We start from the raw sequence: 998195 nt of genomic DNA, 5'->3' as shown, positions 1-998195 counted from the left end.
TTAGACCTGCTCATTAACCAAGTGAAAGAGGAACACTTCTGCTATCTCCCCACAGCTCAAAACCTGGCTGCAGAAAAAAACCAGCAGTTGCATTCCCAAACAAAACATGTGTGGATGTACTAAAAATGCTGCAAAAGGAGTTTCAGATTAAAGAGCTTCGCCTCCATGAACAGTACATTGAGCTTTTCTGGAACCCATTTTCTGTGGACGTTGGAACTGTTGATTCAATTCAGCCAAATGGAATTGGCCGAACTACAGACTTGTGACTCACTGAAAGATGCATTCAAATCAAGCAGCCTTACTAATTTCTATGCATCTCTCCCCTTAGAGACATATCATAGTCTCAGGATCCATGCACTCAAAACTATCTATGTCTGTGAGCAGACTTTTTCCCAAATGAAACATCTGAAATCTCCCATCAGATCCAGACTAACTGATGATCTCTTGCATCATTTGCTACAACTAGCAGTGACAAATATGCAACCTAACATTGACCATCTCATTAGCCAAAAGCTAATGGGTATAGGTTATCCCACAATTGCAGAAGCTGGTGTACTTTTCAAATACCAGCACAGAAGTAGACAAAGGCCCCATCAGGCCCAATGCCACAACATCTAGAGCTCAAATATTCTTAAGGATTTGGTTTTGCCATCCCCAGTTTTTAAGATAGATGATCAGTATTTTACAAGACAGGCTTGAAGCCTGTATTTGTCATGGTTGTTCTTTAAAGGTATTTCATAGAATCACAGAACCATAGAGGTTGGAAGTGACCTCCAGAGATCATGGAGTTCAACCCCCCCTGTCAAAAGTAGGATCACCTAGCATAGTCCACACAGGAATGCATCCAGGTGGGTTTTGCAAGTCTCTAGAGAAGGACACTCCACAACCTCCCTGGTCAGCCTGTTCCAGTGGTCCATCACACTCACTGTAAAGAAGTTTCTCCTCACGTTGAGGTGAAACCTTCTATGTCCCAGTTTGTACCTGTTGCTCCTCATCTTATTGCTGTGGACCACCAAAGAGATTGGCCCCATCCAACTTGACACCCATCCCTCAGATATTTGTACACATCAATAAGATTTCCTCTCAATCCTCTTTTCTCCAGACTAAACAGCTCCACATTTCTCAGTCTCTCTTCAGAGCAGAGATGCTCAAGTCCTCCAGCCATCCTCCTGGCTCTCCACTGGACTCTTTCCAACAGGTCTCTGTCTCTCCTAATATTTAGATCCATGTACTCCATCAAGAAATAGTTACAGGATGAGCTACTATTGAATTATTATCACTATACAGCACTTTAGAGGTAGTAGATCCAGGAACTGGTTTTGGTCATCTTTTCCCTTCCTCAACTTTCACTCACCTGTTGTCTTGTTACCTGCTTAAAGCTCTTCCTGGCTCTACTCTCGAACATATATTGCCTGGTTTCTACACTACCTATCCAGCTGGTGTAAGTACTCAAACAATCTGTTAAATCCAATGCCAAGTAAGAACTTACATGAGAAAACCGTGGAAGCAACCAGTATATTTGTTTCTAGACTGTGACAATAAAATCTTGGAATGCTGCACCCAGATTTAGGCCTGTTATTCAGCTCTTTTCCAAGCTGAATAACCCTAGCTTCCTCAGCCTGTCTTCATAGCAGAGGTGTTCCAACCCTCTGATCATTTCTGTAGCCCTCCTCTGGACCTGTTCCATGTCCTTCCTGTGTGGAGGGCTCCAGAGCTGGATGCAGTACTCCAGATGAGGTCTCACCAGAGCAAAGTGGCAACACTGCTTTTGATGCAGCCCAGAGTGCCAGTGGCCTTCTGAGCTGCAAGCACACACTGTCTGCTCATGTCCAGCTTCTCATCCACCAGCACACCCAAGTCTTTTTCCTCAGGGCTGCTTTCTATCACCTCCTTCTTCAGACTGTATTGATAATGAGAGTTGTTCCAACCCAGGTTCAGGACCCTGCATTTGCTCTCACTGAGCCTCACGAGGTTCACTTGGGCCCACTTCTCCAGCCTGTCCAGGTACACTTGATCCCACTGTCTATATAATTGATAAAAAATATTTAACAGCACAGGTGGTTATTCCCATCAACAACACAAGTGCATCAACACACAACTACCTGTTGAGACAGCAAGTCTTACCTCATAGGGAAAAGAAACAGAGTGACGGAAGTATAGTCAAGGTTGAATACTCAACAGCAGTTTTACTCCTGCTTTGGAGGTAGACTAAGCTCAAGAGGAAAGAAGCAGCCAAAAAAATTATCAGTTATTAAAAATAAAGCCACAGACTTGTTCTGTTGGTATAGTGCAAAGCCAAAGCCACAGCCGTTGTTGGCAACTTGAACTGCATGTGACCTACATGAAATGCCTATTGGCAGCTGAAAAGTTTGGACAGAAGTTTAGCAAAGGACTTTGAATCAAAACACAGGAATCTGAAGGGTTTTATTCCAGTCATCATAGAACTATGTCTTTCAACTTACACTTTTATAAAAAAAAAAAGATGACAAGTCACTAGTCAGACTAAAATATTTAGTTGGTTTTCAAAGCATCTTCTCTACATTGATGAAATATCCAGAAGATAAATTTCAGCAGTGACTAAAAACTCATCACATTGTGCAAGGATACAGATCAAGGGAATATGGCTCTCTGAACACAACTATGTTCCAGATGATTAAAAATTTCTTCTTCTGTTTCTGGAGTGAGCTGTATATTATCTTTGATTGGAGACAATGGATCTGGCTTTTTACAAGAAGGAAGTTTTTCATACTCTCTGCACACAAAAAAAAAGACAAAACAAAACCCAAGAACATTAGGATATTTTATGTTTCTAACCACAGACCTGTAAGATCACATAGTTAAAACATCAATCAACAAGCCCAAACAAAAAAAAATCTGCAGTAGAAACTTTTTATTTCAACTTCACTTTCAGTGAATGTGTTCAGTTTTAGTGATTTCAGCAGTTTCAGTTATCTTTGGGACAAAGTAATACCTCTTAGCTTTATATCTGAGAGACTGTATGTATCCCATCCTACTGTGGGTTGTACATTCTTAACATTTAAGTCTTGTAAGATAAATAACTGTAGCTTCCTATGTCTACCATGAGACTTAACATGATGGTGGAACAAATTAATGTCCCAGTGATTTGCCATCAGACAATAAAATTCTTCAGACATAGGGCTAATTCAGAAACGTTTTAAAATCTGAAACAAACCCAGAAAAACTCAGAACTAAGCAAGTCCTGCCAGGGAGCAAACCTTTTTTTTTTTGTGAAATAAGTTAAGAAGAGTCCCCTAATAAGTTACATATACACTGAGGATATATATATTTATGTCTACCCAGAAGTTACAGACCAACCAAAACTGCATGGATAAAATGAGAGTGTTAGCAGCCAAGTCTTGTGACCATTAGCAGAGAAGAGGCACAGAGTACCATCTAGGCTCACTGTTCTAATTGCCTGTATTCTGATAAATCAAATCTATATCAATCTTATCCCTGTGAGCAACCATAGTCAGACATTCCTAATTAGGTGTAAAGCATAAACATTTCTGCTCTGAAACTTATTCTTAACCTGCATTAAGAGGATAATAAAGAGATTTCTAAAAGATACTAATACTGTGTATACTATATTTCAAACAGAAATCAGCTGTATGTTTATAACAGCCTACCCCAAGGACCTGAGCTACTGCAGTATATTCATCTGAGTTAGCCTCTGCTGACCAGTCTCACATTTAGTATTTAATGCAAGAAGAAAATTTTTGTTCTACCCATTTTGCTTCTGATTAAAGTTGAAACTACTTGAATCTGGGAAAGCTTTGCCACCAGGAGCATCTACCTGAGCCTATGGGAACAGACCAAGGTTTTGTTTTGGTTTTTTTTGGGGGGAGTTTATTTTCAGTTGTTTAGTTGAGTTTTGAGTGCTGGTTTGTTTGAGGTATTTAAATAATCATATTCTCTCAAGTTCAAACCTTGAACATATTTGCAGAAACTTCAAACCAACCAAGTTATCTGCACAAGGGAAAATGGCATTTGACAATATGCAAAACCATCTTTTGTAACCAGAGACTGCTAAAAGAAATATTCCTTCAGTTTGTCAAAACTGTTCTACTTTCAAGATGGTAATCAGCCACCTGAAAATGTGGGAGGCACATGAATGGAAACAACCTTGTATTCAATTAAGTTTGGTAAATTCCAGGCAGCTTTTTACATTTAGACTAAGGAATGTCCTTCATTATTTGAGGTCAAACCATAGGAATATTTTTCATGTGAACTAAAATGAATTTTAGCTAAGAGTTTTTCTTGGTTAGAAAGAAAAAAGTAATTAGAAGAGGATACTTTGAACAAATCAGATTTCAGTTGTATTAAGAAATTCAAAATTGCATGTAGAAGATATCTATCTTAAGCTGTTATCTTAATTGAGTTGTGCAGACATGTGGAAAGTTTCTTTGGAAAAACAGTATACAGAGGTCTAATCAAAGTGCTGAAAGCAACTCACCTTCTAAACTGGAAGTTTTTCCGGAGTTCACTAATGGTGGTTTGCAGCCCCATCTGATTTTCAGCATCACAGTGATTTCTCTTCTGCACAGGTGACAGTTTCTTGCTTAATCCACTTGCTTTAGCTGGCGTCAGTGGCTTCAGCTTTGTTACACTACGTGACCCTATGTAACTGGATTTATGTAAACCAGGAACCTGTGAGATTTTAACAGTAGAGGAAGAATGGTTAAAAATGACAACCTGCAAGCAAGAGATATTTTTATTGTAACCATTGAGGCACAGTATCTCAGCACAGTGTGAAGTTATTATAGTCTAAATTGCCACAAGATAGACAACTTCTACAATCTGAAAAATGACTTTTCAAACTCATTAAACATAAAGCAGCTGTACAAACTGACAAATCAGTTTCCACAGTCTTTGTATTCTAAGAAGCCACAGACACAGTTTTCAAAGTCTGCTGAGTATTTTTTTTTCTCATCTGCTTACATGAGAGCACCACAGAAGCTCTTCAGTGTCATTTAGAATCTTAAGAGAAGCTACTCTTCGGTATCACCCTCTGAGATACCTACTGTTCCATGTTTTCATGAAACCTAAGCAGAGCACAGGTATCAATTTGATTATCCTGAGGATAATCCAACTCTAGTTGGACCTTCTTATCTATCTAGAACTCAAAACAGCAGTGCTTGGTCAGAGTATATCTTTCAAATGCAACTAGCCTTAAGTTTCAGAGAATCACAGAATCATTTAGGTTGGAAAAGACCTTCAAGATCATTGTGTCCAACCATTAACACCACTCTGTCAAGTCCAACACTAAGCCATATCCCCAAGCATTACACCTACACAGTTTTTAAACACTCAACCACCTCCCTGGGCAGTCTGTCCCAATGCCTGACAAGTCTTTCAGTGAAAAATTTTTCCTCATGTCCAGCTTGATACAGCTTGACACCATTCCCTCTTGTTCCCTTTCTAGTTAATTGAGAGAAGCAACCAACATGGAGGGCAGGGATGTGATTCAAGCCAGTAAAGCCAGCATGGCTTTACTAGGGGAAAATCCTGCCTGACCAACCTAGTCACTTTATCATAGAAAGCAAATATGTCAGCAACTAAGGGACAACCTATGGATGTGATCTATGTGGAATGTTGCAAGGCCTTTGACACAGTCATCCACAACTCGTACTCTCCAAGATGGAAAGGTAGAGCTTTGATGGGTAGACTGTTCAGTGGATAAGGAATTGGCTGGGTAGTCACATCCAGAGGGGGGTGCTCAATGGCTTGAAGTCCAGAGGAAAGGCAGTGACAAATAGTGTCAACCAGAGGTCCATCCTGGGACCTGTACTATTTACTACTTTTATCAATGATATATATAGTGGGATCAAGTGAACCATCAGCAGGTTTGCAGATGACACCAAGCTGAGTGGTGCTGTGGATAAGCCAGAGGAATGGGATGTCATCCAGAGGGAACTGGACAAGCTGGAGAGGTGGGCCCAAGTGAACCTTATGAGGTTTAATGAGATCAAGTGCAGGGTCCTGAACCTGGTTTGGAACGACAGCCATGATCAATACAGGCTGAAGGTGGAGGTGATAGTAGAAAACGAAGAAAAGGACTTGGGGTGCTGGCAGATGAGAAGCTGGACATGAGCAGACAGTTTGTGCTTGCAGCCTAGAAGGCTAATCACATCCTGGGCTGCATCAAAAGACGCATTGCCAGCAGATACAGAGAGGTGATTCTGTCACTCTACTTTGCTCTGGTGAGACCTCACCTGGAATACTGTGTCCAGGCCTGTGTCCCGCAATTCAAGAGGGATAAGGACCTGCTGGGGCTGGTCCAGAGAAGGGCCACAAAAATGATCAGGGGGTTGGAATACCTCTGCTATGAGGACAGACTGAGGGAGCCTGAAGAAGAGAAGGCTCCAGGTAGACCTAACTGCCACCTTCCAGTACCTGAGGGGGGCCTACATGAAGGCTGTTTACAAGGGCCTGCAGGGATAAGACAATGGTTTTAAATTGGATGTTAGGAAGAAGTTCTTCACCATGAGGGTGGCTGAGGACTGGAACAGGTTGCCCAGAGAGATGGTTGAGGCCCCATCCCTGAAGATGCACAAGGCAAGGCTTGTAAGGCTTGAAAAGGCTCTAGGCTCTAATTGGGAATATCTCTGCTCACTACAGAAACTGTACCCAAACGGGGGTACCTGTGTGTGCATGTGTTCCCTGGTCCCCCAAAGAACCCACTGGAACAAATGTTAATCTGATCAGAAAGTATCAATTTTTGTAATTGAGTGTTCCAGAATAAAATTCCAATTCACCACAGAGGGTACTAACGACCACCAGATGTCACTATTACACAAAATACACACAAGGTTCTTGCTTGGCAGAGATGCTTGCGATTTTTAGTCTTGTCTACAAGAAACATATAGGGATAGAGGGAAGATAAAACTGTCTTCATTTGACTTATGAATATTTTGGCCAATTCTAATGGCAATGCTTTAGGAGTTAAAGCACTTTTAGATAGAATAGAATCATAGAATCAACTGGGTTGGGAAGAGACCTCCAAGATCATCCAGTCCAATCTATCACCCAGCCCAAGCCAGTCATCTAGACCATGGCACTAAATGTCCCATCCAGGCTTTTCTTGAACACCTCCAGGGACGGTGACTCCACTACCTCCCTGGGCAGCCCATTCCAGTGGTAAATCACTCTCTCTGGGAAGAACTTCCTCCTAACATCCAGCCTAGACTTCCCCTGGCACAACTTGAGACTGTGTCCCCTTGTTCTGTTGCTGGTTGCCTGGGAGAAGAGACCAACCCCCACCTGGCTACAACCAGGTCTTAGAAGTTTTGCAAACCAGACAAATGATTAAAGCTCTTAAAAATGTCAAAAAGACAAGGGACTTGTATATTCTTAGATAACCAAGAAACCACACAGAATTGAAGCTCTGGGAGAAAAATATCCTTTCATCCAGATTCATTAGTGGCTAATACAGCTTTTAATTAAAACAATTAAACAAGAATTGTTGACTAAAACCTTTCCAGATCTTGAAATTTTACTTTTTAACATACTTTTCCTAGTTAAAGAGGAAAGAGAAAAGTAAACTAGTGGATTTATAAAAGACAAGCAATGAAATGAGGCTGTATCTTGTGACTGTATTTGAATTATGAACATGACTGGTTCATATCATAAAATCTATATATTTAGGATATCCAAATGAAATTAAGAAGTGGATTTCTTGCTTATCTTGGCTTCTTATTTTATATCTCAGTACTTAAACCCAAACAAGTTGCAACTACTGTATCAATCATAGGCAGACTGGTTATATTTCACCTTAAATCTGATATAGATGAACAGGAATAAAGCTCTCTCCTGCCAACACAAGCACTGATTAAGATTGTTTTGTTAAGATTTTTAGAATGATCTAGCACAAAACACAAACTGTTTTTTGGAGCTTAGTAGAGCTCATAGTAAAGTTAAGAGAATTCTTACCTTGGTCTTTATTATGACAGTTTTCCTATCAAATTCAGCAGCAGAAAATGCTGGAGATGGAGTACCTTGGTGATCAACCACTTTTGAACTGGAGTCAGATTCCTTCATGAAGAGAAAATTCATAAATTCATTGGCATTTAAAACAGGTTGGTGGTGTTTTGGTTTTGTGTGGTGTTAGTTTTTTGGATTTGCTTTGTGGATTGGGGATTTTTTTGGAGCACAGGACAGTCCTGGCTGTTTCACCCTCCCCAGAGGACATTTTTTTAATCTCTATAATTATAAGGTATAATCTTCTTAGAAAAGCTAAGAATTTATTTTAAAACCTTGATCTTTTTTTTTCAGCAAGCAAGACTATGGCAACACACATATGCTCTCTGACAGTTTTTTTTCCAGAGGCAAAGAAAAGCAGAGGGAAAATGCTAGACTACATAGAGGTTTCTTTCAAAGTTACTGTAGTGATAGCAATGCAAAAATTGAAGACAGACTTGAGCCAGAGAACAAACTTGATTTCATATAGTAAATCAAGCCATTCTACACAACTATGTAAAACACTGAAAATGTTCATTAGCACAAGCTACATAATCTGCAGGGTATCATTTTGAAGAGAAAACTTTAAATCATAAAAGGAATTAGGGTGAAAAGGGAAAGCAAATGTTGAAGCAATGTCTAGTTTTCTTACTTCTGCATGGGATTTGTTTTTAGACACTTCCACACCTTCTGAAGACTCCAATTTGTGTTCTGGAAGCTCACGAGACCTTTGAGACTCTGATAACTCTTCCAGTTCTGTTAGGAGGGAAGATTCTTCTTCCACTTCACTGCACATTGACTCGCTCTCTGCTTGTACCCCATTAAGCTGATCTTCCTGGGATACAACACAATTGCTTCTCTGTTGGTGGAACTGCTGAGAAAATACAGGACGAGACAGAGAAGGATTTCCTGGTTTACTTGTGAAGCTGCTAAACCATTGGAAGCAATTTTTCTGTGTTTCTCCAGGTGGTGTAACGACAGCACTTGTGGATTTTTCAGTTTCTGAAAAGCGAGAAACATCTTCTGCTGCATCTTTTACTTTTTGTTCCTGGCACACTTGCTCAGCATCTTGAGTCAGATCACTGTCATCTAGCTTTGCTCTATTGTCAAACATCATGTCATTACAGAAAAACCTAGGAAAAAAAAATAAGATGTTAAGACAAATGAGTATTACACCTCCAAAATCCAAGAATTGTCTCTATCCAACAATTTTATTTTTCAAGTGCACTTACACCTGGGAATGCAAGGCAAGTGAGTAGTGTACAAGCATTTGACCTTCATTCCCACAGCTTCAGGATGCCTCCCATAGGGGAGGAAAGATAGTGGGACATCTGGATAAGGGGAAAAACAAGGTGTGATGTATGAAAAGGACTGGGCTGAACTTGCCTAGATTATGCTAATGTGTGTGTGCTTTATGCTCAAGACTATATAAATAGAGGAAAAGACAGCAATAAACATCTCCAGTGGGACTTCACATTGAATTGTGTGGAGTTTGTTTTTCTGCCTGCACTTACAGACACAAATTGCTTTGACACTGGGAAATTTCACTTGGTCTCCCCCAGGGAGGTGTTTAACAGCAACAGTGAAAGAAGAGGGGGAGAAAGTATCTGTAAAACATGTCATTCATTGACTGAAATAGTAATAAGGTTTGTCATCTGAAAAAGAGAAGTATCTAGGAATCCTACAAAGTTTAAGAATATATTCATAAAGCTAAAAATGAGAGAAACATTGCAGTGCCTCTCATTAAAGAAATTAGAACGTAGTTATAGACTCATACAATGGTTTTGGTTGCAAGCAGACTTTAATGGTCATCTAGTACAACCCCCCTGCAGTGAGCAAGTACATCTTTAACTACATCATGTTGCTCAGAGCCCCATCCAACCTGAACCTGAATGTTTCCAGGAAGGCAACCTGAGGTGTTTCACCATCCTCATCATTAAAAAAAAGCAATCCTTATATCTACTCTAAATCTCCTCTCTCAATTTAAAATGATTACCCCTTGTCCTGTTGCAACAAGCCTTGCTAAAAGGTCTGTCCTCATCTTTTCCATAGAAATCCTTTGATGATTGAAATGCCACAGTAAAGCCTTCCCAGAGCCTTTTCTTCTCCAAGCTGAACAACCCCAACTCTTTCAACCTTTCTTCAACAGGTGTTCCAGCTCCCTAATCATTTGTGTGGCCCTCCTCCAGACCCACTCCTAAAGGTTCGTATGTCTAGGTGAAGTCTCCTCAGTGCAGGGTAGAATCGCCTCACTCAACATGAGGGTCATGCTTCTTTGATGCAGCCCATGGCCTATATCTACTATATATAGCAGTAATACAGTATATATCCAATAGATAGTTATTCTCCACACTATAGCAGGAGCTTCTAAGAATAAGTACAAGTCAGAACTTTTTAAGAAGTTGAACACTGTTTTAAAGAAGCTAAAGTCACTGACACAGCATTAGAAAACCTTTCAGCCTAGGAAAGCATGTGTTAAAGCTAGAGCACATCAGTATTAAGACTATACTGAAAAACTATATTGCTCAAAAATATTCAAGATGAAATATACACATTAAGAGACATAATTATGATAGTTGATAATGCTTTGTAAAAGCAATTCAAGTAGCTGTGGTCAAATGTGACTAAGTAACTCATAAGACACAGCCAATTTAAAAACCAAAACAAAAGTCCCTCTTCTCAGAATGCTTGTGCAGAGATCAGGAGCACTGAGTGAGTGGGACGGGATAAGAACAGATATGTATTATTCAGTAAAGTCAAACCTAGTCATACTGTAAGAAAAACCAAAAAGTACCCTGTCAACATGTCCATATATTCACTTACTTGCTTAAATACTTGCCACAATGCAGCTATTTTATTTTTTGAGATGGCATATGACCTTTACCCAGAATAGAACTATGACCAGTTCCTAATTAATTTTGATACCCAGAGGCTAGACCACATTGAATAGTCTCTCATTTACTTGTGTCACACAGATGCCATACCTAGTACAAAGAGTTTCTCAGCTCAGAGTTACAAATGCATAAATACAGTTGCATCAAAATATCTGAGGTAGCATTTTTCTCATTTTCAGTGTTTGGGTTACTTCAGCAATAATGACATCAAATACCATTTTGATACTTACTAAAACATGTGATGCAAGCCTACCTGCTTTTTGTTCCTGGAACAATTACAGCATCCTTCTCTTTGTTTTTCTTTTGTAGAAAGGAAGCAAATTTATTTCTAACGCTGGGCCGTGAGCCAGAGCTTTGCTGAATGACAGAATTCCCTGAAGAATCAAGGCTTTGTATTGCTGAGACACTCTTTTGTACTTGATTATCATGATCACACCCTTTGGGTTTTTTTGCTTTTGAAAATGAATACTGGGTCAACAGATCTCCATCTGAGATTTCTTCAATATCTACAGAATTTAAGCAGCAGTGTCAGATCACAGTCTAGAATTAACCAGTTACGAGATAATTAAGCATTATATATTACTCACAGACTTTAGTTTTAGTAAGATCTGGTAAGAACATGCTTCACATTTTAGTTTAGAAGTCTTTAACACAGTTATTTTCTAGTATGTAGCCCTAAAAGAAACTAAAGGCTAGATAAAGGCATAACAAGTCAACTGAAACATGATGTTTGGTTGATTTGGGTCTTATTCCAACACTTTAAAAGCAAAACTGAAGCTGACTTAAAGGCAAGTCACTAAACTAACTACAAGCTTTGATAAACCAGGGGCTAAAATGAAATCTGGAGTAACGAGGTCAAAAAAATGAGCCCTAGTAGCAAAGCTAAAAGCAAAGGCACCCCCAGAAAAGAAAAAATCAGATCAGGCACAACTAGATCAAAGAAGTGCTCCTTCTACTGTAAGCCTGCAGTTCATTATAGCAGATATGTTAGGTAGTGAAGATGATAGATTTACTAGAAGAAGTGAAAACACTGAAGTAAAGAATACCCTTGACAAGGATACAGGCACAAGGATGTTAGAAGAATTTCCTGTCTGGCCAACTATCAACCCCAGGAAAAATAGGCTATTCTCACTTCTTCAAAACCTATTATAAGATGGAAATTAAAACAAAGCAAAAACCCAAACGGCATTAAAACATAAACCAGCTTAAAATTGAAACCAACAAGGTTTTACAGCAAACTAAAGAAAGTTAAAATCAAGTGCTGCTGAAAGCTTACTGCCATCCTTAATCCTTACATAGGTTTCAATATTATGGCTCACATACCACTTCTTGGCCTTTTTTCCAAGGGCTCTTTGCTTGAAACTTTTAGCCCTTTAACACTAATTATCTTCTCCATGCCTTTGGTCAGTGGTTTCTCTACCAAATGCATTTTATGAGGAACGATATCTGCGCTGGAGCCAGGCTTGTAGTTTCTGCTCCAAATGCTATTTACATGATTAGCTTGCCTGTCATTCCAGCCACAACTTCTCTGCTGCACAGGCTACAGAAAAAAAAAAGACATAGATTTATAATTTTGCCTTCTACATATATGCTGATTTAGTAAATAAAGTCATTTTGACATTTGTACAAGTAGTGACATACTCTACAGAAGCCTTTTGTTTTGCTCCCACATCTCTCACTTCTGATACAAATTCTTTTTGTGCTGCCACAAAAGTATGGCAGAAGTGACTAACTGCTCATCTCAATTTTATTTCTGTTCAGAAAACCTAATCTGGGAAAATACCTTCCTCAGTTATATACTTAGATGCAATCTCCTTGAGATCTTTCTGAAGCAGTTATTTCTGTCAATAAGATTAAGGACTTATTTCTTTAGTCTAGAAGTAAAACACACACTGAAGTTAAATGCCATGAAAAGTACAATTTTTACCAGTACAAAGAATGAGAAATGTGTGAGAGCATATAGTTTCTGCAACAGCAAAATAGCTTCTCTGGCAAGTCAGCTGCAGAAAACATTCAGTCATATTTTCCTCTGAATGTTCAGACCCACACCAAAATTCTAACATGTAACTTCAAAACAAAGGATGTTACCTGTGCAGTGTCAGGGTTATAATTATCAATTTGTTCCATTGTATCGACATCAATGTTGCCAATGGCTATTTGAAATGCAGTACTATCACCAAAATGTCTGTTATCATCATATTAAAGGAAAATATACAAGTATTATATTACATTTCAAGAACCACAGCATGGAATTTATTTTATTTCCCACTTTTTGTGCTAAAAAGCACTGCTAGAATATTAACCAAAAGCATTAATACTGCTACTTATGGCTCAGTCTGAAGCAACAGCAATTATAAGAGGTCTGCAATGCTTGGCAAATCACAGAAGTCATTGCTAGGAAAGTTAACACATTTCTCCTTCGTAATTTCTGGACATGTCAGAGACTGGGAGGCTTGAAGAACATATAAAGCTACTACCTGCTTCAACAGTTCCTTCTTTTCATTTTCCTACTCTTCCATGATGAAATTTATGTTACACAAATGTAGCAAAATACTATTTGTTCTACAGGAAAAGGACAGGAAATGCTTAGGGTAGGGTATAATACAGACTACAAGAATTAACCAGGCAGAAATTAACACAGACAGAAAGTGATAAAACAATTTAAAAAGTTTAAATATAACCTGTATTTAGCAAGTTGTTTTCTATAATGAAGAGAAATCAGTAATTTATTACCACAACTACATGTCAATGACAGGCACTTGAAAAACTAACTAAAATCAGAGCAAAAGAAAAACAACCCAAACAAAATCAAAATGCTTTCTAAGACAACAGAAAAGTGAGGGTTTAATGAACTGCAGAATTGCAATGCAGAATGATAAGCATACCACAGATGAAGTGAAAAGTATAAGACACTGCTGTTTCAACACAAAGGATACCGTCCTGCATAAGTTAGTGTTTCTGGATCAATATCATCCTCATATGGATTCAGAGGAACTAATTTTCTGTTGACAGGGTCAAAAACTAACTGATAAAGGAATGTATTATTGGCTCGTGTAAAACCCTGTATGTATTCTTCTGGTACTGTTATATTCATCTTCAAGTACTGCCCTATTTTCTTAATAACCTGTTAAAAAAGAAAGTTTAAAAATGCTTAAATGCTTCATTGAAACAGGTTGCACAGGTTAAATACGTTCCAACTACTAAGTATCTTAGCTTGTAACGAAACAGATTCAACTTAAAAGAGAGCTTGTATACGTTATTTTCCCACTCTTAAATTGTTTACAATAACATAGATAGCATAAACTTTTTATAAGTGCTTCTTAGTGAATAAATACAGAGTATCTCCTTAAGGTATATATGTGCATGAAATTATTATCCCAACACTTAAGCAAACAATGGGTGTTTTTCAGATGGAAAAAAAACATTTTTATTTCCCCTCCCTCGTCTACTACTCGTCACAAAAGATTGTGTATTGATCCGTTAGCTCCTCATATATTCTAGAGTGGTGCATTAGAAATAAGCTTCTAAAAATTCATTGTCCTCTATTTTCCATTATCACAAAAGCCAGCTTATGTTCTTTTGAAGATCAAGTTTATCATACTGCTAGAGGCAGGAACCTCTTTCCAGCTGTGTTACAGCCATACGTTCTAAATATAGGCAAACGTACTCATCTCAATAACAAGTTTGAACAGGCACTGTTAAATCATGTTCTATCTTTTGAGTCACTCATGACTTTCCAACACTGCTAGAAAACAGCAGTGATGAATTATGACAAATTACCAAACATATTTTTTTCCAATTATTAAATCTTGAGATTTGGCTCAAAAAGGGATGCATTAAAAGGTTCGTATGGGGAAAGCTCAAAGTTCCCTTTTTAATTCCACAACAGCCAACAAACCAGTTGATTTGATGCCTGCTTTATAAAATACTTTAAAACTAAAAATCATAGTTCTTCGTGTACATTCCAAGAAGGAAAAAAACAACCATGCAAAAGCAAAACAAAACACATTGAAGTATACAAGTAACTTAAAGAAAACACCACATTAAGTTAATTAGACAGCATATTTAAGAGCTTTCCTGGATTAGATCTATCTGTCTCCAGGACAGCCATGCAAGATACTTTTTCTCATTAACTCTTAAAAATCTGTCTTCTCCCTTACTATCTACACAGAATTTATTCCACTCTCAGCCTTTACATTTCCTAATACAAGGTTTGTTTTCATTTCACACATGGGACGAGAAACACTTCATCTTGTTTTACCACACCAAACTTCTCTTGCTATAGTATTTTCAACATATAAATGTATCCATCCATAACTAAATGCAACAAAGGAATCAAAAATTCCCAAGTCCTGCCCCTCCCACACACAGATGAAATTGCACTTATGCAAAAGTAAGAGTTAATTTAGCAGTTCTAATAACTAATCTGCAAAATCAGGACAAAGAATAGGTAATGAAGGTAAGAAAATCCAGAGCCTTACAAAAAACTAAGTCTCTCCTCAGATATATCCCCCTGAAGTATTAGAACAATTCTTTACTTAAGTTTTCTTTGGTGCATCTCATTAAATTTATAACAGCTTCAATGCCTAAGTTTAGCTCAGCATCTTTCTAAAGCACAAATGAAGAACAATTCTTTTATCATTCTCCTCAAAACAGAGGAACTCAAGAACCCCTCACAGTTTCAATTCAATGTTCATTTGCAATACACTGATGCAGGCTCCCAGCAAGCCAACGTACAAAACAAAATCAAGTTTACCTTTATAATATCTGGATTGTTGGCTAATTTCAGTAACTTGCATGCTTTAGCTAATCCAATTCCATGAATTGAGGAGAGGTAGTCACAACCAGAAAGAATACACATATAGCGGAATTTCTCTTCTGTAAATACATTTCCAAGCTGCTTGCAGTTCCCCAGTCGGGCTTGATCTATCTCTAATCCATTGCCAAATTTGTCAATTTTCAGGAACACCTGAAATTGAAAACAATATTTTTTTACCCAGATAAGCTAAGTTTGTTGCACTTTGGGGAAATGGACTGAATGCTACTGTCATCTCTTCTGTTTCCTCCTTTTACTGTAGAGGAGAAATACATACAGCAAACAAAAGCAGAATCTGTAGTTACCAAGTAAGATATTAGTGAGAAGTAAACACTATTAGTATTTTCTTCCATACCTTTTTACATCCAAAAGCTAAAAGATCAGAGTCTTCTGTAATTATGGCTTGAACCATGCCAGTCTTGTTAAGATAAGCCAGCTGAGCATCAGCTTCGTAAGGAGCAACAATACAGTCAACTCCCCGGGCTCGAGCAGCCTGTACATAAACAAGAAGCGTGCAAATACCTTGCATCAATTTTCAGTCATTACCTTAAGACATCTGAAAGCATAAGAATCTCTATTTAAAAAGAAAATGGGATTTTAAATCAAACACCCATCCCTTCCATTAGACTCCAATAAGTCATATTTTTTAAAAATACATCACATTTCAGGTAGTTTAGCCTAGTTTACAGATATAATCTCTACTGTGTTGGCCTGTAACACTGAGCTCCCAGCATCTGACCCCAGGTGACAACTTCAAACTCACACAAGTTATATTTTAGACAAAGGGAAGCAGTACTAGTCTTATGAAATATTATTTCAATAATGATTCTAGTAATGGAAGATTCTAGCAGTTGTAGTAAAAAGCAACTAGAAATGGTTTAAGCATTCTATTCTCTGGAACTTGCCAAGAAGACAAAAAACCACAAGCCTTTAAAAGTAGTGTTTAGTTTTTGTGCAGCAACACTGTACTAAAAGTTAGTTTCTAGCAGTTGAAAGAAGTATTTCAACTGACATAGAATCATTACTTACACAACTGGGCAATAATAAACTTGAAGTACTCTTCAAGTTTGTTAATTGTGCCTAAAACTCCAATGCATGCAAGACAACTAGAAAGTTACAAGGTTATTATTTCCCTTCCCTACGCAGAAGGGCTAGTAATGTAGCCATACAAATGCAGTGTAAGACATGCTACTTACAGCATAGATTTATTTTCCAAACTGACATCATCAATAGCATTGACAACTTACTTTCATGACTTCACGAGCCATTACATGGGTAACATTTACACTACGCCCAAAACATTCCCTAGCTTCTGACAGTTTCCCTTCCTGCAACAATTGTTTCCCCTTCAGAAGACTGGCTTGACGCTTCCTGAAAGAGAAAAACATATCCAATGAAATAACTCTTTTTCACTCAAAAGAACAACTAGCAAAAAGGACTAAGAAGAAGCAGGAGAGGCAGAATTATTCTGCAGATGAACATTTTCCACATCTCTTCGACTGCCTAATGTTTTCAAATACAAGAATAACCCAGCCATTGCAGTGACAGAGATGATTAGAAGGGCATGTTACAATTTACAATGGTTTCTCAGAAAAGAGTAACAACTCAGAAATAGAAAGCAGAAGTGTAAATGACACATGCTCACTCAAGCTGCAGTAAAAAAGATTTAATGACATTCACAAGTATCTGGCATTAGATACCTATTGGTTTAGAGGGCAGAAGGCATCATTTACTTAATTTCAATTATCAGTTTGGTCACTCCATGCTCAAGGAATTACACATCCCATGAAAACCTATGAATACAAAACACTAGTGAAAAATTCTCACTGTTTCATTGAGAAATCTCATTATATAGCAACCAGAATCCAAACCTGAAATAAGTTGACTTGATTATGTATAGAAAAAGATGAGGAAGGTGGTGTTAATTTTAACTAAAATCATACTGAGAAGAAATATATTTGTCCAAAGGTAACAAAGTTGGGTAAACCAGAAGCCTTTAATACATTACAGGAACTAATGCTCAGAGATTTACTTCCTTCCTCTATAACAGTGCTTTCATTTGTGAAGTGCATCTCTATTTTTGGAATAAAATCTCTAAGAAGAGGTTTGGATGATTTTGAAATGTAAATTAAATGACATAACACTGCATTGAAGGGAAGTTTACCAGAGATTACTGCCAAGCTGATGCCTGAGCTTTTCCAACTTTGAAAATTAATCGTAGTGTGAAACATACTTATTTGCTTGCAAATCAATACTGTTCAGTACTTACTCTCGTCGGGCCTTTTCCACTTCTTTCTTAGAAGGCAGGGTGCATCCATCAAATACCAAAATTGGTTTAATTCCAAATGAGAGGAGCATATCAACAAGTTTCATACAGAAAGCTACATACCTGTATTGACAATATTAAGAGTAAGAAAAGGAGATAAGCTTTATTGTTGAGCACAAGTCAATTGCATATTTTCTGTTTGCAGATAACAAGAACTGTATATTTAGGACTACTGTTAAAGGATCTCAACAGGCCATATATTTCCCCAGCATCACAAAAAGAATGAGAACACTTAAATGTTCTTTTGAACAAGAGAGCTCCACTTTCAACCCAGAACTGGACTGACTGTGCTTCCTATTTCTACACAGAATGAAATAAGAACTCAAGTACAATTCAGTTTTGTCTTGCTACATTAGAATTCAACACTGACAAAAATGCTACAAGTTAAAACAGATCATCTTTTTAGTTTCAGCAACTTGATTCATAATGGCAGACAAGCACAGTACATTACTTAAAAGCTTGTGCAAGGCAGACACTCACACATTTAATAAAATCCTTAAGTGAAGTTTGATCTAGCCTAACCAGTATAGCTTTATTTCTGAAAAGATAGATTGAATATAGTTTTAAATTAAGGTGAATCTAAACCAGGATTTCAGCAATTTTCCAGAGATGGGAAAGAATGTATGCAAGTCTGACCTAAGCTCCAAAACTCAACTTGATATATGACAGTTTCTGTTCATTTCCTCACTAACAAATGTGAATGAAAAATCAACATTACAAAAGCTACCCTTACTTAGGTTAAGCAACAAAACTTGTATCTCATTCAACACACAACACATCTATCAGAATTCCTCAGAATTGCTACATTTGTCACAGCACTATTTACACACTATCTCTTTCTACAAAAAGAGTTCCTGAAAATAAGATGGAATTTTAAACATATAAACAGGTGAAGTCCCTAGTAACTGCAAGAAGGGAAATATTGTGCCCACCTTCTAAAAGCTTAGAAAACAGGACTCCAGAAATTACCAATGTGACAGTGTGGCCTCTGTGCCTGGGGAGATCTTTGAGGAGGAGAATCTCCTTCACAAGGCTATACCAAAGCACATGGAGGAGAGAAAGGTGATTTGAGACAGACGGCATGGTTTCACCAATGGCAAGTCCTGGTCACCGACCTAGTGGCTTCCTACAGTGGAGTGACTACATCAGTGGACAAGTGAAGGGCAATGGATGTCATCTATCTGGACTTCTGTAAAGCCTTTGACACAGCTTCACACAACATCTTTCTTTCTAAACGGGAGAAGCATGCACAGCATATCAAGAAAGGTGATTCTGCCACTGCGCTCTAGTGAGACTTCACCTGGAGTACTGTGTCCAGCTCTGGCCTTCTAAACACAGAAAGGACATGGACCTACTGAGGGAGATCCAGGGGAGGGCCATGAAAATCATCAGAGGGCTTAAGCACCTCTTACAGGCTTCAAGACCTTGGGCTGTCCAGCCTAAAGAAGAGAAGATATCTGAACGGATGCTACAGGTAGGTGAGGAAAGGACTGTTCAGAAGGGCCTGTAGCAACAGGACAAGGAGCAACTGTTTTAAACTAGAGCAGGGTAGATTTGGGTTAGCCATAAGGAAGTCTCTCACAATGAGAGTAGTGAAATACTGGAATTGGCCCTGGAGACACTCAAGGTCAAACTTGATGGGGTCCTGAGCAACCTCATCTACTTAAAGATGTCCCTACAGGGGGTTGGACAAGTTAACCTTCGAGGTTCCCTTCCAATCCAATGCATTCTATGATTCTATGATTGCATCTACAGAATTTCATCTGAGAAACTGGATTACAATGGAAGTGAGGCATGCTGGAAAGAAACCACGTAACCTTTAGTGTTTTGATAGAAAATATGTCAGATTCAGCCGCCCCCCCCCCAGGGTGTACACCAATATTTATTTTACATGGTTGGAAAGCTATTCACTTACAGCAAATATTTCCATTTTCTTAAAGTACCAGTGGGACCCACAATTCAGAAGCAACAGTGAAATGTGAAACTGCTTAAACTCACCTTTTAGTTCACAAATGCCAAGCTAACAAAACTTTGATTTGCAAGAGGGCTGAGACCGAAACGCAGTAACTTACACATCTGTTGGCTCTCCTCGGGCCAGCTTTTCAGCACAAGCATAAGCGCCTTTGTGCATCCAGCAGTAGGTGTCCACGGCTACCGTCTGCCCTTTGTATTTCTTCACGTGGGTAGGCTCAGCAGCCTCTTTGATGAACTGAAGGAGGCCGTGAATTCCCATGGTGTGGCTTAGACTCCAGCCGGGAAAATGAAAAGCGTCAGCACAAGGCTTGAGTCTCGATCTTCATACAACGAGGGGCAGCTTAGGTTGCAGTCTGGGTGCGGGACTGTATCAGAGACACAAGAAGCTCCTCGGAGTACTACCATACGCTCCGAGCAGCCGAAACGCCTTTTCGCTGCCCGAAGAGAAGCAAAATGCTTAAGCCGGTGTGGGGATGGGGCTGCCCACAGGCGGCAGGCACGAAGCTACCCGCCAGTAGGCCCTGCGCAGGCTTCCCAACGCCGGGATCTGGACGGGGCACAAAAGGGGGGCCAGATCCAGCCGCCTCCCCCGCCGCGCTTCGGCCAGGGGCCCGCAGAGCCTCAGGGACGCTCCCCGCGCCGCCCTTCGCGGCCTCTCCTCCAGCGGCACACACGCACGGACACGAGGAGCTGTACCATTTCAGCGAGGAGAGGGTCTAAGGCAGATGTCCGCCCCTGGCGCCGGCAGCGCCTCTGTCTTGGCGCGGGCCGCCACAGCCCCGGGAGGAGGCTGCGACCTAACGGCCGCGATCGCCGGCCAACCGCCGCCGAACGCCGAGCGCCGAGCGCCCGGACCCGGCAGGGGAGGCGGCGGAGGGGGGGAAGGAAGGAAAGGCCGCGCGCGGCTCTCACCCGCTCCGCTCCGCTGCGCTGCAGCCGTGGCGCGTGGCGGCCGCCCGGGCTTTCAAGCAGCGCGCGCTGAGGGCACTGGCCACGCCCCCGACCGCGACTACAGGCTCCAGCGTGCCCCGCGCGGGTGGGAGTGACTGCGCTGGGAGCTCCGCCCCGCCCCGCCCCCGATAAAGCGAGTGGGAGTGACTGCGCTGGGAGCTCCGCCCCGCCCCGCCCCCGATAAAGCGAGTGGGAGTGACTGCGCTGGGAGCTCCGCCCCGGGTAAAGCGGGTGGGAGGGACTGCGCTGGGAGCTCCGCCCCGCCCCGGGTTAAGCGGGTGGGAGGGACTGCGCTGGGAGCTCCGCCCCGCCCCGGGTTAAGCGGGTGGGAGGGACTGCGCTGGGAGCTCCGCCCCGCCCCGCCCCGGGTTAAGCGGGTGGGAGGGACTGCGCTGGGAGCTCCGCCCCGCTCCGGATAAAGCAGGTGAGAGTGACTGCGCTGGGAGCTCCGCCCCGGATAAAGCAGGTGAGAGTGATAGCGCTGGGTTCCGGGAACTTCAGGTAGCTCTCTATTCTCTTTGAAACTGAGCTTGCAAGACGGGATCCGAGAGCAGGGTGTTTGTAGGTCCGCCACAGATGTTGCGGAACAGGTTTGTGTCGAGCTGTGACATGAAAGGGTGAGCTGTGAAATTCGCTGCTAGCAAAGGCTGTGCAGTTAATTCAAGCCTCTGCGAAAATACAAAAGTACACTTAATGCACTGCGGTAAGATTCAGTCCTGCAGCGTTGAGTCCACTCATCCTGTGCTCAATTCAATTCTGCTAAGTGTTGAATAATGGGAAAATGCTGCATCACATCGTCTAACACATGTGCTGGAATGTGAAGTGAAACATAGTAAGAAGTAAAGTGCATCCTGTCAGTCAGCAACTTGTATCTGTGACCTGCACCAAAGTGAAAATACCAGGTAGAGAGATCATGCTGTGCTGAGTCAGAGGTACAAAACTGAATTAAGTATTGTGGAAGACCATGGATTGTGTTTTACTCTTGCATTTAACTCTAATTAGTCGATTCACTGTGGGGAACAAACTTCCAAGCAATAGTTTGCTTCAATTTTCTCAACCTTTCCTTCATGCTTTTGTGCCTTATTAGAAATTGCCTTTATCCTTTCATCTTCTTCCTGTATTTCCAAGGGCAACCCTCTGCCCCATCCTGCCAGTCTGTCCCTGTATTGTCTTTATGCTTCAACTCAAAGTACTTTTCAGTTCTCCATCTCCAGCTATTTCGGTCCTACCAGGCATACTTTGACATGATTCTGAATAGAAAGAATGGAATGAATTTTCTCAACCAGAAAGAGACAATGGATGACTTCAAATGCATAGATAAGTGTGCATGCACACAGGTGTATCCTATCACCTTCCCTACAGTGAAGCCTCAGAAAAATTCCTAGACTCCCCCCCAGAAGCAAAACCAGAACTAAGACAGCCATTTTTGCCATTAAACCTCACCCCCTCCCCTGCATTACCAGTTTTGCTGCCCTTACTAATTTGTGTTAACTATTCTAGGCTCACCTTTGCTATCACAGTGCTGCTTATGGCAAGTTGTTTTGATCTCTAGAAACAGATGTCAGCATGGAGAACAAAAGCATGCTAAGGTTCTAGGACATCAGTGCGTACTTCCCCCCCCTAAGTTTTTGCTACCCTTGGTTGTGAAATTACACGTCCAGTGCCGTGGAGCCTCTGCGCCAGATAGCTGCATGGCTCAGCTTGGCCTCCAGGGACCCAAGGGACAGAGTGAGCTTCAGCTAAAGCTGCATGCAATGATCAGCTTCGTTTCACTTTTGCAGGGGCAGAAGCAGGATTAATGCTCACACTTTTTTCACGGGTAAGTCTTCAAACTGATTCTGCAATGGTTGCTATCTGTATTTTTAATACCATTTTAATGTACGTTTATTTGCAATCTAAAGAGAACTTGGAGCCTGTTAGAGTTATTTTGTTCTTTATGCATGTAGATTTCATCCTTGTGCCAAAGAAAACAAATATTTTAGCTTATTCCTTCTGACTGCAGATTCTTCTGCGTTTCTCTGAACATCATCACTTTGAGTTGAAATCCTATGGAAGGTGTGTGTTTTGATATGATGAAGGCCAACATAGCACTTCTAGCCTGTGACTTTGCATTTTTCTTCTGTGTTCCCTGTGTATTGTCCAGAAAACATTTTACTCTGGGGTCATTGACTTCCTCCAGACTCTCCAAGTCTACCCTGAACTATGCTGAAATTAATTTCTTCCAGTCTGGGAATTATACACAATACTCTCTCCATTTATATTTAAGCACCATCTAGTAATGTTAACAGCTTGATTTAATCATTAACTAGAAATTTCAAAAAGACAAATTGCTGCAGATGATAACAAAGTTTGTCAGATGATGGGAAATGAACATCTGCATCATCATATTTAAGGTGAGGCAAGAGGCAAAGGAAACTGAGACAACGTGAGCAGCACCTGAGAGTTGTTGCGGTTGAGTTATTTGACTCTATTTAGCTGCACTTGAGGTAAGCTGTTACTGGACTTACACAGTCTGCATGTGCAGCCTATTTTTCTGAGAAAAGGGATTTAATGTTTGAAAATACTCCTTTCCCTGATGTTTCTGGTACTACAAACAATGAATTAGCAGGTGAAGGTCCATGTCCCAGGGAAATCTAAGGATGAGCAAGCTATACAAGGACGTGGTTAAAATAGGTAGCTCAAAGTAAGAGGACCTTTAAACTGCCAGGTTAAAAACAGACTGAGAAATATGTAAATCATGGCCTGCAGGAAAACTTTAGTTTAGATTCTCTAGGATCTGATTCCAGCTCACAGACTTTTCTGGGACTCTCAGCCCAGAATGAGTAGAGGGAGAGAGAGGTTTGCTATTCGTGTACAGGCTTCTCAGGGTGAAACAGATCAGCGAGATGTAGAGGTTGTCTCTAAAAAGCCAGCTGGTGAAAGGGCCTGGAACACAAACCCTATGAGCAGAGGCTGAGGGAGCTGGGGGTGTTTAGCCTGGAGAAGAGGAGGCTCATTGCTGTCTACAACTACCTGAAGGGACATTGTAGCCAGGTGGGGGTGGCCTCTTCTCTCAGGCAACCAGCAATAGAACAAGGGGACACAGTCTCAAGTTGTGCTGGGAGAAGTCTAGGCTGGATGTTAGGAGGAAGTTGTTGGCAGAGAGAGTGATTGGCATTGGAATGGGCTGCCCAGGGAGGTGGTGGAGTCACCATCCCTGGAGGTGTTCAATAAAAGCCTGGATGAGGCACTTAGTGCCATGGTCTGGTTGACTGGCTAGGGCTGGGTGCTAGGTTGGACTGGATGATCTTGGAGGTCTCTTCCAACCTGGTTGATTCTGTGATTCCCTCATAGTGGGAAAATAATACTTTGCTGCATTGTTTGTGTGAAATTGACTCCTCTTGTTAGCACCTGCTCTAAGCCACCTACTCTTCGATACTGCACCTTGCCCTCTCAGTATTGTTTGCTGTGTTCACAGACTCCCTCGGGACAGATGTTGTGGACAGATTTTTGTGGATCTTCCTCCCTCCCTTGTCTGTTCCACTTAATACTTTGTATTTCTGCAGGTGATGTACTGATAGGAACAGGATAGAGAACAAGGCAGCTGACATGATCTGCAAATCATTTTACACACTGCTAATCTGGCCTAGATTGAGGGTTTTTTATTCATGAAAGTCACAAGTATCCTTTTTGTCGTTCTGCTCTTCACTGATTTTTCTCACTCATTTTACATCCTCCACCACAGTTACATTCAAAACCGTGGTCTTTCTGGAGATGTAACACCTTCAAACCAGAAAGCACTGCCGAATCCCAGCTGTCAGAAAACTGACAGTGAGGACTTAAAAAGTGTCTTAGCTCCTTTGGAGAGACTGGAGATTTGAAAACTAAAGTGAACAGTCACTCCTTGATGCAGGAAATTGTACAGATCTGTAATGTTATCAGATTAACAGGCTGGAACACAGCTAGAGATGGAGCTTGGTAGCATTCCTTTTTTAACAGTTTGCTTGTTTTAGACAAACCCAGTGGCAGTGTAACAAACCCTCTAGTTTCTGTTACCAGGCAGTAACAGAAAGGTAGTCCACACAGGCCAGTGAGGTACAGATATCCTCTTATATTTTGTTAGAAATTTCTTACCACAGTATCACCAAGGTTGGAAGAGACCTCACAGATCATCAAGTCCAACCCTTTACCACAGAGCTCAAGGCTAGACCATGGCACCAAGTGCCACATCCAATCCTGCCTTGAACAGCTCCAGGGACGGCAACTCCACCACCTCCCCGGGCAGCCCATTCCAGTGTCCAATGACTCTCTCAGTGAAGAACTTTCTCCTCACCTCCAGCCTAAATTTCCCCTGGCATAGCTTGAGGCTGTCCCCTCTTGTTCTGGTGCTGGCCACCTGAGAGAATAGAGTAACCTCCTCCTGGCTACAACCTCCCCTCAGGAGGTTGAAGAGGTGAAGAAAAAGGAGGCTTAAGGTGGGGGTGTGGGGGTATGGGAAAAACATTATTTTTACTGGGATATGGTGATTTGGTGACATCAGATAGAATGGTCAAATAGTGTTTGTGCTTTCTGGAGAGATGAAGGGAGCCCAGCAACCTGCCATTATCCTTGCCCTGTTACTCTAGGAAATAATTTGTTTCAGAAAGACTCCATCTGTTAAATCTGTCTTCACTATGTGCTCTGTTTAGTTTTGTTTCTCATGTAAGTACTTTTCTTCTTTGTGCTACATGGAATAAAGTTAAAATAGGTTAATCAGTAACTACTTATTCCAGCAGCAGCTGAGCAATCTCTCATGTGTTCCCCGTTGTAAGTTCTGCTAGTTTGAATTCTGCTAGCTAGAATGTTTTGGGTGAGAAGAACTAGATTACAGGCTGTGAAAGAGAAACAAGGGTGATGTCTACTTCACTCACAGGCTTGCTGAGATGTATAAGGACAAGAGTATAAACATAGATAGGGCATTTGGGCATTCGAGCAATGCCTGGGCTTTGAGCTGCATGTCTCTACGATTAATCCATTTGCTTCCTAACCCCCTTGGCCAACCTCCATTCTTCCTTGGGGCACAAGGCAACATCTGGGGTAAGGTAGAGGGGTGGGAGAAGGTGGAAGAGTGATTGGGAGCCCCTCCTGGGGACTCAGGTTTCTGGGAGGGCTGTTGTGTTTCTGTATTACCTTTTACCTTGTATATTTCTGTCTGTAACTGTATCTACTGTAAATATTGTGCTAAGCTGTAAATAATAAGCTTAATTCAATTTCCAGAGCCAGCTGAGTCTAGTCTGGATGATTTCCAAAGTGTGGGGGTGCAGGTAACACCCAAACCACCACATAAGTAATCTAAACTCTGTCTTTTGCTTTTATGTAGGTACCAATACATTCTGTATTGCTGAGCCTTCCAGCAGCAAATGAAAAATATGTATCTGTTCCTCCTTTCCATTTTTTGTTTGCTTTTGAAAGCCACTGGCACCAAAGATATTCTTTTTGGTCATAAGAATTACACAGAATATCAAGTGGGGAACATGAATCTGATTCTCTCTGTCCCACATGGTGGGTCATTGGAACCCAGAGACATCCCTGATCGAGAGGCTGCCTGTTGGGATGCAAAGACATCCTCTTGTGTTTTCTCTCATGAGTGTCCTCCTGGAAGTGTTCAAAACGATAAGAAATGTAAAGTATCTACCAACCAAGACAGGTATACTATAGAGGTGGCTCAAGCTCTTGCTGAAGAAATCAACAAAATTAGTGATGGCTTCTTTCCACATATCATTATAAACCACCTGCAGAGGTTCAAGATGGATGCTAACAGGGAAAAGGAAGAAGCCTGTTTTGGAATTCCCCAAGCAGAACAGGCCTGGGAAGAGTATATGGGATTTCTGACCACTGCAAAAGCTCAGATGACAGGGGGTCTGATTCTGGATATCCATGGACAAGCACATCCTGAGCAGTGGATAGAACTAGGCTACACACTTTCCAAAACTTCCCTTAACTCAAACACCTTTTCTGCAGCATCTTCCTCAATTAGACACCTGGCCAGTCAGCTAGTCAATGTGTCTTCTACGGCTCTGGTTGCAGGGGACAGAAGTTTGGGTAAGTACCTTGAAGAACAAAATAGTAGTTATGTTTGTGTGCCTTCTCCATCCCATCCTCACCCAAATAACGGGAGCTATTATAGCGGTGGATACATAACAAAGACTTTTGGTTCTCGCAATTCTGGCACTGTTGATGCAATTCAGCTTGAACTACCCCAGTGGGTGAGGGCCCCTGAAGAACGCCTCAGATTCTGCAAAGCACTGGCAAGAGCTGTAATGAAATTCTGGCAAGCTAACTACTGCAGCCAGTACGACCATGAATTTCTACCGTGCTGAAAGAGGCTGTCTTGTTAAGATACATTTCTGTAATACAGAGATCATCTAGAACAAGAGAACAACTGATACAACTGAACAAGCCTGCAATGTAATGGTAGATGCTGGTGGGAAGAAAGTGATCTGCAAAGGAATGCAGAGATACCAGTGTAGAGAAAATCCACAGCTGATAGCAACAAGTCTATTAACACACAGCTCTGCATCAGATCCAGCACTGGAAAGACCACTTGAAGATGAGTGTGTTTATTTGGAAGTATCATTTGTCCACTTGTGCTTTTTCTGTTCTTAATTTCTTTCCAATAACATCCTCTGTTCTCCAGAACATAATAAACAACTCTTCTGCATCTAATGAATTCTGTGCAATGGCTTAGTAGATTGTTCAAATACATGAAGTGTCTCTCCTTATCTTGCGATATTTTAAGACAGACAGTTGGATAGTATCATTGTGTAAAATATTTGAGGCTGGAACTAGTTTCCATTTGGTGTTTAGAAAGCCCTAGGAGTTGGAACTCTTCTACTAAACTGAAATTCCAAGCAATGGCACAGAGTCTGGACCAATTCAGGTTCTGCTAATGAATTATGAAAAAGAAAAGTCTGACAGTATTATAGTACTCTAATTTTGTCACATTTTAAATAGCACAACAGGAAGGTAGTGACTGGATGGAAGACAGCTAAAGATAGCACATAAAGATCATGCATTTTTGGCAGTTTTCCTTACAGCATGGTTCCCTCCTGAGAGCTGGTGCACTCACCTCATTCAACACAAGATTAAACTCTTTACTGATACAGGAATCAGTATAACATTATCAATGGACTCTTTTGAACAGTGGAGAATATAGTAGCATGTACAGATATGAGTACAAATGAGCTCTTGGAAAACATGGGCAATTAATAAGGAAAAAACAAATGGAACAGGCAGCAAGACCAAAAAGAATAAAAGTAAAAAATTGGAAATATCTTAAATCCTAGCAGTGCTAAAGGTTGAGTAAAAAAAATTAGTAAATAGTACAAGTAAACAGGCATTTCAGAGGAAGTAAATAGTTTCTGCTTTGCCTTTGCCTTCAAAACAGCTCACAGAGCACAAAGTGTAATTTAGATGAAAATGGGGAATAAAGCATAAAAGCAACATTGTCTGACATTACCATGGAAGAAGGGAGAAACCTATGTATTGTTTTCTTAAATGTTGGTGAGATCAGTTTCCAACATTTGGCAGTTCTTTTACAGTTTTGCTTTTAGAGCAAGAGTTTGGGGTCCAATTATGAAAATCGGGAAGGTGTTAGGTATGTTTTAGCACATCCCTTGGGGGAATACTTTAAGACTTTCCATTACTGCAAAATCCACAAGAATGACATTGTCACTAGCCTGTCATTCAGTAAACAGCCACTGGCAACTGCTGAAAAGGAGCATGATTTCTGATCACCCTGAGATATGCTGAGTAACTTTTGCAGGTTTTGATCTTGTTTACAACAGTTCAGTGTAAGGAGTTCACACTGATACAGTAGTATCACTACTACATAACAGTAGTGATAAAATACTGCTGTTATACTTTCATCTTCGTTGTACTCTGGTTCATATATTGACTTTAAACACGTCTGTCATGTCTTGGACTTGGTTACAATAGAAGTGATGGAAAATAAGAGTCAGTTGAGTCGACCTATAGTGGTTTCTTGCTATTTAAAAATGCATAGCCAAGATTTAAATTGGTGTGACAAGGGATCAAGGTTTTGCTAGTAAACCTAAACTTAGAGGAGGTAAATGATCACAGAATCATAGAATCAACCAGGTTGGAAGAGATGTCCAAGGTCATCCAGTCCAACCTAGCACCCAGCCCTATCCAGTCAACTAGGCCATGGCACTAAGTGCCTCATCCAGGCTTGTCTTGAACACCTCCAGGAATGGTGACTCCACCACCTCCCTGGGCAGCCCATTCCAATGCCAATCACTCTCTCTGTGAAGAGCTTCCTCCTAACATCCAGCCTGTACTTCCCCCAGCACAACATGAGACTGTGTCCCCTTGTTCTATTGCTGGTTGCCTGGGAGAAGAGGCCAACCCCCACCTGGCTACAACCTCCCTTCAGGTAGTTGTAGACTATGATCAGATAAACCAATTTAATAAATTCTATTCTTACCTAAACAGATTTTCCCTGCTGTGACATGGTAGTGCATTTCTAAAACAAATCCAATAAACAAACAACAAGGACAATGATAATAAAACAAACCTTCAAATGCACTTGTTAGCCAAGAGAGAATTACGAAGCTTTTTCAGACTGCAGTGATTTAATTGCATAAGCATTGCCCCTATACTCAGCACTAGTTAGGCTACACCTTTTATGTATGTGATATCTGTGGTTCCTTTGGTATCAAAATACTACGCTGACTTCCAGTTCCAGCACTGTTCCATTTCTCAGACTATTCTTGTGTCTGATGTACATTTACATGAATACTACTGACATAAATACAATTGAACTGTAATGGAAGGTCAGCAGAAATATTTGTAGCACTCTAGCTATGCTTAAGCAAACATGCATTTGTATGTGTTTACTGATTTTCCAGTTACTGAAGTCATTATTTCACATTGATTAATGCAATCACATATTTCTGTGAGCCACAAAATTCTAAAGTACTTCAGATAAGCACATCAGTGATAACAAGTAGAGGTTGGTATCTTCTGCCATTCAAGGAGAAAAAAAGAAAGCTCATGAAGAAATCAGGAGAAAAAGAATTTGTCCCTCTTTTTATTGCCCTCACTAAGGACTAAGGTATTAAATGACTTATTAAGCAGATGATTAAATTTTGTATGAGAAAATCCAACTAGAAGAGACAGGCCAAAATATACCCTTTGACTCTAATTACTGTCATTGTTCACATATTTAACAGGATTATCAAGAACTCATAAAGTTTAGATCCAGAAGAGACCTTGAGAACTACTTTCATTTCCTCAGTGTTACAGATCATTAAATATCAGCCATTTATCACTATAACGAGCCCAACGACTTTGTTCTAAAGCATTGCTTTTTTAATCTGCAGACACTGAGATGGAGAATCCATCATGTTTGTTCCAAAGGTTAATTGCTCACATTGTGAAAAATTAATCTTCCTATATGAATCATTGTCTTCAACATTCATAAAGCAATTGCTGGAATATCTTTACTGATTTAGAGTAATAGTATATTCTTCTACAGAAGTTTAAAGAGTAGAAGAGACTTTGGTCTACACCACTTTAGATTCTTCAGCTTTAACTTGCAAGTGACACTCAATGCTCTGATGTCCTGAAACATTTCAAATGACTAAATATAGCAAAGGCTGGGAACCTCTGAAAACAGTCCCAGATATATTTTAGAGTTTCCAGTTCTGAATTATTATTTCCAAGGCTGCCTTCTAAGGTGTTTTTTCTTCCACACATGTCAACATGCATCTATACAAACGCACACTGTCCACCTGAAAGTTTACAGCCAGTCCATTCTTTCAGCCCATGTAAATCGTGCACAACAGAAAACCTGTTATAAGGATTGTTGCAGAAGTGATCCAGAAAGCCCTTGGGAGTTTCAAGGATTTTTTTAATAGTACAAGACTGGTGACCTTCTTGTGATATTTATTTTATCTCATGAGCTCAGCTATATGTACCATATACATTTGGTATTTTCAGTTGAGACACACTTAGAATCATAGAATCAACCAGGTTGGAAGAGACCTCCAAGATCGTCCAGTCCAACCTATCCCCCAGTCCTATCCAGTCAACTAGACCATGGCACTAAGTGCCTCATCCAGGCTTTTCTTGAACACCTCCAGGGACGGTGCCTCCACCACCTCCCTGGGCAGCCCATTCCAATGGCAAATCACTCTCTCTGTGACGAACTTCCTCCTAACATCCAGCCTATACTTTCCCCAGCACAACTTGATACTGTGTCCCCTTGTTCTGTTGCTGGTTGCCTGGGAGAAGAGAGCAATCCCCACCTGGCTACAGCCTCCCTTCAGGTAGTTGTAGACAGCAATGAGGTCCCCCCTGAGCCTCCTCTTCTCCAGGCTAAACACCCCCAGCTCCCTCAGCCTCTCCTCACAGGGTTTGTGTTCCAGGCCCCTCACCAGCTTTGTCGCCCTTCTTTGGACACATTCCAGCACCTCAACATCTCTCTTGAGATGTGTGAGCCACACACATACACTTCCAGAGATGCAAACATCAGCACACCTTTCATGCAATTGTAAAAGTGAAGATAAGATGCTTTTTGCAGCATTTCCATTAATATGTATGCATGCTTGATGAGCAGGTGCAACAGTAGAATTAGGAGTGTGAGTTCTGTTTCCATCTTTGACTTTGACCTGATGATACAAACCCACAGCATTTCTTTCTGTTGTGCCTCATGAGAAAACTAACATTGCATGGAAGACAAATGGAACTTGTTGGAGAATTCTTGGTAGCAGAGGACACAGAAATGATAAACATGAGCAACTGAGCTGAGAATGTCCTTGAATCCATTCTGGGACCCAGATAGCAGGCATAGGGTAGTTTCCCCCCACATGCAGCTGCAGGGGGTGGACCCTCAGATTGTTATGGTATGCTGACCTATTGATGCCTTACAAGTAACTCTGTACCCTCTGACTGTAACCAATCTTGGTGGAGCACGCCTCTTGCTAGAATGCATATAAGTCACTGTATCATGGAAATAAAGTGGATTATGACCATCTAACTATATTGGTGAACCAAGAGTCATTTTACCCATAGCGCTCCACCGACAGGAACTCTGCTCATGAAGTATGCAGATCACTTGAACAACGTTAGCACTTTGACAGTATTAATAATGAAATCAAGTATTGAGGAGATTGCACTTTTAAGAATCTAATTTTGCTATGAAAAATCCCAAATCAGAAATTCTGAGGTAGGATTTTTGCAAAATGTGATTAATGGATTCTTTTTCTCTTATTTTCTAGAAATCCATAAGACATCTAAAGGGAGTTTTTTTTGACAGATGCTCTAACAAAAGCCTACATAAAAAAATCTATGTACATTGTCCAACATGTACTCTCACTACATTTTATTTCTTCCTTCTTCTTCCTTACCAGCTTTTCACTGCTTTTATATTACAGGGATTTAAAAAAATAAAGTACATATTTTAAGATTTCCCTTTCAAGGCAGAAGACAGAGATGTCTTCTTCTCAATGATATGTACAATTAATCTGGCCCAGCCATATCTTATTGTTAGACTTCTGCCATGCAGCATATGGTCCTAAAGCAATCCATGACTATGTGTTGACATAATATTTTTGCACATGATCTGTCACCCACATCTCTTTTGCAGACCAAGACAGATAAAGGATATATGCCTTCCATAAAGCCCATGCTTAAGTACTAGTGGTCTGTTACTGGAAATTTTGGAAGGTCATGTGTTCTATTAATCCAACTTTTAGGTGGAAGAAATAGAATTAGGAGAGGCAGCTGCTTTTGTAATGAGCACAAAACAGACGATTGATGGAGAAACAGACTGAACTGCTTCTAAAAGTAGGTTTCAGTTATCAAATCAATGGATTTGAAAGCACAGACTGTAAATAAAGTTAACATTGATAAGAAGCTACTTTGTGTTTTCTTTTTCTGACCCATGACTTTATTCCTAATCCTTCTGTAGTTTGTCATATAAAATTGCCATTACAAGCCTGAGACTAATGGGCCTTTGGATACAGAATAGCCAATCAGAATGGTAATTTTCCAAGCCTGACCAAATTAGGTGAAACCATAGGCTTGCTTAACTGAAAATTGGGAATAACATAGGGCTCGCATATGGCAGGCACAAGTCAAGTGTAGGTACCTTGTTTACCATAGGATGTAAACAGGAGCAAAACAAGTCTGGGCAAGTCAGAGTCCTTAGGCTCAGTGGCTCCAGGTACTTTGTCCTCTTTCCCTTGGTTGCTTCTCCCCACAGCAGGCAGGAGATCAGAAAAACATTCCTGGGCAAGATAGCACATGTGTAAGCCTGTTTTGGCAGTCCTGTACTGTTTTCTGACAACATACACTGGAGACAAAGGTATAAAAATAGATGACTTGATAGCATGACTTTTGGTATCTGATTTGGTCTGTGGCTGACAAGAAGGTGTTCACTTGCATCGCAGGTTTGCCAGGGTCACGATGCCACTAGTTGTTTTGTAAGGATGCAACTAGATCCACCTCTAAGCACGTGGGGCAGCACTTTAGGATAAAAACTATCACCATACTAGGAGTTTTCATTGGCTGGATGTTTGGAGAAATCCGTCAGTTCACTAGTTTCTACCTGTGAGCAGGGCTCATAGGACGTCTATCCAAATGTGGCTCCCCATAGGAAGTGCTGCTGAAGGCAGTCTCAGGGAGGCAAAATGCACCGAAGGCTTTAAGGACGAAGAGACAATCACATCCCAAACATGACCACCGCATCGAGGGAGAGGAGAGAGGTACGAGATCCGGTGAGAAGGCGCTGAATGCCAGCGACGCTGTGCGGCGGCAGCAGCATCCCCCGGCAGGGGCAGGACCTGTCCTAGGGCTAGCAAGGTCAAGGTCTGCTGACGGAGCGCCCTCTGTGGGCGAGAGCGCTCCTCCTCCTGCCTTCAGCGGTGTGTCATGGAGCGAGGAGCGGACGGAGAGGTTTATCCCTGTTCCAGCTGAGCTATGAGTGGCGAGCCTGAGCCATGCACTCGGGGAACAGCACGGACACGACGAACGAGCCGGAGCCTGAGGCAGCGGAGCAGGAGGTGCCGGGCGAGCAGCCCCTCTTCAGCGCCGGTACATACGAGCTGCTGGCTCTGCTCGTCGCTACTATCGGCATGCTAGGCTTGTGCAACAACTTGCTGGTGCTGGTACTCTATTTCAAGTTCAAGCGACTCCGCACGCCCACCAACCTTTTCCTCATCAACATCAGCCTCAGCGACTTGCTGGTGTCCGTCTGCGGCGTGAGCTTTACCTTCATGTCCTGCCTGAGGAGCCGCTGGGTGTGGGACGCTGCTGGCTGCGTCTGGGACGGCTTCAGCAACAGCCTGTTCGGTGGGTGACTGGGCTGTGGTCTCGGCTGGCCTCGTTATCCTTGCTTGCTTTCTCGGAGGATCCCGCTCCGTGTTCCCCCCTTCCTCACCTCTCCACCATCATGTTACCCCCCTCCCCGGCCGTTCCAAACGCCACGTCTCCCTGCCCCTGCCGTCGCCCCCTACCCTTCCTCAAGCGGCCGCCGCGTCCCTCACAGTTTCGTCCGAGGAGTTTTTGCCCGATTCGTCCCGTTTCAGGGAGCACTGCCTGCCCTGCCTGCCGGCATGCGCGGCGCCCAGCGGGGCGGGTGGAGGCGCTCTCCCGCTGGGGAAGCCGCAGCCTGCCTGGGCCGCTGTGGGGCAAGAAGCCGCCGCTGTAGCGGTTTGCAGAGACCCGAGGTCCCCCCTCCAGAGTTCTGGTAAGAAGGTGGACACTATGGAGGAGCATGAAAGGTTGTCATTTACGTGAGGAAGCGCTGTGCTCGGTGGATAAGGGGCACGTACGACTGTGTAGGGTCGGCAGCGCCGCGCTTAGGTGGAACAGGAGGAAACCCGTCCGCGCCGCGCCGCGGAGTGGCAGTGCAGCCGCGCTCTGCGGGCTTGCCTGTCGGAAGGCTACTCAGCCTGCGGCAGCGCCCGTACGTGGAATTCAGGTGCAATGTCTCAGTCCTAACAGCACCACGTTTCGAGTTTTGGAACACTTGTTTAGTTCCTTGCAGTAGTCTGTATCTGCATTCTTGTAACTTTACCATTAAGCAAGTTTATCTGCTGCTTGTGTTGCATTGTACAGCTTAAAACTTGGTGCTTGTGTTACTGCTGGCTGTTTTCTCTGGGTCTTGAAAGCGTGGAATGTACTGAAATCTGCTTGCTACAGTGCAAAACGGATCATTTTGACTACTGACCATCTGTTCTTGCCATGCAAGTAACACTCTCAATTTTCTTTTACTTACCAGATTCTGAAGTCAAGATACAGTTTAGGTATATAGATTTTCAAAACAGAGGCCATGAAAAAGGCTTCTCTCTGCTATTGCAAAGCCATTCTTAGCCCTGCTTACTCTAGGGTGTGGAAAATAGTGTAGATCAGGTGGATAAGTGCTGAGTCTTAGTCTAAGCTTCAATGGCATGCTTGTCAGTCTTAGACAGTAATCCCCATTTAATTTAATTATATGAAGTTCCAGTATTATTTTCTTTTACAGGCAATTATATCATGATGGAATATAGCTTCTTCAATTAAGTGAAGCATTTAAACCGCGAGACTCACCTTTCTATGGAGGTGTGCTAGCTTTGTGTTGGTTTCACCGATTCTGCCCCCTCTCCTCATGAAATACTTGTGACTCTTGCCCTGTCTTGTTGTCAGCCAAGCTGTCAGTAGTAGAGATCTGTGTAATCTCTTTACCTGATTTAGTAATACAACTCATGCCTAGAAGGTTTGCTGTCTATCACTGAGAGCATAGGGTTTTTGTGTGTCATTGCTTGAGAAGACACCTGGCAGCTGAAAGCACTCAAATGTCTTCCTAAACAAGGTACCTGCTATCCTTAAGCATGACTTTGTTTAATTGTGGAATACAGGCATGATATTTATATGTTCATCTGCTGGTTTTTCACAGGCAGGCCTTTTTAAAATGACAATAACTGCTGGAGAACTTGATATGTGCAAGAGAAATTTGTCTCCTGTTCATCCACAGGATGTCTGCTTTAATGCTTTCTGTAAATAAGAATAGCCCTAAGAGTTTAGAACTAAGCTAGTCTGATCACATGGAACATACACGTGTACCTCTTGAGCGTGTATCATTTTAGCCACAAGTGATGGCAGCTAAACCATCTGCCAGTAGTGTTCTTTCTGCTTTATGCTACTAAGCATAACTTTTGAAATGTTTAATTGAGCAAAGAAAGAAAAGAGTGGGAAAACTTGATAATAGGAATTGTCTTGAAGAACAGGAACCAAAATCATGTATCTGAGGTGGTCTCTTGACAGAAGAATGCATAGCAAGGGTGTACTCTGGGGTGGGCTTGTTTATGTATTTTTATGTATAATTTATATTTCAAACCTTAATTGTTTGTGGTTGAAAGGCTAGGATTACTGAAATGTGATTAGAGACCTCTGTTTTCCCAACTGTAAGCTGTTCTTGTAAGGTTAAATAAACACTGCCAGCTTGTAATGTAAAATTAATGGAAAGTATTATGACCCTTCTGGAGAAGTTACTGTTAGTATTCAGCAGCTAGATCTTGGTGAGCTGCCAAGTAAATGTTGAGATAAAGGTACATCCTCTGTTCCAGTAGTGTGAGTGGGAGGATGGGAAATTTTGTAAGCAGCTTTACAGACTATAGTTTCCTATGTAAAGCTGCAGAGTTGACAATTGAGGTTGTTTTATTTAAGGCAAGCTGACTTTATCCCCTCCCCTTCACACACACGTGCACAAAATGCTGTCCTGTGGACCTGGCCTCAGTTACACTGTATTTTAAAATGAAGCAAAAGCCATTTATCTGTACATAATTTAGCTACTTCATCTAAGGCTATTTTCTGCACACTTGGCAGGAGAATGGATGAACAAGTTACCTGTCAAGACTTAGAATCACAGAATCAACCAGGTTGGAAGAGACCTTCAAGATCATCCAGTCTAACCTGTCACCCAGCCCTGTCCAATCAACTAGACCATGGCATCCAGGCTTTTCTTGAACACCTCCAGTGATGGTGACTCCACCACCTCCCTGGGCAGCCCATTCCAATGGCATATCACTCCCTCTGGCAACAACTTCCTCCTAACATCCAGCCTAGACCTTCCCTGGCACAGACTGTGTCCCCTTGTTCTATTGCTGGTTGCCTGGGATAAGAGACCAACCCCCACCTGGCTACACCTTTCTAGCAATAACTTCTACAAGGAGTCACTGTCCCAAAATAACCCAGTGTTGTCCAGATAGGATTCCTTCAGCCATGTAATACTTTGCTTTCCTGATTATTCTCTGGAATACAAAGACCTAGAGGAAGTCTTGAAAAAAGTCGGAATTCTCCTCTCATTTTGTTCACATAAAAGGTGCACATCTGTGCTTTCAGTTGTTGAAGGCTTTCTTTGACTCTGAACTCAATTCTGAATTCCCTAGAAGTTCTAATATTTTTGTTACTGCTGATTATCTCTTTTTTTTTTAATATGGTAACTTTTTATTTAAAGAGAAACTCAAGAACAATCCTGCACTCTTGGAATGTGATCACTCAAGTAACGCTTGAAAAAAACACCAAGCCAATACTTTTCCCCTCACTCCGACCTTGTCCTGCTTCAAAGACCATGGTACATCACAGGTCAGATACCAGCACCTTGCTCCAGAGAGTCCTGAAGTTAGTGGTGCTGGTTTTGTTTGTAGTTAGTAATGGAGTGTTGCCCAAAAAACTTATTGGTGTTAGAGTCATGACATGAGCTGCCTAATTTTGAGTTAACCTGCCAGCAAAGGACACATCAAGAGGACTTCAGTCCAGTTGGTGATGTTTGTGAGTGATTTAATTTTTCTTATTTTTTCCTACAGGAATTGTTTCAATTATGACTCTTACTGTCCTTGCCTATGAACGCTACATTCGAGTAGTCCATGCAAAAGTGATTGACTTCTCTTGGTCTTGGCGTGCTATCACATACATCTGGATCTACTCATTAGCCTGGACTGGAGCACCTCTTTTGGGCTGGAACAGATATACACTGGAAATTCATGGACTAGGTTGCTCAGTGGACTGGAAGTCGAAAGACCCCAATGATACCTCCTTTGTGCTCCTATTTTTCCTTGGCTGTCTAGTAGCTCCTGTTGGGATCATTGCCTATTGTTATGGCCATATTCTATATGCAGTAAGAATGGTAAGTTAATTAATATAAATGGTAAGCTAACTAAAATCAAAGGCTTCTCTTGATATAATACTTTTCAGGAGAAAATGTTGATGCTGTATATTGTTTGGATCAGAGCCTAAATTTGCACTCTTCCTATGCTAACTTCTAAATGTTTTAATGTTGTCCATGTCAGGAAAGGATGCTTTACTACTAGAAAGGATGTAGGACTAGAGCAAAGATAACTTAGAGCTACTACAGCTTAGAGATAACGTATACTACTTATTTTACTGTTAGTAGGAGATGGGTTAAGGAGCTGCTCGTGCTCAGTGATCCACATCAGTCTGTCCCTTAAAAAAGGGAAAAAGAAAACTGCAGTTCTGCTAATTAAAGAACTCTCCTCCTCTCCACTCTTTAGAAGAAAACCCTGTAAAGCTCTTCCAGGTTGAAATTAAGTCCTGTTAAAACAATCTAAATGTAATAGCAGCCCATTTTAATGCAATCCAGATCTTTAGTGTCAGAAAGTGCAAATGTTTCATATGCTGTGAATGGGCCCATGTAAATTTGTGGTCAGCAGTACAGGCACAGTACTTACAAAGAACACTCATGTGTACATCCCATCTTTCCCACATTTTATGACTCGCTTGGGTAACATTGGGAACGTGCTGCTGACTAATCTGCTTTAAATAGGTATTTCATAATTTAAGGTAGCAAACTAGGTGGCAGAACAGTACAGAGAAATATATTTATGAAATTGTCAGCAATCTTTAAAGAGAAGATGACACAAATCTCCAGGATTGTCTGAGTAGTTGGATAAAGGCTCACTAAATAAAACTGAACTTGCTTATGCCAACAGATGAGGGCAAGCCAGTTCTCTAAAATACTTCAAACAACTACAGCATGCTTTGTTACATCACTGAATTTGTTATTTTCCTGTAGATTTTCTATTTTTTCTCAGATAATGTTTTTTCTACTTAACATACACAGTAAAAGTCTGGGAAGCATGATGTAATGTTTTTCTGAAGAGAAGGTGTATAGTGTCAGCGTCTAAAACTAAATTTGTGGGTTAAATGTAGCATTATTCCATTTCAATTAAAATACAGAGCTGTTTTAGTTTACTGTCTTACCTTTTTCTTCTACAGCTTCACTGTGTGCAAAACTTCCAGACTGTTCAAGTGGTCAGACTTCTGAAAAATGAACAAAAGGTGGCTAAAATGTGTTTCTTAATGATCTCCATGTTCCTTATTTGTTGGATGCCCTATGCAGTGATATCCCTCCTAGTAACATATGGCTATAGCAACCTTGTAACTCCAACAGTAGCTATCATCCCATCTTTCTTTGCCAAGTCAAGCTCTGCTTATAATCCAGTCATCTATATCTTCATGAGTAGAAATGTAAGTACATTCAAGATATTCTTACTTATGTACTACTAGAAATGGGATTTTAAGTGTCACATGTGAGGACTCGCATGAAAGGGATGGGAAGGAGTGTCAAAATTGAGGTGTCTAGTTTTGATGCTTTACCCGTGAAACAGATTGCAATCACTCACTCCTCACATCACAACTTCACAATCACTCCTTTACCTCAATAGAGCTCTATCAGAGAAATTTGGGAAGACTTGGTATCTGTCTCCAGACCCTGGAGTTACTTAAAAGGAAGAAAACATGACTTTGTATGCCCTTTCCTCCTCTTGTTCCTTATTTCTGCATCCTTCTGCAAAGTATTTCTGAGAATATTCTTTGCTTTCTAGATCAAATGTGTGGGGTTTTGTTTTCTTCTTCCTCTCTCCGAGTAGAGGCTCAATGCCTGTAGCACAGCTTGGAGCCTTGTTCTTTGCAGGTTGTCGATGGCAGATCTTGCTGGTAATGAATTGGATTTCAGTGCCCTCTGCTGGCTAGTTGACTCTCTTAGGCTCTGGCATAGAGAAAATGTCTGCGAAAAATTCACCATATTTGCTAATTGAGAAGAAGGTGGAAATATGCAGACATGGATTGTTTCCAGTAATTTGCTGTAGTGCGCTCTTAACTGGATTGTATGTGATGTGAATCCTTGGGAAGTCGTAACTTTCTTCTTCTCCTCTTTGGCAGTTTCGACAGTGCCTTTTGCAACTTCTCTGCTTTCGCCTGATGAGATACCAGAGGACCATGAAAGAGACACCAGCAACAGGGAGTGACAGGCCAATACGACCTATAGTTACATCTCAGAAAGCAGGGGGCAGGCCAAAGAAGAAAGTGACTTTCAGCTCTTCTGTCATTTTTATTATTGCTAGTGATGACACTCAGCAAATAGATGACAACGATACACACAGCAGGACTAAAGTAAATGTTATCCAAGTAAAGCCACTATAGTGATGAGCTAAAGAGAAGTGAGAATACAATGAACTTCAGCCAGTAGACATATGTTGGAGACTGGTTTTGGTGGCAGTGTCTGTGGGTTGCCAAAGGAAACTGCATTCTTAACCTGTGAAATACTGAAGGGATTCTGTCTCTGAAGCTCTGCTGGCAGTTTGGTTTTGGTGACAGTACTGAAATCTCTGCATCTATGCCAAAATCAATGGTGGATGATTTTACTCTGAGATTTCTTCAAGCATATTGTAGGCTTGCTGTTCGGGGAAACTTGACCAGGCTGGAGGAATATACTGACAGAAATGTTATAAAGTTCAGCAAGGGTATGTTCAAAGTTCTGTACTTGGGAAGGAAGAGCAGTGCTGCAGCACAGCAGGTTGGGTCCTGACTGCCTGGCTTGCATCTCTGTGGAGTCTTGTTGCTTAGTGAGCAGGATGTGAGCCTGTACTGTGTCCTGGCAGCAAGGAAGGGCACCAGCATCCCAGGCTATATTGACAGGGTTGGAGCCAGCAATCTGGAATGATTATGCTCTTGATTTAGTTCTCATTAGACTACATGTAGACACTGTATCCAATTTTGAAACCTCAATGCAGGAAAGAAATCTGTAAATGGGATGAGTTCAGTAGAGTCTCCAAAGATTGTCAGGAGCTGTGGTATTTGGCCTGTAACTGGAGACTGGAGTTGCTGCATTTGGCTAGCCTGGAGATTAAATATCTTCATGGGAACCTGACAGCAGCCTTCCCATGGAGATGGGGAGATTCTTAACAAGATGGATCCAGGCTTTTCAGGACAATTTATAGTGGAAGGATCACAGATAAGAAGCATGAACTGAAACAAGCCTTGGATGGGATATTAGGTGAAGGTTTTTCACCTCAAGGGCAGCTAAGTAGTGGAACAAGTCAGACTAGAGATTTCCTGAGATTCTTTCTAACTTCCATTATCCTGTGACCCGTGAACCGACAGTGTTCCAAGCACAGAGTTCTCAGGGATGGAGGAACATTTGAAACTGACTGAATTAGTACTTTGCAGGGTCAGTCATGAAAAAAGTCATGTCAGCAATGACTGGGGTTCTGTTTGAAACAGAAGCCCCTAGAGTGCTGTCCCTATGTGCTCAGCAAGTCATTCTCTCAGTGCTACCTGGTAGGACCTCTGAGTTACATAGTGAGGAAATCATGCAAACCAGAGCAGCAATGAAAAAGGGTGAGTGCAAAGGGAGATTTGGATGTTTGTGTTGGACCTTTTGGGTTTATGATACCTGCTTTATGTATCTTTATCTTGCATCCATTTGTTCTGTACATGGACCAGGAGCATCATCCTATGTTAATCCTGAACCTGCTCTGGCACTTTGAAAATAATGTTTAGAGGAGAGCAGAGTCATTTTTTCCTAAGTTGCAGCATAAGTGGTAGAGCTAAGTAAAAGAATAGATAGAGAGACAGAGATTAAAAAAAAACCCAACATTATTTTCCTCCTCTCATCTTTGTAAGTGTTGATGATGCAAAACAGTCATGAGATTCTGCTGCAGACATGCCTTCCTGTCAGTATTGGGTGAATAGCTTAGAACTAGTTTTGAGTTACACTGCCTGATTCTCTACCACATCCATTGCACCAGTGTAATTTCTGCCTCAGTCTGCTAAAAGGGCAGTGTGGATCTCTGACCTGCAGCTTTTCCCTATGTGTGAAAGCTGTAAGAAAAGCAGTTATGAAACCACTTGTTTCCTCTAGGGACAAATCTTCGGAGAGGTATAAAAGGAATATGCTGCATACGTGCTGGCATTGTAGCCTTTGATCCTGCCATCAGGAATAAAACTTCATAAATAAATAAAATCAGGGTGTAAATATAGAAGCTTAAAGAACAACCTCAGCTCAGAACAAGAGACCAACTTTGAGCTTGTGCCTGTTCTTTCTATGCACACCCCTCTAGAGCTTCAGCACTGGTGAATTGGCTCTGTCATGTTTCAGCGAGCATCTGGAGTCCACTCAGGTTTCTGGATTAAATCAGATAATCTGAGTGAAAACAGATGATAAATACTTGTCTTTGTTTCTTTTGTCTTTGTGATTTTTGTTTTGCTATTAATAAATTGTTTCACCATGTCAGAGATCTGTCCTTGCTCAAGCATGTTCGTTGCAATGTTGAGAGCTAAGCTTTCAGCCAGTGATCACTACATCTATGCTTGTTTAATGCTTAGGAAGGGAGAAAGATTTATATTAGCATTCCATGTAATAGTTCCATTCTTTTAACAAAACGTTTGGCATTTTAGTGTTTTCTGTGTATTGGGCTTTCAATGAGTGATTAAATGCACTTTATTTATATCTATGTATTCTCAGTGAAATTCTTTTCCCCCACTAAGAGAGGGAGATAGTCCTGTGTCCACTTCTGGGCCACTCGATTCAAGAGAGATGTTGAGATACTGGAGTGTCCAGAGAAGGGCGACGAAGCTGGTACGAGGCCTGGAGCACAGCCCTGTGAGGAGAGGCTGAGGGAGCTGTGGCTTCTTAGCCTGGAGAAGAGGAGGCTCAGGGATGATCTCATTGCTGTCTTCAACTACTTGAAGGGAGGCTGTTGCCAGGTGGGGGTTGGTCTCTTCTCCCAGGCAACCAGCAACAGAACAAGGGGACACAGTCTCAAGTTGTGCTGGGGAAGGTCTAGGCTGGATGTTAGGAGGAAGTTGTTGCTAGAGAGAGTGATTTGCCATTGGAATGGGCTGCCCAGGGAGGTGCTGGAGTCACCATCCCTGGAGGTGTTCAAGAAAAGCCTGGATGAGGCACTTGGTGCATGGTCTAGTTGATTGGACAGGGCTGATAGTTTGGAGTGGATGATCTTGGAGGTCTCTTCCAACCTGGTTAACTGTGTGAACTTCAGGGATCTTACACTTCTATATGAAATTAGTATTCTGGAGTCCTATTTGCTTGCCTTTTAAACATAACTATTTTCTGTGGTAACTATATATAGTATTGATGTAGAATTTAAGTATTAAGACTAAGAAAGATGAGAAGGAAAAGTGTGAGGGGCAAAAAGATAAGGGTAAATCATAAGGGTGCATTATTTATGAAGACTTTTAGATAAAGTAGCTGGTGAGAACTTTAATGATCCTGCTGTGCAAAGGGGAGTGCTAAGTGTGGTGAGTCACATGGTAGCCTCAAAGCCAATTAATTTCTCTTAATGATGTTTCATTGATTTCATGCAATACTGGAAAAATACATATGATGATTTAGCTAGAGTGCAGTTTGCAAATGCAGGAGCCTGAGTTGAACTGCCTGCTGAGAAAAGGATCCCCTTTCACCCTGTGTTTTGAAGCAGTTAAATCTTGAAGTTGTGTCCAGTGACCTGCAGGTGTAGGGTCTTTGGCTGCTGGCTTGGATCCCAGACAGGCAAGAAACTGTGAGATGTGTGATACAAATCTGCTCCACAGCCTAGTGACCTTTCTCCTTCTTCATCTCTCAGAAGCAGCTACTCATATATACCTGACTTCGTGCAGAAGAGTCAGGCTTTATATTATTAAGACATAATTTTATCACACTGATTACTTCAGCTGGGAGATCAGTATTCACAAGCATTATCCTTTGTGCTCCTGTCCTTTGTGTAACAACAGTATCCAGCTTACTGTTTCCTGCTAGAATACTGCTACAACTAAGTGATAAGGACATTCAAACACTATTTTGTGCCAAACCATACAGAAAGAAAAGTGTTTAAGAATATATTTATACTTGGCTTTTATAAAAAACCTTCAGCTTGAAAGTGGAGTCTGACTGTGTGGTATTCAGAGACAAGAGATAAGATGAGTCTGACTGTGATGGTGGAAGATTTGACTCACATATAAACAGTTTCAAGTTGAAAATGTATGTCATCAGGGTTGTTTTGTTTGTTTGTCAAGAAGGCTTATTTTTTTGTCTCAGAGGAAGGATGTGATGCCTGTTCCATCTGCTATTAATGCTGGCAGTAGATGCCCCTTTTAAGTGCTTGCATATGCCTCAGTCCCTCCATCCGTGGCACTGGAAGCAGGATGAAAAGCAGGAGGGTGAACTGCACATCTGACCTCCCTTTCTTCTGCTACAAGCAAGCTCTGCAGCCTTTTAGTCCCACTTATCTGACACCAAGGCCACTCTGCCTACTGCTCTGACCTGGTTCTGCATTTGATTTGCTCAAGCTGCACATTATTAATGCCTTTCCATCGCCTTATCAGATTAGTATCGAAGAATTACTTGTAATACATTAATGCTGAAGAGGAAATTAAATTGATTTTCAGTGCAAATTACAATGCAGATTGTTAGCAACAGACTCGGCATCAAGCAGTGCTTGCATCTGGCTCTTCTGCCTGTCGTTTTGTGGCAGAATTTTCAACAGTGTTTGCACTCCCTCTTGTGGCTTGCTCAGCCTGGTGTATGCTGACAGAATGAGCATGGCCACCTCAAAACGGTTTTCATTTTGTTTATTAGCCTTTGAAAAGTTATGGGAAAGAGATATGTGTAAATAATAGGAAATGTGGTCTGTTGTAGTGATAATTTGAGGATCTTATGTCTTTGCAGGTTCTGGAGAATGCATCCAGGCAGGAGGCTGGTTACATAGATTGCATAGGGATGATGCAGAAGCAGCACATTAAAGTGCTTCTGAATCAGTTTTTGCCTTGCTGGAACTTCCGTAAGTGAAGGTTAAATTTCATCTGTAACTTCTCAACGTGTCCTGTGTTCTCAGGAAGAATAAAGTTTATGCATAACAGTTAGCATACTATTTTCCACCAGTCTATCTTTACAGATAGGTTATTGACAGCAAGGACAGGATATAGTGTAGAATTATTAAATCTTCCTTAACAGGCTTGCTGCTGCTTTCCTCTGTATTTAGATTGAGTTTCTGTTACATTCATGAGCTTCCTTTTTTTTTTCCTGATGTATAGATCTGAGACAGAAATGAGAAAATGCTCTTCACATCTTCATGTATCATATAGTATTCATGATTTATTTAATTGGTGTGTATCAGTACACTCTGCTTTTCACCTGGTTTGCTGTGCTGGTGTGATGTGTATTGAGTATATGGGATGGGCCATGGCTGATATCTTGTACAGTGTCTGTGCAAATTCCACCTGCAATTACTCTTTTCTAAGATGTGCTGAGGCCTTCAGAAAGAGGCACTTACACAATCAGGCAGTATTATTTTTATGCCAAGTATGCATTTATTTTAGCACCCTTTCAGTAACATTTCTGCCAGTTGGGTCTGAGAACTGAAAGTGTGCTTGATGGGCTGCTGAACATTAATTCTAATCATCCTCCTAGAGGTAAAATACAGAAGAGGATTTTGTCCACTTATGAATCCGTTTTCAGCACTGATCTTAGAAGATAGTGTGAGTACAGACATGTATCACACAATACCTCCAAAGCCACACGGCATGAGTAATAGAAGCCATCATGTGAAGCAGAGGTCTGGACTGGTAGAGTTGTAAAATAAGTGTTATCTTTGAAACTATCAAAAACCGATGAAATTACAAATTGCAGAACTATATAGGGTTTTACTTTTTCAGTTGCCCCAAAGCTTCTAAATGAGGGCGTAGTAGGATGGGACTGGGGTAAAGTATAGGATGACATTCTTGTCCCTGCAAAAGTACTAAGTCTTATGTTTCTTCTAGGGAGAGAATTTGATGGTAGCCTTATAATTCGTAGAATCATAGAATCAACCAGGTTGGAAGAGACCTCCAAGATCATCCAGTCCAACCTATCCCCCAGCCCTAGCCAGTCAACTAGACCATGGCACTAAGTGCCTCATCCAGTCTTTTCTTGAACACCTCCAGGGATGGTGCCTCCACCACCTCCCTGGGCAGCCCATTTCAATGGCAAATCACTCTCTCTGTGAAGAACTTCCTCCTAATTAGCACACACTTAAGATGTGTAAGAGTATATAACAGCATCTGGAGATGTTAAGTAAATAAATAGTTGAAATAACTTGGGATATTTTGTGGAAGAATAAACACCTAACTCATGAGTATTAGATGTATTATTTTTTAAGTAAAAGCTTAGATATAGCTGTCTTTCTCCTGCCACAAAGTTAATACTGTTAAAATTAATACCATGTCTGGTTTCCAGAGAATTGCTATGAAATCTGACAGTTGGAAGTGTTTGCTTTGATAACTGTATTGAAATAGTTTATTGGTACCTATTGCTATTTTATATGGCCAGGTCAGAGTGTTGTTATAAAACACAGTCAGCTTTTAAAAGAGATTTCTGAGATCATACACTGCCAATTTCCAAAGTGAGATGAGAAATTAGTGATTAGAAATGGACATGTTGCTGCCTGAAGTGGACAGAACATTGCCCGGGAACAGTATGTTCTGAGCCTTACCTTTTGAACATCATCTCCTAATTGGTCTTTGAAACACTACAAAGAGGCATATAAACAATCATAGAATGGTAGAGATTGGAAGGGACAAGAAAAGACTGGATGAGGCACTTAGTGCCATGGTCTAGTTGACTGGCTAGGGCTGGGGGATAGGTTGGACTGGATGATCTTGGAGGTCTCTTCCAACCTGGTTGCTTCTATGATTCTATGACATCAGGAGATCATCAAGTCCAAGCCCCTGCCAAAGCAGGATCACATAGGGCAAGTCACACAGGAATGCATGTCTTTCTTGGTAGGATAATTAAACCCAGAAATTGTCTAAAATGTCAAATGTAGGAAAATTTGGCATCCATGTCTTCCTTTCTTTAGGCATTTATTGTTGTCTGTAGTTGAATTTTTAAACTAACAAAGCATTGCTTTTTCTGAGTGAAGGCCCTTCCATGTTCATATTTTTCCCCCGTGTTTTTCAACAAGTTACATCATTCTTTCATCAACAGTTCTTTAGGACTAGGATGTGTGGATTCTTGTGTGTACTGAGAAAGTGCAACATACTTGAGATCCCTATCTTATTGCAAAGTTTGTAAAGATAGCATTAACTTGGCTAAATTGATATCTACAGAAATGTTTAAGTGACTGAGACACCACTGGCATGTGTTCTAATCCAATATTGTGTACATACTACACGGTTCTATCTGAACATAAGGGATTAATTGGTCCTAAGGGTATTTCGACGTCTGTTGGAAGCAGCTTGGGATGTGCATCAATTACGTCGCAAATGCCTTTTCTGCAAATAAAGTCTCGCCCAGCAGAGGGAGCCATTGGGTTATCGAGCCAAACATGACCTGTGTTACTCTGCTGCAGCTTGACTTCTGTGTTCTTGATTTGTCTTGTGCTCGGTCTTGTTGTTTTGTGGTTGTGTTTTTTCTTGTTGCCGTGAGCTTACATGAATGCTTACAGATTTAGTTTTCTTCAGGCTTTGCTACATTTTGCAGAAGCTTACTCTCTTAAAATGTTGTTGTGATGGTTTGGGTGTTCCTTGCCCCCCTCCCCACTTTGGAAATCACCCAGACTAGACTCAGATGGCTCTGGAAATTGAGTGAAGCTTATATTTACAGCTTAGCACAGTATACAAGCCGATATTTACAGTATATATAGTTATATACAGAAATAGACAAGGTAAAAGGTAATACAGAAACACAACAGCCCTCCCAGAAACCTGAGTCCCCAGGAGGGGCTCCCTTCACCTTCCCCCTACCCCTCTCAACCTTACCCCAGTCCAAGGAAGAATGGAGGTTTGGCCAGGGGGTTAGGAAGCAAAGTGGATTAATTAAAGAAATGGCAGAGAGGCTAGAAAGAAATGCATCTCAGCCAGTTCCCCAGCAGCAGTGTGTTAGCTATGTTTTGATTCTTGTTTTTCTACACCTCAGCAAGCCTATGAGTGAAGCAGACATCAGCCTTGTTTTCCTTTCACAGCCTGTAATCTAGTTCTCCTCACCAAAGCATTCTAGCTAGCTTCAAACAGTTTTCTTTCCTGGAGATGACAGTTACATGCTTAGTACTTTCCCTGTAAATGAAACCAGATAGGAAAAGAAGTCCATCCTGTTCCAGAGCACCAAGGACAATGCCCTCTGTGTACATGGGACACCTGGTCCCATATGAAATTCGTCAGCCACTCTGTATGTCTTGAATACTCCAGGACATCTCAGGTGGCAATAGGGCACTTACATGGGTGCAAATTTAGAGAGACTCAGAGCTCCACTGAATACAATGGAAATCTAGGTATTGATTTCATAGCCAGGCCTCTAAGTTTGATATTACTTAATGTGAAAGTCAAGATGTGGGCCTCAGTCTTCCTCCTCTTGCCTGCAACATGACTGTCACATCATTTTGTAAATGAGTTCTGTTGAGAGCTTTTCTCCTCTTTTTTTTCTCTTTCTTTCTTGTCTCTTCCTTTCTGCCTTGGGCAGAATACTGTGAACTTAACCTAGACAGCTTAGTTACCTAGTGGCTAATCACCTAGTAGAGCTTTATCAAGACAGGTTGTGGCCCAGTGTTTTCTGGTTATGTCAGATGGCTGTTAGAGGAAGACTGTTGTCTGGATTATGCTCTGTGTGTGTATCATGATCATTGCTAATTTCTCATATAAATTTGACACTAATGAGTGCAATTCCACTAAACAGTGTAATTTCCTTGAAATAGTGTTTTCTGACAAAAACATGCTTGAAAAGTTTTTGGCTAACACTAATTGGGAAAAATGAGACAAGCAAAGGTCAGTTTGGATTCTCCCTATCTACCTTCTAGTCAGAAAACCAAGGTTTTCTAATTTTTTTCTGTGTAACTATGTGAATTATATCTTTTTTAAATGAAAACTGAGTTTCTCCACATGATTGCAGAAGTCTCAGCTACTTTGCATGGTGCTTGTTTTAATTCCAAGGCTGTTCCAAAGGCTTAGCAACAGTAATGGATTGAACCAGCTGTGAGTCAGGAGTCAGTTGAACCTGGCAGATCCAACATAGGAGCTGTATTTCTTGCACTCTTGTATTTGTTACACAACATGGAACCATCAAAAGCCTCGATGAGGCACTTAGTGCCATGGTCTAGTTGATTGGACAGGGCTGGGTGATAGGTTGGGCTGGAGGAAGTTCACACAATTAATGAGATTGGAAGAGACCTCCAAGATCATTTAGTCCAACCTATCACACAGCCCTAGCCAGTCAACTAGACCATGGCACTGAGTGCCTCATCCAGTCTTTTCTTGAACACCTCCAGGGATGGCGACTCCACCACCTCCCTGGGCAGCCCATTCCAATGCCAATCACTCTCTCTGCCAACAACTTCCTCCTAACATCCAGCCTGTACCTCCCCTGGCACAACTTGAGACTGTGTCCCCTTGTTCTACTGCTGGTTGCCTGGGAGAAGAGAGCAATCCCCACCTGGCTACAGCCTCCTTTCAGGTAGTTGTAGACAGCAGTGAGGTCTCCCCTGAGCCTCCTCTTCCCCGGGCTAAACACCCCCAGCTCCCTCAGCCTCTCCTCACAGGGTTTGTGTTCCAGGCCCCTCACCAGCTTTGTTGCCCTTCTCTGGACACATTCCAGCACCTCAACATCTCTCTTGAATTGAAGGGCCCAGAATTGGACACAGGACTCAAGGTGTGGCTGGAAACTTGCTACTGTGACACCCATCTGCAAGAAGGCAGGAAGGAGACTCTGCAGAACTACAGGCCTGTCAGCCTGACCTCAGTACGGGGGAAGATTATGGAACAGTTCATCCTGAGGGTGATCACAAGGCGAGTGCAGGATAACAGGGGGATCAGGCCCAGCCAACATGGGTTCATGGAGGGCAAGTCCTGTTTAACCAGTTCTTTTTCATCTCAGTGTCAACCTGCAGTCATTCTGCGTTGTGCTGTATGGGTTGCATTCAACTATGGAAGACTAATGAAGAGGCCAGCATTTAGTTTAGAGAGCATACCCTTCAGCTTCAGTGACAAAACATCAGGGAATTTAACCTGTTTCTTCACTCCAAACTGAAAATATCCTGTGGGGAGAAAGCACTACCTGACTTGGGGTTACAGTATTAATAAAATACGTTTTTTCCACTTCTGAATGTCTAAAATTTGGGGTATCACAGAATCACAGTGGTATTTATTCAACTCCTTTCTGTCCAGCAGATGTGGCAGCTAAACCAAGATGAATGGGCTATCAGCTGTCAGTGGAGAGATACTCCTTATATAAAGTCTTTGCAGGTAGCATTTTGCTTTCCACTTCATCAGCAGTGTCATGAATTGAAGTTGCCTGCAGGGTAAATTTTCCTCACTGAACTAACTCAGTGCTGCTCAGCAGCATGGCTGTAACCAAGTTAGAAATCCTAAGCATGAAATATTGTAAGCAGAGACCTGATTGCTCATGTGCCAAGTAGTGGAGGCAGCAGAAGGAACAGAGGTAGGATCAGGAGCTGGGAGAAGGGTGTGGAGAGACCATTTTGTGTCTTCTGCCACTGTTAGGCAATCAGAAAGTGGGTCAGCAGCAACTGGTGGGTCTTGGGTTTCTAGTCTTTCTTCTTTTCTGCCTCTTTTCCTTGTCCTCCTGCTGTCCCCTTCAATACCTCCCATCCCTTTTGCAGCAAGTGCCACATGCTCCCAGTGGCTTTCCAGGAGTTCTGTGAGGCAGACAGACACTGGGTGCACAGGAATTTCAGTGCCTTCAAGCCGTTCTGCTCTTCTCTGTGTGCCCTTTGCCTTGACTCAGAATAGTGCTGCTGATGTGGGGGACCTACTTGCTCTGCTTTACAGAGCCTATCAAGTGCCTATGTGGCATCTTCCATGTGATACATGCTTAAAAATGTAGAGGTTTTCCAAAATGTTCAACATCTTAGAGCCTGTCTCAGGGTAGCGACCTCCCCTGCAACGTTTGTGCATCCACTGGTGACTGCCTCGATGATACAAAGGTTTACTCAAAAATGTCACCTTGGTAATAGAGGCACTAAGCTTACTGTGATCAGGCCTTAACAAATTTTGTCATTTTGTGTGGCTGAGGTAACAAACCCATCTGAGACCTGTAGTGAAAGGCACACTTCATTAATGAATTCTTAGGTCAAAGAAAGCTAGTGTGGTCCTAAGGGCATTGGAATTCCCTAATGTCATTGTGATCGTTTAGGTTTTACCCACCAACCCCCCTCCCCTCCCTTCTGAAATCACCCAGACTAGACTCAGCCAAGATGGAAATTAGAATGGAGCTTTATCTTTACAGCTTAGCACAATATACAAGCAGTTATTTACAATATTTATAGCTATTGATGGAAATACACAAAAATGTAATACAGAAACACAACAGCCCTCCCAGAAACCAGACTCCCCAGGAGGGGCTCCCAACCACCCTTTCAACCTCCTTTCCACCCCTCTACCTTATCCCACTTTGCCTTACATTCAAGGTGAGTTTGGAGAATTGGTCAGGGGGTTAGGAAGCAGAGGGATTAGTTATACAGACAGCAGGTTAGAGAGAAAAGGGCATGCAGCCAAAGCCAGAGAACAACTGTGTTATCTATGCTTGTGTTCTTGTTTTTATACATCTCAGCAAGCCTATGAGTGAAGCAGACATCACCATTGTTTCCTTTTCACAGCCTATAATCTAATTCTTCTCACCAAAATATCCCAGCTAGCAAAATATCCCCAACCTAGCACAGCCATCCTCAGTTTAATAGCATTTGCAAAGACATTTCAAAGTGTGGTGTCTTGGTCACCTCTACACCTGTCTCTCTTATTTCCTCTAGTCAGGGAAGTTCCACAAAAGCTAGGTTTATGGGCATGTTGTTATGGTGTGTTTGGAAAATAAGTTTTAGTAAAAGGAGCTAGGAAAAGATAGAGTTTGGGCCTGCACATTTGACCTTCATAGTTATGTGGTGGGAGGCACAGAATTGTCAAGGACATCAGAAGCAGATTTCAGTGACAGATTTGAAAGGTTTTCTTTAGTGTGAAAACTTCCATTTTAACTATCAAAAAAATAAACTCCAAAATTATCAGAAATACTCAAGCCCATGACAGCTGCAAGCTTACAAGTGCAAGAGAAGGGAAGAGGATAGGAAATGTTGCTTGAAGGTTTCATTAATGTGCAGAGCTGTTTCATAAATTAGTGCTTGTATCTGCCTGACAGCTGATTTCCTCATCTCACTGCTGACATCACATCTATTTATTAATTTTGGAGAATGGAACATTATGGCAATAAAAAACTGGTGTAAAAAGTGACTGGTATGAGGAATAGTAGAGCTAGTGAAAATGAAGTCTTTCATTGATTTTTCATTAAAGAGAAGGTGACCCTACTCTGTGTGAAGCTGTAACCATGGCAGCAAATCTAGTCACTGGGGAAAAAAATGATGCTGATTTTACAGTAGGAGGTGAAAATGGACACTCTAAGCTGAATATTTTCAAGCCGGTGATTTGGGGCTTGAGACATTTTCATTTACCAGGCTTTGACTTTGAAGATGGATTGTACTACTGTATTTCTCACTGAAAAGATGTCCACATTTGGTAATCAGGCCACACACCACACAGAAAGCTGAGGGACACTTGTGTTGGAAGAAAGCCGAATCTCCAATGATGACAGTTTCCAGTAACAGGTGTCAGGGATACAAGAGTGTCCTAGATACACAGGGACCAACTGTTACTTAGATAAAAGACCTTTACATCAATGACTGCGTAAATGGAACTTGAAGCATTGAAAAAGGTGCTGGATGTAATCAGGAATTAAGGCCATAACACTTAACAGGGGCACTGTAAGTCTCTCAAGTTCTTTACAAATAGATAACTCTAATTATCATCTGGGAAAGAGAGCAGCACAGATACTGAGCCAGCAAGGTCAGCTTGCTTACCTAAAGCTGGAGAGAAAAATCTGTGTCAAAGCTAGTGCTGGAAAGCATAGGTTTGAACTCTGTGCTCAGAGCATTCCTGATCTTACACCAGTTGCCCCCACAGCTCTCACAGTGCCCTCCCAAGATGTGCAGGCGTGCCACTTCGACTGCTGATACATGGCATCCTAAAACACATGGTGCTTCTTTTTAGTGGTTGGAGGCACTCCCAGACACGGAGAGAGCTGAATAGTCCTGATCTGGCAGTTGGCAGCTTACTCTGGTTTGGGCTGCAGGCAAGTGTAGTGTAACTCACTGCTTGTGAGCACACTCTGTTCTTTGCATCCACAGCAGTAGGTGGTTGAGGGCTGATACCCATGAAAAACTCAGTTTCTGCGTGTCTCCCCAGGCTTGCTTTAGTCACAGGATCACAGAGTCACAGGATGTTAGGGGTTGGAAGGGACCCAAGGAGATCATCCAGTCCAATCCCCCTGTCAAGAGTAGGACCACACAATCTAGCACAGATCACACAGGAACACATCCAGACAGGCTTTGAAAGTCTTCAGAGAAGGAAACTCCACAACTTCTCTGGGGAGCCTGTTCCAGTACTCTGTGACCCTTACAGTAAAGAAGTTCCTCCTTGTGTTGAGGTGGAATCTCTTGTGCTGCAACTTACACCCATTGCTCCTTGTCCTATCACAGTCAGTTTTCAAAGTCTCTGCTGAATACTAGTGCATAAACAAAGAGGACTGGAGTGCTCATTCCCCATTTTATAGAAACCAAAATTATGTAGTATACTCATATTTATGAGGTACAATTGGTTGCAATCTGCATAATGTAACTGATTCCTTCTTGTATTTAAGGGAAGTGATCTCTAGAACTGTAGCTTTTTGGTATGTGGGGACAGTTACTGGGAAATAACAGACATTGGGCCAAAGTATTCTTTGGAATGTCTTATATTAAGATTAATGTACCCCAAAGTGGATATCAGTGACATCATTGTAAACTAGTGTATGTTCCTGCAACTCAGAAGAAATGTTGCTTTCAGCATTAAAATGGTGCATCTGATAGTGTGTGCTTAATTTGGGACCTCTGCCTTGTAAGTTCATCAAGAAAAGTTGACTTGGACTCCAGAAACAGAAAGCTGGTTCAAAAACCATTTTGTGTTCTCTGCTTTGTTAAATAACCACAATGAAATGAAAAATACTTGTCCTTGTAAGGCCAGGTAAGAAAGTGCTATACATATATAGATAAGGTATTGGTTCTTCTTGGTTTTGATGGTGGTTGTCCCATAGTCATGGTCTCTGCCGTAATGCACATCCACATGGAGTTCACAGAAAGCGAGACAGAGCAATCAACAGCTTCAAAAGTAGCCTTCAAAATATAGCAATACCAGCAACCCTGTTCACTGTCACAGATAGGCATTTCCCCAGTGGGATGCATGCTCTCTATAAATAATATCAAAGGAGTCCTTATTTCAATCCAAGCATCTGATACAAACTTTCTTACTGATTTTACAGAAGGCTGTGGCCTTTTTTGTATGCCCTGGAGACATGACTGGCATAAGACTTGCAGCAGAGAGGCCAGTCAAATTTCCAGTGGAGTCATTAAGAAATCTGTTTCTCAGCAGGTGACTTGTGGCTCAAATAGACATCCGCTGGGATTTACATCTATGACACTGTCCTCTGGAATAGCTTAAGCTAAGTGGGAAAGTGACTTTCAGTGGGCAGTAGGTGGAAAGGGAATTTGCCTCAGTAGGCAGAATCTTCAAGAATGAATCTTGGAAAAGACTGGTTTGAGGATGATGATCAAAAGGGGAGAAGCAGAAGTCAGAAACAAAAGCAAGTATGAAAGCTTGAAAATCAGAGGATGAGAGAAAATGAAATGTAAATGTTATGGCAAACATTTTAAAGATCTCACTTGTGGATTTCAAAGGAGGAGAAGGATCAAACTTCCTTCAGTGCTGGAACACTGCTGGAAGACTTCACTCAGATCATTCAAAGATGCATTTCCATCTTCACAAATAACAAATGATGGTGCAAGCTGACAGATAAACCTCATTTTCAATAGATTAATCAGCTCTTGGGATTTTTCTGACATGACTTTTTTGAGTAGAAATTGGAAGAGGAGCACAAAAACCAATAGAAGATGATGTCTCTACTTCCCCACTTTCTTTTCACATGAAATCCCACTTCACAACTCGTTCCATCATAGTAAATGGGAATGGGGAAAGGGAGAACTGGCTGAAGAAAGGCAGGTAAAGCAAAACTAATAGAACAGAACATTCAGTGATGGGAAAGCATTCACACAATAGAGGACATGAGAGGAAAAAAATAAATCAATGTGATTTTTAAGGGAAAATTCTGATGTAGATGGGCAGATTTAGAATAGAAAAGAGCAGATAGAGATAGAAACAGAAAACACATAATGTTAAGATAGACTTTGTCACAGACTTCAGGCAGGAAATAATATTTCCAATACTGCTTCAGTTTTAGTAAACTGTTAAAAAATATAACTCCAACAAATTCAAGTAAAAGCTTTCATTAACCTCTATTTTTTCTAAGCATAATCAAAGTGAAACTAGCAAGATGTATTTCTAAGTGGCTAAAGAAGCTTATTAAAATCCTTTGGCACGATTATCTTTGTGTGAATCAGATAAGCATGTTGAAAAGGCATAATCATATTCCCAGCAGAGGCTGAAAACCTCTAGTTTTGCAGAAATGGTTGATTTTTGCTGTGTTATGATCGTTGCATATTGTATCCACATTGCACTAGGAGTTTATTGATTGTGAAGCCACGTAATATTAAATATCTACACATGATTCTTAAAGTCTTCATTTTGCTTAGTAAAGGTGATGCTAGTAGCATGGTGACAGAATGCTTCTATGCTGGGAGCTCAGCACAGTCTACAGAATGTGCACTAATCTGGGTAGCCACACTATTAAGAAGTTTTTTAGGCTTTGATATGATTCAAAGGTGGATGGTAAGTATTACGTGCAGCTGAACGTGTGTGTGTATGTTCACAATGAAATTAAAACCATGTAAGGCAAACTGATGGTGTAGAACAGGGGTCCTCAAGCTTTTTGTGAGAAATATATGTTTGATCTGATCAATTCTATGAGGAGAGGCTGAGGGAGCTGGGATCGTTTAGCCTGGAGAAGAGGAGGCTCAGGGGTGACCTTATTGCTGTCTACAACTACCTGAAGGGTGGTTGTGGCCAGGAGGAGGTTGCTCTCTTCTCTCAGGTGGCCAGCGCCAGAACGAGAGGACACAGCCTCAAGCTGCACCAGGGGAAATTTAGGCTGGAGGTGAGGAGAAAGTTCTTCACTGAGAGAGTCATTGGACACTGGAATGGGCTGCCCGGGGAGGTGGTGGAGTCACTGTCCCTGGAGCTGTTCAAGGCAGGATTGGACGTGGCACTTGGTGCCATGGTCTACCCTTGAGCTCTGTGGTAAAGGGTTGGACTTGATGATCTGTGAGGTCTCTTCCAATCTTGGTGATACTGTGATACTGTAATTCGTGGCAAGAGGCCACAGACAGAGAGGAGGGGGGATTCTGAATGGAGCTGCACTCCTCCTTGCACAACCACCACAAAAGAATGCACTTGGCTTAAGAGAACAGTTATAAATAATTAGAAACTAGAAAGGTTGGTGGAGGAGGGAGGCAGGTGGAAGAGACAGCCTTTGTGTGTGAGCAAACAGAGGAACAGCCATACAAAGGACACTACTAGTTTGGAGTTCATGGAAAGGACACTTGAGGAAGACCCCTTACTTCATCATTGAAGACCCCTTACTTCATCACTGAGCCCACCAGAGGGACCACTGGATAAAAAGAGACATGAATGGAAGAGATACCTCCCATTCTTGGAACTGATAGGGAAAACCCAACCTTTGCTTAGAATTAGTAATGCATATGTAATAGAATAGGATATAAAAAGAGAACGCTGCAAACAAAGGCTGTGCATTAGGGTAGAGCAGAGCCTCCCCGTGCTTCCAGGCCCATACATGGCTTGATTCCTGTGACTCTATTAAAAGCCTTATTTTGCATGAACCTAAGTTTATGCCTGTTATTTATGACATTTTTAATCAGGGGGCTGGTTCACTGTCCCTCAGACACTGTCGGGGGCCAGGCTATAGTTTGTCAGGGGCCGGACTATGGCTTGGTTGCAGCCCAGCAGTGTCGGGGTCCAGACTACAGCTTGGTTGCAGCCCAGGAGTGTCGGAGGCCGGACTGTAGCTTAGTTGCAGCCCAGCAGTGTCGGGGTCCAGACTACAGTTTGTCAGGGGCCTATAGCTTGGTTGCAGCCCAGGAGTGTCGGGGGGCGGACTATAGCTTGGTTGCAGCCCAGGCCCGGCGGGGGCCGGACTATAGCTTGGTTGCAGCCCAGGCCCGGCGGGGGCCGGACTATAGCTTAGTTGCCGCCCAGGAGTGTCGGGGGCCGGACTGTAGCTGGGTTGCAGCCCCGGCCCGGCGGGTGCCTGGGGTGCGGCGAGCGGATCGAGCGGCAGGACGCGGCTGCTCGGTTTCCCGCCCAACCCCCGGCGCAGGGGGAGCGCGGGGGTCTGTCAATGCCGGCGGGCCGGATTGAGTACCCTGTGGGGCCGTATCCGGCCCGTGGGCAGTAGTTTGAGGACCCCTGGCGTAGAACTTGGTCCTTAGTTAAGAGTTGTATCTGTTAAGTTACTGTACTGTGTTAGATGAAAACCACATTAACATGCTAAAAGCTGCTTGGATCTTTGGTCATTAACTCTGTGTGGTCAGAACCTGAGCCAACATGGGATCAACAAACTAGAGAGGAAGTCTAAAGCAAGTGCCTGTTGCTCTGAGCATACAGAAAGCTCCTGCTTTGAAGACATGGCATATCGCGAGTGAGCCACAGCATAAACTGATTCAAACCTGCCCTTTGATACAACCCTTTTCTCCTTGCCTCCTTTCTCCCTGTCCTCCCTGCTCCCCCATTTGTTGCATTTATTTGGGTAAGAGGTTTATGTGAGTACTTGACTATTGGCTAGCTTCACTGTACTAAGCCAAAAGCTAGATCACAAAGGGAACAGTGACTTTCTTTAATTATCAGGCTGCTTCCATGCTTGTGAAGCACCTTGGAGTGAGGAAAACGGAGATTCAGGAGGAGGGCTGAAGCACGCACTGGTGTGGACTAATGTTCTTGTGTCTTCTTCAGCAGCCTGATCAATTTACTTATACATGAGTTTACTTTAAATTCCATCTCTGGAGGAAGAAAATGGGATGTGAGCCTTCATGAAGCAAGCTCTCCTGTGTCCAAGAGCTAACATGATGCCAGGCTTCCCGTGTAACCCACCAGGGTGTCACTTGTGCAGAGACTGCCTCTTTGAGACAGTCCAACTGAACAGGGTGTGGAGTGCCAGTGTCACTAGCTGCCTTCTCCCTCATTTACTGTCTAATTTAGGGTGTCTTGCACTCCAGCATGGAACTGCTACTCTGTCTACTCCTGGGATGACAGAGGGGCAGGACCATATAGAAAGCTAATGTCATTCAGAAACACCATCAGCTTTCTCTAAATGCATCTGTTCTGGATCCCTTGAAACAGTGGGCATGAAAGCCACCTAGGAACAAAGTCACGACAACTACTTACTGCTTTCTTTGATAACATTGACAGGTATGAAAATCAGTGCCCCCCTACCTTAATCCTTCCTCTCCCTTTCTTTCTTGAATCAGTGTCAGGGAATCAAAATGCCAGGCAGAATATTCAGCAGCTAATAGGTGGAAGGATCAGCAAAATAAAACAACCAGGATCAGTGGGAGCAAGGTAACCTTATTCTGTGAGGAAAGATGTGAGGAGATGTATTAGCAGACAAACTTATGTTTGGGTTTGGATTAGATGTACTACGCTGAACACACTGCAGTCACTTAGCTGGAAACCAATATAGAATTTAAAAACCAGGCCAGTGGCAGGAGAAAGATTTCATTTTCTCCCAGGGCAAACTGGAAATTCATCTGTACCTTCCTATATACAACTAACTTTCTTTGAGAAAGCAGGCAAATGAAAATGTTTTCACTGCAAGTATAGTAAAAAAGTGGCAGCTACCTCAGTTTCACCAGATGCCACTGTGTACCAATGGAAGATTGGTATCTCTTGTGTGAGGTAAATAAAAACACAATGGTCTCATGAATCTCCTCTTGAAATATGGATGTATTTCCACAGATGTAAGGAATAAAAAAGTTGCATAGACTGTTGTTAAATATGATCAGTCCAAACTAGGATAGTCTGGAAGCAAAAAGTAGAGCTGCTTTTCCCTTTCTCTGGGTCTGTTGGCCCAGAAAGGCTGTTTACTTCAAAAAAGGTTTACTTGCATCTGGCCTTCTATGTCAGCCAAAATAGATGACCACAGGTGTATAAGTGTTTTGTTTGGTTTTTTTCCCCACAGTCTCTGAAACATCTAAACAGTGATGCACATTGGGACCCAACAGAGATGCCCATGGATGGCTTGGGACACTTCAAGCCAATTCTCAAAAGCAGCTTATGAACTTGTGTTTATTTGGGAAATAGCATTTTAAATCTTCTGCATTACCATACTGCTTAGAAACACCTCAAAACTAATTCTGTTGAGGATACAGAGTGAGATAAAAATCATTCAGTATAACTGTAGGTGTAAAACCATTTCCAGCTTTTACTGCTACCTGGTTTACCAGAGAAGGTGCTATATGTTTGATTGTTTGCTTTGTATGTAGAGCTTATGGATCTGAAGTAAAGTACAGCATTTTGAGGTCACAGCTGCTGAACCAAATAAGCAGGATGACTTACAGAAAGATAAAGCCTCTAAAATCATTGCAAAGCAAGATAGTTTGGCAAAGATACAGAGAGGGTTTAGCGGAAAGTGGAGCTTTCAGATTACTCTGAAAAAGCACCAGCTGGAACCTAGGTTACTTTTATTTGGAGTTTTATTTCCATGCACAAAGCTAGGAACATCACAATACTGGAATAGAACGTTAAAAAGTGAAATCTGAGGAAGCAAAGCTAGGATCCATCAGAACAAAAAACAAAACACATAAACCAAAAAGCTAACAGCAGTTAGTTATCTGAGATAGTGTGATGGTTTGGGTGTTCCCCACCTCCCCACACTTTGGAAATCATCCAGACTAGACTCAGCCAGCTCTGGAAATTGACTCAAGCTTATTATTTACAGCTTAGCACAATATACAAGCAGATATTTACAGTATATACAGTTATATACAGAAATATACAAGGTAAAAGGTGATACAGAAACACAACAGCCCTCCCAGAAACCTGAGTCCTCAGGAGGGGCTCCCGACTGCCCTTGCACCAGTCCCAAGGAAGAATGGAAGTTTGGCCAGGGGGTTAGGAAGCAAAGTAGATTAATCAGAGAGACGTCAAGAGAGGCTAGAGAGAAAGATGCAGTTCAGCCAGTTCCCCCAGAAGAAGTAGCTTATCTATGTTTGGATTCTTGTTTTTATACCTCTGAGCAAGCCTACAAGTGAAGTAGACATCACCATTGTTTTTTTTTTCACAGCCTGTAATCTAGTTCTTCTCACCAAAACATTCTGGCTAGCTTCAAACTAGCACAGATAGGGACAAGATAAATGCTACCCATGGATACTTGACATAGATAAAAAAGAAATCTGGAGATATGTTTTAGAAAAGTATCTTTCTATCTGGGAAAGTATATGGTAAGATTTGTTCCTGAACTGAAACAGAGTCAGACTAACATCTCAGGCAACACCTCAGTGGAACGATATTCTGAAGAATACACACAGGAGGAATGACAGGAGCAGCGACAGCAACGAATGTCCATCAACCACAGTAGAAAGTTGCATAGTAAAAATGTATGGTAAACAAAGGCTGAGTTTTTAAAAGAGGCTCTGTGTAAGCCACGTTCCTGAAAACATGGGCTCATAAATGAGTGGTTCCACAGGAACACAGCTGAAGAAACACGTGGGGAGTAGCACCATACCAGAGACATCCACAGAAACATTACCGGACACAGCACCGAGAGAAACCTGACTGGAAATGTCACAAAGCAGCAGTATCCTGCTGTTGAACATCCCAGCCAGAGGAAAGGTACACACTGCTAGAATTTGTAGCTACTTTTAAGAGGAATAGGCAGTTCATGGTTAGCTGTTATTATGGGGATGGCCAAGGAAATATTGCTGCTGCTGGGGATGTAGATACGCTGCTGAGTTCATATGGCAGAGGCTACTCAGGTAAAGGATCAGACAGTTTCTCCTGGTGCTGTCTGGTTTATCTTCTCATCCTGGAGGGGAAACACTTTAATTCTCAGCAGAAGTTTTGTCTACAGCAGAAAGTCTTGCTTAGGTGTCAATCTCACATTAATAAAACAATGTTCTGGAGGACACAAAGATAGTTAGCCTGAAGTGTTATCACCAAGAAGCTTCTTTGATTCACATTATGCACATCATCCTGTAAATGATTAAGTATTAAAGAAACACAAACTACTTAATAATCAGTTTTCCCACTACTCTAAACCTAGGCAATAAACACCTGTGGGAGTTTCTGTTACTGCAGATTATACTGTATCTGTTTCAAAACAGTTATGTCTGATTCTAATTTACACATAAGCCCTTTTCCACAGTGTAAAGGGGCCCTCAAGGGTGTAATTTCCATTCACATACACTAAAAGGGGCTTTTGTATTGCCATAATACCAAACAGGGCCATGACAGCCTGTGTGAGAAACCGGGCATGGTTCCTCCAAATATAAACTAAATTCAGGCAGATCTGAATCCAGCACTGGGAAGGTGAAGGGCACTTGGACAGCTAAGGATGAAAAGTACTGTAGAGAGCACTGCCCAAGAGGCTGTGTCTTTCAGCACACACCTATCCTTTCTTTCTTGTTTTCCACTCCTGCTCATACATCTGTTGCAGCACAGAGCCTCTAAATAACAAAGAGAGGGAGGAAAAAATACTTCATCACAATCTCATGTGATTCCCTCAGTAGGTAAAAATAAAGATGTTAAACTGGTGACCGTGCATGAATCTTACAGAACTGGCAGCACCAACTCCAGTTGGTGCTCTTATATAGCGGAGCTAAAACCAGCCAAAATTGTGTTTGCCTGAGATTTCACAAGAGTCTCTCTTCCCCTGATGACAAAGAAATGACCTGGCAACATCTATGCTGGTACCAGACCAGGATATGGAATAGAAGAAATAACATCAGGAACAACTAGAAATCATAGGGAGAAGATTTCCTTGGGGAGAGCAAGAGACTGAAGGAGACAGTATGCAACCAATGTCCAAAGGTGAAAGCAGGCACATCTCCTTCCCTCCCATATGCAAAAGTTGAAATATTTTCTTTCATTCTGATATTCAAGAGACTTCTCTGTTTTCCACATTAATGAATAACCTCAGATAGCATTAATGATCACTCTCACTATCTCTGCTTTCTTCCCCAGACATATCTTTCCCTTTGGTTTCACTCTAGGATCAAAATCTCTGCATTTCTCAGGAGACAGAATTGTCACACCCTAGATAATGCTAGTAAGAATGAAAAATGTGGTGAACAAGAGATCTGTGTAACATCCATATAAAATTAGTTTTCAAAGTGCACTTCAGTAGTATAAGGGCTGAGGCAATAAAACCCACTCACAGTCAAGAATCACATCTCTGTACCATCTGTGTCTTCCGAAGACTTTCACAAGACTGGCTAGGAGAAGACCTGACCCAAGCAGACTTTCAATCAAGTGAAATCTAAGAGTTCAATAGATTCATCACACAAAGGCACTTTCATGATTGCTATTGCTTTTCTAGCCCACAGTCATGAGTAATCCTTCCTTTCCTTCCTTCTTTCTTCCACAGGATATTACAAGGCAGAGCAGATTGCCAACAGAGCAAAGGAAGGGATGGCACCAAAAGCAGCTGTCAAGTTTGAATTCCTTAGATAGGAACAATCTGATCAGCAGCAAAGCCCGAGGAAATATTTGCCTTTGAGTCATTTTCTCAAGCATCATGGGGAACAGAAAACAGCAGGGGAGAGCAGTGAGAGCAAGCTATAGATTATTTTGCTGCCTGTTTAATTTTCCTCTACATAGCCACCTATTTAATTGTGGGGAATAGTTTTTCCATATCCATCACATACAGAGATGCCCAACACAAATCAGATATTTACCAGATGCTCAAAGGGTACTGCTCACACTGAGAGAACTACTTACTCATGACAAACTCATGAATATCTTTTATAGTTTGAATGCACAGCCAACTGAAAAGAAGAATTCTCCTTATCTCAGAAGAAAGAAGGGGCAGGTAAAGACTTTATCAACCTCTTCATTATGGAGATGTTGCCCAAATGGTGGGGCTGTGTCTCCACAGACTGAAGGAGTTGGGGCTGTTCAGTCTGGAAAAGAGGAGGCTCCAAAATGACCTTCTTTTGGCCTTCCAATATCTGAAAAGTGCCTACAAAAAAGCTGGGAAGGGACATTTTAAGATATCAGGTAATGACAGGACTAGGGGGAATGAAGCAAAGCTGGAGGTGGGTAGGTTCTGGCTGGAGGTGAGGAGGAAGTTCTTCAACATTAGAGTGGTGAGACCCTGGAATGGGTTGTCCAGGGAGATGGTTGAGGCCCCATCCCTGGCGGTGTTTAAGTCTGGGCTGGATGAGGCTCTGGCCAGCCTGATCTAGGGTAGGGTGTCCCTGCCCATGGCATGGGGGTTGGAACTAGATGACCCTGACTGATTCTATGATTCTATGACTTGTGGGGCAGCTGAGTCCAGTGACTCCTTCCACTCCAAATGAAAGTGGCTTCATTCTGGTGCTCATCTTCCAGCACATGCAGGAGTGAAGATCCCTCTGTCACACCAGAAATACAGATGGGTTCCAACTCTTTAACCTGCCAAGCCATCAGTTCTATACAGGCAAATAAACCCAGTTGTCCCTCTCCTCCATCTGGTTGGAGGCAGGTCCCCTTTACTTCTGACTAGAATCACCTGCATTGGGAAGATGCTTTGTGAGTCCTTTCAGAAGGACTCACAAAGAAGAGCTCATCTGCTCTTCTTGGGTGATTTTCCACTGGAAACTGAGGCAGCACTCTTTAGGGCAGAATTCTCCTGTAATTCATAACTTGTGAAGCTAGAAGTGAAGTGAATTTTCCATCCCACTTCCTCATGTCCTCCCTGTGGTTCTAATTTATTTGGGCAAGCTTCACATATATGATTTCTTAATTCCTTTCAATTTTTACTTTTGATACCTGTTTTGTATTTCTAGAGTCTCAAGGACTTAGTGTGGCCTCACCATTACCTAAGGTCTTGGTGGCCTTGTACAGAGTTATATACAGACAAAGGATACATTTTCAATGATCTTTCTAACAGCAACAGAAGTTGTTTCGATGCTTGTATGACACTAAGCGTGTGGAGTGGCAACCTTCCAGTTTTTGCAGGAGCTGGCAACTAGCATAGTTCCTTAATAGAATAGCAACATATTTCTTTTTCAGATTTGCAGTTTCTAAATGTCACTTTTTTATTGTTGGTTTATAGAGATCTTTTCTTGCCAGGCCCAACTGGAGTGATACATATATATATGTATGTGTATATATATATCATAGAATCATAGAATCAGCCAGATTGGAAGAGACCTCCAAGATCAGCCAGTCCAACCTAGCACCCAGCCCTAGCCAGTCAACTAGACCATGGCACTAAGTGCCTCAGCCAGGCTTTTCTTGGAACACTCCAGGGATGGTGACTCCACCACCTTCCTGGGCAGCCATTCCAATGCCAATCACTCTCTCTGTGAAGAACTTCCTCCTAACATCCAGCCTAGACTTCTCCCAGCACAACTTGAGACTGTGTCCTCTTGTTCTGTTGCTGGTTGCCTGGGAGAAGAGACCAACCCCACCTGGCTACAACCTCCCTTCAGGTAGTTGTAGACGGCAATGAGGTCCCCCTGAGCCTCCTCTTCTCCAGGCTAAACAACCCCAGCTCCCTCAGCCTCTCCTCCTGCACTTGGCCTTGTTAAATCTCATCCCACAGGCCTCTGCCCTCCCATCCAGGCTGTCTAGGTCCACAAAACTGATAATATATACTCAAAAATGATGATTTCCCCCTTGATTGGATCAAAAATTATGGTAAAGCATTGTAAATTTTGTGTCTTTTAAGCCATTTTATGAAGTAAATCAAATGTTTGGATCTCTCTGGAAAAAGAAATCTTTTTAATTTATGCAGTACATAAATGAACAGATGAATGGCAGCTAATTCAGACAGTTTTGACCATGTATTTAATTTCTGTAAAGGACTGTTCAACTCACTAATTGGACAAATGTGAATGATGTGCCTGCACTGCTAACTGAAAGGTATGCTTCAGATTTATCTTCTAAGATTCTACTTGAACACTAGCACCCCAAAACCTACATAAAATGAAAATCAATAATAACAGTGCCACAAATGAGATTTTAATTGGACAGTCAGGAAAAACAGTCACTCAGCTATTTCCCTCACCAGTATCCAGTGGTCACCCAGAAAAAAAACCCACAACCAATACCTGAAGGACAAAGGTCAAAATTCATGGGAAAGCAATGTTGTGTTCTCCACTTATTTCAGACAGATGTGGGCTTTCACATTGAGACAAACATAAGGGAGTTTTGGAGTCTTGCCAGGCTCTAGGGCTGCAGGTGAGAAACCTCCAGGGCTGCATGAGTCACTGGTCAGTACCATGCAATTTGTACTGAGCTCTGTTATAAATAACTCCCACTTCTCCAGTCGGCTGGTGCAGTTGAAATAGCTGTCAATGATGCTCAGATTTGTAGGTTTCATAATTTTTCAGGTCCCAGTTGAGCTGACAGCTTCACTTTTGCCCCACCAGGCACCAACATAATCTGCTTTTCTAGATGGAGGAATGTTATGATTGTATCCTGTGTGGCTTGCCCCTGCCTGCTCACAGGGCTTCAGGTCCTCCAGGTAAATGGGAAGCTGAGTCTGTTGCATTTACCTTACTGCTGCCTCCTGCTTTGCTTTACATGGAAAACAGAGAAGAAAATATTTCTCGATGCAAATGTAAAGATTAAGCTTTGGGAATTGCAGTGGCATCTGAACCTACATCCTTGACAGAAACATTCCCAGAGAGGTTTTGAGAATGCCTAAGCCTTTGATTTCTGAGACAGCATTAAATATTTCTGAAGCTCTGGCATGTTTTAGAGGGATCCATTTCCCAGAATATTGTCAGTATGTGGGGGAATATGTTTTGAGACATAAGTTTTCTCCATATAGCTATGCTACTTACTTTTAAGGAGAGCATCACAGACAAGCAACCTTTTACAGAAAGCCCCTGAACACAGTAAATAAGTGTATATTAAATCAGTGTAAAGAAAGGTAGATGCCAGAGAGGTATCAGGTAAAGCTAATTTCATATTTCAGGAATATTCATTTGTGTCTAGCCCATGTAACACAATGCTGAACAGCATTGCTACTTGTGCTAGTTTGAGCCTGGCTAGAATGTTTTGGTGAGAAGGATTAGATCACAGGCTGTGAAAGAGAAAAAACAATGGTGATGTCTAGTTCATTCTGAGAAGTATAAGAACAAGAATCAAAACACAGATAAGGGAGCCACTTCTTCTTCTTGGGCCACTGCCTGAGCTGCATTTCTCTCTAGCCTCTCTGCCAACTCTGATTAATCCACTTTGCTTCTTAACCCCCTGGCTGAACCTCCATTCTTCCTTGGGACTGGGGTAAGGTTGAGAGGGGTGAAAGGGTGGTTGGGAGCCCTTCCTGGGGTTTCTGGGAAGGGTGTTTTGTTTGTATTACCTTTTACCTTATGTATTTCTGTCTATAACTGTATATACTGTAAATATCTGCTTGTATGTTGTGCTAAGCTGTAAATAATAAGCTTCATTCAAATTTCCAGAGCTTGCTGAATCTGGTCTGGGTAATTTCCAAAGTGTGGGGGGGCAGGGAACACCCAAACCATCACATTTTTAAAAACTTATATATATATATATATATATATAATTGATGAAATTCCAGAGGCTTTGCCTTATTTTCTGATTAATTCTTGCAGTGATTGATTTTCATCTTGAAACACAAAGTTCTGAAAATGTAACCATAGAATTTTTCTTAACTCAGTTGGCTTTGGCCTAGGGTTTGTGAAAGGCCTGGAACACAAACCCTATGAGGAGAGGCTGAGGGAGCTGGGGGTGTGCAGCCTGGAGAAGAGGAGGCTCAGGGGGGACCTCATTGCTGTCTACAACTACCTGCAGGGAGGCTGTAGCCAGGTGGGGGTTGGTCTCTTCTGCCAGGCAACCAGCAACAGAACAAGGGCACACAGTCTCAAGTTGTGCTGGGGGAGGTCTAGGCTGGATTTTAGGAGGAAGTTCTTGACAGAGAGAGTGATTGGCATTGGAATGGGCTGCCCAGGGAGGTGGTGGAGTCACCATCCCTGGAGGTGTTCCAAGAAAAGCCTGGCTGAGGCACTTAGTGCCATGGTCTAGTTGACTGGCTAGGGCTGGGTGCTAGGTTGGCCTGGCTGATCTTGGAGGTCTCTTCCAATCTGGTTGATTCTATGATTCCATGATAAGAGGAGCTCTTCAAAAGACTTCATTAGACAGGGAGGTGTCCTTGTAGGGCAGCTATCCTGCCAGGCCGGTTTAACCTCGGCTCTCCTCCTCCTGTTGTGCTGGGGTCTGGGAGTGAGTCAGATGAGGAAAACAACAAGGGTTTGGCCCCGGCAAAGCCTTGAGGGCCAGGGGGCTTAGCACCTCGTGTCAGGTGTCTTGTGCTGTTATTGTTTTCCAAGTTCTGATTGTTTAAACTGTCTAATTCTGTGCAGTTGCTTCCTGTTGACCGAAAATCCAAAGAATCTCAGGGAACTTCCCCAATTTTTTTTATATTAATAATAAATATTAATACAGATAGTAATATTAATAATTATTAATTTCTGATACAGGAGGGCAACAGAGCAGAAAGCTGAGAGAAGATACTGATGAGAGGATGCTTTTAGTTGCAGAAACAAGAGTCATAAAATTTTGCAGCAGTGCATTCTCCTCTGGTTTGAGGTGTCCTGTTCCCATGAGGTTTTGGTGTTCATTAGGTGGGCATCTGGAACAGATCTTCATCCAAAGCAAAAATCAGATTCTGTATATTGACAGCACATTGCAAGGCAAACCAATACACAGTAAATGGGGACAGCTGGGGAAACTTGCTTCAGTACTGCTCTGAACTAAAGCATAAATGTAGACATGCTTTAAAAGCTGTACTGAGATCTGGTCATGTCATGGAACTTCTGTGGGAGCTTATTCTGGAGGTTTTACTAGAAGACAAATCACAAATGCAGCATTTATCATCTGGTTTGTATGATACTCTACACTGCTATCAATTCTTCCTCACCTGATACAGCAACATAAAAGTTAAGTAATGCCCCAATGCTTTTGGAAGGTGTATGTTGAGCAGTGCTAAAGTCTGGGTTTTCCTACATCTCAGAAAGGTTTGCACAATTACTGGTAAGTCAGTCTCTGAAGATGGAAGAATCACTTGTGAAAAGGAATTATTCACATTCCTGCACATCAGATTTTGCCTTGTCAATAATGCACAGGTATATTTTATCACAGAGATCTCACCATATATTTTTCTGTTTGTCTGGGAAATAAATGCACACATTATTTGTGTTTTAGATAAATTACTGAAAAACTCCCAGATTAAATTTCCTTCTGTCCCATACAACTGACTGATACTCATGATCTAAATGTGACAGCTTCTAGATACCAACCTCTTTGCCATCTGGTCTTTCAGAAGAGCAAAACCCCTGCATTTTCTTGGAAAGCAGCTCTGCCATATGGCAGCACAGTACCTATTCAAATTCACAAGGCTCAAGTATGTTCTTTAGTTTTCATGAGTGTTCTTGAAACTGCTTGGCAGAAGTCTGTCACTGGCATAACATCTGCATTGCCCATCTAAATGTGAGCCACAGGGTTTTTTTTTGTCAGTATTCTGACATTCTCCACCATTCTCTACTTTCTTCATATTCATACACCAGACATACATAAGATTACATGTTCCCATGAATATATTTGACCTTTAGGTTGCTGAGCACTATACATGTTCAGTGACTAATGCAGCAGGATTGCTTTGCAAACATCATTTCAATTTGGCCTGCAATCAAAACACCTAAATCAGTTCTAACACCTTAGCTTGAGAAAAAAAACACATGTAATTGTGTTACTTTCTCAGTTTCTGCAAACAGACTTCAATTAAGGTCCAAATTAATGCTCAAATTTCAAGCGGCTAAGTCCCCATCTGAGACCTATATCATCCTGAAGATTAATTTTAGACAGAATGTCAGCTACTATTCAACACTAAGGGTCAAATTACTTGTAACTTTTCCAGACTGCTAAATTAATATAATGTTAGCCTTGATGCCACACAAAACAAATGTATTTTTACAGGGCATTGTAAATTGTAGTGCCTCTGAAACTGAAGTTCACTTCTCTTTCTGCAGAGGCATAATCAAAGCGAAAACTACACAAGTGTGAAGAGACAAAGTTCAGCAAATGTCACTGATCACTGGTGGGTTTAAAGAAGACATTTTCAAATATCTTGTAAGTCACAGTGTTTACCTTTGATGTCTTTTGCTGGGCTTCTAACCTGCTTGCACAGAACCTGGGATGAGGTGGATCGCAGAAGTGTGGAACAAACTCTGCTCTTGTTTTATTGCAAGAGTCAAGCAGGGCACCTGTATGCTGTCAGTTAGCTTGCCTGCAAGGAAATGCTAGAAAATATACTAGTATGAGAGTAATTAAATGTATTAATCTGTTTTAGACAAAAGCAGAAACTTTCCCAACGCCAATCTACTTCAGATAGCAGGGCAGCTTGCAATAGCTTCATCTTCTTTGAATTCTCAGGGGATGACTAAAATCAGAACCAGTGAATGATGGAGAAATACAAAACTATTTTTCTCAGTGAATGAACATTAGCACCCAAGTTCAAAGACCTCAGGATCACAGCTGATGGATGCTAGACATGTTTATATGCCTATGTGTACAGGACTTATATAGGACTTCTATATGGTAAAGGACTTAAGAGTTATATCACTGGTAAAGAAACACCTAGAGGCTGTAGTCATACAAGCAGCCTGTAATGAATGAGCAGTTCTGACCTGTACCATGTGAATGAAGCTTTTTAAAACTCTTATATTTAAAATACCAGAAACAGAAGGGAATTATTTTTGTCCAAAGTTACATTTCAGTGACATGCTTGGCTGCTTTGGCCAGGAAGTGATGGGGAAAAGCAGGCCTAAATCTGACTCTGCTTTCTCCCTTAGACAGCAGATGCCACGTCAGGGGTAGATGGAAGGAGCACAATAAGGCATGTGCATGTCAGCTGGAGGAAATGTCTCTTTGAGGAGTTTGGATCTACTAAAGACAGTTGCCATGAGCCCAGGTGTGCAAGACCTCCAGCCTCTCCAACAGCAGCAGTTTTCAGCCTGGCTTGAATTTCCAAGATAAAATAATTTCTCAGTGTGCTTATGCCTGGAATGTTGCCCATTCCTCTGTATTTAAATAAGTGTTTTAGATAAAAAAATCTGCCAAACTTTTTGACTTTGTGCCCTGTCAGCTGCAGCAGTCTGTAGAAAGGGTTTATTTTCTGATAAAAAGTTCAATATATTTTTTTGCAGTCATCACTTTTTCCTTACCTACAGACTAAGTTAATAACCCTAAACAACACTACATATAATTTCAGAGCTAAACTATTATTAAAAAGCAGAAGACCTTGAGTAAAGATAGTTTTAGCAGAAGGCTGGACCTTTATTTTATTTTGCAATGACATTAGTCATTATCAGGGACTAGAATTCAGCTGCTTTCTTCCCCCACTCTTTCCCATCTCATTCAAGGCATGTAAAATCCCATAAGAAAGCTATTACTTTTGGTAGAAAATGAAGCCAAGTTCCAGGGGCTTGCAACGTTTGAATTAACCTTGCCTAATAAGCAGTCTGAATCTACCTGTGTTTTAATTGCCTAGCTGGCTAAAACCACCTTTCTGATTATACATATATGTTTTGTCAGGTTTGATTTCTCTTAAGCCACAATCTGGTAGCAACCATTCTGGGGAAAAAAAGGTGTAAGAAGATACATAAGCCCAGAATTGAGAGTTTATCTGATATACAACTTCAGGTGGTATAAAAGAAAGGTCATAACCAATTAACCAAGCATACCTGGTTATGGGAATGCTTTGCTAAGGACACTTGGGTGATTAACAGCCTAGGAACAACCATCTGACTAGAATCCTTTTCTAAATGTGTCCAGCAACAGATGCAGAGGAAAATTATACAAAGGAGAGATTTTCAGAAATACTTCCCTTTTTCAGTGTGATTTGCAGCTTGGTGAATTCCCAGGAGATGTTTTTTGTATTCAAAACCCTTGATGAAGTTTTCTTCTATGTATTTGTCCAGTTGTTTGCATAGCTATGTAACTTAGCTTGCTCAGTGTCCTGTATCTCCATAATCAGAACATTTGTTCACCATTTCCATTACTAAGAAATGTGCAAATGCCCAATTCACTTCAGGGGAGAGCTGAGGACCTTACTCCTTTCTTCCAGAGGGAGTTAAACCAGAAAACCTCAAGCCTTCATCTGATTTAAGGTTATTCTGAGGGTAATGAATTTCATAAAGTACTTTCTGTTTGAGGTTTTCTTTTTTCTGAACATATGTAACAAGGAGCTGGGGCTGGCTGTAAAAGGTACTTCTTACTGCAGGATCAACCTCTGTTCAGTTTTCTTTACTGACAATTGATTCTAGATTTTCTAACTTTTCTAGACCTTTGTTATATATGAAATAAATGTCATTAAATTGACTTTTGCTCTGAGCATGCTTCTCATTTTGCATATGTAGTCATGCCTGCCTCCATTGATAAAAAGCAACTGGAATTCTACATTATAAAGTTAACATGTCAGTGGTTGTCAATATACGTTTCACTAAGAGGGAGGTCTCCCTCTTCATTCTCAGGCTAGTGCTAAGTCCCAGTAAAGGGCCAGAGGTGGGGAGAATTCTCTCAGGTGAAACTGGGGAGGGGCTGTCCTGGGTGAGGGAGAGTCAGAGGGATGAGGCCTGCCCTGCCCTGGTTGCCATAGGGGCAGCCCTTGTGGGAAAGCCTTGGCAGGGCAAAGTGGGACAGGGAAAAAGCAAGACCCAGCAGGCAGCTGTATCTGGTGGTGGGGAGAAGCCCTCTCTATCTGCATCCAGCTCTGAGGTGAACGGACCTGGGAATGCTGGTTGAGAAATTATTTACCATAAACCAGCAACATTCTTGTGGCCAAGAAGGTCAATGGTATTCTGGAGTGGAATGGATTAGCAGACACACTTTGCCTGAGTAAGCTGTCACTTAATGGATCAAGCAATTAAAAGTGACAGAGGCAAACAGCACAACGAACTGAAATCACTTGACTACTGTCTGATACAAGGCAACAGTCAAGGTCTCCAGGGCCTCATTTCTGCCCTTGTTTCTTGATCACTTTGCTCCATCCTGCACATGTAAATTTTGGCCCTGGCCATGCAGTATTTCTTTCTGGTGAACAAACAACATTTGGTTCACTTCCAGCAACAAACTTTCTTATACTTAATCAGCTAGTTTATTAGAGCATGAAGGAACATTGGTCATGACTTCAGTTCCTGTACTGCTGGAATTAACAAGCTGGCTGTTGCCAGCACTATACTTGGAAGTGCTAATGGTAATTAAAAACTATTTTCAAATACATCTGACAGTTTTAAGGTGGAGAAGTACTTGTTACTCATGTGAACTTCCAGACTGTATATTAAAAAAAAGGTGCTACTTTCTTAAGGAAGCTGTGGGAAAGAAATAATTATAGGTGAATTATCAATGCTATGACATAGCATTTGTTCTCCTGTAGCAAGTTTATGACTATGTGTGTCCTACAAAGTCTTCTGAGTAAGAGAAGCCTTAAACTAGAATTTGCATGCTACTTTTGGTTAACTCTCTGTCATATTGTTCTTGCAACAGAAAGAGAAGGCAAAATAGTGCTAACGTTGAAGCTGACATGAGCTATCAGTAGCTTTATTATCACTTGACAAAAGTCCATGTAGCCTCTTCAGAGTTTTCATTCAGGTGCATTTGGGTAAAATATATTAACAAAGTATTCTAGCACCTAGCTCAAATGGAACTGTGTTCCTAAAGGTAATCTTAATTATTCAATGTATTCACACTATACAGTGTGGAAAATAAAAGAATAATCATTTAATTATAATTTGTTTTTCATTTCATTTTCTAAGCCTGCTTCCTGAGTAATTCAATCTACTGGATCAGTGGGAGGGACATAGGATAGGTTAAAAAAATGCTGACTGTCAGATCACCAAGGTATTTGAATTAATGTTCTTTTGCATAGTATGGAAGCACATGGGCCACAAAGTGCAGCTCTCATTGGATAATTACTGTCAAAACAGTACTATCTGCATTTACACAGCTGCTGACTTGTGAAGCAGTAATCAGGTTTTACTTGAGTTAACCTTCAAAAAGCAGTTCTAGAGTGACTGCTCACTAATACCCTATGGCTACATCAACAATATTGCCTATTAACAGCTTGCACCAGTCACATTTGTACAAACCTATAAGTGCTACTGTAGGATGTAACATCCTATAGACCCCCTTAAAATAGCACAAGGGAAGCAAAATTATGTTCATCCAGCCTGTCAACTGCTAGAGTGCCAAATCCTTTTTTTCCCTCCTGTAAAAATTGAAAACACACACGAAAAATAACCTTCATATAAACTAGGTAGCTTTCAGTGTCTGAGCACACTGCTCAGTTTTACCTGCATTTCAACTGATATCCAAGGCTGAAGTTCTCTCTCCTAGTGTAATTGATGAGGCCTTGAGCAACCTGCTCTAGTGGGAGGTGTCCCTGCCTATGGCAGGGTGTTGGAGCTGGATGACCCTTGAGGTCCCTTCCAATCTAGACCATTCTATGAACTGGATACATGTTCTAGCTTGCTTCTCCACTATTTCCACAAGTAGCAACGATCTCTTACCTGTCACTTATTTACATGTAAGGTACAAAATATTTTATCTGAAGAGAACGTTAAAGCCCCACAGTTGAGCTCTAAGAGGTTGAGCTTTATCTATACATTAAGATTGCCTCTAGTAAGCAACCTCTTGTTTCTGCAGAAGCCCATGCCTGCCCCAGCACATGTCAGAAAGGAGAATGATGATGAATCACTTGCTGAACTATCAAAAAGTAACCAATTTCAGTCTTTATATTACTGGATAGTGTCCAATAAGAGATTGAGAAGTTATTAAATGCATGGATGGCATGGATTAAGGTGTTTACAGAAAAGTAATTGTAAAAAAAAAAAGGATACTTTTACTAATACAAAATATAGGTCTTTAATCTCATTTGTCACATAGAAAGACAGAAATAATGTGACCATTGCAGATTGTTAATGAAAAACATCATGATACTGGTGGAACATGCACTGTCAAATATGGTTATAAATTGGTGGTTCTTGAGTATGTCCCTCCTAATTCAAGGTCACTGCTGCATATGCATCAAAATGAATGTGATTGAAGTTTTGAGTCACTAGAGATTTAAAGTGCTGAATAGAAGAAATATTTAAAACCCCTCTTTTACTGAATGCAACTCTGAAAAACCATGTTCTTCCAAGGGGTCATGATGGGAACTTCTCTTTTTGCTTCTCTATGCACAGGGAAATGTTTAAGATTGTGCATATGCTGCACATATATAGGCCCTAAAGCAAGAAAGTTCCATGAGTGGTTTGGTTTAAGTTCTCAGTACAAGATTTGTCCTAAGCACAGGATAATTCTATACCATATTGCTGCTATCATTAGAATATGCATTCTGCAGCTGTCTTTGGAAAATATATGAAGAATATACTTTATGAGTTTCATGTGTTCATTATGTATTTCTGAAGCCCTCTTAAATCAGAGGCCCCATTCTTCTAAGCTAAAACCCCAAAACAGAACAAAAATCCAATAATCTGCTCATAATTTACTGTCTCTTAACGTTTGCTTTCTCTACAAAACATTAGGAAAAATTCTGCTGTTTCTTCCCTGATGTAAAAACAGAAAAGCTTCAAGGTTTCCTGGAAAAAAGAAAAATTATGATCTCAGTTTAGAGCACATAATTGCTGCTTATACTATTACAGGAGTCAATACAGCAGTAACACAGATAAGGCAGTTAGTTAATAAGGACTATGTACCTGGTTGTTGTGTCAGATGGTAGATTAGCATGCTCATACTAAAACTTAATGAAACATTTATTATTATGTTCTTGTTTACTTTGTTATTTGAGTAATTCAATCCATAAACTACAGGAAATCACTGTTAAATGCTAAAACAAACAATGGTAATGAAGCTTTGACTGGTCACCTGTGAATCCAGCCATGACCCTTTGGACTACAGGCTGTGCTGTAAAAACCAAGGAAGGCAAAAACAGTGTATGTACACTGTTCATTCACTTCACTTTGTCTTTCACTTTGCATTCCAAGGCTGGTTCCAGTACAATGTGAAAAATTTGTGCATTTCATTGGGTGCTTCAACCTTTTTTAAATAAAAGTAACCAGCATTACAATTTTGTAGCCCATGGCAGAGAATAAAGGTTAGAATTCAGACACATCAGTTCCTAATTAACAGAAGATAAATGGACAGAAAATAAAGAACTTGAACAACCATCAAACCCAATAAATGTTACATAGGAAATGAATCTGGGAAATTCTAATGGTGTTGTAATTAATCACCACAACTTGTTCATGAATTATACCTTGTTCTACCTTTGGCTACCATTACTTTGGATTAATGCTTTGTATCAGGGAATAAAATCATTCAATTCCATCTAACTATCTAAAATGATTTGCAGCATCTAAACTATCAATTATTGCTCCTGTTTGTTTCAGCTCATTTCTCCCATCCAGCTTCTTATGATTCACTATTTATAAATGTCAAACACATTGGGGTGACTGGCTTACTTACTAAGTAGAATCACAGAATGGTTTAGGTTGGAAGGGACCTCAAGGATCATCCAGTTCCAACCTCCCACCATAGGCAGGGACACCTCCCACTATAAGAGGTCGCTCAAGGCCTCACTCAACCTGGCCCTGAACACCTCCAGGGAGGGAACAGCCACAACCTCCCTGGGCAACCTGTGCCAGTGTCTCACCACCCTCACTGCAACAATCATAAAAAGAGTAACTCATAATCAAATTGTGACTGTAAAGATAAGTTTGTGCAAAACTCTTTTTATGACTTGTTTATTCATGGCTTTCTTGAATCACTGTTGAAGAGTTGGTATTGACCTGCAAAGGTAAGGTACTCTTCAGTTCCTATTGTCACAGAACTTGCCTTCTGAAGGCCTCAACATTATTTTATTAAGGAATCAAGAATGTGTTTGTCAAAAGGAAATGATTTCTTATCTAAACCCCAATATTGTATGACTGTCATGAACACAGTAACTCAAAATGTAGATTTTTTTCCCCAAAAAGTTTTTGAAGCCTTACCAAATAAAACCACATAGGGCACTTTCTCTTCACACACACATAAAATGTTCTGGTGATTAAAACAAAACTCAAGTGTGTGGAAGACAAACCTCTTGTAGGAGATACAGACAAGCTGGTGGTTGTCTTCCTTCATCCCAGGCAAAGCCAGGGCAAGGACATCAGGGCTACATCAGCTAGACCTGCCAAAAAACCCCGGTACAGTTTGTCAAAAGAATATATGCTGCATCATCCAGCTTGTGAATTTACAAAGAACAAGCTGACAAGAAATATGACGGCAAGAATGAGCGCAGATGGGCAGGGGAATCCAGAATGCCTCCTTCCAGTGTGGGAGCAGAAGCATCACCACTCTGAATGAGGAAAGCATCCTTCTTCCAAACACATCAGAACAGCTGAACTGGACCATACCATAAGGATATTATCACACCTCCTGTTAACATGCCCTAAGGTCACTGCAGCTCAAGCACTTCCTCTTCTCTCACATAACCACTTCAATGGGTCTCAGAGCAATGGGAAAAAACTGCAGATCAAAACATGCAATTCATCCTCATAAGGTAGAATCACAACCAGGAAAGAAAAGCCTGTATGTAAGAAAGCTGGGAGCCACTCCAGTCCTGGGAAAGAAGGCTGCCTCAGGAGACTTCAGGATTCAGAGAGGCAGCATGGCAACCACAAACTTGGAAGACAAACCCTCCTGCCCACATCTTTTCCTGATGACATCTCTGGGAATCCCACTGAATGGCTGAAGTTCTTTTGCTCCACCTTATACACTAAGGGCTTCACTTTCTTGTATGATGTAAATAAAAGCTGTGGCAAATGTGACAGTTTGGCACATGGCTATCTAAACTTTAGATTTTACTTAAAAATACCAATTTCCACATCTGTCAAGGGCTATGTACACCAGACTCCTTACAGGACACTCTTCAGAGTACTGAGTCTAAAATGGCTCTGGACCTCTCTTGCTACCACTTAATTCCAAATCTTCCCACGTGTCTCATTTAAGTATCTCATTTCAACAGATTGTAGAGTTTCCTATCTTAACACCTTTCTTATGACAACTGCTCCACTTTCTGAACTCTTTTCATTTTCATTATTTTTAATAGCAGATATTGAACTACTGCAGAACTACTATTTCCTCTTACTCTGTGTTATAAATTCTACTGCTTTTGGGAAACAGGTGCCATCCTAGCTGTATTTCAATTCTTTTCATTTGCTACTGTTAACATCCATGGTAACTGTTAACTATAACTAACTGCAGTTTATATTGTGGAAGCAAAGAACACAAATCTTTTCGTGTTATCCATCTCTGTGATCCAAGACAAGAATTTGAAAAAAAAATCTTCCTTCACAACAAAAAACATCTGTTCAGAAATTCAAACAGCACAGGAAAGGCAGAACTATCTGAACAAGCCCACGTATCTGAATTCTGAAATAAATTACAAGTTTCAAGGCGTCAGTGGCTTGTATGAAATAATCACGTTTTCTCCTATTTCACTGAAGAAAGACCCAGTACAACACACAAAACCAATGTTACTGTGGAAAACAAACCAAAACAAAGTCAAAACAAAAACAAGAGTGCACCTATGAAATGACTGCCTTACATTCATTCACTAGCTTAATTCTTGTAAAACAACCCATTCACTTACTGGAGTGCATAGAACTGTGGAGCTCCAACATTCCTTTGTAATCTCCTGTGTTTTTCTACAGAAAAGGCCACAGTCCTCAACAAGCAAAGTAACAGTCAGTACTGGGTAATAAGATTGCAGCTGCTCCATGAAGGGCTATATGAAGGAACTGAGGATGACCCCCATGACGGGCTATACTCTCACTGACTAGGGTGTTGGTCTCAAAATGGCAAGTGGAGACAGATGCTGGTAATGGAGCCTCACACATGGCAATTGAAGAACTGGTTCATGATCCCTTCAGAGTTCACTCAGGAGCAGCAGAAGACAGGGCTGGAACCAATGCTGGAAAGTTTACCAGCCAGTTTCCAGGCCCACAAGGGAGACAGGTACAACTGCACACACACTGGGGATATGCAAGGCAATGAAGGTCAAGCAGTGCCCTCACAAGCACACCCCAGATCTGCATACATTCATGCTATAGTACAAAGGACATGCATTTACACTAGAGATGGTGCTGGTGGTATGGAAATTCTTAAAAAGGACAGTATGGCTGTTTCTGGATTTTGGTTTATTACTGTTGCTTAAGTTTTTTTGCAACTTGTGCTTCTCTTTGATAATGTGAAATAATCTGAACAATTATGAGACTATTAATGAAAAGGAAAAGCAAGCCTGCCAACCATATAAGTAAAAATGTGTTGTATCCTTTGAACTCCAGAAAGTAGGCAGATGCAAGCCACAGGCCTTGTCCAACAAACCACAGGAAGAGCAGCAGCGTACCACGACGCCAGGACATCTTAACACTAGGCATTACGAGGGGCAAAAGGCAGAGATACCAGACAAAGTACTGGGATGTGCATACTTTGTTAAAACTCACAAAAACAGCAGTGTGTAGGAAACAACAGAAGGGAAGATCTCTGTAAAATGCTAAGGACACAACCAGGAGCAAAAGCAGCTGGGGTAGGAAAGCAGCAAGCCCAAGAGCAAAACTCCATTTGCTCTCTGCAGTGAGGTACAACATGTAGAAATAGGGAGAGAAGTTATGACGGGTATCTCTCCTGATCAGGTGGTAGAAATAGGCATGCTCCAAAAACTCCCAGCCGTAGAGGTTATAAAACATAACAGTCAGGGCGGCTACCACAGATCCAGCAACAGTTCCAAAAAGCAGTGTTTTGCGGTTCAAAATCTTGACAAAAAGCTGCCATAAGTATGCTACGAATGCAAACTTTGTTTTTTTGTCGCTGCCCAGACCCACTGCCCCTTCTCTGCACTGTTTGCTCTGCAGATGCAGCGCTATGGGCAGCGCGTAAGTCAGTGGGTATATTTTCATGTGCACCGCCAGCCCGTAGCAGACTGCGGCTTTCCCTACGCTCCCCTTCTCCACAAAGTAGAGAGTAGCGAGCACCAGCAACGCAACTACGGCCTCTGCATTGCCCCGGCTGGAGACGGCCATGGGGAGAGGGTTAAGGAGCCAGGCGGCGGCGCAGCACCCGCAAGCCTGACCGACGGCGACACCTCGGTGCCGCAGGGTCTGGTAGGCGACGACAGCAGCCGCCAAGTCCCCCGCCACGAAAAGCAGTTTCCCGAAGACCTCAGCGAAGTAGACGTTGGGAGTCAGAAGCCAGGCCACGAGCGGGGTGTAGCGGTAGGTGGCTCGTCCGTAGGGCGACCGCCCCTCAGTCACCAGCCGCGCCGCGTCGGTGAAGACCCGGTAGTCAACGTCGGTGTAACGTACCCGCATCGCCCCATCCTGGTGCAGGCCGTACAGCACCAAACCCAGCCTCGCCAGCAGCCCTGCGCCCAGCACCGCGCCCGCCCCCGGCCGTTCCCCCACCATCCCTCCTCGGGGCCCGCCTGCTATCGCGGCGCGCACAACCGGCCCCTTTGGGCGCGGAGAGGAGGGGGTGGTTGGCAGGGACCTCGCTCGGCGGGGAGGAAAGGCGAGGAACGCCCCGCTGCGCGCGTCCACACCTTCCGCCTGTGCGCAGACGACGAAAGCGAACCTCGCCCGCGCACTCCCGCTCGCTACCGCCGCGGCGCCTGCGTCCTGCGGGCGCCGAAGCTGTTGCCCTGGCTGGGGCGTGGCTGTTGTGGGTGCGGAGCCAGAGTGGCGGGTGGGACGGGTCCTCTGAGGGAGCGGTGGCGTGCTCCTCCCTGTTAGGGCTGCGGAGCCAGTTGTTCTCGCCTCTCAGGCGCTGCGAGTCCTAAACAGGGAGTGCCGCGGGCTCCCTTGTCCCTGTTTGGCTAGTGAACGCACCCGCGGGAAGGGGGAGGCGTGTGGAGGTTTGCGCTGTAGCTGCCTTTGAGTTGGGGTGTTGCAGGGATGGTTTGTATTCCGCTAGTCTGCGGTACTCGGCCTCGCTAAGCGTGGTCTCTTATCGCTGGCCGAGTCTTGTTAGAAGATGAGTACCTTTGTCAAAAGATGACAAGAGAGCTGCGGGACCTCATCATCCACGTTGCTGTTGCTCCTTCCTTTTCTCAAAGGCAGGGAGCAGCGTGCAGCGCAAATCTGCGAGGCTCTGAATGGGCAGAGTCAACATATGCAACAGTAGTTAAGTGAGAAGAAGGGAAAATAACATCTGTTATTTACCTTCTGCAAATGGCTGTGCTTTGCCTAGACATATGAGCTCTCTCTAAAGCACTTAGGTAAGCTTCCTTCCACAGTAAATTTTTTGCTTGGATCAGAAACAGTAACATGGAAATCAGAGCTTAGATAATGTGATTTACAATAAAGAACTTAATTCCACTGTAATTTGTTGTCTTGGGGTTTATAAAACGTTTTCCAAATAGTTTTTCCTTGTCTGGATATTTGCTATAGATTGTATCTCACGTTTGAATGGTGGCTGTCTGAAGACTGGGTATTTACATCTTAACTAGAATGATGGATTTCATGTTAGAACCATGCAGGATCTTTTTAAAGAGAAGCCGTATTCACCAAGAAATGTTCATTTTCTTGTTTAGTAGTTAATTGCAAGTGCATTCTTTTCTAAATGAAGCAATTCAATAAAATGTTTTTGCTGTTGCAGCGTTCCTGGCTCACATCTCTTAAAGAATGTGCTTTTTTTTTTCCTCTGTTCAGGAGATGCTCATCAGAGAAATGGGAGCAAGTCTGCATTTGCCACAGATGTGTTGGAGGGTGGCCTAACTGGTAGGCTATTCAGGGAACAAAAGATGCTTCTGTTCATGTGTACACAGCTATTAGTTTGGGGGGGGGGTTATATTTTTTTTCCCTTAGAATAGTAGTACTGTAGGTGTTCAGGCTAAGGTGTCCAATGGAAGAAGCATTCTAACTAAGATGAAGGATCTGTTTTTCTTCTGCCTGTATAAGTCAGCAGATATTTATATACTACATGGTAAACTGGACCTCTTAAACAGGAAAGTTCAAGAGCCCATTTCATTAACTCACCATATGACATCATTAAGTCTTAAAACATGCTCAGGGTATTTGTGGGATAGGGCACAAAGGTGGCTGTTGCTCCTTTGTAAATAATTGCTTGCTTACTGCTGTTCAGAACAGCAAAGATTGGTGAAGTCAAGTCATTTTCTCTCCTTCCTCCTTTTATATAGTTTGTAGTATAATGATTGGCATACTTTTACAGAAGGTTACATTACCTTATCCTTTGTTGGGCCTAACATAGTCTCTGGAAAGTGCTGTTGAGGTAGAAACATAATTAAAATCACTGGTACTGAAATCACTTGAGGTGCTGTGCAATTACAAGTCTAAGCAAAAGTATGCATGTAGATACCATGTAGGGTTTTTTGTTTGACTCAGGAAGGTTGTAGCTCATAAAGAACTGTGCTTGCCATTTGCCTACTTCCAGGCTTGTTTGTGATTCTTCTGTTGTCTCTTTGGGTGGAATATGCTTTATCATTTCAGATCCTTTCACGAAACTATTGTCAGAACTGAACCAAATGCATTGCAGTTTATTTGTTGAAGTGTCTAAGTTGCTTAAATAATAGTAGTTCAATAAACCAACTTATGACTCTCTAGATTTATCAGATGATTTTTGTCTGTTTCTGACAGTTTGTTTTCAGACAAATATTTCATCTGAAATTAATAGAAATGGTGGAGTTGTCTTTAGTGACTGTTTAGTGACTCTCTGGATTCTAGAGAGAAAAAGGTAGGTAATTCTAAAGAGTTATGAAGTTAATGAAACAGAAAAGCTGCCTTTAGCTATTGTTGCATATACTGTAACTACGCAGTTGCCTGAGTTGGAAAAAGAGTTGATTTTCCTTATTTATAATTTAACATCTTGAAAATAAGCACGAAGCTCTTCAGAGAAATAAAGTTTGGCTCAAAAATGTGTTTGGCTTTAGATTTGATACCAGCTTGCTTAACTTGATTTGTTGTGTACTCTAGACTGTAATGCAGGAAGGAGAGTAGTCTTATTAAAGTTATAAATCTGTTGTTCCTGTAAAATTTTGCTTTTATTTATACAAGTCACCAGGAGTCACTTTCAGAAAATGCTAGGAGATAAAACCTAATAGAAAAGCTGCAACTCCAGCTAATTGATTCTGGTACACATGAAGATACAATATGAAGAAAAGTGTGGAGCTGGCCATAACCACACATAAAATTTTAACTAATAAGAATGTGTATATGCACATGTATATAAATATTTTTTTCCATTGCCTACTATGCATTTTGTTTACAGTCTCTGAGATGGTACTGTCAGATATTTTTGCAAACTGAGGTATAATGGAGGGGTAGTTAATTAACTGTGTGATGATCAAAATTAATATTGTTTATTAATTTTGATCTTCAAATCTCCCACCACCCTGACCACTAATTTTTAATAATAATCAGTTCTTCACACGGTCGTGGGAAAAAAACTACAGAGGAATAACTAGATCTAGAAATAACTTGCAAAAAATATAAACATTGATTGATGGGTGGGCAGAGGCTAATGGGATGAGATTTTACAAGGCCAAGTGCAGGGTTCTACACTTTGGCCACAGCAACCCCAAGCAGCGCTACAGGCTGGGGACAGAGTGGCTGGAGAGCAGTCAGGAAGAAAGGGACCTGGGGGTACTGGTAGATAGTAGCTGAACATGAACCAGCAGTGTGGCCAGGTGGCCAGGAGAGCCAATGGCATCCTGGCCTGGATCAGGAACAGTGTGGCCAGCAGGACAAGGGAGGTTATTCTTCCACTGTACTCAGCACTGGTCAGGCCACACCTTGAGTCCCATGTCCAGTTCTGGGCCTCTCAATTCAATAGAGCTGTTGAGATGCTGGAATATGTCCAGAGAAGTGCAACAAAGCTGGTGAGGGGCCTGGAACACAAACCCTATGAGGAGAGGCTGAGGGAGCTGGGGTTGTTTAGCCTGGAGTAGAGGAGGCTCAGGGGTGACCTCGCTGCTGTCTACAACTACCTGAAGGGAAGAAGGCAGTTGCCTCCTTTCATATACCATATTTTTGGTCATTCTGCTGAGGGGTTGGAATAAGGCACTTCTCATGCAAGTCTCTTCTGCAGTTAGCGAATTCTTAAGCTATACTTCTGAGATTCTGTTAGGAGATAAAATTTGATCATAATGACCAATACATTTTAAATTGTCTTACTGTATGTATGCAGCATGTGTGTAAAATGTGAATGAAGATCATCTGTATTTACATGTACTCTATAAGTTTTGCAAAAAACAGTTGTTCTCTATTGCATAAAACTTCAGATACTCTCTTTGAAATGGAAATGAAACCTTATTCTAGCTACTTGTGATGGTTTTTTTTGCCTTAATAAGGGGCTTTCCTGTCTTACCTCATGAATGATTTTAACTTGGTTAAATATGTTTTGAATTGTATTACTGAGGTTAAGCTTTTTCCATTCTCTATTTTCTAGGGATGGCATGGTTTTCTAAATGTTTTTGATAGAGCATCCACAGTTTTCCTGAATGTTTTAAGTGCATTTTTTAGTAAAATGAGCATCTGTCTTTTAAAGACTGTTGTCTTCCTTCCTTTGTATACTTACTTATTTCAAATAGTTTGTCAGTGAGATTTGCCATTAAAAATTACACTGAGTAACAATCCTACCTTACTCCCTTTGTGCTATCCTATTCTACTGTGCATAGTGCCTAAAATGCAGTTGTACTTTGCATTACAGAATCATGTACTACAGAGCTGTAAAGGATGTACTTGTCAATAGCTGCTGTGGAAATTCATTGTTTTGGTGTTTTGTTGGTTGGGGTTTTTTTGTTGATTGTTTTTTGTTTCGTTTTGTTTTCATGAGTAGTGTTTTCTGTGTCCTAAATGTATATTTGCCTGCTGCTCTTCATTTAAGCTGATGGTTACTTGGCTGAATTAGCTGCTAATACACATTTTTCTGTTTGGACTCTGCCCCTTGCTGCATTTATCTCTGGTGGTGGTGCTTCTGCAGATTATAATTACCTGGTAGCAAAGTTCATAATAGTTTTGCTGCTATCTTTAGCAGTTACAGTTCTGCCCTTCTTTCACCTCCTTGTTATACAGGATGACAGTCTTCTAACCTTGTGTGCATGTGTCTTGTAACTCAGCCTTCAGAGCTTATTCATTCACTGTTGATTCAAAGTGACAGCTGTACCATCAATCTGTTTGTCAGTCTTCCCCCATTTGGTGTGCTGGATTATGGTCTCCTTACCACATATGCTCAAGGATGCTGTCTGGTCCCTTGTGCTCTGTAGGTCTGCTGCACCTGGATGAGAAAGTGAAGGCAGACTTGGTTGGTGTGAGGGCTTAGTGCTTCAGTGTTAAAACTCCTGTCATAGGAAAGTAAAGCCCTGGTAGAGAATTTGGGCAAGTCATGTTTATAAGACTTGGGAAAATCCATACGCAGTGTTCTCTATTTGCAGTGTAACTGGCAACAGGCATACCACTTGTTTCAGTATTGTTTGGCTTTCTTCATTCTGGTTACAGCTGAATTTCAATATTTGTCTTTGCTGACTGCCACATTGCTGAGTTTGACAGGGTGTTGCCAGAATTAGAGTCTGCTGGCATAAACTTTGCATACGTGCAAGTAGAGAGTCAACCCTGTGTCAGAGTAGATCCTGCTTTGTTTATGTATAGAAGATTAGGGAAGGCTGCCTGTTGAGAGGCTGAAGATATCTAATACCAGTTTGATCACAGAATCAACCAGGTTAGAAAAGACCTCTAGGATCATCGAGTCCAACCTATCACCTAACTCTTCTGATTAACTAAACCATGGCACTAAGTGCCTCATCCAGCCTCCTTTTAAACACCTCTGGGGATGGTGACTCCACCAGCTCCCCGGGCAGCCCATTCCAATGGCTCTAAGGCAGGCACCCCAAGGTGGGAAGTCCCCCAGTATTTATACCCTTCTAGACAAAGAGCCGAGTTACCACTGCCTAGGCGCACGGAGCACGGCCAGCCCCAGCTGGCAGTGCCCATTAATTGCGGGCACTGCACGGGCGCGCCGCCTGCCGGCAGGGCCCCTTGCTCGCCCCCTCAGGCCCGCAGGGCAGCGCGGGGAAACAGGTCTGTTCGCGCCTCTTCCTCTCCCGTTCACACCGCAGAGGGAGAGGAACTTTGGGGTATACAGGACTCCAGGACACTCTTTCTGTGAAGAATTTCTTCCTAATGTCCAGCCTAAATCTGCCCTGGTGCAGTCTGAGACCGTGTCCTCTTGCTATGTCACTGAATGCTTGGGAGAAGAGACCAACTCTGCCTGGCTACAACCTCCTTTCAGGTGGTTGTAGAGAGCAATTGAGTCTCTCTGAGCCTTTTCTTCTCCAGACTGAACAGCCCCAGCTCCCTCAGCCACTGCTCACAGGAGCTTGTGCTCCAGCCCCCCTACCAGCCTTATTGCCCTTCTGGACATGTTGAAGCGCCTCAAGTTTTCAAAGAGGTGATTGGACCAAAAAGTACAGCACAAAAATATCCCCTGGGTAAAGTGTACATTAGGTTGAAATACTGATGCAATTAGAAGTAGCACTAGTTTTTTCTTATTTTGATTGCATTGCATTTGCACAAATTCTAGGGTAATTATTACCAAGTCAGTCAGGACTTGATACTAACCAAGGCACCATGCTACTTAGGGACAACAGAAACCGTCAAACTTCCTTGAGCAACCCAGAATGGAACTGTGCAACATTAGCTTTGTTTTGAGCTATGTGTCATGCTTCTACAAAAATGCATAGATTACTCTCAATGAATATTAATATTTAATTGCCTTCTGGGATAACTATGTGTTCCTTGAGCATTAGAGGAAAAGAAAGGTTTTGTTTGAAGTATAAGTCATGCTGTAGTAAATTTTAGCTAGCATAAACCAGAAGCAGTTGAAAAGTGAAACTTCTGCATCAGTGAACCTGTAGACTTCTTCAGGAGGACAGCTCTGTCGGGTTTTAATTCCTCTTAAAATGGTTAGTATTTTTAAAAGATCCAACATTTCTTTACACCCAATGGCTAGAAAAATCAAGACTTTTTTGTGTTGTATTTTCTGAATTACTGGCTGCTTTAAAATTGATTTATAAAGACAGTTTTTGTTTCTGAGAGTTGGACTATCCAGACAACTGCGTAAGAAAAACTTGAGTGGAACTTGCCCAGGGGATATTGCTACACTCCTCTCTTAGTACCATCAACACCAGAAAGATTTGTTTATTTGGTGTCCCTTTTGATGTTCCCCTGAATATGAAAGTTCAGTCTTCAGTGAAAAAAGAATATCTGAAGTGGAGAGAGATACCATGTTGAGGTGAGAATTCCACATATCCTTTCGTGTCTTCCTGTTCTAGTTTCAGTTGGAAGTCTTACCTTATTTTTTAAATGATTTTTTAAAGTTGTCATGAGAAGACTTCAGGTCAGGATTAGCAATTCATTGTAATCAGTTTGATTTGAATGCCACTGAACACTGAATCATAGAATCATAGAATCATAGAATCAACCAGGTTGGAAGAGACCTCCAAGATCATCCAGTCCAACCTAGCACCCAGCCCTAGCCAATCAACTAGACCATGGCACTAAGTGCCTCATCCAGGCTTTTCTTGAACACCCCCAGGGACGGTGCCTCCACCACCTCCCTGGGCAGCCCATTCCAATGGCAAATCACTCTCTCTGTGAAGAACTTCTTCCTAATATCCAGCCTATACCTACCCTGGCACAACTTGAGACTGTGTCCCCTTGTTCTATTGCTGTCTCCAAGTTCTGTTTTCAAAAGGCCTAAGCGAAGCCATTTGAAAGTGATACTGAGTTAAAGATGTATAGCAGTAGAGAAGGAGATATGTCAGGGGATGGCTTGTAGGCTTGAAATACTAGCTTTTGGAGGTTAATTTCATTACAAATATGAATATATAGTTAATGTCACCATGTAAATTTAAGCTTTCATTCTTTCAACCTTTGCCAGCTACCTTTACAATTTTAAGTCTGTATAGGTGAAGAAATGTTAAAGCCAGTCTTTGGTTCATCAGCACAAAATATGATTAATCATGATAATTTTCTGTTTTCTTCCTAGCATAAGATAATGCAGGATAACAGGTCTGTAGTGGTAAATGATATCCCAGTCAATAATGCTGAAAGATCTTAGCAAGATCTGAAAATTGAGTAGCTTTCAGAATGCTGTTACTTTTGGAAGGGCATAGAATTACTAATGCAGTATAGAACTAAATGAAACTGTCTAAAAGTTAGATGCCTAGCCTAAGCTTGTTCTCTAGCTTCCATTTATAATTGATGGAAAGAAGCAGATAACCTCCAGAGAGGTGAGTCCACCAAAATGTGACTGACAAAAAAAGGTAGATGAAAGAAGTACTTTGTTTCTTCTTACAGTGTGAATCATTAGATGTGGAAAGTTTCTTTCTTGGGTCTTGCAGGGCGTGGTGCTGACAACTGTCCCACAAACTTTGAGGTGATGGTGGCCATTGCCTATCTTTCCTAGTTAATTTAAAACATTTTTATAGGTTCTGTTGTGTTACAACTGGGTAGAAGTACCTTTAATCAAATAACCTACTGAAAGAATCGGCTGCCCAGGGAGGTGGTGGAGTCATTGTCACTGGAGGTGTTCAAGAAACAACTGGATGAGGCACTTAGTGCTATGGTCTAGTTGACTGGCCAGGGCTGGGTGCTAGGTTGGACTGGATGAGCTTGGAGGTCTTTTCCAACCTGGTTGATTCTATGATTTCCAATGAGGTCTTCTCTTCCATGATGTTTTCAAGTATTTCTTGCATTCTGGTTAGTATTATGGTGGCTCCATTCTTAGCCAGCTTAAAAACTTCATTTTAAATCAACTTATTAAACCAGGGTTCTTAAATATGACCTGTTGTGGATTTTTTTAGTAACAAATCTCATTGAACTCAAGAACACTTTTTTGTGAATTGCATCTTAGCTGCAAACTGTGATCTTAGCTGAAAGTAATCAATAAAATAAAAGGAAAAAGACAACCCTAATTTCTGTAGAATGAGAAGAGAGGTGTAAAGAATTTTGTTGAGGAGCAGTAGGAGGAAGGCTGTAACAGTTGTGTGTTTACCACAGAGCCACTACCAGGGGACTGACAGTGTTCAGCAGTTCAGCTTATGAAATAATGATATAAGTAAAATTTTCTCCTTTATAACAAGTGAAAACGAAGGATCCAAAGGAGAGAGAAAAAGATCTTAACACAAGGTTAGTGTGCTGTTAGAGTCTGTTAGAAAGTTTTACTGACAGATGCTCCTGTATTTGAAGTTTGTACTTAAGAGAGAAAAAAAATGCTGGAGGTAGCAACGAAGTTTGTGCCATTCTAATTCAGACTGCCAATCCACACAGAAACTCCCATTATTTCTCTGCCTATAGTCCTAAACCACATTTTTTTCTTTTTAAACTGAATGTGGCTTGTTCTGAATATGTGGAAGAGAGATGAAGAATCCCTAAACAGAAAATCATTTGGCATTAGATCCAGCCAAAACTTTTGAATAGTGAAGCCTGTTTTGATCCCATCTAAGTAACTTTAAGACATCTTTGAGTCTTTAATTTTTTCCTTCAGTCATATATGGTATATAAGAAAGCAACTTTTCCTGTTCAGAGGGGGAAGACAGGATTTAGATTCTACCTTTTGTTTCTAGGAATACTGTATTTCTTTTTCAGGTAAACAGTTCTGTTTATTTTCTTCACTTTGTTTCTTTTCTATTCTCTTCAACTTCTAACCTGAGAGCTCACTGGAAAATACGAGATGCTATCCTCCACCAAAGTACACTAGAAGGACTTGTAGGAGTCTGCAACATGCTGAAGAGTTTGCTTCTTAATCCAGAGAGTTCAAGCACATAGAAAGTCACCCTCTGTCTTCCTTGTTCTTAGACTTGTCATATTTTATCCATATGTCTTAATTGATTTTGCAGCTGAGAAAGGTACCTCTGTGGACAAGTGACTCTAGGATTACTCAGCAGCATAGAACAGTATCTGTCCTCCTTCAGATTCATGTACAATCTGTCTCTCTGCCTACACACCAGCTCTCATTATCTCTTCTAGCTTCTTTTCCTGTTCCAGTGTTGGCTACCTTGAATTCTCAGTTCATGTCTGTTTGTTAGGACCAGAATTCTAGTATCACTTTCTCCTTAAAAGTCTCCCACATTTCTGAGTTTGCCTTTCCAGGAGGAAAGTATTTGCTCTTCATCCAAATTTGTTCCTCCCCATCTCTTGTGGATCCTTCATACAGAATGCACAATATCCTTCTCCCAAAAAGACAGTGATTCAAAATGTAGGATCTCTGGTCTCCAACTTGGCTCATAACAGTCCAAGACAGCAAATGCAGGGAAATGCTTGATTGTTGCAGCATTCATCGTCTTGGTGAAGAATTCAGCCTAGCACCAACACCTTTTGTGGGGAAAAAAATAGCCCAAGAGATTTTGGTAGAGTTCTAAGCAATTTCAGCACTTTTAATAAGAGAACTGCTAGATAGATTTCATAGATTATATTATCAGCTCATTGTATGCTTGCTTATCCATTCCTTTACCATTGTGTGCTTTATCTTGGTAAGTGAATCTTGTCAGTACAATTACATCATGTTATAGAAGTAATGAGGTTTGCTAACACATTAGAATTTAACCAAATCAGAACTAGGCCTAGTTTTGTGGAAAGAAGAAACTACATTCTGAAACACCTAATTCTTGCAGCAAAACCAACCAAGACATATAGCATGTACACTTCAGAGTGAAGGACTTCTCATTGTGACAATGTTTGCCACAGAATTGATTAGGAGGTTAAATTTTAGAATGAGAAAGAGTATCTGTACTAAAGTAAAAAAAAATGTTATTTTAAGTGTGTAGCTCTTGCCTATGTGATTTGTGTTGGTTTTTTTTTTCCAGTACTACATGTCTTATTTTCACAGGCTGTTCTAGTTCAGCTTCTTTTCCCTTCCATCTTTTTTTTTTTTCAAATTCTTTTTAAAGAAGTGGGAAGGAGTTACACTTCTTTAATGTGATAGTCTGAAAATAATTCTAAGCAGAATATTCACAGTAACTATGATGAATAAAGGTGCTGTTTTCTTAAACCTTACTGCTTTTATACTGCTACATCACAAGATGTGATATCACTCTCAGGGAGAGCTCAAAAAGTTTGGGAATGCAGCCTTTGTCAAAAGACCTTGCTTACAGGACCACAAGTCAGTGTTCAGTCAACCTTCCTGAAGTGACTGAATTCCTCCTTGTGCTCTAACTAATCATAGAATCAACCAGGTTGGAAGAGACCTCCAAGAGCATCCAGTCCAACCTATCACCCAGCCCTAGCCAGCCAACTAGACCATGGCACTAAGTGCCTCATCCAGGCTTTTCTTGAACACCTTCAGGGAGGGCGAGTCCACCACCTCCCTGGGCAGCCCATTCCAATGGCAAATCACTCACTCTGGGAAGAACTTCCTCCTAACATCCAGCCTAGCACAACTTGAGACTGTGTCCCCTTGTTCTGTTGCTAGTTGCCTGAGAGAAGAGACCAACCCACACCTGGCTACAGCCTCCCTTCAGGAGGTGCAGGATAATAGTGGTGCAGGAGAGAGCAATAACCAGTTTAGGCCTTAAGACTATATGTTTGGAAGCTTAGCAGGGCTGGGTGTGTTGTTTCAGCACTCTCCAGTGATTCTGTATTCAGTGAGTTTTGTGGAGTGACTTTCACTTGAGGCAGTCATTACTCTTTTTATCAATGCCTTGTGATGGATAGTGTGAGCTAGTGACTATTTCCAAAAGGCAGTAAGGAAGAAGCCCTGTCTTGTTTTGAGAGAGAACAGGTTAGGCATATGCATGTGACGAGGGAGGTTATTCTTCCTCTGTACTCAACACTTGGTCAGGCCACACCTTGAGTACTGTGTCCTTTTCTGGGCCCCTCAATTCAAGAGAGATGTTGAGGTGCTGGAATGTGTCCAGAGAAGGGTGACAAAGCTGGTGAGAGGCCTGGAACACAAACCCTGTGAGGAGAGGCTGAGGGAGCTGGGGGTGTGCAGCCTGGAGAAGAGGAGGCTCAGGGGTGACCTCACTGCTGTCTACAACTACCTGAAGGGAGGTTGTAGCCAGATGGGGTTGGTCTCTTCTCCCAATGGAACAAGGAGACACAGTCTCAAGTTGTGCCAGGGGAGGTACAGGCTGGATGTTAGGAGGAAGTTGTTGCCAGAGAGAGTGAATGGCATTGGAATGGGCTGCCCAGGGAGGTGGTGGAGTCACCGTCCCTGGAGGTGTTCAAGAAAAGCCTGGATGAGGCACTTAGTGCCATGGTCTGGTTGACTGGCTAAGGCTGGGTGCTAGGTTGGACTGGATGATCTTGGAGATCTCTTCCAACCTGGTGGATTCTATAATTCTATGAACTGCCATTCCATACTTTCTCACAGTACATGAATGGAGAGCAGCCTTTTTGATTTCTCATAGAAATGCAGTTCTACAGCCCAGTGAGACAGAGACTTGATAGGAGTCAGCTGTCACAGGATGTGTGACAAAAATTGGAAAGATTTTTCAACAACCTAAGTCTCTGCAGAAACACTTGGTTTGTAGCTAATTTTTTTTAAAGCCAAATTGCCTGCACATAGAGAATTGAGTGTTATTTGCAGGTTTTGAACATGAAGCTTAGGGAAGTTGGTCAAAATACTGCTTTAAGTTGTTGAAATAACTAGAAAAGCAGCTGTATTTATAAGCCCACCTTCACCTAGCACTGATATTAAAGTGTTGATTAACACTCAGAGAAACAAAAAACATATTAGAGTTCTGGTTTCCCTCACAAAGTATGCTAATCTGCACTTGAACAGAGTCTGAGCATCAGGATCTACTTTTCAATCTCAGTTAAAGCCCAAAGTCACACGATGAAGGAAATTGTTAGATTCTTATTCTAAACACTCTCCTCTTACTTGAACAGTGTTCACTGATCTTTTATTAGGGTTTGTATTGAAGACTGATTTTTGAAGAGCTAATACTGTTTTCCTGTAGAAATAGCATTTTCCTGACAGCCTGCAGAAAACCCAAATCTGCACAGTTTGTGGAATGTGTGAAAGCTCTTGCCTTATGTGCTGGATGTTTCAAAATACAAAGCAAATGCAGTTTTTTGCTTCAAAAATAATGTCTTCTGTTTGAAATTGCTCATGCCTTCCTTTATTTGGGTCTTCTACAAGTCCTTTCTAGTTTTGTTTTTTTTCCCCTCATGCAAAACATACTTCTGCAATTCTAGGAATACCACCCTTAGCCTCTTTAAAAAGAGAGAAATGCATCCTAAAGCTATTTTATTGTTACTGTATCCCCACCTTTCTCTTTGGCAAACAAATCCTATTTTAGGTCCTTTTATTCTGTTTTTGATCTAGCTATACTTACTATGGGGCAGAAAGGCTTTTTACTACTGTCTCTCCTTCAAATTCATGGTCCTAATAGTATCTCTAGTCCTTCATTAGCTTGCTTCATACATGCAATTTTCTTGGTCTTATTTTGCTCCCTATGCCAGAGTGTTTTAGTGCTATTCATCAAGAAACCTGCCAAGTCTGTCTTTGCTCCCTTTTGTGATCCAGGGCCGCTGCACTCTTCCCTCCTATAGTTATCTCTTGCGTTTGTATTAAATGACTCGTGTTGTGTGCCAGCATCAAGTTCCCTGGGTCCTTAGGATGCTGCCCTGGGATGAAGGTTCAAAAGAACAGTTGTCAGGTGGGATTCCTCAGGGTTAAGAGACCAAACCCTCTTTTCCCTAGTGTACCTTGGGGAGCTGTTTTTTAATGAAAGCTCTGAAACTAGCAGTCCTGTTCTCATTTTACAGGCTGTAAAATTCAGGAAGCTTTGGCTGTACAAGGTTTCTGGATTTTTCTGCACTTTGGGCAGGTGTCTCTGAATGCTTTTGCACTCCTGCCTGGCTGGCTGGCCTAGGCAGTCAGTATGCCTGCATGTAAAATACTTTTAAAAAAGTGTAGGATTGCAAGAAATCTAGGCAGAGGAAGGAAAGCCTTGGTGCTGGCTCATTGCTGGAACACTGTAGCTGAAGGGTGAAATTCAGGCTCTGGTGAGCAGGTTGGACTTTGAATTCGCTACACAAGAAATGAGTGTTCCAGGTCAGTTAGCGTCTCACTTTCCAAAGCCACCGTGTTCCTCACTCATATGACAGCTCAGGAAAGGAAGAGGGTGGTTTCTCAGCAACCCAGAACTGGCTTATGCTGCCGGCATCATAACTAGGAGTCAGAGCCTTCCAAGGCTCTGTAATGGAGATGTTTCTCTGATAATCATGACTACTCTCAATCTATTCTGCATTTTTTGGGGAAATAAATCAAGAAAATACTACAGTTTATCTGCTTCTCCTGGACATAACTTAATTGCAGTACAACAGAGCAAACAGGAAGGGATTCTTTCCCATTTTCACCTTCCTGAAGGGTGTGCTTTTGCTACTGCCTCTGGCAATTTCAGAAAATTAAGTCTTTTGTTTAGAACAATATCCAGCCAAACATGACCCTGCACCAAACCCTTGCATTACATCACACTGTATCCAATTCTGGGCTCCTCAATTCAAGAGAGATGTTGAGACACTGAAAGGTGTCCAGAAAAGGGTGACGAATCTGGTGAGGGGTCTGGAACACAAACCCTATGAGGAGAGGCTGAGGGAGCTGGGGGTGTTTAGTCTGGAGAAGAGGAGGCTCAGGGGGGACCTCATTGCTGTCCACAACTACCTGAAGGGACATGGTAGCCAGGTGGGGGGTGGTCTCTTCTGCCAGGCAGCCAGCAATAGAACAAGGGGACCCAATCTCAAGTTGTGCCAGGGGAGGTCTAGGCTGGATGTTAGGGGGAAGTTGTTGGCAGAGAGAGTGATTGGCACTGGAATGGGCTGCCCAGGGAGGTGGTGGAGTCACCGTCCCTGGAAGTGTTCAAGAAAAGCCTGGATGAGGCACTTGGTGCATGGTCTAGTTGATTAGACAGGGTTGGGTGGTAGGTTGGACTGGCTGATCTTGGAGGTCTCTTCCAACCTGGTTGGTTCTACAATTCTATGAAATGATATGAATAATATTAAAAGTATTGCCTGAGTATGGTGCAGTACATGGTGTTTGCTGAAAGTGAATGGTGCAGATGCTGAATTATTTTTTTCCAAGTCAGCTAATTTAATTTACAGAGGTGAAATACTAAGGCAGTACAGTGAAATCTGCTAATAATTACAAATTACAAAGTTTTAGTGATGAGAACAGCTTGAACCTGCATGAGAGTAATGTAAATATTTCTTTTAACTAAATACACAGTCAGAGAATCACTATGGTTGGAAAAAAACTTGTAGATTGTCAAGTCCAACCATTATGTAACTCTACCAGAGATTTTAAATGCAGTCAGGAATGGAAATTCAACCACTCCTTGGCAGCCTGTTCCAGTCTTTGGTAACCCTTTTGGTGTGGAAGTTTTTTGTAATGTCTAACCTAAATCTTCCCTGGCGTAACTTGAAGCCATTTCCTCTTGTCCTATCAGTGTGGCTTGTGAGAAGAGATCAACACCCACCTGTCTTACAACCTCCTTTCAGGTAGGTGTAGAGAGCAGTAATGTGTCCCCTCAGACTCTTTTTTAAGACTAAACAACCCTGTCTCACTCAGCTTCTTCTCATAAGACTTATTTTCAAGATCCTTCACTAGCTTTGTTGCCCTTCTTTGGACACACTCCACCACCTCATGACTTTTCATCCTGTGGCACCTAAACTGAATGCAGTACTGGAGGTGTGGCCTCATCAGTGATGAGTACAGGGGGAGAATCACCTCTCTTTTCCAGATGCACACCAGGATGCTGTTGGCTGGCTTGGCCACTTGAGCACATTGCTGGCTCATGATCAGATGGTTGTCAGCTGGCACCCCCCAAGTCCCTTTCTGCCAAAGAGCTTTCTAGCCACTCAGCCCCAAGCCTGTGTAGTAGTGCTGCATGGGGTTGTTGTGACTCAAACCCAGGAATCAGTACTTGGCCTTGTTGAAGCCCATATGACAGGCATCAGCCCATCGATCCAGCCTGCCCAGGTCCCTTTGAAGAGCCTTCCTACCCTCCAGCAGTAACCTGGTGTTGTCTGCAAACTTAGTGAGAGCATTCTCAATCTCCTCATCATTGAGAAACATACTAAACAGGAGTGGCTGCATGGCTGAGCCCTGGGGAACAGCACTTGTGAGCAGCCGCCAACTGCATGTGACTCTACTACCACTCTCTGAGCCTGGGCATCCAGCCAGTGCTTGATCCAGAAGAGTGTATGCCCATCCAGGCCTAGAGCAGTCAGGCTTGGGTTTTTTTCATGAGGATGCTGTGGGGATCAGTATCAAAGGCTTTACTGAAGTCCAGGTAAACAATGTCCACAGCCTTCACCTTATCCAGTAAGCAGATTGCCTTATCATAGAAGGAGATAAGTTCCTTAAGCAGGGCCTGCCCTTCATGAACTTCAGCTGACTGGGCCTGATTGCCTGATTATCCTGTAAATGGTGCATTACTGCACTCAGTGTCATTTGTTCTATGACCTTCCCTAGCACCGAGGCCAAACTGATGGGTCTGTAGTTCTCCTGATCCTCCTTCTTGTGGATGGGTGTCATATTTGCTAGTCTCCAGTCCATTGGAGCCTCCCCAGTTAGCCAGGAGTGCTGATAAATCAGGAAGATTGGCTTGGTAAGCACATCTGCCAACTCCTTCACTACTCATGGATGTAACTTATCTGGCATCATAGATTTGTATATGTCTAGGTGATTCTGCAGGTCACTCACCAGTTCCTCTTGAGTTGTGGCAGTCTCCTTCTGCTCTCCATCCCTGTGTTCCAGCTTGAGGGGCTGGCTACCAGCAAACAACTAGTCCTGCTTTTAAAGATTGAGGCAAATAAAGCATTAGGTACCTTAGCCATTTCCTCATCCTTAGTCACTGTTTCCCCCTGCATACAATAAAGGATGAGGATTCTCCCTATTTCTCCTTTTGTTATTAATGTATTTATAGAAGCATTTAAAATTATCTTTTAGGGCAATAGCTAGATTAAGTTCTAGTTGGGCTTTGACCCTTCTAAGATTAAGTTCTAGTTGGGCTTTGACCCTTCTAATTTTCTCACTGCATAGCTTCACTGCATTTTTGTAGTCCTCCTGAGTGGCCTGTCACCTTTTCCAAAGGCCATAAACCCTCCTTTTGTACCTCAGCTCCAACCAAAGCTCTCCATTCAGCCAGGCTGCTTCAGTTTGAAAAAGACATGAAAATTAAACATGCATTATGCCCCACTTGTCATGATCTATAAAGCTCCTCTTTACGTTCCTTTTTTTTTCCTTTGCTCCTTTTACATTTAATTGTAATGTTTTATATATTTGCTGCAAGAAAATCTGCAAAAATACTTTACTGACATTAAGTGAAGCCAGCCACCTGTGCTCAGGTGCCCTTGCTGGTAGGAGTGCTTTACTGGCTTCAGACACCAGTGGTTTTAAATGGAGACAGTTTCTGTAAGGCTGGTTTAGTGATGTTTTTTGAGCCACTTGGATCCACTATGGAAATAAATTAATAATGTCTTGTTTTTGGCAAGAGAGCTGAGCAAAGAGGAATCTTTAGAATATTGCAGAAAGAATGGTATGTCAAAGTAGTAAACCCCCTCACTTTCTTGTGCTGATGGATGGTGTTACAAATATTTGATACCAGTAAATACTGTGGCAGGATTCTCACTTTTAGCATGTAGGACAGGGGTGGTATGAGAAAGAAAGAAGGGCCTGTGAGGTGAGCCTCTCTGTTGGCTTACTAAGCCTTCGATGCTGACTTTATGTCATTTATCTGGAGCTTTAGAATTTATTCTTAGAGCATTTTTGTCCAGAACGAATACTGTAGCATAAGTTCTGCTGTTTCATCGTGTGGAATCATTGCCTTAAAGCAGCCTCTTCTCTGCACCCACAGAGCACACCAAAGCTTTTTTGCAGACGGCAAGAAATGGGAATCAGCATTGTATATAAAGAGGAGGAAGTGTGACGTCTGTGCGGTTCATTGTCCTCTGATTTGCTAGCATGGAGAGGCTATCTAGGTAGCATTGTCCAAGTGCTTATATCATTGAAATGGAGAGGCCAGAGTCAAAAGAGCTATTGAGGATGCAGTACTAGTATCATGTGATGACAGCACCTATTATCTGGTAACATTTAGAACTGAAGCATTTTTGTGGTACTGTTAAATTGCTCATCATCAGTTCAAGCTTGTGACTTTACACTCATCCTGCTCTAATTAATACTGACCTTCCATTGCCACAGGCTTCTAAATACAAATCATTGGGATATTGCATCTACCCTCAGGGATGAGGTTGGGAAGGACAACTGGAAGCTGTACTGTGACTGGCAAAGTGATTTAGGGCATTTATAACGTTAGCAACAAGATATGGGAACATGCTTCACCAAGCCTAAGTAACATTTAGTTGGCTAAAAACATTGGCTAGGTAGGGATGTGTATCTACAATTCCCTGTCTGCAGTTAGGGTTTTTCTGCAGTTCCTATTGTTACTTTAGAGAGATCCCTGAAAACTAATGAAGACTAATAAAAGAGTTTTCAGTATTTTTCAACCAGCCTCATTCCTTACTAGCTAGACTTAGTCCTAGATACTAAGCCACAATCTCCCTGACTGAAACTTGCTCAGAACTTGTTCCCTTATTATTTGTAGTCAGGGAGTAGATGATGTCAATTAATTTTAAAGATTGTTTGTCCTTGCCTAGTAAGAGTGGACTCTTTGTTCTGTAGTTGTAATGCTTTTTGCTCTTTTGTCCTGTCTCCAAGTATTTTGGTTCCCTATGATTCAATGAACCTTGCCTTCATTCTCCTTTCTTTATTGAGGTGAAAAAACAAGTGCATTCTTCTTTTCCATAGTTCTCAGTTTTGTGGCTGACTTTTTTCTTCCCCCATTATATATCCTTGAATCCTTTATTTAATTTTATACTCATAATTTGACCAGTTTGCAGAGAAAATGGGATCAGTCCTTGCTTTCTGAATTACTCTACTTGCTTCATTTGATCCTAGTCTGTCCTCTACCATTGGCAGCTGCACAAGTTTCTCTTGGCATACAGTCACTGAGATTGTGGAATCTGATTTCAATCTGCTGCCTTCCTATTAAATAAATAGTACTGCTCTCCCCCCCTGCATGGTGGGACATTTTGCAGTCTGGATGTATTCACACTACCTTGTTGCCTTTACTTTCATGACAACTTAATTTGCTTACCTCCATCTCTTTTGTTATCCAAAAGCCTGTGACCAACTATCTTTATCTCCTTCTCTAAAAGACAAGTCTTTATATTGTCCAAATCTTGTGCTGAATGCCTGTGATGGTTTGGGAGTTACCTGCTCCCCCCTTCTCATAAAATCACCCAGACTAGACTCAGACGACTGGAAGTTAAGGAATGAAACTTTATATTCACAGCTTAGCACAATATACAAGCAGATATTTACAATATATTGCAAATACATACAGCTATATACAAGTTAGAAGTAATACAGAAACACAATATCCCTTCCAGAAATCAGAATCCCCAGCAGGGACTCCCAACCACCCTTCCACCTTCGTTCCCCTGTTCTACTTATCCAAGAGTATGCCTTATGTGCAAGGTGAGTCTGGAGGATCGACAAAGGGGGTCAGAAGCAGAAGGATTAGTTACACAGGAGCAGCCCAGGGAGAAACACAGACTCTGACAGACAGAGACACATATATTCACTGTCTTAACTATGTTTGTGTTCTTGTTTTTATACATCTCAGCAAGCCTATGAGTGAAGTAGACATCACCATTATTTTCCTTTTCAGAGCCTATAATCTATTTTTTCTCATTAAAATATTCCAGTGAGCCTCAAACTAGCACCATGCCTGATTCCTTTGCATGAAATTTGAGTTCCCTATCTAGGTACAACAAACCTTTGCTTTCTTTAGCTTTCTGTAGCCCTAGTTTATTTTACTGCTCCTTTTTGTCTCCATTCTCTTATAAAAGGTAAGCTGTAAACCATTGCTATATTGGAGGAAAACAATTTTTTTCATGCTAAGCATTTTATCTGTCAGATACACTGTAAGGCTTCGCTGTCTGCTTCTGTGAGTAACAGAACTGTCCTATGAGGACAGACTGAAAGAGTTGGGGCTGTTCAGTCTGGAGAAGAGGAGGCTCTGAGGTGACCTTCTTGTGGCCTCTCAGTATCTGAAAGGGGCCTACAAAAAAAGCTGGGGAGGGACTTTTTAGGCTATCAGATAGTGACAGGACAACGAGAATGGAACAAAGCTGGAGATGGGTAGGTTTGGACTGGACATTAGGAGGAAGTTCTTTACTGTGAGAGTGGTGAGAGCCTGGAATATGTTGCCCAGGGAAGTAGTTGAGGCCTCATCCCTGGAGGTGTTTAAGACCAGGCTGGATGAGGCTCTGGGCAGCCTGATCTAGGGTAGGGTGTCCCTGCCCATGGCAGGGGGGTTGGAAGTAGATGATCCTTGTGGTCCCTTCCAAGCCTGACTGATTCTATGATTCTCAGTAGAAGACTACTTCAGAAGAAAAAGGGAGCCATGTCTGTCCTTGTGTTTACTAGTTCTTTATATTAACTAGAGAAGGATATACATTAGCTAGAAGAGGATACTGTGCAGAGTCCCAAAGATTGGACAGTTCTGCCCCTGTACTCTGCAGTGGTTAGACCACACCTTGAGTACTGCGTTCAGTTCTGGGCCCCCCAGTTTAGGAGGGACATTGAGATGCTTGAGCGTGTCCAGAGAAGGGCGACGAGGCTGGGGAGAGGCCTTGAGCACAGCCCTACGAGGAGAGGCTGAGGGAGCTGGGATTGGTTAGCCTGGAGAAGAGGAGGCTCAGGGGAGACCTTATTGCTGTCTACAACTACCTGAGGGGAGGTTGTGGCCAGGGGGAGGTTGCTCTCTTCTCTCAGGTGGCCAGCACCAGAACAAGAGGACACAGCCTCAAGCTACGTCAGGGGAGATTTAGGCTTGAGGTGAGGAGAAAGTTCTTCCCTGAGAGAGTCATTGGACACTGGAATGGGCTGCCCGGGGAGGTGGTGGAGTCGCCGTCCCTGGAGCTGTTCAAGGCAGGATTGGACGTGGCACTTGGTGCCATGGTCTAGCCTTAAGAACTGTGGTAAAGGGTTGGACTTGATGATCTATGAGGTCTCTTTCAACCTTGGTGATACTGTGATACTGTGATATAAATAAATGTAAATGGGTTCACTTTGTAATGCACTATCAGCCAATCGATTCTGGCTGATTTAAACCTCCACAAAACCAAAGCAACTGTGGGGGAAAAGAGCTGTTTGGTTAGATTATCTATGGATGTGAGGTAGGGAATTCATGAAGGATAGAAGGAACTTCAAAGTAAAAGGTGGGGGAAGGATAGAAAAATTATGAACGAAGCCTGTTAAACTGCTGAGCTCTCTTTTCCTCCACTGCATTCAGCTCACTGACTTAATGAGATTAAGTGGTATCAACCATGAGTGCTGGAAGTGCTGAGCAAATTGGGGAATTTCAGTAGTAGCTTGCATAACTGAATTTGGCAGGTTACCTGTGATGCCACGGTGCTACCATTTGAAGCTTTTTCCTGACTTGATAGCTGCCACAGTTTTTATAATTTGTGTAGTATGTATGAACTTATCTTTCAGTTAAAAAGCTGTGTTAAAAAATATTTCCCATTTAGTAGGAGAAACCACCTCTGACAACTGACAAAAACCTACAGAATTAACCATGTACTCTTTTTTTCCCCTGACATTTACCTATTTGTCAGAAACTTCTGTAAGTTTTGGCTGCCTGTAAGCAGGAGGGGACAGATACACTAAAGGAGAATTTTTGCTTTTAAAAATCTCTTAGTTTCTCCTTAATCTCACTTTATGAACATTTTAAATTCATCTGCCATTTCCTCAGAAACCATTTGAACAGTTTGCAAGAACTGGCCCCTGCTAAATGTGACTAAATGCGACTATGTCCTATATCTCATTCTGAATTTTCCACCATCTCTTCTGAAGATCTTCTTTTTTCCTTTGTTTTAACTTGTTTTCCTTGTTTGGCATTATTTTTATTTATCAGCTCAATTCTTTGCCACACAAACTGTTCCTCCAGCTAGTTCTCTGTGTCTCTTGTTAATTCTGTTATGATGTCTCTCAACAATTAATCTGTTCTGGTCTGTAACCATGGCATTCTCATACATGGTGCACTTTCCCTGGCTCCCTTTACAGGGCTTCCGAGTCATCCTTTTCTCTTGTCCTTTCATGCCAAATGATTCTAAATCAGTCACTTATTCCTAATTAATCCTTAATAAGTAGCTTATTCTATTTTGATCTGAGCAAATGCAGTCCTGTGAATCAGGCCCAAGAGATTTTAATGAGAAGTGGAAGGGGCAGTTACTTGTATTGGTAGAGCTTTTTGTTGTTTAAGTCACACACACAGAGGAATACGACATCTGAAGATGTGGATAGTAACCTGTAAATTTCTCATCTTAGCCCTTCAGGAGAGTATCATAAATACCAAACAATAAGAGAAATGCTGAGAGCAGTGCACCTTTATTTAAAGCAGAGACCATTCTCCACACTCTAGGCGGAGTCACCATCCCTGGAGGTGTTGAAGCAAAGCCTGGCTGAGGCACTTGGTGCCATGGTCTGGTTGACTGGCTAGGGCTGGGTGCTAGGTTGGACTGGATGATCTTGGAGGTCTCTTCCAACCTGGTTGATTCTATGATTCTGTGACAATGGAAATATTTCTCCGAAAGCTGTTTTGGGAATTGGAAGACCAAGATTCAGAACTTTGCTTGAGTCAAGGATGCTGGCATGATGAGATCCAAATTTGCCTCATCCCCCCGGTTTTCTCTGGAGATTAGTTCTATTTCTACATGCCTGCTTGATTTCTCTAGTTGGTAATTTACATATGCGATCAAGAGTAATTAATCCTGAGTCTGCCAGGCAGCTTTTAAGGAGTGCAGTGCAATAGGTCTCATTTCTGCAAATGCTTTCACTGTGTGCAACTGAGAGTCTATTGCTGGCTGTGGTAGTGCTTTCTGTGGAAAGAAAAGGAATGTTCATCCACACTCCTTAGGTGTGGGCTAGCGAATGTAACCTTGACTGAGAACGGCTGCCCTCTTTTGGCTATCATCAGCACTACCTTAATTGTTAAGACAAGTACTTGAAGTTGTTCTACTTTTGCTATAGAAGCTGTTGGATTTCCATGGGTAGCTCTGGTGAGGCACCACATTGATACCAAATTCTCTGTAGCTGTGGATTTTCTGTGACAGTAATAACTGACGTTTTTAGTAGGGTATGAAATCAGTTGGATGGAAGTTTTAAATATATGCAAATAGTCCTGTGATGTGTATGGTTTATATGTGTATATACAAAAATACTTAAATTGCAGAGATGTGAGCTTTCCTTATTTGTCACAATGTTTAATTCCTCTGAAATTATGACTGGCCATGACTAGCTATTTTTGGTGTTGTTCTGCCAGTTTAGATTTTTAGTGCTAAATCTAGATTGCTTTTTTAGTTACCTTCTTCATTTCTGTTTTAGAAGTCTTCTTTCTGTGGTATATTAATTCTTTCCCTAAGCAACAAGGTTCATCTGATTTTGAGCTCCAACATCATAAATTGAAAAAATTAAGGTTTCAGTAGAGTTGAAATGTAGCTGATAAACCAATTGTCTAGGGCTTAAAAAAAGTGCCATGAAGGAAGTGATGAAGTTTGCAATCATGCATTCAGTTCTAGCAAATATATGCTGTAACTTGCAATAATCAGAGTGATAGTTGAAGGACTACACTAAAAGGATTAATTGCACTTCATTCCTGAAGAAGCAGGTGTCCAGATCTTATCAGGAAGGCCTAAGATTTGGCCTGGAATCACTAGCTACCAATTTAGAGCCTGGCTTGTGGTTCTGTCGGGTTTTAAATATATCAGTTCAGTTAACATAGGGCAAGCTCTGTGCTTAACCAAGCTAGCAGAAAAAAGCTCTGAGTTTTATATGGTAAAGCAGCACAGTCTTAAATCATGTTAGTTAGCCAGAATGTTTGTGCTGGTTTTGTAAATTGGAATGTGATTATTTATCATGCTGTAGTGTGTTGAAGACTTGGTCATGGAACAAGATCATGCTGTGCTGAGAGTCTGTACAGCATGTCTTCACCACAAGGAACATTTAGCCTAGCCATAAGATGAGATAAATTGATGGATATATCATATATATGGCAGCATACTGACATAATGCTACAGCATTGGTCAGTGGGACAGAGAACACAGTTTACAATCTATTTCACATTGTCATATATATCCTGACATATTTTGTCTTACAAATGCCTGTGTGCTGTGTACCATGTGCATAAGATGTTGGGATACACAAATTGTATTGACAATGCAAACTAAACACAGAAAATCTAGTCACCACCTTGCAAAATCTGTGTACTTTATTGCCTTGTTAGATAAAGCTGCCCCTTGGCAGCCTTTCCCATCATCTTTGTTTTATTAATGAGTAGTTTTGCCTTGCATTTTGAATGAGGCCATTCCTCTTCTGGCAGACCATGCTTTCTGGGGATGCTAATGCTGCTTGTGTATGAGATAAGTGATGACTGTCAACATGGGAAAAATGTGTAAGTAATTTATGAATTAAAGCATTTTATAGGCTGTTGAACAAACACAACCAACTACATTAGAATAAGATTATCCAGTTAAAAGAAAGTCTTTGCTGTTTAGTTGCATTTACGGAAGTAGTCCGGCTCAGGATTTCTTTCGATACATGGTAGTGGCAAAAATGAAATTCTATTGGGTTGTTTCTGGTTTTCTCATCTGTCAAACCCCTTCCAGGATTTATAGCTACTATTTCAATTTGACAGTGGACATGCCGATGAAGTGGAAAAATTGTTGGCATGCTTCGGCATAGCAAGTCTGTAGTTATGAGACATCGCTGGGATATCCAAATTATTCCTTTGGTTCTGAGGACAAAAGTGAAGATTATATGTGAAATACAGAACCACAGAATTAACCAGGTTGGAAAAGACCTTTGAGATCATCAAGTACAACCTATTATCCAACACTTCTAATCAACTAAACCATGGCACTAAGTGTCACATCTAGACTTTTTAAAAACACTTCCAGGGATGGGGACTCCCACCTCCTCAGGCAGCCCATTACAATGGCAAATCACTCTCTCTGTGAAGAACTTCCTCCTAACATCCAGCCTAAACCTCCCCTGGTGCAGCTTGAGACTGTGTCCTCTTGTTCTGTCACTGGGTGTCTGGGAAAAGAGACCAACCCCCACCTGGCTATAACCTCTCTTTAGGTACTTGTAAAGAGCAATAAGGTCTCCCCTGAGCCTCCTGTTCTCCAGGCTAAACAACCCCAGCTCCCTCAGGCATTACTTGTAGGACTTGTGTTCCAGCCTCCTCACCAGCCTTGTTGCCCTTCTCTGGACACACTTGAGCATCTCAACATCTTTCTTAAATGGAGGGGCCCAGAACTGGACACAGTACTCAAGGTGTGGCCTGACCAGTGCTGAGTAAAGGGGCAGAATGACTTCCCTGGTCCTGCTGGCCACACTATTCCTGATACAGGCCAGGATAGCATTGCTCTTCTCGGCCACCTGGGCACACTGCTGGCTCATGTTCAGTTCACTGTACCCCCAGGTCCCTTTCTTCCTCACTGCTCTCCAGCCACTGTGTCCCCAGCCTGTAGCGCTGCTTGGGGTTGTTGTAGCCAAAGTGCAGAACCTGGCTGTTAGCCGTGTTAAATCTCATGTCATTGGAAAGTGCCCATCTACCCAGTCTGTCGAGGTCCCTCTGCAGAGCCCTTCTACCCTCCAGCTGATTGACATATGCTCCCAACTTGGTCTCGCCTGCAAAGTTACTAATGGTGGACTCATTCCCTTGTCCAGATCAACTATAAAGATATTAAACAGGACTGGGCCCAACACTGAAAGTAATTTCTCTGTCTAGGTACTTGATTTAGAATTATGATAATGAAATCTGGTTATTTTCAAAGAAAATGTATAAATCTTGTGTAACTATTTCACTTTATTTCTGAAATTAATGAGCATAATTAAAGCAAAGGCATGATTGGAGGCAGTATAGCCAAAATCTAACTCAGCTGGGGTTACCTCTCAGAAAATAAAAGCATGGACATGTTGTTGCCTAAATTAGTCAGCTTTGTTACGAAGTTTTTTAGATACATAACACCTGCCAAAATCTGTTAGCTGAACAGCTTGTAGTAAATAGGTAGATTGAAGTTATCTTGTAAACAATTTCATATATGTAGCCCAAGAACTGTAGAAGAAGAGAGTTTCATTTTCAATTGGTTTTTTTTTTGGTTGGCTGGTTTTTATTGTAGTTGTTGGTTGTTATAGTGTTTTTTTAAATTATTTTATTTTATTTTTCCTTTTCCCTTCCCTTCCCTTTGGGAAGATTAATGTTTTTGTTCAGATTTCACTGATTATTTTCATTATGAGGCCATTGCATGTCAGATAGCTTTTAATAGGAAACAAGTATTTCCTTAGTTCTCTGTTTATTCTTTAGTTTCATAATTATCTTTGCCCACTATTTGCAGCATTGATCCTTCTTCGCTTTTTCCTATTGTACTGTTGATTTTTTTAACTTGTGCTGGTCTCTCTTCCATCTCAAAACTTCAGATTTCTCCCTTGTCCATGCCATTTGTTCCTACATTGCCTTTTCCTCATGACATATCTTTGTAGAAGTTTGACTTACAGTATCTGTCTTGTACAGAGCTCCTTTCCTTTACTGCCAGTAGATCTCATTGAAATAAGTTTTGATTCTTATTCTGTGTTGTGTCATTTCACCTTTCATTACATCATTATCTGAGGAACATTCCCTATTCATGTTGGAGATCACCTTTCTTTAATCTGGTGTTCATTCCAAGACCATTATCAAACCTATGTCTTCCTTCAGGTCTCCAAGGAGTCCAGATCATCCCTTTCATTCCTTTTCCCTTTATGTTGTTGTGGCCACTGTGAGTCTATTTGTTGTCTTAATTAGTTAATCACATTCTCTGTTAAATTATTAAGGCCTCTACAAAGTTTGGAAGAGCAGTTAAAGGTAGACACAGTAGCTGATAAGAGCAAACTTCTAGCAGAATAGTGTTGAGTTAGAGACTCAAATCTCACTTTGATCTCATCTCACTCTATGGAAAAGGTAGAAAGAAGAGTGGAGATGATGCAACATGGCAACCTCTGTGCTTGAATTGTGTGATCTACAAGTGCACAGTCCACAGGGCGCAGTGTAGAGTCGATGATGACTTCTTTTTTTCAGGATCATCCCTGTAGAAAGAGTTACTGTTTCCAGAAAATACAGTTTCAGGTGGGACTATCACAAAACTTAACTACTTGTGCTCTCTTAGCTGTTGAATTCTCTGTTTCAACAGATTTGGACAGTTAAAGCATTCTTGTCTGTTATGTGATGAGGAAGTAAGACTTAAAGACCTGATCTTTTTTCTTTGTCATGGTCAGTGCTAGGCGTTCACAAATTAGGCAATTGCCTGGAACATAGCAAGACAGCCCTGTGGGTGTTCTGAGGTGTCTTCAGGGTTCCTTCCTATTTGACTGGAACAGACTTGCTCTCTCCATTCCGCTGCTCCGAACGAGATGTCTGCAGTGCCAACACGCTGTAAGCTCTCCCTAGTTCTCTCCGAAAACACCACATGAAGAGTCTAGCATAAGGCAGAGGAACAGATTCCCTGTTGCTGTCGGTAAAGGAGCAATGGAAGCGGCGAGGCGCTTTCTCCACCAGTGCTCTTCACCACCAACTCCCCCCCGTTCATTCGCTATCCCTCTAGCCCACATTTTCTTCCAGCCCAGCCCTCCAGTACTGCTTAATGTCATTTACAGGAGCCGCTGCCAGATCTGCTGGCAGCTGCAGTTCCTCGGTCGCTGTTTTCGGTTAGCGGGCTGAGAGCGCTGAGGAGGAGGAGGGCTGCTGCGTGCTGGAGCGGCAGTAACAGCAGCAGCACCTTTGACGTGCCCGTCCCCCACGTGACGGCCGCTCCATTGCAGGGAGGGAGCTGAGCCGCCGCCGCTCCGGCAGAGCAGGGCAGAGCCGCAGCCTCGGCGGCGGCGGCAGCATTAGCAGCAGCGGCAGCATTAGCAGCGGCGGCAGCATTAGCAGCAGCGGCAGCATTAGCAGCAGCGGCGGCGCCTCCGCCCGCAGTGCGTGAGCGCGCGTGTGTGATGCGCGAGCGCCGCGTCCCTCCGCGCGCTGCCGGCTGACAGTGTCCGCGCGGGGCGCGTCAGGAGCAGCAGCAGGAGGCGAGGAGCCGCGGGCACCGCGCAGTGACCTTGGCCCAGGAGGTAAACGAGCCGGGCGGGAGCCCCGCTCCGCGCCGCGCCCCCGCCCCGTACCGCCCGCGGGGACGCCGGGGCCCCGCCGCCGCCGCTGTCCGCGGTGCTGAGAGTGCGGGCACCTTGCCCGACTCCGCGCCACGCCTGCCGCCGCGCCGGGCGAGCCGGTTCTCCCGGCGAGCCGGTTCTCCCGGCCATTTGCTGCCGGGAGGCGCGCACCCATGGGCGGGCGCTGCGGGGGTAGGGCAGGGCTTGGCTTGTTGGTGTGGTGAAGCCCTCGCGCCAGAGGTCTGAGGAACAGGGGAGGGCTCTGGAGGTAAGTGGAGTAGAGCTCAACCCTCCGGGCTCTCTGCGACCCTGGTGTGGTCTGTAGATGGAGCACATTCTTACACCGGCGTGCAAAGCCGGAGCTACGGCATGATCTGAGCTCTTGCTTTAGTGCAGCTCCCGTGTGACCGGGAGAAGGGCGGGGAGGAGACGGTGCTGGCGGCGGAGCCGGTGTTTTGCAGTGAAGTACGATGAAAGTAGGTGAAAGCAACAGGAAGGGTTTCCTGGCTTGTTTCTTCCTTCACCTCCCGTCATCTGCTTGCCTCCTCCGGCATATGTGTAAGAGCACACACGTGCTGGTGAATTAAAGAGAAGGTTAAAGCATCTGGTTTGCTTTTTGTATATTTGAGGCTTGTGGAAGTTGCTATGGCCCGAGCTGGGAGGAGAGGGCACTGCTGAATAAACAGTCACGGGCTGAGGCGGTCCTTCCAAAACTCTGGTCTGGAAGATGTGGACTGTCCCTTGATGAAGCAGGGGAGGAAGGAATGCTTCGCGAGGAGGCATCTGCATGATATGGTGGTTAGTGGAATGTCAGGGAGATATTCAGAGTGACAATTCATTAACACCTAAATTAGATTACCATGTTACATTAATTATTTACAGGCGAAAGAGAGTAACGACAGTTAATGATGAAATAGCAGCTTTGATCCAATGTAAATATCTGGAGTAAGAATACTCTGATTCTGATAACATTCTGGTAGAAAGTCAGATCCATTAATCAAGGAAGGAAAGAGACCTGAGGCGATGTCTTACTGAAACCATTTTTACCTTTTACAGTGCAGATCAAATTTGTGGGTCATGGCCCAAGGAAATAATTATGGGCAAAGCAGCAACGGGGTGGCCGATGAATCCCCAAACATGCTGGTATACAGAAAGGTAAGCCTTTGTATTTTTCAAAAGCTGAGGAGGAGACTTAAGGAGATGGTGAAATCCTGACCTCTTTTGCCCAGCAAGTGAGGCTGTTATTTTACAATTCCGGGAATAGATGCTGCCGCTGTGTTTTGTGTTGAACGGAGCAGTCCGGTTTCAGAACATGATTGCTTACCGCTCATTTGGAAGGCTTTGCATCTGTTGACTTTTGAGCTGCATAGTGTAGGTGGTTTAAATCTCATGTGCAATGTAGATCTCTATTACAGGTACTACTGGTGACTCCTGTTTTGGGAAATCACTGGATCTGTTGTTTCAAATGGTAGAATATGCATCTATCCACTTTGTGTTGTGTTCAGAAACAGTTAGTTTTCAGTTTGAAATACTTGATGTCTTCCATTCAGTTCATGCTTTGATAGATAGGATATGCGGTGGCAATGATGCACCAAACTGGAACATGTTTCAAATTCAAGTGTTCACTTGTAAAATATAATTTTAAAGATGAATTAATGTATTTTAAAGCTAAATATTAACTGTATAATACAATATTTCGTACTTCTGTCTCTGGACAAAGATTTTCAGAGTGCAGTAGGGCCGGAACCACTAATTTATTTTGTATGAGAAAAACTGACTAAAGATATTACTTATCTGCAGTCACCACAACTCAAAAAAACTTAAACACTCCAGGGATTCTCTCTGGGAAGGATTTTTAGTGTAGTTATTCTAATACTGTCAATACACAAATTTCCAGACACTAAACTCTAGTAATGTGACCTATTTAGCCACTGTGCTTTCATTTAAGTAGCAGTAAATGCTTAGGAATTTTGAAGTGTAGATATACATAATTAAAAAAAAAATGCATTTATCAAAAAATAATAACAGAACAAATTCTTAAAATAATGGAAAAACCCTGTTGTCACAAACTGAAGTACATGATTATGCAAATACTTGCTTATTTCCAGAACACAGTGCATTCTAACTTGTTTGTGGTTGTTTTTCTCAGGTGGAAATAATCAATATTTTTACTTTGATAGAGGTATTGACTTTTCCTTTTGCAAGTTTTTTGCAATAGAAAGCATCTGATATCTGACTCAGTTTAGTCTTTGAGGTGAATCGAGGTACCACCAGTATCTGTGTTAAGTGGTTTTTTCCCAGAAATTAAAAAAAAAGGCTCCAATTGAAGTCTGATGCATGCTTTTTTCTCTCTTCCTGTTTTCAAGTTTGTTACTGATTCCAGTTTGTTGATTATATTTGTTTAAAAAGTTAGGCTATTTTTACATAAGTGAATGCATGTATTAGCTTAGCCTAGTTATCGATCTATGCAAGAATATGTGTCTACAAAAATACAGGTTCACCTTTCCAGTAACAGCACAAGTGTGTTTTAAAATGCAACTGCATGCATTAATTTGTATGTGAGAACATACTGGATATATTAGAAGTAGTATACCAAAGCTTATGTTGGTCTTTATATTTCTATTGATCATTCTAAGCAGAGTCTTTCCACATTTGTCATGTAGTTCCACACTGAAAAGTCTTTTTCTCAGGTTATTACACAGAGAAAGGAGCACAGAGAAACTGTTTTGATTTTCCCATGTGTGAAGAACTGGTCAAGCTTGTAACCCATTATATTTAATGTGACTTCATGAAAAAAAATAACATTGCCCTTGAATAGCCTCCTGATTGAAATGGAACTGCCGAATTTGGTGATGAGAATCCTGATGATGTGGGGAAAATTTGAAAATGGGGAGCGCAGATAGGACACAAAACCTCCGGTGTATGCTCAGCAAATCGAAGCATCAAACACTTTTGCAGTTCTCTGTAAATCAGCAGTAAAGGCATGATACCAGTTTGTGTCTTTCAGTGTAGCAGTGGTCATGTTGCAAGTGGTGCACTGAGTATTAACCTTCTGCAGAGCAATGACCTTCTACAGCATTTAGTGCCATGTTTATTTTTATACATGTCAACTTATTTTTGTAACATGGTGAATCAAAAAATCGTTTAAGACTGTTCACACTGCTGTTAGAGTACAAAGAGTACTTGAATGCCTTGGCAGTAGTCAAAGAATAGGCAACAAAATAAGAGAACTTAAAAAAAGAAGTCACCTACTTTTTTTTCCCATATGATATTTGTGTGATCAAATGTGTTATAAATTATGTGTCTAGAACAGAAGAGGAGCATAGTTAGGTGGAAATCCTTTCAGTTCAGAATATATAATCTCTGGATATAGTTCTCTAATAGCAACAACTAAATCACAGGATTCCTTGTAATACATTTGAAAACACAATACTTCTCTGTCTGTCATTGTGTTGGAAATGAAAGCGCTGTGCAGAGTGAACAAAGAACTAGATCTGCCAGCTTCATGAAGGACTCTTTTTTTTTTTTGCCCATTGGAAAAGTATTAATAGTTGTTAGGAAAAAAAAAAAGCAAATACGGTATTGGCTGGCTTCAGAAGAAGACTGAATTTGAAGCCATATGTTTTGAATAATGTTGCTGAAATCCACAAATGCAGATTTTTATACAACATAAACACATGCAGTAGCATACATTTTGTGATACATGTACCTGCAAGGAATAGGTGAGGACTATTTTATTGCTTGTGTTAACACAGAACTAAAATTTAGCCAGGGTGAGTGAAGACCATTGCTTTGGCTGTAATCCGATATGTCTACTAGTCAGACACAATCTGAACTGTGTTCTGAACGTGGAGTTACAGCCCTGGGTTTACTAAATCCTGATTCTGTCAGGAGCATTTTAGAGAAAATTCTGTACAGAGTAAAATTCTCATGTTTAGAAATGTAGTATTTAAAGCTTGAATCATTATAGAATAATTTTTTTCACTTTAAATTGCAAGCTCTTGACAAAAAAGGTATTTTTGCATTTTTTGTTATGTATTTGGTTTGTGATTAGTTACTTATTTTATAGGCTGAAGAAAGAAGGATTATCAAATTGTAATCTAGAGTAATGTAGAGTGTAGATGGCCTGTTATTTTTGTAGTTCCTTGTACTCCTAGAGAAGAGTTTAATAACATTTTACTTATAAATACAAAATATATATTTAAAAATCAGAGGGTAATTAAATATTCAGTGTATACATAGCTTAGAATTACTTATCTGTGATGGAAAATACCTATGTTTATTTTTCTGGTCTGTGCTTTGCTTACTTTTTTAGTCAAATGTATGTTGCAAACATCAGGACTTTTAATTTGTAAGTTTAGTGGTTGTTATATTGGTGTTTGAGAGATGATAACCTTACTGCTACAAAATAAAGCTGTCCTTGTCTGAATAGCAATATTTTTCTTACTGAGACTTTGGTTCTCTACCTTCTTCACTGCCTTGTGTGTTAAAACAGTTTTTGCCAAAGCTGATTAGAATTACGAACAGTTGGAGTTTTTAGTGCTGTAATGAAGATAATGAGGTGTCTGTTTTGTTCTTGTGACAATTGTTGAAGGTCAAATATGCCACTACTCATGTATAGCAAGGTTGGAATTTGTAATCTCAAGATAATTCATAGTTTATCATTATCTGATACTCTTTATGTTAATTACACATCCAAAGCATGATTCTGAGCAAATATTGATAAGGAGCAATAGCCACACAGTGACAATATTTGAGGAAATAGTGACCACCATTTTCTGGTAATCATTCGTCTGTCCTCTGCTTCTGCCAGAGATGACTTCCAGCATTGTGTGCAGATAATACTGTATTCTCATGTGGCTTTTATGAACTTCTTCCTTAATGAAGGGTATTGGAAGAAAAGCTTGTGAGACTAAGGAAGGATATGGTAGGTGGGCTTTTCTGAAGTGCTGTCACTCACTTTGGTAAGGGAATAATTAGATTGGTATTATGCATTTATGAATATGCTATTGAAACCTATGGAGGCATCTTGCTCCCACTGAGTGAAGTACTAAAGAGGAGAAAGATCAACATTTGTAGACCTCAGGAATTCCAGCTGTAGGAAGAACAGAATTTACATCCCTGCCCAGTGTGAATGTCATCAGGATGTTGTAGCTCCAAAGTAGTTGGTTGATAGTGAAGTAAGCTGTTACATAGGTAATACTTAATACTGAAGGACAGTATAGTTGCTAGGTGCTGTGAAGTGCGTTTCATGTGGTGAGACTGCATATTTCTTTGTACACTCTTGCCCTCATGTTTGTATCAGCCCCCTGTGGAGTGATTCACTTTGATTCTGTATCCTCTCCAGGAACAGTTATTGTTAATGCTAGTTGTTTTGGCACTGTTTGTGATAAGAGCATTGTAAAGGATTGAGTGTTTTCACAACTGTAGAGAACCACCGAAAATGCTAAGGAAACCTACTTAAAAATATATCTTGAGTCTGCAGGTGGCTAGATCTGTGAGAGGGGCACCTGCCCTATGTGTTGGCTTTGCCGATTCCTGCTGGTATTTTCCATCCTTTTTCTTCTCCTCTCTTTTCCTCTCTTAGGTATAGAAATGTATCAAGTGATATTGTAGTGAGAGGTTTCCTGCTGCTTACTGTTCTGTGCTTGATGTGTTCGGATCACTGGTGTTACTGATGAATGCTAAAAGCACACACAATTCTGCACCACCATGTTACTTGATTCTTCATCCCACATGTGCCATCTGAAAACTGTATGTGTCTGTTTTGATTGTTCATTGTCATTTTCAGTTTCTCTGCTTCTTTCTTTTGAAGCAGTCTACATTCGTAGCTATGGAAACAATGATGCTATTGATAATGACGTACAATACAGAGTCAGAAATTGTTTGTTTTGGAGTTTTGAGTTTTGTTGTCTTTTACTTCAGACTTGAAATATTCTTTGTGGACCACAGGAATTTTTATAGTATCATGTGGTAACATGTGACAGATTCCCACCAAAACTAATATAAACTATAATGAGTCCAAATGAAATACTTTTGAGTAAATACAACTTGTTTAAATGTGGCTGTTTTCTCAATTCAGGAATCACAAACTAGTTGAACCACAGCTGTAATTTTTAGTACAGGAATCACTACACCAGCTTCTTCAGTCTATGGAAGAAGAAATTTGGTAATTTCTTTTTCTCTCTGCTAAAGAGAAGAAATTTGGCTTATGAAATCCTTTTACAAATCTAAACTCCCTATCAAATGTAGAAAGAACAGAATAAAACCACCAGCAGAATATGTTTAATTGGTTTTCACATGCTATAAAACTTTTCAAAGTGTAATAGAAAGGTAAAGTCTGCAGATATATAATAATGTTGAGCACGAGCAACAGCTGGTTTTAAACTGTATCTCTAATAATAGAAAGTTTTAAAAAAATGAATACAATGCATACAATTTACTCTCTGTGTTACAGATGGCTAATCTAAGGCATGATAGTGACATGTAAGAGCAGTTGAAAATCTAGAAGTCCTGATTTTTTTGGTGGTGGGGTTGTTTTGGTTTGGATTTTGGTTTTTTGGGGGGTTTGTTTTGATAAAACAGAGCAACCTGTTTTCTACAGAAGAGGGAGCCATTGGAGCTTGCTACCTGGAATGGCTTCCGTTATTTTCTCTTTTTACTTTGGTCAAGGCCAGAAAATCTAGATTTTTACAATGGTAATATGAACCTCACAAAAACGAATAAGGGGAGAATACTTTGAAGGTGGAATTAGTATGATGAAAGGAGATTGTCCACTTTAGAAAAATACCCTCTAATGAAAATTTGAGGTGGTAGTGTAGTGGAAAAAAAAAAGTATATGTATAATTTTCCATGGTGGAGGAATCAGCTGAGAATTGTGATTTTTGGTATTGATTGTCAGCAGCTATAAAAAAAAGACTTGGAAATGAAAATGTTCAGCTATTACAGTAAATGTTGGTTATAAGGGTGACTTGAATAGGTATGGTGGGAATGAGGTTGGCTGGGAAGCCACAGGGAACATTAGCCCTAGTTGCTGAGGAAAAAGCAGAGTTGGAAACTGCAGCCTCATCTGGAAAGTGAGAATTGCCTGGGTTTAGTGCTGGAAAGCAGACTGGCCAAGAAATGGAGCTGTAGGAGCATCTCATAAAGCCACTTTTAGCTCTCAGTGAAGCTTTTACTAGATAGCATGCAGATTTCTTAAGTGACAAGGATGGTAGCTTGGCATGTGGACTATTTAGCTTTCTAAAATTTGGGGCCTGCTTTGTGCTTGTATTTGAAAACTTTATTTATCAGATGCTGCTATCAATGTCTCTGTTTGCACCTCCAAGAAGATGGCTTTAGGGGCTGAATTTCAGAGAAGCTGCTTTGTCTGCGAAGGTAATTAGGGCATCAAAAATGAGACATCAGTCTTGCCTTTTCTTACTGTTGTTATCTGCTCTTCCTATAAATATGTTTCTGGCTAAAAGTTTATTGCTGATGAACAGGAACTGGAGAGATGCTACTGTAATGTACAGCTTATCCATATTTTTTAGAACTGAGCTACTTCTGTTTGATTGAGGACATCTTTTATAGCTATTAAATTTAAAGTATTATTCAAATGAGAAATCCTTTTGGGGAAGTTTCTAAGAGTTTATCATATTGTATTTTATATCAAAGATGTGCTGCTGTAGTTCTGGAAAACCTTGAGTGAGCTGAATAGACCCCAAGGACCATCCAGATAAAAATTGATCCATCATAGTGAAATCATCACTCTCCTGGCATTCTCATACTGTTCTTGCCAAAATCAGGTCAAGCTGTAAATCTGAAACTGTATTAACTCTTTTTGCATCAGTTTTGCTGGGCTGAACTGATGTGCTGAATACTGTTTGATTAACATAGCATGAAATTCTAGGAAGGGAGGATTGTGCCACAGAGGAATAGACAGGAAACACGGATGATTTCTTCACAATGCAGTTCAGATGTACAAGGATTATGTTGCTGCAAGTGAAAATCTTTTCCTGTAACACCAAAAAAAAAAAGGTTTTTTTCCTTTCTATTCCAGTTGTTCCTGGTGGTGTGCATGGTCATATAAACTGAGTGTACATGCATGCAGACTTCAGGTGTCTAACAAACTGACAGTTGTAAGTGCCCTCTCAGCAGCCCAGTTCTGCTGTTTTAGGACACGTAGTGGCGATAGGGTGTGCCTGCTTTCATGATGGAGTTTATGAAGTCAGGAGTCTTTGTTGTTGATTAAATGGCAAACCACAGTAACAAAAAAAAAATGTGCATACAGCCACTATGGAATTTCTTTTGGAAGGAATAGTACACCATCTAAACCCTCTTCTACTGGAATCTAGTTATTGTTTCATAATTGAATAAACATGAACAAAAGGTTGCTTGTATTAGAGGATATTTATATATAATAGTTTTTGACAGTATCTCATGTACATGTACACTGCTGCACTTTGTCTTACACATTGTAAAAATGAATTGCACTGAAGTATTTCGAATAGCTGTTATTTAAAAACACCCTAAATGCTGGTGGAAAAACAGTTTTCCTCATCCACTTTTTTATCAGAATGAATAATCAGTTTATGGAATGGTTTTTGAAAGAAATAAATATTACTTCTTAACACCTACACTTCTCTGAACTACAGACCGTTAGAAATACTAATCTTTGATCAAGATTCTGCCCTTCATAGCATCTCTTGATATCAGCAGGAGCCATATAATTGCTTGTGATGTAGAATCAATACCAACATGAAAACCGACAAAGTTTAATAACCACCTGTACTGGTTTGAGCAGAAACAGAACTAACCCTGTTCAGAGACATTACTTCTCAGCTAAGTCTCTCCTGAATGACCACACTTTCTGAAATTAACGGTGTATTTTGCCAGACACTGTCTGCTTCTAGAAGTGCTAATGCTTGATTTTGACAGTGATTACTAAGGACTGATATGCAGAAAGGGTCACTGTGAAATCTTACATACTTTTTGGTGGATGCAATAAGTGTTTGCATCGTTTGGAAGCAGCAGGACAGGCATCCTTGAACTGATCAATGAGTATTTAATTCAATACAATATTAATCCTATTTAGTCTAAAGCTGTAGGATCACAGGGATTAATCCCTCCTCTTTGATGGCCAGTGTCTGTGGATATCTGTCCAATCTTTATTCAAACCAAGCCCATGAGTCTATCCAGCTCCTGAGTTTGGCTCTTTTCTGCCACTGAGTTGACTGTGAGTCTTCCATGATGATGCTGACATAGTTGCCATTAAGGGGGTTGGGTTCAGTATTGGTTTTGTATATATTTGTGTATGTTTAATTTTACTGCTATTACTTTCATTAGAGCTGTTTCTTTCTTTCTTATTCCCTTTCTCTTCCCCTTTGGGAAAGAAAAGGAGGTAGCAGAGAGCATCTGTCATTTGTCTAGTGGCTGGCCCAGCTCTAACCCTTGACATACCTTGGAAGCAGGTGTTTTACAAAAACAGTTATCTGCTGTACACTTCTATCTGTCTGTCCATAGGGGGTTATATAGAAGATACTGTAACTATACCACAAAATCCCTGACATTGGCATGTTTAGTGCTGCAAGCTTATGTGTGATCTGAAGAATAAGTTATTGGGTAGCTTATTTAATCAGTATGATATGTAAAATAGGTGGTCTGCAGTATAATTAAACTCACATTGCTGAAATTCTGTTAAATTCAACTGTTTAATTTATACAGAGTACCTTAAATTTATTGAAGTACTACATTAGGTGGTAAAGTACTGCAATCATAGGAATGCAGTTTTAGACAATTAGAATAATATAAACAACATGCACTCTACCCAGCTGCTCGCAGTATCAGCAGCTTTCAAATGTCTTGTTTTTTGTTGAAGAATTTCTAAGCAACAACTAATTCAATTCAAGTCACTAGGAGTTAAAGTTTTCTCAGTAGCTTGTCACAAATTGTGTCTATTACTCTATGCAATCATCACACTATCAGAATGAAATATTTAGAGTCTGGCTCCTGTGGTCTGGTAGAAATACCCGTGTCCGTCAGAGCAGAAGAAACATATTAATGCCCAGTAAAGTTAATGCATTAGTTTGGTTTCCAAGAGACAGGAGAAATGCCTTTGGCTTGTTTAAAACAGTGATAAATGGCACAGTGCTTTATCCGTGATAATTTCTTTAAAACCTGCAGTATAAGAATACAGAATTTTCCTGCTGTAGGAAAAGCTTTTTCAAAATTCAATCAATGTTTCTGTTCTACAGGCAGTTGTGATCTGAAGCACTTAGGTTTGTTTACAGTGGAAAAAACATAGTTCTGATCATCCTTCCTCTTTACCAACTCCACTTCTATAGCATTACTTTTTGATACTGAAATTCATGTTCAGTTGTCTTCTTCTTATGTTGAAGTGTTGGTATCATGTTTTGAGGTATATTCAGAAGAAAAACATGTGGACATGTCCTGCTTATAGTTATGTTTGTATTTATCTGTGTTTATATAATTTGTAGCTGTCATACCATCTGTAACAGAAACCTTGGTGTACATAGTTGGTCAGAGAGGCCATAGCCAATGCTATTTTCTCTGAGATTCTTTTGGTTTATATTTATTTTCTCTCTGGAAAATGTGGGCTGATTGTGTGAGACTGAACTTGACAATCCTTTCTGTTTCCATATTCTAACATTTGGAAGCTCTCACTTTAAATTACAGGAAATAAAACGTGTTGTGCAGGTATAAGTGGGTACCTGTGGGTTGCTTCTGAAAGTTCTAACTTTCCTTCCAACTCACTGATGTCTATTATCTAAATGAAGACAGAGGCAGAGATGCCTTTATGTTGTCTGGGAGGGTGTTGCCACAGGACTTTGACTTGCCATCCTGCTTTTTTTTTTGGTAAGAGATTCTTTGCAGGGCTATAGTTCTTACTTCCCCTTCAGGATTCTACCCTTTGTGTCCTGTGAAGTAGTTTCTCAAGTAGATAGCTTTATGAGGCTTATCCTTAGTCACTCTTAGAAATATTAAAAGACATGGAGTAGATTCAAGAGGAGAGTGCTGCATGTGAGACACTGAAAGAAAAATCCTTAGCATGACATCATTCTGTCACTTGCAACATGTTTGTCTTTATGTGAGCTATACCACCTATTACTCTTTCTGGTGAATATGGCAAAAGGAACTGGATTGAAGGAGACCAGCAGGACTGTGCAGGCACTTCTGGAAATGGTTCCAGAGGTTCACTAGGTGGTGCTCTTTCTCCTGGGTAGTGAACCAACATCCAACAGACATGCTGAGAGGGATTCTCTTGACGAGGGAATGAATGCTGTTCTCAGACAGGGTCTTCCTAGATCGATGTTGATTTTGGTGTCTTGGTCAAATTGTTGATGAAGTCTTTAGTTCACTGACGCTTGTTCTGCAGTTTCCAGGATGGGAAATCTCTACTGCCATGTGTTCATGAACCAGCCTAAACTTTGCTTTTTGTTATATGTGCTCATGTTCCACAAAGGAGACTGCTGGGCTTAGTGTTCTGTTGGCAAGATGAAAAGATAATTTCTGTGCCTAAAATTTACAATGCCTTATTACATAGTTTAGTGCCTAAACTATGAAATAAGAGGAAGTGATTTGGGAAAACTAGTCAGAAGAGGGTGAGAGTAGATAATTTCCATTTTTATTCTTCATGCATGGTAATGGCCTTTGCATCCCCTACAGAATACTGTCAATCACCACTGCTTGCTACAAATTCACACTTCTTCACATGATTTTGTCCCAGTGTCAGTGGTTCTGCGTGTTGTCTTAAAATGCCTTAGTGAGAGGAAACCATGTTTCTGTACATTCATTTTTTTCCCTTATTCTGCCTATTTTGTGTGATCCATACAGGCATGGTAAAAGGATTTTAGCTGAGTAGCCCACAGGTGACATGAATATTAGCATATGTTTTTAATTTTAGCCATATAATTGTTTTAATTTAGATATGGTTGTCCTTTTTTGCAAGCTATCCTGAATATTGCTAACGATGGGCTGCTTAGATGCTTATGTGTTAGCCAGTTAGACTTCAGAGTGTTACTAGGAAAGGTCTGTGCATTGCATTGTCAACTGTCCTTGGAATGGGTACTTTCTTGAACATTTGAAGCACGTGGAAGATCCAGTGAAGAGGGAGAAATCCTTCCCCCTTTTAATTTTTTTAATTTTTTTTTTTTTAAACTTGGTAAAAGTAGAGCTGAAATTTTCTTTTATTTATGTGGCCCTAACTGCAGAGTAATTGCTGTTCTCACTCAAGTTATTAAGGTTAATTCACTGAAGAGTAGTGCCTCCTGGTTCCTGTATCAGTGAAATACTACAGAAGTTCTCATGCAGTGTTGTCCTGCTGGTGCTGCACTAGAGGTGTGAATTCCAGGGTTTTTTTCCACTGAAGTGGGCTATATTGTAGTATGAATTAGATAATATATTACATTTTGGTTGTATCTTACATTTTCCCTTTAAAGCAAGTCAATATAATGATGACTTTTGAATGAATGGCCCTTCTACAAGCTAAGTAAGTCATAATTAACATATCAGTTGTAACATTATTAATGCAGTGAAGAACTTCTGATAAGTGAGAATAGATGAGGTGATAGTCATTAAGCAGGTTAACACCTTTTTCTTCAAGAAAGAGATGGATTGTGTTTTGGGGGATACAATCTGCATTAGAACACACTGGAAAAGCAGTGGCAGATAGTGTGTTGTACTGACATGCAATGGTGGCCATAGTTTTCGATAATGCTGGGATGATTTGTCATGAGTAGTCTGTTATATCAGTCTTAAAATCTCAGCTGAAGGCAGGTGAAGTCTAGGTTGTGCTGCTGAATGGTTTTGAATAAACCAGCCTGCATCAACCAAGCTCAAAGGCAGGCAGGCAGGCACTTTGGATTTAACTGCTTAGGATGAAATAAAAGGTAGATAGTATTTTAAATCCTATGAAACATTTATCTTAAAATTAATCGACCTCTTCCCACTTCTCAGAGTTAGAACGATTGGAACTGCAGAAACTCTTTATTTGTACAGTGTTCTAAAACCTGTACATTTCTCATGGCTGGAGAAATTTTGTAATGTTACCTGAAGGCAGTTTGGAGAGTACCTAAAATCAAGTAATATATTCAGAAAGTTTGGCAGTGGGAATGTGGATATGAATCATAGTCCTGCTGTCCTGTTTGACAGAATGGTAGTAATTCTGTGTCTTTGTTTCCCATCTGTAATTTGGAGATAATTCAGATGGATTATGAAGAGAACTGGACAGTCTCTAGGATAGTAATGGCAATATTACAGTAACAATATTGCCTTATTTTTCTGATACACCTTTTTTTTGTTTGTTTTCCACAACCCAACTGTGATTCATTAGAGATAACAACATTTGGCTTTGAGATTAACAGATTTTTGTGTTACTTAAGTAATCATCCTGGAGAATTTTATCTGACTCCCAGTGAAGTGTTAGGTGGAGATAACAGCAGCTGAATCTCTGTGTGATACCCTGATAGTAAACTTTATAGGGTCAGTGCCTCTGTTTCTTTACTTCTTTGGTGAGTGATGAGAGAGGGAAAGGGAGGCATGCCTAACCCACAGTATGTGAAGGCCACTTGGCATTTTAACAGTTTTTTCAATGATTTGGTTATGTTCCCTTCCATTTACTGAAATCGTCTAGGGGAAACTCATGTGCTGAAGGAAGCATGAGTGATGGAAGTGCTGACCTTTGTTGAGGGAATGGCATTTTGTATTTTCTAACCACTGCAGCCTATTCTTACTTCTGTAATGCTCATAAATGCCATACTTGAAAAAGAAATGAAAACAGATACTGTAACTGTACCTCTCAGCAATATATCCTAACATTCACCATGCAAAATCTGCATTCATGTGAATATTGTGAGTTTAATATGAGTAGCTATGATTTGAATGAACCTGTGTGGCTTCATACACTGTATTTCTGTGAAACAAGAGAGCTACAAACCAGCTTACTTGTTTGTTTCTTGTGCTTGGCAAATCTTATGTGCTTATCTTTTTTTTCTTAGTCTAATAACAATATTAACAATGTAATAAGAGTTATTATTTGTCCAGTTAGAAAATTCTGCACAGCTAAACATGTCTATACCCTTAATTGTCCATTTATTGCTATTTCCAGATATTAATGTAGTTAAAACTGATACTACACATTTTTTTTTTTTAGTATTTCTTTCTTTCTCTGCTGTCAGATTAAAATTTTCTAGGGTCTTGGGATTTTCTAGGATGTTGGGCCCCTTCTGGGCTTCTTTGTTTTTCAGGTGAGGGGAAGTTTGGATTTCTGTACTATTTCTAAATTGTACATAATTATAAATACATGTAAATATATTGTGTATATATGCTTCTGATTTTTGCCTTTTCTAAAGTAACAAGAGAGCCACAAGATTTGTCTTATAAATTTTTCGTGGCTGTGGACCACAGCATGCAAGTAAAAATGAGGTAAATAGAAGAGATCAAATCTGCTGAAGAATAAATTCCATCCATGGCCATTATCAAAAACCAGTCATTTGTACAGACTGAGGCTGTTAGTGTAATCGAGGAGGCCCCATTAAAAACCATGACCTTTAGCAAATAAGTGATTATTACCCCTGTCTTCCACTCAGTTTTTATAACTGATGCCTGACTTTGCAGCAGTTTGAACTTTGCAATCATCTTAAATGAATGCAGGTTGAAAGACCTTATTAAATAAAAAGCAGAAGTAGAATTACTTTGGGCATAATTTGAACATCCTTTTGGATTAATGACATTTACAGTATTAATCGGAAGCCTGAAAGTCGGTTGCTGGTGGCTAGAATAATTGAAGCATCTCAGCTGACAGAGTTGATGCTCTTGCATCATGATACACATGAAAGGTAGTTTATTTGCATGTAACTTTACTTGTGTTTTCAAGTGCAGTCAGTCATTGCTGAGTGCTTTTTAAAAAAAGGCTAAGAATTCCAACTCCATTGTGAGTGAAAAGTTTTATTTTTTAAATCAAGCAATATTGCTGTGAAAGCTACAGCTCGGTAGCTGGGGTTGTTTAGCCTGGAGAAGAGGAGGCTCAGGGCAGACCTCATTGCTGTCTACAACTACCTGAAGGGAGATTGTAGCCAGCTGGGGGTTGGTCTCTTCTGCCAGGCACCCAGCAATAGAACAAAGGGACACAGTCTCAAGTTGTGCCAGGGGAAGTCTAGGCTGGATGTTAGGAGGAAGTTGTTGGCAGAGAGAGTGATTGGCATTGGAATGGGCTGCCCAGGGAGGTGGTGGAGTCACTCTCCCTGGGGATGTTCAAGAAAAGCCTGGCTGAGGCACTTAGTGCCACGGTCTAGTTGACTGGTTAGGGCTGGGTGCTAGGTTGAACTGGATGATCTTGGAGATCTCTTCCAACCTGGTTGATTCTATGATTCTGTGATAAGTGATATTTATAGAAGCTCTCTTGGAACCAAATTATCTCCTTAACCACTGCAACCAGTGACTTGGGTTTACTTTTTAGGCAATAGCAGTGGAATTTCTAAAACAGAATAATCCAAGTTATTTTAACAATAATATGTGAGGGTTTTTTCAGTTTAGGCTGTACATGTTTTTTCATATCTTGGAGTGATCAACCAGACCTTGTAGTTTAGGTGAATACAGTTGTTGGTAGTTTGTGCTTCTCAAAGGTGGCAAGCTAAAGTGTTGTTTTATCTCACAGAGGAGCAACTAGATAGTAGTTTGGGGGTTTTGTTTGATTGTTTTTTTCCTCTACAGGATACTCTTGGATATTACAGCTTGGAAGTAGTGTGGTAACATCCCAGATCTATTTCCATTCACTGTTCCTCAAATAGAGTTTATAGTTTCTGAATTTTGTCATCTTTGTCTTTTTTTTGTCCTAATATGTGCAAAAGTAAGGAGAATATTTGATTAGTTATTTAATTACTAACTTCAGACATAATTCCTTAAAGGAAGTATGTTTATTTTCTTTTCCTTTTGAAGTACACTGAATTCCAGTTGTAAAGTTGACTTGAAATGTTTCATGTATGGTTTGAAATTTCTATTACTTTATTATATTTTTATTTATATATATATATATACATATATATATATATATATTAGTGGTTTTAGTTTAGAAGAGCTGTATGGGTAATTGCAAACGAACGTGTGCACTCTTGATTTTGGTTTGTGAAATGCATGTTCAAATGTGGTTCTCATCAGTGCTGGTAACCTCAAAAACTTGACATGATTTTTGCAATCAGTAATCTGTTGGATGAATTGATGGATTTCTATGTGCAGACAAGAGCATGTGAAACACTACAAATAAACCTTATTTGCCAAAATTACCATATTATTTCCTATTGTGAAATTATATTGCTGGAGAAGAAAATATTTAGCCAAAATAACATTGGCATTTGTTAGCAGATTTGAGGGATCAAATATATGAATTAGTGGTTATTCTTTTTTGCAGTTGCCCTAAATGATTTTTTCTGTTTGGGAGACTTTTAAGTTTCGAAATGAAATTATTTCTCATATGACACTATATAACAATTTTCAATCATCATTTCCATTCTTGGCCATTGTAAGCCATGAAATGCTGTAAATATTACCTGTAGGTGCTTACTAGAACAAACATTTCTGTAATTCTGCAAGTAACTGATCACTAAATACACAGGTCAGTGTGTACTTGAAATAGATCTACTATTTAAGAGCGTCCCAGCTGTAGAATAAAATTAAAAACTTTAGATAGTGGCAACTCAAAAGCACAAGTCCATGGTATGGTGGTCAAGTCTTAAAAGTGCTGGAATATGTTTTGGCACAAAATCTTTAGGGAGTATTCCAAACTACAGTTAGTAGAAAATAATAAAATGTTTTCCTGACTCCATAGCCAGGACTATCTGAAGTTTGACAAATACAAATATCATGATATAGCTCAGAGGAAGCTTGCAACTTTCAAAGGTCCCTTCCAACATAAACTGTTCTAACAGGTAGTGAAATTGAGTGCATTAGAGGCAGGTTGGTTTGTTTGTTTGTTTTGGGTTAATAAAACACAAAATTATTGATGACTTCTAGGTTTTTGGTTTGTTTGTTTGTTTGTTTTTGTTTTTCTTGTTTTGGGAGGGAAGGGGTTGGTTTGTTTGCTTCTCTCAGAGGGTCTATCATGCAGTAACATGAAATCTCATCTTGGTTTTTTTTTCAGATATTAATCGTCTGTGTTTTGTAAACTAGATGGCAAAGATTTTTTTAAACTCTGAATCAGTATTTTCACATTGACTTTTAAAAGCAATTTAAATAAAACTGTGCTTTGCTTATTGAATATAAACCTAGTTTTGCTGGTAGTGATTTTCATTAGTGCTACTTTGCATGTGACAGTATTTGTAATGATTAGTTTCTTGCAGGTGTACTCACTTCACATTAGTGGTCGATAGTATTCTAATTTGTCGGTATACTGATCTTAGACTATGTTGTGTTTACATCTAACTACCTGAAACTACATCAATTGAAATGTGCCATTTAACAACAACATACTAATACAGGTGTGGAAGATGTTAAAAAATTCCATGTTCCTCACCACTTGTTTCATTTTTTTTTGTTGAAATCTGCTTGGAGACATATTTTGAAGAGGAGAAACAAGAAATGCACTAGAAATGAAGGAGGTATTACACTGGAAAGGTCATGTTGTCTTGAAATGAGAGCCTAGATTTATATTTAAAATTCAAAAATTCTTCATGTAAAAGAAGCCAATGTGACTTTTTAAGTCAAGCTTTGTGAAATAGAAGACCTACCCTTTCTGAATAAAGGAAAGGGCTGTGGCTTGCAGTAATGTTCATGGTGATGGTCCATGATAACCATCTTTCTGGAAGGCTGAGGATTCCTATTACTGATGCTTATTGAGATGTTCAGTGATGTGATTCTGAAAAATGATCAAGCAACTGTATAAACATGCAAAGCTTTACTGAATATCTTAGTCTTAATGAATCTGAAGAGTTCCAAAACATTTCATCACAGAGTTGATTTTGCTGTTTACTACACATAACGTACTTTGTGTTTTGGCACTTCTACTCAAATTAATGAAAATATTGTTTGAAACCCCCCTCCTCCCCCACCAAATGCTGTGGAGAACATCTGGTCCAGTTTCCAGCTCAGAATGACTGTTTGCAAACTAAATCGGGCCAGCTGCACCTACTACTAGTTCTTCCATGTTTGTGAGCAGCAAGGGAGAATCACAGAGGACTTTTGAATTGTAACATTAGAAAAGCAAGAAAAGTGGTTTGAACAGATTTGTATGAGATTTCTTTCTTGAGATATTTGGGTTGTTAACATTGACTTTTGGGTAAAATTCGAGATCTTTTTGATGTGAGGAGTTTTAGAATTGCTTTTCTTCAACATTTTGTTTTTTAGAAGCTTCAGCAGATGACATTTACTTATTCCATCAGTGCATTGAAATTCTATTTTGAGGCAAATGAAATATGTTAACCTGCAATGCATTAAGTTAAATTTATCCATTTAATTAAGATAGAAAAATCCTTTTTGACTAATACTGGTTTTATAAAATCTGTTTTGCTTTTGACAAGGTTATCTAAGAAAATCTATTAGGGTGTACAGTAGAAAGATGTATTTGTAGCCTGAACTGTGAGATACTTAGCAATGACTGCTTATTGTGGAAGGGCTTTTTATTTAAGCATGGACAAGTCTTAATGGTTGCTCTTAGATCCCTACCAGCAAAGTGGAAGTAATGTGCTTACTATTCTACTGTTTTTCTACAGTATAGAATACTTAGAAACTACTGTGACACAATAGCTAAATACATACCAATAATAACATTAACATTTAGAATATATCTGTAATATAAGACTGAAGGAAAATTAGCTACCAATTTTGCAATGCTAAGATGATTAATTTGAAAGACTACTATGGATCCCCTTGTATTGTACACCTAATGGTACTATAATCTTTTAGAAAGCTTGTCTGTAAATTCAAATCTGAATCTAACATGGGAAGCCAAAATTTAGTTGTTCTTGGAGAGATTGTGTGTATGTGTGTCCCCACATAATTGTGAAGTACATGTTTGTTGCAAGTATGGACTGCTATTAGTAGAACTTTAATTGCTCATTTGTTTCCCTGCTTAGCTTTACTTAAAGTAATCTGAAACTAGCTCTGATTAACAGCTTCATTTTCCTGGCTATTTATGAGAGTGGATGAAATGACTGGTTAAGCATCTGTGCCTTGCAAATCTGATAGGTGTAATGATTTGATCTGCTTAGTAAATGAGAAGCTTCTGTCAGTCTAAGTTCATTTTGAGCCAACAGTTATGTCCATGTCAACTACTGGAAGATTAATAGCAACTTCTTTCACTCTTTCCCCACTATTTCCTGAGTGACACCAGAAAAGTATTTTAGAGCTCCAATATGGTTGTGTATAGTCATAACAAAAGACTGCTAATAAGGAACTTGCTCTTTCATAGAATTTTAAGCTGTTGTGAAGAAATTTGAGGTAGCAGATCTCCCACACCCTCTCTCCAAATATACATTATATATAAAACATGCTAAGATGGTAGGAAAAACTGTGGCCAGTTACTTTCTTAGAAAACAAGCTTATTTTGTATGCAACTCTTCTGAAACTCATAATCTATCTTCTCATATGGAAGGGAAACAATTTATTTTCTGTTTGGTTAGTTAATATTCTCTTGCTGGATTTTTCATGATTGTCATGGGCTGTTTACATTTGCTACAGCTAATAGAACTGTTCCTGGTACACATCCTGTGGAACACACTTCAAAGAGTACTACAGTACTGCATGCAGATTATCTGTGTCATTTGTTATTTGATACATACTGTACTTTGCACTAACATGCTGACAAGTCTTGATTGTCTTATTCTGTTGGTGTTTTATATTGGTGAAAGGATCTTTGAGAATAAATTAACGTAACTGTTTCATAGCTTGAGAAACTTTCTGCTATGTTCTATGTTTTGTACAAAGAAATATCAGGCTAATACGCTGTCACAGTGCTTCTGCTGAGTTGGCTTCCAGCACTGTGCTGCAAAACATGTAGAAGTCCGGCATAAAGTGTGCCAATCACTTCTTTTAGGGGCACTGTGTGGATGTGATGGTAGAGCACTTGGCAAGATTACCTGTGCTTTCCCCTTATCTAATGGAAGTGTGCCTTACAAAACACCTCAAAATAGACCCTTTTAAAATCCAAGTATTGTATGTGATGAATTTCTTGCTATTGGACTTCTACCACTGTAGCACATTGATTTTGGTGGTACTGTCATGGTTCTAAGTTGATGATGAACTCTCTTATCAGCTGGTAAGATAGAAACTAATGTTCCAAATTAATATAGATATGCTGCGAAGCATTGATTCAAAGGAAAATCCCCCAGATTCTATAAACAACAACTCTGAAGTTTAATCTTTTGACCAAATCATATGCTGTACTAAATACTTATTAAGGATAAGCTGTTTCTACTTTTAGTATGAACATAAATGGCAGATCCCACAATTCTAATACCAGATGCCAGTGATAGAAAGGATTTGTGACCTAAATACTCCTGAACAATTTCTTCCTTCAGTGCATGTTCACAGTGACATATAACTTAAATGATCTAGGTATCTGAAGTGGACTTTACCTCTGTTCACATTAGAGTAGGTACATTGGCAAGGTGTCATTGATACCATTCTGTCTAACTAGAATATGCTTTGTTCTTTTAAGAGGAAAAAAAAAAGGTATGATAGAATCATAGAATGGCTTAGGTTGGAAGGGAGCTCAGAGATCACCTACTCTAACCTCCCAGCCATAGGCAGGGATGCCTCTCAACTAGAACTTGGTTGCCCAAGGCCTCATCCAGCCTGGCTTTAAGCAGCACCAGGCAGGGGCATCCACAGTCTTCCTGGGCAACATATTCCAGAGTCTCACCACCCTCATAATGAAGAATTTCTTCCTAAGATCCAATCCAAACCTACTCTCCCTCAGCTTAAAACTATTCCCCCCCTGTCCTGTTGCTAGACCACCTTATGTAAAGTTCCTCTCCAGTTTTCTGGTAGGCTCCTATCAGGTATTGGAAGGCAGCTATGAGGTCCCCACAGAGTAATTTCTAGTCTGTACAACCTCCACTCGTCTCCCTCAGCCTTTCATCAAAGCAGATGTGTTCCAGCCCGTTTATCATCCTTCTTCTGGACTCCCTCCAACAGTTCTGTGTCCTTTTTATGATGGATGAAGTATGCAAGGTGGAGTCTTGCAAGAGCAGAGGAAGTGGGCAGAATCACCTCTCTTGACCTGCTGGCCACGCTTGATGCAGCCCAGGATATGGTTTGTCTTCTGGGCTGCATGAGTGCATTGCCAGCTCATATTGAGCTTCTCATTGATTTGCACTCCCAAGTATTTTTTTTTCTCCTTTTAACTTAAACAAATAAATATTTTCTGAAGGTCCTCATGTTTTCCTGTGCCTGCAAATGACATGAGACAGCAATCAACAGGTCTCAATCCACGGTGGCTTCTAGCATTGTTTCGAAGGCTAGTGATAATCAGCTTTAGCTGCTGTAATGACCATGCATTTGTCACTGGCCATTGTGTCCCACACTGTAGACAAAAAATGTACCTACTTACACTGTTAGTCACCTTTGTGGTTTTGTCTTTTTATTTTTTGGTGGTTTTTGTTTTGTTTTGTTTGTTTGTTTGTTTTTTAAGTGAAAAAAGGCTGCTTTGCAACTGAATCCATCTTGACAAATTTTAATGTTTACCTGCTTACCTGGATCCTAGCTGACAGGGCAAATTCTGTGTACCTCCATTGCCTTCTTTGAGTTTAATGGAAGATGATTTATTGTCCATTTATTGTCTCTTGTACAAATGCTTCTCTTGTGTGGTGGTGTTATAATTTCTTGCATAGAATCATAGAATCAACCAGGTTGGAAGAGACCTCCAAGATCATCCAGTCCAACCTAGCACCCAGCCCTATCAAGTCAACTAGACCATGGCATTAAGTGCCCCATCCAGGCTTTTCTTGAAGACCTCCAGAGATGGTGCCTCCACCACCTCCCTGGGCAGCCCATTCCAATGGCAAATCACTCTCTCTGAATGATGGGATAAGAGGACTTCTCTGGCTGTATTCTGAAAAATCCACATTTTTATGACAGTTTCAAAATTTCTCATTTGTACTGTATGTTGTTTTTCTCCTTCATCCTTGAGCCCAGTGCAGTTAGTGGCCTCTTACTAATGTCTTTAGCTACAGGTATCATCCAGTCTAAATTTTCAGCATTAAGAAGCATTTAAAATATTTATCTTTATAAACACCCCCCCCTATATATATATGTGTGAATATGCTTGCATCTTTTCCACACACAAAAAAAACCCAGACAGCAAAAACAAAAGGTAAAACAAAATTAAACACAGTAAGCAATGACCTCACTATGTGGTTAATGTCTGCCTATGCATGTTTTGAATTTAAAATTAGTCCTTGAATCTACATGTGTCTATTGCTCTCTCAATTTTTAAAAGAAATTTCTTACACAGGATTTTTTTATTTGATGTTTCTGTTGCCTCCTTTCAAGTGTTTTCATCTGTTCTGTGTTTGCTCTTTCCTTCCCCATCAGTTCTCTTTATTCTGTCCATACTGGCAGACTATTCACTAATGATGTCTGGTAATGCTTTTTTGGAAATGTTCCCATTTTGCAGATGGATTAACCTAGAAATACAAAGCTGTGTTGCTTTGGTTCAGGTTTGTTTACAGTGCCTTTCAACACATGAAGTGAAGTTTGATCTGTAATGATACTAAATCTTACCTCTTAATTCTAGTTATTTTCCAGATTTTTCTTTCTACCTTCTAAAGGTGCAAACAGGGTACAAATGCTTAAAAGCTGTGGTAAGATGTGAAAGTGGACACAGCTTGTATTGCAATCTGTGGTCAATAAATGCTTCTACTACTGAATCTATAAACTAAGTTCTGTATCTCAGAAGGCAAAGATGACTCATGATGGGAAAAAAAAGAATTAAAAAAATCCCCATCATTTTTGATCTTGGTATCTAACAGCAAGTTTTGATAGCCTTGCTTTCAGAGTATTCATTTGAACGGCAGCACAGTTAGTTGATGAGACAATAGCTGTTGAGTAATTGTTCTTTTAAGTAGGGACAGAAATTTATAGGAAGTGTGTTAGACCAACAGGAAAAGTTCAAATTAACTTACCCTTCCAAGGGATGTAGTTGAGGCTGACTGGCCTGTAGTTACCCAAGTCCTCCTCCTTGCCCTTTTTGAAGGCTGAAGTGACACTGGCTTTCCTCTCATTCTCAGGCACCTCTCCTGCCTTGCAGAACTTTTCAAAGATGATGGGCAGTGTCATAGCAATGACATATACCGGCTACCTCATCACTCAGGAGTGCATCTCGTTGGGGCCCATGGATCTGTGGTGTCCAGTTTACTGAACTGATCTCTAACCCACTTCTTTTCTACTGAGGCAAAATCTTACTTCCTCCTGACTTTCTCTGTGGGCTCAAATGTCTGGAACTGAGAGCTGGTCTCAGCAGTAAAGACCAAAGCAAAGAAGGCGTTCAGTAAGTTCACCACCTCTGGATCATCCATCACCAGGGCACCCACTTCATCCCGCAGTGGGCCCACATTTCTTCTAGTTGTTCGTGGGTTTTTTTTGTTTTGGTTTCTTTCCCTCCTGTGTACTTGAAGAAGCATTTCTTGTCTTTGACCTCTCTTGCAACCTTTAATTCTAAGGAGGTCTGGGCTTTCCTCATTACATCCTGATGTACTCTGTTAACATTCTTGTCAGCCCCTTCTTCCATATTCTATACAATTTCTTTTTCCACTTGTGTTTATTCATTAGCTTCCTGCTAAGCCATGCAGATCTCTTTGCTCCTGTGCTTAATTTTTTACTCTTTGCTTGGAGCAGATCATGCTTGAATATTAACCAACTCTCTTGGGTTTCCTTACCTTCTAGTGCCTTGTCTGATGGGATTTCTTCAGGCTGTTCCTTGATGAGGCCTGCGCTTGGGTCACAACAACCCCAAGCAATGCTACTGGCTTGGGGCAGTGTGGCTGGAGAGCTGCCTGGCAGAAAAGGATCTGGGGGTTGTAATAGACAGGCAGCTGAATATGAGCCAGCAGTGTGCCCAGGCAGCTAATGGCATCCTGGCTGGTATGACAAATGCTGAGGCCAGCAGGAGTAGGAAGCTGATTGTCCCCTTGTACTTAGCTTTGGCAAGGCCACACCTTGAACATTGCGTTCAGTTTTGGGCACTGCAATACAGGAGAGATGTGGAGATGCTGGAGTGAGTCCAGAGGAAGGCAACAAAGCTGGGGAAGGGCTGAGAGAATAAACCTTGTGTGGAGTGATTAAGGGAGCTGGAGCTGTTTACTTAGAGAAAGAGGAGCCTGAGCTGTCTACAACTACCTGAAGGGACGTTGTGGAAAGACTGTTGCTGGGCTCTTCTCACAGGTAACTGGAGACAGAACAAGAGCAAATGGCCTCAAGCTGAGGCTGGGTAGGTGTATTGGAAAGTAATAATTTATTATGAATTATGAATATTTTTTATTATTAATATTCCCTGAGATTCTTTGGATTTTCATTTGATAGGAAGTAATTGCACAGAATTAAACACTTTAAACAATCAGAACTTGGAAAATAGAAGGCAAAACCTGGACAAATTCTAACTGGAGTCTTAGCATTGACTCCAGCATATGTACTCATGACGCTTTTGGTCCCTGAGTAAGTCTCCTGTATCAAAAAGGCTTTCAAATTTGTGATAATGATCCCAGGGTAAAATACAAAACATTCCAGGCAGAGGAAGGAGATGATTGTGAGCTGCTAGTGTGAGCTGTATACGCATGGCCGCCTTGATTCCTGGTTAGTGAGCCACAAATGGCAGAAAGGCAGAGCGGTTCAGAATGCAAAAAGGTGCGGTTGTCATATGAGCTGCCCCCAGCCATGTTGCTGTAATTGCCACCAGATCATAACCCCTTGACCACACATGGATTTCTAACTCCTCCTGTTTATTCCCTGTGCTGTGTGCATTGGTGTACAGGCATGGCAGGGAGCGAGCTGAGTGGGATTGGAGACACTGTGAAACTTTGACTGTGCTGCTTTATCCCCAGCATACTGCAGGGCAACGTGCTGAAGGCACCCTTACTAGCTCTCCATCCCTCCAACCCTTGTGTGTTGTCCCTCAGCTTGTCACATGAAGGCCTGATGATATCATTATCCCCCTTCCCCTTCACATCTACTTGATCGTTCCCAGGTTCTACTGTGAGTCCTCACTCATTGATAACACTTGCATCTTCCCCAGCACATGGCTCATTGTCTCCTACCTCCCCTGAGATATCAGTGGAGCTGGTGCACTGCCACACAAATGTCCCAGGCTTATTTCCAGCAAGCCTGATTTTTCCCCTTTCCCCCTTCAAATCTAGTTTAAAGCTTGATTAATGATCCCAGCCAACTCCTGTGATAAAAACCTTCTCCAGAATTTTGTCTGGAAAAATAGTTTTGGCTTATAGTAATTTTAAGAATCAATTTATGTAGTTCATTGCTTGTACCAGCTTGTGAAGGTGGTATAGGTAGAAAGATGAGAAACATAGCTAGGTGTTTCATTGCATTTCTAGCTAACCCTGGAGAGCATTGTCAAGAATCTCACAGACAATAGGGTATTTTTCAATAGTATCGATTTAGATTAGTTCTACAGCAGGTGAGCAAACATTGATAAGGCTGGTTTTGGAGCCATGTGTGCATACACAAATATTAATTTTTGATATAAGTATAAAGGGCTAAGTGATATAATAGATTTGAGAAGAACACATTATTATTGCAAACAATCACACTTTGAAAGAAATGCAGAATACCTTTGACAGAGTACATTATAAGAAGCAGGCAAATGAGCCTCTACTGACTTACATGGATGTAGCTGCCATAATTGTGACTAGAAACAAGCCCTGTTACCTGCTTATTGATGTGATGCAATTATAGCAATGAGGGCATGGATATGGAAATTCATCTCATAACACTGTAGCAAATAAAGATGGAACTTAGAATTATGGTGTGCAGATTTTAGTCAGATCCTTCTAATGTTTTTTAATCCAACCTGTACAGCCTCCTTGAGCTCAGTGGGACTTTCAAGTAATGAAGTGCTTGTTTTTCTCTTAAGAAAAAAGTTTTCCTCTCTTCTCCAGTGATGGTCACAATACTTAGCTTGATGTCCACTTCAAATCTAAATAGCTGGCCTTTGAAGATGATAAAAGTAGAAATCTTTGTGTTTCTATCCTTCATTCAGTGGCAAGTCATAGAAATTTGTACATTATACAGATATTACTTGTTTGTATAAACACAGTGTAGTTTGGCCTTTTTGGTTTTTGTCATGTTCTTAATTTGACCTTGCTGCTCTCATTTTCTTTAGAAATGTATTTTGTTTTATTCTCTGCCTGTTATTTAACAATATAGGACACTTGTTAATGAATCAAGTACTTCTGTTCTCCTTTCCTCCTTTGGAAACTGTCTGTGCAATCACATAAGCCTCTTGAGTGGAAAGCAGGAATGAAGGAGAATTTTAATATCTGACAAGTTCCTGACCTTAACAAGATAGAGGAAGCAATGAAGAGAAGTGCTCTGGTCACCCTCATACTTGCAAATTAGTAGTGGAATGCTGGAACAGGTTGGCCAGGGAGGTTGGGGCCCCATCCCTGGAGGTAGTCAAGATAATGCTCAACCTGGCTCTGGGCAGTTGATCTAGTTGAGGATGCCTCTGCTTACTGCAGAAGGGATTGGACTTTGGCTGTCCCTTCCAGCCCCCAGACCATTCTGTGATTGTATGAAATAAGTAAGGGCTTATTGAGAATATGAAAGTCCAAAGCAGCCTTGGATGCAGTGACTGTGAGATAGTGGATAGTGGAGTTCATTGTTCTAAGAGTAGAGAGCAGAGCAAAAAGCAAGATCACAGAGTTGGACTCAGGAGAGCAGGCTGGCACTCTGACTTAAAAAATCTGCTTCATAGAGACTCGTGGGATAAGACCCTTAAGGAAGAGAGGCACAAGAAATGCAGTAATATGAGCTGGAAAAGGATTTCTGGTGGTCATCTGGCCCAACTGTACAATATGCAAGGAACATTTTCAAGCTCATGATCAGTCCTTCTTAGTAAGCAGGATGCCAGGAAGAAATGTCAAGAGACTTATGTTGGTAAACCAGGAGGTCCTGTCAATGCTGAAACACAAAAAGGAAGCATATAGAAGACGAAAATATGGACTGGTAACTTGAGAGGAACACAGAGACACTGTCTGAATATGGAGACACAGAGTTAGGAAAGGCAATACCCAGCTGGAATTGAATCTGTCAGGGAATGCCAAAAGCAACTGGAGGGGCTTCTGTAAGTACATAGGTGGCAAGAGGAGGGCTAATGAAAATATGGGCCTACTGCTGAATGAGACCTGTCACTGGTGACAGAAAACAGAAAGGGCTGAGGTACTCCATTCCTTGTTTGCATCAGTCTTTACAAGCAAGACAGGAATCCCAGACCTTGGAGATTGAGAAGATCTGGAGCAGGAAAAATGTGGTGAAAGAGGATCAAGTCCCAAGAAACTAGACATACGTAAGTCTGTGGGCCTTGAAAAGATGCATCTACCCATGCTGAGGGAACTGACTGATGTCATTATGAGGCCACTTGATGATCTCTGAATGATTGTGGTGATTTGGAGAGGTGCCTGAGAATTACAGGAAAACAGATGTCATTGCTGCCTTCGAAAAGGATAAGGAGAACCTGGGGGACTACAGGCAAGTCAACCTCACCTTGAAGCCTTGGAGAGTGATAGAACAACTAATACTGGAAACCATTTCTGAGTATGTGAAAGGCAAAGTGGTAATCAGGTTTCACCAAGTTCTGCTTGATCAACTTGATAAACTACTATGCTGAAATCACTGGCTTTCCAGACTAGAAGAGAGGAGTGGCTATTGTTTAATTGACTTCAGACTTTTGACATGATCTCTCACAATATGCTCATAGAGCTGATGAAGTGTGATCTGAATGAGAAGACCTGGATTGAATGTTGACCAAGTGTAACGGTTTGGGTGTTCCCTGCCCTTCCCCCCCCCCCCCCCCCCCCACTTTATAAATCACCCCGACTAGACTCAGTCAGCTCTGGAAATATGAATTAAGCTATTTATTTACAGCTGGCACAATATACAAGCAGATATTTACAGTATAAAACATTAGATAACACTCTTGCCATCCAGTTTGTCAGAAATCACAGACCTTGTAGTTCTTCTTCCAGTTACCATCCTTCTGCCAACTCTGCCTTCTTTCATGAGATGGAATATGATGTGGTACTCACTTTATATTATTTTCTAAATAACTCTGTTGCTATGGCAGCATCTGCTGCTGCTTCTGGAATTTACATGCAAAGCACTCCAGTGAGGGGATTTACAGAAAAGTCATTGAAAATGGTCAAGTTTGTCAGCATTTTTGTAGCTCACCAACAAAGGAGTTCGTTATGCATCTCTTTGCAGGGAACCAGAAGATCTGTTACAACTGGCACAGCTAGAAATACAAGAGGAGAAAGAAAGGCCTAAGCTATCTAGTATAGGGTCTTGGCCAGTTTGTTTAAATCTTGCAGGATGTTACTTGCTACTGTATAGGAAGGAGCAGGACCTTAGTTGGGAGTTTCTTACCATGAAATGACTAAATGCAATATCATTTTGCTTTTTTTTTTCCTCATAAAATATTTTTTAGCTGAACTTGTCTGACTTCAAAGGCAGCCGTTTCTGCTGGTCTTTAAGATTCATGTACCCTTGAATGCTGTAAGGCAGTGAAGCTTTGTGAGATAAAAGATTGGAACAAAGCCACAACACACCAGAGCAAATAGGCTAAATACTAAATATTTTACTGAATCTCAGTGTTTTTCATTGTCCTGGTCCTGAGACAAGCATTTGTTCTTCTGTAATCCATTAGGCTAATAGACATAGATGGCTTCTGTTCATTTTGGGTTTTGGACACATCGTATTGTTCTCATCATTAATCAGTGTAGAGTAAGCTTGCAGTGCACAAAGCTTGCAGTGCCCAGAAATGCTGTACTACTCATCTGCACTCAATATTAGTTTAACACTGTCTCACATGACATCCTAGTGAACAAGCTCAGTAAGTGTGGGATGGAAGAGCAGACAGTGAAGTGGATTAGGAACTGGTTACAAGATAGAGTTCAAAGAGTGGTCATCATGGTGCCAAGTCCAGCTGGAGAGCTGTAACTATTGAAGTTCCCCAGGGATCAGTGCTAGGTCTGTTGCTGTTCAATATCTTCATCAGTGACACTGGTGAGGGCACGGAGTGCCTGCTGAGCAAGTTTGCTGATGACACCAAACTGGGAGGCTCGGCTGATACAGCTGAAGGCTGTGCGGCCATCCGGAGAGACCTGGACAGACTGAGAGCTGGGCACAGAGGAACCAGATGGGGTTCAACAAGGACAAGTGCAGAGTCCTGCATCTGGGAAGGAATAAAAACTGCACCAGTACAAGCTGGGGGGTGATCGGCTGAAGAGCAACCCTGTGGAGAGGGATATGGGTGTGCTGGTGGAGAACAAGTTGTCCATGGGACAGCAATGTACCCTTGTGACCAAGAAGGCCAATGGGATCCTGGGGTGCATTAAGAAGAATGTGTCCAGCAGATCAAGGGAGGTTCTCCTTCCACTCTACTCTGCCCTGGTGAGATTTCATCTTGAATACTGTGTTCAGTTTTGGGCTCCCCAATTTAAGAGGGACAGGGATCTGCTCGAGAGAGTCCAACGGAGGGCTACAAGGATGAGTAGGGGAGTAGAGCACTGCCTGATGAGGAGAGGCTGAGAGACCTGGAGCTTTTTAGTCTGGAGAAGAGAAGACTGAGAGGGCACTTAATAAATGTTTATAAATATCTGAGGGCTATGTCAGCAGAGGGCAGGGAGAGACTCTTTTCTCTCGCTCCCTGTGATAGGACAAGGAGCAGTGGATGTAAGCTGCAGCACAGGAGGTTCCACCTCAACACAAAGGGGGACTTCTTTACTTTAAGGGTCACAGAACACTGGAATGGGCTTCCCAGAGAGGCTGTGGAGTCTCCTTCTCTGGAGACTTTCAAGGCCTGTCTGGATGTGTTGCTCTGTGACCTGAGCTAGATTGCGTGGTCCTCCTCTGGCAGGGGAGTTGGACTCGATGATCTCTTCGCATCCCTTCCAACCCCTAACATCCTGTGATCCTGTGAATAACAATATAAAACCAATTTATCCTGAGATTACGTAGAGCAACCTATGTTAGGACTAACATAAAATAGAGGAATCTGACCTTGTCCAGAGCATGCAATGTTATATATAAAAAAAAAATCAATGCAGACTGATTTTAACAGCTCTCAGTGCCAGTGAAACGTTTTCATACACTAAGAAAAAATACAAGGAAAAAAGATGACTTGCAATTTCAATAGCATTTCACAAAATGCCAAAACTCCTCCATTTTCTGGGAAGAGAGAGCAAAATGAAAGGAAAAGGATGAGACCTTCTTAAATAGTAGCATGATGTAGAAATTATTTTGTTCTGAAATATGAATTTCTATGCTTATCATTTGCAATGGTATGTTAAAGGCAAGGAAAATGGTAACTATTTAAAGTATGATGATGTTACCAGAAAAAGCTAAAGAAGTGAGCCATTCCAGAAAATCCTACTTTTATCCTAAATGCAGAAGCAAGCTGTGATTAAACTCTTGCTTAAGCTATAGATGACCCAGTTAAAGCTTTTTATTTTTTTGCAGCAGAAACTGTAACTTTAATCAAGCCTGACTATAAAATCTAATTATGTTTGAATGTGTATTTAAGATTTAGAATGAATTTTTTTTATTAGCTTAGGGGAACAAGTTGCAGCTTCCTATATACAATTGGATCTGTGCATGAGAATTAATGTAATCCTGTAGTTCTGATTGCTGTATATTTTAATTGATTAAATAATTAGGTAAGTCTTCATATATTTCACCTTGTCATAATCCATTGTTAACATCTTCTTCTATGAACACAATTGGTTTTTTTCTAAATATAGGCACTCTGTACTTTCCTGCAGCTAATTCTGGCTTTGCTGACAGTGGTTTCTTAATACAAGAAAATAAATAGACACAAAAGAAATGACATCTAAGTAGGTTACCTGTGAGTAGTTTTACTAGCCTCCTTGTTTCACTAAAGAATGGAACAGAGTAGGAGCATTGCTTATTAGAAAGTAAAACATTAAATAGCTTTTAAAAAGCTGATCTTTTTTATTTATAAAAAGTATTTTTTAAATGAATGTCCAGAATAAAGTGTGTGAACACTGCCCTAGAGTAAAATTGTTAACAGAAATGGTGATTACCCTGAAAAAAGAAAACTATATCACTTAAATCATTAGTCTCCTAGGCCATTATGGCCATTTGACATTGTTAGTTTTATAAAGCAGTCTCACATGTTCCTTATGTTTGTCATCCATGGAAAGAAATGGCATGTATCAGATTAGAAGCAATGGTTGTAACACATACTTATCAGGGGGAAATATATGAAATGGTTAAATTTCTGAATCAACCAGAAAACTGAACCAAGTGGAGCCTCAGAACAATACACAGAATATACTGCTACTCCTTCCTTTTTCTTCCTTCTTGTCCCCAAGCTCTATTTTGTGTAGTGAACATTAAGTTTATCAGTGAGAGAACCAAAGATTAACAGTGAAACAGCTGGAGGAACTGATGCAGTAGGATTGTAGAGTGTTCCAGTGGAACAAGTGAAGAAGTGACTTTTTTTGTTTGTATACGTCTGTATTTCTGCATTCAGAACTGAATTCTTTAATTTTAGACAGGACTCTAATTGTGATTTGTTAGTCTACCTTACAGGAAGACCTTGAGGTCTTCCTACCTCAAGCAATAACGTACCTGCCACTTTCCTTCCTACCTTTCACTGTCTGCAATAAGCTTGAAGGGCCTTGACTTGAACTAGCTGATCAGATATGCTTTGAGAAGTACTACACTTTGCAAGTAAGTGATAATTCTGATGTAAACTTATTTCCCTTGATTTCTTTGTGTAAAGGTTGGGTTGTTTGGTTGGAGTATTTTGGGTGTGGGAGAGCCCTGCTATAAACAACATTATGCTTCTGGCATGTTCTCAGATATGACTGGATATAGAATGGGTGATTACAATTCTCAGTCTGTGATGGCTGTTTCAACTGTCTCAGTTGTACATCACAATTGGCAAAATGAAGAGGATTCTGAATCATAGAAGGGTTTAAATTGTGCTGTAATACATTGACTGATTTGAAAAGAGTAATAAGTGGCAGACATGCCCTGTTTCTCTCCTCTGTGGCAATCTGAGCCAAGAATCACCCAGCCCTATCCAGTCATCTAGACCATGGCACTGAATGCCTCATCCAGTCTTTTCTTGAACACTTCCAGGGATCGACCACCTCCCTGGGTAGCCCATTCATTCCAATGGCAAATCACTCTCTCTGGGAAGAACTTCCCCCTAATATCCAGCCTATATTTCCCCCGGCACAACTTGAGACTGTGTCTGTATAGTTTGATGATTTGATGATCTTAAAACTGATCTATGACAGAAATAAATCCAGTCTGCATAGTGTGAACAGAACCATTGTCCAGATCAGTGTTAGATGTTGTAACTTGAATGCCTGAGGATTCAGCTGCAGTTATGAATAGATGTGCCCAATACAGCCAATTGAATTTCAGGGCAAAATTTCAGACCAATACTCTAAAATGTTATAGAAACTGATTTAATATGAGCAGGTTTTTTTCTTTTGATTTTAATATGTGCAGTTCCTGCTTTTAAAAAAAATTAGCACATCAGGCATTTGGTACTTTTAGTTCATTGATTTATTTTGTATAATTTTATGAAAAAATAAAACCAGCTTCTTATTATGGGAAATATTGGTCAGTCTTAATAAGTGGTGCTCTCACCCTACCCTTTGTGAGGCAGGTTTCATTGCTGAACACTGTCTTCTTCCATCTCTTGTGAACAATGAAAGCTGTGGAAGTTACTTTTGTCCCCACTTGATACCACTACAAATTAATTTTGATATAATAACCTTGGCAGATCTGATAAGCAGTGCTGTCACTCCTCTGTTCAGCTAGGCAAGCTTTACTGTAGGAGACATTCAGATACCTACTGACAAGAACAAAAATTAAGCTCTGAGGTATTATTTTTGGTACCTTTTTTTTTCCTAGTTTACTGATAAGAGGGTCTCACTTTAGAAATGTAGAGTGCCTCAATACAGCTCCAGAGACAAACTCTAGATATACAATGATACTCCTTTGATAGCTTCCTCCAGTTGTTCTCTCTCCTTATGTCTTTCACATCTCCTCTATGCAGTCAACAGTGTTCTCCCTTATGTGGCAGAATTTCCCAATATAAGTGGGATAATGCCTCGATAGCAAGGATGCAAATCACTGGCAGTTCACAATGACTTTTATGTTTGTGGTTAATTACATGAAACTTTTCAGAACATCTGGACCTGTTTCAGGCTTCTTCTAGTACAGTTTCTGGACTTTCATCATAATATCTGAAGGTATACGTTGTTGTTTATGGTTATCAACACATTCCAGTAGTAGTCATAATCACAGAATCATAGAATTGCTTTGCTTGAGAAAGACCTCTAAGATCACCGGGTCAAACTGAACTGCCTGCCTAAGACCACTATGGCCCCAAGTGCCATATCTACATGTGTCTTGAACACTTCAGGGATGACAACCCCATCACCTTCCTGGGCAACCTATTCCAGTGGCTGATGATTCTATTTTCCCGATATCTAATCTAAACCTCCTCTGGCACGGTTTCAGATCGTTTCCTCTTATTCTATCACCTGATACTATGAAGAAAAGATTGACCACCCACCTCACTACAACCTCTTTTTAAGTCCTTGTAGAGGGTAATGAGGTGTCTCCTCATCCTGCTTTTATCCAGACAAACAATTCCAGTTCCCTCAGCTGCTCCATATCAAACTTGTTCTCCAGACCCTTCACCAGCTTTGTTGTACTTCTCTGGACCTGCTGCAGGACCTTATTATCTTTCCTGTAGTGAGTGGAATTTCCCTTCAGTTTTGAGGGAGTGTTCATGGATAAGGTATGCAAGATTTGGCCCTAAATCACTAGAATTTTTAGGAGAGCACAATGTAGCATCTCTGTCTATCAGCAAGAGTTCTTGTCAGCATGAGATTCAGAAGCTGAGATTTTTTTTTTCTTTAGTCTCTTTACAAATAAAATAGACAATAAATATACAATAAAATAGAGAGAGATGAATGTTCCCATTAACGTAGAGCGGAATGTAAAGTATATGTCCTGTTTCCTGTTGTTTGTTTGGGTTTTTAAAAATCCCTTTCAAGAACTACTTTGCATTCTGGCATCACTGAGCAGACATGGTGTCTGCCCTGAGAGCCTTGGAGAGTAAGGGCCAAATCTCTTTAAACTGTAGCTCAGTATCAGGTTTATGTTTGTTCTGAGTGGTTTGCAACAAATGCACACATCCAGTTCCTGACGATTTTACCTCAGATCTCAAACATGAGTTCCAGCATCAGATCCAATATGAATTAGAGTCAAAGTTGTATTTGTTCTGAAATCATACTAAAATTGCAGTGGATAAGTAAGGCTCTTCTGAATTTGGCCAAGACTGCTGAGTAGCTGCTGGCACTCGTTTGTCAAGGATTTTACCATGTTTTTTATAGTTGTTGTGAAAATTTTGAATTGCAGTTGGGAAACAAGAAGCTTTTTGAAAATTATACACATCTGAAAAAATATACATTGTGAGAACATGCTGTGTTGAATACTGAAATGTAAATCTTATGTATTCCCTGGAAGTCACTAAGTTCTACAGCTGGAGTTTCGTTGATCTCAGACTAAAATGTGACATAGAGTTTTGTACTAAAAGGATTTGAATATGAAAATGATGAGTGTGATGTTGTGTCTTTCTTGGTGCCAAAGTTTTCCAAGGCAAATTTTTATAGTGGCTTAGAATTTGAACTAACAGAAGCTTGTTCTAGGCAAGAAGATGTAAGATGGGGTGGCCTCTTCTCCCAGGTAACCAGCAATAGAACAAGGGGACACAGTCTCATGTTGTGCCAGGGTAGGTATAGGCTGGATATTAGGAAGAAGTTCTTCACAGAGAGAGTGATTTCCCATTGGAATGGGCTGCCCAGGGAGGTGGTGGAGGCACCGTCCCTGGGGGTCTTCAAGAAAAGACTGGATGAGGCACTTAGTGCCATGGTGTGGTTGATTGGATAGGGCTGGGTGCTAGGTTGGACTGGATGATCTTGGAAGTCTCTTCCAACCTGGTTGATTCTACGATTCTATGATTCTATATATTTCATTAACTGTGGCATAGTTAATAGCGATGCTGAAACGATGCTGCAGCATTCATAATTCGGAGCTCTTATGTCAGGGTTTCTGCAAGTCCAGGCAAACATGGCTTCAAGAGCTTAATTGCAGTTTATGTTTTTAGAGGTTTATCTCCTACCAAAAAGCTACGTTCAGATATTTTAATTTTTCTTTAATGCTACAGAATCTTGAGTTTCCACAGAGATTTTTGTGGCAAGCTCTGCAGCTGCAGAATTAAAAAACATACAGGCTTTAGCATGGGTTGTTATGAAATTCTGGTAGTTTACTAGTTGAAACTGTATTCTTTCATTGAAAGTTTGGAATGCATTCTACAAGAAAGTATGTATATTTCTTGTAGCACGTTGTGATAGGTAATGAAACATCTTTGTTTCCTCTCTGCAGTTTTTATACATGTTTTTTTCAGCTAGCTTGTCCCTACCTATAAGTATAACCATGAGAGTCTAGTTCCACAGGATGAATTCTACCCCTCTCATGCCTGCCTCTCTCATAGTGTTTCTAATTGTATTTCAGTAAGTCAGATAAGTGAAAGATTCAGCATGACAGAAAGTTGTGTCTTAACACAATTTTAGAGTAAATTTACCTCTGTCAAACTGTTCTTATGCTCTTGTGTATATGGTACAGCATATCTTCAATTGCAGATTAATGCCTGTAAGCAGGAAGGCATCTTTGAAATGGTGAGTCTAATCATGAGAAAGGTTTATTCCATGATTTGATTGCAAACACTCTGAGCAGATAATACCACATTCTTTTCACTTGGACTTGATATAAGTGCTGTCTATGTGCTGGTGAGTCAGAGTAAATAGAAACATGAATTCAAGTTTGATAATGCAACTGGCCTGCAAAATATGCTCAGTTTTAATTGAGACATAGTAGAGACTGCCAGTTTCTGCTCCCAGATATCATTGCCAGGTGTGGCTGGCTGTAAAGAATCATAGAATCATAGAATCAACCAGTTTGGAAGAGACCTTTAAGATCATCAAGTCCAACTTATCCCCCAGCCCTATCCAGTCATCTAGACCATGGCACTAAATGCCTCATCCAGGCTTTTCTTGAACACCTCCAGGAATGGTGACTCCACCACCTCCCTGGGCAGCCCATTCCAATGGTAAATCACTCTCTCTGTGAATAACTTCCTCCTAACATCCAGCCTATACTTCCCCCTGGCACAACTTGAGACTGTGTCCCCTTGTTCTATTGCTGGTTGTCTGGGAGAAGAAACCAACAAGAATTGAGATGTAAAAATAAGGATTTAAAAAAAACCCCAACTTTGTCTTTGCAACGTTGTGAACTTAAAAGCAGAAGAATTATTGAGTAGAATTATCCCTGAAATAGTGGTAGAATCAGGCTTAGTGCACTCCATGCAATGCTATGCTGACTAACAGTGTGTTTCCTGGAAAATGTTACTTGACCTAGATAGTAGAGTTATGTGTTATTTAGAGGTAGGAGGCTTTGCTATGTCATGTTGCAGCTGGTTGTTGGTTGTTGGTTAGCTCAGCAGGGAGGCTTGCATTACCATGGCTATTTTGATTTTTAATTTGTACTGATGATGGGATTAGACTTGATCAACTGAGTCATTGGTTCCTCTCCCACTTCTCAGAAGATGACTTATATGATCAATATCTATCTCGTATGAGCTCATGGAGCAGTTCTCCCCACACCACAAAACACATTCCAACACTTCATAATAAACCGCGTATGCTGCCAGATGGTAAAAATGCAGAGCTTCTTCCAATGTGTAATTCAAAATGTATGCCATCTTCTTTCTCCCTTATTTTTCTTCTCCCTTCAGGTTCTTACTCACTTTTTTCCCACACCTTCCCCCATACTTTCTTGACTCCACTCTCTATCACCGATTCTTTTACCACCCCTTCACCCAGATGCTTCAACTGCTTTTCCAGCTCTTTAATTCTGTTCCCTGCTTCTTTCTTTTCTCTGGCTTTTTGCCACTTTCCTAATTTAAAAGCTTTAAATTATTTCCTACATTTTTAATCTGACATTGGAACATTTTTGCCAGTTTGTCTTTCTAAAATTCTTTATGATAGAAACTAGATGACTGAAGTTAACACTTGGCAACTTCCTCAGGTTTGTATGTGTCCAGTAACACATAATTTAATTTAATTTAATTAATTATCAACCAGGTTGGAAGAGACCTCCAAGATCATCCAGTCCAACCTAGCACCCAGCCCTAGCCAATCAACTAGACCATGGCACTAAGTGCTTCATCCAGTCTATTCTTGAACACCTCCAGGGACAGCAACTCCACCGCCTCCCTGGGCAGCCCATTCCAATGGCATACTGATGAAGGCTTTGCTTTCTGCTTACATAAGATGGTGTAGCATATTTATTGGTAAAATCAACACAGTTCTATACCTTAATATTTATAGCAGATGCAGTTTTCAAAAAAAGACCAGATTATTTGGTCTAACTTTGTCTGTTTGTACTTTAGTGCCAACTAAAAGCAGTTGTAGTGGTGGGTGGTTGGGTTGCTTCCAAATTTCAAAAGACCTGAAATGGATTAGTTTTGAATGAACCTCTTAAACTTTGGTTTGCTTTGATTATAATTTTGTCATCTTCACATCATAAATCCTCTGGTTTTATTAATTTGATGCAGTGCATGCAAACTTTTGTCAACCTGATGCATCTGTCTCAGTGTCAGACTTACAGATCTCTGGGCATTCTGAGGAATGCAAGTTACCCTTTAAGAGAGCAGTGTTTGGAAACAGAGGGAAAACCATTCAATTCAATAGGGAATGGATCACATGTCTTTTTAAAAGAGGTGTTTGGGTTACAAAGTGCCTTGAAATGAGGAACAAAATGCCTTGAAGATTTCCTGTCTCAACATTCTAGTGTTGTGTTAAGCATCCAGTCTCTTGTGAAAATTTGTTTTCCATTTCATGTTATTTGACATATATCCACTTGTTCATTGATCTTTCACCAGTTTTTGAGTGTAAGTTTCTCCCTTTATTTCTACACTGCTGTCTTCTCAGACTCACAAATGAAGACCTAAGTGTAGCTTAACAGACAGAGGCTTTCGGGGAGTGAAGCACACGGTGGATGGGAGCAGAGTCCGGCATTTTTTAATCTCAAGATAATGAAGCATTTGGACCTCTGCCATTCAGAGGAATACATAATGTAACTGAAAAATAAAGTAGCTTTAAATGCATCATTGGCCTTTGGAGTTGGATAGATATGTTTTGAGATTCATTTTTCTGTGTAAATTTTTAACCATGAAACATAAATTATGACAGGAAACATTTAATTTCTGCTTATTCAGGTAGTTCAAAATTCTTGAATAATACTACCCAAAAAAAAAAAAAGTCTAATTTGAAGTTATTTATGTTGCCTTTAAAGCTTAACAAAGATCTAGATAAACTCCATGTATTTTAGAATTTTTCCAAAATGCTTTTAAATTTCTGCATAACAGAAATGTGAAGTGTGTGTCCTTCCATTTTAGGACTAAAAAGAAAATATCTGAAATCTTTATCTTCATGAGACAAGAAAAGTCTTGATCTACCTCTAGCAACAGGTAGAGGTTCTCTGTTAACTTTAATTGAATTCATAAGAGGTGGGGTTTGTATATACACTTAAATAGGAGCTTGAGTCTTAGTATCAATGAAAAGTCCTAGGTGCTTGATTCTCTTTGTTTCGATTGTCATTTCTAGTGTACCATCTCCCTTGGCCAAACAAATGCTATCTGAATCTCTGATGTAAAAAAAAAAAAGTTTTTTTTGAGTATGTTATACATTCTGGAATGACACACCTCGGATTACTGTATTTTAGCCTGAGGAAATATAAACAGACGTGGAGATGGATCTGTTACAGAGTACACATGATGTAACAACAGTTTCTTGGGGATCCACCTGCTCTGTGTACTCAGTGGCCAGAATTCTCTTGGATTTGCTAGAATGCCACATACAAGTGCCAAGACTCTTCTCAATTTGCTCTAAGTGTGCAGTTCATCTAATACAGATTGTTTTTACAGGCAGTGAGGATAAACAGATACTTTGAGTTTTGAATTTTTCCACCATCAGACTGAAGAACTTTTCATATGCAAAAGATGTATTTGAAGGCTTTGAGAATCTGTTACCTTCCAGAGCAAGTCTTTCATACAGAGACCTTGTGCACAATGAAGTGAACCATATTCATGGGTGACATGGTTGATTAGGTTGGGGATTAATTGGCCAAGGCAAGAATTACAAAAATAGAATTTATTTTATTTTTTCTGAAAATCTGTGCCCCCAAACTATAGACAGAACTAGTTAGGTTTTATTTATTGTTTCTAATTCAGTTGGGAAATCTTCACAAGGATGCTTATGGGCAACTTTAGTGATTTAGGAAAGTCAGAAACTGGAAAAGGCTAAGCTACAAGACAGCTTTAGTCCACTTTTAAATCAGGATGAGCAGAGAACCTGGGGAATAGCAGATTTTACTCACGGAGGTGAAGTATGACTTTAGAAATGATCCCTGCTGAATTTTTCTGCAGCAGCCTCCAAAACTCTAAATGGTGGTCTAAGAGGAGCCAGGTCTGGGTGCCACTGCCAGCTCTCTCTCAAATGGACTTAAGAACTTGCTCAACTTGCAGGCTTGTGAGGGAACAGAATCAACTGTGTAAGAGCAGAACTAGAGCAGTGCGAAAGTGGGAACTGCAGACAGTTTTTTCCTCGCTCTATTTACAGTCTTCCTAGACATTGTGTCTGTTGCCATATATATACTGGACACAAAGAATCCAGCCAGTCACCAGCCAATTCCAGCACAGGCTTTTCCCAGTACACATGTGGAAAAGGGCGCCTTTTGCTTTTCCCCCTCCAAGCCCTGCAAGGTGGGGGGGGAAACAGTTTCGTGCCTTCTTTTTCCCCCATTCAAACAGAGGGTAGGGAAGAAGTGATTTGGAGTGCCACACAAGAATGGTATCAGAAATACAGAAAACAGAGGAAAAAAGAGGGTGACCAAAGCCACTTGAGCACCACAGTCTGCGTGGAAGCCTTGCAAAAAAGTAAAGGAAGCACTGTCTCAGTTTTCTGGAGGGATTTTTAGAAAGTTGAAAGTTTTTTTTTTTCACTGATAGTCCTCAGTGTTAATAGACTCAAGGTCAGTGATGGAAAAAGACAGGCTTTTCTTCCTCTGACAGCTGAAAACATGGGCCTTTTATTTTTATTTTTTATAGACCTGTAGACTTACTAAAAAAAACCAAACTCGGTAAGAACATAGACTAAAGAATTTTAAGCTGGTGTTGACTTTGGAAAGAGGATTGCGTAATTCTGCTCTCATTAAAAATCCTGTTTTCCAACTGAACTTCAGCCCAGAGGTTGAAGCGTAGAATGTATCTAATGCAATCCAAATTCAGAATGGGGCTTTTTACGTTCTCTCAGAACATTTAGAATCACTGTCCTTGTCAGCTGTATAGTTTGTATTGTCATAATCTAAGGCGATCTGCAGTGCTGCCTTTCCTGCTTTTGAGGAATGTCCTACTTCACAAGTGCTGCCATTTAAAGTTAGGCGGAACTTCACAGATGGTGCAGTTAATCTCTGCTGAAGGTTTTGAGAAATGAAATGTAAATGAACATCAGTTTGAAGCATAGAGAAGGTCTGTGTTGTCAGTGACTCAGGTAAGAGATGAACCCCAACATAATGTGATAAAAATATGACTGTTTTCAGGTTAGGCTTATAAGTAAAATGCCCCATGCAGTGTTCGTCCGTGCCAACTCAATGCTTTCTCTGCCACTGCATATGCAAAATCATTGTTTTCTGTGCCTGGTAGTTGCAAATATTACATAAACCATAGCATTGGGTAAAACCTGAACAAACAAATTTGAGATAGCAGGTTTTAATTTGTGCCTACTGGCAATCTAGAGGATTTACGATATGCTCTGCTGAGTTTAAGAAATGCAAGTTATGCCAGTTTCCTTTTTGAATAGAGAGGAATTTTTATGCATCACTTAATGTTATGCAAAAGCTGAGGCTTTTTCTGATACTAGTACACATACATGAACTATATGAAACTGCACACTGTGCAGTTCTTATAGCTTCTCAAATAAATGTTTCGTTTGTGTTTCTTCATATCTCATGTTTTAATTGAGGAATAGTTTGCTAGAGAAGCAAGTCTAATACTGCAGTCTAAAAAGAAATCATAAAGGCTTTGTTTTTCCATCTGGACTTTTGTTACAAGCAGCTTATACCTGCAAAGAAAATCTGTATAGTTTGTTTCCTTCATTCTCTGTCACCTTGCATGTCTGAGATACAAAGGCTTCTAGGATTTGTATCTGTGAGATGAATCTAACTATGTAGTAGTCTGCCACATCCTTATTTCTTCATAAGGAATTGTGTCTTGTGAAGTGGAATTTTATTTGTATTCATGTGTAAGTTTTATTTTTTCAGAGAATGTGCCTTAAGGAAAAATGGTAACTTTTCTAGCAAAAGGCTCATTATCAGTGTATCAGTTAAAAAAAAAAAAGGCATATTAAAGGTGCATTTTTATGGAAGCAGAAATATGGCTGCCATATTCATTATGCATTGTAGCATCAAAACATTTTCCTAACTAAAAAGTATCAGAGCAGGCTGCAGAGCCATGGAATTGCTTGCTATTTTGTTTAAGGTGACCAGACACTCCCCAAGTTCTTTTGAGGCATTCTGTCTCCCACTGGTGTAGTGTTTAGCTATACCATGCCACTTTGTTTTTCACGTGAGCTGTGCCTCTGACAAAATTAAGATGATTAAGAAGAGTGCATTTTAGAGCTATTCAATGCATTTTCTTATGAAATGGCAAAAAAGAAGGGAAAAAAAGTATTGAAAATAAGTGGCCAGTTGGAGGATGTCAGGGGAATGCTTTTGCTTCTGTGTCCCCCTGTGAGTAGCATTTCTGTCAGCACTCATTAAGTTAATGATCGGTAGCATAAGCTGTACAGCTAAGCATCAAGCTGGTGGAATTTTCATATATATGAAGAATAGAATTGTTTTGCCCATATTTCTAAGATTTTTTTTTATTTTCTTGGGGATTTTCCATAATATGGAATAAAGAGAAAAGCAGATCTCTGGCAGAATTTGTTTTATTGGTGAAACTCCTCAGGGTAGCAAAGCTGCTTCCAGGCAGTTTTTATGAGATTGTAAAGCAGGGTGTGAGAACTGCTTGGTAAGTGTTTTTAAAAGGATTTCAAGGTACATGAGTTTCTTTGATTATGGAGCACTGAAACTTAAAATACTGCTGAGGGAAAGTTGATTATACTCTGGAAAATGCAGATACCATGCTGCCTTACTCTGATTCCAACTTGTCTTTTATCTATCAGATGACATGGTGTCATTTTTAGAGTGGCACTGTAGGGTTTGGGAAACTTGTCAATGATGGGAAAATTAAAATTACCCATTTTTTAAAGTACAAAATATGCTTTCTGATGTGAAGGATCAGAAGAAAAGACTGGATGAGGCATTTAGTGCCATGGTCTAAATGACTGGGTAAGGCTGGGTGCTAGGTTGGACTGGATGATCTTGGAGGTTTCTTCCAACCTGGTTGATTCCCTGATTCATATGATTCTATGAAAGAGAAAATGTTTTTTTCTGAGATTCTAAACAACTGTAGTCTATTCTGTCTCTTCTCACAGACAAGCAGCAATAGAACAAGGGGACACGGTCTCAAGTTGTGCCAGGGGAAGTATAGGCTGGATGTTAGGAAGAAGTTATTCACAGAGAGTGATTGGCATTGGAATGGGCTGTCCAGGGAGGTGGTGGAGTCACCATTCCTGGAGGTGTTCAAGAAAAGCCTGGATGAGGCACTTAGTGCCATGGTCTAGTTGTCTGGCTAGGGCTGGATGATCTTGGAGGTCTCTTCCAACCTGGTTGATTCTATGATATATTGTGCAAGAAAATCTGAAGGAGGCAGAGAAGAGAGAAATATGTTTTTTGCTAATGCATATGGTCTTGAGAGAAACAGCTGTCTTCAGTACTTTAAACTATGATGTTACTCTTTTGGCATGTGACAAGGGAATTTATTTTTTAATCACAAAATGTTAGGGATTGGAAGGGACCTTGAAAGATCATCTGGTCCAACCCCACTGCCAGAGCAGGATCACCTAGAGTAGATGAAGTAAAATTCCACCTTCTGATAACTTGGTTGTAAAGAAATTTGCTGAGTCCTGTTTATCCTTCATTGTCATTTGAGCTTGCCTACACTAAAAAAATTGCACCACTTGGTTATTCCTTGTGTTGGTTTTATAAAATTAAATAGCAGCATTATTATAGGAGAAGCGTTGAGACATTTTTGTAATGCAGTCCTTTTAAACTAACATTCCAGCTACAATGATACCAATTTTTTGTAATTATAGGTTTATTCTAAGCACTATTGGTGCTACTGTTGTAAGAGTGGGAAGCCTCAAGATTTCTAAACTGCCAGTAAAAGCAGAACATACCTTCTACTTACTTGAAACCAGGCCACATTGCAGTGCTGCTTTGACAGTCATTTATTCTTCTAACAGTATTTACTTATTTATAGGAGCATTTATTTTCCTCCCATGGCTTTAAACATTGACTATCAAATCTTGAGTGTGCGTAGATTCTTGCCATTCTTTTGTGCATGAATTTTGTTGTACTGATTGGTTACTGCACAGGTACTATCTGAAGAAGGACTTAGACTCTCTGAAAAGGTTTATTTTCTGGGATAGGTGGTACTGGTCCCATGTGAGCATCCCCTGGGGTGTCCTTGCAGGAGTGCACGTGAAGTGCAGCTGAAACATGATTTTGTGAGACAAAATCCTTTTATCAGTCAGGGGTGTTAAAAGCTTTGAGCAATTCAAGAACTCCACAGAGTAGTAGAGGCCAACAGGCCCAGATCTGTGAAATTAAATGTTGGTGTGGTCCACATCATACACCTTCTAGGGATGTTATTTCAGCCTATCTCTTATTTGGTCCCATGATGCCATTAATGTTTCAGACTACATTTTTTCTGGTTTAACTTAATGTGAAAAGAACCCAGTTGATGTCCTCTGACATTGCTCGATAATGTGAACCAAAGAACAGTTATTTGGAAAACTTGCCTTGGAAGCAAATTCATCATCTGAGCTGATGTGGTAGTGTGCATGAGTTCATAGAGAAGCTAGTCATCCTGTTTGGGAATACCACCAAATAGCATGTATCACAGTATCACAGTATCACGGTATCATCAGGGTTGGAAGAGACCTCACAGATCATCAAGTCCAACCCTTTACCACAGAGCTCAAAAATCCAGATATCCAAGTCAAGTCTCGGGTGTGGTATGTAAACATGTGGAGCCGGCTCTTTACAGCCATCAATTAATTAGAAGCATTGAAGGTCAAATTCTTGGCATCCCAATATGCTGTTCCAGTTTAGCTCCTACAGATTTCCAGCCAAGAAAGGATATTACACTGTATTTGGTAGCTGAATACAATTTATTTTCACATTTAAACATTTTCAAGCCTCTAACCAACTTGAAGACAGTGTTTGGAATTACTAATGTATGAGTAACCCCCAGGTGTGATGCTGTATCTTTAAAACTACACTTAATAAGAAGCTTTCTGAAGAAAAATAAGGTTTTTCTTCTAGGGAATGTGGAAATGTAAATATATCTATTAAGGAAGCTTTATCTTGTATTACTTTGGGAAAAAAAATATAAACCCCAATATCTCTAAATGGATTTGGTATTAAATTGACATTTGGAAAAGTTTCTTTATTCAATGTATGTTTGTAACTTTCTGTGATAAGTGTTGTTATTAGACAGGAGCATTCAGTGAGTGATTTTCTGTTCTCTCTCTATTTTTTTTTGCATTTCCTTTTCATCACTCCACTGTAAAGTGTCTTTAGGCAATTGCAAATGCCATTTGTCCTCCCCTCCTTTCCCCCATATAGCTTTGCCATGCAGGATGGTGCTCTGAGCTCTGTCACTTAGCGAGTTGAAACTTGAAAAGAGCTGTTGGTACTATTAATGAATCAAATGGAAAGGTGTCTTAGAAGGTCATAATTTGTGATGGTTTCTAACTGTCCTTTTTCAGTGCTTTATTTTTTGTAATAGAATCATTAGTCATTCAGATGTATCATATTTGAAGAAGATGAGAAAGACAAAAAGCCTTGTGTTATGAGGAGGTTTTGATGGAAAACAGATGCTACTTCTCTTAACTTCTACCTGTTAACTGTGTTTCTGGCATGTCTAAAAATGCTTCTGCTATTTTGAACTAGTTTGTGCTGTTTTAAATCATGCTGAGGTAATTAGGATATAAAAAGTTGTTCAGCTGTCAGTTAGACTAGGCAATAAGAAAAAGGTGTTTGCTTACTATTTGTTCTGGCAAGATAGTGCATTTTTCCAGAAAGAAAAAAAAATGAGAGCAAGGAAGGGCTCAAGCAAGCATGCCAAAAGCATTTTAGAATTCTGTTTTCAGTACAAAGCCAGCATGACTTATTTTAGGAAAAGTATGGCAGCAACTTAAATGTGAAGTTTAAAAGGTGCATTTACTTTGTGTTCTTTTCCCCAAACATGCAATCATCTAAATGCACAACTGCTCAATTAATTCATTTCTGGTTTAGGTATCGTGCCTGCCTTTCAAGGGAAAATGGAAAGACTGGCTCATTTTGCTTTTTTAGTCCAGTGTGTGAATTATCTGGTGCAATCAAATGTTTGAAAGCAATAGGAGTGGCCAGGAGGGGGCCAGCTGCTTCTTGGTGGCAAGCGCCAGAGCTAGAGCAAGCAGTTTCAAGCTGCGCCAGAGAAGGGTTAGGAGGGGTGTTAACGAAATACTTCTTCACACAAAGGGTTATCAAACATTGGAATGGTGTGGACCTGGTGATCCTTCAGTGCTGGGTCAGAGGTTGGACTGGATAATCTTTGAGGTCTCTTCCAACTGGATGTTTTCTGTGATTCTCCAAAATTAAGTCTTACTGCAGGTACAAGGTAAACCTGAGTGGGTTTCTGCCTTGAAATGAAAAGAAGGGAGGTTGATAGGAAGAACTATTAATCCAGGAATGAATGTGTAGAGTAGGCATCTAAAGGAATAGTATTGCAAATGGTCAAATTTTGTCCTTAAAACATGAAGTCTAGTAGACAATTTCTGAAACTTTTGTTTTGTAAGTGTTGTTACTGACTGCATTGTTACTGCTCTGTCCTACTGCTCGCAGTCCAAATAGTTTACAAATAGTACCTAAACCCTAGACTTGATCTGTATCATTTGCAGCACTATTTCTACCACTTAGCAAGAACAGTTCAAAGACTTAAAGTTACAGACTTTCTGGGCCCAAAATGCATCTAATATTAAGGTTATCAGCTTCTGATAGAAAAAAAAAATCAGTTTTTAATCTCTAAGATTTTTTTCTCTGGATTTAATTATTTTAGTTGGGTTTTGGTCTTAGAAGATAATACTGGTTTTAATTACAGCCAGAAAAATTTTCTTCTCTCTTTCCTAGAAACACTGAAATGTAATGTTATTGAGACAGTAGGCAAAGGTTCCTGAAGTTCTGAGTCACAGCTCTGCAGCAGGGTGCCAAAATCCTTAGCAGGCTTCCCTGATGTGCCTGATTGCAAGCTGAGGCTTCTGGTGCCCTCTGTTAGACGCACCTGGCATGCTTTTCTTCAGCCCACAAATGTCAGGTTTGAATGTCCCATAGCATGAACAGTCTGTTTGACATATATGTCCTGCATCTACAGACTTTACTGCACCTGCAGTCTCTACAAATGAGACTTTTGCAGAGCCCAGAATGTGTTGAAGGAAGTCTTTTGGCAGGATGAGACTTCTCATTCTTCTACAAGAGACAGGAGGTTTTACAAAGTGCTTTTTGAAATTGCTAATTTTAAGGATGCCAAACACTTTTTGAATTTCATAGCTGAAGCATTAAACACTAATCCTGGAATTGTACAAGAGCTCCTTCACAAAAATATCTGGAAAAAAATTGGAACTGAGATGTGGATTTTCAGAAATAAAAACAAAGTACTCATGAATATCAATTTCATATCTGAATACCTTTTGTCCTATGAAAAACTTCACTTAATTTATGTATTATTAAAATATAAAATGATGAAACTTAGAAGTCTGAATAAAATAGTTTCACCAGAAATCAATGGGCAGTCCTAGGAAAAAAATGGTAAGAGTTTCCATTTTTATTTCTTTGTGTCACTCTGACAATACTTTTTAATACATATCTAACACATGTTCACTCTGTCTTACAAAGCAGCTGTGGTCTTCATTATGTGCCAACAAGTATTCCAAAAGCACTTAAGATTGATAATAAATGTTCTAGCAATAGAATTATGTCACTTCCACAAGGAGGAAGCAAAAAACTTACTTTCATGATGCCAAACAAATGAAACGGGGTAGTTCAAGTAGTGGAGACATTTGGATTTAACTTTTCAGTCAAGCTTTTATTATTACAGAGTGGAAGGGCTTGGATCTACCATCCGTCTTAGACTTTTTTCTTCTTATGCACAGTTGCAATGCATGTGCTTGTCTGTATTTGTGGATGTAGCAAGGAAAGTATTTTAAAGCGATGCATTTACTGTTTTGTTACTGTTGGATAAAATGCCAAAATAATAGTATGAGGTCATCTGAGAATATTAAATATGCAAACATGAGTTATTTTTAACTAATGTTTCCTGTTTATTCTCCTGTGCTCACTTGTTCAGTTCAGGAGGGTAAGGATGCTGATTCTTAGGTGTTTGCTATATAACCAGGATGTTCAGATTCTCTGTGTTTCTGACAAAATAACACAAGTCTGAATTTGCACATTTCTGTAGCTCAGGAGATCTCATTACTGGAATTTTTACTTGATTAAATAAAACATTGAGTTTTCCATAAGTTCTGCTTTCACCCAACATTTCATCTGGGTTCCTGGTATCACAGGGAATTCAGGTGATTTGTGCTGGTGATGTCAAAACCCAGACAATAACAATAACATGCAGCAGGTGAATTTGATTCATGCAGTTTACTGAATTGCTAATTAATTATATCTGACTGCTATACTGCATTCGAATATGGAACAGGAGAAGTGTTTCAGTGTCTCTGGAGGGCACCTACTGTCTTGATAACGAGCTACTTGGAACAGATGGTGTTCACCAAGGACAGCTACAGGAATTCAAGGGGGAAATAGCTGTATTGCTACTGGGGATGTGTAACTTTTAATTTACAGTTGGCACCTGGCAAATACGATGCCAGTTTTTAGAGGCAAGTTGATGTGAAACCTAAAGAACTACAAGCTTGCAAGTCTCTGTGCTGTATAAAATAGTAGCAATTACTTTAGATTAGACTTTGTGAATGACTGGATAAATATGACACAGATCTAGTAGATGCACTTGGAAGTAGTTGCCATGGCTTTTGTGGAAAGTAAGTCTTGTGTAACAGTCCCTTTGAAATTCTCTGAGGGCCTTGGCACACCTTGTTGATGAGGGTGACAATAATGATGTGCTTTAGTTGGACATCCAAATGTCTATGGACAAAATATTTTACCAGAGGTTTTTATGAAAACAAAGCGGCCAAGTCCTAAGAGGAAAATTTCTGTCTTTGGAGACTTCCAGGGTCTTCCTGGATGTGTTTCTACATGATCTGCTTTGTGTGATCCTCTTCTGGCAGGGATGTTGGACCCAATGATTTTTGGAGGTCCCTTCCAAAGCCTACCATTCTGTGATTCCTTTGATAAATAATTAGTGAATAGGCAAAACCTGAGGATAATAGTAGCTTACTTGGTTTTGTATGGGAGGAGGGGAAGTCTTATAGAGATTTGGTCTAGGTTCTGAACTATTCAGTGTATTTTTAAGTGACCTGCAGAAGGGGATAGTGTAATGACACAGAATGTTTACTGATAACCACAGGTTATTATGGGGAAACCTCTGACTCTAAAGAATGGCAAAGGTACCTTAAGATATTGTCTGAATGGGCAACAAAATGACAGATCAAACTGTAGTAATAAGTATTAGGATTTTTTCTTCATTTGCTTTGTACATTAAATGATGGCTTCTGAGTTGGTCCTTGCTACACAATAATGAGTTACTGTGTGACAAAGACAAATATCAGTCTGACATTACGGGTGTAGTCAAGAAAACATGAACTTAGCAGTCAAAAAAAGGAAATGAAATGCTTGAAGTTGTTCAGAAGAGAATGGAGAGCAAAGCAGAACATCGGTGTGTTGTTGCAGAAATCCCTGGTTTGTCACCATTTTGAACACTGTACTTCATAAAAGTGTTGAGGAATAAGTGGGGGAGATTCAGAAAAGTAATAGTAGCAACAAAACAATTTCTTATAAAGAAGGTATAATGTATGTGTTTCGTATCTTGAAAACACAATATTTCATCCAGTATTTACTAACTTAAGGATAGGAATTTAAACCTTTATATCTAACATACACTTAATTTGATAGAAATTTCAATGTGAATACATTAAATATGAATATATTTTCCAAGCAGTTTTTCAGGATGCAACTGAACCAGAGTGATGTGATTCAGAAGTTGTTTCCCCCCCCCCCCAGTTGTAATCACCAGACTAACTCAGGCAGCTGGATATTAAAATGAAGCTATATTTGCAGCATAGCACGTATTTACAAGCATATGTACACAGTGTTTACAGATATTTACAATTATATACAAGTTAGATTTAATACAGAAATTCAAAACACCTTCTGAACAGTGAGGCTGCCCCACTCCTTCTTGACACAGATAAGCAGAGGTGAGATGCTGGAGCCAATAAGGGGTTAGAAGGAAATTACTAGATTGTGTTACACAGGTTTCAGGCAGAGGATTTAAGCTGCAGCCAGGCACAGACCAAAATGAGTGACTTTGTTTATATTTTGACTTCTTATATCTCTCAGCAAAACCAATAGGTAATGTAGACATCACTGTTATTTTCTTTTCACAGCCAGTGATCTAATTTCTCTCATTAAAATATTCCAATTAGCCTCAAACCAGCACACAGTGCTTGGCAACATCAATTGGCCAAGTTGCCATGTACTGCAATATGCTTGAAATTTGACATCCCAGAATAAATGAAAAGCCTCTGGTTAGAATTTGGTGAACAGAATTGCATTGAAGCAGGTCAGGAACTGTATTTTATCTGCATTTTTCCATACATATTCCACCCACAGTTTGTGTGGTGATGGAATATGTAATTTTGGCTTAGCTAGAGTTTTTGGTTCTTGTGTAGCAAAGCAGGGGGGGAAAAAAAAGCAGTGGGCAGTTTTGCTAAGTGCCCATTGAATACTCTCTCCCCTCAAAATAATTCTTTATGTCTACATCATGTCATAAGGAAGGAAAAAAAAGAAAAAAAAGCCTCTTTATAAACATTTTCATAACTCTTCAAGCTGCTCTTATTGCCAGTGTTTGGATGAGGTACTGTTCAAAAGGGAATGTAACAGTGAAATATGTAGTAGAAGAAGATTGAGAGGACTGTTTTTTTAATGTAAGAAAGCATGTGGCATCATGAAATGCAAAGCTGTATTAAATAACATCACATTACATTAAACCAGCATTAGCTGCAATAAATGCTTCTGCAAATCTCACCTGCTCTGCTGGTTGTTGTTCGTAACTAGGGTTCCCCTTTTTTACATGATTTGCAATTTAAACTTGCATTTCAGTCACTAGTAGGAGAGGTTATTTTTAAGAAATATAAAGCAGATGCCATCTCTTGCATTTGGCAACTTCAATGTGAGGAAAAAAAATGTACTAATTAATGATTTTGTGTGCTGAGGCTCCTTACCTTAAGTAAACCTTGTTTGCTGCAGTTGTGTGCCAAACTTTTTGTCCAGAGGAATAATTGGCAGGCTAGATGGAATGTGATACTAAAAAAAATATGGAATTGAATTCAAGAAAGTAGGTTGCAGCCAGAATTTTAGATGCTTCTGTGCATTTGCTATGGGACACTCTAAAGAGTTTTTCCTTGTTTACAACTGATTCTGGATATTTTAGATTATGATGAATTCTGTAGTTCTTTTGCTTTCATTATTGTTTTCTCCTTTGAGTAAATATATGATTTAAAACTGAAACATTTCTCTTGGAAATGACTCCATATTTTCTACATGGTGATGAAATGATGGAAAATTATTTGGGGTTTCAGTATACTTCTTGAAGATTGTAGCCCATTTTAGGTGTTGTCTTTTCCTATTTCTTTGGTTTACTAAGCTGTTTTATCATCAACTGATGTAGAACTATATTGGTCTAAGAAGCACTCATTTTAATAGTTTTCAGATGAATGTCTTGAAGAAACTTTACAGGGATAGTTAGATTCCACAGATCATCATGTGTTCCCATCTAGTTTTGAAACCGAAGATGACTGTTCTTAGTTCACATAACTGAAGATCAGATGCTACTGGTATCATAAATCATCTGATCTCACTGACTCATGTACATTGGAAGAATTGAACCCTATTTAAAATGTACTTAGAATTGTACATTCCTTCTGCTTTATTTGAAGTTGTCCTGGTACACTCTTCTTTCCTTCTCCATAGGTTTTATACCTTTATTTGCATACTGTTTAGAATTAAAACTCAGAGTTGCTTGGATTGTGGCATTGCCTGTAAACCTCAGTTAGGAGCTGCGTTGTTGTTCTGCGCATGACACAGGAACATGCTGAATTTTCTTTTGGGAATCTTCTGAAGGTGGCACTCTGGAGGTTGCTTACACCAGCAACTGTAGGTTGAACAAACCTTTGGCAGTCTTTATCTGTTCTGTAATCCTGTTGTTTTGAGGTAGCACATCAGTGCTACCCCAGCCCAGAATACTTTGGTTTGGTTTTAAAGGTTTTGATAGTTTCAATGGTGATATTGAAATCAAGTTCAATTCTTGGTATAGTAAATTTGAGTTTTGAAAAGAATATATCTGATGTTCTTTGTCCTTTTTTGAGAGAAAGGGAACAACCAACAGACAAATCTGCTGTGCTAAGCAGCCCTGCAAGGAGAAGTGATAGTTTGCTCAGTTGGGACATGGACATTTGAGCTGTCTCTGAATTTAGACCTGCTCTTTTCAGAATCCCTCTAGTGAATACAGTGAAACAAATTTTCATTTACAGAATGACTGTGAGTTGCAATGAGCATAACACTGGCAAGTAAAAATAAAGCCATATTTCCTCTTGGCATTCTCATGGTCTGTTGGCATGTTTTGTTAATCAATCCTTTCTATACACAGGTGCTACTGCATTCAGTATTTATAGTAGATAGAGAGCAAGTCTTTACATTTACCTCATCAGTGTGAAACAAAATTGAGTACTTAGTGATCTTCTAACGTTATTTCTTTGAAACCTGCACTTAGCAATTTTAAACAGATATATTGGTGTCATTGTGTTTCTCAAAATTCAGTAATTTGATCCTGGCTTAAAGTGGGCTGTGAATAGTTATCTGAATGATTCAAATAATATAAATTGTTCATAGACCTGCCTCAGCTGAAACTATTTGGGGCTTTTCAAATGAAATATTTGCATACCATTTCAAGTGTAAATGAGATGTTGACAAGAAGGGCAAAATTTGGTGCTTAGTGAAGTGATGGGTTTTCAGTTAATAATAGGCAAAATGCTGGTGTGGTTAATGTGTGAGAGTTTTATTTGTGGACCAGCTATTTACCTGCTAACTTGTCAGTATTGCTTGCTGTGTAGTTGTATCTAATGTGCTGGAGGCTGTGTGCTGTGACTGTAGGTTCAGAATGCTTGAAAATGGAAGCCAGATGGTGAGAGCTGCACATCAGGTCCCTCTGGGTGCAGTTTGCAAATCTTACATCCCTGCCTGAGATTTATTAAGGATTAACTAAAATCTGGAAATACAACTTTGTTGGGTCAGAAATCATGTGACAGATAAATGCTCAAAATATTTAGTAAAATCTAGGCTAGGATTAGTTTTGCACAGTGGTGTTTGTACAATGAGCAAGTAAATAATTTTCTATCCATAAGTAAAGTGACTTAGGGAATGCAGTGGACTTCAAGAATTAACCCCATCTTCCTGGCTGTAATGAAGAAAACAAGAATAAACTGTTCAGGATAGATTTAGAAAGTATGTGAACTCGTCTGGTAGAGTTTGTACTAATAGAGCCACATTGTCTGATAGGTAAAATTGCTTTTGAAGTGCTGTAGAAAGTTGGCCATTAATAAATCGAACTTGCATGTTCTTTAGGCAGATGAATACCTTCTATGTTGAATATAAGCAATTTATCTACTAGTATAATCTTTAAAAATGTGTTTGAATGGAAATACAATTTGCACACAAATACTCCACTTTCCTAGCAGATGTTTAGTGGAGGAAAAAGATGCTAGATATTTGACAGAATAATTTATGCAATACTAATTGGAGGCTTGATTTTGCCAAACAGGCAAAAGAATGATCAGGAAATGTGCAGAAAAGTTGGATCTGAGGAACAGCTGTGCTCACATGTTGAAAGAATTTTCACAGATGTGCATTTATGAAACACAGTTTTATGGCAGCACACCAAAGATGCATACAAATTGAAATCTGCTTTACTTATTCATTGCTGTAACAGGGGTTTTTTTGACATGTGCATTAGTTAACATGGGCTTTATGGGCTTACTGTGGGTTACTGCAGCTTTTCCTGAAACAGGCTGCCTATTTTGCCATAGAAATGCAATACTAGGCTGGGTTGCTTAAATTTAAAGAACCTGTAGAATATGAGAGGTCTTTATGGGCAGTTGCTTTGCTTTTCATAATGTGTTGCAAAAATCTTTTTGTTATCAAGCACCAGTTTGAAAAATACGGTATTAGCATATACTCACTTTACACCTGAATATTCGGATGATCCATTATTATATAACTGGTCCATGCTGTCATAATTGAAAAAAAGAATTCTCATACATTTCATTATGGTTCATATATGTATTTATTAATGCTTGAAATTACTTTGGAAAGTACTTGAAAATCATAGAATGTTGGAAAAGACCCTTAAGATCTTTGAGTCTTACTGTTAACCTAATGCTACCAAGTCCACCACTAAACCGTGTTCTGAAGCACCACATCTTTGTATCTTTGAAATGTCTCCAGGGATGGTGACTCAACCATTTGACTGGGAAGCCTGATCGATCTTTCTTTCTTTCTTTCTTTGGTCAGGCCACACCTTGGGTACTGTGTTCAAGAGAGATGTTGAGATACTGGAACGTGTCCAGGGAAGGTATTCAAGAAAAGACTGGATGAGACACTTAGGGCCATGGTCTAGTTGGTTGGACAGGGCTGGGTGATAGGTTAGACTGGATGATCAGAGGGCTGGAACATTCTGATCAGTTGGGGCTGTTTAGTCTGGAGGAGGAGGCTGTGAGGTGACTTTCTTGTGGCCTTCCAGTATCTGAAGGGGGCCTACAAAAAAGCTGGGGAAGGACTTTCTAGGATATCAGGAAGTGACAAGACTAGGGAGAAAGGAGCAAAGCTGGAGATGGGTGGGTGTCAGGCTGGAGGTGAGGAGGAAGTTGTTAAGCATGGGAGTGGTGAGAGCTTGGGATGGGTTGCCCAGGGAGGTGGTTGAGACCCCATGCTTGGAGGTGTTTAAGGGCAGGCTGGATGAGGCTCTGGCCAGCCTGCTCTAGGGTAGGTGTCCCTGCCCATGGCAGGGGGATTTGAACTAGATGATCTTTGTGGTCCCTTCCAACCCTGACTGATTCTATGATTCTGATTCTATGATTTTAGAGGCCTCTTCCAACCTGGTTGATTTCTGTGATTCTGTGATTTGCATTTTAATAATGAGCAAGAAGTAATAAGGCGGAGTCTTATTTATTGTGACAGAATCACGTTCTTAATAGTTAGGACATGGTTCTGCATATAACATATGATAATACTATCACAGACACTCAGAAGGAAAACATGGTTTCCAAACAGTTTGGAATGGTCTGACTGACTGATTGAGGTGGGGTTTAGTTGGGTTTTTTTGGCTTGGTTTGGGGTTTTTTTTGTTTGTTTGTTTTTCTCAGCTTTGAAGTCCCTTTTGCTTGCTTTCTTTAAAAGTGATTTTGAAAGTCTGAGTCATAGTCTAAGAAAATTGAGGACTTAATCTGAAAAATGGAATTTGAGTTTCTGTACTGTTCTGCATTAGCTTCCATTTCAGTTTGTGATGTGTTCATAGAGGCATAAACAATGTGCGAGAGAATTGCTTTGCTGGTGCTGGGAAAAATGGATGACATCTCAGCCATTGCTTCTGAACTTGTAGTGATAGGACAAGGGGCAATGGCTTCAAACTAGAGAAAAGTAGATTTAGATTGGATATTAGGAACAAGTTCTTTATCATGGTGATAGTGGAACTCTGGAACAGGTTACCCAGGGAAGTCACTGGGGCCCCACACTTGGAGATATTTAAAGTGAAGTTTGACAGGGCTCTGAGCAACCTGATCTAGTGGAGGGTGTCCCTTTTTACTAAAAAGGGGGAACTAGACTTTGGGAGGTCCCTTCCGACCCAAACCATTCTATTCTGTAACAGTAACACTTCAGATAAGTGTAATGAAAACAAAAAGGCAATTGAGTACTGTAGTACACAGTTCTGGCTTTTCATTAATCACATTTTTTGGAAAGTCAGCAAGCAGAATATTGGCAAAACTTCACATCAAAATGTGGACTATGAAGTTGGTAACTATGTTTGAACATCAGTTCAATTAAGCCTAAAGCAACTGACTGGGTTACTGTCTCCTTTTTCCTACAGATAAAGTAGATGTGAATGGACAGCATTGCTGTGTTGTGTAAAACTGGCTTTTTTCCTTGTGCAACACTTTGAATTCCCAGTAGCCTGTAAACCACCTGGAGTTCTATTTCCCTTAGTGAGTTGGAAGAAATAGTAATTTTTGTCATCACAACACTAGTAGAAAACAATTTTAAGAAGTTATTGTAGAAGGTTTTTTTGCATGGGTAGTTTTAATAGTGACTTTGCAGGGAGCTTTTCTTGGAAATGGCAATGCATGATAGAAAATGATATGTTAACACAAACAAAAACTGTTTTGTAGAGATACAAAGAACTCAGTGCACAACTCTAGACTGAGAAATTCTGGGTTTTGCCGCAGCATGTAGACTACACAGCTAAGTGAGTTTGAAAAAAAAAGTCTTCTTTGTATGAGTAATTGATGTGCAATATAAGTAAAAATATTTGTCTAAATAGAAGTATGTTTTTTACTCTTTTTCAGCTCCTGCAAGAGTGAAAGCAAAACTCTCATTCATTAACGTCTGTTTAATGTTCTTTGCTTAGTGTTCATCATTAAACTTATTTTAAACTGTTGTGTATTTTTAGAATGTTTACCACTTTTTCTTTCATCAGTGAAAAGGTAAAACCTTAAATAAGGTGTTGTACTTTGCTATAGCACATCTTTCTCACTCTAATTAAAAGCAACCCCTATTTAAACCAAGCTGTGTATAAAGATTTGCTGTTTATAAAATATCTTTTTCTACAGTAATGCAGCAATTTTAAGTGTAAGTTCACAGTGCTCTAGTAGATAATAATAAAAACACTTGCAGGAACAGCATACAGATTTTGGCTATTATTTTTAGACAATACTACTGAATTTTTATTGCTACTATATGCAAGTCCCCTAAAATTACTGAGAGGACAACTGAGATTTTGCAGTTCTCTGAGATGTCTGCGTGCAACTGGAGTTGATCTCTAGAGTTCCTTTCCCGTCTCAGTGATGCTCACAGAAAAGTGAGCAATAAGTGAAGGTATTAGAAGGGTGGTGTAGAAATTTACTGGGAGTCAAGTAGGTGTTGTCACAGGAAAAGTCTTGTTTCTACACTTTGCATATTGCTTTGGAGGGAAAGGAAGTTTGTTTTGCCATGCCTTAACTTATTGGTGTACCATCCCTGAGGTGAACTCTGAAACTTTGTTTTATATTATTAGAACTGTTCTTAAAAAGTGTTTTTCTGCTACTTCAAAAAAGGCTTCATCCACTCAGCCAACCAAATTGGAGTGAAGTAAATATGAGCTGGAGATTGATCCATCTCTAAGCCAAAAGCTCTGTGAATGACATGTTGCTACATCATGGGGTCTGAGGTAATACAAACTAACTGCATGGATTTACTTATGCTAGAACTTCTAAAGTGACATAAAATTACATAAAATCACAAATCTTCTCCCTCTGCTATTACATTGTGTCTATGGAATATAGTCAGCATAACAGCATTAGGGTTTTTTATTTTGAACCCATCTTCTTTCACTTAAGGCCAACCTTGTATTTCGTAGTCATCAGACTGTATCTGACTTGATTCAGAGAGGCAGCTCATGGAGCGGAAATAATACCCCTGTAAAGTGCTGCTTATGTAAGTAAAAATCTTAGTAAAGTTAATAGGTGTTTTCTGTGAATTATGTCCAGAGTTTGGGTTAATCACATATGTTACTTACAGCTTCCTCATGGTAGCTTGCTTTACTGCCCACGTGCTGCTGTAAAAAGTTCTTGGTTGAGCTAAGGTCTTTGGGAAGCTAGCAGTATGGAAGTCTTGCAGGTTTGTGCAAATACTTTCTAGTGAAAGAATGGAAATGTTACCACTTTAAAGTGTAAAAGAATGTATGTAACTGGCAAGAAAGAGCACATAGTTGGCTTCTTTAAGGGAAGCAGAAAAAAGATATATCTGGCATTAAGACAATGGAGAGTTCAGTTCCCGCTTGTGTTTGATCAGAATACTGTGTATTAGTTTACTTAGAATATAATCTTTCACTGACAACGTGTTAAATGTGTGCATCTGTTTGGGTGCTTTTTGGAATTTTGTTCCCCTGAAAAGCACCAAACTTCAGTTCATGGAGTTACCAGTATGTACTTTTGACTATAGTTAAGTAAGTTACACTTTCAGAAGAGGAATATACTGACTTTACTTTTAAAGCTGCTCATCTAAATGTATTTCCTGTAGTTCATAGTATGCTATAGATTGTCTTAAAAAGACCACAGGTGCAAGCATCTGAAAACTTCACTGCATTCTTTCATAATGTGACAAAAAGCCTACAAGGAGAAGTGCTTGGAATGTGGTTTGAGTTTTTTATGAAAAAACAGAAGACCAAGATCAAGTTTTGTCAGAGATAGGGAAGGAGAACCAAAGTGGTGCTTGGGTTATTGCAGCAGAGTGATAGTCCTACACTAAAAATGGTCACTTGTGTCACCCTCCTCAAGGACACATAAATCAGATTCATGAAGAGAGTGATTCATGTGAGCTGAGTGAATAGTCCACTTTCTTAGAAGTATTGCCATAGCTTACCTGCTGATTCATCAGTATCACTGTGTTTGCACATAGTGATTGTACTGTGTGGCTGTCTCTGGAGGTGTTCAAGAAAAGCCTGGATGAGGCATTTAGTGCCATGGTCTAGTTGACTGGATGGGGCTGATTAATAGGTTAGATTGGATGATCTTAGAGGGATCTTCCAACCTCGTAGATTCTATGATTCTATGATATGTGTTTTTAATTCAGCTTCCCACTGAACTGGGGGAGCTGCACATGCTGTTCTTTTTGTAAAATAGTTATTTTTTTTTTTAATGCAGGGAGTCCTCATGTTTGGGAAGAGGAGCATGGGCAAAAACATAACTAGGATGTGGCACCTCTTGAGCTCTGGTATTGACTGTAGCTACTTCTATTGCTTTTGCTAGGTGGCTAGAAGTGGTTATTCTCATTGCTCAGAAGGAGGAGTACAATGAAAGAAATGGCTTGTGAACTTCTCTGTCAGTTAGCTCTGTAGTCAACAGCAGCTTGGACTGCTCTGAGGCAGTGGTTTTGTATTTCCTGTCTCACCAAATCCTCTTGATATGGGAGCTGTTTGTCTTCAGTGGAATGGAGAATCTGTAGTTACAAGTTACTTTTTCTTCCTTCCAAAATAACCATACAGTTTGTCCCCACTTGATATGTAATATTAACTTAAATCCAAATGTCAGTTCCTGACTGCAACACTTACTTTGTTGCCAAGGGCTAATAATAATATCTCATTTCAGTAGAAGAGCCCTAAACTATATTATGAGTCCCTGGCAAAGGGGACTCATAGTTTACATGACATGATCTTGTTTGTTGCTCTTATGTAATTCCTGTGTGCAGACAGTAGGAATCCATATTTCATTCTCCTTGCAGAAACAAAAGGGAGGGGAAAAGAAAAAGGTCGAGAGAAACAAATCTTATTTTCAGGATAATGGTACATACTCAAAGTGTTTCTTTCAGGATGATCTTAAGAAGATGACAGTTAACTTTAAAATGCATTTTCATATTTTTTTAATAACTCCAGAAAAACAGCCTGAAAATATGAAACATTTTGTTCACTGAAAGGAGCTGTTTTATTTAGTGTTAAGCAATTCTACATAATTGTTGAAGAAACGTTCAGCCTTTGTATTCTGATGTCTGGAAACCAGTGCGCTTACAATGTTGAGTGGAAGACTGTATTAGCAGTTTGTCATTTCATGCAATGCACCTTCTTGTGATGGCTATCACAGATTTCAGCTAAAAAACACCAAAATTTTGCCTCAAACATGCTGATGTCTCAAAGTACAAATAGTAAGCTGCATGTGATTATAAATGACATTTCCTATCAAGCTAATTTCATTTTACATTTGCATTACTACTACAGAACTACATTATTCTCCAAGCCTGATCTCACAACTATCTTAAAGGAATTTGTGATGAAATAACTCTGTCCTGTGAATTCCTTTGTATGGCATCAATACATTGTAATTACCCACTTGGTACTTTATAGCCCCATCAGAGCATACTTTATTTTGCATGCCAAAGCTAAGTGATTATATGTACCATAATACCTTTAATGCTTTAGTACCAGTTAGTAAAACACTTAATTAGATGGAGCTCCAAGGAACTCTCATTGTTTCTATTTTTGTTTACAGTGGCAAGCAGACAACTCCTCTCAATCTTTAATGAAAGCAACACTCATTAGCAGCTGCCTGTGTATTCCCCATCTAATGTTTTTACATAGAGATTTTATGATGTTTCTCTACTCTGAGATGATCTGCTTTAAACAGGTCATCTACAAAGTGAATATTGATATCTTTCAGATGACAATATAATAGAAGGGAAAGCTGATGTAATTTAGTTGTTTGAAGTGTGTTTTATTAAGTGACACAATTCACAAAGAATATTTTCTGAAAAATACTTTTTTTTTAATTAATGAGATGAACATTACTGGAATAATAAAAGAAAAATCTAAATCTTACAGAGTCATAGGATGTTAGGATTTGGAAGGAACCCAAAGAGATCATCCAGTCCAACCTCCCTGTCAGAGCAGGACAATACTATCTAACACAGATCACAGAGGAACACATCCAGACAGGCCTTGAAAGTCTCCAGAGAAGGAGACTCCACAACCTCCCTGGGGAGCCTGTTCCAGTGCTCTGTGACCCTTACAGTACAGAAGTTCCCCCTTGTGTTGAGGCAGAACCTCTTTTGCTGCAACTTACCCCCCATTGCTCCTTGTCCTAACACAGGGAGCAATTGAGCAGAGCCTGTGCCCCCCTCCTGGCCAGCCCTCAGATATTTATAAACATTTAGCAAATCCCCTCTAAGTCTTCTTTTCTCCAGACTAAAAAGCCCCAGGTCCCTCAGCCTCTCCTCATAAGCCATGCCCTCCTGTCCCCTGATCATCCTCATAGCCTTCCGATGGACTCTCTCCAGCAGATCCTTGTCCCTCTTAAACTGGGGAGCCCAAAACTGAACACAGTATTCAAGATGAGGTCTCAGCAGGGCAGAGTAAAAGGGGAGGAGAACCTCCCTTGTTCTGCTGGACACAGTCCTCCTAATACACCCCAGGATCCCATTGGCCTTCTTGGCCATAAGGGCACTAAGGGAACTTACAATATGGACTTTTCAGTTTCTATCACTTTTACGTCAACCTTAAAATCTGCAGTGTTCCATACATAGTTTCTTGTTAATAGACTATGCATAGAGTGAATGTGTAAGCCTAAGGTTTACCTACACAAGATGATAAGAAAAATATAGTATTTGCTACTTTGTAGTGCTGAAAGAACATACCTGTGACAGGAAAGCATTATTCATTCTTGGTGTTCTCCAGTCATGCATTTTGAGATTTTTTTAAAAAGCAATTTCTGTGCTTATTTTGGGTGACAAACTACTTACAGGTTCAACCTGTACAAAAATTACCACCATTACAAACTTTGACAGAACATTTGCTTAATATTGCATTGTCTGTTTGTGCAGGACACAGTTACACAGTCAACACATATATGTGCAGTTCATGCAACTAGACAAAAGAAAAGATGCCATAAAATTTTGTGGGGAAATAGAATTATCAAAAGCATGTGTATACTGAATTAGATACCAAGCCTTGACATAACCCATTTAAAGGAACTTAGCTGTGACAAAAGCTTTTCTTCTTCAATTACATCTTCTTCAGCACAAAATCTGCCGCTAAACCATTTTGTTATAAGCATGGCAAATTCAAGTGAAGAAACATCTGAGTAGCTTTGTTGCATACCAGCCTTGGAATCTGATGATTTTTACAAAGGGTGATTAAATCATGAGTAAGGACCACTGAAATAAATGCAGATTTAGCTTGTGTAGAGTGATTTCCCATTGGAATGGGCTGCCCAGGGAGGTGGTGGAGGCACCGTCCCTGGGGGTCTTCAAGAAAAGACTGGATGAGGCACTTAGTGCCATGGTCTAGTTGACTGGCTAGGGCTGGGTGCTATGTTGGACTGGATGATCTTGGAGGTCTCTTCCAACCTGGTTGATTCTATGATTCTATGATTCTATTCCATGTTGCATTAGCGTTATGATACTCTAAATTAGCTTACTTAGTGTGGGTTCAAAGTAGTGAAGGAACTGTAGAAGCAAAATAATAGAAAATGGTATAAATATTTAAAAATCTGTCACAATACTCAAAATGACACCATCCTTGCTTTGTCACTGAGATGATGGAATTAGTATGTAAATCACATTAAATCACAATGTTTTCCTGTCTGGTTTTCAAAAGTCAAAGTGAGATTTTGATTCAGTTAAGTATCACTGCTTCTTTCTTGTGTAGAACAGGTACTGCTCAGCTCTGACTAAACTCTGGCTCGGTCTGAGAATATAAAAAGTCACTCCCAGGCAATCATTTGACTACAAGAAAGCAAGAAAATCAAGTTAAGTGGAAGAGGAAGATTTTTCAGATGTGGTGCTGGTGACGCCTATCTTTGGATGGAAATTCCTTGTGTGGATGTGAATAGTTTTCTAGGCTGTTTCACTGTGCAAGGGGAGGGGACAAAAAGGAGGACAAAGGGTTCTGTTGTGAATCCCTCATTTGAGTTTTGATAGGAGCACTTGTTTTTCTCCTGTCACCAACGAATCTGTGAGAGGAGTAAGTATTTGTCATTGAAAGTGGGACAATTAGAAATGTAAGTAGTTCTGCATGTGAGGTGTCCTTCATCTCTTAAAGACAATACATTTTTGTCTCCTCGACAGTTTTAGATAGATTAGCAGGTTATTCTTCCCCTGTACTCAGCACTGGTCAGGCTACACCTTGAGTACTGTGTCCAGTTCTGGGCCCCTCGATTCAAGAGAGATTTTGAGGTGCTGGAATGTATCCAGAGAAGGGCAACAAAGCTGGTGAAAGACCTGGAACACAAACCCTATGAGGAGAGGCTGAGGGAGCTGGGGTTTAGCCTAGAGAAGAGGAGGCTCAAGACACACCTCATGGCTGTTGACAATGGCCTGAAGGGAGGTTGTAATCAGGTGGAGGTGGCCTTTTCTCCCAGGCAACCAGCAATAGAACAAGGGGACACAGTCTCAAGTTGTGCCAGGGGAAGTTTAGGCTGGATGTTAGGAGGAAGTTGTTGGCAGAGAGAGTGATTGGCATTGGAATGGTCTGCCCAGGGAGGTGGTGGAGTCACGGTCCCTGGAGGTCTTCAAGAAAAGACTGGATGAGGCATTTAGTTGACTGGCTAGGGCTGGGTGCTAGGTTGGACTGGATGATCTTAAAGGTCTCTTCCAACTTGGTTGATTCTATGATTCTAAGTCTTGGCAGGTGACTTGCTCACCCATTCTCCTACCAGAAAAAAAATAAAACAGGCATTATGACTACCTGCAAAGACATTATGAATCATTCCCTTTGAATCCAGGCTCAGCAAAACCTTGTATGTTGGAATATCTGTGTCATTTCTTGATGCTGTCAGTACTGGTGCCTGTTACTGAGTTTCACCCTCCTCTCCTCCATATTAATCCATATTAATGGTTTCTCTTTTTTTTTTTTTCTGTTCATTTGCTTTTTGGATCTTACTTTTAGCATGTTTTCTTTCAAACATGTCTTCTGTTTTCATATGATAGGGCATTTAATTCCTTTTTTTGAAAATAAGTCCAGAAAATTTTATTTCCTTACTAAAACAACTTTACATCCAACCACTAGTTTAGCTTGGTAATTTGTGAAAAAGCTCTGAAAGTTTTCAGAGAGATGAATTAATTGTGAATATTCTTTTAGAGACCCAGTGAAAACAGATCATTGTTTATTTTGAAAGCTTTCCTAACTTTGTGCTTAGAGTTGTAGAAACAAACACAGAGTCTTGTAAGGATTCTGCTTTTGGTCTTTTATTTCTGTTCCTTGGGAAGTTTGAAAGGGAGTGCCCTATCTTTCTACTAATTAGTAAAACAGAGACTGAAGATGCATGATTAATGCTGTAAGAATTCCTACTGTGTTGATAGCTTAGCAAAGAGTTAAACAAGACCGAGTGCAAGGTCTTGTATGTGAGTCAGGGCAATCCCAAGCACCGATATAGACTTGAGAGCAGCCTGGGGAGAGGGTGTTGGTGGGTGAAAAACTCAACTTGAGCAACCAGTGTTCAGCCAACTGTATGCTGGGCTGCATCAAGTGTGTCCAGCAGGTTGAAGGAGATGACTCTCCCCGTCTACTCAACCCTGGTGAGACCCCACTTGGAGTATTGCATCCAGTTCTGGAGTCTCTATTACAAGAAGGATATGGATGTGCTGGAACATGTCCAGAGAAGGGCCATGAGGATGATCAGAGGCCTAGAGAACCTCTGCTATAAAGAGAGACTGAGAGATTTGGGGCTATTCAGTCTGGAGATGAGAAGGCTCTGAGGAGACCTTATTATCTGAAGGGGGCCTACAAGAAACCTGGGGGGGACTTTTTAGGATGTTGGGTAGTGATAGGACTAGGAGGAATGGAGCAAAACTAGAAATGGGTAGATTCAGATTGGATGTTAGAAAGAAATTCTTCACCAGGAGTGTGGTGCAACACTGCAACAGGTTGCCCAGGGAGGTGGTGGAAGCCCCATCTATAGAAGATTTTAAGGCCAGGCTTGATGGGGCTCTGGGCAAGCTGATCTAGTGTGAAGTGTCCCTGCCCATGGCAGCGGGGTTGGAACTAGATGATTCTTGAAGTCCCTTCCAGCTCCTGACATTCTGTGATTCTGTGATAAATGTGAACAGTTAATTTTCAAATATAATTGTAAGAATAGACAGATGACACAATATTGCCATTAGCTTACACTGGAAGTCTCTTTGTCATTTTGGCTCTCTGACTAAGCTCTGATTGATTTCACTCTTGTTTGCATAGAAACCATGGTCATACTGGTGAAATGCTGTCATGGTTTAAACCCAGGCACTGAAAAATCACCACACAGCTGTGTGCTCACTTACTCTCCCCTGATGGAGTGGGGTGAGTAAAAGCAAGAAAACTTGTGGATTGAGATAGAGACAGTTTAATAGGTAAAGCAAAACTGTGTCCAAGGAACTAAACCAATTAATTCACTGCCTCCCATGGGCGGTGAGGTGTTCAGCCACCTCCAGGAAATCAGGGCTCCATCATGTGTAGTGGTTACTTAGGAAGACAAATGGCATCATTCGAAACATAGCCCCCTCCCTTCTTCCTCAGTAAGCTTTATATGCTGAGCATGATGTCATACAATATGGTCAGTTGAGATGACCTGTCCTGGCTGTGTCACCTCACAACTTCTTGTGGTGTGAGAAGAAAGAAAATCCTTCACTCTATGTCAGTACTGCTCAGCAATAACAAAAGCTTCCATGTGAGATCAACACTGTTTAGAGCACAAATCCAAACCTTAGCCCTGTGCTAACTACTGTGAAGAAAACTAACTCTACTCCAGGCAAAACCAGCACAAATGCTCACTACCATGTAAGCTTGGCTGTGAGAATTCCAAGAAGCAGTTGTATTTGTACGTTTCTATTTTTATAGCTGTACCATCATTACCATCTGCTCTTTTGAGAGCTTGACATGGAAAAATTTATCATGCATTGAGTTACAAATGCCACCATGCTTTGGATTTTCTTCAGTAGATAATGAAAGGACTAATACCTAGATATAGCCCTCTCTCACTGAATCTGCTTTTACCTTTGAGATTTTTTTTTCCTCATTGGAATGGTAAATTGAAGTTTAAAAATTATAGTCTCCTGATAGAAGAAAAAAGTATTCTCGAGTGATTTTGGTTAAGTTAGAGAAATAGAGCCATTAAAATTCAGAATTACAAAGAAATTAAAGTGAAATAATAGCTCTAGTTTTATTTCTGATGATTGATCCTCCTGTTATCATTAAATAACTAGATTGGATAGAACCAGTAGTTTAAATGGGTTAGACTATCACTCTGTACAATGTCTGTCTGTTGAGGACACAAAGTTGAATAGGACTGCAAGTTTTTCCTAGAAGTCTTTCCTGATGATCATCACTGACTGAGCTTTCTGCCCCTATGTTAGTGCATGCAATATAAAAGTGATGGATTTGACACAGATAAGGATGTGGAAATGACCAGCAGTATTGGAAGAGTGGCATGAGGGAAAAGTATCTTTTTTTCATACCCTCTAACCAGATAAAATAACAAAAGAATACAAATGGTCTCAATCAGTAGAGCTCTACTGTGTAGTGCTCTGATTCTTAAACACTGCAGCTACCTGCCAAATCAGCTTTCCTTTTTTTTTTTTTCATAGTTTGGAAATCTTGGAATAGAGTTGGAAGTGTGACACCATTTTCCCATCAGTATCTATGATGTTTGCAGTCACAAGCTGCAGACACCTTGTGAGATTGTGGGAGGAAGGCAGGACATCCTGTGGGCATCTATATCTGACAATGGAAGAGGCAAAATCCAAATTTCTTCACATTTGGATGATATCTGTTTGGAAAAATCATGAAAGAGTATTTACAAGAGGATTTTGAGTATACAGAACTGCTCACAGAATCTGTTGTTCAGCTGCAGTGTTTGACTTCTGTTGTGGGGACACTGCTTGTGCTATTTGCAAAAAGCTCACTGGGTCATGAAGTGGTCGTAACTGTTATAAGCTGACAATTCTGTAACAAATTTTACCATTACAAACAAAAGCTAAACTTGAAAAAAAAATATTCTTCTTTCCCATCTCTGTAATTCTGAGTTAAATACATTGTGAGTTTGTAAAATATACCCATTCTTTAATGGTTAATATTTAGATCGAGGTCTACTGATATTCTTTAAGTACAGTGGAATTAAAATTTAAAAATCTTTCAACTGAAAATAAGAGCAGGTTATAGATAAGAGTTAATGCTTTCATTAAGATCCATGTTTATGAAAGCTATTGCATTCTGATCCTAAGGGTCCATTTCTCTGAGATGATGCATCATGATGCATGTTTCTCTCACAGTAAAAAAACCCAGGTTGTAAAATTCGTTAAATGTCTTTGTGAGAATGACTTTAAAATACCATTTGCACTTAGTGGTTTAGTGTTTTATTATGATCATATCAGAAGAGGTGATGGTTATGTAATTCAGTATGAACCATCTGAAAGCATTTTGAGTATGTATTCCCAGATTTTGTGAAAAGTGCTAAATGCATCATCTCTTTGTCTAGCTGTACCAACTTGCCATATCCTCCCTCTCCCCTTTCCACTCTTGTTCTTTTAAACCTGGTCTTGAAAAGTTTGGATAGAGGAAGCTAGTGGCATGGTTCATTTGTGGAAGAAGTGAGTGGCAACAGTGTATTCAAGTACTTATTAAAAGGTCTGAATTAACACAAAGAATACGAAAAACTTGTAGCTCAAGGCCCATACAGAGATAATGATGCCTGAGAGGATTAATTACCAGTACTAGTTTAGTGTATTCTGTAGCTCCACAATTTGTCCTCCCAGATGTGCCAGTGCAGTTCTCTCTGGGGCTGTAAGTCCAGTTCCACAATCTATGTGGCCTGCCCACATATCTCTTTTTCTCAGTTCTTTGTATTTAAGAGAGACTGATCTCTATAATAATAATATTGTTAATAACAGCATGGTTATTGTCAATATTGTTACATTGATATTATTGATAATAATATTATTAAGAATATATAATATATTGTAATTATATTATTGCTAATAATGACTTCTTTAAATGCTGTTTTACTCAGGCAAGTTCTTTTCCTCTCATTCTGAAGCAGTACATTCTGCAGTATGAGGACTCCACAGTGTTCATTAGTTGGCTCATTGTCAATAATAGCTTTTATTTTTCTGACACAGAAGAAACTACAGAAATCAACTTCATAACTCAGCTACACAATCATAAATAATTGAGCTGGAATAGAATTCAACCATCTGTCTACTGGTGGATTACTGAATCCCAAGATACTACTTGGGAGATATGTGTAATTTGCAGACAAATTATTGTACTTACGTTGAGGATATCAGCTGTAATACTGAGCAATCTATGACAGGGAGGGCATTTGCTATGTGGGAGCCAGACAATGTCATGACCTGATTTTTGTGATTAGTTTAGCTTAAAAGTGCTAGTATCTTAGCTGAGTTCAAGAATGTGTACTAGCAGCTGGAAGGCAGATAGGGTAATGAGAGATTGAAAGGAGAGTAGCTAATACCTGAGATGGAAAAGCACAAAGAGTCAGAGAGGAAAAAACTGCTGAAGTTGATGCTCAGACACATCATGACCCTCTTTTAACAGGCACTGTTGAGATTACTAGATTTAAATGGTATTAGGGATGAACTGCATTGGACAAGACAAGAAATTCTGCACATATGTAATAAACTATAGCTGTGAAACACAAAATCAAAACTTTGCAAGAATTTCGAGATATTATGTTAGGAATTGATCATCACATTTAACTTCCAAGGGCCACGAGGATGGTCAGAGGGCTGGAGCAGCTCTCCCATAAGGACAGACTGAAAGAATTGGGGCTGTTCAGTCTGCAGAAGAGAAGGCTCCCAGGTGACCTTATTGTGGCCTTCCACTATCTGAAGGGGGCCTACAAATAAACTGGGGAAGGACTTTTCAGGATATGAGGGAGTGACAGGACTAGGGGGAAAGGAGCAAGGCTGGAGATGGATAGGTTCAGGCTGGACGTGAGGAGGAAGTTGTTGAGCATGAGAGTGGTGAGAGCCTGGAATGGGTTGCCCAGGGAGCTGGTTGAGGCCCCACGCCTGGAGGAGTTTAAGGCCAGGCTGGATGAGGCTGTGGCCAGCCTGATCTAGGGTAGAGTGTCCCTGCCCATTGCAGGGGGGTTGGAACTGGCTGATCCTCATGGTCCCTTCCAACCCTGACTGATTCTGTGATTCCTTACTGAGCAATCACCTAACTTAGCAATCATTCCCACATTGCTATCACTCTTATGTATTGCTTGGTTTGTTTACACTTACCTGATTAAAATAGCTGTTTTATAAACCCAAATGACTCTTGCCATTAGTTGAGAGTCTCTGTTGCCACATTTCCAAGCATGAAAGTATTTATGAATTTTGTAAGCCCTTAAATGCCATGGGAATAATTTTTATTATGACTAAAATAAAAATTAATTCCATGAGACCATGTGCTGCAGTATAAGCAAAGTATTTCTCACTGTGCTTTATTTTATTCTTTACACTATCATTTAACAATGTCGTTTGTATGGCTTACCTAATGTGCTGAACATTGAGCCTTAAAATTAACAGCTATAAGCTGGTAACCTGCAAATGTAATATATGCATAAAAAGTAAATCATAGAATCAGAGAATCAACCAGGTTGGAAGAGACCTCCAAGATCATCCAGTCCAACCTAGCACCCAGCCCCATCCAGTCAACTAGAAAAAAAAGCCAAAAACCACCAAAACAAATCAAACCAAAGTCTGGATTTAAAAATTCAACACCAGGACAAATGGTAAAAGACTTGAGCAGCAGTTACTGAAGTTGCTTCAGAGGAGAGTTTAACAATCTTGGCAGCTTTAAGAGTAATAGAAGCCTCAATGAGTGGGCAGAAAGTAATGAGTACAAATAATGTCTGTGGAGTTCAGAGTATTCAAAGGCACAATTTATTTGCCTCAAATCCTGTTTTACAAATGGAGTTTTAACAGGGAATGTCAGATAAAAATCGATATAAATGAGCAAACAAAAAATGAAATGAGAAACACAGAAATGAAAGATAAGGAAAGGAGAATACCATCAAGTTTTGGGATTGCAGAATCACAGAATCGTAGGGGTTGAAATAACCTCTGGAAATTATCTAGGCTAAATGGACTGCTAGAGCATGTTCACTTAGAGCAGCTTGCACAGGACAGCATCCAGGTAGGCTTTGATTGACTCCAGAGACACAGACTCCACCACCTTTCATAAGACTGATGTTCTATCCCCTAATCATCTTTGTAGCTCTTTGCTGTAGCCTCTCAAGCAGTTCTCTGTTCTTGAACTGGGGACACCAGAACTGGATCCGCTACTCTGGATAAGGCCTCACCAGGGCAGAGTATAGTGGAGGAGAACCTCTCTTGACCTGCTTGCCTCACTCTTCTCAAGGCCAATGACAGGATGTCATTTGCTTTCTTAGCAGTGTTGCTGTCTTGTGATCATCTTCTTGTTTACCAGGACTCCCAGGTCTTTTTCCACAGAGCTACTTTCCAGCAGGTCAGGAGCAGTGTGGCCAGTAGGACAAGGGAGGTTATTCTTCCCCTGTACTCAGCACTGGTCAGGCCACAACTTGAGTACTGTGTCCAGTTCTGGGCCCCTCAATTCAAGAGAGATGTTGAGGTGTTGGAACGTGTCCAGAGAAGGGCAACAAAGCTGGTGAGAGGCCTGGAACACAAACCCTATGAGGAGAGGCTGAGGGAGCTGGAGGTGTTTAGCCTGGAGAAGAAGAGGTTCAGGGGTGACCTCATTGCTGTCTACAACTACCTGAAAGGAGGTTGTAGCCAGGTGGGGGTGGCCTTTTCTCCCAGGCAATCAGCAATAGAACAAGGGGACACAGTCTCAAGTTGTGCCAGGGGAAGTCTAGGCTGGATGTTATGAGGAAGTTGTTGGCAGAGAGAGTGATTGGCATTGGAATGGGCTGCCCAGGGAGGTGGTGGAGTCACTGTCCCTGGAGGTGTTCAAGAAAAGCCTGGATGAGGCACTTAGTGCCATGGTCTGGTTGGCTGGCTAGGGCTGGGTGCTAGGTTGGACTGGATGATCTTGGAAGTCTCTTCCAACTTGGTTAATTCTATGATTCTAAATGGGCTGAAATAAAGTAATATTTGTATCAGAAACACCTCCTAGTTGAGTCAAAACATTTAAAACCACTACTAGAGGAGTATTTTTTAAAAACTATGTGCAGGCTTTAAAAGAAGTACATCACTGATGTTTGTATACAAAATGCTTTCTTGCTGACAAAACTGAGTTATCTGAATGAATTTTCCATTCCATGCATGAAAATACAATGAGATTAATTTGTTAGTTGCTGTAAAGCTTTCACCTGTTAGTTGCCTGAGAAAACTTTCATTTTGTCAGTAAGGAAACCAAGTAGTTTAGTGCTGAGCACCTTTACCATCTCAAGGAGACCATTAAAGATGAAAACACTCATTTTGCATGATTTGGAACCCAGCTGACATAAAAGCTGTTATCAATAGCTTACTAAGCTTCTATTCTGGCATTGTTAGTCACTGGCTCTCATTTTGTTGCCTCTTCTTGATGTGTGCAAGTATTTTCCTCTGAACTACCTGCCAGCAAGAAAGGTTAATGTATGCTTAAGAATGTTATTTAGCTTCCTGAACTACCAGGAAAAGTTGAATGGCAACTTAGTTTGTGTGCAGTACTTTCATCCTTGCCAATAAAAGTTACAAATAAGGCAGTTTCTAGTTTGGCTGTTGTGGGGACTCAATGATTGTCATTTTGTGAAAATACAAAGGAAGAAGTGAGCTAAAAATGGGAGCAATACAGTATGAATCATTTAACCGTAGGCTTACTTAAGTATCTTCATGCTGACCCATCAGATAACTATGGGCATACTACTAAGTAGTAGCCTAACCAAATGCCTAGTGAACTCACAGAACATGGAGGTAGGAAGAAACCTCTGTAGATTGTCTCGTCAAACCACACTGCTCAAAGCAGTCATAGTGCCTGAACAAAACAGAAGCTTTGAGATGGCAAAATTATGTCAAACTTCAGACAAATAACTGAAAAAGATGGTAAGATTTTTTTTTTAAACTATGGAGATTCTATTTTTCAGTACAAGTACATTTCAAAATGTCATAGCAAAAGTATGTCTGCAGGAAATATGTTCTGAAAATTAATAAGAACAGTAGTTTTAATGTAAGAAGAAGTTGTAGAAACCATATGACTTTAAAGGCACTTAATTTTTATTTTAGTATCAATAATGCACATGAAGTATTTGAAATGATTATTGAACTAACATGGTAAGAAGCGAAAAAGCCAGACTTCTTGAGAAATGTTTCTCAGAACTTGTTTTGTGATCTCATCAGCCTTTACAGAAAAACAAATTCGAGGAAGGTTTGCAGCTTTTTGTTAAAGTGTGATTACTGATGTTATGTTCTCATTTCCATATCTGTTCCTCTGTTAAGAGTTTATCTGCAGAAGATAACTATTCTTCTATCTGCTTCAGTGATCTCTATGTCCTTTTACAGTTTGCCTGCATCTCTGCTTAGGCATGTTTCTCATTCATGTATTTACTGGAACTGGATGATCTTAGAGGTCTCTTCCACCATGGTTGATTCTATGATATGATTCCATGATACGATTCTACTGAAGCTGTTTTACAGTTTTTTTACCCCTGTTAATTCTACATGACAGTGCCTTCCCAGATACATCACAATGGCTTGGTAAAGCAGAAAATCTCACTGCTGTTAAATAGAAAATACTAATTTATCTTTTTTAGTGGAAGGACTTACTGTGTCCACAAGGCATGATGCCTTTTTAAGGCAATGATTCCTTTCTTTATATGTTGTGTCACTGATGATGTTCACTTTTGGCCTGACCAGACTTTTACTTGTTACTCTTGTATTGGTTGGCATTTAACAGTATTGTTCTGCTTTACCAGTATGAGAGGCTGAGAGGGCTGGGGCTGTTTAGCCTGGAGAAGAGGAGGCTCAGGGGGGACCTCATTGCTGTCTACAACTACCTGACGGGAGGTTGTAGACAGGTGGGGGTTGGTCTCTTCTGCCAGGCAATCAGCAACAGGACAAGGGGACACAGTCTCAAGTTGTGCCGGGGGAAGTCTAGGCTGAATGTTAGGAGGAAGTTGTTGCCAGAGAGAGTGATTGGCATTGGAGTGGGCTGCCCAGGGAGGTGGTGGAGGCACCGTCCCTGGAGGTGTTCAAGAAAAGCCTGGATGAGGCATTTAGTGCCATGGTCTGGTTGACTGGACAGGGCTGGGTGCTAGGTTGGACTGGCTGATCTTGGAGGTTTCTTCCAACCTGGTTGATTCTATGAGGAATAACTTGCTGTGAATATGAGTGGGGTGTTTTGGTGCAGCAGTCTTCTAGAATTACTGGTTTGAGAGCAAAAATAGGCAGTAGTCACAACCTATGTGAATTGCAAGATATTCTTCTACCTATTGGGACCTGGTTTAAGATTTTAATTTCTATGGCTCTGAGGGCTGTCAAAGGACATACAACCTACTTCTTTTAAGCTCTTGATTTGCAACTGCAGTTTTATCATCTGAATTGGAATATTTAGCCATTGGAATCACTCGTTCCCTAGAATAAAATCTAGATTCTGAGATGAAAAATTGCCATACTTGCTACTACTTTGGTAGTAGTAACTCATTTCACCCTGTGTTTTTGAACAAATTCTGATTCACACTTTCTAATTGGTTGTTGCAACTCCTTCAGATGCTTTGGAGTACACACTGGGAATGCTGTGACAGGTTAGTAAACCTAAGTAACATAACAAGAAAAAGGACATAATACAGATCATTGCAAATTGATCTCCATTTCTGATGAGCCTTCTGTGTCATGCCTGACATGTATTTCTTTTGGAAGGTATCGTTAAATGTGCAAGTGGTTACCACACAAATTCATAAATAAAACTTACATTTAGAATGTTAAGCAGATGGTTTGAAGAGTCTAAAGCAAATATTCCCCAGGCAAGCTCTTCTGTATCAAATCATAGAAGTTTTGTTTGTTTGTTTTATAATACAGAATAAATGTAGCACTTAGATGCATCTGTGTGAACATGTATCGATATCTGTATCTGCACTGTATAAAAATACTGGGGAAGTTTGATTCCCCGAGGGAAAATTGCACAATGGTGCACAAAATAGATGGTGTGTGGAGTGTAGAATTCAGTATAAACTCTTGTGGGAGGAAAATGTCATAAAATGCTGTCTCTGCAGAAGACAGGTCTACAATTGTATTTTCTGTGGACTTTATCCCTTTTCTTTCTCTCTTGTTCACTTGCCAGATGAATACTTCAGTAATTAATTTCGTTTCTTTCTTAAAGTGAAAATGGTGAATTATGCTTTAAGAACTGTGACAATATTGATTAATTACGTTTATGATCATTGATTTTAATACCCAGGTGAAAATTAATAAACTATGGAAAATTATTTATTAGTATTAAATCTCACCAGAAAACTTACTTATAGGTTTTGAATGTATGGTTGTGTGGGTATTTATACACAGAGAACAGGCAATTTCATAGAATCTTAGATTCAACCAGGTTGGAAGTGACCTCCAAGATCATCCAGTCCAACCTAGCACCCAGCCCTGTCTAATCAACTAGACTATGGCACTAAGTGCCTCATCCAGGCTTTGCTTGAAGACCTCCAGGGGTGGTGACTCCACCACCTCCTGGGCAGCCCGTTCCAGTGGCAAATCACTCTCTCTGGCAAGAACTTCCTCCTAACATCCAGCCTGTACCTCTGCCAGCACAACTTGATACTGTGTCCCCTTTGTGTTTCCAATTTAAGAGCCTAGACTGCTGTTCATAGTTCACATGAAAGTGGAACTTTGGATTGGGCATAATTTATAAAATGTATGGACTAAGTTATCATAAAAAAATGAATTGGGGAAAAAATAAGAGCTAAAGTGAAATGATAAATGAAATACAGCAAAGTGATTATATACCTCCTCTGTTGCTGCATCCCTGGAGATGCAAAACTTCATCATACTGTATTTTTTTTTCTCTATCCAAAATAAAAGGATTTTCCAGTTTGAACTTAAAAGCTCTATTTTTGTTTTGAACAGCCTTTTTGAGAACTGTATCAATCCCCTAGAACACTGTATGAGTCTATTTTGCTTTTATATGTGGTACGAGACTAGAAATACAGTCAAAACATGAAGGTCTATATCCATCAGTGTTTTTAAACTGTTTCTTTTAACTGAATCTCTTTGTTCTGCATTGGTATTTCTTTCCCAAGAGACTTTGGGCACATACATTCTTTTACCATTGTCCACAAATAAATTAATGGCAGATTTTTATCCTGTTCAACAAAAATACTGGGCATAAATTCTGAGTTAATAAAAAAATAGTAGAAGTGGATCTGTCATTCTGAGAGATTGACCTGGGATTTATTGGAGGATTTATTTTAGGAGCTAATTCTGAACGTCTTTATTCTTTCTCTCTTTTGTTTGTTTTCTCTGTGTTTAGATGGAAGATGTCATAGCACGCATGCAAGATGAAAAAAATGGGATACCTATTCGAACAGTCAAAAGTTTTCTTTCCAAGATCCCCAGTGTCTTTTCTGGTAAGAGTCACAGTGACTTTCATGCTGTTTAAAGTTTCTCCTCTGCTTTATGTAAGGCAGTGCTCAAATGGAGAACATTTTCAACAGAATGCTATGAGGAATTCACAATAATCTAGAGGAGACATTGACTATTCTTTGAGTTATACTTTACTTATAGATTATTTTTTTCTATAAAGGTTTTCTCACACTGAGGTGGGCTTACACAGAGATGTTTTTGTCCTGTATATTAAGTGAAAAGAATACTTGTTTTACTACAAAAAGTAAATTATTTGAAGATGATAACATTTTTTATTGCAGAGTTTTTCACCTGTTTTCATGGCAAATTTGATTTTAGTGTTTAGGCCAGTACATGAAGATAAGAACTGCTGTAGCAGCAGCAGCAGAAAAGGGAAATCTTCACTTTGCTCTCCAATTGCTACTGAATTCTGGCTGCAGACAGTTATTACATTCATGGACAGCTTTTACAGCTGGTTGTTTCTGCCCAAGAAGTTAAAACTGAGATGTTTGTGATGATTTGCAAGACAGCTGTAAACTTTATAGCTAATTCAAGTCAATATTGTCATGGGCACCAAAGTCTGTCCATTGATTGATTAACTTGCATAATATACTTGCTCATTTACTTCAATACTTTTGTATTAGTTTATGCATTTAATATTTGTAGCTTTCTGTGCTACCACTGAGTAAGGAGTTTCTTTCAAATAGATGTCATTGTTGAATCTACCTTTCCCATACTCTGGTAACAGTTGAAGTTTTTGTAATGGAAAAGGTGATCATTACACATACAGTATTTATAGAAGTTTGTACTGTCCAGAACAAAAAGAAGAATTTTATACTTAAATTTTCAACATAGTAGGATTTTTTGTTTCTTGTCTTTGCAGGTTTTCTCCCTCAACGACTAGGGTAGTAATTTTTGCTACACATGACAGCACAAAGTTCATTTTAGTTCAGTTAAGCTATTTTCCTGTCATTTCTCTACCTTGGAAGGAATCTGAAGTCTTCAAACCTTTGTTGCATGTGATGGGTTTCCTTTGTTGTGCTAGGAGTTTATGTATATGAAGCAAACAAATCTCAGCTTGAACTCAAAACTAGTGATAGCTAGGAAATATGGGAATACTGTTGTCTAAAGATCATGATGATAATCATTAAAATAATAGTACTGTTATTATCCACACAGGCATCCACTTGAAAATTATCAAATCATGAGCATATGCTGTCCAGTTAAAAATGGATACATATATATGTGTATGTATATAAGCATATGCTTCTACTTAAAAATGCATGCATATATATATATATATATATATACACACACAAACCTGTATATTATATATATATACATATAATATACAGGCTCATATATCTCTCTCCATGTATCAGTGCATAAAAGCAAAGCAAGTATTATATTCAGCCATCTGTCCAGAATTATGTCTCGTAAAAACTGGAAATTTGCATTTTTGTTTTTTTAATGAGGAGAAGCAAAATGGGAAGGTCTAATACAATTCCTGCAAGCTCTTAGAAAAGATCATTAAGAGACCTTCCAACAACCTATAAAATTAAGAGTGTTTATAAATTGTCTTTAGGAATAGGATCTTATGGGCTAGCATTTTAATTATGTTGTTATAAAAGCAATGGCTGTATTTATACTTTTGTTTACTTTTATTTCATAGTATTGCTTCTAAAAAAAACAGCAAGGAAAGAACTAGTTGAAAGTGCAGCCACTTTCTAATGCAGAATTACTGACAGTAATATATATTTAACTAGCAAAGTTACCTGGGAGAACAGGATCTGAATTGAACTTTTTAGTAGAATATTATGATATATATGATGATAAATAGGATTATGTGATTATTTTATCACATTTACTGAGTTGTTCTTTAAATGTTTGCATGAATAAAACACAAGTAAAATATCCACACAGAGAAATATTTCAAATCCAGATAATTCTCTATTGAACATGCACAAAAAAGCACTAAGAGAAAGAATGCTAAGTTAAAGATTATTTTACCTGATGACATTTTGAAAAGAAATGATGAATTATATTGCTTCGTATTCCTTATACTCATGGAGGGCAAACAAATTCCTTGTTGATGATATTTGTACATTTGGTTTTGTGAGCAAGCTGCTTGAATTCAAATACACCTTTTTAGTTCACTTTCTTCATTGAAATCTTTCAAAAGTAAACGTTTTAGTTGTCTTTACCTGTTTAAAATATGCTTTAAATGAGTTTGCAAACTATTTGATGGAGAAGAATGCCAACTGCAGATCTGTGCTGATTACTATTTATATTTGTATCAGCATTTAGGAGTGTATCAGGCTGACTTTATGCAGCAACTTTATCTATGGTGTAAATTCACTGGAAATGGTGAACTGCAGTCTGATTTGAGTAATAGCATTCCAGTCACCCACAAGCAGGAGGTGAGATGGATTGTGGGACCAAAAAAACCCACACCAACCCTTGAGTGAGCTCCAGTGTATTGTATATGCCAAGATAAAAATCTCTGAAAACAAGGGGGCAAAAACAAAGCCATTAGCACCAATGCTGGTTTTATACATAATTCCATTGTGTGGAGAGATTTTTCTTAGCTGTTTAATTATTTTACCAATATTTATTTGAGTTCTTCTGATAAAGAACTACCTGAAAGGAGTTTGTAGCCAGGTGGGGGTTGGTCTCTTCTCCAAGGCAACCAGCAAAAGGACAAGGGGGTACAGTCTCAAGTTGTGCCAGGGGCAGTCTGGCCTGGATGTTAGGAGGAAGTTCTTGCTAGAGAGAGTGATTGGCATTGGAATGGGCTGCCCAGGGAGGTGGTGGAGTCACCGTCCTGGAGGTGTTCAAGAAAAGCCTGGATGAGGCACTTAGTGCCATGGTCTAGTTGACTGGATAGGGCTGGGTGCTAGGTTGGAGTGGATGATCTTGGAGGTCTCTTCCAACCTGCTTGATTCTATGATTCTATGAACTGTATATAAAAATACACCTCTTTTATGCAAGTATCCATGGTGAGTACTTTCGTATATTACAAAGTCTTTAACAGAAACCATGGGGCTTGTTATATAGAGATATAAACAATTATTGCAGATGGGAAACTGCATCCTTGCATCCTTGCTTGATTTTAAATGGGATTCAGCATAAAATAACGACTGGGAGTACAACACTGGGAGCAAACTACTCTGACTTTTACTTGTGCCAGCAGATATGCAACATATTGTACTTATTGGTGAACATCTGTAGTGCATTTTACGATGTCATGACAATTAAGAGTAAATACAAAACACTCAAGAATTATTCGGTACAGTATCTTCTTCTGGTTTTATTGTGCTCAAAACAACTTTGCACCAAGATCTGCATCATTCAGTGTTGCAGAACAGATGTATACAGTCTCCATTTAAAATAATAAAAAAAAAAAGGTTGATTTTTTAGATAAATAAGTGCTACACATGGCTTTTTCAGCATAATCTGTACTGGCTCATCCTGACTAGCTCACTTCTTTCTAGGGCTATTGTAGCTGTATGCTGTACAATTTCAGCCAAAAATTTTATCTTTTAAAAAGACCCTAGCCTTATCTCTGAATCATAGCCAATATCTCTGAATTACTTCATCCAGCTAGTGCTTGTGAGGATAAGTACAATTAGGTCTTTAAAAAGGGAGAATGCACAATGCGCTGTAGCAGATGATCTTTGTTGTGATGGTTCACATCAAACTGATTCATCCACAATCTTACTTGCAAGTAGGCTCAGGCTGTGTGCAAAAATTAGGTGCATTTGTATGGATAGCTTTGCAGAAAACAGACTGAGATACCTATGTACCCTAATACACAATTGGCTGAAATCAGATTTCCTACATTATGATTTAGATCCTACACTGGTCACTGTAAATGGAAATTCTGCTGAAAACTGTAGTATTGTTTTATTCTTGGCTGCTTAAGCCATGCTATGTTGTAAACCATCACTGTTTGAGTAATGACTTCCTGTCTTTGAAAATGAAATAACCTGATCTTATTACAAAATATTTAGTCTCTTTATGCTCATTAACCTAATCTTCAGTGTAAAAATCACACCAAAGGTTAGGGTTTATAAATTGTATTGCTCTAAAAGTGTATTCTTTAGCAGAGCCTGAACTGTGTCTGAACTAATCAGACTATGCTGCACGTGAACTGAGTGTTTTGAAGGAGGGATTGACTCAGCTTTTCCAGTAACTTTAAGTGTGGTTAGACATCTGGGTGTCTAAAACTGGGCTTGGAGGTGACACTGAAGTACTCCCTCTGTGGTTCTTGGAAAATTTGACTAATGCCAAATTTTTAGTAATGGTTGCCTACAGATCTAAGTCACCTTCTATGGTTAATGCTGATAACCACAGTCATGCTCATTCAGTTTTCAGAAGGCACACGCTTAGGCTGACTGATGACTGACTAGAGTGCAGTAATGTAGAATCCCTGTATGCCTGCAACACAGTTATAGTGATGTTGATCATCAGATAACGTGCTGTGGCTTTGATTTGAAATGGTAAAGGCTCCAAGGGAAAAAATAGACAGGAGAGTTTGCTCCTTCTATGTAATTATAAATTTTGAATGAACAAAGGAAGGGCTTGCTGTTGCTGTCAACATGATTTTAAAATGTTTTGAGGAGTAATGAAGATTTATATTGACATTTTTCCAGTCAACAATAATTGCATGTAGATTTTTTGCTCACACCAGAGCATTAGTAATAAAAAGAAGGCAATGTGTGGAACATGCTTCACCATTAGGCTTGGAAATGGATAAAAAACCTTACTTGAAATGATGAATATAGGGAGTCTGACATATGAATCATAGGAATTAGAAGGAGCTCTAGAATATACTTTTTGGTTTTACTAAGGGAACACAGAAAGTAAATGACAAGGTTTTGCTGTTCACTTTCAGGCAGAAAACAGCATTCAGAGTTTATTGATAAAGCTCTGTATATAGTCAAGGGTTTGTTTTGGGAGGGTCTTTGTAGAGTGGAGAGGTGTGTTGGTCGGTATTAGTATGGTCATTATGGAATATCACTGTGGTGCTTTGTAGGACTTTTAAAGTGTATAATAGTATGTAAGTGTGAATGTGGGACACTGGTATTTTTATTGAAGGAGGAAGGAGAAGTCTGAGAAATATAAGTTCAATCAAATAATACACACAGAGGCAGAATAAAAAGTATTCCAAAGAAGTATGTTAATATTAGCTGTTAGTGGCTGTTTCTGATACATGGCTCAATAATTTTGGAAAGGCAAAGCTTGAACCAACAAAAGCAGGAGAAAGGACATCAGTAGAAAGGTGTGGTTTTAGCATCTTCTGAGTTAAAGTTACCTTTCCCAGTGTGAAGTCTTTAGTTTTATTTTCTCATTCCTGGATATGAATCTTATATTATGTCTTTTCCATACAGCCATTGCAATTTCCTTTTTGTCCAAGAGAGATTAATGCCATCATATGCCATTTTTATTCATTGTTTTTCCTGATCTCAGAAAATGCTTGTTTCAGCTCTACCTGGGAAATTGCTAAGATTAATGAGCTGTTTCACTTTTACGAGCAAATGTGTTCACATAGTTGTTAATTACCAGCCTTTGTTGAAACACTACATGATAAAAATAGGGAATTTATGTATTTAAACGTTCAAGTATTCTGCTGAAAAGCAGACCAGCAGCCCTAGTAGCCTGGTCAGATGTAGTGAGAGAAGCCAGAGGAAAGCAGTGTCATAGCAGCTCATCTCACACACAAATCACAGGTGGGTGAGCCCCAAGGAATGAGTCACAGGAGCTACCTACAACAATAATGCTTGTTATATAGTGGCAAGCAGCAAAGCATAAAGAGCAGTACAGTGAGAATTGGATGACTCAGGGGACTAATAACAAGAAAGAGAGTGTTTCATCTGTCATTAGTTTTGATCTTTCCCAGCTGAGTAATGAAGTGTTGGCATCTGATGACTTTTCAGTGCTGCATATGAAATGACTTGATAGGTTTATCCACTTTAGGACTGGAGATTACCTACCCAAAAGACAAGATAAAAGAGAAAGCTCTACTCCTTGGATTGACAGAAAAAAGTGCTAAAGCATGACATCTCAATCTTCTGGCACCTTTGAAGTAAAGCAATGTTGTCTTATAGGTAAAAACAAGGACTCTGGAATTTCTGGGTTTGATACGTTTTCCAGAATAAGGAGAAGGATGGTTCTCCTGTTCACTGAGACTATGAATTTTAAGAGTCACAAGTAGAAGAAGTTGACTAAGTGGTGCCAAAAAATCATGTGCTTTAACATTGCAGGAAACAACTGTCTGCATACCTTCTGCCTCTGTTTCTGTCCATTTGCCTGCGTGTCTTGGCTGCATCACTGGGGTTGTAACTATGACTGGAGAAGAGTGCGCTTAAGCTGCTTGAAACTTGACAGGATTTTCATACTTTGTGGAAAATCAGCCTAGTGGCAGCATTTCAGTTGTGGAGCTCAGAATGGCCATGTGACAAGCTTTGGATCTTGATTAGTTGGTCAGTTAGGCGGGTACTACTAATTCTTTGCTAAATAGTGACAATAGATATTGATAAATGTCATTGTACTCATTGGAAAACATCCCACTTTTTAATTTGTATGGCATTGTACACAGTTGTCTGGTGACGTGATTTAGTTGACTGGTGATTTATTATATGCATACACAAATGTAGATATGAGATAAGCATTGCTGGTACACATATGAATAATATATTATTTGGTAGTATACTGCTAGAGGTAATAGAGTGTAAACATAGATTTACTTTTCACATCCAGGATAATAGTATCCTATTCTTAACTGACAGGTAACATTGACTTATTTAGTGACTTTTCAAGGAACTTAAATTCTTTCTGCTTCAGTTTTACCGTTTTAATACATGCAATTGTATCTTATTTTCTTTAAATGTACCATTTTGCAGTGTTTTGAAATATTCAAAATGTACAATGGCAGAATGGTTTGCGTTGGAAGGATCATTAAAGATCATCTAGTTCCAACCCTCCTGACATGAGCAGGCACACCTCCTATTAGACCAGGTTGCTTGGGGCCCCATCCAATGCAGTTTTGAACGTTTCCAAGGTCAGAGCCTCCACATCTTCTCTGGGAAACCTATTCCAGTGCCTCACCACCCTCATGATGAAGAATTTCTTCCTAATGTCTAATCTCAATCTAGCTTCTTCCATTGAATCATAATCATAGAATCAACCAAGTTGAAAGTGCCCTCCAAGATCATCCAGTCCAACCTAGCACCCAGCCCTATCCAGTCAACTAGACCATGGCACTAAATGCCCCATCCAGGCTTTTCTTGAACACCTCCAGGGATGGTGACTCCATCACCTCTCTGTGCAGCCTATTCCAAAGGCAAATCACTCTCTCTGTCAAGAACTTCCTCCTAACAGTTTGAATTCATTACAGCTTGCCTTATTGCTGTATGCCTTTGTAAAAATTCCCTCTTCAGCTGTCCTGTAGACCCCTTCAAATAGTGGAAGGCTGCTATTAGGATGTCCCCAGAGCCTTCTCTTCTCCAAACTGAGCAATTCCATATCTCTCAGCCTGTCTTCATAGGAGGGAGAGGTGCTCCAACCTAATAATCTTTTGTGCCTCCTCTAGACCTGTTCTAAGAGTTGTATTGAGGCCTCCAGAGCTGGACACAGTACTCCAAGTGGGGTCTCCTGAAAGCATAATAGAGGGGTAGTATTACCTTCCTTCACCTGCTGGCCACTATTCTTTTGGTGCAACCCAGGATACAGCTAGCTTTGTAGACTGCAAGAGGACATTACCAGCTCTAATTGAACTTATCAGCCAGCAGGAAAAATTTCTTCCTAATGTCTAATCTAAATCTAGCTTCTTTCAGTTTGAATTCATTACAGCTTGCCCTATTGCTATATGCCTTTGTAAAAATTCCCTCTCCAGCTCCTCAGGACTATTTCCTTTTCCTCAGGACTACCCTCTATCAATTTCCACCCAGCCTGTATTAGTGCTACATTTGTACTAGATTTACTGCATGCAAAGATAAAGCATTTGCAGATTTCAATCTGCTATTTTTACAGCTAGATATAGTTTGCCAGAAGTTAAAATACACTAATTAAAATCCTTTCCTGAAGATCATGGCCCATAAGTAACAGATTAAATTAGTGGGATTTACAAGATGGCTTGTGATTTAGCTCCTGATTCTGTTGTTCCCAGCTATGAGGAAGATGACTTTGTCATTGAAATTGCATCGTAGGTCTGCAGACTTTTGCAAGAGGACAGCAAGGAATGAATTCTAAACAATGGATTTCTGTTGCTGATGAAGTTATCCACAAACTAGTTTTGAATGGTGCTGTTATCCAACAGTGTGTGCACACTTTGTAGTAGTAAATATCACCGTATCAGCTGGATTCTCCATGTTAGTGGAATGTTGTTTGATAACTCACTGCGAGTAAGCTGTCTTCAGTCTGACTTTACTAGGAGCTAGCGTCTATCTAGATTGTCTGGAACTTGTTTTTTTTGCAGTTGCCTGGTATGAGCAGGTGTGTATGGTGTTTGTTCCTCCTTGGACATACTTAATGGAGTGATTGATCACCACACAGACTGAGCAGTTCACTTTATGGTCATGTATCTACACGTCTGAAATTTATGTTTGTGAGGGATACTGAGTATTTGTGGTGATAAGCAGAATAGCAAGATCTAAGTTTTCACTTTTTTAAATTATTAGCACATTTTTGGCAATAGCTATCTGAAAAACAACAAAAAAGTTATTAAAGATCCTTAAAGCTACTTGTAGAGCTGACAAGATAGCCCATGTCACAAGAATTTGTAAGAGTAAAAACATTTTCCTCCCAATTTAGGCAACAAGCTAAGATCTCAGCTCTCTGTGAACCGAAACTGTCAGGGTCTAATGGTTTAAAAAAATAAAGTCCTCTCAGAGTAGAATGAAAACCAGAAAGTTTCTTTTTTTAAAACACTGTAAATGAGACATGTAAGACAAAAAAGTGCAACTGCAACAAACAGGTTTTTTTAAAAAAAAACCTCTCTTTTGACAATTAAAAAGTCCCTAAGTGTTCCAACAGATTTGCACAAATTTTCTCTACTCTGCTCTGCTGAGACTCCACCTGGACTGCTGCATCCAGTTCTGGAGTCCCTATTACAAGAGGGATGTGGAGATGCTGGAGCATGTCCAGAGGAGGGCCACAAGGATGCTCAGAGGGCTGCAGCAGCTCTGCTGTGAGGACAGATTGAAAGAGTTGGGGCTGTTCAGTCTGGAGAGGAGGGGGCTCCCAGGTGACCTTCTTGTGGCCTTCCAGGATCTGAAGGGGGCCTACAAAAAAGCTGGAGAGTGACTTTTTGGGCTATCAGATAGTGACAGGACTAGGGGGAATGGAGCAAAGCTGGAGGTGGGGACATTCAGACTGGATGTGAGGAGGAAGTTGTTCAGCATGAGAGTGGTGAGAGCCTGGAATGGGTTGTCCAGGCAGGCAGTTGAGGCCCCATCACTGGAAGGTGTTTAAGGCCAGGCTGGATGAGGCTCTGCCCAGCCTGATCTAGGGTAAGGTGTCCCTACCCATGGCAGGGGGGTTGGAACTGGCTGATCCTTGCAGTCCCATCCAACCCTGACTATTTCTATGATTCTAAATTGTCAATGTAATTTTAAATGTAATAATGGGATGAAGAATGGTTTGTTAACACAGAAAGAGTGCTCAAATGTGTGTTGAATGTTACTTAGAGTCATGTGCAGTTGAGGGGGCTTCACATGAAAGACTGAAAATTCACTTTATCGTTATGAACCTGCTTTCTAGTCTCTGCTGTTGGAGAGTGAGCCTTGATGTTACAAAACAAGCTAGCAGGAGTTACTTTATTTTCCCAGCCCACAGACTCAGCTGTTCCCAAGGCCAAGGGATTTTGGCAGCTTAGAAGGAACAAAGCCCAGCTTTCTTGCTGTGCACTTTACCACGTGCTTTCGACACAGAATCTGTCTTTTCTTGCCACAGGGATGGAAAGCCTTGATGGGGATGCATTTGGTTAACATATTTGTGCCACTGGGGAAGAATACTGGGACATGCTGCTTTCCTGCTCTGCTCCGTATGCAAGGGTATAGACTACACTGGGAATCAGGAAGAGCTGTTGCAGCAGGTGCTAGGAAATCAGAAAATATAGGCTGGTGAGTTTGGTGTCTGAGGAACAGGGCTCCTGTTCTCTCTGAACAGGAATTCAGGTAAATTGCACTTACAAGATCCTCCCTTATTGGCAAGGTGGACAAGGCAACAGCAAGACTTGGGTAGTGGAGTCAAGCTAATTGGGAAGTGTTGAGAATATTAAACAAATCTAGCTGATTCCAGAATTCTTTGACCTTTTACAGTCAGGTGGGAGATAGGTAAAGTGTGGAAATATTTGTAAGACCTATACACCTCTGTAGACTCTCTATTTTTTTTTTTGTTAAGAAAACTCCTTGTAAGTTTTGGACTTACTATGGAAGGAAAGGCTTGCAGATCTTAAAAACATAACTATAAAGCAGAACACCCAGTTGTTGTCTTCTTTACTTCTAGAACAAGGAATATTTTACCTGTTAATAGTTTGTTTACATAAATTTTACCTTTTTCCTTCCTTTACACTCATCTGATTTTTCTAATTGCTTTCACCAGTAATCATTTCAAGTTGAATTTTCCTTGCTTCCATACTCTTTAGAGAAAAAAAAACCCTCTGTACCTTTGTTCTCTATTAATTTCTTTCCTGAGTAGTAGTAGTATTTTGTTTTCATACTATCTGAATTGTGGAAATGGATGTTTTAAAACAAATTTATCAAGTCCTTTCATAGTTATAAAAGCATTGATTCAATAGAACAAATCAGAATTCTGCCTTAATGAAAGGCGGAGGTGGAGTGACTCATCTCTTGTTTTCATGCCTGCGGTCAAATACAGTTTTACAGACATACTTAGGCCTTGCCTGTTATCTGCATCTTTTCAGACTGTTGATATATCATCTAAAAAAATTGTCATGAGTTTTTCAAATGGCAAGCCATAAATACATAGTTACAATTGTCAGTATCTGCAGATGGACCTCAGTTGCTCTTGTTTGTACTATGGGTTGGTTGGTCTGGACTGGAATGAGATTGAAAATATTGTTGTTACAAAGGATGATCTTAATTTTCTGTCATGCATGCATGAAAGCTTCTTGAAGTCATGATGTCCCCATACTCTGGAGCATTTAAAGGACAGTAACTGAGTGTGTTGTTACAAAAAATGTGTGGAAAATTAGTCAAAAGCAGCAATTGGCTCTTCTAGGGCAGCTGCGGAAAGTAAATAGGAAAATGCAGCTCTTCTCAGCCTTTTATTTTTCTTTGTGTGTGTGTGTATGACTAGGTGTTAAAACCGAATTTCTTCTGGTTTTAAAAGCAACAACAAACAAAACACAAAGAAGCAAACAAGCAGAACCTCAAACCACAAAAAAACCCCAAGCAAGTGGGATGTCTCTCTTATACTGTGGTGCCAACACTGAGCACAGTACTCAAACTGCAGCCTCACTAGTGCCAAATAGAGGGGAATGACCTCTTCTGTCCTTCTGGTGGGCACACTGTGTTTGATACAGGCCATGATACTGTTGGCCTTTGTGGCCACCTGAGCACACTGCTGGCTCGTGTTCTCCCAGCTGTCAACCTGCACACAGATTCTTTTCTGCCAGGCAGCTTTCCAGTCACTTTTCCCTGATCTAGTAGGAGAAGTCCCTGCCCATATCAAGGTAGTTGGGAGTAGGTGATCTTTAATGTTCTCTTCAACACAAGCCATTCTGTGATTGTATGATTGATGCTTCCTAGTGCAAATTGGCAAATTTACATGCAAATAATAGAATCATAGAATGTCAGGAGCTGGAAGGGACCTTGAAAGATCATCTGGTCCAGCCCCCCCCCTGCCAGAGCAGGATCACCTAGAGCAGATCACACTGGAACACATCCAGACAGTTCTTGAATATCTCCGGAAAGGGAGACTCCACGACCTCTCTGGGCAGCCTGTTCCAGTGCTATGTCACCCTCACAGTGAAAAAATTCCTCCTCAGGTTCACATGGAACCTCTTATGCCTCAACTCCCACCCATTGCTCCTTGTCCTGTCACTGGGCATCACTGAGAAGAGCCTGGCTCCATCCTCCTGGCACTCACCCCTTACATATTTATAAACATTAATGAGGTCAAATGCTTTCAAGCTACTATTTAATCTGAGTACAGCCTAACAAGCATTGTAAAATCTTTTTCCTTTAGGAAATGTGATGGATTAAAAGCAGATAGAATACTAAGATTAATAAAAAGTGCCCCAAACCCATCACTTTTCCTATGCCATGCCACCAATGTGAATGATATGAAGAAATGAACTAAAATCAAGAGCCACCCTGATGTACTTAGAAGCCTTGTCTGAATTCAGCATGTCAAACTTTGACCTTTATCTGTACCTTTCCTGTATCTTGCTTGACCTTTATAAATAATCAGCCTGAGGCTGATCCATTATTAAGGAAGCACTTGTGATAGGAAGTTGAGCACTCTAAAAATAAGTTAAGACTAAATCATGCCCATTTGAAGAGACATGAATTTTTCCCTGTCATTCTTTAATTACATTTATTCAATACTTTGGATATTGTACTCCCCTTGTAAATGCACTGGAAAAAGAAGAAAAAGAAATACACCTTTAAACTTTCTGGTGTTGTCTAAGATATATCAATATAACCTAGATCTTGTAAGTGTAGCATGGAATTACATCTTGGATTTTCAGCATTGGCTTGGCCATTCTCTCTTTGTGGAGGAAAGCTATCATTATGGCCTCTCCAGTCACCACTCCCATAGGTACATCACAGTAGTACTAGGGGAGTTAACATTCACAATCTGTTGTGCACATTGTAAATCAAATTATTTATTCTCTGTAACTCTTTGCTGGGCACTTCATAAGTTTACATCTTTAGGAGATACACTCACCTTAAACGGCGTGTCTTCTGGGACAGACTGAGTAGTATTGCCTTGCTAAACAGCCCTTGCTAAAAGGCTTTGTGGATCAGTGATCATTCTTCTGACAAAACATATCCCATGTGCCAAATACCTGTTACCTAACAGGCTTAGAGCAGGTGACCATGTAAGTCAAAACAAAGTTAACAGCAGGTCCTTTAAATATCATGTCTTTCAGTAGCCTGTTATCCTACCTATTTGTATGTACCCACTTTTCTTTCATTTTTGCCTTGTTTCCAGTACAGTCACCAAACATGCATCTAAGACACTCACTGTCCAATGGCCCAGAGACTTATACCCACCTCAGCTTCCCTGCACGCAGAGAGGAGACAGCAGTGCTGCTGGATAGTTTTCTTGGGCTTTAAATATGTGGCTTCAGTTACAAGCATTTGTCTAAGTTTCCTGGTGGAAGCATCAACTGCACCTCAAACAAAGATCTTGTGGCTGAATGGAGGGAATATCTTCACATATGTCCAGTGTCCCAGAGACTCATACCCACCTCAGCTTCCCTGCACACAGAAAGGAGACAGCAGAGCTGCTAGATAGTTTTCTTGGGCTTTAAATATGTGGCTTCAGTTACAAACATTTGTGTAAGTTTCCTAGTGGAGACATCAGCTGCACCTCAAACAAAGATCTTGTGGATGAATGGAGGGAATATCTACATATTTTAACGTCTACAGGAAAACAAACATGTTTCATGTCAAAGTAGCCTGAATGCTTCTTCCTTATAGATAGTGAGACTTGTGATGATGTGATGATGTCCGTTTTAGAACATGCCTGCTTCAGTTTGCACAGCACAGGCAGCTACTTCAGAGACATTTGGGATGTCTTTCTGAATAGTATCAAGTGTTAGAGCCTTGTTTATGTATATCCTTTCCACCTATTATAGGTAGCAAAGGTACAATAAAGAATAAAAGTTAAAGCTACTGTACAGCGAAGGTCTTTTTACATTTGAGGCAAAATATCTATAGATAGTGTTAGTTTAAGAAAATTTTTCATGCATATTGATCTTAGACAGAATAAAGAAATAGACTTTAAGTTTCTTGAGCAACTTCGAATCACAGTTTATTTGCTGTACATCTCAGCATATCATATAGCTGAGAAGAATATGAGATAGACTTCAGTATTTTGGTCAAACACTATCTGAAACTGTTGATTTAAAACATTTGAAACACTTCTAGTGACCACAGTGGAGTTACTTTGGATTTTTCCATTGCAGCAGTGATATAATTTCACAGTCAATGACTAAAAAATACTTTTAAGCATAGCACCAAAATGAGAAATATACCTGAATTTAAAGCTTGAAAGGACATGAGTGAAAACTGCCAAAATAATTTCAGTCTTACTCTTATTTTCAAAGAAAACCTCTTCTCAAAACTAAATTCTTGAGAGTTCTGAAATATTTTCATCTCCCTTGTATATAATTCACTGTCTGGAAAACAGTAGTTAGAGGAGTTGTGATTTTACACATGCATTTTCAAAATGGCATTTGCAAAAAGTGTTAGCTTTTCAAGGCACATCCATTTTCTTTACTCTGTTGTAGGAGGAGAGATGACTCATCATCAATAGAGGGGCATGATATGAGCTAAGCAGAGCTCACACTGCTACAGTTGTAGTGTTTGTATTGCACAATAAGATTATCTTTGAGCTTTGTTTAGGTTAAAATAGAATCAGCATGTTATTAAAGATATTAAAAATTTTTACTCATTCTCATGGAGTTAATTGCTGTCACAGCAACACCTTAAGAGAAAAAGGCATATGAGAGTGACCCTTATTCTCTTTTTTTGTCATCTCCTGTGCTCAAAACTATCCATTGACTTTCCCTGAGCATTGTGTAGGAGATCCTATGGCATTGGCCTCTGGTCTTGTCAAAGAGATGAGATGACATTATGCAGCGTTTTTGACAATTTGACTGGATCCAAGAATGTGTAGTCTCCAAAATCCCACTGCACCCAAGAAAAATAGAGTGTCCTTCTTCTTTGTGGGAACTGCCTGTGGAATGTGACGGCGACCATCCTGCCACTGCATCCCCAGAAACTGAATTTCTCTGGCAGGTCCTTTGACCTTGTCTGTCTTAATGGCAAAACCTTCTTGCAACAGAATGTCAGTGATTTTGATACCTTTCTCAAAGACTTCCTCAGCAGTTTGGGCCCACCCAATGATGTCATCAATGAATCGGATATGTTCTGGAGCTTTACCTTTCTCCAGTGCATAGTGGATCACAAAACCTGAGGCAAACGTTTCACTGGTACTGGATTCCTCTCCAGGTGAATGCAAACTGAGGCCTGCACTTCTTTGCTATAGGAATAGAGAAGAAAGCATTAGCAATGTCTATGGTAGCATACCATTTGGCTTCCTTCAATTCCAGCTTGTACTGGAGTTCCAGCATGTCCAGCACAGCTGCGCTCATGAGTGGAGTCACCTCATTGGCTGTCAGTCGCCAGTCTCCGTTAGCTTTGCGCACAGGCCAGATGGGACTGTTGAAAGGTGAATGAGCTTTCTCGATGACAGCCTGACTTTCCAGTTGATGAATCAGCTGATGAATGGGCAACAAAGAATCATGGTTGGTTCTGTACTGCCTGTGGTGCACAGTTTGAGTAGCAATTGGCAGTTTCAGATCCTCTATGTCATGATGTCCCACAACTACAGATTCATCTGGAAGTTCAGGTCTAATGGACAATTTCAATTTACCATCCTCAGCCTCTACAGATGCTATTCCAAAAGCCCATTTGTGACCCTTAGGGTCTTTGAAACAACCTTGTCTCAAAAAGTCAATTCCCAGGGTGCAAGTTCACCAGGACTAGTTTCAGTGGTATGTTTCTTCCACGCTTTACCAGTTAGACTTATCTCAGCCTGCAATTTAGTTAACTCTTGAGATCCACCAGTGATTCCAGAAATAGTTATAGACTCTGTCCCTTTGCAATTGGATGGCAATAGAGTACACTGAGCACCTGTGTCAACTAAAGCCCTGTATTTCTGAACTTTTGAACTGCCAGGCCACCTAATGAATACATGAAAGTACCACAGACCTAATGGGTAAAATATACTATCAACTAATCAGATAAGCTTCATCTTAACTCCCAGGCTTAAATAGCAATCAAGCAAGTTGAATTTGCCCCATGTTGGGGGCCAAAATAAAATGTGATGGTTTGGGTGTTAGCTGCCCCCCTCCCAGTGAATTCACACAGACTAGACTCAGCCAGCTAGAATTAAGAAATGAATCTTTATATTCACATCTGAGCACAACATACAAACAGATATTTACACTATATTACAAATATATACAGCTATATACAGAAATATATATTTTAAAATATGTATTAAAAGTAATACAGAAACACAACAGCCCTCCCAGAAATCAGAGTCCCCAGGAGGGACTCCCAACCACCCTTCTACCTTCTTTCCACCCCCTCACTCTTAGCCCAGAAAATGCTTTACATGCAAGGTGAGTTGAGAGGATCAGCAAGAGGGGGTTAGAAACAGAATATTAGTTGGGTTACACAGATCCAAGCAGAACAGCAGAAGCCCAGGGAGAAAACACAGACACTGATGGGCTCTGACAGACAGACTGTCTTATCTGTGTTTGTGTGCTTGTTTTCATACATCTCAGCAAACCTATGAGTGAATAGACCTCATGATGGTTTTCTTTTCACAGCCTGTAATCTAATTTTACTCATTAAAATATTCCAATTAGCCTCAAACCAGCACAGAACGTCAGAATTTTCCAAAGGGCAGAGACTTTGGTGCCTGACAAATTCTGTTGTGATACATGAAGCATACTTTTGAGGATGTGCTTTTAACTGGAGAAGCATAGAGAGTAACAGGGAAGTCGGGGGCTGTCTTGAGCAACCACAGACTATGATCGACATGAGAATCTTCATTATCTCACTTATTTGGCACATCAGAAATCCTGATTGTAGGGTCTTTGGCAGAGGGAGTCACTTTTTCAATGTGAATAGCAATTAGTATAAGGTGCTTCCGTACTGAAACTACTGAATGATCTCCAAAACACCAAACTGCAGAGTAGCTTCTACCTCTGCCAGATTTCTGCCTTGCCTGATACACTTGGCTTGGTGGTCATCATCTTTACTAAGGTTAGAGTAGAGCAAGTTTAGACAGCACTAAAGGATTACAATGTATGTACTTGCTGTATATGTGGCAAGAGTTACTTGTGAGTGCTTCATCTTAAGAACCTGTGCTCAGAGTTGTGATTTTCCTCCGTTTTCACAGTGCACATGTTTTTGTTTGATTCAGAAGTCTATTTTTATTAGTCACCTGCTAAAAAGAAAACATTGGCTAGCAGGTACATCTTTCATAAGGCAAACTAAATAGTGATTTTAACCATGCAGTAAGGGAAAATTACTGAATTAAAAAAATCATAGAATCACAGAAACAACCAGGTTGGAAGAGAACTCCCAAGATCATCCAGTCCAACCTAGCACCCAGCCCTTTCCAGTCAACTAGACCAAGGCAACAAAATACATCTATGAGGAGACAAAGGAGGTTATGTGTGAACAGGAGCCTATATTCCTATCCATTGGTCAGGGCAATTCTGAGCACAAATGCAGGCTGCGTGCAGAGTAGCTTGAGAGCAGTCTTGAGGAGAAGGATTTGGGAGTGTCAGTTGATGAAAAACTCAACATGAGCAGGCAGTGTGTGCTTGCAGCCCAGAAGGCAAACTGTATCTGGGATGCACCCAAAGAAGTGTGACCAGCAGGAAGAGATAGGTGATTCTCCTCTCTGCTCTCTTGAGACCTCCCCTGGAGTACTGCTTCCAGTTCCGGTGACTCCAGCACAAGAGAGACATGGAACTGTGGAGCAGGTCGAGAGGAGGGCCACAAAGATGATCAGAAGGCTGGACCACCTTCTCTATGGAGACAAGGAGATCCACCCATCTGTATGGTTGACTCTGGGAGAGTCAGGACTGTTCACCCTGTAGAAAAGGTGGCTCCAGAGAGATCTTATAGTACCCTTCCAATACCTGAAATGAGCCTAAAAGAAAGCTAGGAAGGGACATTTCATAAGGGCTTCTTGTGATAAGGTGAGAGGGAATGGGTTTAGGCTTCAGGAGGGTGGGTTTAGACTAGGTATTAGGAAGAAATTCTTTACAGTGAGGGTGGTGAGACACTAGGACAGGTTACCCAGGGAGATTGTGGATGCCCCCTCCCTGGAGGTGTTCAAAACCATGCTGAATGAGGCCTTGAGCAACCAGCTCTAGTGAAAGGTGTCCCTGCCTGTGGCAGGGTGGTTGGAACTACGTATTCTTTAATGTCTCTTCCAACCTAAACCATTCTGTGAACCATTCTATGATCTATGAATTATTTGTTGAAAACAGTGCTATGGCAGACATCAGTATTTAACAGCAGCTTGTTTCTATACAGGCTCAAATAGAATTAGCATAACAGAAAGGAGGACTAAAATAGCCTAGCATATACTTAGTTTCTAAGTATAAACCATGCAAAGTGAAGCAGAAATTGGAAAAAATTAGTCTACTTAAGTCTTCTGTCTTAGGTGACCTCTATCTATCCTCTTTTGAGTGAAGGAGAACTCTTACCAGTTGTCACTGCTTCCTTTGCTCTGTATTTTGGAGAGGAGGGTGTCTCCATTCCCAGGCTATCAAGATGTGGGAAGTGATCTGCCTACTGATATCATCAAGCTGTTTGTTAGTCCAGGCACAAGTACACTTTGCTGCTCTCCCTCAGTTTCTTATCTGTCAGGATAGTACTAGGAAAATTGTATTAATTACTGTTGCCAGATTGAACAGATTATAATTATTTTGTGGAAAAATACTTAATTAAAAAAATTGGAGAGTTTTGTTGTTTTTTTTATTATTTCCTGTTGCAGCAGAAGGCTGCTAGCTTTATTTTTAAATCTCTTGATTAATCTCTTCTCAGTGTGTAAGAAGATTCAGCAAGAACATGTTTTTTCCCACACCTCTGCTTAGCCCACCTTCCCAACCTTAGGCCCAATTGCATTTAGAGAGCACAACTCTGTAGGTGATTGACAGTCTCTCTTCTCTCTAGGGCCTGAACACGGGAGTTGTGTCTGCTTTCACCTTCTACTAGTAAACAGCTGTTGTAGTACTGGATGCCTGTGTGCTTTGCATTTCTTTACTGATCTTGCCTTAATTTTCCCAAGACAGCATATATTACCTGTGCCTGGGTCTGGTAGGGAGGCTCTGCTTAAAAAGATTGGATCAATGGGCTGAGGTCAATGGTCTTCAGCAAGGCTAAGTGTTGGGTCCTGCACAACAACTTCATGCGATGCTACAGGCTTGGGGAAGTGTGGCTGCAAAGTTGTTTGGTAGAAAAAAATCTGGGGGTTTCTAATTGACAAGTGGCTGAATATGAGCCAGCAGTGTGCCTTGGTGGTAAAGAAAGCCAGTGGCATCCTGGCTTGTATCAGAAATAATCAGACCAGAAGGAGTAGTAAAGTTACTGTCAACCTGTACTTGGCACTGGTGAGGCCTCACTTTGAATTCTTGTTCAGTTTTGGGTACTTCAGTACAAGAAAGACATTGAAGTGCTGGAGCGTGTGCAAAGAACAGCAACTAAGCTGGTGAAGGGCCTAGAGATAAATCATATGAAGAGCAGCTGAGGGAACAGGGACTGTTTAGCTTGAGGAAGAGAAGGCTGAGAGGAGACCTTATCATCTTCTACAACTACCTGAAAGGACACTGTTGAGAGGTAGGTGCTGGTCTCTTCTCACAGGTAATTAGTAATAGAACACTAGGGAATAGCCTCAAGCTGCACCAGGGTAGGTTTAAGCTAGACATCAGGGGAAAAAAATACCACTGAAAGAGTAGTCAAGCATTTTAATAGGCTGCCCGGGAAGGTGGTTGAGTCACCATCCCTTGATGAGTTTAAATGTTGCTTAGATCTGTGCTGGGCAATGTGGTTTAGCGGTGAACTCGGTACAGTAGGGTTAATGGTTGTACCTGATAATATCAAGGGTCTTTTCCAGCCTGAATGATTCTATGGAATGGTAGCCATCAACAGTTTTATGTAAAATACATACAGGTCTTAAAATGTTACCTGGAAAAGCCAAATTGCAAGTAAATTGTGTGCAGAGGCTGGAAAAAAAGAAAGGCAGAACTGTTTGGGTAGGTATGCAGATAGTTGTGTAGTTGTGTTCCCTTACTGAAGGTTTTTCTACATCTTGTTACTGTTTATTCTGTTTCTGACAATGTAAACAGCAAAGACGTACCAGGTGCTAAAAGTGGTATTCACGTCACTGCATACTCCTAGGTAACAGTATGGACTTATTTTCTCTCTGCACTGTGAGAAAAAAAGAATGAGTTACAGCCTCATCCTCACAGAGATCTGCACTCACAAGTCTAAGTTATAAGACTTGTCCTGTGTTCACAGTAAGACACCATCCATTCTCAGCTGTTTCATCAAAATACAATAAAAACAAATCACAGGACCGCAGGATGTTAGGGGTTGACCTCTGGATATCCTTGGGTCCAACCTCCCTGCCAGAGCAGGACCATATAATCTAGCACAGAAATCTAGGGGGAAATTACATGAGGAATAGACTCCAGGGTCTGTAGTATTATTTATTTCACTAATACCTACAGGCTGATCTTTTCAAAATGCTTCTCTGTTTTCTAGCTGCCAAAATCCACAGCTGAACTATTATCTTTACTATAGAGATAAAAGTAAGCCCAGTGACCTACCACAGACTGCATCCCAGGCTGGTGGTCCAGTATGGTTCAGAATAATGTAGTTTCATTATTCTTCTACCTGATAACAGATGGCTGAAGATTACTCTCTCCTGCTTTGTCACATTAACGTCCAAGCACTTCCTGTGAGCCAACAGATTAGTGTATCAAATGGTAGCTCTGGACATAATGAATGTGAGGGTAGGGATGGGAGCTGATGGGAGGTTTTTCCAGAGGTTATTTGTTCAGGCTCCAAGAGACGTTCCTAAATTGGCAACATTAGTGATGGCTCTGTGGTCATTGCCAGAAGCTGATACTGATGGAAAGCAAAACACTTTGCTATTAAGATGCATTTGATTAATACGTTACCAAGTTACTTGGAAAAGCAGAAAGGCTGCTTTTGCCATCCTATAAAAATATCACAGACTAAAAGCCAATATTAGCTACAGGGCTGCAATTAATATCTCACAAATGTTCATATGATTGTCCCTGATACAGCTGCAGAAGAATGGAAGTGGCAAACAGAAATGGAGTGAGATTTATTTTCTCTTAGTTTTACTTCTTGGCTTACTAAGTTTACTGTGATTGGTGGAAGCATAATTTATACAATGACCAGAATATATATTAGCTTATATCACACTTCAATTTTCAATTTGAGAGAGAAATATAGCATTTATTATGGGTGGTGTGATTAAGTATAATTTAAACCCAAGAGCTGCTAATTGCAGATGAAAATTTGAGTCCGTGTCTACTTAAATTTTTGATAAATCTCCATCGATGGATAAATTGTATTAGAGAATTTCAACTGTCAGCACAACTTAAATTTCAATGACTCTTTGGGAATTATCCTCAGGAGCTAACAGATCTTGCCTTTATTGTGACAAAGTGCTTGAGGAGCATGTGTAAAGATCTATCATGAGAAGAACCATAAGAATTTTATTTCTTTGACAGCAGACTCAGTTGTATCCAATTCAGTCAGGCAGCACAGTTACTGATATTTAGAATAAATTAATTCATAATCTCTGAATAGTGATAAAACCCCACAAATTAAAAGTATACTGAATTTGGCAGAAGTATTGAGTTGGAGGAAAGATCAGTTTTATTTCTAACAGTTAATTCTCATCACTGTCTATCACTACCTAAAGGGAGATTGTAGCCAGGTGGGGGTTGGTCTCTTCTTCAAGGCAACCAGCAACAGAACAAGGGGACACAGTCTCAAATTGTGCCAGGGGAGGTCTAGGGTGGATGTTAGGAGGAAGTTGTTGCCAGAGAGAGTGATTGGCATTGGAATGGGCTGCCCAGGGAGGTGGTGGAGTCACTGTCCCTGGAGGTGTTCAAGAAAAGACTGGATGAGGCATTTAGATGCCTGGCTAGGGCTGGGTGCTAGGTTGGACTGGATGATCTTGGAGGTCTCTTCCAACCTGGTTGATTCTGTGGCTCTATGATTCCATGCTGTATGACTTAAGTGATTTTTTATTATGCGAAGTATCCGAGCATAATAAAGTCTTGAAACAGTCCCATGTTTGGGTAAGAGCTGAATAGAATTAGATTTTTCTAGTCAGAATAATGCTCCAAAATGTAGTTGCATACAATTTGAATAACTTCATTTCTTTTCCTTTCTGAAACTGTAGCCCTGCAGCAGATCCTTGAAGTGTAAACTCATAAACATAGCAGTATTAAAATAATCATGGATCTGGAGGAAATAGCACAAAAACATCCAGTACAGCTTTATCAAAAATAGGAATTCATTTGATCTTTCTGTAGTCTATTGAATATTAAAACGTTTCATATTTGAATCAGAGGAAAAGGAAGCCTTGAGCAAAGTTTTGATCGTAGTCAATGACATTTCTGCTGTGACACTTGAATGTTAGGAATAAGGATGAAAGTTTCTACACAGTTTCAGAAAACTTTCTACTACCTTACACTTTGTATTTATAGCTATTAGCTGGAAAATACCTGGTCTGTGCTGGAAGGCTTGGGATGGATCAGTTTTTAAAAATGAAGGCATTTAAAATTCCAGCTAAATACTTTGATAAAAGTAAATTTCATTCTGGAATTCCTCGGCATTTTGCCATGAAATTCATATTTTAGGGCTCTCTGTTATAGTCTGTATCCCTGTTCCAGGTGGTAGCTGTGAAGGTAAGTATTTTGTGCATCTGCCAAGTTGTAGAACTTCCTTTACTGAGATTGGGTTTCACATTAGAGGTGTTTCTACAGCTGTTTCTGGCTGGCTAATGGGCAAATTCTTGGGGAACTTCTGGATTATTTATATCCAGTCCCGCAACTTCTGTCAGGAGTTTCTGCAGACTGTTGCATTATGCTGTCATATTCACATCACTAAATATTTTTGAAGGATGTAGTAAAAAGAAAAAAAAAAAACCACAAAGAACCCAAACCCACAAAAACTAAATTAAATAGCTTGGGTTATTCAGAAAAATCTGTGGTGATCAAAGGGGTTTTTTTTGGGTTTTTGGACATCAGTTTTCAGAGTCTTAAGCACAGAGAATGGTAAGAGCATGAGTCACCGAAAGAACGTCTTGAAATAGCAATGGTGGAAAAACCCATTTTCAAACCAGCTGTATAAATTAACTGTTGTGTAGGAATACACTCTGAGGAAGGCAGCACATTGACATTGTAGCTGGGCAAATGTCAGCAATGTACGTTACTGTGTCTCTACTGGCTTTCCTCCTGGAGTCAAAGTCACAAATCAGATCGTGTACCATTTATGTATTTATTCCTGTTAAGCCTGAACCAGGACTTGAGGGTTTTCCCCTGTGAAAATCATCTGTGAATATGAAGTGCCTAGCAAAAAAATTACACTGCTGCTTCACTTCCTTCCATTGCCATCTGTGTGTGGGTGTCTTTAGGGGGCAGTATGGCAAGAATTAGAAGAATCATTTCAGAAGGAAAATACCACATTTCTTAGCTATGTTCAAGTGGAACTATTTCAAAACCAAACCCAAAACCAACCCCCAAGCAAACAAACAAACACCCCCCCCTAAACAAACAAACAAAAAAAGCCCACAACCAAACAACCAAACAAAAAAACCACCCACAAACCCCACCCACTAAAAAAAAACCCCAACATAATTACTTGAAGTTAAGATAACAATTATGGTGAATTCAGATGGATGGAGGGACTGGGGAGAAGAAGGTTGGGGCTGATGAGCCCCAGCAATGCTGTTTCAGCAGCTACCTTCTCCCAGGCAATGTCTGGCCTTGATTTCATTAGTGAAAGCCAGAAGATGCTCCATGGGATATTGATCCTTGTTTGGTGGTGCAGCAGGAAGGTGTTGGTAGAAGTAGTGTTTTCTCTCTTCACTTCAAAAATGTCTTTTTGTGCCAGGAAGACTGGGGGTTTTGAAGTAGAACTTTTGCAGGGACAAGACCAGAGAAGGGGCATAGGTCCCCCAAAACGCATCCTGGGCTATGCAGCAGCATCTCACTGCTTCCCAGGCTGTTTGCCCTCCACAGCAGACATTCCCCCTGCACCTCCCAAATCCAGATGCTCAGTGGGTGGGAAATGGCTGCAGTTACACCCACACAGTGAAGATTTTCACAAAGCCTTTTTGTTGAACTTAGAATCATAGAATCATAGAATCAGTCCGGGTTGGAAGGGACCACAAGAATCATCTAGTTCCAACCCCCCTGCCATGGGCAGGGACACCCTACCCTAGATCAGGCTGGCCAGAGCCTCATCCAGCCTGGCCTTAAACTCCCCCAGGGACAGGGCCTCAACCACCTCCCTGGGCAACCCAGTCCAGGCTCTCACCACTCTCATGATGAACAACTTCCTCCTCAAATCCAGCCTGAAGCTACCCATCTCCAGCCTTGCTCCATTCCCCCCAGTCCTGTCACTCCCTCATATCCTAAAAAGTCCCTCCCCAGCTTTTTTGTAGGCTCCCTTCAGATACTGAAAGGCCACAAGAAGGTCACCTGGGAGCCTCCTCTTCTCCAGACTGAACAGCCCCAACTCTTTCAATCTGTCCTCACAGCAGAGCTGCTCCAGCCCTCTGATCATCCCAGTGGCCCTTCTGTGGACACACTCCAGCATCTCCACTTCCTTCTTGTAATGGAGGCTCCAGAACTGGATGCAGTACTCCATGTTGCTGTTATATATTTTTTTTTAATTTAAGAAAGTAAATCTGTTTATTGTTTACAGTGGTTACTCATATCTACAAAACCTGCATGAAATAACATTGCCTGGTCCCCTCTGGTCTGTCCTGACACTGTTTCTTTCTGGCAGTCCTTTAGCTCTGACATCTCACCTGTCCACGTTCCTCTGGAATCTGTAGCATATGGTCTCTCTGTAGTCCTAGTATCAGCATATGGTTTTTACTCCTCCAGAGGAAGAAAAACACTCAAGTGACCTAGAAAATGCTTCATTTCTGAATTTCAGCCACTCTTGAATTACTGAAAATAAAAAAGCTCAGTTTCAGTAATACAAATTTCAAATCTCAGCACACGAGTACAAAGACTGAACGAAAAAAGCTCTGTGCTTTGGTAATGCTTTCCACTAAGGAAACCTTCTTTGTAAGGCTAACAATAAAGTGTTCTTCTATTAATCTGAAACTTTCTTGCTCATTAAGAAAGCAGAGCTAGGAGAGGATCAGTGAAATTTTGTGGTGTTTCCTTAGCAGCAAACTCAAAAAAAAAAAAAAAAGAAGTGTTTTTTAATCTACCTGTTTTGTGTAGCAATCTGTCAGCAAGATACAGTGAAACATCTATGGTAAACAGCAAATTTGTTCCTCAAAAATGTGTTGTGAGTTTCCCTGAAGTAATCTAGAATGAATTTTCAGCATGAGAGTTTAAGATAGTTAGGAAACAATTATATTGTTGCTGCCCTTTTAGATATTGTTTCAGGAACCAGAGGACAAATTTGAGATAGAAGTCAGATCTGTTTCTTTCTTGGCTTTTTTTCTGGGGGGAGGAGGAGAGGCTGCTTTCACATTTGTACACTGCTGTGTGCTGCACCAGGATGCAGCCTAAAGACTAAAGTGGAGATGCTCAGATTCAAATACCTGAAACTACTTGCGTCTGAGCAGAAACTTGGACTAAGTTAGTCCTATAATCAGCGGGCAGGAGAGGCTGATCTCTTCTACATGGAGTTTCTTATTCTGAGCATAAAGAAGTTACATCATTGTTAAGAGAGAACAAAAAAAATTGTGTCAGGTGGCTAGGTGCTCACCTGCAAGAGTTCTCAATGGTAATGAAGGAGAACATGACATTATTTCTTTCTTAATAGTACCCAATCGTGTTGCGTGTGTTTAAAAGATGTATCGATTGAATGGAGGAGGATCATAATGATCAGAAAAACTGAAACTCATCTTCTAGTTTTCGTTTGCAATTTGGGTTTTTTTTTGTTTGTCTTACTATTTGGAGATGAATATTTACTATAAATGAAATTTGTTTGTGGTGACCTCACAGTGTTCAAATTCTACTTATGTTTCCCTTCCCTTTCCAAACATTTTTTGCATAGAGGAAGTTGTAAGGTTTTGTTGTCAGGGTAATATACGAAGTAGTCTTTACCTGTGTCACTTGACTGCTGGCAGTTTATAGTAGTCAAATGTCAGGGTCCAGAGAACAGAGATTAACAATATCTCTGTCCAGGGGAGCAAGATCTGTTCTCAGGGATTTCCGTGTTGTGAACTTAAGAGGTCTGTGTTGCTGCATCTTTTCGCTTCCTCTTAAATCCACTCTAATTTCTTTCCACTAATCTCAGCTAACAGAAAGCAATGTAAGCTTTGCTGTTTGTTTTGTTTGTCTGTCTGGGAAAGTAGAGGGAGAAAGAGAGGGCTGGCTTTGAGCGCCTTCTGGGCAGTATCTTTGTCCAGGAGGAAGTTTGGATTTCTGTATTATTTCTAATTTAAATATAATTGTAAATACTTGTAAATATATTAGAATCATAGAATCAACCAGGTTGGAAGAGACCTCCAAGATCTTCCAGTCCAACCTAGCACCCAGTCCTAGCCAGTCACCTAGACCATGGCACTAAGTGCCTCATCCAGTCTTTTATTGAACACCTCCAGGGATGGCAACTCCACCACCTCCCTGGGCAGCCCATTCCAACGGCAACTCACTCTCTCTGGGAAAAACTTCCTCCTAATATCCAGCCTGTACTTTCCTCAGCACAGCTTGAGACTGTGTCCCCTTGTTCTATTGCTGGTTGCCTGGGAGAAGAGACCAACCCCCAGCTGGCTACAACCTCCCTTCAGGTAGTTGTAGACAGCAATGAGTATATATGCTTGTCAGTTTTGCTTTGCTCTTACTTCCAAGCTGTCTGAGCTAGTCTGGTAAATTTCAATAGTTCCTAACCCATGCCAGATACCTTTTTACTGTCAGATCAAGGCTTACATTTCATCTCTGCACAGCAAAAAAACAGATCTATAGTTCCCTCTAAATTTTCTATAGCTCAGAATTGACACCTTTTTGAAATGCACTCTGTAAATACTTCTTTAAAAATGTGGGTGTGTTCTTGAGAGTTAAACTTAGCATTGCTCTGGCCTTTATGACTTTGACTTTGAAATTAGTTCAGAGAAGAAACTTTCCTTAAAAATATTGTCTTAAGATGCTCTGATGCATTCAGCAACTGCTATTTCTGGACCCTTTCATGTAAAATTAATCACTTGTGGATTTTTCAGCAAGTACATCTTACAAAGAAGGCACTTGAGTATTTTTTGTTTGTAGATGAATATAGACTTATTTTTATCTTGTTCTTTAAAGTTGAAAGCCACTCATATTTTTGGACTTGAATAAGAAGTTTATTACCTTTGAATAGGTGCTGGCATTTCTCAGGCTTTGAGTCTAAACCCTCTTTTTTTCCAATCATTTCTGCTTGTGCTACCTTTCATTTATATTACAGATTATTACTATGCCTTGTCCAGTTTGCTATAGAAAATTCAGGGTTCTTCCACAATTTCAAAACTGAGTTGACAATTTAACTTCAGTCTTCTGCATCTTAGAGATCTAATAGCCAGCTTAACTTTTAGCTGCCTTCCACCAGCAACAAAATGTGTTTCTTGCAGTGAAGGACCCAAAACTGGCTACCATATTCAAGGTGTGGCCTTGCCAGCGCTGAGTACAGGGGCACAATCAGTTCCCTGCTCCTGCTGGCCACGCTATTTCTGCTAAAGAGCAGGATGCTGTTGGTTTCCTTGCCCATGTAAGCACACTCTTGGCTCGTGGTCAGCTGGCAGTCAAACAGTAGTCTCAGGCTAGTTTCTGATGGGCAGCTTTTCAACCGCTCTGCCCCAAATATTGCATGAGATTGTTGGGACCCAAGTGCAGGACCCAGCAACTTGGCCTTGTTTAACTTCACAGAATTGACCTCATCCCATTGGCCTAGCCTATCCAGATTTGGGCAATTTTTTGACAATTAATGAACTCTATAATTTTTTTTTATCCCAATTCCTGGACTAGAATTACTGTAGTTGTGAATTGTGGTGTTTGAAAAATTGCTTGAATGTATTGGTCACCAGATTTGTAAAGGAAGCATTTAAAGGATACACACACACATATATATATACTGTTTTCCTGCAAAGTATTCCCCTGTTTTGCTGCCTTGTTCTTTTCCTGAGATAAGAAATGATAGTAATGGTTTTTCTTTTAGAAACACATTTGCATAAGTAATAAGCCTTAGAAAACATCATAGGAATAAGTGAATTAATTTTGTTGATTAGACATTAAAAGTTGCATCTAGAAATAAGGACAACAAACCAAACAGGAGGTCATACAAGATAATATAGTATTCTTTTTAGGGCTAGAGCTGGCCACTAGATATCCCAAAGGAGAATGAACTGATTAATATCTCCCTTGTTACATGACAAATTCTTTGCAACTTTGTTTTACTTGAATAGTCTTCATGCTAGGAGAGTGCTCCTGTTAACGTTTTTTACACCTGAGCTTTTGTCATTGAAGTCATGCAATGGAAATCATGAGTGTTCAAAGTGGTAGCTGGCTTAAACTGCTCTTCAGACTTTCAGGTACCTGAGGAATGGGTTTAGTGTGAAATGTGAATAGAGCATTAATGATCTTTCTCAAGCAGATGATGCAATTGTCAAAAAATCCCATTTCCCATTATTGTTTATAAGAAGACAGAATATAGTGTATCATATGGAGGTGAAATTTCTGATGTGTGGACCATGTGTGCAAATGTGATGCCAGGAGTTGAGGACTGAGGAATATGATATGATATGATATGATCTGTTGCTGTGGGGGGGGAAAAAAGAGGCAAAAGGAAAAGAAATATTTGAAGGTGAGATAAAAAGTATAAAACCTTTCTCCCCTCATAGTACCAAAATATTCAGTAATCAGTAATGTGATGTTGTTTGTAATGTGATGTTGTTTTCCTGATTACTTTTTGTCTTTGGCCTTTGAGGATTCAGGAAGATATTTAGGGCTGATTACCTGCTCCTATCTGCTCGAGCCAGCTGACATAAAAAAGTATCTAGGCATGGGACTGTGTCATTAAAGTCTGTGAAGTTTCATCATATTCTAAGCTAAAATTCTTCCTGTTGTTTTTTTATAGGTTCAGACATTGTTCAATGGTTAACGAAGAACTTATCTATAGAAGATCCAGGTAATTCCTCTTTTTTCTTTTTTTCATGCTTGAAAAGGGCAGCAGAGATAGGTGAAAACCACAGGCTCCAGCCTTACATTTGTTTATATTTGTTACACCATTCTCTAAGGTCATTCCAACCTTCCACTTTATCTCAACTCAGTACTTCTGAGCTCATGTACTCTCACCTGTTCATGCCTTATGTTCCAGTGTATAATACTCAGACAATTCTACAGAATCACTACATTTAATATTACTATACCAAACAGTAGTCACTCTTTAAGCAGCTCAAAACTGATGGGATTCCCCCTGAACTTTCTGTTCTGCAGAGTGAAAATACGTAACTCATTCAGTCAACTTGTTATTGAGTAAAACAAAAAACTAGTAAGAAGGAAATGGCACTACCAAAATTACATAATTGCATCTTGTAGTGCAACGTTTTTCTTTGGTTTTGCATAGGGAATAAACTGCAATACCATTTAAGTGGGAATGAAGAAGACTGCTTTATGGATAGTGGGAGAACAAAAGGCAGGAGGAGGTCTGACCGCAACTTTTACTTTCACTGTGTTAATAAACATAAAGCTATTATCTGGAAAGCACAATCCCAAGTATAAATAACAAGTTACAAGTATAAATGGCTACTCAAAAAGACCTGCATATTTTTCTTAAATGGAAAATTGTCTTCTGTAGAGTATTTGAAAGATTTTGGCTTCCTGAAGTAAATCTCCATCGAGACAATGAACTGGAGATGATGGATAGATTCTACTAAATTACACCAGATTAGGAGTTGTTGCAGTGGCTCAGAATAGAGATTCTGCCCAGAATAGCTGTGCATGACATGCAGTTGCTGTTATAGAATCATAGAATCATAGAATCAACCAGGTTGGAAGAGACCTCAAAGATCATCCAGTCCAACCTATCACCCAGCCCTAGCCAGTCAACTAGACCATGGCACTGAGTGCCTCATCCAGTCTTTTCTTGAAGACCCCCAGGGACGGTGCCTCCACCACCTCCCTGGGCAGCCCATTCCAATGGGAAATCACTCTCTCTGTGAAAAACTTCTTCCTAACATCCAGCCTATACCTACCCTGGCACAACTTGAGACTGTGTCCCCTTGTTCTATTGCTGGTTACCTGGGAGAAGAGGCCAACCCCCACCTGGCTACAATGTCCCTTCAGGTAGTTGTAGACAGTAATAAGATCACCCCTGAGCCTCCTCTTCTCCAGGCTAAACAGGCCCAGTTCTCTCAACCTCTCCTCATAGGATTTGTGTTCCAGGCCCCTCACCAGCTTGTTTGCTTTCCAATGCATTGCAGCCTACAACTCATCTATAAAATTGTAAGGAACAGAAATGATCAGTTATTTTTAATGTAGAAGTTTAATTCAGTCATAAAAAATAAGCCTGATCTCAACCCCCAAGAAGCAATTAACTGAGTTGACAGAATTGCAAGGGCTTGTGGTTTGGCACTTAGATGTGCTTGTTGAATTGACCATTACGGAGTAAATGCTGAGTCTTCTCTGATGGTGCCAATTACCTCTAATGTGGAAAATCTACTGTTTTTCTACATTGTTTTTCTTTTGTGAAGTGATAATTAGTGCCATGAAATTTAGCAGACTGACCACAGTACAGACTGAAGCCCTTTTAATCCTTAGGAGTAAAAATGAGCTGATTTAAAGTGGTCAGCTGAAATTCCAAGAAATTAATCCTGTGCTTGGTTCTTGCACTGATTTCTTTGATGCCCTTTGGGCAGACACTTGATTTCTCTACTCTCTAGCACTGCAGCATCCTAATGGCAAATCATACTGTTGTCTGTGAGGAGAAAAATAATGCCAATTGTCAAGCATTTTCATAGCTAAATATGTGTTAGTCACAACATGAAGAATTTTTACCTAGATGACTCAGAAAGGGCCTGTTAAAGTTGATAATAGCCATCATACCCTTATTCCTTTGTGGTACCTTTGTTTCTGAGTGTTGCTTGTTTCACGGACTCACAGAAACATTCAGGTTAGAAAAGACCCTCGAGATCATCAAGTCCAACTGACTAACCTTCTCTACAAAGTTCACCCCTAAACTGTATCCTCAAGCACTACATATAAATGACCTTTAAACACATCCAGGGATGGTGACTCAACTAACATTAAAGAGCCCAACCTTCTTCAGTCACTCTTCATAAGATTCATTATCCAGGCCTTTCACCAGATTCATTGCTCTCCTCTGTATTTGCTCCAGCACCTTGCTGTTTCTCTTGTATTGAGGTGCCCAAAACTGAATCCAGTATTTGAGGCGTGGCCTCACCAGAGAAGAGTACAAGGGGACAATCACCTCCCTGCTGCTGCTGGACACAGAATTTCTAGTACAAGCCAGGGTCAAATTGGCTTTCTTGGCCATGTGGACATACTGATGGTTCATATTCAGCCTCTAGTCAGTTAGATTTTAATTTACTCAGATCTGCAAAGCCAATGGAATTTGGCTGAAGGCACTCTATTATTAGTTGGTTACTTTAGCAAAGCCACAGTAGGTCAGCCAGCTCCAGAATGCACAGCCTTTGCATTCAGATTGCCTTGGTCCAGCACTCTTTGGCAGTCTGTTTGCTACAGTTCTTGGACATGATTCTATGATTCTGTGATTCTATGATCAAGGATTACACTAAAGGCAAATACAGATGACCAAATCAAATTTTCTTAATGTGATGGTTTGGCAGTTACCCTCCTCCCCAAATGAATTCACCCAAACTAGGCTGGAAGTTAAGGAATGAAGCTTTTTAGTCACAGCTTAGCACAATACACAAGCAGATATTTCCAATGTATCACAAATATTTACAGGTATATGCAGAAATATACCAGTTAAAAGTAATACTGAAATACAATACCCCTCTCAAAAACCAGAGTACCCAGGAGGGGCTTCCAACCACCTTTCCACCTTCTTTCCACTCCCCTCTCTTATCCCAGAATCTGCCTTACATGCAAGGTGAGTTGGAAGGATCAGCAAGGGGATTTAGAAGTAGAATGATTAGTTGGATTATGCAGATCCAAGCAGAAGCAGTTAATACGGCAGAAGACAGGGAAGAGAGACACAGACATAAATAAGGCACACTTAATTATAAGACAAGATTGTACCTTGAAATAGATATCTTCTTGTGAGTTTTCAGCTTCAGTTCTTAATAGTCTTCTCTCTTAACTGATGTAGCTAATTTGTAATAAGTTGCCCACTAGCAGCCACGTAAACTGGCCACTGAGCCAGTGAAATAAAAAGTGAGAACTCAGTAGCACAGCAACTGTTTGTATTTCTTTCCTCTTTTCTTCAGCTTTGTAGTAAAATCTCCCTTCAGCAGCTGCTGTATTAATACACAGTACTTGGTCTAAAGAGTTAGAGGAAAAAGACTACATTTTTATTTGAGTTTACAAACATGTACTTGAAAAATTAGTCAGCTCTACGTTATTTCTGCCTCCATGAATATGCAGTAAGGTAGCAGCAAAGAGCAGGAACCAGACAAGATGTTCTAAGTGATTGCATTTGAGAGAGAGAGGGCCAGACAGCTGCGAGCAAAGGGGAGGTTCTTCCAGCGTTTGTTAAGGGAGAAGAGAGTCTCTTATGAGAAGCAAAAAAGAAGGGAATGGAAAGGTCATGCTTATGTTTGCAGTCTTTGCATTAATCAAAAGTTGTGGAAATACAGAAAGAGCAGAATGGAGCTTAACTTTAAAAAAAGGCTGATAGAAGTAACTTACACTGCCTGCATACATACTGTAACCCCCATGCTAGGAACCCAGGAACGCCCAAGGCACTCACTTCTTTCATATGTCTATCAGAAGCTTAGTTACATTTTGTTCATAGAGGCAAACCTCCTCAAGTGTAAATAAATGTCAAACTTTCTTCTACAGGGTGAATTGGATCTGAGCTTTCTGTGTCCTGTAACATTTAAATGGAATGATGACTAATTTCAAGCAAACAGAAAGAAAGTAAAACTCAGATCCTGCTTGGGAATAGAAAATATGAAAGTTTACAGGCACCTCTTTAGTAGCAACAGTCCTAATGTTGTGATATTCACAATAATGTATGGGTCACTTTTCCTTTAGTTGTATGTAGCATGGGTGACACTTACTTACAATGTAATGTAACTGCCACCTGGCAATGGGTGAGCTTCTCTCTGCTGCTGTGTTTTCAGAGCTGCAATGCTGGATTTTCACATGCAGAGGTTACTTTATTTGCCTAAACCTTCAGATGGATTATAGAAGTAGTGACCAGTGGTGTACTGCATGTAATTCAGCTGTAACAAGATAAATCTGATTTAATGGATTTTTTTTTAATCTCTTCTGCTTCTAATTAGACTTTGAGCAACCTGATCTAGTGGAAAGTGACCCATGACAGAAGGGCTGGAACAATCCAAACCATTCTATCGTTCTCTGATTCTGCTATAACTTGCATTTTTCTATACAAAATAGAACTCTATTGGTGTTTGCTTCCTTTTAGTTAAAAACAAAACTTCAACTGAGGTTTTAAATTTCATTTTTCTTAATACAAGCCTTAATTCTATGGTGATTTCTTCAAAATTAGCTTTTTTTAAAAATAGGAAATATTTATTAAAATTAAAAGTCTCCAAATCCTACTGAGAATTATTTTCAGAGGCAAGTGGAATACCTTCACAAAATAATTACTCCTTCCTCCCTTAGAGGTGAAATTCCAACCCCACAGAAGGCTGGAGGTTTTCTCATTAGCTCAAAAAGCTTTTTCTCATTAACTCAAAAAGCTTTTTAAAAATAGCACTGGGTGTAAGATGGCCTTTAAGCTATATCTTAGACTAAAATCCAAAAACTAGTTTATAGAAAGTACCTGATACCCAGTTAGATTAAAAAAAACTGAAACAATCACTGTCAACATTGCCTTTAGAGTCTGTAGGCACTGTGGGCTTTATTTCACTGAGGTCTCTCAGAGCCTTACTGACTGGAGAGTATGAAAGAAATAATGAACAGGAAAATAAGTCAGAAGAAGGCTACTCAGATATAGAGTTAATGACAAAACTATTACCAGATACAGATAATGGAAGCTGAAAAATCAGTAAGCATTAATTTTGAGTAATTTAATTTGAAAGAAGCCCAGATAGTCTGATACACCAGTTGAGAGAATGCATTTCATCCTTCCTGTCAGAGGACAAATTAGGCTACAAGAAATCTAAATTACACAACTGAAATCTTTACCCATGAATTTGCCTCAAAGTACACAGTTTCATCATAAAACAATATATAGGATGAGCTATTAAAAACTGATGCTGGCTTATCCCTAGCAAAGTTTGGAAAGCTTTCTAATATTTTTTTAGAATCAAATCCAAAATTGGACATCTTTTTCCTTTAGTTTTTATTGAAAATTCTCCAAGGAGATATTTCCAGTATATACAGTTATATACAGAAATATACAAGGTAAAAGGTAATACAGAAACACAACAGCCCTCCCAGAAACCTGAGTCCCCAGGAGGGACTCCCAACCGCCCTTCCACCTTCTCCTACCCCTCTCTACCTTACTCCAGACATTGCCTTGTGCCCAAGGAAGATTAGAGGGTCGGCCAGGGGGTTAGAAAGCAGGTGGATTTAGTCACAAAGACAGCAGATTAGGTTAGAGAGAGGAATGCAGCCCACAAAGCCCAGAGAGCGACTCTGTTAACTATATTTGTGTTCTTGTTCTTATACATCTCAGCAAGCCTATGAGTTAAGTAGACATCACCATTGTTTCCCTTTCACAGCCTGTGATCTAATTCTTCTCACCAAAACATTCTAGCTAGCTTCGAACTAGCACATGGGGACATGATGGCATGAATCAGAGTTTTGCAACATCTGGATAGTTTGCTCTTTCCTCCTATATTTTCATAGAATCATAGAATCAAGCAGGTTGGAAGAGACCTTCAAGATCATCCAGGCCAACCTATCCCCTAGCCCTATCCAGTCAACCAGACCATGGCACTAAGTGCCTCATCCAGGCTTTTCTTGAACACCTCCAGGGACAGTGACTTCAGCACCTCCCCAGGCAGCCCATTCCAATGCCGATCACTTTCTGGGAAGAACTTCCTCCTAACATCCAGCCTAGACTTCCCTCAGCACAACTTGAGACTGTGTCCCCTTGTTCTGTTGCTGGTTGCCTGGGAGAAGAGACCAACCCCCACCTAGCTACAACCTCCCTTCAGGTAGATGTAGACAGCAATGAGGTCCCCCTGAGCCTCCTCTTCTCCAGGCTAAACAGCCCCAGCTCTGACAACGAATTATATTTTATGTGCCAGTCAAATAAATGACTCATTAATAATGGATGAAGAACACTGTCTAAAAGTGATCCTGTTATTTATAATCGCCTGGTATTTTTGAATCTATACATCCCACATATCTGTATCTGCTCACATTAGGAATCCTATTCTATATTATTCTCTGGAAAACTATCTCCACACTCTGTTACCTTGCCTGAGCTTTGATAGTAATTTTCCCTGATGAGTGTCTCAATGACACCAATTTACTTCTAAAGGTTTTAAACTACTGAACTTTAAGAGCACAGCATTCTTCCCAATGGAACAAATACATGATTTTCAGCATTCCCTGCTCTTTGTTTTCTGGAGATAGGATGACCTTTATAAAGAAGATTGTATTCTTCTTTACTGGAATGAGTGCAGTGAAAGAGGCATTGAATTTTCTAGCTGCTGCTGCTGCTGCGTGCTCCTTGAACTGCATGGTCATAAGTGGGTGTTTCTTGATTATGACAGCAAAGCATGGCAATGATAAAAAAATCATGGTTGATGTAGTAGTAATTGATATCAAAACAGACTTAGAGACTGAAAAATGTCATGATTCATCTTAACCAGCAGTAATCAAGCAATCATGGCAAGAGCTTAGTGCTACCTATTGCTTGCCCTCTCTGAACTTCAGAAGCTCATTTGCTGACATTCCTCTGATTCAACAATATTGTTTTCTGTTGTTCCTTCAGGAACAAGTATTTTGTGCATTGAAAAAGCCTGTGCCAGCTCGCAGTCTGCTGGCCACAAATCAAAGTGGCACACCAGCTGTACCAGTTGCTCACATTCCCTGCATCTGCCAAGCTTTAGACCCCACCACAGACACATACCTGGCTGTGGCAGTGACTCTTGTTCGTATGCTTGGAGTGTGCTGTCGCAACTGCTCCTGTGCCTGTGATATCCAAACTCAGCTTACTGAGAGGGGAGTTAGCAGGTGGTTAGCTGTGCCTTGCCTTGAGTGTGACAAAGAAAGGGAGAAGCATTGATGGTGTACTGTGGCCAGGGAAGCCTGCTGTCATACAGGGCACCATGTCTGAGGAAACCATCATGCAAAGTACATTTTCTCTCTGACACACACAAATGTCATGTTCTGTAGAGAGTGGATCACATAGTTCTCCACTGAATGTTTGCAGACAAACAATTTAATCACACATCTACAGGCCTAGCCAGTGGAGGACAATAAAGGATGAAAATCTGGTGTACCAGCAGAAAATATGAAGTAAAGGCATAATAATTCTACTACTGAGTAGAAATAGTTGATGTCCAATATATTGGGTCTTCTACAGATGCTTGAAATTGTGTGAAAAAGGCTTTCATCTGAGAGAATTTTCCAAAGTATGGTAGTTTTCTTTACTTTAAAAAAAATGTCTTTAGCAGGTTTGCTCAAAAGGGTGCACATATGACTTCATATATTAGCACATTCGTACTGGAGCGGGGGATGAATAAAGTATCAGCAAATATCTTAGGAAAGGAAGTTCAAACTGTCATTAGGGAAAACAAGACACTTGTTTTTGCCCTGGAGAAATGTGGGAATCAAAGCTCAAACAAAAAAGTTTCCGCTTCAGAGGAAGTGTCAGTGGGAAAAGCAAGAAATCCATACTTCAGAGGAGTCTGGATTTAATCCCTCTGTCCTTTCAATGGAAAGAGACAAGAGATAGCAACAATTTTTTTTAAAGTGTCTTATTTCTGCAAAATTGAAAATAGAATAACTCAAGACTTAGAATAATGAAATTAGAAGAAATATTTCACAAATGCTGACTTGTGTTGATTGGTAAATTCCACCATTGGAAAGCCTGATTGCTGGTGTGATACTGGGAAACTGCCGTGTTTTGTTTTCCCTGGTAGTTAGGTGTACCCAGTGCTAGCTGCTTGGATGGATTTCTTCTACCATGTATAGCTGCCTGTTTCCAGTATGGAAAATGAACATATCAAACAAATATTTCAGAACTCAAGTTACAGCACTGATTGATGCCGGCACCTCACTCCCATTTGTCTGCCTCCTGAGACCTCAAGATACAGCTCCTCTTTTAGTTTGTTTGGTCGTTTTTTGTTTAATGCACTCCTCAAGTCATTACATTTTGAGGTCTCAGGGGTGTAGTCTGCCTTTCAAGAAACAATTTTATCAAGACAGTAAAAGACAAGCTTCAGTAGGAGGTAGCAAGGGTTAATGTGTGAATCGGCTGACATCCAGTGGGAAACAATCACATTAAAAAGATAACAGACAGTACTTAAAAAGTTTTCAAGAGGAGTCTTTATCACACACAGAGAACCACACACAGAATGTATGGGTCACTAGCAGTAAGATGCAGCTTCTCTATCAAAGATTTAACTTTACTTTTCCCCCTTGCTAACTCTTTCCTACCCACCCTTATTCTTGTGAGTCAAGAAAAGCCTTTTGCTTTGTTGTTTTGTTTCTTCACAAAACTGTAGCTCAGCTTCTGGTTTAATTTCTTGCTGTCGTGACTTCTGCTGGTCTTGTCTGGATACAATCTCTGCAGAGCTCTGTCATGCCTTTAGGTCAGTCCCAGTTTGCCCTTATCCTGTGAGCACATACAGCAAGACTAACAGTGGTCCCTGGTTTGCTAGATTGGCATTGTGAACAAAGAATCAGTGTTTCAGGCATACAGCATTGTCTCTAGAGTTGGCATTGAGTACAAGTGACACTGTGTTACAGACCAGCTCAGACTCTCAGGGTGGACATTAGCATTCCTTGAGCAGATGAAGATTCATGGCATGTCTGATAGGTTTTGCTGCTTACCTGCTGAGTGATGTGCTTCTGGCCTGCTGACAGCATCAGCAGCCGTTGTTCTAGCACACAGCACAAACAAGATCCTTGCTGTTTAGATAAGCTGTTGTGCAGATAACTTGGTTTGTGATGGAAATCTTGCAATCAAGCATTAATCTTATTTTCATTGTACTTGGATAAATAGTGCCCCTTCCTTCACTAACTTTTGGCCTCCCTGAAATGACTGTCACTGAGCACTGCTCCCTCTGCAAATCTGATTCTTCAGATGGGACCAATCAGGGAGTCTTAAGTGGGTTTTCAAGAACTTTTCTAGCTGCTTCCCACTTTTTAAATACCACAGCTGGGGGAGAGAGTGAGTCTCCAAGGCTTTGTGAGTAGAAGGTTGTATTTTGTTACTTTTACTTAATCATTCGCAGCTCATGTTCATACTGGCAATGAAAGGACACCAGGAATGAGGTGAGGATAAGTGATAATGTCTTGACATTCAACACTTAAAATGAGTGTGTGCTTGTGAAGTTCTGACTCATTAATTCTTTTTCCAGACAGCCATGTGGTTTAGTAATGCGTTCAGTACTGTGATGGATTTTAGATTAGACAAATAGCTCAGAGGAACAAACACTTTATTGTTTGATGGAAAGAGAAGTTTTTATTTGTTTCACTTTGTTGCATCATAAAGTATATGACAAAAGATTGCAAGTTTGGATTTTTCACTATCACATCATACAGCATTCATAAACAACAAAAATGCCTCAAACTATGTTCTCTGTAGCAATTTTTTCTCCAGGACTGAGTTGCATAGAAGAACATTAAAAAGCACTCTGAAATATGTCATCTTAAAGTGGAGTAGAATTGGGAAATGCCCTGTTTCCTTTTCCTTAGTCCCTCAGAGATTACTGCAAGCCACCTCAGAAGTTGTGAGATTGTAACTTAAACAGAGACCATATCAACAGAAATCCTGAGATGCATAAGGGAAGGTGGAATCCACACTCATCACTGAAAAAACATATCCTTCAACAAGTTTCCATCACAGAAACCTGTTTATTCCAAATTAAAAACAAGATACATTTATCCTTTTTAATCTCTTCCTGTGGGTGTTATCTTAAGAGACAACTTGTTCCAATATTTCCATACTCTGCAATTGAAGATGAATGAATTTAGGTGCTGGAATGTGTCCAGAGAAGGGCAACGAAGCTGGTGAAAGGCCTGGGAACACAAACCCTATGAGGAGAGGCTGAGGGAGCTGGGGTTGTTTAGCCTGGAGAAGAGAAGGCTCAGGGCAGACCTCATTGCTGTCTACATCTACCTGAAGGGAGGCTGTAGCCAGGTGGGGATTGGTCTCTTCTGCCAGGCAACCAGCAAGAGAACAAGGGGACACAGTCTCAAATTGTGCTGAGGGAAGTCTAGGCTGGATGTTATGAGGAAGTTCTTCCCAGAAAGTGATCGGCATTGGAATGGGCTGCCTGGGGAGGTGCTGAAGTCACTGTCCCTGGAGGTGTTCAAGAAAAGTCTGGATGAGGCACTTAGTGCCATGGTCTAATTGCCTGGCTAGGGCTGGGTGCTAGGTTGGACTGGATGATCTTGGAGGTCTCTTCCAACCTGCATTCTTGCTTTTGGTCTGTGTTCCTCAATTTTTCACAGGAGCACAGGATGTTAGAGGTTGGAAGGGACCCAAGGAGATCATTGAATCCAACCGCCCTGCCAGAGCAGGAGAATGTTATTTAACACAGATCACAGAGACACACATCCAGACAGGTCTTGAAAGTCTCCAGAGAAGGAGACCCCACAGCCTCTCTGGGAAGCCTGTTCCAGTGCTCTGTGACCCTCACAGTAAAGAAGTTTCCCCTTGTGTTGAGGTGGAACCTCTTTTCCTTCAACTTATACCCATTGCTCCTTGTCCAATCCCAGGGAGCAAGTGAGCAGAGCCTGTCCCCCCCTTTTGGACAGCCTTCAGATACTTACAAGCATTTATCAAATCCCCTCTAAGTCTTCTCTTCTCCAGACTAAAAAGCCCCAGGTCCCTCAGCCTCTCCTCATAAGCCATGCCATCCTGTCCCCTAATCATCCTCATAGCCCTCCACTGGACCCTCTCCAGCAGATCCCTGTCCCTCTTAATCTAGGGCGCTCAAAATTGGACACAGTATTCAAGATGAGGTCTCACCAGGGCAGAGTAGAGGGGGAGGAGAACCTCTCTTGTTCTGCTGGACACACTCCTTCTAGTAGAGGAAGAGTTTTTTCCAAATGCATATACAGAATCCTTACATTACACTTACTACGTGTGAACCTTTATATTTAAAAAAACTGTTGTTTTTTTTTTTTTTCAGGCTTCTTTCTTCTTAGGTAGTGCACTCCATAGAAGGTTTTCATATTCCCAGTTTCCACCTGCCATTCTTCCAGATGAAATGTGGTTCTCCAAGTAAAAATTCTCTAACGTGGGAATAATTGGGCGATTCAGAGGCTCTCTAAATTGAACTTACAGGCAGTTAAGCATCTATGACTAGTCTGCTGCTGGACACATTTCCTTTTCAAGCTTGTGGTTTTGTTTCCTACCCTACTATTCTACTTCACTGGCTTCTTGAAGTATTTATTTTCTGCCTGATTTTTAACAAACTGAGAGATATATCCAAGTGTTGCCTTTATCGTGTCTCTCATACCTTGAAAAAAGTTCTTGACAGTTGAGTTTTCTTTCTTTGTAGTAGTTTTACTGCTGCTATGCAGACAACACTGTTAGTCCCCTACCAGTCTGGTGTGAATCAGCATTAAGGGTTACAATTTTGTAGGTATTATTTACTGGTACAATTTCAGAGCTGTTGTTCACCTCTTAGAGCCATATTGGATTTATAGGTTATTCAATCTCTCTGCAATGATTACTTGCAATGGTTTAGAGTTTTTTTGTTTAGTTTAAATTTTTCTCTTAATTAAATCAGATATATTCCCAACTGTGAGCTACACTGGATCATAGATTAATATTGAAGACATACATTTGTGCATTTATATTTATGCAGTGCTGGAACAAGTTGCTGGATTGTTAGGCATTAAAATGAAAATCAATTGTTTATTAGCTAAAGGAACAGAGAGATACCTTCACATTGGGTTAGTGTAGATTCATCCTACCTGAGTGAGATTGCCTGTGGTGAAAGTAAAAACACCTTAGTCATGCTACATAATTAAAGAAGAGATATAGGTTGCTACTGGGAATTATTCAGAGCTCAAATAAATAACCTTTCTTGCATTCTGGAGGAGACCAGGTCACTCCTTCCATTTTTCACTTAGAGAACTAATAGTGACTATATGTTTGTGTATGTGACTCAGTGGTCACTGAGAGAAATACAAGGTATTACTCCTACTGCAAACCAGCCTTGCCAGGTTTATAGGCTGTTCTGGTAGGAATAATTTCTTCTTCATCTGTCTCCATCCCTTTTTTATGCTCGTTGTTCCAACTTCTGCTAGACCTACCTAGAGTCACAGAGTTGTAATTCAGATTGAGAGGTAGCTCAGGAGAACTCTAGTCCAACCCCTTGCTCAAAGGAGGGTCATCTGTAAGGTCAAACATGCATATTGTATTTTTGTCAGCCAAATAATGACAACACTTGAGTAAAAGACTTCAAGAACTGATACTGGACAGTGATTCACTGAAAATATAAAAGCACATGTAAATGTGTTGCATTTCATGGTTTTGTTATTAATGTAGCTTGAATTTATCCAGTGAACATCTGGTTCTGATCTCACTACAAGAGAGACATGCACACACTCCAACAGAGGGCCATGAATATGATTAACATCATGGAGCATTTCTTCTGTGCAAAAAGATGCTGTTCAGTCTGGAGAGGAAAAGGCTCAGATGGAAAATCATCTTTGTTTATAAATACATGGTGGGAGTGTGTAGAGGAGACAAATCCAGGATCTTTTCAGTGGTGCCCAGTGACAGGACCAGAGTCAGTGAGCACAACCAAAGCACATTATGTTCCCTCTGAATATCGGGAAACACTTTTTTTGGCTGTGGGGGTGACCAAGCACAGGTTGCCCAGAGAGGTTGTGGAGTCTCTCTCCTTGGAGATACTCAAAAACCATCTGCACACAGTCCTGAGAACTGGCTTTAGGCTTCCCTGCTTGAAGATGGCGATTAGATGAGATGACCTCTAGACATCCCTTCTAACCTCAGCCATTCTGTGGTCCTTTGTTGTTTTCCCTGTAGTGAGAAACTTTTAAGGAAATCTCTATCCTTTACTGTAGTTCTTCTAAAACTACTGATGGAGATACCATAAAATTGGAATCAACTACTTTAATATCATGTAATCTGAAGCTGTTCTGAAGAATAAAAGCAGGCTGCACTATCAGGGTCAAAAATGATAGCTGTTTTCAGCTCTGAGTGAGTGAACATTGCAGTAACTACCTGTTAATGGTGATGTAAGGAGCAGAACTGTAACTATAAATGGGACATCTAGTAGCCATTTGTTAAGAAGAGTAAAGGTTTTTTTTTCATCATTATATTACATAGAAAAGAACAGTACTCTCTTGATGGCAGGACCTTGACTGAGAGTCAAGTGGTTATCTGCAGGAGATAAGGTGAATCAGAACAAGAAAACTAAACTGCTGAAAGGAAGTAATTTTTTCCTCCCCCTCTTTTGTTCTTCAAACAGTGGAAGCCCTACATTTGGGAACACTGATGGCAGCACATGGCTATTTCTTTCCAATCTCAGACCATGTTCTAACGCTAAAGGACGATGGCACCTTTTATCGATTCCAGGTAAGTGCTCTTGGCTTGTGCAAATGGAGGCTCATATTAAAAGTCTTACACAAAGGTTCATAGCAAATTTTATCCACAACAACAACAAAAAAAATTGCTAGGTTACATGTCTCTCATGTAAGCTAGCAAATAGTCTGAATTCCTGCTAAATAAAAAGTGGTAGAAGGATTTTGTTTAGAAATTAAATCAGCAAAGTATTAAGATAATGGTGACCATTTTGATCCTGGGAAAAAGTGTGATAATGCTAAGTGTGGAAGTATCTATCATGAAATAAACTCACCTAATATTTTGTAACTGTAATCAATGAAATTAAAATGTCTTGTTGATTCTTCTTGCTAACACAGTCTTAATTTGGAAAGGAGGAGGTTCTTTTACTTATTAAGTTTATAGTAGAAATCTGGTTTTAAAAAATGGCTGGTGATGTTTAAATTATTTCTTCTTTGAGGATTTCCTTACTGGTAACTGAGTAGTGCTGAAGTAGTGTGTAGTCTTCAAACAAAAGCAGACTCTGTTAAATACTTAAAGAAAAATAATATCTGGGAGAAAAAAGTCTATTGTCTTCAACATACTTTAGCTTAGGCTTTGCCTTAAATATAGTTTAAGTAAGGAGCCACGAGGAATAAAATAAAACTGAGATTGTGGTCTTTCAGATGCAGAAGAAAACGGTGATATAATGGAGACCAATCATAGTCTCAAACGTTGTATTATGTTAATTGCTGTACAATACTTGCATCAGTATTTTGAGTTGACCAACGTAGGGGAAGATAAAAGTTTGTAATATTTGGTGTAACCCAAAATCTTGGAGTGAATATAAATATGTACAGCACAGCCTGTCAAGAAAGAAAAATAATTATTGCATACTTGCATACAATATTATCATATTTTCATATGTCAGTCCTGTGGATCCCATGGTGCAAAAACCGCGTCCTTCAGCAGGATAGTAAGTTACACATGTATATGGGTAACACAAAGAACAGTCACTCCAGGCCTCCTCCCCCACATCCACTATTACTATGGAGAAGGTTTGAAGGAAAAGGTTTCCTTCTCACAGTGCTTCATCCTCCTCAGTGTTCAGTATAAAGAAGAGAAGGATGACACATGGGTGAAGGGGCTTACTGCTGAAGAAAAGGCACTGATGTGGTTGTGAGGTAAGTAAAAAGTAGCAAGAAGTCATGGAGTGGTGGAGGCTCCGGTTCTTGGATTGTCTCTACATAAGCAGCAGCCATAAGGACAAAACATTGGAGGACTTCATTTTGCAGAGAACAAGGCTATATTATAGAAGTGCTGGTCATTGAACTTTATACAGCTGCTGGCCTGCTTCTATCTCAAGCATGAGAAATAAGCATCACTGGTGTCAAGGTCCAGAGAACAGAGATTAACAATATCTCTGTCCAGAGGAGCAAGATCTGTTCTTATGGATTTTTGTGACTGGTAATTCAACTCAAAGAAAGACTTAACCACTGGGAACAACTGAGGGTGCCAACTGAGAGCTACTCGTTCATGAGCTTTTCTCAGACAGCTGTATAGCCTACATGTTTAGACACAAGACTTCAGTTGATTTACCTAAGTTTAAGGATCTGGCACTTATTTGACATATACATATGAAATAAGGTAATTTACTCAAGTGTTGCTCAGTATGCATCTGCAGTATTTTTGTTGTTTACTGCCCCGTGGGACCTCTTGCATTGCTATTCCTATGCTAACAATTCTAAAACAATGCAATTTTAGCTGTTAATGTGCAGCATGAGTTATGTTGCCAGTTGGAGTGATAAAAGTGATGTCATTACAATTCCAGATTCCTCACCAAAATTAGACTAATATAAAATCTGTTACTGAATCCATTAAAGACAATATAATGGGGAGGAAAGTGTGGCTGTATGTGTGTGAATGACACCCTAGAATAATTGCCCAGGTGCTTTGGAAGTAGGACCCTGTGAGAATAGGGCAGGACTCATAAATCTTTGGATGTTTTAATGGAGAGAGAAAGCCATGCACCTGACAGCACTGAAAAGTTCAGAAGCTATTTCTGCAGAGAAATCTCTGCCTGCAATACAAAGACTTGACCTACAAAAAGCCAGGCTAGCTGCAATAATGCTCTTGACACGCTTCAGTTTTTGTTTTCCAAAGGGTGATGCATTCCTTTCTGACAGTAAAATAATTTCCAGTTTCTTTTAAACAACCTTCTGTGGTATAGAAACACCTAAAAGCAGTGGAGACTGTGCTTCGTATTTGCAAATGCCCTATTACAGGCAAAATTATTCTTTTTCAGTTATTGCTTTTGCTTTCAAGAGGGCTATAAAATTGTTGTGGTGTCTGGATTGTTTTTTTTTTAATAACATGTCCTTATAAATTAGAAACAATCATCCCTGATCATTGCTTGACCTAATTAGCCCAAATTAGGTTAGTTTCTGTGATAATAATTTAGTTCAAAAAGGATGGATCTAAATATTAATTGCCTTACCCAGAGAAGAAATTTTGTATTAGTCTTAACAAGGCAAAGCAGAAAAATTCAGGGATAGTGATATGCTCTGAACCATACTGAACAGCCAAATTCCCTGTTGGAGCTGAATACTTGCTAACCACCCTCCTCTGCCGGGGAGCAAATAGGTATGAAGAGCCCAAATAAGAAAATCAAGGTGCACCTTAGGAAGCAAATCTTCCTGGGCCCAGGGATTACTCACAGAGATCTTTTGTTCATGGCCACTTAAGTGATAATATGCTTGCCCTCTCAGCTGGTCAATTATAATAGCCTCCTGGGGAAAGATGTGTTGATTTTCTTGACAAGCTGCACATACATACTAAGTGTCTCATAGTGAAAATAATGTTTCTTAATATGTTTTGTTTCTAACCAAACTCCTTGGATACTTGAGGCTAGTGATAATCACACTCCCATTTTGGGGTGACATTAATTAATGATCTTATGTAAATTACTTTTAATGTTTAGGTTCTGCTGTTGCTTTGTAATTTCTAAATGGAAAGTGTAAATAGCTGAGAGAAAGTGACAATGGGAGCAGTTTCTTGAGAAAGGATGAGTTTGGTGAAGGTAGTAGTGAAACTCGTGGATTTTGGCAAGATGGATTTACCTGTGGTGTTTTCTCCTGTTCTACCACTGGGAAGACTCTTGACAAACGCATTTAACCACTCTGGCCTTATTTTTTTCATGCCTAAGTTGTAGATAAAATAATATAGCAACCACTGTAGGGATTTAGGAATATCTTTGCTTTAGAGTGTTGAGAGTTATGGATCCTTGGGTCTCAGATAGAATTGCATCACTTCCTACATCAATTTGGGTGGTGTTGTTCATGAGAATTGTGAAAAATATAGTGGGCTGGTCTCACCACGGTGAGCTGAACTACAAACTGGCAGACCAGTCTGTGAGGAGGTGTCCACAGCCGCAGGTGGGCCAGAATGGCCCCCATCTGACAAGCCAGTAGCTATTTATTGAGAGGTTTGTGCTTGGTTTACTTCAGTTTCCCACAGCCTACCAACCTTCAAGCCCTCTGTTTTGTCTTATTCTGACAGATGGTTTTTCCCTCAACTGCTTTTCCCATCCACTTCAAAGATAGAGATTTGTTATCTCCACCTCCCATCCTTTCTCACACAGCTCTGAGGTATGACAAAATGTCCCATCACTTACCGCCCTCTAGGGCTCCCACACAGATGTGAAGGTCAGCTTAAACATTCCATTACCCACTCCTTTGGGTTCCCACAAATTTGAGTCATCCTTTCTTGTCTAGCTACTTCGTGTCTCAGTCCTCAGAGTCAGCCTCTGGCCCTTCTGAATACTGAGGCAGTGACTGAACATCACAGCTCTCCAGCCACTCTTTGCAGCCTCACTGGATCATCCACCATACCTTCAGAGAAGGATTTTAGTGGAAGCCAGATTACATCACAGCTCTCCAGCCACTCTCTACACCCTCACTGGATCATCCACCATATCTTCAGAGAAGGATTTCAGTGGAAGCCAGCTTTTAGAAATAAATAAGCAGGTTACCTTATCCAGCATTTGGCAGATTCTCTTCAGCAACTGTAGGTGCAAGGCATAATTCATGGACTCTTCAGCTCAGCCTCAACATATACAGGTTCTGTTTAGGTTTCAAAGAGAGAAAAATAAATTCAAATTGATTTGTCTTTCTGCCTGCCCCATCAGTGCCCTTTATATATGTATATATATATATATTTACTCCCTACTTAGACAAATTTTCTGATCCACTGCTTTCCATGCTTAACCCCTTTCTAGGTTGGAAAACAGAAGTCATAGAGTCAATATCTTTAACCTCTTTTTAAAGGATTTTGAGCTAAACATAGGGTATTACTTTCTGCCATCCTTCTTCTATGGACTTGCCAATGCTAGACCAGCGATCTTATCCCTTTTTCATTAGCCAGGAGATCATTTGAGTCAACTGCAATGAATGTAGAACTGGACACCTGTGAATTCAGCCATCTATCATACCAGGCATTTGAGATTGGGTGTAACTGTTTTTTAGCAAAGATTTAATTTCTGTTACTTATAAAGACCCCTTTGTGCCTGTGATGAGAATAGCAATAATATGCAAAGTACATATATGGGTGATTTGAATGTTGCTTCCTATCCCAGTAATTAGATTTTTAAAGATTTCATGGAGTGGAGCAGCTTCAGAAACATTTTTTTTCTTACTATTATCAACAGGGGTTAGCTGAAAGATACTTAATGATTTGCCTCCTCAGTAATACAATTGAAGGCACAGAAATTAATCATGTGTTGTAACAGCTGATGTGCAGCACTGATTTTTACAAGTGGCTGTTTCATTAGCTCAGATATTAGTATTGATTAATTTTATGGTAGGGCTAAAGCAGATCTATGGGATTTTATCACAGAATTGCTCATGATGCGTAACAGCCACTGCTGCCAATTTGTTTAGTACAGAATATGCACTATATTACAGGATTTTCCTACCTATGAGTCTGTCAGCAGAAGGATTATGGATATCTGTGGTTAGGTTTGCTTGGCTGTTAGTCTATAATGCAGGAGAAACAGTTTGTGTCTCTGTGTGCAAAATCAGTTCTCTCTTAATCACTTAGAGGTTTTTGTAACAACCTCTTTTGTTCTGCATGCTTAAATATTTCTACAACCACATGTGCAGTGCTAGGTAAGCCTTATTTCTCTAGCTGCTGACTTGTCCTGACTGCTTGTTCAAATTACAGATACAATTAAACAAAGTGGATTAAAATCTGATAAAAACTGGCAGCATTATTTCTGCCTGGCCTGTTAAACAGTACTTGACTTTCCCCAAACCGTTCTACCACCCACCTGCCTTCCGGCTACAAGTGGGATGCCATGGCAAAATGACAGTGTGCTTGCTCATGATTAACTGCTTCATATTTCCTTCTGAGGAAAAATTAAATTATTAAGTGTGATAATTCCTTCAGGATTTCATAGACACAGTCTCAAGTTGTGCTGGGGGAAGTCTAGGCTGGATGTTAGGAGGAGGTTGTTGGCAGAGAGAGTGATTGGCATTGGAATGGGCTGCCCAGGGAGGTGGTGGAGGCACCGTCCCTGGAGGTGTTCAAGAAAAGCCTGGATGAGGCACTTAGTGCCATGGTCTGGTTGACTGGCTAGGACTGGGTGCTAGGTTGGACTGGCTGATCTTGGAGGTCTCTTCCAACCTGGTTGATTCTATGATTCTATGATTCTAATCAACCCCACACTACTGATATGCAAGTCCCAGTGAAAGTTTAATGTGTTATTCTAACTAAATACTGACAATTATAATATCAGATTGACCCTTGATTGATATTATCTCTCTGAGAACCTCTCAGAACTATTTCTTGCAGTGTTCTTGCTGGCTGGGGGTACCTTTTCATTTAAATATGAAACAACAGAGTCCACTTACATCATAAACATATAGACATGAATCTATAGTATTTCCTCACAGTCTGATTTGAAATGAATGCCAAAAGCAATTTGGGAATTAATCTCAGCTGGGATGGGAGTAGATGTAATTTTTCAAGAGAAATACTGAGTATGTATGAGTTTTAATAGGGAATCAGCAGCAAGTGTACCCACAAATGGAAACATCTCTGTCTCTTTACTTCCAAAAGGGCTCTTCTGCACCTTTCTCCAGCTGTTGTCCACCTTAGGTGCTATTGTCACATAAATAAAATCTGAGCCCCAGGCAGTTTCAGTTTAGGAGTTGCCTGGATGGATGTAATTGTTATGCATTTAATAGCCCTTACTGCATTCTTTTACCAGAAGCTCAGCCTGAACCTGTAAACAGAGTTTAAAATTGCTGTTAGCAGGAAAATGATGTAGTTGTGTTTTTCCTCTTGGGCTTCTCCTGAAATTCACTTCATGACTCTAAAGAAGGACTGTTCTCCCTCTGTATACCTAAATGATGGTGCCTTTATACTTTATAATGATTGACAAATTACTTTTATAGCTTCTATTGGATTGGTTGAGTGTGGCCTGTCATTGTTTAGGGGCTCCTCTACCTTCCATTTGTAGTTACACTGGTCACTGATTTCAGTGGCTCTAAGAAGTTGATAGAATTACATTGCTACTCCACTGCAGAGCACAGACTAGCTTACCAGAAACACATCTCAGCCTTTGAAGCTAGCTTGTGAACGTTTCCTTTTTACTCTCAGCTCACTGCTATTGCCCAATAAATAGCAAGTTCTAAATCACTTCTACTCAAGTTGATGGGTCACTGTTCCAAGAGAAAGAGTTTTCACAAAATATGTGTAACCTGACAGTAGATATGAATGTGTCACCCTTCAACCCCTGTCTGTTTCCAGATGAATATTGTAACAGTTTTGAGGGAAGTGAGCACCACGAGAGGTTTCCAATTTTGGAGCTGGGAGATCGTTGATGTGCTAGTTTGAGGCTAGCTGAAATATCTCAGTGAGAGAAATTAGATTACAGGCTGTGAAAAGGAAACAGTGATGATGTCTGCTTCACTTGCAGGCTTGCTGAGAGATATAAAAACAAGAACACAAACCATAGATAATGCAGTGGCTCTCTGTTGCAGCTGGTGTCTGTAGTTTTCTCCCTGGCCTGCTTTCTGTGTAACTAATCCTTCTGCTATCTAACTCCCCTGGCCGATCCTCCAAACTCACCTTGCACATAAGGCAAACTCTGGCATAAGGTAGAGGGATGGCAAGGAGGTGGAAGGGTGATTGGGAAACTCTCCTGGGGACTCTGGTTTCTAGGAGGGCTGTTGTGTTTCTGTGTTACCTTTACCTTGTATATTTCTGTATATAACTCTATATATTGTAGATACCTGCTTGTATATTGTGCTAAGCTGTAAATATAAAGCTTCATTTCTTAATTTCCAGCTGGCTGAGTCTAGTCTGGGTGACTGGGGGGGGGGGGGGGGGGGGGGGGGGGGGGGGGGGGGGGGGGGGGGGGGGGGGGGGGGGGGGGGGGGGGAGGCAGGTAATACCCAAACTGTCACACTTGAGAAAACAGCTATGAAAAGCAGAGATTAAAGCATATCTATTTTGTTTTCTTCCCCTAAGGAAGCACCTTTGTTTTGAATACCACTCAGACTAGTCACATATTTAGCAACAATAATTCAGCTGCTCAAATAATATCTAATTCCCTATAAATACCTGCATGTATGCATATATGAAAGTGTTACATTTAAAATACTGCAATGTTTTACATGTTAATAAAAGATTGTGGTTTTAAGAACTAAGTTATTTGTATGAAAAGTGCCTATATGGCCTTACAGTCTTCATTTGGTAGAAGTGAATTATTTTAGTGATCCATTTAGCAGAGTTTTATGAAGCATTGTATTGAACTAGTTATTGATACTTTTGTGGTCTTTCCATTAGAGAATCACTTTTGAAATCACAACAGGTAAACAACTAGGAAAAAAATACACTTCAGCAAATGGAAAGAAGTTCTATTACTTTATGAAAGGTTATGTTTAGTGGCACTTTGAAAGAAATAGCTCCTAGGAAAGAGCACTGAATATTAAAATACACTAATGAAAACTCTCCATAATCAAGGACTGAATGTAGCTGGGGAAGATGAAACAGCCAGCCTCATTACCTAACCTTGTGGGTTTTGTTCCCTTAACTTTAAGAGTAAAAAAAAGCACTTTGTTCTTCTTTTTCAATGCCATTCTGACACTATTTAACTAAGAAGCACACTAATGTAATTTTCTGCTTTGATGCCTATTTCAATATTGTCAAGATAACAATAGAATAAATCTACCAAATTGACTCTGAAAAACTAGTATTAATCTGAGGGCTGTATAATGCTTGCATTGTCTAACTTGAGTTCCCTACTTCTTGTTTTGTCCATAGACACCCTATTTTTGGCCATCAAATTGTTGGGAGCCGGAAAACACAGACTATGGTCAGTGTAGAAATCTTTCCTATTTCTTTCGGGCGTTACTTATATGAATGAATATCACTGTAGTTGGTCTTGTTTAATCATCCCACTGTTATAAACATAATTACATGTCATTTAATTCCTGTGCAAGAACTGATGGTATTGAAATGAATGTCTGGTGTGTTGCTACCTTCTAAAAAAATTTATTAAGAGCTGATTAAAGTTAGATTTGGAGTTGATGTGAAGGGGGGAAAAAGGAAAGCTTCAAAATTCATGGAAACCTGTCTTGCCATTTACACTTTCTGCTTGCTCTGGGATTGGAGTTATTTTACAGTGAATTGTTTACAGTGCTGAAGTCTCAGTGAAGCAGAGGACACTGTTGATAGTGTCATAGTTATTCTCAGATTCAGACCCAAATATGTCCCTAGCTTAGTTTTCTTATTTCTAATATATACACTATGTGGGAAATTATTTATTACAGAAACTAGTGTTGTTCTAATATGACTTTTATTAGAATCTGTCCTGTTTATTTGCCTGTTTCTTGTGTTTTTATTCACAAATTACACATTGTAATTACCCATGTGTGCTTAGATGAGAAAATCTGAATATAATAGGTAGTAAAGAAGTGTTACATAGGAACTCATAAATATTGATAACCAAATTCTGCTTGCTCTGGGATTGGAGTTATTTTACAGTGAGTTATTTACAGTGCTGAAGTCTCAGTGAAGCAGAGGACACTATTGATAGTTGTGTAATAGCTATTCTCAGATTCGGACCCAAATATGTGCCTAGTTTACTTTTCTTATTTCTAATACATACTGTGTGGGAAATTATTTATTACAGAAGCTAGTGTGGTTCTAATATGACTTTTATTAGAAACTGTCTTGTTTATTTGCTTGTTTCTTGTGGTTTTATTCACAAATTGCACTTTGTAATTACCGATGTATGCTTAGATGAGAAAATCTGAAGATAATAGGTAGTAAAGCATTACATAGGAACTCATAAACATTTATAACTAAAATTAGGTGCCTCTATACACCAAATAGTGACCTAATTTTTAATGAAAAGGGATTATCTATGAGCAATCTCCTGTTCATTCTAATACAGACTGTATTCTGATCAGAACACCGGGTCACTTACTTAGGTAACTAAGCACAAACACGACAGCATCGCTGTTCCAAAACTCAGGCTCTGAAAATGTGTGTACAGCTATTTTGAAATTTAGATGCATGTTTATTTGTAACACAGATTCAATTTCAGCCCTTGGAAACCAAGGGCCAGAAGGATGGATAGTTTCAATAGATGTTTTCTTCCTTTCCACACCAAACGCAGTTTCATTTCAAACGCACTGCTAAATAAAGCAATTTCAAGCTGAGACTCTTAGGTTAATATCTTTCCACTCCCAGAAATTAGCATTTTCCTGAGTTGTTTAATAAAAGACTGGGTAAGGCACTTAGTGCCATGGTCTTAGCCCTTGATTGGATAGGGCTGGGTGCTAGGTTGGACTGGATGATCTTGGAGGTCTCTTCCAACCTGGTTGATTCTATGATTCTATGATTTTTTTCCCATACCTTTCTATGAATGTAAAGAGAAGGCAGATAAGGGAAGAACTGAATACAGATGGCACAAAAAAAGATCACAGAACTGTTGTATACAATAGCCTTTGGGAATACACAAAAATCAAAAAGCAGAACTGAATCAGCTGGAGGATGCTAAAGGGTAAATTCCACCTCAAATACACTCCAAAGATGTTCTGCAGGTTTTCATGGTAATTTTGTTACTTTCTGTTAAGTGTAAGAAATGAAATTTATGTTATTACAGATACACAAATGCATTTCATACTTGTCATGTATTACAGTGCTGTGCAGTACTTCTATTTTCATAGGCTAGTTCTGAATAACCATTAAATTGCACCTCCTAAAATTAATGACTGTGGCAGGCATTAGGAGTTCCTCAAGGCCAGCAAGATTTAGACTTTTCTCTCTAATCTTCCTTTATCCAAGTTATCAACAAAGCAGACCACTTTCTTTGGCATTGACCTAATTGTACAAGTCTTTGAAAACACACTACAATTTTGTTTTAATTAAAAAAAATTACTCCCAAGCATTTACCATTACTCACCCATAGCTGGGCTACTGCCCAGAATGTAGCACGCTGCCAGGAAAATAATTAAACTAGAAATTAAATGAGATGAGATACTCAGTGAGCTAGTTTAATACCAGAGCTAACTCAGGAACAATCTGAATAACCTTCTCTAAAATATTTTCAGTTACAAAAATGTCTTTGAAAAGAGATGAAAGCAGTCTTGTAAAATGACAAGAGACCACATGATAAAGCTATAGTGCTGTGTCTTGGTGGGAAAAAAGTGCTTGCATTATAATTTATTTTATGTCAAAGTGGAATTGTGTGGCCTTTGGTTTTGGTTTTAGCTATCAGAATATTGACCTCATTCTGAAGTTACTAAGAAAGTGTTCATTTTCAATACATGCTGAAAATCTCCCTCCCCTTTTTTTTTTTGGTTGAAAATTATGCTGTAAGAGACCTTAAGAATGATGCCTTAAATTGCAGATATTTTTTTCAAGAGGCAGGTTCTTATGTTCCATCTGTTGAAGACACACATTTTATGCCATATGTCTTGGAGTCCACCCATGTGGGACATGTTGTTTTATGTAGAATCCCTTGGTTTCCAGTGGGATTTTATTCATGAAGTATGCACAATAATAAGCATTTGGTCTCAGTTCAGAAAACTGGCTCTGGAAATTAACACAAGTAATGGCAGTGCATGCAACCTACCTGTAATCATGATTTCCTTGGTTCAGATGTAATTCTGTAACTGGCAGAATTTTTGTCTGGCAGATTAAAACCACTTCATATGACTAAGGATTAATTAAATATGAGGACTTGTTAAGTCCATTTTATCTCACAAAGGGAAACTGTAATGCTGCATATGAAATTGTTATTCAGTATTCATTCATAGTGCCATGGTCTAGTTGATTGGATAGGGCTGGATGCTGGGTTGGACTGGATGATCTTGGAGGTCTCTTCCAACCTGGTTGATTCTATGATTCTCATGCCTGTTGCACTTCAGTATTTTTTAGAATCATAGAATCAGTCCAGGTTGGAAAGGACCACAAGGATCATCTAGTTCCAACCCCATACCATGGGCAGGGACACCCTACCCTAGAGCAGGCTGCCCAGAGCCTCATCTAGCCTGGCCTTAAACACCTCCAGGGATGGAGCCTCAACCACCTCCCTGGGCAACCCATTCCAGGCTCTCACCACTCTCATGCTCAACAACTTCCTCCTCACGTCCAGCCTGAACCTACCCATCTCCAGCTTTGCTCCCCTCCCCCTAGTCCTGTCACTCCCTGATATCCTGAAAAGTCCTTCCCCAGCTTTTTTGTAGGCCCCTTTCAGATGCCAGAAGGCCACAAGAAGGTCACTTCGGAGCCTTCTCTTCTTCAGCCTGAACAGCCCCAACTCTTTCAGTCTGTCCTCACAGGAGAGCTGCTCCAGCCCTCTGATCATCCCAGTGGCCCTTCTCTGGACACGCTCCAGAATGTCCACATCCCTCTTGTAATAGGGGCTCCAGAACTGGATGCAGTAGTCCAGGTGGAGTCTCAACAGAGCAGAGTAGAGGGGGAGATTCACCTCCCTTGTCCTGCTGGCCACACTTCTCCTGATGCAGCCCAGGATCTGGTTGGCCTTCTAGGCTGCAAGTGCACACTGCTGGCTCATGCTGAACTTCTCCACCACCAGCACCCCCAAGTCCTTCTCCTCAGGGCTGCTCTCTCAGCCTGTATTTGTGCTTGAGATTGCCTCAGCTCAGATGCAGCACCTTGCACTTGGTCTTGTTGAACCCCATGAGGTTGGCTTATGCCCACCTCTCCAGCCTGTCCAGGTCTCAAAAAGCAGAAGTCTGTCCTTTTAACATTTTCTGGATAATCTGCTAACAAATCAGTCGGTACAAATCATCTTTGCTAATGATATCTTCTTGTCACTTAAGAGCAGAATGACAGAGACCCCTCTCTGTTCCGCCTCGGCTGCTCTGTTTTCAATGAGCCATTGCACCTGTCTTATCTGCCTCTCTTCTGCTCAACCTGCACTCATGCTAAGTTCACAAAAACCAATTGAAGTCATGTATCCTATTTTTCACATGTTGAAAATTTTCTTCTATTTCTCTCTCTAAAGTTTGTTGCCTACTTATTCTATGTACCTTGCTTCAAATCCCCCCTATAAAAATTGATTAGCTCAGGAATTTTCTCTCATTCTTCTTGATACACCTTTTTTTCCTGTGGAGTTACTGGCTAGAAGGAGAACTGTGAAGAGGGTGCATAATATGCTTTCTTTGCCCAAATGCTCAGGCAGGATTCCCTTAGCAACAGCATTTTAGGAAGCACTTTTTGCTTGAGAAATATTAAACTCTGTTGCTTACTTGAACATTGCATGTGCTCAGCAGATCTGGAAATCAATCCATAAATATGCATCAGTCACTTAGGGCATAACTGCTAGCAGAGCAGCATTTTCTCTGACATAAATTGACAGATTTTGTTTTGTTGTTTGGTGTGGTTACAATTTATACCATGAGAATCAGGAGAGTTTTATCAATGTAGTGTAAACAGCTTCTGGAGACCTCTGCAGTTCTGTAATCTTTGGTCTTGATACCTAGTTCCCAGTTCCCATTGATTTCAAGAGCTATTGCCAATCAGAGTACATCAGCAGTCCTCTGAGGTCCCTAATATCAATGCCTCCTTTAAGGACTTGTCTCAGAATTAGCTGGATTTCTGGGTGTAGTAAGAAACAGGTTCTTTCCACCAGACTCAAATAGTGTACTAGCTTGGTTGTAGCTCCTTAAGTGTCTTTACTTCAAGAAACTACATATACAGAGTATATTGAGTAAGATCTTGACAAGAGGACTGAGGGGTACAGTCTATCAACAAGAATAGTCCTTCAAGAAAAGGTGGCCGAAGCCAGTGCTTGCTTTGTATAAACTTCAGTCAGGGCAGACCCGAATCAAATCAGCTTTAGGAGAGACTTGCTTCAACAAAGAGAGGGAAGAGGTGACCTTCAAGATTTTTTGCACTCTGAATTCATATCCCATTATATTTCTCTGCAGAGCTACATAGTGCATTCATTAGGAGCTATCTCATATAAATGATGACGAGAAATTCTCACTTGAACAGGCACGTCCTGAATTATGTTCTGATCCTTGCTGATTCTGACATTGACAAGCCACCAGAGCAAAGGCTCTGTAAGCAGGAGTCATGTCCTGAAAATGCTTTCCTGCCAGCTCCCACTCCAGAGTATTCTGCTGACTTGAATTTTTCTTTGCACGGATGTGTAATTTATTTTTATAATAGGTGGAGCATGGAAAATGTGTTTGGTGAATGCATTTGTATGCACATGTATGCCCCAAGTACATGTTTTCTGCTGCATTATTTTAAAAGCACTGATATTATGTCTGTATGTCCCTTATAAATAGAAATAAAGATTCTTATAATTCTCAGAATTGCTTTCAAATTGCCACCTTGAAGGGAACATAAATGTTGTGGGTTTTTTCTGCACTCATGCACTGTCTTGCCACTGATAGCATTTTGTCAGGCGAGTACTCATTCATAGAATCATAGAATCAACCAGGTTAGAAGAGACCTCCAAGATCATTCACTCCAACCTAGCACCCAGCCCTATCCAGACAACTAGACCATGGCACTAAGTGCCTCATCCAGCCTTTGCTTGAACACCTCCAGGGACAGTGACTCCACCACCTCCCTGGGCAGCCCATTCTAATGCCAATCACTCTCTCTGCCAAGAACTTCCTCCTAAATCCAGCCTAGACCTCCCCTGGCACAACTTGAGACTGTGTCCCCTTGTTCTGTTGCTGGTTGCCTGGGAGAAGAGACCAACCCCCACCTGGCTACAGTCTCCCTTCAGGTAGTTGTAGACAGCAATGAGGTCTGCCCTGAGCCTCCTCTTCTCCAGGCTGAACAACCCCAGCTCCCTCAGCCTCTCCTCACTGGGCTGTGTTCCAAGCCTCTCATTGGGTTTGTTGCCCTTCTCTGGACACATTCCAGCACCTCAACATCTCTCTTGAATTGAGTGGCCCAGAACTGGACACAGCACTCAAGGTGTGGCCTGAGCAGTGCTGAGTACAGAGGAAGAATAACTTCCCTTATCCTACTAGCCACACTGTTCCTGATGCAGGCCAGGATGCCACTGGCTCTCTTGGCCACCTGGACACACTGCTAGCTCCTTCTCAGTCTACTATCTACCAGTACCCCCAGATCCCTTTCTTCCTGGCTGGTCTCCAGCCGTACTGTCCCCAGCCTGTAGTGCTGCTTGCATTTTGAACTTCTGCATTTTGAAGATTAATTTGCCTCTCTTTTACTCTTGAGCTCCCTGGTAGTTTGAAATTTGATCTCTTTTTTGCTCATGGTTTGTGTAAAAAAGTCCTCTACCCATCTAAATTTATAATCAAATTGCATTCCTTAAATACTACAGAAAGAGTGTGATCAGAGTATAAAAAATAGGGAAAGGGAGAAGTGTTTCAGAAGTCACATTTTTGACCATATGGCAATTTAATACATGTTGTCTTTCATGATCTTCCATCTAACTTAATGTTATTGTAATTTATGAGAGAGTGAAGCTCCTTGGTAGATTGGAGGACCCATTTGTCCACTAAATATAATTTAAAAAAAATTAAAATAGTTATTGAGTAAAACTATAGGTGGCCTAAAGATGGTATAGATATCCCTAGAAATCCCAATGCTTAACTAATTTCTCCATCCCACAGTTGTGTTCCATGCCATTTGTCCTGCAATTCTCCGTTTGACGCAGGCAGTGGCATATGAAGGGAGAACTGTTTGCCAACAGGGTGCCATGAAACCCTTAGACCTTGGAGTGCTTTCTTTTTCCTTTACTGTTTAAATAGTGACTAGGCATGTGCACACTGACTCTGAAACCAGAATTTTTACTCACAGAGCATGTGAATTTAATCTGGCTTCAGCGGAGATAATGAGTGTTCACCAAAAGTTACGCCCACCATCTGGGGCTGAATCAAGCTGTAACACCATTGGCATGGGGACACTTATGTAAGGAGTTTAAGTTTGTGTAGATGGTGGTGGATGTGTAGGTGGAATTATGCTTGGCCTTCAAAAGCCCAGTTGCACTTGCATTAAATAGAGCTGCAGCTCTTGTGCGGTGAGAGGGAAGATTTAATCCCTCTTTATCAACAGGAGTCATCCAGAGAGACCTGGACTGACTGGAGACCTGGGTACAGAGGAACCAGATGAGGTTCAACAAGGACAAGTGCAGAGTCCTGCACCTGGGGAGGAATAACAAACTGCACCAGTACAGGCTGGGAGGTGATCTGCTGGAAAGCAGCCCTGTGGAGAGGGACTTGGGGGTCCTGATGCGTAACAACTTACCCATGGCACAGCAATGTGCCCCTGTGGCCAAGAAGGCCAATGGGATCCTGGGGTGTATTAGGAGGAGTGTGTCCAGCAGAACAAGGGAGGTTCTCCTCCCCCTCTTCTCTGCCCTGGTGAGACCTCATCTTGAATACTGTGTTCAGTTTTGGGCTCCCTAGATTAAGAGGGACAGGGAACTGCTGGAGAGGGTCCAGTGGAGGGCTATGAGGATGATTAGGGGACAGGATGGCATGGCTTATGAGGAGAGGCTGTGGGTCCTGGGTTTTTTTAGTCTGGAGAAGAGAAGACTTAGAGGGGATATGATAAATGTTTGTAAGTATCTGAAGGCTACCAGGAGGCGAGGACAGGCTCTGCTCACTTGCTCCCTGGGATAGGACAAGGAGCAGTGGGTGTTAAGTTGCAGCAAAAGAGGTTCCACCTCAATACAAGGGGGAACTTCTTTACTGTAAGGGTCACAGAGCACTGGAACAGGCTCCCCAGGGATGTCGTGGGGTCTCCTTTTCTGGAGACTTTCAGGGCCTGTCTGGTTGTGTTCCTTTGTGATCTGTGTTTGATAGTATTGTCCTGCTCTGGCAGGAGGGTTGGGCTGGATGATCTCTTTGGGTCCCTTCCAACTCCTAACATCCTATGATCCTATGAACAGACAAATTCCGCAGTTCAACTTTTGGGTGAAATCTTCTATTTCTAAAACCTTCTATTTCCAAGAATCTTCTGGGTGGTTTTTTTTTTTTTGAGTGTAATCTTCTATTTATTTATGTATGTGTTTATTTATTTCCAGAAGATGTGTGTAATATAATATATACTCAGTTCAGTTTCATGATTCAGGAATTAAACTGGCATTATAACTATGATCTTATTTAAAGAAAAAAAATATCTATAGAGGTTTCTTAGGAGCTTCCAAGTACAAGTCAACAGTCAAGATCAGAAACAAAACCCCAGACACCCTCTTCATGCAACTATTGCTAGAGAACACTGCCCACTTTTTGTGAATGCTTGACAAAATTTCCCAAAGCAAGTAGTTTGTACATACTGCACAGATACCAAAGTGTGCTTTAGTACTGATTTGTGGTTCAAATTCTCATTTATAAACATCACTGACCCCCTTTCATGATGAAATACTGCATATTAATAATGTCTTTACACTTATTGTCAAAACTGTTTTCTGATGATAGTCAGTCACATCCAGAGCGTGAGCTCTAGCGTCTAAAAGATAATTCACTTTTGTGTAGGCAATTATGTTGATTGCAAAATCCATCAGAATGCACTGGCTCTAAAAATAAGAGTATGTGGCAGTCCATATTTAGCAAATTGAGGTTATTAATCAGACCCTGTTCCTTGCCTATAGTTCATCAGTACGTGAAGTGTTTTTCTGCGCCCTTGTCGGGGGGTGGCAAGAGAGGGCAGCTCTGCAAGGGGAGGTAAGCAAGACCTGAGGAAGGCAACAATGCAGGCAAAAAAACTTTCACTGAGAATCTCAAGTGACCAGAAAGGTACAAGGTCAAGCTAGAAAACAGACTCAGCCTAGTCAATTATAGAGCTGGCTGGGGACATATCTACAATGTAGCTCAAGGAGAAATAGCTGAGCTTAAACTCAGCTCCAGGATGCAGGGTGGCTCAGTGGAGACCCTGCATGCCCTGTTCAGGGCAATTACAGCTCCATGTTGTGCTGATGGCTCTTACCAGGACGTTTGGGGGATAAATAGAGAACTATATAGAAAAATAGAGGAGCTTTTAGTTGGAGACCCTTCTTACAGCTTGTACTTCTGTATGAAGCTGTAAAAACATGGACAACTCATACAGTTATAAAAGCAGACAGTCTTTCTCTGAAATGCTATGGGCTTATGACTTTGCTTTGAGAGAGAAACTAGCAACCAGATGCTCAGGATGAGGCTGCTGGATGCATGCAGTTGCTTCATACAAGGTGTGGCACTTGCAAATACATATTTCTGATCTCATTGCTGTGAAAGGGAGAAGAACGAGATCTAACTTCTCTGTGTCTTTGAAATTTCTGGCTGAAAATGAGAGTGATTTTGATGTTCTTCTTGTCTTCCAATGTGCTAGTGAGTTTTGTTACAAGGTACAATATAATAATAAGAGAGTGAATTGGTAAGCTCAAATTCCAGAGCTACTGCCAGTCTTTTCTGTGACTATTAAGTAGCTCTTAAATAGATCCCCAAACATGCATTTTGATAATAAGGAGCAACTTTTAGCACATTGCAATGGCAGTAAATTGAGTCAAAGTGTAGAAATGTCCTTCGGAACTATTTTTTTCTGCCCTAGTGTATATGTTGTATTTTCCAAAGAGCTAATTCTTTCTTGGGCATGTTCTGCCTTATTCACATTGGGAGATGTAAAAATCAAGCCACAGATATTACAGCCTTTAGGGCCCTGAAGAGGAGGGTATCTGAAAATTCCATATAAAGAAGGTCTGAGATTGGCCATGATTTTTTTGTCTCTTGGTTGGAGTATGCTCATCATGAGGTGCTGGAATGTGTCCAGGGAAGGGCGATGAAGCTGGTGAAAGGCCTGAAACACAAACCCTATGAGGAGAGGCTGAGGGAGCTGGGGGTGTTTAGCCTGGAGAAGAGGAGGCTCGGGGGGGCACCTCATTGCTGTCTATGACTACCTAAAGGGAGGCTGTAGCCAGGTGGGGGTTGGTCTCTTCTGCCAGGCAACCAGCAATAGAACAAGGGGACACAGTCTCAAGTTGTGCCAGGGGAGGTCTAGGCTGGATGTTAGGAGGAAGTTGTTGCCAGAAAGAGTAATTGGCATTGGAATGGGCTGCCCAGGGAGGTGGTGGAGTCACCATCCCTGGAGGTGTTCAAGCAAAGCCTGGATGAGGCACTTAGTGCCATGGTCTGGTTGATTGGACAGGGCTAGGGGATAGGTTGGCCTGGATGATCTTGGAGGTCTCTTCCAACCTGGTTGATTCTCTGATTCTATGATAACCAAATGTTTGTATATGGAATGTTTGGAGTTGGAGCAGGAACAACACTGCAGTGCAGTCACAAACTGGAGACAAGAGTTTTCTTAAACGTAATGTTAGGTTAATACTGTGGCAGGTTAATTCCTCTCTTCTGCTCCTGGTGACTTGAAAATTGTATTGCCAGTGTTGAGAACTCTGTCATCTGAAGATGCAGTTCTGTTGAAACTTACCCTGACAAAAGATGAATGGTCAGTCACCACCTTGGCAGCAATGATTTTTGTTGGAGGTAGCAAGTGGTGCTAATCTCCACATATATCCACAATGAGACTCAAGAAAATGCTGACCTAACTAAAGGTGACTGTATGGGGATGGTAAGAATATGGTTTACAAGGGCTTCATCAAGTGCAGAGAAGAGGAAGCTTGATTTGCCTCTCTGTTCAGATGGTTGGACTAGACAAAATTTAATCTCTGGAATTCTTGGTTTTCACATTTCTATAAAATATGTGGTTTATTCCTAATATGTGTTTTATTCCTAATTTATTCCTAATATTTCAAAGTGTTTAGGGTTTTTTGTTGTTTTTTTTTCCCCTTGTTCAATTGCATATCCAATTTTGAAGTGAAAGAGTAAAATGCTTAATTGTAAAGGGATCTAAATCATAGAATGACAAAGAACATCTCTATTCTCAGTGTTCTCTTACCACTGCACTGGTTGCACAATAAGGAATTGTGCTGCAGTCATCTTACTGGTGGGGGGAAGCTGTACAGTATTCAGTTGATGTGAGGTATCTTGCTAAATAAAGTCTGTTGGAAATGCACTTCATTCAAGGATGGTGGAATGTGTAAAGAATTCATAATCAAGCAACATGGTGCAAACACTGCTGTTTATATAGTCTTGAGTTTCATTTTCATCTCTCTGTCCTTTCAGCATTTGGCTGTCAGAATCCCATTTTATTAGTTAAGATTCTGCTCTGTGTGAATGAAGTGAAGACAGAAAGTTTGGATCTAGAAAATAAATGAGAGAATATTTTTTTTTCATGATATGTAATATGTGTTATGCTTTTGAATCTTTTGGTCTCATTTTTTGTTTTGAATAGTGTTTGTAGTGGACTAGTCTTTGTACGGCTTGAATTTTATCTGCAATCTTATGCTGCAAGTCTGTGATTTCTAAATATAAAATAATCAAACCCATATATACATATCAATAGGAACCTACTTGACCACTATACCTGCAACTCCTGATAAAACTCACACACATTGAGTTAAACACTCATAGCTTAAAAAATGCTTTTGCCAATGTGCTAGTTCCTTGGCCATTAACCTCACCCCGACTGTCTCATGCATTTTCCATAAGATATCTGCTGCATAAAGAAGATTTTATAATTATTTAATGAATCTCTGCATCTGACCCATTGTTTTAGCATGGTCCTTTATTTAAAACTTCCTGGAATAGAGAGAGGAATCATTTTCAAAAGCTAGTGAAATGGGATGAAGCCTCTAGATTTCTACTCTGCCACCTTTGTCAGATAGCAGCAGATTTTGTGTTGTTTTATTCTGTTCCAGCTGTCTACCTGTGCAAGCGGACAATGCAAAACAAAGCAAGGCTAGAGTTAGCAGACTATGAAGCTGTAAGTACTTGGGGAAATGTGAATTTCTCTGCTGGGCCTAATGAGCATGTGAAATAATGTTAAGCATGAGAACTATAGATGTAATAAGCGAACATTTGTTAGCCACTTCAGCCAGCATGTAGGTCTGACATTGTGCAGGAGACATAAATGCTGTTGAAGAGACTGCTGAATGCTTACTGGGGGGGGAAAAAGGAGATTTATGGTCCATCTCTAATCTTACCCTGTTCAGATCACTATGCCAAGATCAGAAATAACAGTTTGCAGATCCCAGATACACCATGACTGTTTGGAAACAATTGTAAGCTACGCCACGTAAAGTTTGAATCAAGGATCACTGGTGATGTTTGTAAAAGTACTTGGTAGCTGTAGAAATAGAAATGTCATTCTTTAAAGTGATGCTGGTGCTTCAGCCCTTGTCCCATCAGTTATACAATAAGCAAAGATGGTCAATTTAGAGGCACTTCCTACTGACTGGGAGGTGTTCTGTGCCCCAGGCAAGGTAAGATAAACTGGGACAGGAGAAGCCAGAAAAAGAGGAAGTTTGATTAGCTGATGAGGATGGCACTCACTAAGGAGAGAGATGTCTTGAATTCCATCCCTATTCCTTTGAAAGCCCCTGAATTTTTCATGAAAATGTCAACATGAAATTCATGAACAGCCCTGCCTCTGCACTGAAAGCTGCCCAGCTGTGCTACTGTGACATGATAGCAGGGTAGTGAGCCAGGCCTCTCAACATGCAGAATACTCCAGATGCAGCACCATGCTGACACACTATTGCTTCTTCTGGTACAAGCTTGCTCCTCAGAGTACTGCACTGTAGGGTACGCATAATTTTATACTTACATGCCTTAGAAAATTCACTTCCAGTATCAGATCCATGAGAGCCTTTACTGATATTTACAAGATCTCTAGCAAGTCTCCGCTTCCCTCTCTGCAGTCTTTGCTTTCAGTAAGTGTCTGATAGAGGTACATTTGCAATGCACAGAAATACAGTTAAAGGAACAATTGTGTTAGGAAGTTTACAAACTCTCAGAAAAAGCAGTGCTTGAAGGTAACCGGGATTTTTTTGGAGCAAGGTAAGAACTTCAGCCTTCTCCATGTTAACAGACTGCACACAGCTGCCTTTTAATCTGAAGGGAGATGGGAAAAGCTCTATTACCAACAATGGAGCTCTCCCAGCATCACTTTTGCTAAAATGCTACAAATCTTTTTCCTGTTATTAGTAGGCTGTAGGGCATAGACATTTCCTGTATAGTGTTGAAGAGCTATAGTCTGCATTTAAAACAAAATGGTAATAGCAGAACAGGTCTTGGAAGAGTCTTATTTTACCAAAATATTGATAGCTTATTATTATTGTTGTATTTTAACTTGAATCGATAGGTTGCTTAATGCAAATTGGTTTTGTAGATGGCTGAAGGACCTTGTCACAGAGGTTGTAAAGTATGGAATGTACTGCTGTTATCTTTCAGTATCAGATACTTTCAGAACGTGAATGTTTCTGTGTATTAGTATGCAACTACTCAGCCAGCACCCACTATATAAAAATGCTCCAGAAATCCCATGTATTCTGCCAAAGATTTCATATGCCCTCATCATCTGACTTTCAAAATGCCACATAGATGAAGTGCTTGGATATATGACTTAGTGGTGGACTTGGTACATAGGATTAATGGTTGGACTCAATAACCTTGAAGGTCTTATTCAAATGATTCTATGATTCAGAAGTCCTGTTTGGTGTCAAGCAAAGATTGTATGTTAGATAAGTAAGGTAAATTTACACTGGCACAGATATCATTAATTCTATTACATCCTAGGGGAGGAGAGGGTGGGGAAGGTGGAAAAGCTAAACTGAAAGCCAGTAAATACTAAATAAAACCTATCCAACTAAAATTCATTTGTATTTTCAGGAGAGTTTGGCCAGGCTACAGCGAGCATTTGCTAGGAAATGGGAGTTTATTTTTATGCAAGCTGAAGCACAGGCAAAGTAAGTTCCCTTGAAGATGAGGAGTTTTGGGTTTACCTTGTTTTTTTGAAGAGAGGAGGGGAGGGAAAAGGGATTGGACACTTCAGATGTTTAAAATGATGTCATTAACACTATTTCTCTTAAATACCCTATAACATCTACAGAGTTGACAAGAAGAGAGACAAGATAGAGAGGAAGATTCTTGACAGCCAGGAGCGCGCTTTCTGGGATGTACACCGGCCAGTGGTGAGTGCTGTCAGTGGGGTCACTGATAAATGTGAGGCACTGGGGCAGCTTTGGAATGACATAGCAGGGCTGGGGACTGGGGCCTCCTCCCTTTTTTTGCAGGAGCTGTAGCTTATATCCTGCTATACTGAAAACTGTAGATGTGCATACACTTGCTTTGGGGTTTTCAGTGAGCTGATATGTTGTGTCTGATTTCTTGATTCAGAAGATAAGCTGTCTTTGACTCAGTTTCCCAGAGTATGAGTCACACAACAAAAAATTATCAGCATAGCTAAGAAACTTTTAAATAAATCTGACTTCTTTTTAATCTTTCTCCCCCCTAATCTGTATTTTTTGCTTGCACAGCCTTTCATCTTGACTTCATACTTTCAAGTTTTTTTAATGCAGCTAAGTGTTAGATGTTGCTGGCTTTGAGCTGTGGGAGTCATATGCTGCCTAAACAAGTCTGAGCTCCTGTCAAAGTCCATCTAAAACAAAAAAATAAAGAAAAAACCTTACATAATCAGTTATGTTGAAGAGCTAAAACTTTCAGAATGAATGTAAAATGTCACAAGACTTCCAGTTAAGCTGTAAGAAGTCAACAATCACACTTTCTTTCTGTAGTACAGAATTATACCTGTTTCCTTTACCTAGAGCTAAACTTTCAATTTTTTCTTGTGCATATTTTGTCAGTAAAACCAAGCATAGACTCTGACTTCCACTGTAACACTGAGATAAGATACTTAACTAAAATTAATTGTTCTGAGGAAGTAAAGGTAGATGGTGGTACCTGTAGAAATGGTGAATGCAGTTAGTTTAAAATCAAGAAAAAGAAACTTGGACATGGTGTGCTAGTTTGAGCCTAGCTGGGATATTTTAGTGAGAAGAATTAGATTATGGGCTGTGAAAAGGAAACAATGTGTGACCATGGGGAGGACATGAGGAAGTGGGATGGAAAGCCCACTGCAGTCCTAGCTGAACAAGTACGTGAATTTCAGGAGAATTCTCCCCCAGAGAGTGCTATCTCAGTTTCCAGTGGAAAATCACCCAAGAAGAGCAGACGAGCTGATACTGCTTCTGATTCTTCTGAAAGGACTCACATAGCATCTTCACAAGATGTAGGTGATTCTAGTCAGAATTAAAGGGACCCTGCCTCCAGCCAGATGGAGGGTTGGGACGGCTGGGTTTAGTGGACTATATGGAACCAAATTGAAGAGGTGGAACCCATCTGTATTTCTGATGGGATAGAGGGATCTTAATTTCTGCATGTGCTGGCCACATTTTGCTTTCACGTGGAGCGGTGGAAGGAGGCATTGAATTCAATGGAGACACAGCCCCACCATTTGGACCGGTCAGGGACTGCTCCAGACTGTACTGGAACAGGGTGGAGCTCCAGAGCATCTTCAGTGAGCAGTTGTGTGTGTACTGCAAAGTGATCTCACTTTGACTGAGAGCGGACAGTGACTGACATATGATGTCTGTTGTTTGATGTTGATTGCTTCTGGGCATCATGCAGATGGTGTAGAATAAGGGGTGAAGAATGTCATGGATTGAGTTGAACCTCCTGCTGTTACTCATACCATGCTGCAGTTATGCTAGCTTCGAAAATGAAAGTGCTACCTGGAGCCAGGATTATGGGGCTTGAAGTTCAAATTGCGACATGGGAGGCTCCCTGTTTTGGTTGCTGCTTCTGCACTCCATGTTCTTGGGTGTTGGCTTTTGTTTCTACAGGCATGGCATTAATACGAGTGGGAGTCAGGTAGCTGCTGAGTTTGGGTTTTCTGTTTTATGCCTTTCCCCCCCCCACACACTGTGTGTTTCACTGTGTTTCTTCTGCAAATAGGCTAAGATAAGGTAATTATGCATTGTATTATTAGATTAATTAGATTATTAGCTAAGGTAATTACACATTGTACTTAAAATATCTCATGGTTATCTTAAACTCTTACCTTTTTATCTCAACTTGAGTTTTGTGAGTTCCGCTCACTTTCTTGTTGGGAGAGCAGGCAGTTTAGCCCATGTGCTGAACTGTGAGAATGGCACAATCAGGTTTATTGCTCAATCATTTGAATTTAGCCAGTCTGGAACTTTATATTATTTATCTGTTCCTTATTGAATCAAAATTAAATTAGCTAACAAGGACATGTATTGAGCATTCAAATTCATTCTAGGCTTGCCTGCATTATTCTCTACCAAAACCTTCAATAGAAAAGAATACTTAATTCTTATGAATTGAGACAATCCTATCCTTGAAAGAAGCTGTTCAATAAGATTTGACATTGAAAATTCTCTGGCCTGAAATACCAGTTCAATATATGAAAAAGGAAAAATGGAAGGCTGCATTTATGTAATTAAAAGCCAATAGGTTGTAGATTACTGTTGGCTTATATAGACAGATTTTAGCAGATAGGATGTGTACAACTAATTTGTTTCCATAATACTACTTGAGTGAAGATCCTAGATCTGTGAAGCTGACCACTCAAGCAGCTGAAGGAGAGAGTCTTGTGAATGTAAGATGACTCTATTTCAGCTAAAACTAATGAAGCAAGGCTAAAATGACCAGAAAAAAAGGAGCTTAAAAACATTTCAAAGTCCATAGTACCCAAGTGATGGCTTTTCCCTAATTAACTGCAATTTTTAATATTAAAGTTGACACCCCTCAGTGTGATAATGAGCAAAAAAGAGTACATGCTAAATATATGACTATGTTAATCAACTCTCAATCCAAATCATGCTAAACATCACTTAGAAGGCAGAGACAGCCAGGGCTAGGGTATAAATAACTAGATAAGGAACACCTGTCTGAGGGAGAAAAGTGGATTTAGCAGAGACAAGGACAGGTGATAGACTTTTTTCTCCACCCAAGACAGGGATGCCTTCTCATAAGTATTGTGTATCCAATATACACCTTGACTTTTGTGCATTCCTACTAGGCTTGCAAAGATTTGCACCTCCAACTTTGTTGAGTGTTACCCAGGATTTATTAACTTGAACTCTATCACTTTCATTTAGTGCATTTATAACCAGCAATCCCAAATCTCATATCTGCCACTTTAAAGAACTGCTGAACTGAAGGGAAATGATAAATTAGACATAGGCTTTCAGAGAGACTAATAAAGTTCATAAGAGTGTTTCAGATTAAATACACCTAGCTGACTGTAAATTAAGCCCATGATTATGTGCTAGACATGAGCTGGCAATGTGTGCTTGCTGCCCAGAAAAACCAGTCATATCCTGGAACACATCAAAAGAAGCATGGCCAGCAGGTTGAGGCAGGTGATTCTGCTCCTCTCCTCTGGAGACTCCACCTGGAGTACTGTGTCCAGCTCTGGAGTCCTCAGCAGAAGAAAGACATGGACCTGTAGGAGCAGATGTAGAGGAGGGTCACAAATATGGTCAGAGGGCTGGAACACTGATTCTGTCAATAAAGCCTGAGTGAGTTTGGATTGTTCAACCTGGAGAAAAGAAGACCTTGTTGCAGCCTTTTGGTACTTGAAGGGGGCCTATAGAAAGATGAGAGCAATCTTTTTAGCAGGTCCTGTTGTGACGGGACAAGGAGTAATGGCTTTAAACTGAAAGAAGGTAGATTTAGACTAGATAAAAGGAGATGAAAGTGTGCCCAGAACTGGACACAGTACTCAAGGTGTGGCCTGACCAGTGTTGAGTACAGGGGAAGAATAACCTCCCACAGGGGAAGAATAACCTCCCCTGTTGTGGGGTTAAAGACTCCTTTCTCCCCCCCCAAAAAATGACAGAAGTAGGAACAATGACCAGACAGATTGTTGCAGGACACAATGCTGACATTTGACACTCAGGATTTTTTGGATTTGAAGTGTACTGTATTTGTGGTAGTCTGCTATTACAGATAATGTAAAAACCAGCTTTCAGTCTCTGCCTTGTGGTTATCTTTGTGTGTCTAACTTTACCAAGTGAAGTGAAAATGAGTCATGTTCATATCCATGTTCATGATTGAAATTTATAGTGTTTATATGGGTTTGGGTTGATGAAAAGCTCAACATGAGCCAGCAGTGTGCACATGCAGCCCAGGCAGCAACTGTGTCCTGGGCTGCAGCAAGAGCAGTGTGGCCAGCAGGGCAAGGGAGGGGATTCTCCGCCTTTGCTCTGCTCTCCTCAGACCCCACCTGGAGTACTTTGTGCAGTTCTGGAGCCCCCAATGTAAGAAGGACATGGAACTGTTAGAGTGAGTCCAGAAGAGGGCCGAGAAGATGATCAGAGGCCTGAAGCAGCTCTGCTATGAGGACAGGCTCTGAAAGTTGGGGCTTTTCAGCCTGGAGAAGAGAAGGCTTTGAGACCTTATAGTGGCCATCCAGTATTGAAGGGGGCCTACAAGAAGGCCATGGAGGGACTATTTACAAGGTCTTGTAATGACAGGACAAGGGGTAATGGGTTTAAACTGGAAGAGAAGAGATTCAAACTAGATGTTTGGAAAGGGTTCTTTACAGTGAGGGTGGTGAGACACTGGCACAGGCTGCCCAGGGAGGCTGTGGATGCTCCCTCCCTGGAGGTGTTCAAGGCCAGGTTGGAGCTGGATGACCCTTGAAGTCCCTTCCAACCTAAGCCATCTTCTGTTTCCATACACTGAAATCTAGCATTTTGCATTTAACAACTTAGCCCTTGCTTGCAAAACAAGTAAAAAGATTTTTGCCACAGTGTATCAACAAAGAAATGTAATGAAATAGTGTAAGGGATGTGAATTATTCTGCCTAAATATTTACTTCTTTAAGGCACCCTGAATTTATGGGTGTGCATATTGAGATGAAGTAATTATTTGAAATATCACCTATGCATTTTTAGCTAAAGTGGCTATGAAATTGCATTTCTTAAATCATCACCGAAAATATATATGGGTTGAGTACACAGCACAAGCTGCCAGAGGGCAGAAGCAGCAGTAATGAAGTAAATACCAATCTTGTCTCTCTGTTCTGCTCTTGTCAGGGGAGAAGGCAGGGTGAATTATTCACTGCTGTGGATAGTTGATTGGAGTGTTCTGTAAGGTGGCTTCGGTCCCTGCAGTTTATGAAGATCCCAGGCTGTGCCACAAAAATGTAGGCTGAGAGGGACCTCTGGAGGTCCTCTAGTCCAACCTCATGCTCAAAGCAGTGCTAACTCCTAAATTGGATAAGATTTTCTAAGCTCTTGGATTAGACAAGTTTTGAAAATCACCCAGGGTGGTGGTTCCACAGCCTGCCTTAAATGACTTCTTCCTTTTATTATTAAGAATATTTCCTTATAGCTAACTGGGATTTCTTTACTGCAATTTCTGACTATTGCTTCCTGTCCTCACATGGTGTACCTCTGGAAAAGGCTCTGCAAGCCTTGCTTAAGCAGCAGAAAAGAAGTAGATTTACTCTTTTGTGAGCAGAAAAGGTCTGTTCCTCCACTGGACTTTTCCATTTTGAATGTATTTGTTATGTTGCTTGTGGGGCTCAAAACTTGGTATTCAAGATATATTCTGATGATGTTGAGTAGAAAGAAATAACCATTCCTTTGCCTGTTGGCTATGCCATTGCCAATGCAGCTGGGTCTGTGGTTTATCTGCATTGGTGTAAGGATATACTGCTGATTCCTGTTCTGCTACTCCCTCAGATCATTTTCTACAGAGCAGCAATCCCGACAGTTCCCAGCCTATTGCAATGCATAAACTTAGTTCCTCCCACAAATACAGGAGTGTATTTTGTTTCAGACAGAAGAGTTCTGGTTATTCTGGCTTAAGTAGATTCAGAGTTACATTGCCACATTCTTTAAGAAAGACTTAAACCAACTTAATTTTAAACACTAATCTACTTCACTGAGGATTTCACACATAGTAGAAAGACATTTTTATACAAAAGGTTATTTATAGGAACTGATTTTGGCTATGTGGCCAAGCAATAAAAAGGGCCCTTGGAGTATGCAGCTTTTTACAGCAACCGAAATATGAATGCTAGGTGTTCTGCATGTTTGGATGGAAGTATCCCATAGCTAAAACACCTCCTTTGATGTAAGCAATGAATTCTTCCAAAGAGTAGCTACAGGTGTCAACAAATTAATTCACTGTTAGCAGTATTACAAGGGCTTGATTAATGAATTGTCTGTTACCAAAGTTACCAGGGAAGGACTATGAATATCAAGCGGAGTTTTTTTTATCTAGACATACTCTCAAGTGGTTCCTGTTTTCAAATGTTGACTGTAGCCACATCCAAGCATTTTTGTTTCTGGACCTGGAATTCTTGGATCTCCTTCCCTTGCAGAGGAGGCTTCCTTGCTGCACTCTGTTTCTTGGCAAAATCCTATTATGCAACCTCCTAGACAGCATCAGTAGAAAATTGTGGTGCTTGGGATTCATACTAAAGTGATTATCCAATAATTGAAGCAGGGATTAAAAGATCTTTTATATGTTGGGTTTTGTGTAATTGATCTACATCTATTTATCTCAACAGTGAATTTATCACAACTGGGCTGACATGTCCTTTACTGTAAATTAATACAATAGCTTTTATACTTTCAGATAAGGGTGTGTGAACAGATGAATAAAAAGAATCTAAATTTTCTTCTAATATATGACAGTTTGGGAGCCAGCTATTTAAAAGCAGATAAGGACCAAATTCTACCCTGCTTATTATCTTGCTTCATGATAATTTCAGCAAGGTCACAAGACTTTCCTCTATGTGTGTGGAGGGGGAACTGTTTTCATACAGAATATTAGGCCTGAAAGAAAAAAGCATTCTATTTACAAATATAGAAGAGGTTTCAAGTCTTCCAGGAAATGTGTTTGAAAACTATTTACAGTATTAGCATGCAAATTATATACTACACACTAAATGATAATCTTGCAGCAGAGCACTCTGACAGGCATCTCACTATTTGAACTATGGTAGTCCAGTTAAAAAAGCAATGTAAAAAGAAAACACAGCTGGATGTAATTGTATCAAAACACATAGTTATTATGTTAATGGGGGCATACAAATAAAATGAGATGTTGTCCAGCAAAGGTTTTCCTACAAAGAGGCCAAGTTATTTTAGCAAAATGTTCAAATAATGCAAGCTTTTGTGCTTGTTTTAACTGAAAAGATGTTTGATGTTCATTCCTAAAAACTGACAGATAAAGTGTGGCAGCCCCAGAGACATAGTCAAATCCCATCTCCTATCAAGTATTATTTTTACAAGTACTCTTCATTGCTAAGAAAATGTGAATTGTGCCCTTGATTACTTTAGGTACTTCCAGTGATACAGTTTAAATTAAGCAAATGTTGAGAGCAGTATTATATAGTGGTAGTCATATATGTCATAAAATCCTGTTGCTGCCCCAGGTTGTCAGAGTAGTTATATGCTCTGTAGCCACCTTTTCTTTCACACTGAAGCTTCTTGATGCTTCCCTGCCTTTACCTTTCTCATACTTCTCTCTGGTTTGGTTTCCCTCGGTCACACTTAAGTCTAGGTTCTGTCCTCAGAGTCTCATGTGAGTGTCTCCCAGACAACCAGCAACAGAACAAGGGAACAAAGTCTCAAGTTGTGCTGGGGGAAGTCTAGGCTGGATGTTAGGAGGAAGTTCTTCCCAGAGAGAGTGATTGGCATTGGAATGGGCTGCCCAGGGAGGTGGTGGAGGCACCATCCCTGGAGGTGTTCAAGAAAAGCCTGGCTGAGGTATTTAGTGCCGTGGTGTAGATGACTGGCTCGAGCTGGGTGCTAGGTTGGACTGGATGATCTTGGAAGTTTCTTCCAACCTGGTTGATTCTATTCTATTCCCAAATACTGCAGTAACTGTAATTTAGCAAGCAGGAATTGGCAAATTCCCAAATAAAGCAATTTAATTCAACTTAGTACTTGAGAGTGCTGCAAGTGTATCTTGCACATGGATGTTTTCTGCTCCTTATTTTCAGTACTTTCAGCATAAAGATATACAGTAAAACCTGTCCTAAAAGTCATTGTAAGATCCAGCAAACAAGGTTGAATAACAAAAAACTTCTTTCTTACAATCAGCCAGGCAAAACCGTACTTGAGATGCTTCTTTAGACTATGTGTTATTTTAGGGTCTGTTGCAGGACATCGAATTATTATATGCCTCTGGTTATTTATTTTCTTTGCTTTGCAAACTGAAGAGGAGTGTCTTAATGAAGATATTAGGGAGTTCTTTCACATATTTAATCCTTGTGCTTCATTTTTTTTTGTGTGTGTTTGTGTCTTAACAGCCTGGATGTGTAAACACTACTGAAGTGGATATAAAAAAATCTTCAAGGATGAGAAATCCACATAAAACAAGAAAAGTAAGTACTGTTATAAAATAAAAAGCAGGAGGTGGGAGTAAGTTATGGCATGAAGGTCATAGTTTCTTGAAACAAACCCATGAACATTATGTTAATGTTTTGTAAGCTCTTAAATGAGTTAGTACAAAAAAAATTGCTAATACTCTGTAGGTACTATCACTTAAGAAAGGCTTTGGGAGAATACACAGAGAATATGAAAAGAATTCATTTTTGTATGCTTTATTCATGTTGTTTAGTAGATTAAATAAAGCATGGTGAAATGTGGTAGACTGAATAAAGCATGTTAAAATGTTTCTATCAGCAATTAAGGGAAATGGAGAATGCAGTGTAAACTATAACAGCAGTTTGTCTTGCACTGATCTTCATAAAAAGAGTGTCTATAGTTTGCTATTATACCCCAAATGGATGACCAGAAATAGCAGAGGAAGTTAACTTCATCCAAATTAGGATCCCAGACACCAACACTGCATCTCTAGGGATGTATCAGTGGAAGAACTCTTTCAGATCTCTTGATTCATAATAATGTTGATTGACTCTATCTTTAAAGTACTTCCTTTGCAATGTATTTTCATGCAACTGATTGAAAAACACGTTTCAGAAAGGAAAGTGGATTTAGAGAAAGTTGTATCTTAGCTTATTTATAGTAACTCAAGATTCAGATTATTGTAATTTAGCAACCAGTAATTGCAAATTTGGGACTCATCCAAATGATCCATTGTGATAAGCTACCTTTCAGGGTGCTATTTCTTCTTTTCTTCCCAGTCATCTCCACTTACTGTAATAGCTGCCTTTCAGTGTCATCCCTCGTATTTACTATGCTGTTAATACAGAAACATGATAAAAGCAGATCTGGTGTTCTATGGCATTATGAAATTATGGGGTTTGGGGAGCCTTCATTTTACATCAGGTCCCAGAAGCACAATTTTATTTTAGTTAATGGCTTGTTTGCAGTTTCTTTAGAAAAAGATGGTCCTTCTTAGCACACTGTACTAAGACATCACAGTTACTGTGTGTATGCATAGAAAGCATCATCTGAAAGCAACTGTCATTGTTCCATATTTTTTGCATAGTCTGTCTATGGCTTACAAAACGACATTCGAAGTCACAGTCCTACCCACACACCAGTACCAGAGACTAAGCCTCCAACAGAAGATGAACTACACCAAGAGGTTTGAAAAATACCTACAAACGTGTACTTTTAAATAACCTTTTTAAGCAAGTGGGTATTAAACCAAAATGATTGTAACTGGGGAGCTGTTCAAAGCAGGTCAAGCAAAGCTTTAGTAAACATTCTCCTTGTTTCAGCATATATGGATTTAGCTCTGTAATTTCTACTAAAACTATCAATTTTATATCTTGCATTATACAGCTAAAAGCAGTTAGCAGCAGGCCAGTTAGTGGATTCTTTGCACAGCTAAGTCCATTAGTCCTTTTAGTGCAGGCAGCTTGCTCTGCTCTCAACACTGATTCAAAATTTGGAGGTATACTTACCCCTCCATGTATGTATTTATGGGTTCACACTTTTATCTACTGTTAATGCTTCAGCAGTTTTTCCTGAGGTGTTGAAATGGGTGAAGGTAAATGTCTGAAGAACTGGTATTCTCTTCAAAGATCTAGGAAAAAAAAAGGCTAACTGGATTTCTGTTGGTGAACCTTGAGAGAAAATGTTATATTGGGCCTTTTTTTTCGGTCTCTGCATGATCTTTTGTCTTTGGTGAAAAATTCCATTTATTATTTATTTTATTTAGGAACTGCACTGGTGAAATTTTGCTTCAGCTCATACCTATTTCTCTTCTGTGCCCTAGGATAAATTAAGGTTAAATTAGGGTCCTAATTAAAAAAAGTTATGGATACAGAGTCAGGCAATTAATTGCTCATAAAACTCTTTACCTTCCTTTCTTGCAGATTAAGCACTGGCAAATGCAACTAGACAGACACAGATTAAAAATGTCAAAAGTTGCAGAGAGGTGAGTATATTGTCACATCTGATAGCTTTTCAATGACACAACCGTTGCAAAATGGCAGTGTGCTGACAAGGAAGTTCAGGTGTCATGGAAATAGCTGATGAGAGTTTACTTCAAGTGGGAGGTATAAAGTTCTTCTCTTGGTAAAATATGGCTCAAATATTCCATGATACATTGCTGATAAACCTAAGAGTCGCTGAAAGAGCCTCTGATCAAGTGGTCACAAGTTTCACCTTAAATTGGCAGGGAGGATAAATGGGAATAGGCAAGGGGTTACTGCTTTGATATTTCAAAAGGGCAATCACTGATAAAGCAAGGGAACTGATTGGCAGAGCTGGCTGGGTGAGGAGATTGGTGCCTTGACAAAGCAAGTGAGTTCACTTTGGGTCAGGGGATGTAACACTAGCAGAAATACAGCTCTCAATAAGATGAAAATTTGACAGGAAGGGGCTAAAAAGCAAATAAAACTAAAAGTCCCTCAGAAAGACTAACTCCAGCTTAATGGAGAAAAGGTGCAGGAATGTAATACAGAGATAGTCAAAACTAGAGAAAATTTAGCTGTGGAAGACCTAAAGAAATTAAGACAAATACAAATGGTTCTTCATCCTCTCATATATATTTGTGCATGTGTATACTTACATATGTGTATATGTGAGCAGCTAATGGAACAGGGCAGGAGTTGGCAGGGCTCATTGATAGGGCTTTTAACTAGATTTTAAGAGGGAGAGGGTTATTAATCTCAAGCTGGCCTGTGACAAACAGTGGGGCAGCTCACCAGAGGCAGGGGGATGGAGTGCTAGTAAGGTTTCTCAACTTGCTGCCCTGAGGCAAGCCGGGTAAGATGCACCAGGACAACCCAAGGGAATGAAAGGGGATTGGCATGACAGTGTGACACAGTCAGCCCAGCTGAAGTGCCTCTGTGAATGCTTGCAGCTTGGGCAATGAACAGGATGAATTAAGGGCCGCTGTGCTGCTGGAAAGCCATGACATAATGGCTGTTACTGAAACCTGGTGGGATGATTCCCATGACTGGAATGTAAGGATAGACATACAAGCTCTTTAGGAAGGACAGGCAGGGGAGGAGGGGAGATGTTGCCCTCTTCATCAGTGACCAGCTGAAATCACTGGAGCTTCATCTGGGAAAGGATGATGAGCTGGTTGAGAGCATATGGGTTAAGATTAAAGGGAAGACAGGGGAAGGTGATGGTACAGTAGTGGTCTGCTGAAGGCCACCTGACCAGACCAGCAGAACCAAGACGACGAGGCCCTCCACAGGCAAATAGAGGTGGCTTCACATTCACAAGCTCTGGTCCTCGCTGGGGATTTCAACTACCCTGACATCTGCTGGAGGGACAACACAGCAAGGCATCAGAAATCCAGGATGTTCCTAGACTGCATAGATGACAACTCCCTCCTCAAAATGGTACAGGAACCACAGGAAAAGGTGCTGTGCTGGAACTTGTTCTCACTGATAGGACGGGTCGGTGACCAGTGTGAGGCTCAGGGATAATCTTGGCTGCAGTGACCATGAAGTGATAGAATTTAAGATCCTCAGTGCAACTAGGAGGATTTATTCCAAGCTTACAACCCTGGACTTTAGGCATGCAGACTGATCACTTCAGGGATCTGCTGGTCAAAGTACCAGGGACAAAGCCCTGGGAAGAGAGGCCCAGGACAGCTAGTCAGTATTCACAAAGCAAAGTACACCAACAAAGAGGAAGGCAGGAAACAATGCTAGGAGACCTGTCTGGATGAGCAAGGAGCTCTCGGACACACTGGCACACAAAAAGAAGCTGTACAAGGAGTGGAAGAAAGTACAGCTAGAATGGGTTAGACAGGTAGATCTGGTTAGAAAAGTCAAAGCTCAGTTTTAATTAACTATACCCAGGAGGGTCAAGTGGCACAGCAAGAATTTCTATAGGTACATTAATAGCAAAAAGACTAGAGAAGGTGTGGGTCTCCTCAGGAAAGAAATGGGTGAACTGGTGACAAACGATGTGAAGGCTGAGGTTCTCAATGACTTCTTTACCTCAGTCTTCACTGACAAGGGCTCCAGCCACACTCCCAGAGTCACAGAAGATAACAGCAGGGGCTGGAAGAAAGAACTGCCCATTATAAGTGAAGATCAGATTTGTGACCACCTGATGAAGCTTAAAGTGTTCAAGTTAGTGGGACCCAATGGGATATGCCCATGGGTACTGAGGGAACTGGTGGATGAGGTCACTAAACCACTCTCTATTATATCCCAAAAGTCATGGCAGTCCAGGGAAGATCCCACTGACTGGAAAAGGGGAAACAACTCCCATTTTCAAAAAGGGAAGGAGGGATGATCCAGGGAACTATGGACCAGTAAGTCTCACCTCTGTGCCTGGTAAGGTCATGGAGCAGATCCTTCTGGAGGCACTGCTGAGACGGAAGAATAATGAAGAAATGATTTGGTACAACCAACACGGCTTCACCAAGGGAAAATCCTGCCTGACAAACCTGGTGGCCTACAACATTAATAGACGAGGGATGAGCAACTGACATTATCTACCTGTACCTGAGCAAAGCCTTGATACTGTCCCACACAACATCCTCATCTCCAAACTGGTAAAACGTGGATTTGATGGATGGACAACTCAGTGGATAAAAAACTGGCTCTTTTGCCACACCCAAAGAGTGGCTGTCTGTGGGTCATAGAATCATAGAATCAAGCAGGTTGGAAGAGACCTCCAAGATCATCCACTCCAACCTATCCCCCAGCCCTAGCCAGTCAACTGGACCATGGCACCAAGTGCCTCATCCAGGCTTTTCTAGAACACCTCCAGTGATGGTGACTCCACAGGAAGATGTGTTTGAAAAGCAATAAACTTAGGAGCAGTTCTGTTTTATTAGGAAATAACAAAATATTAAGTGTATTTAAAAGGGGAAAATAACAGTTCCAACAGCTGCTGGGCTGATAAATATGACCTGGACACTATGCAGTGTTCTAGAAGAGATTTTAAAGGAACTCATGGTTTTAATCATAAGGGTATAGAATGCATTCCTTTATGACAGCAAATGTGCATGGAAGAGGTTGCTTGATTTGATTTCTCAATGCCTAAACCAGACTTAATAGGAGCTATGTCAAAGTATTATGAAAGTTTGCAGTTTAGTTTATCTCAGCTCTTGTTAAGTTCTGAGCCACCTCTCCTCCTTCAGGGGCACACTTCTAAAAGGCTTAAGCAAACTTATTTTAGCCTGAGCTTGTAGCTGACTTCTGAGTGTGCGCACAAGCTGGTTACCATGCTTCAGCTGATGCAAAGTAATTTGTTAACTGGAATAACCTGATCATGTTTCCTCACCTCCTGACATGGCAATGTTTGATACTTTTCTTTTCCTAGTCTATTAGCTTATACAGAACAGTATTTGGAATATGATCCTTTTCTTGTGCCCCCCGACCCCTCAAACCCTTGGATATCAGATGACACCAATTTCTGGGAACTGGAAGCAAGGTACATGTTTTTATTTCTTCTTTTGGAGTAAGCATGTATATCAGGCTTTTCTTGAAATGTGAAAGTGCAGGAATATATTGTCAGAAGGGCAATGCAGTGTTGTTTTAGTCTTCCCACCTTCACAGTTCCATAAGATGGGAAAAGCTATGGATTAAAGCTGTGTGAAAACTTACAGTAACCAGTTTCTGGGTTTCCACTGTGGGGAAAAAGAACATCTTTGAAAATGCAGTAACATTTCCTAGTTGGAAGTCCTATTTTTTTTTTGGTGTAAATGCATTCTCTGTAAGTATTAACAGCCTGGTTGCTCATCTCTGAACATTGCACAGATATGAGCCATCTGTAAGGTAAGAAGTTTGTGGTTGAACTTTAGGGCTTAGTTTAAACTGAACACAGAGTCTTACAATACTGAAATATTGCTGATTGTGGGTTTGTTGGCTTTTCTTCTTTAGCAAAGAGCCAGGACAGCAGAGGGTGAAGCGATGGGGGTTTGGCATGGATGAAGCTTTGAAAGACCCCGTGGGAAGAGAGCAGTTTCTCAAATTCCTGGAGTCAGAGTTCAGTTCAGAAAATTTAAGGTAAGTGAGAGAGACTTTTTGGGGTTTTTTGTCTGATACATTTCAGTTTTTGATTCCTTCAATATTTCTGTGTGTCTTACCTTTCAGCATACATTCATGCAGATTGCCACCTGCTCCCATAGTCAGGCTGAGGGAAATACTGATATAGTTATCAAAGATTCACATAAAGCATATTTTCTTATTCATATTCAACTATTGGTTAAACTACCTAACAGCTTTTCTCTCAGCTCATTTTATTAAAAAAGCTTAAAATATTGACCCATTCAGAGTCTGTTCAGTATCTTTTATTAAGTCAAATATCAGGAGATTAGTAACATTTAAAAATAAATAACTTTCAAGTAAAATTCACAGTCTTTCACTGTTGGTTAAGCTTCTAGGGATCACTGGTCTTCGGAAAATCTCCCTCTAGTAGGTGTGGATCTGACACAACAGAAGTAGCATGAGAGCTAGCTCTGTAATTCTTCACTGATTGCAATATAGAAAGGTGCTGCTAGTGTATGATGACTTTTAAAAATGATTACTATATTTACATACTTTTAATTGAGGGAGAACAATTACTGGGTTCTAAAAATGACAGTTCACCCATTTGCTAATAGCATGATTTGTTGTCACTGTTCTAAGGAAGTCATATGTCAGTAAGAATTATTTCAGAAGGATTAATAGCATTTATTAATGAATTAGAACTTATTAATAGATTAATAAGTCAAACTGCACACAATACAAAAGCATGTACAACACAATTCTGTCTTTATTTCATCTTGTCAGATGCCTTCTGCATCACTTCCCTGTCACCAACAGTCTAAAGACTGTAAGATTCTATTTGCATACATTCTGGAAATCAAATAAATCCTGCTTTATTTTTTTTTCCTATGCTAATTCTCACTCCAAAGTGGTGCAGTGTGGCCATTCATACTAGAGTTACATTTCAACAGCACCTTACCTAGTAGCTAGTAGCAGTTAGTCTTCTTCATAAATGCTGAGTAATTGCACAGACCTCTGTAGTGGTATGGGTGGGATATTTATTTCTAAAGTAATATTGTTTATTGTTTTCTATATTAATGTATTTAATCTTGCCACATAACTTATTTTTAATCAGGTTCTTTGCATGGTCATGAAAAATATTACAGAAGGAAATCACAGAATCTAGAATGCTTAAGAAATAACTAGGAATAATATAACAAACATTAAACTATTGAAACTGGAAAGAGGTCCTTGTGGTCGATTATACCACTTGCCCACTAGAGGGACTCGAGAGGCTCCTTTCTGCTTAAGGCAGAAAGCACTTGGATTCAGTTACAAAGTTTTACAGAAAGGCTATAAGTATTTACTTATGAAATAACATCTCCAGGTTCCTGGGGCCAAATTATCGTTTCAGACAGTACCCAAACACTTCAAAGGAGTTCTGTCATTGTCTTAAGAGCAGTTGAGGCTTCTAGATATTCCCAGGCTCTAACAGGTTTCTGGGAGAGAGGCAGACGATCTCTGACCTGATCCTAGTTCCTCTTGGATGACTCCAGACTTGGCATAGGCTTGCAGAGGTGCAGGCAGGACATCTTGCAGATGTGCAGATGGACAGGATGTCAGTGGCACTTCTTGCCATGTCGCAAGGCACTTAATGCCTTCTCCTGGTAAACTTGAGGCATGACAAGTTTCCAAGTAGACAAATCCAAAGTATCAGGGCTTGTTATTGTGCAGCAATGCTAGCTTTGAACTTAGCAGATATAAGATTGCAAAGCAAGTAAGGCAAGAGCATGGCAGGATACAGCAGTAGAGAGCAACGAGGCAGAAACACACAGAGAGAGCACATTGTCTTTTCCTGCTTATCTCCTTTTATCAATTCAGCCTGAGACTAATGGCTCTTTGACCACAGAGCTTACCTAGTCAGAATGGGAGTTTGCCAAACTTCACCATATTAGGTGAGCTAGGGCTTATTTTTACCCTTTTAGGGCAGGACACAAACAAGTGTATAAATATGTGAGGGTACCCAGCCTATCAGAGAGAGAAGGAGACTTAATGGCACCAAGCGTTTATATTCATTTCTTGCCCTTGCTTCCCCCAGCAGCAGAAGAGAGGGGGAACAGGGAAACATGTCTGGACAAACCAGGACATGTTTAGGCCAATTTTGGCCTTCCATGACAATCTCCTGGTGGTAAATTCAGTTTATCAGTACTGTAATAAGAGATGCACTTTTCTAAGCTACTGACCATGTTCATATTCAAATACTGCATTTTGCACCACACATTTATGTTATCTATCTAGACTTTATGTTATTTTCCAATTGATTTGCTTGCCAGTACACCCATGGAAATATGACCTGACCTGTGTATTGATAACTTCATTAGTGACAGATACAGATTTCTTATTTAAAAATCAAAGTGGAAAAATGAACTTTCAAATATCAAGAATAATACCAAGGAAAAGAAAGGGGTTTGGTTTGATTGTTCATGGATTTTTGTTGCTGTTGTTTTACTTGAAGAGCATCCTGTCAATTTTTTTATGCAGAGCTGCTGTTCAAGCAATAACCTATCCAGCCCAGTGTGTGCTGCATTTGATGTGCTTTTCTGTGGTTCATTTGTCTCTCAGTCAACTAGACTGTTACCCAAATAATCCCTAGCTCATTCTTTTAATCCTGTTTGCAACACTTACCACAGGCAAGCTGCAAGTGACTGATTCAGTAAAATTCTCAAGAGAAATTTTTTTCAGAGCTGATTCCTTGACATGCTCTACTCTTCTGCTTCTCTCTCTAGATGCTTACATTTGCATTATAAAATATAATATCTAAGCAACAGTGAATATGAGTTTAAAGACTGCCCCTGGGAAGGGTCAGATAGAGGATCAGACTTGCACTGAAAAGGTTCTTTTTGTTATTATTAACTGGAGGAAAAGTGTCTCATAGAATCATGTTTCCAAATTCTCAAGAATCAGTCCACCATTAGACTCTCACAGTAAAGTGTGTTATAAAGTGTGAATTTGTAAAGGTTTTTGTGTGGAGAAGACAAAATGTCATAGATCTCAGTAACAGAAATGTTACTGATGTTTCCAAGCATTACTGAAGAATGAACCTTAAATTTTAAAGACCACCAGTTTCTTTGCTCCCCTGATAACAGCACTGTGACAATTTGGGTTTTGAGGGTGTGGGTTTTTTCCTTCATTTGGTGGCCAACTTGAGAAAAATGTTTTTTGGTTTTTTTCCATCTACATCTTTCCCTGCAACAAAGGAATCTCCAATTAATGGCTGGCTCTTGTCTTTTTATGGATATAACCATGATAAAATTTACAATGAGCACCATCAAACCTTCAGTAGGCCAGTGTGGAGGTTTTGCCCTGGATCTGCACCAAATGCCCACCAATGCTGCTCTCTTGCTGCCTACAACTACCTGAAGGGAATTGTAGAGAGCAATGAGGTCATTCCTGAGCCTCCTCTTCTCCAGGCTAAACAACCCCAGCTCCCTCAGCCTCTCCTCATAGGATTTGTGTTCCAGGCCCCTCACCAGCTTTGTCACCCTTCTCTGGGCACGTTCCAGCACCTCAACATCTCTCTTGAATTGAGGAGCCCAGAACTGGACACAGGACTCAAGGTGTGGCCTGACCAGTGCTGAGTACAGGGGCAGAATAACCTCCCTTGTCCTACTGGCCACACTGTTCCTGATGCAGGCCAGGATGCCATTGGCTCTCTTGGCCACCTGGGCTGGCTCCTCTTCAGCTACTGTCTACCAGTATCTCTTTCTTCCTGGCTACTCTCCAGCCACACTGTCCCCAGCCTGTACACTGCTTGGGGTTGTTGGGGCCAAAGTGCAGAACCCTGCCCTTGGCCTTGTTAAATCTCATCCCATTGGCCTCTGCCTCTGCCCACCCATCCAGTCCATCAAGGTCCCTCTGCAGGGCTCTCCTACCCTCCAAAAGATCAACATCTACTCCTAGCTTGGTGTCATCTGCAAAGTTACTGATGATAGACTCAATCCTCTTGTCCAGATCATCAGTAAAAATATTGAACAGGACTGTGCCCAGCATTGATCCTTGGGGAACACCTCTAGTGACAGCTGCCAACTGGATGTGGCACCATTCACCACCACTCTCTGGGCCTGGCCCTCCAGCCAGTTCTTGACCCATATCAGAGTGAATCTGTCCAAGCCACGAGCTGCCAGCTTTGCCAGGAGCTTGTTGTGGTAGATGGCATCAAAGACTTTGCTGAAGTCCAGGTAGACTACATGCACAGCCTTCCCCACATTCATCAGGTGGGTAACCTGATCATAAAAGGAGATCAGGTTGGTCAGGCAGGTCCTGCCCTGTATGTTACAAAGTATGCAAAGAATAAACTGTCCTTCATGTCTGTCCTGCAAATCTCAGTAAAAGGATTGGGAGTGATACTTCACCAGACAGCATGAGCACTAGTAATGGTTTTCTTTCACACTGTTGATTATCAGAGTGCTTTAAGTGCTAGTATTTTAACCAGAACTTAATCTTCAAGGCTGAAGTTGCCTGTGCTTTATTTCTTATTGAGAAATAAATAAACCCCGAGCTTTATCTCCAAGCCCCAGCAATGTTTGCATTTCTGCCAATTAGATAAGAAGGAATTAGTAACAGTTACTTGGAGTCTTTCAGCACTACTGTATTTAGAAGACTGAAGTTGTACATGTCAAGAGGTGGATGCTAGGAACCAGAAAGTAGTCTTTTCTGCTCACACAAAGATGCTATCTGATTTTCTTCATGGAGTTTGTTAGAGTTTTTGGCTTTTGAAAGGTCTGTCCTTCAATCTGTTGTGTTACATGCACTGGGTGCAAAGACAACATAAGTCCCACTTCACTGTCTCCACACTGCCTAAATCTCACACGTTTTGTAGAGAATCACTACAGCCTTTCTTTCTGCATTGCTGTGTGCTAAATGTAACCAATTAGCTCTGTTTGGAATCTGCTGATGGCTCCATCTGACATTTAGGCCAGATAATGGGACAGAAGCCATGTTGCAGCCTTGCCATTTATCTGTAAAGACCACCTGCATTTGCAAAGTAATCCAGCTGGAGGAGACAATCCCAAGGCTAGATATACAACCATCAGGTGCTATACACTCTCACTCAGCTATGCATCTGGCATGTGATCCAGCATGTGGCAACCCAAATGCTGGGAGAGCAGACAGTAGCAAGGCTTAAACCCAGCTCCGTGCTTCTCTGCTCCAACTCTACATAGCATCTTCCAGAGACAGTCTCCACTGCAATAGAAAACCTATACCAACTTTAGATACAGTTTCATCCAAGTCTGTGTATATTGTTGTCCAGTAAACAAACTCTATTTGGTTTCCTGTCTCCTGCCCTTGAACATATATACTGTTGCACACTGCATCCTGGTTGCTACAGGACCGTTCCATAGTTCTGGTCACATCTCATGAGGCAGAGAGATGTAAAATGGAGTAGAGCGGTCTTCAGATTTGAGGCCTTATGCTGATGCCCTGCAGACTCCACTTCAGCTTTGTCTATGCTATTGGTTGCCATGTAATATACAGAAAGTTGCTTTTAAAACTGCAGGAGGTGGCAGCCTCAGTTTTGTCATTTCTAACTTTGCATATTTGCCTTTATCTCTCTGTGGGAGGAGGGCAGGCATTTTTGCTTCAAAGGCAAGTAGATTAAAATGTTAAAATGTGTGCTGGTTGAGATGTAAGCACCTTAGGAGTAGTATACCACAGAAACCTGTATTTTCTTCCCACTTTTGCAAATGTTTCTCTCTTCTCATTTTTTCAGTAGGATTTTGAAATGCTGATGTTAGAAGGGTAGACTGAAGATAATCTATCAAAGAGCTGGTGTTCAGCCTGTAAAGGTGTGTCCATACAGCCTGCCTATTCTATGCTGGAAGCTGAATGTTTTCTCAAAGAAGTTATATTTATCTTCCCTCTATTTATCCATAATTGAGTATAATCTACTATATGAAACAGTTTACCTGCAAAAGAAAATAGCTTCCTATGGTATGTTTGTGATGACTTCCAAAAGTATTGGCAGTGACATAATGGAAGAAACAACTGTGTGACAGCCTTGAGCTAGATCCTCAGGATGTCTGCAGGGTGTTGGAAAATATGTGTTTACAAAGAACATTTCATTTTTCCCTTTCATTTTTCTATTCCTTACCTGGCTTTGATACACATGAATAATCAGCTTCAGAAGATGCACTTGAAGACTTAGCACTGCAGGATATACACTTTTAAATGCAAATATCAAAGCAGCTTAAGGAAGCTAAAGTAGGTTGCCCAAATTTGATGGAGTGAACTGCATTAGAGTTTGTGAGCTGTACAGTTTCTCAACTTGAGTTATGAGGTCTCTATTATTAGTGCATTGCCATCAGATTCTCAGGGTGAATCACTAAATGCTGTATAGGATCTGTGTTCAATTCACTCTGCAGTTTATAGAGGTAAGTGACGCTACACTGAATTTTTTAAACCAAAGTTCTTTTGTTGGCACAGGCTCCCTTTGTGACCTTGGAGAAGTCTGTGCACATTACTACTTTGCTAATACATGCAAAGCAGAGACAATATTTCTCTTCTGTCTTTTGGAGAACCTTAAGGGCTCAACAGACTTAGATACTATGGAAATTGAAGTGTGTAGAAGTACCTAAAATAGTCATCTCAACAAAGTGAAGATGACCATAATGGCTGTGCTACAAAGGAGTTTTGAAACAGGGCTATGAAGGACTAATTGCTTCCCAAAAGTAAACAATCTGGACTGAAGAATGTCCAGATGCTTTAAGGTTTTCTTTGCTATGCTCTATTAGCCTCTCCTAAGAGTTGTAGCAGTAAAGATGCTAGAATTTGGACTGAGAGGTGGTATAACTATTTTTTTCTTGGGGGGCTCTGAGTACAGTTCCACTCCTACTCTCCCCAGTCCTATCTTTGTTTAACTAAGCTAAGAGAGATCAGCATGATCTCATAGTATAAGCCATGTGGGAACATTTTAGTGCAAATTATTTTTCAGCCTTGTAAAATAAAATTTATTTCACAGTTAACTCACTTTAAGGTATGGCTTATCTGATCTATAGAATCAGCTATGTCAAAGCAATAATGAAAAGTTCTTGCCAGAGAGAGATTTTGGCATTGGAATGGGCTGCCCAGGGAGGTGGTGGAGTTGCCGTCTCTGGAAGTGTTCAAAAAAAGACTGGATGAGGCACTTAGTGCCATGCTCTGGTTGACTGGAAAGGGCTGGGTGCTAGGTTGGATGGGATGGTATTGGAGGTTTCTTCCAACCTGGTTGATTCTTTGATTCTATATATGTAATGGAGGATTAGCCTGCTGTCTGATGAAGAAGCTTGTAATAGTTGCTCTTAAGGTGGATTGGTTGTGTCCCAGGTTCTGGCTAGCAGTAGAAGACCTGAAGAAGAGGCCTATCCGGGAAGTTCCTGCCCGTGTCCAAGAAATCTGGCAAGAGTTTCTTGCTCCAGGTGCACCCAGCGCTATCAATCTAGATTCAAAAAGCTATGACAAAACCACGCAGAATGTAAAGGATCCTGGAAGATACACATTCGAAGATGCTCAGGTCAGTCTGCAATCCTGTTTAGGGACATTTGAAACAGAATATTGGCTAGCGACATTTATATGCAATAAACCCCCCATATATTTGGTGATTAAATGGTAGTGCTCTGTTTCCTAACATACCGTTTTGGCAGAACAAATGCTTTCTTTCACAAGGCCTGTGAACTACTAAAGCTTTGCATGAATCTTCTGTGCCTGATAGAGAGTCTTCAAACAGAGAAAAGGGTACAGTGCAGTGTAAATTATGTTTTCATGTTCCTGTTTTCTTAATTATTGCTTTCAGTGACATTAAAAAAAGAAGCTTTAACATTAATTCCTAATTCTCAAGATCTGTCTCTGAAAGACTTCCCCTGATACAGGCTCATTGTCCTGGTACTCACGCTTTGGGGACCCCACTAGATATATGCCTCCAACTAGACTCCGTCCCATTGACCACAACCCTCTGACTTCTTTCCTTCAACCAGCTCACAATCCACCTCACCCAGACCACATCTTCTCAATTTAGCTGAAAGGATACTGCCCAAGACAGTGTCAGGTGCTTTACTGTAATCCAGATAAACCACATCCACTGCTTTACCATCATCTATCCACCTGGTTATGTCCTCATAAAGGGCTATCAGGTTGGTCAAATATGACTTCCTCCAGGTGAAACCATCTTGACTGCTCCTAACGACCCTCTTGTCCTTGATATGCCTAAGGACAGTGCCATATTGATCCAATTCAGCATAGAAGTCAAACCCCTGGGGAAAAGAGGCAGATTATATCTGCTCTGTTCTGACCTGAAGTTTGCAGAGTCCTCCACATAAGTAGCAAAGTTTTGGCAGAAGCAGGACTCTGCCTCTGCTGCATTGTCTTAATGGCCATCCAGTCAGGAAAGTGATCACTTATAGGTGATCCATGCCTGAGTCAGCAAATTTTGGTGGGGAACTGGGAATGAGAATTAGATCCCAAAAATTTCTGAGAATATGGAGCCATCTGATAATGCCAAAGTTTTTAAATGGTCAAAAAGCCACAAACCTGTGCTTTTCTCATACTGAACAAAAAATACACCAATTGTTTTAACACCCAGCCTCAATTCCTTCCTGATGTGTCCAATAACAATCTAATACAGTCTAACTGATTCTTGCTTGTATATGGTCGGTTTTGCACAGAAATAACATTTTCAACAACATTTTAATCTCCTTTCTGCTCTCTGTTGACTGCATTGGCTACTTTCATACAAGCTGCCTGGAATAAAACTCCCCTAGATGAACCACCCTAAGTTCTGAATATTCCCCGGTATTTCTCTGCTTAGTGCAAGAAATACAATGAAAGTCACACAGAATAATTTCTGCAGTTTCTAATTGAATAAAAAAAAAAAGATAAATCAGCTTTAATTTTACCTTATGATAATTTTCAGGCAAGATGTTGTGTGCTTTTTTTTTTCCTGTTCACTAATTTTGGGCAGTACCAAGCTGAGAAACAGTTTATTTGCTGTTTCTTGATTACTGTGCTACAAGTTTCCTGTAGTACAAGTGTAGAGTTTGAGTTAAAAAAAATAAACCAAAAATAGCTATCCCAATTCAGCAGCTTTCTTAAAATGTGTTTTTGAGACTGTTTCCTATTCTGATTGTTTTTTCTACAAATCTCTTCTCTAACATTAGAAATAGAATTAGAAATATAAAGTGTCCTAGATCATAGATTTTTAGGTTTTCATATTTTACAGAATTGAGAATGCTCTATAAGCTGCCTGTGTCATTTGTTTTCTAGATAAGGATTTCCAAATTTTCATATGCCTCTGAAAATTAAATATCTTGGAAATTAGCTTATCCTGGAACTGTTTTCAATTCTGCATATGTGTATTCCTTTTAATATTGGGATAGAATAAGTAATTAGTATATAGGAATGTATAAAATGCCTGTATTCATAAGATTATTTTTAACAAATGTATCTTAATAGTTCACTAAATGTCTTGCTGAGGATGTTTTTAATGGTAGCTAGGAGATATCCTCTCTAATTCAGTACTTATTGATGGTGCTAAATTGGAACCCTAGTACCCTTTTCCCAGCCTTTGGATTTAGAAGGTCATCTCCAGAAATGAATTCAGAAAGTCTGATATGGACAGACTCACAACCCCTTATTTAGTCACTTAGCTAAACTGGGGGTTTAGCTAAGTTAGTAGCTAAGTGTAGTTTGAAACTGGCCTTAAGTTAGGGCTCAGTTGTAAACTCTTGGGGGAAAAAAAAATCCATAGGAGAAATAGAGACTATAAATCAAAGAAAGGTGTGTTTTGTTCTTTATGCATGACATGCAGGTGTGATTTCTGCTTTTAAAAATAAAGAGTAATTCGGCCTTAGCTTCAGAATGACCTTACAGAGTTCCTACTCAAAACAGCGATAGCTGGTATGCGTTCCACAACTGAAACCTACCACCGCCTGCTATTTCACACGCCTTCTTTTATGGGGATAACAGCTCCTTCTTTCCCTTTCAGGAGCACATTTACAAATTGATGAAAAGTGATTCTTATCCTCGTTTTATACGATCCAGTGCCTACCAGGAGCTGCTACAGGCCAAGAAAAAGGTATTGGTCCATCTTGCCTTTGTCTTGCCACTGTGCAAAGCGGTGGTTATGTTTGCAACAATACTCAGTCTTCTCTCCCCTGTGCCAGTGCAACTGGATATCTGGTAGGTGACCAGCTTGATGTGTTTGAAGGGTCACATACACACAGGAGTTCAATATACATATATGTGTATATATCCTGCATGTGAGCATGCTTCAATAAGTTAATCTACCAAGACTTATTTTTATTTTTACATCCCATATTGTACTGTTTTCTCTGTTATGAAGCACCTTAAGTGGCAAAGTGCTTTAAAAATACATTAAAAAAATAAAATAAAATCCCAGAATAGTCTTTCATGTTTGCAAGTTTGCTTATGTAATAGTTGTTGTTCTCTTTATTCCACTTATAAATGTTGAAGAATGTGTTTAGAAACAATCTTATTCATATGAGTAACTTCTAATTTCAACTATAAATATAGGGGCTTCTTAATTCTGTTTATTTCCCTATTATTACATGAATAGTTTTGAGTAGGCTAAGAATCTGACTTGTAAGGCTGATCATGTCACACTCTGGCAAACAGAGACTGATGTCTTGGTATGTAACATTTACTTAGAAAAATCCAGATTATGAAATGAGTTCTGAACAGACACAGCCTAGAATGTGTGGAGCAGTTTGTGCAATGCAGATTTCTACACTAATAAATATTTTTACTAGTGGGCTTTAAATAATAATCTCCTCAAATCCGCTGGGAGCCCTGTGCCTTGCCAAATCAGGGCCCCAGCCGTCACTGGATCAACATAGTTATTAGCACTGCAGAATTCTATTGTTTATAATGACAACTTAAAACTATATGAAAGTGCTGTGTGATTTTGTTTTTTGTTCAAACGTTGATTTCTGAAGATCCAATATAGAAATGTTGAAAATACCAGAAAGCTACAACTGTCCGTGTGAAGTCCTTAAGTTTGTGACTGTCAGTTCATTAACACAAAATGTGCACTTCATTATTTCTTTTTATTTTCAGTTTTTCTTTTAAATCAAACCAATTTGATCCCCATAATTTGATTATATTTTTTTTTGGTCAAGTACTATATCTGTTTTGCCCATCCTCTGTTTTCCAGAGTCCCATTACAGTTCCATACCTGTGTTTGCTTCCTGATTTATACAAACTTTGTTTTGCAGTTCATTGTTTCATCAGTCCTTCTTTTCTACTCCATTTTTCTTGCTTTTCTTTTCCCCCTCCTTTTTCGTTCTGTTTTGTTGTTTATTTGTTTTAAATTTAAGTTGGAAAACACTCTGGATCGTCGAACATCTTTTGAGAAATTCACACGCAATGTGGTAAGTTTGTTGCCTCTGAAGACAAGTAAAACTTGCTGGGACATCCTTCTCCCCTCCCCCTCACTTATACCTACTTTCCCTTTTGCAGTTAAAAGTGTTTTCATCACAGTGTGTGAATTTTCCTAGGAATGACAGCTTTATAATGTGCTGTCATTACAACCCCTCCTCCCTAGTCCTTTTCCCACTGACCTCAGTAGTCACACATGGAAGAATGGACCTTTGGGAGCCATGATTTTGGCATTTGGAAGGGTGAAATACAATTATTACTTTTTTTCCCCCCAATAATTGTACTAAAAATCTGTTAAAACTTACCTGATGTTGTTCCTTTTTCTGATGCCTCCCAAAATACTAACATAGTTTAAATACATCCCATATCCTTTATATTTTACTCACAAAAAGTTTGTCCCACTTTTCAAAGTTGGACATAGGTTAAAAATAAACAATAATAAGATCCCTATCTTCCTTAATGCCTCACACAACGTCTTCAGGACCAATAATTCATGCTGATGATGCACAAGGGTTTGATTGGGATTGTATTTAGTTAATGGACTACAAGATCTAACTTTTTTGTTCTTAAAATGTATTTAATGTTCAAAAGCTATTTCACAAAGGTGAAAAACAAGAAGGCTTGTAAATTTGCTGTGGGCATCCTCTTGCCACCTACCAAAAGATCCACTGACTTCCTGCTATGTGGGATTCTTTTTACTTAAACATTTCTTTGGAATTTTTCTTTTTTTACCATGGTGAAAGTTCAAACTAAAGCATTCAACGCATTTATTTTTGTAGGGCAGAAACATCCCTATTTTCCCATGCCATAAAAACTGTACACCAACACTGAGGGCGAGCACTAACCTGTTATGAAAAGAGGTAGAAAGATCTTGGCTTATACTCAAGTTTGTCTGCATTGTCTGTTGAACTGTGCAGGTGATGCTGCTCTGTGTGTGTGTGTGTGTGCATCTGTGGCTTTTTCTGTGACCTGGTTAGTGGAGCTGTGTGCGTTGAAATGAAAATTATGGGAGCTTGCAGCAAAGGTCATGGGTTTTGTTTTTTTTTGTTGTTGTTGTTTCTAGAGAAGGAGAAACAGTTCTCAGAAACTGCCTCCCATATAATGAGGCTCAAAAGAATTTCCTCAAGACATATATACATATATATATTCTAGTAATCAAAAAAAAAAATCCCAAACAAATGCAGTGAAAGAATGAAATTTTGCCAGGCTGTGGGAATATCTCACATGTTAAAACAAACCTGCAATTCTTTAACTGCTCTCCTATAGGTAAAATCTTCCTGTAATATGCTTTGAATCCACTGTAATCAGGGAGAAAATTTGGATTCAATGGGACAAAGTCTGTAAAGGATACTAAAAAGTAAATAAGTAGCCACAAAGGAAACTATCCCAATGTTTGAAACAAAAACCCGTGTATTTTGCATGGTGATGTTGCCATAGCATGTTGCAGTGTGATTTGTGTGTTGTCTAAGCAGGTTAATCTATAAACCAATGTTGTGTATGCTAACATTATACATGATATTTTCATAGGAAGGTCCATATTAATAAAAGATCCTATGTCAACAAAAGAGATTCTAGAGAGTAGGTAGTACGTCTGGGACTTCTGAGAGCCAGGCTTTCTCCCAGCTGCAGTGCCTGTCAAGCTGCAATAGATGTGTTTATTCAAGGAAGTTTAAACAGTCCACAGACCAGCGATTGGTTATTGTAAAAAGCATGTAAACAGGAGGCTATAAGGTGAGAAATAGCAAGCTGCAGACAGATGTGAGGAGAATACAGCACAAAAAAAAGAGGAAAATTGAAGACAGACTGGGAGGCACTAAGATGATTCTCCGATAATCCTTCTCAGAGCAGCATTGCTGATAAACCAGCAGTTCTGTGCACAAACACTGGAGCGTTATGCCCTGCAGGCATGCCCGATTTTCATTGTGCTAATCTCAGGGCAGAAGTACCAGAACAGCAGGATGCCAGAGATGCAAGACAGGCTCGATAAACCATCTGCAAGCTAGAAATGGGAATGAGGCTTTCTGGATATGAAGCATTAGTACTTCTTCAGTAGAAGAGGGATGTTTTTTTTCATGGAACAAGCTACAAACTAAAAAACTGTGGGTATGCATTTCCTCAAACTACTACCTTTGAATCTGGGTGGAGTCTGTCAAGTCGAGTCAGGTATGAGAGTACATCTTGTCACCGCTAGATCTAGATTCTCTATTAGATTGGTGGTTCTGAGACTTGCAAAATAATTCAGAATGTCAGGACTCTCAAGTGCAAACCTATTCTCCAAGACAACTGAATTCACATCACTGCCCCCAGGACCCCTCGCCATCAGGCATCCCTGTTCTTCTATTCTCATTCTCAGTTGATGAATTGATAATATATAATTATCTACCTTGGTACAGTGGTTCCAACCAGCAGGGGTAATGGAAACATTTTTCAGACTATTCTGCAGTGTACTGATTAACTTGTTCAACTATGAAGTGAGGAAATGTGGTATAGATCTGTTCTTCTGATTAATACAGAAAATGGGGGTGAAACAGGTCTTCTACAACCCAGATAAATGCTGTCATCTCTGAATGATTTAGTAAAATGAAAATTACAGCTTTCTTTCTCCTCTGATGGCTTAGAAAATGTAGACTAATCTTCGCTGTTTTGTTTCTCAGTCGTATCAAAGTGAATTTGTATTGAATGAAATTAGGCATCAGTTTTTTTTCTACTTGAAATGTTTAAAAGAACCCAGTGCCCTTGATTGTGTCTAGGGACCGAAGCTGAGGAGACGACCTTGCAATTCATAACCTGATTCATTAAGATGGAGTCTACAAGAGGCTCCTGATCAGTGATAATTGAAAGTAGGTTATATTTTCTATGAAAACCATTTGTTAAACTAGAAAGTTTAGAAACTTTGTAAGGGCAATCCCTATGTACTGTTTCTTGAATTCAAATGGAGATAACCCAATACAATGAGCTGTTACCCTCCTCTGATGGAGAAAAAAAAAAAGGAAGTGGAGCTACAGATACAAAACCCCCACAGCTCTGCAAACCCCCACAGACTTAGCTCTGCATTTGTTTCGAGTTTTCTTTCCAGAAATCTTGCAATAAATTGGTTCATTTTACAAAAGCCCTAAATGCTCATCTTAAAAACACTGCTTATATGGCTTGATTTGTAGATTTTATGGTGCAAAATTGCTAATGCCTTTGGCAGTCCACAACAGACAGTAGGAATAGTGCTAGAAACAGGTCTACATTCAAGTGTAATAAGTTATATTTATCACTGAATACTTGATCGTTTGCCTCTGAGTAGTAAGCACAGCTATTCTTGACTTGCCTCACTTATTTGTATTCATGGATACTGCGTGGAAATATAGAGCACATACATTTCAGCAATACTGGAATGATGCCACTGGATAAGCCTTGGAGTAACAGTGACAACCACAAGTGTCAAGGCTCTGACTCAGAGGCACAGGAAGCAGCGCTGAAGTATTTTTCGCTTCCCCAGCCACCTCAGCCCCTCAGGTTTCTCTTTGAGAATAGTTAAGGTCTAGTCAACTGCAGCATCTGAGTGAAGTGAATAGGGAATTAAAAGTGCAAATCTGGAAGCAAGAGAATGCCATCACTTGTTACAGTAGTACAAAGAGGGAAATCAGTTGTTTCAGTGGCATCGGACAACTGACATTCATTTGAGGAATTCACATTGGGGAAAAAAATCCATATTTACAAAAAAAAATTACAAAAATCAAGACATTTTCTCTATCTTTGGTTCTGGGGAACAAGTCCTTTAAGGAAAACTTTTGTCTTTAATTTCTCATGTGCATGTGGGATATGTGACAGTGGGACACTGTTAGTCTGAGTAGGACACCTTTGTGAGCACTAGTCTGGTGCTTAGCTGCAATCACCAGTCTGGAAGTCTGAAGCAAAAGGATGTGATTTACAGGGTAGTGGGATAATTTGATTTCCACCATATGCAGGTTTTCTTGTCCCACCAGGAACCAAATTAGGAGGGCAAGAAGCTGTCAGACCTGTCTGGAGAGAGACACTCCACCATGGCTACAAGACACCACTGTCAGTGTTAGAGATTCATTCATTGCTGCTCAATTACAGAGAAGGCAAAACCTGTGTTTTTGCAAGTTTGTAATGTTTTATGGAACTACAACCAATACAAAATGGTCTGAACTCCATATACTAAAATAGAGAGCCATCAGATGGTAATTATCATCACTTGCAACCTCATAAACAAGACTCCATTTAGTAGCTCTGAGTTTAAAGCCATGATGTCTTACATTACCCATAACCCATCCAGCTGTCTTCTCCCACTTAGCTGGAAGAATGTGATGATCAGTGCCCTTCAATATTTCCTAACTCTAAACCAGTAACCTTAGACCATTTCATGCATAAGATGTGAAATGTGAAAGTCATTGAACAGCACATTTTCACAGAAGCTCAATCTAATGTCAATGTGACATAGCAAACTGTGCTCTAGAAGTGCAAATTAAACCTCATTAAAATAGCTTCCTCAGGTCTTATCAATGGGATATAAACTTCTAGATGTTTAAACCAGTGTAAGCTCTCGTCAGATAAAAATATACCCCTTTAATGAGAAAAAAACTCACAGATAATACAACAATGTCATGAATAATTTTTTTCTATGTGAACAGGTAGAATTCATGTACAAAAGATCCTACTGTGGTAGACCAAAAGTCCATCTAACCCTGAAACCCTGCCAAGGGCAACAATATGGCATTGAAAATGAGCTCCGATACAGCATCAGCTGTGGGATCTCATCTTCGACATACAGTCATGGAAGAAATCCTAATTAGACTTTTGAGTTTACTTACAGGTTATTCTTGAGATTTAAACAGTCAGAAAGAAAATAAATTGCAGGGCTTCTTATTTGACAAATACAGAACACTAATAATTTGAATAGTTGTAGAAATCAGGGCTTTCTTCATTTCAAGAAAGAGATGGCTTATTGATGTCTGACTAAAAAGAACTGAAGAAGTAATTAAAATTAATAATGCCTAGGCTAATGAGGAAGATCAAAACCAGCATTTGTAGGACACACCAGCAAGTACTATGTCCTATCCTACAATGTCTGGAGCTAAACTGCTACCCTTTGTGCTAGAAGAGCTGAGTAGTAGCACTTGGACAGATAGATTCATCTAAGTGAGGAGCTAGTCAGTTATTAGGCCAGTGTCTGCCACTTCCCAACTGTCAAACCTTTACCAGAGTCTTAAGTTTTTGCAGGAAAGAAAACTATAAAGAGGTAAAGAAACATAAGGCCTTGGACAAGCATAGCACAAATATTTGTCTAGATGTGCTTTGGTGCCATGGAAAATCTGATGTTAGTCACTTCAGCTGGTAATTCAAGTTCAAACCACCCCATCTGGCAAGTTTGTAGGTTAATCACAAATGATGGCAGCTCATCAGTACATGTAAAGATCAGTGTGAAAAAAGAAAGAAATCGGTAGTGTCGCTCAATTTAGAATGAGTCAAACAGGAATGCAGTCACTTAGCTGCTGCCTCCTGCCTCCAGGCAATGATACAGCCCTAATGAGAAATGAACAGAGGACTGCGAATCCCTGTGACAGACAGCAGGATTTCCCTGCCCATGAACCACTTAGTTCTGCAGCTGTGCTGACAACTTGTGCCCCAGATTCAGCAAATGCTAACTTCCTCCTCTTCTCGGATGTCCAAAAGAGAAGTGCTCCTGCACAGGTGGCTGAAAGTGGTGTCCTGTGCTTGTATGGAAACCTAAGCAGAATCCTAAGCTCCTGGGCATTGCAAAAGCAATTCCCCTGTGCTAGAGGAGCTAAAGGCTGCCTAATCTTGGACTGTTTCTGCTCCTGTGCCTCTCCAGATGTGTTTCTGTCAGGGGCCGGTCATATACTGGCCTCTTTGCGTGTGTGCGCTGCAGCATCACCCAAGAGCTTTCCCTGCTATGCTGTCTGAGCACTGGTGTGTTGCAGGGGTGTTGCACATGAGCAGATGAGGAATGGTGAGAGCAACAAGGGTTGATTCTCATTTTGCTTACAGCAGAGTGCACACTCTTTCTCTGTTACACCTGGTCAGATGTGTGGAATTATCGTTTCTAACTCTACTGGTATCAGTCCTGGAGTGCAGCATCCGTGCTGACAATAAAGAAACTTGAAAATAGGGCCAGCAAGGTTGCTTAGCACAAAGGGAAGAGAATTAATGATCTAATAGGAAAGGACATGATTTTCCTGTAGCATCCATTTCAGCTCTCGTCCCTACATAGATTTCATATTTATTTCTTATAAACCACATAGGTACTAAGGTTGTTGCTTAGTTGTTTGCTGGATTACTTGAGACGTTAGTATCACGCTCATAAATAAGCCAGTCAGCATATTTGTATTTAGAAGCTCACACATCTGCACATGGTCATGTAATTTTCCCCCCTCAATTCTATACAAGTACAGTCAGAAGAACAACTCTACGTTAAACAGTACACTAAAGGTATTCTTAGATGGACTTGTTCACTCCAGCTGCGGTTCTGCCTCTTTGTGCTCCAATTCCCCTGTCACGTATGTGCACAGGATTTCCTTGTAGTTTGTGTATTACTAGAAAAGTTCTTAAACAGTTTCAGTTAATATGCCCAAGGTGCATCAATTAGCCAAAAATCCTAATCCTGGTTAGAATTTAGCCATAAACTTCTCAATTTTGATGGCACCAATGTACTGAAAATGTGAAGGATCTTCTTTTCATTCTTCAGACAAACATCTACTACTCATTACAACTTTCTCCCTGACTGTTCTCTAATCTCATTAGCATGGGAGATATTTTCCTATGTGTGATGACTCATATGCTACACCTTTCAAATCTGGCCTCTTAGATGTACTTCCCAAATCAAAGTTTGGCTTATGAAAATGTTGTAACATTGTATCTGAAAGAAATAGCTAGGCTTAGCTCTTAATATTACAGCCCACGAGGGGTGATTCTTACACCAGTCTGTAAACTTGGTAAACCTGGAATTCTCCTGGAAGTGATGATTATGAAACCCTACAATACAGAGCTAAACTGAAAGTATAGTCTGGAACAGAGTTTGAAAGAAATACTCTGTAAACTGGAAAACAACAAATCCCTGCAGATCTGGATAAGAAGGTGGGATAAATCTGTACATTGGTCTGTGATGGATTTATGTGTATTAAAAGCTTATTTTCCCAATCTGAGAGCTAAGTAGGATTCAGAATGACCATGGAAGATTTCCTAAAGAGGTTGTGTCTTCTAAGCTTTCACTTTTCCAATTATGACATAAATTAGAACTACTGTTACCTGGAAAAAGAGCATGCATTGTTGTTGTTCAGATGAAGAATTTGTATCTGTAGGATATTCTGTGAGGCAGGAACAGGACATGAAGAGCATTCAGAGAAACCCTATCACTGTAGGGGTTAGGAGAAAGAAGTATCAAAGACCAGCAATGTGCAGTGAGCAAGTATGTGCCTAGAAGATAAAATCCAAGTAATGTGTAGAGTAAGATTATACAAGTCAGATCAACTAAGCAGCAACTGCTTGGCCTAATTTTAGGGTAAAACTTAATTAGTTTACACTAGTTTACTGGAGTTCATTCCCAAGATGATAGAATTTGGTTATGCTTCATCTAAAAATGTCAGGGAATTTAGAATTCACAAATAATCAAGTGTTGTAGGTAAGAAGAACAAAATATTTCACATATTTTATCCCACCACAAGAGTTAGCACAGCATTCAAGTGTGTTATTGAGCAAATTGTTTGAAGGCTAAACAGAGCTGCTGGTTCAACAGTCTTAGTGATCTGGTTCATGCAGGTCAGTAATAAAGGGAACTCATACATATTTACAGAAAGTAGCCCAGCTTGCAGCCCTGTAATAATAGTGGCAAATAACAAAAGGCAAAGATTGGCATATGCTAAATATTTTCTGAGACTGTGTCCAAAGTGAACCTTCACAGATCCCCTAACAAACCAGTTTTGGATATGCTGTTTTAAATTGCATTCCAGTGCCACACAGGTGTTGACACTCTTTTAAATAGAAAAATAAAATCTTAGTGTAACATCTGACATGTTACATCAAAGGAAAAATGTAATTTCGGGGTTAAAAAGTGTCAAGGATCTGTGAATTTACTATAGGTAGAAAGCGATAGGGTTAAAGCTAAACATAGAAAAGAAAGCACGCCAGGAAGGACACTTTCCATCTTTCAGAGAAGAGAGTATTGACAGATGATATGTGAACCTGATGGATGTGCAGTCTAACCCAACATTGTAGATCATGTGTTTCCTTGAAAATCATATTATAGGAGGAATATTCATCCTAGTCTGTTCAACTTGTATTATGGAGCTCAAAGAATAAAATATACTTCCTTTTGTGAAGACCCACTCTGATACTGATATACTGCATTACAGCAAATGCTTGAAACAAACTCACAGGTCCCTAGAAGCATAAATTTAATTGATACTGACAGCAGATATTAAATTGTAGAATTCCACTGAGTTATAATACAGCAAATTACTTAAAATCTCATTGATATGGCAGAATAAGTTCATTTACCGTCTACTGCAGAAAAAGTACAATAAACCTAAGAACTAAATAAGTAACAGGAGAGTTAGAACCACTTTCCATTTAATGTTTTGTGATCTCTTTGTGTTATGGGTATGCCTGTGGTATTCTGAGGAATGATATAAGCTTGCTTTGCCAGCTTGGCCTCTGTTGGATCAGAGCCACAGTAGGATGGCGAAAGCTCAAATCTGCCTGAAATATACCACAGTGACATATCCTACACCATCCTCCTCACACTATAGACCCATCTCCTGTGGGACAGTCATTATACCTTATTAAAAGAACTTGCTAAAATACTGAAACCACATCCTTGGAAAAGGAGGAACAGTGAGGAAAATAACAATGTGGAAACCCAAACTACCTCAATGCACATACAGTCACTTGTTCCTGCATGAACAATGTTCCTACAAACAGTAATCTCATCAGACCAATAGCTCCATTTCCTGGCTATATGCAATCCTCTCTGCAATCCTTTCTTAGCTTAAAAACAGTTGTTTGTCTTTCATGATAGAACTACTGCAGTTTTGTGCACTGATCTCTGTGGCACAAGGCACTCTCACTTGTAGAAGCCTTCTTCAAGTTTGGGGTATGACCAACAGCAAAAACCTCAGCATTAGTTTCTCATCAGCAGAAAACAATCTCATTCCAAAATGGCCTTTAAATTTGTTAGCTTATTCTGTGAAACAACCTGGCTGGCTGGCAGTGCAGATGTTTTAAGTGTAAGGGCGTCCTGTGGTTAAAGGTTTGACAGACTCCAGTTGGTGCCCCTAGTTATTTGACAGTGATGTGGCAACACTAAGTGGTTGCTGATGAACAGGTTTGCAGTGATCATGCCTCTGTTTTCTGTTTTTGTTTTTTGTTTTTATCTTTTCCTCAGGGGAAATCGCTCACATCAAAGAGGTTAACCAGTCTAGTGCAGTCCTACTAAAAGGATCACCTTGTAGCATGGAAGCAGACTCAAATCATTATACATACTTTGTAGCTCACTGATTGCCTGACTCAGAGGACAGTAGAACAAGATGTTGCATGAGCAAGGACCTGACTTGTTTTCTTTTGTGTATACTAAGGCATTACAGACTCCGAGGGACTCTCTAGCCTTTCGATGCCTCCATTTCGAAAACTGTCTGCTCACTTCTTCCTTCATATCAAGCTGGATCTGTGTCTTTTTATTTTCTGCAAGCTCAAGTACAGTGAAAAAAAAGCTTCTGCTAGGCACAGTTTATTAAAAAAAAAAAAAAAGAAAAAGACCAGTCAAAAACTGGAAGAAATGTAAAAAAATGCATCTCTGAATAAATATACATGGCATCACATTTACTGCGCAATAAATTAGCACAGAAGGTTTCATTTCACTGATGTATTCACATTGAGAAAGAAAGCCTGTGTCTTTGTCTGTTGTCTGTATATTTATCTGTTAATGTTTCCTGCATTTATTTTTATACCATATTTCAAAAAAAGAACACCTTTTACTCCAGATGTATTAAAGTTGATCCTTTCTCTGTAAATTTGTGTATGTTTATATTGTTGTTTTCTCTTTCATTAAAAGATGCAGAATCTCTTTCCTTTGGGAAGTTTTGAGATGTTAATATTGAACCTGAAGATTAGTCAAGAGCAAAATCGTCCCCAGAAGTTACACATCTTGTGCTTTCTAAAAAGTGACCTGAAATGGCATTTTCTTTCTCTCACTGACACCTAATCAAACACAACTAATAATGTCATTTTCTTTTTGTCAAACTAGCAGCAGAGAGACCTTTCCAGCTTGCTCATCCTCACCCAGGCCAACCTTTCTATAAGCTAGCCCCTCTCTGTAATACTGCGGCTTGCACAGCAATTCGATGGCTACTCAAGACTGGATCAACTGAACTGCAGTTCCTTAGGAACTTAGGTGAACAAAGCTTGCTGAGAACACAAATGTATACTTGCTAAATAGGAGGGACAATGTTTCTTTCTCCTTGCTGTCACTTGTGATACAATGCATAGTTTGAACTGAAAAGGTAGTGGTTTGCAAGTGCTAAGTGTACTGGCTGGAGAGCAAATCCTTGGTAGTAACTTGCACGACTTGCCATTTTAATTCAAGGTCTATTGTCTGCTGCAGAGGCTACTTACACGAAGATCTACTGGCAGGTTCATGAGAGCATGTAAAGTTGCTCGTGAGACAGCAGATAGGGAGCTTCTGATGCTGAACTGAGCTAGAACCAGAAATCTCTGACTGGCCTAAGAAACAGCACTTCTGACTGATGGAAAAGCAACAATGGCAACTGAATCGAATGACAAAGTTCTGGTAGCTCCAGAGCAGCTGAGGGTACGTAGGACAATCATGCCTTTTCAACAGTGCACAGCCAACTCTAGCACCGTCTGTCACATTGACTTTGGTTTGACATTGAGAAACAGGAATCTTGCTTCCAAGGGACTACCAAACCTAAAAATGTGCAACCCCCCCACACCAAAAGTGGGGCAGCCACAGACACAATCAGAAAACGCATTTGAATAGATCAATGCTAGACTCATCTCATTTAACACTGAAAACCTGCGCAGAGCAGCTGTGGACAGAAGATGCTGAGCTGCCTTCTGCAGGGAGTGCTCACTTCACTGCTGGCTGGCTGTCAGTAGTCTGGTGCAGCTGTAGCCCTGACTGCAGCATCTCTAAAGAGGTAGACTGCATGAAATGAATGAATCCAGGACAAAAAGCATTAGAAATCACCATGAATGGCTGTTCATCAGGTTTTATTTAGTTGAGATTTCTGGAGGTTCAGGATTTTTTTTTCCCCATATGCCACTGTGTATAGTTTCTAGCTAGGAAGATAATCACCATGTCTCAGTTTTTATTAGCACAGTTCTGCTAAGCTTTTATTAGGAAAAAAAAGTGGAAATGCCCCATGAGAGCTCGGTTTTATCAGGAACTCCATCGAGGTCAATTCAAAATATTCACAGTCTAGAGAGGCCAGATGATTTTTAATAAATAGCCACACTGAACCCCAGATCTTAAACTCTGAGATTTAATTTTCCTTTACCACAGAAATGCGAGCTCAGAGACATGAACTTGGGACCAGGCAATCCACAGAAATTTGAGCTCTGTTTTACTTCTCAGTGCCAATGAGAGAGATTTATTTCCAAATGCCTGCTGCCACCAACTGCATCAGCTGATACTTCCTGCTTTGCCTTAGGAATTAACTGATTAGATACCACTCTCTGCTTTGAAGAATCACTCCCTTCAAATAGTAAGTGTTTCAAACTTACACATTAGGTATTTTATGCAGCTTTACCCCAAGAACTTTTTATTTTTAATTACACTGCAACACCAACTTGGCCAGTAGAGAGATACGGAGCATTTGTACTCCTGAATTCATTTTGTGCTTATTTTAGTTCTTGTCTTTCAAGAAATATGAAGCCTTTTTTGGTTGTCTGTCTTGCCCTGCATTTGTGTGGGATTTAACACAATGTCTATAAAAATGTGCTTTGCTAATAAGGATTTCAGAGTAGTCAGGGATCTGTGTTAATGTTTCATTTGAACTTAGTTTCAAGGGACACAACTCTGCTGTTACACTTGAGTGAATATGGACCAAACAAAATCTATCCTACAACAAACTGATTTTTAAAAGCTTTTTCTGTAATCTTTTGATATTTGACCTGATCTCTGTTATCTGCCAGTGATACAATATTGGGACTGGCAACCAAGGCAGCACAAATTTCATTTTACTTCTCCATAAGGAAAACCTAAACATTTGTTTATATGAATATCCTCTCACAAGGATTAAGATTTGACTCAGACTGAAGCATGTTTTTACAACCACCAAGCAGCTGAACTAGGACTTTGGTTGCACAATGACATAACAACTATGTCAGGAATTGCAGCAACACTGTGAGTCTGCTGAATTAAAAATGACTGAAAAAGAAACCCAACCTTCTTGGGGAAGGGCCATCAATCCATGCCTTGTAGCTCTGCCTAGGAAGCTGAAACCGCACCCCTTGGAGGATAATAATTGTAATAGTCATGTCAAAAAAAAAAGCAAACAAAAGAAACAGAACCCAAACATTTGGAGCTGAGACCTTCCATTTGAGAGTCAAGAGTTCATCAGACAGTCTCTTTCCTCATGCATCCTTGAGCATAAACCAGTTCTTAAGTCTACAGGGGAAAGAAGTGTTTGCTGCTGCTGCTGCGCCCTTGAGAGCATTTTGTGCCAGTGGGAGAGACATGCGATTCTCTAGCACTGACCTGACGACAGTAACATATTCATCCATTCTTCTGTGAGGTACAATAAAACATTTTTCTTCAACTGTATAAAACCAAAGAGATATGAAAATAGCCTTAACCAGTGAGAAGAGAAATTGCAGAATGCTGAGCTGAAACAGCAGAATCATAGAATCAACCAGGTTGGAAGAGACCTCCAAGATCATCCAGTCCAACCTAGCACCCAGCTCTATCCAGTCAACTAGACCATGGCACTAAGTGCCTCATCCAGTCTTCTCTTGAACACCTCCACGGATGGTGACTCCACCACCTCCCTGGGCAGCCCATTCCAATGTAGTGAAGACTGGGTAAAAATAAATCAGCTGAAGGTGAATATAAGAGTAAGAAATGGGATATAATTGTGGTGACCAGAACTGAACCCACAAGGGAGGAGAACTAGGGAACTGAGGCTTTCTACAGCTAGTGGATTGCCAGCCTATTGGCCATTGCTGTGCAGAGTTGTAATCAAAATCCCAAAAAAATCAGACCAGATCAGCAGTGACTGTCCCTTTAAAATCTAACAATGGCATTTTGAAAGCAATAAATACAAAATATCTTTTTTTTTTCATATTCCATGCCTAATATTATTTGAAATCATGAGGCATAAATGCCAAATAGATCCCCAAGATATAAATAAATAGGAAGGCAAAAAAAAAAAACAGTTTCAGAGAATGAGACCTGTAGGAATGCATTCAGCATGTTTGCTTCTTTAAAATAATAACAGGTTTGTTTAAAAAGGCAGAAAACTAAAGTGAGCAAAGGGGTTTTTTTGCTTTAACTAACTGGAATGTAGAGTTAGGAATGACCAGTGATTTCTTAGTGACTATTGCAAGTATTTACTTTTATGCTAAGTGATTAACAGCTATTTGAATTCAGATTTAAAAGTACTGTATTTTTCATGTTCATTCTAGCTAGAGATGTGCATAGAACTAACTCTGGACTTACTAACTTTGGTCTATGAACACCGGAATTTTGGTAAAAGGAAGTTAATTTCTATAGATATCTCTATAAATCAGTATTTCAATCCCAACACATTGGGAATAAAATGATTAACAACTTCTTTTCAATCCCAACACATTTGAAATAAAATTAGTAACAATTTCTTTGAACATATTCTGTATCCACAATTTAAGCAAGCCACTAAGTGATTGTGAATCAGCCCAGTCTGCCTTTTGATCTGACTCTGCTGAACAGATTCATAGTTTTGTCTCCTGTGAGGTTAATATAGGTTGAATTACCAATATGAAAGAGATGGAGGGAAATAGAGGCTGATTCTTTTGAGGCTAGATTCACCCTCCTTGTGCTGTTATGGACTGTGGAGTCCTCAAGAGACGTGTGTAAAGAAATGGGGTTTGTTTGCATGGACATTGACTTGAGCACTGCAGAATCTTTCCAGAAGGTCATTTTCTCTGCCACTACTGAAGTTTATTTCCTAGCACCTAAACTAAATCTTCTTTCCTTCTATTTATCCCTGTATTTTTAATTGGGTTGCTACAATCAGTATAATGAAATGTTTCCTACTTTTTTTGTTCAAATAGGTAAATGACCAGTGCAACATTACAGCCTCCTTTGGTTTTCTTACTGGTGCTTCATTGCTCTCCTCTGGGATGAGAACTGTTACAGCTTTCTTGGCAGACAGTGCCAAGAGCAAGCTGCAGGGCTCTCACTCAGGCTTTGTAAGAAGAGAGCAGAGGATTACTCTCATCCTTCTATTTGTAGACATTACTATTGGACTTGCCCTTTATTCTGTAGATGGCTACTACTGAATTATGCCATCTTATATGGCACAGTGATGCCCAGATTCTTTGCAGTAAAATACAGATAGTCATTCTCTTTTATGTGTAGCTGACTCTTCATGGGTTAGTGAAGTGTCTCCAGTTGTCCACTGAGTAGCATCCTCATTTTTCAGATGATCTTCTCTTTTCCTGAGGTAACTTCTCTCTTTTTTATTCTAATGTCTAAGATATTCTTAGTTATTTTATTTGTGGGTGCCTTTATGTGTCAGTGAGAGTGAGGAATCTGCTGGCCTGATTCTTTAACACAAATTAATGAATGACAGTGAGTACCATAATCACTATTTGCCATAAGGGATCTGTGTGTGTAAATTGTTAAGGGAAATTGCCATGACAATAAACTCTGAGAAGCTGCTCGAATGCTAGATGATAGTTCTTATTTACAAGTGTGGACATGGACAGTAAATATCGAACAATATTGAGACACAGTTGTAAATGTTACCTTGTTAGTGACATTTGTACAGTTTTCATTGTACTTTTTCTTTGCTCCCAGACTATATTTAGCTGCATTCAACTTCGTTGGCTTTTCTTTGGTTTGACTACATTTTGAAACCTTTATCAGTTTCATCACAAATGTCAATCTTCAAAAGACAGATGATTTACCATCCTTACTCTTAAACCTGGGGCTGCATGTTCTGCATGTGTATAACGTAAATCAGGCATTTCATTGTTCATGTAACTTTTCTATCCACTTCTTTGTTCCTTTCTCCTTTTCCTTTTGAAAAGATGTGTGGCAATGTTATATTTAATGTAACTGACTTTTCTCCCTTTTTGCTAAGAGTACAACCCTGAATTCAATTACTTTTTTTGAGCTCATCTCTTCTGATGCACTGTTCTTTATAAGAGACTTTTTTTTTTCTTTTAGACTCTTTTTCTTCTCTCCCCATCCCACTCAGTAATGTCTTTTTTTAGGATTCTCTATCTTTTATAGTTCTTTTCCTTTGTTCTTCTGGTCCTAGCTCCACTGATCCCTCCCGCATGTTCCTGTGATGCCACTTTACACTTACCTCCTCTGTTTCATCTTTCTTGAAACTGAGAAGATTGAAAACATTAAAGGAAAGATGAGCCAGCCTATAGGTGCAGAACATGCCTCTGACTGTGGCCTGCTATCAAAGGATCATCCTGCCCCTGGGTGCTTGCCTTTCCCCTTCCCCACCCAGCCACTGCTGCCCAAAACTCTCTCTCTCTCTCTCTCTCTCTTATAGATGTCAGTGAGGATTCAGATGTAACACCCCAGAGGCATTTTTAAACACCCAAGGTAATTCCCTAAGCTACTCTGGGTATCATTCCTTCTCTTCATAAAGCACTTTGATTGTCAGCAGGGTTAATGGTTAAGGTAGCCATTCAAAAGCTAGTCTGGCATGCCATAGTATGGCAGTGGGCCACAGACTGGCTCCTAGTAATGTCACCACCTTTGCTGAAACTGTTCTCCAAGTCTCTCCAGTAAGCCAGGCTCCCACATCTCACCAGGATCCCCCTGGCCTGTCTGGATGTCTGTGCAGCATGACTCTGCTGCCAAAACAGAAATGGAGACCTGGAGCACCTAATCTTTCCTTTATCTTCCCTCCTAAGCAAACTTAGACCCAGTGCTGGTAAACAGCATATAAATTCTGTATGTGACCAGGGCAGGCTTGCAGGGGCCAGGCAAACCACTGGTGAAGATGGCAAGAGATAGGTGAGGAGCTTGCCAGCAGACCTCTAGGCTGATGGAGAAGGGGCCTGAGGTGATGTCTGAAGAGGAGGATGTCTGTGCAAGTGTGCCACATCAGTGGTTGGACTTTATTTTAAATGTTCTGGTGTTTTGAAAGGAAACACTAGCAGTAAAATGCTGAAGACACAGTGCAGACAATTAGATCAGTAATGCTCAATTAATGAGGAAATTAGTTTCCAGAAAGCTAATTTTATGGAATAGTTAAGCTTGTAATCATAGACAGTTCTTGAGTCAGTAACTCCTAAGTCAGTTTGGGTCACTCCATTTCTCCTTCCTTTGCCCTGTCAGTGAAAATCACAGCCAGAGTCACCAATGTGGTTAAAGTTGTTGCGGTGATGCAGCGTCTTTTATGCCAAACTTAGAAGAGGTGTATTCAGATAACTTAATTAGGATTGGTACATGTGGAAGGTATGGATAGGTTTAAGGCTACATGTAAGGCACAAATAGGTTAAGGTTTAAAGAAAACAATTGTAGGGTCAGCCTCCTGTGGTCAGCAGATCCTGCCCCTTTGCAGCTGGGTGTGAGGGTTTGTTTCATCGCCTTAGTTCCTGCCTCCAAGATGGGCTCAAGGCCACTCTTTGCAGCACAGGTTGCTCACGTTTATCAAATCATGTCCTCTGTCAGCAAGAAATGCTTCCACATTGCCCCATCTGGAGAACATTAGCAAACCTTTCTGGGTTCTTGACTAGGAAGGCCTTGCATGATCTCTCTTCTCTTGCTCTCCTTCTCAATCATTTTCCTCATCCTTTTCTATCACTGTTGGAAACCCCAGGCATGAGGGAGTAACTGCATCGTTCCCCAACCTGGGTATTTGTGTGCAGGGCAGAACTTTCACTTCCATCTTTAGAACACTTGAAATGTGAGACTTTCATTTTGTTCCCAAGGGCTTCTTCCCCACGCCATTCCTGTTACTGACCCATATCATCTACTTTTTCCTACCTATTTATCAGCATTTAAACATTTTATTGGGAAAAAATAGCAAAGCACACCCCCCTCCCCCCGATCAAGCCATGAAATATTTGAATTTTAGGTATTCTGCTGTTGATCAGAATTGAGTAGAACAATAGGCAAAAAAAAAATTACCTCTGTGCTTCTCAAACACTATTGCTGTGTTAAAACTGCACTTCAGGATTCTCATCTGCAAGGAGAGCTGATCATCTGCTGACCGTTCAGTGCCTTAGCTAGCATCTCCTACTCTTTTCTTCCTGAGCCGAACTCTCAGCATGCTTCCACTGAAATCAGAAATGTGAAACCTGTGAGACTGCAGTTGCCCAGCAGGTAGGATTGTGCTTGCCAGCTGGATGTCAGTTCTAGTATCTTTGGTGCAGTAACTTGGGCTTGGGGTTTCTGTGGAAGATGGTTTGGATTCCTCCTGCCACTCATCCCACCCCAGACCACATCTTGTGCTGGGAATGCACCTTTGTCTCCAGAAAGTTTTTGAAGGCAACCTCTTTCGATCAGCAGCATGGACTTGGGAGAGAGGCTTCGATCACTTTCTGTCTTTTAATGAGAAAGAAAAATCAAGGTGTTTGGGGCCAGAAGACCTCAAGGAATGAGAGGGAGAGAGAGGAAGGACCGATAAAAATTAAAAAATGCATAAAAATGACAGATGGGATAATGACATCAAGGTCCCCCACCTGCCTCTTGTTGCTGCTATCACTTAATTTCTGTGAATCCTGAGTACTCATGGGTGGCTGCCAACTTCCTACAGTGCAGAATGATGTGACCAGTGAAGCATCATGAGTGAGCAGAAGAGCAGCAAGTGACCGCAGGACACACATCTGGTTGGTGACACTGCATGACTCGGGGTCAGGACTGGGAAATAAAAGGTTGAGTATTGGGAAGACACAAAGACTTTCATCTATGTACCCTTCAAACAACATGAAGCCCACTGCTTTTGTTTTTCATCTAAATAAAGACTTTGAAGATGTTGCTTCAACTGCATTGTAAAAAGCAAAGAAAGAGAAAAAAAGAAGCAAAAGCCTTTCCGTGACCAAAGTGGCAAAATCTAATATTGCCTTTAGGAGATGCATCTTTTCCCAGTTCCTGAGAGCTCATGCACCAGGATAGAGCTCATTACTCCTTATTACTGGGGCCTTGTGGTCTTGTGCATGCAGCAGCAGCTGTCCACTTCATGCTCTGCCAGAGAAAAGCTGTCTGCAGCTGTCAGCATCAGCCCATCACATAATGCAGAAATGGCTTCTTCTGACAGCTCTCTCCTGGATACACTTACTTCGTGTTGGTACAGAGATGGTGACACCAGCATGACCACTGAATCAGCACTGGTCCGGTACAATACAGGCAAAACGGTGTGTAATCTGAACAGTACTACTTACTTGGACTTGTGTCATGCTAAACAGAAAAAACTATTAACGACAGAAGTGTGTTGGATGGGACATTTGATGTTCATTATGGCCTCTCAGTTGAAAAATCTAAACAGAGCATAAAAGCGGAAACAAAGAAGCCCAAACCATTTTCTTTACCATATTAAAGCAAGCTAGTCTGATGTTATCACAAGTTTGCCTTCTGTTTTTCCCTGTTTCCCTCCCTCTGCCCAATAGTTATGAACCCATCATATGCCTCTTCTTTCAGTTTTTTTGTTTCCTCCTGGATGGAACTTGGTGACTTAGGGGCTGAGAACAGAGGTATCAATCGGAAGCAAGTAGCCGTGATTTTATTGTCCTCCCCCAAACCCTCAGGTACAGTGATCTCAAAAGCGGCTGGCGAGCGGCTGCACGTTTCGCCTTGGACACCAGCAGCCAGCGCACCTGACCAACGTGCGCAGCGCAGACGGCGTTGGCGCGGAGCGGGCCGGGGCGGCGGTGCGCTGACTCCTGGCGGCCGTGCGCTGGCACCTGGCGGCCGTGCGCTGGCCCCGGGCGGGAGCGGCGATCCCTCGTGGCCGTGCCCTGGCACCTGGCGGCCGTGCGCTGACACCGGGCGGCGGTGCGCTGGCCCCGGGCGGCGGTGCGCTGACTCGGGGCGGCGGTGCGCTGGCACCTGGCGGCCGTGCGCTGGCCCCGGGCGGGCGGGAGCGGCGATCCCTCGCGGCCCTGCGCTGGCCCCGGGCGGGCGGGAGCGGCGATCCCTCGCGGCCCTGCGCTGGCCCCGGGCGGGCGGGAGCGGCGATCCCTCGCGGCCCTGCGCTGGCCCCGGGCGGGCGGGAGCGGCGATCCCTCGCGGCCCTGCGCTGGCCCCGGGCGGGCGGGAGCGGCGATCCCTCGCGGCCGTGCGCGCGCTGCCGACCGGGCCTCGCACGGGGCCCTCGCGGACGCTGCTGCGCCTCAGAGCACGCCGCGAGACGGGCGCGAGGGGTCGGACGCCCCGCGCCTGGCGCTGCCTCAGCCGCAGGGCCCTGCCCTTCTCACAGGATCGCCGCCTGCCCTTCCCGCCTTCGTTTGCAGTCCTTTGGCCCGGTGGAGAGCGGGTTCCCGAGGCGCGGTGCAGGCTGAGGCGAAGAAGTGCGCGGGAGTTGGAAGCGATGGGCAGGCGGCGAGTAGGAGGAGGCCTGCGTGCCGAGGCTGACACCGGACGGCACTGCCCGTGAAAAGCTGTTGAGGCCGCCGCGTATTGTACTGATCACAGGTCAGCAGCTGGAACACAGGCACGGCACAACCGTCGGTAGTTGCTACTAAAAAGCAACCAAACCCAAACACCTCTCATCGTATCCCGATGAAAAGAACGTGGACTGCTTTGGTTCTGTCACACCAGAGGACAACGTCTCCTGTAAGATGGTTCCCGGGACCCAAGGTGGCTGCATTACAAGGAATTCCTTCTAGGCCGCCAGGACTGTGTCATGATACATTTGGCTTGGCTTGAATTTACTTCAGTAGCCATGGGGCTAATGGAAAATCAGGCTGCTGTGCCACTTAATAGAGAAGTAGCCCCGAATGAAAAAGAAAACCACAGACTGATGCATCAAGGTGTGATGTGGTTGTGGAGATGTGCAAAGGCTGAGGACTGATGGACGTATTGGCTACACTGATTTGTCTGCAAGTGCTCGCAGAAGCCTGGGCGCGTCCCTGGTAGGAAATGCCAGCAGACAGCCCCCGTCCAGCAAGCTGCCCAGACGAAAGGTGGGCTTTGAAGTCGTGCATGCACCTGGTTGCTCCCCTAATTGCATCCAGGGTGGTGGAATTTAGGTCCTATGCTCTGCAGACAAACGGACAGGCCAGGAGGAAACTTTATCTATGATTCCAACGTTAGGGAGAAGCTTTTGCCTAAAATCACTGGATAACCACTGCCAAACTGCAAAGGTATGTTTTTATGGCACTTGATAAGAACAAGAAACTGTGCATGGATTTCATGGGCTTCCACCTGCTTAGTTAAATTACATTGGGTGCACATGGTCCATGTGATGGGAGTGCTGAGAAAATCTGACTCTCTATTTCAGCCCATCTAATTTAACTTTTTTGTGTATCCCATTCCACCTCTACCAAAGATCCTGCACCTATGTCTTTGAGAGCAACAAGCACATTAGGACTATGCACTCTAATAATCTCAGATGATGAACTGTTTTGGGGAGGCTTTTTCATGGAGAAATGTGTGTGTGTGTGTCTGTGTGTATCGCTGCTCTTTGGCTTTGAAATTCAGAGGATGAAAAAAATTGCTTTTTCTCCATTAGAAGTACACAGACAACTTTCATAACATTTAATGAAAAGTGCGTTAGGCTTTTATTTTTTCTTAATGTCTGGAATGGATGTTATGGAAAGCAATTGTCCCAGCTTTAGGGGATGGAAAGAAGTTTGTTTTTGCTTGGATATATAGCCTTCTCCTTTGGGATGGTGTCATTTGATAATTCCTGCCACATGTTCTTATGAGTAGGATGTTTTTGTTTCCTTACTGTGTCTACCAAGTCCTGCTGGGTAATATTTCAGATGGTCATGGTCAAAAAAAGCATGCGACAACTTCCAGATGTTCAAATAATCAAAGCAAACTGCAGATCTAAAGGAGCACACTGACAAACAAATGAAGGATAACCTGAAGGGATGCGGTCTAGGTGGGGAGTCACTTTCAGAGGTGGTGTAGCAGGCTGAAGGATAGTCTTATAGTATCTGGAGAATTCACTGATGTGTACATCATTTGCTAAAAATGAGACAGTCTGATGACCCCTGAAAACGTGGTTTTCCTGCAGCTTGGAGAGGTGATGGCTTCCCAGGGGTGCAAGGAGAACTTGTCTCAGAGGGGCATAGTTCTGAACAGAGCTGCCTGCTGGGCTTCAGCTTGTGTGATGTGGCTTGGGGCTAAGAAACGTGACCATGTCCTGCTATAGCCACACCACGACTGTGTAGATATTCTTTGTCTTTGCTGAGCTTGGTGGTGCCCAAGGCAGTGCTGGATTCAGCAGAGCTGGGAGAGCAGCTTTCAGAACAGGGACATATGCTTGCTTCCCGCTTGCTCGTAGCTGGCTTGTAAAGGCAGCAGTTTAGGCATTAGGAGCTAGTTCAAAGCTAGGGTTTGGGAGCCCTTCATCCCATGTGATTTTTGTTGGCCCTTCCAGTTTTATAGAAACCGACAAGAAAACGAAAAATTTATAGTGGGACACTATGTTCCTCTTTGGCAGTGTAAAAATATTCATCATCAAGGAAAAATTAAAAAGCTTATATTAGTCACCATCAGCCTGGTAACTGTGACAGTGAATGGGTGTAGCTGTGTCATGCCCCATGTATGGAGGTGGCAAGCAGGAACAGTAGGATGGAGGCTGCACATCACAATCTACTGTTGCACAGGCTGGGTGGTCTTGTCTCTGGTTGTAGGAGGGACAAGATTTCCACTCCACAGGATCCCCCAGCAGTTCTGCTAGAGTCTTTTCAAATGCTGGCATTTCATGTGACAGTGACTCCACTGCACATCCTTTGAAACATACGTGCTCTGCATCTGCCCCATGGTGTGTGCAATTGGCACAGCTCTGATGGAAAACTGTTTCATAAAGCCTTCCATGTGGAGCAGTGATGGAGAAGGGCAGGTATAATTACCTTTGTTGTTGTTGTTATTATTACTATTATTATTATTATTTCTACTACTCATTTAATGTGTGGAAACATTGTTGGCTGTAAGCCTGTCTCATGCTGATGGAGAAAAGAAGCTGCAATCACACTGAGGGAGTTGATGGCGTTGTGAATGTTACTGTGACTCCTGCAGGCTGCCCCTTTTGAAGTGTAATTCTTTGGGAGATTACTACTAACTCCTCTTTCCCCTTGACAGTAAGGTTTTAAGTGACTTTTCATGCAGTACCGTATGGGTCTTTCATTGTTTGGGAGGTAATGGTTTAGTGTACTAGCAGATTCAGTTCCCCACAAGGAAAAGAAACAACACACTGTATGGTCTTGCTCTAGCAGGGGAGTTGGACTCAGTGATCTCTTTCAGTCCCTTCCAACCCCTGACATCCTGTGATCCCGTGAACTTTGGCAGTCTGTCCACATCAAAGGTGGCTTTGTTGATTGTGCTCTCCATATAGCATTTCCTAGGAATCTGTAGAACTTCTAGAACAGTAACTCTTTGGGTTTGTTCAAATAATCCCTCTGTATGTACATAGAGGGAGAAAGACCAACACTGGCAAATTGGGCCATGGTGCTCATGTGTGTGTGGAGTGGCCTGAGCCTAAGAAAGGCAGTCTGTGGGCCTTGGAGGAGGCATGCCAGAACATGGGCAAAAAACAAAAGTGGAGAAAGGCCTGCAATTCAGGACATCAGTGTTACCTGAATATGCTGCAGGAACCTAGTGGCCGCAAATAATTAGATCTGGGCCATAAACCAGGTATTTATTGTGATGAATCATCTCTGTCCCAATTCTTGTTTGTAAGACTGGAATAACAATGTTGTCTAATGTTATAAAACCTGAAAAGTTTTGGAAGCTTGTACTCTCGTACTAGCTAAAGCATCAACAGCATGTGCTTCCATCATTTATAATATGGTTGTCAAGACTGCAAGCTCTTTGCCCACATTCATAAGGAAAGTTATAGTGGGAACCATTCACACCACTGGAGGCTGACTCAGGAAGGACATGTAATCAGTGGGAAGATATGATAAGGAAAATAAAGCTACTGCATCACAAACCAGAGAACTGTGTGAGAAAAGAACAAGTGACCTTGTCTACTACCTACCAATCTATAGCTCACCTACCTGTCTCTCCACTATGTACAAGTCTGTATTGTTCTGTTTAGAAACAAGCCAGGGAGCAGCACAGGGACATCTGGCTGGGGCAAGAGGAAAGCAGCTAAAGGACCTTTTCACTGGCTAATAAATCGATGCTCGGTCTCCCTTCAAGGCTTCATAGTTTAGAAAGAATTGCAGTTTGTTTTTCAACAGATGTGTCAGTCTGTTATGGATTAAGAATACAATATGCCTTCCACATCAATTCTCCCCACAAAGACTGATTTTTGGAGGATTTGCTAGTCACTTTGTTTCAGACACATTTCTTAACACGTTTGGATGTCTTTGCGGTTAAACTTAGACTGTCCTTCCTGAATGCTGTAAGACTTGTTGTGCAGTGTTTGTCCTTTCAGAGTCATTGCTGATACATACCCACTGCACTCACTGTGTTCTATTAAGATAATTTGTCAGTAAAAACTACGAATGAAAATATTCTCTCAGAGGGAGTGACCTCAAATATAATTTTGTACTGAAAGAATCCTCAATAATTTCCAAACTGAAGCTAATTAAAAATGAAAGCTAAATCTTCCCCTTTTACTGCACACTCAGGTGTGACCTTCCCAAAGTTTCAGACATTTTCCATTTACTTCAGCATCCTTAACTTAACTTAGTCTGTGGCTCTAACATCCATTCAGGGAAATCTGCAGACAAGGCCAGAACCTGACATCTCTATTCATTAAAATTACTGGTCACACATCTTTACTTTCTCATTTTTTGTTTCCATCTGTTGCTTGTTTGTGAGCAGACCACTATTTTTCCCTTTTTAATGGAAACTTGGGAAGTTCCCAGAGGAAATTTCCTGTCTCTGCCTCTTTTGTTCTTTAGAGTCTCTAGTCTCTCTCCCTTATTTTGATAGTCATCATTCTCATCTTTTGACTGCAGATCTAGACCAAATCTTGACAAAATAAACAGAAAGGTTTTCCTTTGAATTTTAGATGTGGTTTTGTTGTATTTTTTTTCTTTCCTCTTATTCTTCTTGCTGCCTGGCTGGCCGATTTAAACAAATATTTTGAGAACAACTTGTCCTCAGTTAACTAAACTGGTAAATAATGGATAAATATAGTTTTGATTTGGAACAGCTTTCTGGCAAAGCATAGGGTGCAGAAATAAAGACGAAGTTTTCTCACCTTGAGTCATGGGATCTGGTTGGCTAAATTAAAACCATTTACTTAACCTGCCTGTGCAACACACAAACACCAGAGTTCTCCTTTAGCTATACTGATACCTTGTGCTGCCTACACTACACTAGCTACAACACCTGGACAGTGATTCTGTTTTGTGAAACAGAAATAGCCTTGGTTTCTTTCTTTCTTTGTGCACAAATCTAATTTGTATATTTAAGCAAAAGCCGATTTCCCCGTCGTTCATTGGGTTTTTTTTCACCATCTGGAAAAGAAATGTCATTCTGTCACAAGCTCCAAGCTTCAGCATGTAACAACTGAATTATAAAATTCTTGGTGTGCTAAGGCTGGCTGCCTACCTCCCTAAACTCGGTCTTGATGTGCCATTAGTGAGTTCTTATCAAAATGTACTTCACCAAACCTACGAAAGGGATGTCGCTATGTTTGTATGATGAATGCTCACATATTGCCTACAAAGCACACAGAGGACTTTTAAAGTCTTTAGCTCTACGTTAATTCACCCAGAGGTGATATAAATATAAGTGCTACAGTGTTCTTGATATGTGTAGTGAAAATAAAGACCCAACTCACAAAAGCAATATCAATATAAGTCATTGCATTTTGAATTTTTATTGTAATAAATTATAGCACTAGTTCACAAAACCCAGCTATTATCTCAGATTGTCTCTCTGCAGAATCACAAAAACAATCTGAGTCATCCTGACTTGATTCATGCTCAGTTCCTGTTTGGGAAGGCTTTCTTCACCATCAGACTGCCTGGTAACATTTTTTTCTATGGAAGTTCAAATTCTGTGCAACAGTTGCGTAGCCTAGATGGGTTCTGCTGCGTGAATCATGGAAAATATGCGTTCCTGCTCATTTGTAATTGGATATTTCTTACAACTCACTGTGGAATAAGATCCATGAGATTTTTTTTTTCTGTGTGATGCATATGTCTTTTTGACAGCCTGAAAGAAATTGGTTTGTAGAGACTTATCAGACATTAAAAGATGCTTATCATTTTAAAGAGGGCAAAGAGATAAAGTTCACATGTAGAGATGAGACTGAGTATGAATCAATTTCAGACAGAGAGCGAGTTTTCCTTCATGAATAAATCAAGGCACCAGAGAGCTGCTTCCTTGTTTCTTTCAGGGTTCCTTTTATGGTCTGTTACTAAATTCTTGTGAAACTGTTCATTTATCTTTGTTGTGGCTTTCATTTCACCTATGTATAACATGTTATTACTATTAGTACATGCAGAATATATTATTTCAATTAGTTCCTGGAGTTGATTGTTTAACTTTGCTGCTCTCACCTGAAAAGCATCATAGAAACAGACAAAATGACTTCTACTTGCCAATCTTTCCTCCACTTGAGAGAGACTAAAAAATGCATTACAGTAACCCTGTAAAATATCTTAGACATTAAGAGAATATTAATATGTGACTTTAGGGAGATGAAACTACATAGAATAGCTAACATTTCTGCTGCTGAACAGTTCAGCAGCAAGCAGCTTTGTTTTCGACAGTGACCTGCAAAAAATATGGTACTAGTTTTCGTATTAGTTAACAGAGGTAACTAATAAGGACCAGTAAGAGAACACAATCATCACTTAATACTTTGGTAGATGTTGCGGAGATTTGGGTTGTCAGATGTAAATAGGGTTTAAGGGACTCTTGAAGAAAAATTCTGAAGTGTTTGGTCATTTTAAGGCAAACAAATGAGCAATAGTCATTTATCCAGTGGGGAAAAGTGAAGTCAGTCACAAGAGAACAAGGTTCTGCACATGCTGTTGGGAGCACCCTGCATCAGGGAGCAGTGAGCTTAAAAAGGACATAGCAGGTCATGTCCAGAGCATCAGCTAGATGTGAACTCCAGAAGTAAAACTAGTTGAAAACTAATCTGACTTCTGGAACATGCATTTTTGGTAGTGAGACCTTATTTCCTCTGTACATGTGTCAAGCTCTGAAACATGGTGTTTGCTTCAGGCACTCTTAAAGAATGCTTGAAAACCAGAGAGGGTGGGCACAGCCAAAAAACTGGAAAGCACCTTCTGAGAGATGTTATAGGTATGCAGTCTAATAAGCATATCAAGAAAAGGTTAAAGGACTGCTGGCTACAGATGGTAAGTATTAACTTCAGGACTATGCTCTTCCAATCTAGTAAATACAGACATAAAAAGATCTGGTGGCTGGAGCTGGACAAATGAAGCAAAAAGCTATGCATTTCACAAGTACTTTGCTACTGGCATGGATCTCAGTAGGCTACTGTGGCTTTTCTACCATTGGTAATTTTAAAATCAAGAATAGATGTTGTTGGGGTTTTTAATCTAAAAGATCTACTCAAGTTTAAACTGGATCAAATTCAAGGATGTTCTGTGTCCTAAATTATGTGGTTGGGTGACCACATGCCGACTCATTTTATAATCCGAAAATCCTTTTGCTCTGACAAATAAAGCTAAAGTTTTACTGTGGCTGAGAAACTGCATTCATGGATGCTTGTATTTACTGGGGTCAGCATTCACCTTTCTTCCTTCTCCTGAACCAGCTTAGCACTGAATGGTCATGGCTGCAGAGCTGCTCTAGGCAGACCTGTCCTGCCTAGCCCAAGGATGCTCCTTTTTCACTTATTTCTTTCCTCCCAGGCTGGAACCCCACATTCATTTTTCCGAGGAGCCAGGAACCACCTTGACCCGGGGAACTTCTGTAGCGCTTTGAGAGTAACCATTCACAAAGACCTTACAGCTCTGAACTACAGCACGCACAAAGAACACTTTTTTTCTAGTGACTACAAAATGCTGCCATAAGCTTTGCTGAAATGAAACCTCTCTTAGTAGTAGTGGAGCTTTGTATATTAGCCATCAAGGATTTGACTATTAGATAATTGTGATCACATTTTCTCTTCAGAACAACTTGCATTATTTAAGAAGAAAGTCAAACTCCAATCAAGCTGTTAAGAGATTTTGAAATATTCAGATGTAGAGCTCCCAGCTTCCCTGTTTTAGCCTTTGAGGCACAGTGCACAATGCTGCTAAGCAGGCGGTTGTCTCAGGATTTATTGTAGTGACTGAACTTATCAGTATAGAAAGTTCACTCTCTTGTGAACTGCTCTTGTGAACTTTCAAACAACATTTGCAAACTAAGAAGCCAGAGATTATTTCTATAATAAATGGATGCATATCTGTCCAAGTGCTTAATAAAAATATGTGAGAAGTACAAAACAAGTAATTTTGTTCTGCAATAAACACATCTTTTTTCTTTTTCTATTGGATAAAGGACAGTAACAACAACAATTCAAAACTTTTGAAGCTTTTAAGTTCAGAAGATGATACACTGACAAGAATGACACAAAAAATACAGGTCTTAGAATGGGGACTATCAGGTCAGATGAGACCAAAATTTGACAAAGCAATGCCTGAATTATCTTTTAATTCATATACACCCATTTAAATAAGATCTTGATACTAAAAGGTAAACTGAACCATACAATGTGATCCAGCAAAATCTGTTTCTATAAATACTCTTCATGCCCAGGAAGATAGGGGGACTGTGATACTGTTCATTTTAAAAGGCTCCTTTGAGTATTTGAGTATTTGGCCTGAAAAGGTGAATGCTTACTTGACCTACAGTTCCCATCTACCCTAAAACTGTCTGCTTCCTATGGGTGCTCTCTCTTCCTTGCAAAGTACTGATTGAAAACACATGAATGTTACTGAGCAAATACCATGAATTGTGTCTGTACAAAACAATACTGGTGATTTTTGTTTTCTGGGTGGTCCTAAGGGATGTGAACACAGCCTCCAGCCCCAGGCTAACATTTACTGCCCTGTGCCATCACAGCTGTCCAGGAGTCTGTTAAGATGAGTTGAAAATATTATTTCCTTGCCACGGACTCATGTATCAATTGTAACTGAAATATATTGAAGAAGTTCTCTCTTTAAATAAATCTCTATATATATATGCATTTCAGATTTATATTACTGCCAGTTCACTTAACAATTTGCGTCACACCAAGTACCTGCATTAACTGTTGATATTTGGCCTCAACAATAAGAACAGGAGAGAACTGAGGAGAGGGGAAAGACTAAAACCAAGTGTGTGTTAGCAGCTTTTCTAAGCTTGGATCTGTCTGTCTGTACTGAATCTTTGGCAGAACATTTTCAGTCTCAAACCTGGTATGGTGCCCATCAAAACTGGCACTAACCATACCTGTAGCTCAAGGTTTGCTACTCTGTGAGTAAGCACGGGCCTGTTGATTTAGCTTGTGTGAGCATACAAATACAAAATGCTTCTTTTCAGTCTAGCTCCTTCATCCTGGAAGGATGCAGATACATCTGTGTTTCTTGCTGCCAAAGAACTCCTGAAGCCATGCATTTTTAGAAGAGATAAGTGGCACAGAAGATGGACCTGCAAAGGTGAGAAGGAATAACTAGCTTTAGAAATAGCTTGTAGAAATACATAAACATTAATTGAACTGGAAGAGAAGGTTCCTGCGGTCAGTATACCACTTGCAGTCAATGCACCACTTGTCCATAGAATCAGATGTACTCAAGGAGCCCCTTTCTGCTTATGGCAGAAGGCTATGGTGAATTACAAGAGACTTTAAGTATTTACTCACAAAAATATCTCCCAACTCGTAGGGCTAGCTACAGCTTCAGACCATATCCAAACGCTTTCAAGGAATCCTGTTACTATCTTGTCAACCACTGAGGCTTCTGATTCTTCACAGGCTTGAGAAAGGAGACAGACAATCTCTCACCTCATCCTGGCTTCTCTGGATGATGTGTGTATCTCCAGGATTCCTGTCTTGTCAGGAGACTTTCAGATGTAGGCAGGAAGTCGTGCGATGTGCAGTCTTAGCACAATGTCACACTGGCTATGCAGGCCGATTGTGTGAAGGCATTTAGGACCTGTTCCTGGTAAACTTGAGGCAGGCAGTTTCCAGGCAATTCAGGATACCGTAAGCAATGGCAGCAGGCAAGCAAGCAAGAACACATTGCGTTACCTGCTCAACTCCTTTTATCAATGTAGCCAGAGATCAATGGGCCTTTGGACACAGACTAGCCAATCAGAATGGCAGTTACCCAACCTTGACCACATTAGGTGAAGCCATAGGCTTCCTTTATCTACATTTGGGAAAAACATAGGCCTTGCACAAGGCAAGCATGAGCTAAGCATGTGTATCTTGTTTACCACAGGATGTAAACAACTCTGGGCAGGCCAGAGTCCTTAGACTCAGTGGCTCCAAGTTCTTTGTCCTCTTTCCAGTGATTCCTTCTGCCCATAGCAGGAGGGAGAGGAGAAAAGCATGTCTGGGCAAGCCAGGACATGTATAAGCCTATTTTGACCTGCTTAAGTCACAACACCATCTTTTGACAGGATCCTTTAAGTACTGTAAGGCTGCTGTAAAATTTCTCTGAACCATGGTCTACTCCAGGCTGAACAGCTCCAATTTTCTCAGCCTGTCCTCACAGAGGAGATGCTTCAGCCCTTTGATTATCTTCATGGTCCTGAGTATTTATGCATGCCAACTGAATTCCTTTTGGTGGTTACAAGGATTTGATTCAATATTTTAAAAGTTGGTGATTCCTCAGTTTGCAGTCTCAAATAGTTTTTAGAGAGCATACACCCTTCAGAGTTCCTTTTTGCAGTGATGATCTAATGTGCCATCCATTGATTTTAATTCACTTTGAAAGCCAGCTCTGTAAAACAAATACCTGTGACAACAAATATCTAAACCATAAAAACCACAGTGGAGCCTCAGGTCCTTGTGTTGCAAGTTGTATGAGGTTTCTGACTAAATGCTTCTGAAAATTAACTGAGGTTGCAGGTGTGCAACATATTTTTAGTGACCACTGGAATTACTATCAGTGTGTTGTACAAAGATTTTAAAATGCTGTCAGAAATTAGAAGTAGGACTGTTTTGTCATAGATTTTTTTGCCTGGTTCCCTTTAGAATTAGTGCTTATTTATTCACGATGCTGATTACTTTTTAGTTGCTCCCTGCTGATGCGTTCAAACAGGTGAGCATCGTTAAAGCAGCAGCAACAGCAGATGGCAGCACGAGGCTGCTTTATCCGAGCTGTTAGAGCCAGCGGGGAAAATACAAACCTAGCTGAACCAAAGTTTCTTAGGATCTCTTTGCTTTCTGATCTCTTTCCTTCCTCCTGCTCTTTTGGATTGGTTTGAGGTTTGTTCTTTATGTTTATTTTGTTGTTTGTTTGGGTTTTTTTCCCCCCTACTCACTACAGGAAAAAAGAACGGCAGAGGAGGAGAACTGCATTGTCAGCTCATCCTGTATTTGTTTAGTAGGAGATAGGAAGGCCTGATATGACCAGCTGAAAAGATGACATGAGGTTATGGCCCAGCCTAACAGCACTTCACATTGTATTAAACACTCCACAGGGGCAACATCTGGAGAGTTAAACAACCGCCGGGTAATGCAATTTTAAATACCACTTCATCAAAGTAATAGACTCCACAGGACCCTCTTGGGATCTGTAAACTGATGTGTTCCAGGCTTTGTGTGCTGCAGCCCCTTTGTGTAACACATTAAGGCGAGTCTGATAGCTCTGACTATTGTAGAGTGATAGAACTTGAGTTTTCAAACTCATCTACAGCACACCACCTTGCTAGGCCTGGGATCAAATGCATCATGGGCTTTATAGTTTTTCTCTTCTTTTCTTGCTCAGAACTTGATGGTTTGTATATCCAAAATTCCTGTAAGCTGAGGAAAAGATTTTAGAACAGACTTACTCTTGAGTCTTCTTTAATAGCAGTCTATGAGCCTCAAAAGGAGATTGGATCTCATGCTTTCAGTGTTCCAGAGTATTTAAAGAGTAAGGAGCAAATTTTCTTTTCACTCTTAACAACCAGCCAAGCTTTCAACCTGAATAACAAGTGGTTCTTACTGGATCTGGTTCCTCTTCTGTGTTCTTCAAATACAAGCCAGCTGTAGGTCCAGCAACACAAAACGTGAAGGAAACGTGGTTCCCCATTTTGGTGGGCCGTGGAGGCAAGTGTCACCATCTAGCTGCAAATCAGCTTACCTGACAGTAGAACTGCATGTGCTTTTCTGAAATAACTCCTGCCACTGTTTTAGAGATGCTAAGCAGAAAAATCCCATAAAATAATCACTTTAGTCCTATTGAAGAATTAATCACTTTGAGAACAGCCCAATAACTTTTTCTGTTGCCTGATTATGCAGCATTTGCTTTCTGAATCCAAGTCCACCAAAACAGCCTACACAGATCCCTGTGTTTAGGCAGGCAGATTTTGGTAGTTGTCACCAACTGAACTTAGTCACTACATGGAGCTTGTGAAAGGACACAGCAATTACTTTCCAGCAAGAAAAAATAGGCCAGCAGCACTTAGCCAAGGTCAATGGAAAGGCTTTGATTCTTTCTGAGCAAGTATCTGCCCTCACTGCTGTCCTTCCTTGCATATACTTACTCTGATTTACTGCAATCATTTCAGATCAAAAGGCAGTGGAAAATTCTTCAATTACTTGACAGAGTCTCAGTTCAGAAATGCCTCTAGGTAAGCTGCTGTGTGATGTCTTTCAAAGAGAGATGCTCATAGTCTGAGCAGGTGGAGGAAGCTTGAAGCTGACTGTAAACTATCATTGCAGTTTTATTGTTTTTACTAAGTACTTGTAAACTCCATGAGACTGCAGAGAGACCAGAAAAAAATATGTTGTGTCTCAGTCTCCACTAAGCCATATAAAATAGTCCATCTTCAGCTACCTTAGTGTCAGCAGGAGCACAAACCTGAATAGCCCTTGAACTGGGTGCTGCGGTCTCACTTGACATCCTCCATTGCCTTCCTGCCCAAAATGTTTGTATCAAGCAGTCCTACCCACAGGCCTATTAGGTGAACTATTCTTTGGAAGTTATGTTATGACAATTTTGAATGCATAGCTAAGATGCCCTCTCCTCACTAAACTAGTTAGTAGTCTATGCTTTAGAAGTTATGCTTTAGAAGCAGAACTTATTAAGCCTACAGACACATGAGCTACTGTAGCTTACTTATTGGAGTTATTTTCTATCCCTCATTACTGCTGAGGAGACCACGGCTGCCCTCCATCTGTGGAGAGGTCTTCATAAGAAAGTGGGGAGCAGTAGAAAAACAGCATGGATTCTCCAAAGAATGCATGCATTTATTTATTTATTTCAAATGTCTTTCATGTCTTGGCTTTGTGCATCTTTTCCAAGAAGCAAATGCTTCACAGATGGAAAGAAGCAATTTCAGTTGTAAAAATTCTAAACAGTTCAGGTGAAATGAGAAACAGAGCTTCATGGAGCCAGGCCAGATTTTTTTGTTAAATTTTTCTTCCCAGCCTCACTTTGACTGTGAAAATATTCACCTACCTCCAGACTTTATAGCATGAGAAATGCCCTGCCTGGGGTCTAATCGGTGCCTGAGGTATCACTGCAGTGATTAGGAAGGAAGGCTCCTATTTCCACACAGACACTACACATCTGCTCTGATTTTCTGCAGGGTAGATCCAGAGTAACCCTATTGCAAAAAACAGTCTTACATAAACCAAGCTTATACTGGCATAGATCCTCTTTTGGAGGGAGTTGTGCTATGTTGTCACCAGGAGAAGGTCTAATTTGTCCACTGATAATCTGTTTTCTGTCATATGGCTAGGTAGTGAAATTAGGGGAAAAAGCATAGGTGATTTGTGAGAAAGAGTAATGAGCTTATTTTTAGATACCTCCTGCTGATAAAACTTTCAGAGATTTATGGCAGATCAAATTAGCAGGAGCTTTTGTAATTACCCTCAGAACCTTTGGCTATCACACACTGCCTGTAAGGCACTTACATCTCCCACACACTCCCCATGGGGAGCTTAACTCATCCTCCAAGATATCTTCCTTGGAGCCAGACACCTATAGTCAGACACCTATACATCTGTGACCTGCCATGTGTAACCTGAAGCTCAGCAGCGAACAAAGCACTAGCGAACAAGCGAATGGCTGTGGGTGTGGAGCTGGAGTGACCCCCATGTGGGGCAGGCATCTGCAGTGAAGAGAAGGAGCATGTGGGACCAGACCTGCCTCTGGGTAATGGAGGGGTTCAGCTCTCTAGGCTCTAAATCATTCAGGACACTCTGCATCAGAGACTGAGGGAAGTACAAAAAGGGCCTGTGATTATTAGCTTCTGCCAGATTTCTGGGAATGCAACTCTGGAACACACTAATGCATGATGCTCAGTCACTGGCTCACATTGAATGTTGCAATGGATTTTACAATGCACATTTGACAAGCAAGTCGTGCAGAGCTCTACAGGAAAAGAGAGAAACACGCAGCAGTGGGTGCTGAATCAGGGCCTAAGCGTGTAATCTACAATTATTTGCTATAAGGTCTAGGACATTCCCTGAAAAATACTGAGTTGTGCAGGAAATGTCTGGTTACTTGTGTAACTGTTTGCAAAATATACAAACTCATCAGGCTCTGACTCTGTGTCTTATGACAGGAATGCATTTTCTTCTAGACATGTTCAATTGCCTATCTGATACACATATTGCTCAGCCAAAATGACTTGTTAGTGATTTATTTTGAATATTCAGCTTTTACCATATGACATAACCTCCTTAACTTGATGAAAAAAAGGTTTAGACTGAATTCTTCCCATGCAAAATAATGGGGCAATGGTTTCTTGATGCCAATACTTACTGATATCAAAGGAAAATATTGTCTTCATTATTGGTTATTTGTCTTAATCTTGCCTCAACAGTACACAAAGCACAATGTACAAAAACAGTATGTTCTTTCTTCTAAAACAGATTGTAACTGACTAATTGCTATATGATTTGAATGAAAACAGAGGCATGATTCAGTGATGCTTAATGGACATTTTCTTACTGTGTATAGTTTTGTTTGTTTTTCTTGTCCTTACTGATAGAGGAGTCATACAAAATCACTTCCTATATCTGCCCTCATCCAAAATCTCAGAAGGATTTCTTTTTGGTTTGTCCATGAGACCCAGATCCTTGGCTAAGATATCTGAGATATAGCTACATTTTATATATATGTATACAGAAAGTAATACAGCCACTGTGGATATATGTGTGCAACTGTTTCTACATGCACACACATACGTAATCAATTTTTCATCTTTAATTAAAGCTGACACATCTTGATGGTTTTTGAATATTCCTACGATTCAGGTGTTGCACTTATGCTGGATTTGGATACATTTTGCACAGACAATTTAAGGTGTATAAAGCCAACACAAAATCCAGCCTTGTGTTAAAGAAAGTTAATATGAGAACTGATATAACCAGAGATGATCCCTTGCTTGGGCCTGTATGCAGCCTGAGATGTGCCTTACCTTCCTGTCATTCCTGTCCTATTTGGAAACATACATGCAAATTCAAGGGGTGCAAGTTTAGGTGAAGCATCAAAGAAAAGCAAGGACTAATGCAAGAATCTGTAGAAGACTTTGTACAGAGCTGGTCTGCTTCCAGTACATCAGGAAAACAAGATCTGAGCCAAGATTTTTGACTGAGGACTCAAGGACACATTTGACTATGAATGAACCAGTTACTTCCCAGTTAAATTTCTATGACCTAAGTAATCTTTAGCAGAAGGCACAAATGTATTTGTTTCAAACCTTTCTAATATTACACCTCTTTCTTACATCAATTCCTCAGACCTTTGCTTCCATCCACATCAGGCACTTTCTCATCCTGCCTTTTCTCCAACAGTTTCCCTATCAGGCTTCTGTATCAAGGGTGGTTTGGTGTAATGGGAACCACGTTGTGTCAGTGGTGAACACATCAAAGCCCATTCATCGAATTCTTCTGTGCTTAACTCGAGACAAACATGCCCAGACAATGCCGAGCACACCCAATACGAACTTTTAGGCATAGCTCACAGATTGCTGCTTCTGCATGGCGGGGAGGGGGGGGAGAGGAGGGAAGGAGAATTCCTGCCCAGTCGCCACTAGATGGAGCAAAGGCAAACCTGCCGCCGTAAGCCGCTCTGCCGTGGAAATGCAGCCGCTGCCTCTGTAGCTTTGTCCTGAAGCGAGTTACTACGCTGAAAAGCAAGCCCCTGTCGCCCTCGGAGGAGTGAAGGAGCCTTGCTTATTTTCGTATGCTGGTTGGTAGCTAAGGCTCACTCAAAGGATTCATGCCATGTGGGCTGGGAGGAGCGGCTGATGCACAGGAATGCTGCGCAGCCCTTCAGTAAGATCTGGACAGGCTGAAGAACTGAGTGAAAGGAAACCTATGAAGTTCAAAGAGGCCAAGTGTTGAGTCTTGCACCTGGGAAGGAATAACCCCATGCACCAATACAGGGTAGGGGCTGACCTGCTGGAAAGCTGCTCTGCTGAGAAGGACCTGGGAATCACAGTGAACAAGTTAACTCTGAGCCAGCAGTGTGCTCTTGTGACAGAGAAGGCCAAGGGTATTCTGGGGTGCACTAAAAAAAGCAAACAAAAAAAACCCATGGCCAGCATGTTGAGGAGGTTCTCCTCTCCCTCTGCTCTGCCCTAGCAAGGCCACGTGTGGAACACTGTGTCAGTTCTGGGCTTCACAAATGAACTACTGGAAAGACTCCAATGGAGGACTATGAAGATGATTAGGAGATTGGAGCATTTCTCTTACAAGGTGATGATGAGAGACCTGTGAGAGAAAACTGAGAGGGGATCTTAATCTGTGCTAGTATCTAAAGGGTAGGTATCACGTGAATAGGGCTGGGCTCTTTTCAGTGGTGCACAATGATAGGAGAATGGGCAATGGGTGCAAACTAGAACACTGGAGGTTCCACCTAAACATGAAGATAAACCTCTTTAAGGATCACGAAGAACTGGAACAGTCTGCCCAGAGAAGTTGTGCAGTCTCCTTTTCTGAAGACATTCAAAACCTACCTGGGCACATTTCTGTGCAATGTGATCTAGGCAAACCTGCTTTAGAACAGGGACTGGACTAGATGATCTCCAGAAAGTCTGTCCAACCCCTGCCATTCTGTGAATCTTTGTGATTTGGTGACTTTACAATTTGTACATTGGAGAACTGAAGTAAAATTCTTAAAAGATTGGTTACCTTTTTTGTCTTCTAGCACACAATTCAGATGAGTAAATAAGGAGTTTAAACAATGGAGAAAGCCTTCATACTGTGACTGTGTGCATACACAGGTTTTATCTTTAGGCATCTAAGGCACATCAGCAATATCTGATGGTGCTGACATCCTTGAAAGAGTTTGTTGATAATCCTCTTGCCCTCCTTTCTCAGTCAGTTAGCTCTTGCTCTTGCCATGTAGGCATCGAAATTCCCATCCTCTGCTTCACTAATTACATACTAATAATGCATGAGGAAATCACAAAATATTTCCTCTTAGGAAATGTTCAGTTACCACTTAAACTGTTTTCACAGCACAAGCAGTGTTCCCATCTGTGCTCAGCAATGTCCTAGTTCTGTTTCCAGCTATGGGAGTTTTACTATTGCTCTGAATGGCAGCTGACACTGACAGCCATGGTTTCTGAGAATCTACTGTGTACAGCTGTGTGTTTTGAAAAGTACAGTGTAGTCTGAATGGTGAGCATACAGTCCCCTACACTGTTCATGTTGTAACTGTGACAATTCTTTGCATGAAACTGCTGGCTCTCCTGGAAGTCTGAAGGTGCTTCATGTAGTTTTGCTTAGTTGACGAAGTGAAGGGAAGGGAAGGGAAGGGAAGGGAAGGGAAGGGAAGGGAAGGGAAGGGAAGGGAAGGGAAGGGAAGGGAAGGGAAGGGAAGGGAAGGGAAGGGAAGGGAAGGGAAGGGAAGGGAAGGGAAGGGAAGGGAAGGGAAGGGAAGGGAAGGGAAGGGAAGGGAAGGGAAGGGAAGGGAAGGGAAGGGAAGGGAAGGGAAGGGAAGGGAAGGGAAGGGAAGGGAAGGGAAGGGAAGGGAAGGGAAGGGAAGGGAAGGGAAGGGAAGGGAAGGGAAGGGAAGGGAAGGGAAGGGAAGGGAGAAGAGAAGAGAAGAGAAGAGAAGAGAAGAGAAGAGAAGAGAAGAGAAGAGAAGAGAAGAGAAGAGAAGAGAAGAGAAGAGAAGAGAAGAGAAGAGAAGAGAAGAGAAGAGAAGAGAGAAGAGAAGAGAAGAGAAGAGAAGAGAAGAGAAGAGAAGAGAAGAGAAGAGAAGAGAAGAGAAGAGAAGAGAAGAGAAGAGAAGAGAGAAGAGAAGAGAAGAGAAGAGAAGAGAAGAGAAGAGAAGAGAAGAGAAGAGAAGAGAAGAGAAGAGAAGAGAAGAGAAGAGAAGAGAAGAGAAGAGAAGAAACCAACTTATTTTTTGTACTGAAATTGTAAAACAGATTAAGCTGGCATATCATCACTTTCTACACAGGAGTTTAGTATCACATCTTATGAACATCAGGTACATCAATAGCTCTTGCAATTAATGTGGCTTGGGTTTTTTGTTTTGTTTGAGTGTGTGTGTGTGGAGTTTGGGTTTTTTTGTTTGTTTGGTTGTTTTTTTTTTGGTTTCTTGTTATTGGTTTGTTTGTTTTTTTCTCCAGAGTTCTCATGCGTGTTTCATATACGTACCTTCATCCTATTTTCATCACAAAACTGAGCAATGCTGTGTTAAAAATGTGGTATGAAAGCACTGGCAATTATTTGTTGCTTTGATTACATACTTTGAGTGTAGTCATTAATATCCATACACATATTTAACCTACATCAGTGGAGGAATTTGCCACAATTACCTAACTTCAATTTCCTCAAATTTATACATCTAATAGAAAGGACTTCTCTAGTGGTTTTGGTATTCAGTGGAGAGAAAGGAGCAACTTCATAGGGTAGATAATTTGTTCTGAAGACATGTGGCATCAATAACTTTCTAGAGATATTTTGTTCTCTCTGCCAGTCATAAAAGGGGACCTAGGTCACTAATTTAAATCTCATATTATAGAAGCCAAAGTGAAGTCAGTGGAATCCCAACAGTGGTGCCTTAACTTTTATCATCTAATACATTTTTTTAATGTCAATTAAAAATCAGTATCAGATATATATATATATATATATATATATGAATTTGCTGATGCATAGGTATTTAAAGATTAATGAATCTATCTAAACCCCCACATGGGTGCAACTATGTTACACTAAATTTGCACCAACTATATTTATTTTAAGATAGGGTTTCTTTGTGCCTCTTCCTGACCTTTGTTTCTATCTCTTCATAGTCTGGAAGACATCACTGCCTAAATACTTGGTATGTAGTCATAGTTTTCTACTTCTGAAGAAAAAGCATTTGGAATCATCTCACTTCATTGCATATTGCTTGGGAATATTCTGTAGTGCAAAAGTGATTTTAAAATTGGGTGGCTTCCTTCTGCTCTGCTTGTAAGCCTCAGGTCTTTATATAATTTTGCAGCTGTGAAGTATCATTTCATTCTAAGGCTGTAAAGAAAATGGCTTCCCTGTTGTTCAGGCAGGACCACCAAGCAAAAGGGAGAAAAGAATCCTGAAGTCAGAACAGAGGAAAATGAGTGGCTATGGTTCATGTACATGCAGCAGTTGTTTAGAACATGTTTGTGCCTGGAAGCACACACCCAGGGCAGATAGGGTTCTGTCAGTATATCTTTGCCATTCAGATCTGTTATTGAGCCACTCCAGAGCTCAGCCTGGCCTTGTTCAGGAAATAAAAATATGCCAATGAAAATGATTGTTTTTTGATATGGAAAAATGCCAAAGGAGCTAGGGTAAGATTAACAAAACAATTTCCATTGCTGACCAAACACAGATTAGTGTTATTGGCATCACTGAGACATGGTGGGATGAATCTCACGATTGGAGCTTGGGGATAGATGGTTATAGACTCTTCAGGATGGACAGGCAGGGGAAAAGAAGAGGGGGTGTTGCTCTCTACATCAGTGATAAACTTGAGTCCATGGAGCTCCACCTGGGAATGTGCAATGCAAAAACAGAGAGTAGGACTCTGCTGCAGACCTCCTGATCAATCTAAGAGGTTCCTGTAATGCACTGATGATAACTTCCTCCTCCAAATGGTAGAGGAACCCACAAGAAAAGGTGCTATGATGGACCTAGTTCTTACCAACAGGGAGGGGCTGGTGAGTGAAGAGAAGCTGAAAGGTAGCTTTGGCTGCAGTGACCATAAAATGTTAGAGTTTAAGATCAAGAAGGCATCAAGAAGCATGCATAGCAAACTTGCTGCTCTGGACTTCAGAACAGGAGATTTCAACCTCTTCAGGGACCTTCTTGGCAGGGTGCCATGGGAAAAAATGTGGAAGGAAGGGGAGCCCACAATGAGGGTGGTAAAACAGTGGAACAGGTTGCCCAGGGAGGTTGTGGATGCTCCTTCCCTGGAGGTGTTCAAGGCCAGGTTGGATGAGGCCTTGAGCAACCTGTTCTAGTGGGAGGTGGCCCTGCCTATGGCAGGGGGTTGAAACTGGATGATCCCTGAGGTCACTTCCAACTAAACTATTCCATGATTCTATGAAATTTAAACCCAGGTCACCAAAGGTGAAATGTCACTACACTAAGTTATGTAGTCTTGACTTCCCAGTTAATCCTTATTTCAAGGTAATGAAACTCAACTGTCAGCTGGAATACCGTGTCCAGCCCCAGTATCCACACCTTCAAAAGGATTTTGAAGAATTGGAAGGCATTCAGGAAACTGCTTCAGGAATGCTTTGAGAACTCTTTAATCCGGCAGACAAAGGCATAACGAGATCCAGTATCAGAAAGCTGTGCTTTGAAATATTCAGATTAGAAATAAGGGGGTATGAGAATTGCACAGGTGGGGAGGGATTTATTAGGTTCTCCATCACTGTAAACTGTTGAATCTAGACTGGTTTATCTTGTAAAAGAGATCATCTTCTGCTTAATGAGAACTATAGATTTGAGGCCAGAATTAGCAAGACTCCTAAAATTCCCCTTGGGCAGCAGTAAGTCAGTGAAAAGTAAGGTAAATTTCAAGCCTTATGCCTCATGTTTTCTGTTCTTGAGTATGCATGTGAAAGTTGGTACAAAGGAAAACCCAAGCCAAGCTTTAGACTGTGGTTGTTTAACCCCAACCAGCGACTAAGCACCACACAGCTACTTGCTCACTCCTCCTCTGCCCTAGTGAGATGGGGAGAATTGAAAACAAGTAAAACTCCTGGGGTGAGATAAAAGTTTAGTTAACAGAAATCAAAATAAAATATTACAATAACAATAGTAGTAGTGAAAGGCAGATAACAAAACCAGCGTGAAACAAAACTCAGGAAAGACAAATGATTCACAATACAGTGGCTCAGCAGCCACTGACCTCAGCCAGTCTCTGAGCAGTGATCTGTTTCTCTCGGCTAACTCTCCCCAGTTTACATACTAAGCATGATGTCATATAGTATGGAATAATCCTTTGGTCAGTTGGGGTCAGCTGTCCTGGCTGTGTCCCCTCCCAGCCTCTTGTGAGGAGGAAATTCTTCACCTTGAGAGTGATGAGAGCCTGGAATGGGTTGCCCAGGGAGGTGGTTGAGGGCCCCCATCCCTGGAGGTGTTTAAGGACAGGCTGGATGAGGCGCTGCCCAGCCTGATGTAGGGTAGGGTGTCCCTACCCATAGCAGGGAGGCTGGAACTAGATGATCCTTGTGGTCCCTTCCAACCCTGACTGATTCTATGATTCTATGATCGTGCTCCTCAAGGCTTCTTGCTGTCAGGGCATGAAAAGCTGAAACACCCGTGATTTAGTATAAGCACTGGTCAGCAACAAGTAGAAGCATCAGTGTGTTAGAAATCCAAACCACAACACTACATCAGATGTTAGGAAGAAAAGTAACTCTATCTCAGTTAAAACCAGGACATAGATAAATTCTGATAGCTGATAATTTAAATTATGTTCTTAGGTTATTACAGATGAAAAAAAATACTGAAGTTTTTTTTTCTTTTGGTGGTTGTTTTTGTTTGTGAGATTTTTGTTTGTTTGTTTGCTTGGTGAGTTTTTTTTTGTACTAAGGATATCAGTTATGATGCAAAGTTATATGTACATTCAAAGAGCTGGAGAAGAGGTTATGCTGCACAAAAAAAAGAAAACAAGTACAGAAAACAATTTAGGAGTCTTTGTTTTCTTACTTACTCAGTACCTACTTGGAAATCATAAGCTCATTAGATTTGGTCAGCATTTAGAACCATCCAGCTATAGTTTAATTAAAATACTGAACATATACTTGAGGCCATTTGTACTTTTTATATTTGACATCCTTATTGCAATGGTTATGTAGTGTTGTTTATGGTACCCGAGTGAACGAATGGCCTAAACCAAATACTTGCGCACTCAGATTGAAGATGTTTGCTTGAATAAAACTTCATTACTTAACCAGAACAGGAAAAAGGGCATAAGCAAAACTCAATTGTTTTTAAAGGCCTAAAAATACTCTCTGACTACTTTGCACCAGTGCAATAAACATTCAGAGGAAAGGGGTATAATGCATCAGAGAATTCCAATGTCTCCTGCTATTTTACACACCATTTTTTAGATGGTATGCTGCCCCTTTTTTCCTTAATAGGAGTCAACAGTATGAAATATATCAGTGTATGACACATGCACTCTTTCTCAACAAGAGGATTCATAAAGTTGATCAATGACTAGAAGAAAGGCAATTCTGGGAGGTCTTGCCTTTCAATTTCTAGTATAATTTTAGCAGATTAATGTTGTTTCTTTAGCATACAAATTTCTCCTTACTCCTAACAAGATTTACTGTCAGATATAGAAAATTGGATGATTCAGATCCTATATAGCATGGCATGGAAAAAGAGTATGCACAGTAGTATTTGCTGAAGAACCTCAAGTAATTTGAAACTGGGGGCTTTACAAATACCTGGTTGTAATCAAATACATTCTCTTGGAGAAAGGATTCAAGCACTCATGACACCAGCATACCCTGTAAAATACTAAATGTTCTTGCACCACCTTGGCTGCTTTGTGTTCTGTGTGGATGATTCTTTCCTTGTCTCTGCATGATTTAACATGAATTAGAATATATAGCATATTTTATGTACTATGGTTATAAAAATGGATTAAATTATGCATGTAGGCTTGTGCTTTTACTATGTATTTATGTGAACAGTAAGACATCTCATTATCTATAAACTGGATATTTACTAGTCGTTAGTTCTATACCTATACCAGAAGAACCCCATCCTTTGATGTTTAATACTCTAGCAATAATCCCAGTCCATCAGAGAAACTGCCTCTATAGTTTGCTTGAATATTCATCAAGGCTAGTTGCTTTCTAAGAATGGACAGAGACATGCATTAATTCAGGCCCCAGCTCAACCTCCCATGAAGCAGCAGGTGAGATAGGTGAGCAGTTCTCATGGAAGTCAGAGCAGCAGAACCACAGCCACTAACCAGGATCTCTAAGAGCTCTGGCCCAGAATGGGAAGACAGCACGTCTTGCTCCTAGCATTTGTGACTAAGCTTTTCAGATGCCAGATTTTCTCTTGAGTTGTATCTTATGTGGCAATTCTGTTCTATTATCAGCTTGAATCTTGTATTTGTACCTTTGAGGAATAAGACACAACCATCTTGAATTCAAGAAATTCTGAGCCTCTCTGAGAAGAGGAAAAGACAAATCTTCATTTCTTCTTTTCTTACATTTGCTGTATGTAAATATTACCTCAATATATACATTATTTTCATTGCATACTGCACAGTATTTTGAATTCAGATTGCTGTCTACAACTACCTGAAGGGAGGCTGTAGCCAGGTGGGGGTTGGTCTCTTCTCCCAGGCAACCAGCAACAGAACAATGGGGGACAGTCTCAAGTTGTGCTGGGGGAGGTCTAGGTTGGATGTTAGGAGGAAGTTCTTCACAGAGAGAGTGATTGCCATTGGAATGGGCTGCTCAGGGAGGTGGTGGAGTCACTGTCCCTGGAGGTGTTGAAGAAAAGACTGGATGAGGCACTCGGTGCCGTGGTCTAGTTGACTGGATAGGGCTGGGTGCTAGGTTGGAGTGAATGATCTTGGAGGTCTCTTCTAACCTGGTTGATTGTATGATTCTATGATAGTATACTCTGTGCTCTGTCACCTTCATTACTTCATTCAGTAGCAGCTCAATATTATTTCCCTGTAACCTTTAGCTGTCATGTTCATAATAAGTTTAAAATACTAAGACAGGATACCTTCATTTCAGTTAAATGCTTGTGTTATCTCCCCAGACATCAACTGCCAGCCACTATTAGTGAGATAAATTTAGGTTTAATTAAAATATCTAATTCAATTGTGCCATGGGATATTATCAAACCTTTCCCTTCTGTGCTGTACTTATGTTAATTTCTATCATATGTATTATGTCCTCAATGTATACCTGACAGGATTCTTGTTACTGAAAATCTGCCCTGCTATCAGAAGGAAACATCCATCATTTCATTATTTGACTTGGATGATTCTTCACTGCCTGGGGTGGAGGTGGGATCCGTTTGCTTTGGGTAACTCAGACATCTCCCACAGCCTGTTTCTCTGTCATAGCAAGGAAGAAAATGCTTGTTAAATTCAAAGGAGGCATGGTCTCTGTCATGGACAGTGATGAGATACCTCAAGAGCACTAGTAATGGAAAGCCTGAAGTGCACAGAGTGAAGGAGCTGGAGCTTTCATGAGGTGTAAAAGGGACTTAGCAGGCTAAGAACCATCTTCTACTCTTCTTTGTAGTTGCTGTGATATGAGGTCCATAAACAATGGCAGAATATGTTTTGGGGTGAGTTTTTTGTCTCCTTTGGGACATGCTGCAACTAATTAGTCCTTTAATCTTAGAGAAGTTTGAATTATTTTTCCTCTGAAACACCAGAGACTCAAAACACCTCACACTAAAGCAAGAAGAGAAAAGTACGTTATATAAAGCCACAATATCTATATCTGGGTTATAGACCAGGTCTTGAAAGGAAGATCACAAGGAGATTAGGAAGAAGCAAGGAAATGTTAGCTGAGAGAAAAATACCTCCAAGAATTTGAAACTTTTTAATGCAACTTTTTCTTCCTTCCCAATTCCATGAACTTGTGCTGTTTGAGTAGGGACAGATGTCACACAAAGTGCACCACTTGTAAGAATCTCACTCAACATTTTCATGAAAGAAGTTAATCAGGGACCCAGTCAATTACTCACAGTTCGTGGAAGCAGCTATATTGGCTGCCTTCCTGGTTCCACACATACTGCCTTTATTAGTCGTTATACGGCAAGTGAATCATGCATGACAGAGCTGGTCTGGCTCTAATATTTTGTGATTATCTGGTCCTGTTTATTAACATTCTCTAGAGATCCAAATGTCCCCATAGCCCCTCACAACAGTGAAGGAAGAGAACTCATCCCAAGATCATCCAGTCCAACCTATCACCCAGCCCTAGACAATCAACTAGACCATGGCACTAAGTGCCTCATCCAGGCTTTTCTTCAACACCTCCAGGGACAGCGACTCCATCACCTCCCTGGGCAGCCCTTTCCAATGCCAGTCACTCTCTCTGGCAACAACTTCCTTCTAACATCCAGCCTAGACCTCTCCCGGCACAACTTGAGACTGTGTCCCCTTGTTCTGTTGCTGGTTGTCTGGGAGAAGAGACCAACCCCCACCTGGCTACAGCCTCCCTTCAGGTAGTCATAGACAGCAATGAGGTCACCCCTGAGCCTCCTCTTCTCCAGGCTACACAGCCCCAGCTCCCTCAGCCTCTCCTCATAGAGTTTGTGTTCCAGGCCTCTCACCAGCTTTGTTGCTCTTCTCTGGACAAGTCCCAGCACCTCAACATCTCTCTTGAATTGAGGAGCCCAGATCTGGACACAGCACTCAAGGTGTGGCCTGACCAGTGTTGAGTACAGGGGAAGAATAACCTCAACATAAGATTAAAGTAGGGAAAGATGCTAGCACTTCCTTTTCCTTCTGAGGACTACATAGAGTAATTTCTGTTTGAAATCAGAATCAGGCAAAACTGAGATAGTTTCATTCATATCTGCTCTGAAATATAAAGATGGCATGGCATTTTTAACAGAAGTAATTCCATCCATGTTAATGAAGTTCAATATTGGGGGATGGTTGAAGTGCTCACTCATGTACCAGGATGGGATGTTGCCCTGTCTCAGGTAAAGATATATTTTAGAGCTGCTTTTCATAGCAGAGGTAAAGTGCTGAAAAAAGCAGGATATTGCTGCTGAGAGTGCTTTTCTGGCTTGAATCCACAATGTCAGAAAGAAAAGTGCACTATGTCCAAAGGCATTTAGGTGCCTAATTGTCTATGAAAACAGCATGAGCTGTTGAAGATATTGACAAGTGTGATTAATCTTAAGAGGACGTGACATTCTCTTGCATTCTCGCAGCTTCTCCTAAACCACGACCCAATATTGCTGCTATGACCTATTCCACAGGCGGCTGAATTATCATGCAGATAAGCTGGGTGCCAAACACTCTGCCTCAGCAGTGGGATGTGGCATTTTATAATTCCCATTCAGCAAGGTGGCTTTAAAAAGGAGTTACTAAGGAGCCACAAGTGGAATACTTGCACAAAATTACTGTAGTTGGGATGGGCCCAGCCGCTGACACCAAGGAAATTCAAGACCAGAAGTCAGCCAGCAAAGTCAACCAGTCCAAGGTGCCAGAAGGAAAATATGCTCAGGAAAACAGAAAAATCAAGGCTACCCCAAAGGAAAGAGCAAAGCAAGAGAATGGTCAGGAAATCAAAGATCTTAAACTGAAAGTCTTGGATAATGATAAGTTAGAACTAAAATGAGATAAGGCAGGTTAGTCAAGAGTCAGGAACCATGCAGAACCAAAGGGATTGCAAGGCAATGAAAGTAGTTTGCGGGTTGGCCCCCGGTGCCTGAATCAGAAACATATGCAACCCTCAGATGTTAAGGCTTCTCAGGACACTGATCTCCCAGGAGCCTTGGCTGCTTAGTCAAAGCCTGAGAGAGGAGGATAGGTGCCTAACCCAATGCAAATGTTTGTTCATTCAGGACAGGGCTCTGGGCAACCTGATCTAGTTGAGAATGTCACTGCTGACTGTGGGGTAGGGTTGGACTAGATGGCTTTTGGAGGTCCCTTCCTGCCCAGACCATTCTATGATTCTATGACCTCAGTTCAGAAGCAGGGGAAATTTGTGTAACGGAATCACTAGGTCTCTCAGGTTTCTTCTTTTCAATCTTACGAAACTTTGTGGATCATGTTTTGGGACAGGAATGAGCTTGGGTGTGTGATGGGCTGTTCCATATCTCAGGCCTCCTTTGGCTGTGCTACATCTTTCATGCTTTCTAGGCGCTCCTGCCAGATGTGTTCACAGATCAAGACAAGCTCTGTGTTCAGGGCTGCAAAGCAGAAGAGAGTTTCTATTACTGCAGTGACAAAGATATGGTCCTTGCTGTGGAGGAGACAGGGACAAATTGTGTTTTTTCTCAGTGTGAGACAAAAGACATGGATTACAGTCGTTCCTGAAGTCACAAAACCTGTAGATTACAAGTAGATATCCACTTCAACAGCTTGCTGAATTACAGGCTCTGTAATTGCCAGGGGACATAAAAAAGTTAGTCTGTTAGTTTAAATACAGCATACAAGAGAAGTTAGTCACACACTGGAGGAAGGATGCAGTAATAGCAACATGAATGTGCTTTATACTGATCTTGCTAGATAACTGCTATCTGTACCATGTAACTTCTTTAGTTTTAAAAATCAAAACAAAACCTGGACATCTAACTAAAGTATCTGTAATAGCATAAAATTCTGCTTGCAGACCAGAGCAAACAATAAGTGTGCTATTTATTTTCAATGTCAGATCAATACCCTTTTCAGTTCTCATTAACCAAACAGGAAAAAAAAAAAAGGTCAAAAAAGAAAAATACTTTTTAGTCCAAAATATTAATTAGGTTTACTACTAGGTATGTAGCAGAAATACTTGTGAAAAAATAAGAACTAATCAAAAAGTAACATGCCTGCTTTAAAAATAAGGCATGTGATGAGAAAATAAAAATTATTTATGAAGTCAAACGACTTTTAAATCTTTAAATTCCCCACATACCTTCTAGGATTATAGTAACCTGTGGAAGGTCATTATAGTTATAAGGGAAAAGATTAAATAAGCACTTAAGCAGACATAAATAAAACAGACAGGTTAAAAGCTATTAAATTGAACAAGACTAGAGGGGAAACCTAATCAGTGTTGGAAAGGAATCTAAACTAACACAGAAAGAAACAAACATAATGTTGAGAATGGCTGATGGGTAGTAGCAGCTCTAGAAGTATGAAATCTTATGAAGTCCCAAGTCATCTCTGCTGCAGAAAGCTCTAGGATTATATGGAGGAGCACAAAGGATTAGTGATAGGAAAACTGTAGCAAGTTCAGAACTTTTCCCCCAAATAACACAAAGCTGGAGATAAAATTTATGTAGAGGTAATAAGATGATAAATTTGCAATCCAGGAGCTAGAAGGAGGCCAAAGGGAACAGCCTGCTGTTGCATTTGCTTCAACAACTGCTCAGCTGGAGGGCCATACCCCTTCCTCTGACACAGCTGTCCATCTGTCAAGGTAGAAAAATGGGAGGCTGGAAAAAGGGCTTGAAAGTAGAGTGAGATTCAAGAGCAAGCATTTTTTCCTAGGAAAAAGCCAGAGTGAAGGAAGGCACCAACTTCTGACTTAGGAAACAAGGGAAAGACAGTCAGCCAGTCATTTGGATTGAGAGTGTGTGGAAAGAAAGAAACGTATCTGCTGCGAAGATGTCGGGGAGATGATGGAGATGCAGTGGCTGCCGTGCTTGTTGGGCTATGGCTAGAAATGTAGCTCGATCTCTAAACTGGTAGTTGCATTTCTGCCAGGAAAAAAAACAAATAGGCAGTATGTGAAGGAAAAAAAACAAACCCTTAACAAAAAAGAAACAAGATATATTTAGGTATGCTTGTGTTCCAGAGTTGGAGTTCCACTCACTTCACTAAGGGATGGTTTTGCTAATGAAGTTTTTAAAATGAGGGATGGATTGTACTCCAAGTATGCATATTTCTAAACATGTCTGGCTTCATATATTTCTCAATATTTTTCTGACTTTTGCCTGAACAAAACAAAACAAACAAAAAAAGCAAACAAACCAGATTTTATTAGCTCGTTCTGCATGCCCTGAAGAGACAATGTGTGCCTTCTAGAGAATGAAAAGTAGTGTACAGTTTTGTGGGGAAAAGATAAATATAGAAAAAATGTTATGGAGGTTATCAGTTAAAGAAAAACTAAAACAACAAGCTGCTGATATCTGTGCAACTTCATTCTCTGTTTTAAATCCTATGGTCTACAAATTTGGATAAACGATGACTTTTAATGGCACCTGATGTACCAACAGGCAAACACACCACTTAATTCAGCACCATCAGTAACACACAGGTTATTGCACTAAGAGTGCATCTGTTATAACTTACCAACTTCTTCTCCCTAGTTTCAAGAAGCAATTTTGCCAACATGTTTGCTGGAAATATTACAGTATCTTCCTGCACTGAGAAAACCCAAAGGGCCTATTTGTTTCAAATGTGTCTTGGTCCTAATTTAAATTTCCCAGAGACTCAAATATAGTTGATAGAACCAATAACAATTTATAGGATGCCTTTTCCTCCTTCCCCTTCTTTCCCAAAGAAAAGGAATTAGATGTAGAGAGAGGGAAGGTAAGCAGACGCAAATAAATGATCTCAACTGCGATTGGGAAGTTAAAAGAAGAAAAGTTTAACAATTAATAGAAGGCATATGAGGTAGGGAAGTTACAAAGATACAGGGAAGGGAAAACAAGGTACAAAATATGAAACTACAACTAGATTGTTGGCAATGGTTTGTTTGCCTCGTGGGTGATGGCCACGCGGTAGAACAAATAGCGGCAGGAAATAGGATGGTGGCTGCTGGTAAGCAGGACGGCAGAGAGCAATAGGAAGTCCCCCACTTTCTGGATCATAGACAGGAAGTGGGCGTGGGCTAACCACACCTGGTAGTGTTCAGACCCTCCCCTGGGGAGGTGTCAAGACCACCTGGGGTCAGGGTCAAGCCCAGTCTCCTGGGAGGGTTAACCCTTTACAAACTGTATTCTTGTTTAAACAGAGGGTCATACTGAAACCAAAGGATTGCCTTTTTGCCCAGGAGACAGGTCTAAGATTTGACTCCATTACAGCACATCCGCAGGAGGGAGAATTCTTTTCCACAGATCACGTAAGTCATCCTGGGTGAAAAAGAATACCAACATCAAAGGTGCCCCAAAGAACGACAATCACATGTGCTGTGACTGAGCAACCCTAGATTCAGGAAAAGGAGGCTTGGCATCCTGATTTTATTTTCTGTGTGTGCCATGATTTGACTTGTAGTTAAGCAAGATGGGGCTAGGAACCCAAACAGTCTAAGAAAAGCAAACTAAACTCAGGCAAAGAATGCTTTGTCCTACTTCACGTATAGCCCCTAGGTGATCAGGTGCTGCATGCTTTTAATTTTACCAGCTGAGGATATTTTTAAACTGTTCTGAGAACAAACGTGTCTGGATATTGAGCATGACACAAGATGTCATGGATGCTTAAAGTTGCAGATCCAAAGGAGGAAGATGCGGACAGGAGTGCGTGTTGTCAGATTCAGGGCGAGATTCTCCGGTACAAACAAAAGGCATGAGACTGGACGCCGTACTAAGGGAGGGAAGGTGGCGGGGAGCAAAATAAAGGGGGCTCGATTTGCCCACCAGGTTGCGAGGCCGGAGGCTGGCCGGGACGAGTTGATCCGCAGGCGAACGGAGCGTGTGGGGCGGCGGAGGGGAGGCGGGCGGCGGGAGGGCAGGCCGGTGTGAGCTGTTCGGCCACCGGAGCCAATCGAAAGCTGGGGCTTGATCCTCTCCTCGGGCAGTGGCTGCGCGGAGCCAGTGCCGAGCTCCCCTCCGCCGCCGGGAGCCGGCAAAGCTCTCTTCGCGCATTGCTCTCCCGCGCTGAGCGCCTATGGGCATCTGCAGCCAGCAAGGGCTTCGCACCACGGCCATCAGCAGCGGCAGCAGCAGCAGCAGCGGGCGACGACCGCCACCCCACTTCACCACCCCTTGGGATCTACAGCTGTCCGGACAGAGCGCGCTACAGACCCTTCCCCGCCTCCGTGCAGGTATGGGGCGGGGAGGGGGATCGGGGGGCGCCGAGCGTCCTGATTCGGCAAGGCTTCTTTGCGGCCGACTTACTCCCTTCCTCCTCTTCCCCTGCCTTCGTACACTGATCGTCTCTTGGCGAGGCAGCTGTGCGGCGCGCCGGGCGGGCGGGCGGGCGGGCGGGCGGCGGGCAGGGCCCGCGGGCGCGGTGACAGCACGGGATCGCCCCGTAGAACCTCTGCCCGCCGCCACTTCGCCACGGCGCCGCTGACAGCCCCGTCGCACCACACCCGTCCTGGTGCCCATCCTGCCCGTCCCCACGCGGGGATGCCGCCAGCGGCGGTTGTGGACGCCTCGGCGGGGAATAGCGCGTCCGCGCCCGCGCTGCTCGCCCGTGGAGCGTTCCCAGGGGCACGTAACTCAAAGGAGAGCCGGCTCCCCTCCCGCAGCGCCCGAGCCGCGGTGCTTTGCGCTGAGCAGCCTCGGAAGCTACCTGAATGGCCGAATCCCTGTGGGTTTGAGGCACAGTGCGTCGTGCCTCTGCGCTCCCTCCGCAGCACAGAAGTTAAAACCAAAATCATCTCGTGCTTGGAACCTGTGCCCCTTTGTAACCTTTTTTCTTTGCTTTGGGTTAACAATGATGGTTTGCGATTATGAAACCCCACGAGGGATCGGTTCCAGGAGCAAATAGCATTACTTTAATTGGTGGATTGGAAACGCATATATATATGCTTATAGATACATTGTGAGTTGTTTGTTGAGAGTTCTTTTTTCCGTTGCAAATGAGGATTATAATACATGCCCACATCAGCCTCGCAAGGAGCTCCTGCTTAACTTTCTGCTAAAGCTAAGGAAATATTTGCACTTCTATAGGTCTTGCAGAATTAGAGTCACAGGTCTTATAAAAAATTGCAGTGGCATTTGGCTAAACAACTCTTATTTTTAGCACACTGTTGTGAAAGTGGTTATATAACTTTCTGCAGATTCTTGAGGATGAAACTAGCAGCTACCCCCCTTTTTTTCTTTTTTTCCTTTTGGTCCCTAAAGGAGGAGAAATAAACTGAGTAGAGTCAGGAGAACTTGTCTGGTAAATAACTGTGACGGATTCTGTAACGAAGAAGCCCAGATTAAGAATACTACAGTCCTGAGAATCACAGAGCAGCAGGTGCAGGACCAGGCAGTGGCTCTGCAGAGCTCCAATTAGCAAGCTGGTTATCAGGCCACTTCAAAACTATTTCTTGCTAAACTAAGGAAACGTCAACGTTACATTAGAGTCTTTTCACTACTGTCAATGCAATACAGATACTGTATTCCCTTAGGGAATCACTTTGCTGCTTGAACTCAAACAAGTACGTACAGCCTGAAATACTTGCTTAGAATGCCTGATGTATTTTAATGCAGATGCTTTGCTTGCACAACCTGGCGTTTAGTTCTCAGGCTGGCCTTTAGTCATTTATTTGGAAAAGCTGAAGAATAATACCCTAAGGTTTTAAAGAAGTACCCTGAGAAAATGAGTGAGGAAGAGCAATATATTTATTACTGAAGAGCCAGGGCATGAGGGTTGTGTCTCAGTATTCACTTTGAGCAAAGGACCTCTTTTTCACTTTTGCTGTATGGTTGTCGCAAGCTGCCATTATCTAAAGCATGCAGTGAAGTCCTAAATTCTGAACATTTGTACAAAGTGCATCTGAAGAGAGTGGGCCACTTTGCTTAGTCTCTGTTGTAAAATACATGGGAAACTTAGCAGTGAGAATTTTGCCTTCTTGCCTGTCTTGCAGCCCGGTGTTTGTGCAGAGCTCTTCTGCACAGGGGGGAGGTACTAACAGTAGCAGCAAGGTTTGCTCAGCTTTCCATTGCAGCATGGCAAGTGAAAGATGTGTCATTGAAAAGCGTCAGTAAGACCTCTAAAAGAGTGCCACACAAACAAACACTATTAACCCCAGATTTTGAACTAGTTGATTTAGTTTCATCTTTCAAGTAGATTGTGCTGTCATGAAACAAGACTTTCAATGTGAAATAGAATAATGGTATGGAGAAGTTGAAGAATTAAACTCTGGAGAGTTTTGCTTCTTTCTGTAGTATCGGGTGGGGGGGTCAAGTCTAAAATCTGAATTGTCTACTGTACTATATCAGTGCTTGGTTTCAGTCACCATTTCTCAATGCTTATGAAAGTGTAAATCAGGTATCTCCAGATCACCTTTTTTTGTAGTAAATAGTTTAGTCCTGCTGTGGTTTCAATTGATAAATATGGTGTGGTAGATTCCAACTGCTCAGTTTCGTAGTTGTATACACAACTACTAAATTCACATTAAAATGATTTTAACTCCAGCATCAGAAATTCCAAATTTCCCAACATTTATCAAGTAAAATCTTCTAATTAAAAATTGTAATTTACCAGTTTCTGATGTTCCAGTTAAAATTATTTCAATTCAAGTCACTGACAAGTTCAAGTTGCTGTGCAGATTTACTGACATCCAGTGTCTCTTCAAAAGCAGCATGAAAAAGGTCTTCCACTTCACTCTCACAGATGCTCATGGGTGTGGTTGTGCATTTATGTTACTGTTGTGGTTTGTGTCAGGAGTGTATGCTTGACGCCAGTCTTCCAGTTGTTCCCACTTACTGCCCATGTCTATATACCTCATGGCGGGACAGCTGGATTCTTTTAAGATGAAGATGTGCTTGAGTCATTGCTGGAAATTCAGTCCATGGGACCAGACTAGAGCTGGCCTGATGTAAAATCCTATAAAATACATACGGTGTCTCCTATATGTCTGCTCCTGTTGGGCTGTGTTAGCTGCCCATGTAGATCTGGTCCATTTGCAGCAAACTAGAGCTGATGCACCCACTATGCAGTTTGAAGCCAATAGTAGCCATCTTCTGCAGGAGTGTGGGCTATCCTTGCTTCTGGTACCATGCAGTTTGAAGCCAATACTGACCGTCTTTTGCAGGAGTGTGGGCTATCCTTGCTTCTTGCACCATGCAGTTTGAAGCCAATACTACCCATCTTTCGCAGGAGTGTGGGCTATCCTTGCTTCTTGCACCATGCAGTTTGAAGCCAGTACTGACCATCTTTTCCAGGAGTGTGGGCTGTCCTTGCTTCTGGCACCATGCAGTTTGAAGCCAATAGTAGCCATCTTTTCCAGGAGTGTGGGCTATCCTTGCTTCTTGCACCACTGCCTGTGTGTGCATTACCAAGAAACTTGCAGCTCATAAGGAGAGCACAACCCTGCTGTGGTTGCCCTACTTGTAGATGTCCACACTGAGATCTCTTCAGTTCTAAATGAAGATGGCTAATTATTTTGATGATACTGTGGCATGTGACAGTGAACTACTTTTTGAGTGGGAGCACTGGATTATGAAGCCTTGTGCTTGTCTACTGAATGCAAATAGAGCAGTTGCATTTACAAAAGGACAACTGGTGCCTCTTTGTGGTTGTTTGCCTGTCACTGACTGTAGTCCTTTTGCGTATAGAGGTTCACAAGGCTGTGTTTACATTCCTCACTGCATTTGGGAGAGGGCAGGTGTGCTAACTTCAGACTCAAGAACTGTCATTTAGTAATGCTGTGCTGTGTTTCCTGGGTGTGGCATTGATGCTGACTGCATTTCCCACAAGGCACCAGAAGTATTACTTTTGAGAAAGTGTTTCTTATGGTGGCAGTTCCTGGGTCCCAGCATGGGATGGGAAACACAATCTGGCCCTGGAGTCCAGTTGCCCCAGGCAGGTGGGAATGTGTGATACCTATGGAGATGTTTACAAACATCCACTGAAAGCTTCTGGTTAAAATCTTAATCCACTTTTTTTTTTTTTTTTTTTTTTTTTTTTTTTTTTTACTGTAAAGCAGTTCTCTGTTTGGTGATTTGGCTGAATTTCTGCAGTTTCATGGTTTTCTTTAATTTACTTGTTCTGGGGAAATTTCTTCTAAATAGAAAAAAAACATTCTGGTAATTATAAATTATTATCCCTTGTATGAAAGCATTTCTAACTAGAAACTATATTATTGGAGCAATGAGGGATGTGATCCTTCATACTTGGTAACAGCAGACGGTCGTCATTGCTGCAGAAATTTGGCTTCTTACTGACTCTTCAGTTTACACATGTTTCCAGAGGATGGATTATGATGGAAAACATGGAGCTGCATGTGTATAGCAGAGATCCTCCTTGTTCTGGGTCATTCTGTGTGCTCCAAGACTGCTTTAATAGCACATAAAATGTGCTGCTTGGAACAGCAGGAGCTGAAAAAGAAGGGAGCTTTTCCTTCTCAGATGACTATTTCTGTTGCTAGAGGTTGACTACTCCAAACCTTATTCCAATGCATAGCTCCTCTGTGTAAGGGAGTGTAGATTTTAACATGAGTTCATAGAATCATAAAATCAACCAAGTTGGAAGAGACCTCCAAGCTCATCCAATCCAAACTAGCACCCAGCCCTATCCAGTCAATTAGACCATCGCACTAAGTGCCTTATCCAGTGTTTACTTGAAGACCTCCAGGGATGGCAGCTCCACCACCTCCCTGGGCAGCCCATTCCAATGGCAAATCACTCTCTCTGGGAAGAACTTCCTCCTAACTTCCAGCCTATACCTCCCCTGGCACAATTTGAGTCTGTGTCTCCTTGTTCTCTTGCTGGTTGCATAGATTATGGATATATCACTTGAAAGCATAGTGTATCTTGTTCTCAGTGTATGAAACCATTAGCATTGTTAAAGAATCATTTTGAAGCCTATTCCAGGAAGGGAAACAGGCCATAAGAATCTATCTTGGTCCACAACATTAAAACAAAGGACAATCTATTTTTCAATATCCAATGTGATACAATCGTGGCAACTTCAGTTGCAACCTGCATGCATTTGTCAAAAAGTCACCTTACAGCATCTACTTTTCACATTCATTTTTTTTCCTTTGGGCATAACTATACTGTATATGAGATTCTGCTTAGTTTGCTTGTTTGTTTTCTTCTGTGGTTATCTACTTAATATCTGTTAGAGTTATAGCAGCATATTTTAGATTAGTCATAAAGCTAAGGAGGATTTAATAAGGTCAGTTTTTCATAGAGGCTACACTGCCATATAGAATTAGTTATCCTCTGTAGAGAAATATCTGTGCTGCTATCTTTAATACAATCTTCTTTATAGAAAGGAAAAGCTAAACTTGCCTCTCATTCCAGAGTTTTAAAGTCATAATTATTTAGGAAGTATTTTAAGAAACCATAATTTGTAGTGAAACTAAGAGGAAGTTAAGACTGTGATACACTGAAATACAAAGAAGTCTCATGCCAAATTTGTGTTAAGGAAGTGGGGAAGTATGCTGGGAACAGAAAATATATTATTTACCCTCCAAATTTCATTTTGGAACCATTTTTTATTGAGTGTGATGGGTAATGCCACAAATACACCAGACTCTGGATTTAGCACCAATAAGTCTTTAAAAAATTCCTGATTCATAAAAATTCTTTTAAAACTTGAGGGTGCCATTTGTACAGCTCAGAACATGCTGTTGACCTTGTCTTGTACAAACACTTGCTTGAGTCAGAAAACCCTATTGAGCTGGTGCTACAAGTGAACCAGCTGCCCTCTTCTGTACAGTTCTGTTGTGGTTTCCTGCCATGTCTAGTCTGTCGTGCTTACTCTGCTTAAGTGCTATTATGGTAATGCTAATTAGCCTGATATTCTACCATAGTGCCAACAACAACAGTGACAAAAGACCAAAACCAAACAAAAATATCAAACAAAAAAGAGAACAAAACCAAAACAAACACAGGAAAAAAAACCCCAAGCCCCCAAGAAACCAGCATTGTAAAAGTTCCGCATGACCATTTCTGGCATAAAACTGCAAATTTCGGACGTAATCTCATTTCCAGTGAGGCCAAAACACTAGTTTGACTTACAGTTAAATGAGATACTGACCATAAATCTGGCTAGTCTCCACAGAGATAACATCTGGAAAGTTGTCATAAAAAATATGTGGGAGAGTTTGGGATAAGGGTGTAAATAGTGGGTCAGAGCTTCTATCCAAAATGAAAACATCCCAACTCTCAGATGTCAAGGCATCCTTGCTCCAGGCATGCTTTTTGTTATGATCCATCTATCAGTTTCTGTTCTGTCAACATAATTTGGAGCTTGGTGTCCTTTGCAAGGAACAAGATGAGGCTGACAGGCAAAGAAGACAGAGGATATGTGAACATGTTGCATGATTTAGTGGATACATGCAGTAAAGTCTCCTACTAAAAAGAGAGATGGCTATCATATCTATTGCCGTTTAATTTGTTCTCTGGCTGAGGTTGTAGCCAGGTGGGGGTTGGTCTCTTCTCCCAGGCAACCAGCAACAGAACAAGGGGACACAGTCTCAAGTTGTGTCGGAGGAAGTATAGGCTGGATGTTAGGAGGAAGTTGTTGGCAGAGAGAGTGATTGCATTGGAATGGGCTGCCCAGGGAGGTGGTGGAGGCACCGTCCCTGGAGGTGTTCAAGAAAAGCCTGGATGAGGCACTTAGTGCCACGGTCTGGTTGATTAGATAGGGCTGGGTGCTAGGTTGGACTGGATGAGCTTGGAGATCTCTTCCAACCTGATTGATTCTGTGATTACCATGCAGAGTGGCTTTATACTAAGCGTATTTGTTGATTTGGGTCTATGTTCTTCATTAATGAAGCCCATGGAAATGTTGTCTGATGCTTCAGTGAGAAAAGCTTTTGACAGGATATTCCTAAGGGTGAACACTTGTAAATGGAAACAAATTATGCACACTTCGGTGCTGTGCAGGCAGGGAAAGATCAGCCTCTCTAGTATTTCCATCCCTTACTGAACCTGAGCCTTAAGTAAAGTCGTAGCCTAGAACCTGTGATTCCTTAAGGGTATCTGAGGCTGAAGATTCATGGCTGGACTCAATGATCTTAAAGGTTCTTTTCCAACCAAAATGATTCTGTGAAACAATTCTATGATTTAAATGTCCCATAAACTAATGGTTAGAAAAATGTATGGTTTTGTTAAAGAGTCACAAAAGTGATATGAAAATAGCACCATTGTATGCTATTTCTGTTAAGTGTGGTAGCTTTTTTTTTTTATTGGAGTCTTGAAGCAAGCAAGAGAAGTTCACACAGTTGGAAACCGAGCCAGTTCTGTCATCTAAAACTGTCTTACTTTCAGGTTTCCAAAGTCCCTTCAGTCACTTACATGAGGTTATTCACCAGCCCAATCTGTGTTTGTTTGGTTTAGCTGTAAGACAAATCCCACCTTTGTCTACCATGAATTCCTCCAAAAAGAAGAGAAGCTTTAAATTGTACCACAATAAATCCCTTCTTTTTTTCTTTCTATTTTCCAAGTCGTCTGCACTTGATGTTCTTTCTCCCAGAAGGAACACTAAAAAAAACTCCTTCACAATCCACAGTCTACTGTTTTCTGGATTCTAGATCCAAATTGCCAGTTGCTGTATCCTTCAACTCAGGTAGACTGCTTCCAACTAGAGAAGTATTTTTATGTTTTAGTAGCTGACTTCAGAAGTATGAGACATGCAAACGCTGTTCTCAGTACCTATCAGAAATTGCCAACCTGCTCTTTATAAAAATAGTAATCTTTTTTCCTATTTTTTCCCCCTTCAGTATAAAATCAAATACATTATAAACTTAAATTTCTTTGGAAAGAAGTTTCTTGTGTTTTTCCAAGTTGAGGCTTGTTCTTTTCTGGACATCTCTAAGGTTTCTTTAAAAGGATATGATATTACAGGAAGAATGTTACTTTTGTTTGCCAGAAAGCTGTGCTATGTTTACTATAATAAGAATAAAGGAAATCTGAAAGTCAGTGCCAGCACAGTGGGAAACTGATAAACACACGTTGTACTTGCAGGAGCACTCTGCCCAGTAGTATTAGGAAATTTATCACTATTTATTTAGCAGTTCAGACTTTATCCAACAAACAGACTTGTCCATTTAAAACTATGCCAGACACTGAAAGACTTAACAATATGAATGTGATTTATGGAATCTGAACTATTATCCTTGAATAGCCATCTCATGTGTCTTAGGATTGGGACTTTCATATCACAGACTCTCAAAACAAGGACTTGGTAGCTTATGGATCCCGTTGCTTTCCTAAGTCTGTGGTTTGATTCCTGGCATTTCTGGTTAGGTCAACTATTACAGCCACAATCACAAACAGTGATTTTCAGAATCTGAGCAAGCTAGACAAGGGTGTAGCTCCTTGGAAGAATTATTCTCCAAGAGTCAAATGCAGCAGTGTCTCTGGATCCATATCTGGCAGGGTCTATTGTTGAGAAGCAATGGCCCTCCAGTCTTGTATTTACTGATGTTTGTTTGTTTGTGCCTTGGCCAATATTTCAACTAGAGAGTGAATCCTGGAGAAAGAAAAAGCCACTTTCCATTCCTAAGTACATGTTAAGAGGTCATTTTTATATGAGCACAAATGCTGCTTACAGAGCAGTAAAACAAGAATAGGTTAATTCTGCTGTGAAATGCGTACAGGAAATTCCTACTGAAATATGAATGGTAGAGGGGAATGAATAATCACAATGCAATGTATAAGGTACTATTCTAAGTACTTCCATCACCTCAGAAAATGACAAATATCTTGCAAAAGTGTGTAGCCACTCACTGTGTACTTCTAAGCACCAGAAAATGCCAGTGGACTGTTCTCACCATGTGTTGGCAGTTAGTAGGAACTGCAGGATAAAGTCACTATTGGTTGTGGAAACTCCCGGTGTAAGCTATACATGCTGTGTACTGTAATACTGTTATTTGATACATAAGGAGTTAGGGAAATTAGTTAATTTCTAAACTGCCCTCAGCTTTGACATTTCTCTTTGCTGGACATGACCTTTGTCAGCCATCTGTGTTCTCTCTACTGTAGTCATGGCCATAGTGCAGTCCAGTGTGTTAAGGAGTCTTTGAGACTGCCAGCAACCACAGGAATTTTTATGTTGATTTTAGATGGTCTGTCCAAAAAGTGCAACTTCAAATGCATAGGTGAGAAGTCTGTAACAAGGGTTTCCTGTCTCAGGGGAGATTCTTCTGTATCTAACTCCACTAGCAGTCCAGACTTCAGGTCATGGAGGGAGGGGGTGAGTTCTGCAGATCTCTCTTGGGTAGCTTCACATGCAGCTTGAAGAAATATCCGTCTTGCTTTATAGAACCATAGAATCAACCAGGTTGGAAGAGACCTCCAAAATCATCCAGTCCAACCTAGCACCCAGCCCTAGCCACTCAACTAGACCATGGCACTAAGTGCCTCATTCAGGCTTTTCTTGAACACCTCCAGGGACAGCGACTCCACCACCTCCCTGGGCAGCCCATTCCAATGCCAGTCACTCTCTCTGGCAACAACTTCCTCCTAACATCCAGCCTAGACTTCCCCCAGCACATCATTAATTGAAACAGAATATTGACTATCTGAACTCTTCAGATTAGCTGCTTGGGCAGCTTCACATGCAGCTTGAAGAAATATCTATCTTGCTTTATCATTAATTGAAACAGAATATTGACTACCTGAACTCTTCTGATTAGCTTCATTCACATAGAGAGGTTATGAATCAGAGCACGTGCAGTTTGCTCCATTATATGCAACTTGTAACTCAAGGCTGTGGCAAGGTGCCAGTTTATCTCTCTCCTTGGATGCCAGCCTTTTCACTCATAAATTATATAACCAGATAGCAGACAAATGTGATTGACTTAAGCTGTTACTTGTTCTGAATGTGTAAAATGCCAGTGCTGTGCTCGGTTGGTTTTTTTTTAACCCACACTGAAATTTAGATGTATTTGTTGAGAATATTGAAATACATCTGTCACAGTATTTTACCGTAGGTTTAGATTTGTCTTTACTATTTACAGGAGAATGCAAAGTTAGGTTTTTTTAATTGTCAGATTAGAATAAGTATGATTAGATTTATTGCAATTAAAGCAAGGTTTACTTTCTCAGTAAAAGTGAACTATAATTTAAGACACTTTTGTTATCAAGTGTTCCAAATTAGATTTCCCTCCACCCTGAGATAGTTTTTTTTCCTTGAAAACATTTGAAAGCTCATATAGTCTACCATGACTAGGACTTGTACCAGGAATACTGTGGCCAGCAGGACCAGGGAAGTCATTTTGCCCCTATACTCAGTGCTGGTCAGGCCACACCTTGAGTACTGTGTCTAGTTCAGGGCCTCTCAGTTTAAGAAAGATGTTGAGGTACTTGAACGTGTCCAGAGAAGGGCAACAAGTCTGGTGAGGGAGCTGGAGCACAGCCCTGTGAGGAGCGGCTGAGGGAGCTGGAGTTGTTCAACCTAAAGAGGAGGCTCAGGGCAGACCTTACTGCTCTCCACAACTACCTGAAAGGAGGCTGTAGTCAGGCAGGGTTTGGTCTCTTCTCCCAGGCAGCCAGTGACAGAACAAGAGGACACAGTCTCAAGCTGTACCAGGGCAGGCTGAACAGGAGGAAGATATCCTTCACAGAAAGAGTGATTTGCCATTGGAATGGGCTGCCTGGGGAGCTGGTGGAGTCACCATCCCTGGAGGTGTTTAAAAGGAGACTGGATGAGGCACTTAGTGCCATGGCTTAGTTAATTAGAAGGGTGAGGTGATAGGTGGGACTCAATGATCCTAGAGGTCTCTTCCAGCCTGGTTAATTCTGTGATTCTGTGACTGAGGCCATCACCAAGAACAGCCTGACTCCATCCTCTTGGCACTCACCCTTTACATATCTATAAATATTAATGAGGTCACCTCCTGTTCTCCGTGCTAAAGAGCCCCAGCTCCCTCAGTCTCTCTTTGTAAGAGAGATGTTCCACTCCCTTAATCACTTTTGTGGCTCTGTGCTGGACTCTTTCAAGCAGTTCCCTGTACTTTTTAAACTGAGGGGCCCAGAACTGGACACAGTATTTGAGATGTGACCACACCAGCGCAGAGTAGAGGGGGGGGAGAACTTCTCTTGACATACTAACCACACCTCTTCTGATACATCCCAGAATGGCATTGGCCTTCCTGTCCATGAGAGCAAATTGCAGGCTTATGGTCATCCATCCACTAGCATCCCCAGGTCCTTTCCCCCTTCACTACTCTCCAGCAGGTCATTCACCGTCCTATACTGATCCATGGGGTTGTTCTTTCTCAGATGCAAGATTCTACACTTGCCCTTGTTGAATTTCATTAAATTTCTCCCTGCCCAGCTCTCTGGTCTGTGTGTCGCTGAAAGAAATGTCTAAACTTAAGCTGAAAGAGTCATCCTGTCTTTAGCTCTGCCCCTGTCCACTAGGTTGTTTCTTAATTCTGTTATAGGCTTTCTGCCATCTGGTATGTTTAAAATGGTGCACTTGGCATTTATGGAAAACTGGATATTAGGATGGAAGGCTGAATAATAGAAGAAAGTTGTTCACAGAGAGTGATTTGCCCTTGGAATGGGCTGCCCAGGAAGGTGGTGAAGGCACAGTCCCTGAAGATGTTCAAGAAAGGACTGGATGAGGCACTTGGTGCCGTGGTCTAGTTGATTGGATAGGGCTGGATGCTAGGTTGGACTGGATGATCTTGGAGGTCTCTTCCAACCTGGTTGATTCTATGATTCTGTGAACCCTTTGGTCAGTTGATATCAGCTGTGTCTCCTCCCAGCTGCTTCTGCATCCCCAGCCTACTTGCCGGCGGGGTGGTGCAAGAGGTAGAAACGGCCTTGATTCTGTGCAAGCACTGCTCAGCTCATCCCATCCCTGAATTGCCAACCCTGCTTTCAGCACAAATCTAAACCAGCCCCATAGTATTCACTGTGAAGAATCTTAACTCTACCTCAGCCAAAAACAGGATAAAAGGCCAGGAGGATGTGAATTACAATGCACATTTACACACATGGGATTAAATTGATTCCTGCACAGAGGAATGGAACAGTGTATTACTTCAAGACAATGCAAAAATACTTTTATAGTTTAAAAAACCCTGGCACTACTATCCATGCCTTCTATACAGTGGGAATTTCTGCACTTCAGGTATTACTCTGCCAGCAATAGAACAAGGGGACACAGTCTCCAGTTGTGCTGGGGGAAGTCTAGGCTGGATGCTAGGACGAAGTTGTTGCCAGAGAGAGTGATTGGCATTGGAATGGGCTGCCCAGGGAGGTGGTGGAGTCACCATCCCTGGAGGTGTTAAAGAAAAGACTGGGTGAGGCACTTGGTGCCATGGTCTAGTTGACTGGATAGGGCTGGGTGCTAGGTTGGAGTGGATGATCTTGGAGGTCTCTTCCAACATGGTTGATTCTATGATTCTATGACATTTCTAACCTGGGATATTCAAAGCTTTTGTCTGTGATTTACACAGTGTCATCCATAGCGCTTTTGTTTTAAGAAGGGGACAACAACAGCAGCTAATTGCCCTTACCCTTTTCTTTTTTGAAGCACCATGTGTAAGTATGTGCTCTAAATACTGTAAAGTAGGGAAGAGAGGATTAGCTTCTGCTGAACTGATTTATTTCATACGTAGACTATTCTGGAACATTTCAGTTAGACTTTTTACCCTGTATGATTTTGGGGTTACTTGTGAGTTAACATTGTATTTAGATGGTAACTTCCAAAACAGTTGTGTTAATGCTTAGGTTTTATGATAACATTCATATGATTAGATTCTGTAATTATTCCACTATTTTCTTTGGGATTTGCATATATTCTAAAGGTCAGGATTAATTTCAAATTAGAGTTAAACTAGCATGGCTTCTTTGAGATACAGTTAGACTATCAAAGATCTAGCCACTAAAGAGTTGACTTTGGCTCTCCTAAACTTAATTCTTTAAGAGTCACTTTTCAGCTCTAATTGCACAGAGTGGCAAAAATATTTTTCAGATAGTCTAAATATAGAGTCATAGAATCAACCAGGGTGGAAGAGCCTCATCTGGGCTTTTCTTGAACACCTCCAGGGACAGTGACTCCACCACCTCCCTGGGCAGCCCATTCCAATGCCAATCACTCTCTCTGGCAACAACTTCCTCCTAACATCCAGCCTAGACTTCCCCTGGCACAACTTGAGACTGTGTCCCCTTGTTCTGTTGCTGGTTGCCTGGGAGAAGAGACCAACTCCCACCTGGCTACAACCTCCTTTCAGGTAGTTGTATTCTAAAATATCTGGGAAACTTCAGGATGCATTTATTCCAGAAGTTAGGCAAAAGAAAGGGATGTATACTTAACATTTCAGAATATGCAGCTGCTGTTTGTACACTTTAGGAGGACTCATAATTTCTTGTAATTAAATAGAATGTTTTGAATACCGTGAGTGATATTTTCACAGTTTATAGGACAGGTATCACACCATGCTTGAAATATATTTGAGAATTTGGAAAGTATATCCAAGAAGAAAATCCAAACAGAACAATGCTTTGGAAGTATTCATTGCATGTTAGCTCTTAACAGGTAAAATTGCTTATTCACTTCTCTTTGAGGGAGGATTTGCTCTGTTACTATTCAGTCATCTTCCTGCTATATTGGGACGACAGTCTCTCCAAATCGTTTTGTGGCATGCAACTTTTTTCCTGATGCAAAGTTTTAGTTACAGGTCTGCAAAGGAACAGGCAGTAGAGAAGGGAGAAAGACAAAAGCTGGCATGTTTCTGAATCCATGCTTAAGAGCAATTTTTCCATACGGGTGAAGAGGAGAGCTATTTGATTGTAGCTTTTGCTTGCTCCTCTTTATTAGGCTGCTCTCCAGAACACGTTAGGGCTGTGGGGAGAGGATGACTAAATATTTAGCCATTTTGTTTGTTTTATTTTTGCTCGTAGGACTGTGTTTCTTCGCCCTACATTAGAAATAATGAATCAAGAGCCGCCGTGACATTGCCACTCAGCCAGGGTCACTTCATATCAGTTTATCCTTTACTTACAATATGCCTGTTAGCTCAACCTTGCATATATGTGTGACTTGCAACAAAACCTTGACATATGCATAAGTTAATGAAAGGAGCATTTTGCTTCTATTTTAGATATTTCAGTATCATCTCTGAGTAACTTAAGAAGAATCTAAAGGTATCAGGCCCCCCTGGCACTGCTTAGATATGTGGATAGTAAAAGTAGCCTTTGCCTTCTTTCCTTCCACCTATTTTCACTATGCAGAAGACTAGCCTATTATGAAGGTCAAATGAATTCTACAAATAACAATGTCTAGAGTGCTAGTTTGGGAACATGGAGCCACAAACTTCTTGTTTCATGTTGGGCAATGCTCCCTAAACCTGTATCTTGGAGTTATTAGACTTTCTTCTGCTTAGGTTTACAAAGACTAAGAATTTTGCAGGATCCTCCTTTAGTGTGTGAAGCTGTGAATATAAATTAAGCTGACAGAGTCTGGGCTTGAAAAGCCTTGCAGAGAAGCAGGAGACTAACAGCTAGAGTAAACTGTTTTGTGGCAACCTGCATGTTTGGCTGCCAAACAAATTGAAGTGCTCTGTGAACTGAACTGAAAAGTGTTATGGGAGTGCAAGTCGTGATTTTCCAAAACAGCTGCTTTTGAATGTGGAACAGAGCAACCTAAATAATTCAGTAGAAACCATAAGGAGCGTAAAAATTAGACTACAGGCATCAGAAATTCTCCTAATTACAGCAGACACCTTGATTCTTTGTTCTATGGGAAGGAAGAGTTTGTGGATTAGGCTTGTGGTGTACCTAAGTCCACGTGTTGAGAAGGGCAACTGTTAAGCTGCAGATGATATTGTAGAGATGGGTGTTTCCAAAACCCTATCTCTCATGAGTGGAGGCTCCCACAGAAGTGCCATGGGGAAAAAAGGTGAAAGAAAAAGTCAAGAAATGCTGCTTAATGCTCCAATATTTGAATGTATCTGCTGAGATTTTCCCTCTGTAAGGAAAAGGTGCAACTAAAGGCTGGGCAGGATAACTATGAGGGTTGAATGCATAGGTTAAATTACACTTTGAAACTAAAGGTGATAAAATCCTTAGAGCTATAAGAATGTGTAATTAGATCTGAAGTACAGCTTGGCACATTTTACCTCCTCCTCTCTACTGTCAGACCCATTACACATGGAATGGCCCCTAGTACCAGTAGTTAGAATGTCACAGTTCAGAGCTGGTGAGCCTTTTGGAGGCTGCTGGGATTTCCCAGACCCTTTTGAGGATGGGATTTCACTTTAAGATGAGAAAGTTCTGTACAGAACCAATTTTACAAGTCCAAAATTCAAGTAGGAGCTGTGCATGAAAAGCAACACAGGTACTGAATTCTTCATTGATGGTGTATTACCATTGCATGAAGAGCCTTTTGCTGAAATAGTTTGCCTGATACAGCCAACTGGCAGTAAATCCAGCCAGGAAACAGTACCAAACAAGACACTTCTGTTATGAAGCCCACAATTAATGCTCATATTGTGGAAATCTACCATTAGCTTTAGAAAGGCAGTTATTTGTCTCTACTGCCAAATGGAACCTAATGACTACAGATGGTCTGATATCTCTGAAGTAAATCTTAAGCAGCTCTTAATTTGGTTCTAACCAGGAGAGTAAAACAATGGGGTATGGCATGGTTCCAATTATACTCCCATATTTCTAGCTGCCAATATATGGCAGTCATGCAAGGAAGTCCTAATTTCTTTACATTTTCCCTGCACAAAATGTTGTGTTACAGCTCATTCTTCCTCTTCCCCTAAGCCAATATTTTACTCACAAAGGTCTTCCATTAAGTTCTTACTTGATACCAATACCTAACGTTATGGGAAAAGAGAACATTGGGAGCTAATGAGCTGTGGTGTGTTGATGTTTAGTAATAGTAGGCTCAAACTTCTCAGAAAGGCTTGTAATGGGAGACTGAACCGTTCTTGGATATCCCTTGTGAGCCTGCTGAGCAGCTCTGATGAATCACACAAGTAAGGAAAAGCAGAAAGTTTGGGTTACTGTTGACTTACAGAACTTTGCTGGCCTGGACATGTTACAAAAGAGGTGTATCATTCAGCTTTACAGACACTTTTACAGACATTTATTTTTACTTTTCCAGACGTTTTTTAGCCATGGTTTCCAGAACCTGTTCAGGTACTGGTGTTCTTGTCAAGCTGAGGACTCCTGTAGCCTAGATTATGACTAACCAGGCTAAATGTATTTGGTGTAAATACACTAGGCAGAAACAGACATTTGTGGAGGTTTCTCTTTCCTCATCCTTTTGTCACCTTTATAACTAGACGAAGTTTGGTTAATTTAAAGTAAAGACTAGTAAACAAATAACTGGTGTTGGTATTGTAAGTTGCAATTAGGTAAATGACTTTCCCCTAACTTTTAGGAAACCACACACAACGGTTTCAGCCCACCTTTTCCATGTTCTTCAGAAGTATTTGGCTACATCTAGGTACAGGAGAGAAGATGTTGAGGAGATGCTTTTACTCTGCATCATAATTTGAGGGATCTAGCAACAGCAAGTAAAGCAAATTTCAAAGCTTGTATTGATTTTGGGAAACTAAAGAAAGCAGAGTGGAAACAGGACTTTTATTCCAGTGTGTGTTCAGTTTCTGTTTGAGGGAAATTTCATTTATTTATTTGTTGTTCTTTGTGGGAAAGGGAGGGTTGGACGGTGGATACATCTTCACAGGGTTATTGCCTTGCTTGTAGCACAAATACCATAACTTTACGATGTCAGCTGTTGACAAATGGTTCCACACCTGTTAATTACAGATGTTACAAACAGAGAGGAATTTGGGTGTTTACTGTCACAAGGACACCATAGATGTTTTAGCCTGTGCAAACCTCAGCAGTTTACCTTAGATCTTAGAGCGTGAAGTTGCTTCTGGGTCTGTTCTGCCATTCAGTTGCTAGTGGTGGACTTTCATTGCTCCATCAGCTGGTACAGCAGCACTGTCACCCACCTTCTAGGTTAATTTGTCTGTCATTCTGGCTCTGAAGGGACCAGGATGAAAACATTCTATTATCATAATACAATATCATCTATTTTTAGTGCTTTTTTAAGCAGTTTTGACTTTTCTGCCTTGAACTCAGTCCTCAAAGATGGTTTAAAATTGTGCCCAAATTATAGTCTTATGTGGAAAATGGTTTGTGCATGTTTTAAAGGTATTTAAATATGCTTCAGGAACCTAATGTATTTTCTAATGACTTTTAAAATATATGAATCTTTTTCAACAAATAAACCAGGCAGTGTTTCCTATAAATAAATTTTGGGAAATCCAGTATATCATGCAGAATTAGTCTTGGCCTCTTGCCAGCAGAGGAGCATTAAACAGATGATTTATCGTCTACCTACAGCAAAAGAAATCAAACTGAGTCTTTAATCCTGAAAGCATCTGCATTATAAACCTGATCGTTTCACAGTTAGCAGATGGCAAAGTGTTAAACATAAGGCTGGCTTTGAGTAGCAGTTCAGTGACCCTGTAGCAAAGGTACTTTAAGCTGTACTGCAAAAAGTATGGTAATTTTCTTCTGTGATAGCTAGCACAAAACCTAAAACCCTAGGAAGATAAGAAGAGAGATGACAGAAAACCAGGAAAAAGCTATTGTGAAGATGGTTCTTTGGAGGACAATAATTGTTCTATGTAATACATACATATATATATATATATATATATATGTTTACTTAAAAGGAAAGTAAAGGGAATCTGAGAAATCACCTGACTAATTTCTTGCTTGTTAGGATCCCTCTGTGGCAGATGTTTTTTCCCCTCTTTTACACCACTTTCTTCTTAATAGTTCTGTTAAGACTACAAACTTAGACAAATGGATTCCACTGTCTCACTGTCTGTATCTCAGTATTAGGAATACTGTCTGAATTTTTCTTTGCTGACATGATTGTATTTGCATTCATGAAGAATACAGACATACTGTTTCACTCTTTGCAATAAGCTTTCATGCATTTGAAAACTACCAACATCAATCCTCTGGCCTTTTCTGCTTTGTATTGTGATTTCTGCAACCTTGCCACATTTAGTTGTAGGGTTTGTGTATAAAATGTTCTTGGTTTTCTTCCTTGTTCCCCACCCCCACTGAAATCTTCATGGCTTTCTTGAAGCATGGTGCCCAGAATTGGCTCATAAGTTACTCCTTTCCATTCTGTGTTTCTGTAGCTATGTTTTCAAGTCCAAAACCAGAGCCTTGATTTGTCCTTAATATCCTCAGTGTACTGTTAACAAAGAGTGGTGGGAGTAGACCTGCTGATAAACCTGGTTTTTTGTTTTCTTGGTTTGGGGATTTGCATGCACATTGGGTTAGCTTCTGCTTTTGAGTTTTTAAGTTCCAGGTGCTGATGAGTCTCTTGTCTGAGTGGGGGACACGTTTGGATGGAAGGGTTACTGTTGGTGACCACTGTGAGAGATGTCAGCACATAGAAACAATATAAAATTAGGGGGTTGACAACAGGGGCTGGAAGCTGATTTATCAAAAAAGTGAAGCACAAAGGCTGAGGCTTCCTTTAAGAAGAATAAATATTAACTTGAGTCAGTTTATGAAAAAAAAAGAGCTATACATTTGAGATGCCAAGTAGTTTGCCGTGTTTAAATGCCATCTGATCTGATCTGCAAAGCCATCTCATCCAGTCCAACCTTGATATAATTTCCATCTCTTAATTTTAATTGTAATTTGGTAGGGTGTGTACCCTGATGCTTTTGGCTTGCTGGTGTGTAGGGTTCGTTATTATGATTTTTGTCTAAGGTCTGGTAACTTCAAGCCAATTAAGCTAATTAAGCATTTGCTTAACTTCTACAGTGTTAGTTTAAATCTGTCCTCTCTTAACCAGCGTCCTGATTACCTACATAGTGTGAGCTCATACCTGTGTGACAGCTTAGTCTTGTCTGTCTCACTGGAAGACATTATCCCATGTGGTACTCAAAATCATGTGGGCTTTTGGAGAATGAAGATGACTTAGTTCCAGTAACAAGTGAGAAGATTAATACACAGGTTCTACACGTAAGCCTATGCCCTTTTGGTGGCTAGTCACTGTGGTATTTATCACTTTAACAAGGTATCAGAGATACAAGCTGGTGCTCTTTAGCATGGAAGGCTTCACCTTAGACCCTGTCTGGTTAGATGCTGTTTCAGCATTCTGCTGAATGAATGCTTTTGAAAACTTTAGTCTCCTGTTTTTCTTGTTCAAGTATTAGAATCATCACTCCATTCCTTACCATAGAATCATAGAATCAACCAGGTTGGAAGAGACCTCCAAGATCATCCAGTCCAACCTATCCCCCAGCCCTATCCAGTCAACCAGACCATGGCACTAAATGCCTCATCTAGTCCTTTCTTGAACTCCTCCAGGGATGGTGCCTCCACCACCTCCCTGGGCAGCCCATTCCAATGCCAATCACTCTCTCTGGCAACAACTTCCTCCTAACATCCAGCCTAGACTTTCCCCGGCACAACTTGAGACTGTGTCCCCTTGTTCTATTGCTGGTTGCCTGGAAGAAGAGACCAACTCCCACCTGGATACAACTTCCCTTCAGGTAGTTGTAGACAGCAATGAGATCCCCCCTGAGCCTCCTCTTCTCCAGGCTCCCTCAGCCTCTCCTCATAGGGTTTGTGTTCCAGGCCTCTCACCAGCTTTGTCGCCCTTCTCTGGACACCTTCCAGCACCTCAACATCTCTCTTGAATTGAGGGGCCCAGAACTGGACACAGTACTCAAGGTGTGGCCATGTCATATATGCAACTTATGCTTGTGCCTAATGAAGGAAGAAATCCATACGAAGTCAATAACCAGAACAAGTGCCCAACTTTTCTTAACAGTTCTAGTACTGTGCTTTGAAGGGGAGATGGAACAAATATTTGTGTTCAAATTATGCTATAACTTCTGATAGACTTTGTTTTTTTGCAAGAGTATTAACCAACAGATTGGTTCTGTCTCCTGAGCATATCTGACTCATCTGTTACCAGGAAAGATAACGGAAAAGTTCTCCTCCAGCTTCTTTCACCAAACTATATTACTTATTTGTTTGTCATTAAATTCACATCTGGTTAATTTTGCACTGCTCTGATTGCATGGGTGCTTAGCATCTTCACAGAAAGGAAGAAAAGCTACCTTAAGACAATCGTTAATGCTAAAGAAGCATGGAAAATCCAGCCAAGGGTAGATGGTTAGGGCAGAGAGAGTGAGTGGGACTAGTGGAAAAAGAGTGAAACAGAAGGCATCAGTGCTTCATGTATCACATGGACTATTCCGGTGCAGTCTAACTAGGGGTTGTGTTTAATCACTTAAAACTCTAAAGCTTTGGTGGAAGAAACCTTTGCACTTACAAGGCAAGACACTCAAAAGTTAGACAGTAGGATGAAGCAGTTATGAGTACATTTTCATGCTTGCTTTTCCATTTTTAATATTTACTTTAGCACTACAGTTGCAGAGCACATTTTCAAGATAAGATAAAAGATCCTCTTTTTAAGTACCCCATATCCATTGAGGACTTAAGATAAATGGTGCATACCTCTTTTGGAAATCTACTCATAAGAATGAACTGTAATGTATAATACACTTGCAAAAATTAAGTCCTTAGACCAGAATGAGGTGAAGAGTTAGTTGCCTCAGCAGATGTGCCTGTTTGAATACCCCACATCAATCTGCTGGCTTCTAGTGGCCACTGTGGAGGAGTAATCATATGCCACAGGGTCTGTCTCTGATGTATGTATACAAACATACCAGATGCCCTTGGGCATCATCACGTTATATATATATATCTTTAATTATAATTATCATCATTATTATCAATTTCCTCTCAGCAGTGTGGTGCAGACTGTGATCCTAACACCAAGCCATGTAGATGTAAGGACCATGCATCTTATACAGGGAGCAAAAGCATGCAGCTCTGTCAGTCAACGCCACCTTTATCAGCCACACCTTTCCAGTTACATTAGCCTCCTCCACCCTGAAACAGGCAAGTTGGGTGACAATGTTCCCAGGCCTCAGTTTTGATGGAGTATCAGGGTGTGGCTTTGCAGCTGGTAGGAGGCAGCCTGCCTATAGGTTGGCACTGGCAGGGCAAAGCAGCCTATCGCTGGCACAGGGGCCCCGGCAGCATTGCTGATCCCACAGGCAGCTCGGAGAGCTGGCCAGCAAAACAAAAAACCCCATTTCGGCTGGATCAGCAAACTCTTCTTGCTGACTGCATGGCTGCATGGTTGTTAGTACTGGCACAGAGCGACCGAGGACTGTGTGTGTCGGTGTGTGCAGGCGATGCTTGGTGGGGGAAAGGTGGTGCCAGTGGAGGCCAGGCACAGGGGGACTTTGGCTGAGAGTTTAAATGAATCAAACTGCACCTTGGACTGGGTGACAGTACATCAGATTTATCTCAGAGGAGTATGGGTTGCAATTAGAAATATATCTAGCTGACAATAATTGCTGCTTTGGTTATTTCTCAAGATACAGGGTTTTCACAGGATCAGAGAATGTTAGGGGTTGGAAGGGACCCAAGGAGATCAGCCAGTCCAACTCCCCTGCCAGAGCAGGACAATACTATCTAACACAGATCACAGGGGAACACATCCAGACAGGCCTTGAAAGTCTCCAGAGAGGGAGACCCCACAACCTCTCTGGGGAGAGCCTATTCCAGTGCTCTATGACCCTTACAGCAAAGAAGTTCCCCCTTGTGTTGAGGCGGAACCTCTTGCGCTGCGACTTATACTCATGGTTTTCTCCAGGCCATTGCCTTACCTAAATGAGGAGTTGCAAAATTCTGCAGTGAGTGTATAACTGGAATGTCTATTTGAACCCACGTCTTGCAGTATTCTTATCAGAATGTGAAATTGAGAAAAAAAGGCACAGATTTTAAATTTTTGATGACTATTTTCATTTGGATTAAAGAACCCAGATCAGATTGCCTCCTTAATATGTTGGTGAAGATGATAAAATCCAGGGAACTCAAACAAGGACTTCATCCTTCTCGAGAAAGCTTAATCATAGAAAACAATGTTAGGTATGGTATTACAATTTCCTTTTAGGTTGAGGGATTTTACATTTATGTGAGTCAAACTATACCCAGTTCACATGGGTATGGAAGCTTGGGGCTTATATTCATAAATGAAGAAGCTCTTCTTACCCTTTGAAGAAAGATATGTATCATGCTCGTTTGACTAAATTTTTGAGTGACTGCTAGTAATTCATGAATGGGCTGCCCAGGGCAGTGGTGGAGTCACCATCTCTGGAGGTGTTCAAGAGAAGCCTGGATGAGGCACTTGGTGCCATGGTCTAGTTGACAGGACAGGGCTGGGTGCTAGGTTGGACTGGATGATCTTGGAGGTCTCTTCCAACCTGGTTGATTCTATGATTCTATTCAGTGGTGTTGGTTGGGTGTATGTGAAACCTATGTGACGAAGCAGAACGATTGGGGAACTGATGAGTGGCTCCCAAGCTTTGTCTTTTTCCTACGTGAATGACAGCAGACAGCACTGCCACCTACCCAGTCGGTTGCATGCACTGTGCAGACGCACCGGTATATGGATTCGTAAGCAGCATCACAGCCTGAAATGAAACTGGAGGCTTTGTAGGTGTGGGAACAGGAGTTTCCTGGATGGCTCATGCTGATTTAAGTGACGTGTACATCCCTATTACATATTTCCGAAGTGTCCCTGAATTTCATCACTGTTTTCTGTTAGATCCTTTGCCCTGCATTTGGCAAGCAGCTTTAAACCAATAATGCTTTTTTAAAGGGGGTGTGTGGAAGTATTCATAGAAAGGACCATGTTAAAACTGTTATCTAGGTGAGTTTACTCTTTCTTCTGCACTGTATCCACTGTATCCACTCAGTAGCTTGTGAGTTTGGGTCTATTTCTATTAATTCAGATGCACCTCTCCTGCTTCCTTTCCTGTTTGTCTGTAGTGCCATTGCATAGTCTGCTTAAACCATATGGTTTAATGATTTCATTCCCACTCCTCTTTTTCTTGTTAGATAAGCTTAAGGATCCTCCCCTTCATTCTTATAACAAATCTGTCGCTATGAAATTGTGCACTTGCTCTGCTGTAGCCTTTTATGTCATTCATATTGTGAAACAGGACTTTGATTTTAGGGGTGGGAAGTGAGAAAAAGAACCACAAATGTTTCCTGTGTTTTTAACGAGCAGAGTTTTGCCAAGTGTCAATTAGTACTCTTCAGTCTTTGTGCCAATTAGGATCTTCTTTGTCTTCTAAGAAAAATAGGGTTTGCAAGGTTAGCAGATTTTTGGACAGGTGAGATACTTTTAGCTTTGTCTTTACTAGGTGCATTTTTCCTAGTGTATTTCCTAATTGCTGCTCTGTTTCTCGTTGACGCTGACATCATCTCTGTTATTATGCTGCCTAAATCACTGGTCTGAGCTGTATGGAACTTCTCTACTATTTTGTGCTGGAGAAAAATTACAGAAGCTGAAATAATCACTCAAAGCAAAAACTGTTGTTCTGAAACTAAGTAAGGGAGCAGAGGAAGCACAGGCATGTTTTGCTAAGCCAAATTCTTTACTGAGCCTCCTTTCAAAACATAAGCATAAAAAATCCCATGAGGCTGTGGTTATCCTTGACTCATTAAGGACCATCATGCTACAGGAATTGTGGTAACTGGCCCCAAGGGTTCAGAGTTGAAACTTTTTTTCATGCCTGTCCACATAGCACAAATGAAAGTCTTCAGGAGAAATCTTAGCTAGTATCCAACGCTGTAGTCATGTCAAAAGGGAGGCTGTCATATGGACAATTCATTACTCTCAATCAAATCAAGCAATAGAGTTTTGGTATCTTTGCTCTTCTATGTAGTAACAAGAGATCATAAAAAAATGTCATCTCTCACCTCCAGATTCAAGGAACTGCTGCCTAAGTCAGAGCTGGGAAGGGGCTTTGAATAGACTGGAAAAGAAGCGTAGCTTGCCGTGTCACACTGAAATATGCAGTTAGATGTAGGCTAACTTCTTCTGAGACACCTCCCTGACATTTCTGAGAATAGCTTTCTGAAGTAGCCAAACAGAAGAATCTTTAGATTTTGGTTTACTTATTGTCTACATCTACAGAGCATGAAAGCATGAGTAATGGAAAAATATCCAAACCTTTACTGTGGTGACACAGCATGAATGGCTTATGGCCAAACACTGTGAAAAACTCAAGGTCACATTAAGTTAATAAAAAGCCTGTAGGTGCTGTTTATCTTTGGCTTGTGTTTATGTGAAGAGGGTCTCCAGTTACCACCAGCCAAAAGAAAATCCTTGGGCCCTAAGTCCCCAAGTTGGAATCCTTCCATTCCTCAACACTGCAAAATGATAAATGCAAGTGAGGTTGCATGACTACAGATGTTCCTGAAATTGCCTACAGAAGGGGAGCTCTGACTATTTTCTGTGGGTTTGTGAGTGAAAGAGATTGGCAATTGCCTCTCTAGGATTCTTCTTTTCTTCTGTATTAGGAGAAAATCTTCCCTGCCATTACTAATAGTGTGTGGACTCATTCCACTGCACAGTGCACCAGCATGAAGTGTGATTTCTTGTCACTTCTCTTTCTGGGTGTTAAAATCCGATTGGCCCATCAGACTCAGAAGGTTGAACTTTCAAATCCTGGTCAGTTCATCTGTTTGTCACGCATCACTTCATTTCCCAAGTCTTGTATTTGAATGACAGCTAAGCTCTGAGACTTTGTTAGCTCCACACTTTAAGTCATTGTTGAAACTACCAAATGAAAGCCTCACCTTTTGAACAGTGATGAATTACTTAAACTTCGATTGTTAGCTTTGCCTCTGATTTACTAGTCTGGTGGCACACTACTGAATCTCCTTTCATTCTGTGAAGGAACCAGCTTGTGTGTTTTTAATTATGTGTTTGTTCAGCCCTCTAAGGATGTCAGGAGCTGTGAACAGTAAATGCCAAGTGATTGCCAGGAAGAAAGCTGCTGACTGCAGTTGATCGTATACACAACCCTTCTGTGTAACTGCCACTGCCTTGCCATGCACATACCGACGATATCTGATTTTGATTATAGTCTCTCCTCTGAAGATAGTGCTGTCTCGGGTTCTCCTGGAGACAAAGTCTTGGTCAAGTGGAAACATAAGCAGTGGTGTTGTCAAGGGCAAAGTCAGTCTCCCCCAGATTCCAGCCTATTGACTCTTTTTTTTCTTCCTCATTTGAAGTGAACTGCAAGGCTAACAATCCTCCTTCAAACGATCATAACCCGCTGTATGATGTTAGTCTAGACAAAGGAAATCAAATTAATTAGCAGGAAGACTGCAAATGTGCTGTGTAGGAGGACCTGTCATTAGAGTACCTCAGCCAGGCTCCTGTGGCTTGGTATGCATTCAGAATGATAGCTCTGGTCATCCTCTCAGCAGAAGAGAAATAGAATAATACTAGGCTTCAATTAGAGATTGAACTATAATTCAGTCATGTGCAAGGACAGGAGGAGGTGAGTAGGAAGACTGCAGCTCTGCAAAGCCCAAGTCATAAACCATAAAATCCCAGTTTATGCATGGCAACGGATCCCTCTATGATTGAATTACAGTCTTCATATTCAATAATGGGCAAAGTCTGTAACCCAAAATACAGACAGAGCAAATATTTACATTCTTTAGGCAATGACAGAAGAAGAATCACCAAGCAGAGTGTGAATCAAAGTCACAAGAATGTAGATAGGAGGCAGCCACATGTTGCCATCAGTGTAAAGTGGGAGGATTGAAGTAAGTTTGCAGTATTTAGATGTGAATTTCTTGTAGTGCAGGTTATCTTGCAGCACTTTGCTGAAAATTCATCTTCTAGTTAAGTGACACACACTGCCAATATGTGACTAAACTGTAGTTTGTCCATTAATGCTGTGTGCTGCACATTTTCCACTGTATCTAGAAAGTGATATTGAAATATTTAGGTATTTAGCAATTTTTTATTGCATATCTAATTACAATTTATTTGTCTTTTTGACTATATAGCACCTTATAAGTTCTGTTCTTTTGACAGATGTTGAGCTTCAGCTGCTGATACATATTTTGGTCCAGCTGACATCTATGACAGTCATAAACATCACTGTCAATTTGTAAATATCAATGGACATGTAGTGAAGGAAATGAAAATTCCTTAGAATCATGGAATCATAGAATCAACCAGGTTGGAAGAGACCTCCAACACCATCCCATCCAACCTATCTCCCAGTCCTATTCAGTCAACTACACCATGGCACTAAGTGCCCCATCCAGTCTTTTCTGGAACATCTCCAGGGATGGTGACTCCACCACCTCCCTGGGCAGCCCATTCCAATGCCAGTCAGTCTCTCTGGGAAGAACTTCCTCCTAACATCCAGCCTATATTTCCCCCAGCACAACTTGAAACTGTGTCCCCTTGTTCTGTTGCTGGTTGTCTGGGAGAAGAGACCAACACCCACCTGGCTGCAACCTTCCTTCAGGTAGTTGTAGACAGCAATGAGGTCCCCCCTGAGCCTTCTCTAGTCTAAACACCCCCAGCTCCCTCAGCCTCTCCTCATAGGGTTTGTGTTCCAGCCCCTCACCAGCTTTTTTGCCCTTCTCTGGACACATTCCAACACCTCAGCATCTCTCCTGAATTGAGAGGCCCAGAACTGGACTCAAGGTGTGGCCTTCCGTTATGCTACAGAACAGCTTGAAAAGAAGGGTCAGAATAGTTGCAAATTTCAGACTTTCCATTAAGACATCAACTGAGGCTAGCCAAGAAGCCATGTAACTGGAGGTTCTGAACTCCAAATGTCATCTTTGTTTATAGACTTGCAAATGCAGATACACAGATAACTCTCAGAGCGTGCAGTTGCTGTGCTTCTCACAGGTTTGAACTGCATTTCAGTTGCCTACCTGAATTTTCTCCTATGGTACCTTGAGGGAACAGCTTTTCCTTTCAGAGCAAAGTCCACAGCGGTATTAAACATCTGAAACAAAATGATTAAATGGGAATTGAGATAGACTATTAATTAATTCACACAAAGAAAAGTAACTCTAAAGATAAGCCAAGCAGAAGCCTGGTGTTCTTAGGGACAGAAGAAGACATCCTGTAACTCTCTAAACAAGTTTGTGAAGAAAAAAGGGTACAAATATTACGGGATCCACACAAGGGTAATACCTTGGGTGGTATGCAGCAGGTTACTGCCTGGCTTCTATTTACACATGGAGCAAATAAGTTTTGTGACTGTTGGTCCAGCTTACAGCCTGAGCAAGAGAATATATTAAAAACTGAGGTGACCCACCGTTGTTTCAAGGTGCCTTGTATTACACATGAACATTAGAGCTCATGAACTCTGATTTTCTGTGGATGTGTTCAATGTGCTAGCTCACCGTAGTAACCCTAAACATCATCTTCACTACTCACACCTCCCGTGGTACCAAACTGTGATATCTTTGACTTACCCCCTCCTCCTTCCCCTTCCTTGAAGTACTTTTCATGCCTTCTTACGTAGTGCAATAGGAGTTTCAAAACTGCCTTGCTGTCCAACTTACTTGAAACATGGTCAGTGGATTAAAAAATGTGATTATGAGGAGCTGTCAGGTGTTGCATGTTGCTTATTAACCAAAGAAAATGTAAAAAAAGAACAAAAAAAAAAAAAAAAAAAAAGAGAGGATTCCCTAGATTTAGCCTCACTGAGGAGAAAAATGCTTTTGTGTGATGCTCTTAGTAACATGTTTGAGAGATGTAGACCTGTTTGTGGCTGACACAATGAATGGGCTTACTGCTTGTTTTATTTGCTTATTAGCATAGGTCTTCTGCCCTCTGTCCCCAGAACTGCAGTAAGTTTTAGTCAGGAAGACTGATGTTTTGTCAGGAAAATGCAAAGAAAGGCAAATGTAAATGAAAAACTCCTGAAGCAATGGATCTGTCACATTTTGTGCTTGTTTGAAGCTAGCTAGAATGTTTAGGTGAGAAGAGCTAGATTACAGGCTGCAAAAGGAAAGCGGTGGTGATGTCTACTTCACTCATAGGCTTGCTGAGATGTATAAAACCAAAAATCAAAACATAAAGGCACTTCTGCTGCTGGGGAGCTCCGAGCTGCATCTCTCTAACCTCACCCTCCATTTTTCTTTCCTAATCCACTTTGCTTCCTAAGCCCCTGGCTGAACCTCCATTCTTCCTTGGGACTGGGGTAAGGTTGAGAGGGGTAGGGGGAAGGTGAAGGGGTGGTTGGGAGCCCCTCCTGGGGACTCAGGTTTCTGGGAGGGCTGTTGTGTTTCTGTATTACCTTTTACCTTGTATATTTCTGTATATATACTGTAAATATCTGCTTGTATATTGTGCTAAGCTGTAAATAATAAGCTTAATTCAATTTCCAGAGCCAGCTGAGTCTAGTCTGGGTGATTTCCAAAGTGTGTGTGTGTGGGGAGCACCCAAACCATCACACATTTTTTAGGACAATTTTATGATAAACCAGCTACAGTGGTCCTTGCAAGTGGAGTATTGCGAAGTAGAGGGATGCACGCCTGAAAATTTGTCTCTATGTAAAAGAAAGAATAAGATATTGAGGTAGGAGCAATTCTTATTTGTGCCATCTGTGAGCAATTCTTATTTGTGCCATCTGTGTTGCAGCTCTATAAATAGGGTAATGTCTTACAAAAAAAACCCTCATGGTGTAAGCACTAAACCATCATTAACATTTCAGATTTTTCCAACAGGAATATGATAATGCAGAAACTAAAGACAGAGAGACCGATTTGCCATTGGAATGGGCTGCCCGGGGGAGGTGGTGGAGTCATCATCCCTGGAGGTGTTCAAGAGAAGACTGGATGAGGCATTTAGTGCCAAGGTCTAGTTGACTGGATAAGGCTGGGGGATAGGTTGGAGTGGATGATCTTGGAGGTCTCTTCCAACCTGGTTGATTCTATGATTCTATGAATCTACCAGAAAATCTGGAATATATAAATAGTTTCTGTGGTGAATAACTTAGTGTATCTGATATACAAGCTTGCAGCCACCTATTGAATTTTCAAGTGATCTTATTTTCCTGACCTGTAAGAGAAACAAGCAGCTTTTTTTTTCTGGGTGCTTTTATGATGCCTTTAATGGTACAGGCCTCAGTTTTCTTCTAGAACAGATCTCATCAAACCGTTTGCCTAAGGGTAACAAATCTGGGTCAATCAGCAAAAAGAGGAACATTGGTGCCACGTGGTGCAATTGAAAGATGTTGGAAATGGTCCATTCTCAGTTAATTTCTGACCACCAGTAACTCACTTCCCCTCAGTGCTCAGTTTTGTTCCCACCATATGTTGCTCACCACGTTAGTCTAGAAACGTTTGAAGTTGCGTTGCTTAGTCAGACACTGGTCTTGGATGAGATTTCTGTGTTCTGTTGTAATGCAAACAACAAAAAGAAAATGGAGACTACTGGTTGCAAAATAGTCCTTTGTAGTATTGATTCTCCAGCGAGGAAGCAATGAAATCAGCTATTGTATTTAAATGCTGAACTTTCCCCATTCTTGTCTGGATGGCCCTCTTTTCCAGCAGGCGGAGGGATGGTCACAAATGGAGACATTTGCTTAAGCCGCTGCTTCCCTTCTGATTCAGTTTTTAGTTTCCCAAGGGCAGAAGTCTGCTGTTTTCTCCTGAATGAAACGCTGCCAGATGGGAGGGTACCAGCTGCCTTCTGCACAGAAGAATGAAGCTAATGTAGGCTGTTATTGCTTGCTGGACGAAACGTTTATGTGTAAACAGAACCAATTTGCCTTTTTGAGTCTCTTTATCTTGTGCTGAGAAGCTGAGGAGCGCTGAGAAGCTGAGGAGCACTGAGAAGGAGAACAAGTAGTTTTCAACCTGGTTCACTCTTGCAAAGAGACATTTTTTTTCAGGGAGGCGTTCTCTCAGGAGAACTAACTTTCAGCCCTTTCCAAAAAGCCATTCTTGTGTCCAAGAAGTTTTTCTTTTATTTATTCTTCCTACCTCCTGGCTGTAGCATTCTCCAAAACTAGGTTGGGAGGATGAAAGTCAACCTCATGGAAGGCAAGCAGAAATCTGGTTTCATTTTATGGGTTTTTCCCAGTTCCCACTCCCCCTTTTTTCCCCTGATGTTGCATGTGCTGCCAGTAGTGATGACTACACAGGCGCTTCTGAGTAGGACATCTCACTCTTCTTGGGACAATTCACATGTGCTCACCAGGCAGACATTTGTCTGTGGCTGGCTCAAAAGCCACAAGTTCCTGAAGCTAAAATTGCAACAAAATTTATGAGTTTTAATCATAACTATAGTCCAAAAAAAAGACTTTGTCCAGTTACCTGTTATCTTGGTCCAGTTACCTGTTATCTTGGTCCAGTTACCTGTTATCTTGGTCCAGATACTGGAACGTGTCCAGAGAAGTGCACTGAAGCTGGTGAAAGGCCTGGAACAGAGCCCTATGAGGAGAGGATGAGGGAGCTGGGGTTGTTTAGCCTGGAGAAGAGGAGGCTCAAGGGTGACCTCATTGCTGTCTACAACTACCTGAAAGGAGGTTGTATCCAGGTGGGGGTTGGTCTCTTCTCCCAGGCAATCAGCAACAGAACAAGGGGACACAGTCTCCAGTTGTGCCAGGGGAGGTCTAGGCTGGATGTTAGGAGGAAGTTCTTGCCAGAGAGAGTGATTGCATTGGAATGGGCTGCCCAGGGAGGTGGTGGAGGCACCGTCCCTGGAGGTGTTCAAAAACAGACTGGATGAGGCACTTAGTGCCATGGTCTGGTTGATTGGACAGGGCTGGGTGCTAGGTTGGACTGGATGATCTTGGAGGTCTCTTCCAACCTGATTGATTCTATGATTCTGTTATTATTCAATTGGAGTTCTATATATTCATGTTCCCCTAAAAATGGCATTGCTGCACTATCAGAGCTACTGTAGGATGATTTGACTTTTACATTACTTTCAGCATTTCTTGCTCCTCTTTATTTTATTTTCCCTATGCTAAAATGATAGACACTGACAGAGTTGTGGAATCAAATCTTTGCTATGGATAAATGCAGGGCAGTATGAAGTTGGTAATGTCTCACTTCACTGTGTTGTCTGGCTAACATTTAATGTGAAAAGAAAACAAAAAAACTCTCAGAGCATGGTTTCTTTCACTATAATCATCTAGTTGAGTAATTACCAATTGCATTTATTATACATGCATGTGTTTTTTAGGAAGGATTGGAATTTGTCATAGATATGGCTGTTAGTGGATGTGCCTCAAAGAAAACTACCAGCATAGGCTTCACCAGTACATGCCCCCTGCCCCTGCAGGCTTTTGGAATCCTAGCTAATATAATAGATAAAAGTCAATATCTCAACTAATTAAAACTTTAGTGACTCTCTTCGCAAAGTCCTTGTCCTGGCTTGAAAGCACAAGAAACCTCTCAATTCCTCTAATACTAATAGCACTTAAAAAAATTAAATGAAGCACAGGTTTAGAAGCTACACAAGATAAGGATTCAGCCTGTGGAGAGCTTTATACCATAGATCAGTAATACAATATTTAAATCAATATACTTCCTGGCAGAATGTCAGTGCAAAGAGGAGCATTGGAGTAATGTGATCTCTTAATTCTAGTGAAGCAAGCAGCTGCATTCTAATCTGTTTCAAAGGAGCTTGTGTGAAGTTCCTGAAAGAAGGAATAATTAAATTGTTATAAAAATTAATTTCTGGAGGTAGTAAAGGTAGCTAAGAAAGGTAAAGGACAAAAGAAAACAAAATAGAGGAAAAACACATCATTGGAGTTGGTTTGGTTTAGTGCCAAGGGTGAATTTACCCTGAAGTTTTCTTCATAGTTGCTCCTGTCCAAAAAATAACATATCTTGCACATTACATGTTGCTGGACATGATGGAAGTAATTGGTTGAGCAGTTGACTGGTCACATTTTTGTCCACTTTCTTCTAAACTCCCAGACACTTCAGACAAAATTTAAGATAAAGCTCTTCTTAGTTGTAGAAAATTTCTAGTGAGAGCCGAAATCTGTGTGAAGGAGCATCCTCTGAGCTGCTTTCAGTAGGCTTTATTTTAGCATAGACTGTCCTCACCCATGGCTTTGTTGTATATACCTCTAAAATTCAGTGTCTTCAGGACCTGCCTTGACAAGGAAAAATTCTAAGTTCTAATTATGGGGGAAATACTGTCGTCTCCTGACAAATGTGGACTGCCATCAGTGAAACCCAGCACCACTTTCTCCATTCCAAAACAGAAGAACAGCCCAAAGAGGATAGTACAGTTCCCCAGATGTCCAGCTTGCAGGAAAACCTGTCCTGCTTCCCTTACAGCTTCATGGTGTTGCCTGTGGGCATGCTTGTGCTTCTCTGGGGCAGAGCTCATAGAATCATAGAATCAGTCAGAGTTGGAAAGGACCACAAGGATCATCTAGTTCCAACCCCCCTGCCATGGCCAGGGACACCCTACCCTAGATCAAGCTGGCCACAGCCTCATCCAGCCTGGCCTTAAACACCTCCAGGGACAGGGCCTCAGCCATCTCCCTGGGCAGCCCATTGCAGGCTCTCACCACTCTCATGGTGAAGAACTTCCTCCTCACATCCAGTCTGAATCTCCCCACCTCCAGCTTTGCTCCATTCCCCCTAGTCCTGTCACTACTTGATATCCTAAAAAAAGTCCCTCCCCAGCTTTTTTGTAGGCCCCCTTCAGAAAGGCCACAAAAAGGTCACCTCAGAGCCTCCTCTTCTCCACACTGAACAGCCCAAAGAGTATGCTGGAGTAAGGAAGAGATAAAGTTGTTTCTTCTTGGTGGGAGGGTGAAAATGATGGAGAAGAACTTCATGCAAGTCACACTGTGAGGCTAGGAGGAGTTTATGATTTTCTCCCTCTGCTGCCAGGATTTTAATGCAATGGAATAGCTTTCTCTCATATAAATACAGAAGATTCTTAGAGAGCATGAATGGAAAAAACTGCTTCTAAATGCACTGATTTTTGAATTAGCTTTGAAGTAGCTTTAAAAAGCAGTGTTTAGTATTCCTAGAACATGGTAACTCTAGTACTAAAATGCATCAGTAGCTTTAAAAAGCAGTGTTTAGTATTCCTAGAACATGGTAACTCTAGTACTAAAATGCATCAGTAGCTTTAAAAAGCAGTGTTTAGTATTCCTAGAACATGGTAACTCTAGTACTAAAATGCATCAGTAGCTTTAAAAAGCGGTGTTTAGTATTCCCAGAACATGACAACTCTAGTACTAAAATGCATCAGTTTTCCATCTGAATAAGACATTCTAGCTCTAGTACTGGGTGTTCTGAGGTTTTTAAGTTTGGTGTGTGTCCCCCCCCACTGCTGCCTCCTGCATGTTTTGTTGTTGTGGCTGCCTTCAGTCTTGGCAACTTAATCATGAGAACCTATAAATGATGGTGTGATTTGCTAAGACACTTGTGTCTGCAGAAAGAAAGATACAGGACAGTGTTCAGTTGTTGCTGACGTTGTAGAGAAATAGGAGCAAAGCTTCCAAAGAATACTTACAAGGGAGAAGTTAGCACCAAATATCTCCTTTGCACAGAGGTGCATGATTTGTGTAGTCTTTATTTGAACATTGTACCATTAGAATCATGCCTAACCATTAATAAATTAAATAAATTGCATTTTTGGCTTTCTGGTAGGGAATCTGCTATTTTTTGGCTTCCCACATCTGCTGCTAAAGCCAAGTTTTAGTTCTTTGAAACGTTACTGCCTGGCTTGTCTTCAAGGAACACTTCTTGTGTCCCATCTTAAATGCTGAGCACTGAGCATGTACACTATGTTCTTACATTAATATATGTACAACTGGTTTACACAGATTCTTTCTTTTTTTGAGTAGGTCTAATGCAAAAGTAAGCAGGTAGTAATGTATTTTTTGGTAACAGGGATTCCCACTATCAGTTGAATGGATGATTCTAAAGGAGAGGTCTTGTCCTCTGAGGTCTGCCTGATGGAAACGGTGGAGTGATGCAGGTGGTCAAATGTGACCGTGTAAGTAATTGTGCTGTAGAGCTGAACCTGGTGTAACTTAGCCTGTAGTTCCTGCCTGCTGCTGGTAGATGAAGAGAAACTGTTTTCCAAGGCAAACTCTTCAGCTGATATTTAAATTAAAAATCTTGGGAAAGTAAAGTCTCTGAATTTATCATCTTTATCATTGACTTTTACAATGCTTCATCAGGAATGGTGTGGCCAGCAGGAGCAGGGAGGTCATTCTGCCCCTGTCCTCTGCACTGGTTAGACCACACCTTGAGTACTGTGTTCAGTTCTGGGCCCCCCAGTTTAGAAGGGACATTGAGATGCTTGAGCGTGTCCAGAGAAGGGTGACGAGGCTGGGGAGAGGCCTTGAGCACAGCCCTATGAGGAGAGGCTGAGGGAGCTGGGATTGGTTAGCCTGGAGAAGAGGAGGCTCAGGGGTGACCTTATTGCTGTCTACAACTACCTGAAGGGTGGTTGTGGCCAGGAGGAGGTTGCTCTCTTCTCTCAGGTGGCCAGCACCAGAACGAGAGGACACAGCCTCAGGCTGCGCCAGGGGAAATTTAGGCTGGAGGTGAGGAGAAAATTCTTCCCTGAGAGAGTCATTGGACACTGGAATGGGCTGCCCGGGGAGGTGGTGGAGTCGCCGTCCCTGGAGCTGTTCAAGGCAGGATTGGATGTGGCACTTGGTGCCATGGTCTAGCCTTGAGCTCTGTGGTAAAGGGTTGGACTTGATCTGTGAGGTCTCTTCCAACCTTGTTGATACTATGATACTGTGATACTTTTGATAGCTGTAGGACAGGTTTATAGTAGCAAATCTTCCACGGACCAAATCCTTCCTAGTAACTAAGCTAAATGAGGAGGCTCTCAAGTTCCATGGGAAGACAGGTTTTGCGGATGTATTGTCTCTGGCTTTCTTTTCTGAGTGGAAGGCTTGATGAAGAGGAGATGATTGTGTGACATATCTGTGTCAGAGAGTTGGGTGCTTCCAGGAATGCTGATAGAGCTGAATGTTTTGTAGATATTACATGCTAAAACAAACAAATGTTTCTCACACCCAGTGATTTCCTGAGCAGCTAACATAAAACATCACAGCAAACAGATTCATAGAAAGGTTTAGGTTGGAAGGGACCTCAAAGATCATCCAGTTCCAACCCCCCACCACAGGCAGGGACACCTCCCACTAGAACAGGTCGCTCAAGGCCTCATCCAACCTGGCCTTGAACACTTCCAGGGAGGGAGCAGCCACAACCTCCCTGGGCAGCCTGTGCCAGTGTTTTACCACCCTCACTGTAAAGAACTTCTTCCTAACATCTAGTTTAAATCTGCCCTCTTCCAGTTTAAACCCATTACCCCTCATCCTGTCATTACAAGACCTTGTAGTAGTCTCTCCCCAGTCTTCTTGTAGGCTGCTTTCAGATACTGGAAGGCCACTACAAGGTCTCCTCGAATCCTTCTCTTCTCCAGGCTGAAGACTCTCAACTCCTGTAGCCTGTCCTCACAGGAGAGGTGCTCCAACCCTCTGATCAGCTCTGTGGCCCTCTTCTGGACTCAACTCGCTCCAGCAGTTCTTCCAGTTACATCCCTCCCTCTCCACCTGCAACCCTGAAGTGCAAATGTGGAATTCCCAGTCAGAAACTGCATCCTGAGCTTAGAAACTGATGTAATGCCGTTGAAAACCGGAGGAAACCATGGAAGAGTCACTCAGCATGGACAGGAGCTGCCATTACCTACTGCCCTGTCTTTCAGACCACAGCACCCACTTCTTTGTTGGAGATCTTTTCCAAAGATGATGGACTTGAATGCTGAGGTCGAATCCAGTGCTCCATTCCCCAGAGAAGGGAGCTAACCACAAAACTATAGGCTATTTTGGGGGTTACGCTGCTGCCTGTCCTGTTCCAGAGCTGGACTGCTTTCAAGAATGCATGAGTTACAGGGCCAGAAGGTCGGTATGCAAGAGAGAGAGTGCCTTGGTAGATATTTTATGTTACACAGTAATTGGATACAAACAAGAAATAAAGCAAAGGGCTGACACAGTGATCCTGCATCTTCCCCTCCTAGCTGAGTGCCATGACCTCTCTGGATTACAGAGCTGGATCCTGGCGTTCTTGCCTCCTTGATCAAGCATTTTTTACACTCCTGGGTACCCCATAGCCCTCATGAAGCATGGCAGGTTTGGAGAGTATCTGAACTCATGCTTAATGCTGATTTCCTTATCTGAAAGAGATGAAAATCTTAGCATGTAAAATGCAAATGCAGCTAGGCCCTGTTTGGTGTCTAGTCTAGGGTTATTTTCTGCACCAGATCACACACTGCACAAAAGTCAGGGTGAGAGTAACTGGCAGCAGCTGGCAATGGCACAAGATGCTGAAAACTCACACAGGAGCTTCCGCTGGCTCTGCCATGGGGAGCCTTCAGAGCAGTGGGAACGATGGGCCCTGACTGGCATTTGTGCAGGTTTTAGAGGCATTGGTCTCTTGAGGCAGTTCTCACTTTGCTGATCTCAGCAACAAACTGTTCAATTCTCTGACATCTAAGTACGACAGAACTGTGGCCTGTTCTTGCCAGAAGGCAGCTTCTTCTGCAGTACATTTTATGTTTCTTCTCCTCCAACTCTATCTGCAGACTGACAGCACTCACCATGTTCCTTTGCATTCAAGAGTGAGTTTACCAGACCATGCTGTATTTCTGGGAATACTAAGGTTTCTCTTCTCTTTGCCTGTGAGCACCAAAAATAAATGCAGTCCTTGGCATGTTGCTGGCACCAGGTGACCTTGTTTGCACCCTTACTTGCTTGAATAGGAGGTTTGTGTGCCAGGGCTTAGAAAGGAGTTATTTGCAGGCTAGTAAGGAGTAACCTTGTGATTAGAAATTCCATGATCTGGCAGGATGCACATTTGACCTATTAGTGCAAAACAGATTATTATTCTATTAAGTAAACATTTTAAGGTACAGGTTTGATAAGGATCAATGATAGAACCAGATGATGCATTCCCACCTGTCTGTAGAAGTACTCTCTAACATGTACAGGAGCATTAATTTGGTTTATAACCTTACAATAGTGGCTTTGATTAATAATGCTTTATTAGTTATAAACATAGACTTACTGGATAAATCCTACTTACTCTGTTGAACAGCTCTCCATGCCTACATAAAACTATTTCAGTAATTAGAAAGCTACTATAATATTTCTCTATATTGTCGACTTTGTTAGTTCTGTCAGCTTTGTTGAATTCCTACATAGGATTTCTGTTTGACCCCATCCTTCATGTGAAGAGGAAGTAGTTTCAACTTGCATTTTGTGATGAGGGTGTGTGGGACAGAAAAGAAGGGGTGAGGGGAAGACTGTGTCTCTCCTGACGTGTCTCTGGACCTGCACCATTCTCGTCTCTGCCAGGATCAGAGAAATGAGCCTGGAGAGGCAATATCCCTGGTGAAAAGGACCAAACTCCCTCTCGCTGAGGGACAGCGGTTATCACAACTGCTTTGTTTCAAAAGATGAGTAGACAAGTGTGCCTGAGGAGTGTTGGCATAGTGTATCTTGTGGAGATCTCACCTCTGGCTTTTTCTAGCATGTAACTCCTGGCTACTTCTGTCTTTCTCCCCCCCCCCATAAAACACAAAGCGATGGGAGTCGGTTGCTTTATCCACTACTGAAATGCAGCCATCAGAGCAGAATAACATGAGACCAGTTTGAAAGGAAACGTGGAACACTATATTCAACTGAAACTAATTACCTGATTAAATTTTGGCTGGCCGTAGTGGGTTGACATCCAATGGTCTTGGCGACAATACCTGCAAGCAAAGCCAAGTCTAGTCTTGCTTCATTTAAAGACTCTGGACAAAACATCTGGACCTGTGGGCTGAATGCTAAGCAGTGTGAAAATAGGCCACTGATTTAAAGTACCCATGCCTATAATGGGTACCAGTGGGCAGCTGGCTTGGTTTCAGATGAGTGAACTTCTTTGGGGTTTAGAAATACTAGTTTCCATTTAAAGGTGGTTCTGTTTCAAGCACCAAATAGGATGAAATGTAATTCTGCATCAGAGTATCCTTTTCTTCCTTTCAGCACTCCAAATTTCTCCCCTTTTAAATTAGCAGACACCAACATCTCATAAACTTAGAAAATTACCTAAAGGAGATGCTACAATAGTTCATTCTATTTATCTCCGTGGGAATTAAAGACATTAGGTCTACTTTGTTAGGTGAGAATTATTTCTTATTGCTAGTTTCATCTCCTCTTGCACCTTTCCCATTTTCTTTTTATCTCTTGATGTCTTTGGAAAATGGCATGTTTTCATGTTAAGAGTACCTGTGTACATCTCAAGTGTCTATAGTGGCAAGTATATTTACTGGTATGATTGTTTTTTATCTTGACATCACTCTAATGGTAAGGAAAAGGTGAGCAGAGGATTTTTTTTAGAAAGACTTGAAATGTCTTTGCCTCTAAACAGGGAGCTTCACTTCACTTCTAGTGCCCTAGGGATTCTGTTCTGCCTTCCCAGGGAGAACAACATGAAATGTCCTGTCAAATGAGTTGTGGAAGCTCACTGGTGAGCATTGACTTTATGAGGAGATTTAGTACGTCTATTCTGGTGTCCAGGAACTACATTGAGACACATTACTAAAGTGAATTGGACGAGTCAATGAAAATCCAAGAGCTGGTAAGAGATGCTCCACAGAACCAGAAACCCTAAGAGACAGTCATAGGAAAAATGTTTTTGCCAACTGGCTGACTATCCTAACTGCTGGCTTATGCTCTACCCTCCTTACCCTCAAAAATAACTATTTTATTATCTCGTGTTTACAAACTTCCTTAAACCATTTGCCTAAGAGATGTTGCAGTAATGATCCCCCAAAGTTGTGTTTAAGTGTTTCTTCTTACTGCAAGAAAAAATCCATCAAGTTTTCATCCTCCTGCAGAGATAACAAGTGCAAGCCTGTAAGTGCCATGAAAGCCACAAGAAACTTCACAAGTGATTAAAAGCTGATTTAAAAACAATTTTAGACGCCTGTTGCTACTTCTGTGTGAAAAGAGGCTGAGCCACTTGGGGCTTGGAGAGGTAGATGGCAGTTCTTTTGTGCAGTCTGCTGTTCCCTTCCCCTCACCCCTTGCATCTCCAGATTGTCACAGTATTGGCAAGAGAATCCTGAGTCTTCACCAGCCAGGGATTTGCCCAGGTCTTTGGCCCAGGATTTCCCAGAGAAAGAGGAAGCTTTTCTGGCTGGAGCCTCTGTAAAGTCACTACTTCAGTGATCAAATTAGCAGTATCTCTCCCTATGGGGAAAAACAACGGAGTAATTGGAGAGTCGAGGGGGTGAGCAGGCAGGGGTGATACGACTTTTCACAGAGCCTGGCCTCTTCACCCCAGAATAGCTGATCTCCTAGGAAAAGTGGTGGGATTACAAAGGCAGTAAGTTACCCACTTCTAAAAGCATGTGTAAAGTTCAACTCCATTACAATTCTGTGGTTTGAAAGTGTGCCTCTCCTAACAGCTACTTCTGTTGCCATTGCAGGATGATTTGGAAAGTTGCCTTGTCCATTTTTCTGATGGCAGTGCTGGTTCGAGTAACAGACACCAGGAAAAACCGTCCTGCAGGCGCCATTCCCTCCCCTTACAAAGACAGCAGCAGCAACCACTCGGAGCGGAGGCAGCAGCTGAATAAGGAGGTGCTGGCCTCCAGCCAGGAGGCCCTCGTGGTCACCGAAAGGAAGTACCTCAAGAGCGACTGGTGCAAGACGCAGCCCCTGCGGCAGACTGTCAGTGAGGAGGGCTGCCTGAGCCGCACCATCATCAACCGCTTCTGCTATGGGCAGTGCAACTCCTTCTACATCCCGCGGCACGTCAAGAAGGAGGAGGAGTCCTTCCAGTCCTGCGCCTTCTGCAAGCCGCACAAGGTCACCTCTGCAACCGTGCAGCTGGAGTGCCCTGAGCTGGACCCACCTTTCCGACTGAAGAAGATTCAGAAGGTCAAGCAGTGCCGGTGCATGTCTGTGAATCTGAGCTCGGGCAAACTGTGAGCGCAGTGTAGCTGCTGCTTGGTGTTGTCTCCACCAGATTTCTGCTGCCTCTCTTCTACTGAGCAGTCTGCCCGTTTTGTTGGTTTGGTTCTTCTTCTACCTTTTTGTGTGTTTTGTTTTCTTTCGGGAGGCATCTCTCCAGCAAGGAAAGGTTCCTTGTCACTTGCCTGCTGGAATAATGCTTTTTGATGGGGTCTGTTAGGCACTTCCACCATAGAGTTCCATTGTATTTCCAGTATCATCTGGCAGTTGAATCTTCTGGAGTGAAGCAGGCGCCCAGAAGTTAGGACTGATTGTCAAGTGACCAGTTGGCTGAATCCAGCATTAATTGTTTCCACTGTGTGGAGTAAAGCCCTCTGCCCTACACTCCAGTCCCCTCCACGAGACAAGAACACCTTTCCCATGCTTCAGTCTGGAGCTTGCCACACTCACTTGCAAGTGCTGGGGTGCTGCCCAGGACTGGGGGATGCAGATGAGGGAGAGTAAGAAGAAGTAATGTGCAAAGAAGCAAGCGAGACTCTCCGATGAGGCACATCTCCTTAAGACTGCTTTAACTGTGCAATGAGAAACGGTTCCTGGCTTCTTGTCTGAACAGCAGATAAGAAGTGAAGGGGAGAGGGTGAGGCGCTGGGTCAGCCACCATGACCACAGAGCAGACTGAGGGTGTGTTTTGATGCTGTTGTGGTTAGAGTATATTGAACACATGGTCTCTACAGTGTTTATTTTGTAACCTAACTGTAGTAAACAGCTGTTTAAAGTATTACAGACCTAGCCATGTATATTTTTCTTGTGGCAGAATATGACAGAGATTAAATATATTGAGTAAGAGACTTGGTTGCTAGATCAGCTGCCTGTCTTAAAATGGACGTGGTTTAACTAAGCTTGCCATAGGCTTTTGTGTGTTAGATAATATGCATGTGTATTTCTTACTTCAAAAAGGACAGCATCTGTTTGTGACCTTACATTTGTGCCTGCTCAGACTAGGGAGGATTATGGGAGAGGAGCTGAGAACACTTAAGGAATGATGTTTCCCTTAAGGTATAAAAACACTGTCACATCAAGCCCAAAATTTGGTAATTGCTGGACTAAATACAAAAGCTTCATCAGTATCATCAGGCTTTGGGAGTGGTGTCTCACCAGTGATTGGAAACCATGTTAATGTGTTAAAGGACAAACCTGTCAGGCAGTGCTGCTGGAATGGGATACAGATGTAGGAGCAGGGAGAGAGTAAGTTGTAATGGTTACATTATTGGTGGTCCACTTGGTTTTTGAGTCCTACATAATCAGTGTTGGTGACCACTTGCAGTTCATTTTAAGTCGTACGATGTTGTGATTCAGTCGAGGGAGTTTAGCATGTCCTGTATATCCCATTTGTTATAGTTCTGAGCTGTATTAGTCCCAGCTGCATTAAAGTCCTGTGTCTCAAAACAAGCCAGCCCCTTCTCCCAAACCAAAGCCCATGCGTGCTCAGTTGTCTGAAGCTTACAAATTAAAGCTGACACACCAGCTCCCTGATGCACGGCTCACAGGTCGGCATCTGCATCTAGTGAAGGCAGCTTGCTGTGGGAGCCCTTTCCCACCAGCCTCTTCACATGCAGCCACTTCAAGGGGTTAATGTGTTTAGCACTCACCAGCCCGGGGTTCAGTGCCACAGGCCTCTATTATGTGAGACAGGCTGCTCTAAGAGGCTTTCAGGACTGAGCTGCATGAGAGCTCACCAAGCGATTTATGGGGATTGGCACGGGCAGGATGAGGTTGGTCAGGTCTGTTAGCCCTATTACCTAAACGGCCAGGGCTTTTCTGCTGTGGTCTTTCAGTGTGTCAGAAGTACACAGGGAGACTCCTCGTGGAGGGATTGCTTTAGAGGCTGTTGCTGCTCCACTGCCAGCATCGTGCCGGCCACCAAATGGGCACCGTTCAGTCTAGACTGGGAGTTTGATGTGAGTACTTGAGGGAGTGTGACTACTAAGAGTCCAGGGATCTCAGTCTCCCCTTGAAAGAAATGAACTGAAAGTCAAGCATTTGGGACTAGAGAGAGAGAGAAAAGTACACTAGTAACTTGATGAGAATGTGCAAGAAGCTTTATAAACTACGTCCTGCCTGGGGTTCTCACCAGTTTGCAATATGAATATGCTGCAGCTTAAAGCTCCTTTCAGGAGCTGTGTTTATGTAAAAACTAAGTTGAGCTTGTAATGGATAAAATTGTATTTAATTCTTGTTTTATAAATGAAAAGAAAAAAAAAAGGAGAAATGCTTTAAGTATAATGTAATTATTTTATAGGTCTACTATTAAATTATAGATTAAATAATAAAGCTACTCTAGGGTTATATGGCATCCAGGTGCACGGGCTTTGCTTCAACACCTTGTGTCCAACTGCTCTCTGATCAGTATATTCTCTGGGAGAACCTAGCTCCCTCTTCCCTAGTCCCTTATTCTTCTCAAAAGTACCTGAAAGGCAAGAGGGAAAATGAAACTGCACAAACTCCTTCCTCCCAGGCATCCAGCAACAGAACAAGAGGACACAGCCTCAAATTGTGCCAAGGGAGGTATAGGCTGGATGTTAGGAGGAAGTTCTTCCCACAGAGAGTGATTTGCCATTGGAATGGGCTGCCCAGGGAGGTGGTGGAGTCACCATCCCTGGAGGTGTTAAAAAAGACACTGGATGAGGCACTTAGTGCCATGGTCTAGTTGATTGGCTAGGGCTGGGTGCTAGGTTGGAGGTCTCTTCCAACCTGGTTGATTCTATGATTGTATGAAATCCTAGGTTCTGGAGTTGATTCTGCATGTACAAATTCTGTTCTGTTTTGTTTGTTTGTTAGTTAGTTTGTTTGTTTGTTTGTTTGTTTTTAAACTGACAAGAAGACAAGCAAAGCTCCACCACTGGCTGATGTGCTGGCATCATTTGCAGTAAGAGAGGTAACCTTGACCTAAGGTTAGAGCTGGATTCTTATGTAACAGGTACCAAACTACTCACTGGGGTGGGGAGAGGAAGATGTCTCTTAGAATATAAGGGAGCTTTAAGGGTTGCTCTGAAGATGTCTCTTAGAATATAAGGGAGCTTTAAGGGTTGCTCTGAAGTTGTCTCTTAGAATATAAGGGAGCTTTAAGGGTTGCTGTGAAGATGTCTCTTAGAAGATAAGGGAGCTTTAAGGATTGCTGTTGGCTCTTGAATGCATACACTGTATGTCTCTCCACAGGTAGAGTACTGTTACAGTTTTAATTCTTTTCTTTCCAATCCACAGAAAATACACTTGCAAAATAGTCTTGAAGGAAAACGTCAGTGAAGAAAGGTAGTGCTCACACTGAGGAATGAACCTCCACATGGCCAGAAGAGGTACCTGTTATAGGTCTTGAACCAAGCAGGAGAATCTGGACTAGCTATTGATTTTGAGACTTTCTGCTTTGCTGTACTTTATCTCCAAAAGTGTGGTCAGGGGCCTCTGCTCAGAACACAAAGGTGCCACTGTCAGTTGGCTCAAAAGGCGCTCGGGCTGCCATCTTCTCCAACATCCCTCTCTCATTCCCACCTGTCTCTTAGGCACTCTTCTGCTTTGCAGGTAGCTCGTTGTCCAACACCCACCTGAACTTCTGCTGGTTGTGGTACGCTCTAGATTCCAGCTCCAGCTCTCCCAGCCTCTTGCTGCCTGATTGCTGAAACCTACCTGCTAGAGGCACATGCTACAATTCGGCAAACTCCCCCTTGTGGGAGCAATCCAGGAGCACAGCAAGCCCCTCAGGTTAAGTGAAGAAAGCCCTGGGTTAGATAGCTCCTGTATTCCTTAAGTCGAGTGCTGCACAAGGAGGGGAGTAGTAAATGTTAAGCTCTACCACCGTGGTAGAGCTGCATCAGCAGGACCTCCATTTGGGGTGAGTGACAAAGTTTCTAAGAGCTTATCAAATATAATACAGCTGCAAGTGGGAATAAGAAACCAAGTACTGACCACAGCAGGGACCCTTTATCTTTAGAAAGCACCATCTTTTAAGGCCATAGACTTACCACTGCATGCTTTTACAAGTAGATTGAATGAGCATCAGGTGTAGCACAGGCATAGATGGGTCTGCCAGAAACAAGAAAATGTCAAACCTGTTCTGTTATGTGAAGCCCATTTGACTGATGGGTGGCAGGTCTGAATGGTGTGAGGCATGGGTTTTTGTCTTCCCCCTTTGCTGACTTATTAATGCTATCTTTGGGGAAACTCAGCTCCATCAGTTTTCATTTATTCTGTCTATAAGAGTTTAAAATCAGTGTAACTGAAGGAGCTGATACAAGGGAGTTGGCACAATCATGACTTTGCTTATTAGAGTATGTAACAAAATAATTGTAATGCAAAGGCTTGCTTCTCTCAGTGGAATTAGCAACTGCTTCCAATTTTTTCAAGTGATCAAGGGAAAACTAGATGAGAAAGCTGTCAGTACGTGGGAGATGTCACGGATTGTATTCCCTCTGCCACAGTTGGTTAATACTTAACTAAGTTTTGGAAGTGCTTTGGGATGATGAAAGGTGCTACAACAGAAGCTAACCACTGCTGTGTCATGACACATGACAAAGTGTCATGCTTCTGAAAGGCTTTAATTTGCAAGCAAATCAATAAGCACGTGTAGAGTTGGGCACCTGGGGAAGAACTACCCCATGTATCAGTGTAGGTTGGGGATTGACCTCCTGGAGAGCAGTGAAGGGGAGAAGGACTTGGGAGTCCTGGTGGATGGAAGGATGGCCATGAGCCAGCACCATGCTCTTGTGGCCAGGAGGCCCAGTGCTATTCTGGGGTGTGTTAGAAGGGATGTGGTTGGCAGATTGAGGGAGGTTCTCCTTCCCCTCTACTCTGCCCTGGTGAGGCCTCATCTGGAGTATTCTGTCCAGTTCTGAGTCCCCCAGTTCAAGAAGGATAGGGAGCTGCTTGAGGGAGTCCAGCACAGAGCCACAGAAATGATTAATGAAGCTGAACATCTTCCTTATGAGAAGAGACTGAGGGAGCTGGGGCTTGTTAGCTTGGAGAGGAGACAACTAAGGGGTGGCCTCATTCATGTTTATAAATATCTAAGAGATGAATGCCAGCAGGATGGAGCCAGCCTCGTCTCAGTGATGCCCACTGACAGGGTAAGGGGCAATTGGGTGGAAACTGAAGCATAGAAGGTTCCATGTGAACCTGAGGAGGAATTTTTTTTTCACTGTGAGGGTGACAGAGCACTGGAACAGGCTGCCCAGGAAGGCTGTGGAGTCTTCCTCTCTGGAGATATTCAAGACTCATCTGGATGCGTTTCAGTGTGATCTGCTCTAGATGATCCTGCTCTGGTTGTGGGGGGCTGGACCAGATGATCTTTCAAGGTCCCTTCCAGTTCCTGATAATCTATGATTCTGAGCTTCTCTCAAAAGAAACAGGCTGTTACTCTCAGTAAATCACACCTGCTGCTCAGGTATGAGAGCCTTTATCTAGCTGCTGCATCAAGGGGAGTCATATGTGGTGGTAGTGGTCAATGAAAGCTCAGACTATTGTCCATGAGAACTGTAAGACCTACAGTCAACTCAAAATATAGTATGCTTGATGTTACAGTCACTGGTGGGGGAGAAAGGACCAGTGAGGTGTTTGAGCTCTTTAAAACACACAAACTAACAGAAAAACATTAGTCTACATTTCTGTAAAAACCCGAGTGTGCCATTGGAGAGACAAAAAAGTGCAGCAGTACAGAGTTATGCAGGGAACTGACTCTGGGAGTGCTGTGAGCCAACTTTGGTACTGCAGGTCAAATTCAGTGCTGCACATAGTGGGCTTCTCTCTATGAAAATTTGAAAGCAGGATGGAGAGAAGCTGTATAAAACAAATACACCTTCAACCAATTAGGCTGGGTCTGAGTAAAATGAAACCATCAGCTGCAGTCAGCCTTTGACACTGTTCTTCAGAGGGAGAGCTTTGCAAACAGCTTTTGGCATTCATGTTGTAGTGAAACAGGCAGTATGTATGTATGTGAAAGTCCTACCAGGTTGCTGGATACCACTTCAATCATGCAAGACATCTATAAAGACATAATAATGTACAGCTAATACTTTTTTAATGGATATTCTTGCCTGAGAGCAGGCCCAGCCATCATGGGTTTAGGAAGGACAGGTCCTGCCTGACCAACCTGATCTCCTTTTATGATCCAGTTACCCACCTGGTGAATGTGGGGCAGGCTGTGGATGTAGTCTACCTGGACTTCAGCAAAGCCTTTGACACTGTCTGCCACAACAAGCTCCTGGCAAAGCTGGCAGCTTGTGGCTTGGACAGATTTGCTCTGATATGGGTCAAGAACTGGCTGGAAGGCCAGGCCCAGAGGGTGGTGGTGAATGGTTGGCAGCTAGTCACTACTGGTGTTCCCCAAGGATCAGTGCTGGCTTCCCAGAGGGAGTGATCTACCATTGGAATGGGCTGCCCAGGAAGGTGGTGGAGTCACTGTCCCTGGAGGTGTTCCCTTCTAACTTGAGGTATTCTAGGACTCTGTGACAATCTTGAGCCAAATGCACAACTGAAAGGCATATAGAAGCTAGAGAAGCAAAAGGTAGTCAGATTGGGTAAGAGGCACTGTAGCTCCTTCCTCCCACCACCTGGGGAAAAGATATACAGCCTAACTGGACGTTCCTGCCCCTATACCTCCAAAAGGCAAGGAAAGAGAAGCTGTTTCCACCCATCTCTTCAGAGCATTTCTTCCTTGCTCACAGAACCCTGATGGGATGTGGCGCTTCGGAAGCAAACGGCCGCTAGCAGATATCACAGTCTGACAGCGAGGAGGTGAGTCTGTTGTTTCATTATTATTCCTTTTATTTTCATATAAATTAACATTCTAAAAAACTCGAAATAGAAACACTAAATACAGTATTGCACATAGTGATCTTTGTTAGATGATCTATTCTTTCATTTCATAGAGTAATATACATACTGTAGGTACCGAAGGGAACAGGAAGGCTACAAATTAAAACATGCTACTGTATCCTTGCACTTTAGGAGCAAAGTTAAGAGGGAAAGACTATTGTTTACATAAATACAAGGATGGATTTGAATCAATGCCATTAAAATAGCTTTTATTTTTTAAGGTTTTTTACATTAAGTTAGTTGCAACAGCAAATAATCTCTTCACTTCCCCAAATAGTAATGTTACTCCCATCGACACAAAAATTTTAGAGCTTCATTCTTGGTAATTTATTTCCCTGCTAGAAATTATTCCGAGTACAGATTTTCACATAGGTTTGTCAGCAACAGGAGACTTGCTTTTCACATAGTGAAAACATCATCTTTTCTAGTGCTTGGTATATGTGAAGAATAACAGATTCCTGAGGTCATACTTCATGCTTCCTATTATGACATTCTGTAGGATATATTAGCCTCCAGACAGCTAGAAATGTCTCTTGATGTCCTAGATTAGACAGGGGATAACCCAATCCAGCACATTAGAGCTCATTTGCCATACCCCAGTGTTTTTCAGGCTCCAAGGTTGTGAGCATGTGCATCCAATTCAGTTACACACACAGTCTGCTTTCAGGAAGAGTGCTCTTTGAAAGAAAAATGTTATCAGACTGATTGGTTTGGGGCTCTTAAATTAGGACAAGAAAAAAAAAAAGAGTTGGTTTTGGTTAAGCTGATCAAAACTGAGATAGTAAATTCTGCATTGCAAAAACGAATCAAGCATGTGGTCTAAAATGGAAGCCCTAAGTCATAAATTTCAATGATTAACCTCCTAGTGAGGGACACTGAAAGCCTGGAGGAAAACTCTGCAGTTGTGTTAAGTGTGAACTTGATGTCAATTAGTTGGTAGTCTATGCTCTGTCACTAGAATTGGCTACTGGTTTTCATAAATGTCAATCCCCATGTGCATCTTTTAATGGCTCTCTAAAGGAGTTTTAAAGTAACTGTAAAGCTAATTCCAAAAGGGAAGCTGTGTACATGTGGGCAAAAGCCTCTCTGATTTAAGTCATCAGCAGTTAAAACTCTACTATACCTTCTAAAGTTTCTTGTAAAAGTATTAGCTGCTTTATATATTAACAAATATATAATAGCCAAACCTCTCATACTGTCTATCATATTTCTGTGCTTTTCTCTATTTTCCTCCTTTTTTAACCTAATCTTTTTCTTTTCCTATTTGTTTAATGCTGGATTTCTGACCCCCATACCACCTGGCATTCACTGTCTGGCAAAAGATGAAGTAAAAGTATGCTGCCTTATTGATTTTAAAGATAGTTACAGTAAACATCTTGTTCCACAAATATTTAGTCATGGAGGGCAACCAAACAAGTTGGGAAAGCATTGATTATACTGTATAAACAGCAAAATACAAACTACAAATGCCAACATGAAACAGATACACACAATTCACTAGGAGTAACATTTCTTTCCCTAATCTAAGTGCAGTGCCATGAAGTATTTGTCTTAGACAGATGCTGCCAGTAGGAATGGAAATGTTTTACTGTATAGAGTTGCATTCTTACGGAGTTCAACTTAATGCAGTTTTCAGCATGTTCAGAACTGATGCAGAAACCACTTTTTATGCATGCTGACTTGGCCTGTGTGTGATGTACCATACACTTCACAAAACAGAACTGCTGGGTGGCAGATGAGGTAAGAGTACAAGGAAAGTGTTCCTAGTCCGTACCTAGTCTATTGCTGGGCGCTCCAGTGAAGTGATGATTACGTTTGTGAATGAATGTACAATAACACATCGATTGGTGGAAAACTCCAGAAAACAGAAAGTGAATCCAAAAAGGCCAAGAAAGCAAATGATCACAATGATGTAGTTTCCTTCCCTCTCACTCTCCACCCACAGGCGTGTCAAGTTTTGGTAGCCAGGTTAACAGCAGCTTCTGCTTTTCTTCTCTCAGATTTTCATACTTATCTTTGCTTTCTGAAAAACAAAATTGATTTTAAAAGGCAGAAAAGTGAATATAAATTAAACCACCTCACACAAATACACCGAAAAACTTAGGCTAATTTTCACTGACACTTCTTGTAGGATTGACTTCACCAATGCATTTCCTTTGAAACCTGAACTGAAGCAGACTTTGCACATAGATACTGCTTCTGAAATATTTTTGTTCATTTTCTTTTTCACTCTATCAGATTTTCAGGAACACCAAAAGTCCCAGTTTCAGTGCAGATATTATTAATAATTAATTATTAGTAGCCAGAATAGTTAAGCCTATAGTTTTTTGCTTTTAAATAATCTCTCAATATCTCCTTTTCACTCTATCAGATTTTCAGGAACACCAGAAGTCCCAGTTTCAGTGCAGATAATATTAATAATTAATTATTAATAGTCAGAATAATTAAACCTATAGTTTTTTGGTTTAAAATAATCGCTTGATATCTCCTTTCCACTCTATCAAATTTTCAGGACTGCCAGAAGTTCCCAGATTCAAAGCAGATATTATTAATGATTAATTATTAATAGCCAGAAAAATTAAGTCTATAGTTTTTTGGTTTTAAATAATCTTTTGGTATCTCCATTCAGCAAGATATAGGTGAGATGGAGAAATCCAAATTGATACTATTTTTTGTTTGGTTTGGTTTGCTTTTGGTTGTTGTGAGGGCTTTGGGCTTGTTTTGTTTGTCTGACTGGGGGGGTGTTTGTTTGGTTTGGGTTTTTGTGGGTTTGTTGGTCTTGAGGTTTTTGTTGCTGTTGTTGTTTGGTTGTTTTTTAAATGACATTTTGAGCAGGTTTCAAATAAAACCAAATCAATCTAACAGATCATTCCTAAGCAAGCTGTTACTCCATTTACATTCCTTGTGGCACCACAGAGTCACAGAATGGTAGAGACTGAAGGGAACCTCTTGAGATCATCTAATCCAACCTCCATGCTAAAGTATGTTCACATAGGGCAGGTTGCAGAAGATGGCATCCAGGTGGGTTTTGAATCACAGAATACCAGGATGTTAGGAGCTGGAAGAGACCTCAAAAGATCATCTAGCCCAACTCCCCTGCCAGAGCAGGATCACCCATATCAGATTACACAGGAACACATCCAAGCAGGTTTGGAATATCTCCAGAGAGAGAGATGACTCAACCTCTCCTGGGCAGCCTGTTCCAGTGTTCCATCACCCTCACAGTGGAAAAAATATTCCTCACATTTACATGGACCTTTCTATGCCTCAACTTCCACCCATTGCCCCTTGTTCTGTCATTGGGCATCACCAAGAAGAGCCTGGCTCCAGCCTCTTGGCACTCACCCTTTACATATCAATGAGATCACCTCTCAGTCTCCTCCTCTCCAGAGCCCCAACCCTCTCAGCCTCTCCTTGTAAGGAAGATGTTCCTTTTCCTTATAATTTTTGAGGCTCTGCACTGGACTCTCTCAAGCAGCTCCCTGTCTTTCTTGAACTGAGTGGCTCAGAACTGGACACAATATTTGAAATGAGACTTCATGAGGGCAGAGTAGAGGGGCAGGAGAACCTCTCTCGACCTACTAACCACATCTCTTCTAATACGTCCCAGAATGGCTTTGGCCTTCTTGGCCACAAGAGCACATCGGTGGCTTATGGTCAACCTTCCATCCACTAGGAACACCAGAGAATCTCTCCAGAGGAGGAGACTCCACAACCTCTTTGGGCAGCCTGATTCAGTGCTGTGTCACCCTGAAGGCAAAACTTCTACTTATGTTCAGATGGAACTTTCTATGTTCCAGTTTGAACCGGTTGCCCCTTGTCTTGTCACTGGGCATCACTGGAAATAGCCTGGCCCTATCCTCTTGATACCCATTCACCCAACCACAGCCAACTTTCACTATATATTGAGAATAAGAAACAATAAATGCAGTATTAGTTCTTCCTATTGCAGATTATGTTGGTCAAAATGTAGTAAGTTACCACCTGCCTCACTTTGAGGATGTTTCACAGTAATGCAGCTATGACTACAAAGCACAAAACGTAGCTATGACTACGAAGCACAGTCAAGAGAGATGAACATGGAGACATGAAAACATAATCTGTTATATTATAAAATCTTCTCTTCTTTTTTACAAATATAATTTATGGCTAGATGCTACAGGTGTAAGGTAAATGAGAGGTACCCAATTTACTTTTGGTGAGAGAAGTATTCATTGTCTGTAAAACCTGTCACGATCGTAGCAATGCTTAGGCAGCCACAGTGGCAAAGTTCCACTGACTGACTAGAAGTACTCCTCCACTACCATTGAAGTTATTTATGCATTTCCAGAAGAATGATGAGAGCACAGTATTATCTTTTTCTAGGGCTTCTACTCCAAACAAATCCAGGGAAGTGGAGCAGAAACCATTAGTGTGGGTGGTCCTGCTCTGGCAGGGGAGTTGGACTAGATGATCTTTTGAGGTCCCTTCCAGCTCCTAACATCCTGTTATTCTGTGATTCAAAACCCACCTGGATGCTATCTTGTGCAACTTGCTCTGGGTGAACATATTTTAGCATGGGGGTCGGACTAGATGACCTTAAGGGGTTCCCTTCAATCTCCCATTCTGTGACAGGGATTTGACATGAAAAACGTGTACCTAGTGCAGTTCTTCATTATATTTTGTAACTATAGAAAAGTGAGAGAATACAGACTAAGAAGGCTTGAAGACTAGAACTGCCTTTCTGGCTTCCAGGTGCATCCCACACCAAGATTGAGATGAAGAAAGATTGGTAGAGTGAGGCAATAATACACTGTTCATATTTGTGCTCTCTCTCTTGTGGAGTAATATTCACAGGTGGCATTCAAGTTTTGTAATCTAGCATCCTTCATGAAAATGTTAAGCATCAAACAAACCAAACAAAACCAAAACAAAAACCAACCCAGAGGAAAAGAACTAAAAGGTACATCAAGAATAACATACCTGCAAATAAAGTGCCAAGAGAAAAAAAAAGTAGAATGAGTTATGGGAACAGAAATGTTGCTGCAAGTTGTTACTTACAATTCCAGAGTCATGTTTTGGCCTTATATTGTATAGTGACTTCCCCTTTTTCTGCCTGCAGACTTCTTCTGCTTCTTTAACTCTGAAGAGAGACAATTTATAAATATTCATGTAGAACCAAAAGCATTTCAAAAGACAATGCAGTATACAACTAACACATTTAGAAATGAAGGCATGAGAATAACTTTATCCCCTGTATTTTAATTAGCACACTCCACAAAATACCCTGTGTATTCTGTGGCTGTTCTTGCCATACCATCAGTCTCTGCTGTTTTCAAGGACAGGCATAATGAATGACATGATTCTATAATCAATTCTATTTCACAGAATCAACCAGGTTGGAAGAGACCTCCAACACCATCCACTCCAACCTAGCACCCAGCCCTATCCAGTCAACTAGACCCTGGCACTAAATGCCTCAGCCAGCCTTTTCTTGAACACCTCCTCCACCACCTCCCTGGGCAGCCCATTCCAATGCCAATCACTCTCTCTGGCAACAACTTCCTCCTCACATCCAGCCTAGACTTCCCCTGGCACAACTTGAGACTGTGTCCCCTTGTTCTGTTGCTGGCTGCCTGGGAGAAGAGGCCAACCCCTGCCTGGCTATATCCTCCCTTCAGGTAGTTGTCCAAAGTAATTGGTACTTAGTGTATCAGGATTTAACATACACTGGATGACATGATGTTTACCTTTCACAGCATTTATATCATGGCTATTGAAAAAATCATTCTTCATCCATTCCCAAGCTCAGCACTGCAGTTTAAGCAAAGTTTCTCACCAAGCTAATTTCCACCCAATGTTGTTTGTATTTAAACCAGAAAAAAGGCTTTATCTAAATTTCCAGTTTCACTGCAGTGTCCATTAAAAATGCAACATTTCCATGGAGCTTGATGTTTACAACCAAGGTGCACATCTGTGCACTGTGCACATCTCTTCCTGAGCTGCAAGGCTTACAAAGAGCACTTGGACTACCTGGATGTGAATAGAAAAGCATGTCCCAGAAGTGAGGTGCCACTTCTTAGTGCTTCCTGACTTGGCAAATTACATTAAATAAGGGCCTTGTGAAGTGTCACCAAATGCCACATTTTTTAGTGAGATAAATGGCCTTTTCTTCATGTGGTTGAGCAACAAACTATGAAAGGCAGAGGGTTACATTCAAGCTAGGAGCCTCCTAGAACCAATCTGCTGGGCACACAATAGAATCATAGAATCAGTCAGAGTTGGAAGGGACCACAAGGATCATCCAGTTCCAACCCCCCTGCCATAGCCAGGGACACCCTACCCTAGATCAGGCTGGCCACAGCCTCATCCAGCCTGGCCTTAAACACCTCCAAGGACAGGGCCTCAACCACCTCCCTGTGCAACCCACTGCAGGCTCTCACCAATCTCATGGTGAAGAACTTCCTCCTCATGTCCAGCCTGAACCTATCCATCTGCAGCTTCGCTCCATTCAATAAAATCTTTACCGTTTTTACTCATCAAACTTATAAACACACGTTGTGTGTGTGATAATACAGCTTTAAGCAATGAAGCTTTAAAGACTTACACAAACCCTTCACTATGATGGCATTAGATAGCATGAGATGTACAATGTTATTTTTTTTTTTAGGAGATGAGAAATTTATAAGAAAGCAGAAAACAAAAATAGAGATCTTAAACTGGCTTGCTCTTGCCAACAAGATAGGCTTCAGATGGCACTTACTCTGCCTTTTCATCATTTTCCAACAGTGAAAAAAAAGAAACAACAGTAAAATGATATTGAAGAAATTATATATCCTTGGCTAGCTCCTTGTGGTTCATCTCTTCCAGACTTGCACGTCTGCTATTTCACTGAGGCTACACAGGGCAACGTGAGAATCAAGCTTTGCTTTACTATTGTTTTTGCATGTTGGTTTTTGTGTGTGAAAAGGGCCAGATTTTGAAAATAAGACTCCAGCTGGGTCTGCTAAGCACATTAAACAAACCTGCCTTCACATTCACCTCTCCTTTATCCAACTTCACCAGACACACCTCGTTCTTTCCATCAGTTTCAAATTTATGCTATCAAAAATTAATTTAACCATCATTTCTCTTCCAGCACTTCCAACAATCTGCTCTCTCCATTTGATAGCCTTAAATGTAGGGAGATGTCTATGTGTGGAGGTGGGGGAGGGGTGGGAGGGATGTCTTTGAAACCTATTATTTTGAAACTAGAACACTTCCTATCCATCTGACTGTGTATCAGACAGATTGATGCAACATGACATAGAACAAAGAAGTCAAATAGCCAAGTAATTAACCTTTAAAACATTTAAGTGGTGGCCAAAATGAGGTGATGGTGGCCAAAATGAGGTGACAGCCTTAACCACAAAGTTATGGGAATGATAGAGAGTGTAATAAAATGAAGGGCATACTGTTTTTCCCAGAATGCCAGTTTTAGTTCTGCTTTGGGTCTACTTAACCTCAAGGAGTAAAAATACCTGCAGCATTGATCTTCACACTGTCTTTTCCGTGTGAAGAAACATTCCAGTTCATCCAAAGCCACTCTTACAAAGTCAGATATAAACCAAGATGTCTATTATAGAATTCCCTTTTTCTCAACCAGCTAACCTTCACTGTTAGGCATTATTTAGATAACAAAATGAGATGTGATTTGGGAGTAAATCAGTATGAAGCCCTGGGGACTGTACAAGTACTATTGAGGGTATGAAAAGAAATTACTGTGTTATAGAAGCAGTGTAATATTCACAGGCATTCAGATGAGAGTATGTAACATAAAAAAAAGTAATTACCAAACCAGTTCAAACAGATCAAGATGTTATTCTCAGGAAATGTCAGGGAAGCTTTAGTTCCAGTCTTTGTCCCATCTAAATATCCCTGTTCCAAGACAGATTACCCACTGCTGGCCTGAAACACCAGGTTATAAGACAGCACAGCTCTCTGTGGGTCTCATGCTAATTCAAAACAAAACTCCTCACGTGGAATGAAGCCATTGATAATGCAGTGATAGGGGTTATTTTCTGAAAAGCAGATCCCATTTAGTGCCACTGTCAGTGTAACATCTGTAAATGTTCAGCTTCTATTACAGAAAGAGCTATTTGGAGAAAAGCTGTCTCTGCTTGAAACAGCAAAATGCTAATAACAATGCCCTCAGTTTGGGCTTGAAAAAAATTATACACAGCTTCCAGACTGATAAATGACAATTTTAGGCTTCTACTACCCATTTTTCTGAGATTAGGTAAGATGCTCTGGTCTTACCAGTATGGTTGCAGGCCTGAAGTTTCTGAGGAGAGGACCTTTTCTGAAATTCCTTGGAGTTCCAGCCTATTTATTCATACCAACATGAATGCAGGAGATGAGAAGTATTACTCCCTAATGCACTGAAGACAAAGCTGAGAGCTAGCAGCCACTCAGTTCCAGTTCCAAGCATATCACTGACTCACTCGGTGGGTTTGGGATAGCTCCCTGCCTCCATCCTCATCTTAAGTGCACAAAGATTCAAGCGGTTGGATAGAGCCTTACTGAAGACAACATGACCTATATCCAGGTGATTGGATAGGGTTGGGTGATAGATTGGACTGGATGATCCTGGAGGTCTCTTCCAACCTGGCTGATTCTATGGTTCTATACCTATGTTTCTTCTGCAAGAAATGTCAAGATAGCACAGACTGAAGGCTCATTCCACATAGGAGGATTAGTTTATGACCGTGTTAAAACTGGAAGCGTGGACATCTCTATAAATATACAACTGTGCCTATACCTAAAGTCTGCAGACTGGTGAAATACAAAGGCAATCACCAGCTTTCCACGGTGCTAAATCATAAACCAGCAGAACTGGTATTAGTTTCTTTGGTGCGAAAGACTCATCAGTCACCTAAATTATGATATTATTAAATGTAAAATTAAAATAGCCTAATCCTGAAAGAGCAAAAGAATCTGTTTTGATATAAATATCAGTACCATTTAAACTGAAAGATCTAGAAAAGCAAATAAAAGGTTACCTTTGGAGTAAGGGCAATAGTCTTAATTCAGTTTGAAAATAACTTTTAGCTGCCACTGGCAGTGTTTCTATCAGCTTCTTAGGCTTTCTTTGCTGACCCTGAATGATTTCTTATCTTCCCAGCCAGGAAATTAACTACATTTAGGCAAATTGACCTTTCTTCTGTCAACTCCTGCCTGGTTCAAGTCATATTTCTTACAGTGGCCAACTCCTGTGTACCCTCCTCTTGCTCAATTTTTATCCTGAACTACTTCCCACTGACTTCAGTGAGACTCTGATCAGCATGGAGGTGTAGGATAACAATCTAAGATCAAAAGGTGCAAAAATTGTACAAGTGTTAGTGGCCATATGTCAGGAGGACTGGGTAAACTATTCAGCTATGATGAGTTGTTAGAGTTTCATTAATCAATCAATCTCCCTTGAAAGAAGGGAGCGCTTCAGGCTAAAATGACACCGGTGGCTCTACCAGTGCAGGGTACAACTAGTTTAAAGAGTAGGAAACAGTTAAAAGGACATTCCCAGGAAAGAAGTGAAGACTGAATTGTCAGGCCCTCTGTGAAAAGAGGGAGATTATGGACAAGGAGTTGAGAAGGTGGGTGCTCCCCAATTCCTGAGTCCTTAGACAGAGGTAGGCATGGCTATAGACTGATGTACTGTTCTAAAGATGTTTTCACTTAAATTATTAAGTTCTATGCTACTAATACCCCCTGTTATAGGGACTCTTCAGTCCCTTTATAGAGCCACTGCTCTCAAATGCGACCAAATATAGAGGCAGGGCACATGCTCACAGCATGATCTGAGAGTGGGTAAGGTAGAGGTGACAAGGGACATTGCTGTGCTCTTGAAAAAGCCAGTTTGGTAAGTGTGATGAGAATCATTTTCAAGCTTACTGTGTGCTAGGCTTCTGTGCTAGACTGATGTTCAAACCATCTCACTTCAGACTTTTCAAATGCTTCCCAAACTCACTCTCTTTCAATAAACTGACTTTGGTTCATACACTATCAACTGCTGTCCCAGCTCATGCCAATTCTGACTTACAAGGGAGTGGATTAAGTTTTATAGGAAAGATATCATCAGCTCCATTCCATTTAGCAATTTTTGCCTGATACTTATTTTCCCAACAATCTTCTTGATTTTATCTTAATCAGAACACAATATCTTATAGCTTCTGTAAATACTTAATAAGAGAGGTCATAATCAACTCTGGACAAATATATCTCCTTAGATATTGAATTTAGCTGAATTATTGCTCCCATTATTTCAGAAAGGATATGTTTCTGAACAGTCCCAACAAGAAGAAAACACGAGGGAATGCACAAGAGGGCTATCCAGGGATCAGTTAAAAATATTTACAAGTGAATCCACAGCCACTCACTTGCAAAGCCCAAGAGTTGAGATCTCAAAATTTGCTACTTAGTAAGATTCAGTGAGTCTAATAATTCCAACAGATAACAAAGTAGTTTCTTATTTCCATCATAGTAAAAACTCTTCTCCAGCACTTTCTCCTTCTTCTACCTCGCATTTATTGTGAGAAAAACCTATACAAACTATGATTAAGTATAGGTGAGTGTGTAAAATGAACAAGCAAATTACATTCTGGCATGCAGAGAGTAAAAAGAAACCAGACATCCTCACAAATGCAATAGACTGAGTATCTTTATGTACCTTCTAGATCAAAAGTGAGCCTGGCCACAACCTTATCATGGCTTAAAGACTTTCTGTCATCACACAATCCACTGATGGGGAAAGCCACTTTCCTGCCACTAAAACCTTAGTAATTGTCTCTGAAGTATTTGTGACAGACTCATTTATGTATGTTTCTCTGGGTTGGAAAGCACTTGTTTATGAAAATAGTAGTAGTATCTTTGCAAATAAAAAGTGATTAAAAAATCCTAAGTATCAAGTGCCAGTCATCTTCAAGAGCAGAAAACTTTAAAACAGTGTATTTCAAAGCTCTTCCAGAGTAATGAGCCTATGTTTTACTCTTTGACCCAGTTACTAAAACATCAAAAATGATTTTTCGCTGAAAGAGTTTAGTGGGGGAAAAAAAATCCCAAACTCAAACCAACAACCCCACACACACACAAACACCAAACCAAACCAACAGAAACACACCCCCCAAAAAACCCAAAACAATAAAAACCCCACAAAAATCACATTCCCTGGTGTAAAAGTAGAGTAAAAGAAGTGGATCTTTTATTTTCACTCCAATGAGGTTGAAGTGACGACATACACACGATTCAGCAACTGACTGCAAAGACTTTATAGAGATAACAAGCACATTGTAATGTACCTGGTCCCATCAAACTGACTGATGAAACCTAACCTCTGCCCACCAACAAAGAGATTATGTATTAGACTGTTCTGACATTCCTGCCAGCTCTTTGCATGGTTGCTTCTTGGACCACAAAGCAGACAATGGCTGACTGAAAGACACAGAGGACCAAAGACAAACAGATTAAAATGTTTTAACCTGGCCACTTAACACAGACTAACCTCTAGCAGGACCCTGAATAAGGTCCAATCTCTCTCAAAGTGTTGAGCAGACTTTGGGGAATACATTTCTGATTTTCTTCAGTGTGCACCATGTCTTTGAGGCCAACTGATACTGGCTAACTGGAGTGACAATAAGAGCTTCCCATTTGCAGTCTTACTGTAATCCACAACACACTTCAAAACATTCTGATATAATTTGAGTTCAGAAGTACTCAGTTTCACTCAGTTCTACCTGGTAATCATACTCTTCTTATCTAGGGATTCCACTCTTATTGTGCAGAAATACACAGATATGTGTAACTACCCAAAAAAAGAGAGGATATTGTGTTGGAATAGTTATCATAGAATCAACCAGGTTGGAAGAGACCTCCAAGATCATCCAGTCCAACCTAGCACCCAGCCCTAGCCAGTCAACTAGACCATGGCACTAAGTGCCTCATCCAGGCTTTTCTTGAACACCTCCAGGGTTGGTGACTCCACCACCTCCTGGGGCAGCCCATCATGCAACTCAGTTTAGAGAGTAATAAAGACATGGAGAATGAAAATGTACATACAGAAAATGTATGTACCCATACTTACTGACATTAATACTTGGTGATTTTAGGTCACTTTAAAACAGCATACCAAGCAATATGTGACCTCACTAAATATATGCCATGTTTTTGTATCTGGAGTGGTAACAAGAGAGGGAAATGACATATTTTCTACTCTGTCCTTCCATTTTCCACTCTTTTCAAGAGCATATTCCTGTGTCCTCTGATTTCTCACTCTCAAGTCTGGCTCACTGGTTCCTATTATAAGCATTAACAATATATCCCTTAAATTAGTGGGAGGACATTGCTTGTGCTATGGGACTCAAGGCTCTCCTCTGCAAGCAGAAGTGGCAGCTTACCAATATGCTCCTGACTGTGCAACATACAGATATCCAATGCCAGACTTTAAATTGCTCAATGGCAAGTTTTAAATCATCCTGCTGAGGAGTCTGTAGGGAGACATACCAGTCTTTCTACAGAAGGAGATCAATGAGCTGTGGAGACATGCTGGCCAGGAATCTCCCTTTCATCTGGATATACACAGTGTGACACACCAGGTGCCAGCTTAACTGCTATTCTTACGGGAATGGGCAACTCTTACGTTGCAGAGAGGAGGGCATGTTTTTTCTGTTGAGTTTGTAGATTATTTTTACTGTGTCAAAGATTTATCATGGGAGTTAAAGGGTTGAATAAAGTCAGCCAAAAGAAATTCTCAAGCTTAGTGTGATGCAAGATAGCAGAGACTTACAGGATTTTATCATTATGTTGGTCCTGCTGATGAACTCTCCTCTGCTGACACCCCTACCACAGTCATTGTTCAGTGACATGCCTCTTCATAAAGGCAAGGGCCAGAATGAGCTTGGGAGCAATATATACCCCATGGACACATTTACAGGGAACCTCTGTCTGCCCCTCTCTCTTCCTCCCTCCCTCCCTCTCCCCACCATCTCTGCTTACAAATACAATTCCTTTTTTACCCCTGCTTAGTTAAATCTTTGCAAGGTTGCTCGGCCTCTTTGGAACAGTAAACAAGATGAACAGAAACAGGTCTATAGGTGGAGCAGACAGACCTCACTGGTACCCAATGAAATGGAAGATGGAAGTGCAGGGCCTTACAAACATGCTTCTGCCTCCTTAGTGACTTGAACCAGCATCTAAGGCCTCACAGTATTAACCTCTGATAGCAATCTAACTTTTCTCTCAAACATTAAAGTTCTTTAAGAACTGACTGCTTTTTGGTGCTGTGATGAGTCAGGGCATATTTCATGGTTGTAAAGAAAAGATTAATTTGCAGTCTTGAAGGTAGATCATTGCTGTCCACAACAATACATGTTCTGATACATAATTATACTTTTAATACCAAGGATTCACAAATTCCTTATTTGATTGCAACACTGAGCAGCTCCTTAACTTATTTTTTATTAAATGGATCATAACCTTTCAAGAATTCACTGTGTGGTTATATTAGGTGTTGCCTTTTGATCTCCTTTATCCTTTCATTCCTAGAACAGGCTACCTTTTCCTGGTTTCTAGGAAAATTAGTTAGGTCTGGGCAATAGTTCTGTAGACCTTTGCTGGCTGCCAAAAAAACCCCAAAACAAACTACTTCTTTCTCTCACAGATGTGTTTGAGTGGAATAGTGCACTCAATAATATCTCCACCTAGAAATACAGAGAAAAACAGAGTGGGAGGGAAAATAATGACAGAGATTAATAAGAAAAGAGTTAAAATGTTGTTGTAGGTTAAGGGTTAAACAGCTGGACCCTAATGTGCAAACTTATTCCTGGTGTGAAAATCCCATGCAGAGGGAGGCACCAGATCATGTAATTCGTTATTCATAGAGTCATAGAATCAACCTACTCCCCCAGGAGTGTTAACCCTATACAACCAGGTTGGAAGAGACCTCCAAGATCATCCAGTCCAGCCTAGCACCCAGCCCTGTCCAATCAACCAGACCGTGGTACTAAGTGCCTCAGCCAGGCTTTTCCTGAACACTTCCATGGACGGTGCCTCCACCACCTCCCTGGGCAGCCCATTCCAATGCCAATCCCTCTCTCTGGCAACAACTTCCTCCTAACATCCAGCCTATACTTCACCCAGGCACAATTTGAGACTGTGTCCCCTTGTTCTGTTGCTGGTTGCCTGGCAGAAGAGACCAACCCTCACCTGGCTACAGCCTCCCTTCAGGTAGTTGTAGACAGCAATGAGGTCCCCCTGAGCCTCCTCTTTTCCAGACTAAACAACCCCAGCTCCCTCAGCCTCTCCTCATGGGGTTTGTGTTCCAGGCCTCTCACCACCTTTGTCACCCTTCTCCAGACATGTTCCAGTATCTCAACATCTCTCTTGAATTGAGGAGCCCAGAACGGGACACAGCACTCAATGTGGGCCTCACCAGTGCTGGGTACAGGGGAAGAATAATCTCCCTTGTCCTACTGGCCACACTGTTCCTGATCCAGGCCAGGATGCCATTGGCTCTCCTGGCCACCTGGGCACACTGCTGGCTCATGTTCAGAGCTATGACATATGTGTCAGTTCTCCTTGGCTTTCTTACTGATCATATGTAAAGTGCAAGCTTTACCTTATCTTTCACAGGTTTCCAGAATGAAACACTGGCACAGGTTGCCCAGGGAGTTGTGGATGCTCTCTCCCCGAAGGTGTTCAAAACTAGGTTAGATGAGGCCATGAGCAACCTGTTCTATTGGGAGGTTTCTCTGCCAATGGTGGGGGGGTTGGAACTGGATGATCTTTGAGGCGCCTTCCGACCTAAACCAATCTATGATTCTAAGTATGAATGAAAAGCATCAACTACCAGCGAGATGTTACTTACATAATGAAAGAACAATGCTACCAACAACTTGTTTTGGTGATTTTTTTTTTGTTGTTGATTGGTTGGGTTTTATGTTTGTTTGGGCTTTTCTTTTATGGTGTATATTTTTTTGTGCTATTGCTTGATCAGAAATTATATTGCTTTGAAAACTTTCACTTAACAGGATGCAACTTTAGGATAGATACAGCATCACAAATTTCACCCTCCACAGAACATGTTTGGGAAACTGTCAAATAATGCAGACAACTTCTATTGCAGTGTTCCAGTTACCCTTGACTGCAGTGTGACCACAAAAAAAAGTACTCTTCAGAACACATTTTTGGCAGACCTATGCTTCCATTTTTCTTGTTATTGCTACTGTACTTAGAAGTTTGCTATACATAATTTTCTCTTCAGCTGCTATTTTCCAGTTCTGCTTTATTTCAAGTGAGATAACTGAGTGAAAGCAGCAGAAAACTGCAGAAAAAATTGGTTTTCACCTTACAACATTTTTTTTTTCCTTCCCCCCCCCACCATCTTTTTGTAAGGAAATATGAACGTTGACATTTCATTGTTAATCTTTTGCATAGAAATGCCTGACAAACCAATATATGAGTTGAGAAGCCAAGTAAAAGGTGTTTAAAAATTAGCTGACTTCTTTCTTTAGAAGATACACTTTTAATCTACTGGTAAGAAAAAGTATTACCTTAGAAAACATCATCTTTGAAAAGCTTTGGGGTAAATTATTGGAAAACAGTGTGACTCATATTGGCAGAGCCTAAATAAGGAACAGCCTCTACTAACAGTTCACATGGGAGCCAGGATATTAAATATTCCTGAAACATGGATCACAGCATACACCAAACAGTAAAGAGGACTGAGAAAAGGGGAAAAAAAACCCCAAACCTGCTAAATCAAACAGGCTGTGATAAAAAGAGATGATCAAACTAAAAAATGAACATAAAGTTACACCTCATATAATTAATTAAAGCATACTTCATGAGGCAGCAGCCTGGTAAATAATTAGCTAAAGGTGGCATGCTGCAGTACTTCAAAGGGAAAAGTCTTACTCTATCTACCACCTGATTTTGCCACCAATGGAGTTTAGCTTGATTATTAAAGGCCTATCCTGCTTTTCTACTTTAACAGCAGAACTCCCCTAAAACTTTAAAGCACATCAACTGAAGAGGAAAATCTAGGTTCTTGAAATAATGATTTTTGTTTTGGTGGCAATAAGCAGACTTTTAGATTTCTACCACCTATGGTTCTGTTGCACTAGGCAATTTCATATCAGTACATCATATTTGTACATTCTTGCACCTTCAGGCAACACTTTTCCATCAATACTTCTCCCCCTTGATTTCTCAGTATCAAGATACCTCCACATCATAGATTCTTGTCATTCACCAAGGAAAGTGAGCATTTAAAATCCTCACTTCAGACAGCAGGGTGAATTACAATCAGAGGCAAAACATTTTCCTCAGAGGCATTAATCAGACAGTTGTTTTACCAAAGAAGATTCTTCACTTTCAGCAAAATAAGTTTCCTCACTTGGAAAATTGACCGAAACATTTTAATTGCTAAAAGACAATAAAGAGAGATTGGCTTTGCCAGACCTGAAACAGCACTGTGCCACTTTTCAGAGAGGTGAGCACAAACCAAGACATCAAAACCTTTTGCAGTCTAAAGCCTTTCTCAGCTGAACAAACACAGATCTATAGAGAGGAAGATTTAAACTTGATGAGACAAGTGAAAATTAAAATTCAAAGCAAAACTCTACCTGTGATTTCTGGATGGGTCATTTTCAAGTCTTAATCTCAGTGACTTCCTGGAGTGCAGTTAATACAGTCCTGTTTGTTCCCCTGAAAGTCTCCTTTATCCCATCAGCTCTGAGTCTGGATTTGGGTCGCTTTACTGTTGTTACCACAGATCTTTCTCACTGCACACCATCCTTTCCATTCCCTGTTTCACCTTGCACCCAGAGCATTTAGTAGGTTACAAATGCTCAGCTCCTTTCAGGATAAAAACACCCTTACCCTAGATGTGACCAGTGGGCAGCCACTTACTTGCTCTGCTGCTTCCAACACAGCACCTTAGCATACACATACATTGAACTGAAAGATAATTAAATGATTTTACCACAATCCTGTTCTTCTCTTCAGCTTTAGATGTATAACAATAGGAAAAGGATTTATGCTTATTTAGTCAATGTCTGTCAAAGAAAACTATTTTGCAGCAAGAACTCTTTGACAGATTTTTGTTTATTTTTAGAAGAGTAGGCTGGTATTTTGGAAGTGAAAGGACATTTTTCTTATTTGTTATTAAAAAACACAAGATGAAATTAACCTCTATTAAGCTAGCAGCTAAATCCCTGCATAGAAAGCCAAGGATAGTATTTAACTGTCAATTCAATTCCAAAGAGATATACTTAATTGCATAAAAGTAAGTCAGACAGTCAGTAAAATGAAATAGATCCCTAGGGAACTGCTGCACTGTGCTAACATTTGCACCACACTCTTGCAATAGGTTAATCCAGTTCTCTTAACTGTGAGACTGCTCATTCCAAAATGTATCCATTACACTCAACATATATGGTACACATGATATTGACCACATTGATGTCTGAGGAAAGCTTGTGAACTTCTTAAACCAATAATCTGATGTCTCTGACAATTACAAAGGGTGAGTAGTTCTGAAAGCAGGGCCTGTTCTTGTCAATCTACCAAATAACAGCTTGGTATCAAACATATAGAATCATGGAATCAACCAGGTTGGAAGAGACCTCCAAGATCACCCAGTCCAACCCAGCACCCAAACCTATCCAGTCAACTAGACCATGGCACTAAGTGCCTCATCCAGGCTTTTCTTGAACACCTCCAGGGACGGTGCCTCCACCACCTCCCTGGGCAGCCCATTCCAATGCCAATCACTCTCTCTGGCAACAACTTCCTCCTAACATCCAGCCTGGACCTCCCCCTGGCGCAACTTGAGACTGTGTCCCCTTGTTCTGTTGCTGGTTGCCTGGGAGAAGAGATCAACCCCACCTGGCTACAGCCTCCCTTCAGGTAGTTGTAGACAGCAGTGAGGTCCCCCTGAGCCTCCTCTTTTCCAGACTAAAAACCCCCAGATCCCTCAGCCTCCCCTCACAGGGCTGTGTTCCAGGCCTCTCACCAGCTTTGTTGCCCTTCTCTGGACACATTCCAATATCTCAACATCTCTCTTGAATTGAGTGGCCCAGAACTGGACACAACACTCGAGATGCAGCCTGACAGTGTTGAGTACAGGGCTCAGAAGAGCTTCATTACCTGCATGCCAAGGTCACTCAGGCTGCTAACAGATGTAGGATTGTATTAACAGTGTTTACAGTTTTCATGTTTATAATTTTTTAATTTGTCCTTATGTGGCACTTCTTACTGACCACAATATCTGCATGCAGATGAAAGCAAACTTCATAGCCCTTCTAATACATGAACCAGACAGTAGGGCCAAAATTTCAACATTACTGTCTCATTTCTTTATGCTATACAAACCACTTGGGCTCATGTCCATGTGCTGTAATTTGCAATACAGTTCAGTCTGAGTAATTTTGTAATGCAGGGCCAACTGACTTCTTCCCCCATCTTCCTGCTTCCCTTCTTTATTTCCCCAGTTTCACTGGATAAATATTTACAAGATGTCATGTCTTGATGCTTTGACTTGGTTTCACTATATATGCTAATGGAAAATGTTGTAATCAAATTTTAGACTGAAATGAGTCTCCCATTTCTTAGATTCATAGTGATGTAATAGTTATATGATGCATCAAAAGCATTCAGAGAACAGATCCCAAAAATATTCAACATGATATTAATGTCTCAAAGATTATGATTATTTGGGGTGGGGGTGGTAGGGAAATAAAGGAAAAAGCAACAAGAAAAAAGCAACAAGGAGGAAAGAGCAAGGAGGAAAGAGCAAGGAGGAAAGAGCAAGGAGGAAAGAGCAAGGAGGAAAGAGCAAGGAGGAAAGAGCAAGGAGGAAAGAGCAAGGAGGAAAGAGCAAGGAGGAAAGAGCAAGGAGGAAAGAGCAAGGAGAACAGGACAAGGAGAACAGGAAGAAAGAAAACCAGGAAAAGGAACAAGGAAAAAAACAACAAGAAAAAGAAAAAAAAAAGAGAACAAGAAAAAAAGAACAAGAAAAAAAGAAAACAAGGAAAAGGAACAAGGAAAAAAAACAACTAGAAAAAGGAACAAGAAAAAAAAAAAAAAAAAACGAGGAAAAAGGCACCGAGAAAAAAGGCACCGAGAAACGAGAAAACTCCAAACCTCATTCCATAGGTTGTGTGCTAATAAAGTGAAGCTGACTGGTTTCTCTGTGATTGCTTCCCAATAACATTCTCTGAGAAAAGCCTTTGAACAAACAAATGTTACCTTTCCTGAAGAATCAGTTTGTTTTCCTTCTTCCAGAAGTCTTTGAAGTCAGAACTGAATTCATGCCAAATACTGAAGAAAGAATGCGGGGACACCTCTTTCTCTCCCATTTTTGGTTTCATACAGAAATAGGCTGCAGTTTCCAAAAAGCTGTCAAAAAAGGCAAAAAGTGGCAAATGTTTCAGTATCCACTGATACAGGTTTGGAGTTTTTTTCTTATTTAACACTGACAGTATTTAATTATTCTTGGTAGCAGATGTCAAAGAAATAAATAGAAAACTGTAACAGTTCTTAGCTCATTGTACACAGAGATCTGGCATTTATCATAGGTTCTGGTTTTGACCAAAGCATTTTCCATTTCAAAAGCTAAAATGAGTGCACTGTCCACAGCCCTGCAAACCCACATGTCCACACCTGCCCGTGTAATGCTTTTCTGTTGCGTTTAAAGCTGTTTTCAAAACACAGAGCCAAACCCTGTGAAGGAGTGTAAATGAAGTTCTTATGTTAGATCTATGGATGACGCAGTAGTGTAGATAGCTTATGCTGAAGCCTACACAGAAATGTCAAAACTCAGATCTGCTGTGTATGAAACAAGAAATGAGGAAACAGAAAACTGGGACAGAAGAAACTGAGCTAGAAAACAAATGTCTATCATGATTCTACCAGAATGATCCGACAGCTCCTGAGCACCGCAAGCAGCATATTAAACACAACAGCTACACCTAAAGTAAGAACAGCTGATGGAATGAAAAGGTCATGTCTCTAACACTGACTGTGATTACAATTAAATGGAAAAAGAATCTGAGGTTGGACTGCTTCTATTTTATTTCAAATTTTAACATAGGAATGTTACAGGAAGCTATGGAAGAATTATTTAAACATTAAATGCTCTATTATTACTTTTAAAAACTTGGTTATAGAGCTTTTACTAATTGTTTTCATCTGATGCTCACACAGAAGACCTGAGAATTGGTTATGTGGCAGAAAGTTCTATGGAAAGTTGTATCTTGAAATACAATTGTAGATGCTTCACTCAATGATCTATTAGGACTCGTTGACTCCTATGATCACAGAATGGCAGGTTGGAAGGGATCCCAAGGATCACCTGCCCCACCTTTTCTAGATGACCCAGAACCCTGTCAAGCTGAGTCTTAAAGCTGACTAATATAGAGGAATCCATTGCTTCTCTTAGGAGATTATTCCAATGTTTAACTGTTCTCTATGTCAAAAATTTTCTTCTGCAGTCCAATCAGAATCTCCCCAGGAGTAACTTGTACTCATCACCTCTTGTCTTTTTCATGTGACTCCTTGTAAAAAGAGAGTGTCCAGTATCCTGGTAGCCACACTTAATATACTTGTATATGGTAATAATGTCTCCCCTAAGCCTTCTCTTCTCAAGGATGAACAAACCCAATTCTCTCATCTTTTCCTCAAATGGCAGATCTTCTAGCCCTCTGATCATTCTCTTTTGGCCCTTCTCTGGATGCTTTCCAACCAGTCTTACAGCAGGGACCAAAACTGCATGCCCTATTCCAGATGGGGCATGACAAGTGCTGAGTAGAGTGAGACAAAGACTTAGCTCTGTTGGTAATGCCTGGAGGCTGGCTCTATCTTCTGAAGTGTCAACCTCCCCACTCATTTTGGTTTCACTTGTAAGCTTCATGAAGGTGCTCTTGATCCCAACATCCAGATCACTTCAGCTGCCAGGCTGAGAAAGAACTAGTTAGTATCACTCTCTGCCTGTGTTCCCAACCCATCACACAGACCACCTATTTAGGCCATAACATGTCAGTTTCTCTAGGAAGAGGTTTGTGGGGGATGGTGTTTTTTATGAAACACATATCAGAGTTTCAATCACTTTAATTACGGGGGACAGAAATACAATTCCAGTTAAAGGGCTGGAAATGTCATTTTAGTCACAGAAGCATCTTCGTTCATTGACTACTGTGACTAGAGGCAGGGTGCTTCGATACTATTTGTAATGTAAAGGATTTAATGATGATAATAACATGCAACCATGATCTTGGAGGTCTCTTCCAACCTGGCTGATTCTATGATTCTCACAAAGTCTCTTTGTCCCAATTCTCAAAACTCAATGCTCCTTTTTCCCTGACATGAAAAACAGATGTTTACATAAGCTATCCAATTCCTGCATGCCAAAAAAAAACCCCAACTACAGCTTAAAAATGTAACATCAATTTACCAATCAAGTTCTAAATAATTTTCCTGATAATTTGTAACTGATTTTTCCTTCTGCTATTGAGCAACAAAGATAGAGCACAGTAAAATACAAAAGACAAACCCATCCTTTTCTAATCCATTGCGCCAACACACAGCCTCAAGCTACACCAGAAGAAATTTAGGCTTGAGGTGAGGAGAAAGTTCTTCACTGAGAGAGTCATTGGACACTGGAATGGGCTGCCCGGGGAGGTGGTGGAGTCGCCGTCCCTGGGGCTGTTCAAGGCAGGATTGGACGTGGCACTTGGTGCCATGGTCTAGCCTTGAGCTCTGTGGTAAAGGGTTGGACTTGATGATCTGTGAGGTCTCTTTCAATCTTGGTGATACTGTGATACTCTAATACTCAAATACCACCTCAGGTGTGTGCACCACTTCTTCAGATCTCTCAACCTGTGACAGCACTCTGTTCTTTAAGTCTGTGCTTTGTTAATAAACAGAATGCCTTATCATGGCTGAGTTCTGTTGTGGGCTTTTTGTTTGTATATAGATGGATGATGCTAATCAAAACTAAAACATTCCATTCTACTTGCCTATTGACATTTTCTCCATAGTTTTATACTGGTAAAAATATTCTCATCTACTCCATGGTCCCATAAAAATCACTCAAAAAGAGTATTCCTGGCCTTCAGCTGCACTGTATTTTAACTTTTTTTTTTTTTTGCTACTTCCATTTATTTCAACTTTTTGCTAGATAGTAAGCATAGCAGGGAGATCTTTGGGAGGTAAGGGGAATAACTGAGAAATATGAAACAGCAGTCTTTGAAAATATGCTACACCTTGCTAATGTCCAGTAACAACACCTGAGGCATCATCTGTAATACAGTAAGGCATCAGGGCACAAATCATAATGCCTAAATTATCCTTTCTATATATGCAGATCAAACAGTAGAGACAGTTACTACATATTTTCCCCAATCTTCTTTAGCAGTTAAGTCTCTTAGAGCACATTTAGAAGACATATGGAAACCTGTTTGCTATACATTCGATGCTGTCATTTTCTGTAGCACAAGACAAACCGGCATTAACTCGCACATGAAAGAAAAGCAAATAAAGTTGATCCAAATGAATCAAATAATGAGACAGGCAGAGCAATAAATCCTCTATATTAGCAGGCTCTTTAAATATCTGATTTGGAAATGTTTACATGTGTCCAACTAGGCATATCTCAAAGCTGATTCCACGGGGGGATGCGCATTTTAAATACAAAGAGAAATTTGGATGACATCGCCATAACCCCAAGACTAGATATCATCCTTTCAGATTTCAGCCAGGAAGCAAATACCTTTTCTCTGGTGCTTTTCATTGGGGCAGCCCATTCAAATTCTCCTGCTGATCCTTCAGTAGATTTTTGAAACAAAACATCTGCAAACACCATTGATACTGTTTCTGACTATATGTGCAGGCATACAGACATTTGGAATCAGAGTTCAATAAGGCTTTGATTCCCATATTCAAATTAATGTCTGCATCATACAGCCCTGGGGAACTCTTCTGACCTCTCCAGATTTCACTTCACCTATCTGCAAAATGAAACTATTTTTTATCAAACAGGTACTGCAAAGCTTGTTTGGTGTCCATTTCTTAAGTGAAAAGGTTGTTACTTTTCAGTACACTTAGCGAGTGTCTTAAAAGAAAAGAATGTGCTTTAGAGAAGAGATAGCAGTCACGGAAGAGGGAAGGAAGGGCATGTGAGTTATTTTCAGGGATTAAAGGAGGTACAGGAGGTCACTGGCTTTGCTTCAAACAGCCTGACTTTTCAAGCATGATTAAAAATAAGGCAATGCTCACACTGTCTTATACTGACACGGTAAAAGCCAGAATTCTTTAAACAGATTTCAGGGTGGGTTTCATATCATTCATGCTGATCCTGAAGGAAAACTGAATAGCATTAACTCGCTCAAAACAATGGAAGCCTTGCTCATCACAGGCAAGTAAAGAAAGAAATAAGATCAAGGAAGATGGTTAGTTCATTTTCTCTTCTAATTTTCTTGGTTCAAGTGTTTAATTCAGAAGAAAAACTGCTACAGACTGAGCTGACTGAACTCACTGCTTACTCAAATGGGGAAATCTGATGAATGAATCACTTGACATTTCTGTGTGCTCCCTTGTGAACAGCTGTAGGACTACTTGAATGATTTTTCTGCTTTGATGGAAGGGAGGAATGGGTGCACTATCAGCCAAGCCAAACCAAATTATATGAGAAAGAAGAGAAGTCATTCACATTGCAAATGACTCATGGACATTTCTAGCTAATAGAATATTTTAAAAGCAACTATAGGTTAGTCAGGGTTTTTCTCCAGTCCACTCTGAAGCAGTTGCAAGTAACTATTTGGATTCAAGTCTGCTCTGTGCAATGCATTGATAGGTTTATGAATGTGTAAGATGTATGTTTGTACATATATATATATATATGTATGTCTGTGAATGCATGCAGTAGGTTAAGCAAAAGGAGAGGGAGAACAGACAGAGCAGCTGACAGCTACAAAAAGGCTTCCTTTACTAAAGAGAAAAAAATAATAAAGAGCCAAATCAACAATACAAAGCAACAGACAGCAGTATCATTTCAGTATCATTTGATCAGGCTTCCTTTGCCTTGGTCAAACAAATAGCAAAGTAACCACAGGCACAGGTGTGCCCTGACAGACCTTTCTCAGAAATTGTGAGCACACACACAGACAAACATGCATCTGTAAACCGAATTACCTACAAGACTAAAGATTTGTTTCAATGCAGATTGAAAAGCAGGAAAAAAAATGCTTCTACAACTCCACAAGGGAGATTCTGCACTGTTTAACAGATTACATATTTTGGTTGATGTTCATAGCTGGATATTCCTGACTACTTGGGTTTGGCTTTATAAATTGTTAAGCATAATTTACATTCAAGATTAATAAAAAATAGTCGTAGTGGTGGTACTGTGTTTGTTTTGTGAAGCAGTTGTGTTTGTTTCAGAAGCAGTTCTGAGTCAGGCAGGAGCTGCTAAGGTACGGTTTAGTTTGATTAAAACCACCAGTAAAACTTAGTCTACCAAAAGAAAGAAGGTAAAAAGGGAGACAAGACTGTAGGTATTTCTTACTACTCTAAATCTGACAGGAGTTATATTTAAAGCTTACCTGATTTGGCAGGGATAGAAGCAGAGTGTTAATCCTAAACTGATAACTACATGGGGAAGGTTACTCAAGTACAGTATATAGGCATATTTGCTTCCAGGAAAAGCTAATCATGTAAATAGTCATATTAATACTTTGTTTCTTTTGTAAAGAGGAAAAGGCTTTGTGTGTATTTAATTTGTGTTTTCCACGTCTGAAAGCATTAATGAGAGCTAGACTTAAGACAGAATACCAAGCAGCTCAGCAGTCACACAACAGAACCAGCATGGTGGTTACTGAGCTAGCATAAGGCTGTGAGAAAATGTAATATGTACAACTACCTGAAGGGAGGTTGTATCCAGGTTGGGGTTGGTCTCTTCTCCCAAACAACCAGCAACAGAACAAGGGGACACAGTCTCAAGTTGTGCTGGAGGATGTATAGGCTGGATGTTAGGAGAAAGTTCTTGCCAGAGAGAGTGATTTGCCATTGGAATGGGCTGCCCAGGGAGGTGGTGGAGTCACCATCCCTGGAGGTGTTCAAGAAAAGCCTGGATGAGGCACTTAGTGCCATGGTCTAGTTGATTGGATAGGGCTGGGTGCTAGGTTGGACTGGATGAGCTTGGAGGTCTCTTCCAACCTGGTTGATTCTATGATTCTAAGTCTCTCATTTTACATTGACTTATTTTCTTGAGGGTCCTCTCTGCCCTGCAGCTTTACATCACTTTTTTGGTTGTTGTTGTTAATATAATTGCCTCTCCTCAGTGCTGTTCCCTGAACTGCATAACAAGAAGCAAGAAAATAAAAAAAACAAGGGGGGAAAAAAGTGAGAAAGGACAAAAATATCATTCAATGAATCTATGAATAAACATAGGTTCATTCAAAATACCTAGTATTTGTGCTGGTAAGTCCTCTTTTCACGCTCATCCTTTTAATTTATTTCTTTAGAAGGAAAAAGTATCTTTCTTTTATTAAAGTGAAAGTTAAGGTAGCATGCCAGCTTAAGTCAGCTATCAGAATCATTAATCTTTTCTTTCATTTGCCAGTTTATATTGTGTAATAATGAATTTTGTAATTGTTCTTCAGAAAACAAAGGTCTCGAGAGATTTTTTCCTTTCCTCTAAAAAAAACACTTGCCAAACATTTGTAATACTTTGAATCCTAAGTCCTCTCCCTCATCTCTAGCCCCTTCCTCCTATAAATTCTTAACAAGCAGGAAAGTTGTTGCTCCAACTCGACAAACCTTAGCAGCTTCAATACCAACAACGAAAAAGCTCCTCTACCTTTGAAGAACCAACAAAACCCATGTAATGTGAATACACAGAAGTTATCTTGACAAGCCAACCTACCCAGCTCTTGAGAATTTTTACACCCTCTCCCAATACTAGGAAGACCTCACATTTTTCATGTTCATCTGCAAGGACTGATATTATCAGTGATACACATTGATTAGTGAGACAGGAACACAACTTACCTAATTTATGCTGTACATGGAAGGTAGCAGAGCCAGTAAGAGAGCAGAACATACACCTACACATCGTGTTATAGTTAATGTGTACTATGAATGTAACCTTGCAATTAAAACAAGTATTTTAGAAAAGCTGAACGTTGTAGAGAACTGATAGACCTGGCAATGAATAAAACTTTCATAATTTAGATTGCCATTCCAATTTCAGCTCAAACTGTTACTCCAGGCCGCTAATTTGACAAACCCCCCTAGTGTTTAAAACAAATAACAATCCTGCACAGACTGAGTCAGCCTCCAGCCATTTAGAAATCAAAGCTCAGGAAATGTAAGTGGTGGTTTTGCTACCTTCACTGTATCATGTACAAAGTATTTATCAGCCATAGCTCACCTAGTAATTTGGGTTCATGTGAAACCAAATACTGTTATGCAGGTTTAAAGGTTATTTCTCTGATAAAAAACATAATTCATATAAATATATTAATTGAGATAACACACTAGAAACCAAACTAACCTTGGGTTCTATTTTGTCTCCAACAATTGTATTCTACCAGGCCATTCAGAGAAAAAAAAGAATCAACCAGGGTGGAAGAGACTGCCAAGATCATCCAGTCCAAGCTGTCCCCCAGCCCTAGCCAGTCAACTAGACCATGGCACTAAATGCTTTATGCAGTCTGTTCTTGAACACCTCCAGGGATGGTGACTCATCACAAGTCAGTACAAACTACGAGCAGAAGAAATCCAACCTCTGGGGAAGACATAAATGTCTTATAGACGTAAATTGACAGACTTCAAATTCTGGTTTGATAAAGTGTATAACATTTTTCAAATGATAGGCATTTATGATTGAATTTGTGACTTATCCCAACACATTCACTTCACTGTAGCAACAGTATTTTTTTCAGCTGAGTAGAGAGAAATGAGTAGCATTTTCTGTAAGGATAAAGTTCAAATGAAAAGATAGCAGCCACTGGATTTGGAAAGACTGTAATCATATCAGGCTGGATATCTGAATCATTGATGTTCACACAGTGAAGCAAGGCTAAATAAAATGTACTCCTTTGGCCCAAGAACATCTGGAGAAGCTGTTTCTATCTGTCTCTTACAACAATTAGATGAAGGCTTCGTGATGTTTTAGTCTGGGGTGGGCACTTTGGGGTGAAAGGGAGCTTTTATCCCCTCAACAAACTGATTAAGGTAGAAGCATCTCTCAGCAGCTGAGAAAAGAAATGGATACCAGTTATCCCCTGAGAAGTATTCAAGACAATGCAGAAGGGATCTGGCTTGTTATAGTTATTTCTGAATCTAGCTTATTAAGGAGGACAAGAAACAAGGCAACAAAGCTGAGAAACAAACTCAGGGAGAAAAAAGGTAACATTTTTTCTTATTCCCAATCTCCATGTATGCAAAGCACAGCAGAGTTTCAGCAGTAGGCTGGTGCAAGTCTTACACTGTGGAGGGCTGATGGCAGCCTTCCATCAGCTGTAATTTTTTACAGAAGGAATTCTGCATATTGTATGAGATATTACTGGATAGTTCCCACACAAGCTAATGCAGTCTACTTCCCTTCTGTTCTACTTTTCTATCTGCATATACATGACATCCTTAAAATAAATCTTAAAATACAGCAAAGAGGAAAGTAACCACTGTAGTGGCAAATCAACATAAGTGAATAAAGGCTGAAGCATTACTCATATTTAAGTCACAGTCATTGCAAATGCAAACACTGTACTGTGAAGTTCTTAGGACACAACAACTTAAGTAAACAATATGGTGAAAGAAAAAAAACACCTAAAGAAGCATAATCAGAAGCTTATATGCAGTGGAGAGGCACTGGGCTAACCACACACACAGAGGCATTTTACTTCAGCTGTAACAGCTCAAGAAGAGTGTCTTGAATTTTTGAGGACTCCTCAATCAGTTACCCATATTTCAGAAGAGACTTTCTGACATCACTAAACTGCTGGCTAAGTTTCCCTTACTGCACATTTACAGGTCTTGATATGTTGTGAGGCACAGAATACTAAATCAGAATGGTGCTAGCTATTTAACAGACTTTAAGCTTGTTCTATACACATTTCTTTCGCACACCAAGTATTTACTTCTTGCTGATGTAACTAATGTATACCTACAGTCTGAAATGTATCACTATGAAGAATTTAAGCCTGCAGGCTGAGAGCTACACAGTGAGAAAAGAGACCTAGCACTAAAGGAACCAACAAAGGATAAATGGCCAAAAGGTAGTGAAAGATGGAGTCTAACAGCATATTTTTGCCTTTCAGTTAAAAGTGTTGTAGTTGAAAACAAAACAAATCAAAATATCACATACCTCATTCCATTCTGAGCTTGTCACCATTTTATTTCAATGATTGACTATATTTTCACTTTGGAAAACATTTCAAACCATTGTGTGCAGGGTAGCAAGGCAGGGGGAACATTTACTGTTTTAAAGGATTACCAGACTTAGGTGCCACATTTCCAGGTGTTGCTTTTCAGCAGAGCCATTGTACCATACTTTCTTCTATTTCTCAAAGTGTCACAGGCTTGCCTGCTAATAAACAAGTGTAAAGCTTTGTTCCTCCCTGACTCTCATGTTCAGTGAAGCCAATGGAATTCTGCAAAGTGTTGTGTCAGGAGCACTTCCCCCACCCTGGGAATTTAAAGGTAAACATTTCTCTTCAAAATTAATGTCATTTGTTGCTACAGCAAAGCAAGCAACACCACATTGCTAAATGGATTATTAAAAGTGCTAAAAACAGAAGTAGTGCCTGGGACTCTGCAGTTGGGAAGCACTTTAAAACCTACAAATCAATGGAATGCACAAGCAAGGGGAGAAAAATATAAAATAAACTAAATAAAAATACCCTGGCACGAGAAGAGTGTTCCACAGCCAGACACGCACATCCTAAATCCCCCAACTTGACACTTCTCTTACAAGGTAGAAGGTCTCCTTTTGACTTTTATAAACCAAATATTATGTCCTCCTAATGCACTGACATTTACTAAATAATTTCTTGTCCTGGTTAAAAATCAGTGATGCAAACAAAGCAGTCATAGTGAACAGCATTTCTGCCTATCCAGCCCTCATTAGGCAGCAGATTGGGTAATTCCCATGAGCAGTTTTCACCCCAAACCAAGCCACCTTTATATGGGACTGTTGTCTTAATGACTTATATTATCACTTGGAGCACAGCTGCAATACCTGAAATGTTAGCTCTGTAGTGTTTTTAAGAGATTCTCAGCACACATTGCCTCTTACATGAGTGCAGTGTAAGCAAACAAAACGAGCAATTTCCAGTGCTGCTGCACAGAATTTAGAATCCAGTGCTGCATTAACTGAGAGACAGCAGTAAGAACTGAGCATTATCTGACTGCATCTCAGCTTTAAAATAAACATCTCCGATTCAATTTGTGAATGATTGCTGAGGAGTTATTCTAAGAAAAGGTTAATCATTGCAGATAGGGCGGAAGAAAAGAAGATCATCATAACCATTTCAGCAGAAGAGAGGTTAATGTTGTAGTTTGGATTTATTTTCTTCTTTAAAAAGTACTTTAATTTGGAAGCCCTCCAGAGATCAAAACTCAATCAATAATGGGTAATGTATTATAAGAAAATAATAAAGCTACATGCTATTACCTCATAGTTATTCAGCTGAAGAGGAGGGGAGAGGCAAAGAATTAAGACTGAGCTTCACTGCACGTTGTTTCTGGTAACTCTAGTCAGGTTGTTTAGCTGTTGTTTCACCATGAATTAAGTGCAAGAAGAGTATCAAGAGTAGCTCATTTCTGTTTATAAACCACCAAGATTATATTGCTGCTGTTGCTATTGCCTTTTGTCCTAGCACAGCAAACAAGGCGTCAGCTACGGTATTACTTTTGACAACAACTTTGATGCAATCTTGATCCCTGCTTGCTGTGAGTACTGTGATCAAACACTTTCTTCTAGCTGTATTAGGCATTACTGGAAATGATAATGCTTCTACATTATTTTCCTTCCTTAAAGAAAAGCACATCTTGAAAGATTAGAGATATTTAAAGCTAGGTAAATGAAAGTACAGGAAACTAAGAGCATATTTGCTGCTTGGTGGAAAATGCACTGTTTCTCTGAATTTTCAAATGTACTGAACTTAATAATTGAAGTTGCTTCAGTACTATATTTTATCTCTATGAATTGGGGGTATAGTTATGAGTTCTGGGACAGAGGACAGAACATAAGATTTAAAACGACCCAAAAGTAAACAAAACAAAGAAAAACTGCCATACTGTAGACTCCTAAAATACAGAAGTATCTCCTTCCCTCCTTCTCTCCCTCTCCTGTTTTGTTTCATTCCCCTTTCCATAAACCAGTGCTCTCTTCCTTTAACTTGTCAAGTATTTTACAGTTTCTCAAGCATTTAGCAATGAGAATCTAATTGGAAAGTGCCAGGTTCTTTTTTATTACACTTTATCAATATTGTTAAGGGAATGATGTAATTGTTTGGGGTTTAGTGAAGACATTCCATGTCACTTCAGTGTTAATACCAGGCTGGAGCCTTCCTTGTCTGCCTGCGTAAGCTAGATAAACACAGACCTGTGTGCTTTCTTCTCATCTCAGGATACTTACTCAGAGAGATCTTGGAACATATGCTTATTGCGAGCTAAACATTTCACTTTTCATTTTATCCATGTGCCAGAAATCCATTCCTTGGATAAACACTTTACATACTGACACTCTTAAAGTCACTAAACACGATAAATAAAGAGAGAATACATCATTCCAAAACCGATTAAACATTTTCTCACTTGTGACAAATGAACAGCTATACACTCTGGAGTCCCTGGAGCAGACATTCCTCTTTTTTTGGTCTTTATTTTGTGTGGAAGATTAACTTTCCATTTCAGTTCATCTATTGCACAATTGAGCTTTTCTAAAATACACATTGCTGCATTTTCCTCAAACCATTATTCATTTTAGAAACGTTTTGGTTGTTACTCCTGCAAGAGCTTTTCTTTCAGACCTTCGCACTTTTCTGGACAGATCAGCTTCAATATTTTGTGCCCAAACTAACATTTTTTGTTTAAAAAAAAAATCACCCACAAAAACAACTAAACCAAGAAACTGTCCATTTTGCACTGAAAAGTAAAAGCAATGCTATTATGGGGTAGACCTGAATGTGTAGGTGGGCTTAGGTTATCCACTTCATAATCAAAAATCCAAGCACACTAATTACATGCATTTTGCTCCATCTTAGCTAGCACTTTCCCTTACACTACATGCTTGCCTGTTCACCCTACATATTGCTGTTCTACATAGGATTAGCCAAAGTTAACTGATCTTTTATTGAGCTTCTTAAGCTTTCATCTTTTTCACCCAACCCCCACCAAGTAGGTCACAAGCATTTTATTTCTAAGACCAGCTGAAGATCTTAGCAAAATAAATGCAGACATAAAATTAACACTATATTGTCTTCACTATTTTAACAAATACTACTGATCTGATTAAGAATTTCAGTGGGAAGGTGGAAGGGAGGAAGAAAGAGTAATATAAGCTAGATAACATTGAAAAGTAACTTTGCTTTTATGTTGTCCTAGCATCGTTCCTCATGTGTTCCACAAAAGGGTTCGTGTGTGATGTTACCTTTGCTAGATATTCACAGTAAAGAGGAACAATAGACCTGGGTTTTATTCTTTAGTAAAATAGAATGTAAAAAGAGCTCAACATAGAGGGAGGAGAATAAATTAGGAAAAGTCAGAAGGAACACACCAAGCTGACTTAGAATTCGGAGAGCAGTTTGCATTTCCCCCCATATTGTGGATGCTAGATAAACCAATAGGAAAGCTTTGCTATGATGGTTCCAGTGCAGTCAGAGTTAAAAAAAGTACATATTAAAAAAAAAAGATTGAATTAGACACTAGAAGACAGTGACCACTCAGAAGATTTCTGAACAGATTGCAGATTCCCCTTGTCCTTGAAATCTGTTAGCTTTAGACATGTAATCTAATCCATTCTGCACAGGAGAAACTTAAAATAGAGTAGCTAGAGATCACAGAATTTTTTTTCTCCTAGCAGCAGATTCTTCTCTCCAGATTTTATTGTGAAGGAGATTTTTAAGCATAAGAATTATGTAACTCAGCAGTTAAACCTAAAGAATTACAGGAATGTTTTTCATATACTTGAGCAAGAGGTCTGACACTAAGCCATGGCAATACACTCTTTGTTCCACTTTTTTCATCATGATATCACATCACTGATGTAGCACTCAAGGAGCTACCATCTCCTTACAAGTAAGGAGAGCTTCATGTGACAGTTTACTATCTTTACTACATAGCCTGAGGGAGTAGAGAGAAAACGTGCACAGAAAAGATGTCAACTGCACTACAGCAGGTACCAAATTTTGGCATCAGGCCACAGAATTGCTAACCAACCATGGCCAAAACTAGAATCACTCCTAGTGATATATTTTACTAGAAAACCTTTGAGAGACTTTGCAGCTCTGGAAATATATCAAGAATATATTAATTAGCATATAATCAGTTGTAGTTGTAGCCAGCACAAAAAGATGCTAACTTCTTGCTGTTGGAAAAACAAAAGTGGAAGATCAGTTTCACTAAATCTGGACTACAAATGGCAAGAGCCATACACAGGTCTTTTTTTTGGGACAGATAAAAATTTGTCCCATCTAAATGCTGCTTCTGGAGAAATTCTGAGGAACGCTGCCCAAAAAATCATAGGAAATCACAAGTGCAATGCCATGAAGTTCCCAATTTTGGTAACTCTCAACTGCACACATCTGCAATGAAATTTAATGATGTATTGTGGGGTTTGCCACAATAAACTCTTTGAAGATCTATTAGCAATTTTACAAAGGAACTCACATTTCAATATATACTTAATATATTAAAACATAAATTTCCATTCTTTTGCTTAAAGCAGACATATTATATACAGAAGAAGTGATAACTAATGAATAGTAGTTGCATGGGGAATGCTATGTGTCTGTTGTGATTCTGGTGTATCATGAACAGTTTTCTCTCAGTGCCAATGGTATAGTCTTAATTTACTCTTATATACTTCATATATATACTTTATATAGTTACATATGAGGTATATATATACACACACAAACTTTATATACATTATATATGCACTTTATATACTTTTATATAAGGAACATACAGGACATACATAAGACAGGAGTCACGTGCAATACTTCTCTAAAGGCAGGCTACAAGTCTGTATTGCTTCAATTTTGTTTCCTAATTTTCAAGTTAAGACTAGTAATAAACGAAAATCACTTAGTTTTCTGAGATCATTTCTTTCACTATTCAAAAATGGAATTAATTTTGGCTACCAATATAGCAAACTACCATAACACATTTCTTAAAGGAAGGTTTTACTGCATTGTTCTTTCCTACCTTTTATGTGCTTCTGTCAGTGACGTCTCTTCATTTTCTTGGTCTATTTTAGCTGTAAAATAACAATCAAAGACTTAGCTGGAAGTTAACTGCTAAAAATGATATTTCAGGATAATCTTTATTGTAAATGTGTCGTGTATAAAATGTACAAGAAACAGTTAAGGATATATACATGCACATCAATTCTGAAAGAAAAACAACCTGCCCCCCAAGAAACCAACACTGCCACCCTATCACTACATGAAAAAAGCAAGCTTTCAAAACAAAAAAATCTTTCAGTAATATACACAACTAAATAATGAAAATTACTTAAAAACAAATCCTAAAGAATGATTCTGAAAACTTAAATATGTGAACTGGTTTACCAAGCAGAAGAAAAACTGAGTGAAGAAAAGAAAGGATTTGGGTGTAAGCAAAAATTCTCTCCCCTCTCCCTGCACACAGATCAGTTAGTGAAGCAGTAGAGCCACAGCAGTTCCATATAGACAACATCACTGTTTTTATATGAAGGAAATTATAATTTGATTACCCTATGAAGGAAACTGAAAATACAAAATTCTCAGTGTCACACACTGGTGAAAAAAAAAAGCAGTCTATTTTCCATGTGTTCTCTCCTATTTTGTTTTGTACCCATTTTCCTTAACTTAAATGTGTATTCTGACACACCTGAACATGCATATTAACTTAATCATCATGAACATGCACAGCAATACTACAAACTGCACTGTGCATGTGTGTTTGTGTGAGATTTATACTTGTGTAAGTCATTCAGGTAGTGCAACTTGAACCCCATTTAAGTTCTGCACATTTTAGCCAAAGGCTTTTTAGTCTGGAACTTGCTCTCCTTTTCAGTCTGCTGAACTACTGGCCTGCTAATTTGAATTTATTGCTGTCTACAACTACCTGAAGGGTGGTTGTGGCCAGGAGGAGGTTGCTCTCTTCTCTCAGGTGGCCAGCACCAGAACGAGAGGACACAGCCTCAGGCTGCACCAGGGGAAATTTAGGCTGGAGGTGAGGAGAAAGTTCTTCACTGAGAGAGTCATTGGACGCTGGAATGGGCTGCCCAGGGAGGTGGTGGAGTCGCTGTCCCTGGAGCTGTTCAAGGCAAGGTTGGATATGGCACTTGGTGCCATGGTCTAGCCTTGAGCTCTGTGGTAAAGGGTTGGACTTGATGATCTGTGAGGTCTCTTCCAACCTTGGTGATACTGTGACACTGTGACAATTTTGGGTTTCCCAAGAGTCAGTGAAGATTGGGACACAAAAAAGCTCTGAGCTGTCTGGAAACAAATGGTACAAAAATCATACAGAAATATAAAAATGAAGAATAAATCTTTAAGCTATTTTTCATTCCCATTTCCCTACCTATCTTTACAATAGACTCATAGAATCAAGCAGGTTGGAATTCATTCTTTTTTTCTATGTTGCAGACATACCACCTTTGAAAAAAGAAAAGCTGAATTTTTAAATTTGGTAAAGATGAGAAATGTAAAGAAATGAGTAAGGACCAAATAGAACTGTTATTTTTCTATTAAAAATGTTTGACAATCATCAGCCCTTTGAAGCATACACTAACACTAAAACAGACACGTGAAATCTGTAGCAAAGATAATTCCAGTGGAGTTTCCGTATCATTTCCCCAGTCACAGAATCAGTTATGGTTGGAAGGGACCACAAGGATCATCTAGTTCCAAACCCCCTGCCATGGGAAGGGACACCCTACCCTAGATTGGGCAGCCCAAAGCCTCATCCAGCCTGGCTTTAAGCACCTCCAGGCATGGAGCCTCAACCACCCTCTTCCTGGGCCATGCACTCCAGGCTCTCACCACTCTCATGCTGAACAACTTCCTCCTCACGTCCAGTCTGAATCTCCCCACCTCCAGCTTTGCTCCATTCTCCCCAGTCCTATCACTCCCTAAAAGTCCCTCCCCAGCCTTTTTGTAGGCCCTCTTCAGATATTGAAAGGCCACAAGAAGGTCACCTCAGAGCCTCCTCTTCTCCAGACTGAACTGCCCCAACTCTTTCAGTCTGTCCTCACAGCAGAGCTGCTCCAGCCCTGATCATCCTCGTGGCCCTTCTCTGGACACGCTCCAGCCCATCCACATCCTTCTTGGAATGGAGGCTCCAGAATTGGATGCAGTCAGAACAAGGATCAGAGCTATGTCTGATGCTTCCAATGCTTTTTGTTAGTAGTCTGTTGAGCAGGATGAGCAGTGCCTGGATGTTTGCAGCCACAAACATTGTATTTACTACTCATTACTTGAAGACTCAATCATTGTTTTGCTGAAAGTGAAAAAAATTCCAACAAACCACAAAAAACTTGAGGGAGAGCTGGGTAAATGTTCTCAAGGAAATTCAAGAGCATGTGAAGCCTGCCTGATTACAGGTTTCAATACTGACTTGAAACTCAGCCCAGATTCTTCAATAGGTCTGTGAGGGCCCACAACCCTTTTTGAGTGAACTTAGGCCCAGTGTTGAGTGAATCTGGGCTGACTTAGAGTTTTTCTTGAAAGCCTTGCTTTGGATGTAAACTCAGGTGAAACCTGGCAGCTTTGACAGAATTTCTTTTTTTTTTCCATACTTCAGTCCTGAAAGTTAAGGTGGAAGAGAAGAAACTGCATACAAGCTCCTTGGATGACAGGAAAGTGTATCTAAACCTGTATAAACACTTTCACTAAGCATCAGTGAATATGACTTCTACAACAAGTAATTCTAACACTGAAAAATGTAATTGGGACTCCTCTTACATACTTATAATACAAACTGAACAGCCCTACAAGAAGCCTTGCTCCCTTGTCTCATTTCCTTCCACCTCCCTAGGGCCAGAGCTGTTTGTCATAGAGTCATAGAATCAGCCAGGTTGAAAGAGACCTCCAAGATCATCCAGTCCAACCTAGCACCCAGCCCTAGCCAATCAACTAGATCATGGCACTAAATGCCTCATCCAGGCTTTTCTTGAACACCTCCAGGGACGCTGACTCCACCACCTCCCTGGGCAGCTCATTCCAATGCCAATCACTCTCTCTGGGAAAAACTTCCTCCTAACATCCAGCCTATACCTACCCTGGCACAACTTGAGACTGTGTCCCCTTGTTCTGTTGCTGGTTCTGTGTCACTACTTGCAAGACTGTTTAATGCCAAGAAAAGATTTTTTTCTAGAAGAGAATTCCCTCATTGTCTGTTCCAAATATGTGATGACACTTCTAAAGCTTTTGCATCTTATAAAAAAGATATTATTCAAGTATAAATCTGACTTGCAACAATTTGCTTCCTCATTTTTCCAGGCATAAGTTAAAGAATGGTATGAAAACAATTCTTCTTCTACAAGACAATAGGTGACACAAATGAAAGCAAAGACACTATGGACATTCAGGGAACTGTCTCTGTTCAAGGGAAGTATTCAGATGACTGTATTTGGACTAGTCTACAGTAAACACCTGAAAACTGTGGACAATGGCTAAAGACACACATAAAGACTTAAGAATCAAGAGAAGAAAGCCACTTCTCATGAAAACCACAGAAAGTCCTATTGTCACCTAGATAAAACTGAATAACTATTAGCTGTTGGTGCAGCTGCAGGAACTGGCCACTAACATCATCACCTGATATTTGTGGTTATTGGTGTTTTCATAGAATCAACCAGGTTGGAAGAGACCTCTAAGATCATCCAGTCCAACCTAGCACCCAGCCCTGTCCAGTCAACTAGACCATGGCACTAAGTGCCTCATCCAGTCTTCTCTTGAACACCTCCAGGGATGGTGACTCCACCACCTCCCTGGGCAGCCCATTCCAACGCCAATCACTCTCTCTGGTGAGAACTTCCTCCTAACATCCAGCCTATACTTTCCCTGGCACAACCTGAGACTGTGTCCCCTTCTTCTGTTGCTGGTTGCCTGGGAGAAGAGACATACTTTTAAATACACCCAGAAAACACCAAAATAATAGAATAATTTTACTGGGCAGACAGCAAACTCTCCAACATTTTGTTTTGAAATGCCTTGAAATACCAAAGCAGAATAGCAAAGACACCAGGACCAATGAAATGCTCATGTCCCCTTTCCTTCCTCATTTAGACTTCTCAATGTGTTTTTTCTCTCTTGATTTTTTTTTTTTTTTTTTTGTTCTCCCTGCATGTTTTATTTGATTAGACTAACATAGTTGGGGACATGAGTGATACCAGAAATAACTAAGTAGCCAATTTGGATGCAAATTGTATAAAAGAAAGTGTGTTTTGGGGGAAGATTGTAAAGAAAGTTAAGAGGGTCATTCATTTTTACATTATGATAAGGACTTGTGCTTAGTGGCTTTCTCTTAGAAACAAAACCAACCAACATTAAAACTTAAGTCTCAGATTGAACATACAAGAATACCATGAATTTTAGGAGAAGAACAGACTCAAATCTAGCAGCAAACAAAAATTCTCAGTGTCCTTTTTGTGCAAGTGTACAAGGTAAGCACAGCCACAAAACAAGTTAACCCCTTTGGTTGTGATTCAGAAATTATTCCAAGTAGATGTTGTAGATGTATTGAAATTGCATTCAAATGCCCTCTTAGAACTTTTATTCCACCAGAATATTTTGGGTTAGGTTTGTTGTATGGTCTTGACCCACTGATTACTGCCTGTAGTCACCATTTGGCCCCAAACCCTGTTGCAATTTAAACTGTTCCTGCTGAACAAGTTTCAAAGGGCTATGAGTAAGAAGGTGCACTAAACTGCTATGATTTCTGATCTCTCTTAAGGGAATAACACATCTTCTCAGGTAATTGAATACAGGAATGATCTGAGTAATCTCAGCTGGAAGGCAACACAAATTCTTTCATCTTCTTGTCTATGTCCTAAATCTTTTTGTCTTTTTCCCCCTCTCTTTTTATTTAAAGTGTTAAGTAGTATTTGTTTGTAACTAGCTATGAATGTGCTTTCCAATAACTTTCAAGTGAAGCCAGCTTTTGGATTTTTTTCCTAACAAATACAATGCTTTTACAATGAGTCACTAGAGCTACACAGCAAAAGCTTTGAGAATTTCTGTTCACGTGAACATTTGGATGGTATGTGCTCAGGTACATTCGTGGTATGAAAGCAAGGGAAGAAGAATGATTTCTTCTGGGAATCTCAGCAAGAATCTTACATCCTTCTCTGTTTCCTAAGACAAATTCACACAACATTGAGAGTGTGAGGAATACTCACTTCTTCTGCCTCATTTTCTAAGACTTTCATACATAGAATCATAAAATCAACCAGGCTGGAAGAGACCTCCAACACCATCCACTCCAACCTAGCACCCAGCCCTAGCCAGTCAACTAGACCATGGCACTAAGTGCCTCATCCAGGCAATTCTTGAACACCTCCAGGGACGGTGCCTCCACCACCTCCCTGGGCAGCCCATTCCAATGCCAATCACTCTCTCTGGCAACAACTTCCTCCTAACATCCAGCCTATGCTTCCCCCAGCACAACTTGAGACTGTGTCCCCTTGTTCTGTTGCTGGTTGTCTGGGAGAAGAGACTGACCCCCACCTGGCTACAACCTCCCTTCAGGTTGTAGCCCTCAGCCTCCTCTTCTGCAGACCAAACACCCCCAGCTCCCTCAGCCTCTCCTTATAGGGTTTGTGTTCCAGGCCTCTCACCAGCTTTGTCACCCTTCTCTGGACACGTTACAGCACCTCAACATCTCTCTTGAATTGAGTGGCACAGAACTGGGCAGAGTACATGAAAAGGAACATTTAAATGCTTCAGACTCCAATTTCTTGAAGATAACTGGAGATGGACAACCTAATATGCTAGACATTTCCCTAATTTTGTTGTTCAGGTTTTTCAAGTTAAAGATACATAAGCATTTATACTGATTCTAACTAACTGCACTTCACAGTGAATTTACACTTACATAACAGGAAAAATTCAAATTATGTGGTAGCCCCATAGATTGTGACTGAGATCTATGGAACCACAGCTTAAACTCTCAGTCAATATGTTAGCACTGAAAGTCCATCTTATTAAAAGTGAAAGAAATGTAGAATTAACAACAGACTATAAAAGGAGACTGATTTTGTTTAATTGAGAACTATATTAATGAATAAAAACAACAGCTAAACCTCAGCACTACCTACCACTTATGTGTTTGATGACACAACATCTCTTCACACTGTTTTTTATATCCTTTTAATCTGTATCAAGCCACAGTCTAGATAGAGAACAGGTATCTGCCACCCTTTGAAATGTGACATCTAGTGTTTACTGAATGGAGGGAAAAGTAGGACCCAGATACAACACAAAAAATTGCTGCAAAAATAAATTCAATGAATTAAAAATTGCTGCAATCCCTCTATCATACTTAGTTATGTGCATTCAACAACTCTCACTATAATATTGATATATTTCACATTCACAGAACTAAATACATTGTCTTCTATGTCCTTCTCTTTTGCAGCTTTGAGTTCCTCATCCCATGTTCCTTGTTACTCATCCTAAAATCCTACACTGTTCAGATGTCTCAGGTAGGTCGAGACTGGGCACTAAAAAGATGTGCACTTAGGTAGCATATCTGAGATGGAATATATGTTAACATGCACTGTAAAGATACCGCAAGAGATTTCAGTTCTGATGTAAAAGGAAGGCTGTTCAGGTTTGAGCCTGGACTGCACAGTGCTGGAGAACATAGAGTCATACTATCTATCAGTACCACTACCCCCAGGTCTCTTTCTTCCTGGCTGCTCTCCAGCCACTCTGACCCCAGCCTGTAGAGTTGCTTGGGGTTGTTGTGGTCAGAGTGCAGAACCCTGCACTTGGCCCTGTTAAATCTCATCCCATTGTCCTCTGCCCACCCATCCAGCCTGTCTAGGTCCCTCTGCAGGGCTCTCCTACCCTCCAACAGATCAATACCTGCTCCTAGCTTGGTGTCATTTGCAAACTTACTGATGCTGGACTCAATCCTCTCATCCAGATCATTAATAAAGATATTGACCAGGACTGGGCCCAGCACTGATCCTTGTCATTAGAGCTAATGAAGGAGCTAAGTACTTAAGCTTTAATGTCTTCTCCTCATTTGTCCATCTCTATCCCAAGAATTATGTGGTAAAATCAATATTAGTTGAGCACTTTTTCAATTTGATGGGAGAAGAGAATTAAAATGTTAATTTCTTCTCCTTCCCCATAACCATCCACAAGGGTTTCAGTAATTTCAGTAATTCAGTGCATTTAGTCAAAATATTTTAGGGTAGGTGACTTATACCATACAATTGTGACAGTCATGCACTGATCTGTTGCCATGTAATACCTTTTTTACTATACCACACCTGTGCAACCCGCAATCACTGTACTGATATCATTGTACACTATATAAAAAAACAATTAAATGAGGCTCTCTGCCAAAAGCTGCCAGCCACAGTCTTCAAGGTTTGGCCTTTCATGGACTTTAAAGCAAGGTGAATCTAATTCAGTGAAGTCTGTTTAGTGCTGCAAATACAACACAATCAGAATTAGGATTATTATGTTGTAGCGCACACCAATGGAGGTGCTGACATCTGAGGTAGGGATAAGTTTATACAGTACTGATGCTGAACCATTTATTAGTATTAAGATGTCAGTGTGAGATTTAACAAATACCTCCAGCACTCAAAGAATGAGTTTTTAAATATCTTTCAATAATCCAACAGAAAGGATCCTAACATAAAAATGTAAACATTCATGAAATTAAATTATTTAAGTGTGAATTCCTGCATCTTTTGTTCTAGTGACTTTCTGTTGCTTGCTCTTCATATCCTTCCAACATTTTCTTCTAAAGTAAAACCCAATTATATTTTTTAAACCTTGGCAACAATAATATTTTGATAATTTACTTAAACATCTCCACAAAAATCTATCAATAGCCACAACCTCTCAATGTTTTGTGCATGAAAAAGAAACTAAAAAACCTTTGTATGTATTTCTTACAGTGTTTTAGTCATGTTCTCTTAAATTATTTTTAGAACCATTATGAAGTAGTGCTATGTTCTCTCTTATAGTAATCAAATTATAAAAGCAATGTTTAAAGAAAATAGAATCTGCAGAATCAATCAATCTGTGTTAGGAAAATGCCAGAATTAACATTACCCTAGCAGCATTCATTTCGCAACCATCTAAAAGTACTTCTGGAGCCAAGAACTGAACCCAGCCACCCAAGATTCAGCCTGATGCTTTAGACTCGTTCACAGTCCATCATCTGATGATGCACAGCCTTTTGCTGCTTGACCTAAAAGACCAAGTCACAGCCAACTATCTGGTTGCAGCTACAGTGATAAAGGCATACACTTTGTGATTTATACATTTGTTTACTAACAGTTTGGAAACTGGATTCCTGAATGCTCTTCCTGGCAAAAAGGCCTGGAGATGGTTACAGACAGCTCACTAGCATCTTTATTCTGCAAGACCAGGATGATGTGCCCAGAATTTGAGTCTGGAGAGGAGTCTGTGTTGCTTTGGTCCAGTAGAATGAAATCTGGGTCTGTCATTTTCTAATGAAAGCAGAAAGGCAGAATTTTGCAAAACAAGGCTTGAAAGAACTAAAGTTTGAGTGGTTGGTTACCTTAGGCTGCCAAACTTATGACTGTACTGGAATTGTTCCCAATGTTTTTAGATGAATTAGCTAAATATCAGAAAATTCTATTTTCACTTTGTCTTAAATGTATTCTAGTGCTTGAGTTTCCTGCACCATGATGGGGTATTTTTGGTTGGTTTTGGTTTGGCTTGGTTTGGTTGTTTTCTTAATGTCTAAAACTAATTATACTGGTTTGGGTTCTGAGTAAGCTATGTGATGCCTTTCTCAGGGTTGAAGCCTGGCACATGTGCATGTTTTTATAGAACCCTACTGACAAAAGCTGTGATTCCAATGCATTGCCTTTTCCTGGTTACCAAACCAGACTTAATTTTGTGAAGGAGTGGTGGTTGCTGCCTCCTGTGATGAGTTTCCTGCCTTATCAGGCTGACGAGAACAGACAGCCTAGCTGTAGTCCCAACAGCAAACACCCAAACACTGCATTTCACTGAAAGTTAAACACAGTTAAAATCTGGGGACTGAGATTTAGTTGTGGTTCATGCACATTCAATTCCTTCAGTGTGAGCTGGCTATCCTGTCAAGTGAAGACAAAGCTAATAGGATTACTAACTGCTAATGAAATTCCTCTATGAATCGCACGATGCCATCAATATTTATCCACCATCTTGTGTGGCAGATATATCTTGCCCAGGTATAAAAGTGATTTCTGAAGCCTTCTATACCAGTAATGGAATCTCTGATGCTTTTGTGTCCTCATCTATCTGTAACTACACACACAACAAAGGAGACAAGGTTCCCACACAGAATCATAGAATCAACCAGGTTGGAAGAGACCTCCAAGATCATCCAGTCCAACCTAGCACCCAGCCCTGTCCAATCAACTAGACCATGGCACTAAGTGCCTCAGCCAGGCAATTCTTGAACACATCCAGGGACAGTGACTCCACCACCTCCCTGGGCAGCCCATTCCAATGCCAATCACTCTCTCTGGCAACAACTTCCTCCTAACATCCAGCCTATACCTCCCCTGGCACAACTTGAGACTGTGTGCCCTTGTTCTGTTGCTGGTTGCCTGGGAGAAGAGACCAACCCCCACCTGGCTACAGCCTCCCTTCAGGTAGTTGTAGACAGCAATGAGGTCTGCCTTGAGCCTCCTCTTCTCCAGGCTAAACAACTCCAGCTCCCTCAGCCTCTCCTCATCATGTCTTCCTTTGCAATCACTCATTCAAATTGTGATAAATTGTGGGAAGCAACTCAAGGACCAAATTTTCCTGGTACTGCAGAGATGCAAACAATCCCCACAATTTTGTCTGAATAATGTTTCATTGGGAAATTCCACACTTGCATTTTATATTATTCAAATAATAGAATCATAGAATTGTTTGAGTTAGAAGGGACCTACAAAGGTCATCTAGTCCAATCCCCCTGGCCCACAGTAAGCAAAGATTCAGTTGCCCACAGTCCTGTCAAGCCTGACCTTGGATTGTCTTCAAGGATAGGGCCTCAACTCTGGGCAACCTGTTCCAGTGTTTCACTACCCTGGATCAGTCCTGGGACCAGTCTTGTTCAACATTTTGTCAGTGATATGGACAGTGGCACTGAGTGCATCCTCAGCAAGTTTGCCAACAACACCAAGCTGTGTGGTGCAGCAGACAAGCTGGAGGTAAGGGATGCCACTCTGCTCTGGTGAGACTCTACCTGGAGTATCCATTCCAAGAAGGATGTGGATGGGCTGAAGCATGTCCAGAGAAGGGCCACTGGGATGATCAGAGGGCTGGAGCAGCTCTTCTATGAGGACAGACTGAAAGAGTTGGGGCTGTTCAGTCTGGAGAAGAGAAGGGTCCAAGGTGACCTTATTGTGGCCATGCAGTATCTGAAGGGGGCCTACAAAAAAGCTGGGGAGTGACTTTTTAGGCTATCAGGTACTGACAGGACTAGGGGGAATTGAGCAAAGGTGGAGGTGGGGACATTCATCCTGGACATGAGGAGGAAGTTGTTCAGCATGAGAGTGGTGAGAGCCTGGAATGAGTTGCCCAGGGAGGTGGTTGAGGCCCCATGTCTGGAGATGTTTAAGGATGAGGCTGTGGGCAGCCTGCTCTAGGGTAGGGTGTCCCTGCCCATGGCAGGGGGTTGGAACTAGATGATCCTTGTGGTCTCTTCCAATCCTGCCTGATTCTATGATTTTACCTTCACGGTAAAGAACTTCATTCTAATGTCCAACCTGTATCTACTCTTCTCTAATTTAAAATCATTGCCCCTCATATGCCTATCTCCTTCCTCTGTATGCTTTCACTTCTTTCTACAGAATAGGAAAACCATGAACACGTGGTTAGCAGATTATCAAAAAAGAGGTTAATATCTTAAACTCTTCAAGAAATTGCTAGGAAAAGGTGGAGAGCAAAACAATCTATGTTTTAAAAGACTTGTATTTTCTGAAAAACACTTTTTTTTTGCCAACCTTTTTATTTTTCCCTCCAATCCCTTCTTCCTCTTCCCTTTTTAAATCTTATTGCTATAGAGAATCTGAGGAAAAAAATTATTACCATTTGTGAAAGTGAAAGAACCATATTACATACTTTGTGATTGATCATTTGAAGCATGTGAACCCCAGAAGAGGACTGAAAACACAGGAGAACAGAGAGGATTGCCTTGGACGTTTTGAGACATACAAACTCCCACAAATCAAGTGCACAGGACAAAGTATGCCTGCGAACATCCACTAAGCTGGTGCAGAGAGACTAGGACAAGTGGTTTGATCTTCTGTGAAGTAGAAGGATCATTCTACCAATGACCTATCAAGAGAAGTGCCTGCATACTTTCACTGTTTTGTATGTTAGAACAAATCATAGAATCAACCAGGTTGGAAGAGACCTCCAAGATCATCCAGTCCAACCCAGCACCCAGCCCTAGCCAGTCAACATAGAATCATAGAATCAACCAGGTTGGAAGAGACCTCCAAGATCATCCAGTCCAACCTAGCACCCAGTCCTGTGCTGATTATTTAGCCTACTGCCTAGGCTGGTAAGGCAAACAATGAACACCCTCAGCCATATATATATATATATATATATACACCCCACAAGCATTTTTGTTGAAATAATGTTCCAATTTTGAACATATTTTTACACAAGTAAGCTACTAATTCAAAGGGTTTTTGTTTCTCTGATGATTCTAATAAAAGCATTAATTTTAAAAAGAATTAATACATCAATAACAAAACCAGGGAGATGACTTACAGTAACTTATTTCAAGTTATCTAACTGTGCCAGACAGTAACTATTCTTATAAACCAGTGCCTCTCTAAGCCCTAGCCAAGGATATTTCATTTGATATCCAAGTTTTTTTGCCTATGGGAAAAGCACTTTACATTTTAGTTGCTAGCAACAAGCATAAGAGAATATGCTGTAAATAACTAGCTACTTTGAACTTTTGGGTCCTGTTATGCACACAAGTTATCTACTCTGAAAAGGCATCATATAAACATGTCAAATTACTCAACCCTATGAAAAATGCTTTTCATCTGAATCAGAAGTTAAAACTTTTTCTGACTTTAGAGAAACTGGAACTTGAAAAGATAAAAACTTTAGGCTTGATTTTTCTTTGCCCAGAGCATATGTTATATAAACACAAATCCCCAAAAGGTGCCAAGAATTGTCCCTCTGTTTTTCTAAATGATCATGTGTGCAGTCTAGCTGAAAAGACGCATCGATTATGTCTACATAAACAACAAAAGCCCTTAAAAAAAATATCTAGATCAAAAGCCTGTCAAACACTGAACAGGAAAGAGAAATCCTGCTTTAAACATGGCCTCTTTCAAGTCTGAATTCAATCCCATGAAGTAAAAACAAAGGTTTTCATAATGAGAGGTATTTAAAATGGCTTTATTTTTTGAACTTAACCAGGGATTCTTTTTTCTGTTCGTTACCTTTTATCTTTCTTACACTGGGACAGAATTCTGCAAAAGGTAGTTCATAGCTTGAAATGAATGCAGAAATTGTTTAGTCATAGTCCAGTGTTCCCAGTACATACTTCTAAATATTTTCATTAAAATGTGACAATTATAATTTACTGACATAATGAGTTTCTCCTTTTTCAACCACCCAATATCATCCATTGTTAAGATAAGGGCAAAGCCCTCAAAGCTTAGCAAAGTTCTTAACAGATGAGATGCATTTTTAATGTGTTTTCCCCTCTTTCCCCTCACTTTAGTAGTCAGAAATCACAAAGTAAGCTGAAGTATGAAGTCAAATACTTCTAAAAGTAGAGTTTAGAAAATAAAAGAAATTTTAACAGATCTATGCCTGATGAAATCGAATCCTCACATTTGATTTCCTACTCTGTTACTAAGGTTAGCATGCAAGCATATGGCATCATTTACAACATATCATTAGTGATGTCTTTCAGATGAAGCTGTGATTTGATTGTCCCACATCAATATATATAAATAATAACACAAACCTAATGTGAAACACTTGCCACATGTTTAACCAGCTCAATAATGTAACATTTTCCTCAACTACATGGTCAGAATCCAGTTTTAAAGCAGCTCATGTCTACTACTGCTGGTGACAACACATGGTTTTTCAGGTTTGGCTAATGGATAGTTGCCTCAGGAAAAAAACAAACCATCAATTCCCATTTGGTGGTTAAAAACAGTAGGTTTGCTCAATTTATTAATTTTAATTGAGAATTCTATAGCATGGATTATCATATACTAGAACATAATAGCCAAGTATGAGACATGCAGTAGATAGTTCATCTTGGATATTCTAACCAGAAAGAGATAATTGCATATAGAATCAACCAGGTTGGAAGAGACCTCCAAGATCATCCAGTCCAACCTAGCACCCAGCCCTAGCCAGTCAACTAGACCATGGCACTAAGTGCCTCAGCCAGTCTCTTCATGAACACCTCCAGGGACAGCGACTCCACCACCTCCCTGGGCAGCCCATTCCAATGCCAATCACTCTCTCTAGCAACAACTTCCTCCTAATATCCAGCCTAGACTTCTCCCGGCACAACTTGAGACTGTGTCCCCTGGTTCTATTGCTGGTTGAAGAAGTGCAGCTATAAGGTGCCTCATCCAGTCTTTTCTTGAACACCTCCAGGGACAGTGACTCCACCACCTCCCTGGGCAGCCCGTTCCAATGGCAAATCACTCCCTCTGTGACTGGCCTCTCAAAGTACATTTGGCTGGCAACGATTTCGATATCCATTATCTCACTAACACAGCTCTAGACTAAGAAATTACTGACAGCTCCATGGCATCAGCACTAGAAACAGACTTTTCACAAAACTCAGCTGTTTAGGAGATAACAGGTCTGTCTTTGAAAATGTAGTATCAAAGCATAAGCAGCAAAAGAGCCAAGAAAGTTAAAATTACACCAGTGAACTCATTGGGCAATTGTTACCCTGATGTGCTGAATTCTACCTTGTGTCAAAAGGTGAATTGGTTAGCACAGAGCATGCTCTTTTAAAGTAGTATTTCAAGAGATGCTCTAATAAGACAAAAAACCTGAAGTTAGGCATACTTCCTTGAAAGAAAAGGGTCTAGAAAAGCACTGAAAACATAGTCTATTCATTTTTTCCTCCTGGCACTCAGGATGCCAGGTCATTGTGGATATTTCTAGCATATTTTCTCTCACAGTGCTTTCCACATCCAAGTATTTCATATGGATTTGCCTTATATCTGGAAAACTTTTACCAACCTTTGTTATGCTTACTCCATGTTTTTGGCACATACAAAAGAATTATCTCTTTGGAAAGAAATTAATGAAAGAGATCCAGCCTTAATAATGTTCCAAGGAACAAAGGTTGTAAAATTGTTTTCTACTGGAATGTTGAACTTATCAGAAGATCATACACTCAAGCCAATAGCATTTGTCTTTGCTGTCATGCAAAAGACAGTGAGTCACCTACAGTACAAGAGAATCATTCTGCAAATCGTTTAGAACTGTGTGGCATCTGATTAAACTAATCCACATCTTTCTATAACGCCAAAATAAACAGTCCCTTTCCCACAATGTGTAAACATTGTTCCCATAACTTTCCTTTGAAATGTCATGAAAAGGTTAAGTGACATTTCATTATTTACCTTGACTAATGAATTGCTCCATGCTGTTTTTGAAAGGCTGGAGGTGCTCCTCTAGTGACAGCTGATAAACTTTTGCTGCTTCTGTCTCACATACTGAAAATGAAGAAACAGATTAGTTTAGTATGACATATCAAAATATGGATCTGCATAGGGTAATAGAAGACAAACTAAAATTAGTGCACTGCCAGTGAAACTGCTAGAATATTTGCCTGAAATACAACAAATTCAACTGCTGGAATATCTGCCTACTTACAAACACTATGATAATATATTCAGGGACAGTTAAGCCCCCAGTCAAATGTTTTTGACCAAAATACTCAGATGACCAGCATGCTACTTTAAATGAACTGTAACAAAAAAAAGTTAACAAAATTATTAGTATTACATTGTCTTGAATGAGAAAGACAAATTTGAGGGATTCAAAAGAAAGGGAACAAAATTATAAACTCAGATAGCAGGTTGTGGTGATAAATCTGGCCCCAGATGAGAGTGCCTGAATCAAAATGATGTGCAAAGTCTGCACCAAATAGTGGGAAGGACTTTAATTCAGTGAGTAAAGCCAGGTGAGGGTTTACTGCTAAAACAATAGCTGTAGTGAAGTGCCTTGCTTTATTCAGAAGTAATAGCATAAAATTACTGAAGAGAAAGATTATCAGAGCACAGTTATCATGTCTCAAAACTTGCGAGAGACCTTGGAGAAAGGCAGCTTGGTTATTGGTTATACAGACCAGGACAGAGGAAATGTAGTCTGAAGCAGTCCTGACACTGATTATTCATTGTTCAGGTGGTACTGTTATACTTCACCAACTAATTTAATTTGGGGCAACAGAAGACTTAACACTACTACTTCAAGAGAATCATAGAATCAACCAGGTTGGAAGAGACCTCCAAGATCATCCAGTCCAACCTAGCACCCAGCCCTAGCCAGTCATCTAGACCATGGCACTAAGTGTCTCATCCAGGCTTTTCATGCCAATAGCCTGAAGCAGTCCCTTTTCAAAGTCTGTAAGAAAATGAATGGATGTCCTATCCTTTACATTCAACTTGCTATGGAAAAGAAAACTGCACAGTGTCATCAGAATGCAAAGTCTGTTCTTTAAACGTTCAGATACTGGAAGCTCTTCCATGGCTAGTTTGTTTGTGTTTGTATGTGGGGTAGTGGGTAAAGGGAAGACAGTTAATGTTTCTCCAAGTTTTGGTGGAGTAGTTTTTTGTTTGTTCCTCTACTCCTCCTGTTAAAAGATTAAAATCAATGTTGCTCAGAAAAATGACAGTTCAAGTTCATTTCTGAGACTATTTCCAAATTGCAAATGGTGTCTAAACCATTTAAATATCCAAAAGAAAACACAAGGAACACATCCCTTTTTCTTGCTTTATAGAAACTAAGATATTCTATGTAGCATCCAACTTCCAAAACCAGAAGAAATTCTGTCCTTATCATCATACTAATATCAACATTGTGATGCTAATGATAAATTAGTTCATTGGATGCCTTCATTAAAAACAATTAACAGTCCTGTAAGCTCTTCTTAAGTCTCCCAGTTCTCCATGGCACCAAGACCAGTATTGTGTACTCCCTGCACAACTTGTTGGATATAGCATCCATTTATCAAGTTCTGTAATTTGTCACCAGAATATAAACTCAGCTGCTATTTGGATGACATATTGTTATTCCTGACTGCAACTGAAGAAATTAAGGTGCTGATCATATGAAAGGAGTGCAACACACTACACAGAAATTGGTATTTCTGCCCATGTGAAGGAGGTTTCACTTGACATTTCGGTGCAACAGAGTAGTGGAACAGGATGCTCAGATGAGTCTCCTCTGGGGTCTTTCAAAACCCACCTAGGTGCATTCCTGTGCAGCCTGATCTAAGTATACCTGCTTTAACAAGTGGGATGGACTAGATGACCTCTGGGAAGTCCCTTTCAATCCCTACCATTCTGTGAGTTTGTGAATAAGATCCTGAATAAACATTTGTGACAGAAGAGCATTTAATGATGTTTAACCATTATCAAGGTGAAACAAGCAAAGAAAAAAGTGAGAATGCCAACAGCCTTCTAAATTTTACTTCTATTTTGTCTTCAGCTTCACAATTAAACACATTCCTCTCCATGAAATAGCATAGCTAAAAATCCAAGATATGAAAGGTACAAGTTGGCAAAGTCAACCTACTGTGATGAGTTTGGAAGAATGTTGTCTGAAACAAAAGCTTGTCTCTTTTTATGATAACAGACTCAGAATTTGCTCTATTATCATTCCTCTTCAAACAGGGCCAAATATTCTCTCATCTTGGGAGACATGTACACCAATAAATATCTTGAACAAAGCCAGCATGTTTCTAAGTTCAGTTTATTTTAAGCAGATTCGAAATTTTTGTGTAATGAAAGAACTGAAAGATATTCAGGCCAAAAGATGGTCATGGAAGAAGTCACAAAAGCCAAGTAGTAGGAAGAAGCTTATCTCTCAACTTGGAATTGCCCAGACAGGAATAAAGAAATTAAAATCTTCATACTGCTTTGTGCAAGGTGGAAGTTTCAGTGCCCTGTGTTTTCAAATGCTCAGTCCTCATGCAGTGATCTTATGCACTGACCTTCTTCATGTGGTTAAGCAACAAACTATGAAAGGCAGAGGGTTATATTCAAACTAGGAGCCTCCTAGAACCAATCTGCTGGGCACACAACAGAATCATAGAATCAGTCAGGGTTAGAAGGGACCACAAGGATCATCTAGCTCCAACCCCCCCTGCCATGGGCAGGGACACCTACCCTAGATCAGGCTGCCCACAGCCTCATCCAGCCTGGCCTTAAGTATCTCCAGGGATGGGGCCTCAACCAGCTCCCTGAGCAATCCATTCCAGGCTCTCAACACTCTCATGCTGAACAACTTCCTCCTCACCTCCAGTCTGAACCTAACCGCCTCCAGCTTTGCTCCATTCTCCCTCGTCCTATCACTACCTCATAGCCTAAAAAGTCCCTCCCCATCTTTTTGTAGGCCCCCTTCAGATACTGGAAGGCCTCCTCTTCTCCAGACTGAACAGCCCCAACTCTTTCAGACTGTCCTCATAGCAGAGGTGCTCCAGCCCTTACAAATCATGTGCCAAACATTTTGCTCATAGATAGACAGGGCTCTCAAAAGTTCCTGATCTAGAAATTTATGTGAAAAACTATATTCAAAACTTGGTTAAAGCTTTTTTAAAACTGCAGTTCCAGCTGTGTTCATTATTTCAAGAATCTCATCTCATTCTCTATTTATATGTTAAAATAAAATTCATTTCCATTTTAAAGGTACTGTTAGCTTACTCATCCTGCATCTTTCAACAAATGTATTGGCTTAGGTCAATATACTAAAAATCACAACAAGTTTCACAACAGCTAGTATTAAGAGACATCTATACATAAAAGGAAAAGAAGAATGACAAATGTTCTGTGCATTGCATTAAAACTTTTGGAAAGCAGTTCTAAGAAGCATTGCATTCAGTCTCACTATCAAGAATAGTTGCTTAACTACTTTCAAAAGAAGGGAAAAAGCTTACAAGGTTCAGAACATCTTTTTAATGCATGTTTCCCATCTCATCCTGTTGGATACTAAATTTTAGGCTTTGAAAGCACACATTTTTTTTCTAATCTTAAAATGTGTCTTGTTTTCTCAAGAAAAGATTAGCTGTTCTTCAGGCTTACTGTATTGTCTTTGGTCAGGATAATAATGGGCAGCATAAATTCATAGAATCATAGAATCAACCAGGTTGGAAGAGACCTCCAAGATCATCCAGTCCAACCTAGCACCCAGCCCTGTCCAATCAACTAGACCATGGCACTAAGTGCCTCACCCAGACTTTGCTTGAACACCTCCAGGGTTGGCAACTCCACCACCTCCCTGGGCAGCCCATTCCAATGCCAATTTTCTTTCAAGTACCCTCAAAAGATCACAAAAGAGCAAAAAAAAACCCCTCAAAATAAACTAAACCAAAATCAACAACAAAAACCTCAAAAAACAACAACAAAAACCCAAATACAAAACAAGCAGAACTGTGAACTACCTTGGATGAGCGATTAACAAGTCCACTAGGTTATTATGGTTGATCAGTTCTGAAATCACTTATTTCTCTATTGAAGTCCCATACAACTTAGGTGGAATTTCAAGACTGCTTAAGGTACTTTAGTCTTTCAAATATCAATGTAAGTTGTGCTCTATTTGGTTCTAGGTCATCAAGGAAGTTTTGAAATGATATCCTGAATTTCCAAAGGTCCTGAGTACTCAGTGTATCACAGAGGATGTGTCGGTGTCCTTCTTGCATGAAAGGTATAAAGCAACATAACCAGTGTTATTTGGAGATTTCCTCAGTGTTTTCTGGATTCCTTACAACTGCAACCTGTGACTTTAAAAGAAAGCTTAGACTACCTAGACAAAAAAAATAGTGTCCTCATCAAAAGACAAACTGATGAACTCAGCCACGAGTACAGAAAGAGCTCTCAATTTTCTTCTATTTATTTTTTGTGGAATTGTAAAGACTTACACTAAGAACTGCTGAATCTTCAAGGGCTTCCATAGACAGCTCCTTGTTTGGAGTTCTAAGGACAGTAAAATATGACTCACAGATTCACTGAAAGCCTGGCTTTAGTTTACATCTGGTTTAGGTTTAGGAGTCTGCATGCTGCATAGCTGCAGGAGTTAACTCTTTCGGTGACAGCTGAACAAACAGCTAGAATTTGTGAAGGTGCTGCTGTTAATGAGCAGGCAAAAGTAAAGATTTCATTTCATTGAAAATATCTGTTTCTGTAAAGGCAGGTTGTACAGACAACTGTAGGACTGACCAAAACTACTGTTGCTATGTTACTTTGTTAATAATTACCTTGAGAGATTTGACAATTTATTTTAAATTCTTTAAAACATCTTTTTATCAGAATATGGATCTGTGTAGCCTACAAGAAAGAAAAAAATCATAATAGTGAAAAATCTTCATTCCTATTTATAGGAAACCTATTGACACAGAACAAGAGAAACACAGACACTGCAAAACATCTTAACAGAAAGTTTTTGATGAGGCACTGAATTTAAACTAAGAATATAAATTTTTTTCTTCATTTCAAATCTCTCTCCTCCAGATCTCTGCCTTCTTTTCTTGAAACAACTTGGAATACCAGAAAAGGAGGGTATTTAAAAAAAATACTAGGGATTTCTGGGAAACTTCTTAGGATGGACTTAATTTCATGAAACTTTATGAGACTAGACTCAAAACCTTTCCCAGTTTTGGAAAAGCAATCCCTTGTTTTCTGTCATCTGTAACAGGACTCTGGATGGCTTAGGCTGCTTAACTTGAACTGAAGTTGAAATTAACACTACTCTTCTTCATAGAATCATAGAATCAACCAGGTTGGAAGAGACCTCCAAGATCATCCAGTCCAACCTAGCACCCAGCCCTAGCCAGTCAACTAGACCATGGCACCAACAGGGATGGCGACTCCACCACCTCCTTGGGCAGCCCATTCCAATGCCAATCACTCTCTCTGTGAAGAACTTCCTCCTAACATCCAGCCTATACTTACTCCGGCACAACTTGAGACTGTGTCCCTTTGTTCTGTTGCTGGTTGCCTGGGAGAAGAGACCAACCCCCACCTGGCTACAACCTCCCTTCAGGTAGTTGTAGACAGCAATGAGGTCCCCCCTGAGCCTCCTCTTCTCCAGGCTAAACAACTCCAGCTCCCTCAGCCTCTCCTCATAGGGTTTGTGTTCCAGGCTCTTCACCAGCCTTGTTCCCGAATACAAGTGGCACCAAAATGCTGACAAAGTCCTAGTTCCATAGTCAGAATTGTGATGGAAAGAGCATCTTGTGAATACAAAAAGAGACAATCATGTGTGGAAACGGAAGGGAAGATGTGCAGATGAAAATGTGTCTTTGTTTTTAAAGCCAGCAAATCAGAGAACTGCAGAATCACCAAAGGATGCAATCTCAGTTTGCAAAGTCATCCATGTACCCCAGGCAGAGTTGTTGGTCACAAAGAGAAAAATTTCATCTCAAACTATACCTCGGCTGCACGTTTAGAGTTGGGGTCTCTTTCTAGGTATTGGGGATAACTACTGAGGCAAGATGCATGATTTCTCAAAAGCTGAAAGTTATGAGACAGAAATAGTAAGGAATCAAAGCACAGAATGCCTACTACTATGTCACCTCTCTCAGTCCCACACTGTCCCCAATCCAAGTACAATTTCTCAAAGTCTTTCTATTGCACAAGTCAATTCCAATGCTTGGATTAAACCCTAAAGCACAGAGCAGCTCTACAACTAGCAGACCCAAGATGAATAGACAATTTTAGGTGACTTAAGAGAAACACAGAAAAAACAAAAAGACAGAACTTGTATTTTTCCAAGGTACTGTGGGGCTTTTCTTGGAACATACTTTTTAAAATATCAAGTGTCTTAGGCATTTGCAGAACGTTATAAACATTCACAATTATATCTAATCAGAGAGATGTACGAGGCCACAAACACATCCTAGCTTTTGATCCATGGAGATTTTTTCAGTGGGTTGTAAACACTGACAGTAAGGGAAAAAAATGTGTAACTACAAAAATAATATTTATCATAATTACTTCATGTAATCCATTTCCAATAAAATAGATGTATTACTCATCTCTTCAAAATTTCCACTAGTCATATTTATTTTGTGCTTGACATTGTTTCTAATTCTTTCTGCTGAGTTTCAGTGAAAGGTCTGCAATAAGTGACAACTAATGAATTAGCTTTTGATTTGCAAGAATAAACTGACTATTGTAAAGCTAAAATGTTAATGGGTAGCCAAAAGCCAAACTTCTAAACAGTTTTAACTTGCCACAAGCACTTCATAAATATTCTCTCACTGACATTTTAGTATCCTAGTTTTTTCCTAAACTAAATATATCTTGAAGAATTTAATGGGCCACAAATACAACATTTTCCCAAAGCACAACTCTACCTCCATCGAGCACCAGAGCAGAGAAGATTAAAACATTGATTCCACATCTTTTTGCCTTACCTCTAGCATTTTAAGGTGCCTAGAAAAATATACTGAGATAATAACAGATATACAACACAGGTCCTAACCAGTGAGAGTCATGCAGCAATCTTGTGACCCTAGATGCCCAATTTTCTTTGCACGGTGAGTTGATTCAAGTCATGTGGCAAGCACTAAAGTTTCTTCTGTGGAATGACATAGGAGTAGAAGTCATCACTTGGCATGACTGCATCAAGGAACATTGCTGACAGCCAAGAGAGATCAAAAGCAGATCAAGTTGCTTAACACACTATGTCACTGAAGCAAAAAAAAAAAAAGGCTGAAGTGAGAATCCTGGAGAGCTGTGAAATCTGGCAGCAACAGATGGAGCCCAACTCACTTGGTTTGTTAGTAAAAGGATCTACCATTATTTGGTCTTCTATTAAAACAAATAAACAAAGCAACAAAACCTAGCATATGAATGTTATCCCCCTGAGGTGTATATTGCTTTTAAGAAAGAAATGTACAGTTTACAAGTTTTGATATTAAATGGTTTGTGTAGCTTTCGCTACTATCTTAAAGGGAGATTTTTAATTTCAAAAACAAATAGATTGTGAACTTCTCTCTTCTTAACCTTGGAGGAAGCACAGAAGATGCTTTCTAGAAGTATTTTTAACCTACACATTAAATCTGAAGTCTTAGAAAAATCTATTTTCTAACACTTACAAACTGCAAGATAAACAGTTTGTAAAAACTGAAAAATTAACAGAAGCCTCCAGAGTAAAAATGGAAGAAAGGATATAAATCTGATCATTCTGAGTGCTTTAGCCTTTTAAGCAAGCAGCACAACAGTAATACAAACAAAAGTCGTACCAAAAAAAAAACCAAACTTGCAACTGTAGTCAGGGGGAGTTGGTCTCTACTCCCAGGCAACCAGCAACAGAACAAGGGGACACAGTCTCAAGTTGTGCCTGGAGAAGTCTAGGCTGGATGTTAGGAAGAAGTTGTTGGCAGAGAGTGATTTGCCATTGGAATGGGCTGCCCAGGGAGGTGGTGGAGTCACCGTCCCTGGAGGTGTTGAAGAAAAGCCTGGATGAGGCACTTAGTGCCATGGTCTAGTTGACTGGCTAGAGCTGGGTGCTAGGTTGGACTGGGTGATCTTGGAGGTCTCTTCCAACCTGGCTGATTCTATATGATTCTATGAATTAATTATTTTACAGAGTCATAATGATTACATCTGTATGTCTCTGTGTATGCTACCGACATATTCAGATGCAAAATACAGCACTGCCAGAATGAACTGCTATTGTTCCAGTTTTTGTTTTGTTCTTCTTTTATAATAGCCTTCTTCTGCATTGAGACTGATTAGTTTTTTTTTCAATCAGCTCCATAATTTTATGAAAGAATCCTTCTGTAATGGGGCTTACCATAGAAAAACAATTTAAGACAGAATTTCAGAAGCTTTTGTTCCCGGATGAACACATAGCCTCTTCCTCCATTATCCTGTAATGTCGCTGTACATGGTTTGCAGTTAGATACTACCTTGTATAGAATACCCTTGAACTTTTGATACTTCCTGCATCCTGCCTATTATCAGCTTCTCACTGATAGCACAAAAAAGCAAACACTCCCCTCCAGCCCTGAAAACAGGTCCAAGGTTACAGTCCACATCTCCGTATACTACTGGAACGCATTCATGAGCATCCATTTCTGTTATTTTAAATGCAATATTTCCCAGAAATACTCAACATTGCTTTACTCTCACTGACAGAAGGAGAGGATCATATTCAGAATTTTGTTAAAACTTGGTCAGCATTTTAGAGCCTTCTTCCTGCTCAGTCATTTATTAAGGCACTTGCTAGCTCTAGAAACTCATAAGGTTCCAGATGTGCATTAGCAAATCTGGTAGTGTACTTCAACTAAATACAGAAGAAACACACTTTGAAGTAATTTAATCCACTAAGCTAAATCTTGTACTCTCTTTAAAAAGAGACAGTCATGAAACTTGGCTGTTATGGCTCACTGAGAGCATTGCAACAATCAAGCTAACAGCGTATCCAAATTCTTAGTCAATGCCCTTCCAGTCAGTCATATTTTATTTTTTTTAAACACAGATGATTTTTAATTTAGAGTGGCACTTTCCTTTGGAAAATCCACAAAGCACTTTGCACGATTCAGGGCTGGGTGGAATCAATGAATAAGATTGCAAACTGGTATTGAAATAGACTCTTCATACCCAGAAGAAAATGCAGCAGGAGGAGGATACAGTCCCCCAAAACGTTTATAGCAAAGGGAACAGGGAAAAGACTGATGATATCTGCAGTTATTCTTCAGTTTCATTAACTACAGATCAGACTGACAACAGAAACTCCAGCCTAAGGGCTGGATTGGAAGCACAAAGAATTTAACTGCAGACTCATGGCAGAGCAGAGCGTGTAATCTCCATTTTTACAGAACCTCTGCTTTGATCACTGCACAGTGTGGATTTATTCCATAAGAGATTTATACCTGCATGCAAATTTCAACTCTGATCTAAAAACATTAAACCTTTTGTCCATACAGAAACATTTTTGGTGAGTCTGTGGGGAATAATGTCTGTCCCAACACATGTTTGTAAACATGCATCTGAATTCCAGTACCTTTCCTGAATCAGAACTAAGCATCTTCCCTTATATGCAGGCTTTGAGAGTATCCACTCTACACTGCCCTGGTGAGACCTCATCTTGAATACTGTGTTCAGTTTTGGGCTCCCCAGTTTAAGAGGGACAGGGATCTTCTGGAGAGGGTCCAGCAGAAGGCTACAAGGATGATTAGGGGACAGGAGGGCATGGCTTATGAGGAGAGGCTGAGGGACCTGGGGCTTTTTAGTCTGGAGAAAAGAAGACTTAAAGGGGATTTGATAAATGTTCGTAAGTATCTGAGGGCTGCCCAGGAGGGGGGAACAGGCTCTGCTCACTTGCTCTCTGTGCTAAAACAAGGAGCAATGGGGGTAAGTTGCAGCAAAAGAGGTTCTGCCTCAACACAAGGGGGAACTTCTGTACTGTAAGAGTCACAGAGCACTGGAACAGTCTCCCCAGAGAGGTTGTGGGGTCTCCTTCTCTGGAGACTTTCAAGGCCTGTCTGGATGTGTTCCTCTGTGATAGGATTGTCCTGCTCTGGCAGGAGGGTTAGACTCGATGATCTCCTTGGGTCCCTTCCAACTCCTAACATCCTATGATCCTGTCTCTCAGATTATCTGAAAGTTACAAGAGTATAGAAATAAGGTTTCATGGCTAAACTGCATGCCCCCTAGATTGTTCAGGGCAGAAAATAGATGGTGCTGCAGTTTACTGCTCAGTGCCTCACACTGATACAACTTTAATTACCTCTAAATGGTTAAAATACATTTTAAAATATCCAAAAAGAAAGCTTCAGAAGAGCAAGATGAAAAATTCAGATATCATCTGGTAACCATGTTATGTTTTTGTTCTAATAGAGAATCTTCCATTCTAGGTTGTTCATGAACTAATGGTTTGCCAAACCATTCTCTGATCTCTAGGTGCATGACATTTGAAATGAGCAAGGTAACAAAGATGTAAGGATCATTTTACTCCTTGGTTTGAATCCCTGCTTCCAAAATTTAGCATAGCAGTACACAGCTGGGCAGCCTAGTAGAAATTTTTGTCAGCAGTAATAAAGATCATGGATATTAGCCACCGTTTGTGGAAACAGCTCTTAGAATCATAGAATCAACCAGGTTGGAAGAAATCATCCAGACCAACCTAGAACCCAGCCCTAGCCAATCAGCTAGATCACGACATTAAGTGCCTCATCCAATCTTTTCTTGCTTAATCTAGGCACTGAGTGTAAGAAATGTAAATGTGACACATGTTCCTTAATAAAGTCTAGCAAATACATATTTTTTTTTGTGTTTGTTGAGTTAATTGAAATAAATTATTCCACAAGTAGGAGAAGAAATACTTCCATGGTGCATTAATTTTCATCCAGTCAGACTATTTCAACTCTTTAACAACATGCCAGAGATGTTATCTGCTAGATAGTACTTAGGCCTAATTATCAACATCATTTTCCTTGTCATGGGCATGATTCAATACTTTGTACTCCTTTTAATGATGAAAGAAGTTGGGGGTGTGTGTGAAATATTTGTTTTGAAAAAAAAAATTAACCTGCCTAGTTCAATGTTCTTTATTCTTACAGGTTACTTGCTGAAAATGATTAATTACTGCTTAAAGGATCAGGAGAAAGTGAATTAAGTGAAATAGTAATCGAGGAGTCAAAACCACAAAACAATTTGTATACTATCATCTAATTTCTCAAAATAAACCAAAGAAAAGCAGCAGGGATATGTTGGTACCATATACTTAGCACTTAATCTAAAGTACCTCTCAAATCCTTCTTCATTTTGCGGAGATCCTTTTGAAAGTCATCAAACTTCAGTTGTGAAGCCTGAAAGAGATCTTGTGGGTCTGGTAGAGGAAAAATGCATTGTTCTTTTCCAGCATCCTGACAAAAACAGAGTTACATGGTACACATTACTTTTTAAAGTAGTAAAAACTGTAACTGAAAGCATCAAGAATGTTTGTGCACATTTCCTCATTTCAATTAGCCAAAGGAAGTATTTTGTAATCTGTTTTTAACCTGGATTAAAAAAATTAGTTCTTACCTCATCAAAATTACGCAAATAGTAGGAGACAATGTAAGACAGAAGACTTCTGCTGTTATCCTGTATAGAAGAATAAAGATTGTTGTGTTACTGGAACTCACACACACAAAAAAATAGTTCAGAAACGATAATTCAAATAAATGCAATATTTAGTGTCAAGGAGAGAGAAATGCTTTGCTGATTTGGTGCCTTGGTTAAAAAAAAAAGAACAAACAAAACCAAAACCCACAAACAAACAACTAAAATAAACCGCAACAAAAACCTCACAGAACAAAAGCAACACCCTGAAAGGCCATTTAATCATTAAAGAAAGTAACAGACACATTGTAACACCCATGTAAGCCACTCCTGATTTTTTAAATCCTAACATTTTGAGTTCTCTAGAAGGAAAAAGAAATTGTTTCTAGGTTGATTTATGAAAGTTGTTTCACAACATTGAGATTCTTTTATTAATCTATAACCAAAATAAGGTTAAATTTAAATAAAGAGAAAGAAGTTATTTTTCTAAATGAAATTTTGCTGCTTCTGGGGTACTTTAGGGTAACTTCCTCATTGTTTCCCCTCTGTAATTCCAGTTATGAAACTTCAGTGGGAATTTTTTTATTTGAAGAGCACTTTTGTATGTGTATTTTTGTATAGCTCATGAACACTGCTGTATTAGAACTCTTCTGATTGATCAGTAGCAAATAAACTGAAGATGTTTCTTGCAATGCCAAGGACAATGGCCATAATACTTTTAGCAAGTATGATGACTAAAGAACTAAGTCATCAACCCAGCTTTAGTGTGCCTAAATGTTCTCTGGAAAAGACTTCTAAAACTGGTGATGCATTCAATTGGAAGCCTGAGCTCAAATAAGCTGCCCTAAACACACTGTATTAAGGCTTCATTCATATTACCAATTCCTTAAGAAACCAGCATGCCATCTAAAGATTAACATGGTCTCAACTCTGGTTGAACAACAGTCTTCTTGCAGTATCTAACCAAACAGCTAATGCAGGTGTATTTAGTGACTGACCAAGCAGTAAAAACAGTTAACAAACTTTGATTTTTCTGTCACATTCATATTAGCAGACCTTGCCAATGACTCATTAGATAGAGGCAGGCAACCAGCAATAGAACAAGGGGACATAGTCTCAAGTTGTGCCATGAGAGGTGTAGGCTGGATGTTAGGAGGAAGTTCTTCCTGGAGAGAGTGATTGGCATTGGAATGGGCTGCCCAGGGAGGTGGTGGAGTTGCCAACCCTGGAGGTGTTCAAGAAAAGACTGGATGAGGCATTTAGAGTCATGGTCTAGTTGATTATCTAGGGCTGGGTGCTAGGTTGGACTGGATGATCTTGGAGGTTGCTTCCAACCTGGTTGATTCTATGATTCTATAAATTTAAAGTCTATAGAATTATTGCTACAAACCTTTCTCATACCACTGCCCACATTCTAATGAGTGCTTTTATCATAGTCATAGAGACTCAAAGGTTAATGTTTACTTGGAAATCACAAGAGATAATGGCAGGGGCTGAAAGAAAGAATTGCCCATTGCTAGTGAAGATCAGGTTTGTGACCATATGAAGAACTTGAGAGTGTACAAGTCCATGGGACCCAACTGGATACATCCAAAGGTATTGAGGGAACTGGCAGACAAGGTCACTAAATCATCTTCTATTATATTCAAAAAGTCATGGCATTCTGGGGAAGCCCTCACTGACTGGAAAAGGGGAAACAATGCCCATTTTCAAAAAGGGGAAGAAGGATGATCCATAGGCCAGTCACTCTCACCTCTATGCCCAAGAAGATTGTGGAGCAGATCCTCCTGGAGGCACTGCTGGGGCAGAAGAATAACAAAGAGATGATTGAGTACAATCAACTCAGCTTCAGCAAGGGCAAATCATGCCTGACAATCATGGTGGCCTTCTATAAAAAGGTCACAAGATCAACAGACAAGGGGAAAGCAGCCAATGTCATTTATCTGGAACTGAGCAAAGTCTTTGACACTGTCCCACATGACATCCTGATCTCCAAGCTGGTAAAAAACAGGTTTGATGGATGGACCACTTGGTGGATAAAGAACTGGCTTGATGGTCATACCCAAAGAGTGGCTGTCAATGGGTCCATGTACAAATGGAGGCCTGTGACAAGTGGAGACTCTCAAGGACCATTATTGGAACTGGTCTCATTTAACATTTTCATTGGTGACATGGGCAGTGGCACTGAGTGCACCCTCAGCAAGTTTGCTGATGAAGTGGGGCATGCCAACCTCATGAGGATCAACAAGACCTAGTACAGGGTCCTGCATTTGTGTTGAGGCAATCCCAGTCACTGATACAGGCTGGGTGGAGACTGGCTTGAGAGCCCCAAAAAAATGGCTCAATATGAGCCATCAGTGTGTGTTTGCAGTCCAGAAAGCCAACCATATCCCGCATTGCAGCAAGAGGAGTGCGGCCAGCAAGTCAAGAGAGGCAAATCTCTCCCTTCTACACTGTTCTCGTGAGACCTCACATGTAGTACTGCGGACTGTTCTGGAGCCCCGATTACAAGAAAGACATGGACATGCTGGATCGTGTCCATAGAAGGGCCACGAGGATGATCAAAGGTCCTTTCCTATGAGGACATGCTGAGAGAGCTGGGGTTGTTCAATTTGGAGAAGAAAAGGCTCCAAGAAGACCTTAATGTAGCCTTCCAGTATCTGAAGGGGGCCTACAGGAAAGCTGGTAAGGGACTTCTTAGGGTGTTGGGTAGTGATAGGACTAGGGAGAATGGATCCAAGTTAGAGGAGGGTAGACTTGCATTAGACATTAGGATCTAGTGGAAAGTGTACCTGCCTATGGCAGGGGAGTTAGAGCTAGATCATCCTCAGGGTTTCTTCCAACCCTAACAATTCTGTGATTCTGTGGAAAGCAGATTTTTGAACGAACTCCAATTTAAGTAACCAAAGCCAAAACCAATACATTCTGACAACACAGAGCACAGCACAGAGTTTAGCACTGAGCAAGAAAGAAAACTACTTATCATCCTCCTTATTCGAATGACTATACCAGTCCATCTTAAATCAAAATGTACTTGCTGCAATTACCCATTACTTGGATGGTTCCATTGTCCAATCTGAAATGCACACTCTGTTAATCATAATGTATATAAAGAATGAATTTTGGGTTATCCCAAATACTCAGGATGCCTACTCAACGACTTTCAGGAGCGAGCTGGGCTTTTTTTCTCACAAATATTCTGAATCAGCATCCAATCACAATTAACTTTCCTATTACAACTTCTTCCACTTCTGTAACAAAACCTTCAACTGTATAAAGATCAGAGTATAATTTCTGAATATAGGAAAAGTTAGAACTATACAGTGGAGGATAAATGTTATTTAACTTGGGTTTTCTTGTTATTTACAGTAATGAAACGAGAGAGCTCTTTTTTGTATTTCTACAGAAATACATTCACCTCTAGAAGTGTTATCAGCTAAGTATGGTAATGAAACAATTCCTGTTGATATGTCTTTGTGATCAGCTAAGTATGGTAATGAAACAATTCCTGTTGATATGTCTTTGTGATCAGCTAAGTATGGCAATGAAACAATTCCTGTTGATATGTCTTTGTGATCAGCTAAGTATGGTAATGAAACAATTCCTGTTGATATATCTTTGTGATCAGCTAAGTATGGTAATGAAACAATTCCTGTTGATATATCTTTGTGATCAGCTAAGTATGGTAATGAAACTATTCCTGTTGATATGTCTTTGTTATCAGCTAAGTATGGTAATGAAGCAATTCCCGTTGATATGTCTTCATGAGTTTCACATCGACTCAGAAATTCAGACAAAGTAATTTTGTGACAAAGTAACATTCTCAGGTCAGCAGAAGTCAATAATCAGCTTACACTGCTCTTGACATCTTTCAGCTTTGGCAGGATATCTAGTCCAAACCCATCAGCCTGCCCTCGTGTCCTGTTTCCACCGTTCATGTAATTTCCAAAGGCAAGAACCAAACCCAGGACCTGCATAACTCCTGACCCATTTTTCAATGTCTACAAAATGGAAAGAGAAACAACTCATCATCCAAAGTTACAATAACACTTATGGTTAACAGTACTATCGATGAGCAGATTATATAAAGTATTATTTCTAAACGCAGTATCAAAGACTGAAATGTAGGGAATTAATAACCTGCTACAGCAAAAAAGGAGTAATATCGATATGTAATTTGTTGTGAAGGAAGGATGTTATCTCCAAAATGGACAATTAGGATAAAAAATAAGATAGTCTACTAGGAAAAAAAAAAAAAAAAAGGTAGTTTATACATTACTATCAAAGATGATCTACAGACTAAAATAAAACAGAAATTCCTTAACTGATGCAGATGCTGTGAACAGTGTACTTAATTTAGTAGAAAACTCTATGAGAAGTCCACCAAAAAAATCACATGGAATAATTAAAACATGAATCTACTATTTATAAAAGCTGCTAAACAGTAAATCAAATATGATGATTCACATAGCATTCAGTGGTGAGAATACTGATGAAACCTGCATTTTAAAGCCCTGGTTTTGTTTTGCATGGAACCACAAAATTCCAGTAGTATCTTCTAGGTAGAGAAAATACTGCTATCTCTAACTGATTTTAGCTATGAGAGATTATTGAGCTGCACACATCCAAAATCCAAGCAAATGCAAGGTGGACTGAACTGGTGTTCAGGAAAGAGTTACACAGTCACTGTAAAGAGGAAAGATTTTGCTTTAAGAAAAAGAGAACAAACAGAATTTCCCAGAAAATCGTGTACACTGATGGCAAAAGCACAGCATCATTCAGTGCCAAAAGCTAATCTTAACCTTTGCTTTGATGTTTAAGTGCAATCACAAAAATGTTCTATACTGCTATCTTTCAGATGCAATGAGTAAATTAAATAAAGTGAAAACTTTTGAAATATGAGTACAACTTAACAAGATTAAACATCAGAAATTCAGCTCTACCTTTTCACAGAGCCTAACCTACCTCACAGAGCTTCTGTAACAACTGAAGTTTGCGACGTATCGAACAAATGCTTTCTAAAAACGTCGACTGGAACAGGATGCAAAACACACGTTCTGAAAAGTTTGGGATTAGTGAAAGCTCATAAAGGAACCTGTAGGAGTGATTAAAGAAAATTGTGAGTCACTGTCAGTAGGTACAGGATTTCACTACTTTAATTTTATAACATCTCTAGATAGTTTACTATAGCTGGGAAAGTCTTCTGCAGTGAGCAAAGCTGTTCTTTCATAAGTATGTTCTTACTGTTCAGGCTTATCCAAAGACTTGGCGTTTTCTTTTTCCTTGGATGTTTTGCTATGCTTTTCTATTTTTTCTAATTCATCTGATTGTGCTCTCTGGAATAAAAGAAAGAATGTAATTAAAGAAAGTCAAACAATATAAAGATGCCTCATAAGAAATCATATTCATAGATTTTTCTTTTCATTCTAGCCATCATCTGCTTATGGAACAACTACTTAGTAGAGTGAAGTATAAATACATGGAAAATAGAACAACTTCCAAATATATTGACTACTAGTAATCTGCAAAAGATTTATTCATTCAACCATGCACTGAGACAAAAATCTTCTTTCCCAATGCCTTTTCTTTGGCTGTTTATAATGTCTTTGGATCAAAGAACTCTCTTCTTGAGCTGTGTTTCTTCTTCCAAATCTGTTGGGCTGCATTTGAGTGCAATGTGATCTTTAAATGTACATTTAAATAATAACCTTCTTTAAAACTAAATGAAAATAAGTTTGTTTACTGCAATATGAATGTTATTCAGTGTTTGGAAAATGCTGTGGAACAATGTAAAATAGTTGATTTATGGTAGAACTTTCATACATATCATAATACATCAGAACTACTGCAAGATTCTTTGGAGTAAAATGATTGTCATTTTTATTTTAATAAGCCAAAACAATTACATGTAAACTGCCTAGTTTCTTGGAGAACCCTGTAGCACGTTGTGTGGTCTTTTCTTCAATCTTCCAATCAAAAGAAACAGAGCCTCACTTCTTTATGTGCTCCATGCTACACTGAAATTACTTTTTCCAACTGGAAAATGGAATGGCATGTAAAGGAAGAAAAGTAGAATGGAAACTTCTCTTTCTGACCCTTCTTTTGACATCTATATGGTTTTCAAAATAGATTCAAAACATTAATTTGTGCAAGAGTGAAAAAAAGTAATAAATATATCTAGCTTTATTCCTTTAAGAACACATTACACACATTATTAACTTACTCCACCACAGAATTTGAAGACAGCAGTGGAAAATCATAGTTTAACTACTTAAATAGTGGCAAAGCAAAAGATGATACATCTGCATTTTTCTTGTATGCTTTTGCACAATTAGCAGAAGAGGTATGGAACAATCTCAAATCATACTGGCACAGTTCCACCAGCAATCTGAAAACAGAAATTCAAGTTTGGACAGTTCTGAGGCTGTTGAACAGCCTTCCAAATGCAAAGGGAGAAAACACTGACTTGAAACAGAAAGATTAAGAGATTAAAGAGTCACTCAGAAGAAAAAGCACTTCAGAGTTTCTCTGATTACTTCAAGAAGTCTGGGAATGACAATAAGGCCATCTATCTTGAATACTAAGGCATTCTAATACTTTGCTAGCATTTCTGTGAGTGTTCTTCAAAGGCCATCTTCTCTAAAGTAGTCTGATCTTACTTATTAAATACTCCAACAAACAGGAAATATTGCAAAACACCTTTTTCCTCCAACAATAAACTTTGTTCTTGACACTGAGAAATTATAATGATGGTAGTGCCTTTATCACAGATCAATAGAATAGCTAAGATTTGAAAGGAGCTTAGTCAAACTCTTTTGGCACAAAGTAGAGGCAACTAGAACAGGTTTCTCAGCATTGCGTGAAGTTATGTTCTGAAGATCTCCAAGGATGGAGACCTCATGACCTCTCAGGCAGCCCAGTACTTGGACACTCTAGCAATAAAAACAAGAGTTCTCAAATGGAATTTCCACTATATCGGTTCCAAGAGGCCCACGTCTTTACACTGGGAATCACTGAGTGCTCTTTACTTCCTCTCTCAAATCAGATACTTGCACATCTTGATAAGTCTCCTCTGAGCTTGCTCTTCTCTGAACTGAACAACCTCAGCTCTCTCAGCCTCTCCTTATATGATACACTCTCTAGATTTTTAAACATCATCGTGGCCCTTCACTGGACTTGCAACACACTTGGACATATATTGAGGCACCGAGGAGCCCAGAACAAGACACAGCACTCTAGATGTACTCTCAGCAATGCTGAAAAAAGGACAGTAATCACTTCCTTTGACTTGCTTGATACTTCCTTGATCTATCTGTGTGTACTTCGCCATGTCTGTCTGTTAGCAAGAGCTAGGCTGAAACACATTTACCAGTTCTTAATTTTAGTATACTGGCAGTGGCCCATCCATAATACTCAATTTCCTGGATTCCTTTCCTCAGTAGCACTTCAGCGTGGGAAAACAAACTTGGGGATTCATCCTTCAAAGATTTTCTTTTCTACATAAAGTTTCTGTCAAGACAAGCATCAGACATATAGACACAACCACAGTGGTAATTTTTTCTTGTGTAATACTATCCTGAAGAGAAAGACATTTTCAAGATACTAAGATCAGAAAACTGCATCAATTGTCTTAGAAGATTCATCTGGACACAGAGTGAGAATTAAGGAAGACCCAACTAACTGCAGAAGTTCCCATTTAAGTATTGCAGGTGCTGTTGAAGAGGAACACTTAATTTTGGTTTTGTCTTGGGGAACAGGTGTAGACTGGTACATTTTTCACTTCATCTAGAATGTTCTTCCCCAATGTAGAGTTACAAGAAAGCTTTCATTTCAAATCAGTTGGAACTCTCTTGGCTTTGGATGAAACCTACAAATTTCAGAAACCAGAAGGATGCCAGTAGAGATAGCATCATTTCAGTGGTCAGACCATGGAGATCTAGGTATGTAAATGACATGACTTTATAAGAAGATCTTATTCAATTTACACACACCAAAAAAAAAAAAGTTCTCACTAGCAGATTTTAAATTAAGGGAACAGATTTTAAATTGAGTGCTATTATTTCTTGTCAACCTGTAATTTCTTTTTCATAATAAAGAGAACATATTTTAGCAAGGAGTATAAACCTAAATGGTTACTTGCAAATCCTGTAAAATACATAGCTAGAGTACTCTCTCTTCTGACCTTTTACACACAGTGAAATATTAGAGTGCTTATCACAGCAATCTATTGTATACATGTATGTTCAGGTTGTTAATGTTTCTACACCAAATCCCACAGGCAAAGGTTAGGCAGATTTACTATTCCTTATTTAAGCCATTAGACTCAGACTGTGTATTCAAAGAAATAACAACTGGCAAACATACAATGGCTAAGTATGATCCAGTCATGGGCGGGCCTGAGAAAAACTTGAGGGATGGAGAGATGCTTTACACTCTTTATCCAAATCAAGAGGTCCAAGTATATGGTCTGAGCTCAGAAAAAAAGCCCAAGTTTAAGACACTAATTTTGCTTATGATGTCCAGAGCTGAGTGTATTTCAACTATGACAGAAAAAGAATAAGGCTGATGTGCCTTCTGCACAATTATTATTTCTCAATTTTTCTACCAGCTAGCTTTAATCTTTTATTCCCTTATTTGAAGACAAGTAATATATATATATACTGCCTTCCAATATTTGTATTAAGAAACAACACCTTTGCTACATACTTCTTATAGAAATCATTAATCTGAATGCATTATCACCTCTTTTAATGCCACTGTGCTTGATTTCATTGAATTTTAGCTATTCTGTAGCATTATAAATAGAGTAAAATAGGATAATATTCCAGAATTTGAGATTAACAACATCTAAAAAGCATAAATCTGATGGAAATTAAGACAAAAATGACACTGCTTTAGTTTAACTCTTTCCTCACTTTTGTCAGAGTATGAACTTAACCTAGATTTAGTCATACCAAAATTCATAGGGGTCATTTTTTCCACTTTACATCACACATCCACTGGTCAATTTTATTTTCTTACAACAGAATCTTAGCTCCGAATTTAGATCAGTCTAAATGTGTATTGGGTTTAAGTTTTTGGTGTGTATTTTTGGTCCACTTGATTTTCACAGTTAATGTTGTACAATTCAAAAGCATTGACTAAGTAATGTTGTCAAAAGTCACTAAAAGAACAAGCATATACAGAGATGCTCAAGGTTAACAACTATGATTCTCTTTTAATGCTGGGTGATGTATCAAAAATGAGGTACAATCTGTAGTCTTTGCATGAAGACATCACATTGTAATTGCCATTTTTGAAAACCAAACCAACCAATCAAAACAAAACCACAACAAAAAAACCCAAACCAACAGGTATTTCAGAAGAAGATTTGAATTTAGCATCAGAGTGGAGGCAAGCTCTTCCGACTGGGTACCTTTCACTCTTTTGATGTTTTGAAAGCACTGACTTAAGATTTTTAAAGATTAAAAACAGGGTAGACAAAGGATGCATATTTCATTCTGTGATTTGAAAAAGGCAAATTTGTAGATCAAAGATAACTTTTTGATACAATATTTAATCCATTTTTATACATGTATTTTCACAATTAGAGTGAAAACGTAAGCAGGAGCAGGTTTACCTTATTATAAACAGTAGTGTTTTATCTAAAAACTCAGTTGCTAAGAGACTTTTCAAAGTAAACATTCACTTATTTTCCGATAAGTACATTTCTCATCACAATCAATATGGCCTAACCAAGCACAGCAAACTGACAATTGCACCGAGTTTTATCCACTTCCTCCCCTCTAATTAATGCTGCCACCTGGAGCCCTTGCTGTTAGGGAGTTTGTTAAAGCACATTAAAGTGTTCCAAAAATAATTTAACCTATTAGACTCTCCTATTAAAGTTGTCCAGATTTGAAATAGATAGCTCATTCATAGCATCATAGAATCAACCAGGTTGGAAGAGACCTCCAAGATCATCCAGTCCAACCTAGCACCCAGCCCTATCCAGTCAACCAGACCATGGCACTAAGTGCCTCAGTCAGTCTTTTCTTGAACACCTCCAGGGGCGGTGCCTCCACCACCTCCCTGGGCAGCCCATTCCAATGCCAATCACTCTCTCTGTGAAGAACTTCCTCCTAACATCCAGACTATGCTTGAGACTGTGTCCCCTTGTTCTATTGCTGGTTGCCTGGGAGAAGAGGCCAAACCCCACCTGGCTACAACCTCCCTTCAGGTAGTTGTAGACAGCAATGAGGTCACCCCTGAGCATCCTCTTCTCTAGGCTAAACACCCCCAGCTCCCTCAGCCTTTCCTCACAGGGTTTGTGTTCCAGGCCCCTCACCAACTTTGTCTCCCTTCTCTGGACACATTCCAGCACCTCAACATCTCTCTTGAATTGAGGGGCCCAGAACTGGACACAGTACTCAAGGTGTGGCCTGAGCAGTGGTCCTACTGGCCACACTGTTCCTGATGCAGGCCAGGATGTCATTGCGTCTCTTGGCCACCTGGGCACACTGCTGGCTCATCTTCAGCTTACTATCTATCAGTACCCCCAGGTCCCTTTCCTCTTGGCTGCTCTCCAGCCACTCAGTCCCCAGCCTGTAGCGCTGCTTGGGGTTGCTGTGGCCAAAGTGCAGAACTCTGCCCTTGGCCTTGTTAAATCTCATCCCACTGGCCTCTGCCCACCTATGCATCCTGTCCAGGTCCCTCGGCAGGGCTCTCCTACCTTCCATCAGATCAACACTTGCTCCTAGCTTGGTGTCATCTGCAATTATCAACATATATTTAAAAACCTTTTTATAACTCAAACTACACAAGCATGTATAAGAACTATGTGACTGTGCTACACAGTGCAGCAGTAAAGACCTCACTTGGTGCAATATTGCTTAATCCTATTAATAATTGAGGGCTTGGGTCTTTGTTAGGGTATGGGTTTCTTCATTTATTGAAAAAATCACTGACATGTATACAGCAACTCTGTGGTTTAACAAGACTTTAATTCCTCAGTAAACAGGAATTGAGCCCTCAGGATTGTGGCTTTTGAAATTAGGGTGTGTTTAGGTTTGGAGACTGCCCAAATTTCATTCACATTTAAGAAGGGAAAGCACCACATCAGACATATGCAATCAGAAAAAAAATTATTACATTCTGAGAGAAGACTGTAAAACAAATGCTCCCATATGTTCCATAGAGATCAAATAGAAAGGCTGAGAACTAGTGCTGTGGTATTGAAATATCCAGGAAAAAAATCCCAGTGCAATAAATAAATCCTAAGAAGTAAAAACTAACAGCTGTGAAGTGGCCAAATGAGATCTCCACTTACACCAGGATGAGCCTGAGTAACAAGGGAGGAGTAGAAAATGCCCACCTCTCTGATACCAATCCTTGCTTACACTTTTTATTCATTGGACAATATTGTTTTAATTAGTAAAGCTACCAAAGGAAGCAAATGTAAAGTTTTGATCAGATATAAAGTAATGATATAATATTCAATTAAAAAAATGAGTTTCTTTTGAGGCACAGCTTTATCAAACAGATAATCCTTACAAAGTCCTTACAAAGATTACTTCAAATAAACTGTTGGGTTTTGTTTGTTTTGAGTTTTTTGCTGGTTGGTTTGGGTTTTTTTTGGTTGCTGGGGGTTTTTTGTCTTGTACCCAAGCAAACAGAGCAAAGAAGTGGGGCTGATCTGTCTTGTACCCAAGTAAATAGAGCAATGAAGTGGGGCTGATCTGTCTGATACTCAAGCAAATAGAACAATGAAGTGGGGCTGATCTGTCTGGTACCCAAGCAAATAGAGCAATGAAGTGGGGCTGATCTGCCTGGTACCCAAGCAAATAGAGCAATGAAGTGGGGCTGATCTGCCTGGTACCCAAGCAAATAGAGCAATGAAGTGGGACTGATCTGTCTGGTACCCAAGCAAATAGAGCAATGAAGTGGGACTGATCTGTCTGGTACCCAAGCAAATCGAGCAATGAAGTGGGGCTGATCTGCCTGGTACCCAAGAAAACAGAGCAATGAAGTGGGGCTGATCTGCCTGGTACCCAAGCAAATCAATACATTATCATTATTCCAACTGTGCAAGTCTTGCTAGAGATGAACAGGTGATATTCTCCTCCATTAGGAGAGTATCTGCTAGACATTTTCTGTAATTAATGAAGGTAATGACAAAAGGAACACAACAGCACTTGGCCATTTCAATGAACTGTAAATTTTTAGTTCGTGCATTGTACTAAAACACCAAAGTATATTAAAGATGACCTTAATGAAGCATTTGAAAAGTATCCTCTTAGTATATTAGCCACATAGGAGGCCTATTTTTAACGCTAATAAATAAATAAAATTATTATGCAATATAAAGGAGGGAAGTATAAGAAAACGATGAGGGCAGTATTTATACTATGTACTTCTTACAACCACAAATACATGTAATTTTTCATCACCTAAAAAATGTGTGGAAAGGGATATAACTGTGTAATAAAGAATCATAGAATCAACCAGGTTGGAAGAGACCTCCAAGAACATCTGGTCCAACCTAGCACCCAGCCCTAGCCAGTCATCTAGATCATGGCACTAAGTGCCTCTAAAAATAATGTAAAATGAAAGTAAGATAGACTGAACTAGAAATCCTATAGCATGAGGATGGGAATTGTTTAAAGTATAAAGATTTTGAGAGAGAGTAAGTATGCATGTGACCATTATCAGTGTTGAGTGAGGTAATACATCATGGTTGAAAAAAAGAATAGAAGTGTTTTCTAGTTCTTGTCAGAATTCTGTTTTTCATTTTGCTTAGATGATTTTTTTTCCCTCTCTCTGTGAAGTGGACTAAAAAATACTGTCTCTTTTCAGGCTCCAAAGTGGATTATTTACAAGAAATCTCATAAATCAACAAATAATTCCAAAGCAGGCCATAGAAAACCAGAGTCTAAACCACCAAAATCTGGAAGGTGTAAAAGCAATCAACACATTATCAAAACTATAAAGTGAGGGAAATAAAAAAAATCACTACAATATCATACATTGCCCTTTAATGCCATTTGTGTTTCACAGCTTAGCATTTCATATTTTCAGGTTCCTTGGAGGGTAAGTACAAAGCCTCTTTGTTCTTTCCAGAGATGTCTTGCCAGACCTCCATATATTCAGGGAACATACTTGGGAGCAGGGGACAATGCTTGATGGCCTCAGCTGAAGACAGAAACATGCTTCCAAGATCCAATGTTTACAATTTTGTAAGTGACCAGCCTTGTCCAGTTTTACAACGTGTTTGAGTACAAACTGAATCCTCAGTTTTGCATACTTAGTGATCAAGCACTCTCTGATGATTTAGGACCTGGGAAATAAATCTTCTGAGGAGCAACTGATGGAGCTGGGGACTGTTTACTTTGAAAAAGAGGAGAGTGAGGAGAGACCTTATCGCAGTTTACAGCTACCTCAAAGGACCTTGTTGAGAGGCTGTTGCTGGTCTCACAGGAAAATAATAACAGAACAAGAGGGAATGGCCTCAAGCTATGACTGTGTAGCTTTAGACTGGACATTAGGCAAACATTTTTTTTCCACAGAAAGAATGGTCAGGCATTGGAGTGGGCTGCCCAGGGAGGTGGTTGAGTCCCTGCCCCTTGATATGTTTAAATGTTGTTTGGATGTGGTGCTTGAGGATATGGTTTAAGGGTGAACTTTGTAGGGTAGGAATAACTGTCAGACATGGTGATCCTGAGGGTCTTTTCCAGCCTGAATGTTTCTGTGATTCTGTATCATTTATAAAGCCCCTGGCAGTTTATACTGGGTTTGGTTACTTTAACTTAAAGCAACACTTGTACTTTCAAAGAATTATAATTATTGTGGAGCAACCCCTGAAATAATAATAATTAAATGCTACAGTTCCATCAGCAGAATTACTGTTGTCAAAACAATTTCTTCCTTGCACAATATTGTTATATTAGTAAAACCAGAAAGTGAGGGCAGTGACCTTAAGCACAAGGTCTGAAACATACTGATCAAAGAATACATTCCCCCCCCCCAAAAAAAGGCAGCAAAATCAATTTCTGTGTAGTCACTCAGAAGTTATATTACTTACATGAAAAGGTAGGCACTATGTAAAATACACAACAGCAATTAATACTATTTCAAGTACTAAATGCTTATTATTTTTGTTGTTTGGGGGAAGATGAAGTCAATTCAAAATAGGACACACTCTATAAGCTTTTCAAAATAGGACACACTCTATAAGCTCTCTGATGTTACTGATGCAAACTACAAATACCTTCTACATGGATATAAGTATTCCTACATTGTATGGACTTCCTCTGATTACTCACATTCTCATACAGGGCTTGAAGGGTCTCTAGGTCAACAACAGAGTTGTCCAAGTTCACAACAGCTACAAAGAAAAAACACACACACAAAATAAAAACAAACAAACAAACAAACAAAAACCACAAAAGAAAAAGAAATTAGTTGTCAGGATGATAAAACATCTGTGAAAGAAAGACTGAGCACAACACCCAGCAATAGATTTTATGACCTACTGGTTGTACAGCTTAAAGGTTTTAACTTTATTAATGCCTTGAATAGCACCATTCCTAAGACCATAAGCTAGAAACCTGGTAGGGCCAGGTGTCAAGTGTTAAAGAATTCATCTCCCTCCCCTGAAGTACACAAACATGATCCCAGGAGTATGGCCGTAGCCAGAGATAAGCTTTGCATCAGACTTTCATGGTCCAGCTGAAAGCATTATAAAAATCTGTAAATCTGCCCCACAGCCACACACACACACTCACCTAACAAAGCTCATTCTTGTCACTGGTTGGCTTCAGCCTTAAACTGATTAATCCACAAGTCAGCCAGTTAAAACACTTCAAAACACCTGACAAGGGTCAAGTTTTCTGCACACTAAGCCAGCACGTTTATTACACATACAAAATATGTCTTTTCCTGTTCCCAACCAAACCTGGTGCCACACACATGCTGTATTTTTAAGCATCAGAAAGTCAGTTCAACAGCACAAAGTGAGTGATTTATCTCCCTAATCAGGATTTGGGGGGGAAAAAAAATCCAAATCACCAAGAGTCACTCCGACTCACCCCTTGCATTAACCACATTTTACGTGGCACAGGAAATGCTGATGCAAACTAGCAAAAAAATTATTCTCATCTAATATCAAGTATTGTTTTGAAAGTAATACTCTTCACTCTTCTTCTATTTTCTGCAAGGTCTCCATTCAAAGGCCAGATAAATCCAACTCCCCTCATCCAGAACTTAAATCTTGAAAAAAATTAATTGAATCTTCATTAGAATGTGATGTTAATGAATAATTTTTATCACTTTATAATAGGCTTCTTGCCATTCTGCATTTGATTTTTTTTTTGTTGTAATGGGGCTCTGTGTGGGTGCACTCATGCAGCAAGTAAAAATGATCCTCTAGGCAAGATAAATTTAGAAATTGTAATATTGATTAACAATAGAGGCCCCAGCTTTAGGTTCCTTTAGGTTCTATAAACCCAAGTCCTTATATGTCACAGAGAAATTTTGTATATACATGTAAAGACTACAGACAATATAGAATCATAGATTCTATGATAGAATCATAGATTCTAGGCAAGATTAATTTATAATTGTAATATTGATTAATAATAGAAACCCCAGCTTTAGGTTCCTTTAAGTTCTACAAACCCACGTCCTTAAATGTCATAGAGAAATTCTGTATATACATGTAAAGACTACAGACAATATAGAATCATACATTCTAGGCAAGATCAGTTTAGAAATTGCAATATTAACAATGGAAACGCCAGCTTCAGGTTCCTTTATGTTCTATAAACCCAGGTACTTAAATGTCACAGAGAAATGTTATATATACATATAAAGACTACAGACAATATAGAACCACAGAATCATAGATTCTAGGCAAGATTCATTTAGAAATTGCAATATTGATTAACAATGGAAACCCCAGATGTAGGTTCCTTTATGTTCTATAAACCTATGAACTTAAATGTCATAGAGAAATTCTGTATATACATGTAAAGACTACAGACAATATAGAATCATAGATTCTAGGCAAGATTCATTTAGAAATTGTAATATTGATTAACAATGGAAACCCCAGCTGTAGGTTCCTTTATGTTCTATAAACCCACGTCCTTAAATGTCATAGAGAAATTTTGTATATACATGTAAAGACTACAGACAATATAATTCAAGCTCATGTGTTTCCGATTGCTTGAAAGCATTTAGATAGCACTCTGAGTCTGGGACTCATCATGTTTCCCCTTTGCAGGCTTGAGACATAGTTTTAGTTACAGCATAAGAAAATTAAAAACAAAGAAGTGTTGATTAAACTAAGCAGGCTACACTGTATCTGCATCAAGGCCATGGAGCTGACTCCTAGGATTGAAACAAAAAAAAGCACTTAAGGAATTAATTAATTTTCATCATTAGTATTTTAAAGATTTGGGGGCTTGCACCATTTGACCTTCAACAGAAAACAAGAGAGTCTGAAAGATAATGGCTATGCAACAGTTACCATTTCAGGAAGCAACACTTTTTGTTTTATTTTGGGGGAGGGGACACATGCGAAAATCTGCTACTAATTATTTGGCATATTTTGAAACTCCTGGATTTTTGTTCCCCCCCGAGTGTAATAACTGTTGCAACAGAGACTTAAAGATGCCCTCTTAACAAACTGTAGCATATGTCGTATTTAATAACCCTTGTAGGACTGTCTGAATGCTTAAAAACATGCTAAATTTGCCTTGTAGTACTGATGACTAAAACTAACATGCAAATAGAAATGAGATCTACTTTGGGCCTGAGAGTTCTAAGAAAACACATATGCCAAAGCACACATACAAGAAGCTTTATTAAAACCAGGATATATTATGAAACCAAATTTGTATTATGCCTACACTTCAGCACGCTTATGCAATGTTTTCACATATGAACATATTCCCAAGGCTTCAGCTATTTATTCTGAGTTGTGGCTGCCTTCTGCTGGCTCTCCCCCTTTCTCTCCCTTCTAAAGGCTGCCTGCTCCTGCACTAAGAAATACGACACAAGTTCCTGCTCTGACTTTTGCTCAGTGTTAAGATCACCCACGGATTACTCCGGGAGCAATAGACCACTTTTGTTTAAATGCTTGTAGGAGATAAGAAAACTCCTGGCAAACACAACGGTGCCAGGTCTGTGTACTTTCAACAAAGCAGGTATGCAGAAGAGTGTACATACTTCAGGGAGCTGCTTAAAACAAATCAGTCTGAGAGAAGGACTTGGAGCAATTAGATCCTAGTATATACGTTTCAAATCTCCTCCTCCCAAGACAAATACATTTCTATAGATTTCCATCTACTGATGTCTATGTTCAGAAATAGCAGCCTAGCATCCCACAAGGATTTTTCAATGTTCACTATATTATTCCCCTACTCCAAGGAACTGGGAGATGAGCTTCTGTTCTTTGGAGGGACTGCAACATCATCACGCAGATCATGATAGCTGTCAAAATAAATGATGAGTGCTGCATACTTAATTCCATCATGTAGACTATTTGAACTGATAAAAACAATTATGCTTCGTCATGCAGCCAAGCTTACTAGCTAAACACGCTCCCTCCCTACAATCAGCATGACTACACAAGTATCTAATGGAAGGATTCTATGTGTGGAGGCAACATAATGAAAAAAAAGGACAAACATTAATTTCCTTATATCAAAATATTCCAATTCATGCTACAATGCCAGTATACTTTTATACAAACATCTGGAGAAGGGCTAATAATCAACTGGTAGATGTTGGGCATTTTCACCTATGGGACTATTTCAAAAAGTGATTTTTCTGTTTCACTTGACATTGCCATTTCCTAGTCTTGACTAGCATAAAATGACCTTTAACAACCAACATATCATCCAGCCTTTTTGATACATCCATCAGATGGCAGGGAAGAATATTGTGCTAGTTTGAAGCAGGCTAGAATGTTTCGATGAGAACTAGATTACAGGCTGTGGAAAGAAAACAAGGCTGATGTCTACTTCACTCACAGGCTTGCTGAGAAGTATAGGAACAAGAAATAAAAACATTAGATACTCTCAGCATCACTCTCGCTTGGGGTGCTGGCTGAGCTGCATCTCTCTAACCTCACCCTCCATTTTTCTTTCCTAATCCACTTTGCTTCCTAACCCCCTGGCCAAATCTCCATTCTTCCTTGGGACTGGGGTAAGGTTGAGAGGGGTAGGGAGAAGGTGCAGGGGTGGTTGAGAGCCCCTCCTGGGGACTCAGGTTTCTGGGAGGACTGTTGCGTTTCTGTATTACCGTTTACCTTGTATATTTCTGTATATAACTGTATAGACTGTAAATATCTGCTTGTATATTGTGCTAGCTGTAAATATAAGCTTCATTCATATTTCCAGAGCTGGCTGAGTCTAGTCTGGGTGATTTCTAAAGTGGAAGGGGGACAGGGAACACCCAAACCATCACAAATATCTATTGACTTTCACTCTAACAGGCACAACTTTCTTTTAAGCACATCAGACTCAAGCATTTAGTTGTTACTGTCAAGATTTCACAGTTCTACTTTCTTGCTTTTCTGCTGCTATTGCTGTAAATAAAGCAAACACTACTTTCAAGCCTCAATATTGTAAAATGTCTCCATATACATATATAAATAAATGCATATATATGCACATGTATGTAGCTAGCATTAAACCTAATTTGAAGTATGTCCAGATACACACCCAAATATATATACATATAATACAGGGAAGTACCACTGATTTTACCTTTCATTTTTTTAAGCAAGGACTGGTTAACAAATGATTACACAGTATCTAATCACAAAAGGGATCAGTTGAAGAGCAATCATCATGAAGAGTTGCTTGACACTATAAGGGACTAAGATTTCAAAGAATCTATAGCCAAAATAAAGGCTTCAAGCAATCTTTTGTCTGTCTTAAAAATCACCTGATAGTCTCATTGGTTTTGTCACAATCTACATGGAAAAATGGAACTGGGGCCTTTGAGACAAAAATTCTGCAACTGCAAAATACAGAATTTTTGGCAAAATGGAAGAGCTTTCCCTTTCACTCTATGTTTCTACAATAAAAAATAAATTGGAAAGAAAAATTCACAATAACAAAGGAAACTTGGGTCCTAGTTTCAAATTGAAAAGATGATAAAATACATGCAGAGAGACAAATGCTAACTATTCTTAGCAATATCAATTAATTCTGAAATCAGGCTAAGAACCCTATAAGACATTTCAGCTGACAGTACCATGATATTACTGTTTGAAAAAAAAACTAAGTGAGATCACTGGAAAGCACACAACTATATTCAGAGGCGTACTTAATAACTCTGAGAACAGACAAACCTTCTCCCATACAACTAGAGGCCAATTTAGAACACACACACACACACAATCATAAATAAATAAATAATCCCAAGCCTAACACCATGAATAATCACCATGTCTTCAGGGAAACACAGTGTGCAATCAAGCCACTCACAAGATCAATGATTTTGCCAGCAAATATCTTTCTGAAGGACAAAAGTGCATGAGAAAACACCATCAGGAAGCTGGAAGATGCACAGTGGATTGTTGGGGAGCCTATAAAGGAAGGTAGTTGTGTTTTTTGATTCTTTTATTGTGAGACAGACCATTACTTTTGATTATTGGATTATTAGCATGTGAATGACCAGTTACCACTAAAACAAAGCCAATACAGACTCAGTGAACCTACACTTTTCTGAGGTTATCAATCTAAATCCACGAATAGTACCACTATAGCTGTTAGAGAAAACACAAATTCCTAACACTATCCAGGGCTTGGAAATCATATTGTCTTTGCAAGTCTAAAACTCTGAAATTACCTTTTAAAATTAAAAGGCCAAAATTCAAAATTTGCCACTGACTAGAATTTCAGGGAATATCAATTCAACCCTTTGGATTTAACTTTTATGGCACAAAAACTCTCATTAGCAAAACCTCACTACTGGATGACTTTCCAGTCAAGTCTTCATCTTATGTCTTTCCCTTTCTCAAGACAATTTTCAAAGCATGTCCCTTTTCTCAGTTCTTTTCAAGCACACTTCCTAAATTTTTCTGTGTCTGGACTCCATCTAAAAGTGAGTGTCCTTTTCTTGAGACCTCCTAAAAGCACTGCTAGTCTCCTCAAAACCTGACTGAACAATTTCCAAATCCTACTTGACTGATAACAGATTACGTTTCAATTCTTCAGATAGAGGCAGTAGATGAAGCAAAACTACCTCAGATCTGCAAAAGGAATTCTGAACTAATCCTGCTACACTCAGATTCATGCTTCCAGAAGATAAAGCAAGCAAGCCACCCACCCAAGTTCTTCATACTGATTTCTGTAACTACCTTCTCCATGATTGTATTAAAAAAGTAGTACCACTCCAGGAGGTTACTCCTTTTTCTCTCCTAAGCACCTTTGCCTTTCCCTTTCACATCTGCTGTCTTTCTCCAGAAAAGCAACAAGAATCTTTGCAAGGCTTTATGCCTCCTCTGTCAAATGGCTGCAACAGAAGTCACACCAGCAAATTACAAAGCTGGACTGATTCTTCTTCACTGAAGGAAGGGCATCCTGCTTCTGTGGCTGATAATAATGATACTGATATTGTGCAGGTCTGTGCAGAGGTAAGATTTGGGAGTTTCACAGCTGTTCTGCCCATCATACAGCTCTAAACACACAAGACTACAGGTTACTAAGAGGTTACTAATTCCACATATTCCATGCTTTTTCCTAATTTCCATCCCCAGACAATTCTGCTCAGTGTCACCATCAATATCCAAGGAATATTACTCCAAGTTGAAGAGTGAAAGAAACAGAAAAGGTATCAACCAGACATAGTAACAACAAAGTCCATTTATGTTGTAAGAACCAATATCTGTATTATACAGAACCTGTAAGTAATTGCAAAGTTACTAAGTCATTTTCTAAAACGTTCTCAGGTAATGGTAGTATGAAATTTGATGAGACATACTAATACCCAAGAAGGATATTTAGAAGGAAAATTGTTTTTAAAAGATTAATATCTCAACTGTGTCACACCATAATCTTTCTTGAACAATTATTTTTTCAGTTAATTAAGAGAAAAAACACCAAAAAACCCCACTGCAAACCAAACAAACCGAAACCCAAATCTGCTCCAAACATCACATACGGCTAGTGGACTTAATGGTCAGAACATACCATCATTAAAAAACTAACATACTTGAAAAAACGTTAAGGAATCAAACATTTTGATGCAAGAAACACGTCAGATAGGATAGCCTGATAAACTTAAGAATTGTGTCTGACAACAGAAGGGAGAAAAAGTAGTAGTAAACTTGTTTGTTCACTGAATACAGAATGGAAATCTTCAGTTACTGACATGTCTCTGGAAGAAAATATGAGAACACTACACAAGAAAATAAAAGGAAACCAGAAAAGGAAGAAAAAAGTCTCAGTGTAGACAATTTCAAAAGGTTCCTTGGAATGACTGACTGCTGAACTACCCAGTTTAGATCGATATTGTCAATAGAAGTGCTAGGAGAGCCTTAGGAGATCAAAGTGCTGTGGCTTCCTTTGACACTATAAAGATTATGGTATGATGCAGTATCAAGTTATTTGCACAGTAAAGCCAGATTGAAGTACAGCTTAGAATTTAGATTTAAAAATCAACTGAACTGCAAAATTTGCAGTCATTTATTGTAGTGTTTTATTGGTTACACCAAATCCTGAGCTTCAGAAATTGCTATCCTTTGCTTCTCCCCTGGTCCCACACTGTGAGCTTACTGGTGTCATTCATCTAAGAGATGCCTACAACACACAGGTGAGCTTTTGTCTGTGATACTTTCAACTTCATAATTACTACTACTCCCTGCTATTCTTTACCTCAACTAATAGAAATGTGAATGTACCTGCCTGAAATAAATGTTATGTTCACATAAATATGGAAAATACAGTGGTAAACCCAAATGTCCCTGTGCTATTAGGAGCTGAAGCAAAGGATCACAAGGATCGTAGTCGTGTAATTTTAAAAGATTCTTGTAAAATAAGTGAAATAAGAATAGGAGTATAAATAGGAGTATATGGATTTGCACAATTTACAGAAAAAAACCACTAAACCAGAACCTGTTGCTAATGGGTAGGTAGGTGATGGCTGCACTGGGTAGAGTTAACATACATGAAAATAATGTTGTGTTATTACCTGCCTGCTTGCCCTCAGTACCTTTGTGATAAGATTATCTCTTAGCAAATACTCTAGCCTTCTCAGGATGAAATCATTAAGTGCATGAAGCACAATGGAGACTGGATCTTCAACACAAGTACATAGATCAGAGGCGAGAAACAACAATTAGAACTCCCTGCACACAATTTTACTGTAGCAGTAATCCACCTTGACCTAAGGCTTCTGTAAGAAGCCAGAACAGTACACAAGATTTCCAAGCAGAAGCCATGGATTAATCTCAGCTGTTGCTTCAGATTGTTTTTAGAGGATACTTTTTTTTACATATTCAAGAATATGCACTCACATTTCTAAGCAGCAACAAAATAGGGATTAGTTAAGCAAGAATATGCATATGAAAAGTTTCAAGTAACAGAAGCAGGTGATTTCACACACAAAAAAAGGTGAAACTGAAGTATCACTTTGTAGTGATTCTTCTTTCATAAAAGCAATTCAATTTTTTTAGGCATTTGTCCACAGCCTTTCTGTTCTCTAATGATGTATTCCAAACATACAGCAATCAAATTGTATCAAAAGAGCTTTTTTTTTTTACATACACGTGAATATATACATACACCCCCCAAAATATATAAGTAGATTGTATGTGTGGCTACACATAATAAATATAAACAGTTACATTACATACATTTCAAACAATTGCCTACTATGTTAAGGACAGCAGTTACTGATTATGTAAAGCCTAACTTCATACACCTATACAGTTTGTTTATAAAAAGTGTGCAAGTTCAATTCTAAGAGAACAAATACATTTTGTTTGACTCAGTATGTCGCCTTCTTGTCTAGGCAGGGGGGGAAAAATGGAGACCAACGCTGTAATCCTTTCAGAATAAAATGTTTAAATACAAACATGATTGCCATTGTAGACTGTTTAATTTAGAGAGATTGTATTTCAGCTCTGGTTTTGAGAGGTTTGCTGATTTGACTATAGAAAGTGCTTCAATGATTATCTTAATTGTTTAGATAAGATTTGTTTGAATTTGGCAGGTGAAAAAAACATGGGTGTGGGATATAGGATGGTTGAGAAAAGACTGGCATTTTACCAGTATATGCTTGTTTTAAAACTGTAGTGTGCAGAAGACAAAACACTTGCAGGGAATCTACCGGGGGCTGGTGTTTGGGGAGTCAATTTGAAGCACAAAATTGACTGGCAGAATTCAAGATTTTCAACAAATTGGAAAGGATTGCCATGGCAACTCCAAAATTGCTACTCAAGGCTTAGCATGGTACACAAGTGTGAATAATATAACACAACTAAGTGAGCTTAAAAAAAATATAAAAGCTGTGCTTTGTGCCTATAGTAGAGGTCTGTTGATCTCTGGGTAAATTTCCTTCCCTTAAATGCATTTTTTAAAGTGTTTCAGAACAAGAGTTTAATATAAATTGATCATTGACATATGGATATAATTTACATGACTTTAACAGAATTTCTTGCAAATTCCTGCTATAAAAAAAAAGTGTCTTATGCTTCCAAAGGAATCTCCTCTAAGCTTACGGAAACTGGACAAGTCTTTAATAACACCAAAAAGAAAGTTATTTAAAACCATTATTAATCCTCAGCAAAGCCCATGTGAAAACTCTAATGGCAGAGCTTCTCTTTCCTGAGCAAACGCAAAGAACTGTCTTGATTACACCTTTAGTAATCATGATACAATGAAAAATGTAAGACTCCTCATCTCTCAAATAGTGGCCAGAAGTCAAAACAGCCTTTGGACTACAGCTATAGCTGGTGGAACATCAAAATGTCCAACAAGGGAAATAGCAGAATAAGCTATGTCTTTCTGTTGAACTGCTTAAACTCTTTAGCTTACAGGGAAGAAAGTAAGCAGTACTCATACACATACATGCGTGAGAGAATATCTGCAAACAGATGACTCAGTAGTTTTGCAGACCAAAAGCAGGGGAAAAGTGAAGGATGCCTGTTAATTAATTTGACAAATTCATGATGGAAAGAATATTTTAAGTGCTGAAAATGAGAGAAACTAATTTTTTGGGACAAGGTTTCATGGGATACATTAACTTCTCCATAATTTAAACTACTTGTCTGAAATCATAGACTCAAAGTCAATGGCAAAACTATCAGTGACTTCAAAGGAAAAGGCTGAAAGTTCAGAATTTCATCTGGAGCTAAAATGCCAGTATTTGTACAGGTTAATAGCTGAAGTAGAAATTAAGAGGCAATATTACATGACTTGTCATACTTAGTGGCAAAGTGAAATGCTTTAAACCATCTAAAAATCTAGAGTTGAGCTGCATGTTTCCCTTTGCCAGGTCTTTCTGAAGTTCCAAACTATGCTTCTCTAACATTAACAAGACTAAATAATTGTACATAGACTACACAATGTTGCAGCTTTTTGATGATGTACAACAGAAAGCACTGCAAGTTCTTTTAGACTTGAAGACATGCACAATAACTCAGAAACAAGCTCTCCTTAAGTTCAAGATAGCCAACTGTGTATGATATTGATATCTGCAGCAGTACAGCTAGTTAGATAACACTACATGGAAACTTACAGGGATTCAGAAATCAGGCCAAACACCAGCACATTAGCTATAGTTGCTGTAGAGTCCACTTGTTGCAGTCACAAGTCAAAATATAGATCTTCTTGCTCAAGAATTAGAAACAGAAAACATTTGAGAGGTTTCCTTTCAAGAGCAAAATTCTCTTTTTTCTTTGTCAGATGGTAGAGCCTGACTGAAATAAAATTACATGCTCACAATTTATTCCCTCAGTCAAATGAAAGTTTTCTTTTTGGCACAGCAGGGAGCAGTTCAGATGTAGCCTTGTATTCTACATGTCTGCCGAGACCGAGGTCTGCATCAACACCAGGGATTTCATCAGGCTAACGCACGTTAAGCCTTTCACCAAATATTCTGAAGTTACAGTATTAAAGAGCTACAGATGCTAAGAAAGTGATGTCATGATCTTGTGATATTTAGTCCATGTCCGAAGCGTGGTAGGATTATGAAAATAATGGAAAAAGGGTTTTGGCTAGGTAAATGACAGCTGACACAGCTTTACTAATTCAAATCACAGTACTGTGATAACTGAGGGGAGAAGGGTGCATGTTTATGGTTTAAGTTCCATCTTTTTTCACGCTCCAAAGTGTTTCTCAGAAGCTGGTATTAATAACTCAACGAAACATGGGCTTGAATTGCAACAAAACCAAATGACTTATGTGTGGAAAAACAAAATATATGCATCCTAAGGAGAAAAAAAAAAACCACATAGGTATTTTTTAATCACCTATATGTATTTATTTCAGTATCATGACTGGATTTGGCCTACGTTAAGTTTACAAGAGATTAAGTTTAAAGATGACTTTAAAATTACAAGAGGCGCTCTCTATCACTTCAGTTCAATGTCATTGAGCTATTATTTTGTGACCAGATAGCTAAAGCAATCACAGCTCCCCTAAAACTGTAAAACATGTTACACTGAAATAGAATCTAACATGTTGTTTGGGGAGGCTCACTGTGGAACAGCAGAACAGTGGAAATAACCTTGATCGTTCGTTGTCTAGGGATAGTGACCAAGTAGGAGAGAGAAATAAAGCAGGCAAAAGGTACCTCAGAAAGCAACAGGTAGAGGAGCTTTAATGGTCTCACTATGAGAAACGACAGGCGCTCATAATCAGTGTTTCACAACTTTTGCAGTAATAAACTGCAACTTCCCCCTACGCTGTTTCTTTCCCTACCTATCATAGATGACGGCTAGCTAGAGGAAAAAAGTCCCTCTCCTGTTTTTGCACCATCCTTTCTCTTCCTTAGGCTGCTTTTCAAGAGGGGCTATCTGATGGCTGAGCAGCACAGTGACAGGCGGGTCTCAGTCGCAGCTGGAAGGGGAGTGGCGCAAAACCACAAGGTCGAGCACCTTGTCCGACAAGGTCGACACCGCGGGGCTGCGAGCTCCGCTCTGCCACCAGCCCGGCCGGCACCTTTCGGGGAAGGAGCTTAGAGCTGCGGGCCGGCGGCGGTGGCACGGACTGACATTGCCACCTGCTGCTGGAAGCACGGACCCGGAGCCGGCCGGGAAGCGAGACGCCCGCAGAGGCACGTCCGCCGGGAGCCGTGTGCGGCACAGGCTCGGCCCCCGGACTGATTAGTGCAGATAAGTGGTAACCAATACTGAAGGAAGCATGAGCTAGTTAAGATAAAGCAGACAACTGTGGCAGGTCTGCTGCACGCCCGGCGCTGAGGGCGTTAATGGCTAGAGAAAACACAGTGCCCAATCTCAGATCACTCAACAAACATGTTAATCACGACTTGTAAGTGGTAAAAGGTTTAAAATACGGAGCATAGAAAACAAAAGAATATTTAAGCTGTTAAATATACTTTTCGGACTGTTACAGTTATTTCTCACAGCAGTTAGCCAGAAATGCCGAAAGAGAAGCAGCAACACTTGATTTACTTCTGAATAGTCTCTGCAACAGAAATTTCCTTACAGGACAAAGGGAAAGGATTTTTTTAAACCAATACCATAAAGTTAGGCTTTAAAAAGAGAAATTACATTAAAATGAGAAGCTAAGTAAAAGGGTAAAAAAGCTTCAAGGTGAGAAGGAAGCTTCTAGACAGTACATTAGAGGCTGAGAGAGAAAAAGAAATCGTTAGCTGAAAAATTCATTAGCACCTTTTTTTGCTCCCTTGTCTTTTAACATCCCCAGATTTCCTACTCCTCGAAACTACACAGATGGTTAAATAGAATAAGCATGGGGGACACCTGTAAAGCTGAAAAGCAGCCAAATAAGATAGAAAAGCAAAAAGTCTTGTAAGTTCAATGCAAATTGGAGGAGAACAGAAAGGTCTAAATGCAGCTTGCCAAATGCATAAAGCTAGCAATAAGACTGCTTTCAATCACATCAGATGTACGAAGCCTGACAGGAAACAGTTGAGCGTGCAGATAATCTGACTGTAAAAGCACAAAAGAGAGAAGCAGAAAAGGTTAAACAAAGAATTTGTGTTAGGAATCAGAACCACAGAAAAGGTCAGAGAGGTTTTCAGACAAATTCTGTTCTTCTTGAGTGAAACGTTTTATGCACAGTCTCAAACGGAACAAATTTCAGAAAACACAAATGGAAATTTCAAGAGGATTCCCGAGATGATCCTGGAAACTACAAACCAGTCAAGTCTGACTTGTGTGCCTGGAAAATGTCTAGGTATTATATGGAAGAAGAGCTTTTTAGAAGTGTGTGAAAATGAACTAACGCAATAAGAAAGCAAGAGAGAATGTAATTTTGTAGTAGGCATTCACGAGCAACAAATTAAATAGTATTGCTTTAATGGCTCCACAAAGGTGAGGTAAGACTTAGAAGATAGATAATGGATTTGCAAAAGGCTCCTTACCTAAGGCTTCAGAAAAAAAATCACACTGTCATAAGAGGAAATGCCTGCTTTAATTAAAAATAAAAACTGCTCAACTGAGAAAATAAAAGAGGAGATAAATTACAAAAATAGTCAGTTTTCAAAATATGGAGTTGCAGGTTCCTATGCTGTTTAATCAATGTGATGAGGTGGCCATGCTGGCAGGTGATAAACACCAGCAAATTTAAAACAGGCCACAAATATGTACAAAAGGACCTCTCAAATACATCACACTGTGATGGACACAAAATTAGCAACTACTGCCTCACAAAAGACAGGATTTTCTTTTTCACACTTCTCTGAAAACATAAGCCGGACAATTAGCAACAGTTAAAAGGGCAGTTGCAATGTCAGAAACAATAAAGAAGAAAGGAGCCTGAAACAGAAAATTATGTGGTACCATTGCATAGACATATGGTGCATGTAAATCTTGAAAACAACATACTGAGCTAGGCACCTCATTTGTAAAGAGGAGGAGGAGAACTGGTGATAAGGAAAAAAAACTAAACAAAAGAATATATAAAGTGTAAAAAAGTTTGTTTGGTATAACTTTCCAACTTAGAGAAAGAATGACTACTTCAAAAAACCAAAATCAAACCTTATAAAAATTGCATAACGAGCAGTCAGTGCCACTCATCTTGGGGGAGGTCACTGTTTGTGTGGGTTTTTTTTCCTGATCTGATTTGATCACACAAGTGATCAAATACTAAGCTAGACAGAAACATAATTCATATTATATAGCTTTAACCCTGTCTGATATCATAGAGCTTTAACTGCCTCCTTAAAAGAGGAGCTATAAGAACAGAGTAAAACCAGGTTCATGAAACATAACAAAAAAAGAAAAAAGTATTCACCTTGCAAGTTCTACTAAATTCTCATTTTAACTACTTGGTATTGAAATTAAATTTCAATAGCTGCATATATGTCAGTGTCATTTTTTGCATAAACAAAAACTTATATAAATGCATTCAAGTCTAACACACATGAACAAATTGCAAATGGATTGTTGTGGCAAGCATCTTTTTTCTTCTAAATCTCTTGAGTTAATGGAAAAAGTGTGATTATGTTATTGGAAGATCTTAATATGTTTACTTTAAGTTTCTTAAAACCTCTGTGTGGTTCTGCAGTATATAAAAGTATGACCACTGAAAAGTATTTCTGCTATGGAAAGGAAACCAGGTGTCTTTTTTTCTCACTTTGTCCTTCCCTCCCCTCAGCTTTTGCATGTCACTGATGCCAATAGCATACACATTTTTTCTTGATGCTTAGAATGTTGTAAACATCTCTCTCATGAATGACTACATGGTACACAAATGAGAACCATCACTACTGCTTTTTTTCCCCTTTTGGGAGGACAGAATTTTCCTGAAACTTCTCTCTCAAAATTTCAAAGTTAATCAGACTTCCAAGGAAAGAAAAAAAACAAACCAACAAACAAAACAACCCTCACCACAACCAAAAAAAAAAAAAACCCAAACAGAACTGTTTCAACTGAAACAACAAACAATGCAGCTACAGTTTCTTACAAAACTCTCTATTAAATTACATTCATATGTTCTTAACAACAACAAAACTCTTTAATTATCCAAACTATCCAATGTGGCAGTAATTAGTCTTTGCTGATTCAAATATTGTGAAAATACTCAGCATGATTTTCCCCCTTAAAATATATATATATATATATATATAAATCTTTTAAAATGTAATTTATACTATGGAAAACTGGTTTAATTCTATATATTTATTTTTCAATTGTAAGCTCCCAAAGGGTGTGACACAAACCACTCAGTGCCTTTATTGGTCATATGAATATTTCTGTGCTTCATTATGTTAATATATTGCATGCATACTGAAATAAAATAATGGCTGATGTTTTATTCTTTCCTTAACAACTGCTGCTGTTGCTTTATTGGTCTTTGGTCACTGTGAACTAAGCTTCAGAAAATACCAGAAGACAGAAAGAGAACTTGAGGCAAGCTTTGGGTACTCAGGATTGGCTTTCAGGATCTTCATCAGGTCAGCAACTACATTCACTAACCTCCCAGGACCTTAGGACCTTTGTTATTCCTTAGGAGGTGTCTCTAACAGGACTCAGCAGACTAAGAGCTCCATAATCACTTTAGGCTCCTTGGGACAAAGCACTGGGAGCATTCTAACAGTGCAAAAGCAGTAGAAACGTTTACAACCATACATGTGTGGCACTCTAGTCTGTGTTTTATAACAGTTATTTTATGTATTCCTTTACTTTCCTTACCAACCATTACACAATGTGAGCTTGTAAAGTATTTATAATCAGATAAAAATTTCTAAGCTTGCAATGTAACAGCAGGTAGAATATAATGAATATGGTCATGTAAAGGTAAGAAAAAATGGAGGAATAAAAGAGAGGATTGTGGTGTGAAATTTCAAGGAAACGCTAGTTCACAGGACAGGAAAACACTGAACTAACCTATCTTTCCTTGGTGGTGTCTCAGAAGAATCTGAATACATTGGAAAGGCTACCAGAGGCTAAGATTAAGCCATATCTTTTAAGTTTTTAGGTGTCTAAATGCACAAACTTTGATCACAAAACAGAATTTCAATTCTCAATTAATAAGCCAGTAAAACAGCTACTATTTCAGAATTTGTAATTAACCTGCACTGATTCAATCACTTTATAGATCATTCTTTCAAAAACCAAAACAAAACCATACTTGACAGATATGTTACCTGACAGAAAAATATGTTATCTATGTATATCTGTCATGGTAGGCCTAAACAGGCCAAAATAGGCTTATACGTGTCCTGGCTTGCCCAGGTATGTTTTTCTACTCTCCCTCCTTCTGCTATTGGGAGAAGCAACCATGGTAAAGAGGACAAAGAACCTGGAGCCATTGAGTCTAAGGACTTTATCTTGCCCAGACTTGTTTTGCTCCTGTTTACATCCAGTGGTAAACAGGTTACACACACTTGGCTTGTGCCTGCCTTGTGCAAGGCCTGTGTTTTCCCAAATTTGGGTAAAGCAAGCCTATGGTTTCACCTGATAAGGCCAAGCTTGGATAACTGCCATTCTGATTGGCTGTTCTATATCCAAAGGTCCATTAGTCTTGGGCTACATCAATAACAAGAGATGAGCAGGTAGCACAATGTGCTCTGATGTTGTATTCATGTGTGCTTGCCTGCTGCTGCCTATTGCCATTGCTCTCTGCTTTTGGCAGCGTTCTACTTCACTGTCTTATTGCCTGGAAACTGCCTGCCTTGAGTTTACCAGAAAAAGGCTCTAAACACCTCCACACAGTCAGCCTGCATAGCCAGCATGACATCTGTGCTAAGACTGCATGTTGCAAGACATCCTGCCTACATCTGCCAAGATGAGGAGCCCCGCAAGGGACACGCAGATCGTCTTCCTCCTTTCCCCAGCATCCTGTGAAGCCTGGGAAGGATCAGAAGCCTCAGTGGCTGACAAGACCTGACAGAATTCCCTGAAAGCATTTGGGTGCTGTCTGAAGCTGTAGCTCCTGTGAGTCAGGAGATTAATATTTGTGAGTAAATACTTAAAGTCTCTTGTAATTTACCAGTTGCCTTCTGCCATAAGCAGAAAGAAGCTTCCTGAGTCTATCTACTGAGCAAGCAGTATATAGACCACAAGAACCTTCTCTTCCAGTTTAATTTTTATGTTGTTGCTAGTTAGTACTTAAATGTTCTGAATCCTATTTTATTCCTCTGTATAATGTTTCCACGACTGTTGCAGAATAACCTTATTATTATTAAATAGTGGTCTGTGGTGGCAAGAGTTCTGAGTACCAAAACTAATAAACAATATGATTTTTGAAAATACCATTTTGCAGTCAATTAATTACACCTCCATTACAAAATCTTCTATATCCAGATTTTTCCCACAGTCTAATAGGATGGAAATTACAATTTTGGGCAGCTGAATTAGCTGCCAGTTCAACAATGTCCAAAGAACTTGAACCGATCTTGTTGTTTTGTCTTTCTAACTTGTTTAAACAGTAAAATGTCTTTTGGAAAGATAGTCATACTTGATAAATATTTCAGTATTGAGAGTTTCAAATGATTATGCTTATGTATATGTATTGTTTTTAGGATAAATAATGCTCAGATCATATCTAGATATTCCATAAGAAAAAATACCATCAGTTATTTTTCTAGATATTAAGTCATTATTTTCTGATTGCCTTCCATTTGGAGCATCTCTTGGACATGTGATCACTAAGACTACATGTTATTTCCAAGTGTCAAACGTTACTTGACAGGACATTTAACAAATGCAGCATAAAAGATGTTTTATCCACCCCCTCCAGTGAAACAGCTCAGTTAACATTTGACAAAATCTCCCCTAACCCATAATTTCCATATGTCAGTGTCAGAAATTAAAAAAAAAAAATCAAGTTTTTGTCATGTCTGTCATCAATAACCAAATACTAAAGGGTAAGCTTTTGTTTTGCCCACTAGCATTTAAAAGTGTGTTCTCTTCCTGCATGTCTGTTGGGAATTCAGTACAGAAGATCTGTCTGTTGTTCAAAGTTGTACTTCTGATAGCAGGGCAAGTTTAACAGCAAATACAACTTGCAATAAAATTATCTCACATCCAGACTAAAAAGCTGGTCTGTTAGGTGAATCTGCCCACCCTTTCCATAACAACTTTCCTATTACAGTCTTTTATATAGCCTTCTTTCCTACTATCTGAAGATCAACAATGAGCTGAGGGCTGTAATAAAAAGTTAGCTTTGCAAATTCTTCGTGGATTGCCAGAGAGGATGGAAATTTGCTTCCTATATGAGGATATGGGAAAGGTGGTCCATACATTTAGAAGCTGAAACTTCCAAACTATTTCCAGCAGAACCAGGACAACCACGAGATGCTATGCAAAACCTTAAGGAAATACAGTAAGAGTATTGCAGCTGTGCTAGAGGTAACACAGTGCATGAAATGATAAACCTCATTAAGAGAAAATTAGTGAATTGGAAAAGATTACAGTCAACTTACAGAGAATTGCATACACCATTTTAAGAAGACTAGACAAAGAACAGAACATGGCATTTTTGCCAACTTTCAACATTTAAAGGCACACTCAGACTAACATGATTATGATGAACAGAAGACTAATTCCCATGCTGGAAATAAATGCTAGATATATATTTGCATAATAAATGTAGTGTTTATCTACATGAAATATAAAATTTGCTTTCCTTCTGCCTGATATCTTCAGTTTAATTTTTTTTTATTCTATTTTTACACACAGAGATTTTTTTTGCTATCACTGCTGCAGTTGCTGAGAGCCATAAAGGTTTGAATTGTAGAGGAGGATATGTTGTATCTTTGTAATCAAGGGGATTGGGAAAGGCATTGATGACCATATTCTATGCAATGTACTGATGATGTCATACAGTAGTTACCTCTCATCAATGTTAAAAAGAGGGATCTGTTTTTAAGTAATAGATGCAGTCAGCTCTGAAATGTGATTATATTTCATGTTTGGGGTGTTCACCATAGATTACTATATGCCTTTAACTGGAATCTTGTTATAGGTCTAATTTTGGCACAAGTTGCATCTCTGATATTCTAAGAAAATGCCCTAAAATGCTAATGGTGCAGATTCTTTTCTCTAGAAGGAAAATTTGGGCTATAAATGAAAAACATCTAAGTACTCAACTGGCAGTTCACAAGCACTGGGTGTAGCCAAATACAGCTATGTGTCCAGTGGGAATTCTTGTATAAAGTATATTTGTGGTAAAGATAAAAAAACCCATGCAAAATGGATCAAGTGTTTTGCGTAGTGTGTGTATATATATATATATATATATATATATATATTTTTATTTGACAATCATCTATCAGTAAAACCCTCTGTGAAACCAGAGAAACCATGGGTAGAGGACCCATTTTTACACTAGCTTACAGAGAAATTGTGCTGCAACATTTCTTACAGCTCTGGCTTAGACTAGCTTGCAGTTAGCAATTAGAATATTCTAAATACACCCCCAACAATAAAAGTCAACCCATTCTACTTGTGCTAGTTTGAGCCTAGCTGAGATATTTTGGTGAGAAAGAAACACTAATATGCAAGGGAATCAAAATAAGGATGTGATGGTTTGGGTGTTACCCTTGCACACACACTTAAGTAACACCCAAACCATCACACTATTTTTCTGGTGTACTACTAGAAAGATGTACTAGAGTTCAGTACAAATGTGCTCCCATTTTTACAACTATGCCTTCCACACTAAAAATATTTTAAAAGCAACTAGGGTTGGAGAATTTATGTTAATAAACCTATTTCAAAGTCAGCAACAGAAAAATGCAATTCTAAATGCAGACACTTAAATGGATATCATCAACATCATCATCATAGAAAACTATTTAGCTCTGAGATCTTCCATTAAATACCATCTGATCACACATGCATGAAAAAGTAGCTAAGTGTTCAAGATCAGTTAACAAAATACCACAAATGATTCCAAATTTCAAGTTCCCAAGGCAAACTTTAGTCAAGGATTATTTCTTTCAGACAATATTTCACCAGCATTTTGTATCTTAAAAGGCAAACAGAGCCCCCACAAAAAAGTCCAAAGAAGCAACAATTTACCCGACATTAAATACAGTATTTGCTGAGGTCTTAAGTTATATTAAGCTCTTTGAGTTAAAACTTGAAATTCTAAATGTATCAGGTGAATTAATACCAAAGACAACTGTTTGCCATTTTGTTCCTATAACAGAATTTGACTAAACTGTTAGAAACATAAAACATAATGGCATGCACACCAAGGAATGCACTGAATACCACCTGACATTAACAGTTTCTCTCTCTTTATATGTAATTTACATTGCACAGTTTACTAGAAAGCCTATGAGGAAGTTGCTTGGTACCACATATTGTCACTGTGTGGGGAAAGTTTCATTTGACTGCCTCTGAAATATAGGGAAAAAATATATTTCTTGTGTTGCACTGAGGAGTGGATAAATGCTCATGTACATTAAATGTGGCAAAACTCAAGACCACCACTAAAGCCCTGAGCTGGGAGACAAACTGTGATTAATTTTTTTGCTGTAGATATTGTCCTACTTCTTACATCTTAATGTAAAATAAAGATGAAAATATATTAACTATCTACAGAGCTAATGGAAACACTTTTAATTTATCTATATTTTTGATAGTACTTTCTTAGTGCTGTATGGAAATTGCAACAGGTAAACCAGCAAGCTGTAAAACTGAGGCATGTAAAAGTCTCACTTTTTAACAAGCAAGTAAAAATAGCACATACATAAAAGTGAAACTAAGCACTTGGGCTTGTGACTTTATAATTTCTTCACAGGCTCTATGTTTAGATCACTCAGAGAACTCTGTGTGAAGTGACTGATGCCAGAAATAACTGGTGAGATACCTCTATTTTCCTTACCCCCACCATGTAAATTTCTTTCCTGCTCCTTAACACGTTTCCTCCATGCCTATTTAAAAAAACAAAACAAAACACCAAGATGTTCCAAGCATTTCCACAAATTCCCTCACCAGACAGAAGTTCTCCCATGATTGTTCAGTCACTTCTGCACAAGGGAATAAGAGCACTATTAAATTCCCCTTTGCAGAGGCTTTCGGTTTTCTGAAACAGCTATTGAAAGAGGAACGTACGAAATCTGCACAGAGCCCATAGATGATTATGTGTGATTAATATTGTAATAGGATAAAGGTTAAGCATAATATTGTTTGACCCCTTCAACTACTGACATTCATGCCATGTTATTGTTAGTGTTGCATGTTAAGCAAGCAAATTTTCAATGAACTTGTGTTGGCTTTACCACAGACACAGATGTTAGGCGGACTCCTTTGTTCATAAGGTTCTCATTATTAACTGAAACCAAATTGAATATTTGACTGAAAGAAAGGACCATATCATTGTTTTCAGATTTTTCTCTATGACTTAACTGAACTACATCTGCCAGCTTTACAAATACCAAGTACTTCTCGGCGCCAGTACTGGCGCCTCGCTCTATGACTACCATCTTAAGTGCTTCGGCTTGAGGAAGTCTAGCAACCATCAAAACAGTTTAATAAAAACTTAAAACTGTGATTAAAGACTACTCACTAGCTGACAGAGTGCTCTGAAATTTGTTCTATTTATGAAAATATAATGAAATAAGTAAATCATAGTAAACTGAATGCATATCTGTAAATATATAGCCTAGTAAGTTCACAAGATGTTTTTGTAATTTATGAAGTCTGTGTTATACTTGAAAACACATTTATTTAATAGATAGGCTGGCACTTCACAGGATAATTCAGTCTGCTTCAAATCTAACTAATGCCTTTGGAAAACATAAGGGATGCTCTGAATATAAATGCAATTCCACTTTTCACCTTTTTGCACTACTGTCTCTATGCATAAATGTGAAAAGTATTACACTCCCCTAGAAGAACTCCCTTTTGTTAAAAATGCTGTTGAAGATGAAAGAATTCCAGAGTTTGTGCTAACTGTTGCGTATAGAAATTAGATATTGCAATTCACTTCTCCGCATATCTCCTAAGGCTGACTCAAAAATCAACAACACATCACACTTCCTTCTTCAGAAAGACCAGAATCAATATTAGGTACCACTTAGATAACTGCAGTCAAAAGTTGTAGATGGCAGCACTGCAAATGAACAGTTTATCTTCTGTAGAGGACAAGGAAATATGTAAGTAGTATGGGGGAAAATAAATGCTGGAATAAAATATTTTTATAATAATAGTGTTTAAAAAACCCTCTTATTAATCTATATTAGATATCAAAAGATAGACATAATTGACATTTTTGGATTATTATGTCATTTGAGCCAGAATCAAATAATATTTATTTCACTTACCATGCTGAATGTCCCTCATGTCTAAGTGAAGGCTAGACATCAATATTCCAACAGCTTGAGATCTTTTGTTACTTAACAACTTGACAACCTGCCAAAAGAAACCCAACTATTAACACTAATCTGCAGGGAAGCATACAAGATAGTTCACATTACTAATGATAAGTTCAAGAGATAGGACTCAGAGTCTATATATACATTTAACAATGAACAATTTTATTACTAAGTTTGTTTCTCCTGCATCCATCACAAGTGTAAGTAACTGTCAACCTAGTTGAATCTTAAAAGAATCACTATAAAATTTACTTTCATTAGGATGCTCTTTCAACTTCACATTGATGTTACTAAGTATATGAAACAGGCTGACATATGAGGAGAAAAACCAATTTCAACTGTGTCTATCTTGGAATTGCTTTAGTTTCCAAAACCACACAATGATTTCCATCTTTGATGTAAACTAAAACTGTGAGAATTTGTATTTTATTTGAATGCTTGACGTAGTAGGCACCAGTATGAATTTTGTTTTAAAAGCTAAATAATCACGTACATATTGGGGTTTTCTTTGATCACTTTTAGGAAATACAAAAGATCTCAAGAGTTGGGTTTGGCTTTTGGGTTTGGTATTTTTTTTGTGGGTTTTTTGTTTGTTTGCTTTTTAATCAATATAAACAGCCATCAAAACCTCTTGCTTTAGGGAATTAAAATTAGCCACTACAATACACTTTCATACATATTTCATAGCAAGCACACAAGCAACAGTTTACAGACTGTCTTCCACAGGGCTCTAAGCTATTAGAATTCAGCTCACTGAAAAATTTGTATCATTGGTATGAGAAGCAAGCAATGCCAAGAAAAACTTATCTTGAAGTGATATGATTCTAGATAAATTGCCTTTCAACACAGGGCTACCACTGCTGCCTAGATGGAAAAGGTTAATATTTAATCAGTTCAAGCTGATGAGTTTTATGCTGTAGTAAACCCGTTGAAGTAAACCTTTCTGAGTCACTTGGAAGAAGTGCAATTTCAAGTTCTTTTTACATTGAAGTTCAGCATACATATTTTCTCAAATGACATAGTTTCTGTTGTAGCACCAAGATGCTGTGTCATCTGGCAAAATTATTTAGAAACTAAATACTAGAAGTGAGATTAGAAGAATAAATTTAGCCAGAAGAAAACGTCATGATCCAATTAGCATCTTAAAAAATACACAGAAGTCATTTACCCTGAGATCAACTTTCACACAGATTCACAGAATTAACCAGGTTGGAAAAGACCATCAGGATCAAGTCCAACCTAGCACCTAACCCTTCTAATTAACTAAATCACAGCATTAAGTGCCTCATCCAATCTCCCTTTAAACACCTCTAGGGATGCTGACTCCACTACTTCCCTAGACAGCACTCTTTCCATGAAGAATTTCTTCCTAATGTCCAGCCCAAGCCTGTCCTGGTTCAGCTTGAAACTGTGACCTCTTGTTCTGTCACTGGGTGCCTGGGAGAAGAGACCAACCCTTGCCTGGCTACAACCTCCTTTCAGGTAGTTCACCTCAGTTTTCAGTCACATACCATTGGTATTTCTTCTTTCCTTACAAGTTACAGTGAAATTGAAATACATTCTGCTCATGAACTGAAAATTTTAACTTTAGAAACCAAGTATGCCACAGCCATTGTTATCCACATGGTCAAAGACCAAACTCAACTCATACCTATTGATGTCACCTGTTGGAAGTCAACATGAAATTCCTAGGTAATTAGTTCATGTAATTTATTATTAGGAATTTGAAAGTGAAATCAAATGGATTGAAAAAGGAAATAAAATTCAGACTGTCTGAATTAACAGGAAAACTAATATAATTCAGAAAAAAATATAATTAAGATATCCTACACTATCATTCTAATAAGGTATAGTCACTCTTAATTATTTTTAATGAACTATAAATCCATTTCAACCTGGAACTGAGATAAAACCAAGTTAAATAATGTGAGTTTCTTATTGCAAAAAGAAGCTAGTATGCTTTTAGTTACTTGCAGCTACAAAAGTTTTACAAACGAAATAGATCTTGGGTAGCAAAGTATGAATCATTGCTACATTGCAATTTAAATCTCCCAACACAGGGAAATCTTGCATTGTATATAGATGAACATATACACACATGTTAGACAAAGAAAAAGAAGTATGGGCACGATTTCAAAAACAGCCCAGAAACCCCTTAACTGCTGTTGGTATCAAACTATATCCAGAGAAAGCAGAGCAACACAAAGAAACAATGCAGAATGTTACATAAGAACAGCTCTAAAATTTCTTAGAGCTGCTCACTCCAACACTAACCAACTGAATTTGGTATGGAACATGTTAGGGCAACTATTGATTTCAGTCCCCACCATTATTGCTTTTGCTCAAGCCCAAGGCATGTCAATTGAGTAGAACAATTTTAGCTTGCTATTGTCATCAGCATATAGAGGGAGTCCTTTGTTGCCTTTGTTTTGAGCAAGAGAACTATCCCAAAGCTGACAAAAAAAGTTGATTAAAAAAAATGAATGCAAACCCATTGCAAAAGCTCTGGAAGGAAAGAACTGTAGTCATGCAAAAGGGTAAGAGCTCATCTGGACCATATGCATACATTTCTGTCACTCACATTCTGGCAAAAGGAACTAGAAACAGAAGTAATGTAGACTACTGTGTTGGCTGGGAGTAAAACTAAAGAAAGAGAACAGAAAGTAAAATAGCTTTGTTAATTGGTGTTCCTCAAAACAGTATCACAACTACATTCAGGTGTGAACATACATAGGGCCAAGGAGGAATCCACAGCTTGATCTTTTCAAGGGAAACAGATCTGCAGTGTACTCTCCTGAAGACCCAAGGAGCAAGAATCTGGTCTTAAGATTCTCCTGCTTCTAATGAAGTCAACATTTGTAAAGCAGTGTATTTGCTTCAAATTGTGAGGTCCCTGTTTCTACCACAGTAGAATACATCAGAGAGCTATTGACATCAGGTCTACAAATACAGCAAGGGATGAATGCTACCAAAAAAAGCAGCAGATAAATGACGTTGTTATGACATAGACTAGAATGGAATTTCTTAACAGGCATGGCACCTGTTGATGCTATAGGAACAGATTTTGTGCTGTAGGAGATCCCTTGAATTCCTGTGCTCTAAAATTAATCTGTCCTAAAAGTTTGCAGGAAAAAGAGAAAAAGAAGCTGTTTTTTCTGAATGTGAGTTGAGGGAAAGTAATTATTTACTGAATGCCTCAAGTGATCAGAGAGAAGGGGGCAAAAAAAATACTAACTTGCCTTCATTGCCAAAATACTGAACCTCAAGGACCTTGAATCATAGACTCAACCAGGTTGGAAGAGACATCCAAGGTCATCCAGTCCAGCCTAGCACCCAGCCCTATCCAGTCATCTACACCATGACACTAAATGCCTCATCCAGGCTTTTCTTGAACACCTCCAGGGACGGTGCCTCCACCACTTCCCTGGGCAGCCCATTCCAATGCCAATCACTCTCTCTGGCAACGACTTCCTCCTAACATCCAGCCTAGCCCTCCCCCAGCACAACTTGAGACTGTGTCCCCTTGTTCTGTTGCTGGTTGGCTGAGAGAAGAGGCCAACCCCCACCTGGCTACAATGTCCCTTCAGGTAGTTGTAGACAGCAATGAGGTCCCCCCTGAGCCTCCTCTTCTCCAGGCTGCACTCCCCCAGCTCCCTCAGCCTCTCCTCATAGGGTTTGTGTTCCAGGCCTCTCACCAGCTTTGTCACCCTTCTCTGGACACATTCCAGCACCTCAACATCTCTCTTGAATTGAGAGGCCAGAACTGGACACAGCATTCAAGATGTGGCCTGACCAGCGTTGAATACAGGGGAAGAATAACCTCCCTCATCCTAGTAACCACATTGGAGAGCATGACTGTTAGGTGAATGAGTGCAGAACAGCAACAGATAAAGTGTTTTCATGTAGCAGCTACCAGTTTTGTCTGCCTTTATTTAAAATGTAGGGTTTATGTCAAGTCTAATACTAATTTCCTCCAACAGAATGACTGTAACAATACAGCACTAATTGAAAAAATATGAATATTAACATAAGTGCCTAAAGAAATTCCCACATTTAAAAATAAAACAATAAATCAGCTGCATAGTCTTGGCCTACAGGCTACAGACAAGTGACGCCACTTAAAGGTGGAACAACAAAAGGTTGATAAATCCAATCTCTGCAAGGTCTAAAGCCTCAGACACAACACACAACTCCTTTTTTGTTTGAATTCTGGAACTCTGCTTCAAACAAAAAAAGGAAGTTGGAGATATTATCTGCAGCCTGAAATCTAGCATAAACTTTCTAATTGTTGAGTAGTCCTCATTGTTAAGCAGCAAACAAACTACATGCCAAATTTATTCTTGACTGTTTAACACAAGCAAAACCAATCAAAGAGATATTTTGTGAAAGGTAATTCAAGACACATGTTTGGTGAGAACCCTGAAGCAAAAATACAAAGATTCCCTGTCCCCAACATAATATTTAGTTAATGATTGGAATTTTTTTAGTGATTTTTGCTCTCTGGTTCTGATTCCAGCTTCCATCATTAAGAAAAATTATCCTAAGGCTCTCGTTGGTTGAGAATAAGTAAGGTATGGTACAAAAGGTCACGTACAGAAAACTCCACTGTCCAAGGGCTTGTAACTGTTGCAAAGGGTGCAGGAACTCTAAAGTTCCAACCAAGATGTTAAGAGACAGGATCAGAGCGGTAAAGCAGTCAGCCCTTTCACTAGATGCTGTGTCAATAGATCTTTTCTGTAGATTAAGTTGGCTTCCAAATGTAAAATTGTTGATCACAAGACCAGACTCATTGTATCTTTTGCATATATATCCTCGTGTTCTTGTAGATATAAGAGAATAATGTTATGCTTTTATGAGTTGGTGGGTTTGTGTGGTTTGGTTTATTTTAAAGGTAAGTCTAGAACTGATATCTGCCTATTGATAGCAATTTTGAGAGTGGAAACAGGAACTACATCATATAGTGAGGCCATTTGGTCATAGAATCAACCAGGCTGGAAGAGACCTCCAAGATCATCCAAGTCCAGCTTATCACTCAGCCTTATCCAGACAACTAGACCATGGCACTAAATGCCTCAGCCAGGCTTTTCCTGAACACTTCCAGGGACGGCAACTCCACCACCTCCCTGGGCAGACCATTCCAATGCTAATCACTCTCTCTGTGAAGAACTTCCTCCTAACATCCAGCCTAGACCTCCCCAGCACAACTTGAGACTGTGTCCCCTTGTTCTGTTGCTAGTTGCCTTGGAGAAGAGACCAACCCCCACCTGGCAACAGCGTCCCTTCAGGTAGTTGTAGACCGCAATGAGGTCACCCCTGAGCCTCCTCCATGGCTAATATCAGCAAAATGAAGTAGACACCAATTGTGGGGGGAAACAAAAACCTGATCCGACAACACCTGCTGCCTAAAGAGCTAGGTTTTGGCTGTTATAACAACAGGGATTTATAATGAAAGCCAGACCACTTTAATAGGTATCAATGGCAGCTCCAATTATAGGCCATAAAGAACCTTCTTTGAAGATATAGTATGCATTCTTATTGAGTGAGCCTGCACACATTTACAGCAGGTGAGAATTTGACATATACTTATTAACAGAGTGAAATAAATCACATGTGTTTTTTCCTGTAGCACCAAATAAAAGACAGTTAGAATAAAATTAACTGCATTCACCAATAAATATCAACACTTCACCTTTTTTCTTTCTTTGAAGTTGTAGAATGGATTTTTCTCGTGGCCTTCATTCAGATGTAACACTGATTTTATTGGTATTATAATAGAGTACAAACCAATAAAGTTATTTGCACATGACCATGCCAAAGAAAAAAAAAAATTAGAAAGAACACTTGGATAGGGTGAAATTACCTCAGCTGTTCACAGAATTCAAAGCAACCCACAACAACAAAAGTCATTCCACCACTTAAAAAGGGATCACCATTTAGAAACAATTATGTTGTGTATATGTGTATATCACAAGCAAACCTAGGCATGTAGTCTGTGCCATGTATCATAGTGCTGTGTGCAGTACAGCAGTGAACTTCATATTCATTGTACACAGAAACACAACTGGTATGACATTAAAGACTTGGAATCTTAAAAAATTTCTCTGAAGTCATGGTAATTTGTATGCAACTCATCTTAAAGTTAGAATAATTTATATACTGCTCATTGCATGTGTGCAGTCAATTTCAAAGCATCATATATGCACCTAATTATTGTAAATTTATCTTTGCTATACTTTAGAGTGGATAAAGAAAAAAAGAGTCAAGAAAACACAATGCTGTAAAGTAGTTTATATAAAAATAGGCTTTCAGTCTTTAACGCATATAGCATTGAAAACCATCCTACATTCTCTCCTTTTACAGTAACCATTTCACATCCAGCAAAATTCATCTCAGCTGCATGCAAAAATCTATCTTTAGGTAAAAACCAGCCTAGGAAAGATCTGAAATTAAATGAGTACTCACTTGTTTAGTCTTTGTTTTTGTAATGGTGTCCGAAATGGGTTTCTTCCTCTCTTTAACAGCTGTTTTAGAAAACAGTTCTTCAAACTCATGATAATCTATGGAAGGCTCTTCAATTTTTTCCCACACAAGTGAAGCACTAGAATCTCTAAAGTCAAGCAAAAGACCTATGTAGGGCAATGTCAAACTGAATAAAGTCATAAATGGAGGAATAAAGAAAATAAAATAGCAGCAATTTAAAAGTTGTTGCCTAGCTTCTACTGGCAGCATTTTGATAAGATATACTCTTGATTCTCCCCCATACTTCTTTGTTTACACATAACAGTGGTCAAGCTCATTTATATGCACTGACTATGTACACAGGAATATAAATAGGCTATAAAACATAGAGACACAGATACAAAGAGAAGTAGAAATACAGTTATCTGCAGATCACCTGTGTAACAGTGGCAAGAACATGAAAGAAGAAATTCATTGAAGAAATTAATCAGTACTCAGAGACATAAAGAAAAGATTACCAAGGAAACTTATAACCAAGAGTGGCATTTTATAAGCAAACAAGAAAGCTTCAACGACCAAAACCAAGTATGTAAAAGTCACATCAAAGTAAGGGCTACCAGAACAGAATGCTGCCAAGCAAATAAATTGCCAACTGAGTGTAGAAAATTTGGGGCAGGGGGGGAGAAGACTTTATGACCCTGGAGAAGAAAAGAGAAGGATAAAATGCATTCAGCACATGTTCATCTACAGAGGTGCTACCAAAACTTGCAAGCTACTATGGAGGCAGACCAACTCTAACTTGAAAATTGAGAGGAAGCACAAAAAAAATCATGTCTTAAAAATCATCTCACAGAACACTTGGTGGCACACATTGTGTATAACCACAAAGGACAGCTAAAAATGCTACCTTTGGAAAGTTTTCACGTGTAAATAACATCACTCAGAGTTTGTGTGCTTTAAAGAAAACAGGCACCCCACTTATACACAACTGCAAATAAAATCCTGTTTGTATTGAGGCTCTCTCAGAGACCTGCCTAGCAGCAAGTAAAGGCTATCAGGACAGCTGTAAAGTGAAAACAGCACTCTACAGCTCTATCACTTACCTTTTACTGTGAAGCTGAATTCTTGTCCAGTAAAGAGGCTTCATTGGCCGAGAAGGTTCTATCACATGTTTCCTGCTCCCTTTCTCCTGATTTATTCCCATTGCAAATAAACCAGCTGGTAATGGAGGAGGAAGAAACCCACATCCCTGTGGGACTGTTGGGTATGTGCTGCTTTGGGCTGGTGCTGGAAGAGGTGGTGCTCCCCCAGGCAAAGGTGGTGGGGCTGGAGGAGGAATTCCCTGCCCTGGCAAAGGTGGTGGTGGAGGAGGGACACCTGCACCAGGCAGAGGTGGTGGAGGTGGTGGAGGAGGGGGGACACCTGCACCAGGCAGAGGTGGTGGTGGAGGAGGGACACCTGCACCAGGCAGAGGTGGTGGAGGTGGAGGGACACCCGCACCAGGCAGAGGTGGTGGAGGAGGAGGGACACCCGCACCAGGCAGAGGTGGTGGAGGAGGAGGGACACCTGCGCCAGGCAGAGGTGGTGGAGGAGGAGGGACACCTGCACCAGGCAGAGGTGGTGGAGGAGGAGGGACACCTGCACCAGGCAGAGGTGGTGGAGGGGGTGGAGGAGGAAGGACACCTGCACCAGGCAGAGGCGGTGGAGGTGGTGGAGGAGGTGGAGGAGGGGGGACAGCTGCACCAGGCAGAGGCGGTGGAGGGGGGACACCAGCACTAGGCAGAGGTGGTGGAGGAGGGGTTGGGATGCCCCCTCCAGGCAGAGGTTGGGAAGGTGGTGGCAGTCCTAATCCAGGCACAGGTGGAGGTGGTATTCCCAAGCCGGGCAGAGGAGGTGGAAGAGGAACACCAGCTCCAGGTAAAGGTGGTGGTGGAGGGGGAGGAGGGATGCCTGCTACAGACAAATGTGGTGGTAGAGGTGCTTGTGGGACTCCAGCACATGGGAGAAGAGGGTATAGAGGCAGAGGTGGTGGAGGAGGTGGTGGTGGAACTGGGAAAGAGTGGTCCAGGTGTGGCACTGCTGAACCAGAAGTGTGAGGGAGTCCTGAGCTTGGCAGGGGTGGTGGGAGTGGCACACCTGCCATGGACATGGGAGTGGCAAGGGAAGGGCCGTGTGCTCCAGGCAAGGATGCTGGCAGTGATGAGGGAATGCTACATGTGGATTCTGAGGGCAAAGAAGGGGGATGTTCACTACAAGTCACATCTAAAGTTCTTAGAGGCTGATGAAAAGCTGGCATTTCAGTCTCTCCTTCAAATGCAAGGGACGAATTAACTTTGGGTCCTGGCAGAGGTGACTGTGGCATACTCTGTACTGATTGGCTTTCATCCAGTGGCACTGAGATTAGCTTCGGTGACAGAATTAAGGAGATTTCAGAACAAAATGTGGGCTGTAGTTCTAGAGCTGGCAATTGTTGAGTTGGCTCTTCACTTTTGCTGCTTTCTAAGTGTGGTGAGGCTGGTGGCTGTGGCAGTGCATTGGCTGAAGGCATTGTGCGTGTTACATAATCCTCTGTTGGTGACGTTTGCACAGATCTTGCTTGTGACACAGTCTTGTGTATGGTCTTCTCTTCATTTGTTTGAAGAGTCATACTGCTAAGATCTCTGCAGACTGTGTGTGTGCATTCATTTTCCTGCTCCTTTGCAGCAGTTTGTACTTCTGCAGCAGGGAACTGTTTCTCTAGTTCCGCAATTTTGGTCCTCAGATCCTCAATAGTTTGCTCGAGTCGCTGGATAACACTGGCACGCTCCTCAGATTTCACTTCGAGATCATCCTTTGAAAGAAAATAAATAAGCACAAAATAGATAACATTCATCACCACATAGAAAGTAAATGTACATCAAGAATATTGGCATTCCACAAGGTCAGAAACATATTTTGGCTAGCTGCATCTTACAGTGAAAGAAGATAGTTCAGAAAAACTGCTTACCTAAACATGAAACTACCTTCATCGATACAAGCATGTTTTGGACTGTGGTTCTATTTGGGAAAATAAAAAAATCAGGAGCAACCCTCCCATTCCACCACATAGCTTCACCAAGAGAACAACCAACCACTGAGTACAGGTGCTGCGAGCATGTGTGCATACATGCCCATGGCAGTGGGGAGGACACTGCGTTAGGTTAATTCTGTCAGCTGAAAATGTGTTAAATGTTTCTTCAAAAGGAGCAATCTAGATCGGATTCAACACACTGCTGATCTCTGGATTGCAATACATATTCTAGTGACACAATACAGATTAAGAATGCAGAACACAACAAATATTCACTTTTTGAAAACAGCTAATCTCAGAATATTATGCTTTTCTCCAGCCAACATGCTTGGGAAGGAAAAGATGACAAAACTAAAAGAGAATGTTCCTCACACCCCAAATTTAAAACTCCTCTGTCAAGTGACAAACTGTGAGTAACCTTAGAAAAGCTTCCTGTTTGGGATGGTTATTCTGTATTTGACAATTTTCACTTTTTTTTTTTTTGTATCTTTCTCAGAAGCATTTGACCCTGCCTGATGTTGTCTGAGTAAAGGAACCATTAACTTTAAACGACATATTCATTCCCATGTTTTTAAATAAATAAACACCAGTGACCAACTGTACTTAAAGAGGTTCCAAAAGGAGTTTCCTAGTCTGAAAATATCTATTTGTGCTTATTCGGGGAAGCTGAACAGAAGCTAGAACAGAAATGACTTTGCAACACAAAACCTTTTAAGAAGGTTTAATAACTTACTATTTTATAGCTGCATGCATTTACTTTTTAGTACTTTTCTGTTGTTGTTTTTAATTTGGTTTACTGGTCATCAATTCTTAAGCATTTAGTTTAAGTTTGCCATGCAACCAGTTTTCCAAATGGTTTCAGGAAAAGAGTTTTCTAGTGCCCTTTTGTTCTCTGTTATAACATTGTAAGCTTCATCGATGAGACAATAGCTTACTTAACAGGAAATCTTTCAAATATTGAGATTTTAAAGGTCTTGTCAAGAAGCCTACATATAAACACACAATACCTGATACACTAATTGCCTTGATTTGTTTCAGGTAAGATGTGCTTTTCATTTCTTCCTTTGACACATAAAACATTTAAAAGTTGGAAAATGAAGTTGCAACTTCCAGTTGGGGACTATTAATAAAATATATGTTCATTAAAAGCTTGTTTCTACATAGGATTGTTTTTCAAACATGAAATTGAAATGTTATGTTTATTTTAGAGTTTCCCATCTGTCCTAAAGCAATCCTGGAAGTAAAACATCAACTGCTACATTTAAACCAAATACTGGTTGATTCTGAAGTTTTTGTCAAAACTTAGCAATCCTCTACATTGTTTGAACTTCCTGTAATAGCAGTTTGAACTGGCAGTTATAGAATACAGCTATGTTTCCCTACCAAACTTTGGAGAGAAATACAAAACAGAGAAAGGAACATAGTTGGTTTTTTGTCCCCAATGAATAGTGAAGCAATAAGCATAGCAAATGTATTAACAAATAATATTATAACAAGGAAAAAAGGCTAAAAATGGACATTTCCACTACTGACTCATGATGCTTCAAATCCACACGGTTTCCTTTAATAATTCAATACTTTGTAGCAGAAACAGTTTTGCTGAAGGACTTTGTTGTAAAGGAGAAAGAGAACATTCTCTTAGCGCTTTGATTCATCCACTCTTATCCCTCTATTAGCCACCTGCAAATACAGTAAGGCCTATCAATTCTTCAACAGGCAACATTATCAAAGCAAATGTGTTCCTAGCATTAACTAAAGCCACACACCCACTTTCAGTTATTTGGGAACAAAACTATTTTCTCCAGACTGTAACTACCCTAAGCTCCCATTTTACACTGTTTACGTAAAGAGAGCTTCCCAATTGTGTTTGAATTGGAAGAGTCATTCCTGCACATACCTACTGAAGACAGCAGGGTTAGATACAATATTAAATGGTCCTGAAGAAATTTGCCTTAATGATGGCTGATCTCAGAATGGTTCACTGTTTAAAAAAATGCATATGCTTAGGAGACTGCATTGAACTTTTCACCAGAAAAAAAGGTAATGCTTCAATCCTGAAATTCTACTGAATTGGAGGGAAAACCTTGGTTTCACTGTTTTACATGAGAGCTTACCTCATACATCATGAAATTTCTTTCAGGAGAAAACATACTTTTAGGTTTTAAAAAAGAAATCAAGTAAGATGATTACGCAACTCAGATAAGAAACAAAAATTGAATTGATTAATTAAAGGAAGATTGTACCCTCTGCCCTAAGGAACAAGGTTTTTTTTGCTGTCTTTGAGACATGGCATTTCAAACAACCCAGTGATGTGATATTATGTTGTTACCTAACTGTCATCAGTAGACCCAGATTTTCACAGAAGCAGGGTGTTGTGAACAAACAAGACTTTGCTGTGAACACAGAGATATTTATCCAGAGGAAATGACATACATTTGGCTTACAACCCAAAGAAATCAAACAAAACCAAAGCCTGACTATTTCTACACTCCAGAAATTATTTTAGATTGAGATATTTTTCATTTTGACCTTTAAGATGCCCTTAGACTAGTTTAGATTTCTGCATTTCCCCTATAAAGAAGTTTCCTCTTGATCAGAAAGTACTATATGAAAAAACAAACCATAAACCACAGGACATTTCCACTATCCTTGACAAGGAAGAAAATCTCAAATAAGTCCAATCAGAAATGAAAATTAGACAATTCTCTTAAAAGAATAAGCAAAGGAAGACTTAATTTGTCACACATGTAAAAGATGGTCAAAAGCAGTTGACAAGAACCTGAAGACCCAGATAGAAAACAAAACCAAAACAAAACACCCTAAATCACAAAAATGAAAAGAAGGTTAAATTTTTCATCCAAATGACAATTCCAGAGCAGAAACCTACGGGCTATAAAAGAGATATGAGGGAACTCTGTCTTGCCTAGAGTTCTTACCCAGGACCCAGGTACTGTGGAACAATCTTCTTTCTGTAAAGAAAGAAAGAAAGAAAGGTGGAAGCTTAAGCCTTGCTTTGTCTAGATGACTTGTGTGTGAAAAATGTGATCAGGAAAAACATTCCAGAGGTGGCTATAGAATGGTGTCCAGCATGTCCCACAGAGGTTGTGCATGCTCCATACATAATGAGTTGTATGCTCAATCTGGAACTGGCCTGGCTCTGTTTGTGTTGCACTGGCAGGCTTGTGCACGTACAGGATCCAACTCATCTAGGAATATTGGGTTTGCTGGGTAAAAGGTTGCACACAGTGGATATGTGCATGTACCAAAAGCCTGTGTGTTGTATCCAATTCATTCAAATGTTGCCAGATGCTTTATCAGAATTCATGAATCAGAGTCTATTCTGCTACCTGGCTGCAAGCATGCACAGAGAATAGTAGCATACAACTAAACAACATTAAGACAGCAAAATAAGATTCCTTAGGTCTTCCAATATGTCAGCATCTGGTAGTACTAGCATTGTATAGGTACTTGGAAGGATGATCTTCCAAGTTGCTTTGTAAGTAAAACCTTCTTTCTACACAGAGTGTAAAATTTTTGAACACACCCTCCCCCCCAGATGGCATAAAATAATGCCATAGTTGAGTATTTAATTCAATCAGCGAAATGTGAACTTTATTCAGGTTTCTGTCTTTAATGCTGTCTCATTTTCAAAGTTACTTCTCATAACTGCAGATCAGCCTTAAAAAAAGGAAAGACAACATTTTAACAGGGATTTTCAGTATAGAGATTGTCAAATGAGAAGTACTGATGGACACTTAACTTGCATTAAAACAAAAGAGCGTCCATCTAATTAATTCTCACATTTCACTTAACCCCAATGCCTAGTACAACATTTCTGTTTTACAGCAGTAGAAGCCGAGTCAAAAACTGCCAAACTTGTCAATAGCATCAGAGAGAACCTCTGAAGAAGTGGAATTATTATTGGATACTAGTTTCTTCCTCAGACTACAAGATTAAACTTGATTGAGTAGCTTTTGTTGTACTGAAGGTGCGTTCTTGCAATTATCAATATTTCTCCCTACAACCACAAGAAAAAAATGCTCCCCAAGATAGGTCTGAATAAAGAAGCCCTGAAAATAAATGGTGTGGTGCACTGCCTTGTCTGAGGGTGGATGTGCACTGAACTCCCACTCAATGACAGACTGCAACAGATGGATTACACCAGCATGCACTGTGCTAGCATTGGGACTACGTAGGATTTTTTAACCTATGGAGTTAGGATTTGTCTAATCGACCAAATCATTTTGTCATAATTGTAAGGGTGAGCAAAGCTAAAAAAAAAAAGGCATATAGAAATAAATAATTATTGCAATTCAAATAGTTTAAATAAGCAAGCATAAGATCAGCAGGGAGCATGGCCCTTTGAAGAAAGACGCTTGCATTATGAATGCCAGATTGTAAAGCTGTAAGTAGAAGGAAAACATTTTATTCAGACTTAGTTTCTTGAAGCTTCTGTTTTTGAACCATTTATCCATAGGATAAGTGCATGTCAGAGAATAAAATCCCAGTTCTTTTTAGTTTCCATTTTAGTTAAAACCAAATGAAACCAAACCCCAAAGATGGAAAGTTTTCTCCCTGTGAGTAGTAAGACTCTTAACCGAGCTAAAATATAACTTCAGGCCATCCCCAAATTCTGCAACAATAGGAACCTCAAATGATTTTTTGTAGACTATGGACAAGAAAAACAAACAGGAACAATCTCTCAGAACTACTGACAACCTGAGGAGTAACACAGCAGTTACAATTACTGTTATCTTATGTATTAGCCTCCATAAATAGCACTTTTCAGCCTGTGTTAAGTTTTGGGCAACTCAATATGAGTGAACTGGCACTGGAGTGAACTAAGATGGTGAAGGGCCTAGAATCTAAGTCTTATGAGGAGGACTGAGGGAACTGGGACTCTTTTGCTTGAGGAAAATGAGGCCCAGGGGAAACCTTATTGACTTCTACAAGTATCTGAAAGAACATGTTTAGAGAGGTAGACATTGGTCTCTTCTCAAAGGTAATTAATGATAGGACAAGAGGGATTGGCCTGAAGCTGCACGAGAGGAAGTTTTTTTTTCACTGAAAGAGTAGTCAAGCAGACTGTCCAGGGAGGTGGGTGAGTCACCACCCCTGGATGTGTTTAAAGCTTGTTTAGATGAGGCACTTTGTGATACAGTTTAGTGGTTAATGATTGTACCTCAAGGATCTTCTCTAGCCTGAAAGGTGTGGATAGTTTTACTGTGTATGCAGGAAAAGGCAACCACCTATCTCATTTTGTTAAAACACAGAATAGGTACTGGCTTATCTTGAACATTATCACATTGGCATACTAAGGAAAGGAGGGGAACTTTTACACCTCAGGCTTTTTCCTGATTTTCAAGTAGTTGCATGTGAACTACCTTATTCTGCTATTATTTCTGTATTCTTTATACACAGAAACTCTAGTAGGCTTTAATCTAGAAATAATGTGTGTGCACATTAATTATTTAAATTGGAAGGATTCAGAATGCCTTTGATCTCTAGTACTGGCAATCAGAAAAAGCTAATGATTTTCCAGGTGATTCTTACTACAATCTGATAAGCAACTGTGAGGAGTATGATGCTTCTACACAGTGCTTGCCCTTTTTATCCAAGAGTTCAGCCAGAACACAAAATGAGAAGTTTGCATGTTGCTTTTGTTTCAGGCTTCCAGCAGGCAATAAGCAGTAAAATATAACCACAGTAAGAATAAATCTTTGTAGAAAAGAATGAACAGTCTTCACTACTCTGATGTATGACCCTACTACCCACAACCAAAAAAAGGTTGGAGAAATAGAATCGGAGCCTTCCCAAATATCTCCAATGAATATGCTGAATGCAAGAAGCTGGAGGACAGTCAGCTTCTCTATATCTTTGAAAGTGTGAAGGTGGTATTGAAACCTGTGTCATTTTGAGTGACAGAACATTAAGTAAATCAGATGTTTTGAGAGGTTAAGTAAAAAAATTTGGTGTAGTTATAAGAAAAGAAATTGTCTCTTCAGAAGAAGTTCAGTGTTGAAAACGAAGTAAATATTCAGAAATATATTTTATTTGTCTTTAATTTTTATCAATAGTTATAGGTTTATTCTCTAAAGAACCAAAAAAGTTATATTAAAAAAAAATTAATTGGTATTTTACATCTCTAAGTTCTATCTAACAAAAGTGTTTCTTTTCTTTCTTCTACACATAAAATCCTGTGAAAAATCTCAACACCATTGGAAAATAGCATCTGATCTTTAATACTGAGAGAAATAAAAGGATTTTACATTTAGAATATGGCTTACTTTTGACTGGATGGAGTCTTTCAGATAAGTTAAGCCAACCTGGCAAATAAGATCAGTCTCTTATGCGAAGAATGCCACAAAAAGAAATTTTCTTTTGCTGATGAGATGTTCTTTGGAGACACATTTCATAGAATGTGCATCTGTACATGTGTATATATATGTGAACAAACATGTATGCACTCACTTTTTCATACTGCTCTCTTATATTTAATACTATTTCTTCATCTGTTCAATTCCATTTCTGTGGAATTTGTTTTTACAAATAGTGTGGAAATCAGATATGCAAATACTAAAATATCCCATGTCATTCAAATGTATGCTACCATTGCCTATACAAAACCTCTTTGTTTCCTTCTCTCCAAAAGAGGAAAGGAATTTTGTGTGCAAATAACCAAACTTTCAATTTAAACCATACCTTAGGGAGAAGAGTTTATGGATTTTAATCTAAAATAGGATTTCTGTATTGGAGAGAAAAAAATTAATTGTATTTTAATAATTGATAAATCTCTGCTAAATGTTTGTCCATAAATTCATAGATGGAAGAGCAAGGAGGCAGAGGAAAAGACAAAACTATTCCAAATTGTTTTTTCAATAAACATAATGCCTATCATACATTTCTGTTCACTACATTCTCGGAGAAGTAACAGTACTCTGTTAATATTTTACATGAAGATCAATATAAAAAGCAACAGAAGAAATATACTAGTGCTTAGAACCACACACACAAAATAGGTAATTCTTCCTGTGCAAGTCCTATTCTGTATGATAGAATCATAGAATCAACCAGGTTGGAAGAGACCTTCAAGATCATCCACTCCAACCTAGCACCCAGCCCTATCCAGTTACCTAGACCATGGCACTAAGTGCCTCATCCAGGCTTTTCTTGAACACCTCCAGGGATAGCGACTCCACCACCTCCCTGGGCAGCCCATTCCAATGCCAATCACTCTCTCTGGGAAGAACTTCCTCCTAACATCCAGCCTAGACTTCCCCCGGCACAACTCTTGAGAAAGAAAAAGTCTCTCATGGTATAGCCAAGAACTTGAAGTACCACCAAATAATTCTGGTTAAAATAAATTCCTCAGTTTCACTCTTATTTCTCCTTCTTTCCCTGTTAATGACAGAAGGAGGAGATGTCTGCAAATCTGAAGTTAACTTCAATTGGATAGAATTTGCAGACATTATTGCCTGAACCTTTAGCTTGGTGCTAGTTTCCAAAGAAGTTGCAAGTAAAATGACCCAAAAAATGTTTGTCTGGATTTGTCAAAACAGAAAAGCCATAATACACAATGTGACTACAAGTTGCAAAACCTGTAGTTTAGGCTCTGTTGTATTCTCCTAAAACTCTGTGACATGGAAGTTATGAAACTAGATGTATCACTGGAACTCAGTCAGCAGCTTTTCATTGATTTTAACCAAAGTACACAGTACTTGAATTAGGAGTAACTCACAAGTAATAGATGTGCTTGTAGTGCACACCTCCTTAAGCTGCTATCAAAACAACACACTGGAAATGTAGAAAAACTTACCATTTTTAACTGACCAGGCAAAAGCGCATATTAGGAGTGCCACATACCCGTCCACAGAGATGAATAGTGATAAGGAAACTAACCAAACATCTAAGCTAGCCTTGCTTAGAAGAGGTTACTGGTGGAGACTGAATTGGACAGCACCATCTCCTAATGTCTATTCATCCATGAATTCTGCTCTGGTTCTTATGTTGTTTCAGAGCGATAATTAAGGTAGCATGCCATGTATCAAAGTGGAGAACCTGAATAGAGAGCCTTTCAAACTGAAACGAACATACAGTTGAAACTTCTTTTTGGCATGAACATCAAGAGCACAGATTAGAGGAAACCAGATTTTAGGCTCACCATAGCCAGGAGGAAGAATGCAAAAAATGTGCTATTGACACTCCACTGAAAATTATACCACTGTATTGTTCCCCTTAAAAGAAGCAAACACTGCCTTCAAGCAAAACAACAGAAGCCAATCCAAGTATTGTGATTTCTGGATGCAATATGAAATACTAACATTTGTTCTGAGAATTAGCTGCTTTTATCTTTCTACCACACAGGTTTGATATCATTTACTCCCTTATTTAATTTAAATATGGAGTCTATGGTTTGTATTCTACATGTGTCAATTAATTACAAATAAGCCTGCTCAATTTTTATCCTTTTGTGGTTTTAAATCTATCCCACGTCATGACTAAATGGAAAATATACAGGATTATGGTTGAAGAAATGGATTTCATAGCCGAGAATTGACCTCTGTTTAAAATATTGGTAATTCAGTTGTCAAACTTCACAAATATCACTACGAAGACAGTAATCCAGAAATCTGATTGACCAAATAAAATGTGGTCTCTTCACTAGTTAAAAGTAGCACCAAAACAACACCACGAAACCCTAAACTAAAAATCCAACAATCTCAACAGTGACAGAACAGAACTTTTTAAGCATTAACTATGTTAGGATTTCTGTTACTATTTTTAGGACACTACTTTATTATCTTTGAGTAATTCTCTAATTGCTAAATCTTGGTCAGATTAGACACATTTTCTACAGACTAACTCATTAGCTACCACAAACCCACCGCTTTCTGACTAAAAAAACCTCAAATATAATGAACATTTGAAATTCTCACTGTAGGTAATCTACAGAACCTCCAGGGAATGACTTACAAGTACCCTGTATAGGCCATTCAAAAGTATTTAACTGCCATCTAGTGGCTGAGTAGGCAGACTTCTTTATGGTATATTTCAGGCTCTAACGAAAGACTTCTTTAATTTCCAGTATTTCTGTTTATATTCTTATCCATCCTTCAGGGCCTAAGAAATCTTGACCGTATCTATCAGGACACAATGTTTCAATCACAAAGTTCAGCTACTAGTCATATAGGAAGAACAAAAGACTGGATCAGAAAATCTCTATTTATCTTCCTTGTCTTAATCTCTATCTTCCTTATCTTAGACTCACCTGTAAAGAATCATCTTTCCGAAATGTCACTTAAGAGAGAATTTCGACCAGCATGCAAGACAAAATCTAGATGTGACATTTTATAACAATGAAAAGTAAATCCCAATTCTGCCAATATCTTCTGTTTTCTAAGTAGACTGATTATGTATTTCTCTTAAAAGAGCTCATAGCCTTTTTTCTTATATTACTATCAAAACCAGAACATCTGAAACATCACTAAGTTATTGCCCTAAGGAGTTATAACAATTTGTAGTTAAAGAGTAGAGTAAAAAAAGAGGTACCCACTGAAAGGATGACAAAAGAGTTACCAGCAAAGCATGGTAGGTAGGAATACTCTAAAAGAGACACTCCAAGAGTCACGCTTCCAAAATGGAAAGTATATTCAACATGCAAAATGTATCCTGCAATTTGAAGTTCTTAAGACTAGCATTGCAATCCTGTGATACTCTTGAGAAGTACACCAGTGGATCACGTAGTAAAAATCTGTTCTCAGTGCCTGAGGACTGCTAGATTTTTGTCTATTTGTTACCACCAGCTGAACTATGTGTCATTCCAAGAAGGCATATAATTTTGGTTGAGAGCTTGATCTGCTGGTTTAAATGAGATGGCTCAAGTCAAACTGAGCTGGAAATGTTAAAGCCATAAAAATTGTTTGATGACAAACTTCTCTGCTGTAAATATAGTTTAAGTACTCAATGTGAACTATCTCATAACTGAACTGCTAGAAATTGGAAGATTCTGGCAAAACCAGACAGGGTTATGAAGAATGGGCCATCCTCAATGGCTTGAAGAGTTCATTACATCCGGATGCTGACCTATAAATAAAGGTAATGAGAGCTTTCTTTTTAAGTTTGTGCAATACTTATGATAGACATTGCAAACAGTCAAAGAGTAGTAAATTTGAAATATTTTGATAATAAGATGTATAAGAGAATGAGGAATTTAGGTGACTTTCAAACAGCTTCAGACTTTAGGTTCTGTGATGTCCCACAAGTAACCAAAGTCTAGCTTATACGTACCGATTTTACACTTACAAGAGGCACTTCTTTTTTCTTACTGCTAAACCTTATTTTTATCTACCATGCACACAAAATCAAGGATCAGGGGTGTGAAACAGAAGAAATTGGCTCTTGTCCAAAAATATAGCTGTCAAATCTAAGCATCAGGCTTGAACCTGAAGCTTCTAAATTAAGACTTTCAATTTTTCTCTTCTTCCTTCATTAAAGGACTTAGACTTAACAAAGCATTCTTTATTAATACTGGGAAGGCTAAGCAAATGTTGATCCTCTTTAACATTTCAAAATTGAGGCTTGAAATGGCTGCCAGTTTCTTGTTTTTCTTCTACTTACCAATTCCTGCCCTAAAACCAAGCACAAGACAGACTCTCCTATTTTTAGCTGTTGTTTTTCAAAATTAGCTATTTTGGACTCAAAAGAGCAGTCTTTAAAACTTTAGGAATACAGAAAGTTTATGTTTAATGCTGTAAAGAAAGACAATACATAATAAAGGTTCTTGCAGTGTCCTGAAAAATGTAGAATCCAGGCTCTGTGTGTTACTTGTGCTTTTAATGCAGAATTATTCCAAAACTTCTAGTTAACTGTTTATAATAATTGAGATAAATTATCAGCATCATTTTATATTTGTGTTTGTTTCTGCATCAGTATCAACCAACCAATTATTTAAAGAGCATGGGGAAGATGCCTTTTCCCAGGGAAGGCGGGCAGAAAGGAGTTGCAAGTAGACTTAATTGATCAGTTTCAAATCTTACATTAAGGCTCTCTTTGTCAGGTATTGAAAGAAAAGAGAAGAATCACCTACTTGACTAAATTCAGGCCAGGCTTAATTTCTTCAGAAAGAAAAACTATGGATAAACTACACCATGAATAAAAGAGGATAGATCTCCAATAGGAGCATTTCATAGTATTCTATCACGTTAAGAAAATACAAATAACACAGGAATTACCTTAATTCAATAAAGGATTTGTCTATAAATACTGAAAATGTTAGTGTGGCCATTCTACTTCCTAGACACTTTTATAGATTCAAATAGATCTTGATAGGTAGAACACACAAAACTGTTTGGGACTGTATAGAACTGAAGACACAAAAACATTTTGTTGACATAATTCCTCAAATTCAATAACAGCCACTAGGATTTTCAAAATAAACCAGAATGATGATAGCAAATATCTGGAGATAATTTTCTGTGAGGTGAGCATGCATTCAGAAGAGCTATTTCTGCTTTTCATTTATAGAATGGTTTGGGTTAGAAGGGACCTTAAAGATCACCTAGTTCCAACCCCATCGCCATAGGCAGGGATACCTTCCAACAGACTATGTTGCTCAAAATCCCCATCCAAGCATTTACTGATGATTAATAGTATAGAATGGAAGAAGTCCACATCATTGTTGGAAGAGATTAACACTGGGCAGTAGCAATGGAAATCTCTAACACTAGCAAATGCAACTCAGTAAGTGGACAACACGGTAGGCTAAGTTTAAGAATGACAACTCCCTCACACAAAACAGTCTGAAACAAATGCTGTTTTTTTCAAGTAAGCCAACTACTGTTGCTATACATTTTAGTGGAGAAATAGAAAATCTCTGCCACTTCTGTTCATGTGAACTTTTTTAGATTAGCTAAAAAAAAAAACAAAACAAACTAAAACCCCCAAATTTTATATTGCTACTTCGTAGTAATACCTCCAAATCTCCAGAACCAAATGTCAGACCTCCAGAACCAAATGTCATAGAATCAACCAGGTTGGAAGAGAAGTCCAAGATCATCCAGTCCAACCTAGCACTCAGCCCTATCCAATCAGCTTTCTTCTGACTGAAGTAAACAGACGTTTACAAGAACCACCCTAGGCAGGAACCTTCACTCTTTTTATGTAAGATATACTGTGGGCCACATTAGTATTCAGAGTCAGACTTCCAAATGTTTTCATTCAAATAATTCAGTATGTGAAACTATTTTTAAGATGTCTGAATTACTGCTTCACCAGTCTTTATCCAAAATTATAGATAAAATCCTTCTTTTGGAATCTTACCTGCACCTGCTGAACACCTTCTATGTGTTGTTTCTCTGTTTCTAGGACAGTAGGTTTCAACTCTGAATTCAAAAAGAAGATACAAATTTAAAAGGTTTTATATGATAAAGACACAGATGATAAAGACACAGATGATAAAGACACAGATGATAAAGACACAGATGATAAAGACACAGATGATAAAGACACAGATGATAAAGACACAGATGATAAAGACACAGATGATAAAGACACAGATGATAAAGACACAGATGATAAAGACACAGATGATAAAGACACAGATGATAAAGACACATTAAGAATTTCATTGAAAGAAAGCAGAGTTAAAAAGAAAACCACATTAACAGTCGTCTTTTCCAAATTATCCATCTAAAATTATCTGAGCAGCTTACATTCATAAAGTCAGCCTGATCTCAAATTGTGATATATCACAGTATCATCAGGGTTGGAAGAGACCTCACAGATCATCAAGTCCAACCCTTTACCACAGAGCTCAGGGCTATGATTCAACATTAAACACTATCATCTCAACATAAGTTCATTTTTATTGTCAAATTTTCTGATTCAAAGAAAAAAAAAGTTACTTATGGCTCTATTAAACACATTCTATAGAAGGTCAAGGGAAGGTTCTCACCATCCAATACCACAGGGTCACAGGATGTTAGGGTTTGGAAAGAACCTAAGGAGATCGAGTCCAACCCCCCTGCCAGAGCAGGACAACACTATCTAACACGGATCACAGAGGAGCACATCCAGACAGGCCTTGAAAGTCTCCAGAGAAGGAGACCCCACAACCTCTCTGGAGAGCCTGTTCCAGTGCTCTGTGACCCTTACAGTACAGAAGTTCCTCCTTGTGTTGAGGTGGAACCTCTTGTGCTGCAACTTACACCCATTGCTCCTTGTCCTATCCCAGGCAGCAAGTGAGAAGAGCCTGTCCTCCCCCCCACTCCTGGCCACCATTAAGAAGTATTTCTGTCTTCAGGTCTGTTCACAAAAGGCCAAAATAACTCGTGAATAGAATTACTGTTTTGAGCTATTCTGTGGTTTGGTTTTTTTTTTCATCCTCTAGTGGCCCTTCTCTGCCCTGACATCAGAATTTGAAATCTCCACGATAAGACAGATAATGATACAGATCTAAACTCACATTTTATATGCATGCTTGAATGCAACTGGCCTTACTCTTGCAAATACATTTAGAAAAAAAATCAGTTTCCCCCCAGCTTTATTAGCCACAATCTACAACATTTCAGGCTTACAAAGAAATAATTTGATAAGTTAGGCCTATTGTGCAAGTATTCAGTCAGAGCTTCCCAGAAATAGGGGGTTGCAAACTGAGGATACAAAAACAATTCTTCACCTTTGTCCTGAATACTACATTTTCTCTTTTGGGCAAAGAACCAGGATTCATCTGACTTTTGAATTTTTGACCACATTACTCATTTGCATTGAAACATGAAACAGTATCTTGCTCTAGTTGTTTCTTCAATTACATTCTACTTTAGAATAGCTAACCAGAGTCATAATTAATATCTAAGCATTCACATTCTTAATTACAGTCTTTGAAATAGATAAAGATAAATATTTATTCCAGAGTTATAGTTTTAAATGGAATTACAGGGCTCCAGCTGTCACTGTGACAACGAAAAATGAAACAGTGGGATTATGAACATTCATCTGCACTCTTCACCTGGAAAATAGACTTCAAACCACAACACACCCACCTCAACCCTTCTTTCTTTTAAAATATGGACTACAATTATTCTGTATCCAAATACTAATATTTGAGGAGACTTTTGTTTTTGGAAAAAAACATTTCAGTGTAACCCAAACCTAAGCACAAAATAAATCACATTTAAAGCTTCATTGTGCTAATATGTGTTTCAGTGAGACATCCATGCTGTACATTACTGTATTTTTTCCACAGTGCTGTATTTTGAGTGACCAAAATAGCTCCATTTCAAATACTCCTTTGTGTTTAGACTGGAGCAACATGCTGGGGTGTCAAATACCATTAGTGGTGACAGAAAGATTTTGGGTATTCAGATGGCAAATTGATGTCATACACATTGATCCTGCTGATGGTATTGACTCATTTAGTCAAAAGCCTTTTATGAATCCAGAACTGGAACATGTTTTTGGCATACGTATTTGCTGACGTGAACCCAAGCTCATGTTATTCCAACATCTGTTTTTTAATAAATAGCCAACCTAAAAAATCCAAACCAAGTCAGCTTGATGAATAAAAAAAAACCCAAACTACCTTGACCACTCTTATAGACCTTTTTATCACACCCAGCAATGCTCCACATGACAGAGCACACAGCAAAACTTAATATATAATATATTAACCAGATAATGAACTATTTAGTTAACTATTTAGTTTATTTAGGAACAGATTTGCTAAGACTTTGTAGAGTTTTCTCTTGCTACTGAAAACATGAAGGCCTGTCACTCTCCTCACACTAACATGTATAACAAAAATGAAGACTACATCTAAAAATATCCTGGTACATTCCTTTCTGTATCAGTGCTATTGTCTAAAATTGATGTTCTTGCTTAGAAATAATTGTTTGTGATGTTACTGGGGAAGGGATCATGCCCCTGTACTTGGCACTGCTGAGGTCCTACCTCAAATACTGTGTTCAGTTTTGGGCCTCTGACTACAAGAAAGACATTGAGTAGTTGAAGCTTGTGCAGAGAAGGGTAACAAAACTGGAGAATGGTCTAGAGAACAGATCTTGTGGGAACAGGAGTTTAGTACGGAGAAGACAAGGCTGAAGGGAGACCTCATTGCTCTCTACAACCATCTGAAAGGAGGCTATAGTGAGGAGTGTGTTACCCTTTCTCCCTAGTATCAGGTGATAGACAAGAGAAAATGGTCTGAGATTGTGCCAGGGAGGTTTAGATTACATATTAGGAAAAATTTCAGTATGGAAACAGTGGCCAGGGATTGGAATAGGTTGCCCAGGGAAGTGGTGGAGTTACTGTCCCTGGAGGTGTTCAAGATATGTGGCTATGGCACCCTGGGACACAGTTTAATGGCCATGGTGGTCTTAGGTTATCAGTTGGACTTGATGATCTTGGAGGTCTTTTCCAAACAAAAGATTTCTGTGATTCTATTCTGTTTAATCCATGTAGCAAAATACAGCTACTCTGCACACAGTGATTTAAATCCTTTACAGATGTTTACCCTCTCCACCTTTCAAAGGCACTTATACAAAATGTAGTTACAAATCTTAGGAAAGATGTTTATCCTTCAAACTTGACACAAAAAGTGACTTACCTCCATGTTCTTCCACATGGCATGCAAGGGAACAATCAAAAAGTTAAATGATTTTTCTACCTAAATTGCATTCAGAACAAGTTTCCTTTTCCCTCCATGCCCTGCAGTGCAAATTCACACTGAAGAATTCAAAATTTCAATAATATTTTTATCAGCACATCAAACAAATTTTGAGAGCTATGTTCCTTTTAGAAAAAGTCACAATGCAGAATTTCACATTTCAGTTCTATTAATGGTTTTGCAGTTTTTGAGAGGGCAATGGCTGAGATAAGAAACAGACAAGTACTGTAAATGTTACATATGTGTAGTAAATATAAATAGAACATAGGATGGAAACAAACCATGTATAAAATGAATACATTTAAAAATTATTACTATTATCCTCCTGGCAGAAATACTCTTCCACACTGTTAAAAATAATACAAATCTTGAGATTTAAAAAATGGTTTTATGTAATCAACGTTCGATGGGTCCTTTAGCTAAAGAGAAGTATAACTTCTCCTCTTAGTGTACATGGCAATTAACTCCACCACCATGACAGCACTGTCATTGAGTACAGCACAAAATGGCAGATTAGACAAAAATTTGAATAGCCAAACAGCCCAGTACTGCAGCATTCCACATTCTCACTTGCATGAGTGAGATAGATGCAGAAATCTTTCCTTGACCTCTCTCAAAAGCTACTTTGGTAAAAGCCACAGCATAAGCAGAATAATATAGCAGTATTGCAGGTTTACTGGCATAAGTTATTTTGCTTGTGAAAGTGGGAATAAGCTATACCAGTAAATGTAAAGTGATAGCATGATAAATGGTGTCCAGCAAGGAACACTTTGCTCATGTCCCAGAGGAAGTGGTTGAGAGGTTCCAGAGAGAAGAAAATCTCAAATTAACTCTGCCCAAAGCCCATAGGCAGTACAAAGAGATCTACTGAAATAATTACTTCTTCAAATCTGAGAAATGAAAAAAAAAAAAAAAGAGTAGTAGGAAACTTTGAGAAGACCCAGTGGCTCCCCACTGAGGTCATGGGGATGAATGCAGCAATAAAGTGTTGAGAGCCAGTGAATACTAACACAAAGCTAAACCTTCAAAAAGCTGTGCTTTTTACCCATCAACGCTTCTAAAAGAAAACGTTTGAAACGCTCTTCTAAATTCCTTTGTCAGCTACAAAATAGTTCTGTCTTGTTTTTCGTCCTCAGTTTAAACAAAGTTTGTAATGTGTGTATAGAAGATTTCAGAAATTTGACTGGTAGAGTAACCATGCAACTTCTAAGAAGAACTTATTCAATTTGTTTTTCAGGCACTCCCATTCCTACTTCTGTCAGCAGGGAACTGCTGAATCCACAAAGAAATGCTTTGTGCCACTAATAACTTTCAGTACAACACCAGAGAGATTCTGAATTTTTCCATATTTAAGAAGAGTAAAATAGCCACATTTTGTGGTTCTGACAGTATGTAAAATAACAAAGCTCACACCTGGTAGACGTCAGGTGCACTTCTTGGTTGTTAAATAAAAGCATGAATTTTTGCTGAGTATTTTTTTATTGGATCCATGGTAGCTAAAATTGATGCTGATAATCCAATGTCTTCAACATCAGGTATTTGTTGGAAGTCAGAATCTTAAGTTTATATTTTGGATTCTAAAAGACTCCCGCTCCCTCACCCTCCCCATGCCATACATATTTATTTTATGTTCCAAAAAACTATACCTTCTCCCTTAATTTTCAGTCCTTGTTCTTCATCTGGAGGTTTGGGTGGAGGCCACGCAGATGGAATTCTCCTCGGAAAGCTTCCTTCAATGTAATCTGATGAATGTGTGGGTTGGCTAACTGCAGCCCAAGTATAAAGCTGGTCTTGCTGTAGTTATTGGAAAAAGAAAAAACACACAAACCCAAAAATGTTAAGAATGTAATACAGAAAGATAAACTCAAAATATTAAAAATGTTGTTTCTGATACAAATAGTTCAATATCCACCTCTATATCATGGCAGATTCTTTATATGCTCTTCATCTCCTGACAAAGGCTTAACATAAATCTATATTAAAAGACTTCAGTGTTTCATTTTCCAAGTTACCTCTATTAACAATTAAAAAAGATCTATTTTATCTAGATTTTTCTATTGTCCATAGAAAAAATAAAATTCTATGATTCTATGAACAACAGAAAAATCTGTTTTTTAAAGTTATTTACAGCACAATGAGATGCTAGGATACAGTTCATTGCTTTTCCTTTTGAGAATGAGGAACTCTTTGTCACTTCTTTCCCTAGACAGATAACAGGTTCTGTTCATCAAGACAAATTTTTCTGTATGGTGAACCTATAATTTAGAGGGAAAAAATATTTTGGTCTACACTCCATTTAATCTTAAGCAATTGCAGAAGCAAGGAAAAGAAGCAGAATTATTTCCTCTCTAACCCCTCCACCTCCCATAAAACAAACCAGCCAAACAAAAGCAAACCAAGAGCTAAAGGCATTCTCAATCCTTTGGGCTCCAATCAGATCTTTATCACTCAATAATTTTGAGTTTCATTCACTTATTCAAAGTAGGACACATCCAGATTGATGAGAACTAGGACAAACATGCTTTAAGACATCAGAGAGGTTTTAAATGATGACAACTCAAGTTGTTATTATTCTTGTGACTTGCATATGTGTATCATGTGATTAAATATTTGTAATATTGTAAACTCCATAGAGATCAATCATAGCAACTGTATGAGTATCCAGGTAAGCGATCTGGAAGCATGCAAATATTATAGTACAAAAATGGGGATGGGGATGCAGAAAGGGGGCGTGTGAGGAGATAATCACTGGATGCAGGTACAGTCATGTCATATATAGCAGTATCTTCTTACAAAGGTGGTGCTCAGCAGCTGCTAATAGCATGAGTGAAGTGTGAAGTAAATGATTGGTGGTTTATGATTTTGTCATTGAATCTTTCATTTTTAGATTACAGCGTACTTGACACAGATACCACATATTGAAGAGACATAGAATCATAGAATCAACCAGGTTGGAAGAGACCTCCAAGATCATCCAGTCCAACCTATCACCCAGCCCTAACCAATCAACTAGACCATGGCACTAAGTACCTCATCCAGTCTTTTCTTGAAGACCCCCAGGGACGGTGCCTCCACCACCTCCCTGGGCAGCCCATTCCAATGGGAAATCACTCTCTCTGGGAAGAACTTCTTCCTAATATCCAGCCTATACCTACCCTGGCACAACTTGAGACTGTCCCCTTGTTCTGTTGCTGGTTGCCTGGGAGAAGAGGCCACCCCCCACCTGGCTACAATGCCCCTTCAGGTAGTTGTAGACAGTAATAAGATCACCCATAATGACTCAACTTGATCATCCTTGGTATTAGAACAAATAATTTAACACTTTTTAGGGGGATAATCACCATTCCACTGACTAAGCTTCTACTCCAGAAATAAATTGCAATAAGAACTATAATATTCAGTTGAAAAGAACAGAGAATTTATAAAGTAAAAAGATTATAAATTAAAAAGGTTTTGTTTACAGAGGGTATCTCAATCAGGAACAAAGGCAGCTCGTTAGATCTTTCTAGCACAAAGAACATGGCAAAGATCCAGTCATGTACACAGACTTTAGATAAAGGTAAAAATAAAGGGACAGAAAGGGTAATTAAAAACAAACACAAATAAACAAACAAAAGAACCCAAAAATTGTTTTCTGTATGTAGCCTTGATTCCTTGAAAAGCCTGTCCTTTTCTCATGAACATGCTACTACATTTGAACATATAAGCAGGCTCGATTAATGCAGTTCTTTGAGTAAATGAGTACCTTCCCTCTGTCAATTTTTTATACATATATATATTTTAGAGGAGATGTATTTTTGGGTTTCTGTCTCGTCTCCAATAATGTGGAAGTAAAAAGGGAGAGGAAGAGTCATACATGAACATATTGTATAATTAAAAAGCACTAGATTTTGCTTATTGTCTTGTTTCTACACCATTCAAATCTTAAAAACACAGATAAACTTAAGATTCCAAAAACTTATCACTACAGTATGATTAGCCCACATGAATTAATATATATATATAAAAACATGATATGCCTCAGAATTATTGTACAGATGGGATGATACATTATGAGAGCAACAATACATGAAGTACCTGTGTTCTTGCTGATAGAATTTGCAGAGTATAAACTACAAACGGTTATAAAGACATCACAACTGCACAACAGACTACTAACCTATCATGGGAGATTCACAAGTACACATGACTCTTTTTTTCATATTGTTTTATTTGTTTGCTCTGGGATTCTGTAGTCACTACTCAACATAGAGAAGGATAGAGGAATAGATCATCATGCAATAGAAATCTACAAAGATCAGTGTGAACTTGTGAAAGTGCTTTGCGCTGCAGCCAAAAATGTATCAGTGCTGAACTTATAAAGGAGGTGTTTAACAACAATTATATTATGTACAAATTAAAAAGCTTAATAAAAAAAAGTATGAAAAACTCTCATGACAGAAGGGTAGTCAGAAGGTCTGGACTTCAAACTGATAGTCAATGAACTATCCTAAAAATGTAAAAAAGATTAAGTCTGTCTTCACTTTTCTGCCCTTCAAAATTAATGATTCATTTGCATGTCCTAATTCCTACTAGTCACACTACTGTTCAAAATTGAATCCTCTTTACCTTTCATCTTCAGCTCCTTGTCAGTTAATATATTAACCCATCTCATTTCTCCTTTTCCAAATCTGATAATGGCATAAATGTGTATGATTACTAGAACATTTTGAAGATAAATGTATGTAGCAAATTACATATTTAAAGTACTATTAAAGTAAAAGAAACAAAATAATTAAAAAGTATATAGAATTCATATTTGTCTTTATAATTACTTTAATATAAGCACCCACAAACCTGGATTTCCACACCCAATTTTTTCTAATCTTTTTTTTTAATCTTTTCATTTCAGAGGCAATTTTTGCTAGACATCATTTTAAGTACAGCCAATGAATATTCTTACCTTGATCAAGACTTGAACTTATCTGAAATTTCCACTCACCTTGCTCAGACTGCAGCATTTAAAGCACTTCTTTTTTGAGGGAGAAAAAACAATTATATCTACATCCTTTAAATGAATGATCCTTGTCTTTCATATCTGGGCAGACATTGAAAGCTTAAAGCTATTTGTGAGTCCAGCACGCTAAACACGATGTCAAGGAGAGTTCTCATTTCCACACATCCTTGCACAGCACTTTCCACTGGTTCTTAAAACTGCAGAACATTTGTACAGGATCTGATGATACTTAATCAATAGACATTTCACCACTTATGGATGCTGGTGTTTAGAATAGAGTTACAGAGAGTTAGGTCTGTAGTTTAACTCACTCTCTTCCCAGCCAGCTTTTCAGTAGGCACAAAGAATGGCTTTTTGTTACAAATGTTCTTTCTTAGGTACCACAGTGTTAAATTTCAGGTATAGGTTATATTAAATATTAACAATGTTTTGTCATTGCTTGAGCTAAAGAAATGCTTTCCTGCTAATCTTTAAAGATGGAAGCCAGTGCTGTAATCTATTCAAAGCAAGATACATATAGAAAGAGTCAGGCAGACTCAGAACTAGAGTCATGAGCTAGACTTGGGGCAAACATGGGAAAGCATAAAGCCAAATCTTGGGCTTTCAGATAAGAGGTCACACATTTTTCACACAGAGAGACTAGGTTTGGTTCAAAGGCCACAGTGTGAATTAGTTTACTGTGTGTGCCATTGCAGGAATATAATGTGCAATTTTGAACTTGTGCTCTTGGAAGCTGTAATGCTCGTGGAGATATGCAGGTAATACGACCTTCTATTCAATACCACTTCTGCTTTTAGTCAACTTTATCTGATTCTAGTCTTCCAGGACAAAGATAGCCATCTTCATCTACAGCCTCCCTCCCTCCCTAAACGAAGGCTGTAGTAGCCAGGTGGGGTTGGTCTTTTCTCCCAGGCAACCAGCAACAGAACAAGGGGACACAGTCTCTGGATGTTAGGAGGAAGTTCTTCACAGAGAGAGTGATTGGTATTGGGCTGCCCAGGGAGGTGGAGTCACCATCCCTGGAGGTGTTCAAGAAAAGACTGGATGAGGCACTTAGTGCCATGGTCTAGCTGATTGGATAGGGCTGGGTGATAGCTTGAACTGGATGATCTTGGAGGTCTTCCAACCTGGTTGATTCTATGATTGTCAGAAGTGCTTAAAAGAGGTACAAGCAATGGAGTTGAAACAGCAATAAATCTATACAACTGTGTCAAAACTGAACATGAATCAGCAATGTGAAAATAAAGGAGAAAAAAGTTGTGAACAGAAGTATTTTGACAGCTTTCAAGGGAAAAAAGGTGCAGTTAGATCATGCATGGTGAGATGGGAAATGAAGAGCAGTGCACAAACACTGCTATTAGGAATAGTATCTGCTTTTCAGCAGAGCAGTGCACAGGGGAAGCACATTATCAGTTCCTCTAAACTCACACTACTGAATGGGTATGAAATTCCTTGATGGCCCCTGTGTTAATCCATGGTGGAATCAGGTCCTATCTTACACAGCATTTATTTTCAAATAAAGAAATTGGAACTTTTTTTCTCTAGAACTCCAAACTTGCAGATTTATTCTGAAGAGGTTATCATGTCCACAGGCAGGTACAAATAGGGCAGGTGTAAAGACAGAGTGATAGTTGGAAGAAGGTTTCTCCTCACAGAGTTCAGTCTGGATGTGGATAGCCTTCCAATGGGAAGAGCTGAAAGAGTGGAGATTAGAAGAAGTATAACTGCATTTAGGATGGAACTAGATAAATTTATAGGAGTTACATTTTATGGTGTTTGTGATAAGCAGGGTCCAGACTACATGACTGATGGTCTTCAGACAAAGAGCTCCAAAGAGGTTTGTACATCTTTGTATATAACTAGATGGCATTTGAACTGTTTAAAGTGCATGGAAGGTTTCACTTTGAGGAATTAGACTACTTCAAAATGCTCTTATCAGCAGGACACTGCTTTATTTTAAGTAGCTTTTAAAATAATCAATACAATCAAGAAAGGGGAAAGTGGTTTATTTTTGAGGGTAGTTTCAGTAACAAAGCTCTATTTGACCACTGACAAAAATCAGTGATTAAATGTACATCCAAAAGTACAAGCCAAGACCTACTAGTGAGCAGAGATGTCTTCCAAGGCTGAAATACAGCAAGTCAGTCACAATACTGTGACTGAAGCAGCACTTTATCCTCATGAATTAAATTTGATACTTGAGCATTGTACTGGAGTGTTTTTTAATATTTCATAAACCTGATGCACCTGAAAAACTAACTTTTAAACACTTAAAGTATTGAAACCTCATTCACAGCCTTTCAGAATAATAGAAGTTGGAAGGGACCTCTGGAGATCATCTAAATACCTCTGCTGGTTTGAGGGCTAATTTGAATATTTTTATGAGAGAAATTAGACTATTGGCTGTGAAAAGAAAATAATAATGGTGTCTATCTTACTCGTTGGTTTTGCTTAGGGATATAAAACCAAGAACACAAAGACAGATAGGTCAGTCTCTGGCTTCTGCTGCCTGTGTCTTCCTAGACCTGCATGACTTGAACTAATAATTTCTTTCTTCTAACCTCTTGCTGACCTTTCGCAGCTCTCCCTGCACATAAGGTGGGATTCTGAGATGAGAGAGGGGGTGGAAAGAAGGAGGAAGGTTGGTTGGAAGCCCTTTTGGGAAGTCTGGCTGCTCGGGAGGGAGGCTGGTGTGCACAGTGAAAAAGTTAAAAGAAAAATCTTCATGTTACTGAAGAGACTTACATCTTACCTGCAAAATCCAACCATATACTACTATCCATTAGTAAGAAAGCAGTGTGTGTATTGCCTTAAAATGTATTTGCATCACCACAGGTGGCCAGAAGATAATAAGAAAACAGACATTTATATAGCATTTCCCATTTATGGTGTCTGACTCTGCTTCCTTGTGGAAGTGTTATTTCAGAAATAAAAGACAATCAAGACAGGTGCCATAACTACGAATCGTACACAGGACAATCATTATCCCAATTTTTTAAACATATCTTTCCATAAATTCACATCCTAGAACACTAAAGAATATGTATAATTAGATATAAATGCAACTATCTTGATCAAAATGGCTTCAGAAATGAAAATTAAAGCTTATCATACATTTCAGAGACACATATAGAAGAAAATGCTAATTAGTGTCACTTTAAAGTAATTGTTGAACCCTGCAGCGTGCAATAGAAATTAAGTTTCTTAAGCTGCATGGTATGGATACCAAAAATATGCTCAATTTTCTTCTCAAAAGCACTTGCAAAATGACAACAGAAATCTTTTTAAACAAGTTGCATGGTATGGGTACCAAAATATGCTCAATTTTCTTCTCAAAAGCACTTTCAAAATGACAACAGAAATATTTTATCACATAATAATTTCAGTTCCTAAGTGTTTTAAGCAACTTTGAGTTTTAGGCATAATGTTCAGAAATAGCACTTGAAAGTGCTTGGAAAACTTGTCAGGAAAAAAAATAAACCACCAAAGCAGGAATCTGCTATGCAAGTTAAAAGACTTATCTATGGCTTAAGACTGCATCATGAACATCCACAAGGTGCAGTAGCTGCAATTATTGGATGAAATACAAACACTAAGTACAGTCAACATTACTTAATAGCTCTGTGAAAGTAAATACTATTTTCTGCCATCTGCTTCTATTGGTGTATGAGCAGTTTAAATTCTAATGAAAGATTCTTCTCTCCAATCCTAGCAATCTTCTAGCTTCTGTGATACATCATTAGCAGAGGAAATAAGTAGATGAAGCCTCTGCCTGTTGAGAATTGTTATCCCAAACGGGTGGCTGCAAGTCCTAGGATCACATTCTTGCCAAAGATGCACTATTTAGTCAACTCACCCTTATGTTTTACTCTAATAAGACATGAGTTAATATGCTTTTAAAAAAAAGCTTAGAACTACAGCTTTACTACAGAAATATTACTTAGGTCTACCATGGAGTCATCTGGGACTGACAGAGTTTTTTGGAAAGCATTAATTTCTGTGCTAGTTTGAAGCTAGCTAGAATGTTTTGGTGAGAAGAATTAGATTACAGGCTGTGAAAGGGAAACAAGGGTGATGTCTATTTCACTCAAAGGCTTGCTGAGATATATAAGAACAAGAATATAAACATAGACAAGGCATTTGGGCACTGCTTGGGCTCTGGGCTGCATTTCTCTCTAACGCCACCCTCTGTCTCTCTGATTAATCTACTTGCTTCCTACCTGCCCTGGCCAACCCTGCATTCTTCCTTGGGGAACAAGGCAACATCTGGGATAAGGTAGAGGGATGGGAGAAGATGGAAGGGCAGCTGGAAGCCCTTCCTGGGGACTCAGGTTTCTGGGAGGGCTGTTGTGTTTCTGTATTACTTTTAAACTTGTATATTTCTATATATAGCTGTATACGTTGTAAATACCTGCTTGTATATTGTGCTGAGCTGTAAGTATAAAGCTTCATTCAATTTCCAGAGCTGGCTGAGTCTAGTCTGGGTGATTTTTCTTAAGTGTAGGGGGGTGGGTACCACCCAAACCATCACACAAAAGCAGTAGTAGATAAAATGAGCCAATTGGTAAAAATGTAGACATTTTCTCATAAGTACTTAAAACATTTTAAAAGTTTCTAGCCTTTGAGCTGTGACTCAAGTCAGAGATATTGCAGGATTGTGCCACCTCCAATCATTAAATGTATCAAAATTTTGACCAAATTATTAGCCTCTGAAAACTGGATACTGTCCTTGGTATAAACCTGATGACTGCTGCTAGTTCTCTGAAGATTTATCCTTTTATTGGCTGTTTATTGGTCTTTCATGTTTGCCATAAACTAACAAAGGAACAAACAACTTGCCCACAAAGTACAACCTACTTCAGGAATACAAGTGCTAAGAATTTATTGTAAACTAGCTTCAGAAGCCATTATGATACCAGTCCATGAATGGAAGAGCTGTAAAAGTTGGCTTTACACTTAAGATGTTGCCTATTTGTAGTCAAATGATGTGGAAGAGAAAGAAAAAAGATCCAATGAGAGAAGAAGTTGTATAGAATTATTTAATGTGAGAGAGAGGCCCACATCAATGCCTGGAATATACTGGAAGAAATAAAAACACCTCCAAATCCTTTGTGTGTTACTGACAAAACACACATAAGGTTTAAGACAGGGAGAACAAGTTGACCACCAGGCATAAGTAATAGAGGATAAGAACACAGTCAGTGTGCAGTTGCAAACCTCAAGACAGCAGAGAGTTCTGCATTAACCATGTTAAATTAATTTCACTAGAGAACTTCTAGAAAAGGAGAGCTGAGTGAGAGAATAGGACTGTTTATATTAATCTCAAGCCATGATCATAGAGTGAACAAAACCTGATGAATTATTTTAATGGATTGTAAGCTAACATCTTAAAACCAAAACCAAAACCCAAACCCACCAAAAAAAACCCACAAACCATCTATGTGGGACCACATTTAAAACGGGAATAGTGGATTTTATTAGACATAAAAATATAGTAAGTTAAAGCTCAAAAATACCTGGGATCAATCACAACTGTAGAAAAGAAAGGTTTCAAGGAAGGATTTCAGTGTAAAATATGTCTGTTCTGGAAAAAATGGTGCTAATGGAGTGAACTAGGAAGCTTTATAAGAATCAGACTAAGTAAAAAATCAAAATGGTCAAATAAGTTATGTCAAGGAACAAGCAAGCACCAGAGCTGGATGTAACGGGGAGAAAGGACAGTATGGTGACAGACAAACCTATCAGGAACCAATGGCAAATCACTCTCTCTGTGAAGAACTTCCTCCTAACATCCTAACTTGCTCTTGACAAAAGATGAAAAAGCTCTCAAGAGTTAGACTGTTGTTATCTTGTGACAATCATTTCTTGAGTATGTCTAACCAAGTTTGTACATGATTTTGAAGTTAATTAGGCAATAGAAAAACCCTGTTATTCTGCAGTCACATAAATCAGTACAAATAAATGTCAAAGATTTAATGGCAAAGATCATAAAGTTTTACAGTCAACTTATTTTTATGGGTTGTATAGTATCATAGAATAGAGAGACAGTCTAATGCTGAATTCATTATCCAAGAGGAAGGGAAAGTATGTGAAGTGATGTCTACACAACAGTTTTGTAACTCTTTGCAAACACCACCAATAAAACCTTCTAGCCAGATATCCCATAGGCACAGATAACACTGCAGCTGGATTGCCAGCAAATTTGCACAGATCCCTCCACTATTTTGTATCAAAAGACATTTCAGGGAGAAAAAATAATCATCTAGCATAGACATCCCATTTGGGTTGTGTAGTTTTGTGACATGCTGTTTTCTGTCGTTCCTTTAATATATCTTTGTGTTGCAGCAGGTACTGGATTGAAACGTTAGCAGTCCTATAAAACACTTGGCTTCAAAGAAAAAGACTTAATGAAAGTGACAGATAAAGAACAGTACAGAAGACTGAGTCATAAATTGTAAGGTCAATAAATTAAACCTTTGAGAATATTTCAGTACTCACATCAAATGCGGGTGTGCTTTGCTGAGCACTCTGATTACATGGTTCTCTGAAGCAGTCAGTGAATGGAAGCAAAAGACCCATTGCAATAATGCGGGAGCATAGCTTTTCTGCTTCTTCTTGTGGTGCATTTTCCTGCTGGCTGAAGAGCTTTTCCAGCAGAGTTCGTCCTGTCAAGGTAATGAAACAGATCGATAAGAATTTGTAGCTGCCTACAGGACACAGATTAAGGCATCACAATGCATATAGAAAATCTCAACTCTTAGAAGTATAAAACATGAAATGCAAAAAAAAAAAAAATCCTTGATAACTCTATCTGATAATAAATCTTTAATGTAAAATATTATTATGAAATATTTTGAACTGGTATGTATCTAATTAGGATATTCAAGTAAATATACATTGTGTTGGCTGCACTGGGGAATATGAATGAAGAGCATGAGATGCTATTGCACATCAATTTCCTACTGCTTTATATTATACAATTACCCTGAGAGGAAAACCGAGATACTAGTGAGAAATACAGTAAGTTTTTTGAAGAGTGTGTGCTAGTTTGAGCCTAGCTAGAATGTTTTGGTGAGAAGAACTAGATTATAGACTGTGGAAGGAAAACAAGGCTGATGTCTCTCACTCATTGGCTTGCTGAGATGTATAAGAATCAGAACACAGATAAGGCACAGCTTTTCCTGCTGGGGAGCTCTGAGCTGCATCTCTCTAACCTCACCCTCCATTTTTCTTTCCTAGTCCACTTTGCTTCCTAACCCCCCTGGCCGAACCTCCATTCTTCCTTGGGACTGGGGTAAGGTTGAGAGGGGCAGGGGGAAGGTGCAGGGGTGGTTGAGAGCTCCTCCTGGGGACTCAGGTTTCTGGGAGGGCTGTTGTGTTTCTGTATTACCTTTTACCTTGTATATTTCTGTATATAACTGTATATACTGTAAATATCTGTTTGTATATTGTGCTAGCTGTAAATAATAAGCTTCATTCATATTTCCAGAGCTGGCTGAGTCTAGTCTGGGTGATTCCCAAAGCGTCGGGGGGGGTGGGGGTGGGTAACACCCAAACCATCACAGGGTGTCACAGCAAGTTGTTATAGAATCAAGTCTACCAAGTCTTCAATGAGTCTTTGTTTTTTGAATGATAAAATAATGATAGTCTTTTAGAAATTGTGCTCTATTTCTTTGCATAAACTCTCAATAAAAAATAATACCAAAAAGCCCCTGATAAGTCTAGTGTTTAAAACTGCATTTTAATATAGCTCCAAACCAGCAGGGTGCATTGCCACAAGAAGCTATTTAGAAAGAAGAGCGAGAACTTATTCCTATTACAGAGTCAGATTTTGTGATCAAAGTTTTTTCTTCATCATCTCACCAGAGCATGAAAAAAGGAATAAGTCATAAACATCTGGATGCACTCGGTGCCATGGTCTAGTTGACTGGCTAGGGCTGGGTGATGGGTTGGAGTGGATGATCTTGGAGGTCTCTTCCAACCTGGTTGATTCTATGATATTGAAAGTGACACAGAACCCAAAGTTTCTGTATCTTTTTAAATTCATAGAATTGTAGAATAGTTTGGATTGGAAGGGACCTTCAAAGGTCATCAAGTCCAATACAGCCTAAAATAAACAATACATTAAAATATTAAAAGCTATTCCCAAGATTTTCCTCTTCACATCTAAAGATTTGGAAATTCTCAATGGTTAGTCCAAGTTTCCAAGTTTTTTTTATATAGAGACAATACAGTCAATTCAAGGGAATAAACTTACACAAGTTTACAAGTTTTGTTATTTCCTGGTTTTCCCCTCTTGATTTCACCACTTGTAGGATGATGCTAACGTAACTCTTAGTCAACACATCCACATCCATCTATTTAGCTAAAGATACACTTCAGTTGTTACATATTCAAAATCATTAATTAATTTCAGACAGGCTTTCTTACTGACAGATAAGAACCATGATTTTTAAAACCAATTCAACACCAACACATCTTTAGCAGCTTTCAGCAATCTCCTGTGTGAAGAAAAGCAACAATATGAAGCCAGGGAAGTGAAGGGTTTATAGTGAGCTATATACACCTGCTAACAGGTGGGATTGCAAATTGTTTTAGTGATTTCACTTTTGTGATTGTAGCTGCTGATGCTTACTGGTGGATTAGCTACTATCCTCTTACTTCAATTAATGGGTTGTCCTAGCTATAAATGCTATAAAACACGTCTAGGAGCATTTTGAATGTTTCCAGAGACGGAGACTCCACAACCTCTCTGGGCAGCCTGTTCCAGGGCTCTGCTACAGTCAAATGGATTTTTTTCCCCTTATATTTACATGGAGCCTCCTGTGTTCCAGTTTGTTGTCCATCACCCTTTTCCTGTCACTGGATACCACTGAGAAGGGTCTGGCTCCATCCTCCTGACACTCACCCTTTAGAAATTTATGACCATTAATAAGAAGCCTCTTCAGTGACAGGATGAAGAGTAATGGGTTTAAACTGGAAGAAGGCAGATTTAAACTGGATGTTAGGAAGCAGTTCTTTACAGTGAGGGTGGTGAAACACTGGAACAGGTTGCCCAGGGAGGTTGTGGGTGCTCCCTCCCTGGAGGTGTTCAAGGCCAGGTTGGATGAGGTCTTGAGCAACCTGTTCTAGTGGGAGGTGTCCCTGCCTATGGCTAGGGGTTGGGACTGGATGATCTTTGAGATCCCTTCTGACCTAAACCATTCTATGATTTCCTCCTTCAAGATTTGTTCCAAGGTCTTGCTTTTTGCTTCAGTAAAAGTGATTAAAAATATCTGGCTCATTTGCAATAATGATATAATATTTTCTCTAAAAATCAGGTATTAAAACTTTGCTGTCACCAGAGCTTCAAAACATATTAAAGAAAACTTGTCATGGCCTGTGACAATGCTTCCAGAATTCTTGCAAATTAACAAGTCTTTGAAGCACTTTGCATCCCTTGAACATTAAGCTCCTTGAAATTTTGCTTTCACAGTGACTGAGGTTTTACACCTTTCTCCCACACTGGATTTTCTGATGTATGACAGATGTATAACAGGATAAGACCAAGCATTAAACTATGATTTTCTTCTCACCTTTCACTATATATGTGACACATATAGTGAAAGGTATGAATATCTCTTATATGTCACTAAATACCTCTTAGAAACTGAAGTTTTTAAATACCAAACGATTCCCAAACTATAACACAGCACTGGCACAGAGTACAAAATACCTTTCTGAAAATAAAACCAAGATGCACCCTCCTACAACATTATATAGCATGCCTCCTTTCATCATGATTGCTCTTCAGGTTCTAGCACAGTATTATTGCAGATTACAGGGGCATATTGCTAAAGTTTCCCAAATTATAGTGGTTTATGATAAAGAGAATCGATACATGTCTATCTACCAAATCTTTTAGGCAACAGATGCACCTTTGGCAACTTTCATATTGTGTTTTCCAGGTGCTTGGGTTCCTCTCAGCAAGTATTTAATTCTCCCCATCTTTATCCTTTTGGTTTCTGTGGTGATTTGCTATGTGAAGGCTGTATTCTGTGCCAGGTTCTCACAGGCTGCTGGAAAGCCACAGTTCTTTCTGTCTAGATTGTTAAATTAAGAAGCTCTTCTGATGTCTTTTGATGCAGCTATTACTAACAGCATCTTTTCTCACTCCAAACTGATAGACGATGTTCTTTGCAACTGAAGTTTGCAACACTTCATTATTCCCAATGTTGGGTTTTTTTATATATTCCATTTGACATTTAATGCAGTCAGACTCATCTCTACCCTAAAAGTTACTCCAAGTATTTTTTCAAGTAGCCACAAATCACAAGACACAACTGAACAGCACTAGCAAGCCTCTTCCAACCTACTCATTAGAGCTCCAGCATGCCTTAGCTTTCCTTTCTCTCCAGGTCCCGTGCACCCCAACATCTGACAACCTCCTCCAACTTCAATAAGTGCTTACATTTTAATAGATATTTTAAAAACATTTTCTTCTTTGTATCCATAAACAGAAACTGCTAAGAAAGGGGAAAAGCAAAAAATCAGAACTGCATTCCAAAGCAAAAACCACCTATATATTTGTATAAATCCATTCTTCTATGTTTCCTCTAAATAAAACCTAAGACCATCTCCCTTGCTGTAACTGGATCTTCCTGTTCTTTCAGTGAAGTATGAACTATAATGTACGAGCTCAACTATTTCTCAGCATACGGTGTTTTCTTGACTCTGTATGACATAATAGTGTCATAATGGTGTTTGGGGTTTTGGTTGGTTTTTTTTTGTTAATGTGGTTAGGTTTTCTCCTTGTTATAACAAACCCCATGTTTTCTTCCATGACTGTTAGCAGATGTTGTAGAGTTACTGACTTCTGTTGTACAGTGACTTGTTCCTTACCAGTACAAGAAAGAGGAAAGGACTTATTTTCCCCAGTACATACTACTTATTATGCATTTTCAATGGACATCTCAGCCAGATATTGGCATAAACTCTAAAATGAAAGCTGCCTCATATAATTAGTTCCACTGTAGTTATCTAAGCTTCCTTCTGGTCTAAATCCATACCAGGTTCAGAGTTTTGGCATCCCTGATAAATTTCATGTAAATCCTAAGACTAAACAATTTATACCTTTACTGAATACCTTTACTGAGGAGTAGATTTTCTTGTCAGTGTTTAGCTACATATGTGAAGACACAAGGAAGATTAAATTCTTAAGCCTTTTTTGTACTTCTGTATTTACATATTTCCACTTATTTTTATGTACATTTGGGTTTACCTCAATAAAAGTGTGCATCATTAACATCAGTTTCATAACCACTGTTTCTTACTGTTGCAAAACTTGTAACTGATTTAATGGCTCTATCATCTACACATCTACAGATGAAAGAAGTCATCTTCAGTATTTATCTGAGAATAAAGCAAGGTTTAGCGTTAAAATGTATAACCCTGCTACTATTCATGGTTAGAAAGCCTATCTATTTCCATTAATGTGAAAGAAACTCATTCTGGACAGCAGCAATATGGAAATAACCTGAGGAACAGCAATTTGTATTCAAGGTAACACAAGATCACCTCTTGTTGCTCCTAATTTTCCTTACATGAACTGCAGTATAGTAGCAAATGCAGGAGGTTGCGGCTTCTTTAAGTAAATAATAGTAACACAGGTCCTGAATCCATTTTGCTGCCTTTTCTAAACCACTTAATGAAATGCAACTGGCCTTCTATTATCTCATGAAGAGGCACCAAGAAGGGGACACAATGTAAAACCTTCACATCCTTCTGTGGCTTTTCTTTCATAACTTCTCACCACTTCTGCCCTCTCTCCCTATATCAAATTACCTCATCACCCTGAAAGATAAATTGTACGCATAAGGGTTTCCAGAAACTGTCATATTCCACCTAGCTGCTACAGGATGATATTTTCCAGTGTACCTAAAAATAGTCCAAGACACAGAAAGACCACATATGTATGCTTCATCACCACTATACCTTATGTAAGTTGGGATTTTGGCAGAAATAGTTTGTAAGGAACACGTTTGGCCATACTCTGAGCTTGGTTAAACTACAGTATAAACAAAATATCCCAAGCAATTAGTAATTTTTTGCATTTTATAGCACTCTGATTCACATTAAAACTTGATGCCTCAAATACAAGCAGTCTAAAATATTGCTAGGGATGCTTTCCAATTCCAAGTTTATTTTTCTTTATACACTACAGCATGAAGGAAACAAAAAACCATGAGGCCTGTTTCGAGAAGCTGGTCATTCTTCTTCAAAGCAGAGGCCCACACACAGGGGTTGGTTTGTTGGTTGGCTTTGTTTTGGTTTAATAAAATGTATAAACCACCCCTTCAAGCTATTAAATTTACTAAATATTACTAAAAAATTAAACCAACATTAGACCCAAGAAACATATTCAAACTTCAATTCCACATAACTATTCTCCTGCTGCACTAATTCAGTGCTTTTTTCACAGAAATTAAATTATTGATGCACACAATGTCCTTTAACAACCAGTTCTAGCCAGGTCACATATGTGGCAAATCTTATACTGCAGAGCTGCATGGTCTTCCAGCTATAAACTCTCTGCCTTCCTTTCCCCTTTCACAACCCAAAAGAGACCATCAGGAAATCAAGACAACACATTTCTGCCCCAGACACAGATCAGGCTGCCAGTCAGACCTTACAACAGCACTGCTGCTCAGGAAAAGATTGCTCTTCAGAGATGCAGCCACTCAGCCCCATGACCAGAGCCTGCTATTCCCAATGAAGTTGTAGATAAAGATCAAAGCACTAATCATAAGACCCCATCAAAACAAGCCTGTGGCAGCAGTGCATTCCAGAGACATTACTCTTGTTGCTCAGATTCCACTGCAGTCAATACTGGTACAGTAACATTAAAGCAACTTACCAGCAATCAGCAGTCTTTCAATAACATATTACAGCCCATTTTCAAACATGTGTTACTATAGTTCAAGTCTAGCATTGCAGTCTTTCCCACACATCTCTCCCCCAGTTTTGGGTTTATGGGACAAAAAGAGGAGATTTCCCTTCTAAATGTTTACTTGGAACACTCTGGTGTTAGAATGTGATTCTCTATCACATGAAGGTTTGCTGTTGGGCAGTTCCTTTAGTTAGTGGAGGCTGCACTGCCCCATCATCTGACAGAAGAAACATTTGTATTACTGCTGACAAACATCAGTGAAACAGCAAACCATAAGTAGTCTTAGAGAACAGTTGTAGAATAAACACTCTCATCTGAATGCCAATGGATAAAGATCAACATTGTGTGTATCATCACATGAAACAATGAAAAAGCAAACAAGACGTTGGAAAAGTATCTAAAAAGATCTACTCTGTCTCAGAAATGAACTTTCATTCTCTTGTTCTCAAGTTTTCACATACTTGTCTATACTAAGACCTTTATATATGCCTGCAGACCTTTGAATATGCACTGGAACTACAAGTGGGTGCAGATGACATTAGAACAGTGAAATAAAGTGGCCTTTTGTGAGAAACAGGCCAGTCCTCTGTGGAAATCAGAAAGTGGCCATGAGCACATAAGCACGGGGCTGACCTCAGGTTTTGCTTTATGGTAACCAGGATTTGTTGTTTGTCTCCTGTTTACAGCTGGAGGGAAGACAAATAAAAATCTCTGAAAAGAAATTTAGAGATAAATGATCTGTTTGAAAAATTCATGCAGCAAGTGTGTCACAGCCAGCCAACAGAGGTTAGAAAGGGCATGAGTTTGTCTCAATCGGGTTTAATTACCATCTGGGGCAGCTGAGGAGACTCATATTTGGTTTATGTAACAGACATCAATATTAGCTCCTCTACAATCTCCGTGCCTCAAATTAATGAAAATATAATAGATAGATTTAGTAAAAAGAAGTTTAACTTTCCTGTTTCAGTTTTGTTAACAAACAAAACATCAATTTCATTTTCCCACCAAGATACTAAAGTGCAAGAGCCAACCCTTAGTCATTCAGGTTCAGCTCTTGTCCTGAGATCACAACACAAAAGCCATGGCTCCACTGTGCATCAGGTAATCTAGAACTTGTCATTACTGTCACAGCAATTTCACATACAGCTGACCTCATCTTAAGAGAAACAGATCTGATGTCTGAATTATAAAGCATCAATCTGCCCACACCACATTCTTAGACAAGATACCAAATTCTAAATACCATATTTCCTTCTTATAGAAAGCAACATTTTAAACATGCAAAGACTCTACCATTCCAGTTGTTGGCTTCCATCTGCATTTTATATTTAAACAGTCTTAGAAGAGTTCACATGGATGATTGTGAAAACCAAATGGCACAGAGCCAAACCAAAATACTGTGCAAAAGTAGGAGAGTCATTGCATAGAACCTGCTGTCATTAAAGTGTTGTGGAATATGTTACTTGATTGTAGTTATAAATACAGAACAACACTGCAGTTGCTGCACAGCAAGGTGAGAAGTAATGCTTTGGGCAAGGAGAAGAGTATTAAAAAAAAAGGATAGAAGCCACTGTAGGCAATGCTATTTCTAAAAGCATGATGGTAACCCCCAGCTTCATGCATCTCATGCAGGCAATTAAAATACAATATGTATCAAAAGTAATATTCAAACGACAAGGAACCTTTATTCTTTTTTATGGGCAGACTAGTTTATGTAAAGAGGCTTTTCTGCTCTTCTAGCAATGACAGCCAGTCTGTGGGAATAATAATGTTAAGCTTAATTCCCTTTTTTATGCACACTAGTTGCAATTTTCATAGTCTTGATACTTTTCAGCTTGTAAATATAATTTTTTTTTGGATCAGTCTTATTTTTTTAAAAAATAAGTGCTATCATACAACCTTCAGTGCTCTCATTTCAAGCTTTTCTGCATGAACTGAAAGATATAATTGTCCTCTGCCTCTAAAGACAGCTGGTATGTATATGCAAATAGGGGTCACTGTATTTTCCATAAGAGACAGAACTACAGTTGCATTGGTAATTTGTCCCCTCACAATTACAGTCTAAAGTGGTGGGAGGACACAATAAACAAAAAAAGTATTCATAAGTAAATCAAAAGCTTGTGAGGAAAAGTAAAACAGTCCCTGTTCCATGTTGCTGAATTTTGTCACATAAAATTTATTTCCTTCATAACACCACCATAAAGAAAATCTAGTTAATGCTGGTGCCATTTAAATCTTTGCTCTGAGTTGCTTATAAGCTGTTAAGTGTCAATAGTAAAAAATCCTATGGTATAAATCACCTCAAATTGCAAAACTTGAAGAAATATCTGAACTTAAATCTAAGAAAACAGGAGTAAGGCCCTTAAAACACAAAAAAAGATTCAACTCACTTCACAGATATCTAGTGCCCTTCAGAAGAGGCTGGCTTAAAAAAACCCAAACTTGAATTCTAATTTTCAAGACTAAAATTGGGTATTACTGTTCAAGACCACTGAAGAATGAAAGTATTCTTGTGATCTGAATCTGGAAAATATTGTTATCATTGGCTGCTGTGTGAAAAAAAAAAAAAGCCACTAATTTTAATTCCTGTTTCCAGGCAGAAACAAAATTTCTGTTTCCAGTATTGTGAACCACAGCAGAATGTGCACAAAGGAAGCAACTATGAATGTGAATGATTACAAGTTATATAACTTTAAAAATAAATAACCAAGATAGTCTCTCAATGCAAAATGGTTGTTGATGGCTTAACTGTTTTCTGACACATGATTTTTCTATCATGTCAGTGTTCCTTTCATAAGCTACAATATTTGGTTTAGTTTTCATAAAAGCACAAGAGAATTCTCACTGCAGATTTTTTGCAGATAGCTTGGGTATGTTTGGTTACTGTGCTCATGCATTTAGAACAGACTTCCACTCAAAATAAACCTGATTATAGATTCAAGTGTTTTAGTCTTGTAACAGACATATTCTCTGCATTTTCTTAGTTCTACAGTTTTCTTAAATGAATGGAATATGTTGTTGAGTTTCCTCTATATACATACCTCCTATGTGTCAGAGGCCTTGATTTGTGAGTACATTAGCTTTATACAGAAAGTTCAGATAGAGAGGAAAGGAAGGGGAAGCGATTGAATCCCCAAAGTGCAGGAAAATATAATAATCTATTTGCATTGTTTAATTTGTAAAGTCTGTAACCCTATGCTGTTGTAAGAAAACACAAAGTGCCTAACATGCAAGCTTAAAGACTGCTTACTTAGCCTGAGCAGCTGCCTGCCACAGCTACCAAATTGTACTAACCACAGTTTCCCTTCTCTTACCCATTTTATGCTGCATTTTCAAGTCATTAACACTGTTTTCTTCTCCTCTTTCTCCCTTCTGAAGGGGGAAAGCATACATGGCTTTTTGCTTTTTGTACTGAACAAATCCTCACTGCAGCTTTGGTCTAACACCAGGTGCAGCTCTCAAATGTTAACAGTACATCAGAACTGTGCCTAGCAGAAGAAAACCCCAAACAGGGTCACAGTTACAGAACACTTCACATCTGAAAGACCTATTAATGCAAAGAGCTGGTCTGCCTACAAAAGCACACAACTCAGTTTTTTCAACAAGAATAATTTAAGACATTCAACCTTCTCCTACAGGATTTAGACAAAGGAAAAAAGCAGAAAGAAAAACTTCAAAGAGTTATGCACTTCCTTTACTGGCAGCACTGCCAGGCTGATGCTGAATAAAGAGGCTATGCTCATTAATGAAATGTGACTGTTTTTGCAAGATCAGGCCTTTGATTTTACAGCTGTCAGGATAAGCTCGGACAACAGTACATGCAAAGAACTGAATGCAAGTATTTCATATACATTTTAAAGACTCTTTGGGGAAAAAAAAAGCTTAATACATGTCACTCACCTGAAAATACATTGGGAAATGTCTCTGCAGAAGCCTGCACCCCTGAGGACTTTCTTGAGTGAGTCAAAGGCACTCTTTCCGGTTGAGATTTCTCTCTCAGTCCCTTGTGCTCCAAGTAGATTGCAGAGCCCACCTTCTGTGTTATGTCACAGTTGTGATTAGCTATCTCTTCTGTCCAGTCTGCAGAACGACTAAATATACCTGTCAAACTAACAGACCTCTGCTTCCTGATGGAGCCTTTTTCTTTTTTGTGGAAGGATTCTTGCCTCCTTGTGAAAAGTGGGCTCTGAGATGGAGAGGGAGAAGGTGAATGGTTGGGAGAACTCAGTTGCCTTGTTGTGGTTTTGATGTAACAAGGATTAATTAGATAGGGCTTAAAGCATCGGGAACCAAGCACAGGACTGCCTTCTGCCCCCTCAGAGGACAAAATGCCATTTTTAATTTCCGTGGATAAACCATTATGAAGGTCCTCTTGACTGGCTGCCACAGTGTGCTTCCCTTCCTGATTGTCAGCAGCATGATCACGGCCTGCATCTGAAATAGCATCCTCTGTTACTGATCCCTGCAAATCAACAGCCTGCACTTCAGCAATTTTAGACTCAGCATCTGCTACTGAGGTTGAAAAAGGTTGTTTGGAGCTGTATGCCTGAGACCCATTTTCTACCACAGTTCTGTTTAAATCGTCTTTTAGTTCGCTAGGTACAGCATCCACTCCAGCAACGAGCTGTTCCTGCTCCTCAATCAATAGCTTGCATTCTTGTGTTTCAAACAAACCGTTACCAGGAGAGCCTGTGCCATTTTCCACGTCTTTCAGTTCCTGCTCAGTCGCACGGGAGACGAGGATGTTTTCTGCATTTTCAGATACCTCTGGAAAAGCCCCCTCAGTGTCTGGGCTCCGTTCTTTGTCAGTGGTAGTTACTGAAAGAAACCGTTCAAAATCTAAGGGGGCTGCCTGCGAATTAGCCATGTGTCGGCCCATTGTTTTGGTGACAAAGTCCTCAGTTCCAATGTTAATTGCCCCCTGCTGCTGCTGCTGCAGCCTAATAGCTTGCTGGATATCAGAAAGCAAATCCTCTTGTTCTGTGGCTGAATGGAAACTGTAGATATCTGTATCAGAGCCAGAGCTGGTTCTTTGTCCATCCTGTGTCTCCGCAGCAGCTGGGACAGTTTCATTTCTGATTTCAAAATGCTCAACATCTGTGTCCGAGAGACCTCCTTCATCAGCAGAGATGCTTATATCTGGAGTTTTGGTAACAATCGAATTGTCCAGCTCTCCAGCCGGCAAGGCCTGGCTTTCCAAAACATCCTCCCGTGAACTACTATTCCCATCCTTAGCCTTGGAGAGATTTTTTCTGATCCTCAGATTTGAAAACACCGAGGCCTTAGAATCCGACTTACCCTTCTTCTTACCAGATTCACTTCCTTTTGCATGCTTCCCCAGTCCCCTTCTGCTTCCCGATGCCTTCTTTGTGCCATCTGTATCCTTGGGCCCAGAGACATCCTCTCCTCCTTCATGCACATCACCTGTATTTTTCTTTAGCTTCCCATCTTGATTCCCCATGATTTTTTTCGGTACAACACCTCTGTCAATCAAGCCATGATCCCGGATTTCATTCCTCTGGCCTGCCGGCAAGATCCCCTCTAGCGATCCAGGTTTGTTTTCAAGCACTGGTGATGCAAGTGAAGCAAACGCTTGCTGTGCCTCTCTCCCATCTGCTAGAGCTGCCTTTTTGCATAATGTGCTGCTTGCAGGGCTCTCCGCTGGGACATGCTCAGTACAGCACTGAGAGCTGCAGACAGCTCCTTCCAATGGCTGCTGTTCACGGAGCCGCCTGCTCCCTGGGCTTCTGCTGCACTCTTGTTTCTTTGAGAAGCATTCTGTAAAAAGTGTTTCCTTTATAAAAGTCACTTCTTTTTCCACGGTTTTTATCGCCTGCATTGTAAGCTCAGCTGGTCATCAAATCGTTCATGATTTCAGGACTTCATTGCTCAAACCCCTGGTAGAAAAAAAGGAAACAAGAAGTTAAATTACTTTAATTACTCTGCAACTCTTTAGACGGTTGGGCTAAACTAATAACCTTGGAAAGAGAAATGTTATGATTATTTAATAGTTAATAAGGTGCTTAAGCATATGCTGTTTTGACAGATAAGACACTACCTCTGGTGATTTGCACATTCACTTTTTAAAAGCCATCAAAACATGATACAATTTTAAAAAGAGGCACTCTGAAAAGAGATGCAAGATAAGAAACAAAAGGTTCTTTCTACAGTTCTAAAGAGTTGCACCTAAAGTGCAGTGCATTAAAGTAATTAAACTAAAAAAAAACAACAAAAACCCTCCCACAATACGAATTCTGAGAAGGCAGATATATTATTCTGCCCAGGAGAAGAGACTCATCAATATTAAAACACACAACAATTGTTTTCCCCTGCAAGAACATCTGATATGAAACAAAATAATACAAATGAGGAGAAGGGCAGTATCTACTAAGGGAAAGGATACAGTAAAGCAGCCCTCTATTGCATAGAATCAACCAGGTTGGAGGCCCTTCTATATATTCAATAATTGAAACACTGTTACTTAGAACTATTTTTGGAAGTGTGTGCAACAATTTTAATCAGTTGCTGCTTCTCTATTTTTTGGTTTCTATACATAAGCATCAATACTTCATACATACATTTCCAGACAAGTATTCCCTTTTAAAATTTAGATTTAAAAGAAATAGAAGAGAAACAAAAGGGCATAAAAATGCCAAAGCATCGAGTTGGGTCAATGCAGGAGTTTAGTTCTTGGTTCAACGTGAGCCAAGAAGTAATTAGATATATATGATTTACTATCTCTAAATTGCCTGGTCTATTAGATTCAGTGTCTGTGAAAGACTGTATTCCTCATTCCTCTGAGCTTCTTTACTAGCAGTAGAGATCTCTTAAAACACTACCTCTCTCCAGGAAAACATATCCTACTAGTTAAACTCTTACTTTTGGTATCATTGTCCTCCTACCACAGGTTTCACTTCTGTTCCTCTATCTTAATATACATGGAAGAAGAAGAAAAAGAAGTTTATCATTCACTATTTCAAAACTGCAGGCACTCACACACAAAGGTGTTTTTTTTCCAAGGCATGTCCAGTTCTGGGCCCCTCAATTCAAGGGAGATGTTGAGGTGCTGGAATCTGTCCAGAGAAGGGCGACAAAGCTGGTGAGGGGCCTGGAACACAAACCCTATGAGGAGAGGCTGAGGGAGCTGGAGGTGTTTAGCCTGGAGAAGAGGAGGCTCAGGGGTGAACTCATTGCTGTCTACAACTACCTGAAGGGACATTGTAGCCAGGTGGGGGGTGGCCTCTTCTCTCAGCCAACCAACAACAGAACAAGGGGACACAGTCTCAAGTTGTACCGGGGAAAGTCTAGGCTGGATGTTAGGAGGAAGTTGTTGCCAGAGAGAGTGATTGGCATTGGAATGGGCTGCCCAGGGAGGTGGTGGAGTCACCGTCCCTGGAGGACTTCAAGAAAAGACTGGACAAGGCACTTGGTGCCATGGTCTGGTTGACTGGCTAGGGCTGGATGCTAGGTTGGAGTGGATGATCTTGGAGGTCTCTTCCAACCTGCCTGATTTCTATGATTCTAAGTACCTGAACTGTGGTCATAATTGCTTTTAAATCAGTTTGGAAAGAATAGCAGTGTATGCTTCTTGGTCACTTACTGCTCTGATATAAGTTATGTCCTGAGTGGCCTGTGGTTTAGGCACCAGAAGCATTCTTCCTACAAGAACTCAAGTGTTTTAAGTGAATCAGGTGCCATTTTTTTTTCCAGTTTTCAATCCTCTAATGAAGCAAGTAATCATTTTGTTTTGTCTTAGTTTTAAGATTCAACATTTGTAAATACACTAGCAAGAACTAGCATAACAACACCTGCAAAAACATCTGATTTATCTGATTTTACTTTTTCATTCCATTCCTGCTTTTGCTTTCTATTTATCCTGCTTGGTTTTGAGTTTGTTACAGTATTTTACCTTTCACAGAATTGTTACATACTTGCAAAAGGCTTTTGAAAACTCAGGTGATTTCAGGCCACTTGAAGATACACTGTAAGTGCTGCTAAAGGCACCATTTGAAGAAGCCATAGTAGAAAAATACTCCCTTGATAGATATTTTCACTGTCTAGGAATTACAATTTGATTACAACTGGAGTACTTGTAGATTCCACACTCATTTTAAAGCTCTTCACCCACTAAAATCTGCCAGATTAACATAATGCAGAAGCAATATAAGGAAACTGTGGACTGATTATAGAAAGCAAATGTAGAACCACCATGACCCCACCTGGAGCACTGTGTACAGTTCTGGAGCCTCCAACACAAGAAGGACATCCAACTGTTCAGTTCAGAGGAGGGCCACCAAGAAGATCAGAGGGCTGGAGCAGCTCTGCTATGAGGACAGGCTATGAGAGTTGGGGCTCTTCAGCCTGGAGAAGAGAAGGCTACGAGGAGATCTTACAGTGGCCTTCCAGTATCTGAAAGGAGTCTACAGGAAGGCTGGAGAGGGACTATCTACAAGGTCTTGTAATGACAGGACAAGGGGTAATGGGTTTAAATTGGAAGAAGGGAGATTCAAACTAGATGTTTAGGAAAGAGTTCTTTACAGTGAGGGTGGTGAGACACTGTAAGAGGTTGCCCAAGGGAGGTTGTGGCTGCTCCCTCCTTGGAGGTGTTTAAGGCCAGGTTGGATAAGGCCTTGAACAGCCTGTTCTAGTGGGAAGTGTCCCTGCCTATGGTGGGGGGGGGAACTGGAATTAGACTATCTTTGAGGCCCCTTCCAACCTGAATCATTCCATGATAGTTGAAACATTTAATTTCCTTCCTTCTCTGTAAACCTGCGTTACACACTCAACACACTCCCATTACAACTCATCAACAGTAATTATACTGCAAATTGTGCTGCAAAACCAAACCATCAACAAAACTACCATTATAAGACAGTCAAGTTAAGGGCTTATTTTATTGTTTAAAATTAGAAACTTGTAATTGTTTAAATAATGTATCAGTACTATTTCCTTAAAAAAAAAAAATCATGCAACCCATCCCAATGAGTAACCACTTTAAAAAACCTCATAAATGTGTAGCCAAAAATATTGCCTGAAAAGACATTCTGTCAATATGCAGCTGTAGTCCTAAATGAGGGGGGAAAAAATTACAACACACCCCCCAGCAAATAATTTTCTAGATAAGGCTCTCTGAATGTGGTATCCTAACCATCACGACTTCTGACCAGGATTTCTGATCTATATGGCAAAAGTACACCACCCAAATGGGCATATTTATGTCTACAGAGGTATGTACATGAATATCAAAGCATTTTCTTTGGTTATTTCACAGAAGACACAGAAAATATGTTTAAAAAAGAAAACAAAACAAAGAACCCCCAAACAAAACAACCAACAGCAAGTACAACAGCAAGTACAACAGCAAGTACAACAGCAAGTACAACAGCAAGTACAACAGCAAGTACAACAGCAAGTACAACAGCAAGTACAACAGCAAGTACAACAGCAAGTACAACAGCAAGTACAACAGCAAGTACAACAGCAAGTACAACAGCAAGTACAACAGCAAGTACAACAGCAAGTACAGCAGCAAGTACAGCAGCAAGTACAGCAGCAAGTACAGCAGCAAGTACAACAGCAAGTACAACAGCAAGTACAACAGCAAGTACAACAGCAAGTACAACAGCAAGTACAACAGCAAGTACAACAGCAAGTACAACAGCAAGTACAACAGCAAGTACAACAGCAAGTACAACAGCAAGTACAACAGCAAGTACAACAGCAAGTACAACAGCAAGTACAACAGCAAGTACAACAGCAAGTACAACAGCAAGTACAACAGCAAGTACAACAGCAAGTACAACAGCAAGTACAACAGCAAGTACAACCCAACCAAACAAAACCCCCAAGCATGAGGGCACAACATAAATTACCCCAAAGTGGCAGCAAAAGATACAATTTTCAATCAGCACTTGCAGAAAAGTATAAAAAGGTTAATGTTAGCCAAACCTAAAAACAAATATTAATGTGTTTTTTTTCTCACAAGTATTTAGCTTGAAAGAAAAACACATTTTTAGAAATCAGAATGCTTTAGCATCAGTATAAACTACATTTTAAAAGCTGAGAATTTACTCCATATCCTACACCAAAGAAGCTTTCAACAGAAAGCGAATGCTTTCCAATGCTAGTCCATGAGCCTGCCTGCTTACTTCATTTAATATTTGCCAGTAGTCAGTCAAAAATACCAAGGAGTGAGATTGCAGACATAAGCCTGAAACCCCTCTCACCTCTTGTTCTTATCCAAAGCTCAGGAGACATGAAAGGCAAGAGACAGAGGAGAGTCAAAACTTACCGCTCATGACGCATTGCCCTTGAGTTCCCAAAGACATTCCTATTAGAAAAGTAAGCCTCTGGTAGGAGATTGTGAATATTTTCAAGAAGGCTGTTGCTGTTTATTGCAGCTTCTCTGGAAAGGTGACCAGATTCCCCCAGCACTGACAGACTGCCTGCTTGCTCTGCTGGGAGAGGAAGAGCTGATGAAACCACCAACTACCCACACCTGGGTGCAGAACTCAGCCTCCTGGAGCAGAGCCGAGGCAGAGTACTGCCCCCTAGGCTGCACTGGGACCCTAGTGGGAGTGCTCCTTTCAAATTCCTCACAAAAAGCTGGGTGAGCAGTTGATATCCCAGTAATTTGGGCTTTTTGCTGATGTGAGCTGCCTTCAGGGAACGAGTGGTTCTGTGAGAGGACACAGTTTTCTTGGTGTGAAAGAATTTTCACCATACTTTATTTGCTGCAGTATTTAATTCTGTTCCCAAATTGTAGTCATCAAGCAGGTGAAGGTAATAATACCCCATTACTGCTGCAGATGGGTACAGCACTGCTGCAGGTCATGCCTGCTGGGAGCTAAGTCTGTGAGGCAGAGATAGGCTTCACCAGTATGATCCCAGGGAAGGGTTTAAACCACAAGAGTGCTGACAACACATAAGCTAGCCAAAACCACACACTGGCAGTAATCCTGTGGCTACCAGCACAGAAGCACCATCACTACTGTGCAGTAAAGATGAAGGAGGGGTGAGAGCAAACACATCACAGAATGAGCTATGTGCCTGCACACGCCCCATATGATCCTGCATAGTTACAGAGGAGTGGGCACTGTTGTTCCTCCAGGCTCCTTTCAGGGCCACTGCTTGGAAAGGGAGGACAACTAAGGGGATCTTCACCTCTGCCATACACATCCTGCTGAGATTTAGGTTTTAATTAGTGGCTCAATCTACACAGGCTTGGATTGGACATAAAGGTACATGGATTAACAAGACTACTTTAAAGTACTCTAGTTTCAAATTACTTGTTGGGATATGGTCATCTAGATGGTATGAATAAAGGTTTGTTTAAGCAGAGCAACATATTGCCAAACATCCTGGGAAAATTAAAGCCTGAACTTTCATTACCAAGCAGAGGGTTTCTTCTCATTTGACACAGTGCTGGACCCAGGGACTTTTCCTGCTACTGTCCCACAGGAGCCATACTGTCCTGTGGCAGGTGGAAGACTCCCTCAGCTGCCACTCAGAGCATGCTGAAAAAGTGATATCTCCAAAGGCTTCAACTACCACCATATACTCCCTTGTACTCCCAAATTCATGTTCTGAGCAGTTGAAAATAGTTTCTTGTACCCACATCTCATAGCTTTCAACTGTAGAGAGAGCTGTCTTCACCAGCTCCAACAGACTCACTTCACCTCTCTGACAAGCAAGTCAGAAGATCAGAAACTAAAATGTATTGAGAGACTATAGTGGCTAGGGATAAAGTTGGTCCTGCCCTCATTGAGTTTCTCATGGATAAGATATTCTGCTTTTTATTGTAATAGTTGTCTGATCAGTATGAAATCATGACTCATGAATTGTACTTGTATTATGATGAGGTGATCCAATTGATGCGAATCCTACTTTATGTATTGAAAAGTTTCTTCTATAAGGAGCTTAAACCTGGTAAGAAATAATCCTAGGTGTGTGTTTGGCTTGTCTAGGAGCTTTTAATAGGTGTATGAGAAAACGACATCACAGGGAGTTTATCATCAGTAAGGATTAAAATTTTGAACATAGAAATATTTGTTGACTTCAGACAGAACAAAGAATTCTCTTCCTGTGATAAAAAATGTAAAAAAAAACCAAAACACAAAACAAACAAACAAAAGCCCCAAAAGAAAGAAACAAACAAACAAAAAAAGTTTGATCCGGGTCAGGGCAGTTTATCCATCCAAACTATCTGCAAAAGTTTTTGTGTATGTTCAATCTTGTTTGCCATTGGAATGGGCTGCCCAGGGAGGTGGTGGAGTCACTGTCCCTGGAGGTCTTCAAGAAAAGCCTGGATGAGGCATTTAGTGCCATGGTCTAGATGACTGGATTAGGGCTGGGTGCTAGGTTGGACTGGATGATCCTGGAGGTTTCTTCCAACCTGGTTGATTCTATGATTTTATGATTCTAATCTGATAAGCTTTGAAAACTGCTGGGTTTGGGAATTTTTTGAGGAGTTGTCATCTGATGACATTACACATGTTATGTGGACAACAAGGATTTCAGTAATGAATTGATCACAAGACTGTCTCAGAGCTATCTGAAATAAGTTCTCACTACTTGAACATTTTAACAAATCCCTATTATTGTTTTACAAAAGCATTTGTCTTATGACTATATCTAAGTGGATTCAAACACACTTTGCTTGGTTAAAAAAATTTCTTAGTGAAACCTCAAATATAAGATGCTTCTGAATTCTTCTGTGTTCTTGAGTACAAGTATTTTCCACAGGCACACAGATATAACCAGACTATGTGGCACTGGTCATTACATTTGTGGCTTTTGCACATATTTCAGACTGTTTCTACTGCTAGAATAAAGATCTACAGGAACTGAGTTTATATTGTCACCTCATCTATCATCCCAAACCATATAAAGCAAGTCTGATGTATTAAGCCACCTCCATGTATGGTTATTTTTATACAATAAGAGTATAGCTTCTTGTCTTTTGTGAGGTTAGGCCCTGACACACACACCCCACAGTGTCCCTAGACAACTCAGAATTTGTATCAATTAGATATGATAAGGACTCATCTTAGGAAGATCAGCTGCAGATCTTGGAAGACTGAACATGAGCTGCTATTACACTTCATTGTCTGCTATTTAGTCATTAAACACACTCATCATGTTCTTCTTGGAGGATTTGTGTGTAAACCAAAATCCACATCCAGCACAGATAGGGCAAATAGAAATTGTTTGCCAGTACACCAAGGCTATTTCATAAACATGATGTAAACTCCCTTTGTCAGAATAATTGAACACTTAGTTTATCACTACTGTGCCCACTATGGAAGGTACACAGGAGAGAAAAACAAAAAACAACTTTTTGTGGTGAAAGAAAAGGGGAAAAAACCCAATCTATCCATTCAAGCTGGTAGCCCAAGTCCCATGATTCTAAATTAATCAAGTGTTAACGTGGACAGCCTAATGACCCTGGCCTTCTAGTTAGATAGGAACACAAGTGTTGCACTGCTGAAGTAGCAAAACTCCTGTTACTATGGTGAAGGTATAGTGCAGCTGCATTCTCATGTTCCTCTCCTCTACATAAGCACACACTCTAAGCAGGCTATGGAAGAAAGAGAAGGCAAATAAAGTACAAAAGACTGCAGGGGAGAGGATTATGAAGTTGCACAGCTTTCTTCGACACGGCCTGGAGCACGAAAACAGCATTGGGTAACAATAATTGAATATAGCTGGAGCCTGGGGAGGAGCTAATTACTATTCCTTGTTCTCGTCTTTCAGTAAAGTAGTATCTTAACATTTCATTCATCCTGACTACCTGCTGTAGGCCATCTAGTGCTTGATCTTACAAAAGTCTCGTTTCTAAATGACAGATGAAGTTTAGAGCAACTCATCTGAGCCTGTAAGTACGATCAATTTTTTATAATGAAAAGCCTTTTCTCCTCTGGATGGAGAGTTTCATAGGCAGTTGGGCATTCAGTTACATATCTTTTGCTATGTTTTTAGACTTCCCAATTTCTCTGAATGTATGTGCACATGCCAATGTATTTCACTGAAATATATTTGGCTACACAAACACATTTGAAGGTAAAATGCAAATATATGCCTTACATCTGCTCCTAGTCCAGACAGCTCCAGGTGGTATATTTTTCTGGCTTTTTCTGTCTTTGCTACCACCCATGTGGCACTGTAAATAAGTCTTCTTCACAGGTGCATAGAGTTCAATTAATTTCTCCCATTCTTTGTTGTTATGTGCACTTTACCCTTATGCACAGCTGACTGCTGTATGGCATTTCTTCAGCTTAGAGGGTGGAAAACCCTTAAGAACATAAGGCCATTCGGAACTACTCCCTGGGGTGGCTATAATCTAAACCCCCCAATTCAGCTTCCTTTCCTGTGAGATAATTCCAATATAATCCCAGGAGAGTTCCAGCAACATATAAGCTAGTTAGTCTTGTGTCCAGCAAGAATCCTTATTTAGCAGCCCATTGTGTTTTTCCTGAGGTCTCAGACCACTTCTAAAACATATATTTAATAAAAGTAGTAATAATAATAATAATAATATGGTCACAGTGTAACCTTACCTTATGTCCTGCCAAAATTCATTCTGATGTGGATTCAGCAACTTCTAGTCGCATTTACTAGCAAAATTTCCACACAGACTACACTTATATGAGAGTCAGTGTCTGGCTTTTTTGCTCTGGGCACCATTTCCAGTCACATGAACTGGGAACAGCTTGATTCAGATGTTAACAACCACTGACATTTGCAGGAATGTTGTTTAAAAAACAACACAAAACAAACACCAAAACCATCAATTGCTTGAAAAATTTCAATGCTTAAAAGACTTATGACAAATATTATTGAAAATATGGTGTAGATGTTATTTGTGCAGAACAGTAGCATCATATGTTCATGGTAACGTGTCACGTAGCTCTATAGTATGTTAAGGAGAAAACCAATTTTGGCTAAAGTTCTATGCTGACTTTCATGCCTTTACAAGGTCACCAAAGTAGGACTTGCACATCAGGGAAGTACCTGGTTTTTTGATTGTAAATGGATGTCAGGTTTTGAGAAATTAAATGGGATTAATTCCACCTCTGCTTGAAAAAGGGTGATGAATTAGAATATGTGATTGATACCTAAGCTTCTGGTAAACTCCCTCCCCCCCTATCTTCGTTTCTTTTAAACATGTTTTTTAATTTCATAAAGATAATAATTTTCATTGTCTTAGATTTGATGGAGCTCTCCAACAAGTCTGCAACAGTGGTGGGGAGTGGAGGTGAGCAGGAAAAGATTTGAGGTTTACATTTCACAGAACTGCAGAGATTGTGAAGGTGTTTCACAGTTCTAAATGAAAATTGATTTTACCATCTGTTATTACACATAGATGTGATGCTAAGGGAGATGGTTTAGTTGGACTCAATGATCTTAAAGATGTTTTCCAGCCTAAACAATTCTATGGTCACTTTCTGGTCAGATTCTGGGTAACTCATACACATACCTCAATCTGTTAGTAAGCTCAGCAACACGTGAATCAGAGGCATCCAGCAACAGCATCAAATCTCATTGATATCTTTGTATTGCTGTGTCTCTATTACAGCTTGGAAGAGTAGACAGTGTACCTTGCAATTAGGCAACAGAGCTGCCTTGAACTCAAGACCTGTTCCTGTGTGACTGTAAACCATAACCTTTAAAAGAAGCTCATAATTAATTAAAGCTGTGTCCTTGTTTTGGGGTCCCCAGCTTGTCATCAGATGCCACTGCTCAGGAAGGCCTAGAGTTGTACTTGCTTAGTAGAGGAAGTTGCACCAAAGAAGACAGACATTCTGTTTGTTCTAAGAACAAAATGAGGAAGATGTGACTGCAGCTACAACCATCTCCTTCAAACTGTTCCTCAGGTAAGAGACAGAAAGGAAATGCTATCTCTGTGTGTAGCCACATAGAGATAAATTCTCTAATATTTGTTACAAAACCATATCTGACCTAAAACTAAGGCTACAAGTGCTGTGAACAATCTTCTTACACTGCCTTTAAAGTTAAAAAATCAACCCAACATTTGCTACTGATAAAAGTGCATTGCTTGGATGTGCAGTTTGTATGTTAAATATATTTCAATCCATACCTATATGGTTACTTTTCTTCACTCAGTGCTGTTTCTTATTAAAAACAGATTTTCTTATGAACATGATACATGATTTAAGCTTTCCCATGGTATTCCCATTCTAGAACTCAATAACCTTTCTGTGTTTTAGTTTGAAACACAGTAAATGTCATCTTGCTTCCAGTTAAAAGGTCCCTTCATGTGTCAACATTAGCTGTATAGATAACATGGTTAGAAATCCCCCCACAATTACGCCTGTCTGCAAAAGACTTCCTGCAAAACATCTTTATGGTGTAAATATAACTTGTAACAGAGATAATGCTGGCTACAAATTATTAAAGTTAAAAGGCCTGGATATTTAAACAAATCTGATGAAAATGAATATATGAAAATACACATCTTAAAATCCAGCACAAGTCTGAGAGGTTTACTAAAATGGCAGAAGACTTACCTTCTGAAAAATTGTCATGGATCTTGTTTCTTATTTACTTTGTACTTCAGCAATGCTTATAGGAAGACTTCCTAAAGATTTCCTCCACCTGTAATCTGAACACTCAGCTCCAGCTTGACAAACGGAATTGCAGTAACATCTGGCTTTTTGCCTGAAATTAATTGGAGAAGTGTATTACAGGCTGTGCTCTTATCATGAACTGCCAAGAAACATTTAGATAATACTTCTTTACAAGAGAGGAGGGGGAAAAAAAAGAAGATTTTTCTTTTTCTTTCCAGAGAAATGCATCTACTAGATAACACTGTCAAGCACATAACAATTAAGAGCTGATTGATGAATGTTAGAGGAAAAAAAGTTATGCTGTCTAGCTTTTCTCTTTGAAAATGCAATGCCAAATGCAGAGAGAAGCAATTAAATTTTCCTAGAAATTCCAGAGTCAAGAAGTTGGTTGATAACTTAAGTTCCAGTTGTGAGACTTTGCCTAGCTGTCTTCTTTGAGCACTGAAAGTCAGGCATAGTTTATCCTCTTCTTAGAGATCACTGGCAGAAAGTAACGTTTGTGCAGGGCTGTGAAACTGCACCTGTGCTTCTTTACCATTCCTCCTGGTGTTACAACAGGTGTCCAAGTGCCTGTATTAGTGCTGTGTTAAGGCTGTCGGCAAAAGATCTACATGAATACTTCACCACAGGCTGTGCTAAGACTCTGCAGGGAGTTGCAAAATGCTAAGGACTTAAGAATACAGGAAAAAGGAAAAGAAAAAGCTGCCTGGAGAGCATGAGTTGAAAGTATCTGTTCTGCTAGTGGCTGTAACAACTCACATGCTGCACAGATATTAGGGTACCCTATTTTATACCCTTAAGTGAGCACACATGACTTTTACATTTGAATAAAGGCAGCTGCCTGTTGTGGCAGGGAGCAAGAACAGGGCAAAAGATAAAATAGCTGAAATATCAAGAAGATGGAAATGAACATAAGCACGTAAGGGAGAAACTATAAGAGAGGACAAAAAGAGAGTAGGTAGAAAGAATATGGTACAAACATTATCCCTCCCCTTTTTATTTCTTGTATCACATTACATGGAAGGAAACATCTGGAGTAGCACACATTCAGTGGGGCTTCTCCCCAGCTCTGGACCAGCCATGTGTTTGTTGTGGCTGGTAGGAAATCGGGGCTCAGCCTGGCCAAAGGAGGTGCACAACGAGAGAGGTGCCTTAGCACACTGCTGTGAGGCTGCAGAGAACAACCACACTCAAGTAGGAGTGAATTGCCAAAAGGTTTCCCCTAAGATTGACAGTCCTGCCAGCAGAGCAGAAGGATTTTTTGCCTCCTCACTGGCATCATATCCTCTCTGCTCTGCCTGCGTGGTGACACACAAAACTATGAGGATTGGCACTGAATTCTTCTGGACCTATTTTTGGCAGAGCAGATGTCATTTCGTCTGACTAGCACAGTAGCTTTATAATCCCATCTTTTAGCACTGGCACTGATAAGCATTTCTCCCCACACATACAGTCTTTTAAATCATCACTGCAGAATTTACCTTAGGCTGCTCTGGCTCCACTGGGCTGATACATATGTGCTCTCATACACAATACATCTAGTGCACAGCTTATAATCTAATTCTTCTCACTGAAATATCTGAGCTAGTCTCAAACTAGCACAGGCATGAGCAGAAGGTGGGAGGCAGCCCCTGCCTGCTTGCTGAGACTGGGGCATAGGCAGTCAGTGTGGGGAGCTGCACAGGGTGGAAATGAAAGTCATTACAGGGGACTCTGGATCACTCAGTAATGTGGCTGCAAAGGTAGAACTTGCCTCTCAGACACAGAGAGTTGGCAATATGCTGTAGGAGCACGCAGTAAGATGAATGTATTTGCTCAGTGGAAAACAGTGAGATGGTACTTACCCTTTTTGATTCACTCCAAGATGTTCTGCCTTTGAATAAAACAGCAGAAAAACATTTTTAAGTAATTATCACAGAATCTTAGAATCAACCAGGTTGGAAGAGACCTCCAAGATCATCCAGTCCAACCTAGCACCCAGCCCTGTCCCATCAATTAGACCATGGCACTAAGTGCCTCATCTAGTCTTTTTTTGAACACCTCCAATTCTGTTATAGGTTTACTTTTTCCTTGTGACATGTAACATTCAGTTATGTGCCAAGAATCACAATCAAGAAATGCTTTCTTGGTTTTTGCTTGTCTGATAAGTAGAATTTAGGAGTAAATACCATTTACCATGATACCATCCAACTACCATCACATACACTTTTATTTTAACTGAATGTTGTGTGTCATGTACATATACATCATAGATCCATAGATGTAGATACTCATATACATTCAATGTAAAAGACTACAAGAAAACCTAACAGAACACATTTAATGTGTTTTAGCAATAAAAGGTGGTTTTTTAAATGGAGATATCTACTATATGTATTTTCACACCATATATATATGCTGAATTTTTTGTTTGTTTCTTTTTTTTTTTTGTTTAGCTAGGCTGCTTCTGCATTCAGTCTGGGGACTGGACAGCTGTTGTTCTTCCTGCAGTTGTAAGGATATCTTGAAGAGTGACACCCTCTGCGTGCCATTGCACTCTCAAATGATCTTGTAGCGCCACCTACTAGTTGCTGATGAGGTTTGCAGAGAACTAGTTCTCTTAAGTTATCCGGAATTAGTGCATTAGGGATTCATTTGGTTTCTAGAGAGGGAGAGGGATTGTGTTCTTCCTCCATCCTCTCTCCCCCAGGAATATGTTATTTCAGCGTCGTTTGTTTATAGAATATATCCAAGTTTAACTATTTTATTCCAAATTTAAAAGGTATACAAAACATTTTTATCTGAATACCACAAAAAGGCACCAAACTTCTAACAAGCAATTAAGAAGTAATGCTTGAGAAAAACAGTTATTGCAGAAGTAATTAACTAGAGGAAAAAGAATTTGCCTCTATAATTGACAAGATCTCATGGAAATTAGAGCAAGAAGTAGATTATGCTGCAGTCCAGGAGTGTAAATATGCATGTGAGAGCCTGAAGCAGTAAGAGTGCACTGGGGCTCCTCCTGCAGTTAACAGACACCTTTCAGTTCATAACCGGATTGCAGAGCAATAACAGTATGGTCAGCTTCAATGCAGGTAGAATATCACCATAAAGATACCTTGCATGGCTGCTTTCTGATTCTGAAAATCATGGCTCAGCTTCTCACAGTTGCATGGGAAGTTTTCCTCTCTTTCCACAGACCTATATCTCAAGTGCTTATGTGGTGATGTAAATTTTCATCTAACAAAATCAAAGCCTGTGATGGTTTAGGAGTTACCTGCTCCCCAGCTCTAATGAAATCACCCAGACTAGACTCAGCCAGCTTGAAGTTAAGGAATGAAGCCTTATATTTACAGTTTAGCACAGTATACAAGCAGGCATCTACAATATATACAGCTATAGACAGAAATATACAAGTTAAAGGTAATACAGAAACACAATACACTCCCAGAAACCAGTCCCCAGAAGGGGTTCCCAACCACCCTTCCACCTTCTTTCCACTCTTCTACCTTATCCCAGAGTATGCCTTATGTGCCAGGTGAGTTTGGAGGATTGGCAAGGGGGGGGGGAGGTTAGATGCAGAAGGATTAGTTACACCAGAAGCAGCCTCAAACTAGCACAAAGCCAATCCAAACAAAAGTAAAGATGGTTCTAGCACTTACAGCTGCAGAACATAATTTTAAAACACAAATATCAAAAGCTTACACATCCAAATATTAATTAAATAACCCCTTCTACATTTTGTCTTTAAATATAAATATGTAAATAAATAAACATCTTTTATTCTGGGAGTATTAATGCATGACTTTTCCATGTGTAGTGTGGAAACCAATTTAACATCCCGGATCAAAAAACACCTTCCATGCACAGAATGTGTCTCTTTGTGCCTTTCCCAAAGAAGTGGTTTTGTCTATATATTGCCCCCTGGGTGAGCTCTATAATAGCACATAATAGGTTGAAACAGTGATGCATGATATTAGCACAAATTCAGGTTAATATTTTGTAACCAGGGTTTTCAGTCCCATCTGATCTTTAGATTTTTCCTTGAGAGTTGAATTCTTGGAAGGTGAGGATGAGAATGTGTCTAAGGTTTGTTTCTCCTGCTTATTAGTATATTCAACAAGTTTCGGTTCTTTTAAGCAAACAACATAAAGACATCCTTAAAAATGCTTTCAGGATCACCTGTTATGTTAGAGTATCTTCGTGTTTTGTGTAAAAACACACAGGAATCAGTGGATGGCACTGTTGGCTTGCAAGTGGAGAACCTTCTCATAAAATCTGCACAGATTTTAGGATTGGCTGTGTATTGATTTATGTTTGCCCAGCACCTTGCAGAATTTACTGCATTTAAGCAAATCTACCTACAGTCTATTTCTATGCTGAAACTATCAAAACTGCCAGTAATTTAATTCTGCCATTCTGCAGCAAATATGCAATAGAAACTGGATACATATATTAGCCTGAAAAAAAACTATCCCTACATTCATTGCAAGGAACATAGTTGATCTTGAAATGCTGACATATGTCTGATTTAACTCTTCAGACTATAAGCACACAGAATGAAGATTTGGTTTACTGAAATCTTGTACAAATGACACATTTGAAAAATCTATATTGTACTTTAGAGACTTATTCAATCATTCAGGCTCTGGTGACTTTATTTCTGAGAGTTCTTGAATATTCTGAGCATCTTTAAAACAAAGGATTTGGAAAGGATGTTGCTGGAAGCATGCTGGGGTCAGATATGCAGAGAGATAATGCAAATCCAATGAGAAGACAATTGTCTTCACTGGAGCACAGCATGGAGAGCTTTTTTAATTCTTGGTGGCATTTGTTCTGCACTGCAGCTCAAGTACTACATGCAGTAGGGAGGGAGGATCCTGCAATTGTTTCTTCTTCAGATCATATACTTGGCAGAAGGCAAGGAACTGCCATGCACATTTACTGTAAGTAGGCAGACTGAGGCTCGTATCTTTCACAGTGGAGTTAATTCGATTAAGAATCAGTATACTTTAAGATCATATCTACATTTTGAACATAAGACAAATCCTAGTCTTGATGGCAAACTTTATTGACTCTGCACTGTGTTATAGTCTTGCAAGCTCTGTAAGCTTGCTCAAAGGACAAAGATGAAGACTCTCATCTCTGTGTGATGGGTGGATGGACCAAACTTACAGTGTTCTGAATTATGTTGTGCCTATTCTGTGAGTATCACAGCATGATCTGCAATCAAATCAGACAAGAGATCCCCTCCTGGATGAGACCTTGTGTAAGTTTGCTCATCTTGGCACTAATCTGCAGGTGTCCTACCCTGATATATATGTGAGGCTATGTGGAAGTAAATCAGGAACTCTGGAAGATATTAGCGTGCTGCCTGCATTATGATTCTGGGTATAAGAGAAACACAACCTGAGGGCCTGAGGCAGTATGTGCTAAACAGACTAGAAAGATTCTCACTGAATTCGATGGGATGACTTTGTCTTCAGTCCTAAATTCCAGCAGGAATGGAAAGGGAACCAAATACAAAGGGAACAATCTTTCCTTTCCTTTCTTTCTTCCCCCTTTTCCTCTTTCCTATTAAGATTTCTGCAAAGACATTCACGTTGTTTCATTTTATTGAAACTGACATTTAAAAAACATTTGCTCTTTTGAGCAAAAATACATTTCTTTTTAAAACTGGCTGCTGTTAACTCTAATATAATATCCAAGGTCTTAAAAAGTGGAATGCAGACAGGCATCACAGAAAGGTGGGGAGTTTGTTTGTTTCCTTATTTCATTCACTTTGCCTGGCTCAGGAGATCACTTTGCTTCCCTTGGATTAAAAAAAAATCATGTCAGTTAAAATACCTCCTAAGGGACTTCGGTTTTGTGACTCAGAGGTCTTAAAGCAAATTTTTATCCTGACAGATAGTGTATTTCTGGCATGTCTGTTGCATCTCCACACTTGTTTTCCAGGCACCCACCGTTGTCATGGCTACAGTATCTATAGTCTGAAAAATTGTACTAAATAAATAGAAACTCCTCTTTCAGAGTAAAGGAAAATTGCATTTGTTCTGTGTATGGGAGAAGTAGTTTCCTGCACCAGACATATTTTAATATTAAAAACAGTTTTAAATTAACAAGATTTTGTTTAAAGTCCAGTTTTATTCCCACAAATTTGAAGCTGGAATATACTGAGTGTCTAGACAACAATCAAGCTTGTGGCTGGACACTGCTGGCATAATAAGTAGCACTGAAACCCTGAAATACATTAGGATTCAGTGTCTCTCCTCATTACCTTATGAAAGGAAATCTCCCCCAGAAATTTGTTACTTTTTTATGCAGAAGGGGCTGAGAAGTCTTACTCTATGAAGATCAAATATTTCAAGATGCAGGTGGCAAAAGATTTCTTCAATGCAAGTAACACAGATAGTGGGGACAGAGTCTATGGTGTAGCTCCATTATACATGGAGAGAGTCAGCTTCAGGAATACAATTAAAATGGTGTGTTTCTAAATGTAACCTTGAACTAATCATGCTAACAAGATGATTTTACTTTGAGCCAACTCTTCTAGCCTCAGGCATTGAAAATAAATAGCAGAGCGTTTTAATTGTCTCACTATTGAGTTCTATAAAGCTAGTACAGCTATAGATTGACAAGAATATTTTTATCCAAGTTTTAGTAAAGCATTGTGCTTACTCACACAAGGCAGGCAGTCCCCACCACCTCACTTACGGCTATCAGGAAGCTTTTGTGAAACTCAGCATGCTTTCCTTTTCATGTCATCCTTTCCTTATAGCTGCTTACTGAGGTCTTTACTTGATTCCCACAGCCAAATTCTCATGCCAGCTGTGTTGTCAGTGAACAGATTCCTTCACTGTGGTGCACAGGCATCGCTACAAGTAGGGTGTACAGACTGAACAGCTTGCTTTCACTTGTTACCATTCTTCCCCAAAATGTTCAGAGGAAGCCTGATTACACTACTGTGTGGCAGTGTTCTGTAAGGTCAGACTTTGGCTGCCATGGTGCTTGTGTATTTCTCCCTTTCTGGAAAGCAATAGCTCCTCTGCCTGGTCACGCATAAACACTGCTGCTCTGGATATTGTCATACATGTCTGGCTGAAAGATTTCATTTCTTTTTGGCAATAGCAAACCGACTTGCAAATACAATTTAGTAGAGTTTTAATCAGTGCCACCAGACTGCTCCCAGAGCAGCTCCCAGACATCTGCCATACATTTCACACATCTGATAGGACTTTTCCCAAGGCACATGCCATTTGTCAGGGAAGAAATGCAATGTTGCCTGTTAGCAAAACCTGTTCTCTTAATGCATGTGTAATGATGTGGCTAAAGCTTTGTGAGTAGGAGTGCCTAGCCTTAACGGACACAAAAGTGCATTAAATTATACCACAAGCTTTTGAGTCACTCTGCACACAAAAAAATGTTTGTGTATATATATATGTACACACACAAATATATTTTTTTTTCCAAATATGATTAAAAATTGAATCAGATTTCCTATTTTTTACTTTGCAGCTCACTGTTTATCAGAGGAAGAAAAAAATAAAAACCCAGAAAAATCACTGTCGTGGTAAAATTAACACTGAGAAGCCCAAAAAATATGTTATAAAGCTGAAAAGAAACATCTACAGAGAGGATGGAGTTGTTAAAAGTGGTGTGTAAGCTCAGGGGAAAACTACATTATCTACCTGATAGCCTTTCTGAGCTCAATATTATTGACTACTTCCAACCAATGGGTGATTTTTTTTGTGTTCTGGACAAATTAGAAGTTCTTGCCTTCTGGTATAAGCAAGAGTGCAAGATCCAGAGCTTTTAAAAAGCAGTTTTTCACCTTCCCTGTGATGACCAATCTGTATTCTCCTTTGCTTGGCTTTTTTATTTTTTCAAAGAAGTTTAAAGCCTTGACTTCTTCATCGTTGCTATGCAGCATTTCTGCAGGCTGTTGGAAAGCTGCCCACACTGTCTCCCAAGCTCAGAAACTTAGGACATTGAGCACTGCCTTCTCTAGTATTTCTTCAGAACTATATATTTCAATTTCCTCTACCTTTCTGGGGTTTTCCTATATTCACATGATACAGAGTACTTTGTACAGAGAGCTGCCCTCCTGTTCGGTGATTTTGATAGCAAAACACCACTATATATCTTACTAGGGAAATCTCCTCATCCCTGCACATTTGTCCCCAACAAGGGCTGCAGTCTCCCATTTCTTCTTTCACAAAACATCTGTTATGCAGCCCCAAAGAGCTGCAGTGTATGCATCACTATGTTCCCACTAACCTGGTGTGCATAACTGCATCTGCCTCCTTGATTCAGGATTCTGTACAAGCTGCTTCACTTCTGTGAGACGTCATGTATCAAACTGGAACTGTCTTTGAAACTACATTAGCCCTGTGCCACCTCCCACATAGCTACTGTGTCAGCAATTGACTGATCTGTATGTTTACAAGATTAAAGGATTTGGTTTCTCTCACTCGGTCAGTTTACTCTGTTGTAATTAGCCTTATCCTCTTCTTGCATTTGGTCTCACACCAAAGCCCAGATCTCAGTATCACCCAAACTTTGGAACTGATCAGATTTCTATCCTACTGATGTACATAAAAATGCAGTATTGTGGTGGTTTGGCCCTGGCTGGGAGCCGTATGCCCACCAAAGCTGCTCTATCACTCCCCTTCTTAAATGAACAGGGGATAGGAGAAAATAGAACAAAACCCAGCAATAAGATAGGAGCAATTTAATAACAATAAGCACAAGCAAAAGCTACAAGTGGAAAGCAAAAGTGAAGAGCTTCCCATAAGCAGACGGTTGGTCAGTCTCGGGAAGCAAGGCTCTATGCATAATGGCTGCTCTGAAGGACAGACACCATTGAAGAATATCCCCACACTTCCTTCTTTCACTTAGTTCTTATATCTCAGCTGATGTCATATGGCATGGACTACCCCCTTGGCCAGTATGAGTCAGCTGGCCTGCCTGTGTTCCCTCCCAAGACCATGCCCACCCCCTTAGTGCATTCTTGGAGTGGGGAAATGTTGGAAAAGCAGTCTGGATGTTTGTTCAGCAGCAGCCAAAACACTGATGTGTTATCAGCTACAGCACTGCAAAACACAGCCCTAGAAAGATGCTTTAAGAAGAATTAACTTCAGCTCTGCCAAACCAAATACAATTATGTAAACTCGTAGAACCTCTGTGTTCTACTTGCTTATATACAAAACACTTTAAAATGGTAATTCATGCTTGAAAGTAAGAGCTGTTCATAACACAAAGGATGATGAATGTGGCAGGTGAGATTACAGAGAAACTTCTGTTAAGCACTACAGCAGGGCAGCAAACAGCCCAGTCCTAGCAAACCCAAGATGCATATACACTTCAAACCTGTCACTGAATACTTGGCAAAGGAAGTCATTTTAAAATGGAGCTCTTTACAGGTATTCTAGAGAGGAAATATCCTTAACATACAGCAATTTATGGCATTACCATTTAACCTCACCAGTAAAATGAATGTTGAGAATGTATTAGAAATAAGGAAAAATGTATTTTTTTAAGAAATACATTGGCAGTTTTTCCTAATGTTAGAGGTCATGTAGACTGTTACTTCTAATAGTTTTATATTGAATAGTTCAAGTAGGTAGTTTATTTTCCTCATAAGGTTTGTGTGTAGCTTGAGAATATATAGATTATCACAGTATCACAGTATCACCAAGGTTGGAAGAGGCCTCACAGATCATCAAGTCCAACCCTTTACCACAGAGCTCAAGGCTATTATGACACAGAAAAATATATACATCCAATATAGAAATTAAGTGTTTATATGTTAGGTTATGCAGATAAATTACTTCAGCAGCAGTTATCTGCGTCTCATGGTATGGTGAGAATGAAAAAGGGTCTGCAATATGTTACATTAGACTTTCATAAGAAGACACACATTATTCTCAGAGTTGGGAAATACAGAATCATAGAATAAACCAGATTGGAAAAGACCTCTAGGATCACCGAGTCCAAACTATCACCTAACCCTTCTAATTAACTAAACCATGGCACTGCCTCATCCAACCTCCTTTTAAATGACTCCAGGGATGGTGACTCCACCAGCTCCCCAGGCAGCCCATTCCAATGGGCAATCACTCTTTCTGTGAAGAACTTCTTCCTAATGTCCAGCCTAAACCTGTCCTGGCACAGCTTGAGACTGTGTCCTCTTGTTCCGCCAAAGCACTTACTGTGCTCTCGTTGGATAATCCTTGACTGTGGTATTGTACATGCCCCAGAAGATAAACAACACCAACAAGTTACTTACCAGTAATAATCCTTCTGGAGCACGAAGAACTGCGACTGTTGTGCTGCACTCAGTATCACAGTATTATTAGGATTGGAAGAGACCTCACAGATCATCAAGTCCAACCCTTTGCCACAGAGCTCAAGGCCAGACCATGGCACCAAGTGCCACGTCCAATCCTGCCTTGAACAGCTCCAGGGACGGCGACTCCACCACCTCCCCGGGCAGCCCATTCCAGTGTCCAATGACTCTCTCAGTGAAGAACTTTCTCCTCACCTCCAGCCTAAATCTCCCCTGGCACAGCCTGAGGCTGTGTCCTCTTGTTCTGGTGCTGGCCACCTGAGAGAAGAGAGCAACCTCCTCCTGGCTACAACCTCCCCTCAGGTAGTTGTAGACAGCAATAAGGTCACCCCTGAGCCTCCTCTTCTCCAGGCTAACCAATCCCAGCTCCCTCAACCTCTCCTCGTTGGGCTGTGCTCAAGCTCGTCCAAGTTTCAAGCCACAAGCTGCCCAGGGCAAGCGGACAGAAAACGTGTTTTACCCCTGACCAAGGAGTAAAATAATGAATGCTCCACACCAATTGCATGTTTAAATGGAAAATCTGTTTGCAACTACACAATAAGTATTCCGGTAAAAAGCTCAGTTCTTCATCTGGCCCCACCAGGCCAAAAACCACCTACAGGCCCCTCAGCCTCAGCAGGCCCAACTGCCCCTTCCCCTCTCCGCACCAGAGGCCTACCAGGCTTCTACGGCCTTGTGGCATTGCATTGTGCCTGCCAGCCAAGGCCAACAGAAAGCCATGGCCCCCACAGACCATAACGACAAGGCACGTGCTCTTCCTGAGGAGATTAGCTGTGTGCTCACTTAGAGATACGCAGGAAATCACAGAGCCACAGAACTGAACAGGCTGGAAGAGACCTTCGGGATCATTCGGTCCAACCTATCACCTAACACCTTCTAACTAACTAAGTCATGGCTGTAATGCCTCCTCCAGGCTCATTTTAATCACTCCCAGGGACAGTGACTCCATCACCTCCCCAAGCAGCCCATTCCAATGCCAATGTGAAGAATTTCTTCCTAATGTACAGCCTAAACCTGACCTGTTGCAGCTTGAGGCTGTCTCTTCTTGTTCCGTCACTACAGCCTCCCTTCAGGCAGTTGTAGACAGCAGTGAGCTCTGCCCTGAGCCTCCTCTGATGCAGGCTGCACACCCCCAGCTCCCTCAGCCGCTCCTCACAGCGCTGTGCTCCAGCTCCCCCACCAGCCTTGCTGCTTTTTCTGGACACGTTCAAGCATCTCAACATCTTTTTAAATCGAGGAGCCCAGGACTGGACACAGAACTCCAAGTGTGGCCTAACCAGTTGTCATGGAGAGTAGCAAAAGCCCTTAGCAGGCCTCCCTGTTGTGAAAGTTCCGTGACACCAGTGCCAAGTGCAGGGGCAGAACGACTTCCCTGGTCCTGCTGACCACACTATTCTTGATACAGGCTAGGATGCCATTGGCCTTCTTGGCCACCTGGGCTGACTCACATTCAGTCACCTGTCAAACAATAACCCCTGGTCCCTCTCTGCCTGGCTGCTCTCCAGCCACTCTGTCCCCAGCCTGCTTGTTGTGGCCGAAGTGCAGAAACCGGGCACTTGGCCTTGCTAAAGCTCACTGGCATTAGACTGTGCCCGCCACCCAGCCTGCCCAGCTTCCTCTGCAGAGCCCTTCTATCCTTGAACAGATCGACTCATGCCCCCAACTTGGTGTCATCTGCAAACTTACTGGTGGTAGACTCAATTCCCTCATCCACATCATCTATAAAGATATTGAACAGGTCTGGGCCCAGCACTGACCCCTGGGGCACACCACTAGTGACTGGCCACCAATTGGATGTGGCACCATTCACCACCACTCTCCGGGCCCAGCCATCCAGTCACTTCTTAACCCAGCACAGAGTGCCCCTGTGCAAGCCAATGGATGCCAGCTTTGCTAGGAGCTTGCTACAGCAGACAGTGTCAAAGGCTTTGCTGAAGACCAGATAGACTACATCCACAGCCTTCCCCAGATGGGCAACCTGATCATAAAATTAGATCAGGTTGGTCAGGCAGGACCTGCCCCTCCTAATTCCATGCTGGCTAGGTCTGATCCCTTGGCCATCCTGTAGGTGCCCTGTGATTGCACTCAGGATGATCTGTTCTGTAATCTTGCCTGACACTGAGGTCAGGCTGACAGGTCTGTAATTTCCCAGGTCCTTCTTCCAGCCCTTCTTGTGGATGGGCATCACACTGGCAGGCTTCCAGCCATCTGGGACCTCTCCAGTGAGCCAGGACTGCTGATAAATGGTGGAGAGCAGCTTGGTGAGCTCATCTGCCAGCTCTCTCATCACCCTAGGATGGATCCCATCTGGTCCCATAGATTTGTGAGGCTCCAAGAGGCTCAACAGGTTCCTATCTGCTTCCTCCTGGAATACAGAGGAGCTGTTCTGCTCCCTGACCCCATCTACCAGCTCAGGAGGCCAGCTGTCCTGAAGACAACCTGTCTTACAGATTGACAATTCACAATCTAGCACTTACAGTGAAAAAGTTAAAAGTACTGTTTCCATGGTGTCTGCAGCCTCTTAGTGTTACAGACAGGAGAAGCAAGACACAAATATTTCATTTCTAAAACCTGTTGATAAAAGAAGAAATCCAAGAGGCTCTTGCCACCAAAAGATATCTGCTGTATCAGAGCCACAAGTCTGTGCATTTAAGTGATAGTTCAAATCCTTGCTGAAGCATCTACAAGAAAGTGGGTAAAGATGTGAAGGAACAGACTGAGTACTATGCCTTAAGATTTTGTTTGAGCAGCATTAGGAGTTGCATTACTTTTACTTTGACCCCTGACTGAATGGAAGTGACAGAAAAATTGCCAGGAAACATTTTCAATAAGCCAACAATTTCCTGTGCTTTCTCACTGACTTACTACTTTACAGCAGAATATGCAGCTTCAGAGGAGATACAAACAACTCACACAGGCCTACACCTAGTTGGACTAAGCAGCATACTGAAAATCATCTGAAGGACTTTATCAGCTGGCTGAGAGAAAAGCTGAAAAAAACAGCATATAGAGATTTGCACAATGAAGCAGAAGTAGACTTTCATTTTAAAAGCCTCACCAGGAGATGGCTGAAGAAAAGAATTAGTACTTTTACATTTTCCTCTTGTATCAGGCAGATGGATTTAGCTGTCAAAGTGGCAGACATTGCTCTGGTTATGCCATGGGGGGAGATTATTGTTTTATTTAATAAAACCTCAGCACAGAGCCCATTGCATTAAGGATGTTCAGAGAAAGAGCAATGAATAAGTTTTAAGAAATTGTAGTAGGGCTTCTGAACTGGAGCTGGACCATATGGTTCTCAGGTGCAGGTGTAAGGAGTTTGCTCCAGTCCCAGGTCTGAGTTACTTTAAAATTGTTTTGAAACATCTTTAAAACTTTAATTCAGGATTTTCATGTATGAGTACAACCATTTTGGCCCTATTTGAAGCACCTGATGCAGCACCAATGATTTACACAACATGAGGCTGGCATCCCATCCCGCTTTCCAGGCACACAAACTGCTGTGAGCATCTCCCAGACTCACCAGAAATGGCATCACCAGCAGCCTCCAGATCTCAGAATGCTTCTGTAACCTCTGTCAATCTACTTCCTTCCCTTCCTCCTCTTTTCTTTCCCTTCTCCCTCCCTTCCCTTCTCACCTCCCACTTTCTCTCCTTGTATCTCTTCTTATATCAGTTTAAAAGGCATTCTTAATCTGGCTGGGGAGTTACTGCTTTGAGGTGATGGAATAATAATAATATGAATTATTGTTATTAATATTAACATCAACAGCCAGGCAAAATATTAATAAGCTATGAAAATTACTTACTAATATTAAATCTTGCAAAAAGCTTATTAATAAGGTCAGAATGCACAGCTGTGAGTATTTACACGGGGAACTGGTGATTTAAACAGTTAAGCAAAACCAGAAACACAAACATTAACTTGCACCATGAAAAGAGACTGTTGTGGTGCAGTATGCTGCTTGCCCTCCAAGGGGACATGAGAGGTTCCTTTCTGCCAAGGCAGAAGGCACAAGAACCAAAAGCAAAAGCTTTCAAGAGGCTTTTTAGAATATTCACTCACAAAACAGTATCTCCGGATTTCTGGGGCTGCATTACAGTTCCAGACAGTACCTAAACACTTGGAGGAGTTGCTGGTGGTGGTATGATACCTGTTGGAGGCTTTTGGACTTTCCTTAGGACTCTGGCAGGGTGCTGGGGCTTGTATGGTCTCTGATCTTGGTCCCTTCTCGGGCGGGCGGTGTCCTTTCCAGGGCTGCAGACTCCTCACGCAGGTTGGCAGCCACGCAGACCTGCACGATGTCCTGCGGCTGTGGCGGCAGCCTGCCCGCTCTCACCACACGGACTGCAGTGAGCCCTCTCTAAGGCAGCTCTTCAGCTGCGAGCAGCTTATCACTTTCAATTCACGCTGAGGCTGGCTGTGGGTTTCAGGCAGCTTATGGCGATGATTCTTGCCTACGGTGTGAAGGCACTTAATGCCCCTCCCTGGTAAACTGAGGCATGGCAAAGTTTCCAGGTGAACAAACTTGAAGCATCAAAGCTTGTTGCTAAACTGCACAGCTGGTCTGAAGCAGCAGGGCAAGGCAGGTGTGTTGTTTAAAACTTCTGGCCACACATCTATCAATTGCCTGAGTCTGATGGCTCCATTTGTCCACAGAGACTCACCAATCAGAATGGCCCTTTGCCAAAACTTACCACAGTAGGTGAAGCCAGGTGCTTGCATTACCCATACTGGGAAATACAGGCCATGCATAACCAAGTGTATGCACCTGTCCTTACACCAGGAGCAGACTGGGTGGCACCTGCTCTTACACCAGGAGCAGACTGGGTAGCTCCTGTTCTTATACCAGGAGCAGACTGGATGGCACCTGTTCTTACACCAGGATCAGACTGGGTAGCTCCTGTTCTTATACCAGGAGCAGACTGGATGGCACCTGCTCTTACACCAGGATCAGACTGGGTAGCTCCTGTTCTTACACCAGGAGCAGACTGGGTGGCACCTGCTCTTACACCAGGAGCAGACTGGGTAGCTCCTGTTCTTATACCAGGAGCAGACTGGGTGGCACCTGTTCTTACACCAGAATCAGACTGGGTAGCTCCTGTTCTTATACCAGGAGCAGACTGGATGGCACCTGTTCTTACACCAGGAGCAGACTGGGTGGCACCTGTTCTTATACCAGGAGCAGACTGGGTGGCACCTGCTCTTACACCAGGAGCAGACTGGGTAGCTCCATGTCTTTTGTTCTTTTCCTGTGGTGCTCCCCACTCCAAGAGAGGGGGAAGGGGGAAAGGGCAATCGTGCCTGGACAAGCCAGGACACATATTAGGCCTATTTTGTCCTTCCATGACAGGTGAGGAGCAGTAACTGCCAGTGTGTTGCCTTCCATGACCCGCCCAAGCTGGCCAGATCTGTAGGAGAGGCGCCCTCATTGCTTGCTGCATCCAGCTGTGCTCCAGCTGCCTGAGTTTTTCTGTTTGCATTCATTCCTGAAAGGTGGCAACAAAGCTCCTGGAATGCAAGGAAGGAAGATGGGCAGTAAAATTTTATAGTAACCAAAAAGAAAGGTGCATAACAATCAGATACCAAAGAGACATCCAGCAAGAATAGTCCACCTTTGCGGTAACTATACAAAGCAAACAAATCCACTTCACAACATGCACCTTATTTTCCTTTTCTATTATGTGTGATCATTGTCCACGGTCTGCCTTTTGATATCTAGAATCTTGTGTATTTCCTCTAATACTTTACTTCATACACCACTGTATAAAGCAAAATGTATGGTTTCTAGCTCTCTGCACTGTCAGTATTACCTTTTTTTTTGGTTTTGTTCCTCAGAGAAGGAAAATAAATTGAATCACCATGGGAAAGCCCTCTGGCCATTCCACAGTTATGCCTTCTGTTTCAGCGTGGCTGATGACACTCAGAAACTCACAGATTACTGCATTTCACAGCAACAAGTGATCCTTGACATAGAGAAGATATGTCTGCCCTCTGTCACACACCTAGCCTTTGGGTTGGATCGAGGGAAGAGCCTGGCACAGTCCTTCCTGCATGGCTGGGAATCAGAAGCATTAAAGGAAAAAAAAATCTGCACTGGATATAAATGACAGTGTGACAGGAAAATGAGAACAACTTTCATGGTTTTATTGCTGCCTTAGAAGCAGTTGATAAACAGTACACTTTATATATAAATGAGCATGTGTCAGTATATGACAACAAAAATAAATTACAGTGACATAGTATTTAACTTTACAAGGTTGTACAAAATTTCCAAATATGAATAGATTTCAACTTAAAAATTTGAAATAAGTTAAAACTTCAACTGCTCTGAAGACCTGAAAAATATACATACAATTTCACTCAATCACATCATTTACAGTATGATTTTTCTTAAGCTGTTGAGTTTTACACACCCACATAGTTTTGACTGTATTAGTGGAATATATCCTGCTATATGCAGCTTTACTACACTGGGATAGTAAAAGGGGTTCCCTGAGGGCACAGAACAGGCTTTGAGTGTTTATATTTAAAGTAATTTGATTACACTTCTTAACTAGAAATACAAACCCAAACCATTATATATCTGTCCCATAAAGAGAGATTGATTTATCCGTGCTTGCTGTAATTTTCATTGATGCTAATGAGAAGTTTGAAGAAGGCTTAGCAGTAGCACTGAGCTAAACTAAGTCTGTTCAGCCAAGATGAATTAGTCACATTATTTAATGAAATATTTGAAGAGCATTTGCTTTGTATTAGATTTCATTACAGGCTACATAGATAGTCATGGCTATGTACTGAGATATTTGTGTCCATAAATAATAGGAAAATGCACTTGACATAAGATGGATTATGGATTGGTATTTTTAACACCTAAATTATATGCACTTATTACTTAATTTTATGAAGATAAAGCATTGGACAAACCCCCTTGAGAGTGTGTGATAATTGAGAGTATCGAGAGTGTAATTCAAGCAGTAAAAGAAGGTGAGGTGGAGGAGATTCATATTGCAGCTGCATTGTCCTCATTACCTTTAACTCTGTAGTTAACCTGAAGCTGGTGCAAGCAGACTGTGCACTGTCAAAAGGTCAAAGGCTTGCAAATTCAGAAGCATTAGTAAGGAAACAGACTTGAGAGATTTGGACTAACTGGCATGTGAGAAACCTGCTCAATTGTAAAAATACAGGAAGACACTTGTGAGCCAGAGGTGAGTCTTAAACTGCCTCTGATAAATTTGATAAGACAGGAAAAAGAAATCTGTTTGAGCAAATACATAGTCTCTTTTCTGAACAAGCTAAAATAACTACCAGAATGCAGCATCAGTAACCTGCAACATTTCCCCCAAGCAAATAAATATTGCACATAACATCATTTAAATGAGAAAGAAGGAAAAAAAAGTAGTAATAAATGGGCCAGATGAGCAATCCCTCATTTCCATTTTATCTGTAATGCTGTTGGGAGCAAAGGCCACTGCAGTTTACAATTCAGCTGGAAATTATTTCAGAAGCCACTGCTTTTGTTGTGTGAATAGGCTGTCATTGGGCAGGAGGGAGGAGGAAGGGAACTCTAAAGAAACACATGGCCACTGATGGCTCATTATGCGTGCTCTATGCCAGACGATTTCTTAATAGGCTTGCTCCTGGTGAAAGGAGGGTGTGGGCCATGCAGGCAGAGGTCTAGGATGAAGAAGGGAGGCCACACAGCGCACCCTTTGCTGTGTCTCAAGGGACAGGCTGCCTTTTGCTATGCTTGGAGGAAAAGGTGCATTTCAGAAGCACAGTGAGAGCCTTCCCATCAGCTGGAGGCTGAGCTTGGATGAGACTCCAGGAAAGGCTGGTGTTTGCTGCCGCTAAGAGAGCACAGAGCAATTGCACCAACCCAAACACGTCAGTAAGTGAATTAACAGCAGCCAAAGAATATTGTGGCACATGAACAGGGTCAACATTTTCTCCTACAAATCTGCATCTAAAGAGAGTCCTCCCAGACTGAGGGAATGACAGTTTTCCCAAAGGAAAGCATTTACACGAGGAAGACTTTCAAACACTTCCTCTAGATTGTTCTGTGTTCTGCCACTGTATTGAGTTCAGAGAGGAAAAAAAAGAACATAGAAACATATCTCAAAAGTTCAAGCAACATCTAGTGGTTATGTAAACCTTACCTCACCAATTGCTTGGCACACAGTGCATTATTTTACAATCAGATATGACTTTTATATCACATCATTTACTTTTTATCTTAACTAGCAAGCTATTCTACAATCAGCAACTACAGAAATGAGTTTATCAGCTATTATTAATGCAATTGTTATCAGAGGCATACAGGGTAAAAGTAATTTGTAGATTACAATAATGTATTTCAAGGAAAGTTCCACATAGGAAGGTGACACCTGATTAGGATTATGTGGAGACTTACAAAAAAAAGGAAAAGGTTAAAGCATTTTGGCAGGAGAAAATCTCTTAAGAGCACAATGTTCCAGCGTGATACTTCAGCGGGAGCCAAGTTTTGACAGCACATTTTGGACTGATGTCCATGCAGTAAAATGAGAAATGTGAGTGCTTGTAGGACACATGACCTGGGCAAACATGTTCATTCTTCTAACAACACATGGTCACCTTCTGCCCTCAGGACTGCAGTGCTGGCCATGATTCCAGGGGAGGATATTTCCAGAAAACATTGGAGCCTATCTCTTCACGTCAACTCTCACTCTTGTTTTTGTTATCTCAGAAACTGAAGGCTCCTTTAAAATATTGCTACCATGGAAAACAATTACTATCACCTACCTCTATTCTTCTAATTAATATGCTGGTGTTTTGCAAACCACCATCAGTATGAGCTAGAACAAATTATTCTTTCTGAGAGTTTCCCACTGCACAGAACTTAATTAGCCATCAGAAGGACTGCTGCACAGTAAGGTGGCTCTTAGCAAAAACAACAACAACAAAAAAGGGCAACTTGGCCAATAATTAAAAAATGCTAACATTCTGTATAGTAATGGAATGGGTGGCTCCAACTACACAAACAGATACCAGGCTTTGAGTGAATGCTCTAGCACTGATTTTTTTAATGAAGCAGAAGGTAATGGTCTCCTTTTTACTGCTTCCAAATTATTTAATCAGTTTATTCAGTTGCACAGGTTTTGGATGAAGAAAATCCTGATAAGGAGTAAAACTACAAATCCCTTTTCTTAGGAAACCAATCTTAATTACAGGGTATAACTTGCCCAAGTGCTTCCAAATCAAAAATAACTAGGAAAATGACAATTTATTTAAAATATTCAAGCCTTAAAAATATTTATTCAGATGCTGTCTCTGGAACTTGTTTTGCTCCATAATCAGAGGAATGGCACTGAAAGCTTTCAAGTAATAGGAGCAGAAAAACATATCAGGAAACACAGAAAATACATTCATCAGATTCCTGTAATGTTATCTCTATTTCTATCACAAAAATACCCACTACCTCCAAGAAGGGGCAGGAAGCTTATGACTCTTTCTTGTAACAACTTGACTGCTGTGGCCCACACCCTTCCACCAGCAGAAAGGAAGGCGCAGGAGCTCACAAAGCTTTCACATTTGTGCTAGGCAGAAGTCCCACGACTGTTGGTGGAAGACACCATGATGAACACTGAGACAGGAAGAACTGGGATGCCAGCTGGGTGAGAGGGCACCTCTAGAAACTCAGGAATAATTCATATGGGGAAAAAAAAGCCTCCTTCACTGACATCTTCTAATGTCTACAGATTAAAACTACTAAACTGCAATTTATATTTAGCATTTTCTTAGTTCTTTCAGAAAGCAGTGAATAACAATTCATGCTTTTTTATAAGCTTTAATGTTCGAGTAGGCACTTTTGAGTACTGAGCATATGGTTTTCAATGGGCCTTTCAGTAAGCAGCCTGTTTATGAGAGCAGCTGGGAATCTCTGTATTTCACATCTAATGATGGATACTGTCTCAATATGCACTGTACAGAGCATCAAAAAAAAGGCACATGTGCATATTAGTTTAAAGTTCTCTTACATTCAGTGGTGTTCTTTATACTGTGAGTTCCTGCTTAAGAGCAGGGAGCAAAATGTGTGTAATTTAAAGTCTCCACAGTTGTCTACTAGTAACTATGGGGAAATGTGCAGGTACTTAATGTAGATACACTATTTAGAAAACAAGTCTGAATGGACTCTCCATCATATTCAGTGAAGTGTATGGGCAAAGAAGCAGACAAAGCCTGTTCCATCCTTATACACAGAAGTTTTTGTTCAGATTAGCCTACAGTCAAGAAATCATACTCATTCTGAGTAAAGGAACCAAATATGTACCCAGAGATACTTCCACAGCCTAAACAGTAGAAAGGTTTTGTCCTAATGTCAACAGGCACTAAAATGTGGCATACTTCTATATTGATGGTAGAAGGTACTGAATATCTATATTCAATAGATAGGTATTGGATAGGTGTATTCAATAGGTATATTCAACAGTAGGGGGCTGAGTCCCTATAAAAAAGAAAAGCAATAAGCAGAGAAAAGTACCAAGCATCAGGTCTGTTTCTTGTGATACATCCACACAATGCAGAGTGTAGCATTGTGTAAGACTCAAAGTAAATTGGGTTGCATCTTTTAAACTTATCCTATTAATTAATCTGTGCTGTAACAATCATAATTCTTAAAATAGACTCATAAAGCACAAATTAATGAAAGCCATTTCCTTATCTCTTTTATATGAGAGTGGTGAGCCCCTGGAATGGTTTGCCCAGGGAGGTGGTTGAGGCCCCACCCCTGGAGATGCCTAAAGCCAGGCTGGATGAGGCTGTGGGCAGCCTGATCTAGGGTAGAGTGTCCCTGCCTATGGCAGGGGGGTTGGAACTAGATGATCCTTGTGGTCCCTTCCAATCCTGACTGATTCTATGATTCTATGATACCTCAAGACTAGGCAGTATTTGAGGAGTGAGTACAGTTACCTTGTTACCCAAAAATTTCAGTTCAGAAATGAGAGTGTAAATGTTTTCTGACTTTCTGAGTATTTTAAGTAAATTAACTATGCCTTTATGAATGGTTTTGAAACATGAATCTAAGTTCTCTCTGTATGACGGCATCCTGTGCTTTCCTGATTACTACTCCATGTCAAGTAATGATTACCAGAGCATTTCTGACACTCTTTCATTTCAGATAATGTATTAAAAAACAACTTTTGTCCTGGAAAGAGTAAGAATTTCCCATTAAATTCCTGAGACAAATCCTATCCTTATATTAATGCCCAGTTATTTATTCCTAGACTGCAAAAACAAGGATCTCTTCATAGGAGCCTGAGTGAGATGCCAGGCTGCTATGCCAACAGAGTAGCCGATGGTGACGCGTGCTTTAGGCTTGCAGTCATTCATAGGCTGAACTTTTTTGGGCACTGTTTACATGTGTTTATTCAATTCACCCTTATGCAAGGAGGATGTTCACATCTATAAAAACTTTAAATGTCTTTAGTTTTTTTTTCCACACATTCTGCCAAGTTATATAAATTGTATAGCTTCCTAAGCTTGGAAAAAAGTTAGCTCTCCTCACCACAGTTGAGCTGAATGGTTTTATCACCATTTTTGGAAGACCTTCTCTGAGATCAGCATCATACACCCAAGTTAAACTCAGTCAAGGTCTTACTGTTAACAAAAGCAGAAAAGGGTGAAGGATGTAGATATACTGTGCATTTCTCAGTCTTTCTAGGCAAACGAGGTTTTCAAAGCTTGCACAATTCCACCTGTGGGATTGGCAAATGAGAAGTATTTTTCCATGCAATAGGAAGGGCAGAGCAATAAAACAAGATGAGAGGGGATGATAACTTTTTCCTCTTGTTTCTGAAGGGAGGAATACTGTTATTATTACCTGGACTAATATGCATTGGTGATTTGCTGTATTTTGTTTTCATGTATTTGTGACATTTGCCTCAAACTGTTTTACCAGTGTCTGGATTCCTGTACTGATGCTGAGAAACTGATAGTGATGTTCACATGAACTTAGGAGTTTCTCTTAGATAGAATCTACTGTTAGAAACAAAGGGCTTTATTTTCCTGTTTGGCAAAGCCAGAGTGATTTGGGTTAAGCTAGTGGAGTTAAACCTAGTGCAGTACTAATGCAGTAAGTGAAATCTGGTCATGCATTTCCAAATTTTGGGTAATGCCTGAAAAGCCAGCTCAATACACTGAAAACACCACATTTAGAAAGAAAGACAGGGCAATTGAAAAAATATGCACTAAGAACAGCAGACTTAAACACAGTTTCACTGTCCAGTTACAACTGATGAGGCACCAAAGGCAGCATTTGCCATGGCTGACAATTTCAGCAATAAATTTGTATACACCGCTCTGGACGTGTGTGTCTCTCTCTATATGTACATGCACACTACTACGTCAAACATATCCTTCCAAGATATACATAGTGCATAGGAATGTATAGGTACAATATGCATACCACACAGTACATGCTGGAATAAGCCATGAGATAAGTAGAGCTTATCTTAATGTTTTCCTGTCTTGCCTGTACTCCTTCCTTCTTGTGTTGGGGGAGCCTCCAGCACAAGAAGGACAATGAACTGTTAGAGTGAATACAGAGGAGGGCCATGAGATGATCAGAGGGCTGGAGCAGCTCTGCTATGAGGACAGGCTACAAGAGTTATGGTTTTCTTCAACCTGGAGAAGAGAAGGCTACAGGGAGACCATATAATAGCCTTTCAGTATCTGAAGGGGGGCTACAGGAAGGCTGGGGAGGAACTAGCTACACGGTCTTGTAATGACAGGACAAGGGGTAATGGGTTTAAACTGGAAGAGGGAGGATTCAAACTAGATGTTAGGAAAGGGTTCTTTACAGTGAGGGTGGTGAGACACTGGAACAGGTTGCCCAGTTGTGGGATTGTGGATGCTCCCTCCCTGGAGGTGTTCAAGGCCAGGTTGGATGAGTCCTTGAGCAACCTGTTCTAGTGGGAGGTCTCCCTGCCTATGGAGGGGGGCTGGAACTAGATGATCCTTGAGGTCCCTTCCAAACTAAACCATTCTAAGATTCTATGAAACAACCTCTTAGAAGGCTGAGTGAAACTCCATTGAGTCATTTTAATATTTAAAACTGGGTAAAAAAAATTCTCAAGCATATTTACGAAGGTATCTGGAAATGCAACAGTATTTCTTGAGAAAAATATTACAGCCTATGTTATATTTAGAATATACAACCCAGGTGATAAGTAGTCAAAATACTGAATGCTATTGTGGCACAAGTAATGAGTTTGCCAATTAAGTTAATGAAGACCACTGTGATGGTCAACCTCAGTCGTATGTGGTGCCTCAGTGTATGAAGCAGTATAAACATAGTATGAAGTTCCAAACATCACTATTCACACTCATCTCTTTCTCATAAATCGTATATTGGATTAGCCTCACCCTGACTGCTTATTTTAAAAGATGAAGTAAAAAACACCCAACTATCAGACATCATAAATTAGTGTTTTCCTCAATAACTGTCTGGCAGCTTCTAGAAGTAGAACATGCAAACGATCGATGCCTGACACAAGGAAGAAAATCTAACTACATAAGGTTTTTACTTCTGTGAAAAACTGAATGTCATACATGCTTAAACTACGCTTCCAAATAAAAGTGCTTGGCTATAACGGGAGTCCAGATCATGAGACAGAAGACTGCCATCATTATGAACACCTCAGGTTCACTAGACATCTGTACATATCCTTTGGCTTAACAAGAAGCAATCTATAAATATTCTTTGATCTGCTCCCAGGAGCAAGTGCAGTGGTACCTGCATGGATAAATACACAAAAGACAAAAGATATATATATAGAGACAGAAAACAGAAAATCATGGAAGCTGGAAATAAGTTCCAAAAGGGAGAGTAGAGCTATATGGGACAAAGAATATTCAACTACCACAACAAATACATAGGTTTTTAGAAATTTTACAATACATCAAAATATGTTATGATTCATGATCTGGATGAAGTTCAAGCTAGTGGGGGTTTGGCAGAGTATCTTTAGGGGCAGTTTGTCCCCAGATACCCAGAGAAGGTCAGGTTTGAACAGACCATTTCTTCTGGTACAGACTATTTCTGCCAATAAGGACTTTGGAATATGTGGATCCTGCTCCAATATTAAAAGGACTGAACTGTTTCTCTGCCCTCAGAATGAAGCTTTCTATCATGCTTCTGACTTATTCTTCCTCAAAACAGATGAAATATTACATCACTTGTACTTCTTAAAAGCAGTGCTGCGTCAGATTGTACCTTTGCGGTCTTGCGTCGTTCTCTCTCTGCGAGCTCTCATGTGCGCCTGTGTTCACACACAATACATCCACTTGTGCATAAAGCTAAAATTTGTGTGTATGCAGGGGTTCAAAGCAAACACATAGACATATAAAATACAAATTAATTTGATCCCCAATGTACTTGCAACACAGCCAAATTATTAATATTTTATAGTGCATATTCCATTAAATAAAGAACTGAATTCATCTACACTACAATATGTGTATACATACACATTTTATGATGCCTGTAAATAACATTTTAAAGCCTGTTCACACATCAAAAGACAGACTGTTTATTTCTTTGTTAAAACAATTCAAGGGTTTAACTCTTACTATTATGTAAACAGTGGTGACAGTTGCTTTCAAGGAAGCTTAACTTCATTAAAAATAATAGTTTCCCATTGTAAAATCAATCCTAATATACCATAAATCCCCCCAACGAACTCTGGCTTCCTTACATGCTCTCACATTTTGTGTATTAGGGGCACAGCACTACTCTAGATATCAGAAGATAATAATATGGCAATATAGATAGATAGATAGATATAGATATATATTTAAATGTTAAAACATTAGGTCAACTTGAGTAATGAATATATTTCAAATTTATGAATCTTTCCAGAAATAAAGGTTGTCAATTTTCTTTGCAACATGAATGCCTCAAAAAACTCTGATTGTATGTGGCTACCAAACCGGTAAACCAGTTCTGGGTATCTTTAGCTCAAAATGCACTTTCAACTAACAGATGAAGCTTTAACTTTTTTTTTTTTTCATGTTTTTTCCTAAACTTGTACTTGCAGTACCATTTACAAGACTGCCTTTAAGCAGACATTTTAAACAGCTCCTACAAGAGAATGAGTTTTATGTTCAGAGTATTTGTTTTAGTGACGAGAGGGCTAGGTACACTCAATTCATTTCTCAAGCAGACCCGTATAAATCACTTTAAAAGGACACTACAGCTGAAGACTGAAGAACAATATTTATCAACATTAAATAAAACATTTGGTGAAGCATGTATAAATATTTCTTCATATGAACATAACACGAAATTAAATAGTTCAGATACACAGACACCATTTAATATATTTCCACTGTTGTCAAAATCATCTGTAAACACCATCTCACACTGAATACAAAAGCAGCTTTAACATCAGTTCCATGTTCACAACACTGATGCCCTTTTGTAAAAGAAGATATTTGTTTTGTTTCATTTTCAGCAAAATAAGAGTAAGCAATAAAAAAAAAAAAAAGTTTTGGTCAGTTCAAAGGCAAATACAAAAATTACCTTCCAAGATGTAACTAAATCAGATTTAGAACAATAGCCTAAAGTACAATCCTTTCCCCAGGGGATCTCTGACTTTTACAAATCATGGTTGGTGCAGACCACATCACAAATACCAGGAAATACTGGTCATGTCTAAGCTATAAATATTAAAGCCCTTTTAAAATCTTCTTTATCAAAAATTGCCAGATTACAAATTGGCAATATCATGTTTTCCACAACACCAAATAACTTGGCATTAAGTGGATTTAGGTGCATTTCTCATGATGATTCTTTTAAAAAAAGGTTCTGGAAAAGAAATGCTTTTAAGTGAGTGTCCTTCATGTGCAAAAATAAAGCATTTCTTTTACGCAAATCTTTTGCATCTGAAGATCACCTGGGCAGACAGTGCAAGAAGGGGGAGTTCCACCAAGTTCAGACAGAAGATTACAACTTGGACTTTCACTGGGAGCTGTATGGATACTGTGCATCAGATCTGAGCTGGCTCTGAGAAGGGTGGTGCATCCACACGATGCAATTCAGACCAAGGTGCCACAGCATCCAGGCGCGCCTTGACAGCAGTGTTGGCACCCGAGCACAAAACAGGGCTTGTGCTAGTATCTGCATCTGCCTGGTTCCTCAGCAACTCTCTTTGAGCATCAGCACTGTGCAGCCCAGATGTGGGCTCTCATCGTCCTACACCCTACAAAAATACCTTCGTACACTGCCCTGAATGCAGCCTTCAATTCCTTTCACCATCGTATCTTTTAAAGAGGTGTGATCACTTTGGAGAGAGATACTGTGCTCAAGATTAAGCTCTTCCTGTGCATTATAAATCTCTGGAGATCGTTAGGCTTACAGGTTACACTTCGATCCTCTCCATTTCAAATGTGGACACCATGTTCTGGTTTCAAAGATAGCCTTGGATTTCAGGTAGAAAATAATGAAAGATATATTTATAATGTGATTTTCTCATTTATTTTTGTGTATTTCACTCACATGTAATTGTGAAGAGAGGTGTCATAGGGAACAACAGATCACCTCTTTCCTGGTATGTGTGTATTTTAGAAGTGTGAATGTACATTACATACATACACACTGACACACACATATATACAACGAGAGCTGCACACAGATACTCAGCAATCAGGAATCGGGGTACAACTAACAGTTAGTCAGAAGATAAGTAGACAAGAAGCTCTATCTGGACAAGAAAAAGCAATTCTGCAACCTATACAATGTTTCAAATCAATTCATAATCCTGTTTGGCTAGCTTGCTACATCTGTGTGTGACTTGAATTGAAAGCTGTTGGATTCCTTGGAAACAAAAGAGTTGGGCTAGCTAGATGTGCTTACCTGAGATCCCAGAGTTGATATAATCAAAGAGCTGGGCAGATCAGCAATGGGACTACATTTGCTATACAGCTTCTCACAAACTTGTAAGAAAACTTTATTAAGTCTTTCATTCCTTAGTAAAAATGTTGACGTTTGGAAGTTTTTGCTGAATGCAGATTTACTTTCTTGTATTAAACTGGATTTATTAAAAGGATACCTAAGTCTGGCAGCTGCTTTCACGTCTTGATGTTTAAATGAACGAGCACCCTGGCACCATCCCTCCCACCCCAATCTCGTCCTGTTCTGTCCTGTCTCACCTTGTCCCAGCACACCTCTGCTTTGTTATTTTTCACAATGGTTTAAAAAACACTACTTTATGAAGCCTCCCTAGGGATTCGCTTATGAAAAATGACAGACTGCCTTTGCTGATACTGCTGTTTGCGTCGTTTTCGTTTGTCGCACTGGCACAGCAGCAGCATCTTGAAAGTGTTTCTGAATGTTTTGTTACACAGTGCATAGCACATGGGGTTCACTGTGCTATTGATGTAGCAAAGCCAATACCCCAGGTTCCAGAAAGTTTTGGGAATACAGCTGCAAAAGGTGTTTGCCAGAACCATGATGTTATATGGGGTCCAGGTAATGATGAAGGCAAACAAAATGGCACTGAGTGTCTGTGCTGCTTTCTTTTCTTTGATAAGTGACATACGTTTTCTCTTTGTGATCTGACTTCTGGTCTTCAAGGCAAACTTTTTTGCCAGAGTTGCTTCCTTGAAGGACAAGGGCAGAGCCGCAGATGCCTTGGTCACTGATGAGATGTCATCAGAAGTTGTGGTCGTTTCTGCTGATCCTGGCTGAATCGGAAGCTTAGAAAAGCTCTTTTGGAAGTTTCCACCATCCTGAATGCTTTTGGGAGGGTGCAATTTTTTAGGTTTCTTTTCTTTTGATTCCGTGTCAGACTTCTGTAGCTCATCCCCTGACTCATGCAAATCTTCCGAGGAGGGTAGTTTTGTGGAATTGAGGATGGCGCTGTGACCAGGAAGCTTCAGCACGATTGAGTAGATGGCTCTGGTCTCTGCAGCAATGTCTTCTTCATCAGAGGAGGCTGAATTTTCAAGAGAGGCAGCAGCATCATTGTTGTTCCAGCTGTCACTGCTGCTGTGTTCTTGGTCCCCCTGGTCTGTGTTGGGTTCCCAGCTCTTCATTGTAAGCCAGAAGTGGCAGCGTCTGTATTTCCTTCGTGTGGAGCGCTTCATGCTCTGCCGCTGCAGCTCATAGCTGCTACAGCTCCGGGAGCTGCCTGTCTGGTGTATGAAGCGTGCTGCCTCTGCTTCACTGCCTGAAGCCTGTAGCCCTGCTAATTCTTTGGTGCGCTTCTCGGTCTCCTTGTAGATCCTCCAATACAAAATACTCATAATAGTGACTGGTAAGTAAAAGGCAGCTATGGCAGTGCCAAAAGTGATGATAGGTTCACTTAGAAACTGGATAAAACATTCATCAGGAGGCACAGTCCTCTCCCCAACAAAATACTGCCAAAACAAGATGGCAGGGGCCCAAAGAACAAAAGAGACGATCCATGCCAAACCGATCATCACTGCAGCCCTTTTGGTTGTTCGTTTGGCTCTGTATGTAAGCGGTCTAGTGATGGAAAAATACCTGTCAAAACTTATGACAAGGAGATTCATGACAGAGGCATTACTGGCAACATAGTCAATGGAGAGCCAAAGATCACAGGCCAAGTTTCCCAAAGCCCAGTGGTCCATGATGATGTATGTAGTGTAAAGATTCATGGAAATAACACCGATAATCAAATCGGCACAAGCGAGACTCAGCAAGAAGTAGTTGTTGACAGTTTTCAGTTGTTTGTTAACCTTAAAAGCAACAATCACTAGGATGTTTCCTATGATGGTCACCAGTGCAAGGATCCCAGTGAGGAAAGCAATCAGAACTACTTGCCAGACAGTGTGTCCACCCAGAGGGTCTTTGCTTGTAGCATTTAGGGACATGTTTGTTGATTCCATAGTGGAGAAGGAAAAGCTCTCTGTGGTCTGAGGGAAATCATAGCTGCCAATGAGCGATGCTGCTTCATCAAGGAGTCCCAGCTCATGTGAATCTCTCTTCCAGAAGGAGCTGACATTTGAAAACATGGGTGAGGCTGAACTGTTATTTTGCATGATCATTGTGGCTCTCTGACATAGTCTGCAGCAAGGAAAAAACAAACAAAATCAAGTTAACAGGTGAAGATGGTAATTAGGCAGTTGTTCTCATGTTCATACACTTTGATATGTCTTTAAAAGCCAAGCTGCCTGTGACACATTCCAAGTCAAATGCATAAGTGGCAGCAAATGGTTTACAGTTGTGATGAATCTGTGCTCTTTGAAGTAATCATGCAAAAACATTCAGTCACAGAAGAACCAAAATCCCAGGAGAATATGAACCCACAGTAGTATAAAGATGTACCCTAAATCAAACTCTTAATTAAAACAATCTCTGACAGTTCTGGCCTGAAATCTATATCTAAGTCTACTGTCTCAGAGTCTTCAAAAACTGAATGCCAGATACATATAGGCACAATGCCTTCACATTTGAACCGGTGCTGGTCCCATTGCTAAAGTGGCACTATCAAAACACAGCTCCAGCCCCTGCAGCCTCAAGTTGTTAGAACAGAATAGAATCAACCAGGTTGGAAGAGACCTCCAACATAATCCCGTCTAATCTAGCACCCAGCCCTGTCCAATCAACTAGACCATGGCACTAAATGCCTCATCCAGTCATTTCTTCAACACCTCCAGGGATGGTGACTCCACCACCTCCCTGGGCAGCCCATTCCAATGCCAATCACTTTCTCTGGGAAGAGCTTCCTCCTAACATCCAGCCTATACTTCCCCCAGCACAACTTGAGACTGTGTCCCCTTGTTCTGTTGCTGGTTGCCTGGGAGAAGAGACCAACCCTATCTGGCTACAGCCTCCCTTCAGGTAGTTGTAGACTACCTGTAGTATTAGCTACAGCTAATAACAAGCAGAAATATTGTTCTGTCTTTCCTTAAACTACAAGACAGCATCATTTCACTGTGTCAAGCCATTCTAACCTGTGAGGCTGAAAAAGTCTTAAATTTTCATCTAAATGTTGGCTATTTGACAAAGGTATAAAGATCTCATTAGCACCCTTTGCACATGCCACTATTCATTTTTCATGCATTCATTTTTATATTTGAACTAAGGATTTTGTACATCTAATGACTTCAAAATCTCTTTGGGGCAACACATTAAAGTTTCCATTGAAAATATGGTCTCTAGAGTCAGAAAAAAAAAGATGTTTGGCAGATGTACGTTAAAGCAATCATTAAACACTTTAGGAAAAGAGGAAAAAACATGAAAAGGATTCATAATTTAGGCCTTAATCCTTTCCCCCAAGTACTTCTGTAAAATGAAGACATGGTCAGAATAAGAATTTGCATTTGAATTATTTCATTAACTTCTGCAATCAGCTGACTAGATTCATTGCTGTAAATCAATTATATAATGAAAAACAAGACTTCTGATGAAAAAGTCCATCACTAATAACAAATATTGGACAAAATATACTGTGAGTCCTTCCAGAGTCAAAATATTATTGAATAAGCTCACATAATCACAGAAACACTGAGGCTGGAAAAGACCTCTGTGGTCATCAAGTCCAGCCTATGATCTAACATCACATCAGCTAACCATGCCACCAAGTGCCACATCCAATCTTTTCTTAAAGAACTCCAGGGATGGTGACTCCACCTTCTCCCCAGGCAGTCCATTCCAGTGCCTAATCACCCCTTTTGTGAAGAAGTGCTTCCTAACATCCAACCTAAACCTCCTCTGCCACAGCTTCAGACCATGCCTGTCACTAGTTGCCTAGGAGAAGAGCCTGACCTCCACCTGACTACAACTTCCTTTTAGGTAGATGTAGAGAGTGATAAGGTCTTCTCTAAGTCTCCTGTTTTCCAGGCTGAACACCCCCAGCTCCCTCAGCCTTTCCTCATAGGACTTTTCCTCCAACCCTCTCACCAGTCTTGTCACTGATGATGCCGACAAGCAATGATAATGATAAATATCATTTGGGAGTCCTGGTGGATGGAAGGATGGCCATGAGCCAGCACCATGCTCTTGTGGCCAGGAGGGCCAATGCCATTCTGGGGTGTATTAGAAGGGGTGTGGTTGGCAGGTTGAGGGAGGTTCTCCTTCCTCTCTACTCTGCCCTGGTGAGGCCTCATCTGGAGTATTGTATCCAGTTTTGGTCCTCCCGCATCAAGAAGGACAGGGAGCTGCTTGAGAGAGTCCAGCACAGAGCCACAAAAATGATTAAGGAAGTTGAGCATCTTCCTTAGGAGGAGAGACTGAGGAAGCTGGGCTTGTTAGCTTGGAGAGGAGATGACTACGGGGTGACCTCATTCATGCTTATAAATTTGTAGGGGATGAATGTCAGCAGGGTGGAGCCAGCCTCTTCTCAGTGATGCCCAGTGACAGGATAAGGGGCAATGGGTGGATGTTGAGGCGTAGGAGGTTCTATTTAAACCTGAGGAGGAATTTTTTTCACTGTGAGAGTGACAGAGCACTGGAATGGGCTGTCCAGGAAGGTTGTGGAGTCTCCCTCTCTGGAGATATTCAAGAACTGTCTGGATGTGTTCCAATGTGATCTGCTCTAGGTGATCCTGCTCTGGCAGGGGGGCTGGACCTGATGATCTTTCAAGGTTCTTCCCAGCCCCTGACATTCTATGATTCTGAACTGGTGTTACAGAAATATTTGTCCAAAAGAGTAGGGTTTGGTTTTGGTTCTTTGCTTAACTTCTAAGTTCTCTTTTCCCCTGAACACTACTCAGTTTTGTTACTGAGCCACAAGACACTATGCTGCAGTGTCTTTGATGTATGTAGTAAACAGTCCGGCAATTCCTTCCCTTAGCTTACAACAACTAGCACAAACCTCTCCATATTTTCTTATGTAGTATTAATAAGAGATTATTTTTTCTCTTTATTAATAACAAGACAAGCTTTTAATAATTCTGTCTTATTTTAATCTAATTGAATCCACTTTTAATGCACTTATCATCATATCACCCAGGATGTGAACATAATAGTAACAGTAAATAATGCCCTGGGAAATCACACAGTAAAATGTAACTATTTTCTGGAAAGAAAAATTCAGTATTTGGAGCAACTCAAAGAATTGAGTTGAACAAAACCAGTAAGATTTTCATAAGCTCTGAGACAAAATTGATACCATTATCAATATCAAAGTATATAGAAACTAATATTATCTATTAAGAAAAAATTGACATTCCAAGTTTTCTTTGCAAAGTTCATATGAAAGAAATGAGCCTGAAATTTGAGACAAAAAAGACACTCTGGAAATATGTCAAGATGATAATCTAAAATTTTCAATACTTATTACAATTTTAATTATTTATCAAGAAAATCTGAACAAACTTTTCTGCAACAATTTCATTGTGTCTTTGGCCATCTCCTGGGACACAACATCTTTCTTTCCCCCCCCCCCCCAATATGTTGTAGCTATGCCTATGAAGCTTGAGCAGCTGAGGCTTCCAATCATACAACACATCCTCACAGATTCCTATCACACCATTTCAAAGAAACCAAAAAAGTGGGATGTACACAGCATTAAAGAAATAGACTTATTCTACCTACACTAATGAAGAACTCCCTCCTAACATCCAGCCTATACCTCCCCCAGCACTACTTGAGACTGTGTCTCCTTGTTCTGGTGCTGGTTGCTTGGCAGAAGAGACCAACCCCCACCTGGCTACAACCTCCCTTCAGGTAGTTGTAGACAGCAATGAGGTCTCCCCTGAGCCTCCTCTTCTCCAGGCTAAACAACCTCAGCTCCTTCAGCCTCTCCTCATAGGGTTTGTGTTCCAGGCCTCTCACCAGCTTTGTCACCCTTCTCTGGACACGTTCCAGTATCTCAACATCTCTCTTGAATTGAGGAGCCCAGAACTGGACACAGCACTCAAGGTGTGGCCTGACCAGTGCTGAGTACAGGGGAAGAATAACCTCCCTTGTCCTACTGGATGACACAAGCCAGGATGAGCTTGACCAAAGACAACATTCAGTTACATGTCTATAAAAAATGGCCCATAGAAGCCCAGTGTACAGTAATGTTCTTTTGTCGAAGATAGTGAAGCAGATTCCACTTTGACTTGCCCCTTACTAATGCATGGGTGAGACAAATAGACAGTTCACTTGCGAGTAACCACTTAAACAAGTGCTGACAATGTTCTTGCCAGTTGTTTATGGCCCAGAGTGGCTGCCTACAGTAAGGTAAAAAATGACTGAGACAGGATTGCTGAAAGCCATCCTTCTTGCAACACTTTACTTAGGAAGCAGGCATCTTTTGCAGAGCTGCCAGCCAGAATAGTATAAGAGATCTGAAATAATGATATTTCCTAAATACATGCCAGAAATGATTAATGTTATAGAGTGCAGATCTTCCTTCACTACATTAGGTTCAGAGAGCAGAGGACAAAAGCCAGAAGGCATCTTCTCTACAGACACACACTTGCTAAACTTCTACAAGGTAGGAGCCAACATAGTCAAGTATTGATTGAGAAGTCTGACAGGTAAATTTAGATGGCAATGGTATTATTATGCTGCTTTTTCATCAAAAAACACAAGGTGGTATTGTCTAATACACAAGAAAGGATCAGGCAGAAAATACTAATAGAGGAAATTAAACTTTCATTAGAGGGCATAGACTGAAAAGCATCACTTAGAAGAGATGGTAGAAATAACAGTATTACTAAGAAATAAAAATAGTTGGCAGCTTGGCCGTACTTCCCATCTTCATTTCATAACACAGCTATGAACTAACCTAAGTGTTAGCCTTGGAAGTCCTAAACCACTACCACATAAATGATACAAATAATCTTGCAGAATTGATGTGTGCTACACTATCGCCACTAAGTCCACAAAATAACTGTGAATTATATTCAACTGTATGTTTTGAAATGAATTTTCAAGTAAAGTTAACCCATAAATCCTTTCATAAATGCCATGCTTCAAAAGACTCATCATGAGGAAGCCTGGGAAAACTGTTCTTCAGATGCCAAGAAAGTGCTGGAATCAAACCTTAATTTCTCAAGTCAGTTCTCCCACCTCTGGACGTCAAAGTAACTTCACATTGCTTTGAGTAGGAATGTATTTTAATGACATCTGCTTATTAACACAGCTACAAAGGCAAGTATGGGTAGCTACCACTAGGAGCAGAAAAGAAAAAACTCTTAGACATACTGCCTCTGCTGCCATCTCAAAAATCCAGAGGTCCATTTCTGATCCCTTGCACTTAAGACTCCTCCCTTCAAAATTTAATTGTTACATGAATGTGGTGGAAGGTCCAAATTATGCCCAGAACACATATCCATCACATGCCCTAAACCTGCCAACTGCATCATAGGACCTGTGTGTGTAAATCGTAAGTTTAAGGAAATATTCTCTGTATAATTACTGATCTATTTAATAATTTTTACATCAGCCTCACTACAATTCACTCCTAACCCAGATTCAAACCCTTCCTTAACAGTGAACTCTTGCTTAATTTTCCTGATTGTGCTGTGCATCACAAGCATACATCCTAGCCTGAATAAAATTCAAAAGATACCCATGTTTACTGAATAAACGTTTCTGTACTGTTTGTTACTTGTTCATTCTTTAGCATGAGTTGACCCACTACTCATTCACTCCACGACTTTTAGTTTCAAAATAATCCTGTCTTAAAATCCTCTAAAAAGTTTCCAGGGACAGGCTTCAGAAACGAGCTACTAAATCTCACTTGTGATATAGCCTAGGGGCAGTGAAGTTTATCAGGTGTAGCAGCAGCAGATGTACTGAAGGAATGGTAGTTTTCTTTCTTGGACATCTGCACTAAATGGTTATTGTCTGCACAATTCATAAAGTCAAACCCTCAAACATCTGAGCTTTGATATGTCTACAGTTTTCAAATGCTTATAAAGAGAAAATCAGGCTTTGCTTAATTAAAGTTACAGTTAAATCTACAAGGTGTGTTCTTATGAAGAGAGGAAGTTATTTAAATTCCAGGCAGTTTCTCTTTCAGAGAACTATACTACATCTGTCTAATTGATATTGGAGGAAATAAGCACATAGCTGAAGAGTTTTATCTACTTTGACCAACATACTGTAATTGTCCTCCTAGATGTTGTCAGTGCCAGAATACCTTGAATAGATGGTGAACAATACGTGCCTAAAGAGGAAAGAAAAATCAAGCCTTCTAAGTGAATTGCTTCTCTTTGAACAAAATGGCATCCTTCTCTAAAAAATAAATACTGTTTGAGCAAATTAATATCAAGAAGAGCTCATTAACAAACCAAGATAAAACAAGTAAATTTCACTATATTGTAAGCCAGTCCTACTTTTAGTGAGCCTTGCATGCATTTAAAGTCCATGTTTAATGTGAATATTAGCCTTTAAGAACCTTTACGAGGAATGAAAGATCTCATTACTAGACCTTGTTACTATCTTTAATGAAACTGCTTTAAAGTAATCAATTGATTATGTTTGAAAAATAAACACATTTTTGCTTTTCCCATTTGCTCACTGACACCAAAAGACAATAGGGAAGACTGGAAAACAGTCCAAACATTTTCCAAATATCAAAGAAGACAGGCAGCTTGGGCAACGAATTTCAAAGAAGCTCACCTGACACACTTCTCAGTTTCATTTGTCTACAAGAACAAAACGAAATGACATAAGGCTGTCAAGACTTGAAACCAGAAAATTGAAAATATTTCTTTCTGGAAATCCTTTTCTTGGTGGAAAAATAAATAGCCCAAACTAAAAAACAAACAAACAAATAAAGAAACCATAAATAAATCTCAAAACTCAGTTTCCTTTTTATGCCTTTTCCAGAACTATGTTGTTGTTTTTTTTTTCCTTTGGAAAGGATTTTAATTTTTTATCAACTTCAAGCTGAATCTCAGATATTTTTGACAAATGCTGGTGAAAGCAGATGAGGTCCACTTTGCTATTTACTTAGCAAAAAGGTAAAAAATGTCTGTGTTTACATCAAGGACTGGTAAAGAGTGATCAAAGACTCTAGTCCACATCATAGAATCAACCAGGTTGGAAGAGACCTCCAAGATCATCCACTCCAACCTAGCACCCAGCCCTATCCAGTCAACTAGACCATGGCACTAAGTGCCTCATCCAGGCTTTTCTTGAACAGCTCCAGGGATGACGACTCCACCACCTCCCTGGGCAGCCCATTCCAATGCCAATCACTCTCTGGCAACAACTTCCTGGTAACACCCAGCCCTTACCTCCCCCCGCACAACTTGAGACTGTGTCCCCTTGTTCTGTTGCTGATTGCCTGGCAGAAGAGCCCAACAACCCCCACCTGGCTACAGCTTCCCTTCAGGCAGTTGTAGACAGCAATGAGATCACTCCTGAGCCTCCTCCAGGCTATGTCATATTTACCTGTCATATTTGCTGTCAAGTCCTATTATAATAAGAATACCTAACATACATCATTCAAATATGTTAAAAGACATGAGTTTAAATTCATTTTGAGTCTGAGAGAATCTTAAAAGACTCTAAATTGTATTGTTGCTGACATCAACATTTCCTACTGTATCTATGGCGTAGCATGCAGCTGCTAAAAATGCAGACCATCTACTATAGCTATTGCTGCTGATGGATTGTTTGGCAGTTTTATGTAAGATGCAGTAAAGTGACTTAAACAATGTTAGGAAACACTCTATTAAGGGAAATTTATTGTTATTGGCTTTGGTGATTGAAATATTATTGCTGTCTACTGTGGCAAAACTGACACTCCCACACTGGCCAGATGGTTTACTTAAAAAAATGAAAGAAAAAAAAAACACAAACTGTTGAGAGGTTTCAGCTAGAGGAGAAAAAATTGCTAAGAAGCAGCTATTTAGCTAATGAAATCTATACAGATATTTGGACACTGAAACTATATATATGGACAAGGATTTTTTTATAATGAGAGAAACTTTGTGTCAGCACCTTATGTTTTTAACCATATTGCTTTTCTTTTTCTTTCAATTAATATTTTAAATCAGACAATCAGAATAATGTTTCAAAACACTTTTACTTTGGTTCCAAGTGAAAACTGGCATAGGTGGTCAGATAACAATATTTGAAGTGTGTCTATTTATTTAATTGTATTACAAAATGAAAACTCCTAACATCTGATATTCAGGGCTGTCCTTTCTTAGTGGTAATTTGAAAAGTGATTTGGTAAGGAATGGATCTATTGTCAGGAAGGTGAAGGCGAAAAGGAAAGATGCTCTGTTGCAACATGTGACTGAAAATACCTGTATAAATACTAGGTTATTCATCTATTGTCAGGAAGGTGAAGGCGAAAAGGAAAGATGCTCTGTTGCAACATGTGACTGAAAATACCTGTATAAATACTAGGTTATTCAGTAGTACACCTGAAGTCAAGCTTTTCATCCGTTTCAAAACTGCAGTGCACTGGCCTCTAGGTGGCAGAACAGCTATTCAGAAGCAAGAGCTGGACTTGGTGACAAATGCATAACTGGTTTCTCATAAAGCCTATGTCTCATACATGGAAATTATAAGTAATCAAATCATATATCTATTGCTTGATAGGGACAGCAGCTAAAAGAAAGGCATGTCATCCAAATCCTGGTCTGAATCAAACTAACAGCCAAATCACTGAAAATGGCTTGTGCTGCAGCCTAATCTCTTAGTTTTGGTTTTGGGTTTTTTTTTCCCATGGAATAGACATCTGAATGCCCTGATGGAATTCTGTAACTTAATCAAAATGGCCCATTCCCAAGTCTGACCCCTGGTAGGCATGCTGCCAAGAATTTGTAAAGTCTCTGGCAAATCAGGGTAGCAGGCACTGCAACATTTAATGCATACAAGTCATTGTTCTTTACTCAGACAAGCAACTAAATAATGCTCCAATGCTCTATTTTTTTTGTTGGTTTGTTTTTTGTTTGTTTGTTTGTTTTTTCAAAGTTGATGAATTTTTTTTTGGCTGCTTGACCTTTAAGTTACACAGAAGGATAAATGAAGGCATGCTGAATGAAAATAGTCCTGACAGAGAAGGAGGGGCCGATGAAAAATTTATTTGGAGCTGTTCTACAAAAATGCCTGTTGGTAATTTTCAGGAGGAGGGCTCTTTTCTGCTACTGTTTCTCTCAGTTGCTTTATTATTTGTTTTCTTGAATATCTGCCTTTTCTGCCTACTTGAAATGTATCTGAAGAGCCTGAAGTTTTTGAAAGCCTTAAAAAAATTCAGTATAAAGAATAAAATTTACAAAGCAGTGAATTTATTCGGTGTACAGAATGGACCTGCCTCAGCAATTAACTGCTGTTTCACAACACAGCACAGGTTTCTTTAAGAGCTTTTTGCCTTACAGTTGTAGGAGGTGTGCAGTAAAGGAGGCACAAAGCTGAAATATGGGAAATCAAAATATACAGAGTTAAGCAAGTTAAATGTGGAACTCAGATGTATTCCTAATGCTACCACAGTGCTATCATATCCTACTGGAGGAATGACTTATGCAGAGAATTATAAACAATATTGCTTTACCTTGAAAGGATACTGCAAAGCTGAATGTAGCAATTTACAGGCCTTCCTCTACTTTTCAAAGTGTAGGTTTTGCAAAATGAACAATCTCAAACTGTATCTTTGCTTCTAGTTAAAATCATTCCATCAACAACAACAAAAAAAGAGAGCAAGTTTAAATTCAGCAACTACACATTCATTTGCTGCATGACAGTTTTTCTACTCACTAGCTAGCACACCCATGGTACTCTGCACTCTCTCCTTCTTGCTGTTTCTGAGGATTCATGAATTCTGACATCACAAATAAAAAGATATTGAGATATAATTACATTAGCTGGAGAGGTTGCTATCTAAGTAACAGGATTTTGCTTATAAAATAAGAAGGTAAAGTGGAGCCATGATTATTTACATTTGCTCTTTCAAGCATATAAAACCTGCATTTTGCAAACCTATTACGGTCTAGAATTACCAACAAAAGACTTTCAAGAGTCCAAGCTTAATTAGAAGGAAAATATTTCAGCTTTGATATGGTGGCTCAAATGGAAAGCAGAATATGTTGCAGAAAGTATGTGGAAACCTAGATGAAAGAAAATCTGCACCTAAAAAAATATCACCACAAGGTCAGAGGAATGTCAATGCTTGAACTAAGATCAGGGATGCATTATGCTGCATGTAAATTCACCAAGTTCCATTGCCCCCCAAAAGAAATATCATTCCTTTATTAAATAGTATTTCCCTCTATTCATCTACCTTTGTCTTCCACCTGACTCACTTCTTTGATTTGTTTTGCCACACTTCCAGGCTGCTGTCTGACTAATAATTTTTTAGGATCAGAAAAGAATATCCTATTAGGTTGCCACACAAATGGGTATTTGGTTGGTTGGTTTGCTTTTAGCTTGCTTGGCCTATAGTGATACATGTGCATAAAAGCTCTTAGGACTGAGAACTCTCAACTAGGTAAGCATCTGAAGGAATCCGCGGACAGACTTCAGATAAGGGAAATGGATTTTGGATTTCTGCTGGTGGACATCAGAGCAAAAGACAAACGGAAACCTCATCTGCTGCTCTTGGTACCCCATCCTACTCATTCCTGCAGAATGGAAGTTTACTGTAGACAGGCCAGTGTAGGCTGTTTCTCATACGCCTGCACGATCTGAGCAGCAGCCCCTAGAGATGTTCTAAATTCAGTATTTCCAGTTTGCAGGAGTTGTGAGCTGGTTCCCTGTGTTCAGAAAGAAGCTTGTACTGTAGTATCACTGTGTCCTGTGGGCCAGGGAACATACTTTGGAGAGGAAGACATGATGTTAGGGTTTGCATCCAGGGCTGGGATACTGGGACTAAAGCGAATGATCAGTTACAAACTCCAGGTACTTGTAAATGCTTGTGTTAAAAGCTTTCAGAACCCTGTGTGAAATTTAACTCTGCAAACAGCAGTCTGTATAGAGATAAAAGGAACACAGCTTATAAAGCACAGCAGAAGAAGTAACAGAAGGTAAAAACACTGAACAGGTAGAGCATGGCAAAAACATTAGTAAGATGCAATTTGATGACTCATGGGAATCTGAAGCCAGGGCTCGCATGCAATCATCCCTTTTGGGATAAGGATTCTTGTATCTCATATTAACAAAATCACTTTAAATAAAAAGTCATTTCTATTCCCTGGAGCAGCAATTCTGTCATCAGGCTCCACTCTTCCTACAGCAGCTTTCATGGCTGGCTCTGTAAGAAAGTAAGGTTATTACAGCCGCAGCTACAGTTAGGAGAGGAGTCCAGGTATAAAGAAGTGAAGATGTCAAGAACAAATGGAGCTTGTAGCCCCTTTCCAGAGAAACAAATATAGTAAGTGATTAATTATTCAAAATTAATCAAGAAAAATAATTGCCTGAGAGCTACTGAAAAAAACATCTATTTCTTAAAGAACCTAAATTTTTCTTTGTCACAGCAGAAATACAAATTTAAAGAGTAGGAAGAGAAGAACAAGGTTCTGTTGATAATATCAGATGTTTACAGAGCAAGATGAGTTGTTTTGGCATATATCATAAACAAATCAATGTCTTATTTCTCATATGTGTGACAGCAAAAGTGTCAACAGTATCTTTATTGAAGAGAAAGAAGCCACACTGCCTCCCAGACTTTCAGGAAACCTACACCTTGTGTTAAAATAAGGAATTTTTAAAAAACCCCTCATCCAATTACTTTAGTTTTGCATCATTTCATCTATGTGAAACCTGATCATAGATCCTCACTACTACAGTGTGAAGAATGGAGCTAAAAAGAGAATCAGGTTTCCACAGAGAGCAGATATTATGGAGAAGTCAGTGATTTGTCACAGCAAGCCAAGGCCAGGGATAGCAGATAACTAAGTGAGTCTCTGAGTTATGTCCTTCCTACTGCTCTAGCTGGTGAGGACAAGTGTCTGAGCAAATCTACCACACTTGCTCCTAGAATAATCATTGCACGGGACCTTTGCAATTCAGTATGGATTTATGAGAGAAAGGAGGCTGGGAAAACTCAGTCTCAATAAAGCAAGAAGACATCAAAAAAGACAGACAAGAAAAAGAAGAGCAACTTTTCCCCAAGTCTATCCTCACATTAGTGATTTGATGTAACAGAAGACAAACAGAATGATGCCCTCTGTAGACAAATGTGCCTATATTGTGTCTTGTGTTCACATGCCTTGGTCCTCCTGGAGATCTTCAAACACCTCAGTATCTGCTGGAGACACAGCACAGCACAAGAAATCCTTGAGGAACTAGCTTGATGACTGCACTCAAAGAGCAATGGTCAATGGCCCAATGTCTAAGTGGAGACAAGGGAAGAGTGGTGTTCCTCTGCAGTCAGTAGTGGGATCAGTGCCATTTAACATCTTTGTCAGTAACATGAACAGTGGGTTTGAGTGCATCTTCTGCAAGTATGCTGCTAACACCAAATTCTATGGTATGGTTGACATGCTGGAGGGAAGGGATGCCATCCAGAAGGATCTTGACAGGCTTGAGAGCTGGGCCAATACCAACCTCATGAAATTCAACAGTTCTAAGCACAAGATCTTGCACCTGGGTTGGGGCAATCTCAAACACAAACAGAGGATGGGAAGAGGATGGACAGAGAGCAGTTCTGAGGAGAATGACTTGAGGATGCTGGTTGATGAAAAGCTCAAAATGAGTCAGCAGTGTGCACTCACAGCCCAGAAAACAAATTGAACCCTATGCTACATCAAAACAAGTATGGCCAGCAGGTCAAGGAAGATGATTCTCCTCCTCCAATCTGCATTCACATGACATACAATGGAAAGAGTAGGTGGAAGGAAGGTGGTGGCTCTGAAGTGAGATACTTTAAGAGACTAGTCTTCACATCCTAACTGGCTGCTTCTCTTTTTTCAAAGTGACATACTTATTTTAGAGGTAACTAGTTATTTTCATGGGTCAGTTCAGAAGTGATGTGCAAGGCATACAACCATGTTGTTATGAAAGCAAATGTGTGGCTATTAGGCCAACAGCTGAAAAACCTTGGCCTTCAGGAGGTCAAACACTGTTGCATTGTATGATTATTGCTAGCAATAGCCAGGCTAGACTAAACAGTGGAGGGAACGTGCCTGACCTACAGAAGCACAGTGTATACTCCATGCAGCTACAAGGATCCTGAATCCTGAGTTCTTCTGTGCACTTCAACTTGTTTTCAGACATACAAAAAAGAAGCAGAGAGATAAGAAAAAAACACTGCTCTGGTCCCTCAATACAGTTGCTTTATAATAATAATGTATGTTATTTAGCATCATTAGAACATGAATTATGGAGCAAAGCTGGAGGTGAGTAGATTCAGACTGGATGTAAGGAGGAAGTTCTTCAGCATGAGAGTGGTGAGAGCCTGGAATGGGTTGCCCAGAGAGGTGGTTGAGGCCCCATCCCTGGAGGTGTTAAGGGCCAGGCTGGATGAGGTTCTGGTCAGGTTGATCTAGGGTAGGGTGCCCCTGCCCATGGCAGGGGGCTTGGAACTAGATGATCCTTGTGGTCCCTTCCAACCCTGACTGATTCTATGATTCTATGAATTATTTATTAATTTATTTACATTTTAAAGGTGTAGTTGGTCCACATTAGGTCAGAACAAGCTATTGTATGTGTGGACACAGTAGTGACAAAAGTAATCATATCAGGTTTGAAATATTCTTGGGTTAAAACTAAGGTGCTAAAATGGCATCTAAGGGTGCTTTTATTCTTTACTTTGTGTTTGTGCCACTGAGTATGAAGGATTTAATTGAGTTGCTCTATTATTAATACAGCACATAACAGGATTTTCTAGATTTTGTTTGGAGTTTTTTTGTTTAGTTTTCTGTATTGTGAATTTATCATCAAAATAGTGCTGTATTTCCCTGCCATTCTCAATACTGTGTTCAAAAAATACATCTTCTAACTAAATGTTTAATGAAAATTAAAGCCTTGGGGTACCTATCCATTCCTGAGTAGTACTCATTAACTTTGAACAGGCATTTAGTATCAAGTGTCTCTGGTTTTTTCAAAAATACTACCCTTAAGCCACAAAGATAGCTCAATTTCAGAAATTCAGATTATCTGCATTTCTACTGATATTAGTGAAGTTATTCATAGAGGAATTCCAAGATTTTGAAGGAAGTAATACTAACTAGATTATTGATTCTTAATAAGATTGTTGTTAGAGAACTAGTAAGATTTCAAAAGGCAAAATGTGTCCACAAGAGACAGCTCTGAATCACTGTCACCTTGCTATTGATATTTACCTTGGCTTTTGAAATGGAGAATAGTGCTTAAATCTCACTGTAGCTTGTTTTGATCTGAGCTTGCTTTTCCAAATCAATCCCTCTTGCTAATCTTTGCTGCTGTTTCCAGCTGAAAATGTATCCATACAGTCAGTATCCTCCAAGCTCTGGTTTATTAGTGAATACAAATAGGCTGTGACTCTTTAGGATTCATGTAAACCTATCAATATTCCCATGCTGGTTGTACTCTCAACTGCAAGAGAAACGTTCCACGTCTGCAGCTGCAGCACATTAAAACTCCAAAATGAGGGTTTTGATGGCACTTGCACATTTCTGCCCTTTCATCTGTCCTTTATCACTCATTTACTCACATGAGGAAGTGACTTTTCCTGCCAAGGTAGAGGTAAATTGTGTCAGACAAGGGCAAAAAAGGAAAGATTCATTAGCCTACTAGAGGAAACAATTTCTGAGATGCAAAGCGTCAGCAGAAATAAGAGTTTCTACTGTTTCACTCCCATGACCTTACTCAAAAAGGCCTAATAAACCACAGAGCTATTTGCTATTAGAAATAATTTTCAAATTGTCAGAGCTAAATGAATGGAATTTTTCACCAGGGCCCTCTACTCATCAGTGTTTCTTTTTCCTTTCATGAAAAAAAGAGAAAAAGCTTTTCTGAGAAGTAGACATAAAAAATGTCTGTCCTACTTATAAAAATGTGTGCCTTGGGAAATAATAAATGCTGAGGTAATTGGAAATATTGTCCTTAATCCCAATGCTGCAAGATCTCACATTGTGTGTATTTCAACAGACTTATTTGCCATTTCAACTCTGTTGGTTTCTTTTTCCATTTGAGTAATGTACCACATTTTCAAAGCTTCTCATCCCTCATTCTGTCATGTTAGAATATATATACACATATATATATATATATATATATATATATATATATATATATATATATATATAAAATTAGATGACTAAACCAAGCTTTAATATTACTAGGGGGAGACAAAGTGGAGAGATGAAAACATATGCAGGTGAGAAGGTCAGATGAAAAATCGAAAGCACACCTAACCCCTAACATAAAAACCAAGAAAGATTCTGGTGTCGGCGAAGGAAAATAGAAGACACTTAAAGCTGCAGCCATGATATGGTCTCTAATAGAGTAGAGATTCAGGGAATGATGAGGATGAGGCTTATAGGGAGCTCACAATCAGAGATTTAGGGATTTTGCACCTTATACAGTGAACTAAACCTCTAGAGCTAATTACACACTTGTTAACTGCCATTACTCAAGGAGATGTATAGTTGGGATTTTGCTCTCTGTGTGTGCCACCAGAATCCCCAGCATAAGAAGTCAGTGTGGTCAGGTCTCAGGTGTGCTAACTAGATTCTGGGTTTCTCATGCTAACTTTGCTGTGCCTTCAGTTGCCTGAAATTTGTCTAGGTGCACTGCTGCGTCAGGATGCTGTGCAGTAAATCATGATTTCACAAAGGAACTTCCCAGTCCCAGCCCTCACAACACAAGTCAGAGTTCACTTGAGGCTGTCAGTAATATTTGCTAGGTTTTGTCATGTATTCATTGAAAATTCTGGTCAGAAATCAGGCCAACCAAAAGAACAAGAGATCAAACCCAGAAGTCATGAATCTGCATAACCCAACGTCAGGTGATCACACTTACAGCGCCCTGCTCTAGTCAGAGGCAGGGAGCACCAGCCATGATCTAAAGAGGAAGGTGAAGGAAAAAAATCAGCACTACCAACAAAACATACAGGGGTAACTGATCTGCAAGTGCACAGGGTAGGATTCTGGGATGATTCTTTTTATCAGCAATTCATAGAATCATAGAATGGTTTAGTTTGGAAGGGAACTCAAAGATCATCCAGTTCCAACCCCCTGCCACTAGAATAGGTTGCCTCATCCAATCTGGCCTTGAACACCTCCAGGGAGGGAGCAGCCACAACCTCCCTGGGCAACCTGTTCCAGTGTTTCACCACCCTCACTGTAAAGAACTTCTTCCTAACATCCAGTTTCAATCTCCCCTCTTCCAGTTTAAACCCATTACTCCTCATCCTGTCATTACAAGACCTCATTAATAGTCCCTCCCCAGCCTTCCTGTAGGCCCCTTTCAGATACTGGTCTTCTCTTCTCCAGGCTGAAGAGCCTTAAGTCTTGTAGTCTGTCCTCATAGCAGAGGTGCTCCAGCCCTCTGAGCATCTTTGTTGCCCTCCTCTGGACTCACTCTAACAGTTCCATGTCCTTCCTCTGTTGGGGGCTCCAGAACTGTACATAGTATTCCAGGTGGGGTCTGAATAGAAAGCAAAAGGGGAGAATCACTTCTCTTGCCCTGCTGGCCATGCTTCTCTTGATGCAGCCTAGGACACTGCTGGCTCATGTTGAGCTTTTCATCAACCCAGACCCCCAGGTCCTTTTCCTCAGTGCTGCTCTCCAGCCATTTGCCCCACAGCCTGTATTTGTGCTTGGCATTGCACTGACCCAAGTGCAAGACCTTACACTTGGCCTGGTTGAATTTCATGAGGTTGGCCTGGCCCCACTTCTCCAGCCTGTCCACGTCTGTCCCTCTGGATGGTATCCTTGCCCTCTAGCAAGATCTATGTGTTTTTTCCCTTATGGCACTTCCACTTCACTATCACTATTCAGTTTTCCTAGCTGCATCAAGTATTGGCCATTTCCCACTTTGAGTTATCTCCATGCAATAATCTTCACTTGTAACTGTTTTTAGAAAAGCTCTACATCAATATTTTAGAAGAATATCTTATTGCAAACCTAGAGAACTTAAAAAAATTAATTTGTCTATTAGAAGATTTGCTTCAAGGCAGATTTTTCCATTAAGTAATTGTCATGGAAATGTCCACTTTAACTGATAAAAGTGAAATGCAAGCCAACTCAGACTACTTAAGTGTAGTAAGTGCACATTAGAAGTGAATTGCAACCAGCTGCTTCTTTCTTTAGGAACTAGGAAGTTAGCTTTTTTCTCCTGATGTGTAAAGACATTTCCAAATAACTCAATCAACCGTTTTGGTGCCCTTGAACTTGTAAAAAAACAGTTCATAATTCAACACTTCCCGATACAAAGATCCATTAAAAAACCTTCCTTGTACATATTTAAGTCCCATGTGCATGTGTGTGTCTGTGTGTGTACACACAGATGCAGTGCTGCATGATTAGAGAGGTCAACAAGCTACACTGCTCCTGAGAGGACTCACTGTGTGTAATTCAAGCCATTTTAACTCCTCAGTGTCATAAATGAGAATAAAACCACCTGACTGTGATGTTCAAGGCCCAGTTGAATTATTATGTAAGACATATTAATTCCTTCAGAAGAAAACTCCTAAAAGGTAACAGGAAATATCTAACAGCTATTTAATTTGACCTTTTCCTTAAAGCCAGGTAAATATCAAATCTTAGTTTACATGTCTGGATGAAATTTGATTTGAGCTATCCAAGTGGAATAGTGATACTTTCACTGCTCTTGATCTCTGATTTGAATAGCCACTCAAAAGGGCCCCAAAATTCTGCTCCTTTTGCTCATGGACATGGACAGAACAAGCACACAGGGTGGGGAAATTAGTATCATTCAGCATTGTGAATTGTTGCTATCAACTGGAATAATAAATTGGAACTTAGCAGCTCAGTTTCATGGGACTTCTGAAGATTTCTCTCTACGTGCCTGCTGCTAAACAATAAATCTTGAAATCTGATCAGCAAGGGACTTTGCAGCACTGGCTGTGAGTGCAGACAGTCCTGTGCGTTCAAAGGATTCTTAGACTGACTCCTCTGCCCTCATTAGGCTTCCATTAGGCAAATCAAGTACTTACAGGCTGCTATGCACTATCACACTCTAAACAGATTTGAATTTAGGCTTTCAAATAACAAACATTCCTGACTTCTTTTTAGTATTTGTTTTCCTTCTGTTTGCCATTAGACCTGTGCTCTAATCTCTTCTAAATATACACAAACTTGGGAGGTTCCTGTGTTATTATAACTGTTCTGAAAATGTGTATTGACCTCTCATTTTTCTTTCAGCCCATTTCCATCTATGCAAACCAGGAATAAAGACCTCCTGTTCTTATTTATGACTTATTCTAAAAACTGACAGATGCAAATTAGGTCATGAAGCATAAAGTGGCAAAGAAGGATTATTTTTCACATTTCTGTTCTGTAAAATTTGTATTAAATCCGTGTGAGAGTCTAAATCCTCTCTCTTGTTCATCAACAATGATAAAGATTGCATCTCTCTCCCTAATCAACAAAGATAAAGATTGCCTTTGTTAACCTCCGGGACTCCGTCTCTCTGCCTCTTTCCCCCCGCATCTGCAACTGAGGGTAGTATGATCCCAGCTCCTTTCCTTCCCTGCTTCTTCTCTTTTTCCTCATCATTCTCTTTATCTCTCTCTCCCTTCTCTCTCTCTCTGCCTCTGTTTTGTCCAACTTATCCTTTAATAAATAGTTTTGTGGTGATCTGTGGTCTCGTTTGCACCTTAATTTCACAACACGGAAACCCATAAGGACAGATCTTGCTCCTCTGGACAGAGATCTTGTTAATCTCTGTCTTCTGGACCTTGACAATCTGGCTTATAATAAATGAAGGACCATATTAATATCTTAATTCAAAATGCACTCAACAGGAAACAACCATTTCAAATTGTGCTTGCTGATATGGAAGTGTTTGTTTCCCTGCAAGTTTGGAATTGTAGTTTACAGAATGGATTGTAAGAAAAAAATTCATTAATATGATGCATCAAAACTGCACAAAATATATAATGCACCAAGTGTGTTCATGCTATTTAACTACCCAGCAGGAAAATAATGATCTGCAAGCTTGTTATTCTCTGTACACTTGGGTGATATTTGACCTGTGTGATACAAGATCTGGGTCAGTGTGGGATGTGCATAACAAACATCTTTTTTTTTTCCCTTAAAAGAACTGGTAGCATATATCCCATAGTTTGCCTTCCCCCCCCTTTCAATTAGAGAATGAGGACAAGCAGTCATACAGCAATTCACCACTGGACAGACAGAGATGGTTTAATTCTGAACTATGTATAGCAGTTGGGAGATTAGATGGATGATAGTCTGAGTGCAGGAAACCAGCTACACCACTGGAAAACATTTGTCTCTGCAGCTCAGCCCTACAAATGGGCTGCCCATGGAGGTGGTGGAGGCTAACCAAGGCTAGGCAAATCAGTTAGGAGAGAGCACATGGATGTGAGACAACTATTCATATGCACTCATAAAGACACAAGTCTTCTAGAATGTCTTAGTGATTATGGAGTATCCATGAAACTAGAACAGAATGGTTATCAGTTTATCAGTTTATGGCTGGCATGATTTTATAGCATTATTTATAAACACCAGATTTTGGGTTTTTTCACAGCCTTTTCTTATAAGACACAAGTGAAATGGGAAGTAACTTGGAAGAGAAGTCAATGGCTCCAAAGATCTACTGCATGTAGTCATCCAACTACAGCTATTCTGCAAGCAACACAATATAAACATATCAGTGAAATTCTACTACAGCATTTGTTAGTTTTCTATGTCTTTAAATGAAAGGAATAAATTCTTTCTGATGTAAGTTCTCTCCTGCAGTTCAGTTTGCCATCTCTCTTCCCAAGGAGGCAGGCTGTACTGAGATTCCATACTTGCTACCTGAGAAATTGTTTCAGGGAGTACCCAAGCAGAAGTGCATCTGTTACTGAGAAAGAGCTAGCGTTGCTCAACTTGATACTTTGCAAGCGATTGGCACCTCTCTCAGTATGAATATTGAATACACATAACTCAGAGCAGCAGCTGGAACTTGTAAATCTCTGCACAAATAGGAAGGCAACGGATTTTGCACTTTCTGTCCTTTCTGCCTTGAGCACCCATATAGGATTAGTAATACTCTAACCTTGAAAACAACCTAAGCAACTCTGAGGAAGAAGCAATTTACATCCCCAAATTCCTCCTTCACACTTAGGCTTGCAACTGCCTGAGTTGTCTGATTTTACTGCACCAGCCGTACTATACCAGTCAGAACCGAGTCCCCAAATACCCACTACTTTGAATAAATTAGGCTGTTGCAGATTTGCCATTCTCTTCTTTCATAGATACTCAGTTTATCTGATAAGGACTTTATAGGCGATAATGGAGATCCTACATACAAAGGCTAGAAGGTTGCTGTTCCCTTTACAGAGGGTCAAACACTAAGGATGTTTGCTGGAAACCAAGCAACAACTGATGTGCTGAGGGTGGCTTGCCCACTTCATTCAAACACTCCTATTCATTTGCTGACAATTTCTCCTCTACCTTTCTTCTGGCTCTATATCTCCACTTGAGATACCCATGGGCTCTTCAGCAGAATATCTGAAGCTTCTCAGGTCTTTTCCTATGAAAAAGGCTTGCACACAGGATTGCCTGGCACAAAAAAGAACCAGCCATATATAGCTATTTTGGCTAGGTGTCTCCTGCTAACCATTCAGACCATACAGACATAATTCTCAGACTGCAATGTATAGGTCTGATGGTTGGTTGGGAGCAGAAATGTTTACTGTATTCTACACAATTCCACAAACTGGTTAGACCACACCTTGAGTACTGTGTTCAGTTCTGGGTCCCCCAGTTAAAGAGGGACATTGAGATGCTTGAGTGTGTCCAGAGAAGGGCGACGAGGCTGGTGAGAGGCCTTGAGCACAGCCCTACGAGGAGAGGCTGAGGGAGCTGGGATTGTTTAGCCTGGAGAAGAGGAGGCTCAGGGGTGACCTTATTGCTGTCTACAACTACCTGAGGGGAGGTTGTGGCCAGGAGGAGGTTGCTCTCTTCTCTCAGGTGGCCAGCACCAGAACAAGAGGACACAGCCTCAGGCTGCACCAGGGGAAATTTAGGCTTGAGGTGAGGAGAAAGTTCTTCACTGAGAGAGTCATTGGGCACTGGAATGGGCTGCCCGGGGAGGTGGTGGAGTTGCCGTCCCTGGGGCTGTTCAAGGCAGGATTGGACGTGGCACTTGGTGCCATGGTCTAGCCTTGAGCTCTGTGGTAAAGGGTTGGACTTGATGATCTGTGAGGTCTCTTCCAACCTTGGTGACACTGTGATACTGTGAAACTATTTTAGCAGCACATGCTTCATAATTCTGTAACAGTATCACATATGACTCAGCTTTGCTTGCAAACTCGCCTTGTAACAAATGTTGCCATTTAAGCAACCAGAAACCAAAGGCAAGTGAAATGGGACCTCTCCTTTCCTGCAGGAACTTCTGACATGCCAGTATTTAATTTAGGCCCACCTTTAAAGAGAGACTGCAATGACTTGCAGCAGTTTGCATCTATACGAGAGAGTTACACCGTGCACCATTTCTGGCCAGGTTACAGCTGTTGCAATATTCAGAGGCAAGAAACTTCCAGGACATGCTGAGTCCAGGTAAAAATAAAACTAACTCACTGCCTAATGAGTAAAATCAACCAGAAAAATGCATACTGATATTTGCCAAGAGAATAATCCTGCAGAAAGTCTTTATGTAAGTATTTATATTGCTTCAAAAGTATGTATCTAAAAAACAACCAACCAACCCAAAACAACACAAACAAACAAACCCCTCAAACTTTATTATTAGCACCTAAATTCCCAACCTGCCAGGATGCAACTCAGATATTAGGTATTTGGATTAGAAATCTTTTAAATCCAAACAGGCATTTCTGTGTAATTTACATATAAACCACAGATACTTGTAATAAAGATATCAAATTTGGTTTTGACAGATACTTGGAATAGAATTACATAGCTGAACAATTCACTAGAAACACGAAGGTTGTTTTGACCCATTTGCTTGTGAATCAGAATCCTTTAGACCAGACAAGTGAACTGTGGGCAAAAGCTAAAATAATGCAGAGAAAATGGATAGTGAATCATTGCCAAAGACACTGCATTGGATGCCCTTCTTTAATGCATTTGTGCAGGAGCAATACCAAAATTGTTTCCCAGGAGCATCTTTTGGAAAACTCACTGGTATTGGTTAGTTACATTTACTATACAAGTATGTGTGCAACTGACTCTGTCTATGCAATTGATTTTGACTTTAGTAATGGAACAGCACTTGCAAATCTGACAGATGCATAACTAAAGTATATACAAAATCAGCCAAGCAGTAAAAAATCATAATCACCCATTTAAGAAAGTTACTTTTACAATATTGATATACTTCATGGTCATATTAATTGGAAAGATTAACTATCCAGATGTGTTAGTTTGAGCCTAGCTGGGATATTTTGGTAAGAAGATAACTAGTTAGTTCATATCATTAACTAAGAGTTAGTTAAAAACTAAAAGTTTTACTTACAAATATAAATTGTTTTGATGCCTTTCCTCTAATTCTGCATTTATCTTATTTTAGTAGCTGTTTTATAGGTGAACTGAAACCTTCAGAAGCAGGAATAGATTTCTAGGTTTCATAACTGATTCTACAGCACATGACATCCTTTAACACTTTCAGCCTACTTGGGAGCTACACGTCTCACACTACTTCAGCAGTAGTAACATGATATGTTGGAGCAAAGGGGAAAAAAACCTTTCACAGTTCCAAACTGAAATTTTACAATCTGAATAAAAGGTGTTTATCTTAGACATCTCCATGACCCACAGCTTTGTGTGCATTTATGTGATACATCATATTGAGAAGACTAAGGGCTGAAAGATACATTGCACCACACAGCAATAGAGAGCTTTGTTCTGTCCAACTTAATCAGTACAAGATACTTGCAAACTAACTAAAGATTAAAGAACAATAATAGAAAAGTTTGAGGAATATGAGTACTTATGGGAAGAGAGTGCATAAAAATACTGTTTATGCAAAATGTCAAGCACAGGAGAAACACTTAGAATGATGAAAGGTACCAGAATAAGCGAGACATAATTGTTCTCAAAGGCTGTATCCATATCATCAAGGAAATTACTCCCAGTAATGCAGCACAAGTGTCTCAAGAATAACCTACAAGCTGACAGTGGGAGAAAAATAAAAATAACAGAAAGGGAGGATTATACACAGTGTTGTAAGAAGGATATACAATTTCATATGAGCAGGAGGGAAGGTTTCCTGGCACCAACTTTAGGATATGTATGAAGATCTGAAGGAAGTTCTTAAAAATGCTAAACAGGTTAGACAGACTAAACTGACAAAGCAAGAAGCACTGTAAAGAGGAAACTCCTATTAGCAAATAGATGGGCTAGAGGGTCCAACAAGTTTTAACTGTCCATACTTTCTACAAGTCTGTGGAAACACTCTGTCCCCAGCCTGTAGCACTGCTTGGGGTTGTTGTGGCCAAAGTGCAGAACCCTGCACTTAGCCTTATTAAATCTCATCCCGTTGGCCTTTGCCTACTAGAGAAATGAAAAGACTCTGCTCTTACAGACTTGTGAGAACACATTTACCTTTCCAGATCAAAGGTTATGTGCACCAGGAAAGAAACTATACTGGAAAAAGCTCACTTCACAACATGCACACCTCAGATTTTAAAGTTTATCATCTACCGAAGCTCCTATTTACAATAAAAAGGTTTAAGACTTCTTTTGACACATGAAGCACCTTTTTTTTTTTTTGTTTGTTTTTGATGCCCATTTGTGCTTGTAGGATCTTGCAGTTTTCAGTTCCAATGAAAAATACTTCCTTTACTTTTTTTTATTCAATTATGGTTTGCTTGGAGTCATGCAAAAAGTACTCGTAACAGTAATTTGAGTCATTGCTCCTATCAGTGATGACTTACTGGTCATGGACTTCATCCAGCACAAAAATTCCTGTTGCTTTGAAAGCTACAGATACAGCCTGTAACATGCAGCACTGGAGAAATAAGAGCTCAACAATGATAGTAATGAAGCTACAGCACTGCTGTACTAGGAGTAGGGACATTTAGGCACTATAATTGTAGCCTGTGTCTGCTAATGAAAATCTGTATGTAATGATGTCTTTAATACCACTCTCCTTCATTTTTTTTAATTCTGAGCTTGTCCATTTCTTCCATCTGGGGCTGAACAAAACAGCTGTGTGAATCTCAGGAATGCATGTGTTATATATATATATATATATATATATATATATATATATATATATATATATATTTATTTGATTGTTGAAAGTGGGAAGTTATTTGAAACTTGCCACCACTTCACAACCAGGAGAGAGAGAGGAGACAGAGAGAGAGAGGTGAAGACTCTAGCGCAGTAAGACTGAGATATGGGTCATCTTGCTTAGGTGAAGTAAAAGAGAGTGAACAAAAGTGTCACATCACTGCAGGTGGTGGTTCATCACCCTCTCGCTACTGCATCAGGCAGCTGCTTGGTGGGAGACAATGAAAGGGTTGAAACCTCTGCTCTGGCATCAGCTCGGTCAAATGACAGCTCTCATTTCACAGAGGAACACAGATGTAAAAGCTGTAATCCTGGGCTATGAAGATCACTTGTAATGTCTCCTGTGAACATGGGAAGTTCAGATTATATGGATAGGACTCACACCAGAGATGTGATTTCATGCTTGCAAATGGAATGGTGGAACAATCCAGTAAGACCAAGTGCTGTTACTCTGTGTTATACCTCCATTAGTCGTGTCAAGACAAAGATACAGACCACAGACTAATTTTAGTTACTAGCTGTTAAGTGTTTGTTTGGAGAATGTTATTTAAATGACTTTTGCAAGATTAATCAGGAAATAAATGCTCATGTCAAATAAAGAATAATCAATAAAAGGAAATACTGAAACTCCAGGTGTATCAGTCCTATTTTAGTTTATCTTTAAATCCAAGGCAAAACAATACTGAAGACAATTACTATAATGCACCACTGTATTAGTGAGAACTTTATGAACTATTGCATTCTGTTGTAAATGACAGCTGAACACAACTATTACTAACTGTAGCCAGTCAGTACAAAGTTTTCCTGAGTTCATACTGATTCCAATAAGAAAACAGTCTACTTATAGGGATTATCTCTAATTGCTCATAGTATACTTGTTTCTAAAGACTACAGAGTTAAGTTTAGAAACTAAGAAGGAAATGTGTTGAGTGTCAAGGTAAAGCTTCTATTGTGTTTTCTATCTAAAAAAATATACATGCTGTTAATAGATATTGCCGTAGTGACTCATTCTAAGGGAAGTATTTTAATCCTCAAAAAACTTCTTTGAACAAGAGATTTCCTGTATTGGCACAGACAAAATGCTCAGAGTCTTTTAATCATTGTTACCCTTATACTCTTACCTACCCAGTGTTAGAAGTATGACATTACAGTCCAGCTTTGCTTGTTAAACTGTAGTATCTTTAATTGTTTATCTTTGTGTTTCTTCTCAGTAAAGTAGGAGATATCATTAATAAAAACATTTATTCCTAGTTTTCAGATTGCATTTCTTCTCAGTTTATAGAAACCAACAATCACTAACATGTCAGTGAATCCACTTTGAAAGCTGCACACTAAGGGCTTTACATTTATGACCAAATGCTTAAAAAGATTTTCTTCCTTGCAGAATGACATTTTTTTTTTCTTTTCTGACAATGTCTGTTGTCAGTTTGGTTAGAAACTTTGATCCTGCACATCCCTGACATGTTTTCTTCACAAAGTAGAAACAGATTTATTCTACTGAAAAAGACACATCTCTTTTATCCTAGCATATAAACAAACTGCCAGACTAATTGGAAATATTCTTCAATGTGAAAGTTTGAGATTCAAAATCCCTCCAGGAATCAATTACAAGAGAAAACTAATCACAATCAGAAGGAAAAGCCCAAAACTTAAAAGATCCTGCTGCAAGTAGTGATGTCTGTTTTGTATTATTGTTCTCTCCTCTCTCTACAACTACCTGAAAGGAGGTCATATAGAGGTAGGGGGTCAGTATGTTCAATCAAGTAACAAGTGATATCATGCTGAAACTGCACATCTCACAACATCCTGCCTCTACACCTGAAAGACCTGCTTAGAAGTCCTGGACATACACAGGCCGCCCAAAGAAGCCAGAAGACAAGGTCAGAGATTGTCCACCTCCTTTCCCCAGAAGCCTGGGAAGAATCAAGTACCACGGCTGATAAGAGAGAGTTCCCTGAAAGCGTTTGGACACTGTCTGGACTATGGCTAGCCTCCACGAGTTGGGTAATAATAATAACAACTGGTGAGTAAATATTTAAACACCTCTTTGTAATTCTTCATTGCTTTATGCCATAAGCAGAAAGAGCTCCTTGAGTCCATCTACTGGGCAAGCAGTTTACTGACTGCAAGCAGCATTTGACTGTGGGAATCTTCTCTTCCAGTTCAATTAATGTTGATATATTTTGCTGGTTATTACTTGAACTAGATATTATCCATAGAATGTTTCCATGACCATGTAAGAACCTAAATATTTGGTAAATTAGTGGTCGGGGGTGGTGAGAGTCCTGAATATCAAAATTAATAAACAGTATTAATTTTGGAAAAAAGATCACCTCACATTAATTAATTTCCCCCTTTGCAACACAAGTGTTTCTCATGCTTTTTCCTGCTGTCCTCTTCACCCAATAAACTATGCATTGTATAGGAATGCTAGGCCTGAATATCAGCTAAAAGCATTAGAAGAAAGCTACCTGCATTTTCCTCAAGCCTCATTGCCTTCCCTATGCATAGTCTCTTCTTGTGAGCCAAGCCTGGATATTTTGTCCATAGCACCTAAGAGCAATGCAAATCCTTGTATCCAATAGACAGCTGCCTTTCGACTGGATGTGTTATCTGCCCAGATTTCACCACACTGTGTGGATCAAGTGGTAATTTTCCATGTGTAGGTGGTGTCGATATAGCAGCAATCAGCCTTGCATCCAGGCTCAGCTCTACATTGTGCCTACCAAAATGCAGTGAAAATTAAAGCAAATACTACCTTCATCAACAGTGCTGCAGAATTTCTGACCATTTAGAGAGTTTACAACCAGTCTCATATGCATGTTCTGCACTAATTCCTATTGGCTAATAGCATATGTATGGATATACATTTTGAATGCTGGAATGCAAAGTAACAGAGGTGTCACTTTTGAGTCTCAGTGACATCTTATCTACAGAAGTTGGCACATGGGATTCCATGACAGAATTGAGTGAAAAATATAAAATAGTAATAGACATATATTTAATGAATCTTTAGCAGGTTTCTCAGAAAGAGAAGAAAAATGAGAAACTTAAAGAGCCAGGTTTGTGAGTGCAAGCAAATCAAGTGAAATGCTTTTTCTAGTCCTAATGAAATAGCATTTGTGTGGTTACTAAAAATATTCAGCAAACACCCAAAACAGACACAATCCTCAGCCTTCCTACTGAATTTGTATAGGGCCTCTGGATGGGGCATCATAGACCATATTCTTTGTAATAAATAAAACTAGCAATTGTTCATTCATGAAATCCAGATGGATTTGGCTCAGTATGAAGTTCCTTTGTGTATGTTTTCCTGAAAGGGACATGAGTTCAAATAAAAATCTGTTTCCTGTCTATTTTAGTACAGAACTGATGGTTGCACACGATATTTAGTATGGCTTGCTAGATTTTCTGGTTATACTCAGAACTGGGTTAAATGCTTTTTATTAAGTGTAAGTGAAATGAAGTTATGGGTAGAAAGTTGCTGGGGATAAGGGCCAGAAACTGATACATTTGCATGTGTTGTGCAACCTTTCTCCCTGCAAGCTAATTTGGTTGCAGTAGGGACCCTGGGATTTTTCCTATAGACTTTAGCCTATAATGACTGCATAATTTGATTGAGACTCAATTACAAGGTATGGGCTGGCTTAAATTTTCTTCTATTTGGTGACATAAATTCTGAGCACCACACAAGGGACTTAACAGGGACTGTGCCCCACAGGCAGTGTGGAGATGGGCATCCCACATGTGTAGACTATGCATTTGAAGTGAAGGACATTTGAGAAGATAAAGAGGAAGATGCTTTTGCATCCATCCTCCTTTAAATCTAGATCTGTATATTGAAGAGAAGTCAGGATGAAAAGCATGGCCAAGGCAGCTTGTCGATATATCTATATAACCCCAGGCTACAAGTGAGAAATTAGTTCACAACCTGTGGAGAGCAGAATTGGGGAAGTCAGTGTCCAGTGCTCAGGGAAGTCCAATGCCTGTGGTGCTCTTTAAGCACAGTATTTCCTACCATGGGCTTTAAGAGGCTGTAGAGCCTAAAGCAATAAGGAGCAGCAGAACTCCAGCTTTTTTTGAAAACTTGAAACTGATAGAGGTCAAATCCATACAGATCCTAACACAGTAAAATCAATTGCAAAATAATATCACATCTGCTTAGCAACAGACAGGGTATTAAACATCCACTACTTGATACATCTGATTGTCCTTGCAAAATGTGCATGACAGAAATCTCACATAAGCAGTGTTTTTCCACTTCTGGAATTTAGAACAAAAGAAAAGCAGAGGTTTCAGTTAAAATCTGTTTTCAGTTTCATACTCAATGTCAAAACTCGAGGGGTTTTGGATGTGTTTTCATACTGTAAAACATGCCTATACAGAAAAGCAGCAGGGCATTTGTGCAGCAGTTAAGTCTCAATAACTTTAATACGCAGCCAGGCTTGCTTGGAAAGTCACAGCTTCATTGCATTTGACTTCCCTGAGTTCTGCAGAATTCTCTTTGCTTGCATAAAACATGAAGATCTTGGAAACACTGGATCAACGAGTTAAAACTCATGTATAGTAAATAAAACTGGAGCTGGAGTCACAGTTCCTGGAGGTGTTAAAAAAGAGACTGGATGAGACATTTAGTGCCATGGTCTAGATGACTGGATAGGGCTGGGTGCTAGGTTGGATTGGATGATCTTGGAGGCCTCTTCCAACCTGGTTGATTATTCTATGAGTCTATGAATATAAACTAAACAAAAAATAATTAATTTCTCAATTGAGAATAAATCTCCCTCAAGGAAAGCCTAGAAGCAGGTATTGTAACATTCACACAGCTCGAATTGCATTTTGAATTTCAGAGTAGTGTGGAGAAAAGCTTTGGAATGTTAAAACAAGTTTTAGGAATTACAAATATTGTGAATCAACTTGTTTTGCTCTTTGATATCTGTGTAAACTCTAAGCAAGTGCATTAGAAAGTCAGGAGTCACTTCAAGCTTATGCTAACGTAAACTAAGGTAAAATATAGTCTATTAACCTTTCCTTTCCCTGATTTTATCCTTGATCAAATTAAAGACATTATCCAGTTCCTTATATTTTCATATGCTGTGCAAACTTGTCATTCTATGTCAGAAAAGAGCTACCATTAATTTTCTGCTCTGCCTAGAAATCATTCAGAAGATGAGTACTAGGAACTGAAGAATACTCATTCTTCTAAGATGATCAGCCCTTGAACTCTCGAGATCAGTATGAATCACCGCAGCTAAGGACATAGGAGTATCCACATAGCTGTGGATATATGCACATCTATGGGACTGTGGAAGATGGAACCATCCTGCTTAGTATGACCTGGTTTGATTTTCAGATTGGGTGATAAAAAGACTGTTTGCATATGCCTCACTAATACTGCAACTTCCACAAGCTCTATTTTGAACAGTTCACAAATTGCTCCCTCTGATCTAAATTCATTTTCAGCAACGTCAATCCTTGTCCACATTAACAAGTAAAAAATACATTTTAGAGTTGCTGTGACAAACAAATAATTAGTTTAGGTTTGTTACCAGAATTATTCATCAGTAGTTCATTAAGGTAGTACTGTTGCCTACAGCTCCACCCCTCTAACCACACCCTAAACAGTCTGCTCCCTGAACTGAAGTTTGCTTTCCAGACTCAGAATCATACTCCTAAATCCTGTGTATTTGATTTTGCAGTTTTCGTTTAACCAAACTGCAAGGAAGGACACCCATACAAACCCTACTGCCTTCTGCATACACTCTTTCCTGCCTTTCTCATTCTCTGACTCTCAGCTACTCCTGGGAAGAGAAAATTTTAAAGCTTCTATACTGAAATGGTTTTAAATTCTATACATATTGTGCTGGTTTAACACAGTCTGTTCAAACAAGCAACCCCCATCCCTCCCTGATTGGGGGGAAAGTAATACCACAAAGCCCTGGGTTGAGATAAGGAGTTTCATGAAAATAATAGAATGCAAATTTAGCTTAGCTGTTTCACAAAAAAAGTACAGCAGAAGCAGAAGTCAGTGACAAAACAACCCAAACTTCCCAAGCCCACAGCCAGCACAGCAATAAACAACCAACACTCCAAGCCTGGAAACGGGAAGCAGCTACCACAAACAGTAAGCCTCGCATGTTATGATCCAAACTACAGCCCCGTGATACATTGCTCCAGTCAGCAGCTTCATTGTAAAACTGGCCTAACATCAGTGTGATATGGAACACACATCAGCAGATTCGACTGAACCCACAACAGTTATGTAAACAGTTTCTGAAGCATATGGTTTGAAATAACATAGCATTTCTTTTCTCATTTTACTAGGTCATCCAATCACCATGGAGTAATATAAGACCGGCACAACCACTCTTCTGACTACAAATAACAATCAGGAATATGGACTTTGAACTTCCTTTCATTTCTAAAACTATCCACTTTCAGCTCTGGGGATAAAGGGCTGTTTAGTATTAACATTTTCCCTCTCCTGTCTGCAGAAACAACTATTCAGCATATACTAGATATTTTTATGGATCAATAAACCTTCTGTCACAGTGTAGCATTCATAAGTTGTGCCTTATCTATGTTTTGATTCTTGTTTTTATACATCTCAGCAAGCCTATGAGCGAAATAGATATCACCATTGTTTTCCTTTCACAGCCTGTAATCTAGTTCTTCTCACCAAAACATTCTAGCTAGCTTCAAACTAGCACACCTGTGATAGCTACAGGCTAGCAAAAGCAAACAGAATATAGCAACTGTAGTTGAGGTTTCTTAAGAAACTGGATGGAGTTTTGTTCAAATAAAGAAAGATCCTATGGTTACTTGCATTGGTGTATTCCAAGAAGAATTAACTTTTTCCACTTTAAGTCATGAATGGTCTTTGGGAACACAAAAGAAGATTTGGTAATTTTATTGCTTATTTCCATAACCATCACTTACAAAATTGAGAATGACAATCCAGACTTTTATGTAATTGTCTTTTATTAAAAGCAAAAGCTACCCACAAAGAGTCTGCCACACCAAGAATACTAACATCATTATTCATACCCTAAGTGGTAGTGCTTCTGGTCACAAAAAGAGGCACTACGACATCTTTAAACTTTGTTCTGATATATATTAATGGCACTTTCCCGGCTTGGCACATGCGACTCTTGTCTTTTCTGGCAATGGCACTGAAGTGTTTGATACAAACACTGCTTCAGGAAACAAAAGACTTTCACTTTCTAGTGCAAATATGGGGTTCATGGTTCAAAAAAATATAACCAAAGTGACCCTGTGGATGACTTTGACATACTTAACAGTGCTGCAGAGCTTCCTGCCTGGATGTTAGGAGGAAGTTCTTCACAGAGAGTGAAGTGGAATGGGCTGCCCAGGGAGGTGGTGGAGTCACCGTCCCTGGAGATGTTCGAGAGAAGACTGGCTAAGGCACTTAGTGCCATGGTCTAGTTGACTGGCTAGGGCTGGGTGCTAGGTTGGACTGGATGATCTTGGAGGTCTCTTCCAATCCGGTTGATTCTATGATTCCATGATTCTTATTGATCAGATTTCCATGTAATGTCTAAGAGTTTGCACTTGTAGGTTAATTTGTAACCAATAGGCATATAAAAATATATTCTTTGGAATGCCACAGGAGGAGATAGGCTGAAGGGTCTGCAGGCATCACTCCTGCCCTGATACTGCCTCACTTCTCTTCTCCAGAGCCTCCTGGCAAAGGGGCTGCGAAGTTACAAGCACCCTGGAGGCACTGATAGCAGACAAAACCCTAATCTGGGATACTGCAGGACCTATCTGGTGCCTTTATAACCAAATTACTATCTGCTGTCTTTGATGCATTGATCCCAGTTTTAAGTAAATTGTAAGTAAGTCTGGCAGGAGTTCAGCAGCTACTGAAATACCTACACAGGAGCTAGCTCTCATTCTTGAAAAAATTAAATCCACACAGTGCCAGTCTTGCTTCAATGCCTAGATTATTAGTTTTGACTATCAAGCAATAGCATGACTGCCCTTCTTTTACAGGGCTGAAAGTTGAGTATTTACATTCGTTGTCAGGAAATTTTTGTTTTCTTTCACAACAAATTGAGAAATTAAAGCAGAACAAGAAGCAATGTGGAGAGGGCACACTGGATGATGAGGTTAAGGGAGAACAAAGAGAATGAGAGCAGAAGAGGTGAGAAAGGTTTTTACATTTCAAAGGAAGTATTCTTGTCAACCTTTCTGGAGCTGCTCTTCACAGTGAGCCTTGCCAAGGATCAAGGCTGTATATCAACACGTGCAAGTCACTTCAATTTTGACATTTCCTATTTTTGCAGAGCTTTTGATATTGGAACCCTAATAATGAACTTTTCAACATGAAGTTCAGCGTGTAATTCTGATTTCTAGCTCTTCAAAGTGCTGAAGTTGTTTTCAGGACATTTTTCATTAAGGATTCTTTGCTCATTTGTGCATACAAAGATGTATTTACATTTATATGTTGTACTGTCTACGTACTGCTAGTCTGAGCATATTGACTTGTTTTCCATGTGCTAGGCACACAATAGTCATATATTGTGATTTTAATTTACTGTAAACCTAATCACAAACCTAATGGACAGCAGATAACTATATATATATATATAAACAGTGGGAGTCAAGAGGACTCTAGGGATCAAAAAGTCTGCAAGAAACCAGTGCTCAGAATACTGATTCCTGATAAACAGTAACAACATTAAAATATCTCTCTGTCTGACATTTGGCTGAAAGTTGAGTATTGATTGTACTGAAATGACTCCACAAAACCTTGCTGAGACAGACAGTGCTAATCAAGAAAAGAGAATGAAAATCTTCAACAGGAATTTCAGCTTTTCAGAAAATGAACAGTAAGATGAATGTTTCTTGTACAAGCTTTCAATTATTTCTAAGTTATCAGCAGCCTTTTGGCAACAAAGAAGGTGTACTGTAACACCTGCTCTAAATGCAAAGGGAAATATCTTAGCTAAATGAAGGTAACATGCAAGCCTCTATTGACCATGTAAGATGAAGAACATGTCGTTAAAAATGACAGAGCAAATTAACTAATTTGATAAAACATGTGACAGCTCCCTGGATTTGCTGACTACTTTACATAATTACAATAGCTCTTCAACAGTGTCACTCTCCATAGATCATTTTAGTCATTTTCCCAAGGCACATTAATCCTTGTCACTTCTCCAATTTAAATCATTTACCTCATTCCTATTTAAGTTTACTATTTTTTTCCCCTTACCCTTGATAATTACCTACTGTTTAATTTAAGCTAATGCTATGGATTCGTGGCAGTCATTTCAAGAAAAGAGAAATGTGAACCTCCACTTAGGTATATATCATATGGAAAACAGCAGACCTGCTGCTGTGCTTGTTTGCTAAAGAGGTAAAGCCATATTTCCAAAACTGGATATGCAAACCTATGTACCTAAAGGTATAAGCACAAATCTGGGCTGCTGGTTCAGAGTCACTCTGTAATTGCTGGGCCAAACAAGGCACATGGAAAATATGAGGACCTTTATTCCTCACCAAGCTCTATTGAGAGAATGCTGCCCTCACTGCCGACTCTGTATTCTGCAGCTACTCTGGATTCATCATCTGCCTGCAGAGTAATATGGTGCTGGTATTTCATGTAGCAGCATAATATGCCACAATAGGAACACTTTGTTATTGGAATGGGCTGCCCAGGGAGGTGGTGGAGGCACCATCCCTGGAGGTGTTCAAGAAAAGACTGGATGAGGCACTTAGTGCCATGGTCTAGTTGACTGGCTAGGGCTGGGTGCTAGGTTGGACTGGATGATCTTGGAGGTCTCTTCCAACCTGGTTGATTCTATGATTCTGTGATTCTGTACCTTCCCATGAATTCCCAAGAAAATTTGTAGGAATACCTGAGACTCCTTCTGCAGTATTTCTGGGCCACACAGCCACAGTACACCTGCTTCCTGCCTCTTGACAATCATTTAACACACTAGGATTCCAATCCAGCATGATTTCCTATCAAGTTACAATCACCTTGCTGCTGGTTTTTTTTCCTACTTCAAACAAAAGGTGACTATTTTAGACACAGTCATTCACAGCAGCACTGTGTGGTGAACATCTTACATTCACCTTCTGCTTGCCTGCCGCTAACAGCACAAAACAAAACAAAAAGAGAAGCTGTGGCAGAACTCCACAGACTGAAAGATGTTGTACACTTGCTACAAGCAAACACTGAAATTTATTAAGCCCAAATGTAGCATTAGCTCAAAATCAGTCTCCATACCAGCTGCCTAGATTTACCACAAGTTCCTTTTTCATTCAAAAGCCTCCTTTTCCAAAGCCACAAATTATTGTAGTTATCCATAGGCTGAGAACTTCATAAAGCAGTATCATTAAATGGCCTAGTTTGGAACAGGCAAGTCAACCTCAGAATTCCACATATTAAATCACAGGAAGCCTGACAAAAGAGAAAGACAAAGGGATGAATAATTACAAGCAAGTTTCAAAGAACTCTCTCAGTATTCTTACATATTATCTTGGGTACAATCTTCATTGTTTGGCACCATAAGTAGCACCATTGGCTTTCCTGCCAGAAATCCCAAGGCTCAGAGACCCTGGTAACTAAGATCTTGCTAGCTAACTTGGGCAACCCAATTCAAGAGGGACATAGAACTTCTTGAGAGAGTCCAGCAGAGGGTCACAAAGATGATTAAGGGAATGGAACATCTCTCTTATGAGGAAAGACTGAGGGATCTGGGACTCTTTAGCTTGGAGAAGAGGAGACTGAGAGGTGACCTCATCAATGTTTATAAATATGTAAAGGGTGAGTACCAGGAGGATGGAGCCAGGCTCTGCTCGGTGATGCCTGATGACTGCACAAGGGGCAATGGGTGGAAGCTGAGGCATAGGAAGTTTCATTTAAACACAAGGAGGAATTTTTTCAGTGTGAAGGTGACAGAACATTGGAACAGGCTGCCCAGGGAAGTTGTGGAGTTTCTCTCTCTGGAGGTGTTCCAAACATGCCTGGATGTGGTCCTGTGCTCTTACAGTGGGGTTGGACTAGATGATCTTTTGAGATCCCTTCCAGCCCCTGACATTCTGTAATTCTGTGATTCTGTGATATATGAATTGTTGCTTGAAAATTACCTTCCTTAAAAAATGATGGTATAGCAAGCAAAGAAATTATGTTAAGAATGGTGCAGTGCTGAAGACACCTGCAGTTCTTGCTGTTCCACCCACACAGATTCAGAAATTATAACTGTGTGCTGCATTGTACAGTGGTCTCCTGCTGTGGCTGTTCTTTGTGATGTCTCAATGAAAAAGTGGGCAGAGCACATTATAGCTGAAGTTGCACCAAATCCTACATTTTTATCACTGAAATTACCACATAGGTTATGATATAAGGGGTTATAATTTAGAATATCATACAGTAACCTGAACATTCTAAGAGACTTCTAAAATATTTTCCAAATAAAATAAAAGATTTTAGCTCCCACCTCAAAAAATCTATGCTGGCTGAGGGGAGATCTCATTGGTCACTACAACTACCCAAAGGGAGGTTGGAAAGAGTAAGGGGCCAGCCTCTTCTTGGTGTCAAGTGACAGGACTAGAAGAAATGGTTTCAAGCTGCACCAGAGGTCAGGCTGGATGTCAGGAAGTATTTTGTCATAGAGAGGGTTATCAAACCTTGGAATGGTCTGCCCAGGGCAGTGGTGGAGTCACCATCCCTGGAGGTGTTTAAGCAGTGTGTGGACCTGGCGCTTGGGGACATGGCTCAGTGTTGAGCCTTCAGTGGTGGGTCGACAGTTGGACTGGATGATATTTGAGGCCTCTTCCACCCAGATGTATTCTGTGATTCTGTAAAAATGTTTGGCTGAGCACTTCAACAAAATTCCTACAAAATCATTCCTTGCAGTATTTCTTCCATCTTCCTAGCACTATTTCTTTCTGGGTCAGAGAACTATTCAGATTCACTTTCTTATCTTTAAACTAATAGAATCATAGAATCAGTCAGGTTGGAAGAGACCTCCAAGCTCATCCAGTCCAACCTAGCACCCAGCCCTGTCCAATCAACTAGACCATGGCACTAAGTGCCTCATCCAGGCTTTAGATCTTACTCACCTATTTTCCAGCTACAAGCAGAAGAATAATAGTGGCTTGCTCAACAGACAAAACATTGACACCTAATTAAATTCTGCCACCAACCATAAAAAGCTCTGACAAGTCTCTGACATCTTACTGAAAAAGCACATACCTGTGCTCATCTAAAGTACTTCATACTTCAAACCAGTGAATAGATCTATTCAAAAGAAAAGATTTGCACATTAACATAATACATTGCACTATCCATGTCACCGTTATTGTCTTCTTAGAAACTAGTTTAGGGACTTTTAATAGTGAACAGAGAATTCCACTGAAAAATAAAGACAATATTCTGATGGGTATCCCAATCAACAAAGCTGAAGAGCTAGGCAAAATATATCTTATATAAAGAGGACTGGTTTAAAATGGGCTTTCATAATCTATCAGTGATTTGTTAAGGGGATCACATGTCACTGTATTTTAGCTTTCAGGTATTCTCACAATGTTGTTTAAACGTTATCATCAGTTCCCATCTCAGAGCACAAGTTGTAAACTTCAGATTTACAAGGAAATAAAATATGGGAAAATAAACAGGAAATGGCAAGGCAAACACATCCATCTGCAGAAGGAAACTGCCTCTCAGAATACATTTGTTTAGACATAAATAAAGGAATATCACAGAACATGATACTTAATGCAATTTCTGTTTGAAGCTCGTTGTTGCAGGAGATCAACAGACAAAGCTACACAGACAAAGCTACACAGACCAATATGATCAGAGTGATGCCACGTGGACTCCACATGATTCAACGTGAATGCTACTGGAGACCTTTATTGTTCATTCTGACTCCATTTATATAGTCCTGAGCATAAAGCACACACCTACAAGTTAGCATAATCTAGGCAAGCACAACCCAGTCTTTTACATACAGCATGCCTTGTTTTTCTCATTAACCAGATGTCCACTATCTCTTCTCCCCCATGGGGAGGAATCCTAAAGCTGTGGGAAACAAGCTTGAAAGGATCAGTCTGCTTGTTATTATTTTTTCTCACATTGCATTCCCACAGCTAGTTAAAAAGGTCAATTGCTTTATGTATCCTTCAAGTCATGACTGATTCTACAAAAAAGTCTATCTGACTCACCTAGTCTGACTTCAGGGGGAACTTTGAGTCATTTTAACTCTCAACAAGTGGCCACGCACAAACATAGAAAGATACAGCTGTTTCCCAGAAGGGTGAAGAGTCATGATTTAGTGTGACTTTAGAAGCAAACTCAAATAATGGAGAGGAGAATGAGCACACAGGAAAGAAGGACAAGTGTTAGTTCAATGAAATGACAGGAAGGGTATGTCCTAATTGTCCAAGAGAAAATGAGAATGCAAAGGCTAGAGGCATGACAAGGACACAAAATAACGTGCATTTGAAAGCTGATATACTTTAATTTTGGACATTCCTGTATAATCCTTTGTAATTTCCTGATTTTGCAATGAGATTTGACTTATATCTGCTTTATGCTACACCCAACTCCTTGTTCCACGATCATGTTCCACGACATCTTTAACTTCACATTGTAGCTGTGTGCCTCACCAACACTTCCTCCTGGGGCCAGCCCCTTTCAGCCTCCGCTTCCCAGAATAAATCAGTCTTGGGACTGCCCAGTGGCTTCAGAGTGGTGACCTGGGAGATTTACCCCCTGATCTGCAGAACACATTGAAGGACAAACCTTATGGATAACACAGGCATCTCTAAGCCATTGATTTCCATCATGTAACCACCCCAAAATATAAACCTGGATCATTAGAGATAGCCTTTTTCAAGGATGGATGGCCTAAGGCATTTGGTGGGGCAATGAGGGCTGCCTTTTGATTCAGCAGGCCTCATTCCAGTCTCTGCTATACATGTGTTGTCATTTTGTACTCATTGGTGCTGAAACTGTATATTACAGAATCATAGAATCAATCAGGTTGGAAGAGACCTCCAAGATCATCCAGTCCAACCTAGCACCCAGCCCTAGCCAGTCAACCAGATCATGGCACTAAATGCCTTATCCAGGCTTTTCTTGAACACCTCCAGGGACAGTGACTCCACCACCTCCCCGGGCAGCCCATTCCACTGCCAATCACTCTCTCTGTGAAGAGCTTCCTCCTAACATCCAACCCATACTTCCCCCAGCACAACTTGAGACTGTGTATAAAAATGCTCATTCAAAAACTAAAAACAGTTTCACCAAATGCACTGCCAGGCTTACAGTCTCAAATTAGAACATGCAACATCTATATTGAGGTAGACAATCCTTCCTGGTTCAATACTGCAAACATCACAAACACCAGGATAGAAAAAATGAATATAACTTAAAAATTATCAAATATGAACTTTACCTGAGAGCATGGCAACACATACAATTAATGATTAAACTACTGCAATATTTATAGACACAGTAAACTGCTTGTTGAAATCCATTACCATTTTCCTTTTTTTTTTTTTTCCTGACATTTTGTCATTTATTAGCACAGTGAAAGGTCCTGGAAGATCAAATTGCTGTATCTGCATCTTATTATGTTTGCGTCTTTCACATTTACCCTGAACTTCAAGCTTTTTCTCCCCGCTTAAAACCTGAGTTTTAAGTTAATGACAACATTGTTGCTTTACATTTTCAGTTAAAACCTCACCTCAGTTTTGTGTGTGAGTGTGTGTCTGGAAAGTGAGTGCTTTCCAACTTTGTAAGCTCTCTCTTGAATTAGAACATACATAAACAACACTGAGTCAAACTTTAACCCACCGAGGCAAGAATTACATTCTCATTCATAATCATAGGAGGCCCTGGTCTCTTGTGGCAGCCTTCAGAGGTGGCTGCACAGAGCTAGTTTTCTGAACCCTGAAGAGGGCACTTCAAAAAGCTAGTCATCACAGTCAGAGCTAAAGCAAATCCACAGCAAAGCAGCATAGACATGGTTCTGAAATTCTGTCAGATGCTGATTTTCATCCTGTGGTGCTTAAAAAACCTGGTTGCCTCACTCCAACTCCCAGAGCTGGGAGACAAGCAAAATCTTGTTTTCTTCAGTTTATTCTGCAAGATTTATGGAAAAAAAACATGGAGATTTGTTTTGTTTGGTTCAGTTAGCTTTTTTTCCCCCTCTTCCAGAATGACTGTCTGGGTGGACTTTGATAAATCTGTTCATTTGTCTCTGCCAGAAGCTAGCTCTGACTGGGCTAAACTGGTCAGGAAAACTGATACCACTGCTGTATGCCTTGCTATATACACCATACAAACAAGTCTCTGGCATGTGACTATGGAGAACAGTTTGAGTGTTGTCCCTATGTGAGGACATGTCCTACCAAAGAGAGATAATTGGCTTCCAGACCTCTGGTTGCATCCAGACAGCAGCCAGTTGTGCAGTTCCAGAATAAGCTCCTCTACCTGCTTGTCAGCATGCACCTCAGTCTGCAGCTGAGATGTCTTGGCTGCTTTACTTAGTCTCTCTAGATGCTGACAACCTTTCTTGTCACTCCCAACTATGCCTTCTAGCCTCTGCCTTGCATCAGCATTAGGATTTGAGCTATTGTAGAAAAACTGCATGTGTCTATCCATAAGGTGAAGTTGTGGTTGCATCAGGTCACTGAGCTGTTAATGTTTGGTCAAATGAGGGAGAGGAAGCGATAGCCTGGGCTAGCACCCCTTGGACATTGTGAGCACTGAACGAATCAATATTGTAAATGAGTGGACATCTGCAGGCTTCTCCATGATGCTGCACAGGCTTCTCTGGCATTTGGATCATCATAGCAAGCAGCATCATTGCACAGGTCCCCAACACCAGAGGCCAGTAGCAATGCAGGTCACTAACTGACAAAAACTGTAGAGCATAGCAGGGAACAGTGCATGTGAACAATGACAGCTCAAAGACTTTCAATAAATCAGTCATTAATGGGATCTACTTAAAGCCTTATGTGCACAGCACTTATTTTAAAACTGACTTCCCTCAAGAAATATCCAGATCAAGGACTTGATAAGTAACCTGAAATCATCCACCTTGTTTCAAACTATTCTCTCTAAAACAAGAGTGACCAATCTTTCCATCCAAAGAGTACAGATGCTACAGCAGCTCTTCAGAATTCAGCTGCCTTAGCATACTCCCAGGCTCCTAAACCAGTAATACGACAACTGCATACATAAATGAGGCAGCACTTGAAATTCCAGTAGGAAACAGCTAAAACACGTGTATTATTGTCACACTCACTCTGTAGGAGTCCTTCAGGATTTCAATCAGAGAATTTTAAAGGTTAGGTGCTTGTACCTTCAGTTCTCAGCTTGGAAAGAAACGCTTGCAAGTTTACAGTGTCAGCTAGAAAAATGGTATCACAATTCTAAAGTACTGTAGGAGGAAAATAGCACATTTGAAGCTAAGTCATTAGGCAGTGAAGTTAAGAATGACATGTAGTTTGTCTTCTTTCATCTTGCAACAGATACTTAAGTGCTGGATGCAGCCACAAAGGTGATAGTAATGGTGGTAGCCTCTTCCCTTGGGTGTGAATGCTTATCTCATTAACACAGTGGGACTGCAGAGAGGGATGTCCACTGTGAGGATCAGAAGACTCTCTGAAGCAAAATCGTATCAACAGCAATGACATTGGAATGTGCTGCCCAGGGAGGTGGTGGAGTCACCATCCCTGGAGGTGCTCAAGAAAAGACTGGATGAGGCACTTAGTGCCATGGTCTAGTTGACTGGCTAGGGTTGGGTGCTAGGTTGGACTGGATGATCTTGGAGGTCTCTTCCAACCTGGTTGATTCTATGATTCTATGATAATAATGTCTACTGTAAGGTAAGGCAATAGAGAAGCACAGTGGTAGAGTACTTTTAACAGCACTGACAGGACAGTGACTGTTCCCTGAAAAATGATCTGATTTTTCTACTTGTTTTTTAATGCAAGCAGAAAAGCTTTCCAGCTCTTTGCAGGAAGACTTGTGTGAAAAACTACACTATGCATGACTGCAGGCCACTGCAGCACAATAGAAACTGTAACTTACCTCCTTTGTTCACCAGGTTTGCAAGTTTGGGACATTCCCTGTCTCTCCTTAAGCAGACTTTCCATGCTGCACAAAATTAATGACTGTATTTTTCATGTGATTTAGTTTGCTTTTCTCCAACCTTGCAGATACAGATACAGAACTTCAGGTGTGGAAAGTGTTGAGTTTGTATCTTCTTCCCCATCTAGTTCTCCTTGTCAAATGCTTTAAGGGCTTCTGTCTCCTTACTCTTAATGGGTTCATGCTGTGTTTTCCTATGGGCATTTCCATGTAATGCTGTCACTGCTTTAGTTTTTCCTTATATCAATGACATTCACTCCTGAAGTAATCATCAACCTTTAAAATGTATTTATACATTGGAACACATCCTCAGCTGACCTCGACCTCAGTTAGCCTACCCCACAGCAGACCAAAGCAGGGGCAGCAGGAACAGCATTTGCAGCCCGTGGACAACAAAGGATCGCATAAATTTCCCCTCCTAACTCACTCCTTCACTTTAATCACACAGCATCTGAATCACAAATTATTTGGATGGATTTCTTTGTTTTGCTTTGGTTTTAGTTTTAAATAATTCTCAGAATAAAATCTTTAAATATGTTCTACAGAAGTGTTTCTCTAAATTTTTGAAACCCTGACTCCTCTTTATTTAGTTTTCTGCATTGCTCCTGCAGAAGGTCTGAGCTGTCTCAGAAGAAAGTACCACTTAAGCTTTTCTTAAGGCTTCTCAGTCAATCTCAAAGGCTTTGTGACCCTCAGGAGAGGCTACAGCTCATTTCTAGAAAAACATCATTTGCAACCAAATATATTCCCAAGTCTTCCTTATTAACAAATTGAATTTAAGAGCTGATAACACAAGAAGAATGTGGCAACTTAACTACAAGTTAAGGAAATCCTCCAAGAAGTCACTCTGATTGGTACTCAGGTTACTTAGACCTTTATTAATTGTCTGTTCATAGATCTGATTAAAAGACTTTCCTGAAATATCGATGAGCAAGCACTACAGAAAATTGTATTCTAGTCTCACATTTCCCTTGCAAAAATGGTCAGCCTTTCACATAATGAAAATTAAGTAGGATAGATTTATAAAGCAGAGTAATATAGAAAACTCAGCTGAGGCCATTTGATTTTTAACAGCTTGTTCCCTTGCATCCAAGAGCTTAAATGGTCTTCTATTTCAGGTTTTTGATTACTTTGGTTTGGGCTGCTCTGTATCTTAGAACCAGGCTTATTGATTTTGTGAGAAATCCAATTTCTGGTTTTCCAACAGGCTATAAACCTGTCATTGTCCATATGATGAAATTCTTAATGGCATTTTACATATTGGTCTTGTTTTTTTCTTCCTTCATTCCCCTTTACATGCCCTTAGAAATATCCCTGAAGGCACATTTTATCTCTATACAGCCCTGAAGATCCTTCTGCACCAGTTCTCAGAACTATCAGGATGTGATCCTATGGCAGGCATGAATATGAGCAAGTGCCTTTCATTGCACACAGTTTAACTTACGCAGGATCCTCCTTGTCTTGGACAGTGCTTTTGGGACCACAAAGAAAGGAACAACATTTCTTACCTTTAAAATCATACCAAAGACTAGAACTGTTTTATTAAAACTCCTAACAAAAGCCTAAAATGTCAAATATCAAATTGGGCCCAACTGACTCAGACAGTGAGGAAAAGTCCTGTTTGCTCAGCATTTCATGTGACAGCTGCATGCCCAGCACAGGCAGCCCCTGCAGCAGCTCCAGTTACTTGAGAGGGACTTGAATCATTTCCAGTTGCTTCAGTCATCTCAGTTCACTGGCTACTGCTGAGGCTGCACTTCACCTAGGACAATCTATATCAATAAATAAAGTATTATGACCTATAAGGACATCACTGTGCAAAGTTCATGGATTTCACTGGATATCACCTGACAACACTCACAGTAGGAACTTCTTACTCTCCAGTGCATACCAACATCTCTCTTGGGTACCTCTAGCACAGGATTATTTCTAGTATTAATTAAGAGGAAGAATATTTAGCCAATCCTGAGTCTAATGGATCATGGAGTGGTTTGGGTTGGAAGGGACCTTTCAAGGTTATCTAGTTCCAACCCCCCTGCAGCGAGCAGAGATGTCTTCAATTAGATCAGGTTGTCAGAACCCCGTGCAATCTGCCTTCAAAGGTTTTCAGGGATGGGACATCTACCACCCCTTTGGGCAACATGTTCCAGTGTTTCAGCATCCCCATTGGAAAAAATGTCTTCCTTACACCTAGTCTAAATCTACCCTTCTTTAGTTTAAAACCATTACCCCTTGTTCTTTCACAACACACCTTGCTAAAGAGATTGTGCCCATCTGTCTTATAGGCTCCCATTAAATACTGACAAGATGCAATAAAGTCTTCCTGGAGCTTTCTCTTCTCCTGGCTGAACTACCTCAAATTTCTCAGCCTTTCTTCATAGTAGAGGTGTTCCAGCCCTTTGATAATTTTTTGAGGCCCTCCTCTGGACCTGCTCCAACAGGTTCATATATTTCTTGTGTTGGGGACTTTGGAGTTGGACACAGTAGTCCAGGTGGTCTCAGCAGAGCAGTGTAGAGTGATAGAATCACCTCCTTTGACCTTTTGGTCACAAAACATTTCTGAGCTTCATGTTAAAGCTTCCATCATTTTCAGTTCAAATAAAAACTAGATAAAAAATTATGAAAGACTCACACATATATGGGGAATTATGCCCTATTTCAGGAAATCTGGGCACCCTAGTTCCAGCTAATTTGGAGAAAAGCCACAGGTTGCCATCTGTGCTCCATGCCCAGTGAGGATAGGGACATGGCCAAGCGGACTCGTCTGGCAGTGGAACAGATGGAGAAGAAAGGATCATATTTGCAAAGGACACTACAGCTGCCTCTTCTATGTGCACTCAATCCAGACCCTTGAAGGGAATTCAGCCAGAACTTCTGCCATGGACTTCATTGCAGTAATTGCAACCCACCCACATTAAAAAAACACACTGCATTAAGCATTTATCTAATCCTAACTGCAGTCTGGACAAAGATCTAAAGGAAACTGTTTACATCTACAGAGACAGAAGAGTTTAAAAGAAACTGCAGGAACTGGAGTCCAGAGAAGCCAGCATAAATCCTGAATCTAATAGATTCTTCTTGTCATTAAGTCATTTCAGGTTTTTTGCATTGATAAAATATGTTTCACAATTTTTATTATTTTCATACTGTGTTTCTAGTTGTCAGAAGTTGGAAGGCATTCAGAAAGTAGATTTCCCACAGTTTCTGACTGCTGTCCAGCTTCTGCTAGCTAAAAAAGTGCCTGGCAGAGAGCATATATGAAGGATTGCTCTAAATGTTTGGAAAATCTTCATGAAGCCTGAAAAATTGCTAATTTATAAATTGAAATTTCCCTATATTTATTTTAAACTTGAAAAAAAAATCAACAGAAGAGAATGAAATTCCCTATGGAAAAAAAATAGGCTATCCTAAAAGCAAAGGAAGAACCTCAGGTGCCTCTGTTCATGAGTAGAAGGCTGGCTGCATTGTGCACCTCTTCAAGAAGCAGCGTGCACTGAAATAAGCCTCTTCTGGTGCTGGTAGATGTAACAAATTGACTCTAGGGCCTGATGATACTACCACTTTTTTCTTCAAACATGCAAACAGTAAGTCTCACTGCTCTTTTTAACAATAAAGTTTCGAGTCAGGTTTGATAGATGCACTGTGTTTTCATATATGTTCTTAGTCTATCAGCGGAGTAGTTATTGAAAGCAGGATATACCTTCTGCCTGGGACCATATAAACCTGATTCATATCCAGCTGTTTGCTTCATGCTCTGCTTCAAATAAACAGAAGTTTGAATGATTTTCCCCTTAAGACCTATTTCTAAGCACTCTAGGGGCATTCCACAGATGCTGCAAGGCTGAGTGTATTGACATTAACACTAAACAAAGGTGCAGTTATATGCACGTTTGCAACACAAAGTGTCAGAACCACTCATGTACAGAGAAAACAAATGTGAATTTCCTCGAGCTACATTGATCCTAGCAATAGAAACAAGAAATATAGACTCTGAATCAAGCCTCTCTATGTGGGTTTATGACTGCTTGTTTCTCTTTTATGTTCTTATTTATTAACAAATTCTATAACTTGAGGTTGAATCACAGCTTTGTTTTTAACCTCCTGCAATGCACAGCACAAAGAGGAGTTGTCCTATGAATAGCCTGAGAAATGTCATAGTATTAGGCTTGGTCTCCCAGTGGGAGAGGAGGTAAGAGGCTATACAGGATGGCAAATACCTGGCACAAATTATTTCCTCTACAATGAAAGCAGATCAAAGGCCCCAGACAGCCCTGGAAGATACCCTCTTTGTCTCCTCATTTTTTTGACTAGGGAGGTTGTTCTTCTTGTCCCACAAGATGCAATTCAGACAATAAATGTAAATGATGCACCCTTACTACTCTGCAGGGATATACTTGATGACTCACAGGCTACTCTCTTGATAAAAATAATAACAGTTATTTTATTTAGCCTCATTAACAGTTCAGTTGAACAAAATTGAGCAATAATATATATCAGTTGCCTAAATGCCTGGCCTGTTTAAAACAAAATCTTAAACCACAGCTGATATCTCTAGCATGTTCCTTCACCTCATGCAGATGATCATAGTTTTTTACATTTAAGCCAGCCAGGGACTGAATTAGGAAAATAATTAGCTGACTCATCTGTAACAATCTTAATAATTCCTGAACAGTAAGAGTAAAATTTCTTACATAGAGAGAACCTTTCCTCATTTTAAAAGGCCCCTATGGAATAGAAAGAGAATGAGATGCTGGATTTCTTATACACTACACCACTATGCAGATGACTTCATAGAAAACAACCTCTAAAATAATCTAATATGATTAGAACTGGGAAGTCTGGTAAATTTATGCACCTTCATTTTATCCTTCAAGGCACAGAATCAATATATTTCTCCAATATTTTGATTATTCTCAGATAATCTGTCTTTCTTAGGTGTTTATATGGAGACTATGACCATAGCCTCTGAATCTCTTACAGACACCATGTGTTTTGAAATAGAGAAATGCTAATAATCCCAGTTTGCAAAGAATGATTTTAACTGATTAGACAAACAGAAACATCACAACATTTCCCTAATTTTGGACTTTGCACTCAATAGCCACATTCAATTTTGTAGTGAAAATAATTTTACAAAAGTTGAACTCCCTGGATTTGTTTTCCAGTATGTCTCAGCTGAGTATTATATAATACATGCAACTATTTGTTCGCTTGGATAGCGTATTGGGAATAAAGAATTTATTTACCATGTAGTATGAATTCCCAATTCCTCAGAAATTTAAAATAAGACCCTGTGATGATTTGGGTGTTCTCCACCCCCCCACACTTTGGAAATCACCCAGACTAGACTCAGCTGGCTCTGGAAATTTGAATGAAGCTTATAGTTACAGCTAGCACAATATACAAGCAGATATTTACAGTGTATACAGTTATAGACAGAAATATACAAGTTAAAAGGTAATACAGAAACACAACAGTCCTCCCAGAAACCTGAGTCCCCAGGAGGGGCTCCCAACCACCCCTGCACCTTCTCTCACCCCTCTCAACCTTACCCCAGTCCCAAGGAAGAATGGAGGTTCGGCCAGGGGGTTAGGAAGCAGTGGATTAGTCAGAGAGATGGCAGAGAGGCTAGAGAGAGAAACGCAGCTCAGAGCTCCCAGAAGAAGAAGTGCCTTATCTATGTTTGGATTCTTGTTCTTATGCATCTCAGCAAGCCTATGAGTGAAGTAGACATCACCCTGTTTGTCTTTCATAGCTTGTGATCTAATCCTTCTCATCAAAACATTCTAGCTAGCTTCAAACGAACACAGACACATATAGGATAGCAGAGCTCACTTTAATTTTGTATTATTTGGTACTATACTGAGGCACAGATGCAGCATTAAAAAAAAAGTCAAGTATAAAAAGTTGATTTGTGTTCTTAATATTCTATTATACAGAGATATTACAAAAAGTGATCAAAGAGCATTAACAGATCTGAAGATCTGAAGAATCAGAAGTCTTTATTTTAACATTGGGGGAAGAAATGCAAAAACTGCTTAGCAACTTGAGAACAGCTTGCAAATGTGATGGACCAAACATGGAGCTGTCAGAATCAATTTTCACACAAAGATCTGAAAAAAATCCCAAATCTGTTATAGTGGGAAGGCTGTCTTACTAACTTAATATGATGCAGGAAGGCATGCTTTGGCAGTAAGAACAAGTATGGGCTGGATGTTAGGAGGAAGTTCTTCACAGAGAGAGTGATTTCCCATTGGAATGGGCTGCCCAGGGAGGTGGTGGAGTCACTGTCCCTGGAGGTGTTCAAGAAAAGCCTGGATGAGGCATTTAGAGCCATGGTCTAGTTGACTGGCTAGGGCTGGGTGCTAGGTTGGACTGGGTGATCTTGGAGGGCTCTTCCAACCTGTCTGATTCTATGATCTACATTGTTTAGAAAAGTCAGTATTTATACAACTGAGAGAAAACAACCTAAATATAGCTACATGGAAAGTGGGTCTACCATCATTAAAAAAAAACTCTATTCTCTTATTTTTTCTTCTTTTTGTTAGACTTCCACACCTTCTCAGTGTTACAGAAATTTTAGGTTTCAACACTTTTTTTTTTGCAAAGTATATTTCTTCTTAATAAAATCTTCCAGAAGACTGCTTATTGTGTGTTGCTTTGCTGTGTTTGATAGTAGTTCAACTAATGTGATGCTTGAGGTACTTTTAAAATTCGTAATTAGGAAAACAAACTATGAAAATATGCTTGAGATTAATTTTTTACTCATGCAGTGCAGCATCTATTGGTTTACATGTATGGTATTCAGAGTTGCTATTATCCTCTGAATGGCACAATCATTTAAGTTCAGAGATGAGTCTTTTAAACTGGTCTCTTGGGTTATCTCAGTGAAATGATTTTACCTATAAAAAATAATACTGAAGCTAGAGAAAAGCCATACAGTCCCTCCTCTATTATTTGAGTCAAAGCCCAGCCAAGAATGATGTGTGATGTTATCAGCAAAGGATTACTGCACTTCTCTGCAGGTGGCAAGCAATACAAGCATTGGCACCTTATCAAATAAACTAGTGACAACTTTCAGATGCTGCAATGGAAATTCCAGGGCAATTAAGGAAAGGTCAATAAAGTGCACTCACACTAGCAAGGATCCTAATAGTCAGAAAATAACCTGAGAAGGAAGTTACATGGGTCCTAGTCACTCTGAATACATTATTGCTGAAGGACAGTGGTACAGTGATTTTTTAAATGTATGAATACATGCATACATTCATTTATGCATATGCTTAGTTGTAAGTCACAGGAATGTTGCAAGGATCAGGCTACTGGTTGCATTTTCATCAACAAAGGCTTCTGACAGGAAACTACTTGCAACCTGTTTCTAAGGCTCTGTATGGTTCTAGCAGGTGTTTGCAATCTGCCAAAGAGAGAGCTGGATAAAGCTAAAGTTAAGAGACCCTCAATTCTTCTTTAACTAGTATTATAAGATTTTTTACTGATTAAAGTATGCTTTGCTGTATGATAGAATCACAGAATTGTTTTAGTTGGAAAAGACCTCTAAGATCATCAAGTCCAACCATCGAACACCACCACGGCCATTAAAACATGTTGCAGTGTGCCATGTCCACATGTTTCTTCAACATCTCCAAGGATGGTAACTTCACCACCTCCCTCAGAAACCTATTTTAGTATCTGTAGCTAGTTTTGAATCAAATCCATCCCCTCTGGCTCCTCACACACAATTCATGAGATATTTTTCTGTCACATTGCTGCTTTTCCTAAGATACCCACAGGTGTGAAGCAAAAAGGACATGTGAGGAATATCTGACTTTTTTTGGGATATGCAGGCTTTGGAAAGTGGATAGAGACATTTTCCTCTGGTTCTCTGGTATCCAGATGTGGTGTTGCTGCAGCAAAACCCAGGGACAACTTCTGCATCCCACTCCACCCTATGTCTAGAACTCTGCTCTCTTCCTCAATTGATGGATGAAACATCTCACTCATCACCATACATGTGCAAAAGGCCCTCTTGGCTTGGCTTATTTTCTTAGTGTGGACTTCTCCAGCAGACAGTAAGACTCAAACACTGTTTTTTGTAAACAATGACACACTTCACTCTTTTGCTCATGAAGCATAAAGCAGATATTACCTTAGGAATATCTCAAAATACAAAAGTCCCTGTTCCAGTCATTCAGTTCAGTAAGTACTTTGGAGTACAGGTTTCATGAAAGACATCATAATGATATAAATGAATTCACACTGTAAAAATAACTAGAAAAGCTGTTAGTAAGAACATGGCTGTGAGAAAATGTAATTAATTTTCTTCCTCATTGTTCATTTTTAAGTTTCAGATTTTGTGAAGAGAAACCACACTGATTTTGCTTTTCTGATAAATGTGCACTGAAATAGTTATGCAGAGTAAGAAACATTAAGGATATAAATTGAGTAATACCTAAGACTTGTGAGGTGAGGTACAGAGTAAATAAGACCACATTGCACTCTAAATGAAGATATGAGGGGGTCCTATATTTTCAAGCAGAAAGAACAGTTTGAATGTTAATGAAACCAATTTCATCTACCAAATCTACTAAATTAACTGTCTATATTTTCATAGAATCATAGAATCAACCAGGTTGGAAGAGACCTCCAACATCATCCAGTCTAATCTAGCACCCAGCCCTAGCCAGTCAACTAGACTGTGGCACTAAGTGCCTCATCCAGTCTTTTCTTGAACACCTCCAGGGACTCCACCACCTCCCTGGGGAGCCCATTCCAATGCCAATCGCTCTCTCTGGCAAGAACTCCCTCCTAACATCCAGCCTAGACCTCCTCTGGCACAACTTGAGACTGTGTCCCCTTGTCCTGTTGCTGGTTGTCTGGGAGAAGAGATCAACCCCCACCTGGCTACAACCTCCCTTCAGGTAGTTGTAGACAGCAATGAGTTCAGCCCTGAGCCTCCTCTTCTCCAGGCTAAACGACCCCAGCTCCCTCAGCCTCTCCTCATAGGGTTTGTGTTCCAGACCTTTCACCAGCTAATGCATTCCATTGTTATCAACACCTTGAGTAACATGAAAGATGCATCGACAATATTAAAACATTCAGTTATAATATATCCTGGCTAAAATGTAGTGATCCTCAATTTGGCATTCTATTTGATTTTGATATTTCCATTATATGATAAATTATAAACATCAGTCCATAAACACTTTAGATTATTTTGTTGATTGATTTCAAAGCTGATTTTATTTCGACTAGGTTGTATGAAGGAATTAGAGGCCCAATTCTGATATAAAATGAAATTACAATTTGAAGCCCTCAAAATTCTTCAAAACCATCCTCTTCTGCCTTTCATACAGCACTATTTAATCCCTGAAGTCGTCTTTGGACCAGCATTCAATCACAGCAACCTTATTAGCATTCCAGTATTTTAAACATGAACAGCCTTACCAGACAAACATTGTTTTCAAATGGCTATTCAAAAGAAAGCACAAAGAAACAGAAAAGGAAAAGAAATGGAGAATGCAGTGGAGTATGAAGAAAGAAGAGCAATGGAAATAAATGAATAACGAAGTAGAGAATATTAAGACAAAAAGGGAATTTAAGTGGGATTTTCAAAGTTGTTCATTGTTAAAAGTAGAAGTTCAACAGAGAAAAACTCAAGATCTCAGATGATTTTGTAATTAAAAAGAGCAATTAAAATGACCATCTTTTGATTTTAATTAATCATGTATTTTCGTTAAGGACTGTGAGAGCGAGATAAATTTACCCTTCAAGGAAAGACAGCCGAGCACTCAGGGTAATGCACTTGGAAATCAGATTTAGTTACTATGTATCTGCACTGCAGATAATCCGCTAGACAGGGACAGCTGCAGCTTGAGCAGGGAAAAGGGGAAAGAGCCTTCATGTGAGAGCCACACAGCAAGGCCCCCCAGCTGCTCCCCTTCTGACCACCTGGACGGTGCTGCAGACTGCCGAGCTATCACCTAACCTTTGCCTCCTGCCCAGGAAACACGCTGCTGCCATACTTGCCATGTTTCCATTTCTAATGGAAACAAGGAACCAAATAAATCATAGAGCAAACACACAAAGATGCATCGATAGCAGAATTGGATTAGTGACTGGTGATGGGGAAGGTAATTAATTTCATATTACTAACCTTACACTAAGAATTGAATCAATGCTAATATGCAGTAAGCTACTCTAGATGTATCACAGTATCACAGTATCACCAAGGTTGGAAGAGACCTCACAGATCATCAAGTCCAATCCTTTACTACAGAGCCCAAGGCTAGACCATGGCACCAAGTGCCACGTCCAACCTTGCCTTGAACTGCCCCAGGGACAGCACTCTAGTTGCTGTCTACAACTACCTGAGGGGTGGTTGTGGCCAGGAGGAGGTTGCTCTCTTCTCTCAGGTGGCCAGCACCAGAACGAGAGGACACGGCCTCAGGCTATGCCAGGGGAAATTTAGGCTGGAGGTGAGGAGAAAGTTCTTCACTGAGAGAGTCATTGGACACTGGAATGGGTTGCCTGGGGAGGTGGTGGAGTCGCCGTCCCTGGAGGTGTTCATGGCAGGACTGGACATGGCACTTGGTGCCATGTTCTAGCCTTGAGCTCTGTGGTAAAGGGTTGGACTTGATGATCTGTGAGGTCTCTTCCAATCCTAATAATACTGTGATACTGTGATACTCATTAGTAAGTTAAATGTTCACAATATGTGATCACAGCTCCAAACTACTGCGGCTTTATTTGTGACAAGAAATACAAGTAAGGATGGTGAACAAGCACAACGCATTTTGAAACAAAGAGTTTTCAAGGGATGTTTAGTCCATTTGCATATCTTTTTATGTAGGTATCAGTAATCTCTAAGGTACTCAGTATATTTTGTAACAATGAATCATAAGCCATCTGCAAAACTGTGCTTTAAGGCTGCAACTCATAAAAGACTCATGTCTCTAATCTGGATTGAAATATCATATTTATTCTATACATGAGTTTGTAAAATAACCACCTTTTAATTAACAGACTTTTTTTTTTTTTTGGCTTTTCAAAGCCCTATTTATTTAAAAAAAAAGTTTTAATTTTGATAATTAAAATACTTTTTTTTTTAAATGTAGTTATATAGGAGGGAAACAGCCTGAAGGCACAAATAATCTACTGATTTTTATATTATACAAGTTGCAATAATTAGGAAGAGAAGACAAGTTTTAGATGCAAGGTTACATGATACATTTTCTTTGTCATAGTATCACAGTATCACCAAGGCTGGAAGAGACCTCATAGATCACCAAGTCCAACCCTTTACCACAGAGCCCAAGGCTAGACCATGGCACCAAGTGCCACATCCAATCCAATTGTCAAGGAAGTCAGCATGAAAAATATACCATGTCCATAATGCAGCTCCTTACCACCACTGCTACAATGCCAATGGTAATGGGGCACATGAGAAATTTTATCATAACTGTAACCCAATTAAAATATAGAAAATATATTGATTTTTTTTGAGATTTTTCTTTTGTTTCTTAAATGAGTTCACTGATACAATTCAGGCATTGTAAGTATTTGTACTGGAAAAGCAGAATATGGTGCTGGGACAGGAGAGGGTGAGTAGAAATGCTTTGTCACAGAGGCTGTTCCCTTGTGGAGATTCAATTATGAAGTTCTGTCATCCAAATTGTTATGAAAAAGCAAAATCCCAGGTAGGAACAAATCAGGCACAAGAATCTACAGCTTAAATTTACAATGTTCTTCAGTTATTTGGGTAAACCAAACAGAGAGCATGATTTAAGGTCAGAAGAACCGACAGGCTAGGAGACTTTGGGACACAAAGCAAAGAGTTCTGGGTATCTGAGATTAAGAGATGTGGCAGCAGAAAGACTGCCAGAAGACATATATACAAGGTCTCTGCTGAATCCATTACTTTTCTCTAACATGGAAAGGGTTGAATTTCACTGTCCAGACTCTTCTGCTAAATATCTTTTATATGCATCTCATAGTGATGATGACAGGGCTCAACCTCAATAAAAGTGATTATTTGGGGGGGAATTAGCCTTCAACAGTATCTTAGTAATTTTTTTATGTATTAGTTATCTGGATAAGTCAATTTCCTGTACAAGTCCATAGCTGATGATAGCTGACAGCTTTCTAAAATTTCCAAGAGAGCATTGAAAATTCTAGATGTAGTAGGGTCACTTTGATTTGACCATTTATAGGATCCATGGATTTAAAACATTTTTTTATAGAGAGCACATTTGTTTACAGATTTTGTGCTACAACTTTGGTGGTTTAATTCACTACATAAGCAATTAAATCAGCTAAACTAAATCTTTCTGTAGACTTTGCTGACTACTGACAAGCTCATCACTGGCCATAACAGACAATTACCTGCTTCATATGAATGAAGAAGTTCACCCACAGGCACCTAAATTTATGTAGTCTTAATCTCAAACTGAAATTTAGAGAAATCATGCATTACCTGAACTTTAAGTATGCTTCTTCTTCTCATCATTAAAAGCAATGGAGTCTTAAAGCATGAGTAGACATGTATCTTGGAGAAGGACTGTACAAACTGGAGCCCACTGAGTCTGGCACTGAATATCTAAGACAGCATAACAACACCATGCAGTGGTGGGGAGACCAGAGGCTACTGATTTAGCTCTGCACATGCAGTGCAGGGAGACACTTGGCAGGATAAAAGCCTTTGAGGTCTGGTGGGAAAGAATTTGCTCTGCCAAATTGACATGATATGCTGCTGTAACTTGGAGGACAGAACTACCCACTGTGCCACTCTGGGAAGCACTAGCAAGCAACCAAGTTAAGCATGAGCTTTAAAATTTTGTTTTTAAACCAGAGTGAGAGTATTGCAGAGTGAGACTTTACAGGAGGAAGGTCATCTTTTCCTGACAGACTAAGCTACTTCTGTTCTGAAATCACTGAGAGGTAATGGAGGCTCATTATGCAATTTTTGAGTTACTTTCAGCACAAAAACTCACTGTAATTTGAATCATGTATTTAATTAGCTTCTTGATTTGATAGTTAGGATTTCTGTGAATTAGAAGAGGGATTAAGAATTGCTCTTGTATGTATGTAATGCTCTTGCATGTAATCTTCCCTCTCATACTTCAGTGGCCTCTTTAAAGGATATATCAAAGAAATATAAAGGGGAGTTATAGATCTGTGGAAATTCTTTTTGGTCTTTTGAAGTACAATTACTCTTCCTACTTATTTATTTACCAGAATTTCCCCATTTCCCCATTACAGTTCTGATTTCTAGATGCAACTTTACATAAGAACAGACCTAAAATTCATCATCCAGATCAAAGTCAATGTTAAGAAATTAAAAGTCATTCATGAACATATTGAGCTCCAAACTCATGTGATTCCTTCCTCTCCCTCAAAAAGTAAGGCCACACTGAAGCTCTTCACATTTGCTGTCTATGAATGGTCTTTAGTTCAAGCACCCTGAAAATCTTTCACCTGCACAGCCCCTTTCTACTGCTGTTAGTCACCTCTGCAAGACTTCTGCACCATCATCCACACGGTAACTAAGTCTTGAGCATGGAGGAACCACAGAAACAAAGTTGCTGCATTTTTAATCTATAATTAATTTTAATTTTAAAGTGAAAATTGCTGCCATTATTAAAAGAAGGAGACTGACTCCTATTCCATTCCCAAGGTGCAGCAAAAACCATCTAAGACAGCTCAAGTACGACTAAAGTGAAACTAATGTACCACAGACAGCACTGGGCAGCAAGCAGAAAGCAAGTTTCTTTGCAAATACGGAATAAAATTAATGTAAGGTTCAATTTGACTAATCATAAGGTCAAGTAAGTTCCTTTGGAACATAATATGAACAGTTCCCCTTTGAAATTCCTCCTCATTGCTTGATTGTCACATTTAGAATATCTCCTGGACAATACAAAAATATCCACATCCTCACCACTTCCTACATGAAATCAAATCAATCGTTTCACTGGAAGGGTAATTCTCCTTTCCTTCTAAGTTGTTTTGTTTGATTGTACACCTATGTTCTAGATATCTTAAGACTACCCAGTTTGATTTTAGTTTACTCAAGTCAAGCACACTAAAAGCTTTGTACTGGTAGAAATGAAAACAAATCATTAAGTAATTCTGTAAAGTAATGCATTTCAAAGCTGTTGAATGAGTACAGAAAAACCCTACAATTATTACAGTAGACTTTTTGTGGGCAGTGAACCACTTCCATTCTTTTCTGTCTACGTGACTAATTTTTTCTTCTTGTAAATTAATGTATTGCTAAAAAAATCTGAAGTGAGCAAAACTGGCCATGTAGCTAATTAAAAAGAAAAAAAATGTTTAACTTAAGGCTTCTCTGGAGAATATGCAAGCAAAATGCAAATGTTTAAAGATAAGATAATGCAAGGACTTCAGAGGCATAGTTTAAATGAAATTATAAAATCTATCTATAAAAATAAGATGTTCTTTAAAGTTACAGATAAGGCTTTCCTTTCTAGTCAGTCAAATGTCTATGGCTTTCAGATGAAATGAGATGCTCTCATTTATTCCTCTCCCTAAGGAGGTACTAATGCCCTTTTTTACTGTGAAGCATCAAATAAATTATTGGATCACTATTGCTATTAATTTCTTGAAAGATACTGTACGTTTCATGCATTTTTCTTCCAATGAAACAAACCTGTTATTTTATTAGCCTTCATTTCCCTAAGACACATAAGAGTCAATGTAATGTTATGTAATTGGTTTTCTGTGTTTGAATATTCATAATTTTCAGGGAACAACCTATTTCCTGTGAATTTTACTGGTTTCTGAAACATTACCATCATTCCATTATAACTAACTCTCTGGCAACAACTTCCTCCTAACATCCAGCCTAGACCTCTCCCAGCACAACTTGAGACTGTGTCCCCTTGCTCTGTTGCTGGTTGCCTGGCAGAAGAGACCAACCCCCACCTGGCTACAACCTCCCTTCAGGTAGTTGTAGACAGCAATGAGGTCCCCCCTGAGCCTCCTCTTCTCCAGGCTAAACACCCCCAGCTCCCTCAGCCTCTCCTCAGGCCTCCCTCCAGGCCTCTCAACAGCTTCATCTCCCTTCTCGGGACACATCTCTGCACCTCAACATCTTACTTGAATTGAGGGGCCCAGAACTGGACACGGGACTCAAGGTGTGGCCTGATCAGTGCTGAGTACAGGGGCAGAATAACCTCCCTCGTCCTACTGGCCACACTGTTCCTGATACAGGCCAGGATGCCATTGGCTCTCCTGCTGACCTGGGCACACTGCTGGCTCATCTTCAGCTACTATGTACCAATACCCTCAGGTCCATTTCTGCCTGGCTGCTCCCCAGCCACTCTGTCTCCAGCCTGTAGCGCTGCTTGGGGTTGTTGTGGCCAGAGGAGAACCCTGCCCTTGGACTTGTTAAATCTCACTCCATTGGTCTCTGCCCACTCATCCAGCCTGTCATGGTCCCTCTGCAGGGCTCTCCTACCTTATAAAGTGATAGCAGAATTATGAGATTGAATAACAAAATTATGATATCTGGGGTCCACCCCCTGGCACTCTCTGGTCCTCCCGGAGAACTCCGTGGCTTTCTTAAGGGGACTTGGGCCAAACCACCAGAACACATAAATACATTTATGTAGTGGTAACTTCCCCAGTCACATTTACCAGAGGATAAGTCAGTCCTTTGACTAGGGGAATTTTCCTTTAAATCTGCCTTTGTTCTTTAAATTTGTGTTTTCCTGAGGCTTTTCCTCGCCTTTCTTCGAATATTAACAGCTCTCCAGGATTCTCATAGAAATAGCTTTACTTTGAACCTCCTTGCTTTATTTCACTACACTCTAAAGCCAACACATTCACAGCATGAATACAAATGAAATTCAGACTGTGTTCAAAGGAAAATGAGAATCTTTTGGCACTGGATCGCCAGCATAAATAAAATTGTATATAAGAGTTACATTTTAACAAGTATTTGAAAGTAGAACGTGGAAGCAGTTTTTGGTCCCAGAAAAGGGAATTTTTCTTTAAATTACTGCCTAATTCCTTGGATTTTCTTTTCAGTTTTGTCACCTTAACCCAGTCAATGAACACATACTGGAATATATTAAGTATCCTAAGTGATACTTAGTGTCTCCTCTGGGAACACATAGGTATGAACCAAAACTTAAAGATATATCATTACTGGTTGAATCAAGGTTCAGTAGCTCTTTTATTCTACTGATCATAGTAAGTCCTTTTTGCCAGTAAAAATGCTTTGCAGGTTTCTATCAAATAATATTTCACGAGCCTACCAGACTGCACAACATTGCTGTTGCTATTATGCACTTTCAGTGAATACTCTTTAGACTGAGAAACATCCATGACAAAAATGAGTCTATACTTGTAGAGTGGTTATATTTTACAGTAGTTCATGCACATACTCAGTTTACCAAACATGCTCCTGAGTTACCTAAGGCTTCCTTCAGAAGGACCTTAGCTACAAAGTGTTCTGCCAGAGGAAAATGAGGTGTAGCTTAGACACTCTGGTTCTAGCCTCTGATATGTATGACATGAAAATAATTTCCCTTCCAACTGCATGCAAAATACCCCTTGTGGCTCACACAGGCATGATATTTTTGTCTCCTTATAGGTAAACTGAGCAAAACACTGCACCTTCTTTGTGATTTATTCAAAACCATGATCAAACTTTTAGAGTGTGATCTTCTCTCAGTATACTTTCATGGTCCAGTCGATTGCATAGGGCTGGGTGCTAGGTTGGACTGGATGATCTTGGAGGTCTCTTCCAACCTGTTTGATTCTATGATTCTGTATAGCTCAGTCCCACACAAAGTATGGTCTTGAAAACAGTGCTCCCCCACTCTGGCCTGAGTTGCTTTGTTCAAGAAGTCCATGCAAAGGGAAAGTTGCCAGAGTGCAGAGGTCAATATCTACACCTGCCCTTAGTTCTTACTTGACAATTTCTAACTTACCCTCTGCCCACACTCATTTAATGAACCAGACTCCAACTTTTTATTGTAATAGGCCTAAAGTGATAGAGTTCCCTGCCACATCAGGGCAGAGCCTTTCAAAGATAGCATTTCTCAGTCTAAAGATAACCGAGATGTCAAGATTTCAGCCCTTTCAGCAAGGAAAAAAACAGGTGTTACACACACACATGAAACAATCACTTGTAAAACTCACATTTCAGAAGTATCTTTTACTTTAAGATTTTCATAATGCAATAGATGCCATAGCAAAAATATCTCCCATCTAGAACAACCACTTCTATTTTTTCATGTGCCACTAGTTATGCCTCTAGCCAGACAAATGCATTAGAGTGTTAAAAAAAAAAAGGTATTCTTATTTGTAAGTAGAGCAGGAAAGTTCCCCAAGTACCTGGATCAGGAAGTGATTGCTTTACTGAACACACAATGCAATGCACCAAAGAACTTTTTTCTAGTGGAAATGCTGATGTGTAAGCAAACTGATAAGGCTCACTGCTCCTTTCCAAATGAACCATAGTAAGTTTAAAGCAGCAAAAAACTATTCCTGATCAGAATGCTTTCATCCTATCTGTACAGTGTAATACACTGACTGTTCCAGCCCTCAGCCACTTGAAGTTTCAGTCCAAAATCCTTTGAAATGCAAGCTCTGCATGGACTCTAGAGGGCTCAGATCAGCCTGTATCTGTCTTTATTAATGCATGCCTAACTGTATTTGACTACAACGATGTGGTCTAAACTGCATTTTTCAATCATAATATCTTTAGCACATTGTTTACTGAATAGGAAAATTAAAGTAAGACTTCAGGAACAGTGTGGCCAGCAGGACAAGGGAGGTTATTCTTCCCCTGTACTCAACACTGGTCAGGCCACACCCTGAGTACTGTGTCCAGTTCTGGGCCCCTCAATTCAAGAGAGATGCTGAGACACTGGAACATGTCCAGAGAAGGGTGATGAAGCTGTTGAGAGGCCTGGAACACAAGGCCTGTGAGCAGAGGCTGAGGGAGCTGGGGGTGTTTAGCCTAGAGAAGAAGAGGCTCAGGGCTGACCTAATTGGTGTCTACACCTACCTGAAGGGAGGCTGTAGTCAGGTGGGGGTTGGTCTCTTCTCCCAGGCAAACAGCAACATAACAAGGGGACACAGTCTCAAGTTGTGCTGGGAGAGGTCTAGGCTGGATGTTAGGAGGAAGTTGTTGGCACAGAGAGTGATTGGCATTGGAATGGGCTGCCCAGGGAGGTGGTGGAGTGTGTTCAAGAAAAGCCTGGATGAGGCATTTAGTGCCATGGTCTAGTTGATTGGCTAGGGCTGGGTGCTAGGTTGGACTGGATGATCTTGGAGGTCTCTTCCAACCTGGCTGATTCCATGATTGATAATCTTAACATCAGGTTCACCTCCCTTTCTTGGACGTAAATCAGTGTAATTAATTTTCATCTGATTCTTACTACAGTTCCAAAAGAAAGTTCTGAAAAGCCAATTAAGTTTCCTTTTGGGAATGCATCCCATGGAGAGTGAAGGGGCAAAAAAATGCTAATTGTGAATAGGATGAAACACAAACCTCATCATAAGACATGGAATAAACTAGAAGACTACTATTTCAGCAGAACCCCCCAAGTGAGCTGTGGAAACACCAGCAATGCTGCTCATGACTGCCCTGGCTTACTAGGGAGAGACTGTGATCTACACATTAAATGGCTTTTAAATCACTGAAAGGAAAATCCTGGATAAATATGAACACAAATAAGCATGCCGTCATGAGATATACCCTCCTCAGCGTGACATGCAGGCTGCATGTCCTTCAGCATAGGATCCTATACAGAATTGAACTGTAAAACTGTTAAATGAGTTCTGGTTACCAAAACAGGCACTCACAGAGACAACACTACTGACATCACAGAAGTGGAAGATAAATGATTACAAAAGGTTTAACAGCTCTGTACAGAGTTGCAGTACTATCAGAACTGCAATCTTGAGAGTATTGTTCCCATGACTGTAAACAAGCACGTACTGATTCATGAGCATTAGTGGGATAAAAGACTCAGAGTATTCCAAGGATCTGCAATGAAGCAAGGCAATCATCAATGTTTACAAATACAGCAAGGGTGAGTGCCAGGAGGATGGAGCCAGGCTCTTCTCAGTGATAACCAATGACAGGACAAGGGGCAAAGGGTGTAAGTTGAGGCATAGGAAGTTTCATTTAAACACGAGGAGGATTTTTTTTCACTGTGAGTGTGAGAGAACACTGGAACAGGCTGCCCAGGAGAGTTGCAGTCTCCCTCTCTGGAGATATTCAAAACCCGCCTGGATGTGTTCCTGTGTGGCCTGCTATAGGTGATCCTGCTCTGGCAGGGGGGTGCTGGACAAGATAATCTTTCAAGGTCCCTTTCAGACCCTGATATTCTATGATTGTATGATTTCATGAACCAGCAGCAACCACAGCTTTGGAACAGTGAGGCATTGGGTTGTGGGGTTTGTTTTTTGTTGTTTGGTTGTTTTGTTATGTTTTTGGGGTTGGGTTTTTTTTTTGGTTGATTTGTTTTTTAATACATTATTGTTGTTGCAAAGACTACTTGGAACATGTCACTGGTCAATGACTACTCCATTTAAGTGCAGAAGAATGAAACAGTATTTCAACAGATATCCCATTCCCTTAATCCTCTACACATTTCCAATGAGCAAGGAGCATATTGGCAGAATGCCACTGCACCACACGTCTGCTGTGGTATAAATGGATATGCCTTTCAAATGGATAAAGCTTCCACTAAAGTAACTTCAGTAACAGCAGACTCTCTTACATTGATCCCAGTCCATTTATCCACATTCTGGACAGAAGTAAATCTGCCACATCTAGCACTGAAAGAACTGCACTCAGGATTTGGGTGCCCTTTCAAGCTGCTGGGTTCATATTCCTGCACACACTTTGGCATAGCTGCGTCTTAGGCTGTCTCCTCTTCCACAGTACCTAGATGTAACCAGGAAAATCACTAAATGTGAATTTGAACCTTTGCAGATTTTTCAGTGTTGCTCTGAATTAATTTCTTCTGAAGAGAGATCACTGTGTTGCTTACAAGGAGGAATAAATTCTTGCATAACTGCAGTGGTTGTCCCTTGCAATCCCTCTGAGTGTTATTTTCGATGCACCTTCAGCCAATCTCATTAGGGCTTTCAGAAGACTTCTGTTTCTATCGACTGAGGAAACATTATAAAGATGATTGATTAGGGAAACTTATTTCAGCACATCTCTGGCAGGAACAAAGTTATTTCTAGTGTGTATTCCTAACCTACTCTTTCAGCATTAGTAGCACTTTGATAGCAGTGGCCAGGTAGTTGCAATGATGGGTAGCTGACATAGGTGACGTACCGAGTCTCCAAAGATTATCTGTGAATTGGACGACAGAAACAATGAACTTTCCACCTCTTCTTCAGTGAAGGACTGTCTGCAGTAACTCTAAGGCTCAGACTTTCCAGGATGGTATGGCATGTTTAGACTGTTACTTTTCTTTTCTTAAGGACTGACCATACAGTCATTCAGCAACAGTCTTTCAGCCAGCAAAATTTCTTCTTTGATGTCTTATTATATAAATAATATTATTTATAACATTTATACAAAACTGTTTTATTGTGTTCCCCTTCATTATAAAAAACAAGTTAAAACAAGCTGTACTAGAACACAAACAACAAATGCCTGAAATGCAGAGTCATGCAGCCTTGACACTAATGGGCATAAATTCTGCCTTATTTCAAAGTCTTCTGCCTACCAACTTTCTTTCCTAAGATCTCTAAGAATTCATTCAAGTCAGCTCAGTGCCTGTGTCCAAGTCACTGCTGCTCTGTGTGTGTTTTCCAGGTGTTGAACCACAGTGACAGAAATCAGGTAGAGAAAAACCTCAGTTTTTCATCATAACTTTTAATATATGGACCATTATCTCTACTGCAACCAAAGGTCAGCAGTTCTACCTACTACTGTGAAGTTCTCCAAAATACACATTCAGATTTGGCATAACTCCTCAGGGAATAAAGCATAATAATGGAAACAAATTTAGGTGTCACTCTGGACAGCAGACAAATCACCTAGCAGGCTTTGCTTTTCTTAAAGGTTAGCAAATATTAACATCTTCTTTGGTTCACACCTGGAAATAACAGTACAACTCCTGGCCTGGGTTGAATATTCTCAATAACTGGAAATTCACCCAGTTTTCACAAAGCATCTTGCTGCTGCTTTGTGTAATATTGACCAGAATAGTCAAGAAATAGGGGAGCATGAGATAAATGCTGTAGAGGTAACATTTCTCTGCATCTCTCTGTCTCTAAGCCCACACACCTGTAGAATCCAGAATATGTGGTGCTCTTGAGGGTTATTTTCTCTTCCTTACACATGTGCAAAGAATGGTTTCCAGTCCCCTAATGATCTTAGTGGCCCTGCACTGGACTCTCTCCAGTAGTTTTTTTGTTCTTTGTGAGCTGGGCTGCTCAGAACCAGACAAAGTACTCCAAAGGAAACCACACCAGGGCAGAAAACCTTCCTTTCAACTGTTACCATCTCAAATGCAAACCAGCAGGACAAGTACAGTTATCTAAATGCTCATTAATTCTTAGAAGAAGTATCTTTAGGATATAGAAGAAAAAAATGCTGACATAGCATGCTACTCATCTCTCATGAATGCTGCCTAATCTTTTAGCACTCACAACTTAGTAAAACATGTTTATTCAACTTTCCCACTCCAATGTGTGCCAGCCACAGTGATGTAGACAGATTAGCTCTGAGAACACCACCAGGTGAGCTATACAGTACAACTGCAATGAACGGTGCAGAGGCAAGACTGAGCTGCTGAGTGGGCTGTGCTGGTGAATAGAGGGAGACATAGCACTTTGTGGAAGGATGAACCTGAGTGAGGCCTTGAGGTGACCTCAGTGAATATCTCTTTTCAGTGCTGTGTTATTCAGACAGTGAAAGATGCTCAAGAAGGAGTTTTCTGAGCAGACATATAGACGTATTTAGTCTTTGGATAAGAGTAGTAGTGTTAAGTGGTGTTCTGTGCATAAAAGGCAAGGGACTGGATGTTGAGGTTTAGAGGCTACAAAATTTAGCAGACATTATGATGATTTTTTTCAAAATGAACAAACTGTTTTCAGGGAAGATGCTCCTGTCTGGTGGAGTTCCAAGGAAGAGAGTGTATTTGTTGCATTTGTAACAGAATGCAGTGAAGAGGGTAGAGATAAGGTGAAAAGTGGTGCACCTGAGGCTTGGCAAACAATGAACTGGATATTCTAAAATTAGCATTTATGCTAATGATTTTTTTTCCCACTAAGTGCTGTAGTCAATCACTCCTAAAAGATGACAAATACAATAAACATGTCTTATGTCTGCATAGTTCTATGTGGCACTGAGTGCTATGGAAATCCCCTGGTATTAAATATTCATAGATGAAAGCAAAAACTATCATTCCAACATTATTTAAATTTCCAATTAAGAAGATACTGCCTCACAGATTCCATTCTCACTCTAAAATTTCTAAAATCACATCTACATGCACACTGACTGTACATGGGAACACAAGGAGATGGGCTAGAGGGCTAGAATGTCTAGGGAAATAGAAGCAGAGAGAATAAAGACACCTAGGACAATGACACAACTGTGAGTTTGGGCTGTATCTCCAGCTGCACCACAACGCTTCCTGATAAACCCCAGGTGAACTAAAGGCAACAATCTCTTTTCTCCATTAGAAGGTATTGCCAGTTATTTGGAAAACAACAACCCATAAATGCTGTGGCAGACAGCAATAAGTGGAACACAACAAGCTCTGGCTACACATCCACTGATATGATTTGCTCACAAATATTTAAATTGCTAAAAAGCTCAGAGATCCCATATCTATAATGTTTGGGCTTTGAACTGCTACAAAGTGGAACAGCTTGCAAAACAACGTCTCTGTGCTTCAGTTCCTTAAATTGTACAAAACAAGCTCAGGTACAGCTTTGTCCTCCCCCCTGCAGTTTCTTGCACGCTACTTAACTTTTCAACATTAGGTCATAATACTAATACCATTGAGGATGACTGATGTGAAGATTTACATATGCCTTAATTTCAAAGCAGCTGATTGATAAAATAAAGGGGGCTTTGAAGCAATTCTTGTTACTGCAAAGGACACATTCCAAGTTTGTTAGCAAAACAAAAATCTATCTAAAGGAATGGCAGCAGTAGCTGAACACAGATGTGAATTTCAGCTGTGGTCAGGAAAACATAATCAGCTGAATACAACAGAAACCAGGGTATCCTGAGGGGCTGAGATTGTAGCAGCATATGAACTTTATAAAAGGAGACACAGAGTTAGGCTTAGTCCTCTAAAGATAACGAGAATCACAATCTCATCAGAAGTGTTAAGATGGAATGAGAAAAAAATTCAACCTGACGTGGACTGCGCACAGAAGGGATGCTTCAAGCTCAGAAACAAAGAAAAGTCTGCTCAGAATCTGGATGCTTTTAAAGAAAGTTAAATTGAATTTAGCAGTGGCATGGAGACAATAATGTAAGAGATTATTTTTATGATACACATCAAGACTTTTTTCTTTGTGAGAGATTAGAATGCCAGAGGAAAAGAACAGCTAAATTACGCTCACTGTTTCTCGGCATGTTCCATGCTATGTACCTGTTTCAGGGAGGCAGAACACAGGTGTCAGCTAATATAAGAAACTTCAACAAAATATCTGCAATAAACAAGTATGAGAAGGGTGGAAGGGTATAAACTGGGTTATGCAAGTTTAGTGGTGTAATCACTTTGTTCAGTATTCAGATACTGCTCTGCTCATCTGCCATAAATGTTTTGCATTAGTTTTCAGTGATTCCTGCTGTGAGCTGCCTTAGTCATTTGCTTTCAACAGAATCTACGTTACATAAAACCCCATTTCAGGGCTTTTCTGGGATTTACCTTTATTAACAAAGAAAGTAAGATGAACTTCAGCTCAAGGTTTCTGTTGATGCTTTTTCATTTTATTGAGCCTGTTGCTAACATGACTACTTTGGGACTTCTGAGCCCACGCCCTAGATTCTATCTTTTCAGGCAGCCACTTCCCCCTCTTATATCCAGGACTTATGAGTCATCTACCTCACTGAGTCAACAAATGCCTCTTAACCTTTTCCAGGCCTGAGAGAATAACAGCAGAAGGCAGATTTTAACGACCTTTTAAAATCAGAAAGCCTGTGTGGGACAGACCTAAAGGTCTTTCAGAAAACACACATTAGAAAGTAAATGCTAATTGAGCTGTCATTTGAGCAAGTATGGCACACTGAAACGGTCTGACATCTACCAAGGACAATAGTTTCCAAGTCTAAACCAAGCTAAACAGAGTGAATGTTCTTAAGCATCAATGGTATTGATTTACTCTAGCATTCCCATATCCCATTGTTGTTTTGCAGTCTGAGTGGGATCTTGCAATCTTCTTCCACATAGGCAATCCTCTTCCATCAAGACAAGTCACCCTTCAGAAGGCATGAAGTCAAGCTAAGGCTCTGAACATAAGATGTATTTTCATTTTGCTGAAATGCCTTTATTCTAACACTTGCAAAAGTTCAGAACATTTCTCATAAACATGGTACTGCCACTGAAAGAAGCAAGAGGCCCCTTAGCTGCTGTGCATACAATCAGTCAGAGGTTCTCAAAGGCACCAGAGGTGTATCTTTTTTTCAGAAGCCCTTATTATCAGTATGTCTGGAAAGGTAAAAGGTATGATTATGCTAGGGACATGTTTTCAGACTACACTGGAAAAGGTTATTTCTCACCAGATAGAAGGCAAGGAAATATCTATTATCTCACAATAGAATACAAAACTATGGGAGTAAGAGAATGTTGTCTTCTCACTGACTACAGAACAGAGCTTTACCTGAAAAGGATATCAAGTAATGGATGCATGGTCTAATTAGCAAGATAGCTTGGACACTTTCATTAAAGGATGTAAATTTAGTTCAAAACTGCCCAGCCAATATGATTATCTGGCAGAAAGGTACTTCTGTTCTTTTGAGAAAACACAAAAAACCCTAATATCAGGCACATCAACTTGAAAGGAACATGCTAGTCTATTTATTATAGAAGCTTAGTTGCCAAAGTACTTTCACACATAAGGAAAGGGATGTCCATCCTGAACTCTCATTTTTTCTTAGGTAATTGTAAAATGGCTGTGAACTACTCCATGTTCATTTTACCTTCTTAACACCGCGAAACTGATGAATAATCAAAAAGAGATACCTTTTAACACTATAATTAGTATGCTTCAGTGATGCCTACACAATTTTCATCTATACAATACAACAAAAAACAATGCATATGTCATGGGTGGGACCCATTAAGGTACCTGAACACTGCCACTGTGTCTGTGACCCTTGATAATTCTGTTCTACAGCTGTCATTCATTGTTATTGATGACACATTTAGAGTCTGCTAGAATCATAGAATCAACCAGGTTGGAAGAGACCTCCAAGATCATCCAGTCCAACCTAGCACCCAGCCCTGTCCAATCAACTAGACCATGGCACCAAGTGCCTCATCCAGGCTTTTCTTGAACACCTCCAGGGACAGCAACACCACTACCTCTCTAGGCAGCCCATTCCAATGGCAAATCACTGTCTCTGGGAAGAACTAACATCCAGCCTAGACCTCCCCTGGCACAGCTTGAGACTGTGTCCCCTTGTTCCTTTGCTGGTTGCCTGGGAGAAGAGACTCTGTGTGTAATGATATTCAAAGGCAAGAAAAAGAGGACATGGGTCTCTCACATTTAAACTCACACTACTTTTCATTTCAAAATGTTTCCATAAGGTATCAAATAATTTAAATTTTCCTGCATTATTTTAATGGAAAATAACTCAAAGTTTTTTTCCTTATAAGTTCCAGCACAGTCCTGAGAGCAAAATGCTGCCCACTTTGTTTAAAAGATGCAAAAAAAAGTTAGCTCCTTCCCAAGTCTTAACCTCCACCCCATTCTGTATCTTCCACCTGTTACAGGATTTATTCTCAGGGCAATATGGACACTAGTCCTTGCTCTCAAAGAAATCTGCAGCAGAAGTTTGAATGTTTTCAAAGTGTTTCTCAGTGTTTGCATTTTAGAATACAAGTTTACCTCTTTCTTATCATGTATTTGCAACTACTAAAGGTAATCAGCATTGTTAAAAACAATAGAAGCTTCACCTGAATTACCTACAATATTTACGTACAACTATATACAATAATTATTAACCAGGCCCCCTACATTTATCAAGTGTATTAGTCATAGAAGACAACTGAACTCCCTAACTTGGTTTTAAGGGAGTTCTAGATGGTATTTTCTGAGTAACTTTGGTCCCACATAGCTTGGATCAAGATTTCATTGTCACAGAATAGAATCATAGAATCAGTCAGGGTTGGAAGGGACCACAAGAATCATCTAGTTCCAACCCTCCTGCCATAGGCAGGGACACCCTACCCTACATCAAACTGGCCAGAGCCTCATCCAGCCTGGCCTTGAACACCTCCAGGGATGGGGCTTCAACCACCTCCTTGGGCAACCCATTCCAGGGTCTCACCACTCTCATGGTGAAGAACTTCATCCTCACGTCCAGTCTGAATCTCCCCACCTCCAGCTTTGTTCCATTCCCCCTAGTCCTGTCACTACCTGAGGACAACTCTTGTTTCCCTATTACCTGAATAAAAAAATCAAATAACCAAACCAAACAAATAATAACAATAAAAAAGGGAATAATACCAGAATGGTAGCAAATGTTACCTAATACTTTAAAAGCATCCTTTAATTTCAGTAACAAGTATCCTATTAAAAAATAGCAAAGTTTAAATATTTAAGGGTAAATATTTAAGAGTAAAGTAAGGGTAAAAAAGTTTACAACACATTTCCCAAAGTGTAACAGCTCATAGCTTTGGTCTCATTTCTTTACTTGTTGAAAATGAGGAAAATGGTTCCTATTCAACATCACCTTTATTTCAGCTAACGTGTACCAGGTGCTCTTCAATGACCTGCATATACTGTACCATAAGTTGTCAGTCTAAAAACCACTATACTGTGCTATTTTTTATAACTTATGGAAAATTTTCAGAAGTATTGATTCTGAATTCAGTTTGGACAAGCAAATATGAGTTCAGTTTCATAAATGGGCAGTATATCTATAAGTAAGTGCTTCACAACCAGTCTGCTTTGTCAGCAGATAATCAACACAAAAATTTTATTTTCCTGCATGAATTCTCAAGCATCTGCAGATGCTGCTGTAGATGACAGAAAATTCCTTTTAGATTAGTATCAGTTTTTATCTTAGTGAAGTAATTACTTCAACTAGACCTAATCAATACCATAAGAAATCCTTTGTATTAATGTTCTGAATAGACTTGTATATGCAATACATACAACTTATACAGCTCTGTATTTGAGGTAGAAGTTTATTTTCAAGCTTCTGGACCCTTTGCTTGTCCCTAAGTTTACCCTGGAGTTTGTGGGAGCTTCTTTGGCAGGTCAGGAGGCATTTGGAAACAGGTTCTGTTGGATTCATCTGAGCCAGATAACCCATTTAATCTGCTCTTATATTTGTGCTCTTATATATGGAGATGACTATGTCACAGAAAACCAGGAATATAAAATTTTGGACCTCAGAACTAAAAAATAAAGCACATACAACACCTGCCTTAAAAATTACATCAGCCATCTGTCTTTGATTGAATCAAATCAGCTCTGCAATCAAAACAAAGTGAAATTAGGCACTTCCATTATTTAAACAGACATTACTGATAGCAGTGCATCTCAGAGAATTATGATAACTGTCACTCATAATACAGCTGTGCTGTTCAATATTTACTGACATATTTTCTTGGCCCTCAGCACAGAGTGAGGATGCAGTGAAAGTCAGGCTGCACAAAAACTCAATTTTAAGGAATAGCAATGAGAACTGATAGCACAAAATTAACATAAATGTTAATGTGATAGTGTGTTGGTTGTTTTTATGCTTGGTGGGGTTTCTTTTTGGTTGGATGTGGGTTTTTTGTTTATTTGTTTGTTTTGCCTTTTGGTGCCATCAGATGAATGTCACAGCAGAGAAACAAAAAGGGCATATTATACATAAGACCTTGCAAATTAATGGTAAAGGAATATTCCTGTCACTGACTGCACAAAGGAAAAATTCTGGCCACATAGAAGTCTGTGGAACTCCTCTGGGACAATGTTTGGTCTGGAAGGCTCTGGCTTCAGGATCTGCAACACAAACTACTTTATAGGACCATGAAATGATAGAGTTTAAGATCCTCAAGGCATCAAAGAGAGTCTGACACAAGCTCACTACTCAAGAGAGCAGACTTCATTCTCTTCAGAGATCTGCTTGACACAGCATCATGAGATAAAGCCCTGGAGGGCCCCAAGAAAGCTGGTCAGTATTCAAGTACCATCTCCTCTGAGGCCAGGGACAGTGTATCTCAAGAAGGCAGAAGGCAGTCAAAAGCGCCAGGAAGCTGGGATGGGTGAACAAGGTGCTCCTGGACTTACACAGAAAAAGAAAGAAGAGTCTATAAGCAATGGAAACAAGAATGAGCCTCACAGGAAGACTACAATGAAGTTGCGTAACCAAGGATGAGGTTAAGAAAGCAAAAGCACAGACAGAATTCAACTTGGCTAGAGACATAAAAGGGAGTAAGAAGAATTTCTTCAGATGCACCAGGGACAAAAAGGCAGCTAGGGAAGATATGCAGCCTCTCCAAAAGGAGAATGGAGACCTGGTCACAGCAGACATGGAGAAGTCTAAGGTGTACAATGACTGGCAAGGTTTCTAGCTGTACTGTCCAAGCTCCAGAAAACACAGGTGGAGTGTAGGAGTTCACCATAAGCAAAGAGCAGATTCCATCTAAAGAAGCCAAATGTACACAAGTACAGGGAGATCAATGAGATCTTTGAATGGGTCCTGCCTGAGAAAACTGGCAAATGAAGTTGCCAAACCATCATATTTGAAAAGTCATGGCAATGTGGTGAAACCCCTGCTGCCTGGAAAAGGGGGAACATAACACTCCTCTTCAAAAAGGGAAAAGAAGGAGGACCCTGGAAAATATAGGCCAGTCAGTCTCACCTCTGTGCCTGGCAAGATGATGGAGAAAATCCTCCCAAAGGCTTGCTAAGGCATATGGAACACAAAGAAGTGGTGACTGGTGTTAACCAATATGGCTTCACCAAGGGCAAAGCATGCATGATGAGCTTGGTGGCTTTCAACATTAAAGTTACAGCATCAGTGGATAAGTGAGGAGCAACTGATGTTATCTATCTGGACTTGCATAAATTGTTTGATGCTGTGTTGCATGACATTCTGGTCACCAGATTAGAAAAGTGTGGACTTGAAGCACGGACCACTTTCTGGATAAGGAATTGGCTGGACAGTCATACTCAGAGAGTAGCAATCAATGCCTCAATGTCCAAATGGACTCCAGTGACAAGTGGATGGCTGTGTGGCCTGGCTGACATGCTGGAAGAAAGGGATACCATCCCTCCCTTCCTCCCTCCTTTCCTTTCCTTTCTTCCCTCCCTCCCTCCCTCCCTCCCTCCCTCCCTCCCTCCCTCCCTCCCTCCCTCCCTCCCTCCCTCCCTCCCTCCCTCCCTCCCTCCCTCCCTCCCTCCCTCCCTCCCTCCCTCCCTTCTTTCCTTCCTTCTCTCTCTCTCTCTTTATATAATATTCTTAGCTACCAAAGTCTTTACTGGCATCTTTGAATTTACCTTTTCCTGTTGAAGAAGAGTAGAATGCCAAGTGGAACAAGGCAACACTGCCTAGTTTTGAAAGCACACTGTATTTTCTGAATTCGGTGCCAATGTTCATGTGTTTGTAATCAAAGCAAACTGATATGGAATTAAATATGACACATTTTTAGATGGAGAAAGAAAAGCAATGAAGCTACTTAGGAGCACCCAAGTAAATAGTAAATACCATTCCAACAGCCACACAGGAACAGCTCCTTGGCCCTGTCTACCCCATGGCACAACTGCCATGGTGGAGGACAGACAGATGAAGGAATATTCATTTTTTTGAGACTTTGGGAAGGTGGTGAAGCCAGAAGAACAGTTCAAGGCTTCCAGGGCAATGACAGCAAAAGCTATCAGCTTGACCAGGAATAATGTAGAGTGCCTGAAAGCAGGAAAGATCTTTTCTCCTTGTCAGATATGGAGCTAATAAACTTGGGGGGGCACATACATTCTAATTTGTTCTTACTAGCTATTGTAATTATGTCATATGCACAAAATCTTACTGTTGTGTGCCCTTCCGCTTGCTTTGGAGGGTTGAGTAATAAGTAATGAAATATGAATAATTCAGAACTAATGAATAATTAATGACCATTTTCAGAGTGACTGGGACTGATTTGCTGATCACAGTATTTCAGAAAAAAAATAAATCTTGTAGGGAAGACAGAATCATTTTGTTCAAAGAACATGAAGAGAAAAACATGGATGAAGAGCCCCACCACAAAACCCTTCAGAGAAAGGTAGAGGAAGCCAAGTTTATTTCTAATAACTGTCCTAGAAGCACCTCTGTGAGAATAATGTTTGTTACAGTTTCAACTCTTAAACTAAAATGTAAATTTCTAAGCATGAAGACAGAAATTCTGTTTCTATTTCCTTGGAAAAAAGATCTGTTCCTCTTTTCTTGGAAGCCCTCCAAAAATGGAGTTTGCAGAAAATGCATGCAGGGAGTCTTGAACAGATGCAGGTCCCAGTGTCCTCGCAGTGCCTAAGTCTGTGTAAACTTAGTAATGCCTCAGGCTGCCTGTGCATGAATGGTACTCAATGTCACTGTTCATGGGTATCATAGAATAGAATCATAGAATCATAGAATCAACCAGGTTGGAAGAGACCTTCTGTAACGTTTACCTTCCAAGACAATACTTTAAAGGGACTTGACTGCATTGTATCAATAGCGTAGGACTAGAGAAAGTGTCACTAAACAAACATCCTGTTCAGGATTGAGGACATAGGCCAAGCACTTTTAGGTCAGGTAACAGAGGGAGGCATTTCTATTTCCTACCCACTGGTTTCTTCCACAGTAATAGATTTCCTGCATTTGAATCTGCTATCTCCTGTTCCATATAACAGCTCCGACAACACGCACTCCCCTTCCTCCTGCAATGACCACCTGAAGTTTCTGTTTGGTCGAAAAGACAAGCTATTTCACTGTCCAACGGGCTGAGCAGCACTGCTTATCTCACAGACAAGCAGCATGCATTTCTTTTCTGGCTAAAAGAGGTTTCCAGCTATTGGAAGGAGTGTTCCTTTGTCCAGGCTTCTGCGGCGACTCAGTACAAATCCTGCGGCTGCCTCACTGATGAACTTCTACACTGTGTCAGTGGAACAAGCGGCGCTCTGCTTTCCACTGTAAGTGAGCACAACTAGGTCACTGTCACGGGCTCCATCTAGAGAGCTCACTCATCTCTCTTACAGACACGAGGAGAAACCCATGGCGAGGATAAGAGGTGCTTAAAATATGCTTAATTTCCTACCTGTATTAGTTCCATCTGTGTGAGATAGGATTTTGAAGCGTGAATTCAGGCAAATTAAGAAGGGTCCCAAACTTCTGCAAGCCTGTCTCACTGTATGTGTATTTACTTATCTTTCACTGACAGTTGTGCCCAATATTGTGAAAACCTGCAGTTATGAAGGTTTGCTTGAACAGCTCCTCACTGAACCTGAAGATACCTTGCTGCCTCTGCAATTCTGCTGCTGCTGAATTCACTTTCCCTCGTTTTCATATGTGCTGAACCTTGACAGGGTGTCCACTGGACAGTCCTTTGCACTGGACTCTACTCACATTTTATATGATGAAGTTGAATGACAAGAACTCGTGACATGACAAATGACAAACAGGTCATGTATTTAACTGTGAAACAAACTCCATAGGGGCTTGTTTCAAAGTAACATCTGCTATGTATAAAAAAGGTTATGTGCTGAGTTCATTATATTCTTCTTCAGAGAAAAGCACACTTAGTCCCACTGATAAATTTCCCAAATGTATTTTACTCATGTTTTTCATTTTGTACTTAGAGATTACATCAATTTACCTCATTTTCTTCACATCAAATGAATGAAATTAAATATGTTAGCATGAAATATGTTTTCCTTAAATAAACTTCTTCTGTCCACAGTGATTAGGGTGGTGGCACCATTATTGTTTGTTGTTCTCACAGTTTCTGAGTTTTTTTCTGCCAAAATCCAGATTTGTTTTTGTTGTTAACTCAATCACACTAAATAAGTTTCTTTGGTACTTATTTCCAAAAGAAATGTTCTTGAAAACAGAGACACAGTCATCTGCAAGGCCCTGAGGGAGCTAATTCAAGACACTTAAAAATAGATAATAATGTGGAGACATTTTCCCAGTCTTGCTTTTTGCCAGTGAATTTATTGTACCTTAATAACTTCAGAAGAATGAAGTATCACTCAATGTACTGCAATGAAACAAAAGAAAAAGTGATTTTTACTCTATCAATTTTGGATGTAAAAGCTTTACTAGAAATAGCATCTTAGCAAAATACTAGTATATACATGCATATCATAGGCTGCACGTGAGGAGGAAGTTCTTGCCAGAGAGAGTGATTTGCATTGGAATGGGCTGCCCAGGGAGGTGGTGGAGCCACCATCCCTGGAGTTGTTCAAAAAAAGACTGGATGAGGCACTTAGTGCCATGGTCTTGTTGACTGGCTAGGGCTGGATGCTAGGTTGGACTGGATGATCTTGGAGGTCTCTTCCAACCTGGTTGATTCTAGGATTCTATGATTTTACTTTATTGTTGCACAGAGATCTACCAGTAGCAAAACCTTGCTGAGAATCAGGCTATCTACCTGTGACCTAAACTGTACAAGCCTTAGAAGAAACAGCAGGAACTGAAACAAGAATAAAAGATAGGAGAAGAGGCTCTCTTGTGACCATCCGATGTTACAAATTCTTTTTATGATAACTGTTAGTAGTGGGGTATTAAATATTATTCCTTTATTTAGCATACAAGAAATGCACTGTCTTTGGGGGAAGAAAAATCTGAAGACACATAATTAAACATGTTCATCTCAAATCACTGGTTCAGAATACAACGATATCAATAGGCTAATTATCTCACTAGTTAATAATGAGTTCATTAACAAAGGGATGTATAAGAGGTTCATTAGAGGGACCCTTGTGAAGTTCTGTATCCACTGCATTGTAAACATCTAGGTTTTATTCTTTTCATAAAAGTTTTACTTACAGAGTTTCTACTTTTTGTTGGAATCATCTATCTTGGCAGTGTGCCTTCACCACATAATACAGGTTAACAGAGGCTACTTTTCTGTTTTTCTATGCACACACAAGGAGTAGTTTTAACATTAACTACCTTTATATGAGCACAAAATAACCTCCTCTCTCCACCAAGATTACCACATGCACAACTTGCATACCAGTTTGCGCTGAGAGGAAGGCAGTAATGCTTTCATCCTATTAGCAACTCAGGCTCCCAGGAGGGCTAGGAGTGCCATGTATCTATCACAGACACAGCACTGCACAGTTAGATAGGATGGCCTGGTCATGACATATTAGAGGTTTCCATAAAGGTCTGTACAAGGTTACTGATTTCTTTTGCCACTGCATGCATGTTAAGTGCTAAAACGACATCACTGCAGACCATGCCCCGGCATTTTCTTACTGTCTCAGCTCTAACTGTTGGCCTTAGAGGTGCATTCTGTCTTTGGGTCAAAGCACTGAGAACACATCCCCTTTTACCTCACAGAGCCCAAATGCATAAACCCTGCTTTCAGAGACACATCAGCAACTCTTACAGAGTAAATCTACATTTGTTTCACAAAACAGTGCAGAGCTCACAGCAAGAGAAAGCAGCAGCTCGTTTTACTAAATGGATATCAGCTGAAATACAGGACTACAAGCTAAGAAATGCACAATAAAGGGGGTTGAAGTAGTTCTCACTATTTCCATGTTTTACTACTACTTTGGTGTAATACAGTAAGTAATACTCCATCATTAAAAAAGTCAGTGGATATGGTTAACTGACATGCATGCTGTAACATAGTGTGATTCTTTATCTTAAGGAAGCTCCTAGATGATTAATGATTTGGTTTTTTCCTTTCTCAGGCTAAAGGGTCTAGGGCATTTTATTTTATGGAGCTCTAAATGCTATTGTATGTTTTACCATAACTGATACTGCCTGTTAGAGCTGACCTGAAGACACAGAAGATACAGTCCTTTCTCAAAACGTGATATAAATTTTTGGTGGATGTTTTAAAATTACTTCAGTGTAGGAAGCACATTGCAGAGCTTGTCCTACATGTTTTAATTACTCTAAAGACAAACCAAACTGTCATCTAAACACTGCTTTTAATAATTCTGCCAGTATCTTGGGAGTCTGTTTGCACTGCTTCACCTGCAATTGCCTCATTAGTTTTTTGCAGGGTATTTGAAAAAACAAGAGAGAAAGTCACACATCAGTGGACAAACTTAATTCACTTAAGGTACTAAAGCCGCTTAAGACGCTAACAGTGAGTTTCAGGCTGTAAGAGTTGAAGAGGAGGAGACAGCCTGCAGAAAGCACCCACACACCAAGCAAAAAGAATACTGTGATTAGAAAACAAAGCGTAAGGAAACATTTCCTCACTGGCTGTGTGTACCCAAGAGGTTTATCTAGTACAAATTCCCCCTTGCAGTCTTCTGAATATCAAGTGAGTCTCAACATTTAATAGGTAATGTTTTCAGCTTAATGGCAGCTCCTGAACTAATCTATGTAGTGTTAAGTACAGAAACACAGAGTTTCTCAGATTGGAAAAGACCATCAGGATCATCGAGCCCAATCATTAGTTTCACACTGGCAAGTCCTTGACTAAACCAAATCCCTCAGCACAACATCTAATTACTATGAATCACTATGGTTGGAAAGGACCAAGAGGATCATCCAGTCCAACCTTCAGCCCAGCATCCTCAATCACTGGACCATAGCCTCAAGCACCACATCCACTCTCCTTTTAAACACCTCCAGGGATAGTGACTCCACCACCTCCTTGGGCAGCCTATTCCAGTGCCCAACAACCCACTCAGTAAAGAACTTCCTCTGAACATCTAACCTAAACCTCCCCTGATGCAACTTGAGGCCATTTCCTCTTGTCCTATCATTAGTAATTTGGGAGAAGAGACCAGCTCCAGCCTCACTACAACCTCCTTTTAGGTACTTCTAGAGGGCAATAAGGTCCCCTCTCATCCTCCTCTTCTCAAACAAACCCATCCTTGACATTGTATTAATATATAGAAATATTGATTGCATCAATCTAACAATTGCAAAGAGAGTTGTTTTTCTTTTTTTCAAGAAAGAAGATTGAAAAAATGTAAGAACTTGAATTTCAAAAGGTTCTACTTCTCAGAGAGGAGTCCAAGCACTACACTCAGGGTGGGAGCTGTATGGAGTTTTTATTCTTCATCTCTTTCTCATGGTAGGAGACCAGAATATTCCTCTGATGAGGAATATATATATATATATATATATATTCCTCTGATGAGAAATATATATAAGAGTGACACAACCAGCAATCAGTGCTGTTTAGTCATTCTTCATCTGAAATGGTGACTGCCACACAGCTTGCACTAAAACAAACCAATGAACATATACAAACCAGGAAAAATAAAAGATGTATCTTTCACCTGCATTTTGAGTGCTGCTACAGTTCTTTGTAGTTTAAATATGTTTGCTTTGGACAGTATATGTGATTTTTTTTTATTCTCAACACTACCTAGACTCTGTGTTTCCATTTGAAGCATTACAAATAACTAAAAGCAGCACAAAATCCAGCTAAACTTGTTGAAATGTAAGATACATTCAATTATATTTTACTGAAGAAAATAAATAAATATTTTTTCAATAGAAAACCCTGAAAATCCTTTAAAAAACTTCCTTTAGTCATAGAATATTGAAGTATCTTTTTAATAATTTACCAAAAGCCTGCCAAAAAATTATTCTGTTTTAATGTTGATATTATTGAACTTTCTGTTGAAGGCAATGGATAATTGATGTAATTTTGCTCTTACTACAGTAGTAACCATGAAGGGCTATTAGAAAAGAAGAAAGAATCTGGAAGTTTGTAAATAAAAAAGTGATGTATTAACTCTGGTGTGCCAGTACTTATGTCCTTATAAGACCATTCAAATATGTTTATTAGTAGTAATTTTACATCAAGTAACCATTGAAAACTAACTTCATTTTAGAATCTCACAAGTAGGAGAAGAAAATTAATAACTAACAAGCTAATAATTTTAGTTTATCTGTGCTTTTCTGCTAATAATCAAAAGCATTTTGCAAATATCAGGTATCCCTCTAACTTGACTGTTTCAATTACTGCCTTACCTAGGAGAACTGAAGTAAGAAAAGTAGCAATGACTGCTGAAAATCAAACAGAAAACCAATGGCAAAAAGGAGTATTTCAAATTCCATAGTCCTGATTATCCACCCACAGTCTTCATCACACAACACTCTTCTTTCTCTATGAAGACAAGATGATTTAACTTTGCTGTTTCCTTAACTAGAATATTCATAAGCAATTATAGCTGTGTTCAAAGAATGTTCTTGGACTCTTGAATAAAACTATTATTAAAGATTAAAAAAAATAAAAAGCTCATATTCATCCTGTGAGGTTTTTTCAATTCTATTTATGAAACCCCTGGAGTTGTATGGCAAATTTAATACTGCTTCTGTGCTCGTAGAGACTTTAGTTTGGTAATATTTGTGAAAACTTTGAGTCCACATAAGGAAGTAGGTCATTATGATCCCATTAACGTGGACTCACAAACTGAATTAACTACTAAAGTATCTTTATAATTTACAGTCCTGCGATAAACATCAAGGGAAAATAAAACCAACCAAAATCTCTTTAGATTTACTTGAGGAAATGCACACAATTCACAATGCCAGCCTAACTTGAAAGAGACTCCTGTGAGGAAGCATGAAACGTTTCAAGTTCAGAAGTTATCCTACCAAGAGGTACATTTTGGCATTTACACCCCTGGAAGTGAGAAGTATATAGTATTGTTTATTTTACCCTAGCCTAAACCCACAGAGGCTCTGAGGTGCTTCACTAGGTTATGAGGAAGGCCCTTCAGGAGCTAGAATTGAACCCAAAACTTAACATAACAAGAAAGCTACCACAACCCTAATATCTCTGCTTTGTGCAAATCAAACTGCTCTGTAGTGGTTTAGCAGATCAGGACACTTTCCTGCAGTAATAAGGAGCTTGGATTTCACGTTGCAGCAAGATATGTCTTACTTCACGCAGAGAATGAAATATCAAGGCAACCACTCACCAATTCCACAGATGTTCTAGAGCTCTTAAATGAACTTCTCATGTCAAAATGTCTTCACAGCCTGGGTAAAAGCACCAGCACAGGCCAGTGCCTCTGCAGCCACCTACCAGCACTGCTCTTGTAAGCAGGCCAGACGTGTTATAGTGAAGGAAAGCAGGAGCTGTCAATGAATGGGTGCTTTCTGTACCTAGAGATTGCAGGCTTATTAAATAAGTATGCTTTAAAATTCCACCCACACTCAAACCTGGCTCTAAAGCAAACCTGCAAGGCTTCTTGTCAGGGGTACGACTTTAAGCAAACGAAACTTGTTGCTTATAAGCAAGTTAAAATGAGCTAAAATTTTGTACTACAAAAAAAGGTGGACTTTTTGTGTTAACAGGAACATACTGATAAGATTTACTAGGAAATGATTACCACTAACTTTGCAGAGGATGAAGTGAAACTGCAAGGCTGCTCTACGTATACATGAATGGCAACATTTGCATGGATTCCTCTAAAGTTGGCATGAGTTCATTTTATTTCTAATGAGTCAAAATGACTCATGACATTCTTTAAGACTAACTTTAATGACATTCTAAGTAGTAGAACCTGATAAGACTGAACTGATAAGGCTGAACATGAGCCAGCAGGGTGCCCAGGTGGCCAAGAGAGCCAATGGCATCCTGGCCTGCATCAGGAACAGTGTGGCCAAGAGGACGAGGGAGGTTATTCTGCCCCTGTACTCAACACTGGTCAGGCCACACCTTGAGGACTGTGTCCAGTCCTGGGCCACTCAATTCAAGAGAGATGTTGAGGTGCTGGAACATGTCCAATGAAGGGCAACAAAGCTGGTGAGGGGCTTGGAACATAAACCCTATGATGAGAGGCTGAGGGAGCTGGGGGTGTTTAGCCTGGAGAAGAGGAGGCTCAGGGCTGCCCTCATTGCTGTCTACACCTACCTGAAGGGAGGTTGTAGCCAGGTGGGGGTTGGTCTCTTCTGCCAGGCAACCAGCAATAGAACAAAGGGACACAGTCTCAAGTTGTGCTGGGGGAAGTATAGGCTGGATGTTAGGAGGAAGTTATTGCCAGAGAGATTTGCTATTGGAATGGGCAGCCCAGGGAGGTGGTGGAGTCACTATCCCTGGAGGTGTTCAGGAAAAGACTGGATGAGGCATTTAGTGCCATGGTCTAGTTGACTGGATAGGTCTGGGTGCTAGGTTGGACTGGATGATCTTGGGGGTCTCTTCCAACCTGGTTGTTTCTGTGGTTATACGATTCTAAGAATGGAGTGGTAGTAGGATGTCTCTCCAAGTGTGTATTCACTGGCAGTTTTTCAGAAAACTCAGATTTGATGGGTACACTTTTTTCAGATGTTTGCAATAATATGATTTAGGAAAAAAATATTTCATCTGATAAACAGAACATACTGATACCTTCTTAATGAAGGAATGGAATTACTGTTTGCAGTGTCAGAATGTAATAACGGCCTTATTTCCCAAAAGAATTTGTTCTTCATAACTAACTGGATAACCACAGGCACCAAAATCAGTGAAATCCAAATTTCAACTTAAAAAAAAAATTTCCATGTGAATGCACTATATTTCACTTAAAAATACACTGTTAAAATCCACGGGTAAATAAACAGCAGACAACTGCCTGTAAGTTAAAAAACAAAGGAAAACAAGCAAACAAACAAAACCCCAAACAAACCACAAACACATTGATTTTATTTCCAGCAGAGACTATAAGGCTTCCTTGCTTTTTAATCTATGTGACTTCTAGTCTGTTCTGCATACTGTGTATGCATCACTACCTGCATTGTGAAGCACATGACACTGGGGCAAAGCATCTGCCGTACAAGAACTCCTGGGCTGGGAGCTATGTTTTGCACACAGACCTTAAGACAGATTACATTGAGCTCTCTTTAGTGGATGGTTCATAACACTGCAGGCTATGTGAATCCTATGTGAATCTTTCATTGCAATAAAGTCAGACTGTCTCTGGCTATAAATGGTTAGAATCATAGAATGGTTTATGTTGGAAGGGATCTCAAAGTTCCAACCCCCCACCATGGGCAGGGATACCTCCCACTACAACAGGTTGTTCAAAAGAAGTGACAAATACAAACCCTTTCTTGAATTTCATCATTCAAAGCCAGCTGAAGGGGAAAAACACATGATGTATTGTGAGAAATTATATTTTACTAAATTTCACTGCATTTCAGTTTTAGGGACTTATAATCCTAACTTTTTCCTTTAGAGCTGGCTGAAAATAAACAAACATAACTGCCATAAATTACCAGGGGCTAAAGGAGACAAAGTCTCTATTTTAACATAAATGTGTGATGCCCATCTTTCAACTTTTGGCTTACAAAGCTCCTGTCTTCAAAAAAATACTAATCAAATGCAATAATGAAGAGAGATGCTCTAGATTTAACTGTCATTTGCTGCTTTAAGTAGTAATCGAGCAGCGAATTTAATACAAAGGAAAACTGAGAAATTCTTTGGCCAAAGAGAAGTTCTGCTCTGAAACAAAACTTTCTAAGGAGCCACTAAAGAAACCAAATGATAATTTTAATCAGATTTTTAAAAATTATTTCTACAGTTTAATTGTTAACATTAGCTTTGAACTCACTGGACAGTCTAAAGTCTTTAGCATGACTCACACTGTTAACCTGCAATTTCTCCATCACTGGCAGAGTCTATTTGCTGAATAACTGGTCCGATGCATAGTTAAATTACAGTTAAGTACAATGTATATATAGAAAAGTATGTAAGAGGATACCCAAGGTAAAGCAGAGATACAAAAGAAGACAACGTGCAGTAATTACAACTACACGGTAAAGACTTTACTTCTACTGCATTGTTCTTCCTTTCTATTTGTTCAATACATTTATTCTTTGTTGTCTCATATTTAAGGAACATGTAATGTGACTCTTAGCCCTAAGGAGTTCAGCTCTGAAGAAATTACACACATAGACAACCCTGAGAAAAGGTAATGAGGGATGAGCCTCAAGAGATTAAAAATTCAAGTGTGGTTTAATTGAGAAAATCGAAGATCAGAGGAAAACATATTTTTTTTCTCCAATTATTACAGCTTCTGCTATAAACAAAGATGAATGTTTCTCAAGCTTTAGCCATTAATATTGTTGCTGTAAAGCTCAAGTATGCAAACCAAAATTAAATAAACAAGGCTGATTCATGACTATATGCCAGTTGTTTCATAGTGCTCTGTCAAAGCAGTAAATCCAGAAGAAAATCCACGTTGTTAAACCAGCTTTATGGCTGTTGTGCAGCACCAAAGTGGCACAAGTAACACATCACAGCCAAACAAATTTTAAAAACTGCTTCTTATTCTTCACATATGTGTCTGCTTTCCTCTTTGGACTCACTGCTTAGGAATGTTTCATGAAAATTAGCTTGAAGGAGACACCAGAACAGATCTGCTGGAGGAAGAGCAGAGGCACTTTAACATGGATTAGCTGCAGACAGAGACTCATCTTCCCCTGCACTTTCACATGATTAAGTGTACTAGATTCCCTCCTGCTCCTTTGGCCTGTCCTGTATTTAGAGCCTGTATGTCTTGCTTTCATGCTGTTACTCCTGAAGCAGCTGCACAATATAAAGCTGATGCATACTAAAGATGATGCTAAACCTGACTCCTGTCCTATAACAATGTTTGATCACTGTCCAGCACAGGGCCAAGTTAGGAGTGGGATCAGTAAGGGAAAGTTATGCAAACAGATGAGCAAATTGAATGATGTGTTACTAACAGTTATAACAAAAGGGGAGGGAACAAAAATAAACCCCATTGCACAAAGAATGATACACAGCAAGATTTAGATTCAACCATGATGGTCTAGAACCCCATATAAAGAAAGAGTTCAAATGCACTGATGTAAAGACATCCACTTGGGTTATATTCCAGTGCAAATGGACAAATTGTGAAGAACATCTTTGACACATCTAGCAAGTAACAGTTTACTCAGCAGATGATGGCTGCAGACACTCAGAATAAAACTCCCCAATGTTTTACATCTACAGGATAAACTATAGATGGGAGAATGAAGAACAGAGGTACAGAAATATAAGTACAGAGAAGGCTGATGTTGTCAAATTTGGAATAGCCCAGCTCTTCAGATTTATCTGAAGGTTCCAAGTCCTTAGCTTTTAGCTACTGTAGTAGGATTTTGAATATATTAACTAAAAGATTGTCTGTTCAGTTATTGGCAGCATTTTCAGATCAACTGGTACATGAATCTACATCACACAAAAATCTGAAAGCTATTTGCATGATTTTCAGGAAAACTGTTACACATTACATCATTCCCTTCTGCCCTCTTTTCATTGGCTGTGATCACCTCCCTTTGAAATAAGATAAAATTATAAGTGTACATTCATTATTAACTTTAATTAGCAAACATCTCAAAACAATTATAAAATCAGCACCTAATTAGCAGGAATAGTAAACTGTGAGCAGTAATCAGTGAGAGCCTTCAGAGAGGGATGAGAAAACAGTGTCAAGTTAGCATATACACAAAGCCCAGTTTAGCATCACTGAAGAGGTACTGAAATGGGGTCTAGGAAGTTCTAACCTGTCTTCAGGTCAAATCATGAGGATACTCAACACTTTCTGTAAAGCTGCAGGTCCCCAGGCTTCACTGCAAGTACAAGAACAAAATAATGGATGTGTGGCACCTAGATGTTGTGCTACTGCACTGTGCTCCTCCACAGCACTCCAGCTCAAGAGTTTGGGCAATTTTAGTTTCTCTGTATTTTAATAACATTGATTCATCTGGAAGACTCTTTTAGCAATGTTCTAGCAGGTTACAGAGACAAGAACATGTTTTGCCACCCTGGTTTCTCAGGGTCTCTTTGCTCTTCCCCTGTTTCATCTCCCTTTCACATCTTGGCTCAGACAAAGAAATATCAAGGGGATTTGATGAGTAGGGCAACCAGATTGTTGATATGAATGCAGTTTCTATTGTGAAAATGGACAGTTTCCTTGTAAGAATTCATAGAATCACAGAATGCATCAGTTTGGAAGTGATCCTCAAAAGTCATCTTGTCCAAATCCTCTGCAGTGAGAAGGAACACCTTTAACTAGTTTAGGTTGCTCAGGGTCTCATGAAGTTTGGCCACTAATGTCTCCAGGGATAGGAATTCCACAACTTCTTTGTGCAACCTGTTGCAAGTATTTCACTACTTTTCATAGAACCATAGAATCAACCAGGTTGGAAGAGATCTCCAATATCATCCAGTCCAACCTGTTTCAGTATTTCACTGCCTTCATTATAATTAATTTCTTCCATAGGTCCTAAATCTAACCTGCTCTAGTTTAAAACCATTGCCCCTCATCCAATCACTATGTGTCCTTCTAAACAGTCGCTCCCCAGCTTTCTTGTAGATTCCCTTTGGATACTGAAATGCTGCTATATTCCTGAGGCTATAATTTTGGCTGGTAATACCATAAGTTATAGGCAATGAGCAAAAGGCCCTGAGCTGGGCTTCAATCTGATCACACTTTTTAAATATTAAAGAATACACACCATAAATCACTCTGGTGGGGGAGGAAAAGTTTTCATTAGAATGTGCATTTCTTTCCCAGCTTACTGTATGAGGATATGCATCACATGCTACCCAGAGTGCAGTGTAGGTGCACATTTTGGAACACAGTACTTTGACTCAAACACCATTCCAGTGATTTGGTCCTGACAGCAGGTATCTTGCTCAAAAAAACTCACTCATGCCTTTGGTGGATAGGGCGGCACAGGAATTGCAACTTCCAGCAATGCAATTTCATCTGCGAATATCTGACAAGGAGGAAAACAATCCAAACAAACCACCAAACATGATTCATTTCTGTGTTCTTCCTCAGATAAAATACTCTGCAGAAGGACCTTTATTCACCTTCTTCCCAGTATCACCATTTAAAACATTAAGTTTTTCTTTACAACAAATGAGAAAGCACTACCCATGTAAGTAGGAGGTCTAAAAATTACAATGTACATTGTTCTTCCTATGAAGAAACTCATTTATTCTTTTAACATGCAGTGCATAGAAAATTTCCCTTAAGTATTAATGTTTCTGACTCAATATGAATTTAGCTCTCTCTCTCTCCTCAGTTTTACTTGTCTAACAAAATCATATAAGCACAAATGGCATTACACAATTTACCTTACAATGCCTCTAATGTGAAAGCCCGTCTTAGTCTGCTCTCATCACAGATTTCTGCCTATGCTTTAACAAAGGTAAATGAAAGGAAATTTTGGAGTCTTTGAAAAGCTTTATAAAAGAGCTTAATATGGCATAACAGGGAAAAAGTGAAAATATGCTTTTTAAAAGTGAGTGTCTAATAATCCTTGGCCTAAAGTAAAAGTTTTAGGAGAGACCCAAAGCCAGTCAGCTATTGCTTCCAGACCATCAGGCACTGAAGATAGTCAGGGTAGTGAGCTGAGAATTTCAGTACCACTTACACTTTCTTCTTGAGGAGCTGTGCAGAAAACTTGGCTCTCTTCCTTCTTATTCTTTCAGAAGATTACTCAGAAAAGACCAAGAGCTGAAAATTGTAATGACCTCAGAATGAGCTACATGAATTACTGTGACTACTCCAAAGCATTCACAAGGTGCTCTGCGTTCCCCAGGCTACAGAGTTGACCAAAAAATGGAATCTGTAAACTAAAGTCTTTCTTAGTCTTTTTGTAGTAACTAGTGCCTTTCTTCATGAGAGGAGCACCACAAAGACAGCAATCACTTATGCAAACTGTGTGCTAAGTTTCAAAATCTATTCTGGACTTACATATTTATTAAGGCATATAAGGAGGTCTCTAATGCAAAAGCCAATCAATTAACTGACTACCTTAATCTCTAATTGTAAAGGATTGTCATTGTGAGTTTCCTGGATGATGCAACGCCTATTTAAGAGCATGCATCTGTGCTGGTGCAGTTCTCTGCAATCTAGTTTTGCTTATGAAATGATGCTTTCTACAGAGGATATTATTTTTTCACAGGATGAGAATGATTCATTGTCATATTGTTGCCTTGATCAGTGTATGTTACACCAAACTGACAGGTCAGCTAGACAGAACGTCTGTCATGCTGCACAAAAAATACCCTTTTGTTTGTGTTGATACAATACAAACCACTTATCAAAAAATCCCACCACAGGTGGAGAAAAGATTTTTACTAAATACATGCAGCTGAAATCCCTTTCAGGCTTATCTGCTTGAACTGAGGATTATCTACTCCTCATGTAGCACTGAATATGATAAAGAAAAACTTATTGCCTTGTTTCACTACCACACTAACCAGAAAATGCTGGGTTTTGAGCTTAACATACTGAGCACTGCTGCTGCTAAGCATTTTGCACAGACAGGGAGCTCTTATTTCTGCCTCACTAAAACGTTTACAGTAGTGTAACAAATTTGAGGAAGAACCTGTCACAAATTTCCCTCTGGAGTGAAGGAGAACAGTGCAATGACAATAGCATGTTTTCTACACAAACCCATGCATTTCCTTCAGTAGGCTCCTTCTTGAACAGCCATAATGTCATAGAAGGTTCAACTTCTCTCTGTCAACCTGAATGCAACTACAAATCCGACCAGCATAAGCAACTGTCTCAGTTCTCAGTCACATGCAATTAATATAAGTAACTATTGCTTTTACCACGCATCAAAGACTAAACTGATGCATGCACACTTCTTGTGACAACAAAGCAGTAGCACAAAACAGTTCTTTGTGGTAAAAAGACAATGTGCATCACTTCCTTGGCAGAGAGACAAAATGAAGAAGGAATATCCTCCCATGGTCTCTGCTGAGAAATCTGGTCAATATTCACTCTCTGCTGTGGAATCTTTACTATTTTGCATTACTGATCTTGTAATGTGCAATGGTTCTGCAGATACTTGCTGATCAATACAAAAAGTGATGGAATTCTGTTTTGACACTGTCTTCTTTTAAACAGAAGATGAAGACAATTTAAACTCTTCTACAGATTTTATATACAAGTCAGACTCCAAATCAGACCCAAGAGACAAAGGAACTACAGATGCAACCAGAAATCTGCAAATGCTTTGAATCAAACGACACAGTCAGAAGCAATGCAGTTACTATCACTTTTACTCGATATTCGTATGCAGATGTTTGCCTCTGAAACCCATCCAGCAATAATACTAATGGGCCTCAGTGAAAGTCCAGAGATTCATTTGCTCACACAGCCTCAGCCTGGGATTTATCAAGAACAAAGGACCTTTCATTCTTTCTGGAGTGAAAAAAAAAAAGGTGACACACCAGTTTAATTGTTATGCTCTGTGATACATCCTATACAGCAGAAGTCTACCTCTACCTTTAGAAATAAAGTAGAGGTAAAGTATGTCAAATTGCTTCTAACCTTGGAGGAAATTGCTTCTAACTTGGTGCCATGGTCTAGCCTTGAGCTCTGTGGTAAAGGGTTGGACTTGATGATCTGTGAGGTCTCTTCCAACCCTGATGATACTGTGATACTGTGAAACAGGAAAGAAGAAACCTGACTTCTCTTCAACAGCAGATCACTTGGTCTGTCAACCTTCTGTAAATTCAGAATAGAAATTTCTAGCACAGTTGCAAAGCAGCTGCAAATCATTTAAATCAAAGCCATCATGTGCTTGCTGTTCCTCAAGTCACTAGCCGCATACCCTAGCTCTGTCACTGCAGCAGCACTGCCACCCATGAACCAAAGTGAGCTGGAAAATAACCACTGTTTGTAGGAGTGCATTTTCTTTATTTGAATGCAGAATGATTCCCAGCTTACTTTTCAAGGCTGGTGTTATATGTAGTTTCAGCCTTAAAGATTTGACCATTCAGTTGTAACTTGGAAAGAAGGGCCACTATCACACAAAGAAGAGTTGAATGCACAGGGATTACAGAAGCTGTGCTCTCTTGAAGCTTAAACTGAGCCTCTGACCATGTAATGTTACATGTTCCTAAGCTGAAAGAGCAGGACAAAGCTAAGAGGGCAAAAGCATCTCAAAATCCCAACTTGACACTTAAATCATCTGTATGTCACGGGTGGTTTTAGGGGAGATTAAGAAGTAGTCCTTGCAGATTATGCACATATTAAGGCCTGTGATTTATGAAACACTTTGTCAGTCATGAAAACACTGCAAGCAACCAGAAGTCACTTAAAGAAACCATTACATTAGAATATAGTAAAAATTTAAATTCAGAGAAAATCTCAGGAAAGGGAAGCTCCTGCTTTGCTCTCTGTGAGTAAATACTGCAGGCACAGCTGTATTAAAATTCACTTCTCCTGCAGGACAAAAAAAATCAAAAGGTCTTCAAGAAATGCACACATGGAAGAGAAGAACTGCAATGTCAGGGAGGGGTAGGAGCAAATGTAACTCAAATTAGGGAGCAGTTTAAACAGTGTAGGTTGCTGCAGCACCCATTCTTCAGTCATGGAGTGATTAGCATTCAGTCTGATCAGCCCTCTGTAGACTTCTTAAGTTTTGCAAACAGTAGGGCCAAGGTGAGAACAGCACAAGGCCATCCCAATGGCAGCTACAGAGCTCCTGCTTCTGCCCCCCTGACAAGACTTCTCTGCTGAAGAGGGATGCTGGGACAGAGCAGCCCTGGAGCAGGGATGCCCTCACCACACTCATAATCTCGCTATGGCAATTAAGAAGGAGGCTTTGATTTTCTACAAATGGTGAAATGTATAGAGTGGTCTCAAGCTAACCTGAGAGGTGGGAGATGTTATTTTTCAAGAAGCTGCTAACACAAATAAGTTGTGGAAAGACAAACTCCTTGCATCTGGAAGCAAACCTAAGCCACTCAGAAGTATTTCTGACCAAGTCCATGAGTGTCAATGAATGACAACGGTAAGTACCAGGATGCAAAGAAATCTCCCTCAAGCACTCACTAAAGGTGTTCTGCCATGTGCAGATGTCAGGAAGGCAGCATTCACTTCTGCAACACTCCCTGACGCTTCAATATGCAAAGGTAGCATCAATCTTAAAACTCTGCAGAAACAGGAGGCTTTTTAGGGATACATTAAATAAGCGAAACATTGACTATTCCCTAAACAAAACTTCCACCTCGTTTACTGAAATCTCAAGTTGGAGCCTTAATTGTAAGTATTTTAATCTCTCCTTTCTCTCTCACCAAGGTGTGGCCTAACCAGGGCTGAATAAAGGGGAAGAACAAATTCCCTGGTCCTGCTGACCACACTATTCCTGATACAGGTCAGAAAGCTCAAGTCCTTGTCAAAAAGATTAAGAATAGAGTCTGATTTAAAAGTCAGGAGTAATTATTTCATATCATTTTAATGAATCTGAGTAAGGAAGTATTTTACATACATATTTGAAATATTCTAGTTGGTGCAATAGCAAAAAAAACCACACCAATATTTTTGTAGCATATGGCACTCATCGATAATAAAATAGTTGGTTGACAATAACTTCTTTCTGAAAATAACAGTTTTCTCCCAAGTTTTCTATCAAAAGATAGAATTAACTATGAATAATCCCTAAACTAGGTTCCTTTCAAAAACAGTTAACTGAAAATATATACATAGATCCAAACCAGTTGAACAGTTCATCACTAAGAGGTGGATTTGGAAAGATAGAACTTGTCTATACCTTTCTCTTTTTTTTTAATATGAATTTTAACATCTGGAATTTATAATTTGATAAACCCTGAGATAAGGAAACTTTCTTAGATGACATAGAATCTTCATGAGCTGTTTTGTCTTTTTTTTCCATATTAAGCAATACTGTTTGGTTTCATTGAAATAAGCTTTCATTTATAACCATAAGTATTACTTGAGAAACCTAACCACAGATTAATGTGTTTAATGCATATATTCACTTCAATCATGCCCTGAATTTCCTAGGCAGAAGGAGAAATAAATCTGCCATACTAAGTAAGATCAATGAAGACAAAAATAAGGACATTTGTGAGTGTTGATTATAACATTATTTTCTTGCTCTCTTTTCTTTTATGCAGGGGAAAACAAACAAAGCTCCAACGTGTTGATAATAATATCAAATTAATGCCCATGTAAAAAGCAAGGGTGGTAGGAGGTCATGTCAATTGTAAGCTCTGCACTGATTTGTTATTAGAACCAGAGATGGGCTACTACAAATGGCTCACTGAATATCCTATAAAGTAGTTTGAACATCTCTGCAACATGCAAAATCCTGTAAAAGACAATGTTACTTTCTATCTCAAAACACCTTCTGATGGCAAGCTCTGCTGGCACATCACAGTTTTGTAAAGCCTACATTCCTTTTTATGTTTCTATGGACTTAATTCAGAGCAGGTTATTTTGAATGGCATCTAAGGGACTGAAACATGACAGATTCTTGCATAAGTGTGGATACAGCAACACTGTCGTGTACCAGAACTGTCCTGCAGGAGTATGATATAAAAATCATACCCATGCTCAGTGTGCCCTGGTGACACCTGCTACTGACACCTGAATTCTCCTGCTGGCATTGCTTATGCTAGAAGTGTTTTCTGCCTCTTGATTTTTGATGCTCTCTAGTTACAAACAAAATAATGCAATAACTTGCATGTCTTTAGTTAGTATCAGCATGAAAGAAGTCCTAACAAACCGACCCCAACAAACAACAACAAAGTCCTGCCCCAAAGGCAATGTTTAGGCCAAGTTTATTCTTCCAATTTCAGCAAAGCAGGGGTTTAGTTTTTGTTTTCCTAAGTTTAAAAGTGCTATAATGTCATATAAATACATCTGGGTTAATGAATTTTTAATTTGTAATTTGAGATAAGAAAGCAGGAAAGATGAGTAGAGAGAAGATTGTTTTACATATCAATTTTGTTTTAAGACCACAGCTTTTCCCTTATTTTCACCCAGGGAGAAAAGTATGCAAGTGTTCTGTTCCCATATAAGGAGAGTCAGGGTGGTAAATATGCTCCTCAGAAATTAAATCTCTAAAGTGAGAGGCCATTTGATATCAACTCCTGTTTTATCAAAAGAGTCAGAAGACAAACAGACTGTCTATATGCAAAACATGGATCTACAAGCGTTAAGTGTCTCTGAGAAGGATAAAAATATACTCCCAAACCTCAGAAAACAACACAAAAGGCCAATAAATCAAATTGATAGTTTTCTAATTTGAAAAGGGCCATACAGGAACTCCCACTTAAGCTGAAGCTGAGTTTAACTATAGCACGGTATAGGATAACGAGGGGAAGTCACAGAGAATTTATATGCCCATACAACTGTATATTATCACAAGGGGACATCTTCCAAAGGGAACTAAGTGGCAGTAGTGAAGATGCAAGGCTGCAATTTGTGCACATCAATCACACACCAAACTGCAGTCCTTATCAGTCAAATAGATAAGCGAACAGCATGCACATAAAGGCCAGAAAGCAGGAAAATAAATTACTCTGGAGGTGAGTAAGATCACAGAGTAACACCCTGCTGCAGTCCAACTCTGAATTGTGCTAGGTGAGATTTCTGTCATTGCTGTTTAGTTGATTAATTGGCTAAATCAAGCTTGGAAACTCCAGAAGAGCCACCTTCTCCTCAGCCTGGGCTTCATGCTGGAATAACTCAGATGTGCTCACTGGACAGAGATGACAATTCCATTTTGTAGTTTGAGGCTGCAGACCCTAATTAAAAGTGTATTCTGGCTATGCTCAGAACACAGATGCATTATATGAAAGAAAAACATCAGGCCTTGCTATCTGTTCTCTGAATTTGGCTTTTCAGAGCCAAAAAAAGCCTGCAAATACTTCCATGGATTGAGGAACTGCAGAGTAATCAACATAAGTTAAAATTCAATATGGCCAACGTCACTGTGGTTGGCAGAACATGCTGCTTTAAATTAAAAGGAATCCAGCATATTACCATGCTAAAGACTCTTAAGGGATGTTTGTTCATCTTTTTATTTACCTTTAAGCATAGCCATAAAGTTTGAGATTAACAAAGATATGTAAAAGTATTTTATATGATTTCCAGTTCTAATGTCAGTTCTAATGTCATTTGGCCAAAATCCATCTGTGAAATACTGACTGCACATGCCCCATAAAATAAATGCAAATCAGTGCTAACAGTTCATTTCACATCCCCTGCTCAACTTCAACTCTAGAAGCTTTAATAGATACACTGGCAAAGTGACTTCAATTTGATGACACTGAAGGTTAACGAAGGCTGTGGCAACATGAAGCCCAAGGTTAGTTAACATACTGACTGCACAATCTGTCTGAAAAATTGGGTAGATATGTAGGCTGCTAACCTGAACTGAACTCTATCCCAGATGCAGCAATTCTAAGCCAGGTGTGAAATGTTTATATGAAGCATATTATCTTGAGTGACTGTACTATAGATATAGCTATCAGTTTATCATTGCCTGGTAGATAAAAAACTTTATGATCTGTTTTGAAGACACATTCATGGAATCATAGAATCAACCAGGTTGGAAGAGCCAAGATCATTCACTTCAACCTATCACTCAGCCCTGTCCAATCAACTAGACCATGGCACCAAGTGCCTCATCCAGGCTTTGCTTCAACACCTCCAGGGACAGCAACTCCACTGCCTCCCCGGGCAGCCTATTCCAATGGCAAATCACTCTCTATGTCAAGAACTTCCTCCTAACATCCAGCCTAGACCTCCCCCAGCACAACTTGAGACTGTGTCCCCTTGTTCTCTTGCTGGTTGCCTGGCAGAAGAGACCAACCCCCACCTGGCTACGACCTCCCTTCCGGTAGTTGTAGACAGCAATGAGGTTCCCCCCTGAGCCTCCTCTTCTCCAGGCTAAACACCTCCAGCTCCCTCAGCCTCTCCTCATAGGGTTTGTGTTCCAGGCCTCTCATCATCTTTGTCACCCTTCTCTGAACACATTCCAGCACAGAGTGTCAGAGGCTGGAAAAGATCTCAAAAGATCATCTGATCTAGCCCCAATGCCAGAGCAAGATCACTTAGAGCAGATCACACTGGAATGCATCCAGATGGTTCTTGAATATCTTCAGAGAGGGAGACTCCACAGCCTCCCTGGACAGCTGGTTCCAGTGTTCTGTCACTCTTACAGGGAAAAAAGAATTCCTCAGGTTCACATGGAACCTACTATGCCTCAACTTCTACCCATTGCCCCTAAAATGTCCCTCTTAAGATATACTTGCAGGTGGCAGAATGAAGAATTGCTCTCTTTCCCTTGAACCTATGGAAGATATGCCAAAAAAAAAATTCAAAAACATAATTGCAAGAAAATGAGAACCACAGATTTTCACCAGTTTTGCCATTTCCTTTAGAGATAGAAATTCATAGTTTACCCTTACAAAATTTTATAGATAATTCTAATTTTTAGGAAGTGTTTGTGGATTTTAGGAACAAACCAACAGAACTCTCACAAAGAAAATTTATACCTACTTTTTTGCCTAAGTAACTAATAGTAATTCAAAAGCAATAGTTTACTACAGGAAACTGAAGAGTCACCTGCATGACAGAACTGTTGGGTACAGTAATATTCAATGTAGTGATTCTATAGAAATGTTGGAATGGTACAGCTATTGGAATTTGACACACTGGAACATAAACCATGGGCAGGAGAGAGTGCACAAGCTCAGTAAGTGCTGAGTTAAGACAAAGTGGAAGGTTGGAATGACCCTAGAGAATGGTGTAACAAATATAAACAAATGTAAGGCTGGAGCCTGTGGTTTTTGCCTCTCTCTGCTGACTTAGATTGCTTAGACACAAGGTACATGGTGTTGAGAGAACATGATGAATATCTACACTAATTCCTAAGGCAAGTGCATGTAACCAATTATAGTTCAATACAATTTCTAGCCTTCTAATGAAGGCGACACATGTTTGGAATGCAATATATGGATTGGATTGGCTTGTGTCAGGCCTTCTCCCCCTCTCTTCTGATGTCTATGGCATTGAAGCCCATGGCACAGAACTATTTGGCAGGAACAGAAAATATGCTGTGCTGTGTTAGACTCCTAGGCATTGAGCTGGATATTTTTACTTTGGTGAAGAGTACTAGATATGTGTAAACTGTAGCTATTACAGTTTGCAGCAAGGTGTCACTAAGTTTCCTTCACAGCTTTGTAGAGTCTAGATCTTTAGACACCTTTTGAGTTTCACTTGTAAAACACAGCTACTCCAAAAATCCCACAATGGACATGATCAAAGCAATTATACTTTGATCTGAAAGCAAGCCTGGAAAGCAAGCTTTGTCTTGGAATTGAGCATACACAATAAATCTGCTCCTGTGACATGTAGATGATTATGTTGTCATGTATTAAGTTATTTCTTCCCATTGTTTCCCATTAGTGGCTATTACTGCAGATCTGCAAGTGCTATTCATTAGTAGATTATAACAGAATCAGTGGAATTCAGGCATAAAACCAAACATTAGATAGTGGCTAGCTGCAAAACAAAGACATTAAGCAAAAATTCAAAAGGATACAAAAGCAAAGTGGAATTTTTTTTCTGATAACATAGATCACTGTCATTTTACACTATGAATTTATTCAGAATCATAGGTTTATCCTAACTGTCCCAGTTGCCCCCTGACTTGGAGACCTAATTCCCACTGTAGTTTTCTTCGCTTCAGATATTTTGCTACAGACCCTCCAATACATTAAAGCTGCTAATTCCTGAAGGGCTCAGTGGCAGCAAGGAGTACCCAAGCCAATCATGTTCGTGCAGGCCCAGAAGAAATGGAAATGGGTACTGCTAAGAGGAGCTACAAATGGATGGGCAGACAAGGTGTAAATCAGGTATGAGCTGAAATTTAGTTATGTCTGGGGGTTCTGGCTTGGTACAGAGTAAAATCTGAGTTTTCTTCATTTCTGCACAATCTGGAGGAGGTTATGCTGCCCAGAATATCAGACCTTCAGCCTGGAGAAGAGGAGGCTCAGGGCTGACCTCATTGCTGTCTGCTACTACCTGAAGGGAGGCTGTAGCCAGGTGGGGATTAGTCTCTTCTCCCAGGCAACCAGCAACAGAACAAAGGGACAGAGTCTCAAGTTGTGCCAGGGGAAGTATAGGCTGGATGTTAGGAGGAAGTTCTTCACAGAAAGAGTGATTTGCCATTGGAATGGGCTGCCCAGGGAGGCAGTGGAGTTGCCGTCCCTGGAGGTGTTCAAGAAAAGCCTGGCTGAGGCACTTAGTGCTGAGTGATAGGTTGGACTGGATGATCTTGGAGGGCTCTTCCAACTTGGTTGATACTATAATTCTATGTTCATGATGCTTTTATGAAGGTACTTTTTAGATACTGTTTCATTTTCAAGGAATGGAAAGCCAGAATTAGTGTTTTGCTTATTTAAAAGGTGACCTTGCTTCAAAAACAACAGCAAGAAATAGAACTGATATAAATGTAAAATACTCCCTGATTCTTTGTTTTTATAAGTACTATATTCCTTTTCCAACCCACTAAAGGTTACAATCTGTGGAAGAAGGCTTCCTAATGTCTGTGAGTGGCAGCAGCACTTGTAATGCAGCAGAGATTTTCCCTACACATGTAAGAAATCTTGAGTAGGGTGGAAGTTTCTGATGCCTCTCAATGTGTGATAACCACTCCTTCACTCAAATTATCTCCATCTTGCATGCTCATGAGCAGCAACTGAGCTCACCGTGAGTCAACCTGCTTGCTCACTAGTTTCTTGATGCTTTTCCACGCTGACATTTAAATTCCCTTTACTTATTCCTCTTTGGAATGACTAGGAAAGAACAGATAGGATAGCAGAAGCTTTGTTCCTGAAGGAAAGCATGCTTTTTGAAGGAAACTTTATGCAGAACAAAAGAGAGAGCTTCAGTGTTACCTGGCATGCAACAGTGAATAGAAAACAATGCCACACGATCTTTTCAGATGCGTAACAAAACCCATCACAAACACTAATGGCAGTATCACTTAATGGGAAGGTCATGATCACATTTTGGCAATACACTTCAGGCTGATGGATCTGGTAGTGATATTTTAAATTGTGCTCTAGGGATTTGGCATTTTTACAAGTCTATGAGTTCACATTTCTAGCATAATTAAATGTATACAGGGATACTGTTTAGTAACAGTAAGTTCCTAACTCTCAACTGGAGAGTTTAGGATGTATACAGGGATACTGTTTAGTAACAGTAAGTTCCTAACTCTCAACTGGAGAGTTTAGGATGTACACAGGGATACTGCTTAGTAATAGTAAGTTACTCTCAACTGGAGAGTTTAGGATGTATACAGGGATACTGCTTAGTAACAGTAAGTTACTAACTCTCAACTGGAGAGTTTAGGATGTATACAGGGTGTGATGGTTTGGGGGTTACCCCGCCCCCCCACACTTTTGAATTTGCCCCAGCTAACTCAGACGGACCCTGGGAATATAGATGAAGCAATTTATTTACAGCTAGCAGAATTTACAAGCAGCTATTTACAATATATACAGTTATATACAATTATATACAGAAATATACAAAGGATAAACGATGTGAAAGCACAACTCCCCTCCCAGAAACCTGAGTCCCCAGGAGGGGCTCTCAAACCACCCCAACACCTCCCCCCGGCCCTCTCAACCTTACCCCAGTTCTCAGGAAGAAGAGAGGTGCAGCCAAGAGGTTAGGGAGCAAGGTTAGTAGGAGCAGGGTTAATGAGATGTGACCAGGTCTAAGGCAAAAGCAAGAGTGTGGGGGGGCGGGGTAACCCCCAAACCATCACATTTTTAATTGGCGCCCAATGTGGGGCTAGATATTTCAGTGACTGGAAATTAGCTCTGGGAATTAAGATGAAGCTAATCAAGCAGCTATTGTATTTGGTTGGTGCATTGCTCTGGTCTGGTTTTGTTTACTTGGCATTTAATTGGATAAAAGCTCAAATTGTTGCTTATTTCATTGATCTGGCTTATAATAAGGCTAAAGCTAAGGTTTCAGATATGTTCTGGAGCTGGGGTGATTTTATTCTTGGTTATGCTGGTTTTAATATCTCTGAGAATATTACCAAGGACATTACAGGAGCTCTGGTCAATAATGTGACAATCAATGGAAATTCTGCTTTAAATATGGCTCTAATGAGAGTTATTCAGCCTAAGACAGGAATTCCAACTGTTTGTATAGGCACATGCTCTTGTAAAACTGTTTTTCTTCTCACAGTTTTTAATATTTGCCTCATGATTTTAATATTCATATTAATTTTGGCATTATTGGTGAAAAATTCAAAACCAGCTTCTGTAAAAGCTAGGAAAAATTCTGTGTCTCAGAAGCAGTCTCTTTCACAGCAAAACAAGGGAACACAGTTATTGGCTTCCCCCTTGCCAGCCTCTCCACCCTCCTCTGTAGGTTCTGGGAACACAGCCAGCGTTCCCGCCACTAATGTAAACAATGATAAGGATAACCAAAACAACGCCACAGAGTCTAGACAGGAATCGAACTTGGGACCTTTTGCACGGCAGGCAAGCACTCTACCCCAGAGTTCTCAGCGTGACTGTGAGAGAAGTAGACACAATTGTTTTTCATTTCACTGCCTGTTATCTAGTTCTTTTACCAAAACATCCCAGCTTGCTTCAAACTAGCACAATGGGATACTGTTTAGTAACAGTAAGTTACTAACTCTCAGCTGGAGAGTTTAGGATATATACAGGGATACTGTTTAGTAACAGTAAGTTCCTAACTCTCAACTGGAGAGTTTAGGATGTACACAGGGATACTGCTTAGTAATAGTAAGTTACTAACTCTCAACTGGAGAGTTTAGGATGTATACAGGGATACTGCTTAGTAACAGTAAGTTACTAACTCTCAACTGGAGAGTTTAGGATGTATACAGGGATACTGTTTAGTAACAGTAAGTTACTAACTCTCAGCTGGAGAGTTTAGGATATATACAGGGATACTGTTTAGTAACAGTAAGTTCCTAACTCTCAACTGGAGAGTTTAGGATGTACACAGGGATACTGCTTAGTAATAGTAAGTTACTAACTCTCAACTGGAGAGTTTAGGATGTATACAGGGATACTGTTTAGTAACAGTAAGTTACTAACTCTCAGCTGGAGAGTTTAGGATGTATACAGGGATACTGTTTAGTAACAGTAAGTTACTAACTCTCAACTGGAGAGTTTAGGATGTATACAGGGATACTGTTTGGTAACAGTAAGTTACTAACTCTCAGCTGGAGAGTTTAGGATATATACAGGGGTACTGCTTAGTAACAGTAAGTTATTAACTCTCAACTAGTAAGTTGAGAGTTTTCCTAAAAAAATAGGCAGAACATGAGGAATGAGTTCCCTCATTAAAAAAAAAAAAAAAAAAAAGAACAAGCATAGACTTGCCTCAATACCTTTCATCCTTCCTCAGCAGTGTGAATGCTTCAGGAAACTCATTCCACAATGAAAAATAGTAGTGAATGTCTCTTTGCATATGGCGTAAGTGATCAATTTGTGTCCAAAAGGCACTACAATATTGCTGTGAGGAGGGCAGTATTAAAAGTGATGGAGAACAGCATCTAGCAAGCAATCAATACATCCACCATAAAACAAGAAGTGCTTTGTGCTTGCAGACCTTACTGCCTGCTAGATAAGAGGGTGTGTTATGCTCCAAATATAGAAAAGTTTCTAAACAACCTCTGATTAAGAGTTTCAGTGTATGTTCTACTGCTTTCCTGTTTCAGCCTTTGTAACAGGAAATAGTTTATTAAAAATAAATAAATCATACACTTAGAATGACTGATCCTGACTGTAGAGATCAGGAAGAATCCCAAGCATAGTATTTTTACTAAAGTTTTTTTTGGTACTAGTGGCTTTTGAAGAACATTACAGCAGAATTTAGCTTTCAACAGTTAAAGTAGAATAATTAGATCATATTGGCATTGGACAGCTGTACTTTCAGAACATTCAATTTTTGTGCTACAACAACCTTAACCCTTGTATAAATCTGCCAGCTTGCTCTACCACAGTCTGCTCTAAGAAGTCCTACTTGGAACAGATCACGTGTTGGTTGCATGGAATTTCTTCCTTGCAATACTGACCCATGATAACTAGCTATACACCTTTAAAATCATATTGGAATTTAGATCATAGTCATTCCTGTCCACTTATCATATCACTCTGCAGCGGGCTAGGTATTGCAACTGATACCTCAATACATCTGCACCTGTGGATAATAAGAGTCCTGCTTGCCTTCAGACAGCTGTGGTCTTGAGTCCTTGCCTACTGAGATCTCATCACTTTATATCCACACTTCCTATCCAGTTGTTATCAGAAACTGAAGATACAAGTCACCTGTAGTGTTATGAGATTTACAGTATCATATAAATGTTTCCTTGGTCTGTAAGCCCATTCAGTCCCTGTCAGCCAGATGCCCACATTTTTCTGAGAGATGTCTGCACACACGAAGATGTCAGTGTGCATAATGTACTTGTTTTTTACTGACAAAAAATAGGTAAGGTGGGCTACCCTGATCACCTTGCTTTTCACACATCTGCTCACAGGTGGAAAATCAACGTTTCCCAGTCTAATACTGATGTTATTACCACTCAGTTTACTGTAAACAGGGCAGAAAAATCATCATCAGTTCATGTCCCTCTCACTGGCACAAACATCGAAAACCACATACTTCTCTCTGACCCAAACCTTGCTTACAGCTGAGTTTACAGCCACTACTAATATCTAGTAAGTTTAGTATTCTGGATCAGGAAACACTCAAAAATAATTTATTTTATTCTAAAAAATTACACAAAACTTCTTGCATCTTTGGATGCTTCCAGAAACCTCACACAAAATCTGGACTTTCAACACTTTTAGCAGAGGACCATAAGCACTCAGCTGTTTTTCTGTATTTCCATTATTAAATGCTTATTTGAACCCCACAGGAGTGGAGGACAGGAGGGCAAATGGAACAAACCAAATACATACCAATATAAATACACAGGTAAGGAAAGGAAACTCTCTGGCTTATTCTGCAGGGAATCTTTAGAAATCTAATATGTAGGAAATATATATGTCTACATTTTGGCATCTTTACACCAGAAATTGAACTGAAAAATCAAAGCCATATTATATATTTGTGCTGCAAGCATCTTAAATGAGAAAGGACTGAGAAGAAATCAATTAAGAATAGTCTGTGTTTTTCTTCAATGCCTGACTCACAATCCTCTTGGTCTCTGCACTGAAGTAATAGAGGCTCCTCACCACCTCATACAGATAATAGTGTGTACACGACTCTTTAAAGCAATGGTTTAGAGGGATTTATAGCCAGATAAAGTAACTTTGAGATCTAATCCTTGACAGAGAAAAAAGCTAGACTCTCTGGAAGCAGAGGCTTAGATTCTGGCAGACTCATCTCATTGTTTCATCTTTCAGAGCTAGATTAAATTCTGTGTAGCTTAGCATATAGGGGTCCTCCACAGGACTTTTAGAACATGAAGTCCTATCTCCCTTATGTATTGTTAAATCTAACATCTTTGCTCTCTTTTTTCCCCCATTTAGAAATAAATCCTAGCAACTTGAGGTCATTTTTTTTCCTAAAGATATTTCTCTTTTCAAGGCAGCTCTCTACCTTCTTGTCTTGAAGGTTTTGAAGCTCTATTTCCTTGATTCTCTATTTTAGCTAGCGATAGGAACTCTTCTGTAGAATTGTTCTACTTTGCAAGCAGCATTAACAGAAAGGTCCCAGAAGAATACAGGCTTTTCTTCACAGTTCAGGGTTTGCTCTTTTCATGTCATTAAATTGCCAAAAGCTAACCAGACTCATGGAGATAATTAAACAAAACAAGACAAGAAAGCCCCTCCCCACAAAAAAAAAACCAACAAAACCCAAATCTCTCCTCCCCCAACAAAATGAAATGAAAAAAAAAAAAAACAAAACTATCTTTAAAAAGAGGAAGAAGCCTCATCAAATATCCCACTAATTACTGACCCTCTCAAAAAAACTTCCTGTGTGTACTGAGAAACTGAACAAATTAATGGCTGTGGTTACTACAGAGCTTGTGCTTAAAGTTTTAGAGTTCAAACTATTGATACATATTACAAGTAAAAATGATTGCAGATGAGCACACTAGGGATCTAATTTAAGCATTTAGTAACAGCTAATGCATTACACAACCCCATATACTTTTGGTAGCTACTCAGCACAGCTTGCCCCAAAGGCCTCTTTGGCAATTATAGATAACAAAAAAATTGCTAATAGAACTCCTGTTAATTCAAAACATGTTGGCTAGACAGAAGAAAAGGATGCATAGAGTGGTAGTCATTAGGTTTCTGTGGTTTCCCCAATTAAAAAAGAAGAGTAATAAGAAACTGGATTTGTCAGTACTTTAAATTTTTCTTAATCCTGACTGAGTTTTAAGTCATATAATTCAAATAGTCCCAAAAAGACAAATGCATAAAGATAATGGATAATAATAATTAGCTAACCTTGGCTGCTGTTTAGAGGAAAAAGAAACCGCTAGGAATGAAGTGTGAAGAAAGAAGAAATGAAGCTCATCAAAGAATCACCGACTTGGGCAAAAAAAAGATCAGAAATTTAAGAGTCCATATCTTCTCCCCAGGATGCAGTATCTTGGTATAAAATGCAAAGTATTTTCCATGGCAAAAGGAACAAAACATGACAGTGCTTTGCAGCCAACCTTCAACTTGATGTTCCTTATGCGTAAGAAAGAAGACTGACATGAAACATCTGTTGTTTCTTTCCTTAGGGACCTTTAAGTACACCTAGCTCTTATTTTCCATGCAATTTATACTGAGGTTTCAGAAGTCAATGTGTACTTCCAAAAATTATTCAAAGTAACACAGCCTAAAAATTATATCAATTTAACAAGTATGTGACTAGAAATTGTATGCCAAAACTTGTACTTTCTGCCTGTTTGGAGAAAGTTTAAAGCAACAGAAAACCCCAGATCAATTCCTATTTACCACACCATATTAATTGTGGTGTTTCTTTAGAGTCCATTACATCTATTAATTAATCACATGCTGACTGACAGTAAGAACAAAAGCTATTTTTAAAACATGGACAAATAATGCTGGAAGCAAAAAAAAATCACAGAAAGGAAAAACATTTTTTTCCCCTAAGGATATGCAATGGAACCATAACTTACTTAAGCCTGACTGAAAAGCTTAGAAAATACACTGAAGAAATAATTTCTTTAGACTTTTGTGACTAAATCTTCCTACTTTTTTTTTCCCCATAAAAACTTTGAAGGTTCAGAGTCAACATAAAACATGTCAATGTTTTTGTTATTTTGCACGATCTATTTGCCCCCCCCCCCCCCCAGCTCTATTCAGTCTAACATAAAACTCATAGATCAAAAAAGCTTTTATTCAATCCAGTGTTAGATTTTGGGGGGTTTTGTGTTTGGGTTTTTTGGTTGGTTGGCTGGTGTGTGTGTTTTTAAATATTCTTAATTTTTAAGCTATGAAGATTTATTTTACCATGGAAAAATATTTTTAATCACTCGAAATTCATTTCTATGAAACACAAAGAGCTTTCTTTAGACTTGAAATGTGGATTAATTCAATGTTAGTAGACGGTTTAAAGCTGATTCTAAAGTAAAGTGGGAATAATTATTGAATATGGAACTGGCCTGCTTCTATTTATACAACCTGTTTCAGCTTCTGCAAGCTTATACATGCTTAGGCTATTTCTACAGAAACCTATATTGCAAAGCTGTCAATATTAGAGGAGCTTGGCACTACAGATTTACTGTGTTCCACGCTGTTAAGAACGATAACTTGATTTAGTTCAGCCTGTATAGTCTCTTGTCACAAGGTGAAAAACGAATGTGGAATAAATCACTCTCACAATTAAGTTTACTGCAGTTTTCCAATATTTCTCCTCTTCTGGAAGTCATATTATCTTGATATGACTTAAAGTGGAATATCCTATCTGATCCCAATATGAAACTAAATAGGTATACATTTTTAGAAAGAAAAGAAAGGAAATCATATACCAGCAAATCACACACACACATGCACAAATATACATCACCTTAAGTCTCTAGATACATAAAATGCACACACATGTACATGGGTATAACATTTCTCTGCTTCCAAGTTACATTTATGAAGTAGGGAGACCAACAGATTGTCTTGTTTGTGTTGCAGCCCCTGCTCAACAGTTTCCCTTGCAAGCACCCTGGAAGAGTAAGATTAATGGTTTGGACAAGCAGATTATAAAATACCCCAACTGAAGAAAGTCTCAAACCCTGTTTTTGATTAAGACTGTTTGGGACTCTCAGTTTCAGTGTGAGTTTAAGTGGAACATAAACAACACAGCAATAGAAACCCTCAGACACACTGATACTCAGAAGGCTAGTCACCAGGAATAAAGCAGTGAGAAATGAAGGCAGGCAGGCAAACATAACTATGGTGATTGATTGAACAGAAGCGCTTGGAACATAAAAGGATGACTCCTATTATAATGACAATACCTTTAATTAACATATTAAATGAAAAATAAACTACTATAGAATCAGCAAAATGCTTCCAATTAATGGCAGTAATGTAATGTTAAAACTTAAATGAAGTATTTTTTCCCTTGAGGGTTTTACTGTACCACTTTATATAGCTTAATGTAATTTAAATTATAAACAGAATGGTTTTGAAAGCCCCCAGAGAAATGTATTTTATTTATACTGTATTTCCTTTGAAGAGGTTATGGAAATGAAGCTCTTCCTGTGTCTCATACACCACCTACTGCTGCAAACTAGTCAGCCCTCACAAGTTAAGTCTGGTGAAGTACATAGCAAGAAAATCCAAGATATTTCTTTTTTAAACTCCAGAGGAAATAGAAATTTTTAATTCTGAAAACTAACAGTCTTGCCCCTGATAAAAAGGTACTGAAAGATCTTTGTTGGTGAATGTTTTTTTGTTTGTGTTGTTTTGTTTTGTTGTTGTTTGACTTGTTCTTTTCACAAGAAATGAAACTCAGCCATAAGCACTCCAGATTTTAACTCATATGATTAAATAAGAACTGTTTGCATCATACCATAGAGTTTCATCAGAGAGTGATAATATTTTGCATGCTTAAATGTAAATATGTAAATATTTCTATATTTAATTTATATCACAAATCCTTTAAAAATATATAAATACTATGAAAGGCACATTTCTTTCAGGATGCAAATTACAAAAGGACTGTTAGTGTCACCTTTCATCCTCCAAGTAATTATAATAATCTATTTACAAATAACTAAGCAACTCTAGGAATGAATAAATTGAACTCCAGCCTATGTGCTGGCCTCTCCATCAATAGGTACTGCATAGAACCATTTATGTAACTAGACAAAAAGAGAAAATTGTCTCTAGAAAAGCAATTTTGGACATTAATCATCTTTTTAAAGCATGATAGTACTCTGTCCTCAGAGATGCACCATTACAGAATCACAGCAACATCAGGGTTGGAAGAGACCTCACAGATCATCAAGTCCAACCCTTTACCACAGAGCTCAAGGCTAGACCATGGCACCAAGTGCCATGTCCAACCTTGCCTTGAACAGCTCCAGGGACGGCGACTCCACCACCTCCCCGGGCAGCCCATTCCAGTGTCCAATGACTCTCTCAGTGAAGAACTTTCTCCTCACCTCCAGCCTAAATCTCCCCTGGCACAGCCTGAGGCTGTGTCCTCTTGTTCTGGTGCTGGCCACCTGAGAGAAGAGAGCAACCTCCTCCTGGCCACAACCACCCCTCAGGTGGTTGTGCTAGTTTGAAGCTAGCTGGAATATTTTAGTGAGAGAAATTAGATTACAGCCTGTGAAAAGGAAACAATGGTGATGTCTAATTCACTCAAAGGCTTGCTGAGATGTATAAAAACAAGAACACAAACATAGATAACACAGTTGCTGTGTGTCTCTCGCTGCCTGCACTTTTCTCCCTAACCTGCTGTCTGTGTAACTAATCCTTCTGCCTTCTAACCTCCCTGGCTGATCCTCCAAACTCACCTTGAAATTAAGGCAAAGTTTGGGATAAGGTAGAGGAGTGGAAAGGAGGTGGAAAGATGGTTGGGAGCCCCTCTTGAGGACTCTGGTTTCTGGGAGGGCTGCTGTGTTTCTGTGTTACTTTTTAACTTGTACATTTCTATATATAGCTGTATATATTGTAGATACCTGCTTGTATACTGTGCTAAGCTGTAATTATAAAGCTTCATTCTTAATTTCCAGTTTGGCTGAGTCTAGTCTGGGTAATTTCATAAGAGTAGGGGAGTGGGTAACAGCCAAAGTGTCACAACCATTAAGTCAACATACCAGCCATAGATACACAATGATCTGAGCTGTGATGCTTCTCCTGAAATAATTACAGGTCATTGTGCCCAGCTATTATCTAACTCTAACCAACTCTAGTGCTAAACCTTAGCACCACACTTCTGCCCCTTTAAACATCTCCAGGGACAGGTATTCAAGCACCTGCCAGTGTTTGACAATCCTTTCAGTGAAGCAGCTTCTTCTATTATCCAATCTAAACTCCCCCCGGGGTACAACTTGAGTCCATTTCCTCCCATCCTATCACTTGTTACTTGGGAGAAAAAAGCAACTCGCAGCTCCCTACTCCCAGCTTGCTTCAAACTAGCACAGTATGGTTTGTTTCTTTAACCTTCAATATTTTTTTCTCCCTGTTTCCTCACTGCCCCATCAGAATCTAAGTGACAAGTTGCCCTGAGTTAACGCGGCCTGCTCTCACAGGTGCAGGTTGTGCTAGTTTGAAGCAGGGTAGAATGTTTTGGTGACAAGAACTAGATCATAGGCTGTGAAAGGAAAAGAATGGTGATGGCTACTCCCCTCAGAGTCTTGCTGAAGAAGAAACGAAAACATGAGATAACACATTTTGTCTCACACTCTGCCTTGGGCTGCTGACTGAGCTACATCTCTCTAACACACCCTCCACTCACCTTTGCTTCTTAATCTCCTGACTGAACCTCCATTCTTCCTTGGGACTGGGGTAAGGTTGAGAGAGGCAGGGGGAAGGTGCAGGGGTGGTTGGGAGCCCCTCCTGGGGACTCAGGTTTCTGGGAGGGCTGTTGTGTTTCTGTATCACCTTTTACCTTGTATATTTCTGTCTATAACTGTATAGACTGTAAATATCTGCTTGTACATTGTGCCAGCTGTAAATAAATAGCTTCATTTATATTCCCAGAGCCGACTGAGACTAGTCTGGGCATTTTCTAAAGCGTGGGGGGGCCGAGGAACCCCCAAACCATCACAGGGTCCCTCTCCCCTCACACAGACGGGACAGAAAGTAAGACAAAACCCCCCTTTAACTTAAAGAGTTTCCCTGGAAATGACAGAAGGCACTCTTACCTTAGCCTGTTTTCAGAACAGCTCAGCAAAGCGCAGCAGCAGAAGTCAGCAATGCAAAGGCTCCCCCGGCCCAAGCACGGAGCAGCCAGCAGGGCGCCAACAGGCAGCACCTCAGACTCCTCAGCCACCGGAAGCAGCTACCTGAAGAGGAAGCCTCTCACCTTACGATCGGAACTTCCAGGCCCGCGATACTCTGCTCCTGCCAGCAGGGCACTGGGTATCATCATGGGACTGAACTCAACTCAGGGCACAAGCCACACATGCTTACAAAAGGGACAGAGATGTGTAACAAAACTGTCCTGAGCTGATTATAGCAGGTCAGGTATTCTCTTTGTTACTTCCGTTCTAGGTTAAAATGGAACAATTCCAGTTCCTTTGGGGTACTCAGAAAAGATATTCTCATCAGACTCAGTATCCTGTCCACCACAACATAGGTTTTTTTGGGACTGTTTTCCTGCCCATTAGTGGCCTCTCAATTCAAGAGAGATGTTGAGGTGCTGGAACATGTCCAGAGAAGGGAGACAAGGCTGGTGAAGGGCCTGGAACACAAAGCCTATGAGGAGAGGCTGAGGGACCTGGGGGTGTGCAGCCTGGAGAAGAGGAGGCTCAGGGTAGAGCTCATTGCTGTCTACAACTACCTGAAGGGAGGCTGTAGCCAGGTGGGGGCTGGTCTCTTCTGCCAGGCAACCAGCAACAGAACAAGGGGACACAGTCTCAAGTTGTGCCAGGGGAAGTCTAGGCTGGATGTTAGGAGGAAGTTCTTCACAGAGAGAGTGATTGGCACTGGAATGGGCTGCCCAGGGAGGTGGTGGAGTCACCGTCCCTGGAGGTGTTCAAGAAAAGCCTGGATGAGGCACTTAGTGCCATGGTCTAGTTGAGTGGCTAGGGCTGGGTGCTAGGTTGGACTGGATGATCTTGGAGTTCTCTTCCAACCTGCTTGATTCTATGATTCTACAATGGGGGAAAATTCTGGATACTCACAACAGGGAACATGAATCTATTTTAATGAAGTTCAACAAGAGTAAGAGTACAGTCCTGTACCTGGGGAGGAATAACACCATGCACCTGTACAGGTTAGGGGTTGACCTGCTAGAGAGGAGTTCTGAACAGGAGGACCTTACAGTCCTGGTTGATAAGTTATCCATGGGACAACAATGTGCCCAATAACACTGAAAATGTACTTGAGTGCATTAAAAAGAGTGTGTCCAGCAGGTCAGGGGAGGTTCTTCTCCACCTCTACTCAGCCCTAACTAGACCACATCTGGAATACTGTGTACAGTTCTGAGCTCTCCAGTTCAAGAGGGACAGACCTACCACAGAGAGCTATGAAGTTGATTAAGGGACCAGAGCATCTCACTTATAAGGAAAGACTGAAAGATCTGGAACTGTTTAGTCTGAAGTGAGGGCTGACAAGGGACCTTACCAATGTGTATGAATCTCTGAAGGGTGGCTGTTGGGAGGATAAAGCCAGTCTCTTTTCAGTGATACCCAGTGACAGGATGAGGGACACTGGATGCAAACTCAGTCATAGGAAATTCCATCTCAACGTGAGAATTTTTGTCTTTACTGTGAGGGTGCTGGAGCACTGGAACAGGCTGCTGAGAGAGGTTCTGGTGTCTCCTTGTCTAGAGATCTTCAAAACATGCCTGGATGTGTTCCTGAGTCACCTGCCCTAACCAGTCCTGCTTTGCAGAGATCACAGGATCATAGGATGTTAGGGGTTGGAAGGGACCCAAGGAAATCGAGTCCAACCTCCCTGCCAAAGTAGGACCATACAATCTAGCAGAGATCACAGAGGAACACATCCAGACAGGCCTGGAAACGCTCCACAGAAGGAGACTCCACAGCCTCTCTGGGGAGCCTGTTCCAGTGCTCTGTGACCCTCACAGTAAAGAATTTCCCCCTTGTATTGAGGTAGAATCTCTTGTGCTGCAACTTACACCCATTGTTCCTTGTCCTATGACAGGGAGCAAGCGAGAAGAGCCTGTCCCCCACCTTTTGACCAGCCCTCAGAGGTATATAAACATGTAGTAAACCCCCTCTCAGCCTTCTCCAGACTAAAAAGTCCCAGGTCCCTCAGCCTCTCCTCATCAGCCATGCCCTCCAGTCCCCTAATCACCTTCCTAGCCCTCCACTGGACCCTCTCCAGCAGATCCCTGTCCCTCTTAAACTGGGGAGTCCAAAACTGAATGCACTACTCAAGATGAGGTCTCACCAGGGCAGAGTAGAGGGGAAGGAGAACTTCCCTCGATCTGCTGGACACACTCTTAATGTTGGACTTGATGATCTCTGAAGGTCCCTTCAAGCCCCTAGCATTCTATGGTTCTATTCTCCAATCTAGAGCTAGCAATACAAACCCAGTAACTAATCCCACAACCTTTCACCTCTCATGAAACATCTGAATAAACATATAATTAAACCTGCAATATGATCAATGCAACACGAAAGGCAAAACCGACTGCAGCTGAATATAGCCAACAGTGTAACCGTGTGCAAGAGACAATCCAAATTTCAGGATACGAAAGCAGATATAAGCACCATTTCAGGAATCATCTCAGACAGCTGTTGTTAGTACTGAAGCCATAAAGATTCAGCCAGCATGCTATGAAAATGCTTTCCTGAGGTAATTTGATTAGGAGCTTTCTCCAGACAGAACTGAGTGACTGAAATCTCAAAAGACACTCCAGAAACAAAGAAAATAAATTGTCAGTGCCACAGCCTCTAAGTAAGTCTAGGAGGAGAGCTCTTTTCTGTGTAAGGAAGAGCGTGACAGCATGTGTAAAGCCACCTAAATCACTGCTACATATTCATGTTTACAATTAATTTCCACAAAACTAGAAATGCAAACTAAGGTGCAAGTTTTACAGAAGGAATGTAAAAGAAACACCAACTAAAAGATAGACATAAAAGCTGCAATCTACCACTTCATGTAAGTTATTTTAACTGCTACTTCAACTGAGACATAAAACAGCATAACATACAAGGAGAAAGCAGTCAAGTGATAATAAATGCTGGCAATTTAATCAGTACAATTAGTTCTTTGCCTGGGTTTACTCTCACAGAGGGAAATGACTTGAAACTACATCTAGCTAGCGTATCAAAATCAGAAGGAAAAAAACCCATACTTTTGAAGAAAATAAATTTAACTTGTTGGATTTTTATCTCTGCTGTTGCAAGACTGAATTATTCTGTGGGGAAATCCTGGGTGTGGAATATTAGCTACAGTTGTTTAGTTTTTTTCTGAAACTCATTAAAAACGTGAAAATTTGTGCAGAAGCTCAAAATAAGCAACAGGAATACCTAAAAACATCTTTATCCTGAGTAACAATAGCATGACACTGTTCTAGCCTTCTTAAGGCAAGCATAAAGGTTCACTCATATAAGCCTGTTCAGCCAAGTTCTTACCCTGGCTAGTTCTTACACTGTTAGCTGTGCAGCTGTAATAAGAAGCAGCTCATGTTTTGCCAACTGCTTCAAATCCTTTCCTGGGTTTTGTGCCTGAGCTGAAATTTGCACCGCTGTAACTGCTATTAAAGTCAGCATAGATACACCTACAGCAATGATAGGAATTACAGTGCTGCCAGCATCCATGACAACTTAAGATAAATATGGCAAGAAAACCAAACACATTGGTGACATATGGTGGCCTATGGTTGCACATCCATTGATGGTAAAACACATCACAAACTTGAAGTGCCTTAAAAAATTATTTTCTAGTCCATAAATTAAAATAAAAACAACAAAAAAACAACTCACTTTCCCAAATGAGCACTGTCACAAAAAAAAAGAACCCAGCTGTTTGCCAACGTGTACAATACTTGGAAAGATATAACATCAATACAAATGTTTCTTTGAATTTTACCTACATGGTCCAGTGAGGAACATCAAAGCGGCTAATTGGATCAGGCACTGTGTAGTTCTGTGAAGTCCACTCTTGGAAACAAAACTGGTAATGTGTCAGCATGTAGGCTGTGAACAAAACAGAAGAGTAATAATTAAATTAGATTATGGACACGTGGGGGAAGGCACAGACATGCCTGTCGAAAAGCCTCCTCTGCATCAACAGAAAACCAAAACTATTAATACTTTCTATTTACAGAATCACAGAACCTCAGAGGTTGGAGGTCCAAACTCCCTGCCAAGGCAAGATCACCTAAGGTAGTTTGCACAGGAATGCATCCAGGTAGGTTTTGAAAGTCTCCAGAGAAGGAGACTCCACAACCTCTCTGGGCAGCCTGTTCCAGGGCTCTGTCACCCTCACTGTAAAGAAGTTTCTCCTTGTGTTGAGGTGAAACCTTCTATATTCAAGTTTGTATCTATTGCTCTTTGTCTTAATGCTGCTGACCACCAAAAAGGGATTGGCCCCATCCACTTGACACCCACCCCTCAGATATTTGTGCACACTGATCAGATCTCCTCTCAGTCTTCTCTTCTCCAGACTAAACAGTCCCAGGTTTCTCAGTCTCTCTTCATAGGGGAGATACTCAAGTCCCCCACTCATCCTCCTGGATCTCTGCTGGACTCTTTCCAGCAGGTCCCTGTCTCTCCTGAATTGGGGAGCCCAAAATTTGACCCAGTATTCCAGGTGTATTCTCACTAGGGCAGAGTAGAGGGGGAGAAGAACCTCCCTAGACCTGCTGGACACACTTTTTGTGATGCACTCCAAGATGCCATTGGCTCTCTTGGCCACAAGGGCATATTGCTGGCCTATGCAGAACTTTCTGTCCCCCAGGACAGCTTTCTCCATGAGCTGCTTTCCAGCAGGGCAGCCCCTAACCTGTACCGGTGCCTGTTGTTACTCCTCCCCAGATGCAGGACCCTGCACTTGTCTTTATTGAGCTTTGTGGGGTTAGCCTTGACTCAGCTCTCCAGCCAGTCCAGAGCTCACTGGATGGCACCACAGCCTGATGGGTGTCAGCCACCCTCTCCAGTTTTGGATCATCAGTAAACTTGCTGAGGGTGCGCTCAATGCCCTCATCCAGATCCTTGATAAAGATATTGAAAAAACCAGGACCCAGTACTGATCTGTGGGGAACACCACTGGCCTCAGGCCTCCAACTTGACTCTGTGTCACTGATGACAACTCTCTAAACTCTGTTGTCCAGCCAGTGTCGATCCACCTCACAGACCAACTGCCTATGCCACATCTCCTGAGCTTACCTACGAGGATTTTATAGGAGACAGTATTGCTGAATGGTATTTCTAGTTTTTAATTTTTACTTTTGAAATCTTAGATACCTAGCTGGAAACAGAATTCCTCAAGCATCTATGTATCACAGACATCTGAAGCAGTGGTAAGAAGGTGGTACTGATAAGCCTTTGGACCACTTAAATCTATCCCCAAAGGGCTACATATGATCATTGTATTTTCAGATTCTTTTTCAAACTCACAAGTCGGAGAGAAAAGAATAAGTTTCTCCAAGACTGCACAAATAAGTCTGCAGCTGAGTCAGCAAGGAAGCTTGGCTAGCTTGTGTCTGGGAATTGGCACCTCCAGACAGAGAGATGGGATGCTGAGCCGGCCCAAACCCCATGGGCAGCTTGACACAGGGGCAGAACTAAGAACTGGTTTGTCCTTTTCTCCAAATTATGCAGTCTCTAAAGTTAACCAGTATAGAAAGATGGTCTGGAATACCAATTTTGGTGTAAAAAAATGTAAAAAGCTATCATAATCAACTCCCTAATGTATTCCATATATTACATTTTCAGCTGCAATTAATATACTGTCACTTTTAAAAGCTGACAAAACTACAGATGAAGCAAAGATACCAAGAAGTGAAAACTTGAACACCACACTTCTCTCTGAAAAAGGTGTAAATTTCTCAAGTCAGAGATGTAGGAGGATTAGCTACTGATGACCATTTTCCATTTCTATATATATAATTAGTGCCAAGTGGATCCATGTGCCGCTATTATCCCATTTATTGCATGTCATAGCAGCCCAAAGCCCTAAGACCCCTTGGAATAATTTAAACACAGAAGACTGATTTTGAATAACAGATGCTCTATGCATTTGTTCAGCGTCTCAGCCTTTATCAGCATGCCAAAGGACTTTGCTCCCAGGTATTATAAAAAGGAGGCAGTAGACCAGAGAGAGAACTCACTGACTATGCTGGATGCTCCGTTCCCCAGGTGAAAAAAAAACAACACAACCCAAACAAAAACAAAAATCCAAACTAAACAAAACACACCACATAAACCCAGAACAAGAAGACTGAGAATATTAACAAACAAGCCTGAGACTATATCTCAGGTCATTAGCACAATGGAAGAAAATACACATTTACTACCCGTGTATGCTGCTGCACACCAACACAGCCCTTCTAACACAGCTCTGATGTACCATTAATCACAAAGGTCTCTCTCTCCTCTGGTAAAACTCACTCCTGGAAGACAGCCATTCCCTCCACTAACTCTGCACAGCCAAGGAGAGTAATGCATTAGAGTGGAAGCAAATCTGAACACACCCTTACATCAAATGATGACAAGAGAGGCTGCATTTGTGAGAACACATGGAAAAGATACAGGTCAGAGGAAATGCAGCCAAGAAAGAAGGAATACACAATCATTTGTCCTACAAACCATGTCATGCAGTTCTTCACTGAAAGGAGCCCGAGACATCATTGCAGTAAACCCTTCCATAAGAGGGGGCTTTGATACCCTCTCAGCCTAGATCAATGTTTAGATGAGAGATCATCATTCCAAATCCACTTCCTTAAGCATTTCTAGCATGCCTGTATGCTGCTACTCAAAAGCTCATTCCTCCTCCCAGACAGACAATGCACAGGAAGCATAGCATAAGGAAACACAGAGGTCATCAAGCAAGCAAGCAAAGCTCTTAGAAAGAGGCAAGCAGCTGCCAGCAATCTCAACTGCATAATTTAACCACTTCCCACTTGGAAAGGGCTTTTATTCTGTAAAGCAAAGCAGAAGCTTTCAACTCAAGAAAGATGGTTGCAGACTTTTCAAAACAGCAGCTCTGGTTTCAGTACCTTACTCCAGTGATGCAACACTGAATCCACACCTCAGCAATCCAGTCACATCTATTAAAACTACAGTTTGCACAGCAGGTACCAATTATTGTTTAATAGAGGTCCTTAAAGATCCTTGGTGGAAGTCTCCCATATTTTCATCTGTGAATCGACAATGACTACGCTTAGAAATACCTCTTCAGAAATTAACTGTTTAATTATTTTTATACAGAAAGTATAAAGGATAAAAAGTATTTCAGAAACAGACTATCAAAACTAAATATATATATATATATAAAATCTCCTTCATGACCAAAATCAGTTCTAGGTCTCTCTTAAAATTTTAAGACTGCAAAACAATTGAAAAGGAAGTCTCTTTTTATTAGTTGAGCCTTCTTTTACTTGAGGAATTAGTTTCTGACAATTAAACCAGGAATTTTTATAATGCTTAATAATTTCCCTCTCATTAAGTTAATATGTTATTAGTTAGTAATAAACGACTTCATTATTAGATTAGCTTTTCAAGCTATTCTCAATAAAGACATTTCTTCCCAGTAATTTTCTACTGTATTTTAATTTTATGCCATTACTATATAGAATCCAGTTTTACTCCCCTAACAGGCTGTGAGTCAGAGCTTTGGCTTTCATTGCCCTAATTTATGATAAAGCAAGACTCCTTAAATCAGCTTGTGCTGTTTGTATACCAAGATACACAATTAATAAACTCTACTCTTTGTGAAAAGCAAATAAACCCAGTTTAAAAGTCTGTTTGTGAAGAACATTGAGGTCCACTTGAAGCAACCATGGCAAAGTTTCATCCCCGCACATCTTTTCACCTCAGTTCAATTTGATTCCTCTAGAAAAGGAATAAAAGCTGTTACCTGACAAAGCGTTTGAAGGCAGATGTTTATAGTTATTATGAGGGTGGACCTGTAAGAGACATTGTAAACCATCCCTGTTAAGTCCTTAAGTACCTGGGATAAAATCAAGGAAAATCCAACCCTGTTTGATGTGTGTTTTACAACTGGGAAACAGTGGTTTGAAACATTTTTCTGTGCTGATACAGTGCACTGCTCTCCCTTCATTATTTCTGGGACACTTGTCCAAACCCCACCCTCCTGCCCTCAAAATCTCACCCCAGTTATCAGCATGAGTCCTGGACCTCTGAAAGTCAACATCAGCCACTTCTGATCTCAAATGCTATGTCTATGCTAGAAAATTTAATTTTCAGGGTGCCTCCAGGCACCAGCACCCAATCTTTGTTACTGGTCCTAGCGAGATTTTAGCTTGGGCATGGTTTGGGGAGCATCAAAATCAAGGATCTTGAGTTAGACCCCGTGCATATGGGTATATTATGAAGTAGAGAGGACTGAGATTTAGAAATTAGAGTATCTTTCAGCTTGTGATTCCTTCAGGTGCTTACTGATGCCTATTTCTAGCACTCTGCATGATAATAAATGAGTAACCATAATAACTTTTTACTAATCCCTTTTATACACTATAATCTATAAATGTGTTGATCCATGTATCGATTTGGAGTGAGAGCATACTCCACTATATACATATATGCACTGAAGAAAAACATATACTCTTTCTCATGGAAAACAACCTTATCTGAAAAAGATGTTCTGAGTAAACGTACCGCAACGTTTCTTACACGCAAAGTTTCACTATTAACAGTTGCTCAATAGATTTAAGATATTCATGACCCTCTATGGAGACTTTCAAGACCTGTCTGGATGTGTTCCTCTGTGATCTGTGTTAGATAGCATTGTCCTGCTCTGGCAAAGGGGTTGGACTCAATGATCTCCCTGGGTCCCTTCCAACTCCTAACATCCTGTGATCCTATGATCTTACTGACACAGATTTTTCTCCAGCTACCTTTGCAATGGAGAAAGATGCTTTCCCCTACTGTGCTTTTCAATGTCACCAATTACTCCACATAGAAAAAATAAACAATCCAACCCACAAAATAAAATAAAAATAAAACCACCTAAACCACCAAAACTAGAAAGCAAGCATCACAAAACATTAGAAATTTCAATAGATCGTGAAATAATTGGGTGTTAGTTTCTTACATAAAGATACTTCACCATCCAGCAAAGGCAGTACTGCATGGTCTGGCAATTGCCGCTCTCAGTGTTCAAAGAGACTCACTTTGAGTTTCAATACATAAGAGAGAAAGCCTAACTGTACTTAAACCCTAGAATGAAAGCATGTAGTTAGTGCATCATTTATAGGCTACAATGATGTCTAGCATAACATAAACAAGTGTAGGAAAAGCTGCTGATTTTGATTTTTAACTACAATTTTTCCTTGCTAGGAATGCAACTTTGTCTCGGTTCTAATTTAAATTTCCAGAGACTCACATAAATTTGATAGAACCAACAACAATTTTATAAAGTGCCCTTCCCTCTTCCCCTTCTTTCCCAAAAGAAAGGGATTAGCTGGAGAGAGAGAGAGAGACAAGCACACCCAAATAAATCAGTCTCACTCGGATGTGATGGTGATGGCCACGTGGTGAAACAAAGAGAGAGCAGGAACAGATGGTAATGGCGGTATGCAGGGAGATGCAGAGGGAGAGTGAAACAGGGAGTTCCACTGCTTTTATGGGACAGGAAGGGGGAATGGGCTAACCATCACTTTGTGGTGTTCAGACCCACCCCTGGGGAGGGGTCAAGACCACCTAGGGTCAGGTTCAGGGTTACTCCCCCTGGCATGTTAACCCTATACAAACTTACTTATTACTGTTAAGAGTCTGTATTGTTATGAACGGCCACACAGCATCAGGGCTGAGGACCACAACTGGAGAGAAGCGCTCACTGCAGGGGCATACCCCTGACCCTCTATGGGGGACACATCACAAGCAAGCTTTGGGACTGCAACTGTTCACCTCTGCAGACCCCTTGCAGTGTGGCTTTCTGCCCAGCTGTAATTAAAGATGTGTTATTACTTTTGTACTGGATTAGTTCACAGAACTTCAGTATTGAAAAAAGCAGCCCAACCTTTCCCCTCCCTATCAATATCTTGTCTTTCTTTTTTTTTTTTGAATGGTTATACAAACTAAAAAGCTAAACATGTTTCAGCTGGTGAGGAAAGGGATGAAGAATAAAAAGAAAGGAATGACACCTGGGAAGACATGAAATCCCTGTGCCATGCCATTCTGTCATTAAAGTCACAATTTAATTAACAAATCAGATTCCCAACTTTAGAAAGTATACTATGTCATCCTGATGCCAATAATTTGCTAGAACTAGACAGCAAGCCAAGGGGAAATACGTTAATGGGTTTTGTACCACTGTTTAATGCTTCTGTTCAGGTAATACAGGTCTGTCTCTGCACAGGATTCATGTAATTGAGTATTGGAAAAAGCTTGCAACTGATTACTACTGAGGGCAGTAGAACTCAACATTTATTGTTGATCAGCTCTACTCAGATGAGTTAACACTAAAAATAACTCCAGAAATAAAAAAACTGAGTTGGTGATATAAGAGATTAAACTCTAATGAGATGTATCGATGACAGGAACAGAATGACCTATACCCTACCAGGACAGAGAATTGCTGTGGACCAGAGGATCTGTGCACTGTGTGTAGGTTATGACTTCCACAGGCAAGAACAGGCACTTCTGGCCAGTTCTCTATAATCAATCCTGAATTGCAGTGCTGCTTTGCTATTCTGTGATTTTACAGGTCATTATAGTAAATAGAAGTGCTGTACATGTGAAAGTACACATTTCCCTTGAGAACAGATAGCAACCCCAGCCCTGTTTCCTAGCTGGGATAACCATGCTTTTTGCCAGTATGCATTTCCTTCTGTCTTTGTAATCAAAGAGCAGCAGTACTGTTTCTATACATTCACAGTAGAAGTGATGTGCCCTGAAGCATAATGATTCTGTTTTTCCTGGATATATAGTTTTCACAGTGTACATTTTGGGAAGCAAAGACAATGATGGAGGGTTTTTGATAAGATGACTTGAGGCAACTTATATTTAAAAATATTTAAGAAAGATAAGCTGAAAGTACACCAAAACCCATTTTCTTGTTTAAGGAAAGGTTAACCATATCAGACCAATCTCAAAGTGATCTAAATCAATGCTGCTGGCAATACTGAACTTTTGAAGTACCTAGCTAGGTTCTGTAAAGAAATTAAAATAATAAAACATCTTTAAGCTAATAACCAAGTATGAAGGTGTCATGGTAGGTCTGATAGGCACAAAATAGGCTTAATACCTATACTGGCTTGCCCAGGCATGTTTTTCTGCTCCATGAGAGAGCCAAGCGAGGGAAAAGAAGACAAAAGAACCTGGAGCCACTAAGTCTATGGACTCTGGCCTAGCCAGGGTCCTGTGGTAAACAATGTAACACAAACCTAGCTTGTGCCTGTCTTGTGCAAGGCCTGTGGTTTTCCCAAATTTGGGTAAAGCAAGCCTATGGCTTTGCCTAATATGATAAGGTTTGGCTAACTGCCATCCTGATTGGCTATTCTGTGTCCAAATGGCAATTAACCTTGGCCCACACTGATAAAAGGAGATACACAGGTAAACAACATGCTCTCTGCTGTGATCTGCCATGCTCTGGTGTGCTCTCCCATGCTATTCATGCCTGCCTTGCCTGCTGCAATTGCATACTGCTTTATTGTTTGACTGTAAATGCCACTGTTGTGAGTTTACCAGGAACAGCTTCTGAATGCCTCCACGAGATCAGCTTGCATGGCCAGCATGACATCGTGCTGAGACTGCACATCACAAGACACCTGAAATTCTGCTAAGACTAGAAGTCCAGGACATACACAGGTTGTCCAGAGGAGCCAGGAGACAAGGTCAGAGATTGCTTGCCTCCTTTCTCCAGAAGCCTAGGAAGAATCAAGTCTCAGTGTCCAACAAGACAAAGTTCCCTGAAAGTGTTTGGGCACTGTCTGGACTGTGGCTAGCCCCCACGAGTTGGGATGTGCTAGTTTGAAGCTAGCTAGAATGTTCTGGTGAGAAGGATTAGATCACAGGCTATGAAAGAGAAACAGTGCTGATGTCTACTTCACTCATAGGCTTGCTGAGAGGTATGAGAACAAGAATCCAAACATAGATAAGAGAGTCATTCTTCTTCATCTTGGGGCATTGCCTGAGCTGCATTTCTCTCTAGCCTCTCTGCCATCTCTCTGACTAATCCACTTTGCTTCCTAACCCCCTGGCCAAACCTCCATTCTTCCTTGGGACTGGGGTAAGGTTGAGAGGGGTGGGAGAAGGTGGAAGGGCAGTTGGGAGCCCCTCCTGGGGACTCAAGTTTCTGGGAGGGCTGTTGTGTTTCTGTATTCCCTTTTACCTTGTCTATTTCTGTCTATAACTGTATATACTGTAAATATCTGCTTGTATATTGTGCTAGCTGTAAATAATAAGCTTCATTCAAATTTCCAGAGCCGGCTGAGTCCAGTCTGGGTGATTTCCAAAGTGTGGGGGGGTGGGGAACACCCAAACCATCACACCTTTAATTTGTGAGTAATTACTGAAATGCCTCTTTGTAATTCTCCATTGCCTGCTGCTATAAATAGAAAGAGCTCCTTTAGCCCATCTAGAGGGCAAGCAGTACACTGATCTCAGGTGGCATTTTCTGTGGGAATCTTCTCTTCCAGTTCAATTAGCGGTTATGTATTTTGCTGGTTATTACTAGATCTGGATATTATCCATAGAATGTTGCCATGACTGTGTAAGAACCTAAATATTTGTTTAATTAGTGGTCAGGGGTGGTGAGAGTTCTGAATAACAAAATTAATAAACAGTATTAATTTTGGAAAAAATATCACCTCGCACTAATTAACTTCCCCTTCGCAACAGAAGGTAAGAAGAAACATCCCCAGCTTAGATTGACAAGGACTAATGGCTTTGATTTTTTTATTATTACCTTTCTCCAGAATACAGAGTACAGCATATTCTCTACTGATATGTTTTATTTAACATATTTTCCACTTCTGCAGGCAATTTGCAACAGTCTTAATTTTTCAGATTCTCTTTCTGAGACATCTTGTAATTGTGGCTTTTGACCTTTCATTGTAAGCAATAAATTACACATAAGGTCTCCACTGGCCCCCAGGAACATATGAGTATAACGTTATGTGAACCTTCTGAACTAGACATTTACTGAGTAATTGGGGTATTAGGAGATAATCCTTAAAAATACAGGTGCTTCCATTTCTATGCCACATAACCACATTAGCTTTGTCTCTGCTGAACTAATGCAATTCGAGACTTACTAACAGTATTAAATTGCATAATTAAGTTAAAGACACTAAAGCACACCAAGATGTATTGAGACAATTAAGATCTTCAGCAATGTTGCCTTATGACAGTTGCTGCCTCTGGAAGGCAACACAATATTAGCATACAATTAGCCCAAACAATGGCTCTCCATGGTATAAGATTTTAAATTACTTAATAAAGACTTCACAGACAAAAATTCTGTGATCTTCTTCATTGCATTCATGAGTCAAGTAAGGTCCTGATTTATTACAAGCTAACAATGAAATTACAGAGATTATGAATCTTGCTGACACTACAGAAAATGAGATAGAAAGTTCAGCTATTTTTCTAAATGCAATAAGAAGAATAATGTCAAAGCTGGAGATAAAACCTGAAGGCTGAGCTCAGATAGCAATCTTGTGTTGATGCAAAGAAATGCCAGTGCAGAATACCCAGCAGAACTTCCTGTGTTGGGTTTCTGTCACCCCTGAGCCTCCTCTTCTCCAGGCTGAACAACCTCAGCTCTCTCAGCCTCTCAAAAAGCAAAATTTTGTTTCAAACTTAAAATCAAAATACCTACATCTTCTTTTCCTTTGCTTCTATTTTGAATCTCAGCTGCCTGAGAAACCAACCAAAAACCAGATGCCAGAAGATATCTTGCAAGAATTTACCATTTCCATCCTGTGATTGCCTTCCAAGAAGGAAAAACAGAGGAGGAACCATCTGATGTGACAGAATAGCTAACAATCCCTGCAGAGTTGTATCCTGATCAAATGATTTACAGGAGTGTTTGAAATAACTAAGAGCTGAGTATCAATGGATAACTAATGATAGCCAGCATGTTTGATGACAAAATCTAGACATATTTTAACAAGGAAAATAGAGATTGTTGGTTGCTTTTAATCTTGCCAATCAGCTACATAGTTTCGCAGTAACATAAATATAACTTGTCTGTTACCACAGCAAGACAAATTGGCTTAATTCTAGGACATTACGAAGAGATAGGATGGTAAATGTGATGAGAATAATTTACTTTTCTATTTCATTAGTCTCATACAAAATTAATAAGGTTGGGTGATTTTCTTGCACTTGTGCCAGAGGATATATATCTATAGATCACAAGATATATAGACCACAAGATCACTTACCTGGTTAACAAGCAGGTAATAAATGAATAGTGGACAGGTTCATAGCAAGTAATAAATGAATAGTACAGTGGATAGGTTCATAACATTAAAAAAAATATAAGTTTTTGTTCAACTATCAGAACAAATAGAATCGTAGAACCAACCAGGTTGGAAGAGAACTCCAAGATCATCCAGTCCAACCTATCCTCCAGCCCTATCCAATCAACTAGACCATGGCAATAAGTGCCTCATCCAGGCTTTGCTTGAACATCTCCAGGGATGGTGACTCCACCACCTCCCTGGGCAGCCCATTCCAATGCCAATCACTCTCTCTGTGAAGAACTTCCTCCTAACATCCATCCTATACTTCCCCTGGCACAACTTGAGACTGTGTCCCCTTATTCTGTTGCTGGTTGCCTGGGAGAAGAGACCAACCCCCACCTGGCTACAGCCTCCCTTCAGGTAGTTGTAGACAGCAATGAGGTTCCCCCCGAGCCTCCTCTTCTCCAGGCTAAACACCCCCAGCTCCCTCAGCCTCTCCTCATAGGGTTTGTGTTCCAGGCCCTTCACCAGCTTTGTCTCCCTTCTATGGACACATTCCAGCACCTCAACATCTCTCTTGAATTGAGGGGCCCAGAATTGGACACAGTACTAAAGGTGAACGTGTAGATGTAGTTAACAAAACACTTCTTAAACTATACTTTTTTCACCTTTCCTGCCCCACATACTTCACAAGATCTGTTGGGGACATAATGAAGGTAGGTATTTCCAGGGAATTGCTTTTGTTTTCTATAATTCTTAGATTAAAAAAAAAGTTTGCATAAAATGACTCCAAATTCATTAACTATATAAGAGCCTCATTCATTCACATTCCTGACAGGACCACCTACTGCAGACAACAAAAGCTGAGGCAAGCAAATATCCCAGAGTAATGAACAAATTATTGTCTACCTTGTGTGGAAATGGGTACATTTCCTCTTTTTCCACACCTTTACTCTTCCCCCTGCCAGGTGTGTTTCAGTCCTGAACAAACCAAGCCAAATCAGATGTCTAAAAGAGACTGTTCTGTAGTCTCATTTATGGAAAATTAGATTCTATCAGTATTCTACCTGCAATCTCTTTTCTGCTTCTCTTGTCCCTGTAACTGCCCTGAACATCACCAAGTGAGAGACTAATCGAAGAGAAGCTAAGTACAGTGCTCTCTATCTTTCCCAGGAGAATTACCAGCATAGAAGCACCCTTTGTTAGCCACATTCACACAGCATCAGCTGTGTATTAGCTCTAGCAGATCCAGGCTGAAGGAAGGTCATCACCTCAAGAACTTGTAGAGATAAATGTAGAAACTGAGACAGGCAATTTAAAAGGGAAAAGGAGGAGAGGAAGAAAAGGAGAGGAAGAAAAGGAGAGGAAGAAAAGGAGAGGGAAAAAAAAAGAGAAAGAAAAAGCAATTTGAGCACACTTTGCTTTGGGTAATTTGTCTTATTAGAAGTTACAAGAGATACACACAGAGCTGAAAGGAAAATATGGTCCATAGCCCATGCACTTTTCTTGAACCAGCATTCCCACCACTATTTTATTCCCTGTCTCTAAATGCTCAGATAACTTTCCCTTTGAATTGTGACTTCAAAGCAATCAAAGTCCTGGATCTGAAGAAGTTGTCTGTACACTGGCTATACACTTAATCTAATAAAAAGTAGCATGCAGGATGATTTACAAAGTATTTTCCTATAAAGGATGACAACTTCTTTGGAAATTTTCCTGTTCCAAGCATCCCTGGGATGATCACTAAGCCCTGGCAGCTTAAAGATGGTCTCTGTGTATGTATCAAACCTCGCTCTTACAAGATGAGATGAAAGGACACTATTAGAAGGCAGGTTCAAGACTTATGGCAGTCTAAAAGGCAGAGCACCCTACCTGATAACAGATTTTTAAATATAACTTTGTGATGGCTTTTTGTGTTGTTATGAGTTTAGTTTTTGGACTGAGGCTTTATTCCTTGTTGGTTTTTTTTTACTTTCCCTGAAGTAGAATAAGAAGTCATAGAACAATGCAAGTAAATGGAAAAAAAGAGTATTTTCTAAAGAGGGACTGGAAATGATCCAGTAGATCTAGGAAGAAAAAAAGACATACTGTAACATTCATTAGATTGAAAAATCCTCTCTAATGTTTATACAAGGCTCAGCATAAAGAATAGCTGACATTTATATGTGTGGTAAGTGATGAAAAATATTTGGCTTGTATTTTCAAACAAATTAGAATCATAGAATCAACCACGTTGGAAGAGACCTCCAAGATCATCCAGTCCAATTTTTATAGTTTTTTCCTTTGTAGAAGGGTACTGGTAGATAGTAGCTGAACATAAGCCAGCAGTGTGCTCAGGTAGTCAAGAGAGCCAATGGCATCCTGGCCTGGATCAGGAATAGTGAAGACTGGATGAGGTGCTTAGTGCCATGGTCCAGTTGACTGGCTAGGGCTGGATGATCTTGGAGGTCTCTTCCAAACTGGTTGATTCTATCAAACTAATAATTGCTGTTACATAAGTATTAACATTTTTAAGAGCACTTCAAAGCTTTGAATGGTGTCATTCACTTCCACTTTTACTGGTAACATTTCATGTCTGAAGACAGTCTTCTATTCATCGAGCTAACAGCTTCTTTACTATTATAAGGTAGCAGCAGAATTATTCACAATGTGACTGTAACATCTTTCTATCACAGCATTTAACTAGTTTTAACTTCCCACTACTCAGCAAGATGATTCTGAATGATGTCTTAAGCTTTCTAAGTTTGTTTTTGTCAAATCATTAGGCAATCTCTGGGCAGTTCCTTCCTATTTTCTACCTCTCTTAGAACACATTAAAAAAATACATACATCATTTTTCCAGTCTGTTTCACACAGAGCTGCACAAATAATTTTGTGGTAGCACAAGAATGTGTGACAGGCAGGAAGTAGCAAGGCTTCAGTATAGACGGATCTCTGCACTTTGAAATCCAAGACTAATACTGCTCTGAAGTTGTTGGTGTTCCAGAACATCCTTGCTTTCACATGACATTACTGGAGAGAAAAAAAATTATTCAGAGTTTATAATGTTCACCATCTATCTCTGCAAAAACTGAGACTGCACAACTAGGAAACAAGGCAGAATCTGCTTGCTCATGTCCAGAGAAGGGCAACAAAGCTGGTGAGGGGCCTGGAACATACACCCTATGAGGAGAGGCTGAGGGAGCTGGGGTTGTTTAGCCAGGACAAGAGGAGGCTCAGGGGTGATCTTATTACTGTCTACAACTACCTGAAGGGACACTGTAGCCAGGTGGAGGGTGGCCTCCTCTGCCAGGCAACCAGCAATAGAACAAGGGGACACAGTCTCAAGTTGTGCCGGGGTAGGTCTAGGCTGGATGTTAGGAGGAAGTTCTTCACAGAGAGAGTGATTGGCATTGGAATGGGCTGCCCAGGGAGGTGGTGGAGTCACCATCCCTGGAGGTGTTGAAGAAAAGCCTGGATGAGGCACTTAGTGCCATGGTCTAGTTGACTGGCTAGGGCTGGGTGCTAGGTTGGAGCGGATGATCTTGGAGGTCTCTTCCAACCTGGCTGATTCTATGATTCTATGATCTCTCCCTTGTTTACTGCAGAAGCAATGATACTACTGGCACAGTTAATAACTGTCGTTAACTATCATTAATAACTATATTGACACTACAAAACAATTGCGCTTACAGAAGTCAGAAATTGCTAAGAAATAGTGAGCAATTACATAATAATTGTTCACTATTAACTCCTGAAGAGCAATTACATAATAATTGTTCACTATTAACTCCTGAAGAGAATTAAAGCTCTTAAAATCCCAGGTGGGGATAAACTATAGATATATTTCACTGGAATTATTGAATACCAGACTTCATCTAGGCTTCACTGGCCCTGTTTCTATGAGAAACATGTGAAGGACAGGTTTTATAGCTGGAAAATTGTGTGTGATAATTTCTCAATTAATCTAATGAAGACTCAACTTTTCCTTTCAAAGCAGAAGGAAGAAGCCTATTATGTTTGTAGCCAAGCAACAATGCTAACTTTATATCTTTGTTGTCAGGGAAAAGATTTTTTGAGTTAAGTTGTGAAGTATTGTATTTTATACTGTGCCATTTGGAAATTGAAGTCAGTCTGAATTGAAGGCTGAAGATTGTCATAAACACTAGGTCTGAAAATTTGTCCAGGATACTTCTCAAAGGACCAGTGAACCTGTTTATTGGTTGTCTTTGAACATCTGAAACATCTTCTTTGGACACTAACTGCCAGTCTTGGCTCTGTTTTCTTGCAATGTCTAATTCAAACACCGAATGCCATATATATGGAAATAAAACCATTCTGAGAAGAGTTTTAAAGCTTCTCTTTGAGTTTTGTTCATACAGATAATGACAAGAAAGCTCATAGCCAAAAGGGGGCAAAAGCTCCACTTACTCTGTTAGAAACCAATAATTATCCTGCACACCAAAAATCATAACAGCAGCTTTGTGTTGAAAGCTTTTATTGCCACGAGATTGGACTGCATCACTTTCAAGTGGAAAGATATTGCAGGAATTATGAGAATCATATCAAACAAGAAATTACCTTAAATTCCACAACCATTTTGCTTGTGTCTGCTTCATCACTTTCAAGATAATCAAATGTAACTAAGTTACTATCTCAGTAACAGTGTATTTTCGTGTTCCCTAAGCAGAACTCTTCCAAGACTTGCCTTAACAGCTGGTTGGGAAATTTCTAGTTTGTATTTTTTTTACTCTTTGGACTTGAAATTAGCAAAACTGTTCTTTCAGCCAGAATAAGTCAGAGCAAGTCACAGGTTTGTTCTAAGAGCTGATTTTTGGCTGCTTCTGAGCATAACTATGAATGGAAAGTACTTATGTACATCTCCTCAGTATTCCAACAAATCTCATCTATGTCTCTGGATTAAGCTTTCAAAAACCAGCAAATACATGACTTGTCTAACATTTTCAAAACCAACACAGCTGCTAGTCATCTGAATCTATCAAATTGTATTAGGTACAAATAGTTAATAGCCATAGAATCAACCAGGTTGGAAGAGACCTCCAAGATCAGCCAGTCCAACCTAGCATCCAGCCCTAGCCACTCAACTAGACCGTGGCACTAAGTGCCTCAGCCAGGCTTTTCTTCAACACCTCCAGGCATAGCAACTCCACCACCTCCCTGGGCAGCCCATTCCAATGGCAAATCACTCTCTCTGAGAAGAACTTCCCCCTAACATCCAGTCTATACCTACTCCAGCACAACTTAGGACTGTGTCCCTTTGTTCTCTATTGCTGGTTGCCTGGAAGAAGAGACCAACCCCCACCTGGCTACAGCCTCCCTTCAGGTAGCTGTAGACAGCAATGAGGTCTGCCCTGAGCCTCCTCTTGTCCTGGCTAAACACTCCCAGCTCCCTCAGCCTCTCGTCATAGGCTTTGTGCTCCAGGCCTTTCACCAGCTTCATCACCTTTCTCTGGACACGTTCAAGCACCTCAACATCTCTCTTGAATTGAGGAGCTCAGAACTGGACACAGGACTCCAGGTGTGGCCTGACCATTGTTGAGTACAAAAGAAGAATAACCTCCCTTGTCCTACTGGCCAGACTGTTCCTGATCCGGGAATAATGTAATATTACTTTCAGAACAGCGTATTTTGCAGCATGCATTATATAAAACCAGAACACATTCTGTAGTTACGAATGCACTTGTTATTTTTAACTGCTAGTAAAAATTGCACTTCAGCAAGTTTCCCCAGTTCTACTGAAGTTCATTTTATAGAAAATCTTAATTACTGTTCAATGATTCAGTGATTATTGTTGCACTCAATTATTATCTTTTTGTTTTCCTAAGAGTGTGAAATACAATACAAATATTAGGTATGTAAATCACACATGACTTTATAATGATACATTAGTAAGAAGAGAGTCAGATCATAGCAATTTTTTGTGGTGATAATTATTCATTCTCATTTCCAGTGCATCTTTTAAAAAGGGTATAAATTAACATCTAAAACCACTCCAATTAAATTTACTGTCTTCTTTGGGATTTTGTGAATTGAAGCTTAAGTAGGAAATTCAGTAAATTAGCATGGATCACTAAAGACAATCTGATAAATTCCTTAAATCCAAAAACTACTAATAACATGAAAATATATATATATATGTGTATATGCATATAAATATACATGTTAATATATAACAAGAATAACATTAATAACATAATTATCGACTATCAATAACAACTGATATTTGGGCAGTCAAAACTGGTGGCAACTTCTACCTTGGCCAAGTCCACACAACTGCTTAGGTATAAAATAGAGAACAATGTATAACAATAGTAACATTAATAACATAATTATTAGCTATCAATAATAATTGATATTTGGGCAGTCAAAACTGATGGCAACTTCTACCTTGACAAGTTCACACAACTGCTTAGGTATTAAATAGAGAACAATATTTAACAATAATAACATTAATAACATAATTATTAGCTATCAATAATAATTGATATTTGGGCAGTCAAAACTGATGGCAACTTCTACCTTGACAAGTTCACACAACTGCTTAGGTATTAAATAGAGAACAATATTTAACAATAATAACATTAATAACATAATTATTAGCTATCAATAATAATTGATATTTGGGCAGTCAAAACTGATGGCAACTTCTACCTTGGCCAAGTCCACGCAACTGCTTAGGTATTAAATAGAGAACAATATTTAACAATAATAACATTAATAACATAATTATTAGCTATCAATAATAACTGATATTTGGGCAGTCAAAACTGGTGGCAACTTCTACCTTGGCCAAGTCCATGCAACTGCTTAGGTATTAAATAGAGAACAATATTTAACAATAATAACATTAATAACATAATTATTAGCTATCAATAATAATTGATATTTGGGCAGTCAAAACTGATGGCAACTTCTACCTTGGCAAGTCCACACAACTGCTTAGGTATTAAATAGAGAACAATATTTAACAATAATAACATTAATAACATAATTATTAGCTATCAATAATAACTGACAATTGGGCAGTCGAAGCTGACGGCAACTTCTACCTTGGCAAGTCCACACAACTGCTTAGGTATTAAATAGAGAATGATGTTTAGTTACATGACTAAAATCCTTTGAAATGGATAGTGAGAGAGAAAATGTCCATTAAAACAGACACACAAGCAAAAACCCCCACCCAACCACAACCCCGAACCATATGAGTAACTTCCATTTCTATTTGCTGGCAGAAGAATGTGGGGACAGAGTACACTAACCAAGAGGTGACAGAAACTAGCTCCTTAAAACCAGGCAGGCAATATAATTCTTGTATCTAATAGAAATTGAAGGCTTAGTTTGAAAAATACTTTGTTATTTAGATATTTCTGCACATGTAAATAATCTACTAACTCTATTCCTCACTCTTATCTCTGACTTTCAATGGTATGGTAGTTATATGTCTTAATGGTGGTTCTATAGTTCTTGATGCTGTCCTAGTATTTGTTCATGTGTAATTGGACTGCAAGCTTACATATCTCTAACAATGTGCAAATTCCTACTAATGATGAGGACACTTCAAGATATGAAGAATTTCCTAACAGTAATCTCAGCAAAGAGAAAACTCAGAATTACCAAAAAAATCACTGCCATTCAAAATACTCCCCACATAACACAGTGTAACCTACGTCAGGATCTTCCTGCACTGACACAAATGGAAATACTACCAGGTTTTCCACAGGAGTTAAGGGTATTATGGTAATAGTATAATTTAGCATGTTATATCCAAATGTCACAGTTCATATAAATGTCATCTAATTAGTTCATATACCTACTTGGGAAATTTCATCAGCCTTAAAATGTTAGAAAGGTCAGAAGTGACAAGCAGAGGAACACATTCTGTCTGCCCCTAGCTACACATAGGGATTGGGGTCTTTGGTCTGTAAATAAGAAGCACCTGAGACAATATTTTAGGCAGACAAATACTGAATCATGAGATGCACATGACTGCAAGCAAATCTGAGAAAATTCATAGACTCATAGAAAGGTTTAGGTTGGAAGGGACCTCAAGAATCATCCAGCTCAAACCCTCTGCCATAGGCAGGGACACCTCCCACTAGAACAGGTCACTGAAGGCCTCATCCAACCTGGCCTTGAACACCTCCAGGGAGGAAGCAGCCACAACCTCCCTGGCCACCTGTGCCAGTGTCTCATCACCCTCATTGTAAAGAACTTCCTCCTAACATCTAGTCTAAATTTCCCCTCTTCCAGCTTAAACCCATTACCCTTCATCCTGCCATTACAAGATCTTGTCAATAGTCCCTCCCCAGCCTTCCTGAAGGCCCCCTTCAGATACTGGAAGGCCACTACAAGGTCTCATCAAAGCCTTCTCTTCTCCAGACTGAAGAGCCCCAGCTCTCTAAGCCTGTCCTCATAGCAGAGCTGCTGCAGTCCTCTGATCATCTTCGTGGCCCTCCTCTGGACTCGCTTCAACAGTTCCATGTCCCTCTTGTGTTGGGGGTTCCAGAACTGTACACAGTATTACAGGTGGGATATGATGAGAGCAAAGGGGGAGAATCTCCTCCCTTGCCCTGCTGGCCACACTTCTCTTAAAAAGTCCAGGACACCAAGTGATTTCATACTCCTTATTCACTATTTGACTTACTTAGTATCCTTCTCATTAGAAATGAGAAAAAAAATGATGCCATAGCTTCTACCTAGATCCTTCCTTTCAGTGTTCTGAATTCTTTCTTTGACAAATACAGAGCTTTTTTTCCAAATAAATCAAAATATACATCATGGAATCAAGTAGTTGCTTGCTGTTTGGTTTGTTTGGTTGGTTTTAGTTTCATCTGCCTTGTCACATCCTCTTATTTACACTCAGTACATTTAAACACTTTAGGCTTTATCCTCTTGCATTTTAAATCTGCAGGCTGAAAATAAGCCCAAAATAGAATCATAGAATCAACCAGGTTGGAAGAGACCTCCAAGATCAGCCAGGCCAACCTAGCACCCAGCCCTAGCCAGTCAACTAGACCATGGCACTAAGTGCCTCAGCCAGGCTTTGCTTCAACACCTCCAGGGATGGTGACTCCACCACCTCCCTGGGCAGCCCATTCCAATGCCAATCACTCTCTCTGACAAGAACTTCCTCCTAATATCCAGCCTAGACTTCCCCTGGCACAACTTGAGACTGTGTCCTCTTGTTATATTGCTGTTTGCCTGGGAGAAGAGGCCAACCTCCACCTGGCTACAACCTCCCTTCAGGTAGTTGTAGACCCCAATGAGGTCAGCCCTGACCCTCCTCTTCTCCAGGCTGCACACCCCCAGCTCCCTCAGCCTCTCCTCATAGGGTTTGTGTTCCAGGCCTTTCACCAGCTTCATCACCCTTCTCTGCACACACCCGAGCACCTCAACATCTCTCTTGAATTGAGGAGCCCAGTAGGAAGGACAATAGAAAGCATACATAGCAAGATGGAATGCATGCAATCTATGCAGCTCCTCTGCATTGAATAATGTTTCTCCAAATGAGAAAACATTAGACTACAAGAGGTCACAGGAACTGCTGAAAATCAAAGGCTCAATGACTACATACACTCTAAGCACTAGACAACTTCAAAAGAGCTTAAAAAGTCTAGATAAGAGCAGTTGTTCTGGAAAGCAGTCCTCTGTATGTCCTTTGCCCTGGTATAAATAACTGTGCAATCTAGCAGTACAATCAGCTCTTTCTTCTGCCCTTACTATTTGTCCTGCTCTTTCGTAACAAGAATAGGCACCGCAAATCTGACGAGTGAAGCAGGGGAAATTTATCAGACAGATGTAGAGAACAACATAAAGAAAATAGCTTTTAAAAAGGAATGTAATGAAAGGTCACAGGTTAAAAAATAAAACATGAAGGTTGGTTGCCTTATTTCCTAAAGGACTAAACAAAACCAAGCGTCATGACAATTCACATGAAGGATGTAATAGTGTGATAAAAGTGATTATCCTGAAATAATCTTGCATATTGTCCAGGACAAAAGAGCTTTTAGATATTCTGCCTTACAGTAAGGCTCTTTACCTACTTTTACATGGTTTTCTGTCACCTCAGAATAACTTCACTGCCTTTTTCTTTCTTTGCTTCTCTTCCTATAGCATTTCTGCTAGGTTGTACTGACTACTCCTCAGTTTGCTTACTTGAGATATAGATTAAATAATCTTGCTTACAAGCCAAGACTGCAAATGTTTGTTTCTGGCAACAAAAAGTCCTCCAAACTTCTTACCTGTATAAAATACCAATGACTTTTATTTGACATTTAAGAAACAAGGAAGTTTAAAGTGAAACATTTATCCTGCTAAGCATGGAGAGGATCTTTAAGGACACAACAGATACGTAAAATACCACACATAAAGGTATGTTTTCACAGAAGTTTGTAGGAGACATTTTTGAAAGTTGCCTTTGAAAGTTGCCATTTCATTCTCATTTCTTCTGTGCATCACTCTTTCACAAGAAGTTAATGGGATTTAAGGCTGTAAGTGCTAAAAATGAGAAGTGAGATGAAGCTTCAGCATTAATCAGTTGTGATGCGTCATGTACATTTCATCTCTTTGCTCTGTTTTTGAGATGCTTATTCTTCTAGATTTGGAATTTAGTCAATTTATCCCTCCAGATCAGCTGCTAAAATTACCATGAGATCATGTAATGGTATTTCTGAGAGTAACTGTTATATACAGTTGCTACTAAAGGGGTTAACTGTGATTTTTTAATCTCAATTTGAGACGCTGAAGCTACCTTACAACCCTATAAAAGGAATCTCTGGTATGCAGTTCAGCATCTAAGGCTTACATGATTTACTCCACTAAAGCCATATTTTGTAACTACATAATAGCCAGTAGTTAATATCTACTTTTAATAATACAATTATACGTTGAGATTCAGTTTTTATCTATAGTTAAAAAATCCATTGTTTAAAACAATCCCTAAATATTCTAAACGTTTACATTGACAGAACAAAAGGCTTTTTCTAATCCATTTTATCCTTACATTTGATAGAAATCACTCTGATTTTAGTGAACAGAATGATTTTGTCAGTCAAAACAGTTTTTATTTCAATAAATCCATGAGCTAATACAAAACATTTTCATTCCAGGGAAAAACATCCAATCAGTCTTAATCACTACACTTAAAAGCAAAGCTTTTCAAAATGTCCAGTGCAGTAAATTGGAGATTCTAAAATTATAAGGCAACTTACTGCAGCTTGTCAATAAAATGTATTCCAAAATACTCAAGAAGTCTATAGTCACATCTGATGACATTTTGGCATAGTCAATAAGCTCTCAGTACTGACAGTTTGGTTGGTTGGTTTGGTTTTAACACAAGGTGCTAACTTACTTGTGAAGACCGTGCTGCACAGTGCAATACAAACACACTTAATGTAAGAAGGTTGTAGCACTTCCATGAGTAGATAAAACTGTGTTTAAGCACCAAACCTCTTTTTAACCTATCAACTTCAAATTTTTAGTCAAGATATTCAGAAAATTGCAAAGGGAAGTATCCACACTGTTAATTATAGCTATTAAGTAGAATTATAGAATCGACCAGGTTGGAAGAGACCTCCAAGATCATCCAGTCCAGCCTATTCCCCCAGCCTTATCCAGTCAACTAGACCATGGCACCAAGTGCCTCATCCAGTCTTTTCTTGAACACCTCCGGGGTGGTGACTCCACCACCTCCCTTTGAGCTTATGGTGAAACAACCAGCATAAGGCAGGGCACTTGATTAGCTTAACAATATTTCAGAGCTTGATACTTCTGTGCAGGTGAATTGAGGCAGACAAATGCTCTGATACAAAATGTAAATAATTTGTTGCTCCAGATTGAAATCCTTCCTAATATTTAAATTCTGATCCTTCAATATAAACTCATAAAAATTGTAGAATCATTTAGATTAGAAAAGACTCTTAAGATCGAGTCCAATCATGAATGTAATACTGTCAACTCCAGCAAATCTGTAATGATTTGGTTTTGTATACTATAGGTCAAAGTGTAAAGTAAATGTCATACTTCCAACCGCTTTTCATCCTTTAAAGCCTTTACTTAAGTTAACTACCTTCTCTCTAGACTCTGATATTGCTTATCTTTATCTCTGTTACAGTGTGATCTTTATGATCTTTATCCATAGCACTATTTATCACACCAGCTACTATTTCCTTCAAAAGAAGCTGCATTCATTAGACATCTCTAGGGATCAGGATTTGGGTTGGTTCTGTCTTTTACAGCCTACTGAGTTTCTAATATAGAATTGTACAAACACACTTAATGTACAACAATACAAACACACAATGTAAGAGGGGTGTAGCACTTCCATGAGTAGATAAAACTGTGTTTAAGCACCAAGCCTCTTTCCAATCTATCAACTTCAAATTTGTAGTCAAAATATTCATAAAATTGCAAAGGGAAGTATCCACACTGTTAATTATAGCTATTAAGTACAAACACACTTAATGTATAGCAATACAAACACACCTAATGTAAGAAGGTTGTAGCACTTCCATGAGTAGATAAAACTGTGTTTAAGCATCAAGCCTCTTTCCAACCTATCAACTTTTTTAGTCAAAGTTTTCAGCAAATTGCAAAGGGAAGTATCCACACTGTTAATTATAGCTATTAAGTACAGGAAAATTCTATATCAATTGGAAGCAAATTAAAACTTTTCCATAATTCCTTAAATATCAAATACAGCACTTTTGTTTTCTCCACCAATTACCACTGCAGATCTGTCTTTCTTCTATATTAATTCAAAGTGCACCAGAAATACAGTATTTTTGCAGAGTGAGAACATGGACAAAAGGAAGAGTAAGATGCACACTTCTCAAATCCTTTAGAGAACTTTGTTAATAACACCTCTGCTGGTACGCACAAATGCTACATTCAGCTGATCTTCCTTTGTGCCACCCTGTACCTGTGCTGCTGCTACATTCCTTTTTCTCCTGGATGCTTCTACCTCTTGCTGCTCCTCCCATGTGCTGTCTTTGTCTCCTTTTGCTCCTCCTTCTGAGTATTTTCTCTTAACACCCTTCCTTCAAGGCAATTAAAATGTAGACAAAGCAAACATACACTTCAGCGGCCACATTAAATCAAGCAAGCAACCAACCAACTTAAAAAAACAAATAAACAAACAAAACTCAACAAACCCCAAAATACATACATAGAGGAAAAACAAACAAACAAAACCACCATGCAAAAAGCCAGGAGAGAAAAAAAAAACCAACAATCTTTCTTCTGGAACTCCAGTTGACACTATATTTACAGAGCTATACAGGTGTTCAGCACCTCTGAGACAGGTCATTCACAGTACAGCAAAACCAAAGTCAACAGATAGCCATAAGTGGCATGCACCTACTAAAGGACTGACTACATCACAGATTAAGCAATGGTCTTGCAGTTAATAGATTCATTTACTGGATCAAAGTAATTTGCATCTCAGTATTGAGGTTTAGGACACAAAAGGCATTACTTCTTTCCCAGTACATCAATTGTTTTCACACTTGAAAATCAGTTCTGCCTTTACAGGTTTTGCCACTATTTTCTCATTGCTTAATGTGTAAGAATTCCTAGCAAAACACATCTTCTGGATCACAGAGGGCCAAAATGAAGCTCACAGCAAATTCACAGGATTGGATTTGACTTTTCTAAACTACAAATACAGAGATGCTGACGATTATCCATCTGTTTTTTTCCCCTGTACTTCCCTCTGGCCATTCACTAAGTGGACAGATGGATGCTGTTCAATAGCTCACTTACCCTCTGTCATTACACCCATAGAACAGATTATGGGTACACAGTACTAATGAGACCCTCAGAACAAAGTATTAAACATCATTCACCCTTGGAAACACATAGCAAATTAAAACTAATTTCATGTGTACACCACAGAATTACAAATTGATTTTGACAGGACCAGAGTAAGATAAAAAGCCTGTTACAGAAAGCAGGAGGATCTGGACTTTGTAATTAAATAAAACACAGACGCATGTTAGGAAAAATAGCCCAGCATGGTGACTCAGCTACATCTCGTGGGTACTGTTATGATGAATGAAGATGGCTCCTGGATCAGTACAGAGTTCTTACTCAGACACTCTCCAAAATCAACTTACAAGTCAAAACAATAGGGAAGTGCCTCAGAATAGCTGGTAGCCTAATAATTACAACTAACACTGATACTACAGTCAAGTATTTTGATTTCACTACATCCTTTTACATTTACCTTCCTCTTCTCTGCCCACCCCAAGGATGACTAGTGGGCAAAAGGTCTTTCCACTTCCTGCTGTCCTCAGTCTCCTGGATCAGACACTGTGTCCAGTTCTGGGCCCCTCAATGCAAGAAAGATGTTGAGATGCTGGAACATGTCCAGAGAAGGGAGACAAGGCTGGTGAGGGGCCTGGAGCACAAATCTTATGAGGAGAGGTTGAGGGAGCTGGGCCTGTTTAGCCTGGAGAAGAGGAGGCTCAGGGGTGATCTTATTACTGTCTACAACTACCTGAAGGGACATTGTAGCCAGGTGGGGGGTGGCCTCTTCTCCCAGGCAACCAGCAATAGAACAAGGGGACACAGTCTCAAGTTGTGCCAGGGTAGGTATAGGCTGGATGTTAGGAGGAAGTTCTTCACAGAGAGAGTGATTGGCATTGGAATGGGCTGCCCAGGGAGGTGGTGGAGGCACCGTCCCTGGTGGTCTTCAAGAAAAGCCTGGCTGAGGCACTTAGTGCCATGGTCTAGTTGACTGGCTAGGGCTGGGTGCTAGGTTGGACTGGATGATCTCGGAGGTCTCTTCCAACCTGGTTGATTCTATAATTCTATGATTCTATGAAATTACTGGAAGTGTTCAAAGTTAGGTTACATGTAGGTTGAGCAGATTTACCTAAAGATGTCCCTGACCATGGTAAGGGGTTTGGACTGGATGGCCTTTAGAGGTCCTTTTCCACACAAACTGTTCTGTGATTCTGTATCTCTGACAAATGTTGAGGCAGGTTGCAAGGAAATTCTACATGCACCCATATATTAATTCTACATGCACCCATATATTGTAAATAAGGATGTAATGGTTTGGGTGTTACCTGCACACCCCCACCCCCCTTAGGAAAATCACCCAGATTAGACTTAGTCTATCTAGAAATTGAAGAACGAAGCTATATTTACAGCTTAGCACAATATACAGGCAGATATTTACAATATACACAGCTGCAGACAGAAAAATATGAGTTAAAAAGTAATACAGAAACACAGCAGCCCTACCAGAAACCAGGGTCCCAGGAGGGGTTCCCAACCACCCTTCCACCTTCTCCCCACCCCTCTACCTTACCCCAGACTTTGCCTTACATTCAAGGTAAGTTTGGAGGCTTGGAAGGGGCAGGGGGTAGGAAGCAGATGGATTAGTCAGGCAGCAAGTTAGGTTAGAGAGACAAGTTCATGTAGCCTCAGAGACTCCCTGTTATCTATGTTTATGTTCTTGTTCTTATACATCTCAGCAAGCCTATGAGTGAAGTCGACATTGCCACCGTTTCTTTTTCACAGCCTACAATCTAATTCTTCTTACCAAAATATCCCAGCTAGGCTCAAACTAGCACAACTGCATACACTTCAAAAATGATGTAATGATCAACATAATTTACTTCAAGGATCACATCATGTTTTAATTAGAACTCTTCCTCTGATGGGCTAAGTGGTAGAATTGAGCTAGATACTGTTACAGAAATGGGTATTTCGAATCATAGAATCAACCAGGTTGGAAGAGACCTCCAAGATCAGCCAGTCCAACCTAGCACCCAGCCCTAACCAGCCAACTAGACCATGGCACTAAGTGCCTCATCCAGGCTTTTCTTCAACACCTCCAGGGATGGTGACTCCACCACCTCCAAGGGCAGCCCATTCCAATGCCAATCACTCTCTCTGGCAACAACTTCCTCCTAACATCCAGCCTAGACCTCCCCTGGCACAACTTGAGACTGTGTCCCCTTGTTCTGTTGCTGGTTGCCTGGGAGGAGAGACCAATCCCCACTTGGCTACAACCTCCCTTCAGGTAGTTGTAGACAGCAATGAGGTCCGCCGTGAGCCTCCTCTTCTCCAGGCTAAAGAACCCCATCTCCCTCAGCCTCTCCTTATAGGTTTGTGTTCCAGGCCCTTCACCAGCTTCATCACCTTTCTCTGGACATCTTCCAGCACCTCAACATCTCTCTTGAATTGAGGAGCTCAAAAGTGGACACAGTACTCAAGGTGTGGCCTGACCAGTGTTGAGCACAGGGTGCTGCTTGGGGTTGTTGTGGCCAAAGTGCAGAACCCTACAGTTTTGGTATCCAAGCAGAAAACACAGAATTCCTTCTCCTTCCCAGCACCACAGCCTGTAACAGGAGGACCTGAGATGAAATCATCATTTGTGTCCTATACAAGTTTTCCTAAATTACACATTAAAATGATCTCCCAGTATCTTTTTTGAAGGATTGCAATCTGTTGTGACAAAGTGCCCACAACCAGAGCTGAATTGGTTACTACCTTTTCAGCATTCAAACACCAGTTGCAAAGGGAAAGAAAGATGGAGAGGGGACATAACAGTCAATTTTGCACCTTAAATTGACTGAAAAAGTACACTTTCCAAATATTTTAACTGCTGTTAATCTGTTCAGCATGTTTCTAATTAAACCTTCTCATCAATCCAAAGTCCTCATGTGCTTGAAACAATTAGCACAAAAGATAAAATGATACACAGACCAAAATACCAAACCACAAAATTACCCAATTTTCAGCTTCTTAGGACTTATAATCTCTCTCCTGAGGCATGAACATTTCTTTCTTACATCTTACAGTTTCAAGGTATTCTTTCAACAGCTCATGATTCCAGAACAAAGTAGCGCATTACTGGCCTTCCATTCCCTTCCTGCAACACTGTCCTTAAATATCTGGAGCCCAGCACATCAAAGGGAACTGTCACTCCCTCAAACTAACCCTGACTATGAACACATTAGAAAAGCTCTCATCTCTTCGACAGCTTGCCCTGTGTGATGTATTTAGCTTTCCATTCAGCAGCATTTTATAGATATCGCTTCACACTCATTTTTCAGCTTCGAGGGGAAAAAAAAGGAGGGGGGGGGGAGGGGAGGAATAAGGAGACTTAGAAATGTTTTTTGTCTCCAAAGGTCTGAATATACATGTTGTTTCCAGAGAGTAATCAGAGGCATACAACATCTGGCACGATGCAGTGGAGCAGCTGGTGCTGTGAGCTGGCCATGTGCAGGCACCGCAGGGCTCCTGCTTCACACCATTCTGCCCTACTCCCTTCTGACCCACTCACCGGGTGGCATGCAGGAGCTCAGAATAGCCACTCCAGAAACCTCTATTTCCATCCAGGGTGGCACACTCTGCCAGGTCTCTCCACAATGCATAGCAACAGCCTCTGAAGTACATGCTAAAAGAGTGCAGTTCTTTTGGGACATAACTTGTTTTAAGGCTGAAGAAAGACTTTTTCTAGAGCTGTGAATGGGGATGAAACCCATCCACATAAACAAAAACCTCAGTCACAAGCACTGACAGTAAGATGTCTGTGTGAGAGAGAAGTTTGGGGTTGGGAAATTCTAACAGGAAAAGGAACTTTTTTCTGCCCCATCACACACCCTCCTTCCCACCACCTTGTTCACCTCAAGCTCAGGAAGAGCAGGACAGAAGAGGGGACAGTGAGATGGATTAGGAACTGGTTACACAATAGGGTGCAAAGGTTGGTGATCAATAGTGTCAAGGCCAGCTAGAGACCTGTAACTAGTGGAGTCCCCCAGGGATCAGTGCTGGGTCCAATCCTGTTCAACATCTTCATCAATAACATTGATGAAGGGACAGACAGCTCAGTTAGTCTGCTGACCATACCACCCTGGGAGGCTTGGCTGATACACCTCGGGGCTGTGTGGCCACTCAGTGAGACTTGCACAGACTGCAGAGATGGGCAAAGAGGAACCTACTGAGGTTCAGTGAGGATAAGTAGAGTTCTGCACCTGGGAAGGCATAATAAAGTGCACCAGTACAGGCTAGGAGGTGATCTACTGGAGAGCAGCCCTGGGCAGAAAGACCTGGGAGTCCTGGTGGATAACAAGTTTTCCATGGGACAGCAATGTGCCCTTGTGCCCAAGGTCAGTGGGATCCTGGGGTGTATTAAGAAGGAAGTGTCGAGCAGATAAAGGTAGGTTCTCCTCCCCCTCTACTCTGCCCTAATGAGGGCCCACTTGGAATATTGTACTCAGTTCTAGGCTCCTTACTTCAGGAAGGAGAGGGATATGCTTGAGAGTCCAACAGAGGGCTAGGAAGATGATTAAGGGACTGAGTATTGCCTTATGAGGAAAGGCTGAGAGACCTGGGGCTTTTTATATTGGAGAGGAGAAGACTGAGAGGAGATCTAATAAATGCATACAAATATACAAGGTCTGGGTGTCAAGAAGGAAGAGACAGCCTCTTCTCACTTGTGCCCTGTGATAGGACAAGGGGCAATGGATGTAAACTACAGGATGCCAACACAAGGAAGAACTTTACTGTAAGGGTCACAGAGCACTGGAACAGGCTACCCGGAGAGGTCATGGAGTCTTCCTCTCTGGAGATTCTCAAGACCCTTCTGGATGTGTTCCTGTGCAACATGCACTAGATTCTATGGTCCTGCTCTGGCAAGGCTGTTGGACTCGATCTCCAGAGATCCCTTCAAACCCCTAACATCCTGTGGCCATGCTGACTGGCCATACAGTTTCATCTTACTAAGGCACAAGGGAATACCCTCTGCAGTAGCTCATTCAATTATTTCTTACAAAGTACATGTAAATAGCTCAATCTAGGTACATTATATGAAAAAGGATTTCCCTCAACATACCCTGCCAGGGGAGGTGGTGGAGTCATCGTCCCTGGAGCTGTTCAAGGCAGGATTGGACGTGGCACTTGGTGCCATGGTCTAGCCTTGAGCTCTGTGGTAAAGGGTTGGACTTGATGATCTATGAGGTCTCTTCCAACCTTGGTGATGCTGTGATACACATTTCTATGGTTCCCTCAGAGCTGCTCTTTGTAATGGTAAAGAATTTTTTTTAATCACAGTTTTAATGCTTAATGTGTTTCAAAAGCCTCCTTATCTGCATTAAAACATGTTTACACTGGATAAAGATTTTCCCCTTTAAGATAAAAATTAAAACAAAAGTTAGAGGCAATAACCCTAACTCCCTAACCTCCAGGGAGATACACTAAATGTTCTTCTCAAACAAACAAACACTGCTCAAATGAAAATGGTTTAAATTACCTATTAAAAGGCTGGTGAAGGCATGCAATGTAAGTAATAGAAAGCTTTGTCTTGTACTACTTTGCATATTTAACACCACTCCATAAGCATTAATTCTCAGAAGAATAGAGCATTTATCTAGAAAATGTATAGAGAATTTCTACTGTGGGTAAGGAAAATCACAAGGGAGATGCAAAAGTCACTGTTTCAAGACAGAAAAGCAGTCTGAATACAAACTGTGACTTAAAATCCACCCACTACACCTAAGATGTACAGGACTGGCTAGGATTTACCACTCAGCAACAAGCGCTTAACTCCCTGAGGCGCTGCAGCCACCAGCCTCAGAAGCAGCACAGTGTAGCTGCCTGATGTGATGTGCTGAAGGTATTCAGGAGACAGTAAGGAGTCTAAATAAAAGAAAGGTCTGTGCCCTGGGAAACAGCCAAAGGTAATCATGCATCCTTGCTGTCTTTTGCCTGTAGCATGTAGAGATTCCCCAGTAATTCATTAGCAGGGTCCCAGTGAGAGCTTGTAAGAAAAATGCACCCAGAGAGCCTGTTGTAGGTACAAGCTCAGTTCTACACAACAAAACAGAAGTTCTGTCTCAGGGCTTCAGCAAGGCTTGAAAAAAAATGAGGGCACATTGCTTCCAGTGACTGGTTTTAAAGCACATCACAAGGCACTAAAAAACATGATCAATAATGACAACAAAAAAACGAGAGACACTAATCCACTTCCTTTTCCAACCTAAAATGAGGGAGATCAGATTCAGTGACATGAACTTGCCCCACAAGGTTGATTTTGGTACCTTGTGTGATTCTCTCAAGAAATTATTCTCACTATGTTTGCAGTTCTCAAAAGAGAACAAGCATCTAAAATTACATAGTTAACCAGATCATCCCTCACCTGCTTTGGTCAGCCCAACATTCTAAACTCATTAAAAACCAGACTACAGGGCAAAGTGGTTAGTTTGTATGTGGGGTTTTTTTTCCCTTAGAGAAAACACTCAGCCTTGTCATCTCAGTGACAGCATTTAGCATGGCCATGACATGCAAGGTGGTTTGTCTTCAAAGAAGTTGGACAATGGGATACTTCATGAAAATTTGTACAGATCAACCCCAATAGGTCTAAAAACCAAAAATGGCTAAGACAGGGACAGGGCAGTCTAAAGTGTTTTCCATCTCTGGTTCAGCTGAAATCAAGTGACAATATTGCTACAACCTGAGAATCTGTATGATTTCTACACTCCTCTCCCACCTTCAATCTATGACTGACCCTCATGTTTCCTTAGAATGCAAACAAGGACATAGGCACAACAGGACTTTTTATTGATTATTGCATTATTTTTTCAATTTGCAAGACGACACCAAAATGAAATCTGGATCTGTGGAAACTGGCAAAAAAAATCATAGAATCAACCAGGCTGGAAGAGAACTCCAAGATCATCCACTCCAACCTAGCACCCAGCCCTAGCCACTCAACTAGACCATGGCACTAAGTGCCTCAGCCAGGCTTTTCTTGAACATCTCTGGGGATGAAGACTCCACCACCTCCCTGGGCAGCCCATTCCAATGTCAATCACTCTCTCTGACAACAACTTCCTCCTAACATCCAGCCTAGCCCTCCCCCAGCACAACTTGAGACTGTGTCCCCTTGTTCTGTTGCTGGTTGCCTGGCAGAAGAGACCAACCTCCCCCTGGCTACAGCCTCCCTTCAGGTAGTTGTAGACAGCAATGAGGTCCCCCCTGAGCCTCCTCTTCTCCAGGCTAAACACCCCCAGCTCCCTCAGCCTCTCCTCATAGGCTTTGTGTTCCAACCTTTCACCAGCTTTGTCACCCTAAGTCTGTCCTACTTTTCTGGAAGAGATCTTGTTCTGTGCTCAATAGTGTGGTTCTCCAAAAGTCATATTTGAGAATAAGTCATGTACTGGTGAAAAAATGTGCAAGAGATACCTGCAACATTGCTTGTTAACATTAAATTCAACAATTTACTTACTTTTTAATCATAACTCTACTGTTCAGCTCAACTTGAACTTTTCACGCTAGACTATTTCTCACACTGCTGTTCAGACCCTTAATAACTATCTAGTCTCTCAGTATTTTATGGGCTGTGTTAATAAGTGTTCAGCACAGTTGCAGGCCAATGTTTCTTAAGTAGCATTAAGAACCTACATCAGGCATAGGATATATCTCTCAGTGTTCAGAGGTTACACAAGTAGATGATGGCCTTCTCTGTCCCTTTTACTTCCTGCACAATTATCCCTATAATAAATTATTCATATGATCCAGCATTATATTGACTCATTGGTGCATTTATTTCAGAATTGGAGATGTAATACTTCAACAGTCCAATGCTGTAATTCATTGTCAGTGCCTGAAGTGAACATTTTGGTGACTTATTTCTCATGACAGCCACACACCAGAGAACAGAGAGCAATCTCAAAGAGAAAAGATGAGTGCGCTTAGGTACTTCTGAGATGAGCTTCACTACACAACAGGTCAAGACAGTTTTCTTTTCTTACAAGGATTCTTGGTGCATATTACCAGGGGTGATCTCACTGCTGTCTATAACTACCTGAAGGGACATTGTAGCCAGGTGGGGGTGGCCTCTTCTCCCAGGCAACCATCAATAGAACAAGGGGACACAGTCTCAAGTTGTGCCGGGGGAGGTCTAGGCTGGCTGTTAGGAGGAAGTTCTTCACAGAGAGAGTGATTGGCATTGGAATGGGCTGCCCAGGGAGGTGGTGGAGTCACCATCCCTGGAGGTGTTCAAGAAAATCCTGGCTGAGGCACTTAGTGCCATGGTCTAGTTGTTTGGATAGGGCTGGGGGATAGGTTGGACTGGATGATCTTGGAGGTCTCGTCCAACCTGGTTGATTCTATGAATGCATAAAATCAGTGAGTTTCAGTCATTAGCTTTGCAAGATCAGAAAGTATGTCCTAAACTGCTGCCTGGGATTCCCTGCTAATGCAGACACTACATTACTGAAGATTTACTAACATAGCCAAGATGACAATTATCTTTTGAATACTACTTTCAAAATTTCTCACAGCAGACAAACCAAACTGGATATGTAACCAGAAAGAACCAAATAAACCCTAGCAAAGTACTGATACAATGCAAACCAAAGTCAGCTAAAAGTCTAATGCTTCACTGCCAAGGAATTAATGAAATAAAGGCACAAGAATACAATAGGCCATGCTTTAAAAGAAGTTTTTAATCAAAAACAAGAAAAAAAACCACACACACAAAAAGAACTCCACAACAACAAATCAAAAACCCAAAACCAAACCACCAAACCTAACTCAGATAAATTAATCCAAGAGAGATCCAGGACCACTCTGCCAGGATGTATGAATAAATGGTCACAATGACTGTTTGATCTTTCCAGGATACTCCCTTCTATAATTACATTACAATAAAAATATCTGCACTGTCTGGCACAGCTCTCCAGCTACCCAGAGAGGTAAATTAAAGTCAGGGATGGCATCCAGCTGAGAGTCAGCTTGGATGTCACAGACTGTAGGGAAGTATGCAGGCACCACTGCAACACTGACAAGGCTCCTGGATTAATAGAATAGACACCAGAAATCAATTCATGACCTCAGTGACAGAAAGGCCCAGCTGTCAAGAAGGAAGGGGCTATAACACAGCTCCTTTGAAAATGAAGTTGTTTCTGAAAGACAGAGATGGTGCTTGTCTGCCTGGACTATACTTTTCATCTCCAGCATTCCAGAGGGAGCCTGCTGAAGATCAAAGAAAGCCTTGAAAAAAATTTACATACACAAATAAACACAAAAAGGAAAAGAGAAACTGGCATGGAAGAGAGTATTTTCTTTCTAATATCATGTCAAAAAGCTGGAGCAGAGAGACTGAACAGGAGTTAAAAGACAAACTTTTGATTTTTAAGCTTGTGGGCTCCAGATTACCTTTGATTAGTGAAGAGGACTGCAACAGAGGTGAGGGTTGATAAAAAAGATGGAAGAGAGAATAATTTGTACCAGTCAGCCAGTTTGGAGGTAGGAAGGCCAAAGAGCTACAGTTTGCTGCTACAGACTTCCTTCTAAGCCTGCCTTTATTTGTTGTAGGTCCTTGCCCTCTCCTGGATACCAGGGCTTGGCATCAAGCAGCTGTGCAGGGCTGCCTTTGTGTGAAGGGATCCCTAGAGGCATTGGGTGAGTGAGCCAGTGGATAGGTAAGAGTAGCACATAGCCACCCAAGGCTGGTGCCTTCAGAGCTTCAGGAGGTGAAGTGCTTATGACTGGGCTGAAAACCAGGGCTGGCTACATGCACCTCAGGGAAGAATGAATTTTGAACCAGAGTTTATAGCCAGACTTCATGGGTGTCCTGGGATGGTGATTTTGCATCTCCCTCACGGCTTCTCTTGCTCTATAGTAGAAATGGTCTATTAAGTTCCTCCAACTTTTCTATTCAGAATTATTTTTATGGAGTTGTGGTACATATCCATATCAATATGCAGGGACGGGGACTTTTCATCTGTAGGAGTTTCACTGAGCTGAATATTCTTTCTCCTCCTCACTTTTTTTTCCAATTGTACCCAAGCATATGGCCACTTCTCGACTTTTTCCACAACAGAAGTGCTACTGCAGTTAGTTCCCAGGTTTCAGGTGTTCTCTGTACAGCCTCACTGCTGTAACACTTTGACTTGTGCAAGACCTGAGCAGTCTTCTACGCTGCTTGACATGAGTAGAAGTTCTGTCATTCTGTGATCCTGTGAAAACTCAGGCTGAAGATGGAGTCCTGATATCCCTCCTTCCAGGCAACAACAGCACCAGCTTTCCAAGCCTGAGTTATTCTACACCATGGAATTATGATGGTTTTCAGCTGGATGCCTAAGTTCCTGCTCAGTACCTCATTTTAGTGTGATGTATGTGCTCAGCTCTATGTAATGTGAATGTACACATACGTCTACAATCAACTAAGGTAACAATCATGCACAGAGCTAAAAGCTTTGAATTCTTTGGTCTTAAGCAAGTCTGAAAGTTTCCATAATGCTTAGTCACAGGCAATATATTACTCTGATCCCAGTTGCAGGCTGCAAGATTCTTGTTAAAGATGGCATGCCATGAAATGTTTCATAAACATTTACCACTTCATCATTAACTCTTTCACAGCAGAAAATTACAGACTGGGATACACAGCTTGTGAAAAGATAATCTATTAAATGACAAAATACTTTAATTGTAGATATTGTTTGATTCTAACCGTTATTAGAGATACTTCCCTGTATCAGGTACTCCTTCATTCTTAGAAGTTACTACACAGATAATTAAAATTCCTCCTTCCCTCCACCCTCAACACTTGGCAGAAGACACATCTTTTGTATAAAGAAATTGCAACAAGCTGCTGTGTTGTTAGAAAACTTCTGTGCCTGTTATTCTCATGGAGAAGTAACAAAGACACAAAAACACAAAAGCCTGTGAAAAACAAAGGAAACTTTCAATACCTCTACTTAGTGTTATTGGTATCTTTTGTGCTGTGTAGAACAATACTAAACCAAAAAAGGACCCTTTACTTTTGGTTTAGATTGTAGCAATATTTTACTGAACAAAAGGAAAAAGTTAACAGCTCTGTAAAATAACCCCATCACAAGAACTTGGACCAATAGACACTTTGTCAAGGGTTTGTGCTAGTCAGACTCTCAAGCTTCACTGAAGTGTCTCCTCACAATCACATCTCTAGTATCTCTCCAAATCTCAGACACGATTTCTCTTTCTGTTGCATATCTCTTTGCCCTAGCCAGTCAACCAGACCATGGCACTAAGTGCCTCAGCCAGGCTTTTCTTCAACACCTCCAGGGACGGTGACTCCACCACCTCCCTGGGCAGCCCATTCCAATGCCAATCACTCTCTGTGCCAACAACTTCCTCCTAACATCCAGCCTAGACTTCCCCTGGCACAACTTGAGACTGTGTCCCCTTGTTCTGCTGCTGGTTGCCTGGGAGAAGAGACCAACCCCACCTGGCTACAGCCTCCCTTCAGGTAGTTGTAGACAGCAATGAGGTTCCCCCCTGAGCCTCCTCTTCTCCAGGCTAAACACCCCCAGCTCCTTCAGCCTCTCCTCATAGGGTTTGTGTTCCAGGCCCCTCACCAGCTTTGTCTCCCTTCTCTGGACACATTCCAGCACCTCAACATCTCTCCTGAATTGAGGGGCCCAGAACTGGCTCAAGGTGTTCTAACAAGGGAACCCTTGCTCACGCCACTGCAGAACAGGTACCTAAATTCATTCTAAGTGCAGGAGACAGCTCATGATGTGATCTGCTGGGAACATTAAAAAGAACATTGTTCCCAAAGCACCCAGAGTCATTAGTAGATTCTGAGCTGTCTCTACAGCACAGACAAAAGGGGACCTTGGCTATAACCATGTATTTAGCTGGCCACGTAGTATAATGATCTGCTCCTACATGACTTAGCCTCACGGCTACCAAGCAAGGATGTCCTCTTCCTTCTGAAGGAAAGGCCTTTCCCTGCTGTCAGCCTTGGCCTCAGCACACTACTGTGCTATCACCAAAGAAAGCCCTGAGATGCACCACATGATTCAGCAAGATTCTTTCACAAGCATCATCCCCTACAGCTCGAGAGAATAGATTGAAGCATGTACAAAGAAATGGAAGGATTCAGCAGGATTTTGAAGCAAATTCAGAGAAACAAACTGCTCTCTGCCATTACTTTCCTGTGGTTATTCAGAGGGAGCTCAGTGGTAAACACATCTGAAGCCTGTCATTATGATCCATAAAAAGGCGGTAATTGGCAATCCTCCTAATCAGTCTTTTGTAGGATTACTTACACTCAAAAGCATTAGCTTATTCTCTCTCAACAACACATCCTGTAATGGTAATAAATATTGACTTTTCAAATCATAAGCTTCAAACCAAAAAAGCTTATTGTTTCCTTATATTACATAAAACTACCACTGCAGTACTATGTATACAAAAGTCTCTTGTAAGAGTTCAGTAAGAACAGGAGCAGGGAGGTCACTCTGCCCCTGTACTCTGCACTGGTTAGACTACACCTTGAGTACTGTGTTCAGTTCTGGGCCCCCCAGTTTAGGAGGGACATTGAGATGCTTGAGTGTGTCCAGAGAAGGGTGACGAGGCTGGGGAGAGGCCTCGAGCACAGCCCTACGAGGAGAGGCTGAGGGAGCTGGGATTGGTTAGCCTGGAGAAGAGGAGGCTCAGGGGTGACCTTATTGCTGTCTACAACTACCTGAAGGGTGGTTGTGGCCAGGAGGAGGTTGCTCTCTTCTCTCAGGTGGCCAGCACCAGAACGAGAGGACACAGCCTCAGGCTGCACCAGGGGAGATTTAGGCTGGAGGTGAGGAGAAAGTTCTTCACTGAGAGAGTCATTGGACACTGGAATGGGCTGCCTGGGGAGGTGGTGGAGTCGCCGTCCCTGGAGCTGTTCAAGGCAGGATTGGATGTGGCACTTGGTGCCATGGTCTAGCCTTGAGCTCTGTGGTAAAGGGTTGGACTTGATGATCTGTGAGGTCTCTTCCAACCTTGATGATACTGTGAAATAAATATGCTTTAGTAGCATGGTACTACAGTGAGTTACAACAGCTTGTGACATGGAGAGTTTTTGACTACTGGCAGTGATAATGTGCTTTGCAAAGACATATTGCTAGCAAAGATAGAGCTCTGATCTACACAGTTGTATTTTACTGCCATCTTGAAACACATCACTTAGCACAATTTATGGTCTTCAGCAAAGATCTTCCTGTTCAGAAAGCTCTTAATCTCCATCATAATTAAATAAAATGAAACTGTTTTCCCTCTGAAAATTGCAAGCACTGCTCTCTAGCAAGGCAGTAGTGTACTTCTTCCAGATTTTAATCAAAGCAACAGCAGTTGCTACTAGAAGAAACCTGCTTATTCAATCTGTTTTTCAAATCTTAAAGGAGTATTCTTATACTCTCATCTCTCAGGTGCTTGTGTTATTGCATTCTCCTTCTGTGGCCATTAGAGCCAGATTTCTAGCTCAGACATTAAAACAAATTTGGAACAGAGAAACTCAGAAGTGAAAGCTCTGAGTGGAGAGGTGAACATTCTAGGGATAGGCCATAGAATGGCAACAATGGATAAGTTAATATCATTTCATTGGAGCATCAAGAGCTTTATGTCTGGAAGCACAGCTTCTACCTTCCCCTTGCTGCTTTTGCTGCGCTTGCTGCTGTCGTCCCCTGCTGCTGTTTTGGCTGCTGCTGCTTTTGCTGCTGTGCCGCTGCTTGACCTCTTCCCCATCTTCCTTAAGGTTATTATATTTCTGTAGTACTTTATTCTCCTTATACTGTTATACATAAACTGTAAGAAATCCAATTTTCATTTTTCCCAACTTCCAAAAAAAAAAATCCATGTTGTAGTGAGTTTACTCTACCAGAGGAGGGATCCACTCTAACCCGGGACTCCTTCTCACAAGTTCCAATATACTTCACAGGCAGATGTTGACTTGTCTGTCTCCTCCTCCTGGAGGTGCTGGTTGTCAGAGGAACCTGGCAGCACCACAGGGGAACCAGGAGGCTGAGCCATGGCAGAAGCCAGGGAGGGTAGGAGGCCTCACGCATCCGAACTAAGTGACTGAGGCTCAGGGCACAGTCTAGTCAAAGTACTGATTTGGCCATGATTTGAACAGTGTAGACTAAAGAAGGTAGCTCCAGAGCTCTTCCTGTATACTTCCATGTCAGCTTCTCATACTAAGTGTAATACCTTTCAAGGACTATTTAAATATTAGCAGCAGACATGCTGGAGGGAAGGGATCCATCCAGAGGGACATGGACAGGCTGCAGAGGTGGGCGCAAGCCAACCCTGTGAGGTTCAACAAGACCAAGTGCAAGGTCCTGCAGCTGGGTTGAGGCAATCCCAAGCACAAATACAAGCAGAGCAGTGAGTGGCTGGAGAGCAGCCCCAAGGGGGTGATGGTGGACAAGAAGCTCAACATGAGCCAGCAGTGTGCACTTGCACCCCAGAAAGCCAACCAGATCCTGGGCTGCATCAGGAGAAGTGTGGCCAGCAGGGCGAAGGAGGTGACTCTCCCCCTCTACTGCACTCTTGTGAGACCCCACCTGGAGTACTGCATCCAGTTCTGGAGCCCCTATTACAAGAAGGATGTTGCCATGCTGGAGCATGTCCAGAGAAGGGCCACAAGGATGATCAGAGGGCTGCAGCAGCTATGCTGTGAGGACAGACTGAAAGAGTTGGGGCTGTTCAGTCTGGAGAAGAGGAGGCTCTGAGGTGACCTTCTTGTGGCCTTCCAGGGTCTGAAGGGGACCTACAAAAAAAAGCTAGGGAAGGCTTTTTCAGAATATCAGGAAGTGACAGGACTAGGGGGAATGGAGTAAGGCTGGAGATGGGTAGGTTCAGACCGGACGTGAGGAGGAAGTTGTTCAGCATGAGAGTGGTGAGAGCCTGGAATGGGTTGCCCAGGGAGGTGGCTGAGACCCCATCCCTGGAGGTGTTTAAAGCCAGGCTGGATGAGGCTGTGGGCAGCCTGCTCTAGGGTAGGGTCTCCCTGCCCATGTCAGGGGGGTTGGAACTAGATGATCTTTGTGGTCCCTTCCAACCCTCACTGATTCTATGATTATCCTAATAGCATATGGGAAGGCCTCCCTAGACACAGGAATGTGTTTCTCTGTTTTGTCCTACCCTGTGGATTTTGGCAAGCAAAAAAATCATGTATATCCACCAAGCAGCTGAGCATCCAATGTATTTTTAGACCTTTCATCTGTTTTAGATTTTCACCCATTTTTCTTCATCATTCACTTTATTGGAACCCTTGCAATAGAAGTTGATGTGACTTTTTTCCCCCCCATCAATTCAGTGAAAGTAGTAATAATAAAATAATTGTACAGACAAAGGATTTGATCTCTGATAAAAACACGAACAGTGGGAGAAAAAGGCAAGTAGCAGACTTTGGTATTACTGTTGAGAAATAGCTATGACTGGCAAATAGAAAATGTTGCAGAGGACACACAAGAGCACAAAAGATGTTTTAACAGTTGTTATTTCACTACCTAAAACATCTTAAGAAAAGAGGCAAATAACATGCTCCATTTATTTGCTTTCACCATAAGCATTTTAGCAGAAGCTGGCAGATGTATTCACTAGAAATACAACTAACCTGCTTAGAAATAACAGACTGCAACACATAGGAGAATCAAAAGTGTTCAGCAACAACTCTACCTCACAGGCAGCAGCACTACTCAGAATCTATCAGCTACAGTAGCCAAGCAAGTTTAAAAGAAACCAAAATGTTCAACGACATGGAAGTTCATCTGAGGACTGAACTGTAGTTGTGCACATGGGAAAACAGCCCCCTACACATGACAAAAACTGGCTGTGATTCTTAGACAGAGAACCCATTGCATACACTGTGAATTGCTAGATTTTTGTTAGGTTTTTGTTCTTGCTGTTGAGTTGTTCTCACAGAAACCTCCAGAACAGAAGCCATTCACCTGTGGTCCTCTACTACGTGGCATTCCCAACTCCAAGTCCCAGGTATGCCCCACTTCCAGTAACTTTCTTCTACATCTTGGTTTTCATATCTGTAAGCTTTACTAGCTCCACACACTGCATTTATTTCTATTCTACACCTGTAATTTCATATTCTGTTACCAAGTTAAGAGTCCCCTCTGGAGATTGAAAAGCAGTCAATATTTTATTGACCCACTACACACAATTCCTGTGTTTTGCTTGTGTAGCATTTTAGATGTTCCCCCAAGATCCCTGAGCACTGGAGCTAACTTGACATGGGACAGCACTGGCAAGCACAAGAAATAAACTCTGGAAATCAATAGTTTGAAAAAGGCTTTTGAGTAGGCAATGCATACAGAAAAGAAAGTAGCTGATCTGGGAAAAAACAAAAAGGAGGATGCCCAAGGAAGAGGAGGAGGAGAGCTGAGGAGGAGGATCAGAAAGGAGGAGGAAAATCAAAAGGCAGGACAAGAGAAGAAAAGAATCTAAGCAACAGAACCAGTCACCAAGAGATCAGTAAATAAAATATAACCATATAGCAGTTAACACAGAATCACTTCAGTTAGAAAAGACTGTTAAGATCCTCAAGTTCAACCATTAACCCAGTTCCCTACCAAACCACATCCCTCGGCACATCATCTAGACATCTCTTAAACGCCTCCAAGCATGTTGACTCAACCACTTCCCTGGGCAGCACATTCCAATGTCTCACAGCCTTTTTGGTGGAGAAATCTTTCCTAATATCCAACCTCGTGCTGCTTCAGGCAATTTCCTCTTGCCCTATGCCTTTTTACCTGGGAGAAGAGAGTGACATCCACTCTGCTACAGCCTCCTGTCATATAGTTGTAGAGTATGATAATGTCTCCCCTGAGCCTCCTTTTCTCCAGACTAAACAACCCCAGTTCCCTCAGCCACTCTTTCTCCTAAGACCTGTTCTCTAGAGCCTTCACCAGCTTCACGTTGATCTTCTTTGGACATGCTCCAGCATCTGAATGTCTGTGAGGGGCTGACAACTAAGCAAGGTACTCAGCATCCTCTCACTAGTGCTGACTGCAGGGGGGACAATCATTTCCCTATTCCTGCTGGACATATTGTTTCCAATACATATGCTAATGTATATATGGAAACATTGTTTCTTGTCATCCTTCCCCTTTCTTATCTTCTGTCGCTGGGTATTTCAAATTAAAGCCATTGAAAAATAAACACAATGGAATTCATTCATTTAATCCTTGAACAGAAAACATTTCCTTGTAGGAATGGATAGAATCATAGAATCAACCAGGTTGGAAGAGACCTCCAAGGTCATCCAGTCCAACCTAGCACCCAGCCCTAGCCACTCAACTATGGCACTAAGTGCCTCATCCAGTCTTTTCTTCAACACCTCCAGGGACAGTGACTCCACCACCTCCCTGGGCAGCCCATTCCAATGCCAATCACTCTCTCTGTGGAGAACTTCCTCCTAACATCCAGCCTAGACCTCCCCCGGCACAACTTGAGACTGTGTCCCCTTGTTCTGTTGCTGGTTGCTTGGGAGAAGAGACCAACCCTCACCTGGCTACAGCCTCCCTTCAGGTAGTTGTAGACAGCAATGAGATAGAATACTACAACGGGCATAAAATGAAAGTTTGAAGTCTTAGTTACTGAATAACTCTTACTAAAATGCACATCTGTACTGTATCACACTTTTTGTCACTCTCATGGAAAAAAATCCATATGAACTGCTGTGAGGGATGAAGCATAACTGACTGTGCTGGGAGCCTGGACAACAACAGAAGGGTGTCCCAAGAGAAGAACAAAATGGGGGCTATGAGGAAGGGTCTAGTATCACATCTCAACTTGTCACTTTCTAGACAAGTACTGATCAAATGAATGAGAAAGTCCTGATGTCTCAACCACTCCAAGAACTGCAGTCTCTAAACAGGGGCACAAGTAAGTCAGTAGAGGGACTCTCTCTACACCAAACACCCCCATTGCTGGGTCAAGGACTGGTGACCTCTCTTCCTTTTTTTCTCCCTATCCCTGTGTCTCCCCTTTAATTAATGCAAGGCCTACCTTGATTTCCCATAAAGCCACATAACTTAGGTAGACATAATTGTAGGTGTGCCAAATGCTTACAGAATATTTCTTCTACAGCTAATCTCCCAGTACAGCTGATGCTTATGTATGGATCTTGAGTGTTATTTCACTTTAGAATCATAGAATCATAGAATCAACCAGGTTGGAAGAGAGCTCCAAGATCATCCAGTCCAACCTAGCACCCAGCCCCATCCAGTCAACTAGACCATGGCACTAAGTGCCTCATCCAGTCTTTTCCTGAACATCTCCAGGGATAGTGCCTCCATCACCTCCCTGGGTAGCCCATTCCAATGGGAAATCACTCTCTCTGTGAAGAATTTCCTCCTAACATCCACACCAAGGGATTTTGTGAATCTGAATCACTCTCCTCACCCTACAGATGAGACATCACAACTGCTTTGCTGATAAGAACCCTCTAATGGAATAAAAGACAGGGAGTGGAGATCTCCTACCTGCCTCTCTCCTTCAGCAGCCATAATATGCTCTATATACAGATTAAACCCCAAATGATAGTAGTGTGAAGGTGTAAAGCCCTTATAATGGGAATGGAGGTTAAGTCAGTGTTACCTTTGATAACACATGAAAAGGCATGAGTAGTGATTAACAGAGTGAAGAAGTTCCCACAGGGTCATAAGAAAATTAATTGACTAATTCATTAGCCACAGAAAAGCACCTCATTTGACAACTTAAAAAAGCATTCTGCCACAGCCTTTGCTTCTTTCCCACTTGTATTTCCTAGGATTCTGATCTACCCTCCATGAACTGAGGCATTTTCAGAATCCTCACAGTACTGTGACACTTCCTATAGAACTAATCCTGACTTATCCTGGGCTAGAGAGTAATACACATTAGAGCAGCATGCACTTAGGGCTCAGTCCTGAAACATGTTGAGTGCTCTGGCCTTTGGCCATCAGAGCACTTAGGAACATGCTTTATTTTAAACACATGAGCTGCTCTGCTCAAATTCAGGAAAAAAAAAAAACAGTAGAAAGAGCCAGATTATGCCCAAAAAATGTGACTCTATACTACAAATAAAAACAAATTGCAATTTAAAAGACAATTATTTCAACGAGTCAGGTAAATCCACCCTTAGTAGACAAGCTGTTCTGCAGCACATCAATAGGTACAGAGAAGTCTCTCACTACATTCATGGCTCAGGTATACTCCTAAATGGGCCAAGTATGAGCAAATTATTCCACAGAAAGCACTGTGAGAATTCACAAAGTTTAGCAATAACACACATTGACACAAAAAGGATTAAAAAAACAACACAACACTAAAATCTGAAGGATGCCCCTAATTCTTATCCAAGGGGCAGCATTCTGTGCCATGAAGGACATGTGCACACTTCACAAAGTTATTCAAGCTTACACTGCCTTTAACAGCTACTCAGGTCTGGCAGTGCTTTTTGACACTGACATAAGCAATAGAACTGTATGAATTATTCCCCTGTTTCAGTGTTAAAATTACACTGTGTCAAGTTGCAGACAAAAAAAAAAGGAAAGTGGTATCACCAGAACACAGAAAATTTCTGTATACTCAGTGCTTCTAGGCTAGTATTTAAAGATATATAAAATAAAGACAATTTTTACTTGCCTTTCTAAGGATTAACATATTTTCCAGATGAGGAAAATTAAACTGTTATTGTATCCTATCACTATGATCAGATCTTGTGAAAGGTGAATCTTCCAATGCACTGGAAAACATATTTGGTTTCAATTTCAAGATACAAACTAATATTAGCCTGTTTCATACCTCTTGCTCAAATACATCTGAAAGCATTTAAGTATTTTTTGTTACATACTCTAACCTGTATGTTGAGTGCCAGATTCTGCACTGGTTATCAGCCTGAAGGCAATATATTACCCCTCTCTTCAAGAAGCACTGTATAAACGTCACAGCACTGTAGAGCAGTGCTAGTATATCTTAACCACCACTAAACCATGTCCACAAGCACCACATCTTTTAAAGAATTCCAGGGATGCTAATCCAACCACTTCCCTGGGCAGCATATTCTAATACTTTATAACCCTCTGGTGAAGAATTTTTTCCTAATGTCTAATCTAAACCTCTCATGCTGCAACCTGAGGCTGTTTCTTTTGGTCCTATCACTTGTTACTTGGGAGAAAAGATCTGCACTCACCTTTTTACAGCCTCCTTTCAGGTAGTTGCAGAGAGCAATGAGCTCTCCCCTCAGCCTCCTTTTCTCCAGGCTGAACAACTCCAGTTCTCTCAGCCACTCCTCCTATGACTCATTCCCCAGACCCTTCACCAGCTTCAGTGCCCTTCTTTTGGCTACATGCCAGCACCTCAATGTTTGTATTACAGTGAAGTGCTCAAAATTGGACACTACTGCAGGTGTGGCCTCACCAGTACCAAGTACAGGGGGACAATTGCTTCCCTGCTTCTGGTGGCCACACTGTTTCTGACACAAGCAGGATGCCATTGACCATTCAGCCAGCTATTGACCAATACTGGTCCCAGGTCCCAGGTCCTTTCCTGCCAGGCAGCTTTCCAAATATTCCTCTTCAAGTCTTTAGTTTTTTATAGGGTTATTGGGACCAAGTGCAGGACCTGTGGAACCTTATACCCTTGGCTTCAGCCCATAATCTAGATCTCTCTGCAAAGCCTTCCCATCCTCATGCATATCAGCACTCCTGCTCCACTGCATATCATCTGCAAGGTAAGATCTCCAGTGCCTTACCTGCTACAAAAGAAAGAACCACAAAAGAACCTCAAGGCATATTAGCACTGCTTCCAGATGTAAGAGAGAACACAGCAAAGGCAGAGGGAATAATTTGTTAGTGCCCCATCTGGATGAAAGAAAGGCTAATGAGTAAATTAATGAATTGCCTCTATGAATTGCATTCAGCTGGCAGGCTTATGCTACAGAGAAATTATCATTTGCCATGGCTGTAGTGGAGCACAGAGTTTAGAAAGCTGACAAATCCTGAAGTGGAAGAACACATACTTCAGGTTAAAATTAGTCTTGAATATAGTCTTGTCATAATTATTATATATCTATTTGAGAGCTGCTGCATAATCCTAATGCCCAAGTGATTAAGAGCTTCCATACTAAGTCCTAAACTACATTTATACATAGATTATACCACCTGATCATGTACTAAATTTTACTCTTCTGTTTAATGAGGCTTGGTCATCATAGAATCACAGAATAAACCAGGTTGGAAGAGACCTCCAAGATCATCCAGGCCAACCTAGCACACAGCCCTAGCCACTCAACTAGACCATGGCACTAAGTGCCTCAGCCAGGCTTTTCTTCAACACCACCAGGGATGGCGACTCCACCACCTCCAAGGGCAGCCCATTCCAATGCCAATCACTCTTGCTGGCAACAACTTCCTCCTAACATCCAGCCTAGACTTCCCCTGGCACAACTTGAGACTGTGTCCCCTTGTTCTGTTGCTGATTGCCTGGGAGAAGAGACCAACCCCCACCTGGCTACAGCCTCCCTTCAGGTAGTTGTAGACAGCAATGAGGTCTGCCCTGAGCCTCCTCTTCTCCAGGCTAAACAACTCCAGCTCCCTCAGCCTCTCCTCATAGGGCTTGTGTTCCAGGCCCTCACCAGCTTTGTCACTTTTCTTCTGGCCCAGAACTGGACACACTGCTCAAGATGTGGCCTCACCTCATTCTCTGTCAAGGATAACAACAGCAAAAAAAAAAAAAAAAAAAAAAAAAAACCAAAAAAAAAAAAACCCCACAAAGAAAAAAAAGCCCAAACCAAAACAAATGAGCAAGCAAAAAAACCCTAAACCAAGCCCCCAAAAAAACCCTCACAAACAAACCCAGCACCTCAATAAAAGCCAAAACAGTCTGAAAAGCAACTGGTGGCAGCAAAGAATGCAATAACCACTTCTGAATCCATAAATAAACCCATCAGTAAACAGTGGGAAAAACACATCCAGCAGTCTCTTTCATAAGCAAGAAGAAACAAATGCTGTAGTGACTGAAATGGCCTGTATAAAAGAGACACAGACAAAGCAGACACTTATCCATGCCATCAGAGCTTATTCATGCCTTCCTACAGACCTAAACATTGAGGAGATACATTAAGAGAAAAAAAAGGTAAATTTCTGTTGGTGTTGAAGCCCGCTGTAAAGCTCACCTGAACATCAGTTGAATCATTAGTTTGCCAAATTGCCATATACCAACAGCAAACAACAACTGAGCCCAAGAATAACTTCCAAGGAATACATGAAGCAACCACTTTGTTACCACTGAAAATTTCACCCCTCTCCTACTGACCAGGGAAGGCTCTGAATGAACTGAGGAGTGAAGGAACAAGCAAGCAGGAGCTCATGGCAAACAGGGAGCCCCACTGCAATGCAGTGCTAAGTCTGGACAATATCCCCTCTGCACTACACCTGCCAATGACTGGAAGACATATCCCAGGCATACTGTGCAGAAAGCCAAATTACAAATCATGCCTTCGAAGCACCATTTAACTGCTACACTGGCATTGCACAGCTCAGGAGCTGGTCATCCTGCTGGGTTGCTGAGTTACACTGCTGTACCTGTCCCTGCAGCCCAGGATCAGATTTTGGGCACATTTAGAAGACAGGTGATGCCAACTTGCTAAGAAAAGTAAGGAGACGGTGGGCTGAAGGAAGATAACTAATCATGCCAGCAGCAGAGCCAACACTTTCATCTTGATAGTGCTGGGGCAGATAGCTTTGGACTGATGCAAATACAAGCCAATGCCATATCTTCTACTACTTTTCCAGTTCTTTTTGCAAGCAATATAAGAGTTAGTTTCCAGACATAAAGGTTACATCTAAACCAATTTTCAACTGACAGGGCAAAACACCTTACTAAGGGTAATAACTGCTCTCCTGACCTTACTAGATCATTATCCTAGATCAGACTAGACACAGTTCAAAAGTCAAATTGTAAGGAACATGTTTATGCACTTTTACTAAAGAAGCAGCCAAACAGCTGCATAATTTAAAGTATCTGCACATTACACTTGATCTAAATTTGATGAACTAAGTTTGATACACTGCCAGCTGCTCTCCTGTTCAAAGTAGTCCTGAAAATCACTACCAATCATGACCAATCCACATACTTTTTACTTTTCAAATCAAATAGAATGATAAAATCTCCACAATGAAGCACCAAACACTGACAGAATTCTAGACCAGATTAAGCAGAATTTATCAAAGCAGTTTGCACTTTGAACAAGTAGATTATGAAGTAGAGATCAAGTGCATGTGCCAGGCAAAGTATAAGCTGGATATAAGGAGGAAGTTCTTCACAGAGAGAGTGATTTGCCATTGGAATGGGCTGCCCAGGGAGGTGGTGGAGGCACCGTGTTCAAAAACAGACTGGATGAGACACTTAGTGCCATGGTCTAATTGACTGGCTTGGGCTTGGTGCTAGGTTTGACTGGATGATCTTGGAGGTCTCTTCCAACCTGGTTAATTCTATGATTCTATATAGTAGTCAACTGCTTTGATTACACTTTGCATGACCCACAAGATGGGTCTAGAAGATGCTCACTACAGGAAAAGAAAAAAGAGAGCTCAGACAGCTAATTAATACTGTTAATACTCTAACATGCCACTTACTGTCATCTGCATTCCATCCAGGAGTAGATGATGACAGTTCTCAAACATAACTAGTAAATTACTTTTCATTTTGTCCCGTCACTCAAGAACAAAACACCAGTGACATAAGCTCCCTGATTTCTCAAGAAGCATTCCCTCACTCTGAGGCAAGTAGCAAAACCCCTGGAACAGTAAAAAATTTCTGACTTCCAGACAAAAGGTCTTTTATGTCAAGCTACATATGTTCTTTGTCTCTCTTTGCAAAGCTTCTCTGTCTTGCCTCCCCTCCCCCACTCCTGTTATTCCTGATCTCTGCTCTATTTTCTTTATACTTCGAGTATGTGCTAGAGCAGGCAAAACTAGCTACTAAACTGACTTGCTAGTCTTTTCTTGCCCTGTCCCAAATGTTGTAAAGTAACCCCACCATTTTTCTTCCTGGATTTTGAATTGTAATTGAACCATATAATTCATAGGTAGAGGACAAACTCCACAATTGCACTAAGAACACAGGCATACTGTAAGTATATCACTCATAACAGTGAATGCTAAGACATGTTCTCTCTCAGATCTCAAGGACCTGCACAACTTGTAAAAGCAAAAGAGCTCTGACAATTTTTCTGGGGACATCACAAAAGTGAAGTAACCTGGTGAAGTCTGTTTCTCTAACTTGTAACATCAATTTCTCATTTAAAATGAGTGGCACGTGAAGTCCCACACCTTAACAGCTAGTCATGGATAATAGGTGAGTCAGACTGGGATCTCTACTCATATTAAATTAAAGGGGAGGGGGGAAGTGTGATGGTTTATTATTTTAATTGACATAAGATAAAATTTCCCTATGGGAAAAACAACAGAGTTTAATGTCTTCAAAAAGCAGCATGGATTTAGCTAGTAGAGGGGGGGAAAGAATACTAGTAACAGAACTAATCCTTATTTTGGAATGCTAGAAAAGGTTAACTTGAGTTCTTAAAAGCTTACAAAACCATTTGATTTCAAAAACTTCCCAGAATCTCCCAGTTCCTAAGAACTGGTGGGGATGGGCAAAATACTGCTGGAAGTTACTTATATCTCTGCTGACTGAGGATCAAACACAGAGGAGGAAAAAAAAGGCAGAGATTGTTCAGTTTTAGTGCAGAATAAGCCCTTCCCAAGTCTGGTGGGTTCAGTGCTGTTCTGGCTGGGATGGCCAGTCATGCAGTCACAAAAACATTTCTCCAGTTAGCCAATTTTCACCTACACCATTAAGGAATGAAAACCCTAAGGATTAATGAAAGCATTTGAAAATACAACAGAGTTGGATAGTCCAATATGTTGGCAAAGTGTGCATTTATTCCAATAAATGGGTTTAGACTGAGCACAAGAAGCTCTTTAAGTGTATTGTTTCATGTGTCTTCAGTGAGTTAAGGCATTCTTAGCAACAGCATAACCAGATTATAATAAATGTCTTTGCATATGAATAATAGTGTCTTGCTTTTGCTTTCTTCTCCAACATGACTAATTTAAGAAAAGGGAGAGGGAAAGCAGAAGAATAGTCAAAGAGCTTTATTTCAGCCCTTTAAATAGTTAGGACCTCATCAGTAATCAGACACCTTTATAATCATGAATTCAATCCAAAGTTCATAGAACACTGGGAGCGAAAATAAAAGTCAAACATCATCAAAACCCCTGTCAACAATGATAAGACTCACAGAAACGTGGTATAAAATCAGCTGCACAAAACAGAGATTACAAGCAAGTTATATAGCTTTCTTAAATTAACCACATAGAAATCAATTTTAGTAGCCTCATAATACTTGGTGAAGTGACAATAACATGACAGTGTTATTTATCCTCTGAAATAACAACAAATCCTCACAAACAGATGAATTAATTCTCCTCTTAACAGTTCAAGATTGTGGACATCAGTAATGGCAGAGGATGCACAGAGTCTCCCACATCAGAATCATGAGCTCCTTCTTCCTCTCATCTTATGTGACTGAGTTGGAAGGCAGAAGGGCTCTGCAGCAGGACCTTGACCGCCTGGACAGATGGGCAGAGTCCAATGGGATGGGGTTCAATAGCTCCAAGTGCAGGGTGCTGCACTCTGGCCACAACAACCCCATGCAGAGATACAGGCTGGGGTCGGAGTGGCTGGAGAGCAGCCAGACAGAGAGGGATCTGGGGGTGCTGATTGATACCCACCTGAACATGAGCCAGCAGTGTGCCCAGGTGGCCAAGAGAGCCAGTGGCATCCTGGCCTGCATTAGGAATGGTGTGGTCAGCAGGAGCAGGGAGGTCATTCTGCCCCTGTACTCTGCACTGCTTAGACCACACCTTGAGTACTGTGTTCAGTTCTGGGCCCCCCAGTTTAAAAGGGACGTTGAGATGCTTGAGCATGTCCAGAGAAGGGCGACGAGGCTGGGGAGAGGCCTTGAGCACAGCCCTATGAGGAGAGGCTGAGGGAGCTGGGATTGGTTAGCCTGGAGAAGAGGAGGCTCAGGGGAGACCTTATTGTTGTCTACAACTACCTGAGGGGTGGTTGTGGCCAGGAGGAGGTTGCTCTCTTCTCTCAGGTGGCCAGCACCAGAATGAGAGGACACAGCCTCAGGCTGTGCCAGGGGAAATTTAGGCTGGAGGTGAGGAGAAAGTTCTTCACTGAGAGAGTCATTGGACACTGGAATGGGCTGCCCGGGGAGGTGGTGGAGTTGCTGTCCCTGGGGCAGCTCAAGGCAAGGTTGGACGTGGCACTTGGTGCCATGGTCTGGCCTTGAGCTCTGTGGTAAAGGGTTGGACTTGATGATCTGTGAGGTCTCTTCCAACCCTGATGATACTGTGATACTGTGATCTATGGCACCCACAAAAGACTGGGAGCACTGGACATCTCCCCACATGGAGTCACCACATCTATTCTGAACACAAACACGAAATCATCTCTTCCCCAAGTCACATTCTTTGAAAAATGGCCAACAGTTCTCTTTCTCTTTTAGCCAACCACATTACCCCCAAGCAATGGACAAGAAGTTCCTACATCTTGCAAGGGGTTTGTTTAATTGTTTGTGTTTGTTTTGTTTTATTGGTTCTGTTTGTTTGTTTTTAAGAGTAACACATCCTGCTTATTAACAATGTTAATATACTTGAAAAGGATTTAAATAGTCCTCTAGAAATAGTCCAAGGTTTCTATTTATCAACTTACTTGAAAGAAATATTCTTCCTCACTGTGCACAGGGCAGAAAATTGAAAAACTTATTCAATTAAAGAGAAAGAGGCAAAAAAAAAAACCCCACCAAAACCAAACACCCCACACTGTTTTGACTTCTTTCTCCTTAGTTAGGTTCTAGTTCTTCTGGATTTAAAATTTTGTGCCATATCTTTAACAAATACAGTGAGTTTGTGCTTGAAACACCTCAAATATGTACATTTTCCAAACAGAAGTAATCTAAGAGTACTCCTGCTCCATAGATGACTCACATTAAGATCTAAATCACATGCATGACTATTTTATGACCTTGCTTGGAGTCAACAAAGTTGAGTTGACTGTAACTTAAACTACCTGCAAACGTCTTTTGGCAAGAACAATTCCTTGATAGTAACTAGCACAATTCTTTAGGGACCTGATTTTCTAACACCAACACCTGCATTCACTTAAGCTGAGCTTCTCAGAGTCATTGGCATCACCTCCTATAAATGCTAATTTGTTGCTTCAGGCTCTTGTTGGAAAGGTTGTTTGATGCCTCAATTCTCACAGGATTCACCACTTTGAGGCCGATTCTTCAATTCCTTCCTCTCCTGAGCATAATCACATCCACAAACCCTCTCTCAAAGGCCTTCAGCCACTCCTTCATAGCTCTATAGCTGGGCAGCTTATAAACCAATGCAATTATATTCCTACACAGGAAAAATGCTCTCTCCTTCTTCTGATGTAATTAAGTCAAAATATCAGCAGTCTTTCAGGTAGGAAAAAGTGGACTATGAGATATTTTGAATACCTCTTATAGGTTACCATGCTGTTACCTATTTTTAAGGGGAAATCTTTTTTTTCAGGCATTTGAAGCAAAGCCACCTGGAGGAGGGAACACAGCAGCTGCTCAACTGTGCCAAGCTACAAAACAGCCTCGAGGAAAAATGAAAGAATGACAGACTATGTAATTGAAATGTAGTAGGAAGGTTATTCCACGAGATGTAATCAAGCTAAGATTTGGTCAGCATAACCTCAAATAGCACATTTTCTTTTATCAGTGCAAATGGCTGAATCAGCGCTGTTATTTCTTGTCCAAAAGGTTTTAGCTTTGCACAACATTGGTTAATTAGCTCTATACAAGAGGGTCTCATGTAACACAGTTAAGTCATTAACTTCACTTGGCTGAAAACAAGACACAGATTGTTAGAATTAAGTTTGGAATAAAGCTATATATATTTTCCAATAGGAAATAATTTCCACACCACTAAAATGCCTACATGGCTGTGGTAAAACACTTGACTACTTAGCAGAGCACCACAACATCCATTTCACTTTGGAAAGGAAATAAGTTTTCTCTAAATCTATGGAAACCTACATGTGAGTAAACATACCAAACCAGTAAACTTTTGCCAAAGAGAGCACCTGGCAAAGACATTAGAATTAAAGAGTCTTTGGGTAAAAGCTACCATAGAGAGGCAACATAAGCAAGATTCTAGTCTCACACTACACTGAGGCATTGCTCTATATTTAAAGTCGATCCTGTGCAAGGCAAAAGAATATAATAGTTAAGAGTTTTATTTGTTCAGTTAGTACATGCAACATGAATGGGAATAAGCAGCATGAGTTTGCCAGAAGCAGAAAAAAAAACAGTAGAAGATCAACTACAAATAATAAACTAGGCTAAGATATTCTAGAAAAAAGGTGACACAGGATTCAATAAGAGAGAAACTGTATTGCATAAACTTGGTAAATGACTACTACTGATGTGCATTATCTTCTTCCCACAGCAAATAGAACAAGTAGGAAATGGTTAAAAAGTCTAGCTTCTTGTGCTACTTTGAAGCTAGCTAGAATGTTTTGGTGAGAAGAACTAGATTACAGGCTGTGAAAGGGAAACAATGGTGATGTCTACTTCCCTCATAGGCTTGCTGAGATGTATAACAACAAGAAGCAAAACATAGATTAAGGAGTCTCACTTCTGCTGCTGGTGAGCTTGCAGCTGCATCTCTCTCTCTAACCTCACCCTTCGTTTCTCTGACTAATCCACTTTGCTTCCCAACCCTCTGGCCAAACCTCCATTCTTCCTTGGGACAGGGGTAAGGTTGACAGGGGTAGGAAGAAGGTGAAGGGGTGGTTGGGAGCCCCTCCTGGGGACTCAGGTTTCTGGGAGGGCTGTTGTGTTTCTGTATTACCTTTTACCTTGTATATTTCTGTCTATAACTGTATATACTGTAAACATCTGCTTGCATATTGTGCTAGCTGCAAATATAAGCTTCACTCATATTTCCAGAGCTGGCTGAGTCTAGTCTGGGTGATTTCTAAAGTGGGAGGTGGGGAACACCCAAACCGTCACACTTCTCTTGATCTTATTTGTTTGGCAAACAAAATCCCATTTTAAATAAATTTAACATTCTGCTTACATATAAAAACGTAGCAGGTAGAATATAGGACAGCAAGCACACTATCTGTATCTTCCAGTTTGTATTCTTTTGAGAGAGTTTTTGCATACTTTAAAACACAGAATCCACTTGAAGAAGAGTGGTGAATCATAGAATCAGCCAAGTTGGAAGAGACCTCCAAGATCATCCAGTCCAACCTAGCACCCAGCCCTAGCCACTCAACTAGACCATGGCACTAAGTGCCTCATCCAGGCTTTGCTTCAACACCTCCAGGAACAGTGACTCCACCACCTCCCTGGGCAGCCCATTCCAATGCCAATCACTCTCTCTGTGAAGAACTTCCTCCTAACATCCAGCCTAGACTTGCCCCAGCACAACTTTTGAAACTTTGTTCCCTTGTTCTATTGGTGATTTCAGAGATGCAATTTCTGTAGTTTCAACAAAATAGAAGAACAATTATATGAATGATATGACTTATTCATGCCTATCTCAGCCTGATTTTTAAACAGGAAATAGTAACAATACAACACACAGCCAACCCGTGAATATATCCCCTTCTAAAGTAGATGTAAGAGAGGATATCAGTGATGAGTGAGAGACACAAGAATCCTACCTTTATAATAAAAATCTGTGTAATAAGAGATGCACAATCACAGATAAGGTATGTAATTGAGGAAATAAATAGTAAAAAAACCCTAAAAAACAACCTACCACAAAAAAACCACAACCAACCAATCAACCAACAACACACACAAAAAAAAACCCCAAACCAACCAATCAACAACAACAACACACACACAAAAAAAATCAAACCAAACAATAGCATAAGTCTGATTCTGAAAGACAGAAATTTCTTTCCAACTTTCCTCATGTCTCACAAGGGGCTGATCCTTTTTCCCAAAACCCACTGCTTTTGTTTCAGTCTTATATGCACCCAACACATAAAAGAAAGATAATAACATACAGTAAAATGTGATGTAATAGGATATATTCTAGGAATGATGAATATCATGTCTCAGTAAGTCAGTGGTACCATAGAATCAACCAGGTCGGAAGAGACTTCCAATATCATTCAATTACCAAAAATCACTATTCTGATACATCTCAACTATCATTTCCCTAATAATGGCATAGGAAAGAACTACTTTTCATACCAAATCCATTCACTGCAGCATTTATGTCAATAGCTTAGCAGAAAAAAATTGGAAAGAGAAATGCTTGCAGAAATTTGTAGGCCAAATTTGATCACTGTAAAATGCATTCAATTTGCATAAAATGCAGGCAAAAGACACATTTATGTAAAGTTCCAAGAACAGTGTAAGAGAAAGGGAAATAAAATTAAAGGTGGCAAGGGGAAGTGTCACCATGATTTTATGAAAACCAAATCTTAAGGTCAAGGTTATCAATATTAAGTTGTTACTGTTAAAAACAACTCCAGGAAAGATGCAGCTTAAAGCTTGTGTATTTTATGCTGATTTATTCCAAGTCTACTAATCTCATGGTGAAGAAGGGTATCTAATAGTATCTCACAGCAAGTGGAGACTGAAAGGGTGAACCTCATCTCCCAACAGCAGCTGTTCTATCAGAAAGCATGACCAATCTATTTGCACTGATTTACTTTTCTAGACACAATTCTCACCAAAATGAAATCATCTGGTGCAAGCTAACAAATTGTCAATATCTAGATGCTTTCATTGACAACAGTAGAAGTAAAAAAAAAAGTCATCTAAATTTCTGAATTAACTTACTCAGGCTTTACACAGAGCTCACCAAAAGGTGATTAATGCATTGAACTGTGGATGTCTGTTGTAACAGAATGAATTAAACTTAGGAATCTCATTTCTCCCCCTTTGAAACATTTCATTAATCTTTACTAAAGCCTAGATTCTCTTTCCCTGAGCTTTTCTCTTCCCCACATTTCTCCTCTTGCTGACACTGGCTGCAAGAACAATCAAAGTTAGAGGAGAAATAGATATACCATATGCATTTGATCAGTTAGAAGTCACAGAAATGCAGTGATTCTTATCAGTTTTCAATGCTGGGCTTTGCAAAGCTACTTTGAATGCCTTAAAATCATTATGCTTTATTTGAGCACATATTCTTTTAACAATTCCCTGCTCCTAGGTAATTATATGAGTTGATATGGCTCTCCTAGATGGTATGCCATATAAATCCTTTCACCTTTCCAGGATCCTCTTCTATCAAATTGATCATGGGTTGGACATTTCTGTACTGTATCTTGGCTTTCCACTGGAAACTACCTTCATAGTAGGAGAATAACTAACTCCAACAGATCTGAAGCATGCAAAGAATATTCTTCCATCACTAATGGTTAAAACCACAACTTGTTGGGGAAAAAAAAAAAAGCAAACAACAAACCAAAACCCATGCAACAAAACCAAAAAAGAACCCCAAGCCCCTCAACCCTAGATTAACATTCTAAGGACAAAATCAAATAATTACTCCTATTTGCATGTGACACTTTCTTCTTTTAATACTAATAAACCTGGCAAGCCTTTAGTCATGTGCAGAAAATGTCTGCTTTTTTATGGTAGCATAGTAGAAAAGCTAAAAATTAAATATTAATTAACTGGATGCATTTTCAAGCCTGTCAGGAGAGGCTTTAAATCTAGCACTTTCTCTAGGAGCCTAATCCAGTTAACTGGTATAGAATTTAAACACAACAGTGTCATTAACAGAGCATCTTCTCATTCCAGACATCTTTATTCATTTACTGTTAGTCCTGGTGGGGCATAAATCCTGCTGGGCAGGTTTAACCCTGGTTTTCCTCCTTCTGTCATGCTGGGGTCCGGGAGTGAGTAGATGAGCAAACAATAAGGGTTTCCCCCCAGCAAGGCCTCGAGGGCTAGAGGGCTTAGCACCTTGTGTCAGGTGTCTTGTGCTGCCCTCAACATGCCTGCATAGTCAAAGGAGGCAGGAAGCTTTGAATTCATTGGCCAGAGAAATGGTGCTAGTGCCTATCTGCCATTGGAATGGGCTGCCCAGGGAGGTGGTGGAGTTGCTGTCCCTGAAGGTATCACAGTATCACAGTATCACCAAGGTTGGAAGAGACCACATAGATCATCAAGTCCAACCCTACACCACAGAGCTCAAGGCTAGACCATGGCACCAAGTGCTACGTCCAATCCTGCCTTGAACAGCTCCAGGGACGGCGACTCCACCACCTCCCCGGGCAGCCCATTCCAGTGTCCAATGACTCTCTCAGTGAAGAACTTTCTCCTCACCTCGAGCCTAAATTTCCCCTGGCATAGCTTGAGGCTGTGTCCTCTCATTCTGGTGCTGGCCACCTGAGAGAAGAGAGCAACCTCCTCCTGGCTACAACCTCCCCTCAGGTAGTTGTAGACAGCAATAAGGTCTCCCCTGAGCCTCCTCTTCTCCAGGCTAACCAATCCCAGCTCCCTCAGCCTCTCCTCATAGGGCTGTGCTCAAGACTTCTCACCAGCCTCGTCACCCTTCTCTGGACATGCTCAAGCATCTCAAAAAAGCCTGGATGAGGCACTTAGTGCCATGGTCTAGTTGACTGGCTAGGGCTGGGTGCTAGGTTGGACTGGATGATCTCGGAGGTCTCATCCAACCTGGTTGATTCTATGATTCTATAACTTACACATTCATTCAAATGTGAAAATATTATTCTGTTTCTATCCAGATAGAGAGATTGTTCAGAGCAGTGTATTTAAAGCCAAATCCTACCACACTCACTTTAGAAGGGGACACTTCAAAGGGGAAATAAAACCTATCCATTGACTGGCACATAAATCAGAACACCCTGATAGAAAACCATTATTCAAGATTCCCTACTAACAGAAAATCATCACTAGAAAGTACATGAGAAGCAATGTCTTTTAGGTTAGTTAGGCTTCTTTTAACCAACACCTAACTATGAGGCTAGTTTCTCTGTGCTTTTTGAAGCTTCTGAGGCATAATTTATTCAAGACTCTTTGACATTGTGCATTCCTTCTGATTCACAGTACCAGCCTGAAAATTAAGTACACAGAAGTGTATTGAATAAAAAAGTAAAAGGGCAAAGGGGAGTTCTTCACTCAAATGTATTGAGGTAGCATTAAAACTCCCTAGCCTAAACTCACACCATAAATTTTCAAGACAAATGCTAACACAGTTATTCCTTTGTTTCTGTTTATTAGCCACAGGCATCTCAGTTCAGGATGTATCTCAGTAGGATTGTGATTACTGCCATAAATAATGCATGTCTCATTTTGATTCTCTCGGTGTACCTGCTATGCCATTTACTCTGACGTGTTCAGGCAGCCTGGTTATCAGGTGGACTGACAGGACAGACCCAGATTCACTGAATGCATCTGGGTGAACTCAGACTGAGCAGCACTCTAAGCAAAACTCAGTGGCACTCTGGAGAACTCTGCATTTTCACAACTACTATTTCACTATTTTCACTACTAGTGTTTGTGTAGGAAGTTTCAGCACACATTTTTTAACAGACTCCTTTGACTTGAGAAACTGAGATCCAGAGCTACAACCTCTCTATGTTTTCTGTAGCCAGGTGGGGGGTGGCCTCTTCTCCCAGGCAACCAGCAACAGAACAAGGGGACACAGTCTCAAGTTGTGCTGGGGAAAGTATAGGCTGGATATTAGGAGGAAGTTGTTGTCAGAGAGAGTGATTGGCATTGGAATGGGCTGCCCAGGGAGGTGGTGGAGGCACCATCCCTGGAGGTGTTGAAGAAAAGCCTGGATGAGGCACTTGGTGCCATGGTCTAGTTGATTGGTTAGGGCTGGGTGCTAGGTTGGACTGGATGATCTTGGAGGTCTCTTCCAACCTGGTTGATTCTGTGATTCTTGGGGTTCTAGTATTGACTTTTTTTCTGGAGGTTTTTGGTTGGTTCCTTTGTGGCTGGGTAGCTTTTGTTTGTTTGGGTGGTTTGTGGGGGGGTTTTGATGTATCAGGTAACAGAACAGTAACAGCACCAAGCAGGATCCACTTATGTTGTTTGTGGATGTCCTGACTTTTAATGTTTTATACATTCTGGGCTTAATTATTACAAATACCTCCCAAAAAGCACCTATCTTCCACTCTTCACTGCTGCTTTGTCATCTTGTGATGACTTTACATATCCAATTATCTTTAAAAGAATCCTTTTGATACTAAAACAGCATATGAAATCCCTCAATAGATAGGGGGCAAGTAAGATTTTCCACTTCTTATTATTGTTGGGTTAGAAGTTTGTTTTTCTGGGGTTTTTTTGATGGGGTTTTTTGTTCATTTTGGTTTTTTTCAATCTCAGTAGAGCTGACTATTTTCTACCCAAAAAAAAAAAAAAAAGCCAATATCAGCTTAATTAAACAATATCAGCAAAATTAAAACACAGAAGACACTCAGTAATACAGACTGGTGTACAACTTTGTATTTCCAGTACTTATTCCTTGTAAGAGATGCCACTTCCCTTTTCCATAAGTTCTTCTCATATCCCACCATCTCCTCTAAGAGCTTGACTTCATCATCTTAACATCTCATTCTGTAATAAATGTCCCTGGTCTGGCTAATTGAGTACAGGATTTGGGAATAAACTAGAACTGTTATTATTTTAGAAACTCTAAATGCATATTACTATATTTAATATTGCTCACTCTCTTATAGAATCATAGGATCAACCAGGTTGGAAGAGACCTCCAAGATCATCCAGTCCAACCTAGCACCCAGCCCTAGCCAGTCATCTAGATCATGGCACTAAATGTCTCATCCAGGCTTTTCTTGATTTGACAAGAAATGCTTACTTGGGCTCCAGGTATCATTCTGCAAGCTACTGTAGCACAGGTAAAACCCCCTCCAGATTTCACATCATGTGTAGTGACATTCAGTAATCTAGTTAGAAAGAAGCCATGGGGTAACTCACTGTGCTCTTGAAAGCCTACATGAATCTTGAGTGGTACAATTGTAAGGCCCTTTCACACACAGTATTTGCTTGAAAAACCTGACTGCAAGAGGAACCATTCTGACAAACAAGACTGCCAAAGCAAGCAGTAGGAGTTTTAATTGTCAGGGTAGTGTAAAGCATCACTTCTTAAACAATTTAAGATGTTATCACATGATTTATTTATGGCCACAAAGGAAACACTGCAAACTGGATTCTGTTCTCCTGTTGGTGGACACAGGGAATAATTGCAGTGAAAGATCATACAGCAGATCTCTCAAAAGGAGACAGAATCCTGCAGTGTTTGCACCTATTGTACAGACATCCTTTTCTCTGTTTAGAGAAGTTAGTTCTTCCACCAGATCTGTCACAAAGCCCTTATTTCATCATGAATCAGTGCACATTCAGGATGCAAAAACAGGCTCAGAAATATATGTCACACTGTTGATAAGGAAGAGAAGAAAAGTAAAGGTCAAATCTTTGAAGCAAAGCAGCTAATTTGGCAACTAAAAGCCTGGCTAGGGAACAACGCAGAACCCAAGGAATACTGCCTTGCAGAATCAACAGGTGCTAGATAACCCATGAAACAATGCATTTTTGCCCCAGAAACAAGTGAGGTAATGTTTTCTTTGCTATTTATCTGACTTTCTGGTTTTAGAGTTGTATGGTTAGTACCTGGAAGACACACTTGAAAGGCAAAGCCAGCTGAAATGTAACAGAGAGGCAGGAAGAACATAGAATCATAGGATCATAGAATCAGCCAGGTTGGAAGAGACCTCCAAGATCATCCAGTCCAACCTAGCACCCAGCCCTAACCCATCAACTAGACCATGGCACTAAGTGCCTCATCCAGTCTTTTCTTGAACACCCCCAGGTATGGTGCCTCCACCACCTCCCTGGGCAGCCCATTCCAATGGGAAATCACTCTCTCTGTGAAGAACTTCTTCCTAATATCTAGCCTATACCTACCCCGGCACAACTTGAGACTTTGTCCCCGTGTTCTATTGCTGGTTGCCTGGGAGAAAGGATGAAAAGATGTGCTGCCTGTCTGCCCGTTTCACTGTGCAAATACCTACTTCCACCAAAAATCATCAAGAGCTAGTTTTGCTGGAAAATAGCTCTGTACATTTACATGGGATATTTAAACACCACTTTCCATTATGGCTCTTTATGATGAAGTCACAGCAACAGTGGATAAGGGAAGAGCAACTGACATCATCTACCTGGACCTGAGTAAGGTGTTTGACTCTGTCCCCCGTGACATCCTGGTCACCAAACTGGAAAAACACGGACTTGATGAGCGGAGCACTGCTGATAAGGAATTGGCTGGATGGTCACACAGAGAGCGGTGATCAATGGCACAATGTCCACCTGGAGAGCAGTGACAAGCGGTGTCCCTCAGGGGTCAGTGCTGGGACCAGTGCTGTTTAACATCTTTGTCAGTGATATGGAGAGAGGAATCAGGTGCACCCTCAGCAAGTTTGCAGATGACACCAAGCTCTGTGACAGTCAACCTGCTAGAGGGCAGGGATGCCATTCAGAGGGACCTAGACAGGCTGGCGAGGTGGGCCCAGGCCAAGCTCAAGAAATGCAATGAGGCCAAGTGTAAGGTCCTGCACCTGGGTCGGTGCAATCCCAAGCACAGATAGAGGCTGAGTGGCAAATGTCTGGAGAGCAGCCCTGGAGAAAAGCACCTGGGAGGTCTAGGTTGATGAGAAGCTCAAATGTGTGCACGCAGCCCAGACAGCCAACCTTGTCTTAGGCTACATCAAGGGAAGCATTGCCATCAGGGCAAGAGAGGTGATTCTCCCCTTTACTCTGCTCTTGTCAGACCCCACCTGGAGTACTGTGTACAGTTCTGGAGCCCCCGAGAAGGAGGACATGGAACTGTTAGAGTGAGTCCAGAGGAGGGCCACAAAGATAATCAGAAGGCTGGAGCACCTCTCCTATGAGGACAGGCTACAAGAGTTGGGACTCTTCAGTCTGGAGAAGGCTTTGAGGACACCTTATAGTAGTCTTCCAGTATCTGAAGGGGACCTACAGGAAGGCTGGGGAGGGACTATTTACAGGGTCTTGTAATGACAGGATGAGGGCTAATGGGTTCAAACTTGAAGATCGGAGATTCAAACTAGATATGAGGAAGAAGTTCTTTACAGTGAGAGTGGTGAAGCACTGGATCAGGTTGCCCAAGGACGTTGTGGATGCTCCCTCCCTGGAGGTATTCAAGGCTAGGTTGGGTGAGGCCTTGAGCAACCTGTTCTAATGGGAGGTGTTCCTGCCTATGGAGGGGGTTTGGAACTAGATGATCTTTGAGGTCCTTTCCAACCTAAACTAAACCATTCTGTGTCTCTGTGATATCTTTCACACTGGCATGTCATAGCTTTTCTAACTTGAAGCCCAGATGCAGACCTAAGGTAATAAACACTTACAGGCAGATTCAAACAACAGCTAAGCAGCTATTCTAGAAACTTGAATACCATTCACAAACACTTTGGCATAAGAGCCATGTCAAAATTCTTAAAGAGAAGAGCTAGAAAGTAGGGATTGCAACCTCAAACATTTAAACCTGGTATTTGGACAGGATATTGGACTGCTATTTCTAGTCTGCTGAAAAGCAGTCAGTGGAACATTTTGATATCCAAATTTGGCTGGTCAATGTGCTTAGCCAAATGAACAACCAGTGCTTTGGATCTCATTATTGCACGTCTGGACACTGTAAATCAGAAGCGATAGTTCAGTTATACTATGAGGAGCCTTGCTTTTAATACTAGTGTTTATACAATACTTACCATGGCTCATGGACACTACAATCAGATTAGCTGCAGGAAAAAAAATAGCAGCAGTGGAAAAAATAAAAGTGAAAACTACTTTCCAAACATTTGTTTTTCCTACTTTATTTTCCCCCTGCATTTTGAATTATATTTTTAGCATAGCTGCAGTTATTTTGTTCTCAAATATGTTGTAGTATGTGTGATACTATTCCATAGAATCAACCAGGTTGGAAGAGACCTCCAAGACCATCCAGTCCAACCTAGCACTCAGCCCTAGCCAGTCAACTAGACCATGGCACTAAGTGCCTCATCCAGGCTTTTCTTCAACACCTCCAGGGATGGTGACTCCACCACCTCCCTGGGCAGCCCATTCCAATGCCAATCACTCTCTCTGCCAACAACTTCCTCCTAACATCCAGCCTAGACCTCCCCTGACACAGCTTGAGACTGTGTCCCCTTGTTCTGTTGCTGGTTGCCTGGGAGAAGAGACCAACCCCCACCTGGCTACAGCCTCCCTTCAGGTAGTTGTATTTGGTTGAAATGTAAGTTGAACTAAGACACTCCATACAGATGTGAAGATACTTTCAAGCTGAAGGGAAAGATAACATCTCAAGCTGTGCATTAGATACAATTAGGGGGGAAAAAGTGTGGTTACTTTTTGAACTCAATCTTTTTAAGCATTGTCAAACATCTGACATAAAATAACTGGCGTTTATGTAGTCAGCAAATTAACAACTCTAAGCTAGTCTACATGAAAACAACAGGAGTAAAATCCAGTGCAGGTCAACACAAGCTTTTGGTTCCTTCCCTGAAGTCAAGCATTTAAAAGGTATATGCAGGAACAAAACTTACTGTGGACGAGGAAGAGAAGTATGTATCATGTTTCAGATGACTTGAAATCATCCAACTGGTAACCCATTATACCATAGGCTGCTGAAAGATTTTGACATAACCATCAATATCCTAAAAAAAAAAATCCACAACAACAAACAAACAAAAAAACCAAGACACAAAAAAAGTTAATCAGACAATGAAGCAAAAAATTGAGTGTTGCTCATTTTAAATACAATTTCACTACTCTTTAAAACATACATTTTTAAAAGACAGAGACTTGCAGATCATTGCAAGTGTTTCTATTGCAACCACTGCCATGTATTTTGCTCAGATACTTTATTTGCAGCTCTTTCACATGTTTGGGGTTTTTTTTGCCTTCATCTGACTTTTCAAGATCCAGAACTTTTATTTATTGTTGCTTAATCACAAGAGGTTTAGGCATCAGCATTTTCCCTTGAACCAACATTTCCAAATGCTATTTCATTTTCCTTGTTTTTATCTCTCTTATATGTAGGACTACACAGTGCAGTTTACAGAGAAACATAAACCCAATGTGCCAACATTAAGTACAAAGGTGCACGACAGTGAAGGTAGCTACATGCAAGCAGGCAGCCCGGCAAGGCCCACAGCCTGGCACATGCATGTGCTAGTTTGAAGCTAGCTAGAATGCTTTGGTGAGAAGGACTAGATTATAGGCAGTGAAAGGAAAACAAGGGTGATGTCTACTTCACTCATAGGCTTGCTAGATGCATATAAGTCAGAATCAAAACAGATAACAGTCAGCACTTCTGCTGGGGAAGTGGCTGAGCTGCATTTCTAACCTCACCCTCTGTTTCTTTAATTAATCCACTTTGCTTCCTAACCCCCTGGCTGAACCTCCATTCCTCCCTGGGACAGGGGTAGGGGGAAGGTGAAGAGGCAGTTGGGAGCCCCTCCTGGGGACTCAGGTTTCTGGGAGGGCTGTTTTGTTTCTGTATTACCTTTTACCTTGTATATTTCTGTCTATAACTGTATATACTGTAAATATCTGCTTGTGTATTCTGCTAGCTGTAAATAATAAGCTTCAGTCAATTTCCAGAGCTGGATGAGTCTAGTCTGGGTGATTCTTAAAGTGTGTGTGGAGGGGGTGGGGAACACCCAAACCATCACATCTTTTATTTTCAGTGCCCAACATGGCTCACACCACCAGCATCTCTAACACAAGGTACACAGCTTAGCTCTGGTTAGGAGTGTGCACAGAACAAGCAACACCATCCCATCAACAGTAACACACCCCTATTAATTCCTTGTTCCTATTTCAAGAAGCCTGGAGGCCAGAGTGATACAAAGCTTATTTGAGGATCTAATCACCGAGTTGCATTTTCAAGTGGAGTTGATCAGCAGAAAGGCAAGAGAGGCAGGCTCCAAGCTGAATAACTGTACAGCACTGAGGTAAAAGCCACTGAGGTCAAGTGTTTTACATTTTAAAAACTGCAAGGACACTCTCCTAATTCTCTCCTTTAAAAGAAATAAAATTCAATGTAAAAACTGCATATTTTTTTCCACTAAAGCAGTATCTTCACCCAAATTATCACTAAACCTCACATATTTTTCTTTGCCATGTGAAAAGCTGTAGAATGTAAAAAGCCATCGATGTGCACAATGAACAGGGCTGGATAAATTCTGCAGTTGCATTATCGTGTCTGAATACCTACACCTTTAAGTAATCACACTGTCATAACTTGAAGTGAACTTATGCTTGAAGTAAAAGCACTCTGCTTATATGTCAAAGGACTAGTTACATATATATGGTCAATCACTGCATCTCAAATGTAAAGGAATTGACTTACTGCCATAAAGTGCAAAGTTACTAAAACATTTTAACAGAAGCCCCAAACCTTCACTGATTATATGATTGAGTGCTGTTTTGCAGGACTAGATTCCCAAGGTGCTCTTAAGGATGACTTTAGTGACCAACTGAGAAAGCTCAAAATGTTTGCATATTTTACTGATCTCCTTAATCCCTAAGAAGACATCTGCAGAGTGAAAACAATACAAGTTTTGACCTTTCTGTGGCATTTTGACTGTCCATAAAATTAAAAGCCACTAAAAGACTTTGATGCTTTCAAGTATTTTAAGAATATGAAAGAAAAAACAAACTTTGCAAGGAATAACATCATTGCAGTTGTTTGGTTTCTTTTTAATAAGCACAAACCCAAGTAAAATAGCATGCACAATATAGAGGCTCTTTTTTGGGAAGCTGCTAAATTGGAGTTAAAAGTACAAAATACCTAAAATGCAAACTAAAAACTTCCTCATTGTAGCCATTCTTTATATGTTTCCAGCACGTAAGTGGCACAGGAGAATAAGTGTGAGTTTATTTGTGAGTTCATTGCTGGACATGCATGAGGAGAGGTTGAGGGAGCTGGGCCTGTTTAGCCTGCAGAAGAGGAGGCTCAGGGGTGATCTTATTACTGTCTACAACTACCTGAAGGGGCATTGTAGCCAGGTGGGGGGTGGCCTCTTCTCCCAGGCAACCAGCAATAGAACAAGGGGACACAGTCTCCAGTTGTGCCAGGGTAGGTATAGGCTGGATATTAGGAAGAAGTTCTTCACAGAGAGAGTGATTTCCCATTGGAATGGGCTGCCCAGGGAGGTGGTGGAGGCACCGTCCCTGGGGGTCTTCAAGAAAAGACTGGATGAGGCACTCAGTGCCATGGTCTAGTTGATTGGTTAGGGCTGGGTGCTAGGTTGGACTGGATGATCTTGGAGGTCTCTTCCAACCTGGCTGATTCTATGATTCTATGATTCTAGCTAGAATGAATTATACATACAACTGCATGAAAACAGTGGGCAGTCTCTGTGCATCAGCATCATATAGGGACCCCATGTCCCTGCAGTCAGCCCCAACAAGTTCATCAGTGCTCCAGCAACCACCTCCAGCACAAACAGCAGCCTCCTCCAAGAACAGAAGTTCTGTCAGTAGAATACAAAACGACTCAGACCGCCCCTATGTAGCAAAAATTTTACCCTGGGTTCAATTCTCAGAAGCATGGAGACAGTTTTAGTGTAAGGTTTCTCACCTGGTTTGGGGCAATCCCAAGCACCAATATAGGCCTGGCAGTGACTGGCTTGAGAGCACCTCTGGAGAGAGAAACCTGGGGACACTGGTGGATGAGAAGCTCAACATCAGCCACCAGTGTGCACTTGCAGCCCAGAAAGCAAATCATACCCTGGGTCTTGTCTGAGGTGTCCCTGCCCATGGCAGGGGGGTTGGAACTAGATGATCCTTGAGGTCCCTTCCAGCCCTGACCATTCTACAATTCTATGAATATAGTAGAAAGGCAATGAAATCATGATTTAAGCAGATATTCTACCATCTAGAAATCATAGTTCATTAAGAAAAGACAACCACAAGACTGAAAGCAAAAACAACAAACAAAAACCACACACACACTCTTTATTCAGGAAACAATCCTTATCCAAGACTGACTGCGGATAAGCTGAGGGCAGAACAAAGTTCCCCTGACCAGCTTAACCTCAAACAGCAGCAACACAGTTGTTCCTAGCATGTGCCCTCAGAGCTAATCCTTTAATGAACAGTATTAATTTACAATAAATCTCTAAATATAATAGCCATACCATCATTTGTGGACAAAATAAAACTTGAAATACCACATATATCATTAAAAAAAAACCTGTCAAGGAGAAATGAGGTTGAAACAGCTTCACAGCACCTCCTCCTTAACACATCAGCACCAGTAAAGTAGACTCAAAAGTGAGATGGGACTGTTTTTAACCTCCTCAGAAGGGTCATTCATCCTCCTCTCCACTGGTATGTAGGACACTCAACTTGGTGCAGCAAGTATCCATTACACACATTAACTAGGATTACAAAATACAAAAACAATCTTGGTTTCTTGGAAGCAAAGATAAAATTTAAAATGTGGGGAAAAGAAAGCAGCCAATCTCAAACTCTGTAGATTACAACATGAAGTCATACTATATAAGGTAACTTAAGCAGGCAGTAATTGACCATTATGTTGTGCACAGATTGATGTTAATCGTGATCTATTAAATAACTGTTTAGCTGTCTTTGCTTTCATGGCTTTCCAGCTAGCTAGCATCAGGTGCCCAGCATCAAGTTAGCCAGCATCAGGTGCCCAGCATCAAGTCAGCTAGCATCTGATGCCCAGCATCAAGTCAGCTAGCATCAGGTGCCCAGCATTGGTCAGCTAGCGTCAGTTGCCTAGCATCAAGTTAGCTAGCATCAGTTGCCCAGCATCAAGTCAGCTAGCATCAGGTGCCCAGCATCAAGTCAGCTAGCATCAGGTGCCCAGCATCAAGTCAGCTAGCATCAGGTGCCCAGCATCAAGTCAGCTAGCATCAGGTGCCCAGCATCAAGTCAGCTAGCATCAGGTGCCTAGCATCAAGTTAGCTAGCATCAGTTGCCCCACCTGGTAGCTTTTAGTATTACCTGCTTGTCTAGACTTCATAAACTGCGATTCCCTCACAGACATGTACTTAGGTTGCTCTAAGGTGAGAATGGACTTCAGAATAGAAAATACCTGGTTGGGAAAAAGATTAAAAGTATCAAAACTACACCTCACCTAGCTTGTACACTGGAAATGTTTCCTTACCCTTAGGCTTGCTAGTAATGCTCTAAGCAATTCAGAGGCTACCTGTTTGGAGCAACAGGTCTGGGGAGAAGGAAGGTTGGAACCTCAAATCAAGTTACTCTATTTCTTGGGTAAAGGAGCCAGCTGGCCTATTTCCTTCTGAGGGACACAAAAAATAATGAAAATACCAGAGACAGCAAGCAAATTTTCTTCTCATTGTTAAATCAGAATGGAAAAAGCAGGAGGAAAAATACCATTTATTTCACCATCATTTACTTTTTCTGTGAAAATACCACATGGCAAAATCGTTACAAAACAAAAGTCATCTTGTTCTAATGAATGAGAGAGACAAAGTTCAAATGTCTTTGAGGTAACAGAGAAAATCCATCAGTTCACAACATATAGGTCTTTAGATTGCTGAGATTAGTTCAGCAGATATTGTTTAAGGCACATGTACACACTGTACAAACCCTAGGTAGTCACAGAAGGTTAGGGGCTGGAAGGGACCTCAAAAGATCATCTCACCCACTCCCCTTTCCAGAGCAGAATCACCTATACCAGATCACACAGTAACACACCCAGGCAGGTCTTGATTATCTCCAGAGATGGAGACTCCACAACTCCCCTGAGCAGCCTGTTCCAGCATTCTGTCACCTTCACAGTGAAAAAAAGTCCTCCTCATGTATCCATGGAACTTCCTATGTCTCAACTTCCACCCATTGGGCATCACCAAGAAGAGCCTGGCTCCATCCTCTTGGCACTCACCTTTTATGTATTTATAAACATTAATGAGGTCACCTCTCAGTTTCCTTTTCTCCAAGCTAAAGAGCCCCAGCTCCTTCAGCCTCTCCTTGTAAGGAAGATGTTCTACTCTCTTATTATCATGGCTCTGTGCTGGACTCTTCCAAGGGGCCAAAATCAGCCAAGGTACTGGCCAACCCACCCTGCTAGCAAATTATTTCCCAATTCTTAGCATGGCTATGCATTTCATCTGTCACTTGTCATCAGAGCTGGGTAACTGTCTTTTGCCTCTCCTCCTCCTCTGAAAGATGTGGATGTGCTATGCTGTGCAACCTGCCTGCTCTCCCTGACAGTCCCTGTGTGAAATATCGCAAGCACGTAGCTGCTTCTATGTAATCTATCCGTGGTTTCTCAAGGGATAAATAAATTTGTTTCAACCTGGTCACTCCAATGGATTCTGTTTAATCATTTCAATTTATTTTCCAGAACTTCTGCAATAAAGAGAACTGGCTAAGGCTCAAACTTGTAAAAATGAAAGCAGCGCCAACTTATATGACTAGTTATCATAAAGGTGATAAAAGCCAATGTTTAAAACACTATTTTTATTACTGTTCTTACTATAACTTAACACCAGGCACCAAAAAAAAAAAAAAAAAAAAAAAAAAAAAAAAAGAAGGAAGAAAATTCAGCAACTTTTCCCCCCCAAATTAACACTGCTTCCCTGACCAAGATTCTGTCAGTCAAATCTGAGTAGTCTGTCTCTACGTTACTCTTGCTATGTGGTATTATAGTGTCTGGAAAGGTCCTTTTTTGGGGAAACGAGAAGAGAAGGGATGTATTTTTTCTGCTAGCAAGACATAAACAAGGAAGACAAAGAATTCTAATACTACAAGGATGTACTGTACTTTACTATGTAGTAGCTTTATTAGTAACAATTTAGAACAAGTTACACACACAAGTCATTAAAAGGAGATTAAAAGCTATGACTTAAAGGCTAACCTTCAGATATTAAAAAAAAGGCTTCCAAAAGGCAAACAGGAGTATGCTATATATGAAAGGATAACTGCTTCATAAGCTTAAGGAAGATGTTTGTAGAGTAATAGCATTCTTGTTCTGTTTCATCAGAATAGGAATTATAAAAACAAATGGAAAGAGAAATAGTACTTTTCAGTCTTGATAGACCTCAGTAGAACACCTTCCTTTGAAACTCTTCTTCATCTTATACCTTTTCTTTAGATTAAACAAACACTTGTGCATAGGAGACAGCAATAGTTGTGCAGTCAAAATAAAAGCCCTCTCTCCTCAACGGATTATAACATTACTAATTCTACCAATTGGGTTATAGGTTTCTATGTCAATGAACCTTTTCTGCTACCTGACACTCAAAAAAAAAAGCTTTAGCCATTGCAAATTTGTACTTTGACAAACCTCCAGAATACCCAACCTGAATGTTGACTTCATTTCCTCACTTGACAGCCAAGCTTGAAGGGTTCAGCATGTGGCCCACTTGCTTAGAAACATCCCTGAGAGCACAGAAGCAAAGCCTCACTCCTCCTGCCATGAATAGGCTGACAGATTTCTGTCTGCATTAAAGAGGTCAAGCAGTGTCTGAAGAAAACTGTTTTAATGGCAAGCACCATTTTTACCAAAAAGTGATTTCTATTTCATCCAGTATGTGGTACCTTGAAACTTGAAGAAAATGTTGGTTTCTACAGTTGCAAGACATTTTTTTGTTCAAGGGACACCCTCTTCACATAGAAGATGCTTAACCACAGGGTTTTATCAGTTCTAAGCTTCAAAGTATTAGAGGATTTCGAAAAACTAGTCTGAGTTTTGAACATACTCAAAACAGATTTGGTTTTGCTTCCAAAAAGTCACAAGGGAAGAAGAGTAGGTATGCTTTTTTAACATAGAGTTGTGTTTTGTTATTTTTGTTAGAAAGAAATCTAGTAACTAAAGTCATAACTAGTGGAGTTCTCCCGGGATCAGTGCTGGGCTCGGTGCTGTTCAACATCTTCATCAGTGACACTGATGAGGTGACAGAGTGTCTGCTCAGCAAGTTTGCTGAAGACACCAAACTAGGAGGCTTAGCTGATACAGCTGAAGGCTGTGCAGCCATCCAGCAAGACCTGGACAGACTGGAGAGCTGGGCACAGAGGAACCAAATGAGGTTCAACAAAGATAAGTGCAGAGTCCTGCACCTGGAAAGGATAATAAACTGCACCAGTACAGGCGGGGAGGTGATCTGCTGGAGACCAGCCCCACAGAGGGCGACCTGGGAGTCCCAACAGTGGTTAAAAGCAAATGTCCAGGTGGTGATAAGTGATCCCCAAGCATACCCCACCTTTCTCCCAGCCCTCAGAAAGCTGACAAAAATTACTGAGTCACAGATGGTAGTGTCTTCTATGTATGGTATCATCTCTATCTCCTAAAACCCCTGTGTAGTTTCCCTCACTGCTCAAAAAATAAGCTTACACCATCTAAAAGCACTGCCACTCATATGGTCTCTACAAAATAAATGTTCATCTGAACAAGCAGTTCTAGTGTCATGCTAATCAATTTTTATAACATCAGCTACAATGACATCACAATAATTACAAAAAATGGACATGCATAAGTGTGCAGGAAGTTTTAGAGAAGCACAAACAAGCAAATGCTAAATCTCCAGCTGGGATTCTGTAGCCCAACTCATCCATGGGAATCTCCCCAGTTTCAAATAACTGACAGCTCCTTAAGTTAAGGGACCGTAGCAATTAGCATACCAAAGGCAGGCAACAGAAAATGCAAGGAGACAAATAGGCAGGAAGCAACCATGGTGTAAGAGAGGAGGATTATAAAGTGAAAGGCTGTGGACAGCATCTAATCAGGTTTTATGTGTCCATTTCCACAAGCCTTTGAATTAACCAAAGCAAAAACCAGTGCATGCTTCAAGGTGAAGAGGAGATAAAGATGCTGTTGAGCAGGCACCCACACACCACCTGAAATGCAGGAAATTTATCTGTTCAGTATAGAGACAGAATCTGTCACCTTCTCCTGCTGCTGGCAACTGTTCTGAACAAGGGACACAGCTACTACCATGGAAGGCAGAAATTACTAAAGCTCTCAAGATCAACAGCTCAGTACTTATATGGTATTTACAGGGGAATGCTGCCAAGACATTGACCTCCAACAAAGCTGAGAGTGTGTGAATCCATGATACTCAGCATAATCTCCTCATAAAATCTGATGGTGAGTCACCAGGAGCAAATAGCTTCCTGCTGGTTTTGCAAACAAGGAGGAGGCAGGAAAGGGATAAAGAGCAAGTGAGCGAATGAATGAATGGTTTGTGCATTTCTTTTCTCTGAAACTCTGTCTCTGAAGAGGCAGAAGGCAGGCAGGATTGGTACAAGCACAGTGGTTGCACAGGGATATCACATATGAAAAACAGCAAAGGAAATGGCTTGCAGCAAAAAAAATAATGTAAGATACGGCTCCAGGAAGGAAGAATAAAGCTCTCTTAAGACAGACCAATTCTCAGACATCTTTTCATCTTAAGCACTGCTCATAATTCTTAGGCTTGAACACGTAGTGTCTGTCTTTTTCAATGTAAAACTTTTACAGTCTGCCCTAAAAGATAGGCACTTTCTAAAGTGTAGCCCTGTGCAGGCTTCAGTTGTATAGACCTATACGTGAACAGAAAAGAAAAGGTAATTCATTTGTTTCCTACAAGACAAAAAACCCCAAACCAACCAACAACAACAACAACAAAAAAAACAACAACAACAAAACCCAACCAAACAAAAATCCACCAAAAAAAAAAACCACCCAGAGAGGTCTATAAAACAATTTAGATTTTCACATGAAAAGTACCTAGCAGGTATCCACATAAAAAACACCGTCAGTAGCCTGTGAGAAAGTGAGCATTTGAAAGGATTGTTTTTTCCCTACAAATAATTAATAAGGAAAACCTTTCCTTGCAGTTTGTGCCAGGCAGGGAGCTGGAGATGTACGATTTTACCTGAAATATCCTAGTATCTCACAGGTAATTTACCTATTTTTCAGCTGGTTGCTTGGCTAAGGATACCTAAATTAAATCTGGACATATCACATTGTTGGAGTCGCTTTATTACACTAGGAAAGTGTCAGGAAGCAACTTGCTTTCCAAGACCACAATACCAGCAGATGTTGTCATGATGTTGGTACCAGACTGACTTTCACCAGGAAGATCCATTCCTTGCTTCAACATACCATTCCCACAAGGCCTTAAGAAAGTCCCTTAACTACTTCATACTCCACCTTCTAAGAGACTTCAGGTGTGAGACTGAACAGGGCTGGGTGCTAGGTTGGACTGGATGATCTCAGAGGTCTCTTCCAACCTGGTTGATTCTATGATTATGATGATATCAAGAACCCATTTTAATCAGGTTAGACTTGGAGTCAGATTTATCAACTCTCCCTCAAAAAGATTCCCAACTTTTAAACATTTTGACTTCTGAATAAGGTGGAAACTTATATTAATCTTTTTAAATGCTTATCATTACTTCCTACAGTAAAACTGTTGATTGATTCTGAAGCACTTTAAATGCTTTGGTATGTAGCCAAATACTAAGAAAAAACAGATTTGATTTATGGGATTTTTTGTTTCCAATTGTCAACCAGTTTTCTCTGGTTTATCATTTTCTGGGAATGGCCAGTTTTACTAATCACAGATATCTACAGAAAGCTCATTTGGCTATTTAGAATTCCCTTGTGCTCCATAAAAGGCAATCAAAGCAAAATTTCATGTTAAGATGTCTTTATCTCATCAGATGCATGGATGATTCATTTCTGCTTTATTACTTTGATGTCCAATTGGAACGAATTAGGTTTATGACAGCAGAAAGAACTGAAAAAGAAAAAAAAAAGGATTGGCAAAGGAGGGGAGTGAAGGGATCAAATATTTTCATTTCAGAAATGCAGATGTCTGTTAGCATTCTGGTTTGAGCTAGAAAAGAGCTAATTCTGTTCAGTGATTTTAATTCTCAGGTAAGTGACTCGGCTGCCTGAAGTTAGCAGCATATTTCTGCAGACAGCATCTACATCTAGAAGTGATAGTACTTGATGTTTACAGTTGCTATGAAGGATTGGTATGCAGAAAGGCTCTTGCTTATACTTGCTCCTAGGGAGGCCAAGGTTGCTGTTAATCCTGTGTGCCATGCTGAGGGTACAGTAAGAGGTCCCACCTGCAGGAATGACAGGAGACCCTAAGCTGACCAACCAGGTATTCCATTCCATACACATCATACACAGTATAAAGCTGAGGGATCACAAGGATTAAGCCTTCTTCTTCAATGGAGAGAGTCCAAAGAGGATGCTGTCTGTTCTACCTTTAACCACAATCTGTGTGTTCCTGAATCCAGCTCCTGAATCTGGTTTCAAATTTTCACCAAGTGGACTTCTCCAGTGCCTGCCCACAGCATCAGTGGTGATGAGAACTTAATTGCCATCAAGGAGGGCTGGATGCAATATTGGGTTTGTATATGTTTTTAAGTATTGCATTTTATTATTTTCATTAAAGCAATTTTAGGTTTTTTCCCCCAATCTATAAGTCTCTCTTGCTCATTCCCTTTCTCTTTCCAACTGGGAAGCAAGTTAAAGAAAGAATTTGTCATTTGTCTACTGGCCAGCCCAGCCCTAACCTATGACACCTAGCTACAGGAAACCTTCACATATCAAATCATCTTTAACTTTCCATGTTTTTATCAGACAGCCACAGTGAAGAGACCACAGCTTCCAGGGACAGAAATCCAAAAAACACATAATACTGTTCTGTGCCACTCCAGTGAAGGAACTTATGAGCTGCCTTTCACAACCACAGCAATTTATGGTCACGGTTAAGTATTCTTAGACTAAAATTATGGGTAAAAACACTTCAAGCCTGGGAAAAGAAACAATCCTGTTTAGTGAAAATGTGTGTGTGTGCCTGACAAAGTACAGAGGTGCTCTATTCCATCCATATATCTCCAGATTTCTACCAATGCAGAACTACTTTCTTCAATGCTTGCTGAAAAAGAATGGCTTCCGAGTCTCAAAGGAAAAGCGAAATCTAAAGGTGTTTCACATTTGCAAGAAGTCCCACATACTACATTCATGGATTCATTATCTCACCAGCACTTTTACTATGACTTTGTACTTGGTTATTTGTAAAGTAGCAATTAAACAGAGCGAATCAGTTTTCACTCTCTCCTGAAAACACCTAGAGACACCAATGTTTGATATATACAGCTGTCAGCAGTACACAAAAGAGGGGGGTAGAGCCTTACAATCATATAATAACCAATGGAGCTTTCTGTGGTTTTACTATGTAATGCTGCATTTCCTATCTATTTTGTTTTTAATCATCCTGCCTAGTCCCTGCCTATTTCCCTCCCTTTTTCTGTTCTGTGTAATACATTATTCTTCTTTCTGCACAGATTTATGCCAGTAGACTTATCTCTGTGCTGCAATATGAGAATATTAGTAACAGGAAAATAATCTAATTTTGTCACAAGTTTCCTAATTACTCCACTGACAGGAATAAATCAGGCTACACCACGGTCACCCAAACCTGTTATTTTAACCTCTAATCACTCCATAACGAGACACTATCAATATCCCATACAGCAGAAGTTATTTGCTCACTTGCTAGACATTACAGGCTGAAGTCAGAAAGCAAGGTTTACCAAAGAGCTATAAACTACATCATACTTTCTGAAAATCTTCAGGAGTGACTCTTGGGCAGGGAACTACAAACAGCTATTACTTAACTTCCTTGAAATTCTCTTACTAGCTGGTGGCAGGGCTAGGGATGTAGACAGGCTTTTTATCTCTCTGGTGCCAATCAACCGGACTACACCAAACAGTGTTTTCAACTCCTCTGTAGTCATGGTTTCTTGTCATAGTACATATTACTGAGGCACATAAAGTAACCATAAAACTAAATAACACAACACATTACGTCTGCCACAACACAAAGTTAACTGTAAACAAAGAATCAGTGAGGTGCAGCATCTAAAAAAATCACTCTTTGTCAACCCACATAAGCAGCCAGACTTCTAAGACAGCTCCACAGACCTGCTTTGATTCTCAGCAAAGTTGATAGATAAAAAATAAGCTTTAAGGTAACTTCTTTTAAGCCCAACTTATTTTGAAGAGTTAAAATATTGTTCCCTGAGGGAAAAAGCAAACCACCAAAACCAGCAAACCAGAGCTGACAAAGATTGAGGTTCAAGCAAGTCAATCATAAAGCTAACAGCTTTGAACAGTCCCACAGGGAATGAGAGAATCAAAGCCACATGCAAATGAGTATGTGCCAACCTTTGAATTCGTTTTTCCTTAGCTTTGTTAACTTTATTGCATTTTTTCACCTTCATCAGCTTTGCTGTAACTGCTGTTTCATGAAATTAAGCACCAGTTGCAATGTTATCAACTTCACATTTTACTACCCAGAGCAAAGCACTCTTCTTTAAAGGCCCACTGGGCTCACATTTGTGATCCAGTGGGTTTTTTTTCCTGTGTCTTCTCTGACAAGAGATTGGTATAGAAATCTTCTAGAAGCTTTTTAGACTCTTAAAAACGTCCTGGCACTTGAACAATTGCCATCCTTCTGTCATTCAGGACACACGAACCAGCTTTGTCTGAACTGCAATGTGAAGGAAAGGACTCAATTACCAAGCCTTTCAAAGCAGTTATTAGTTAAAGCAAAGGCTAAACGCTAAACAGCATTACTACAGTACTCTACTACAGCAAGCAGATAGAAAATATGCCTTGCATTAACACCAACTAAATTCTTAACATTCTTTCAAAAATAAATGTTATTTTAAACACAGAAGAGCCTCTTAAAAGTAATTATGTGGGAATAAGAAAGTAATCCTGCTTGGGGCAAATGGATAGAAACATTTTCTGTAATATTTTTTTCCTGTTTGTTTTCTCCTCTCATTGAAATAATTTTACCAATGTCTGATGATCATTAGGACTTCAGTTCTCTCTCAGGTGGGTACATACATGAATTATGCTGTATACTATACCACAGGAACTGAAGAGCTATCTACAAGAGAGCTTTTCTTTCATGTTTTTCTGATAAAGATTAAGTGCTGCACATTAAAACAAGAACCCCAATATCAAGGTTGCTAAAGTACATGCCAAACCTGGCTTTAAAGACCACTTTTTTCCTGAGTATTTTGGCAGCTTTGGAACTTTTAGTAACATACATCCGAAGCTTCAGAATTTCAAGACTTTTCCTCTACCCCTCCAGAAGTAGTTCACTACAAAAACTTTCTCAATTGCACAAAATGGAAATCTTTACAGAAACTGTTCTCTTGAGAGAAAATAATGTCATGCCAAACTCATAAGCCAACCTGATTTCCACAGCCCTTCCCACCCACAATCCCCTTAAATTTAACATGAACTTTAATGAGTTATGGTAAAAATATTTTAAACTTATATATAGATGCAATCCATCATCTCTAGCTTAATTATCCATCACAGCTAGCTTAATTGGTAAGCCGTTACAAAGGTAGAAAGTTAAAGAGATTCAGCCGAAATATATACAGAAATGTCATGCAGAGCAGCAGTAAAGCAGAAGGGTGACATAAGTGATGATGCTCAGCAACAGGTTCCGGCACGAAAACATTTTATCCTGCTGATGGTATAACTCAAACTATCCAGCTGCATGAAAAGAGACAGAAGCTAAATGTCTAAAAAATGATGAAACTACTGAAACTGTAATAAAGATTTGCACTTAGAAGCATAAGATGCTGCTACATGCCATAAACCAGTGTGTCCTTAATAGAGAATTTGGAAAGACAGACTTATGATCTACCACCCTTTTAATGTCTGTTAGAGTCATTTCAAGCTGTTAGCATCTTCATCACGTGCTTTCCCAGAGGATGAACACAGAGCAGTGTTGCTGAGCCCCCGCATGCACAGCATTATAGTTACCAGTGCTTCCACGACAATCTCTAGGATGAAGAATTCTTTGATGTGATATTTACCCTCTCTACTACTTTGAGGAGAATTATTTTCTTGCTTTAAATCTCCTAATTGCTATCAAGCTAAAATATACAGCTTTTGCTCATTCCTTTATACATTGAAAAGACACTAACCTTCATTTAAACAGTGTTCATTTCTCTCCTGTTTCTGAGAGTTGCTTTGCATGTACAAAATTAGACTTCATGTCATTTGAGCCATTTAGAATCAGACAATCACAGAATCAACCAGGTTGGAAGAGACCTCCAAGATCATCCAGTCCAACCTAGCACCCAGCCCTAGCCACTCAACTAGACCATGGCACTAAGTGCCTCATCCAGGCTTTTCTTCAACACCTCCAGGGATGGCAACTCCACAACCTCCCTGGGCAGCCCATTCCAATGCCAATCACTCTCTCTGCCAACAACTTCCTCCTGACATCCAGCCTATACTTCTTCCTCGGCACAACTTGAGACTGTGTCCCCTTGTTCTACTGCTGGTTGTCTGGGAGAAGAGACCAACCCCCACCTGGCTACAACCTCCCTTCAGGTAGCTGTAGACAGCATTGAGGTCCCCCCTGAGCCTCCTCTTCTCCAGGCTAAATAACCCCAGCTCCCTCAGCCTCTCCTCATAGGGTTTGTGTTCCAGACCCTTCACCAGCTTTGTTGCCCTTCTCTGGACACATTCCAGTACCTCAACATCTCTCTTGAATTGAGGGGCCCAGAACTGGACACAGTGAATGACCCACAACCTTGCAATCAGAGCCACAAGTGAATTTCTCGTTGGTTTGATGGCATATCTGAGGAACCAAGAGCAAGGAACTAGTAATGATGATTTCTTTCTTCTCTTCATCCCTTTGCTGCTGTCTGCCTGAAGAAAGCTGGTGCTCCAGATGCTGTGTGGTTCCCAGACTCCTCCCTTCAAACTGGCAAAGTTCTCTCAGACCAGTTGTTTTAAACCAACATGGCTCAATCAACTTCCAGTTTCAAAAGATAAGTGTTCTTTGTTTGCAGAAGGTTTGTAACCAGGTTTAAGCTGTGAGCGTGTCTATGTGGTAGACTTCTCAGAAATCTTTCTCTGGCATTTTCTCAGGTGTTAAATAATAAAATTACAGAATTAAATAACACATCAAAGCTAGGAAGCAGTATTAAGATGAAAGGTAAAGAAGAAACGTGCTTTTAAGTTACATTTCTACAGAAATTTCACTAGGAAGCTAAATTCATGAGGCATTGCATACAAATGAAGTAGAATGGAGGGGGATGACCCTTGGTGTAACTTGCAGAAGTAGATGCCACTGAATGTAAATGCAGAAAAGGACCCAAAAAATAACCAGAAGTAGAGGAAAATGTTTAACTCAAAATAAACCAAAAGAACACTACTGCACAGTAGTACTGTTTTCAGGATTATTGTTTGACATTTTTGAACATATGGGAGAAGAGAGTATTGAACTCTTTCAGGAAGCTGCTGAGGAAGGAAATGCAGACAGCTCAACGTCTCCTTTCTATGTCTTGCTTTCCCAGCAGAATACAAGGTAGCCCGTTTCAGGCTGTCTCCCCAAGAGAGAGCAAGTTTACAGGCACTGAATGTGTAGCAGGATACAGGTGTAGATGAAAGAGTTCACTCAGCTTCTCGGTCAGCACATGACACCCCTTCTCAGATTTGCTTTCAAATAGCCCATGGCTTCACAGCCGATAGAGGTGTGCTAGCAAACTGCACTGAGGCAAGCCTTTACTTTCTGAAAGTGACCACATAATAAAAACAACCAACCACCCAAAACAACCCAGAATGTTAACTAAGAATTTGAAGTAAATGTACTTAAACTGAGTTTAACCATCCTGACATGGGATTTATTTGTTTTCCCTTGGCATTTACTTTAAAAACTGAAGGTAGAGGGTAAAGGTAACTTGCATGAGAAACTCTCAGAAACCTAAGCAGAGCTGAGTATCACCTGATTAAATTGCATACAGTTATCAACTTTGGAGATAAATACAGCTGAATCAGAAAAACCCTTTACAAAAAATTTATCTGGAAGGTAAAACCATTGGAAATTATGAAGCTGATGCATATTAAGACTGAAAATGACATGATACATTTTACAGAGTGCATCATGCTTGTCACATCTTTCCTCATATGCCTATCTTGCAAAGGAAATTAAATAGATCTATATGCAAAGAAGATACTGAGTATGATCACAGAATGGAAACAAAATGTAAACCAACTTCTTTGAGTATTATGCTATATTTTAGGATTTTAGAATGCTCAAAGACACAGGGGAAAAAAAAAACCCATACACATTAAAAAAGCCCAAACAACAAAATAAAACAAAACAACCCAAACAACAACAAACCCCAACACAAACAAACACAAAAAAACCCAACATACACCCACAGTTATCAATTATAACTAGTCTCAGTCTTCCAAACCAAAGATATCATCCCCTTGTTGGAGATGATACCTGGCAAGAATGTAGCATTCTCCATAGTCTCTGTATAAACTTCACCTGTTTTGGTGGCCAGAAGAAGAGCTTGAAACACCTGCTAGAATTCTGTATGATGTATGTACATGCCCCCCAAAATACTAGCCTTGGCATCACTGCTAGAGCATTCCAGAAGAGCAGAGCCAGATGTGAGTGTGGGTACCATATGACACCACATTTCTTGTGTGCTGCTGTTCACTGGATAGAGTTACTCTAGAAAACCTAGACTTCCTGAAGAAGAAAGGAAGTCCAGAGGAGGACCATGAAGATTATCAGAGGGCTGGGGCACCTCTCCCATAAGGACAGGCTATGAGAGCTGAATCTCTTCATACTGGAGAAGAGAAGGCTTTGAGGAGACCTTACAGAAGTACCTGAAGGGGGCCTACAGAAGGGCTGGAGAGGGATTATTTACAAGGTCTTGCAATGACAAGACAAGGAGGAATGGGTTTAAACTGGAAGAGGGGAGATTCAAACTGGATGGTTTGGGTTTTTTTCCCCACAGAATCAACCAGGTTGGAAGAGATCTCCAAGATCATCCAGTCCAACCTATCACCCAGCCCCATTAGGAAAGGGTTCTTTACAGTGAGGGTGGTGAAACACTGGAAGAGGTTGCCCAGGGACATTGTGGATGCTCCCTCCCTGGACATGTTCAAGGCCAGGTTGGATGAGGCCTTCAGCGACCTGTTCTACTGGGAGGTGTCCCTGCCTATGGCAAGGGGTTGGAACTGGATGATCTTTGAGGTCCCTTCCAACCTAAGCCATTCTATGATTGTATGAAATTTAGCAGAAAGAGAAATGAAACACAGAACAAACTATTCAAAGTGAAAAGATGAGGGTTTTCTTGACACAATGGTACAGAAAACAGTTCAAAGGGATAAGCAAATGGATGGCCCTATGGTAAAATGAGATAGTTGTTCTTGCCAAAGAAATTCCATGCATTTGAGAAGAAAAAAAATGACAGAAAACATGGAAGGTACAGATTGTGTTTACAGTAGCTGCTAAGACTTACAATAAGAGCTGCAGTATCTTTTAGTACTTAGCATTTATTGCGGATGGATAAGAAAACATTTAAAAACTTGATTTTATGAGAGTGATATTTCTTCAATTTACTATCTTAAATATAAAAAAAAAAATCCCACACAAAACCAAACAAAAACTCCTACAAACAATGACATATGGCTGAGATTTTTATCTTTCAAGAGAAAATATAACATCACCTAAAAAAGCACCATGTATGGCTTTCCAACCCATTTATGTTTTCAGAGAACAAAGAATGATCAGCTTTCTTTGGAAGAACATCTAAGAACATTTTCTGAAACAAGTCCCTTGATAAAGAGAAGGCAAGTAACAGTATTATAAACTGTGTAAGTGAAATATAACTTCAAGCCCAGTCCCTTCATATGCAATGTGCATGGAATAAGAAACCACAAATGATTAATGTGTCTACGTTCAGACTTAAGCTCACAGTTTCTACTAATGCCATAATACATCTGACCTAACTTCACTTTTACATGTCTGCACGGAATTGAAACAATACCAGATGGTTAGATGCATCATCATATTTGCACCCAGTTTCACATAGCATGTACACTCACAGAATGGCAGATTCATGCATGTACATCCAGTCTGACTTATCACCAGTTAGAGGTGTGTGTAATAACTCTTAACGACTACGCAATCAGTCCTCGTAGTCTATGTAAATAGCGCACGTGTTCTGGCACTATTTATCTTATAAATGCACTTTGGAGTAAGTAAAAGAAACCAATTTAGGCAAGAGAGAAAAGACAAAAAGGAAAAAAAAAAAAGAATAAAGAGAAGTAACTGTTCCCATTTTTGGCTGTGGTACCTCTTTCAGAATAAAAAACTGTGTCCGCCCCAGCTGTCCAAAGGAATGTATCCCCATGCTGCCGGCCAATTTTATGTTATTGTAGTCTAAATACTATGCTTCCTTCTTCCCCCCCCACCCCCTTCTTTTCTTTCTTCCTTTCTTTATAAGTTTCTGACAATCATTTGCCTTTAATCAGTTGCTCCTTTTTTTTCCTAGACATCTGCTGCCACGATGTTGCCACTACACTTCTAAATACGCAAGTTTGAAATAAGATTGCATAGTAATTTAAACATAATAATGACAATAGTAATTAGAGGAGTTGCCCAACTTGGGGTTGTCTCAGCTCTGAATGCAAGATGAATTCATCTATGTAGCTCAGTGCAAGACCCTGCCATAAGCAATGATGGACTTAGGTGTTCCAAAACTCATTGCCACTTTGTAGTGACAATTATCCTGCTTCACCAGAGTGCCGAGGAGCTGCAGTACTTTGTGTATGAGGTTGTTGACCAAAACACAGCCCCATAAACTGAGTAATATTTCTTAAGATTGGCAAACTCAGGCTCTGTTTTTCAAGTTCAGGTCATGTTTTTCAAGTGCATAAACTCTGGAACACAGTCCTGCCTTTGCACACCTTTAAAGTAGACTCAAATATAACACCCAGGACCTCAAAAAGTACTGCTTTTCTCCAGGCAGGGTCAGAAATCACCTGTAGCCATACAGATAGGATAGGAAACAAGCACTCTATCAGCCCTATCTATATTAGAGGTTGTCAGGAATCTTTAGAAGCCAAGAAAACTGAACTAGGGTCTGGCAGAACCTATGCCAGGATGGATAAAAAACAAGAATCCCTTGAATAGGAAAAAATTATGGTGAAAGCCAAAAAGAAAAATGGCAAACAAGAATCAAAGATTAGAAGGGCTGGGAGCAGAGGAGAGGCCTACAGTGGGGTCATATGGTGGAAGGAACCAGAGAGGGGTTACCTATCAACCCCTCCTCTCTAAGGGAAGAAGGATGAGGAATCTGTTCTCCTTGAATATCCAGGCTCCTCTTATCATCCCAGGAGACAAGAGACACCTGCCCAAATGTCCTTGGAACCACTCCTCCCACTTGTGTATTCTAAAAGCTCTTCTCTCCCTGCCCTACCACTTTGCAAAGAGTACAATAATGAGAACAGTATGACCTGCAGAAATTAAGAGGACTGCCAACTGTAATCAGCCTTTAAAAACACCTAAATTTCCTATAGCCTCACAGTGCCTGCTTCATCCAAGGGAGGAAATACCTTTCAGGCAGAGGAAGGAACCGAGCCCAAGTTACAGAACTCTTTTATAAAAAGACAACAATTACTTAATCTGCAGCAGTTTTCTTAACACATCCTTCCTCTTCTGTTGCTTTTTTTGTAACCAAAAAGGCAGTTATTCACATTAGTTTTATAAAAGCTCTTCTAAAATAGCAATGGCTTCCTTAAGGAGACAAGAACTTAGCTGTAGAATGGGGAGGACAAAAAGGTCAACTGCATGACACACAGTAAGCCTTCATTCTTTGCTTAATGCTAGATTGTGCATATAATATACCATCCAGATCTGGGATTTGTTTTCTGACCAGCTCTATCAGAAATATTCCCCCCATACTTCCAGGAATGATCATAAAATTCCTTTCATTACAATTAAAACAAGAGTAAGTTAAAATAAAAACCATAGATGTTAACTTAGAATAACAGAATCGTAGAATCAACCAGGTTGGAAGAGACCTCCAAGATCATGCAGTTCAACCTAGCACCCAGTCCTGTCCAACCAACTAGACCAGTCTTTTCTTGAACACTACAGGGATGGCAACTCCACCACCTCCCTGGGTAGCCCATTCCAATGGCAAATCACTCTCTCTGTGAACAACTTCCTCCTGACATCCAGCCCATACCTCTCCCAGCACAAACTGAGACTGTGTCCCCTTGTTCTGTTGCTGGTGGCCAGGAAGAAGAGACCAACCCCCACCTGGCTACAGTCTCCCTTCAGGTAATTGTAGACAGCAATGAGGTTACCTCTTAGCATCCTCTTCTCCAGGCTGCACACCCCCAGCTCCCTAAGCCTCTCCTCACAGGGCTGTGTCCCAGGCCTCTCACCAGCTTCATTGCCCTTCTCTGGACACATTCCAGTATCTCAACATCTCTCTTGAATTGAGGAGCCCAGAACTGGGCATGGCACTCAAGGTGTGGCCTGAGCAGTATTGAGCACAGGGGCAGAACAACTTCCCTTGTCCTACTGGCCACACGTGTAAGTATGTTCTTTTTGACTAAAAGTAAAACCAGCAAGGAAAGACTGTTAGAAGTCTTCTCCATGAAAAGTTACGGTTGCCAGCCATGACACAGTCTCTTTCAAATATCTGATTTAGTGCCAAGAGAAAAATATATCCAGAAAATAGAGTTTACTTCCAGAATGTCATTTAACAGTAATACTTTAATAAGGACCATAACATACACAACCACCTACAGTCATCCATTCTTCTGACAGCACTAGACCTTTGTCAGAGAAATATAATAGTTGCCAAGTACATTCCATTATAGAGAAAAATCACATCTACTTTTTATTTACTCATATAAGTGTACCTATTTGGAGTAATAAAAAGATAATTTGGGACATAACAGTATATATAAAAAAAAAAATCTTTACTGACTTACAGGAGAGAAGAAGAAAATAAGAGTCTCTTACTTTTCAAGCTATTGAAATTCCTGAATTGCAAAAGGCAATCTTTGGAATTTACTAGAGGAAAAAAAAAATCCAAATCTAATCCCTTCTGTCTTCCTTTCAAGATCTCAAATCCACCCTTCACAGAAAATATCCAGTTGGAAGAGACCTCAAAGATTATCTAGTCCAACCTTTGACCCAGCACCGAAGGGTCAATATTAAATCATGTCCCTAAGCACCACACACTGCTTAAACATCTCCAGGGACAGTGGCACCACCAGTGCCCTGGGCAGAGCATTCAAATGTTTGATAATACTCTCTGTGAAGTATTTCCTAGCATCCAACCTGAACCTCCCCTAGTGCAGCTTGTAACCACTTCTAGTCCTGCCACTTGACACCAAGGAGAAGAGGCTGCCTCCTTCTCACTCCAATGTCCCTTCAGGAAGAGAGTGATGAGGTCTCTCCTCAGCCCCCTCTTCCCCAGACTGAACCACCCCAGCTCCCTCAGCCACTCCTCACTGGCCATATGCTCCAGGCCCTTCACCAGCCTCACTGCCCTTCTCTGAACACACTCCAGAACCTCAATGTCCTTCCTGTAGTGAAGGGCTCAGAACAGAACACAGTATTCAAGGTGTGGCTCACCAGTGCTGAGTACAGGAGGATGAGCACCTCCCTGTTCCAGCTGGCCACCGTGTTTCTAATACAAGCCAGGATGCCACTGGCTTTCTTGGCCACCTGGGCACACTGCTGACTCACATTTAATCAACTGTCAACCAGAACCCCCCAGGTCCCTTTCAGAACTGCAGCTTTCCAAGCACACATCACTAAGTCTGCAGCTTGCTATGGGGTTGTTGTGACCCAGGTTGAGGAGCTGGCACTTGGCCTTGTTAAATATCGTACAATTAGCCTTGGCCCATTGGTCTAACCTGTCTGGGTCCCACTGAAAAGCCTCTAGCATTCTTCCACCAGAAGAGAAGGAATGCCATGAGCAGTCAAGGGTTCTGGCCCATAGGAGCAAGCAAGGTAAATCCAGTGCGTTGAGAAAAGGCACAGCACAGAAGCTAAAGAGAATACACATACAAGAACGAACCTCCCTGCTGAGATACAGCCTCCTGAGGTAAAACACAACATTTACAAGTGTGTCCTTCGCAGAGGCCTCAGCTCCTTCCTGTACTTTAACTGGGAAGACAGCTGGTTCAACATATGCTGTCGCACTGGTTATTGTCTTTCCTCCTTTAGGAACCAGCTCACCAGCACACGCGCAGGCAGGAATCAGACACTCTTACGGTAGAGACCTAAAAGATGCCATCTACCCTCCTGGCTCCGTTTTCTCTCTGTAAACTAGAAGATAGTATCTCTTATGTGAACATTATCAAGACTTCAATGTCTGTCATGGACAATGGCAGTGGAATTCAAGACTTATGGATAACTGTGATTATACTTTGTATCATCAGAAAACAATCCTACAAGTACAGAAGAACAGTGAGGAAGCATCAGGATTAGCTACCAACAAATACAACACTGACCTGTTTTGCTTCCTAAGTTCAGACAGCACAAGCCACACTTGACTGCTTCATTACATAGGAGTGCATAATAAAGCTGTAAAACTAAATGAATTACCAACACAGACTAATAATTTTACATTTACCTAAGATGATGTCAATCAAACAAGACTACTGCACTGCAAAATAAACTTAGTAATTAATGTTAAGCAATTTATTTCATACTGTAAGAATGTGTCTACATTTTCTATCTGTAGAATAACAGAATCATAGAATCAACCAGATTGGAAGAGACCTCCAGATCATCCAGGCCAACCTAGCACCCAACCCTGTCCAATCAAGTAGACCATGGCACTAAGTGCCTCATCCAGGCTTTTCTTGAACACCTCCAAGGACAGCAACTCCACCACCTCCCTGGGCAGCCCATTCCAATGCCAATCACTCTCTCTGGCAACAACTTCCTCCTAACATCCAGCCTAGACTTCCCCCAGCATAACTTGAGACTGTGTCCCCTTGTTCTGTTGCTGGTTGCCTGGGAGAAAAGATCAACCCCCATCTGGCTACAGCCTCCCTTCAAGTAGTTGTAGACAGCAATGAGGTCCTCCCTGAGCCTCCTCTTCTCCAGGCTAAACACCCCCAGCTCCCTCAGCCTCTCCTCATAGGGTTTGTGTTCCAGGCCCCTCACCAGCTTTGTCACACTTCTTCTAGCCCAGAACTGGGCACACTACTCAAGATGTAGCCTCACCAGCACTGAGCGCAGCACTGTATTGTATTATAAGTCCTGAGCAAATGTGAAGCAATGCAAATATTAACAAGCCATATAATGACCAAAGTAAGTTAGCAAGTTTAACACAATTTAAAGATGCAATGAAAACAGATTAATACATAGCGGAAATGAAGGAGAGATTGATGAAAATGCTCATTTTCATGGTTCTGGGAATTTGTATGGTGGGATGATTTGTACCTGTATTTCTCCTCAGGAAGAGTTTAGCTTAACATTTCCTTTTCATTTCAAATGATGCCCAGAAATACATCAAGGCAAATTTCATGTGACAAGATAAACATTAGTGACATGCTCAGAAATCTTTTACACACTTCAGCCTTGACCTGCAGTATCCCTGACACCCAAACTCATTCAAGCATAAAAGGACAATTATTCTGCATTATGCTTTGCTATGGGACAGAAATTCAAGAAGAGACTACACTAAGAGTACCCAAATATTTTTAATTCTGCCTTACAATGGACTTGAATACAGATTTTAAACTCAACAGATTCAGTATATGGATATGCTCTTTCAGCAAAACTCCCAAATGGCAGCAAAAAGGACAATGATAAAGTTATTTTAGAATTGCAAAATCAAATAAGATTTGTATTGTTTATAGATATAAAATGATATCCTAGAACACTCTGGGAATTAATGATGAGCACTCAGAAAGGAAGGAGCTTTGTGAAAGATGCATAATGAATTTGATCATGGTGCCTTAAAACTAAACAAATGAAGAATCTAGAAGAAGTCTGTATTAAAATGACAGAGGAAAGCATGAAGGAAGAGCATGGATTACAGATATAGAAAAGAAATACATTCAGGTGTGAAGAAATAAAACTAAGAAAAGCAGTGGTGACACTCAAAGACATCAGAAGCCCTGAAGAGATACAGAAAGGAGAGAAAAGAGCAGTTTGTGGGATCAAACATTTTCAACCCATGAAACAGGTGCATTATAGAAACAGAAAATGAAAGAACAGGTTTAACAGTAGGCCTATTCCTTAAAGCCCACTACTTGAAAGTTATGTGGTTATCTGCTTGCACAGACACATTACTGGTTCTTGTAAGAACTATTCTGCAAGAATCAAAGTAAACCAAAAAAAGCTGCATGGAAACTAGACTTCTTCTCTTCTTCCACAAACTTCAGACTTGACCTTTAACTAGTTAAAGAGGAAAGAGATAAACAACAAGGTGACGTATTTGTGAGTTAATGAAACACACCAGGAAAATTATCCAACTTGTTCCTCAAAAATCTGTGAAATGCAATGTAAAAAACCACATAAAAATGATAAGATGTCATCCAGTTTGCCTTCATGCAGATGTGAAAGAGGATGTGCTTGTGCATACTTTTATCCTTGAGATAAAGGAAGGCAACTGGTACAGCATATGCTGTCACACTGTTTATAGTATTTCCTCCTCCTCAGCTCACCAGCATACATAGAAGTGGGAATCAGATCAACTTGATGTCTAAGATTAAAACTAATTCTGCCACACAAGACCAAATAAATCAAGTGGTTTATTTATAATAATAATTTAAAATTTAGGGTCTGGAACACAAACCCTATGAGGAGAGGCTGAGGGAGCTGGGGGTGTGCAGCCTGGAGAAGAGGAGGCTCAGGGAGGACCTCATTGCTGTCTACAACTACTTGAAGGGAGGCTGTAGCCAGGTGGGGGTTGATCTTTTCTCCCAGGCAACCAGCAACAGAACAAGGGGACACAGTCTCAAGTTGTGCCAGGAGAAGTCTAGGCTGGATGTTAGGAGGAAGTTGTTGGCAGAGAGAGTGATTGGCATTGGAATGGGCTGCCCAGGGAGGTGGTGGAGTTGCTGTCCCTGGAGGTGTTGAAGAAAAGACTGGATGAGGCATTTAGTGCCATGGTCTAGTTGAGTGGCTAGGGCTGGGTGCTAGGTTGGACTGGATGATCTGGAGAACTTCCTCCATTTGGAGAGCATCTTCCTGTAATCACGATTTAGACATCTCTTAGGTCAAATAAACATGTACACTAAGAATCTTCCATTCTCCAAAATTAATTTCTTCAATACTTTATACAACACAACTCAGATTAAAGTCATTTTCAGTAATGCCAGGAGCCTTGGCATGCACAACAGAGAAGTCATGTTAAATGCCATGCTCACTTACTGTAATTTCACCTCACTATGAAAGATGCACCTACAAAGAAGAGCCTCAGAAGTAGTTGTCTTTAACTCAAAGGGAATTTAAAACTTACTTTGCAACTTCCCACAGCTGTACTGCTGAGATACAGCTATTGTTCATTCAGGAGGTTTAGTACTCATGTCTTTTTTTTTTTTTTTTTAAGAGCTGTTAACTCAGTAAGAGTTTCATTATTTTCTGTGGACTGGATGGAAAAAAAACCACATCAAACCAATGTTGTTCAAATAAAAAAAAAAAGTATGGGCTGATCACAACTGAGAAAGTGCAGAGCTCTGAAAGCAAGACATCTGGTTCCTGAGACTGACCCACTCATTCAGATTAAAAATAAAGAGAAGATTATGGGAAAGCTGGTCCCTGATTCAACAGCTATACATATAGCTTTATATAGTCTAGTTATCCTAGCAAAGCTAATGGAATTACCCACTCAAAAATGATCTGTGTGGTCGCAGATGATGCCAAAGGAGAGACTGGAGGTGACCTTAGGGAAGCAAAGCACGGCAAAGCACTTCAGGGGGTCAGGTAGCACAGTTTGCATTGAGAAGTTCCATAAGCCCCCTGTTTCAGAAAAGCAGCAGATTTAATCAGTTTACCTCTGACTTCCCTGTTTTCAGACAAGCAATAAACCTCATCAGTGCAATGTTTACTTCTAATATCACCTAACAAATGGCCTAAGCAGCCTCACTGAGGGATAAACAGCAGCAGAGGTTTGAAAAGGAACAGATGGAGAAAGAAGTTGTCAAGCAACTCCAAGAATCCTTTCCTTGAGAGAACCAACAAGATGCAGGCACTAATTTTCTGTATTTTTCAGCATCTATCAAACCATGACTTACTAATGATGGGTACTTCTTGCACACTTTTTTTCCTCCTGATGAACAGCAAAATACATGTGAACAACTTGAAGTACTAAGCTGTTAGCAATTGCTTTTAACAAAAAAAGTTAAAAGCAGTTTACCAGGAAAATAAACATTGGAAAGGAAATTAGCCAGAATGCCATTGCTAAATTATTCAAGGTTGCAGAATTTATCATTACTATTCCTGTTTCTATTATGGTGATGTTTCTATATGTTGGGAAAAAAAAAATATACAACAGAAATAAGACAGTTTGGAAATATTTAAATAACTTGCATATTTACTGAAACAATTATTCCTTCATATTCTGGACAAATGGTTTCACTCCCATTGGTTAAAATAGCTAAAAATTAAATTCAAAACTAGCTGCTGTTGAAAATGAAACAAAATATCAAGCTACATTCTCTCGTGGAATATGCACTTCAACAAAGTTCAACTGAGTCTTAGGAAACCATCAAACATTTTGTTGAACTACAATAAAAGTTCTGTGGTATAGGCTGGATGTTAGGAGGAAGTTGTTGGCAGAGAGAGTGATTTGCCATTGGAATGGGCTGCCCAGGGAGGTGGTGGAGGCACCGTCCCTGGAGGTGTTCAAGAAAAGACTGGATGAGACACTTAGTGCCATGGTCTAGTTGACTGGCTAGGGCTGGGTGCTAGGTTGGACTCAATGATCTTGGAGGTCTCTTCCAACCTGGTTGATTCTATGATTCTATTAGAAGAAGGAACTACATTGAATCAGGTGAGGCTGATATTAATTTTTGTGTTTTGTTTAGCAAACTTGAAATTTATCAATAAAAATGTGAAGAATTAGAACATTTCCCATCGTGAAAATAATTAAACTGCTCTCAAGAGAATGGAGGCAGCAGAATCAACAAGAGGAATGGAGTACTTCTCAAGGAAAACATGGAATTGTCAAACTGCTTTCAACCACTGAAATTCTATTAGCTGAAACTGACTCATCAAGCTGATGTCAAACAGGGCCATCACTTGCAATTCCCTTAATCCAGAGAGAAACTTCATTAATTCAAATGTTGCTATTTTACTGATTTTGCTCATTCTATTATAATTTGCAACTACCAGACTGCAGGCATAGAAAAGCTCTACTCCTGCTTATGCTGCCTGTTCAGTTGCTGGCCACTACTTTATATTATTACAAAACATTCACTTATTTGGCTTCCCACTCTTGAATGTGCTTCTTTTGAATTTGTTTTATTTAGAACAGACTAAGAAAAAAAAGCATTTTAAAAAAACTGTTAATTGTCTACTCTGATACTTAAAAGCTTAGGAGCCTCTCAGTGACCAACATTAAGTGATATGTTACTCTGATCTTCTTATGTGCTACCTCATTTACTAGTAAATTGGTTAACAGATTGAGTTGATAAACTGAGAGGCACTGTATCCTATATTCTAATTCTAAGCAGCATCCTTCAATGTGCATCTTCATGGCTAACTTCTCAGCTTACAAGTTACGATGTGGAGAGACCTTAACCACCTAGAGATTGGAGGGCTGCCCTGGGAACTGTGTGGATGCATGGTCACTTGCCACCTGCTTTTGTGGGTGAGAACTGGGAGCTGAATGCAGTGAGGAGGAGGAGGAACCTTGCACAGCTGTCATGGAGCTGTATTTTTGCTTTCCTGCTGCTCCCATTGTTGGAGAAAGGAGCCCTGGAGCAGGGGAGGAGCAGTGGTGCCACGCTGGTGGTGGATCTCTCTCCACTCATCTCCTGGGAGATCCAGCAGAGCACAGAGAAATCCACAAAAGGATTAGAACTGTTTACAGATAGAGGTTCCCTCCCTGATGCCGTGTGAGGGGTTAAATGTGTCACCCATACTAAAGCCAACGAAGCACCCCGGAGATGTTCAATAAAAGTCTGGATGAGGCACTTAGTGGCATGGCCTAGCTAACTGGATAGAGCTGGGATATAGGTTGGACTGGATGATCTTGGAGGTCTCTTCCAACCTGGTTGATTCTATGATTCTATGATGTCAGTTTTACCCAGGCTGTATTTTCCCAAATATTGTCAAAGATTCAGCAGTTTAATAAAACAAAAGGAGGAGCAGATTTTAAAACAAAAGGAATTTGAAAGATGGTGTTCAAGACTCACACCTTGCCTTATTGCTGGCCTGCTTCTTGTGATGGTTTGGGCATTAACCCGCCCCCCCACACTTTTGAATTTGCCCTGGCTAACTCAGAAGGCCTCCAGGAATATAAATGAAGCTATTTATTCTACAGCAGCAAATATGCAAGCAGCTATTTACAGTATATACAGTTATAGACAGAAATCATAGAATCAACCAGATTGGAAGAGACCTCCAAGATCATTCAGGCCAACCTAGCACCCAGCCCTAGCCAATCAACTAGACCATGGCACTAAGTGCCTCATCCAGGCTTTTCTTGAAGACCCCCAGGGACGGTGCCTCCACCACCTCCCTGGGCAGCCCATTCCAATGCCAATCACTCTCTCTGTCAACAACTTCCTCCTAACATCCAGCCTATACCCACCCCGGGCACAACTTGAGACTGTGTCCCCTTGTTCTATTGCTGGTTGCCTGGGAGAAGAGACCAACTCCCACCTGGCTACAACCTCCCTTCAGGTATCCCAGTATCATCAGGGTTGGAAGAGACCTCACAGATCATCAAGTCCAACCCTTTACCACAGAGATCAAGGCTAGACCATGGCACCAAGTGCCACATCCAACCTTGCCTTGAACAGCCACAGGTAGTTGTAGACAGCAATGAGGTCACCCCTGAGCCTCCTCTTCTCCAGGCTAAACACCCCCAGCTCCCTCAGCCTCTCCTCATAGGGTTTGTGTTCCAGGCCCTTCACCAGCTTTGTTGCCCTGCTCTGGACATGCTCCAGTACCTCAACATCTCTCTTGAATTGAGGAGCCCAGAACTGGACACAGCACTCAAGGTGTGGTGTGACCAGTGCTGAGTACAGGGGCAGAATAACCTCCCTTGACCTACTGGCCACACTGTTCCTGATGCAGGCCAGGATGCCATTGGCTCTCTTGGCCACCTGGGCACACTGCTGGCTCACCTTCAGCCTACTATCGATCAGTACCCCCAGGTCCCATTTCTCCTGGCTGCTCTCCAGCCACTCAGTCCCCAGCCTGTAGCGCTGCTTGGGGTTGTTGTGGCCAAAGTGCAGAACCCTGCACTTGGCCTTGTTAAATCTCATCGTGAGTACATATGCTTCTCCTGATGTGTTTAAGGAGGTAGCCAGACTATGTAGGAGAAAAATTAGAGAGGCTAAGGCTCAGCTAGAACTTAGGCTGGCCACTTCCGTGAAAGTTAACAAAAAACACTTTATCAATGCTAAAAGGAAGGGCAAGAAGACCCTCCACTCCTTACTGGACCAGGAGGGGAACACTATAACTGATGATGAAGCAAAGGCAGAGGTCCTGAATGCCTTCTTTGCCTCAGTTTTCAACAGTAAGGAGAGAGGAGGAGGAGGCAAATGGCCTCTTAAACTGGGGGATGGGGTCGGGGAGCAGTGTGTTCCCCTGGAAATTCATGAGGAATTAGTTCAGGACCTGCTGAGCCATCTGGACACCCACAAGTCCATGGGACCAGATGGGATCCATCCCAGGGTGCTGAGAGAGCTGGCAGCTGAGCTGGCCAAGCCACTCTCCATCATTTTCCAGCAGTCCTGGCTCACCGGAGAGGTTCCAGGAGACTGGAAAATGGCCAACGTGGTCCCCATCCACAAAAAGGGTCGGATGGAGGAACCTGGGAACTACAGACCCGTCAGCCTGACCTCAGTGCCAGGGAAACTGATGGAGCAGGTTCTCTTGGGGCCAATAACTGCGCACCTGAGGGATGGCAAAGATCTCAGGTCCAGCCAGCATGGGTTTAGGAAGGGCAGATCCTGCCTTTCTAACCTGATCTCCTTCTATGATCAGGTGACCCGCTTGGTGGATGTGGGGAGGCCTGTGGATGTGGTCTATCTGGACTTCAGCAAGGCCTTTGACACTGTCCCCCACAGCAAACTGCTGGCTAAGCTGTCAGCCCGCGGCTTGGATGGCAACACTCTGTGCTGGGTTAGGAACTGGCTGGAGGGCCGGACCCAGAGAGTGGTGGTGAATGGTGCCACATCCAGCTGGCGGCCAGTCACTAGTGGTGTCCCTCAGGGATCAGTGCTGGGCCCCATCCTCTTTAACATCTTCATAGATGATCTGGATGAGGGCATCGAGTCAGTCATCAGCAAGTTTGCAGATGACACTAAGCTGGGGGCAGATGTGACTGAGCTGGAGGGCAGAAGGGCTCTGCAGCGGGACCTTGACCGCCTGCACAGATGGGCAGAGGCCAATGGGATGGGGTTCAATAGCTCCAAGTGCAGGGTGCTGCACTTTGGCCACAACAACCCCATGCAGAGATACAGGCTGGGGTTGGAGTGGCTGGAGAGCAGCCAGACAGAGAGGGATCTGGGGGTACTGATTGATACCCGCCTGAACATGAGCCAGCAGTGTGCCCAGGTGGCCAGGAGAGCCAGTGGCATCCTGGCTTGTATCAGGAGTGGTGTGGTCAGCAGGAGCAGGGAGGTCATTCTGCCCCTGTACTCTGCACTGGTCAGACCACACCTCGAGTACTGCGTTCAGTTCTGGGCCCCCCAGTTTAGGAAGGACATTGAGATGCTTGAGCGTGTCCAGAGAAGGGCGACGAGGCTGGTGAGAGGCCTTGAGCACAGCCCTACGAGGAGAGGCTTAGGGAGCTGGGGTTGTTTAGCCTGGAGAAGAGGAGGCTCAGGGGTGACCTTATTGCTGTCTACAACTACCTGAGGGGTGGTTGTGGCCAGGAGGAGGTTGCTCTCTTCTCTCAGGTGGCCAGCTCCAGAACAAGAGGACACAGCCTCAGGCTGCGCCAGGGGAAATTTCGGCTCGAGGTGAGGAGAAAGTTCTTCACTGAGAGAGTCATTGGGCACTGGAATGGGCTGCCTGGGGAGGTGGTGGAGTCGTCGTCCCTGGAGCTGTTCAAGGCAAGGTTGGATGTGGCACTTGGTGCCATGGTCTAGCCTTGGGCACTGTGGTAAAGGGTTGGACTTGATGATCTGTGAGGTCTCTTCCAACCTTGGTGATACTGTGATACTGTGATACTGTGAGTTAATGCTATGACTCTATAAGCATAGTTAGAATTTTCCTGGTTTTGCATTCCTATTTTATAAACTCTGATTGTTTAAACTGTTTAATTTTGTGCAACTACTTCCTGTCAACCAAAAATCCAAAGAATCTCAGGGAATTTTCCTGATTTTAAAATAATAATAAAAATAATAGTCCATCACAAATTAATATTCATAATTCATAACCACTTATTCATTTCCACAGCAATGATGAACCACATTGGTCTTGGTGCTTGACTTGCCAAAAATCTCTTTAAGCTAATCACTTCCTCCTACACTTGAATATGGGCATGGTTCAATTATCCACTGTGGAAAAGTATATGCCAGCGTGGTGATTTCTAACTCTACAGGCCAATTGGAATGGTCCCCCGTGTATAAACTGTATGTAAATGGAGGAAGGGAGGGGTAATGAGAAAATGCAACTATCTAGCCTCATGGCTAGATTAGTCACTTGGGAAATGAGACATCTGGTTCCAGTCCTTGCTCCTTGAATGTTTAGTTTTGTATACAAAGCAGCACAACAGACCTTATTTCTGAGTTATTTCTAGCCTGGTTAACAGAGCATTTTTCTTCAGAGAGAAGAGCTGTGTGTTCCAGTGCCCTTAGACAAAAATGCCAGTTAAATGTGAGTTTACTACATCTAGCATGGCTGCCCCCATCACTGGAGTAATAGTTTAGCACATCATCAACAGCAGTATACAAATGCTTTCCTTCTTCCCATTTCCCCATTTTAATAATACATATTATTTCTAAAGTTGCAAACAAACAAACCATAGGGCTGGGTGCTAGGTTGGACTGGATGATGTTGGAGGTCTCTTCCAACCTGCTTGATTCTATAAACAAACAGAACAAACCCCTAGTTGTCCTGCTTCAGATGGATGCCATATTTGACATGTTTTTCTAGTTTAAAACTTGACTTCTTCCCAACTGGGTGGGTTTGTTTCATTAACTAAAAAGTGTCATTATACAGCTTTGATATTTGCTTACTCATTTTGTTGAATGCTCAGTGGACTCAATGCAAAGGATGTACAGAAGGGACCCGTGCTCCCTGAACACTACCCTGTCTCCCTTTAGCCTGTGTATCTAAAACACACCTTTCCAAGCAACATTTTTTAATCCTGTCCTTACTGCAAGGCTAGCCTTGCACCTAGACATCAAAGCCTATCTGCCAGCTGTTTACACAGGTCACAGCAATGAACACAGGAAGCTGTCCCATATGCAAACTGAAATTTCCTAGCAGGTAGGTGCAAAGAAAAAATAAGATATATTTATGTAAAATAACAAGAGTATATGTTGTTGTATCAGGTTAGAAATGCATGGTAAATAGTTCAGTCTAACATTAGATGAAGCATGAAAATAGTACACCAGGACACTTGATAGGATTAAAAAATAAAGCCATTATGAACAGACCAGATATGTCAGCAAATCAATTTCTAAAAGACTGGTATGTAGTATGCAGACAGCATCATCCTTCAGTTATGCAATTACTATTTTATGTACAATAAATACTTCCAGTCAAGCCTAATTCAGCTTCAAAAACTAGCACAGTGAAAACCACTTTACTTCAGTCAATAAGAAATGAGTATTTAGGTAAAGTTTCCTCAAGAAACATTCAATCACAGTTCAAAAAATTCTAAGTGTCCTAAGATTCTGGCAGTCAAATCTCAATACAATTTACAGGCATTTGTCACTGAACTCTGAAGCATCCATTTGTAAATGCAGGGACAGCAGCAGCCCAATGCCTTCAGGAGTGGTGCAGCCACCCACAGTTCCTCCCAGCACTTCGATGATGATTGCACACACACGAAGCACCTTCCTGAAAGCTGTTTCATATGATCAACTGAGGAGAAAAGGTATTTTTTAAGAACTATGGAAAGTAAACAGGTGACCTGTCTAGCCCAACATTCACAGTGGTGATACATAAAGAGGAAAGTGTCTTACAACATCAGATATATTTATAGATACAATTTCAGGCAATGAAGTCTTCTGAAGATTTTGAATGCACGTTCACTTTTAACACTCACTTATCTTTTTCAACAGTTGTATTACACACTGCATAATTTCCACAAAGTCAGATTAAGATTAAAAAGAAGTTATCACTCGCCCAGACAGGAATCAATGACAATACCTAAAAGACTGCTCAAACCACAAAGAAAGTTTCTTCTTCTGGTACCTGTATGTGATTCAAATGCAGTCCACACAGTATTTCTGTTTGCTTGTTAACCAAAATGATAAAAACTGTCCCCCCAGCCTCCTGCCAGCAGATATGTACAAAGGATGTCTCTGCTGAACTGCTACCACAGGAGCAATCTTTGAGTTAGTCATATGAAAATACATAAAACTCCTGCAAAGGTTAACACTTTTGTTATTTATAGCTTCTCCCTGTCTACTTCCCAGTTTAGAACATGCATGCCTCAGTCCCTCTATATTCTGCCTCTGCACAGGAAAGGAGCACCTTGGGCTATCAACATGCTCTATAGGACATAAGGGTCCTCATAATTACTTAATATACAGGGAGAAATTGAAAAGCAGTGGTAAGATCCCTGGAGGAACTCAATTTGAAATAAAACTTGAATATTATGCAACAGGACTATACAATAACCATATTAATATCTCATAAAGTATAAAAACATTGAGTACTTGATGCATTCTAATTCTGCCTATACAAGGATAACTGAAGATTGGAGATGTGGTAGGAAATTGCTACAGACAGGCCAAAGAAACAAAAACTGAGCAAGGTGATGGAAGAATGTGCTTTAAATAATAATGAAAAACCCCACACCAAAACCATCCAGCATGTGTGCATAGACATACTCTACTAGGCTACAGGAAATCATATTCTGAAGTCATCCCAGTACAAGAAAACTTCTCATGTAGGTATTGATGGTTTAATATCAATAATTAAATGAAGAAAAATTATGTAGGTGTTTTTTCCTGCCCTTTAAAGTCTCTAATAGGATAAATATCAGAAAGTAAGCAGTGAAAGAAAAACCTATACAGATGTATGTGTCCAAGTACATAGGAGAATTCTGAAATAGATGGGAGACGCCCCAGATAAGAGTGTATCTGTGTTTTCACATTGATGACACCAACTGCAGTTCAACTTTTTGTCATAACAGGGGAAAAAAATCAAGAAAAACAAAGTCATCAATAAATCTACAAAATGTGTTCCCATTCAGAATCACTGACAGCAAACTTGAGTTTGTCCAGCAGCTTTTAAGGAGAGAGAACACAACTGTTCTTGTTTTATTCTATAATGAAAATACCCAGCTCTTAGTGCAAGGTCCACTTGGAGAATTCTGAACCTATATTTAGGTGATAAACACCTAAGAGCCATTATTACTGCCTAATTGTAGTTACCTGATATTACTCAAGACAGCCTAAAGCAAGTGAGACATTACCCCAGGGCTTTTGGAGATGGCCTGGACCACAAATAGCCCTGTGCAGGGGCCACTCCATGTTCTGTAAGGAGTTCATGGAGAGGCAAGCTTGCTAATGACAGACTGGCCCAACACCAGAAAGCTAATTTCTCTGCATGACTTTTACAATGGCTCCTTCTATGTTTATCAGATTCAGAGCTTTTTGCAAGCACTGATAAATGCATGAAGTCTTCCTACAAGATTTATTAACATTTTGCCAAACAGCAATGAAGTATCGAGTTCTGCTCTCAGTTATGTGTTCTACTGGCAGAGAAACTGCAAAGAGAGATCAGGTAGTATCAATTTATATTGGAACGAGGGTTTACAGAGCTGCAGATACATTGCACAAATCATTTCAGCTCACCTTCACCAGAAACAGCAAAGGAACAGCATTCCCTAATGAAAACTGAGATTAGCAGCAACTGCTTTCAGATAATGTGTAATCTCCCAGACAAATTACCATTGTGTCCAAGTCAGAATGCTAAAAATTAGCTTCTTCCTCCATACATAGCAGTTGTAAAAAGAAGAAAATATTTCTTTTAAAGCCAATTAATGGTATCACTGCAGTAATCAAATATCTTACTTCCAAAGTGCTTTCAAACAAAGCAGATCAATTAGGTCAGAAAAGTTTGAATTGCTTTTCAGAAATATCTAAGCTTCCCCACTAAATTCTTTGCAAGTTTTTGCTGCATTGAAACATTTTGCTACATTTCTTTTTAAAAGAAAAAAAACTAAAAAAGAACCCAAAAAACCCCAAACCACAAGATCAGCATTTAAGCATTGAGTATAGAGTTGAAAAAAAATCAAACAAAATTAAAAAGCAAGACCAATGCTGCAGAAAAGAATATGAAAAATAAGAGAAGGAAAAATGCAAGATAATAGTTACTGGAAGTATATTTTAACACTGATCTGCTAGAGGGCACAAGAGTAATGCCCCTTCCTGCTCCCACTCCCTCAACTACTTAAAGCTATAGTAATATCTAGAGATTTTTCAAACACCAACACTTAGTCTCTAAGAGTGATAGTCTTACCCACTCTGCTGTTTTCTACAAGCATTAAACCAAACCTGAACACTGGAGGAAATTCTTTTAAAGCAGACTGAACTGCACGCAACCTTGAAACTGATAGCATCACACCACCGATACATAACACAAAGTAGTAACCAAGAAATGCATCCATCTGAGAAGAACACAAAAAGCAAAGTTTGGATTGCAGCACAGCCATCTGAGCATAGCAAAGCTGGCATTTCTCTTGTGCTCTTATATATATAAGAAATAAAAGTAGAATAGAATAGAATCAACCAGGTTGGAAGAGACCTCCAAGATCATCCACTCCAACCTAGCACCCAGCCCTAGCCACTCAACTAGACCATGGCACTAAGTGCCTCATCCAGGCTTCTCTTGAACACCTCCAGGGATGGTGATTCCACCACCTCCCTGGGCAGCCCATTCCAATGGCAAATCACTCTCTCTGTGGAGAACCCAGGTACATATTATTTTCCATGAGGGAACTTCTGCCAATAAAAGGGCTGCATTACAAATCATAGTATGGTAGGAACTGGAAGACACTTCGAGATTATCTACTCCAATCCTGCTGCAAAAGCATGGTCACCTATGGTAGACTGCACACGAGCATTTCTACATAAGAAGGAGATTTGTACAACCTCTCTGGGCAGCCTGCTTCAGTGCTCCATCATCCTCAAAGTAAAGAAGTTCTGCCTTTTGTTTTTTTAATCAAACAATTGTAAACCTCAAAAAGTTTTACCAAGATAGTTTATACTTTCAAGTGATATTGAACTTGGTAGCTCAGAACACTTCATAGCATATGCCCTCAGGTTGGACTTTGCCATGTTGTCTTGCACAGGCATCAGCTTTGCACGTAAGTATCATCCCTCTTCTCCCAGGGCCTAGGCTAACAGGCCCTAATGAACAAGAACTGTATCAACCAAAGGAAGCAAGGTTTACCAAAAGAATAGGTTATAGGTTACCCTGTGTATTGTCAAATGGCTGTTAGTGAAAAAGAATAGAGAGAGGAAGAGCTAACCTCTGAATAGAGACATTTCAAACTAATTTTACCAGCTCTATGCCTACATAAAGTAAGATCCTGCATGCATGACACTTTTTTTGTAAAGGAACAGATGTCCACAGAAGAGGTTACACAAGCAGCATGTCAGAAGTACATATCTTAATGAAATAATATATAAAACCAGACTGGGCTGTGATGTTCCATGGCCTTTGTACCTGGAGTGCAGACAACATCTGCTTCTTTAGATAAACAGAAATACTTCTTCCCTGCCCTCACCTCTCAATTTATCAGCCCTATAAATTATCCTGGGACTGGAAGTTCAGACTCAGTTTTTCCTTCACAGGCTATCTATCACAACCACCACCACAATTACAGGCCAAATCGTTCACTCAGATGCACCTGTTCAGCTTGACCAAAGCTGAAGTATAAACTCAGTGATTTCTGAACGGTTATGTTCATGCAACATATAAAATCAAATAGGTAAAGCTTTGTGTGTGACTACACTGGCTCTGTTAATTTATTTCATTTTGTGGCTGTTCATTTCTTAATGAAAGGCAGGAATATATTTCATAGGGCTATTCAATATTGCTCGCAATAGCTTTGAACTCTAAACACATATTTAATATTTGTCCATCCTTTAAGTACAGGAACAACGAGATAAGACTCACTTTCATCTCCTTCCTTTCTTAGATGGTAGGTTTGATGGTGCCCCAACACAAAATTTAATGTCACTACTTCAAACAAAGATGCTTACAAATATTAATGTGGGTTTTTTTTCAGTTTGCAGGGAGAAAGTAAATCATACTGCCATGAGATCTCTTAATTTATTTGTACAGCAGAATTGTAAATGCAGCAGAAAACAGTTTACTGAAATGTAAATAAAACCTTGCATGCAGTGTTAACAAGGACAAGTTTATTTAATATAACATATTACACTAAGTCATCATTGTTACCTTTCAGTTTATATCCCTATGGCAACAAACTTACAATAAACACAACCCTTGTGTTATACCCAAGACAAAGCAGCAACACTTTCTCAAGCCTTACATCACTTAGCTCTTTACTCTTAACTTTGTGCTTTTATTTCCTGAAATGTTATAGAAAATAGTTTACACATACTAATGGCCTAGTTTATTTTTTAAAGAATCAGTAATACAAAGTTCAAATTGAATTCTTACTCTTATACAATCATAGAATCAACCAGGTTGGAAGAGAGCTCCAAGATCATCCAGTCCAACCCAGCACCCAGCCCTAGCTGCTAGGAGGGAGTTCTTCACAGAGAGAGTGATTTGCCATTGGAATGGGCTGCTCTGAGAGGTGGTGGAGTCACCGTCCCTGGAGGTGTTCAAGAAAAGACTGGATGAGGCATTTAGTGCCATGGTCTAGTTGACTGGATAAGGCTGGGTGCTAGGTTGGACTGGATGATCTTGGAGGCCTCTTCCAACCTGGATGATTCTATGATGATTCTATATTGTTGGATTTCCAGACATATTATAGAAGTTAAAATAAATCCTTCAAATAAAGCTCAGAGAGCACCCAGCACTAGAAGCACCAAGGTACCTAAACATTTGCAACTCTTGGAGCTCAGATGCTTAGAGATTTGTGCTTTAGGTTCTTCCTTATAAAACTGAAACAATGGAAGGAGCCACTACAAAAACTTACCAGCCTGCAGAAGCTTAGTCTATGACTCTCAAAAAAAAAGGAGAAAATAGACTGGCTAAACTCCCAATTAAGAGCTGTGAGAGAGCTGATAGTTTAATAATTAGTATTAGGTCCAAAAATTCAGTGTATTGGAGCAGCTGATAGAATGAGTGCACACTTCAAATTATAGTTAAGATGTCCTTCTTGCAGCCTGAATCTCCCTGAGGTTCTCTAGGTACAAGTGAGACAAAAGAAGTATTTTTTCCCCCTCAAAACAAGAATGATATTATCTGAAGCTTTCAGCAATACCATACAGGTACAGATTATATTGATGAGGTTGTGAAGGAGGGAAAAGGGTACAGAAAGGAATCCTCCTCACCTCCCAAGGCAGAGCAGGTAGGGGAAAGCCCACAGTACCCACACCTCACCAAGCTGTTAGATGCATCACCTCATTCACAAGCACTGCAGAAACTTCAGCTTGCTTCTTCCTTAGATCATCCCCAGATCCTTCCTTGGGAAAAAACTTTCACAGTGGTTGAAGCTCAGGAAATATTGGTTTGAGAGGACCTACAGCTTGCAGCCCATCTCTCTTCACTAGACTCTGCCTCCACATCATGTACAAGCATCTCTTCCCACTCTAAGCCAACGAGGCCAGGCTTCTCCAGAGGACTGCCTGCTGGTCTGTGCACCTGCACAGGCTCTGCAGCCAGTCACTTAGACAAATAACTGCTTTTTTATAAAGTCCTTTTGCTATCACTATGCAAAATAAAAGCAGGAAAGAGAAAAAGAGAGGGGGGCAAATTCAAGAGAGAGACAGAAAGAAAAAGTGTATGGCTGAAGGGATTATAAGGTGAGAGGGGGAAGGAAAAAGGAAAAAAAAAGGCCAGGTGTTTTCATTCAAGTACACAAAACTCTTCTTGGGCTTTATTATTCAGATATACCAAACTTCAACTCTTAAATAAAACAGCTGCAGAGCTTGTTCTGGGTTGGCTCCACTACATGTAAAAAAGGAGGGTCATGCCCCAGGGCCTCTGCTCTGACATCCAGGGAGAACAGCCAGACATAGGATGACCTGAAGACACAGAACAGTGGGACTGAGGAGAGGAATGCTGTCTAGTACAAAGGAGATACAAAATTGAGGGGCTTTTTCTTTCCTTTTCTCCTGGGAGCACCTGCAGGTCAGAGAACTTTCTCCTGCACTGTTGGGCTTTTCCTTGCATGTTTCAGACTTAAGGGCACCGAAGCCTCAGCTGGGACAGGCTAGATTAACCTGGGGTGGGCAGGAAATGCAAAGCATCAAATAGCAGTGTCAGCCATCACACCAAGAAAGGCAGCCACCGCAGGAGGGGACACAGACACTGCCTGGACAGGAGAAGGCTCAGCTGATGGGGAAGTACTTGAGCCATGCATCCCAAGGTGTCAAATAGCTGCCCTGCCACCTGTGCTGGGTGTCATGAGCAAGACAGGAATCACTAACCACCTGCCATGCCCACCCTGTTTAGTAAACACATCTCAGGTGAGATCACTGATCAGCAAACTTTGGCTCTGCTCCTGCAAGCACGCCGCCCAGCCATCTCCCACCCCTAAGAAAGGCAACAGAGAGGCTTAGCTCAAAGGAGTTTTCCCCAGGGATTCAGTGACCAGTGCAACACAGCAGACCCCGCTGTGAACGAAAGCAGCAAAACCCTTTAACTCTAGGGATATCTTTTCCCAATTTCCAGACCTGGAGAATAAGAACAAGCAACACAGCACCAGGCAGGGGTTTCTGTGTTGGTGTTTCCCTCCCTACAGCCTTTCCTGTTGGGCTCAACAGAGCTTTCCCAAGTCCTTTTCCTCTCCATAGGTTGGTCTCATCCTTCCCTGGATGTGCCTGAAAGTGCTTCCAGGAGATTATGACACCACTGATAGCAGTTTGGGGTGGGAGGACAAAGCAGGGTGCCAAAAAAAATGAGGAGTAAACCTAGCCCTTTTGGTTACAGGAGACATAGTGCCCAAAGTGATGGGAATGCTTGGCTAGTAAAGATCATGGCTGCAGCAGACACAGGGGAGGTGGAGGGTATCCCCATATCCCAGCCTATCCCTACTGCCTAGGTAACCCACAGCAGCTAGCAATCAAGGCTGAGCTCAAGGATTAGACATGCCAAACCACAAGCAAAATCAGCCCTTTCTTCTCCCCTTCAAAATTTACACCTTCCCCAGAGCTACAACAACACAGTTCTAACTGCACAGCAGTGTGCATCCCAAGCATTATTTCATAAACAGCACAACAGAGGCACTTATCTTGTTGGTATTTGTCTTGTGCTTTTAAATCACTTTGTAATTTCATTCTCAAAATAGAATGGTCCTCTCGATAGCAGATAACTCCTTTTGACTAGAGAGCATGTGTGTTCTGTGCACACTTAGCTTGGTCTTTGTGCCTCATTCTTGAAAGCCAGACAGGTTTGCTTGGGGGTTTTCCATCAATATTTTCTCCCCACAATATACTCACAGTATCACAGTATCACCAAGGTTGGAAGAGACCTCACAGATCATCAAGTCCAACCCTTTACCACAGAGCTCAAGGCTAGACCATGGCACCAAGTGCCACGTCCAGTCCTGCCTTGAACAGCTCCACGGATGGTGACTCCACCACCTCCCCGGGCAGCCCATTCCAGTGTCCAATGACTCTCTCAGTGAAGAACTTTCTCCTCACCTCAAGCCTAAATTTCTCCCAGCATAGCTTGAGACTGTGACCTCTTGTTCTGGTGCTGACCGCCTGAGAGAAGAGAGCAACCTCCTCCTGGCTACAACCTCCCCTCAGGCAGTTGTAGACAGCAATAAGATCACCCCTGAGCCTCCTCTTCTCCAGGCTAAACAATCTCAGCTCCCAGTTCTTCTTCAAAGAACTGCAAAATTATAGTCCACAATCAGATGAGTTGATAGCAATCTCCTTTTCATAATCAGGAAACATATATACTGCTCTTAACTTTATATTCACTGTTTATGGGTCTTAGCACTAACCCTTTTTCTTTCTTAGATGCCATATACAGGAAAAATAAGTCTGTGTTTTCTTGGGGAAACAGCCCAGGACACAGTCTCTACATTTCCCAGTGTAGTTCTCCTTCCCTCTGAAGGCATTTATAACAGCCACTGAAATCACTGTGAGAACAGCAGAGGCAAAAGAAAAGTTTACCTCAATGGTGAATGTGAGCCTTGAGTTTTTAGAAAATTGGCTAGACCCTATTGAGCTTAATGGTAAAAAACAACCACACACACAATGTAAATCTCCATTTTTCTCTGCAACTTTGAAATGTAAAAGTTCACCAGCTGCAACAGAGAGATGAATGTACAGCAGGTATCGTGGTACAACTTCAGCTTGAAGTGCCCAAGATAACCAACTCCAGTGCTTGCCTTTACTCCAGAAGTTTGCAAGAACAACTAGGATGCTTACCCCACCTCCTTCAGTATGAGTCAACAAAACTCATATTGCAGAAAGCAGGAAAATTGGGCAGCAATCCTTCACTTGAAGCTTCTCAGAAAAACCCAGAGAAGTACAGCTAAAACCAGAGGTAGCTTTTACAGAGCTGAAACTGTTACCAATATTGCAAGGTACAAGAAAGGCTCAATAGCTGTGGCATCGCTCAGTGGCCCACCTCTGTCACAACTCAAAACACAGTCTAATAGTACTCATTAGGAAGAATCTGCTGCATTTTAATAAACTGATTCTGAATTTCAGTACTTCCTAGATTATCTTGACACACTTTTGTTTTTCTGTACCCTTAACAATGAAGATTTAACTGGTACTATGCATTGTTGCCACGGAGACATGCAAAGCTAGAAGAAAAGAAATCTTAGAGGGCCAGCATTCCCACTGCCAGGGAATAACAGAATCAATTCTTATTCCAGACACTTTACAACTTTCAAGACACACTGAGCCTAGAGGGTAATTACAGATATAGACAAATGCCCTATCACAGGGTAAAGGAAATCCTGAACTTGAACCTTGTCAATAGCAATGTACGTTTCCTTATCCCCTAGTACATACAATCACAGTGTCTGCATAGAAAGATGCTTTCCTTATTTTTGCCTAGGAGGCAAGGCAGAGAGTCCTGGATGATGCCCTCTCATGGAGACAAGTTAGCCTAATCACAGGCATTTGGCCTCTCTTGTCTTTTTTTTTTAAGAAAGGATAAAGGTATCTGTGATGGTTTGGGTGTTCCCCACCCCCCACACTTTGGAAATCACCCAGACTAGACTCAGCTGGCTCTGGAAATTGAATGAAGCTTTTATTTACAGTTAGCACAATACACAATATACAGAAATATACAAGGTAAAAGGTAATACAGAAACACAACAGCCTTCCCAGAAACATGAGTCCCCAGGAGGGGCTCCCAACTGCCCCTTTGCCTTCCCCCTAACCCTCTCAACCTTACCCCAGTCCCAAGGAAGAATGGAGGTTTGGCCAGGGGGTTAGGAAGCAAAGTGCATCAGTCAAAGAGGCTAGAGAGAGATACAGCTTGGAGCTCCCCAGCAGAAGTGCTTAATCTATGTTTTGATTCTTATTCATATACATCTCAATAAGCCTATGAGTGAGGCAGACATCAGCCTTGTTTTCCTTCCACAGCCTGTAATCTAATTCTTCTCACCAAAACATTCCAGCTAGGCTCAAACTAGCACAGCATCACAGCCTTGTTACATTTCTAGAACTTTTGGAATTAAAAAGGAAGCCAATACATTTTGCTCCTGCATCAAAATTACAGTCCCAAGTAAGCAAGTTTATTTGCAACTAGAGCTCTGGCAACTTTCATAAACAAAAATCTACTGAGAGATTATTTCTCCAAAATAATAAACCCAACTAATCCTGATATATTATATTTATTTTTTTGCAGTATTCAGCCATCTATCACAAATATCCCCCTGAGATGGAACACAGTATCTGGACATGGATCTAAACTATCAGATATTCATCACAACACCCAGAACATTTTATAGATGCTGTAGAATGATCAGTTTTTGACATGCAGTTTAAAACCATGCTACAGTAACCTCAGAACAGTCCCAGGAAAGTAATAAAGGAGCTGTACATTTGCTTTGACAAAAGAAATGTCTTCTCCTGAAGGCAGAGAAATTGTTGCCCCTCTGCTACCACATAAAAATCTTAAGTTTTCCATAAACACATTTGTGCTAAATGCTCAGAAAAATGAGCAGCTGAGGCAGATTTGCAAAGGAATAATTTCTGCAAAGGGAGCACCATATCCATAGCCTTGTTTCACATCAGCAGAGAGAGCACTGTGTAGCTCCAAGAGCACAGGGAGGAAAGCAGATGTTTGAGCACATTCTTTCTCAACCACTAACAAGCTTCTACTACAATCCCTGAAAGCCCAAAGGCTGCTTTTAGACAGGCTCCATGAAAAGCACTGCACCTGCAGCTGGTGCTGCTACAGTGCGTGCATGAGGACCACTTCCTGGGAAGAGTCAAAATCCTCTTCCATCGTTCTCCTTGCACAACCTAGTATTTGAGGAATCTGGCATTAAATGAGACCCCATGACAGCACAATTTGCCTTGATTTCCATTCTAAATCCAACAGGATTGCCAAACTAAGAGATTCCCAGAAACTTAAGTAAGAAAGTAAAGGCTTTAACTAAATAATTCTTTCAAAATCAGAAATTAGTGGAATATACTTCATGATCAGATCTCAACATTCACAGTATCACAGTATCACCAAGGATGGAAGAGACCTCACAGATCATCAAGTCCAACCCTTTACCACAGAGCTCAAGGCTAGACCATGGCACCAAGTGCCACATCCAGTCCTGCCTTGAACAGCTCCAGGGACGGCGACTCCACCACCTCCCCGGGCAGCCCATTCCAGTGTCCAATGACTCTCTCAGTGAAGAACTTTCTCCTCACCTCCAGCCTAAATCTCCCCTGGCGCAGCTTGAGGCTGTGTCCTCTCGTTCTGGTGCTGGCCACCTGAGAGAAGAGAGCAACCTCCTCCTGGCCACAACCTCCCCTCAGGCAGTTGTAGACAGCAATGAGGTCACCCCTGAGCCTCCTCTTCTCCAGGCTAACCAATCCCAGCTCCCTCAGCCTCTCCTCGTAGGGCTGTGCTCAAGGCCTCTTACCAGCCTCGTTGTCCTTCTCTGGACACGCTCAAGCATCTCAGTGTCCCTCCTAAACTGGGGGGCCCAAAACTGAACACAGTACTCAAGGTGTGGTCTAACCAGTGCAGAGTACAGGGGCAGAATGACCTCTCTGCTCCTGCTGACCACACCATTCCTCAATCCCAATTTAAATGAAACAAGCATGCTGACAAGAGTTGAAGTCATAACAAATACATGCACTAGTTTGGTAGAAGCCACCTAGCCAGACACGTCACAGATCACTTGTGTGGCTTTTCAGCATGTCAAGGATTTGCCTTTATCAGAGGAGTGACCATACATATTTTGCTTATGCAGTGAATACCAAAAGCACCTAAGAATACAAGGTGATTGCCATTGTTAGTCACACATAGGATTTGAAAGTGGTCTTCATTGTGAGGCTGAGTTTCTGAAGCTCCTGAAAAATCTGTCTTAAAGTCTACTTAAACACAGAGAAACATAACCAAGATGTAGGATCAACTAAAACTCTAGTTCTAAAAGCAAACAGGAAGGTTCCTATTCACAGTCAGTCTCTTATCATGCCTTCTATGACACGAAGGAAAAAAAAAAGTTATTGGAAATAGCATATAAAGAGGAAAACAGAAGTCTTAACATGATGAAAATCAGTGCCTTAGAGCTTCATTTAAAAGTCTTACTAACTTTGTGGTTTCTGCCCTTCTTTTTTTCTATGGTTACAATATCAGAGGAAAGACTCCAGAGCTAGATTAAAGTGCCTACTTGGGAGTGATCACTCCCAAATTTTAGTTCCAGCTCCTATGCTCACATACTGCAGCAGAGTAATTCAATTAACCTTCCTCTGCATTTGCTTGCCTTCCTGCATAATGGGTATTATATCTGCAAAAAAAAAAAAGGGCTCTATAAAGTTTAATCTTTACAGGGCTGCTAAGAAGAAATGGAAATGTGCCATATCAAATAAAACAAGCACAAGCCACTTTATACTAGGGCTAGTTGGAAAAAAAATGTATTTGAACAATTACCCACCAGAAAATATTGCTTTATTGACATCAAAATGCTTCATGAAAACCACATTCACTGTGCTGGCATTTCATTTCAAAAGATTTCTCTTTTTTTTTGACAGTTTTTGAAGTGTGTGTGGGTTCATTTGTAAATTGGAATAAAATAAACCAACTTTACACACTGCTTCATAAAGCAGCATTTAATTTCAATTATTTCCTTTTTATAATACTGAAATGCATTACATACTTCAGGAATTTTAGGTCAAAACCTTTAAACTTTGCTTTACAGGACTTTAATCTCTTCCAAACTGACTTTGGTATAATGTTCTCTGGAAAAAGCTTAGTGTTTAGTTTCAGTGCTAACAATAAAAGTTTGAATTGCATGCTACCACACCTTGACACAACTCTTGTAAAACGAGTCTCTGTCTTTACATGTAAAGCTGTTCTTAATAGGGCTTAATTTCTTTTCCAATATTTAAAAAAGTATTCATTAGCACACCAATGTATCCCAAGAACCTGAGGTTGAATTAAGCCCTACTCTCCCCATGTTAGGGGAACTTTTATTTCACAGTCTTTTTTAAAGCAACATGTAACCTGAATTTACACTAAATATTGTCATGCTTTAAACCCTATGAGGAGAGGCTGAGGGAGCTGGGCTTGTTTAGCCTGGAGGAGGATCAGAGTTGGCCTCACTGCTGTCTACAACTACCTGAAGGGAGGTTGTAGCCAGGTGAGGGTTGGTCTCTTCTCCCAGGCAAACAGCAGCAGAACAAGGGGACACAGTCTCAAGTTGTGCAAGGGGAAGTATAGGCTGGATGTTAGGAGGAAGCTCTTCACAGAGAGAGTGATTGGCATTGGAATGGGCTGCCCAGGGAGGTGGTGGAGGCACTGTCCCTGGAGGTCTTCAAGAAAAGCCTGGCTGAGGCACTTAGTGCCATGGTCTAGTTGACTGGCTAGGGCTGGGTGCTAGGTTGGAGTGGATGATCTTGGAGGTCTCTTCCAACCTGCTTGATTTTATGGTCTGCTTAGGGTTTAGAGTTTAACAAGACATATTTTAAGTTAAGCAAAAATATGTTAAGATTAAAATAATCAAGTTAAACAAGATTTTCCTTACAAACACTTGCCATTCCAACTATTTAAATCAAGCACACAAAGCTTTATTTTCTAATGATTCACAATCAGTGACTCAAGGGATCCATACACTCTCCAGAGATGAAAAAACATTATTATTTGCAGTCAAATGTGGCTGAATAGTGAATCCAAAAGACCTCTGACATAAATATGCCTTCTTATGGCAGGTAGCTCACAGTCACCAGGTTCACACTTCCAGCTCCTTGCAAATTCAAGGGAAAACACAGCTCAGCTGAGCTACAGTAACACATTAAGGGAAGGTCCTTGGGACAAATGTTTGGGGACTACAAAGAAAGTGTAGCACAGCCTAGTTTATAAACACCAAACCGTTTGTTTAATCAACATGATTATTTTGCCATATGCTGAGTCAGATCAGAAGACCATCAAGAAAACAAAATTCCTTACTCTAGCGAGAAAGTAGGAGTGGTTGGAAAGGTTTAGGGAGATGCAATTACCAACACTAATGGATCATTCCACATTCTTCAAGGTACTTTTAAAATCAGTATTAAACACAACTAATGTTTTTAGCACCACTATTCCGTGCTAGGTTTTGTGGGGTTTTCATTGTTTGGTTGGGATTTTTTTCCCCAACTCCACCTGGAGTACTTTGTGCAGTTATGGAGCCCTCAGTACAAGAAAGACATCAAACTGCTGGAGCAAGTCCAGAGGAGGGCCATGAAGATGATCAGAGGGCTGGAGCAGCTCTGCTATGAGGACAGGATACAAGAGTTGGGGCTCTTCAGCCTGGAGAAGAGAAGGCTTCGAGGAGACCTTATAATGGCCATTCAGTACCTGATGGAGGCCTACAGGAAGGCTGGGGAGGGATTATTAACAAGGTCTTGTAATGACAGAATGAGGGGTAATCTCTATAGAATCACTACATTTACTATTCCTATTCCCAACAGTTTTCTCCTCACCCCTTTCCTAGGATAAGACAAATGTGAACTTGCGACACAAATATCACAATGTAGCCATTTCCAGCTCTCTAGCTGGAGAAAAAGCACTCTCAATTTGACATAACTGGTGCTTCCCTGATTCACACCAATGGAGCTGTGCATCAACCATTACTGGATAGCTTATATATGCATCATTGATGACACTGTAGTCGTATTCATAGCTTGGTGACATTGCACAAGTCAAGGTAATTGTTGCAAGTAGTGACAGAATGCAATGAAGAGCTGGATCTCCTGGGATGAAACTGCAATGCAGCTGTCAAACCAACACACATAAGCAGACTGACCTCAGGAAGAAGGGCAAGGCTCTGTGTGCAGTGCTGAAGATCCAGCCTCCAGTCAGCCTTCACACAGCAGGGACTAACTCTCAACCAACTCTTTTGGCTCACACACACAGAGGAATAAAAACCAGACCTTATGTGCAACTCTTCTTGATCAGAGCACCACACCATCCTAAAGCATTCATGTTTATCTCTAGAGTGAAGCTGATGACATTTTCTGCTTGGCTGCCCTTTCATCTTAAAGTCTTAGGGTGCCAGCTTTTGAAATGGCCCTCCTTCACTGCTCTGTGCATAACATTTGTGGCTGTGAAAGCCTCCCTGATGTGATCTTCAGTCACCCTGTATTTAGTGATTTATTTGTCTGTGGAGTGATACCTTTGTATTCATTTGTTTGTTTTGATTATAATATAAAAACATCTCTATAGAATCAGTTGTCACCAGAAAAGAGAGGGAATATGTAAGGCTGCTGATGTCCTCTAGGTCCTTTCCAGCATTATAGTTAAAACAGCTGTATGTACTCACACCTTAGTAGTCTCCACCTGCTATCAATCATTAAGTGTGCTGCTTTTTCTGACCACTACAACTTTGACTTCAGCATTACATTACCTAACTTTTACTTATGCTAACAGGAGTAGATTTTCTCTTCAAATCTGGGTATTTAATAATTCATGTTTCAGTGTCAAATACACACACAACATCCATGTTCCATCGTGTTCATGGAAATTATTCCAAGGAGGGGATGAAGTAGTTTAATAAACAAATCACTTCATTTTGCAGGATGTGTGGACTTCTGGTTCTTATTTTAGGTACATTATGTTCTTTTCTGCTCAGTTCTGTGAAAAGCATAACCATTCTGCAAATTCAGTCTCTCTGTCCAAAGAGAAAATGGTATACATGCCCCCCTGTTCCATGCTTCACTCTGCTCCTTTCAAGCAAATCATCTGCAATTTGAAGATCCCCCCAAATACGTTTTTTCCCTTTGCCTTACAACATTAACAGGAAGAGCTTCAACAAAGCCAAATGCCAGGGTCCTGCATTTGGGTCACAACAACCCCAAGCAAAGCTACAGGCTTGGGAAAGTGTGGCTGGAAAGCTGTCTAGCAGAAAGGGATGTGGGGGTTCTAAGCAATAAGTAGCTGAATATGAGCAAGTAGTATGCCCAGGTGGCCACGAAAGCAAATGGCATCCTGGCTCGTCTTAGAAATGCTGCATCCAGCAGGAGTAGGGAGGTGATTGCGCCCTTGTACAGAGCTCTGATGGGGCCACACCTTGAGTATTGTGTTCAGTTTTGGGCATCTCATTACAAGAGGGATGTCGAGGCACTGGAGCAAGTGCAGAGGAAGGCAACGAAGCTGGTGAAGGGCCTGGAGAATAAATCTTATGAAAAGTGACTGAAGGAGCTGGAGCTGCTTAGTTTGAAAGCGAGGATCTAAGGGAAGGCCATACTGCTGTCTACAGCTACCTGAAAGGATGTTGTGGAGACGTTGGTGCTGGTCTCTTCTCACAGGTAACTAGTGATAGAACAAGAGGGAATGGCCTCAAGCTGTGACTGGGTAGGTTTAGACTGAACATTAGGAAAAAATTGTCATGAAAAGAGTGCTCAGGTATTGGAATGGGCTGCCCAAAGAGGTGGTTGGGTCACCAACCCTGGGTGTGTTTTTCCCCCCTAAATGAGGGTACTGGTTCTCACACACCATCATGTCTAGGCATCACCACAGCGGTTGTACTCCTGTGCTTTGAAATCCCATTTTTCAGTCTCAAATATGCAAATAAAATCAAACAGGTTTTTGATCTTTTATACAAAGCTAGTAGCAAAGATATTTCAAGTGCTACATTCCTTTTGTAAGAAATTGATATTGGATTTGTTGTTCTTAACTGCATGCTAGCAAACGGCTATTGGCTAAGCAAAACACAAACAGGCACCACATTCAGGCAGATCTCTCACTAATTCTAATTGCTTTTAAGCAACAGCATGTGGCAGAAAGTGCCAAGTGATCAAGCAGTAGGACTACCATCTGAACAAAAAAAAACCCTTTTGCTAAAATCCACCCCTAATTTATTTCATCAGTGCTTCTATTATTACCATGACATCTTTAATATAGCAAATTGGGTGAAGAGGAGTGGGAAGATACACTTCGAAAGTTCTAACAAGAAAATGCATATTGCACAGGCACAAGAGTACTGCATATGCTACTACAGCATTCATAATAACTATTCCATGCTATTCTTTTCATATCACTGATCAGGAGGATACAAAAACATGATTTTATGTCTCACTGCCTCCCATGGTAATGGAGATGCTGCAAGAAGAACAGACAATGTGGCTGGCTGAACTATGGACTACTGAGGATGTTCACAGCTAGCAGTTCACATAGAATTACTTTTTTGTTTCTTTTTCCTTACCACATCCTTTCTGCCCAGACTTTTCTAGGCCAGTAGTAGTGTTGTTTGTATTGCCACAGGACAGTGTCAGGTCCAACATGGTTTCTGAATTACTTGCACATCTCTGAAGCAAAACTGTGCCCTACTAAGGAAATCAGATGTTAAGAAATGCCACTGAATATGTATTTTGCACATTTGTGCCAGAAGTATTTTGAGATCAAAGTGTGATAAATAGCTGAGATTTTAACTCTGTTTCAAACATGCACTAAAATGATTAAGTACAGCATCAGTTAAATATATACAAAATGCTAGTTACATCAACATTAAAAATGAGACCAGAAGCTTGGGTCAACAAGGATGTGAACTGCCCAGAACAACCAACCTCCTCAGTTTGCAGGAGAGAGACATGAGTACCCAGTCTCCTGGCTCCCAGCCCACCCTGCCATCCATTTACTAAAAGCTTTTATGCTAAGGAGGAAGTGATTTGCCTTCCCCACCTCTCATCTTTTATCAATGATGGTATATCACCATAGATAAGCAACTCAACACAACAACCAGGCAAATATTTTGTTGCCTTTATTCTTTTGCTTTTAACCAACAAGAGACAGAGAGGGAGATAGCCATCTGCAAAACAGGGGAGTAAGTGTGTTAGCAGGTGCAGCAGCAGCACCACAGACCTAAAGGTTGTAAAGCCAAAATCATTAGGAGACTCACAGAGATAGTCATGTACAGATCAATTCAATTCTAAGATGTTCACTGGGGAAATGAATGTTTGAAAGGTGGGAGCATTGCAAACATCTTCATATAAGCCAACTGGAAACTTTCTCTGAGAGTGTTTTTCCTAACAGCAACACAGAATACTTGAGAAAATTGAGATGTTGATGTTCTGCCTTACTACCATCCAAATCCACGATACCACAAGATTTCTCTCAGCATTTCACCATGCAGGAACTTCAAGAAATTCATGGTGCAGACAGTTAGAAAATCAGACAACCAGAAAAAAAGGCACATAAAAGGACCTAACACAATTATCCCATCAGGAAAAGATTTAACTGTTAAGCAGAAAATAAGACAAGTATAACTTTTTTTTTGTCCACACACGTGTACTGATCTCTGGAAATGCACTACATGTGAGGGAGAAGCGGGGGAGAATATTTTTGAAGTAGTACATTTTAAAATCCTATGAAGTCTCCTTTCAATACTGTTTCTTGGACTTGGAAGAAACCCACCACACACACACAAAAAAAACCCAGAAAACACCAAAGACAATCCACAGAAATTAGCAGCATCATGACAGAACAAACCATGAGGTGCACACAGGCCCTACTTTCCCCTCCTTCACTTTATCTTTCTCTGTTTCACAGGATAGAAGAGTACAGAGACCACTAAGATTGCCATGTGATCAGTACTGAGTGTTAACAGTCACAACCTTCATCCTTTTCATGTTGGGGGAATTCTATTGTACTAACATATTCAAAACAGCTACTGAACTAACGTTACTCAAATTGGTTTTATTCATTCCTTATTTTTAAGGAGTTCCTTGAATAATACAATGCAAACAAAGCTGGCAGCTACATTTTGATGCTTTCTTTCCACTTGTCCAAATCCCATCCATCTATTCAAAGACACTAAATGGGAAGTGATGAAGAGAAAGTAAACCAAAGCTTTCTTCTTGAAGAACTCCATGTCTTTCATGAGACAGACTGTGGTCATTTCCAGCTGCTCAGGGCTGAAGGAAGAGTCCCTGCCAGTATTTGTGCACATCCAGTGGAGAAAAAGGGCATCACTTATGGATACAAACCAAGAGTGTTCTGCTATTCCCACTTTAAGTTGCTATAATGAGAAAGAACAGCAACAAACAAACAAAACCACACATAAAAAAACTAAAGTCTCCACATTATTATTACTACTAACTAACATTACTGAAAGATTCTTTAGCCAAGTAGTTTACTGCCATGGTAACACCAGAAGCAAGAGACATGAGCATTTTTAATTAAATCTCATTAAATTTTTAACATATTTTTGTGGTATTAAAGCACAGGGGATCTTTCTTGCCTGAATCCTTAAGTGAATATAAATTATTTAAGCCTTACACAACTTGACTCCTTGCTTAGGCATTAATACACAAATTAATCACTATTTCTTGGAAGGAAACTTTAAATTAAACATCTTGTGACTATTAGTGTAAGGTGAAAGAGTTATTCCCCTTGAGCTCCCCAAAACAACCAGCATATTGAGGTTAATGTGCCATTATCTTCACTTCTTCTGAAGCAGGGCAATAAGGGTTTAGATCAGAGTGCTGGTTAGGTCTTCCTTTGTACTACCATTCAACAATGACAATCTAGTATTATGGAGAGGCACTTCTGCTACACAATTTCTTAAAGCAAGAGGGAGGAGGCACAAATAATAAAATGCATCTTCCCACATATTCTTAGATCTCATCAAATCAGTGTTTCCCCACTTCAAATTTCCAGACTTCTTTTCAAATAACTGAAATTAGAGCTCTGATACAAAATCCAGGTACACTACAAAATAAGCTTGGAGAGCTTAACTTCCACAAAAAGCTATTATTTCAGAAGAAACATTCTGAGTAAATCCTTTCAATGAACAGTACTCAAAGGCTTACAAAAATACTCCAATGACCACTTTTTAGAAATATCAATAGACAGTGCAAAGAGAACATTTTTTTTTACCATTTCTAAAAAAATGATGACATGGGAGGAGTTCCAGCATCATTTTCAAGACACAAATCCAGGGCAAAAAGAAGTCTAGATGTAAACTGTATCATGAGTTTCCAGAATGAGGTCAGGTTTGTTGCTTTTGTTTTGTGGCAATAGTACCAATTCACAGAATTAAGCAGGTTGGGAAAGATCTTCCAGATCTAACCTATTATCTAACACCTTCTAATTAACCAAACCATGGCACTAAGTGCCTCATCCAGTCTATTTTTAAACACCTTCAGGTATAGTGTTCTATGAATTTAATTCAATGATGTGTTACAAGGACATAAGGGGAAAAAGCAAGTGGTCTGTGATCACACCACCATACTGGACAGACTTAAAGAATCTGTCCAAGAGCAACACTAACCAAAGCAACACTACTGAACTACATTTTAACCAAAATTTCCTTGTCATACAATGCCTGTATAGAACAATGAATCATAGAATGCTTTGGGTTGAAAAGGATATTCAAAGGTGGTCTAATCCCATCTCCCGTGCAGTGAGCAGGGACACCTTTAACTACAGCTTCAACTGTGTAACAGCTTTGATTTCACTGTCACAGCTGTTTACTGCTTTGATCAACATGTATAGACAGCTTAACTGTCAATGATTTCATCTTTGTTTCTACACCATTAAAATATGTTTTAAGCTCTGAAGAGATGGCCAGGCTTCTTCTGAAGAGCTGCTTTTGAGATGGCAGCCTGCTCTTAATCCACTTAGCATATGCTTTATTGTTAAATGTAGTTAATGCAATGAAGTGATGAGCACATTCCCAACTTTGATGCTTTGCTTCTGGGACTGCTTATGTATTTCATATGAGGACTCACTAGAAATGATGCATAACCTGTCCTGGAAGCAAGGAACAGAAGCTGCTTCTCCCTTCCCAGCAAGGGCCAACAGACTGCAAAAGATGTGCTGCTTCTGATGCCCTCCAGTCAGTAGAGTCACCTCCCCAGCAAATGAACAAGCTAAAAAATTCCAGGCTGTTACAGAAGACTGAGCTTAAGTCTTTTTTCCTTAAGGAGGTGATGTGATCCCCAGGGTCTTCACATGGTTTCAAGTTGTGTGACCTTCCCTCCCGTCTGTACAACCTGGGGTGACCTTTCAGCACTAGTCTCTACCACCTCTTATTAAGCCCTTCCCAGGGCAGCCAGCAATCTCAGGGATGGCTGGGACCAGCTAAAGCTTTAGTAACTCTGAAAAGTCAAGGAGGTAAATGCTTCCCTTCAACTTCCAGAGAAAGGCCAGCAATCAGAAAGCCTATTGATGCTTTTCCCTCCAGTTCACACTCACTCACTGCAGTTATTTTTTGGCTTAGCCCTTCCTTCCTAAACCACTTAGTGCTAATGTGTATGCAGCCCTCCACATGCTGTTTCGCTTTTCAATATTAGAGTGTCAAGACATTTTCAGCCTCTGTCACTTCACAAGCAATGTATAAAGTTGTTTAGATAGATCACTGAACTCTGTTTGAGTTACACTTTAGGTGATCATTTGTTCTGCTGCACAGTCTTTTACTAAACCCTGAAAATAGAGGCATAAAGCAGAATCATCCAAAGGAAAAGTAATACTAAAATAGACAGTGGGGAGTAGCAGTCTGCATCCCTATATGGCTGACAGATAAGGCCCTTATCATGCAGACAGCCCAAAATCCACTACTCAAGGCATAGAGTCAACCAGGTTGGAAGAGACCTCCAAAATAATCCAGTCCAACCTAGCACCCAGCTCTAGCCAATCAACTAGACCATGGCACTAAGTGCCTCATCCAGGCTTTTCTTCAACACCTCCAGGGATGGTGACTCCACCACCTCCCTGGGCAGCCCATTCCAATGCCAATCACTCTCTCTGCCAATAACTTCATCCTAACAACCAGCCTAGACTTCCCCCAGCACAACTTGAGACTGTGTCCCCTTGTTCTGTTGCTGGTTGCCTGGGAGAAGAGACCAACCCTCACCTGGCTACAGTCTCCCTTCAGGCAGTTGTAGACAGCAATGAGGTCTGCCCTGACCCTCCTCTTCTCCAGGCTAAACACCGCCAGCTCCCTCAGCCTCTCCTCATAGGGTTTGTGTTCCAGGCCCCTCACCACCTTTGTTGCCCTGCTCTGGACATGTTGCAGCACCTCAACATCTCTCTTGAATTGAGGGGCCCAGAACTGGACACAGTACTCAAGGTATGGCCTGACCAGTGCTGAGTACAGGGGAAGAATAACCTCCCTTGTCCTACTGGCCACACTGTTCCTGATACAGGCCAGGATGCCATTGCCTCTCTTGGCCACCTGGGCACACTGCTGGCTCATCTTCAGCTTACTATCTATCAGTACCCCCAGGTCCCTTTCCTCCTGGCTGCTCCCCAGCCACTCAGTCCCCAGCCTGTAGCGCTGCTTGGGGTTGTTGTGGCCAAAGTGTAGAACCCTGCACTTGGCCTTGTTCAGTCTCATCCCATTGGCCTCTGCCCACCCATCCAGCCTGTCTAGGTCCCTCTGCAGGGCTCTCCTACCTTCCAACAGATCAACACCTGCTCCTAGCTTGGTGTCATCTGCAAACTTACTGATGCTGGACTCAATCTCCTTGTCCAGATCATCAATAGAGATACTGAACAGGACTGAGCCCAGCACTGATCCTTGGGGAACACCACTAGTGACAGCTGCCAACTGGATGAGGCACTATTTACCACCACACTCTGGGTTCAGCCCTCCAGCCACTTCTTGACCCATTTCAGAGTGAATGTGTCTAGGCCACGAGCTTCCAGCTTTGCCAGGCGCTTGTTGTGGCAGATGGCATCAAAGGCTTTGCTGAAGTCCAGGCAGACTACATCCACAGTCTGCCCCACACTCACCAGGCAGCTAACCTGATCTTCCCATTAGTTTGCTGAAGTGCTCTACCTAGGCACAGAGTGGACTAACTGAGAATGTTACAGATGAATTGACCTCCAGAATGCATTGGGAAACAAAGAGCACAAGTGAAGAACAACTTTTACAAAATCAGCAGGTTTTAGAAAATGGCAGAGACTCATCACGTTGGATCAGCTTTGATTTCTGAACAAGTCAGGCCACAAAGCATGCTCATAACTGCCATGCATTATAAAGACAAAAAAACATCTGTATGGGAGGCAGCATAGCATCCCTTGAAACTCACCACAAATTACTTACTTAGATTAAAATGTCAGTCTCAGCTAAACTGACCTCATTAATTCTACTTTTTCTGATTAAACATATCCATTTCACCCTCCAGAAAATATCAAAATAGGATATCATTTCTTCCAAGAAGTATTTCAGACCAAGAAAGTCGACTAGACTAACATTAGATCACAGACACAACTGGAGCCACTGAACAAGCACAAAGTGCAAGTATGTCCTTTCCCTTCTATCCAATAAATGAAAATTCTCAAAAGTCTTTAAAAAATTGAAAGTATCACTGAAAATACTTAGTGTAATTTCTAGAAAACTACACAAACCTGCTGTCTCTTAACAAAAGCACCTTCAGAGGTAGTTCTAGATGTTGGCCACAGTCTTAATGTAAGGCTAAAATTCTCATCAGCATTTTAAAGTTTTCCCATCAAGCTCCTAAGCTGTCATAATTCATTTCCTATTTCACAGGAAACCAATCCACTAAATCAAAAGCATGAATTTCTAAACAAGATATCTTACATTATTTTTCTCCACTATATATTTCCAAAATAGTAAAACTATGTGCTAGTTTGAAGCAGGCTAGAATGTTTTGGTGAGAAGGACTAGACTACAGGCTGTGAAAGGAAAACAATGGTGATGTCTACTTCCCTCATAGGCTTGCTGAGATGTATAAGAAGAATCAAAACGTAGATAAGGCACTTCTCCTGCTGGGGAGCTCTGAGCTGCATCTCTCTCCCTAACCTCACCCTCCATTTCTCTCACTAATCCACTTTGCTTCCTAACCTCCTGATTGAACCTCCATTTTTCCTTGGGACTGGGGTAAAGTTGAGAGGGGTAGGGGGAAGGTGCAGGGGTGGTTGAGAGCCCCTCCTGGGGACTCAGGTTTCTGGGAGGGCTGTTGTGTTTCTGTATTACCTTTTATCTTGTATATTTCTGTATATAACTGTATATACTGTAAATATCTGCTTGTATATTGTGCTAAGCTGTAAATAATAAGCTTCACTCATATTCCCAAAGCCAGCTGAGTCTAGAGTGGGTGATTTCCAGAGTGTGGGGGGGTGGGGAACACCCAAACCATCACACAATAATGTCTCTCAAATTACTGTATTCTGTTTCTCAAAGCTACATTTTTTTTATACTCAAGAGCATACATATTCTAAATGAAATATGCAGTGTAAAACTATCCAGCTTTTCAAGAAAATGCATTGAAAATTCAGAATCATAGAATCGACCAGGTTGGAAGAGACCTCCAAGATCATCCACTTCAACCTAGCACCCAGCCCTAGACAGCCAACTAGACCATGGCATCAAGTGCCTCTTCCAGGCTTTTCTTGAACACCTCCAGGGACAGTGACTCCACCACCTCCCTGGGCAGCCCATTCCAATGCCAATCACTCTCTCTGTGAAGAACTTCCTCCTAACATCCAGCCCAGACCTCCCCTGGCACAACTTGAGACTGTGTCCTATTGTTCTGTTGCTGACCTATTTTCCTCAATCATGCTGCCAATAAAGGACGGGGGACCAACTTTTAAATAGATTTCAGTGTCTTTCATCTCTGTCAAGCACCTGACAATCAAGAGGGTCTTCAACTTACTTCTAATAGATCTACACTGTAACCCAAAAAACCACTATTCAGTATGCAGCTATCACTGTGAGATTCATATGATTGTTTTACAACTCTCCTACCACCAATTAGTATCTCTAGCACTGTTGTATCTCTGCAGTAGTGCTGCATACCAAACAAGAGGCAATGGCAGGCACCCTACCTTCAGCCAAATGAAAACCAGGAGTTGAGAAGAGGCATATGCTTAGTCACTGTTTATTCTGACAGCTGGTAAGAAGCCAACACCTGGCAATTTTTTGCAAGTCTGAATGAAAGGACACACCTATAGTATAATACCACCCAAAGAGAGGTTTGAGTGAGACCACATTTTTTTCCTAGACCATAAATGCATTAAGTGTCTAGAAGAGATCAAAAAGCAGGTGAATGAAACACAAAATACAGCAGGCAGTAAAATGCTTTTGTCGTTATTTAGATCCCATCACAGAAGTCAACCAACTATTTGATTGCAAGAGTGAAGGCTGCCAACTTCTCAGTCTCCCCAGACAAGCATTCACCCCATCCTGTTACCCGAGGGAAATGCTAGCAGTGTTTTGCAGTCACACTCATATTCAAGAGTCAATGAAGCTACAGTGAACTCTTACAAAAGCAGTTTATAACCACAAAATTGAACTCAAACAATGTTTCAGCTTACATTTCAACTCTTTGTTTCACCCATGAAAGTTTCCACTTGTTGCTTAAAATAGCAAAGAGAGAACATTTTTGTTTACTTCCACACAAGAACAAAATTCCCTGAGACAAAGCAATGAAGCACACATGTACATGAGAATGGAACAGCTTCTGTGGTCACATTAATGAAGACTCTGTATATGGAATATATCTTCAGGGAGAGTTTTCTGTTGTTAATCTCCTTGCCTTTTGGTAGGAAGTAATTATTTGCAAACTAATTAGTGCAATTTTCATATTCTTGCAAACCCTTATATAAAAGGAGTGAGAAAATGGTTTAAGACATACAGCTACTCTACCTATAGCAGCCTAAGTACACATATATGCCCAGACAATTTAGTCTTGACTTGTTCCATCGTTTTAAAAGTAATGCTGTAGGAATCAGCAGGAAAAGAAAGCTGTTTTCCTACTCACGTTTGTGTATTACTGCAAGAAAGCTATCACCTGGTCCCACAAGCAAACAACCTCTCACATAAATGTACGTGACAGGGAGGGAATTTTAGGCTGCTGAAGGCATACCACATGTATGTACAAATCATTATAACTGAAGAACAATCACCATTTATGGAAGCTCCTGCCAAACTCCTGTAATAGTGAAGGGGTTTGGTGCTTTTTTTCTGGGAGGGGGAGGTAGTTATTTTTCTTCTATGGTTTTGTAAGGAAAAAAAATAATTTGCTTTATGTCCTGAAGTGCTTCAACTTATACAAACAGACAAAAAAGTCAGGAGCAGAAACCTTTTGCCTTTTAAACAAAACTGTGAGCCTGAAAGATTTAATTCAGAGGGGGTGCAATTTGAACTATTACTGCTCCAAGATTTTTTTCCTGGCAAAACAGAGACTGAAGTGAATAATCTTCTGTCAAACAAATATGATATACTCAACCAGATAGGAATAGGCATGTAAATACAAACTTCAGTTGGAAGACAAGTGCATGCACAGGATTTGCAATTGTCACACAGGTCAAACTCCACTCAGAGGCAGCAGGGAATCAAACCTGTGGGTTCAAGCATACATTTCCAAAGAACATATTCAAGTTTGAAATTATATTGTTTCCCCTGGCAGAGATTTTTGCAAAGACTTTGATTATCAGGAACGATTTGCATAGGGAATATCAGTCTCAGCTGTGCTCCTTCCCTTGCTGTACAGACAGCCCAGCTACTTCTGAGGTAGCTCCAGTATTTGTGCACTTTATAGTCAAACACTTTCAGGCAAAGCAGTGGTTTCCCTGAAAACCCTAACAAAAAGTGTAACACTTGATGAGCTGTTCAGTAGTCTTTATAGTGACAGCACAGGACACAGCTACAAGACAGACAACTCCCAAGTCATCCACATACAACTCTTCCCTTCATGAGACACAGGCACTGAACCCTCTCAATGAAGCTATACTATGTGATATAAAACACATAGAGGAGGAACACATCTAACAGGAATTTAAGAGAGAAAGAGGGATGCATGCTGAGGAAGAAGGATATGACAGCAAGGCTGCAGTTCTTGCTCAGGTTGATGTCAGCTGGTTACACAAAGCATAACCATAAAGCACAGACAATGAAAAACAAGAATTGATGTTCAGAGGAGCATCCAGGAAAGTTACCACGGCATTCAAAACTCCTTGAAACAAAGCATGTGATGCTACCTTGTATGGTGAATGAATGATCTATCCTAAGCTAGCAACTTCCTCCTCCTTTTTCTGTGATGCTCCTACCACAATGAGTTTAGCAGATATGCAGGCATCGAGCTAGCCCTCTTCTAAGCACTACCAATCCAAAGCCTTCTCCTGAAAACACTCCTCATCAACTCGCCTCTTGACCTGCCAAGACCTTCCACTCAGTCTTAGGGCCAAACAGCAAATAATGCCATGCAAAGATACATTGTCACTTGCTGAGAAAGCAGAACAGTTTATTCAAAGGTTCACAGAATATCAAGTCAGAGAGGACCTCAAATACTACCCAGTTCAACCTTTCAGGGTAAGAATATAGTTTAAATGAGATGATCCAGCACCCTGTCACAATGGGTCTTCAAACTGTCTAATGTAGGGAAATTACTACCTCCTTTGAGAGTTTATTCCAGTGTCTAATAGTCCAAATGGTGAAATCTTTTCTGGCATCCAGTCCAAATCTCCCCAGCAGCAACTTGCACCCATTACCCCTTGTCTTTACCATGCCACTCTAAAATTACCTTTTCTGTTTCCTTTTTGGTATTCAACCTGTTTGATTTCTACAGTAATTTCATAGCAGAAACTCTTCCATTTACCCCCAGAAGGGATTAGGGCTTCTTGGAAACATTTTTAAAGTAAACATTTTCCTTACCTTATTTAAACAATGATTGTTTAAGCCATGGAGTCAAAATTACTCAGAGGAGTTGTACTTGTCATTGTGCAATATTCAGCATGATCTGCAATGTGACCAGGCAGCAATGACCTGTATTAATCATGGGCCAAAGCATAATTAAGGCAAAATTAATGGACTGCGATGGTCTGACAGTAGCTGTCCATGTTTTCACACTTCAGTGCAGAAGTGGTCTGCAACTGAGGTCAAGCACATGAATATCTTTTGCACAGAGCAGACTCAGGAAGAAAAAAAAGCCACAACAAAAAACCCCAGCACTCACACCACAGCAATTTGTGTGAGTACACAGAGGAATTATTTCCACCTCGATTACAGCCATAGCTCCTGAGCACAAGAGCACTGACAAATCTACCCAATTCAGCACTACGCTCAACATGTGCTAGAAAACTGCCTGGTAATGTACTAACCCTCACCTTAAAGGAGAAAACATTTCATTTCTGACATCTTACATGATTTAAAATACCATACCTTTGTATAAAGAAAGTCTGTAATCTTCTAGTACCAATCCTAATCCTGCTTTCTTTCTCCTGTACCAGTGCTCCTAACTGCCAGAGTCCTCAATCATATATACCTCACTCATTTTCTCCCCAAGATACATGATTCTCTTCTGTCCCATGACATACTGATGGTTCTGACTGCAGCTGATGTTACTGGTGAAACATGCCATACTTACACACAGTAGTACTGACTTAGTATTCACAGGTTTTTCAGCATTCCAGGCAGCAGAAATCTCTGACTACTACAGCCATACAGTTTAGTGAGAAACATACTGCAGCCTCAGAAATAGCAAACAGCTTCAAGATAAAGCTTTAAGAGACAGCTGGGAAATCAGAAACCCACTTCCAAACTACTGCCTCTAGCTGACCACAGGATAAAGTAAATTTTGGGGCACAAAATTTTAAACTTCGCCAGTTCCTCCCCACTACAAGACTTTAATTCTCGAGTGGCCAGCCTACCTGGGGTTAGATAGCTCTCTTCATCTCCTTTGTCTGAATTTTGACTAGAGAGGATTAATAGGGACAGCAAAGGTGAAATCCTGTAGAAGTAACTCAGTGAAAATCAGACAGTATTTGGTCCATCTGCTGCCTGAGTTGAAGAATTTAGTTTTCTGAGTCGGTAATATTTACACTAAATATTGTAGTGCTTTAAACCCTATGAGAGGCTGAGGGAGCTGGGGGTGTTTAGCCTGGAGAAAAGGAGGCTCAGGGGGGACCTCACTGCTGTCTACAACTACCTGAAGGGAGGTTGCAGCCAGGTGGGGGGTTGGTCTCTTCTGCCAGGCAAACAGCAACAGAACAAGGGGACACAGTCTCAAGTTGTGCCAGGGGAGGTCTAGGCTGGATGTTAGGAGGAAGTTCTTCACAGAGTGTGATTGGCATTGGAATGGGCTGCCCAGGGAGGTGGTGGAGGCACCATCCCTGGAGGTGTTCAAGAAAAGCCTGGCTGAGGCACTTAGTGCCATGGTCTGGTTGACTGGCCAGGGCGGGGTGCTAGGTTGATGATCTTGGAGGTCTCTTCCAACCTGGTTGATTCTATGATAAGATTACTTTAAAGGAGCTACAAACTGACCCAAGTAAATGTGAGGCCATGGGACACGGTTAATTCTTACCCACCCAGATGCTAGCCCATGTTTCTTTCCACTAAGCAATTCAGGCTAAAATGTTACAATCTCTCACTCCCAATGTTGTTTGCACATCGTATTTGCAATTTCAAAAGTAAAGTTAGCCTTTCTGTCAAACACACTGCACACATCCACCTTTCTGTCATTTGGTAACAGCACAGTCTTATTAGTAATTTTCACATTTTAATTACTTGTTTTTTCTACAAATCAAAAACTGCAATTAACTTTATGTGATCATCAACTGAGGTAAAAATCAGATGGTTTAGAAAGTATAAATATTCTGCTACATGCAGTCTTTCATCTATTTTAAAGCTTTCTGCACTACATTATTGCTGAAGCCATTTCCACATGATATCCCATCCATGATAACAGCTCAAGTGGACTTGACACATCACTAAATCCAGGTAGTAAGGATTTAGTAGCAAGGTAAAAGTCTTGCTAACAAATAACACAGCCTAGCAATCTATTAGTATCATTGAAACATCAAGTTAAAGCTACTGAAAACTTCTTGAACTGATAAAAGTTTCTAGATTTTATTTAGCTTTCAGTGGGGACTTTTCTGTCCAAATTTTGCAGTTCAGATAAAATGCCAAAGCTTCACAGATCCACAGTTAACCCTATTCATAGGACAGCAGTACTATACCAAGGACCTTTCACTCTTACAAGATGATTCAAAACATGACTTTAACCTTCATGCATACACACCACAATTGGGCTTTCATCTGCAGAACTTCAACTCTAGCCCATGTGTGCCCTTTTACTCAAGTCTCCCCAATGATTCAAATTTTGACTAAGTGAGGCCATGGATAACAATCTCTGTTCTTATGATTTTGTGCTTAACTAGCTACTTAAAGCATTTGTTCCATTTCCATGACTCTCAAAACTGAAAGGTCTTAATTTATACGCAGATCACTGCATCAGAACTGAACTCATAAATAACAGACAAAGAAGAACATTTGGAAGAATAACAGAGGAAAAACTAATTCTAAAAGTAGATGAGACTAGAAATTCAGAAAGGAAATAGTAATCCTCAAATGAAGGGTTCTGGCTTGGTTGCTACTCTAAACTAAGATCAGAAGGAGAATATTGCTTAGAGCTTATCTTCATATGAGAATAGCAATGCATATTAAAGCTTTAATCTCATTTAAATTAATATCATTTAACTGCTGCAAATAGTCTGAGGATATTTATTTCCATTCAACTTGCTTAAATTGGTTAGGACAAGCCTTGAAGTAGGTTTTGCACACGTACACTCTACGTATCTGTGGCCAAAACAAGACCAACTGGCCACATACATCTAAAATTCTCATTAACAGGCTAAGAACTTTAGTAGAAAACAAGGATAGGACTTTTGAACTGCTGCTACAAGAAAACTTTTAAAAAAATGAAAATACACAAGTAAAACTGAGCAGAAGAAAAAACACAACACAATTTTCATTGTCCAAACTTTCTCCTCACCTCAAGCCTAAATTTCCCCTGGCACAGCCTGAGGCTGTGTCCTCTCGTTCTGGTGCAGGCCACCTGAGAGAAGAGAGCAACCTCCTCCTGGCTACAACCTCCCCTCAGGTATCTGATATCTTTGATCACTAGGTATGAATCTAAAATTTTGATAGCACCACAAACAAAAATCATCAATTCCCATAGAGTTTGGACATTAAAGGACCAAACCAGTTTTGCATCCAAATTCATATAAAATTGTGATTCAGTTTAAGTTCTACCCATGACATCCAGCTGAAGCTGGCAGCATTCAAGTTAACATAATTGCAGAAAACTCAGATATTCCTAGACAAACTGCAGCAGAAAGTGGTCACATCTTAGAAACCTTTCAATTAGTCTTTAGAGCCTGCCTATGCACTACACACAGTTTGTTGCATTTTTAATCTCCTACCATTTTTCAAAGATGCACAACCAACCTATTACTATTTTTATAAACCTTTCTGCAATCTTGCTTGCACATTTTTGCCTCTTTAGCATTCCCTTTGGCAAACAAACACAGCTTTCATTGAGTTGAGTGAAAATGAAAATTACTGACTCAGTAGTGAACAGCATAAACACCGTCTGCTGCTTCTGAAAAGTACAGCTCATCTTCACGAGTATCTCTACCTTCCATGCACTTGTTTTCACAAAACAACTGAATTTTTTGAATAGAGATATGGAATGGAAGGAAAAGTCACACTCATTAATATTTTTGGTTTGGAAATCTCAGGAGACATTGTCTTTTTCAATGGAAAGTGCATGTATGAGACTGAAAAGCAAAAAAACTGACAACACGAGGCACAGACCCATGACTGTCTATCAGCAGGAAAGTCAAACACTATCTTCAGTTTTGTTGATATTCCCTTATCATAGAATCATGGAATGGCAGGGGTTGGAAGGGACCTCTGGAGATTGTCTAGTCCCAGACACCCTGATAAAGCGGTTTCACCCAAATCAGATTGCATGGGACACATCCAGGCTGGCTTTGAGAGTCTCCAGAGAAGGAGACTCCAACACCTCTCTTGCCAGCTTGCTCCAGTGCTCTGCCACCCTCAAAGTAAATCACACTTCAGTTTAAGGCCATCAAAAAGGAGAACAAACACATCTGCCTGTCATGTTGTCACCAGCCAGTAACTACTGAACTGCAGTTTCCAGAATTGGAGCTACAAAATATTCTCATAGCTCTTCTATTTATAATAGTTCCTTTTGCATTGTGCAGCATTATTTTTAGCAACTATCTTCTACAGCACAACCCTCTACTAACAGTTGTAGGCCTGTTAGCTTCTGTTCCAAACATATTTAGAGGTTAGCCCTTTAACTGCCTGCTTTAACATAGATCTTTTCGTTTCTTTCAGTGTTTGTAAGGTCATTCTCTGTTTGCTGGTTTATGTTTAATTCAGACACTGGAGATCATCTTTTTCCTGAGTTCCAAAGAAATTCTGTACTTTCCTTTAACAGTGAACTTTTCCATCCTTTCTGATGGAAATCTAAAGTAATTTTATACAAAACAGTAACTAGAAAAAGACATTTGAAATAATCAACTCTATCCACCAACCAAGCCTCCTCATTAGATTTAAATTTCTCTTGATTTACCTCAGCAGCTCCAGACTCAAGATTGGATTCCAATTCTTCTCTTTTTTTCAGTCTGCCTTAAGAGACATTTTGTTAAGGTGACTTTGCTCATTCTCTATTCATTGGAAGACATTTTCTGCAATAGGTATTTTAGAAAGATATTTACATACATAAATACCCCAGGGATAATTTTTCTTCCAAGAATCCTGGAAGTAAAACACACTCAGCATTTCTTCACTATAGGCTTTTGCAATTATCATTTATCTTTTATTACAGTTTTTTCTTTAAGATTTCCCACTTAAAGCCAGAAGACTACACTAAAAACCAAACAACCAAAAAGATAACTTGAAGAGAGACTACATGCTTTGACCACTTGAAAACTGCGCCTGACACTGTGCAAAGGGCTCTAGAGGGCTCCCACGAAGAGGGGCTCTAACAGGAGAAAGTTGCAGAACTCTGGCCTTGCATGCAATTGCATTTTCAGCATTTGCCATCTGATAATGAGCACTTGCAAAGCTAACAGTCTGGCCAGGGGAACCAGAGAAGGGCTGGTGCATAGTGGGTGTGCTACACATAACGAAACACACTTCTAATAACATACAGAAAAGCCAGTGTTAACATCTAGTGAAGCACTATGAAGAAGCCACTCACTGCATGAGGTGAAGCAGAAGTCCACACAGTGACCTTTCTTCTCCAGAAACTCACCACATCCTTCCCAGGATCTCTGACTCAGGCATGTTCTTCCCTTAGCATTGAGTTGGGTGGCATTTTTCTTTCACCCTCCTTCTCCTGTTCTTTTCTTTATCCTGAATGATTGCAAGAGTCAGAGGCTCCCGGGATACCACCTTCAGACTTATTTCCTGCTACTCCTCCTTTAACTACCTCCATGTCCTTAACTGTCCTTAATTTGATGTTTTCTTGGGTTTACTCTTCACCTGTCCTTAGTCCTCCATCTCACACAGCTGTCTTCTGCTACAATCAACATGTTCAGATAACATAGCTTCCCCTAAAACTTTACAAGCTTTCAGTACCTCAAAATCTATCACAAACAGTAACACAAATCATGGACTTGAAGTCAGAGACAGTTCCACTTTATTCCAATGTTACTCAGACATTTAACACTTCCACACCTCTTACACCTCCTGATCTGTGTCTGTGCATATATGGGAAACTTCTCATCTGCTTGTTATCAAGTCAGACAAGGTAAAATGAAAACAGAATCACAGAATCAACCAGGTTGGAAGAGACCTCCAAGATCATCCAGTCCAACCTAGCACCCAGCCCTCACCAAGCAACTAGACCATGGCACTAAGTGCCTCATGCAGGCTTTTCCTGAACGGTGACTCCACCACCTTCCTGGGCAGCCCATTCCAATGCCAATCACTCTCTCTGCCAACAACTTTCTCCTAACATCCAGCCTAGACTTCCCCTGACACAGCTTGAGACTGTGTCCCCTTGTTCTGTTGCTGGTTGCCTGGGAGAAGAGACCAACCCCCACCTGGCTACAACCTCCCTTCAGGCAGTTGTAGACAGCAATGTGGCCTGGCCTGATCCTCCTCTTCTCCAGGCTAAACAAGCCCAGCTCCCTCAGCCTCTCCTCATAGGGTTTGTGTTCCAGGCCTCTTATCATCTTTGCCACCCTTCTCTAGGCACATTCCAGTACCTCAACATCTCTTGAATTGAGGAACCCAGAAATGGACACAGCACTCAAGGTGTGTACTGAGTGCTGAGTACAGGAGAAAAATAACTTCCCTTGTCCTGCTGGCCACACTGTTCCTGATGCAGGCCAAGATGCCATTGGCTCTCTTGGCCACCTGGGCACACTGCTGGCTCGCATTCAGCTACTATCTACCAGTACCCCCAGGTCCCTTTCTGCCTGGCTGCTCCCCAGCCACTCTGTCCCCAGCCTATAGTGCTTGGGGTTGTTGTGGCCAAAGTATAGAACCCTGCACTTAGCCTCGTTAAATCTCATCCCTTTGGCCTCTGCCCACCCATCCAGCCTGTCTAGATCCCTCTGCAGGGCTCTCCTACCTTCCAACAGATCAACACCTGCTCCTAGCTTGGTGTCATCTGCAAACTTACTAACAGTGGACTCAATCCCCTGGTCCAGATCATCAACAGAGATACTGAACAGGACGGGGCCCAGCACTGATCTCTGAGGCGCACCACCAGTGACAGCTGCCAACTGGATGTGGCACTATTCACCACCACTCTCTGTGCCCAGCCCTCCAGGCAGTTCTTGACCCAGTTCCGAGTGAATCTGTCCAAGCCACAAGCTGCCAGCTTTGTCAGGAGCTTGTTGTGGCAGACAGTGTCAATAGCAATCCATATCACTGAAAGGCTATCAACAAAAAAGTAGATAAAGATCTATTTAATTCTGACTTCCTACATTTGCAATGTTTGATGTTCAGCTAATCCTGAAACCTGCTTTGGGTTTTCCCCACACATCCACCACCAGGACTGAAGGCAGTCATTCTTTGAGAGAAGATGCAGCAGTCTATGGCGAAACATCATTATCAGAGAGAAAAATCTGCAGAACATTCCACGGGGAGATGTATTTTATCTCTGAGGAGACAGTGAGCTGTAATTATTTTGTTAGAAGCAACTAAGCACTTTCATACAGCAATTGGAGATGATTAATAAAAAAAAATCATTCCAGAAATTTTCAAGGTTTGTTCTTTCATGACAATTTTGAGTGTTTGCATTACTCCTGTCTAAAAGTTCTTTAATCCTTTGAATAGTCCTTACTATTGTGCTTATTACGTATTGAGATTGAATGCTCCTACTAATTGTCTGCAGCGAAGTTTGAAAGGATTTGTTGCTATAGCAATACTTTGTGTTGATTCAGAAATTAATGATAAAAGAAGTGGCAGTTAGTACTATTAATTTTTACTAGAGAAATGGGAGAGTGCTAAAAGGCTTCTGGCCAAAAAAGAGGCAATAAAATTGTGCATTGCCAACCAATATAGAGCTTGCCTCTAGAACTCAAGCATAAAGGGTATTTCAAGCTTCGTTATGTGCAGCATGAGTGCTGCTGCCTTAACACCTCAAGATGGACTTAGTCTCTGCTGTGTTTCAGGAAGTCCTATGAGAGGCACAAGGATGTGTCTCCTTTCACACACAATGGCACAGAGGGAAAGCTCCTCTATGTTAGTATAAGAAAGGAGAATTGAATACTTTTCCCTACAGATCTGATTCTGTTCTTTCAGTCTTTTGCAGAGACCATTCTTTTAAACTCTTAGTGACTGCAAGTATGTTGCTTCAAGATAATGACCTATTTGCTCTCATTCCCAATAGCCATGAAGCTCAGGTCATATGAAACCAGAAGCAATACTTAATATTCTACACTGAGACTTCTGATACCTCATTAAACCATTTGGTTTGGTTGCAGCCTAGCACCTTCTACAAGGTATTTAAGGTTTTAGAGAGAACTATCTAGGGTTTTCCTTTAGGCTTGACTTGCCTAGTGAAACGCTGTCATTCTTCAGTATGCATTTATTAAGACTTTTAAAAGTATGATTTTGACAGCCTTAATAATGTATTTTCTGCTACTAGAAACCCACATAACTACTGAACTCAGTAAATCTACCTATTTCATAATGAAATGATGGACTTGTAGGTTAGTGGTAGATTGCCCATCAGAGCTGTTTTCAAATACTTGTGGATGATATATAGTATTTTATTTCCCCTTCAAAACTGTCAAGGTTATTTTCCTTAGGTGCTACAGATGATGCCTCAGTCCTTGATACAGGTATGTTGGGAAGAGTTCTCAACAATCATTAATCCTAGATGTTGGAGGGGCCTTCTGTTAGGAGAAGTAAAAGAAGGAATATGAAGGCTGAAGCATAATCCACATCATCACTGCTCTACAGATTTGACTCAAAATGAGGTCCTTTTACATCTCTCATGAAGCTTTGAGGCCCATGAAGAGCCCTCAATATCTGGCTTTAATACACCTGACGTAAGATAATAGCAGACAGAACAGTACAAGTGAACATATTTAGAGCTAAACTGGCAAACAACCTTACACAAAACACACCTCAGCCAACCTCAAATATTGAGAATAAATCATTTCCTCTAACAGAAGTGAGGCAGATCAACACAGGTATGTTCTAGAAGCTCTAAGGATTTTTTTCCATCTCTCCCAAAATGTCTCAATTCTCTGAAACTATAGATCAGAGAGGAACCTCCAATACTATTTGTTTAATAAAAGCTTTTACATGTTATGATTAATCTTTTTCCACAGGGATATACTGCAAATGCAGAAGGAAAGATTATCATCTGCTCATTATCATCATCACAGTGAGAGATTATCCTCACACACCAGCACACAGCCTTCTTTTTCAGAGGGGGAAAAAATACCTACCCACCAAAAAAAAAAACCAACCAAAAAACAACCCAAACCAACAAAAAACAATAACAACAAAAAAATCAACACCAAAAAAACAGGAAACAAACAAAAAACCCCACTCACATTAATCAGAAATACTATCAAGCACAATTCTACCAACTGTTGAATGTAACTCGAGATCCTGAATCACCCAGTTGCATTTCCTACCTTGACCAGTACAATCACAATGTCCTGAAGACCCATACCAGATATAAAGCTAACAGAGACTGAACAAATGATCATGGTTTGGTCTGTATGGAGCTCTGTCATACTGTGGCTGCACTGCTGTACTGCATCTGGTTAAATGAACAAAACTCCAAATTTGCTTGCAGGAAAGTTTCCAAAATTAAACAGTTAAGGGTATGTTTAGTCCAACTTCAGAATAAAAGCACAGAAAACAGAGGAAGAAAGGTAATGGCATTGACAAGTGGCTGCATTTTCAAATCATATCCAGGAAGACATTCTCTCATAATCTGTACTGCAGCTGTATTATTAAATATGTCTCCAACTATCTCCACTAAGATTAATTTACAGAAATATCTGCCTCCAGCTCTCATTTCAGCTACTGAATATTTATAATTTGTAATATAAATTAGACATTTTGCTTTTGTTTTTCCAAAAAATTTCCAACCACAGTTAAGACATTGCCTTTAGTTTGCAAACATTTAACATTCACTTAAGCCTAAAATCCTTTACATTAATGTCTCCACCATGAAACCACATACTCAGAATAGGTGATAGGGTTAATCTTTCATCCTTTTCTATTTCATACACAGTCATTTCAACAATTTATATTCAAAAGAATGGCTTTTCCTTGCCCTCACTGAATCTCTTAGCTAGGTTTACACACAGATGGCATTCAATCAAGACACAAGGAGTAGAAAATGTGGCAGCATGCTCTTATCCTCTCTTAAAACAAAAATAAACCGCTCATAAGGACGAAGTCACACTCTAAATATGGCACATTAGGCTTACCCTATTCTGGTTTGCACCTTAACATCATCAGGAATGTATCCCAGTGTATACTCTACAACACTCTGATGGATGGACTGAGAAGCACAGTTTGTGCATCTAGAGATGTAGTGGATATATACTCTCCTAGCATCTCTTACTGACAGAGCTTCACACATTACAGCAGCTGTGCAGTCTAGCAGAACCGACATTCTTCTTTTGAAGACAGACTTAGAAGGAAGTCATGGAGGATGCAGAGACACTGTTGAATTTGCTAAACAGAGTACTCCTGCTATTACCAGGCTCTTTCTTTTCATTCCAAGCTTACAGATCTATTTAAACATCTCTTACATATTCACAAACTAAGATACTTAAATATAGCTGAGGATACTAATAGAGATGGCATTGCACATCCTCCCCCACATATTTTTATCTATACTACTCTTTATTTTAAAGCCTAATTATAGGTTTTCACCAAATCAAAAGCTGACACTACCATAAGGGATACTAAACTGCTATATTATGTACTAAACAGCCACTATGCACTTACATGCACTGAGCAGAGATTGCCTTCAGATGTCTCACAGATACTTTTATTCACTCTCATAGCACCATCTCTTCTTAATGCAAACAAGCCATAACATGAGAACGTACACAATTAAGGTCACCCAGATCACTTCAAACTTTCCTCTACCATCAAGCACCTTCTGTCCCCTTTCCCTTTCCTCGTCGAGTCAAATAACGCTGCATAAGCACAGTAATTGTACTCAGCACAGAGTATGCATTTAGGCTTTCTATCTGCTGAAATCAAAACTAAAGGAGAAGGGAAGGTATGAACGTAAGAACTATAACATTATGGTATTTATGTAGAATAAATTTCTGCCTTACTCATCAAAAGATTTTCAGCATTTCAGCACTTAATCTTAGAAACATTCATAGCAGCAGGACTAAAATCGAAATACTAACGCAATAAAGGGAGGATAGATAGTTTTAAAGCAGCAACTACAGCTTTAGTATGAAGTGCCCTAAGTCTCACAATTTCTCAGAGCAGATTACAAGTTAATGAAGACATTTTAAACCTTAATGTTAATACTTAGAACTTTAAGACACTACTGAACACTGTGTTTACGATGCTTCATATAGTCACAGCTGGTTCTCACCACCAAAACCCTGCTTTTGAGATTGCTACTCTAAAGTGTATTTGCAAGGTGCTAGATGCAGATCATATGACCAAAATTAAGATGAAATTTATATTTCTTTCAATAACAAATAGAATACTCTTGACAATATACAGTTATGAAAAAGTAAGCAGTCAGTCCTGTTACCATCCATCTACTTTAAATACATTAATTTGCACCTCACAGTATTTTCTGTAATATATTAGTTTCTATTTTTTTTTCTTCTTTGGTTAAAGTGTGACATAACAGAAATCTGAACTTCTGTGTTTAGTGGCAGACTGCAGGCGGTAGAAGAAAACTTGCAACTAGTTTTGATATAGCTGGCAGCAAGTCAGGTGAATTTAATACTGAATTATCCCTAGAGTATTTCATTGCTACTAAAATCCAGCAAAAGTGCTACATCCAAAGTAGTCCAAGACAATGGCTTTCAGCAGTGCAGTTCAGTTCACGTCAAACAGTTCTTCCTCCTTAAAGCTGAAGTTACCCTGTTAACACACAGCACTGAAGTAGAAGCATACTACTTGGAATGCAATTCACCACTGGAAAATACAATCTTGATATTGCTCTGCAGGGCAATAATGTAGATGTAAAAAACCTCTGGCAATAACAGAGCTATTAAAAAAAAAAAAGAGAGAGAAAAATGTTTTAAGAAAGACTGAAAATGCAAAAGATGAAAACTTTTCAGAACACACAACATCTGAAAGCCCTGCAATACTTCTTCCATGCCATGGAGAACTGCTACTGTACAAGTGACCAGCTTGCTTCTAAGCACACTTCTGAAAGTCACCAAACAGAGCCTCAGTTTTGAAAACAAAGCAGTTACCTACTGTGGTCCAGGTCCAAAACAAGTTAGACAGAAAAAAAACCCCAAACAAACAACAAAACAACACAACACTGTCAGACTGAACACACAGACGGAGAGGAGACAAAAACGATCTATTGATTTTGATTGATTTTGAAGTGTACAGGTATGCAAATAAGGAAAGTATGAGCATTTCTGCCAATGTAGAGTGGAAACGCAGAAAAACATATTGCTTGGGGGAAAAAAAATCCTTATGTTACATCCTGGTTTTTGCTTGCTTTTTACAAAGTTTCCCGACGTGTGTCAGCAGCACTGAAGTTACCGTTCTGGCCACAATTACTTCTATATATGGTCAGCACAGATATTTGCTGGGATTTGTAATTTTCCCAAAGTCATTCCAATCATAAGTATGTTAATCTGTAAGAAAACCCACACGAGCAGATCCACGGCCCTGAACACGAGGCACTGGGGTTTCTGTGCCCTGAAATTCATACAGCGAAGGGCACACGGCTAGCTCCGGGTTTAAGTAAATACTTGGGCTCCGCTTCAGGCGCTCCTGCGGGTGCGCTGGCAGCGCGCACCCTGCCCGCTGATGCCTTTCCAAACTCGCGCTGCACGACAGCTCGCACTCCGCTACTGAGCCCTCAGAAACGTCGCTCACCCAGAAAGGAAAAAACACCGGGCGCACTGCGAGGAGGCAACGACTGGAGGAGGGGTAGGTGCCGCGCACCGCTGCGCACTCCCGCACTGCCCCGGCAGCACGTCGAGCCGTGCCGCGGCTCTTCCAGTGTGAGGCACGGCAGGACGGGCCGGCCGTGCTGTACAGCCTCGGCCCTCGATCCCATCGGCCCCACCGAAGGGACGACAGACACCACAGGCGCGCACACCGGGGCGGCCGGCACCTCGTCTCGCTGCCGAAGGGGCGCACCAGTTCGCGGGAGCGGCCGCTCTACGGAGCGTCGCAGGCAGGGAAGCAGCCCTGCCACGCTCCGCGGAGCCTCCCGGCAGCCGCCGTCACGGCAAGAGCAGCTTTTCGCCCTGAGTGGACAGGGAGCAGCAGGCAGCGGGAGTTGCGGTTCTACAAGCCGCCCCGCACGCAGGGATTGCTCCCGCAACTTTCCCCACAAGGAGTCCCGGGGCGCTGCTGGCCCGAGCAACCCCGCACATCGCCACCGGCACACCCGCAACACAAGAGAAGAAAACCAAACAAAACCCCTTCAGACCCTCCCGAACAGGCGTTTCTTTCCCTACCTGGCCGGCTCCCGGCGACCTCGCGCCGCCTGCTCCCTGCGGCGCCCAGGTGGCGTTAGGAGTGCGCTTCCCACGGGCGGCGCGCCCCCGGCGGCCGGCACATCCCCCGCCGGGTGCCGCCGGGAGGAGGGTGCCACACACCCGCCCGCGCCGCCGCCGCACCTGTGCCTGGGCAGCGGCACCGCCTCCTTCAGTCCCGGCCCCTGAATGGGCGGGGGCGCGCCGGAACCCCTCGCCCCACGCCCGCCGCCACCGCCCTCTCCATGCAGCCGCCGCACGAGGAGCACCCTGGCTCCGCCGCCGGCCGCGCCGCCTCGCTCATTGGCCCGGCCGCCGCTGACCTCACGGAGCCCAGCCCCGCCCCGGCTCTCCTGGTCTCGGCCGCCGGCCCAGCCCGGTCCGGCCAGGCCTGCCCCGGTGAGTGTCCCGGCGCCGGGGGTACTCTGACGGCAGCAGCGGCGGGGCGCACTGGCTGTCGCTATAGGACGACACTTCCCAGAGGCGATGCCGAGTGGTCCAGCGGACCGCAGCTTCCCCGACACGGTGGGACAATGCAGGAGCTGGCGATGCGCGGGCGGGCGGGGATGAACGGGCGGAGATCTGCCCAAGAGCCCGGCCTCAGGGTGCCGGACTTTTAAAACAGAGGTTTGTCAAACCATTCTCTGCTGTTGCAAACTGCCTGCGAAGTAAAAAGGACTCACGGAAAATGAGATGAGAGGGGGAAATCTTCTGGTAGTATGTGATCATTTCTTCACCTTTCTTTCTCCCCCTCCCCCCATCTGTCTTTATTGGTTTTGATTGAGACATATGGGGAGCTGTAGCTTGAAGGTTGTGGTCCTGTTCATGAAAAGTAAATATTTTTCCCTTGCATATTAAATATGCTGCTTAATGGAGCACATGTCAACCAAGTACATATCATCGTGTAACTCTGTAATATATATTAATATAGTATTGATCCACTACTAGCAATTTTTCAAGAGATATGCTTCAAATACTCTTCCCTTTCAGCTAGTTGGAGAGTGCTATGAACTCACAGAAATCCAAGAAATGTGCTAATAGATGCTTATGCACAATTAAATACGACTCAGGAAGAACATACGCATTTTAAGATCCTCCCAATGTCCTTGATAAATTATTCATCAAACTGAAATGGCTCGTGGAATAGTTTTGGTTGGAAGGGACTTTAAAGGTCATCTCATTTCAACCTACTGGCCACCAACAGGGATGCCTCCAGCTAGCCCAGGTTGCTCAAGGCTCTATCCAATCTCATGCTGAACACTTCCAAGGTTGGAACCTCCACAGCTTCTCTGAATAGCATCTTCCAGTGCCTCACCACCCTCCATCTCTTTCTAATGTCTAATCTATCTTCTTCCATTCTAAAGCCATTATCACTCACTCTGTCACTACATGCTTTCATAAAAAAGAGTCGCTCACAATCTACTCTGTAGGCCCCCTTCAAATACTGAAAGACTGCTCCATGTTTCTTCTGTCATAAAAGATTACTAAATTTCACTTGAAATCATTCAACATGAAGGAAGATTAGTGTTTAGGACTCATTTTTGTGGCCCATGTGTTCTGCTTGCCTTCTACTGTGTCTCTCGGCTACCTGTAAAAGTTTACAAACTGATGCTCTAGAAAATAAAACAGAAATACATACTTTGGGGGGGTGTGTGTTTCAAATTCCTATTGGTTTTATTAATAATATTAGTTTAATTATCTCCTACTTTAAGGAAAAAAAAAATGTAGAACCTTGGGATGCGCCTTGCACCTTGTGCCTTCAGGGTTGGATGATCACCTAGATGATCACAGAATCATAGAATCAATCATGTTGGAAGAGACCTCCAAGATCATCCAGTCCAACCTAGCACCCAGCCCTAGCCAGTCAACCAGACCATGGCACTAAGTGCTTCATCCAGTCTTTTCCCGAAGACCTCCAGGGACCTACCTGCTGAAGGTCTCGTCCTCTGCTGCTCAGATGCCACCAGGACACTCCACACTGTGCAGTGCTTATGCACCAACCGTGTACCCTACTCGTGTGTGAGTGCCTGAGTCCTGCATCCCAACATCAGAATTATTGTGGAACATGGCATAGGACCCTTTGTGACCAGCAGCTGTGACCAGAGCCATTGAAAGAACACAGAAAATTTCAAGAGCTAAATTTCCAGTGCTGGTTTTCAGTGAATTCAATGGATAACTCATAATGCTCAGAAGGTACCTGTGGGATGAGAAAAGCACATTTCTTACACATGAAAAAAATCAAGACTTTCTGGTGTGCAAAGATTGCTCAATTCCTGATCTCCACATATGTTTGCTTTACCGCCTATGGTTTGCCTTTTACCTTACACCTAAAAATAGTATCAAAAATAATTCTATACCCTGTGACACCAGGCTGGAATTTCAGAGTGGCTGAAAGTCCCTGTGATCGACTTGTCTCAGATGACCCTTCAGTGTGTGATTGTCCTTGGATTTTCTACACCTCAGCTGCACCCATTTTTTAAGATTGCATCAAAAATCAGATATTTTTCTTTTATGTCATTGAAGCTAAAAAAAATCCTAGTTAATCTGACTGAATCTTTCCCTTTGTCTCTTGTGTTAGCTGTTACATTTGCTTAAGGGCTTTCCAGTTGTGACCACAGAAAATACAGCTTAGATGATCTCAGATTTAAGTGGGTAATATATTAACACATGCACCATTAATGTGCAGGGGGAAAAAATCCCAACTGGTAGATCACACTCTGATTAGTCCAGAGTCAAAAAGTACATCGTTTTGTATCTACCATAACCTCATTCATTTCTGAGGTTGTAGCAGAAATCATCTATGTATATAATGCAGAATGTGTTTTAGAAAACACATGGGTTTTAAAATTCAAAGCAAGCTGAGATCAGCTTGGCTTTGAGTTTTCCTTGCTTTAAGACACATATCAATACTTTATAAATCAGGGCCCAGTTACCTAGTACAATTGTGTTCCATAAATATATTTAACCTTGAGTCATGCAAAATGAGCCTTTAAAGCTAGAGTGTACACATTAAAATCAATGATCCTAGGAAACACATATTGGATAATGTCTTGTATAAAGAAGTAAGTGTCAAGACAGTCAAGGAACTGTTTAGGGAAGCCTGAGGTAAGGGAATAAATTTTGCAGTGACACTGCTAAATAAGACCCTTTACAGGAAAAAAAATATTGACTTTAACAAGATCTTTGGCTGAGCAGAGACAAGGAGACAAGTCATTCAAACCTGCACAGTAGAGCTTGTGGGTATATCACAGGTCTTTACAATACATTCTTAAGAAGAGACAGAGGTGAAGATTAATTAGAAGACTGTTGGCTAGGTTTTAATAAGGAAACACTACTTTATTATCTTTCTTGAAGTATCTATGGGGATAAGAAGCAAACCTGGCATCAGAAATTGCATGTCTCTCAAGGTCTTGATTTATTTCTCCACTCATTGAGCAAGGTAACTGCTGTATGGGATGCCCTGGTAGAGGCACCATGCCCTTGAATAACTGGCCAACTCGATGTACAACACACACTTTTTGTTCAGGACCACTAAATTTGCAGCCTTGTCTATGCTGATGAGTCTTTGTCCATGGCCTCCTGCACTTTTTTGTGCCTGTGTGCTTGCCAATGTTATTTCTGGAGTCTGTGGAGTCATCCTCTGGATACCCTGTTTTTGTGTATTCGTAGCTAAAGTCCAAACAATCTCATGAAGAAATTTATTAAATTAATCAAGCACTCCTTGAAGTTATCCTTGAAGGACCTTGGGCAACATTACATGCTCATTTGTGGTGTCATTTATCACATAGAATCAGTTTCATTCAGAAGTTCAGATGATTAAATTAATCTTTTACTTTTTACTCTCTCCTTTTTTGCTTCTTTGAAGCAGCAGAACCTTATGTCTCTAGAAGGTAGGAACTTCTAATTTTAAGCTTCAATATATTTCTGAATATTTCATATGCATTTGTCTCACTGACAGTCTCAGCTGGCAGATCCCTTCCTTTGGCCAGAGCTAAGTGCTGCTCCCTGAGGACTTTCACAAGCAGTATGCATCTAGTCCAATGGTTTAACAGCACAACACACCTCATTGTCTTCTCTTTGGCCTGTACCTTACTGTATTGACATGCTTGTATTAATCCTCCTCCTATTCATCTTAACTAACAATTTTCCATGTGCTGCTGTGCCAAAAGCTTTATATTGCTGCAAGGGACAACATGGACTCCACATGATCCAATGTGAATCCCACTGGATACCTTTATTGTTCATTATGACCCTGCTTATATAGTCTTGAGCATAGATCATACACCTATGCATTAGCATAATCTAGGCAAGTACAGCCCAGTCCTTTACATCCATAGCACTTTGATTTCACATAAAGGGAAGGATTTACAAGCCAATTAATTAATCATTTTAAGATCTTTGAAAGCTTAATATCATTATTCCTGAATTTGGAAATGGATGTGATATCAACAGCAGATCTATGAGGTAAATAGAAATAAATTGTCTTTCTTGGCGTAATACAATTTAAACATGTAATAGCACCTGTTAATGCCAGCAGAAGTATACATTGACTATACACTCCCTGTAATAGCACCTTTTCTTCTTTAAAAACAGATTTTCCCATAGCCCATTTTCAGTGTTGAGATTTTCCATATTCTCTTAGATGGCTTGATTTCCCTTCCATCTCTTTCCATGATAAGGAAAGAGATTCCTCAGATTAGAAAGGGTAAGACTGTGCAGGACAAGTTGGGGGAAATAGCATAAAAATAGACTGCTAAGTTTGAAGGGGTGGTTGGGTTGCAGAGCTGAAACCATGCAAATGTGTGGCAATCCATGGGCCTCTTACCTACACAGAGGAACCCACAAGAATTGCTGTCCTCAATCAGTCTGTGTTGCCAAAACACAGCTAACACAGGAGCTGGCTCTGCATGGAGGCCAACAGCTTCATGACAGGATCTGGTGTTTATTTTCTTTTTTTAATCACAGAATCACAGATTTAACCAGGTTAGAAAAGACCTCTAGGATCATCGAGTCCAACCTACCACCAAACTCTTCTAATTAACTAACACATGGCACTAAGTGCCTCATCCACTCTCCTCTTAAACACTTCCAGGACTGGTGACTCCACCACCTCCCTGGGCAGCCCATTCCAATGCCAGTCACTCTTTCAGTGAATAATAGAAGTTTTGCTCTTTTCCCACCCCACATTTCCCCCAAACCCACAGCACCTGGGTGCTGTTGCAGTCTCCTCCCACCCCAGGTGTGACCACTTTGCCCTCCCTGCTTGCTCCCCTTTATAATCAGCCCCAGAAGAGGCAGTAGCCCTAAGCTTGCCCAACTGGGCAGAGGGTCCTCTTCCAGTCACCACTGGTGAGTCTCCTACCTTGGTGTGTGCACACTGGGTGAATGGTGGAGGAGATCAAAGGCCGGGGGGCCTGGTGGCCCCCCGGCTATGTAGGGCTAGGCTTGATGATTGCTCTAACATCACCCACAGGTGCTGGCTGAGCTCCTCTGTGTTTAGCTGCTGCCTTCTGCTCTCTTGTCACACTGTAGAAAGGGCAGAACTGAATCTGTGAAGCATTTTGCGAAGCATTGAATGAGCATGGAGGGAATGTCTGAGAGTCCCTGCTTAATCCAGTAAGAAGTATTGTCTAAAGGATTGAGCATACTTTGCTATGGCTCACAGTGACCACAGAAGTGATTAACAATTTTTAAACTAGATTGAGCAAATTATATATATATTTATATTTTTTTTTAGCTGAACAAATGGGAATTTAGAGTCTGTTTGTTTGTTTGCTTGCTTGTTTTTTCTCCTTTACTTTCTATTTTCCACGATAGTTTTCTGCTACTCCACATTTCTTGAACAACAGAAATTCTGCCAAGTGGACCTTTTTTCTCATAATGAGAACCATACCTCCACAGAGGCCTTAACTCCTTTCTGAAATAATCATTAAGAGTCAAAAAGAAGAATTGCCAGGGTTGGAAGAGACCTCAAGAATCATCTAGTTCCAACCCCCTACTATGGGCAGTGACACTTTCCACTAGATAGTTTTCCCAGCATCACATCCAGTCTGACCTTAAAAACCTCCTGGGATGGGCCCTCCACCACCTCCCTGGGCAACCTGTTCCAGTGTCTCACCACTGTTGTGGTGAAGAACTTCTTCCTAACATCTAAATCTATCCTCCACTACCTTGGATCCATTCCCCTTAGTCTTATTACTGCCTGACATCCTAAAAGGTCTCTCAGGTACTGGAAGGCCACAGTAAGGTCTCCTCAGAGCCTTCTCTCCTCCAAACTGAACAACCCCAACTTTCTCAGTCTGTCCTCATAGGAGAGGTGCTCCAGCCCTCTGACCATCCTCGTGACCCTTCTCTGGATGTATTCCAGCATGTCCATATCTTGGAGAGGAGGACTGTGCCCTCTCTCTCGAGGAAAGGTGTTTTGGCTCTTTCACACAGCATCTAGAAGCATTTGCAGTTATGGTTAAGGAAGCTTTTGCAATCAAAGTAGTAACTAGAAAGGCATTTTGGTAGGTACACTTTTAAAGGCACCAAACTTCTGTTTTCTCTCTGAGAATGTGATCCAGAATGTCTTTGGTTAGGTGGGGAAAACAAAAATATTTTAATATTTGATGTTTTATATTTGCCTTGGAGACAAAATTAAATTTGTGAAATACTAGCAGCCATAAGAATTATTTTCATTTCTAGGCAGCTTTTCAGACTCACTAAAAGATGTGATAAGGGACAGATCAATCACTTTAGACTACAGAGAACAATGAAGCAGGCAAAGTAAAGAGGAGTTTAATGAAGTAGGAAGACTCTCGGTGCCAATGCAGAGATGTAAAAAGTAGATCAGTAGATCAAACAGGAGATGACTGGAGACTCAAATCAGCTCCTTTTGCAAAGAGAGTGTGCACAGGCTGCTTTGTAAATAAATGATGCACTCGAAGCTACTAGAGGCATGCTGTTCCCAAGCAAAACACTTCTTTTTAGTGTGTCATTCCATCAAGGCACTTCCCTGTCAGACTATAAAATGTACAGATGTGATGCATTATTATGCAGTTGCAACATGCTTAAACATTTCTGGTTACTGCATATTGGGAGTTATTTAAATTCTACTGCAGAATAAAGAAATACAGTTGAAAAAATAGACTGTCACCAGTAAAAGACAGATCAGTAATTCTGTTATGACTCAGTAGCTCACAATAAATTATTTAAACCAATTCTGCTCAAGAATGACCTTTCAGCCATGGGAAGACAAGAAAAATATTTTCCTTCTTAAACCTCCACAATTCAAGCCTCACTCTTTCCCTTAAAATCATGTGAACGTGAGTGCAAACTTGATCATTAATCTCAGACTTTGAAATACTGAGGTGTCATCAATCAGATATAGATGGTGACATAGTAATTGGGAAACTGGGAGGGAGTTGACTGGGCAGAAATCAGAGGCAAATCATGTTGCCTGGCATGAATTTCTAAATGTTTATGACTGAACAGTTCAAACTTATACATATCTTCCAGGTTATTCAGGTTGGTGAGATTCAGGTCTCAAAGCACATATTTTTTTCTTAATTCTAAATTGTAAAAATAAAGAATGATTCAGAAAGAGAAAAATATACTGTAAGAAACAAAGATGTGAACAGCAAGGTGAGAGCAGAAGAAGGAACAGGAGGTGGCCCAGGGACTGGAGCAGGATTTTTTTGCAGACCATGGGGAGGATGACACCACAGCAGGTGGACATGCCTTGAAGGACCTGCAGCCCACAAAGAGTCCAGGCTGGAGTAGAGAGCAGCATGAGCACAAAGTGGCACAGAGGAGCTGCCGTGGACTGATCACAGCCCCTGTCCTGTCACACTATGGTGCCCAGGGTTAGTGGGAAGGTAGAGGAGCTGCATGTGAAGAAGTGCAATTGAGCCTGGGAAACAAGGGCAAGGAGTGGGGGAATGTGTTTTAGGTTTATTTCTTACCATCCAACTCCATTACTGATCAGCAATAAGTGAAACCAATTCTCATCAAGTCTTTTGCCTGTGAAAGTAATTGATGAGTGATTTGTTCATCCTGACCTGCAAGCTTTTCATTTTATCTCCTTTCCTTTTGAGGAAGAGGCTTGAGAGAGGAGCTGGTTGGGTGTCTGGCAGCTGACCAAGATCAACCCACCACGTTTGCACATGCATTTACAAGTGCTGTTGGAAGATCTATGTGGACAGCCACCTATGCTGTTGTACATGTATATAGGGAAAAGCCAGCACATCTACTGTCTTATTTGTTGCTATTTTGGAAAATACTTTGGGATAATGAAGTTTGGTAGTTTTGGGAGACAAAAAGTTAATGCTGGAATAACGTAACTGTGAGTAGAGACATGTACTTTGTTCATCTATCTTTGGTATCTCCACACCTGAGTTACTTATTCTGCTTAAGCCAGCAGAGATTTAATTTTTGACAGGTTTAAAAGAATGAAATGGGGTTTTTTTCTCCTATGGTGAGTTAAAGTGTGTTGCTATTTTTTGCTTGCTTTGTTCATTTTCCCCCAGAGATAGCTAATGGAAATTGAGTCTGATTCTTATAGAACACAATGAGGAAATTCTTCATTGAAGTATCAAATGAGATGGAAAAGATAGTTCTTCACATTACAACAGAGACAAGTCAGCACTGTGACAATTCATGGATGTTGCTGTGTAGATTAGTTAGTGATGGTCAAAATAACAGCAACTCAAGAATATGTGGACATAGTAGTTGAAGCCGAAGCTGTTTATTACTATAGCAACAGCAGTCTTTTTATGCCTTATTCTACAATGTGTGGTAACTCTACAAGCTATGGAATACAATGATTAGGTAAAATACTGTTTTTAACATTCTCACTGGATAACAGTGAGGTGCTGGCTATCTTGGCCAGTTCTTTGTTCTAAGTTTGCTATGCTTCTATGCAGATGTTACACAAGGTGAGCATACCAGTTTACTATGTTTCTAACCTTAATCTTGTGTCAGAGGTACACAAGGATGCACTCTAGCTGACTCCCTCGGCTTCCACACATGAAACTTCACCTTCAGGATGCAGGTAATAGTTCTTGACCATTGACCTGGAAATTTTTCAAGGAGTATGTGTTTTCTACACTTTATATTAAATAATTCACTTTCCATTAGTTTTGTTAGAAACAATGCAAAAAAAATCCTGTAGCTTTGTTTTGGAAGTGTAGTGACTCGAACAGAGATTGGAAGAAGGAGAAAAGGCTTTAGAGGAATCAGACTGGGAGGTGAAGCCCAGAAGGTCTCTAGCTATCTAACTGCAGTGTTAGTCAACGTTTCAGCAGTTCTTGCCAGAGAGAGTGATTTGCCATTGGAATGGGCTGCCCAGGGAGGTGGTGGAATCACCACCCCGGAGGTGTTCAAGAAAAGACTGGCTGAGGCACTTAGTGCAATGGTCTAGTTGATTGGGTAGGGCTGGGTGCTAGGTTGCACTGGATGATCTCGGAGGTCTCTTCCAACCTGCTTGATTCTATGATTCAGTGAAGTGTTCTGTGAGAACATCAGAATAGTTATCAAATATGGAAAGTCTTTGCTGAAGTGCCAGAACACAGCACATGAAACTATAAAAACATGATTTTTAAAATGTAGTTCATTTCCAGAGCATTAATGTTGATATGCACAGGCCTTGAGTAGTTTATACATTTGATGAGAATAAATAATATTGGCTATTTAGCACCCCTACACATCTTCTATTTCTGTGGTGTCATAATAGCATGGTAGTGCTAACTGTGACTGATGTAATCTCAAACCTGATAAGCTTTAGTAAGTGCTACCAATTTTAAATAGATGAGAATCTGAGAGAGATAGGAGGGGAAATAACATGGAACAGTTCAAACCTGTTTTAGTCTGTGTGAGTCGTGAGGCATTGGAACAGGCTGCCTAGAAATGTGGTGGAGTCACCATCCCTGGAGGTATTAAAATGTGGCACTTCAGGACATATCTAATAGTTGTGGAGGTGTTGGGCTGGTTGGACTTGATGCTCTTAGAAGTCTTTTCCAACAGTAATTATTCTATGATTCTGAATTTTTAGAGCCTCAAGAAATGCTAACTGAGCACATTTGATATGACTTTTAATCTTCTCTATCACAGAAGCCAAAGCAGAGATTCAGGCAGGGGAAACATACCAGTTGTCCACTTGCAATTCCTGTTCACTTTCCTTCAGAGCACAGGAGCTTACAAAACAACAGGGAGGTGGAAATCTCACTCTGGGAGTACTTCCTTCTTTCCCTCCAGAGGTTTTCTGCAAGCTTCTATGTATTGTCCTCCCCTGCCTGAGAGTATAAAAATGAGTGCAAGGAGGACTGAAGGCTGTATGGTGCATTCTTACTGTATACCAGCTGTCTGTTGTTCAAGAAATGTTGTAAAACATCTCAGGGAGTCTATGACTAACAGTTGCAGTAATGATCCAGAAGCAGGCAACAGAGCAGGAGTAAATTAGCAGCCAGTCAGCAGCACCAAAGTGAAATGGGAAGAGCCTGTATTTAAAACCCCATGCCTTCTCCAATCCACGTAATTCACATTCATCATTCACTGTTGAGGAACAGGCACTTAACTGCTTGATTCCCAAGGAACAAAGCCAAAGCTAGGCAAATCTTTTCATACGCTTCCTAGTGCCAGCTGCTCTAGTGTCTGTTTACAGGTAGTTAAAAACACATGATTTTCCAATTCATTCAATACAGGAAAATGTGTATTTCTGTGCCATATCACTTCAACAGAGCTTGTCATGCTGCAGCCTAGAGAGCAATAAGTGCAGCCTTGTTGAGATCTGAAAAAAATAACAGTAATGGTTGCCCTTTGTCATCAGGACTCTTAAAAAATTCTCAAAGATGTCCCCTGAGGTATAGTTAGATGCTGTCTCTACAGTTTCAACAGTGCAGCACAAGGATTTGGCTGTTTCCTTTATATCCTTACATTCAAATGGAAATTGTTCATAGAGAAAGATTCATCTGTATGTCTGAAGTTGTTTCCAAGGGCCCCTGAAAAATGCCTGTTCCTGGGCCAGGAGAAATAGAGGTCTCTGGAAAAGTAAGATGGAAAGATGTAGGAGGCAAAGAGACAATTTTTTGTCATGAGATCCCAGATTCCAACAAATTAATGTTTGTGATCTATTTTGAGGGCTCTGAGTTAAAAAAATATTAATATGAATAACTCATAAGTACTTAAGTTCCACTCTTCAGAATTTGCAGTATAATTATAGAATCACAGAATCAACCAGGTTGGAAGAGACCTCCAAGATCATCCAGGCCAACCTAGCACCCAGCCCTAGCCAGTCAACTAGACCATGGCACTACGTGCCTCAGCCAGGCTTTTCTTCAACACCTCCAGGCATAGCAACTCCACCACCTCCCTGGGCAGCCCATTCCAATGCCAATCACTCTCTCTGTGAAGAATTTCCTCCTAACATCCAGCCTATACCTTCCTGGGTACAACTTGAAACTGTGTCCCCTTGTTCATGGAAATTAATTTTTCACTCAAAAGGTTTACAAATCAAATTCTTGTGTTTTTTTTCCCCAAGAGATTTCAATATGAGGGTAATTATTACCTGCTTTAGAGTCAGTACTGGATTTTTCATTTTTTATCTATATTTATATCCATGTGCAGTCATGCCCTTAAAATAATATCTCCTTCTGGAACATTCCAGCAGATATTTTAATCAGTTTGGATAATTGATCTAGAAAAAAACCACAAATTTGAAAAGCATTTTGCACTCTTGCAGAATGAGATCCAGGTAGAGGATGTAGCACAGTTTATATTACACAAAACAAAAACCAGAATTTTTCATCTCTTTTTTTTTACTTTTCAGTTTAGTCTGTGTGTTATGGTTGTGAGTGATCCTGACTTTCACCTTAGAATCATAGAATCAACTAGGTTGGAAGAGACCTCCAAGATCATCCAGTCCAACCCAGCACCCAACCCTATCCAATCAACTAGACCATGGCACTAAGTGCCATATCCAGGCTTTTCTTGAACACCTCCAGGCATGGCAACTCCAACACCTCCCTGGGCAGCCCATTTTCCAATGGCAAATTACTCTCTGGTAACTTCTCCAGGCTGTGTGCAAAACTTTTTCTGGAGACAATTTATTAGCAAAATCATGTATGTACAAGAGAAGAATGATGATTTGCCTTTCTTTTTTCTTTCCCCTCTCCTTTAAGTCCTGAGCATTTTTAAAGTGCAAGCAAATGGCAGTGCCACTACTGACATTAATGTATTACACATTAGTGTTAAATATGAATCACACCAACAAATGGAGGATTCTATTGTGTATGTTTTGTAAATATTTGCTTTCATTGTTGTGTGAAGCCAAAGCCTAAAGTGTACATATTTATACTGATAAGCATGCATATGTTCACAGAGATCATGGTCAGTTAAAGAGTATGAAACAAGCTACTCCCAATTTACATATTGGTAGAGAGCAACTGCTGGATATGAAATGCTAATAGAAAGAAACAAAACATGAAGTTATTGGATTAACTTCTCTTACTTCCTTCTGTATTGTGTTCAGAAGTTTGATAAAAAAGGAAACACAGACCCTTTCTGAAGCATTTGAGGAAGCCCTCAGGAAAGCAAGTCCTGGATCCTGAGTTGGTAGCAGGAGCAATGAAAAAAGCCTTAACTGTAAATGCAAACATTACAATTTGGCTTAATGCAGTCTTTTATCTTTAGGCACAGAAAGAAAATTGTGTATTGAGTTGAGTGAAAAATGACTGGAGAACCTCTGACTTCGCAGCACATCTAAAGAAATTCTATCAGTACAAGTTATACCATGCAAACACATCCAAATCTCTATGATTTGAAAGCAGTGTATTAATAATGTACCTTGCATAATGTGTAGTCCTATAGGTTTATGGAAGTACTCTGAAAAGCTGTAAGGCTGCTGGAGACCAAGGTGCAAATACAACAGAAAACAAAGTAAGCAGCTGCAAAGGATGAGCTTCTGAAAGGCAGAGTTTTTTTGTATCAACTGGCTTAACACAGAGTTTTCTGAGCAGATGCTCAGAGAAGGTTGCATGCATGGCATTTGTCCCTGCTATATTTCTGCAACTAACCTATTAGTTAATTTATTTAATCAGTCTGTGGATGTTAAATGGTATAAGATTACACAAACATAATATAAAATGTCCTTCACTAAGAATATAAAGTAAGTAACAGCTCAACAAATACAAGAAACCATTATAGACAGCATAAATTTGACTTCACTTAAGTTGTAGTGCGAAGACATTACGTGATAGGGAATCATGAAACTCAAAATGTTTCAGAAGTAAAGAATGAGACAAAAACCACAAAGACAGTTTAAGTACCTTATCTTTAGATGCATGCATAGCTTTTCATATTAATGATAAAAAAAAATACATTTTAAAAGATTGTTTCTATGTTAGTAGCAATGGAAGAGACCTCCAAGATCATCCACTCCAACCTAGCACACAGCCTTAGCCAATCAAGTAGACCATGGCACTAAGTGCCTCATCTAGGCTTTTCTTGAATGGTGACTCCACCACCTCCCTGGGCAGCCCATTCCAATGCCAATCACTCTCTCTGGCAAGAACTTCCTCCTAACATCCAGCCTATACCTACCCTGGCACAACTTGCAACTATGTCCCCTTGTTCTGTTGCTGGTTGCTTGGGAGAAGAGACCAACCCCCACCTGGCTACAACCTCCCTTCTGGTAGTTGCAGACAGCAATGAGGTTTATTCTAATATACTGTCTCTCTTTCCTTGAAGCTGCGTTTACAGAGTTTTTCCATCTGTGCATACCTCCAAACCCTTTAAATCTATCCTCTGAACTTAAGTCCTTCCTAGGTTAGTCATATACTTTATATTATATCCTACTTTTCTATGTAAAAGGGTTTTATGTGTATTTTCCTTCTCATCTTGATTTACAGAGTCATCCATTTTTGAAAGTTGCCTCCATCATGTCTTTCCTTGTTATACTGTTTTTTTATTTACTGTATTTTATTTTTAAGTTACATAATTTACAATCATGCATCCAGCTCGTATTCAGCACTATTCATCACATTATAGATGCAGAGGTTTCAAAACTTTATTGTGAAAACATTTGTGGCTTTTAGCCCTGACTTGTATGCTGTGGCCCAGCAGAAGGCATATTACATAGGTTAGCCATTTAAAAATAGGTCAGTGTCTAATATGGGACAAAGAACATATCCTAAAGCAATTTGCTACTTTGTTCAGAAATGCTACTTTACAGTCATTTCCAGACATCAAAAAGAAGTCTCAATAGTGATAGACTGAGTCTTAGGCCTCCCAGTACCTGAAGGGGGCCTATAAAAAGTCCAGAAAGAGACTGCTTAGGAAGGCCTATAGTGATAGGCAAGGGGTGATGGTTTCAGACTCGAGAGGAGCAGATTTAGGTTCGGTATCTGGAGAACTTTACCATGAGGGTAGTAGAACAATGGAATAGGTTGCTCAGAGAGGTGATTTGGGCTGCATCCTTGGAGATATTCAAGGTCAGGCTCTATAGGGCTCTGGGCAACCTGATCTAATGGAAGATGTCCCTGCTAACTGCAGGAACTAGATGACCTTTGGAGGTCTCCTCTGACCCAAAGAATTCTATCATTCTATGATTAAGCTCTCCACTCAGAACAGAAGTAAAAGCTTAGAAAGGTCATCAGTACTGCTTGCCTTCAATTTCTGAACTTTATAGTATACAAAAATGGAGGGAGAGGGAGACAGATAAATAAAAACCTAACTCAAACCTAATCAAACCAAATAACCCTCAAACCCCCTTAAGTCTAGCCTTGAAAAATGCTGTAATTTTTCATATCTGTGTACACCAAGAATTGCTGCAAACACATGAACTGGTGTGTCCAGGAATTCACATCCTGTCATGCATTTGCTGGTTAGTAAGCAGTCAAGCAAGTTCAGAGATATGGCAGCATTTAAAATCCTTGGATGGCCATTATGTGATTACCTGTGAACTGATACTAAGAAAGCCTCCAGGCAGCTCCTTCTGTGGGCATCAGTTTACAACTCATAAGGGAGGCATTTGGTGTTGAAATGAGGTGTTCAGTTTTGCTAGCAAATTAGCAAGCATTCTGAAAGGCTACCTTTGACTGTCATCTCTTTCAGGGCTAGACTCCTCAAGTTGAAAAATTCTTATGTGTTCACATAACTTGAGTATCCAGTTGTAAATTGAAGGGTTTATTTTCTGTTCTAAATAATACCTTTGTCTAAAAAATATCTCTGTTTTTATATTGTCTAAATAAGTATTGAAATGCTGTGCATCATCATTACTACAATAACATTAACACAAAATTTTATCTAAACTATGCCAAGCCTTAATCTATAGTGCATATAAATGGCCAAGTAGTATTATGAAACAATCAAGATAGTTCAGAAAAAGCTTAACTGAAAGGCCAGAAATCTTTCTAATAAACTATTTTTGTTAAAGAATGCAGGATTCATTTTGTTTGTACATCACAGAATGAGGTGGCCTTGATCTATCTGTCATGCAGGGTGTTTAAAGAAGCAACCTGGAGGAGACATTCTATTTTAATTAACATGGATAATTGTTGGTGTCACAGATGCTTGATTGTGCCCTTTCAATAATTTCTTTCAAAATGTGTTATTCAGTAATCAAAGGTAACATTTGATGACAAATAAAAAATATTTGAGAAGCTATCTGCACAAACTTCTGTTTTCCCTAATAAATATAATTGCTCTAGACAATTTACCTAAAGCTATTCAAAATGTATCCTTTTCTCCAGTGGTTTACATCTTTCTTCACTGCTTTGTCCCCTTTTTTCTGTTTGTCTTCTCAAAAATAAGTGCAAAATATTAAACTGGAAAAGCAATAGTTCATGTTTACTTATCTGTACATGACAAGTGGGAATCAAGCTCACTATCCTCTAAAACTTTCTCTACATGACAATGGTGTATCTGTGGCTATGCAATAAGAGTTTATCTAGATTGGATTCAGCAGAATCAATAATGAGCATGATAAGACAACAAGCAGAATTACTTTATTATTAAGTACTGAAAACATTGAAATAAAGAACTAGAAAATGAGCATGAGCCAGCAGTGTGCCCAGGTGGCCAAGAGAGCCAGTGGCATCCTGGCCTGCATCAGGAATGGTGTGGTCAGCAGGAGCAGGGAGGTCATTCTGCCCCTGTACTCTGCACTGGTTAGACCACACCTTGAGTACTGTGTTCAGTTCTGGGCCCCCCAGTTTAGGAGGGACATTGAAATGCTTGAGCGTGTCCAGAGAAGGGCGACGAGGCTGGGGAGAGGCCTTGAGCACAGCCCTACAAGGAGAGGCTGAGGGAGCTGGGATTGGTTAGCCTGGAGAAGAGGAGGCTCAGGGGTGACCTTATTGCTGTCTACAACTACCTGAGGGGTGGTTGTGGCCAGGAGGAGGTTGCTCTCTTCTCTCAGGTGGCCAGCACCAGAACAAGAGGACACAGCCTCAAGCTACGCCAGGGGAGATTTAGGCTTGAGGTGAGGAGAAAGTTCTTCACTGAGAGAGTCATTGGACACTGGAATGGGCTGCCCGGGGAGGTGGTGGAGTCACCGTCCCTGGAGCTGTTCAAGGCAGGATTGAACGTGGCACTTGGTGCCATGGTCTAGCCTTGAGCTCTGTGGTAAAGGGTTGGACTTGATGACCTTTGAGGTCTCTTCCAACCTTGGTGATACTGGGATACTCTGATACTTCAGAGGTCTTATAAATTGTTATGTTTCATTTACGTACCAAGGGTGTAAAAGCAGAAGGAAAGCAGGGAGCACTCCCTATCTGTTTTCCTTTTTTTTCAGGAATTAACTTTTGATGTCTCAATGAAGCTGGGAAAATATTAAGGCAAATGAAGTTTTGGCTCATTCGAAGTCAAATCAGCTGTTTAAAAACTACAGATGTCCTCGGGAAGGTTGTGTAACAGCTAGCACCAAAAATCAGTCCTTCATTAGTAAAACGAAACTAATTTATTTCCATGTGAACTTCCAGGAAACTGGAAAGTAAAATAACCAAAGACTTAGCTTTGAAGAGGACACTAATGTTTGACAAAATGGAGAGCTTAGTAACATTCTGTTGACTTCCTCAGGAAATGAGTGAGTTAAGAAAGAGAGAGTCTTTGGAGATCCTATGAACTATGCATTCAACAGAGCTAATTCAGTGTTTCCTCCTTACTTATCCTACAACTATGGCATCTTAGTCAGGTCTATGTTCTTTTTAGTAAATGACTTCACCTCAGGCTCTGGAGATATACTGTTTATGCCTTGCATGCATTTTGTTCCTATCTGTGCCAATTAACCCTATGAATACTGTGAAGTGTTCAACACATCACTATTAGATGTATCTCATTATAGGTGCTACAGTCTGAATGAATTCCATCTTGTTGTCAGCTTCTGCTATTACCATGCTAGTTGATAGATGAAGTAGCAGGAGCTCTGTGAGAGAGCAATGAACAACCTTTTGGACTAATGAAAAGCAAAGGGATTAAGATAAACAAATGTTATTGAAGGAATCATAAACATACTTGTTGCTAAGAGGAAATTGGTTCAGGACTAGATTTGCTTAGAAGGTATGCCATGGCTATGTCTGAGGGTATGCTGTGCTGCAGAGGCGGCAGAGAGGTGGAGGAAGCTTAGTAATAAGCCTGTCATCTACTCCAAAAACTGCTAGGTCTGTGTCACTCAGCCCACTTGGTCAGCTGAAAGCCATATCCATCTGGGCAGTGAAAACTTTTGTTTCATGAATTATAGATGAGTAAGCATGCAATGATGTTGCTTGACCAAATTTTATCTGTGGTTTTCTACCAAAACTTAATTTTGATGGAAAAATGTGTTCCCTGACAAGCATTTTTGCACAAAGTCCTTGCATACAGTGTGGCCAGTAGGACAAGGGAGGTTATTCTGCCCCTGTACTCAGCACTGGTCGGGCCACACCTTGAGTACTGTGTCCAGTTCTGGGCCCCTCAATTCAAGAGAGATGTTGAGGTGCTGGAACGTGTCCAGAGAAGGGTGATGAAGCTGGTGAGGGGCCTAGAACACAAACCCCATGAGGAGAGGCTGAGGGAGCTGGGGTTGTTTAGCCTGGGGAAGAGGAGGCTTAGGGGTGACCTCATTGCTGTCTACAACTACCTGAAGGGAGGCTGTAGCCAGGTGAGGGGTGGCCTCTTCTGCCAGGCAACCAGCAATAGAACAAGGGGACACAGTCTCAAGTTGTGCCTTGGGAGGTCTAGGCTGGATGTTAGGAGGAAGTTGTTGCCAGAGAGAGTGATTGGCATTGGAATGGGCTGCCCAGGGAGATGGTGGAGGCACCGTCCCTGAAGGTGTTCAAGAAAAGCCTGGATGAGGCAGTCGGTGCCATGGTCTAGTTGTTTGGATAGGGCTAGGTGATAGGTTGGACTGGATGACCTTAGAGGTCTCTTCCAACCTGGTTGATTCTGTGATTCTATGATTCCTGGAAAATATTCCTTGAAAATCTTTGATGGGAAATATAAATGAAGAATTTCACTTGGAATTTTTTACCTCATTTAGTATATTTTTCATTTGAAATGTTTGGTATTTCAGTATTTGTTTCCAATCACAGTTAAAGGAATCTTTTCAATAGGAATTTTCTGCAGGAAAACAGGACCACCATTCCACCAAGTCTGACAGAGAAGTCAATAGGCTACCTCAAGGTCATGTTGCAAGTCAAGAGAAGAACTAGGAATAAAATTCCTACCTATCAGTCTGTTCTTTTAAATACACATTTTTTATTTCAAGGTACTCTGATATCTTTCCTTCTATGTATCCTTCTCTGACTCCAAGCCCTGTTCTGATTCCATCAAACATATATGTTCCCAGTTTTTTGTTAACTCACATAATTACTCTTCACCATTTGCCACAGGCTACAGTGTGATTTTCACAGCATTCTTCTCTGGCAGCCCTATCTTCACTGAAGAAATTCTGGGAAATATTGCCTTATATCTTCTGCTCTATCCCATATTAAAATCATACAATCATTTATTCCTCTCAATATATTTAGTGCCATGGTCTAGTTGACTGGCTAGAGCTGGGTGCTAGGTTAGACTGGATGATCTTGGAGGTCTCTTCCCACCTGGTTGATTCTATCTTAAGATGCTCCTCAGACTTGCATTCTGTGCTGGTACTAGAACACAGAAAAGCTTGCTTGTTTTACAGAGGAGAGAGATGTTAGGTTTGAAGGTGTTATTTTATGAAATCTGAGCATGACAAAATAAACTTCCTTGTAATTCTGCTATTGTGGAAGAATAACTCATTGTAAATATCAAGTTGAATGTGTCTGAGTATTTGAGATCACAAAACTCTGCATATCTCTGTATGGTTATGTAGTGCTAAATGTGCACTTAGTCCCATTTATCATTGACAACTGTTTTTTTTATTCATATGTTGTATTGATCTTAAAAGACATTCTTAATATTTGGTGTAAGAGTGATGAGCCCTCCGAATCTGAACACTGCACTGTCCTATGACAGCAAGAAATTCATATTTTGGCATTTCTGGGAAGACAGCCAACAATTTCACTCACCTAATATCACTAAGGCATCAATAATACAAGAAAGCAATAAAGAAGGAAAAGAAAGATGTTCTTGTTTGTATTACTGGCATGCAAACAACGAAAGCGACACAGAGAGACCAAGTGGTTAATCATGAGCAATATAGCAGGCAGTGTGAACAGCTCAAGATCTCTAGCACCTTGCCAAAACAAGTCCCTGCAGAGAGGCGTCCAGGCTCTCACACGCTATCAGATCCAATTGCAAAACCAGGGCCCAAACCTAACCTGTCACACATGCTAGGCATAGATTAGCAATTCTAACTGACTTGCCCATCTTAGAATAAAAAATCAAGAAAGAACAGAAAGCAAACCTAAGCAAGGCTGAAAAATATTATACTTGGACATGAAGGACGGCAGGAAAAAGGAAGTTGTACACAGAAAAGCAAGACTCTCCTCCCAAACCCCAGCTAATACACCTTGCTAGGGTGACACAAAAGCTTTCCAAAGTGTATTGGCTTCATTTTAAAAGCAAACAGAAAGGCAGGACGCTTCCTGGTGTAACGAAAACATGAAGAGATTGTCACAATAGATCAGGGCATTGCTCATTTGATGAGCATGTTCTTCTTGTGAAGAGTACTTCTTCCAAAGAAAAATGCGAGTAGTAGCTACCCCTGCCAAGGAACTGCAACTGGAGATACTTCTGAGATTTTACCTGGTTTTGTGTTTTGTCTGGAGACTTAAACAGGTGCTTTTATTTATGGTGTGGGAACTAAATGTCTTACAGCCTGATGATGAAGAATTGGGATGATACTGAAATTAGTTTCTCTGATTTGGCTCAGAAGCAAGCAACTTCTGGCTTTCTTGCTGGTTTTTGTGTGTTTGTTTCTTTGTTTCTTTTTTCTTCTAATGTGGATTAGGAATCATGCAAGTTCAGATGCTTTTAAAGCTCTGGGTCTTCTAGATATCTAGGTATCAGGAACAGTGTGGCCAGTAGGACAAGGGACACTGATCAGGCCACACCTTGAGTACTGTATCCAGAGAAGGGCAATGGAGCTGGTGAGTGGGCTGGAACACAGCCCTGTGAGGAGAGGCTGAGGGAGCTGGGGGTGTGAGGGAGCATGGAAAAGAGGGGGCTCAGGGGTGATCTCATTGCTCTCTATAACTACCTGAAGGGAGGCTGTAGCCAGGTGGGGGTTGGTCTCTTCTCCCAGGCAACCAGTGACAGAACAAGGGGGCACAGTGTCAAGTTGTGCTGGGGGAGGTATAGGCTGGATGTTAGGAGGAAGTTCTTGCTGGAGAGAGGCTGCCCAGGGAGGTGGTGGAGTCACCATCCCTGGAGGTGTTCAAGAAAAGACTGGATGAGGCACTTAGTGCCATGGTCTAGTTGCTTGGCTAGGTCTGGGTGCTAGGTTGGAGTGGATGATCTTGGAGGTCTCTTCCAAGCTGGTTGATTCTAGGATTCTACGATATACAGCACCAAAAAGGAAGAGCAGTTATTGATTTTACCTTTTGAAGCTCAATAGTTTGCTAACAGTAGGTAAAAACTGAGTGAAAAGAAAATCTATTAGAGATAGGATCATTAAATTGCTTTTCATACTGAAGGTAACTTAAATCATGCTTACAGAGTGTCATTGTTCAGACAGTGTTTGTTGTACAGACAGACACTGTCTGAACAGGGATTTGTTGCACAATTTGTGCTAAGGTGCATAGTACAGTTATATATAGTATTTATCTTCACAGATGCTGACAGAAACATGCTCAGAAAGATACATGTATGCACCTATATTGTATAAATTATATGCAGGCCATATATGAAGTTGCAGTATACCAGTGCTGTAACTGCATTTTTCCAGCACTATCAGCCCTTCAAAGGGTTTACAGGGAAATTATCCCAGTCTTCCAGAGTTCTCTGAAATACAGGTGCCAGGATGGTGACATGGGGAAAGTCAGACCACTGCCCAGGATTAATACATCACCCAATCTGACCATTTGATTACAACAGAAGAAAAACACTATTTTAAGCTAGTGACTATTTTGTATCCTTTCTATTTCAGTAAAGCATCTAAAAATTGCTAAGACAGTGCTAAATGAAGATGCCATCTCCTTACTTCTTCATTGCTATTAATTTTTTGACCTGAGTTAAAAAAAGAATAGGAACCAAAATAGATTTCTTTTCTTGGAAACTGTGAGGTCTTGCAACCTCATCTGGGAAGCTCTGGTGATCCTCCCCCATGACAGCTTATGGTGCTTGTTCTGCGTTGCTGATCTACAGTGCAAAAGCTATCATTACAAAAGCTACAGTTGCAGCAGTGCAGCCACATCACAAAATTAGGCAGTCATTTGTCTGGTTTAGATCTTGATCATTAAGCTTCATATACAGAAAAATTAAGTAGGATGTTGTAAAAGAATCGATCAGTCCAGGGCTGACCACCTTCCTTCAAGTCCCTGTAAACAAGTTTAGCCATCCAGGATGTTGTATTGGAAACCTTGAGGTTATGTATCTTTTGAGTATGAGCTACATATGTCTGAACATATGTATACATATGTATGAACATCTGTTTTTTATATCTCCAATGATGAAAATCTCTCTTTGCTGATCTATTTATCTCTTATGGGGAGATTTTTGGTAATCCTATTCTGACTAGGACTTATTGACATTCAAATATACACTTGGTATTCCCAAGGACACTAAATTATTGTGATGGTTTGGGTGTTACCTGCCCCCACACACTTTGGAAACCACCCAGACTAGACTCAGCCAGCTCTGGATGTCTACTCCCCTCAGCAAGCCTATGAGGGAAGTAGACATCATTCTGTTTTCCTTTTCACAGCCTGTAATCTAGTTGTTCTTCTCACCAGAACATTCTAGCTAGCTTCAAACTAGCACAATTATACTGAGGCATCTGAGAAGTGATGTATTTTTTTTCCAAAACTAGGAGTCCTAGAATTGTAATAGTCAATAAATTCCAAATTATTGACATTAGAAGATTGCATTTCAAACTGACAACGCTTTTCCTATCATTTGCACATGTTTTTAGAACAAAGAAATAACATACAAACCTCCAACTTTCATTCCTCTTAATAAACCTTAAAAATCTGTTTAAAAAGTACATTTTTAAGTAATCAGCTCATAGCTTTAAGTAATAATGCATTGCAGGAGTCATATCTGCCTCTTGAAAAGAAATAACAACAGTCAGAAGTAGGGAAATAAACCTTGTGCTAGTTTGAGCCTAGCTAGAATGCTTTGATGAGAAGAACTAGATTATAGGCTGTGGAAGGAAAACAAGGGTGATGTCTACTTCCCTCATAGGCTTACTGAGATGTATAAGAATCAAAACATAGATAAGGCACTCACTTCTGCTTCTGCTGGGGAACTGGCTGAGCTGCATCTCTCTCTAGCCTTTTTGACTAATCCACTTTGCTTCCTAACCCTCTGGCTGAACCTTCATTCTTCCTTGGGACTGGGGTAAGGTTGAGAGGGGTAGGGGGAAGGTGAAGGGGTGGTTGGGAGCCCCTCCTGGGGACTCAGGTTTCTGGGAGGGCTGTTGTGTTTCTGTATTACCTTTTACCTTGTATATTTCTGTATATACTGTAAGTATCTGCTTGTATATTCTGCTAAGCTGTAAATAATAAGCTTTATTCAATTCCCAGAGCCAGCTGAGTCTAGTCTGGGTGATTTCTAAAGTGGGGGGGTGGGGGGTGGGGAACACCCAAACCATTGCAAACCTAGAAAAAGTGACAGATGAGGTGGTGGTACAAGTCCAATGTCACAGGTATGGTAAGTAGAGTTGAGTTTGTCTGATGAGTTAGGGAGAGTTGTACACAACATCTAGACAGCATTTAAGGCTGTGAATAGCTTATCTGGATTTATGTTTTTAAAGCATCTTCTTTCCAGGGATCTGAATGTTTGGTTCAGATCCACCTGTCAGGTAAATCTGGAGGTATTTTGATATTTTACACTGAGTAACTTTCTAGTTGCCATTAATATTTTTACTAATTGCATAAGAGAACCAACCCACATCTTTCCACAATGAGCTAAGGTGTACTATTTGGCAGATATGTTTTCCTTTGATGAAGACTTGCTAACTTCCCTAAATGATAAACAGAAATTATGCAAGCTTTGATTAGACCTATCATTTTTTTTTAAAGGACTATTAAAAGGCAAATTATGCACAAGTCTGATGATAGGATTGTAGAAGTAGTGCATGCTGTTCAAAGGAAATGTTCTTTAGATATTGCTGGAAATATTCCCAAGTAAATGTAATTTTTGTAGCTTATCCTCAAGAGATGTCATTAACATAACCATGGTTTTTGTAACAATTATCAAGGGAATAGCTGGATTTATTTTCACAGCTGAGTAAATAAGGAGCACTTTCCTGATAGCTGTTGCTGGATTAAGTTCATATTTATCATATTATATTGATACATTATTAGTCAAGCAGTAGTTAGAGTAACAGCTGTAAGAATAACTATTACCTAAATCTCAAGTGATTTTTCTCTCTTTCAGATGTCTTTGATGGAAACAATTGAGCCAGTTAAGTTAGGTAAACATGTAACACACAAGCACACCAGCTATCTGCTATGGCTTTGGTATGTTCTGCAGCCCTGACGTGACTGAGAATTTGCTTTGGTTGATTAGTATGCAAAGTATGCCAGAGAGATGTAGCTCTGTCTCACATAATCATTAGTCTGGATTTAACTACACTGCTTTCATTAAGGCAGGAGGAGATGATGACTTATATTTCTAACATGGCTAGTAAAGGATACTGTATCCCTAGTCTAAGAAGTTTTCAAATGTCTCAATCTCAAATCTCAAGACCTGTTCTAGTCTACCTGAGAAGAAATTTTTAATTGTTGAAAGGTTTTGCATGAAGGATTTTTGAGTCTGCCTTCTGGTTTGTCAGCAATCAAGAAGCAGTAGTATTTACCTGTTAGAAAGGATACCCCTGAAATCTGGGCTATGTGAGTGTACAGAGTATGATTCAACCATATTGTCCCTCCAGTTATGCAAATAATCTATTTGCCCTGCATCATTAGTTTATACAACCCTAATTAGCTGAGACCAGAACCCAGTTTAACTTTTATTGTATTGGATAAAGCAACTGTACCTTCCCTCTCACAGAAAATTGTTAGATGTCTTTGAAAGTGCTGCTTCCTCATCCAGGACTGAATGTAGGTCACTGTAGTGAAGGAGGAAGTCTGTCACCCTGACAGTCTTAAAACTCCTCTGTGATATTATTTATCAGTCTGCTACTGTGTGAAGGGAAAACAAAAACTCAAAGAACTTTGAACAGAAGGAAACTCTCTCCCAGAATACGGAGAGAAAGCTGTGGGTTCATGCATATGTGCCCTTATCAGAGCTTCATTTAGATATTAATTGCTCTTTCTCCAGATTGCTAAGTGAATTTACTCATTGTGATTACATTGATTAATATACAGAAAATCTGCCACATATGTTTTTCAGATTCTTTATAGTTGAATTAACTATGCTGAATCCTTAAATTAGCATTCAAGGTGCTCTCTTAATTGCCCTTAAAGCACAATTGTATTCCAAGAAATAACTGGAATACTGCAGATCTCTGTGAGATTTGCTGATAAAATTAATGCTTCTTTTGCATGAAGAAAATAATTTCTTTCTCAATGTCATGTTCAACAATCCCCAGATGAATACTGAAATCAGACTGGACTCTTTCTGGCTCCCTGATTTCCAGCTATGACTTCTGTTACAGGACCCTGGAAGAAGGACTGATGGGATACAGCCCAGTCCCCAATATGTTTGCTGGTGCTTTTAGTATATTGCTATTCCAAAATGAGAATGAAACCCCACTCTGTTAGATGACTGATATTTAATTGGCTGCTTTTAGGCTCTAGGTCTTCTGAGCAGGAATAAAAAAAATTACAGGGACATTTTCAAATTAAACCAATTTTAAGATAATGACTTTTCATCCATCTGGGTAATATTTTGGAATGAACATTAATATATGTAGGGCTGTAAAAGTGAGTCAAAATCAATGCAAAGTGTGTTCTGTTGTAAGCTTTGCATTTGCTGTTTGCTCAGGAGTTAGATTTCCTGATAAAGTTTGCAGGATACCTCTTTTTAAAGGTACAGGAAGTTAAAATACAGAACTGAAATAAACATTGTAAATAAAATCCAGACAAAGGCCAGGAACTGGAAGTGTTTTAACATTTCAAGCTCACTGGTGAAGAAAGAAGTGCAGGAAAATGATAGAAATTTGGCAGTAAAGACTAGTAAGCACTCAAACTTGACTATGTGACATGGTGTGCAAGATGAGCTGTCTATGTGCTATGTGGGAGTGTTCTTTGAGGTAACTCAAAGGGTGGAAGTAGAGCTCATGCAAATTCACATGGGTTTAAGTAGGGAGCTTAATCTGTTTTCAGCTAAAACTAGAAGTTTCTTTATTAAGAGTGTATGTTTTAAACTCTAAACATCTTCAAAGAGTTTGGTGTTGTTTATTATTTTGTTTCACAAAGCAAATAAGCTGACAGACTTCATTGCACAGCTTTAAAATTAGTTCATCATGTTCAAATAGTGTAACCCTTTTATGTGTATGTATTTCTTGATCTCCTTAGATCAGTGCTCTTGAGTAACCCTAGGCATGATCTGCAGAAAATACAAAATGCCCTCATCAGGAAAAAAAAAAGTGGTTTACACAAAGTCTGATAAAATGCTGTATGTTGCTGAGGACAAAGCAATTATCCATATTTATCAAAGACACATGCCTTTTGGCATACCTAAATAAAAAGTCAGACATCTAGGAGCCAAATAATTTGCATCCAAGCTCCTAAAGCAGTATTGAAAATCATAAATGTGAGCATGGTCCTTGAGCGTTTGAGCTGAGGACTGCCAGGAAAGGATAGCAACAAGACAGGATTGTGTCATTGCAATGAGATTCCTATGGGGCAGGGGATGTCTGATTCTACTAACACTTTGGAAAAGGATGTTGGGACTTCAGAAAACTTCAGGAAAGGTCTGCAAACTTAATTGGAGGTATAGAGAGAATTAAGAGACTTGGGGTAGTTAGTCTGACATGGTGTGATCATGGCCTTCAGAAGTACCTCTGTGGAGTGAAAATTTCCTGTAATCATAGAATCATAGAATCAACCAGGTTGGATAAGACCTCCAAGATCATCCAGTCCAACCTAGCACCCAGACCTAGCCAAGCAACTAGACCATGGCACTAAGTGCCTCATCCAGGCTTTTCTTGAACACCTCCAGGGATGGTGACTCCACCACCTCCCTGGCAGCCCATTCCAATGGCAAATCACTCTCTCTGGCAACATTTAAAGAGTCTGATCTGCACAATCTGTTGTAAATCAAGATATGTTGTTGTTTTGACCATTTCCCCTAAACCAGGTAAATCAAAACTCTTTATTGTGAAAAAAAGAATTTGTTGTGATGTTCCTCAAAGTTTACTTGGACATACCTTGAAAAGAAGCAAAAGAAGGGAATAAAATAGAGATATTTAACCTTTAAATCCACAATTTTGGGTTTTTGTTGGTTAATTGGTTGTGTTTTTTTTTTTTAAGATACGTTGCTATCACTCAGTGGCAGGATGACTGATCCTGACTTGGGCTACATTGTTTCTAATCCTGATCACCCTCATTATCTGGACACATTTTTCATGTAAGAGCAACCTAACTGGATATTAACAGCAATATTTTCCAATGCTGCTTTAGCATCATCCACAGAGCAGGACAGCATATTCGTTTTGTGGCAGTTTGAAAATAGGGCAGATAAAAGGCAGGAAAGATTTTTCCAACAGACCATGCTTTTTCAACATTTATATAACATATCTTGATAAATTTGTGATTAAATCTTGATATTTCTTAAAAGATGTCTTCTGTTAGCCTGATGCTGTCTTTTAACTCCGTCCTCCAACTATTTATAGACCATCATGCTTTTGCCATCCCACTCTCCTCAGCCATCTGTTAGTCAAGGCATATACAATTAGGACTTTGGTTTCACTCCATGCTTTCATTTTTCCCACTTGGACAGTCTCTTTCTCAAGCAAGCAAGCACACAGAAGTGAGCATAGCGAAAGCAGATCTCAAAAACTCATGGAGCAAAGGAATTAAAAGCCACTTTTCAGTAGAGCAATGTAGTTCTGTTTCCACATGGAAAATGTGAGATATAGGGGCATAGGAGAAGTCTCTCCTGTGCACCATCTCTCAGGATTTTCTGTGAAACCAGATGCCAATCCCAATATGTCAGACTCTGACAGTTCAGGGTAAGGGGAAACAGAGCCTTAGTGAATAGGTCTTTGCTTCTCTCAACTCTTTATCTGCTTGCTGCATCAGAGATCTGCTGGTTTTCTTTCTGATCTTCATTGAAACAAGCTCTTTGAAGTATTTAAACTGAACCAAATAGGACTGGGTGGGAAAAAACAGCTGGTAGGCTGCTCTCTCTCTTTTTGCCTTATGATTTAATGGCCAAAGCTTGTTCCTGGAGCTGTGGTATATTATGGAGAAATGGCACAGTTGTAATATCTAAATGAGACTTGCAAGTTTACATGAGTCAAAAGAAGCCTATGGCACAAACTACACACACAGGGACATCTATTTTCACCTTGAGCTCTGAAAAAAAAACAGTCAGGACTGTGCTTCTCCACCTGAGGGTCCCTTGATTGCTTCAGTTGCATGCCAAACTCAGCCCCTTACAAACACAGGTTCAATAAGGAAGACCTGAGTCCAGGCTCTCTAGGGAGTACTGCATGAAGATTACAAATGAACAAAAAGAACTAAAATCTTGAACTGCTTCTAATCCTGTTATGTTCCCCTCCAAATCATGCAAAACCTGCCACCACTCCATTTCCAATGGGCAATACTGAAAAACATTTCTAAAGGTCTTGTACTGGAAGAAAGCAAATCAATATTTAATAACAACAGTATCAGAAAGGGGCCTTACAGGAAGGCTGGTGAAGGACTGTTTAGAAGGACTTGTAGCAATAGGATGAGGGAAGCAGTGGTTTTAAACTGGAGCAGAATTGATTTAGGTTAGGCATAAGAGGGAAGTTCTTTACAATGAGAGTAGTAAAACACTAGAACAGGCTGTCCAAGGACGTGTTTGAGGCCTCGTCCTTGGAGACATTCAAGATGATACTTGATGTGGCCCTGGGCAACCTGATCTAGTTGGAAGTGTCTGTTCTAACTGCAGGAGGGTTGGACAAGGTGATCTGTGAGGGTACCTTTCAATGCAATCTGGGAGGCTGTGAAAATATAAGAGGCTGTATCTTCCACTTTCCAAAATACACTCTTGAGAAAGAAGAGGTGTAGCAAAGTAAATTCATATCTTGGCTCAGAAGGAACTATTAGGAATTGAATTTCTGCAGAAATAATGGAATGAAATTATTTCCTGGATTTTGCTGTTGTTGTTGTTGGCTTTGTGAGAGTACTGAAAACAAGAATAGCAAATAAAATGACTCATTATTTATTTTCTCTGTGCAAGTTTATCAGGTTGGGTGGCTGGCAGCCAAGATTTACACTCGCCTTTGAGTTGTGTATGGTTGCATGATTTTAAACAAATAGCAGAAGAATTTGAGTCAGAATTTATTCTGGAAGGGCATTATTAGTAACAGGGACTGCAAGGAGTTCTGCAGAGACCTGGGGGCCAAGACTGTGATATCAGAGGAAGAAATATGAAATATGAATTACCAGATACTAGATCCCTATGTTTCAGAAGGATGTTTTTTTGACTGCTGAATTAGAACAAAAGTTTCAATATTTTTTTTTTAATTGTGATGTCACTGAGTTTGCAATGTTACCTAAATGAGTATCCCAACAGCACAGGCTGAGTATGCCTTCCTCCCAAACTCCCTACAGGCTTTCTTCCTATGAGAAAATGTAAGTTAATGGAGCTGTAGTCTGCATCACTTTTCCATGTAAAGGCTTCAGAGTCAGCCAGGACTGCGAGAGAGAGCAATGCTCCTGTTGTCATCCCTGAGATCTCCTGTCTTCCTCCTTCAGTCATGAACATTAAACCTGGATTCTTTCAGGTTTAGAGTGAAGGAAGGTATACTGCGGTGTTGATAATTCTGTGTGAGTGGTAAGATGATTTGAGACAGCTAAAAGGCAAAGGCATGGCAAGCCATGTACCCAACTACTTGCATTGATAGATTGCATAATTAATAATTTTGTAAGAGGAATGCAGTGGTTACCCAGCCAAAAGCTCTAATGCATTGGAAGAAACTATACATCCAGAATGAAAAGTGCATTTCATCTTGGGGTCAGTTCAAGACTGCTTAATGACATAAATAAAGAGTAAGAATAAGTGTCAGTTGGGATTTTTGTCTGTCTTTAAAAACCCTGTGTACACAACAACCTGAAAGATGGATATCTGGATACTTCTTTTGTCAAGAAAAAAAATGAGTCTAGTATTAAAAGCAAGCTAGAACTTCCTCTTTTGTAGCAATACATTGAGGTAGTGTTTTGCTTGGTAACACAGTTGCAGATATGACTAGCAACTGCATGCAGGTGTTTATTAAGAACACGGTACTTTTACATAAAAACATTTGAAAAAAGAAGAAAGTGCAGGTTTACAGCAGGAATAGGGAAGTGATTGTGCTCCTGTGCTCTGTACTGGTGAGGTTGCACCTTGAATAGTGTTCAGTCTGGGGCTACTCACTACAAAAAAGACATTGAGGTGCTGGAACATGTCCAGAGAAGGACAACAAAGCTGATGAAGGGTCTAGAGCACAAGTCTTACGAAGAGCAGCTGAGGGAACTGGCATTGTCTAGTCGGGAGGAGACCTCATTGCTCTCTGAAATTCAGTGAAAGGAGACTTTAGTGAGGTGGGTGTCAGTCTCTGTAGTACCAGGTGATAGGATGAGAGGAAATAGCCTGAAATTGCACAAGTGGAGGTTTAGATTGGGTATTAGGAATTTTTTTTTTATGGAAAGGGTGTTCAGGCATTGGAATAGTGTTCAAGAAATGTGTAGATATGGCACCTGTGGGGTGTGGTTTAATGGCTAGGATGATGTTAGGTCAACAGTTGGACTTGATGATCTTAGAGGTCTTTTCTAACCAAAACAGTTCTATGATTCTATTATTGGTTTGTGCTTTTAGCTTAAAATGTAGCTGCTTTAAGGAGCACTTAGAGCCATCATATCCATCACTATCTGATTTCTATTAATGTTCCTGAATTATTGTCATCACTAATTATCTACAGAGAAAGTAGGAAAAAAGCTTCAATTAGAGTTGCTCTAACTCATCAGTGGATCTAAAACTTAACTAGAGGATGCAAATTGCAAATTCGAAGGCAAGCACAATCAAATGCAGCACTGCAGTATAACAAATCAGCCTGGCTGGGGAAGAAATGAGGACTAGATGACCTTTAAATGTGTCTTGAAACCCAGACTGCTCTATGAGTCTGTGCAGGAATGTGTTGGGGGAAGCTCTTGCAGATGTGGGAAAGCTGCATGTCAAGAATGTGCAAACATAAATTTCCCAGAAAGTCAAGAGAAATTGAAGCAATTGGAAGCTTGTTTCCTTCCTGTGCCTCACTGTGCAACAACCCAACAAGTTAATCAGTAAAAAATTTGTTTTGATGTGTGTTTCCAGGACAAGGTTGACTGAGGGAAAGAGCACAAATCAGAAAGGAGATAGGCAAACCCCAAAATTTAATTAAGCTAATGTATCTGTTTTCGTCATTGGAATCTTGATCAGGACATCAGAGCATCAGAGAGGAAAATGTTCAGAATAAGTCTGATGAAGGTGAGGAACCTGGCTGTGGGCCTACAGCATAGCTAAGCTCAAAAGAAAAGTAATTTAAGAGGAGGAAATTGCTGTTTGGTTCACCTTCCCTGCAAACTTTGCTGTTTAGTCTGGAAAATTATGATCTTTTCTTGCACAAAGGCAATCAGTAGCCATCAGCTTTATTGAGTCATGGATTACCCTGGGCAAAGCTCTTGCTGAAGTAGAAGATGGCTCTGTGTGGAGGGAAGACATTAGGAAAATTACTTGGTAACCTCGTGGTGTGGGCTGTCATGTAGGAAGTGAAGATTTTGACTTCCCACCATGTTCTAATAACTCCATGTGAAGGAAGTTCTTGAACAGGACTAGATGTTTCAGGAGACTGACTAAATAAAGTCTGTAAATTTTTGCTTGCAAACCCAAATTTGAATTTAGATGAAACTAGTTAGAAGTGCAAGGAAACTCTTTGGAAGGCATCATGCATGACCATGATTAATCAATGGCAGTTTTGCTGTTTCAGCAAGATTTAAAGACACAGCTTTCCCAAACATAAAAGAAAACGGAAAAATAATTGATATTAATGGGGAAATAACATATTTGCTTGAGAATTTCAACATGAATACATTTTTCTGGGTAGGTCATTGTCAAGGGCTACCTGCATCAACTAATTCTATTTAGAGTTTTCAGTGTTTTGCCTCAATGTGATGCAGCAAAGATGAAAAAGATGGAGAGAGCTTATCAGAAGGGATATCTATGTAAATAAATGGTTTCCAGTGACCCACATTAATGGCCACCTATGGTCACAGCCAGGATGTGCAAGATAAGCATGAAAAATTACTTCTGCTTACATCCCTGTGTATAATCCATGTACTCTGAGCCTGAAACACACAAATTCAACATAGCAGGGAGAAGGTTTTGCTACCAACACCTTTATTTCCTTTTATAAGGTGTTTCCTTTTACAAAAGGTGTTGTTTCATTTTATAAAGACTGCAGGTTTTTAATTGCTCATCCCCAAGAATTCTCTCAATTCTAGACTCCCATTTCTATTTTGAACACCCTGTTGGCAGGACCCTTGTAATACATGAAATAACGTTGGCAATAGCTGACGTGCTTGACTTGGTATTAAGGCATTCATATTTAAACTCATGAAAATCACTTCAGCACCTATGCTGAAGAGGAGTCTGTTGTGGAGGCAGGGAATTAACAGGGCTGAGTCAGGAATTATAAAAAACAGAACTATTTTATTTTTCTGGAACTCTGCCCCCAAAACTATACACAAATTAATTTAGTTTATTAACAGCTTTGGTTTGATTGGGAATATCTTCCAGAAAAAGATACTGTAGATAAGTTTAGATATTTAGGAAGCCAGGAAATGGAAAAGGCTAAGCTATAAACACAGCTTTACCCCACTATCAATCAGGCTGAGCAGAAAATTAAGGGAAAAGCTTACTCACAGAGGCAAGATAGGCATTTGGCAGTGATCCCTCACTGGATTCCTCAGCAGGAGCAGCCTTCTGATGTTGCAGGCAATATCCAATAGAGATCCATGTCGCAGAAATCTGGAATGACAGAGCCACCAAACTTGGAAATGTCTTGAGCTCTTCTTCCCGAGTGGGATGGTCATGGAATGATGCTGCCTTCACAGTGGCAGGGGAGAGCCCAAACTGCTAGCATCCCTCAATCCGGGAGGCAGCACAGAAGCTGGCTACTGATAGGGTCTGAGAGAAGGCAGTCTAGATGCCACCGGCTCTCTCTCAAAGGACCCCAGCATGCCTACAAGTTTGCACAGAAGGGTGCAAAAGTGGGGAGAACTGTCCAAAAGCAGGGACGGTTGGATGTAGTCTACCTTGTCCTTAGCAAGGCCTTTGACACTGTCTCCCATGACATTTTAGTGAGCAAGCTGAGGAAGTGTGGAATGGAAGAGTGGACAGTGAGGTGGGTTAGGAACTGGTTGTAAGCTAGAGTTCAGAGGGTGGTGATCAGTGGTGCCAGGTCCACCTGGAGAGCTGTGACTAGAGGTGTCCCCCCAGGGTCCAGTGCTGGGGCCAGTTCTGTTCAGCATCTTCATCAATGACATTGATGAAGGCACAGAGAGTCTGCTCAGCAAGTTTGCTGATGACACCAAGCTGGGAGGCTTGGCTGATACAGCTGAAGGCTGTGCAGCCATCCAGAGAGACCTGGAGAGACTGGAGTGTTTGGCATAGAGGAACCACATGAGGTTCAACAAGGACAAGTGCAGAGTCCTGCATCTGGGGAGGAATAACAAACTGCACCAGTACAGGCTGGGAGGTGATCTGCTGGGAATCAGTCCTGTGGAGAGGGATCTGGGGGTCCTGGTGGATAACAACTTACCCATGGCACAGCAATGTGCCCTTGTGGCCAAGAAGGCCAATGGGATCCTGGGGTGTACTAGGAGCAGTGTGTCCAGCAGATCAAGGGAGGCTCTCCTCCCCCTCTACTCTGCCCTGGTGAGACCTCATCTTGAATACTGTGTTCAGTTTTGGGCTCCCCAGTTAAAGAGGGACAGGGATCTGCTGGAGAGGGTCCAGCAGAAGGCTACAAGGAAGATTAGGGGACAGGAGGGCATGGCTTATGAGGAGAGGCTGAGGGACCTGGGGCTTTTTGTCTGGAGAAAAGAAGGCTTGAGGAGATTTGATAAATGTTTGTAAGTATCTGAAGGCTGCCAGGAGGGGGGAACAGGCTCTGCTCACTTGCTCCCTGTGATAGGACAAGGAGCAATGGGTGTAAGTTGCAGCAAAAGAGGTTCCACCTCAACACAAGGGGGAACTTCTTTACTGTAAGGGCCACAGAGCACTGGAACAGGCTCCCCAGAGAGGTTGTGGAGTCTCCTTCTCTGGAGACTTTCAAGGCCTGTCTGGATGTGTGCCTCTGTGATCTGTGTTACATAGGATTGTCCTGCTCTGGCAGAGGGGTTGGACTCAAGGATCACCTTGGCTGCCTTCCAACCCCTAATAGCCTGTGATCCTGTGACAGGATAAACCCAAGAGCCATGCAAAAGGTAGGAGCCGTCCAAAAGCAGGGACAGTCCAGTCACGACAGGAACTTGTCCTTCACAGTGGCAGGGGACTCCCGGTGGCACCGGACCCCTGCGGATGCATAAGAGCATGCAGGAAGATTTCCTGGGGAGCTGTAGCCGGACACCGAGCAGAAAACTCTATGAAAGGCAGGAGGAATGTCTGCCAAAGGGTGGCACTTCTATCAGACTACCAGTGCTGCACCACCACCAGAAGAACCCCTGACGAATTCCACCAAAGACCACCCCTGGGCCACGAACCCGTCTCTCTCTCTCTCTTTCCCCCTCATCTGCAACTGAGGGCAGTATGATCCCAGCTCTTTTCCTTCCCTGCTTCTTCTCTTCTTCTCCGTCGTTCTCTTTATTTCTCTCCCCCACCCCTCTTCTCTCCCTCTCCCTCTGTTTTGTCCAACCTTATCCTTTAATAAATAGCTTTGTGGTGATCTGTGGTCTCGTTTGCACCTTAATTCCACAACACAGAAATCCATAAGGACAGATCTTGCTCCTCTGGACAGAGATCTTGTTAATCTCTGTCTTCTGGACCTTGACAAAGTCTTACTTTGATTTTATTCCTAACATGACTAATGGGAGCTACTACTTCACTGAAAGTTTTTGTCTTATTTTTCAAACAAAACCACCTTTCACTGTCTTTTATAATCCAGCATTCAGCTCTAATTGCAACGAAAACAAGAAATACCTTTGTATTTAAAAAAGAATGGCACCGTGACCAAAGACTATTTTGACTAACAAGTTGTGAACTTTCACAAAGAGCAGAGAAATTATGCCAGATTACTTTTTTTTTCAAGAAAAAGAAATTTGAAAAATCAGAGAAAAAAAAAAGAAAACAACCCAGCATGAGTAATTCAAAATATGTTTTGATGAAAAAATCCCAACCCTCTCTGTATGGGACTAAACACCTATTAGCATTGCAAACACTTAGTAATTGTGACTGTGCCACAGCTATTGCTACAAATCACATCACAGCAAGGTGTCTTCTACTTCCAAAACTATTATTTCCAGGTTTTGCTGCTCCTGCATTGTCTTTCCTCTAAAAATCTGGCACATTCCTGCAGAATGTAATTATTTAATCTCCTGCAATTCTTTTCTTAATTAATCCTAATTGCATGAAAGATATGAAGTGACAGAAAGGTGTGTTTGTGGGTGAGGAAGAACTATTGCGCAAGCCTTCCTCCTTTCCTCGACTGCTGTGTTTTAAATGCTCTACCAAACCCAAGCTGGGCAGGAGGTTTGGAAAACCATTAACCTTCCACTCAAAGCAGATCTTTGCAGCAATTTGGAACACAATTGGTGGTGATATGTTGCATTTTGAATGTACTGCTTTCATATCACCTAGTACATTTTAATTCATTTGATTTCCTTTCTTTTTCCACCTTCAGTCAGTATGCACATGTGCATTTTATACATACATACACATGTACATATGCAGACATATAGCAAGTGAGACACACACATACGCCTGTGCATGTAAAGGGTTGGACTTGATGATCTGTGAGGTCTCTTCCAATCCTAATAATACTGTGATACTGTGTGTGTGATACTCCTGTATCCCTCCAGCTTTTCTCCAATTACAACATTATTATTGTGTTTGCTGGCAGTGGGTGGTCTGCAGGATAAACATAGAATATATCTGCATATGAAGTGTCTTTGAGTCATTGATCTGTGAATAATAGAGAGGTGCACCAGCTTGTGAGGGAATTCAGGAGACATTTTACAACAAATGTTTTTTTAGTGTATTCATTTACCTATGAAATTCCACTCTGAAAATGTCAAGACAAAATCCCCTAAATACATACATAAAATTATAACAGTAAGTATCATAAATTCTAAGAGAATTATAAGAATCATACCTGAAGGAAGAAGAGCATCATACCATGAGACTTCAGACAAGTCACTGGATGCAATGAATTGCAAAAGCATTGCTAATTGGGTTAGCTCTGTGTGCTCTCCAGATGAGAAAGTCTTAGAGGGGAAAAAAAGATTAGAGAGACTGCATGAATGAAAAGGCTAAACTCCTCTGTGGAGGACATCTGCAGGTGGGCTTATGCCAAAATCAGGGTGCAGTCTGTGCCAAAATTACCTGGAGTGGTGGAGAGGACAAGGTGCAGCCAGGATTGCCTTCCGCAGACACTTCCTCCCCAGTCTCCAGGGGCAAGATGCAGCTTGCTGTGAGAGAGGGCAGAGGACCTGTGATGGGAGATTGGAAGAAGGTTACTGAAGGAGAAAGAGTGCAGAAATTAGAAGGGAAGTAAGAAGGAAAAGACAGAAGCAATATCACAGCATAGAAGCACTGACACCTAAAGAGAAGACTTGATTAGGTGCCAGGAAAATGTCTGTGGCTAGGAGGTGGGAAGGCATGCATGAGACAGGCACAAGGTTGTCTCTTGCAGTAGATACTGTCAGTTTCTGGGTATTGAATTCCATCTTAGAGAGGAGGTTTGCTTTCAAAATGAATCTTTTCTTTCTGAGCATGCTTTCAAAAATAATATTTTACTTTTATGTATAAATAATATTTCAAGTCTTTCAGAACATTCGATGTCTCCTTACAGCCAGTGAAATGAACTAGTATAAAACTGTTAATCAGATCCTTTTGCTGCCCCTTGGAGAATTACAAAGGAAAGTCAACTTGAGATTTCACTAGCCCTTGTTTTAGTTCTCAGTTTTTGGGTTTGTTTTTAATTGTTCTTGCATGATGGTGTGAAATGACAGACTGTATGCAAGCTGCTAGGAAAGAGGAGATTCTTGTACATGTGATATGGAATGGGCAACTTCAGCATGGATATTTGAGGGACAAACACTTGAGCTCTAAACTGTTAGAGAAAGCTCTGAGCACCTTCCAAGAGGTCACAATGCTGTCACTAAATTATAGAAAAAAATTAAGCTGTTGTACAATGGAAGAGATATTTGAGCTGCTCCTGTTTTCTGCTGTAATAATTGTTCAAGTCCAGAGCATTGCTGGAAAGAATAAAGATGCGAAAAATGAGCTAGGAAACAGCACACAATTTATTATACTGTCATTACAAGGATCAATTATAGGCTCTTCTTTGGAATATTTGGCTCTCTTCTTATCATTCTATCTCAGAAAAGGATATGGCTGCAATAAAAGAGGTCCACAAACAGACAAGCAGCCTTATTAGAATTGCAGAAGGGCTATTCTGTGGAAGGAAATTGCAATATTGTTTCATTTAGAAAGAAAATGAGTAAGAGAAGATTTCCTACAAAGATATACACGACAATACTATAAAGCAAGTGTAGAGGGGGGTAAGTATTATATTGCTCCCACTCTGAGCAGGAAAGCAATTAAGTAAATAAAGCAAATAAATATAGTTAAGCTACAGAATAAATAAACTTTGGTAGCAAATAAAAAGGTTGTTTCAGCTGTAGAATTCAGTGTTAGCAGTTCAGCTCATAATTACTGAATCAAGTAATCGTCAGAGCTCAACACAGATTTCAGTCTGGGTTATGACCAAATGTTTATCAGTTAGATAGACATCGGTGTTAATTTATCCAGGGAGAAACTGGTAATTTATATCTAGAGTTATATGCATGGATGGTTATGCTCAGAGATGCTGCTTTGTTTTCTGCACTGTCATTTTGCAGACTTCTTGCACTGGAAAATACCAGTTCTGCTTTGTCCTATGTGATAGAAAATACTCTGACATTGAGTGAGTCAGTACTATCCGTGGTGCTGTCCCTTCTCTCTGCAGACAGCAGAGACTCTGTGTCCCAACTGGAGTCTGACAGACTCTGTAAGGGAGGGAAACTGAGCTCACAGGCTCTGTGCTGTTTCTGTACCCTAAAGCCAACAGATACACAGAACTGAAAATATACCTCGTATTTTGGGGCTTTCTTATGTATGCAAGCCCAGAGCCTATGACTTAAGTGGGAACAGTAACACTTTCTTCATTCATGATTCATGGATTGCTACACAAAGCTGTCAAACTTTACATTTCTATGTAGAGTTGAAAAGTCATTAAGTCCATGCCAGTGACATTGACCTTCAGTCCCTTCCTCTCTCCTTTATAAACCTATTTCTGCTTTTTTCCATGATGTTATTTATGTATTGGGTGCTCTCCTCTCTAATTTATCTAGATGGGTTTCCCTTTGAGAGATTTAAATACAACCTTTCTTTACATTATTTTCTATCTGGACCTTTCCTCACATCACTTTTCTACTTGAGCAGCTCACTCACACTTAAGTTTTTCACTGTGCAGCTCTTCAATGAAAGCCACCACTTAATCTCCCTTAGAAGACAGCTCAAGCCTCACTGCAAAAGGAAGAAAAGAGTCTAGAAGGGCACCTTTCTACTGAGATAAGACCATTTTTGACCTTGTTCTGATGGGACATACATGAAGTTCAGCTGGTTGAAAGTGTGCATTTAACTTGGATGGAACATTTCCCACTTATTGCACTTATTCTGACATGGAGAATGTGTTTGGCTGCGGTGGTAGAACATTTATCAGTGTTTTTTGTTTGAATCACTGCTACACTTTTCCACATCTCTATAAAATCCAGGCTGTAGTGAACACAATAAGTAATCTATAAGGCAACTGAAGTTTGATACATCTGGGGCATTGAGGTTGTCACATTTGTGTCTTACGAGGATTCTCACAATTTCTCTGTCACTGGAGCAGTGACTTCCTGGAGTTTTAACTCTGTTTTCATCTTGTCTGCCTTCTGTAAGCAGCTCGTCAAACTCTACATTTAATGAAAAACAGTCTCATGGATTGCTTCAATTCCTTCCACAACTTGCTTTGAAAAGTGCTGTGAATGTTGCACATTTGATTTCCTGATGGCTTTCTCTGCAGGTATCTAAGAAATATTAAGGTCTTTGAAACTACAGATTGATTTATGTGAAGATAATCAATTATGTAAACCAACAATTTGAAATATCAAGCTCTCTTTCCTAGTGAAGTCAGACCTTCCACTGCTTTTACTGAAAGTTCTAGAGCAAGGCATAAATACAATAACATTGGACACCCCCTCCCACATCTGCAACTATCAGGATTTCAATCCAAGTCACTTTCAGACATGTTACTTCTCTACATCAAATGCAAAAGAGATCTATTTCCACCAGACAGTTAAGTAAACTAGAAGGGAATTTTGGTTAAAAACCCTATGGAAAAGTATCCCTTTGTTGATTTATATATTTTGACTTAAGATCAGTGTTAAAATGAGGGATTATAATATTCACTGGAAGTATTTGATGCAGGGATAATTAAACATGTATAACAAAACCAACACTCTCATTTCAGTCCTGGTAAAGACTCTTCATCATAATTTGCACAACAGCTGCCTGAAGCCCTACTCAATTACATGGTCAGAGCTACTGCTGTTTCACTTGACAATTGGTCATTAATGAATGCGGTGTCTACTGAAAAGTACAATTTGCTGGCTTAAGTTTGCAGGAACTTTGAGCTGCACAAAAGGCAAAGAACAATAAATTGAGTTTCAGTGATTCTGTGTACAAAATACATTTCTAAAAAATCCTGTGTTATTTCCAGCTCCAACCCCTGTCCTGATTCCTGCATTTGCCTGAAAGACCTGCTTCTCTCTCCAAGTTCTCTAAATATTGGTGATTAGTTTCTGTCTTATTGTGCTAGTTTGAAGCTAGTTAGAATGTTTTGGTGAGAAGGATTAGATCACAGGCTGTGAAAGGGAAACAAGGGTGGTGTCGACTTCACTCATAGGCTTGCCAAGATGTGTAAGAACAGGAGTTTCAACATAGATAAGGGATTCGGCGTTCAGGCACTGCCTGGGCTCTGGGCTGCATTCCTCTCTAACCTCATCAACCATCTCTCTGATTAATCTACTTGCTTCCTACCCACCCTGACTGACCCTCCATTCTTCCTTGGGGCACAAGGCAACATCTGGGGTAAGGTAGAGGGATAGGAGAAGGTGGAAGGCTGGTTGGGAGCCCCTCCTGGGGGACTCAGGTTTCTGGGAGGGCTGCTGTGTTTCTGTATCACCTTTTACCTTGTATATTTCTGTACATAATTGCATATACTGTAAATATCTGCTTGTATATTGTGTTAAGCTGTAAATAATAAGCTTCATTCAGTTTCCAGAGCTGACTGAGTGTAGTCTGGGTGATTTCCAAAGTGTGTGTGTTGGGGTAACACCCAAATCACCACATTTATGCAGTTAAAAACCTGGGGTCACTGATTCCTTTTCTATTAGAGGCAAACCTGTGCTGAGTAGATTGAAAATCTCTGTGGCTGTTTTAGCTAAGTAGGAAAAAAGCCCACATGTGCTACCACTGTAGCAGTACAGGGATTGCACACAGCAACAGAAGCAAGTTATTTTGATTCCTTTAAGCTTTGAAAAACTGCTTGTGGAGGTGCTGAGCATTTTCCAGTCTAGTTCCAGGAACTGTATGATAATAAATTTCTAACCTAGCTCACAGCACTACTTCACTTTAAATTCATCTGCATAACTATGCAGATGAATAGGAAAGGTAAAAATAAATGTAATTAATAAAGATGTTAGAAAATCCCAGAACATAATTAGATTGATTTGTCTGAGGGGACATGAAAGACTCTGGTTTAACTTGTTTAAATTTAATACCATGATCCCTAGTGAATCATTGAGAGTCCCTAAGGAGCTTTGGGATCAGAGGATAAGTATGTGGGGTACTTCCACTGTCTCTGTTTTTTGGTCAAAGGGAATGTCATTCCTTATATATAATACAATAAGAACATCAGTTTATTTCAACATAGCATATGATGGTGAAATCACATAGTACTCAAATGGGTGTTTCTGTCCATGAGGGAAATGTAGAGCAAGGTCTTACACCGACAAACAAGCTATGCAATGGGCATTCATCTATCTTAGTAGTCCTCCTACAAGGCATCTAGAAACAGCCCCCTCAGTGCCCTGCTCAGCACCTGCAGCACATTCAGGTGTGTTCATAAGGGCATCAAATTCCATAAAATCTGCCTGTGCTAGCTTGAGCCTAGCTGGGATATTTTGGTGAGAAGAATTAGATTATAGGCTGTGAAAAGGAAACAAAGGTGATATCTACTTCACTCATAGGCTTGCTGAGATGTATAAGAACAAGAACATAAACATAGATAAGGACATCTCTCTCTGTCTTTGGGGCTGCACTTCCCTCTCTCTAACCTGCCATTTGTGTGACTAATCCTTCTGCTGAATAAACCTGATCTAGGAAAACAGAATGAGTCCAGCACCAGTTATGAATAGAGTCGTGGCTAATTCCTTGGTTTTCCTCAAATGCGTAGTTCTCTTTCCTAAAATGAGGCTGCAGCATTTAGCAAAATATTTGGGAGCTCAGAGCACAGCAGCATCCCAGTCTTCTTCCAAGCCTGTTTCATTATTGCATTGGACAAACATTTTATTACTAGTGAAGTAGTACATATGCCAAAATTTGTGGAAATCCTCTGGCTTGTTTCTCCACTAGTTGCCAAACTTGGAAATGTCTCGAACACTTCTTCCTGAGTGGGATGGTCATGGAACAATGCTGCCTTTGCAGGGGCAAGGGAGAGCCAAAACTGCTAGCATTCCCACTCCTGAGGCAGCCAGGAATTTGGCTACTGATGTGGTCTGAGAGAGGGCAGTGCCAAGCCTACAAGTTTGCACAGAAGGGTGCAAAGTGGGGAGAACCACCCAAAAGCAGGGATGGGATAAAACCAAGAGCCATACAAAAGGTAAGAGCTATACAAAAGGTAGAAGCCATCCAAAGTGGGGACGGTCCAGTCCTGGCAGGAACCTGCCCTTCACAGTGGCAGGGGACTCTCAAGGCAGGAACCCTTGCTCTATTTACCTTTTTCTAGACAAAGTGTCCATTTACTGAGCCAACCACCAGCCCGATTCCAGCTCAGGCTTCCACATGGGTCAGCCCATGTGCAGAACAGCACCTTTTGCTGCCCCCTTCCAGCTGCCAGGGCAGGGCAGGGGGAGCAGTTTTGGTGCCTTCTCCCATTCAAACCCATGGAGTGGAAGGGAGAAGAAAGGAATTTGGGGTATCTTGAACAAAATTATAAGATGGAAGACAAGATTCAGTGCACCACTTAGAGCAAAATATTTAAAACTAAATTGAAAAATAAAGAATAAAGATATATTAGAAATGCTGGTACCAAAATACCTATAAATATGATAGGAAAAGATGGACATATTTGGGCATTATAAAGCCTCTGAGATATTAGTTAACATTTTATCAGTTACAAGGCAGCAGATAAAGTATTGTTCCTGAGTCAGACTCCACCACACCAGAGCAGTGATTGAAGAGATATTATTAGGTCTGAGAATAAGAGGCCTGAAAAATGAGGAAGGCTGAGATGACTGGGTCTATTTGGTGCTTTATTTGAGGATAATGCTGCCTCCAGTGTCACAGAGAGAAAAAAAGACAGTGACATACACAGAGGAAAGAAGTGCATCAAGACATAAAACTTAGGAAGAGAAAGAAGATAATTACCATGGTAAATGCTGTAATTTATGACCTGTTTTTTTATACCACCCATATGAATGCATGTTTTGAGGAAATAAGAGAATTGCAGTGACATTACAGAATGCAGGGAAGAACAATCTCTGTTCCTGATTAACATCTCAGCATCCTATTGTCCTACCTTGTTGTTATCTCTGCAAGAAATGAGTCACAGAAAAATCTCAGATGAGAAAGCTGTTTTATTGAAAAATTCACCCATTTCTTCCCATACTGCAACTTTTCCTCTTGTCCTCCTCCATCAGTCTCTTTGATTTTCAGTTATATGTTGCAGATCCTCTGCTTCTGATGATATTTGGGCTTGAAAATGTTTCATATTTAATTACAACTTAAGGCAAAAATATGTGTTTTCAAGTGGATCAGAAAGCAGCGATCTTTCTCAGGCTTTATGGTCTGTAACATTGCACTAGACTGATGGGTGAAAGATGATAAAATCTTTGCTTTTGAACAAATGTATTTTCCTTACTGTTCTGTCTTCTGCCCAGGATGTATGTATGATCCAGAGTGCATTGACAGCAATTGCTCTTTTGTTCTTAGAGTCTGCATTATGAACATAATAAAACTCAAGTAAATAATACATATGGGCCCCAAGGCATACATTTTAACCTGGAAAGAGCCAAATGCTGATTATTTGGAAGCACAGCTATTGCTTTGCTTGTCAACTTGCTAATGGTCTTACAAAATGTGTTGCTGCCCTTGTTGGCTTAAAGACCATTGTACTGGTTTGGGTGTACCCTGCCCCCATACACTTTGGAAATCACCCAGACTAGACTCAGCCGGCTCTGGAACTTGAATGATGCTTATTATTTACAGCTAGCACAATATACAAGCAGATATTTACAGTACATACAGCTATAGACAGACATATACAAGGTAAAAAGTAGTGCAGAAACACAACAGCTCTCCCAGAAACCTGAGTCCCCAGGAGGGACTCCCAACTGCCCTTCCACCTTCTCCCACCTCTCTACCTTATCCCAGATGTTGCCTTGTGCCCCAAGGAAGAATGGAGGTTGTGTTTGGGTTTTGTTTGGGTTTTATTGTTTGGTTGGTTGGTTTGGTGTTTGTTTTTTTTTCCCTCTCTAAAATGACTCTTCTTCTTAGGTAAAGCATATCTAATAGAAAATGCTGTGATAGCATTATAGAGTTAGTATTAGGAACAGCCCTAGTCAGAAAGGACACCGTATTTGCTAGTAACAACCTTTTATAGGTGAGTTTTGGAATGAGCTGGCAAGAGCTGGAGATTCATTTGGAAAATCATCTTACTGAAAAGACACTTCAGTACACTCAGTTGTTTGTGGCATCGCACTGTGGGCACTAAGCCAACACAACCTAAATGACTGTGTCTTGAATATACTCTGATTTTTTGACCTTTGTATTAGCCTTGTAGCTTATCTAGACTTTGTATTAGATTTAGTGTGTTTATAACAGGACTTAGATACTTAAGCATATTCAAGGACCTTGTGGAAGAAGTGTTGATGAATACTGGGATTTTTTTCTTCTACAACTTCACTGTGGATATTTTATATATCACACAGAAGCACTCTAGAACATGAGAATGAAATTAAGTGTGGCTTTTGTGTCAGGAAGAAGCTGAAGATGAAAGCTGATGATGCTGGAAGAATTTTGAGATACAGATGAAAACAGAGAATAGATAGGAGAGTTTTCTGAACAAATTCAATACCACCTGTTTTGATGTCATGCAGAAAACAGTTGAAGGAGTTCATGTATCTGTTCTGCATCAGGATACTGCATCCAGTACCTGAAACAATTTTGTCCTTGAGAATAATTTTTTTGCTCCTTCAAAATTTAGGGAGACAGCCTGTTGTTTCCCAGGTAGATAGCAATGGGAGGGTTTGGGTTAAGCATTATTGATTGTGATGGGAGTACTCCAGGCATCTGGTGCCCTGATTAGTCAGGACGCCACCACTGCAACAGCAGCACTTTTCTGATAAACTGAAAACAGCCTCATCTCCACTTGCAATCCTTCCTCAAAAGTAATGATGATGTGTATTCAGAATCAAATTAAGAACTGGTTAGAGCTTTTGATTCATCCTTTTGGACAGTAGCTGGATTACAGTGAAGACAAGTGTGTGTACACTATCCATATTCAGCTAACTATCTCCCTGTATACTTCAGAGGTTAGTGACTTTGGGATGGCAGGAATGAAGTCCCGGACCAGCTCGTGAGATGCCTGCATGATGGATCAGGTAAAAGAATCTGTCTGTAAGTACACAATTTTGTTATGCTAGGCCCCAGTTTATTCAGTTTGTGAAATCCTACTGAATCACAACCCCAGACAATGTGACAAAATTCAGAGATCTATGTTCATTTCTGTCAATGTTGTTTTTTTCCAAGATTTATTGTGACTATTTGCTATTTTCTACATGACTGTAGTCATACATGAAGATATATGAAGTTATTTTTCACTCATGGATATGTCTCTACAGAGTTTGTTGACTCATTGTAAGGGAAAAAAAAGATGTAAAATAATATAAAAATAGTTATAGGAGAGACGTTTAAGTAAGACCTGTCTGGAGAGAGGATTCCTTTGTGTTATTTTTTTGTCACTTAGCAAACATGAGCTTGAATGGATTTCTAAGAGCATGGAGTTTGGCACTAAGCATTTTGTGAACAGAATGGGTAATATGATAATTGAATTTATCTTCTTGTTACTGTTTCTTTTTTTCCCTTCCCTCACTTCATCATTTCAAATGTTCCCTTTTGTGCATTTTTGTGCTAAAAGCATAGAATTTAGTACTTAATACTGTGGATACTAAAAGACAATCATTTGAATAGTCAGAAAACCAGTTGTTAAAAGCCTCCACATATCTCTTCACAGTCTCTTTTGATTGTTTAATCATGCAACTTGAACTATCTGGGCTTGCCATTTTGTATCTATTTGCTTTGTTTCTTGAGTGACCTACAGGGTGTCTTTTTTTTTTCCTGCTAGAGGTGTACTATATAGTTAGGTTTAACTAATATATTTTTGGGGTAGAAATGTAATTTAATAATTTTGCTGTCAGAATTTCGAGCCTTTATTGAGTTTGTGTGCTCGAAGATGAGCCTCTTAAATGTCAAGAGACCGATGCTTAAGTATAATAAAAAAGAAAGCTTTGGTTAAAAAATACATCCTCACCTATCTTGATATCCAACTGCTGAATCAAGCAGAAAGAAATTTACAGATGAATAGTCTCACTTAGTTCAGGGTAGTAAAACCAGTCCTGAGAAAACATTTAAAAATGGCACTAAATCAGAGGAAAAAACATTATCTATATAAATCAGAAGATGGCTAAAGAGTAGAAAAGCCAAAATCATAAAGTTTGGCAATGGACTATTGCTTACATTACAAACATCTTTAAATGTGAAAAAGAGATCATATATTTTTTGCATGGATATTTGGTCATGTAAGAATTTCAAGGCTGTGGAAACCTATCAGCTATATATGGAAGAGAATGTAATTAAGCACATTACAGCTGCTGATCTTCAGCATCTATTTAGCTATTTGTGCTGTATTAAAACAAATGTAGTGTGTGTTTGCTACTCATCCAATATCTACTGACTGTGTAATATATGTTTTTCATAAAATTTCATAATCATTTTCAAAGTTAATCTAATTTATCCAACATTGAATTATAAATAGCATGTGCAAAAAAAAAACCCAAGCAACCAAACCCTCATTATAGCTTTAGGAATCAGCTTGTAGCTGGTCTTTCTCAATAAGGTAGTTTTGAAAATGCAGGCATTTAGTGGATATTACTTTGGTTTGTAGTGGTTTTCATCTATCTGTGCTTGCTGTTGGAAATGGAAAACGTTCCTAACAGCTGTTCTTATTTTATGTTGATATGTAACACAGTATGTTGTCATGCACCCATCCCAGTGCACGTACTTATCATGTTTAGTATCCCATTCTGATATTCTTTCTCACAACTGTCATTTTGCTACTTGATTTTTCTTTTCAATGGAAGGAATGAGAATTCTGCTGTTGATTTCAGGCAAAGTAGCAACCAAGTCTTTGCTCAGCAAGCAGTCTTAATGATTTTACTTTTATCACTTGCAGGCTGTGATAATACTCACTATGCATGAGAATTATAGGATAAAGCTGTAGGTCTCTTTTTTACATAAAAGGGTACAAAGAAGCATAGAAAACAAACTATCTGAACCCCTCTTCTCAGACTATCTTGACTTGAAGTTAATTTCTATTATGGATACTTAGATTTTCGCTGTGAAATATGTTTTCTCTAGTATATTATACTAGTATTTTTATTCAACAGATGCAAAACCAGCAATGGGAAAACTACTACCTGTTCTTACAGCAGACTTAAACCCTACTGACATGATGCAGTCTGTAGTGGTCATTCTTTTTATATATGATTATATCTTTTATCTGTTCCATATTTTCTTTCCTCTCTATGAAATTTCATTTCATTGCTCCCAGCAGTCTCATTTGCTTCTTGACACTTAACCTTGTTTCCCATACCCACTTCATTGTTATCTTTTGTTTTGCTTTCTGTTCTTTCAAAGATGTTCTTCATTTCCATTCCTTTTATTGTTATTTTTCTTCTTCCTGCATTCTCCCCACTCAGCACCCTTGCTTGTAAAATCTTTCCCCTATGCCTTCTTAGACACCATTTCACTTTCTGCTTCTGCTGTCTGAGTAAACAGTTTCCTACAGGGTTTTTTTATGGTTGCCTTTTTTGTCACAATTTCTGCATCTGTCTTTTTTTCCTCCAATTGCATCTTCCCACTTTCCCCCTCATTCAGTCTATTGTTGTTCAACTTCCACTACCACTTTATTTCACTTTATCCTCTGGCATCTTGCTCTGTTCCCCAGAGGAACATGGAAGGTGAACCTGCCATTAAAATAGCACAATAGAGGCAGACAAGAGTTGATTAATTCCCTCCCACCTTCCTCCCATTCTTCTGCAGTCACTCTACACAGAGCTTGGAAAGTAGGACAGAAAGGTGGGAAGATACAAAATTGCATTTTGAAGTGTGATCATTAATATGCTGCAGACTGTGTAGTTATTGCCATCTTGATTGCTTTTCTAAAGGAGGAGTAGAAATCTAAGAGGGAGATTTAGACTGAAAAGTTTCCCTGGAAAGCTAGCCAAGTCTAAAATTCAGGTTTAGTTACTGTGAAAATATCTTCAGAACATGCACATGCTAAATATGACCTGAGTTCTAAAGAATTTACAATGAAAACCCCATCCCAGGACCTAAACTAAAAGACTTGTCAACAAAAAGAACAAACAAGTTGGATGATTATTCACATAATGTTTTTATCCAGGCTTTACTTAAGAAGCTTATTCTTCTGTGATTTTCCACACAAAAATTTGTCAAATGGAAGGTTAGCAGCTCCACGAAGCCCAGGTTAATTTTACACAAGTAACTGAGTTTTGGGTAATTGCATAAGCTGGATCAAAGTAGTAACTGTTTCACCATACTCCTTCCACAGTAGAGATTGGGGTTTTTTTTGTTACATTTTCTACACAGATGGTTTCACTTCAGAGAGAGTGATTTGCCATTGGAATGGGCTGCCCAAGGAGGTGGTGGAGGCACCATCCCTGGAGGTGTTCAAGAAAAGCCTGGATGAGGCACTTAGTGCCATGGTCTTGTTGACTGGACAGGGCTGGGTGATAGGTTGGACTGGATTATCTTGGAGGTCTCTTCCAACCTGATTGATTCTATGATTCATCCAATTTAGGCTCTGCAAAAGCCATAACAAGGTCAGGGAACAGATGCCAATATAGGTGCTGGAGTTTCCTTAACCTTGAGCCATAGTTCAACAGTTAAAGAAAAAAATAATGGAAAAGACAAAGTCACTACATGGCACTTAGATGCTTAAAGTCATTGCGGTGGAATTAAGCAGCATGTAGATGTGATTATGCTCATTTCACTGTATATGCAATACAATATGTCTGTAATGACTGGATGGGATATTGCATTTACATTGTTCTGTACTTTAATCTTAGAATTGTTATTGATATCATTGACTGATTCCATGGTGTTACGAAAGCAAATGTCTATAAAGCCTCTTTATAATCATTCAGCTGGTTTTGACTTGCAGATCACCAGATGTCTAACTAAAAATGTGTGGTATTGTTCCTACATTTGAGGCAAATCTTTTTTATTTTTTTTTAATTGGACAGGATGATCCTGGAGGTCTCTTCCAACCTGGTTGATTCTATGAATTATGTAGTCATATTTGTTCATCTTTACTGCTTGTTAAGAATAATAAAAATATATTTTGCACCCAGCAACCCCTTTTAAAGATGATCTCTTAATTTCTTTGGTGGTTTTCACAATAAAAAAAAGAAAAAGCAGTGGTAGGATCCAGTTTGTTTGGCTTGGTCCTGATCATTTATTATTGATTTTGTAGTTCAAAGATCATGGAAGGTAGATCCCTAGAGTTGTGTATTCAAGACTCTTGTTTTACCAAATACATCTATAGATGCAGATCAGTCCTACTTAGTAACAAAGACCTGTGAAAGCCAGGTTTCAAAAACACTGCTGTGAAAAATTGGCAGGCCAGCAACCCCTCCTCTTCCACAGCAAGACTGAAAGATAAAAGAGCTGTAGTAGATAAAGCTGAAGTTTATCTTTGGACTCACGTTTCAGATCGTGATCTATACTACTGAGAATTCATACTTTACTTAGAAACTCCAAGCTTATGCAACTGTGTTCGTGATCTTCTTACGCACAAAGTTAATGAGGTAGAAAGTTCCCTACCTCCTTAGCAAACAGCAAAAATGCCTGCTAGCAAATATTTATTCTTTTTTTTTTTTTTAGCAAACATTTTTTCTAGCTACTGAAATAAATTTCTTACTTAACTAGGACACATCTCATTTGACATACTTCCACCAAGTACTGTTAAAAACTTTCAACATGGCTGACAAAAACTGTCCCTTGGACTTGGAAGGAGGAAGTCAAGGACACACTTGTCCATGGGAACCTTAAAGTAGATCCAGTGGACAGCCACAAAGATGATCAGAGGGCTGGAGTACTTTTCCTATGAAGACAGGCTGAGAGAGTTGGAAATGGAAAATGCTTCTTGTTTTGCTACAATTTGGTGATAAATGCAGATCAAGTACTCTTGGTTCCACCAGTATTCTTCTACTTTTCCAACATGGCTATTGGGCACCTTAGTGAGCTAAAGGAGACAGTGTACTGGTTACACCTGTGATCACCAGCTGCGAACATATCTTCCTGGCCTTCTACTTTGTGTGTGTGTGTGCAGCAAATCTACAGGCAATTAAGAGCTCTATGGAGTTCATTAATGAGTAACAGATCTATATTTATAGTCTTTCAGAGGAAAACTTCAATTTCCTCCCAGCTTCCTCCCTCACACAGTGTATTGACACTAGAGGCCACACAAAGAGAAAACAATGTTTTTATATTGCATATTTTGTCATATTTTCCTACCCCTATGTGAAGATGAAGGTGCTGTATTTCTCATGAAAACAAAAACCAGTTGCATCAAAGTTTCCTTTGCACCTGGGCGAGAAACAATGCAATGAAAGATGGAATTATCTTTCATTTAACAATACTATATATATATACTATAAATACTATCTCAGAAAAATAGCATGTAGGAATGAGCCTATCTCTGACAAATGTAACCACGCATTAGGAATTATGATTTCTAATCTAATCTTGTTCCTGCTTCTGTTCCTGGTGTGCTCAGGCTTTGTGATGCCGAAGGATGCCAGAGACTGAAGAGCCTATGCAGCTTTGGCAGCTTTTGCACTGTAGAGCACTGAGTAGCCTGCTTGCTTGCAATTTGGGCAGACAAGTGTTGCCTTGCAAAGGGTTGCTGCAATTTTGTATCTCCAAGCATAAGCAGGAAATATGAGTGAAAAATAGCACCTCTTTGAGATATGCCAGTGCTCTTCCTCACAGACTTTTACTTCTACTCTGATTCCCTTAGGAGGGCCAGAAGCACGGTATAGCCTGAAGTTACATCACTTAAGTCACAGCTCTTAAATCAGGTAAAATCTCTGTAATCATAAATGGAAATAAAAAAATCTTGATTTCCTACCAGATAATTTGTAATTGCTTGAGATTTTTACACTTCAATTTTCTTAGACTAAGAACCACAAAAATGACCAGAACATACAAATAACACTTTTTAAACAGTATTTTGAAAGTCAACAAGTAACTTGAAAATATTTTTTTTTTACTTAAAGATACAGTACCCTAGAATCTACAGCAGTTAGCAAACTCTTTCTGTAAGTTATTTCCACTGGTTCATCTTCACTCTCAGTAAAGCATTTAAATTTTCATCAATTTATTGTTCTAATTATCAAGATCTATTTAATCAGAAGGGTTACTACTGAACCCTGTTAAGAAATGAAAGAATACCCCTGGCTTAGAGCAGCAACAGATCTTTCCCTTTATCAGTAGCTTTTCAAAGTCTTCTTTTTTTTTCAGACAATTATCTTAAAAGAGTATTGAAGGCCTTAGACTCAAGACTAATTTAATCATATATTGTTTGGTGGTTGTGGTTACACAGCTACATTCACACAGTGATATTTTCACAGACTCACAAAATTAACCAGGTTGGAAAAGACCTTCAAGGTCATCGAGCCCAACCTATCACCTAACACCTTCTAATTAATTAAACCATTGTACTAAATGCCTCATCCAGTCTCCTTTTAAACACCTCCAGGAGTGGTGACTCCACCACCTCCCCAGGCAGCCCATTCCAATGCCCAATCACTTTTTCTGTGAAGAACTTCTTCCTAATGCTCAGCCTAAACCTGTCCTGGTGCAGCTTGAGAATGTGCCCCCTTGTTCTGTCACTGGGTGCCTGGGAGAAGAGACCAACCCCTGCCTGGCTACAACCTCCTTCTAGGTAGTTGTAGAGAGCAATGAGGTCTCCCCTGAGCCTCCTCTTCTCCAGGCTGAACAACCCCAGCTCCCTCAGCTGCTCCTCATAGGGCTGTACTCCAGCACCCTCACTGTCCTTGTTGCCCTCTCTGGACACGTTCAGGCACCTCAATATCTTTCTTAAATTGAAGGGCCCAGAACTGGACACAGTACTCAAGGTGTGGCCTAAGCGGTGCTGAGTACAGGGGCAGAATGACCGCCCTGGTCCTGCTGGCCACATATGATTTAGGCTGGGCAGTGACTGCCTTGAGAGCATCTCTGGGGAGAGGGACTTGGGAGTGCTGGTGGATGAGAAGCTCAACATGAGCCACCAGTGTGCACCTGCAGCCCAGAACTCCAATTGTATCCTGGGCTGCATCCAAAGAAGCATGGCCAGCAGGTCAAGGGTGGTGATTCTCCTTCTCTAATCCACTCTGGTGAGACCCCACCTGGAGCACTCTGTCCAGTTCTGGAGCCTCTATTACAAGAAAGATCTACACATGCTATAGCATGTCCAGAGAAGGGCCATGAGGATGATCAGAGGGCTGCAGCTCCTCTCCTATGAGGACAGACTGAAAGGTTAGGAGCTGTTCAGTTTGGAGATGAGAAGACTCCAAGGGGACCTTATTGTGACCTTCCAGTATCTGAAGGGGGCCTACAGGAAAGCTGGTGAGGGACTTTTTAGGATGTCAGATAGTGACAGCACTAAGGAGAATGGAGCAAAAACTAGAAGTGGATAGATTCAGATTGGATGTTCTGAAGAAGTTCACCACCATGAGAATGGTGAGACGCTGGAACAGGTTGCCCAGGGAAGTGGCGGAAGATCCATCCATGGAGGCCAGGCTGGATGGGGCTCTGGGCAACCTGGTCTAGTCTGAGATGGCACTGCCTGTGGCAGAGGGGTTGGAACTCCATGACCCTTGAGGTCACTTCCAGCTCTTACAATTCTGTGATTCTATAAAAAAGTAAATTTGGAAAAGGACTTCTGCGACACCAAACGGATGTATGGTGTGATGCTGTGTAATTTCTGTAGTGCTGAGATATGTCAGTGATGTAACAGAGAAAAGTCAACAAATCTGTGAAGCATGTGAGAAGAAAGTAAACTTCACTACACTCATTAGCATTTACTCTTTACTATTGAGCTACATATCAAATAGCTTTCCTGGTACTCATCTAAAGAGATTAAGCATGTGAAACTAATTGTTTCTTTAGTTGGTTGTTTGGTTGTTTGGCTGAAGGGCAAAATTTCAACACTAATTAACTCAAACTCAAGGAAAAGTTAACTTTTGGACAAATGACAAATATTTCAGTTTTCTTGAAAGTCTTTGTGTTAAACTTGAAAAACCCTGCAATTTCCTTGACATGTCAGGAGAAAATGTGATCATATCAAAATTAATAATCTGGTAAAACTAAATTAACTAATTTTCCATGTCACTTTGTCTAACTTCTATTAGAAAACAGTCCAGTTAAAATAATTTTCCTATAACAGCTCCAAATGAAAAATGATTTCCCAGGCCTATTAAGAGGCTTGGCTTCTCAGTTCAAACCTGCACATCAGCTTTCCCTGCTCATGAGATGAAAAGAAAGTTCAGAAAACTTTTGTGCTTAATCAAGTATGAATCTTCTCCCTCTGTATGGAATTGTCTTTAATAATTTCCATGTAATAATGTTCAGAAAATAGACAGTTTAAGAATAAGTACAGTCTGTAAAAACATAATGATAGTAAGAGGTACTTATGGTACCTTCTCCTTTAAAAAGTGACACATAAGGAATAATGTTTCCTTCCTTTTCTTATACAAACAGAAAACTAGTTGGTCTCATCTTTATTCTCCTCAGTGCTTTGGCAACGTGTCCTTACATACATTGACCACATCTAAATAGCAGGTCCTATTGCACTAGGAGGCTCTATTTTTTAAAGTACTTTATTCCTGCTATGAATTTTTTCCATCTCTGAAATGATGTATCGTTTGTTAGCGCACTGCCTTGGTTTGATGGCCAGTCTGGACAGCTGCAGTCTCCTCTCAATTCCCCCTAACCAATTTGGCTGCATCTGTTGCATGAACAAGCTTTGAAAACCTGGACTGAGCATTGGAGCTGTAGTTCTGAAGAGCATGGCAGAAGATGCGCAGCAGAAGGGCTAGCAAAGAAAAGCCTGAGCAGCTTTGTGACATCAGGGAGCTCTGGTAAGCTGGCACAGCAACTGATAGAAATCAGGGAGTTCATCACTCTACATAATGAGCTGGTATTTCCCTTGTCATTGTCAGGCTACCCCACTGCAGGGCTGTAGATTCACAGATTGCATCAGGCTAGAAGGGACCTTCAAAGGTCATCTTGTCAGATTCTGCTGCAGTCAGAAGGGACACCTCTAAGTACAGCAGGCTGCTCAGGGCCACATCAGGTCTGATTCTGCCTGTCTCCAGGGACTGGGTCTCAACCACATCCCTGGACAATCTATTCCCTGGCATTTTACTTCTCTCATTGTAAAGAACTTTATCTTTACATCTGATCTAAATCAACCCTGCTCCAGTTTAAAACTACTGCCCCTCATCCTATTGCTACAAGCCCTTTAAACAGTCCTTCCCCAGACTTCCTGTAGGTCCCTTTATTTATTTGTTGAAATGTAGCTATAAGGCTTCCTCAGAACCTTCTTTTCTGCAGGCTGAGCATCCCCAATTCTTTAGCCTGTCTTCATAGGAAAGATGTTCCAGCCCTCTGGTCATCTTGGCCCTCCTCTGGACCACTCCAGCAGGTCCATGTCTCTCTTCTACTGGGGGCCTCTGAGCTGGACACAGTACTCCAGCTCTCTTCAGCCCTCATCAAATGCTCATAGCACCTTGCCTTGTGACCTGCTTCTTCTCATGGCAGAATAGAGTAGCAACTAACATCTTAAGTAAGTCCAACAGTATCACAACTGAGCACACGAAAGGGCAATTTTTGTTTCTACTTCAGTTTTAACAACATTAAAAAAAAATCTGGATTCCTTCAATATCACTTTTGGCACCTTGAATGTTGAAGACATCGTCAGGGTAGACAAAATACTGCACGTCAACAAGGTCTTCAGCATCCTAGTATTGTAATTAATAGGAGGTCATTAAAAAATATCCTGCTGCTTATATGACAAAAAGCCAAGTGTCAATATTTAAATGGTTTTATGTTTTCCTTACTTGCTGCATACATCATTTTACTTGATATTTCTTGATTTACAATATGTGTGAGTCAGCTGTCATCAGGAGCTCATGCTGGTCTGCAAACAAAAGTAGACAATCTGCTAACAAAACAGAGCAGATATGTAGATTGAAAATTATTTTTCTTTCACTTAAGGCCAAATTGGCCACCAACAGCCTCCAAAAGGGAAGATGTGTCAGTCAACAACATCTCTCACCATTAGTTATTAATTCAGGCCTTGATTATTCTATCAGAGTCAAACTGGCAATGCATCTTTGGTTACACATACAGTGTTCATAACACATTACAATGATTTGCCATTTAGTTTAAATAGCTATTTAAATAATAAATGATGTATCTAACCTATAAGATTAACAATACTGACACAGGGCTGCCAATTCTTTTCCTGTAGATTTTTTTCCCTTCTCATATTATTCTCCAAGGAAAAGAATCTTTGGGTCCTCTCGATTTTGTATTCCTCATAAATAAGGATGCACATTTTTTGTTACTTCATTGAAGAAGGCTTCACAACTCTGAAATTACTTATCCAACCTGATTTGTCTATTACCCTCAAATTTTCCACATTCCTTCCTAAGGAAAATGGCAGAACCTGACATAATCTTCTCCACCCTGTGGCTACTTTAGGCAGTGACTTTTTCCTTGCCGTAATTGCAGAATTTTCTCAACATAACCTCGTGCTTCACAGTTTCATTTGGACATGAAGGCGTCTTTTCCCAGCTTTTGAGCATTCACCCTTAGGCTTTCTCACATAAAGATGTGAAAGGGCTAAACTACATCTCCAAGTATTTCTCATCTCTGTTAGAAAAGCCGCCTCAGTAAGCCCATATTATCTACTCCTTTCATTTGCAAATCTGCAACTTTATTCTCTCCCTTGTGCTGCACTTCCCAGGCCTCAGTCAAATAGATTGGTTAAGGGAATGAAGTTGCCAGCTAAAGTGAGGCGGCTCATATATGGGGCATTCCTATGCTGGGGTGTCTCTTGCAGTCCATTCACCCCAAGACAGCTATGTTTTTAAGTCAGGAGGTTCCTAAAAGGCAGAGGGAAAGATGGGAATGTGCTAAAAAGACTTCTTTCTCTCCTGCTTTCCTGTGTTGTGCTGTTGCTTATTTGTGCTTTCCCATACACTGTCCTGATGTAACAATTGAAAACTCCAAATAGTTAAGAATTCCCTTATAAATATAAACATTTCCAACAGAATTCAGAAATTTCATTGTGAAATAATGTTGCAGAAGTTTCTCTTATTTTCAGGATGGAATTGGTAAGGCTATGAGCATTTTTATCTGCTTGACTTCCTGGCATCTCACTGCACAGGTGAAAGGCCTGGAACACAAACCCTATGAGGAGAGGCTGAGGGAGCTGGGGTTGTTCAGTCTGGAGAAGAGGAGGGTCAGGGCTGACCTCATTGCTGTCTACAACTACCTGAAGGGAGGCTGTAGCTAGGTGGGGGTTGGTCTCTTCTCCCAGACAACCAGCAACAGAACAAGGGGACACAGTCTCAAGTTGTGCTGGGGGAAGTACAGGCTGGATGTGAGGAGGAAGTTGTTGCCAGAGAGAGTGATTTGCATTGGAATGGACTGCCCAGGGAGGTGGTGGAGTCACCACCCCTGGAGGTGTTCAAGAAAAGACTGGATTGGGCACTTAGTGCCATGGTCTAGTTGACTGGCTAGAGCTGGGTGCCAGGTTGGACTTCATGATCTTGGAGGTGTCTTTCAACCTGGTTGATTCTATGATTCTATAAAAGCAGTGTTGGGAAGAAGGATATGAGTTAGCCAGCCAGAGAAGTGAACCTACTACTAAAGAGAAGACTTCATTATCCAGGGAGATATACTGCTTCTGGTAAAAAAAAAAATGCATATTATATTATAATCAACATTCTCCTGCTGAAGTCTTTACCTCTTCAAATCATCATTTGTCATCAGAATATTATTTTCTGAAAAAGAATATGTTTAGCTTATTAGGACAAATCCAGTTTCACTGATTCCCAACTAAAGCTTACCACCTTTATACTTATAAAACTACTGTCAGATATATCTTGAGCATGAATTTTTAAGCAACTTGAGGTAGACAAATGTTACTTGAAGAATAAAATCTCCAACGAGTTTTTACTCCCTTTTGTGCTATTTAGCTGAAAGACAATTTAATTGTTTTTCTCTGAATCTGGAGTTAACGCTGGATTAAAATTCCACATCAAATTAATTTTGTGGAATCATAACCACGTAAGTGCAAAACAAGAGAGGCTGATTTCAGTTGTAGCTATGGAGAGGCTACCCATTATTGTCCAAATAGATGAATAATTATTTGAACTGTTTCCTGTGCTCAGCCAAAGCTTAAACACAAGGTAGAGTGGATGGAGAAGCAAACACTGAAAATGTAGAGGTAAGTGTTAATTCATTCTGAAAACAAACAGTGGTTCTGCAGAGCCTTTCACTATTAAAGGCTATGTCATGTGCACTTTATTAAGAGAAAAAAATGTCTCTCTTAGATAAGGTCTTATGGAAGTGCAGATGTATGTTTCAGTTAATGGGCTTTTTGTATGAGGGAAATAAATGCTGTGTTCAGAGTGAAGTCCTGGTACAAATATGAGACACGGTCAGACAAAAGACCATGCTGGGTGACAATTTGGCATTGCTGTGACAGGAAGACAAGACAGATGGGGTGCAGAGGGGTGGAAGGGGTGCTGGGGGCTGCTCAGAGCATTTCCAGATGAACGACTGCACAAGGGTAGAGTTCATGTGGGATCATGCAATGGGGAAGGATGTCACTGTAAGGCTGAAAATGGAATAGAATCATAGAATCATAGAGTCAACCAGGTTGGAAGAGACCTCCAAGATCATCCAGTCCACCCTAGCACCCAGTCCTAGCCAATCAACTAGACCATGGCACTAAGTGCCTCAGCCAGGCTTTGCTTGAACACCTCCAGGGACAGTGACTCCACCACCTCCCTGGGCAGCCCATTCCAATGCCAATCACTCTCTCTGCCAACAACTTCCTCCTAACATCCAGCCTAGACCTCCCCCGGCACAACTTGAGACTGTGCCCCCTGTGTAGAATATCTTTAATAAGACAGGAAAGTGGGCAAGTAGGACAGAGAGAGTAAGGTCTCTGTAATTCCATACTTCCTGTAATCTCATTTCTCTATCAACCCTGATTATGATGGTTAGAAAGACACATGTGGATGTGAACATGGGGATGGGCTTTGACAGAGGCTGTCCAAGCAAGGACCACAACTGAATGTACCATTGTATAATATTAAAAAACACATTCTTGGCTTAAGAGATAATTAACCTATAATTTATAGACTGGAAAATAATGAGCTTGTGTAGTGTTAGAATCCTTTTGCTTTTCTATAACTGATTAAATATAGTTTTCCTCTCATATGTTTCTCTTCACTTACTAAAATTTACTGCTTTTCAATGCAGAAGTCTTTTGTCCTTACATATGTGTTTAAGGAGACGATTCCAAGACGCTCAGACATGACATTTCAGCTAGCTGGAATGAATACATCTATATTTAAAACAAAGATCTATCATTGTCATCCCAAAATAAAACAAGTAATAGCAAAACCATTAGCCACTGTTAAAGCTGTGACATACGACACTGCAGATGTAGTCCTTGAGACACTGGAGCTGTGCTACTGGTAAGGAGTTGTAGTTCTGACTTCAACAGAAAGAAGCATAATAGCTTTCACTTACAGATCAGCGTTTAATGCCATTGATGAGTAGAAGAGAGGTCAGAATAAGAGCTCAAGCTATGCCTGCTGAGTGCTGCACAGATCTTTAGCAGAAGCCTCAGAATTTCTCAGTCATATGACACAGCTCCTCCTTGCATTTAATTAGTGATCTGAAGATTTGCCCTTATAACACAAATTTAATATCTCAAGCACACTCAGGCCAGAGTAAAACGTGCCTGGGATACAAATAGCATGTAGGTTTTGCAGAGGGTTGTTTTTTTTTTTACCTGGTGTATCACATTTCAATACAACCATGGCTCTTGAAAGCAGCTGTACTGTGTATTTCATGGTCTGTAATGGACAATTGTGATGAAACTATTTAAAATTACACCAGAGTGTTTTTGTGCTGCAGAATAAAATAAGGCTGGGGAGACCTTTTGTAAGGAGTCCCTGTTTGTCCAACCTCCACATTATTTACTGATTCTTCTGCACTGTCACATCAACTAGCTCCCACCAAGGGCACTCCGGAGGTAGCTCCCTCCAAGGATGGATGCCAAAGGACAGTGTTTACAAGACTGGACAAGGTTTGTCTCTCTGGAGTCCTGCAACACTTCTCCAGGAAGTTTTGGAACCTCTCATGCCTTCACGCCAGACATCAGGGTCTGCAACACTAAGCCTCAGATTCCTGCTCTAAGAACAAGACTTTGATGGACTTCAACATCACTTCAAACATGTTACAAACAAAAATAGTACTTCTGGTCTATGGCCACAGAGCATCAGATGAAATCTAGGAGCAAGTTGAAAGAGCAGTCCATTCTGGATGGAGCTAATCTCAGGCAGTGTTTGTCTCTTGACAGGCAGACACCAGCCTTCGTCTCTCTTACAGAATCATAGAATGGTTTAGGTTGGAAGTGACCTCAAAAATAATAGTGTTTCAGCCCCCCACCATATGCAGGGACACCTCCCACTAGAACAGGTCACTCAAGGCCTCATCTAACCGGGCCTTAAACACCTCCAGGAAGGGAGGGCTGTTGTGTTTCTCTTTTACTTTATTACCTTGTATATTTCTGTATATGTATTGTAAATATCTGCTTGTATATTGTGCTAAGTTGTAAATATAAAGCTTGATTCTTCATTTCCAGCTTGGCTGAGTCTACTTTGGGTGATTTCATAAGAGTGTGTGTGGGGAGGGTGGGGGGGTGGGTAACACCCAAGCTGTTACACAAGTAAATATATTACTCTATTTTTCTATAATTATTTTATATTTATTAATTTAAGACTATTTTCCTCCTGGAGGGAAGAAGTATGTTTTCGGATACACTTTCAAATGCTGTTAATTCTGTTACTATGGGTGCTGAAAAATATGTTTTCTGCTAAGTTGAAATTACATTACTGAAAAGTTTGCCTAACTCTGCCAATCCAGTAAATAAATGCCTTGAATAATTTTATACTATGTTCTTCAATCTCACTCTCATGCTTCATAGCAAAAGAAGCAAAAGTAAAGTATATGCAACTTGTGTGTACATGTCTTCACCCCTTACTGTATTATGCTTCACCCCTTACTGTATTGCATGTGTGTACACATAGAATCATAGAATCAACCAGGTTGGAAGAGACCTCCAAGATCATCCAGCCCAACCTATAAAGAATTTTTAAGTGACATTTGAAGCAGAGACAAGTGCATGTTTCACCAACGCCTTTTTGCAAGGAGGCGCTTTCAGAAGAATTTTTGCTGTTACAAGGTTATCTCAGAATCTAAAATTTTAAAGTTAGGAACACATTAGTTAAGAGCAAGAAGTTAGAGCTTTCAGAGTCTACTCTTACCTTTTGTTTTAAATTTTCTGATCTAAGCGTTTGCGTAGCACATTCAGGCCTGTGTGATGTAAGTGTTCAATGGGAAATACTTTTTGTCTTGTTGTTAACCCTTTAAAACATTTCTATTTACATGTAAACATTACCTTCAAACCCTTTGTACTTTTCAGTTCTACTTTATTGGCTTTCATCACGCAGTTGTATATAACAGATCCAGTAAAACACTGTTATTTTCCAGTTCTAGCTAAAGCTCAGTAGAGGAACATTAGCCAGCAGCCCCAATTGTTGTGCTTCTTGATTCTCACTCAGGTTTCTCTAAAATAGTAGACTGCTCTTAGATTTGTCCGTTAATATGTTTGGTTATTCCATGCAGAGAAGCATGCGGGAGTATCACAGTATCACAGTATCATCAGGGTTGGAAGAGACCTCACAGATCATCAAGTCCAACCCTTTACCACAGAGCTCAAGGCCAGACCATGGCACCAAGTGCCACGTCCAATCCTGCCTTGAACAGCTCCAGAGACGGCGACTCCACCACCTCCCCGGGCAGCCCATTCCAGTGTCCAATGACTCTCTCAGTGAAGTACTTCCTCCTCACTTCAAGCCTAAATCTCCCCTGGTGCAGCCTGAGGCTGTGTCCTCTTGTTCTGGTGCTGGCCACCTGAGAGAAGAGAGCAACCTCCTCCTGGCCACAACCACCCCTCAGGTAGTTGTAGACAGCAATAAGGTCACCCCTCTGTGATGGTTTGGGTGTTCCCTGCCCCCCCCCACTTTAGAAATCACCCAGACTAGATTCATCTGGCTCTGGAAATATGAATGAAGCTTATATTTACAGCTAGCACAATATACAAGCAGATACTTACAGTATATACAGTTACAGGCAGAAGTATACAAGGGAAAAGGTAATACAGAAACACAACAGCCCTCCCAGAAACCTGAGTCCCCAGGAGGGGCTCTCAACCACCCCTGCACCTTCCCCCTACCCCTCTCAACCTTACCCCAGTCCCAAGGAAGAATGGAGGTTTGGCCACAGGTTAGGAAGCAAAGTGGATTAGTCCCAAATGGAGGGTGAGGTTAGAGAGATGCAGCTCAGCCAGCAGCCCCAGTGAGAGTGATGCCGAGTGTCTTATCTATGTTTTGACTTACGTTTTTATACATCTCAGCAAGCCTATGAGCAAAGCAGACATCACCACTCTTTTCTCTCCACAGCCTGTAACCTCGTTCTTCTCACCGAAACATTCTAGCCTGCTTCAAACTAGCACAGAGCCCAATATTATTGTCTCTTCATGCGGAACTCTAATGTTGTTATTGCCCTTCTCGGTATTTCAGTGGAAGGAGACATTTGTCTGGTTTCCCCCGTGATGTTAAGGAAGGGTTTGAATCTGGGTTAGGCAAGTGAATTGTAAAAATATTAAATAGTTTATTTCTTATACAAAGAAAACTTCCCCATAGTTATTTAGTTATTTGCACTTAAAACACACAGATTCTATGACACAGTATATATATGTACCTTTGCAGAATGTATCTATATATCTATATATATACACAGTCAAATTAAAGGATTTAGGAAAAGTTCTAGCAAACGTTTATCACTAGAGAGCCTTGCAGCACAAACTGCCGCTGAAAGGCTTAGCATTAACTCTTACAAAGTTGTGTAGAGAGAGTGAGGGTACTCACGGGTCAGTAGCCTCAGTATTTGCGTTCCAAAAGCATGAGCGGGAAAAAGCATACAGTGAAAGCCAGGTGGGGGACTTGACGCGGTAACGAGATGGGGCTGTGCTGCTTGTTCAGTCCAAACCGAGCACGCTGGCTGAGAAGGCCCAGGGACACGAGAGAAGCCTTCCATGGCTCTCAGGAGGTCATCGGGTGGCCAGCAGCCACCTGGGCAAGGCAGGGTGCAGGTTTGTGGCTGGGGCAGTCCGATTGAGTGCTGTGTATAGCAAGGGGTCGGCCCTCGGGCTGGCAGGGCGGGCCGGAGCAGCAGGCCTGCAAGCCCCAGTGTCGCAGCTCGTTGCTAGGTCGTTACTAGGTCGTTCCCTATATTGGGGCTCGATCAGGCAGGGTCAGAGCTGCCGGGGGTAGGCAAGTCCCCAGTTACCAGCGATGCAAAGTGCGGTGGCACACAGGGGCACGTAAGGCACACAGGTAGCGAATGAAACAAAAGCAGCAGCAGCAGCACACAAGCAGTTTGCTAGGGGGTTAAGCATTTTGGCGAGCGTCTTTGACCAAAAGCAACAGGTAAAAGCAGCCCTGGAACCGATCCTGAGTTATTGCTCCAACAAAGGCAGATGCACAGGCCTAGGGTCGTGACCTGTGTTTATCACAAAACAAAGCAAGCTGCCAAACATGGGGGCTGTGATAGACCGAGAGGCGCCAAAGCTTTTTTGTCTGCTTTCGGCTTCTTCCACCAGGGAAGAAGAAGCGGGCAGGGGGAGCCAAGGTGGGCATCCGGGCAGGTGGTTAGGGCATGTGATGGATAAGTGTTCTGGGCATAATTTGGACCTTCCACCACACCCGATTTTGAGAAACAGAAAAGTGATATATAGGCTGGATGTTAGGAGGAGATTCTTCAGAGGGAGAGTGATTTGCCATTGGAATGGGCTGCTTGGGGCAGTGGTGGAGTCACTGTCCCTGGAGATGTTCACGAGAAAAGCTTGGATGAGGCACTTAGTGCCATGATCTGGTTGACCGGACAGGGCTGGGTGCTAGGTTGGACTGGATGATCTTGGAGGTCTCTTCCAACCTGGTTGATTCTATGATTCTATGATATTGCAGACAATTTATTATTACAATAAACAAACAAACATTGGAAGCTTTTGGATTTGTCCCTGCATGCCAAGGAAGTGTAGTGTATACACTGCAAATGAAACTACTATTTAATTCTGCTCCAAGGAGATAAGCTTGTTCAGATCTAGTCACATCTCTAACATGTAGAAAAATTCTGGTTGTTTTTTTTGTTTGTTTGTTTGTTTGTTTTCAGAAACAGACACTAATGTCAAATACATCTCAGATTTTTAACAAACCTTTAGTTAGTGGAGACAGAGGAAAGTAAAATGACAGAACGGCAAAGATGGATTCCACTCTCATGATGCAGTGACGTTTTGGCAATATGAACTCCCATCACACAACCCATTTATTTCCTTTGCCTTTCCTTGCCTTACTTTGCCACCACATCTCTTCCATTTTTCTGCAAAGAGTCCCTCAGCCACTAATATGGAGCTTTATGGTTATTCCTTCCTGAAACACATGCCTATGTTCTTTCTAATGTGAATGGCTGAGAAATGCTTTGCAAGACATAGCCATTACTATTATTACACTCTGCAGTCACTAAGTTTTCAGTTCACTGGCTGCACAAATGTTTTAGCTTAAAGAGAATATTTGTTATTTTTGCAGTGAAGACTTACATTCACATTTAATATTTTAAATCTCTTTAAACTGTGCATTACAGCAACTTTTTGCTGTGCAGCAATTTTTTTTACAATGCCTTTACAAATGTTCTTGATGCCATTTTTGGTATTGTCTTGAAATTAACATCTCCAAAGGGAAAAAAAAAAAAAAAAAGAAGAAGAAGAAGAAGAAGAAGAAGGAAAGAAGGAAAGAAGAAAGCTCACAGCCTTTTCCCTTCAGCTCTGACCTTTAAGCTATCCAGGATAATAACTGGTTGCTCCTCACTTTGACATATTTCTAGGACTTCAAACCTGCAATGGGTTGCATGCTTGTTACATTTGAAAGGATTTTAATTCTGCCATGACTCTCTTCCTGTAAGTGGCAGAGGCTCACGGGTTGGGACTCAGAGCTATTTGTAAAAAGCCTATGCACCATAGAATAGAATCATAGAATCAACCAGGTTGGAAGAGACCTCCAAGATCATCCAGTCTAACCTATCCCCCAGCCCTAGCCACTCAACTAGACCATGGCACTGAGTGCCTCATCCAGTCTTTTCTTGAACACCTCCAGGGACAGTGACTCCACCACCTCCCCGGGCAGCCCATTCCAATGGGAAATCACTCTCTCTGTGAAGAACTTCCTCCTAACATCCAGTCCACACTTTCCCCAGCACAACTTGAGACTGTGGGGAAGCCAGGACCTTTAGAACTGAAATGTCCACCTTATGTTGTGGCATCTCTGGTGCTCCAATGGCACTGCTGAAGTGAGAATGTGTATCCCAGGTAAGCCTGCTAGAGCCCAGCTCAAAGGGAGTGTCCAGACAGACGTTTGAAAGAAAGTGTATATCATGCCTCTTTCACTACTTTCTTTGGCTGAGAACAATTCTCCCAAAGGGAAGAGCTGAAGGTTTTCCTTACTTGTTTGTGCTTAGTGTAACATCTGGGGTGTGATGGCTCCTGGACCGCTCCAAATGGCTCCCTACTCCTTGACAGCCCTCTGTTTGTTTGGCATAGAAGGACTCTAAGCATGAAATGCATGGTTCTACTCGCATATATTTAAAGGTAGCCTAAACAGAGCCTGAATATCTTCCTGCTTACCTGCACCTTCCCCCCTACCCTGAACTCTGTGTGTAAACAGGAGAGAATGCTTTTGGGAGATTTATTTGCAATAAGAGAAATTTAGAAATATGACATTCAACAATTAAAAAAAAAAAAGAAAGAAAGAAAAAGAAAAAAGTGAGGGAATTAAAAAGAAAAAGAAATGAAAATTTCCAGGCTCTACAAACCAGAAACCTCAGCATGCTGTTTAATCAGCCCTGGCAAGTCATACCTGCTTTACTGGTCTAAAGCACAACAGTCAGTCATAGAGTATTGTTTCAGCAGCTGGGCTGTGTGTTGAAGTGAAACACTAGGGCCAGGGGAAGTGCACCAACATGAAAGGGAGAACTAGGAAGTAGATTATGAGAAAAGGATAAAGAGTTGGCTTTTATGAAGGAAATTTTGAAAGAGACACATAAGGGATTGGCCAAAAGAAATTCAGAGTGTATTAACCTGGGTCCTCAGTGTTTTTAAAAAGAGAGTGAGAACAAGAGAATTCAGCTTCTGAACTTGGAAGAGGGAATAAGGATTATAAAATGCAACCCAAGGTCATGGGCAGCTGAAAAACATTTAGATGGGCTCATTGAAAGGCATTATTAAACCTAATAAGGGACTTAAGAATAAAGAAATAAACAGTTGGAACTGCCACAAATGAAATGAGATTGCCAGAGTGATATTGTTAGCAGAGAAAGATGAGTTAAACTACAAGAATAAAAAGGAATGAGGAAAGTATAGCCAGCATGAAAGGAACTGACATAAAACTCTGAGTGCCCAGGGGGCTTTGGAGGCAAAGTTAAAAATTTAAAGAAAGAGTTTACCAAATTGTTCTCATAAAAGTTTGTCATCAATACCACAAAACATGCTGGGTTTAGCCACTTCCTTGTTTGCTTGACATATACACCTTCTCAGAACAGGGATTCTGCCCTTAACCCGAGCAAAGCAAAAGGAGAAGAAGCGAAGCAGATATAGGGGAACAGTTCTTCAAGTGAGGATGAAGAGGAGGTAGCTGACTCATGCTACATCAGAGAGCCCTGGGGATGTATCATATGTGCTTCCCTGGCCTGTGTATGGCTCAGGGAGGAACGGGTGAGGGGACAATCCACAGTGGCAGGGCCAGAAGGGGAGACAGAGAAGTCCCACAAAGATTTGGATTAAGATCACAGAATCACAGAACTTTAGAGAGTGGAAGAGGACACAGCCTCAGGCTGCACCAGGGGAGATTTAGGCTTGAGGTGAGGAGGAAGTTCTTCACTGAGAGAGTCATTGGACACTGGAATGGGCTGCCCGGGGAGGTGGTGGAGTCGCCGTCTCTGGGGCACTTCAAGGCAAGGTTGGATGTGGCACTTGGTGCCATGGTCTAGCCTTGAGCTCTGTGGTAAAGGGTTGGACTTGATGATCTGTGAGGTCTCTTCCAACCCTAATGATACTGTGTGATACTGTGATACTGTGACCTCCAGAGACCATCGAGTCCACCCTCCCTGCCAAGGCAGGATCACGTAGGGTAGTTCACACAGGAATGCACCCAGGCTGGTAATAGATGTTACAGCTAAGGAAACCTTGAAGTAGCAGGATGTGTGTATATGTGGGTATTCAAAGGACAAATAGCTGAGTATTACTTGTTCTTCAAAGCCATAGCATTAAGGTTCAAATCCTTCTTGCCTGCATGTAACAAGTGTTGTGCGCTGTGGAAGATTCAGCAGTGTATAAATCCTTTAATGCAGGATGTTGCAATTACCTACTTTAAAACTTGTCTAAAATTCTTCAGCATATTGTGATTTTCTGTCCAAAGAATGTAAACTTAATACTTTATATCCAGAAGTGGGAAAAAAAAGTCTTTAACAATTCTTGTAGCTATTTGTATAACCTTTTCAGTAATTCCTTGTTTTCCTTCTCTTCGCCTTTTATTTACTTTGAGGTTTGTAGGTGTTGTTATCAGTAGCAACTTTGAAATGTAACAAATAATTTTAAAGAAGCAAACATGAAGTGTTTTACACTTTGGAAGAGTAAATTGTTAAAACAAACTTTTATTTAAAAAAATGGAAGTGCTAGCACTTGTTACCAAAAGGTCAGCTTGATCTGTGGTGGCTTTGATGAAGATTTAAATGTCACAGCTTGTGCTTGCTGCTAACATATTTTTCTCTTTGCACTGTTGTCTTGCAGTGGGGATGGAACTATTTGTGTAGAAGAAAGAGGCTGTGGGCTAAATCTCAGGGATGGCTAATTAGCCTGTTTGACTAACCTATCACTTGGAATTTTTTTTGCTGACTGCAGAAGTGAGGCAGATAGAGGAAGTTCAAGAGCTTAAAATGTATCGATATTTTGTTTCCCAACACTGGATTAGTCACACAGACAGCAGGTTAGGTTAAAGAGAGAAATGCAGCCCCAGAGACAAAGAGAGACTCTGTTATTTATGTTTATGTTCTTCTTCTTATACATCTCAGCAAGCCTATGAGTGAAGCAGACACCACCATTGTTTCCTTTTCACAGCCTATAGTCTAATTCTTCTCAAAAAAATATCCCAGCTAGGCTCAAACTAGCACAATTATATTCAGGAAATTTCTGATTGTTTTTTTGCCCAGAAATGTTTGAATTTCAGAGTTCCTCACTTTCCTCAAAGTCCTATTTCAGCATGTATGACTGCTTTTGAAGTATTTACAAGTTGTACACATAAAATTGAATTTTTCTGATACAGTCAGGAGCTTGCATATTTTTACTTTGCTGATGTGTTTATAAATGCGTTGGGAACTTCTGCTACAAATTTTTGAAGTGCAATTATTCTAGATGAAACTGTTACTCAGAGCATCCTCCCTCCCATACTCATCATCTGCAACAGTAGCATGTTTACTATGCTCTGACAGTATATAAAAATAGAATGATATCTCCAGTTAATAGTTAAGTGGTATAATTGTGGGTGAAGTTTACTATCTTCTTCACTTCATTTTCTACCAACTTACTGCACGAACCAGAAAGTGCCTGGCTGCATGTATTAGCCACTGTTTCTTTTCCACAGTTTAGTTTTTTTTAATGATTGATTACACTGTCTTTTTAACATTTTGCTGACTGCTAGTGATTGACTAATAGATTTTGCCTTCTGTATATTATTTTCATCATGTTTGTTGCCATATGCTTTTTGTTTTAAAGTTTTCATTTGGACCAGAATTTGATGGAATGTAAAACTCATACTTTAACAGTAAAATTGCTACTTGCAATCAAATGTATGCCATACTCTTTTCAGAGCAGACTCTCATCACGACAATTCAACAGGATTGGCATGCAAAAGTTCCTTCCTGTGATAGTGTGAAATTGCTAAGACAGTTGGGGAAGGGGGGGGCGTGTATTTAAATTAGTTTCTATTGGTAAATGTGCTAGAATAGGGCATGACCACGTGAAAAAACGAAGAGAGGAAATTGTAAGATGGAGGAGTAAGCTGTGAGGGTGACAGTCATGCTGTTTTGCCAAACATGCCCAAAGCAGGCCCAATTTGTAGGCTGAGGACCACAGACTGGGTGTCACCCAGCATAGGCAAAGTTCAGAAACAGGTCACCCTGTCCAAGTCGCAACAATCATTACAATGATGCAACTCTGGCTCTTTGTTGCCCAGGAACAAACAAATACAAAACTCAGTTGAACTCCCAGTCTGGCATGAATTTTTGTCTTGATTTGAAAATGCCCCTGAGCCATTCTCTGCTTGATATTGCTTTTCTGGACTGAGTTCAACAACAAGTTTCTCCCAAACCCATGGTCTTTTTGGCCATGTTGACACGACACAGCTCTGTGAGATGCAAAATGTGGGAGAATAGCTATTGGCCCTGTTTTCTTTTATCCCTAAGTATGGGCACAATATAGCTGCATTGGCAGAACTGTTACATCTGGTATTAGAGGTTTTTGAATCCCATCCACAGATTACCCCTCAGATTACTTGCCCTTTGAGATCTGGCTATGGATATGAAGAGGTATGCAGAGCTGCAGTTTAGTTTTCCCTGGATCTAGTCTCCCAGGAATGACTTTCTTTGATGCTACAAATGTCAGGATAAGACACATCATTGTGGCAGAGGGGAAAAAAAACCAAATGAGCAATAACAAGCAGTACTGTACTTGTAATGAGCATGACAAATCTCATCTAAAATTTGAGGTACACAACTTAATATGTGATATGAAGTTAAGATCTGGCCTAAGGCACTAGTTAACTTTTGTAAGTTTTAAAGTTTCTGAGAAGAATTTGACCTCAGTGATAGCTGTGGCAGTTTTTCATGGTTTTGCATCAGACCCTTCAATCATTGGTCAGTGATTCTACTTCTCTATTCCTTTTCATCCTTCAATTTTATCTGCAGTTCCATGATGACAAGTTTTCACAGAGTGAAAACATATAATTTAAATTAATATCCCAGTTTTAAAACATGCTTTATGGTAAAGAGTGTGGAAGTATTTACTCTTAGGAGTTGCATTGCAGCACAAGAGTGATGCTCCCTATATCCTGTATTTTCACTCTTCTGCTCCAAGCAGGACTTCTGTTTAAGTGCTATCATTACTTTAAAATAAGTGAGTGAACTTGGAAGGTGAATCTAAAGCACATAAGTATTCCCAGTCATGCTGATGAGTATTGGTACATCTCAGCTTGCAACAATTCTACTCAAGGGAGGTTTTATATATGGTTTCATACATATTTCTCACAGATGGCTAAAAGTGGAAGACCGATTCTTTGTCTGCTTCTGGCTTGTTTTACTTCTGTCCACTGAAAGGTGCACATAGTATGAACACTATTTTCCCAACTATTGAAGCAGAGTGATAAATCCTTCACTAGATATATTGCTAACAATTAGTTGGCAGAAGATAGAAAACCTGCAAACTGTGCTTCTCTGTGGTTCTGTTGAGCCTGCTTGTCTCACAAAAATAGCACTCCACAAATGGTATACAAGGAGATAGCGATCAGTCCATAACAAGGGCGTGTATACTCAAACTTCCAATTCAAGCCAGCATACAAGATGGAGAGTTTGGACAGCCTTGTTTGTTTAGTAAGTTTGCCAGTAAATGTAGCTAGGATAGAATGGTAGTGACCCAAACACAAGTTAAAAAACCCATTAAGATAATTTTCTGGGGATTGTTCCTGCTTTTGGATAAGCAGGCGTCAAATCAACTTGTTTCCAGCTTGTGGAGTCCTTTGTCCTGTGCAGGGAAGCAAACACGTTACAGAATTGTTCCCCCTGTCATTTAATGCATCTCTTAATTTTCTGCAGTATAAGAAAGTTACATAAAATGTCCTGCAAAGCTACAAACAGCTTGTCTGTGTGCATGCCTACGCTTCACACAGAGGCAGATGTCCTGTTAGGATTTTTCTAAAGGCAGTTGCAATTGCTTGCCTTGCATTTGTGATGAAAAATGTATCTGACATTTCTTTCCCCGAGCTGCAGTGTCTGGTTTTGAAACTCCACTACTTTACTAGAAAGGAAAAGGGAAAAAAAAAAAAAAGTGGTTGACACAAAACAAGACAAAGGCCCTGCTTCTCTCTACACTGATCATAACAGAGCTTTCCTAGAAACTCTGGTTCTCCATGAAACCAATCTGACTGCTCACAAAACCACCCAACTCTAATTAAGAACCTTCAACAACAAAAAAGTGATAGAAAGATGCCAGGTTAAAAGATAAACAAGCAAACAAACAAAGCCCACGTTATCTTCAGAAGGCTCTTTTAAACTGAACTGCTCAGTGCCCTCAGCTTCAGACAATTTGCCTTGATTTTGATCTCAGGCAAATGGAGTTTCAGTTGCACCTTGTATACTGTAGGCAATATTCAGACTTGAAAGATTTTCAGGGATCAGAATGAATTGTGTACTGCATTTACAACTGAAAGGTTTAAAAATTAGTCAACAGGAGCTTCTTTGCCTCTGCATTTAACTGCCTTTCCCCCATAGATGAACAACTTTATCCTTTGGAAGGGAAGCTCAAGGTTTTAACATTCTTTTTCTTTATATAAGTATAAATACATGTAATTTCTTCACCAATGAGGAACAACTTTACTATCATTTGCCTAGTACCAAAAAAAAAAAGCACTTCAAAGATAAATATATCTAGTTGTTCTACTGAATATCCATGCATATGTATCTTTATATTAAACTCTATATTAAAGTCTGCAGTCCCAAGCATCAACATAGGCTGGGCAGAGACTGGCTTGAAAGCAGTCCTGAAGACAAGAACTTGGGGGTACTGGTGGATAAGAAATTCAACATGAGCCATCAGGGTTCACTTGCAGCCCAGAAAACAAATCATATCCTGGGCTGCATCAAGAGAAGCATGGCCAGCAGGTCAAGGGAGGTGATTCTTCTCCTCTACTTCCACCCTGAATACTGTATCCAGTTCTGGAGCCCTCATTACAGGAAAGATATAGACATGCTGGAATGTGTCAAAAGAAGGGCCATAAGGATGATCAGAGGGCTGGAGCTCCTTTTCTATGGAGACAGACTGAGATAGTTGAGGATGTTCAACCTGGAGAAGAGAAGGCTCTGAGGAGACCTTATTATGGCCTTCCAGTATCTGAAGGGGGCCTACAGGAAAGCTGCTGAGGGTCTTTTTAGGGTATCAGGTAGCGATAGGACTAAGGAGAATGGAGCAAAAACTAGAAGTGAGTAGCTTCAGATTGGATGTTAGGTAGAATTTCTTCACCATGAGAATAGTGAGACTCTGGAACAGATTGTCCAGGGAGGTGGTGGAAGCCCCATCCCTGGAGGTTTTTAAGGCTGGGCTGGATGGGACTCTGGGTGTGAAGTGTCCATGCCCATGGTCTCTTTCAACCCCAACAATTCTGTGATTCTGTGAACTAGTCAGATTTATATAAACTCAGTCCCACACACTGTTATATTATTTCCATATCCTTCTGCACATCACTTCACTGAGGTATAAAAAGCACAGTGAAGTCAGTCTGATGTCCCTCACCTGCTCTGAAGGGTGTTGAAGTTTGCAGATGAAAATAGACTGCTCCTACACAAAATATTGTCAAGGCATACTGTTTTTCTCTTATTTATCTGTTAGTAAGGATCCAAGTAGATCCTTGAGTAATAGGTGAATTCGAGTTACATCAACTTTAATAAGCTCATTTTCAGATTTTGCCCTGGTGTCATGCTCTAAATTAACTTTAGTCAATCTGCATTCAAAAAGATCTTGATCTTTTGAGGTCAAGAAGACTTACTTTAGGTGATGCTGGGCTACAGAACTTGGCTAATTTTTCTGATATTCTGTATTCTGAGGGATTTCTTAGTGACAACTATTCAACGTTTAAATAGTTGGAATTAATTCTGAGGCACACAGAGACTTCATGGAATCAGAGAAGAAAGTCTCTTGCTGTCAGTAATTAAGGATCATTTTTCAGTGTAGCAAAAGTTTCAGATTATCTCAAGAAACAAGCAAACACACAAAAATAAAGGAAGTAAATCTCTGTTATTAGAAAGGATAATATCCCTAAAAGTGCTATGGAAATTACAGAAAAAAAAAATCTGATGACTACACTAAGATATTTGTTCATTTTTTGGAAGATAATTATACGTTTAGACACATTTGAAAATTTAATAGATATGATACATCAAGGAATTAACAAACTAAGTCACATCAGTTTGAGTACCTGTAGACTATAATGAATGACTTGAAGACACAGTTTCTAGTATATGTGGGGAAAAAATGGCAGTTTCAGCATATTCACTTAATTATGATGATGAGTTTAGAAAATAAGGGTCCTATGTATAGACATTTACTGCAGTCAGTAACATAATGCTCAAACTGGTCAGATTTTAGGAGGAAATCCCTAGGAAATGGGCTTTCAAAAAAATACCAAAGGTCTTCCTTTGCTCAAAGTGAAAGGATCAGCCATGAAGAAATTAAAGCTAGAAGAACAGCATCCTGATTCAATTTCTAGACTTAGATGTATCTAAATGTTCTCTTGTGTTTTTGTTTTTTGTTTGTTTTTTTTTTTAATCCAAAGCTTTTCCTTCTTGCCTAGAGATTTTATTCTATAGGACCATATGCTTGTTTGCATGTTTTTATAGCTGTATATATAGCTATTTAATTTTTAACCAAAGCTTAATTTTGCTTTGTTGTTTTCCTATGTGCTTTTGATCTTATCTCTCCTTTTGATTGCACAAACAGCACACAATCAGCTTTTGCCATTTGTCACTGATACAGAGGTAGTCGTGTCTGTTATAAATGTAAGGCTCCCAATGTCCATATGACACCTTGAAAAAAATCAAATGTGGCAGTTTGCTGGCATTAGTCCTTGAGGCTACAACACTGAACACTGATTATTAAAGCCCATCAGATGAAGAAGCAGTAACCACCCTTTAAGTGACTGCACAAAATGTTGTAAAAGTTCAGCTAATCACCAGCTTCCTTAGAGTTTAATTTTCCTGAATGGTCTCCAGTGCTAGCTACTGCCCACATCCAATAGAATCACAGAATCAACCAGGTTGGAAGAGACCTCCAAGATCATCCAGTCCAACCTAGAACTCAGCCCTAGCCAGTCAACTAGACCATGGCACCAAATGCCTCAACCAGTCTTTTCTTGAACACCTCCAGGGATGGTAACTCCACCACCTCCCTAGGCAGCCCATTCCAATAGCAAATCACTCTCTATGTCAAGAACTTCCTCCTAACATCCAGCCTATGCTTCCTCCAGCGCAATTTGAGACTGTGTCCCCTTGACCTATTGCTGGTTGCCTGGGAGAAGAGACAAACCTCCATCTGACTGCAACCTCCTTTCAGGTAGTGGTTTCAGACTTCTAAGACCTTTCAGACCAAAGTGTTGAATTATAGGCAGTTACTAATTACCTCACAGTGTGTGGTGCCTCCGGTTTGATTTTACGGGCAACTGCTCAGGATGACACACTCATGACCCAGTTCTGCTCTCAGAAGGATGAGGGAGCAAAGCAGGACTTCAGGTGATTTCTTACCTGTAGGTTTGGATTTAGGGGCAACAAAATCATCAGTCCATAAGGGGGATTTGTAGAAAAATAACCAGTGACCCTTTTAGCTCTGTGTGCTGATTAGAATGAGTTATTAAAAGGTTAAAAGTGTATTAACACTAATCTTATTGTCTCTTTCTCTATGATTAAGCATTCTGTTTCCTGAAGTCTTGTTATTAAAAGAACTATTTCCTTAATAGACTGCATTACACAAGACAGGTAAATGATGATTTATATGCACTTTAACAGCATGCTAAGACAAATGGTTTTTGTACTTAAAGCAAGTGTTAGATTTGGTTAAAAGTTCTGAATGTAAACAATTCTGTAGAAATTACTATTCATTAAGAGGTTTCCTGCAATTCTCAATGTGTCAAAATGCTAGTTTCTGCTTCACTGGCAGTCTTCCAGAAAAGACTAACAACAAACTCTCAACATGTACTTAATACTTTACATAACATATGTATCTTAAGTACATAAAATATCCATTCCTGTCATGACCTTTTAAGGCAATTTGTTCATAATGAATTAAAATATGAATTACCTCACTTTTTAAGAAAAAAAACAAACAAACAAAACAAAACCCAACAAGTTCTTGCAAGATTTAAATGTGAATTAAAAGCTTTGGAGAGACTTCATAACTTGAAATGAGAAAAGCCTTATAAAAGCATTGTAAAAACCTGGAGCGTGTTTTATTAATACCAACAAATACATCTCTTAAAATCTCCACTGCTATATAATCCTTCCATGAGCACTATGGTGACCTCCTTGCTGTCTATAACTACCTGAAGGGAGGTTGTAGCCAGGTGGGGGTTGGTCTCTTCTCCCAGGCAACCAGCACCAGAACAAGGGGACACAGTCTCAAGTTGTGCTGGGGGAGGTCTAGGCTAGATGTTAGGAGGAAGTTCTTGCCAGAGAGAGTGATTGGCATTGGAATGGGCTGCCTAGGGAGGTATCGAGTACAGGGGAAGAATAACCTCCCTCATCCTGCTGGCCACACTGTTCCTGATATGGGAAGTTCCTAACAGTGCTTGCATGAGACAGAAATTGTATATATGCTCACTTTTTTTTTTTTTTCTTTTCTTTTTTAAAATTATTCAAAAAGAAGACTCCATGGAAAGAAAGTTCTTTACAAATGCCCCAGATATCTCCTGGTTTCAGTATAATACAATGATCAAGATGAGCTTGCAAAGATTTCAGAGGAGACTTTGTTATCTCCTTTGTCCAGCTATAAACATGCTTAATAATTTATCAGGTTTATGAGACAATAATACTGCTTGTCCCACAAGTTATTCCACTATTAAAATCTAAAAAGTTGCTGTAGTACAGTCAAACTAATAATTTAGGTTCATGCTTTGCACAGCGATGATAAAAGAGCAAAGAAAATTTCATTTTAGCAAAGCAGTAAATTTATTCCACTACAGTAGCGGAAAATAGAAAACGGAAGAAGTTAACTTAATCAAAGTCTCAGGAGCTGCTGTAAGAAAAGCAAGAAAATCACTAACTTTAGTAAAGTAGGCCAGGTTGGTCCTGATTAGCAAAGGTGGAATCAGAGACCTGGACTTCAAAAATTTTGGAAGAAATGGGGAATTGAATTCATTAAATTAAAAGCTAGTCAGTATCCTCTGTACCTGATCATGACAGTCAAGGATAAGAACACCTGTATGTTTTGATCTTAAAGGACTTACAAGTTTTGAAAAGAGGAAAAGATATGATTTAGCCTTTATACTTCCATGTCTGTTCAGACAAAACAGCATTTCCTTGGACCTGTGTTAATTTTGACAAAACAGGAGGGTCTGGATTAATTTAGAATAGTCAAACGAAGTCTAACATAAGAATAAAGATATTGAACAGGACTGAGCCCAGCACTGATCCTTGGGGAACACCACTAGTGACTGGCTGCCAACTGGATGTGGCACCATTCACCACCACTCTCTGAGCTCTGCCATCCAGCCAGTTCTTGATCCAGCACAGGGTGAATCTGTCCAAACCATGAGCTGCCAGCTTGGCTAGGAGCTTCTTGTGGCAGACAGTGTCAAAGGCTTTGCTGAAGTCCAAGTAGACTACATCCGCAGCCTTCCCCACATTCACCAGGCGGTGAATGTCATAAAAGGAGATCAGGTTGATGATCCTAGAGGTCTTTTCCAACCTGGTTAATGCTGTGTTAATTCTACCTGACACATGACAACCAATTTGGGCAAGAGCAAACTATAATTACAATATATAATTTACCATGTTGCTAAATGATACTCCAGGAAGTGATGGCAATCTGCCAGAGATCATTGGGGAGTACATACAAATGCTAAAATCCACCTACATTGCAGAGTCAGTAGGTTACAGAAGTTGTAATTTTCATTGATCCAAGGTGATTTTGTGAGACTTGAGCCTAGTAACTGCAGAAACTTCATGACATTTTGGCTTATTTTTAACAGGCCTTTTGAGAGCAATGATATTTGAAAGAAAGCAGTAATTTGAAAATCAAAAGGTATGTTAGGATATGTCAGGAAAAAAAAAATCACATTGTCACTGCACTAATCCATAACACACGTTCCTGTTTTGAAGACTGCTTACAATCCTGATTCGCATCTCAAAAGAAATAGAATAGAATTACTCAAGTGTAGAAGAAAAGTGTCAAAGATTACCAAAGTTATGCAATTGTCTTCACACAGGGAAGCATTTAAAAGATAGCTGCATTTCTAAATGAAAAAGATGAGTGATGGATTTCTGCAGTCCTTGGTGCCATGAGGCTGATTAACAGATAAAAGGCTCCTTGTCATTAACATACTGGGACCATCCAATTATTAATAAACCAATGTAGGTGTTTCTTTCACAGGGTTAAGATGCTGCTTGTCACAGAGTATTGAGTATATCAGAGTCTGCATAGTTTCAAGTGATTACAAGGACATGTTACAGAAATAAATAAATTAAAAAGCCAAGGCTGTTAACACAAAGATCTACTTCTGGCCCAGTGTATCCCTAAACTACAGTTTCTCCTGTTCTGACAGTCTTCTTCAGGCATCTGTTATTCACTGCTGTGAGAAATATGGTGCTGAGGTACATGGTTTAGTGGTGGACTTGGCAGCAGTAGGACTTGATGATGTTGTTTGTTCATTCCTTTGGGTTTTTGATTGGTTGATTTTCTTTTGGAGAGCAACTATCATATTTGAAGACACTACAAAACCATTCTTGGGACAGGGACAAAATAGTGGATTATAGGGAAATATTTTTAGAACAGCTGTTGTTTATCATCTGCGACTCAAATTTAAAGGTGCAGTGAGAAACAGTCCTCTAAATGCCTTCAGTGGTGTGATACTAAAGGTTTCTACATGACTTGACACACAGCATTTGAGTGGAAAGACCTATTATTTCTCTTTATTTGTGCAAAGAGTATTTATTTATGATTTTTTTTTTCTGCTTGGTCAGAAGTTATTATTCAGTTAGGGAAATTAGCATTAGTTGAATTCATGTATAGAAATCAAATTTTACTTCTGTCTTTGCTTTAAGGTCTGCAAATTCAGCCTGGGTAGAGGGGCCTCTCTGCTAATTCACCTTCAAAGTGAGGCTTTGTGCCATAAGAGATGCTTACTGTTGCATTTCTACCAGAGCACAACTGTAAAATGGAAGAGTGACAAAGAAACTCAAGTTGGCTACCAATTCTCACTTGCAAAAACTTTGGTTAAAGAAGTGATTCCCTGAATAGCCTGGTCTCTTCATAAACCTTATATTTATCTCTTAACGAATCAGCTGCCTTTTCTTTTGCCTTAGTTCCTATCAGTGAGAAAACACTGACATGAGCTTCTTCACTAGGAGTTTCCAGGTCACTGGTTGCCTTCCGTGGAGATACTGTGGAGCTACTTAAGGGTTGCCTGCCAATGTTAAATAGATAGACTCATAAAGTGGCTTTGGTGCTCAGTTTTATCCTGAACTAAATAGTAATTTATTATAACATAAGCAAACACTAATATGGCAACCACTGGTAGAGCTGTATCTTGCCTAATATGTTAATGTAAGCATGGTTCCTGCTTACAGTAATGTATTAGCTGCTTGCTAGGAAAGGCATCACAGAGACCTTTTTCAAAGCAGCTGTTTAAGACCAGCTGCCACTTCCTATAAAACAATGTCCAGTTCATTTAATGAGTCCAGACATCCATCTATCAGCGTGTCTTTATGTAAGTCACAAATTGCTAAATCTAGAAGCAAGTGCTTTTTTGTTGTTCTTCATGAGTGATGCATGACGAGCTCGGGGACAGAAAGTCCTAAAGAATATCTGAGCACTGAAAGTAGAATATATGCAGATTGTAGCCTTAATATTTCATTCTTCCCAAAGACTTTTCTTTGGCAGCACTCTGTAAGCATTATCTAGGAATTTAATCATTCTTGACTTCATACAGTCATCTGCTTTTGCAGTTATATAGCCTTTATCTGAGCTAGCAAATGCATGAATCCATTAACAACAGCAAGGACCTGAGTTTGGCAATAAATATAAGTTTTCGCCTCGGTCCACTTTGGCTAAGCAAGTAACATGGATGCACATGGATAATATTGGACTCTGTTTAAATGTTACAATGAGGAGGAAGAAAGGCTGTAGTCAAGTCGTGTGAGTAAATCACTTTCACAGTCTATGAGTGGTTTAGTGAAGAGTTCTGGAGGAGCAGAGAATACAAGAAGTGTGATGTGCAGGATATGAATGCTTCCACTGGCACATGATACTGTTTATACTTCCTGACTGGATGTCTCAAGATTTTGAAATATGAAAATAAGAGCACCAATGAGACAGTTATAACATTTACTGAATTTATTAACCTTTTTTAGAAGTGGTTTTGAGCAGGGAACAGCCTAGCCCCATGGGAAATAGATATTATCTCAATATTTAGAAATGAAGATATTTCAAAATAAAGTTTGTATTCCCTCCCTCAGATGAGGAAAATCCAGTTCAGAGGAACAGCAGTCAGTCTACTACTAGCAGGTACTTCTAAGAGTAGAACTCATAGAGTGGTACTATAAAAGTGCAAATGGAAAGCATGGAAGGATTTTTTGACCGTTATTTTTTGTGATTAAGTTGTTTATGTTTCGCTTGAAGTGTAAATAGTTTTCTCTATATTTATCACCACAGATTTGGATGCTTGCAGGATTCTTATGCATTTGTTTTTACATTGTGTGCTTCTATGGCCATTTATCAAAGATTATCAATGCAATTATAAAAACACATGTAGAATTTAGCTTGGTTTTTTCTTCATAATGATAAGTAGTTTTGAACTCAAATATAAAAACTATAAAGCTATAAAACCTCTTAAAGTGTCACCTTATTTGACATTTAAAAGTATTTTTCCATATCAGTATTAGATATTATTTTAATAATAGTTATTACTAAAGTAAATATGATGCAGAACTAGTTAAATAAATATATATATGTTTCTCATTTTGATGTACAAAAGTCAGTACATGGGAAACTGCAAAATAAGCTTGAGAGCATCAAAATGCTTATTTTCATATATTATACAGGTATGGTAGAAAGAAGTATAAAAACAATAGAAAAATGAATGAAAAATGGCTAAAGCTGATAATTTTCCATTTTCACTGACTCAACATATTTAATGTAGACGTTGTAATATGCAGGATTTAATGAAACTCCTGTGGGAATGAGAAAGTTTTCCCTTACTCCTTTTGAGTCAGAAAGGCTTTCCTGTTATGAAGTATTCAATCTTGCATCACTATGCTTTCTTATTTCTTATTTTAAGCAATTTTCTGGTTAATGCACATTCTTAAATTAGTACATGCTACCCAGATACATGCTGGAAGGAAGTGAGAGTTCATAAGGCAGATAGCGTTATCATATTCTCATTGGCATGGATACAAGGATACATATGTGATGGTCAATACTAAAGAAGAACTTTATCTGTTTCTGTGATAGTTTGAAGCTAGCTGGAGTATTTTGGAGAGAAGAATTAGATTATAGGCTGTGAAAAGGAAACAGTGTTGGTGTCTACTTCACTTATAGGCTTGCTGAGATGTATAAAAACAAGAACATAAATATAGATAACAGAGTTGCTCTCTGGCTTTGGCTGCCTGCACTTTTCTCCCTAACCTGCTTCCTATCTCCAAACTCACCTTGAACGTAAGGTAAAGTCTGGGGTAAGGTAAAGGGGTGGAAAGGAGGTGGAAGGGTGGTTGGAAGCCCCTTCTGGGGACTCTGCTTTCTGGGAGAGGTGTCATGTTTCTGTATTACTTTTTTAACTTGTATATTTCTGTCTATAGCTGTATATATTGTAAATACCTGCTTGTATACTGTGCTAAGCTGTAAATACAAAGCTTCATTCTTAATTTCCAGTCTAGCCTGGATGATTTCGTAAGAGTGGGGGGGGGTGGGTAACACCCAAACCATCACAGCTTCTTTTGAAAAGCTTAGTTTTCAGAACTTTGAGCATATATATGGTAAGTTATCCTGCTATTTATGGAATGAAGAATATGACACAATTCTTAAATAAGTAAAGGGTACTTTGGATCCACTTGTATGTATCTCTACTCGTACATTATATTACTGATTCATGTCTTTGTTCTTTGCAATGCTATATCCTTCAGTCTTCATAATACACTTTTCACTTTCAAATTATTACTCACCACCACGGAGAGCATGTCTGTGCTGCATATCAAGCTGGAGCTTTAAAATTATGCATATTGAATGAATTTCCTTTCTCAGTTCCTTTCAGTTATTGTTTTGCTGTTTCTCTAGATTATTATCTAGATTTAGCTCTGAGTGCCTTTCTGTTGGACATGACCAACAAGTGAAGGAACATCCTAAGACAGAGTGGAGCTAACCAAAGGGGAGATGCCTTGTTAGAGGTGGCATGTTCTGTGTGGCTGAGATACTGCTTTCAGACAAAAGCCATCTCAAATACTGCTTCAAGTTATGGAGTCCCCATTACAAGAAGGATATAGAACTGTTGGAGTGAGTGCAGGGGATGTCAGCAAAGATGATCCAAGGGCTGGACCACCTCTGTTAGGAGAATAGGCTGAGGGAACTGGGGTTGTTCAGCCTGAAGAAGAGAAGACTCTGGGGAGACTTTACAGGAAGTGTACCTACAGGAAGGCTGGAGAGGGACTTTTTATAAGGGTGTCTAGTGATAAGACAACAGGCAATGGTTTTAAGCTGAGAGAGAGTAGGTTTAGACTGGATCTTAGGAAGAAGTTCTTCAGCACAAGGGTGGTGAGACCCTGGAGTAGGTTTGTGCAGAAAGGTTGTGGATGCTCTCTCCCTGGACGCATTCAAGACCAAATTGGATGAGGCCTTGAGCAATCAAGTCTAGTTGAGAGACGTCCCTGCGCATGGAGTAGATGATCTCTAAGGTCCTTTCCTATATAATCCCTTCTATGATTTGATGAATTAATTGTGTTTGTGTTAATTTGTGTTTCGATGAATTAATTGTGATGTTTAATAAGGTGCTGATAGACTTGCTAAGATCGGAGCTTTTGAGGTGCTGCAGAAAGGGGTGCAGAAAGTGGATGCAAAATAAATGAGGCAACAGTGGATTGCCATGTCTCATTTAGTAAAGTAATATTTTTGTTTGTTTGAATCATATTATGTTGTTTTCTTAAGATATGAATGATCTTACTTAGGTGGAGATATAGGTGGCTGCCTCTTTCTGACTCAATCTTTTCTACCACCAGGAATATCTCAGCAGACTGCACTTTCATGGAGAAAATGACAGACACTTGGTTACACAGTGGAACGAATGGAAACATTCTCTGAAATAAAGTAAAGGTGACTCAGAAATATCTGAAATAAGCATTTCCTCCAGTTTTTTTTTTTTTTCTGTGTGCAGGTGAAAGAAGACCTAAAGATGTTCTTGGCAACTGTGCCAATATTCTGACTCTGAACTGATTCACTGTTGTGCTTTATATGTCAAGGAAAGTAGTGTTTGACAGAGTTCTTGCATTACTGTATCAGCAGAGTGCCAGAATCTTGGGGTAGCAAGTACTTAGCATTTGACATTTTCATGTTTTACAAAGGAGGACATATCACTGTGTACCAGTGGTTTTGACATGTTCTCATGAAAACCTCCTTTTCAACTAACCTCGTGAATCTGTGTTCAGCACTGCAGGGATGTAAAAAAATCAATTTGATCAGCATGGAAAGCCTTACAACCTTCATTTGCTCTGCTCACATCTCCACTATAAGATCTAAAACCTTGTCCTTGAGGGACAATAAGGTAAATTTAATGTCATACTCTAGGTGTGGTTTGTGATAAATGGTAGTGATGACAGCATAATACAAACAAAGCATCTGTTTGCATGGCCTAGGCTATTACATAAGTCAAATCCTGTCCTAATGGAAGAGTAGAATAAGAAAATGGAGTATGGCTGAAATGTAAATTAACTGTTCTCATGGATAAGGAGTTCCAGTAAGAAAGTGCAAACACATGCCTACTAGATAAAGTGCAAGATAATTATTTCCATTGGGTGAAATTTGTACCACTTTGGCTTTGCCATATTCAGCAACAGCCTGAGTAAGTATTTCGCTGCAGCCAACACTTTCATTTTGAAGCTGGCATGAGGTAGCAGGGTGGTGTGAATAGCAGCAGATTAATACTCGACCTATGAAAAAGAAATAATAAGGCAGTAAAGATAAGTCTGCAACACTGAAGGTAGTCACTACCTTCTTATATCTACAAAAGTTTCTGTCTTCCAGGTATAAATAGCTTAAGAGATACCAAGCAAAAGTTGAGAATGAACAGTTTGGGTGTGGTAATTGCAGTATAGAAAAACAAGATCTCAGATTTAGGAAGTTCCAATCTGCCAAATCTACTCTGATGGCATTCAGAAGCACCATTTGCTTTTGTAAGAAATACTTTAATACAATAGTTAGGATTCCAAGTTGCAAATATTCTTCCCTTGGATTCTATGAGGGATATACTGTGTAACCTGAAACATGAAAATGTTAAAGTTGAGGAAACATCAGACAGCTTATCACAACTTACAGACTAGTTCTTACAGCATTTGCTTCATATAAAAGAAGAAATATATGCAGCATTTTAGTCTTTTTTTGTATCCTGCACACAAGTGATCTACATTAATCATAGAATCATTCTGACTGGAGAAGATCTCTGAGAGTCATCAGAGCTTTCTTGACAAAACACCTCTATTCCACAGTTAAATTTGATTGTAAACTGTCCCTTACAGTGTCAAATATTTCAAGAGAAGGCTACATGGGGAACCTTGCAGTTTCTGCTCACTCTGAAGTATTTTCTCTTTCTGTTTCTCTGCTATCTGGGGATTTGGGGCTTGCCCAGATAGCTCTCAAAGGGGATTGCTGAGCTCTCACAAAGTACTGCTAGAGAAGAAAGACACTGGCTTGTGGAGATACCTTAGGTGGTTTATTTATTTACGGTTGTAGTTTATAACCTTCTGAAGCAGGAAATGATCTTGACACGCAATTAGAAATAGCTCAGCTAAGACAGAAAACAAGGGTAGCAAAAGCTGATGGCTGGCACACACAATTCAGTAGTCAGCTCTTTGTCAGGGTCACCCTGTTTGTCTTGATGTTGGGGGCTTGCTGGTGATAGGGGAAAGAAAGACTGATGCTGAAGAGCATTTTAATGAAGAATTTTCAGCTGTCAGCATTTTACAGACTCCCAGCTAGCTGCTAGGGCAAAGCAAGGAGCAGCAGGGTGCTTACCACCTGCCTCTCCCTTTGACAGTCACACATTGTTTTTTGACATGCACCTCATACCAACCTATGCAAAAGACATGGCTAAATCTGCTTGTAAGAAAAGCGTGGAGAAGACCTCAGATAATTTTTAATCTCTTCATGTTGCAAATGTACAAATTGAGCACTTCTTCCCAAATTAAGAAAGTGCTTTCAGTCTACCTTTATACTGTGGGTGATAACAAATAGATGGTGTTAATACTGCGAGATGTATTATGCTTATTCTTACCTAAACTAGAAGCCACATTATAAAGTGGTGACATTGCTGATACTTTACTCATGGACATGCTTAGGAATCTTCCCACTGTATTTGGAAGCATGTTTAATTTGGCTTTTCAGAAGAAAAAAGAGTACTTCTCACATCAGACAGACAACATACTGATATTGAACTAAGCATCTTGTCAGATTAAGAAAATATTGACTTTGTAGGATTTACTGCTGGACTTTCATGTAGCTAATAATGTTACAGTATAGCTTTACAATATGGCATTGCTACTTCTGTCAAGTGGCTGCAAATGTACTGATTTTTCAGGGTCTCAGCTCTGAGGATTGTCATGCCTCCTCTGTATGAACTCTTATTGATCTGACAGCAGCTTTCCTTTAATGTGGTTTAGCTATTACAACATTTTCCCAAATCACCGGGTGTCTACAGTTAATCTGTTCTAATTTGTTCTGTCTTTGTGTAGTACTGCCCTGATTTGATGACTGCACTCTAATGATGACACATACAGAAACACAGCTTGGTGTGATAGCAGCATGGAGAAATGAAGGCAGGAGGCACCAAAAAATTGAATGGTAAGATGGGGTGGAGGCTGGCACTGGAAGCTCAAGGCTATGAACTGCTCAGCTGTGGTCAAAGAAATGCAGACCTTGGGGTAGGAGAGAACAGAGAAATAGTATCATGCATAGGAAAATTAAACCATATGTAATAAGTTTGAACATAACATTCTGGCCCTGTACTCAGCACTGGTCAGGCCACACCTTGAGTACTGTGTCCAGTTCTGGGCTCCTCAATTCAAGAGAGATGTTGAGGTGCTGCAACGTGTCCAGAGAAGGGTGACAAAGCTGGTGAGAGGCCTGGAACACAAACCCTATGAGGAGAGACTAAGGGAGCTGGGGTTGTTTAGCCTGGAGAAGAGGAGGCTCAGGGGGGACCTCATTGCTGTCTACAACTACCTGAAGGGAGGTTGTAGCCAGGTGGGGGTTGGTCTCTTCTGCCAGGCAACCAGCAACAGAACAAGGGGACACAGTCTCAAGTTGTGCCGGGGAAAGTATAGGCTGGATGTTAGGAGGAAGTTGTTGCCAGAGAGAGTGATTGGCATTGGAATGGGCTGCCCAGGGAGGTGGTGGAGTCGCCATCCCTGGAGGTGTTCAAGAAAAGCCTGGCTGAGGCACTTAGTGCCATGGTCTGGATTTGACTGGCTAGGGCTGGGTGCTAGGTTGGAGTGGATGATCTTGGAGGTCTCTTCCAACCTGCTTGATTCTGTGATTCTATGATTCTATAAATTAGGCCCAGTTCTCCACCTGGGCCTACCAGGCCAAAACCTTCCAGAGCCTTCCAAAAACTTGCCCCACACTCAGGCCTACGAGGCCTCATTGCTCCACCACAGGCCTCACCAGACCCAGTGGCATAGTTAGATGTTAGCTGCCAGCTGAGGCCAGGAGGAGGCCTCTCTCCCCCACAGACTGAAAGATAACAGCACACACATCAGAAACAGGGAGAGGAAGAGAGCAAGAATTGGCTGTGCATTCCTTTAAATAGGCAGATAGAGGAACACGGAACAGAATAACAGATTACAGTATCTAGGGCCTCCCTCTGGGACAGGCTGCTCATCGCCCTGGGACTCTGCAGTCTCTGGAGGACTTTCTTTATGGTTGTGCTAATTAACTCTTAATTGCCTTTAATCTACAATAGGTGCTATTCTCCATTTGCCCTTAGTTTCCAATGGGCCTATCTAGTCTGTAGTATTTCACTGTGATTGAAACTGATTATATTTAGCAGCGACTCTCCACAGCCCAGTAAAAGCTGCTAAATAATAAAAAGCATGAGTCATTTAACATGTACTCAGCATTAGTGCTGACATCCCTAGGCAATACCAGACACATTTGTCAGCCTCTACACAAATATGAACTAATACTGCCCCGGCTCTGAACGCAAAGGTTCTGAATGGAGCCATACTTCACATGAAAAAATCCCAATTCACCAAACAAGTCAGGCTTATTCCTGGCTCCAAGTTATTACTGTGATAGTGCAACTTGTGAGCCTTAAAGACTGGATTTGCCTGTCCTTCCCTGCACTCCTTATTTTGGTTGCAACAATGACTTAGAATCATAGAATCAACCAGGTTGGAAGAGACCTCCAAGACTTACACTGGCTGAGTCAGTCACGTAGCTATTATGTGGGCCATGACTTTCTTACTTCAATATAAATGCATTTTTTTCCCTTTTTCTAAATATAGCTGCAGCTACAAATGACCAATCATTAGTGGGCTGATTATTTAGCCATTTCAATGGAATTGATTGGAGCAAAGAAATCAGCTCTCTTGCAGTGTGTGCATGCTATCAGAGGTGGAATGTGGATTGAATGTCTCTGCCTAGAGAAGAGGAGGCTCAGGGGGGACCTCATTACTGTCTACAACTACCTGAAGGGAGGCTGTAGCCAGGTGGGGGTTAGTCTCTTCTCCCAGGCAACCAGCAACAGAACCAGGGGACACAGTCTCAAGTTGTGCCAGGGAAAGTCTAGGCTGGATGTTAGGAGGAAATTCTTGCCAGAGAGAGTGAAGAATTGGAATGGGCTGCCCATGGAGGTGGTGGAGGCACCATCCCTGGAGGTGTTCAAGAAAAACCTGGATGAGGCACTTGGTGTATTGGTCTAGTTGACTGGCTAGAGCTGCGTGCTAGGTTGGACTGGATGATCTTGGAGGTCTCTTCCAACCTGGTTGATTCTATGATTCTATGATCACACATTTTCCAGTCATAAGAGTTTGCCTTCAAAAGGACAAAGAAACCTACAAAAGTTAATTGTATAGGGGCTTGGAACCTATGATTCTACGATAGAGTAATTTTTTAAACTGTTTTCTGAGATCCCTAAAACTGCAAGAGATACGAAAGGGTCTGTTAATTCTATGGCAGAACAATAGATGTCTTGCACTCAACTCCTTAATTGACTGTAATGATCCTGATGGACACTGGCCAAAGAGTTGGAACAGTCTGTAAGGTCAAACTAAAGTATTCCTTTTATACATTTCCTCAATCAAATATTATGTTATAAATTAATTTGAAAAGGAAAATGATCAATTATAGCACTTCATAATTAGAGACACACATCCAGGGAAGTAAATGAGATGTATCTGAGATTTTCCATGCTCCATGGAGACTTTTAGTAGGAAAAAAAAAGGAATGATCTGTTTTGTGCTATACTGAGCATGGAATTTTCCTCAGCAGTAAAAGAAAGTACACTTAAATCCATGACATGGGGAATTTGTTTTAGTAACTGTATAATGAAATGTTTTATCTATGACAAATTTTAAGAGGAAAAGAAGCTTTATACTTCAAGTCAGTTTTTATGTTTAAGAGCACAGAATACTAAAGGTTAACATTTTACCTGATAATCAACTCATCTGCAATGTCTGTGTCTAGGGGCTTAGATCAAGAGAAATCTGATAGAATTCAAATTGTAATACCTTTGCCTCACTGTGGGATAGCTAGCTTGCTTTGTCAAGAAGACTGTGTTGTAAATGGGGCTAGTTGAAATCTGAGTTTGGGGTAAAATGCAATGAGGCAGATTTAAAAGTCAGGAAATATTTATTAATATACACAAAGTAATTCCCCCAAACTTATTTACAACTTTCCACACGAGTTCTCGGACGCGGCTAGCAGAACTGTTTCACAGAATGTCTCTGTACAATGGGAGTTTGAAAGGTTTCAGACAATGTCTGTGGTGGAGTCCGGCGGCTTCATTCGCCGCCTGTGAGGCTGATTAAAGTCCTTTAGCAACTCGAACAAAGAATGGAGAATGCTCACTAGTCCTCATGTCCGTGGCCCAAAAACATAGGCAGGAAAACAGCCAACAGAAGTCCTGTGGCAAATTCCACCTGCGCTGCTGGCTGAGGCGAGCGCTGAGGCGAGCGCTGAGGCGAGCGGCAGATCAGCGAGATCTGAACGAGCACGCCAGTCCCTTTTCCCCTGTTCACCCCCATTTATAGGGTAATGGCCGAGGCTAATGGTCTCATTGACCACACAATCGCCCAATCACCTCTGGCAATCGCCCAAGCAGACACAGAAATGGAAGAACCCACAGGCTGTTGTCTTCCATAGAATGGGGACGCATAGGCCTGCCACGGGACAGGGGCGCGGTCCCCATGGACCTGGGTTTGTTTTGTCCTGTTTCCCCGCCTCTGGTGCAATGCAGACAGGCAGACAGGCAGGTAAATAAGACCGGACATGTTTAAGCCCATTTTTATGTCCTTTATGACTATTCACCACAGATTGCTGTTCTTTCCTCTGCCCTTTTACTTTTTGGTTCCACACCCTACTTTTTTCCTGTTTTATCTCCTCTGTTCTCAGTCTTGGTGTGAACCTCTGGAAAGAATGAATTTGAAGGAGTCAGTATGCCCCCCGTGCCACTGGGAGCAAATGACCATTCTGCATCATCAGGTCAGCAAGGTAGTCTGTGGAGCACCATGGAGGCCTCAGCAACCTTCTCTTGCTCATGTATGGACATACTCTTGGCTTGTGTACAATATCTATTAATGATCTGTGCTTCAAGTAAAGTTCAGAGACAGTACTTCTGCTTTGTTTTTCTCCATTCCTCTGTCCCTTCCTCTTGTCCCTTTTCCTTCTCTCCTTATCATACTTTTATCAATAATTAACTTATTTATAGTGATGCACAAATACTGAAGTTAAATCAACAGGCATCTTTTTGCCACTAGCACATGTCCCTCTCCCCTGTGAGTTGCCTTAGTTAGGCACCTTTTACCCCATGCAAAGCAACTCTGCAGGCAGGCTATACATACCACAGAGAGATCACAGCAGGTATTTACTGGATAATGCATGCAAAAGATGACCAGGACAAACATGGTTCTGCACTGAGAACAAATATGCTCCTCAGGCAAGAGGAAACACTTCTGCAGGTAGCTCTCTGTCAGGGATGGACGCTGAGACTTTGTTACATCCTGGAGCACACTGACTCTTGGTATTCAGCTGAGTTACCCTCTATAGGCTCCCTTCAACTTTCTTTTCCCCTTCTCAAGTTTTCTTCATGTCAGAGGTCTAGAATACTTAAATTGTTACCTATCAGAACCCAAGCAGCTGCAGCCTAGGGCTTTCTGCTTTCACTTAGGTGGCTCTAGCTCCAGCACCTTCTCACACCTAACCCACTTTCACAGTCATAGTGAGCTCAAGTCCCACAGTGGTGCTGCACTGACACCTGGTTTTGTATCAGAATGGCTGCAACTGTGGTCCCAACATACACGCCATGATTTGGCCTTTTTATCTTGTTTGACCTGCTTCCAAATATTTGGAAGCCAAATTATGTTTTAGGATTGATCCTTTTCTACAGGACATTCAGATTGGTTTTACACCTCTTGGAGGAAAGAAGTGCCTCTATGCAGGGTCATAGCTGGTCAAGGAGGTACACAAATATCTTACCACTCTACCTTGGATCATTGTGGCAGGTAGAATCCCTTCACACCTTATGTGGTCTTTGGGATTCTATTGCTGCCTGTTGTTTTTGATCTGACCCTAATACTGACCCGTTGAAACCCCAAACTTTAACAAAGATAATGGCATTCATCTGTAGTGTAGTGCTACGTACACTGACAAATGGCCTAATACTCCAAGACATTAAGAAATTTCATACGAAACCATCCAAGCCCTTCAGCTAGTGCTTAATCCTAAGGATGGACAGCTCTTTATAAACCAGCTGTGGATTCAGCACTTACAGTGTTGTAAGTGCTGAAGTCTTGTAAATCTTCACAGGAGTTTATCTCCTGTTACTATGAAGTTTCAGTATTTTGCATAGCCTACTCAAGACTGTTGAGGTAAGGGTTACTGAAAAGTGGGTTTGTTGGCAAGATCTGTGTTCTATAGATTGCTAAGAAAATAGCACTCAATAGAAGAGATTACAGGGGTGAGAACATCCCAGTGTTGATTTTAATTTTGCACTTTCAGTGTCCCTGAACAGTGAAGACAAATGAAAGTAGACAAACAAGGATCCAATACCTGCTTCCTTGAGTCTGTATAGCCATGACTCTGGACAGCCTTTACAGCTTATGTTCTATCAGCTCATCCCTATTCGGTTTGTGAATCTCCCTGTAAACCCTGGCACACCTCTGAGAAACATCCTATATCAGTCATGCCCAGAGAGGCTTATGAAGAACATCAGCAGGCCATTTCTCTAGAGCTTTTCAAAAACTGCCTGGATGTGTTCCTGTGCAACCTGACCTAGATACTCTTGTGTTACAAGGAGGGTTCAAATAGATGGTCTCCAGAGGTCAATTCCAACCCCTACCATTCTGTGATCTTGTGATTCTGTGCATTTGCCTCAGCTAATGGAGAGGGAACACTTTTCTTTTGTAAATATTGAACTTTTATGGTCCTTTATGTGGCTCTTGTCTGCTTTTACTAGAGCTTGTGATATCCATGTAAGAAGGTCTTTCATGACCTTTTTAGTCTCTGGACAGTGAAGTTATTTGTGCCAGTTCATCAACTGAGTAGAGGTTCACATAGAGAAACTTGTCTAGGGAGCAAATGTCATTAGTTAATCACTCTTCATTTCCCTTAATTGCTCTGCAGTGCTCATGGAAGAAGCCACAGAGGGGGACAAAGCTGCAGCAGTTTTGTGAATGTTTTCTAGAAGAGGACGCTGTGAACTGTGTTAGGGGTGGGACAGAGCCTCCTGGGGAAGACATATGGAGTATAGTAAGTAGCAGAAAATCAGCCAGGAAAAATGAGAAGTGGAGATGCATCTTATTTCTAGTTTATGTGCTTCTAAGTTTTTTTGGCCGGTTCCATCATACCAGCCCTAAGGAGAGGGTTTTAGAGCAATAAGATGCTTTGAATACATCAGGTTTTGAATACATCATAATAAAACATAAGGTTTCGAATACATCAGGTAGCAAAAGTGTCATTTTACACAAATGCACATATATTTCTGAGATTTCAATGTAATAAACACTTATAACACAGAGAGTCTTGTATGATATGCAAATGAGGCCTCTTTAATATGCATTGGATACTGTGAGTAACATTTGCCAAAAGAGAAAGCAATAATGGCAGTGTATTGCTTATGATCATTACTGGTGGATGACATGTTTTTATGTAAGTGTGTCATACAGTCGTTATTCTGGCAAAATGCTTTCAAAACAATGAGTCTCTTATGTGAAGAAGGGGAAAGAGCACTTCCTATAGAGGTAATTACTTTATATAACTTGCTACTAATTACATATTTACTAAAAGCCACAACCAGTTATTCTGGTTGGCAAATTCTGTTTCCTGGTAAATAAAATTCAATTGTGTCAGCAAAGTTGACACTGCAATTTACCAGTGAGCGAGAGCTATGTAGTCAGCTGCAACAGAACAGATAAACATTGCTTCTATGATGTGGAAAAGGACATTTTTAAACAGAAGCTAATTGTGGAGGGATCAACACCAAATTAGTTGATGAAATATGGGGATAGTCATAACATACAACCAGAATTCTGTGCCAGGCTAGTTTAACCTGCTGATATTTATTTATTTTTCTGTTTATGTTTATTATGTGGAAGTTTGCTGCAGTGCTTGTAAAAATCTGCTGTAGCTACAAGTAAGAGAAATAAAACTCTAAGCGAAAGTAAGAAATTAGCATCTCCTTTTTTCAGGTTTTTTAGGAAATAAAAATGCATGTGGCCAGGACACATGGGTTGGCACTGAAACCAGCAAGTGTAAGGCAGCCCATATCTTCCTTATGAAATTCCAGAACAGGACAGCCACCTCCAGCCTCTGTCCCTGGCCCAGACTGACAGCCAGACTGCACCAGGGGCAGACAGGGGGACCATATAAGTTAAGGGACATCCTCACAGTTTGACAATCCTGGTACATCCAGAATTACTGCCATTTTTTAAATACTTAAGACTGAAAAATAGATACAGATCATTTAACTATGCTTTTTAAGTTTTATAAGATTTTTTCAAAGCCTCTTCTTGCAGATTCCTCACAAATTTGAGATCTTCTTTACCCCTTACTAACCAGAACCCCCTGCATCAACCCCTTTTACCTACTAAACATGTGTTCTCTTTTTGTTTCCCATTCCTCATGGTGCCTCAAGAGTCTAGGAGAAAAGAATCAATGCAGGTATGAGTATTAAAGTGGTAAGAAAGCAACACTCAGGAAATGAAAGGTGATAGCCTTCATACCTCAAGTATCTAAAAACTGGCCTAACTTGTTCCTACACTTGTTTGAAGATCTAAGAAGCTTTTTTTTTTCCTGTCATAGAAGCTTATATACAGGAACACAAACTTTTTTACGGTGTAAGTACAAAAGCCTCAGCCTCAAACACTGAGTAAAAGTTGAGAAGATTGGTTTTCTGCTGGTAATTTTAACCAGAAACATACCAGCAGCCTCCCCAGAGCTGGGAGGCTTTATTGGTATTTCCATACATTTTTTTTCTGAATATCTTTAGATATCTTCAATGCTTGACAGCTTTTGAGCTAAATGCAATTAACACTTCTTCATATGGATATTATCCCAGTAGGTTGCCTCCTTAAGAAATGTAAAGAAATACATAACAAGGTATTGATTCATTTGGGCCTGAGACTGCTAAAAGCATTAATAGGATATGGCAATTTTCATTTGTGCTGCATTTCATTAGGAAGCATTCTCAGTAAGTTGTAACAAAACTCTGCACATGCTTTAGTAAGAGAAAGTTTTAGTATTTGCCATTAGCTTATAATAGAGTAATAATGTCTGTAAAAGTAGAAACCTGCCAAACAACTCCACCTTGGTTTGCAGTACTTTTTTGCTGTTGTTCATACAAAACAAACATAATTTTGGACTTTTGTCTCAGCAGACAGGAACAAAGTGAAGCAGAAGTGTTTCCAGTGCTTTGTAGGAAACATTAAGAAGACAAAAGCACAAGATAAAACTTCAACTAGCAATTTAAGCAAGTCCAAAGGTTGTCTTAATTCATATCCTCTTTGCAGTTTTTTAAGATTAATATGTTAGTAGGTTGTGTTCAGACAGACTTGACACACAACATTGCAAACATTTATGGTAATAGAAGAATCCTGGACAAGATACCTTTTCTAAGCTTCCTGCTGGCTTGCAGAGTCAAGCACACCAGCATCTAATTGAAGAGCAATACTTGATTTAAGAATATAATAAACAGTTCTTGTGAACCTTTCTAAGTCTGGGTTGTGGGTTGGTTGTTGTTGGTTTTTTTGGTTGGTTGTTTGCTTGTTTGTTTTTTAATGAATGGGTTTTGTGTGAGGATTTACAATAGGGTAAATTATTAGAATTACCTGAAACTCATCTTTACTGATCAGCATGTAGCTTCTCCTGAAATTCAAGAAGCCTGCAGGTGGTTTTCAGCATAAAAGTGGCACCGTGTTTTCACAGGAGCAGATCCTAACTACTGAACCAAGCACAGTTTGTGCTGTACATCATTAACCAAAGCTTCACGTAGTTTATATCAAGTCCACAGGTTCTGGTGAAAACTGTGTGATTTGGCACTGTGTGTTTCAGTTCCTTTGTTTCAAGGTACTTGGATTTTGTATAGAGAGGAAGCAGTCTTTAATGTTCATAAATCTTTTCTTAAGAGCAAGAAGTTGTTTGCTCTGCAGTCCTCTAAGCAGACAAACTGATTTTTCCAAATGGCTTTCATCTAAGTTTGGAAAAGTGTAAAAAGGAGAGATGTAATAACCTTTTCCTCAATCATCTTTAGAAGTTGAAACTGAAGAAAGGCAATGTAAGAAGTTATTTAAGAAGGTAGAAATAAGTTTTACTTTCAAAAAAAAACCCCAACTTATCAGCTTCCTGTGATTTATAAGGGCTTGGTCTCAAGAGAGATGTTGAGGTGCTGGAACATGTCCAGAGAAGGGTGACAAAGCTGATGAGGGGCCTGGAAAACAGCCCTGTGATGAGAGGGTGAGGGAGCTGGGGTTGTTTAGCCTGGAGAAGAGAAGGCTCAGGGGGGACCACATTGCTCTCTACAACTACCTGAAGGGAGGCTGTAGCCAGGTGGGGGTTGGTCTCTACTCCCAGACAACCAGCAACAGAACAAGGGGACACAGTCTCAAGTTGTGTTGGGGGAAGTCTAGGCTGGATGTTAGGAGGAAGTTCTCGCCAGAGAGAGTGATTGGCATTGGAATGGGCTGCCCATGGAGGTGGTGGTGTCACTGTCCCTGGAGGCATTCAAGAAAAGCACTTAGTGCCATGGTCTAGTTGATTGGATAGGGCTGGGTGCTAGGTTGGACTGGATGATCTTGGAGGTCTCTTCCAACCTGGTTGATTCTATGATTCTATGGCAAAGACCAGATCTAGGCTTCTAAACTTTACAATACAAGTAGATGGTGGACTACTCTGTGAACAATGTCTTCTTGAGTGATGACTTGCACACTTTTTAGCATTCTCCAAATGAATATATTTAACTGTTATAGCAAACAGAGGAGGAGGTGGAGTTTAGGACCAAGGCATACCTGCTCCCTTGATGTTAAAGAAAAGAAAATTATGCCCACATCTTCAAGGAACCTCAAGAAGAAACAGGTAAAGAATGTTTATGTAACAAAATCTTGAATTCAAGATTAAAGAAAATTGAAACATCTCAGAAATAAATGTCTTGAGATGCTGGAGGTAAAGCAAGAGTGACCCAGATATGATGCTTGTGTGCCAGGGTAAAAGCAGCATTGATACAACACAGCGCTGATCCAGCAATGCTTGTAGGGAAAAAATCCCAAACAAACCAACAAACCCCCAAACACCAGAAAACAAACCAAGAGAAAAGAATCCACCCTGAACTGAGGTCAGTTTGCTCCCTCAGAAATGCTCTTTCCTTTTAGGAGTATTTGATGAATGAAGTCAAACTTCTGTGCTTCTGCAGCTCCTGTCAGGATCACGCTGTGCTCTGTGCAGTGAGACACAGTCTCTGCCTTGAGGGGTTTGTGTGCTCTTTGAAAAGTGAAGGGTGGAGATTTGGGTCAGGAAGTAAATAAAAGGAACAGATTAGTGAGCAGTGACAGTACTGGAGAACTGCTCATGTGTCAGTAAACTATATGGTAAAACTGTTTAATATTTACTGAGGCTTTACTTCTTTCATAGATCCATAAATTCAGAAGGGAAGGTAATGGACACCTGGTTTATTTTCCTTCAAAAATGCAATTTCTCTCTGCTCCTGCAGTGAAAAGAATTACTGTTGCAGCTGTTAATTCTAAGACTTGGATTAATTACTTTATTCAACCCTTCCTCAGAGGCTTTCTGGGCAAATCTCTTGTACTGCTTTAATTTAATCACTTGATAACTCCTGTATCAAGTTTAAAAAATCCTCCTAGGTGATGCATAACACTGAAAAATTATTTAGTTCCCTAAGCTCTTGTAGTACTGCTGCTTTTGCTCAGTGATCACCAGATGTTCAGTGGTGTCAAACATGTCTACTGGCCTGAAGCTCTGCACAATCCAAAATTATGTCACCCCTCTGTGCAGAGTGAAAGTGCTTTCAACAGAAATATTTTTCAAGGAGTCTCCATTGGAAAATGAAAACTCTGACTTAGATTGTAGTAAAAAGCTTTCAAATTGTTAAAGAATGAAAGGGATTATCTAAGAGGTTGTGTGCTTGTTTGAGCCTAGTTGGGATATTTTGGTGAGAGGAATTAGATTATAGGCTGTGAAAAGGAAACAATGGTGATGTCTATTGCACTCATAGGCTTGCTGAGATGTATAAGAACAAGAACATAAACATATATAATGCAGTTGTTTGTCTTTGAGGCTGCACTTCTCTCTAACCTAACCTGCTGTCTGTGTGACTAATCCATCTGCTTCCTAACTGCCCTGGCTGATCCTCCAAACTCACCTTGAGCATAAGGCAAAGTCTGGGGTAAGGTAGAGGGGTGGGGGTGGGGAGAAGGTGGACAGGTGGTTGAGAGCCCCTCCTGTGGACTCTGGTTTCTGGGAGGGCTGTTGTGTTTCTGTATTACTTTGTAACTCATATATTGTGCTAAGCTGTAAATATAGCTTCATTCTTCAATTTCCAGATCAATTGTGTGATTTTTCTAAGTTATGTGTGTGTGTGGGGGGGTAACACCCAAACCATCACAGGTTGCAACCTCTTTTGAGAAAATCCAGTAGAGATGCTTCATTTGTCTGTGGCTTGGGTATATGTTGAAATGGAGAACAGAGAAATTTAATTCCTTTCTGTTGGAAAGTTTCAATCTGAATGCAGCATTTTGTCCTGGAAGGCCAAAATAGGCCAAATTAGGCCTAAACGTTTCCTGGCTTGCCCAGACACGTTTTCTGCTCTCTCTTTTCCTGTTGTCGGGGGAAGCAACGGTGGAAAAGGAAAACAAAGGCCCTGATGCCAGGATCAGATCAGAGATTGCCTCTCTCCCAGCACCTTCTTAGAGGCTGGGAAGATTCAGAAGCCTCAACGGCTATCAAGACATTGGCAGAACTCCCTTCAAGTGTTTGGGTACTGCCTGGAAACTCTAGTTAGCCTAAGGAATTTGGAGATAACTTGTTTGAGTAAATACTCAAAAGCCTCTTTGCAAAACTCTGCAAAACTCTCTAATTGAATCCAAGTCTCTCCTGCCTTAACCAGAAAGGAGTTTCTTGAGTGTCTCTAATGGGCAAGCGGTATAGTTGACCACAAGAATCTCTCTTCCAGTTCTAATGGTTTAATGTTTGTTGTATTATTGATAGTTTTTTCTTGAGTGTTCTAGATCCTCTATTTTCCTATGTGTAATGTTTTCACGATGGTTGCAAAGAACCTATTATCAAGAACTGTGGTTGGTAGAGAGATTCCCGAATATCACAATTAATAAACAATATTAAGTTTGAAAAAAAATCCCTACTGCTCTAACACTTTTAAGCAGTCTTGGGCTAGAAAGATAAAAGTGGGGAATAATTTGGGCAGTAATAAGTGTAGGAAAGGAAAGATGAACTTAGCACAAAACAGCCATATTCATAGGCAAGCTGGGTGCTTGGGGACAACAGTTGTGCAGGACTACAGTGGTCTGTGTTGTCCAATTTACTTTACAACAAAGCTGCAGCGTACAAAACTCTCCTTTCCAAACAATGGGCCAAAGAGCTTTGAAGTGGAAGCAGCTACACCCGTAGGAGATGATGAGATGGAGACAAAAGGAAGAGAAGAAAAACCGAAAACAGATGCCTTGTCAAAAATGCTACCTTATTGTGTCCTTTACATTGAGGCAGAACAATTACATTTTGCTTCCACCACTGAGAAGCCCTCTACCACCAGCCTTTCTCCCACACAATCCTTCTGTCTCACTCAAGCAATGAAATTGTCTTCCAGGAGAAATATTAATCTGTCCATTAAAATGCATCCTCTTGATATGCCACTTTCTTAATTAATGCTATTTTAAATTATATCCATATGTTCCGCAACTAAAACCACTTCCAATGGAATCTTTCAGCATATTTTGATTGAATAAATCTCAAACTATCATTCCCCTTTTTATTCCCAGCAGTGGGAATTGCCTCTCCTTTCATATGTAGAAAATTATTCCCTATTAACATATTAACAACCTGTAATGAACTACATAAAATGAACACATATGAGTATTACAAATAGTCATTTTATGCGCTGAAGGGCTTACATCTTCATTTAGAAAGCAAAACATAAAAATCTGGGATTCTCATTTTGATTTTTTCCCTCAGTGATCTTGTTAGGGAAACAGAAAAGTCAACAGAACTGCTCTGGATGTATACTTACATAATAAAAAGGAATAAAATGTGTTTAAAAATTACCCTTTTCAAGGCTTGCTCCACAACTAGGGATATCATAGTCTGCAGATAGTTCACTTACTCCAGGTATGTAGACTTTCTTATATTTCAGCTTGCCATGGTTTGAGCTAGGACAAAAGTAATTCTGTTCAGTAACTTCACATTTCAGCTAAGACTTTTCTAAGTAACTGCACGTTCTAACATTAACTACACATCCTTTTGCACAGTGTCTGCTTTTAGAAGTCATAATGCTTGATGTCTATGGTTACTACCAAGGTTCAGAATGCAGAAAAGCTCTTCTTTATATATGCTGCTATGGAAAACATAGTCACAAATAAAGCTTGTGTTGTGAAGCAACAAGTTGCAGCTGCAACAAAAGCACCCAGGACAGATGACCCTAAACTGACCAACAAGGTGTTCCATTCTATGTATGTTATATTTGGTATACAGCTGAGGGATCACAAAAGTTGAGCCCTCTTCTTCAATGGCCAGTCTCTGAGGAGGACTCCTACCAGTTTTTCCTTTGATCCCAACGTGTGTGTTCTTGAATGTAGCTACTCAATCCAATTGATGTCTGCTTTTGACTTCAGTCTGGGACCCCCCCCAGTGCCTGCCCACAGCATCAGAGGTGGTGATCACATAAATGCCATCAGAGGTTGGATTCAACATTGGTTTGGCACATACTTACGTATACAATTGATTTTTTTTTCCTTTCATTCTAACAGTTTCAGTGATCTTTTACAGTCCATAAGTCTGTCTTACTTCTCTTCGTCTATGGGAAGAGAGAGGGGTTAATAGGGAACATCTCTCATTTGTCTAGTTGCCAGCTCAGCCCTAACCTGTGACACAGCTTATGTAAGTCTCTATCATCCGAAAGAAAGGGGAAGGTCAGATCCAAATCGTTCTAATTGTCCTGCAAAGTCAACAGAAGCCTTGTATTTCCCCATTACAAAGGTGCAGGAGCACTTTACCACAGAGGTGACCTTTTCATGTTACTTCTCAGTGCTCTCTCAGCGAAGCCGATACTCCAGTTCTAACATAAGCTATTCATTCAGAGCATTACACAACATGTGGATTTAGGGATTGGGAGGGGGCAAGGCTGGAAGAAGAGACATGCTAAACATGACCCGTGGCAAAATAAACAAGAGATGCATTATTCCTCAACAAATAAGATTTTAAAAATACATGTTGGGGTGATTTCTGGGGGAAAATCAGGTACTGTAGGACCAGATCTGTGTTTCACCTGCAAAGTGAAGAAGTGAGAAGAGTGCAGAAGGATGCCAGAGGAAGGAGAAGCATGTGCAAGACACCATTATGTTCTCATCAGGGATTTTTTGTCTCACAAAGGCTGCACTAGTGAAGTATCTTTGTGACTGAGCACATGCTCTAGTATCTTTGTGCAAGTAGAACTATATTGTTCTCAGTTCCTGATTCCTGATAAAACACCTGAGTCTGGCACCTCATCAGCCATTCCTGTTACCAACTTGGGGATCACTACCAGGATGTTTGAAGTGACTTTGATGTGATATCAGCATGAGCACTGCGACATCTGATGTTCTCCTTTTAGGGAGAGATGCTGGGTCAATGCCAATCCTATCTTTCAGCTATGAGGAAAATTTCCTCATAGCTGAGAGAAAAGCTTAAAGATGCAATCTTAGTGTACCTTACAGGTTTAAACAAACAAGGTGAAAAATATAATGTCATTATGCAGAGAAGGAAAAAAAAAATAAGTCAGTTATTACTATGTGTTTGATTCATTATTTAAATTGCTTTTCCTTGTCAGTTCATTTCCTTTTTTGGAAATCAAAGAGAATTTGCTTTGGATTGTATGAGTGCAACATGATATTTTTTGTAATGCTATCCAATGCATTTAAAAATAAAAACTTCTCTCATGATATTGTTCTAAAGGGAGGATTGCAACTATCTTGTTGCATAAGTAGCTTTGTTGTCAGAATTATCCAGCACAGAACAATGTCCTATTGTGTGACGGTCTCTAATGTTCTCACGAGTGACATGCAATGATGACCTTGTTAAGAAAAATACTTCTGTGTAGTCACTGTTCACAAGAAACTATCAATCATGTTGGCATGAAGAACTTCATGGTTTATATGAAGGGGTAGAAATTACTGAGTTTAGAGACTATGAAAATAAGACACGGAAGATCAACTTCAGCAGAAGAAAAACTACTTCAGTGGGAGCATAGAAAATATTTCTAGTATTTTGGGTTGCTGTTAGTGAGCTGCTTTGAGCTTCTGTGTGTTAAAAAAGGTATTTCCTTGAGAAGTCACATGGAATCATTTGCACACACAAAGACACAAAACTATCTGCCTCTCCTGTCCTTCCTGACCTGCAGCAGTTAAATAATTGGCCTTTTGTTTTCTGCCTTCCAGAAAACATCAGTAACTTTGTCTCCTGGTACACATTTCCAACCCAAGCTATGAATTCACCAGTTATTGCAGCAATTGTCAACTTCCTCAAATGATTCCATGGCTGTGAGGATTTTACCTGCTCTTTTATGACAGCCAGCCTTCATGGACAATATACAAAGGAATGGTTATATAACAGCTGCCCAACGTTCACTTTTATTTTGTCCTCTCACAAAAATGCTTTCAGGAACTGTAAGACTTGGAAAGGCCTAATCAGGCAATAAAAGATACTTATTTTGCCATGGCTGCTTTAAATACAATGCTGACATTTCCCTAAGTAAATGAATAAAACTGTATGTGTCAAAGCTCGTTTTCATTTCAATTGATACTAGCATAAAATATGAAAGCAAAATAACTTACTTTTCACTTCCAAAGGTTATGATGGATATGGACTGTAAATAGGACAAGGCTCTGGATATTTAAGATAAGCTCCATGTTGAAGAATCATTTGTTCTTTCTGTGGAAAAAGAACACTGACTATGAAATTAATGCCATCTTATATGACCCAGTCAAGATCACTGACTTAATAAAGGTTTCTTTGTTATTTGTAAAAGTGGTTTTTATTATCCACCAGTCAGAGCTAGAAATCTGTTCCTCACAAAAAATATCAGTCTCAAAGCCTAACATTTTTTTGTGGAAAAAAGCTGATTGGCTGCTGAACCTCAAACTTTTAATATATGAACCCCAGGGTCAGAGTGTGTAGGGAGATGAAGGATAGTACTGGGCAGGGACAGCTCCACAAGGAGTTATGACTTCCTAGGCTTTTGTGCAGTTCAGCAGTACAAGTGCATGCAAGAAACTTGAGATTTAACCACCTATCAGTGAGAGAGTTAAATGCTTGCATCAACTTTGTGCAGGAGAAAATGATACTCTGTGGTGCTGTTGGGCACCTGCTCACATGCACACACTGGGTGGAAGTAGGTTTCTGATTCTGAGACAAACTGAATATAACATTTCACCCAGGAATGCACTGCCCTTTTAATCTTCTTTCCTTGCTGAATGTGCTACCTGCAAACTAGCCTTGGTGTTTAGTGCAATACCACAGCCTACCAACACTGAGTGTGCTCATAAGAGAGAACAGTCCTTCATTATTTTAACATTTTAATAGATGATAGTGCAGGGTTCTGCATTTTGGCCACAACAACCCCAAATAGCACTACAGGCTGGGGACAGAGTGGCTGGAAAGCAGACAGGAAGAAAGGGACCTGGGGACCCTGGTAGATAGTAGCTGAAGATGAGCCAGCAGTGTGTCCAGGTGGCCAAGAGAGTCAGTGGCATTCTGGCCTGCATCAGGAACAGTGTGGCCAGCAGGACAAGGGAGGTTATTCTTCCGCTGTACTCAGCACTGCTCAGGTCACACCTTAAGTACTGTGTCCAGCTCTGGGCTCCTCAATTCAAGAGAGATGTTGAGGTGCTGGAATGTGTCCAGAGAAGGGCAACAAAGCTGGTGAGAGGCCTGGAACACAGCGCTGTGAGGAGAGGCTGAGGGAGCTGGGGGTGTTTAGCCTGGAGAAGAGGAGGCTCAGGGCAGACCTCATTGCTGTCTACAGCTACCTGAAGGGAGGTTGTAGCCAGGTGGGGATTGGCCTCTTCTCCCAGGCAACCACCAATAAAACAAGAGGACACAGTCTCAAGTTGTGCCAGGAAAGTCTAAGCTGGATGTTAGGAGGAAGTTGTTGGCAGAGGGAGTGATTGGCATTGGAATGGGCTGCCCAGGGAGGTGGTGGAGTTGCTGTCCCTGGAGGCGTTCAAGAAAAGCCTGGATGAGGCACTTAGTGCCATGGTGTAGTTGACTGGCTAGGACTGGGTGCTAGGGTGGACTGGATGATCTTGGAGGTCTCTTCCAACCTGGTTGAATCTATGAAATTCTATGATTGTGCTTTTCTGAAATCAAAGCTTATAGAAGCAGCATTTTTAAAAGTAAACTAAAAATTGCTTTTATATCAGAGATGTAATTATTGGCAGATTCTGGAGAGTTAAACATTTCCTAAGTATGTACATTCTCAATTCTCAATTCTTCTGGCTGCCTTGGCTGTTTTTAGTCCCTCCCAGATTAAAAGATCTGGAGGAGGACAGATCTACAGCTAACTTACTATTAGTTACTTCATAACTATGTATATATTTTTGCACTTTTGACACATATTTGCTGTACATATGTACTGAAATTCCCTTTTTTTTTTTTTATCATCTCAGGGTATTATTATATTTTGGCCTCTGATTTTTAATTCTAATTTTAATATGCCCATTTTAGAGGAGCATTTTAAGCCTTTGTGAGGATGACTTACAGGTATATTGATGTCCAAATGCATAAAGCTATGCTCAAACTTCTGCAATCACTTTTGCACATTCCATTAGCGTTTCAGCAAAGGTGCAGATACTCTGTTTTGCCATTTAGCTCTTTCCAGGGACACTCAGTTTCAAAAGCAATTAGGCATAAGCTTCATGAAACCTCTTTTAACACTGAGTTTTGTTTATGTGTTAAATTGTAAAAGAACAGTTTGATTTTGAACATATTACAACCACTGTGAATGCAACACTTCTCAGCCACCATTGGATTATTGACATTTAGCACATTGTTCTTTCTCATTTGGTCACCCCTGCAGGTCTCTGCAGTTTGGCACCACCAGGAAAAGGCTCTCCAAGTTGAACTATTCCTGTCACTTATCATCCCAGGTGCTCTGTAGGGCCCTCCTTCTGACCACAGCCTCCTTATCCCTGTAACAAACAAGTTCTCCTAGCTAGAAGCCATCTGCTGAATATATTTTTGTAAGAGAGAGAAGTGTTTGGCCACAATTCTGCTTCTCTGTGTGTTTCAGTGTGGTGTGAAATGCTCTGAGGTACCACCAGGAGAGATGCTTTCAAGCATTTGGAAACAAGCCTGGGGTCTAACTGAAGGCTTCTAACATCAGAGAAATCAAATGTCAGTCCTAGGCTTATGTCCAGATCTTCACAGTTTCTCTATATCTTTGTCTATTGTTTGTTGGCAGTTGGATGACAGTTGAAAGCATGGAAGACCATGAGAGAAGAAATCATTATATTATGATATGATCTACTAATTTATATTGTGTTAGTAATTTACTATTTTCAAAAGATAATTTACTCCTAAGATAAACAATAGGTCAAATGTGAACAGGAAAAAATATAGAAGGCATCATATTACAGCAAAAAGCTTTGTATTTCACTTGCAATTTGTATTAGAAACCTTTGCTTTGGAAAGTACATTCAGAAAAGATGAAGAATAGTGAACCTGAGCAGACTCCTGATACCTGTTGACTTGCTTTCAAACAACTGAATCTGTTATGATTGTGTTTTCATACATATACATATATATAAGCCCAGAGATGTATACAGGTGATTCAAACTATCATATGTGTGTAGCCTAAAATCATTCCAGTGGAAGGCCACAAGAAAGTCACCTGGGAGCCTCCTCTTCTCCAGACTGAACTGCCCCAACTCTTTCAATCTGTCCTGACAGCAGAGCTGCTCCAGCCCTCTGATCATCCTCGTGGCCCTTCTCTGGGCACGCTCCAGCACATCCACATTCTTCTTGTAATGGGGACTCCAGAACTGGATGCAGTACTCCAGGTGGGGTCTCACCAGAGCAGAGTAGAGGGGGAGAATCACTTCCCTCAACCTGCTGGCCACATTTCTCCTGATGCAGCCCAGGCTCTGGTTGGCCCTCTGGGCTGCAAGTGCACACTGCTGGCTCATGTTGAGCTTCTTGTTCACCATCCCCCCCAAGTGCCTCTCCTCAGGGCTGCTCTCCAGCCAGTCACTGCACAGCCTGTATTTGTATTTGGAATTGCCCCGACCCAGCTGCAGGACCTTGCACTTGATCTTGTTGAACCTCATGAGATTGGCTTGTGCCCACCTCTCCAGATGTTGTTTTTAATTCTTTGCCCTTTGAGTAGTTTAAATTATTTTAATTCACTGCAAGATTATTTAATAGGTCAGTTTATTATTGACCAGATTTAGCATTCTATATTGTTCTTCTAATGGCTTTTAATGGAATTAGTCTATTTGTTCTGTTCTCTGCCAGGAAATGAAGACAAGGGATGAAAGATATTCTACTTGAAATCTTGCTAATTAAAGGAAAATAATTTATCAAGTGTTCATTTTTTTTCATAGATTATTGCAGGGCAAGGATGGAAATGGAATCCAAAAAATGTCTAGCATAAGAAGCCTTTATCAAAGGATTTAGCTTCTTCTATAGTCCTCATATTTTTTCTTATATTATTGTATATAGTTAGTCCAGCTGTAGCAATTTCTCAACTGACTTCATTTGTATTTAACTGAATTGCAGACAATGCCATTAGCTGAGTAATCATCCAAACTAACACAAATTTTGTTTAACACCATGCCTTACAGAGTTAAGCCACTTCACAAATGGCTAAAGAATTGGCTAAACCTGCATTATTATTCTGTGCCAAGTGATAACATTAATAAGAGGAAACCCAGTAAGTTTGCAGCTGATAATACTTATGGCAGCTTGCAGACCAAGTGTTCCCTTGTAGCATTGCAGTCACAAATGTTATACTCTTCCCACATGGAAATAAACATGTTGGCATGAAAGACTGGTGGTTTGTGGTGCTGTATTCTGTGGTAAGACTTATGTTTCTGGCAGTAAGAGAGAGCTTAAGGTAGAAGGGAAAAAAAATAGTTGTTTTCTTTTCTTATGATCTGCAATAAAGGTATGTGCTTCTCTGAGCCAGCAGTGTGCCCAGGTGGCCAAGAGAGCCAATAGCATCCTGGCCTATATCAGGAATAGTGTGGCAAGTAGGATGGGGGACTAGTCAGGCCACACCTTGAGGGCTGTGTCCAGTTCTGGACTCCTCAATTCAAGAGAGATGTTGAGATGCTGGAATGTGTCCAGAGAAGGGCGACAAAGCTGGTGAGGGGCCTGGAACACAAACCCTATGAGGAGAGGCTGAGGGAGCTGGGGGTGTTTAGCCTGGAGAAGAGGAGGCTCAGGGCAGACCTCATTGCTGTCTACAGCTACCTGAAGGGAGGTTGTAGCCAGGTGGGGTTGGTCTCTTCTGCCAGGCAACCAGCAGCAGAACAAAGGGACATAGTCTCAAGTTGTGCTGGGGGAGGTCTAAGCTGGATGTTAGGAGGAAGTTCTTGACAAAGAGAGTGATTTGCCATTGGAATGGGCTGCCCAGGGAGGTGGTGGAGTTGCCATCCCTGGAGGTGTTCAAGCCTGGATGAGGCACTTAGTGATCTAGTTGTGGTCTAGTTGACTGGCTAGGGCTGGGTGCTAGGTTGGAGTGGATGATCTTGGAGTTCTCTTCCAACCTGGTTAATTTTATGATTCTATGATAATTCTCCATCTATTTTGCCAAATTATAGTTGGTGGAAGCAAAGTAGTCTGCGTGTGAGGAACATACTACGTGATGGAGACAAGATGACATGTATATTCCATGAGTAAAAAGTTCTTTATTCAGAGAGGAAAAAGGATTAAGAGTTCCTAATTCAGAATATAATTTACCATTATATTCTTCCACCTCATGAAGGATAGCTCATAAATGCTAAGCAGGTAATCTTGAGTCAACTTTTCTTTTCCTCTCTCATACTTTAAGCTCCCATTGTTTGGAATTTACTAGCTCAGTCAAACATTCCCTTAAGTGATCACAAAGATCTCAGAGAAATGTAGGCTTTTTTCATAGAATCATAGAATCAACCAGGTTGGAAGAGACCTCCAGGATCATCCAGATATTCTGGCTAAATTACCTTGTTTGCCAGTTGACTGCAATTGTATTTTTCCAGACAAATGGCTCTATTTGATGGCTTGGGAGTTACCTGACCCCCGCCCCCCACCATGAATTCACCAGATTAGACTCAGTTGGCTGGAAGTTAAGGAAGTTATATTTACAGCTTAGCACAATTTACAAACACACACACATATATATATATATATACAATATGCACAAATATTTACAGTTACATACAAGGTGTCTTCCAACCTGCTTGACTCTGTGATTCTATGAAATCAGAGAATATGAAGGAAAGATAATTTCAGATTATGTAAATGAGATCAGTAATTAAAAGTATTATTAAGGGAACACCCCTGAGAAACTAAAGTATGATGAAATATCTTGTTGGCTTTGTAAGAACAAAAATCACTTACCTAGAAAACAGACAGCAGGCCAAACTACTGAGGACAGGTGCAAAACCAGAACACTGCATTTAAAGTTTGGGTTATTAAAAGCAAGTCACGAAAGGAAACTCATGGAGGAAACAAATTGCAACAGGAAACCACTCACAAATAAGTATACTAGAGGTGAGATCAAAACAAGACAAATGGTTAGCCTGGCCCTGAAGAGATTCAAAGTGATTGACACAAAGCTGAACATTTCTAAACATTTAATGACTCCTTGTACTCTAAAAAGCTCATTTCCTATCAGACACTATCATAATTAGCATCAGGCATGAAAGATCAAGACTTGAGTCTGGCATGACAAGGAGCAAATTGATACTTGACTTAATCAGATGTTTTTTTAACTGCTTTCAGCTGATGACTTGTTTTTCCAGAGTATTGAAAGTGTTAATAAAATCTCAGTGTCAGGTTTCCTCTGAGAAGTTAGGACAGATGGATATGAAAAAATAGCAAAAAGCAAAAGTGGTGCACTGCTTTATGAAGGAGATGCTAGGAAACCAAATCTCTGCTTCTGCCAAACACATGGAGCCAACAGGCAAGCAATCTGTGATCACGCTGAGTAAAGCAAAGGGATGAATAACCACCAACCTTTGTGTTTTAGGAAGGAATCATGCCAAACCATCTTAATTTCCTCCAACATGAGATAAAGCCTTTATGGATGGAGGAAAAACAACAGATCCAGTAAGGTTTTCCACACAGGCTTGTGTGTTTTTTCTGGAAGGAAACTGGAAAAGCATGGTTTAGATGAAAATGACACAGGTAAACAGAAAGCTGAGTGTTTTCTGTTTTCCAAAGGGTTTCTTCAGGGAAGAAAAATTTTAGATGTTTGCAAAAATGATCCAGAGGAACAAACAGAAGATGTGCTTGTTAATTAAGAAGGGTCATCAGGTCTAGAAGACTGTAATTATTAACATGAATTTCAAAGAAATCTTGGCAGAGTTTAGATAAGTTCAGGGGGGGAAATTGCTATTTTTCTAGGGCAAGTTATACAGAAAACAGGAATAAGCAAGCTAGGTAATTGTCTGAAAAAGACCTGCATAATAACCTGAATCACAACCTGAATCACAGAATGAGGCCACATCTAGAGTATTTTGTCCAGATGTGGGCTCCCCAGTCCAAGAGACACAAGGAACTACTGGATAAGTCCAGCAAAGGGTAAGAGGTGATTGGGGAATTGGAGTTTCTCTCTTACCAGGAAAGGCTGAAAAACTTGCTGCTATTTAGACTGGAGAAGACTGCTTACAAATATCTAAAGAGTGAGTATCAAGAGGATGGGACCAAATCCCTCAATGGTACCTAGCAACAGGACAAGCAGCAATGGGCACAAACTGGAATACAGAAGGTTCCATCTGAATGTAAGAAAAAACTTTGAGGGTGACAGAGCACTGGAACAGGTTGCCCAGAGAGATTCTGTAGTCTTCTTCTATGGACATACTTAGAAGAGATACCTGGATGCAGTCCTGAGCAAGCTGCTCTAGGTGAATCTGCTTTAGCAGAGGCAGTCAGAGTACATGATCTCCAAATGTCCTTCCAACCTCTACCATTCCATGATTTTGTGATTCTGTATTAGACTTCTGCACACTAGAATTCTTGGCATATGTTGGAAAATTCAAGATCATAACAAAATTATTCAAACATTCAATTTTTTCACAGACATTAGTTGTTTTCTTTGAAGTTTCCCTCTAAACATCCCTGAAATTAGAGGTTTCATTTTTTTGTTCAGGTTGAATCATATACATAATACTCATTGGCACCACTGGGAATGGCAGCTGTGCATCACAGGAACACAAATTTTATTTCCCTAACAAAATTATGGAAGTTGTTTAGAAATATGAGCTTAGAGATGTGTCTTGACTGTTTTATCTCATTATCCTCCACAAGACTATAAGACTTCTCTTTATTTTTGCCTTTTTTTTTTCATATTTAAGGAAATTCTATCTTTAAGTGTTTAGTCTTCTGTAAATGTTTAAATGTTTAGTCTTCTTTATTCTTGTAGAATAAATGCATTGTAGATGTTGAATTCATAGTAATAGGTTTAAACACATACATGTATCTGCTAGCATAACCCAGATATCAGGAGAGATACTAACAGCTATAAACAGGCTATGGTTATGTAGCACACAACAGTTGAAGGTGGAAAAGTAACTATTGTGGCCTGCAAAGTGGACCTTGTCCTAAATTTTTGGCTTTGTAGAGGACTGAAGTACTTGAAGGGCAGAACTCAACAGCTAGGCTGTGCATTCTTGCTTGAGTCCTTCTGTAAGTCAAAAGTGTTTAAGAACTTAGTATCATTTGGGCTTTTAGTTACCTACACACTGCTAACACATGATGTGTTAGGCACCTTGCTTATGCATATTACTTGGACAAGCTGTGGTGATACATCTGGGCTTTTTGCCTTTTGCTTACCTCGTGGCACAAAGAGCTGCCCACAATGGAAGATATTCACGCTGCCTACTACAGGCACCTATGTTTGGTGCAATTCAGAGACTGCAAATTAAAAGCCTAAACTGCCTAGACTCTCAGATGTTCCACTGAGCTAGATGCCAGAATCAAAATGTATGGCCAGTGCTTACCATGGTACAATCCCTAAGTTAGGCTTTGAAGGTATGGGGCAATTATATCCTTCTACTTACTCTCAGGATGTTATCTCTCAATAAAATTCCACCTTCAGTATTAGCAATTAATAAATTTCACCCCTAAGCAAGTTCTTATGTTCCTCAGCTGACAAATGGATACAACAGTCTGGGTAGCTAAGGGTCTCTTAAAATAATAGATTGTGGTCCACAGCAATCATGCAACTACTTATGGCATAAACCTGTGGCGATAGTAACAGCCTCTCTATCATACCTGTGAGCTGAATCATAATCAGCAGCAATAGCACATCTGTTTTAACTCTCTTTATAGTAAAATTGGCTTAATTTCCTTTTGTTTGAAATGTGTTTTGAATTAAAATGTGTAATCACATTCTTCAAAGCAAGTAATGAAACAAACCCCACTCTAGTCCTTGCTAAGTAGTTATTATTATAGTTCCTGTAGTTGAAAATTTGCATCTTTTCTTTTCCTTTAGCCTGAACTATTTAACACCAATTCATAACCACAGGCCCTGTATTTTATGCTATCCAATTCCTGTTTCCTCAGTAGGCACTTATGAGAGGTTATCAAATCACACCTTAATCTTTGCTAAGCTGTCAGACACAGTGGATGACATTTTGGGCTCTAACTCTTGTGTTTTTTTCATGATATCTTCACAGTCTGCCAGCCACCTCTTTTATCAATAACCTCTGGGTTATACAGATAATTCCCAAGTGATATGGCAACAGTGCCAAACACAGGAACTCTGATTGCCTCTGCCCCCACAGATTGTACATGTCCAGGATTATTTCCCAGCGCTGAGTCTGTCTGCAAAGCACAATCTGCATTTATGCTATTAGAACTCCTAATGAATGACCCTCTTCCCTTCAAAAAATGTGATCATTCAAAAAAAAGAGGAAAAAAAAATTGAGAATAATTCCAGCCTCCTTCCTGACCTGAGAAGGTTGAGGGAAATAGAGAAAAAAATGGATATATCACTTTGAAATCTAATATGCCTCTAATATTTTAAGAATTGCTCCTTTGATCTGACTACTTCAGTGCAATCTCCTGTTGAGGTAGGCATATTCTGTGCACTAAGGCAGAAGCTTCCCACCACCAATCTTGAACTGACTACTTCAGTGCAATCTTCTGTTGAGGTAGGCATCTTTTGTGCACTAAGGCAGAAGCTTCCCACCACCAATCTTGAACTGACTACTTCAGTGGAATCTCCTGTTGAGGTAGGCATATTCTGTGCACTAAGATAGAAGCTTCCCACAACCAATCTTGATCTGACTCCTTCAATGGACTCTCCTGTTGAGGTAGGCATCTACTTATGATCTTGACATCATAGCAATGTTGCTTACAGTAAGGTTTAACTTTTCTGTCATTTGAAACAGAAAGGGATAGTTTATGTATCAAGGTGGTAATTAGTTGTTTCCATTGATATGAGTTAGTTATATAATTCGTCCCTTGAACAGAGAGATGCATACAATAGTTCACTGATTTCTCAATAGTTCACTTATTTCTCAGTTATTCTCACACTGAACAACTCAAATTTTTCTCCAGAGAAAACTAATGTTCCAAGCTTATTATATTCCTAACAAGCAAAAATAAAGTTAAAATCATAATGTGTGATAGAAATGGAAAGTTTCTCTTACAAAAGGAGCATAAAACCTTCCTTTTGAACAAGCAAATACAGAGATTATACAAGTTGAGCTTCTTGACTGCCTTCCTTGCTGAGTTCCCTGTTTTGCCTGCTATCAGTGAACAGGTTTTAAATGTTCTGTCTTTGGTCTGAGAATAGCATCATGTCACTTATAAGCCTCCTCCATTATGTCACTTACGGGACTTCAGTAAAGAGAAAAGGAAGTACTTTGTCCCAACCTGGTGAGTCACTGGAATGGTATGTTTGGATGTCCACGAGGAACAAGAATTCTGATGGAAGGAGAGTTGTTCCCTCTTTGGGTTATGTCCACAGAGTGGACAGTGAATTTAGAAACCATCAGAAGCAGCAGTCTGCTGTTCTGCTTGTGGAGCCCTACCAATTAACAATAAAAGTCTGCCTTGGTTTGACAGTAGTAAATTCAGACAGATAGCTTCATTTGCTCAGTTAACTGCCTGGTGGAACTAATTGCTTTTAAAGACAACTGTGTTTTTCCTCTGAGAAATAAGAGCTTCTGTTAACAAATACAGATACCCCAATTTCAAGTCTCATCCTCTATGTAAAAGAAAGTGTGAATTGAAGACCCATTTGTAAGGGATGTGCTTTGGATACACTGTTTTTGTGTTCTCTCTGCAATATTGCAGTTATATATTAATAATTCTGTAAGATATTCTCAGTGTCTTTGTTACTGTAAGTATTTCTATACAGTAATGGAGGAAATGTTATACTTTGTTTTTTTTCCAAATCAGTTATTTTTTAACTTCTCATCCATAATTGCACGATGAAGAGTTTGAGAGTTAAAAGCAGGTTGAGTTTGCAAACCAGGATGTAATGGTTTGAATCAGGACAAAATGAACCAAACCAAGTCCTGCATCTGGGGAGGAATAATAAATTGCAACAGTACAGGCTGGGAGGTGATCTGCTGGAGAATAGCCCTGTGGAAAGGGACCTTGGAGTCCTGGTAGATAACAAGATCTCCATGGGACAACAATGCGTCCCCATGGCCAAGAAGACCAATGGGATCCTGGGGTGTATTAAGAAGAGTGTGTCCAGCAGATTAAGGGAGGTTCTTCTCCCCCTCTACTCTGCCCTGGAGAGACCCCATCGTGAGTACTGCATTCACTTTTGGGAGGGCATGGCTTATGAGGAGAGGGCTTTTTATTCTGGAGAAGACTGAGAGGGGATTTAATAAATGTTTATAAATATCTGAGGGCTGGGTGCCAGGAGAGGGGGAGTGGATGAGACAGGATGATTGACTCTTCTCATTTGCTCCCTGTGACAGGACAAGGAGCAATGGATATGAGCTGCAGCACAGAAGATTCCACCTCAACACAAGCAGGAACTTCTTTACTGTAAGGGTCCCAGAGCACTGAAACAGGCTTCCCAGAGAGACTGTGGAGTCTCCTTCTCTGGAGACTTTCAAGGCCTGTCTGGATGCACTTCTCTGTGACCTGAGCTAGATTATGGTCCTGCTCTAGCAGGGGAGTTGGACTCGAAGATCTCTTTCGGTCCCTTCCAACCTGTGATCCTGTGAACAAGCAGGTTAACCTGGCTATTTTTCCCACACAGAAGTGAGGGGAAAGTAACACTCAAAAAACAGAGATTGAGACAAAGAAAGAAGTGAAATAGGAGTGGAGTTTACTGATCAAAATCAGATAAATATGGCACAGAATGCACGATAACCTTAGCCTATGTGCAGAAAATCATGATGCAAAGCAGCAACAAGCAGAACCAAGCAAGCCAAAAGCAAAGCCAGACAACTATTCCCCTGCCTCTCCTTGTTCCTCCACCATTCCAGTGGAAAAAAGACCAACATCCAAGAAGCCAGAGCCCAGAAGCAACAACAGGAAGAGGAAGCCTCTCATGTCGCAATCTAAACTTCAAGCTCCATAATACTTTGGTCCAGTTAGCACCTTCATTTTTGCAGCTGGCACGGCTGCAGCATGGTGTGGCTAACAACAACAGGTTCAACTCAGTCCATGACAACTAGAAAATTATTAAAAAGCTACAGGACTTCATGTTTGTAATTGTATAGCAAAAGGCAATACTGGAATATGTTCCTAAGTGGCAGAAAGCTTATACTGAATAATTTACTTCATCAATCCTTAACACTATCATACCTTCTACTAATCCTGTATGACTGCATTCCTGGCTTTCACAGCCATTGGTGGATACAAGTTTACAGCATAGCAAGGGTAATGGAAACCTGTGAGTGCAATATATCCTCTCTGAAACAGCAGTAACAAGACAAGAGTATGCAATAATGTGATCAGCAGGGATGAAATGGAAACATCACTGTCAGCAAGAGTGTAATTTGCTGTTGCCAGTCAGGAAATGCTGCTCTTCTGCAGGAGAAGGAGGAGGTGTGGGGTCATACTGGGGACATGTGGCACCAAACATCTCCCTTCTTTTGCATCTGCAGCCTGGGTGGCCAGCACAGGCACAGGGCTTCCTCCACAGGCTTTCCTCTGCAAAGGAGCAGCCACTCAGCATTGGTATTAATTGCATTCTGTTCTTCTGGGCTAACACACAGAAGAAAGAAGGAAAGCACCCATAAATTCATTCATTTTTGTTCATCTTGTTTTTGAAAGTGGGTTAGCATTATAATGGTCAGGTTTCAATTGAAAAACGTGGAAGGCTGACTATAGAGTTCTCCTTACCCATCTCTGGCAATGCTCACTGCTCTCTGCCCAGGATCAGTGGACAGCTCTGAGAGATACACCATAACGGCACATGTGCAGGACCACAACAGTTCCAAAAGTGCTGGTCTTCTCAAAACTTTAGTTTGCTCTAAGAACTTCAACTCTTTAACTTGCGTACAGACTTAACAGTAGACATGACCCAAGCTGTGTATTGTATAAAACACAATTATTCGATCTGAAGACCAAGAGTGAAGACTAGTGGATATTCTTGCAATCCCTATTCTTTTTTATTCTCTAATATCTGAGTATAAAAAACAATTATTAGATCTGAAGACTAAGAGTGAAGACTAGTGGATTTTCTTGCAATTCCTATTCATTTTTATTCTCATGCATGCTTTTCATACTCTTTTCCTTCGTTCTGCTTCAGGAAGATCATATTTGAAGTATTATCACCTATGGGAATTACAGACAAAGCTAATTATTGTTAGGTTTGACGCATGATGTTTGCCTACAAAACTGGCTACATTCATAGCATCAGCAGTACACTATTCTGAGTAATTCTGGCTGCATGACATGACACTCACAAGATATTATGTAGTTAGCTTTTGGAGGGATACAGGCTGGGCACTCTCTCTGGTATTGTTCTTCATGTGATGCAGGCTCCTGTATGAATTTCAGTCACGTATTTTTCTTTCTTCTTCATTTTTCCCCCAGCTCTTTCTTTTGTGTAATCTGATACCTCTGCAATAGACTAGCAAATAATTTTGTGTGACTCAACTAAAACTCTCCACTTGCCTTCTTTTTATCTCCCACCAGTGCAGGAGAGGAAGAGAGGAGGGAGGGAGGGGGATGCAGGTGCAGAGGAAGCAGTGGGGTTAACTGGTGCCTTAACCTGTTACATGCTATTGTAACAGAAGTCAAATGTTACAGCCTTAAAATGTTCAAAGCCCAGTACAGAAAGAAGCATTAGAAGCTCTTTGCACATAGAATCATAGAATCAATCAGGTTGGAAGAAACCTCCAAGATCATCCAGTCCAACCTAGCACCCAGCTCTAGCCAGTCAATTAGAATATGGCACCAAGTGCCTCATCGAGTCTTTCCTTGAACACCTCCAGGGATGGTGACTCCACCACCCCTGGGCAGCCCATTCCAATGGCAGTCACTCTCTCTGGCAAGAATTTCTTCCTAACATGCAGCCTATGCTTCCCACAGCACAACATGAGACTGTGTCCCCTTGTTCTGTTGCTGGTTGCCTGGGAGAAGAGACCAACCCCCACCCAGCTACAACCTCCCTTCAGGTAGCTGCAGACAGCAATGAGGTCACCCCTGAGCCTCCTCTTCTCCAGACATCTACCTACTAACCACTCAGAAATCTATAGGGTAGGTTGAAATTGAAATACTCCTGCTCTGTCAGCTTGGAAGTAACTGTGACATGAAAATTTGGGCTATACATTTGAAAATTTAAGGTGAAGTGATTTAATTCTATAAATTCAAGACTTTATTGGATAGTGACATATGAGAGATTTTCAAACAAAATTTTTCTGAGTCCAAGGTCTAACATAAAATTAACATCTTGTACCTTACTTCCACATCCATACAAATGTCATTTCAATAATAGAATTACAGAAGTCCAAACCTGATCACAGACAATTTCCAGTTGCATTAAAAAACACTTAAAGACCTAACTGGCTCATGATGATTTGGATGAGAGTAGTGAAGGAGGAAAGACGTTCAAGATTGTTCTTTCCATAGAGCTGGATAGAATGTAACTGCAAAAAAAATCCATAAAGGTAAAAGAATCAGGTCTAGTTGACTGGCTAGGGCTGGGTGCTAGGTTGGACTGGATGATCTTGGAGGTCTCTTCCAACCTGGTTGATTCTATGATTCTATGTTCCCAAATGTGTGAGATTTCCAGATTGATCAACTACAGCTGGCTATGATTACCCAGTCTTCAATAAGAATAAAATTCATCACAGTGCAAATTGTCTTTTCAGCTTCATACATCCTAAACTGACAGTAACAATTTTTTTTGAGGTTTAATTGTGATCATAATTATAGTGAGCAGTACAATAAGCACATAGTACATCATTTGGTGGCAATTCCTCTGTAACAAAGCATAACAGCATTGCTTGAGGAAAAAAAAAAAAAAGCTAAAGCTTTATTTCTCATTGTTCTGTTTCACCTTTAGAGTTCCAATACTTCAAAGATATTCCTTAACAAATTATGTTATTATAACCTATATGTAAGTTGTCAGTAGAAATTACTTACAGTTTTATTACATGAATGGAATAAACAGACAACATGCTTTTATTATTGAAATTTAACTGGAGGTACATAAAGACCACATAGTAAGCAATTCTTTTAATGAAACTTGACTATTAATTGACTTTTAATTCATGTACAAGCTGCAGCCTTCTACCATGTGCATTTAACTTCTACCATGTGCATTTAACTTCTACCATGGCTTTTAACTTCTAGAAACAACATGATAGTGATTGAACTGTTGAGACATCATTGCAATTCCTGCAGAACAGTGGCAGGGTTTGTGGATATACTTTATCTGCTTTGTATTTCATTTATCTATGTGCATCCAGAAGTGAACAATAACTGAAGGCTTTACAGATGTTCTTCTTTGACTGTTTAGTGTTTCACTCCTGGGATGAAATACTGGAAAGAAACACAAAAGAGACAGGAAAATTACTAGATTGATGTCCATACTCATCAAGACTCTTAAACCAATTCAATTCTCTGCTTTTAATAATTTGTAATGCCATAACTTCCCTTTCCCTGAAATATAAGTAAATGTGTGTGTGTGTGTGTTGGGGGAGGAGGGAAGTAACAGCAGCATAGTCCAAGAATCATTCAAAGTTTGACCAAACAGCTAAAATAAAGGCTCTTGATTAGCTTTGCATTAAGTGGAATGGGCATTTAATGGTATCTTAGGTTGCCACCAGATAAGAGAGTTGAACCTTCCCCTCTGCTTAGCACAGATGAGGTCACACCTGCAGGACGGTGTCCAGTTCTGCATTCCTCAGCACAAGAAAGTCCAATAGAGGACCACAAAGGTCATTAAGCATCAGATGCATCTCTGCTATAAGAAAAGGATGAGAAACCTGGGACTGTTCTCTCTCTGCCAGAGAAGAGAAGGCACAAAGAGATCTCATCAGTGTGTACAAACAGCTGAAGGAACGATGTGAAGAGGACAGAACAGAGGGCAGAATAAGGCTTTTCCCAGTGGTGCCTGGTGACAGGACAAGAGGAATAGGCCCAGACTGAAAACTAGGAGGCTGCATTTAACCATAAGGAAACTCTTTCTACTATGATAGTGACTGCATACTGCCACAGGTTGCCTATAGATGTTATGGGTTCTCCGTACTTGGAGATATTAAAAAGTTGTCTGGACGTGACCACAAGCATCCAATTCTAGGTAATGCTTCTTGAATGGGGATGTCGTGAAAGACAAACTTCAGCAGCCTAATTCAACCTTAATCACTCTGTGAGTCTGCAGTGATGGAGTCATCATGCCTAAAGAAACAGACTAACTTGATTATGGGTGTGCTAAAATGGTGCATAAAAACTAAGATAGGGCAGATGTTTCTTACAATGATTGTGCTGAAATACAGATAAGAATAGATGCATAGGTTTCTACACACTTTCTGCTGTCTTTTCAACTCACCTACAATTGTAAAAATGAGAAATATTTTTTTTCCAATAGAAAAATGAAGTGCAGCCTTCCTGAAGTTCAGAAGTCAGGTGCAGGCCAACACTCAGTTTGTAGAGCAATCTCTGATAGAACCTAGAGCATCATGTATAGTTCTCCCATGAAGATATTTAAAGGATTTGTGGAATCCATAAGAAAGCCATTAGAGTGTTAGCCTCTTTATTCTATTACTCTCACAATCATTATTACTCCTCTGGCAGCTGGTTACAACTAATCCGAGTGGAATATGTATTATGCTATTAAGACATCTCTTTTTCTGAATGAAACACATTGTATATGCATGTAATTTAGTAAAATGAAAGTCATTTCCTTACACAGGATGAAATTAGACAGCTTATTTTTCCTTTTAAATATTAACAGAACAATGAGTCTTTGTAAGGTGAATCGAAATCTACATAAACCTGGTATAACCACTACTCATTATGCAGAAAACAGATACTGAAAAGCTCACCATCTACCTTAGCATTTTCTGTAGCACCTATGTGCTTTCTAGGGAAAGGGTCCTGAGAGACATATTTCCAATAAAAATGCAGAATCTTGTTCTGCAGATTACACAGAACATTGTCACAGGCTGAGATACCATAGTATCAGGGGGCAATAAGAGATGGGGAGAAGGCTATTATTAATATAAGCGAGTTCCAGTTTATTGCACCCAAGCATGGGTTTTATACTTTTCTATCAGAAGGCTACATAATAGGATTACAGAATCATGTAATGACTCTGATTGGCTACAGACACCTGCATTAGGACTACATTAGGATTGCACACTACTTGGCATAGACATTCTTTATATTCTCTCAACAACATATATATCGTGTCTGGCAGTTCTAAGTCAGCAGAGATAGGCAAAAACCACAGACTCCAGCCCTACACTTGTTCACATTTGTCTTACATTTGTTTACATTTGTTACACCACTCTCCAAGGTCATTCCAACTCTCTGCCAGTACTTCTGAAGTCGTGCACTCTCTCCTGTCCATGGCTTGTTTTCTAGTATTTCAAATTGCAATAGCTGTACCACAGACAATGCTATAGAATCACTACATCCAACATTACTATATCCAACAGAACATAGTTATTTTTTGTTTTAATTTTCTTTTGCAGATTATTTCTGGGTTTGCTTTTCAATGTAGTGTCTGCACTGTTTCCTGGGATTTACAAGATTTATGCATAAGTCTCTGCCTTTTCTTAAGGTGTTTGTAGCGCATCCAGTGTGTAAACAAGTGATTTAAATCAACGTCAGCAACCCCAAAGCAAACTGAAGCTTTTACAAATCGAGTTTCATCTTAACGTAGTTAAGAAAGCAATCATATTCTGTTTGTTGATAAGGTGGCAGACACCATCCTTGGAGCAGCATTAGAGAACTCACAATGGCCACAAGCTAGTGATACAGAGAGGCTCTGAGTTGCAGGGTCTCTTGCTGTGTCACCTGCACTGAGTCCTCTTCACCTTCCTTAAGTGAGAGTACTTCCCTGGGTCAGGCTCTGATGTTTTATTCATCTTCACTAGAGGTAACCGTAGGGTCAGGAGCAATGTCAGCAATTACTGCAGCATGGAGAAGCTCACTAAGCCACGCTGAGCTTGGGGCAGGCTCTCTGCTGCTTGCTTTTCCTTTCTCACATCTTTTTTGGTTCTTCCTTAGATTCAGCTATTAATTGATTGATCTCCTTCTCTCTATGTGTTGGGCTTTTATTGTTTGTTTTGGAAGGAATGTGTGTCCCAGAAAACATCTCACCATTATAAACCCAAGAGGAAATATTTTAAACTACTTTTTGTAGTTCATGTTGTTGATGTAGGAAACAGGTGAGCTGATCCCTTTGGCCTATCCTGCCTGACTCATAGACCCTTAGTAAATCCTGCCCAGAGCATATAAATATTTCAGGTCAAAACTCTTTCTTTGAAATTAATGGGAATTTTTGTTGGTTTACTGCAATGATTTTGCCATTTAAGTTTTAGTCTTCTACTCCATCTGGGTCCAAATATTTAAAACTCAAGGGTTTTTCATGAATACAACAAAAAATAATGGATAGATCTTTTAATAAAAGAATGCTATGTAATTTTATAACATTTGCACTGTAATTTATAATTCTTAAAACAAGACACAAAAAGAATAAGCCTAATTGTTAAATAGCTGTATGAAATAAGGCTAATACTACTTGCCAGTATAGCATAGCTATAGTTCCCAACTTAGAACACCTGAAATCAGTGTCCTTCAAAGAGCAGATTTTTCCTTAACAAAGGCATAAGAAAGACAACTTTAACAGGATGTAAACCAGCAAAATAGACTGCAATTTGCATTTGCTTATGGAACAGTCCCATGAGTATTAATCACTTGGAATAATTTGCAAGGATTTCTTATATCTGTGTTTCAGGGCTCTCTGTAGCTATGTTCACAAAAATAGTTGACTGGAAAACCAAAATCCTAACAGACAGAAATAACAGTGGACTGGATCTGTATCTATGCTATTTTCTCTCCTATTTTTTTCAACTTTACTTTCAGAAATTGTTCTTTGAAATGCAATTTTCAATGGAAATAGTTAGAAATGGATGTAGAATGTATCCTGAAAATATTATTGATTTTCATCTCTGTTTATGGTTAGTGTTTAGTGGAATTGCCACTCCAGTTTCATTCAGCCTTTCGGTCAATAGAAACGAGCCAAATCATTTGCAACCACAGCTGTGGTAAGCGAAAAGGCAAAGCAACATTCAAAAAGTTGGGGTCATGCTGGGTTTTGAGGTGAGATATATCTATCGTTCCAAAAAATAGCCTAACAAGAGTGCATTCCATAGACAAGGAAATACAATGTAGCTCAACTTCTAAGAGAAACAATAACACATGATGCAATTCTATTGCATGCAAATTTGCAGATAAGAGTGAAAGAAAGCATATGGATAATTACATCACACGTGGTCACCAGTCATCAGGTAGAACACACATGGTAGGTGAAGGAGACTTGTTTATACACCCAACCCAGCCAATTAATGTCGTCTCCATGCTCACCGCCCTATTTCCTGCGAGCATCATAGTGTACCTCTTAGTATACTTCCTGCTTGACAAATCACTTCACAAAGAAAACCAGATCAGGTCATAGATGTACCAAGCCATCTGCCTGGGAGTGTCTATTAATGAAAGATTAGTGTATAAGAACAAACAATATAAGAAACTTGGGTTCATTTGATCTTCCCATCCAGCAGGAAATTAGAAACTTCCTGATGTTGAATTTTAATTCAAATCATCAGATAAATGTACCTTAGTTGAATTTAAGCAATTCTTATTTGGATCCTACTTATGCTGTCTAAAAAATTCCTGTAAAAATAAGGTCTCCTGTGGTGGGGGGGAAACCCAAAAGTTTCTCTTTTGGTTTCAGTCTGGTAGCCAATCATAAACTTGGGTTAAGAAAAATATGGTATTTTTCTATACATTTGCCATATCATTCACAACTGTAAAATTTCTTAGGCCTTCAGCTAGCTGATAATTTTTGTTCCAAGCAAAAATTTCAAGTGAATTATCCTTTATATAGAAGCACTCCCACCTCTTAAGAATGTGGTAATCTTATTATTCACATTTGTACTTCTTCCTGGTTTACTAAAATGATTGTGAGAAATTTCAACGGAAAAATGAAAGTATAAAGTCCATAAAATGTTTTTTTTTTAAATGTCATCCCCAGAAAAACAGCATCCATTGAAGCAGTTTTCTACTGTTAGATATTGATGACATTTCAGTTAACTAGGACATTTAGGATCATAGAATCAGTCAGAGTTGGAAGGGTCCACGAGGATCATCTAGTTCCAACCCCTCTGCCATGGGCAGGACGTCCTATCCTAGATCAGGCTGGCCACAGCCTCATCCAGTTTGGTCTTAAACACCTCCAGGGATGGGGCCACAACTGCATCCCTGGGAAATCCATCCCAGGCTCTCACCACTCTCATGATGAACAACTTCCTTCAGATACTGGAAGCTCACAATAATGTCATAGAATCATAGAATCAACCAGGTTGGAAGACACCTCCAAGATCATCCACTCCAACCTAGCACCCAGCCCTGTCCAGTCAACTAGACCATGACACCGAGTGCCTCATCCAGGCTTTTCTTCAACACCTCCAGGGATGGCAACTCCACCACCTCCCTGAGCAGCCCATTCCAATGCCAATCACTCTCTCTGGGAACTCCTAACATCCAGCCTATACTTTCCCCGGCACAACTTGAGACTGTGTCCCCTTGTCCTATTGCTGGTTGCCTGGCAGAAGAGGCCACCCCCCACTTGGCTACAATGTCCCTTCAGGTAGTTGTAGACAGCAATGAGGTCACCCCTGAGCTTCCTCTTCTCCACCCCCAGCTCCCTCAGCCTCTCCTCATAGGGTTTCTGTTCCAGGCCCCTCACCAGCTTTGTTGCCCTTCTCTGTACCTATTCCAGCACTTTTTCCATGTTCTCAATGTGTAGCTATCCAGATGAGGAACAAGCTAGAATTTAGTCCTTGCTTGAGAAGATAAAAGGCAATCACATGAAAAAGCTGCTGGCATGCACATTATAGAGCAATAAAGGAGAGTCATTATAGAAGTGCTTTAAATGTGCAATAGTCATGGAGGTATTCATTACGACAAAATATAGACTTGTAAAAAGCAAAATAACTATTCTTTGGAAGTAATTCTGCATACATCTTCTTAATTCCTCAGAAGAAAAAAGCATAAAAAGTCAAACTGAACGGGAAAATAAAAAGGTGTTTTTGTGAAGTAGAAATGAAACACTCAGTAGCTCTTCCTGATTGCATATTGCTGTACAATTAAAGAACTATTTTACTCTGACAAGCATACACTTTTATATTGCTTTCAAATTCACTTTCTTTTACTACTGCAACAATAACTGTATTTATTGGAAAAGATGACCAGCAAAGACCATAATTTCTAACAGGTAGTAATTTATTTATATATATTTATAATGTTCTCTCTTTTTAATTAAAAAGCTATGAGCTCCCATTTAGACTTCCAGTATTTATACCCTCAGAGATGGCAGTATTTCAGGTGCTGAGAAATCAGATGTGAGGAAGCCACTGTTTTCCAAGTGAGTCAGCATTACCAAAAGGCTAATGTTTGCAATTGATATGCATGAAGCAAAGTAATGAAATGGGAACCAATAACATTTTGACCATTTTTCTAATTTCCTGGAGTCAGTCCTCTGGAACAAGAGTTTCATAGCTGAGAGTACTCCAATGTGATATTCTTTTTGTCATTTGCATATTATCAATATGGTGATTTGTTTTTCCATCACTACAAAGGAAAGCATTTTCTGTTCTGTTCTGCCTCACTTTAGCCAATAAGGTTAACTTTGTTTTATTTTAATAGGACAGTGAGTCAATGATGTGGAAATTTTAGCATCTGGTTATTCCTGCTGAAATTCCAAATTCTTAAGTATCACTGAAGGATAAGCTGCTTTATCAGCACATCAGCCTCATGCTCTCACAACACTGCTTATTTGGTTTTCTTTGGAATAAACCAAATTTCATAAGAAAAAATCTGGTTTATTGCAAATTAGTCATTTTAAAGCCTTATATTATCATTCAGCCTGACTTCTTATCTTAACCTTGGTCCTGTAGAGTTCAACTAGAATAGAACAAACTTCAAAGTTCATACATGGACTGCAACTACTGGTACATAAAATACACATTTTTCTTTCCTGACTCAAGAGATTCCTGCTTTATTATCTGGGCTGCCCAGGGAGGTGGTGGAGTCACCGTCCCTGGAGGTGTTGAAGAAAAGCCTGGATGAGGCACTTAGTGCCATGGTCTAGTTGAGTGGCTAGGGCTGGGTGCTAGGTTGGACTGGATGATCTTGGAGGTCTCTTCCAACCTGGTTGATTCTATGATTCTATGATGACAACCCTTATGGTGGTTTGGGTGTTACCCGCTCCCCCCACACTTTAGAAAGTACCCGAACTAGACTCAGCCAGTTCTGGGAATATAAATGAAGCTATTTATTTACAGCTAGCACATTATACAAGCAGATATTTACAGTATATACAGAAATATACAAAAAAAATACAAATGAAAAGGTAATACAAAAACACAACAGCCCTCCCAGAAACCTGAGTCCCCAGGAGGGGCTCTCAACCACCCCTGCACCTTCCCCCTGCCTCTCTCAACCTTACCCCGGTCCTAAGGAAGAATAGAGGTTCAGCCAAGAGGTTAAGAAGCAAAGGTGAGGTTAGAGAGCTGCAGCTCAGTCAGAAGCCAGCCAGAAAGTGCAGGCAAAAGGGTGAAAGTGTTATCTAATGTTTACATTCTTCTTCAGCAAGACTCTGAGGAAAGGAGACACCACCATTGTTTTCCTTTCACAGCCTATAATCTAGTTCTTTTCACCAAAACGTTCTAGCCTGCTTCAAACTAGCACAACCCCCCAAGATGCTGCAAAAAAAAACAAACCCTGTTAATGTCTCATAATTTTTGTTAGAGTTTTGCTGGTTTTATAATACAACATTTCTTTCTACAGTCTTGCTAGTGACTTTCCAGTGCTATGTGACATTTTTGCCTTTATCAGAACTAAATCTCATTCTGTTCTAGTGCTTTACATAGCTCTCATTAAAATAAATGACAAAGTCAAACAGAAAATAAAGCAGCAAAAGAAGAACACCTCAGAATTATTGAGGCATTTAAGTTTGAAGAGATGAGAAAAGTTTTATCTAGACTGTCAAAATGCTTCATAAAGGAACTTCATTTTAAAAGGAAGTATTTTCGCCAAAAACCTAATGCCTAACTCTTAAGGCTGCCCAAGTGCTCTTAAAAGCTTCTTTTAATGACTCTACATTTAGCAGCTATTGTAGTGTAAATGAAAAACAAGAGTCTTTACTCTGATTCAAGTTGAAAGGACACAACTACTTCGATAAGAATGTTTCCAACACAATTTTACAGTGCTTCATCGGAACAACCGTATTTAAGCTTGGAAGTTCCCAGTTTGCTTGAGCAGAGGCAAAAATTCCTTTGTTGTGGGTTTTGGTGGGGTTTCTTTGTGGGTTTTTGTTTGTTTGCTTGCTTGTTTTGTGGGGTTTGGGCTTTTTTTTTTTTTCCCAAATGTTAATGCAATTTATCAGTGAGGAAGGGTTGTGTCACTGCTGCATTTGTTTCGGGAATAATAATACCACATCTACAGCAACGACATTACTAATGTCCACTTCCACATGGGAAGTACAAGGAGGCTGAAAACTCTTTGAGACCTGTATCTGTTAAGGAAATTATATGTGACCTTCACTCAGGAACTTAGACATCTTCAACTCTGGTGTACTATTTACAATGTGTCTTGCAGAAAATATGGTTTTGTTTTCTAGAGAAAGACGTCAAGAATAGCTGTACACCATCCTAATTAATGTTTCTCTTCTCAGATGCTTTAATATGTAAAAAAAAACAAGGGAAGTGTCCTCATCTATAGAACAACCATGAAATCAATAGCAAAATCAGAGGGAATTTAATAACTCTGATTTTAATCATGTTCTTTTCATGTAATTATCTTATATAGCAAACATATTGTATACTCCAGGTGGGTATCTTCAGAGGTGCTCTTTCAATCCCTTGATATTTAGCCCATATGTTCTTACATTATCCTTGACATGAATGGATCCAGATACAGACAATACATCTGTAACCTCATCAGGTAATGAGGAATTTGCAACATGGAATCTTTGGAGAAACAAACCCAGACATTGAAACGATTTTGGAAACTTCCCCATGTGACAGCTTTGCAAGCACATTGGGAATATACTTTTCGTCTATTTCAGAAGCACATAATGGTGGTAGTACAAATAATCTAATTTGGAGCTCCTGTAATCAATCACCCACTTAGCAGATAAAAAACATGTATGCAGCCAGAAAGAATAGACATTCCCTCTCATTTTCCTGTCTTTGATTCCTCAACATTGTCAAATACCTTTTGGCCTCAGATTGAATACCAGATTCTTTTACCCAGAGTACATTTTTGAAGTGTCTGTCTCAGAAAACTACCCTAACAGTAGGGTAGTTTTCTGAGACAGACAGACAGACAGTATGAGACTCTAACAGTCTCATAGTACTGCCTGATTTTCCCTTTATTTCTTTAGTCAGTAAAAACTTGCAGTAAGAACTTGCCTCTCTTTCTACGCCAGGAAAAATTCACCGTGTAGCAATCAATTGTTATGCTACACTATTTTCTCTTTCTATAGCCTTAGAAGCCTTATTGGAAGAGCTATTTTGTTCCATAGCTTGCCATGGACAGATAACAGCTTGTTCTGCTAAAAATAGCAGAAAATCAGAATAGTCAATGCTTATTTATTCCTTGGTTTTGTGAATGACAAAACGTTTGTTTCATAGTACAGACTGCTGATTTTCACGTCACTGTTAAGCAAAGAGTCAAGGCCAGAGAACATCTTGTTCCTCAAACTCTTTCCAGTGAATGTTGGTCATTTTGAGGTGATTTCAGCTTTGAGCAGATTCAAGTAGGACTGCTCTGCTTGTCTGTCTCTAAGTTCAAATGCTGTCTCTGTGAGCACTTTGCAGGGTGTTCTTCAATTACTATTGAATTAAGAGGAATAAAATTATTATTGGAACTGAAACCCAAGGAAATCACCTAATCAGTGTCTTCATAGTCTCTGGCAAGAGAAAGGCCACTGCACTCTGGCAATACAACGAAAGCAGATGTTTTGCAAAACAGAGTAGGTTACCAGAAGCCCTTTTTTCCCTAAGCTATAAATAAATGCCAGCTCCAGAGCCTCCTCTAGGTACCTCAGCGTGGGAACAAAAGGCAGAAAAACTCTGAGATATGGATACTCTGTAGGGAGTCTCTGTACAGCTTTAATGCACCCTCTAGACATACATATCCTTCTTATAGGCAGCTGCAGGCACTTGAGCTCTGTTTCTGCCACAACTGCTCTCAAGCAGAGTGGCCTTGTAGAGCACTTGCGTTTCAATAGCAGAGGGGTTAATGGTGCACCCTTGCCCTTGCTGAGAGCAACAGCAACATTTCTGTCAGAAATTATTTTGGAGATTGTTCTCAGCATAACAAATCACTGACACCAAGTGATGACAAATTTCAAAAGAAAAGTTAAAGCAGAATTCTGATGACCTTCCTGTCTTGTTTACAGGCTGGATCTAGCCACGTGAAATTCCGGTAGTGCATCTCTGAGGCAGAGCACTGGGTGGTCACTTTGCAGTTCTTGCTAAGGGTAACTACAAAATGGAAATGCAGTCTCCCTTCTGGCAAAAACCAGGTAGCCAAAGAAAATTAAATTCAGATTCTTGTTGTAGCTGCTTGGCACTTGTGTCAAGAAATTTTGTTCCTGATTCAAACAAAATCTTACAACTGAAATAAAATTTAACTATCATGGGACAATTTTCATCCTGTTTATTAATTTGCAATTGCAGTTTATGTCTCAAAGCAATGTCATTCCATAATTTTATGTATTTCCTTCATGGAAAAAAAAATCTTTCTGAAGAATTGTTACAGATTTTCTGCTCTCCCTTCCTTCCACTGCCTTCTCTCCTGGAAATAATAGAGAACACACACTCAGAATAGAGAAAGACTTAATACTGAATAGATTTTCTTCACTAAGTTCTTTGCTAGTGTTTTGTCCTCATTTTATAGATAATAGAACTGGGCCACTAATGATGGTCTAAAAGTTATCATCCTATGCCCTTTGTACCAATGTGCCTATGCTGGGTTTGGTGCCCAACAGCAAATTTACTATTACATTGCCTATCTGAAATGGTAGGGGCAAGAGCAGGATTTATATTTCTAAACTTAGTATTGTTCATTATTTTTTATATTAATATATTTAATCTTGCCACATAACTTACTTTTAATCAGATTCCTTGCATGGTCATGAAAAAGCATTACATCAATGAAAACACAAAAACAATCTAGAACATTTAAGAAATAACTAGCAAAATACAATCATTAAGCTTCTGGAACTGGAAAGAGGTCCTTGAGGCCAATTACACTGCTTGTCCACTAGAGGGACTCGAGAAGCTGCTTTCTGCTTAAGGCAGAAGGCACTTGGATTCAGTTAGAGAGAGACTATAAATATTTACTCACAAAATATTGTCTCTGGATTCCTGGGACTAACTACAGTTTTCAGACAGTACCCAAACACTTGAAGGGAGTTCCGTTGGTGTCTTGTTAGACGTTGAGGCTTCTGGAGCTTTCCTGGCTTTAACAGGGTGCTGGGAGAGAGCCAGATGATCTCTGACCTGACCCTGGTTCCTCTTGGATGACTCTGTGTACTCCCAGTCTTGGCAGAAGACTTGCAGATGTGCAGTCTTGGCATGATGTCTTGCAGATGTGCAGATGGGCACAATACCATGCTGGCTAAGTGAGCCTACCTGTGAAAGCACTTAATGCTTATTCCCTGGTAAATTGAGGCAAGGCATCTCCAGGTAGTTCAATAAAAAGCATCAGGGCTTGTTATTATGCAGCAAAGCTGGCTTGGAAATTAGCAGATCTACTGCTGCAAAGCAATAAGGGAAAAGTGTGGCAGAGCATGGCACAAATGCAAAAGTAGAGAGCACAAATGCAGTGGCAGAGAGCACTGAGGCAGAAACACATTGTGTTTGCCTGCTCATCTCCTTTTAACAATTCAGCCTGAGACTAATGGCTCTTTGGCCACAAAGTTTACCCTATCAGAATGGCAACTTGCCAAACTTTACCATATCAGGTGAGCTGGGGCTTACTTTTACCCTTTTAGGGCAGAACCCAAGTGTGCAAACACTTGTTTGTGTTCTGTCACTCCTCCTTGGGCAGGTGTGGAAGACTTACACACAGGGACCATGGGGTATGGAGAAAGACATCAGCAGGTGTGAAACTGAATATAAAAGATGAAGAAGAGGAAAAAGAGGAAGAAGAGGAGGAGGAGGAGGAAGAAGAAGATGATGACAATGACAATGATGACTTTGAAGGAGGGCTTTCCACATGAAGATCAAGAAAAGATCAGAAGAACCAGCAGGACTGGACCTGGGACCAGAGTCATCTTTTGGACCCTCACATTGCTGGTAGCTAAAGGTCCCCTTTCTCTGATTTCTCTTCACTTTACCTTTCCTCCCTTTTCTCTCTCACTTTTCTCTACCTCTTATGGCCAGACAATAGAGTTTTACTGTTGATTGAAGTAAACTCCCTTGATGTGATTCCCTGAGTTTTTGCACTTTGATATCACACTAATGAACCATCATGAGTTCACTGTTGGAACTGTGGCAATATGGGAATAAAGGGAATTTGCTTCAGAGTCACGTTTTGAATTAAGCATTTAGGAAAAAGTTAAAGATTCCTTTTCCTTCATATAAGACGCTGAGATTCCAGCTCTTCCCTCCACCATCTTCCTTTGAATTACATCAAGACTGATGTTTTTTATAAAGCACAAAACCACATGAGAACATAAGGACCTTTGGTTCAAAACCAGCTCAACCATCCTTTGGTTAGCTTATTCTTCTGCCTACCATGGCATCAGGTTTCCCATTTAGTTAGTACCAAGTTTGTATAAATGCACATTTACCTGACTGACAATGGGTTGCCTGCAAGATGTGAGAGTGACTTTTTGATGTTCCTTTTTAGAAGGAAAAGTATTTGAAGAACTTTAATTCCTAGGAAAATTGGATCTAATATTTTCTGGTTTAGACCTAGTCAGCCACTGATATATATCACAATACATGAACCAGATTAGTATAGAAAATAAACTGTCTTATGGGCAACATTTTTCTGATCCTGAAAAAAAAGACACTTTTATTTTACAACATAAGCTTCTCTTTTCCATTTGAAGAAGATCTTTGCTATTCTGAATGTGGTTGCACTGTAACTGCACATCTAGGAGAGCTTGTTAAAAGGTACTGCAGAGAGAAGTGAGTGGCTTTCATTATTTGCTCAGCAAGGTAAGTAGAAATGCAACATCAAACACTTTTCAGTGAACGTGCTTGCTGCAGTTCCTTCATCAGGTCACCTCACACTTCTCTGAAATACCCTCTTTGCTACCAGAAGGAATTACTGTTTGTATAAAGACACCTAAAGTAAGGACTGCAGGCAAATGAAAACAGTGAATATTATTGAATATTGTTCCCAAAAGACAGCATTTTTGTTTGTTTCATCTGTTGGGCAGAAAAGCAAAGACAAGGAAAAAGGATTATAGTATATGAAAATGATCATGACTTTCCTGTCATATTAATGTCAGCTGAAGCAAATAATGGAAGATTCTGAACCTAATGCAATTATGTGAATTTATAGGGAGGAACTATTCACTCTTAGAGACTTTTTATGTGTTTGCAATATCTTCCCATTTTGACTAGGATACTGTAATTTTATTATGAAGCCAGAAGTCTGCCACTTTTAACAGATGCCAGAGACTTGCTTAGAGAGGGAAACTAATATATATTTAAACATGTTAACAGAAGTGTAAAAGAGATGATGGTCGTATTTTCCAGTGTCTCCAATGTTAATCAAGTCTGGATAATACAGACACATCACTAGGTGCCTGCCAGCCTTTAGGTTGGCCAGCTGGTTTCTAGCCTATTTTTCAACTAGTTGACATTTATGACATTTTCAAGGGAAAAAAAAAAAACAAACAGAGAAGAAAAAGGTTGGGGGGTAAAAGTCCCCCATAGCTGCCCTCAAGATCTATCTAGCCTTTGCTGATGTATCACAATAAGACCTTTACAGTGATTATTCAGCTGCAGTGGGATAGTACTAGAGGTGGTGTCATTTACTATCCCGTATCCAATATCCCTATCAGGGAATCAAAGTTTGGTTTATCCCCTAAACGCAGTAACACATCCAGATAAATGGAGTATGTCTGAAGCCTGACCTCTGGTTGTGCTTATTCAGTTCTGTTGATGCAGAAAGCAAAGTGATCATGTGTAGTCTCTCATGAATTCCCATGCAGCAAGGATTCAGCAGCACAGACAGCTAAAATGTTCATCCAGAGTGCCTAGCAGGGTTTCCCAAGCTGCAGTGAGCCCATGAAGCCATGAAAACACCTTCTATATAATGACATGCATAAGTGCTTGTGCCAATGTCCTTTTTTTTCAGAACAGATGTATTCTAGCAACGTGTTTCCAGGATTTAAGAGTACTAAAATAAGATGGCAGTATCTGAATGTCAAAGAAGAGTGGCTTAATCATATTCTTAACCTGTAGGACATGTAGTAATCTCATCAAGAGCAATTTTCCATAATTTATAGTTACTGAAAGTTTCTCTAAGAAGCAATAAAATCAAGGCTTGTGTGGGACCTTTAATCTATATATGAGTCCCTTAAGAAGAGAAGCCAACCCACAAGCAACTACAAAAACTGTTGAAAAAACTACCCATGGCTAAAATTTAAATGCTGGAGTGTGAGTCACATCTCTTCATATTTCTAATGACATTTTCAGAGGAGAAAAACCTTTCAGCTAGAACCAGGGTGCTTTCCCCCTTCCTTCCCTTAAACAGTTATGTTTGCCAGAAATGTTCCTCCATCCATCTTGAAATCAGTTAAGAACTGGAGGAGCAATTGAGAGAAAAGGAAGAAATATGAGCCAAGTATAGATTACTTTCCAGAAACATAAATCTGCTTGGAACACAGGAGGTTGCAGACTAATTCTTGCCATATTCTGTTTCCAAACTGAGGGCAGGGAATGCCACCACTGTAACAGAGGTTTTAGATATTTGTTTCTATCTTTTTTTCCTCTGTATATTACAGCACAAGATGCTTGTTAAGGCAGAAATCTTTCTAGGTTACCATTCAGGAAGACAAAAAGGAAGGGGAAAAATATTGCATTATCAAGTTAAACTGAACTGTGTACATCTGCATGTATATTCAAGTAAAACTAGCTTAGCGTAGACATGCAAAGATATTTAGAATAGATCCTTAGGAACTATGTGCTGTGACTGGCCCATTAGGTGGGTAGACTAACTCTGAAATTGGACCTTTCTTGAGTAATAAATAGCTTTGTGACCTTTTCAGTGGATGGGGGGAGGGAGGTATGTGCATATATGAGCATGCTTGTGACAGTGACTCATAGAAACAAATTGGGGCTGCCAGCACAGGCACTGCTGGGGACTGGTGGCGCCCATGTTCCCTTTCATGCTCATATCTCTCCATTTCACAAGGCTTTTTGTCTTCTCTTTTCTGACCAAGGCATAACAGATTTATGGCAAAAGCAGGTACCTAAACCTGTCTGGAAAAGAGCTGCAGACCATAGTTTTCCCCAACGGTTACTGTTCTTTCTGGACTTCTGACTTCTGTGGGTGTGGTGAATAGCCCTAAAGGACATAAAAAGTGGCTTAAGCATGTCCTGTCTCATTTACCTGCCCGTCTGCGCTTTTCAGCCAGAGGCGGGAAGAACAGGACAAAAGAGACGCAGGCAACTTTGTCTCTTTGCCTGCGAGGGGTTTCAGGGGAACGGCGCCCCACTCTATGGACGACAACAGCCTGCGGGTTCTTCCATTTCTGCGTCTGCTTGGGTGATTGCCAGAGGTGATTGGGTGATTGTGTGGTCAATGAGACCATTAGCCTCGGCCATTACCCTATAAATGGCGGTGAACAGGGGAAAGGGGACTGGCGTGCTCGTTCAGTTCTCGCTGATCTGCCACTCGCCCGCCGCTCGCCTCAGCGCTCGCCTCAGCGCTCGCCTCAGCGCTCGCCTCAGCCAGCAGCGCAGGTGGAATTTGCCACAGGACTTCTGTTGGCTGTTTTCCTGCCTATGTTTTTGGGCCACGGACATGAGGACTAGTGAGCATTCTCCATTCTTTGTTCGAGTTGCTAAAGGACTTTAATCAGCCCCACAGGCGGCGAATGAAGCCGCCGGACTCTACCACAGACATTGGCTGAAACCTTTCAAACTCCCATTGTACAGAGACATTCTGTGAAACAGTTCTGCTAGCCGCGTCCGAGAACTCATGTGGAGAGTTGTAAATAAGTTTGGGGGAATTATTTTGTGTATATTAATAAACATTTCCTGACTTTTAAATCTGCCTCATTGCATTTTACCCCAAACTCAGATTTCAACAAGCCCCATTTACAACAGCGGGCTAATTGGAATATTTTAGTGAGGAAAATTAGATTATAGGCTGTGAAAAGAACCTAATGCACTCATAGGTTCACTGAGATGTATAACAACAAGGACATAAACACAGATAAGATGATGTGTGCATTTCTGTCTCAGAGTGTGTGTTTTCCTTCTGCTTGGATCTGTGTAACTAATCTTTCTGCCTCTAACCCCCCTGGCCAATCCTCCAAACTCACCTGGCATGTAAGGCATACTCTGGGATAAGGTAGAGGGGTGGAAAGAAGGTGGAAGGGTGGTTGGGAGCCCTTCAAGGGGACCCTGGTTTCTGGGAGGAGTATTGTGCTTCTGTATCACTTTTAACTTGTGTATTTCTGTATATAGCTGCAAATATTGTAAATATCTGCCTGTATATTGTGCTTAGCTTTGAATATAAAGCTTCACTCCTTCACTTCTAGCCAGCTGAGTCTAGTCTGGGTGATTTCGTCAGAGTGGGGGAGTGGCTAACTCCCAAATCATCACAACAGGGTCTGATCCTGGCAGGGCCTCAAATTCAGTCTCTGCTGCTTTTCCCCTTCTTCCCAGAAAGGCTTCCTCTCTGGCTATGAAGCCTCTAGGATGTGGCAAATCTCCTACTGTTTGTCATTTGTCCAGTGATTAACCACACTTGCTGTTTAAAAAGATGCAGCTTGTTTCATGCTTCAGTTGCCCTGGGTTTGATCTGCAGCTACTAGTCCTTGCTGTCCCTTTCTCCTGGATTAGCAAGCTCTTCATTGTCCAGTGTTCTCTCCCTTTAGCAGTACCTATGTCCAGCATTCAACCCACTTCTCAGACTTATTTTTGATAATTTAAACCTTTGTAAAAGTGACTTTCTATATCTCCTCATTATTAACATCTCTTTGCCATCTCTTCTCATTTTCAAACATCTTTTTGTAAATGTTAGACAAAAATACTACATGGCATTCCAGCACAGAAGCAAAATCACTCCTTTCCTGCTTTTCATTCCTTCTTTCCCTCTCTTTTTATTATTAGGTCTGTTTGACCCATCATTACCATGATGGGTCCAATTGAGCTGTCTATCCAGAATGACCCCCTGGCATAATTTTCACTGAGATTTCCTTTTCCAGGACACCTATTTTCCTGTTCTATTTGTATGCTTCCCATTCTTTTTTCCCCTCAATTGTGTGCAACTCCTCATTTGGCTGTATTACAGACTTTTATTCAAACAGGCAGGGTTTATCAAGCAATTCAGACTGTTCTATCGAACAATACAAAACTCACCAGTGCTGCAATGCAGTAAGCTCTCCTATGCTGCTTGATAAGGTCTCTCTAGAGAAACTTCTCTTAGGATATGCTGGAAAAAGCTGGCTTAATACTGTGCTTTCAGACTGGCTCTGCTGTGCCCACTTCACCAGCAAAGCAATTACAGTACAGCACGCTAGCAACTAGTTGAAATGAGCATTTGCCTGTTACTTACCCATTAATCAGTATTTGTACAAGTTGTCTCTTATATGACATTTCCTCACCTCTCTTTAAAGATTAAAACAAAAGCCAAGAACAACAACAAGGAAAAACTACTTATCAACTGTCAGACAAAACAATATTCAAGATATAGATGTGGGCAGCATGTTACTCAGTTTTTAAAAAATGTATACCACCTGCCTGAATAAAGCTAACAAAATGATGGATCTTTGTCAAGAAAGCACAATCCAGCAAAAAATCATCACAAGCCTCATAATTAATTTGTGGGACTGTATAAACACAAAAGAACATAGGTTACTATCAGCAATCATTTTCTTACTACATATTAGGCTTATACATATCCTGCCTTGCCTAGGCACGTTTTTCTGCTCCACCAGAGAGGCAAGTGCAGGAAAAGGACACAAAAGCGCCTGGAGCCACGGAGTCATGCCTGCCCAGGGTCCTGTGGTAAACAAGATACACACACTTAGCTTGTGCCTGCCTTGTGCAAGGCCTGTGCTTATCCCAAATTTGGGTAAAAGTGAGCTTGCGGCTTTGCCCAATATGTAAGGTTTGGCTAACTGCCATTCTGATTGGCTATTCCTGTGTGCAAGGGGCAGTTAATCTTGGCCCACATTGTTAAAGAGAGATACGCAGGTAGACAATGTCCTTTTCTGCTTTTCTGCTGTGCTCTGCCGTTGCCTGCTGCAGTTGCCTGCTGCCTTATTGTTTGCCGGTAAACTCCACTGTTGCGAGCTTACTAAGAGAAGACCCTGGATGTCTGCATACGATTGGCCTGTGTGGTTAATGTGACATCATGCTGAGACTGCACAACATCCTGCCTCTACACCTGAAAGTTCTGCTTAGAAGTCCTGGACATATACAGATTGTCCAGAAGAGCCAGGAGACAAGGTCAGAGATTGTCTGCCTCCTTTCCCCAGAAGCCTGGGAAGAATTAAGTCTCAGTGGCTGACAAGACGAGAGTCCCCTGAAAGTGTTTGGGCACTGTCTGGACTGTGGCTAGCCCCTGTGGGGTGGGTAGTAATATAATAATTTGTGAGTAAATGCTTAAAAGCCTCTTTGTAATTCTCCATTGCCTTCTGCCATAAGCAGAAAGTGCTCCTTGAGCCCATCTGCTGGGCAGGCGGCATATTGACTGCAAGCAGCATTTGACCATGGGAATATTCTCTTCCAGTTCAATTATTGTTTATATATTATGCTGGTGATTACTAGATCCAGACATTCCCCATAGAATGTTTCCATGACCATGTAAGAACCTAAACATTATTACAATTAGTGGTCGAGAGTGGAGATGGTTCTGAATAACAAAATTAATAAACAATATTAAGTTTGGAAAAAGATCATCTCACATTAATTAATTCCCCCTCTGCAACAATATTTTACACATATATATGAGTATATGTATTTTATATATATACTTGTTGCACTTGTTCTTATACAGAGAATACATTTTAGAAAGTGAGTAAAAACTTTGCCCTGGGAAGCTTTTCTTTTCAGAATTTTACCTAAATTAAACAAAGCAGATTTCTTCTTTAAGCATAGATAAATATGAAGTGGACAATTCTGCAAAATGTTACCACTACCTGAAGGGAGGTTGTAGCCAGGTGAGGGTTGGTCTCTTCTCCCAGACAACCAGCAACAGAAACAAGGGGACACAGTCTCAAGTTGTTCCAGGGGGAAGTATAGGCTGGATGTTAGGAGGAAGTTCTTGCCAGAGAGAGTGATTGGCATTGGAATGGGCTGCCCAGGGAGGTGGTGGAGTCACCGTCCCTGGAGGCATTCAAGAAAGGCCTGGCTGAGGCACTTAGTGCCATGGTCTAGTTGACTGGCTAGGGCTGGGTGCTAGGTTGGACTGAATGATCTTGGAGTTCTCTTCCAACCTGGTTGATTCTATGATTCTATGTATCCTGAGTCAAATTACAATGAATTTGAGAGTGATGTATATGTAAATATACTATGTAGGATTAGCCACTGTTCCAGTGGCCCAGAAAAGATCAAGTGAAAAGTTTTGTTTATCCTGAGTCAGAAAATAATGCTACATAACATGGGAGTGAAATGAAAATATCAAAACTTATCTGTAGTGTATATGTATCCTTCCTCATATGTCTTGTCCATGTACCTGTAGCAGGTAAGGTGGATGTATCAATTCACATTAAGAAAATTATGTCAAACATCAGGATTCATTTGTAACACAGTTGTCATCTTCATTTCTCTATGACAGATTTGTTTTGCTGTATATTTCTTTCACACATACTCATCCATAATGTAGCTGTTGCAAAATAACTTCTGTTTATGTTTCTTTTCTGTGCTTTCTGTTGATTGGGAAAACAAGTAAGTAATTTACAAGATGCATATGCTTCCTTTTTTTTTTTTTTTTGATCTTGGAAAATTTTATCTTTTATCTTTGGTATATCTTACAATTGGGACATTTTAATCCAGAAATTTAGATGTTAGTGTATTTTTGAGGGTTATTCTATGACCTTTTTGCATCGTGTATGTGGTTACAACATAAGACAATGAAATTATGAGCCTAAAACCCTAAAAATCTTCTGTTCCATAGCTGGAGAGCAGCCAGGAAGAAAGGGACCTGGGGGTACTGGTGGATAGTAGGCTGAAGATGAGCCAGCAGTGTGCCCTGGTGGCCAAGAGAGCCAATGGCATCCTGGACTGTATCAGGAACAGTGTGGCCAGTAGGACGAGGGAGGTTATTCTGCCCCTGTACGCAGCACTGGTTAGGCCACACCTTGAGTGCTGTGTCCAGTTCTGGGCCCCTCAATTCAAGAGAGATGTTGAGGTGCTGGAACGTGTCCAGAGAAGGGTGATGAAGGTGGTGAAAGGCCTGGGACACAGCCCTGTGAGGAGAGGCTGAGGGAGCTGGGGTTGTTTAGCCTGGAAAAGAGTAGGCTGAGGGCTGACCTCATTGCTGTCTACAACTATCTGAAGGGAGGTTGTAGCCAGATGGGGTTGGTCTCTTCTGGCAGGCATCCAGCAATAGAACAAGGGGACACAGTCTCAAGTTGTGCCAGCGGAGATCTAGGCTGGATGTTAGGAGGAAGTTCATCTCACATCAATTAATTTCCCCTCCGCAACATTAAGACAACCAAGAAAAACCCCAGTCAAATACCACCAAACTCCAAGTGTTGCCTGATAATATTTGGAGTATTTGCTGTGTGAAATGTGTGTTGCATATATACAATAATATATCTGATCAAATAAATTCATACATGATGAACACCTGGAAACCTTTAACTGTAGCAGCAAAGAGATAGTGCTCATGTACCGCTAGTACTGGACATGGGTCGCCCTTAGGTGATTTCAGGGGTTTGTGCTTGCAGCCTTGAATTCGTAGAAGGGCATTGAGGGAAGACAATGTAGAAGTAAAAACAACTCTAAATTGGACACAGTGGCTGGTTAAGCAGTGAACCCACAGGCAAGCACCCACACAGACACTGTAAGTGTTAAAAGTGTACTTCAGGCTCTATGGAAACATCTTACCCTGCTAAACCCTACAGCAACAAGAGAGTTTTGCTGCAGCTTGCGGGCGATTGGGCTGTACTCAAGACATGCAGCAATCAGGCAGAATCATTACCCTCAATGCATACCAGATCCCAACTATTTGCAAACTAATATCTTGAGGAAAATAGTCAGTGATTATAATTGCCCTTCAGAATTACACTTATCATTGGCAGACACTGATTAGCTTTTATTTTGTGGCTTATTTGAAAATTAGTAGCAGACAGTGCTTCCTACTAATTTCCTATGGGGATAACGAGAACATTTTACACAACCTCTTGCCACAACCATCTACATGCACAAGAAATAGCTGTTACACACTTGGCATGTTACTCTTTCTAGATTTTATACCAGCACTGAATTTTGGTTTGCACTCAGTATTTTTAAATTCCAGGTTTTTGGAACTAAAACCCAATAAGCCCTATTTGAAGCTAGCAAAAGTAAAGCTTTCAGATGCACAGCTAAAACAATGCAAATCAGCCTTGTTTTTCAAACACAACTGTACTTATGAAGTGTTTCTTTAGAATCATAGAATCAGCCAGGTTGGAAGAGACCTCCAAGATCACCCACTCCAACCTAGCACCCAGCCCTAGCCAGTCAACCAGACCATGGCACCAAGTGCCTCATCCAGGCTTTTCTTGAATGCCTCCAGGGACAGTGACTCCACCACCTTCCTGGGCAGCTCATTCCAATGGCAAATCACTCTCTCTGGCAAGAACTTCCTCCTAACATCCAGCCTATACCTCTCCTGGCACATCTTGAGACTGGTCTCCTTCTTCTGTTGCTGGTTGTCTGGGAGAAGAGACCAACTCCCACCTGGCTACAAGCTTCCTTCAGGTAGTTGTAGACAGCCATGAGGTCACCCCTGAACCTCCTCTTCTCCAGGCTAAACACCCCCAGCTCCCTCAGCCTCTCCTCATAGGGTTTGTGTCCCAGGCCCTTCACCAGTCTTAATCTTAATCTTATTTGTGTACTGTTGTTTTTAAAAAAAAGGAAAATACAAAAAAGAAACAAAACTGTGCAAAGCAAATTTGTGAGGTATTTAGAAATCTGAAGGGGGTTATTCTAAAAGATTATTTTGCCCCGAGGGAACTGTAGATATAGGCAAGATCTTTTAAACAAATCCAACTGCTTAATAACTCTTTTACTGACTGCTAATTATTTAAAACAACAGATATCTTGAAACTATTTTTCTCACCCTTTTGCTCTTGTGCAGCATTAGAACATTCTGATGATTCATTAGTATTTATCTACAATGGATATTTTTACTGCACCTATTTCCATCAAAATAAAATCTGCAGAACTGCATTTGTTATTATTTAAGCTAGTGTCTCAAGTTTCAACAGTTTGCTATTCTGCATATTGCTTGCATTATTCCAAACCTATCTGTCAGCTGGAGAATGAATGATGTTTTACAATCACAAAGCCAACAAAAATAGTAAGGACAGTGCTTAAGTTAGTTTTAATCTTAATTTACTGCATTGCACTCTCCTTTCAAATGTTCATGAATACAAAATTGGTTCATACACTAAGGGGCATTTCATTCACTTACAAATAGTGGAGTAGTGAAAAGGAAAAGGTAGTAGAAAAATCAACACAAAACAGTCACAAAACATACAGAAGTCAGAAAGGTAGCAGCTGGAATTAAAAAGAAAAGAGAGAGATAATATTTGTTGTCCACTATCTTTACCTCTTTTCTCTCTGAAGAGTATTATTCTGTGCTTCCCACGACCAATAATAATGTTAATGTCTACAATTTTCTTTTCACATCTTCCCTATTCTGTTTGTTGTTCTGTTCCCCTTGTTTTTTCCTTCATTCTCTCTATAGTGGTGATAAATCTCAATGCAATTATTCCAGTCACTGCTGGTGTCATTATTTCCATCATTCATAACCTTGCTATTCGTTTGCACTTCATCTGAGCAGGCAATGAAAGGGCCTGAAACATTTTGTTGTGCCAGAATCCTTGTCGCTTCTGTAATTCAGATCTCAGGAATAACATACTGCTCTATACTGGGTCACCTAAGAAGGTCACTGTCTCAGTGAGATTTAAAGTCAAATGTTATTTGTTGATCTGTACGAGAAGTGACCCTAGTAAACCATCTGTTGGCTCAGGCTATTTATTAGGACCTTAATTATTTTTGATATTGTCAGTCTTGCAGTTAGCAAGAAATAAACAAGTTAGAGAAACCATAAAATCTTTCCATTCTTGCCACCTTAGAAGAGATTTTTCATTTGCTATTTTCTCACACTGGGACTGAAGTACACCTAAGAGAAGAATGTTTCCTAATTGAAGAATTGCAAATTCACTGTTTATGGTTGGGTAGTATAATCAAGACTCTGGCACATGATTGATTATAAACTTAAAACCTGTCCTGTTCTTCTGCAAGTGCTAGGTAATTAAATCTCCAAAACGATCTCTGACATGATTTTGTACACTTTGAGAGTTCAAATGTTAAGAATGATTCTCCTTTCAAATTTTTATTTTGTGGGGGGGGTTGTGATGTTTGTTTTGTTGTCTGTTTTCTTGTTTTTCTTTTAGGCTAAGAAATGTGCCAGAATTTTGAATGATGAGTAAAAAATGTGCTAGGCAGTGAGTTTTCATTAAAGTGATGTTATTGCTCTTCACTACTGCAGTAATAAACCAACACCTTCATCTCCATGGATGCAAAATAATTCAAGTATTTTCCCCCAAGATAGTGCTTGTGCTTTTGCCAGTTACAATAACCAGTCATTTTAAATAGATTGTGTTCCAGAGGAATGCAATCCAAAACAGCACTACAGAATTTCTGAATAAACTCGGCTCCATTCTGTAGGTTCTACCATTTGCTGAGACCACTTATCTAGAACCAGAGTTTCACAGTATCACAGTATCATCAAGGTTGGAAGAGACCTCACAGATCATCAAGTCCAACCCTTTACCACAGAGCTCAAGGCTAGACCATGGCACCAAGTGCCACGTCCAATCTTGCCTTGAACAGCCCCAGGGATGGCGACTCCACCACCTCCCCGGGCAGCCCATTCCAGTGTCCAATGACTCTCTCAGTGAAGAACTTTCTCCTCACCTCCAGCCTAAATCTCCCCTGGTGCAGCCTGAGGCTGTGTCCTCTCGTTCTGGCACTGGCCACCTGAGAGAAGAGAGCAACCTCCCCCTGGCCACAACCACCTCTCAGGTAGTTGTAAGCTCGCAGAATCAAAACCAGCTTTCATAGCAAAAGAAACAAGGCAACATAACATTTCCAATTCATCTTGTTCTAAACAGATAGTATTATGTTCCCCTTAAGCAATCAGTGTCATTTTCTATCTCTGATCTCATCCAGTTCTTCCCTGAGGATTTCTGACAGGATGTAGCTTATACGTAAATGATGAACCAAATAAACACAACTAACAGAAGAAACAGAACTCTTCTTACTGTCATCTTATCCCTACCAAATCCCTGTTTCTAACACACACATACAGAGGGGAAAAAAAAAAAAAAAAAGAGAGACAGAGAGAGAGAAAAAATGTAGAAAGGAAACTCATATGATCTGGGCAAAGAGAATTCAGTTTCAGCTACCACACAGTGACTGACTGTCACTGTGAAATCACACAAGATTTCACAGTGAATCTTCACTATGAAAACAAGATACAGCAGCTGCTCTGAAGGTCAAAATGACTGCATTTATTTTTTTCTTTGACTTTAATTTGAGATATGCTATACATAATATAGAAATTGGGTTAATTAGTGAAGTATGTACTGGCACAGGAGATGGTCAATTCACACTCACCATCCTAGGAAAGCTCAGCTTTCTCTGAATAAAAGGCAAGGCCCTGTTTTGTCAAAAGTCTTGTCAATGTCTACATATTAAACCTTTAAAGAATTTTGTATTGAACAGACATTTATTTTTAGTAATAACACACATTCTGCTTAGTGGAGGAAAGATGAATGTAAGATGTGGCTGATAATAATAATAAAGTTTAGAAGATGAACCTTGATCTGTCAAGGAACTATCAAGGCAGAACCCCAAGGTGGGAACCCTTGCTCTGTTTATCCCCTTTCTAGACAAAGTGTCCATTTACCATTTATACTGAGTGCAAAAACACAGCCAATCACCAGTCCAATTTCAGCATGGGCTTCTACACAGGTCACCCCATGTGCAGTAAGGACCCTTTTGCTGCCCCCCTTCAAGCCTACAGGGTGGGGGGATGACAGGCTTTCATGCCTTTCTTCTCCTACAGAGAGGGAGAAGAGAAAAATTTGGGGTATTGAAGACAATTATGAAGACCAAAGAAGATCTTTCTGAATCAGATTTTCTTTTTTCGTTTAGAAAACTGGAGCATATGTAGTCTTTCAAGCAAGGATCAGAACTCAGGGAAAAGTTTGCTCTTGACAGAGAGTTATGTTATGTGTTTCTAGGCAGCAAAGCCAATCTTTGCTGCAGCAAAACAGTTTTGACAAACTTAAAAGGCCCTTAATAGTCTGCTGGTTAATAGATGCTTCTAGGAGGTGATAGATACCAAGGTCCCTCTGTCTCAAAGACATCTTTGGTGGCAACCTCTCAGATCTCTGTAATAGCAAATGATGCAGTTATTTTTTGTCCAGATCCCAAACTTGTGTTTTAGGTGGGCTCATAAAATACACACAGGTGATCTGTCTTGAGAATGCCCATTTTTGAAACCCCAGCTTTTTTGAATGTGAATCATAATGCTAAGCTTTCCAGTGTTATCTCCTACAGCAGCTGGAGGGCTGGAGGGGGTATATAAAAAAGAACAGCTCTCACAGCCTCCAAACCTAGGCACTGACGGAGCAGAACAGCATCTGAGAGGGGGATGTTCAGGTCCTACTCTTAAATGAACCAAAACTTCACATCTGAATCTGGATTTATATGCCCAGCAGGTAGGGCACAGATGTATTTACTGTGGAGTAAGACAGAAAAAACAGTAGTAGACTTTCTGAACTTCCTGTGGGTATCAGTAGCTATTGTCTTGTGCTGTGGGGATAATTTGTTCACCAAGATATATTCCTTTGCTTTAATGACTATTGATTATTTATCTTTCCTAATGAGTAATAAACTTGCTCTTTAAAGCTGTAGTAAAAAGGTCAAAGGAAAAGGGGCATTTGACATTTATATGGTATTTTATTTTATTCTAGAAATAAATATGGTACAAGTCATTCCCATGTAGCAATACAGAATGGGAAGATACCCCAGGCAAGACTGTGGACATAACAAGGATCAGAAATCTCTTGCTCTAAAAGGAATAACAATGAAATAATATATCCTTGCCCGTATCAAAACCTTCAAAATAGGCCAGCATAATATTTAACGTTGTCAAATAGTGTTTGAATCATCCTCCCCTTTAAAAGTGCACAGAGCCTTGCAGATATCTCCACTTCTGTATGACATGGTCCATGACCAAGGTAAGTTGACAGTACAAAACTACACAAGCTTGTGATCAGTAGCCAAAAAAGGTCAGCATGGAACATTAGCATAAGGTGAAGCTGGGATGCAACATTTCTCCTCCACATAGATTGTGCCATTCTTAGCATAACCTGAAGAGAAACTGGACAGCTGTTGGTCACAGGTTATTTCAGATGCTCAGAAAGAGAGATGAGAGTGGGAATTAACACAGAAAGATTACAAGAGTTAAACATGTCCTAAACAAGGAGGTGGAAAATGTAGTTTTTGTATTTGAAAGGGTGAAGAGAAAGTATGTAAAAATGAAACAAGAGAAAGGAATTTTCATCATTAGGAGAAACAGACATGCCAATTCACCATAAATTCCAGAGGTAAAAATCTTTGTGGAAAGACAGAAGTACTCTTCAAAACACCAGCATAACATGGTAGTAGACACTATGATAACTCCTAGATTGGTGAGAGATGCTGGAGTAAAAAAAGAATTCTTCCAAGGCATGGTGTGTGCTTTCTGAATGATCTTAGACCCGTGGAATACTCATACACCCATACAGTTACACCAGAAGTATGAATTTCCTCCCCTTGTTCAAACCTTGGTGTGAAGCAAAAAAGAGGAGGGAAGCTTAAGCAAGGGGAGCAGATGGTGGTGTGCAAAATCACATGGCCACAAATTATCTGTGGGTCCAAACATCTCACTGAACAAACTGCTGGTAGCATCTGCAAGACCCCAAAAAAAAAAAAGACTTCTGAGATTTTCTGTTGTGGTCTTTTACATTTTATATTAATTTATTTTAGCTAACATATTGTGAGAGACTAAATCTTGTCTGTCTTGTGCATGTAAATCAACAAAGGTAAAATCACCTTTGCTCCCTTGAGACAGCAGCTGCTCAGAAGCTGTGGTGCAAGCACATCCCGGGTGGTTTGCCTGAATGCCCCTCCTTAACAACCATTTAGGGCAGGTCACACAGGAATGCATCCAGCAGGGTTTTGAAGATCTCTATAGAAGGAGACTACCTAACCTCTCTAGGCAGTCTGTTCCAGTGGTCCAGCACTCTCACAGTAAGAATGTTTTTTCTCCTGTTGAAATGCAATTTCCTGTGATTGAATTCACATCCATTGAGTATCACTGAAAAGTGACTGTCTCCATCCCTCTGACAGCCACTCTTCAGATGTTTGTAGGCACTGATAAGGGCCCCTTTCAGCCTTGTCTTCTCCAAACTAAACGGCCCTAGGTCTCTTCTTGTGAGACAGATGCTCCAGTCCCCTAATTATCCTCATAGCCCTCTGTTGGACTCTCTCTCACATTTTCCTCTTCTTGAACTGATGTCTTGTATTCTTCACACTATAGGCAGGCACAGGGAATCTTTCTAAGTCTTTCTCTCAGAATGGCATAGCCTAAGCTTTCATGTTTCTACTGGTGCTAAAAGTCCCTTGGATTACAGAAAGGGAAGGAGTGCTGCATGTTTACCAGACGTACAGATTGGTTTCTCATTTGCTTCACTTCTGCAATGGCCATTACATTATTAAGCAGCATTTTTAGGTTTTACCACAACAGATCTCCATTTAACTGGAAATAACTACAGGTTTTCCTCACGTTAGTTCTGGTTCAAGCAATATGATTCACACATGCCTTCTGTAGTTCTTTCACATGAGCTAGCCTAAAACAGTCTAACTGGACACTTGTCTGAACCAGCACGTAATAGAACTGCATAGCACAAAATACTCTGCCAGACATCCTTGTTTGTAAAAAAAATTCTGTAATCAAGTAAAACCATCTCATCTTCACATCAAAGGGCACAAGAGAAATGTGTTCAAAATGGTAGAGAAAACCAGACATGAAATATGGTCAGAAAGGTATATAGTTCCTTCCTGTCCAGGTTTGCCAGGCTCTGCTATGATGCAGCTGGAATCACATTCTTAAGAAATTGGTAAAATCTGTGACACCCAATGCACAGTGACATTTTTGTCTTCCCAAGACTGTGCATTTGCTTTGGACATAAACAAAATGTATATAATTAGAAGTAGAAATTACAATGTCAAACTAGTTCTGAAGGGTTTCTTCAAGAATCCACAATACCAGGGCTAAATGTAGAAAATGAGGAAGCGTGCTTTATTGCACGTGGGGACTTTGTGGTCTTCATAACAATCCTTTTTTCAAACACATAGAATAAAAAACTTTGCAATGAAATGGCAGAGAACCACATGACTGGAAACTGCAGAGCTCTGGTGGTGTTAATGGTGTGCAAGTCTATCAACTGCAGCTCCAGCTCATCCCATTCACCTGAAAGTCTCTTATGCACAGGCAACTCTGATAACAAATGAATTGAGCTGATTAAGGTGATGAGTTTACAGGTTTCCTTATCCTCAATATTAACATTATGTTTAACATGTGAAACAAGCTATTGGCCAAAAGGACATATTTTTGATCTTTCTTCTTTACACTATTTTACCTCCATAGAAAGTAATTACATTTGGCAGCAGAGAGCAAGCACGAGATCTGGACTAAAGGACATGGGTGAATTTTAACTGTATCAATACATATAAATATGTAACTGTATAATTACTATATCCATAGCTGTTTTGATTTTGTCAGTCACAGAAACAGATCTGCACAGAACAAACATGAATCAGACTGTATCTTGTTGAACTCCCTGGCAATTCAGCTGTAAGTGACATTTCCATGTGCTACTGTGTGAGCCCTGGGCTCTGTCTGGCAGAGCAGGTGGTGACCATAGCATGTCTGTAGGGGCCATCTCAGCTGCAGGGATGCTTGAAAGACTGAGACTTAGAAACACTGCATAGTACTACTCAAAGCACAACACCTCATATAAGGTCATCAACTTTACTGCCAAAGACAGATTTCACAGTTGCTACTAGCCTGTGGAGAACTCAAATGCTACATTCCAACCACAAGTGAGTAAATAATTTTCTGAGTGCTGTTTGTGCTATCTTAAACTGCATTCCAGATTTTTGTTCTGGAGTGGAATTCAAGGTCAGTAAAACATATAAATGAACATGAAACAGGCTAAACTGATATGAAGTAATTTGATCAAATACCTTTGTTTTTTTTCAAGTCTACAGAAAAAATATACATTATGCAGTGTATTCATAAACTGAGAATGCATAAATTACAGCTACTGAAAAGAAAACTTTCCTTTATTATTTCTAGCTCTAGGGGAAAACAATAACAGAAGCATTTGTTGGATCAATTTTCAGTGCAAACAGGAAATAAAGAATACAATCTCTTTCTTCTACCCAAATTTTAAAACAGTGTCATGTACATTGAGGTGAACAAAATCTGTATGTATTAGTGTCAGTGGGATCTGTAGCTCTTTCTTTCCCCTGTTTTCTTAAAGCTCCAGGACACAAAATTGCCTGTGAAAATCTATGTGGCAAATTGTATTCTGCAGCTTATTTCTCATATTCAGTCACAAGCTGCAGAACCTGACCTGGTTTGTGGCTCTTTACTTCCAATGTCAAGTCTAGCACTGTGAGATTGAAGGAATCCTTCAAACTGCTTCAGTCACTATTACACTTTTCTCCTTCAGTCATCCACTATATGCAAACACCATGCTTTCTGCATTTCCCAACCCAAAAATACTTTGACTTCAGATATAAACCAGCAAGAAAAATGTGTATTAATGACTACATTTCCATGAAAGCAATCTTACTATTCCACCCTGCAACTTCACACTGGTTACTGATCTATCAAAAGAATCATAGAATCAACCAGGTTGGAAGAGACCTCCAAGATCATCCACTCCAACCTAGCACCCAGCCCTGTCCAGTCAACTAGACCATGGCACTAAGTTCCTCATCCAGGCTTTACTTCAACACCTCCAGGGACGGTGACTCCACCACCTCCCTGGGCAGCCCATTCCAATGCCAATCACTCTCTCTGCCAACAACTTCCTCCTAACATCCAACCTAGACCTCCCTGGCACAACTTGAGACTGTGTCCCCTTGTTCTGTTGCTGCTTGCCTGGAAGAAGAGACCAACCCCCACCTGGCTACAGCCTCCCTGCAGGTAGTTGTAGACAGCAATGAGGTCCCCCCTGAGCCTCCTTTTTTCCAAGCTATCTAATATCACCTTATATGAGGAATGATTTTCATATAATATAAATAGTTTTCAGAAAAGATAGTAAAGTTCATAAAGAAGAAATGTAGAACAATATGATTATGACTTTTTTCTATCAAGGTGCATCACACATGTCTAAATAAGAGGAAGAATCAATTTAAATACTGTGCCAAATGAATGAAAAAAAAACTAAAATCAGAGATAATATCATAGCTAACCCTGCATTTTCTAGGGACTCTGATCCCTTCTCTGTTCAGTTAGTTATAAAGATTTCCCATTCAATACACCTAGTAAATGAAATGCATTTTACTTAACCAAAATTGAGAGAAAATACAAACTAGAAACTTTTAAAGACATACACTAGTGCATGACCCCTCATGTCCTTCACTTCAGCTTTCAATTTCTACTTCATTATAACGTATTAAATTTCTCCAAGGCATTTGTAGGCAATATAAAAAGAAGTGTCAACTGAAACTGCCTCACTTTTTTTCTCGTGCCTTGAGGGCAAGCACTTAAGTAGTTGCCAAACTAATCTGTGAACTCTAGACCTCTGGCCAGTTGTGAACTTTTTATTGAAGGTGTTGATTTTCACACAGCTGTCCTCAATTCACGTGGTCTTAGAACAGGATTGAGTTAAAATGACTAAAGCAACTTAAAAAGTGCTCCAATAAATTGCAAGCATGTAAATCCTGTGGCGCATTGTGGCTGAATATGCATATATTTATATACATATAGAATTATCCATTCAAAATAACAAAAATAACAAAATAGCAAAAAGAAGCCCCCAAGAGACTGCTTGGCAGAAATTTCTGTTGCTCCTTAACATGGAAATGAAAAATATCAGGTCACAATGTTACCCAACTGCTGGTGTTGCACCCCAGAGTAACAATTTGAGCACCAATATGGTTAGATAATTGTTCTCCAATAATCTTTATTGCAGTGATGCAGTGACTTATATGCTAACTGGGAAGAGGCATGCATAGCTAGCTTAGTTAAGATTGGTACATGTGGAAGGCACAGATAGGCTTAAGGTTGTGTGTGAGGTACAGATAGGTTGAGCTTATATAAACAACTTGTAGGGTCAGCCTCCTGTGGCCAGCAGACTCTGTCTCCTCACACCTGCGTGTGGGGGATTTGCTTCACTGTCTTAGTTCCTGTCTCCGGGATGGACTCAAGGACACTCCGTAGCATGGGTTGCTCATGGTTATCAATTTGTGTCCTCTGTTAGCAAGAAATCTGTGCACACCCAACAAGTAGAAAAGCACTTGGTGCTCTGCTTAAGAAACTGCTCTCTCTCTTGTATGTGAACACAAGGGAAATGATGCTTGCTTGCTTGCAAAAGGAATAAAAAAGCAGTGCTCAAGGAAACACAATTTCCATCTCCCAGATCATGAGGAAAGGCTATCATAGACCTCTCCTCCTCACATCTGACAGTCTGCTTACGCTTTGAAAGGTGAGAGCTCAGTAGCTGTCTGTTAGACAATACACATTACTCTGCCTCAGTTCTCAAACATCTTTGAGTCTTCCCAGAAGTACAAGCTTAGCACTGCCAGGCTACATCTGCCCCTTCCCGTGGTTTCACAGGTGACCTCCCATAGCAAAGAGCAGAACTGCTGGCCAGCCATGATGTGTCTGCTGCTGATAATCTGTAAAAGGTGCTCTCATTGACAAGCCAGTGCCCTTGCACAGACATTGCTGGTAGCAGTGGACATGGAAAAGTTACCAAAAGGAGGAACAAGGGCAGACACTGCCAAACCATTTGGTGTATTTATTCACATAAGCAATAATACCTTCTTACAATTACAACCACAACACGTGAGTTTTGAAGCACATGTGATGATTGCGTGCTTGGGTTGGATTAAGGTGTTCTTCTATTGCCAGTTTAAGAAGTTAATTTGGTAGAGAAAGGACCACTCTCTTTTAGCTGTCATGCATGCTCATTGGATTTAGGAAGAGGAATTTCTTCTTTTACTTATGGATGTCTTTTAAGGACAGCTGCTGGAACTTGTCGTTTATACTCTATTTTTCCCCCACTGGTACATGCAATTTTGTCAGTGAGAGCCTGTTCAAAGATTATCAGAGGGAGCATAAACAACTCTAAGTATGGAAATGCACGAGACATGAATGAGCTATCAGTTAACATTCTTATCAAATAGAGGAATTTCAATTCATATATTTAAAAACAATTCAAGTAACATCACACAATTATTTACATTTCAATTGTTTTTAAATGAAACGTGGTTAACTGTTACTTGGTTCACTTGAATCAAAGCTATGCTTTAGAAAGATTGCCTGCTTTTTCTTTTCACTCCAAAGTGGATAAGAGCTATTTGTTATTTCTCAGACTGGTTTAGCTTTCAAAGCTTCAGTTCTCACTCTGAACAGAAAGCTGACATACTTGACACATAAGGACAGCTTTTTCCACTCTTCTTAGAGTGCCTCCCACTTTTTGCTTTGAGGACTGGATGATCTTGGAGGTCTCTTCCAACCTGGTTGATTCTATGACCATAAGTAATTAGGTGATGTCTTCTGTGGTTTGACCATCATAGTGATTCAGACTGTCTGCAGTATAGCTAGATATAAGAATTTCCTGTTCACCCCTCCTCCAAAAAAAAACCCCAAAAGTCCAGAAAATCCAAACAAACCAACAAAAAAACCCCAAACAACAACAACAAAATAACCCCAAACAACAAACTACCTCCACCTCCCCAAAAAATAATCAAAAAACAATAAAAAAGCAACCAATAAACTTCCTGCACACTCAAATCCAGACCAGAAAGCAAACTCATCACTATTGTAGCTTCATCTTGTATGCCTCTGATATTATTTCAGTATCAGATATTAAATGTTAATGCATGCTTCCAACAGACACCATTGGAACTGACATCACTAACAGCCTAGGTTTATCTTATGATTCTTCTTGGTTTTTAATATTATCACCTCCTCAAGCAAGCAAGGAATCTGAATGCATCCTCACATGCATTTTTTCCCAAGATGGGTTCAGTCATCTTTAGATCCTCAGGGTCAAAATATGTACGTGGAAATCAGTGAAACAGCTTGTGCTAAAAAGAAGGGGTAGAGAAGGGTAAGCCTTTGTAATGCTTGAGCATCACTTAGAGAGTCTGCTTCCTCAAATCATGAAGCTGCCAAGAATCCCAGAGAGCCAGAAAACACATTGCTTTCAATATCCAGCCAGCCATACTTTCCTAAACTCACTCTCTTTTTTACATGCTAAAAGCATAGCTATAAGAGCTCTTATATTAAAAATCTCTAATTTCTATACCTTATGTGCCACAAATGAACTTTTGAATGTAAAGAAATAAGCAAGTTAGCTATTGAAACTAAAATTGAACAGCTATCCAGCTTTATTGTCTGGTTTGTTTGTTTGGGGTAGGTATAGGCTGGATGTTAGGAGGAAGTTCTTGCCAGAGAGAGTGATTTCCTATTGGAATGGGCTGCCCAGGGAGGTGGTGGAGGCACCATCCCTGGAGGTGTTCAAGAAAAGCCTGGATGAGGCACTCGGTGCCATGGTCCAGTTGACTGGCTAGGGCTGGGTGCTAGGTTGAACTGGATGATCTTGGAGGTCTCTTCCAACCTGGTTGATTCTATGATTCTATGATTATTAAATTAAGTAGGGAAAGAAGGGGATGAACTGTTTGGGGATAGCTTGTAATAGATAGGATAACAACAAAACAGTAGTCAAAACTGTAATTCCTTCTAAAATTGTTACAAACCAAAAACTTGTTTTGGTTGCTATATGCAGTTATGTGTTGCTATGCTACTGGGGGTTTGTGGGCAACAGAGAAAGAGGAAGGGTTGCAGAAATAAATGTATCAATCTGCAAGTAGCATGACTGTAAAAGGCAGAAGGTGGTCCACTTACAGTGTCTAAGGTTTTGTGTGAGAAGATAAACCAGTACTTTCCTAAGCAAATTATCACCATTTCCCCAGTGGTGATTACTGGCCTGTCAAATCTACTGGCATCATCATCATCATCATCATCTGTAACCTGGGGCTGTCAAATAAACTTTGTGAGAAAACAAAAGAAGGAGCAAGCATCAACTTCCTTATTGAAAGCTCCCAGGCTCACTCAGACTTCACTGACAGAATGAGGGTAGGAAGCTGTCATTCATACGAGGACATAAGGAAATGAAGGAAGATGTAATGAAGGTGCAGGCACATCCAGTAGTGTCTTATACGATGATTTTGCATAGTCTGCATGAACTCTGATGCTAAACACCTGATCCAGTGCTTGGCCATGGATAAGGGCCACTGAATGGGAGTTGGGACAGGTACAAATAAGGCTACATTGCAGAACCAGTATGCCACAGAGGAGCTAAAAAGCACATGCCTTTTCCTTTTAGCTCGAGCTCACAACAGTAACTGTATTCTCTGTGGAGAGCAGATAGTTGCAGGGCAGTGCTGGCAAAGAGTGTGCTTTTTTCATTTCACTTCTCTGTCTGAGATGTAAATACTTCACTCATATGCATCCTTTTTGTATTCAAACCTACTTCACCTGGAGAATGAGTCACTGCAGTGCAGCCTTACAAAGCTTTGAAAAAGATACCTGGGAAATGAGTGACAACTGATTCATCCATCAAGTTTAGTGGAAAAATAATGTGTCCAAGGTCTTTAATTCCTATTAATTTCTGATCCACATATTTTTGGGTGCAATATAAGAACACAGTATTTACTGTAAATGTCATTCTGCTTTGAAAAGTCATCCATGCAGTGTTGACTTAAGTGACATGTTCATTATTAAAATATGAAGTTACTTTATACATTGTAGGTAAAGGACACCAAAAAGATCATTAAAAAATATCCTTAAGAATGTATGCCTTTTTTATTGCAGTAAGTTTTCTTTTAAGTGGCTTTATTTTTTTTCATGCTGCCTCATAAAAGATCCATTGGTATGATGCATGGATATACAACTTTATGTGCCATAGATATTGAGATTTTGGTGAGGAAATGTTTAATTTAATGCTTTAGCCTGTAGATATGCCAAAGATATTAATATATATCACAAACTAAACAGGTTATCCAATATTATGATTAGTGATTAAGTATCTGTTGGGTCTTAAATTCATTGTAGATTATGAATCAGTAAAGGATATGGAATACTAGATTCAATTTGGAAATATTAATTAGTTCAGATCATACCTGCCATTATTCAACTTTTTACCTTCAAGCCTATAAACCATACCTTGGGAAGAGATTAAAAATCTATCCAGACATACACTGTGAGCAGAAATAGGCAGTCCACCTGCCTCTTGGGCATCTATGTACACAGAAGATGCTCCTTTAATTCATAGAATCACAGAATAGTTTGGGTTGGAAGTAACCTCAAAAGACATCTATTCTAACCCCCTCTTCAGTAAGTAGGAGCATCCACAACTAGTTCCAGTTGCCCAGAGCCTTGTTGAGCTTCACTTTGAATATCTCCAGGGATGGGTCCCCAACCTTCCTATGCAACCTGTTCCAGTGTTCCACTACCCTCACGGTGAAGAACCTGTTCTTAACATCCAATCTAGATCTACTCTTCTCTACTTTGAAGTCATTGTGCCTCATCCTATCACTACAGGCCTTTGTAAACAGTCTCTCTCCGTCCTTCTTGTAGGCTCCCTTTAGGTACTGGAAGGCCACTATTAGGTATCCCTGAAGCCTCCTCTTTTCCAGGCTGAACAACCCCAGTTCCTTCAGCCTGTCATCATAGCAGAAGTGCTCCAACTCCCTGATCATTGTTGTGGCCCTTCTCCGGACCTGCTCCATCAGGTCCATGTTCTTTCTGTATTGATGGGTCCAGACCTGGATGCAGTACTCCAGTTGAGCTCTCACCAGAGCAAAGAGCAGAATCATCTCTCTGGTTCTGCTGGCAGTGTATCTTTTGATGCAGCCCAGGATGCCATTGGCCTTCTGGGCTGCAAGCACACACTCAGCTTGGTGTTATCTGCAAATTTGCTGGTGGTGCACTGGATCTCACTGTCTATATAATTGATAAAGATATTAAACAGTATTGGTCCCATTATGGACCCTTGAGGGACACCACTTGTCATTGCTCTCCATCTGGACTTCAAATGATTGAGTACTACCCTCTGGATGCAACCATCCAGCCAGTTTCTTTCCACTGAACAGTCTACCCATCAAATCTGTATCTCTCCAACTTGGCAGGATGTTATGGGGGACTGTGTCAAAGGCCATGCAGAAGTCCAGGCAGATCACATTCATAGGTCGTCCCTTATCCACTGACACAGTCACTTTATCATAGAAAGACACTAGGTTAGTCAGGCAGGATTTGCCACTAATAAAGCCATGCTGGCTGTCTTGAATCGCTAGTGAACACCTGCTTACATTTCCACACAATCATTGTCACTCAGTTCATCATGCATAAACAATTGTTTCCTAAACCAATCAATGTTGTAGCTGTTATATTCAATATATTGTAATATTTAGTGTTAACTAAGAAGTCACTGTCTGCTTCTAATGTTTTTTGCATTTTTTTATGACCCAAGTGAAAGATTGGGTAAAAAACTTAAAGTTTTCCCTTTCTACTACCAATCTGAAACAAAAGAGTTTTATTTCTGGCACTGAGTCATCTGAAAATTTTCTATGCTCTATTGGTTAATGTACTTGGCAAACAACATTAAGAGATATCAAAGAGGGATTTGTCTTCTCTTTCAAATCTAATAGATACATAATGTTAATGAGTTTCTATTAGATTCTAATTAGGAAACATCTGTTCTTGCTTATACAGAACAAGTGAATGAGTCTGCTTTATTCTGGAGGAATGGTTGATGACTTCTAACAGAGAGCTATGTGAATTAGTTTGGGGGTTTTGTTTGTTTTGGTTTTAAACTTTACAGTCAGTAGCCCTTTGCAATGTGTAACAGTGCAAATTCCTTGAAGAGGGGATTGAAGTCAGCAGTACTTCGCGTGGAGCTCGTTTTTCTCATGCTCAAATGGCAACACCTTTTATTCCTTGTGTATGACAATGCATTTCATAACTTGCATGCCATTTTGTATAACTTTTCCCACAAGATTATTCACTAGTATTGGTTCTAAACCAATTACCATACATGTAGTTTGTCCACTTCTCAGATTTTCTGAAGTATAGATACTGTATATTATGAAGATCATACACTGCTTTGATTTCTTCTGCTTATTTTAGGTAGAAGTGGCTCACAGTGCTGAGTGCCTCACCTTTGTGTGCCTTCTTCTGAGAAAATGTTATTTTCAAAGCCTTAAGATCTTTTTTTGTTTGTTTCAGGAATGTGAAATTAAGCATGAGCAAAAAATAGTGAGAAAATTATCTTCTTCAGTATGATGTTAATGCAGTTTCTAAAGCAGCTTTCATTTTGATGATGTATTTGTCTTTCACAAAAGGCTAAACAGCTATACTTCTTTTGTTAGATGCTCTTGTGTCACAGCTGAAGAGTGGACCTGAGTTAGTCACCACATTTGCCAGTACCATGCTTTGCCTATGTTAGATGAAGCATCATTTGAGCAAAGTAGTCCCCAAAAACAGTACAGAAAGTCACTGGACACTGGAATGGGCTGCCCGGGGAGGTGGTGGAGTCGCCGTCCATGGGGCTGTTCAAGGCAAGGTTGGATGTGGCACTTGGTGCCATGGTCTAGCCTTGAGCTCTGTGGTAAAGGGTTGGACTTGATGATCTGTGAGGTCTCTTCCAACCCTGATGATACTGTGATACTGTGAGAAAGGCATATTGTTCATATGTTACTGTTTTACAAGCCAAATAAACTGACTTCCTAAAATTGAAGTGCGACATTTAAAATAAGATGCAGTTCAAATCTTGCAAGTCAGGAAATGAAAGTGTGAATATATGAGAAACTTTATAGTTTATTTCAGGAATGTGGCACTAGTGTCAGAAACCTGGACTGCTTTATTTCCATCAGTAACTGAAAGGCCTTCCAAAATGCCAGGACCATGCAGCAGGTGCAGTAGAGAGAAAGTCACCAGGAGATGAGAAGACAGGGAGGTAACATGTTTTTTATTACATTTGTGTACATTTCTCTTGATGCAGATTTATTAATTGCCACAAACATATGTTCCCACTCTGCTTCTGGCAGTGTTTTCCTAGCATCTTTCTAAAAAGTGGGGAAAATACAGAACTGATGGATGATTATAATCTTTTGAACAATTTAATATTTATTTCACTGCTGGCAATGGATTTTATAAACCCAGATGAGCCAAATTCCAATAAAGACTCTTGAAATGCCTAATGCACAGATTTCTGCCAATGAAGAGCCTGCCAACACTCCTCCAGCCCTTCTGGGTAAGACTGTCACCTGAGGGAAGCTATCAACAGCTGTCATTTGAATACAAGTAACCATGTATGTGTCCTTCTTGACCTCTGGGCTTCATCCAAGAATCTCACCTGCAGCTGAAGATCAGTGTGCCCTAAACCTCTACCCAAAAGATCAGTGTCCACTAAACCTCTCTCCCTACTTTCAGTCATTATCTCAAGCTGCACTGCCTCATTGTTAAGACTCATTAGATTTTGCAGCCAATTTTTTTTCTTCCCCCACCCTGGGAAATCTTTGGAGCCATGCACAATGAGGACAGTGTTTATTATCTAAGTGCCAAGTTTGTGTATTGTACATTTGAACTGACTTGGAAAATTAGGAGAAGAATTGGAAGGTCTCAACAGAAAACCAACCTAAAAAGCTAAATTCTATTTCAGACAAGAATAACTGTCACATTTCTACTGTACTGCTCCACCAGTTTAAATAACATTTTTACTTCCTACTTCTTATTTTGTGAAAGCTTTATAAAACTTGAAAAATATTCCTAAACACACTGGTGAAGGTGGGTGCCATTCTGTATTACAAAGCCTTATGACTTCTCAGAACATCACCCATCAGTTCATGGTCTTCATTTCAGGGTGTGGTCTATTTATGTATCTCAGTACGACCAGAATTAACAAATCAGTTTCTTGCATTAAAGTGCATAATGCTTTTCTCAATATCACTCCATAAATTATCAGACAGAAAGCCTGTAATTAATGCTTGAAGCTGCTTACATTCAGAGTTTTACATCATAACAGTTACAAGGATTTAATTCCCATTTCATAAATTAGATAACTCCATTGGAAACACCAAAGAAGGCTTTGAACTTGGAACTGATCGAGGCAGAAAGCCTCACCCCTCTTACATCACCAGACTTCTCTGACTTGGTTATCATGTTTCTATTCTACCACAGATCAAGCTAGGCCAGAAGCTGATCATCTCCTAGTTGGCATTTGAGAGGGTTTTTGGCAGTGCTTTCAGGCGTGTCTGAAACATTTAGTCTAACAGTTATTTTCTGGACTGCTTCTGGCAAAGACAGTGTAATTATGGCTGGGTACTGAGCCAGGATATGACCCCACCTGTGTCTTCGTAGCTGAGACTCAGGGAACAGCAGCATCTCTGCCCCATGCAGGCTGCTACTGCTTCCCTGCAGAGAAGATGTAATGGTTTGGGTGTTCCCTGCTCCTCCACACTTTACTAGACTCAGCTGGCTCTGGAAATATGAATGAAGCTTATATTTACAGCTAGCACAATATACAAGCAGATATTTACAGTATATACAGTTATAGACAGAAATATACAAGGTAAAAGGGAATACAGAAACACAACAGCCCTTCCAGAAACCTGAGTCCCTAGGAGGGGCTCTCAACCACCCATTCACCTTCCTCATACCCCTCTCAACCTCACCCCAGTCCCAAAGAAGAATGGAGGGTCGGCCAAGAGTCTAGGAAGCAAAGTGGGTTAGCCCAAAATGGAGAGTGAGGTTAGAGATGCAGCTCAGCCAGTAGCCTCAGGGAGAGTGATTATCTAATGTTTTTGTTCCTATACATCTCAGCAAGACGGTGAGTGAAGCAGACATCACCATTGTTTTCTTTTTACAGCCTGTAATCTAGTTCTTCTCACCAAAACATTCTAGCCTGCTTCAAACTAGCACAGAAGCAATGAGAGTGGGACACAATCAAAATCTGAGAACTCATTTTTCACTCCAGATTTTGTATCTTACACAGTTGTTCAAATCTGGTACTAGCAGTTGTACACTAGTGCATGAAACACCATTTTGTGCTTTTTTTTTTGCACATTTTTGCAACTTCTATCTGATCTTCTTACTGATTATTCACTATGATAGTAAAAAATGAAATAATAGGTCCTTTGTTTCCAGGCACACACTTCACAGAAACCCAGAAACATTTAGCACATGTGAATAACGGAGAAGAACACTGTTAAGCACCTAAGGTAATTTAACATTCGTAGACATCTAATAAATGCTTCTATAGGAATGTTTTTGTTATGGTATTTATACATCAAAGACAGACATAGCTCACAAAGATAAAAATAAAATTATTTATCTGCTAAATTAAAAACATGACACTTTCCAAATTCATAACTCAATTTTTGTCTCTCCATTTCAGGTCAGTACGATGTTGATGAAAGATGTATTTTTCAGTTCAAGAAAATAATAGTTTCTCGATTATCAAAGTTAATCTGACTGAGGGTTTTTATTTTCTCTGTGAATGGATATGAGAGTTTGTAATCTGGATAAAAAGAAAAGATAATCTGGGTTTTTTTTATACATATCTATATCACTGAAAAGCTGAGAGATACTGTGAAAAAAATGAGACATATGTTGCATATAGCAGTGCTTTTTTATTACACTATTCAGTGTTTGATATCTAAGGATCTTGATAGCTAAGTAAAATGTTATCTCTGTTTTACAGGTCAGGAAACGAACAAAAGGAGGTCAAACAAGCCAATGTCGAGATCAAGATTAGAAGTTACTGGCCTCAGTGACTCTGAGTGATTAAATGTTGTTGCATGTGATTTCCAGCTCCAAATTTTCTTAAATACATGTAATTTTCTGAAGTAGGTAAAGTTCACAAATGAGCACTTTCAATGCTTAACATCAGCTATGTGGTATGAGACATCAGCATGCAAACAACTATGTGCTAGTTTGAAACTAGCTAGAATGTTTTGATGAGAACTAGATTACAGGCTGTGAAAAGGAAACAATGGTGATGTCTACTTCACTCATAGGCTTGCTGAGAGGTATAAGAGCAGGAATCCAAGCATAGATAAAGGAGTCGCTCTCGGTCCTGTCTGTGGGTTGCTTTTTTCTCTCTAACCTATCCTGATTAATCCACTCGCTTCCTAACCCCTCTGGCTGACCCTCCATTCTTCCTTGGGCACAAGGCAACGTCTGGGGTAAGGTAGTGAGGTGGGAAAAGGTGGAAGGGCAGTTGGGAGCACCTCCTAGGGACTCAGGTTTCTGGGAGGGCTGTTGTGTTTCTGTATTCCCTTTTACCTTGTATATGTCTGTATATAACTGCATATACTGTAATTATCTGCTTGTATATTCTGCTAAGCTGTAAATAATAAGTTTCATTCAATTTCCAGAGCCATCTGAGTCTAGTTTGGATGATTTATAAAGTGGGGGGGGGAGGGGGCGGGTAACACCCAAACCATCACAAACTATTACACAGCTCCACCTATTATGGGAAGGACTGAGCTTGACTATTTGCCTTTGTGAATAAATACATCGTTGACAGTAATGGCAGTTGCTAAAATTCTGTCCTTTTACTCATGTAGTAGTTTTGTGTTACAATTGTACCAAAACAGTGTTATGTAAGTACTGTGTTGTGCATTATCTTGATTTTTTTTTCCCCTTTACATGTTTTTTCCCTTGAAATGTATCATTTAAAGGGAAATACTGGACTAAAAGCACCAGCCTCTATCTTTTCATATTTGGAATTAAAATACCCTGAGTTGTTGCTGTTATTTATTTGAGCATTAGGCAACTGAGATGAATACAAACGAAGATGAAATTCAGCTAGAGGCAGTAACTGTGAACCAGTGTGTTATTGCTGTGAAGTCACAGTCTAGAAGCTATTAACAAGACAGTGACATTCAGAATGTGAAAGCTTTTTGCCTTCAGCCTTTAAAAGCACTGGGGTTTAATATTGGAAGAATCACTATTTTTTGCCTTTTTTTTTTCCTTGTGTTGCTGCTTGATGCAGTTTTGGGGACTTGTCACATTATAGAAATCAGATTCGTTTTGTTTTAGTTAAGCTTAAAGTACAAAACTTTTGAAATATATTTCTTAAATAGTATTTTAAATATTTTTTGTACTGTTTGCCTCTAATTTATAAAAAAAGAGGCAGTAAACTCTCAAACTATTATATTCTAACATTAGGGAGACTTGTGCACTTATAGGTGTGCCAAAACTTCATTGAAGATACTAATGCATTATGGTGCATTTAGCAAATTAAGGAATGTCTGCTAGTGTGAAGTGAGCTAGAATGTTTTGGTGAGAAGAACTAGATTACAGGCTGTGGGAGGAAAACAAGGGTGATGTCTGCTTCACTCATAGGCTTGCTGACATGTATAAGAACAAGAAACAAAAACACAGATAACCACTTCTCTTCTGCTACTGGTGAGCTCTGAGCTGCATCTTGCTCACTAACCTCACTCTCCATTTCTTTTTTTTGGCTAATCCACTTTGCTTCCTAACCCCCTGGCCGAACCTCCATTCTTCCTTGGGACTGAGGTAAGGTTGAGTGGAGTAAGGGGAAGGGGAAGGAGTGGTTGGGAGCCCCTCTGGGGACTCAGGTTTCTGGGAGGGCTGTTGTGTTTCTGTATTCCCTTTTACCTTGTATATTTCTGTCTATAACTGTATATATATTGTAAATATCTGCTCGTATATTGTGCTAGCTGTAAATATAAGCTTCGTTCATGTTTCCAGAGCTGGCTGAGTCTAGTCTGGGTGATTTCCAAAGTTGGGGGGGGCAGGGAACACCCAAACCACCACAGGATGTCTCCAGCTTGCCAGATGAACTTTCTGTTGACAGTTGTGACTCTTTTTCACAGATATCATAGGCTCTCATCTCTAACCCAGATCTCCTCAGCACTGATATGAACAATATAATTAAAGTTTTTAAAATTCCTATTACTTCTTTACTTGAAGAATGAGTCAAATGCCACTACTAGGTCTATGATATGTACCTGAAAAATGGAAAAATGGAATAATGGAATAAATTATTTTCCAGTGTCCTTCCCATTGTTTCTCTTTAAAAAAAAGGCTCATTTTTCTACAGCAAGTGTAACTGATAAAAAGAAATCTGATGCAGAAAAAGTATGACTTAAGTGTCAGAATGAGTATAGACATGGGCGGAAGCAGGGAGAACAAAGCAGCAGCAGTAAAGCTTTGCTGGAGGAATCGTAGAATCAGCCAGGTTGGAAGAGACCTCCAAGATCATCCAGTCCAACCTAGCACCCAGCCCTAGGCAGTCAACTAGACCATGGCACTAAGTGTCTCATCCAGGCTTTTCTTGAACACCTCCAGGGACAGTGAGTCCACCACCTCCCTGGGCAGCCCATTCCAAAGGCAAATCACTCTCTCTGGGAACAACTTCCTTCTAACATCCAGCCTAGACTTCTCCTGGCACAACTTGAGACTGCGTCCCCTTGTTCTGTTGCTGGTTGCCTGACAGAAGAGACCAACCCCCACCCGGCTACAGCCTCCCTTCAGGTAGTTGTAGACCTTGTTCGTAGCTAATAACCAAAGGCTTGGTCGAGGTGAAAATCATTACTAGCAACTTGAGGAACAGCAGCTTCCAGTTTTAGACAAAAATCACCACTGTCAAAAGTACTGAAATGACACTTGTCAATGCTGTATTAGTTCAGCATTGTCACAGAGGCAGGCAATTCCAATCTCAATGCTAATGTTGAGGTTTCCTCTAATGCAAAATGCACATTTTCCCATTATTAATTATGTGGTACTATCAGCTGCTTATGGATTTTCATCTAGTTCTCTGTTATTGCCTTCTGTTGAGGATGATAGTCCCATTATGAGGAGCTTTAGTTTCCCTTTTGAAACACTTTTTGTCTCACCCCTGCCTTCAAACATGCCTTGAAAATAGGCCCTCTCTGCATCTTACTATCCTAATAAAGGATGCATTTTTAGCATAGGACAAAAAAAGAAACAGAGATGTGCTGTCACTGTAGAAACTTTACCTCTAATCTTCTACTCCAACTTTTCTTTGCTGTGGGTCTATTTTTTCTGTTAGGACAATCTATGAACACAGGCCTCTATGAAAAAGTAGGTCTCTCTTCTCATCCCTGGTTAGAGCTCTACCTTTTCAAGCAGCCAGTGAAGAAGACTCCTTAAAACACAGTAGGACAAGAGTTGAAAGATGATCCATGAAATTGCAAACCTGCCGACACCTGTGTCTGTCCATCTGTCAGGTGCACATCTGAGTGATCCTTGATATTGTTTAAGGCTCAGATAAATTATGAAGATTTTTAATTATACACATGTGACAGATCTTCTTGCCAAAATTAATTGTCTTGAGCTGCATGTTCCTGAATGTGAATTTTAGGAAATGCTACAGCCTCCTTTCTCCACAAGATAAGAGGCAGGAAAACAAAAAGAGAGGGATAAAAGACAGATGGTGCCACAGTTTTAAGGAGATTAATAAGGAAAAAAAAAAAATCACAGAAGTGAGGCTGCAGGACTACTGAACACCCACAATTCTTTAGGAAATTCACTTCTGTAAATGCATTCTGTATTTTTTCCCCCCTGTCTTTAACATATCTAGTCAGCTGGATTCAAAATGTGTGGAAGCAGACTAGGCTGATCACAGAGAACAGGAAGAGAAAGGAATTCACCTGGGAGAAGTGGTCCTCAGCCCCAGTGGATAAAGTATTTAAACATGACCTGGAACCGATGTAAATGCTCTAATCCTTTATTCTCTCTTCATGGCCTAATTAATATTCAATTGTTTCAATCAGAGCAAAAGAGTTTTACTTTCCCATTGTCAAAAGAGGAAATTAACATGTTTTTTTAAAATCTATTTGTGTGTGCATTCTGGCTAAGCATGTGTGAGAGGCTAAATCTTGTCTCTCTTATACATGTAAATCCACAAAGACAAAAATCACATTTGCTTCCTCCCCTTCCCCTCACTCCCCAAAACAACAGCTGCTTAGGGACGAGTATTGAAGTGAAAGGCAAAAGCTCACTGCCAGACCCCTGCAATGCACAAGGACTCCCGAAATGAGCAACAAAGACAAGGTCATCTCTACACATCAGCTACCTCAAAAAGGGAGGATGGTGTAAAAGGCTTCTGGACTATGCAACAGATTTGCCACCTGGCCTGACTAGCCCCAGATGTGTATTTAGTGTATGGACAGGTAAAAGGCACAGGATGGGGTGGAGATCCTCCCTGACTCCAGATCCCTGCAAACGCTTGGGAATACACAGGAAGATTCCCTGGGGGGCTACACATGGACACATACCTAAGACTGTGACTGAAATCTGTATAAAAAAGACCTGAGCAACGCCAGCTAGGAGGAAAAACTCTACTGAAGACATCACTTGTTGGAAACATTCCTGGGCAACACAAACTGAAAAGGAGTTGGACTACGGAAATCCTTTCTCTCCCCTCCTCTGCCTGATGGCAATATAATCTCTTTCCTCTTAGGAGGAAGTTCTTCCCAGAGAGAGTGATTGGCATTGGAATGGGCTGCCCAGGGAGGTGGTGGAGGCACCGTCCCTGGAGGTCTTCAAAAAAAGCCTGGATGAGGCACTTGGTGCCATGGTCTAGTTGACTGGCTAGGGCTGGGTGCTAGGTTGGACTGGATGATCTTGGAGGTCTCTTCCAACCTGCTTGATTCTATGATTCTATTTGAAGTAGCTTAGTATATACTGATCATATAATTTCTGAGACAGTAATTTATGAATGGTTTGAAAGTGTAGCTTATTTTTACTTGATGCTTTTTCTAATGCAAACAGCCCTGGAAGAACCCCTGACCAAAAAGAGGGTTTCTTTACTTGTTTCCATTGCTTTGTAATGCAGTTTGTGGTAGATAGATGAATCTGCAGCTAGTCAAATTTAAAAAATCAGACCTTTGATTACAGCAATTACTTGCTTAAAGAAATCTGGGGAATGGGAGGTATTAATGTGATCATTTGAAATACTGTGATGATGTCAATGAAGAGTTAGAATCCAGAACATCAAATATTTAATAGAGCTAAGCCAAGTGTGACTAAGCTGGACTGGACATAGTAGAGTGATAGCCTAATAATTTTTGAAAGGCATAAAAGCCATGGTAAGCAGAGCAATCAGCCAAATTATAAATAAGATCAACCAATAAACATTCTTCTAAGCAGATGATTGAGAATAGGATATTTTTTTTTCCTTGTTAAGAATAGCATTGGGTGTGACTTGGGAAGAAAACCTACGGCAGGGAAAATACTCACCTCCCGGTGATGTCAATAGTGGCTAGTGATATTCAAATCCTTATAGTAGGAGGCAGGTAATTTAACAGACTTTGGAGGTATCTTTAATAATCCAAAATTTTAGTATCTTCAGTGAAAATGCTGGATCATAAGCATGTTTGGGGGAGAAATCTATGAAATGGAAGACAATAATGTGTCTCCCAAAGCCAGACATCCACAGACTCTCTTTGAATAGGACAGGAGCAAACAGAATTTGTGTAAGTGTTTGGAATGGTAGGACTTCTAGTGCTGTACAGCTGCTTGATCTTGGCATACTGGAACATAAGCCATGGGTTCAGAATGTCCAAATGGGAAAAGCACTGAGTTAAGTAAATAGAGGGTCGTAATGACCTTAGAGAATGATTGCAGTAGACAAAACAACGTAAAGCATGAACTCGCGGGTTGTTGTTGATCCTTGCTTATCTCGTTGCTAACATATGAGATCTGTCTTGATGAGGTATGTACTGAGGTCTGTCTTCATGACCAATTAGGATTTGGCATGATCTTTTAGTTTGTATGTTAAGGTATATAATCAAGAAAACAATTGATCTATGATAATGGCATTATTACCTAGGAAAAAGTCCTTGTCCTTGAAACAGAGGACAAATGCATGGAATGACATGCAGTTATTTAGTGTAACATGCTAGAATGGCAAAAACCTGTGCTAGATACAGATAGTACCATGAATCTTAAATGAGGCTTCACTTTCTTTTTTGTTTCCTTGTCTCACTTCTCTCTTCAGATTAGTTAACTATTACTTGAGAATGAAAGGCTTTCCCTCTAATTGCTTTGTCCCACATATTTAAAAGGTCATGTTGCCTTTTAAAATTGTTTGGAGTGTGTTTCCCCTCTCCTCAGAGGCAAGACAACATGACCATCATGACCACAGGAAAGTTTATAAGCAAGGAGCTGCCCCATAAAAGCATGCTTGTAGATCATTACAACAACAAGATTTACCAAAGCCATGTTTGCAGGACATTTTGTATGAGACTGTGATGCCTACATCAAACAGAAAGAGGACTTAATATCTGCACAAGTATGCTTGAAATAGCGTATGCACAGTGGAGAGACTGATATCTTCAAAATGTGAATGACAATATTCAAACATGTATTATTTTCCTTAGTATTACAGTACCATGACATGCATGTTCAATACCTGGAGACATTCACACAGACCTTTTATCTTCAGATAGATCACCAAACCTATGAGATCTGTTAAAATGCAGGAATAGATTGCATCTATTGTACTGAAGATTTATTTTAATGCTTTTATACAACCACTTTTTACAAATAATTATGTATCTATGTAATCAAATCTGGTTGCTGGTCTAGGTCCATGTGGAAATTCACACACAGCAGATAGGACGGCAAGGAGAATCAACTCCAGTTAATGTGGCCATGTGCTTCTAAAGTCACTTCCTTCCAGGCACTTGAACAGCCAAAGCTCCCAACTTTCTTCTGAAATAATGTGTGACTCCTAAATACTTTTTGGAGGAGTAATACTGGGAAAAAAATATTCAAACGCATTAACAGAGTGCAAATGTAGAAAGTCTTTTAGTCATCAGCATTGCCAGGTCCAATGTGGCTGTAGTTATGTGATGGTTTGGTAGTTCCCTGCTCTGGAAATATGAATGAAGCTTATATTTACAGCTAGCACAATATACAAGCAGATATTTACAGTATATACAGTTATAGACAGAAATATACAAGGTAAAAGGGAATACAGAAACACAACAGCCCTCCCAGAAACCTGAGTCCCCAGGAGGGGCTCTCAACCACCCCTTCACCTTCCCCCTACCCCTCTCAACCTTACCCCAGTCCCAAGGAAGAATGGAGGTTTGGCCACAGGTTAGGAAGCAAAGTGGATTAGTCAGAGAAATGGAGGGTGAGGTTAGAGAGATGCAGTTTAGCCAGCAGCCCAAGTGAGAGTGATCATCTATGTTTTTATTTCCCATTCCTATGCATCTCAGCAAGTCTATGAGTGAAGTAGACATCACCATTGTTTTCCTTTCACAGCCTGTAATCTAGTTCTTCTCACCAAAACTTTCTAGCCTGCTTCAAACTAGCACAAGTTAATAGAACATTACCTTTTACTGTCTTTTTTATAGCCAAGTATTAAAAGGAAGGTGTGGAAACTCAGTGGAATTTTTTCTGAATTCAAGTGCCTTGCCTAGCTTTGCTCTGATTGCAGTTCACTATGTGACCTCCTCATCCCTGGGAACATTCAAGGTCAGATTGTAGAGGACTTTGGGGAAGCTGATCTCGTTAAATATGCCCCTGCTCATTGCAAAGTGGTTGGACTAGATGACCTTTAAAGGTCCTTTCCAATCCAAAACTTTCTATGATTCTGTTCTTCTCTACCAAATTTGCATAAAATATTATCCTTCTGAAAAATCCCATATGGTGAATCAGCTGTTGTTTGGAGTAACATTAAACAGTTGATGGCTGTACCATTTGCACTAGTGCTTTTTTTCTGCTGGATTGGAAAACACTTTGCTGGGGAAATCAGTGCTGTTTACAGATGGGGAAACAGAGGTACAGAGAAAGAAGTGACTGTGCTAAATTTGGAATTCTGCAATTTTACCTAATTCCTCTTTTCAAGACTATTAAAAAATATTTTCCTCACACATTTTTTTACCTTTAAAGGGAGTACAGTACTATGGAAGAAAAAAAAACCTAGCACAAATCAGGTTAGTATGGTCCAGTATTAATTTCAGAAACATAAAAATACATCTAAATGAGAGTTGAATTTAAGGGGAATAAACAAAATTTGCACATCACATATTGTATTTATGTGTCTACAGGACTAGATTTAGCTTTCATGTAGCCTCAGGTTTCACTGTTGGTGAGTCAGATTACCTAAATAGATTTTTGCCCACAGCACTCAAGTCTGCAAATTAGTGCTGACCAGACCCTATAAAAAATTATTCTTATCAAATTTCTCTATGTGAAGAATTATAACTTTGATAGCCTCAGCTTTATTTCCTAGAAAAGGCTGTCACTATCAGGAAACCTGCACTCATTTAGTGTACATTACTGAATAGCATTTGTCAAGACCAAAAGCTTGGAGACCATCTCCTGTGATACAAAGGCTGTGATCTAAGATAAAGCACCAGAACTCAGCAGAGCAGGCTCTTGCATGTATCCTTTTCCTTTCTTCCCTACCTTCTACAAAGAATGCTTCAATAGGTCAGGAGTTGTTGGAGGACAAACCTTGGGTCCGATTCCCTATTGGTCACAAGTAAGTTTTGAAGGCTTGGTGCTTTATCTGCCCCAGCAGGAAAGGGGGAGAGGATTGCTCTCACCTGGGTGAGATAAAGAAAAGATATATTGCATCAGGATCACAAAGCAGCGTGTGCTCTTTTAAAAGGCTTAATGCTTTTCTAATATGTTGAATGGCCATTCACAATTCCAACTGAAATCATAGGACAGGCATCCCCAAGAAATCAACCCTTCTGCTGCCTTTGCATCTGCATGTTCTATTTGTTAGACCTCTTCAGCTGACAAAAGCCTGATGCTTTCATATGTTTTCATTTTGCCATCATCCATACTGAGGAATAGCTTGGTAACTGATTGCAAACAGCTTTTCAGTTCACTTTTAAAGTTGCCTTCTACCTTTCTGAGAGATTGAAGTCCATGAGACAAATTCAGGAGATTATTAAAGTACAGACCTTGCTTTCCAGACCTGCCAATAGGCACAGAGAGGACATGCATGTAGAAGTTCAGCCAGCGTATTAGCTATCACTATGCTGGGGATTGATTAGCTGAATCAACTTGGCAGGGATATGATTGGAATCTGAGGAGCCCTGGGAATTGTTTCTGGGAATGTAAGAGAGCTGCAATTATGCTGCAGTTATGGTATGAAGAACTTTTTGGGAAATTTGATGTGAGACAGTGGAAGCACAGGTGAGATAAGACAGTGGAAGTGCAGCTGAGGTAAGTCAGTACAGTGCATACATATGTAGAGATGTGCAGGCTGTGCTACTATTCATGGACCAGGGCTCTTCTACTGAAGGAGGACGAGGGTGTGTTCTGATAGGTTCTTGGGCAGAAGCACAGCAATACATAACAGAAACAGCAATATGTAGAAATTAGTGAATTGGAGAAGAAGGAATGTGAGAAGAACAACAGTGCTTGAAAACATATCGGTCAGCATTCAACTGCAGAACAAATGGAAGTGGAATGCTGTCCAGAAAAATCTACTTTAGCAAAGTACAGACAGCTTGTTGTGAGGATGTGATTCATGCTCTTCAGAAATTGACTGCAAGGATGTGTGTTAGAGGCAAGGACTCAGATACAGCAAGAGAAGGATTTTGCTGACAGCTACCCTCCCTGCTTTCAGGTCTGAGGTACTGCCTGGCTTTCAGGTCTGAGGCACTGAATCATTTTCTGTCCGGAACCTGGCATTACAGGCCAAAGGCAGGTTTGGCTCAACAAAGCACTCTGCAAAGATTTCAACTGCTGGCCAGCACTGAAGTCTTGCTAGAAAGTCCCTTAAGTCTTTGGTTATCAACCTAACATTAAACAATCACTAACAAACATCCAGGTTTGAAGGTTTAGTTCAGTTTTAAAAGGAGTTTTAATTTTCAGATGTTTAGCAATTGCAAAACAAATACATGAGCTTCAAGGCTTGTCTTAAAGTTTAGCAGGCAAGGGCTTTCTCATGATATTTTATTCTTCCTTTTCCAGTGACTGTCAACATATATCTGAGTGGATAATCTTGTGAAAACTAAAACTGAAATAGCAGAGAAGGAAGAAAAGTGATGTCCAAACACGTCAGAATCTAATACAACAGTAAGTATTTGCGTAGCATGATCTCTTCTTATTTACAATGGTAACATAGAAGTGTGAATTTAATTTTGTCTTCTTAGTTATTCCTGAGATTTCCAAAGTTCATTATTCTACACATTCTACACATTTTCTTGTGACTGGGGTTTTGAAAATCACACATCCTTGTTGATACCAGCTTGGATCTTGGCCTTTGAGGTACTGGACCCTGCAGCTCCCTTTGGCTGCTGTAGAATCTGAAAGTGAGAATCCATGCTGTCTGGGAGGAATTCATCTGAGTAATGTTGTGACCACATAGCTTCCCTACGCTTTTATGAAGTTGTTTGCCACAGTAAAACCAGCATTTGGGAAAAAAAATGTAAAAGTGATTTGGAAATGTCACAATTTCTGACTATGCAGCTGTAGACTTTCTGAATATATGTACATGATGCAGTTATACCCTGGCTACACCTGGAAATGTTTGAAACTGTAAGTTCACTAGTACAAATACTCATGAAAATGAAACTTAATTTTATATATCCACTTGGAATTCAGTATGGGTTCTTTAAATGAGTTATCCAAGAAAAGGAAAGAAAGAAAAAAATAAACAACAGAAAAATCCATCATATTAATTTATGACTTTATTCAGACCTTCAGACTTCCAGGAAAGAAAATCCAGTGTTCAGAAATAAAAGATAGGTTCTCTCTTTGTTTTCTTGCAAAAAATGTATGTGCTTTAAATACCATTCTATAGTAAAGAAGCTGAGATGTCTCACCTTGACTAAATATCTTGCTTTTACATGGCTGAAGTCATCTGAGTTAATGTATTACAACTGTAATAAATTACATGTGAACTATAGACAAGTAATTGAATGAATTTTCATGTTCTGTCTTATTAATAAAGATTAAATTCAGGTTTAGCCTTTCTGTGTCAATCTTGATGGAATACTAGATAGTATAAATGGTTTTAAACAAAAATACAATATTTTCATGTTGGAACAGAAAATTTCTACTTTCTTGGAGAATTCTCTTTGGATTTGCATTTGATCTTTCCCATTTTCCCATATGCAAAAAAAAAACCCCAAACATTTTACATATAATTAAAAAAAAAAGTCAAATAACAATTGTTATGTGTCCATAGCACTGGAATAGATGTCTCTGAAGTTTTATGCTCTTTTCAGTCAAAGGCAAGGACATAAAATCATCCCATTAGCTACACAAGGGACATAAATTGTGCCTTCAATTCGTTCAGCACTAGGAACAAACTATGCATGTTTGTTTCCCGTAGCTTGGAAGTAATTGTGTCATTCAAAATCACAATTAGAAGAGCAGAAATTATGACCTTGTTTTCTAGGCATGGCTGACTACATTTTTGAGAGAAACAAAAATGTAGTTCACATTACAAACAAGCAGTAAGAGTTTGATTCATTTTAACCCATTGAAAATAGAGGTTTTTTTTTATTCAGCATCTGCTCAGGAAGAAAACAATAGGACTGTGTTAAAGAAAAGCAGATAAAATGTACTCACTGTTATCTTGCAAACCGAGATACTTGAGATTTGCTTTTTAGGTAGTAATTTTGTTCTTTCTATAATAGCCAGGAATCCTGAGGAATAAAGGAAAGAAAATATTTGCATTCCAAGTGTTGCCTGCATTAGAAAAGAACTGCTTTAATAAGCTGTTTATTTAGCCTCTCTGGCCTTCTGCCTCATCCAGACAATCTCCAAGGAAATCACTGGAAATAAGAAGTTGGAAACCATTGAACTCAAAGCTCCTGTCCTGGAGTCCTCTAGACCCCAACATTCCTCTCCCTCTGTGGTTTGAATGGGAGAGGAAAGGCACAAAAAATCTGTTCCCCCTCCCTGCCCTGCAGGTGTGCAGGGTGGGAGCAAAGGGCCCTTCCGGCACGAGGGGTGCCCTATGCAGTGCTCACGCTGGGCTCGGGCTGGGATTGGCTGTGCTCTTTGCGCCTAGGCAGTGGTAACTCTGCTCTTGGTCTAGGGAGGGTATAAGTACTGGGGAGCTTCCCGCCTTGGGGTTCCCGCCTTAGAGCTCTCCCCTGCCTGGATAGTTCCTGCAGAGAGTCCCCTGGCGCTGCAAAGGACAAGCTGCTGAGGGACAGGCCCTGCTTTGGACGGCTCCCACCGTGAGCACAGCCTTTGTGCAGCTTGATAGGCCTTAGAGATGCTCCGGTGTCTGCAGACAGAGAGCAGCGGGGACGCGTCTGGGCTGCCCTTCCTCTCACACAGCCTGGCTCACCTGTGAGTGAGCTTTTGGCTCAGCCTGAATAATAGTGGGAATGCTGTTCAGTAGCTTGGCCTTTTCCAGCTCCTGACTTCCCAAATAGCCAAATTTACCTATGGTGTCCTTGTAAGATCTTCTCCATCAAACTGAATCTGCTAATTGAAACTGAATTTCTGTATATAGTTTTGGGGGCAGGTTTCAGGAAAACAAAATAATTCTATTTTTATATATATTCCTGACTCAGCCACACTAACACCCTGCCTCCACAACAGCCCTGGAGTCAGGGCCTGGCTTAAATCGCTAACAGAGGCTCTGAACCCTCAGCCACAGCCTATTGTTACTGCCTTTGTCAGATCTAGTCTTACAGCTCTGGAGTCATATAGACTTCAATACAGATTTCTGAAGTCATATGGACTTCAAAACTTTATCTGCAGACGAAAGAAGAACAGAAGGCAGTTGTATTAAGTGTGTACCTCGTATTGTCAATGTCTTCACGGACAGCGCCTGCTGCAAAGGTGAAGCTTTCCAAATGCTTTTGTCTAATGACACATTTCTGCAACATTGCCAGATGAAAGGACTAAAGGATTTGTTTCCTTGCTAAGGAGTCTGGCTGTTACTTTTAATTCAGCCTGTTCCCAGTCAGGTATCGTATGGTATGGACTCTTCCGCTGCTCCTTTAGCAGAAGTGAGGACTTTTCTCTCCCCAGACAAAAATACACATAAGGCAAAGAAAATGTAGGCATGATTTGCAGTGTCACTAACATTGGTTCATATCACTTTGCAGCAGACAAGGAGGATAAATTGAATATAATAATATTTGGGGGGAAATAAAAGCTACACTGAGCCAGCAGTGTGCCCAGGTGGCCAAGAGAGCCACTGGCATCCTGGCCTGCATCAGGAATGGTGTGGTCAGCAGGAGCAGGGAGGTCATTCTGCCCCTGTACTCTGCACTGCTTAGACGACACCTTGAGTACTGTGTTCAGTTCTGGGCCCCCCAGTTTAGAAGGGACATTGAGATGCTTGAGTGTGTCCAGAGAAGGGTGATGAGGCTGGTGAGAGGCCTTGAGCACAGCCCTACGAGGAGAGGCTGAGGGAGCTGGGCTTGGTTAGCCTGGAGAGGAGGAGGCTCAGGGGTGACCTTATTGTTGTCTACAACTACCTGAAGGGTGGTTGTGGCCAGGAGGAGGTTGCTCTCTTCTCTCAGGTGGCCAGCACCAGAACAAGAGGACACAGCCTCAGGCTGCGCCAGGGGAGATTTAGGCTTGAGGTGAGGAGAAAGTTCTTCACTGAGAGAGTCATTGGACACTGGAATGGGCTGCCCGGGGAGGTGGTGGAGTCGCCATCCCTGGGGCACTTCAAGGCAAGGCTGGACATGGCACTTGGTGCCATGGTCTAGCCTTGAGCTCTGTGGTAAAGGGTTGGACTTGATGATCTGTGAGGTCTCTTCCAACCCTGATGATACTGTGATACTGTGATAACTATTTTCTCTAATCACTCCTGAATTTATGATAAGCAAATACCGGAATCTGAATAAAACTGCAATGCCAGCTGTGGTGTCCAGGCTGTACTGTTACATTTTATACATATGTAGACAGCGATGTTGGAATTCTGTAGGCAACAATCAATGTATTTTTCACTATGTTTGATTTGGAGTTTTTTTGGTTTGTGATTTGTTTTTTGGGGGGTTTGGTTTGTTTTCACGGAGGGAATAATTATAGAGTTCTGATTTTTTTTTTCTTGGCAAAATAATAATATAAAGAATGAAAAGCAAACACATAGAGACTGTGTTAGATATAACTTTGGATAAAAATTACTTCTATGGCATACATAAATTAATTATTTTGTGAATATGTGTTTGGAAATGAGAAAAGTAAAACTGCCTTTAAATTAAAGCACATTTCCCAGCCCTCGTATTTCATCTTCCTTCCTCCTGACTGCAGTTAGAATCTGTGGATTTCATATGACAGTTATCACATGAAATTTAGGAGCATTTGAAAAAGATGAAGAAAGGAGTGAGAGTGAATAAATGACAAATGTTTCCCTGCAACTGTCATTTATGCTCTCTGAGGAATGAAGGCCATACATGCCCCACAGAGGTGGTGGTCACGTAACTGAAGATTATTCAGGAGCTAATTTTGTTAGGAAAGACAGATTTATACAAAGTAGTAATTGGTAAAAGAAAAGAAAATTGCATAAATGAGCTTGTTCCAAATGCTTGGTATCTTAAGATGTATCCTATATCACTAAGCATGTTGGGTTGGGGTCAGCCGGAGTTAATCCACCCCAGAGCATCTTTCCTAGTGCTGTTTTGCAGCGAAGCAGGTGGATATTAATAACACAGCAGTGTTCTGGCTACGGTTGAGCCAAGCATCAGGCTGTGTTCTTCCAGCATTTTCCCCTACAACAGTAAGCTGAGGAATGGGCAAGATCTCGAGAGGTGACACATCCAGGCCAGCTGACCTGAGTTAACCAAAGGGATATTCCATGCCATATGATATCAGCTCAGATATAAAAGCTAAGTGCAAGAAGAAAGTGTGGGACATTTGTTGATGGCATCTGTCCTCTGGAGTAGCCACTACATGTATTGAAGCCCTGTTTCCTGGAAGTGACCTAACATCATCTGCTGGTGGGAAACACAGAATAACATCTTTGTTTGCTTTTGCTTTCACAAGCAGCCTTTGCTTTTGCTTTTCATGCTATTAAATTGCTTCTATCTTGATTCACAGGCCTTTTGCTGTCATTTTTTTTCTGTCATTTTCCCCTCTCATCTCAGAAAGGGAGTGATATAATAGCTTTGGTGGGCATCTGGCCCCCAGCTAGGGCCAAATCACCATACTATTCAATGGGTGACATTCAGAAAGAAAGACTGATGACTGACAGAACGATTACAAATTTCAAAGCAATGCTTCTCAAAAGTGAACTCCTTTTTTTCAACCTAGTATTTCCAGTCTTTGTTCATTCAACAAAACAGAAAGGAAAAACACACTTCTTTTGAGAGGGAGAGTGGAATATAGTTTAAAACTGTCACTCAGGGTCACTGTTACAATATAATGGAGACAGATGAAAAGAAGAAAACACATCAAATGTTTCTCACGTGCCCATTCTTATTTTGGGGAGATGAGGGGAAAATGCATTTGCACATTGTTAAGTGCACCTTTTAAGTAATCTGGAAAATGCATGTATAGTAGTGTGTGCATGCTACTAAGGCATACCATTTTTACTCAACCAAATGGAACTTTTGGCAGTATTTAGTTATTAATTAATTAAAAATGTTGATCAAAATTTTCTTATCATCTGAAATGAAGTGCATGGGAGGATGAGGATGCCATGCAGTGGCAGAATCACATTGAAAACTGAGGAGAAACAGAATTAGACTAAAGAGTATGAACTCAGGGGGTCTTGACAGAGAACTAGCTTGTAAGTAATAAGATACAACAGTCAAGTATATGATTCCTTACAACAAATCATTTGTATAGTAGCTGCCTAAATGTAAACAAAGCCCTGAACATAGTACAGCCTATGCATACTCTGTTTCTGAGACATAATCATAGAATCATAGAATCAACCAGGTTGGAAGAGACCTCCAAGATCATCCATCCAGTCCAACCTAGCACCCAGCCCTAGCCAGTCAACTAGACCATGGCACCAAGTGCCTCATCCAGGCTTTTCTTGAACACCTCCAGGGATGGCAACTCCACCACCTCCCTGGGCAGCCCATTCCAATGCCAATCACTCTCTCTGCCAACAACTTCCTCCTAGCATCCAGCCTAGACTTCCCCTGGCACAACTTGAGACTGTGTCCCCTTGCCCTGTTGCTGGTTGTCTGGGAGAAGAGATCAACCCTCACTTGGCTACAACCTCCCTTCAGGTAGTTGTAGACAGCAATGAGGTCCCCCCTGAGCCTCCTCTTTTCCAGGCTAATTTCAGTATCTCAGTGCCCTAACAACTGTGCTGTGACTTGTTGAGACTTGTCCATGTCAGAAAGTTCAAGATCCTGAGCTTTGTTCAAAATCTGAAAAGAAATAAATATGTTAAATATTCAGTGCTGTCATGTATAGCCTCAGATGTCATTAACCAGCAAAATTATTTGGATGATGATTTGGGAGATTTTCATTGTCAAGGTTTTTCCTTCGTAGAAGATATCATTGCCTACTGTCAATTGCTCTGTGCCAGTGATGATCATTTTCCCTTCAACCATATGTGCTTTTAAAACATGTTTTTAATTCTGTTTCACTTTATATAATTTAAAGAAATTTCATCTTGAACTTTATGGAATGACCTTACAGTATCAGAAAACCTGGAGCCCTGTGCTCTGAGAAGTACAATTCCTGGAAGCTTGATCTGCTGCCAGTACTTTCTGGGAATACTACGTATGCTTATATCATTTTAGGTGGAAAAGACCTGCCTGTAGTCTCACTTTTCCCTCCAGGGCAGAAGTGTTCCTGTGCAATGTGCTACCACAAAGGTCAAAGGGAATGTTAACATCAGCCAGGTTGTCTCATATTTTGACAAACTGGAGAATTTAATTCTGTGTCACACATAAATTTAAAAAACTAGAGAACAGTTTTATGGAAACTTTGGATTTAGAGATACTGGGTGAAAAAGAAACTGTCATATCTCCTAAAAGATTAGTGACAACTAGTCTAAGAAAAGAAATTCTCTCTGAAGAAGGGCCTGAGGAGTCAGACTTCCCACTGTGAGCTTGAATTCACTATTTAAACCATTTGTATATTCTATAGATTGTGTGTGATGCACCTGGAGGATCAAAGAAAGAATATGCCATCCAATAATTGCTTTCCCCAGTATATTAAAGCATGATTTTCCACCACTCTCTGGAGGGCTCCACAGGAACACCCAGGAGCCACAGCAAGCACTGCTTGGGTTCTCCAGCACAAGAGAGCTATGTTATGAAGGAATCACAGCTGACAGACAACAGCTTTTCTATCAAGATCCTGCCACACCACTAGTTCTCAGTTGATGCTAATGTTTATATCTCCTGACAGCTGTGCACACTGGTGTGTGAGCAGTTACTGTAAGAGTTCTATCTAAAGTTGCTTAGGCTGTGGTTAATAAGATCCTAGTCTGCAGCTGCATCTATTTTCATCGCAGACCATCCAATAAATAGGTAGCTGTTTAAATGTGCAGGATTCCAGGAAGGTTTAAAACTGATGGAGTTTAGTTACTCTTTCTGCATCTTCCCTTCCACTAGCACCTTTTTCATGCTTTTCACTGTAAGAGGAGAAGTCTTCCAAACCTTGTGAAGAGAACTATTTTAAACACACTGCAGAAATGTGAAAAGAGTCAGTAGACTCTTCTCTTTGACAGTACCCTGTGGCAAACATAAGGGAGACATTGACACTGCTAAAAAAACTTCTATGATGCTTGAAATTACCTCAGTTCCAAGGATTTGGTATCTCACCTGCTAGGAGCAGGTGTTGATTTGTTGGAGGGTAGGAGAGCCCTACAGAGGGACCTTGACAGGCTGGATGGATGGGGAGAGGCCAAGGGGATGAGATTTAACAAGGCCAAGGGCAGGGATGCTTTCTACAACTGCCTGAAGGGAGGCTGTAGCCAGGTGGGGGTTGGTCTCTTCTCCCAGGCAACCAGCCAGGCGCCCGGCAACACCCTGAGTCACAGAGTGTGATGAAGGAATAAACAGGAAGAGCTGGGACATCGATGCCTGACTCCAAGCCTGGTGTCTCCCATCAGGATAGAGGAGGACAGTACTTGGATTCCCAATCTCTTAACCAGCCTTCCTAAGGCCCTGAAATGTCTCTTAATTGCCCTTGGGCTTCTTGTCCTTACTTCATTCTGCCTACTTGAAAGATCAGTGGAGCTGGTATTCAAGTCTCAATCCCATGTTTTTCTACAATAGTAAACTAAAATAAATGCTTGTAGATACCCAGCTCTCTTCTGAGATTTAAGTGTGATATTCCTTTAGTTTTTCTGGCTTGCCTATCTATGAAAACAAAGACAATTTACAAAGTTATGCCTAACAGTGTCACATGGCTGTATCTGTTACAACAGTTTCCTATCTGTGAGCAAAAATGGAGCTGTTCTTTTTGACATCTTGATGCTTACTGGTCTACATTTCACATGAATTTCATTCATGTTAATTAGGGAACTTAATATGTGACAGGCTTGTGAGTTACAGTGACAGCTCTAGGAATTGCCTGAAAGTTTGGGGAGGTTATTATAACAATAACATCTCTGGGCTTCATTCAATATTTGGTCTACTATGGTCTGGAGAATGGACAGGAATCTGCAACTCTGTGTATTAAGACCAAACTAATCAGAGATACAAGGTGATGTGGTTGAAAGCTGTGGCAGAGATGTGAAGGATGGCTTTCTCTTGGCAAGCCCTATCTGCAGGGTATATTCTCAGGGAGGAGAGAACAGAAAGTCTGGTAGAAAAGTCAGTTGAAGAATGTGAAATCTCTAGTGTGCAAGCTGGTGTAAGCACTTTTTCTGTAATGTAGGACTCTATAAAAAATTTAGAGACAAAAGAAACTTAGAAAAATGTCTTTAAAACTGAAAATATGTATTTGATGCATCTGCAGCAATGACAAGCAGACACACAGCACTGAGGCTGATAGGGGTGTCTTCTCCAGAGGACAGAGATCTATGATATTGCTTCCCTGTAGGGTAGCTCTCTCTTCTCTCCCAACTCACCAGCATGATTCATCTCTGACAGGTGGAATACACACGTAGAAAAAACCTAGTGTTACATTTCACAGTCTGCATTTCTCAGGGCTTTCAACCACTAGCAGATTTATTGCTTTGGCTGTGAGATAGAGCAGTCCCATTTCACTTGTTTACAGACATCACAGCACATCTTGTGATGGGCTTCTTATGGGTGTGATGTTGCTTACTATATTTACTAATTATTACTAATATATAATCATATAAATTAATCTGGGGATAGTCTGAAAAGGCAGAAGTAATTTAAGTGCTTCTGAGTCTACAGCTGTCCCGGAAGGCTAATAGGCCTATTAGGTGTCCTGGCTTGCCCTACCCTTCTGCTGATGGAGATGAAGGCCAGGATGCCACTGGCTCTCTTGGCCACCTGGGTACACTGCTGACTCATGTTCAGGCAGGTATCAATCAGCACCCCCAGATCCCTCTCTGTTTGGCTCCTCTCCAGCCACTCTGACCCCAGCCTGTATCTCTGCATGGGGTTGTTGTGGCCAAAGTGCAGCACCCTGCACTTGGAGCTATTGAACCCCATCCCATTGGACTCTGCCCATCTGTCCAGGTGGTCAAGGTCCCGCTGCAGAGCCCTTCTGCCCTCCAACCCAGCCACATCTGCCCCCAGCTTAGTGTCATTTGCAAACTTGCTGATGACTGACTCCATGCCCTCATCCAGATCATCTATGAAGATGTTAAAGAGGATGGGGCCCAGCACTGATCCCTGAGGGACACCACTAGTGACTGGCCACCAGCTGGATGTGGCACCATTCACCACCACTCTCTGGGTCCGTCCCTCCAGCCAGTTCCTAACCCAGCATAGAGTAGTATAAATTGAGCCAAGTTGCAAACAGTTGAGCTGCTTCTGCTTCACTGCTTGCTGTCTCAGCTTTGCTGCTCTTGGAAAATGTGTTCTGCTCTGCCTCGTGCTTCAGACCAGCTTAGCCCTGATGTTTTGGGCTTGAACTACCTGGGAACTTAAATGCCTTAAGTTTCCCAGGAGAAGGCATTTAAGTGCCTCATGATGTGGCAGGACGTGGTGGTCTCTGCACATCTGCAAGAAATCCTGCCTGCAAGAGGAACCAGGATCAAGTGAGAGATTGTCTGCCTCTTTCCCAGCACCATAGGAAGATCTAGAAGCCTCTCAACAGCTGAACTGTTCCAACACTGCCACAAAGGAGCCAGGGACTATGTTGAAATTTCTATTCCAGCGCAGTGAGTAGCACAGACTTTCCCTAGGGCTCTGGGCTGCCTTTTATTTTTAAGTGGGGCAAAGCCTTTTTGTGGCTAAACTTTTCCAGTTTTCTGGTTCTCCTAAATGAATGAATTGCCCATCAACATCCTTGTGAAGATTGTTCCCACCTGAGTTAGAACCCAAATGTAACTAATTAGTATATAGTTGTGGGTGAGGCTTTCCAGAAATAAAATTAACTACATATTTTATAATTCCTGACTTGTTAATTGCCCCAACTGAATCAGGCACTTAGAAAAGGACATTCTATATTGCTGAACAAGCAAATAAACAACAATAACAACAAAAACCCAACCAAACAAAAAAGTGTCTTATCTCCAATGGTGCAAGCGTGTACCTTATACCTGTCCTGACATTGTATCTGTGTCTTTACCTGTGTCTTATTTAAAGGCTGTTTGTTGTCTAAAGCATTATAAATTAATCCTACTTATGCAAAACAATAGAACAGATATCTTTTTCTGTGACCTACAAAGGCTTCTTAGCATATTTGCTGATCTTATAAAAATCAGATAACTTTCTGTGTCTCAGGCAGTTATGTCAGTTCCAGCATCTACAGGCTTTAAGATGCTCTGATATCTCTACAGTTAATCACCATATTTATGTTATAGAAAGATATAATAAGCACATTTTCCAGTAAGCAGAAAATGGCAATTTAACAGTCTATCAAGATTCAGGAATCAATGGCTGAGATTAAGTTCCATAAAGTGCAGCTAAGCTACAGTTGTGATTCTTAAATTGTAATTGGCTGTATAACTAATGATCTATAGTAAACAAGTTTCCTTCTTTTTAGCTGTTTCTAAAATCTGTTATTCTCTCCCAAGTAGAACAGTGAAGATACAGATCTTAAATATCTTTCAAGATATCTTTAGTATCTTTACATTTTTCTGGTATTGAATTATCTCTTGAATCTTCTGCATCTGAATGTACTAGACTTGGAATAATTCATTTTACTGGTGCAGCCAAAAGTCCATATAAGTGAAGTGTTTGTCATCGAATAACAGTGTTCTGTCTCTGTGAGAGTCTTCTACAAAAAGCAAATGACCACTGAGCAAAAGAGCTGCTATACTTAGCCAGTAAATCTGATATTGCAAAGATGTTTCTATTCTTTTTGCAGCTGCATTTGCAGAGCAGAGAGTGGTGAAGCATTGAGAAAGAAAGGTTTTCTTGATGGGGTTCACAAGTGGCACATTTTCTTGGTCTTCTAAATTGCCTGTCAAATTAAAGGGAGAGTCTGATAAGTACTGCAATTATCTAAACTATTAACTCTTAACAAAGATTTACATGTCTTTCCTACTGTGCTGAAGAAAGGCTGTTTCAAATTATTAAGCTTAAAACCTTCCAAGGGATGCAGCTAATGATGTCTCAGAGCAAGACCACTAGTTGCAAGCCACTCTAATAAAAATTTCAAGCTTATGCCTAAGGTTGACTTTAACTATTCCACTGCATACAAATTGAATTATTTTGATCTAACCTTTTAAAATCAACTTTTCCTGCTCCCCACCTGCCATTGGTAGATTAACTTCATCATTTATTAAAGCCAAATTCTCTCTCAGTGCAGATATAAAACCAATTTTTTTTCCCCCATGATATAAGTGGGGGTTGGTCTCTTCTCCCAGATGACCAGCAACAGGACAAGGGGACACAGTCTCAAGTTGTGCCAGGGGAAAGTATAGGCTGGATGTTAGGAGGAAGTTTTTCCCAGAGAGAGTGATTGGCATTGGAATGGGCTGCCCAGGGAGGTGGTGGAGGCACCGTTCCTGGGGGTGTTCAAGAAAAGCCTGGCTGAGGCACTTAGTGCCATGGTCTAGTTGACTGGCTAGGGCTGGGTGCTAGGTTGGACTGGATGATCTTGGAAGTCTCTTCCAACCTGGTTGATTCTATGATTCTAAGTCTAAAGTTATATTTAATGTGTATTAAAATGTGGATTAGTCAAACACTCAAGTATTAGATAAGGAATTAATTACAGTCATTGTCCCTTTTACATTTCAGTGAGTAAGGACTAAGTATTATTAAAATAATGTTCAAAATGTCATCCCCTTCCTACAGCTAGAACATTAATTTCCATACTTTAAGTGCAATTACACCTGAAATTGTAGAATACAATATCATTTCTACAGTGAAGTTTACTGGTAACAAAAGGCCAAGTTTTTGTAACTTTCATTTTCCCAGATTTGGTTTACATTTTAAATCAAGTGTCACTTGCTGCAACAGGATCAGAACTTGACAGATTTTTGAGAATACTTCAAAAAAGAGAAAAGAGTTTCTGCTTCAGTAAGAGCAGGTATAGAAAGAATTATTCATGAAACTTACATGAATAATTTTCAGTGCCAGTAAAATAAATGTGTGGAAGCCACTTAAAATATGCAATCTCCTTATTTAATGCAAACTCATTATTATTCTATTGAATATAAACATGCCAGCAACCTATTTGGTAGTTTAATACACGATTGCAAAATGTTCTGTTATTAAGCTATGTATCTGAATACAGTTTTGCAGATAGGCTCTTTCCATTAAGAGGATGTCAAGAAAAAGAAACACTTTCACTAAAGCAACACTGTCAACATCAAGATTTAGATGTGAATTCTGAATTAGAATTTAATTAGCTTTTTTCTAATGTCAAAAATAACAAATATGCCTGATTAAAATTAATGATGATATATTAAGTAAATTAAGGTTATCTAATTGCAACTTCAATTTAAACAATGCTTAAGTTGCCTAATTAGAAATTTTATGCCTTTTGCCTAAATGGCAATTGCTTATGAATTGCTACTTTGCCACTGTGATTGCCCTTCTTAAAGTTCAGTAAATTACCAAAGCTCAGAATGCATCAAGTGCACAGCACATGTAGCTGAGCCTTCCTTTGCTATTGAAGCACATATGCAGCTGGTTTTCACAGTATCACCAAGGTTGGAAGAGACCTCATAGATCATCAAGTCCAACCCTTTACCACAGGGCTCAAGGCTAGACCATGGCACCAAGTGCTATGAAGAAATTGAAGTCTTTTGCAAACAATGACATCTCCATGGTTATCCAAGTAATACCTTTGTTCTTGCTAGTGTAAATATACACATCATGGATTGAGTTAAATCTGCTGCTGTTACACCAGGCTGCAGTCATGCCAGCTTCAAAAACGAAAGTGCAAAGTACTACAGGGTTTGAAATTCAGATTGCAACATTGGAGGCTTCCTGTTCTGGTTGCTGCTTCTGGGCTTTGGTTTCTTGGGTGTGGGTTGTGTAGTTTTTGGTTTTTTCCTGCAAGGGTGGTGGTGAGGCATGCAGGTAGCTGCTGGATTTGGCTTTCTGTTTCATGCTGGGGTTTTCCTGTCTTTCACTGCACTTCTGCAAGCAGGCTAAGATAAGGGAGTCATGCATTGTATTATTAGACATGCATTGCATTATAGATTCTTAATTAGATTAATCTAAGTTACTCACACACTATGCTCATATCATCTCATGTTATATTACACTCTTATCCCTTTATCTCAACCCTGAGTTTTGTATGTTAACTCCACTTTTGTGCTGGGGGAGCAGGCAGGTTAGCCCTTGCATTAAACCATTACAACACACCATGTTATTTTAAAGTATGCATTTTGAGGTTACTACAAGATCCAAAAGCACAACAAAACAATACAAATAGAGGAATATAGCACAGTAAGATAAACGTGTACTTGAACAGTAATCATAGGTACTGCATGGTAAAGACAATCAGAAAAAGTATTTCCAACCTCATGTAAATTGGTTTAGGGTCAATAAAAAATACTTATTTCCATTTAATTTCAAATTACTTTAAAATTAATTGTAAACAAGAAATAATTCTTCACTTTTTTTTCCCCAAGCAAAATTACTACAGATATTTTATAAAGAAAAGTCAGGTTTTCAGGAAAGTACACTTCATCAAAAAGATCATTTTGTCTAAGGCCCAATTTTCCACTTTCACAAACTTCTGGAGTGCAGAAAAAAAAGATGTAAGTGGTTTGGAGTTTGGAAATTTGTAGTTCCATGAGCAAAGAGAAATACCAGAGTAGTATGTGAGTTAATTCCTGATATTTAACCCTTGTGAAATCAGGAGTTTTGTTGCAGCATTGCTCACAAAACGACAGTCTGATTTTTAGTCCTTTTTTGTGGCTCTGGATCCCTCAATTACCTTGATGAGTTCTTCAGAGCAATTTCCCAGCCAACACACTCAGCAACACGGGAAAATGTGCATTGTAAAAGAGGTTTTGCAACCCTCCACGAGTAGAGGCAAACGCAGTAATACCTGTTATGTGGTGCAATTGCTCAAAAAAGAAATGGACAAATCCATAGGGAATATACTCTGCTTTATATTCAAACTTGAAGGAAAGAAGTAGTGAGATGTTTGGATCTTGTCTCCAATGTGCAAGAGTAATTAGGCCACAGTGTGTGTGCTGCTTGATGTCTTTATCAGGTCATGTGCCTCTACTATACAATTTAATTTTGAATCACAGCTATTATGTTTAATAGAAATATGTCTGCTCTGGCTGCTAAAATAGTAATTTTGTTTTGCAACATTTCTCTGGATGTTTATGGAAAGGCTAAGCCCTCCTTTGAAAGTAGAGAATTTAGGAAGGAAGTCAGACCAGAAAACAAAAGAAAGAAATATAAATAAGCAAAATAGAAAGTAAATTAGATTGAGGTGTTATGACAGTATGGATGGGATTTGTATTTCAAAATTAATACAATTTATTTTGGTATTCATGATTCTCACCACCAACCATTATTTTTAATAATAGGTTCTCTGTAATGGTCATGAAAACATTACACAAAGGAAAGTGGAGGATCTAGAACACTTAAGAAAAAACTAACAATATTATAACATACATTAAACTTAATTGAGCTGGAAAAGAGATTCTTGCAGTCCATTATACTGCTTGTCCACTAGAGGGACTCAAGAGCTCCTTCCTCCTTAAGGCAGAAGGCATTTGGATTCGATTAGATTTACAGAGTTTTGCAAAGAGGCTTTCAAATGTTTACTCACAAAAGTTATCTCTGGATTCATGGGGCTAACTACAGTTTCCAGACAGTAACGAAACACATGAAGAGAGTTCTGTTGGTGTCTTGATAGTTGTTAAGACGTCTGACTCTTCACAGGCTCTAACAGGGTGCTGGGAGAGAGGCAATCTCTTATCTGATCCTGGTTCCTCTTGGGTGACTCAACATGGAGGTTTGCAGAGGTGCAGGCAGGATGCCTGGCACATGTCTTGCATGGCACAATGTCATGCTGACTGTGTGTGACGGTTTGGGTGTTCCCTGCCCCCCCCCCACTTTGGGAAATCACCCAGACTAGACTCATCGGCTCTGGAAATTGAATGAAGCTTTATATTTACAGCTTAGCTCAGTATACAAGCAGATATTTACAATCTATACAGTTATATACAGAAATATACAAGTTAAAAGTAATACAGAAACACAACACCTATCCCAGAAACCAGAGTCCCCAGGGGGGGCTCCCAACCACCCTTCCACCTTCTTTCCACCCTTCTGCCTTGCCTTATGTGCAAGGTGAGGTTGGAGGATCGGCAAAGGGTGTTAGAAAGCAAAGGATTAGTTACACAGAAGCAGCCCAGTGCACCAACTGTGACAGAGACACACTGACACTGTCTTATCTATGGTTTGTGTTATTGTTTTTATACATCTCAGCAAGACTATGAGTGAAGTAGACATTACCAATGTTTCCCTTTTACAGCCTATAATCTATTTTTTCTCATTAGAATATTCCAGTTAGCCTCAAACTAGCACTCAGTGCTTTCAGTGGTATTGAAGTATCTTCTCCATTTTTATCAGTGAGGTGAAAATTATGTACTCTAGCAGTCAGTTAGAGGATGATATTGTTGCCTTATAAAATGCCTGAACCTATTTCAGATACCATCTAGACTACAGTGAAATAACATTTTGTATACTATAAGAAAAGTACATTGATATGGCAAATACCCAGCTAAAATATACTGCATGTGTCTCCAGTCATACTTGCCACTTTGTTCAGAAAGTCCTTGGAGATTTAGGTTTGAGGGAGAGAGAGGAAAATGAGGAAATGAGATTAGGAGTGGGAATAATAGCAATACGAATTTCAGTTTCCTTTTTCTAGTGGGAGTACTGAAAAATTTGGGACAGATCCCACTCCTATCAATGCAAATGACAAAATGTCCATTAACTTAAATAAGAACATGGTTGATTTATTTTGGTTGTATTGTTCCTTATTTTCTATCTTCATCTTGTGTATGGCTAAAAGTTTGGGTTTAGTTTCAGGTGTTGATATTATCTTTCACACTATTAATTTACTACACACAAATCTCTTTCAATCCTATATCCTTCCAGGAGTCAGACTGACACAAACTGATTGCATATAGACTGAAAGCAAAACCTACTCTCAGGGACCAAGCTGTGGTACATTATTGTGGCATATTCCTTCTATTTTCAAATTGCTTAATTAAGCAGAAAAGGATTTTAAAGGATGATTTAGGCTGAAGGTGAGGAGAAAGTTCTTCACTGAGAGAGTCATTAGATACTGGAATGGGCTGCCCAGGGAGGTGGTGGAGTCGCCATCTCTGGAGCTGTTCAAGGCAGGATTGGACATGGCACTTGGTGCCATGGTCTAGCCTTGAGCTCTGTGGTAAAGGGTTGGACTTGATGATCTGTGAGGTCTCTTCCAACCCTGATGATACTGTGATACTGTGATTTAGGACAACTGCAGCAATTGCTACCTCATGCTTATCATTGGCTGCAAAGCCAATTCCAGGGTTCTTGGTAAAGAGTTTCTATGTAGGCTGAATGCAAAGGGGTAAAAATGACAGTGAAGTCAGGTGTTGGGAAACTGTCAAAAATAAATCAGACTAGTTGTGCAGACAAAGCAAACTAGATAAATCTATCCCAGTTGATGAGTGAAAGCCAGTAGTTTTTCTGACAGGCAGGTAAATTAAATAAGGGTTTACTTATTTCAGTATTAAAGTTGATACTACAGTAGGGTTTTACCTGGACCTTTAGATACTGTTTTTAGAAATAGATAGATAGTAGATAGATGGCATAGAGGGGCAGACAGATTAAAAAGGTAGATAGAGCATATTTGGATATGGCTCTTGGGAATCAATTAGGGGAAAGTAAAGGTATTTAGATACATTCAGGTTTGAGTTCATGAGCTGCCAGTACCACTTCTTACTCTATTTTCTTTTTGTTTGCTTTTCACTAATAACACAAGCAAAAGACACAACTTGCCTATGGGTTTTGCAGACTCATTTCTGAGAGAAAGTGTCTTTATGTGAGTCTACTTGCACTTAATCCTTATAAGTTCTGCTTAAGAGTTTGTTTGGAATTTGTCATCCAAAAAACCAGTGAACTATTTCAACTGAATGCAATAGACTGTTCTGAAAATAGGCATATAGACACTTGTAGTGTCTCCTTTGGCTTTACCTCTGTCTTATTAGACATCAGACACTGCTGTGTGCCTCAGGGCACAAAACCTTGGCAAGCTAGGCTTCTGTTGTTTCAGAGCTTGTGGAGTTACTTTCTGCAGTGTTATGCAGTAACATTAAGCTTGAAATGAAAAATGCAATCCCAAGTCTTGCCAAGATGACTCAAGTTAAACTAACCAACAGCTCCAGTTTTATTTCTTAATTTATTCCTTGTGTCTAATTTACTGGCAACACATCTGAAGAAAAGAGCCTTCTCAATGTCAAACAATAAAAGTCCCTTCACTTTGCAAAGGAAATACCAAAGCTGCCTCTTGAGTGCCGACTGGTTATGACTTTTCTTCAGACAAGCAATTCTGGTTTTGCAACATAGAGTTTACTTAGGTGCATTGAAATAAGTGAGACACAAGAAAAATCAGAAGGCAAATAGTCCTTTTTTTTGGCAAAATTTAGTGGTCAAACTTTCACCAGGATTTTGTCTCGTTCATCTGATGCTGTAATTCTATCCTTGTGAGTAGTAGATGTGAGGGAGAACACAATAAAAGTATCTGAGCAGCAGACATCTGTGTTATGAGAGCATGAACTTCTCCTCCATATGGGGAAACCCAGACACACAGTTGGGCTCTTCTTTTATTTATTCTGGATTTCTACATGAATCTCTGGCCTAAACATATGTCCTTCTGACCTGTACTTGAGACAGTGAATAAGAACTCTGTCAGCAAGTCCTATGGCTTCATCTTACAATTAAGATTTGTTTCATGAGAAAATCAAATGATTGTCACCAGTGTCATGGGAGAACATTTGTGTACAATGACAACACGGATCTATGAGTACTTTTGTGTCTGCCCTCATTTTGACCTACATGGTTGTTCATTTTCTTACACAGGGTCTTAGATTTTTCAAGAGGAATAAAAAAAACCCAATGGTACAAAATATTTAACATATGTTTCCCAGGAGCATCCAATTGTAGCTTAAGGTGGGTGACTACTAGTCATTGGTACTGAACCATTAAGGCAGCCACAAGAGCAAAGAGGCCTGCAATACTCTTCTCCAGTGAGCACCAATCACTGCTCTACTCTTGTGAGGAAAACCGGGAAAAAACAAAACAAACCAGGTCCTGAAATACAGAAACAGATCAAGAATTCATCTTCTGCTTCCTGAAGAAAAAGCACTCTGCAACTGTGAACAAGTCACAGGGAAACGGAAGAGGAGGAAGGATAAAAACACAAACCAGATTGAGACTGACAGAAGAAAAGTTAGATTACCCTATTTGTCAAATAAAATAATAGGAATGAAGACAGGCATAAATAAGCCTGTAAACATGAGCAGTGAATGAATGAACAATGAGTTCAGATGCAAAGAGATAATTGTATCTTCTATTCCAATTTGATGCCTAAAGCCTTTCTAGAAAGGTACTCAACATTCTCTCTTGAAAGCACATAGCAGTCCATCTAAAAACCATCTGTTGGAGAACAAAATTTCTTTACAGGTAATGGTATTGTCTCACAAAAGTCTTGGAATGGCCATTACTCAAAACAAAAATACATAGAAGAGTTTGTTAAATTCATGCATGTACTAAAAAGGAAAGGGTTGAGATAATCCAGACACTTCTATCTTCCTTAATAGAAGAGTGACTTATTTCTACTGTTCCTGTAACTAATAGTATTTGGTCTAAACTTCTTTTCACTGGTAAAACATAACAGTACCACATCAGTGTAAATGATGCCCCAACATTTTCAAGGTTAGATTTTGCTGTTTGTACTGATGTTGAAAAGTCTACAGTCCATGGATTATTTGACTGGACCTACTAAACTACTGAGAAGTGCAAAATATAATAATGTAAGAAAACATTAGCAACATAATTAAATGGCTTGAGAAGGGTACATCAATGGGAAAAGGAACTTCTAATTTTCATTTTCTCACCACAACCACTAGATATTTTGCCCAACCTTCAATTTAACATTGCAGATACTTCTAAATTCATCTCTCCTGAGGTTCATTGATTTGTCTTTCCAAGTAAATTGCAAGGTTTTACATTTAACCTGCTTATTACTGCACTTTTAATAAATTGTGTTTTTAAAAAAAATTAATTTCATAGGTCTCTTTACTAAGAGCTTGTGAAGTTTTAATTGCAAGTGATTTTTGCTTCGTCTCAGAAGTCTCGCTATTGTATGCACCTTGTTCCACTTCTGTTCTAATGAAGTGGGTGCAGAATGGTCAGAAGAAATTGTATTCACTCAATTATCACACAGTGTGACTACACAAAAAAATCTTGTTATCATCAAAGGTTATTAGATTTCAGCAGGACAATTGAAGAAAAAGACAGGGAGTGCATAAAGTTAGTTAGAACTATGCTGTTATCTAACTCCATGTAAAGTTCTTGTACTTCATGCTCTCTCTGAAACCCATCTGGCTTTTTGCCCCCCCTTTTTTTAATACTCAAGGAAATTGTAGTGAAAGGAGAGAGCCATTACTCAGACTCATGCTAACTTGCTAAGCTTTAAGTTACTTAGAATCATAGAATCAGCCAGATTGTAAGAGACCTCCAAGATCATCCAGTCCAACCTATCACCCTGCCCTATCCAATCAACTAGACCATGGCACTAAGTGCCTCATCCAGGCTTTTCTTGAAGACCCCCAGGGACGGTGACTCCACCACCTCCCTGGGCAGCCCATTCCAATGGGAAATCACTCTCTCTGTGAAGAACTTCTTCCTAATATCCAGCCTATACCTACCCTGGCACAACTTGAGACTGTGTCCCCTTATTCTATTGCTGGTTACCTGGGAGAAGGTTCTGTAAAAGCAAATAAGTTGCCCCTCCAAATCAGACAAGATTCTGACAGAGAGCCTTTAGAGAGCAAGTGATGGAAGATAACCTGCTGATGAATATTTGTCACTGATGAACGGATATAGGAGATGGATGAGGGATTTAAGAGATGCTATCAGTGATAGAACAGGCATATGTAGTTTGAACCATCATAGCTCCTGCTTTTTAACTGCAGGAAGTCTTTCAGTTCAGTTAGCACTTCCAGAATTCAAGCAGCTGTGAAACCAAGCTGCTTAGGATGGGCTGTATGTGAGGCTATAGAGTTGCAGGACCATGTTCTACTGACTCAGCATTCCCAACCTGAAATTCCTGTCAATTTATACAAGTGTACTCTAATTTAGTCCTTATCATGATAGGAATATTTTTGCTACCCTTGAGCAGAAATAAATTGAAAATGCCTCAAAGCCCTCTGTAACTAAAAAAACATTTAAGATAATTCTCTTTGTGCTCTAAACCTTAGAACTTTTCATTTCTCCAGCCTTTAATCTCCTCTTTCTCATTCAGAACACAACTTCACCACAGTAGAAATATTTTCCTCACAGACTCCAAGGTAGGCTGCAATACTAATCTGAAAACAGCAGTGAAGGCTAAGACAGTTACTGTGCTCCGCAGTCATGCTTCTTGCCTGGTATGTTGTATGTGTGACCATACTCTTAGCTTTTCTACATAAAGTAAGGCTTAATACTAAAGCAAACCATGATAGTCTGTGGAAAATTATAACAAAAGGGCTGTTTTGACCACCTGAAAATCCCATCTGTTAGTGTCACAAAGAAAACTAAGCATCTCAAGTAACTTGTGCTGAAAGGGACATCAACAGTTCTGCAGTCTACCTTTTGCTCAAAGCAGGGCCAGCTCTGAGATCAGATCAAATTGAGTAGGATTTTATCTGGTTGGGTCTTGAAACTCTCCCAAGGACTGAGACTGCATAATCTCTTTGGACAGCCCCTTCTTGGCTTATCCTCAGGATCTAGATCTGTTCTACAATTGCACTGCAATGTAGATAAAAAAATAAGACAGCTATGCAGGGATTGTCATGTGTTTTATGTGCTGCTGTGCCATTCCATTCATAGACATTCCCTCTTCAAGGGTGTGCTGCTCCTACAGTGACCAACAGCTACATTTCCAGTCAGTTTATCCAGTGCTGCACTTTGGCCACAACAACTCCATGCAGAGATACAAGCTGGGGTCGGAGTGGCTGGAGAGCAGCCAAACAGAGAGGGATCTGGGGGTGCTGATTGATACCTGCCTGAACATGAGCCAGCAGTGTGCCCAGGTGGCCAAGAGAGCCAGTGGCATCCTGGCCTGCATCAGGAATGGTGTGGTCAGCAGGAGCAGGGAGGTCATTCTGCCCCTGTACTCTGCACTGGTTAGACCACACCTTGAGTGCTGTTTTCAGCTCTGGGCCCCCAGTTTAGGAGGGACATTGAGATGCTTGAGCGTGTCCAGAGAAGGGCGACGAGGCTGGTGAGAGGCCTTGAGCACAGCCCTACGAGGAGAGGCTGAGGGAGCTGGGGTTGTTTAGCCTGGAGAAGAGGAGGCTCAGGGGTGACCTTATTGCTGTCTACAACTACCTGAGGGGTGGTTGTGGCCAGGAGGAGGTTGCTCTCTTCTCTCAGGTGGCCAGCGCCAGAACAAGAGGACACAGCCTCAAGCTGCGCCAGGGGAGATTTAGGCTTGAGGTGAGGAGAAAGTTCTTCACTGAGAGAGTCATTGGACACTGGAATGGGCTGCCCGGGGAGGTGGTGGAGTCGCCGTCCCTGGGGCTGTTCAAGGCAAGATTGGATGTGGCACTTGGTGCCATGTTCTAGCCTTGAGCTCTGTGGTAAAGGGTTGAACTTGATGATCTGTGAGGTCTCTTCCAACCCTGATGATACTGTGATACTGTGTGATAATTCCTCTGTGTATCAGTTCAGACAGTGGTGGCATCCAAATTCCAGTTCTGATAGCCAATGCTTTGCTCAACAGGAACAAAAGAAGATAAGACATCCTACCTTCAAAAGCTGTGGAGCTTATTTTACAGGATATAGACAAGATGAAAGAAGGAATAGCAGTTTTCATTTTTGTTTTGTAGTGGAATTTAGCATTCAAAGGTATGGTAAACTTTGGTAGAAAGAATAAATCAAAGTACACTTTGGCATCAAACACACAGATGGCACTGATCTGGATCAAAATACTTGCTTTGAACTCAAACCACAATTCAATTTTTCATTATACATTAAGAACAAACTCATAGGCAGGGTTTTTGTTGTTGTTTCTTTTGATTTAATGTATGACAATTTATAGAGCTTGAATTAATATTTTTGTGCTGTTATAGACCAGTACCATTTTACAATAGAGAATTAAATAAACCTAACATTGAATCAGTTTCTTTTTCTGAACTGTAAATGAGCCCAGCTAGATTTCCTTATTTTTCTCCCCAAGAATTCACACAAAAGCATACTTTTTGATTCACAGAATGCTGCTTAAATGTATATAAAGCATAAAGCCTCAGGGGTTTGATTTTATTGTATTGGTTTTGTTTACACAGAAATGTGGCTATTCATCAGAGGCACAAAACTGTCATTTTTGTGTTACTGTGAATGACTGCTTTCAGGTAACATATTCCATGGCTTAGGAGGAAAAAGGTAATAGGGCTGCATACAATCTTCAGCAAGCAGACAGAGGGAGAACAGATATCTAGTAAAGTAATTGTCATCACTCCACTGCACTCAGTAACGTTCATTTACATCTTTTCTAGCTTCCCTGAATACACTTAACTAGTTTTTACCCTATTATCCTTTCCAGAAACTATTCAGGCTACATCAGAGAGGGAAAAAATAAATTAAATAATGTCACTTGATTACTAATAAAGGTAGAAAAAGTGCCCTGCAGCCCCTTAAATGGACTTTAGGTCTTCTGGCTATTACAGAAGGGCTTCATTAATTGAAGAAATAAGTGCAGTTCTGTGATGGTGAAGATCAGGCACAGATTCAAGAAAATAGTGTAGATATTCAGTAATAACAATCAACCCTAGCACCACACAAAAGCCAAGTGAGGTGGAAGAAATTTCAAACAGATGAAAGCTGCTTATGTTTTATTGCTCTTAGGCAGGTAGGGTGTACAGGTTTGACTCAAAACCTCTTATTCTCAATTTTTACACTTTTGAAAGAGTCTTCTCTCCATTCCTTCACACTTGGACAGACATCATTGCTACTTGTTTTTAAGTTGGCCATGTGTAAAACTGAAATATAGCTAAAATAATTCACATTGCTTCCAAAGGAGCCTCACAGAGTGCAGGTGAAAGGTTTGCACAGAAGGAAAACACTGTTTGTGCCTTGCTAGTGTTTGCAAATGTAGAATGGTGAAATGCCATACGACATTAATAAAGTTTGAAGACATTAATAGTGCCTTCATTTCATGTGCATAGAGAAAAGGGCTAAGTTCTGGAGTTTGTTAACTAATTCTCCCACTTTAGTGCATCATTATGCTAATGAATTATTACTCCTATATTTTGTAGCCAAAGGAAGTACACATAAGCCCATATACAGTTTTAGAAAAATCAATTTTATATGATCAAACATAACATTAACATTTGAATTATGCACTCAGTACTCCCAGTTATTGTATCTAATGATGTTGTGGAAGCTCTCACCAAAATGTATTTTTCCTTTAAATCTGAGGCACTTTTCCAATTCTAAAAAAAAAGCCCTCTGATATAAATGAAAATGCCTTCATTCATAGTACACAAAAGCTAGAGCAAGAGAAAGGGTTTTAAGATGAGTTATTAAGGAAAATGGGTGTGGGAATACTGGTTGTGTCTTCAACAGAGGTGGAAGGTTTTGTAGTAGCCCTTTTGACTCAGCATTACCTTGTTTGGTTTAGTGCTTGTAAGGATTTTCCTTTACAAAACCCCCTTTCAGATCACTGCTGTGGTCTATTCCTGGACCAGGCAGCCCTTCAGCTTATAGGGTTGTGACCATAAAGAAATCTCTGCTTTAAAGACATTAACACTGATACTCCTGAACTTCACTCCAACATCTACCACTGTGTGGCATCAGATAGTGTTTAGTCGAAACATGCCTCTGAGCGTGATTTATAACTGCAGACACTTACACTGAGACTAAAATCCCATTCATGTTCACTACAGGGCCAATGTTCTAGTCACTATTTCCTTAATGATCAAGCAGTGTCATAGAGTAGTTGTGGGTTTGACAGCAATTTGAAAAATCTCAGGTTATTGGGGTTTTTTTTTTAGCATCTTGAGTTGATTTAATTGATTCCAGAACTTCAGAAAATTGATAATGAGATATACTAATTGAATCACTCTCAAGCTAAAAGGGGTGTGAAATGAAAAGACCCTCTTGGTTATCACATATCTATGTAAGGTTCATTACTCTATAATGGGGATCATATTTTTATAGAAGGGAAACATTTATTATTTTAGATTATCTACAAACTAATAAGTCCTTTCTGAAGTTCCTATCTGGTAGTGCTCTACCATTCTGGTAGTGCTATAACAAGAGCAGGCAGATGTTGCCACTACAGATTTGACACTTGGGAAAGGAAGAGTTCTTTGACCAAAGCTGGAATTTGATGTTGTGAAGAAAGGCCAATGACCTACGCAGTGAAAAAAAGGTGAAAAATTCTTGTGGCCATAGTAATGACATTTTAATTAATATCACAGTATCACAGTATCATCAGGGTTGGAAGAGACCTCACAGATCATCAAGTCCAACCCTTTACCACAGAGCTCAAGGCTAGACCATGGCACCAAGTGCCACGTCCAATCCTGCCTTGAACTTAAGTAAATCTCAGGAAGGCAGATTTTCATCATTCTATGCCAGAAAAGGGTTTGAATTATTCAGAAATGAATCAAACCCCAAAATAAAAATCTTCATAGTCATGAGGTTTTGCACCTATGTGTGTGTACATAGAAGAAAGCCAGATTTTACATTAAAAAACATTAGATTTTTAGTAATCAGTAGGAATTTAAGCTCACAGGGCAAACCGATCAGCGAGGATCAATTGCTACAATGCTCATGCAAATCTGGTCCATAGTGCCTGAGAGGAAAAGAATAAGACTGATTCCTGATTCTGTTCATCTTGTGGATATCTTGTCACCAGCTAAAAGATATTGTGAATGCAGAGCATGCTAATCCTTTGCATCTCTTCGGGTAGAAACAAGAACCCCCCTGGACCTGCTGGACACACCTTTCCTGGTGCACCCCAGGATGCCATTGGCTCTCTTGGCCACAAGGCCACACTGCCAGTCCATGAAGAACTTGTTGTCCACCAGGCTCCACAGAGCTGCTTTCCAGCAGGGCAGCTCCCAATCTGTACTGGTGCCTGTTGTTACTCCTCCCCAGATGCAGGACTCTGCACTTGTCCTTATTGAACTTCATGTGGTTAGCCTTCATCTGGCACTTCATCCTGTCCAGATCTCCTTGGATGGCAACACAGCCTAACGAGCTGTCAGCAACCTTCCCCAGTTTTGTATCATGAGCAAACTTGCTGAGGGTACACTCAGTCTCCTCATCCAGGTCATTAATAAAGGTAATGAGCAAAACTGGGTCCAGTACTCGTCCCTGAGGAACACCACTGGCCACAGGCCTCCAAGTTGACTCTGTGCCACTCATCACACCCCTCTGAACTCTGGTGTCAAGCCAGTTTTCAATCCACCCCACTGAAGAGATCAACACAAGAAAAAACCCAGACAGTTCTCACTTTATTTTGCTGTGTAATTAAGTTCTTTTGTTCAGCTGGACTTCTAGATGAAGAAGCATCATGGATGGGCTCTTCTGGAGACTTTCAGGGGAAAGGTCTTAGCATTATGAAGTTATAAATGAATTCTAAAGCCTTTTGAGAGGTTTTTCCTTTTCTTTAGCGTTCTTGCTTCTCAGCAGACACATGATATTCCTCCACTGCCAAATAGCACTTTGCTAAAACACCTTGAGAGACAGAAAATGCTGTCAAAAGCATGTGAAAGTCAGAAATTTTCTTAACTGTGAAGGCAAGTTGGCTTGAAATGATCAGATAGCTATACTTTGGCAGCTATACTTTCACTCAGCAAGAATTTTTCCTCCCCCTGGTCAAAACACACTTCATATAGCAAACTGTCTTGCCTCCTGAATGTTTTAACATACCTGAAGTGCGTAAAAGAGAAACAGCTAAATTCAGTATTAGCTCTCATATGTATTTATTACAATTGATATTTCAGTACAATCAGTTCTTAGCAATTCATTAAAGTCAATTATAACAAGAAGTATCTGGGGGCAGCCAGAGGTGCTGCTGCCTGTGCATGCAGGAGAGACTTTGGCTGTTCTACAGTTTCTCCTCCACCCTTGACCCCTTCACCTTGGAGTTCAGCAGGTTTTTTCAGCATGTGCTGGAGCTTGAACATTGATTCTCTGTGAATGCTGAGAAGTTTTGAGGACTCACCTGAGCCTTAACATTTTGGGTCATATATTGGTGTGTCATTAACATTAGCAGGACTCACGATTCATACTTAGAATCATAGAATCATAGAATCAACCAGGTTGGAAGAGACCTCCAAGATCATCCAGCCCAACCTAGCACCCAGCCCTAGCCAGTCAACTAGACCATGGCACTGAGTGCCTCAGCCAGGCTTTTCTTGAAGACCTCAAGGGACAGTGCCTCCACCACCTCCCTGGGCAGCACCTTCCAATGCCAATCACTCTCTCTGTGAAGAACTTCCTCCTAACATCCAGCCTAGACCTACCCCGGCACAACTTGAGACTGTGTCCCCTTGTTCTATTGCTGGTTGCCTGGGAGAAGAGGCCACCCCCCACCTGGCTACAACCTCCCTTCAGGTACTTGTAGACAGCAATGAGGTCACTTGGAACAAAGCAGCTCAGCCCCCACCTTCATTTTTATTTTTCAGAATTGGAGCAAAACTACCAACCACTACATGTCCTGGGAGAATACCATGTAAAACACAGGACAAAATTAGAAACAATGCAGACTCAGAGGCTTCTTTTTAAGTTTTTGGGTTCTTTATAATATAACTCCTACCTCAGCAAGCTGCATGTAGCTCATCTGTCCATTCCTTTGCTATGACTGGAAAAAAACTGCTCTCCATGGATATTATGCATTGATTAGAGGAGCATGTAAATTAAATGTAGATCACTTTCTTCCTGGCTCATTTGATCACCACAAGATCCATTTCTGGACTTTTGTTAGGGTTTGTTTTGGAGGGTGGGAGCTGATGAGCTTGTTTGTTTTTTTCTGGTATGAAGGTTCTGGAAATGAACCAAAGGATCATTTCTGTATGAATAACACTCTTTGTTGCTCTATCAGTGGCAAGTAAATATCACTGACATTTACTTTAAAATGAGAAATATAGGAAAGAAGAAAGCAAACAAAACATAATGGATACCAGACATTTGTTTTGTAGGAGGAAGGGAAAGTATCTTTCTGTAATTATGCAACTGAAGGTCTGTTTATGAACAGAGTTGAAATATTTGATGTTCCTGGAAGGTAACTCTCCAATGATGGCAACTTTTCAGCATAATCTTGAAAAATTAGTCACATTGGGGCCACTAA

At 40.3% G+C, this 998195-nt stretch overlaps 7 protein-coding genes and 3 long non-coding RNA genes across 34 annotated transcripts; 6 read left to right on the top strand and 4 right to left on the bottom strand.

Annotated features, from left to right (window-relative positions):
• Positions 1-2393: 2393 nt before the first annotated feature.
• On the bottom strand, positions 2394-20824 carry EXO1 (exonuclease 1). Its single transcript, XM_064158634.1, has 13 exons — positions 20086-20824; positions 17957-18076; positions 16935-17058; positions 16043-16180; positions 15628-15840; positions 13808-13995; positions 12960-13056; positions 12195-12411; positions 11125-11377; positions 8630-9110; positions 7951-8052; positions 4475-4668; positions 2394-2752 (listed from the first exon to the last, which is right to left on the bottom strand). The coding sequence occupies exons 1-13, from the start codon at positions 20244-20246 to the stop codon at positions 2611-2613; spliced, it is 2430 nt and encodes an 809-aa protein (XP_064014704.1). The 5' UTR covers positions 20247-20824; the 3' UTR covers positions 2394-2610.
• Positions 20825-26056: 5232 nt separating this feature from the next.
• On the top strand, positions 26057-27622 carry LOC135183311 (uncharacterized). The gene is made up of 2 exons (XR_010305502.1): positions 26057-26998; positions 27315-27622. It is a non-coding gene; the product is annotated as an uncharacterized LOC135183311 (long non-coding RNA).
• A 6226-nt stretch (positions 27623-33848) lies between these two features.
• Positions 33849-45103, top strand: OPN3 (opsin 3). 2 transcript variants are annotated; one of them, XM_064158633.1, is made up of 4 exons: positions 33849-34273; positions 37768-38087; positions 39197-39448; positions 44925-45103. In XM_064158633.1, exons 1-4 carry the CDS (start codon positions 33922-33924, stop codon positions 45042-45044), a joined length of 1044 nt encoding a protein of 347 aa, XP_064014703.1. In that variant the 5' UTR covers positions 33849-33921; the 3' UTR covers positions 45045-45103. The 2 variants fall into 2 exon arrangements, with proteins under 2 accessions (XP_064014703.1, XP_064014702.1); XM_064158632.1 differs by lacking the exon at positions 44925-45103 and adding an exon at positions 40142-42714.
• A 33065-nt stretch (positions 45104-78168) lies between these two features.
• PIGM (phosphatidylinositol glycan anchor biosynthesis class M) lies at positions 78169-80293 on the bottom strand. The gene has a single exon (XM_064158631.1). It carries the CDS (start codon positions 79954-79956, stop codon positions 78694-78696), a length of 1263 nt encoding a protein of 420 aa, XP_064014701.1. The 5' UTR covers positions 79957-80293; the 3' UTR covers positions 78169-78693.
• Positions 80294-107347: 27054 nt separating this feature from the next.
• Positions 107348-302342, top strand: RGS7 (regulator of G protein signaling 7). 9 transcript variants are annotated; one of them, XM_064158623.1, is made up of 19 exons: positions 108550-108568; positions 108827-108925; positions 182682-182778; positions 211909-211959; positions 225584-225690; positions 233983-234034; positions 245924-245988; positions 247896-247972; positions 248116-248197; positions 256366-256440; positions 257511-257609; positions 258346-258407; positions 261770-261880; positions 262330-262455; positions 269779-269965; positions 272432-272521; positions 273783-273836; positions 274623-274703; positions 283256-283538. In XM_064158623.1, exons 1-18 carry the CDS (start codon positions 108563-108565, stop codon positions 274695-274697), a joined length of 1515 nt encoding a protein of 504 aa, XP_064014693.1. In that variant the 5' UTR covers positions 108550-108562; the 3' UTR covers positions 274698-274703; positions 283256-283538. The 9 variants fall into 9 exon arrangements, with proteins under 9 accessions (XP_064014691.1, XP_064014692.1, XP_064014693.1 ...); XM_064158624.1 differs by having other exon boundaries at positions 283446-283534; XM_064158621.1 differs by lacking the exons at positions 108550-108568; positions 274623-274703 and adding an exon at positions 107348-107731 and having other exon boundaries at positions 283446-283880.
• Positions 293402-366494, top strand: GREM2 (gremlin 2, DAN family BMP antagonist). Of its 3 annotated transcripts, none has more exons than XM_064158629.1 (2): positions 293402-294363; positions 363655-366494. In XM_064158629.1, exon 2 carries the CDS (start codon positions 363656-363658, stop codon positions 364157-364159), a length of 504 nt encoding a protein of 167 aa, XP_064014699.1. In that variant the 5' UTR covers positions 293402-294363; position 363655; the 3' UTR covers positions 364160-366494. The 3 variants fall into 3 exon arrangements, with proteins under 3 accessions (XP_064014699.1, XP_064014698.1, XP_064014700.1); XM_064158628.1 differs by lacking the exon at positions 293402-294363 and adding an exon at positions 324138-324439; XM_064158630.1 differs by lacking the exon at positions 293402-294363 and adding an exon at positions 362652-362801.
• Positions 366495-370931: 4437 nt separating this feature from the next.
• FMN2 (formin 2) lies at positions 370932-528753 on the bottom strand. 5 transcript variants are annotated; one of them, XM_064158612.1, is made up of 23 exons: positions 528719-528753; positions 526815-526965; positions 520577-520615; positions 514186-516182; positions 503856-504022; positions 494008-494155; positions 489019-489080; positions 479637-479669; positions 475404-476481; positions 474755-475358; positions 473655-473799; positions 467142-467229; positions 445019-445080; positions 435963-436054; positions 435684-435813; positions 434573-434719; positions 430701-430760; positions 430420-430540; positions 419067-419159; positions 404450-404501; positions 390266-390415; positions 376046-376127; positions 370932-373028 (listed from the first exon to the last, which is right to left on the bottom strand). In XM_064158612.1, exons 4-23 carry the CDS (start codon positions 516122-516124, stop codon positions 373002-373004), a joined length of 5280 nt encoding a protein of 1759 aa, XP_064014682.1. In that variant the 5' UTR covers positions 516125-516182; positions 520577-520615; positions 526815-526965; positions 528719-528753; the 3' UTR covers positions 370932-373001. The 5 variants fall into 5 exon arrangements, with proteins under 5 accessions (XP_064014682.1, XP_064014686.1, XP_064014684.1 ...); XM_064158616.1 differs by lacking the exon at positions 479637-479669; XM_064158614.1 differs by lacking the exon at positions 520577-520615.
• LOC135183523 (uncharacterized) lies at positions 525494-529373 on the top strand. The gene is made up of 3 exons (XR_010305586.1): positions 525494-525541; positions 526006-526160; positions 529310-529373. It is a non-coding gene; the product is annotated as an uncharacterized LOC135183523 (long non-coding RNA).
• A 22379-nt stretch (positions 529374-551752) lies between these two features.
• CHRM3 (cholinergic receptor muscarinic 3) lies at positions 551753-803364 on the bottom strand. 10 transcript variants are annotated; one of them, XM_064158606.1, is made up of 5 exons: positions 795316-795492; positions 794686-794800; positions 728918-729028; positions 665957-666059; positions 551753-556267 (listed from the first exon to the last, which is right to left on the bottom strand). In XM_064158606.1, the coding sequence occupies exons 4-5, from the start codon at positions 666052-666054 to the stop codon at positions 554446-554448; spliced, it is 1920 nt and encodes a 639-aa protein (XP_064014676.1). In that variant the 5' UTR covers positions 666055-666059; positions 728918-729028; positions 794686-794800; positions 795316-795492; the 3' UTR covers positions 551753-554445. The 10 variants fall into 10 exon arrangements, 7 of the variants coding, with proteins under 7 accessions (XP_064014676.1, XP_064014678.1, XP_064014675.1 ...); XM_064158608.1 differs by having other exon boundaries at positions 795370-795492; XM_064158605.1 differs by lacking the exons at positions 794686-794800; positions 795316-795492 and adding an exon at positions 803237-803364.
• Positions 803365-803613: 249 nt separating this feature from the next.
• Positions 803614-884693, top strand: LOC135183321 (uncharacterized). Its single transcript, XR_010305515.1, has 2 exons — positions 803614-803653; positions 884576-884693. It is a non-coding gene; the product is annotated as an uncharacterized LOC135183321 (long non-coding RNA).
• The last annotated feature ends 113502 nt before the right edge of the window (positions 884694-998195 follow it).

The sequence above is a fragment of the Pogoniulus pusillus genome, chromosome 18 (assembly GCF_015220805.1).
Source record: "Pogoniulus pusillus isolate bPogPus1 chromosome 18, bPogPus1.pri, whole genome shotgun sequence".
Taxonomy (NCBI): Eukaryota; Metazoa; Chordata; class Aves; order Piciformes; family Lybiidae; genus Pogoniulus; species Pogoniulus pusillus.
Note: the sequence above shows the minus strand (reverse complement) of the source record. Positions and strands in the feature narration are given on the sequence as shown.

What these genes read in the sequence shown, in the direction of transcription:
- GREM2 (XM_064158629.1), top strand. Translation starts at nt 363,656, where the DNA reads ATGATTTGGAAAGTTGCCTTGTCCATTTTTCTGATGGCAGTGCTGGTT.
- OPN3 (XM_064158632.1), top strand. Translation starts at nt 33,922, where the DNA reads ATGCACTCGGGGAACAGCACGGACACGACGAACGAGCCGGAGCCTGAG. An exon ending in CTTCAGCAACAGCCTGTTCG is followed by an intron (nt 34,274 to 37,767) that starts GTGGGTGACTGG and finishes TTTTTCCTACAG; the next exon opens with GAATTGTTTCAATTATGACT. An exon ending in ATATCTTCATGAGTAGAAAT is followed by an intron (nt 39,449 to 40,141) that starts GTAAGTACATTC and finishes CCTCTTTGGCAG; the next exon opens with TTTCGACAGTGCCTTTTGCA.
- CHRM3 (XM_064158605.1), bottom strand. Translation starts at nt 666,054, where the DNA reads ATGCTGACACATTACCAGTTTTGTTTCCAAGAGTGGACTTCACAGAAC. An exon ending in GATGTTCCTCACTGGACCAT is followed by an intron (nt 556,268 to 665,956) that starts GTAGGTAAAATT and finishes TCCTTGCTGCAG; the next exon opens with ACTATGTCAGAGAGCCACAA.
- FMN2 (XM_064158612.1), bottom strand. Translation starts at nt 516,124, where the DNA reads ATGCAGGCGATAAAAACCGTGGAAAAAGAAGTGACTTTTATAAAGGAA. An exon ending in ATTCAGCTTCACAGTAAAAG is followed by an intron (nt 473,800 to 474,754) that starts GTAAGTGATAGA and finishes GCTTGACTTTAG; the next exon opens with AGATTCTAGTGCTTCACTTG. An exon ending in AATGAAGAAGGATTTGAGAG is followed by an intron (nt 419,160 to 430,419) that starts GTACTTTAGATT and finishes CTTCATTTTCAG; the next exon opens with TATGTGAGACAGAAGCAGCA.
- PIGM (XM_064158631.1), bottom strand. Translation starts at nt 79,956, where the DNA reads ATGGTGGGGGAACGGCCGGGGGCGGGCGCGGTGCTGGGCGCAGGGCTG.
- RGS7 (XM_064158618.1), top strand. An exon ending in GATCCCCAGTGTCTTTTCTG is followed by an intron (nt 182,779 to 211,908) that starts GTAAGAGTCACA and finishes GTTTTTTTATAG; the next exon opens with GTTCAGACATTGTTCAATGG. An exon ending in TTCAGTTCAGAAAATTTAAG is followed by an intron (nt 262,456 to 269,778) that starts GTAAGTGAGAGA and finishes GTTGTGTCCCAG; the next exon opens with GTTCTGGCTAGCAGTAGAAG.
- EXO1 (XM_064158634.1), bottom strand. Translation starts at nt 20,246, where the DNA reads ATGGGAATTCACGGCCTCCTTCAGTTCATCAAAGAGGCTGCTGAGCCT. An exon ending in CGAGGAGAGCCAACAGATGT is followed by an intron (nt 18,077 to 20,085) that starts GTAAGTTACTGC and finishes TTGTCAATACAG; the next exon opens with GTATGTAGCTTTCTGTATGA. An exon ending in GTGGAAAAGGCCCGACGAGA is followed by an intron (nt 17,059 to 17,956) that starts GTAAGTACTGAA and finishes TTTCTCTTTCAG; the next exon opens with GAAGCGTCAAGCCAGTCTTC.